At 42.8% G+C, this 1,153,433-nt stretch overlaps 1 protein-coding gene and 1 pseudogene across 1 annotated transcript; one reads left to right on the forward strand and one right to left on the reverse strand.

Annotated features, from left to right (window-relative positions):
• The first annotated feature begins 280,512 nt into the window (after nt 1-280,512).
• LOC124614151 lies at nt 280,513-280,630 on the forward strand (annotated as a pseudogene).
• A 9,500-nt stretch (nt 280,631-290,130) lies between these two features.
• Nucleotides 290,131-843,465, reverse strand: LOC124613370 (chondroitin sulfate proteoglycan 4). The gene is made up of 24 exons (XM_047142070.1): nt 843,435-843,465; nt 843,221-843,384; nt 814,671-814,813; nt 796,442-796,747; nt 785,185-785,479; nt 778,082-778,384; nt 689,757-690,041; nt 632,209-632,406; nt 594,866-595,221; nt 518,206-518,461; nt 475,635-475,990; nt 444,998-445,109; nt 425,322-425,666; nt 420,924-421,346; nt 397,870-398,163; nt 387,739-388,074; nt 387,523-387,657; nt 374,121-374,313; nt 353,515-353,670; nt 346,845-347,106; nt 317,092-317,263; nt 313,055-313,315; nt 302,859-303,182; nt 290,131-292,636 (listed from the first exon to the last, which is right to left on the reverse strand). The coding sequence occupies exons 1-24, from the start codon at nt 843,463-843,465 to the stop codon at nt 291,155-291,157; spliced, it is 7,188 nt and encodes a 2,395-aa protein (XP_046998026.1). The 3' UTR covers nt 290,131-291,154.
• Nucleotides 843,466-1,153,433: the final 309,968 nt, after the last annotated feature.

Below are 1,153,433 nucleotides of genomic sequence, written 5' to 3' on the forward strand. Positions count from 1 at the left end.
GACACTAAGTTGCAGCTTACTCGTAGGAGTCAGCCTTATCGGCACCTGACTGTCTGAAATGGGCCTCGTTATGGATATTCATGTGGCTGACTGGTCGAATTGTGCAATATTCAGATTTATGAAGCCTTCGGATGTGACAGTGTCCCGATGTTGGACGTCATGGGAACGAAAGGACAGGCATACCAACGGTCAAGGTACCACTCGAGCACGTTGACCACCACAAGTAGGATTCCCACTATTTGTGTCTGACAAAACGGGACATTTGCCTAAAAATAAAATTTGGGAAGCAGAAACTAGGTATATTTTCTCGGTTTTGTGTTTATTACAGTGTGCAGTTGTACGAAAATAACGGACCTATGAAGGAGCATTACATGTTTGCTTGACAGTGTCGCACACTAACTCTAATTTCACAATTTCTGTAGATTTTGTTCTGCCCAATTCACATTTTTTGTTGTTTCCGAATCATTAAAAAGTTGGGAGCTAATCTCTGCAGTATAGTCCACTGAGTTGAAAGAGTGCTATCACATTGCCAATTCCGCTGCTGTTACTAATTTTCCCCTTATAAAAGGTAACAGTCCATTATTTAAAGTGCTCGTAGAGTTCACGTTTGATTTACGGTTTACGATAGCTAAACGTTCCAGTGTATCGTTGAAAGACAGCTACTCACAGAGGTCCAATGTAGGCTGCAGTTATCGTATGGCAGCGAAACTAGGTAGATATTGAAATGCGTTAATGCGGAACCGATACACGCTGGAAAAAATTTTGACCACCAGATGCAAATCTGGCGCTGCGAATGTAATAGATTAGTAATGGGAAGGGCTCAGAAAAAGTCAAAGAGATGAGAAAGTCATTATAGTAAATATATTGTTAACCGTCGCTTACGCTGGAGACGTCGACAAGGTGCTGTACAGCTCCAGATTTCCATCCGCCAGCCAAAATTGTAACTAATTTTTTTCGAGCTTAAATCGGTTGCGTATTAACGCCTTAGAATATCTACGAACTTTCACTGCCATACGATAATTACAGACCACGTGGACTTCTGTGAGTAGTCGCACATCAATTACAACCATTCGGTATTGGCTCTTCACCTACATACAATGGAAACATAACACAGATTACACATTCTACTTCATATTCACTTCTTCTTCGATTTATTAAGAACCATTTTTCTGAATATTTTTCTTGGAACGGACACTTCTTCTTTGCATTTTTAGTTCACTTGAAACAATGAAACATTTTAATAACAAATTAACTGCGATACGACTCAGACAGAGGAACAGAGAAACACGTTGGTGCAACACCTAAACTGAAGTGAGATAAGGGACAATAATGGAAACTCACAGCCTTACCGCACAGTAACATTCATTAAGGGACTTAGCCAACTGCTATAGTAAAAACACCCGGCGATGCACGCGAAAATTTAGGGAAAATAAATATGATGACAATATTTGTTTAAAATACGAAATCCAGAAGAAACTGCCGTCCCGAAAGTATTTTTTCGGACCCCGATTTCTTTAATCTGAAACTAAGACTGTCCCGGAAAACCGGAACAGTTGACAACCGTAAAATCATTAATATCACCATACTGGGCACCAAGCACATAGTAATTCCTTCACGCTTGCGCCTTCTATCCGAGAACAACTAATGGACTCCCTGCGACGTTCTGTGTCGCCCTGCACTATCGGTCGGAGAGTAGCAGTAGCCGGCCCTGTAGGGTTGGTTTGCTGATTGATTTGGGTGAGGGACCAAACAGCGAGGTCATCGGTCCCATCTGATGAGGGAAAGATGGTGAACGAAATCGGCCGTGCCCTTTCAAAGGAACCATCCCGGCATTTGTTTGAAGTGACTTAGAGAAAACACCGGAAACCTAAATCAGGATGGCTGGATGCGGGTTTCAACCGTCGTCTTCCCGAATGCGAGTCCCATGTACAAACCACTGCTCGACCTCGCTCGGTGTTCTGTAGGGAATTAACGTTCTGCAGTTAAACCACAACCCAAAGTGCTGCGTTTGTAGTGGAGCCATGCCTGGGGAGCATGGACTGCCGATGAATGGCTTCGCCTTGTGTTCAGCAATGAGCCGCGGTTCTGCAACAAACCGGATGACCATCGCCGTTAAGTATGGGTGCGATCTGGGGAAAGGTCCCATTCTTCCTTTGTTTTGGAGAGACACACTCAAACCATGTTTTTCATATAGTTTCCTCTTCCCCTTCTGGGTCTTCTTTTCTTTGTCAGCCAGTGTATAACAGTACAGAATTGGGTCGATGATTGGGAGATTTTTCGATATTTAACTGGATGACACAGTTAATTTTGGAGCTGCTCTACGAATGTAGGTTCCTCCAATTTCCTTCCAAATCCTCGGTCACCTTACCTAGAACGACCGCAATGAGAAAGTGTTGTTAAACACCCCCCCCCCCCCCGTCCTTTTTCGTTTTATTGTTTAGTGTAGATTAAAAGTAGGCCCTTACAAAGCTCATAGCGAGATAGGCCTCGCCAAGGACGCAGCCATAAAGAAGGCACAAATAATTGATCAGAAAAAAACAAAAAAGGCAAGAACGAAACGAGAGAGGCGCATGAATTCACCTACTGGTAGTTATAGTGTTCCTGTTTTCTGCCTACCAGAAGAAGTCTTACCCTCCACCCGTGACTGTAAATGCACAATCGTACTTCGTCCAAGTAGCATCATAGAAACGACTATTACCAAACAATCGTATCTCTGACATGTGGATATCACAATCGTGGTTTACATTGAGGTGACAAAAGACATACGATACCTCTTAATATCACATTGGACCTCCTTTCACCCGCCATAGTACAGCAGCTCTACGTGACGCGCACTCCAGAATTCGTTGAAAATTTCCTGTAGAAATATTGAGCCATGATGCTTCTATAGCTGTCAATAATTGCGAAAATGTTGCCGGTGCAGCATTTTGTACACGAACTGACCTCTCGATTATGTACCGTAAATATTCGACGGGATGCACGTCGGGCGATCTTGTTCACCAAATCTGTTGTGTCTAGACAAGACAGCCTAGACACAATGAGAGGAAGCCGAAAGGCACGCGCTTAAACTCACGCAGGCTGGCGTGAGGTCTGAAACAGGATACGTAATGAATGCTATAAAGAAAAGTACGTAGCTTCTGGAATACTTTAATCCACAATTGTAGAACATCGCTCTTGATGATACATGTTATAACCACAATATATATAGCAAAGGATTATGGCACCTTGCTATGTCGTAGCAATTGTAGCTGAAGGCTATGCTAACTATCGTCTCGGCAAATGAGAGCGTAGTTGTCAGTGAACCATTGCTAAGAACGTCGGCTGTACAACTGGGGCGACTGCCAGTACGTCTCTCTAGACCTGCCGTGTGGTGGCGCTCGGTCTGCTATCACTGACAGTGGCGACACGCGGGTCCGACGTATACTAATGGACCGCGGCCGATTTAAAGGCTACCACCTAGCAAGTGTGGTGTCTAGCGGTGACACCACAAAATCATTACCTCGAACTGTCCAGAATGTTCTTCAATCATGAAAAGCTGTGGCATGGTGACATGGCGCATTGTCATTGATCAATATTCCTTCGTTGTCTGGCAACATGAAATCCATGAATGGCAGCCGAAAATAACCATTTTTAGTCAATGATCAATTTAGTTGGACAAGTTAGTTGGCCATCAAACAAACACAGTCCGCACCATTATGAAGCCACCATCAGCGCACACATTGCCTTATTAACAATCTGAATTAATGGCTTCGTGGAATCCTACCATTAGCTCTTACAAACTGACATCGGGACTCGTCTGCCCTGGTCACGGTCTTACAGTCGACTAGGGTCCAACCGATATGGTCACGAGCCCAGAAGAGGCGCTGCAGGCAATGTCATGCTGCTAGCAAAGGCACTCGCGTTGGTCGTCAGCTGCCAGCCCATTAACGCCAAATTTCGACGCACAGTCATAGCGGATGCGTTCTTCGTCCCACACTGATTTCTGCGATTTTTTCACGCAGTGTTGTTTGTCTGTTGGCACAGACAACTCTACGCAAACGCCGCTGTTCTCCGTCGTCAAGTGAAGGCCGTCGGCTACTGCGTTGTATTTGCTGAGAGCTAATGCCTGAAATTCGGTATCCTCGGCACACTCCTGATACTGTGCATCTCGGATTACTGAATTCCTTAACGATTTCCGAAGTGGTATGTGCTATGCGTCTAGCTCCAATTACCATTCAGAGTTCAGAGCCGCGTGGCCATAATCACGTCCGACACCTTTTCACACGAATCACAGTACAAATGACAGCTCCGCCAATGGACTGCCTTTTCATAACTTGTGTGAGAGATACTACCGCCATCTGTATATCTGCATATCGCTATCTCATGACTTTTGTCGCTGTAGTGTATTTGTCAATAGTAGGCCTGGTTTACACAGCTGCCCACCCACGCAACTCGTATATGTTCAGCAAAAGAGTTTTTGCTGTTACTTCGGCTAATGGGTGCTGAAGCCAGTTATTCCACTGAAGGCTTCTGATTTCTGCCAGTTCCTGCCCACTTACGACTGGAGCTACACTGGTTGACCTACAGTGTTGCGAAGCATTTCACAGAATAATAAGTGAAATTGAAAACAGACCTCACAAATATCACATAATTTCATCTCATTTTAATCATGCCAGTAAACGCCTTAATGAAAGCTCCGTAGTTTGCTTTGCAAAAATTTCAACTAATTTTGGTGACAGACACAGTAACGATGGTACGGCGAAGAGAGTTAATGAAATAGCTGTGTTTAAACCTATGTGAAGGAGCTAGCGAAGAGCATGTGCAGGGCTTCCCATTTGGATATGTTGAAGGTTTGCTTTCGAAGCATGGGGTAAGAGATGCTTAAACAAACGTTGAAATACCTTAGGGGATATTTATGACAAAGCCATCGATTGTAGCAACTTGTGAGCCCACTTTCAGCAAATTAAAGAGTGCAAAAACCACATATTGTGAAGTATGTATGAAAACGGACAGAATACGAAGCAGCTGTTAAACTTGACTTCAGTGGCATAGATAATGAGTTTACTTGGCTCAAAGCAAGGAAATGCGAAGTAAAATTATAAGAAAAACCAAATTCCTGGAAATAGATACTCTATCAACTCTTCCTTATTGGTATAGCTCTTTTTATTTTATGTCTTATTATAGATGGAGTCACAAACGATGGTGGTAGAATTTAGGCTTGTTCTGCGCACCAATATCAAGCGTCTCAACCAATGAGCGTTCAGTAGCGTCTGGAACGCTCTGCAATGAACCTTGCTGCCAAAGGGAACATTGAACGCCACCATAGAGATTTATTTAGTGAAGTTTTACTCAATTTGTTTCGAGTTGTCATCGGTGATGACGATGGTAAGCGACACATTGTACATAAGCAAGCGAGAGACGTAATTTGCAGGATACACGCTTTCTTCAAGCGCAAAGCAAGCGCATGCGTGTACCGCAGCTCTCGCTTGGAATCCACAATAATGCAGTCCCCGTCCATAATTCGACATTCTCGAAACGCCATCGTTCGTGAATCGGGCTGTAGCAACTTATACACAAACAGTAATTTATGAGGAAGAAATAAACAACAGTTTCTTATTATACATCACACTTAAACAAATGTGCAGTAGTGCCAGGTTTGTCTTATTTGCAGATGATACAAACATTGCAATAAATATTAAATCAAATACAAATTTAGAAAGGGCAGCTAATCAATTTTTACTGACATTAATAAGTGGTTCATAGCCAATTCACTGTCATTAACCTTTGAAAAGACCCACTATATGCAGTTCAGAACTTCCAAGAGATTTCCTTCTGGTGTGTGTACAAAATACGACATGGAAATACGAGAAGTTGAGAGTGTAAAATTCTTGGGATTACAACTTGATAATAAATTCAGTTGGGAGCGACATACTAGCGAACTGGTAAAGCGCCTAAACAAGTCTGTGTTTCCAATGCGAATGATGTCAGACATAGGAGATATAAATATAAAAAAACTGGCATATTTTGTTTATTTTCACTCCATTATGTCATATGGTATCATATTTTGGGGTAACTCCACCAACAGAGAAAAATTTTTAGAGTACAGAAGCGTATAATAAGAGTAATGAGTAGTGTAAATCCAAGAACACCATGTCGAAACCTATTCAAAGACTTGGGCATATTAACCACAGCTTCTCAGAATATTTATTTCTTAATGAAGTTTGTTGTAAATAATACATCTCTTTTTCCAGCTAGCTGCTTAGTACATAGTATCAATACTGGGAATAAGAACAATATAGATAAAGATTTAAAATCACTTACTCTTGCCCAGAAAGGAGTCCAGTATTCAACAACGCATATTTTCATTAAGTTGCCAGCAACCATTAAGAATTTAGTTTCAGACAAGGCACAATTTAAACATAATTTAAAAGAATTTTTCGTGGCCAACTCCTTCTATTCCATGAGTTTCTCAACAAGTGCAGTAGACCATTTTAATGAAAATTTATTATACTTTAGTGTTTGACAATACTTGGTTGTAACAGCCACGTAACTACCTACTGTGTGAATGATAGATGTATGGAAAGCAGATGTAAGTCTTAAGTCTGTAAATAGTGGAAGTTTAATTTTAAATCTTGTACATAATCCGACTGTTCTTAACTGAGGATCACTGAAATGAATAATTTACTTTCATTTTTGACAATACTTGGTTGTAATAGGCAAGAAACTAGCAAATGTCTGAATGATGGATTTAATGAAAGCAGATGTAAATATTAAACCTGTAAATATTAGAAGTTTAAATTTAATTCATGTACATAATTTTACTGTTTATTGACTGAGGATCATTAAAATTAATGAAACTCAAGTTTTTCTAATTACATTTTAGGATTCCCTCTTTTATTGGTCTATGGAATGAATAATTAATCTAATCTATAAGTTACTGTCTTTGTTTCCCATTCAGTATTTTTATAATGTTTATAAGTTGTAATTTATTTGTTTCAATGCTGAATTTAATTATTGGCGTGTAATATTTTTTATCACCATCAGTCAAGTAACATTTTTTTCAATGATGCCACTTTTAAATTTAAAACAACTTAAAAATTGTAGGATTTTCTTAATCTCCGTAGAAAAGAGTGGAGAATGGTAGTTCAGGGGGACAGCAGCATGCGGGGCACAGCTTCGGCAGTTTTCCCGGGCACTGGGCAAAACGCTGCTAAAGAGAAACTGACTTCAGTTTACGAACTATATGTGCAGCTAAATAACGACTAAAGTCAGGATAAAAATAGGTGATCACTTTCATATGAAGATCTGTAAAAGCTCTCCTAAATAATTTTCACAAGAGTTAATTAGAGAATTACGTGAACCTGTCAGTGGCTACACACCAGTGCAGACAATGATAGCTCAACGTAAGCATAGACAGACTATGAGAAGCTCCACTTTGTTGTATATTGGATTATTGGGGGGAGGAGCGGTGCACAAATGCGCCAGTCGGAAGAGTAACCACCACAGCCACGCCCCTGTGAGAATCGGCTAGTGCGGCCGCACGCTATGCTGCTCAATCATCCCTCGCGGTCGCGAGAAATAGGCTTTGTCTGCACCAGAATGGAAGAGCATTGAAATTCATTTCTCGCTTTGTCGATGCGAAATCTCTTCAGTCCAGTCACCGCTGGGCGTCGCCGCAAGAGCTGATGCGCGCGTGTACCGGGGATAAGCACCCGCGGCACGTGTGGTCAAAACGAATGTCAACCGCCGGGCTTATCGAAAGCGCGCACCGATTCGCCCCCCGGCCTAACGCGCTTTCACGAGCCCTCTGGTTTACTGACACCGGATAACAAGAGCCGTAATTTTATCCGCTCCAGATAGCCGCGCCACGTTTGGGAAAATCGCCGGCACGGCCCCCGCTTCGTCCATCGTCGCCGGTGGCTGTTGTGCCGGGGGCAGCGCCGGCTCTGCCGGCTGGCCTTTCAAACCCCCGTCAGCCCTGCGGCGCGCCGTCTGCCGCAATTAGTCTTTGCTTGCCGAAACGCGATACGCGTGACAAAGTGTGACAACTCGACACCAGGAATTTGGGCCGGCCGGCGCGTGCAGGTAATGGTAATTACTGAAACAATGCGGCCCGGCCTCTCCTCTGATTACACACAACTGAGCGCCACATCCATTACGGCCCGGACGACGAACTCGGCGCAGCTGCGGCGATCGCGTTGATTGATTGACAGTCCCGTCCCCACCAGTGACCAAGAATTCTCGCTGTAGGAATTCTTCTCCCGTTTTATACCGCAGGGCACCCAAACATTATAACCGCAAAGTTATCGTGTACCGACCACTTCCACTTTTTTTACTTCCATCTCTTCAAATTTTGAGTAGTCGAATTTTAAGTGCGAGGGGCGTTCAGTAAGTAATGCAACGCATTTTTTTTCTGAAAGCAGGTTAGTTTTCTTCAGGACTCCATTAAGCCATATTATTCTCCACTCTTCTGGCTACAGAATCCTATTTTCAACGTAATCTCGTTCAATACTACGGTCTTACGACACTTTACTGGGAGGGCTTGTATGCCTGTATGTTACCATTCTATTGGTTGACGTCGGAGCCTACGTCTTGTTGCATCAACGACCATCCCATCGTGGACGTAACGCCTCCTGCGTAGTGCATCCTTCTTCGGACCAAACAGACTGAAGTCGGAAAGTGAGAGATCCGGGCTTTAGGGCGGGTCAGGAAGAGCAGTCCTATGAAGTTCTGGTGTCTCATATCGGGTGAGTGGACTTTCCTGAGGCCTTGCTTTTTTGTGGTGATTAACAAGCTCAAGTAGTTTCTTCAGTATCCTGAAGGAAACGCAGTACACTTCAGAGTTTATCATTGCAGCATGAAGGTTGACATCGACTACAATAACCCCGTCAGAGTCGCAGAAGACCGTCGTCATAACTTCAACAGCTGAGGGCGCGGCTTTGAACTTTTTATCGGAGGAGAGGGGGTGTGGCTCCACTCTCTGGTTCCCGTTTTGTTTCCGGTTCGAGGTGATGAATCCAAATTATTCCATTATCTGTGACGATGTTCGACATAAAATTCTCATTATTACCCTCGCAACGCGAAATTTCGCACAGATGGTCCTTCGTCGCTCTTTGAGTACCCCGACTGGTGGACGAGTGTGTCAGACTTACGAGCCGTGGTAAAATTGCTGTTTTGAAGAGCGCGCCGCAGCGCGTAGTGTCAAGCAGTCGCCCTCCGTTTCTGGCGGTGGCACCACTGTGGAAATCGCAGCTTTGGTGTCTCCCTCTGGTGGGAAAGGGGAAAGCTTGCCTGTTCACGAGCATTTAACGGGCGCTATGAGCTCGCCAGTCGGTCAGTCTGGGTCAGTCTCTCGTCACCAGCTTCCTAGTCTGTCTCTCGTCCGCATTTGTTAGGCAGTTGGTGTCTGTCTGTCGTTCGGAGTGCTAGTATGTCTGTCGTTCGGATCAACCTTTAAAGCCGACAAAATGAGAGTCTTTCCACTCCTCCAGTAAGAGAACTCAGTGAGTGGTCGCCCGGTCGGGGCTTAGTTCCTGCATCTGAGTATGCGCGTTAGGCAGCCAGTCCGCTCGAGTTTGCTTCGGCAATGGTCTTTGGCGGTTGGATCGATCGGTTGGTCGGTCGCGCACTGAGACACAAGATGACTTGTCCGTCTTGAGCGTCGGCGCATGTGAGGTCGCCACGTGAGTCCAGTGGGCCGCGGCGTATAGCGAGGGGCAGTGACTTCGCGATCGACACGAGAGCAACAGGAGTCAACCCACGACATCGGTATGGCCGGTGCGAGCTGCGACACAGTGAGATAGGAGATCGGCGCGCCTTCCCGCGTCCGTTGAAGCGGCTGGCAGCGGACGGTTCGGGAGAGCGATTTGGGGGTGCTGCGCCAGGTCTTCTCTAGAAATCGCAGTTTATAGAAGTTAAGTGACTGGTGATATCTTGATTGATTTACTCTTGTTAAATTCTACTTGTTTTCTTGGTGGGGTCACCAGCCGTTTTGCTTTGGGGTCGTCCCACCATTCTTCTCCCTTTGCCCACCCGCGGGAAGGTGGTTGTTTATAAATTGGGTGGTCCGTTTTTCCCTTGTGGAGTAGGGGCGGGTTAGAGCAACCTGCGGTTCGGGGTGTAGGGTAATCTCCCTATCAATCTACCGTACGTTAGTAGCTGCCTCTGTCACGTTTGTCGGATTTAGTGTGTTAACGAATTTATTGCTTGGAGTGTAACGGCCTAATACCTGAAATATGTTTTGATCTTTGGAAACTTTGATATTATTGCCTATGATCTTGAGAGGTGGTATCTGTGTACTGTAAAGCATCTTAACTATTGTTTGGCCAACCTTGTAGAACTTTATATAAGATTGCATTTCATGGGCTTTTATTTAAATGATCATTTTAGTATATAAAGTTGCCACCCTTTCACCGTAAGACTTTTCTTAGAAGTTACAATCAAGTTGCACCTTCGGTGGCAAGGTTAATATTTTAATTGTTAGCGTTTTGTACCATTTTCCTTCTCTCCTACGGGGGGGGGGGGGGGGGGGGGGAGGGGTGCAGAGTTTGTGTGCTTGTGTAAATTGTTAAAACTCTTAGTTTAAAGTTAGCTGGTGTGTTGCAGATTTGCACCAGTGTAGTCTTTCAGAGGCTGTTGTGAGCGGTCGTAACTACGGCCGTGTCAAAAGGGAGTGGCAAGGTTTTCTGCCCGAAAGCTCATACAGTCAAAACTTGTTTCTTTCTGCATCTGAATAAATTGTAACTTTGATATTTAGAAGGTGCTTTCTGATTATAATTTTAAATCTGTTACTTTTTTAAAAAAAATGCTTTTAGGCACTATTAAATACCTGAAATATGTTTTGATCTTTGGAAACTTTGATATTATTGCCTATGATCTTGAGAGGTGGTATCTGTGTACTGTAGAGCATCTTAACTATTGTTTGGCCAACCTTGTAGAACTTTATATAAGATTGCATTTCATGGGCTTTTATTTAAATGATCATTTTAGTATATAAAGTTGCCACCCTTTCACAGTAAGACTTTTCTTAAAAGTTACAATCAAGTTGCACCTTCGGTGGCAAGGTTAATATTTTAATTGTTAGCGTTTTGTACCATTTTCCTTCTCTCCTACGGGGTTGGGGGGGGGGTGGGGGGAGGGGTGCAGAGTTTGTGTGCTTGTGTAAATTGTTAAAACTCTTAGTTTAAAGTTATCTGGTGTGTTGCAGATTTGCACGTCTTTCAGAGGCTGTTGTGAGGGGTCGTAACTACGGCCGTGTCAAATGGGAGTGGCAAGGTTTTCTGCCCGAAAGCTCATACAGTCAAAACTTGTTTCTTTCTGCATCTGAATAAATTGTAACTTTGATATTTAGAGGGTGCTTTCTGATTATAATTTTAAATCTGTATCTTTTTTAAAAAAATGCTTTTAGGCACTATTAAAGTGAATAAAATTCCCATTTGTTAAAAGGAATTTGGTTATGATTTCATCAGTTACTCCCTGGCAACTACTTCCATGTTTACATAGTGTGATTAAATGTGTTTATGTTCTTGATGAATCGCTAGTAAACAAAATAAATTCTTAAGAATATTCTTTGAAAATAAATCACCGTTCAACGTAGCAACACAGATGTCGAGTTGAGCAGCGAGGTGTTTGTGATCCGTCGCCACCTCGAATGAGAGTGTCCGCACGTTCCAAAACTGCGGGAATCACAGCTTTGTGAGACCGGCCGTAACGTGAGAGATGGAACAGGTTCTCTCGACCAGACACCTCGCCCAACGATTCACCGTACATCTGTTTACTGACAACTCTCCGTAGACATCCTGCAAGCGCCTATGAATATCTGCGATTCTCTCGTCTTCCACCAAAAGAATCCCAGTGGCATCTCTCTGCTTGGAATGTACTTCCGTTATAGACCTCATACTGAATGCTACGTGTAGCACCGACACCTACTGGAATTTCGCAAAACTATAGGGACTGTAACGGGGATGTTTCACGATGTCCCAGAACAAATTCTGCATCTTTTTCAATCCAATTCGGAGAAAAAATGTGTAGCATTACGTATGTGACGCCCCACGTATAAACCATCATTATTATCAATTTTCTGCTGTGATACCAGATCCTTTGCATCTCCATTTATAGCGCTCCGTTGTTTCCTCAACAATCCTGCTGAATGTGCTGTCGTCCAGTGCGCCACCAGGATCTGAAATCTCTTCTTCCCTTATTTCCTCTCACTTTCCACATTCTCTTAGAATACCATTTTTATAAACCACACACTCTTTCTCGGTCTGTTCCGTAAACAATTTATTTTCCTTCGTTTTATTTCATTCGTTAACTGTGTTCTCTCGCTGTTCTCAGTACATCGCAATTTTCCACACTATCTCTCTTGCCAACGGCCTTACCGCAGTGGTGACATCGGTTCCCATAGTATCACCGAAGTTAAGTGCTACCGGGCTTAGCTAGGACTAGGACGGCTGACCGTTTGGGTCTGCCAGGCGCTGTTCGCAAGTGGGCTGCACTCAGCCTCTGTGAAGCCAGCTGAAGAACTACTTGATTGAGAGGTAGCTGATCCGGTCACGAAAGCCGACAACGGCCGGAAGTGCAGTGTGCTGGCCAAATGCCCTTCCATATCCGTATCCGTCCAGTGCCGTTTGGCCGCTGAGGATGACATACGGTCGATCGCTACCACTTGGTCTTACGCAGCCTGTTCGGACCTACTTTTTAGTGTCATATTAAAGGATACTCCCTACAAATCATTTTTAGAAGACGATTGCCAACAGTTGTTAAGTACATTTTCAAACGAATGGCACGCACCTGTCTACATGTCTTTTCTGTCACGGTTAATAGCCATTATCAAAGTTCAGAAATTAATCTTTTGTACTAGATGTATAACCTCGTATTTTATTAACGTCGCAATATTTTTAGTACAGCCCCATCAGAACAACTGAACACCTAAAGAACTAACAGTTTTCTGTAATCAAGAAATCTCTTGTCAGATAGCAAATTGAAACGTGCTAATCGCTTCATTTCATGTAACTTGGCATATTGTGCCATTTACACGCCGTGTTTGTTGTGCCTTTGTTGAATCTCCCACGCTAAAATTAACTCTTCCTAGACTACGCTAAACCTCTAGGGAGAAGATGAGCCAAACTGTTTTATTTAATTAGTGCCCGTGGACGGTATTTTAATTTCCTTTATCCTGTTGTCCACGAGTGATAATTGTGGTGTGACTGTCTGGGTGTCTGGTAAGAAACATAACATGGAGACAGAGAAGGTTAGGGCTGAGAGGACTGATGGCGAGTTTCAACCTCACCAACCCCTCCTCCCCCCCTTCCCCCCTCCCGACATTTCTAAGGTTCCGTGTCTTAACCTTTAAAAGCGAAACCATTATACGATGGCTTTGTTGTTCGTCTGTCTGCCTGCGTGTCGGACTGTTAAGAAACCTTTCTCTTGGGAACGGCCAGACGTATCTAGTACAAATTTATTTCATATATTAGGTTCCATGGTCCCTTTGCAGTTTAAAAATTTTAAGCTTCTAAGTCAATTCCGTCGAAAGCTACAGCCATTTACGTCACATATTTTAATACTCCAAAACTCACTCATCAAAACTTATGGGGTACTTCCCGATAACCTAGAATCATGAAATTTGTCAGGAAGCAAGTTCCATAGTACAAGTGCAGAAAAAAATCCGGAAACTGTCAATCTGTACTCATATAACACGAAAAATGTGTTTTTGTTATTTCTCATCCATCTGTCTCATCTGTCCGTCTCTTACAACCCCTTTTCCTCTTGAATGAATAGTCGTACCAAGTTCAAATTCATGTCACGTCCTAAGATCCACGGCCCTTTAGCGGTGTAAAAATGTTTAGCTTCTAAGTCAGTGACATCAAAAGATACAGCCATTTGTATCACATACTCTGATTCTCGAAACTTCACTCATTAACACCCTTAGCGTACTTTCCGTTCACTTAGAACAACAAAATTTGAAAACTGCAAGTACAGCAAAAAATCCTGTAATTCTTAATTTGTAAGTATATCTCACGAATAGACTATTTTTATCAGTTATTAATCCATCTGCCTATGTGTCCGTCTATTAAGACCCATTTTTCTCTTGAACAGTTTGATGTACGAAGTTCAAATCTGTGTCACATAGCTAAGTCTGTGATACATCCAGTTGACGAAAAACCAAGATATTTGGCAGGAAGCAAGGTCTTACAGTACAAATAAAGCAAAAAAAATTACAAATTGTTAAATTCTAATTATGTCACATAAAAATAGTTTTTGCCATTAGAACATACACTGAAACGCCAACACACATATGTAAACAGCGACAATACGGCGCTACGGACGGTAACGCCTATATATGACAACAAGTTTCTGGCACAGATGTTAGATCGGTTACTGCTGCTACAACGGCAGGTTATCAAGATTTAATAGTTCGAAAGTGGTGTTGGCGCGCGAGCGATGGGACACAGCATCTATGAGGTAACGATGAAGTGGAAATATTCCTGTACGATGATTTCACGAGTGTACCGTGAATATGAAGAACCCGGTAAAACATCAAATCTTCGATATCGCTGCGGCCGGAAGAAGATCCTGCAAGAACGGGGCCATCGACACAACAGAGAATCCTTCAACGTGACAGAAGTGCAACCCTTCAGCAAATTGCTGCAGATATCAATTGTGGGCCATCCATAAGTGTCAGCGTGCGAACAATTCAACGAAACATCATCGGCATGGGCTTTCGGGGCCGAAGGCCCACTCGCGTACCATTGTTGACTGCATGACACAATGCTTTACGCCTCGCCAGGGCCCGTCAACACCGGCATTGGACTGTTGATGACTGGAAACATGTCGCCTGGCCGGACGAGTCACGTATCAAATTCTATCGAGCGGATGGAGGGGTACGGGTATCGAGACAACCTCATGAATCCAAGGCCCATGCATGTCAGCAGGAGACTGTTCAAGCTGGTGGAGACGTGTGCAGTGGGAGTGATATGGGACCCCTGATACGTCTAGATACAACTCTGACTCCTAAGTTTCCTTTAATTTACGTCTATGGTCACAATCTTTTTGTTTAACAGATTACCACTTTCGGTCTTTAACGACCATCATCAGATCTGTTTCATAGAAACATGAAACAGATCTGATGATGGTCATTAAAGACCGAAACCGGTAATCTGTTAAACAAAAAGATTGTGACCATAGACGTAAATTAAAGGAAACTTACATATACGGGTCACTGTGTTTTCTCGCGACGATGTAGCAGCTTGTGAAACTCTGACTCCTGTCTGATCACCTACATACATTCATGTCCATTGTGCATTCCGACGACCTTGTGCAATTCCAGTAGGACAATGCGACATCCCACACGTTCAGAATTGCTGCAGAGGGGCTCCAGTAACACTCTTCTGAGTTTAAACACATCCGCTGGGCACCAAACTCCCCAGACATGAACATTATTGAGCATATCTGGGATGCCTTTGCAACGTGCATTTCGGAAGAGATTTCCAGCCCTCGTACTCTTACGGATTTATGGACAGCCCTGCAGGTTTAGTGGTGTCAGTTCCCTCCAGCACGAAATCAGACATTAGTCGAGTCCATGCCACGTCGTGTTGCGGCATTTGTGCGTGCTCGCGGGGGCTCTTTATGATATTAGGCAGGTGTACCAGTTTCTTTGGCTCTTCAGTGTAGATTGCATTCATCATCCGTCAAAAGTTTTAGAGACGAACATTACTGCATGCAAACATAAAATGTAAGTTGTAGTACTGTCGTATTTAGCAAATAAAAATATTTTATTATATCTACAATATCTATATATCTAAACTTAAGTTACCTGTTCATTTTTCTTTATACGTTCGGGTTAGTCTGGGGAATTACTGTAGATATTTTGATACGGTCGGTGAATTCCCGGGACCGATAGCTTGCCAGTATCCATATCAAAAACAGCAAAAAATCGTTGAGACTCTCGATTCCCAGGATGGATGAACTAAAGAATTGCACGGGACCCTCAGCGCGCGAATCCTACTCGTACGTGTCTTTTTTTTTACAAAAAAAAAAAAAAAAGCTAAGAATTTCTTGAGCGTCGCGTTGCAATAAATTGGTGTGTCACAAATAAATGTCCAGTGTTTCGTGAGATTTTTATGTGCCTGTTTATGAGTAACAAGTTTCTTTTACCGGACGCTGATATATTATAAGTTAACCAAACTTGCTTATGCAATTTCTGTATAACTATTGGCTATATGACTCCTCCCGTCTTCAGCGAACAGCTCTTGTGCCACAGAAATAGCTGAGATACATGTCTGCGACTGCTTCAAACTTCTACAAATCATTCACATCTGCGAAGTGGAATTTCTATGACGTTATTTTACATTTTATAAGATATCATAGGTCGTTTAAAGGTGTGTTAGATGAACTTTTGGATGATGTCCCTTCGAATATTAGTCGAATTGTGTGCTTCGAACACAGAGAGGCGCCAGCCCACGTCAGCGGTTCCGTCAAGTGCCATGCGGTAATAATCAAGTCAAAAATCCTATGGATCAACCGCGTAGTCTCATAAACTGCTCACAGATTTTACCTGGATAGCGTTTATAGATTTGTATCAAGCATCAGAAGTGGACTTAAAGGTACATGCGTCTGATGTGAGTTTCGGCATTAGCTCTCACATCCACAGAGAGCGAAGTACAGCTACAGTTAATGTGCTCCCTCGCACGAGGTTTCTCGCTAATGTGTTCGGTCATTACGGCTTCGAGATGTAAATGTGTTTCATTCCATGGCACTGTATTCGTAGGGGGCATCTCTAGGACGACGACTGCTGAAGGTGCATGTGGATATCGGGATCTTGCTACTTTTTCCATCTGCCGCATCTGATTACAAGTTGTAGCCTGCTGTAATTCCCGCGAGCAGGGCCTTAGGGCTAACGACTAGGGACGTTTCAATCGAAGATTCGATACCACATTTCAGATCGATAACAATATGTTTTATTGTCTTGATACCACGATAGAATCGAAGCATATACATCGATGCTAAAGTCCCGCAGTGTAGTATTGGATTATCCTTTTTCAGCTATTCTTGAACACAAAAAGACTTGCTTAGATTATACAGTGAAATACTGAAACCAGATACAAACGTAAGGAGTAAAATAGACAAAGTAACTCATTTTGAATACAGGGGTATGTAACTGAATGATGCTATTTTCCCATGAATCAACTCGATTGTTTACTGTATACTACACAGATTCTCAACATTTTTTAATTCTCGTTAAACCCGTGTGCAAGGTCCTGATTTCCCCCACCATCATTTATGCTTCCGATACTGTGATATTTTTCACGATATTTTCCAACTGTCGAATACTCGGTATCGATAAGGATGCCATTGGCTTCGACACAAAAGTGTCAACCTTGCCATTTTAGACATCACTGCGCTTAGCGACGACAGAAGAGAAGTGAAAATATTTTGGCCCATCTCTTTTCCGGGTTATTGCCATGTTTCCTACAGAAAAGGGTTTCTACCTGTCCGATGTATCGGGGCCATCACCATTATGGACCTTCTTCTCCCGACATCCCGACAACACTGAGTTTTGCCCCGACTTTGCTAAATACTGTTGCGAGCTTGGCTCAAGTACTGAAATAATGCCATCTGTTAGTGCAACATGTAAATGCAGCTGTAGTTAATTTTATTTATGTCAAGAAGTTTATGTTGACAAGGTCGTCGCACGGATGGTGTTGCATGTTAGGTACCCTGGATCGACGATTCAAGCACCTTATAGATCTAGTGCCTCATTCGAGAAAATGCCTGACTTCTCCAGTAGCATGAGGCTGCCACTACTCAAGCAGAGCCAGCTGAAGAATCGGGAGGTTCCCATTTGAGTAGCGATCTGATAAGACGATTCTTTGTAAGCGTAATACGAACAACGAATGCAAATTAGTAATGTCTGAAGGGTGTGAAGTGTATATAGCAACATGTATTTCGATAACTATAAGTGTTATCGTCGACTGTTCACCATCTAATAAACTTATCATGTTGTTGTTGTTGTTGTGGTCTTCAGTCCTGAGACTGGTTTGATGCAGCTCTCCATGCTACTCTATCCTGTGCAAGCCTCTTCATCTCCCAGTACCTACTGCAACCTACATCCTTCTGAATCTGCTTAGTGTATTCATCTCTTGGTCTCCCTCTACGATTTTTACCCTCCACGCTGCCCTCCAATACTAAATTGGCGATCCCTTGATGCCTCAGAATATGTCCTACCAACCGATCCCTTCTTCTGGTCAAGTTGTGCCACAAACTTCTCTTCTCCCCAGTCCTATTCAGTACTTCCTCATTAGTTATGTGGTCTACCCATCTAATCTTCAGCATTCTTCTGTAGCACCACATTTCGAAAGCTTCTATTCTCTTCTTGTCCAAACTAGTTATCGTCCATGTTTCACTTCCATACATGGCTACACTCCATACAAATACTTTCAGAAATGACTTCCTGACACTTAAATCTATACTCGATGTTAACAAATTTCTCTTCCTCAGAAACGCTTTCCTTGCCATTGCCAGTCTACATTTTATATCCTCTCTACTTCGACCATCATCAGTTATTTTGCTCCCCAAATAGCAAAACTCCTTTACTACTTTAAGTGTCTCATTTCCTAATCTAATTCCCTCAGCAACACCCAACTTAATTCGACTACATTCCATTATCCTCGTTTTGCTTTTTTTGATGTTCATCTTATATCCTCCTTTCAAGACACTGTCCATTCCATTCAACTGCTCTTCCAAGTCCTTTGCTGTCTCTGACAGAATCACAGTGTCATCGGCGAACTTATCATAGCTTACGAAAATCCCTATCTATGATATGAGAAAGAGTAGCAAAAGCGTGGTCTTATGCCAAGAAAGGACGTAGGGATCGGAGAGCGTTGTGTGAGATTTGTACCTGTTTCATCACAGTAACTCACGGATGTAAGGTAGATGTGAGGCATCACATTTCTACGATGAAACATACAAACGGATTCGCGGAAGCATCTACATTCATGGTTAAAAAAGGTATCCGGGAAGAAACTGTCATAGCAGCAGAACTAACAACAGCTTATAAAGATGTCAAACGTCATCAATGCTTCAGTTCTTTTGACCGAATGCCGCAACGTACTTGCTACAAAGTCGCCGAAAGCAGTCTACAGGCAGGACCACAGCTCCAGCGATTGTTAAAAATGTTCTCGCACCACACTCCATATCCTAATGCAGCAAACCATTGCAAGACACCGACGCATCGGCCCAAAAGGCTGGAAAGATGTTTCCATTAGTTGTTCAGTCCTTTACTGAAACTCAGGGAATCTAACAGACTGTTGAAATTTGATGAATAACAAAACATCGACCACAATTGCAAAAGTTTTGTATAGACACTTTAATGAAGTTAGGTAAAATAATCGCTTTTTGTGGAGACAATACTAACTTCGGAGGGCTTCATCGACCCAGCCAGCAGAGTGTGTTTCACCAAATTGAAAAAACACTAGGAAAGAATGCAGAAGGAATTGGATGCCCTGGTCATATCGAGCGCTGCTAGGTCGTAACTGTCGACATTGAAGTAATCGTGATGAAAATATTTAATTATTTCTCAATGTACAGCTTAGGGACAGAGAAGCTGAAAGAGTTTTACTTATACGCTGATGTTAATCATCAGACTCTTCTATCTCACTTAAAAGCAAGATGGCCGTCTTTAATGTCCGCAGTTGAGGGAAATCTTAAGCTTTGGATTCCATTAAAAGAATTTTTTTAGCCCAGAAATAAAAAAAATTCGGAAATCCGATCACTGAATTTTTTTCGCGTTTCTGCAGTCAAACTTAGCTCTCTTTAAAAAATATGTTAAAGGCGTGGAGAAGAACGAAGTCTGGATGGTTGAAATAAGAAATATTGTATACTGATCGACACTCAAAGGTGCGTGAATGAAAGAAAGACTGCCAGTTTTACTGGCATGCAAACCAAGATCAATTTCAAATTAAATGATGAGAACTCTAACTACAAAATAGTTAATTGATTTCGAAATTTGAGGAAGAGACAATGCGTTTCTATACCACAGCATTTCATTACTTAGAGAAATGGGCTATTTCTTCTAATAAGCATCAAGCATTTGACTGCATGATTGGATGAGCTATCTGAAACTCCAGATTGGGTGATGACTGTAAACACTACTACATACCTGCTTAAAAATGGAGTGAAGATTTCAGGCGACAATTGTTTTCAGGAATTTATGTATCTGAGGAGCTTTTTAGAAACTGAGCTTGACTCGGAAGAACGGAAGTCTCAACACTCCGCAGAAGAAATGTGGATCTTCCTTCTGAAGGAAACCGAAAATCTTGTACGCATGTGGCCATTACTAAAACTAGTTGAATATTTGTTTCTTATTCCCGCACACAACGCCACTGTGGAAAGAATATTTTCGCTAAAGTCAACTCAGTGGACTGTTGAAAGAAATCGACTGCTGCCAGGGACTGTGGAATCAATCATACAACGCTGGTTTAACTACAAGCTGACTTACATGGAATTTTATAAATACATACAATGGAAAATACTTGCTGAAGAAGGTGAATTCTTCCGAAAATTATTGTGTACAAACTACTTCTGCCACAACAAAGTCCATGTAATTGTGTTCTAAGTAAATATTAATCGTATTACATAAATTTTTGACTTCATTTCTACATCCCCATCTCTGAGCGAGCCGACAAGGTCCCAGCTACATACGACAACACTACTATAGGATGAATTGCTTGTTCTTGGAACCCTCCTCCTTAGCCGAGGAGGCTAACGCACTATTCTGCAGTGGCGTTCAAGTGCAGTAGTTTATATTTTTGGAAGACATACAGGGTGTCTCCGTACGAGCGTACAAAAATGTAATAGGACATCGAGAATGCTCCACTGAACAATTTGAGCCTGATTACTGGGAAGTCCTTATGTGGGTTTTGTTTACTGTACTTGCCCATAGGTAAATCTAATCTAATCTAATGTAAGGTGGTTCTGTTGTATCATATTTTCATTGCTCCATGACAGAACGTGCTATGAATCAACGACAGACCCATTAGTTGCTCAGTGCTACTCAGAGACATACATTACAATTCGATGGAGCAGTACTGGTACAGAACTTACTGAAATGCACCTTGTGTATGAGATAGTACGTTGCAGTGCTCTCGCTGCTGAAAGACTGTATATGGAGCGATTTCCAAACAGGTATCATCCGTCACGACGATTGTTTATTCTCTCCATCGACGAATGCGGGAGACACGTTCGCTGGAAAGAAAAAACCAGGGACCTGGGAACATGAGCGCTCGACACCCGATTTTGAAAGGGGGGGGGGGTGCTGGAACGTGTTGCAGCGGAACCCACTACAAGCACTCGTCGTATTGCACGTGGAATAGGCGCTCCACATACCAGTGTGTAGCGAGTACTCCGCGAACAACCATTAACCCGTATCACCCACAACGTGTCCATGCAATACTTGTGACTGACTTTGCAACAAACGTTGCATTGTGTCAGTGGTTGCTCAACAATGGATTGATCAACCAGATTTGTTCCAAATCGCACTGTTTACTGACGAGGCCTCATTTTATTTGAACACCAGGAATAGCCATTTGTGGGATGAGGAAAACGCACACGCTGCAGTCGAGTCACACCATTTAGTATGTTTTGTTGTGAATATACGGGCCAGCATTGTAGGCGTCAAGGTATATCTTCTACCTGGCCGTTTCAATGACCACCTGCGCTTGAGGTTCGTGCAAGGAACTTCACCTGAGTTGTCGGAGAACATACCCATGCCTATTCGTGAGAAGATATGGAGACAACATGACGGTTTACCGCCTCATTTCAGTATGGATGACCGCAACCATCTCAGTGCTGTATTTCCTGGTCCCTGAATTGGAAGGGGAGGCCCTATTCCGTTGCCTGCGAATTCACAAGGCGTGAATCCCCTTGATTATTTCCTTTGGGGATATCTAGTCACTTGTGTATGACCCCCACGGAGAGCCCATACGGAGACGAAATTAGTTTCCAGAACCGTAGCTGCCTGTGATGTGATTCGAAACACACCATGAATATTTAACTGTAATTAATGTAAATAAAAAAGTTCACATTTATGTGACTTTATTACTATTACCGCCTTAAGCTGGCTTCTCCGACCACAGGTTCCCTACCTCACAGTGGAGCATCCTCTATGTCCTATTAAATTTTTGCAAGCTCTTACGTTAACGTACTGTGTACTCCACTGGTAGATGACAAGAAAGGGGAGAAGGGGTGGTGATTTTACGTTCGATAGTACTGTGGTGGTACTGGAGAAATCTATTGCAGAAAGAGGTTTATTGTGTCTGTAACAGGGGAGCGCAGATAGTCATGCTCATTCTAGTCGATTGTTGAAAAATGCCTCTCAGCTGTGTAGTTTATGATCCAGATGCGCACTGTTTCGTCTCTTACATGTAGGAAGAAAGCAGGACTCGAACTCGCGATTACAGTTCAATGTAAGTCAGTTAATATGTTAGTTACTGTTGCGCGTTCATGGATCATATTGCAAGATAGATCGTGATGACGTGGAACGAGTTATTTTACATTCACATCGCAAATTAATTTGCACATATCATTACAGTCCGAATTTTTCTGAGATCTGTTTAACTAACTTTTATTGCAAAAGAGAAATGTCTTACCCATGTGAGTTAGTAATTTCTAGCCACTGCCTTTTACACATTATAGTAACATATTATTCTGAGGAAATTACCCATCATAGTAATAGATACTCCTCTAAGGAATAGAAGCTGTAGTCAAGGAGAAACTTTCTCAATTTCTTTTCAAATTTTACCTTGCTGTCTGTCAGACACATATTATATCCCTCGGTAAGTTATAAATTTTTGTTTTTGTTGCAGTAACCCTTTTTGTGCTAAAGAAAACCTTAAAGTGGAGTGATGAATGCCATATTTCCTTCTGATATTGTAATTACATGCATCATTGTACTTTACGAAATGTAGTGGATTGTATATGACAAACTTCATGAGGGAATAAATATATTGCGAAGCTGTAATCAGAAAGCTCAACGTCTGAAACAGATGTCTATAAGATTATCGTGATTCAGCACCACATATTATTCTTACAGCACGTTTTGCGCAATGAAGACTTTCTTTCTTAAAGATAACTTACCTCAGAATATTATTCCATGTGACATTATTAAATGAAAACAGGCTAAACATGTCAACTTACTGATGTGTCTCTCCCCACGATTTCCAATGATTATAAGTGCAAATGTGGCTGAAGTAAGTTGTTTTAGTAGTACCAAAATGCGTTTTCTTTTCAATTTAAAGTGCGATATAAAAGAAAAGGAATATAGTGATATCAGGTGGGGAACTGCATCTTTTTACAGCGCGTGTCACATAACCAGTATTCCTCCAGTCGGACTGCTTGTAAAGTGGCATCCGTGTCTCGAACGTTGGTACACTGCATTTTATCGGAAAGTTGAGTGCAGTTTCGTGTTCGTGTGTCAACTGTCGTGATAAATTCCTGTTGTCGAGTTGTTACCGTAGTGGGGCAGTTTGCATTAGAACAGCGAACTGATATTGCGGAGTGTTACATTAAGGCAGGTTCCATCAAGGAACCTAAAGAAATGCTTCAAGCGAAGTATCCTGGTAGGAAACTGCGCATGTCCAGCACTTTTCAAGATCTGTACAAGAAATGGAGGGCAGTAGGACCCTTTCAGAATGTGCAGATGAGTAGGCGACTGACATTGAGCTGAAACTATAGACAGAGATCGCACTGGCATTACTAGAAGTCCCTGCAAGGCGATAAGGAGCTTATCGCAGAAGGCTGGTGTATCTCGTACGTCGTGTCATCGTGTACTAAAAAGTATGAAATTAAAAGCCTATCGCGTCAGTGCGGTGCAAGGTTTGAAATCTGAGGGTGCGGAAAAAAGAGTTCATTATTGTAACTGGCTGTTAACATCAATCGCTAAGGGTTACTTGGACTCCATTTCAGATGAGCTCTGGTTTCATTTGTCATGTTACGTATGTTACCAGAATTGCAGATACTGGTAGCAGGACAACCCACTTAGTCTGAATGAAGAACCTCTTCATTCGGTAAAAATAGGATTTTGGTGTGCGTTGTCCGGCGTGCGCATTATTGATCACATATACTTTAATTACGCCTTATACATTACTAAGATGAATATCAAGAGCTCAGATGGAAACCCAGTTCTATGCAAAGAAGGGAAAGCAGAAAGGTGGAAGGAGTATATAGAGGGTCTATACAAGGGCGATGTACTTGAGAGCAAAGTTATAGAAATGGATGAGGATATAGATGAAGATGAAATGGGAGATATCATACTGCGTGAAGAGTTTGATAGAGCACTGAAAGACCTGAGTCGAAACAAGGCCCCGGGAGTAGACAACATTCCATTAGAACTACTAACAGGAGAGCCAGTCCTGACAAAACTCTACCATCTGGTGAGCAAACTGTATGAGACAGGCGAAATACCCTCAGACTTCAAGAAGAATATAATAATTCAAATCCCAAAGAAAGCAGGCCTTGAGAGATGTGAAAATTACCGAACTATCAGTATAATAAGTCACGACTGCAAAATACTAACGCAAATTCTTTACAGACTAATGGAAAAACTGGTAGAAGCCGACCTCGGGGATGATCAGTTTGGATTCCGTAGAAATATGGGAGCACGTGATGCAATACTGACCCTACGACTTATTTTAGAAGCTAGATTAAGAAACGGCAAACCTACGTTTCTAGCATTTGTAGACTTAGAGAAAGCTTTTGACAATGTTGACTGGAATACTCTCTTTCAAATTCTGAAGGTGGCAGGTGTAAAATACAGGGAGCGAAAGGCTATTTACAGTTTGTACAGAAACCAGATGGCAGTTATAAGAGTCGAGGGGCATGAAAGGGAAGCAGTGGTTGGGAAGGGAGTGAGACAGGGTTGTAGCCTCTCCCCGATGTTGTTCAATCTGTATATTGAGCAAGCAGTAAAAGAAACAAAAGAAAAATTCAGAGTAGGTATTACAATCCATGGAGAAGAAATAAAAACTTTAAGGTTCGCCGATGACATTAGCAAAGGACTTGGAAGAACGGTTGAACGGAATGGACAGTGTCTTGAAAGGAGGATATAAGATGAACATCAACAAAATCAAAACGAGCATAATGAAATGTAGTCGCATTAAGTCGGGTGATGCTGAGGGAATTAGATTGGGAAATGAGACACTTAAAGTAGTAAAGGAGTTTTGCTATTTGGGGATCAAAATAACTGATGATGGTCGAAATAGAGAGGATATAAAATGTAGACTGGCAATAGCAAGGAAAGCGTTTCTGAAGAAGAGAAATTTGTTAACATCAATTATAAATTTAAGTGTCAGGAAGTCGTTTCTGAAGGTATTTGTATGGAGTGTAGCCATGTATGGAAGTGGAACATGAACGATAAATAGTTTGGACAAGAAGAGAATAGAAGCTTTCGAAATGTGGTGCTACAGAAGATTGCTTAAGATTAGATGGATAGATCACATAACTAATGAGGAGGTACTGAATAGAAATGGGGAGAAGAGGAGTTTGTGGCACAACTTGACTAGAAGAAGGGATCGGTTGGTAGGACATGTTCTGAGGCATCAAGGGATCACCAATTTAGAATTGGAGGGCAGAGTGGAGGGTAAAAATCGTAGACAAGACCAAGAGATGAATACACTAAGCAGATTCAGAAGGATGTAGGCTGCAGTACGTACTGGGAGATGAAGAAGCTTGCACAGGATAGAGTAGCATGGAGAGCTGCATCAAACCAGTCTCGACTGAAGACCACAACAACAACAACGACAGTACTAAGTATCTAGAGATCTTTGACTGCTTCTATGGAGCATTAACAGATGCAGAGAAGCTGTATGCAGTACTCCAACAACCGCTCACACATCCAACCGAAGTGTAGCCCACGTCAGCAACGTGTTCTCTGAAGACAGACTTATCAGCAGAGGCCTCTGGCCATCAAGATCCTCGGACTTAACATCGTGTGGTTTTTATACATGGGGCTCACTAGAAAGCAAAGTGTATGCCGAATCCTCGCACAATAGACGATCTTGAACGGAACATTACTAGAGAAATGAACAACATCTCGCCTGCTGCCATAAAGCGTGTTTCTGGCTAACCTCATGCCTGGATGCCTATGGCCACTACTTCCAGCATCTCTTATAAACAGGTAAGTAAATATTTTTTAGCGTTACAATTATCTGTTCTCCTTTGTTTGTCCATTATTACTGGAATCTAGGGCTTGAGGCGTACCGGTTTTATGTGGGAGACAATGTATAAGTCTTAGCCAGTTCAGTTCTAAACTGTTTTTTTGTTTCTTCTGCTCCTGTGTTCTGTTGATTCACTGAAGCCACATGGTTGATCCATTTTCCACTTTTCTATATGGCAATCTAATTCTGTGAGTACCTCACCCTTCGATATTTTTCGCTTCCCACGCCCGGGTTCCCGAGTTCGATTCCCGGCGGGGTCAGGGATTTTCTCTGTCTCGTGATGACTGGGTGTTGTGTGATGTCCTTAGGTTAGTTAGGTTTAAGTAGTTCTAAGTTCTAGGGGACTGATGACCATAGATGTTAAGTCCCATACTGCTCAGAGCCACTTCGATATTTTTCCAACACCTTGGCGTTTAGTTGAATGGAAAACTAAGTAAATTAGCGTTGATCCCTTCGCTCAGTTTCCGCTATCAACAAATTTTGTTCTAACTTTGTGGTTGGAAGCTCTACCTGTTGCCAGAGTAGTCAATTAACCTAAGAAATGGAAGTGGTGTGCTCCTATCTTCGAATCATGTGCACTTTGCTCTGTGTTTCGTGAGGTTTCGGCCTCGCAGCCGGATGTCATCGACGACTTTCCACGATATTTCAGCTGACTACCATTCAACCACTTCAGGGGAATTTTATATTTTTTGCGTGTTATCGTATTTTTAACTGTTTGTTTATTTTATGTTCTGATTCCGACATTGGGCATCATCCTAGTTTTGCCTAAACAAGGTTGTAAGACCACATTCAGGCTGGCCGGCGTACAAGGCTATGGGTCGTTGATACGCCGCGCGGATTAGATGCAGGCCTGGTGCAGCTCCTTGTCACGCAAGCAACTGCGCTACGCATTCAGCTTCAAGCGTAGCTTATCTGTTGACCAGCTGCAGCAGTCTGTGTATCTAAATGCCTAGCACGGTTCATGGTGCACAGTCCGAGTTGGACGTAAGGTACCTAACGGCTTCCAGGGGCAACAATGATTTGAATTTCAATACATCACACAATTATTGACTGAATTTAAAATTCTGAATGCTGTCACAAGGTACTCATTAAGAGGAGTTATCTTTTGTTAAAGGCTTACAGTGTAAGACAAGATTACAGTTAGAAACTGTGTATATTCTTGAAACACTGTAACTCACAAACCACAAATTACCCAGACTATATTCGACAAAAATTATCTATAATTTCAAACCATTGTGAATCTTCTTCTTGAAAGACCCCTAAAGAACAATGAAACAAAAAAATATATCCCTCACTACATTTTCTCTCTTCTTTCATGCCTGACGTTCTAACAAGGTATTTGATTGTTTTTTGGAAATGGTCATAAATGGAAAATTATGTCATTTTATACTCATAACATGCTTGAATTTCAGTCTTACTTTATAAAAAGGAAATGAAATTGAAGAGGTTGAAAAAAGGGGCCAACAAGTTGCAGGCCAAAGGCTTATTTAGCCCTTGACCTAGGTTTCGATATTTCTAAAAGTGTCTTTTTTCAGAAGGAGAGGCCTTGTCACATCACATGGTGGTAAATTATATTAGCTGAAGAAATATCGAAACCTAGGTTAAGGACTAAATAAACCTTTAGTTTGCAGCTGATTGGCTGTTTTTTCCCACCTCTTCAAATAGCTGATGATTCGCTGTCATCTTTAAGATTTTGGAAATGAAATTTAAATAATTTGAAGGCCTGCTAAAATGCCTCATTCGAGTCATGTGAAACTGTGACGTCATTGGATAGTTCGCTGTTCCTACTGTGATAAAGCTCATTCACAGTGACATCTTGTTTTGGATTTTACGTTTCGTAAAATGAGTTACAGATGGTGCATAGTCCCACTCTGTACAAATACAACTAAAAAAACTCCCTAAAATTTGTTTTTGAGTATTCCAAAGAATGAGAAAATGCGTAAAATGAGCTTGGACTGTACCGACAACATGCCACCATGCGACGAACAATTTCACTAACGTAACTAAAAAAGTGTTACACTTCTAAGTTAACATTAATTTACCTCCGAGGAAGGATAGAGTCACACAACGAAATTAAACTCTTAGTGAAAATTGTCGTTTCGCCTAATTTCACGTACATTCGGTAGTTCAGTTGCTGGAGCGGCAGACCGTCGAATTATGTACATTGATATAGGTACAATGCTGTCTAGAATTGGGGACCCGACAGTCCTCACATATGAAAACAAAATCACAACTCCGAAAAGTCACCACAACGATCATAAACAGAGTATTATTGTGTTTTCCTTGCCGTATACATGCACCCTCATCTGCAATCGCTGTTCAGACACGTCACGTTCAAAAATATGTTTTCTAGTTATGTGACAACATACTCCTTACTTTATTTTTTATATTCGTCCAGCCCAGTTAGGATCCTTATTGTTTAAACTTCTGAAGTTTCATCATCTTACATAAAGATGAATTATGTCTGCTTCAGACACTGGCGTTAGTTTACAAAATGGTTCAAATGGCTCTAAGCACTATGGGACTTAATATCTGAGGTCATCAGTCCCCTATACTTAGAACTACTTAAACCTAACTAACCTAAGGACATCACACACATCCATGCCCGAGGCAGGATTCGAACCTGAGACCGTAGCAGCAGCGCGGTTCCAGACTGAAGCGCCTAGAACCGCTCGGACACAGCGGCCGGATCCGTTAGTTTACACTCACAAACATCACAGCCGTTGCGTTTCTGTTACCTGCATATTGTACATATTTCGTCTCTCTCCATACACAAAACCTCATCGTTCTACATCTCGTTGTACTGGGGGCGTGTGGTGATACGTTCACAACCAGCAATGCTTTCCAAGAAAGTGAAATGTTTGTACGCAAAATAAAATCATTTACCCTCAGTTGCCCATTGCACAAACTAAGATCAATGTGAAGCTATATGTAACGTATCCCATCATCGAAACAACTGTTACAATGAGTTCTTGATAGCGCTATTCTCGTATTTCGTGTAAAACTTTTAAAAATAAGATTCTTCCAGGATTCGAACTTTATTCGAAGTCAAATACGCTATCCGTTGCGCAACAGAACGCCTACTCAGGGGAGTGCCTCTGGTGAGCATCTCGTATAAAGGAAGTCAGAGCTAAGATCTGCGAAAAGTAATCCATGACTGATAGTCGACAATCTACAGGGTGTCCGAAGAATCTTTCGCTGATTACAGGCTAGAAGTAAGATACAAAAATGAAACTTGTGTCGAATTGTTTACAACTATCAAAGTTTTTTTTCTGTTTTAGGTTCGCAGCACGTAAGTAGTGGATGAGGTGCAGTGCCCAAGAAGCCATGTTAACCAATCAGGAGAAGGCACAGTGTGTCCTGTGGTACCATGAGACACGATCACCAACCACAGTGCAGAGACACTTCCAGACAGCATTTAGAAGGAATCCACCTGATGTCAGGAGCATTAAAGCCTGGTATGAGAAGTTCAAGAACACAGGATCGGTTGCTGACCTTCCGAGGTCTGGTCGACCAAGAACCTCAGCAGACAGGGTGGAAGCTGTAGGGCAGTCTTTTCTGCGAAATCCGAAGAAATCGGTGCGCAGGGCCTCACGTGAATTACAGATGCCAAAAAGCTCTCTTCATGACATTTTACACAAACGTATATTGTTTCGTGCGTACAAAGTGCAAATCGTTCAGGCCTTGTTGCCCAATGACAGTACACGTCAATATGACTTTGCGGTCGAAATGCTATCACGTACTGAGAACGATGATGGTTATCTCAGACGAATTGCCTTTCCGACGAAGCGACGTTTTTTGTCAGTGGAGTAGTAAATCGCCATAATGTGCGCATTTGGGGTTCACAACCCCCAGGCGATGTCATGGAGTGCACCGGAGGAAGTCCAAAGGTGAATGTTTGGTGCGCGCTATTACACGATCGAATTATCGGGCCATTCTTCTTCGCTGAGGCTACCATCACATCTGCAGTGTATCTGGACATGTTGCAACTGTATTCTGTTCCTCAGCTGCTTCAGTGTCACCCCGATGTCTTGTTTCACCAAGACGGTGCACCGCCTCCTTGGGGTTTGGACGTCCGCGCCTATCTCGATATGACCTTCCCTGGGCGATGGATTGGTCGTGATGGGCCAACGGTTTGACCTCCACGCTCTCCTGACATAACCCCATTGGACTTCTTTTTATGGGGTTATGTCAAGGACGAGGTCTACCGAACACGTGTACCAGATCTTGTAACCCTGCGGCAACGGATAACCACAGTCGTTGAATCGATCCCTCTAGTGATGTTGGCTAATGTGTGGACGGAAATTGAATATCGCCTGGATGTGCTACGTGCTACCAAGGGTGCTCATGTGGAAGTTTACTGATGTGTGAAAAAAACTTTGATAGTTTGTAAACAATTACACACCAGTTTCATATTTGTATCTTACTTCTAGCCTGAGTTATCAATTTATGTAATCAGGGAAAGACTTTTCAGACACCCTGTACTTATTCGACACGGATCCATTTGCAGAGGTTCTGCAGTTCCTTTGTTTTGAACGAGTTTAATGATCTACCAGAGAGCAGGAAAAAAGATGTCCGTCGTTGCACGTATCACCGCTCTAAATGGATGCAGCATAAACATATCAACTTTCGTGTTTCCACTATCAGAGTTCAGAAAAGTTCTTTCCACTGTTACTTAAAACTCGTAATTGCGTTCTCCATCACTAAAATAAAGTGCATAAAAACCAGTAATTTCGGGTAGCATTTCTGCGACAAAAGTATATCTTCGTCTTACTCCTAGTCTGTGACATCACCAGAACTGCAACGAATGACAGAGCATTTTCGATCACGTCACCAAATCTTGATATTAAATGATTTGTAAGCTTTAATTGCATAAAAATAACAGATACTGTGTGATAATATTAGCCGTAAATGTTTCTTGAATATTATAATCACTCAGAATAACAATAATCCGAACCATATTTTTACCATAGGAAAAGAGACTATTAAGTATTTCTTTACCACTAGCTTTATTCGTAACACATTTTGCAGCCCGCATACACATCGTTTCCCTAGCATGAATTAACTTGACATGAAAATAGAATACAAGGCAGCTAATAAGGATAAAGTGGTGGGCTAAACCAATTCGCACACAGGTTGTACTTATATTAGACATTTGTTTAAGAAGACAACCACGTCCTAATTTATTTACTATGCATAAAAACTCTTTATAAAGCCAACATAATATTCAAACAAACACATTATTTTGACACAAAAACAATTTTATCAAATAACTATTTCTTAAGAAAACACTGAAAACTTTGCTGAGAGAAAGTTTAGATCTTTTAAAACAAGATTGGATCGACAGATGGTTCTGCATGTCAGACATGTGCTAAACAGTAATACATTTAAACAAATTCCAACCTCGTCCACAGCATGGCACAATTAGTGTATGTCTTAACGTAAAAGGATCCAAATTAACCTTAGCTGTATTCTGTAACTGAACAGGTGTTAATATCACATAACCATAAATTTAACCATCACAAGAAGAGCTTGCGATACACATAACTGATGTGAAAGTAAATGGAATCAGATTAATAATTTATTAAATGAAACATGGAGTAGCTCAACTAATACTACTCTAGGGGCTTCTCTTCTTTGCCATATAATTGGCTCGCCCACAGCCATTCAGTACGAGCCAGTAACACGATCATGTTAGAGTACGATCAAGGGTGGCAAGCTAAATTGAAACGACAAACTAACAGTTCGCTTCGTAGGTAAACACAGTGTAAGCATGCTGTCTACATTAATGTAACGGCCCAGAGTATTTTCCAAAGGGGTAATGAAGTAAGTCCAAGTTACAGGTCGTAAGTCAAACTGGCACGGGCAACCATATTCAAAATATAACTTCAGATGACATGCCCAAGTCCAAGTGCAATTCTGTCACAGTACAAATGAAGAACAGAATGCAGTCACAATACAGTACTTTATGATACACTGCTGCTGAACACACAATGTTCTCCAGACTGCTTAGACGACCTCCATCAATCGTGCTGTCCGTTCATCAGCTCTCCCGCCCAAAATATGGTCAGGGACAGATGGCTCGAAGCCCCACCGTCCAATAGCATCGAGTCATAGCTTGCGAGAACCCCTCTTCACAAGGTACAACCACGCTCCGCGTGCAGTCCATTCGGACCTCCTCGTACGATCGGTTGCGTGGCAGATACAAAAAATGTGCAGGTAACAGACACCACATTTACTACTGAAAGTAAATGCAAAATTATACATTGTACGACACATAATTCAGAAGATATGACGTCATAAACTTTGAGATGCATGAAAAGCTAGCATTTGGTTGAAATGGAGCGCAAATCACCCCGGCTGTACTCATGCAGCGTTTGATAATGACATAAATTAGTAACTTCCAACAAACTTTAAAAATCGTTTTAAAGATTTTCTAAATTTTTTCTCTCTAAAATGACTGACTTAATTTAAAAATTCCATTTTTATTGATAAAAATATACTACAAACATGGGTTGAATTGCATAATACAAAATCTCAAAGTTTTAGCTATGCTATTAAAAATACTCTACGCCTCCACCACTAGGAGGATGAACAACTTCTAGATGACAGTTAAATAAGTCATAAACTTCACACATTGTATCCGCTTCTATAGAAGCTATGGTATCTGTTATTCTGTTATTCACTTCTTGTATGTCACAAGGTAGAGTTGAGATGAATAATCATGTCTGGCGATCTTGGGGGCCAGGAATACAAGGAATTTTCTCGGAGCCCTGTGTGCCCCATCCAGCGTTGAACTATCTTCAAACACTGCAGAATTATCGTCATCTACAACTTCAGGAGGACTACGATAACTTCATTTTCCAACATGATGGAGCCCCAACACACTGGCAAAACAAGGTACATCAATTTCTCATTGACATTCTGCCTCTACGCCGGATAGGACCCACGGGAACGCGAGACACTGCCTTGCATTTTTGACCTCCATGATCGCCAGACATGACCTTATGCGGATTTTCTTTGGGGTTTTGTAAAGGAAAGTGTGTACATCTCCCCTTCACCTCGAGACATAGAAGAATTGTAGAACAGAATGACAGCCGCCATAACTTTTTTAAAAGCAGATAAATTGCGCAGAGTTTATGACGCGTTTTGCTATTGTCTAGAATCTAGATTTTTTTGTGCTTCTGATGGCGGACCCATAAAGCATCTGTAACAGCATAGCTAAATCTTTAAGTTTTTGTGACCATTTTGTAATTCATCTATGTCATTAGTATACTTTTATCAGTTAAGTATGGAAATCTGAAATCAGGTAATTCTTTTTGAAACACCCTGCATTAACTCAGTTGTGAAGTGATTAGACGTATCAAGCTGTTTTATACATGCAAGCTAACAAGCCCTTTTGGTTAAGAGAAACGGTCAGTTCATGTCGTTGGAAGAGGATCGCGACAGCAATTTGAGTGTCCAGGTGAAAGATGATGCAGTGTCCACGACGAAACGAAATGACTGCGACGACACAACGCCGGGCACCGCTGAAGCCAGCCGTAATGCCTGGCCACGGAGCGTTCTCCAATGCCACCAAAAAACTGTTATCAACCTGGCTAAAAAAAAAAAGGCAAATCACAAGGCGGCACATGGGTTGAGAATATCCTCTTTACTATAAAAAGTTTTGTTAGATTCACTACAATCTGTGGATATTATTTTATCCCACAAACAAAAAAGAACAAATACCGTCGGAACAGGCGTTGAAGACTCTACGTACCGATTGGCCGCCATGTCATCCTCAGCCCTTGGGCGTAACCGGATGCGGATAATCCCGCGCCCGGGTTCCCGGGTTCGATTCCCGGCGGGGTCAGGGATTTTCTCTGCCTCGTGATGACCGGGTGTTGTGTGATGTCCTTAGGTTAGTTAGGTTTAAGTAGTTCTAAGTTCTAGGGGACTGATGACCATAGATGTTAAGTCCCATAGTGCTCAGAGCCATTTGAACCATTTGATGCGGTTAACACATGGGTATTTGGCCAGCACACCGCTCTCCCTGCCCATGTCAGTTTTTGTGACTGGTGCCGCTGCTTCTCAATCAAGTAGCTCCTCAATTGATCTCAGAAGGGCTGAGGGCAGCCCACTTGCCAACAGAATTTGGCAGACGCGGACGGTGACCCATCCAGGTGCTAGCCAAGCCCAACAGCGCTTGACTTTGGTGATATGATTCGAACAGGTGTTACCATTGCGGCAAGGCCGTTGACTTATTCAACACACAGTTATAGAAAAATAATGCTAAAGGCTACAGCAAGGCGGACTGAAGAGCCTGCGGCTGATTGGATTACTTAACCACTGCTGTGCAGCAAGGAGAGCTCCACCTACCAACCCAAGGGAGCCAATGGGTCTGATGATGGTTTTATAGAAAAAAAAAAGAAACCGGTTACTCATTAAAACAGACATAACGTGATCAAGACTGAACTTTAATCTAAATATAACAATTAATTGATCACTGTATTCCAAAAATGTTTACCAAAATTGTGCAGTCTATGACTTGCTGGCAGATTAAAACTGTAAACCGGACCGTGACTCGAAATCAAAATCTCTGCCTTCCGCGATAAATCCTCTGCTGATTGATTTATTCATGCATGACCCACGACCTGCTTTTACAGCCCTACTTCCGACAGAAGTGTGGAATGTACTGGTGAGATATATGCAGTGGATGATCTGTGAGAGCGGGTTCTTGGTTGGGCCTGGATCGCTCAGTCTCTTGAGAATTGCCCACGAAAGGCAAAAGTATCGGGTTCGAGTCTCGGCCCGACATAGTTTTATTCTACCAGGAAGCACCAGCTTGCAGCAATCTGAATCGCGGGTAACTGTTCGAAGTGCGAGCAACAATGGATCTGACATAGTGGGTGAGAAGTCCCCATACCCTTATAGCTCCTGTTTAGTATCAAATGTCATTAAGCAGATTGGTAGCTACGTTAGTTCTTTTCAGTTGTTGGAATGAAATCTTGTAGTTCATGTTTACATGCCTTCGCAGTCTCAGCCGCACTCGAGTTTTAATTTGTAGCCATGGCAGATCTGCCGGTCATAGTTTCGCTATTGAGGAGCACTTACTCACAAGTGTGTGAGTGTACGAAAGACAACACACAGCCGGCCGCGGTGGCCGAGCGGTTCTAGGCGCTTCAGTCCGGAACCGCGCGACTGCTACGGTCTCAGGTTCGAATCCTGCCTCGGGCATGGATATGTGTGATGTCCTTAGGTTAGTTAGGGTTAAGTAGTTCTAAGTTCTCGGGAACTAATGACCTCAGATGTTAAGTCCCATAGTGCTCAGAGCCATTTTTTTGACGATACACAAGACAGACAATGAGGCAGATTATTGGAACATTCCAGGAAGATACAATAAGGCTCCATCGCGAAAGGAAACGGTTCAGGATTTGTAAAGACGTGCTCCTGCTTTGGGCAATATTGTAGACAGGCACAAACACACTCACATTTAGGAATGTGAGTGAATTCCTAAGGGACCAAACTGCTGAGGTCACCGGTCCGTAGACTTACACACTACTTAAACTAACTTCAAGTAACTTATGCTAAGAACAACACACACACCCATGCCCGAGGGAGGACTCGAACCTCCGGCAGGAGGGGCCGCACAATCCGTGATATGGCGCCTCAAACCGTGTGACCACTCCTCATGGCTATTGAAGACAGACCACGGGGTGAAAGGATGAAGACATTAGAAGAAACATGTGCCGGAGTCTCTGCTTCGATTGAACGATCTGCCATGAAATCGACACGTAAACGTGCTTCGAAACTCGGTATACCGAGGACAACAATGCGATATCACATAAAGCCGAAATTCGTAAACGAGTTATCAGATACAGACCGTAATGAGAGCACTTTAGCACGCCGTGCTTTGTTAATTCAATTTACAGATACAGTGAATCGTCCCAGGGGTATGTTTTCAGATAAATGTGCCGTTTATCACAACTCACGTGCTTGAAATATTGTCGGTTGAGCCATATGACATTACAGTTGAGTTAGGTGGGAACCCGCCTCACGTAATGATATGTGCAGCGATGACATTGTATCTGCTTGGAAGAACTGTGAATGGCGCAAACTATTTATACATGTTAAAAAATTATATACACTTCAGCTTGATGAAAGGGGCTTCATAGAACGCACGTGGTTGCAGAAAGACGGAGCGCTTGGTCACTACACTCTTACAGTGAACGAATACCTATATGAACACTTTCCACGATGTTGGATACGTCGTGGTCCTTCAGCTCCCTTGAAATGGCCACGAAGAAGTCCTGACGTCACCACACCAGACTTCTGGTTACGGGGAGTTATTAAGGTGCACTTATATGCAGGTCGTTAAGCTACGAATGCTCAAAAATGTGTCAAGAACATGGAAGCGTATGGAAATGTAGTTAAAGCTTGGCAGGGAAAATACCAATACGTTTGACATTTAATACGTAATTCGAATCAATTAGTATTCGATAGCAGGGGGTTCGGGCGCTTCTCGCCCACCCTATATAGCAGTTCCAGGATGTACCATCTGTTGTTTCGCGATGTCTGATTATATTTCACGCTAACGGACGTATGACCTTATTCTCGCTCGTATCCTAGTGAAACTCTTCAGTCAGCCGTCACTCGTTCGGAATGAATCCGGCGTGCAAATCAGCATAATGGGCGTCGCTGGCGACCGGGCCATTGTGGCGCTTCCGCGCCGCGCGATGCTCTTTGTCCAGTTTGAACCGGCGCGGCTGTGCGCCTGTTTGCATCGGCGCACTCCAAACCATTGTCGGCGGCAGTGGCAGCGGCAGCGAAAACAGCCTGTTTAATCACTGATTGACTTAGGCGGCACGCGACAGTCTCCCCGGCGCTGCGTCAATATTGCCCTGTCCGAATTGTTTTGCCAGTTGCTTGAAAACAATGGACGCGCGTACAAACAACCCGACCGGCCCCTGTTTGGGTTGAGCCATTTTCGCTGCCTCGGAATCCACCCGTGTTGTGTTGCCACAGAAAGCGGGGCACGAGATTGCATTATGCAACACCTAATTCTGAATTCCAAGTTAAGATACAGAACAGTGCACTCTCGGAATTTTAAATCACCTTCGCCATTGTTTATTTTGTGTACTCTCTGTTGAGAAGAAAACTGGGTTTTGTTGCACGCGGGGCGTGGAGCCGTACGCTCATCCTTCTGCAGAATACCAGCTTCTGATTAATGCAGCTGTCCTCTTAACCAACTTACATAATCGGGAGCTTTTGTTTCCAATACTCTGACAGAACGTGCCAATAAATCTGTCCCATTCCATGCATTTTCGTAGAAGTATGTCAATAATTTGATATGAGTATTTGTTCGTTGATCGACTTATACCTCATATGATCAGGAAAAAAGCACAAAACTTTCCAGTAACGCCACCAAGGTGGGCGAATCTCCGAGTTCGAAATTAGTTAGACTTATAGACGGCCTGTCCCCTTCCCTTCCCCCCAGCCCCCCTTTCTAACCAATTCACTGTTGGTTACCAGTTTCCGTCGTCGAGGTGGTGTCCAGAAACATGCGGGCACGTAGACTTGCAGACACCAGACATTTGTTGTCACGTAAAGTTGCCTAACAATATGCAGCGCTGCAACAGTTGGAAGTACCATATAGCATTGTTCAAGCTACACACAGCTAAACGTTTACAGTTGTCGCTTCCGCGCGGTGAACCCTTAACATAACGAGGTGTGGTCCGTCGTAACGCCCGACAATTTTCGAACTTCCTTTCCAAGGTAAATTCTGGAGGGAAAGCTTCTATATCCCCACTACCCTCCTTACATCGCCGAATGTTTTATTGTCAGTTGCATTATCACCTTCTACGTTCATTGTTGTGTTGGAGCTTCGTAGACCTCGCCTTGCCTCGTAATCTACGTAACTGTTTGGTTCAATACAATACAAAACGTGTTCGTACAAGTACGATTTTGCAACAGCCAGTGATCACAATACTGCTAGCGAACAAGCAGATCACTCAGAGGAAGAACTTCAGGTCAAAAGTGATGGACAACTTCCTCTTTCTCCAGATAAAATACACTGAAGTGCCAAAGTAACTGGTACACCTGCCTAATATCGTGTAGTGCCCCCGCGAGCACGCAGAAGTGCCGCAACACGACGTCACATGGACTCGTCTTATGTCTGACGTAGCTCTGGAGGGAATTGACACCATGAATCCTGCAGGCCTGTCCAGCGGAAGTATTTAAACTCAGAAGAGTGTTCATGGAGCCACTCACCTGTCAGTCATATCTAAACGTATCACAGGTCCCATATAACTCCAACTGAAAACGCCCCACACCATTACAGAACTTCCACCAGCTTGAACAATCACCTGCTGACATGCAGAGTCCGTGGATCCATGAGGTTGTCTCCATACCCATACACGTCCATCCGCTCGATACAATTAGAAACGGGAATCGTTCCACCAGGCAACATGTTTTCAGTCATCAACGGAGCTATATCTGTGTGACTGCGACACGCAAAGCTTTGTGTCGTGAAGTCATTGACGGTATACAAGTGGGCCTTCGGCTCCGAAATCTCGAATCGATGATGTTTCGTTTAATGGCTCGCAGGCTGACACTTGATGGCACAGAACTGAAATGTGCAGCAATTTGCGGAAAGATTGCACTTCTGTCATGTTGAACGATTCTCTTCGGTCGTTGTTGGTCCCGTTTTTGCAGGATCTTTTTCCGCCCGCAATGACGTCGGAGATTTGATGTTTTACCAGATTCCTAATATTCACGGTGTACTCGTGGAATGTTGGTAGGGGAAAATCCCCACTTCATCGCTACCTCGGAGATGCTCTGTGGCATCGCTCTTGCGCCGACTGTAACACCACGTTCAAACACATTTAAATCTTAATAACCTGCCATTGTAGTAGCAGTAACCGATCTAACAACTGCGCCAAACACTTGTTGTCTTATTAGACGTTGGCGGCCGCAGCGTCGTATTCTGCCTGTTTACATATCTCTGTTGAATTCGTATGCCTATGCCAGTTTCTTTGCAGCTTCAGTGTACTTAAAGTGTTATTTAAAACCAAATGTGTTCTGCGTGGTGGTAAAATGAGGATACCATCACTTAATCTCAAGTTTGCCTACATTCTTTATGTAACTACTGAGTGCTATTTCTAAGAGGAAGTTTAAATACTGGAATTTAATTTTTTGTGAAAATTTACTTTCTGCAGAGTAGGAGGAGATTAGTGCTTAACGACCCTTCGACAAGTTCGGATTAGGGAAGGACGTAGAAGGAAAGCGGCCGTGACCTTTCGAAGGAACCAACCTGGAATTTGCCTTAAACGATTTAGGGTATAATCAGGATGACCAGAGGTGGGTCCTCCCGAAAGCGAGTCCAGTGTGCAAATCACTGCGCCACTCCGCGCAGTACCTTCTGCAGACATAACACAACGTTTCAGACTGTAATATTCAATATGCGATTTTGTGTGAGAAAAAGTAAAATACTGCAGGCTTTATTTGGTGGAGTATTTAAAAAGACACTCACATAATTGTAGAAACAATTGACATTTAACTTAAATGGAAATATTCAAGTGACTTTCTTCCTAAATCTTGGTTTAAATATGGAAATTCAGAGACCACATCTCGTAGTGCATGTTACAGGAAAGTCACCTTGTGTTGTTGTAGTGGTCTTCAGTCCAGACACTGGTTAGATGCAGCTCTCTGCGCTACTCTACCCTGCGGAAGCCACTTCATCTCCGTGTAACTACTGCAACCTACATCATCCTGAATCTGCTTAGTGTATTCATCTCTTGGTCTCCCTCAACGATTTCTACCCTCCACGCTTGCCTACAGTACTATATTGGGGAGCGCAAATCTAGGTTTAAACATGGAAATTCAGAGACCACATCTCGTAGTGCATGTTACAGGAAAGTCACCTTGTGTTGTTGTAGTGGTCTTCAGTCCAGACACTGGTTAGATGCAGCTCTCTACGCTACTCTACCCTGCGGAAGCCACTTCATCTCCGAGTAACTACTGCAACCTACATCATCCTGAATCTGCTTAGTGTGTTCATCTCTTGGTCTCCCTCAACGATTTCTACCCTCCACGCTTGCCTACAGTACTATATTGGGGAGCGCTTGATATCTCAAAACGTGTCCTACCAACCGACCCCTTCTTCTAATCAAGTTTTGTCACAAATTCCTCTTCTTCCCATTCTGTTCAATACCTCCTCATCTACCCACCTAATCTTCAGCATTCTTCTGTAGCAGCACATTTCGGAAGCTTCTATCCTCTTCTTGTCTAACCAATTTATCGTCTATGTTTCACCTCCATACATGGCTACACTCCATACAAATACTTTCAGGAAAGACTTCCTGACACATAAATCTATACTCGATGTTAACAAATGTCTCCTCTGCAGAAACGCTTTCCTTGTCATAGCCGGTCTACATTTTATATCCTCTCTACTTCGACCATTATCTGTCATTTTGCTCCCCAAATTGCTAAATTCATTTACTACTTTAAGTGTCTCATTTCCTAATCTAATTCCCCCAGCGTCACCTGATCTAATTTGACTATGTTCCACTATCTTCGTTTTGCTTTTGTTGATATACATCTTGTATCCTCCTTTCAAGACACTGTCCATTCCATTCTACTTTTCTTCCAGTTCCTTTGCCGTCTGTGAAAGAATTACAATGTCGTCGGCAAACTTCAAAGTTTTTACTTCTTCTCCCTGGATTTTAATTCGCACCCCAAATTCTTCTTTTGTTTCCTTTACTGCTTGCGCAATATACTGATTGAATAATATCAGGGATAGGCTACGGCCCTGTCTCTCCCGTTTCAACCACTGCTTCCCTTTCATGCCCCTCGATCCTTATAACGGCCATCTGATTTATGTACAAATTGAAAGTAGCCTTTTGCTCCCTGTATTTTACTCCTGCCACCTTTAGAATTTGAGAGAGAGCATTCCAGTCAACATTGTCAAAACGTTTCTCTAAGTCTACAAATGCTAGAAACGTAGGTCTGTCTTTCCTTAACCTATCTCGTATGAGAAGTCGTAGGTTCAGTATTGCCTTACGTATTCTTACATTTCTCCTGAGTCAGCACTGATCCTCCCTGAGATAGGTCTCTACAAGTTTCTCCATTATTCTGTAAAGGATTCGTGTTAGTATTTTGCAGCCGTGACTTATTAAAATGGTAGTTCGGTCATTTTCACACCTGTCCGCACCTACTTTCTTTGGAATTTGGATTATTATATTCTTCCTGAAGTATGAGGGTATCTCTCCCCGCTCTCCCAAGGCTATCAGTAGCTCTAATGGAATGTCTACTCCTGGAACCTTGTTTTGAATTAAGTCTTTCAAGGTTGTCAAATTCTTCGCCCAGCATCATATCTCCCTTTTCATCTTACCTTTCTATAAGACTTCCCTCAAGTACATCTCCATTGTTCAGACCCTCTATATACTCTCTCCATTTTTCCGCTTTCCTTTCTTTGCTTAGGACTGGTTTTCCATCTGAGCTCTTGATATTCATACAGGTGGTACTCTTTTCTCCAAAGTTCTCTTTAATTTTCCTGCAGGCAGTACCTATCGTACCCATAGCGATACATGCTTCTACATCCTTACATTTGTCCTCCAGCTATTCCTGCTTAGCCATTTTGCACTCCCTGTTTGTCTCATTTTTTATACGTTTGTATTCCATTCCACTGCTTAATTTATTGGATTTCCACTGATTAAATTCAACATCTCTCTTGTGTTACCCAAGGAATTCTACTAGCCCTCGTCTTTTTACCTACTTAAAACCCTACTGCCGTCACTGTTTCATCTCTCAAAGCTACCCATTCTTCTTCTACTGTATTCCTTTCCCATGTTCTTGTCAGTCGTTCCCTAATACTCCCTCTGAAACCCTCTACAACCTCTGGTTCTTTCAGTTTATCCAGTTCTCATCTCCTTAAATTTCCGATCCTTTGCAGTTCAGTTTTAATCTGTAGTTCATAACCAAAAAATTGAGGCCAGAGTCCACATCTGCCACTAGAAATGTCTTACAGTTTAAAATTTGGTTCCGGAATCTCTGTTTAATCATTACATAATTAATCTCAAACCTTCTGGTGTCTCCAGGTGTCTAGGACGTATACAACCTTCACTCATGATTCTTACACCAAGTGTTAGCTATGATTAAATTACGTGCAAGGTCTGTGCAAAATTCGAACAGGCGGCTTCCTCTTTCATTCCATTCCGCCAGTCGATATTCACCTACCACTTTTCTTTCTATTCCTTTTCCCCCAATTGAATTCCTGTCTCCCATGACTTAAATTTTCGGCTTCCTTAACTATCTGAATAACTTCTTTTATCTCATCATGCATTTCCTCAATTTCCTTCTCGTCTGCGGAACTATTTTGCATATAAACTTGTACTGCTGTGGTTGGTGTGGGATTCATTTCTATCTTGGCTACAGTAATATGTTCACTGTGCTGTTCATAGTAGATTATCCTCATTGCTATTTTTACTCACTATTTAACGTACTCCTGCATTACCCCTATTTGATTTTGTATTTATAACTCTGCATTCACCTGACCAGAAGTCCTGTTCCTACTGCCACGGAACTTCACTAATCCCATACATCTAACTTTAACCTATCCATTTGCCTTTTTAAATTTTCTAACCTACCTGCCCGATTAAGAAATCTCACATTCCACTCTCCCATCCGTGGAACGCCAGTTTTGTTTCTCGTAATAACGACGTCTTCCTGAGTAGTCCCCGCCCGGAGATTCGTATGGGGGCTATTTTATCTCCGGAACATTTTACCCAAAATGACACCCTCATCATTTAACCATACGGTGGAGCTGCATTCTCTTGGGAAGACTTAAGGCTGTAATTTCCTCTTCCTTTCAGCTGTTCGCAGTAACAGCACAACAAAGCCTATTTGGTTGATCATGCCATATCAGTCTATCATCCAGACTGTTGGGCTTGCGACTACTGAAAAGGCTGCTGTCACTCTTCAGGAACTGCACGTTTTTCTGCTCCTCAACATATACCCCTCCAATATAGTTGCACCTACAGTATGGTTATCTGTATCGCTCAAGCCTCCTAACCAACGGCAAGCGAAGCCTCCTCACCAACGGCAAGCTCCTTGGCTCACAAGGGGTAATATACATATAAATTTAATGAGTATGCTTACCTTCTTATGGAGAACGCTTGCACAAATCAGAATGTGACGTTCCTCTTCCAACAGATTTAACAACTGTGTGAAAATTTTTGAAATGCGGCAGTCGCAGGCTAGATCTACATGACAGTGTCCAAACTTGATTGAACTACTGTCATTGCGTTCCTGTTTCTCTGATTGTTGAGCAGGTTTTGTTAACTCAGTCCTGAAATAACTTATCTCTGGTGGCTAATTACATTTGTGCCAGTCTTCCATATAAAAATCATTATTTTTCATTTTGATGATGACATGTGCGAGCAACTGGAACTTTTCCAGTTACGTTGGTTTTCTTCCAAGGCAGCGAAATATCACCATTTAGGTAGCGAAATCCATACATACTCCAGCATTATAGACTGATGCCATGAACGATCGCTTCCATATGAGTCTATGTCTCAAAGCGTTTGTAAGTTCATGTCTTACTCATGAGATCTTAATAGGTTCCTAGAGAACTATTTTTCTTTTCCAACATCATATAGGAGGAAGTGGGGCAAACTGATGCCGAAAAATTCAAACTGAAATTTCATATGATTGCTCTGAGCACTATGGGACTTAACATCTATGGTTATCAGTCCCCTAGAACTTACAACTACTTAAACCTAACTAAACTAAGGACATTACACAACACCCAGGGGGCAGAGAAAATCCCTGACCCCGCCGGGAATCGAACCCGGGAACCCGGGCGTGGGAAGCGAGAACGCTACCGCACGACCACGAGATGCGGGCTTTCATATGATAAAATGTAAGAAATAACTGTTTCTCTAAGCTTAGTATAGTGCGCTATATATCAATGTTATAAGTCAATTGAACTGCTTAGTTACAAGAAAAAACATATTTCACCTTTTGAATAAGAATTGGTTTTGGATGATTCTGCTCCACCTAGGGGTCACTGAGATACTTCACTTGGGGCGAAGAGGAAATTGTGTGAAATTGTTTGCAATTTGGAAGACTTCTATAAAAATTATACTTTTATTGTGACGAAATCGTAATCAGCCTTACATTTATCATAAAAATTGAAATTACGTATGAAAACTAAATTTCAAAGATCCTTAAAAAGAATTACTTTTTAATAAAATTACAAAACTAGTTGTCCCTTGAAATAAAAGCCTCTTATTCGGCTAACAAACATTCTCTCCAAGTATACGATGCTTTTCGTTAAACGCCGGCTGAAGTGGCCGAGCGGTTCTAGGCGCTACAGTCTGGAGCTGCGTAACCACTACGGTCGCAGGTTCGAATCCTGCCTCGGGCATGGATGTGTGTGATGTCCTTAGGTTAGTTAGGTTTAAGTAGTTCTAAGTTCTAGGGGACTGATGACCTCAGACGTTATGTCCCATAGTGCTCAGAGCCAATTGACCCATTTTTTTCTTCAAACATAACATTCTTAATAACAATAGAAGCAACTTCTGTTGCTCAGTATATGCACAAAATCAATTGAGAAAGCATAGAGAAACGCTGTTCGAGTTGTACCTTTTAAGAAATTTGGCTTAAGCAAGTGTAAAATTCTCTCAAATCAACGCTTCTTATATATTCTATATTTGGAAACATAAAAGAACAAGATTCTGTTTTTTTCTGTGATATGAGGCTTGTTAGTTGGTCAAATTGTATTTGGAAATTACTTCGACCACATAAGGAACAATCGATTACTTCTTCCCAGCTTTTCTACACCTTTTGTCTCAGACTGCTGTTCTGAGTTTGCACCTTCGTTGTCTCTTAATTCCAACAACTAATTTTGACTTGAAACGGAATCTGGCAGTGACTGTAAACTGGAACAGACTCTTTTCTTTTTAGGCTTTCTGGTTTCTATAAGCCTTTGCTCTCTGCTTTCGTGAAACACTTGTAGTCTATCCTTTTCTGTTGTTTTGGTATAAATCCTGGATTTTCCCTTCTGTATGCCTTTTTTAGACGCTTTTTCATTAAAAACGTTTGTTGGGTATGGTGTTACTGCTTTTGGTGACATTAATATAGTCTTAGAGCTTGAAAGAACAAGCTCCAGGGGTGTCAAACCTTCATCACTCGATGAGTTACCGTTTCGTCTCCTTCGCATCTAACTTCATCATTTCGATTTCTTCCCACCCCCATGTAATCTAACTTTCAATGTCTTGTCTATTGTCATCATTTTCTTCTAGAGAACTTACATTACCATCTTCTATAGGACTCAAATAGTCATCCCCAAACACAAATTTGTTAAATGGCCAAATTTCCGACTTTGGGAAGCCACTTGTGATATTCTTTGCCGTAAAAGATTGCAGAAACACCAATTTTGAATGTTCAGCTATGTTACGTATGTGGATGAAGTCCTTCCGGTGTTAAGAGTATGCCAGTCATTGAAAGCTATTTTCAGTTTGCATTTAAACGAACCAAAAACGCTGACATCCAATGGTTGTAGCTTGTGGGAAGTGCGTGAGGGTAGACACAGGCACATGATTCCATTGTGTCTACAGAAATTGACAGTTTCGAACGAAATATGTGTTTCGTGATTTCTACAAATAATAAGAACTGGAAATCAATCTTTGAAATGCACACGAAGAAAGACATAAACAGGAGGAAGTGCAATGCCGTTGCGTTACTATTCCGCAAAATAGAACTAGCTCTACTGATTCAGATGATACCATTAGTCCTACTGGTGTGTGTTTCTTTCCCGCCAAAATTTTAGGCGTTGGTAAGACTGTGTTAATTCCTGTTTCGCAATTAGGCGTAAGTTTATGGCGCAACATTACACGCTTGTAAAGTCAAAACTCTCAGTAACTGCTGCTGCACTGAATGCAAAACTTTTTGTTGTACTTATGTCTACAGGTTTTTTCAGGTGAAGTCCCTAGTTACTTTTTCTAAATCCTGTTACCCAATATTCTCCAATTTTTTCCATGACTTTGGCAATTTATATCGGAAATAATCTACGTATTCATAACCCAGTGTCAAAAGTTTCTGCATGGGCAATCCATGGTACATTTTGCTGCATGTCAATAAATATTCTGTGAACATCTTTTCTTTTTGTGTTAGAAATACCTGAGCAACATAATATTTAGGCCTATATGAAGCAGAACCGACGACTGATGATTTTCTTCATGAGCTTTTCGAAACTTTTCAATACGGTGTCGCTAAGTTCCAGGTTTGATCACATGCTTTTCAGCTGCTTTTAGTATGGGTAATATTTTCAGTTTAACCTCGGTTACGGCAGCTTTTATCTTCTTCTCATCTATATTTCTTCTTTCTGTTCAAAAATGTTTCAAATGGCTCTGAGCCCTATGGGACTTAACTGCTGAGGTCATCAGTCCCCTAGAACTTAGAACTACTTCAACCTAACTAACCTAAGGACCTCACACACATCCATGCCCGAGGCAGGATTCGAACCTGCGACCGCAGTGGTCGCGCGGTTCCAGACTATAGCGCCTAGAACCGCTCGGCCGCTTCGGCCGGCTTTCTTCTTTCTGTCTTTTGTTCATATGTACGTACCATTTCATGGTAAAAAAAAATAATTATGTTGCGGCACAATGTACTTTAGCTGGAACTTTCATACACAAGTGGGGTCCATTGATACGTATCTATGTGCCACGTGCTTTATTATACAAATGTGCCCATCGGAAATAAACCAACAATGAAGGCTACAAATGAAACAATCTCACTGAGTTTAAAAAATGAATGAGATCGTTAAAGCTCCGTGACCTAAATTACCTTTAGTACACATAGTTCTTCATGAAATGATACAGAAGATCACTGAAACATTTTTAACTTCAATGTATTTTCTTAACTGGCATCGCTAGAAAAACGTTCATTCCTGTCAAACGTCATCTTGTAACTGTCGGCTGGCGCCTTTGTACTTGTTATATTATGCCTCACCACGTTTTTTTAGAGTCATCACCAACTGATCTACGCTTAATCGACTGTGAAATATATTTGTGTATTACACGTTCCGCATGCGGGCATGCATCATTCTGACCATCTCCCCCTACATCTACGAGATCTATTTAAAAAATTCCCGGACTTTGTCCACAAAACTTTTCTACGCTGAACTTTTACTTATTGTGCAATGTCTCCTTCGACCTACTCTCCTAAACAACTGATCCACCGTTTCCAACGACATTTCCACTTCCGGAAGCTGTCTTGCTACGGCTCTTGCTAGATTGCGCGAACCACCACCCGCGAATTTTCTTTTATCTCGTCTATCGTTACAAATATTCGTACTTTAAACATTGTTTTCAACTTTGGATGCAAGAGCCATGAATTGTCTCGCCACATGTCAAGCTGCTTACTTCCCATATTTTCTCGGAGGCCTCGCCAACCTTTCCCATAGTACTATCGATTAAAAGTTTGCTCCTGTGGCACGAAATCATAATGATCTAATCCTCCAGAATCAAAGGAAACTACCAGCATGGCTTTTTGCATTTGACCTGACGAGGTTTTTATGGTCTTGAAGAATCCTTAGCGACCCATTGTGAAAATTGAGGCTTGGTTTCAACATCATAACCGTAGACCGACGTCTCATCACCTGTTATGATTCTTTTAAGGACCATTTCGTTCTCATTTGCGCAATCCAAAAGCTTTTCACAGATTGCAAAGCGACGTTGTTTCTGGTGTTCACTCATGAGCAGTGGGATGAACTTAGTGGCAACATGATGCATTTCCAAGGTGCCGTGTCAGGATTTCAGGACATGATCCAACTAAAATGTACATTCGTCTGCAATCTCTTGCACAGTAAGTCTTATTGGCATACACAGTTTCTTTCGCGCTCCTGACATGAGCGTCATCGGCAGACGTCGACGGGCATCCTGAACGATGGTCATCTTTAACTTCCCTCCGGCCATTTTTAAACTGTATGAACCATTCGTATCACCGTAGACTCCCTGCATTATTTCGTGCGTCTCTGTAAAGGTTTCCTAGAATTTTAAGCACAATTTAATGCAGAGTTCCGCTGCAGCACACCATTGGCACGAAATTACGTACGTAGCCGAATTTTTGGACCATACCTTGTATTTAATGAGCAGGGTGGAGTATAGTAACATTAAAAGTGGGTACGACATCAGAAGATTGCAATGTAATTCTTTAAGTGAAAGGTGAGTCATGGGCGTCCATAGAAACTTTTCCGAAGGGAGAGGGGAGCAGCACTCTAGAACTGTAATTTTTTCTATAAATTACTTATTCAGTTTTGAGACGTGTCATGTCACTAGAACAAAATTTTATAGGTTACACAGAAACATATGATAGTCCAGAGAATGAATGGTTATCTCAGTATTTACAAGATCCGTTCAAAAAATTCGGGAACGTTCGTAATCCACGCCAATAATGTGTTGGAGTGAAATGCTGTTGGCATCCCTGCACACACCTGTATTTAATGTGTAATTAGCTGAAGTGTCAGTGTTGTGTATCTGTTAGTTATTACTCAGCGATGTATTGAGTAGAACGTTGTGTCCCACAGTTCGCGAAAATCGAAATGGCAGAGTCCGAGGAGCAAAGAGTCTGCTCTAAATTTTGCGTCAAACCCAAGAAACCTTTACTAAAACACACCAAATGTTGCATGAGGCCTGCGGTGATGAGTGCTTAAGCCGTAATCGGTGTTACGAATGGCTCATATGGTTTAAAAATGGCTGAACGGAAGCTGACCTTCATTCAGGACGCCCTTCGACGTCTACTAACGACGCTCATGTCAGGAATGTCAAAGAAATTTTGCGTGCCAATCGAAGACTGACTGCCCAAGAGATTGCAGGAGAATGTCACATTTCAGCAGGATTGTTCTTGAAATACTGACATGGCACACAGGAATGCATCATGCTGCAGCCAGGTTAATCCCACTGCTCATGAGTGAACACTAGAAAGATCTTCGCCTTGCAGTCTGTGAAGAGCTTTTGGATGGCGCAAATGAGATACTCCTCAAGAGAATCATAACTGGTGATGAGACGTGGATCTACGGCTATTACTTTGAGACCGAGGTTCAATCTTCACAATGAGTCGGAAAGGTTCTCCATGACCAAAAAAAGCTTGTCAGGTCAGGTTAAATGTCAACACCATGCTGATAGTTTTCTTTCACTCTGAAGGATTAGTTCGTCATGAATTCTTGCCAAAAACTGTTAATCGATGGTACTATCGGTGTTACCACGCCTGCGAGAGAATGTGAGACGAAAAACGGTCTGACATGTGGCGAGACAATTCTTGGCTCTTGCACTACGAAAACGCCCCCGCGCATTCATCCCTCTTGATGTGTGACTATTGTACAAAAAGGGAAATTACGTGCTCCCTCATTTTCCGTACTCTCCAGACTTGGGAGTTGTGGACTTTTCTTTATCTCCAAAGTTGAAAACCCCTTTGAAAAGACGAAGATTTGCAACGATAGACGAGATATCCGGCAGTTCACACGATTCAGCAAAAGGCGTAACAAGACTGCTTCCGGAAGTGGAAACGGTGTTGGGAGCGGTGTATCAGTTGTGGAACAGAGTACTTCGAAGAAGACCGTGCACAATAGATAAAAGGTAAGAGCAGAAAAATTTTGTGGACGTAATTCTGGAATTTTTTTTATCGACCTCTTATACTTGTTACAGGTAGACTACTTTGATACTTAAATGGTTAGCACAATTCATGATTATCTTCAAGGTAAAGGTTGTTGTATTATTAAAACGACGTGCAACACAATAGATTTTTGAGTTGATGATTTAAAATTATATCCTTTTACGAATAAATTTTATATGTACTAACCAAAATGATCAATAATTTAGGAATTAAAGCAGTAGAATATTTTGTTTACTTGGTGCTGAATGTGAAAAGTCAAGTCTGAAATAGGAAATAGTTAAAAATGAGAATACTGTTGCTTATAAACAAAAATGAGAAGTCATAATGAACCCCTGACTCATCTTCCTCGAAAGTGTTAATTCAGAGAGCAAATTTTAAGTCACAGCCCTGTGCACGTGGACCGCTATTGCCATTACGAAACAGTGCTCGGGAGAGCGCTGCGTTTAGTTTTGTTGATTACGTTGAGAAAATTGCGACGGGGAAGTGATTCCACAACAGCTGGGAAATATCAAGTATCCAACTTGACAACAATACCTCGAAGAGACAATAAAGGAAGGCAGCATGGTACACAAGAGCCGCTCTATTGCGCCTTCCTTTGATCTGCGGTACAGCAGCGTGCTCATTGCTGTGGAAGGTAGTGTGGTGCTGCAGAGAAACCCTTCTAGGTGGCTCGTGTGAAGGGGCTCTTATAAACGAATGAAGCCACTGCCCCACAACAGAATGTCAGGTATTAACTTTTCTAAAGGGACGATGGCAACTATCACAGTATTACTTCACTGTGATCAGCTAGCATGTGCTACAACTGGCTAAACGAGAGGTTTTGCTGAATCACGGAAATTACTTTTTGACCCGAATGAGAATTATGTAATGAATAAAAACTCTGTACTCGCTACCCCCCTCCCCTCCCCCTACGGCTGCCTATAATGTGAGTTCGTAGGGTGCCTATCATGTGAGTTCATTAATAGAATGGCCAGACGTGTGGTGTAATAGATAAAGAATAAAGTCACTGTAATCCAAACGGAAAAAACTAAATCTAAAGCACGTTTGTTTTAAAGAAATAATGGCTACGATGTGTATAATCAGATATATAGATATGTTTGTTGTTGTTGTTGTGGTCTTCAGTCCTGAGACTGGTTTGATGCAGCTCTCCATGCTACTCTATCCTGTGCAAGCTTCTTCATCTCCCAGTACCTACTGCAACCTACATCCTTCTGAATCTGCTTAGTGTATTCATCTCTTGGTCTCTCTCTACGATTTTTTCCCTCCACGCTGCCCTCCAATGCTAAATTTGTGATCCCTTGATGCCTCAAAACATGTCCTACCAACTGATCCCTTCTTCTGGTCAAGTTGTGCCACAAACTTCTCTTCTCCCCAATCCTATTCAATACCTCCTCATTAGTTACGTGATCTACCCACCTTATCTTCAGCGTTCTTCTGTAGCACCACATTTCGAAAGCTTCTATTCTCTTCTTGTCCAAACTGTTTATCGTCCATGTTTCACTTCCATACATGGCTACACTCCATACAAATACTTTCAGAAACGACTTCCAGACACTTAAATCTATACTCGATGTTAACAAATTTCTCTTCTTCAGAAACGATTTCCTTGCCATTGGCAGTCTACATTTTATATCCTCTCTACTTCGACCATCATCAGTTATTTTACTCCCTAAATAGCAAAACTCCTTTACTACTTTAAGTGTCTCATTTCCTAATCTAATCCCCTCAGCATCACCCTACTTAATTTGACTACACTCCATTATCCTCGTTGTGCTTTTGTTGATGTTCATCTTTTATCCTCCTTTCAAGACACTGTCCATTCCGTTCAACTGCTCTTCCAAGTCCTTTGCTGTCTCTGACAGAATTACAATGTCATCGGCGAACCTCAATGTTTTTACTTCTTCTCCATGGTTTTTAATACCTACTCCAAATTTTTATTTTGTTTCCTTTACTGCTTGCTCAATATACAGATTGAATAACATCGGGGAGAGGCTACAACCCTGTCTCACTCCTTTCCCAACCACTGCTTCCCTTTCATTCCCCTCGACTCTTATAACTGCCATCTGGTTTCTGTACAAATTGTAAATAGCCTTTCGCTCCTTGTATTTTACCCCTGCCACCTTCAGAATTTGAAAGAGAGTATTCCAGTTAACGTTGTCAAAAGCTTTCTCTAAGTCTACAAATGCTAGAAACGTAGGTTTGCCTTTTCTTAATCTTTCTTCTAAGATAAGTCGTAAGGTTAGTATTGCCTCACGTGTTCCAACACTTCTACGGAATCCAAACTGATCTTCCCCGAGGTCGGCTTCTACCAGTTTTTCCATTCGCCTGTAAAGAATTCGCGTTAGTATTTTGCAGCTGTGACTTATTAAACTGATAGTTCGGTAATTTTCACATCTGTCAACACCTGCTTTCTTTGGGATTGGAATTATTATATTCTTCTTGAAGTCTGTGGGTATTTCACCTGTCTCATACATCTTGCTCACCAGATGGTATAGTTTTGTCAGGACTGGCTCTCCCAAGGCCATCAGTAGTTCTAATGGAATGTTGTCTACTCCCGGGGCCTTGTTTCGACTCAGGTCTTTCAGTGCTCTGTCAAACTCTTCACGCAGTATCTTATCTCCCATTTCATCTTCATCTACATTCTCTTCCATTTCCATAATATTGTCCTCAAGTACATCGCCCTTGTATAAACCCTCTATATGCTCCTTCCACCTTTCTGCCTTCCCTTCTTTGCTTAGAACTGGGTTGCCATCTGAGCTCTTGATATTCATACAAGTGGTTCTCTTCTCTCCAAAGGTCTCTTTAATTTTCCTGTAGGCAGTATCTATCTTACCCCTAGTGAGATAGGCCTCTACATCCTTACATTTGTCCTCTAGCCATCCCTGCTTAGCCATTTTGCACTTCCTGTCGATCTCATTTTTGAGACGGTTGTATTCCTATTTGCCTGCTTCATTTACTGCATTTTTATATTTTCTCCTTTCATCAATTAAATTCAATATTTCTTCTGGTACCCAAGGATTTCTACTAGCCCTCATCTTTTTACCTACTTGATCCCCTGCTGCCTTCGCTACTTCATCCCTCAAAGCTACCCATTCCTCTTGTACTGTATTTCTTTCCCCCATTCCTGTCAATTGTGCCCTTATGCTCTCCCTGAAACTCTGTACAACCTCTGGTTCTTTCAGTTTATCCAGGTCCCATCTCCTTAAGTTCCCACCTTTTTGCAGTTTCTTCAGTTTTAATCTACAGTTCATAACCAATTGATTGTGGTCAGAGTCCACATCTGCCCCTGGAAATGTCTTAAAACCTGGTTCCTAAATCTCTGTCTTACCATTATATAATCTATCTGATACCTTTTAGTATCTCCAGGGTTCTTCCATGTATACAACCTTCTTTCATGATTCTTAAACCAAGTGTTAGCTATGATTAAGTTGTGCTCTGTGCAAAATTCTACCAGGCGGCTTCCTCTTTCATTTCTTAGCCCCAATCCATATTCACCTACTATGTTTCCTTCTCTCCCTTTTCCTACACTCGAATTCCAGTCACCCATGACTATTAAATTTTCGTCTCCCTTCACAATCTGAATAATTTCTTTTATCTCATCATACATTTCTTCAATTTCTTCGTCATCTGCAGAGCTAGTTGGCATATAAACTTGTACTACTGTAGTAGGTATGGGCTTCGTATCTATCTTGGCCACAATAATGCGTTCACTATGCTGTTTGTAGTAGCTTACCCGCATTCCTATTTTCCTATTCATAATTAAACCTACTCCTGCATTACCCCTATTTGATTTTGTATTTATAACCCTGTAATCACCTGACCAAAAGTCTTGTTCCTCCTGCCACCGAACTTCACTAATTCCCACTATATCTAACTTCAACCTATCCATTTCTCTTTTTAAATTTTCTAACCTACCTGCCCGATTAAGGGATCTGACATTCCACGCTCCGATCCGTAGAACGCCAGTTTTCTTTCTCCTGATTATGACATCCTCTTGAGTAGTCCCCGCCCGGAGATCCGAATGGGGGACTATTTTACCTCCGGAATATTTTACCCAAGAGGACGCCATCATCATTTAATCATACAGTAAAGCTGCATGTCTTCGGGAAAAATCACGGCTGTAGTTTCCCCTTGCTTTCAGCCGTTCGCAGTACCAGCACAGCAAGGCCGTTTTGGTTAATGTTACAAGGCCAGATCAGTCAATCATCCAGACTGTTGCCCCTGCAACTACTGAAAAGGCTGCTGCCCCTCTTCAGGAACCACATGTTTGTCTGGCCTCTCAACAGATACCCCTCCGTTGTGGTTGCACCTACGGTACGGCCATCTGTATCGCTGAGGCACGCAAGCCTCCCCACCAACGGCAAGGTCCATGGTTCATGGGCGGGATATAGATATGTAATAAGGAAAATTGTTTCAATGAGATAGGAGACGTGGTGATGAGGTTGACTTACGCAAGCAAAAATGTAATACTAGCAAACCAGTTTATAAAATTTTCCTTAATCTAATGGACCTTCCAACGCAAAAACTTATAAGAAATGAGGCTATTTAAAAAAATTCAGTCAATATTTAACCGTAGAAAGTTTGCATCTTGTATCATTCAGTTATCGCTAAATCTCGTTAATTCACTCATGAATTAAAGTACACCAACTTCTAAACACGGATGTAGTTACTATGAAGCTCTTGAATCTGAAAAGTGAGAAAGTACGAGAGACACACTTTGCAACAAAATCAGCCATTTAATTCGTCATCAATCCGGAAAATATATGTTTGTTCTTTTCATCTTACGATGGGCACTCACAGCTGCATGCTATTGTGACGGAGCCGTCTGTACGAAGACTGGTGTGATGTGGCTCTACACGCTATTCTGACTGGAGCAAGTCTTTTCATGTCCCCCTAATTTCTCCACACCCATTTGAACCTGCTTACTGTATTCATTCTTGGTCTCCCTCTACAAATTGCCCCCCTCTCCGACCTCACTGCACACATCTCCAATAGAAAATTACTTTTCACTTATGTTATCTATCAACCAATCCCTTCTTTTTGTCACAGAACTGTTTTTTCGCCAGTTTTACGCAGTTCGTCGTCCTTAGCAACTCTATTTTCCCATTTTATCTTTAGCTTTCGTCACATTTGATAAGCTTCTATTTTCTTCTGATATGTACTGTTTTACTTCCATACAATATGCAAAAAGGAAAATACTTTAAGAAAAGACGCAAGTACACTTGTATTTATGCTAACTTATTTCTCTCTTTCAGAAGAGCTTTTTTCCTCTGTTACCAGTCTACACTTTTGTCCCCGTAATGGCCGGCCTGAGTGGTCGAGCGGTTCTAGGCGCTTCAGTCTGGAACCGCGCGACTGCTACGGTCGCAGGTTCGACTCCTGCTTCGGGCATGGATGTGTGTGATGTCCTTAGATTAGGTAGGTTTAAGTAGTTCTACGTTTTAGGGGACTGATGACCTCAAATGTTAAGTCCCATAGTGCTCAGAGCCATTTGAACCATTTTTTTGTCCCCGTAATGGCTTCCACCATGAGTTATTTTGGTATTGTGCATACGAATATTTTTGTCTGTGAAAGAGTGGAAGTCGATCTATAGAGCGAGGCACCTAAGATTCTCGCCGTTGCTGCACCTGAAATGGTTAAATCCTGTACTTCCACCTGCAATGGTTGAATCCTGTACTTCAAATCCGACGCAACAGCGAAATAAGTGCACAAGGTCGAGACAATGTTATAAAATGTATCAGGTTAGGATACCTGTGCGCCGTCTATTGTAATCCGATTACTTTACAAGATTCTCCTGTAGGAAAGTACATTTGTTACGTCAACGTAGTAGATAGCGTGGCGTTTGGGTGCATGTTTAAATACTTACAAAAACGAAGGATTTGCTTTGTTTTTTGCTTTTGAATCCTTGTTACTAAATTCTTCACACACCATGCCTCACAAAGTTTTACTGTTTTTAAAGCTCTCCAACTACTGTAACAACAAAATTTTGTCTACTTGAAACCCTGCTATTTAGCCACTATGCGCAGCCTCCTTTTTTTTCTTCGAGCACATTGACAACAGACGAACTTGTCGGGCAGTTGTCACGACAGCGCTACACGCGGCTCAGTTTGCTGGGTGACGTGATAGAGGGAAAGACAGTCGGATGGCCAGATTCAACCGATAGCACAACAAGCAAAATAGTCGGTCGCCCAACAAATCGATACAGATACGAATTGCTGGTCGATCACTCGACAAATTGATGTGTGTGTATGGCCCTTTAACTCTGTATACAGGATGAGTCACTAACTATTGCAACCCAGAAAAACTTCGAAAGCAAGATAGTAGCTGAAACGTTTGTGAGACAAATGTTGCATGGGACCACTGGGGCCATAATGTGACGTTGGCTTTTTGTTGCTATGTGGGGTCTCGTCAGGAAATCGAGGGACAACTTTGTTCTTGTATTTTTTTTATATATAAATTGGATGCTACAGTTTGGTACTTATTTTCTGATAGCGGCTATCGAGATGAATCCAATGAGTAACAGTAAGGTCTTTGAAGGTCAACGAAGGTCAAAAAGGTGCCATGAACGTCCATTTACAGATGTTCGAAGTGATAACCATTGGTATCAATGTTGTGCTGCAATCTTCTTATCATGGACTGAGTGCTATTCCTTACCACTTCGGCACTTATAGAAGCACATGCTCTGGCAGTTCTGTCTCGTATATCGTGCAAAAAGAAAATATTCGCCGAATGTAGCATATCAATCCAACGTGCCACTGACATCTAAGCACCATTCGACAATTTCGCAGTACAACACTAGTAGGAACGGTAAGACTAGTATCGTCGAATCAAGCGAATGTGAATGACGTATTCCTTCGAAGAACAAGTCAGTATGCTTCTCATTTAAGGAAAATGCCAACGAAATTCAGTGAGAGCTAGATATTTATACGCTGAAAGATATCCTCAACGTACTCACCCTACACGTCGTTCATTTGAATATGTGAATGATATGAAACTTCCTGCCAGATTAAAACTGTGTCCTTGACACACAGTTTTAATCTGTCACGAAGTTTCATATCAGCGCACACTCCGCTGCACAGTGAAAATCTCATTCTGGACACATCCCCTAGGCTGAGGCTAAGCCGTGTCTCCGCAATATTCTTTCTTTCAGGAGTGCTAGTTCTGCAACGTTCGCAGGAGAGCTTCTGTTAAGTTTGGAAGGTAGGAGACGAGGTACTGGAAGAAGTAAAGCTGTGAGGACGGGGCGTGGGTCGTGCTTGGGTGGCTCAGTTGGTAGAGCACTTGCCCACGAAAGGCAAAGGTCCCGAGTTCGAGTCTCGGTTTGGCACACAGTTTGAAACGTCCCCTTTGAACAATTATACACGACTGACCTTAAACTGACACACAATATTTTGTTAGCGCAACGCAATCTGACTTTCAAAATTCCCTACAAAAGAATGGCCCTGACTAGCATTAAACTATACCTTTCACAAATCACTTACCTCACAAAATCTTCGCTGCTCAAGCTACTGCAATACAGCGAGCGCCACTACTGCCAGCTAAATAAAAGATTCAAACTATGGAAGGCACTAACTACTGATAGGGATAGTTAGCAAATGAAAGATATTAATAGAGAACAAACAATGTATTTACCTTGATATCATCATATATAAATATACCAGTTCATGAAAAATTACAAAACTCCGCCATCTCTCTCCCCACATCCACCACTGCTGGCGGCTCACCTCCAACTGCGCAACGCTACGCGCTGTTCACAGCCAGCTGCCTAACACTACAATGGCGAGTATTACAACAATGCAAAGCAGCCACAGACCGCACACAGCACAGCCAGTGATTTTCATATTGAGCGCTACGTAACGTTGCCAATAAGAAAACATAAACAGCCTACTTACATAGCCCCCATGCTCCCCACAAAAAATTTTACAAAATTTTTTTGGGCAGTGGCCAATAATGATTTGATAAAATTTTTCATAATTACAATAACAAAGAAATCAAATGCACACACTTATTGATACAAACTATGGAAGGCACTAACTACTGATAGGGATAGTTAGCAAATGAAAGATATTAATAGAGAACAAACAATGTATTTACCTTGATATCATCATATATAAATATACCAGTTCATGAAAAATTACAAAACTCCGCCATCTCTCTCCCCACATCCACCACTGCTGGCGGCTCACCTCCAACTGCGCAACGCTACGCGCTGTTCACAGCCAGCTGCCTAACACTACAATGGCGAGTATTACAACAATGCAAAGCAGCCACAGACCGCACACAGCACAGCCAGTGATTTTCATATTGAGCGCTACGTAACGTTGCCAATAAGAAAACATAAACAGCCTACTTACATAGCCCCCATGCTCCCCACAAAAAATTTTACAAAATTTTTTTGGGCAGTGGCCAATAATGATTTGATAAAATTTTTCATAATTACAATAACAAAGAAATCAAATGCACACACTTATTGATACAATGTTGGTCAAAAGCTAAAATTTTCTCAAGGTCCATAAAGACAGTCCTGATTCATCACAGTAATCACAGGTTTTTTTTCACAAAGTCTCATTAGCAAAAGAAATTGCACACAGAAGTAGTGGATTTCCATGCAGTCTTGAAGAAGTAGTGTTGTCCTTCCAACGGAAAGACAGTGCTGACTCTTGACATGCATACAGGTAATGGGCCACAACAGAGCAAACCCACAGCAGAGTCAGTCGAAGTTTTGATGAATATTGGTAGGTAGGTCATCACAGAACAGACCCACTGTAGTCCTGGTATAGACGGCCAGCAGCCATCCGTTGCGACTGCGCAGGTGCACAATCACCATCGAAGATTCTTGCAGAGAATATAGCAAGTCCATAAACCACCACTTGTGCACTCAGAAAGTTTTTCTTTTAATTGTCCTTAGAACCAGCAATGCTGTTATCCAGTCCCTTGCTGAATTACCAACACACGTGCAAACACTATCAGTCCCTACTTCTCACATATTGTCCATATACTATGACCAACAGAAACGTGTGCAGTGAAATGTAACTAACAAGTTAATAATATCATGAACTGGTGACAATTACAATTTTATAACATAAGAATACAATAACAAAGGTACAAAATACATCATTAAAAACATAACAATATAGATAACATTTGTAGTACAGGCTTTACAAAAGAATAGAAATAGACATATACATCAGTGTTACAGGAATTATGACATGAGTACATACATAGAAGATCAGAATAACTTGCGAAACATCAACTTCACACATGAGCATTTAAACAGAATGAATAATGTCTAATATCTTTACAAAGTAAATAACATATTATTAATGCCAATTATATTTGAGGATAACAGTATTCCTCATCATAGTGAATGTAGCTTAATATTAAAAGAAGAAATTCTATGAAACTACACAGAGACAGGAAGAAAACAAATACTCAAGGGTACACAAACACATAGTGGGATAACACAAAAGGAAAGGACAGGGTTCGTTTTCAGTGTACCATTTGGTACTGCAGTCCATCCCAAAACTTCATTCTATAGATCTTTCGTCTTATTTCAACCTTTGCTTCCACCAAAAAAATCTTATCCAAGCATGCTTTCTGTATTCTGTTCATATTTCTTTCAAAATAATTATTTCTGATTGTACAATACTCATTTGGGCCCAAATCCTTTTTATATAACTTCGCAATGCATTCTTTACCTATTCTCCATAGTCAGTTTCTCATATAGTCTACCCCCTCTTAAGCTAACTTAAATCTACTGAGCTCAGATGCTAAACTAAGGGACGAGGCAATGCAGCAGCACAAAACAATTAACACAAACATCAATGACGAAAAAAATTCAAATTTGCAAAGCAAGCAGCATTAAACCTGGCTTAGCAGAGTAACACAAATTAAAATTCAGTAGCACTACGCCTGGCAAACAGCAGCAACTTATACCTAGACATGACATAGCGCAAGCAGAAAAAATATTACACTAAAATGGCCATGTCTAATACGTATGTCACATCTTAACATTAGAGTGATGCATCACAGTTTATTCTACAAAAGAAATTACCAAGTACTTGAAAAGAAAATTATGTGTTACTGTTATTAGTTCCTTCTTATTGTTCTTTCCTTTCCAAGTGCTCCCTTTTTTTAAAGAATGTGGATCATAAAATAATTATTTAATAGATCTGTTGACAGAAAGTGTTCACATTAGCAAATGCATTTCATTTTATAAAAGCAATGCTGCAACACAGCTGAAAAACAGGTATCAAATGAAATAAGCAGTTACGCAAACCAAAGCATAAAAATATCATTCAATAGTCATGTGACATTTCATAAGTTAGTAGAAATTCTCTCAACTCTCGTAGAAAGACGCTTGTCGTAATCAGGTGTGCAGATGTACGAATATTTCCCATCAATTCATAAGCATTTCAGTAATTAGCACAAAGTGCGAGTAATCATATGTTTTCAAGTAACGAGGGTGTCGCATTAGCGATGAAAGGCACACCCTAATGGCTTGTTCTCCAGGTGTTTGACACGTCCCACGTCCCCTTTTTTTTCTACCTGTGCCGCTGAAAAGGGCTCGCAATAATGGCTTTTTCTCCAGGCGTCTGACACAGCTGGGTGCCCGCGACGCATTACGTGCAGGTGGTCACTTAACTTTGTTACGGAAATATTTACCGCTACAGTGACAGCCTCACATAAAAATATTTCACAGGTCAAGAATTAGCGTTGCAAATCTGTAGAAACAAAATCCTATGAATATAACAGTGTCCAAAAAATGTTCAGTGGCATTGTGATACATTCACACATGATTCACACATGTCACAACTCTTAAAGTACGATTCTTGGTTTCCAACATCCTTTTTCACAAGTCAAGAGTCCCTACCCACTATTCATTACTCCTTACCTTATTACACATATACGTATCCATCGACACTCGTCAATATTTCGTCATTATAAATATGAAGCATAATCAAATAACTCATATAGCCTCAGCCTATTAATCGTAAACATACCTCAGCAGCATAATACACATCGTCGTCGTAAAAATAACATCATAACACCTCGGTCAAATCTCAAAATCGTCGTAGCTTCCTCCAATAATTAAAAAAATTCTCTGCTCATGTCAAAAGTGTCATCTGCCTCAAACGTACTTTAAAATCATGCTCCCTTACCAAATATATCATTCAAATCTCTCATAGTATCACAATGGTTCCGAAAAATATGAACAGTTTACAAAGTACAGACAAAATACAGTTTCATAAGTGTGAAGTTATCCAACTGTGTAATTGCGTAAACATGTGTCACTGATGCAGTAAAATAAATGTTTGTCTCTCTCAGTTAAATAATCAGATAGCTGTGTAATTTGTGTGTTAGAGAAATATGGTACCGATGTGTAAAGTTGTATAAGCAAATACCATATTAGCTAGGGTTCCTTGTGCTTGGCAAACACATGGTACACAAAGTAGGCGTGTACCCCCCTGAGGATACATGTAATTATGCCCTCAGGTGTTACAAATTACAGCAATGGAATGAAATGTATCACGGAAAACTTTCTTTGTAATTAAAAAAATCTTTAAAAATAAATGTTTCAAGTACAAAATTAATCACTCAAATACGTGTACTGTAGCGCTAAATGTGCGTCTTGTTGCAACATAATCTGTGTGGAAGTGTCGTAGTTATCGTCCTCCGAAAGCTAAGTTCTGCAGAAGCCAATGTACTTACCTCATGATAAACAAAAGTGAAATGCTTTGCGTATAGATATCATACTTATTACGCTTATTGCCGTGATGAAGAAAGTACTGTGCTGTAACGTATTGTTGTGCTACAGAAAAGGCTGTCTCCTTGTAGCTATACCATAAAAGTTACTACTAAAACATGTTTTACTTTCCAGAATAATACAGAAAAACTGTGCAGATATAAAACAGAAACACCGCAAAATCAACATTGTAAATTGTCACTCATTAGTAGCGTCGTGATAAAATCGTGTAGCTGTCACATAAACTAACTATTGTCTCATCTGGTATCTCACAGAAAGTACTTTAAATCCGGAATGTATTTTCAAGTAAACCAAAATGTTGCATTAAAATCTCATTAGCAGTACTGGTAAATGTTCTAAGTGTGTGAGCCTTATATTCGTTACGTAATCGTGCAACTAACAAGGAGGAATGTATACACACAATAACACTGTGTCGTCTGTTCGCAATAACAATGCAGTCGTAATTTCTGTTAAAATAAGTTCTCTTGGTTCTTGAGTGGATATTGAACTTCAAACATTGTTGCATGTTAACAGTTTCTTAAGTCTGACAAAGCATATTAGTAATGTGAAGCGAAAAATTTTATGACAAAGACTAAGTTAAAAAGCAGATTATCTTTCAATAAATGGTTTTACATGTGAAATGTGGTATAAACCTTTACTCTTCCTAGTACGCAGAGTTTCAACTTCAAGGCAATTATCATGCGGTATTCGTCGGTAAAGAATACTGGAATTTTGCTCAAGGTTAGCGTCAATGTTATTTTTCTCTGAGCCAGCGGCCGCACGCCACTGCCTGCGGTGCGAGTCATTGTCTGTCCCTTTGTTGGCGCGTGTCGTTACTGGGATTAGGAGGCCTAACGTCCACAAATTCACCTTGCCGAGAGGGCCCAGCTCTGCTTAAAGCTCACCAGTTCTGATGGAATTCAGGTCTGTCGTTTTGTCGGTAGTTTACACAGTTTCTTTCGTGTCGGTCACGTGGTGGAGAATTTATCCTTGAATCGTAACTGCGCGTTGGACCGTTGCGTCTAAAGTTATTCTGTCTCCCTTGATAATAATTATTTTGGTTCCCAAATTGTCTGTTTCTCTGATTGTCTCTGTGATAGTCACTACCGCGGAGAGGTGATCTTTCCCTGTAATTATTACTACTCTGCCAACGGTTGTAATACGGGTAGTGTCTATTTCGGTCACGATTTGTGTTGTGAGAATAGCCTTGTCGCGTCCAGTTATTATTTCTTTCATCGCGGAATTGCGACTGATGTGATCTGTAATTGTTGTGCTCCTGTTTCCGCGTTCCCCGATTGTCAGTGTCAATTTCCAATTCTTGTAACAGACCCTGAAATGCTTCAATGTCATCTTTACAACGTCCTGCTAAAATAATATGTCGTAAATGTTTAGGCAGTTTGATTAAGCAAATGCGGATGAGTTCTGAGGGGCTGTATGGGTTTGACAGGTATTGATTCTTGTGCAACATGTCTTCAAAATATTTCACAAGACTGGAAAATTCAGATTGTTCGAAATGTTTCATCATTATGATACCATGTTTTACCCGGTCTTGTGTGGCTTGAGACCAATATGCTGAGAGGAAGGCACGGTAAAATTCTCCTTCACTGTGGCAATCGTGAATGACCGATCGCATTCTTACAGCTGGTTCATTCTCTAAGTAGCCACACATAAATTCTAACCTGTGCTCCAATGACCAGTTGGGAGGGAAACAATGAGAGAATTGATGGAGCCACGCTTGTGGATGAATGTCGTTGGCAGAATTCTTAAACGTTTTGAATTTACGTGTAGTAATGAACAGCTTATAGTCAAAATCATCATGTCGGCGAGTCGCATATCGGTCATTGTTAGGTCGTGTCGGCCGTTCCATCTCAAAATTCGGTGCACATTGCCAATTTCTTTCATAACTTCTGAAATGCCCTGTGTTATTATTTTGCGGCTTTTCCGTGTTTCTAAGTCCCTCTTCCCAAGTTGGGGCACGAGTATCCTCTGAAATACGTAATTCTTGTATTAACTGTGTCAGCTGATCTTGTACTTCCCGGATTTCTCTTTGGTGTTGCGTATTAATCTGATTCTGATTTTGTTTGAATTTCCTAATTTGTTCGCACTCTTCAGTGTCAGTGAAGGCTACAGGTCTTGTGTCATTCAGATCATCATCTACCTTTGTAGATAAGTTAGTGACCTGATCCGAAAGTTCGGCTACTTTCTCCGATAGTGAACACATTTCCTCAGTGTGTTTTTCTGAACCAAGTTTCAGAGTATCTACTGTGTCCTTTAAGTTTTCCTGAGTTTTTGCAAGTTGCGTAACCGAATCGGTAGATGCAACTGAGTCAATTTTAGCCCACAAGGTCTCATGATTTTCATGAACAATGGCTTGCAGTTCTTTTATGGCTGCTTCGTGATTCTGTAATGCATTTTCATGCCGCGAAAAAATAGGTTGAAAATGCTCACAAATTTGTGTTTTTACGTCATTACAGACTTTTTGACATTTCGATTCAATGTTATGTAACTCAGTGGTTAAATCTTCACGTGTTTGTTCAAGTGTAGTGTCTAACTTTTGAAGATTTTGTTTCAATGTGTCTAACTTTTTGAGATTTTGTTCCACTGTGTCTAACTGTTGCTGTGTTTGTCTCTGGTGTTGTTCCATTGTGTCTAACTTTTTAAGATTTTGTTCCACTGTGTCTAACTTTTGAAGCTTTTGCTGTGTCTGTCCCATTTGTTGTATTAATTGTAATAACAATGCATTGGTGTCTGAAACATGTTCCTCAGTGCTTTTCGGCAGTGAATTTACACCGGAAACATTCACATTTTGACAAGCAGAAAATGTGTCTTGACTTATTTGAGAAAACGGTGAGGATCCAAAACCTGAATCTACAGTATTTGCGAGATCGTGTCGTGTCATTTCGGCTTCCTGAGGCGAGCTATTGCCGACCGGTCGATCGATAATACTTCCCTCTTCACTAATTGTTTCACTGTCCACGCCATTGTTTGACGCCCGCTCCATTTCCCTGTGCACAGTTACCAAATTACTACTTTGAACATTAGTAAATTCATTACTCGGCGGCGCTGATAAGCTACGCTCGTCATCACTATTATTTCTCAGTTTAGTTTGGAGCCTAGTGTTACGTTTTTCACACGCCATTATTGTCACAGTATTTCACACGACAACACAGAAAAACACAATTTGAAGATCAAAATAAAATGACATAGCAATGGAAATAATGTCTAGTTAATTGCAGCTGCGAAATACTTGGTGCAAATCTACATGCATGCCACAACTGTTTTACTCTACAACAATGAAAAACTACAACTACAAAGGAGATTCTCTCTACAATTACGCGCTAGCAATAAACAAAAGCTACACTAAATACACAAACTACAAGAAAAAATCAGAAGATTCCAGTGAGGTATCCTAGGCTAAGGGTCGACATATGAAACGTCCCCTTTGAACAATTATACACGACTGACCTTAAACTGACACACAATATTTTGTTAGCGCAACGCAATCTGACTTTCAAAATTCCCTACAAAAGAATGGCCCTGACTAGCATTAAACTATACCTTTCACAAATCGCTTACCTCACAAAATCTTCGCTGCTCAAGCTACTGCAATACAGCGAGCGCCACTACTGCCAGCTAAATAAAAGATTCAAACTATGGAAGGCACTAACTACTGATAGGGATAGTTAGCAAATGAAAGATATTAATAGAGAACAAACAATGTATTTACCTTGATATCATCATATATAAATATACCAGTTCATGAAAAATTACAAAACTCCGCCATCTCTCTCCCCACATCCACCACTGCTGGCGGCTCACCTCCAACTGCGCAACGCTACGCGCTGTTCACAGCCAGCTGCCTAACACTACAATGGCGAGTATTACAACAATGCAAAGCAGCCACAGACCGCACACAGCACAGCCAGTGATTTTCATATTGAGCGCTACGTAACGTTGCCAATAAGAAAACATAAACAGCCTACTTACAAGTTTTATTCTGCCAGGAAGTTTCATATCAGCGCACACTCCGCTGCAGAATGAAAATTCCATTCCGGATGTGAATGATAAACTGAGAACAACTGGGTCTTTAACGCATCGGAAACATATCCGGCAAAGGAGAGTTACTAACGAGGAAACGGATATTGGTACTCTTGACACTGTGATTCGAGATCCTTGTGTTTGTTCGCATCATATGGCAGGGGAATCTGGCATGAGCCAGAGTAGTGTGGTTCGTGTTCTGCATCACCATAAATATCAACCTTACCATATCAGTCTCCACCAAGAATTAACGGTACGGATTGTATGCGCCGCATTGAATTCTGCCGATAGGCTCAACTTCAGATTCAGACGGATGACACATTTATCAATTTGATTTTATTTACTAACGAGGCTACATTCACGAACCATGGGAACGTTAATTTGCATAACATGCATTATTGGGCGAATGAAAATCCATGTTGGGTGCGAGAAGATGAACACCAAAAACCGTGGTCGGTGAATGTATGGTGTGGGATTCTAGAGGACAGAACTATAGGCCCTTCCTTGATAGAAGGTAATCTTAATGGTGGGAAGTACATCACATTCCTTCCTTGGAAGAACAGTGTCGGTTGGTCACAGCCAGTGCGCTCCCTGCCACCGTTGGATAAGCAGCTACAAGCAGCAAGTCGTATAATCTTAGCTCACTTATATGTTACATAGTTTAATGCTTAATTTCTTTGCCTGTTTTTGGGTACTTGCATTATTTAATTCATAAATTTCGGGCGTATTATAGTATTTGAGAGTTGTAGCATCGCGTTTTTGTACCTGAATAGTGTAAAATCGAGTAGTCTCCTTCTGCCGACGAGCAGTGTGTCAGCAGTGCGCAAGTAGCAGCATTACTGCATTTACTAGGCAATCTTGTAGTTTAATAACCGTTTAAATTTTGTGTCGAATTGTTTGTGTTCTCTGTAGATTAATTCAGACGTTCTTAGCATGGATAGGGACTACGACTGCAGTTTTCGGATGCAGGCTGAGTCGGCATCCCTTCGCTCCCAGCTTCAGGCAGTGTTGGCTTCGGTCACACAGCTTGAGGCTGTCGCCAATGGGCACCACTGTGGGGGTCCGGACAGGGGTTTGTCGGGGACGGCCAGCTATTCCCGCGCATCCCTCGATCGGACTACGGCTGTGGCTGGCTGGGATACTGCCCACATTGAGGCTGACCCCTCAGCTGTGGCAGAGTGGGAGGTCGTCTCGAGGTGTGGCAGGGGGTGAAAGAGATTTCGAAGGGCTGAACGGAAGGCCTCTCCAGTGTGTCTGACGAACCAGTTTCAGGCTCTGTCTCCGGCTGATATTGATCTTCGGCTGGATATGGCTGCTTGTCCTGTTCCAGAGGTTGCCCCTCAGTCTGCAAGATCCGGGCGGTCGCAGAGGGTGGGCTTACTGGTTGTTGGGAGCTCCAACGTCAGGCCTCGTAATGGGGCCCCTTAGGGATATGACTGCAAGGCAGGGGAAGAAAACCAATGTGCACTCCGTGTGCATACTGGGGGGAGTCATTCCATATGTGGAAAGGGTCCTTCCGGATGCCATGAGGGGTACAAGGTGCAACCATCTGCAGGTGGTCGCTCATGTCGGCACAAATGATGTGTGTCGCTATGTCCTATCTGGCTTCCGGCGGCTATCTGATTTGGTGAAGACTGCCAGTCTCGCTAGCCGGATAAAAGCAGAGTTCACCATCTGCAGCATCGTCGACAGGACTGACTGTGGACCTTCGGTACAGAGCCGAGTGGAGGGTCTGAATCAGAGGCTGAGACAGTTCTGCGACCGTGTGGGCTGCAGATTCCTCGAGTTGCGCCATAGGGTGGTGTGATTTCGGGTTCCGCTGGATAGGTCAGGAGTCCACTACACCCAGCAGTCGGCTACACAGGTAACAGGGCCGTGTGGCGTGGACTGGGCGGTTTTTTTAGGTTAGATTGCCTCGGGCAAGTACAGAAAGGGCAACAGCCTCAAAAGGTGCGGGGCAAAGTCAGGACATGCAGGGACTGTTAGTAGTAGTGAAATAGACGTGGATACTTCCTGTGAATTATTATGGGTGAAGGCTATACTCAACAACCGAGCTAGGTTAATAATTGGCTCCTTTTACCGACCTCCCGACTCAGCAGCATTAGTGGCAGAACAACTGAGAGAAAATCTGGAATACATTTCACATAAATTTTCTCAGCATGTTATAGTCTTAGGTGGAGATTTCAATTTACCAGATATAGACTGCGACACTCAGATGTTTAGGACGCGTGGTAGGGACAGAGCATCGAGTGACATTATACTGAGTGCACTATCCGAAAATACCTCGAGCAATTAAACAGAGAGCCGACTCGTGGAGATAACATCTTGGACCTACTGATAACAAACAGACCCGAACTTTTCGACTCTGTAAGCGCAAAACAGGGAATCAGTGATCATAAGGCCGTTGCAGAATCCCTGAATATGGAGGTAAATAGGGATATAAAAAAAGGAGGAAGGTTTACCTGTTTAGCAAGTGTAATAGGAAGCACATTTCAGACTATCTAACAGATCGAAACGAAAATTTCTGTTCCGACACTGACAATGTTCAGTGTTAATGGAAAAAGTTCAAGGCGATCGTAAAATGTGTTTTAGACCGGTACGTGCCGAGTAAAACTGTGAGGGACGGGAAAAATCCACTGTGGTTCAACAACAAAGTTAGGAAATTACTGCGAAAACAAAGAGAGCTTCACTGCAAGTTTAAACGCAGCCAAAACCTCACAGACAAACAGAAGCTAAACGATGTCAAAGTTAGCGTAAGGAGGGCTATGCGTGAAGCGTTCAGTGAATTCGAAAGTAAAATTCTATGTACCGACTTGACAGAAAATCCTAGGAAGTTCTGGTCTTACGTTAAATCAGTAAGTGGATCGAAACAGCATATCCAAACACTCAGGGATGATGGCATTGAAACAGAGGATGACACGCGTAAAGCTGAAGTACTAAGCACCTTTTTCCAAAGCTGTTTCACAGAGGAAGACCGAACTGCAGTTCCTTCTCCAAATCCTCGCACGAACGAAAAATGGCTGACATCGAAATAAGTGTCCAAGGAATAGAAAAGCAACTGAAATCACTCAACAGAGAAAAGTCCACTGGACCTGACGGGATACCAGTTCGAGTCTACACTGAGTACGCGAAAGAACTTGCCCCCCTCTAACAGCCGTGTACCGCAAGTCTCTAGAGGAACGGAAGGTTCCAAATGATTGGAAAAGAGCACAGGTAGTCCCAGTTTTCAAGAAGGATCGTCGAGCGGATGCGCAAAACTATAGGCCTATATTTCTGACATCGATCTGTTGTAGAATTTTAGAACATGTTTTTTGCTCGCGTATCATGTCATTTCTGGAAACCTAGAATCTACTCTGTAGGAATCAACATGGATTCCGGAAACAGCGATCGTGTGAGACCCAACTCGCTTTATTTGTTCATGAGACCCGGAAAATATTAGATACAGGCTCCCAGGTAGATGCTATTTTCCTTGACTTCCGGAAGGCGGTCCGCACTGTCACCTGATAAACAAAATAAGAGCCTACGGGATATCAGACCAGCTGTTTGGCTGGATTGAAGAGTTTTTCGCAAACAGAACACAGCATGTTGTTCTCAATGGAGAGACGTCTACAGACGTTAAAGTAACCTCTGGCGTACCACAGGGGAGTGTTATGGGACCATTGATTTTCACAATATATATAAAAGGCCAAGTAGATAGTGTCGGAAGTTCCATGCGGCTTTTCGCGGATGATGCTGTAGTATACAGAGAATTTGCAGCATTAGAAAATTGCAGCGAAATGCAGGAAGATCTGCAGCGGATAGGCACTTGGTGCAGGGAGTGGCAACTGACCCTTAACATAGACAAATGTAATGTATTGCTAATACATAGAAAGAAGGATCCTATATTGTATGATTATATGATAGCGGAACAAACTCTGGTAGCAGTTACTTCCGTAAAATATCTGTGAGTATCCGTACGGAACGATTTGAATTGGAATGATCATATAAAATTAGATGTTGGTAAGGCGGGTGCCAGGTTGAGATTCATTGGGAGAGTCCTTAGAAAATGTAGTCCATCAACAAAGGAGGTGGCTTACAAAACGCTCGTTCGGCCTATACTTGAGTATTGCTCATCAGTGTGGGATCCGTACCAGGTCGGGTTGACAGAGGAGATAGAGAAGATCCAAAGAAGAGTGGCGCGTTTCGTCACAGGGTTATTTGGTAAGCGTGATAGCGTTACGGAAATGTTTAGCAGACTCAAGTGGCAGACTCTTCAAGAGAGGCGCTCTCCAACGCGGTGTAGCTTGCTGTCCAGGTTTCGAGAGGAGATCACGAATGTAAAATTAGAGAAATTCGAGCGCGCACGGAGGCTTTCCGGCAGTCGTTCTTCCCGCGAACCATACGCGAGTGGAACAGGAAGGGGAGGTAAAAAAATGAAATGTCGTGTGGCTAGGGCCTCCCGTCGGGTGGACCGTTCGCCTGGTGCAGGTCTTTCGAGTTGACGCCACGTCGGCGACCTGCGCGTCGATGGGGATGAAGTTAATGACAGTGGCACGTAAAGCGCCCTCCGCCACACACCGTTGCGTGGCTTGCGGAGTATAAATGTAGATGTAGAACTACCTTTAGGTATGAGGAAGAGAATGTGGTATCAACACAATGAGAGTCAAGCACATTTTTCGCTGATGGCTACAAGTGAGTTGCAGAGATATTCCCAAATCGTTGGACTGGACGCGGAGATGTGTCGTGGCTGGCTCCTTCGCTAGATTTGTCGCCTATGGATTTTTTCTTGTGGGTATTCGTAAAAGACATTGTTTATAAAGACGTTCCCACTACATCTGAAGATATGCGAGAGAGAATTGTCAGAGCACGTGCTTCGATAACTGCCGCCGATGTGATAAGGAATACCACTCAATCCTTGATAGAAAAGATTGGAGCACTGCATTGATACCAATGGTCATCACTTCGAACACCTTCTGTGCATGGACGTTCATGCCACCTTTGTGACATTCGTTGACCTTCAAAGACCTTGCTGTTACGCACCATTGGATTCGTCTCTATAGCCGCAATCAGAAAAGTACCAAACTGTGGCATCTCAATTGAAAAAGCAAAGTTGACCTTCATGTCTCTGAAGCGACCCCACCTAGCAACTAAAAACCAACCTCATATTATGGCCCCCGTTGCCCCACGCAACTTTTGTCCCACAAACTTTTCAGCTCCTATCATACTTTCGGAGTTATTCTGGGTGGCAATAATTGGTGATTCACCCTGTATAGCACGGATTTAGAACTAATCGAGTTTTGCAAAGTCACATAACCACTGAATAAAGATTTTTAGGGCAGCATAAACTATCAAACCGTTCGTCAAACTTAACATCTTTCAAATTTATTCGACAGTGTGTTGCCTTTGTTTGATGTACACTCCTGGAAATTGAAATAAGAACACCGTGAATTCATTGTCCCAGGAAGGGGAAACTTTATTGACACATTCCTGGGGTCAGATACATCACATGATCACAATGACAGAACCACAGGCACATAGACACAGGCAACAGAGCATGCACAATGTCGGCACTAGTACAGTGTATATCCACCTTTCGCAGCAATGCAGGCTGCTATTCTCCCATGGAGACGATCGTAGAGATGCTGGATGTAGTCCTGTGGAACGGCTTGCCATGCCATTTCCACCTGGCGCCTCAGTTGGACCAGCGTTCGTGCTGGACGTGCAGACCGCGTGAGACGACGCTTCATCCAGTCCCAAACATGCTCAATGGGGGACAGATCCGGAGATCTTGCTGGCCAGGGTAGTTGACTTACACCTTCTAGAGCACGTTGGGTGGCACGGGATACATGCGGACGTGCATTGTCCTGTTGGAACAGCAAGTTCCCTTGCCGGTCTAGGAATGGTAGAACGATGGGTTCGATGACGGTTTGGATGTACCGTGCACTATTCAGTGTCCCCTCGACGATCACCAGTGGTGTACGGCCAGTGTAGGAGATCGCTCCCCACACCATGATGCCGGGTGTTGGCCCTGTGTACCTCGGTCGTATGCAGTCCTGATTGTGGCGCTCACCTGCACGGCGCCAAACACGCATACGACCATCATTGGCACCAAGGCAGAAGCGACTCTCATCGCTGAAGACGACACGTTTCCATTCGTCCCTCCATTCACGCCTGTCGCGACACCACTGGAGGCGGGCTGCACGGTGTTGGGGCGTGAGCGGAAGACGGCCTAACGGTGTGCGGGACCGTAGCCCAGCTTCATGGGGACGGTTGCGAATGGTCCTCGCCGATACCCCAGGAGCAACAGTGTCCCTAATTTGCTGGGAAGTGGCGGTGCGGTCCCCTACGGCACTGCGTAGGATCCTACGGTCTTGGCGTGCATCCGTGCGTCGCTGCGGTCCGGTCCCAGGTCGACGGGCACGTGCACCTTCCGCCGACCACTGGCGACAACATCGATGTACTGTGGAGACCTCACGCCCCACGTGTTGAGCAATTCCGCGGTACGTCCACCCGGCCTCCCGCATGCCCACTATACGCCCTCGCTCAAAGTCTGTCAACTGCACATACGGTTCACGTCCACGCTGTCGCGGCATGCTACCAGTGTTAAAGACTGCGATGGAGCTCCGTATGCCACGGCAAACTGGCTGACACTGACGGCGGCGGTGCACAAATGCTGCGCAGCTAGCGCCATTCGACGGCCAACACCGCGGTTCCTGGTGTGTCCGCTGTGCCGTGCGTGTGATCGTTGCTTGTACAGCCCTCTCGCAGTGTCCGGAGCAAGTATGGTGGGTCTGACACACCGGTGTCAATGTGTTCTTTTTTCCATTTCCAGGAGTGTATTTGTTTTATGTAGACAGTGTATGACTTGTTAGCGAGATGTTTTGATTGACTTCGATTTGGAGAACAAGTGATCGTTTGCGCATGCTTCTGTTAAGCCCTAACCATTTGCCTGCCGGACTGCTAGTATCTGTGACTATGAGATAAGTATAAGCAGGGGCTGATTACGAAGATGTAAATTTGTTATCCTGCACTGCGTCTCGTAAATCGTCCACTAGGGTCAGAATACTTCACGACACGATACGCATAGCGTGACAGCTGCCTCAGTATTCAGGTTAGATTTTAAGAAAAATGTTAGTATGTCTGCGCGCTCGATTGATAAATCTGTGGATAGCAAATATCGAATTTCACAAGCAGGTTTTATCGTTTACACCATTGACCTGAGGTGGACGACAAGGGCGCTTCTTGGGTACAACAACAATGGCAAAAAAATTAAATGATCGTATGGCATTGTTGGCTGGGAGGCCCCATGCGTCCTTTTTAGGTGACGTCACATCGGCGACTTGCGAGTCAATGATGATGGACACACAACACCCGAAAATATGATAACCCTGGAATTTTTACTTTCTAAGCGAGAAACTGTTCGGAAATAAATCAACTCTTGCATACATTGCTAGGTTGCTATCAAGCGATTACGAAGCACTTGCACTACATTGAACTACCGTCACGATAAGGGTATGTAGCGATACTTAACTAGCAATGGATTTCCTGTAGTGTATGATTTCTCATTAACGTGTTTATATTGTCAGCTGAGCTGTGAGCTGTTTAACAATCATTCTCGGTTCTTCGTGCTCTAGGTCGGTACGTAGTACGCCATAACATTAAAATTTTGTGTTAATATGTGTAATTGATTAATAGGGTGTAAGGTTAAATTGTGATGACGACATGTGTGATGTTTTTACGAAGAGAAAAAGAAGATGCGACGAGTTAATGCGCCAAAAAGTGAGAAACATCAGCACAGGCTTGGGCAATTTCGCACTGCATGGGAGGGGAGAGGAACCAAGCATTGCACTCATGGATAGCAGTAATTGCTATAAGGCAAAAACCAAATTCCGTAATTATTCTGTAGTAGCTACTGTAACTATAGTAAAGAAACACGTGTGTTCAAAAAAAACTTTTTTAATTACAGGGAGCGGTATCAATAAAATATCATGCCAACTTTTACGTAGTTTTTGTCGAAAGGCACGACAACGCTCAACAAACCATGAAAGCCGAGCTTAAAATTGCCGCGTTCCTTGCACCTCAAGACATTCATTTTAATACAACTGACCATTTGACACTGATGTTAAAAAGTGTGGTTCCCACAAAATATAGTTTAAAAAGAAACAAAAGCAGAGCTGCTACAGAAAACACTGTTGCGTCTTCTGCTAAAAATGTTCTTACTTTGTCAAATAGTTTAATGTTTCTTTGTAACAACGGAAAATAAGTCAATTAATACTAGCAGTATAGGACAAGATGGTGGAAGGGGGCAGAGACTGAAAAATAAAAGTATATGTATGTTCGGTGGTAGAATGATATTTGCGAGTGGGCTGTATGATCCATTTGCAGTGACATCCTAACAACACTGACTGGAAGTGGTCAGTTTTCTCGACGGAGGCGTAGTGTGTCGTACTGCATTGTATTCTATTACGTTTTCTGTGATTCTTGAGTTTGTAACGTAGTTCGCCATTTCAATAGCGATTCTGGTACTGTTATCAGGTGTTTCAACTCTGCAGAGTTTGTAACGTAGTTCGCCATTTCAATAGCGATTCTGGTACTGTTATCAGGTGTTTCAACTCTGCAGAAACTGAAAGATACAGTAAACATTATCAGGAATAAGCGGCCAAAAATTTTTCTGGGGAACATCTGCAGGCTGTAAGGAACGATAGAATCCAGATCTAGGCGATTAGGAGAGAGCAAAGTGCTAAGTTTTCGAAATACCGGTGACGTTTATTTCAAAACTGACACGTAAGAATCCGCGAGGAAAGCGAAAGGCGTATGACAAATGCTGTTAGTCAATGAAATTTACAGACATTTTCCCGCGAAGTTACTACTGTGACGAATTTTAAGAAGCGCACAGAGCGTAAATTATAAATACCATTGCAAAAAGTCGCAATCCAATGTAAGTGTCGTAACACGTTGCTACGTCGTAGAAATGTATGTTGATAACAAAACTTCTAATAGAGTAGTGAGCAACTTTTGAAATGTGACCAATAGTTTTGCAACTGGACATAATGACCAAGTCAAGGAAGGTGCTACGGGTGAAGATCTGTGTCGTTGTATCACTCACTGAACAATGCAAAATTTCCTTTGAAATAGTATTGGATTTGAAGCTGACAAAAAATGGTAAAAATGGCTCTGAGGACTATGGGACTTAACTTCTGAGCTCATCAGTCCCCTAGAACTTAGAACTACTTAAACCTAACTAACCTAAGGACATCACACACATCCATGCCAGAGGCAGGATTCGAACCTGCGACCGTAGCGGTCGCGCGGTTCCAGACTGTAGCGCCTAGAACCGCTCGTGAAGCTGACAGATGTAATGGAATTATACGATATCCTCAAAACTACTTTGTGACCAGTTTCTGTGAAATTTGTCCATCTATGTGGTGAAGACACGTGTGTGCGTAAACGGCATCTCTCCGGTAGCGAAGCAGTCAAATGTTTCTCACAACAGTATGAAGATCTTGAGTATTAATGTTAAACACTGATTTTTCTTCCTTCCTTCTTCGCGCAGTATCCTTTCGCGAACTTGTAATTGGAATTATGGAACAGTACGATGGTATGTATTTTGATCTGAAGCATCTAGGGGAAAGATTGTTACGTACTGAAGAAATCCACAGTTTTTATAATGTTACTTGGTAAAACTGTTTCATTTCAATTTAATAGAAATAATACCCACTATCACAGCTTTTAATAAGGAACCTCTAATCAACAAAGTTGTGTAAAGAAAATGTAAGCTGTGTATAAAGTCCATCTGCTGTTAATCACTATTTTTGATTATCGAATTTCAAAAGAAAATGACGGCATCCTATAGAGACTTATTGTTGTGTGATAGATTTATGTCTTACATACTGAAATCCAAATTATCTACATTTTATGTATATAAAAGAGACTAATGTTTTTCATTTATGACACTTAAGCACTTTCATTTTCCTTGCAGACAGCTTAAGCAAATTTGGTGTTCAGAATTAAAGAAAGGACACGTCCCTGATGATACTGTGTTGCCATCACTTTCTCCCTTCACGCCAAAAACAGCAGTATCATACAGTTGCTAAGAACATGGTTGGCTCTTAATTCACATTAAACTGAAGCCTACTATAATTCCTGCGTAAGTCAGTTCAATATTCGTGACAAGAGAACGCCGTACCATCTCTAATAGGACAATGTCTGGAAAAGCACTGTGCTGTTCAAAAAAACATACAGGTTTATCACCGTTTTACTGGTTGATCACAGTTTTACATTTAAATGCACTGAAGTATTTAAAATTGATGTTGAATGGTGAAAGCTGCAGTTTGTCAGTCTGCCTCAAGAAACTGGAAACACAACGCATGTCTGAACCATCGTCCTTCCGAGTCCGAACCCGGTGTCTTATAACTACTATGCCGCCTCGCCCGATTTTATGCTGTAAATCGATCGCACTTCACACTGACATTGATGACATGTCTTGTAAACCGCCCCGTAGACAGTCAATAATAATGGGCGACTTTTCCTGATGCGCAATGATATTGACCGACTATTAGTTTCATTGAGAGGTTGCGCAATAATATTGAGAAACGAATAGGTTTGGAAATGTATTACGCTGCCTGGAAATATTGGGCTTTCCAGTGTTGCCAGATCTGATTTTTTTTGGAAGATGGAGTTTAAAAAATTGGGAAGATATAGGTTGAAATTTCAGAAATTTGTCTTTAAATACACATAAATAAACCCTCTGCCCGTAGCCGGCCGTAGAGGCCGCGCGGTTCTGGGCGCTACAGCCTGGAGCCGAGCGACCGTTACGGTCGCAGGTTCGAATCCTGCCTCGGGCATGGATGTGTGTAATGTCCTTAGGTTAGTTAGGTTTAATTAGTTCTAAGTTCTAGGCGACTGATGACCTCAGACGTTAAGTCGCATAGTGCTCAAAGCCATTTTGAACCTCTGCCTGTAACTAGGGTAATGGAAAGAAAACAGTCCCCTATAATCAATAAAATCTTAATAGTCGTAAACAACTTAAAAAATGACTTACAGTGAACTGTAAGCATTTTTTTCTTAAATAAATACTTAAAAATAACAAAAATTCTCTGTACTAAGAATGTTTTTACTATCACAAATCGTTGAGTCAGAAATTATTAATGAGTTATAACAATACGATCCGTAACAATGAAATAATATAAACTGTAAACGTCTCCAACCAGGAAGTAAACAAAACCAAATAAGCGTTTTATACGCAGTTCCTACAATCTTTTTTCAACTATCACTGCTTATTGCTCTGCTACAACTGAAAGAGCAAACTTCTGTTTTACTTTCTTTTGACCTCTTCGTTCTCCATTTTCATTTTCCTCTTCCTCGCCTAACACTGAGTCACTGTCATGTTTGCTTCTATAATTTTGATCAAGATGTGAGTCATCGCTGAAACTGAATTAAACTCTCTACTTCATCAAGCATTGACTGTACTCATTCATTGAGTTTAGGCTTTGATACTTTTATTTCGTTACGAGAAGGTAATACTATTCCATCTAGGGCAGAAGAAAATATTTCGGTAGAAAAATCTCATACTCGGTATGGTAGTGTCAATCTGGCCCCAGCTGAAAGAAAAATTGGTGTATGGTCACCAAATATACAAGAATATACAAGAATTAGGCTAAGAACTTTACTACAGGAGTTGTTATAAAATTATGTACGTGTAAGAAATTTTTCATTTCAACAAATTGAAGTCCCTATTGATGGAAGTCGTCTGTAATGTAACATCAAACACTGCTTTTATTTTCCTCTGCTAGCTACCTTTGTTTATTAACTGCCTGTTATTCATAACATTAATGGTACGTGACACTTTTGGATGGTTTGGGTGCTAAAAATTCGCTCATGTCATCCTGGATATTTGCACTACAAGGTGTGACGCTCTCTTCTCACGGCCGATTCGCGCGTTAGGCAGGAACGGCCGTGTGTACTCAACACTTTTACAAGCGGTTCCTCGTGAGACAATAACAAGTAATTTCTTCATTTGTGTGGCTATAGTGTCCGTAGTTGCTTTACAATTCTTGAGAGTATTTTTGTTCTGTCATTGCAGCTACAAAAACGCATGATTTTTTTTTTCACTAGAAGCGTTTCGCTTTATTGAGATATAGCATCATCTGTGGTCTGTAATTAAGTTATTTACATTTTGATTTGCTTTTAGATCGAAAAACATTTCGTTAAGAATATGTTGATTTGTACTTTCGGTGGTTTTGCTTGATTTATCGCTTACGTTGGGAAATGCTGTCTGCTAGTTGTGCCGTCAAATGGCTCTGAGCACTATGGGACTCAACTGCTGAGGTCATTAGTCCCCTAGAACTTAGAACTAGTTAAACCTAACTAATCTAAGGACATCACAAACATGTCTGCTAGTTGTTTTTCTGCGTTAGACGCTGATAATTTAGGTGGAAATTTTAGGTATTCTACAGCACTATGCATTTCTTATGTTTTTCACAACACATTTTTATGCACACCCTTGTATTTTGTTTGTTTCGTACTTCTGTGTTGTGATTTATGTTTTGTAGTGTTGCAAACGTAACCTTTCCACTACTTCGTTTTTGACCTACAACCTTTGTTATATTAGATTTTTGTATGTGTGTAATTATATTTAACTATGTTTCTGTGTATTTATATACTGTGGAAGATTAGGAAAGGAATAGTGGTGGAGGGAATTTGTTTTTCAGTAAAGGGAAGGGAGACACCATCATGAGTGCACATCAGTATATAACAGTGTGATGGAGTGTGAATTAGAGGAAAATGTGAGGAGTAGGAAGCGAAATGAAATTGTGAGTACGGGGGAAGGTTGTGGGAGAGTGGAAGGGGCGAATGATAGAAAATGCTCTTTGCTTTTTGATGTAATTTCATCTCCTCTACTCTTAAGTGCTTCAAACTCTGGCAATTCGCAACGAATTCGTCTGTTTACCACTAGTAGTTTAATATTCCTGCCTGTGTGAGACACTTCTTTCGATCTTACGCTGATACTTTAGGATTTCCTACAGCTATCGATATCTGGATTGCGTGGATCCCACACACAGTCAGCTGCCTGAATAGCAGCCTCTGATGTGTAGTGCACACCTGGCCCATTTAGGGGGATCCTACAGTTCTCAACCCTATGACGCATATCCAGGAAGTTGCAGTCTAGTGTGTCACAGAACCTTCGAAGTGTCTGGTTCAGTCCTTTTACTCGACTAAGAATCAAAGGGCCAAGGTTAGTTCTGGGGTCAGTGCTACAAATTGTGAGATTCGTTGAACCCCATGCGCAAGACTGTCTTCTCAACCTTCTCTGCCAGTCGCTGTCGAACGAACCAAGAATGACCTCGGAGCCCAGATGTGTTCCAACGTGCACCACAATCTGTAGCTGGTTCCAACCTGTTCCCTTAATGGCTGCTGGAATAGCCTCTTCAACAAGTTGAACGAGGCCCTCAGGCACACACACTGAGTGCACTTGGTGTCCTTTCCTATTCCTTGCTTCCATTTCCCTAAAGGGTACCATTATTTGCCGTACGTTGAACTGCTGACGCTTAATTCGTGTCAGTATATTGCAACCATGACTTAATGAACAGAGGGTTAAGCATTATTCACGTCTGCAGCAGCAGTCTTTATTCACGGCTGAGGTCATCGGTGCCTAGACTTACTCACTAGTTAAACTAACTTACGCTCTGAACAACACGCACACCAATGCCCGTGGGAGGACTCGAACCTCGGCGGGAGGAGACGCAGTCAGTGAGATTACGCTTCTAACCGCTCGGCCACTGCTCGCGGCAGTTCTCAAGTCTTACATCTCGCATACCAGGTGGAACAGTATTTTCAAGGATCTCAATAGTTTTAAGGGAATGTCGTATACTCCAGGTGCCAAGTTTGACTGAGCTCTTTCAGTATTTCGTTCAGTATTCTGTAAAATTCTTCTCGCAATAGCATAGTTCTTATCTCCTCTTCATTTCCTTCATCTTTCCTTATATAATAAACTCAAAGAAAAGAAAATGACGCACTACGAACACGAAGGAATTACTGGAAGACAAATGATTACATTTTCAGTGAAGTTTAATGATTCAATGAAGAGAAAGATCTTCACAAACTGAGCAAGTCAATAAGGCGTCGGTCCACTATTGACATTTATGCAAGCGGTTTTTCGGCTTGGCAATGATTGACAAGGTTGTTGGATGTCTTCCTGAACGATATCGTGCCAAATTCTGTCAAATTGGCGCATTAGATTTCCAAAATCGCAAAATTGTTGAAGGACTTTGCCCATAATGTTCCAAACGTTCTCAATCGGGCAGAGATCCGGTGGCCTTGCTGCTCGGGGTAGGTTTTGGTAAACACGCAGACAAACAGTAGAAACTCTACCGTGTGCGGGCGGGGTATTATCTTGCTAAAATGTGAGCCCAGGATGACTTGCCATAAAGAGCAACAAAACGATGCGTAAAATATCGTCGACGTACCGCTGCACCATGATGGGTGCCACGAATGGAAATCAAAGGGATCCTTTTATGACAAGAAATGGTACTTGTTGGGGTCGCTGGTCATCGGTGCTCAGTTCAAAGCGGGACTCGTCACGGAAGACGATGCTACTTCAGTCAATGAGATTATAGGCCAGGGGTCGGTACGTCGACGATATCCTGTGCCCCAACGTGAAGCTCATTCTCTTGAACAAATTATCCAATTTTCCTGAAAGTGTAATTATTTGTTTGCCTGTACAAGCACATCACATCTGCCGATTTTTGCCGAATTCTGATGATTTCTTCGTGGTGCGTCGTTTCCCCCTGTTGTATAGTCCTAAATATTCCCTCTAACTTTCAGCCTTGCCTTCTTTGCTTCATACTGGCTTGCCATCCTACAACATAGAGCTGATTTTCTTTTTGACAAAGGTCTCTAGAATTTTTCTGTATCTACCTTGCCCGTAGTCATACATCGTTCTACAGCCTTGCCTTAATCCTCTAGATATTCCTGCTGTACTATTTCGTACTTCCTATCAATCTCATATTTTAGAAGTCTTTATTCTCTTTTGCCTGCTTCATTTGTTACACTTGTATGTTTCCTCGTGTCGTCAGTCAAATTAAGTATGTCTTGTGTTATCTGAAGTTTCTACAGGACCCTGTCGATTTGCCTGTTCGATCCTCTGATTTCATTATTTCGTCTCTTAAGTTAGCCATTCGTCTTCTATTTTATTAATTTCCCGTGTTTCGGTGAATAATTGCATAATAATCTCTATGAAACTGCCTACAACCTCTAGTTATTTTAACGTATTCGAGTCCCATTTCCTTAACTTACGTTGGTGCAACTTCATTTTTGTGATTTGCCTTTCATAACCAATAAATTAAGAAATGGAAGTCGCAGTTCACATATTTCGCTCGTAATCTTCGAAATGTGTGTCTTTCACGGTTCTTGAATCAAAATGTTAGAAATTTGTTTAAATTGTGCTTTGTACAAATTCCTTCCATGTTGTACATGCTCTTCTACTATTTTACCTTGTCCTTTCCCCACTATCGAGTTCCAGTCTGCGCTATAATAATTAAATGTTCGATTGCCAACAAGTAACATCGATATAGCATACAATGAGCGTGTTTACAACACAGTAGCCGATTTCGGCCTACTTGCTTTTCAGCTTCAGAATACTTATCGAAATTTTCTGTGAAGTGTTTCAACCTCAAAATTAACAACTATTATATCGTTGTACTCGGCTTTTCAAGCGCTATCGGTTGCCGTTAAAAAGCATATCATTCTACCTTTTAAACCATACTAGATCAATAGAACAGTTAAGATTTTATGTTACATACGAAAGTACGTGCCCCTTAGCATATTATCTTTTGCTGAAACCCTCGTTTCGATATCTGGAACCGTTCCCGATTTAAAAGATGTGATACGTGTTACATGACTCGCCCTGTATAGTCACTTGCGCCCATTTTCGGCACTTATTTATTTATTTCTCAAGTAAAGTCCTGCTGCCTGTTATTATACAGCAGATTGTACATTTAGTTATTTTACATGTTATATCATACAAATTCAGTTTTATTATTAGTATCTTTTTGAAAATTTTGCGGAAAAATAAAACTAGAGAAAAAATAAAATAAAATGGAAAAGGAAAAAAAAGGGAAAAATTACAAATCTGTATATACCATTTTGTTTAAATTTGTTGCTAACATAAATAATGATGGTAAATAAGATGCAGAATTGGTTGTGGATGTATTTTAAATTAAAATTGAAACTGTATTCTCGACAATGACACGAGACGGTTAACAGTTCCGGTGTAGCAGCCAATACGAACGGCCGGCCGCGTTATGAGAAACTTGCGTTCCTGCTTGTACTGCTATGAATGTAACATTTAACAGAAAAAATGAACCGATCATCTGATTGTGACTGTGAAACGTGTTATACCTGCGGTGACATGCTTTGTTCTCGACAAACCTGCCTATTAAGCAATTCTGTTTGTGCATATGGATGTATGATTTTCGATTTGAGATGATATAAGTCATTTATTAGTAAAATATACGTTATTATCACATCTCATTTTTAAAATGCTATTGACTGTTTTCAACAATCTGTTAATGTGCATTACCTTAATAATACTTCCGGATCTCTGTGCTGTACTTCCATGGACCACTATCGACCGCTAACACTCGCCATTGAGTATTTACGTGCTATTGCATATATCTGTGGATGTAGAAGGAACCGTTTTTTAATGTATTAGGACGCTCGACCACAATGCAAAAGCGCCGAAACAGTGAATTTGAGATTTAAAATTTTGACGTCGCCTTTGATGTTAGATCACAATGTACATAATAAATCAAAAATTGAAATTTGTAAACTGTTTTTTTGAGAATGTTTCAAGTGCAGAAATTTATCACACACTTTAAATTCCTTCGTGTGCTTACTTGCGACTTTACAAAGAACAGGAAACTTTGATGAACTTACAAACAGATTTCCCGTCAGAATTGAGGAGAAGTATGCAGCAGTTTTAATTCTGAAGGGGCCTGTATTCGTAATATAAGCATAGAGTCTGTAAAATAAACTTGGGATATGTCTAGTGTATGCACTTCAAAATCCAAATGTCGACATCAGGATAGAACATATTCTGAGACGTCAAGGGATCAATAGTTTATTGTTGGAGGAAACTGTGGAGGGTAAAATTTGTAGCGGGAGACCAAGAGATGAATACAGGAAGCAGATTCAGAAGGTTGTGGGTTGCAACAGGTGAAGAGGTTTGTAGAGGATAGCTGAATCGAACCGGTCTTCCAATTGAAGATCACAATAACAACTTACTATTATTATTGATTCATTACTTTCCAAAATGCTGACGCTTTGATAATTTTCTGTAATATAGCAAATGATGTTTACAGTGATTAAATCACAGAGATTGTTACTTATGAAGTCAATTTATAGTGCATTATAACCGTTGTAGAATCCAGATAAAAATCTAGTTTATTTTCTTGTAGGACGGACAAGAGTGATGGACTTAATGGGGACGTAGGAACGAATGTATCACTTCCCTAGCGCCCAAAAACGTATCCAGCCAATCATACCTGTAATTATCTTTTAAAATAGTGTGATAAATACGTATATGAATGTCTTTCAGATTATCGTTATGGTTTTTCAACATGTTGAAAAAGTTTCCAGTACTGACTTTAAGGAATGTACTATGTGGGCAAGATTTAAAAAAGTAACCAGATTTTCAGATGACTAAACAGAAATCTTAAGTCTTTAACACGAGATAATTTGGGTTAAATAAGAAGAACATCATTGTGTTTACGTGTGTACGGACGTTTGGTTTTATTGAGAGAAACTAACGGCTGGATTTGATTTATAATTACCACACTTTTACGCTCTGTAATATGCGACGCGCTAGAGTTCTACTAACATTTCTGTGTATTAATCAATGTGAGACGCTGTACTGAAAAATAACTTCTTGTCTGTTACGATGCTGAAGGCTGCAGTAACAAAATACACTGTCTCATCACTTGCCCGTATCAAAAATCAGACTGCAAGGGGCTTGAAAGCTTTCATTCAGGTTATAAACCGCTTTCTTACTGATGTAATGGCGTTGATGGTGAGACACGCAATGGAACGCGTGCAGTCAGTGCTGGCAGAAATTCCAAAGCCATATGGTACCGCAGAATACTACAAGCGTATATGCCTATTAGTTCTGCAGATGTCCGCCCCCGGTAGCTGAGTGGTACAGCGGCAGGCACATCGAACAGCCTCTATCAATATTAATACGATCAGAACGCCTGTGAAATTGCAATTATTACGAGAAATTTTGCATGCGTCAGACGTCGGCATCATTCTTCTGCGGGAAGTATGTGTTGAGAGCTTCCCCGACCTATATGAGTACGATACATACATTACACCTACTACCGACGGCGGAAGCGGAACAGCGATACTTCTACATAGCGGCATAGTAGCCGAGGACGTGGTGTACCTGCCGTCAGCGCGAGGACTGGCGCTCACAGTGCTGGGAGTACGGGTCGTTAACATTTACGCACCGTCGGGGTCCGACAGACGACGCGATCGATCCCGATTTTACACAGAGGAGATTGCAACACTATTCTTAGGTCGATATGAACGCGACTTCAACTGCGCGCTCGCATCAAGAGATCAACACCCACGTTACACTTCATGCCTGGAGCTGCGGCAACTCATACAGGACATGAATCTCATTGATACATGGGAGACGATACATGGAGACAGACGTGGATACACCTACGTCACGAGTCACTCTGCAAGTCGTCTCGATCGCATTTACGTAACACGTCGTCTCGAACCTGCGATCCTCGATGCGGAATTGTGGCCTGTCGCCTTTTCAGATCACATAGCATGTATATGCACGGTCTCCCTGAGTCGTCAACAAGGGTGGAGGAGTCGTAGTGTTTGGAAACTGAATACAGCACACCTCAGGGAACCTGAGTGCAGACGCATAATCGAAGACACTTGGCACGTGTGTGAACGACGCCTCCCGACATATCCGGCGACGTTGAAGTGGTGGCTGGAATGCGTTAAGCCTGCATTGCGCCGAGCGTTAATTGCATGTGGAAGAGAGCAGATGATGTGGAGGCGACACGCGACGGAATTTTATTTCACGATGCTCCGCGAACTTTCTGTACAAGCACCTTCACAGGAGCGTCGTGCCGGTATAAAACGAGCACAGGTCCAAATAATTTCCATAACGAGCCGCCGTCTGGAGGATGTCGCAATCCGTGCAAGGGCCTTTGAACGAGTCCGTGGAGAATCACCGTCGATGTATCACGTTATCAGAGAGAAACAACGTAGCCGCAGAATCTTAATACAGACGGTCGTACTGCCAGATGGTCGCCGTATTACGAAGCGGAACACGATCAGGCAGCCTTTCATGAGGTCCGACGAACGCTCTCCGCGTGTCTCGACGAGACGGCCAACCTGGAGTTAACAGGTGAAGCGATTGACAAGGGAGCGTCGCACAAATCGCCAGGGCCCTACGGGTTTCCGTTAGAGTTTTGTCGTACATTTAAAGATCTCATGACTCCACGATGGACTGCCATGTACTGCGAATTGCTGTCTCCCAACGTGCCTCTTCCACACTCCTTCGTGGAAGGAATGTTCATACCCATCCACAAACCATCCGGCGACACAGGGATACAGGCCTACCGGCCACTGACCCTTCTTAATTGCGACTACAAGATCTACACCAGGATACTTGCAGCACGCTTTAAACGCGTAATACGCCAAGTGAAATCACTCGACCAAACCCAGCTAGGAGGAGATAGCAACATACAAACGGCACTCAGCGACTACCGCGATGTTATCTCACTGGCATCAACATGTCGTCTCCGGGGTGCATTGGTATCGATAGCCTTCGATCGCGCATTTGACAGGCTGAGCCATGCTTATCTCACGGACGTGATGACGCAAATGAAGTTTCCGGAAAGTTTTGTCACCGTCGTCATGAGACTACTCCACGGAGCCGCATCCAAAGTGCTCATCAATGGACGCTTGGTGGGGCCCACCACCATCTCACGATCGGTCAGACAAGGGTGCCCGCTATCATCGATATTATATGCCATCGCTGTCGAGCCGCTGCTCTACGGGCTCCGGAATCGACTTCAAGGAATGACCATAAGGCACAACAAGTTTTTATGCAGAACATACGCGGATGACCGAGTGTTTTTAGCACGGTCAGGCGACGAGGCAAGAGCGGCCTTGGATTGGATTAATTTGTGTTGTATGGCTACGGGAAGTCGCCCGAACATGGCAAAGTCGGGAGCGATGAACATCGGGAGAGGACTCCCGACAGGAAGTGTAGCACCATTACAGCCGATCAACAAGATGAAATGCCTAGGAATTATCTTCACTACAGACGTTCGACGCACGGCGGCAATGAGTTACAGACATCTTCTGCAAACAATTCGTGCGAGTGTCCGAAGTCACAGGTTAAGGGCACTGGATATGATACAACGCCGGACGCGGTGGTCTCGCGGTTCTAGGCGCGCAGTCCGGAACCGTGCGACTGCTACGGTCGCAGGTTCGAATCCTGCCTTGGGCATGGATGTGTGTGATGTCCTTAGGTTAGTTAGGTTTAAGTAGTTCTAAGTTCTAGGGGACTGATGACCACAGCAGTTGAGTCCCACAGTGCTCAGAGCCATTTTATGATACAACGGGTCACCTTTGCCAACACTTATCTAGCTTCTCGCATTCCCCACCTGGCACAATTTCTTCCTATGCCGGTAGTGTTGGCCCGCCGAATCCTGGCGGCACTAGGATATTTTGTGAGCACAGGTATGCTTTTTAAGGTGGGATACGAAACCCTCACCCTTCCTCGTAGTCGTGGAGTTCTTGGACTAGTCCACGTACGCGACCGAGCAGTGGCTATTAATGTAACCACAATGATAAAGATGTGAACACGACACCAGTCAAGTCTGACGGGCACCTTGATAGGCGAACTCGCTCCACCTTCTCGTTCGGTTCCGGTAGCGGTGTCTCACATCTCACCATCGCTTGCCCATATGCGAACTTTTTTTGTGGAGCACAGTTATGTACATATGGAACTACCGACAACCAAGACGGCAACGGCACGTGATATATATCACATCTTGACTCGACGACGGCCGAATAATGCCGTAGAGCGCCGCCAACCAACAGTTACGTGGTCAGTGGTATGGCGTACAGTTCACCACCCACACCTTGATACGGGAACTCGCGCACTGTGGTATCAGGTGGTAAATGGGAAATACTCGACTCGTTCCAGGTTGCATACAATTCATATGGCGGACGAGCCACTGGGTCCGCAGTGCAATGTTATAGACACAGAGGAGCTTCGCCTGATATGCGGACCTTCGGCGGACATATGGTGTTTGGTCAAAAAAAATGATCGCCTTCCTCCTTCGGGTGGGGCCGCAAGTAATTGAACCACGGATACTACTTCTCCCGGATAGGACACATTATCCCCGAACAAAGACAAACGCAGTGACTTGGATTCGAGGTTTGACTGTGCGTTATCTTTTCCGAGACGGCAGTAAGAATGTGCTCGACTTTTGTGCCTTAGTACAAGAACATCACTCACAGCTTATGAGACATCCGAGATATCGAAAATATTACGCAAATTTTTTAGGGAGTGCCTTGCTTGATCCCCCACCCAGTTGGGGTGTCCCGGGTACGAGAATTTAATTATTGACTACAAGTATCAGAACAAGAAAGGACCAGGACAGTGGAGAGGATCCACAACCACACGTGAAGACGTACCCGACACCAACGCCAGGTATAACGGGATTAGCGAGGTACGCGCCCAAAAGAGGAATGTAGACCGTTCTTGTTTTGTACCGACAGAAGCAGGATTTTTTTTCACTATTATGTAAAAAAATAATAAAATAAAAAAAGTGGTCAGCGCAACAGACTGTCAATCCTAAGGGCCCGGGTTCGATTCCCGGCTGGGTCGGAGATTTTCTCCACTCAAGGACTGGGTGTTTTGTTGTTTTAATCATGATCATTTCATCCCCATCGACGCGCAAGTCGCCAAAGTGGCTGGGTCGGAGATTTTCTCCACTCAGCGACTAGGTGTTGTGTTGTCCTAATCACGATCATTTCATCCCCATCGTTGTGCAGATAAGTAAAAGAATATATGATGGGATAAAGGAAATTATTCAGATCGTTAGAATTAGGAGAAATTATGTTGTCTATGGCAGGTCGTTTCTGCTTCAGCATTTCTTGCATGAGGACACAGACACCATTGAGGAGCAGTTATATTTGCTACTTCTATATGGTGAAGGTCGAACGAATATTGTGAAAATAGTAATGGAAAACTGGCTGACGAATCTGTAGTCGTTTCAACAAAAACCTGGAAACGTACGCACATTTGAAATAGTTTTCCTGAGCCATATCTGATGCCCCAGAAGATAGCATTAGATCCATACACAAACGTCATTGCCGGCCGGAGTGGTCTTGCGGTTCTAGGCGCTACAGTCTGGAGCCGAGCGACCGCTACGGTCGCAGGTTCGAATCCTGCCTCGGGCATGGATGTGTGTGATGTCCTTAGGTTAGTTAGGTTTAATTAGTTCTAAGTTCTAGGCGACTGATGACCTCAGAAGTTAAGTCGCATAGTGATCAGAGCCATTTTGAACCACAAACGTCATTGCCACCCTTGTACCTGTGTCGGACAGGAAATGAGATTTTTTGTTGGTAGCGTAGGCCTGTTTAACTACGTATAACGACAGACATTGGCACAAGGGAGTTCTGCTTGGCGGTGTTTACACAACCGTAATACTCGACTGTGGCGGCATTGATTGCTCCTCGTTTTAGTACGCTTCTCGGAATATTTTGCGAAAGGTTTCAGGGTCAGTACTAACAATCGCTATATCACTATAATAGTCTTTCCAAGGCCTATTGAATGCCGTTATGAAAAGCGTATAGTTCCATAAAAAGTAAACACACTTGTTTCAGTACGTAGGTTGATACCAGAATTTAGAGCATTCTCCATACAAAATATTACGTGTCCCTCATCATACTATCAACTCCAGAAAACCTCGTTTCGATATGTGGGGCCGGTCGGGAAATAAACTGGGTGTTTTATCTTACGTGACTCACCCTGTATAGTGCGAAGTCGCGAGAAAGTAACTCTTATATTTTATTTTTGGTATGGGGTAATTTAAACAGCAAAAAATTCAATTTAATGAAATTTTTTAAATGTATACACAAATTTGGCGTCTATGATGCTATACGGTAACAACATATTGCGAACATTTAATTTCTGTGAACTGAATAGTGTTCGAAACAAGACGATCACAATGCCACGCAAGTTTAAAACATATGTTCCGTGCGAAACGTGTCAATGCTTCTTCGCAGACTCCAGTCGAGGTGTCAAAATACGAGTGAACAAAGTATCAGTACTTTTATCAATAAAATAGTGATTTTCCCACATCTCTACCAATACATATATAACTTAGGTTTCTTGATAAACATTTTCGCCTATGGCAAGCGTTATCGCTACAGTAGCTTAATCATCGATAATCCTAGTGTTTTAAATGGTATCGCCGAAACACTTGGCTTCGCTATTAGCTGAAATGTGTAAAACACTTCTCTCGTCTATCGGTTCTTAGAGTAGTGGGAGTTCTATAATGTCTCTCGTGTTACAGCGCAAGACCGTTTGTCTTCTTCAGGGAAAGATAGATGAGGAGATCTAATTTCATAAGCACTGAGATGCGAGAAAGAATGCCGTATTATGCATGAAGGTTTAATACATCTGTACTTTCCTAACACCTGGCAGCTCTTTTGACAGCTTTCAACCGCGAAGCGCAGACGGCTGTGGGCGAAAACAATGGCTGCCTATAGGACTATGAAGAGGCATTGCCACAGAGGCGTTTACGAAATTCCGATATAGATAAGCAGAGCAGGTGAGTCCAGCGTACAGAAACTGTGCGTTTGTAATGGAAAATTGGCAAAATGAATAGCCGGGCAAAGCCTGGTTTGTCAGCTAGCGGTATACCGCTGATATGAAAATTAATTGTCGTTTGAGCTGCTGAAGTAATCTCTTCATTTCACCTTTGTTTTCTCAGTAAAGGAAGCAGATTTATACGATTCGTCAGGACTTTGTCCAATTAAATTGAAAGCTTCACAAATTTGTTCAGCAAGTGCAAAATTTTGAGAACTCAGAAGGCGCATTTTCCAATGTACCTCTCACTTAACGTCCACGACACTTAAGTTAGAGAAATTATGTTTACATAGAGTTTTCTGGTGTATGAGTATGAACTCATGTACGAAAGTATCAAATGTTTTAATTAACACCTGGGAAAATCAAGCTGCGAATATGACACTTCTTGTTAGTACCTGCAACGTCGTCAGGACATGTCGATGGATGCTGCTGTGGCGCTTTGACTCATACAGGCATAATCTGATACTAGCGCACCAAAAAACAATCTATATCAATTTTACCGATGACGATTGAGTCTTCGCATCTATTGGTGCCGCATCTGCTCTGCTTGCTTTGCTCCTTTGTCTTGGGACATAGTGAAAACCCAACACTCATCCCTGCTGATAAAGCGACTTTACAAATCGTCTGGAGTGGCCCGACACATTGCAATATTTTCGCTATTGCCTCGATTCGACAGGCCCAGCGGGTGGCTGTCTCCGTCATGTTCAAAATACCGTGTCAGATAAAAACAGATCAGGGACTGAATTTCACATCTTCCACTATCATCTTGAGTTTTAGACGCGGGGTCTTCGAGCACTAGGGCCTCTGCTTGTCTTGATATTCCTAATTATTCACTGAGAGGTGGTCTCCACTTAGTTCTTCGTCATTCAGAGTTGTTTGACCACGCTGGGAACAATTGTGGTACGCAACTACTGTGTCTTACAATGTTGAACTGTTGCCCAACATTTCCACCAACGTTATGTTACAAACCCCACCATAAACATCATCTTTTGGATGTTGTGGCTCTTCTTATTTCCGTAGTTTCTGAGATATCTAGAGAGAAATTCCCCCTTATGCAGGACACCGTATTATAGCTTTACCCAGGCATGTTTCATTACTTTGTGTACTATCCTCAGTGGGTTTGTTTATTATTCTTCTGAAAAATTATTTTTACGTGTTATCTTCTTGTGTAGGTTTAACTTTTGACTCAAAAACATTTAAGTTTGCAAAGGGAGCGATTATTACGGGATAACACCACTGTAAAATTTTGAATGTCCGGGTATAGTTAGAAGCACTGCAACACAACTATACATCTACTTGGCGTCAGCAAACGTCAGCACGTATACGAAAAAGAGAATTATTTCGCTTCGGATCTTAATTTTGTATGCATTATTGACTTTTGATAGTTTATTTATGATCTTATAGTATACAGTTTTGTGTTTCAAGTAAGAATGAGCGGTAAGAACTAGCAGAAAAGGTTGGAAACATCGCATCTAACAGGACGTCGAAGCAGTATGTCATCAAAGCCTTCAAAGAATAGATATGAGACTGAGAGTAGTTCGGAAAAAGGTAGTGCACACACAGTGATAGGATTTTGAACTGAATTATGTACTGAGGTATAAGATTATAAACTTCCTTGCTGTGAATTGAAAAACATGTGATGCAGCCATCACGTTACAAGAACGACGGCCTTGAGGCTTAGGCTTCACATTAATTATTACTTGTTCAAACTACCCACAAGTTGTTGACAAAGTAGTAAGTTTATACGGAATGCATGTAAAATCAGCAATCGAATCGCGTCACAGTGCGCTTACTTGCAATAGGGCTACACGGAATTGTCAAGTTTTGTGCGTCTGTTGAATTGGCACAACCTGCATCTCAGTGATAAACTAGTAGATATGATTTCGATCGCAACGACAGTACTACGACAGGCCAGACCTGGGATACTCTCTATGAATTAACTATTATGCCTGCTGTCGTGTCCATAATCAGGATTTATTTCTGTCGTAATGTTAGCAACATTGTCAGTTCTTAGTTTTCTTTATTATTCTATATGTATGTGAAACATATAACGCGGAACTGGAGGTTTCTGCAAAACGTAAAGGATCACACTTCCCACTTATTATTTCACGATTCCACGAAAGAGTTCATTCCCGCGTATTTGAATGTAGTTTCGAAAAATGTTCCTGCGAGAGCAAAGAACGCAAACGTTTATCCGGTCACAGTTCTGGCCGAAACGACAGCCATTTTTCTGCCTACAATGAACAATACGTCACATAACCGCTACGAGTTTGTCTTTCGATGAAAATTCGCCATTGTCAGTCTGGAACCTGGTCTGTACAGATCAGATTGAGCAGCAACTCCATATTTGCCAATTTTTTGGCAATTTCAAAATTCTCTGTTACTTTGGTTAGTTAATAACCACACCACAAAATGCCTGGGTAAGTGAAAATTCTTTTTCAAATTTCAGTAGTTTTAGTATGTGTATTTATGTGTTTGGCTTCGTGATAGTTTTCATATTTATTCTACGTAATGAAAAATTTTGTTTTATAGTTCGGGTAAAAGGGCGTTTGTGACTTTTTGTCACGACGCGTCTCTGGCTTTAAATTGTGGCACTAGCAATAATCGTATTTTTTTGTCTACCGTTTTTTCGTTCTAGTTTTGCTGACTACAACGAAATGATTTGGTATGCAGATTTATTGGGGCTTAATTAAATGTGTTTGAACAAAGTTGATGCTATTTGTAGGATTTGTTAATCGGCTTTCGTCGAAAATGCAGCGATGAATTTTTACAAATTAACATTTCTCGTATGAATTCAGTTTAGATTCCGCCATGTTTGGGTCAACAGAAGCGTCCGATCTTACCCATGTTTTTTGCCATCAGCGAAGAAACTAAATTAACGCAATAATTTTGTTTTTTGAGGAAATCGTTTTTGTAATGAATATAATTGCGGCAGGTGAACATTATCGTGGTTTGAGCCTCAGTGAAATAAGATTTAATTTATGTATGTACAGTTCATTATCGCATACATCCGGCAGGTGAACATTATCGTGGTTTGAGCCTTAGTGAAATAAGATTTAATTTACGTATGTACAGTTCATGATCGCATACATCCGGTTGTGGTTTATAACCCTGATCCGGTTGCTTTTTTCTCGAATTTAGATCACTGGATTTAATTTTACAAGAATGGTGTTTGGACCTGAACTTGTGTACAAAAACGCTTAGAAGCAGATGGGACTGTTGCACATTTAGAATTAAACTGTGCCTTCGTTGTGTTTAAACTGTTACATATGACACGATAATTTTCTGGAATCTTTTGTGTGTACCATTAATGTTAACGTACAGTTGAATTTTGACCGTATCAAGAGACGCTTTCTATCAATGCTTCTCCGATAAATAATTGTACCGTTCACTATCTTCCCCTTTTAACACTGAATATCGTTCTCCTGCTATATTTGTGCCATGATCTTTGGCGAGATTTAATACTGATTACTTCTGAGGTACAAACAGTGGACGTGATAATTTGATACGATTTCATTCAAACTTGCGATTTAGTGTAGCCGTACATGGTGATGCAGTTTACGTTCTTATGCACATGACAGTTTTTTAAATTTTTATTATGGGTAGAATAGTCACTTCATTCGGCTTAAGAAAGTACATAATACAAACAAGCGTGATTTCTTTGAAATATTCTTATGATTATCCACGAATATTATTCATACGACATAAAACATTCGAGCGCGATTTCTTTGGAATATTCATATGATTATCCGCGGACATGATTCATATGGCTGTCCACGAAGAAATAATATCCATTTATCTATCTGCCCTTAAAGTAATGTTTCGCAGTTCTGCATTTCCTCCTTAATGTCGTTCCGTAACTTCGTTTTATTCTTTCTGGATATTCGACGTTACCTTAATTAATTTTAAATTTAACGCTTACTTCTTCGTTTTTAACGCACACTGTTAGAGAAACTGTCGTGACTACACTTACCTAGTTGCATCGGAATTTGAGAAACTTCGTTTGCGAATAGTAACATCCATAAAAACGTTTGTGAGTTTTACATTATCCGAATTTGCCAGTATTAGCTTAAATGTAAATCGGTAATCGGAAGTTTTAAGTTCACGTATGAATTCATTAAGAATGCAAATACACGGACTTTAACAAGCAACTATTTTCTTTTGGTTGATCACTCAACATATGCTAGTTTTCGTGACTTTAGGGATAGTTGTGAATACAAAACTTAACTGTTATAATGCCCTTCTGGCATTTATTCATGTGTTACAGTAAAATCTTCGGGAATAACCTTAGTTGTGCAAATTACTGTTTAAATATATCTGTTTGATAGCTCTAGATTATATATTAGCTGCAATGTTTCTTGCCGAATACTGACACTTGATCACATATCCAATCATAAATACTCAGCGCAGTAACTATAACATTTCTAACAGAATATCGACATTTGATTTGAACGTCGATTAACCTGTCATGGACACTTAAACTAGTCTTTGTATAGTTTCCATTGCCCATATTTTATTATGCGCATAGCAGTTGTTTCGTAATTCGAGTTCGTAAAGGCATCTGCTTTTAGATACGTAGTTTTGAAGTTTGAGGGCAGGGCAGAGAATAGTTTGGCTCTGGCTTTGCGTACATAGACATAAAAATAATTGTCATTCACTAAATGTGTTCAGTTCTTGTATGTTAATATGACAACACTAGACATTAGAAAAGAGAATCTTCTTAGCTGCGCACAAATTCAAGATTTATTGTCAGCAGCTCCATTTTGTGTGAACGTATAAAGACTACGCGTAACGTCCCCTGTATCCTAAAAATGTCTGAAGCTGTAAACGGAGTGAATAGAGCGTGACTTGAGCCTTTTGTTATATACTAATTATATCTTTGTATGTGAAAGGAAGACAAACGGCAAGGGATATTAATTAAACACAGCTTCGTGTTAGAGATATTGAGTGTCACATATGCCTGTCTGTGATGCTAACGGAAGAAACAGGGCTCACGTTAACGACGTATCTAATTCATTGTCGTTAGAGGCAGGACCGAGCACGTGGAGATTTATCACTTAGAGATTTAATTAAATAAAATAAAATTCTTAAAATTTTAGTTCTGGATAAGTCCATGGGCCCCATAGTGTTGAATCATACAGTTCGTATTACTCCAGAGTGTACAGTAACAAAGTAACGCCTTCATCCAGAGGTAACTGCATTCCACTCTACATTTATCATCTCCTGTGATAAATAAAGCGTTTGAACATTAAGTGGAGACAATATGTTTCTTTGTTGGTGCTGTTGTTGCCTCTCTTGAGTATTCCGTATACTCCTGTGTTCTTTGATATATTCCTTATTGGTTCCCATGCTGCGTTCCTTGCTGATTTTAACAATACTACGCAAACATAAAGCGTAGATTTGCCGGGAGAGGGAGCCAATCCGTATATTTATATGCTTGTTACTGTGCCTATGCTACGTATTGTGCTGCAGGCCCTGCAGTATACTATGTTAGATGCTGACAAATTAATATTCTTTATAATATTGAGCAATACTGAAGCAGCTTTTATTTGCACGCTGTGTTGCTTGTTAACTATATATTTCACAGTTGCAGTCCATACTGCGACGTCTGTTCTGTCCATGCTACACTGTGCTGTTTCCTACTGAGACTCCTGAGTAAACTGGATCAAGAGGAATACTTAGCACTAGTGGTCGGCTTTAGCCAGTGAAATATGAATGGCATCTTTGACGTAACATTTTGATACATATTTTCAGTTTGCGGAGCGAACAAATGTGAAAGCGAAAAATTTGATTGCAGCAACGGGCTGATCTGCAGATTACCCGGGTGGTGTAAGTTAATCTGGAAGGTTGAAGTCAACAGAAGTGAAAGCAAAAAACCTGGTTGTTGTGACAGACTGATATGAAGCTTAGTCCGTTTGAAATAGTCGCCATGCCGTTTATGACGTTTGGTGCATGTTTCTACGTCACAGGTCGAAGCCCGCGATCTAGTATGGAGTAACTCTTTTCCGGTGCACTGCTCTCTTGTTGCTTGTTGCTGTTGGCAGTTTGTTATCGTCCGTCGTAGCCAAGGGCTAATAGTACACGGTAGCTAATGAGAATCGGTTGGTCTGAATGTTTTTTTCCGAAGATGTCACGATTAGGTGATGGTTAGGTTGGGACCCAATAGCATGCGTTAAATTGCTGTGACTAATAGAACCAGCAATGAAATTAATGATAGTAATAGTTTTTTACGTTTTCCGTATTATGAATTTCGAACTGTTGTATAGAATGGGTCATAATTGCTCAAATTGCTGCAAGTGAAATAAAATGATAGATAACGTCACTTATACAGGACATGAAATTATGAACGAGCAATATGATTGGCTACAACATCATCTAATTCATAGTTCATGTTCACTTCCCCAACATTCGTCACATACAGTTACCATAGCAACAGGCACAACAAAAGCTGCGGATGCTGTGATTGTCCTTTTACCACTGGTTCTTGTTCTTGTAACTTGTGCTGACAAAATTATTTTGTACTACCAGATACTGAGTTGTGTCCTCTCACATGCTCGCTACTTCAACCCATGTCCCATGTAGATCATGTGGCCCCATGTTGTCTGCTAACGATATATTCATACTTACAATTGTTGTAGTTGCGTATTGTAGATCGTGTTGTGCACTATGCTACATGCTGTTTTGTGTTTTGTGCTGACTGCCTATATTATTTATATTTGTACCGTGTCTAGGATATAACATCTACGAGTATACTGCACAGTAAGACTTATATCTGATGGTGGTTGCAGACTTTCTTTGCAGCTGCCGTTCTTTCTGTGATCTGTTCAGTGCAGACTGCCTATATTATTTACATTTATACTGTGTCTAGAATATAACACTTATGATACCAGTATACTGCACAGTAAGACTTATGTCTGATGGTGGTTGCAGACACTATTTTTGCAGCTGCCATACTTGCTATGGCCTGTTCAGTACCACACTGAATGTTCTTTTGTGTCATGAGCTGAATGTTGATGTATTCATGTTCTTTGCAGTTTCAGTGCTGTGCTCCCTGTTGCAGCGACTGCATGCCCCATTATGCTCCTTGCTGACAATTTCACATTCGTTTGGCTGCAGTACATGTTGTGGCCCCACCCTGTGCGCCATGCCACATGCCTTGTGCGCCATCTTGCTGAGTCCCTTGCTGACAGAGGACGATGCTGACATGTTCTTTGTAGAGGTCATGTTGCTGTTATCCCTGCTGAGGCTCATGCCATGTGCCTTGCTGTGTCCTGTGCTGACTGATGAAAATGCTGCTGAAAATGCACTCACATTGTTTGCAGTTGTGATGCATATTGTTGCTCCTGTTGATGCCCCTGCTGTGTCTGTGGTGACTGCTGATAATGTGTTCATTGTTTGTAGTTGTACTCAGTACTGTGGCCCCTGCTGCGCACTGTGCCACATGCGCTGCCGAGTCCCTTGCTGACAGCTGACAGTGTACACGTGCTCTTTGTAGTTGCCGTCGTCCCAGCTGAAGCCCACGCCTTCTGCCTTGCTGTGCCCTGTCCTGACTGTTGACAGTGTAATCGGTGCCATTTGCAGTTGCTGCCAGTGCGGTCAATATTATGGCTCTTGTCGGTCCCTCTGCTGTCTTCTTTGCTGCATGTTTCGATGTATTCTGTGCTGACTGTTGAAAGTGTGCTCACATTGTAGTTGTAGTCCATGCTGTGTGGCTCCTGCTGTGTGTCATACCACATGCCATATATGCCATGCTGCTTAGTCCCTTGCTGACAGCTGACAATGTACATATGCTCTTTGTAGTTGTGGCCCCAGTAGACACTCCTGCTATGATCTGTGCTGCGTGCTTTGCTGTTTTCCGTGCTGACTGCTGAAAATGTGCTCACTCTTTGTTGTAGTTACGGTCCGTGCTGTGGCCCCTGTGGACTCCCCTGGTATGGCCGGTGTTGTGTACTTCGCCGTTTGAATGCTGACTGCTGATAATTGCTCCCTTTGTTTGCAGTTGCGGTCCCTGCTGTGGCCCCTGCTGCGGCCCTTGCTGCGGCCCCTGCTGCGGGCCGTGCTGCGTGCCCTGCGCGCCGTGCTGTGTGCCCTGCTGTGTCCCGTGCTGTGTGCCGTGCTGTGTCCCGTGCTGTGCACCCTGCTGCGGCCCTTGTTGCAAGCCTTGCTGCTGATAAACAAGTAAGTCCACTTCCACCTTCACTCTGCATTTGCAGTCTAGTCCAAGAAGGAAAATCAGATGAAATAATTCGTTCCGTTGAAAATTTTTGCACAGTGCTAGGAGGAAGTCATGAACAAGATACTAAAAATCCTGACCGCTGGAGTGACCGTTTATGGGGGAGTGTTAAATGTCACTTTATCATATTTTTAGTGAACAGCTCGAAAACTGTGTCTTCTAGCCTCTAGAGAAAATGTTTCCCATTACGAAACTAAACATTAAATTTACGACTAGAAAGATATGTTGATTTTTTCTCTAGTTTCCGCGTTGCACGGGGTAGAAACCTGGCACATGGTTAAAAATAGTTCTAACGGTAAAAATTAATGTTTATCTTTAATGAAGTGGGTCAAAAACAAATATCAAATGTTTAAAAAAATGATCCAAACAAGTTGTAGTATGTTTTTTTGTCTGTGCTATGAGCTCATTTCGACTGTTGGTCATTTTCAAGAATTTACCACAAGCCTCAAGGGACACATCAAAAGTAACTAGTACACATGTAAAGCCACACATTTCCAGATGTGTGTGTGGCACAAATAGTTCAGTAGCACACAAGATAACTTTCATACGTAACACACATGTATAAAGCTGCCATTTATGGTGTTGCAGCTTTTTGTATGTAATTTTCGATTACAGCGTTAGTGCTACTTGACAGTCAAACGATGAAATATCTCGGCCTAATGCGGCAAAGCAGTATGAAATGGAACGAGCATGTAAGGACTGTAGTAGGGAAGGCAAACAGTCGACTTTGGTTTATTGAAAGACTTGTAGGAAATTCGGCTGTAAAGGAGACGGCGTATAGGAGAGTAGTGTGACCTATTCTTGAGTACTGGTCGAGTGTTTGGGATCCGCATCAGGTCGTATTAATGTCGTGGAGGGAGGGCGACGTTCTTCCCAATGAACACTATTGACGAACTACAGAGAACAGGAATTTGAAACTGACTGCAAAACGATTCTACAGCAGCCAGGGTGCATATCACTTAAGGACCGCGAAGGTAAGAGAAATTAGGGCTTTCACGGAGGCACACAGTCGTTTTTCTCTTCGCCCTTTTTGCAAATGGGACAAGAAAGAAATTGCTTAGTAGTGATACAAGTGCCCCCACCACGCACCCTACCGTGGCTTGCGGAGTATGGATGTAGATGTATTACTAATGGACGTCATCTTGTGCACTACTGGATTGTATTTGTCACAGACGCGCATGAAAATATGTGCCTTCCCATATGATTTTTTTATGTGGAGCTTAAAGGTTGTGATAAGAGCTTGAAAATGACGGACAGTCGAAATTAGCTAGTATGCTGACAAGTGTATTACACTCTGGAGCATATTCTCTTTCTTAAAAACATACCGAGGCTGTACACCTCCACAAAACAATAAGAGCAGTAGAGCCATATAAAGGGATAAATTGTGTTCTGGAGGTGTAACAGGGCCGGTGGGGGGGGGGGGGGGGGGGGGGAGGGATTCTCTCGCGAGGGAAGGTGGAAGATAGATCGCCAGATTTTGTTTGTGTGCTCCCTCCTTCATAGGTTTGAAAAGTGAAGCTCGAGCAGTGATTTCCTATCTACTCCACTGTTACAAGGCGCAACTATACGATGTTTGCATAGCTATGCCGACACTCCACTGCGAATATTTTTTTTTTAAATTGGCTTTCGGTACGTGCCCAAACTGCCGTACCAACACGGAAAGACGGTACGACAGTTGACAATTCAGAACATTCATTATGATCATACCGTTTCATGGTGCGAAGTTTCTGATTTTGCCATGTGAGGCCATTCAAGCAATTTTCGTGTCAGGTGTGACGATACGAAGATCACAGTACTTGTGAATCGCTGACGACGCAGTTCACTGACATGCCAGGAGAGTGTAGTGGAGTCGCTGTAGCTGATGTTTTGTTCACATGCGTCGGCGGCTAAGTGTAGCGAAAGTCAGATCAATCGTAATGAGAGTGTGCTAATTATTCAATGAGTTTTTAACATGTGACCGTACATATCATAACTGCAATTAAATTAGTTGTATATTAGTTTTATGTTGTATATCAATAAGTAGTGGAATGCAATGAATGTTAATAGCACTCTTGCATGAAGAATAGCACGGACAGTTTTAAAATAGTGAAACTGGAGAATAGTGAAACTCACTGTAGTTGCTTCTGTGGAGTAGAGGGGTCGATAATGGGATATCACCTGCTCTATTTTCAGATTGCAGACCTATGAAGGAGGGAAGTGCATGGACATAATCCGGCGATCTAATTCCCTCACGTAGGACCCCACACATTCCTCCCCCCCCCCCCCCCCATAACCTGTTACACCGCCGTAAAACAATTTATCCCTTAATATGTCTCTCCTGCACTTAGACGTGGTATATACATTTAATATTTGTTTTTAACTCACTCTCCGTGTAAAGATATATTAATTTTACACTGGAAAAATGTGTTTTTAATTTTCGATTCTCCTGCAATGCGGAGACTATATGCGTTAAAGGAAATAAAAGGCATGGGAACGTTTTCGTAAGATGAGACATTGTCCCTACGAGTTGTGGTTTTCGTGTTGATAAAGAAAAACATAAATGTTACTTCTAAACCCACCCCAGTGCTCACTCCATCGGTCAGGATTTTTAGTATATTGTTTCACTCCCTCATACCAGTGTACCAAAATTTGCGACTACATTGATTTTTCCCCCAGTCAGGCATGTTCTGGTCCACATTGACTGGGCTGTTATTTTCATACATTATCATCATTCTTTTCCTCTATGAGTGATCGTTATTCGCCAGCATTTGACGACAGTACTATGATAGTTTATGCACCATCACCGTTTATTCGTCTCGACTTTTACGTTGCGTATTAGGTGCAGGAAAATGACTGAAAATGTCGTGTTTAGAGGTGGCTACACGCGTAACATGCTTGATAAGTACGCATGATCAAGTGTTTTGCGCAAGCATGCACAAATCCCTCCGCCTCCACAAGGCTCAAGAATGTGTGAACAACCATCAGGTTGTATCTGAAACGTGTCGAAATCAGGCCGCGATGCGCTTGCATGATGGTCCAAGGTTGCGAATAATTTTGCGAAAAGGTCGAATTTTCCACATTGTGCTGGCTGCAATGACGGAAAACATGGAGAGAGTTACTTCAGCTACAAGTGGGTCTATTTTCTTCTGAATAAAGAATTGTTAGGAGACTTTTGCAGGTCATTGAACACTTTGAAATGACTATTCACATTAACTACCATACGTGTTCATGAGAGGAAATGCTTTTGCTTTCGTGTTGTAAAACTATTTTGTTTCTATTCCCTATGGTAACAGAATGATCTCTGTGGAATTATTAAATTACTTTAATTATATCTTTCTCTTCTGCAGAAATTACTTTAAATTTAAAAAGGCTATCAATTATAGCAACCCTTTTTGCTTATATCAGGATACGCCTTTGATATTTCGCAGGAAAATCTGACTTTCATATGCGCAAAGAAAATGTTTTCAGCAATTGACTCGTCACTACGAAAACTATCTAGCAACTGACAAATTGTTGTACAAGTCATACTACTGTAAGGATGCTGTCGTGTACTTTCAGACGATTGCCTAATTTAAATTCTATGAAGCAGCTTGTACATTCTATACGCTCAATCGTGTTTGCGCAAAACCCTTGATTATGTATGCTTGTCAGACATGCAGTTACAAGTGTAGCCCCCGTTAGCGATTTATATAAGTATGAACATGACTCTCCTAATAACTAATAATTAATGTTTCGCGATGCTGTAGCACGTTTTCTGACACCTGCGGGAAAGAACTAATACTGAGCTATTAACGTGATGATTATCTTCAAAACATTCGAGAGCTCTTCCACTGATTTAAAATGAGTGACCATAATAAGTCTTTACAGACATAACCGAGAAACTGACCAAATGTTAGGGCAGAGATGTAAATTTTAGAGGCCTGTTACTCGATGTTTACGTTGTACTTGAAGTTGAATAAAACTGGGGCGGCAACTTCCTTCCCCTTATTTTTTAGTAGGTCCTTTAATATTTTACTAGGTCCTTTTTTATGAAAGGTCTCTTTGAAAATATTTATTGTTGTATCGTTTTATTTTCCCTTTTAAAACTAATTAAATTGTAACGTGTAGTTAACATATCTCTGTAGACATGAATGCGGGGGGCTGAACTGAGCATAAAAATGTTCGTCCTTTGACCTTTGAAAAACTCTGATCCTTGCTTCAATATCGTGAGGCATTTATAAAATAATCATGACAGTCACAAACGCTAGCTTACTGCATGTAACGATGTTGGGCAGTGCTACCTGTTAGACATTGAGCGTTTAAATGGAACTGAATATCCTATACTGGTGAAAGACCTGTGTTCATTGGTAGGATACTAGAAAAATGCAGTTAGTTTAGATAGGAGATAGCTTGATTGCGTACAAACCACCCACGTGCCCCATCCTAGAATACTGCTAAAGTGTGTGGACCCTTACCATGTGAGACTAAAACAGGATAATGAACGTATACAGAGAAGGACAGCACGAATGGTCACAGGTCTAGTATAATGCGAAGTATCCTCTGCCGTGAACTACGCAGTAGTTTGCAGAGTATATATGTACAAGCATACGTTTTAGCTTTTGCACGAACAATACGAAATTACTTTTTTAAGTTTCCAATTTCACCAAATTTCGGGACAATACATGCTTAATTCTTGACGATAAGCAGCTAGCTGTCAGAATAGCGGGTTCTTAAGTTCACGGGCAGTAACACGAGAACTTGTACGAAAGGAAACCACTAAACTCTTCGGATAACACGTAGTGTCCAACTGTACATTTTTGTTCGAAAATTCGAAAGAATATAGTTACAAATTACATAGCGACATAATTGATTTGGCTGTGCTAGCGTTAAACCATCGATTGCATATGAATAAAGTGAATTTATCCCCTTAAAATAGAATTCATTTTTTTATCAAACAACATAACACAAAATTACAATGAGTGGGTTTTGCGTTTATAAGAGAAAATAAACTTCTGACCAGTACGTTATTCATCGTTTTGGAGGCATCTGGTATCTCTTAAGTTAGGGCACATCGCTACGGAAACTGGAATAATTAAGTTTGATGTAATTAGACGTTACAGCCACGGTAATCCAATAACAATAATTTTGCAAGTAACGACTGTCGAAATGAACCTGTACAAAAATTGATGGCTGAATAACAGTAACCGAGGGTGTTTACAAACTGGAATTTAAATCTGTAAGCGAAATGATCTCCTAAGCACGTGACAGCATTGGTGGATATACTTAAATTCTGAAAACTTCTTTACCGTCAGACATCAATACATAGTCATTATAAAGCAGTGACTTACGGCATTCTGAACGGAATATTGTTCCTTGGGCGGCTTGGACACAGTCACAGATACACGAAATGAAAATATCAGTGTTCGGTGCTAGTGTTTCTTTTTATACCACTGAATGGTCGTGTGCCCAAGCAATGACAGAGCAGAGGCCATTAATGTCAAAATACGAGTAAGGGCATCGTACGTTAGCTGATTTTTTTTTTTTATTTTCAGACGAATTTTCGATGTAGTGAGGATTTCCAGCACTTACGTGTGGAGAAATCAAATCATTGGAGTACCATAATGGCAGCATTTTTATAACATTTGCAGTGTGTAGAATCGGAATCCTACGTTTCGTTCAATCATACATTTATCAGTTCCTCATCTGGATCATCATTTCGTTTCCAAACTGATGTGTAACGTACCCTGAAGTCTAGGTAATTTGGTAATGAGTAGTGAAGCTAACGAGTGTGAGCCTGAGATTGTTGTAACACTGATCTGCAGCGTAGGACTGATACCTTTGTTGTGCTATATTTAATGGATTTTGCATAATAATGAACTTTCCTTTTTAACTAAATATTCATTCTGAATACCCAAATTTTTTGGTTCATGCATTTGGTGTCTGCATAGTACATACCCTATGAAAAATGCAATTGAGGCACTGCGTAACTTTTACCCTTTATACTGATGCTATGTCAAAAACTCACAAGTAATTCGTCAAAGCACCCGCGATTAAAAAGCTAATTACACTTCAACGAAAACACAAAATTCCTAAAATCCTGTCAGCCCCATGTTTTGGGCGTCTGTTCACATATAACTGAAGGTACGATCTGTATCGAGTTTCTCTGTTGAACATATAAACAGAGGCTCTTTACACCAAAAATGTTTGTCAAACACCGTCATTAATACCGGTTACCAACGTTGATGCAGCTAAATACATCCAAAGAATTTATTAATCTACAAAATGCTCAAATGTATGTGAATTCCCGAGGGACCAAACTCCTGAAGTCATCGGTCCCTAGATTTATACACTGCTTAAACTAACTTATGCTAAGAACAACACAGACACCCATTCCCGAGGTGGGACCCGAACCTCCGGCGGGAGGTGAAGCGCAATCCGGGGCCACTCCGCGCGGCTATTACTCTCTTTACACGTTGTCATATAAACGCGTCTACTCTTACGTCCATTGTAGCCTAATTACATGGGGAAATTTCCAGTTTATCTGAACAATGAAACATTTCGCATTTCGATGTAGTCTCAGCGACTTTCCATATGTCATTGCTGCATGAAGCAAAACCAGTCATGGCGGATAACAAATGAAATATAGTGACAGAACTATCTTCACATTGTTGAATTTGTAACATCCGATATTTCTGGATACAGAGGTCACAAAGCTATTTTTAGATTTCAAAATATGGGTCATAATGTATGAAAGAGCTATCACCTAAAATTGTTTAGTGAAATCATATTCCACAACACAGACAGGAAGTTGTATGAATAATATGTTGGCACTCTGTTTTGAATGAGATAATACAAAGTGAACCATGGTTGCTCTGCATATTTTATGGAATTTTGTAATGTGAGTGCTAGTTGACAAAAGAATGTGAGTTCTGAAAAAGGCTGCTAAGTCTTCTATTAAAGCTAAAAATTTGTTTGCGATTACGATTGGTTTCATAGTCTGTTTCTGCTCTTTCAGTAAATCGTATAATTGGTGCGAAACATTCATCTCTGGGCCAATCGTGTTTACACGTAGCAGTTTCGCTTTATCCAAGTACGAATTGTTTATAAAGAAATTTGCGAGAGTTTAGCTTCGTATTTGAGTAGTTGTTTCGTTTTCTGCTAGTATTGTTGCATTGCGAAAGACACACGCGCACAGAATATTCTAGAAATGTATCCAAGATAAGGGATGCGGTTTGTGTACGTGAGTTGCTCAGTTTCGAGACGTGTCGTGCCGTAAGAACTAAATTTTATAGTTGGAAAATTGTTATTATCCACTCAGAATTTGTACTGAATAAAAACTCTGTATTGCGCATTACAGGGGAGAGAGAGGAGGTGCGACTACCCCTTTCCTGCAACTTCCTGCGAGTGTGTTGGCGGACACAAACTTAACCGTGAATGTTTGCGGTGTATAGCGCTCATTCTTTTTTACTTCGAAACTGCTACCGAATTAGGTATAAACTGATCATTAGGAGGTTCTGACAAATCAACTATTAACACATCCCCTATTTCGAAACTCCGTTGTCAGTAATCACCTTCATTAATTACTGATGAATTTATATTCATTTGCTTAAAGTGTAAATTGCTTCGAAATATAATTCACGCTTCCGTGTTAATGACCGCGCTGTTGTGCGCTCTCAACACATATTCGTATGCTTCGTGGGCTCCAGTTGCTATAACTTCCATACTTGTGTAATAGCCTGTAAAGACTGTTAATGCCCAGCGCGCACGAAGCAGGTGTGGCGCTCCGATTGTATCTGAAAGGAGTGCAATTGAAAATATCGTCCACCCGTTAAGTAGTCAGTGCTTCTGTCCCTAGCATGTACTAGAGCAGTATCTTCCACTTTTCACAATAACGCCACAAACGAAATGGTTTAGATGTCTACTGAAAGCTGAATATCCACGTAAGTGATTTAAGTGACGTGCACAACTGTGGTCTCACAATTCGGTTTCGTATCCAAATAGACTATTTTTCGTTCTTCAGTTGTTAGGCATTTGCCTGTTACATCCTCTTGTTCAGTGCCTCTACTGCTAGTTTCTATTCGATCTGTTAACCGCCGGCCAAAGTGGCCGTGCGGTTAAAGGCGCTGCAGTCTGGAACCGCAAGACCGCTATGGTCGCAGGTTCGAATCCTGCCTCGGGCATGGATGTTTGTGATGTCCTTAGGTTAGTTAGGTTTAACTAGTTCTAAGTTCTAGGGGACTAATGACCTCAGCAGTTGAGTCCCATAGTGCTCAGAGCCATTTTTTTGATCTGTTAACCTCTTCCTTGTTTTGGGGATTGATGTTTTCTTTAATTGCCGATAATTTATTGCTATTTTGGGCAGTCTATTTTCATTCGTCCTCTTGGCATGATTCCTTCATTTTCCTCCTTGATCTATTGTCTTTGTCTTATGGTCTTGTCTGATAATTATATTCCTTGTGAGACAGTCTGAAGTCAGCTATTGTTCTTAAACACGCTTTTTTTTCAAACCTCGCATTCTTCGTTAATTTCCGGAAGTTTTTGTCCAAGTACCACTATTACTAAGTGTAGATATTGCTATTGTTTTGTAGAACTTGTTTCGGGTATCTTTCCTCACATTTTCAATCAGTGTTTGTGTAATATAATTGTTTCCCCAGAAGTTGAATTTGTTTACCCTAGATTTTCTGATCGCTTGTTGGTACCGTATCCTTAACCTTTGAAAGCCATAACAATAGTCTGAGATTAATTATAGATCTTGCAGTTATATTTACGAGTAACTTGTAAATGATTTTTGAAGGGTGTTTTCGCTGTCTATTTGTAGTTAGTCATCAGCAAAGAGTGTTGATAATGCTAATGCCGTGGGTTAAATTTAAAGGGTGTAAAACTATTTTGCTACTTAATTATTGTCGCAATGTGCCATCGACATAAGATATTAAAAAAGAATCAAATTGCATCCTTGTCTTAGTAGATTTCTTATTTTAACTTTCTCCTTTCCGTAAATCGCAACTGGAAGATAAGAGAGGAAGTACTGTCGGAAGTAAATCTGTGAAGAGGGGTTGTGAGTCGTGCTCGGGTAGCTCAGTTGGTGGAGCACTTGCCCGCAAGATCCCGAGTTCGAGTTTCGGCCGGGCAGACAGTTTTAGTCTGCCAGAAAGTTTCATATCAACGCACACACCGCTGCAGAATGAAAATTCGTTCTGGAAACATCCACCAGGCTGTGGCTAAGCCGTGTCTCCGCAATAGCCGTTCTTCCAGGAATACTAGTCTTGCAAGTCTCACATTAGTACTTATGTGAAGCTGGAAGCTAGGGGCTGTGGTACTGGCGGAAGTAAAACTGTGATGGAGTGGCCGTGGGTCGTTCTTGGGTGGTTCAGTTAGCACAGCACTTGTCCTGGAAAGGCGAGGGTCCCGTGTTCGTGTTTTGATCCTTCACACAATTTTGATAGTCCAGGAAGCTTCATATTATCGTACATTCCGCAGCAGAGTGAAAAATCATTTTGGAAATGATTTGTCTGACTAGAACATAGCCTTGCTGAAAGCAGTTTGGTCTTCCACCAGGATATTTTCTAAAATTATTGCGAATCTTTACGTTATCTTCGAAAATATTTTTTATTCTGTGTTCTCAAGATATGACATTGTAATTCTTTGTTTCCCATCGCCTTTCTTATATGTAAATATTATAGCTAATTTTTAGCTTTCAGACATTTCTCTCCTTGTCTAAGTAATTGTTATGTGAGGGCACAGACTTCATTTTTGTGGTATTACCATTACTGGTTCCTCACTGTGAATTCGACTCGGGTCGTGACTGGCCATGGCTTACGTATTAATATGCAGAGCTACATGCTACCCTAAGGATTTAAGGACAGATGACATTCTGAGTCATAAAGCTGATCAGATCACCGGCAGAATTATGTAACTTCTTTAATATTACACATTTACGTGTAAATCTGTCTCCCTGAGTTTATCGCTTTTTCCTAGGATATGACAAGTAGTGAGGATGCAATCAGCCATAATACCATCAGTGCAGTACATCCTAATATACTATCCGTGGTTTTCACTCTGTTGTTTAGAATTATCTTCTGGTATACTAAATAAGCAGAAGTGAGCTGTAAGGTTATTGTTTAGATTGTCATATTTTTTGCAGACGCCAGTTGAAGGATGTTTTTAATAATAAAAATGTCATCTGTAAGGTAGATAATCAGAATACAAGGAATAAAAATAAATTTCATGTAGACTTTGTTTCCCTCTCTAGGTTTCACAGTAGAGCTATGCAGGATGTTACTTTCACAAACTTTGGAGACAGGTTTCTCAGACGAAGACAAGAAAAAAATTTCTAGTAAACATGGGCTCCAAAATGCACACCTTAAAAGCTATGAGCACTAATCCACCGATTCAGTGAAGCACATCTATTTTACTACAAGCTCTTTGCTTTCTGTATTTTGGGAGGAGGTTGTACTGACCAAAAGGTCCCTAAACCTGGGCTCTAAACGAATACCTTCAGAGCTATGCACACTTGTACATCTTCTCTACAGTGAAACACATTTATTCTATCGAACTATTTCTCTAGCTCGTAAAGTAACCATTTTAGAGACCATGCATAGTGAAGTTAATTTTTTTTTTCATACTCTCTCTACTCCCAAAATATTGCAGCTACTCCCAAAATATTGCAGTAGAAGAGGTATTTCACATTAACGAGGATGGACAAGTGCTCATAGTTCTTAAGGTATGCGTTTCGAAAGTACATGCTTAGTATTTTTACTTGTAGTGGTGTAAGCAATTCGTCCCCAAAGTTTACCCGCATACTCTGGAACAAATGCGTTCAGAGTTCCGTCTCCCTAAGTCAAAACAAGAAAAAGAAAATTAAAAACATATCTCAAATTATCATCGACTGAGATTTTTTGCGTGGAAAGAAGCAATGTTCACTTTAAAAAGTGTGACAAATGTTCATACCCTGTGAGGATGATTCCACGTGAAGCGGTCTAGTTTTAGAGGGGGCCCTTATTTAGCCATCTCAAGTTTTTTTCAAATTTGCTGTGTGCGTTTACTAAGCGACTAAAAGAAGATTCACATGTTTATAGCACACAAATTTTAATATTTTGTGGGTAGGACCCTGTTAAGTGATGGGTGCACAACTGTCGCAATGACATTTCTGACATGTCAGCCATGTTGGAAGTGCTGTAGTTCAGTGGAAACGTGTGTTAAAGCTACAAAATTCGGCAAGGTAGAGTAATTTCATTTGCGCACATTCTGAAAGTTTTATGTCGTTTAGTTTACACTCTGGCCCCAAGTTCTCAAATTTCCTCATGACAAAATTTCTCCGATGTAGAAGTAGCTTTAACTTCTTAAGTAGTTGAATTAGAAAGCTCTCATTTTGTGGTCTCATTGCCAAGGACCTTGTTTGTAAAACATTTATTACTTTTCGGTTTAAAGGTTTTTGAGATAGACGTGACGTGGTTTTTGAACCCTTATTACTTCAGAAGGGACGTCTGAAACACTTCTGATTGTTTATTATTGTCGGAACTGACACTTCACGCACGACGTACACGCTTCTACAACTAGTTTATCAGGAAAGCCTTGATTAATCACACTCTTGCTGTTTATACATTTTAAACTTTAGATTTACTATTTTCACATACATAATTACACAGAACTTCCACTTTTATGTTTAGATGAAGAGAAGTAACTAGGTAAGGTATTGTCCTTTGTCAGATTGCCTACCTACATTTAAAGTCCATGTTCAGTGATGCCCTGTGTCAGGCTGGACTTAATATAGGAGTACTTTTTTTTTTTGCTGACTTAATATGTTTGGACTGTTCTGACAGTATGCTTTGTGTAGTGCCTCCTTTTTTGGTTGATGTTTATATTCGGCTTCAGCTGTAACATTTAGTTTTTCACCCCTTGTACGGCATATTAGTTTCCCTTATTTCTGATGATTGCAGACATCCGTAAACGCTCTGCTGACTGTAACAGGCCCCAATTTACTTAAATGTATGTCATCTTTTTCCACGCAGTTTTCACACAAATTTATTTGAAAACTACCCCAAGATGGTCACATCGTTCGTTGATGGCACTGTTTACCTTGCAAATACGTTTGTCACTCACTGACTACTATTTACAATTCCGTCAAGTATGAGCCTCGATCCCGCATACAGTTGCCGAACGGATCATGTTTTTGTCACTTGTAATTTCTCATTAGCTGCAGCTGCTTAACGAATTTCTTATAATGCCTGCAAAGACATCCGTAATTGTGCTTTGGTTCGAATCAACTTCTGCAGTCGGTTGTTTATCAATTTTCCATATTTTAAATGTTTGCAGAGTTGCTGCGTTCTAGTTCGCACGTTGATTTTACAGTATTTACAGTAGGGTACAGCTACATTTTTCAATGAATGTAACTCCATCTTCTGGCTGGAGTGTAGGACTACGGCTGGTTAATACCCAATAAAACAATACCAATGGCCATTACTTAGGTTTTATTTTTAGGCTACCATCTTCAGGCCTATACAGTGAAGGTTATAACAGCAATAAGTACATATTAAATACAGAGCGTATTGTCTAAAAGATGTAAGTGTTGCATATTAATTTACGTAATTAAAATATATACAGTGAAGGTTATAGACAATACGCTCTGTATTTTAATTTTAGTATGTACTTATTGCTCAGTTATAACCTCCACTGTATAGGCCTGAAGATGACGTAATGTATCGTCGAAACTGGTAGCCTAAAAATAAAACCCAAATAAAAGGCGATTGGTATTGTTTTATTGCGCATTTTTCAGTAATCAGTTACTAGAAATTCATTTTCATTCCCTTGCATATAGGTGTAACATCTTTTCTTTTATCGTATGTCACCAACTTCCATGTACGAGGGGCGTTTGAAAAGTCGGTGCAAAAATAAGAACTGCTTGACGTGTTTTGGGTAAGCCTTTTTTATTTTTCGACAGTCTCCTTTTAGACTTATACACTTCGTCCAACGTTGTTCTAATTTATTGATCTCTTCCGACTAATAGGAATTGTCCAAGTCTACAAAACAGCTATTAGTTGCTGCAAACACCTTCTCATTGGAATAAAAACATTGTCCCGCTAGCCATTTCTTCAAATTGGGAAATAAATAGTAGTCCAAGGGAGCCAAGTCTGGAGAACAGGGGGGGGGGGGGGGATGTGAAACGAGTTGGAATCCTATTTCCAATAATTTTGCGACCACAACTGCTGAGGTGTGTGCTGGTGCATTGTCGTGATAGAAAAGGACTTTTTTGCGGTCGAATCGCCGGCGTTTTTCATGCAGCTCGGTTTTCAAACGGTCCAATAACGATGAATACTATGCACCTGTAATATTTCTACCCTTTTCCAGATAGTTGATGAGGATTATCCCTTGCGAATCCCAAAAGACAGTCACCATAACCTTTCCGGCCGAAGGCATGGTCTTCGCCGTTTTTAGAGCTGATTCTCTTAGTAACCCATTGATTATATTGTTGTTTGGTCTCAGGAGTTTAGTAATGTATCCATGTTTTATCCACAGTAACGGAACGACGCGTAAAGTCCTGCGGATTTTTGATGAACAATTGCAAACCATCCTTGCAATACAATACTTCATAAGATTCCGTTTTTGGTCAAGCGTGAGCAATCGCGGAACGCATCTTGCGGATAGTTTTCTCATGTCCAGACGTTAATGCAAAATATTATGTACCCATTGTACCACATCATGGATTTTATCAATGATTTCCGGAGTCGTAACGTCCACAGGGCGTCCAGAACGTTCAGCGTCACTTGTGCCCTTATGGCCACTCAGAAAATTTTGAAACCACTTATAAAACTGTTCTAATCGAAGGTGCAGAGTCACCGTGATGTTTATCAAGCTTCTCTTTAGTCTCCTGAGGCGTTTTGCCTTTCATAACGCTATGTTTAATCACCATGCGAAATTCTTTTTCATCAATTTTTTGACAATCACTCGACTTCCTTGATTCACATGAATGCCAAACACAAAGAAACAGACCAATATGGCTGAAACATGGTGTGCGTTCTTTACAAAGATGCTAATAACTAAACATGATCTCGATATGCACCTGTGGAACCATCTCTCGGACTTTACACGGACTTTTCAAACGCCTTTCGTACATTTATCTACAGATTTTTGGGTTGTAGGACTTTGCTGTGACATCGGAAAAACAGGAAATGTTGTATTTGATATGCATACCCATAACACGCACTTTCGCAGTCTCGCATTTCCGTTTGTTTTATGCGCATTACTGCTTGTTTGTATTAATCTATCACTTTTTAGCCCATTTTTCAGTTTTAACGAGCGGAGCCACTACTTCCCCATCATCATATCCCTCTCGTATTCTTAGAAACAGTTTAGCGTACATAGTATTTTTCGCTTAGACTTGGAAAAAGTTTGCCGGCCGTTGTGGCCGAGCGGTTCTAGGCGCTTTAGTCTGGAACCGCGCGACCGCTACGGACGCAGGTTCGAATTCTGCCTCGGACATGGCTGTGTGTGATGTCCTTAGGTTAGCTAGGTGTAAGTAGTTCTAAGTTCCAGCGGACTGATGACCCCTGATGTTAAGTCCAATAGTACTCAGAGCCATTTGAACCACTTTTTTTTTTTGGAATAGTTTGACGCAGTTCCCTGGATTACGAGCCATCGGACGCCACAAAAAATACATTGTTCCTTTAGTAAATATTTGCTTTAATATCTCGCTGAATAAAGTCCGTCGTACCAGGCGGGAAGAAATATACTCCCCCAATTTTGGCGCTACATCTAGCCGAAAGTCTTAAAAACAGTTCGAATATTCGCCCTGTCAAGCTTACAGTAAGAAGCTGTGCATATGTTACTTTACGCTAGCACTGTCTTCTTACATGCTTTACTTCACTTTTTTCGCACGTACGAAGGTCAGTGTTTGGACATTGGTTTCCTAAAGAAATTCGACGCAAAAGAACTTTTTTGGTCGGTGTCAAGTACACACCAGTTCCCGTTTATTGACGTATTCGTTGCAGTTCAGTGCAGAAGCTTTGTATGTCATTGTTTAGACTCTCGTTAGTAACAGCTTCTTGATATTTTACCTTCTATATTTATTACCAAGCCAAATTATCAAATACCGAATCATAATTCTATAATAAAAATAACATTTTCAATTTTAAGTTGGTGGCCTTATGAAAATAAAGAAAAATTTTGTAGATAACACATGAAATGCCGTATTGTTAAGTGAGAAAGAAAATTACATCAATGACAGTTCCGCCTCTAGAAATAAAAAAAAACTATATATTGTTATTTGATGTTTTGCCTGTTTGTAAATAATTTCAATTTAATATGAATACTCGCAATTTCATGAGATCAGTAATTAAGAATATAACAATTTTTGTTAAAAAATTATAATACATTATTTGTTAATAAACATTTCCATTTATTAAACACATAGGGAATTGAAATAATCTCCTAGCGAGATTCAAACCAGCGACATGTAATTACCCAGCTATCGGTGACTACATTAAAAAGATAAAAACGTTTTGTGCTTCACAACTGTCGTGAATCTTCGAGTCTGCAAAGCGGTTAATTTGCAAATTGTTTTTTGAGAGCTGCGTACACTTTAGCATATTAATGCCCGGACACAGATATTAAAGTCCTTAAAGTATAAAGAAAGATCTTGTTTGTTAGCCTGTAAAAACAGAGGGATTAGAAGCTGTGATTAAGATGAACGGCACTGTTGCAGGTGCCCGGGTGAGGCGCTACCATCGTCCAGCTGGGACCACAATGTGATACCAGTCTATGCAAGTACCAGCCTATGGAAGTACCAACCACTATACTATGCTGGTGCTGTTTCCTTCAAGATCTTTGTGTACGGGTGAACATCGAAGCTGCTGGGGATGGCAAGCCCAGGCTAAACATTTCCGACATTCTGTGTAAACGAAAGTTGCTGCTCAAACAAAATTTTTGTTGTAATGTAAATCATTTTTGGGTCATCCAAATAAAAAGAACCGACAAAAATTTGTTTTTAATTTCATCACAACTCTTTAAATTTCTATTTACTATAAACTGTTCGCGTATGTGCTTCAATTTTTGCATAGGATTGGAAAATAAGACAAGTAGTTACGTATTCATACTTGACAAGGTGCAGTTCATCACTGTGACGTTGAACAGCATTATCGATACGGAAAATATGATCAGTCGAAACAAATTCGAAAAAGCTCACTAACTGAAAATATTATGCATGAATGTTTTACGAATGCCAGATCAGGATTTGGTATACAGTTTTCTTTTGCAAATTGTTTTAAGGAAAAATATTTTTTCATACTCTATGATCGTACGAAGAACTGCACTATTTTCCAACAATTTGCGGTATGTCTAACACATTTAAGGTTGCCATGAGCCTTAACAGAAAATAACGTTATTAATGGTTTTTGTTCTTTCCAATGCACGGTCAGATCTTTTCGCAAATTATTCTAAATAAAAATATTCTTAATGCTCGTAAGAGAACTACTTACCTGCATCACGTCTAAGTTCAACACATTTATGACCTTTTTCAGTGTATCCATCGCCGATGACGAACTGCCGGGAACATTGACTGATGACTCAAAACTATCGGATTTGACACTTAAAATTTACGTTAGTGTAAACGTATGTCAGTTTTAAACATGGCTGTTTGTTTCAGTGACCGTTTATAAATTAAAATTGAACGAAATGAGCCCTTGGTCACAATTTTTTAGTCTTGTGACCGAGGGCTCATTTGTTTCAATTTTATAAACGTATGTGTTTAATATTTGAATTTTCATCAGGATAGACACTGATACATGTTCAAGATTTGAATTAAAGCTATGGACATTCAAAAACACAGATTTGGTTCCAAATATTGAAATGTTACACGAAAACATTCTCGCCTTTTTGCCGAACTGCAAAACATACGCCATCACATATGTACTTAAATTGATTTTACGTTTTTCAGTCAAGATAGCAGAAGAAACGTCCAAGATTTGAAATCCAACTACGCACATCTCACTAACACATATTTGGTACGAAAAAATGTGAAATGTTACACGGAAACATTACAGCCTTTTTGCTTAACTGCAAAAGGTCTACCTTCACATATTTACTTAAAATGTTTAAGACTTTCCAAGATGACAGTTTCATGTTCGTACATGCCTGTATGCTGTTCATCAAGGTCATCTAACCGCTTGGAAGAAAGAACAGAATTCTATATGCAGAAAATGTAAACGGTGGCAACAGATCTGAAAAGCTGTACAATATATAACGACACAGAAAACATTTTGACGTTTTGTCTGACTGTAGCTATGCGAGCACCTTACAATAATATGGTTTCATGCTTTCTAATCGTACTGAGAAAGGCCTATTTTCCAATACATTTACCATGTTGCATATTCGACACATTTATGGGTACCATGAGCACTGATAACTTAAGAAACTCACAGCTAATTGTACAATTAAAATGTACGTTAGTAATGTTCTGCAAAACGTTCAGTCCCACGAAGTTATACGATATCAGAATTTTCATCAGGACTGGAAAAAAGACAACGTCCAGGACTTTAAAACTACGCCCACATCCTACGAAGTGTATCTGATATGAAAAATGTGGAATGTTAAACGAAAACAGTTTTTTTCTCCAGTTCTATACCACGTATAATCGCTCGTAAACTTATAAATGTATTCGATATCGGAATTTTCATCAGGATAGAAGAAATGAATACTCATACAGGATTCAAAAACTACGCATTATACACATTCGTGTTAATCTATATTTTTTGTACCATTCTCACCTTTTTACTTTTATTGCAAAAGTTTCGCAAAATACAGCAGCGTAGAGTGCGAGTGCCTTACATCTTAACTATTATCATGACGCCATTCGTAATACGGATAAAACTTAAGGAAATTCAGATATCAATAATCGGTGCCCATATAACTTCACGCTTAATATCCGTATGTAAATCCCAACGTAAACACTGCAATTGTATTCGTTAGGTAAAATATGGTTGTGAAAAGAAAAATTGAGCTCATGGAAAACCAGTCGTTGCACAGTATTGCCATCAGTGACTGCGACGAAATTCTTTTGAAAAATATACAAGAGTGAAATCGCTAGCCTGACTGCGTTTCACAACATTTTTAACGACTCGCAATTTATTTATACAGGGTCAGTCACTCAAGACGAACATCCATTTTATTTGATGAACGGTTACACTTAGAAAATCGAAACGGTTTTCGGCAGATGTTAGAGCGTCGACAGACACGTAGTTTTTTGTTTGGATTGTTTTTAGCGCTGGTATCAACGGAGATATTGAAGCGAGTTTTTTAAATGGAAACGTATAATTTTTATAACTGTATTAAAGAAACGTGTCGTAAAAAAATCGAGAAATGTCCTAGAATGTGAGCACAGTGACCGGATAGAGCATTTGTAGTGCAAACACTGCCAAGCAGGCGTCTCGGACTAGGCTGCGTAGATGTATACTGTAAGGTAGGCCTCCGCTGCAAGATAGCTTTATTTCCCCTTGAACCACCTTAACGACCTAAAATTTAATGTTGTACGGGGTGTTACAAAAGTCTCTCCGCAGTGCCGTATGATAGTTAAACGCGCGTGCCGTATGAGAATACAGGGTGTTACAAATAGGTACGGCTCAACTTTCAGGAAACATTCCTCACACACAAATAAAGAAAAGATGTTATGTGGACGTGTGTCCGGAAACGCTTAATTTCCATGTTAGAGCTAATTTTAGTTTCGTCAGTATATACTTATACTTCCTCGATTCACCGCAAGTTGGCCCATTTGAAGAAAGGTAATGTTTACTTCGGTGCTTGTGCTCTACAGTACTAGCATCAAGCACATCAGTACGTAGCATCAACAGGACAGTGTTCATCACGAACGTGGTTTTGCAGTCAGTGCAATGTTTACAAATGCGGAGTTGGCAGATGCCCATTTGATGTATGGATTAGCACGGGGCAATAGCCGTGGCGCGGTACTTTTGTATCGAGACAGATTTCCAGAACGAAGGTGTCCCGACAGGAAGACGTTCGAAGCAATTGATCGGCGTCTTAGGGAGCACGGAACATTCCAGCCTATGTCTCGCGACTGGGTTGGCTCTGAGCACTATTGGACTCAACTGCTGAGGTCATTAGTCCCCTAGAACTTAGAACTAGTTAAACCTAACTAACCTAAGGACATCACAAACATCCATGCCCGAGGCAGGATTCGAACCTGCGACCGTAGCGGTCTTGCGGTTCCAGACTGCAGCGCCTTTAACCGCACGGCCACTTCGGCCGGCCTCGCGACTGGGGAAAACCTAGAACGACGAGGACACCTGCAATGGACGAGGCAATTCTTCGTGCAGTTGACGATAACCCTAATGTCAGCGTCAGAGAAGTTGCTGCTGTACAAGGTAACGTTGACCATGTCACTGTATGGAGAGTGCTACGGGAGAACCAGTTGTTTCCGTACCATGTACAGCGTGTGCAGGCACTATCAGCAGCTGATTGGCCTCCATGGGCACACTTCTGCGAATTGATCATCCAACAATGTGTCAATCCTCATTTCAGTGCAAATGTGCTCTTTACGGATGAGGCTTCATTCCAACGTGATCAAATTGCAAATTTTCACAATCAACATGTGTGGGCTGACGAGAATCCGCACGCTATTGTGCAATCACGTCATTAACAGACTTTCTGTGAACGTTTGGGCAGGCATTGTTGGTGATGTCTTGATTGGGCCCCATGTTCTTCCACCTACGCTCAATGGAGCACGTTATCGTGATTTCATACGGGGTACTCTACCTGTGCTGCTAGAACACGTGCCTTTACAAGTACGACACAACATGTGGTTCATGAACGATGGAGCTCCTGCACATTTCAGTCGAAGTGTTCGTACGCTTCTCAACTACAGATTCGGTGACCGATGGATTGGCAGAGGCGGACCAATTCCATGGCCTCCACGCTCTCCTGACCTCAACCCTCTTCACTTTCATTTATGGAGGCTTTTGAAAGCTCTTGTCTACGCAACCCCGGTAGCAAATGTAGAGACTCTTCGTGCTCGTATTGTGGACGGCTGTGATACAATACGCCATTCTCCAGGGCTGCATCAGCGCAGTCGATTCCATGCGACGGAGGGTGGAAGCATGTATCCTCGCTAACGGAGGACATTTTGAACATTTCCTGTAACAAAGTGTTTGAAATCACGCTGGTACGTTCTGTTGCTGTGTGTTTCCATTCCATGATTAATGTTATTTGAAGAAAAGTAATAAAATGAGCTCTAACATGGAAAGTAAGCGTATCCGGACACATGTCCACATAAGATATTTTTTTTCTTTGTATGTGAGGAATGTTTCCTGAAAGTTTGGCCGTACCTTTTTGTAACACCCTGTATACCGAAATGAAACTCAGAGAAATACAAGTTATTAATATTGAATATTCATTTTCACATTAAATGTTGAAAGTGTCCCCCTGCTGTTTGAATACACATTTCAATTCGTCTAATCATGTTACCAAACCAAGCTGTAACATTTCTTATGTAACAGAAGCAGTGAAAGTCGATATTGCAGTTTTTAATTCATCGATGGATTTTGGATGGTTTTTATTGACAGTTGATTTCGCTGCACCCCAGAAGTAGTCTTGTGGTGTTAGGTCAGGCGATCGTGCAGGCCAAAGCCCCTGTGAAATTATGCGATCACTAAAAACATCAGCAAGCAGTGACGTTGAAACGCGAGCTGTATGCGCGGTTGCATTTCACTTAACACAAGTTCTCCTACGAATGGGTACAGTGTATCACTGCAGTATCGTTCTGCGTGTATTGTTTCGTTGAAAAATATGGGACCCACAATCCGATGTCTAGAAATTGCAGTCCAAACTCCTATTTTCACAGAATGAAGTGGTTCCTCATGAATACACAATGTATTTGCAGTACTCCACATACGAGAATTTTGCAAGTTCATGTACCCGGATAAATGAAACCACGTCTCATCAGTGAAAAACGTTTCATTAAGAATATCCCTTCCATTTTGTTGAACAAAATTTTGAGCCATTGACAATCATGCAGTCCCTTGAGCCATGATCAGTATTTTTCAGTTATTTCACAACTGTCACTTTGTATGGGAAAAGTTCTAATTTTTTCCTTACAGCTGTGTGGGCCGCTCCGACACTAACATCGATTTCCTGGGCGAGTTTTCTTACTGAATTCATACTCATGTACATTTCATCGGAAATATCCAGTAGTTTATCCTCTGACAAACGCTAGGACGACCACTTCACGGTGCATCTGTCACTGAACCCGTACTTCGAAATTTGTTAGTCAAATACCGCGTAGTATCGCGATGTGGGAATGTTGTCTCCGGGAAAACTGAATTAAATGTCTGACGAACTAAAACTATGTATTTACCGCCAGCTTTGTTCGCTTGTTCGCCTAAAAACAAACTTTCTTCAATGGTTAGCATTTCAACAGTGACAAAAACGAAACAAACGAACAAAGGAACTAAACGTAAAAGTTCACGTCAGTACGTAACGACACACACCAACGATACTACAGACGCTGGCTGAAATAAACGAAACAGTGGAATGTTGGGAGAGTCCACTTGAAGGGAAGTAACCCAGTCTGGCGAACAGTTATACGGCACGCGCGGCTAACAATCAAACGGCACTGCGGAGAGACTTTTTGAACACCCCGTATATGTGCACTCAGCCTATATATATATATATATATATACGTTCAATCTCATGTAAACGAATGGATAGGATGTCTGTATTTTCACCATGATTGGGAAATAAACCAACAAACATCCTGGATTTGAAAATTACGCCGTCGTACGGATTTTTTCTTTGTACAAAAGATAGTTCTTAATTTAGCTTGTAGCGTTAAACTCACCGTCTGAAATAATTACAGGGAATTTTATTTACTATGTTAATTTTTTTTTATGTGCTCAAGGTGACCACACAAGTGACTGCAATCTTGAGAAACATGCATGATCAAGCACTCTGTGCAAGCGTGCTTGACTCTGTGGGGTAATTTTGTGCAAAAATTAGGACTGTTCAAAGTCATTGGCGCTTGACAGATTTTCAATCACGGAGGCTTCAGCAATGTACAAAGTTTTTGATGTGTTTACCAACAAACCGATTGTACGATGGGGTCATATTCGTAGGATGATATGCTGTACGACATGAAGCAAATCATTATCAAATCCTAGGTAAGCTTATCAGAATATGCGAAAACTAGCCTTGTCCTATCAACGTTGGACTGTCACAGCAAGCCCTAGAAGGATGTTGCATTTGTCACACTCTAAACAAAATACAAAGCAGATGACACTGTGACAGACAAATTGAGCATCATTCTCCCAAACGTAAGTACGTAATGAAAAAAATTCGGCGTTACTTATTAACCTAGATCAAGAAGACATGACGTACAAGAGTAAGCACTCGCATATTGCAAATTTGTTTATATAGATACATATCTGAAATCTTCATAGCCCCTTCAGCACGTGAGAAATACTACATCTACGTACTCCGAAACTCCCCGTGCGGTGCGTGGCGGAGGGTACATTTTACCCCAACTAACCGTTTCCTTTTCCTTTCCACTCGCAGACAGAGCGAGGGAAAAGCAATTGTCTATATGCCTCCGTATGGGTCCTAATGTCTCGTATCTTAATGTTCGTGGTCCATGCGCGATATGTCTGTTGGCGGCAGTAGGATCCTTCTGCAGTCTGCTTCAAATAAAATTTCTCAATGTTCTTCGAAATAAATTTTTCCTCCAGGGATTCCTACTTGAGCTCCCGAAGTGTAACCGTACCTCTTACAAGCTAATCGAACCTATTTCTCTGATACTCATTCTTGTGGTGATAGAGCTTCTTTACTGATCCGTCGGCCGTTGTGGCCGAGCGGTTCTAGGCGCTTTAGTCTGGAAACGCGCGACCGCTACGGTCGCAGGTTCGAATCCTGCCTCGGCCATGGGTGTGTGTGATGACCTTAGGTTTGTTAGGTTTAAGTAGTTCTACGTTCTAGGGGACTGATGACCTCAGATGTTAAGTCCCATAGTGCTTCGAGCCATTTGAATTTTTACACCAATCATGTGATTATATCCTCAGTACTTAATGTGAGAATATGTCGTTCGTTTCATTAACCGGCCTTTGCCAAAACTTGTTTCCTCGTGTTTTTTCCCTGCCACACTGCTGGCCAAAAATGCAGATGGTCTTCGAAATCCATATATTCACAGCACAAACTTGTTTGTACCAGGATGCTACGACAGATTGTACGTGAAACGTGTTTGTGCATGCTTTCACGAAACACTTAATGCGTGTTTGTCCCTTCCCCTCACAGCCTTTATAGTTAATTGGTTTAAAGACGTGCCATCAGAAGCCAAACTTGAAAATACTAAAACGATATTCTAGTATTCCTTTCTGCATTGTAATGAACAAAGTACTCTGGTTCTAAATGTAAATTGCGATGCGTATGCTGAGGTATTGGGTACCTGAAGAACAAAAAGTATTCATTTGCAATATTACGAGTTAAAGGAGCCCACCGTTAGAGGGGCTTGGCGTGATTTTCTCTTGAAGAGACTGTCGAATTGCTCGGACAATGGGTTTCATTTATTTCCAGAGATTCCTTATAATCACATGTAATAAACAACTATTCGTTTGGGGCAGTTTCTGAACAACCGAAATCGCTTAAAAATGGTCTTGTCAGAGCGATTAAGATTGCTAGAGTAGCTGATGGTTCAACATTTGACGATGAAAGATGAAACGTGCTTTTATCATTTGTTGAAAGGCGTGACCTTTCATAATGTCGTTCTGCATAATATTTCGTATTAGGTCAGGATCACTAACGTAGAATTGCATCCGGTTATGGGAAGTGCTCACCTGTAAGATGATGTTAGTACTTTAGGCTTGTACTGTGTTATTTGGCGTATAGCACTCCAGAATTGGTCACGTTAGTGCAACCAAGCGTTGCCATATTGTGGAGGTAGAGAACCGTACAGTACAGAGCACGCAAAACAGTGTGGCCGATAGATGTGCAGTCAGCAGGATACGCGTCGGGACAGTGGTAGAGGTGGGCGTTAGGAATTGGCGCAGTTGGGGAAATGCCAAGCGCTAGAGGGGAAGTGGCGTTCTAAACTGAAGCTCACATTTTTGTAAATATTAATTGGAGCCTCTCCATGCATGGTGATCATTCAAAAAGATCCGTCACATCTGCCTTGGTTAATTTCTAAAAAGAATTACAGTGAAAAAAGCGGCGATTATTTTCATTTTGTTTGTTAATCATTTGTAACAATCAGACAAGCGTCATGAGTGGCGAATTTTGACTAAAACCTACATATTTCTCTTGCTGCCTTGTTAAAATTAGCTTCCTTTGCCAAAACTCAGAAGGTCACCAACAAGGTGTGCAAACACAACTGCCAGAGAATTCGGAAGCAGCGTTTTACTACGTGAGAAGCTGAAGAAAAGCAAGATCAGTAGCTTATGAAAAAGCCATCTTCGTTACAGAATAAACGTGTAATGTCTTCAGTTATGTTGTTCCCAAACCCATAAGATTTCTCGCTTCATCTATCTATGCCCCTTAAAAATTAAATACTTCCATTAAAAAAGTCTGTAGTTAGTGGAATAACACGGTAGGTAATGAAGTTCTACATATTAAACACATGGCAGAATACTTTCCTCTTTGGGTGCTGTCATTCACAAAATCTCTTTTCACTATCTCAAATCGTTTATTAAACATGACGAATGTTGGATATTTCGTCTGGTTTTATCGCTGGAGCGTCGCGATCGCAAATGAGTGTGCTACATCAGATCAGTCTTCACGAGATTGGTGACAGACTGAGACCTCCACCCAAGCCTAAGGACAAATTCGATATGTTAGTTGAATTTCATACACAGCAACATATTACCTAATATCCACCAAACGCAAAATCATAGTGACCCCTATTCTTCATTGCAAACTTTTTCGAATTTCTCACAGTATTTTCCACATAAATACCATTGCAACTATGAGCATTAACGTAATGATCACATCATGAACCTGATATATAAAGCTAAAATAATTTTTTTTGGCGAATTGTTTCCATAAAATCGTTTTTCAGCAGGGCGCGCACATCGATTCTGTCATCGGCCGAAATGTGGCAAACACTGTTGGCTTCCACTTCTGAGCAAACGAATAACTCACCCATCACTTTGGACGAAAATTGGTCACCATGCATCGGTCACTGTGTCCTTCGCTGACACAAACTGAATTGTACATCGCCAAAATATCACACGGAACGAATTATAAAGCGTAGATAAAAACACTGTGTTCGGGTATCAATAACTGTGATATAATTTGCTCTTAAAACCAGCAACAACACAGCGAACCCAGGACATTTCGAGGTGCCTAGGCAAAGGGTGGGGAGGTGGGACGGACACCCATTTTAGTTTGGCGGTGAATGACGTAATTGTTCCGATCTCAACAACAAATGGCTTTGTTTTAACTTGCTACTATTCAGTATCCATTATTCTTGGACCTGATACAGAATTGATAAGTCAGTCTCTTTGGTGGCGTATGGTGCCAGTTTGGTTCGTGAATTTTTGTTTCCTTAAGTGGCTGGGGGCAGGAAGGGGACGGAAGGGGCATTTCAGCTACTCTGATTTCTTCATCGCTGGGTATGCCACTGATAACAAGCAATATCTATCATTGATTCGCGATGTATAAAAAGATAAAATTATTTTCGCTTCAATGAAGTCATCAAATATGAAAGTCTCTTCACTTTCTATTAAATGGTATTCTGTCTATATTGGAAAAGGCAGAAATCTTCATGTGCTGGTTTCGTATGAGGAGGAGATTAGAGTTAAACGTCCCGTCGACAACGAGTTCATTAGAGACGGAGCACAAGCTCGGATTAAGGAAGGATGGGGAAGGAAACTGGCCGTGTCCTTTCAAAGGAACCATCCCGGGATTTACATGAAACGATTTGAGGAAATCACGGAAAACCTAAATCAGGATGGTCGGAGACGGGTTTGAACCGTTGTCCTCCCGAATGCGAGTCCAGTGTGCTAACCACTGCGTCACCTCGCTCGGTGGTTTCGTATGGTCTGTTTTGTTACACCGTTTAGCATTTTCGCGATCGGAATATCGCTAAATATCATAGATACACATTGTTCCGCACGCAAGCATTTACTATGACACTACACAGCCTCTTTCTAAGCTTAACTGCTGTTAAATTAATTTTATTGAACGTAATGTCAACAATTAACTCCAAAATACACAGCATTCATCATTAAACCCCCAATTATCTTTAAAGAATCGTGCTCCCATGCATGAAACAGTTTCAGAAGCCTCATTACGTTACTAATAAGTTAAAGTGTTAAACTTTGTCAAGCGTATAAGCGAGAGGAAGTTGAGGAAAATTTGCAACTCACAAAGGGCTCTCATTCTCAAGTGCTGGAAGAATATAATCTCGGTGGTCGCACGAAATGCGTTGCAGATCTTCACATACACACACACACACACACACACACACATTGTAATTGTAATACTAGTCTTTTTGTGTTAAACTATTAACATAAGACAATACTTCTTAATGAGCAGATTATGGCAGCATTTTAAATTCGGTCAATAATGTTGCGAAATTTTTGCCCCTGGAAGCTGTTAGATAGACGCCCTGCAACTGAGACTGTGAAGCGGTGAATTCCACTATGCACACAGCGTTGTCATTGTCAACTAAGGTGCTGGACAGGTCTCCATCCAAGCAGAGGGTTACTCAGATTTCAGTACATGAAGTACATGGGCTGTTGTGCCGAGTTGATCCTGCGTCCCTGACGGAACTGTCAAAGTTGAGCCCGGTCTCCTACGAAACTTATTATACTGTAATGTTTTCTACGCACGCTTAGTAAATTTTTTAATTTTGTAAGTAGGTTTAATCCAGATGTATTAACATGACCATCAGGCACAGTGAAACACGTCCAGTGTTTCGGGACGCCCAAAAATCCCGGAATTCAGTTTTTAAACACATTTCGTGAAACTTCCTCAAATTTTTGGGATTTCGCTATATTAAAGGAAATACAACACAAGAAATTAATATATTTTAGCTTATTTGTCTAAAACCTCCATTGTCCCATACTAGTAATCGCAGTATCAGTATTGATACACTCAGGCAATAATTTACTTTGAGCGGTACTTTGGCCAACAAGTAGTAAGTTGTATTATTGTAACAGAGCTATGAAACCGTCCGATTGTAGCGCCACTTACTCATTGCCAGAACAGTGTAGTAGTTGATGTTTTGTCAGACAAACTGCAATACTTTTCTCATATTAGTGGTATTATTGCTGCAGTACTGCGAAACGCAATGCCGGAACGTGCCTGCAAGTTCAGTGACTGTTATTCCAAGGAATGGAATTTCATTAAGAAAGGTAGTTTCGATTACGAAGCAGACTGTTCCGTATGTAACTGTTTTATTAGTATAAGTCACGGTGGACGTTCCGACGTAGTTGATAACATCAGGTCAAAGAAACACATTAACAGACACAGTGCACCGAGCTGCAGTAAAACTCTACAAAATTATTTTGTGAAACATCAGTCAAGGGAAAAGACGAAAGTTCGAGCAGCCGAGCTTACACTAGCCTACCACACGGTAAAACGTCACCAAACTTTGAAACGTCCCCTTAGAAAAATTATGCATGACTGTGCTTAAACTGACACACAATATTTTTTAGCGCAACGCAATCTGACTTTCAATAACCCCTACAAGAGAATGGCCCTGACTAAATTAACCTATACGTTTCACAAATCACTTACCTCACAAAAATCTTCGTTACTCGAACTACTGCAATACAGCGAGCGCCACTACTGCCAGCTAAATAAAAGACTCAAACTACTGAAGGCACTAATTACTGATAGGCATAGTTACCAAAAGAAAGCTTTTGATAGAGAACAAACAATGTATTTACCTTAACAGCGTTCAAAAGTCATAATATATATATAGCAGTTCATGACATCCATTCTTACAAATGTACTGTTTCTGATGGACACACGTCCAGATCATCCGCTCTCAAAAACCCGCCATCTCACTCCCCACATCCACCACTGCTGGCGGCTCACCTCCAACTGCACAACGCTACGCGCTGTTCACATCCAGCTACCCAACACTACAATGGACAACAAAAATGCAAACCAACCACAGACTGCACACAATACAGCCAGTGATTTTCATACAGAGCGCTACGTGGCGTTGCCAATATAAAAACCTAAACAGCCTACTTACAACTTATAGATCTAGTGATTGTACTAATAAGCTTAACAGCATTATGTTTGATGATTCCTCCATTGCAAAAAAGTTTAGTTTAGCAAGAACTAAAGTGTCAGCCTTAGTGAAAGGAGTTATTGCTCCCCAGAGTGTAAAGGAAAGCCTTGAATACATCAAAAGTCTTCTTTCTACGGGATATCCACTGACGCCAGCAATCATAAGGCCACTAAAATATTTCCGTTTGTTGTTCAGTTTTTCGATATTAATCGGAGAATTCAGACCAAACTTTAGAAGGTGAGTTCCCTACCTAATGAAACATTTGACGAAATTTCAAGATTTTGTATGAATACTATCGAAATATTTGATCTTGAGAAAAAAAAAATTTGTGGCATTTTGTGGAGACAACACCAACACAAACTTTGGTGGTTTATAAAGACAAGGCAAATGCAAAGTATTTACCAAATTAAAGGCAACATTGCATGAAAACGTTGAAGGCATAGGGTGCCCTGCACATGTTTTACACAATAGCGTGCAGACATCTGCTGACAGTTTAAGCTGTGATGTTGAAAGTATCGTCATGAAGGTATACTCACACTTTTACATATGTACTGTTAGAACAGAGAGGCTTAAGGAGTTCTGTGATTATGTGGGAACTGAATATATGAATGCAATGTGTCACTCGAAAACTCGCTGGTTATCACTGTTTCCAGCAGTTGAAAGAGATTTTTTCCTAAATGAAGACAAAGCCCCCAAAATATTGTTTCAGTTTTTCAGTAACCCTTTAAGTGAAGCCTACTTATGGTTCATTCATAGTCAGCTTAGCACTTTGCAGCGTGGGATAAAGGAAATTGAGGGAAGCACGAAAAGTGTAATAGAGGTAAATAATGTTTTGAAAAATACTCTGGAAACTGTTACTAAGAGGAGAGAACAGCTGTTCATTTCTTTTAATGTTAAATCTGTCCTTAAAAGAGCAGAAGTATCAGAAGCAGCTGAAAGGAGTTTTAGAGAAGAAGTTAGCAAGTTTTATGACACTTGTGTAGAATATCCCAGAAAGTGGAGCGCCTCATATTTACCCTCATCGCCGGTGTTTGATTGGATGTTACTGAAGAGAGTGCCAAAATGGGAAAGTGTTGAAGAGACAGTTTCTTATTTGAAGAGTAAAGAGATTGAAATCGATGATTCCATTCTCTTTGATCAGTTTGGCATACTGACAAATTTTGTTGAAGAAAGTCTTCACAAGTGGAATGATGAAAAAAAAAAAAAAAAACACCATTGGAATGTCAGAGGAGTGCGTGAGTTTTTTTAAAAGCTGTGACTGTCTTCAGCATTACTCTGAGTTGGTAATAATTGCAAGGTATTTATTTGCAATCCCAGCCCATAATGCCAACGTGGAAAGAATATTGTCGTTCATGAATATCCAGTGGACTGATGAAAGAAACAGAATGGAGGTGGACTCTCTTGAAGCAATCCTGCAGATCCTGTGCAACTACAAAATGGATTGTGCCGAGTTTTATCACTGTGTCTCAAAGAAAAAAGACATGATCAAGAAGACTGGAGGCAGTGAAAAATACCCTTTCCTCTAAGGACAGTCAATTCCATCTACAAGTGCTCAGTAATATTAAAGCTCATGTTAATATTAATTGATTAAAAGTTGAATGGCTGTAAAATTTTGTAAAATCGTAATACATATCTTTATTACTATATACGTTTATTAAAAGTCATTAATTACACAGATAATCTAGATTATATCAATCTTTTGTATCCTCTTATTAGTTATAATAATCGGGTTAACAAAATGTATCAACAAACCATTAATATTTAAAATTAAGAAACCTGGGTAAATGTGGAACGAGGCGTCCATTGGCAACCGGGTGAATGTGTCCCGGTTTTCACCGAGAATAATTTGGTCACCCTAGTCCAGTGAGATTCGACAGAATGGCTTTTTGCTTAAACATTGAGCGCTATGAGTAGCAAAGAAACATATGACTTTCAATGCTTTAGCGTCTGTCAGAGTTTAGTTAGTGCTAGAACAACAGTATATAAAATGCATATGGGAAGTCTACTTCCAGTAGTATTGTGACACTAGATAACAGGCCAGTGCAGCCGATTGCCAGTAGTAGATCGGGTTTGATTACACGAGGGTTCAGTTTAGCTCCACACGGTACATCAGTCTACAGGCTTATTGACAAACGGCCGCCGCAACATTATTAATCAGCCGCAAAAGGCTTCATCTTGAGTTACTTTTTATTCATACATCTTACTTTACCAACAGAAACTCGGGAACAGCGAAAGCACTGGCTCAACATGGGGGATACAGGGGCGTGCGCAGTCTATGTTATGTATGGTCTGTGGTCGTGTCTCATTCCAGACCACAGTTGTCAGAAACTGACAAAAGTCGGAGACATTTGTATTTGCTTCTGCACCCGGTTGGCCGACTTTCGACGTTCTACAATACCTTAGCGAAGTAGCAGCAAAGAAACCATTGTTGATCGTGAGTGAGCTGTGTAGATGGCAGCTGGTAGCCGTGTGAACGAAGCGCACTGTTGCCACATGAACCACGTTAGCCACAGACGTCTGTTCGGTATGCTATTTGAATGAAATAGCACTAGAAATGACACTGTAACAGCATAAGTGTACAGTTAGTAGGCCGACGCACAAGCTTTTCCTCGTACGCAGAAGATAACAATACATCTTTCCCGGCTAACTGATAAACCGGATTTCTTTCATGTCTGCGTTTAGTCAGCCTACGGCCTTGGCGATGGCCTGTTTGCTGCCATAGACCATTTTGTTACTATTTTCTGCAAAGTTGCTTTCTTCGACGGCACTTCCCATCTGTCATTTATTTTCTGTACCGGTTTCTGCTAAAGCTTCTGAGGAATTTTGACTGGGCTCTTTCTAGGTAATTTTTGTACGCTGCTGGCCATTATAATCGCTACACCAAGAAGAAATGCAGATGGTAAACGAGTATTCATTGAACAAATATATTATACTAGAACTGACATGTGATTGCATTTTCACGCAGTTTGGGTGCATAGATTATGAGAAATCAGTACTCAGAACAACCACCTCTGGCCCCGGCCTTCAAACGCTTGGGCATTGAATTAAACGGAGCTTGGATGGCGTGTACAGATACAGCTGCCCATTCAGCTTCAACAAGATACCACAGTTATCAAGAGTAGTGACGCGTATTGTGACGAGCCAGTTGCTCGGCCACCATTGACCAGACGTTTTCAGTTGGTGAGAGATCTGGAGAATGTTCTGGCCAGGGCAGTAGTCGAGCATTTTCTGTATCCAGAAAGGCCCATACAGGACCTGCAACATGCGGTCGTGCATTATCCTGCTTAAATGTAGAGTTTCGCAGGGATGGAATGAAGGGTACAGCCACGGGTCGTAACACATCTGAAATGTAACGTCCACTGTTCAAAGTGTCGTCAATGCGAACAAGAGGTGACCGAGACGTGTAACCAGTGGTACCCCATACCATCACGCCGGGTGATACGCCAGTATGGCGATGACGAATACACGCTTCCAATGTGCGTTCACCGCGATGTCGCCAAATACGGATACGACCATCATGATGCTGCAAACAGAACCTGGATTCATCCGAAAAAAGAATGACGTTTTGCCATTCGTGCACCCAGGTTCGTCGTTGAGTACACCATCGCAGGCCCTCCTGTCTGTGATGCAGCGTCAAGGGTAACCGCAGCCATGGTCTCCGAGCTGATAGTCCATGCTCCTGCAAACGTCTTCGGACTGTTCATGCAGAAGGTTGTTGTCTTGCAAACGTCCACATCTGTTGACTCAGGGATTGAGACGTGGCTGCACGATCCGTTACAGCCATGCGGATAAGATGCCTGTCATCTCGACTGCTAGTGATACGAAGCCGTTGGGATCCAGCACGACGTTCCGTATTACCCTCCTGAACCCAGCGACTCCATATTCTGCTAACAGTCATTGGATCTCGACCAATGCGTGCAGCAATGTCGCGATACGATAAACCGCAATCGTGGTAGACTACACTCCGAACTTTATCTAAGTCGGAAACGTGATGGTACTCATTTCTCCTCCTTGCAGGAGGAATCACAACAACGTTTCACCAGGCAACGCTGGTCAACTTCTGTTTGCGTATGAGAAATCGGTTGGCAACTTTCCTTTTGTCAGCACGTTGTAGGTGTCGCCACCGGCATCAGCCTTGTGTGAATGCTCTGAAAAGCTGATCATTTGCATATCACAGCATCTTCTTCCTGTTGGTTAAACTTCGCGTCTGTAGCACCTCATCATCGTGGTGTAGCAATTTTAATGGCCAGTAGTGTATTTGCAGAATCAACGGTACAGTTTCCAGTCGTTCCGTGTATGTTAATATCTTGTGTGTAAAGCCTTGTTTCCAGGAGACAATAGATTCGTTCATGAAATTTTAATTTCCTTGTTCGGATGTCTGCCGCTGGATTTAATACCTTTTCTGTTGTATAATGGGAATTTTAGTGTGTAGCCATCTTCCGTTACATTTAGGCCAAAAATCTTTCCCTTAATGTGTTGCCAACCTTTGGATTGCAATACAACAGCCAAGTACGTAGCCAAAGGTGGGAGTGCAGTCCAGGCCCCTACACAACCTAAATTAAATTACACAACACTTAATTGTCATGTAGGGAAACTGAAAGATGTAAATGGCGATCGAAAGTTCCCTTTTGAGAGCGTTGCTGCATACTGGCAAAGTATTGCGACTCCGATAAGGTTATACCTAAGCACCGACACGTGGGCCAGGGATTAGTGTGACGTTTGTGTCTTTCCGGCGTGCGTGCGGTAAATGTGTAAACGCGAACTATGGCGACGTTATTATTTAGTGCGTTCCCACAGGACCGACGTGCTGCTGTTCTTTTCTTTGCTGCGAAAGGGCAAATACTGGTAGACATCCACCGGAGAATGAAGAATGTGTGTGGGACAGCGTGTTTGTCTATAACTGCCGGTGTGCAATAGTGTGACAAAGGGTGCTGCTAATTAATAACGTCCCCATGTCGCAAATGTCCTAAAGCAGAAGTTACGCCAAATCAAGTGGGAAGATGGCAATAGTGAATTGCCGAATCCGGTCATCTACATGTGAGGGACACTCCTGCCCTATAGTCCGGATCTCTCGTCATGGTCTCATAGTCCTGAATTCTTCTCATGGTCTCTTAAAAGGACCTTGAAGGGTCGACGATTCCTGTCGAACGCGATTATACATCAGGCAGTTATCGACTTCTACACGCAGCAAGCGGGTATCTTCAAGCTGGTTCGTCGGTGGGATGATTGCCTTAATGCCCTCGGCAAGGTTGTGTGGGTTGTATATCTGGATTGTACGGCCTCCGAATGGAAACCTTTTGATCACTCCTTATATTCCGGTTTTCAGTCAAAGACGAAAAAGGGATTGCAGTAACGACAGTCAACAAAGCCACTGATCAATTTAATCCATCGAAATATCGGAGCTATCGATATATCGGTCGCACGTTCGGCTATCCCAAATGCTTTATCCACGGCAAACTATTGTACACTGTAGGCCTTCTTGAGTTCAGTTGTTGTTTTGTTAATCAACTGAGTTCTTATTTGTCGTTAAATTTAATGCAGTCCCTGCCATTTATTGTTTTTGTGCTGTGTGCGGATTCGTCCATTAAGATGTTTTCTAAATACTATATTAAACTAAGCATATACCTATAGCTGTTTAACGTTAGTACTGGAATCGTTATTTAGAGACTGATAGAAGTTTGGGGTTGCAACACTTCAGTATTTCACAAGACAACCTAGCGGTAAATGTCATTGCAGATACCATTAAATTAAAATAAGTGAATAAAAATTCACTAGGATTTGCCTGCGTCGCCAAAACGTCGCGTTGCTCAACAAAAATATCATCCAGCCGAGCGGAGTTGCCTCGCGGTCATTGGCGCCACGTCATGGATTGCGCGGCTCCTCCCGCCGGAGGTTCGAGTCCTCCCTCGGGCATGGATCTGTGTGTTATCCTTAACGTAAGTTACTTTAAATAATGTGTAAGTTTAGGCGCCGACAACCTCAGCAGTTTGCTCCCTTAGGCATTCACACACACACACACACACACACACACACATACACACACACGCGCACACACACACACACACACACACACACACAAATATCATCGGAACGGCGACATGGTTGCATTTCACCAGGCCACTTCTCAATTAAATGGTTCAAATGGCTCTGAGCACTATGGGACTTAACTTCTGTCATCAGTCCCCTAGAACTTAGAACTACTTAAACCTAACTAACCTAAGGACATCACACACATCCATGCCCGAGGCAGCATTCGAACCTGCGACCCTAGCGGTCGCGCGGTTCCAGAAAGTAGCACCTAGAACCGCTCGGCCACTCTGGGCGGCCTCTCAATTAAAAAACCGTTTCCGATAGAGAACGATGGGGAGGGTTTGTGGAGAGCGGAAGAAGTCTGTGAGACAGCTCATTTCTACAACATATTTTCAACGGGCTGCCTGAATTTAACCGATACGACTGCTCCCTGCATCTCCGCCGCCCCATCCTTTCATCCAAAATGCAGCTATACTCTTGTGATAATAACGGGAGCCACGAATTACGTGCACAATTAATTCTGAAATAATGCTTTCATTCATGCACTATCAAACGACGAAGCATTCACAGTTAAATTTAAACACGTAATATCAGAAGCTAATTTTTTGTTGTGATGCTTTTTATGTTATTTGAAAACAATGTACAACAACCAGGTTCTCCGAATTATCACCGAGCGGGGTGGTTCTGCGCCATGAGGCGGTGAGGTAGCAGTCCCTGGACTAAAAAGGCAAGGTTGCTCGAGTCCATCCGCCAGCAGCTTTACAATCTTTTTTATGTGGTTTCTCATTTTCAATTTAGGCAAATGCGGGGGTTGGTCCCTCACTACAAGCCACAGAGAATACATTCCGAGTTCCTTTTTTTCCTGACAGATTCCAGATCTCTTGAAGATGCAGCCTTTCTACTGAAATAAAAAGAGCTGCATAGAAGGCGACCCGAACATCTCTTCGGAGACTCCCAGCACTAAAAGCCATATTTGTATTGGAAGTTGCCAAGCGATCGTCATTTTGCACTGTTTATCTGTTCGTAAAGATGGATCACTTGTGGGACGGTGAGTTATCAAGTCTTCAAATTTTGTCACAAGAACGAGTCTTCGGTGAAATGTCTTATTCGAAATATCCCTGCAACAGTGAGTTCAATCATCACGACTCTGACGTGTTTGTAAATAAACGTCATTTAAACGACGTTGTAAGTTTTACATTTTTTTTTTTTTTTGCCTGGGGGGTCGGGTCATCAGTCTTCTGACGGGCTTGATGCGCCCCGGTACGTATTCCTCTCCTTCCTGTGCCAATCTCCATCTCAGAGTAGCACTTGCAACCGATGTCATCAATTATTTTTTGGGTGTATTCCAATCTCTCAATCTCTGTCTTCCTCTAAAAATTTAACCCTCTACAAAACCCTCATACCGTGGAAGTCATTCCCTCATGTCTTAACAGATGTCCTATCATCCTGTCCCTTCTCATTATCATATGTTCCACATATTCCTTTCCTCTCCTATTCTGCGCAAGACCTCATTCCTTACCTTATCAGTTCACCTAAATTTCAACATTCGCCTGTAGCACCACATCTCAAATGCTTCGATTCTCTTCTGTTCCGGTTTTCCCATAGTCCACGTTTCACTGCCATACAATGTTATGCTCCAGACGTACATTCTCAGAAATTACTTCCTCAAATTAACGCCTATCTTTGATACTAGCAGACTTCTCTTGGCCAGGAATGACCTTTCTCCCAGTGCTAGTCTGCTTTTGATGCCTGCCTTGCTCTGTCAGTCACGGATTATTTTGCTGTCTAGGTAACAGAATTCCTTAGCTTCATCTATTTCGTGACCATCAATCCTAATGTTAAGTTTCTCGCTGTTTTCATTTCTACTACTTCTCATTACATCATGGTTCTTCGTTTTACTCTCAGCCCATATCATCATTACATATTTCATTCCATTCAGCGGATCATGTAATTCTTCTTCACTTTTACACAGGATAGCAATGTCATCAGCGAATCGTATCATTGATATAATTGCACCTTGAATTTTAATTCCTCTCCCGAACCCTTTTTTTATTTCCATCATTGCTTCTTCGATGTACATATTGAATAGTAGAGGGGAAAGACTACATCCCTGTCTTACATCCTTTTTAAGCCGAGCGCTTCATTCATGATCGTCCACTCTTATTATTCCCTCTTGGATCTTATACACTATCCATCTCTCCCTGTAGCTTAACCCTATATTTCTCAGAATTTCGAACATCTTATACCAGTTTACATTGTCGAAAGCTTTTTCCAGGTCGACAAATTCTATGAAAATGTCTTGATTTTCCTTCAGTCTTGCTTCCATTATCAATCGCAACGTCGGAATTGCCTTTGTGGTGCCTTTTAAGGCCAAACGAATCGTCATGTAGCACATCCTCTTCTTTTCCATTCTTCTGTGGATTATTCGTGTCAGCAACTTGGATACATGATCTGTTAAGCTGATTGTGCCACAATTCTCGCACTTGTCAGCTCTTGCAATCTTCGGAATTGTGTGGATAATATTTTTCCGAAAGTCAATACTATGTCGCCAGCCTCATACATGAAAATGAAACGAATGTGTGGCATTGATGGGCGGGGGGCCCTATGCTGGAAAGTACGGCCGCCGAGTGCAAGTCTTATTTCAGTCGACGCCACATTGGCGATTTATGTGCCGGTGATGAGGATGAAATGATGGTTCAATGGCTCTGAGCACTATGGGACTTAACATCTATGGTCATCAGTCCCCTAGAACTTAGAACTACTTAAACCTAACTAACCTAAGGACAGCACACAACACCCAGTCATCACGAGGCAGAGAAAATCCCTGACCCCGCCGGGAATCGAACCCGGGAACCCGGGTGTGGGAAGCGAGAAGGCTACCGCACGACCACGAGTTGCGGACGATGAAATGATGACGAGGAAAACACAACACCCAGTCAACGAGCGGAGAAAACTTCAAGACTATCTCGTCATTCCTTAGTACTCCCGTATCCAACTTCTTTGCATATTGAATCTTCCTGACTAATCTCTTAAACTTCAGACTACTTTTCATGACAACTATATTGTGATCTGAGTTTATATCTGCTCCTCGGTACGCCTTACAATCCAGTATCTGATGTCGGAATCTCTGTCTGACCAGGATGTAATCTAACTGAAATCTTCCTGTAACACCTGGCCCTTTTCAGGTATACCTCCCCCTCTTGTGATTCTATATTACTAGCTGAATTTTTTTTTTTTACAGAACTCAATGAGTCTTTCCCCTCTGTGATTCCTCGTCCCAAACCCACATACTCCTGTAACATTTTCTTCCACTCCTTCCCCTACAGCTGCATTCCAGTCCCCCATGACTAATTAGATTTTCATCTCTCCTTACTCTTTCAATATCTTCATATACTTTTTCTGCCTCTTCATCTTCAGCTTTCGACGTCAGCATTTATACCTATGTTGGTTTGCTGTTGTTTCTGATAAGAACAACCATATCACTGAACTGTTAACAGTAACACGCTTTCTGCCCTACCTCCCAATTCATAAGGAATCCTACTCCCGCTATACCATTTTCTGCTGCTGTTGATATTACCCTATACTCATCTGACCAGAAATCCTTGTCTTCTTTCCCATTTTACTTCACTGACACCTACTATGTCTAGCTTGAGCCTTTGCATTTCCCTTTCCAGATTTTCTAGCTTCCCTACCGCGTTGAAGCTTCTGACATACCACGCACCGACTCGTAGAACGTTATCCTTTCTTTGATTGTTCCATCTTTTTCTCATGGTCACCTACCCCTTGTCAGTCCCCTCCCGGAGATCTGAAGGAAGGCTATTCCGTAATTTTTGCCAATGGAGAGATCATCATGACACATTTTCAATTACAGGCTACATGTCCTGTGGATACAATTAACGTGTCTTTAATGCAGTGGTTTCCATTGTTCTTCCGCCTTTAGGGGCAGTTTCTCACCGCAAGAACAATAGAGTGCTTCGAACCTCTGCCCGCTCCTCCGTCCTCTTTTCGACAAGGCCGTTGGCAGAATTAGGGTGACTTGTTATGCCGGAAGCCCACGGCCGCCAATGCTGATTATTAATAAAAATTTAAGCAGTGGCGGATTCGAACCCGGGACCGAGGACTTTTTGATTATTAATCAAAGGTACTACCCCCGTTTTCTTTATCTGATCTCATTTTCTTCTGTATTGTTCGTTGCAATTGTTCGAGGCCGGTTTCCCATGACCCCCGTTCTAGACCATCGTAGAGGAGTGAATTGGTATCAAAGACTGTATAACCACATTACTAGGGAGAAAACGAAATTCATTTGTGAGGTCGTATACATTATAAGTCTGGTTGAAATTAAGGCGCGAATCAGTTTTAAGATCTCAAAACTGTAGCTCATAGTATTTGTGTATTGCGTCTTGTTTTAGAAATAAACAGTTTGTTGAAATAAGAATTTAAAAAGGAACCATTAATCGTTTAAGAAAATTGAAGAATTATAATGAAATGAAAGGTACTTAAGTAAATATTTGGGTTTAAATTGAGGACCTTGGGAAGCTTTGATGTTCTGCAGGAATTCTGATTTGGTGTCAGATAAGTCGTAAATTTAAATACAAGACCGTAGTTGGAGACAGATTACTGCTGTTAAAAGATATTTCAACATGAATGAGAGTTTCACTCTGCAGCGGAGTGTGCGCTGATATGAAACTTCCTGGCCGATTAAAACTATGTGCCGGACCGAGATCCGAACTCGGGACCTTTGCCTCTTGCGGGCAAGTGCTCTACCATCTGAGCTACCCAAGCACGACTCTCACCCCGTCCTCACAGCTTTACTTCTGCCAGTACCATGCCTCCTAACTTCCGAACTTTACAGAAGCTCTCCTTCGAACCTTGCAGAGCTAACATGCCTGGAAGAAAGGATACTGCGGAGACATAGCTTAGCCACAGCCTGTGGGATGTTACCAGAATGAGATTTCCACTCTGCAGCGGAGTGTGCGGTGATATCAGTGGAGCACTTGCCCGCGAAAGGCAAAGGTTCCGAGTTCGAGTCTCGGTCCGGCACACAGTTTTAATCTGCCAGGAAGTTGCAGATTTGAACATGATTAACTTTGTAAGTTAATCAACGCAACGTCGAGTTTATTTTGCTGTAATATAGTATTAGAAGATTGTACTGTGTTCTGTTAGGAAGTAGGCAATACATTATACTCGATTTTTAATTTTTTTTGCAGTTGAGTGACGTTATCATATTGCCAAATAAGGAGAAATTTAATTGCGCGTTTTGGTATAACATACACCAAATACTATTTGTACGAAGGCCTCACAAAAGCAAATTATGTACGTAGAATCAATAAATAAATGGCTCTAGAATAAAATTAAAAACTTGGGTATTTAACAAATCGGACCCCCCCCCCCCCCCGCCCCCTCCCGTTTGACAAAATCCGGAATCTACATGGTATCGATCGAAAAAGTTCTCGGTAGTTTTACAGATATAAATGGCACGCACGACTCACGTTGTTGTAGCAAATTACGGGATATTGGCTTGTAGGCACGCGCATGGCGTCCGATAGCTTCTCAGATGTGCTGCATCCGGTTCACATTAGGCGAATTTGGTGCCCAAGACATCGGTGTGAGTTTCCTATCAAGCTCCTGAATAAATTGTACTACGATTCTGTGGAACAGACTGACATCGGGTTGGAAGGTGCCATCACCGACGGGAAAGACATCGAGCATGAATGTATGAAAGCTATGATGTTCACATAGTCCGCAGGCTGTCACCGCACCTTCAATTATTACCACAAGTATCTTGGAAGTAAGTTCCCTCACAATAAAATACTGCCCTTACCGGCTTTTGTCCGGGGCGCGGTGGGTTTCGAGCAGCCATTCTCCCGGGTAATAGCATATCAGGGCACTACCATCTGTCTGGTGTAACAGGAAACGTAATTTCTTCGACCAAGTAACACGTTTCCATTGATCCACGTTCAATCTCCATGATCCTGTGCCCACAGCAGTCGTAACTGAGAATGTCTTGGGCCAATATGGGAACGCGTAGGGTTCATCTACTGCATATCGCGATGTTCCACAATGTGCGCTGAAAGATTAGCTCCGAAGCAATTGTGCCTTCATCAACGTGTACTCTCGTTAGAGCTGTCGCATATCGCTGCCTATTCTGCTTTACAGAGAGGGCAAATCCCTGACTTCCACATTCTATGATGACGTGTGGATATATGGTCAGATTTGATTTGCATGAAGTCGGGTATTAGGGAGTGGTGGTTTAAAAGTCTGAGGAACAATGAATTAAAAGTCGGAACATAAACATTAAGAAAATGACGAAGTCGATTTTGATGCGATGCGGTATATGCCACCTGGTGTGACGGCATATGCCACCTGGGGGATAGCAGATGTACTGTTAACGGGTCCAACGTCGTCCGCCAATAGATTGGTACCGCAGTGTCATCTGTATCTACACTTTAACAGGGAACGCTCACAGCCAGACGCTTCAGTCCAGAACCGCACTGCTGCTATGGTCGCAGGTTCGAATCCTGCCTCGGGCATGGATGTGTGTGATGTCCTTAGGTTAGTTCGGTTTAAGTAGTTCTAAGTCTAGGGGGCTGATTATCTCAGATGTTTAAGTTTCATAGTGCTTAGAGCCATTTGAACCATTTTTTCACAGCCAGTAGGCTCAGTGTGGTGCAAACATGTGAAGCAAGCCGGCAGCCATTACACAGAGATGCGCTTCTGCTTCCTACAGCCAATTGATCGAGTTTGAAAGGGGTCCAGTTGTGGTCTTCAGAGTGGCGGGATGGACCTTTTGGGGAAATGCCACAATCGTTGGATGTGCTGCGTCAGTTGTGAAACGATGCTGGTGTTAGTGGTCATGTGAACGTCCTCACACGCCTACACGAAGTTCTGGACTCCTCGCAGATCAGCTACCACAACGCAGGTGAGAGAGCTTATGAGCTCAGAGGGGTAAACACGTATCATTGCGAAACGGTTATTTGCAGTGGGATTACGGTCACTCACACCTCTAGCCCGTCTTCCACTCACGCCACAGCACCGACGTACACTGCTCGACAGGTGCTACCAGAAAATCATTTGGAATGACGCTCTCTCGTGTAGGGCATTCTCTAAGCCATACTGGCCCCAGCCGATGCCTTATGGTCTAGGGTGTGATAAGCTATAACTCTCGTTCACTTTTGGTGTTTCTCGAGGGGACGCTAACCACGCTCAGCATATGCAGAATGTTGTTAGAAACGTTGAACAAGAAGCTCATGTGCTGTTCCAACAAAATAATATTCACCCACACACTGCCGGTGAAACTCAACGTGCTTTGCAAGAAGTGCAACTTCCCTGGCCAGCACGATCTCCGGTCTCGTATCCAATCGAAAACATGTGGGATATGAATGGGACGAGAAGTGACTCGTGCGACTTGTCAACCAACAACTCTTACAGAACTACGTGAGACGCGGGATAACGTATTCCAGATCGGTACTCGCTATCTGTACAATCGACTGGATGCCAGTGTCGGCGCCAGCATTGCCTCCTGTGGAGGCTACACCACTTACCAATATGAGTTTTTCAGCATGGGTTAATATCTGGTACCTCAGAACCGTTATTAATCTGTAAACGTAATCATTTCATGTACTCCATATCCACTGTTGCAGCAACAAATCAGGACTGAATTGGAAAGCTCTAAAATGGTGTACATTTTTTTTTCGTTAGTGTATTATCAACAATGTCCATACTCTGGCACAATTACACTTAGAGGCAAAAACGTAGATTTTCGATTATTAGATAAGTAGTAGGCTATTTCCTTATAATAAGAATATTTAGTTACAGTTCCTGGTCTGAAAGGTCTTATCTAACTCACGCAATGTCATAAAACTACCTAGATCATCTTCAGATATAAGTAGTTGCTTCAGACGCAACAACTTGGAACCTGAGTGATAGAAACATGTAATCTAATTAAAAATGTGCAACTGTGACTGAGCAATAAATAAGTATTATCTTAAACATAAGCACAAGTGCTGACTCTCACGACTCGAATATGTATACCATAGTATTTCATGTTTGTTTGTGAACTTCCGCTTATGACAGCAGTAGCTTTCATGTTCAAAACGGATAGCTCCTAAGTTTTGAATATTGCATTTACTCCGAAACAAGTCATCGGAATTTGAAGAGTGAAATGCCGTTGAATTCATATGTTTTAAAACTACAGTACTTATAGCAGATATTACAGTAATTGATACCGATGTCTCTATAACTATTATTGCTATGAAAAAGTATACCCCGTTTAGTGAAGGAGTTTCCAACAATTCAGGTGGTTGAAAACAAAATACAATAACTTAAAACGGTTGGGGAAGTATATGAGTTGGACATCTTAGCTGACACACCCTTTAACAGGACCAGAAGTAGAAGTTTCAACATCGCTTTGCGAAATTTTCATGAATATTTCGTCCAACCATTCGGGCAATATTTATCAAATAATGATGATGTTTATTTGATGGCGTTCAAAACACAATAATGTGGACTGCGATTTTTGACTTGTATTACCAATGAAAATGAAGGACCAGAGGAAAGAACCAGGTAAGTCAGTTTCTATGAAACTCGAGAAAAAGTGATTTTAATGGTTGAACTGTAATTACATTGCTAGATACGATCATTCGTTAATTTTATTTCATAAATTAAAGCTCTTGGATGCATCGAATGGGAAATAGCATTATTGGCATCCGGAGTGTTGCCAGAATGAAATAGTTTCCCAAAATGCAGTCAAACGTCACTTTGTAAGGGGAAAGAAACAGGTAAGTCAAGTGAGGCAGACGCAATAATTCCAAAACGGCCACGACCAGGGGCGCCGACTTATAAAAAATATTGGGGGGCCATTACTGGGGGTCTTCTCCCGGGAAATTTTCTAAATTTTATATGAGAAATAGTGAGTTTTAAAGTTTTTTGAGCATTTTAGAGTCATATAATCAACATTAGAACCCCAAAAACAGGACTCTCGATAACTCGATTCTCCGGGAAACTCGACAAGCCCGACACATTTTTTTAGCTTTGAAAAAAGAAACAAAATATAAACACGCACGGTATTTTCGTAAAAAGCTAATTTAATTTACAGTAATAATCATGCTGATAGACTATTACAGAGCAGTGAATATATATATAGCTCTGAAAAGACTGAAATTATATTTAAATATATCCTAAACTATCATTAAAAGAATAAAATGTAAAATATTGCTTTCGCACAGTAACAGCACTTTGATTAATAAGTGAAATAGCTAATTTAAGCATTCTTTGAATAAGGCGAAGGGTTCATTAAATAAAAACAATATCTTAAAGTTGTTGCCTTAACACAGTTAATAATGTTAATACAGTATGCCAAATACTTACGGTCAAAAAGTATGTAAACAGCGGGTTTTAACTGGGTCTTACACCCTAAAAATATTTAAGTATTTGACAATAACTAATACAGTACTATAGTAATAGAGTAATACAGTACTAAATTAGTACTAATATCTCGAAAATGAAAATTTAAATTATGTATTTAATTCTCTATTTTATAAAGATTTTTAATATTTGCTCTAAATGCCATTTTTAGCGCCACAGTGTCTTTAGAAAGGTGCAGATGTCGACAGTGTGACAGGATTACTGAATATGATGTCGTTGATGACTGGTCGGATATCCAATTCACCCAACACATTGCGGTGGGCGTGAAGAACAGCCAAGTCTCGCTTCTGTCTCATTGTTGATCGGAGATACCACTTCAGTCGTCTAAGGGCGCTAAATGACCGTTCTGCTGTTGCTTTCGTGATTGGAACTACTTGGAGAAGTTTAATGCACTTTACTATTTCACATAACATTTCTCTAACTGCAGGCTCGTGTGTAATGTACTTTCTTACGTTACGCGTGTTTTTTAAGACCAGTTGTATTTTTATTACCGATATCGGCTAACATATTCAAGTGTAAGCGCAGTATCTCAATGTCTAGGTCATTTCTAAAAACCTCAGTTGATTTTTCCAAATTTGTTTCACCTCTATTTACTAAATGCAAGCACTCTTGTTCAGCTGCAATGACCTGTGTGTGTCCAGTTGAAGCAAACCGCTCAGTAATGCAAGACTGCACCGTTTCACAAACTTCAGTGTAAATAGCTTTCTAGTATTCCTTTGGGGTTCTGAAAGTGTGCGGTGAGCTGGCTTCGTTGTTTTTATCTTCTTTGGTATACTTCGATTCCGAGAAAGTGAAGGATCATCAACTTGTGAAGGTTTTTCTTTTAAACACAATTCCAAAAAGTGTTCAAAACTATCACCCCTTCCATTCAATATACAAATCAAGCCATCATATATTTTTTTCCAGATCAACGTCACTTATATGAGGAAATCGAATTTTTTCAGTGACATCCTCTACTGGACTCACTGCATTGCAATGAAGATGTAAAAAGAAATAAGTCTTGAATTGTAACATTGACTCAAGATAGACTGCACATTTGTAACCTGACTCTGTTTTGTCCTTTGCAAAAAATGTTTCAAAAAACTCCAGACGTTCTTCAAAGTTTTTCAATATTCTCAAGATACTAGTAGCTCACATAGTCCATCAAGTTGGGAAAATGGGGTCGTATACCAGCTTTGTCGTTGGCGCTCTCACAGCTTATGCTTACGAAAACTCCCATCCTTTTGTTGGATTCCCTTACAGTGTTTATTAATTCCTCATAGACGTAAGATGGTGGGAACCGTCTACAGCTTGAAACGTCCCCTTAGAAAAATTGTACATGACTGTGCTTAAACTGACACACAGTATTTTTGTAGCGCAACGCAATCTGACTTTCAATAATCCCTACAAAAGAATGGCCCTGACTAACAGTAACCTATTCCTTTCACAAATCACTTATCTCACAAAAATCTTGGTCACTCGAACTACTGTAATACAGCCAGCGCCACTACTGCCAGCTAAATAAAAGATTCAAAATACTGAAGCACTAACTACTGATGGGCAGAGTTACCAAATGAAAGATTTTGATAGAGAACAAACAATGTATTTACCTTAAAAGTGTTCAAAAGCCATAGTATATATTGCAGTTCATGACATCCATTCTTACTAATGTACTGTCTCTGATAGACACACGTCCAGATCATCTGCTCTCTAATTTCAGCCATTTCTCTCCCCACATCCACCACTGCTGGCGACTCACCTCCAACTGCCCAACGCTACGTGCTGTTCACATCCAGCTGCCCAAAACTACAATGGCAGACAACAATGCAAACTGGCCACAGACTGCACACAGCACAGCCAGTGATTTTCATACAGAGCACTACGTAACGTTGCCAATAAGAAAACATAATCAGCCTACTTACATATCCCCCATGCTCCCCACAAAAATATTTACAAATTGTTTTGGGCACTGGCCAATACATATTTGTTAAAATTTTTTCACAATTACAATAACAAAGAAATCAAATGCACACACTTATTGATACAATGTTGGTCAAAAGCTAAAATTTTCTCACAGTCCATAAAGACAGCCCTGATCGTTCATCATAGTAAAATTGCAGTGTTTTTCTCAAAGTCTGAGCAGTAAATGAAAATGCACACGGAAGTAGTGGATTTCCATGCAGTCTTGAAGAAGTAGTGTTGTCCTTCCAACGGAAAGACAGTGCTGACTCTTGACATGCAGACAGGTAATGGGCCACAATAGAGCAAACCCACAGCAGAGTCAGTCGTAGTTTTGAAGAATATTGGTAAGTAGGTCATCACAGAGCAGACTCACTGTAGTCCTGGTAGAGATTACGGTATTGGTGGGCCATCGAAGGTGCAGACCCACTTCAGTCCTTGTAGAGTCGGCCAGCAGCCATCTGTTGCGACTGTGCAGGTGCACAATCACCATCGAAGAGTCTTGCGGACAATATAGCAAGTCCATAAACCACCACTTGTGCACTCACAAAGTTTTTGGAATTATCCTTAGTACCAGCAATGCTGTTACCCAGTCCCTTGCTGAATTATTAACACACATGCAAACACTAACAGTCCCAACTTCTCACATATTGTGCATTACCATGACCAATAGAAACATGTGCACTGAAATGAATGCTTACAAGTTACTTAATTTGCTGAACTGGAGTCCATTACAATTTTATGACATGAGAATACAATTAAAAAGATACAGAAAACACCATTAAAAATATAATAATACAGATAACATTTGTAGTAATACAGGCTTTACAAAAGAATAGAAATAAACATATACAACAATGTTACAGGAATTATGACATAAGTAAATATATAAAATAATGAGAATAGTTTCAAAACATTAATTTCACACATGAGCATTAAAACAAAACAAAATAAATAATGTCTAAACATCTTTACAAAGTAAATAACATACTATAAATGCAAATTGTATTTGAGGATAACAGTATTCCTCATTGTAGTGAATGTAGCTGAGTATTAGCAAAATTCTACAACATACTTCTTATCAGATAAACACATAAAGACAGGAAGACCACAAATACACAAGGGTACACAAAAACATAGCGGAATAATACGAAGGGAAAGGACAGAGTTTGTTTTACTGCAGTATTTTGCAAACAAAACTTTCTTTACTTCTTGGGGATCTCCCTTCATTCATCATTATTCCCAAAAAGTCTGATATATACCTGCTTTCTGTATTTTATTCATATTTCTTTCAAAATAATTATTTCTCAGTGTCCAATACTCATTTTGGCCCAAATCTTTTTCATATAACTTCTCAATCCATTCTTTCCCTATTCTCCATAGTTAGTATCTTATATAGCCTACTCCCACTTAAGCTAACTTAAATGTACTGAGCTCATATATATATATATATATATATATATATATATATATATATATATATATATATATATATATATATATACTAAGGGACGAGGCCATGCAGCAGCACATAACAAATTAACACAATGAGCAATGACAAAAAAAGCAAATTGACAAATGCAGCAAATAAGAAAAATAAATCAGTAGTAAAATTGGCTTAACAGAATAATACAAAGTGAAATTCAGTAACACTATGCCTGGCAAACAGCAGCAGCAATTGCAATACCTAATATCCAAACATGACATAGCTCAAGCAGAAAAAATATGAAATGTCTAATACCTATGTCTGATCTTAACACTAGAGTGATGCATCACGATAAATTACTCTATGAAACAAGTTACCCAGTCATAGACAAAATTATGTATGCATTCCTGTGAAGGGAAATGTCTTTTTGTGCTCCCTCGTTTTTTTAGAAGTAAATCATAAAATTATTATTTACTGGATCTGTAGGCATAAAATATCTATATTAGTACATATATTAAATTTTATTTTAACTAATGCTGCAGTGCAGCTAGAAACTAGATATTAAACAAAATGAGCAAATATATACAAATCAATGCGTGAAACGTCATTCACTACGCAAATGGCGTCTCCAAAGGCAGTAAAAAATCTCTCAACTAGAAAGACAATAGATGTAAAATGTATCTCATCATTTCATAAGCCATTTAGTAAATATCATTCATTAAGAGTTTATGTTTTCAAGTTTGAGTGTGTCGTATTTGAGATGCTTTCTACAACGAAATGTCAGTAGCGAGGACAATGGTCTCCTTTTTTCTCCACCTGTGCCTCTGAAAGGCACACACTAATGGCTTTTTTCCAGGTGACTGTCGCGCAGCTGGGTGCTTACAGTGACCTACCTTCCTTACTTTCACTTCTTGTCTCTCTTTTCTATTATTTTGTTTTGTTATTATTATTATTATTACTTGCGTAACAACGCATATACGAAAAGAGCCGCGAAATACCTTTCAGTAATGCTGTGCCATGAATTTCTTTATAAACATTAATTTTCAACAAAACAGAATATATCGTATTGTTATTGTTCTGTATCTGGCTTTATATTAAAGGAACATTTTTACGTTACTGTAACTCACTATAAAATTCAACATATCTTCCCTACTTTATAGTTATTGAAAATGAAAATTACTTTGTTATGAATACTGATGTTACAGTTCGCAATGATTGCTCAACATCAAAATTTTGCAGTGGATATTTGTTAACAGTAAAACACCAATAATTACCACGACTAGCACAAGAACATGAAACTATTATCGGAGAAAAAGGCGTTTTTTCTATAAGCTTTGCCAGACCAGAACTAAGCACAGCAAGATTCCTATTATGTTACGACGGTAAATTATCTTTTTTGTACTGTTAGTAATATATTATCAGCAGCCCGTGTCAACCTGCAAAACACATCATAAAATCTGCTGCTCTGCTCTGCATGTCCGAAAGCTGAAAGAAATAATTTTATTTCACTATTACCTCCCCGCTTCTTTGCGGTATGATAGATTTCATTTAATGCAGTTTGAATGCGCCGCGGCAGCGGCTCGTTCGTTCGTAGCGCAGCTCTGCACCACGGATAATATTTAAATAACTGAAAATGTCTTAAAGGGATGGGATAATACGCGGAGCAAGCTATTACAAATAATAATGCAAGGTTTCATTAAATAACTCTATTCAAAACATTTAAATATGTTAATTATTACACACCTTTAAAATGAGTACGTAATGGCGTACATCTCTCAATCTTGACAAAAGAAGGCTACGCTAGCGTACAATACAACGTCACAGGCTATCCTACTCCCGTAACGCCAAGAAGAAGACAGAGAAATTAATGTTTGTGCTGTATTATTTATACTAGTCACACATTCTCATCTTTGTTTGATATTTATCGTCTGTGGCGGTTTCAGTACTCGCCGACACAGATATTATCTAAAATAAATAATAAAAAAGTACATAATTCCATACAATAACAAAACATGATACACAATGTTTTCTCTTTACTACATAATATGTCTTTTGCTAATAGACGTCACAATGCCCCCTGGCAGCAATTGACTAACGTTAAGAATGTTCGGCAATATGCTGCCACTAACGTCTGTTTTGTCATTGTCTATCACCTTTTTAATACTATTACTAGGCATATATGGCTTTTTTGTAATTATTTAAAGGTGTGTGATTTTTGGTACATAGCTTTCTTTTCCTTTTTCAGTGTAGCTTGCCAGGTTATCATCCATCTAGCAAACAGATTTTACCATGTGCATGACAGCTTGACTTGGGCATATTGCTCAATAAATACTTCATTTAGTACTAGTATTATTTTTAATAATCTGTCCTACAGGACTACAGTGTAGTTTCCGCGTGACTTGATTCGCGTACTGCGTAATTAATATTCAAGGGCGTGTACCAAATACACAGGCTTCAATTGAAGCATCGATACATACAAAGCGTAGGTTACGCGGAACGGGTTTGTTTTTGATCGAATTCTGCTCCTGTGTCGTTCTCAGATCACTACTGGCAGTATACGTTACATCACATAGTTGTTTGGTACTACAAAGTCAATTTTTAGCTAGTAGAGACTCTCTCTCAGAGTTCCTTAATTCTAACACAATTACATCTGTTACATTACTATATGAGATTTCATCATTAATTGTACTTATTTACTACAAATGAAAAATGATTCAAGAAATTAATCATTATTTTATCAACAAAAAGATTATTCATTGCTTGATGAGCATATAGTATTTTAATGACACTAATTGTCTGTAAACAAAGTCTTCCATTTGCATGCTATTGCTCAGTTTACTGATTCTACTTCCTCAAAATTTTAACTATACACAAATTCTTTCTTAAAGCTCACATACTTATACTCTAAAACACAATTGAAATCGTCTCATAACTACTGCTATTTACATCTGACATGTCACTGAATAAATAATTTTACCATCCCACTCTAACATCTTCCGAATCTCTTTAGCCACTACTTCCCTCCTCGACCAAGGGATGGAGTAAGATGCGCGACAGTATGTTTTGTGGGGCATCACCTCTATGTGATAGTGGTACCCCTTGACTATTCCTGGTCGGTCGGTAAATACCATGGTATATTCCGAAAGCAGCTGCGTCAACTGTTGCTTTTGTATGTTGCTTAAACCTTCAGATTCCTGTACTTTGGTTTGAAATTCAACAACATTTGTTTCAAAATTTCGATCTTCTATACTCGGATAATAGAGATCTGTCACAGGTGAATAGTCATTGAGGTGTAGTACCCAGGGGTTCCTACATTTGATATTAATTCGATTGCAACATGGCACAAGTATCTCCTTCGATTTCATCATAGACAACTCAATCCTCCTACCTTTATTAACTATGCTTAGTTTTCCCGAGGAGAGGTCGATCACTGCGTCCCTCTCACGGAGAAAATCTACTCCCAGAATGCAGGCCACCTTTAACCCTTTAACAATGAGGAACGAGCTCACTATGGCTTCGCCCTCCTTATAAATCTCCACCTGCACCTGGTACTTAACTAATTGGCTCTGTGCACTTATAGCTCCAGACACCTTGCAATTATTAACCGGGAAAGTCGGTATGCTACGTCCCTTTCCCAGCGCTTTACACAACTCTGTACTCATTACACTCACCGAGGCACCTGTGTCGATGATTATATTCACTGCAACATCATTGATTTTCGCTTCTATTATGGCTTGCACATTTTCGTTGCTATCTTTCTTACATTCATGCGGTTCGGTCAGTAGATCTTTATCCCTACTGATACCGTCGTCGTATCGCAGCATATGTGTTCCAGGGATATTATTGTCATTCGTGTTGCTCTCACTCCACCCCTCGGCCAGCGATGGAGAGCATATCGAGGCCGATTCTAGTTTGTTGGATGGCTTGCTTGCGAGGCACTTGGACGGCTATTGTCCGCGACCTCTACTATGTGTACGTTTTGATTTGTAGGCCGCCACGACTGCGCAATAGGCGCGTTTTGCACTGGTGGTCTGTTGTTATCGTACCGGTCATTACCCTGCCGCTCTGGGCTTGGTCGCTGATTCTGATTCCAATTGCGATTACTGTCGCTGTATTTGCTATACCACTGACTCGCGCATTTTTCCAGCGGTTGGTTCCTGGCAGTCCGGAATCGTACCGGTCGTCAAATCGACGCTTTTTATTATGGGACGGTTGACTATACCCGTTCTGACTTCTCCCATTATTACCATTTTGCGAATGCTCTTGCCTCTTGTTACCACCCCCACCATTTCCATAGTTGTGGTTTTGTGCATTATTATTTCTATCATGTTTACACCATGATCCATTATTCCGCGAGTGATCACACGCTGCTTTTGCGTCTTCCTGGATTAAGTCTATTGAATCTAGAACAGACAGGAAATGTTCCATGTCGCTCTCTGGTACGTGTATTAATTTCTCTTTGATATGAATGGGTAAATGTGAGTTTAGGAGTCTTATTATGTCTCTTGGTGAGATAGGCTCGTCCCAGTAGCGCGTTTTGTTTATATATTTCCCGAAATACCGTCTCAGATTCCCAAGACGGGGTGAGTACGGTTCGGGATTGTATACTTCTTTTCTTAGCCGCTCTTGTATACAAGGCGACCAGTATTTCGACAAAAACGCCCTTTCAAACTGTTCATACGTCATGCAGCTGTCTGCTACTTCCGTAGCCCACAACGCTGCATCACCCTGAATGTATGACATTACGTATTGAATTTTCTGTGCTTCGTTCCACACACTAGGCAAGATATTTTTAAAGCTTTTTATGAATACTACTGGGTGTACTGACTTCCGTTCAGTAGTAAACGTTTGAAACTGCTTATTTTTTATCAAACTTTCTTCAACTAATATTTTTGGACTATACTGGTTTGCTCCTGGGACATGGGCTGTGTGCTCCGAACCGAAGCTACAGCTCTTCGCACTATCGCCTAAAGATTCACCATTGTTGCGTCACGTACAAGTTTGTGCGTTGCCAAAAACATTGGCTGTTGGCGACATAGTTTCATGTTCAAGATGTTTGTTACTCTGTGCTAAACCCTTTTCCAAGTCGGATATCCGTTTGTTAATATTCACTTGCCACTGCGGAATATCCTCACTGAGTATTTGTTTGATGGTTTGCACGTCGTTCTGTACCTGACTATTTACTGCGGTACTGAACGATTCGGGATCTCTATCTGCCATGGCTGCTTGTACCTTAGAATTAATATTTTTGTCGATCTCACTCTCCTTCGCTTCTAGCCATGAGTTGAATTCGGTTTCAATTTTAGTCGCTTGTTCGTTCCACTTCTGCTCTACAAGCTGTGTGGAATCTATTTCTAACTTTTCTAATCGGTTGGCTAAGACACCTATCTCATTTACCCTGTTAGTGTTTGCTACTTGCAGGTTGTTGACCTGTACAGTCAACTCCTGCACGGCCTTAGGTATCGACTCATAATTCTGTTTCATACAGGCAATCTCTTTTTTTCATATTTTCTAACGATTGCACAAGTTGCTGGTCCCGCTCAGCTTGCTGGCGATCCCGCTCAGCCTGCTGGGCAAGAAACTTTTCCTCTAGCCGGCGATCCCGCTCAGCTTGCTGGGCAAGGAAATTTTCTGCTAACTGGCGATCTCGCTCAGCTTGCTGGCGATCTCGCTCAGCTTGCTGGCGATCTCGCTCGGCTTGCTGTTGCGCTAATTTTGCCTGGTAATCCAGCACGCGCTCTAATATCGCCTGAAGTGAATACCCCCCAGGCAGATTACCACTCTCTGGTTCCTGCTTTTCTGGAGGTGGTGCAATTTCTTTATCTACCTCTCCTTGAGCACTGGTGGGCGGTGGCATCACTTCCTGTGCCCCTGCCCCCACATTTTCGCGTGGTATATCCTCAAAGAGAGTACTTGTACTGCTTAATGCACCCATTTCTACATTTCCTGCACTAACTAATGGCTGTTCCTCAGTATCCATATTGCTCGGACGTTGACTACGCAATTTAACCATATTCATAAATTACCTACTCGAACACAAGGTCTGACAGTTTTTCCTTGCACACAAAATGTGTTAATTTATCTACACTACACTGCACACTAAAAATTAATATCTACAACCAACGTTGCCCTGTCATAAACACTAACTTCAAACTACGCACACCACTAGCGATATGAGATCACTTCACTGGAGTTAAGCTTCTACAAACAGGATAACTACACTGTAGTCTTACCTTTAGTTTATCTGATTTCGGGGTTCGGCTGCCCCCGGATTATGTAGTCGTTACAGTTTCTCAGTACTATCAGGATCGTTTCCTCTGACTCGCTTGCAGTGGTGCGTTTTTTCATGAAAGAATGTTCGTACATTCATTAATACATGGCATTAATCATGATACACATACATACATTTATCACTAAATACATACATATATATAACAATAGACACTGAAAGAAAATACATGAAACAATTATTTTCGTGGCCACTGCAAATTCGGGCCCCGCGTGTTTGGGCGCCAGTTTCACTTCTTGTCTCTCCTTTCTATTATTTTGTTTTGTTATTATTATTATTATTACTTGCGTAACAACGCATATACGAAAAGAGCCGCGAAATACCTTTCAGTAATGCTTTGCCATGAATTTCTTTATAAACATTAATTTTCAACAAAACAGAATATATCGTATTGTTATTGTTCTGTATCTGGCTTTCTATTAAAGGAACATTTTAACGTTACTGTAACTCACTATAAAATTCAACATATCTTCCCTACTTTATAGTTATTGAAAATGAAAATTACTTTGTTATGAATACTGATGTTACAGTTCGCAATGATTGCTCAACATCAAAATTTTGCAGTGGATTTTTGTTAACAGTAAAACACCAATAATTACCACGACTAGCACAAGAACATGAGACTATTATCGGAGAAAAAGACGTTTTTTCTATAAGCTTTGCCAGACCAGAACTAAGCACAGCAAGATTCCTATTATGTTACGACGGTAAATTATCTTTTTTGTACTGTTAGTAATATACACTCCTGGAAATTGAAATAAGAACACCGTGAATTCATTGTCCCAGGAAGGGGAAACTTTATTGACACATTCCTGGGGTCAGATACATCACATGATCACACTGACAGAACCACAGGCACATAGACACAGGCAACAGAGGATGCACAATGTCGGCACTAGTACAGTGTATATCCACCTTTCGCAGCAATGCAGGCTGCTATTCTCCCATGGAGACGATCGTAGAGATGCTGGATGTAGTCCTGTGGAACGGCTTGCCATGCCATTTCCACCTGGCGCCTCAGTTGGACCAGCGTTCGTGCTGGACGTGCAGACCGCGTGAGACGACGCTTCATCCAGTCCCAAACATGCTCAATGGGGGACAGATCCGGAGATCTTGCTGGCCAGGGTAGTTGACTTACACCTTCTAGAGCACGTTGGGTGGCACGGGATACATGCAGACGTGCATTGTCCTGTTGGAACAGCAAGATCCCTTGCCGGTCTAGGAATGGTAGAACGATGGGTTCGATGACGGTTTGGATGTACCGTGCACTATTCAGTGTCCCCTCGACGATCACCAGTGGTGTACGGCCAGTGTAGGAGATCGCTCCCCACACCATGATGCCGGGTGTTGGCCCTGTGTGCCTCGGTCGTATGCAGTCCTGATTGTGGCGCTCACCTGCACGGCGCCAAACACGCATACGACCATCATTGGCACCAAGGCAGAAGCGACTCTCATCGCTGAAGACGACACGTCTCCATTCGTCCCTCCATTCACGCCTGTCGCGACACCACTGGAGGCGGGCTGCACGATGTTGGGGCGTGAGCGGAAGACGGCCTAACGGTGTGCGGGACCGTAGCCCAGCTTCCTGGAGACGGTTGCGAATGGTCCTCGCCGATACCCCAGGAGCAACAGTGTCCCTAATTTGCTGGGAAGTGGCGGTGCGGTCCCTTACGTCACTGCGTAGGATCCTACGGTCTTGGCGTGCATCCGTGCGTCGCTGCGGTCCGGTCCCAGGTCGACGGGCACGTGCACCTTCCGCCGACCACTGGCGACAACATCGATGTACTGTGGAGACCTCACGCCCCACGTGTTGAGCAATTCGGCGGTACATCCACCCGGCCTCCCGCATGCCCACTATACGCCCTCGCTCAAAGTCCGTCAACTGCACATACGGTTCACGTCCACACTGTCGCGGCATGCTACCAGTGTTAAAGACTGCGATGGAGCTCCGTATGCCACGGCAAACTGGCTGACACTGACGGCGGCGGTGCACAAATACTGCGCAGCTAGCGCCATTCGACGGCCAACACCGCGGTTCCTGGTGTGTCCGCTGTGCCGTGCGTGTGATCATTGCTTGTACAGCCCTCTCGCAGTGTCCGGAGCAAGTATGGTGGGTCTGACACACCGGTGTCAATGTGTTCTTTTTTCCATTTCCAGGAGTGTATTATCAGCAGCCCGCGTCAACCTGCAAAACACATCATAAAATCTGCTGCTCTGCTGTGCATGTCCGAAAGCTGAAAGAAATAATTTTATTTCACTATTACCTCCCCGCTTCTTTGCGGTATGATAGATTTCATTTAATGCAGTTTGAATGCGCCGCGGCAGCGGCTCGTTCGTTCGTAGCGCAGCTCTGCACCACGGATAATATTTAAATAACTGAAAATGTCTTAAAGGGATGGGATAATACGCCGAGCAAGCTATTACAAATAATAATTCACAAATAATAATGCAAGGTTTCATTAAATAACTCTATTCAAAACATTTAAATATGTTAATTATTACACACCTTTAAAATGAGTACGTAATGGCGTACATCTCTCAGTCTTGACAAAAGAAGGCTACGCTAGCATACAATACAACTTCACAGGCTATCCTACTCCCGTAACTCCAAGAAGAAGACAGAGAAATTAATGTTTGTGCTGTATTATTTATACTAGTCACACATTCTCATCTTTGTTTGATATTTATCGTCTGTGGCGGTTTCAGTACTCGCCGACACAGATATTATCTAAAATAAATAATAAAAAAGTACATAATTCCATACAATAACAAAACATGATACACAATGTTTTCTCTTTACTACATAATATGTCTTTTGCTAATAGACGTTACATTACCGAAATGTTTACGACATCAGTTTCTGCTACAGTGACAGTTGGATACAAATAAAATTTCACAGGTCGAGAAATTATAGTAGAAATGTGTAGAAACATAATCCTATAAATAAACAGCGTCCAAAAAATATTCGTCATTGTGATACATTCACGCATTTACACACATTTCATAACTCTTAAAGTACGATTCTTGGTTTCCTACATCCTTTTTCACATATCAGAGTTGCTAACCACTAATCATTATTCCTTACCTTATTACACATATACATATTCTTCGATACTTCTTCAATATTTCTCCATAATAAATACATAGTATAATCAGAGTCCTCATATAGCATCACCTCATTGATCATGCACATACCTCAAAAGCACAATAAACAACGTTGTCGTAATAATAACATCATAACACCTCAGTCAAATCTCAAAAACGTCGTAGCTTTCTGCAGTAATTTCAAAACCTAAAGAATATTCATTGCTCATTTCAATAGTGCTATCTACCTCAAACGTACTTCAAAATTCATGATCCCATACGAAATACTTCTTTCAAAGCTCTCATAGTATCACAATGGTTCCAAAAAAATATGAACAGTTCACACAGTGCAGACAAAATACAATTTCAGAAGTGTGACATTATTCAACTGTGTAATTGCTTAAACATGTGTCACTGACATTGTAAAAAATTTTTTGTTTCTCTGTTAAATAATCAGATAGCTGTGTAATTCTGTGTTAGAGAAATATGGTACCGATGTGTAAAGTTTGTATAAGCAAATACCATATTAGCTGGGGCTCCTTGTGCTTGCCAAAAACATTGAATTGCCCTCTCTATTTACTGATTGGATACCCACTGAATTGCTACTTATTTATTTAATGGGATAAATATAATTATTTTACTCTTTCGATTGTTGCGAGTCAGTGATAGTGCAATGCTGCTCGCTTTGGAGAATACACATTTTATAAGAATTATTTGGTCCAGGAAACACTTTTGCGATCACGGTTGCGATTTAGACGGTATTCGCGTAATTGTACTGATTAAAAGTTATCGTTTCCGAAAGACGCAGGTTCGATTAAAGCTGTATGCACTTTTGCGTGTGTAATGAAAATATTCCTAACATGTCGCGTAACAAAAGGAAACATGCGAATCACAACCGTGATCAAACGAAGAAAATATATGACAAAATAAATGTTCTTCGCTGTTATTCAGGACAGGCTCAGATTAGACCCTGCAATTTTTAGTTATAGGAAATCACAAGACGTTACACTTTAGAGATATTTGTTTTAAATAACTTGTATTTACCTTCTCTCTCTCTCGTTTTTACAGCCTTTATATCTTCACATCGATTAAGGAACTTTTCCTTCTCTACCGACCAGTACGAGAACAAAATTCAGACTCAACAAAATGTCTTACATCGAAGTATTACATGCTTAACCCTTAACAATCGTATATAGTTTCATAGTACAAACAATGCTAATTTATTCCGTGCACTAGAAAGTCTTTGATACACTGAGCACGAAAATGAAAATAATAAAATTATAATTACATTTTTAATATCATAAATACTTCTTTAAATCACGAAAATAAGGTTTGACATCGTCGTAATATTAATTTTATCGTTGTAGCACTACATTGCCCCCTTTGGGTGCACAGTCACACTTGTTTGACTGGACATCCAAGCAGGCTTATTTTCATTGTCTGTTCTGTTTAAAGTTCACTGTGTTCTTCACTTGGAAGCATGTGCTTTGTTTACTTTTAAGTCTCAGGGATTTTGAGTTACGCTCCCCCATTCGGGCAAAGGCCAATGGGAAAAACCCCGGAAAAAAACCACGGCAGAGCGAGCACATCTTCCATACCCTCTTTTTTAATTTTCAACATTTGAATATTCACTTCTTATGATATTTAATAATGGTACAATTTCGTGATAGTGCTGCTGGTGACGACGGCTGGCGACTTTGTGTACTGCAACACCGATGTCTCGCCCCATCAGGTAAGTCTGTGATGGACTGCGATGACATGGCAGGGTACGGCAAGGGATGACAGATGATGTCTCTGCAGTATGCTGCCCTCACCGACACGTGTGCTCAGCATCCCAGCATATAGTCACATTAAATTCAAACAGCAGTATCAGTTCCTTAAATTAACATCTAAATTATATCATATTTCAAGCACTCTTTCACTCAACCAGAAGAATGTGTTTTTTTTGTGAGGTGTTCGACTGTTTGTGAGTTTCTTTATCATGATGCAAGTCCATTCGTCCTTCCGACGTAACTGACTATCTGCAATTAAAGGTTCATGTAATTACGTTCCAACATTGATACAGTTCTGCAACGGGTTTAATGATATTGTCAGTAGCAGTTACCAACACTGTTACGACTCGCCACTGTTGCTAACTGATCGATAAAAACACTTGGTCTTGAGTTTTAGTTTGCCTGGAATGTTATGTCCACGCATGTGGTCCCAATAACACTCTGAATACTTGGCATTACTAAACACTTGTAGCACAAAATTTGAAAACGAAATCATGGTAATAAAACGCACTCATTGAGCGTCCACTTTTGTGTTAAATTCCACTCTTTCGTCAGTGAAATAAAGTTCGTACGTGCAGAGGGTTATGTTCACAGGAAGTCTTTGTTCATACGTCATCTCTGACATTTTCACTCCACCCCGTAGTCACTTGATCACAGTTATCAAGTCTGACTAGGTAAAGTCCTTGTGCTACCCATAAGAATGTCTTTACACAGTCTAGTTACATAATGATAAATAACTGAATGATTATACATATCAAATGAAGTACATAATTGTAGTCATTTACAATATAAAAGCAAATCCTAAGTCACATATTTTCTCGAAAAGGTGCTCCTGGACTTACAAAGAATTGTGCAGTGATAAACACAAGTCTGTATACGTTTGTCTGTGTAATGATCTGTTCAGTCATGGACAACATCTTGTTCGACCTGGTTTATAGCTCATGCAAGTCCGAGCACTAACTTATGGTGGAAAATTTATTAAACCTATATGTAACTCGTATAAGCTTTACATGTTGTAAGTGTATCCCGTACACAGTCTGAAAGAAAATAAAAGAGCATAACCTGCTCACCCTAGTGAGTTCAAAATAGTTAACAAAAAACAAAATGAAACGTTTATTTCCTAAAGTCACTATATCGTACTGTTGTGTGAAATATGTAGTTCTGTTCACTGTTCGTAGTTTCACATGCATAAGTTCCTGAAAGTTTACTAAATCTCAACAAGTTTGTATTATGTTTGATTAAGTGTCTTAGGGTGGAATCATCTTGAAGGAATTCTTCTTCTCCTTGCTGCAGCTCGGTGTCCTTTTCTCCGTCGAACTGGAGCTGAAATTTTCTTACAACTAATTGGTATTATGAGAGTCTCTTCCTCCAAGCAGCACTGAAGCTTCCGATGTTGTATGTTCCTATTCTCCCACACGCCACATCGCTGTGTGTCCATGAAATTCTTATATACTAGTCCATTAATTAATAATTGTCAGTTAGCCTACTCGCACAGTACTTGAGTCTTTGATGTTTGACTTCACCTCATTATGGCACACTTAAAAGGTCATCTACTGTACTTAAGGTTCATATCTTTTCAAGTCTTGGTGATTGTATAGTCCTTTCTGTATATTTGAGTTGGGATAGACCAAGAATAACTATTTTTATGTGGTTTACCTAAGATCACAAATGGTCCTGAATATAACGGAAACCACTTCTCTATTTTTCTCTTTAATAATGGCGACTTCGGATAATTCCTTACTAACGCCATATCTCCCACATTAAATTGTTGAGTATTCTGTAGTGTCCGGTTGTGTGATTCTTGCCGTTTCTGTGCATTCTCGTATAGGGTGACCAATGCTTGTCTAACTTTGTCCTCCCAGTCTTCCGGTTCGGTATTTAGTTTTGGAAGTGGGTTGACCCAACTATTGTTCTCTTTTGTTTTTAATGTGAGTTCTGCTGGAGTAAAACCTGTCGTTTAATGTGGTATTTAGTTTACAACACTTTCAAACTGCTCTGTGTATTCTACCCACGTAGTTTGTTTAGCTGAGCAGTACGTTCTCACAAAGCGATTAAACTAGCGGAACACATGATCTGTGGGATTACCTTCGGGGTGGAACTTCGAAATTAAAATTGGTTTTATATTATGTTTCTCTAAGAATTTCTTCCAGGTAACACTCGTAAAGTTTGAGGCATTGTCAGAGAGTAATGTTTCTGGCGTTCCGAAATGAGGTATGTAATCATTTTCCAATCGGTTTATTATCGTTCTCGTGGCTGTTGTTTTTGTAGCAAATAGCTTTACAAACTTAGTAAAGTTATCTAGCACTGCTACGAGGTATTTGACCTCTCCTCTGGCAGTTGGCAGAGGTCCAGCGATGTCAATACTTAAAAGTTGGCGCGAAGCAGTTGGAACAATTGACTGCATTAATTTCTGCGATGATAAAGCACACGGCTTTATGCGCTGGCAAATGTCACATGCTCGCGTCATCCGTAGGATCTTTCTATACATGTTATTAAAATGACAATACATTCTTAGTTTCGCCAGTCACTTCCTTGAACCGAAATGACCCCAAACATTATGTGTATATATATATTAACTTTTGCTCACATTGCTGCGGAATACATACTAGCCAGTTTCGTGAATCCTCATGTCTTCTAAAGAATAACACATCCTGATGTAACATGTAATATTCATTCAATTTCGAAGTAGGATCCGTCCTCAGTTGATCCTTGATCTCGTGACAAATATTATCTATATCCTGTTTTTGTGCCATATTTTTTCACATGTCTAGAAAATATTTACGATTAACATTGTCCGCCATTAGTATCACTTTAAATTCCGATGCTTGGTCTGTGAGTTCACTAAATTGAGGTAAACCTTGGGGTAGCCTAGACAAAGCATCTGCCACAAAATTATTACTTCCTTTGATGTAAATAATCTGGAAATCGTACTCATGCAACGCTAATGTCCATCTTGCCAAACGTGCATGGAGAAGTTTACAGGTCAGCAGGAAACTCAAAGCCTGATGATCACTGTATACCCGAACGTGTCTACCATAAACATAATAATGAAATTTGCGGAACGCCCATACCACTGCCAATGCTTCAAGCTCTGTAGTGGAATATGCGCGTTCGCATTTCGATAATACACGACTTGCGAAAGATATTATTTTTATTTGCTCGAGTCTGTCTACTGTTTCTGTTTGAAATAAACACGCACCTAACCCAGTACATGAAGCATCTGAGATTATGCAAAAATCCTTACTGAGATCTGGATGGTGCAAGATTTCAGCATTTAACAAGCAATGCTTGATCGTGTCGAAATCATGTGCACCCTGGTCAGTCCACACCCACAGTGCATTCTTTTTCAGAAGCCCAAATAGATATTCGCTGTTAAGCCACTGATTAGGCACGAACTTTCGGAACAAGGATACAAGATCCATATATGCCTTTAATTGTCTTTTGTTGGCCGGATATGGACAATTTCTGATAGCCTCGAGTTTCGTACTATCCGGGAAGATTCCTTCTGATGATACTATATGTCCTAGAAACTTTATCTCCGTCTTTCCAAACTTGGACTGCTTAAGGTTAACTGTAAGACCTGCAAGTTCAAATATGTGTAATACCAAGTTCATTAGTTTGATATGCTCGTCCCACGTTGGTGAAGCAATCAATAAATCGTCCACATCGACAGTAACTTGCTCTAACAAATCCGGGCCTAGGACAGTGTCAAGCGCATTAATAGAGACTCCGCCACTGACATTCAATCCAAATGGCAATACTCTGAATTGATAGCTTCTTCCTCGATAAGTAAATGCTGTATATTTCCTAGATCTTGGCGTTAAGACCACCTGTCAGTATGACGCGCGGAGGTCGAGGCTTGATAGATACTTCATCCCATCGAACTTCTGTAATAGTTCTTCTAGATTCTCAGGCGGCGTCCTGACAGGCATAATAATTTGATTAATCCGGCGAGCGTCGAGAACTAACCTTACGCTTCCATCGGATTTCATTACCGGTAAAAGTGGGTTGCCATATGGCTATAACGAGGTCTCAATAATTCCCCATTCCAGCATTCGTCTAATTTCTTTTGTTACTGCTTCCCTTTTTGCGCTGGTTATTGAGTACGTTTGATGACAGTCAATTTCATGGGGAAACACTTGCATGTCGTACCGTCACCTTTAATTAGTCCAGGTTTTTTCAAAAATACTTTACGATAATTAGTAAGTATGTCTAATAATTGCTTTGGTTGCAGACTGTCAAGACCAGAGGACTGATGTACTTTCTCTACTACTCCAGAGAGGTGGATATTCACCTCGTCCTTCACATCTTCCATGACCGCGAATGTACTGCAATTGAAACTATCTTGAAGCCGCCATAAATGTGCGCGAATCGGTTCTATCTTTAAAATTTGACAATATTTGCCATGCAATTCTTTGGTCTTTACCAAGTCTAACCTGACTCTCGTGTCACCGAAACACATGCTACATTAACCCTTTGCGAGATCGATTATAGTTTCCGTCCCTCGCAAAATATCTAATCCGAGGAGACAGTTCACGGCTAAGAACTTTACAATAAGGAAGGTGCACTCTTTGGCTCCCATTCCAAAATTAATACAAATCCGTGTCTGTTTCCGAACTAGTTGGCCTTTCTGACTAATGGCTCCTGTAACTTGACAATTAGTGACTGGAAAAACCGAAATCTTTCTAATCTTCTTTAAATGAAGAAAGAACGATTCATTCAGCACAGAAACAGATGCTCTAGTATCTAAAACCACAGTAGTTTGAATACCATAAATATCACATACTATAGCTGCTTGTACAACTTCCCGTTCAAACAAATTACACTTCTTCCGAAAATCTTGAATAATTCGTCTCGAATATCGACTCCATCATTATATCTTAACATCTGCATAGTTGAACTACGTTGCTGAGCAACATCAATAGAAATATTCCGACACACTGCATCTTTTGCGTCGTTCGACCCGATCGCTGCTGATTCTATGCGACACACATCCTCATTGTTACTACAGCTGGTCGTCTGCACGCTTGGTTGCTCGTTATTACTAACATCATTCATGCAAGTGGCCCCTAGACACCCTGCGACTGACACACGGGAGCAGAATGTCCTCGCATCTAGTTTGACTGACTGGTACTGGTTGCAGTTCACTTATCTCAATGATCTTGATATTTTGATTCGGTGGTTGCCATGGCTGCGCATTCATATGCTGCTGCATGTTATTTGACATATTTGTACTGTACGGGGGTTGTACATGATTGTTGTTGTGATATTGCGGTGGCCTAGGCTGCTGCCATTGCTGTTGTGCATAATTCTGTGTTGACCAGTTATGTGGTGGTTGCATGTTTTGCTAATTATTTGAAAAATTACCGTTATTGTAATTGGCGTTAGCTCTAAAATCTCGTTTCCGTTTCTTTGACAAGTTTCCGTTATCGTTTTGTCCACTATTGTTCTGTGGATGATAATCGTGATTCGGTGCATTACCGTACTGTCCATTTGTGTTCATATTGTGGTTCCGCCCTCCTGAATAATTCGGACTATTCCAATGATTTTGATTCCCATAGTAGGTGTTTCTATTACTATTGTTCTTGTGTTTTCGCCCGTTGCCATTACCATTACCATTATCCGACGAATTATTCCCATAATGGTGTCTGTCCTCTTCGATAACCAAATCTAAAGAGTCCAGTACCGATAGAAAATGTTCCACGTTGTCTTCAGGAATGTGAAACAATTTCTCCTTTAGATCACACGGTAACTTCTCCTTTAATATCTTTAAAACATCACACTCAGGAATTGGTGTGGATAGATATTTCACTTTGTCCAGATACTTTTCGAAATATTTCCGCAAAGTACCCCCTTTACTATTAAATGGCTCAGGACTATAAACTTCTTTTCTTAATCGTTCTTGTACCCTACGCGACCAATACTTGTTTAGAAGAGCTTGTTCAAAATCATCGAATGAGCTGCATTGTTCAGCTTTCTGTGTCGCGAACAACGCTGGCTCACCTTGAATATGGGTAATGGTAAAGACAATTTTCTCCCGTTCGTTCCAACTTTCTGGCATTATTCCGCGGATCCCTTTTATAAACACAATTGGATGGGGTCCGTTCTTATCATTGGTAAACTTCTGAAACTGTGAATTCTTCACTAAAGCATCCTGAGTCACCAATGATTGTGTATGGTCTTCGTAAACGGATGTTACTCCACGTGTTGGATTGAAATTATTGCCTGTCTGCCCCCTACTTTCAGTTAAAGGCGTTTCATAACGATCAGGGTGTGTTTCTGTGATACTAACACACTCCGGTGAACTGTTATGAGATGTTTGCATACGTGTTTCATTGAGCACTGCATACGTGTTTCATTAAGCACTTTCTGCACGTTTTGTAATTCAGTCTGGAGTTCATGAATCTTTGTGTTGTTTTCATGTATCAGTTGTGTTCCTGCTCGTTGTAACATCACAGGTAGTTCCTTCTGTATAACAGTACTAATTTGTTTGTCTTTGTCATGTAGCCATGTGTTGAATGAGGTCACAACGCGTTCTTCTTGTTCTTTGCATTTTTGTTCTATTACGTTTTGATTATCAACCGTAACGTTTTCTATACGTGTACTTATGTTGCGTATTTCTGCTTCCAAAGAAGTGTGTGTTTGTTGTAATTTGTCCACATCCTGGGTTACTTGCTTTACATTCTGTGGTATGTCATCGTATGTTTGTTGCATACTTGAAATGTTGTTCTGTATAGCAGACAACTGGGCATCTATTTGCTGTCGCAGCTGGCGATCGTGCTCTTTTAACCGGTTTTCAAGCTTTTGATCTAACTCTCTTGAGAACTGTGAAAAGCTTAACTGCGTACGCTCGTCTAATTGACTGATGCGTTCATCCAAGGTCCTAATCCGTTCATCTACTCCGCTAATACGTTTATCTAAAGTATTATTAATCTCTGTTGCAAGCTGTTTAGCAGTTTCTTGTTCACACTGTATCTGTGATTGTTCCTGTATTTTAAACATTTGTTCCATTTTCATCATTAAGAGAGAAAATGGATCCATTGCTGTTTGTGTTGGCTCTACCGGTGGTAAATCGACTGTAACTGGTGTTTCTTGTGGTTCTGCTTCAGTATGCACTTGAACTACCGTCTGTATTCTGCCTGAGTGTTCTACAGCACATGGACCACTGACTTTAATATTAGTGTCCTGTTCTATATCCTCTGTCTGATCTGAAAAAATATTATCAATTTCTACATCACTAGTTATTCCCTCCTCCTCTGAATGTTCTACAGTTATTTCCTGCTGTGTAGCTTTTCTTACACGTCGCACTGTTTTCACCATGTTTGCGAATGTTTGGGTGCAAGTCTAATCGGGAAAACGTCACACGCAACACATCAATTATTCCGTCACACAAAACATAAAATAATTACTACACTGCACCAGATTGGAATCAGCACTATAAATGTTCACTTTCGTTTGATTAAAATTCAGTTCCAATCTCGTTCAGTTAACCTCTACTGAAAACACTTTACTCATCCTTCTCGCAGTTATTTAAATATAATTGACTCTTATCGCTTCCTAAGAGGACACACTTACAAATTGTAATTCTTTTTTTTTTTTTTTTGGTAAGATACAGCACCAGGTTGAAGATGTTGTGCGTACCTTATACAGTGCTACGTTCTGCTGCCGCTGGGATGGAATGGTACAACAAAAATATCGTGCTTAGGGTCGTCGTAGATTTCCGCGCATTACAGCATGAAACAAATAGAAAAAACACACATTAGCACACACATATAAGCTAGTCCTGTCAATAGGTTGCCACTGAATTTCCCTCTCTGTTTATTGATTGGATAGCCACTGAATTGCTATTTATTTATTTAATGGGATAATAATAATTATTAAAAGGTGGCAATTTTATTTAAGCACTGTTTTTACTGTTTCGATTGTTGCGAGTCACCGATAGTGCCATGCTGCTCGCTTTGGAGAATACACATTTTATAAGAATTATTTGATCCAGGAAACACTTTTGCGATCACGGTTGCGATTTAGACAGTATTCCCGTAATTGTACTGATTAAAAGTTTTCGTTTCCGAAAGATGCAGGTTCGATTAAAGCTGTGTGCACTTTTGCGCTTATAATGAAAATATTCATAACACATCGCGTAACAAAAAGAAACATGCGAATCACAACCGTGATCAAACGAAGAAAATATATGATAAAATAAATGTTCTTCGCTGTTTTTCAGGACAGGCTCAGATCAGACCTTGCAATTTTTAGTTATAGGAAATCACAAGACGTTACACTTTAGAGATACTTGTTTTGAATAACTTGTATTTACCTTCTCTCTCTCTCCTTTTTACAGCCTTTATACCTTCACATCGATTAAGGAACTTTTCCTTCTCTACCGACCAGTACGAGAACAAAATTCAGACTCAACAAAGTGTCTTACATCGAATTATTACATGCTTAACCCTTAACAATCATATATAGTTTCGTAGTACAAACAATGCTAATTTATTCCGTGCACTAGAAAGTCTTTGATACACTGAGCACAAAAATGAAAATAATAAAATTATAATTACATTTTTAATATCATGAATACTTCTTTAAATCATGAAAATAAGGTTAGACATCGTCGTAATATTAATTTTCATCGTTGTAGCACTACAACATGGTACACAAAGTAATCATGAGGATTAATGTAATTATACCCTCAGGTGTTACAGATTACAGCAATGGAATGAAATGTATCACGGAAAATTTTCTTTCTAATTCAAAAATCTTGAAAAATAAATCGTTTAAGCACAAAATTAATCACTCAAATGCGTGTCCAGCAGCGCTAAATGTCCGTCTTGCTGTAAGATAATTCTGTGGAAGTGTCGTAGTTATCGTCCTCTGTAAGCAAAGTTCTGCTGAAGTCAATGTGCTTACCTCGTAATAAACAAACGTGAAATGCTATGCGTATAGATATCGTAGTTATTACGTACCTTACCGTGATCAAAAAAGTACTACAATGTAACCTATTGTTGTGCTACGGAAAAGGCTCTCTCATTGTAGCTATACCACAAAGGTTACTACTAAAACATGTTTTACTTTCCAGAATAATACAGAAAAACTGTGCAGATATAAAACAGATACACCGCAAAAGCAACAATCTAACCTGTGTCACATATTAGTAGCGTCGTGATATAATCGTGTAGCTATCAAAGGAACCAAATGCTAAGTCATCTTTAATCTCACAGAAAGTACTTCAAATAAAGAATGTCTTTTCAAGTAAACCAAAATGTTGCATGAAAATCTCGTTAGCAGTGCCTGTATATGTTCTAACAAGGGAACCTCCCCATCGCACCCCCCTCAGATTTAGTTATAAGTTGGCACAGAGATAGACCTTGAAAAACTGAACATAGATCAATCGAGAAAACAGGAAGAAGTTGTGTGGAACTATGAAAAAAATAAGCAAAATATACAAACTGAGTAGTCCATGCGCAGGGTATGCAACATCATGGAATGTGTTAGCTTCCGAGCGCCGTGGTCCCGTGGTTAGCGTGAGCAGCTGTGGAACGACAGGTCCTTGGATCAAATCTTCTCTGCGGTGAAAGTTTTAATTTTTTATTTTCAGATAATTATCAAAGTACAGGCACTCACACATAATCAACTTCGCTCTCCAAAATTCCAGGACATGTTTAGATTTGCTTGGACATATGCAGTATTTGACGGTCTACACACGGAAAAATTTGAAAACGTTACAAACATATGTTTTGACAGAGCACAGGGAAAACTATGCGACTCTGAAACTGTTGCATTCATTTGATGCAGTTTATGTGACAAACTCTTATGTTTTCATCACTTTTTTTGGAGTGATTATCACATCCACAAGAACACCTAAATCGGGCAAGGTAGAAGAATCTTTTTACCCATTCGTCAAGTGTGCAAGTTAGGTGGGTCGACAACATATTCCTGTCATGTGACGCACATGCCGTCACCAGTGTCGTAAAGAATATATCAGACGTGTTTTCCTGTGGAGGAATCGGTTGACCTATGACCTTGCGATCAAATGTTTTCGGTTCCTATTGGAGATGTACGTCCTTTCGTCTACTAATCGCACGGTTTTGCGGTGCGGTCGCAGAACACAGACACTAAACTTATTACAGTGAACAGAGACGTCACTGAATGAACAGACAGATAGTAACTTTGCGAAAATAAAGAAAGTGAAATTTTCACTCGAGGGAGGACTCGAACCAAGGACCTTTCCTTCCGCAGTTGCTCACTCTAACCACGAGACCACGGCGCTCATCAGCTGATATTGTCCTTTATGTTGCCTATCTTCCTCATGGACTACTCAGTTCGTATATTTTGCTTATTTTTTCATAGTTCCACACAACTTCTTCCTGTTTTCTCGATTGATCTGTGTTCAGTTTTTCAAGGCCTATCCACTGTGTCAATTTATAACTAAATCTGAGGGGGGTGCGATGGGGAGGTTCCCTTGTAAGTACGTGTGCCTTATAGTCGTTACGTGATCGTGCAACTAACAAGCAAGAATGTACAAATAACAACACTATGTCGTCTGTTCACTATAACAATGTATTCGTAATTTCTGTTTAAATAAGTTCTCTTGGTTCTTGACTGGATATTTAACTTCAAACATTGTTGCATGGTAATAGTTTCTAAGTCTGACAAGCATATTAGAAATGTGAAGTGAAAAGTTTTATGGCAAAAAAAAAAAGTTAAAACGCAGATTATCTTTCAATAAACGGCTTTACATGTGAAATGTGGTGTAAGCCTTTACTCTTCCTAGTACGCAGAGTTTCAACTTCAGCGCAATTATCATGTGGTATACTTCGGTAAAGAATGCTAAAATTTTTCTCAAGGTTAGCGTCTACGTTATTTTCCGCTGAGCCAGCCGCCGCACGTGGCTGCCTGCGGTGCGAGTCATTGTCTGTCTCTTTGTTGGCGCGCTTCGTTATTGGGATTAGGAGACCTAACTTCTACAAATTCACCTTGCCGAGAGGGTCCTGCCCTGTTCGAATCCCGCCAGTTCTGATGCAATTCCGGTCTGTCGTTACGATTATATCGTCTGTCGTCATGTCGGTAATTTCTGTAATTAATTTCTTGCCGGTCACGTGGTGGAGAACTCCTCCCTGAGTCGTAATTGCGCGGAGGACCATTGTGTCTGAAGCTATTCTGTCTCTCTTGATAATAATTGTTTTGGTTCCCATATTGTCTGTTTCTATGGTTGTCTCTGTCACATTCATTACTATGGAAATGCGATTCTTCTCTGTAATTATTACTACTCTGCTAACGGTTGTCATACGGGTGGTGTCTGTTTTGGTCACGATTTGCGTTGTAAGAATAGTCTAGTCGTGTCCAGTTATTATTTCTTTCGTCATGGAATTGTGACGGATGTGACCTGTAATTGTTGTGTTCCTGTTTTCGCGTCCCGCAATTGTCATTGACAATTTCCAATTCTTGTAAGAGTCCCTGAAAAGCTTCAATGTCGTCTTTGCAACGTCCTGCCAAAATAATAGGTCGTAAATATTCAGGCAATTTGATTAAGCAAATGCGGATGAGTTCTGAGGGGCTGTATGGGTTTGACAGGTACTGATTCTTGTGCAACATGTATTCAAAATATTTCACAAGATTGGAAAATTCAGATTGTTCGAAGTGTTTCATCAATATGATGCTATGTTTTACTCGGTCTTGTGTAGCTTGAGATCAATATGCTGAGAGGAAGGCATGATAAAATTCTCCTTCACTGTGTAACCTTCCCACCGTTATTTTAAAAGAAATAAAGCAATACTTAATAGAAATGGGAGCCGAGTGTAACCTCCCCACAGAAATTTAAAAGAATGGCCAATATTATTTAGGGATGCTAATGGACATTGCGCTAAACGTAACCTGCGCACAATGAAATGTACTGACAATGGCAACAAAAATGTGAAATTCGCAATCTGACTCAAATATAAATCCTTCAAAAAATTAAAGTCCATTCAGTGACAAGAAAATTCAATAAAACCGAAATATCGGTCTTTGGCCCTGTGTAAAAACAATCAGAATTAAAGTCTTACCTCAGAATAAATGGATGTCACATATCTGCTCTTGTTGTTGCGCACCGCTTGGAGGAACTGCATTGCAAATAATAATATTCTCTTTTTTTTGTGATTTTAGTGGAATTTTTCTTCAAAAGAAGTGGAATCAAATGGGAAGTGCAACGAAATCTTGAGTTCAATAAAAAATTAAATTTTTGAAAAAATGCTTTTGAAATAAAAAATTATTATTGGGAGACTTGTTGGAGAATAATTACAATAAATAAAATTTTTCATTATCTAATGATTATATTAATTAACAGTATACCTTATTCCTCATCTTGACCAGTGTTGCCGACCGCGTACATCACACAACCGCACTGGGCTGCTACTACTGACCGACCGCTCTGCATGACGACAATTAGCGTACTGCTCTCAACTAGACAGAGCTACAGACTCGCAACGACTGACTGACTGACTCGCAACGACTGACCCACAGACTGAGAACCGCTCGCAACACTCGCGCGGTCAAGCGCATACTCTCTGGTCACAGATGCTACAATGCCTCGCCATCGCTGCTGCGTTACATACGTGTTTCATAACCCTCCACTGGGGGGGCAAAAATTTGGCAGCGATGGTGAGTCATTTGGACTTGCCAAGCGCGGCAAAATTTTTCTTTAACTAACAAAATTCTACAACTTACAGAATATTTAAATGTTGTGCACACGCACTAAGTACAAAATATATCAGACAAAGACAAAATGTGAATACTAAACATAGTAGCAAATCAGAAAAATGTATATACAAATTATTTGACAGATAATAAAGTGCACAGGCACTGAAAAAATTCTTTAGCATATGCAGAACAAATAAACAGACTGGCAAGAATAATTAGATGTAGTACATAAAGTAAATGTTGTGCACACGCACTAAGTACAAAATATATCAGACAAAGACAAAATGTGAGTACAAAACATAGTAGCAAATCAGAAAAATGTATATACAAATTATTTGACAGATAATAAAGTGCACAGGCACTGAAAAAATTCTTTAGCATATGCAGAACAAATAAACAGACTGGCAAGAATAATTAGATGTAGTACATAAAGTAAATGTTGTGCACACGCACTAAGTACAAAATATATCAGACAAAGACAAAATGTGAGTACAAAACATAGTAGCAAATCAGAAAAGTATATACAAATTATTTGACAGATAACAAAGTGCACAGGCACTGAAAATTCTTTAGCATATTCAGAACAAATAAACAGACTGGCAAAAAATATTATGTTGACAAGTGCACATGCACTGAAAAATGTCTTTAGCATTTTCACAACAAATAAACATAATGGCAAACATCATGTCGACCAGTGACATAAGTGTACTCGCACTGGAGTTTAGCGAATCGAAAAATGTATAACCTATGAACATAAATGATGTTACCAAAAAATTTTTCTTTATGTGACAAGAATCAGGATAGGAAAGGGAAGGATTGCATCATGGTTGTAGCACTTTAGATTGCACACAGCTGCTCTGAAAGTCCATATCTTTCCACAGAAGTACAACACCAAGTGACACAACTTGAAGTTCTTTTCCCATCAGAATTTATCAGTGTAGCCAAGACACTGAACTGTCGTAGTAATGTTCCATGTTTTCATTTTGGCAGTACATTAGGTACACCAAACAGTGGGACCATAATAATGTCTTCATCGCTCATGGTGGTGGACAACATGTCGTGTCAACACCACACTCTTACAAGGCACACCAACGTAGAATTAGTGCAAAAACCAAATATAGTGCTCCATGATCACTAGGATAAACAGGACAAATGGACATTGCAGTAATTCAGGGTAGTCAGCTTATGAGGTGAAGGACATCAAGTCACATAATATTGACAATTACAGTCTTCATTGATAGTTTGTGGCATTCATAGCCCAGTTATTGAACATTTCTGTACCAAGTATGTAGTATTACAGAAAAATGTTCATTAATTGTTTTACATAGAATCAGTAGCCTTCTTTTCCTGGTTACAAAATTTTATGAAATAATCGCATTCTTTTCAGTTACAGAGCATAATTAAGAATCATTAACCTTCTCCTAATTACAGTTAATTAATCATTTGTCATTCCAATAATAATCATTAGCCTTTTCCTAATTACAGTTAATTAATCATTTGTCGTTAATTACAGTTAATTAATCGTTTGTCGTTAATTAATCGTTTGTCTAATTATAGTTAATTAATCATTTGTCGTTAATTAATCATTTGTCTAATTACAGTTAATTAATCATTTGTCGTTAATTAATCATTTGTCTAATTACAGTTAATTAATTAATCATTTGTCATTTCAATATAGTAAGAATTATTAGCCTTAATTAATTACAAAGCATTATTAAACAGTCACATTCTTTTCTGGTTACAAAGTATCAACATTGGAAACAAGAGCTAATCAATGGCATAATTAATCACAATTCTTCAAGTGACAATTATTGGCACTCAGTGGCCAGCAAGTATTGAATAGAATCATCATTCAGTATTATTCAGGTTATTACGAAGTCATTATTAAAAATCAGTTAATTACAGTCAAATCATTAATAATCACAGGCATTATAAGTGGTATCATTACAATAAACAGTGGCAGTTATTAGCTAGTGACAAAGCATCATTTTGAATATAGTCTCATTAAGAGGTCATTAATCAAGTGACATGCTATTCAGAGTTGATCAGTATTATTCAGAATTATCATAAACTAGTGACATTATGTGGGACTGGTAATACATGTTTTTTGTTAGCAATGCATTGCGTTGGGATCGATAATTAATTGCTGAGGCATAATACTTTTCGCTTTTGACCTATTGCTGCAAATGAGGATAGGTAACGTCATTCGTCATGAGTCAGCTGTAGCAAGATTATGTAACAAGGCAGTACATGTGAAAAAATTAGTTAAGACTGCTATTCTTCGATGAGTATAGTATATTCTTGTTAATGCCTGTTAATCCTGATCCATTTACTCTTCCTCATAAAGTTATTGCATCTCCTTTCGTTTATTCCGTAGGTGAAATTCCCATTTATGTTAAATTTATTTCTTAGAATCATCATTCCTTTCTGAAATTGATGAACAAAGATTAATGTCCTGCATTTAAATCATATACCCCCTAGATAATGACTGGTTTATGGTAACATAATTAACCCTACAGCATAACATGACAGAAAACGTAATATGTCAAAAACATTGACAGTGTTCAAAAACAAAAATATACACAGAATAATACAATGCAGCAGCAAAAAAAAATGTGAAACAGTCACGATGTTGAGATGTCATAAGGCAAAAAAATGTCAAAGTCGACTGGTGTGTGTTATATCTTAACTATTTCATAGTGCATACAAACAAAACTGGAGTACAGTCATATACACAAAAAAAATGGAAAATGTGCACGGTCTGATGTGTAACGACAAGAAAAGCGACCTGCTAACCTTACCTTGCCGGGCACTTGCCAAGAAAAAATACGATAATCATCAATAAGTAGTCACATAAATATAATTGCAGAAATAGTCATAAATGTGTAAATTCATCTGGAAAAATATGCATGGTCTGATGTGTGACGACAAGAAAAGCGACCTGCTAACCTTACCTTGCCGGGCACTTGCCAAGAAAAAATACGATAATCATCAGTAATTAGTCACGTGAAATAATTGCATTAGTAAATGGCATCATAGTGTGTTGAATCATACAGTGGTTTCACTCAATAAACGGTTTAATGTTTGATATATGGTGATTGCCTTTCGATTTTCTAGTTCTCAAAGTTTCGACATGTACAACATTGGGGTGAGGGATGCTGCGAATCCGATATGGACCTGCGTATAGAAGTTCAAATTTACTGCACTTACCTTTTAATTTGCTGGATAAATAGTGTGTACGTGCTAATATCTTCTGTCCAACGTGAAAGTCGCGGCGTGTACAAACCTGTTTTTGCTGTCTTCTCCGGCGCTCTGCGGCACGTTTGATGTTGTTCAGCGCAATGTCAATTATTTCGTGGTGTCGTAGGCGACGGCTTTTGGGAAATTCTATTAATTCTTTAATTTTGTTCGGTGGTTCAACGTTTTTCAGTATAACAGTCGGAGATAGCATAGTGGATTCATTTGGAATGGAATTAATTACATCTTGGAATGAGAGTATGTGTGTATCCCAATCAATATGTCTTTTGTGGCAGTATATTCTACACAGTTTACCAATTTCCTTCATTAATCTTTCACAAGGGTTCGAAGAAGCGTGGTACTTGGATATATAAATCGGAGAAATGTTTCTAGCTCGTAACATGCGTGTCCATACGCTACTACGAAATTGAGATCCATTGTCAGAAATTACTTTCATTACATGCCCTACATGAAATAGAAAATGTTTTACAAATGCATTTGAAACAGTTTTGGCAGTAGCTTTGCGTAACGGAGTGAAAGTAACAAATTTTGAAGTGAGCTCAACAGCGACAAAAATGTAGCAAAAACCTCTGTTAGTTCTCGGAATCGGACCAAAAATATCTACTGCGGCCATGTGTCTTAATTTAACAGGTATAATGGGATATAAAGGAGGAATATGTGAAGTGGTGTCTGATTTAGCTTTCTGGCAAATTTTACAAGACGCTAAAACTCGTCGTATACGTTTCTCCATGTTGGCAAAATAACAGTTCTGTCTCAGTATAAGAAAACATTTTCTTGCTCCGTAATGTGCGTAACTTAAATGAGTGTACCAAATTAATTTGTTAACCAGTTCGTCAGGAATGCATAATAACCAATTGTTGCTGTCAGGATGAGAGCGGCGAAACAGAATGTCATTGCGCACAGTGTAGTGGTTTCTAATCGTAACATTATTCTTATCTAGCCAAAGGTGTTTAATTTCTTTCCACACATTGTCTTTATTTTGCTCCTTTGCTATGTCCTGTAATGACGATGAAATAAAGTTTTCAAATGCAACTTGCTGAATGTACATGACACTGAAATTTGTTTTGCAGAAGTTGGTTGCTACGTCTTGCTGATTGTTGCTGAGAGAACGCGATAGTGCGTCTGCTATAACATTTTGTGTGCCGGGAATGTGAACAATCGTAAAATTAAATTCCTGTAAATACAGCTTCCATCTACTTAATCTATCGTGAGTGAATTTGGCTGAAAGCAAAAATTGTATGGCTCTATGGTCAGTGTAAACGGTGGTGTGTCTGCCATAAAGAAAATGCCTAAATCTCGTGAAAGCCCATACAACACATAATGTTTCAAGTTCTGTAACAGAATAATTTCGCTCAGCAGGTGACAAAATGCGGCTTGCAAATGCGATGTTTTTGATTACTATTGAACCATCTTCTTCAATTTCCTGGAAAATATGTACGCCTAAGGCGGTGTTGGAACTGCCGGTGGCAATGGAAAAATTTCTAGTAAGATCTAGGTGCGATAATAGTGGTGCATTCAACAAAGCATGTTTCAGGTTCATGAATTCAGAGTGTGCTTGCTTATCCCAAGACCAAATACTGTTTTTACCTGTTAATTGGCATAGTCTAGGCGTGTCTAAAGCAGAATGGTGAATAAATTTACGAAAAAAGTTAATTAAGCCCAAAAAACTGCGTAATTGCTTCTTCGTCGTAGGAACGGTAATGTCACGTAGAGCTTGAAGTTTTTCCGGATCAGGTGCAATGCCTTCTGCTGAAATTACGTGTCCAAGAAATTTTATGGAAGTTTTGCCAAAGTGCGATTTACTAAGATTAACTGTAAGTCCTTGTGCATGAAAAGTTTGTAACAGTTGTTCAAGAACCAGATTGTGTTCAGACCAATTAGCCTCTGCTATAAGAATGTCGTCTACATACGTCGTGATTCTGTCCTTAAGTTCTGTCGGAAGTATTGTGTTCAAACCGCGAATAAAAGCCGCAGAAGAAATAGTTAAGCCGAACGGTAATTTGCAAAATTGATAACAGTCGCCAAAACAGAGAAAAGCGGTGTATTTTCTGCAGTTCGGATGAAGTTGAATTTGCCAAAATCCCGATTTCAAATCTAGTGTAGAATAAATAGCTGTACCATGAAATTTCTGTAAAAGTTCCTCTAGTGTCTGTGGTCGATCTGTTTCATTAATAATAATGTCATTAATGTGACGTGAATCAAGTACAAGGCGAAGTGAGCCATCTTTTTTCTTAACAATATGCAGCGGGTTTATGTACGGACTAACTGCTGGTTCAATAATTCCTTGATCAAGCATATCCTGCAATTCTTTTTTTAACTTGTTCGCTGTGAATATATGGAATGGGATAATGCTTTGCTTTAAATGTGTCGTGCGGTTTGACTTGAAATTCATACATAAAGCCGGACATAGTACCAGGAATGTTGTCGAAAACTCGAGCTTGCTGTAAAAGAATTTTGTGTAATTGCGTTCGTTCGTCGTCTGTACTTGCACTGCTCTCTTTAACCTTATCAGAAATCAATTGCATTACGTCGTAGTCAGCTTCGTCTGGAGTATTATAGTTGTGTACGTACGTATCCGTGAACAATGTGGGATTACAGTCTATGTTACGTGTTGCGGAAATGACCTCTGTGCGGTTAATTGTTTGTTCTTCCGTAGATAAAGAGTGCTGAAATTCTAAAGCAAGTTGTACATTTTCATCCTTTAACATTAAATAAGAATTCTGAAAGTCGATAACTGCGTCGTGTTGTACCAGAAAATTCGTGCCTAAAATTATGTCTGTTGTCAATAAAGGAACAATCCAAAATTAGAGTGGAAAGTATGACCTCCAATACAAAATGATAAATGCGTCTGTAGTTTAACGTCTACTCCTTTACTCGGTACTGCTCCTTTCACTTTTGTTTTGCCTAAAGGTAACGTCGGATAAGTATTCTCTTTGTTGCACTCATTAAAAGTCTCCTCATTTATTACTGATATTGGTGATCCGGAATCAATTACTGCTGAAAATTTCGATGAACCAATTTTAATTTCGGTAACAGGATGTGAAATGGTTTTCTGAATAACTGGTCTTTCCTGTAAAAGAGTATCTCTGATGTCGTCAAAAGTAATTACATTTTCGTGAACAACATTTTGCGTGTCAAAGGTAGTGCTTGTGTTATTAGAAGATGCGTCCTGTGCAGTATTTAGTCAGATTCTATCTGACGTGTTATTATTATTAGGAGGATTCTGTGGCATTTCGACTATTTGAACTGTCCTATTACTTCTTCCAGGCGTGTTACGCTCTGGATGGTACCTACTGTCGGGTTCATTCATGAGAATATGTTCTTGCGTATGATTTTGCTGTTGGTATGACCGACTGTTGTTAGATGTTCGCTGAAAATTGTCCTCATTATTTTTACGTCTGTCGTAATAGTCATTCCTATACGGTGCATTACGATAGGAATTGAAATACTGTCTTCTTTGTACGTAGTTGTTTCCTTGCTGACGTACGTTACTATTTGTTGAACCAGGGGCTATACGTCCACGCGGCGAAACATTAAAGTTTGGTTGACCTTGTAGACTGCATTGTTGGTTACGTATGCTAAGCGGTTGACTTTCATGCTATTGTGGTGAAAAACATCTATTGTTACAAAAATGTGGTTGCGACAGCCGAAAATTTTGTACATACTGATGATTATGATTTTATTTGTTATTAAAGTTACGGCGGTAGTTGTCATTACGGGAGTGCCTGCCGAAAATTGTCACATTCGGTAAAAGATTTGTCATATCGGGTTTTCAGTACAATATTTCTTAATTCTAGATAGAGCAATAGTTAAAGAGCAGTTTTGATAGATATAAAGGATAGTAGAAGATAAGGCAGCAGTGCAGAAAACTAAAGATGAAATAGCACTACTACAGCTCGGGGCCCTATGCTCGCTACGGCACATATTCATTAAAGCGTAATGAATCCCCTGAGGTCAATTACGCACTGCAAATAAATTTTAGCTTTTGCGTTACAGGCAATAGCGGTATAAATTCAAAAGCAAATAGTTGTATCCAAGTTAATTCTGGTTTCTTCATTATAGGCAATACTGTTGTAAATACAAAAATAAATTGTCGCATCTGGTTCAAAGCTAGTTTCTGCATTACAGGTAGTAGCGGTGAATGTACAAAGATAAATTGTCGTATACAGTGCAAAGCGTGTATCTGTGTTCTCCCGTTATTAAATTCCTTACATTTTCTTACAAATGCACACTGCTTATTATCAACGTTCTCGTCACTGAATTTGAGAACACGTTCGGGTTTGTGTGTGACTCTATTTGTCTGTGTCGTTTCGTACTTCAAGTTACGTAGCTTTTCAGATTTTAAGTCGCGTGGCTTTTCGGATTTTACGTCTCGTAGTCTCTGTAAATTACTCACATTATACGCGCTGCGTGAGTCTGACACATGTTCATAAAGTGGCATCTGTTGTGGTATGTTATTAACTGAAGTGTTTTTCATCTCTGTTACCTCTTGTTGTAGATTTGACAACTTCCTACGTAACGTGTTGTTAGATGAATCGATTTCATTAATTGTCTGCTGTAAATTTTGAAATTCAGGTGTTTGGATAAAAGAAACCGGTGCAGTATCGTCTGATTTATTGTCATTAGTATTTTCGATAACATCAATACGACTGGCCAATTCATCACATTTTTCAGTCAGTATTTTAACCTGATCATCGGTTTTAGAATCAGACGCATTAATCTGTTTTTGCAACTTGCGCGTAGTTTCGCTCAGTTTTTTAACATCACCTTTGATAACATCACAATCCTGTGTTAGATCTAATTGTTCGAATCTATCTGTCACTGTTTGAATATTTACTGTGTGTGTATCTGTTTTTGCTTTAAGATCAGAAATTTCATCCTGTAATTCCGCGTTCAATTGTTCTATGGTATTAATTTTGTCGGACACTGTAGTAATATTATTGTCTACATACGTCTTCGCTTTCGCGAATATTTTACGTTTGTCCTCTTGTCTCTGTGCAGTGATTGTTTCCATGACTTGTCGTTTTACTTTGTTTTGATCTTGGATAAATCTGCGGAAACGCGTATTACTGTTCTGTATGTGCTGACTAAAGCGCTCGTTAATCTGAGTGTACTGCTGTTCGAATTTCGCGTTTATCTTTGCGTCCATAGTGCGCGAAAGTTCTACCGTCATTGCTTTAAACTCGTCCCGTAATTGTGCAGCTTTTTCAGAGCATTGTTTAGCGACTCCGCTAATTTCGTCTCTGAGTGTTTCTGTTGCGACTGTTTGCATTTCTCTTAATTCTTGCGCAACCGACTTTATTTCTTCGCTATTTTTTTGTGAACAAGCCTCAATTTCCACGCGCAACTGTTCCTTAGTGTCATGGCACTGCGCGGCAACGGCTGTAATTTGTTCACTAAGTTGTTTGAAATTTTCGTCATTATTGTCAAGTTTTTCATTTATGTGTTTGTTATCTTCCCTAAGTTGTTTGACCTGTTCTTTGAGTTGTCTAAAATTTTCGTTCTGTTCACTAAATTGTTGTTTGAGATCTTCACTCTGTTGTTTACTCATTTGTCGCAACAAAGCCATAATTGGATTCGACTCAAGGTCAGCATTTCTATTCTCTGAGCTGTTCAACAGTGGATCTGGAATTGTTTCACTTTCTGTAACCATATGGTCATTTTGAGATTTACAAAAAGGTTTGTCAGTCAAATGTATACTATCAGTCATTGTTTCGGAATTAAATAAATCTGTCGTACTTTCAGAACACTGTCCATTTACATTAGACAAATTTGTCTGTTCATTACTTGGATTTTCTAAATCGGGTGTGCTAAGCTCGGCAGCGCTCATTACAATAGAGCGTTCTGCGTCATCAATTGTCGTCAAATTAACAGACGAGACAATTGAGTTCGTTTGTTCATTATCAAGGTAAAAATCATCACTAGTGGTTGGAATGCACTGATTGGTAGTGAACGCAGGATTGTCATCATTACACTGCGTATCACATGTCCTATCGGTAAAGTCGTTTGAGCCGGTAATTTCGTTCGTAATACCTCGCGATACACTATTCACAGTCTTTCGCGGCATTTTTACAATAGTCAAAATTTTTCACAAAACAAATAAACACAATGCAAAAGCAACACACAAATACAACAAAGCAACAAATTGCCGTTGACCTGTAGAAGGAAAGTCACAAGATTAATAAAAGCGTTGCGCCAAATCCTAATTATATCTAAGCAAACAAGAGCAGATATCTGACTGTTGCTCAAAAGACTCTCAACGAAATACGATCCTGGACTGGGTGTCGCCAAGTGTAACCTTCCCACCGTTATTTTAAAAGAAATAAAGCAATACTTAATAGAAATGGGAGCCGAGTGTAACCTCCCCACAGAAATTTAAAAGAATGGCCAATATTATTTAGGGATGCTAATGGACATTGCGCTAAACGTAACCTGCGCACAATGAAATGTACTGACAATGGCAACAAAAATGTGAAATTCGCAATCTGACTCAAATATAAATCCTTCAAAAAATTAAAGTCCATTCAGTGACAAGAAAATTCAATAAAACCGAAATATCGGTCTTTGGCCCTGTGTAAAAACAATCAGAATTAAAGTCTTACCTCAGAATAAATGGATGTCACATATCTGCTCTTGTTGTTGCGCACCGCTTGGAGGAACTGCATTGCAAATAATAATATTCTCTTTTTTTTGTGATTTTAGTGGAATTTTTCTTCAAAAGAAGTGGAATCAAATGGGAAGTGCAACGAAATCTTGAGTTCAATAAAAAATTAAATTTTTGAAAAAATGCTTTTGAAATAAAAAATTATTATTGGGAGACTTGTTGGAGAATAATTACAATAAATAAAATTTTTCATTATCTAATGATTATATTAATTAACAGTATACCTTATTCCTCATCTTGACCAGTGTTGCCGACCACGTACATCACACAACCGCACTGGGCTGCTACTACTGACCGACCGCTCTGCATGACGACAATTAGCGTACTGCTCTCAACTAGACAGAGCTACAGACTCGCAACGACTGACTGACTGACTCGCAACGACTGACCCACAGACTGAGAACCGCTCGCAACACTCGCGCGGTCAAGCGCTTACTCTCTGGTCACAGATGCTACAATGCCTCGCCATCGCTGCTGCGTTACATACGTGTTTCAACTGTGGCAATCGTGAATGACCGATCGCATTCTTACAGCTGGTTCATTCTCTAAATAGCCACACATAAATTCTAATCTGTGCTCTAATGACCAGTTGGGAGGAAAACAATGATAGAATTGATGAAGCCACGCTTGTGGATGAATGTCGTTGCCGGAATTCTTAAACATTTTGAATTTACGTGTAGTAATAAACAGCTTATAGTCAAAATCATCATGTCGGCGAGTCGCATATCGGTCATTGTTAGTTCGTTTCGGCGGTTCCATCTCAAAATTCGGTGTACCTTGCCAATTTCTTTCATAATTTCCGAAGTACCCCGTGTTATTATTTTGTGGCTGTTCCGTATTTCTATGTCCCTCTTCCCGTATTGGAGCGCGAGTGTCCTCTGAAATACGTAATTCTTCTATTACCTGTGTCAGCTGATCTTGTACTTCCGGATTTCTCTTTGGTGTTGCGTATTAATTTGATTCTGATTTTGTTCGAATATCCTAATTTGTTCACACTCTTCTGTGTTATTAAAGACTACCGGTTTTGTGTCATTCAGATTATCATCTACCTTTGTAGATAAATTATTTAGCTGATCCGAAAGTTCAACTACTTTCTCTGATAATGAACTAATTTCCTCCATGTGTCTTTCTGAACCAATTTTCAGAGTATCTACTGTGTCCTTTAAGTTTTCCTGAGTTTTTGAAAGTTACGTAACTGAATCGGTAGATGCAACTGAGTCAATTTTAGCTTGCAAGGTCTCATGAGTTTCATGAACAATAGTCTGCAGTTCATTTTTGGCTGCTTCGTGATTCTGTAATGCATTTTCATGCCGCGAAAAAATAGGTTGCTATGCTCACAAATTTTTGTTTTTAAGTCATTACAGATTTTTTGACATTTCGATTCAATGTTATGTAAGTCAGTAAAATCTTCACGTGTTTGTTCAAGCATGGTGTCTAACTTCCGAAGATTTTGTTCCATTGTGTCTAACTTTTGAAGCTTTTGCTGTGTTTGTCTCTGATTTTGTTCCATTGTGTCTAACTTTTGAAGCTTTTGGTGTGTTTGTCTCTGATTTTGTTCCATTTGTTGCATTAATTGCAATTATAATGTTTTAGTGTCTGGAATCTGTTTCTCTATGCTTTTTGGCAGCGCATTTTCACCGGCAACATTCACATTTTGACGAGCAGAAAATGGTCTTGACTGATTTGAGAAAACGGTGAGGACCCAAAACCTGAGTCTACAGTATTTGCAATATTGTGTTCTGTCATTTCGGATTCCTGAGGCGAACTGTTGCCGACCGATCGATCGATAATGCTTCCCTGTTCACTACTTGTTTCACTGTCTACACCATTATTTGCCGCCCGCTCCATTTCCCTATGCACTATTACCAAATTACTACTTTGAATGTCTGTTAATTCATTACACAGTGGTGCTGATAAGCTACGCTCGTCGTCACTATTATTTCTCAGTTTACTTTTAGTGTTACGTTTTTCACACGCCATTATTGTCACAATATTTCACACGATAACACAGAAAAGCACAATTTGAAGAGCAAAATAAGAAAACACATTAATAAAGCATTGAAAATAATATCTAGTTAATTGCAAGCGCAGCTGCGAAATACTTGGAACAAATCTACATGCATGTCACAACTGTTTTACTGTAGAACAATGAAAGACTGCAAATACACAGGAGATTCTCTCTGCAACTACGCGCTAGCAATAAACAAAAGCTGCACTAATTATACAAACTACAAGAAAAAAATCAGAAGATCCCAGTGAGGTATCCTCGGCTAAGGGTCGACATATGAAACGTCCCCTTAGAAAAATTGTACATGACTGTACTTAAACTGACACACAATATTTTTTTAGCGCAACGCAATTTGACTTTCAATAATCCCTACAAAATAATGGCCCTGACTAACATTAACCTACACCTTTCATAAATCACTTACCTCACAAAAATCTTCGTTACTCGAATTACTGTAATACAGCGAGCGCCACTACTGCCAGCTAAATAAAAGATTCAAACTACTGAAGGCACTAACTACTGATAGGCATAGTTAGCAAATGAAAGATTTTGATCAGAGAACAAACAATGTATTTACCTTAAAAGTGTTCAAATGTCATAATATATATAGCAGTTCATGACATCCATTCTTACAAATGTACTGTTTCTGATAGACACACGTCCAGATCATCCACTCTCAAAATTCCGTCATTTCTCTCCCCACATCCACCACTGCTGGCGGCTCACCTCCAACTGCGCAACGCTACGTGCTGTTCACATCCATCTGCCCAACACTACAATGGCAGACAACAATGCAAACTAGCCACAGACTGCACACAGCACAGCCAGTGATTTTCATACAGAGCGCCACGTGGCGATACCAATATGAAAACCTAAATAGCCTACTTACAAGCTGCCAAGTATAAACTGTGAGCGGTGCAGTGCACATAACGTGCTTTTGGTTGTGTTCCAAAACTAACTTTTTGGGTGCTTTGAACTTACCTCTCATTTTCTAGGCATCATCATAGCACTGTCCTCTTAAGTTATCCATTGACGAGCTTCGCAGGAGAGCTTCTGTAAAGTTTGGAAGGTAGGAGACGAGGTACTGGCAGAAGTAAAGCTGTGAGGACGGGGCGTGAGTCGTCACTATTATTTCTCAGTTTACTTTGGAGCCTAGTGTTACGTTTTTCACACGTCATTATTGTCACAATATTTCACACGATAACACAGAAAAGCACAATTTGAAGAGCAAAATAAGAAAACACATTAATAAAGCATTGAAAATAATATCTAGTTAATTGCAAGCGCAGCTGCCAAATACTTGGTGCAAATCTACATGCATGCCACGACTGTTTTACTGTACAACAATGAAAGACTGCAACTATAAAGGAGATTCTCTCTACAATTACGCGCTAGCAATAAACAAAAGCTATACTAATTATGCAAACTACAAGAAAAAATCAGAAGATTCCAGTGAGGTATCCTCGGTTAACGATCGACATATGAAACGTCCCCTTAGAAAAATTGTACATGACTGTGCTTAAACTGACACACAATATTTTTTTAGCACAACGCAATCTGACTTGCGCATTTGGCAGAGCACTTGCCCGCGAAAGGCAAAGGTCCCGACTTCGAGTCTCGGTCCGGCACACAGTTTTAATCTGCTAGGAAGTTTCATATCAGCACACACTCCGCTGTAGAGTGAAAATTTCATTCTAGTATGTAGTAGTAGTTCCGATAGAAATGATAAGTTGCCAGATCTAGGAGTGTTTCATACATCAAAAGTGTTGTAAAGTGACGGCATAATTAGTCCGATGTGTGTGTAGAAATTTCGAAATTTTTATGTGAATTTTGTGACGAGAAAAGACATAAATTCCGCGTGGCGTATTGAGCAGGTCTGTGGCTAAAAACTGTGACTGCGTTAGGTACCGAAAGACTTAATATTTGTCGAGCATTCTCAATCAAACACTATCCATATTTTTGTAGCTATTACGTTTTCGGGAAATGCAACACCATAAACTTGCTAACGTGAGTGAAAGGGATAGTGAGTGACTGTGTTAAGACTAGCACGGGGTTGGCGGTGATACTTGTTCACCTAAGTTTCAGAATATATTAATTAAGGATAAAATCTCCAACCTTTCATTTAGTGTGAAAACTTTCTCCCGAAACGTAGATTAGTGACTTTAATTGCAGCCTGGTTCACGTCGAAGTACAATAGGTTTCGCTCGGCTTCCCTACTGGTGATCTGCTGAGACACTGTTCACAGGTAGGTGCAGGTCCGTCGTAAAGGGACGGAAGGAACCGCGCCGCCGCAAGTGGAAACACAGGCATTGGGAAAGACAGAGGATGAGGAAGAGAACAGCGTGTGGAGAGGGTAGTGGTACAAGAGGAAAAGGGTAGGGATGAGTAGAGAGAGAACAGGAAAGAGGAGCCCTGATGTGGAGTGGATTGGTGAGGGTGAGTTAAAGTTTGCAGGATGGCTAAATTTCGGGGCAAATCTCATAGTCTGGGAGAGAGAGTTGGTTGAAGTTACGTTGAGATGGGATATGAAGTGGCTGTAGGTGTAGGGATTTGAAATGGCGGTAAGTGTAGGCACTTAGGGATGTGTTTACAAAGGCGGGGTCGCATGCCAGGGTTGGTGATCAGAGGCGAGAAAATGAGCTTATTTGAATCTAGTTTGCGGTTAGTACGGGAGGTCTGGATGTGTTTCATGTGGGAGAGAGGGGGGTTGTGTGAATTTGATAAGATGTTATAGGCTCTATGTGGGGGAAGGTAAAGGGATCCGAAGGGCGAGAAGGAAGTGCTTGGCGTTCGAGGTTCTCGAGGGACTTCCAGAGCTTTGGTGGATGGAGATCCACGCAACATTTCCGTAGCAGAGGCTGGCTCTGAGCAAGATTTTGTAGGTGTGGAAAACAGTGGACGGGTGTTAACCTCCACCCTTTCTCGCAATGCTTTATGGATAAGGATTCGCCTGTTGCGAGAACACGGATACAGAACGAATATTTCGAAATGTGGCTCCAAAAGTAAAGATCATTTGGCAGGGATACGTTTTTTTCCATAGTCTGTTCAGACAGCCACCTTCTTTTTGCTTTTCCTTCGCTGCAATTTACTGGTGGGAAAGAGTGCATCAGACTTTTATTTGCTCTGCCCTCTCGAGGCCAGATGAGTCGCCACTGACTTACGCGTATCTTTCCCTTGAAGGATTGACTTAGCTGGCTCTTTTAGGTTACAGCAAAATTTCGAATGCTCAAATCTCTTGACTCGCTTGCTTTTTTCCTGATTTAGCCTCAACACGTAAATATAATCAATCTGAACCGAGCTGTAGCAACAACTCAATTTCGAAATAAAAAGTGACTTACCTGGTTTTTTCCCCCTAACACTTCCGTGGTGCACTGAGATAGCACATAACAAGAGTTTGAGACACTTGATACCAGAAGTACCGCGGACTTCCGTCCTCAGTAGGAACATCGCTGCTCACAAGCCAAGAACGCTGCCCGCGAGAATCACGTCCCTAGGAAAGGTAGCCCCCTGGAAGGGAGATGCGCTATTAAGGGGAACGACAGGGTGACGGACGAAAGTATTGCACAAATACATGATTTTTTTCTCCGTACTGCAATGGAGTAGGCAAATGGGATTTGCTGCAATGAATAAAGCATACATTGAGGTTTTTGTTGAAAAATATTAATATCTTCACTGTGTAACTGGGATATTTCCGGGGCGGCTCTGAAAGGAGGTAGATCGACGTTTATCGCTGTAACACCGGTTGTGGTGTTGAAGTTAACATATCACCCTTCTCCTTACAGATGTAATTTTAATTAATCGTAGGGATTTGTAAAGAGAATTTTTTTGCGAATAATAGACATTCGAAAAGGATGGCCATTTTTTGGACCATTCCTTTTTGTCCCCAAAAAGTACTAAATATCGATATAAGAAAAATCGGCTACGAAGACATGAAGAGAGTACAATTTGCATCAAGCGAGACCAAAAATCATTAAAATCGGAAGAAAATTGTAGCATGGGACAACAACCATGCAGACAAACATGGTTCTGAGAAAAGCGCGTTGTTTGAAAAGTATTTATCATACGAAAAAAGGGAGAAAGCTTGAAACTTACGGGATATCCGTACTAAGTATCGTCCCGGCTAGTGAATGGCCGCTTTCTGCTACTTTGACCTGATAAGCCCTCATTTTCGTCGCTGAGCGCATCATCGCTCGCGTCTCCAGCTTCACATAATCATCGCATTTCATCGGCGATTTTGATTTTATGGGCATTTGAAACGTGCATTACAGCAGTACGGCCTTCATTGAATAGACATACGGCGAAATTTGAAGCAATGTTGACAATTTCGCTACGGCTGGTGTAACCTCCCCGCCGTAATTTAAAAGAAAAAGAAAAGACAATACTTAATACAAATGGGAGCCGAGTGTAACCTCCCCGCAAAATTTATAATAATTGACAATATTATTTAGGGATGCTAATGGACATTGCTCTATGCGTAACCTGCCCACAATGAAATGTACTGACAATGGCAACAAAAACGTGAAATTCGCAATCTGACTCAAATATAAATCCTTCAAAATTAAAGTCCATTCAGTGACAAGAAAATTCAATAAAACCGAAATATCGGTCTTTGGCCCTGTGTAAAACAATCAGAATTAAAGTCTTACCTCAGAATAAATGGATGTCACATATCTGCTCTTGTTGTTGCGCACCGCTTGGAGGAACTGCATTGCAAATAATAATATTCTCTTTTTTTGTGATTTTAGTGGAATTTTTCTTCAAAAGAAGTGGAATGAAATGGGAAGTGCAACGAAATCTTGAGTTCAATAAAAAATTAAATTTTTGAAAAAATGCTTTTGAAATAAAAAATTATTATTGGGAGACTTGTTGGAGAATAATTACAATAAATAAAATTTTTCATTATCTAATGATTATATTAATTAACAGTATACCTTATTCCTCATCTTGACCAGTGTTGCCGACCGCCTACATCACACAACCGCACTGGGCTGCTACTACTGACCGACCACTCTGCATGACGACTACAGACTCGCAACGACTGAACTGACAGACTCGCAACGACTGCTACTAACAGACTCGCCACGACTACTGACTACTAACACACTGAGAACCTCTCGCAAGACTCGCGCGGTCAAGCGCATACTCTCTGGTCACAGATGCTACAATGCCTCGCCATCGCTGCTATGTTACATACGTGTTTCATAACCCTCCACTGGGGGGGCAAAAATTTGGCAGCGATGGTGAGTCATTTGGACTTGCCAAGCGCGGCAAAATTTTTCTTTAATTAACAAAATTCTATAACTTACAGAGTATTTAAATGTTGTGCACACGCACTAAGTACAAAATATATCAGACAAAGACAAAATGTGAATACTAAACATAGTAGCAAATCAGAAAAAAAATATGTACAAATTTTTTGACAGATAAAGTGCACAGGCACTGAAAAAATTCTTTAGCATATGCAGAACAAATAAACAGACTGGCAAGAATAATTAGATGTAGTACATAAAGTAAATGTTGTGCACACGCACTAAGTACAAAATATATCAGACAAAGACAAAATGTGAGTACAAAACATAGTAGCAAATCAGAAAAGTATATACAAATTATTTGACAGATAATAAAGTGCACAGGCACTGAAAAAATTCTTTAGCATATTCAGAACAAATGAACAGACTGGCAAAAATATTATATTGACAAGTGACATAAGTGTATTCGCATTGGAGTTCAGCGAATCGAAAAATGTATAACCTATGAACTATGTGGCAAGAATCAGGATAAGAAAGGGAAGGATTGCATCATGGTTGTAGCACTTTAGATTGCACACAGCTGCTCTGAAAGTCCATATCTTTCCACAGAAGTACAACACCAAGTGACACAACTTGAAGTTCTTTTCCCATCAGAATTTATCAGTGTAGCCAAGACACTGAACTGTCGTAGTAATGTTCCATGTTTTCATTTTGGCAGTACATTAGGTACACCAAACAGTGGGACCATAATAACGTCTTCATTGCTCACGGTGGTGGACAGCATGTCGTGTCAACACCACGCTCTTACAAGGCGCACCAACGTAGAATTAGTGCAAAACCAAATATAGTGCTCCATGATCACTAGGATAAACAGGACAAATGGACATTGTAGTAATTCAGGGTAGTCAGCTTATGAGGTGAAGGACATCAAGTCACATAATATTGACAATTACAGACTTAATTAGTAGTTTGTGGCATTCATAGCCCAGTTATTGAACATTTCTGTACCAAGTATGTAGTATTACAGAAAAATGTTCATTAATTGTTGTACATAGAATCAGTAGCCTTCTTTTCCTGGTTACAAAGCATTATGAAATAATCGCATTCTTTTCAGTTACAGAGTATAATTAAGAATCATTAACCTTCTCCTAATTACAGTTAATTAATCATTTGTCGTTAATTGATCATTTGTCTAATTACAGTTAATTAATCATTTGTCGTTAATTAATCATTTGTCTAATTACAGTTAATTAATCATTTGTCGTTAATTAATCATTTGTCTAATTACAGTTAATTAATTGATCATTTGTCATTTCAATATAGTAAGAATTATTAGCCTTAATTAATTACAAAGCATTATTAAACAGTACCATAGTTAATTAATTATGTGTCATTCCAATCTATTAAGAATCATTAGTCTTTTCCTAATTACAAAGCATTATGAAACAGTCACATTCATTTCCAATAACAAAGTATGGCATCATTAATTAATCATTTGAAATTCCAATATAGTAAGAATTATTAGCCTTCTCCTAATTACAAAGCATTATTAAACAGTCACATTCATTTCAAATTACAAAGTATCAACATTGGAAACAAGACCTAATCAATGGCATAATTAATAACAATTCGTGGAGTGACATTAATTATTGGCACTCAGTGGCCAGCAAGTATTGAATAGAATCATCATTCAGTATTATTCAGATTATTACGAAGTCATTATTAAAAATCAGTTAATTACAGTCAAATCATTAATAGTCACAGGCAGTATAAGTGGTATCATTACAATAAACAGTGGCAGTTATTAGCTAGTGACAAAGCATCATTTTGAATATAGTCTCATTAAGAGGTCATTAATCAAGTGACATGCTATTCATAGTTGATCAGTATTATTCAGAATTATCATAAACTAGTGACATTATGTGGGACTGGTAATACATTTTTTTGGTAGCAATGCATTGCGTTGGGATCGATAATTAATTGCTGAAACATAACACTATTTGCTTTTGACCTATTGCAGCAAATGAGGATAGGTAACGTCATTCGTCATGAGTCAGCTGTAGCAAGATTATGTAACAAGGCAGTACATGTGATCACATTTATAAATGATAAACACAAATGGGTAAAAAATATAAAAATGCAAGTACTAGAACAGGTATAATAAGTAACAGGTTTAGTAAGTGTCATGAAAAACTTCTCCTGGAAAAAAAAAATACAAAAACGGATTATTGACCTGAAAGAAGAAACGCACACTATGCTGAAAAGTAGTGAACTTCGAATTAACAGGCAGTGAAGTGTGTATAAAAATGTGTTCCATAGCTGTCCTTTCCAAAACTTTCAGTCATCCTACTATGCAATATAACACCTGCTGTCAAAGCAAACTGCAATAAATACTTAAATAACTACGTAGCATAAATACATAACTTCAACACTATCCTCATCTGTAAAGAAAAAACTTCATTATCCATCACTTCATTATCCATATTATCATAACTTCATTATTATCATCACCTGTAAAGAAAAACTTCATTATTCATAATACCATTTCCTTCATCATTATTCATCAGTATTCACTATCATCTGCAAAAAAATCACTTCATTACTCATTACATAACTATTCCTTATCTCTAGCATATTTCATCACTAAAACTAAGATGTGTAGTTCTCTCTGACAGCCTGCATCAATCACCTTGTATTCTGAAAGAAAAAATTAGTTAAGACTGCTATTCTGTGATGAGTATAGTATATTCTTGTTAATGTTTGTTAATCCTGATCCACTTACTCTTCCTCATAAAGTTATCGCATCTCCTCTCGTTTATTCTGTAGGTGAAATTCCCATTCCTGTTGAATTTATTTCTTAGACGCATCATTTCTTTCTGAAATTGATGAACAAAGATTAATGTCTTGCATTTAAATCCTATACCCACTAAATAATGACTGGTTTATGGTGACACAATTAACCATACAGCATAACATGACAGAAAACGTAATATGTCCAAGACATTGACAGTGTTCGGATGCAAAAAAATGTACACAGAATAATACAATGCAGTAGCAAAAAAAATGTGAAACAGTCACGATGTTGAGATGTCATAAGGCAAAAAAAAAAAAATGTCAAAGTCGACTGGTGTGTGTTATATCTTAACTATTTCATAGTGCATACAAACAAAACTGGAGTACAGTCATATACACAAAAAAATGGAAAATGTGCACGGTCTGATGTGTAACGACAAGAAAAGCGACCTGCTAACCTTACCTTGCCGGGCATTTGCCAAGAAAAAATACGATAATCATCAGTAGTTAGTCAGGTGAATTAATTGCATTAGTAAATGGCATCATAGTGTGTTGAATCATACAGTGGTTTCACTCAATAAACGGTTTAATGTTTGAGATATGGTGATTGCCTTTCGATTTTCTGGTTCTCAAAGTTTCGACGTGTACAACATTGGGGTGAGGGATGCTGCGAATCCGATACGGACCTGCGTATAGAAGTTCAAATTTACTGCACTTACCTTTTAATTTGCTGGATAAATAGTGTGTACGTACTAGTATCTTCTGTCCAACGTGAAAGTCGCGGCGTGTACAAACCTGTTTTTGCTGTCTTCTCCGGCGCTCTGCGGCACGTTTGATGTTCTTCAGCGCAATGTCAATGATTTCGTGGTGTCGTAGGCGACGACTTTTTGGAAATTCTATTAATTCTTTAATTTTGTTCGGTGGTTCAACGTTTTTCAGTATAACAGTCGGAGATAGCATAGTGGATTCATTTGGAATGGAATTAATTACATCTTGGAATGAGAGTATGTGTGTATCCCAATCAATATGTCTTTTGTGGCAGTATATTCGGCACAGCTTACCAATTTCCTTCATTAATCTTTCACAGGGGTTCGAAGAAGCGTGATACTTGGATATATAAATCGGAGAAATGTTTCTAGCTCGTAACATGCGTGTCCATACACTACTACGAAATTGTGATCCATTGTCGGAAATTACTTTCATTACATGCCCTACATGAGATAGAAAATGTTTTACAAATGCTTTCGAAACAGTTTTAGCAGTAGCTTTGCGTAACGGAGTGAAAGTAACAAATTTTGAAGTGAGCTCAACAGCGACAAAGATGTAGCAAGAACCTCTGTTAGTTCTCGGAATCGGACCAAAAATATCTACTGCGGCCATGTGTCTTAACTTAACAGGTATAATGGGATATAATGGAGGAATATGTGAAGTGGTGTCTGATTTAGCTTTCTGGCAAATTTTACAAGACGCTAAAACTCGTCGTATACGTTTTTCCATGTTAGTAAAATAACAGTTCTGTCTCAGTATAAGAAAACATTTTCGTGCTCCGTAATGTGCGTAGCTTAAATGAGTGTACCAGATTAATTTGTTAACCAGTTCGTCAGGAATGCATAATAACCAATTGTTGCTGTCAGGATGAGAGCGGCGAAACAGAATGTCATTGCGTACAGTGTAGTGGTTTCTAATCGTAACATTATTCTTATCTTGCCAAAGCTGTTTAATTTCTTTCCACACGTTGTCTTTGTTTTGTTCTTGTGCTATGTCCTGTAATGACGATGAAATAAAGTTTTCAAATGCAACTTGCTGAATGTACATGACACTGAAATTTGTTTTGCAGAAGTTGGTTGCTACGTCTTGCTGATTGTTGCCGAGAGAACGCGATAGTGCGTCTGCTATAACATTTTGTGTGCCGGGAATGTGAGCAATCGTAAAATTAAATTCCTGTAAATACAGTTTCCATCTACTTAATCTATCGTGAGTGAATTTGGCCGAAAGTAAAAATTGTATCGCTCTATGGTCTGTGTAAACTGTGGTGTGTCTGCCGTAAAGAAAGTGCCGAAATCTCGTAAAAGCCCATACAACACATAATGTTTCCAATTCTGTAACGGAGTAATTTCGTTCAGCAGGTGACAGAATGCGACTTGCAAATGCGATGTTTTTAATTACTGTAGAACCATCTTCTTCAATTTCCTGGAAAATATGTACGCCTAAAGCGGTGTTGGAACTGTCGGTGGCAATGGACAAATTTCTAGTAAGATCTGGGTGCGATAATAGTGGAGCATTCAACAGAGCATTTTTCAAATAACATTCTCGTGAACAAAATTCTGCTTGTCAAAAGTAATGTTTGCGTTACTGTAATATGCAATCTGTGCTGTCTCTGGTTAAATTCTATCGTACGTGTTATTATTTACGGGAGAATGTTGTGGCATATCCACTATATGAACTGTTCTGTTATTTCATACTGACGTGTTACGCTATGGATGACACCTATTGTCTGTTCCATTCATGATTATTTGTTGTTGCTGATGTTGTTGCTGCTCATAAGATCGACTGTTATTAAATGTACGCTGAAAATTGTGCTCATCATTTTTTTACGTCTGTCGTGATAGTAATTTCTATACGGTGTATTGCGATACGAGTTGAAATAGTGTGTTGTCTGTACGTAGTTATTTCTTTGCTGCCGTGCGTTACTATTTGTTAGAGCTGGGACTATACGTGCACGCGGCGAAACATTAAAGTTTGGTTGACCTTGTAGACTGCATTGTTGGTTAGGTATACTAAGCGGCTGACTTTCATGCTGTTGTGGTGGAAAACGTCTATTGTTACAAAAAATGCGTTTGCGACTGCCGAAAATTTTGTACATACTGATGATTATGATTTTATTTGTTATTAAAATTACGCTGGTTCTGGAGTGCCTACTGAAAATTGTCACATTCGGTAAAATATTTGTCATATCCGGTTTTCATTACTCGTTTCTTAATACTAGGTAGAGCAATAGTTAAAGAGCAGTTTGATAGATATAAAGGATAGTAGAAGAAAAGGCAGCAGTGCAGAAAACTAAAGATGAAACAGCACTACTACAGCTCGGGGCCCTATGCTCGCTACGGCACATATTCATTAAAGCGTAATGAATCCCCTGAGGTCAATTACGCACTGCAAATAAATTTTGGCTTTTGCGTTGCAGGCAACAGCGGTAAAAATTCAAAAGCAAATAGTTGTATCCATGTTAATTCAAGTTTCCTCATTACAGGCAATGCTGATGAAAATACTATAGCTAATTGTCGCCTCAGGTTTAAAGCTAGTTTCTGCATTTCAGGTAATAGCGGTGAATGTACAAAGGTAAATTGTCGTATACAGTGCAAAGCGTGCACCTGTGTTCTGTCATTATTAAATTCTTTACATTTTCTTGCGGATAAAAATTGCTCATAATCTATGTTCTCGTCACCGAATTTGAGAACACGTTCAGGTTTGTATGTGAATCTGTTCGTCTGTGTCATTTCGTACTTCAAGTTACGTAGCTTTTCAGATTTTAAGTCGCGTGGCTTTTCGGATTTTACGTCTCGTAGTCTCTGTAAATTGCTCACATGATATGCGCTGCGTGACTCTGACAAATGCTCGCAAAGTGGCGGGTTCTGTGACGTATTGGTGACTGAAATAGTTTTCAACTCTGTTACTTCTTGTTGTAAATTTGATAACTTCCTACGTAACGTGTTGTTAGATGAATCGATCTCATTAATTGTCTGCTGTAAATTTTGAAATTCAGGCGTTTGGATAAATGAAACCGGTGCAGTATCGTCTGATTTATTGTCATTAGTATTTTCGATAACATCAATACGACTGGCCAATTCATCACATTTTTCAGTCAGTATTTTAACCTGATCATCGGTTTTAGATTCAGACGCATTAATCTGTTTTTGCAACTCGCGCGCAGTCTCGCTCAGCTTTTTAACATCAGCTTTGATGCCATCGCAATCCTGTGTTAGATCCAGTTGTTCGAATCTATCTGTCATTGTTTGAATATTTACTGTGTGTGTATCTGTTTTTGCTTTAAGATCAGAAATTTCATCCCGTAATTCCGCGTTCAATTGTTCTATGGTATTAATTTTGTCGGACACTGTAGTAATATTATTGTCTACATACGTCTTCGCTTTCGCGAATATTTTACGTTTGTCCTCTTGTCTCTGTGCAGTGATTGTTTCCATGACTTGTCGTTTTACTTTGTTTTGATCCTGAATAAATCTGCGGAAACGCGTATCACTGTTCTGTATGTGCTGATTAAAGCGCTCGTTAATCTGAGTGTTCTGCTGTTCGAATTTCGCGTCTATCTTTGCGTCCATAGTGCGCGAAAGTTCTACCGTCATTGCTCTAAACTCGTCCCGTAATTGTGTAGCTTTTTCAGAGCACTGTTTGGCGACTCCGCTAATTTCGTCTCTGAGTGTATCTGTCGCGGCTGTTTGCATTTCCCTTAATTCTTGCGCAACCGACTTTATTTCTTCGCTATTTTTTTGTGAACAAGCCTCAATTTCCACGCGCAACTGTTCCTTAGTGTCATGGCACTGCGCGGCAACGGCTGTAATTTGTTCACTAAGTTGTTTGAAATTTTCGTCATTATTGTCAAGTTTTTCATTTAAGTGTTTGTTATCTTCCCTAAGTTGTTTGACCTGTTCATTGAGTTGTTGTTTGAGATTTTCGTTATCTTGTTTGTTATCTTCCCTAAGTTGTTTGAAATTGTTGTCCATTTTCTCACTTTGCTGTTGTATCAAACTTGTCATAATTCGTACCAAGTCAAAATTAGCGTTTATATTATCTGTACTGTTTAGTGGTGGATCTGGAATTGTCTCGTTTTCTGCAACCATTTGGTTATTCTGAGATTTACAAAAAGGTTTGCCAGTTAAACATACACTGTCAGACCCTATTTCGGAATTAAATAAATCCGTCGTACTTTCACTACACTGACCATTTTCATTCGAAAAATTTGTTTGTATGTTACTTGAATTTTCCAAATCGGGTGTGTTAAGCTGGGCATCGCTCATTATAATAGGGCGTCCCGCGTCATCAATTGTCGTCAAATTAACAGACGAGACAATTGGGTTCGTTTGTTTATCATCAGGGTAAAAGTCATCACTAGTGGTTGGAATGCACTGATTGTTAGTGAACGCAGGATTGTCATCATTACGCTGCGTATCACAATTACTATCGGCCACGTTGTTTAAGTCGGTAATTTCATTCACAATACTTCGCGATACACTATTCACAGTCTTTCGCGGCATTTTTGGAATAGTCACAATTATTCACAAAACAAATAAGCACAATGCAAAAGCAACACACAAATACAACAAAGCAACAAATTGCCGTTGACCTGTAGAAAAAAAATTACAAGTTAATAAAAGCGTTGCGCCAAATCCTAATTATATCTAAGCAAACAAAAGCAGATATCTGACTGTTGCTCAAAAGACTCTCAACGAAATACGATCCTGGACTGGGTGTCGCCAAGTGTAATCTCCCCACAGAAATTTTAAAAGAAAAAGAAAGGATGATACTAATTAGAAATGCTGATCGACATTGCTCTATGCGTAACCTGACCACAATGAAATGTACTGACAATGGCAACAGAAATGTGAAATTCGCAATCTGACTCAAATATAAATCCTTCAAAATTAAAGTCCATTCAGTGACAAGAAAATTCAATAAAACCGAAATATCGGTCTTTGGCCCTGTGTAAAACAATCAGAATTAAAGTCTTACCTCAGAATAAATGGATGTCACATATCTGCTCTTGTTGTTGCGCACCGCTTGGAGGAACTGCATTGCAAATAATAATATTCTCTTTTTTTGTGATTTTAGTGGAATTTTTCTTCAAAAGAAGTGGAATGAAATGGGAAGTGCAACGAAATCTTGAGTTCAATAAAAAATTAAATTTTTGAAAAAATGCTTTTGAAATAAAAAATTATTATTGGGAGACTTGTTGGAGAATAATTACAATAAATAAAATTTTTCATTATCTAATGATTATATTAATTAACAGTATACCTTATTCCTCATCTTGACCAGTGTTGCCGACCGCCTACATCACACAACCGCACTGGGCTGCTACTACTGACCGACCGCTCTGCATGACGACTACAGACTCGCAACGACTGCTACTAACAGACTCGCCACGACTACTGACTACTAACACACTGAGAACCGCTCGCAACACTCGCGCGGTCAAGCGCATACTCTCTGGTCACAGATGCTACAATGCCTCGCCATCGCTGCTATGTTACATACGTGTTTCACTGGCTGGCTCTGAGCACTATGGGACTTAACTTCTGATGTCATCAGTCCTCTAGAACTTAGAACTACTTAAACCTAACTAACATATGGACATCACACACATCCATGCCCGAGGCAGGATTCGAACCTGCGACCGTAGCGGTCTCGCGGTTCCAGATTGTAGCGCCTAGAACCGCTTGTCCACTGCGGCCGCTTCGCTAAGGCTGAATGTTATTTTTGGAGCATGTCTCCAAATGAGACTAGTGAAACTTTCTTTTACGTTTTGAGTAAAACCGCCCAAACACCGCTCCAGCGTATCAAGTTTACTCAAATCGGTATAACCACGGAGTCTGCGCGGGGAACCGGTTCTCTAACGCTCGGCTTCAAACGGTCGCGGAATCGTTACTTCTTGGAGTTCGCGCATAATATTTTGGGGAATAATTCTTCAATGTATGTACCGTCGCCCTGTCGTTCCCCCTGAAGTAACCGTGCACGAGCAGTAGTTGTCAGTTATAAGTTGCCGTCCAAGTCTTGCTTTGGAGTTCCAGCAGAACGTTCGTTGTATCTTCAAGTCTTTCACGTCGTCGAGTGAGACAGAAACAGTCGCTGACAGTGGTTGGTCTTCAGTAAAAGCAGAACTGTGAATAGAAGTATCGTGTTTGGACGGAGACCGCCTGCTTAGAGATCGAACTGAGTATCGGCTTCTAGGAATAGTAGATCGAGACAGAAGTTTCTTCCAACTTTAGTTCGTAGAACATTATTTATATATTGCTCGTGGAACTGTAGTCAGCGCACGACAAATAGGGTAAACCCGCATTCTAGAATTGCTGTAACCCGCGTTACCAAAGTTGTTACTTTCATTGTGTGTGTACTGCCCTAGAATCTACGCATCCGTCCTCCTAGGACACCTTTATTAGTCTTTTTGAGCGGCAGCGAGATTTTTCTGAAAGTGGATACCCCCAGCCCACAATTCCTTCAAATATGATAGAGGCAAAAGTAGGCACGCAGATAGTTTCGACGAAACGCGTTGTAAATCTGTGGCCATACCGGTTTTATAGAATGGTGTAAATATCGACTGGGAAATGAGGTACGGCGCGCAGAGCGCCGTGAGCCGCTGGGCTCCGGCAGGCAGGCATCAACGACTGCAGTCCCCGGCTTGGCAGCCGACGGCAATTTCGATGGGCCGAGTTGTCCGGAACTTGGGCGCGATATTGCCCGTCCGCCGAGAAGGGTCCAAGTTTACCCCGCCGCCTCTCCTTGACGACTTACCCGCTGCCGCCAACTTCGCCAGGTCGAACGGCGTCGCGCAGCTGTGTACTGCCATCCTGTTGCCTCCAACAGCTTCGAGCAAGTCCCGGGGGACGCGGGACGGGATACGTCAATGAATGCCGCCTTAGGCGCGCGCAGGCCAGGCCTGTCTTCCGGACACGCCTGCAGCCATCGCAGCTTATGTCCTTCATCGCAGCTTCTGCTCTCTGAACTTGTAGAGATTTCAATCTGTCTTCGCAGCGTGTTTGTTGATTGATACTATCCGATTAAAATTACTTGATAGTTGACGTCCTGTCACTTTGCCCCGACAGTGTTACCACATCCGGTGCCGGCTAACACTTGGTTACAGGCGACACATAAACACAACCGGTGAATTCACGAAAGGAACAATGTTGGAAGTGGCCTCCACGCAGTACGTCAGAAATACGAGATGCGCTGTCGACAGCTGACATTTAGTGACGAGTGACTGAAAGGCGGCAAACGACGCGTTTTGTATCCCTGATGTCCGAAGCTAACCACAACCTCCCGATCTGTAGTGTATTCGAGAAAAACTAAGGACACCACACACATCCATGCCCGAAGCAGGATTCGAACCTGCGACCGCAGCGGTCGCGCGGTACCAGACTGAAGCGCCTAGAACCGCTCGGCCCCACCGGGCGGCTCGGCAGAACTAAAATCACGATTACTTTCTCCACGGCATTTAAGGCAACCCCCACAACATCACTCACGACAGAATAATTTTAGTTTCAGTGGTAAAGGCTAACAGTAATTTCTCGCTGCCATTGATTACCTGAAACTACCTTCTACTGGCTATACGGGCTGCCTCGTTATCACCCGATGAGCAGTCCTGGTTGGTACTTGGTTGCAGACTGTAGGTGACTCAAACAGATTCCAAAAGAAAAACGAATGAAGGAAGAAAAAAAAAGGATAAATAAAAAGTCAATATGATGATGAAAATGACGCTGAAAAATTTTAGAAATAAAAGAAACACATTCTAAGTAAGTAAACGAATATAAATAATAATCAAAGTCTTTTGATTAGATTTTAAAAAATAAAAAATATTCATTGCAGGATTGAATGCTACCCACTGTGCTACGCCGTTACATTGTGGAAGGTGGTTGTATTTATGATCCTGGTGACCCAGTTGCAACGATTAATTGCAGCCTTCAGAAAATATGGCTTCACGCAACGTCGTCCAAAGCTTATCTAATGTAAATCGTTCCCGTGATTATAAGAACTGTGTATGTGACGCTAAATTGCTTCTTATGCGGAAGGAACCTTCTTGTGCGGAAGGAATCAGTAGTGTTTGGTATGAAACGTGGGTATTTCATTAGCACCGTTGTACAAGGGTGAGTCAAATGAAAACCCTAGATATTTTTTAAATATTATTCATTGTGCGGATGTGGAACAAAGCTGTATCACTTTTCAACATAATCTGCCCACACTCAATGCAAGTCCTCCAGCTCTTATAAAGTGCATAAATTCCTTCAGAAAAAAATTCTTTTGGTAGTCCGTGCAACCACTCGTGCACCACGTGGCGTACCTCTTCATCAGAACGGAACTTCTTTCCTCCCATTGCGTCCTTGAGTGGCCCAAAAATATGGAAATCACTTTAGGCAAGGTCTGGTGAGTATGATGGATGAGGAAGACACTCAAAATCCATGTCTGTGATTGTTGCAACTGTTGTACGGGCAGTGTGGGGCCTTGCATTGTCATGTTGCAAAAGGACACCTGCTGACAGCAGTCCACTGTGCTTTGATTCCATTGCAGACCGCAGATGATTTTTTTAGGAGTACTGTGTATGATGCACTGGTGATAGTGGTCCCTCGGGCATGTAGTGTTCCAAAATGACGCCTTTTTCGTCCCAAAAGAGAGTCAGCAGTACCTTCCCTCCTGATGGTTCTCTTCGAAACATCTTTGGTTTTGGTGATGAGGAATGGCGCCATTCCTTGCTCGCTCTCTTCGTTTCCTGTTGGTGGACGTGAACCCGGGTTGCGTCCCCAGTAACGATTCTTGCAAGGAAGCCACCACCTTCATTTTCAAAGTGCCGAAAAAGTTCTTCACAAGCATCAACACGTCGATCTCTCATTCCAGGCGTCAGCTGCCGTGGCACCTATCTTGCAGACACTTTGTGAAACTGGAGCACATCATGCACAATGTAGTGTGCTGACCCATAACTAATCTGTAAACATGCTGCAATGTCATTCAGTGTCACTCGGCTATTTTCCAGCACTATGGCTTCAACTGCTGCAATGTTGTGTTTAGTCACAACTAGTTGTGCCTGACCTGGACGAGGAGCATCTTCCACTGAAGTCACACCATTTGCGAACCTCCTACTCCATTCGTAGACTTGCTGCTGTGACAAACATGCATGACTGTATTGAACCTTCATTCGTCGATGAATTTCGGTTGGTATCACACATTCACTGCGCAAAAACCGAATAACAGATCGCTGTTCTTCCCTGATGCAAGTCGCAAGTGGAGCGGTCATCTTTATACTGATACTGCGACGGTATGTGTGCATCTGCACTATGCTGCCACCTACAAGCCATTCTGCACACTGTTTGTAGCACGCTTACCAACTTACAGGATAACGGCGCAAAATTTCATTTGACTCACCCTCGTATGTGTGTTTGTTGTTTTTGTACCATGTGAGATGGAACACCCTCGTATGTGTGTTGTTTTGTACTATGTGTGATGGAATACGAAACAAAAGGGCCAAAGATCCAGGATTTGGGATCCAAAACTGTCAAGAAAGACTGCAGAGCAAAAAATCGGAAGTGAGTCCTCTGGTGCGATGGTTTTGCAACGACGAATGGTTCGAGTGTGACGTTGAGGGCTCTGTTTAGAGGGAACCAGCTATCACGTGTGAAGTGTCATCTATGAAGTAACTTTAATCGGGTTATAGCAAAGCGTTAGGTGAAACGTGCTCTTGACCAACATTCAGTATTTCACACACAACATGTGTGTGAAGAATAGTTAATATCTTTCTTCTTCTTTTGTTGTAAGTCACGAAGGACTGCGTTTAAACTACAAGATTCGTTTCTTCTTCTTTTGCTGCAAGTCGCCAAGGACTGCGTTTAAGCTCCCAGATTCCATTTACGTTACCTTCAGTACATCTCCATCTGTATGCAGAACACTTTCACTGTGCCAAGCCAATATAAAAGTTTCTCAGTTTAGCCGCGATTCCGTAGAAAGTGGTACAGCTGAAATAAGTATAGCTGTTCGTGCCTGCCCATCGTCCAAAGATACTTTCAGGTATTAACGCCATGCGATATCGCTGAGAGGATCCTAGACCTTCGTGGGTTCGAGAAATCTCTTCTCCAGAACAAAACAAAAAAAAAAAAAAACAAAAAAAACCGAACATATCGGAAGACCAATAAATCTTAGGAGACCGCCTGACTGCTAGAGGCAGGGTACACTCCAACCACACAACTGGTTGTAATGGCGAGAGGACTTATTACAATGCTGAATAGATATCTACAAAAGAATTGGTCACTTTTTGTTCAAAAATGTTTATACTGACGCTCTTCGGATGCAGACCATCTTCAGATAATAAACTGTGAAAAATTGTGATCAAGACTGTTTTTAATAGTAAACATCTTCAGATAGTCAAATAATAGTATAGCCTTCATTTAAAGTATGGAGTCACATGCTCAACTGAGCACTGATGGTAAGTAAGGACGCGCGTGAATGCTGCATGCTTTCATAGAAAGTTATTCTATTTGATGTTTTTGGGTGAGCAGCACCCGAAACGCGTCAATATAAAAATTTTTCAACAGGTGCTCAATTTATTTTCGGCGACCTATGCAACATTGACAAAAGTCCTCTCAAGTTTACGGCACTGTCGCAGGCCTCCTGTGAGGCTTTATGTCGCCTCTGAAGGTGGTTGTAATTCATGCGTTTCGGATATGTGTCTAGCATTTTTGGCGTCCATGATGTGGCATTTCATATTACGTGCTTTGCTTTTTTTTGAGTTCAGATAAAAATCGTTGGGCCAGATTATATTTTATCCTCCCATTCAAGATTTTACTACCGCAATCAGCGCCGAAAGACCTTCAGTATACGGGGATTGACAAAAATATGGTACCACAACTACACAAAACATTACCATGCCTTACTAAACTAAAACTAAACTCCGTCCGAACAGGCCTTGGAAGGCCTAACGGTACCGACTGGTCGAAGTGTCATCCTCAGCCAACGAGCATCATTGTATGCGGATATGGAGGGGCATGTGGTCAGCACACCACTCTCCGGGCCGTATGTCAGTTTACTTGCGCAGTAGTAGCTGTGAAATCGTGGCTAGAGGGTGCTGAACCATGGCGGAATGAGCAGCTTGGATAGCGGATGTGCCGCACAGAGATTTCTATCTGAGACGTTTCGCGACGTGTAACCTGAGGATGAAGGATGATTTTTAAGATTTTTGTATAAAGACACAGCAGTTCCGAAAAAGGTAACATATTTTGAATTCTTAGCTGCAAGCGTGAGTTCAGTTATTAAAGATTTCATTGTGTCCAGCAACATCTACATGTTGGCAGTCAGGAAGAGCGATCAATAATGTGTACGGTATTTCTAATAAATCCCCACATTTAGATTAGTTAAACAATATTTTATTAGTAATTCAAGAAAACAAATTATTGCAATAGAAATATTTTGTAGAAGCAGACATTATAGAGTGCGACAGTTCAAAAAATGAGAACGCTGATTATTCATATTAGCTGGAGTTCGCTTTAGTGCTATTAAAAGATTCAATTTCAAAGTACTTCCTTTTGTCATACATAGATGCTTCACGAAACATATTCCCACTGTTCAAAGAAACAAGTTGTGCAAAATTTGCAATGTCGTGCCTTGCACTTTCGTGGTAACAATAATTAATAATTTTGAAAAGAGAATCAAAAACTAATTTGCTAAAACAGCAACATAAAAAAAGAGTAAGACGGCAAAGTGCCAGGCATTGATTTTTTTCAAATCATAATTTTCGGCGCAGCCAGAGCAGAGTCAAGTCATCCGTTCCATGGCAAGAATTTGTTGTAGGGCCTAAAGGAGCGTTTCTGATAGAATATTAGGAACAGTTTTCAGTTGGTCAAGTTTCGCGTAAAATCAACAGATGCCTTTTGTAAGAGGGTACATTTAAATTACGTAACAGTCATTGTGAGTGTTCTTGTGAATCATTCTTTCGTGCAATCAAATTTATAGACCGTTATATGCATTTCAGATTAATCAGCGTCACATCCCTAAAAAGTAATTTGCATAAATAAGTTCATGTTCAAAAGTAGGGTAGCTAGGCCGATTCTACTGTACGGGATGTGTCATAAGGCATTCTCTATTTTAAAACAGTTATAATGTATTTATTTGTGAACTAAGTTTCTTAGAACTACTTTGGCTAGAAAGAGCTCTCCTTGAGGTTGTGCTTAACATCATTTTAAACCTCTACCTAAGCTCCAGCATTCTCTACGCATTTTTTTAAATGAACTGGTACCTGGAACTTTGGCTAAAACATCAGATATTATTGCTTCCGATACATCCAAGTTCGGCCGGCCGGAGTGGCCGAGCGGCTCTAGGCGCTACAGTCTGGAACCGCGCGACCGCTACGGTCGCAGGTTCGAATCCTGCCTCGGGCATGGATGTGTGTGAGGTCCTTAGGCTAGTTAGGTTTAAGTAGTTCTAGGGGACTGATGATCTCAGAAGTTAAGTCCCTTAGTGCTCAGAGCCATTTGAACCATTTGAACATCCAAGTTCCTTGCCTTTCTCTTGTTCTCCACAGCCCTCCCCAACAGGAAAAATTGACAAGACGTTAAATCAGGGCAGCGGGCAGGCAATTCATATGCACCACGTCTGCCAGTCCAACGTAATTGGAAATGATTGTGCAGCCATTCGCAGACATCGTGTGCCAAATGTGCAGGTGCTCCGTCCCATGAAGCGAAGCTGTGGGTTGTTCCCCTGTGAAATCACTGGCCATGCACGATCTTGCATCATTTCCGGGTATCTTCCGCCATTCGTTGTGTTCAACAGAAAGAAAGCACGAAAACTCTAGATGACGTGATAGCACACCATGCTGTCACCTTCGGACACCCCTATGCTTTTTCGTGACATCTGTGTGGACTCTCGGTGGACCAGGAATGGCAGTTATGCCTCTTTACAAATTCCTCAATGTTGAAAACTGACTCAGCAGTCCACAGAATGCTCCTAAAAAGTTCTGGCGTATCATCGATCCAACTCAAGACACTATCTATAAACACCACTCTTCCGTCGGAATCATCAGGAAACAACTGCTGCACATAATGTGGCTTGCACGGCGTAAAAGTGAGATATTTCTTAAGAATCGTTGCCACTGCATAACTTGAAAAACCACTTTCACGAGATCCTAGGCGCAGTGATTCCTTAGGGCTACTTGTGAACACTTGACAAACTTTGTCAATATTCTCTGGTGTTCTCGAAGTTGATTGTCTTCTTGATATTTTGGCATCTGTTACGCCCCCTGTTGTTAGTAATTTAGAATGGCAATTTTAGCCGTTTTTGCATCCATTGTTGTATGAATCTCTCGGCTAGTCCTCCACCACCTCCGTACTCGCACCACAGATCCCCAGGCCTCATGCCGAACTGCTACTTTGGCCTCTTCTGCGTCAGGCAACACAGGCAGCATTTCCCAACTGAAACAAAAGAAAAAAATGATGTTAAACACAACCTCAATGAGTGCTGTTTCTAATAAAAGCAGTTCTCAGAAAATTGGTTCATAAAAAAAGATATTATAACTGTTAAAAATAGGGAGTGACTTAGCGGACACCCCGTAGATTGAATCTGTAAAAGGAATCTCAGAAGATAGCCAGCTAGTAATTTAGCTACACACAGTTTCAGCTTACAACATGCAGCTAACTTTCAAATACACATATTCCGCGTTGTGACTTAGCGGATGAAGTTTTTCGGCTTTCCCTGTATGCCGTAAACATATTCGATACGGTGCCTCTTTGAACACAAAACATTTAGGCTACCTTGGTTGCAGAAGAACCAACCACACGAGTATCAACAATCTGCACATGTTCGACTCCACTTAGCTCCGACATAATGTAGTGGCAGTTACACAGATCATTGTTCTGACCACGACTGACGCTTGTATTGGGGGGGGGGGGGGGGGGGCACTGTGCAGTAGCCAAATACAACAGCGCAACCTGCAGGCTAGGCTAGCATCTGGATTAATATCAAGCATGCATTTCTTGCGGTATATGTTTATTTTTCTTCAACCTCTGTACATGTTTCCTGTATTCGAATATATGTTATGAACGTTAGGTCAAAAAGGTAATATTCAGAACTAAAAAACGCATATCCCTATTAGTCTTTCCATGTAAATGAATTTACACAGACGGAAAAAATCAAATCAGCAAAAAATAATTAAGGTAGAGTAACTAAAATTCGGGAATACCTAACGTACTTGAGTGATTAACATTGCAATATCTCAGGTTAATAAGTGCGAGATAAGCCATTGCAAATGTGAAACGCTGGTACATTAATAACCAGTGTAACTGCCAGAAATCTGGATGCTAACATGCATGCATTGTGTTGTGCAGGTGCCAGATGTCAGTTTGTGCAGTGGAGTTCCATGCCTGTTGCAATTGTCCAGTCAGTACAGGGACAGTTAATGTTGCTTCCGGATGACGCCAGAGTTCTCGTCTGATGATGTCCCACACGTAACGACTGGAGACAGATGTGGTGATAAACCAGACCAAGGCAACAAGTCAACAGTACGTGGAGCATGTTGCGTTACAACAACGATACGTGGCGATCTTCATCGTATAGGAAAACACTTGTTCTGGAATGCTGTTCTTGAATGGCAGCACAACAGGTCGAATCACCAGTCAGGATGCATGGAATAGCCACAAGAGTACTCCTGCTATCATATGAAATCACACTTCAGACGACAACTCCAGGTGTAGGTCCAGTATGTCTAGGCTGCAGACAGTGTGGTTCTAGACCCTGAAATGACCTCCTCCTAGAAACAAACGGCCATCACTTGCACCAAAACAGAACCAGTTTTCATCAGAAAACAAAAACTCTGCCCTCCAATGAGCTGTGGCTTGACACTATTGAATTTCCAAATGGCGGTGGTTTGGAATAGGAGTTTATTGTATCACCGTGTTGCCAACTGCAATAGTGAGATGAACCGGGTTCTGTAGCTCTTTTGATATCAAACTGATACGCCAATTAATTAAACTGAGGAATTAAACTAGTCCTTCCCTTAACCTATTGTTACCTTAATTGATTTATGAGCCCCTGCTTGTTCGTTTATCACCCCTTGATCTGTCCCTCTGACAAACCCCTCAGTGTACCATTCCGCCTCTCCCAACTGTATGGGAAAGGGGACATTTTTCTTTGTCAGCCCGTCCCCAGTTCTGAGCCTCTTTTCCCTCCTCCTGGGAAACCCCCAAACCTTCCCACCAGCTCCCAGTTCCCCACTCCATTCCCCACATGGAAATTGGTGGGAAAAAGGCTCTGTACGGCGGCGCTAGAAAGGAAAGACGTAACGTAGTGTCTTTATTAAATTAATTTATTTATTTCTGAGGGTGTTAACCTGCATCTGGATCATCCTACTGCTGCCTCCACGTTCTTCTGCCCCGCCTCCACTTTTGCAGTCCCTCACCCCCACTTTTCCCAATCGTGCATGTGTATGTTCACCTCAAGGTTTGAAGACTGACCGCTCTAGCCCACAATACCGCCATCAGAGGGAGCTTGGAACTGTTCTAGAGCCGCCCCCCCTTCCGCCCCCACTTTCCTCTGCACACCGCCCCCATTTCTGAATTGGCTGGAGAAAGACTGGAGTGGAAAGTGCCATCATTATTTTTGACAGAAAATGTGTTCCATGGATGAGATTTTGGTGTTGGACAGAGATCAATCTCATAAGTGTATTACCTGTAAGCATAAAGCTGAGGACTGTGTCCATAGCCTCCTACACAGGGAATGGAAGGAGCTGGTAATGGATGAGCGAATAATGGTGATGTAGCAGGACTGGAGATGCATTTAGAGACTACTACCTGTGTTGGAGCTGTTCTTGTTTTATAAAACGGCCGGTCAGTCCACAATGTAGCAGACAACTTCATGTTTCACTGCCCCAGACTAAATTAACCAGAGGTGCTGGCCTTGGTGTGTGGGGCTAATATGAGGACACGTTAAACGGCTTTTTCTCCCCTTTACGATCGCTTGTGCGTATTGTTCAGTTTTTTGTGAGCTCTAGTCCACAATACCACTCGAATTATGCAGCGAAATGTCCTACAACTGCTGCTGGAGGAATTGGCTCCTAACGATCTACAAGTGTACACCTGCTGAAGACTTGTACACACATAAGTGGCGAGAGGGGATAGGACAGCAATTGCTGTCCTATCCCCTGTGAGGTATAGGAAGAGGTGCATCCTATCGATATACGAGTGATGGAAAATGCTTCACTGTTCTAATTACACATCGAAATTGTTGTAAAAAAACCCACTTGTGAACAACAGGTCACAACATATGGTTATCATGGTTGGACAATGTGAGGAACTTGTAACCTCCATGGCATTAATGTTACTGAGAAAAAGAACTTATTCATAACTTTCATGATAAATAGAGTCATACAAAACAGTAATAATAGTAATGATCTTTTGAAAATAATTTGATTTTATCCCTGAAACTTTTTACCACTCAGAAAATTTCATTTTACACTTCAGGTGGAAATAACTCCCAGGTTGGAAACCACTGATCTAAGGACCTGCAATCAAACCATGTAGATTGGAGATAGCTGATGTTAAAATTTCTATTTTGATGGAGCAGCTGTCTGGAACATCACAGTAGCTATCAGTTCTTACAATTCTTTTTTCCTCTTAGAATTTCAAACCTCTAGTCAACACCTCATCGGAAATCTACCTTCCTAGCAGTGAGTGTGTCTTACTATCTCCCCGATTCTAGAGGAGTTTGATAGGAAGATCCCTCCACTAAAAATAGTCTCTGATGGACTCACTATAGAAATGAACTGTACTTTGACCCTGTCTAAATGCATACAATGCATAGGTACAGTTCAAAAATCAGTATGGGATGTATAGGTTGTGGATGGCTGTAGTTTTAAAGAAAAACCTGTTAATTATGGAATGGAGCACACTACACAACAGTACTTATATCAGTACACATTCCCAATTTCCACTATAACTTGTAGCTCAGATGCTATCCCGACATTAACGCATTTAGGGCCATTTGTGGTTAAATGATATGTACTGGTGAACAGAAACACCAGTTTGACAGCTTGACACTATCTAGTCACTGTCTGCCAATCCAGTCAGCCCACACCTGTTCGTCTTAGGTTCTTGATCAGTGTAGCAAAAGCATCATATGGATGCTGCTAGGATCTTATAGGTAGGCGTACTCCATTTTAATATGTGACGGAAAAGAAATCTAGAAAAGATGACGTTCTTCTCCCAGAAACATAGGGGTAGATTAGGTCATGTGTGAAAGTATATAGGCAATTGTTTACTCGATCAGTGTGTTAGATTAGAATCGATAGATAATCGATAATACTGGTGAATTGTACTGTCTACCGATGCACTGTAATTCCGCTTGAAGTGTATTTGTTTTAAATGGAGAGTGGGGTGGGGTGTGGGTGTTCATGGGTGATGGCCTTGTCTGCAAGCAAGCAGAAAGACCTGTGATAGAGTTGTAGTTAACCTGAACGTAAATAAATCTATTGCACATTAACAGGACTAGAAATTCTGCATCTGATGCATTAATTGCTGTAAAATGTCTTGCAAAAAGCATCTGGAACTAGGTGAAGTAGAATGCATGCGTGGGGTTTGGATTCATTCTTTGGAATCTTAAGGGAAGCAACCCAAAAGCTAAGAACTGACAAGCTGGTAAGTTAAAGAAGAAGAATATGTTAGTCTCAAATTCATCTGCATGGACTTTGAGAGGGGAGGGAAGAGGATCCACTAAGATGTGAGAAAGCAGGAGGTGAGTGACCAAAGTCCAGTCGGTATGACTCAGAAACTGATGAGCTGTAGTCCAGATCGAGCTGTAAGAGGTACTAATATGACTGCTGTTGCTGCTGGAAACACTGACATTGATTTGGTGTGGATGTACTTGTTGGTTAATTGGCTCTCAATGTACAATAGTTTGATAAGTGTGTAAACATGGGGCTTGCTTCTAAATAAATAACTAGCACTACACATATGCATACTATCCATGTGGATATACTCTGCTGTAGATAGAATAAAGTAATGAGGTCGGTCCACTATCTAACAGTTACCAATATTGTGACTAAGTTCCGAATCTTCCCCTACTCATGTAGTAGCTGTGAATAATGCGTGGAGTGTGAGGCTGTTGCAGCGATGTAAATGATTCATTGTATCCATTGGAAGTTCTGTGACACTGTTAGATTCGTGCTATGGAAGTACACTCCATTTGAGGACAGGTGATTTGATTCGCAAGAAAGTCTAAGCTATCAATGAAGACTCCGACACCATTACACTTTTATATTTCTAGAGCAGTAATCGTATGAACGTGTTGTACAGGATCTTCGGAACAAGTAACGATACTTTAGTGTGTATGGTCCGATTTCTTCTATCTTCGAAAACAATCCGCGTATATGGGAGGAATCTACAATTCAAAGTTGTAAGTAGCTTGTTGTCTGTTGGTAGCGCTATGAACCGTGTTAGTATCGCTGACAGCGCTCTGTGCCCTCGGCAAGAGATTCTGTGGCTGGATGGACTAGCAGTCAGCGAGTCGATAGATAAGCATATGGACATGTTTTTCTTAGTGTAGACTCTGTGTTGGTAGGACACGCAATGTAAAGCGAAATGAAATTTCTTATAAGAAAATATGTAAGGAAAGGTATGATAATTGATGTATGGTTGATAATGTTTGGGTAGTGGAATTATTGACTACTATATAATTTTTGGAATTGGATGTCACATGAATAAAATAAAATTTTCTAAATACATTGTTTGCTGTACAAGAAAGTCTTTCTTTTGCTAACTAATGCCTCCTAGTAGTTTGAGTCTATAGTAGTTATAATTCTTTCATTTAGTTGGCTGTTGTTGCTACTTGCTGTAATTGCGTAGTTTGTGTTATCAAGATTTTCTGTGAGGTAAGTGACTTATGAAAAAGAATGGGGTTTCCAAGTCGTGACTGAAATGAGTTTAGGCAATTAACAGAATTGGAGCTAGTTTCATATTTCTATAATTTAATACTTTTTCGATATGTATTATTGTTAGGATTGATTGCAATTCAGGGCCATTCTTTTGCTTTGATAATTGGAAGTAATGTTGTCAATGTATAGCAGTCAGATTGCATGGGGCATCTATATTGTGAGTAATAAATGAATAGGTTAAGTTTGAGTTGTCTTTGTCAGGGAAAATTATGTTGGTCAGTGCTTAATAATAATAAAAAAATGTTAATGACTTAGTTTCAAGGTCTATGGACAACAACATCCTCATTTTGAATTCGGTAAGGCGGCCATCTTAAACAGGGGAATATATGTCAGGGGTGGAATTGCAGATAGAACTATACGTCCAAGTCATGCCTGCCTGTCTCACAATGCGCTGCAGCCAGTGGCGGGAGTGATCACGAGGTATCCGCCAGCCGGAAGGACCACTGTCAGACAGTGCTGGCCCTTTCAGAACATCTGAAAGCATGCCACCGTTGACCGTTCAGTTCTTCATCCAAGGTGTTAGGTGTTTCAAATGTATGAAAATGGCCTTAGGCCGAAACAGGTGAGTAACGTAATTTATGTACATGATGCACTGAACGAATAAAACTGACAGCTACTGCTGTTGAAACGGTTCCATCATTTAATCACTTTTTGTAAATACTCGAAACTGTGGAGCAGTATTGCGACAAGTTGCTTTTACGTAACATGTGATTATGTCAACTAAGAAAGATCAGACAGAATATACCACCAAAATTGGTGTCACCAGATCTCAGCTCAGATTCTACGGTATGTTCCCTTACCTGTATTTAAGATTTTGAAGTTATGGCACCAGTTTATACCAAAAATATAATCGATTTCACACCCCAAGGATAGTAAAATTAACTATCTATGTGAGCAGGCCGTAAACATAAATAAACCAACAAAGTATAAACGAACAAAATTTATTTGTATTCCCCAGTTCTGTTTGAGATATTTAGTCGGATACTCTCAGTAACAGGCTCATTCGCTCCAAGCCACAAACCACCACTTATACTACAATACATACGCCTAAAGAAAGCGACGTAAATTTACCGAATCCTGTTAGTCGGTTCTTCTGTCGCTTTTTAATACAATAATTTCGTATTTATGGTTAAAAAACTATCAAATTATCTTTTCTTCCACTAATACTTGTTTCGAATCGGTTTTCGGCCTTGGACTAACAACAGGCTACAACAGTAGGAGCGTAGAAACAAATATCAGTGGAACGAAATGAATGTGAGAGGATTCTTCTTGAGAGACTGATTTAGGCGCAGACAGAACACACTGAGGCAACGTAGACGTGCATAACCAGGAAAGGCACAATGCAGAACCGTCATTAGGCCAACATTACTCGTTAATGAAATATGAAAATCACGAAAAAACCACGAAATACACAACACGTTACGGATTTCGATTTTTCTGTAACCATGGAGTGTGAACCACTAAGGAAACATTCGTCTTTTGCAGTATGCAGCACAGGTACTCCATTAGCTGAAAAAGTTTAGAGACCGGTTTAATAACCTCAGAAAAGTTCGAACTGGAGCTGTTGTTCCGGTCAGGTGAGATTGACTAGGTGCTGCCCCATGTCCGGTACTTGACACTGCCAGCATGTAACTGGTTAGTCGAATGCACTACTTTTGTTGCAGAGTGTTGGTACAAGCCGCCATTGTTGTCATTTTGCTGACGTCACTTGTAAGCCAGGAATGAAATAAATCTCGGAACTTTTTGGACAGACGATGTGTTTTGTTTCTTTTGTATCGTAAGAAATTCTGAAACAATGGCTAGAACCACACAATTGTATAAATTCGTGTGGAGAATATGAAGTTCATTTGATGTGCTGTGAGGCTTCCACGACATAACAACTGCCTGAAAGGCTCTCGGGCATTGTGTTGGATAGTGTTATGGCAACTGCTCAATATTTCAACGAGCAAGCAGCTCATTATCTTCAGTTGCGACTGTGAGGACCTGTTCATAGTCGCCGGTTTGTATAGGTTGGAGCAGAGGAAACGCATGTTTTTAACTATTGAATGACTGGGACACTGTTTGATAAAAATAATAAAAACAAGCATTAAGTGATAGATTTTTAATGCAGTTTTTAAATATACATACTATGATTAGGTTCGAAAAATAATTTCTTGGAGTTGACGTCCGTCTTACTGGATACAAATTTGGGTCCTCTCCAGAAAGTAACGCATGGCTCTCTCCAACATTTCATTCGACACGGCTTCAATTTCCTGACGAATGTAATTCTTGAGGTCATCCACTGTGCCAGGCTTGTTCACGTAGACTTGATTTTAAATTTCCCCACAAAAAGAAGTCGCATATCGACAAATCGGTTGAGCGAGGTGGCCAGTGAACATCATGTCTCGAAATAACATGTCCTGGGAACATTTGTCGAACCACTTCCATGGATGCTCTCGCCGTGTGAGCTGTGGCACCGTCCTGCTGAAACCATATTTCTCTCATGTTCACTTGACGCCTTTCAAGTTCTGGACGAAGGAAGTTGTTTAACATTTTAACGTAGCGCGTTGATGTCACTGTAACTGCAGTTCCTTCCTCTTCAAAAAAGTAGGGTCCGACAATCCCCATCTTTGAAATGCAGCAACACACTGTTACATTTAAACTGTGGAGAGGTCGTTGGTGTAATTCATGTGGGTTCTCCGGCGCCCAATACCGACGATTTTGAATATTGACACAACTGTTTACGTGAAAATGTGCCTCATCACTCATGAAGACTGTAGCATCTACATCTTCCATAAAAATTTCGTCTATTATACGATAAAACTCTCTGCACTGCATAAAATCCTCTTCACTAAGCGGCTGGACGATCATTATCTTGTACGGGTGAAACTTAAGATCATCATGTAAGATGCAGTGGGGCGGACGATGTGACATACGCAGCGCTACAGCATGTCGTCTAGCCGTTATTTCGGACTAGCAAGAACTGCCGTTCTCACTCGGTCTACATTTTACGGAGCACGAACTGAACGGAGAAGATAAGGTGGTTTCTTTTTCATCACAGATCCAGTACTTCTAAACGCTGCAACACATCGGAGTATAGTATTTCGATCAGACACTGCACCTCGACGTCCAAATCTAAAATTTTGACGGAAAAGACATTGCACTGTGACGGAATCATTGTTTCTAAAGTACTGCTCGACAACAAACACACGATGCTCTACGCTCCAACGCTACATAGGGACTGAAACTGTCTTGTATGGGCAGTCTGCCAACATTCGTTCAAGGTCAATACCCCCTGTCGTCAAAGCTTACTAGCGGTTCAAAAAAAAACATGCGTTTCCTCTGCTCCACCCTGTACACTCGTCCGCTGGGAAAGCGAAGGCGCCGGCCGAAGTGGCCGTGCGGTTAAAGGCGCTGCAGTCTGGAACCGCAAGACCGCTACGGTCGCAGGTTCGAATCCTGCCTCGGACATGGATGGTTGTGATGTCCTTAGGTTAGTTAGGTTTAACTAGTTCTAAGTTCTAGGGGACTAATGACCTCAGCAGTTGAGTCCCATAGTGCTCAGAGCCATTTGAACCATTTTGAAAGCGAAGGCGCTAGGAGGCGGGACTATTACGTCATAGCAGAGTGCGTTGATGCCGAGAGGCGCTTGCCGGAGAAACGAGCCACGGACTTCCCATGCGCGGGGCGAGTAGGTCCGGCTGGAAGCCTTGAACGCAGGGAGTGCACGAGCACCCGCGCCCGACCTAGCTGTCCTGGCTTCAGGGCTGGTTCGACCACATTTTTCCACACAAGAGAAATATCGTCCCCTTTTTTCCCCCTCCCTGTCTCATACATTATGTACCGTTTCTAGTGGTCCTGGTAAGACTTTTAAAAGAGAATATAAATCAAGTGAGGACTGAGGTGGATTTTTCACTACTAATAACGTTTGAGAACAATTTAATGGAGAATATTAGCAATCTGATTCAATACTTTACAACTGAATTGAAAACAGTTGACTGTAATTAAATAGTTAATGGGAACCGTAATCGATAGCGGTCAAAATGTGAGCACCTTCAGACCACATTAATCCTCGATGGCAGGCGGTGGTGGTGGACGGAGCAGGTGTGGATACACGAATATCACCTGCGCAGTTGACGTTCGTGGAACAACTGAGGCATTGAGTTCAATGGATTAACTGAGCATTTGACGTCCGTGGATCCACGATGCTAGTTCCGTTCACCACCATCGCCTACCAACGTGGTGTAATATGGTGTGAAGGTGGTCACATTTTTGACCGATATCGATTCCCATTGCCAATAAGTGTCTTACTGCGGTCAAGACCGTTTATTATTCAATTTTAAAATTTTTCGCTACTATTTATGATTTACGCTACCTACAAACTTCGCACTATGCATGCCTCTACCTTCTCAGCTTGGCGCCCCAAGCGATCGCTTGCGTCGTTTGGATATATCGATTCTCTCCAGTCGGCAGGCCTTAATACTGTCTCTGCTGGTTCTCACGCACTGCTAAACTGAAATGCCCTGTGTCTGTTGATAAAACTCTGCACGTACTTCGACCACTTCTTCAACGACAGTCGATGTGGCTGAAGAGCGGATCTCCGTCTCTCCGGAGTGTGTGCAGTGTCCCGTATCAAGAAAGTCGTCATTAGATTTTCCTGGCTGACCTAGATTGGTGTAAAGTATGTGTTCATCGCAACTGCCTTCAACACTGGGACATTTCTGCCAAATTAATTATTTCGCACACTGAAAAGACATCTTGTATATTCTTGGTCTCCTTAGACCTAGCTTGTCTTTTACCTAAGTCAGCATCGTTCGCACTATCGGAGGACGAAAGACACATTTTATTCGGTGTTTCTTGAAAATGCTGCTGATCCGTGAAGGACGCGCCTCAAATACAGGGTGTTTATAAATGAATATCGGGGTTTTAACGCTTTTTAACATTTATTGCATTAAACTTACAGTTATAAATGATATGACGAATGAAAGAGTGACTCAGACAGTTTTACCAAGAACATTATTAATGTTCAATGTGAGTACCATTTGTCACACGGCACACATCAAGTCTATAGCCGAGTTCTTCCCAATCGCAATGGGCCCAGTCACAGGGCTTGCTTTGCATGGCCTCCACGTTCACCCGACCTAACGCCATGTGCTTTTTTCCTTTATGGCTTCATCAAGGATCGTGTTGTGATAGACCTTTTGCATTTCCTTTATGTTTTCGTCTTCTTTAAAGGCAAAGAGAGAAGATGAAGCGGTAGCCCATCATAGAGCCTATGCCTACTGTCACGTATTTTTTGACTTTCAGTTGTTAAAAAACAGAGGATTTTTTCTGGTACCAGTAGGAGGAAGGAAGGATTCGCGCTCAGCTAGTGAACGAGTGAGAAGCACGCCATTTTTAGCGAGTAATTGTAGACCGCCATTTTGGGGTCGCTATGAATAAGTGAGGAGTATGTATTTCATATGTGCACCGTTTAGAAAAATACAGTATTGTTTTATTAACAGAAAGGTTCGTGTGAGTTGTTATTTCAAATAGTACAATAATTACAAGAACTGAAGCCCACCTGTGTACTTCGGAAAGTTACGAAGATCCGATAAGCTTAATGGGAACACGGTCAAGACTTCAAAGGTGAACACGGCGACCAAATGTCGCGTTATAGAGAATGGTAAGCACAAATCTACAGCGGAGAAAGAAACTACTTCGCCCTGCAAAATAATATGAACTAATACGAACTTATTTCCAGGCATAGCTCAGCTTATTGTGCTTGTCATTCATGCCGAAAAATTAATCTCATTAATTCAATACATTTTAAAAAGCCACGTATTTCAACATTTTATTATCATCTATTCCGTTATTTTATTATATTATAGTGTGTACGTGCCTCCGCTACCAGCAGACCTCCCTGAATTAAGAAACCGGATTGAAGCAGCTGTTATTACAGTCACTGAAGACACACTTATCAACGTTTGGGAAGAACTCTGCTATAGACTTGATGTGTGCCATGTGACAAATGGTGCTCACATTGGACATTTATATGGGTCTTGGTAAAACTGTTTGAATTGCTCTTTCATTTGAAATATCATTCATAACTGTACGTTTAATGTAATAAATATTATAAAGCGTTAAATCCCCGATGTTCAGTTATATACACCATGTATAAGACTGGAAAACCATCTCCTTGCTGATTTTCAGGCGCGCAGTCCGGAACCGCGGGACTGCTACGGTCGCAGGTTCGAATCCTGCCTCGGGCATGGATGTGTGTGATGTCCTTAGGTTAGTTAGGTTTAAGTAGTTCTAAGTTCTAGGGGACTGATGACCACAGAAGTTAAGTCCCATAGTGCTCAGCGCCATTTGAACCATTTTGAACCATCTCCATTCTCTTCCGTTACTATAATAGTGTCCTCAAGAACATTGCCCTTGTATAGACCATCTATATACTCCTTCCACCTTTCTGCTTTTCCTTCTTTGCTTAGTACTGGGTTTCCATCTGTGCTCTTGATATTCATGCAAGTCGTCCTCTTTTCTCCAAAGGTCTCTTTAATTTTCCTGTAGGCAGTATCTATCTTACCCTTAGTGATATGTGCCTCTACATCCTTACATTTGTCCTCTAGCCATCCCGGCTTAGCCATTTTGCACTTCCTGTCGATCTCATTTTTGAGACGTTTGTATTCCTTTTTGCCTACATTTTTGTATTTTCTCCTTTCATCAATTAAATTCAATATCTCTTCTGTTACCCAAGGATTTCTATTAGCCTTCGTCTTTTTACCTACTTGATCCTTTGCTACCTTCACTATTTCATCTCTCAAAGCTACCCATTCTTCTTCTACTGTATTTCTTTCCCCCATTCTTGTCATCGTTCCCTAATGCTCTCCCTGAAGCTCTCTACAACCTCTGGTTCTTTCACTTTATCCAGGTGCCGTCTCCTCAATTTCCCATCTTTTTGCAGTTTCTTCAGTTTTAATCTACAGTTCATAACCAATAGATTGTGGTCAGAGTCCACATCTGCCCCTGGAAATGTCTTACACTTTAAAACCTGGGTCGTGAATCTCTGTCGTACCATTATATAATCTATCTGATACCTTCCAGTAGACAGGAATACAACTATATAAATCTCTTAGGAATGGAATAAATATGAAGTGCAGGGCAGGCATGGCTGCAGGAAAGATGTGAAGAAATAGAAAAAGAAATGACAGTGGTGAGGACTGACTCAGCATTGTAGTTTTTTTTTTTTTTTTGAAGAGCCATTTCGATTTGTGGATACTGCGGGAAACCTCAGTCAGAATGGCAGGTGAAATTAAAAGCAAAGGTGGTAACATTATCAGTACAATGGGAAATCCGATGTGAAATGCACAGGAGGGAGCGCATAGTTGGAAGAGTAGATTTAGGAGCTCTATGAGGGAGAGGACTTGTCCATTGATGTGATAGAAGAAGAAACTGGAGTCGGTATGGAAAACGTTGGGGATTCAGTACTAGACTCACAATTTAAAAGAGCTCTGTAAGACTTGTGATTACGTAAGGCAGATTCGACAGATAACATCCAATAGGAATATAATCGGGTTTTCTTAAAAAAAATCATCGACGCAGATAAATGCAAGAACTATCACACAACCAGTTTAACAGCTCATGCATCCAAGCTGTTGACGAGAATTATACACAGAATACTAGAAACGAAAATTGAGGATATGTTAGGAAATGATGATCAATTTGCCTTTTGGAAAGTAAAAAGCACCAGAGAGGCATTTCTGACGATGTGCTTGATGGTGGAAGCACGGCTGAAGAACCAGCAAGACACGTTCAGGGATTTGTCGTCCAAGAAAAAGAGTTCGACTACGTAAAATGGCGCAAGATGTTCGAAATTCTGAGTAAAATAGCAGTGAACAATAGGGAAATACGGGTAACATACACTGAGATAACACAAGTCATGGGATAGCGATATGCACATATAGAGACGGCCATAGTATCAAGTACACAAGGTAGAAGGATATTAGTATTTAACGTCCCGTCGACAGTGAGGTCAATAGAGACGGAGCACAAGCTCGGACTTGGGAGGGATAGAGGAGGCTATTGGCCGTGCCCTTTCAAAGAAACCATCCCAGCATTTCCCTTAAACGATTTAGAGAAATCACGGAAAACCTAAATCCGGATGCCCTGGCACGAGTAGAGGACTAACCACTGCGCTACCTCGCCCGGTGACACTCCATTGGCACAGCTGTCTTCTGTACACAGGTGGTTCATGTGAAAAGGTGTCCGACGTGATTACGGCAGCACGTTGGGAATTAACAGCCTTTGACGGAATGGTAATTGGAAATAGACGCATAGGACATTCAGTTTCGGGAATCGTTGGGGCATTTAGTGTTCCGAGATCCACAGTGCCAAGAGTGTGCTGAGAATACGAAATATCAGGCATTACCTCTCACCACGCACAACGCAGTGGCCGACGGCCGTCACGACGACCGGGACCAGCGGCATCTGCGTAGTAACAAACAAGCAGCACTGCATGAAACAACAGTAGAAATCAATGTGGAACGTACGGCGAACATATCCGTTAGGACAGTGGGCTAAATTGGGTGTTAATTCCTTTGCTAATGTTACATCGTCTGCAGCGCCTCGGCTCTTGACCATATCGGTTGGACCCTAAACACCTGGAAAACTGTGCCCCGTCATATGAGTTTCGATTTCAGTTGGTAAGAGGTTATGATAGGTTTCGAGTGTGGCGCAGACCCCACGAGGGCGTGGACTCAAGTTGTCAACAAGGGACTGTGCAAGCTGGTTGTGGCTCCTAAATGGTTTGCATTGAATGGACTGGGTTCTCTGGTCCATATGAACCAATCATTGACTATAAGTGGTTACATTCGGATACTTAGAGGCCATTTGCAGGCATTCATGGACTTCATGTTTCCAAACAATGTCACGCGAGCTGGATTTGGATTGGATTGTTTGGGGGAAGAGACCAAACAGCGAGAACATCCGTCTCACCGTATTAGGGAAGGACGGGGAAGGAAGTCGGCCGTGCCCTTTCAAAGGAACCATCCCGGCATTTGCCGGGAGTGATTTAGGGAAATCACGGAAAACCTAAATCAGGATGGTCGGACGCGGGATTGAACCGTCGTCCTCCCGAATGCGAGTCCACACGTGAGCTGGAATAAATGGCATATTCATCTGAAAAGATAACCTTGGCACGGTTCACTGCATTTGGAAACTGAGTTATCATAGTACGGATTGTTAAAAGGCGCTCATTCCGGCCTGTATCCGATAACTCGTTTACGAACATCGGTGGAAAAGGTATGGCCTTAAGATATTTTTTCATGTTTCTTGCACTGTTGTCCTCGGTATACCCAGTTCCGAAGCACCTTTGCCTGTTGACTTCATAGGAGAACCAGAGCCTCAGATGCATGTTTCTTCTCGTGCCTTCCACCCTGCGGTTAGTCTTTAACAAGGCAAAAGCACGGGCATGTCTTTCTCAATCAGAGATATTGCCTTTCGCGGTGGAGCCTTATTAAATCGTTATCGTACCGGGAGTGCTCCCATAATCTGTCTCTTTGTTTGCGCCGGTGTTGTCGTTCGTGGACCCACGCACTTAACGCTGATCGCTCATCAATAGTGTATGAATGACCGCTCACATCTGCCACGGCTACAAATTAAAGCTCGATTGCGACTGTGACTGAAAAAAAAGGTAAACATGAAGTCCAATAACAGATAAGGATTAACGTAGCTACGAGCCTGCATAATAACATTTGGTACTAAACAGGGGTTACAGAGGTACAGAGACTTCTCGTCCACGCTGTAAAAAATAGATAGAAGAACCAAGAGGCAGCAATCATTATAGCCGATGTTTTTGGGTCGTCTGCAACTGTGTGGCTTGTGATTTAGGCACTGAAAAACTTCACGAGTTACTTATTTTTTCATGCTCAGTTAGTACAACGCGTTTCAAGAATTTATTCTCATTTTTATGCCGGCCGTGTGGCCGTGCGGCTCTAGGCGCTACAGTCTGGAACCACGTGACCGCTACGGTCGCAGGTTCGAATCCTGCATCGGGCATGGATGTGTGTGATGTCCTTAGGTTACTTAGGTTTAAGTAGTTCTAAGTTCTATGACCTTAGAAGTTAAGACCCATAGTGCTCAGAGCCATTTGAACCATTTTTTCATTTTTATGTTTATTTGCTTACATACATATTTTGTGATGTTTACGTATGTAATTTTCTGCTTCTCTTGCACTGTAGTTGTCTTTTTGAGGTTATACTTCAATCGCAAAATCAGGCAAGTGAACCTTGGAATGTTTTCTATTTGCTGATGTTAGAGGTAGTATTTCTGTTTTTCTGCTTACAAACATACAAAATAAAATGTAAAACTACATAGAAGAAACAGTACCCCATAGGTTCTACTCAACATCTTCAACACAATAGAAACATAATTCATATTTCAATAGACCAAACAGTAAAATAAATTTTATAATTAACAACTTTAAGTGAATAATTTAATCCTCAGGAATTGTAACACTCGTGATAGTACACAAACTTTTTGTGAACCGACACTGTCATAATATCTCCGTATCATGTTTTGAATATAAAAGTAAATCATGTAAGTGATATAACATCTCTAACATTAGCATATAAAAATATTTCAAGATTTATTTGTAAGATTTTTCCGATTGGAGTAACCTCAAAAAGAAGAGTACGGTGCAAGAAAGGCAGACAATCACACGTGCAAACAGAAGAAAAACATTTTGTGTGAACAAACGAACTTGAGGATGAGACTAAACTATCGAAACGCGTTTTGAAAAAATAAGTAAATTGTGCAGGTTTTTATTTTTTAGATACCAAGCAATAAAAGTGGAAGATGTAGAATCGAGAGCTCGGGTTAAAATGGATTTAAGACAAGGAAGCAGTCTTTCACCTACGTTGTTAAATCTGTATACATAAGAACCGATGACGGAAATAAAAAGAGGTTCAAGAGTGGGATTAAAATTCAAAATGAAACTATATGAACAATAATATTCACTGATGACATTGCTGTACCCAGTGAAAGTGAAGAATTACAGACTCTGTAGAACGGAATGAACAGTTTAATGAATACAGAATATGGACTGAGAATAGCGCAGAAAAAGATATAAGTAGTACGTACCAGAAATGAGAATATCGAGAAGTTTAACATCAAAATTGATAGTAGCTGACAGGTCCGACACCATATGGACTATAGAAGGCATCAGACAGCGTTAGTAATTATTATTTGGTAAATATTTTGTATAAAAGGGGCATATTTCAGGACATTTTATTGACGTCAAATATTTTTTGTATTCAATTTACGTGAAAAGAGAAAGGAGGCTTTGTATATATTATCCGGCGTACGGTTTGTAAATTGTTACAACACCAATTTACAGTCCGACGACTCGTATATCATAACTGCATCATCTGGTTAATTAAACTAAAGTTAATGAATAACAAAAGGTATTTTCGATATGTTTACGGAAGAACAAAATGAAGGGAAAATTACTACAGTACGTGAATCCGAATATTATGTGTGAACTGAATCCTTTCATTGAATGTTAAATAGCAATGTAAACACTTATTAGTGGTCATATGTTGCTTTTGTACTGTGTAATAACAAGTTCAAAGACCGTAAATTAAAGGATGCGGCTGACACAGTAGCTAATCATAAACAATCGATTGCGTGTGTGTGTTTTTGTGTGGTTGTGTGGTTGTGCGTGCAGGGACGGGGCCAGAGAGAGGGAGAGAGACAGAGAGAGAGAGAGAGAGAGAGAGAGAGAGAAATATGTTTTGTTTAAAGCTGGACCCAAACGTTTTTAAAGATAATGACAGGCAACCCAGTGACTACGGATAGTAGAATTTAGTACTTTAGGTATCAGGCAGGACAAGTTTTTTCGTCTCTATTCGTATCCAACAGACTAAATCGACATACTGTGTTCACAAAATGAATATAACGCGATCATGAGCATTCTGATGCAACATATTGCAGAAGTGAAAACTGATGGATCGCAGTGGAAAATAGTATGGAGATTCTACTGAGAGAGCCTTTTGAGTTACACGATAATCTGTGTAGGAGAAATGACTTGAAATGAAAGAAGTCATTTCTTACAAAAATGTCAGAATTAAAAGTCAAACCAGTCAATATTCTGGTTGCAATCTTTGAAACGTTCCCTATATCGGTAAATCAATAAACGTTGATTCCTATCATTACAATCGACGAATAATCAAGTATTCAAATCACTTTCTCTCACCTAGGTAGGTGAACAGATAACCGATGGAACATGGATGATCTTTTGTGATTTCCGAGAGACAAGCCAAGATAATGGGCGGCGGCGAGACGCTATTAGAAAACAACATCGACTTGGATGCGTGTCACTGAAGACCATAATGCGTAGAAACGACTAGAGGATGCCACCATACTACTGATTAGAACGATGTAAGTCGACAATGTAGTTGTGGGGTAACCACTTCACAGCTGACGCGGGGGTTGCAGATGGACTTGTGAAATCAGGCATCTGTCGAAAAAATTCTAAAATAACTCACCTCCTGTTTTCGAACCATGTGTCCACACATATCAGGTAGCGATAGGTCGCAGATTCTTTTATGACTTACTTTTGAGACTATTGGGTCGCATTTATAAAAAATGTGATAAATTATACACAGGCATTTGACAGTGAGTTCGAAGGAACAACGTTGGATGCCAAAAAGAAAACAAAAAAAATATACGTTGTGCATGACAATGACCTTGCTTTAAACACTGGCTGGCAAAACGTTTGAAACTGTTCTGAGTACAAGTTACGTAAACGTGGCGAATTGCATCATATGATGAGACACTGACGGAAATGGAAACACTTAAAACACCGATACCAGTCCGAAATTCATTATATGTTATTGACATGTTGATCATATGACGGGTATTAACTTCTAACTTCGTTATAATTTCAGTATAAGATGCGAATCCGACGGCCACGTCTATTCGTCGTAGCATGGGAGCAAATAGTTACACATTGTGGAGATTTTAATCGCGTGAGAGATATTAAATAATTGCTTTCGGACTTTGTAAACAATTTCAGTACAATGTGCGACACCGGTGGGTGTGAGTGTTCCTTTTAACATGGCAGCAGAGAGTCTCCGAACAGCTCGAAGAATTTCCTGCCATGTCTGAAACACATGCTTTGTTGGTTCATGAATATTGCTGACTTGTGTGAAAGTATATATACACCCATTGCGTCAGAGACATGTTGCACGGGTGATAAATCCTGGACCGGACTGGGCAGTCACAGTTCAGCACATGTCTCTAGGCGTGTGGGGGCATGAAATGTCACTGTGGCGCCATGCGTTATCCTCCTGGAAAAAGCCAATTTGTATCCTGGTCTCCCTGTTATAATGTCGTTGCAGCAAGCGATGAAGAGGATACATATTACGCGCTTAGGAGGTTGTAGGAAGAATACAACAAGTGGGTTAGAAAACTGACAGAGAGAGAGAACGGTATATCTTAGTTGCGGAGATGATGGATGTAAGTTGAACAATGGTGGACATCAAATTAAAGTTTGTGAAGAGTTTAAATATCTGGGTAGCATCCTACCACACGACGGAATGTCTGACAAAGATATCCAACAAAGGATCAGGCAGGAACGGGCGGCTAGCGAAAGTTAAATACTGTTCTCTGATCGTCAAAAATGAGTTTATAGGCCAAAATGCGCTTATACAGATTCATCGTGGAACCAGTAAGAAGTTGTGGGAGTGACTCTTGGGAACGTACAGGAAGAAATGGAAAGATACTTAGAGCGGATGAGAAGAACTAGTAGAATTTTCCGACTTGAGGGCTTAAGAACAGAGGAAATCAGAGAAAGGACGCAGACCCGTTATAGTATTACGGATAGATTAGAAGAAATACAGCTAGGATGGTTGGAGCACGTCAAAATACTGGGAGAAGACAGATGGCCAAAGGGAGTACTTTCAAGGCGACCTCCTTGACGGCAAAAAGTGGAAGACCACGAAGCGATGGTTCTCCACTAGCGACTTCTAACCCTTTGTGCACTAGCGGTTGTCATAAAACTGCGTGCATATGTCGCATCATCCAGCTGTGTGACTGGATCCGTGAGTTCCTGTCTGAATCATCACATTTCGTAGTAACTGACGGAAAGTCATCGAGTAAAATAGAAGTGATATCTGGTGTTCCGCGTGGAAGTGTTACGGCCCCTCTCCCATTTCTAATTTGTGTAGGTTATTTAGAAGACTGTTTGAAGATGAACCTCTTTTTAACGTCACGTATGATAAAATATTTTTATTCGTATGTTCTTTTTCCAAGTGGCCTGTACCAATCGACTCTGAAATGAACCCCGGCCTATCGAAGGGCACAAATCGTTCTCGTGAACCGAAATGATATGAACATTGTAACCCACTCTTAACAGTTTCTAGAAAATTATTGTCAGTTATTGTCAAATTATTGTCAATGCCTACGAGAGAGTACAGGGTCTTTTGGACCGAGGATTCAGAAAACTGTGGAAGTAGGAGCATCGCCATTGCTTCCCGAAAATCTGGGAAACTTACAACAGTATTCTAAATATTTTTTGACTGATGTAATGAAGACCTAAGTACAGCAGAACAAATTTCTTCTGTTAAATGACTGGTGGAGGGCAAACAAATTCACCATTATTGTTCAGACTTTCACGGCTATCTGTTGACATCTTGAGATGTCGGGTATTGTGCCAGATATCATTGTAATTCATGCACCATATTTCAACATTGTGGCGCTATCTTCGTCATATGCTATCTGAGACTGTTCGTCGAGTGGAACGGGCGCAGTATTTATATCTACGGTCTTCCCCCTGCGTGGTCGATTCCAAGCGTTTCGTCTGCCGTCCGATCGCGCTTGCAGTCATTTTGCAGCAGGCTGATTATGATAATAAAGTGCGTCACACTAACAGATACGGTCGCCATTTCCATCTAGACTATATGGGTTCCGAAAGTACGCAAAGAGGCCGCGCTACTGCTCCCAGTTGTCAGCAACACTGACACATCAACAAACCTAACAGCTAAGTGCTGGAAGAAACTGCTGTTCTCTTATGTTGGGAAGTCATGGAGGACTTCTTGCAACGCCTCAAGCAACTACATACCACTGAAACTGATATAATGATCAGTTATGATGTGACATCTCTGTTCACCAGGGCGCCACTGAAAGACTCATTGGAATTTATTGCAGAGAAAATTTGACAATGCTCTATTGGAGGCGTGCAGCGATTTACTGACTTCAACTTACTTTATATATGGGGCTAATAATATGAGCAGACAGAAAATGCAGCCATGGTCAGCCCACCGTCACCAGTGGTAACCAATACGCTCATGGAGAGATTAGAATGGAGGCATTAGAGACGGCTTGATACAAACCCAAGTGCTTCTTCAGGCATGTGGACGATACCTTTGTGATCTTGCCCCGTAGTAGGGAGAGGCTCAATGAGTTTCTGGAACATCTTAACCAATGCCACACTAATATTAAAGTTCACAATGGAACTGGTAAAGGCGAACTGATAGATCATTTGGCCACAGTGCGTATCGCAAACATAAGCACACTGATTTGTACCAGCCAGCCAATAGTTGTCATTCCACTGCCCAGAAGAATGGCGTTCTGAATACATTGGTCAACAGGTCACACACATTGCCAGACCCAAGGAGTTTGGCAGCAGAAATAGAGCATCTACGATCAGAATTATGCAAGAATAGATATACTGCCAAACAGATTCAGCAGGCCTTCAACAAGCCAATCCACAACACGTCCCAGAAGAGGAGCAAGATGGGACAATGACTCTGGCATATCATTATGCAGGATCTATTTCTGCTAAAATCAGAAGAACTCTGTCTTCTGTCAACATGCCAATATAAGGAGACTCTGGGAAATGTGAAAGAGACCTGGGAATACGAAACCAGAAATTTGTAATTTACCTTGCCAGTGTGCCATGTCGCGGCCAGACAATTAGTACAGCGGACATCATACGCAGGGAACATCAGAGGCATACCCGACTTTTTTTTTTTTGGTCATCAGTCTACTGACTGGTTTGATGCGGCCCGCCACGAATTCCTTTCCTGTGCTAACCTCTTCATCTCAGAGTAGCACTTGCAACCTACGTCCTCAATAATTTGCTTGACGTATTCCAATCTCAGTCTTCCTCTACAGTTTTTGCCCTCTACAGCTCCCTCTAGTACCATGGAAGTCATTCCCTCATGTCTTGTCAGATGTCCTATCATCCTATCCCTCCTCTTTATCAGTGTTTTCCACATATTCCTTTCCTCTCCGATTCTGCGTAGAACCTCCTCATTCCTTATCTTATCAGTCCACCTAATTTTCAACATCGTCTTTAGCACCACATCTCAAATGCTTCGATTCTGTTTTGTTCCGGTTTTCCCACAGTCCACGTTTCACTACCATACAATGCTGTACTCCAGACGTACATCCTCAGAAATTTCTTCCTCAAATTAAGGCCGGTATTTGATATTAGTAGAGTTCTCTTGGCCAGAAATGCCTTTTTTGCCATAGCGAGTCTGCTTTTGATGTCCTCCTTGCTCCGTCCGTCATTGGTTATTTTACTGCCTAGGTAGCAGAATTCCTTAACTTCATTGACTTCGTGACCATCAATCCTGATGTTAAGTTTCTCGCTGTTCTCATTTCTACTACTTCTCATTACCTTCGTCTTTCTCCGATTTACTCTCAAACCATACTGTGTACTCGTTAGACTGTTCATTCCGTTCAGCAGATCATTTAATTCTTCTTCACTTTCACTCAGGATAGCAATGTCATCAGCGAATCGTATCATTGATATCCTTTCACCTTGTATTTTAATTCCACTCCTGAACCTTTCTTTTATTTCCATCATTGCTTCCTCGATGTACAGATTGAAGAGTAGGGGCGAAAGGCTACAGCCTTGTCTTACACCCTTCTTAATACGAGCACTTCGTTCTTGATCGTCCACTCTTATTATTCGCTCTTGGTTGTTGTACATATTGTATATGACCCGTCTCTCCCTATAGCTTACGCCCACTTTTTTGAGAATCTCGAACAGCTTGCACCATTTTATATTGTCGAACGCTTTTTCCAGGTCGACAAATCCTATGAAAGTGTCTTGATTTATCTTTAGCCTTGCTTCCATTATTAGCCGTAACGTCAGAATTGCCTCTCTCGTCCCTTTACTTTTCCTAAAGCCAAAGTGATCGTCACCTAGCGCATTCTCAATTTTCTTTTCCATTCTTCTGTATATTATTCTTGTAAGCAGCTTCGATGCAAGAGCTGTTAAGCTGATTGTGCGATAATTCTCGCACTTGTCAGCTCTTGCCGTCTTCGGAATTGTGTGGATGATGCTTTTCCGAATGTCAGATGGTATGTCGCCAGACTCATATATTCTACACACCAATGTGAATAGTCATTTTGTTGCCACTTCCCCCAATGATTTTAGAAATTCTGATGGAATGTTATCTATCCCTTCTGCCTTATTTGACCGTAAGCCCTACAAAGCTCTTTTAAATTCCGATTCTAATACTGGATCCCCTATCTCTTCTAAATCGACTGCTGTTTCTTCTTCTATCACATCAGACAAATCTTCACCCTCATAGAGGCTTTCTATGTATTCTTTCCACCTATCTGCTCTCTCCTCTGCATTTAACAGTGAAATTCCCGTTGCACTCTTAATGTTACCACCGTTGCTTTTAATGTCACCAAAGGCTGTTTTGACTTTCCTGTATGCTGAGCCTGTCCTTCCGACAATCATATCTTTTTCGATGTCTTCACATTTTTCCTGCAGCCATTTCGTTTTAGCTTCCCTGCACTTCCTATTTATTTCATTCCTCAACGACTTGTGTTTCTGTATTCCTGATTTTCCCGGAACATGTTTGTACATCCTCCTTTCATCAATCAACTGAAGTATTTCTTCTGTTACCCATGGTTTCCTCGCAGCTACCTTCTTTGTACCTATGTTTTCCTTCCCAACTTCCGTAATGGCCCTTTTTAGAGATGTCCATTCCTCTTCTACTGTACTGCCTACTGCGCTATTCCTTATTGCTGTATCTATTGCGTTAGAGAACTTCAAACGTATCTCGTCATTCCTTAATACTTCCGTATTCCACTTCTTTGCGTATTGATTCTTCCTGACTAATGTCTTGAACTTCAGCCTACTCTTCATCACTACTATATAGCGATCTGAGTCTATATCTGCTCCTGGGTACGCCTTACAATCCAGTATCTGATTTCGGAATCTCTGTCTGACCATGATGTAATCTAATTGAAATCTTCCCGTATCTCCCGGCCTTTTCCAAGTATACCTCCTCCTCTTGTGATTCTTGAACAGGGTATTCGCTATTACTAGCTGAAACTTGCTACAGAACTCAATTAGTCTTTCTCCTCTTTCATTCCTTGTCCCAAGCCCATATTCTCCTGTAAGCTTTTCTTCTACTCCTTCCCCTACAACCGCATTCCAATCGCCCATGACTATTAGATTTTCGTCTCCCTTTACATACTGCATTACCCTTTCAATATCCTCATACACTTTCTCTATCTGTTCATCATCAGCTTGCGACGTCGGCATGTATACCTGAACTATCGTTGTCGGTGTTGGTCTGCTGTCGATTCTGATTAGAACAACCCGGTCACTGAACTGTTCACAGTAACACACCCTCTGCCCTACCTTCCTATTCATAACGAATCCTACACCTGTTATACCATTTTCTGCTGCTGTTGATATTACCCGACTATGAGAGGCATTTAAATCAGTCATTGCCGAGCACTGTCTGGAACACACTCATTCCATGAACTTTTGATTGAACGAGGATTCTGGCACGGACCTCCAGAGTGGGGCACAGTCTGATAAGGGAATCTACAAAGGTGACGCAACAGCTCGTGAATCGTAACACTGGGTACTAACTCAGTAAAGCATGGGATCCTGTAGTGGAGCTGGCAGCAATATAACTCCTCAAAAAGAGATGGGGAGATGGGAAACGAATCCTGGATAAAGCTCCATTCACAGCAGACGGAAGATGGAACGTCGCAGGACACTTCTAGATGGAGAGGACCGCAAAGGGAACATCTAGAACCACACCAGACCGAAAACAGAACAGACGGGTGCACTGGACCAAAGGCGAAACAGTAGCGCTAGGCCTGGAGCACCGGACCGAAGAAGGAACGCCTAAGAATGTTTCTATCGAGAGCGGACCGCAGAGGAAATATCTGGAACCGGAAACGGAACGTCAGCATGCAGATAGGCACACCTGGACTGAAAAGGGAATGCCTAAGCACACTACTAGTGGAAACGGAAGTGCAAACGGAACACCTGGAACCGACGGTAGGTATAAATATTAGACCCATTCCACTCGACGAGCAATCTCTGGCAGCACCGGATAGAAATAAAGAGTCACATTGTCGAAATATCGTGCATTAACTACACTGATATCTGGCAGAATACCTGACACCTCAAGGCGTCATTTCTACACCATATTTACCACGTTTCCCCTCCTCCATCAACACTTCCTTTCAACGTTCTGACTTAAGTCTTGGTCAAAGTATTTCATGTCATACAACTGCCAAGCTGAAGGAATATCCTTGGTTTACGCCAGTCTTCCTCTAACATTATTACCTCGCTACCTAGATAACAGAGTTCTTCTGGTTTTTATATTGTGTCTCATCTAGATTTTATGTTCGTTAAGTCTACATCTTTCGGTGTGTAGCGGTGTGCACTTCGTTTTCCACTGTCATTTCACCCCTTTGCTGTTCCAGTCGCGAATGGTTCGAGGGAATAACGATTCCTGGTAAGCCTCCGAGTTAGCTCGAATATCTCTAATTTTGCCTTCATATACTTTTTGTGACATGTACGAAGGAGGAAGAGAGATACTGAAAAATTGTCCAAATTCAGTTTCCAGATCGCTTTCCTTTATTTACATACGACCGGTTTAGGACCAGCTGTCCATCTTCATACCTATTACGAAAAATGTTATGTAATCACAAATGGTGGAAATTATAAATGGTTTGAAATATAACTGTAGAAGAAAATTAATTCTAACTCAAATTTGAGCAATATACCATTTGTTACAGAGTAACCTGTCGAATATGGAACACAAAGTTGACTGCGCCTTTATAATTTTTCTTAAAGAATCCTGATTGGTGCAGTGACTACAGCACCGAAAACAGTCCGCTATTCGTAGAGAGTGGACTGATGTAATTCTTAAGAAATGCTCATAAGTATAGCATAAAATACTTATGTGGATTTTAATAGCATTAACATATTTTAAAAGAATTTTATAAAACAATTATCAAATAATTTTTAAAATATTTTTATAAAGATCCTCGCTGGTGTAAAGTTTGTAGTGCTCGGGAGTATCCTATTGGACTGATATAATACATAAAATGAAATATTCCAAAAATATCTTCCCATCCTTCCATTTTGGTATCTTATGAAGTTTTTTTTTAATATCATTAATATCCTCATCGATGTTTCATTTGTTATATTTAGGAATGTCTAATGTGTTTTACATCACTCCACATCATTGTTTTATGCTATACTCAGGAGCATTTCTTAAGAACTGCATCAGTCCACTCTCCACAAATAGAGGGCACTTTTCAGCGCAGTAGGTATAGCACCAGTCCGGTTTCTTAAAAAAAATTATAAAGCGGCAGCAGGCTAGTATTTATTTAGCGTATGACTCATAACATCACAGTTTGTATATAAGGACACCACCAAACGTAAATTTACACTCACTGAAGAGCAATCACAAACAAACGTCCAGGCTTAGATGATACACTCCTGGAAATTGAAATAAGAACACCGTGAATTCATTGTCCCAGGAAGGGAAAACTTTATTGACTCATTCCTGGGGTCAGATACATCACATGATCACACTGACAGAACCACAGGCACATAGACACAGGCAACAGAGCACGCACAATGTCGGCACTAGTACAGTGTATATCCACCTTTCGCAGCAATGCAGGCTGCTATTCTCCCATGGAGACGATCGTAGAGATGCTGGATGTAGTCCTGTGGAACGGCTTGCCATGCCATTTCCACCTGGCGCCTCAGTTGGACCAGCGTTCGTGCTGGACGTGCAGACCGCGTGAGACGACGCTTCATCCAGTCCCAAACATGCTCAATGGGGGACAGATCCGGAGATCTTGCTGGCCAGGGTAGTTGACTTACACCTTCTAGAGCACGTTGGGTGGCACGGGATACATGCGGACGTGCATTGTCCTGTTGGAACAGCAAGTTCCCTTGCCGGTCTAGGAATGGTAGAACGATGGGTTCGATGACGGTTTGGATGTACCGTGCACTATTCAGTGTCCCCTCGACGATCACCAGTGGTGTACGGCCAGTGTAGGAGATCGCTCCCCACACCATGATGCCGGGTGTTGGCCCTGTGTGCCTCGGTCGTATGCAGTCCTGATTGTGGCGCTCACCTGCACGGCGCCAAACACGCATACGACCATCATTGGCACCAAGGCAGAAGCGACTCTCATCGCTGAAGACGACACGTCTCCATTCGTCCCTCCATTCACGCCTGTCGCGACACCACTGGAGGCGGGCTGCACGATGTTGGGGCGTGAGCGGAAGACGGCCTAACGGTGTGCGGGACCGTTGCCCAGCTTCATGGAGACGGTTGCGAATGGTCCTCGCCGATACCCCAGGAGCAACAGTGTCCCTAATTTGCTGGGAAGTGGCGGTGCGGTCCCCTACGGCACTGCGTAGGATCCTACGGTCTTGGCGTGCATCCGTGCGTCACTGCGGTCCGGTCCCAGGTCGACGGGCACGTGCACCTTCCGCCGACCACTGGCGACAACATCGATGTATTGTGGAGACCTCACGCCCCACGTGTTGAGCAATTCGGTGGTACGTCTACCCGGCCTCCCGCATGCCCACTATATGCCCTCGCTCAAAGTCCGTCAACTGCACATACGGTTCACGTCCACGCTGTCGCGGCATGCTACCAGTGTTAAAGACTGCTATGGAGCTCCGTATGCCACGGAAAACTGGCTGACACTAACGGCGGCGGTGCACAAATGCTGCGCAGCTAGCGCCATTCGACGGCCAACACCGCGGTTCCTGGTGTGTCCGCTGTGCCGTGCGTGTGATCATTGCTTGTACAGCCCTCTCGCAGTGTCCGGAGCAAGTATGGTGGGTCTGACACACCGGTGTCAATGTGTTCTTTTTTCCATTTCCAGGAGTGTATATAGTCGATTGCCCCTTGGGTCGTCATTAGGAAATCCTGTGGGTTACCCTCATATGCCCTTAGTGGGCATTCCTACATGTGTTTGACCGTCTGTCTCTCAGCGCCACAATCGCAAGCGACTGAAGGAAGTTTACCCCATCTGTCTAAGGAGTCGGCGCATCTCCCACAGTCGGTTCTGATGCGATTAAGAGTTGACCAGACTTTGCGAAGGCAATCAAATCCCTTTGGTTTACTAAAGATGCATGGCATACTGTGGCAGTTTACTGATGTTCTGCTCTCCCATTCCTCTTTGCATCGGTCATTTATTTTAAAATTGGTTTGGTGCAGCGCCTGTGCGGTCTAGTGGAGGATGCTTACACGGGAGTCGGTTTCCTTGGATGTCGTGAGTATCTTCATGGATTTGTAATTGAGGGTTGGTCATGATTTTTTGGAATTCTCTAACCAGAGCGTGTTCACGGCGCAGGTTAGGAGGGGCTATGTTACTGAGAACGGGCAGCCACACTGTAGGAGTTGGCCTGATTGTGCCTGATATAATACGCATTGTTGCATTAAGTTGGCTATCTACCATGTGTGTGTGTTTGCTGTTGAGCTACACTGGGGCACAGTATTCTGCCACTGGATACACCAAGCCAAGTGCGGATGTTCTTAAGGTAGACGCTGTGGAGCCCCAAGTGGTGCCACAGAGCGTCTGCAATATGTTTTTGCGTGTTTTAAGTTTCGCTGCAGTTTTCGTCAGGTGTTCTTTGAATGTTACTGTCCTATCTAGGGTAACTCCAAGGTACTTTGGGTGTTTGTTGTGATTTAGTATTTTCCCGTCTAGATATACATGTCGTTCTCTGTTGGACATTTTGTTGTTCACATGGAAGGCAGATACTTCCGTCTTTGTAGCACTAGGTTGTAGACTCAATTTTCTAAAGTACTCGCTGAGAATCCCTAGGTCACTCGTAAGGATATCTTCGGCAGTTTCTATATTTCTGTGGGCTGTTGCCAGAGCCCAGTCATCAGACATAACCAAATTTACGCGATCTGGTTGCAGGCATGTCAGCGATGTAAAGGCTGAAAAGAAGCGCAAGGACAAAGACTTGTGGGAGTCCATTATTGAGTTTCATCTGTTCACTTCTCTCATTCCCCATTATTACTTTGAAGGTTCTATTTGATAACATTTCGTCAATGAGGTTGGTTATCTTCTTGCAGGGGACGGCACAGATTAATTTGTACATGAGCCCCTGTTTCCAAACTATATCACAGGCTGCTGCTAGGTCTATGAATGCTGCAGCTACTTTATGTTTCTTCTGCAACCCCGCCTCTATATATGTTGTCAGTGATAGGACTTGATCTGTGCAGCAGCGATAGGGACGGAATCCTGCTTGTTCGATAGGGATTTTTTTTTAGTATAGTTTGGCCTATTCTGTTGAGGAGCAGTCTTTCTAGTAATTTATAGACCATACTGAGAAGGGCAATGGGGCGGTAACTCTCTGGTCTATCGCCTGGTTTACCAGGTATCAGGACTGCGATGATCTTTGCTCGTTTAAGTGAGGGGGAATGTTACCGCCGGCCGCGGTGGTCTAGCGGTTCTGGCGCTGCAGTCCGGAACCGCGGGACTGCTACGGTCGCAGGTTCGAATCCTGCCTCGGGTATGGGTGTGTGTGATGTCCTTAGGTTAGTTAGGTTGAAGTAGTTCTAAGTTCTAGGGGACTTATGACCTAAGATGTTGAGTCCCATAGTGCTCAGAGCCATTTGAACCCATTTGAGGAATGTTACCCACTTGGAGAATGTCCGTAAAGAACTTAGCCAGCCATTGTTTTGTGTAGGCTCCGACATGTATGAGGAACTCAGGGTGGATACCATCGAAACCCGGAGCTTTGCCTGGTTTAACTTTCTTCAGGGCATTGGTAACCTCCTCGATACGAATATCTGATGAATATTCCGAGTCCATTAAACGGGTCCTTTTTAATGTTTTTAAAGTCCTTCCTCACTTTTGTTGTGTGCTTTCTATCTCGTGGGGCTCTAGACGCAGAAACTATGAGGGATGCAACCTTGTTGGGAGATATTTCGTCCTTTCTATGTTCAGGTGGATTTGCGCCTCCAAGTTTACGCAGTACGCAGGCTTGTCGGCTTGTCTTTGAAAAGTGTATATTTTCAACAGTATTCTCCCATTTTTGCCGTCTAATAAAGTCGATGTTATGTAATAGTTCATCCGCTATTTCCCGCTCCCCATTCTTGAGGAACTCCGCGTACAGGTCATCGCATATTCCAGTCCAACCGGGAATGTATTTTTTGCGGTACCCACTTGGGACCGCTCCCACAAACCTCTCATAGCTCTTGCTGGTTGGAGGGTTCCAACTCAGGGTATAATCAAGTTATTCAGAGAATTTTGTCCAGTCAGCTTTTGTAAAATTCCATTGCTTCTGGGTCTTGTGTGCGAACAGAGTGAGTTGAGTTTCATGCGGTCGTTGTTTACGAAACCCATGTTAATTCCTACAGAGAAAGTTTTCGGTCTCCCGAATGGTCATAATACGAGAGCGTAAAACATGTTTCAGAATTTTGCAACAGGCGGACGTCAGCGATACATGCTTATTGCCCGTTTGGATATTCAACGTTACTACCGTCATTGCTTTATTTATCGATAATTTAATGATTGCGCTAAATAATCCGTTACATCCCTTCAACAGTAGTTTCTTACTTTAAGCCTGATAAACCTTATTTTTCCATAATTGTGATGAATTTGGGAAAATGACGAACACTGGAAGTAGGGAAATGAATTGAGGTTTAGCGTTCTGTTTACAATGAGGTCATCAGAGATGGAGAAACAGGTATGTTGTATCAGAACAGAAGCGGGTATCAGTCGCAGCTTTGTGTAATGGAGCGACCCGATATCCGCAAGAGATTGTTTCAGGATATACCATTAAAACGTGAGGGAGCGAGGGGGGGGGGGGGTTGCGGGAAGGGGGGGGGGTCGTTATTTGAATCCGCTCCTCGTATACCTCTCTCGGCTATTCTAGAAAAAATGACCGTTTGCCAGATGTTTGAGTAAACCTGAAATCTGACTGAGTTTTGACTCTTTTATCTGGGTACTACCGTAAATGTACCGCCGCATTTTTTATTTACGAAGGTGGCCTCGGATTATCGGTACCGTAGTGGTATCGGATTGAATAGCAGGTAGACAATTGCTCAGCGATTTTATAATTAATGGTCGACCAAGAAGCAATAATCTGGAAGTGCAGTGACCGAGAGTATTCAGAAACAGTAGTCAATCGGATATTTTCCGTTAGCTCAAAGAGCCTCAGAATTTTTACTGGTTTCCGATAACGCTTTCGTCACTGAAGAACACAATATAAATGCTAATTTGTAACGGAAAACGATTCGCCGATATCGGTTTCTAATAGGACGTGTGTAAAGGAAGTGACATTTGCAGGGACAGCTTTATCAAGAGCAACGGGACGCCATACAGAACCATTTTTCGACCAGTCTCGAAACAGCGCCAGATATCTGATACACAAGCGTGAACATGCACTAATCATCTTTACGATGCAGTTGGCGTTCATTGTTTCAGATAGATGTACCCGACCGCCGCTTCCAGATTAGTGTGCGATGTGCAACAAACAGATCCGACAGTCTTCTCGTTATGTGGTTGTAACTGATTTAATTGCAGTACTTCAAAATTTCGTACACAGTACAACACCGCTTATTCACTGCTTGTTTAAAATTAGTTCCGTTGCTCTTGGTACTCAGATTTATTCTTGTTTCAAATTGTTTATGCCAACGACCGTGTGTTTATGAAAGGTGAGTGGTGACTGAGGAAACGATACTAAATTACAGGTTCGAAGAGAGGGATAAACAATTTTTGTGTATATTAAGTTCTTTGATGTATATTAATGGTACAATACGTGGCTGTCGTCTACAAATCATATTTTATGCACCTCTTCCATAGCTCTTAAAACGAGTATGATAAGTGTTAGACTTCCAGTAAGAATTTAATTTCAACAAGCCAAATTTTTGGAACGAGTCTGTGTATGACACAATAAACATGGTTCTCATTAAATTAATATCTTGTCTTCAGAATGAAATCTTCACTCTGCAGTCCAGTGTGTGCTGATACGAAACTTACTGGCAGATTGAAACTGTGCGCCGGACCTAGACTCGAACTCGGAAATTGGAAATTTTGGAAATTTGTTGTAAGATCTCATGGGACCAAACTGCTGAGGTCGTCGGTCCCTAAGGCTGCACACTACTCTATATAACTTAAAGTAGCTTATGCTAAGGACAACACACACTCACGCCCGAGGGAGGACTCGAATCCGACGGGGGGAGCCGCGCGAACCATGACAGTACGCCTATAACCTCGCGGGTCTCCATCGCGACCGAATTCGGAACAGTCGCCTTTCGCGAACCAGAGCCCCACCCACATTTTTTTTTTTTTGCATATTGTTCGTTATTGCTCGTTGTATTTCGTCGTATCGGACGTCACATGACATCCGTTGAAGTTCACTGTTGATCCCTTCACTCAGTTTTTTATAACAGAGACCAGCCATCTCTCTGAGCTACCTAAGTACGACTCACGACCTGTCCTCTCAGCTTTAATTCCGTCAGTACCTCATCTCCTACCTTCCAAACTTCACAGAAGCTCTCCTGCGGAACTAGCACTCCTGGAAGAAAGAATACTGCGGAGACATGGCTTAGGCACAGCCTGGGGGATCTTTCAGAATGCAGCGGAGAGTGCGCTGATATAAAACTTCCTGACAGATTAAAAATGTGTGCCGGACCAAAACTCGAACTCCGGACCTTTGCCTTTCGCGGGCAAGTGCTCTTTATCCACATTGAGTCAAGTGATTCGAGAAGAGCATTCTGGGTCGGCAAAAAGTCTTCTGAATGAGTTAACTTCTCAGTTGGATCTGCTGTCAGAAATCTCAGTTTTTCTATGCTTGCTGCTGTCATTTAATTCTTGGGGTGTTTTATGTCGTCCCGGGTTTTGCGTACGTGCTGCAAATCAATGCGGCACTTTAGTCAAAGAATTAATCCAGTGTTTAGTTATTTACACCAGACGTTCGCTTTTATATCGGCTATCCAATTTTTCTTAAAGTCACTTTTGAAATATCTCAAAGCACAACTTCAAATAGCTATTGGATCAGCTGGACGTTTCAACATTTCTGCAAGTTTTCCTTCCATGAACGAAGACGTCTCAACCATTTTCCTCCCTTTCAATTGGTTCAAAATATCGTGTGAGGCCCTTCTGATAAATTTCTTGGCTAATCCCAACGAATCTATAACAGAATAAACGAACAATTGCTATCTTGCAGAGGATTAACAAATTTAACATTTTTCTTTGAAGGTATAAAAAACAAAATGGCGGATGAAGGCGGATAATGTTATTATGTTAAACAACTGCCATCGGTCTAAATTTCATGGCTGCAAATGAAGCTTAGCTCGACAAGACCAGACAGGTAACTAAAAACATTTAAACTTTAAAATCGCTGTGTATAAACGTACAATATCAACAATGAAATATTAAAGGAATGATGTAAGATAAGGTACACACCATTTATATCCATATTCAATAGCTGCTTTTATCTTAACTGAACCACAAATTCGAGAGAAAGAAATGTCACGCAGGAGCCCACGGACGAGCACATTTATTTATCATTAGTCTGGTATGTGACTGACTTTGCAACACGTGGCGTAAGTGTAGAGGAAGGTTCCGGCTGCCAAAAGACCGGAAGTTATCGTCCTTGAAGATTAACATCTTTGAAAGGGTTCTTAGTAACTTGGTGGTTTTGATTTTTGACCGGTAGTAGAATGCCAGTACTCCTACATGCAGTGTTACGATATTGTACTTGAGAAATGATGGTGACGCATTTTTCAGCAATGTCTATGAAAACTTCTGACGGTGTAGGGCTACATGTAAAAATAAAAGTTTCAATGCAACGCTGAAACACATCCTTTAGATAATGTATGCAGACTATACACATGTTGTCAGTCAGCATCAGGTAATGAAAAAAGTGAAGCGTTTTAAATTTTTTCTGCAGTATTTATTTCACTTTGAAAGGACGTTAACAATATTACATACCAAAAAGGGATTTAGGAACGAATGGCTGTGTTTTAAAATACAGTACTCTAATAGACAAAACTTTCAAATTCAGATCTTTTAAGAAGAAAGTTTAAATACTAAATTGAGAAACTGAATAAATCAACTGATGAGCCTTCCAAATGGTCTGATTGTGAAACAGCGGGGAACCTGGAAAATTTCTGTGTGAATTGTTGGTAAAGGGACCGTAGGGTGTGATGCTGCCTATACTCTGCTGAGTGGTATCTTTTGGAAGCGCTGGGATAAACACCCGCACTTGAATTTCCTGCTGCTTTTTGTGTTTTTTTATAAATTTTCGAAGGGATTTTAACAGTCTCAACAGGAGTACGTATACACTATTGGCGTCAGAAGTGTCGCAAGGGCGTAATTATCTCATTTCAATACGTCGTATGCTGATGTCGCTTTTCGTCTGTCGCACTAATTTATTCGCGTCCATCTGGGTGTGCTTTCCTTTTCTTTTGCAGTAGTGTTCGTCTTTTAATTGTTACATCTACAGCTTAGGTCTGAGAGTTAATGTAGTTACTTCAAGTATATAAATCATTTTAAAGTCAGCAATACCAGGAGAACCCTTTGTGGTTACCAGTATGCCACACTCCAAGGCAAAAGTGTTAGCCAATCAAACGATCAGAAGAATCAGAGGTATGATCAGCTCACAAGACGTGCAGTTATTTGTGGATGAGCAGACAGAACTATAAATAAGACAGTAATAATCTGAAAATTTTGGGCATTGAAGTATCTCCATGAGCTTCAAATCTTGCCTGCGCATTTCGAGAAACAAATATCTGGCAGTGTAATGATTTTATCTGGTAACCATAGAAGATTGTTACAGAATCAAAAAATCGGTGTATAATTATAGTGTGAAGAACAGGAAAGCTCACTGGCGTGGAATCGCACTTGCTCGACACTTCCAATGAGGTATGTGTAAGATAAAGAAGGAAGCGACGCGCCACAGCAGAGATGCTGTTAGATGAGAGGGATGTGACAGTTGTTTTTAAGTCGACAGACCGAGAGGTGCCTGGAGTGTGTCTTGATGAAGAGAGGAAGCAAAAATTTTAGGCGGCTTCTGTTGTAACAGTTTTGTTAATAATATTGTGTTTTTGGGTTAATTTAAGTAACGTCAACTACAACACATTGCGTGTCTATTTATTTGACAAACAGTTCATCTCAGCGCATCGAAATATGAGTTACTTACATTAAGCGACACGGTCCAACAATTAGCAACTTTTATGGCGGCTGTATTCAAGGTGCCCATTGTAGCAGAAGGAAGACGTAAAGTTTCCCACTAACAAGAAAATACAGCTAAGAACATTTACTATTAAATTTCGTAGGAACTATAATTCATATATATTTGACAGTGTCTGTTCGGAATCCGGCCGTAAAGGCAATTAATTAACTTCCATTTACGACTTCACAGTTAAAAGTCATAAAACATTTCCAATTCGAAAACTCTAATATCCACCCAGTAGTAAAAATGGAATATAATACACTGGCGACCGAACCGGGACCAGATTCCGCAATCTTCGGATCGTAAATGAAAAGTAATGCAATTGTAACAGTGATTATTGGAATACTAATTGTATTCAGTATTTGTTCCACATATTCGACAGTGAGGATACAATAAGAAAAGGTGAATGTTACCAGCAAAAACGCAATAAGACACACACATACTCAGGTTATACTCAGACAATCATCATTCGCTGGTATGAACCGTAGAACAATAACTACAGAAATTAATACAAATGAATATCGAGTTACGTACAGACTAGTACAGAAGTCACAAAAGTGTCCGCTAGTCTACGCAGTTTAGATCAGTCTCAGTATCTTAGACCAAAACGTCACGACACTTTCGGACAACTTCTACAATTTGCGTACTAACTTGAACGCACAGTTGATAGACGCAACCAATAAATTATATACAAAATTTACTAATATGGACACTCGGCTAGAGAAAAAACTTTCTAGTGTGAGTGAAGAACAAGGTCAAAGTGCACGTCAAGTTGAGGAACTTTAACGGAGCACGGTAGTTTACAAAGCGCTCATGAAAGCGTAGCTCAAGTGGCAACAATTCAAACACTCGTATTTGAAATGAAGATTTCGGGCGAAAATTTACTGGGTGATGTACAAAAACGCACGCAAGACGTAGGATTTCCGACTTTAGGACAAATAGTTTTGAAAAGTGAGTACGAACGTATCAATAAGAGCGTAAAATGATTAACTGAGAACAAAAAAATCTATCTTGACGCGATTGACGTGATCATAAACGAAATAGAACATACAATTCTCGCTAAAGTGGATAGCGGTATGAAAGCAACAGAAGATAGATTCGTTCCCAACTTATCAGTGAAAGAGACAGTTCGATCAAAACGCCTTCCGCAGCTAATCAAAACAAAAAAAGTAGTACTAGACAGTAGTCAAGCGAACATTGTTTTGCCAAAGTAGATGTTGACAAATCGAAGGAGAGCAGTTTGCAAACAATCAAACGTATGTGCCAGTATCGTCTTACGCAACATTGCCACCTCCGAAAAGGCGCAGGATGGCGTCGCAATCTGATGACGTAAAGCCAGGCCAATCGTCTATCGTAATAAACGAGAGTCTAATAAAACATAGACAATTCCCAGTTTTCTCACAAGAATGCAAGAGAACGCACTCCGTTGCTTTCTGTGAGAACTTTCAGAAATTTTTTATTTCGGCATTGGACCGAAATGCCAAACATTCAGTTCGTTGTCAGTTTCATAAAAGATGATGCGTGATTGTGGGAAGCCGAAGAGGTGTATCATCGTTGAATGTATGAAGGATCTGAACAGACCTTAGAGAAATACTGGTCGCAGGGGATTCAGAAAAGACTAGGATTGGAAGTTTTTAACGTAAAACAAGGCGGACTGCGCCAGTATTTCGGAAGATATTTGAACAAGACGAGATACTGGAGCAATCCGATATCACAATTCGGCGTTCTGAGAAATATTAAAGAGTCACCAGCGGCATGATATTCGTGAGAAACTGGTGACTGTGCCAACTTAAGAGTGGAATACAATCTCACGGCCGTGGATTCCATTGATCTCATTAATTAGAGTAGTCAAAACTCAAATGAGTGTAACAGAAACCAGTAGGGTCCACCAAAAACGAAGGATTTAACAATCATGGTAACTATAGCAACAACAATAACAACAATGGCAAGAACAGCTGAAATCAGTAAGGCAACGTACAGTGCGGTTGGCAGCCATACGCGCCACCACAGGGATATAACGGCAATGGAGAATTCGGAAACTGTCGAAGTGACGCTTTTCTAAGAGAGAAACATTAGAAATTACAGTTTAGGGTACACTGGCTCACTATCAAGAAATAACCGTAATGGTTGGAATAATTGACTCAGTCCGGAAGATAATAAACAAGGGTATAGGAATGGGAATGAATACCCACGCATAAATAACAATTATGAAACCAACAGCTGTGGGAAAGGCATAAACCAAAACCAGCGAAACGCCGCGGCCGATAATGCGGAGAATAGAACGTGGAAAAATACCAGTCACGTTATAAACACTGTAGAAGTGACTGACATGAGCGGCAGCACCCCTCCTCCCCAGACTGTAAACGACGATTGGTCGGCGTGAGCACACGCCGCTTACAGAATACGGGAGTGAGGGCATGACGCTCATAGGCACTTATTTCTTAACGTGTGACAAAGACATACATATACGAGATGACCTATATACAGATAAGACAAATGATATAAAAGGAATAACCGATGAAGTACAGGCTGAGTGGTGATGCCAAAATAGGAGTGAAGTATGTAATAGTCTTGTACGGTGGGCTTTCTAAATATCTGCAGTTGTTTGCCACTAAAATCTAACGGTGGGGCCCATGATTAAGCGAATCATAGGTGAATACTTTGTGAGAGTATGTGAACCAAAAGCTATTCTGACTAATAATGCAACTAACTTTACAAGTCCCTAGTGGAAACAATTCATCAAGTCACACAACATGAATCACACTTATGAATACAAATTTCGTCCCAACGCCAGCCCAATAGGGTGGGTATTTCGCGAGTTTAGCAGGTTTATCAGAACGTGTACACCACACAGGTACACTAAGAGGACTGGATATATGACACCCTTTCACGAAATTATAAATAAATTGCCATAGTCATCAACAGGTTTTACATCAATCGAATTAGTGTATGAGAAGTACAATATAGGTGATTCGGTTAAGCCCTTACTTAAACAATCTGAGAAAGAGATACCGGTAGAACAAAAGTAATAATGTTGGAAGCAAAGGCACAAACCAGTAGAAAACAATATGGTAAAAGAATAGGTCGCACAATTACTTTTCACAGGAGGTACTATTGCGCACACATCCTCAATCTACCAAACACAAAAACTTTAACAGAAAACGACAGCTGTCATACACAGAACCATACACTATATACAGAATACCACAACTTGCGTGCTACTTGTTCAGCAACCCAAAAACAGGGAAAATATGTTGATTATATCCACATACAGATAAAAAGAATTTATACGCTGAACAAAAGAGGTCGACGCGCCTACAACCCAAAAGAAAATACAAGACTCCGTTATAAGTAAACCTGAAGAGGTCGATGCATCTCAGCCACTTCAGCACCTACAACCCCTATGGAAAATGCAATTCATAATCCTTAAAGAAATTTAGAGTATGTATCTGACAGTAAAAAAATGAAAACACTTCTAGGATGTGATACAATATACATTTTTCTCTTAACTGCAGACAAAATATACAAATTGGAGAATCTCAAAATGAATTTTAGACTGGGTATAATCCAAGATAAGTTCTAAGATTCGTTGAAATCTATTACGAAAATTTTGTTATTTTGTAAACTGAGAAATGACAATATACAAATTGTACGTTAAACATGTTTTTGGAAACAGTGGATATGAACAACAACAACACAATCTGGCCGCCTGCATTTGGCGCAGCACGAGAAATTAGCTTAGTTACGGGTGGTAAACATTCCCTCCTCTCCTCTCCCACTTTGGACGTAGTCTGCAGTGGCCATATTTGCACATGCGCTTATACTCAACGCACTAGTGCGCCGCTTAACAAACAATGATTGAATGTAAGAGATACAGCGCATCGTTCAAACATTAACTAGTGAAAATGATGACATAAGACTTAATTGCGCAAAGCAAAATACTACGCATAAACAACATTAAGTAAACACTCGCACATATGTAAGACAAAATTACACTAAATACGAACAAGTGGAAAAGCTGTTTTTCCATGTTACGTATACATCTTATTATAGGAACAAAGAGTACACTTGGTAACTCATATCGCTAGCCAGTGTATTAACCAGATGAATAAAAACGTATAACGAGTTTTATTACACTGTGTTTTCTACATACATTTTGCTAGTATGAAATATTTTATGTAATGACATGCTCATTTTGCCACTACTAAGGTAGTAAATAAAACAAACTTAACGAGTAAGCTACGCAGAGGAACAGACTAATGAATATAGTGACAAAACTAAAATTAAGTGCGAATTGTATTACACCATATACGGTTACTTATAGTAAGGAAGAACTAGGCTATTTACATAAAATTACAACTTATTAAGCTATGCCGATTGTTCAGTACTTTACACTATTGTACTGAAAACTACCTCTACATTGAAATGTATACGAAAAACTAATGTACTGTGTAGGAAGTAATAAAAATAAATAAATAAAATAAAACAAAATGAAGAAGATAATGAAATTATGTACACATGTTTAAAATGGCAAAAACTTTGCATAGCTAGCAACTACAAGCCTCAAAGTAACGATTATTACGGCAAATAAGCATTATTTACACACAAGAGCACAGTGCAATAGGCAAATCACTGTCAAAGTGAGCATAAGGAAGTATGAGATATTGAGAAAAATATACTTTGACAGTTATGAAGATGAAACGTTATTAGCTAAAATATTAAATGTTCCGCACTGTACTTTATGTGTCCATATGTGCAAATAAACGCGACGACTATCCTACAGGTGATTATGCGTAATTAAGGAGGCGTGTAATAATAAGAACACTGTAGGGAATGATGCAAAGTAGCACATCCTACGTGGCAGGAGGATTGAAGTGGAGGTGTAACGTACCAAATAAATGCCCCCACCTCACTCATAGCAGTTTATAAGTTATGTATAATTGTGACTGTGTGTAAATTTATGGAAAGGAGGATAAATAGGTACATCTATACTCAGTACGTTGAAACAGCTAAGCACAAATATAGCTCTGCCAGCTGAAGTGTAATAACGATTACAGTAGACCTCACATTAAGTTAGCCTGCCTGTTAAGCGATTATGTAAACCTTTGAGTAAACATACCTGTTTATGCAAGCCAAATGTGAGGGTAGATTAAAACTCATTTGCACATTGTACAAAGAATAATACAGAGTTAGCTGTGAATCTGAACATAAAATGCAGTGAAAACAGATGTACATGTGTATCGATTTCGTGCACACAAAGACGGTTTCAACAGTGATAAGCTGACTAAAAAATATAAATTTAAAACAAAGGATACTGAGACGTAAATAGTGATATAAGAAACACTATGCTTCGAGCATAACATGGATTTACAACCTATATTTCACCTGTCCTTGTACGAAGCAGCGTACATTGTTTGTGAAAACAAATACTGGTACGAGAATATGCATAATGTTTATCTTAAGCAGAGGTTTTCGATGAAGTTCCTATACTTTTCCTTTCCTCGTATATTGGTGTAATTGCTCTTGACTGTGTTATTATGGCAGATGTAAGGATTTTGAGAAGTAAATTCTTCAATAACTGAAAGAAATAGAAAGGAGAAAAATTTCTTAGAGCTAAAAATAAAAATGTCACCAAACATTAATTACGGGGATTCTCGAATTATAATACAGAAAAGATTTTCTTGTAAATGGGCCTGTATGGCATTTACTTGTTTCATGTCTTTGTAAATACGTTCATGGATATTTTGTAAACCTGTGTAAACCAATCTTATGCGACATCAGACGTGTCAGAAAGTGCAAATACTTGTGAAAGAGTGCTATGTAACTTGTGCAATGTATATCAGATATGTAGAATTGCCACCCAGTGGTTAAAAAATAGTGCTGTGCGACAATTCAATTTCGCAATTGATTCATCATCTAAAATGCAAAAAGTTTAACGAATCTACAGTGCAGAGCTGAATAAGCGTAACAGTCGCACATGAGTGCTGACGGAAACGTGAACACTTGCCAAAATTTCGTCTCATCCAGACGCAGCTGGTCCATCAGGGTCCTTTGGCCTCACGATACGGTGGAGACCGTAATAGCTTCCGGAATCACAAGCATGTGTAAATAGTTACCCTGAGTGCACACTACGAACTGTTCACACTCCATAACGTACGCGAATAACGCTCTGTGTGGTGTGGAAAACAACAGTCGCAAGGAACTTCAAACAATGGAAATTTTAAATCCAACTTAAAGTCATTACCCCTGGACAGCTCCCCCAATTCCAGTATTGAATTAATACTTAAAAAACTGGTAACCAGTAAAAAGAATTGTTTTTAAGAGTAGTTGCATGAACTGGACAGAAAAATAATGTATGCCTTAATGTTAACACCAATCATGTATGAATACCCTGAAAACTGACTTATCCCTCACCATTTCGGTGAAAGAATCTTTAAAATGATCTATGGAACATTTAATTAACTAAATAATCCTTTCTAGGGGCGACACCATTTGTTTTTGTGTACTGTGATAGAATATGTTGTGTGAAGCCTCATGAAGAGTCGTAGCTTTATTTAATATTGTGGTCCCCTAACCGTTTATGGAATGCCTACCGACAGTGGTATATGTTGAGATGATGGAAACTAGTGGTCCCTTGAGGGTAGGCAAATAATTACCAACTTGTTATTACTGTATGCTGCAGCTAATAATAATAATAATAATAATAATAATAATGTGCTAGTTAGAATCGCTATATCTAAGAGGAATAGCAAACCAGTGGCTTCAATGTTATGTGGAAAATAGTATGGAAATGGTAGACATAGTTCACAAATCTACTGGTGAAAAAATTTTAGTGAAACAAGTATTAGACAAGAAACATATAAACATAGATATTCCTGGGGATAGTGTTCTGGGTCCAGTTATGTTCTGAAGATGTTGTACAAAGAAAATAGCCACTGTAATTGAAGTATTAAAAATGTTATTATTGTGTGTCCATGAGACTTTGAGTTATGTCAGATGTAGAGTTCTCAAAAGTGGTACTTGAAGGTCTTGACACAATGGTTCAAATGGCTCTGAGCAGTATGGGACTCAACATCTGAGGTCATCAGACTTAGAACTACTTAAACCTAAGGACATCACCCACATCCATGCCCGAGGCAGGATTTGAACCTACGACCGTAGCAGCAGTGCGGTTCCGGACTGGAGCGCCTAGAACCGCTCGGTCACCGCGGCCGGCCAGCTCTTGACAAGAATGTATTATAGACACACAAGGCCTCTGATACTGTTGACTAAAAAGTACTAATAAACAGCAGCACTAGGTATAAGAGGAATACCAAAACAACTTCGTCACATTAAGCATTAAGCACAGACAGTACAACGTACACAAACTATTAATGGATGAATATTCATTGCCAGTTGACACTGAATGAGCACATATAGGCACTGGAAAATAAGATCTCAACAGCATGCTATGCTCTTGGCTTTCTTTCACCAGTGAAAAACATCGCTAAGTATTGTAGTAATCGGTCTACACAACAATGGAACATCAGCTACTTTCAACTTATATTTTCCAGGGAAAAGAAATAATAAACTGAAAATAACATTTTCCATCAGAGAGTGAAATTATAATAAACTGTCCAAGAAGATGGAAAAGGTTACTAAAATACTTCCGATTAAAAGGCAGCATCAACAATCTTATAAGTAGTGTATACTTTGTAAGCTTATGGGTTCTATCAATTGGAAGATACTGGCAGTGGTTTTCAGTTGTAAGATGGTGGTTGTTTTCGCCAACAGTTGCAAGCTGTTGCTCTTTGTGTAAAAAAAATTACAAAAAACAAAAAAAACAAAAAAATGGATCTGATTGATAGGGTGTAGCTGAAAATTAAAGCCTTGAATAAATGTAATACTCTCACATATCACTCCAAATATCAAAAAAATGTTAATAAGTATATTCAATCTCATTATGATTGAACCATGATTTTTGACAAGACCATGACTTCAGTAAAATGGAAAAGGTAATGTAAATTAGAACACTGGGAGGAGTTGTGGTCTAAATAACAATTGATTTATTCGTTCTTAATATCAACTGATAAATGATCGCTAAAGAAATATCACCCAAACATTTTATCTGACAATCGCTTTCAATAATATGTGGTCTATGGTTAACAAAGTGATCAACTGGGGATGAACGCACCCGCACTAACCAGAACTAATCGCTTTATCTCACTTCATAAATGTGAATCTGTGGTATGGCCCAAAATCTACGCTACTATCATCTATATTCAACTACTGCGCAAAGAAAAATACAGGGTGATTCAAAAAGAATACCACAACTTTAGCAATTTAAAACTCTGCAACGGCAAAAGGCAGAGCTAAGCACTATCTGTCGGCGAATTAAGGGAGCTATAAAGTTTCATTTAGTTGTACATTTGTTCGCTTGAGGCGCTGTTGACTAGGCGTCAGCGTCAGTTGATACTAAGATGGCGACCGCTCAACAGAAAGCTTTTTGTGTTATTGAGTACGGCAGAAGTGAATCGACGACAGTTGTTCAGCGTGCATTTCGAACGAAGTATGGTGTTAAACCTCCTGATAGGTGGTGTATTAAACGTTGGTATAAACAGTTTACAGAGAATGGGTGTTTGTGCAAAGGGAAAAGTTCTGGACGGCCGAGAACGAGTGATGAAGATGTAGCACGCATCCAGCAAGCATTTGTTCGCAGCCCAGGAAAATCGACTCGCAGAGCTAGCAGAGAGCTGCAAATTACACAATCAACTGTATGGAGAGTCCTACGAAAAAGGTTAGTTATGAAACCTTATCGTCTGAAATTGGTTCAAGCACTGTCTGCAGCTGATAAGATTAAAAGAATCGATTTCTGTGATTTTATCCTTGCTCAAATGGAAACAGATGAATCTTTCGTTTCAAAGATTGTGTTTAGTGATGAAGCAACTTTCCACACTAACGGGAAAGTCAACCGTCACAATGTCTGTATATGGGGCACTGAGAATCCGCGGGAAACAACTCAGTATGAACGTGACTCGCCTAAGGTGAACGTTTTCTGTGCCATTTCAGCCAATAAAGTTTTTGGTCCCTTTTTCTTCGAAGTATCTGGAGATGTTAGAGAATTGGCTGTTCCCTCAGCTCGAACAAGAAGCACAACAATTCATATTTCAGCAGGATGGAGCGCCACCACATTGGCACTTATCTGTCCGTAACTACCTGAACGTCAACTACCCGAGGCGATGGATCGGCCGCCAGGCAGCCCGTGACAGAGCACTTCATCACTGGCCTCCAAGAAGCCCTGATCTTACCCCCTGCGATTTTTTCTTATGGGGGTATGTTAAGGATATGGTGTTTCGGCCACCTCTCCCAGCCACCATTGATGATTTGAAACGAGAAATAACAGCAGCTATCCAAACTGTTACGCCTGATATGCTACAGAGAGTGTGGAACGAGTTGGAGTATCGGGTTGATATTGAACATCTCTGAACTTGTTTTTGAGTGAAAAAAAAACCTTTTTAAATACTCTTTGTAATGATGTATAACAGAAGGTTATATTATGTTTCTTTCATTAAATACACATTTTCAAAGTTGTGTTATTCTTTTTGAATCACCCTGTATAGTTCCGAAGAACAGGGTGCTGAGAAGCATATATTGGAGCCCTACGCTGTAGCAGCGAATACTTCACCCTTCTGCAGGTGAGGGCGGCACACAACGATGCGCTCGCTGACAGCAGTCGCGGACAGCGGCAATCTGTGATTAACGGCGTGCGCCCGGAAGTATGTAAGTACGTCGTCTTGTGTTCGACTGATTCCGAAGGCTGATACTTTCCTAAGAGCCACTGAATCCTCGGTGGACTCCAGTGTTTAGGTGGACCTGTTTGCTGGTCTGTCAAACCAATTAGACTCCGTGACACGCCTATGCATGACACAATAAGTCAAACATGAAGGCGACAGACTCAAAACAAATAAGTACACCCATGCTCAACTCGTTTTGTGCATGAGGCAAGAAGTAGTACCTCTGATGGTTCACATGGTGACTGGCACGGGCTCTAAGTGGCAGACTAGCAAAGGACACAGGTCACGTCGTCTAGGTAAAGACCTGCCGTTCTTTACTAGTGAAGCGCCAGTAGAAGAGTGGTATTTTCTATTGTCTACAGCTTTCCTCCACGCTTGGTAGTAAAGCACATTGGCATGCTTGGACCACACATACTTTAGCACAAGCCAATCACGAGCTAGAACTCGGCATTCGAAGCATGGGAGACCGGTCCCCTGCTCTGCAGACACAGATTTGACCAACCAGCGATTTAAAAAATTAATTGGGAGAAAAGGAAGAAACATTCAGCTTCACACCCTCTTTCTCACGCCTTTACGCCGTGTCTTTGCTAAAAGCATGACTTAGATGAAGCTACAGCCCTACATACAAAGATCGCTATCTCCCCTGTTGCATCCATTTCGAACTTTTTAAAGAATGGCCATAAACTCGCTAAAAGCCTTGTGCTTTCACAAATATGTTTTGTAGCAGAGTCTGGATGCTGCCCTGCCCGAGGAATTAGCAAAAACTCTCAGCCGTCTGATCTGCTTCCTACCTAACAAGGACACATACTCTGCTTTATTGCTGGCCGTCAAGTCATACAATGTGCAAGGCAAAGCTGCAGTGACTCCTTGGCCATAGTCAGCCTACCTGGACGCACCCACCGACTAACCGGCGCCACCTCCTGTATCTTCACAGTGAGACCGGGGATGTGGCTGTCGGCGAACGTTTTCATCCAGGTTCAGCAGAAAAAAGATCTTCGCTTCTCAGCCGCCATACGCCTTTACTGCTGTCAGTTAATTCAGCACCCTCTTCTTTAGAACAGAGATAAAGCTTACCGCTATGCCTTCTCTAGAGCACACAAGCAAGAGTGTTAACTACTGCCATATGAATGAAGTCAGATCGTATCAAAAGTAGAAACCAAGAAATAAAGATCACCTTCCCTATGAACATTAAGCAGTAGGACGAAGTATCAAAAGTAAGAGTGCCCTGCCATCTCTCGACTAAATAACTAAAGATTATTCAGAGGGCGGAGAATAGTGGTTAATAATAACAGGTGATAACTGCAACACCTATGACATTATAACATATGCTCATAAAGCAATGCTTTCACAAAAAAGTCAAGTACAAAGATATACAACGCACGTTGTAATGTCTTATCATTCTGCTGAGTTCAGCTGAATTCAGCGAGGTGGCGGGCGAGCTGTTTGCCATACACCTGAGATTCTACAGATCCTATCCCCAGCGACATACAAGGAAAGGAAGCGCCCCATAACATCACATAAATTTAAAGCAAACAAGGGGACGCATCAGATAACGTCTTATTAAGTGAAGATTACTAGGGGGGCACAGTCAAGAATGAAAGTATGGGTAGCAAATATATTGACGAAAGAAGAGGAAACTACAAAAGGAAACTAATGGTCACTAAAGCAATGAGATTTACTGTGAAAAGACACCAAAAACAGGCTTCCCACTGAATCAAGAATACAAATATTTAACAAGTGGACAAGGTATTACAAGTATGAACTGTAGCCTTGGCCTAGGTGGATGGAAATATAACAGAACAATTTAAAATTTTATCGTGAATGCAGCTAATGATTGACAAAGTGGTTAGCGATTTAAAGAAAAGCATCCCGAAAAGCATGACTAACATCAATACTCCCATCTGAGCACACGACAGGTGCAACTATGAGGGAATGCCGAAAAGTAATACCTCCTAGCCTTTTATTCTGTTCCCAATGTTGGTTGACATTTTAAAGGCATGCATAATCCTGGGTTCGGTGTGGGGCGGCGGAGGGGTGAGGTGGACTGCGGTAGTCGTCGTGGGGTTGTGGACCACTGTGGCTGCGGCGGGGCGGAGCCTCTCCGTTGCTTCTAGGTCCCCGGTTAATATACAATACAATACAATACATGTATATTACTCGGTAGACTTTACGCTTTGCTGCCGCTAGAGGACTTCGAATAGTAGTGTATAACATGGCAATGAGTAACGTAGCTATATAGGTACGTGAGAAATAGCGTCCTACAACAGAGTTTCTAATCACAGAAAACGTTCCTCCACGTTCCATCAGAACGACCATGCCAGACCACACATGAGTGCTGAAACTTCTGCAACAATCTGACGCCTCGTGTTTGGTGTCATCGATCATCCTTCATACAGTTCGAACTTGTTTTTTAGGGAGGGCAATCACAGCCAAACTTCGACATTTTTTCAAAGAAAATTCCACACTGGCGGTATGAATGATTTTTATCAATGTTTATGTTATAAATAGCGTATATTGCCTGAGGATGACCAATAAGTGGCGCGAAACTGGTCGCAGATTTAATAAAAATCATTCATACAGCCAGTGCGGAAATTTTTTGGAAAAAAGTTCCAACTTGACCTCATCCGATTTTCATGTGTTTCCTAAACTTAAAAAACGTCTTTGTGGACAACATCTCGACGATGGTGAAGCAGTGCAAAATGCGAGCTAACATCCCAAAGAGGTTCGGGCTCACATGCGGTTCCTCTTCGTCGAAATGTCTCGGCTCAAACTCGCCTAGGGGCTGAACAGCACATGTTGCAATTCACGCCCTAAATAAGGCACATGTGACCCTTTGGTTAAATTGTCTGGATGATGGCAAGTTTGCGAAATTGTAAATAACATAAAAAGTTAATATAACATATAATAACAGCAATAATAATATTGGGACTTAAATTAACGACCCATAAATGATGTAGGCCATACAGTTGCAATTTAGTTTGAATAATTTTTATTCAGAAAGAAACTAATAGTGAAAGTGGTCGTATTAAGAATTACTGTTACACTCGAGCCCATATCTATCTGACACAGTTCGATCATTCACAATGTCATCGCGAAATACAAGTCCAATAACACACCTCGACTGTCCGCTTTCGCATCTCAATCCGAACAGTACCCTTTGGTGTCTAGACCATCACAGTCCACTTTGGTGTCTCCAGTCGAACTGTCCCTCTGCCCTTCTCCGGCCACGTCTCCCACATGCCGAACATCTTCGCTTGACTAAATGTTGCAGTTACCTTCCCTGAAGCCGTTCATCTGATTGGGTAAAGCTTATTCTACATTACTTTATATTTTAACATATTTAAATAGTCAAAGCTTGACCATTTTCACGTTCTAAATAAAGTAACGATAACATCCATTACATAATAAACGTTAAATTCTTTTACACAAAACAAATACACTTTCCTTCTTAAATTTGAATGTCGCGGCCAGTAGCCTTGCACTAATGTGTTTTCTGATAAATAAATAAAGAGCAAAAATAACTATTGTGCACTAAACTTTACAACAAATATTCTATTACCTAATGATTCAATAAGGTGTCATGTTGTCATTGTTAAGTGTGTTTGGTGTGGAGGGAATGATACTTTGATGCTTAACTGAAAATAGTGATAATTTAAATGTACTATATCTTTTAAACAAATAAAGTTACTGAGTTGATATTTACAACATCGGTCATTTTAATAATGCGCTTTTATATGAAATGTCGCTCGTAAAGATCGACCAAAGCGTTCAGATTTTAGCATTCAAGTCTTTGTTTCAAAAGTTGTTAATTTCACTTTGACAGTAAATCCTAAACTATTATAGATATGATCAATATTCAAGTTTTATCGGGATCACTATGAGAATTTAAGCAAGATGATAGATTCAAATTACTGTGGCTTCATTCCCTGAATTACTATGGAATTAAATAGTTTTCATAAATGTCACCCTTAATGGCCGATCTTAGGTCCGCGAAATTTAACACTGCTACACCTCGCTGGGCACAAACAGCTCCTACGGGGTTTCCCAATGAAGTGGGTTCTCGTCTGTCACGCACACTACAGCGCTTAGGTCTGATCAGCCTGGCCTCATTCAGCACAATAGACGACTGTGAATTTCCCCATCTCGTGGCGAATCTCGCACCCAAATGTGCGTCTAAACTATTTCTTTATAACTGCACAGATCTTGCGCCAAAAAATTCCTTATGCGACGAAACAACAAACAAGCTACAAGAAATTCTTAAATAAAACATTACAAATTACCCCTCCAAATAATCATATATTCTAAACGCAGATACACTTATTTCTTAACCTACTTCCCCTTCTCAATTTACAGTCTCAATTCGGTCACATGTCTTAATTCTAGAAGTTTTTCTGAAACAGTGTATTTGAGTTGGTACTCATTATGGTGTGGACATCCTGCCATTACAAATGGCCAATAGTACAGCTCAAACAACTATTTTATTTCTCCATTCACTTAGCTGGACTTTTCTTTTGTACGTACTAGAACTTTGTCTCCTAATTGGTTTGCCGTTGGTACTCATTATGGTGTGGACATCCTGCCATTACAAATGGCCAATAGTACAGCTCAAACAACTATTTTATTTCTCCATCCACTTAGCTGGACTTTTCTTTTGTACGTACTAGAACTTTGTCTCCTAATTGGTTTGCCGTTTCTTCCTTTCCTCTGCCAACTTCTTCATACGGGATTTTACCGCCTGCTCTCTCTCTCAGCGGCCGACTCATCTCGGCGCTACGGGAACTCCACAGTTTCCGTTAATAGAGATTTCGATTTGACTCCCGTCAACACCTCCAAGGACGAATATCCTGCTGCGTTATGCGTTACTTTTCCCGCTGTTTACAATGTCCTCAAATAAATGTACGTATTCCACTCACTTTTGCCGTGCGGGATTAGCCGAGCGGTCTTAGGCGCTGCAGTCATGGACTGTGCGGCTGGTCCCGGCGGAGGTTCGAGTCCTCCCCGGGGCATGGGTGTGTGTGTGTTTGTCCTTAGGATAATTTAGGTTAAGTAGTGTGTAAGCTTAGGGACTGATGACCTTAGCAGTTAAGTCCCATAAGATTTCACACACATTTGAACATTTTTTTCCACTCACTTTGAGCGTCTTCACTCGCGAAAGTTCGACGCAGTCGTCCCAAGGGTTACTCGCCAGGTGGTGCACGGATATTTTAATGTGTTTCATACCCTGGTCGTTCAAAAATTTGTTCCAAACGTTTGATGTAAACTGAGATCCGTTGTCAGATAGCAGCCTTTGCGGTTTGATTACGTTTTCAAGAAAATTCTTTTCTAATTTGGCTTTCAGCGTCTTGGTGTTAGCTTTTCGTATCGGATAAAGTTTAATAAATTTTGAAAAGAGGTCCACAACTACAAATACGTAATTCATACCGCCACGTCCTGTGGGCAGTGAGCCAAAATAGTCAACCGCCAGTAACTCTCCTACCTTGGTCGGTATTATACTTTGCATTACCCCTTGTTGAGTTGCAGTGCCATATTTTACTCGCTGACATTGATCACAGGCAGCCAGCTGTGCGTTTACTCGTCTGGCGACGTTATTAATGTGGATTTATTGATCTATGAGTTCCAGGCATTTCTGGGCCCCGTAATGACTGTGACTTACATGGATGTAATCTATCAGCTGTTCCACATATTTATCTGGGAAGCACAGTCTCCAGTGATCCGTCTTCTCGTCTTTTCTGCGAAACAGCACGCCCTTGTGGATCTCGAAATAGCGGAGTATTTTTTCGTAACCCTTGCTCTCAAAGTTGATTTTGATGTTCTTCAGTTTAGGGTCATCATTTTGCGCTCTCCGCGTATATTTGCAGACTACCCGAATTTCCTTTTCCCCCGGTACTCCTTTCATGTACAGCAGCTGAAATTCGTTCTTTGTCAACTCCCCTTCATTGTCTTCCTCTCCAACGGGTAGCTGCGACAGAGCATCGGCAATACAATTATCGATCCCTTTGATGTAGCGCATCTGGTAACTAAATTGCTGCAGGAACATTGCCCAGCGCATCAAACAGTCGTTTAGTATTATACAGTCTTTGCAGAAAGCTAAGGGCCTTATGGTCGGATAGCACTTTTACCTCTCTACATTCCGTAAATAAATATGGAACTTTTTGAACCCATACACGATTGCAAGCAGCTCCACGTTCTTGTGTGTTGAGTATGCAGCTGGTGAAAGCCACACTCCGGTGTTCTATCTTCCCATCGATTTGTTTTTCTTGGAAGATTTCGCACCCTATCCCAAAACCTGAACTGTCCGACGACAAACAGAACGGGAGTGTCATGTCGGAACAATAGAGCATCTTCCTCACACACAGTTTATCCTTTATGTTCTTAAATTCTTTTTCATGTTCCTCGATCCATTTCCAGGATGCGTTTCTCTTTAATAATTTACATAAATTTGGGTTATTCATTCCCCTATCCCCAAGAATTTTTGAAAAACCCACATAATCCGAGATACGATTTTAATTGCTCTCTGTTGGTTGGCCTTTTACAAGCCGCGATTGATTTTAGTTTCTCGGTACTCGGTTAAACTCCTTCAGATGTAAGAGTGTGTCCTATAAACTGACTTTCCACTCGGACAAATTCGCATCTGGCAATCTTTAACGTCATCTCACCTCGTCTTAAGGCCACAAGCACTTCCTCCAGCTATTTACAGTGTTCGTACCAGGATTCCGTCTCAACTAAAATGTCGTCCACAAAGATCACCAACTTACTCATGAAGCGTTTTCCTAACACGTAGCTTAGCTCTCTCACAAATTCTGCCACTGAAATCGTGGGGCTGAATGGTACAACCTTAAACTGGTAGCTTCATCCTTCGAATAAGAAAGCTGTGTAACGTGTGCTTTCTTCTACCGATGGGATTTGCCAAAATCCTGAGATCAGACATCAGTTTTGTATTCCTGAAAGTTTGCAGCACTTCCTCCATATTACCAGGCTGGTCGAGTTCTCTCTCAATTACCTATTTATCTTACACACTCCTAACACGATTCTAACCGATTTGTCTTTTTTACTTCCAATTACAATGGTATTAAAATAATCGCTCGTACACTGCTCTACAATATCCCATTCTAGCATTTGCCTTAAACTGGCGCTGACGGCTTCCCGATCAGAACAGGAATTATGTAAGGCTTGCACTTTAATGGAGTATTTACCGGGAAATATGTCCTCATAACGGCGCAACAATTCACACAATTCCTTTTCCTCTACCTCAGATATAAGGTCGACTGCTTCTACTATTTGTTCTCTTCATCCCAATTATGTGTAATTATGATGTGCGCAATCTGGTTGTCGCCCATCAAAAGATTCTTAAATTTTACTTTTCTTTTTTTCACCCTTAGTTTCAAAATCCGAGCACCTTCCCACGCAGTGAAGCGAAGTTTCATATTTACGTAAGAAATTTGTTTCCAGCACCACATCTTTTACACGTCCATTCACTACAAAGCACCCTATACTAAAATGATTCTCCTCGCACTTGACTTCCAAGAGCACTTCTTGCCTTAACGGCTTCCTTAAACTGCAACTACTATTTTAATTTTTACGCTATTTAAAGGTAGTAATACTAGTTTCTTATTCTTTACCCTATTTACGAAACCTTCCGACAATACCGACACATTCCAGAGCCGAGCAGTGCGTCTACTTTCTCATCGTTTACTTTAATTTCAATGACAGGCTGAACATTAATCATTTCATTTCGCTCCAAAAACGGTTCCCTCAATAAATCATTCCCTATGTCTCATCCCTGCTCTTCCATCTCTAGAGTACACATATCCTGTCCGATCCAATCCTCAATTTCGTACTCTTCCCAAAATAATTCATTAAATGCTCCTTTCGCCCCAATTTAATTTTTTCTCCCTTCTAGACCTCTTGCTGTCTTAAACTACTCTCGAGTCCACAAATGAGGCAATAACGATCGTAATGTTCTACCGTACCATCGCCAATCAGTTACGGTAAAATCACATTCCTCCTTAAGATATCATTCTGTCCAAATATCACTTTCTATATTAGAATCAAACTCACTGTATTCTCCCTTAAAATTATCGACATTAGTAACTACAAAATCATTATCATGAAATAAAGCATTACTTTTTGCTTCCACATCATTACAAACAACTTCACAATCACCACTTTCAACAGCAGCTGTTACATCATACAACTCGCTACATAAAAGCTCATTTACCTCCATTGACAAATCACCAATATAAGAACCATTCATTGTTTCACCATCCTCTGCCGTTACATCACATACATTGTAGCTACAGCGTCGTGCAATTTCAGAATCCTACCATTAAATTCCGCTGCGTTTTGATTTAAACCTGAGCATAATACCTTTTCTTCTCCTGCACGCCCTGCCCCACATTAATTTCAGGTCGTACATCAAATTCAGATCAACATTCATTCTCAAACAAACATTCAAGGTCCACAGATCCATCCAGAATTTCAGGTTCACCTTCATTAATAGAAAGATGCGGATAGATTGCTTCCTCTGAAGTATCAATACCAGCAGCTTCATCTTTCGTAACTTCAGCACATAAAACATCATTACTACCTTCCTTCAAAAACAATTCACCAATATCCGCCAATACACACACAAAGGTTCTAGGCTCTTCAGTCCGGAACCGCGTGACTGCTACGGTCGCAGGTTCGAATCCTGCCTCGGGTATGGATGTGTGTGCTGTCATAGGTTAGTTAGGTTGAAGTAGTTCTTCGTTCTAGGGGACTGATGACCTCAGATGCTGAGTCCCATAGTGCTCAGAGCCATTTGAACACACACAAATTCATCAACAGCTGATGAGACTAATTATACGCCTGCCTTATTAGCCCCCTTAACAACTTTCGCCGCTACAATATCACCTGAAACATCGTCACCTTCATCACTATGATCGTTACCGCTGGTTAGTACCTCTTTAGAATTTTCTATACCATCTAACTTCACCAAATTCTGCTCCACCTCAGTCTCCTTTTGGCACACAGAATCTTACATTGTATTAGTATTCACACACTCTTTCGTCTCACATTCATGAAACAAATCATTTAGCCCTAAATCATTTAGCCCTAAATCGTCGTCATCGCCTTTATCGTTATCCTTCGTTATCTTAGGATTAAGCCTTTTACGTACTATCTGATTTGAAAATTTGCCTATTTAATTCTCATCTCTTACTAATTTCATTTCAAAAGTCTGACGCCTTTCTGCCTATTTATTGACACATATCACATTTCTGCTTACTGGCGTCCTATTCATCGTAGGTTTATTTTGCTCTCTCCGGACCTGAGATGCGGCGAAGCTTTGTTTCCCGATCTCCCATTACCCTAGTTCATCTCGCCAGGTGCCGGTCCCTCAAATCTACATTCTTAGTGTCGGTCCCTGTCACGCAAGTATCCGTCCCTATTGCTCCTTTCAATTTTGTCATTGGATATGTTCCTGTTACCGTTTTCCTTATCAAAACTGCTGTTTGCGTTCCATTAATATCTTCCTGAATGTCTTTCATAGTAGTTACTCGGACATAAATTATGATTTCCGCTCTGAAAAATGTTTGTCTGCTTACTTTGCGGTTTAAATTTCAACGCTCATTATAATTTTTCTACAGAGTTCAAAAATTCATCTATTGAGTTGCTACGACTGTGCACTAGATCCCACATCTCGCAAGTTCACGTTTACAAAATTCTCTCATCGGCGCGTTCCTGTATTTAAATGTTGACTCATTCACAAACTCGTTTTGAAGTCGCGTTGACTTCGCTACACTTCAGAACTTCTCCAGAAAACTACTTTCAAATATTTCGTAGGTAGTGAACGTATCTCTGTGTATATTTGCCCACGATTGCAGCTCACCTTCCAAATGTCTTTTCACGAATTTCATATTTGCCTCGTCGAACATTCCCCTTATAAAACTATCCCTGCATGCTGCTAGAAAATTTACTGGGTGATATATCCCGTCGTCTCCAAAACATTTGACCGTTCCCGAGTTCATCCACAGAACACAGATCACTGTAGAAGTATGATGTGCAGCTAAAGAACTCAGTTCGCTTTTTATTTCATAGATTTGCTTTTTAACTTCAGTATTTTCAATTTTAATACCAGATTCTACTTGTTCCTTTATTTAATCTACTTCTTTCTCCCCTTTAGCTATTCGAACAGATAAGATGCTAATAGCCTCTGTCGTCTCGGCGATTAGAGCATCTTGCCTAATCACACAATTTCTTACGTTGCCTCCCAGATGTGCCTGCAGCTTCTCCACCTTATCACTGAAATTATTCTCCGCTTGATCTTAGAATCAAATATCCCAACTACATCAGAAATTTTGCCCATTTTAATTTTTTGTCGATCAGTTTCTCGACCACACCAGCAATTTTACCTACTTCGTCTTTCACAACCGAAACAATTTTTAAACTTACGTCACCCATATCGGTTTTAACAGAACAAATTTTGGATCCCAATTCTCTCATCATTTTCATTAATTGCGACATCATGTCTGCCCCAAATTCATCTCCCTTGCATTATTTCGGATTATTTGCCCTACTAAATTCACCGCCGATCACGCTCTCCTCCTCCGACATCGGGCTAAGCGACTTGCTAGTATATCCGGACCCACACAAACTGGCTGACTGCTTAATATTGGCGACGTCTATTATTGGCGACTGAACTACAGAATCATACATAATCTCGATATCACCGCAGGTACTTAGCTTTGTCGTGCTGGATCCTGCTGCCATGGTATTGCTGCCGATGTTGGAGTTGAAGCCAACGCTGAAGATCTCGTAGCCTCTGCTGTGGTACTGCAACCACCGCTGCGCGATTAATCGCCATTGAAGATGCCGCTGCTGGCTTTCATCACGTACTTTCGATGTCGCCTCTTCTTCCGCGTTACTTTTTTTTTATCATTCCTAAGCACTGCTAAAACTCGGAGCCAAATTCGTAGCCCAGAGCCACAATGCAAACTGCCTAAACTGCCACAGAGTTGGGACCTAGTTCACAGAATGTCGTTAACTGTGAGAATTACACTTGTAATTTCATGACTGTTAAAGAAACCTAATATTCAATCCTGAACCGATCTCACATTTAACTTCAACTAACACTTTCCAAATTCCTATCTCGGACGAGCCCCCAACTGCGAGCTAACATCCCAAAGATGATCAGGCTCACATGCCGTTCCTCTTCGTCGAAATGTCTTGGCTCAAACTCGTCTAGAGGTTGAACACTATGTATCGCATTACACGCTCTAAATTAGGCTCTTATGTTCAAAAAATGGCTCTGAGCACTACGGGACTCAACTTCTGAGGTTATTAGTCCCCTAGAACTTAGAACTAGTTAAACCTAACTAACCTAAGGACATCACACACATCCATGCCCGAGGCAGGATTCGAACCTGCGACCGTAGCGGTCTCGCGGTTCCAGACTGCAGCGCCTAGAACCGCACGGCCACTTCGGCCGGCGGGCTCTTATGTCCCCTTGGTTAAATTGTCTGGCTGATGGCAAGTTTGCGAAATTATATGAAATATACAAAGTTAGTGTAATACATAACAACAGTAATTATAATATCGGGAATTAAATTAACGACCCATAAATGATGTAGCCCACACAGATGCAATTCGGTTAGAATAACATGTATTCAGAAAGCAAACTAATAGCGAAAGTGGTCGTATTTTGAGTTACTGTTACACTCGAGCCCATATTCATTTGACACAGTTCGATTACTCACAATCTCATCGTGAGTTATGAGTCCAGTACTCCACCTCCTTAATTACGCGAAAATTTAGAGTTCACACCAGGCGCGCGGCTGCTTACCGCTCAGACACGAACTTCCGCGATACCACAAAATGCGAAATTTTATAAGTCGTCTCACTCCCTATCTACCTAAAGACCTACTGTCCGCTTCCGCGTCTCAACCCGAACTGTACCCTTTGGTGTCTAGACCAGCACTGTCCACTTTGGTGCCTCCAGCCAAACTCTCAGCTTTCGCTTCTGCACCAGCACAGTCCACTTTGGTGTCTCCAGTCGAACTGTCCCTCTGCCCGTCTCCGGCCGCGTCTCCCGCGTGCCGAACATCGTCGCTCATTCTCTTTCCTGAAGCCGTCCATCTGATTGTCTGCTGCCTATTCTACATTATTTTATCATATTTAAATAGTCAAAGCTTGACCACTTTCACGTTCTAAATAAAGTAACAATAACATCCATTACATAATAAACGTTAAATTCTTTTACATAAAACCAATACACTTTCCTTCTTAACTTTGAGAATGTCATAGCCAGTAGCCTTGCATCAATGTGCCTTCTGATAGATAAATAAAGAACAAAAGTAAATATTGTACACTAAACTTGTCAACAAATATTCTATTACCTAATGATTCAATAAGGTGTCTGCTGTCATCGTTCAGTGTGTTTTGTTTGGAGGGAATGATGATCTGATGCTTAACTGAAAATACTGATAATTTAAATGTACTACACCTTTTAAACAAATATAGCCGGTCGCTGTGGCCGAGCGGTTCTGGGCGCTTTAGTCCGGAACCGCGCTGCTGCTACGGTCTCAGGTTCGAATCCTGCCTCGGGCATGGATGTGTATAATGTCTTTGGGTTAGTTAGGTTTAAGTAGTTCTAAGTCTAGGGGACTGATGACCTCAGATGTTAAGTCCCACAGTGCTTAGAGCCATTTTTAAACAAATAAACCTACAGAGTAGATATTTACAACTGCTGGTATTTTAATGATGCATTTTTTTATGAGATGTCGCTTGTTAAGATCGACCAAAGCGTTTGGATTTTAGAATTCAGGTCTTTGTTACAAAACTTGTTAATTTCACTTTAATAGTAAATCCTAAACTATTATAGATATGATGAATATTCAAGTTTTATTGGGATCACCATGAGAAGGAAAATGGTAGATTAAATTACTGTGGTTTCATTCCCTGATTTACTACGGAAGTTAATAGTTTTCATAAATGTTTCCCTTAATGGTCGATCTTAGGTCCGCCATATTTAACACCGCTACGCCTCTCTGGGCACAAACAGCTCCTACGGGGTTTCCCTATCACGTGGGTTCTCGTGTGTCTCACTCGCACACTACAGCACTTAGGCCTGATCAGCCTGGCCTCATTCAGCACAATAGGCGACTGTGAATTTCCCCATCTCGTGGCGATCCTGCGCTCTTTCTTTACACTCGGTCCGGGACGACGGGACTCGTTTCACAGTTCCTGGAGGGCTGTCTCTTTCGGCCATATACTTAAATAAGAGCGAAATGCTCGGTAACTCACAAAGAAGAGGTGAGAGTGTGGCTCAATCAAGAAAGTCAAACGTTTTGTAGTGATGGTATCATCAAACTGTCCTCTCACTGGGAGAAATGTGTTCGTTGCCAGCGTGACTATGTTAAGAAACAGACATCAGACATGAGGAATAAAGGAGAAGAATGTTTATTAAATTTGTTGTATTTGAAAAGCTTTAATAATTATCATATACAAACTTTGGAGGCTTACTTAATAGCACGTCCTTGTAGCTAGCTGTGAAAAGCAGACCTGCGAAATGAAACCCTGATGCAAATTAGCTAACTTCATAGTCACCTCTTCTTGGTAACTATAACGACGGCACGTGCTTACCACTCTTGAGGAGTGGGAGGGCTGAAGACGTCTGCAGTAGTGCCTGAAAACTCTAATTTCAGTTTGGCCTGTGTACTCTGCTCTATGTTGGTGAAACCTCTCTCTTTCTCTCTCTCTCTCTCTCTGCAGCTCCCTGAAACGACCTGGGGCAAGTGTCTTTATCGCTGCCTCAAAGCTAGTGTTCTAGATGGCGCACTTGAAGTAAGTGTGTTCTAACTTTTCTCTATGAAACTTAGCTAGTTTGGCCAACACTGCTGTCTCGACGGACAACTGCAGGAGACCTTGTGAGTTTCGACCACTGATGTCTTAATAAACAAGTTTCACAATTTACTACTCTTGTGGACTTTGTCGTGATTAACCATTAAGGTGTTAATTCTCCCATGACTTGGGGAAGAAGCCAGAAAATCTCTTCCACTACATGACAGATTTTCAGTCCTGTCCAACCAAAGCACGTACATACACGAATGTGTGGGAACTCGCTCCCACTGCTGAAATAATTAATACGAGCCAGCCAGAGAACCTGTTACTAAATTTTAAACAAACATTCCAGGAGTCCACACCTGGGCTTAACGGCTGCTCACATGATTCGTGGGCTCACGTTTTCTCTTGTCTTTGAGTTTTTTATCTTAGCCAAAAAGGATTCCTTGCACTTCTCAAACATTGAAGTTTTATGGCACACTGTCCTGTTTCCCCAACTTTCCTGCTGAACAGGGATGGCGAACTGTCACCCACTGCTCTCCACCTGCATGGAGAACGGCTTCGGCAGAAAACAACTTTTAGACTCTTCCATTCCCCTTGGTGAACTTCCCTTTCACGAACCATCTAAAATCCCCAATACTGCCGAATAACGAGACTGCCTCACTATACCAAGAAGAAAGGAGATACAGAAATAATTATAAATGCAGTCATTGGCAGAAGTGAATACTGATTGCGTTCCTCATGCAGCCTTATTGATTTGACTTAACAGACTATTGGGATCTGCATATTAAATTACAAAACATGGAATGGAACAGTTTGGGAATAAACTACCACATAATAATCTCACTCATCATGGGGCCGGGCTGACTCAGTTTTTTAAGTGGACTGAAGGGACCATATATAGTACACAGAATACAAGCCTGGCATTACTTTTCTGAGCAGCCTGGAGTTAGTGTAAGGGCATAGAAGAATGTTCATGGTTTAGGAGTCTTTAGTGTGTACAGCGATGAAGACCAAAACTATATTTCATATTATAAGTTATCTGAAGCAAATTATTTCCAAAGTGAACAACACTCTACAACAGGCACCAACTTAATGAAGCAGTGCAGCTGTTAAGACACTGCCCTCTTATTCGAGAGGTCAGAGTTTGCTCTATCCACGTATCCTGATTTAGGTTTTCCAGGATTTTCATAAATTATTTTAGGCAAATTCCAGATTGGTTCCCTCAAGGCCATGGCCAACCAACTGCCCTATTCTCATAAAAGCTAAATCTATATTCTATGCGTATACACTGATGGAAAATCACACCAAAAAATAATTAATGCGGAGCACTAAAATTTCTGGAATACTTTTATCTAGGAAACATATTTAAGTGATTGACACTGTAAGATCACAGGTGAATATAACTTCTGGGATAGGTTTCCACGCATGTTGCACTTGGTCTGTTGGTTGCAGGGCCTCAACTCGCCTCGTAACCATCACACGGAATTCACTGGCACCAAGGAAGAACCAGCTTTCTTCATAAGACACAACAGATCTCCATCCCGCCCTCCAATGAGATCTCACCTCATAGCATGGAAGTCGGAAATAACGGTGGTTTGGGGTCATTGGAATGCACGTTAGACGGCTCCTGGCTCGAAGCTGTCCTCGAAGTAACCTATTTGTCACGGTAGTGCCAACTGCTGCTCATATTCCTTCTGGAGATGCGGTACGATGCACCGTAGACATAAGCCCTCCAGAGCCCAGTCTTCTTGCGACCATACATTGTCGTGACCATCGCTGCCAGCATTCACATATAGTGTCTACATTCCTACTACGTCTTCATGCAGTATCGGAGGAGGAACATCCTACTTATCGTAGTCCTATTACACGACCTTCTTCAGACTCAGTGGCATATTAATAACAACGTCTTTGAAGTCTTAAGTGCAATCTCAAAGGTAACTAACGCTTACATCGAGTATTTTTTTTTTTTTTTGCATCCTCATAATGGTGACACTGGCGCCACTCTTCTGCGACGGACGCAAAACTTGAATAGACGTCAACATTCAGATATAAGAACACGCCTGCCCACTTTCGTTTACGTCGCACAACTCCTTGGTGTTGCGATCTTTTTCCATTGATGTATAATTTGTTTTTGTTTTCGTTGTACTAAAATGACAAATCATATCTCTGGACGAATAAATAAATATTATACCTTATCCTCTATGCAGGGAAGTACCTTTTTGAGAATGAGATTTTCACTCTGCAGCGGAGTGTGCGCTGATATGAAACTTCCTGGCAGATTAAAACTGTGTGCCCGACCGAGACTCGAACTCGGGACCTTTGCCTTTCGCGGGCAAGTGCTCTACCAACTGAGCTACCGAAGCACGACTCACGGCCGGTACTCACAGCTTTACTTCTGCCAGTACCTCGTCTCCTACCTTCCAAACTTCACAGAAGCTCTCCTGCGAACCTTGCAGAACTTTGCAGTACCTTTTTGCTTTGCTACAGGGAACTACCAATTAACTGGTAATTGCTACCATGATCTTAGAACAATTTGTCCTCTTTATGGAAATAACTTTTTCTCTTGTTGAAGGAAAATATCAATTTACTGGCTGGAGCTGTGTTCGTGCCACAGAGTCCACCAGAATTGGTGACGATAGCATTAGCGATGGTGGCGAAAGGAGAATATCCTGTGGGAGTCTTCTGTGTGAGAGTCCTACTCTACATTAATGATTGCGCCAATCCCAGACAAGTTTCTAGATTAAGGTTACTGGTATACACGTTTATTTATTTTTATAATGGGACTTTGTACATTTATTTATTAAACGGTGACGTTTGGTATGAATTTTTACTTTTTTTTCAGCGGGCTATAACACTAATATGGCATTAGTTACGTACAAAGTGAAACCGAACTCTTCGGAAATCTCTAACTGATAACATAAATTGGTTTGTGCATTTTTCTAAAGGTGGTTAGCTATAATACGAGTAGCCAAGCCTACTCTCATTTTTAACATAGGTAATGAATTTTATGAATGGGCTGCATGTATTGCTAATTAATCAGTCTACTTTTAAGTCTGCTTCAGATTTCGAATCAAATACTATGCGCATTGTATCAATTTCCCAGGACTTTCATAACATAATGTTAGAAACAATTCTTGAAGCTTCCGGGGTGACGCTTGTGTGTTCGTTTTGAGGGACTGACGAACTCTTCTACTCATCGACCTACCATCGAGGGAGTGACAAATCCTGGTATGGGGGATGGGAAGAGTATCTTTCTTTCGGGGATGTCTTTCTTTCCTTCTTCACTTCCAACATTCTTAATCTTCCTTTTCCTTTCCAATTTCCCCTAATGGGGTTTCATTCTATTGCCCTTCTATCTATATTCAAATGTTTCATCGAGTGAGTCTTTCTACTTCCTGGTATATCCAAACCTGTTTTCACAGGGCAGCGTGAGTTTAAGTAATATCTAATAGCTTCCAGTCGAAATATTTGTTTAATTGGTTTTCTATCTGAAAGAAGTTAATATTTTCTATACGGTAAATGATACTAAACTTCAAACTAAAAAATTTTGTCTGCCAAATATGCAGTAAATATTGTACTTAATAGCTTAAAAGAAGTGAAATAACTGAATATCACATGATATTCTCATCGAAATGTTAACAGAACCTTTTGTTATAATAAGTGGAAGATTGTGGTAAAATGATTGAATGATCAAGAGGATCACATGGTTGTAATGAGTGAAGGTAAGTGTATATCAGCTACGATAGATCTCTTAAAGTAGAACCTAGCTTGCTGTGGTGTACGTGAAGTTTACGTTGTGGAGAAAATTCTTTTGTTGCAGGTTAGGTTGTGCTCGGAAATAATTGTTGAGAAAAAAATCTTTGATCACCTCTGTGACACTTGCGGGCTTACTAAATGAAACTTTAACGAAAAGCGCTGCCTTCTTTCGATCTTCTCTATTTTATCTATCAGTTCTGTGTGGTATGGATCTTGTACTGGAGGGCAATATTCAAGTGTTGGTCGAACGAGTATTTTGTGAGACACTTCTGTTGATGATGGACTACATTTCCAAAGGATTCATCCTGTGGATCTCTGTGATCTCTCGAGATTAACGTCATGTGATAGTTCCACTTTAAATAGCTCCGTACGCATACTCCTAAATACGTTATCGAAGTAACTGCTTTTAGTGATTTTCCTGCAATTGTATCATGCAGTAAAGTGTACTTCTAAGTATTTTCAATAAATTACATATGTTTATGTTGAGGTTCAATTGCCACTCCCTGCACCAAGCGTCGATCGTCTATTGGTCTTCCTGCATTTCGCTAGTTTTCTAGCTTCACGACTGCTCTGTGTGCAACAGCATCATCCGCGGGAAGCTAGGTTCTTCCAATCCATCTGTGGCATGATTCAGCAAACCAGCGTTTAATAGTATTAGTGGAAAACACTCTTGGTTGCAATTTTAGTTTTTTTTTGTTTTTTGTATCTCAACTACGGGTTTCGTTTTATTTAGGCATCTTTGTTATTTCTTAGAACAATCCTTAGGACGATCCTAAGAAATATCAAATTAAGATCAGCCTGAAGATGCCTAAAAAAGGTTAAACGCGTAGTTGATAAATAAAAAAACTAAAATTGCAACCAAGACTGTTTTCCACTAACAAAATTTATCTGCTAGGTCATTTTCATCCATAATGAGGAATAACTCTGCATGAGACACAGCAAAATATTTTTGATAAAAGTTTTAGGCGACAAAGAGGGTGACATTTACTAATAACGGACGTGACTTTCACCGTGATTTTCAGGGCGATTTGGAGGTTAATATGATTTTTTAAAAATGGGAACCCTAATTTTGATTTAAGATTTAAAAAAAGCGGTAAATTTCATGTATAAAATAGTACACCATTCAGTGTCATAGCTAGCTCAATGAAGGTCAAATTAGCCAACATGTTTCAGTTATGGCTGGGATTAACTCAGATTAGAGGAGGGACACAGCAAAATAAAATGGTAAATACAGACTGGAAGGGGCATGCCAAGGAAGGAGAGGTGAGAGGACCCATTCAACGAGTTGTGAATCAATTATCTACGTTTTATTTATCTGTTGTGTCTTGCAAATGCCGTAATACCATACATACGCTGCAATGTATTTGTTTTTCCCAATAAACGTTTTAATTAAAACTTAGAGATAAATCTCTGTTTGCTCTTTCCAAATCCGATTTCACATTCAAGAATGGGGTTCTGCAAGGCTCAGTCTTGGGTCCTCTGCTGTTCTTAATATATATTAATAACTTGCCATTCTATATTCACGAGGATGCAAAGCAGGTACTTTTTCCGATGATAAAAGTATAGCTACCACACCCAACAGACAAGAATTAACTGATGAAATTGTAAACGATGTTTTTCAGAAAATCAATAAGTGGTCCTCTGCAAATGGGCTCTCATTAAACTTTGACAAAACACAGTATATACAGTTCCACACAGTAAATGAAATGACACCATTAATAAAAATAGACTTCGATCAGAAATCGGTAGCTAAGGTTGAATATTCAAAATTTCTAGGTGAATGCATTGATGAGGGGTTGAACTGGAAAAAACACACTGAATATCTGCTGAAACGTTTGATTTCAACTACTTATGCTACTAGAGTCATTGCAAATTTGGACGGTATACATCTCAGAAAATTAGCTTACCACGCCTATTTTCATTCTCTGCTTTCGTATGGCATCATATTCTGGGGTAACTAATCATTGATTAAAAGAGTGTTCATTGGAGAAATGCGTGTAATCAGAATAATTGCTGGAGTTCATCCAAGATCATCCTGCAGACACTTATTTAAAGAGCTAGGATTCTTCACTGTAGCCTCACAATATATATACAGGGTGTCCCAGCTATTTTGTCCACCCAAAATATCTCTGGAACAATAACGGTATTGGAAAACAACTTTCACCGTATCACTGTAGGGCTGGGACCCATGAATGTACATATTTGGAAACATTCTAAAACGACAGCATATGTGTTTTTAAACACAAACTTATGTTTTTTTAAATGGACCTCCTATATTTTTTTCTTCAGCAATCCATAGCATGACAAAGCACATACACAATGGCGTTGATTGCATCGCAATATTCCCATTACATCCCGAGATATTGAGACGCGAAGTTGACGCTCGAAACACCCGACATGCGCTGCTAGCGCACGTCCTGAGGCTTAGGCTTGAACCCCATGCTGCCCGTAATCGCGATGTGATTGACGTGTGTAATCACACCTCCATACTTATCAAGAAGTCCGAAACGAATAATACGGTTTGCTGCCATCAACTCTCATAAGCACATAATAGTTTCACTCTTGCATGTTTTACGTATCTACGTACACAATATGAACCAGTACCGATCGGTGTACACCCGTCAGGTTGTCTTATTTATCCTGCACACCCAAAATAAGGTTTATCTAATGCGTTATATGACCCATTGTGCCTGTCGCGCAGGGCCTGGCTCTACCTGGTCAAGTGTCCAACGTAGTTCCCACTACTGCCACAGTTACCACTTCGCCTTGTTTATGATTTGCGACCCATGCAAACTCCTGTACTCCACCACCCTCCGAGCATCCCATTTGTTGTTGCTTTGGCGTGCAGTACACCGCATGCCAGTGTAGTCGTGCATCAGAGTGCAGTAGTGACGGCACGGAGGCAGTACACATTGTGAATAAACGTTGTGTTGTGGAACATATACTGTACAGTATAATGTACACACATGAAGATATGGTAGAAATGCTGCTGATCTATGGAGAATGTACGTTGACGGGAAATACGTTATGAGATTGCTTGTTTGTTGATAGTACTGTTAGCGAACTTTATGATTATTAATATGTCTGTTTTCTACCATACTCTACATACCTGTACTGTACCCTGTTGTAGGTGGACGAAATGCTGTTCACGCAGAACGACTGTACAGAAGACGATTCCCTGACAAGCCATCGCCTTCGCGCCGGATGCTCGGTCGTCTCACGTCTCGTCTACGTGAAACGGGAAGCTTAAATCCAAGACCTCGACGTCGTCCTAGAACACGCACAGATGAACGTGCTGATGTTGCTGTGCTCGCTACCATAGCTGTGAATCCTCAAATCAGCACACGTCAAATTGAACGTAAAGTTGGTGTGTCGAAATCAAGCGCACAGCGTATTCTTAAACGTCATAAATTTCATCCTTACCATGTTCATTTACACCAGGATCTTCATGGAAATGACTTCCGCAATAGGGTGGGCTCAGCAAAAACTTCTGACTAATCCAAATTCTTTTGTAGATGTTCTCTTTACCGACGAGGCATCATTCTCCAACAAAGGAATTGTAAATAAGAGGAATATGCATTATTGGTCCGCAGACAATCCAAAATGGCTCCGTCAGGTAGAGCATCAACGTCCGTGGAAAGTTAATGTTTGGTGTGGGATTATTGGAGATACCATTATCGGACCTTTCTTTATAAATGACATCCAAAATGGCAGACAATACTCCAGATTAATACGACACAATCTTCCTGTTCTCTTGGACACCGTACCTCTGAACCGGAGAATGGTCATGTGGTATCAGCATGACGGATGCCCTGCACATAACGCCTTACGAGCACGACGACTTCTGAACCGTAAGTTCCCTGGTAGGAGGATTGGACGAGGTGGCCCAGTTAGTTGGCCTGCCCGATCTCCGGACCTTACACCGCTGGATTATTTTCTTTGTGGAGCAGTGAAGGATGCTGTTTACCAACATGAACCAACAACACCAGAGGACATGAAGCAACGCATTATTGATGCTTGTACAGCCATCAAAGAGGAAACAGTAGCACGAAGTAGGGCATCCTTCATCCGCAGAGTGACCCTATGTATGCAAGCCAATGGGCATCACTTTGAGCATGAGATGTGAACAGTATATTTAGTATGTAGTGCTGGTATCACAGTGGAAGTTTCTACAAAGGGCCATATTACCCAGTGATGTTAAGAAACATTTGTTTGCAACAATTAGTCATTTAACGCCTTAGATATACATAACATTGATAATTATGTGATAATAAAACTAACTGGTTAAACATGTTTACATTCATCTTCTGTGTCCTACCTGAACTTCCCAAATCAAAACATTTTTACCTAAACAACGGTAAAACTTTTACTCCACTTGCTCGTTTCACTAAAACCATCAACATGAATTTTACTATTACGAATGAATGATTAACTGTCACTTGCGTTAGATCTACAGTAAAGAAAAGTTTTAACGTTGAACGGCATTACCTTTTTAGTAACGGATTAACGATCAGCGAAGTTAACTTTGTGACTAACGTTGCGGTACACAGATATGTTACAGAACCGCATCACCCCTAGCCTATGGGATAAATACCTGCTGGAATGTACGACGTTAATGCAGGATGGCAGCAGACCGTATTATTCGTTTCGGACTTCTTGGTAAGTATGGAAGTGTGATTACGCATGTCAATCACATCGCGATTACGGGCAGCATGGGGTGCACGCCTGAGCCTCAGGACGTGCGCCAGCAGCGCATGTCGGATGTTTCAAGTGTCAACTTCGTGTCTTAATATTTCGGGATGTAATGGGAATATTGCGATGCAATCAACGACATTGTGTATGTGCTTTGTCATGCTATGGATTGCTGAAGAAAAAATATAGGAGGTCCATTTAAAAAAACATAAGTTTGTGTTAAAAAACACATATGCTGTCGTTTTAGAATGTTTCCAAATATGTACATTCATGGGCCCCAGCCCTACATTGATACTGGTGAAAATCGTTTTCCAATAGCTGTTATTGTTCCAGAGATATTTTGGGTGGACAAGATAGCTCGGACAACCTGTATATTCACTTATGAAATTTGTTATTAACAATCCGAACGAATTCAAAAGTAATAGCAGTGTACATGGCTACTACACTAGGAGAAGAGATGATCTTCACTATTCAAGGGGAAATCTAACTTTGGCTCGGAAGGGGGTAAATTATGCTGCCACAAAAGTCTTTGGTTACTTACCTAATAGTATCAAAAGTCTGACAGATAGCCATGCAGCATTTAAAAGGAAATTAAAAGAATATCTGAATGGCAACTCCTACTCATTAGATGAAGTTTTGGATATAGTAAATGGGTAATTTCTCCACCCCCACCCAAAAAAATTAAGTCTCATTTAATATTTTGTGTAATGTAATATCTTGTATAGACACCTTTTATTAACCTGACACGTTCCATATCATTACGAAGTGTCGTATTCATGATCTATGGAACAAGTACCAATCTAATTTAATCTAATCTACTCAAATCTAATCCACAAGTAGAGGTTTCCATGAAACAAAATTCAATCTTGGAATGAGCTTCGACAATTTCCTTTAAAATTAGGACTAATGTTATGATAGTGACACCCCCCAACCTGTCTCTTCCAATCTAACACTGTGTTTTGCTTTATCCCTCCTCTATTCCTAGTTAATTCCTACTATGCAGAGCTAAAAACATATTTGCTTGTTTGACAATCACTGATTCTTATCATGACCTTAAATATTGTATCATTTTATACGTAAATTTTGCCGCTCTTTTCAAATCTTGATTCAAATATTGGGTTTCCCACTTTAAAAAAGTCAGTTTAGCCCGCAACGCAGCAACGCATTACTCTTTTTGCCTACCTACAACTTTTATCCAAAACGATTGGCTGTATCTCATCTCTATCCAGATTTATTCCCCATTATGGATTAAAATGGTCCACCCTGTAAGTTGTGAGACGTAAATAACTTATAACAATACAGTGGGGCACGCCCAAAGCTATTTTTACGTCTGTACACTTCTCTCTGTTCAGAATGACGTGCTCTTTTCTGCTTGCCAGAAACTCTCCAATGCAGCTCTATAGCTGGTTTGATATTCCGCATGCTTACCTTGTGTTCATGAGGCGGCGGCGCGGAATTGTATTGAACGCCAACCGGAAGTTAAGAAAGATGGCATCTATTGTGCGCCTGTATCTGCTGTTTCCTGCTCTGTGGGTCTCGTCGACGATCGTTGTTTTCGGAGCCCATGTTGTTACCTACAGAGGAGATTTTCGGCCCCTAGAAATCTCATAATACGCGAGCATAACACATGTTTCAAAATTCTGCAACAGATCGACTTTAGTTTTGTGCGTCTTTTCGACGAACGTTCTTGAAAACGGAAATGAACTGTGCTTTTTTTTTCAATTCTCAGGAATACTTCTCTCCAACAAAGCCCTGCGGTACACTGCGGCTAGAAGACAGCAGGTGCTTTGACATACTCTGGCTATAAGCGATTAGCATGGCTTCAGGTTCAATGACCTTCCTTGCGTTGAGCGATTTCAGTTGCTTTTCTCCCCATGGTGAAGTACTACAGTACGATTTCCTTCTGCGAAAGAGTTTTGGAAAAACATGCTTAGTATTTCGGCCCCTTCTGTGCCGTCATTCGTTTCAGTGCCAATGTGGTCAAAGAGTCTGGGCAAATGGAGTCGATCGCTGAGCAAGCATGTGTACAACGTTCTCTTGGAATTCTGATGATAGTTAAATGGGATCAAAGTAATTAAGAAAGATCTTATTTATATGTGCATGATGACCTGCATATAATCAGATACATGTTTTGTATTTTATTTGCTTGAGTCCTCCTTAGGGGGCGTGCGGCGGTTGGAATTCTACAGCAGACATCCCCACATCTGCTTTGGTCCCATTTTATTATTATTGAAATTGTAACAAAACATTTTACACAGACATGATGAATATTTTGTTTACAGCTTTTAGTTGTTTATGTGCTTAGCTGTTGCTGAAACCAGACACTTAGAATAGCTTATGTCATTAAAGATAATCGTTACTTGAAAATAAAGATTTGATATTTGAAGCAAATAATAGCAGAAGAAAAATAATTCACTAGCATTAAAGGAAAATTGTTTAACTATTAAAAATGTTGAAAAGCGAAGCTGCTGTAAACTGAAAGACAAGATAGTGGATAAAGTCTGGATCTGATAAATATGACACCGTTTTTGTTTTCCCAAAATTCAGATCGAATTTATGGAAAAAGGGTTTTACGTCATAGCATGAGTAAAAGAAGTGATGGGTTGATAAGGATTATCCTGAGGCAGCAAGGCACAGTGAATTTGGTAATGGAGGTACGAGTGTGCGGGGCGGTGGAGGAAGAGAAGGAGTTAAATTCTACAGGAACAAGTGGGCTTGACTCCGTCGCGCACTGTTCGGTGGCTCACGAAGCATGTTTGTAAATTTAGCCTAAAATCAGAAGAGGGCTGTGTTTATGCAGTGTTAACAGAAGTTTACGCATGGTCCAGGAGTTCGAAACCTGCCACCGCTTAAATATCGATTAGTAGTCAGCATTGGTGGCCAAAAACCTTCGGCACAAGAAGTCACCCTCATTCTGCCATCGGCCTTACCAAAACCGATGGAAGAGTGGTTACAGATTCAGGGCACTCTCTTGCCCTTGGGTTGTGAAACTGCCTCTATAGGCTGAAGAATCAGCAATGACCAACTCCATGAGTCTGCAGAAGCCAATGGAAACCACTGCATTAAATACACGTAACGTGTAGCTACAGGATATGTGGCCTGAAATTGGAAAGTGCCATGACGATCTCACCCCTGCCAAAAGATTCCGGCATAGCCTCCATTCGGATCTCCGGGAGCGGCCTGCCCATGGGGAAAAAGATTGAATGACAAACGAAAGGACAACGTTCTACAAGGCGGAGCGTGAAATGTCAGAAGTCTGAATCTGATAGGGAAGCTAGAAAATCTGAAAAGGGAAATGAAAAGGCTTAATCTAGATACTGAAGTGGTCAGTGAAGTGAAACGTAGAGAAGACAAGGATTTCTGGTCAGATGAGTATAGGATAATGTCAACAGCAGCAGCAAATGGTATAACGGGAATAGGATTCGTTATGAATGGGAAGGTAGAGCAGAGAGTATGTTACTGTGAGCAGTTCAGTGTTGTTCTTATCAGTATCGACAGTAAACCTACGCCGAAAACAACAGTTCAGGTATACATGCCGACATCGCAAGCTGAAGCTGAAGAGATAGAGAAAGTATATGACGAAATTGAATGGGTAATATAATACGCAAGCGGAGATCAAAATGTAATAGTCATGGGGCTCTGGAATCCAGTTGTAGAGGAAGGAAGAAAATGTTACACGAGAATATGGGCTTTGTACAAGGAATGAGAGAGCAGAAAGACTAATTGAATTCTGTAATAAATGTCAGCTGTAACAGCGAATACTCTGTCAAGAATCATATAGGAGGAGGTATACATGTAAAAGGCCGGCTGATACGGGAAGATTTCAGTTACTCGTAAATTACATAATGGACAGGAAGTGATTCCGAAAACAAATACTGAATTGCAAGGCTTACCCAGGAGCAGATATACACTCAGATCACAATGTAGTAGTGATGAAGAGTAGGCAAGAGTTTAAGAGATTAATGGGGAAGAATCAATACGCAAAGAAGTGCGACACGGAAATCCTAACCAATGACGAGAGGTTTGGATACCTCTAAGGCTATAGACACGGCAATGAGGAATAGTTCTGTAAGCACTACAGCTGAAGAGGAATGGACGTCTTTACAAAGGGGAATTACAGAAGTTGAAAAGGAAAACATAAGTACAAAAAGATAACCGCGAAGAAACCGTGGGAAACACAAGAAATACTTCAATTGATCGTTGAAAGAAGGAAGTACAAAAATGTTCAGGGAAATTCAGCAAACAGAAATACAAGTCGCTAAGGAATGCAATAACTAGGAATGGCAGGGACGATAAACTCCCTGCATGATACGCATGCTGTGACCCAGAGGACCGGTCGTGGTGGCCGAGCGGTTCTAGGCGCTTCAGTCCGAAACCGCGCGACTGCTACGGTCGCACGTTCGAATCCTGCCTCGGGCATGGATGTGTGTGATGTCCTTAGGTTAGTTACGTTTAAGTAGTTCTAAGTTCTAGGAGACTGAGAACGATTTGATCCATTTTTGAGCTAAAACGAAATCAATGCATGGAAAATGTGAAGAAATCGAAAAAGAAATTATTGTCGGAAGGACTGACTCAGCATACTGGAAAGTCAAAACAACCTTCGGTGAAATTAAATGCAACGGTGGTAACATAAAGAGTGCAACGGGAATGCCACTCTTAAATTCAGAGGAGGGAGGGGACAGGTGGAAAGAGTACATTGAAGGCCTCTTTGAGGAGACGATTTGTCTGATGTGACATAAGAAGAAACAGAAGTCGCTTTAGAAGAGATAGGCAATCCAGTATTAAAATCAGAATTTAAAAGAGCTTTGGAGGACTTACGGTCAAATAAGGCAGAAGGTATTGATAAAATTCCACCAGAATTTCTGATATCTTGGGATCAGTGGCAGCAAAACGACCATTGACGTTGGTGTGTAGAATGCATGGCTCAGGCGATATACCATCTGACTTTAAAAAAAATATCATCCACTCAATTCCGAAGACTGCAACAGTTGCAAGTGCGAGAATTATCGCACAATCAGCTCAACAGCTCATGCATCCAAGCGACTGACAAGAATAATGTACAGAAAAATGGAAAAGAAATTTAAGGATGGGTTAGATGACGATCACTTTGGCTTTAGGGAACGTTTTAGCTTTAGGAAAGGTAAAAGCACCAGAGAAATAATTCTGACTTTGCGGCTGATAATGGAAGCAAGAGTTTGTCGACCTGTAAAATGCATTCGGCAATGTAAAATGGTGCAAGATGTTCGAAATTCTGAGAAAAACAGGGATAAGCTGTAGGGAGAGACCGGTAATGTAGATTATGTACAAGAGCCAAGAGGGAATAATAAGAGTGGATGATCAAGAACGAAATGCTCGAGTTAAAAAGAGAGTAGGACAGGGAGGTAGTCTTTCGCCTCTACTGTTCAAGGAAGCAATGATGGAAATAAAAGAAAAGTTAAGGAGTTGGATTAAAATTCAAGATGACAGGATGCGAATGATACGATTCACTGATGACATTGCTATCCTGAGTGAAAGTGAAGAAGAATTACAGGATCTACTGAATGTAATGAACGGTCTAATGAGTACAGAATATGGACTGAGAGTAAATCGAAGAAAGACGAAATTAATGAGAAGTAACAGAAATGAGAACAGCAAGAAACTTAACATCAGGACTGATGGTCACGAAGTAGATGAAGTTAAGGAATTCTGCTACCTAGGCAGCAAAATAACCAATCACAGATAGAGCAGGGAGGATATCAGAAGTTGATTAGCTATGGGAAAAACGGCGTTCCTGGCCAAGAGAACTCTACTAGTATCAAACATAGGCCTTGATTTGAGGAAGAAATTGATGTGACACATGGACTGTTGGAAAACCAGAGGAGAGTAAGCATTTGAGATGTGGGTCTACAGACGTATGTTGAAAATTAGGTGGACTGATAAGGTGAGGAATGAGGAGGTTCTGGTCAGAACCGAAGAGGAAAAGAATATGTGGAAAACACTGACAAGAATGATGGATAGTATGATAGAACATCTGGTAAGACATCACGGAATAACTTCCATGGTACGGGAGAGAAATACGTGGCAGGCCGAATCAAACCAGTCAGTACACCGATGGCTCAAAAGAAAAAAAAAGAAGTCTTCCGACTCATAATTCGACAGCATCAGTATATTTTGGTCCCTTTCTCACTGAAAAATGTTTTGTAAGGCCTGTAAAAGATGATAATGTTTCATGTTATTAACGTGCTGTAAAGTCTGAATAGGACTTATGCTTCAAGGTATGAATTTTCGTTGTAACTGTTGACACCGAAGTTACTTTGAACTTTTAATGTGAAAGGCGCTAGTTTCCATAGATCTTGAGACTTGATGGGTTAACGGTTTGGTGTATAAAGTAACTGAGATTAAATAAAGTTACATTTCAGATTTCATTACTTGTAGATTTCAAGTACCAGATGTTTAGAATGATTCTGAGGGGAAGGACATCGTTTTCGAAAGAACGTTACAAACACAGCACATTTTTTGGATGGATATTGGTAATATTATCTTAAATAAGAATACTAAAAGAAATGGAAAATCATTCATTACGCGTTTTTTTGTAGGCTTTTGAAAACATCTCTTTAGCATCTTTTGGTGTTAGGGAAGTCTGCTGTTAGGCCGTCAATAATAAACGGCATGTCAAAATTACGACCGGAACAGCCGAACTGCCTCATTTCCTTTTGAAATTAGATTTGATCAGAGAGTGTGTGATACTGAATAATAGGAGTATGATTAATTACTCGCGTCCATGCAGTCAGGCGGTACAATAGTTATTCTGAAACAGCATTTGGTCAAATTAGCTTACGGAATTTATTTAAAATGATAAATCCCACTATAGGAACAGTATAGCACAAAATGTCTGCAGTGCTGTTCCTGTCTGCAATAGATTAAAGCGCTAATAACCGGTTACTATTATGTTGTTCTGGCTTACAGTGGTTACTGTATAACTCGTAGCAGTTATTACGACTATAATGTAACCAATTCAAATAATTATTCTCTGCAGCAATGTAATCCGTTTATAGAACTGAACGCGTAATCCATCTGCGGGGCATTGCAGTTTTTTTTTGGTCACAGTATACATTGCAAGACCAACACTAAAACAATGGATAGTATTCATTGGACGTTCGGTAAATGAAACAGTCGCCGTGACGTGTGAACTTCTTGAGGTGTCCTGATCTGCGTTTACGACAGCCAATATGATAAAACATCAATATCTATGTTTGTTTGTTGTAAGCCATTTAAATACGATAAATCACAAAATGTTTGGGTTTAGGTTGCCACTGGATACGTCATGCGGTCTCGACTACTACTCGCTTACATACATCAGGAAGGATTCGTAGTCCTGAGTACTGCCTTCCTTTTCCAGGTAACCCCACAAGGGATATTTCAACTCGGAAGCGTCAGCACAAACGCTGCGAGGAATGCGCAGTGCTTCTTCTGAGAAGCGTCGGTATCACTGCTTCACCGTGCAATCCATTTGCGAACGTCGTATTGAGTGTCGAGAATAGATGTAAAACAGATTGATGAATTCCTTCCACGAGCGTTGAAATCGGTATAAACACGTGTTTATTCGTTATCTCGTCAGTATGACGGTTCACATGTGAAAATAGTGCAGTTACTCGATGGTCCCATACCATACACACACACACACACACACACACACACACACACACACACACACACACACACACACAAGCACACACACACACACACACACACACACACACACACACACACACACACACACACATACACACCTTGCGCGCACTACCAGCCTGCTGCCAAAGAATTAGTTAATTTTAACGAAACGTACCACAGAATTCTCTGTTCACCCAAAGAAATCTCTCTTTAAACCAAGAAATATTTGTACCTGTCCCTGCAGTTGTCAAACGGACTTCTTAACTAACTGCTGAGGTGTAACACAGAGCAGACGTTTCTTGATCGTCCCTCCTGTAGGTTCAGGAGATATCATACTACACGTGATTAACTAATCTTCCAGGAGGCCAGAAGCGTATACACTTTTTTTTACGGAAATATTATCAGTAGTTCAGTGTCTTGATTTTTTCTTTTCTGCTTGGATATTTTTGGTAATTATGAAAGTATAACCTTCTCCACCCATCTATGAGTCTATGAGTCCATTCTTCATATGCTGATTCTGATGCATATGTCCTTTTAAATAGGACGTTGGATGGGTTTTATTCCGTAGACGTTCTTAAATCTCAAATCAGTGTTTTAAACTTTGCCACAGATTTGAAAGGTGACAAGCTGCAAGAGGGTATCCTGTTCGTGATACACGAATGATCTAAAGGCAAGTGCCTGCAAGGCGTTGGATATATGAATGACCTTTGTCGGAGATTGTCAGTTAAAAAATTAATCTGTTTCATCAGAACATTAGAGATTTGAAATACAATATAAATGATTTTCTTGTATGCCTAGAAGATGTGGAAAATTCTGAAGTGGTAGACGCCCTGTGCCTCCCTGAACGTGTAATCTCAAGGGTGGAGAAGCTAAATATCAGACATTAGAGACTAGCATCATTTTCGTGTAAAGTTAACAGGACACAAGAACAGAAATATTATACAAACAGTTTTTGTGTAGGTCAGAACCTAGAGGTAGTGCTTTGCTTGTGTGGTATTACTGCAGAATACTTGTCTGTAAATATTGTAACAGTCTACAGATCTTCTCAAGGAAACCAACTATTTGCGAGGAACCTAGATGTATTGTTCAGCTGTCATAGAAAGAGAAAACAATTAATAGTTGGTGGAGATTTCGATGTAGATTTCTTAAAAGATACGGACAGTAAAAATGAATTTGAATCATTATATGCGTGCCTGAATCTAGTTCCAATAGTCATTTTTCCAACTCGTGTTGATAACATTTTTACACACGTGCTCAGGCTGAATAAATTCATGTGTAACCATTCGTTAATAGATTATCTGATCAAGATACATCTTTAATGGAAACAAACAATGTAGCATTTTACAGCCCTGACTCAGGTGCATACGAAACACTGAGGCTTATTTATGCGAATCTCATGTAAGAGGAAGAGGCAGTTAATATTACAACCGGAATAAGGCGAAATCCGACATTACTTGCATACTAAAAATCGTAATATTTCAGAAAACTCATTAAAATGTCCCATAAAATATACGTCCTGACAAAACCAGGCAGAATATAATAGTGCACATAATAAGATTAAAAGTACATGACATATTGTTAAATGTGAGACATGATAGCCAGTCAGCGTACAAGAAACCATGACAGATAAACTAAATGGCAGCATTGTTACTTATAATTCGTAAGTTGCGAGTCTTAAAATCAGTTTTTAAGTGTAGCAGCACTATTAGGATAAGGAGAGTAGACCTATTTGAAAATTTCAAAACATCGTGTTTTTGTTAATTTGCTTCAAATGTTCTCTGTGATATCTGCTCTGTTGTAATGCTTAACCTAATAAGTTCATCAACTTTGTTATCAACATACAAGACGATTCACAGTAGTAAAAATATTTGACATCGCTGCCAGTGTGGAAGTGTGTAATTTCAATAACGGCCTAAGAGACACTGTGGAAATAATGAACATGCTCGAAATTGAGTTGTGTTCAACCCATGACTACACAAAAGCGGACGAGAAGCGTATCGAGCAAGAAGAGCAGCGGGTGACGGAGTCTGTTAAAGAGCCCCGCAGGACAACATTGGCCACGAAGAAGATGGAGTACCTCCATTTGGATCTAGAAGGTTTGCTGTGTGGTCCAGTGATCTCTGACTATAGGTACGAGGGACGTTCAGAAAGTAACGCAACATATATATTTGTCAGGATTCCAATATACCACGTTATTCGCCGCTCTTTTGGCTAATAAACCGTATTTTTCAACTTTATCTCCATTCAATGCGATAGCCTTAAGCCACATTACTGAAAGGGCCTGAATGCCGGCATGGTACCACTCTAGTGATCGACGTCGGAACCAACGTCTTGGTGCCTCGATAACCTCCCCATTATCCACGTACTGCTTCCCACGGAAAGCATCCTTCATTGGGCTTCGCAAGGTGCAAGCAGCTCCGCACTGACAGTCCTTCGTTGCTCTTTATGTTGGCGAGGAACGCAGCAGGCACGCAGTTCCGACTACCGCGACTGATGGACCATTGTGTCAGAACGATCAACTAAGATGTCCAGCTGTGCTGCGAGGTGTTTGATTTTGATCCGTCGATCACTTCGAATGAGATTGTGCGCAGTACTGAAGTCTAAGCTTAGTGCGGCCGGCCCTCACGCGGGAGATTGGACAGGTTTGTCCGACATTCTTACAATGATGATAGACGCCTCGCCCAAAGACGCGTCGTGCTTTTGTTCACTGCCAGATCTCCGCTGACATTCTGCAAGAGCCTGTGAATATATGCGAAGCTCTGATCTTCTGCCAAAAGTAACTCAATGAGAGCTCTCTGCTTGGAACCAATCTCCGATGCAGACGCCATTCTGAAAACCACGTAAAGCGCCGCCACCTATTGCAACTTCATGAAACTATAGGGGTTGAAGTGGAAATATTCCACCGTGTCCAACAACAACATCAGAATTTTCAACGGAAACTAGCCTAGAATATATATTGCATTACTTATTGAACGCCTGTCGTATATTGAAGTAGAAAAATTGTAACCCAGAACTTCAAATGCGTTTTTCTCGAAAGCGTTTTTTTTTCAAATTGGCAGGAAACGTAGCTCGAGAATAGTACATACAATACTGATGATGAAATTCTTAATCAAAGCCAACGGTCTTGTCGCAGTGGTAACACCGGTTCCCGTCAGATCACCGAAGTTAAGCTCTGTTGGGCTGGGCTAGCACTTGGATGGGTGACCATCTGGTCTGCCGAGTACTGTTGGCAAGCGGGGTGCACACAGCCCTTGTGAGGCAAGCTGAGGAGCTACTAGATTGAGAAGTAGCGGCTCCGGTCTCGTAAATTGACCTACGGCCGGGAGAGCGGTGTGATGGTTTCATTCCCCTCCATATCCGCATCCAGTGACGCTTGTGGGCTGAGGATGACACGGCTGCCGGTCGGTGCCGTTGGGCCTTCCAAGGCCTGTACGGACGGACATTAGTTTTAGTTTTTATTCTTAATTCAATTCTCTATCAGCGTGCGTAACCGTTTTGCGCTATCTTCATCTCATCTACATCTACTTCTGCATGAATAAGCCTACTCTGCTATGCCTGGCAGAGGTTTCAGTGAACCACCTTCAAGCTGTTCCACTCTCAAACGGCGCACGGGAGAAACGAGCAGTTAAATTTTTCTGTGCGATCTCTGATTTCTCTTATTATATCGTGTGATCATTTCTCCCTTTGTAGGTGGGTGCCAACAGAATGTTGTCGCAATCGCTGGAGAAAATTGGTGATTGAAATTTCATGAGAAGATCCCGTCGCAACGAGAAATGCCTTTGTTTTAATGATTGCCATTCATTTCACATATCATGTCTGTGGCACTATCCCCTCTGTTTCGCGGTAATACAAAACGAGCCGCCCTTCTTTGAACTTTTTCGATCTTATCCGTCATTCCCACCTGAAACGGATCCCACACCGCACAGCAATACTCCAGAATCGCATCTTTTAACTGCTCTGCCAGTGAATCACGGTCTTTGGTTTACTCTACCCGAAATATTATCTATGTGATCGTTTCAATTTATGTTCTTTGTAATTGTAATCCCTAAGTAGTTAGTTGAATTTACAGCCTTAAGATTTGTGTGACTTATAGTGTAAGTTGATGTCTTTTAATACGAGGGCTGTCCAGAAAGTAAGTTACGATTGGTCGCGAAATGAAAATCACAGTGAAAATCAGAAATGTTTCATTTGTAACAGTTAGCTACACCTTTCAGCTACTTCTCTACGTAGTCGCCGTTCTGACTCAGACATTCGTCGGAGCGTTGTACCAACTTTCCAATACCCTCATCATAGAAGGCAGCCGCCAGTGCTTTCCGCCAATTCTCTACGCTGGCCTAAAGCTCGTTGTCTGTACCAAAATGTTGTCTTCATAGCCAGCGGTTCGTTTGAGCAGAGATGAAACTCAGTGGGAGACAATTACGGACTGTATTGTGGGTAACCAAACATTTCCAATTGAAACGATGCAAGAACATCTTTATTGCCCCTGCAGAATGAGGTTGAGAATTGTCTTGAAGAAGAAACCGCACGACAGTTATGTAATGTTGGTTGCATAGCTTCAGGGGAAAATTCTCACCAGGCCCTCGTACTTGGCGGGAGACACTATTTTCTATAACATCTATACGCGCTCACTAAGTGCTCAGGAATGAAAAGAGCGACATAATTCTACCTAGAGTCATACTAGAGACACTGCCCAACACTTCTTTGCAAAGCTTTATCGGATTTTCAAACTCGTTTCCATTTCGCGACCGATCGTAACTTACTTTCTGGACAGGCCTCGTATTCATGTGAATAACTTCACACTTTTCTTTATTCATGGTCAATTGCACTTTTCACACCATACAGATATCTTATTCAAACCATTTTGCAATTCATTTTGGTCATTGGATGACTTTACAAGACGGTAAATGACAGCATCATCAACAAACAATCTAATATGGCTATTCAGATGCTGTCCTATGTCGTTGATATAGATCAGGACCATGACCTATAACACTTCCTTGCTGAACGTCAGATATTACTCCTGTTTTACTCCATGACTTTCCGTCTATTGCTACTATCTATGACCTTTATGACAGGAAATCAGGAATTCAGTAGCACAATTGAGGCGGTATTCCATAGGCACGCAGTTTGGTTAGAAGACGCTCGTGAGGAACGGTGTCGAAAGCCTCCTGCAAATCTAAAAATTTGGAATCAATTTGACACCCCCTGTTGATAGCACTCATTACTTCAAGAGTGAAAAGAGCCAGTTGTGTTTCAGAAGAACGATGTTTTTCAAATCCGTGCTGACTATATGTGTCAATAAATCGTTTTCTTCGAGGTAATTCATAATGTTCCAACACAGTGTTCCAAGACCCTACTGCAAATCGACGTTAGTGATATCGACTAGTAATTCAGCGGATTACACCTATTTCCCTTTTTGTGTATTGGTATGACTTGAGCAATTTTCCAGTCTTTAGGTACGGAACGCTCTGTGTGCTAGCGGTTGTATATAACTGCTAAATATGGAACTATTATATCAGCATAGTCTCAAAGGAACCTGACTGGTGTACAATCTGGACCGGAGACCTTGCCTTTATTAAGGGTTTTCGGCTGCTTTTCTACACAGAGGATATCCACTTCTGTGTTTCTCATCTTGGCAGTTGTTCTTGACTGGAATTCAGGAATATTTTCTTCGTCTTCTTTGGTGAAGGAGTTTCAAAATTCACGATTTTGTCTCGATTTTGTGGGTGAAGAAAATGGTATTTATTCCAGCACTGCTATTTTCTTAGATCTTAATATTTTTCAGTTAACTTATCCTATGTGTTCTCATGAAAATATATTGAGAATGTATTGTACAAAATTATTTTCTTACAGGCTTCGGGAATTCCCGCCATTTAACAATGTTACGGCCGCAAGTTTTTCTTCCACCCAGTGCAGCGGTTACAAGGAGCGTCCGATATGGACACAGAAATGATTGCTTGGATAAAAAGGTGTAAGGAATAAAACTAGATTATTCCCTGATGGCATTATCCCCATACGTGCTGCAAATGTTAATGGCTTCCTCCGCTACTGTCACTCCTGGGAAGAAAATGCCAAAAATACTCCGATTTCTCCATTGGCACACCATCTTCTACCGTCTACAGCTCCACTCATTATCTGCACATGACGAAGCCAGAATATGTAAACTCAGAGAACAATGGCGAACTACTATAAAAATGACAATCGCCAAATGAACCCGTAGCAATCGAAATATCATCACGCAAAACAAAAGCGCTACTTATTTATGTACCAACCTAATAGATCAGAGCATGCACGTTTCACGTTTGTTTAATGCCGTCATCCTGAAGTTGCAATTTTATTGATCACCAGTGCGTATGCTATGGTATACCCAGGACAATTTTTCTCTAAATCATTCTTCTATGGCTAAATGATTTTCTTGGAAGTAAAGCCATGCGATGGATCAAGATGTCTGTGTATCTTACGCATCTTGCTTGGCCTGAGTGTTGATCAGACCGCAGCGTAGATTTTCGAAACATTAATGGTAAAACCAGCTGGGTAATTAGACCGTGTCATACTCCTCTTCAACTTCTACAACTCAACGTTGTTAACTCTCTAGTGGCATTTGCCTTGGTATCTTTCGACGATCGAAAGCTTTCACATATGTTTCTCGCCCCTTTTTCAAATAAGTGGAAATAACGGGTAAAATTCCCTTGGCTGTCATTGGTAGCTAGTCGTCAATGGCTAGGTACTGATGGCTGGGAGGAATGTAGGTGGGTAATATATTTTTTATGGTGGGATGGATGGGGGGGGGGGGATGGGGAGTTATCAGACAGGCTTGATGCCACGCACCACGACATTCTCTTCTGTGCCAACCTCTTCATCCCAGAGTAACACTTAAATCCTACATCGTCAATTATTTGTTCAATGTGTTCGATTCTCGCTTTACCCCGATTGTACTTACCCTCTGCCTTCTGCAATTCCCTCTAGCACCGTACCGCTGAAATTTTGCCTGATGTTTTGGCATAGGTCCTATAATTCTGTTGTTCTTTTCAATGTTTTCCACATAGTTCCATCCTCGCTGATTCTGCGGGAAACCCGTTATCTCTTATGTTATCAGTTCACCTCATTTTCAGCTTCCATGTATGAAACCATTTCATAAATTTTTCGATTCTCTTCTTTTCAACTTCACCCATTGCAAACGATTCACTTCCATAGAACTGTGTGTCCCAGAAGTACATGCTCAGAAATTTCATCCTCACTTAATGCCAGTGTTTGATACTAGAAGCTTTCTTTTGGGCAGGAAAGCACTCCTTGGTACTACGTCCGTCATACGTAATTTTGCATCCAAGGTATTACAAATTTCTGCGTCGTGTTTCCCATTTTTGATGTTAACTGTACGACTTATATCATTTCTGCTACCCCTCATCACTTTAATATCTCTTCGGTTTACTCTCAGTCCACATTCTCTGCTCAGCAGACTGTTCTTTCGTCCAGTACGTCCTCTAATTCCTTCTTGCTTCCACTGAGGTCAGCAACATCATCAGTGAATCTTATGGTTGAATTACTTCGTCCTGAATTTCAGTCCCAATGCTGAACCTACCCTTTATTTCCGTCACTGCTTCTTCGATGTACAGGTTGAACAGCAGGGGAGAGGCTACGTTACTGTTGTACACCCTTATTAATCCGAGCACCTCGTTAATGGTCATCCATTATTTTTGTTCCTTCTTGGTTCATATTGTATAGTATCCTTTTCCTATGGATATTACCTATATTTCCAGGAATTTCGCACAGCTTGCACCATTTTATACTGTCGTAAGCTTTTTCCACGTTGACAGACCCTAAATAGCTGTCTCGATTTTTCTTATCTAGTGCTTTCATTATGAACCACAAAGTCAGAACTGCCTATCTGATACCTTTACCTATCCTACAGCCAAACCGTATCTTCTTTTCCATTACTCCGTGTATCATTTTTGGCAGCAACTTGGTTTCGTAAGTTGTTAAGTTAAACGGATGAAAGTTCTTGCACCTATGTTCCGTTGCTATGTTCGGGATGCGCGTGTAAGATTTTTTCTAAAATGGAATGGTATATTACCAGTCTCATATATTTTACACACCAACTTGATTAATTATTTGGTTGCCGCTTCCCCAAATTGTTTTAGAAATTCCGAGGAATGATATCTGTCCCTTCTGTCTTATTTGATTGTAAATCTCCCAAAACTCTGCTATAGTCGGTCTGTAATACTTGGTCCCTTGTGTCATCCATATGGTCTTTTTCTATTACGTCATAGAACAGTTCCTCCCGCTGTAGAGGCTTTCAGTGTGCTCATTACATCTATCCGCTCTCTCCACTATATTTAACTGTGAAATTCCTTTTGCACTCTGTACGTTGACTCCTTTACTTTTAGTTTCGCTAATCTTCGTCTTTACTTTTCTTTATGCTGAATCTCTGTTTCCGACACCGTTTCTTTTTCAATTACTTCACATTTTTCATGCATCCGTTTCGACTTAGGTTCCTTCTACTTCCTATTCATTTATTCCGAAGTAAATAACGTTTTTGTATTGCTGTCTTTTCCTAAGCATTTTTGGTACTACCTACTTTCGTCCATCAACAGAAATATTTCTTCTGCTCCCCAAGATTTCCTTGCAGTTATCTTCGTGCACCGTATTATCTTTCCAACGGCTGTGATTACTCTTCGACTGAACTACCCGTTGCCCTATTTACTATCGCAGTACCTACAGCCTTAGAGAACTGCCAACATACTTTATCATTTTTCAGTACTTTTCTTCTTTTTCCTGATGATTCTCTTCAGTTTGCTATTCTTCACTGCTAAATTGTGGTCTGAGTCTATATCTATTCCTGGACACGTCTTATAACCAATATGTGATTTCGGAATCTGTCTGGCCATGACGAAGTCCAACTGGTACATTCCAGTGTCTGTAGGTCTTCTCCAAGTGTACTTCCTTCTCTTGTGATGTTTGAACAATATATTCGTTACTGCCAGTTGAGGTTTACTGCAGAACTCTATTAGTCTTTCTTGCACAGGCTTCAGTTGGTACGAATGAAGACCTTTCTGATGAAGCACCCGCCACACAGATGCGGTATTAATCCTTGTACTGATAGATGGAAGTGTTTCTACAATATCAAGAATTTCCTCTCACAATGTGGAGCAGATCCTGGTCGACCAACATGATGGGTAGATTGTGGCATTCCTGTTGGTGAAGTGCTTGAAAATACTAATCTCCTTGAAAGGCACCGTTGTGAAATCTTTCTCTATATTCTCTTTCAGCCGCGGCCACATTACCATCACAGAATCCGTAAATAAAGCATGCTCCGGTATTCCTCGTTAGTAAACATTACGGATAGTGCTACACGGGCTTCATCTTTGCAGCTGTTCGCTTCAGCCGTCTCAAACAGCGCTAAACAAAAGAAACACAATATCAATAACTGAACACCGTACTTAGTTACAGAGCCGTTGACAAGGGGCAGCTAACCAAACAAACATTATGGCTGGCAACGTATGATGTTCAGTACGGCGTGCAAACACACCGTCCCTCAAACACCCCTCTTTTCATGCACGTGGACGAATACGGAAATATGGTACTCAAATTTCATCATGCAAATAAAGTCATCTATCATTTACTCGAGGACTGACCTTCTACTCAAGGACTGACCTCATCTTTTGATACATATGTAAGAAAACAGCCTTTTAGGTCCTTCAGATTTCATATTTCTTCTGCACCTGAAGGAAGTTTCGATCAGTTTCGACAGATGTCACAGCCGTAGTGAATCATCAAATTGCGTTTTCGCAAGACACTCGTTACAAGCATTCCCAACTGTCTTCAATTGTGGACAGTTGGGAATGTGAGTCTCACGGGAAGTGTGCAAGGAATAAGTCCCTGCAGTCGCGCTATTCATCTATGTCCTCGGTGGCTCGGGTGGATAGAGCGACTGCCGTGTAAGCGGGAGATCGCGGGTTCGAGTCTCGATCGGGGCACACATTTTCAGCTATCCGCATCGAGGTATATCAACAACACCTGTCGGCAGCTGAGGGTTTCAACTAATTATCAAAAATTCCTGCAGCCTGTTCGCAACAACCTGCTGACAAAACGCCCGCCCACATGTTGACAAGACTGTTTTGATTATGCTGCTGAAGTTTCGCTGTTAAGCCCTTACAGAAAATGGTTCAAATGGCTCTGAGCACTACGGGACTCAACTTCTGAGGTCATAACTCCCCTAGAACTTAGAACTACTTAAACCTAACTAACCTAAGGACATCACACACACCCATGCCCGAGGCATGATTCGAACCTGCGACCATAGCGGTCGCGCGGTTCCAGACTGTAGCGCCTAGAACCGCTCGGCCACTCCGGCCGGATAAGCCCTTACATCTACCCTCACACAGTCCCGGTCTCCCTCTGTGCGTTTTCCATATCTTAGGAGCCATGATGTATGAGATTCGTGGCTGTCTGTCTGCTCCGTACGAAAAACTGCAAGCATGGATAGAATTATAGTCCTGTAGAAAAACCACGAACATTTTTCCGTGAAGGAAATGACCGTTTTGTCTCACAGTGGGATAAACTTATTAACAGTTATGGCAATTACTTAACAAAAAAATAAACAGTTTATTTACATTTTACCAGCTGTTTCTTTTTCATTTGACCACCCTTATATGAATAACACAGTAAGAATGCGAGACCGGCCTCACACTCTGTTTCCAAGGTTACACAGTAAAGAAGAATTACCTACGAAAATTCCAGATTTTCTTAAATTATATTTCGAAAATTAATTCGCCGTGGAAACGGTGAAAAGGGGAAAGGGAGGGATTGAGGGAGGGAGGGAGGGAGGGAGGGAGGGAGAGAGGAGGGAGAGGGAGAGGGGGGGAGAGAGAGAGAGAGAGAGAGAGAGAGAGAGAGAGAGAGAGAGAGACAGGGGGGGGGAGGAAAGGGAGAGAGAGAGAGGGAGGGAGGGGGATGCTCCTATTCTCTCTGGGACGCAAAGAATGGAAGCCTAGCAATACGAAGAGGTATTAGACCTTCGGAATGATATAGAAATTTTTTCAGATAACTTACAGAAGCGGTAGATGTGTAATTTTGTAGCAAATAACTTCAGGTTTGATCACGTAGTGCACCAGTACCACATTATACTACCAGGGGTGCCAGTCTAGTGCTCAATTAAAATGGCTACTTTCTCTGCTGTGGAGAATACTTGTTGCGTGTTTTGGTTTCATGAAGCGAGCATTTAGAATAACTGTTCGGCATAAATTTCCCACCGAACACGCTAAAGAACCACAAGCAGGCTCACAATTTACTAATTTACTCTTGGCCCAAGAACTTTGTTGAGGCGGGTTATTCACTGCGACGTGATAAATCACCAGGTCGTTCGCTTGTCGATGATTATAAGGATATGCTTGAAAACTTTTTAATTCCACATACCGATTAAGGTGACCGATGGTGATAATGTACTACCAGCAAGACGGTGCACCACCTCAATTCCTCGTGGAAGTTCCAGATTTCCTCGATAATCGCTTCCCAGGTCGGTGGACTGCCCGTGAAGGGCCAAACGCATGCCCCCTTCGCTCACCGGACTTGAAACCACTGGATTACTTTCTCTGGGTTTCAGTATAGACCTTGTGTATGCCCCCTCCCCCCCCCCCACCCGCCATACTATTTAACCGAACTGAAAAATTGAATTTTTGATGCAGCAGCAAAGCTACACCCGATTTACTGCAACGAGTGTGGAAAGAAATTGACTACCGGTGGGATGTTTGCCGCATCACAAATGGTAGTTACATCGAACCAAAATGACACTTGACACTCTAATGTGAAATGTGAGGTTGTTTGCTACAAGATGACACCTGTATCTATTCTGTTAGTTATCTCAATAAATTTCTATATGATTCCAAAGCCATAAAGTCCTTTTTGACTCATCCCGTATTAAGCGGACCAACGTAATGCATTGAGCGTATTGTAGACGAAATGAAAACAAACGGCTTGTGGTGTAATAGAATATCAACATTCGTATCCACATAATTTTACATGCTTTGGTAAGTCGATGTAATGACTCATCAGATTCGACAAAAATACGTAATTCACTGAAGTAAAGGGATATTATTTTCGAATACTTTGGCTGCCGAAGCGTCTGCTTGAAGGACGCCGAGGGCTTCGGGCAGGACTGAAAGCTCAGTCGAAGAAGTCCCAGTATCCAACTGAAATGATTCTGAGAAACTACACGAGACCAATAGCTAGTGGCCACAATTTGTAGGATGTTGATCCTAATTATGAGTTCACTCTTTCAATCAAGTGACCATCCCTCTCTTTACGGGTTCACTATTTCAGACTACGACCTTTTGAAAGGATTAAACGATTTGGTAGATAGGTTGTTAATAAAACGCCGACATTATTAAATAACAGAGTTTCAGAAAGTCTTCTTTTATTTCTAATAGTCATTCCTAAAAAAATACATTCCTGTATCAAGTCATTTCCACATTTTTCATACATACAATCATATATTTTTACAGTATTATCTTGTAATTGAGCCGATAGTCACAGTTTCATGTAAGTGAAACCAGTATCGAATGACAGTTGCGTTGTCACAGAAACAAATTCAGTATATTTTAAAGCAGTATTTCTGTAACGAGTCGGAAGATTTTGTATTATGTAGTGCCACACTTGCTGCAGAAAGACAAAGAGTTTATAAACACTGTAGCAGTCGAGGAAAGACCTGAATGTCTCTGGAAAACAGGATCGTAGGTAATCAATATTAAGTGACTGCGTTATCAGTATGTCAGGCATATGCATAACAAAGTTCTAAAAAATAATTACTCTTACGATACACAACAAAATAGCCACTTGTCCGAACAACTGTAGAGACACTGCAGTTCACGATTTGTGTTTTCGCAACTTTTTTCAGATTTTTTTGCGCTTTATTTCCATTGTGGAGTACGAACGATTATTGAGAGTTCATATAGTGATTTGTTTATTCTTGTTACTTTCAACGTGAAATATATTTTTTGAAATCTTAGATACTTCCCGAATAAACGTTCTCCAATTAACTGTGTTAATATCTAATGTATGTGTTAGTTACTTCTTCACATACACCTTCAGAATACACAATTTTATCGCCCAGTCTGCTGTATTTTCTGAAACTGCGGACTGTGATATCAGTTTCTGTGCCTAATGAGCAGTAATTGACCATTTCCTTGACACTCGATTTCTCACAGATTATTTTGTTATTTCTCTCAGATAGGCATATTTGTTTAAGAACGTCCCAATCCTGTTTATTGTGTCCATTAGAACGGACAGCATTTAACAGTTTATAATGCCGGGGCAATTCTGTTAAAAACAAATTTATTAACTTATCTGGGAACGTCACCTGTAGTATCCGACATTTCCTCCTTTCACTTTGATTGCCATCTTTTGTTTATTTCACTTGTGTGTGAGAATCTGAATGCTCACGGTTCTTTCCCATGGATTGCTCACGATGTGTAGATAAGTAGTCAGTTATTTTCGTGTGAACTCATTACAGGTTGTTCTGTATCTCACAAGTTACTGTTGCAGACTTGTAAGTTTATATTCAAGATTATGTGTACGCAATAATTTCTGACGCTTTTGTAGCAGATTAACGACAACAAAATTCCCTTGTTTCATATATCTGGGAATCCGTGCGAAATTCTTTAAGTCTTACGAGCGTCCATGCTGCCGTAAGCGACAGTTTCCCTGGCCCTGAGATGTGCGCTGTTTGTACTGCAATTTCAATGTGCTACGTTGCCATGAACTCTCATACCCAGTACTGGTTCCGTCGCAGCATGGGGTTATTTGTCCGTGGAGGATACGCGATTTCGGACGCATCGTAACTGCTCCACTCCTCCGTCGGTTCGTCGGCAACGCCGTAGGGGTACCGGGCATTGAGTTCGCCGTCAGAACCCGCCACGGACTCGACGGGTTCCAGAGGAATCACTTTGCACTGGAGAACGGACGGCGGCGGCAGTCCCGAACCGAGCGGAGTTGGGGAGCCGTTGGCCGCAAACCGTTTGGCGCTGATACCGCCGCGTTGGAGGCCGCTGGGGGAGGCGGGGGCCGGGGGCAGGAGATCGTCTGGGGGCGGGCGAGGCAGTGGAGGCGGCGCAGACAGGTCCACCTTCGACTGGACAGCGCGGCCGCTGGCTGCCGCCCTAGCCCTCGACGAACGGCACTTGACCACAACCGCGACGAGAACAGACACCACTACCACACCCAGGACCATGCTCACGATGAGCACGTAGTCACTGCTCATGACAGTGCCGGAAGACTGCTCGCTCTCCCGACTGACGGGGCTCTTGGGCCCCGGCAGCGGCTGCGGAGGACCTCTCGTCGACTGCACCGCGGCGCCCACGTCGCTCGCCGCGTCGCTGACCACTCCCGCGGCCATCTCTGGCCTGACGAAGAACCTCAGCTCTCCGCGAGCGGGTTGGAAGATGGAAGCTCTCAGCACGAACTGGAAGGCGTCCTCTGCCCCTCCGGGCTCCAGCCGCGGCAGCGCCCTCGCCACATAGTAGATGACGCCGCTCTCGACTTCCTCGTGCGAGAACTGCTTCACCTCGCGCTCGCGCTCCTTTCTCTTCTCGCCGGAGCTGCGGATGATCTTCTTGATGCGGCCCAGTCTGGGCCTGCGTTCCACCAGGTACGTCGGATTGCTGTTGGTCAGCTTCGCCAGCGGCGTAGCGTCGAGCGCGTGGAGTCCCAGTCGGTTCTTGGCGCCTGCCGTCGGAGTGAAGTTGCCGATCCTGACGAGCGGCTCGACGCTGACCTCGACGTCGATTCCGTCGACGACGACGGCCGGAGCGCCGGAGGCTCCGTCGGGCAGCCAGGCGCGCAGCTGGAAGGCGTCGCTCTCGGCCGTCATGTCGGACTGCATGAACATGACGCGCTTGGCGTCCAGGTCGGCCTGCGAGAACTCGCGGGCCGGCGAGTCGTGGACGTAGACGGCGCCGTGGCGCGGTGGCCGCGTGACGTTGTAGCGTACGTCCTCGGGCCGGCCGTTGGTCGACACGACCAGGTGGTCGGCCGTTAGCAGCGCCACGCTCGAGGCCTGCTGCAGTGCCACCGGCCGACCCAGAGAAACGTTGAGCGTGAGCGGCAGCACGTGGAACGTGAACACCGTGTAGTTGGGGTTGAAGCGGCCGTCCCACACGCGGAAGTAGAACGTGGCCGGCTGCAGCGGGCCCGAATGCTCGTAGATCAAGTTCCCAGCGTCGATGTCCGCTTGCGTGAATCTCACCACCTGCCGTACGAGAAGAGGATCATGAACTCTTTGTAGCAACTTTGCAATTCTTTAAGGAGATCATATTCGCCATTGACTACAGAAATTATTTATTTCACAATTCCAATTTCGGCATTTGGACCATTTTAAAATGGTACTGTGGCCGAAATGGCCGAGCGGTTCTAGGCGCTTCAGTCTGAAACCGTACGACCGCTACGGTCGCAGGTTCGAATCCTGCCTCGGGCATGGATGTGCGTGATGTCCTTAGGTTAGTTAGGTTTAAGTAGTTCGGAGTTCTAGGGGACTGATCACCTCAGATGTTAAGTCCCATAGTGCTCAGAGCTATTTGAACCATTTTTTGAAAATGGTACTGTAAAAGATTTTGCTTCAGTACATGTCATATTTTAAAATTCACCGTCAGAAATAGGCTTTTTTTTGACGATGTCTTCTATACATGTCGGAGGATTTTAAAGTCGCATATGTGCTAAAGCAAAATCTTTTGCAGTGCCATTTTAAAATGGCCCAAAGGCCAAGAATGGAATTATGGCGAATATGATGTCCTTAAAAGAATTCTACATTACTGTGAACCCCGACCATGATAAATTAATCAACTCTGGAACTGACTAGATACACATTTTTGGATGTGAGGTCCGCCAGTTATGCAAAACACCATTTATCTCAGTACCCAAATATGTTTCGGCACCACTGTGCCTTTAATGGCCGGCCGGAGTGGCCGTGCGGTTCTAGGCGCTACAGTCTGGAATCGAGCGACCGCTACGGTCGCAGGTTCGAATCCTGCCTCGGGCATGGATGTGTGTGATGTCCTTAGGTTAGTTAGGTTTAATTAGTTATAAGTTCTAGGCGACTGATGACCTCAGAAGTTAAGTTGCATAGTGCTCAGAGCCATTTGAAGCATTTGAACCACTGTGGCATCATCCGTGGATTTTCGTGTTTATTTATCCTGCAATGTGAACATTTTTCTTAAATGATTATAAAATTATGTGCATTTTTAGTTCAAACAACAGATCGTTTCTTTTTGTAAATACCTTTACATTTGGTGAGCATCAATTTTCTGGATCACTTTTGTATTAATTATTACAGGCAGTTGTCATCTGCAAACAAACTATGTTGATGAGAAATTCTTTGCTGGGAGTTAACCTATCTTCTAGAATGTAATTTAGTTTTTCACGATGTATTCGCGCATATTTTCGTAATTCAAATTTGGCGCCGAACTCTCTGGTGAACTAATGAACACTGACGTGGTTGGGACACGTAACAAACCACAATCACACTGTGTTCTGGTGTAGTGAAAAGCGTTCTACTACGTTATTTGTGGAAAATACTTGTTATAGTTACGTAGGCATTACAATATCTCAGCATGATGCGGAGAGTGGAAGTGCTTGCCACACGAAAAGTAAATACGAAAATAGGCACGAAAACATCGCGAAAAACTAAATTACATTCTAGAAGATAGGTTAACTCTCAGCAAAAAACTTTCCCAGCAACATCGTTTGGTTGCAGATGACAAGCTACCTGTAATAATTAACACAAAAGTGATCCAGAAAATTTATGCTCACCAAATGTAAAGGTGTTTACAAAAAGAAACAATCTGTTGTTTGAATTAAAAATGCACATAATTTTATAATCATTTAACAAAAATGTTCACATTGCAGAATAAATAAAAACGAAAACCGACTGGTGATGGCACAGTGGTGCCGAAACATGTTTGGGTATTGAGAAAAACGGTGTTTTGCGTAATTGGCGGATCTCACATCCAAAAATTTTAACTGCAAACACGGCCAATAGAAGGAGCTGCAAATCAAAAAGATAGATACACATTTTTTACCTCTCTAAACCTTCGGATGTGTAACAGAGCACATCTGTTTGCGATGGATTTGCTTCTTTTGTAGGTTACGGGTCCCAAGCACTCTGACGAAATTTACGGGGTATAGAGGCTAATAACATCAATTTTTCAAGTACTTTTTCTTTTGAGAAACAGTGAGTAAATACATGAGGTTGAATTCCATTGGGAACTATCAGCTCAATGACAACAATATTGGTATTGCAAACAAGAACAATGGGAGCATCGGCCGTAAGAAGTTTGAAACCAGTTATTACAGCAATTCGATATCAAAACTTGTTCGTTAACTGCTATGTTCTTTTCCATTGACGCCAAAATGAAGTTGTAATACGTGCTTTTATGACAAAAGTCTTCAAGACTTTACTATTTGCACTGAAGATAGTCATGCACTGACTGAAATCACTTTGCTGCAATAAATAATTTCAAAACACTTACGACCAATGCTGCCCTTTCCTTGTTTGCAGTAAGAATAACTACTTATCATGCGGTTTTAACTTTCTGAAGTGCAGGTATCACAAATATATGCTTATGTGAGAAGCGAATCTTGTTTTTCTATTTTACATATTTGTGGAATTTTTACATTTACGTATCATATCGATAGTTATTAACAGCACAGTATTCCAGTTCACAGTTTCAATATCGGAAGGATATGAGTTAACAAAGTGTTGTATAATAACTATAATAATTATAGTATTAGTGACCACTATTATTAATGATAATATAACAATTTCCAAGATTTCAAACTTCGATTGAAATGTGTAAAGAAAAGTAATAAAAAGTCAATAGTTAATCTGTTAGAAAATAAAATTAAGCGGCAAAAATCTGCTAGATTACAAGACGTGGAGGAAACAGAGGCGTTGGTAACTGCTCAGGATGAAAAAATCTAAGAAAAGAGTCTCATATACTTTAGGGTATCCTAAAATATTGTGTATAGTACAAACAATTTTCCTCTGAGGATTTCATTCTGAAACAAGATATTCATTCCACACAAATAAATAATGCATTTCAAAATAACAACTTGACTGGAATCTTCAGCTTTGCAATGTTTCGTGAAGGAATTAATAGACAGCAGGTCAAGGTAAAATATCCTAGCAAATAAAGAGTAACTAAACTTGCTGTAAGAGACGTAAGAGACAGGAAAATATGAAAGATGGTTATTCATAAATGAGTAGTTGGCATTACATCATTTGCTTAAGGAGTGGAAGCAGCAAAAAACGAGAGAAAAAATAGGACTGACAATCAGTGTTAACGTGTGACGGAACTATTTTATAATGGGTTGCAGAGACCTCTAGTTTTATACTGAAAGGAAACATAATTATAAGTATCACCTTATCTAACAACGTGAACGTTGATCCCAGAACTGGGTCGGGTAGTGAAAGATGTTAACGCCTCCAGTCGCACCACTGGAAATGCGGAAGTGGTGAAATGAACAGTGTTCACCTTTTTTGATCTATACTGCGAAACAAATATCGCTCCGTTACCCCTTACAGCACCTCCAGATGAAATGGAATATTTCGTTGGTAGAAATGAGTTAAGTCGTGTTTACTACCATTCAATATTTGTATGACTCAGTTCCCAACAGTATTCAAAATGTTTTCGTTTACCTCTTCCCCTGCCTCTCTAATTTGCATCGTTTTCCGAAATTCACTCTCTACCAACACGATACAAGACTAATTCGACCGCACTGAGATTGGTATTCATCAATTATTTCCGATCTGTCAATACGTGTGTCCACCAAAATTTAAGTAGTCAATATTCGCCAATGTCTGCCGCAAGTGTAGAGTTTGAACTCTTGTTGAAATCGCCATTCACCAGATAAAAAAACTGAAGCATAATACGTTCATTGTGATGGAGGAAAAGGCACAATTTTCATAGGACCTTACTATATCTCCCTGTGAGGCGCAAATAAATGTAAAAGAGTACGAATAGGGAAGATACAAAATGTTACTAATATAACGGGTAGCGAAGATGCGTAAAATCCCTCGAAATGCCCCAGGCATACTTAGATTTTGGATCAGTAACATCTACAAATATAAAGTGTGGCTACGACAACCATGATGACTAATTACAAGGAGATAAAAAGTTACAGTTATAAAATAATTAATTCGTAATTATTTTCAGTGACCTGATTAGGTTTCGGATATGGGGGTCTTAAAAACTGATGAACATATATGTTTGCAGAAATTGATAGTTTTGTCCGTGAATAGTGGAGCAATAGTATTCCCACAGCTACAGCCTGATGTGCATAGATATATTTCATGCCTTTGGAACGTACTGTCGGCAGATGTAGTGCTACGCCACTACTGAACCAACAAAAGAACTACTTGTCAGTGAAACCCGCATGTGAAAATTGTGGCAATAACTTTAGCTAGATGAATGACTCGTAACGAAGTGTAGATTGAAATGTTTCAAATATTCTATAAATCCCATGCCTTTCAGAGTCATTCGGGAGGACGACGGTTCAATCTCGTCTCCGGCCATCCTGATTTAGGTTTTCCGTGATTTCCCTAAATCGTTTCAGGCAAATGCCGGGATGGTTCCTTTGAAAGGGCACGGCCGATTTCCTTCCCAATCGTTCCCTAACCCGAGCTTGCGCTCCGTCTCTAATGACCTCGTTGTCGACGGGACGTTAAACACTAACCACCACCACCACCACCACCACCTTTCAGAGTATTTCTGTTAATTTAGAACGAGTATAATGCGTAAGATACGATACTTGCTTCTATCATTAGGGACCGGTTTTCCTTGAAATGTACAATTGTTTATAGAACTTGAATTCTGCCTTTATTCTGAGCCACGTTTAATCATATCGGTCAACGCAGTGGCAATCCACAAACAATTTACTGCAAGCGTTTTCTTGCAGAACGATGACAGGACAAAATGGCGCATCTTCTCCGTTCCCGTAATGTGTCGAGCGGTAGTCGAAGGAGGGAATGTAGACTTTGATGGACTCAAAATGTTTCACACTTTGAAGGTCACCACCACTTCTTCACCGTATGAGACCAGTACGCAGATTTACAGCATCACGAAGGATACGGTCGAAGGTCGAAAATAATAGTAGGCTAGTTGCTACAGTAAACAAGAAAATTAGCAACGTGAATATTTTTCAATTACTGCGTATCAACGATTTTGTATTGCCACTATCTCACAGAGAAAATTCGCAGGTTTTTAATTGCATTTGCCAGCTAGTAGGACTCATGTACGACGTCTTTAGTGTTACACATTTAACGTTCCATGATGACCGTACGTGGCTGTGCTTAACAGTGTGTGGAAACAAGGCGTTGCGTTCAACAGGTGTTCAGGCGGTAACTTCGATATCGTGCCCATCTTGTGACGTCAGTCTGGAGGTAGTGTAAACACAGGACACGGGACGTAGGACACCGAGAGGTACCGCCATCAAGGAGGCAGCGATGCCAGGAGCAGAAGTGTATGTGAAGGTAGATAATACGTAGTCCTTAAACGACATAGTTATTAAACATAAACCTTAATGGACAGCGTCGTGTCGTAAGGTGGTTTGCAGTCCGTTTTGCGAAGCAACCGTATGAGACAGGAAGTATTAGACCCTACAAAACAGTTGTGTGCACTGCATCAGTGAACAAGGTGTGTGGTGAAGTCAACACAGGCCTAACCGTAAAGCTAGAAGGAACACCCATCCGGGAGCACAAGCCCTAATGCGACACAGACATCACAACAAATCGGCGGTAGCAAAACACCACAAACATTGCGGTAAGAAAATAAAATTCAGTGACACTTCCATACTTGCCAAGCAGATAGGGATGCTGAAGCACAAGATCAGTGAGGCCGCTTAAATATGGAAACAGTGGTACAATATGAATAGAGAGGGGGGCAAGAGGTTTAAGAGGTTTGCATTTTCGTTAGCAACCGTTGCCCAAACAATCTGCGAGCGCTACCAGCCATAAACCGCCGCTACGTGAGCCACGTCTCACATGAGTAAGACAATTATCGACACCCCATTCCTGTCTGACTGCCATTCATGGCTCATATTGAATGGGAATTTTTGTTCTGTCTTGGAGTCGTCAGTCTTCTGCCTAGTTCGATATGGCTAGCCTTGTATTCCTTTCTTCTAGTAACTTCTTCATCTAAGAGTATACTTCCAGCGTCCTCAATGATTTGCTGGATGTGTTCCAATCTCTGTCTTCCCCTAGAGTTCTTACCCTCTACAGCTCTCTCTAGTATCACGGAAGTTATTCCCTAATGTCTATACACATGTCCTGTCATCCTGTGCCCTCTTCTAGTCAGTGTTATGCATATGTTCCTTTCCTCACCGATTCTGTGGAGAACCTCATAATTCCCGATCTTAAGAATCCAGCTTAATTTTCAGCACCATTCTATAGCACCAAGTCTCACACCTTTCGTTCCTCTTCTTTTCTGGATTCCCTACACTACTATACAACAATACATTGCTGTGGTCAAAATGTACTTTGTCAGAAACGTCTTCTTGAGAGTAATGTCGATGTTTGATACTAACACTATTTTCATGGCCAGAAATGTCCTCTTTGCATGTGTAAATCAGCTTTTAATGACCTGCTTGCCTAATCGGTACTGTGTTATTTTACTTCCAAGTTATCAGAATTCCGTTGCTTCGTGGTCTCGAATTTTGATGTTAAGTTTATCACTACTCTCATTTCTACTACTCCTCATTACTTCCGTCTTTCTTCAGCTTGCTCTCAATCCATCTTATACCCTCTTTAAATTCTTCGTTCCATTCAACACGTCCTGCATTCTTGTCCACTTTCACTGATGATGGCAACGTCATTAGCGAATTTTAACATTGACACTCTTCGATCTTGAATTTTAATCCGACTCTTGAATCTTTGTTTTATTTCCATCATTGTTTGTTGACGTATAAATCGAACAATATGGACAAAGATGACATCCCTGTCTTAAACTATCTTTAACTCGTGCACAACGTATGTACAGTAACAAGAATGTTTATTAGACGTCTTTCTCTCTAGCTTACTTCTTTTTTTATCTCAGAATTTCAGACATCTGGCACCAGTTCCCATTAACGAAAGCGTTCTCCAGGTCGACAAATCCTATGAACATTTCCTTTTTCTTTAGTCTTTTTTTCAGTATCAATTCCAACGTCGCCTCTCTGGAGCCATTACCCTTCCGAAAGGCAAACTGATCGTCATCTAACACATCCTCATTTTCTTTTCCATTCTCTATATGTTTCTCTTGTCAGCAACTTGGGTGCAAGAGTCGCTTACCAGATTATGTGGCAGACCTCACACGTATCGGCCCTGCCAAACATCGGGACTATCTGGATGCCTTACGATATATCATAGATTCCACACAGCTACTTTAATATCGCTTGGTTGCCACTTCCTCCCAATGATTTCAGGAGCTCTGAATGAATGGGGTAATAAACAGCAGCAATTATCCTTAGGAGACTATCAACAATTTTTTTTAAATTGTGACGTAATTTCATATCCAGTAGAGGGGTCGTGACGATATAAAAGATAAGGGGACCATCGACGATGCGGTACACCAGTTCATCCAGAGGATGTTACGGCAACAGTGAACATGTCCGTGACGCACATCTCTGACAGCAGAAGTCTGCGCACATACGACATCGTTCTTCTACCTTTCTTCGCCGACAGATGCATCACACGTCACGTGCACCTCGAAATTTTCGGACCGGTTAATACGGCATCAAATGGAGAGGATGTTCGATTATCCACCAACACGGAACACTACTACAATGACATATAACGTTCTCAGGTCGATGAATAGATCTCATGTTTGAGGAAAGAAAAGGAAACTAAATTGTGCTTGCGATATCACATACGTGGCTCATATAAAATGCACATAAGACCCGAATAATCGTTTCCCTGTGTGTATCTACATTTATGCGGTATGTGGAAGACGGTACTTTCCACGCCACTATTATCTCCCACTTATTCCGTTCTACGCGTGTGCTTCGCCATAAGGGCGAAAGCGTTACGGAGATGATAGATGAACTCCAGTGGAAGACTCTGCAGGAGAGACGCTCAGTAGCGCGGTACGGGCTTTTGTCAAAGTTTCGAGAACATACCTTCACCGAAGAGTCAAGCAGCATATTGCTCCCTCCTACGTATATCTCGCGAAGAGACCATGAGGATAAAATCAGAGAGATTAGAGCCCACACAGAGGCATACCGACAATCCTTCTTTCCACGAACAATACGAGACTGGAATAGAAAGGGAGAACCGACAGAGGTACTCAAGGTACCCTCCGCCACACACCGTCAGGTGGCTTGCGGAGTATGGATGTAGGTGTAGATGTAGATGTAGGGCAGCTATGATGCTTATTCCGCAAGATGTGTGTTGGAGGAGCAATGTGTTGCTTGACTTCGTGGGACATGCGCTCACGGAATTTTGACAGTGAAGCATTCAGTGATGCAGTTCGGTTCTTTTGTAATGTCTGTCACAGTAGTATGATGAGCATCAGATTGACGATTTTGTGATTACTAAACAAACTCGTCATGAATTCGCTCTCTTCTTTGGAACTAGCTTCCTCTAGTTCTCCTGCCTGCTAACGGTCGTTGGATCATTTTTTTAAGGGGCAAGGGGAATATTAATGCCAGGACTCGCACACAACGTAGTCCTTGAGGATATACTTAAGGAAGATTTAGACTTTTTGAGAGGAATTAACGCCATAGGTCTATTTAGAACAGAATAAAACTTAAGGCTAAACGAAGCTGATTATGTAGAAAACAGTGCCATTATCTCTGTCCAGTTATGAAGCGTTGTGCAACACTGAAGAAAACTTACTTGGCCTGTCCTAATGATGTGGAACATATATTTTGAAAGGCGACTTGTAGACTGGTATAGGTGAAGAAAGATTTGTTCAAGAAAAATCGCCAGTGCTATCAGATATTGATATGGAACGGAGGAAAAGGGTCTGTACTCATTGTTTGGTTGTGAAATATGGAAATATGGATAAGAGGAAGGTGGGACCGTTTCAGATGTGGTGCAGTCGAATAATGTTGAAAATTAAGTGAGAGCAGTAAGTACGAAATGGAAAAGTAGTAAAAAGAGTAGGTGAGTAAAGAAGTGCGCTTAAGATGATGATAAAACGAATAAGCAACAGGCTAGAAGGGGTTCTGTTGCAGACTCCGGAAATGGCCAATTTGGCGTCGGAGGGAAGAGTAGACGGGAAAAAATACTGGGGGGCAGACGAAGAGTAGAATATGCCAAACATATTGTAGAACAGGTTGCATAGAGTAGGTATGTAGGGATAAAAATGTTAGCACAAGGTGGGAAAAGTGAAGGTCAGCGTCAAACCGGTTAAAAACTAACGACACTTTAAAAAAAGTCCCATGTTGAGAGGAAATGCTGGTTTTTTTTCAGAGAACTTCACTTATGAAATCTTCTTCGGTTCATGTTGAGAGGAAATGCTGGTTTTTTTTCAGAGAACTTCACTTCTGAAATATTCTTCGGTTATGATACATCTACATCTACATTTATACTCCGCTAGACACCCAACAATGTGTGGCGGAGGGCACTTTACGTGCCACTGTCATTACCTCCCTTTCCTGTTCCAGTCGCGTATGGTTCACGGGACGAACGACTGCCGGAAAGCATCCGTGCTCGCTCGAATCTCTCTAATTTTACATTCGTGATCTCCTCTGGAGGTATAAGTAGGGGGAAGCAATATATTCGATACCTCATCCAGAAACGCACCCTCTCGAAACGAGATAGAAGTCGTGGCAACGTGTTGCGGCAACGTTCTGCCTAGTTTCGTAGTAATAGGGTTCGTGTCCAATTCATAGCTTTATAGCCGCCGGGCTGCAGACTTTTCTGGCTAGTAGGCCAACCTTCCGGGCCGGCCGCGGTGGCCGTGCGGTTCTGGCGCTACAGTCCGGAACCGCGGGACTGCTACGGTCGCAGGTTCGAATCCTGCCTCGGGCATGGGTGTGTGTGATGTCCTAAGGTTAGTTAGGTTGAAGTAGTTCTAAGTTCTAGGGGACTTATGACCTAAGATGTTGAGTCCCATAGTGCTCAGAGCCATTTGAACCAACCTTCCGGTGGATACGTGTTTGGCTCACCTGTTGGGCTCTCGGCAGAGGAATCTGTGGATCAGCCGCTATAAAGGAACGAACTCGACTGACCCTGACAGTTCGCCTGAAGATGACGACCACGAAACTTGTCGAAACGTTGCGACAGCATAACGTCGCGACTCGACTGATAACGAACATTACTCAAGACTCCATCGAACGAGGCTTTTATATGTTAAATGGCTTTGAGATGATCGTTGTTCGAATTCCGTAATTCACAAATCATCGATATTTAGCCTTTGTTGTTAGTTGGGATCACTCGGTACTTGGGTCGCGCACTGTTGAGAGCATGTTAGACAGGAAGTAAGGCAGGTAGTTACCGTCTCGTTGGCGGCGCCGAGCGAGGCGTTGGCGGCGTTGACGAGGCGGCCTGCGCTGGGCCCGCTGATGACCTCGTAGACGAGCTGGGCGGGCGGCGTGTCGTCGTCCTCGGTGAGCAGCAGCTCCCTGGAGAGGGCGCGCGCCTGGCCCTGCACCACGGTGGCGTGCGGCGCCGGCGTCACCAGCCGGAAGGGCTCGTCGTTGACCGGCGCCACGGCCACCGGCAGCGTCGCGTTCAGCAGCAGCACGCTGCCCGGCTCCAGCCGCAGCGAGAAGCGCACCTCGTCGCTCAGCGTGTCCGACCCGTCGTGCTGGTACACCACCTGCCGCCGCCATGGAGATGCAAACTCAGCGTCCACAACAACTAGAGGACACGTTTACACCAGCAGTAAAAACTCCAGATTGCCGACAATACAATCCAACAATGTGCCCAGCAGCAGAAATTTCGGGGGCCGCTGTGGCCGAGGAGTTCTAGGCATGGATGTGTGCGATGTTCTTAGGTTAGTTAGGCTTAAGTAGTTCTAAGTCTAGGGAACTGATGACCTCAGATCTTAAGTCCCGTAGTATTTAGAACAGTTTTTTGAACAGGAATTTCAACCATATATTCGGTAACATTGGTAACATTGTTCCCTGACAATGTCTCCAGCAATACGTTCCGCGTCAGAAGTGTTTCTCGGGCCGTAATATGGCCAGTACATGCACAAAAGAGAGCTATTGGAAGTCAGTGCAGCTTTATCGCATATACACTCCACAAAGAAAATATAAGGGGCAATCACATGAAAACGAGACAGATAGAAAAAATGTTGATAAACTGTTTATTGAAACATCCCGGTAGATTAAAACTGTGTGCCGGACCGAGACTCGAAGTCGGGACCTTTGCCTTTCGCGGGCAAGTGCTCTACCAACTCAGCTACCCAAGCACGACACACGCTACGTCCTCACAGCTTTACTTCTGCCAGTACCTCGTCTCCTACCTGGAAACTGTTTAGTATTTCAAAAGTAATTGCTATAGGCCAAACTGTTAATACATTTCGGCTCGTGCGTCCTTGTTAAGCAGGAGGAGAGGACCACAGCCGATGGGAATATTACAGTTTGCAACACAATGGACAGCTGTAACTTCATTATCAGTTTATTGGCAACCGGTTTCGACGATAAAATTCATCATCATCAGGCCCTGTAAATACGAGGGCCGTATTTACAGGGCCCCACATTTTTTTTTTTAAATTGTTGGTGCTTAACATTTGAAGTTGGTTCTGTGCGCCGGTGAAGTTTCGAAGCGTTATGGCAGGTGGCAGAACCGTAGTACAGTGTCAAAATGGCGTCTACATACGATTCACGTTACAAGCAGCGTGCTGTTATTGAGCTCTTCTGTGCAGAAAAACAAACCGTGATGAACACCCATAAAGTTTGCGTGCAGTGCATGACGATGCAGCAGTTGATAGTACAGCTGGGCGGTGGGTAAAGAAAGTTACGGACTCAAGAAATGCAGAAACAGAGCTCCATGATCAGCCACGCTCGGGACGTTCTGTCACAGCCACTGCTCCAGACATGTTGAATCGGGCGGATGACGTTATTCGTGCCGTCTGGCGCATCACAACGTGAAAGTTGGTTCTACAGTCGTCGGTTAGCATTGAAAGTGCGTCTGAAACGATCGCGACTCTCAGATATTCAAAGAGGTGCTCACTATGGGTTCCACGAATCCTCACAGCAGGCCACAAGATTGAAAGAAAGGCTATTTCATCTCAATTGCTGGAGCGTTTTGAGACGACGGAGAGGCTTTTCTGTCACTTTGAAGACGACGAGAGCGTCAGTCATGCAGTGAAAACATGGTTACGCCTACAGGACGAGAGCTTTTACCAGCAGGGAATACATGCTCTTCCACAACGTTGGCGTACGGCCATAGAACATGATGGACACTATGTAGACAAGTGGGACACGGACACTACATGTTGATGTATATTGTCACCAAATTCCGACCCTTAACAATAAATGTGTTCTTAGAAAAAAATCTGGGGCGTTACTTATTGAACGACTCTCGTACATAGTGCTTGAATTTTCCCGAAAAATAGCAACCAGAAACTCCCACGTGAAAATAACCGGTATCCGCATAAACTCTTGTGATAAACAACTACACCCACACTACAAGAGCTGATGCAGACACAAGTTATTTTCAAGTGGAACTTTCTGATTGATACCTTTCGGAAAATTCACCCACTGTATATTTACAAGACTTTGGAAACAGGTTGCCAATAAACTGATGTCCGCAGCTCGTGGTCTTGCGGTAGCGTTCTCGCTTCCCACGCCCTGGTTCCCGGGTTCGATTCCCGGCGGGGTCAGGGATTTTCTCTGCCTCGTGATGACTGGGTGTTGTGTGATGTCCTTAGGTTAGTTAGGTTTAAGTAGTTCTAAGTTCTAGGGGACTTATGACCTCAGCAGTTGAGTCCCATAGTGCTCAGAGCCATTTGAACTTAACTTCTGTGGTCATCAGTCCCCTAGAACTTAGAAATACTTAAACCTAACTCTGCTAAGTATATCACACACATCCATGCCCGAGGGAGTACTGTCGCGCCTCGAACCGCTCGACCACCACGGGCGGCGTTAATGCATTTAATGCATTGATTCCAGTGTGAGACAAGACGGTCAGCGCCTTGATGGAAGAATGTTTAAGTTTGCCTACAGAACCATTATTGTACCCAGGCGTGGTTCTCGTCGTCCGAAGGAAATCTACGGCCGTGAATGTCTTTCTTCAGGGCTTCAAAAACATGGAAATCGTGTGGGGAGAGATCAGGACTATATGGAGAATGTGTAATGGCTTCCCTGCGAAGGTTCTGCTACCTGTTCGAAACTACAGGCGCGCCAGCTCCGGGAAAGACATGATGAGGCTTTTCTTTGACTGCAAGACTCCATTGATGAACTGTAGCCGTCTAGAACGAAATTAGAATTATATTAATACCTTCAGCTGCCAACGGGCGTTAATGTATATCAACGTGGACAGGTGAAAATGTGTGCCCCGACCGCGACTCGAACTCGGGATCTTCTGCTTACATGGCAGACGCTCTATCCATCTGAGCCACCGAGGGCACAGAGGTTAGCGCGACTGCAGGGACTATCTCGCGTACGCTTCCCGCGAGACCCATATTCTCACCTTGTACATCCACACACTACATTCGTAGTGTCCCACCCCAATACACTCATTACTCGTGGAAAACATTCTTACCAAGTCCGGTAAGAGTTCGGGGAATATGTGTGCATCCGCACAGAAGAAGAAGGTCATGGCCGGTATTGCCAGAACAATACAGAGTGTTACAAAAAGGTACGGCCAAACATTCAGGAAACATTCCTCACACACAAAGAAAGAAAATATGTTATGTGGACATGTGTCCGGAAACGCTTACTCTCCATGTTAGAGCTCATTTTATTACTTATCTTCAAATCACATTATTCATGGAATGGAAAGACACAGTTACAGAACGTACCAGCGTGACTTCAAACATTTTGTTACAGGAAATGTTCAAAATGTCCTCCGTTAGCGAGGATACATGCATCCACCCTCCGTCGCATGTATTCCCCGATGCGCTGATGCAGCCCTGGAGAATGGCGTATTGCATTACAGCCGTCCACAATACGAGCACGAAGAGTCTCTACATTTGGTACCGGGGTTGCGTAAGAGCTTTCAAATGCCCCCATAAATGAAAGTCAAGAGGGTTGAGGTCAGGAGAGCGTGGAGGGCATGGAATTGGTCCGCCTCGACCAATCCATCGGTCACCGAATCTGTTGTTGAGAAGCGTACGAACACTTAGACTGAAATGTGCAGGAGCTCCATCGTGCATGAACCACATGTTGTGTCGTACTTGTAAAGGCACATGTTCTAGCAGCACAGGTAGAGTATTCCGTATGAAATCACGATAACGTGCTCCATTGAGCGTAGGTGGAAGAACATGGGGCCCAATCAAGACATCACCAACAATGCCTGCCCAAACGTTCACAATCTGTGTTGATGACGTGATTGCACAATTGCGTGCGGATTCTCGTCAGCCCACACATGTTGATTGTGAAAATTTACAATTTGACCACGTTGGAATGACGCCTCATCTGTAAAGAGAACATTTGCACTGAAATGAGGATTGACGCTGACATTAGGGTTATCGTCAACTGCACGAAGAATTGCCTCGTCCATTGCAGGTGTCCTCGTCGTTCTAGGTCTTCCCCAGTCGCGAGTCATAGGCTGGAACGTTCCGTGCTCCCTAAGACGCCTATCAATTGCTTCGAACGTCTTCCTGTCGGGTCACCTTCGTTCTGGAAATCTGTCTCGATACAAACGTACCGCGCCAATGCTATTGCCCCGTGCTAATCGATACATCAAATGGGCACCTGCCAACTCCGCATTTGTAAACATTGCACTGACTGTAAAACCACGTTCGTGATGAACACTAATCTGTTGACGCTACGTACTGATGTGCTTGATGCTAGTACTGTAGAGCAATGAGTCGCATGTCAACACAAGCACCGAAATCAACATTACCTTCATTCAATTGGTTCAACTTGCGGTAAATCGAGGAAGTACAGTACATACTGACGAAACTAAAATGAGCTCTAAAATGGAAATTAAGCGTTTCCGGACACATGTCCACATAACATCTTTTCTTTATTTGTGTGTGAGGAATGTTTCCTGAAAGTTTGGCCGTACCTTTTTGTAACACCCTGTATATTTATATGGATATAGTGTTTGTTCTTTCGGACATGTCTGAAAGGGGCACACATTTTCACCTGTCCCCGTTGGTATACATCAGCGCCCGTTAGCAGCTGAAGGTATTAATATAATTCTAATTTCGCTTGTCTGATGAGCTACGCCACCTCCGTACCGTATTATTAGAGTCGTCCGCCGTGCCTTATATGCGGCGCGTGCTAGAGAAAATGTGGAGCTGGAAGAAACTGTTGAAGAAAGAGGAATGGTCGCTTTGCCATACGTAGGCCGTGTTTCTTCGAAAATTTTGGAAATTTGTGTTTAGTTCCTAGGGGACCAAACTGCTGAGGTCATCGGTCCCTAGTCTTACACACTACGTAATCTAACTTAAACTAACTTGCGCCATGGACAACACACACAGCCATGCCCGAGGGAGGAGTCGAACCTCCGACAGGGGCAGCCGCGCGGACCGTGGCGAGACGCCCTAGACCGCTTTCTTCGAAAACAGGAAGGTTATAGGAGAAACAAAGTGAAATAATTGTTTCGTCCGACAACGAATCTCAGAGTTCTTTTAGATCTTGGTTTAAGACGGTCTGGTGTCTATGAGATTCTCTGTGGATGCGGGATCTCATACATTGGACGAACTTGTCGTACCGTGGAGGACAGATGTGTGTGTGTGAAATCTTATGGGACTTAACTGCTAAGGTCATCAGTCCCTAAGCTTACACACTACTTAACCTAAATTATCCTAAGGACAAACACAAACACCCATGCCCGAGGGAGGACTCGAACCTCCGCCGAGATTAGCCGCACAGTCCATGACTGCAGCGCCTAGACCGCTCGGCTAATCCCACGCGGCTGAGGACAGATGTGTCGGACATCGACGAATTACCACTGTGGACCAAAAAGACGAATCTACAGTGGCCTAGCATTGCCTCATTACAGGACATTGCATGGAATACAAGTACACCGAAATTCTGTCGTCCGCGTCTTCGTACTGGGACAGCGTATTTAAAGAAGCAGCAGAAATTCGCAGCTCGACTGCTTTGCTTGACAGGGACACAGGATTCCACTCAACACGGCATGAGATCCAACGCTGGCCATTTTAAAATTTACTGCGAACACAAAACATAAATATTGGTCTTACGAGGGATGACGCTGCGGTCGTTGACTTAGATATTTGTTTGACAACGACGGGAACGGGCACACGACAGCGCGGACACATATTCCGGAAAGCAGCTCCCGACAAAGGGCACTGGGGTGGCCGACGGCAGCGTACAATGTAATTGACAGCCTCTGTGCGTGCGTTCATCGTCCGACAGGTAGCGTAGCTGTCTCTCTCGCTACCGATCTGCATGTCCGTGCTTACCGAAATTTGGCGCGTTCACGCATGCGCAGTTTGTTCTCTGACCGTCGTAATTAGCAGGCTTCGGTCACAGCCTGAGAATTGTGTTCGCTGCACGAATATGTCATTAGTTGTGCCGACGAAATATTTTGGAATTTTCACGACATCCGACGTATAACCCAAGAGCCGTATTTGCTACTAGTCTGTCGGGGAAGCCTCGAGCAACACAATATGCACATGTTTTGGCAACTATGTGCCTCTACAGTAGTAGACCATGTTAAGGTGTACCACACCAAATGATTCTGTCAGTGTCGTGATGATTCTTTGGTGCTACCAGAAGCAGTAGTTTGAGCTGTGTCTGGCTCTCTTGGCTGATGATAATCCAGAAAAACACATTCCCCATCGATTCAATTACACTCTGTGAGGCGTTATACCCCGAAGAAAAAAATTGCAACACCAAAGAGTAATTAATGTAGAGTAGTGAAATTACGGGAACACATTTGTCTAGGTAACATATTTAAGTGATGAACATTCCAGGTTCACAGGTTAATAGAAGCGCGAGATAGGTCATTGAAAATGTGAAATGTCTGTGCATTGATAATCGGTGTAACCGGCAGAATGTTGAAAGCAAGCATGCAAACGTAGATGCACTGTGTTGCACAGATGCCGGATGTCAGTTTGTGGGATGGAATTCCATGTCTATTTCACTTGGTCGGTCAGTAATGGGACGGTTAATGCTGTCTGTGTGTGACGCTGGAGTTGTCGTCCGATGATGTCCCTTATGTGCTCGACTGGAGACGGGTCTGGTGAACGAACTGGCCAAGGCGTCATGCCAATACCCTGTACAGCATGCTTGGTAGCAACAGAGATATGTCGACGAGCGTTATCCTGTTGGAAAACACCACCTGGAATGCTGTTCATGAATGGCAGCACAAGATTTCAAATCACCAGATTAATTTACAAATTTGCAGTCAGGGTGCGTGGGATAACGATCAGAGCGCACCCCAGACTACAACCACAGCTGTAGCCCCAGTGTGTCTATCACACAGACGGACTGGTCGCAGGCCCTAAGCTAGCCGCTTTCTATCACACGGCCATCCCTAGCACGGAGGCAGAACCAGCTTTCATCAGGAAACACAACAGACCTCCACCGTGCCTTCCAACGAGTTCTCACTTGCACTAATGAACTCGCAATCGGCGGTGGTTTGGGGTCGGTGGAAAGTACAGCACAGGGCATCTGGCGCGGTGCTGTCTTTGAAGTGAACTATTTGTAACACTTTGCTGTGTCACTGCGGTGTCAACTGCTACTCACATTGTTACTGCAGATGCTTTGGGTTGCACCACAGCCATATCTCGAAAAGATGGTTTTGTCCTCTCGTAGTGCCAAGTGGCCATCCCGAGCCATCTTGGACCGTACATTCCCGTGACCACCGCTGCCAGCAGTCATGTACATTGGCTACATTCCTCCCAAGTCTTTATGCAGTACCGTAGAAGGAACATCCAGCTTCTCGTAGCCGTAGCAGCGCCAATTGATGCGACTGGCTCGAAATTTGAACAGATAATCATCTTCCAGATGCAAATACACACCTACCAACTTTAGTTTATGTCACACAACCCCTTCTTGGTGATGCGATTTTTTTCTTTCTGTGTATCAGGACTACTGTTGTTTCTAGTCATTTCCTGAAATGAAATGAGTAGGAACCATGATGCTAGGCTGGATAGACAACTTCCAATTTTTTTTTTTGGGTCACCCTTACCTACTGTAAGGTAATTAGTCCTCTCATCTAAGCGCCTCTGAATATCCATTTAATTTTGTATTGCTGAGAGGTCCCTGCACATCTGAACCTGAATACGAGGAATGATCCACGTAAATTGATACTCCTAACATCACCTAAGAATCATGACGCCGAAAAAATGTTATGTCGCGAACAGTGAAGCTCCCAGCAAGTTTACAGAAGTGAGAAAATTTTGCCATCCTGATTTTCGTTATGACTTATACACTGCTTGTTTAAGGCGGATGGATGCTGTAGGATTGAACAAAGCTTTTTCTGCAGCTCAGTAATGGAACGAGACATACGTATACTTGCTATACACTCATGGAGAGCTAAACGATCTTAGGAAATAGCCCTTGTTATCTACATCTACACTACCTGACCAAAAGTGTCCAGACACCTATTATTGGACCTTAATACGAGGTGTGTCCTTCTTATACCTTTATGACAACTTAAAATCTGCTGCGGACACTTTCAGTGGGGTATTGGAAGGTCTGTGGAGGAATGGCAGCCTATTCTTCCTCAATAGCCGCATCCAGAGGAGGTAGTGTTGTTAGACACTGGAGTTAGGACCGAAATCGATGTTCTAAATCATCCCAAAGGTGTTCTTTGGTTTCAGATTGGTACTCTCGGTAGGCAGTTCGCTTCAGGAGTGTTGACGTTCACAAACCAGTGCGCACAAATCGTGTTTTATGAAAGGACGTCTTGTCATATAGATATAATCGCAATCGCCGACATGTTTCTCTACTATATGTGTTAAAATGTGTTCATATCTTTACACATTTGGGGTAATAATGGAGCTACACCCTGACCATACCCCCTCCTCCCTTCACATACCACTTCCCCTGTACTTCGTTACTGGCACTAAAGAGGATGGCAAGTAACGTTCTATATGTATTCTCCAAATCGAAACTCTTCCATCGTACTGCCGTAAGGCATAGCGTGGTTTCTGAATCACTGGTTCCCAGTCATCCACTGTCGAGTACCGTCGGTCTTTGCACTACGTCAAGCGTCGATTGACTACAGAATTGTGTGACTTCTGAGGAGCCGCTCGACCACCTTAGTCCGCTATTCTTAACTCCCGGCTCTCAGACTTTGTGCTAGTTGGACTGCTGGTAGGACTTTGGAACTCACGGGTGATTGCTTCCGCTGATTCCATGTGATTTTTTACAACCACTCGCCGTAATGTTCGACGTTACCTCTCCGCGAGTACATGGTGTCTTGCAGGTTTTGGTTTAGTGATAGTAATTCTTTCGCGTCTCCACTTTACAGTCACATCACCTACACGTCTTGGGCAGCTTTAGAAGGGAAGAAATGCCCCTGATGGATTTGTTATTCAAGTAACATCCTATAACTGGTCCTCACTCGAAGGCACTGTTCTCTCTTGATGGATCCGTTCTACTGTTAGTGCTTCTCTACTAATAAACCAGTACTCCTCGCCTCTTTTATAACTAGGTTGTCTACCTCTCGTGACTCCTAATGGCGAAATCTGCATTATGTAGAAGTGTATTGATGCTTTCGATTAGATCTATACTCATTGGCATGGGTAGTGAATGATAAGAACATTATGTAAATCTGCAGGCTTTGGTGGCCACTATTGCAGTTAAACTCTTCTGGATTGTTATGACATATCATATTTATTCTAAACGATAGACGTTTAGAGCCCTCAGCTGGGAAGTTCTTCAGAACATTGTGGCGGCCACTGTTGGTTGAGCACTGGCAGAGACCAGTGCGATGTTCTCTTATAAAGGAGACTTTTCCCGTGCATGTGCTGGAGAAGTGTCATTATACGTTAAAATTCTTTTGGGTACCATTAGTAGGCGAACGTCATTGGTTAGAAAGAGATTTTTCCCAAAGTTAAGCTGGTGAGTGGTTATTGGTTAAAAGTCCTCCTGCTACTTTTGGTGGGCCATCATCATTGGCGAGAAGTGAAAGGGGGAGAGCAAGAGAGGGGGAAAAGAGCCCTGGAAGTGACCTTTGCGGACAATAGTATCTTGGATATACACTCCTCCTCTCTTGCTTTGCCCATTTCGTTTCTAGCCAACGATGATCGCCCACCAAAAGCAGCAGGAGAAATTTTAACCAATAACTTTTCTCCAGGACAAGTGTGGGAAAAATACCTTTCTAACCAATGAAGTTCGCCCACCAATGGTAACCACAAGAATTTTACCCAATAATCCGACATCCACAGGGCAAGCACGGGAAAATTCCCATTTAAAAGAGAGGGGTCAAAACATCGATAGCTTAGAGGAAATACGATGTGGCCTACCAACACAGAAGACATATATACTGCAGCAAAGTGATACTATACCCCATCAGACTCCTGATGGTGAAATCGAATGGCCTGAAAGCCACTTTACGTGGACATTTGGAAGTAAAGAGAGAGAGCGTTACCTCTCCGGCGTCCATCTCGGACTGTGTGAAGATGGTCTCGTTGTCGCTGCCGCTGATGATGAGCTGGCCGTGCTGCAGCGGCGCCGCCAGGTCGAGAAGCAGGCAGGCCACCTCGACCTCGGCGCGGCTGTCCAGGAAGGCGGCCACGCCGCTCGTGTTGATGCGCACCTGCGCCGACCCGCCCTCCTCCACCTGCAGCGTCGGCAGCGGCAGGAACTGCTCCAGCCCGCCGGACGACACGGAGATGTCCACGTCCACCACCTGCGGAGGGCGGCACTCTCTCGGTTACACCCACTGGCAATAATGGACGGTCTTAACTGTACAGTCAATCGTCATTGGGGTTTTCTGGGACGAAGCACTGGTGCCAGTTTCAAATAAATGGATAAATAGGTTCATTCCTGTAGCCGTGATATAAACTGAATCCCCCAGTAACACAGCATCCTGCTAGAAGTGCCAAAACAAAGTGGCGAGCCCAGCTACAAATTACCAGTTGGCTTCTCATGTTGTTTCAGCTCTTTAGACACTGTCTGCCTTACTGTGGCGTAGTAGCTTTATTATACAACAAGACTATGGACATGTATCTACAAACAGATAAAAATTTTTTGGACAACATGGTTGTCGAGATGAAGCAGCGATTAGTGTGATTAATCAATTATTCAAAAACAGTCTTAATTGCATTTATTATTACCGCCAACTGGTTTCAAGCCGACGTAGGGGTCATCTTCTGGGCGTTTACACCATTGGTCGACTGCTGGTGGTGTCACTCCTGTCTACATAACTACAGGAAACTATGCCTAAAAAATTAATTTAGTACCTTCATTTTTTATGCTGATATTTAACAAGTCTACTCTTCATATGTGTTTGTGCTTAGTGTACCATGAAAGAAGCCTGTCGTTCGAGAAGAGTCCGACCGTGAAGACTGGTTTGAATCATTACTCTCAGGGAGACATTACGGCTAAGAGACAGTATGGTACCCGTGCCATGACCTCTTGTTATTAACTCGTTTTATTTCTGACACATTTAGATGACAAAACCATTTCCATTTATCACTAAAACAGCACACAGAAGATCCATATAATGGACACCTCTAATCCACTCGGGTGAAGGCACCGGAGCTGGTGGGAAGTTCATCGTTTGCGAGCATGGTCTGTAGCCACGATATGTACTAATCGTGTCAGGAAGTCCCATATGGGAGAATTCACGTAAGGTCTTCAGCAGAAACGAACAGACTATATGAAACTGTAAGTTACGTGAAAATTCTTAATATAGTCACGTTGAGCAGATATTACAACAAGAACTCAACTGAAAGGATTATGTTACTCTGGCAACTATCCCCAAGAAATTAGTACTACTCGTTAAAGATTACATCTCATTTAGAGTAGGTAGTAACAGCGGAAATCGTACTGCACTAGCGTAGCACCCAAAGTGGAAGCTGTGACTCAAAATATGTGTTTCAGCGCAATATGTGAGATACGTTCTACGCTGATTTTCAGCAACAACCCTTTTGTCAAAGTTGGAATAGTGGTGCTGTCATGTGAATGTCAGGGGAGACTTGAAACTACTGTATAAGGGACGATCAAAAAGTTTCCATTCGAAGGCTGTACAGTCCGGAATCGGTATGCCAATCAGGAAAAATGACCGTGAGGATTGATGCACTCATCCCACCGGCGAACGAGGTTGAATCTGATGTAAAACACTGTGTCCTGCTATGTGCAGAAGTCCGTAACTGCCTGATGCACGCCCTGGTCGACCCTTCAAAGCCTTTTATAAGGAACCAGGCCGTCATAATCGCATGGGAAGAGATCAGGACTATAGTGTGGGTGCTCGAGTGTCCCACTCTTGAGATGGTGCTCCTCCCCGGATCGACCGGTGTCTTGTGTCGAATCTCGACCAGCATGGAACATGGAGCATCATTCCAAAACGATAGTTTCGACGGACATGTTGCCCCATACACATTCTGTATTCTCCGATGTATGTATACCGGTATTTGTCCTTCGGCAGCCAAGAAAAGAACAACAACAAGTTGGTCCTAGTAGTAACGTCGCCATAGTTCACGTTATCGCACCACGTTAGAAAGATATGAATGCCATATTAATCCCTTGCTACATCTCGCTGCTTATATAACCGAATCGGAGTTGCTCTACGTTGCATATACGATGGTGAGTCAAATGAAAACCTTAAATTTCTAATAACAAATCGAAATTTCATGCCGCTATCTTATAAGTTGGTAAGCGTGCTACAAACAGCGTGCAGAATGGCTTGTAGGTGGCACCATAGTGCAGATGCACACATACCGTCGTAGTATCAGCGTAAAGATGGCCGCCCCACTTGCGACTTGCACCAAGGAAGAACAGCGTTCTGTTATTCGGTTTTTGCGTAGTGAAGGTGTGAATCCCATTGAAATTCATCGACGAATGAAGGTTCATTACGGTGATGCATGTCTGTCACAGCAGCAAGTCTGCGAATGGAGTAGGAAGTTCGCAAATGGTGTGACTTCAGCGGAAGATGCTCCTCGTCCAGGTGAGGCACAACGAGTTGTGACTCCACAGAACATTGCACCAGATGAAGCCATATTGAAGGAAAACCGCCGAGTGACACTGAATGACACTGCGGCATGTTTACAGATTAGTCATTGGTCACCACACCACATTGTGCATGATGTGCTCCAGTTTCACAAAGTGTCTGCAAGATGGGTGCCACGGCAGCTGACTCCTGAAATGAGAGAACGACGTGTTGATGCTTGTGAAGAACTTCTTCGGCGCTTTGAACGAGAAGGTGATGGCTTCCTTGCAAGAATCGTAACTGGGGACGAAACCTGGGGAGAGCGAGCAAGGAATGGCGCCATTCCTCATCACCAAAACCAAAGAAGTTTCGAAGAGAACCATCAGCATGGAAGTTCATGCTGACTCTCTTTTGGGACGAAAAAGCCGTCAGTTTGGAGCATTACATACCTAGAGGGACCACTGCCACCAGTGCATCATACACAGATCTCCTAAAAAATCATCTGCGGCCTGCAGTCAAATCAAAGAGACATGGATTGCTGTCAGCAGGTGTCCTTTTGCAGCATGACAAAGCAAGGCCCCACACTGCCCGTACAACAGTTGCAACAATCACAGACCTTCATTTTGAGTGTCTTCCTCATCCACCTTACTCACCAGACCTTGCCCCAAGTGATTTCCATATGTTTGGACCACTCAGAGACGCAATGGGAAGAAAGAAGTTCCGGTCTGATGAAGAGGTACGCCACGATGTGCATGAAAGGTTGCGCGGACTACCAAAAGAATTTTTTTGTAAAGGAATTTATGCACTTTGTAAGCGCCGGAGGACTTGCATTGAGCGTGGGGGAGATTATGTTGAAAAGTGATACAGCTTTGTACCAGTTGTACACAATAAATGATATTTAAAAAGATATTGAAGGTTTCTTTTGACTCATCCTCGTAGGCTACAGGAATGCCTTCAACCGGAAACTTTTTGATTTTCCTTATAGTTTACCGGCGTACGTACGGACAATGTAGGCGCGGATTAAATGACTCATCTACTTTTTCCAAGCAATGACTTAGAGAAAAAACTTCTTAAACAAGAAAATTGTTTTGGCAAACATCTCAGAACAATTAAATATGACATCACTTATTAAACAGAATTAAGATGGAAGACAGCTCTAAATTTCATACACTTCATAAACATATTACTTCTCTGTAATGTTATAGGAGTCATATCTGCACAGGAAAGAGATTAGAGAGCAAATTTCCGATCATCAACCATTGTGATAAACACAGAAATTAAATTGACAGTTTCGTTCCCTCTCTCGAATTTAAATTTATTGCTGCTCAGGCTGTGATATGGAAAAACAATAGGTGAACACTGGAACATAAACGTTTCGGTCTCGTTGCAGGAATTTGGTTCGTGCTAAGTTACTCACAAATACGCTTTTCTAAGAACTCAGAATAGTACAGAGTTAATTAAAACCACTGACGATTTCACAGGCAAAATATAGTAGTACAAATACGAGATCCTGAAGTTTAGTGGTAGATACTTACATGACCCAAGATTGACTCGGCGAAGTCGGCGCGTATGTCAACAGCGAAAGAGTCGTTGGTGGAGAGCCCGAAGAACTTGTGCGTGTTCTCGTACCAGACGCGGCTCTCGTTGACGTCACGCTGAGTGAAGTTGTCCGCCAGCTGCAGCTGCCTCTGGGCACCCTGCGCGCCGCTGCACACACACCATGGCCGAACGCTTCAGTACAGTAAAACTGCGAACTCTTTTGTCGCGCGCGTCAGGCACACTTCACTCCCAAGATCAGAATATGAACTAGCTCCTAGGAAAATGTATTGTTCTGACATTATTAAGCACTATGATAGATATATGCAAAAGATAGGAAAGCGTGTTACGGTATTCATTTCCACTGGCTTTTTCAGTGCCATTAAGGGTAATGAAATCTGCAAGGAGAGAGAGAATCCTGATGGAAGGGAGTACCACCATATGCAAAAGATAGGAAAGCGTGTTACGGTATTCATTTTCCTTGGCTTTTTCAGTGCCATTAAGGGTAATGAGATCTGGAAGGAGAGAGAGAATCCTGATGGAAGGGAGTAACACCATATCAGACAGGATCAGTAGCATTGTGGGACTGTTCGCTTAATGTACTGTCGTTGGACGATCGTAAGCTGACGCATGAACTCACTGAAAACATTTTCACTTGGTGTCATGAATGGTAGGTCTGTGTATACGTGGGTAAAGTAAGGATAATGTCTATCAAAGAAAAAGAACCCGATATTTACTACGTTAATGGTGAACATCTTGAGCACGTCACATAGTTTATGTAATTAGCGGCAATGCCATGATGCGATATGAAACGGGACTATCACACGAAACCGGTATTAGGGAAAGCGAACGGAAGACAGATCTGTTGCGAAGGGTCTATGAAAGTGGAGTGAGTCTGTAGAAAAAAGCCGGCCGGGATGGGCGAGCGGTTCAAGGCGCTACAGTATGGAACCGCGCGGCCGCTACGGTCGCAGGTTCGAATCCTGCCTCGGGCATGGATGTGTGTGCTGTCCTTAGGTTAGTTGGGATTAAGTAGTTCTAAGGGACTGATGACCTCAGAAGTTAAGTCCATAGTGCTGAGAGCCATTTGAACCATTTTTGTAGAAAAAACTGCATCTAAGACCCTAGACTAGCCAACCCTAAAGTATTCAAATGGTTCAAATGGCTCTAAGCGGTATGGGACTTAACATCTGAAGTCATCAGTGCCCTAGACTTGGAACTACTTAAACCTAACTAACCCAAGGAGATCACACACATCTATGCCCCAGGCAGGATTCGAACGTGCGACCGTAGCAGCAGCGCGGTTCAGGACTGAACCTCGTCGAATCGCTCGGCCAAAGCAGCCGGCCCTAAAGTATTGTTCCAGTACCTGAACGTCTTCTCAAAGAGGCATCGCAAAAGATTTTGAACGAATTCAGGACGGTATGACACATACGAAAAATGTGACGCAGTTTTTGAGAAGCACAGTATTCGAGGAAGTCCGTGATACCATTCAGCTGACACTACCCTACATCTCGTGTATGGGCCACGAATAACTTAAGCGAGATTAGGGTGAGTACCGAGGCATACTGGCAGTAATTTGTTTCCCTCGCTCATTACGCAAATGGAAAAGGACAGACGATTACCGATATTGGTACGAAGTGCCCTGCGCCTTCCTCTGTTCTGTGGCTTGGAGTACATATGTAAAGAATAATTCCGTGATGATGGGGAGGGGTAACTGTATTAATTTCAAGTATGCGAACTGGTAGGGACTCGAAAGTTATAAGCGAAAACCCTTCTGATACCGTTGACGGTGGACCTCTTCTACTGCAAGCCCTTTGCTCTCCATTTTTTGAGATGGGGTGGTACGGACCTAATCAAGAACAAAAGTCCAGTAAACATGGGTTCCCAAGTACATACCTTAAAAGCTATGAGCACTTGTTCATTTTTGCTACCGCGAAACACATTTCTTCTACTGACCAGGTGCTGGTAGCTCATTAAGTTGTGCAGTTTGGAGCCCGTATTCACTAGACGATTTTTTGTTGATTAGGTTCCTAGTACCTGCTCCCCAAATATGGAAAGCAAATACCTTGCAGTAACAGAGGTCCACTGTCAGCAATTTTCGCCTATAACTGTCGACCCGGTCCTTCCCCGACCTGGATTCTTTAACTCAAACTGATACATTTACTCTTCTCCAACATGTCTGAAAGTTTTTAACATCATTACGGAATCGCCCTGCAGTTACAAATATGTCCTGCATAGGCATGCTACTTATATAAAAGTAAACTAAACTCCGCCCGAACAGGCCAAGAAGGCCCAACGTTACCGACTGGCCGCCGTGTCACCCTCAGAGCACAGGCGTCACTGGATGCGGATATTGAGCGGATGTGGTCAGCACACCACTCTTCCAGCCGTATGTCAGTTTATGAGACCGAAGCCGCTACTTCTCAATCAAGAATGCTAGTTGAATAGCGCGGTCAAAATAAGACTAACCAGTAAGATGTTTACAATGTTACAAACGCAACATTTTCTAGTATGCGAAATCTTTTCGGTTAGTTACACTTTTTATTCGCTAAAGATCCCGTCTGTGCCACTCTACCACTACATTTGGCATTGCAGACTTTGCTGGAGGTTTTGCCAAAATACTCCTAGTCTTATAAACATTTGCGCAAAGAGTTTCGCACACGTTTCCCACAGATTCGTACTGTTCACAACACTAGGGAATGAACACGTCTTGTATCATAGTCAATACTGTTTTGTGTTGCATTCAGCAGGTCACTAAACACGTCTGTCATTCTTAGTAACTTAGACGTAATGACACAGGAAAATACTCGGAATACACCTTGCGGGAGATGCAAATGCGCAGACATGAGACAGTAACCGGGTGGTGCAGTCAAAGTAGCGTTTCCCGCCTTTTCTGTGATGGGCAATCCTCCTGATCATTAACTGGCGTTATGTTAGTCTTATATTTTACGGGATAGTTTTCTTTTGCTGCAATTTATAAGATGTCATTGCTTTCTCTTGCGTTGTCCATTTACTTGTTTATAAGTAGGAATGGTGATAGTTCTTCATGAAATACAGCGACTCGTTATGTTGACGAACACAGTGAATTGTCACGACGTTTTCTGTCGGTAAAGGAGATGAGATGGGAGAGAATCTGCGGACTTATGTGTTCAACGTGATGTACTGCGACCATGTATCAGTCTTGCAAACACAGTGATACAGAAGTGGCTGCACCGTCCGGTATGAATCAACACAATACGACGAGATGAGCGTCCCGCTGTTGACAAACGATACCACGACTCTGTTCAAACCCCTGAGACACACTGACGGTATGCTCGACCTCCAGTGTAACTTGTCTAGCAGATAAATCACGCCGGTGGATGAAATGCGAACTAGAAGGGCTCTGCAGTTACTACTTATGATTACTATATAACTGTATAGATAATATTAATCAAAGTTATACGGGGGCCTTACAAGCACTAAAAGAAGAAAAGGAAAAGAAAATAAATAACCGATCAAGGCAGCTGATGAAAAGGAGACGAGATTTTTAAGCAGTCGACAATATAATGACTCAGAAATGTTTTGAGAAGATGTGACAAGATACTAGAAAAATCTTGTAATATGAACTATTGAAGACAATAAGAGTACAAACACAACAAAAGAGAAACGTAAGATGGCAGATGGCATTGTAACTGACATGCATAACGGTTTCAAAATTTCTTTAAATGTTTAAACTGTAAAAGAGATGAATTAGAAATTTGTCTACTTAATAATAAAAACAATGACATTTTGGAAGTAATACCAGGTAAGACATACAAATCCATATGGGATTTGCTAAATTATTTCCGGCATGACCACATCACAAGATCGAGGCATAAAAGACGTATGGTCTATCTGCATTCTGTCCGTAATGTACAAGACCTTCAGTAACATTATATCCTGTGAATATAGCACAAGTGATGTTTTGCGGTTGAACAAAACAAAGAATGAGTATGAATTAACGCTTTTTGGACATTAATAGTTTTGATAAAGATTTTGATTCAGGGGCAACAAAGCCTGTACCAAAAGTCATTGAGAAAGAGGACAATGATTCAACCTATGATAGTATACATAACAATAAATTCCTCAATACTTCAAGTTCTATTGTTCATGACGGTAGCGAAAACCACTACTTTCAGTTTTGAAAGACGAGTCCGGGATTCAACATCACCAAAGCTATTCTCTACAGATGTAGAGGAATTTCGCTGATCCTTGACGTGCAAAAACGAAGAAGGAACACATATTAAGCGGATAGTCCGTTTTGAAAATTAAAAAAAAAATCGATTTTTTTGCTTAAAATGTTCTCTGAGACGTCTATTATAGTGTTCCTTTTAAGTTCGCCAGAAACTCCGTTATCGAGTTACAAGCTGAATCGTGAAAAAGTATCTCTGGAAATTATTCACAGAGGGAACATATAGTCGATATGTAATTTCAAAGAAAGCCCAACAAGCATTACGGAAATTACGAACGTGCTCGAACTTGAGATCTCACCAGACTGGTAGAACTTCTGTACAAAAGCGGACGAAAAGTACCCAGCGATGTAGCATAGTGGTTAGCACACTGGACTCGCATTCGGGAGGACGACCAGGTCAAACCTGCGTCCGGCCCTCCTGGTTTAGGTTTTCCGTGATTTCCCTAAATCGCTCCAGGCAAATGCCGGGATGGTTCCTTTGAAAGGGCACGGCCGACTTCCTTCCCCGTCCTTCCCTAATCCGATGAGATCGATGACCTCGCAGTTTGGTCTCTTCCCGCAAACAACCCAACCCGGACGAAAAGTGTGTAGAGCGAACAGACCGGCGGATGGCAGAACTTGCCAAAGATGCCCGCAGGACAACTATGGCCACGAATAAGATGGTGACGCACCTCCTTTTGGCTCTGGAAAGATTGCTGAATGTTCCATGGATCGCAGAATAGAGTTCTTTTTAACATAAAATATGCAACTCAAAATTTTAAATACGTTCTTCTCGTAACCGTATTTTTCGTATTGACGAGAAACACAACTTCAGAACGGTACATCCGATTGTGATTGGAATTTGATGCCGGTATTCTAAATTGAACTCTCTGCCATCTTACGTAACCGTTTCGAAATATCTTCAAAAAATCAATTTTCTGTGCACGGTTTTGTCTCTATTTTGTGTTCGAAGAAAATGACATTTGTTACAACATGTCCCCTTTTTGTTAGAACTTAATATTTTTTCAATAACCCTACTACGCTGGCAGTAAATATATTGAAAACGAGTTATACAGAATTATTTTATTACAGGTCCAATAGGAGGGCTTCAGAATTCCTGCAAATGACCGACGCTCTCGCAGCAGTGGGTCATTCCTCCTGGTGCGTCGGTTACAGGAAGCGTCTGATATCGACACAAAATGATCTATTGAAGACCAAAGTGTGAAGAATGAAAATAGGTCATCAGATATGGCTTAGTTTTTCTTTTACGAGAAAATAACAATAATAATAATAACGGCATGGTTAATGTTTTGTAATGGATTTAACAGGATCTATATTTTTCTGTTACGAAGCTTGGTGGTACTTAATATAGCGGTGGCCTCGTAATAACGTTTTACAGCTAAGTCTTCTTGCAGTCCCCCCAGCCCTCAGCTTTTACGCCATTTATATCTCAATAAACGCTAGCTCTCCCATCCTTTAGTAGCAAAGACGCAATATATGTGTTATACATCACTGTGACATAATAATAACAAGCGAACTTTGTTACAAGCAGGATTTCCCACTACAACCTTTTCTGCTCGCTCAGTCATCCTGTAAATTAGGAACCGACAACAAGAGTCCTATATAAAGTGCACATCTCTTCTGGTAATTTACATTCCCATGTTAGCGTGAGTGGTCTGATGTCGTTGAAATCGGAAGGATGTCAAAACGATATCCATGTCCACGGTTGACTGTGTTAGATCGACATTTACATCAATCAAAAAATGGTTCAAATGGCTCTGAGCACTATGGGACTCAACTGCTGTGGTCATAAGTCCCCTAGAACTTAGAACTACTTAAACCTAACTAACCTAAGGACATCACACACATCCATGCCCGAGGCAGGATTCGAACCTGCGACCGTACCGGTCGTGCGGTTCCAGACTGTAGCGCCTTTAACCGCTCGGCCACTCCGGCCGGCTTACATCAATCACCAAGAAACATTACATCACTTAAGACAGTCTGATACCTACTGTCGTTCATTACAAACAGTTTAAATCTCACGTTTATGTCCTTTTCGTTTTGTTATAATATTCCACGATGAAGATTCTCGACTTAGACATGGTCATGCAAATAAATTTTAGGCGTAGGTAATACAAATGCTACTGTAATGTGATTTAAAAAATGATGCTTCCTTTCTCTTACGGCAAACAAATGTCAACTCTAGAAAAATGTGCAAGTTACACGTAATGCCACCAGTTAACACGTAGACTTTACAGATGTCAGTGAAAATGAAATATCTTTGGAGTATCCGATATTTCAGAACGACAAAGCAGCACATTGAAGTCGCCTTGTATTCGATAATACGACTGTAATAGAAACTCATTTACAACAGGACAAAATGGTTCAAGTGGCTCTGAGCACTATGGGACTTAACTTCTGAGGTCATCAGTCCCCCAGAACTTAGAACTACTTAAACCTAACTAATCAAAGGACATCACACACATCCATGCCCGAGGCAGGATTCGAACCTCCGACCGTAGTACAACAAGACATACATACCTTAATAATAGTAGCAAACATTAGCAGAAAAATAACAAAATTAAGTCAATCCCTTGGTAAAATGTCATTTTTATTGCGAGCAATTCCTACCACACGGCTTTGAGAGTAATTAGGGTCTGCGTAGTTTTAGGGGACATGATACTGTCGTTATTCATCACACATAGGTGTTTGACAATTCCTTTTACACTCTTCTAGGACATGTAGAAGTGACACGACGCGTGTGTCGAGAACGTCTTTCGCGCCACCTCAGTTCATCACAAACGATTTTCGCCCGTCTACGGAAATATCTGCGACAAACCTGTACGTTCGCAGCTAGGAGAGTTGACTGTGGTGCACCAGGGTGTTTGAACCGTGGGTACGAAAGCATGCGTCGCAGACATACACTCCTGGAAATGGAAAAAAGAACACATTGACACCGGTGTGTCAGACCCACCATACTTGCTCCGGACACTGCGAGACGGCTGTACAAGCAATGATCACACGCACGGCACAGCGGACACACCAGGAACCGCGGTGTTGGCCGTCGAATGGCGCTAGCTGCGCAGCATTTGTGCACCGCCGCCGTCAGTGTCAGCCAGTTTGCCATGGCATACGGAGCTCCATCGCAGTCTTTAACACTGGTAGCATGCCGCGACAGCGTGGACGTGAACCGTATGTGCAGTTGACGGACTTTGAGCGAGGGCGTATAGTGGGCATGCGGGAGGCCGGGTGGACGTACCGCCGAATTGCTCAACACGTGGGGCGTGAGGTCTCCACAGTACATCGATGTTGTCGCCAGCGGTCGGCGGAAGGTGCACGTGCCCGTCGACCTGGGCCCGGACCGCAGCGACGCACGGATGCACGCCAAGACTGTAGGATCCTACGCAGTGCCGTAGGGGACCGCACCGCCACTTCCCAGCAAATTAGGGACACTGTTGCTCCTGGGGTATCGGCGAGGACCATTCGCAACCGTCTCCATGAAGCTGGGCTACGGTCCCGCACACCGTTAGGCCGTCTTTCGCTCACGCCCCAACATCGTGCAGCCCGCCTCCAGTGGTGTCGCGACAGGTGTGAATGGAGGGACGAATGGAGACGTGTCGTCTTCAGCGATGAGAGTCGCTTCTGCCTTGGTGCCAATGATGGTCGTATGCGTGTTTGGCGCCGTGCAGGTGAGCGCCACAATCAGGACTGCATACGACCGAGGTACACAGGGCCAACACCCGGCATCATGGTGTGGGGAGCGATCTCCTACACTGGCCGTACACCACTGGTGATCGTCGAGGGGACACTGAATAGTGCACGGTACATCCAAACCGTCATCGAACCCATAGTTCTAGCATTTCTAGACCGGCAAGGGAACTTGCTGTTCCAACAGGACAATGCACGTCCGCATGTATCCCGTGCCACCCAACGTGCTCTAGAAGGTGTAAGTCAACTACCCTGGCCAGCAAGATCTCCGGATCTGTCCCCCATTGAGCATGTTTGGGACTGGATGAAGCGTCGCCTCACGCGGTCTGCACGTCCAGCACGAACGCTGGTCCAACTGAGGCGCCAGGTGGAAATGGCATGGCAAGCCGTTCCACAGGACTACATCCAGCATCTCTACCATCGTCTCCATGGGAGACTAGCAGCCTGCATTGCTGCGAAAGGTGGATATACACTGTACTAGTGCCGACATTGTGCATGCTCTGTTGCCTGTGTCTATGTGCCTGTGGTTCTGTCAGTGTGATCATGTGATGTATCTGACCCCAGGAATGTGTCAATACAGTTTCCCCTCCCTGGGACAATGAATTCACGGTGTTCTTATTTCTATTTCCAGGAGTGTATTTTATGCAACGGTCAGCAGGACCGCCACTTGAAGCAGCTACTGTAGGTCTCACATGTCTCCACTGCCTGCCTAAGTAGCGTGAAGCAGGATACTTGAAAGTGGTCCATTGTTGAAATTTTACATCTAAGCGGTACATTTCCGGACATGGAATCATCACAAAAACTTTACCTAGTAAGTCCCCTCTGCAACCCCTAGAATTGTGAAACAAACAGCACACGGACTCCAGCTCTTCCTGACCACTATGCAGAACCATGTCGTCTCATAGGTAAGCGAGTCTGTGTGGAAAATACCACATTTAGACATTTTATTTTTGAGACATCAGTCTTCTGACTGGTTTGTTGCGGCCCGCCACAAATTTCTCTCTTGTGCTAACCTCTTCATCTCAGAGAAGCACTTGCAACCTGCATCCTAATTTATTTCCTGGGTCTATTTCAATCTCTGTGTTCCGCTACAGTTTTTACTCTCTACAGCTCCATCTAGTACCATGGAAGTTATTTCGTGATGTCTTAACAGATATCCTACCAGCCTGTTCTTGTCAGAGTTTTCCATATATTCCTTTCCTTGCCGATTTTCCGGAGAACCTCCTTATTCTTTACCTTATCAGTCCACCTAAATTTCAGCATTTTTCTGTAGCCCAACATCTCAAATGCTTTGATTCTCTTCTCTTCCGGTTTTCCCACTGTCCATGTTTCACTACAGCTTATCCCTATTTTTGTTGGAACTTCGAACGCTTTCTCCAGGTCGACAAATCCTACGAACTTGTCTTGATTTTATTTAGTCTTGCTTCCATTATCAAGCGCAACGTCAGAACTGCTTCTTGGCGCCTTCACCTTTTCTAAAGCTGAACTGATCGTCATCTAACAGATCCTCAATTTTCTTTTCCATCCTTCTGTATGTTATTCTTGTCAGGAACTTGGATGCTTCAGCTGTTAAGCTGATTGTGAGATGGTTACCACACTTTCTGCTCTTGCAATATTGTGAATTGTGTGGTCGATTTTCTTCGAAGTTTGATGGTATATCGTCAGTCTTATAATTTCTACACACTAACGTGAATATTCATTTTCTTGCCACTCCCCCCCCCCCCCCAAAGATTTTTGAAGTTCTGATGGAATGTTATCTATCACTTCTGCCTAATAATGAATAGGAAAATAGGAATGCGGGTAAGCTACTACAAACTGCATAGTGACCGCATTATTGTGGCCAAGATAGATACGAAACCCACGCCAACCACAGTAGTATACGTTTATATGCCAACTAGCTCCGCAGATGACGAAGATATTGATGAAATGTATGATGAGACAAAAGAAATTATTCAGATAGTGAAGGGAGGCTAAAATTTAATAGTCATCGGTGACTGGAATTCGATAGTGGGAAAAGGGAGACAAGGAAACGTAGTAGGTGAATATGGATTGGGTGGAAGAAATGAAAGAGGAAGCCGCCTGATAGAATTTTGCACCGAGCATAGCTTAATCATAGCTAACACTTGGTTCAAGAATCATGAAAGAAGATTGTATACATGGAAGAACCCTGGAGATACTAGAAGGTATCAGATAGATTATATAATGGTAAGACAGAGAATCAGGAACCAGGTTTTAAATTTCCAGGGGCAGATGTGGACTCTAACCACAATCTATTGGTTATGAACTGTAGATTAAAACTGAAGAAACTGCAAAAAGGTGGGAATTTGAGGAGATGGGACACAGATAAACTGAAACAACCAAAAGTTGTAATCTTCAGGGAGAACATTAGGGAACGACTGACAAGAATGGGGGAAAGAAATACAGTAGAAGAAGAATGGGTAGCTTTGAGAGAGGAAATAGTGAAGGTAGCAGAGGATCAAGTAGATAAAAAGACGAGGGCTGATAGAAATACTTGGGTAACAGAAGAGATATTGAATTCAGTTGATGAAAGGAGAAAATATAAAAATGCAGTAAATGAAGCAGGCAATAAGGAATACAAACGTCTCAAAAATGAGATCGACAGGAAGTGCAAAATGTCTAAGGAGGGATGGCCAGAGAATAATTGTAAAGATTTAGAGGAACATATCACTAGGGGTAAGATAGATAATGCCTACAGGAAAATTATGGAGACCTTTGGAGAAAAGAGAACCACTTGTATGAATATCAAGAGCTCACATGGAAACCCAGTTCTAAGCAAAGAAGGGAGAGCAGAAAGGTGGAAGGCGTATATAGACGGCCTGCACTAGGGTGATGTTCTTGAGGACAATATTACGGAAATGGAAGAGGAGGTAGATGAAGATGAAATAGGAGATATGATACTAGGTGAAGAGTTTGACAGATCACTGAAAGACTAAGTCGAAACATGCCCCCACGAGTAGACATCATTCCATTAGAACTACTGACAGCCTTGGGAGAGCCAAGCCTAACAAAACTCTACCATCTAATGAGCAAGATGTATGAGACAGGCGAAATACCTTCAGACTTCAAGAAGAATATAATAAGTCCAATTCCAAAGAAAGCAGGTGTTGACAGGTGCGAAAATTACCGACCTATCAGTTTAATAAGCAATGGCTGCAAAATACCAACACGAATTCTTTACAGACGAATGGAAAAACTGGCAGAAGCCGACCTCGGGGAAGATCAGTTTGGATTCCGTAGAAATGTCGGAACACGTGAGGCAATACTGACCTTACGACATGTCTTAGAAAATAGATTAAGGAAAGGCCAACCTACGTTTCTAGCATTTGTAGACTTAGAGAAAGCTTTTGACATTGTTGACTGGAATACTCTCTTTCAAATTCGGAAGGTGGTAGGGGTAAAATAGAGGGAGCGAATGGCTATTTACAATTTGTGCAGAAACCAGATGGCAGTTATAAGAGTCGAGGGACATGAAAGGGAAGCAGTGGTTGGGAAGGGAGTGAGACAGGGTTGTTGCCTATCCCCGATGTTATTCAATCTGTATATTGTGCAAGCAGTAAAGGAAACCAAAGAAAAATTCGAAGTTGGAATTAAAATCCATGGAGAAGAAATAAAAACGTTGAGGTTCACCGATGACATTGTAATTCTGACAGAGACAGCAGAGGACCTGGAAGAGCAGCTGAACGGAATGGACCGTGTCTTGGAAGGAGGATATAAGATGAACATTAACAAAAGCAAAACGAGAACATTGGAATGTAGTCGAATTAAATCGGGTGATGCTGTGGGAATTAGATTAGGAAATGAGACACTTAAAGTAGTAAATGTGTTTTGTTATTTGGGGAGCAAAATAACTGATGATGGTCGAAGTAGAGAGCATATAACATGTAGACTGGCAATGGCAAGCAAAGCGTTTCTGAAGAAGAGAAATTTGTAAACATCGAGTATAGATTTAAGTTTCAGAAAGTCTTTTCTGAAAGTATTTGTATGGAGTGCAGCCATGTGTGGAAGTGAAACATGAACGATAAATTGTTTGGACAAGAAGACAATAGAAGATTTCGAAATGTGGTGCTACAGAGGAATGCTGAAGATTAGATGGGTAGATCACATAACTAATGAGGAGGTATTGAATAGAATTGGGGAGAAGAGGAGCTTGTGGCACAACTTGACTAGAAGAAGGGATCGGTTGGTAGGGCATATTCTGAGGCATCAAGGGATCACCAATTTAGTATTGGACGGCAGCGTGGAGGGTAAAACTCGTGGAGGAAGACCAAGAGAGGAATACTCTAGATTCAGAAGGATGTGGGTTGTGGTAGGTACTGGGAGATGAAGAACCTTGCACAGGATAGAGTAGCATGGAGAGCTGCATCAAACGAGTCTCTGGACTGAAGACCACAACAACAACATCTACCTAATATGATCGTTGTCCTCGAAAGCTCTTTTAAATTCTGACGCTGATACTGGATCCCCTCTCTCTTCCCTACCGACTTCTTTTTCTTTTTCTGTCACGTCATCAGACAAGCCGTCCCCCTCATAGAGGCCTTTCTATGTATTCTTTTCACGTATCAGTTTTCTCCTCTGCATTTGGCACTGGAATTCCCGTTGCACTCTTAGTGTTACCACGCGCGCTGTTAATTTCACCGAATGTTGTTTTGACTTTTCTATATGCTGTGCGCATCGTAATTTCTTATTATCTGTTATCTTTATTCTCCATAATCCCGTGAAACAATCGATTAACCGATTCTGTTGTGAAACGCGAATCCTTCGAGTGTGCGGTGTTTATTGGCACCAAACTTTTTAAACCCTCATCGCCAGTTTTGTAAACCGTCGTCGCCAATTTGTAAAGGCCTCGTCATTACTTCTAAGGAGGCCCCGTTGCCACTTTTGTCACGGTAGGTCAAGTTTTTGAGTTCATGAAACGGCTTCTGCCACTATTACACAGCTATGTCCCAGGGTCAGGAAACAGGATAGGAGAACGAAGGTTCTTGAAATATGAAGTCTGCAACACTGCTTGCAATACAACAAAGAAAAGGGCCCACAATGGCTAAGACCAAAGAATCGTAGGTAAACTTCACAGTACATAGCAAACAGAATTTACAACAACTGTCTGTTCACTTCTAAGATTTCACTAAACCACGTTCCCTGTCTAAGTCCGCCCTGAACGATCATCTACAACCAAGTGGGCGGTTGCTGCTCTTCTGTCTTCCGAATATCGTCTTGTCCGCTGTCGTCTGATCAATGGCAGCTTGTACTCGGCCGGCAACTGACCGAGGTGTAGTCGGTAACTTCATCCTCAGCGCCGCCCGTGGCGCCGGTCGAACTCGAGCAAGTGGCCAGTCTCCACGGCACTGGCGCCAGATCGCGTCTTTGCCCCTGTGGTGTTTCTGCCTTGGCTGTGTCTTGTTCGGACGACACATAAATTTTATATGGCTCTTAATGGCAGTCACATACGACAGTGGAGACGTCCCATGTCGATTGTGAACGAAAGCGTCACTTCAAAATAATACACCACTTGATAAAGCGCTGGGGCATCTCGACTGGTTTCGAAACGTTTATACTTAAACGTCACAGATGTCTGAGCGATCCCAAGAGCTGGTACTTGTCGTAAATGAGCAGATCTAAAGCGTCGACTGCCCACAGACCGGCATACTGCTAAGAAACGGCATCAAGAAGGCAATGGCAGTGCCGCATATCCAGGAAGACGCAGTTCATTGCTTCCTGCCAAAGCTGACTTAACCAGCCGCCCGTCACTGGTCGCCCCAGTTCGGTCGCAGACTGCAAGAGCATCAGTACCGAGTAATAGAAAGACGTTACTTAGACTGCCCCAGCGCTTTATCAAGTGATGTAATATTTTGAAGTGAACCTTTCGTTCGCAATCGAAATGGGACGTCTCCACTGTCGGATCTGGGGACGGCGCTGAGGACGAAGATACTTCGGCCAGTTGCGAGCAGTAATGGAGAGTAAACGACATTGCATGCAGGAGGCACCAGAAGAACAGGAATCCACTTCTTAAAAAGAAATTTTATTTATTTTATATTTAGAAATAACGTGTCGTATTATTAAGAGAGTTTAATTGTATAGTTGATTTTGGCTTTCTGCCAACGGCAACTTCACTCCTTTCGTGTTTGTGACGTGCGACGTAACAAGAAATACGTGGGACCACATTGAGCCATGCCGGCTTTGCGGCGGTATTTGTTCAGAGATGCTAACCTTTCGGCGCTGGTGAGTCGGTCGCCAGGTGACGAGGCGGTGAGCGGATCGACGGGTGAGCGCGAGTGAGTTTTAGCTGGGAGGTGGAGAGAAGACGGTGTAATTGCCCAAGGAGGGGAGGTAACCGTGTCGGTGAAAAGGTGTTTTGAAAAGGCATTGTACAGACTACAATTGCAACGGCCGTGTCTTGAGATGGTCTGCGCAGCCAAGCAGTCGGTGGCCGTTAAGCGACGACATTTTATTAGCAAATTGTAGTGGCGACCTGCTTCTCTGATGCTGCTGGAACCACGTGACCGCTACGGTCGCAGGTTCGAATCCTGCCTCGGGCATCGATGTGTGTGATGTCCTCAGGTTAGTTAGGTTTAAGTAGTTCTAAGTTCTAGGGGACTGATGACCTTAGAAGTTAAGTCCCATAGTGCTCAGAGCCATTTGAGACAAACTATTATCGAGTTCTGCCGGCCTCTGTGACCGAGCGATTCTAGGCGCTTCAGTCTGTAACCGCGCAGTTGCTACGGTCGCACGTTCGAATCCTGCCTTGGGCATGGATGTGTGTGATGTCCTTAGGTTAGTTATGTTTAATTAGTTATAAGTCTATGGGACTGATGACCTCAGACGCTAAGTCCCATACTGCTTAGAGCCATTTGAACCATTTAGCGAGTTCTGAGTTATGAGAATCTGTTAGTAATCTATGTGTGGTCGAACCGTACGCAATTTGTTGCACCATTTTGATGGAACTCTTGTTACTTTGTGTCTAGTAGCTTCGGCATTCTGCATTACCATCCCAGCCGAGGGGCTTATTGTGTATAATGTTTTAGACACCAAGGGGTCGATTATCGTGGTGGGTCTGGGCTACACCTTCGGGTCCTCGCTTGTTCTTGAATCTGACGAAACTGAATGTTCCGTTGAGACCTAGGTGCACCCAATAACAGCTCTCTGAATTAACCGTTTGAGGGGGAAGAGCATCCGGGGAGGGAAGTCGGACGCACCTGCTGTACTCCGCGCCCTCGGTCGGGCAGATAAATTGGGTCCGAAAGGCAGAACCATGTGTGGCCCGTATTGGCCGCTCCGTAGGACGTTCGTGTCCGCACTTGGCAGATGCCGTGAGCTGGGAACTATTTGTAAGAGAACTGTCTGATGTAGATTATTGCCAGAGTAGTTGGGAATCCGTGTGTAAGGTTACTCTTTCTTTTAAAAGAATATATTTGGACAAGTTTTTAAAACTGTAAATGAACTTACTGTAGCCCTTTGGGCGTGCAGTGTTTTCTATTTTCTATAAAAGGTATTATCTGTCTCGTTTGAAAAGTTGTTACACATTTGTTAGTAACTAAAGGAAACTGATGGGCTTTATTTATACGTGTTCTCTGACTGGGAGTTTATTATTTTAAATGTATTTCTTCACTATTTGTTAATACTAAATACAGTTATTTACAGTTCATGTGTAAAGTTACCCTTTCTTTTAATGCATTGCCTTTCTGATCTGAAGAGTTGTTACATTTGCTTGGGTACTGAAAGCCAACTAATGGGCTTCATGTACATAGGTTCTCACTTGAAGTTTATGAAATTGTTATTTGTGTTCATTGACTTCAATAAATTGTGTGAACAATATAAAGTGGATGCTTCCCTGCCTCAAGGTCCAGTCCTTCCACTTAGTGCTTTGGGCGTTTTATGATACGCCGAGGTAATACCGGTTTCACACTTGACAAGGCAAGAGTGCACGGTTCGTCCTATACGGGTGAAATGTGTACTCTGCGAGTAGCAGAGGCCATGGCACATCTTTCTATAAAACAAATAATCATTTCTTGAAGCTCCTTCCCTTGGTATCACCACTCATAGTTCTAAAGACAACATTATTTTGCATCAGAAAACTCTAATCCGTCCTGAAGTAAATACTAACTGCAGTAGCATAGACTACTCGTTTTGTTATAATGCTAACTCCTAGTCACTTCATTATTGTTGCCTGGTATGTTACTTCTACTAGAGAGCAGATAAATGAGCCATACAATCATCATCAAATTAGAGTAATAAGGTAGTAGAAATTAACATCTATTTCGTTCAGGTATATGAGACTGAAGTAAACCCTGAGATATGTGTAATTCCACATTATTTATGAAAATAACAGTTACAGAAATATAATGTAAATCTGGCGTGACAACAGTGGCTGGGATGCCCCACTGGAAAGAGTGTTCTCCCTGCACGCACATTGGCTCCTCTGCTTGCGGATATGTGACAGTTCGTCGTATGTGTATTTATAGAGTGTTGGAGAGTGAACTGGATACGTATGTAGTGTAGTGTTCTGTTTCGTTTCTGTGTAATTATGACCAGGAAAAGGAGAGGATGAAACCCGGTACTGGCATACAGCTTACTCCTGAAGAACAGCACCAACGGTGCCGCCGATCTTCAAAATCCCCATCGGACGGACGGATCACCATCAGCAGTGTCACTCTCGCTCACGAGACACTGCGTAGAGGTTTGGAATGCTACCACCATGATTCGGACCGGCTTACCTCCAACTCGAGCACCAAGGTAGCAGCCTCGGCTACAAGGTCTTTTTGTAATAACCTATGACAGGAGATAACTAATAATTAATAACTAATAACTAATGAGGAAGTATTGAATAGGATTGGGGAGAAGAGAAGTTTGTGGCACAACTTGACCAGAAGAAGGGATCGGTTGGTAGGACATGTTCTGAGGCATCAAGGGATCACCAATTTAGTATTGGAGGGCAGCGTGGAGGGTAAAAATCGTAGAGGGAGACCAAGAGATGAATACACTAAGCAGATTCAGAAGGATGTAGGTTGCAGTAGGTACTGGGAGATGAAAAAGCTTGCACAGGATAGAGTAGCATGGAGAGCTGCATCAAACCAGTCTCAGGACTGAAGACCACAACAACAACAACATGACAGGAGATAGTGCGTCGGGGGAAAAGTGAAGCGGAATGACAGTCGTGTGGAGTATCGCAGATCGTATGTAAATTAAAGTTAAAGTATTCCAAAGGTGATTTGGAATTATTTGTTTCAGCCCTTATGTCAGTGTCTGATGGGTTCGCTTTGTGCCTAACTAAGAGATCAACAGTAAATGACAATAACACGATGCCATGATTTCGAACTATGGCAATTATATCTCCATGTATATAGATGCTATGATTGCACTTATCTTGGAAGATGGAGTAGTTGATGTAAACAACTACGTGCAATACGCCTGCTCAACAGTTTCTCATATAAGGCGCCGCTGTCTTTGGCGTACTCTGATAACACTTTTAGGCAGTAAATGGCCGTCAGTTCTCTATTTCCTCTACTTTGCAGTTACGACTTTTGGACATAATTCATTACGCACAGGATGTCACATATTAAAAATAACTTGATAGCCATCAGGATGATATGATGTTCATTAAATATGTAAAGCTGCGTGGCAGCGTCTGCACGAAAGTATTTATAGTCGATTTTGATGATTTATCTTCATAAAGGTTAACAAAATGGAACCATTTTTCTGAACCGAACGAAGCAGTGCCATCTATCTGAATACACAGTCTGTTTTTCAAGAATCGGATCAAATTGAGAGAATAATAGCTTAGAAGGTGATGAAGATATGTCCAAAACCACATGCTTTTGTGATACAGTCGACATTGTCATACTATGCAGCATCCTGTGCAGTGTATGGCAGTGATCGACATCAATTTCCACTTACACAGAACTCTCCTGTGTTCTACAGAGAATCAGCTTGTCACGCCGGATACGAAATGTAGATACCGGTTTACTCTTAAGTTTGGGCGGGATTATTGGCAGTTGCTATGTGGTACCTGTCCACGATGTTTCAGAAGCATGGCGCGTGTGCACTTCTTCCGGTTACTCTGCCGCCTCCGCGGGAGAAGTGCTTCTACTGTAGTAAAAATCATGTGGCTGCTAGATGAGACTGGGAAATCCCAGTTTCGATTTAAGGTGTAGAATCACCTAACAAATGCTTTTCCTGGTCGAGGGAACGAAAGAAGTTTCCTGGATGCATGGTCCACCTTGTTTCAGAACGTTAGCACTTCGGACTTCTATCTATGAGAGCACGTCAGAGATGCTGTATATGCAGAGCCTGTCTTGGACATTCAGGCAGGTGTACTGAAACGAAAGCGGCGGTTCATGTAGAGGTGTGTGTGTGCAGAAATCCACAGCCATGTCCCAACGAAAGGCCGATTTTGCAAGGTAATTGAATAGTTTGAATAAAATGGCTTCTACCATATACTACTGAACACAAGTTCATGAAACCTAGTTTGCTCCTTATTCTCTCAGATTTCGTCGCCGACATCTGTAACACGGCACACAAGTTTTTCGCGACGGCATGCTTGCTCTAAGCAGAGGGCGCTTGTCCGTTAATTGGAGGCTTTGCCGTTGATAGACATTAACTAGTGCCATCAGATCTAATTTCGAGATTATCGAGACTTAAAGACTGATGGTTTAAAAAATTGGTGGGACAGGACCTAAAATGTGGGACAAAAGGAACTATAAATTTTTAATCATTAGGTAACTATCTCCTTATATTATGAACAAATTTAGTACGCTGCTACAACTGCACTCAATGATAGTGTGCTGTTCACCAAAAGAACCAATGAACCAGGAATCAATTTTAAAATGTCTTCACTGGATGCTCTACCTGCCTCTGGAAAATGTAAGTTCGACGTGATATTTTTGTCTTTTGACTGATGTACTTCCTCTGTTTGCACATTGCAACGTGAGGTTTCAAAATTTGAAATGTCTTCTGACTGAGATGTAGTATGAATTCAATAGCTACTGGTTTGGTTTTCGCCCTCTTCACTGACACGTACACGGACTATTGCTTTCAATTGCTTGTCACAAAGAAATCGTTTCGTCATGGTAGTCACACAGAAATTACTGAGTTAAGTACATGAAATACGTCCTCATCAAACAGTTGAAGAAACATTACCGTTAGCGATAATAATTACAATCAATGAATGTTTTAAGTGTCCTACTTTGCTGCGTAACTTCACACATTTCGATAATAAGCAAGCAAAGAGCAGCATTGATATACACTGAAGAGCCAAAAAATCTGGTACACCTGCCTAATATCGTGTAGGATCCCAGTGATCACGCAGAAGTGCCGCAGCACGCCGTGGCATGGACTGGACTAATGAATGTCTCAAGTAGTGTTGGATGGAACTGACACCATGAATCCTGCAGGGCTTTCTGTAAATCTGTAAGAGTTCGAGGGGGGTGGAGATCTCTTCTGAACAGCATGTTGCATGGCATTCCAGCTATGTTCAATAGTGTTCACGTCTGGTGAGTTTGGTGGCCAGCGGAAGTGTTTAAACTCAGAACAGTGTTCCTGGAGCAATTATGGACGTGTGGTGTGTCACATTGTCATGCTGGAATTTCCCAAGTCCGTCGGAAGGCACAATGGACATGAATGGATGCAGGAGATCAGACAGGATGCTTACGTACGTGTCATCCGTCGGAGTCGTATCTAGACGTATCAGGGGTCCCTCATCACTTCAACTGCACGCGCCCCACACCATTACAGAGCCTCCACCAGCTTGAACGGTCTCCTACTGGGACTCAGCGTCCATGGATTCGAGATTGTCTCCATACCCGTACCAGTACATCCGCTCGATACAATTTGAAACAAGACTCGTCCGAACAGGCACCATGTTTCCAGTGAACAGTCCAATGTCGGTGTTGACGGGCCCAGGCGAGGCGTAAAGCTTTGTGTCGTGCAGTCATCAAGGGTAAACGAGTGGTCCTTCGGCTCCAAATTCCATATCGATGATTTTTCGTTGAATGGTTCGCCCGCTGACACTTGTTGATGGATCAGCACTGAAATCCGCAGCAATTTACGGAAGGGTTGCACTTCTGTCACGTTTGACGATTCTCTCCAGTCGTCTTTGTTCCGTTGTTGCAGAATCTTTTACCGGCTGCAGTGATGTCGAAGATTTGATGTTTTACCAGATTCCAGATATTCACAGTACATTCGTGAAATTGTCGTACGCGAAAATCCCCATTTCATCGCTGCCTCGGAGATGCTATGTCCCATTGCTCGTACGCCGACTAGAACACCACGTTCAAGCTCACTTAATAAATTGATAACCTGCCATTGTAGGAGCAGTAAACGATCTAACAACTGCGCCAGACATTTGTTGTCGTACATAGGTGTTATCGTGCCTATACATTTCTTTGGCGCTTCAGTGTAAAAAAGCAATGAACACGAAAGTGTCTCATTCATGTAGAAATAAAATTTTGCTGTCAATATGTGTATATACTACGAATTTTTAAAGAGCTGTGTCGTATAACCACCAAGGACACAACGGTAACATATTAAGCTATAACTAGGAGGAGAAAACCAACTAATACATTTAAGCCTTAAGCTAAGTAGAATCCGTAGAAAAACAAAATAATTAATTTCTGGATCTAATTTTTAAAGATAAAAATGTTATGGACGAACAAACTCATTTCCGGATCGTACTGATTGAAGGATAACAGCAGGGTTAAAGCAATGAAGCGCTGACGGCCAGAAACGGAGCGATCTGCATCGATGACATGAGCACATGGCGTGCTCGTACTATGTTTCCTAAGGTGAAAGGAGAGACATGGCAGTTGCCAGCAGCGTTGGTAGTTTTGGACTGTGATGTTCCAAATGTTGCTGCCGGTACCGTAGCTGAAGAACTGAAAACAAGAGCGGTCTACAAAACTGCGTCAACATTGAGGCATTGCCAAAGTGTCATGTACACAAAATGTCGTTGGTAGTGGTAGACGCGCAAGCAGCTGTGCAAAGTCCACTTTAACATTCACGCCTCTTTTTTCGCCGTATTGCGGTAGCTAGCAAGACCACCCCTTTCCACTGATATCTGTCAATTACAAAGCTACAGGGTGCTTCAAAAGTGACCGGTATATTCGAAACGGCAATAAAAACTAAACGAGCAGCGATAGAAATACACCGTTTGTTGCAATATGCTTGGGACAACAGTACATTTTCAGGCAGACAAACTTTCGAAATTACAGTATTTACAATTTTCAACAACAGATGGCCCTGCGGTCTGGGAAACTCTATAGTACGATATTTTCCACATATCCACCATGCGTAGCAATAATATGGCGTAGTCTCTGAATGAAATTACCCGAAACCTTTGACAACGTGTCTGGCGGAATGGCTTCACATGCAGATGAGATGTACTGCTTCAGCTGTTCAATTGTTTCTGGATTCTGGCGGTACACCTGGTCTTTCAAGTGTCCCCACAGAAAGAAGTCACAGGGGTTCATGTCTGGCGAATAGGGAGGCCAATCCACGCCGCCTCCTGTATGTTTCGGATAGCCCAAAGCAATCACACGATCATCGAAATATTCATTCAGGAAATTAAAGACGTCGGCCGTGCTATGTGGCCGGGCACCATCTTGCATAAACCACGAGGTGTTCGCAGTGTCGTCTAAGGCAGTTTGTACCGCCACAAATTCACGAAGAATGTCCAGATAGCGTGATGCAGTAATCGTTTCGGATCTGAAAAATGGGCCAATGATTCCTTTGGAAGAAATGGCGGCCCAGACCAGTACTTTTTGAGGATGCAGGGACGATGGGACTGCAACATGGGGCATTTCGGTTCCCCATATGGGCCAGTTCTGTTTATTGACGAAGCCGTCCAGGTAAAAATAAGCTTCGTCAGTAAACCAAATGCTGCCCACATGCATATCGCCGTCATCAATCCTGTGCACTATATCGTTAGCGAATGTCTCTCGTGCAGCAATGGTAGCGGCGCTGAGGGGTTGCCGCGTTTGAATTTTGTATGGATAGAGGTGTAAACTCTGGCGCATGAGACGATACGTGGACGTTGGCGTCATTTGGACCGCAGCTGCAACACGGCGAACGGAAACCCGAGGCCGCTGTTGGATCACTTGCTGCACTAGCTGCGCGTTGCCCTCTGTGGTTGCCGTACGCGGTCGCCCTACTTTTCCAGCACGTTCATCCATCACGTTCCCAGTCCGTTGAAATTTTTCAAACAGATCCTTTATTGTATCGCTTTTCGGTCCTTTGGTTACATTAAACCTCCGTTGAAAACTTCGTCTTGTTGCAACAACACTGTGTTCTAGGTGGTGGAATTCCAACACCAGAAGAATCCTCTGTTCTAAGGAATAAACCATGTTGTCTACAGCACACTTGCACGTTGTGAACAGCACACGCTTACAGCAGAAAGACGACGTACAGAATGGCGCACCCACAGACTGCGTTGTCTTCTATATCTTTCACATCACTTGCAGCGCCATCTCTTGTTGAAAATTGTAACTACTGTAATTTCGAAAGTTTGTCCGCCTGAAAATGTACTGTTGTACCAAGCATATTGCAACAAACGGTGTATTTCTATCGCTGCTCGTTTAGTTTTTATTGCCGTTTCAAATATACCGGTCATTTTTGAAACACCCTGTATTTTATTCTAGCTACTATTGTGCCCCGCTGTTCGCCTGCCACTTCTGCTTGTGGCATAACACTCACGATGTGCGGGTTGTCGTCTCCAGTGCTGCGGGCGCTCCTCTCGAGACAGTCTTGCGCCGAGGAAGACAAGCACGACTTGTGTTTAGGAAACATTACTGGTGATGGACAGTACCTCACCAGCTAACACACTAAACTCTACCAGGTGCCACCAACGTGGGCATCGGCGAAAGCGACGCTGCAATCTCAGGGACTATGTTGCATCCACAAGTCACACCTTTACCGAGCGATGTGTGATATCCTCGTGTCTGCGATCTACTTAAGACGCGGCACGATCGCTAGCAACAGCATACGCCAGGTTGACCCAAGAATTATTCACGCGAGCAGTGCTCTTGTTCACATGACGTAGTTCTCCCACCTGGCTGCGCAAATACCCACCGCTATCCCATGTTGTTTGGATGTGAGGAGAGAGAAGAGGGGAAACAGCGAAAGTGCCACATCTGAATGGAGTTGCAGACGCACTGCATACGTTTTGTTTTCACGTTTCATGTTTCTCAACAACATAGATCACAAGCAAAACAAATATTGAGTATTAGTTTATTATTTTAGGTACGCTGAAGACATAATTTTAATCTGATACTAATTGTCGGCACATGGACAGATGCCGAAAATTTCACGTATTTTCGCATCCAGGTTGTCACGTAATCGTGATTTATTTAGTTTCATAATCGAATACTCCTTTCAGACACATATGTTGATCGAATATTTTACCTTGTTTCCTTGCATTATGGACAGATGCAGAAAATTTCACGTATTTTCGCATCCAGGTTGTCACGTAATCGTGATTTATTTAGTTTCATAATCGAATACTCCTTTCAGACACATATGTTGATCGAATATTTTACCGTGTTTCCTTGCATTATGGAGACTTGTATACTCTTCACGAGGAAAATGACTTAGACCTCCTGGACAGTTTTAAACTAAAAGAATTAGTCTTTTAAATCGGAATTATATAGCAGATCAATCAGTTACCTGCGCAGGGGCGGTTTCAACTGAGATGGCAAACCATCTCGAAAACACCTCGAAAACTGATGTAAGATTGGCAATGGCCTCAATACCTTTATAATACTATCCTTCAAATTTTGTCAGGACTACATTGAATTCTTTGAACCCTGCCTTTTTTTAACGCCATTGAGTTAAGGAAATGGGCGTTCTTTTTTTTCTATCGGTTCCGGATGTTCTGATTTCCGTTCCTCTTTTCCTCTTCCCCTGGTAAATTCAATAATAACGGGTGTTAGATATGAAGGTTGGCACTTAAATAGTGACAACTATTTATTCACAACCGAAACAACAGAGTTACATGTTGGCACCTGTTACTGTCCTTAAAAGCAGTCACCAGCGTTGTGTAGAATCCGCTGCCAGCGATGTGGAAGGCTTAGTATACCGTTAGCAGAGCTTGTTCTGTCGATGGTGCGAATGGAGCGGTCTACTGCCTGTCGAATCTCTGGAACAGTTCTGAATGCCACGAAGTGGTTCCTTCTTCTTCCGAATCAAATCAAAGTCACAAGGACTTCAGTCCGGGGAGTATTGTGGATGGTACGGTACTTCCCAGTCCCATCGACCAAACAAAGCAACGACAGCCTGCTCTGTATGCTCCCGCGCATTGTTGTGCAAAATGATCGGTGGATTGCACAGAAAGTAACGCCGCTTCTTTCGCAAAGCTGGTCGCAGGTGATGCTCCAAAAACGAACAGTAACACTGTGCATTGACGGTGTTCCGTGGATGAACGTAATGCGTTAGGCTAACACCATCACTGTCGTACACGAGAATCACCATAACCTTAGACCGCTCCATTCGCATCATCAACGGACAGGCTATGCTAACGGTATACATCGCTGACAACGGGTTCTGCACAACGCTCGTGACTACTTTGAAAGACAGTAACAGGTGAAAACATGTAACACTGTTGTATCGATTGTGAATAAATAGTTGCCACTATTTAAGTTCCAACCCTTGTAGGAAAATCGTTCCAGGATTCTCCCTTGAGTCAAGCTACTTACTATGCAGTAACATAGAAAGTCCCCACAGTCTTCGTTTAATTCCATAGAAACTGTTACACAACTCTGAGTGAAATAATGTGTGCAACCTCTGAAAATTTACTGAAATGTTCAAATGTGTGTTAAATCTTATGAAACTTAACTGATAAGGTCATCAGTCCCTAGGCTAAGACACTACTTAACCTAAATTATCCTAAGGACAAACACACACACACTCATGAGCGAGGGAGGACTCGAACCTCCGCCGGGACCACCCTCACAGTCCATGACTGCAGAGCCTTAGACCGCTGAAAATTTACTATTTGTACCATTAATTTCATCGCGTGCTTCATATCTGCAAATTTCGCACAGAAAGCTTATTGATGTACACATCAATGAATCAAGTTTTCGATCGATTTTCTGCTCTTCTATCGTCAACTAAATCTTTAAATTTTTTCTGCGTGGTGTTGTAATGCCATTTCATAGAAAATTTCCGGTACCTATCGAATATGCTACTGTATATCTCACACCAAGAACCGGGCCCCTTGCCAATCAACAAAGGCCCAAGGGATGTCTACTGGGCGCTGTGTCATCCTCTTGGGGCGTCATGTGGCTGCAGTATGGACGGGCATGTGGTCATCACACTGCTCTCCTGGGCCTTCTGCAGGTTTTACAGACCATGGAACCGCCAGCATTCGGTCAAGTAGCTGCTCATTTGGCATCAAGAGGCTGAGTTCAGCCCATATCAGTCCTCTCACCAAGAAAATATTCTCCACAGTACATGAAATCGAACATGGGTCCTCTGAATTGCAGACATTTACACTGACAACTTAGCTATGTAGGCGGACGTATATCCCAATACAGATACTGAGGATTCTTGTCCTTCTATTCTGTGATTCCCACTCATTTATAAGGCTTGTGGCAATAGATCGCTAGACTGCCTCTGTTTGTACCGACTTCCACTGGATCTGTAAACTTCTTTCATACAACAAACAAACAGCGAATGGTATAAACAGCGGTGACACCATGGTTCGGCCGAGATGAAGAAAGCCGAGCCGACCGAAAAATGCCGCACCGCAGTGCGAAATCAAATGTTTCTTTGCAACGATTATTCCGAGAAGTACCGAGAGAAGCCGAGACAGGCCGAGCGTCGGCGTGCACACGGCCCGCGCATCTCCTCGCGTGCAGTGTGGCACGAAGTAGCAGACATTTGGATACACTCATGCTCCGGGCTTTACACTGGATACCCTGTGGCATATTAAACGAAGCCCTAACCGAGCCCAGCCCAGGAGTCTGCATCAGCACCGCGTCGTGACGTCACTCCTGCAGCCACGAAGGATGATGCTCCACTGCAGCCATACCTAGCCGGCAGCCACCTATGTCGGAGCCTTCACCTCCTCCATTGCTGGCATTCCAAGACTCGGTGCTACTGGACTGCTATTGCTTCTATGGAACTTGCAGTGTGTACTTGTGCTTAGTAGTGACGACCGCTACCGCCATCACTGAGAATTTTGATTGCGTAATACTACTACCAGATCGCACCTGTATTTTAGTTTTAATACCGAGCGAGGTGGCGCAGTGGTTAGTACACTGGACTTCCATTCGGGTGGACGACGGTTTAACCCCACTTATTTAGGCTTTCTGTGATTTCCCTAAATCGCTTCAGGTAAATGCCAGGATCGTTCCTTTGAAAGAGCACAGCCGACTTCCCTCCTCATCCTTCCCTAATGCGATGGGACCGATGACCTGACTGTTTGATCCCCTCCCCCAAATAAACCAAACAGCCTTAGTTTTGTTATTCAGACTTTCGCTTATGATGAACTTTGCTCTTGTGTGATGTACAAATAATGCTACCTAGGAATCATTCATTAATCATGAACCATGAGCCGCGCTGCGGCTCGTGTTGGTGCTGTTAGTCAGTTTCCACCTTCTGTTGGAGACCAGACCGTATCCATTTAGTTGGGATGGTTGCGGTTGTTTATGTTCTTCTCGTCTTGACTGGCGCCACTCGTTTCGCAAGCGTTGCCCTATCTTTGGGGCGACATGGATGTTTTATCGTGTCATGTGAGTGTGGCAGTTCGGTTGGGGACTCAGGAGGAGCCAGGTCCAGGAAGTGCGAGAACACGCTGGGACTGCTGGTGGCGCGCATGGACTGGGGCTGTGGTCAAGAGGGTGCACGACCTCGTCGTAAACCGAATCCAGCAAGCTTTAAGATGAGTACATTTCAATCCTAGTAGAGCGGAGTCGGTCACCCGTGTGGGCCCGTAGTACGTATCTGATGTTGTGACAGATTATAATAGACCCCTCATGTGCAGTTTGGTGGATCTGTGTACCAATTAGTACTTGAAGACCCTATTGTGCTAGAAGCACTTGGCTCAATGATTAGACGGTGTGGTTACTCAACTGTGAATTAATAAAGCACTGAAGAGATTTGTTTCATTATGCCAACCGTCGTCATTGTTGTCACAGTGAGTGCAGTGTACTTTTGCGTGCCTGCTGAATTTGACGTCACTCATTTGGTACTTGGTTCTGGCTCGCTTTGTGATTGTTTCCGCAATGACGAGTGGTTGCTGATTCTGGTTGGTTACATTTCGTTTTTGCCTCGCACGCAAATCGAATGGGGCTTTAGTTACTGTTAGTTTGTCTGGTGTTCCGTACTGGGATTTGTTTGTTCAGATGTTCGGGTTTGTGGAATCGGACGGAAAGCTGGTAGTGGTTGCTTCCACGTTCCGGGCGCTCTAAACACAGTATTCTGGGGACCTAGTGCAGACCGCCGGTTCCGGCTTTGGCGTATTGTTCCATCGTTGCATTTGGTTTATCGGACGTCAGGTAGCTTCAACAAGATTATCATTAGTCTTTCGTTAGACTGCCGCTAGTCTGAGTTACCATCTTGTGAAGTGAGTGCAACTCTTGGCTGCCTATCTCATCACTGGAGAAAATGTTTACTGCCGGACCTTCTCAGAGATCGATTCCTGGAGCACCGTCTGGATCAGTCGCTTTTTTTTTTTTAAATTAACTTTTGGTATTGCATTTGCTGTTTTACAACAGGTTTCTATTTTTTTATATCATTGCCGTTCCTGACGTGTAAGGCTTTCAGTCGTGATTGTCATTTGCTTTAAAATCTTAGCCGGCCGGAGTGGCCGTGCGGTTCCAGGCGCTACAGTCTGGAGCCGAGCGACTGCTACGGTCGTAGGTTCGAATCCTGCCTCGGGCATTGATGTGTGTGATGTCCTTAGGTTAGTTAGGTTTAATTAGTTCTACGTTCTAGGCGACTGATGACCTCAGAATTTAAGTCGCATAGTGCTCAGAGCCATTTGAACCATTTTTTTAAAAATCCTATTTGGTATTTGTATTTTAGCAGTAAGACTTCAAACCTTATGTATTGCCATTCCTGGTGTCTGACGCCTTCTGCGGTGTTTTCGGCGACTTGCCTTTAATATTTCAATACCTGTAATTTGTAAGTTGCAGCGAGTTCTTAAACATTCTTTATTTATTGCCATTCTTGGCGTTTAAGGCCTTCAGCCGTGATCACAGTGGCTTGTTTTATTTTTAAACATTGTCTCCATCTGTATTTTATGGTGATTCGCTAAATTGTGATGCACTGAAAACAATATTATTTACACAGCTCTTTATTCCTTCATTAATAACGTGAGACGTTTTTTATTTATTTTGAGTCTGGAATTGCTGTTGTTGTTGTGGTCTTAAGTCCTGATATTGGTTTGATGCAGCTCTCTATGCTACTCTATCCTGTGCAAGCTTCTTCATCTCCCAGTACCTACTGCAGCCTACATCCCTCTGAATCTGCTTAGTGTATTCATCTCTTGGTCTCCCTCTACGATTTTTACCCACCACGCTGCCCTCTAATACTAAATTGGTGATCCCTCGATGTTTCAGAACATGTCCTACCAACCGATTCCTTCTTCTAGTCAAGTTGTGCCACAAGCTCCTCTTCTCCCAAATTCTATTCAATACCTCCTCATTAGTTATGTGATCTACACATCTAATCTTTAGCATTCTTCTCTAGCACCACAGTTCGAAAGCTTCTATTCTCTTCTTGTCTAAGCTATTTATCGTCTATATTTCACTTCCATACATGGCTACACTCCATACAAATACTTTCAGAAACGACTTCCTGACACTTAAATCTATACTCGATGTTAACAAATTTTTTCTTCTTCAGAAACGCTTTCCTTGCCATTGCCAGTCTACATTTTATTTCCTCTCTACTTCCATCATCATCAGTTATTTTGCTCCCCAAATAGCAAAACTCCTTTACTACTTTAAGTGTCTCATTTCCTAACCTAATTCCCTCAGCATCACCCGACTTAATTCGACTACATTCCATTATCCTCGTTTTGCTTTTGTTGATGTTCATCTTATACCCTCCTTTCAAGACACTGTCCATTCCGTTCAACTGCTCTTCCAAGTCGTTTGCTGTCTCTGACAGAATTACAATGTCACCGGCGAATCTCAAAGTTTTTATTTCTTCTCCGTGGATTTTAATACCTACTCTGAACTTTTCTTTTGTTTCCTTTATTGCTTGCTCAATATACAGATTGAATAACATCGGGGATAGGCTACAACCCTGTCTCACTCCCTTCCCAACCACTGCTTCCCTTTCATACCCCTCGACTCTTATAACTGCCATCTGCTTTCTGTACAAATTGTAAATAGCCTTTCGCTCTCTGTACTTTACTCCTGCCACCTTCAGAATTTGAAAGAGAGTATTCCAATCTACATTGTCAAAAGCTTTCTCTAAGTCTACAAATGCTAGAAACGTAGGTTTGCCTTTCCTTAATCTTTCTTCTAAGATAAGTCGTAGGGTCAGTATGGCCTCACGTGTTCCAACATTTCTACGGAATCCAAACTGATCTTCCCCGAAGTCGTCTTCTATAAGTTTTTCCATTCGTCTGTAAAGAATTCGCATTAGTATTTTGCAGCTGTGACTTATTAAACTGATAGTTCGGTAAGTTTCACATCTGTCAACACCTGCTTTCTGGAATTACTGTTTTAAAAATAAATGTGTGTAACTGTGAAAGGGAACCAATAGTAACTGATTACGGCCCCGTCCACAATCGTAACCGAATCCTGCCTTCCCTCGACAAAACAGGTTTCAAATCATCCACTGTTTGCTTGCGTACTACAAAGGACATGGAAACGGTAGCGTGTGTGGGCCCACCTGACGAAGAGCAGGCGGCCGAGCTGCGGCTGGCGCGAGACGGCGTACACGACGTGCCTGGGCCGCGGCGCCTGCCAGTCTGACGCCGTGGCCAGCAGCTGCTGCGGCGAGAGCGCGGCGCGCCGCTGCGGGAACACGTGCAGCGCGCCAGAGGCGGCCACGCGCAGAGACACGGCCCGCACGCGCGCCGTCACGTTGAAGGGGCCCGCCGTGCGCGCGCCGTCGCTCACCGACACCTCGAAGCCCGCGGGGACGCTGCCACCTGTTGGCGCACGTCACACCTCACGTCTCACATCAGTTCAACTCCCACCGCGTGCGCCCGCGTCTGCGCTGCCACCCCAAATCGCTACCGCATGTAAAGTGCAATCAAACAAGGTTAGCAACACAGTTCCGTGCAACAGTTAGGCAAGGCTGGTCGCGGGGCAAAGAGCAACGTAAACAGGTCGCCGGTACGTCGAACGCAGCCGTCATGAAAACGACTTCCAGTTTTGCTTCCCTGCGAGCGGACGTGCCAGTCTGCTAATGTCCTGTCAGATCCTATTTGCAGAAAATCTGGATATAACCACGTGGTTAGATAATCGGCGGGACATTGACCTGAATGGTAGATAAATAGATAGATAGATACACTACTGGCCATTATAATTGCTACACCAAGAAGAAATGCAGATGATAAACGGGTATTCATTGGACAAATGTATTGTACTAGAAGTGACATGCGATTACATTTTCACGCAATTTTGGTGCATAGATCCTGAGAAATCAGTACCCAGAACAACCACCTCTGGCCGTACTAACGGCCTTGATACGCCTGGGTATTCAGTCAAACATAGCTGGGATGGCGTGTACAGGTACAGCTGCCCATGCAGCTTCAACACGATACCACAGTTCATCAAGAGTAGTGACGGGCGTATTGTGACGAGCCATTGACCAGACGTGTTCAATTGGTGAGAGATCCGAAGAATGTGCTGGCCAGGGCAGCAGTCGCACACTTTCTGTATCCACAGAGACCTGCAACAGGCGGTCGTGCATTATCCTGCTGAAATGTAGGGTTTCGCAGGGACCGAATAAAGGGTAGACCCAAGGGTCGTAACACATCTGAAATGTTAAGTCCACTGTTCAAAATGCCGTCAATGCGAACAAGAGGTGACCGAGACGTGTAACCAATGGCACCCTATACCATCACGCCGTGTCGTACGCCAGTATGGCGATGACGAATACACGCTTCCAATGTGCGTTGTCGCCAAACAGGGATGCGACCATCATGTAAAGAGAACCTGGATTCATCCAAGAAAATGACGTTTTGCCATTCGCGCACCCAGGTTCGTCGTTGAGTACACCATCGCAGGCGCTCCTGACTGTCATGCAGCGTCAAGGGTAACCGCAGCCATGGTCTCGGAGCTGATAGTCCATGCTGCTGCAAACTTCGTCGAACTGTTCGTGCAGATGGTTATTGTCTTGCAAACGTCCCCATCTGTTGACTCAGAGATCGAGACGTGGCTCCACGATCCGTTACAGCCATGTGGATAAGATGCTCTCGACTGCTAATGATACGAGGCCGTTGGGATCCAGCACGGCGTTCTGTATTACCCTCCTGAACACACCGATTCCATATTGTGCTAACAGTCATTGCATCTGGACCAAAGAGAGGAGCAATGTCGCGATACGATAAACCGTAATCCCGATAGGCTACAATTCAATCTTTATCAAAGTCGGAAACGTGATGGTACGCATTTATCCTCCTTACACGAGGCATCACAACAACGTTTCACCAGGCAACGCCGGTCAACTGCTGTTTGTGTATGAGAAATCTGTTGGAAACTTTCCTCATGTCAGCACGTTGTAGGTGTTGCCACCGGCGGCAATCTTGTGTGAATGCTCTGACAAGCAAATCATTTGCATATCACAGCATCTTCTTCCTGTCTGTTAAATTCCGCGTCTGTAGCACGTCATGTTCGTGGTGTAGCAGTTTTAATGGCCATTAGTGTAGATAGATAGATAGATAGAGAGAGAGAGAGAGAGAGAGAGAGAGAAGAGAAGAGAAGAAAATTTTCAACCATTAGATACGTATTTCTTTATAAAATGTTACGGACAAATTTGGTACAACTACTCTTACAGGCAATATTCAGTGCGTCCCCAAAAAACTCCGACACGCTTTATGGGCAGGTTCCTTAAAAAGAAATAAGTAAAAAAGTCCAGTAAACATGGGCTCCAGAATGCGTACTTTAAGAGGTATGAGCACTTGTATCGGACGATCAAAAAGTCAGTATAAATTTGAAAACTGAATAAATCACGGAATAATGTAGATAGAGAGGTACAAATTGACACACATACGTGGAATGACATGGGGTTTTATCAGAGTAAAAAAAAAATACAAAAGTTCAAAAAATGTCCCACAGATTGCGGTTCATCTTATCAGAACAGCAATAATTAGCATAACAAATTAAGACAAAGCAAAGATAATATTCTTTACAGGAAATGCCCAATATGACCAACATCATTCCTCAACAATAGCTGTAGTCAAGGAATAATGTTGTGAACAGCACTGTAAAGCATGTCCGGAGTTATGGTGAGGCATTGGCGTCGGATGTTGTCTTTCAGCATCCCTAGAGATGTCGGTCGATCACGATACACTTGCAACTTCAGGTAACCCCAAAGCCAATAATCGCACGAACTGAGGTTGGGGACCTGGGAGGCCAAGCATGACGAAAGTGGCGGCACACGATCATCACCAACGGATGCGCGCAGGAAATCTTTCACGCGTCTAGCAATATCGGGTGGAGCGACATCCTGCATTTTGGTTCTAATAAAACCCCATGTCATTCCAAGCATGTGTGTCAATTTTTACCTCTCTATCTACATTATTCCGTGGTTTTTTAAGTTTCCAAATTTATACTGACGTTTTGATCATCCGGTACATCTTCGTTAGTGTGAAACACATCTCTTCTACTGTACAAAAAAAATGGTTCAAATGGCTCCGAGCACTATGGGACTTGACATTTGAGGTCATCAGTCCCCTATAACTTAGAACAACTTAAACTTAACAAACCTAAAGTCATCACACACATCAATGCTCGAGGCAGGATGCGACCATAGCAGTCGCGCGGTTCCTGACTGAAGCGGTTCAAATGGTTCAAATGGCTCTGAGCACTATGGGACTTAACATCTGAGATCATCAGTCCCCTATAACTTAGAACTACTTAAACCTAACTAACCTAAGGACATCACACACATCCATGCCCGAGGCAGGATTCGAACCTGCGACCGTAGCGGTCGCGCGGTTCCAGACTGTAGAGCCTAGAACCGCACGGCCACAAGCGGCCGACGACTGAAGCGGCCGGCTTCTACTGAACAAGTGCTCATAGCTCGTACGGTATGGACTTTCGGGTCATGGTTATAATGCATTTTTGTCTTGATGTGGTCCATATTACCACTTTCCAAAACATGAAAAACAATTATCTTGCAGTAGAAGAGGTGTGTTTCATAAAATCGAAGATGAACAAGTGTTCATATCTCTTAAGGCATGCGCTTTAATCCCCATGTATTTTTTCTTCTTTTGGAATCTGTCCCTAAAGCTTGTCGGTGTTTTTTTTTTTGGCACCTCATGTACGCTTTCCTCGCATTTACTAGTCTGCAGAACTGTTATTCACAACTAAAAAAATTTCATGTAACTGTCTTTATCATTTAATGCGTCACACTACGTATTTTTAAAGCTTTTTGACCCACGACAATTATACATCTGACAAAAAAGCGTGAAGCACCCAGAAAACATGGTCGAACCTCAATGTAACTTCGTACACGTACACATCATCAGCGGATATGTAAATGCTTAGAATTGCAGTTCTCTATGAAATGCAGAGCGACCACCAGAAAACGTATGGTTCGTGTTTTTTCCAGGCCTGGTAGGGTACATAAGAGGCTTGAAAAAACGTTTGATCACTCTGAAGGACACGGAGATGCCGCGTACTCCTGTGAGACAACGTTATCAGCACCTGACAGAGTTTGAAGAGAGGCCTCATTGTGGGTCTCCAGTTGGCTGGCTGATCGAACTGTCCAATATCCTGATTTGTGGGGCATTCGGATGTGACAGTGGCGTGATGTTCGACTGCATGGGAACTTGATGGCAGCAATACTCGCCGCCAAGATTCCCATCGGACACGTCTGACCACCAAAAGGGAGGGTCGCCACACTGTACACCAAGGTCATCGTAACCCTTCCACATCTGTGTCTGCCGTCCAAGGATGGACTCCCCGTCACATTCTGTGTCATCACGCGTATGTGTCGGAGACTAGTAGCAGCTACATTAGACTATGCGTAGAGTGCCATTAACACTGCAATACAAACCGATTCGTCTCGAGTGCTACTGAGACCGAGCAGCGTAGACTGCTTATGGATGGTGTCGCACTACCTACAGCAACGAGTCGCGCTTCTCCACTACTCCAGCTGATCATCCTCAGCAAATATAGTGGCGACCTTAAGAGGGAACCCATTCTCATAATACTTTGGAGAGACAAAGTGATGTTATTTGCGGCAACATGATGTGGGGAGATACCGCGTTTGACTTTAGGTCATAGTGATTGTGGTTGAGGGAGCTAAGATTGCACAACTGTATGTCCTGAACATACAGTGTTCTGGTGTCCTATCTCTCATGTGACAGTAATATGGAGCTATTGTTCAACAGCACTGCGGTCGTCCACATATGGCACATGTGTTTCTGAACTATCTGTGTGATGTTGAGGTAGTCAGTCCCGTGGCCAGCAAGTCCCCCAGCTCTGCCCCACACAGTACATGTGTGGGGCCATTTTCGACGGCAACTTCATCTCAACGCCAGTATCCTGGATATAAAAGACCAGTTACATCAGTGTTAGAGATGGGTAGTTCGCGAACGAACGGGTGCAAAGGAACGGTTCACCAAGATGAACGAAAGGACCGAGGAACGAATTCGAAGGAACGATCGGTTCATAGTTCACTTCGGTCACGGCGGTCTGCTTATAGTTCTCGGGAACGAGGAACGATCGACTCATAGTTCGCTTCGGTCGCGGCGGTCTACTTATAGTTCTCGGGAACGAGGAACGATCGGTTCATAGTTCACTAGTTCACTTCGGTCGCGGCGGTCACTTCGGCAGTTCTCGTTCCAGCCTCGGTCGCGTGCTCGTCTCAGTCTCGGTCTCCCTCGGCCGCACTCGTCGTTCTTCGCATGACCACTTGTCTTAGTTCCACTGCCGACTGATCCTAGTTATTTCAGTATCCAGTTATTCGTTTCGTTCACAGCGCTCGCCCATTTTACATGTGTTCCAAACTGTTCTTGCACTTGGGTCTGGCTATTCAGCGTCCACGACCGGTAATCAAAAAGTATTTTATAGTTACGTAAATTACATAAAAAATGGTGTGTTGTGGGTCATTTTGGCTCAATAGGAAAAGCGGTGCCTCTCCATTTGAAAAGACATAGATTGCCATAAAATCCTATATACTTATTATCTCAAAAACATTTGTGTAGAAGGAGCTTTCAAACCATAAACTTTATTACTGCGAATTTAATTATTATTATTATTGCTGCATTAACCTTAATAATGCAACATAAAAACCTAATTTTTACTAAGCGTGTAATGCAAGTATGATGAGAAAACCACATTTTATTTTATGCTCCCATAAAGCCTCTACTTCGCCTACGAACTCAGAGACAACGTGAAGTATATATAGGGTGTAAACGATTATTGTTTACAACGTAGTATAGCTAGGTAGTGGAAGTCGAAACGAAGAATTTTATACAAGAGACTTGTGGTCTAGTAAGTTGGGAAACAGCCACAAACAGCTTTACAAGACTACATGAGCTATAGCCCATGCGCGTCGCGTGAGATTTTCGTGTTCTCTTCTCTAGCTCTCTACACATCGTCATCGATTGTTTCGCAATTGTTGCTTGCATTAGCTTGTTATTTCTTCACTGCCTAATTGTTACATGTTTGTCTGTTTGTTGTATCTGCTCGTAACGGGCAACACATCGTCCGTAATAGGCGAGCAGTCTGTACTCGGGACCGGTTTTCCGTGCGCCACCCTATATTATTTCCCTGCGATCAGCCACACAAGGCTACGGTTGGCTAAATGAGAGCTTCTGCAGAATCACAGAAATTACTTATAAAAGTGTGTAAGAATTCTGTAATGAATAAAAACTCTATACTCCAAGAAGAAGGCAAGTGCCCCCTTTTGATGCCCTCCATCCTACAGTGACCTACACTACTAGTTTTCAGTTTTTCATAAGAACCACATACCAAGCACAAATGAACGGTGAACGAGTAAAAATGAACGATCAGCAGTGAACTAGTTCCCAAGGATGAACGAGTTTGCCCATCTCCTATCAGTGTGTGCCAGCTTGCCTCAGGGGAGGACATAACATCTTTATGGCACCCTTCCCAATCTTCCCAGCCGAATTCAGGCCAGAGAAAGTGCTCCGTCTTACTGATAATTGGGCTCATATTGCAATGTTCTTTGAAAATTTAATCTGATTTTGTAATAATTGAAATAACATCACATACGCTATCAACACGTCATGTTTTAATTAGTTTCCTGGATGGCTTACTTGTTTTTGCCGTTGTATGTACAGCACGTGCCTGCGAAAATGCCACGTCTGTGAAATAATTTTTGCACCGTCTGTCGATTGTTCCTCCGTGCTACTTACCGCTGTGCACAAAGATGATCTGGTGCGAGTCCAGCTGGGCCTGCGTGAACTTGCGGACGTGCAAAGACGGCGCAGCGTACAGCGCCACGTGTCCGGCTCGTGGAGACGATACGATGAATGTGAGGTTGGCGGCCGACGTGTCCGCGTCGGTGGCAGCTGGAACACGCGAATGATCATATGAAGAAAATCCCACTATACAGATCAGCAGCACGTGTGGTCGAAACCACACTGGTGTTTCACCAGACGTTTCTCAATCAGGCTACGCTAACCTAGTGAAACCTATCGAGAATGTAGATTACACTCGCAGGTTAAATGATCATTTCACTATTCAGTGTTTGATATTCTTCCGAACCACTCAAACAGCGGCCGAAGATAATGAATATAACGTTACTCTTTGTGTGTTTCTGTGTCAGTCATGAATCCTGAGGTCTTCTCTTAGTATCATGTCTCCCATCTCATCTTCATCTACGTTCACTTCCTTTTATATAATATTGGCTTTCAATTTACCTTTGTATAGAGCCCCTATATACTCTTTCCACCTTTCAGCTTTCCCTTCTTTGCTTAGGACGGGTTTACCATGTGATCTCTTGATATTCTGTAGGTGGTATCTATCCTTCCACTAGTGAAATTTGCTTCTAAGCCCTTACGTTTGTTCTCTAGCAAGCCCTGCTTAACAACTTTGCACTTCCTGTAAATCTCATTTTTAAAGGTTTGTATTCTCTTTCGCCTCTTTCATTTGATGCATTTTTAAATTTTCTCTTTTCGTCAACTAAATCTCTTTTGTTTTCCAAGGATTTTTACTAGGTCTTGCCTTTTTACCTATCTGATCTTCTGCTGCCTTCACTATTTCATCTCTCAAACCTACCCATTCCTCTTTTACTGCATTCCTTCCCCTGTTCTAGTCAACCATTGCCTAATGGTCCCTCTGCAGCTCTCAACAACCTCTGGTTGTTTCAACTTGTGCACATCCCATCTCCATAATTTCCTACCTTTTTCTAGTTAACCATTGCCTAATGGTCCCTCTGCAGCTCTCAACAACCTCTGGTTGTTTCAACTTATGCGTGTCCCATCTCCATAATTTCATACCATTTTCGAATTTCTTCAGTTTCAATCTACAGCTCGTAATCAATAAATAGTGGTCAGAGTCAACATCTGCCCCCGGAAGCGTCTTACAATTTAAATTCTGGTTCCTAAATTTCTGTCTGACCATTATATAATCAATGCGAAACCTTCCGGTATCTACAGATCTCTTCCACGTATGCAGCCTTCTTTTCCGATTCTTAGACCAAGCATTAGCAATGATTAAATTATGGTCTTTGCAAAATACTACGCAGACAGCTTCCTCTTTCATTCCTTTCCCCCAGTCCACATTTACCTACTATTTTTCCTTCTCTTCCTTTTCCTCTTAACCATAACGGGTGTTCTTTTCCTTTTCCTACTTAGCCGCTCCAGGTGGAATTACGAGCATGCCAGCTGCTGGGATGGAGGCCATGCTGGACATGCCCTCATTACAACTGTGGGTCAAAATGGAGGCGGCGGCAGCGCCATACAGGCGAAAACTGGAAATAACTGGATACAGTTGGGATATCCAGAACCCAATACCAAAAAAGGGAACTGTAGCGCCATAGAAACTGGTATAGGCATGGGTATTCAAAAAGGGGGTATGTATACTGGAAGAATTTGGTCCTGCGGTCGGCAACGCCTACATAAAGCAACAAGTGTCTCGTGCAGTTGTTAGATCGCTTACTGCTGCTACAATGGCAGGTTATTAAGATTTAAGTGAGTTGGAACGTGGTATTATAGTCGGAGCACGAGCGATGGGATACACTATCTCCGAAGTAGCGGTAAAGTGGCGATTTTCCCGTATGACCATTTCACGAGTGTACAGTGGATATCAGGAATCCGCTAAAACATCAAATCAGCGACATCGCTACAGCCGGAGAAATATCCTGCAAGAACAAGACCAACGACAACTGAAGAGAATCGTTCAATATGAAAGAAATGCAATGCTTCCACAAATTGCTACTGATTTCAATTCTGGACCATCAAAAAGTGTCAGCGTGCCAACCATTCACCGAAATATAATTGATATTGACTCTGGGAGCCGAAGGCCCGCTCATGTACCCTTGATGACTGCACGACACAAAGCATCACGTCTCGCCTGGACTGTTGGTGACTGGAAACATATTGTCTGGTCGGACGAGTCTCATTTCAAATTGTGTAGAACGATTGGACCTGTACGGGCATGGAGACAACCTCATGAATCAATGGACCCTGCATCTTTGCAGGGGGTGTTCAAGCTGGTGGGGCGTGAGTAGTTGGAGTGATACGGGACCCCTGATACGTCTAGATACAATTCTGGCAGGTGACCCGTACGTAAGAATCCAGTCTGATCACCTACATCCATTCATGTCCATTGTACATTCCAACGGACTTGGACAATTCCAGCAGGACAATGCGACACCCCACACATCCAGAATTGCTACAGAGTGGCTCCAGGAACACTCTCCTGAGTTTAAGCACTTCCACTGGCCACTACATTCCCCAGGCATGGACATTATTGAGCATATCTGGGACGCCTTGCAACGTGCTATTCACAAGAGATCTCCACCCCTTCGTAATCTTACGGATTTATGGATAGCCCTCAGGATTCATGGTGTCCGTTCCATCCAGAACTACTTCAGACATTAGTTGAATTCATACCACGTGTGCCGGCACTTCTGCGTGCTCGCGGGGGCCCTACACTATACAAATGTCTGAAAGATCTAAGTCGAAATAAGACCCCCGAGAGTATATTCCGGCAGAGCTACTGAAGCCTTTGGAGAGGCAACCATGACAATACTATGCCATACGGTGTGCAAGGTGTACGAGACAGACTGCAAGAAGAACGGAGTAATTTCAATTTCAAAGAGAGCAGTTTCTGACAGCTGTGAATACTATCAAACTTTCAGTTTAATAGGCCATGTTTGCAAAATATTAACATGAATTCTTCACAGAAGAATGGTAAAACTGGCAGAAGTTGACGTCGGGGAAGCTCAGTTTGGATTCCACGCGAGCCAATATTGGCCCTACGACTTATCTTCGAAGATAGGTAAGACAGGGTTGTAGGCTATCTCTGATGTTATTCAACCTGCACACTGAGCGAGAGGTAAAGGAAACAGAAGAAAAATTAGGAGTAGCAATTAAAGTCCAGGGAGAAGAAACAAAAACTAAGGTTTGCCGATGACATTGTAATTCTGCAGAGACTGTAAAGAACTTGGAAGAGCAGTTGAACGGAATGGACATGGTCTTGAAAGGAAAATATAAGATAAACATTAGCAAAAGCAAAACAAAGATAATGGAATGTAGTCGAATTAAATCAGGGAGTCATATTAAGAAACGAGATATTTAAAATAGCAGATGTCTTTTGCTCTATGGGCAGCAAAATAAATGATTATGGCCGAGAGGATATTAAATATGGACTGGCAGTGGCAAGAAAATAATTTACGTGGAAAAGAAGTTTTTTAAGATCGAATATAGATTTAAATGTTAGGAAGTAGCTATGAATGGAAATGAAACATAGACGATAAACAGTTCAGATAAAACGGCTATAGAAGCTTTCGAAATGTAGTACTACAGAAGAATGCTGAAGATTAGATGGGTCGGTCACATACTAATGAGACAGTACAGAAAAGAACTGGGGACGAAAGAAATTTGTGGCACAGCCTGACTAGAAAAAGGGATCTGTTGATAGGAAACATTGTGGGATATCAAGGGATCACCAATTTAGTATTGGAGGGAAGTGTGGGCGATAAAAATCGTAGAGGGAGACCAAGAGATGAAAAAAGTAAGCAGATTCAGAAAGATGTAGGTTGCAGTAGTTATTCGGAGTCGAAGAGGCTCGCACAGGATAGAGTACCATGGACAGCTGCACCAAACGATTTTGCAGACAGAAGACCACGACAACAATGTGGCTAATCAGGACAGGCTATGCTCCATGCCAGCCTCCCTGACAGCCACCTTTTGTTCTACATTGTTCCACGATATTACAGCCCCTTAAATATCATATGTTTTATTACAAAGGTTTATATCCATCTCGGACTTAATTCCACAGAAATCTCAGGGTTTATGTGGAACAATAATTGAAACGTCAAACCCGCGCAGTTTGGCATCTCTGCGAGTTCTGCGAACCTCTGAGTGGCTTCAACGGTTTATGGCGTACGTGAAGTAAGTTATGCATCCACTTCCTCCCAGAACTCGGGCCACGATCCAGGCTATAGACAGTTTTGCACCGTAACAGCGTTGTATCTGCTGGGGGTGACAAAATTTTATCCCGTGTTTTTCACAACGCTAGCCGAAGTTGGCTCCTGCAGTACAGAAAGCGAGTCATTGCAACTATCGCACAGGGTGGGTAGAGTGGTATCTGGCGTTCATAATGGTGTCTCTGCCTACACGCATCAGTTTATAGTGGGAGTAAGGCACTATCCAGGCCCTGCACTCGCCGCACGTGGCGCGACCGCCTAGCTGGGGCTGCTGGTGGAACGGGCAGCCGGGATGGGTTCATTTCCTGGCGGCGCACATAAAGACATAGTCGTTACCCGATGGCCGTGCCGTGCCGTGCCGTGCCCCACCGTCAAGCGGCGCCCTCGGTCCGATATTAGGGCGGCCTAACTGCTAGCGCCGGCTTTGCGCTGCAGCCGCTACTTGCATCCCCGCGCATGCGCCGTGTTGCCAGCGTTCGCTGGATCGTCGTTTCATACAGCCGACGCTTGAACTACTGGTGGGAGAAGCTACTGTCACTCGCAGCTTACAGGGAAGTGACGTCAAAACGAAGACTATTCGTTTGGCCAAAGATCAGTATCTAAGGGCTGGAAAGTTGCACAGGTTACAACAATACTCAAGACAGGATACGGGGCTATCCTCTGAATTACACACGCTTATCAGTAACGTCTATTTGCAGTAGAATTTTAGAACCTCGAGGAAAACAGGTTGCTGGCCGAGGTGGCCGAGCGGTTCTAGGCACTACAATCCGGAACCGCGCGACCGCTACGGTCGCAGGTTCGAATCCTGCCTCGGATGTGGATGTGTGGGATCTCCTTAGGTTAGTTAGGTTTAAGTAGTTCTAAGTTCTAGGGGACTGATGACCTCAGAAGTTAAGTCCCATAGTGCTCAGAGTCGTTTGAACCGTTTTTGAAAACAGGTTGTTAGTAAATAGTCAGCACGGATTCAAAAAATATCGGTCTTGTAAAATACAACTAGCTCTGTATCCACACAAATTAGTGAGTGCCGTCGACAGCGGATGTCAAATTGAATTCGTATTGCTAGATTTCGAGACGGCTTTTGACACCGCTCTTCACAAGCGACTTCTAATAAAATTGCGTACCTACGGAGTATCGCCTCAGTTGTATGACTGGATTCGTGATTTTCTGTCGGAAACGTCACAATTCGTAATAAATGACGGGAAGTCATCAAGTAAAACAGAAGTGATATCTAGCGTCCCTCAAGGAATCTTACAGAGCCTCTGCTGTTCCTAATCTACATAAACGATTGAGGAGACAATCTGAGCAGCCCTCTTAGTTTGTTAGCAGACGATGCTGTCATTTTCCGTCTCGTGATGTCATCAGATGATCGAACCCAATTGCAAAACGATTTGCAGAAGATATCAGTATCGGCCTAGAAGTAGCAATTGATTTCGCTAAATCTATAAAAATCACACAAATCTAAAAGCTGTGAACTCACCCAAATACTTAAGGGTTGCAATTACAAACAGCTTAAATTAGAAGGATCACATAGATAATGTTGTGAAGAAAGCGAACCAAAGACTGAGATTTATTGGCAGAATACTTAGAAGATTCAACAGGTCTGCTGAAGAGACTGTTTACACTAGGCTTGCCTGTCGTCTCCTAGAGTATTGTTGCGCGGTGTGCGATCCACGTCTGATGCGATTAACGGGGGACACCGAAAATGTTCAAAGAAATGCAGGTTGTTTAGTGTTATGGCAAAACAGGGGAGAGAATTTCACGGATATGATATGCGAGTTGTGGTGGCAATCATGAAAATAAAGGTATCTTTCTACGAAATTTCGATCACAAACTTTCTCGTCTGGATACGAAAATATTTTGATGGCACCCACCAAAATAGGACGGAATGATCATTTTAATATAATAATTGAAATCAGAGTTCGCACGGAAAGGTTTAAGTATTCGTTTTTCCACTGCACTGTTCGCGAGTGGAAAGGTAGAGAAATAGCTTGACTTACTTGTCAATTGCAGACTACTCTTGTGGATAAAATTCTATACGAACACGAAATTCTATAGTAGTCGACAAATTTCAAATGGCACTAATTTCTCCCGAGAATATGTTCTGATCCAAACTACCAGCACATTGAGAATCTTTCGGTAACGTACATATTGGTACAATTTGTTGTGATGAAATGATGCGAAATGTGTTATGAGTGATTAATAGAATTTCATTTTTTTGTTGTTTTCTTGTTTTAATTTGTGTGTTATGTTAGAATACCTTTTCAGGACATCGGTGCATTGAAGATTTATCAGAAACACATGTCTTTGTACGATTTGTTATAATTAAATGTCTGTTAATGACATGTTGGTGGTAAAGGCCTTCAGGAGATCCTACGGCGAGAGACACTGTCAAAAAGTGTATGAGTTCACTGTAGTGTAGTGGAGAGAGATGTGGAGCTACAAAGTAGAAAGGAGTATGTTTGCGTCCAGATGTATTCAAATATTTCTTATACACCTAAGCGTTTGTAAAAAAGTCTGGGACTTCCTTACTAATTTAATAGAAGTTCCGTAATATTCGATGTTGTGTTCATATAAGAGTACTCTTTCTCATAAGTGAATTTATTAAGCTTTGTGAACATGCCAGGGAATAGCGACATGCAAATTTCAAGAATGGTGGTCAGAGCCATATTACACTATCTACTAAATTTGCGAAGATTATTCGATAATCTTTTTCTTGTACCTTTCTCCCATATCAGTGCAGGGTCGTCATAGTTGGTAATGAAATTGGCGTCGTTAATTTAAGAACTGACCGGATGCCCTTCCTGTCGCCACCTCGTTACGCCCATGACGCTATGTGCCTTAACTGTCTGCGTGTAGCGTTATTCATGTGAGAGATAGGGAAAGTTTTTTTTGTAAGTGTTTGTGAAACTTGTATCTCAGACAGGACTTGGGTATCACCCCTGTATTCACCTGGAGGGATGTGGAAAACCACTTAAAACCACATTCAGGCTGGCCGGCACGCCGACTTTCATCGTCAACACACCGGCGGATTCCATCCGGGGCCGGCTCCCCTCCCCGTGCTGGAAGCGGCGCTTTAACAATCACGGCTATCAGGGCGGTTCGAAGATAACGGGATGATGAATATTGTAAACAATATGCTGATGTACGTAGTTTCATGTGTATTCACTAGAAAATATATACTGCAATGTACTAGAGATGAGTGACAACTTTAATTTCTTGATGAGGCTGAAGAGTATAATTTGCTACTAATTGTTATGTTTCTTTTTCTGCCAAAGCAATTACACGCCTTTGCTTTTAAAAGTTCAAGGAAGAAAATCGTGCACTTAATATGTGGATAAATCGTAAGGCCATCTGTTGTCTGGAGTTAATTACACTGTGTCTGCTGATTCGTTCGTAGTACAATATCCATTCTATAAATGTCTTCCACCTATATTCCCAGAACATTAAGTGCCTTCCACAGCTGAATAATGAAATCCATTATTTGTAGTCGTGCTTGTGGAATCCAAAACTGCGTGTAATTGCTTTCTCAAAAAGAAACAAGGCAGTTTGTTTCAAAATATACAGTACAGTTCCATTAAAAGAACTAAAGTTGTCACACAACTCAAGAGCTTCACACATATTTGCTAATAAATATGTGTTAAGCGACACCAACAGAAAATCAGCGAGGAACCGTATGTTCATTTTTGCCAGCCTGTTATCATTTAATTTGTCGTTGGCGAAAATCATTGTTTGGGAAGATTGCAGCAGGTGACAGAAGTGGTGCTCAAATGCGAACCTAAAGAAGAGGAAAGAGTGGTTCAGCCCATCGCGAAAAGGGAACACCCCATTCGAAGGATAGCTCACAGCGTCAGAAAAACATGTTGTGCATTTGGTGGAGGTACACAGCCATTGGTCATCATGAATTACTACCAAGGAATGAAACAAGAACACCTACTGCATATACTAAGCAGCTAAGACGACTTGCTGTCGGCATTTAAAAAAATCTGGAAAACCTGTGTTGCTAGCATCGTAGAAACGGCACGAACCTAAGCACCGACCGATATAAAAACAGTAAGTAACAATACAAATTTCAATTTATTTTAGTTCGATCGGAAGTAAAGGTTTTCGATTTCATGATTTTCTTATATTTGGGCATCACACTCATGTATAATTGCCTCAATTATACTGCTTTTGCAAAATTTGACTATACAGTTATCATCATATAAACGCCACGTGATTGATCACTGTACGATCAGACGTTCAATATGACGTGCGCGACGTGTCTGCATTATGTAATGCAGATGACCAGCATATAATAATAATGAATCATTCGTAAACGACGACACATCCTAAACTGCAATAATGCATAAAAGAAATAAAGGAATGGTCAAATAGCGAATGCAGTATTATTGACATAGAAAGAGAGTAATTACAATAAATGTCTTTCAGAAAAAACGACAGTGAGAGTGTTCAACACTTGATAATTCCGGAAGTTATTCATTACATGACGTGCGCTATAAAGGATAAAATTGAGAAAGAGGACAAAATATTGGTAATAATGGCGCAAATATTAAAAGTGATGATAGGTACTTTGGCCACACAAGACTGTCATTCATAACCAGCGACATAGCGCAACTCATTGTAAGCACAACACCAGATTTTCGAATTTTTAACTGCAAAATTGCAACGCTACAACCTCTCGGGATAGAATGAGATACGTGTATTTAATTTTGTATGAAATTGTCTGTAAACAAACAGGCTCTGACGTCAGCCATAGAGCACACAAACTTGATAGCCTCTGATGTTCATCTTTGGCTTCCGTCACATTAGTAAATAAAAAAAAGGTTCAAATGGCTCGGAGCACTATGGGACTTAACTTCTGAGGTTATAAGTACCCTAGGACGTACAACTGCTTAAACCTAACTAACCTAAGGACATCACACACATCCATGCCGGAGGCAGGATTCGAACCTGAGACCGTAGCGGTCGCGCCGTTCCAGACTGTAGCACCTTGAACCGCTCGGCCACTCCGGGCGGCTTAGTAAATTCGACAATGTGGCTTGAGATAATGGTGCCCGTACATGTAACGACCGTTTCTGGTGACAATTTTATGGCACAATTATCCAGTGTATGTCACATACGTTTGTTTTATTTGTGCTAGACGTTTTTGTCAGTATGTTCCCGTTTTTATGTTGTGGCAACTGCATTATATATCCTTTTTTTAATATAGTTCGATAAGGACTTCGTTTATAGAAAGTCTTATCACGATAAACATTATGGTATTTGTAAATAGCAAATCCCGAAATCATGTGTGTATAGTAGGATAAACGATGTATACAGTCAAATGACGGAACTTTGTGATGATGGCGTTGGTCAAAACGCTTTGATCATATAAGATGATGCAAGGAATAGCGATCCAAACTGGACAGTGACTATGAGCTGTAAGAAGGGATTGCTGACCTCTGTAAGTTTTTATTATGAAAGCCACAAAAAATTTAATATCTATAAGAAATTATGCATATTTTCATGGAAATGGAGTCCGCCCCCGGTAGCAGAGTGGTCAGCGTGGCAGAATGTCAATCCTAAGGGCCCGGGTTCGATTACCGGCAGGATCGGAGATTTTCTCCGCTCAGGGACTGGGTGTCGTGTTGTCCTAATCATCATCTTTTCATCCCCATCTGGCGCGCAAGTCGCCGAAGTGGCGTCAAATCGAAAGACTTGCACCAGGCGAACGGTCTACGCAAAGGGAGGCCCTAGTCACACGACTTTTAATTTATGAAAATGGAACAAACCTGGAGCACTTCTTAAACGCAAGTTCTGTGTACATTGTATAGTCTGTCTTGTCTTTATTCTTCTGTTAGCTTCAAAACTGCCAGCAGAATATAGGTGCACCCGTACTTACGTGCTGGGATTAAGCGATGAAATTCGAAAGGAGGGACTCGGGTGCAGCCACGGACTCCACTGGGCTCGCGAGCCAGCGCCGTCACATTGGCGATGCAACGCGCGGCTGGCCCGAAAATATCCGCGCAATATCGCCGCCGACCCAATCTCGCCAGCCAGCCGATACCTGCCGGCTCGGAATAAGGAAACCGGGTCGACCGCCTGACATGTCGGTTGCCGCGCCGCATGAAAATCTCTCCCGGGAAGCAATAAACGGCCGAATATGTTGACTCTATAACAAAACAATAAAGCAGCTGCGGGGCGGAAGCGGCGCGCAGGCCGCCGCCATAAATCCGCCCTCCGGATTTATTCCGGAAGCCTGCTCGCACGCCTGGAGGGGTGAGGGGGTCTCAAGGAGGCGCCGACTCTTGCCCCCCCCCCCCTGCTCCTCTGACCTCACCCCCTCCCCCACCCCCGGCCCCACCCACTCCTACTGGCGAGACAGTATCTGCGAGCTGCTCCCATCCGCGCCGAGCGACTTAACAAGGAACAATTAAGCTACAGAGGTAATAAAAACTGTTATACTCGCGAAGAGTTCGTGACCGGCGTACGGCGACCCGTCCGCAACCTCACCACCGGCCGTTACTTGCGTCTTTCCACCCCCAAAGCGCGGCGCTCCTTCACTGCACCGCTCCACGTCTTTGTCTCCATCGCATCTTCTTCATCAAACTTGATTATCCGCTATAAATGGCAAGAGGGGGACGAAACGCGAGATGGCGCGTCTTAAATATCCCGTCTCGACTCACTTCATTAATTGGATTCCTTAGCCGGCGGCCAAAAAAAAAAGTAAAATGTATCTGAAGCGTTATACTACCACTCTAAACACGACAAAACTGTGGAATCATTTGACTGTATAATTTTCTGCAAGTTACATTCCACAACTTCAGCTCTTTGTAGAAAATATTTAATCATAAAATATTATATTGGTTATTACCTCTTCGATATCCGAAGTGTTCCGAAATTAAAGCGGCATTCTGGTCTATAGCAGTAAATCAGATCAAGTTTTTCATCTAATAGCTATCGAAATAAAACAGCTGGTAATTTTAAATAAACAGTACGTTAGATTACATCTGTAATTTCCATTTCCGATAGTGTCCTTGTTTGAACCACTGAATGTTTACTGTTAGCTAACAAAATTTTCAACGAACGAACTAGCTTGCAGTTTTTGGAAATTTCAATTCCTACAAATACAGCCGGAATGTTATTTATTTGTATATCCTTAAGTGCACGTAAGTGTTTCATCTTCTGATGTTTACATGAATTTTTCGGTGTCTGAAATAATTGGTTTATGAATACACACTATTATTTTTACAAAAAGTTTATTCTAACACATGACATGTTCGTAAAATTACTTTGTGATTTATTTAGAAAACTTTGCTAGTAAATTTAAAGCATCACCGAGAATAAACTGTCAGATTAGCTGTCAACGGTATTTCACGAAAATATTCTACACAAATAGAACTTACGTGATTATAGCAATTTAGCAACGAATAATCGACAGTTTACTCACTAATGCAATATGGGCATCTGTTCCAACTAGATGTAAACTGACCTTTATGTGTAGCTTTGATAATGGCATTATAGCCGAAACAAGCGTCTAGTGCAGAAGAAACCTCACAAATTAAAATATTTCCAATTTACCTTGAGCTATTGCCTAGTGGTTCTAGACGCTACAATCTGGAACCTCGCGACCGCTACGGTCGCACGTTCGAATCCTGCCTCGGGCATGGATGTGTGTGATGTCCTTAGGTTAGTTAGGTTTAAGTAGTTCTACGTTCTAGGGGACTGATGACCTCAGCAGTTAAGTCCCATAGTGCTCAGAACCATTTGAACCATTTTGAACCTTGAGCTATTCATTATAAACCTCATATTATGAAGTACTCTATGCTGCGTGCCTGGTCGAAAAGAAAATACTTCGAAAGTCCATTGTCACGAAGTTTTAAGTGATTTCTGGGTGAGAACCCCTGTTTAATGGAAGACCGGATAAAGTCCTAATAATGCGACGGTGTGTGGTAAGTTGAATATTGAACTCTTGCCTATGGTACTTTTCGATGCTTTATCGCAAGCAGTATCTAATTTTCTACGGGTACCACATATTATGTTACCACTTTTAGAGGCGTCAATATTAGATTTGCCCTTTGCATTTTTCAATGAAACTGTATTATATATTGTTAGGAAGAGGAATTTTGTTTTACCACTCAGGCTTTACTAACATTGCATAAGTCTCTTTCCGTTAATTGTGTTCGTGCTTGGATATTGTCTCGGTCTGTCACTAGTCTATAACTTTGTCTGCGCACGTTGTCTTTATCCAGTATTTATTTCTATAGGTTCTGCGCAATCCCCTTCATTTTAACTATGGACTATCACCCTTAGCACGCTGTGTGTTTCATAAATTGGACGTGAATGACGGGGAACGGCTCTAAGCCAATTATCCTTTTGCTATGAGTTACTCAGCCCTATTTAGTACTTTTCCGGTAAGGTTAATACGATACTGTACTTCAGTTTCCCTTTATTCCTCAGTCCATTGTTAAGAATTCTTTGTGATATTTTTTTCTTTACTAACTTCAGTACAGATCACCCAAGGATGCGTCTTCAGTTGACATGAGAACGGTCGTAACTTTGAATAAAACTATTTTACAGCCACAGCCTATCATTTCATTCAAAATCTTCAATTATAATTACAGATACCTGCTTAAAGTTATGTATAAAGGATCGATCGCCGCAGTCCTACACAGTGGAATGTGTCTGGCTCCCCAGCTATCTTCACGCGCTATTTCAGTTATATTTTTATGTCTTACTGGGTCCTGACTCTACCATGCTTTTAAGTTTCTGATTTTTTTGATACCACAACAACAATACGTTTACTCGTGGGGATGTCTGTGAGTTAATCGAATATATACATCCAGTTACCCATTTTGCTTATATGTTACATTGGACTGAGATTTATTGAAAGACAGAAATCCGTATAGATCACGATGGCAGGTCTTAATGCAATTTGATTACATCCGGTATAAGAGAAACTGAAAGCAGAATATCAAAGTACCTTAGTATAGCTAAATTAATCCAATTAAAAAGTTATATTTTAATTAATACTAAATTAATTACTGTAAGCCCATTGAAACATTAATTACTTTATTACTTACAAATGGTGATTACACATTTCTCGAAGTATATCATTTTAAATTATAATCAGTATTATATTCGAAACTGACCAGCTAACAGTAATGTTATAATGCTTTGTGACCTGTTAGTTATGAAGTAAGTACATACGTTTGAGACTTGAGTGTAGATCTCAATACAGACACGGCAGAATGTCATACACGTATTCAGGCACCAACATGCAACAGCTACACCCAAGACCAGCTGGGTCTCTCGTATGAGACATACTTGAGTCAGCTATCGTTAGCTGCTATAAAATTTAATTAGCAAGTTTAGGTTGAGAACATGTCAACCATATTGAATAACTGCCGTGTAAGCGTGAGTGACATGTGTCGTCTTGTTGTAAAATAGAACTGGGGTATCTTAACTTTGTTTCTTTTACTTCATGAGTTCCCCCCCATCAACTATAAACCGTATTTTACATATAGTGAATCGATGGACTTACAGCTGTGGGAAAGCTTACGAGCAAAAACGAGGATAGGTACTGTGCAGCTGACGCATTACACTTAAGGCAAATACTAGATTTATGTAAACATTTGCCTGAAGTGATCACATATGCCGCAACGTAGAACAAAACATTTACGGAAATGAGGGAAACATTCAATGCTTGGCTGCTTTTTACACTACCTAAATAGTTTTGTGTGGTCCAGTTCTCTGCAGGCAACAAGGAAGGCATTACACGTACGAAATAAATAAAATTTAGTGTTCAAGGTAGTAGAGGGAAGGGATCCAATAACCCGAAGACGATCTACTTCTACATCCACAGACACACACGGCCAATCGTTGTGAAGTTCATGGCAGAAGGCACGCTCCAATACCTTCCCGTTCCAGTAGCGTAATGAACTCGCAAAATTAACTGATTATGTTCTTCTTTGGATGCGTTAATTAGTCTACCTTCTCTTCACGGTTCTTATCTGAGCGATACGCAGGTGTACGAAGAATAACTCCAGGTTCTTCACTTAATATTTCTAAATTGAAACTTCGTGAGTGCTTTCGCGGGATAATTGACGACTATTTTGAAGCGTGTATCAGTTGACGTTATTCAACACATCCCGTAAGTTCTTCCGTAAGCAAACAAACCTGTGCCCATTCCTGTCGCCCTTCCTCGTAAACGTTCTATACCTCCTGTTAGTCTTACCTGGAATGTGTGCCACATACTTGGGCATTATTCTAAGACGTGAGGCAAAGGTGCTTTGTAAATAGTCTCTTTTGTAGACTGACTGCATTTTTCAGATATCCTGCCACCTAGACGATGTCTGCAGTCTGTATTACTTACAGCTGAGGCAATGTGGCCATTCGCTTTCATTTCCCTACAAACTGTTGCACCAATGTATTTATAAAATAGTGATTCACTGATGTTTTAGTCATACAGTACTACTTTTCTACGTTTTGTGGAGCGCATAATTTTACATTTGTCCGTCTCCAAAATGAATGGTCAGCGCAGGCGACTGCCATGCGGAGGACCCGGTTTCGATTCCCGGTACTGCCAGAGATTTTTCGTTCGTCAGAGGACTGGTACGGAGTGCTCTTGGCTTCGTGATGCCACCTGAGCTACCTGACCGATCAGTAGAGGCTCCAAGGCCTGGAAAGTCGGCGAAACGGCCTGGAGAACTGTGTGCTGACAACACGATACCGCATCCGCATGACCCTGCGAAGTAGAGAATGACACGGCGGACGGTAGACACCCTTGGGTTCAAATGGCTCTGAGCACTATGGGACTCAACTGCTGAGGTCATTAGTCCCCTAGAACTTAGAACTAGTTAAACCTAACTAACCTAAGGACATCACAAACATCCATGCCCGAGGCAGGATTCGAACCTGCGACCGTAGCGGTCTTGTGGTTCCAGACTGCAGCGCCTTTAACCGCACGGCCACTTCGGCCGGCACACCCTTGGGCCTTCACAGCCTGGCGAGGAGCTTCTTTGTAATATGACATTTATGAAGAGGTTCTGATGATTTCAGGCGTATAAATGACGCTACCAGTTTCCTTTCAAATAGCTTTTATATTTAATTATACATACATCAAAAAAAGTTTTGCATCACCTCAGTTCCCAGAACTCCTGAAGATAGGCGTTGACTGTCGATATTATATCACAGACACAGTCCCTTTGACTGTTCAGAGATGTCACTAAAGCCACCCAAAGATGTAAACAACAGTGCATGAGCAGCGCATATTAGACGAAGGGGGTCCGACAGTCGATCAGTTCCAGTCATTCCACCAGGAAGGAAGTACACAACTCGTGTTGTCTGTAGTTCAACCATGTCTAGACGGTCATTACAGCGGTTCGATCGCGAACGCATTGTTACTTTATGCCAGGAAGGGTTCTCAACAAGGGAAGTGTCCAGGCGTCTCGGAGTCAACCAAAGCGATGTTGTTCGGACATGGAGGAGATAGAGAGACAGAAACTGTCGATGACATGCCTCGCTCAGGCCGTCCAAGGGGTACTACCTACGAATTATGGCTCGGAGGAATCCTGACAGCAACGCCACCGTGTTGAATAATGCTTTTCGTGCAGCCACAGGACGTCGTGTTACGACTCAAACTGTGCGCAATAGGCTGCATGATGCGCAACTTCACTGCCGACGTCCATGGCGATGTCCATCTTCGCAGCCATGGCACCATGCAGCCTTGTACAGATGGGCCCAACAACATGCCGAATGGACCTCCCAGGATTGGCATCACGTTCTCTTCACCGATGGATGTCGCATATGCCTTCAAGCAGAAAATCGTCGGAGACGTGTTTGGAGGCAACCTGGTCAGGCTGAACGCCTTATACACGCTGCCCAGCGAGTGCAGCAAGGTGAAGGTTCCCTGCTGTTTTGGGGTGGCTTTATGTAGGGCCAACGTACGCCGCTGATGCTCTTGGACAGCGCCGTAACGGCTGTACGATACGTGAATGCCATCCTCCGACCGATAGTGGAACCATATCGGCAGCATTTGGAGAGGCATTCGTCTTCATGGACGACAATTCGCGCCCCCATCGTGCACATCTTGTGAATGACTTCCTTCGGGATAACGACATCGCTCGACTAGAGTGGCCAGCATGTTCTCCAGACATGAACCCTATCGAACATGGGCTGGGATAGATCGAAAAGGGCTGTTTATGGACGACGTGACCCACCAACCACTCGGAGAGATCTACGCCGAATCGCCGTTGAGAAGTGGGACAATCTGGACCAGCAGTACCTTGATGAGTTTGTGGATAGTATGCCACGACGAATACAGGCATGCATCCATGCAAGAGGACGTGCTGCTGGGTATTAGAGCTACCGGTGTGTACAGCAATCTGGACCATCACCTTTGAAGGTCTCACTGTATGGTGGTACGACATGCAATGTGTGGTTTTCATGAGCAATAAGAAGGGCGGAAATGATGTTTATGCTAATGTCTACTGCAATTTTTCTATGCAGGTTCCGGAACTCTTGGAACAGTGGTGATGCAAAACTTTTTTTTATTATGTGTATATCTGACGACAATTGCATGTTCTTTTCTTGCTATTGGCGTTGTTACTGTGGTGCTAGTGCTATCACCATTAAATTCTTTTTTTAGAGAGGTAAGTCATGTGTACAATCTTTATGTCACAAGCATCCAATTTGAAAGGAGGCCATGGTATAGTAAATTAGTATTAAGTATAAAGGTGCCAGCCGCCTGAGCTCATACCATTTAAACGCGCAACACATCGTAAGACCGTCGTTATCATGCTGAACCGAGAACACCTCTGTTGTACTTTTGTTACTACCATTTTGCTGATTCAATTTCTCATCGGCGGTCGGAGTTAAAACGCTGCTTATGAGAGGATATTTTTCCTGTCTTCAGTCGCCTCACTAAATGACATATGCTGATGTGGCAGTAGTTTCCCCGATGAGGCCACATGAAGAGTGAGCGAACTGAACACTGATGTGAGCGCGTGAGGGAATGACTTATATGAGTTATTTCCTGAACAGTCCGAAAAAATTTTTAAACGAGTCACACCGGGGGGGGGGGGGGGGGGCGGCAGAGCGGTGTGCGGGTGGGTATACCACAGCGTAGTAACAAAAAGGGCCAGTGTACAGGCCGGAATGGGTGTGCTTTTCAGGCGGTTTTTCACATCCCCTAGGTGAATTCTGGGCTTGTACCCAACTCCCGGCACTGTAACACGATTCAAAAACATTCAGAACACTTAAGCTCACTTCCACGTAAGTAACACTACACGCGGACAGTTGGGGTACACGTATTCTGTCCAAGTGGGCAAGGGATGGCAACAGGAAGGAAATTCTTTAATATAACCATGCCAAACCCGTATATAACAATGCCAACCCTGCGGTGATACGGGACGAATGCACGGAAAAGAGAAAAAGAAGTAATTTATGTTTCCTAAGGATCAACGAGGATTAAAATTCTCGTACCAGAAAAAAAAACAATTAGTTCCTAAAAAATTTCAGTCTGTGTGTGTGTGTGTGTGTGTGTGTGTGTGTGTGTGTGTGTGTGTACAAGAGTTAGTAGGCTTTGATTTACCCTTATTTAATTCTATGAATTTACCACGTGACATTTATTCTGTGATGTGCTGGATACTTTTACATAAGATGCGCCAAACATATAGAGTAAACTGTAGAACGTTACTGCGGGTTTGCCTTTTATAAAAATAGAAAGAAAATCCATTAAAAGTAATACAGAAACATAAAACTGCGTATCGTAGCTGCTAATGTGACGATTTTCTAGACACGTTCTATTTGGCCCATTTTGAAACCGTTTCAAAACGCCATAGCATGCTGTTAAAACAGACTCAAAAATATTATCAAGGAAAGTAAAAAACGTAAGAAATTGTGGTACTTCTCTCTTCGTATCTACAAAAAGAGCGATATGCGAGCTGTGACACTTGTTGCAGTCTAGTGAAATGTCCCCGCATTCATTTCTTCACAGCCTTACGTCAATTTCATTGCGAACCGTATTTGGTATCCATAGACACTAGGCTGAACCTATGTTTTCTGATAGAAAACCGACAAAAAAGGTTTTTAGGTAGTTTTCATGTCAACAGTCTCTAGAATTTAAGGCTGCTATTTCATTGTATGAAATTTCACTTTATAATTTATGATTGCAATGACATCTTTCTCTGCTGTTACGATGTCGTTATTCGCCTGCATTGAAGAATACAGTCACTATGGTAGTTTTGTATGTTGCAGTTACAGTGACCGGTACAACCGTCATAATGCTTCAGCAGGGAATTGGAAATTTTTGTAGTTTCCAGTGGCTAGTACAATGTGGCTAGAAACTGCCTTTACACTTGGGCTAAATGCATGTAACAGAGTAACAAGTGAGGTATTTAATATTTGAACTCTGTGTCTCAGTCACTGATATGGCAACATTGCTCCTCAGGTGAATTGCAACGTGGTTGCCGCTTAACTACCACGTGAATCCTGGGGAAGAGAATAAATTTCGTGTGTAGAGCAGTTTATTGTTTTCCTGTTTGTCTTTGGAGAAGAACAATAACAGATTGCGATGACTTCACTTTGGAAGAGCGCTTAGTGACAAGTGTTTGAGTCCATGTCCAAAGCATAAGAAAGAAAATTTCTCGCAGGGAATGGAGACGTCTCACGAACAGTTCGGTTAGGAGCCACCAAGTTCACTGACGTCGATCACGCGGGAGATGAAAACTTCTCGCCTGGGAATTGTATCGGCTGTCTCTCGCTCCGGTCATCCATCAACCTAAAGGGAAACGTGACCGAAGTTGGTGCATCAGTGATGCATTTGCCCTGTAAGTCGACCAGAAAGCATGCTGCAGAAAGTGGAGCTAAAAGGAGCACAATGCAGTTCCATTGGAAATGGGCACTGTAACTGATGAAGTAGATGGTTAGGCAGACATATAGGCATATGAAGCTGTGTAGGGTTAAAGGTGCCTTACATACAGATGTTTTGGGACAATTACTGTGCCAGAAAAATAGCAATGAAGTAGTTGCAAGTGTAAAAGAACTTCCTGGCCACCGTTTAGTGCAATTACTACGACAGAAAATATTTTGTACAAAAGATGCGTTTGTTAATTGGAGTTCTGAAATTCGCGCTAAAAAGCTCTCGGTGGTCGCGTGGACCTATTATGATGTCTCTGATTACTAAGCTATCGGTCCGACACTAAGGGTCTTACGGCTCTTTGTACATTTCCCTCAGTATCTCGTTGACGAAAAAAGCCGCGCGGGATTAGCCAATCGGTCTAAGGAGCTACAGTCATGGACTGTGCGACTGGTTCCGGCGGAGGTTCGAATCCTCCCTCTGGAATGGGTGTTTGTGTTTGTCCTTAGGACAATTTAGGCTATGTAGTGTGTAGGCTAAGGGACTGATGACCTTAGCAGTTAAGTCCCATAAGATTTGACACACATTTGAACATTTTTTTGAAGCACAAAGTCGTATGAAAACGATTTTGCCCATCCTGCTCAAGAATCTGCTCCCGAAAGAATTTTATGTGGCTTGATTTGGAGAAAGTTGGTATCAAAATAAATCAGGTTTCCATGAAATCGAGTTCACTTATGGCTATTAAAATTCCGCTATGATTTTTCTAAAATTCTTAGCGATTTTACAAACTGGAGCACATGAGTTGGACTGGGAGCAACAGATAATCTGACACCAGAAACGAGGAGTTTGAGAGGTGAGGGGTCCATTAATTCATGTCAGTTGTCTTCTGAAAAACTGAACCGAAGAGGACCGTACAAAATAAGGACGTCTGCGTCTTTTGTGATGATGCCTCGCCTGGAGGCCTTGCCACTACTGGCAGCGATATTTCTGGAGGTAGGCGACTGCTCCACCCATTGGGGCCCCAACAGACGGGAGAACTGAACGTGAACATGACACTTCGACTGAAGATAGCGAGTAGAAAACTCGTCGAAACGTAGCCACAACAGGGAGTCATGACTCGGCTGTTAACAAAAGAAGATTTCATCAAGGAAATTCACCGTGAAAGCCAGCACTCACAGTAAGACATTGGATTGTTTTAAATGTTTGCGGTACGGGCCTTTAATGTGGACCATTATCCAGCAGTCTGGGTGTAAATGCGGCCTTCAGTTCATTCCAGATGTCGAATGCGGTCTGTTAGTAATAGCTGTGAAAGATGTGTACAGAGTCGGCTGTACTTCGGGGGCAGGGGGTGAGTGTCTTGTTTGCCCAAATGCGAGGTAATGGCGTTCAGCATCAGCAGACAGGTTAAGGCCAAACGTTGTGGCGCACGGGACTCACGTGACCTAGGATACAATGTACCTGTTCGGCGCACCAGAGTGCTCGCTCCACAGCTAGGTATTCCCGGGCCACAGTCAGGGGAAACTCACCGAGGTGAGCGGGCGTGATGACGGCGGAGGCGCCGTCCCAGACGACGAGCCCGGTGTTGTTGACGAGCGTGGGCGGCTCGTCGTTGACGGGCGCCACGTGGACGCGCACCGTGGCGGGCTCGCTGCGCTTCTCGCCGGCCACGCCCACCACCACCAGGTCGTCGCTCAGCGTCTCGCTGCCGTCGTGCTCGTACTGCAACACACACCCGTAGAACGGGATGTCAACAGTCCTATGCAGCTACCGCCAGAACTTACAAATGCGGACAACTTTCTAATTAATTTTCTGTTCTAGGAGGTTCTTGACTACGACACTCCACTCGGAATTGATAAAAGCTATATTATTACTCACAGCGAAAGGTTCGTGTAAGACCATCCAAGTTCATACAGTCGCAACACCAAACTCCAATTAATGTAGAGTAATGAAATTTCGGGACTACATTTGTGTAGGTGACATGTGTAAGTGATTAAGATTGTGTGTTCACAGCTTAACGTAAGAGCGAGATAAGCCTTTGGAAATGTGAAATGCTGGTACATTAATAACCGGTGTCACCGCTACAATGCTGAAAGTAATCTACATTTAACTATCCACTTCTGTTTCACTACAGGATAAACTACTACTAACAGCGACAAACACGCCACCACCGGTTGCATGCAATCTATCCTTTCTAAACACCGTCTGTGCCTTTGTAAAAATTTCGGCGGAATTTATCTCTGGCTTCACCCAGCTTTCCGTACCTATAATGATTTCAGCTTCGGTGCTTTCTATCACCGCTTGAATTTCCGGTAATTTACCAACGCAGCTTCAACAGATTACAACTACAATTCCGATTGCTGCTTGGTGCCGGCCGTTGTGGCCGAGCGGTTATAGGCGCTTCAGTCTGACACCGCGCGACCACTACGGTCGCAGGTTCCAATCCTGCCTCGGGGATGGATGTGTGTGATGTCCTTAGGGTAGTTAGGTTTAAGTAGTTCTATGTTCTAAGGGACTGATGACCTCAGATGTTGAGTCCCATAGTGCTCACAGCCATTTTTTGCTGCTTGGTCCCCGCATGTCCTGACTTTGCCCCGTACCCTTTGAGGCTGTTGCCCTTTCTGTACTTGCCCGAGGCCATCTAAACGAAAAAACCGCCCAGTTCACGCCACACAACCCCTGCTACCCATGTAGCCGCCTGCTGTGTGTAGTGGACTCCTGACCTATCCAGCGGAACCCGAAACCCCACCACCCTATGGCGCAAGTCGAGGAATCTGCAGCCTACACGGTCGCAGAACCGTCTCAGCCTCTGATTCAGACACTCCACTAAGCTCTATTCCAGAGGTCCGCAGTCAGTCCCGTCAACGATGCTGCAGATGGTGAGCTCTGATTTCATCTCGCTAACGAGACATGCAAACATCCATTGATTGGGCTGTACAGTTGCAAGACTTCAGTTTGTGGGCTGCAGTTCCGTGCCGGTTGCAATTCATCGGTTAGTAAAGGAACGGTTAATGCTGGTTCTTGATGACGCTGGAGTGGTGTTCGACCGCAGACAGATGTGGCGCTCTGATAGACCAAGGCAACATGTGGACAGATGTTGGGTTGCAACATGTTGTGTTACAACAACGGCATTTCGGCCAGAATTATCCTGTTGGAAAACATCCCGTAGAATGCTGTTCATGAATGGCAGCATGACAGGTCGTATCAACAGACTGACGTTAATTTCCAGTCAGGGTGCGTGGGGTAGCCGCGAGAGTGTTCATGCCGTCATATGAAATCGCACCACAAACTCCAGGTGTAGGTCTAGCACGAAGTCAGGTTTGTTGCTGGCCCTCAACAGGCTTCCTCCTAACTAAAACATCGGCATCACTGGCCGGAGGCAGAAACTGCTTTCATCAGAAAACACATACACCTCCATCCTGCCCTCCAGTAAGCTCTAGCTTGTTACCACTAAACTTGCAATAAGCTGTAGTCTGGGTTCAGCTGAATGCCCGCTAAAGGGCGCCTGGCTCGGTTATATCCCTGGAGAAACCGATTTGTAATGGTTCGTTGTGTCACTGTAGTGCTAACTGCTGCTTAAATTGCTGCTGCAGACGTAGTACGCTGAACACGATGGTCTTCACTCTCAGTATTGACATGTGGCCGTCGGGAGCCCGGCCTTCTTAGGACCCTACATTCTTGTGACCAGCGCTGTCAGCAGTGTTGTACAGTGGCCACATCCTTGCCAAATCTTTCTGGAGTATCTTACGAGGAACATACAACTCCTTGTTGCCCAGTCAAACTCAGTGAGGTGTTGGCAATGGCGTCTCTGTCGCCTTAAAGGCGTTCGTCACTAAAATCAACTCAAGACGTGCAATCTCACAGGTAACTAACAATCACGACTGTTACACCGTTCATTTAAAGCATACCTAGTTTGTATGCTCATACTGGTTCACTAGGTCTTATGCAACTGGCGCGAAATTTGAACGGACATCATATATCAGGTGCAGAAACACGCCCACCAACTTTCGTTTATGTCTCTAACCATTAACGACCAAGTTGATGGTTGGAGGAACAAAATCGTTTTTACAGTCTGCGGAAACCAGTTCACAGATGTTGCCCACTAACAGAATGTCGTATACGATATGGTGTATTGAATCACGGAAACTGGTAGCCATATTATAAAATCATCGAAAGAACGGATATAGGTGTTAAATTTTTATACATAAGTGAACGGTCAAATTCCCTCAAAACTTCAACCAAAAGAATGGGCATACAAAATCAACTGGATGTTGGCAGGTATCGAAGAAAATGTAACTTGGAATAATAACTGCGGTGTGTATGTGTGGGAGAGAGAGAGAGAGAGAGAGAGAGAGAGAGAGAGAGAGAGAGAGAATGTTTTTTGGTATGGGAGAAGGTGCGTTACTCAACTGCTACGGAAGGTACTGTTATATAATACAATCGGCGAGAAGAAGCATTCGAGCTGGCCAGTCAGTTGTATGGACACACCCACAGAATACATAAACGATGACGGAGAGGTCCTCCCACTGCGGGACACTTGGATATTATCCTTGATGAAAAAACAGCTCACTTCTAGGTGTGAAATAAGGCATTCCACGATTTTCTGGTGCGTTGTGGAAGATTTTGTTTGTGTGCGTAAGTGATGGCTGCTAATAGGAGTTGTAGCTAGTAGCCGCCTGCACCCGTCAAGTTTTCTCTGAAGCCACAAAACACACAGATAGACCACTGGAGAAGCTTGCAGTCGGTGTGCACTGCCCATGAATTTCACTCACATTCTCGCTGACTGATTCTTTTAATTTTTTTTGTCGTGACTCCTCTGACTGCTTTATGCAGCCCGCCACAAATTTCTCTCCTGTGGTTACCTCTTCACCTCGAAGTAACAATTGTACTCCGTAACCTCAATTATTAGCCCGCCCGATTGGCCGTGCGGTATAACGCTCCGCTTTCCGGGCGGGAAGAGCGCCTCGGCGAATGCGGACTGGTTCCCGTAATTCCGCCTCAGTTACACTATGTCGGCGATTGCTGCGCAAGTAAATTCTCCACGTACGCCTACGCCACCATTACTTTTCCACACGAACATAGGGGTTACACTCGTCTGGTGTGTGACGTTCCCTGGGGAGTCCACCGGGGCCGAACGGCACAGTAACCCTGGGTTCGGTGTGGGGCGGCGGAGGGGTGAAGTGGACTGCGGTAGCCGTCGTGGGGTTGTGGACCACTGCGGCTGCGGCGGGGGACGGAGCCTCTCCGTCGTTTCTAGGTCCCCGGTTAACATACAATACAATACAACCTCAATTATTTGTCGGGTACATTTCCAACTCTGTTTTCTCCTACAGTGTTTACCCACTGTGGCTCAGTCAGGTATAACGAAAGTTAATCCTTGATATCTTGACGCATGTTCTGTCATCACGTCCGTACGTCCTGTCAATTTTTCCATAAGTTCCTCAACCCGCCGATGTATAAACAACAAGTAGTAGTACTCAGAATGTGGGCTGTATGGAGGGCTGATTCATTTCTTACCAGCTCATGTAATTTACAGCATCTTTCCATAGCACCATATCTCGAACACTTTAAGTCGTCTCTTCCTTTTCGGTTTCCCTACTGTAAATGATTATATAAAAATTTTATTTATTAAACTAGCCTAGAGCTTCGCTTGCATACACTGTATGGCCAGCAGATATTTTTGTTGTTGTTTTTATTTAACCGAATTTTCATGTTGTTCACAAACTGTAACACTTTCTAAGCTTTTCACGCAAATTAAGGCCATATAAGCATTGTCTTTTGGGAACGTACTTCAGACCAAAAAGCGATTCATTTAGCTGGAGTCCATAGTTTTTGTTAATCATGCCTTTTGCGTTTTCGTAGTTCCATAGCACCTCTCATCCCCTAACAAATATTTCTTTATAAATTTCCTTTAATTCACGTCTATGCTCAAAATTTTTTGTCATCAGACTACCGGTTCCGGTCTATAATAACCATGTCTGTTTTATAAAAACATGTTCGAATATACTGGAGCCATAGTGGCATTGTCAAATATTAAACAGAAAATCAGCGCCAGCATCGTCAAATATATATAAATAACAACATATGCAAGAATCATCTTGTCAGCTTTCCATATGCTGTCATTCATATGCATTTGACGATGCTGACGCTGATTTTGAGTTTAACATTTGACAATGCCGCTATAGCTCCAGTGAATTTTGACATGTTCTTATAAAACAGATCTGAAGATGGTCATTATAGACCGAAACAGATAGTCTGATTAAAAAAATTGTGGCCATGGACGTGAAGTAAAGGAAACGTATTCTATATTCGGATCACTGTTCATTTTGCGACCATGTCGCCGCTTCTGTATTTCTTTATATCTAACCATTAAATGAAACACCAATTTTCATAAATTTAGCTTTAAAAATTTTTTAATGTCAGGAAATATTTTCTTAAAATTTTCACCTTCTATTGCAGTCCCTTAGAAGTTGAATATCCAGAAATATAGAAATTCGTATATTTTTGTTTATTACAGGGAATTGAAATACTAACGTTCATAGATGTAGCTTTAAAAATAGTGTAATAGTTCTTTAATAATAACGTACTTTCGAAGAAAGCTTTCGCCCACTATTTCATCCCCATAGGGTAAAATTTCGTAAAACGCTGAAACACGTATTTTCGTATTTCTGAGCTAGAGATGAAATACCATTACTTTTGAGCGAGAAACGAAATGCTAGTTTTCGTTGGTTTAGCTTGAAAATTGCCTAAAAAGCAAATTTTTTAAAACCACTCTTCATCCCTTAATTCACCCATTTAGGGCTATAATTTCAAAAACACGCTTCTTAAAAGATGCCTACAGTGTAAGATCCACGTCTTCCTCAAATTTTAAGTTTCTATCCTTAGCGGTTTGGGCTGGGCGATGATCGGTCTGTCTGTCAGTCTGGATATTGCCTTTTGTATATGGAGATTAATTTCGCATCCTCAAGTGCTATTAGTTCATAACTAATAAATTTAATTAGCCTTAATCATGCTCCTAACATTAATTATACTTTTAACTAAATTCCATCACTTCAGGAGATAGAATCAGGTGAAAAAAGCTGCCCAGAAAGATACCTCGACAGATAATTTCTTAGTAAAATAAGCAGTCTCATCTCTTTTGTGTTAGACACGGTATTTAAATTGTTACTAAACATGTTTACCATTCATAGTGACGTCAAAATTCGTCTTTATTACTGCCCAGCGTATCACGCGCCCTGTTGGGGCGTTTGTAAATACGTTTATGTGCTCCTTCCTGTCTGGAGCATTGTTCAGCGTAGTCAGGTAGCTTGGAGGCACCATAATGAACGTATGTGTGTACTATGAAGCCGACAACGCGAGAGCACCACAGTCAGTCAACGCAGTGTGAAGTAAGCCCGGCTGTTAGCTACGACATAGCCTGTTTCTGTGGTTCAATAACGTAATTTTTATACGACTCTAGTGACCTGCTCCAGCTTCGTAAGAGTGCCATCAAAAATCTACTTATCTTGCTTTACGGGCTATTGTGTAGAGATTAAAATTCAGAGAACAACGTTAGGAACTGTCAACACTGCAGTGCAATATCAGTGCGAGCTGCATTTTCTCTCTGATCTTTCCCCTGCTTCCCTTCACACCCCTTAAAAAATAATTCTACACAAAAAACTGTCCTCAGCTTAATATCTGAAACGCCCTACGTCGCAGGTGGTTTAGGAAGTCGGCAGCAGAACGCTCTGGCATCCCGGCAGTGTCAGCTCTCATCGGCCTAGCACAGTAGTCAGCAAACCTTACGTGACTCCAAGGAGTTCTGCCATTCACCGATAGATGGTAGCCGCATCGTTTTCGCAATATTAGGGAGTTAAATCCATCATAGTTCAGCGAATCTGCACGAAAAATTTAGGAGTTATAAGCAAAAATCTTCCTTGTGAATAAGTCTATATCTGTCAGTGAAAATCGTATCAAAATAGGTACAGTAGTTTCTGAGATTAGCACGAACATGCAGACAGATACCACACATGGGAAATTTGGTTTACATATGTATAAAAGGCAGAACATAAGTACAAGAAGATTCGCCCCCTCCAAATTCTGGAAGTCCCTCAAGATCCTCGAGTGCCATGTACTACGCCTCGGCTTCCTATACGCCTGCCGTCCCCCACGCGGATCTTCTACGAACTGCTTCCTTTCCCCCATCTGCTCCTATTGCTCGAGCATATTCGCATACTCTACACCTTCCGCTGCCTTGATCGCCCTCATCCACTGGCTCTCCTCTCCTCTCCAACCTTCACCCTATGCCGCGCCTTCACTGTTGTGTCCCGGCCGAGCGGTTAAAGGCGCTACAGTCTGGAACCGCACGACCACTACGGTCGCAGGTTCGAATCCTGCCTCGGGCATGGATGTGTGTGATGTCCTTAGGTTAGTTAGGTTTAAGTAGTTCTAAGTTCTAGGGGACTTATGACCACAGCAGTTGAGTCCCATAGTGCTCAGAGCCATTTGAACCATTTTTCTTGTTGTGTCCCCCCCCCTCGCTCCATCTCTACACCCTTCATCTACTTTCCCAAGGTGGCTTCCGTCAACTCCCAGTCCTGGATGATGCCCTCTCTCCCTCCATTTATCACTCCTATCAACTCTGATCCTCACCTCCCCCTCCTTTCCTCTGTCCTTTCCCTTCTTCCCTCTTCCCCCCTACCATCCTTCTTTTTCCCCGCCTACCCTCCCTCTGCCTCCCTTCTCTCCCCTGAGTCCTTTCTGCTTTCCCCTCCACTGCCTTTCCCACTCCTTCTCGCGTCCGCCCAGCCCTCCTCTTTCTATGTTCCATCCCTCCATGGGCTCCCCCCCTTTTCCCCCTCATAAGTCCGGGTCCTCCCCAGCCCATCTGTTGCTGTGTCACTTGTATAGTTCTGTTATAAGTGAGTGTTTAGTGTTGTGTATCCCCTGTCAGTGTTGTGAAAAGCAACCATACTATCGCTAGTTGTGTTTTTTATCTCGTGCGAACAGAAACCAGACTGTCGCCGTGTTTTTTTAATTGTGTCTATCTACTTCTTGTGTGTCTCCAACTGCATCATCACCATAGTATTTTAATATTTTAAATTCTAGAACTAACCGCCATTTTACAGTTTTTACAATGTCACCATTTTATCGCCTGTTTTTCTTGTTTGCTTCTATTCTCATTATGTTTTTTAACTTTTCTGTAGGCTGTAGAGCAGCATACTATGCTGCTGCCAGCCTCCCCCCCCCCCCCAGAGTGGGGGGGGGGGGGGGGGGGAACTGAAATCCAATAAAGAAAAAAAAATTACAAGAAGATACGCCATGCAGGGTCACCGTGCGTTTCCCCAACCCCACCCCACCCCCCAACCCCTCTCCGCCATGCCGGAGGCTCGAGCCCCCCCTCGGACATGGGTGTGTGCATTTTCCTTAGCGTAAGTTAGTTATGATTGTTATTTGTTTTACCATTTGAGTGGAGATTATGGCAGGGTAGCAAGACCTTTTGAAATGCAGTTTCAAAGACTCAGTAATGTAGAATGATGGAGCCAGAAATGTTCTGGAGTTTAGAATAGATCAGTGAGTGTAACACAGATGACTTCATAGGTTAGCAGCCTACATGGATTTACTCATCGCGTCTACTCGCGCATCATGGAATCGGTGAGTTTAGGAGCGTCTTTTTCAACGTCACGCACAGTCTCAATGGTTCCAATAACCATTGCCTGAGAAGGGGTCTACTGTGCTCTAGGCAGACTGTGAGGATACTATATCCTCACACATTATATTTTTTACTATCTTCTGATACTTTAAACATGTTCTTTAATGTACCTGCATATTGAGCCTTGAAGTTTCGACGGGTATGTAACAACAGGTGGGTTAAACTGTATCCAGCAGTAAAAATAATCTTCTGCTGACAATGTTTTATGAGGCACCTGCTTGTTCATAATGTCCACGTACTGAGTGTAATATTTGAATGAGATGAGTGTAATATTTGAATGAGATTCAGTTGTTCAGCAATGACCAAGAGATACAGACCTTCCGAGGTCTGTTTCGGAATAACAGGGATGTAATTGGGAAAATCTCGTGATTGTGTTAAGTTTATTCATTGGCACAGCTTTTACGGTAACTATACCTGACTTTTCAATGTGAAAAAAATCGTTATATGTCGGAACACACTTTTTTTTAAGCAAAGGGAAGCTTGAAATTTTTTGAGAAAGAACAGTTGCAAGCACGAGAGATATATTTCTGTGATTCTTATTTAACCGATGAGTGGAGATATTCAGTGTCCTACGTCCCAAAAGTTAAATATCTCAAGTGAATAAAAAATGTATCCCTGTTTGTACGTAACTAATTTGTATCCAAAAAGTTGAGAAAGATATTCAGATATCATAGAAGTATAGTGCTCACCTCATCACAGCAAAAAATGGTGACACAAATTACATAATAAATAATTTATTAAGAACGTTCTAGGTACCGTGCCTGGGAACTGAATGGTTGTAGGTGCCAATAAGGAAGGTTTTCTTTCAAGAGGTAATAATATTGAAGCAGTCGTTTTATTTCTAATAAAACAAGTACAGAAATAGAGCGATAGTGTTTAAACTAGTAGAAATGTAGTCAACAAAAAGCACTTCTCATTCTTTTCAGAATTTTTCAAATACAACATTCAATTCAAGGAAAAAAAATCTCTCAGCATTGACTTCTGTTTCTTACACACCTCCATTACTGGGATCAGATGTCGCTAAGTTATTTTAAAACAACTTGGCATCATCGTCAACAGGTCTTTCTCTTTTGCAACTGGTAAACACGACAGATCTTTTAGACGGGCTAAAGGAAGGGGTACATCTGCCATGGTCTTCCCTCTTTAGAATACCTTGGAATTTTTCCGATCTCTTGTTTCAGAGTAAGAATTTTTAATAGCTGATTGAGGCAGATGAGTATGAAACACTTTGATCATACAGAATTTGGAGATCTTACAGAGACGCATTGACAACATAGTGCTTCAGCACCGTATTTAAAACAAAAGAATTCAGATGTGTGCATTGGAATTACAGAACAATCTATGCGTCAGCCAAATGAAGTAGCCGTTGACGCATGGCACTTGGAATTATAGAGAGAAGCTCGACTTTACACAAAGGACATACGCTCTCAAGTAATGAATGTCTGGAACATTTCCTCAATGATCTTGCACTTGGAACAAGTCTATACGCTCACTACAGTGTGCCGAGAACACGACAGCACAGAAAACGGATTTTGTGAATATGGCAATTAGAACGTTTGTTGTCAGTTAAAACCTATATTATGTCTATCACAGTCCGCTACTTAAGCAACAAGCAAGTCATTATTAGGTTAAATCGGTGAATTGAATAAATCTGTTACATCTCCAGCTTCAGAAGACAATTAATGACCTATCTACTGAAGCATGGGTGTCCAACTGAAATTCGAAGTGGGCCACATTATTAACTTTTACTACTGTGGCGGGCAAGACCGAAAACGATTTTGTAAAGGAACTAAACCAATGAAAACAAATTAAAAGTTACCTAGGTAGATAAGCAACATGTGTTTACATTAGAATATAAAACTTTAAATTAATGAAAAATGAAACGAATACTACTGAAACTCAATGAGCCAAAAACATTTTTTTTTTTCGTTTTGCGTAGTTCCTTGATATTAGGGGATATATTCGATGTTGAAATTCTGTGAATTTCGCTCAGATGGCCATCTGTTAGCGAAGATTTCGTTCTTGATTTTACATTTTGCACTTGCGGAAAAAATTGTTATCATATATTTGTGCTTCCGGATGAGCACATTTGTTGAACTGCTAACTGGGGCAGGTAGGTATACTGATCATGTTTGATATATTTTTTTTATAAAATTCTATCAGTTAGTCTGCAGGCAACTATGGTAGGCTGATTTCAGAATTAAAGTATTTTTAAGTTCAGTCAATTCATCTGTACGTGTAACATAACTTCTTCAGTCTGAACTAGAAAAGGATTTAAAACACTTTCATATAGAGCTTTTCATTTTTTTAATCTGTGAATCTTTCTTCAGCCTGATTCCTTAATTTTTGCAGCAATGGTAGGTACTTGTCGGAGTCCAGTGTCTCTTGATACCACGTAGACAAGGTCTCTCAATGGTCGTACAGCCTTGCATCTATCTGTTTCTCGAACAAGATGCGGATTTTAATAGATGCTTGAATGTATCCATACATTTCTACACATAGTTGATTTTTACCTTCGAGTTTTAAATTTAGGTCGGCGATGTATTTAGTTTGTCAACTAAAGAAAGCAAATCATTCAGCCACTGTTCATTCTCCAAAGAATCTGCCATTTGTTCCTTTTGTGGGTCATGAACAGTTTCGTTGGACTATGGCGGGGCGGATACTTCGTCGCTGCGGGCCACGTTATGGCCCGTTGGCCGTATGCTGGACAGCTCTGTATTAAAGCAGCAATAAGGATTACAACTTTTACTGCGCGCACTCGTTACTCTTGAACAGCCTCCTTTCGAACCACATCTGCCTCATTTCCCAGTACCTATTCTTAATTGATACAGTGTCCTTAAAGTTCCCTTCTCCTGAACTCACTATATCATAAACATCTATTTTATACACTTATAAATTCTTTTTATATCCTACACAATGATTATTGTTGTTGTTGTTATTGTCATTATTATTAATATTACTATTATCACTAATAGTGCCAGCAGCTGCAGTAATACAAGTACTGCCAGAATTATTTTTATGAAACCAGAGTCAGTCTTATGTACTCAAATTGCCGCTTCAACACTCAAATCATTTTAATAGTATTTTTGTACCAAGGCTGGGTTCGAAACGGAGATCTGCTGCTCACTAGATAGTTGCACTTACCACTACGGCACCCAGGCGCAGTGGCTTTGCGGAACTGCTTGAACTTCCCTAGCGGGCCTCGCTCCTAAGTCACAATTCCCATTCACGCCACAGCCCACTTGGTATTCCCCCTAAACTCGGACAGCACTGCAAAGGCTGTCCAACTGTTTTGGAATAGCACCTCAGCATCAATCGAAACGGGGAATCCTGCCTGCAACCTAGGCATGGGTGCTTTAATCAAGTTAAAGTACATGGTTCCAGAGACCTTTTGAAGTCTCAGACATCTACGATGTAAGTACGCAGACTAAAAGCAACGATTGAAAATTTGTACCAAAGGCTGGATTAGAAACCTAGATTTCCTGCTCACTAGGCAGATGCATTAACCAACCTGGCGCTGTGGCTTTGCAGAACTGCTCGGCCTCCCTCCTCAATCCTAATTCGCATTCACATCTCAACCTCTTTGATATTCCGCCTACTCAAAGACATCTAGGGGGAATACCAACTTGGGTGGAGCACGAATGGGAATTAGGACTGAAGAGGGAGGCATGCTAGAGTACTCCAGGCAGGTGTGCAAGGTCACTGAGCTAGGGTGGCGTTGTGGTTAGCGAATCTACGTAGTGAGCTGGAGACCCAGGTTCGAACCCCAGTGTTGGTACAAATTTTCATTTGTCAAGTCCTGCATATACGCATCATAGGTGTTTGACAGTAGTGAAGGTCTCTGGAACGATATACTTTCTTTATTGTTTCTTAGGTAACTGTTGTTGTTGTGCCGGCCGATGTGGCCGAGCGGTTCTAGGTGCTACAGTCTAGAGCCGCGCGACCGCTACGGTCGCAGGTTCGAATCCTGCCTCGGGCATGGATGTGTGTGATGTCCTTAGGTTAGTTAGGTTTAAGTGGTTCTATGTTCTAGGGGACTGATGACCACAGCAGTTAAGTCCCATAGCGCTCAGAGCCATTTGAACCATTTTTTGTTGTTGTTGTGTTCTTCAGTCCAGATACTGGTTTGATGCAGCTCTCCATGCTACTCTATCCTGTGCAAGCTTTTTCATCTTCCAGTACCTACTGCAACCTACATCGTTCTGAATCTGCCACCTCTTGGTCTACCTCCAGAATTTTTACCCTCCGCGTTGGCCTCCAATACTAAATTGGTGATCCCTTGATGCCTCAGAATATGTCCTACCAACCGATCCCTTCTTCTAGTCAAGTTGTGCCACCAATTTCTGTTCTCCCTAATTCTATTCAATACCATCTCGTTAGTTATGTGATCTACCCGTCTAATCTTCAGCATTCTTCTGTAGCACCACATTTCGAAAGCTTCTGTTCTCTTTGTGTCTAAACCATTTATCGTCCACGTTTCACTTCCATACATGGCTACACTCCATGCAAATACTTTCAGAAAAGACTTCATGACCCCTAAATCTACACTGGGTGCTAACAAATTTCTCTTCTTCAGAAACGCTTTCCTAGCCATTGCCAGTCTATATTTTATATCCTCTCTACTTCGACCATCATCAGTTATTTTGCTCCCCAAATAGCAAAACTGTTTAACTGCTTTAAGCGTCTCATTTCCTAATCTAATACCCTTAGCATCACCCGACACTGTCTACATCTACATCTATATTTATACTCCGCAAGCCACCCAACGGTGTCTGGCGGAGGACACTTTACGTGCCACTGTCATTACCTCCCTTTTCTAGGCCAGTCGCGTATGGTTCGCGGGAAGAACGACTGTCTGAAAGCCTCCGTTCAGTTGCTCTTCCAGGTCCTTTGCTGTCTCTGACATAATTACAATGTCATCGTCGAACCTCAAAGTTTTTATTTCTTCTCCGTGGATTTTAATACCCACTCAGAACTTTTCTTTTGTTTCTTTTACTGCTTGCTCAATATAGAGATTAAGTAACTGTGATGTATAAAAAAAAGGTAGTATATGTGTGAAAACTTGGTCGGATGTAAGAGAGAACCTGATGGCCCTAATCAGATCAGATTAAATAACTAAATAATATATAGCAGACTGGCGAACGATAATCGAGAAAGGAATTTGGAAAGGGTGAGTAACGAAGCATGGCCGCTAGTACAGCCGCGGGAGCGTTTGATACGAGACGCGGCAGGTGAGTCACCTGGACGAGCCCGGCCTGCAGCTGGGCCGTGGTGAACCGCAGCAGTGTGGGCGCCGAGGGGCCGCCCTTGGGGGAGGCCGGCGCGAGCCGCAGCCTGCCGGCGCGCGGCGGCCGCGCCACGCGGAACTCGGTGACCTTGCCGCGGTAGTACTCGGTGGCGGCGGGCAGGAGCGCGCCGGCGGGCAGCGTGGCGGCGCCGCCCTCGCGCACGTGCACGGCCTGGGCGGCGGCGGCGGGCGCCAGGTAGAGGCGCTCCGGCACCACCACCAGCTGCAGGCGCAGCCCGCGCAGCCAGCGCACGCCGTTGCCCACGTCCAGCGTGACGTGGTCGCGGCTGCGGTTGGCCGCCGCCTGCACGTACAGCAGCCGGCCCTCGTCCACCGTCGCCTGGTCGAACTCCGACAGCGAGCCGGGCAGCGCGCCCGCCTCCTCGCTGGCGTTCCAGCTCGGCTGCGCCGACAGCGACGGGGGCTCCAGCTCCAGGTAGCCGTAGGCCGGCGGCTCCACCACCGTGAACACGATGTCCGTGGGCGGGATCTGCGGGTGCATCACCTGTGGCCGACCGACAAGGCATTAATACACAACCTACCCTTCTGTGGCACACACGGCGTTAACGGACGACAATAAAGGGGTGCCTAACAGCGACACACTAGCGAGCTGTTTGCCAGCTGAATCACCTTCATAATAGATATGACCAGAGCAATCAATCCTATAAGTTGGGGATACACATCTAAAATAATAATACACAGTGAAAGGAACACTCAAACACTTCGTGTAATTTAGGATGGTGACAAATTTCGCCACACATAGACTTTCATTTCAGGAAGGTATGTATGTGTTGTCAAAATGGGAGCAGCAGCCACTGGGACGAAGGCTATTCGGAAAGTAAGATCCAATAGAATTTGAAGCCATTTTGACTATTTTTTCACCGTGACTGTCTCAAGAAGTACGTAAAGGTTTTTTTAATTACCGCTACCAGTCACAAACTTTGACAACTATTGTATTACTTGTTTATTTAGCGACATGTTTCGAGGGTTATACCTCATCTTCAGGCTAAATGCCATTACAAAAACAACTTGACAATAAGGTCATGCTGATGTTAGATGGTCTTTTCGTAAATGCAGTGGTCATCCTGTGGAAGAAGAGAAAACTTAGTAAGGGGCGATGTCACTTTGGAAGCTGGACTGATGTTTGCAAGGAAATGTTTTGTACCGGCCACTCACTTTGTTGTTCTGGCGTGGCTGTCTCGTTGTGGTTCGTTGCGATGTTTCCATTTTCGTGGCTCTCTTGGTCACTGTTCACAAACTGAGAGCCACGGAAATGGAAACAGCGCAACGCAACACAATGAGACTGCCACGCCAGAACAACAAAGTGAGTGACTGATAAACAAAGATTATAGATTATGTGACTTACCAAACGAAAGCGCTGGCAGGTCGAAAGACACACAATCAAACACAAACATACACACAAAATTCAAGCTTTCGCAACAAACTGTTGCCTCATCAGGAAAGAGGGAAGGAGAGGGAAAGACGAAAGGATGTGGGTCTTAAGGGAGAGGGTAAGGAGTCATTCCAATCCCGGGAGCGGAAAGACTTGCCTTAGGGGGAAAAAAGGACGGGCATACACTCGCACGCACACACACACACACACACACACACACACACACACACACACACACACACACACACATACATATCCACACATATACAGACACAAGCAGACATATTTAAAGACCAAATATGTCTGCTTGTGTCCGTATATGTGTGGATGGATATGTGTGTGTGTGTGTGTGTGTGCGAGTGTATGCCCGTCCTTTTTTCCCCCTAAGGTAAGTCTTTCCGCTCCCGGGATTGAAATGACTCCTTACCCTCTCCCTTAAGACCCACATCCTTTCGTCTTTCCCTCTCCTTCCCTCTTTCCTGATGAGGCAACAGTTTGTTGCGAAAGCTTGAATTTTGTGTGTATGTTTGTGTGTCTTTCGACCTGCCAGCGCTTTCGTTTGGTAAGTCACATCATCTTTGTTTTTTGATAAATTTTTCCCACGTGGAATGTTTCCCTATATATATATATATATATATATATATATATATATATATATATATATATATATATGCGACAGTGAAAATCCAATGATGCTTCGCACAGACGTGTTGGGCTGTGTCTCTAGTACGCCTGTCGATCGCCTCACTTTGCTCTTTTCTGTATTGAGCTTTCAGCACGTAAAGATGGCTAGAACAATTTCTATTGCCAAGTAGGGGTGCCAGCTGAGAGATTTCGCCTATTTTCATGCAACCCGACATAACGTATCTGTTATGCACTCTTCTTCACGACGATTCGCGGCCGCAAAGTGCAGAGTCAATGAGGATGCACCTACTGCGATTCCGACGGCAGGTGCTTGATCGCGCACCACTTATCCCGGAGCCGGCCGCGGTGGTCTAGCGGTTCTAGGCGCGCAGTCCGGAACCGCGCGATTGCTACGGTCGCAGGTTCGAATCCTGCCTCGGGCATGGATGTGTGTGATGTCCTTAGGTTAGTTAGGTTTAAGGAGTTCTAAGTTCTAGGGGACTGATGACCTCAGATGTTAAGTCCCATAGTGCTCAGAGCCATTTGAACTTATCCCGGACTTGGACCCTGACATGAATCGCTGCCTATGCTGTTCATTTTTGGAACACAACCTACGACCAAGTTAGGTACACAAGTGATGACACTTTTTGCTGGACCTGATCACCATTTTTCAGGACAATGCTCAAGCATGTACAGTGCAAGCTGTTTCTGATTTGTATGACTGACTGGGCTGCTATGTGCTATACCACCTACTGCACTCTCCTGACTTAAGCTCTCGTGAGTTCAACTCGATTTCTGGACTGAGGGAAAAGCTGCACGGCATTCGCTTCAGAACTGCTACAAATTCGTTGGGCAATAGACCGCGCCGCTCGAACTGTCAACACAACTGGCACTGCGTAGAGTATCCTATGACTTCCACATCGCTGGCAACGGGCTATACACAATACTGGCGACTACTCTGGATGTCAGTAAAACTTTGAGACACGTATCTATTTGTACGAGCTGTAAATAAATAGTCGAAGCTATTAAAGTTCCAACCCTCGTAGATTTCTTTTCGCACTAGTGTGGGTGACGCCACATTATTCCTTATTGAGAGACATTGCCACATTTCTCAGCATACAGATATCATGTCTAAGTCATTTTGCAATTAGTTTTGATCTCCTGTGCCACGGCCGGGACTTCAACGAGGTCTTCTGCTGACTAAGCAGATATGGTAACCATTACACCACGACAACACTATGGCTAACAAAATGGCTCTGAGCACTATGGGACTAAACATCTACATCTACATCTACATCTATACTCCGCGAGCCACCTTACGGTGTGTGGCGGAGGGTACTTATTGTACCACTATCTGATCCCCCCTTCCCTGTTCCATTCACGAATTGTGCGTGGGAAGAACGACTGCTTGTAAGTCTCCGTATTTGCTCTAATTTCTCGGATCTTTTCGTTGTGACCATTACGTGAGATATATGTGGGCGGTAGTAATATGTTGCCCATCTCTTCCCGGAATGTGCTCTCTCGTAATTTCGGTAATAAACCTCTCCGTATTGCGTAACGCCTTTCTTGAAGTGTCCGCCACTGGAGCTTGTTCAGCATCTCCGTAACGCTCTCGCGCTGACTAAATGTCCCCATGACGAATCGCGCTGCTTTTCGCTGGATCATGTCTATCTCTTCTATTAATCCAACCTGGTAAGGGTCCCATACTGATGAGCAATACTCAAGAATCGGACGAACAAGCGTTTTGTAAGCTACATCTGAGGTCATCAGTCCCCTAGAACTTAGAACTACTTAAACCTAACTAACCTAAGGATATCACACACATCCATGCTCGAGGCAGGATTCGAACCTGCGACCGTAGCGGTCGCGCGGTTCCAGACTGTAGCGCCTAGAACCGCATAGTGCCGGCCACACCGGCCGGCACTATGGCTAACAGCCCTGCACGAACTGTCCTCGTCAAGTGCCCTCCCTAACACGAACTTCAGTGCAAAACTTCTGTCCATTTTCCCCTTCTTAAATCGTTAGTATTGCCGAGGTGCTAGTTCATTACCGGTTTCACACGTTTCAAGATAAATTTAATTCCATCAGATCAACTTCTCAACGCCTCCTCTATTCTCACTGTCTTCTCAATTCGCACCCTACAGTTTCCAGTGTCTTGATCTTTCTTTACTTTTTTCCAGCTCTCCATTTTAAACCCTGCACCACATCGTATTCGGTCAATGTTTTTCTCAGATTTTTTATTCACTGAGTGCCATAGCAATTGCCTCTTTTTGTTGAAATCTGTCTTCCTTACCGTTATTCTTGATGTTATTTGCAGGACATATTTGGGGTCTTTCTTAGTAATATTTACCAAGCACTTGAACTTTGTAACATGCTCTAGTTGTGGTCTATGAGTCGTAATTTTACTCCACTCTTCTTTCCTTGTAATCTCACGCTTCTCCTCGTTTTCCTATTTACTTTCATTCTGAATTCTTAGCATCTGAAGAGCCCAGGATAACAATGAGCCAAGTCCATTTTTATAAATTTTACAGAACATTAATATTTCAGTTTAGATACTCTTCTTGATCTTAATGATCAGTAACATTTGCACTTATTTTGTAAGACTGAAAAACTTAATTAGTTTCACATATGAATAGTCCAGAAAAAGCAAGAGCTAAGTCCATTTTTTTCAGTTTTTGAGTTTTCACCAGTACGTGAAAGTATGCAGCAGACCCAGCATTTCCTATTAAAGTAAGTAGGAAAAACAAGCTCAGATGTACTGTAAATAGGCCTTCAAAGGAACCTGTACAAGGAAGGAAAGAGGTCAGTCCATATGAAACAGGAGAAAAAAGGCTTACTCTATTAAGTGCGCGTCTCTAAAATAAATAATGATACAGATTGCAGCACTAACACACAGTCGTTGTCAAACATTGTCGTACTTATGTGCATTATTGGCACATTAAGCTTACTTGTGCAGGTCTGTATATAGAGCGCTAAAGTTTCTGCAGTTTTTTGAAAATACTGTTACGGAAGGTGAGCCACTGTATGAAGCCTGTCGTGAAGTTTGAAAGGAGGTCATTAACTAACGAAAACAGAAAAGCCAAACAAAAATATTAATTTACGAACTCACGAGATGGAAACAACTGTCATTGTAGGTTACAATGTTTTGACAACGTGCCTGAAGATAAAACCAAAAATATTTTAAATGAATTAAACTTAATGGAATCTTAGTTTTGCAGATTGGTGATTTATGTGGTCCCATTTCTGTACTTCCAGTACGGCTTAAGAAACCTAGGAAAGATGAATGTGAAGCAAGATTTAACAGGTTCAGAGTTCAAGGGCAAATAAGACACGGAGAAAAAAGATGCAATTTTGTTGTAAGGCATTCATGTCAACATACAGAAAATAAAAAATAAGGTTCAATATTTAGTGTCTAGTCTTCGAACTGCCGGGAGTGCCCCTATTGATAAGAGAGGAGACATGACAACAGGCACCGGACATTAGGATATTCAACAGTTAATAACTTTGAGCAACATACGAGTAGAAATAGTCATTGTGGGTTAAAAGATACAAGTAAAGTACACCCCTCTGAGGAAAGTGTTATAAGTAAAATGTTCAGTTTATTCAAAGAGCTCACCCAAGAATTAAGAAATCTTATGAAATATATAGAGACATATTTAATGCGAACTGTAATATTGCCTTCTGTTCCCGACACAGATATGTGAAATACCTGTAACAAATACAGAGTCAAATTAAAATGCCTCGAAATGGAAAAAGGTAAGTGCACTGCACTAGCATAACTGAGGCGTATTGAGATTCAAATGAAGAATTTGAAAACTTTAATTGAGTTTCACAGATTATAAAGAAACGCTTTTTACGAGAGGAAGAAAAAAGTAGAGGAGGAAAGCTGAAAGGGCTTGGGAAAGGAAACCTTATGTATGGATTTTAGCACGGATCTGCCTCTGCCTAAAATTACATTTAATGCGGTATACTATACACGACAGTTACTATGTATGCTTTGAACACCTAAAGTTTATCAAACGCAAAGAGTACATTTTTCCTTTTCCTGGATGTGTTGCCAGATAAGACAGTGCTGATGTCTGATCAATGACTCGTGCATTTTCTTAGAATTAGCTTGACGTATCCGTGAAAAATCTTGATATATTCTGTGATTCGTGTTGTGGCCACAATAAGAGCTACACAATTATTCGATTTTTGCACAACTTGATTACAGTAGAGTGAAGATTTGACACTGTAGGAGTAACATTTCCAAAACGAGGATATTCTCATGTGTATGTTATAAAAACCTACCTACAAACCAGGAAGCTCACACAGTAATCCTCAAAGGCATGACAGAGGTGTAAACATCTGCTAGGTCAAAAACTTCACCGTCGGCCGGTGTGGCCGAGCGGTTGTAGGCGCTTCAGTCTGGATCCGCGCGACCGCTACGGTCGCAGGTTCGAATCCTGCCTCGGGCATGGATGGTTGTGGTGTCGTTAGGTTAATTAGGTTTAAGTGGTTCTAACTTATAGGGGACTGATGACCTCAGATGTTCAGTCCCATAGTATGCTCAGAGCCATTTGAACATTTTGAAAACCTTCACCACTGAATATTGATGAAGCTACATCTGAAACTTTTTGTCAATGGACAGAATTTCCGAATCCCTTAAACAAGCAAAAGTGTCCCTTTCCTGCGCGTCCACTTAGAGAACTCCAATTTATTAGAGTTTGAGTTTGCCTGAGTTTTCTTACACCGGTAAGGTTGTACGATAAACAGAAGTAACCTGAGGCTTGTCAAATTGAGGACGACTTATAATGGACTTTGAGAGACTACTACTTTGAAATCTGCTCCTCCAGCTGAAGACTCCAATGGATTAGAGTTTGAGTTCGGCTGAGTATTCTTACACCGGTAAGGTTGCACGATAATCTCCGAAAGTTATCTACTATTATTACTATATAATTTCAAATTCTAAAATGTTCTACTTTACACTTTCAGACCTACGAATCATCTGCCGTGAGAAATACCAGGATATGCTTGTTCTGAAAATTATCTGTGGCCAGAAGCAGAAGAATATTATGGCGATTTTCTTACTGGTTGTAGTTCTCAGAATAGGCAATTTTGTACTGCTTTTTAAATGAAGCTTGATTCTTGCTTGGACTCTTCTGAAATTAAGTTCCGATCGGTCGCGAAATGGAAACCACTGTGAAGATCTGATGAAGCTTTGCACAGATGCGTTGGGCAGTGTCTCTAGTATGCCAGTCGATCGCGTCACGTCGCTCTTTCCAATTCTGAGTGCACAGGGAGCACTTAAAGGTGCCTAGGAAATCGCGTCTCCCACCAGACATGAGGGACTGGTGAGAGATTTCGCCTGATGTCATGCAGCCCACATAACACAACTGTCATGTGGTTCCTGCTTCATGACAATTCTCGGCCGCACTCTGCAGGTGCAATGAAGATGCTCCTTCAGTGTCTTCGATAGGAAGTGTTTCGTCACCTCCCGAATACAGCCCGTAAATGGTTGTCCCTGAGTTTCACCTCTGCACCTCTGCTCATATGGACTGCTAGTTGTGAAGACAATACAAGGGGCGATTGAATAATCCATGCAAAAATAAAACTTACTTACATGTTTGGGGTAAACCTTTTTTATTTTTCGACATAGACTCCTTTTAGACTTATACACTCCATCCAACGCTGTTCTCAGTTTTTGATCCCTTCCGAAAAACAGGAATTGTCCAAGCCCGCTAAATAGCTATTAGTTGCTGCAATCACCTCCTCGTTTGAATAAAATCTTTGTCCCGGCAGCCATTTCTTCAAATTGGGGAACAAATAGTAGTCCGAGGGAGCCAAGTCTTGGAGAATAGGAGGGATGTGAAACGAGCTGGAATCCTATATCCATTAATTTTACGACCACAACTGCCGAGGTGTGTGCTGGTGTATTGTTGTGATGGTAAAGGACTTTTTTGCGGTCAAATCGCCGACTTTTTTCTTGCAGCTCGGTTTTCAAACGGTCCAATAAGAATGAATAATATGCAGCTGTAAGAGTTTTACCCTTTTCCAGATAGTCGATGAGGATTATCCCTTGTCGCCATTACGTTTCCGATTGAAGGATCGGTTTCGCCTTTTTTGGTGCAGATTTTCCCTTGGTAACCCATTGCTTAGATTGTTGTTTGGTCTCAGGAGTATAGTAATGTATCCATGTATTATCAACAGTGACGAAACGACGCTTAAAGTCTTGCGGATTCTTCCTGAACAGCTGCAAACCATCCTTGCAACACTTCACACGATTCCGTTTTTGGTAAGACTTGAGCAATCGCGCTACCCATCTTGCGGGTAGCTTTCTCATGTCCAAATGTTTAGGTGAAATATTATGTACCCGTTCATGCAAGATGCCCTCAGCACTAGCAATATCACGCACCCTAACTCTTCTGCCATCCATCACCATATCGCGGATATTATCAATGATTTCTGGATTCGTAACCTCCACAGGGCGTCCAGAGCATTCAGCACCACTTGTGCCCATATGGCCACTCCAAAAATTTTGAAACCACTTATGAACTGTTCTAATAGAAGGTGCTAAGTCACCATAATGTTTATTAAGCTTGTCTTTAGTCTCCTTAGGCGTTTTGTCTTTCATAAAGTAATGTTTAATCACCACACGAAATTCCTTTTCTTTCATTTTTTGACAATCACTCGACTTCCTTGATTCACACGAATGCCAAACATAAAGAAATAGACCAATGTGGCTGAAACTTGGTGTGCGTTCTTTCCAAAGATCACCTTTCCTAAACATCACCTCGATACGCGCCGGCGGTGCCATCTCTCGGACTTTGCACGGACTTTTCAAACACCCCTCGTATTTTGGCACAGTCAGCGAGCTGAAAACCAACGTAGAGTATTAGTGGATAGCGCAGGCGACTGCCTTCTGCGACGAGAGTATTTGAAAGTTGGCACAATGCTACGACAAATGTCCAAGTTGAAGCGGCGACAATGTAGAGAAGTAGCTGGAGGGTGTGACTACCTGTTGCAAATAAAACGTTTTCGATTTTCACAGTACTATCCAATTTCGCGAGCGATCGGACCTTAATTTCCGAATAGCCCTTGTAGTTCAGGTAATAAAGGAAAGGCCCGCCCGGTTAGCCGAGCAGTCTAACGCACTGCTTTCCAGAGTGCGAAGGAGCGCCTGGTCCCCGGCACGGTGGACTTGTGTCGAGGTCCTGTGAGCCGGCCAGTCTGCGGATGGTTTTTAGGCGGTTTTCCATCTGCCTTGGTGAATGCGGGCTAGTTCCCTTCTTCCGCCTCAGTTACACTATGTCGGCGATTGTTGCGCAAACAAGTCCTCCACGTATGCGTACACCTCCATTACTCTACCACGCAAACACAGGGGTTACACTCGTCTGGTGTGAGACATTCCCTGGGGGGTCTACTGGGGGCTGAACCACACAATAACCCTGGGTTCGGTGTGGGGCGGCAGAGGGGTGACGTGGACTGTGGTAATCGTCGTGGGGTTGTGGACCACCGTGGCTGCGGCGGGGACGGAGCCTCTCTGCCATTTCTAGGCCCCCAGTTAACATAGAACATACAATAAAGGAAAAGCAATTCTCATGCTACTTCCGGTTCATGGACTCCACTCCTTCTTTCTTTGAGTAAGGTACTCTTGCCCGCGTGGTTAGCTGAGCGGTCTAACGCACGACTTTCCGGAGTGGGAAGGAGCGCCTGGTCGCCGGCACGATTCCGCCCAGTGGACTTCTGTCGAGGTCCGGTGAGCCGGCCAGTCGGTGGATGGTTTTAAGGCGGTTTTCCATCTGCCTCGGAGAATGCGGGCTGGTTCCCCTTACTCCGCCTCAGCTACACTATCTTGGCGATTGCTGCACAAACAAGTTCTCCACGTACGTGTACACCACCCTTACTCTACCACGCAAACAAGAGGGTTACACTCGTCTGGTGTGAGACGCTCCCTGGGGAGTCCACCGGGGGCCGAACCGCACAATGATCATGGGTTCAGTGAGGGGCGTCGGAGGGGTGTGAAGTGGACTGTGGTAGTCGTCGTGGGGTTGTGGACCACTGCGGCTGCGGCGGGGACGGAGCCTCTCTGTCATTTCTAGGTCCCCCGTTAACATACAATACAAGGTACTCTTACTCGACTTCGTAACATGCAGCAACGAAACCTTGTATTTTGTTATTTAGGTCTGCCACAATTTCGTTGAGCATCTTCTCCTATTCAGCCAACACCGTCGTCAGCGAAGCGTGTGAAGAGGAGATGTAAAGAATCATTCTCAGAAGGAATGGAGCAGGCGAGAGGCCGACCTTGAGGACGTCTGACGAGACGACGACGCTGGTGGACTCCTCGACGAGCAGCGTGCGGTTGGCGGCGACGACGAGCGGCTCCCAGTAGGCGGCGGGGAAGACGCGCACCAGCAGCTGGCCGTCGGCCGAGGCGCGCCCGCCGGCGTCGACGCGGAAGGCGACGCGGTCACTGTAGTAGTCGGAGGCGTCGTGCTTGTACAGCAGCGCGCCGCGCTCCACGTCCAGCTGCGAGAAGCGCGACGCCGCGCCCTCACGGCCCACCACCAGCTGCCCGTGGCTGGGGCCCTCCGTCACCTGCGAACCCAGCACACACGGGCCCATTACCACTCGTCCAAACTACCCCACACTGAGCAGCCCAAGCTGCGCGGGATTAGCCGAGCGGTCTGAGGCGCTGGAGTCATGGACTGTGCGGCTGGTCCCGGGGGAGGTTCGAGTCCTCCCTCGGGCATGGGTGTGTGTGTTTGTTCTTAGGATAATTTAGGTTAAGTAGTGTGTAAGCTTAGGGACTGATGACCTTAGCAGTTACGTCCCATAAGTGTTCACACACATTTGAACATCTTTTGAGTGGCCCATGAAGTATCGCCCCCTAGAATAGACCGCTGAAACTGTCTCAAAGAGGTGGAACCTCACAGCTCGTGCAGGATACAGTGGCCGTAGCGCAGTAACCCGTTTTCGTCCAAACCGCTGGACCAGTTCATTCGTTTGTTCGGAAGGTCACCGACTACAAAATCGAGGAGCGTGCGCGCCCTGCAGTCTTTCTCAAACGATTTTACAGAAACTATTTGGTAGAAAAATCTCATTTTTGCTTTAATTACAGCTTTATATGTCAGGTTCATGATGATGTGCCCATCACTTCGTTAAAGATCATAGTTACTGTGATATCTACGTGAAAGTAAGAGTGCGCGAAATTCGGAAACGTGTGCAACGAAAATTAGAGGTAGCTATGCTTTTGTATTTGGTGCACGTTTTGTGGTGTCACAGCCAGACACCACACTTGCTAGGTCGTAGCCTTTAAATCGGCCGCGGTGCGTTAGTATACGTCGGACCCGCGTGTCGCCACTATCAGTGATTGCAGACCGAGCGCCACCACACGGCAGGTCTAGTCTAGGGAGACTCCCTAGCACTCACCCCAGTTGTACAGCCGACTTTGCTAGCGATGGTTCACTGTCTTCATACGCTCTCATTTGCAGAGACGACAGTTTAGAATAGCCTTCAGCTATGTCATTTGCTATGACCTAGCAAGGCGCCATATTCAGTTACTATAATGACTTCAATAATGTATTCCGAACAGATAATATTGTGAATCATGTACCGTCAAGAGCGACGTCCATCATTAATGGATTAAAGTTAAGTATCAAACTAATTACGTTCGCTTTCTGAATTCTCATTCCTTGTCATGTTCCAGACCTCACGTCAGTATAGTTCTTCCCTCCTCACGCCAACCTGCGTGAGCTAAAACGCGTGCATTTCGGCCTCCACTCGTAACACGGTGTTGCCTCTTCAGCTAACACAAAACATTACATAATATGTTGCTGTGTGTGAAATTTAACTAAAATGTGGAATTTTTCTTTAGACTTGGGTGGAGGTATTTGCCACCAATCTCAGAAAATTAATCTGATGTAGAACACCGAATTGCGATCGCGCCGCGCCAGCGATCAAGCCAGAGTGAAATATCCACAAGAGTCGAAACTTCCTGGCAGATTAAAACTGTGTGCCGGCCCGAGACTCGAACTCGGGACCTTTTGCCTTTCGCGAGCAAGTGCTCTACCAACTCACGCCCCGTCCTCATAGTTTTACTTCTGCCAGTACCTCGTCTCCTTCCTTCCAAACTTTACAGAAGCTCTCCTGCAAACCTTGTAGAGCTAACACTACTCAAAGAAAGGATATTGCGGAGACATGGCTTAGCCATATCAGCGCACACTCCGCTGCAGAGTAAAAATCTCATTCTGGAAATATCCCCCAGGCTGCCGCTAAGCCATGTCTCCGCAATATCCTTCCTTTCAGGAGTGCTAGTTCTGCAAGGTTCGCAGGAGAGCTTCTGTAAAGTTTATAAGGAAGGAGATGAAGTAAAACTGTGAGGGCGGGGCGTGAGTCGTGCTTGGGTAGGTCAGTTGGTAGAGCACTTGCCCGCGAAAGGCAAAGGTCCCGACTTCGAGTCTCGGTCCGGCACACAGTTTAAATCTGCCAGGAAGTTTTGTATCAGCGCACACTCCGCTGCAGAATGAATATCTCATCCACAAGAGTCTTCACATCTCATAAGCAGTTTCAGACATCGAAATGAGATTTTATCAAATGATAGCACACAAAGAGGAGAGTATTTTACCATATGGTTATTATGTAAAACTTCATTATCTACCATGTTATGCCAATAACTACAGACTTTTTCGGTGAAAGAATTTTAAAAGGCCATCGGTAGCTGGTGAAATGAGAAATGCTGAGTTTTGGAACAACATACGTGAAAAAATTACACTTTTTTTGTACCGAGGATGTACTTTTTCATAAGATACTGACTTCACTTTTCCTCAGTTCCTCACTTAGTAAACTTAATAAACCACTGTTCCAGAACTCTCTTGCAATTGTGCCTGCACAACATGTTAGTGGGGTCATACAGTGTAAACTCCGTTGTTTGGCAAAGGAAGAAAATTATGACATGGCAGCTGGGGGAATGTATAGGTTTTACTTAAAATTTGCCACTCGTGATTCTTCTCTGAAAGTTACAAATGGTTAACAAGTCAGGCTAAAATAAATCGCTGCTTGCCCTTTTCTCACATGACATCATCCTGCGAACCATGGATGAAGGGCTGAGAGATTGCTGGGCACTCTCACTTCTGATTGAGTGTAGGGAATACGATCTACGGCGATTTGACTTCATACATTGTGATGAAATGGTGGGCAGCAGTTTATGGTCTTGTTTGCGTGTTCTAGGGAAAGAAATACGGTAAGCTTTACCTGCACTCAAAGGAACAGGGTACCGACTTAAACGACTGCAGTAAAAGCACGGAGTTGGTGGGGCGACAAAGCGCGTTTTTTCTGGGGAACGATGAAGAGACATTTCCAGACGGCCGTGTGCAGTGGTCGCATTGTGCAAAACACATTAGCTTTGGCGCCAGACGTCCAAGTATATGGCCTAGAGCCGAAATGTCGCCGACAGCGCATTGTAGGCCTTGTTAGCAAGCAAGCCGCCAAAAGAAATGTAAACGTTCTGCAAATGTCTGTGGGACAGGGAAACTGGGGCTCTGACGTCCAGACACTGTTTCAAAACATGCTTTGTCAATACGAGTTTATGGCTGTTCTTTGCAAACTTTGAAATGGACGCAACAGGGGAGATAACAAGCTATTTATGGAGGACTGTGCTTCCACCCTGTATTGTGTTAGCAAAAGACATGGCAAATGTGTGGGAAAGAGGCCGCAAAGCTGAATTTTTTCCGTTTTCTGCCAATTAACTTTAAGTCTCTGATTGGTCAAATCGGTTTGCAGTGCAAAGACCATTCACCGAGCTTAGAACACCGGGCTCCAGCTCGTGATTGGCTTGTGTGAAAATGGGGGAAGACAAAAAAGAGGAATGTGCTTTTGGAACTGAGCTGATGAGGAAACCATCTAAACATTTGATGTATTCCGACACGCACAGTCGTGGCACGGAGTCGAATTGGTTTCGCAGAACAGCAAACGGGTCCACCTGCACACTGGAATCTGTCGGGGTTTCAGAGGCTCTTAGGGAAGTACCTGCGTTCTGAAGTAACCGAATGCGAGACCGCGTACTTGCATTTTTCGGGAACGTGCATTTAATAACAGATTTCCGCCGTCCATGACTTCAGTCGCCGAGCGCATCGTAGTGTGCCGGCTTGACCAGTGGGATGGTGAAGTATTCGCTCCTGCGACGTAGGGCTATAATATCTATTTCTCAGCATCCTGTTCTTTCGAACCATATTTTTCCTTTCTTTTTTGTATGGTAGAATATAGATGCTTGGTGGGCGCGTAGTTTGATGCCATAACCAGGATTCTCGTGTGTGAAGTGAGATAGAGCGAGTAGGGGTCTGGTTAGTGTCGTGTGTCGATCCCCAGCAGATCACCTTGTCCACTGTAGATCCCATTTTAGTAAGGCTTTTGTTAAATAAATATTTCTTGTATGAATGTTTCTTTAATAATTTTGTTGTCTTGTCTTGTTTAAGATCAATAAATCGATTGTGAATTAGACTACAACTTCTCCCTGAGTTCTGATTAACAGTTCTTCGCATTCTTATGGCAGTCAGGATCAGAAACATAAGGAGTAGCTTTTTCATTTGGTGTCCACTGCGTGGATCTTTTACTTCATTAACAGTAATCTTATTTCAGGGCAACAGGCGGAGTCCACATTCCTAGATTTCCGCAAAGCTTTTGACATGGTGCCACACTGTCGAATGATAACGAAGGTACAAGCAAACGGAATGAGTTCCTAGATATGTGACTGGCTTGAAGACTTCTTAAGTAACAGAACCCAGCATGTTGTCCTCGACGGCGAGTGTTCATACAAGGGTATCGTCAGGAGTGCCCATGTGAAGGACAGCTATTATTTTCTGTATATACGTGGGTTGCCCAGAGAGTAATGCACAGCATTTTTTTCTCAGCCGAAAATAATGCTACGAATGCGAAACGTTACGCGTGTATCATCTGAGGTCTTCTGAGGGAGCACGCCAAGTTTCCGCCACTTCTGAGAGATCGCGTAGCTGCAGGATAGTTACAAAATGGCGTCTGCAGGTGATGTACGTTACAAGCAACGTGCCATCATTGAATTTCTCACTGCAGAGAAAGAATCTATGGGGAATATTGACAAACCCATGTGCAAAGTCATGGGGCTTCTGCTGTCGGCAGAAGTACAGTTAGTCGCTGGGCACGGAGGATGAGGTCATTAGAAGGCGGTTTGGCTGAGCTCCACGATTTCCAGCAGTCGGGGAGACCATCCACGGCTGTTACACATGACACCCTTTAGCCCGCCCTCTTCCAAGAACTGATCGTCACTGATTTCTACACTCTCACTGGCTACACAGCACGCATCTCCCATGCCCTGACAATGGTATCGGACTGGGCATCGACCTCCACGCAGGGCTCCCCACTGAACATGTAGTGTACCTTCCTAATACTAGGAGTAAGGCTCGTATGCCTTTTGGCATCTGAACACTAACTATATATGCACCATCCGGCTCCAGTCGAAGTCGCGAACGATACATCTTTTTGCTGACGAGGTAACGCCGATTTTTGAGGGTCCCCTGGATGCTCTGGTCATCGGTGGGGACCAACTAGGCCTGCTTATAAACACCCATAACATTCACCATGGACATCCCTCTCTGTCACCATCGACGAATTTCAGCTCATAGACACATGGAGGATGGTTCATAGCACCTGCACAGATTCACATACTATACGGCGCTTTCGTCAAGACGTCTCTAATGTGTATACCTCACAAGTTCCCTTGCTGGTGATACTTGACATGCTGAAGTTATGACCTCTGGCTTTCTCCGACCATTAGGCCTAAATCTGTGACATCGCTCTCGCCCGCCAACAGGTGTAGCACAGTCATGGCCTATGAAAATTAAACGTAGCCCACCTGACTATTCCTGACTGCTGGATGATAATTCAGAATGCATAGGCCTTCTGCCGTCGATGTTGCCCCTCCTGCGTATCGCGTCTATCCTGCCCCTCCTGCGTATCGCCTGATCTACTCAGAGCATTGTCGAGATAATGCAAAGACGTCAAGAATTGGCATGTGCAGCACCATGGGCTTTTGTTAAACGATATTACATGACTGTAGTTTGATGGCATTCTCTCTCACCCGTCAGGAGTTAGTGCATTGTGCTAAAGCACAGATCACTTCACTCATGGAATGACGCTCGACCCACGACGATGTGTCTCACGAAACTCCATCGATCTAGCACCTCCTCACAGAACGCCGGCGTCGTCGTCGAGCTGTCATATACAACCTAACTGATGCGGAAGGACGACGATGTACTATGCAATGCGCTATCGCTAAAGCTTTCCATATCTATTTTATGCAGCTGGACCCTGCCGTCTCACATCGACCGATCTTATCTGAGAAGGAAGCGGCACTAACCGTCGACGTCATGCCAGAGGACGTGGCAGAAGAACTTCAGGAAGACATGACCACGGATGAAGCCCTTGACGCTATGAAGGTGGGAGTTGCCAATAAGTCCCCTGACCTAACGGCCGTTCCATCATTCTACCCAACAACGACGTGAAAATGTTCACCATTTTTTGGCATTACGACTAAAGAAGACAGCATGAAACGCGGCATCCCTTGATCAGATAACCCTGGGTAGTGACAGCAATACTCATATGACCCTTTTGACCCTTTTCCATTACAGGGACATGATCACACTCCCTGCATCGCGACTTCTGCCTGGTGCACTGCCATCACTTGACTTCAGACATTCGACCAAGTCGATCTCACCTTCTTGAAGACGGTCCTCCGGCGCGTGGGTTTTCTGTCTCATATAGTAACAATGGTAATGGGCCTCTTGAGCGGTGCGACATCAAGAATTCTCGATAACGGACGCCTCACTGCGTCTCTGGGGACTGAACGCTCTGTCCGACAGGGCTGCCCACTTTCCACGATAGTGTATGCTCTGGCGTTAGAACTCGTACACCAGGGACTTCGCCAGCACTTGGTGGGCCTATCATTGCATGGACATAGCTTCTGCTGTTGGCCTAGGCTGACGGTCTTGTCCTCTACCTATTCAGTGAAGATAATATCCGCGTGGCTCTGACATATGGGGAGGCGTCGGGCAGTTCTCTTAACATTTCCAAATCGCAAGTTCTGCTCACTTGTGAGGGCCTGCCTGAGAGATGTATCGCTCCTCTAAGTGTGGTCACCACTGTCCACTTCATGGGCACTGATTTTACGAGTGATCTCCGTCGTTCGGCAGCAACACAGCAGAGGCTTCCTCCAAATAATCAGGGCTGGCCTCATTGGACTCAGACCCCTTGATGTTGTACAGCTTGGTCAGTACGTGAATGTCTACCATGCCTCTCGCATCTTTCGTGTGGCACAAGTTTTCCCGGTCCTGATTACCCTCGCCCGTCGTATGTTGGTGGGATCCTTTATCTGTACTGGGATGTTACTAGAAGTTCGATATGCTTTCCTTGCCCCCCCCCCCCCCCCCCATTTAAGCCTGGTAGGGTTGGCTTATTCCACGTGCCGGACAGAGTTAAGGCACTTTTTGTTAGCTCGGAACTGAACGTTCGGCGCCATAGCCCGACAAGCCTCACTGGACTGCTTCTACGGGAATATGCGCCAGTTTCCATGTCAGCCCCAGTCATGTTATTAGACATTACACCACCTTTTACCATTTTCGGCGTTTCATTCTTGAATTAAGTTAGACCCTCCACTTCTTACTACTTCCACTAATGCGCCGGACAAAGAGTGTACATGACGCATTGCAAATGCATCAGCCTCCCAGTCCAGTCGAACACAAGTTTCCCCATATCAAATGACGTCGTGTATGGAAAACGTTGCATGCTGGCTTTCTCGACACCAGTCCGCCTTGTATATCAACGTCAATGGCAAACAGGTCGAACAGTTTCATTTGCATCGCATCCACCTCGCTGACAAACCCATTTGTCTTCAGGGTGGCCTGGTCCGTGTTCTGACATCTGGAGGCTCGAGTAGCGTATGTTGGCTTTCTTACCCGACAGACACCTCCTCAGATCACTTTCCAGACATTTTTATTGCCGGACGTGATTCGTTACCTTGCAGGGAAAACTAACGTTGTGAATGGGATGCGTGGCCACACGATCCGCTACCGTTTTGGCGCCGATGAGAAATCGGAACTGGTTTATTGGAAGTACCTTATGATCGACACTGTACAGTTATTCGCAATCTCTAATACGAGCGCTTTTTTCCAAATTTCTATGGAGCGTCTTTCATGACCCGCCTTCGAGCTGGGACGTCCAAGCCACGAGATGCTGATGCTTATCTTGCCGACATGATGCTCTGAACGAACGACAGGCAGAATCTCTATTAAAATTTCGAGAAGACAAGTTTTCATGTTCCACTATCTAAAGGCACGAGCGATTCCCGAAATTCTAGTACATTAAAAAAAAATAATAAAAATAAAATAAGAAAGACTATACTAAACTCCTCTCACTCTCTTCGCTTCCCTGTCTGTTGCTTTGTTGTTTCCCACTACTTTCTTACTTTCCTACACCCGCCCTCCCTCTTTAGCAACAGGTTAGTTGTTTTGGGACAGGCATAGATGGACGCCAACGCTTCAAGACATGGAGTTCTTTTTTTCTTAGGACACAAGGGACAGTGGCAAGTGGATCTTGTTTCTTTTCCTCTCTCTTTTCCAGGAAAGGAAAAAAAGCGCTTCTGACCGTCATATAGCGCTCCGAGGTCGATTCCCGACCGGGATTTTCTCCGCTCGGGGACTGCACGCTGTGCTGTCTTCCCGTCATTTCATCATCATTGACGCACAAGTCGGCCAATGCAGCGCCAATCCAAAAGACTTGCAACTCGGCAGCCGAACTTCCACAGGGCATACGATCATCGTGGCAATGCAAGGCTATGTCATTAGGCGTGGCAGCGTCGGTCGACACCCGAAACTTCCGCCAAGCTACGCGAAATGTGTTCGGCCTGTCTCTCGCACACAGTAGCCGAGTGAAGTTCATGTGGTCTGGGCGCTCGCTGGCAGTGGTAGGAGCCATTCAGCGGTACTCGGGCTTGCCGATCCGAATCCTGCGCCGAGCACGACTCTTAATCTGTAGTCCATTGTGTGTAAATGGATTGGAGCTGCAACTGGTCAAAGACTTTTATTGTATCTATGCTTTGTCTCCCGTAGATATTGACTGCTTTGGTACAGCATGCATGCTTCTCTCTGCAGACGTTTTCTGTGTGCTCGTTCTTGTCTCATCTATCATATTTGTGTAGCGTTTCTGCAATTTTACAGCTACTGGTTCCCATACTGTCATATTTATATTATTCATTCTTCGTTGGTCCTTTCTTCGTAGACTCATATTTTCTTGAGGATCTGCTCTCATTATTTTAACGTACCAGTATCCTTCATAAATTATTTTATTCTATGCTATTACAGCTCTTCACGACTGACAACGTTTATATCGCAATAATTCTCATACTACATTACATAGGGATGCTTCTGTACGGATTGACCAAGTTTTAGATTTCACTTCCTCCATGCTTCAGCAGCAGCATACACGGCATAAGGATTTACTTTGTGATGACTTCTGGTCTTATTTTCTTGTTTATTTGTTATATTTCTAAATTTTGGTTTTGTGGTCGATATGACGTACGTGTAATGGGACACGTGAATCACAACTACATACTAAAAAACTGAAGTTAACATAAATGAATAAACAGCTGAAACCGTTTTCATAACTAAATATATAGTAAACTGATCCATTTGTAACCTTTTCGTGGCATTCATTAATAACAGTAAATGGCATTCTATTACTGTAGCGTATCCTACATTAAAAGCTGCATCTGTCCACGGATCAATCCTCCGTCATCAGGGATTTTAAAGCGGAAAATTACAACTACATGGCGCAGGATAAATTACCAGCCTTCAGTTACGTCTGATTAGCCTTTTGCAATCATTACTGTATGTGAGGTTTTCATCATCTTGTGGGGTTGCAGTTCTTCTTGTTATGTCCGTGCTTGCTACGAAATGGGAACAGGAATTCCGCCTTACGCAAGACACCTTTTATTCTGTTTTGTTTCACCCAGACATGTTTCAGCACATTTTGTGACATCTTCAGTAGGTTATTTTTTATTTTCTAACTTACATGATACTATTATTTTGGTGGCTATTCTGCTACACAATCTACAGCTACTCATGGTTTTGATATTGTGTTCCTTTCTCAAATGTTGTTGGCGAAGTGAATAGGCAGATTTTGTGACCTATGGTCGCTTGATAGAGCACTTTCTCCGATTTTTCAAAACATAGGATGAGTTTTCGCCACCATTACGTCCGGGAGCGAAAACTCTGCCTATGTTTTGAAAAATCGGAGAAAGTGCTGTATGAAGCGACCATAGGTCACGAAATCTGCCTATTCACTTCGCCAACAACATATGAGAAAGCAACACAATGGAAAAGCAGTGAGAAGCCTTAGATGGTCTAGCAGAATAGCCAGCAAAATAATAGTATCATGTAAGAAAATAAAAAAATAACCCACTGAAGATATCACAAAATGTGCTGAAACATATCTGGGTGAAGCAAAACAGAAAAACGGTGTCTGGCATAAGGCGGAATTCGTCTTACCGTGAGGTTTTCAATTCAGATACGTGCGCCATACACGTTCAATAACGCTAGTTGTGTGCGGAAGCATAGCAACGTTCATCTCTCTACACGAAATACGCTCTGTTGATTTAGAAATCTCCGAAAGTACCTATCAACATGAGTAAATATTGTGTCAGAGTAAAGTATAGCGCTGCGACCGTTGCTGCAATCGCACAACCTATTCATACGTTACACTGGGGTGGACTGTCTGTATATGTAACACTTTTAGATTTCTTTAATGGAATGGCACTTGTTCTCATGACCGCGTTTCATATTGTGTTCTTAATCAGGCAGGCAGACTGAAGCGCATCTCGTCAGTTAAACAAGAGAGAATATACAACTCCAGTCAGACAAAAACTTGGCAAAAGTTCCACAGCATCTGATATAAATACAGGAAATGGAACGTAAAGTAATAGTCAGTTATAAAGAGATCACAGCAATTACTTGTTACGTAGAAAAAGTCAGTAAGAATATTATTTGTGTAAATGCACGTGAGCAGATCGATAATGGGACATTAAAAGACGATCATAAAAATGGACAGCCGATCTGTAATGAATGTTTTACCAGAGAATATACAATCTATAGGCCTACCTGGAAAAGGCGATGAATATCAAAATTTAACTGACTAGAAACCGTCATGTAAGAGGAATAAAAAAATACCTCGTCTGCAATCGTTATAACATAATGCCGCAGTATCTAAAATATAATCTAGAATGTCTGCCTGCTTAGCTGGGAGCCACTTCTTATGTACTGAGGCACCAAACACACATCAAAAGAAGTTTTGCATCACATCGTTTCTGATAGTTGCGGAAGCTGTATAGAAAACTGGAACAGAGGTCTACATAAATCTCATTTCCGCCCTTTTTATTGCTCATATAAGCCACACATTGCATGTTGTACCACCATACGGCGAGACCTTCAGAGGTGGTGGTCCAGATTGCTGCACATACCGGTACTTCTAATACCCAGTAGCACGTCCTCTTGGATTGATGCATGCCTGTATTCGTCGTAGCATACTATCTACAAGTTCATCAAGGCACTTTTGGTCGAGATTGTCCCACTCCTCAACGGCGGTACGGCGTAGATCCCTCGGAGTTGTTGGTGGGTCACGTCGTCCATAAACAGTCCTTTTCAATCTATCCCAGGCATAATAGATAGGATTTATGTCTGGAGAACATGCTGGCCACTCAAGTCGAGCGATGTCGTTATCCTGAAGGAGGTCATTCACAAGATGTGCACGACGTGGGCACGAATTGTCGTTCATGAAGACGAATGCCTGGCCTATATGCTGCCGATATGGTTGCATTATCGATCGGAGGATGGCATTCACGTATCGTTCACCCGTACGGCGCCTTCCTTGACTACCAGCAGCGTACGTCGGCCCTACATAAAGCTACCCCAAAACAGCAGGGAATCCCCACCTTGCTGCACTCTCCGACGATTCACCGGTTGAAGGCATATGCGACACTCATCGATGAAGAGAACGTGATGCCGATCCTGAGCGGTCCATTCGGCACGTTATTGGGCCCACCTGTACCGCGCTGCATGGTGTCGTGGTTGGAAATATGGACCTCGCCGTGGACGTCGAGAGTGAAGTTGCGCATCATTCAGCCTATTGCGCACAGTTTGAGTCATAACTCGATGTCCTGTGGCTGCACGAAAAGCATTATTCAACATGGTGACGTTGCAGTCAGGATCTTCCTAGCCATAATCCGTAGGTAGTGGCCATCCACTGCAGTAATAGCCCTCGGGCAGCCTGAGCGAGGCATGTCATCGACAGTTCCTGTCTCTCTGTATCTCCTCCATGTCCGAACAACATCGCTTTGGTTCACTCCGAGACGCCTGGACACTTCCCTTGTGGAGAGCTCTTCCTGGTACAAAGTGACAATTGCGGACTCGATCGCACCGCGATATTGACCGTCCAGGCATGGTTAAACTACAGACAACACGAGCCGTACACTTCCTTCCTGGTGTAATGACTGGAACTGGTCGGCTGTTGGACCCCCTCCGTCTAATAAGCGCTGCTCATGCATGGTTTCTTACATCTTTGTGCGGGTTTAGTGACATCTCTGAACTGTCAAAGGGATTGTGTCTGTGATACAATATCCACAGTCAACGTCTGTCTTCAGGAGTTATGGGAACCGGGGAGATGCAAAACTTTTTTTGATGTGTGTATTTATTGGCGGCACGGTAGTCTGGCGTGTTCGTGAGACGGTTAACTGCCCTCTAAAATAAAAAAGAAACCTGAGGGAATGGATCAACTATCAACTTCAACTGGTGTCATGACACGTCCGGCCCGAACAAATACAACGAACAATTACAAACAAAATGAGATAAGAAAAGTGGTGACGTGTTTCCCTACCATGCAGCGGTCCATGGTTCGATTCCCGGCCGGGTTGGAGTGTGGCGTCACCTCAAATAAGGCCTTCACCAGGTGGTCGAACTATCCCGGATGGGGCCTCCCGGCCATCAATGACACGCGATCATTTCATACTTTCATTGTCTAGAATTAGAAATTTTGGCAGCAGACCTAAGTTTTTACTAAAATAGTTTCCCTCCATGGTTCCAGAAGGTGGTGACGCAATTCGTTTAACCGAGTCTATGGTCGGAACTATGGCTCCGTGCTGTTATTAATCACGCAGTAAAACCGCAGGTGAATTTCTTATCGACTTTCTGGCTTTCAGAGCCAAACTATTATTCAATTAAATTCTTTAAGGGATGAGAGCGAAGCGTCGCAATTATATATCAAAGCAGCAACTGCAAATCACTTACAGCTTGACAATACACTGCATAATCATCATCAATACCATAATGATGAATCGTCTAACAACGAATTGGCACATCTGTAGCCGGAGAATCTGCTGCAGTTCAGTTCTACAAGTGCTTGTAAGGATGTCACAGATTACAACAGACGCTTTGCGAGTTATTATCTCGCTCTCATAGGCATATCTTAGGTTTTTAATAAGTATGGTGTTTGGCGAATCTGGGGACCAGGACTTCAAGTATAATATTGAAAAAAAAAAAAAAAAAAAACTTTACCACGATTCTGATATTGTAACTTAAATATCTGCTGAAGAATGCCTTATCCGATGGGCAGTGCTGGTACTCATCTAGTCCACATTTTTTATGGCATCCCCTGTAACAATTACAGGTCTCAAAATATAGACCTATGCGAATATCTACTAGAGCCAAATACGGCCACCAATCGTCTTCGTCAAATCTTTTACGTCTTCCATTCAGTACTCATTAAAGCAAGGTGTGCTGTTGAAAAATTTTCTTGGACTCAGCCAAATATCTAGCAGACTTTGAGTGCATAGCGGGATACCCAACTGGGAATGTCTGAAAGGGGACTTTCTTCCAGACATTTCCCTTACGACCAAGGGAAATCTCCCGAAAGCTTTGGTCAGAACCTGGGGATTGGAACTACCGTAAATACCGACGTCGCTGTGTGACCAAGCGACGATGTACGGGATGTCTCCTGTAAATCAACGCTGTACTATGCCTCTGCTGTATTTTTCTCTTCAGATTTCCGCCAAAGCCGCTTTAGAAAACGAAGAAGCCTTGGACGTGCACACTCTCGTGTCATCACCGTCCAAATCTATTACGCCGCCGTTCCTTCACTGTCGATGGATATTATTAATGGTACAATGTCACCGTCCGTTACCGGGATAAATGTTTTTATCGCACCCGTCAGCGCAACAGGAGCAATACTTCCAAAGTCGCTTAAACCGACAGCCTTCGACTCCGGGTCTCCCAAACACTGCAATCAATAACGTATTTAGTTTTTATCTACCCAGACCATACAGTCCACTCACGATGAACGTTTCTGTTTAATTCTGTGAAATGTATCGGGTGCTGTGGGACCATATGAGCCACGGCACCTATTTGTAGAACGAATCATTACGTAATTACTACGAAACAGATAAGAAAATTTAAAAACAAACAATGAAGGCAATAAAATTTTAAGAAATAAATAAAGTTTATTGTACGTAATACTTGCCGTACAGTCCAAAGTGCTAACCTACTGTGAGGAACACCTGTACTGAATGAAAAAGTTTCACCCCAATGAAGGCTTTCAGTTTAGAAGGGAAAATGTAGGGTTTATCAATCGCATTTTTCATCTCTGATGGAAGCTTTTTGTGTGGTCAGTCATTTGACTAGTTTGCTACGGCCCACCAAGATTATTTCCTACCTCTCTCTCTCTCTCTCTCTCTCTCTCTCTCTCTCTCTGTCACACACACACACACACACACACACACACACACACACACACACACAAACATTACTCATATAAAATTGCTATGAAGGAAGGCAGTGGAGCCAGAGCAGAACCCTGTGACACCAGTCCAATCAGCAAACAGATTCACAATTGTTCCCTGTTTGTTTACTTGTGTACTGGATTTATTTTCTATCTATGAAAACCAAAAGTACAACTTTTACCCTCAATCTGTAATGTTACAAGGTATACAAATGTAGAGCATGGTCTACATAATTAAATGCTTTTGTCTAATCACAAAAATACCTACTGTCCTCAAATTATCGTTCAGCCCTAGAAGTGCCTCAGGCACAAAAGAATAAACTGATTTTCTGTTGATGCTGCTACTCTGATGCCTCATTGTCACGATGTACCTGGCATGTGGTAAACATAGGAATCTGGAAACAGATTTACTGGCAATCAACAATTAAGGCGCATCGTCATTCTGATGTTAGAAGCCTACAATAGGACCGGAGTAGTGACTTGCGTCTTTGGCAACAATGCAATCCCATATTTCAAGGAATTCGAGGAATTCAGTGTTGGATCTTTCGAATGTAGTGTGATGCGGACTGGTAACAACGAAATACACTCAAAGACAAAAAAAAACAATAAAAAACGACACACCGGGAAGCGATTATCTGAATGGGATGGAAATCGGTAGATGTAAATGCTCCAAAAACGAATGATCACAATTTCAGAAAAATTGGATGATTTATTCAACAGAAAGAGCTTCTGAAATTGAGCAAGTCAATAAAGCGTAGGTCCACCTCTGGCCTTTATGCAAGTAGTTATTCGACTTGATATTGACTGATCGAATTGTTGGATGTCCTCCTGGGGGATATCGTGCCAAATTCTGTCCAATGTGGGCTTTAGATAGTCATGATCCCGAGCTGGTTGGAGGACTCTGCCCATAATGCTCCAAACGTTCTCATCTCGGGAGAGATACGGCGACCTGGCTGGCGAAGGTAGGGTTTTGCAAACACAAACAGCAGGAACTCTCCTCGCGTGCGGGAGGGAACTATCTTACTGAAATACAAGCCCAAAATTGCTTACCACGAAGGGTACAAGACAGGACGTGGAAGACTGTCGATGTACCGCTGTACTGTAAGAGTGCCGCGGATGACAACTGAAGGAGCCAGAAACGGCACTGCAGACTACCACTCATGGTTGTCAGGTTGTATGGTGGGCGATATTCAGGTTGATATCCCACCACCGGGAACTCTCCAGACACGACTTCAGCCTGGTATCTAGTTGACTGTCGTGGAACTGTCTTCAGTAATGAGTGCCGCATCGAACTGAGCGCAAAAGACCAACGAAGACGTGTCTGGAGACTCCCCGAGCCAGTGAGTTTCAACCTGACCCTCGCCGGCCATACTGCCCAACAACCTGGAGATATGGTCTGGGCTGCGATGTCTCTAAACCGACATTTCATGTTACTTACATCCAATGAAAATCTGTAACGCAACCATCTGTGTGGCGTGCTTATAATTATGCATTATTTATATTTTAGGACAATTAATCTGTAAAAAACGCACCACATGTTGTAATGAAAGCATGAAAATCGCCTGATGATGAATCGTAACGATTCGAAACCGGTAACGGTACCCTTTGAATCAAGGAACTAAAAATAAATTTGTGGCTGGTTGCTGTTTCAACACCATCAACATTTGTCTTCAAATAACAACCACGATCTCCAACCATGTCATCATATGACAAAATTGCAATAGGTGTAAAGTTTTAAGTATGACCTCGAAAATAAAGTTACAGATTTTATTAGAATAAATTTCTTTTATTTCCGTCTGTTATAGATTTTATTAGAATAAATTTCTTTTATTTCCGTCTGTGATCACAAAATTGTTAGGTCCTTAGGCTACCGACTTCGGTCAGCGCTGACTACCTTCAGAGCTGTTTTAACAGATCTGTTTTAACGGATCTGAAGGTGATCGTCGCTGACGGAAGCCGGTTGTGCAAGGACATAAAAATTTTGTGATAATAGACGGAAATAAAAGAAATTTATTTTGCACTTTCTGGCTCACTGCTCTGTTGTGATATAATTTTGTTTGTTTGTTTCCATCTACGTCTCAGCAGGACTGGTGCGCAATGAAATCTCTGCAACACAGCACCGTAGCACGACGCTAGATTAGTCGAAGCAAAATGATGGAGTCCAGCTATAATGTGGAGTATCGCGCTGCTACTCGCTTTCTGCATTTCAAGGAGAACAACACTACAACCTGCTGTGCTGAGTTGGTGGGAGGTTACGGGAACAACGCGGCATCCCATTGCTCAATAGTCAGGTGACGTAGACTCTTCCACTGTTGCAAAACGAAGTGTCTAACCAAAATATTGAAACAGGAGCTAGAGGAGTATGCTCTGGCGTTCGAAGGCCGCTACATCAGGCGATACTGTAGAATTTGGAAGTCAGTCAGAGGTCAGTTTTTAACATTTTGCACTACATTTGTAACACGACAAAGATCGCCTCTTGTGGATACCACGACCACTCACCGCGACTACTCACACCCATTAAAAAATCTCGCCGGAAGCCGCAGTGGAAATGTTGCAGTGGCGTCAAGCTTACCCAGATGACATCTTCAGGCACCTCATCACCATCTGCAACTGCTGCGTTATCACCGTGACCCTGAGTCAAAGGGAGGAAGCAAGCAGCAGGAACGTGGATTCACGAAAGCCGAAACAGACGAAATACCGTCCATTATCTGGCAAGACCACGCTCTCTTCTGGGACTGCTATGGTGTGATGCTAACAGACTATACTCGCAATGGGCAAACCGGCACAGCAGCTTACAGTCTAAATCTCCTGATAGGGTTACAGGGCGCTGTCAAGACTTTTCCAGAGTAGTACATCTGTCGGAATTAATTTCGGCGGAGCCTGGCCTCTTGCTGGTATAAGCGGCTTATCGAAGGTAGCAAACAAGCACAATAACAGGGAGACGACATGCCAATCGGGTTCTTGTAATTTGTTATTTTTATGGAACACCAAGTTCATAACTTACATATCAATCCGAAAGGCAGATCGATGCAGCTGTCAAAAATTCGCGAGTAAACAGACTTTGACGTTTAGAAGTTTTGGTACCCGAAAATAAAGTACGTCTTTTGGCAGGTGATGTGGCTCTGTGGTAATGCTTTTCTGCCGAGTGGGTAGTCTGCATTCTATTCCTCACCAATGCAGACTTTTTTTTTAAAAAAAGGTGCATATTCTACAAACACTTCTGTGAAGCGTAAAAAGAACAAAAATGGAAAACCATCGGTAGCGCACGAGACTGGTATCGCTAGTTGGAGTCTCGTTTCGGGCATTTTTCCGTATTTTATTTGTACTGTTCAGTTTAAATATAAATTTCAATAAATATATGCTAATTAACACAAAGGTAATTCAAAACTGTCGAAATTCAGTGTGCAGATCCGTTTTCTTTGTTTTCAAATGGCTGGTTTCGGACCAGCTGGACATTTTTGAAATCATCTCTTATAGTTACAAAATAAACTGTCTGGAACTGAAAGTTTACTGTCATAATTCGTGGCAGTGAAATTTCAGTTCCATATTCGACAGCATACTCTGAAACTGTAACAAGTGATCTTAAGATGGGTAGCTGGCCCGAAACCAGTGTTGTGAAAATAAAGAATTCAATCTGAAGACTGAATTTGGACAGTTTTTGTTATAAATAACGATCCCGGACAATCTTTGATGACGAATATGTCTAGTTTTTATATAAAAAGCTAACTGGCATTTCTATAAAAATGCAAGTCTTCATATTTCTAATTAAAAATCACACAAAACTCCAGTTTTCATTGCAAATATAAATTTTAAATTACAAATCTCTTCTACAAGATGGTTACTAAAGTTTGTTTCAATTAAAGAAAAACATCCCTTTTTTTCTTCTTTATGTATTTCACTCTTAATAAAAATGCACATAAAAGATGCATCTCTTTCTAAAAATTTACCATAGGCGAGAATGAAACCCCACCGGGCCACGTCGCTGCAAGTACTCTAGCACAGCCCCATACTGTCTGTTGGATATCCGATCTCAGTTTAGCGTATTAAAGTTGAATGGAAAAACTTCAAAGTCGATTTTCTCAAGAATTTTTGAGAGCTCCATCGTATGCATTGTGTGACTGTTATTTAAAGTTCTGAACTTTACATACCACCAATATAAAAAAAAAATTACGGGGAACAGATTCCTGTATGGTCTCCTAGTAAGAATTTGTTACATTTCCTTTAGTTCACGTCTATGGTAACCGGTATGCTGTCATCAGACTATCGGTTTCGGACTATAATGACCATCTTCAGATCTGTTTTATAAAAACAGTCTGATGACAAAATATTTGTGGCCATACACGTGAACTAAAGAAAACTTATTCTATATTCGGGTCACTGTTTAAACCGCGACCGTGTCGCAACTTCTATAAGAATTTGTTGTCTGTCTAGCGCTGTAGCACAGAGTGCTGTAATTTATAACCCGTACTAGTAGGAGCAAGCCAACGCAACCGGTTAGCCGTGTGGTCTAACGCAATGCTTTCCGGGCGGGAAGGCGTGCCTGTTCGCGGCACGAAACCGCCCGGCGGATTAGTGACGAGGTCCGGTGTGCCGGCCAGCCTGTGGATGGTTTTAAGGCGGTTTTCTATCAGCCTCGGCGAAAGACTGCTGTAGCCTGTTGTGGGGTTGTGAACCACTGTGAGCTACAGCGGGGACGAAACCTCTCCGTCGTTCCTTGGTCCCCAGTTCCATACGATACAATACAGGAACAAGCTCTAATATATGTTGAAAAGTTGAATAAAAGTATGACCAGTCACATTTTTATGATTATTTAGTCATGCTGCTTAGTCCATTTTCGAACAAGGCCTGGTTAAGGTTTTAATCTAACAATTCGATTGTGCGTTGCAAAGCTAACGAATATGAAAGCAACAAACCAGTTTGTGGTGACTGAACTGTAGGTTAACCCGAGGTCAAGTTTGGTCGGGAGGTAATAGTCTATTTGTAAGCCGGTGAATCCAACGAATTTGAAAACAAGAAACCTGGGCGTATTGACAATCTGTGGCTTAGCCCGAGGTCTAGCTCAGATTAAAATGTGATGGTTTGGTTGTGAGCTGACCAAGGAACAGATGTAAAAGCAAAAAACTACTTAAAGTGTCTTGGCTCCGCAGAAACGTCAGCAAATCTCTTCTCAGCACAATTGTCACCTCACAAAAGAGCTGTCCAGTGGGGTGTTTTTGCTCCATGACAATACCTCATCTCATTCCGAAGAAGACACAGTCACACATGCTGCTTCTTTGGCCTATCTTATCTCTGCTCATCCTGCATTATTCATCCGACATGATACCGAAAGACTTCTTCCTTTCTGTTCGCATTTCGCATTGTTTTGGAAAATGAGGACGACATGATTTTGTACCTGTACAAGCAACGTCTCAGCCAGGTCATCCATCTTTAGAATATGTCGCATTGAAGGATGAATATGTAAAGGAGGACTACTAGTGGAAAAATGCTTCTATTGGAGCACAAAAAAGGTGAATGTATTCCTGATTACTAAAAGTCTCTGACAAAAAGTAATGTACGAACGGACACATTCTACTTTCGTCAGCACCTTTCATAATTTACCCAAAACTTTTGGCATGCAAACATATTCACGTTCTTTTTAAGATGGAATTCACCTCTCGTTACCCATAAACTGTAACTCGCTCACATCCACTAGTCGATGGTAGCAAGTTGCTCATACCCATCCCTTCTTTACCCTTCCACAGCTGGTTGTGTCACTCATATCAAAATATATTTACGGGCTAAAACATTTTGGTACTTTACTTACTTGAAATTGAAATAACTATACAGGGTGAGTCACCTAACATTACCGCTGGATGTATTTCGTAAACCACATCAAATCCTGACGAATCTATTCGACAGACCGAACGTGAGGAGAGGGGCTAGTGTAATTGGTTAATACACACCATAAAAAATGCACGGAAGTATGTTTTTTAACACAAACCTACGTTTTTTTAAATGGAAACCCGTTAGTTTTGTTAGCACATCTGAAAATATAAACAAATAGGTAATCAGTGCGGTTTGTTGCATTGTAAAATGTTAGTTACATCCGGAGATATTGCACCCTAAAGTTGACGCTTCAGTAACACTCCTCCGCTATTCGATCGTGTGTATCGGAGAGCACCGAGTTACGTAGGGATCCAAAGGGAACGGTGATGGACCTTAGGTACAGAAGAGACTGGAACAGCACATTACGTCCACATGCTAACACCTTTTTATTGGTCTTTTTCGCTGACGCACATGTACATTTCTATGAGGGGTGAGGTACACGTACACACGTGGTTTCCGTTTTCAATTACGGAGTGGAATAGAGTGTGTCCCGACATGTCAGGCCAATAGATGTTCAATGTGGTGGCCATCATTTGCTGCACACAATTGCAATCTCTGGCGTAATGAATGTCGTACACGCCGCAGTACATCGGGTGTAATGTCGCCGCAGGCTGCCACAATACGTTGTTTCATATCCTCTGGGGCTGTAGGCACATCACGGTACACATTCTCCTTTAACGTACCCCACAGAAAGAAGTCCAGAGGTGTAAGATCAGGAGAACGGGCTGGCCAATTTATGCATCCTCCACGTCCTATGAAACGCCCGTCGAACATCCTGTCAAGGGTCAGCCTAGTGTTAATTGCGGAATGTGCAGGTGCACCATCATGCTGGTACCACATACGTCGACGCGTTTCCAGTGGGACATTTTCGAGCAACGTCGGCAGATCACTCTGTAGAAACGCGATGTATGTTGCAGCTGTTTGGGTCCCTGCAATGAAGTGAGGACCAATGAGGTGGTCGCCAATGATTCCGCACCATACATTTACAGTCCACGGTCGCTGTCGCTCTACCTGTCTGAGCCAGCGAGGATTGTCCACGGACCAGTAATGTATGTTACATATATTCACTGCCCCGTGGTTTGTGAAACCCGCTTCATCGGTAAACAGGTAGAACTGCAACGCATTCTCTGTTAATGCCCATTGACAGAATTGCACTCGATGATTAAAGTCATCACCATGTAATTGCTGATGTAGCGACACATGAAACGGGTGAAAGCGGTGACGATGCAGTATGCGCGTGACACTGCTTTCACTCAGTCCACCGGCTCTCGCAATGTCCCGTGTACTGAAGTGTGGGTTCATGGCAACAGCAGCTAACACACCAACTGCACCCGCTTCTCCTGTGACGTGCCTGTTACGGACCCGTTTGCGTGCTACGACCATACCTGTCGCATACAGTTGGCGGTAGATGTTTCGCAATGTGCGGCACGTTGGATGCTCTCTGTCCGGGTACCGCTCTGCATACAGCCTGCAGGCTTCAGCAGCATTTCGTCGACACTCGCCATAGATGAGTATCATCTCCGCCTTTTCAGAGTTCGAATACACCATGGTCGCAGTTCCTACAACACTACACTATCACAGACGTCTGGTAACACGGTGTACTACAGTTGGTCTGCGTGCGGAGACGAATGCAGAATAACAATAGCAGCAAGCGCTACATGCGGACACTGCGGCAACTAGACCAAACGACAACAGTGCACTTCAGCCACACTCGTAAACACGGCCGTCATCGTAAGCATGTCCCTGCAGATGCTGCTCGCCGACCGTGGCCCGTGTTTGTTACAACACGCAACTGAAAGTCGGAGGTTTCAAGCGTCAACTTAAGGTTACAATATCTCCGGATGTAATTAATTTTACAATGCAACAAACGGCACTGATTAGGTATTTGTTTATATGTTCAGATGTGCTAACAAAACTAACGTGGTTCCATTTAAAAAAACGTAGGTTTGTGTTAAAAAACATACTTCCGTGCATTTTTGTATGGTTTGTATTAAACAATTACACTAGCCCCACTCCTCACGTTCGGTCTGTGGAATCGGTTCGTCAGTATTTGATGTGGTTTACGAAATATATCCAGCGGTAACGTTAGGTGACTCACCCTGTATAATTTTACAACTCACACTGGACGTTATGTGCACAAAAATTTTGTCGCACCAGTTTTTACGTACGCATTACATATGTAAGAGGAGAGAAACGTTGAACCTCTGTATCTCTGAGACGAATAAAGATATCAAGAAACTTTTCAAGGTTCTTCGAGGTCGGTATCTTAGCAATATATAGTAAAAATTTCAGTCATTTGCTGCTCATAGTCGTCTTGGAAAACGCGGCACGATTTTGTTACCCAAAAACATGTTTTGCGAGTTGTCTAGGAAACCGCCCATGAAGTAATAGGTGCCTCCGTAATTCCTTTAAGGTGCGCCGTAGACCACACATATTCCAAAGAGAACCGACCGATTTCCTCCATTTGCCTAAGGTAGAAGACATGTGTAATATTCAAGCTTTGACTCTTTACTGGAGGATAGTTACACTGAGACGATCCTTCTGTTGAGTATACAAATGGTTCCTCTTTGATAGTCGCAGCTTAATTTTTCGAAGTGATTTTATGACTCCCGCTAGTAGTTGACTAATACGTAAATAATTATTACCTCGTAGGAGATCTGCTCGCCCCAGACGTTGAGGTTGGTCTCGGCGCTGAGGTTCCACGTGCTGATGACGACGCCGCCGCCCTGCTTGACGATGACGCCGGTGTTGTTGACGATCTCGACGAAGGGCGGCGAGGCGCGCACCTCGAGGATGCCGTTGGCGTAGAACTGGCCGTCGGTGATCCAGAGGCCCACCTTGCCGTACTCGTCGCCCTCGTGCCGGAAGAGCACGCGCCGCTTGTCGAGGTCCTCCTGCGTGAACTCGAACAGCGCCTCGTTAGGACTGGCCGCCTGGAAGATGCCGCCGTTGGGGATGCCGCGGCGCGTGTACAGGATGTCTGAGGGCTTGGTGTCGATGTCGGCATCCGAGTAGCGCAGATCGTCACCTGTCAGCAGCCGCTCCCCGCCCGTCACCACGCGGAACACCTGCAGGCAAAACCCACCTGCTGCGACTTCCTGCACACTCAACTCATATAAGCGAGAAGGTAATTACAAGCGGCTAGGCATCTCACGGAAGCTTCAATCAACACGAAGACCTCCAGTCACGACTCCTAACGATATCTGCGGACTGGAGAAGAAAAACGCGTTATTGTTAGGCAAATAATGTTCCCGAAGAACTCATGTGTGATATACACTAGTGTCTGAAGGTTAAGCATAATCACGAAAACGAAAAGTGAAATGGTGAACAGTCAGCAAAAATCATCGTAAATATTTACGTGCGAATCCTTCTTGTTTTCATTTCAATTTATTGGCTTTCGGTTCGTGCTCATTCATCCATGTCAATACTGGAAAGACGTTATGACAGTATAAATTTGTTCAAATGGCTCTGAGCACTATGGGACTTAACTTCTGAGGTCATCAGTAACCCTAGAACTTAGAAGTACTTAAACATAACTAACCAAAGGACATCACACACATCCATGCCCGAGGCAGAATGCGAACCTGCGACCGTAGCGGTCGCGCGGTTCCAGACTGTAGCGCCTAGAACCTCTCGGTCACTTCGGCCGGTTATGACAGTATACTGGAGACGATTTTCTTGTCGGTTTCGATGATACGAACGCAAGGACTACAAAATATCCAGTCCCCGAGACCCCACCTGTTCGTTCTGTACATGAAATGAGTACTCTGTGGTGTGAATAGCGGCACAACCAAAGGTAAACCCAGACTCCGATTTCAAGATCCCCAGCCTTCGATTTCACAACATTTTTGCTAAAGCTAGAGGAGGTTCCTGGTTCACTTTATAGGAAATACAAAAAGTTAGTTATATGTGGTGACTTCAACATTAATTGTATAAGTGATTGCGCAAGGAAAAGGATGCTGGTAGACCTCCTTAATTCATATAATCTTATGCAAACCGTATTCTTTCCAACGAGAGTGCAAGGGAACAGTAGAACAACCATAGACAACATTTTTGTTCATTCCTCATTACTAGAAGGGCATTCTGTTAGCAAAAAGGTGAATGGCCTTTCAGATCATGATGAACAAATTTTAACTCTAAAAGATTTTTGTGCTGCAACACATGTTAAATATAGTTATCAACTGTTTAGGAAAGCTGATCCAGTTGCTGTAGAGACCTTTGTAAACCTTATCAAGGAACAAGAGTGGCAAGATGCTTATAGCGCTGATACAGTAGATGATAAATATAATTCTTTTCTCAAGACTTTTCTCGTGCTCTTTGAAAGTTGCTTTCCGTTAGAACGTTCAAAACAGGGTCCTAGCACAAACAGGCAGCCTGGGTGGCTGACTAGAGGGATAAGAATATCTTGTAGAACAAAGTGGCAGTTATATCAAAACGTTAGAAACAGGCAAAATCTAAATGCAGCAGCCCATTACAAACAGTATTGTAGGGTGCTTAAAAATGGTATTAGGAAGGCAAAAAGTATGTGGTATGCAGATAGAATAGCTACGTCTCAGGATAAAATTAAAACCATATGGTCAGTCGTAAAGGAAGTGGCTGGTCTGCAGAGACAGGTCGAGGATATAGAATCAGTGCGTAGTGGGAATGTCCGTGTTACTGATAAGTCGCATATATGTACAGCATTTAGTAATCACTTTCTGAATATAGCAGGTGAACTAAATAGAAACCTAGTCCCAACAGGGAATCATATAGCGCTCTTAGAAAAAAGTGTTCCGAGACTGTTACCTGAAATGCTCCTCCATGATACTGACAAGAGGGAGATTGAGTTAATAATTAAATCACTAAAGACCAAGAACTCTCATGGATATGACGGGGTATCTAGCAGAATACTGAAGTATTGTTCTATGTATGTTATCCCAGTACTTAGCCATATCTGTAACTTTTCCTTTAGGAGTGGTCGGTTTCCTGACCGATTAAAGTACTCGGTAGTGAAGCCACTTTATAAAAAGGGAGACACGGATATTGTTGACAATTTTAGACCTACTTCTATGCCATCGGTGTTTGCTTAAGTTATCGAGAAGGTCGTATATACAAGGTTACTGGAGCATTTAAATTCAGATAATTTGCTGTCAAATGTACAGTTTAGTTTTAGAAATGGTTTAACAACTGAAAATGCTATATTCTCTTTTCTCTGTGAGGTTTTGGACGGATTAAATAAAAGGTTGCGAACGCTAGGTGTTTTGTTTTATTTAACGAAGGCTTTTGACTGTGTTGACCACAAAATATTACTGCAGAAGTTGGACCATTATGGAGTAAGGGGAGTAGCTTACAATTGGTTCGCCTCTTACTTTAAGAACAGAAAGCAGAAGGTAATTCTCCGCAATATTGAGAGTGGTAGTGATGCTCAGTCGCAATGGGGCACTGTTAAGTGGGGCGTTCCCCAAGGATCGGTGCTGGGGCCACTGCTGTTTCTTATTTATATAAATGATATGCCTTCTAGTATTACAGGTGATTCAAAAATATTTCTGTTTACTGATGACACCAGCTTGGTAGTGAAGGATCTTGTGTGTAATATTGAAACAGTATCAAATAATGCAGTTCATGAAATAAGTTCATGGCTTGTGGAAAATAATTTGATGCTAAATCACAGTAAGACTCAGTTTTTACAGTTTTTAACTCACAATTCAACAAGAACCGATATTTTGATCAGACAGAATGGGCATATTATAAGCGAGACGGAACAGTTCAAGTTCCTAGGCGTTCGGATAGATAGTAAGCTGTTGTGGAAAGTCCATGTCCAGGATCTTGTTCAGAAACTAAATGCTGCTTTATTTACCATTAGAACAGTATCTGAAATAAGTGACAGTTCAACACGAAAAGTAGTCTACTTAGCATATTTTCATTCGCTTATGTCGTATGGTATTATTTTTTGGGGTAATTCTTCTGATTCAAAAAGGGTATTTTTGGCTCAAAAACGGGCTGTTCGAGCTATATGTGGTGTAAGTTCGAGAACCTCTTGTCGACCCCTATTCAATAGTCTGGGAATTCTGACATTGCCCTCACAGTATACATTTTCATTAATGTCGTTTGTTGTTAGCAATATTAGCCTATTCCCAAGAGTTAGCAGCTTTCACTCAGTTAATACTAGGCAGAAATCAAATCTGCTTGTGGAATGCACTTCCTTGACTCCTGTGCAGAAAGTAGTGCAGTATTCTGCTGAATCCATTTTCAATAAGCTACCACAAGAACTCAAAAATCTTAGCAATAGCCCAAACTCTTTTAAGTCTAAACTGAAGAGCTTCCTCATGGCTCACTCCTTCTATTCTGTCGAGGAGCTCCTGGAAGAGCTAAAAAATTAAGCAAATTCCAATGTTACATTGTTCATTTTCTTTATTTAAACTTACGACTTGTCGCCTGAATATGTTTTTTATATTTCATTTTATCTATTTCTACTATCCTGTTATGATTTCATGTATTGAATCGTTCCATGACCATGGAGACTTCTCCTTAATTTGGTCCCACGGAACAATAAATAAATAAACAGTGAATGATACTACTTTTAACTCAGTCTTTTGTTTGTCCGTTACAGGAAGCAGGTTCGAATCCTGCCTCGTGCATGGATGTGTGTGATGTCCTTAGGTTAGTTAGGTTTAAGTAGTTCTAAGTTCTAGGGGACTGAAGACCTCAGATGTTAAGTCCCATACTGCTCAGAGCCATTTGAACCATTTTTTTTAACAAGGAGCAGAGTGTTGCGTCTTGATGAAGTTGACAACGTAATGCCACAAAGACGTCATTTTGACCCTGTTTTGCAACCTAGAACACTAGGCCACCTGGAAGCACGTCAGTCACAGAGGGGAGTCTCAGTAACCTTGGATGTAAAATTTTTTGTTTATTTATGGAAGCAATCATATGTTTATGACACGCTCATAACTGGTTTCGGCCATACAATGACCATCTTCAGATTCTAAATGCGGCTTCACTGAACACAGGTTCGTGCGTTGTCTTATAGCAGGGTAACAGCGCTAAAGGGTTGGGCCGCTTACCTTATCCACCGCCCTGACTGGCGTGTTGTCGTTTCGCAGCAGGACGTCCACGTGGAAGACACCGACGTACTGGAAGTCCTCCTCCTCGCTGGAGAGCGCGACGAAGTGGAAGGAGTCGCGGCGCGTCTCCGAGTCGTCGTGCACGTAGAAGACGCGCTCTGTGAGCAGCTCGCGCGACGAGAACCAGTTGGTGCCCTCGCGCAGCGTCTGCACCATGCCGACATCCATCACGTCCAGACGGCCGTGCCGCGGGCCGTGCGTCACGTTGTACAGCAGCTGCGTGATGCCCGCCGTCTCCAGGTCCAGGTGCGTGCGCAGCACAGGCTCGCGCCCGCCCTCCGTCACCTGCGCACGTGGTACCGCTGTTCCACTACCACATCCCAAACAACGCTCCTTATTCATACCGCTACCTCGTATTGCATCGCCTAATCAAGGCAAGTTTAAGAGGGCAATTACTGTTTGCAATACGTCCAACTGATCTAGTGTACGCTGTTCTAACTTGATAGTTGGTCAAATGCACCAACGCCCGCCCCTCATCGCACTTGTGGGCAGGAGCGGGTGGCGTATGCTACAAGCCAGACGACCATCTACACCTACATACATACTCCGCAATCCGCCATATGGTGCGTGGCGGAGGGTACCTCGTACCACAACTAGCATCTTCTCTCCCCGTTCCACTCCCAAGCAGAACGAGGGAAAAATGACTGCCTATATGCCTTTGTACGATCTCTAATCTCTCTTACCTTATCTTTGTGGTCTTTCCGCGAAATATAAATTTGCGGCAGTAAAATTGTACTGCAATCAGCCTCAAATGCTGGTTCTCTAAATTTCCTCAGTAGCGATTCACGGAAAGAACGCCTCCTTTCCTCCAGAGACTCCCACCCGAGTTCCTGAAGCATTTCCGTAACACTCGCGTGTTGATCAAACCTACCAGTAACAAATCTAGCAGCCCGCCTCTGAATTGCTTCTCTGACCTCCTTTTTCTCGGCCTAGTGCAGCAAGTCGACGTGACATGGACTTAACCAGGCGTCTGAAGTCCACTGCAGAGATATTGGGGCATGGTGCCTCTACAACCATCCATAACTGCGAAAAGTGATGTGGCGGGATTTTGTTCACGAAGTGACCTCTCGATTATGTCCTATAAATGTTCGATGGGATTCATGTCGGGTGATCTGGGTGGCCAAATCATTCGCTCAGAGTACCCCGATTGTACTTCAAACAAGTTGCCAACGTCTGTGGCCCACTGACATGTTTGGGAGTCGATCGAGGTGGCGCAATAGCACAATGGACTCGCATTCGAGATAGCACAATGGACTCTCATTCGAGATGACAACAGTTGAAACTGGCGTCCGGCCATCCTGTTTTAGGTTTTCCGTGATTTCCCAAGATCTCTTCAGGCAAACGCCGGGATGGTTCCTCTGATACCTCGTGGCCGTTTCATTTCTCATCCTTCCCTCATACAGTGGGACTGATGACCCCGTTGTTTGGTGCCCTCCTCCAAATCAACCAACCAAACAACACTTTTGGGAACATGAAGTCCATGAATAACTGCAGATGTCCACCAAGTAGCCTAACATAGCCATTTCCAGTCAACAGTCGGGGAAGATGTGCGTCTTTTGGTTGATCCAGTGCAGATCGATAGCCAATATCTCAATCAAGTTCAGTTGCCATCTTTCATTAACTGGCGACACTGTACAGAATTTGATCATTTCGCATATTTTTATGTGCGATCAGAAATTCTCTAGCTGTGAAGTGCAGAACCCTATACAGATTTGGTTTCTAAATAAAACTTCATTAAGTAATTGCATATTATTTAACAAGTAACGACACTGATTATGAATTATTTGTTTAAATTTTGTATTGATGTTTAATAATGTTTTCAGTAAATGTCATAAACGAAAACCTTTAAGCTGCTAGTGCATTTAACAACCCATGCATTTCTGTTTTAGCATTTTTCTTATATTTTGTTGGTTGGTTTTGGTTTACTGCGTTTTATTACCGGCGTTGTAACAGAGTCGCAATTTCTGGTGGGTTTTTAGTGTGTGAACTGTGTGAGACACAGTGTTCTCGAGGAGAATGTTCATGGAGGGTTAACGGTGATGGTACTTTCCATTGTGCTAAACTGTAAGTAAATGTAGATGAGAAATCAGAGTAGGATAAAAAGAGAAGTAGAAAGAGAGCATCAATAAAGATCATGGAGGAGTCAAGCAGTGAAGAGTAGGCAACACTTCCGCTAGAATATGTATGTGTGAGGAAGGAGAGGCACAAAGTAATCGGTTACCATCTCATTAGTTTTTATTACTCTTGAAAATCTAGATTTCTGCTATAAATAGCCATCTTCAGTGCATTTGATTTGCCATCCAACAAACTCGCGGCAGTACATGTTCAAATGTGTCTGAAATGTTATGGGACTTAACTGCCAAGGTCATCAGTCCCTAAGCTTACACACTACTTAACCTAAATGATCCTAAGGACAAACACACACACCCATGCCCGAGGGAGGACTCGAACCTCCGCCAGGATCAGCCGGCAGTACATGTCACCATATGATCTTAGTGGTGAATAGTGTTTCCTTCTGCCTATACACTTGCAAGATCGTATGGTGAGATGAACTGCCGCAAGTTCGTTGGATTCTAACTGAAATGCACTGAGGATAGCTATTTATAGTCGATATCAAATATGCAAGAGTAATAAAATTTAAGGGGGTTGCTGTGTGCTTCTCTTTCCTTATAGTCTACGGTCGCTGTGCACAACAGTTCCTTACGGAATCCAAGTTGGTTAAGGCAGTTGTGAGCGAGCGAGAAGGTGTTTTGGTACGGGGAAAAGAGCAGAAGTTGCAGAAGAGAGGTTCGAAGACTGGTGATGCCACTAAATATGGACACACAAGTGAAAGCTGGATTCTTCAATCAGGAAGACGACACTAGGTGAGGTCTTACCACACTTAATGATACTCAAGTGAGTGAGCCCAGTTTGTCATCGGAAAAACCAGTTGGAGACAAGATAAATTGCTCTGTGGTATTGCGAAAATGAGTCAAGATGCAAGAAAGTACAATATATAGCTACTGGCGCAGAGTAAAGCAGCGAAAGGCATGTTTGTTAAGCAGGAGGTGCGGTTGGTGCTAATTCGGTCCCAAGATTTTACTCTCTGAAGCTACAGACCAACAAGAAGCATGTGCTTGCCGGACGCTGTGGACAGGACATTGAAACCTTTAGAAGTATTTTTGAAGTGTTATAGTTTTCTCAGAATCAAGACAAAGATATAGATAGGCAACGGAAGCCGAACAGAACTTTACTGGGCCTCGACGTCATCTCAAATGGGTGCCATAGTAACCGATTCCGTTCACGAAGTGCGGGACATTTTTGGCAATATCAACGGAACAGGTGTACCTAGAACAACTATCAATGTAATAATGGCGGTCTGTTCACATGAGCAAGCGAGACCAAGACTTTTGGGTAAAATCATTTAAATTCGATCTCCGAATCGTCGAAATCACAATAATGGAAGGAGTTCTTAGGTGTCATAATGGATGGCTTACACAGGTAGACACACGGAAGAACCTCTCAACGACCGTGGCGCCAATTAAATGAACATGCTAGGGCACGATGATACGAGGGAACTATTGTTAGAAGAGAACAAGACTACCAGAATGTGAGACTTGTTCTCACTAATTACCATTTTTTAGAAAGGGTTATGTTGGAGGTCACTCAGGGCAATGGTACTCTGATTTCCAGCACACTGCATGTTGCAACTCAGAGATACACTGAGAATAATAGTTGACTAATGACAGGACTAAAGAAAACGAAGACTAAAGGTGCAATAGTAAGAAAAATTGCCAGTCTGAACCAAAAGTGCGGCTGGAGTTCATGTGCCATTCACAAATTAGAATCGAACTTTTTGGTGATACCGAAGCTCTTAGTTAACCTTATTTATTGTTCGGATTTACTGAGGGAATGTCAGCTGACCCTGCTTTTTGAACATGGTGACATAGTACCGCAAAGATACGTCTATACACATTCTTTTTAAGGAGTCTGTGTTTATATGTTCGGAATCTGAAAGAAGTAATGCAAGACCTCAGAGTTTTGAGGAGAGTCAACAGGCATATCTTGCAAGAGATGAGTCTCAAATGGAAGGTGTACAGTACTTAAATTCATAATTAGATAAAAAGATATAGGCAACTAAAATATCAGATCGCTGGAAAAGGAGAAGTTATACGAAAACCATTAGACAGTCTTTTCAGTGAAAATGGGCGCGATAAAGAAATGTCGGTCTGATTTAAGGTGAAAGAATAATTGAAGTTTTTGTGCACCCATGCGCGATTACTCTGGCATACAAACAGAAGGCATTGAGGAGGTGCAGGCAGTGCTTGGCCAAGGAGTAATCGAACCCGCAATTTCAACCTACGACAGCCTGTTATTAAGAAACCGATACACCTGAAAACGTGGAAGAATCGTTACAAAAATTCCATGGCGTACAGCTGATCTACAGATGAGCTACTGGGAGCTAGAGTCGGACCCTTCATTCAGACAGTATACTACCCTCCTTGTTTTTGGCCTGTGCTGTCAACTGAAGTGACTCCCCTTTTGGCCCAACATTTCTTCTTCAGCGTTGATTCGCAGTTTAGTAGTGTGCTTTGATGAGTCGTTATGGAAGCGGATGATGCAGTACATTAACAATAAATTAATAGCAAAGAATTCTTGGTTAGAGCACAACCAAGTAGTAAGTAGATTGCTGCGCATACTTTAGGAACACAGTGGTCACCCATCCAAGTGCTAGCCCAGACGCCAGCGCTTAACTTCGGTGATCTGACGGGAACCCGACATACAGCTGCGCCAAGGCGGTTGGCGTTCCACATTGGTATAACGACATCAATAAAGTGACCCTAGATTGGGTGTCGGTTCCTTCAAACAGTATTAAAAATTCAATAAATGGAAAGACGTTTGTCTAACTTCTGAAACTGACCCCAATTTTTAACAATATTCTATGTAAGCTCATACATGAACACGTGCAATTAAGCTGTTTTCGTGATTGATGAAACACAGAGAAAGGGAAATTTCTATTTGCGAATGTTTAACAACACTACACTAACGAAAGGGCGAGTTGTTATGTAATCTGAAGGTGGAGGGGGAAGAAAAAAAGAAAGGGCAGAAACTATTTAATTATTGTTTGCAGCCGCATCAGGACTTTATGCGGAATCCGGTCTGCCGAGCGCTGTTGACACGCGGGGTGCACTCAGCCCTTGTGAGGCAAACTGAGGAGCTACTTGAGTGAGAAGTAGCGGCTCCGGTCCCGGAAACTCAAATACGGCCCGGAAAGCGGTGTGCTGACCACGTGCCCCTCCATATACGCGTCCAGTGACGCCTGTGGGCTGAGGATGACACGGCGGTCAGTCGGTACCTTTGGGCCTTCATGGCCTCTTAGGGAGGAGAGTTACCATCATGAAACAGATTCGTCTCAGTATCTGAGTTCATGGGGAGCGATCTGATCCCAGTTGTCCCTTCTGATGCGGATAATCTTGACAGCCAAAACGTTTGACAAGCTCAGTTGGCGTCTTCCAAGTCAATAATTTACGGCACCTAGGACGGAAAATAATCAGTAGAACGACTTGTAATACAGAATTAATAATAATTATAGCTGTAACAAAATAAATGTTTTACACAAGGAAGAGTACTTTCTGTGGCCCATTCAACATTCAATTAAGGAAAATATTAGTGAACCGTTTTATATGGAGTGCTGGCCTGTACCTTACCGAAACACGTCGCTAGTATAGAGAGAGCAGAAATTTTTAGAGGCTTTCTAGATGTGGATTTGGAAAAGAACTGATTGTCTTGAAATGGAGAGATAGAATGAGGAATTAGGTGTGTTACACACAGTGACTGGAGAAAGATCAACACTGGAAACAACAGTCCAACAAATTGCCTCAAACGATGGATGGGCAAAAGGCTGTATCATAAAGGATGCACTAAAAGGAAGAAGAAGATATCAGCTAATAGAGAATATCAAGAAAAATACTCCATACACAGCTAAGGAAAGTATGGTACAAAACCGGGAAGAATGGAGCATGTTGATCAGCTTTATGGATGGAAAACATCGTGGTCAATCACAAAAAAAACGTTTGTTTAAGACAAAAGCACTCATTTAGAATGTAAGACAAAATAAAAGTACTTTACTTAATTTGCACTATCCGCCGGCATATAAAAACACTCAAACCACTTTTTAAAATAGTGGATACACAATTCATATTACTTGTGTATGTTGCTGTAATGTGTTCATTATACACTGCACATGATATGCACTATTTACAGTTGCACTGTACACTATATAAATTATGCATACACTTTAATTTGCATTGACTTCAGAAGTTTTTACTTTGAAAAAACCATTTGATACGTCCAGTACTGACACTGATTTTCTGATGGTACTAATAAATCGTAAAGGGCTGGTATCAATACTAGTTATCGAAACAGAGAAATCGATAATTACACATATCAGTAGCATAATAAAACCCCTACACCTGCAGGAGCACACATACGTCACTATCTTCTCGGTCGAACAACGCACGAAGTACAAGCTTCTCAACATGTATATTTATTCTACGTGGTGATGATTAATCCGATATTAATACTTTCACTGAAATTCTATAGTGAAGCGTAGAAAAGTTTTTTCAGTCTTCCACAGTACTTCATTACCGGCAGAGTTATCGGTCGATTCATCTGAGAATTGAAGTTGCGAGAGCTCAGTTAGTGGGGCATTAGTGTCAAGATAGCCGGCCGCGGTGGCCGTGCGGTTCTAGGCGCTCCAGTCCGGAGCCGCGCTGCTGCTACGGTCGCAGGTTCGAATCCTGCCTCGGGCATGGGTGTGTGTGATGTCCTTAGGTTAGTTAGGTTTAAGTAGTTCTAAGTTCTAGGGAACTAATGACCACAGCAGTTTAGTCCCATAGTGCTCAGAGCCAGTGTCAAGATATACAGTGTGTAAAGGGTATAAGTGGAAATATTTCCATTGTTGGCTGAGGACGATGTACTGAACAATATTACATCAGTATTTACGCCTACTCTTCAGGCTGACACTTCTAGGTATTACCGGTCGCGTGCTTTTAGGTAGGTTAGTTCCTAAAAGTATATATGGCGAGAGCAAGCCATTAATGTTTCTTTTCTCCTAGGTAACATATCAGGAAGTGTAGACAGGTGGACGCAAAACAATCAGTTAGTCTATACTGACTTGGGTAGTGAACTTAGTGGTGCAATAAGACCGTGCAGAAAACATCAGGTCGTAAAATTTGTCGGAAGACAGTTCGACACTGAGAAAAAACAACAAACACATTGATATGTGTGTGTATTAAGGAACCACGTATAAATACATTTGCAGTGATTCATGTTATACACAATAAGTAAATTCCATGCGGCCACCCTTTGATTGAAATTTGTTACCTTGATTGGAAGGAAAATATCACCCTGGGTAACGGTCTCCAGTGAAAGACTGGGAATGGTGTTTATTATGGTACGTCCCTGGAAAGCCTGAAGGCCGGCTTAGGTAATGCTAGTGCATATGCGCCCTAGGACCGCCAGACGCAGACAGATTAACCCTTTCTCAACAATTTTTGCTACGAAGCCTATGAGATATCAGGAGTTCTTATGGAACCATAGCGGCTATTGGAATTTTGAGTCTATTTGTAAACACCGAACGGATGTGAGTCAGTAGCTGAAAGTGTTGCTTTCGTATTAAGGGTAATAGTTGTGGTATCCACACGTCAGCTGTCCCGGGAAATTCACCAGGGAGGAGCAAGAAAAACGTCGGAGTAGCAGGGAGCCGAGAGATCAATGTGAGCTCACATCTATGGTTGTTTATGAGGCAACCAGTCAAAATATGGGAGAGGCCAAAATGTGCGTCGATCTTCTTTGCTTTTTTTAAATTCATTTTCTGATTGTTTTGATGCGGCCTGCCACGATTTGCTCTCCAGCGTTAAGCTCTTCAAAGTGATACAGGAGTTGAAATGTGCGGTGCTAAGCTGGTAGGGTAGACTGGAGGATTTGTGGATGATAAGTGCGACGAGATACATAAAGGCAGCAGGGTGTACGCTGCTAGAAGGAAGAGGATAAGAGTTCTACGTAGAGTGGCTGAAAGCGGAGAGACGCAGTCAGTGTGACTCAAAGTACAGTTCTGATGAGAACTTGTAGTTAGTTTATGGGTGGGATGAAGGAATTTTTTCGAATAAGGACTGGAAGATACACAGTTTTCTGTTAAAGTGACTAGTTTTCAGGGAGTACCTGTGCGTTACTAAGGGTGTTACTGAGACTTAGCAAAGTTCTAGCAACTACTTGAGGCAGGATACGAAGCTCGAAACTGCTGACGGTTACTCTAATAGTGTAACTCGAGACTTAAGTTTAATAACAGAGTTTCACTGTCAATCAATATTGAGATGATACTATTAGTATTTGGTAGTTCCTATCTTTAGAATTATTTCCAAGTATTTTGTGCTGACGTTGCAGATCAGTGTGTTAACTCTTATTAATTTGTTGATGACGTAAGTGAATGGAAGAATTGTTCATTTAATTCGATTTATTTTAGCTTATTATCTAGCGTTGATCTCGCTATAATTTGCGCATCGTTTGAACAGATGCTGGATTTCGGGAAATGAGCATAAGAGGGATGTCTTGCGTCCCAGTTAGTGGACTATCCTTGTTTCACGGGATCACCCACCATTTTATAGTGTGACTGGTGACTCTGTGTGTGTGGTGTGTCTGTGTGACTGGTGATTATTTACAGTTATCGTTGTTGGGAGGACCCGTATTAACGGCAGCGGAGAGCGACTATCTTTATTTAGATAGCCCACTAGAAGGATGATACGTCACAAAGAGTCCCGTGAGACTACAGACAGAAGGGTACGAATATAACGTTGCGTTCTCTATGCCTAACTTTCATTTCCTCAAAATCTTGTATCCACCCCTTTCTGTTTCGACACTGTGTTACAGACTTCTCTATTTCGTCAAAGCCGGCTTATCCAAAGTATACACACGACCTAACACACCACTAAAAGCCATTAAAACTCCACTTTTGTCAACCACTCTCACAAATATTCACGCTTTCAAAAGGAAATTAAAGTTCCGGCACACCGTGCAAATGTCATGCCCTCAAGTTCAACACCCTGAAATAGAAGCGAAAGATCATGGAATATACGTATTATACAGTGACATTGTTAATCTGTCACTTTATTTCTGCTTCCAGAGTTCTTTGGTTCTGAAATCATTACCCTCCTAAAATGTGCTGTTACCAACAAGAAAGTAATGACCACGTCCGAAGGGTGGACAAAATCTGGATAAACTATCAAGTATTGTGCCTATAGGGATACGAGAGTTCCTTAAATTCACCCTGCCACATTTGATATATTTCTTTTAATGCGCCACCAGTTTTGGTTGCTGGTAACAGATCTAACGGCATAATTCTTCCAAGTAAATAAATCAAATAAAATAAAATAATTAGTGTTACAGATGAATTAACCCTAATGGCGTTCGAACTAAAGATATTCGTTTATGCCTCAACTGCATCTTCGCTAACAGAAAATTTAGAAGCAGGTAATTTTATGACGACAGAAAGCCAATAGATTGGCTAGGATGGGGGCAACAACTCCATTTATTGGACCGGAACCGGTCCTGACAATCATCAAGGCTACGATCAAATTGGAACTACGCAACTGGCTTAGGAAACAGCACGTAGTATATTGGACCAAGGTCTATAAACAAAAACATGGTAAGGTAATAATGCCCAAGCCATTTTTTAAAAGAAGCTCTGTAATCCTAGGATTGAAAAGGAAAGAGATCAACTCATGACGGGACTGATGACCGGCCATGGGAATTTCAAAAAAACACCTACACACAATGGGTATAACGGAAGAGGACCCTAAATGTACGGTCTGTGATGAGGGTGAAGAAACTGCATCACACATAATCTTCGAATGCATAGCACTGGAGAGTAAAAGATACAGAATCTTCGGGACAACTAGACCTGAAGAAATTGTGTCTAACAAAAAACTGGTAGAGGGACTCCTTGAATTATTTAAGGGCACTGCTTGGCTTTACTAGATATACAGGGAGCGATACCGCACAATAAACCTAGTTTCGGTGCGGGCAGTGGCGGGTCAGACCTAAGCTGTTTTAGCTTCCCTGTTAAAATTAATTAATCAATCAATGACAACAACAAAAGCGGTGCAGTGGCACCAGTACAGAAATTCTTTATTGCAGCATAACTTACACATCATCAGCAAACCTGCGTAATAATGTTAAGCAGCGTTTGGAGCAGGGGTGCTCATCCCGTAGATAGCGATCGACCAGTCGATCACCATGGCTTTATGAGCCCATCTATCAAACCCTCTGACCGAGATATGTTTAGATGAGCTGTTTTGTAAAATACCTATTTGTTGAAAATGAGTGTTCCTCACAGCATTTGTAGGCTGTAAGTCTAACAATAGTGTGTCCGTCTCTTCCCACAAGGGCTGTCGGAAAATATCGATATATTCCAAATGATATCGATATAGAGAAGCGATTTCCCCTTGCAAGGTATATCGGTATGCAGGTATTGAAATGCCAATATCGTGCGCCGATAATTTCATTTTATAATATTTCTTTCGCAGTTTACGGTAAATATTCGAAATTGTACTTTTGAAACTGTAGAAGACCATAATTTTACTTTCACTGTGTGAAAGAATATTACTACCTTTTGAGCTTTCATCACGTCCAGTCTTTCTCTTTGGCTATATGAAGCAAGTATAATTGGCACAAAGAAGAAGTCCGACTTCACTGGGGCGTGGCGGTGTGTATGGAATAACAAGAATTCCGACGTGGAAAAATAGTACACCAGCTGTGTTAAAAAACAATTTTTAACAGAACTAGTATGCTATTTCTTCCTCTTCAGCATTCTTCTAAAACAGTTACTGAAAATAATGAACAAAAGTCTAAGTGACAAGACAGGTCTTTGCGGTGGGCAGAGACATGTGAGGGGGAAATGTTAATGGAATCGGCGCTCGGCGCTAGTAACAGAAACTGCACGCAATTTTGACATTACAGTTGCTAGGTCGCCAGCTTTTGCAGAAATGAAGAAACAGGGAAGTCGGCAAGAATTATTCCGGACAAATCTGATAAGTGACGAAACCGAACGCTGGGCCCATTGGAAACCTCTTATTGTCCCACTTCCATGCAGTTACCACTGTTAGCACAGTAGGTATCGCCAAGCGTGAATTTCCACTGTTTTCGTTTCTGTTCTTGCTCCAAGAAGGATAGGCAGGCTGTTAACTTGTTGATGTACAGAATATCTACACTACTGGCCATTAAAATTGCTACACCAAGAAGAAATGCAGATGGTAAACGGGTACTCATTGGACAAATATATTATACTAGAACTGACATGTATTGGATTTTCACGCAAATTGGGTGCATAGATCCTGACAAATCAGTACCCAGAACAACCACCACTGGCCGTAATAACGGACTTGATACGCCTGGGCATTGAGTCAAACAGAGCTTGGATGGCGTGTACACATACAGCTGCCCACGCAGCTTCAACACGATACCAATCAAGAGTAGTGACTGGCGTACTGTGACGAGCCAGTTGCTCGGCCACCACTGACCAAAAGTTTTCATTTGGTGAGAGATCTTTAGATTGTGCTGGCCAGGGCAGCAGCCAAACATTTTCTGTGTCCAGAAAGGCCCGTACAGGACCTGCAACATGCGGTCGTGCATTATCCTGCTGAAATGTAGGATTTCGCAGGGATCGAATGAAGGGTAGAGCCACGGGTCGTAACACATCTGAAATGACCGCCCACTGTTCAAAGTGCCGTCAATGCGAACAAGTGGTGACCGAGACGTGTAACCAATGGCACCCCATCATCATGATGCTGTAAACAGAACCTAGATTCATCCGAAAAAATGACGTTTTTCCATTCGTGCACCCAGGTTCGTCGTCGAGTACACCATCGCAGGCGCTCCTGTCTGTGATGCAGCGTCAAGGGTATTCGCAGCCATGGTCTCCGAGCTGATAGTCCATGCTGTTGCAAACGTCGTCGAACTGTTCGTGCAGATGGTTGTTGTCTTGCAAACGTCCCCATCTGTTGACTCAGGGATCGACACGTGGCTGGACGATCTGTTACAGCCATGCGGATAACATGCCTGTCATCTCGACTGCTAGTGATACGAGTCCGTTGGGATCCAGCACGGCGTTCCGTATTACCCTCCTGAACCCACCGATTCCATATTCTGCCAACAGTCATTGGATCTCGACCAATGCGAGCAACAGTGTCGCTGTACGATAAACCGCAATCGCGATAGGCTACAATCCGACCTTTATGAAAGTCGGAAACGTCGTGGTACTCATTTCTCCTTCTTACACGAGGCATGACAACAACGTTTCAGCAGGCAACGCCAGTCAACTGCTGTTTGTGTATGAGAAATCGGTTGGAAACTTTCCTCATGTCCACACGTTGTAGGTGTCGCCACCGGCGCCAACCTTGTGTGAAAGCTCTGAAATGCTAATCATTTGCATATCACAGCATCTTCTACCTGTCGGTTAAATTCCGCGTTCGTAGCAGATTTTCAAATATCAAGGCAACAGAATCTGTTCTAGCTTTCATAGCTCAAATTTTTCAAAAATTCGATGTGGAACACATTTCAAGGACAATGAATGCTCTTTTCTCTTGTAGTGAAACTGAACTTTGAAACGAAATAATTCGATTTCATAATGACGTTTCTTTAAACTCAGAATACTATGAAGATAGCTTTTCGAAATTAGCAAGTGTAAAAACCTACCCTAACATTATGAAAGGGGCATCGTAAGTTTTATCAGTTTTTGGATCAACTTACCTATGAGAGACAACAGCGTTTTCAACGATGAACACAGCTCAAATGGTTCAAAGCACTATGGGACTTAACGTCTGAGGTCATCAGTCCCCTAGAATTTAGAACTACTTAAACCTAACTAACCTAAGGACATCACACATCCATGCCCGAGGCAGGATTCGAACCTGCGATCGTAGCTATCTCAGACTGTATCGCCTAGAACCGCTCGGCCACACCAGCCGGCATGAACACAGTAAAACTGGATTATAATAAATTTGGCAATGATATGCAAAGCCAATTATCTCATCAAATGTTTTCACTGTTTATTTTATATATATATATATATATATATATATATATATATATATATATATATATATATATATATCATGTATAATATCTTGAAAATTGAGTAGTAGGGTTACAACTGTTCATGGAGAGAAAATTGTCTTTTATATATATATATATATATATATATATATATATATATATATATATATTGTAATTAAAATGTTTAATTTTGGCTACGGTATTGTTTTGTGCTTAAACGTTTGTAGTAGATATGAAGCCTAAAAAGTTTCAGCACCCCTGGTCTAGAGTGTCGCATTTCTCGACTACACACTCAGTTCCGTGACCAAAATGGACGACTAGAGGCTGTTTTCATGGCGCCGTACACGATCTTCTCGACACGAGGTGTCTTCAGCGTGTGTGCCGTGTTTATAGTATGGCTATTACCGGGATGCTTACGCACCAGCGGCGGTAACTTGATTACCGCAAAAGCGCGCGGCGAAGCCGTGAGTGCGCGCGCCCGATCCATTAGGTTAAGTGCGTCCTGCATAAGGTGGGCCAACGCACCGCCCTGCTGGCCACTCCGAACGCGTGGGTAATTAGTTACCCAGGGGGCCACGGGTAGGATGGGGTGAGAGGGCGGGGACAGGACAGGACAGTCTGACAAGGCTCCCTGTTCTCTCCCTACAGGTGTCCGCAGCGCGGCGGAAAAGAACCAAAGGCCGCTCTTTATTCGCTTCGTGTTTACGCCGAGCGAGCTGCCCCAACAAAGAACGCGAAGGGTTACAACGGTGTAGACAAACAGCTTTCTAAAGGGCACCCTCGCGGTGGAGGCTTCAGTTTGGACGCTAATATATAATGCCAAGGTTCTGACAATGATTATCAATTATCGCTGTAACTGAAAAATATCTTTGTAACGAAAGAACAGATTTTGAAATTAATGTCGCCCTTACGTGATAACCGTACTACTGTGCAGTGCCTTTACTTCTGCCGGTGTTATACTAAGAGATATTGTTTTCAAACACAGACGATGGAGGAAATCATCATCAGGAATTTCGCCGGCAGGAAGAAAAGACTTGAATGCGGACGTCTTCATTAGAACATGCGATAATGTTGTGGTTAAGTTTCAAATCCGTTACAAGCCTCGAGGGGTGGGAGGATGTGAAGCTGTTGGAGATTTGGTTTCTTAACTAGTCCCTAAATACTAATGTAGAGTAATGTGTAGTGTTCTGGTACGAAGTTTCTGTCCGCCCACGCTCATTCACAACATTGATAAAAACATGTCACTACTCATGTTCCCATAAAAAAACCACACACACACACACACACACACACACACACAGAGAGAGAGAGAGAGAGAGAGAGAGAGAGAGAGCAATGCAAACAAATGGGAACTCGCCTTCACAAAACGTGTCCTACGACAGATATTAAGGATTATCCCATTAGCTCCCATGTACACTGACAAATAAAAAATGACTATGCATTGTTTTGGAGATTTCATACTCTATATTCTCGGGATTGAACATCTGATTGGAAAGAATATAGTTATGACTTTTTTTATCATTTTCATCGCCATCAACTTCACGGGTTAGGCCAGCAGATCTTTTTCCTGCCCATCACTCCACCACCTTCTCGATCTTCCCAATCGTTCTTACTGGACCCATTACGAAACCATTTTTATTTCCAAATGGAATCACTGTTTTGCATGCTAACTTGTTGCATAATACACCAAATACGCCCACTGCAAAACAGCGAACAATTGAAGTTACTATGATGCAATATGCGTTCTATTGCCTTTAAATTAGATATGATTTAAGCTTTTTACATCAGTCCGAAGGGCAACAGCCTTGCCGCAGTGGATACACCGGTTCCCGTGACATCAGCGAAGTTAAGCGCTGTTGGGCGTGGCCGGCACTTGGATAGGTGACCATCCAGCTGCCATGCGATGATGCAATTCTTCGAGGTGCACTCAGCCTCGTGATGCGAATTGAGGTGCTACTCGAACGAATAGTGGCGGATTCGCTCAAGAATACCATCATAACGACCGGGAGAGCGGTGTGCTGACCCCACGCCCCTCCTATCTGCATCCTGCTCTGAGGATGACACGGCGGTCGGATGGTCCCGGTAGGCCACTCGTGGCCTGAAGACGGAATGCTATAGTATATCATTCAGATAAACTATTTTTGCAATGCATTACTAGTATATATGAATGTATTGAAGGTACGAGACTCCATTTTATACAGTAAAAACAGTCTGTTCCAAGGTCAGAAATTTATAATAACGAAAGAGATCATTTACAACGAAACTCGAATCATACTGTAAATATTGGAAGAATAATTATTTTGCCTTCTACATTTAATGGTTCTTTAAAAATATGTATAAAAATTATTATTAACTACATTGATCCACATGAATGCGGCAATTTCCGTCCAGAAATTTTTGCGCCAGTATTGAAGGTGAAATTGAAAGAATGCAGCAGTAACGAAACGCATCTTGGGTAAAATTCAGGTAATAAGTTATACAACTGAATGAAAAAAACAGTCCTTATTTTAATCACTTTGTGGAATCGATAAAGTACTAAACATTTGTGATATCTGTAAAGTCGTATCTTCAGAAATCTCAGATATTCAAATGCACTGTAAAGTATACGAATATGTTGCGAGATATATGATGCATGGATTGTATGGTGCACTTAATCATAAATCTTTGTGTAGGAGAGATGGCAAATGCATGTAAAGTTCCTAAAGATTTGTTTGAAATCAGACAACAATCAGTTAATGGATATCCATTGTACAGATAGCATGATAATGGCGTTAGCGTTAATGTCTGAGCACAAACCCTTGACAATGGTTACACTATACTATACAATCCATATTTACTTAATAAATTTGATTGTCATATGAATATTCAAGTTTGCACTACAGTGAAAGAGTTAAATATGCGAATCGTGGAAGAAGGGCAACAGACAGCTTCCATATCCAGATTTCCAAAAAGCATTTGACGCAGGGTCTACTGCAGACTGTTATTTAAGGTACGGTCATATAGAACAGGTTCCGAGACATGTGACTGGCTCAAAGACTTCGTAAGTCATACAAGCCGATACGTTGTCCTCGACGGCGAGTGTCATCGGAGACAAGGGAATCGCCAGGAATGCCACAGATAAGTGTTACAGCACCGGTGTTACCTTTTCGTTCAAGTAAATGATCTGTCGGCGAGGGTAAGCAGCAATCTTCGGTTGTTTGCTGGTGATACTGTGGTGTACGGCAAGGGGCCGTCGGTAAGTAACTGTATGAGGACACAAGAAGCCTTAGAAAAAAATTTCTAGTTGATGTGATAAGTGGCAGCTGACTCTGAATGTAGAAGAATGTAAGTTAATGCAGATGAGTAGGGAAAACAAACCAGTTGTGTTCGAATACAGCATAAGTAGTGGGCTTTTTGACACAGTCACGTTGATTAAATATCTAGGCATAACGTTGCAAAACGATTTGAAAAACAACGAGCACATAGGGGCAGTGGTGGTTAAGGCGACTGGCCGATTTCGGTTTATTGGGAGAATTTAGGAAAGTGTGGTTCATCTGTAAAGGAGACCGCATACGGGCCGCTACTGCGACCCACTCCTCTGTATCGCTAATTTGGGACGTGCGCCCGGTAGCATTGAAGGAAGACATCGAAGCAATTCAGAAGTGGGCATACATACATACAGTACATTAATCCTTGTTCCATAGATCATGAATACGACATTTCGTAATGATGTGGAACGAGTCACTTTAACGTAAGTTTTCTTTACACAAAATAATTAATTAATTAATTTTTTTTACTGTTACTACTTCATATCTAAGAATTCATCTATTGAGTAGAAGGAGTTTGCATTCAGAAATTCTTTTAATTTTCTTTTAAATGTTGGTTGGCTATGTGTCAGACTTTCAGTACTGTTTGCCAAATGACCAAAGATTATTGTGGCAGCATAGTTCACCCCTTTCTGTGCCAAAGTGAGATTTAATCCAGAATAGTGAATATCATCCTTTCTTCCAGTGTTGTAGCTATGCACTTCGCTGTTATTTTTGAAGTGGGATGGGTAATTAATGACAAATTTCATAAGTGAATATATGTATTGCGAAGGTACTGTGAATATCCCGAGTTCCTTACATAAATGTCTGCAAGGTGATTTTGGGTTGGCTCCAGCTTTTATTCTGATTACACGCTTTTGTGCAATGAATACTTTCTCTCTTAATGAGGACTTGCCCCAAAATATAATGTCATATGAAAGCAGTGAATGAAAATAGGCAAAGTAGGCTAATTTACAGATATGTTTAACACCAAAATTTGCAATAACCCTAATAGCATAAGTAGCTGAACCTAACCGTTTCAGCAGATCATCGATGTGTTTCTTCCAATTCAACTTCTCATCAATGCACACACCCAGAAATTTTGAGTATTCTACATTAGCAACAGACTTCCGTTCATAGTTTATATTTATCAATGGTGTTATGCCATTTACTATACAGAATTGTATAAACTTCGTTTTCTCAAAATTTAGTGAGAGTCCACCTGCAGAGCTGCTAGATTTGTTACCGGTAAGTACTTAAAACACACAAGTATTACGGAGATACTTTGGGAAGTCAGACGGAAATCCGTGGAGCGAAGGTGGCGTTCTTTTCGAGGAACGTTACTGCGTAAATTTAGAGAACACGCATCTGAAGCTGACTGCCGACCGATTGTTCTACCGCCAACCTACATTTCACTCGAGGGCAACGAAGATCAGATTAATCACGGTTCGTACGGAGGAATACAGACAGTCGTTTTCTCCTATCTACATTTACGAATGGAACAGGAAAGGAAATGACTAGTACATCTACATCTACATGATTACTCTGCAGTTCACATTTAAGTGCTTGGCAGAGGGTTCATCGAACCACAATCATACTATCCCTCCACCATTCCACTCCCCAACAGCGCGGGGGAAAAACGAACACCTAAACCTTTCTGTTCGAGCTCTGATTTCTCATATTTTATTTTGATGAACATTCCTACCTGTGTAGGTTGGGCTCAACAAAATATTTTCGCATTCGGAAGAAAAAGTTGGTGACTGAAATTTCGTAAGTAGATCTCGTCGCGACGAAAAACGTCTTTGCTTTAATGACTTCCATCCCAACTCGCATATCATATCTGCCACACTCTCTCCCCTATTACGTGATAATACAAAACGAGCTGCCCTTTTTTGAACCCTTTCGATGTCCTCCGTCAATCCCACCTGGTAAGGCTCCCACACCGCGCAGAAATTTTCTAACAGAGGACGAACGAGTGTAGTGTAAGCTGTCTCTTTAGTAGACTTGTTGCATCTTCTAAGTGTCCTGCCAATGAAACGCAACCTTTGGCTCGCCTTCCCCACAATATTATCTATGTGGTCTTTCCAACTGAATTTGTTTGTAATTTTAACACCGAGGTACTTAGTTGAATTGACAGCCTTGAGAATTGTACTATTTATCGAGTAACCGAATTCCAGCGTATTTCTTTTGGAACTCATGTGGATCACCTCACACTTTTCGTTATTTAGCGTCAACTGTCACCTGCCACACCATACAGATATCTTTTCTAAATGGTTTTGCAACTGATACTGGTCTTCGGATGACCTTACTAGACGGTAAATTACAGCATCATCTGCGAACAACCTAAGATAACTGCTCAGATTGTCACCCAGGTCATTTATATAGATCAGGAACTGCAGACGTCCCAGGACGGAATTACATTCTCCTGGAGACATATGACCTTAAGTTTACCTTCGATAAGGATAGAAGCTGAATAATGAATTACAATTTGTGCTACAGGTGGGACTTGCACCCAGGTCGCCTTCTTACTAGGCGGATGTGCTAACCACTACACCTCCGTAGCATCGTGACTACCACAGCTGCACAGACAATCCTAGTACAATGCCCTCCTGAAGTTTGTGTTAGGGAGGGCGCTAGAGTGTAGTAGTCTGTGCAGCTGTGGTGGCACCAGTGCTATGGTGTTATGGTGGTTAGCACTTCTGCCTAGCAGGTAGGAGACCTGTGTTCAAGCGCCAGCTGTGGTACAAATTTTAATTCATTCTTCAGCTTCTAATCTTACCGAAGATAAACTGAGGTTTTACGAAGTCTTTTCTCAAGGTGCCTGGCTGGAGTGTAGCACTGTATGGAAATGAAATGTGAACGGTAAGTAGTTTAGACAAGAAAGGAGTAGAAGCTTTTTAATCGTGGGGCTACAGAAGATTAGGAGACCGAGTAAGTAATCGTGACGTACTGAATGTAATCGGCGAGAAAAGAGTTCTGTGGCACAGCTTGACTAAAAGAAGGAATTGTTTTGTAGGAAATATACTTGGGCACGAAGAAATCGTCAGTTTGGTAATTGAGGGAAGTATGAGAGGAAACCAAGGCTGAACACGATGAGTAGGTACAAATGGATGTAGGCTGCATTAGTTATTCAAAGATGGAGAGCGTTGCGCAGGGTAGAGTAGTGTGAAGAGATACACCAGTCTTTGGACTGAAGACGGCAACAACAACAGATTGAGCGCGCGTCGTACGCAGAGCACTGACCTGGAGGCGCTCCAGCGTGGCGCGGACCTCCGCTCGCGTCTTGACGGACGGCACGTGCACCAGTGAGAGGGAGCCCATCAGCGGCTCGCAGCCCGGCGCAGTCACGCGGAACCTGGACACACAGAGACAGCACAGCTCTGAGACGCTGCCCACTACTCTTGAGCGGATGTATTGCAGAATCACAAGCATTCCTTTACAACTGACCCCCCCCCCCCCCCCCGGTCGACCCACAGATTTACTGGTAAGATGGTCCAGTGAACAGCCCATCAAAAACTGAAAGATCAAGCGTGAAAACAGGAAGAAGGTGTACTGCAGTGTGAAAAAGAATCTAAATATAATCGGTGAACGGTCCAAGCTAAAGATGTGCACCATCAAGCAAACTTCAATAGTCACGGCATCGTGGTTTTGTGGCCATGGTGTTGAACTGCGCTGCGGAAATTTTTTTTCAGAAAATTATGAATTAGCCATCCGCTATGAATGAGATTTTCACTCTACAACGGTGTGTGCGCCGATATGAAACTTCCTGGCAGATTAAAGCTGTGCGCGGGACAGAGACTCAAACTCGGGACCTTTGCCTTGCGGGAAAGTGCTCTAAGTTTTTTTTTACCTGATTTTGTTCGTTGTTGTTCGTCGCGGACGTCCCAGTTTACAGTTGAACCGTTCACTCAGTTCTTTTGTTACAGAGGGCAGCTACCCCTCTGACGGAACACCCTCAGGTAGTGCCGGCTAACCATCTGAACTACCCAAATACGAGTCACGCCCCGTCCTCAGAGCAAGTAGAGCACTTGCAGGCGAAAGGCAAAGGTTCGAGTCTCGGTCCGGCACACAGTTTTAATCTGCCAGGAAGTTTCATGCCTGTCCTTTTACTGATGTGTCCGTTCGCTGTATTCAAATTTGTGTCTGTATCGTGGTGCAATGTCCGTTTGGAACTGCGAGGATTAAGTAAGGGGAATCCAGACGTACGTAGCTCCAATTCGTTTTACACAAGTACCACGTGTTAGGAATCTTACGTCCCGTTCTAGAAGCCCGTGGTGTAATGTCCGTTTGGAATATTGATGTTTAAGGAAGGGGAATCCAGTCGTACGTTGCTCCAATTCGTTTTACACAAGTACCACGTGTTAAGACTCTTACGTCCCGTTCTGGAAGTTCTGACTCTTGAATTCCTTTTTCGTAACACAGATCACACCTGTTCATTTGATGTTTTCATTTCTGTGAGAGGTCTATATGGGGCATTTCGACTGCGTTACTATTAATTACATTTACTTGTGACGGTAATATATTCTCACACAATTTCACATATTCTGTAACCAACGTATGGTATGGAAACTGCCAAGACTAGAGAAGGAGAAGAGACACGTCAATGACTGGATGGAAAGTACATAATTTGGTGTAGAAAAAATGGGGTACAAGGAAGATTTGAACATTGTTGTCCCGCTTTGCCGTCCAACACCGTGGCCACATAACCACGATGCAGTGGCTCATTCCCTTCGCTCGATGCTGCACGTTTTCAGCTTGGATCGCTCACTGTTTCTGTTTTGGTCGTTCTTTCATATTTTTTCATATTTCAGTAGGCCATCTTCCTGTTTTCATGCTTGATCTGTGTTTTTTATTGACGGGCTATCCACTGGGACAAAAAAAAAGGTTCAAATGGCTCTCAGCACTATGGGACTTAACTTCTGAGGTCATCAGTCCCCTAGAACTTAGAACTACGTAAACCTAAGTAACCTAAGGACATCACACACATCCATGCCCGACGCAGGATTCGAATCTGCACCGTAGCGATCGCGCGGTTCCAGATTGTAGCGCCTAGAACCTCTCGGCCACTCCGGCCGGCTCCACTGGGACATTTTACCACTAAAACTGACGGGAGAAGGGGCGGGGGCGGGGGTGCGGGTGGGGTGCGACGGGAAGTTTCCCTTGTAAGAAGAAAGGATGAAATCCTGGCCCAGCCGTAGTGATTCGTGATCCCTGTGTCTTTGCTCTAGTAAAGGATGTGGCATATTTATAGCATTACCGTTGTTCAGTTCCATTCTGTTTCCAGCGACTACTTTGTCAGCGAAACGTCAAACTCTGACCTTCCCACGCTTACATTAAATTAATTTTGACGTTTCAGGGAGGTGTGTGGGAGTAGGCCTGGGTGCAGCTGCCAATCTGACAGTTTCACGAGCTTCACGTATCTGAACTGACGGAAATGCCAAACGTTACGCAGTGTGCATGTAACATGAGAGTCACTTGTCGATTTGCGATTTCGTTTCATCTCTGTTACAATTACGCAATAGTTAATTACGTGAGCTTGGTACATTTTACTGGGAGACGAAATTATTCGAGTTCTCCCCAGAAGCGAGTGGGTCTGTGGCTTGGCAGAATGTTTTCTCATGGTGTCTTAAGAACTCTTGAATTACAGCCAATTTTCGCGAAAATGGTACTGTTTCCCAAAATGGTTATTGTGGACAGTTCCTGGCACTGATTCGCTTGTCACAGGCACACTACCACCTAGTGTTGGAGGGCTGAAATTGGCCTTTGAACTCTCACGTCGAAAAGGAGCCGCCTGCTGGTGCCTCCTTGGCATCAGAAAGCTCGTACTTTCCTTCTAAAATTACGGACTGTCCAATCCAGAGTCACGTCTCCACCACAATAAGCGGCGCAGATGGTGTTGAATAATGGAGAGAGACTGTTCAAAACCAGTGCAAACCACGTGAATCGTAATAATGCTTTTTGCTAAGTTTCATTGGAAAGTTTATGCTCTTTTCCCCTGTTTTTAAGTCGAAAAATGAACATACTACTTCGTCAGACTGGCAGCAGCATGCAGTCTCCCCTCCGAGTGAAGCTCGGGATTTTCGTGCAGTTCATGAGGGAACTTGGATTCGAGAGGCTTCCCTTCTCGGCTGTCGTCTGGTTCTGGCGCCCTGTTGCTGTACTTAGAGAATTTAAGTTTCACTCAGGCAGTACAAGCCTTCTTTTAAGAAGCTCTCATTTAAAGCATCTTGAAATCCCATATATATTCTCATTTTTGCCAGCTGCTCTAATGTGAAAGTCTTACTCATTTTTGATTAAATAAACGTGATCCTACGGAGTTCACAGTCATGTTATTTTAGTTTGCTACAATTTTCGGAACATTGCTCTGCATTATTCGCTGTAAATTGTCCTCTTCATTAGATTAAATAAAAGTTCTGCATTCTCGATCCTACTTACGTAAGGAGATCCTAAAATTCTTACAACAATCCTATGATTAGGTGACCCTTAAATAATAGATATAAGGATCCGCATTTCTATGACATTTCCTTTATTGTGTCGAGTTTCTATTGTTGGCAGTGAGAAGGCACTATTTTTAAAGATAAAAGATATAAAGTGGTGTATCGAATGTTAAAAATTCATATGTTTTACTGTAGGAGAACTTGACGGATAAGCTATTCAGCCTTACTTCGAAATATTTCTGGTCTGTTAATTATGTCACTATTTGTGTTACTTGTGTCATATGTCCCGTGTAGGAACATTCTGCATTTCTCACATTTAATTTTTGCAGGCACTAAATCAGAAACTTACATTTGAAAGATGTCTTCTTCACAACACTAGCAGTGTAATTTTCGAACAAGTTGACCGAACACTACAGAACTGATATTTCAGTGTTTTCATACCTGTGAGACATGCTGATTAAAATTTCATATTTATGCGAACTTATTTTCAGACAGAAGAACCATTCGCACAAATGAAGAATGGTGAGTGTAGGTGATGGCTGTTGGCTATGCTGATCGTTGCTGGAACTTTTCAGGTGGAGATCGCCACAGAGCACGTCCAAATGACGTACACGAGCAGCTTACTTCCTCCTTTCGCACTTCGCGAGAGGTAGGATCTTTCGCTTGAGGGATACGGTGGCACTGCGAAGGAGTTTGTGAGAGTAGTGCAGAGAGATACCTGCGCGAAGATGGTTTTCTTGACATTCTGCTGAGCCCATAGCTATGCCAATTAAAATCAAACTGTCACATACCAACCTACCTTAGATCTCCGGCTAACCTATTGACTGCAGAACGAGCGATAACAAGCTGGACTACAGTGAGACAAAAACAGGAGCGGCTTCCAGAAACACTACACCAATAGATCGTAGGGCAAGTCAACTGTCTATGACGGATGACAACAGTTGGCATCTCGGTAGATGTTACAGTCCCACGAACAATAGAGAACAGTTTACTACAATTCGTGCTTCGCGTCGTTTTCCGCTGATGCCATAGCACATGTAACATAGATTTGCCTGACGTGAGCGGAAATCAGCTGGGACATTGAGTGGCATTCTGTAGAGTTCAGTGTTCAGTTTCGCTTGTGTAACGTTTTGTGAACGGTCATGCGAGTCAGTGTCTCTCGAGGTCAATACCTTACACTGATGTCGATGATAGTTATCAGTTCTGATTGGAATTAATGTTAAATGATTTAACACCCGTTATATGGTGAACATCTCAGTGAACTTTGATAAATATTGAACACATCCTTCAATGACGCTTTCAGCCAGTGTAGAGGGTGGTTATAATTACACTTCCGCTAGCTGAGCCAGTGTAGACGGAAAAAACATTTACCGTCTGGGTACCCATCTTCAGAGGACTGATGTTCAGACTGTGTGCTGCAGTATTTGCCGTTAGGGTTGAAACACCTGCATTAGAGTGGTAGACAGGCGACATGGGTGTGGACAAGGTGAGCAGGCATTTACTCCTAAAGCTGTTTTATCGCAAGAACAATAACAGTGATGTTACTCTTCGCGAGTATCGACGCATTAAAGAAATACGAAGACGTCTTCTTTCTGCAACCGGTTTGAAGAACGTAATTTGGGAGTTCGAATTAACTGTAGATTTACGAATTGCTCTTGGGTTAGGTCGAAGGGAAACTGCGCCACAAATTGTTGAAGAAATCACTGTTGGCATGAGTGAGAATGCTCGACGGAATGTGCAATCTTCAAGCAGCGGACGAGTTGAACATCCGCAGTGTACCGTTCGTTCGGGAAGCAATAGAACAAACTGTAGTGCGTTCCCAGGCTATCATGGATGCAGATGACCGTCACACTTACCAACGTACGCAATCTGAAACGTAAACATGGGATGCAATTAACAAACATTACCATCCCCCGTGGAAATTACAAAGTTTTTTTTCAACGGTTTACTCAGTGTTTCTCTTTCGCATGCCCTTACAAACGTTTCCACAATGTTTCATTGTCTTACGGTCACTCGTTTCTCGCGGGAAACCTATTGAAATGTAACTATAACCACTCTGTATTTTGTCTAGGTTGTATTGTTGGGAAGGTGGACGACGAATAGTTCTGGAACACACTGCGAAAGAGTTTGTGAGAGTAGTGCAGAGTGATACCTGAGGGAAGATGGTTTCTGTTGACATTTCTGCGGCGCCCAAAGCTATGCCAATTAAATTCAAACAGTCACATACCAACCTACCTTAGATCTCCGGCTACACTATTGATCAGTGTGTCATCACAGTTACCGCTTCGTATACTTCAGCAGGAGCTCCAGACTTTACGGAAGTGTCACTGCGCAGAAGTGTTTCAACGCTCTTGAAGAAAGGGAGGTATATGTTTACCCTACGTCACATAGAAGGCTGGAACCACGCGACTGCCTAAGTCTGTTACGTCGTCTTCTTCTTCTGTATTCGGTTGGAATCAACGCTTCCGTTACATTAACAGAAATTTTTTGGGAGTGAGTCAAAAGACTACCGTGGGACTACCGACGCACTTTAAATGCGAATGAACGTCATTATCTGTGTTCCGCAAGCCACCGTACGGTATGTAGTGGAAGGTAGTCCTGCTACCACTAAAATTTGTTTCAATTTTTAATTCACGAGTCGGTGAACCTCAGTTTGGGCTCTTATTTCTCTAATTTCCTCACTATGGTTGTTCTCTGAATACATCTGTGAGAAAAAGTTTTCTCATTATGACCATTCCGCGAGGTCCGTGCGAGAGGAATTAATAAGTTGCCTAGATCTTCTTGGAAAGGAAGCCCCAGAAATTTTAACTTTACACCTGTTTGTGATGCACGACCTGTGTCCTGTAGTGTCTGCCTTTGATGTTTGTACATCTCTGTAACGCTCTGGAGTTTACGAAAGGACCCATTTACGAAACGCGCTGCTCTTCTTTGTATTTTATATGTTTCTCTGCTCAGATCGATGACAAATACTCAATAATCGGATGAGCGAGGCTTTTTTTATGTCTCTTCTTTTGTGGGTGCATTGCGTTTGCTTAGTATTCAGCCAATGAATTTCAGCATGGCGTCTGCTCTTCCTACAACAGGTTTTATATGGTCGCTCCACTTCAGACAACTCCATACAGGTATCCTTAGAGTTTGGTGTGACATGCCGCCATTAGTGTATATGCACACAATTGGATCGTTAGACTTATTTATGTGCAGTGCATTATGCACGTTCAAGCTCAAGTATCTCATCCCACATAAAGGTTCAAAAATGGTTCAAATGGCTTTGAGCACTATGCGACTTAACTTCTGAGGTCATCAGCCGACTAGAACTTAGAACTAATTAAACCTAACTAACCTAAGGACATCACACACATCCATGTCCGAGGCAGGATTCGAACCTGCGACCGTAGCGGTCGCGCGGTTCCAGACTATAGCGCCTAGAATCGCTCGGCCACACCGGCCGGCCCACATCAAGGACCGATCCTATAATTCTTCCTGCATTTCGCTATATATATCGTCCATCCTGCATATCACTATGTATAAAATATGATGAAAAGCATTTGGACACCTATTAGTGGACGTTAATATTGGGTATGGTTGACACTTCGCTTTTATGTCGGGTATCAATGAGATGTCTAAATGCCTTTGGAGGAATGGCAACCCGTACGTTCTCAATAGCTGAAAGCTGAGAAGATAGATATGTTGGATTCTGGGGTTTCGTGCGAAGTCGACGTTCTAACTCGTTCCAAAGGCGTTCCGTTCCGTGCAGTTGTAACTCGGGGCACTCTGTCGATAGACTCACAGATGCTGCTTCGCGACAGTGAGCACCGTCAAGTTAATAAAATCACTTTTCCAAATTGCTCCTCTACTGTACGCAGTAAACAATGCTTCATCATTCCTTGTATCCACATGTTGCATTATTGTAAGCGCGAGGAGAGTATCACATCCTAATCACGAAAAACACACCCATACCGTAACAACACCTCCTCCGTATTTCACGGCAGGAATTCACCAAACGAATAGCCTTCCATCCGATTGCCATGAGGTATAGTGAGACTCTTCACTCTAAAAACCTCGTTTCCAGTCATCAAGGACCCACTAATATCGTACTTTATACCACCTGCAGCGTCGCTTAGCACTGACTACAAAAATGTGTAGCTTATGGGAGGCTCGCAGATCACTATTCCCCATTAACACTCTACGCACCGTCCTTGTGCAAACTGGCTGGGGGTCGAACTCTGGAACACACTAATTATTCCGTCCGCTGATTTCATGCAGCTTTTTATAACCTCTCCATGCAGTACTCGATGGTCCCTGTCCATTAGTACATGACGTCTGCTTGATCTTGGTGTAGCTATTGTTGTTCCTTCACAATCACATCACAGACAGTCGACCTGGGCAGCTTTGGATGGGTTGAAACGCCCCTCACGGATCTCGTAAGTGTACTGTCATATCGCTGGCTGAGTTGTGGAGTATCTTTGCGGGCAGCCGCGTCGGCAGAGTCGAGTGCGGGACACGGAACTGGTGTGTTTTGTTGTGGGTAGCTCTGCATGTAAGAAGCTTTGTTAGTATTCAGGTTGAAGTGTTGCTACAAGTGCTGTTACAGTAAAGTGATGGAATATGGAAGTGATTCAGAGGAAAGTGCGTCAAGAAGTAATAAAAAAATGAGCAGTGTCGCCGATAACGTATTTGTGTATCCTCTCGTTGCGTGTCGTACCGTACAGTATCAATCATCCGCGCCGTGTTCGGTCTCCACGAATGAACTAATGTGAACCAGTAATATTATTTACCACAAAAGAGAGCATTTAAGTGCCAGTGTCTTGTGGCGAGCGTGAGGACGTGCGTTCGATCATCGCGTTTCCGCATTATCAACAGCCAACCGCAGCGCGACGGTTAGGCGCACGCTCGTACAATGAAAACGGTGAACTGTAAATGTAACTTTGTGAACAGTGTTAAAATATCATTGCTAGTGTCAAGGAGGACTGGTACCAAATATGTGTGTATGCGTGACGAACGTAAGAACTTTCGTGCGATCATTCGGCTTCCGCATTATCAACGATCACCCGCATCGTGTCGGTCACGCGTATGCTCGTCTGAGTGATATTGTGGACTGGTGATCATCCATTAATTGGGATGAACACTTATGAATTAGAATGTAAACAGTGCAACCTGTGATTTCTTATCGCCTCAGAATATAGTTGCTCATACCAGACGTAGAACAGTGTTGTGCTCTGACGTTGAGTGGCTCCCTTGACTTGCTTGCATATTTAGATAGATAATTTCAGGCAAGCCAGCAGCAGTGTGCAGCAGAATAGTACGACCGCCGCGAGACTATCAGGTACGTGGTGTGGACAGGGCACACGGTCAAGAAACGGACACGAAACGACAGCCAGTTTAAAAGGTACCACCCCACCCATTTGTATCCCCAGGCGTGTTACAATCTGTTACTTAGGTGATATCCAATGACTAGTACCCGTTCGAAGTCATTGAGTTCTGCTGCTCGACCCATTGCACTGTTACTGCCTTTCTACTGAAAACAGAGCATTCCCTCTTATACCAGCGGGCCCGTCTCTCATGACATCTAGTGTTTCACATTTCATGGGAGGTGTCCGGATACAGTAATAGCCCCATAAATATCCAGTCTTTAGTGATCTAGTATGATGTTAAAATATTTATAATTTCCGCAAATTTTTTGTTGGTGCATCAATATGTTTTAGATATTTCACTACACCTGTACCCCAAGAATCATTGTTCCCAAATAATAAACATGGAAAGAAAAAAGGGGCATTTTTAGCATTTGAACCATTTCGGCTCGCGGGCTCAAGGTCAGCATCGAGATCGCGCCTCAACACCACCTACCGGTAAAATGTGCCTGTAGCTCTCGTTGCTGCTTTAAGCCGAAGGTAAAGGATCAGTGTGACTTGAGCATATGTGCAGGGTGGCTCGCAGACGTGTGCGCTAACCGTACCGTCAAATCAGTGAGTTTGAGGGCGCTAATGGCATGAAAGAAAGTGAGGCGTCCATCCGGAAAATTGCTGCTGGAATGTGACGAAGTGTTTTGGCAGAGCAAAGGGTATGTGCAGAATGGTTCACGGAAGGCCGTAGAACACAACGAGACGGGTCAGGTTGCACCATCCAGACCACCCACCGAGTAGATCGACACTTCATTCGAATGGCATTGCAGGACAGATCTGCATCCTGCTCGTCTCTGGCACAACAGTGGAACAATGTAACACATCGTACGCTATCGGGGGTGACAATCTGTCGCCGTTTATTACGGAATGGGTTATGTGTGTGTCGTTTACTTCTCCGCCCACCTTCGACGAATGTGCAGAAGCATGCTGGAGGCAATGGTGTTTGGAAAGACGATGCTGGGATCACGATTGGCATCATATTGTGTTTTCGGACTAATCCAGGTTACGTTTATCTGAAAATGATGGTGGCATTTTGGTACGGCGAAGGCAGGGGAAGCGATATCACAGTGGCTGTCTTCGAACAAGACATGCAGCGGCAGTTCAAGCTCTTATGGTCAAGGGTGCCATCGGGTTACAACCACGAATCACAATTGGTGCGTATCCAGAGCACTGTGACCAGTGTGATCTACGTGAATGACTCCTGCAATCCGTAGCCATACCCTTTTTCCTTAAGACTCCAGACGGCCATTTATCAGCAAGACCGCAAGTTGCTGCACGAACATGTGCCTTCTTGATGTTGCAGAATGTTAGCGGTTTGCCCTGGCCTCCAGATCACCAAACTCGTCGCCAATCGAAAATGTGCGGGGTACGTTGAAAAGACGAGTGCAGCGCCGTGAGCCTATGTCAACCACCACAGATATACACTCCTGGAAATGGAAAAAAGAACACATTGACACCGGTGTGTCAGACCCACCATACTTGCTCCGGACACTGCGAGAGGGCTGTACAAGCAATGATCACACGCACGGCACAGCGGACACACCAGGAACCGCGGTGTTGGCCGTCGAATGGCGCTAGCTGCGCAGCATTTGTGCACCGCCGCCGTCAGTGTCAGCCAGTTTGCCGTGGCATACGGAGCTCCATCGCAGTCTTTAACACTGGTAGCATGCCGCGACAGCGTGGACGTGAACCGTATGTGCAGTTGACGGACTTTGAGCGAGGGCGTATAGTGGGCATGCGGGAGGCCGGGTGGACGTACCACCGAATTGCTCAACACGTGGGGCGTGACGTCTCCACAGTACATCGATGTTGTCGCCAGTGGTCGGCGGAAGGTGCACGTGCCCGTCGACCTGGGACCGGACCGCAGCGACGCACGGATGCACGCCAAGACCGTAGGATCCTACGCAGTGCCGTAGGGGACCGCACCGCCACTTCCCAGCAAATTAGGGACACTGTTGCTCCTGGGGTATCGGCGAGGACCATTCGCAACCGTCTCCATGAAGCTGGGCTACGGTCCCGCACACCGTTAGGCCGTCTTCCGCTCACGCCCCAACATCGTGCAGCCCGCCTCCAGTGGTGTCGCGACAGGCGTGAATGGAGGGACGAATGGAGACGTGTCGTCTTCAGCGATGAGAGTCGCTTCTGCCTTGGTGCCAATGATGGTCGTATGCGTGTTTGGCGCCGTGCAGGTGAGCGCCACAATCAGGACTGCATACGACCGAGGCACACAGGGCCAACACCCGGCATCATGGTGTGGGGAGCGATCTCCTACACTGGCCGTACACCACTGGTGATCGTCGAGGGGACACTGAATAGAGCACGGTACATCCAAACCGTCATCGAACCCATCGTTCTACCATTCCTAGACCGGCAAGGGAACTTGCTGTTCCAACAGGACAATGCACGTCCGCATGTATCCCGTGCCACCCAACGTGCTCTAGAAGGTGTAAGTCAACTACCCTGGCCAGCAAGATCTCCGGATCTGTCCCCCATTGAGCATGTTTGGGACTGGATGAAGCGTCGTCTCACGCGGTCTGCACGTCCAGCACGAACGCTGGTCCAACTGAGGCGCCAGGTGGAAATGGCATGGCAAGCCGTTCCACAGGACTACATCCAGCATCTCTACGATCGTCTCCATGGGAGAACAGCAGCCTGCATTGCTGCGAAAGGTGGATATACACTGTACTAGTGCCGACATTGTGCATGCTCTGTTGCCTGTGTCTATGTGCCTGTGGTTCTGTCAGTGTGATCATGTGATGTATCTGACCCCAGGAATGTGTCAATAAAGTTTCCCCTTCCTGGGACAATGAATTCACGGTGTTCTTATTTCAATTTCCAGGAGTGTACTTTGAAACCAGGTGAAAGCAGCCTGGATGGTTATACCATAGGACGCAATTTGGGCCTTACATGCGTCGATACCATGAAGCATGGAACAAGTTATCAGGGTCCATGCCTACTAGGCCACAGGGCACGCTGAACCGAGGTGACTGAAATGCTAATCATTTCTGCAGGTCATACTAATATACATGTTCTGTAAATGTGAACGTCCTATCTCTAGTCATTCAAGGCGTTCTGTTTTTTTTTCTGACTTTCAGTGAACGTTAGCTAATGATCACCGGTCGCCACTGTGTAATTCACTTTCGTTCGCTGCGCACGTGCAGGAGCGGATGTCTGAGCAGTCGGCAGACTGCGTGTCAGCCAGCAAAACCGTCTTCCAAAACTGTCTGCAGTCAATCGAAAACTGATTTAATGTACGGTATAAATAAAAATAAGGCACCTGTAATGTAATGTGACGTTCCAGATTTCAAGAGCATGACTAAAAATCAATGTTTAACACTGAATAGCATAATCTTGTTTGGAAGTAACACTGCTCCGTCTCAGTCAACTTTACTTTTCCCACTGCGTGCTTCCAAGATCCCACATTATCTTCAAGTGGATTTGTTGGTTTTGGTATTTTTTTTATTTATTAGTAAATATTAATCAGTCGCAGGACTCGAAAACCAGCCATTATGGACGAAATAATAAGCCTATTTACGTTGAGTGTACACTGTCAGTTGAAATCAAAGAGGCATAATTATTAATCAACGTAATTTGGCCATTAATTGATACACAGTTTTCGAAAATTACTTTGTACGCCAATGCACTAGGTAAATCGCCATTATGTTGAGATTGTATCATGGTTCATACCGATGGGTGCAGTAGGTTAGCCTCGGTAGCGACGCCATTTTCGGTTGTCTATCCGAAGCTGCTATTCTGTAAGCTTCTGAGAACTTGTTACCGAACGGTTGTCCCGCCGATTTTCCAACTGTAACGAGTGGTGTTTAGGTTTCGGTATGGCTCACTTGTTCGATTCGATGTGATTTATTTACATCTAGAATTCGTTATTTTAGACATATTGAGTGGTTTCAGCTTCGGATTTAGTGATTGTGTTATTGAAAAATCACCAGGACTCATCTGGGTGGAAAGTGAGTTCATAATAGAATGTCTTCCATTGTTAGAAATATGGTTTTGTATTGTTGTTACTGTGAATGATTATAACATCAAAAAACAGTTTTGGTCTATATTCTCACAAAATAATTGTTATTATTATGTAATTAAGAGTTTAAAAATCATCAAATTTCAAAAGGTTGCCTCTACTTACATATATCGCACGAGAGTTAGCTGAAATTAGTAGTGACTTCGCGTACTTATTACCGCAAATGGTCTACTTAATAACTATCGAAACACCTTTAAAACTTTCAAATAACAATTGAACGGAATTTTGTGAAGCCTGATAGAGGAAACCATCCAAAGTTTCATGCATTTACGGCTTACACCCGCATCATTCGGCAACTAAGTCAGCTTGCGTCTCTCTCGTCTGGAATTATGCGGAATGAAGTACTGAATGCATGCGAGTTGTAGTAGCCAAGCGGAGCCGGCACGGTAGCTTAGCGTATTCGGTCAGACGGTTAGCTGCCTTCTGCAATAAAAAAAGGACTGAGTTCATGGACCAACGACGATCTGAAACGGGTGTCTTCTGACGTCCGCCCCGAGCATATGCAACGAACTAAAACGAACAAAATGAGAAAAAAAAGGAATAAAGTGGGTGAGGCAACAAACTGCAGTTCCAAAGGTCGTAGGTTCGCATAGCGCTTGGTACGAAAATATATTTATCCTGTTCGTGTTTGTAACACATTCTGAGACATCTCTAATCGTCAAAGTTAAGTATTTTCTGAAATATTAGTTGTTATTTAAATGTAAGGGCGCGCTTTCTCAGTAATGAGTATCTTCGATTTCATGACTTCTATATGTTTAAGAAATGAAAGATGAAATTGCTGTGGGTGAAACAAGATTTATATTCTTTCTTGTCACAAATAATTCACCTTTTTTCTGAATACGTAGCGATTTCCGTGTATGTGGCCAGACAGGAATCTAAGAGATTAACTTTATTTATTGCTAATGAAACTAGCAGCAATCGTCTTTGTACCCTTGCTTGTCACAAGTATTTACCTGCGATCGAATCTTTAACAATAGTAGACAGAGATGAAACATCCCCGCCATAATATTTTTAGACTGTAAGTCCATGTATGAAACATTTTGATCCGTCAGATGCATGTTATAAACTACGTCAAGCTTCAAAAGCTGCACTAGCCACACGCTCTCGAAAAGGTGTTTTTAAAATTTTGTTTTTAAGAACCAAATTGTTGATGTATCTTATAGGGAAGTAAACTACTTCATCATTTAGACCTCTAGGAACTTATTGACTTGGACTAACAACAATAAGATAGTAAACTTGAGAATATGAAATTAAAAATTATGCAGTACCATATAAAAAAGTAAAACTGTGAATGTAAAGCAAAACTAGGGACTTCAGTGTGTCTCGTCATACTCACGTAGGGACACGGGAAGTTATAGAAAAGTAGGAATGACTCCCACAAAATCCGTACAGCTGGCAACACTACGTTCAAGGCATGTTGTTAATTTTATTTATGCTAGCTGGTGTAAGAGAATCAGAAAACATGCATACAAAGCAATGTGCAGACTGAAAACGTTGAATTTTTGTAAGCTTAGCTGGAGAAGGAATGAAATTATTATATTATACCTATTATATTTTGACTGGTTATTTTTGTTGATATTCAACAGATTTTTCGCAGTTATTATGACTTTTTCTGTTTCACATTTCAAATTTTTTTATGTATCTAATATTATTTGTTTTACGAAGAAATAGGTCTTTCTTATATTCCACTGCTTTATTTTCTGTCATTATTGGATACATGCCACATATGATTTCGAATAATCAACTTTCACTTTCACAATCATTCTAATAATACGAAAATGTTTACTTGGAGTACTTACCTTTTAATTATAGTAGTAACCTACCCGCAGAATTTAGTGCGTAGGCATCTGTTCTCAGGTACATAATAACTTTTCTGTGCCTCTTATCTTGTGGCATAACACGTATGCAATCTCACCACATCAGAAATGAATAAAATGGTAATTTTCGAGTGTACTACGTTCCCCACACCACTCTCCCCCCACATCCGCCACCTATTGGTAATTTTCTGAGGACACCCATGTCTAACAGTGCGCATTTCATACAGATGCACAAGAGATTTCAGAAAACTGTGTGAACAGAAGGTAGAACACCTTTAGCGATAGCCAACGATGTGCCCGAACGCGACGTAAAAGTTTGCGGTCCGTCACCAGTGCTCGGGTTAGCTGTCTTTCGCATAGTTCAGGTATTTTGTTTCGATTTTCATTGCCAATTTACAATGCGTGCGGTTCTCTTTGGCCTATACCGTCCATAAATGGTTTACTGTTGTCGACAGCCATTCATCCTACGACAAAATGACACTCGGAAAGGCCAGCAATTCATTCTCGTTCGAATTCTGTAGCTTGCTCATAAGCTGCCCTTTGGACTCGTTAGATTCGACCAAGCATAGTGGTCTTTTATTCAAGCTACCCGGTGCACGACAGCAAAACACAAAATGCGACACTCCTGTATAGCCCGTTCATTACCGACAATGTATGCCCAACAGTCGTTCAAACTGCTCCGCCCAGCATAAACGCTTGCTGTCGCTCCGTAATTGTAAACATTTTCACGTCACACTTCGCTTTGAATTTCCTTTAAACATTATACTCGTACACGTTTCCTTAATGGTATTCCAATTTGCAGAAACAATATTGCTTTTGCGGGAAGCAGCTAGGTATCAAATTGTACGCAGCTATTGTACAAAATGTTGGCGACATTACAGCAACAGTGTTAATTGTGACACGCAACAACATTTGTCGTTCGGGTGAAAACCACCAAATTGCAGCAACGCTCGACTTTCTCTTTGTTTCGGCAAAGGTACTAAACTGTTTGCCTGTGCCAGTTAACGCAATTAATATGTAATTATTCTCTGGACATACACTCAGTTTTATATCTTTGGAAATAGAGGCAAGTCATTAGCCAGAAGTGACAAGGAGAAAGTTAACACTCCTTTTATCAGGCCGTAAGTTATAGTAGCTGCTAAATAGTTTGATGTAGTTCGTATTGCTGTCATCAAAACAGATACAGCCACTCCAGCATCAATAAATCAATTTACAACACAACAATACTTGCACTGAGTACGGAACACTACGCTATGCAAAACGAAAGAAAAAAATAATTGAAATAACGACCAGAGAGAAAGTCGAGGAGAACAGGACATATGTCCTTCATTCGCCGATTTTTAGAACTACGATAAACGACTAACGTCGTCATAAAGTGCGCACCTAACGATATTAATAGCTCGTAAAGATTAGGTTCAGGATGGGACGCAAAAAAAAAAGCTTGAATCTCTGGAAAAACATCGCATCCGACAATGTCTTATGGCATTATATAGTTGTTTTCTGACAATTGGTTACCTATTTGACTCCTGTTTTTCTACGTTTTTTTTCCCGAGTGGATAAGCAACACGTCCGACCACTACTTATTAGAGTGCTCAAGGTATACGAGTTGGCATAGCTAGCGGTATCAGTGGACAGTACCAATGTTTTCGAAAACGATGGGGTCGAAAAATTACTTTCTGTTCAAAGATAACAAGGTAGCATTTAAGTTAAACTGTTTCTCTCTTTTTTAAAAAGAAAATAACACAAGTGCGACTTGGATCAAGTGTGAGATAACAGATGTAGGTCTACATTCGGAAATGTGTCAACCGCAGCTGCTATATTACGCGAACGAATAATGTTCGGCCAAACAAATAATGAAAGTGACACGAGATAAAACAATATAAATTATCTCTTGTGACAAGACCCGTCACAACATGTAATGGATCCGAGGTTTAAACTTAATTTTGCTCATGTATGACGTTTCAGTCATTGTTTCCAGACCTGCAGTAAATGCAACTCTTGCTTTTCAAAACTACGCGACATGACCCGTCGGAGAGAAGATTAGTTCCATTATACATGAAAAGTCAAGTGTCCCAGATCGCTACACGGAACGGTAAAATGGTTTTTTTTCCTTTTTTTCCAGCAAAATGCTATGATTTGCACCACTCAAGCGTAAATCATGGACCAGTCCACCCTTCAACAAGTCACAAACTTTTCCCCAAGTCCAGCTATATTACACGGTCTCAAGGCAGTATGTATGCTCCACTGACTAAAATAAAATCTTCGTACATCCATATTTAAGTTGGATGATAGTGGGACATCAGCTTGTATCATTTTCATTAAAAATGAAACTCCTCGAGCTGTACGTAAGATTTCATATTTATTTGGCTACTAGTTTCGACGTTGGGTCAACGCCATCTTCAAGCCCGTACACTTTGTGATATCAGTTGTGTATGGCTGAGTACTAGAAGTCCGCGGTGAGACCAATACGTGCTCCACATAAGATGCTGCCACAAAAACGTCCCTCTTCACTTCACTAACCAACAATTACTTTTGTTTTTGTTTTATAACTCAAATGTCAGCACCGGAAATCCATACCTACCCAGTAAACCCTTTCGTTGTCCCACCTGCAACCTGCAAAGAATTTCTAAAGTGGAATACTACGCCATGACACTATCTGTAGGGAAATGAAGAGCTTAAAGGAAAAATAACTGGCAGTAAATCGTGTATTTTTTCTTGTTTTTCATTTTTTGTTTTGAAACGTAGGACACTATGTGACATTTATTGACATATGTGAATCCGTATCTCGTAGGTGGAAATGAATATTAAATCGAGGTCCTGATAATGCATTCGAAGAAGACTGAAGCAGACAATCGTAAATGTGATTCTACCAAAAAAATGGTTCAAATGGCTCTGAGCACTATGGGACTTAACATCTGAGTTCATCAGTCCCCTAGAACTTAGAACTACTTAAACCTAACTAACCTAAGGACACCACACACATCCATGCCCGAGGCAGGATTCGAACCTGCGACCGTAGCGGTCGCGCGGTTCCAGACTGAAGCGCCTAGAACCGCTCGGCCAGATTCTACCAACTGTAAAAATACTTTATGCAGCAATAACGGAGAACCGCCGTTTCGTATGGCATGAGTGAGTTCCTATCAAAAAATTTGACGAATATCAACGGGACTACCATGTGTAAGAGTATATAGTAAATGTAAATGCTACTGCTATCAGTGTTCCTTGGGTTCTTGTTTATTTTTATTTTTATTTTTATTTTGCATCGTACCGGAACTGTAATACTGACTTCATCTCTTACGAAATTAATATGACATCAGTGCAATGTTTTGAAGATGTCAGCCTGGAAGAAAATAACATCCAGTATCTACTTTAGTGATAAAACGATCCAAGCAATTTTATTTCCTATGCAAATAATTTTTTTTTCATGTTGGAAGCATCAACAGCCTGTACCATCTGTTTCGCTTTTCACTTGTCTGGAATACACGGAAAGCTCCGTTTGTTTTCATCCACGGCACGATACAGCTATCCTCATCACTAAGCACAGAGTTCGCTCCGCAGGAATGTACTCTGGTGCAGCAGTTGTAAAATCAATTGTAGAGCAACTGATGAGTTGGTTAAAGAAGAGAGAGCTCAGAGTAACAACTTAGGTAATTCAGGTTAACAACGGCAATCACGAAAACTGCCGTTTTCTGCAGAAAAAACAAAGCACAGAAAGAACCAGAGTAATTCCAGGGAGCAGGAGTGGATTTACCTGCACCGTGAGCTCAACAGGCACACACACAGGCACACACACACACACACACACACACACACACGCACACACAGGGAGAGACAAACAAGCGGGCTGCTTTGACAATAGAGAATGCCGCACCACCGCTTACTCTGCTCTGTGCGAGGACAACATTCAATCATCGTTTAGAGATTACAGCATTCGGCCTTTTCAAAGCGATGCACGTGGAAACGACAACCCACAGGCCGCTTCGTCCGCCGCACCACTAGTGTATAATGCATTCAATTCGCGACTCTCACAACCGTATTTCACGTTTCTACAAAGCTCTCATTAGTGTTAATTCGGTGAGGGTACTTTTGTGTATTTGGTTAGTAATACATGGTGGCACATGACACAAACCTATTTCGGCAATGCTTACAGGGTGTTTTCGACAGAAACTGTTGACCCTCTCATCGCACTTACGGAATTATGGAACAGCATTATGAATGATATTCAGTTTTTTACAACCAGCTATTCTCGTTTTTAGGACTACAGGTAACAGGTGCTGCGGGATGCACATATTCAAAATGCCCAAGTGAGCAGTACTGTCACTGATATTTCGAAACGCTTCAAGATAGGAACAAAACGTTATCGAGAAGTGGCTAAACGCTAATTGATGAAGCTCACCTCGCGATCAATACTCGCAACTGTTTTATCTCTTAATCCATTGAACCGAATAGTTTAAAAACTGAACTTTGTTCACAGCAAGAGTAATCAATAATTAGAAGGCTAAGAGGGGTAGTGACATAAAACACTCGTTAATTGCACAAGAAACATTTCTTACATATAGAAATGATATGTTGTATGTCACGCGGCACATTTGCAGTTCCGTGTCTACGTCACTTTAGAGGCAGAAAAGGGGTCCGCCTGCAGTCTTCGCATATAGCATATTACCATACTGTTTTTAAATCAACCAACATTATGTTTCTGAATCCTCTTATTATTAGATTCGACTGCCGCCATAATATACATACACTGCTGGCCATTAAAATTGCTACACCAAGAAGAAATACAGATGATAAACCGGTATTCATTGGACAAATATATTATACTAGAACTGACATGTGATTATATTTTCACGCAATTTGGGTGCATAGATCCTGAGAAATCAGTACGCAGAACAACCACCTCTGGGGACAATAACGGCCTTGATACACTGGGAATTGAGTCAAACAGAGCTCGGATGGCGTGTACAGGTACAGCTGCCCATGCAGCTTCGACGCGTTACCACAGTTCATCAAGAGTAGTGACTGGCGTATTTTGATTAGCCAGTTGCTCGGACACCCTTGACCAGACGTTTTCAATTGGTGAGAGATCTGGAGAATGTGCTGGCCAGGGCAACAGTCGAACATTTTCTGTATCCAGAAAGGACCGTACAGGTCCTGCAACATGCGGTCGTGCATTATCCTGCTGAAATGGGTTTCGCAGCGATCGAATGAATGGTAGATCCACGGGCCGTAACACATCTGAAATATAACATCCACTGTTCAAAGTGCCGTCAATGCGAACAAGAGGTGACCGAGACGTGTAACCAATGGTATCCCATACCATCACGCCGGGTGATACGCCAGTATTGGCGATGACGAATACACGCTTCCAATGTGCGTTCACCGCGATGTCGCCAAAAACGGATGCGACCATCAGACCATCATGATGCTGTAAAAAGAGCCTGGATTCATCCGAAAAAATTACGTATTGCCATTCGTGCACCCAGGTTCGTCGTTGAGTACACCATCGCAGGCGCTCCTGTCTGCGATGCAGCGCAACGGTAATCGCAGCCATGGTCGCCGAGCTGATAGTCCATGCTGCTGCAAACGTCGTCGATCTGTTCGTGCAGATGGTTTTTGTCTTGCAAACGTCCCCATCTGTTGACTCAGGAATCGAAACGTGGCTGCACGATCCGTTACAGCCAAGCGGATAAGATGCCTGTCATCTCGACTGCTAGTGATACGAAGCCGTTGGGATCCAGTACGGCGTTCCGTATTACCCTCCTGAACCCACCGATTCCATATTCTGCTAACAGTCATTGGATCTCGATCAACGCGAGCAGCAATGTCGCGGTACGATATACCACAATCGCGATAGGCTACAATGCGACCTATATCAAAGTCGGAAACGTGATGGTACTCATTTCTCCTCCTGACACGAGGTATCACAACAACGTTTCACCACGCAACGCCGGTCAACTGCTGTTTGTGTACGAGAAATCGGTTGGAAACTTTCCTCATGTCAGCACATTGTAAATGTCGCCACCGGCGCCAACCTTGTGTGAATGCTCCGAAAAGCTAATCACTTCCATATCACAGCATCTTCTTCCTGTCGGTTAAATTTCGCGTCTGTAGCACGTCATCTTCGTGGTGTAGCAATTTTAATGGCCATTAGTGTAGTTTCGTAATCCTGCAGTCATCTTATTTTATTGAGATTTAGTATAATATTATTGTTCTTTCTTGCATCCTAGCTTACCATCCAATTTTCCGCCCGACATTTCCTCTGTGACATAGATCTGCTTCTGAGTCGTTTTGCTCTGACTGCATGCATTACTGTTGTTTCCAGAGCTTCTGTTTCAGTCCTGTTGTGTCAACTGACAGAAACACATTCAAAATCCCATCTCCCTTGAGCGCTAGTTCCTCTTAATCCGTTGTGTTATCTCCCATGTTTCTGCTTCGTACGTTGCCATATTTTCTATAATGGTTTTACTTCTCCTGATCTCCGTTTCTGATGTAATACGTACGCTCCATAAAACTCCATTTAATTGCTTGGTTACTAGTCTCCTTTCAAGAAATGCAGTTCTTAATTTCGCTTTTACTGGATCAATATTTGTTAATATTGATTCCCAAATATTTGTATGAGTCCGCAGACCTTGCTGTCCCAAAATCCAACGGAAGATCTTTACTCATTCCTCCGGTGACCAATCATTCTGTTTTCTGTAAATTATTGATTAAGCCCCATTTCTGGTATTCTCAGTGCAACTTTCTTACCATGCTGTTAATGTCATCTCAGCCGTCTACAAAAATGGCTTGGTCATCAGACAAAATGCAAATTGAATAGGTTTTCAGCCCCTACAAACTCACTCATACTACGACAGGAATATTTACATAATCTTAAGACAGGATTCAATGTTTTTTTTGTTTTTTTGTTTTTTTTCATCTCAGAGTTGCAATGCAACCTACGCCCACAGTTATGTGCTGGATCTATTACAATCTCTGGCATCCTTTACAGTTTTTACGATCTTGCAGTCATGCTTACATTTATCAACCGAAACGTCAACTCTGCCTCCCTGGTGTATTTACCTTTTCTAAATGCAAATTGATTGTCATCTACCACATCACCAATTTTCTTTTCCATTCTTCAGTATGTTATTTTTGTCAGCATCTTGGACGCATCGGCTGTAAAGTAAAATCTGCGACAATTGTAGCAACTTGTCGGCTCTTGCTCTCTTCGGAATAGTGAGGATGATATTTTACCCAAAGTCTGATGGTATATCGTCAGTATCATACATTGTCCACACCAAAATGAATATTCGTTTTGTTGCCACATCCCCCCCCCCCCCAATGATTTTAGAAATTACGGTTGAATGTTATCCATCCCGTCTGTCGTATTTGATCATAAATCGCCCAAAGCTCTTTTAAATTCTGGTTCTATTGCTGGTCCTCAGTCTCTTCTGTATCGACGCCTGTTTCTTTTTCTATCACGACATCGAACAAGTACTGCCCCTCATAGAAGTCGTCTATGTACTCCTCCCACCCATGCGCCGTCTCCTCTATATTTAACAGCAGAATTCCCATTGCGCTCTTAATTTTAGCACCCTTGCTTTTAATTTCACCAAAGGTTGTTTTGACTCTTCTGTATGCTGGGTCAGTTCTTTGTCAATCATTTCTCTTCCAGGTTCTTCACATTTTTCATGCAGCCACTTCTCTTTATCTTCCCTGCACTTCCTATTTACTTCAGTTCTAAGCGACTTGTATTTCTGTATTCCTGAATGTCTTTTAACGTTTGTGTAATTCTTTCTTTCACCGATCAGATTCTTTTACCCATCCTTAATTCGTGGTCACCTTCTTTGTATCTATGGTTTTCTTTCCAACTTCTGTGATTGCCCTTTTTAGAGACACCCATTCCTCCTCAACTGAAATAGCTACTGCGTACACAGTATCAATAGCCTCAGAGAACTTCAACCTTACCTCTTCATTCCTAGGTACATCCGAATCTCGCTTCTTTGCCTATTGATTTTTCCTGAATAATCACTTAAGATTCAGCCTACTCTTCATCATTACTAAATTGTAGTCTGGGTCTATATCAGCACCTTAGTACGCCTTACAATTTTGTATCTTATTTCGAAATCTCTGCCCAACCATGAAATAAGGTAACTGAAATCTTACCGCATCTCTCCGCCGTTTCCTAGTATACCGCCCCCTCTTGTGATACTTGAATATATTATTTGCTTTACCAACTGAAATTTTTTGCAGAACGCAGTTATCATTCTCCTCTCTCTGAGCCGTACTGCGGCTCGTATTGGTGGTGTTTGTAGGTTTCTCTCCTCTGTTGGAGGCCAGATCGTATGGTTTAGTTGACATGGTTGCAGCTGTTTGTCTTCTTCTCGTGTTGACTGGCGGCACTTGGTTTCGCAAGTGTTGCCTGTCCGCTAGTGCCAGCAGCACTGCAGTAGTGTAGTAACTGTGGCTCTATCTTTGGGACGACGTGGTGGTTCTTCCGTGTCGTGTCAGTGGTCAGTTTGGTTGGAGACTGTATTAAGATGAGTGCATTTGGATTCAAGTAGAGAAACCTCCACCATTGTGAGACCTTACGATTCTCCAGTGACTTGGGTTCGTGTTGCTGCTCATAGTGTTGCTGAGACGAAGAGCAGTGAGTGGAGTGATTGGGGAAGGCGGATCTGATTACCTTTCCTGGACTTCTAGTTACTGTTTGTTGCATTCAGTTTTTTTTATTATTCGTTAAGTTCAACCAGTGGTATTTTTCCTGCCTCGTGGGCGCTAACGCCCCAGTGACCTGCCCTGGGGGTTAGTGTATGTAACGGCAGTGTACGTTTCCTCGCCTTGCCGCTGCTGCCCGGTGAGGCGTGTAGTTTTGACAGCTTTCTTGATTGTAGATTGGTTGGCGATTCTTCTACTCTGGTGGTAGTGATTCCTTTCTCGTTCCGGGCGCTCTAAATCAAATGGTTTAAATGGCTCTAAGCACTATGGGACTTCACTTCTAAGGTCATTAGTCCCCTAGACTTGGAACTACTTAAACCTAACTAACCTAAGGCCAGCACACACATCCATGCCCGAGGCAGGATTCGAACCTGCGACCGCAGCAGCAGCGCGTTCCGGACTGAAGCGCCTAGAACCGCTCGGACACAGCGGCCGCCTGTGCACTCTAAGCACAGTATTCCGCGGCCCCGCGGCCGGAGTCCAGACTGCCGGTTCCGGCTTTGGCGTATTTTTACATCTTTGCATTTGGTTTAGTGGATGACAGGTATCCTCAGCAAGATTATCATTAGTCACTCGTCCGACTGCCACTAGTCTGAGTTACCATCTTGTGAAGTGAATGCAACTTGGCTGCCTATCTCATCGCTCGCGAAAGTTGTTTTTTTTTTTTTTTTTTTTTTGCCGACCTACTCAGAGGTCGATTGCTGGTGCACCGTCTGTAACTGGCCCTTGTGTTTTACACTCCTGGAAATGGAAAAAAGAACACATTGACACCGGTGTGTCAGACCCACCATACTTGCTCCGGACACTGCGAGAGGGCTGTACAAGCAATGATCACACGCACGGCACAGCGGACACACCAGGAACCGCGGTGTTGGCCGTCGAATGGCGCTAGCTGCGCAGCATTTGTGCACCGCCGCCGTCAGTGTCAGCCAGTTTGCCGTGGCATACGGAGCTCCATCGCAGTCTTTAACACTGGTAGCACGCCGCGACAGCGTGGACGTGAACCGTATGTGCAGTTGACAGACTTTGAGCGAGGGCGTATAGTGGGCATGCGGGAGGCCGGGTGGACGTACCGCCGAATTGCTCAACACGTGGGGCGTGAGGTCTCCACAGTACATCGATGTTGTCGCCAGTGGTCGGCGGAAGGTGCACGTGCCCGTCGACCTGGGACCGGACCGCAGCGACGCACGGATGCACGCCAAGACCGTAGGATCCTACGCAGTGCCGTAGGGGACCGCACCGCCACTTCCCAGCAAATTAGGGACACTGTTGCTCCTGGGATATCGGCGAGGACCATTCGCAACCGTCTCCATGAAGCTGGGCTACGGTCCCGCACACCGTTAGGCCGTCTTCCGCTCACGCCCCAACATCGTGCAGCCCGCCTCCAGTGGTGTCGCGACAGGCGTGAATGGAGGGACGAATGGAGACGTGTCGTCTTCAGCGATGAGAGTCGCTTCTGCCTTGGTGCCAATGATGGTCGTATGCGTGTTTGGCGCCGTGCAGGTGAGCGCCACAATCAGGACTGCATACGACCGAGGCACACAGGGCCAACACCCGGCATCATGGTGTGGGGAGCGATCTGCTACACTGGCCGTACACCACTGGTGATCGTCGAGGGGACACTGAATAGTGCACGGTACATCCAAACCGTCATCGAACCCATCGTTCTACCATTCCTAGACCGGCAAGGGAACTTGCTGTTCCAACAGGACAATGCACGTCCGCATGTATCCCGTGCCACCCAACGTGCTCTAGAAGGTGTAAGTCAACTACCCTGGCCAGCAAGATCTCCGGATCCGTCCCCCATTGAGCATGTTTGGGACTGGATGAAGTGTCGTCTCACGCGGTCTGCACGTCCAGCACGAACGCTGGTCCAACTGAGGCGCCAGGTGGAAATGGCATGGCAAGCCGTTCCACAGGACTACATCCAGCATCTCTACGATCGTCTCCATGGGAGAATAGCAGCCTGCATTGCTGCGAAAGGTGGATATACACTGTACTAGTGCCGACATTGTGCATGCTCTGTTGCCTGTGTCTATGTGCCTGTGGTTCTGTCAGTGTGATCATGTGGTGTATCTGACCCCAGGAATGTGTCAATAAAGTTTCCCCTTCCTGGGACAATGAATTCACGGTGTTCTTATTTCAATTTCCAGGAGTGTATTACTGTATTTGCTGTTTGGTTGTACGTTTCTAAATTTCTTACATAATTGCCATTCTTGGTGTTACAGCAGTTTTAAATGATTGTGCTGTCAAGTGTACCATCATTTTGTCTCACCTGTTTGGTGATCAGTTGCTGTTGTATTTGCTGTTTTACTGTATGGTTTTTTTAAATTTTTTATACAATTGCCATTCTTGGCGTCACAACAGGTTTAAATGGTTGTGCTACCAAGTTTACCATCATTTCGTCTCACCTGTTTGGTGATCAGTTGCCTGTCTTTTTAAATGAACCTTGCTACTGCATTGCTGTTTTACAGTATATTTGTTAAATTTGTTTATAATTGCCGTTCTTGGCGTTAGAGGCCTTCAGCCGTGACTGTAGTTACTTGCCTTAAAATTCTAAATAGGATCACATAGGCTTGTTTTTAAAACGTTATTTGCTGTGTCTGTATTTTATGCTCATTTGGTAAATTGTAACGTACTGAAAGCACTATTATTTACACAGTTGTTTATTCCTTCATTAATAACGTGTGATGTCTTTATTTATTGCTGAGTCTGGCATTACCGTTTTAGAATAAATGTGTGTAATAGCAAAAGGGAACCAACAGTAACTGATTTCGGCCCCGTCCACAATCATAACCGAATCCTGCCTTCCTTGACTACCAGGTTCCTACTACCAAGATAATATTCTCCCGTAACCCTTTCTTCTACTCGTTCCCCTACAACCGCATTCCAGTCCCCCATGACTAATAGATTTTCATCTCCCATGGTGCTGAATTACCCATTCGGTATCCTTCTGTACTTCCTGTATCTCTTCATCTTCTGCTTGGACATCGTCATGTGTACCCGAATTATTGTTGTCGGTATTGGTCTGCTGTCGATTATGATGAGAACTACCCCATGAATGAACTGTTCACTTTAACTCACTCTCGACCCTACCTTCCTATTCATAACGTGTCGTACTCCTGTAATACCATCCTCTGCTGCTGTTGATATTACCCTATGCTCGCCTGACCAGAAATCTTTACCCTTCTTCTATTTCACTTCACTGATCGTACTATGTCTAAACTCAGCCTTAGCATTTCCCTTTTCAGATTTTCTAGCTTCCTTACCAATTGAAACTTCGGTCATTTCACGCCCCGAATCGTGGAACGCTATCTTTTCGTTGGGTGTTCAATCTCTTTCACTTGGTGACCTCCAACTTGGCAGTCCTCTCACGGACACCCGAATGAGGGTTAGTCGAGATTATTTTGCCAACGGAGAAAGCATCTTGGCACCTTTTCAATTACAGACCACATGTCTTGTGAATACATAGTATGTGTCTTTACTGCAGTGGTTTCCTTTGCCTTCTGCATCTTCATGTTGTGATTCGTTACTGATATTCCTCATTTTAGGGGCAATTTCCCCCCTCCAAGGGTAAGATAGGGCCCTGAATTCTTATCGCTCCTCCGTCGTCTTTGACAAGGTCGTTGGCAGAATGAGGGTGACTTCTTCGGCCGCCATTGCTTATGACTTTTATTAAAAATTTAAGTAGTGGTAAGATTCGATTCAAGATCGATGATGTTTTGATTAGTATCCAGAAACGTTGCCTTTTTATTCTGCTTCATTTTCTTCGTTATTGTTCTTGGAATTTCACCTGCTTGGAAGTCACATGACAGTTGTTCAAGCTGGTAGTTTGGTACTTCATTAGCTTTTTTATTACAGTGGGGAACCCTAAGACTAAACACGGTGAACTACCATGGTGGCTTCACGAAAAGGCGGGTGTTCGTTTCACTAATTAGTTTGACGATTACGTTCGAATGTTTCCTACGTCCATATTCAAATTAATATCATAATAATTATTTAAATGCTAGTACATGTCTAATACACAACGTAAGTAAATCTGACTAAAAAGTATAGAATAATACCCATACACAATCCTAATACCCATACACAATCAACCTCGTACAGATAGCCCTGAATATTTGTGATTGTGGATTTTTAGTAACTGTGAAAATTCTTGTAAGATTCAAAACGAAAAGCGTGGGATGCGTGTAAGTGATAACAGTAGTGATGTAACAGAAGGAAAGTGTTTCTATTCATGCAGAAATTGTATGTTGCATGTGCCCCACGTCTTTTATTTTACATCTTACAAGGATTTTCGTAGCGAATAAAAACTCACAATCACGAATTTTCATAACTTTCTGTATGCGATTAGGAAACTATATGGGGGTAGGAGAAGTTATTTACATCTTTCATTGTGACTTCGAAACATGACATACATGAAAATGCATTTTTATTTAAATTATTGTTTTCCGTTTCTTAGTCTTATTTGTGTGAAATCGTTGAATCGGTATCGAACATTTGGATGAGATTATAAGAGAGATCTGTCGTATATTTCAGGTTTATTTCAGTTTGTCTTCACCTGATTCAACCAGCATGTTGCTTCCTCCTACGTATATCTCACGAAAAGAACGAACCATTCACAATTGGAACAGGTACGGGGAGAAATGGTTGTGGTACACAAACTATCTTCCACCACACATTGGACAAGAAAGCATACTAATATTGCCATATCATCCTGTTCTGTGTTATGCTGAAACTTTCAGACTTCTAACTCATCAGGAGATTAGTTTAGAATAAATTTCAAAATTTGTACCGAACAGACAGACAAGAAAGTGATACCCATATCCCCACCCCCCTTCCGGTGTCTCTACTCTTTTCGCATTGAACCGTAACGCATTTCGATACTACCAACATAACACGCCAGTCCTACAGGGCAGCCAAGATGTCATGTGTTATCAAACTATTTCACCCCCCAACCCCACCCATCTAAACAGATCGACGAGAAAGCAAATTAATATGGCAATTTCATCCAGTTCTGATCTATGTATAAAATTTCAGGTCCGTTAAGTCATCGAGAAATTAGTATAAAATTATTTGCGAGATTTGTGCCGAACTGACAGACAAGAAAGATGCCTTATAAAAAAGTCGTAAAAAAGTGAATGTAGCTTCAAAAATTTTAACGTAATACTATGAAATGCTTAAAATATCATGAGATTTACAAACATCATGTCAAATCTATTTCGTGGGGCACAACACATTGTCAGACTTGACGAACCATTTTTATCGAGTTTATTGACAGTACAACTCAGCAGATACGAGACCTGTTGCAATATTTTTACATTTATGTCACAGACTGAGAACCCATGAAGTTAAGATCGAACATGAAGTCTTTTTTTTGGATTGATTACCTGTTTCAGCTGTTAATGTAGCCAACCTCATATCGTTAAACATTCTTGATTAGTGTTGGTACAAATGGTTCAAATAGCTTTGAGCACCATGGGACTTAACTTCTGAGGTCATCAGTCCCCTAGAACTCAGAACTACTTGAACCTAACGAACCTAAGGACATCACACACATCCATGCCCGAGGCAGGATTCGAACCAGCGAGTGTTGGTACAATTACGGCTACACAGATCATTAAAAACTTTCTTAAAGTGACAAAAATGTATACCTGACATAACAAAATACAGCTTTTCATCGTGTAACTGAACTGTAGTCATAAAACAAAGCCGTTGTGCCATTAAAACTTACTAATTGACACAACAAGTATTACATCACTTTGTAACGTAGACCTTAAGAATGAAATGATGCAAATATTGAATTTATAAGGGCATAACGCCTTTGTTTAGTGACCATCGGTCAATCACTGTGACCATGAGTGATGAAAAGCTGTTTTTCATCATGTCATGCATGTACGAGGGTAAGTCAAATGAAAACCTTAAATATTTTATTAAATATTATTTATTATGCAGAAGTGGTACAAAGATGTATCACTTTTCAAAATTATCTACCCCACGCTCAATGCAAGTCCTCCAGTGCTTACAAAGTGCATAAATTCCTTTAGAACAAAATTCATTTGGTAGTCCGCGCAAGCACTCATGCACCGCGTGGCGTACTTTTTCATCAGAACGGAACTTCTTTCCTCCCATTGCGTCTTTGAGTGGTCCAAACAAACGGAAATCACTTGAGGCAAGGTATGGTGAGTAAGGTGGATGAGGAAGACACTCAAAATGAAGGTCTGTGATTGTTGCAATAGTTGTACGGGCAGTGTGGGGCCTTGCTTTGTCATGTTGCAAAAGGACACCTGCTGACAGCAATCCATGTCTCTTTGATTTGGCTGCAGGCCGCAGATGATTTTTTAGGAGTTCTGTGTATGATGCACTGGTGTCAGTGGTCCCTATAGGCATGTAATGCTTCAAAATGACGCCTTTTTCGTCCCAAAAGAGAGTCAGCTAACCTTTCCTGCTGATGGAGCGGTTCGAAACTACTTTGGTTTTGGTGATGAGGAATGGCGCCATTCCTTGCTCGCACTCTTCGTTTCCGGTTGGTGGAAGTGAACCCAGGTATCGTCAACAGCAACGACTCTTGCACGGAAGCCATCACCTTCTCGTTCAAAGCGCTGAAGTAGTTCTTCACAAGCATCAACACGTCGTTCTCACATTTCAGGAGTCAGCTGCCGTGGCACCCATCTTGCAGACACTGTATGAAACTGGAGCACATCATGCACAATGTGGTGTGCTGTCCCAAGACTAATCTGTAAAAATGTTGCAGTGTCATTCAGTCTCACTCGGCGGTTTTCCTTCACTATGGCTTCAACTGCTGCAATGTTCTGTGGAGCCACAACTCGTTGTGCCTGACCTGGACGAGGAGCACCTTCCACTGAAGTGAACTTCCTACTCCATTCGTAGACTTGCTGCTGTGACAAACATGCATCACCGTACTGACCCTTCATTCGTTCATGAATTTCAATAGGTTTCACACCTTCACTACGCAAAAAACCAACAACAGAACGCTGTTCTTCCCTGGTGCAAGTCGCAAGTGGGGCAGTCATCTTTATACTGATACTGCGACGGTATGTGTGCATCTTCAGTATGCTGCCAACTAGATGCCATTCTGCACGCTGTTTGTAGCACGCTTACCAACATACAGGATAACGGCGCGGAATTTCGATTTTTTTATTACAAATTTAAGGTTCTCATTTGAGCCACCCTCGTATGTGGTCATTTTGAAAAGGATTTTAACGATATGTGAAGCCGTAATGGCATCCACACTCATCAAGAATGTTTTAATATCTGCAAATTACTAGATTTTCAGCCGAAACTAGTAATCAATTCAAAGACGATATTGACTTCATGAGTTCTCAGTCCCTGACATAAATAAAAAATGATCAGTTTTATCAAAAAGAGAAATTTTGCAATTTTGCCGTCTTGAATAAATTGCTGCGACCTTCATGTATACACTCGATAACAACAGAATCAGAGAGCGATTACAGATGGGCAGGGAGCCGTTACCTGATCTCGTCGCGCACGTGCGAGTAGGCCTTGCGGTGCAGGCGGTAGCGCAGGCGGCCGGCGCGCAGGTCCAGCTGGGTGAAGGTGTCGGCGAGCTGCAGGTGCTGGTGCGGCGGCGAGCCCTGCAGATGCAGCGCGCCGTAGCGCGGCGCTGCCGTCAGCCGGTACTGCACCTGCGCCGCGTCGGTGGGCAGCGGCGCCGTGCGGAAGCTGAGCTGCGCGTCCGTCAGCAGCGCGTCGCGGCTGCCGTTGAGCAGCAGCTCGTGCGCGCGCTCCGCCACCAGCTGCAGCTCCGTGAACGTCACGCGGAAGTCGTACGTCTTGGGGCTCTCCACGTCCAGCACCGACACCTTGAACTGCCCACAGCGCCACCGTGAGGTCGAGGCACAAGCCGTATTCTCGTCGTCACATGTTTAACATTGCCCTATGTATTCCTTCGCAAGAGTTGTTACATCGCCGATGACACCGCATCCCAACGCCTTATCCAGAATTATCTTGACCTTTTCGCCGCACGCTGTAACTAGTGGCTCCTGAAAACCAATCCTTCCAAGACCCAGGCAATCATCGTAGGTCGTCCCACTTGCTCGTTCCGTCTCCTGGATTTCTCCCTTACCATCTCCCGTCCTGTCCGCCTATCCCCCACCCTCACCTACCTTGGCCTCACCATTGACCTTCATCTCACCTGGATCCTTCATCTCCGCCCCATCCAATCCAAGGCCCACAACCTCGTCCAACTCCTCAAACTCCTCTCTGGCTAGACATGGGGGTTGCCCCCTCGGCCATCCTCCACACCTACACATCCTTAATCCGTCCCATCCTCTGTTATGCCAGTCCCGCCTGGATATCCGCCCCCCCCCCCCCCAAATTCTATAAGTCCCTCCAGATCCTTGAGCGCCATGCACTCCGCCTCGCCTTCCGTATACGCCTCCCTCCCCCATGTGGATCCTCTATGACCTGATTCCTTTCCCTCATCTGCTCCTATTCCTCGAACATGTCCGCATACTCTACATCTCCCACCGCCTCGATCCCCCTCACCCCAGGGTTGCTCCTCTCCTCTCCGATCCCCGCCCTCTGCCATGCCTTTACTGTTGTGTCCCCCCTACTCTCCCCATCTCTACACCCTTCATCTCCTTTCCCAAGGTGGCTTCCGTCAACTACCCCTCCTGGATGAGGGCCTCTGTCCCTCGACTTATCCCTCCCATCAATTCTGATCCTCACCTCCCCCCTTTCCTCTGCCATTTCCATGGGCTCCCTCTTCCACCCCGTTCATCTTGTTTTCTGCCCACCTAACCTCTCTCTGCCTCCACTCTCCCCCCCGAGTCCTTTTGTATACCCCTCCTCTGCCTTTCCCCACTCCCTGTCGCGTCTGCCCAGCACCCGCCACACTCTTATGTGTCCTCGTCCTCCATCGGCTCCTTTCCCTTCTCCCCCCTCTTCGTTTTTTCCTCTCCTTCAAAAATGGCTCTGAGCACTATGGGACTCAACTTCTGAGGTCATTAGTCCCCTAGAACTTAGAACTAGTTAAACCTAACTAACCTAAGGACGTCGCACACATCCATGCCCGAGGCAGGACTCGAACCTGCGACCGTGGCGGCCTTGCGGTTCCAGACTGCAGCGCCTAGAACCGCACGGCCACTTCGTCCTCTCCTTCCCCCCCTTTCCTTTCCCCGTCATCTGTCCAGGCTCCCCCCATCTGCCCTTGGCTGTGGTATATCATATTTGTGCCAATTTTGTAGTGCAGTGTTCAAGTGAATGTTCAGTGTTGTTCGTCTTTCGAAAGTGTTGCGAAACCATGCTGTCGCTGGGTGTAAATTTTATATCTCTTGCGAACAGAAACCAGACTGTCACCATGATTTCTTAATTGTCTGTCTATTCTTTTACCTGTCTGCTTCATATGTATTTTACTAGCATCATCAACTCTTTGTTCTATGTTTTAAGTTCCACGATTTTCCGCCATTTTACCATTTAAGTCACCGATTTTATCACCTGGTTTTATTATTTATTATCTTCATCTATTTAAAACAAATTCTGTAGGCTGAAGAGCGGCGTACTAAGCTGCTGCCAGCCCGCCCCCTTCTGGGGGAATCGAAACTCAATAAAGGAAAAAAAAAAAGTTGTTACATCATTACATTGCCCTATGTATTCCTTCGCACAAGTTGTTACATCATTTGATTCTCCTCGACACGGAACTTAGGCCGCGGCCTGTCGATTACAGTTATGTGCGAATAGCTGGCCACACACCACACACCATCGGATTTCGGCGAAGTATCACAATGACGGTCGAGTGCCGAGGATATTTTTGACTCATTCGGCTGCCGATCTCAGGCCTTTATTTTTCACTAACGTGGCGGCCTCGCCCGTCGGATCAAGTCTCTCAAGTCAGCATGAACACCTCGTCTCCTCATTCGTGGGGTAAATTGGCGGATTTTCATGGTTTATCCGCTGACCCGGGACTGCAGTACATTCTCAACAGGTCAGAGGTCACAGCAGACTCATTTAGTAGTTGCGCTGTGTCTCGCTGAAAGTGGGCTTACAGACATCATTTTACTGTAGTATATTTTCAGATTTTGAAACTGGTTTCTATCGTTATGAGGAAGGTAATATGCGCTCTATTATGAAGAAAATTGTGGCAGTCTGTGGTAATTTCTACTTTATATACTCTTATACAGGGTGGTCCATTGGTAGTGACCAGACCAAATATCTCACGAAATAAGCGTCAAACGAAAAAACTACAAATAACGAAACTCGTCTAGCTTGAAGGGCGAAACCAGATGGTGCCATGGATGGCCAACTGGATGGCGCTGCCAAAGGTCAAACGGATATCCACTGCGTTTTTTTAAAAATAGGAACCCCCATTTCTTGATACATATTCGTGTAGAATGTAAAGGAATATGAATGTTTTAGTTGGATCACGTTTTTCGCTTTGTGGTAGATGGCACTGTAATAGTCATAAACGTGTAAGTACGCGGTATCACGTAACATTCCGCCAGTGCGGACGGTAATTGCTTCGTCATACATTACCCGTGTTAAAATGGACCGTTTACAAATTGCGGAAAAGGCCGATATCGTGTTGATGTATGGTTATTGTGATCAAAATGCCAAAGGACGCTCGGTATCCTGGACGGCATCACCCAAGCGTCCGGACCGTTCGCCGGATAGTTACGTTATTTAAGGAAACAGAAAGTGTTCAGCCACATGTGAAACGTCAACCACGGACTGCAAGAAATGATGATGCCCAAGTAGGTGTTTTAGATGCTGTCGCGTCTAATCCGCACATCAGTAGCAGGCAAATTGCGCGAGAATCGGCAATCTCAAAAACGTCGGTGTTGAGAATGCAACATCAACATCGACTGCACCCGTACCATATTTCTATGGACTAGGAATTGCATGGCGACGACTTTGAACGTCGTGTACAGTTCCTCCACTGGGCACAAGAGAAATTACGAGACGATGACAGATTTTTTGCACGCGTTCTATTTAGCGACGAAGCGTCATTCACCAACAGCGGTAACGTAAACCGGCATAATACGCACTATTGGGCAACGGAAAATCCATGATGGCTGCGACAAGTGGAATATCAGCGACCTTGACGGGTTAATGTATGGTGCAGCATTACGGGAGGAAGGATAATTGGCCCCCATTTTATCGATGGCAACCTAAATGGTGCAATGTATGCTGATTTCCTACGTAATGTTCTACCGATGTCATTACAAGATGTTTCACTGCATGACAGAATGGCGACGTACTTCCAACATGATGGATGTTCTGCTCATAGCTCGCTTGCGGTTGAAGCGGTATTGAACAGCATATTTCATGACAGGTGGATTGGTCGTCGAAGCACCATACCATGGCCCGCACGTTTACCGGATCTGACGCCCCCGGATTTCTTTCTGGACGTTCCCTGAATTACTGGTTCAATTTTGTGATTTTTTTCACTTTTTCCAAATTGCAGATCCTAACAACTTTTTGTAAATTGCAGTTACACGTTATAATTCTTCTCGTTTAACATTAATTTTTATTTCAAATGGCTGGATACCTCTCCCATAAATTTCACTTTAGATATAGTATTTGTTAAACTTTCATGAAATATGTTTGCTAATTTTGTTTGAACGTCAGATTGTCTACTGATTTTTGTCTATTGTTTCTCAATATACTAAAAAATGCTTTGTTGTAATCAGTAAATGGTACTATTAAATATACGTTTGTTGCTTTAAGTTCCTGTCGCACATGTCCATCGTATGTGATCCAGTTATTTACTTGTTGCGTTAGTAATGTCAGTTTACATTTACAAAAAGAATACCAAACGATATTATAAACATCAAAACACAGTAACGTCATTTCACGTCAGCAGGTCCCGTAAACTCTCAAGACGAAACGAACAACACAGCAGTAACACAGTCTGTCGTTTTCTTCTGTCCCCTGTGAACAGAGATACACTGATCAGCTAAAACATTTGACGACGGACCTACAATCGATATAAACTGATCTAGGCGATAGCAGCGACATCTGGCGAGGAATGACTGCTTGTTAGACCAACGCACGGTGCGTGTAGTATGAGTGACCGTTCTGGCTCTATGTAGACTGGGAAGGCGCGAGATCTATCTTATCGCGGGCTGATTTTGATGGCCCGGAGGCTTGGCAAGAGCGCAACCACGATGGAACCAATGTGAAACCACGTCCAGGCGTCGTGGGGTTGGGCAGCCACTCTTCATTATAGATGACAGACGTCGTAGGCTGGGCAGGATGGTCAAACAGGGCAGGCGGCGAACGGAGGCGGAACTGGCATCAGACTGAAGTCTGTGCACCGAACACACCTAACGAAGGGCCTCTGTAGCCGACGACCCAAACATGTCCCAACGTTAACACCACGACATCGGCAAGTACGACTGAAACGGGCACGTGACGTCAGCGCAGTGGTAGAGCGCTCCACGGTCTGGTGAATCCCGATACCTTCTTCATCATGCCGATGGGAGGGTGCGAATCCGTCGTCTACCAGGGAAGCAGCTCCTTGATGCCTGCACTGCGGAATGGAGACGAGCTGGTGCTGCCTCCACTATACTCTGGGGAACATTCACTTGGACCGAGCGAGGTGGTGCAGTGGTAGCACACTGGACTCGCATTCGGGAGGACGACGGTTCAATCCCGCGTCCGGCCATCCTGATTTAGGTTTTCCGTGATTTCCCTAAATCGGTCCAGGCAAATGCTGGGATGGTTCCTTTGAAAGGGCACGGCCGCCTCCCTTCCCCATCCTTCCCTAATCCAATGAGACCGATGACTCGCTGTTTGGTCTCTTCCCCCAAACAACCAACCAACCACCATTCACTTGGGCATCCATAAGTCCAGTGGGGCTCGTGCAAGGCACTATGACAGCCAAGGAATACCGTACACTGGTTGCAGACGACGTACACCCCTGCATGATGATCATGTTCCCCGACGTCAGTGGCATTTTTCAACAAGATAAAGCCCCAAGAGTGTGGTAGAGTAGTTCGAACAACACAATGGAGAATTCAAATTGATGTGCTGGTCCCCAACTTGCCAGATCTGAACCCGATCGAACACAGCGGGGATGTGATTGAACGTGGAGTCAGAGTTCATCGACCCCCTACCAGGAATGTATGGAAATTGGGTGACTTGTTTGTGCAAATGTGGTGCCAGCTCCCTCCAGCGACCTACTAAGGCCTCACTGCTTCCACGCCAAGACGCGTCGCAGTTGTTATCTGTGCCAGAGGTGGGCATACCGGCTATTAGGTAGGTGGTTATAATGTTCTGGTTGATCACTGTATTGTACTGTCGCTGCCGAAATGTTCCCCGTGCTAGAGCTGAGGTGTACCGAAAGGGGGATGGCGTTATCTATGCAAAGCACAAGCATCAGCTGTTGCTTATCCATCATCTTCGTGTGCCTTGGAAGTCTGTTTCTCCGGTAAGGCCCTTTGTTAAATCTACCCTCTTAGCATTAATACGTTGAACTCTGAGACAATATACTTTCTTGGATTAATACTCATCATCGGGCAGTTGAAAACTTAGTTTTTAACGCCAATTCTCCCTCGTCAAGCAGGGTGTACATCGCAGCAAAACAGCCAAACGTTTTATTCCTGTTCTAAGTGATCGAAGAGCAGAACTGTAGCACGAACACTTCGCCAAGACTCGCCAATGTGTCGTAGGAAGGCTTCACTTTTTCGGCGTAAGGGCGCCTCTCTACATACTAGCCTTCGTTAGCTATACAGACGTCCCGATAGGATGCCAGTGTATGAATTCTACTCCATGCTTTTCTACGACTATAAAAACTGGGTGGGAATTTTAAGCCCCGTGGGGCAGGGAAGGATTAATAAGCGATAGTATGTGTCAGCATAGATGTCCACTCTGCGCTATACCTTCCCACGGGTAGCAGAGGTACACTCCGAGGGGCCGGCCGGAGTGGCCTTGCGGTTCTAGGCGTTACAGTCTGGAGCCGAGCGACCGCTCCGGTCGCAGGTTCGAATCCTACCTCGGGCATGGATGTGTGTGATGTCCTTAGGTTAGTTAGGTTTAATTAGTTCTAAGTTCTAGGTGACTAATGACCTCAGAAGTTAAGTCGCATAGTGCTCAGAGCCATTTGAACACTCCGAGGCTTGGGCCGCAGCTGCAGCATGAATCAGTCCCAACCGCCGATCCGTAAAACGGCAAAGGTTCTAAAATCATTCCACACTCTTCTATTTATTTTCATCTCAAGCTATATTATCTCAACGGCGTATCAGAACCACTCTTTCTCAAGAAAGCAAACTCCTCCCTACAACATTACGTTATGCTACCAGTTCATTATATCATTTTCCGTATCAGGAACTTGCCTTCGGAACAAACTTCCTCTGAATGTCAGGGAGATAACTTCGAAAGACAGTTAATGGCCCACCTTCTACGACAGGTAAACAACAGCTCCATTTTGCACTTTAGCTATGTTACGATCACAGACTCACGTGATTTTAGCGACGTTCCATTTTCAAATGATTACTCGTAACATGTATTTCCGTCCTTGAATTTGTAACAGGAGTAAGCATTTGAAAATGGCACTGGAATCAGTTGCGCCTTTGAAGTAACTAAAATGACTGTGATCGTAATAAAGCTAGGGTGGAAAATTGTGTTGTGGCACCCGAAATGAAAAAGAAGTCTTACGATACCATAATAGCTGTGTCTTCTACGCACTCATCTGCAGCTTACTGCAGCATCCTAAGTCCTCCTCCTCTAATGTTCCGTCATATTCATATTTCTCTATTCAGTCTGATCTTTCTTAACGCTTTATGTCACTGTCAGTTCAAACTTCTCCTCCGCCATTTTTCTTTCCGTTTCTGGTAGTATTAAATTGTTAAATACGTCTTCAATAGTGCTAAACTAATTAATAGTATCTTATTTTTGACATCTGCTATTTTTTATCTTTCTATTAACACACTAGAATCACGTAACAACCTCAATTAATTACTGTTATTTCTTTGTCGTTTCGTATTTTTTCAATGGTCCTTCGAGTTATTCCCATGTTGTCTTTTCTTTCTTCTGTCTTGTTTCTTCTTACTTGAGAGCCTTCTAAATTTAGAATGTTGCTCTTAAAAAGTCTTCTTTCTCTTATTTTCGATTCGCTGGTGGTGTATCTATCTGCTTCTTTCCCTATTTCTGCAATAGTTGACATTGTTGATTTCTTTTTCCCGAAAACAGGAACATTTGTTTCTTTATCGTGTTCTCATTTATTAGGTAGCGGTGCCCAAGAAAGATTAATTCTGATGTTTCCTCTAAATTTTCGTATACCTCATCGATACTTATCGTTATCCAACCATCTGTAATTTGTGTGAACCCATTATTTTTCTAATAATACGTCATTCAAATATCTGTATTCCGTTCAGGTTATAGTTCGTCTTTAAACGTTCACTTGTATATAAAGAGTCTGGCCTTACTGCTGTAGCATAGTATTTTAGTTAGTTCTTTTAGTTATACATTTCGTTTTGTAGATACTTTCTGTCAAACCATATGCCCTTTCTATTTAGTATCTCCTAAATATACTTAATTTTTCTGGATCATTCTGCTCTTTAGTTTCATATAGTTTCTCCAAGTTATTTGAACGTACTAACTCACTGTATTTTGGCTAACTGTATTTCCATATATTCTGCAGCATTTTCTATATTTGTCTTTCATGTTTTCTTTTGAAATTACGAGGATGTCCAACTCATTCTTTTCCAGAAGATGTATCTGAGTGACCCCTTCGGTCAGATTTTTTGCAAAGTACTGCAAAATGCCACGCAGATTGCCTTAACTGCCTCTGATTGCTTTCCCTGAATTACTGGCTCAATTTTGTGGTATTTTGATTTTTCCAAACTGCAGATCCTTACAACTTTTTGTAAAATGCAGTTAAACGTTATTATTCTTCTTGTCTAACATTAATTTTTATTTCAAATTGCTGGATACGTCTCCCAAAAATTTCGCTTTAGATATAGTACATGATAAACTTTCATGAATTATGTTTGCTAATTTTGTTTGAACGTCAATTGTCTACTGATTTTGTCTATTGTTTCTCAATATACTGAAAAATGCTTTGTTGAAATCAGTAAATGGTACTATTAAATATACGTTTGCTGGTGAACGTTCTGTGTTGAGTTATTAATTATGTTAAAAAAAAATTCCCGAGCAGGGTACGCCCTACCGAAAACCATGCTGACATTTTACCAGTTATTTGTCGAAAGTTTCTTCAGCTCCCATGAGGTGAATTTTTCAGAATATTTTGTAAGCCACTGGCAGAAGTAACGATTTTTTGGGGACTTTTTTTCTCCCTTTTTGTGTGGCGGGTGGATCAATGCTATTTGCCACACATCTGGAATCTTTCCTGTTTTCCAAATGTTGTTAAACATCTACATCTACATCTACATGACGACTCTGCAATTCACATTTAAGTGCTTGGCAGAGGGTTCATCGAACCACAATCATACTATCTCTCTACCATTCCACTCGCGAACAGCGCGCTGGAAAAACGAACACCTAAACCTTTCTGTTCGAGCTCTGATTTCTCATATTTTATTTTGATGATCATTCCTACCTATGTAGGTTGGGCTCAACAAAATATTTGCGCATTCGGAAGAGAAAGTTAGTTACTGAAATTTCGTAAATAGATCTCGCCGCGACGAAAAATGTCTTTGCTTTAATGACTTCCATCCCAACTCGCGTATCATATCTGCCACACTCTCTCCCCTATTACGTGATAATACAAAACGAGCTGCCCTTTTCTGCACCCTTTCGATGTCCTCCGTCAATCCCACCTGGTAAGGATCCCACACCGCGCAGCAATATTTTAACAGAGGGCGAACGTGTGTAGTGTAAGCTGTCTCTTTAGTGGACTTGTTGCATCTTCTAAGTGTCCTGCCAATGAAACGCAACCTTTGGCTCGCCTTCCCCACAATATTATCTATGTGGTCTTTCCAACTGAAGTTGTTCGTAATTTTAACACCCAGGTACTTAGTTGAATTGACAGCCTTGAGAATTGTACTATTTATCGAGTAATCGAATTCCAATGGATTTCTTTTGGAACTCATGTGGACCACCTCACGCTTTTTGTTATTTAGCGTCAACTGCCACCTGCCACACCATACAGCAATCTTTTCTAAATCGCTTTGCAACTGATACTGGTCTTCGGATGATCTTACTAGACGGTAAATTACAGCATCATCTGCGAACAACCTAAGAGAACTGCTCAGATTGTCACCCAGGTCATTTATATAGATCAGGAACAGTAGAGGTCCCAGGACGCTTCCCTGGGGAACACCTGATATCACTTCAGTTTTACTCGATAATTTGCCGTCTATTACTACGAACTGCGACCTTCCTGACAGGAAATCACGAATCCAGTCGCACAGCTGAGACGATACCCCATAGGTCCGCAGCTTCATTAGAAGGAACGGTGTCGAAAGCTTTCCGGAAATCTAGAAATACGGAATCAACCTGAGATCCCCTGTCGATAGCGGCCACTACTTCGTGCGAATAAAGAGCTAGCTACGTTGCACAAGAACGATGTTTTCTGAAACCATGCTGATTACGTATCAATAGATCGTTCCCTTCGAGGTGATTCATAATGTTTGAATACAGTATATGTTCCAAAACCCTACCGCAAACCGACGTCAATGATATAGGTCTGTAGTGCGATGGATTACTGCTACTACCCTTGTTAAACACTGGTGCGACCTGCGCAATTTTCCAATCTGTAGGTACAGATCTATCGGTGAGCGAGCGGTTGTATATGATTGCTAAGTAGGGAGCTATTGTATCTGCGTAATCTGAAAGGAACCTAATCGGTATACAATCTGGACCTGAAGACTTGCCCGTATCAAGCGATTTGAGTTGCTTCGCAACCCCTAAGGTATCTACTTCTAAGAAACTCATGGTAGCAGCTGTTCGTGTTTCAAATTCTGGAATATTCCATTCGTCTTCCCTGGTGAAGGAATTTCGGTGAACTGCGTTCAATAACTCCGCTTTAGCGGCACAGTCGTCGGTAACAGTACCATCGGCACTGCGCAGCGAAGGTATTGACTGCGTCTTGCCGCTTGTGTACTTTACATACGACCAGAATTTCTTCGAATTTTCTACCAAATTTCGAGACAATGTTTCCTTGTGGAACCTATTAAAGGCATCTCCCATTGACGCCCGTGCCAAATTTCGCGCGTCTGTCAATTTTAGCCAATCTTCGGGATTTCGCGTTCTTCTGAACTTCGCATGCTTTTTCCGTTGCCTCTGTAACAGCGTTCGGACTTGTTTTGTGTACCACGGAGGATCAGTTCCATCTCTTACCAATTTATGAGGTATGAATCTCTCAATTGCTGTTGCTACTATATCTTTGAATTTGAGCCACATCTCGTCTACATTTGCATAGTCAGTTCGGAAGGAATGGAAATTGTCTCTTAGGAAGGCTTCTAGTGACACTCTATCCGCTTTTTAAATAAAATTATTTTGCGTTTGTTTCTGGTGGATTTGGAAGAAACGGTATTGAGCCTAGCTACAACGACCTTGTGATCACTAATCCCTGTATCAGTCATGATGCTCTCTATCAGCTCTGGATTGTTAGTGGCTAAGAGGTCAAGTGCGTTTTCGCAACCATTTACAATTCGCGTGGGTTCCTGGACTAACTGCTCGAAATAATTTTCGGAGAAAGCATTTAGGACAATCTCGGAAGATATTTTCTGCCTACCACCGGTTTTGAACAAGTATTTTTGTCAACATATCGAGGGAAGGTTGAAGTCCCCATCAACTATAACCGTATGAGTGGGGTATTTAATTGTTACGAGACTCAAATTTTCTCTGAACTGTTCAGCAACCCTATCATCGGAGTCTGGGGGTCGGTAGAAGGAGCCAATTATTAACTTAGTTCGGCTGTTAAGTATAACCTCCACCCATACCAATTCGCTCGGAGTATCTACTTCGACATCACTACAAGATAAACCACTACTGACAGACACAAACACTCCACCACCAATTCTGCCTAATCTATCTTTCCTGAACACCGTCTGAGACTTCGTAAAAATTTCTGCAGAATTTTACCATTTTCTGTGTTGTCTTTGGTTTTGATGACTTAATGCTGCTATTGTTATTATTATTATTCAGTATTATTATTTATGTTGATCGTAATAATTATCCTCCTAATAGTATCTCAGATATACTTAAATGAAGCGCAAGTACAATTAAAAATTGAGAATATATAGAATATAAAAACCTGAAGGTCCAAACCTGATCCATATTAGAAAAAATTAACAAATATAGAAATAAAAAAAATTGTCTATATGTGAATCGTACCGAACCATAAATAGCGAACAAACAATAAATACTTAAATGTCACTTCTTAAAAAATTATTAATTAATAAACAATAAAACGCCGGAATAAAGTTTCGAATGGGCGCAGGCCGAAAGCATAAGGTAAACGATGATACGGGTGGCAAAAATGTTGCACTAAAATAGGCTATTTTTCGAGCGTGAAGTATGTGTAAATTTTAAAGGCGTATTGTACAGATTTCGCCGTATAAGCAAATACTGAAGCCACAAAGTCGTCTTGCAGTCTCTCATCTCTTTCAGTATTCGAGTTCGAGGACTATAGTTCAAACTGCCGCAATGATCAGTTTTTTTGAAGGTACCAAAATGGCACGTATGTATCTTGGAACAACACATTCCTGTTCACACAAAACATTCGACGCAGAAAATCCACCAAATTTCAATATTATTTCTGCTGTCTGCCGGATCGGTAGCCATCGACTATTCTTTTAGAAATATTTCTCGAAAAAACTAAGTTCCACATTCTTATAGCCTCTTTTCAACGATTTTCCTCTCGTCTGTTTCACTCCGGAATACGAGGGCAAGATCACGTGGTTACGATTGAAAGAAGAGGGAGAGGGACTGTCCAATGAGATTTGAAAACAGAACTACGTAGAACAAAAATTTATCACGATAATTAGCAAAAACACTGAAGACTTTACATGATTTAGAATGCGTCACTGTATCATTTTCGCTGCAATAATTTCGTAATGATTGATACGTAAGGAGAGCCCATAACCAAAGGCATTACAACACCCAGTGCAGTGTGGACGATGTCAGATTGCTGAGCGTTCATTTGTTTGGACTAGGATCGAAGGAAGGGTGGACAATCTAGAAAGAACACCTGCTACAATAAACCTAGAAAGAACACCTACTAAAATAAACCTAGAAAGAATACCTACTACTGTGCGACAAGTTCAGAAACAGATATGGTTGCGTTGATGGCTTTGCGACTGTTAGATATGGGCAGGTGGTGTGATATGCGATCTCTGCTTGGTCCAACTCTAAATGTACGAGCTGCAGGCGATGAGTAAAGATTCTGTTGCGTTGCTGACACAGATTTTCATCAAGTGTCTTCAGCCGAGTGGTCGTCAAAGAGCCAGTACTGACACTGTGTGGCGGCAACTCGCATATGTACCGATCTTACTATTAACTGATGGCATACGTAAATCGGTATGTTGCGAGCCCACAGTAGACTAGACGGAAGATTGGGTTTAACGTCCCGTCCTCATCGAGGTCACTAGAAGCGGTAGCTATAGTAAAGGACGCGGCAATCTGGCCAGGTCGGACCGCTGAACGTCAGGATCATTCCGACCATTTCGCGCAGCCTGTTCTGTGCTTCAGATTTCTGCCACTCTCAGCAACCCAAAAATTGTGACACTGTAATTTCCTGACGAAGTGTTCTCGTGTTGTATTTGTCAGCCGTTTATTAACTGATTAACAAAAGTGATTTTACACGATCAGAAATATTTTCTAAATGTTGTGAAAAGCGCTACTTACCCCTCTATCCCGAATTCACCAACGCCAGGTGAAATTGAGAAAGTCTTAAAATATTAGTTTCTCTCTTAAGTATTTCTGTTTTTTACTGCACAGGAAAACTATACTCTTAAGAAGCTCTTTATGTTTTTGGATTCGGCTGTTAATTGCCAGATGAACACTATTACGAAATGCGGCTTAGAACCGCAGGCCGCAAGAATTCGTCTTGATTCGGGCGCACAGTTTGACGACTACTGCTTTAAACAGTCTGATAATGACCACTGGATGTCGAAAATGGATTCTGCATTTAAAAATATTTTTTCTGACTGTTGTCCGGAGAAAATAAAGTTAATTGGTAAATTACCTACTCTCCATTTCATAGACGGAGACGCCTTTTTCTTGCTGCAATCTATTTATGTTCCAGATGCTTTTCAGCTTTTATATTTAGACATTTTCAGTTAATTTAATCGGGAATAAAACAGGTTTGGTTTTACATGCAATACTCAGAGATCAAATTGTTCTCGCCATAAAATGACATTAATGAATTACTACCGGGAGTTATTCGTTCCCTTTTCTCAGCCGCAACCTGTATTTACACTCATCCTGCCATAGGTTAGATTTCGCGCTGTCACTTCGCTATAAAACATCGACACATTTTCACATCGCGATCTTTTTTTTTGTAGTTCTCATATTTTTTAAGCTAGCTGCTGCGGAACCCACTACTGGTCTAACATTAACTGCAGATTTTTCTTAGGACAATGTGATTTCTCTCGTTACTGTGTCTTCACTCGGTGTCTCTTTCCTTATTTGATTAAGGCAGTGTCGCCAACCTGACGAAGTAAATGATGCAGATCTAATGATTGTTCACTTCTGCTTTCTCTCTCTCTCTGTAACTGTGCGTATGTGTGCGGTTTTTGTGTTTGTTTGCGCATGTGTGTGCATGCATTTTTCTTTTACGTCAGAGATGTAAATATAATTCTAACACATTTGGCGTGGAGGATGTTGTACTGTGGGTAGTCGTGGAGGGGGTCTTAGAAATTTGAATGTGGATGTAATAGCAAATATTAAATGACAAACTCTCTCAGCATCCGTAATGCAACGGCTTTTATTAACCACTAACATGGCAAACTGAAGCGCAGACGATTAACATGTTCGAAATGTACACTGGCGTATAGCAAAAATATAATTTGTCTTTGGGAATTTATTTTGGAACGATAGGTTATAAAATATTTCCCAGAACGGAAAAATTTTACACTTACATGTAATTACAGCCTTATCTACTTCTCTGTATCTTTTGCGAGTATCAAGGACTATAAAGAAAACTTCATTGCTTTCCAATGTAGAAATAAATAGATATAAGCCACGTGTAGTCACTGACATTTTAAAATTTCTGTAGTTCAATCTCTTTAGGGTATGTACTTCCGAGGATCTCATAAGCTTTGAACAACTATGAACTTACACCTCTGTAAACCCATTACATTTGCCATGGAGCCTAATAAGACCTCAGGTACTGACAACTTTATAATTTCCCACTCTGTACCGGCAAAGTTTTCGAAGTTTGATACTGCGGCAGACCCTGCAGTGCAATACCCAAATATTTTACGGGGATGTCGATTAAAAGATGCCGCGCGGCATGAGTCGGTTGTCTGCCTGTGGTTTCAGCTTTGTTCGTTCCTGTTTTTTGATGGACAAAGCTACGTGGAAAGACGTCATACTGACTCGTATATTTGAAAAATTCAATTACGTTCCAATTCACCGGCACATAAATTTAAAAATATAACGAGCATTTTATGTCATTCACATACTGTCAGATAATATCAAAGAAACATTGACAACACATTACCAAATTGCTTCATGAAATCAACAAGATTCCAGTTTCTGTTCATTGATGAGCGTAATCGGAAGACAATAAGAAACTGAAATTACTAATGTGATGTTTTCGAGAACAGTTACCGGTTCGTCTGCGTTTTATTCCCAGTTAAAAGAATTTATTATGGCAAGCAGACGATAACGATCAGAGTTGTTATTCTCATTATCATCATACCCAGCTTTGATTTATGCATCCTTACCTGTTCCAGTTCCAAGGTGATTGCAGGTCATCTTTCCATCTCTGCTTAACGACGCCCAACATTCCTTTTCCCTTGAGGTGTATGTTTATATATCACTTTAAGTATTCCTTCTTCTGACATTCTTTGAATGTGTTCAAGCCATTTCTTTCTCTACTCTTCTATTTTCTGATGTATGCTTTTGACACCCAGTTCATTCTTTATTTCACTATTTTTGATCTGATCGATGAGTCTGTAGCCAGACATCATAAAATGTAAGAAACAGGCCAACGTGAAGTAATCTCTTAACCAATCTCCATTATAGTTTGTAGTATGTTGTCTTGGGAGTCCCATCCATGCTACCTCTGTCCTACTCCTTTGTCTGGCTGTTAGAATCCAGCTCTGTGACTCATACATAAGAACTGGTTCTTCCATCACATTATGAAATGTTTGTACCGTCTTTTTTGTAACTCTTTTTTGAGGCGCGAGCTATTAACAGTACCATTCAACTGTTGGTATGTATTCTCCCATGTTGTGTGTCGCTTATACTCGAGAAAATATTCTTGTTTCTTTGAATGTAGATACTTCACGTTGGTCTGTTTCTTACATTTTATGATGTCTGCTGGTTCTCGGTTTCGGATTGGAGGTCTCCTTTTGTTTTTATGTGTCATCCTTTTCCATAAGGCTTCACCAGCAGCTAGTGTATTTTTCCCATTATTTCTTTCCACACTCAATTAATGTTCTTTATTCTTGCACATGTTTTAGTTCTTCATCCAAACGTTATATGATTAAACTGTATAATGATTAAATACTTGGATGTTGTAGCAAATGTTTTTAGTGCTCGCGTTTTGTTGTGCTTTTATTGTTATACAGTGGGATTCTTAGTATTGATATTACCAGAAAATGGTCAGTACTAACATCATATACTCTGTAAGCTGGTGTGTGATTGCGCTCTCATTTGCAATAACATAGTCTATTATAGATCTAGTACCCCTAGCAGACCATTTAAATTTATAAATACCTTTATGAGGAAAAACTATTTGTTATCCTTAATTGGTTGAAGGCAGAAAAATCTCTTAACTGTCTCCATTACAGTTTTCAGTATGTTCTCCATGTGGTCCCACTGTTCCTTTAATGATAGGTTTACGTTCCCTCGCATTATTAAATGTTCTACAATAGGTACTCTATTAATCGTCATCTACATGCATTCGCAGGTTGCAAGCGTTTCTTTCCTCTTTGCCTCCTCTCGAGCATACCCGCCAATTACGCTCACCAGCTTCCCCAATATCTTTAACCTTAAGTTTATCAATCTTTCATTTATGGAGATATATGACTGCAACCATTTTCTGTGGGTACTTTTGATCATAACTGCTACTCCAAGTCTTACCCGTTCATTTATACTTACTGCACTCTATATCATAATATAACCATCAAGTTTTTTGGAGCCTTGTAGTTTCTTCTTTGTTCCGATATTACCGCCATATCACTTTCTGCAGTGTTCAATTCTATTGCTACTTATTGTTGTTTCGTGCTCATTCTTCTAACATTCCGTGTCGCTATTTTACACATTTTCCCAATCATTTTGTCATACTTTTCGGATTGCGTATGAAAATCCATTAATAATAGGGATCAGCTTCGTTAATTGTTTCGAGTTGGTACTTGCTCTCCTCCGCAAAAACTCGTGTGTTGAGTAGGGAGCGTGATAGATAGTATTGGGAGTTTCTTTGTGAAACGGTGTGGATGGATGTATCGATACCATTTTAATAACGAAAATGAACCAGTGACAATCACCAGTACGTTTTACCGCATGCGCGGCCGTGCTGTTCTATATTGTTTTGTGTTGCGAAAACGTGCTGTCATTACCGGCACGGTACGTTGTGCAAGAGCCCTGCAGGCAGCGAGTTTGAATAACCAGAGTTTACATTCAATATTACACTATGCTACGCGCTCAGGAAAACTGCGAACATTACGTGTTTATACGCTAGAGCCTGGATTAATTCTGTTACGCTAATTCCGATCTGGCGTTTCATGCAACATATAGTACAGTAAGCTTCATTGGGCTTTCCCCTGTATGAAGACGGAAATGAATAGAACTTAATCATCCATTCATCTGTCGATCCAGTTCAGCTATAGTGAAATACAATTTCAAGCTAACGGACATTCCAGCTTTAGTACGTTAGTTCGTTTTGCGGCAATCTGTACATATTATAAATTTAATTTCCCCGCCATGCTTTTCTGTCTGTATGTGAGGGTGCTACCGTAGGGATTTTGACGAGGTTTTCACTAAGACACTGATTCACGAGGGAAGTTTATGTGTATAATTTATTACTGATAATTACTCTATGGCAGTGGACATTTAAAAGTGAATGGTCGAATCCTACATATCGAAACCCACACTGAATTTTTTTTATGCAGGAAGAATACAACCAAAGAAATACACCAGGTAAATTTTAGCTGCTAGCACGCACTGGAAGTACTTTTTGAGAACTGTTGAAGTTACTCTTTTTTGTCGCATGAAGAACCGAATGCGACAGTGGTTTGTATAGCACTTCCTGCCTAGCGCGGTTGAGGGGTTTGGTTGGGTTGGTTGGGGGAGGAGACCAGACAGCGAGGTCATCGGTCTCATCGGATTGGGGAAGGGCGAAGAAGGAAGTCGGCCGTGCCCTTTCAAAGGAACCATCCCGGAAAACGTAAATCAGGATAGCCGGACGCGGGACTGAACCGTCGTCCTCACGAATGCGCGGTGGACCGTGACGAGAAAACGTAGCTCCGCGTAGTTCTGATATCCAGAGCGACACAAGTGAATCTGAAGCACTTAAGCCGCACGAAAAAGTCACTAATTATTAATGTTTTGAATAAGATGCAGTTAAATAAATAAATAAATAAATAACGAAATCACTATGAGAGCCACCTTTCAAGCTATTACAAAAACTTTTTTCGTACAAATAGTTTTACTGTTCCTTGAATAACTCCCCTCAAAAACTTAAAAACTTCTGCATGCGTTCTTCTTATTGCTGTTTGGTGATATTACTGAACAATCTTTATGGTTCGATTCCCTGTGTTACAAAATGGTTCAAATGGCTCTGAGCACTATGGGACTTAACATCTGAGGTCATCAGTCCTTTAGAACTTGGAACTACTTAAACGGCCGGCCGTAGTGGCCGAGCGGTTCTAGGTGCTACAGTCTGGAACCGCGCGACCCCTACGGTCGCAGGTTAGAAACCTGCCTCGGGCATGGATGTGTGTGTTGTCCTTAGGTTAGTTAGATTTAAGTAGTTCTAAGTTCTAGGGGACTGATGACCTCAGCAATTAAGTCCCTTAGTGCTCAGAGCCGTTTGAACCGTTTGAGCCACTACTTCAACCTAACTAACCTAAGGATATCACACGTACCCATGCTCGAGGCAGGATTCGAACCTGCAACCGTAGTCGTCGCGCGGTTCCAGACTGTAGCGCCTAGAACCGCTCGACCACCACGGTCGGCCCCTGTATTACAAATCAACCAACATTTTGCTTGCCCCTTTCTTTCTAGGTTCTGGTAGAAACAAGAGCAGAAATCTTGCCGCCGATAACTGGTGAATCATCATCACATTCCATGTCTTTGGCTTCTCAGTTTCTGCATCGTGTGTCGGTCAAATCAGATGAAGCCCAGTGTGATTAGAATCAGCATACTGCATCAAGCTGCATCCCCCCTTCAGCCTGTCACGAGAGTTTCGTGTAACAGTACGTACTTACACAGAGGCAAGTTATCGGTTTCCTGTCCAAAACAGATCATCCTACGCCCTTAGTTTTACTTCTTTGTTCCTTTTTTTCCTAGCGTTTAACTCTTATAGTACGAGGTTCGCTTTTTCAAGATCTGGCAAATTTTATTTTATTTTGTTCTGGGGCAGGATACCCTTCCTAGAGGCCATACAATCTAAGCGAGAGAAGGCCTGTGCATTATCTGTCTTCAATGATTCATGTAAATATTTTTCTCTGTGGTATCCTAATTTATCAGTCCAGCATTTATTTAAACAAGCGTGTGAAACTTCCTGTAGACCGTACTCGAACTGGTCGGTCTACTCGACCATGGTCGTTAATCCGCTACGCGGATTCGATCCGGAGCTGGCTCAGCTCCCTGTCTCGCAATCTAGTATGCTGCGCACTACGCCATATGAGCGGGTCGGATAAATCTTAACTTCTAAATACTGTCATTTCTTTGAAACTGCCAACATAATTTAAAAGGGTGGAAGGCCGTTTAATGCATTTCTTTTAGCACTCCGATAGTAGCAGCAGAAAAAGCGAAGTTGATGCTGATATCTCCGTTGTTAATGTACATGGTGTTCGTGCTAGGCGTATACATAAACAAATGATTGTAATGAAAGAACTCGTCGTTTTATGTTGTTGAGTAAACAAGCAATACACTGAGACACTCGTGAACGTGTGGTCCTCACCATTTTATGAACAGTTTTGAGTCGTACTGCGCATGCTCACAATTGTTTACTGTGCAGCAGGCAGTCCTACTCCTGACAGCCAACATTGCGGGGCAGCACTGAAAGGTTCAGTGTGAGCTACACGTGTTCAGCGGTGTCCAAAGAAGAGAATGAAAGGGAGATCCTGCCACAGGAAAAACCATTTATCAGTGGGACAGAAGTATTCGAGAAACGGGAAGTCTGATTTCAATTGCTGGAAAACATCCTAAAATGCAGATGAATGAAGAGACCGTGGAAAGTTTGAAGCATTCCCTTGAATCCCAGGTAAATACATTAGAGGAGCTAGTAGGGAAACAGCTGTCCCCCATTCTACGGTGCACGACATTGTGCGCAAACGTCTCCGGTTGCGTGCTTACTAACTGCAACTTTTGCATCACATTAAACCTGAGAATCACCGCACGCGATGTGATTTTCATGTTGAAATGTTGCATTGTACAGACGAAAACAAAGACTACCTTAGTGCATTGTTGTTCAGTGATGGCTATCTTCCACGTGTGTGGCAGAGTTAACCGATATAACTTTAGAATATCGCGAAATGACAATCCAGGAGATGTGACTGATTACGAAAAGGACACACCAAAAGTTAATGTGTGGTTGTGATTACATAAACATGGTGTGGTTGGTCCATTAAACGGAGTCTACAGTGACAGGGCACAACTATATCGAATGTCGGTGAACCATGCAGTTCCACAGATGTCTGACGACGTCATTTTCCAACAGGATTGTGGTTCAAATGGTTCAAATGGCTCTGACCACTATGGGACTTAACATCTGTGGTCACCAGTCCCCTAGAACTTAGAACTACTTAAACCTAACTAACCTAAGGACATCACACACATCCATGCCCGAGACAGGATTCGAACCTGCGACCGTAGCAGTCGCGCGGTTCCGGACTGAGCGCCTAGAACCGCTAGACCACCGCGGCTGGCCCAGGATAGTGCCACACCCCACTGTCATGGGGATATTACGATATTCCTACCTGAAACTTTTCCTCAGCGTTTGAGAGTAAGAAGGGATGGGTGTGGGTCTCCCACTGAATTTCAGTGCATGGGTTTTTATCAAGAACATTATTTACAGAACAAAAGTTCGAGATCAGTTCGATTTGACAACGGACCTACGCCGCAGTAGAGGCCATAGCACCTATTACGCTTATGAACATCTGGCGAGAAGTGGAAAACCGTTTCGATATCTGTCGAGCTACAAAAGGTGGCCACACTTAACTGTACCAAGACGCATAAAATAATTTGAGCTCCTGTGTACGATGTTGGGCAAATAAACTTATCTATCTTTATAGGTGCTGAACTATAAACAAATGTTTTTTGTACCTCTGGGCATGGACACCCGTTAAAAGGAGTAGACGAATGAAAACGAGGGAGAGGGAAAAAGTAAGTAATTTTTTGTTATTTCAGAACTAATTCTTATAGCTGTTAATACGTTTATCCCACTGTGGGACAAGACGGTTCATTCCTTCATAGAAAAAAATGTTTACAGTTGCCTACAGAAACATAGTTGTTTCCAGGCGTGCACATCTCCGTCCGAAGCAAAGGCATGGCCACGAATGTCTTTCTTCAGGGCTCCAAAAATACGGAAACACCATCGAGCAAGACCAGGACAGTAAGGAGGATGTGTATCGGCTTCTCAGAGAAACTTACGCAGCGTAGTTGAAACAACCTTGATAACATGTAGACGGGCATTTTGCTGGCGGGTGCTTCTATAACGGTGCGTATGTTTCGCTGAGAAGCCGTTACACATCCTCCGTACTTTACTGGTCTATCTCGATGCTGTTTCCCTATTTTTGGAGCCCTGAGGAAAGACATTCGTGGCAGTACATACGCTTCGGACGGAGACGTGCACGTCTGGATGCAACTATGGTTCTGTAGACAACTGCAAAAATGTTTTTTTCTATGAAGGTAGCGACCGTCTTGTCCCACAATGGGATAAACGTCTTAACAGCTATGAGGATTAGTTCTGATATACTAAAAAGTTAGTTACTTTTTTCGTCTCCCTCGTTTTCATTTGGCTGGCCCTTATGGCTATGGATAGAAACTATGCGTCATTTTATACATTTAATTTGAGTGAAAACAGGATAAGGATATTTTAAACAATTCAGCAAATATCTGAGGTGTAAAGCATAATTGAATCGCAGTGTATAAACAAAATAATACATTACCATGTTAAAATTACAGAGGGATAACTCTATTGTACTTATCTTAGAAAATAGATTAAGGAATGACAAACCTACGTTTCTAGCACTTGTAGACTTAGAGAAAGCTTTTGACAATGTTGACTGGAATACTCTCTTTCAAATTCTGAAGGTGACAGGGGTAAAATACAGGGAGCGAAAGGCTATTTACAATTTGTACAGAAACCAGATGGCTGTTATAAGAGTCGAGGGGCATGAAAGGGAAGCAGTGGTTGGGGAGGGAGTGAGACAGTTGTAGACTATCCCCGATGTTATTCAATCTGTATATTGAGCAATCATTAAAGGAAACAAAAGAATAATTCGGAGTAGTAATTAAAATCCATGGAGAAGAAATAAAAACTTTGAGGTTCGCCGACGACATTGTAATTCTGTCAGAGACAGCAAAGGAGCTGGAAGAGCACCTGAATGGAATGTTCAAAAATGTTCAAATGTGTGTGAAATCTTAAGGGACTTAAGTGCTAAGGTCATCAGTCCCTAAGCTTACACACTGCTTAACCTAAATTATCCTAAGGACAAACACACACACCCATGCGTGAGGGAGGACTCGAACCTCCGCCGGGACAAGCCGCACAGACCATGACTGCAGCGCCACAGACCGCTTGGCTAATTCCGCGCGGCTGAATGGAATGGACAGTGCATTTAAAGGAGGATATAAGATGAACATCAACAAAAGCGAAACGAGGATAATAACCCGGGACCCCGTGCGCGTGAAGCGAGAACGCTACCCCAAGACCACGAGCCGCGACACGCTTAAAGTAGTAAATGAGTTTGGGTATTTGGGAAGAAAAATAATTAGGAAATGAGACGCCTAAAGTAGTAAATGAGTTTTGATATTTGGGAAGCAAAATAACTGATGATGGTCGAAGTAGAGAGGATATAAAATGTAGACTGGCAATGGCCAGGAAAGCATTTCTAAAGAAGAGAAATTTGCTACCACTGAGTATGGATTTAAGCGTCAGGAAGTCGTTTCTGAAAGTATTTGTATGGAGTGTAGCCATGTATGGAAGTGAAACGTGGACGATAAACAGCTTAGATAGGAATAGAATAGAAGCTTTTGAAATGTGGTGCTACAGAAGAATGCTGAAGATTAGATGCGTAGATCACATAACTAATGAGGAGGTACTGAACAGAATTGGGGCTGAACAGAATTGGGGAGAAGAGTAATTTGTGACACAACCTAACTAGAAGAAGGGATCGGTTGGTAGGATATGTTCTGAGGCATCAAGGGATCTCCAACTTAGTATTTGACGGCAACGTGGAGGGTAAAAATCGTAGAGGGAGACCAAGAGATGAATACACTAAGCAGAATCAGATGGATGTAGGTTGCAGTAGGTACTGGGAGATGAAGAAGCTCGCGGATAGTGTAGCATGGAGAGCTGCATCAAACCAGTCTCATGACTGAAGACCACAACAACAACAACTCTGTTGTAATTCCCGTTATAAAATATTCGTCAAAGTATTAATAAAATATTTGTCCCATTTAACGATGCTCTATTATCTGGCGTCCGATTTTAATTCTGAAATGAAATATCATGTACAGAATGCGTTTTTTCGTTTACACAAATATCCACAAAAAAGAGTTTTATTTACCCAGTTACTGTGTGTTCATAGACAACGAGAAGGCATATGACAGGGCGAAACGAAATGCATAGTGGGAAACACTTCAAAATATAGGAACCCCAAAGCACTCAATTTGAGCTGTACAATGTCTTTACGTAAACAAGAAGATAAAGATTGACCGTCATAAAAGTGAATCAGTCTCATAAAGCTCTTAACGACGTATCAAAAGAAAGGGTCTTAATTTACACACACTTTTTGACGTTTATGCTGAAGGGGTCGTGAGAATTTTTCTTAAAATATAAACAATACTTTTATTATTGACAGTATAAATTGTAGAACCTTACGGTATGATGACGACCAGGTAATTTTTTGGATGTGAGGTCCGCCAGTTATGAAAAACACCGTTTTTCTCAGTACCCAAACATGTTTCGGCACCACTGTGCAATCATCAGCGGGTTTTCGAATTTATTTATTCTGCAATGTGGACATTTTTGTTAAATGATTATAAAATTATGTGTATTTTTAATTCAAACAACAGATCGTAACTTGTTGTAAATACCTTTACATTTGGTGTGCATGAATTTTCTGGATCACTATTGTGTTCATTACTAACAGGTAGCTTGTCATCTGCAACCAAACGATGTTGATGAGAAAGTTTTTTGTTGGGAGTTAACCTATCTTCTAGAATGTAATTTAGTTCTTCGCGATGTTTTCGCTAAAAATTAGATACAGACAGTAATAGATAAATTAAACCGGCTTCCTGTTACACATGGTGTAAAAATTTCCACAAGTGAAACTAAAGTGATGGCATATTGAGGATCTGAACCAATAGCGGCACGGTTTGTACTAAATGAATAAATAATTGTATTTTACACTGACAGTGATGAAAGTCATGGGCTACCTCCTAATGTCGTTTCGGGCCTGCTTTTGCCCGGTGTAGTGCATTAATTCGACGTGGCACGTACTCAACAAGTCGTTGGAAGTCCCCTGCAGAAACATTAATACTACCCGGCTCTATAGACGCCCATAATTGCTGAGCTGTTGATAGTGCAGGATTCTGTGCTCTATTATGGCCCATAAATCTTCGGTTAACGAAATTATAGAAATCATTAAGAGAAATTTCCTTAAATACGGTAAAATTTCAACGCAAGAGGCAATTGAATTTATTGAACTCCTACAGCTCATTACTAGTTTTAATTATTTTACGTTTAATAGCAAATTTTATATTCAGGACGATGGGTTAGCCATGGGGTCCAGTATTTCAGGAACTATGGCGGACATTTTTATCAACGACCTTGAAGATAAAGTTCTAAATTCTGACGATAACATTATGGATAAAATTGTTTATTACAAACGTTATGTTGACGACACTCTGTTACTTGTCGATGGTTCCCGTGAGGACATTGAGGAAATAGTAAAAAAAGTTCAACGGCGCACATAATAAAATAGAATTTACCGTGGAGTATGAAACTGACAATTGTTTACAGTTCCTGGACCTGAATATAAAAAAGCAGGGCAACAAACATGCGTTCTCCGTTTATAGAAAACAGACTAAGACTGATGCCGTGATCCCGAATGATTCATGCCATCCGCAGGCTTATAAAGAAGCTCGTTTCCGTAGTCTCGTGCATAGGGCAGTCAATATACCTATGAGCGAAAAAGATAGGGAGACTGAAATTAATACCGTTAAGAGACTATCGATGAATATCTGTTACAGAATAGATATGGTTAAAAAACTCTTACGGAAAAGTAATAAGCGCAAAAAGAAAAAACCTGATGGAGAGAAAGTGAAAATTATCACGATGCCATACTACGGAACAGTCTCACAAAAGATAGCAAATATTTTTAAGCCATACGATGTTAAAATAGCTTTTCAGACTAATAACTTAGTGAGGTATAGCCTTAAGCACGATATTGGCGAGAAGAGAAATAAGTTTGAAAGATTGGGAGTTTATAAGATTCAGTGCAGAACCTGTGATGCAAAATATATAGGGCAGACAGGAAGATCATTCGCGATCCGGTATAAAGAACATAAAGATGCGTTTAGGTTAGGAAATTATGACAAATCAGCTGTTGCGAACCATATATACGAAACAGGCCATCCCCTTAATAGCATAGAAGATAACGTAGAAATATTGCATGTAGAAAAGAAAGGGAGGAAACTTGATTTACTAGTGGAATTCGAGATAGCTACCCATGAAAAGAAACAAAGCAATATTCTAAATGCACAAGATAATTTTAAAGAAATGAGATTTTTTTAGCGGGTTTTTAGAATTATTTTAGGGTAGGTAAGCGACTTTAAACTTGTAGCATGTCACTGACGGAGTTGCGAGAGGCTAACGATGGCTGACCAATGCAATAAGGAAATAAGGCGCCCAATAGCATAGCGTTACCGTCAAGCACACGGCTGTAACCACGCCACAACACCTAGGCACGTCAGTCCGCAACAGCTCCCGAGCCGGCACACTGCGACAGCATACTTGGTAGCTATGGGACGGCCATCGACTTGTGTCAACAACTTCAGTGTAAGACGAGGACCCACAGTCCAATATACTTTTAATTCTGTTTTACTCTATAGACTTCCCAACTATTTGTGATGGTATTTTTAGTCCGTTTAATTTCATGACATAGACTTTACAAGCTGATGATGAGAGCATTGTCTCTTGAAACGCGTTGTTAAAATATATGTATAAGACTCGCAGTTGAATGCTAATAGTGATAACCAATTCCATCGTTGCTTGGGAACATGACGTCTAAGAATGGCTGCAAATGGTCTCCAAGCATCCGAACATTCACAGCATGCAGTCCATTCCGTGTAAACACAGAACACACCATTATGGAGCCACCCCAAACCTGCACAATGCCTTGTTGACAGCTTGGATCCATGGATTCGTAGGATCTGTGCCACACTCGAACGTACCAAGTGAAATTGTAACTCAAATGACGAGGTCATGGTTTTCGGGTAGTCTATGGCCCAACCGATATGGTAACGAGCCTAAGAGAGGCGCTGCGGACGATCAAGTCCTTCCTGTTAGGGAAGGTACTCGGGGTCCGTCGTCTACTTCCATAGCCAATTAACGCCAGATTTCACCCACTGTCCAAACGAATACATTCGTCGTGTGTCCTACATTGACTTCTGCGGTTATTTCATACAGTGTTGCTTGTCTGTTAGTACTGACAACTCTACCCAAACTCCCTGCTCTTGTTCGTTAAATGAAGGCCATTTGTCACTACGTTGTCCGTAGTGAGAGGTAATCCCAGAAATTTGGAATTCCAAGCAATCTTGAACCTGTGGATGGTGGAATACAGAATTCTCTAACGATTTCCATAATGGATTGTCCCATGCGTGTAGTTCCATCCAAAATTTGTTAATTCCGCATAGAAAGTTTGTTAATTCCCGTAGTGGGGCCATACGTCAAAAACATTTTCACATGAACCACCTGAGTACCAATGGCAGTTGGGCCTATGCACTGCTGTTTTGCACCCTATGTACGCAATACTGTCACCGTCTGTACATGTGCATATCCTTAGCCCATGACTTTGGTCTCCTTACTGTATGTACATATCAGACAATGTTGTTACTAAGTTTCAAAGATTGAGGCAGTCTGTAGCACAATGAGAAGTAACGTTCAAAATGAAACCCTAGTCCAGTAATAAAAAATTATAGCTCTTCCGTTATTGTATCGATGCGACGGTTGAATTTAAACTTCTGACCTATTAAGACAAATTGAACCGTCTGAAACGAGGTTTCTCCGCTGTGTAGCGGGACAGTCCCTTCTAGATTATAAGAATATTGGAAAACAGGAATTAAAAGTGGAGTCAGTTACAGGTGTTGCAAAAATTTACAGAATAAAATGGAGGGATCATGTTCAGTGTGCGATAGACAATATAGACACGCACATTGTTTTGCAATAAAGTCCCAGAGGAAACTAAATATTGGTCATCCTTTAGAAAGATGGTGCGAAGAGGCCTGAGGAGGAACAGGCCAATAGGTATAATCCATGATGTCGATGATGATAATGGCTAGATGTTATGATTATTTACGATCGACAAAGGACGCAGGATAAGAAACATACAGTTATGTTGCTGCAACACTGTTCCGAGGTTGGTATTCGTTCGTCAAAGAATGTATGTATCGTACGGATAAACTGGTCACTTTGGGAATCACCAGCAAATGAGCCGGAATACTAAAATCTCCTTGACAGAGTCGGTCGCTGCATTTGGTTGTAGTGGAGGTACAGTCCTGTTACGCACGTCCAGCCTCCTGCGAGCGGGTTACTTCTGAAAATTCTTCTGCGCTAGAAATAAATCATTTCGGCGAAGGAACGCGTCAAACAATTCTCTGCCATGGAGCGGATAAAACGACAGTGTTTATTAAACGTTTTCGACAGTTATCCCGGAGATATTTTGAATTTATTTTCGTTTGCGTAGCAACTGAAACGTAATGCAAAACAAGCGCTTCTCTTGTGGTTCAGTGGGCCTTTACAGTTTCAGTGACGTGAAACCTGCTGTCTCCAGCTCGTTTAGGAAACTGTCAGGTATCGCTGGTCCACACAGATCACGTCCGTGCCGGCAACTGCCGCTGTGATTCCTCACAACGACTCGGAAAAGGGATACGGGAGCATTCAGCGCTTGTGTCGGTCTGCCAGATTCATATCACGTAGCCGATCAGAGACGGCAGCGGAAGAGCAGTCGCAGTTCACAAGCGGCGAGCAAACCGATACGTCGCGCGGCAAATTGCGACTTCAGAGCCACGCTGGGCTCATAGCGGGCGCCGCCATCAAATTCCTCTGAAAAATACATACCGGCTCGCCGTCTCCAGCGCTGCTTACGCGTCAGGTGGATCCAGACAAGATGAGGAACAAATTCACGCTAACTGCTTTGCCTAGAGCAGTGGTTCCCAGCCTTTCATAGACTATTACCCTGAGTGCAATTAGATATTAGGTAGCCCCCACCCCACTGCCCCACTCACCTCCCACCACTCACCTCCCCCCCCCCCTCCACTCCATTACCGACATTAGCTCCTACTTAAACGTAAGAATGAAAAATAATTTTCTTTGAGCACTTTTATTTCTAAACTGATGAAAGATGAATTATAGTTCGCTTTTGTGTTTTAATAAGCCACGGACTATGAGTCAATGAGACGATTGGTGCTGCTTGTGTGTAACAATATATATGTGAGTGTTTCTCAGTCAATACACATCATACATCAAGTTCCAAATCCATTCAGTCCCTTGTTTTTTAACTGTTATCATAGTCAAAAATCTACTTTCACATTTATAAATATTGACTCCCACATTTCCGCGTGTGTGTGTGTGTGTGTGTGTGTGTGTGTGTGTGTGTGTGTGTGTTTACAACGAATGGTGAATCATCGTGACTGCTACTGCAAATCCTTCTAACATAAGAAAGCCTACTGTCTCTAGTGAGGGTAGTCACTTGTTACAAAACATGCCTCCTCTTCAATACTCCTCTTCCTATCGGCAACTGCTTCAAGTACAACCCCATTTGAAATCAACCATGTCAAAATGTGTGCACTGTACTCACTATTTGTAAATCTCTTGATTGTTGTACTCTTCTGTGGTAGAAACTATCAGGCTTCAGGGTGTTAATGCTTTGTTTCTAGCCACTATAATAATGATAATAAATAATTTAAAATCCTGTGTACAGCATAGTATTCTTTGTGTAGTTACTGTTGTGTCATGGTGTCAATTAATTCATTTATCAGTTTCGAACTGAGTAATGAAGCACTTTCTGGTCTGTTGGATGAAATACCCACAACATGTAGAAGATATTTTCATCGTATATCTAACTTTTGTTATGTATGGTTTCGTATGTATCGTTTTTACGGTCACTGATGTATGGTAGAAAACAAAAAAATGGCTCTGAGCACTATGGGACTCAACTGCTGAGGTCATTAGTCCCCTAGAACTTAGAACTACTTAAACCTAACTAACCTAAGGACATCACAAACATCCATCCCCGAGGCAGGATTCGAACCTGCGACCGTAGCGGTCTTGCGGTTCCAGACTGCAGCGCCTTTAACCGCACGGCCACTTCGGCCGGCCGGTAGAAAACACAAAGTACGTGTGCACTTGGGGGAGTATGTGAAGGGTCTGAAACCTCCGAGGCATATTGTCATGCATTAATGCTAGTGAATGAGAAAAAGTAATTATTGATAACTTTATATTCAATATTATTTTTTTATAAAATATAGTTCCACGACTGAAACGTAATGAAACGTTTTTCGTTTTTACCCTTGAGAAAATCTGATTTTACCCTTCATGGAGTAATTACCTGCAGGTTGGGAACTGCTGGTCTGGAGCATCATTTTAAAAAGTAAGGCAAAGGCAACTACAAATGTATGTTCCTTGCGCTAACATTCTATGATGGCTGCAAAGTCTCGTACGCTAGTTGTGAAACTTTTGGAATTATGCGACTATAAGGGTAACCTTCAGTGGTGTGTTGACATGTATTAATTCGCAAACATTGATACCGTTCTTTGATAGAATGTACACTATCTAATAAACGTTACCTAGACACTTATTAGTGGAGATTAATGTGAGGTTTTCCCACCCTTCTTTTTGATTCCTTCGCTGGGGACACTTTCAATAAGGTGTCTGACTGTAAAGAAATGGCAGTCCATTCTTCCTGATAAGTCGAAACCAGAGAAGATAGAGATGTTGGACTCTCGGATCTGGAGCGAAGATGACGTTCTAACTAAGGGGTAGCCAACCTTTTTCACCTACGGCCCACCTTTGTGTCTCTGTTGGTGATGTGATTGTGGAGAGGCAGTGCGAAGTAAGAATCACAGCTAAGCGAGGACCAGGTAGACCTCACGCACTGACGGACAGGGACTGTCGAACACTGCATTAAATTAGCGAAACGAATCACTACAGAATTCCAATGTGCTAACAGCTGTCCAGCTAGTACAACGACCCTGCATTGGGAGTTAGAAAGAATGGGGCACAATCATCCTGCAGCTTCTCATAAGTAACAAATTTCCTTTGTAAAAGGTAAGTCTGGTAGTCTAAAGAGCGACGCCAATGATCAATGAATGACTGTAAACAAGTCATTTGGGGTGATGGTTTACGCTGCATCTTGTGGGATACCGATGACAGCGTCTGCGTTTGTCGAATGCCTGGAGAACGTTACCTATGTAGTACCAAAAGTGAAGCGCTGAGAAGGTGTTGTTAAGGTACCGGGATGTAGTCGTTGTTACTGTGTGTTCACCGTATTGCGCTTAAAAAAACGCTAAATATGGAAGGACATGGACACGTTTTACAACGTTTATGCAGCGTACAGTAGAGGAACGTTTCGGAAACGGCGACTGTATCAGCATGCCAATCCATCTTATCAGCAACGTCTGTGAGCCAATGGTTTGTGGACAACAACATTTCACAAATGGACTGCCCTACCCGGAGTCCTGACCTGCACCCGATTGAACACCTTTGTGGCGAGTTAGAACAATGATAGTCAACTTGGTCTCTACCGACCACTACAGAAGGAGGAGGAGGAGATAAGTGTTTAACATCCCATCGACAACGAGGTCATTAGAGTCGGAGCTGAAGCTCGGATTAAGGAAGGATGCTGCAAGAAAACAGCCGTACCCTTTTGAAGGAACCATCTCGGCATTTGCCTTAAGTGAAACTTCCTGGCAGATTAAAACGGTGTGCCGGACTGAGACTCGAACTCGGGACCTTCGCCTTTCGCGGACAAGTGCTCTACATTCTGAGCTACCCAAGCACGACTCGCGCCCCGTCCTCACAGCTTTACTTCCGCCAGTACCTCGTCTCCCGCCTTCCAAACTTAACATAAGCTCTCCTGCGAACCTTGCAGAACTAGCAGTCCTGAAAGAAAGTATATTGCGGAGACATGGCTTAGCCACAGCCTGGGGGATGTTTCCAGAATGAGATTTTCACTCTGCAGCGGAGTGTGGATATGAAACTTACTGGCAGATTAAAACGGTGTGCCGGACCGAGAGTCGAACGACCGAAGACAGGTTTCAACCATCGTCCTCCCGAATGCGGGTCCAGTGTGCTAACCATGGTGCTACCCCGCTCGGTCGCCCACTAGAGGGCGTCTAGTTGGGCAGCTTTAGACGGGATGAAATGTCCGTGACGGATTTGTCATTCAGGTGACATCCAATGAGTAGCCCACATTCGAAGTCACTGTGCCCGACTGACCTGCTGTTTCTCCTTCTCTACTGATAGAACAATACTTCTCGCCTCCTTTTACACTGGCGGGCCTGCCTCTAGTGACATCTAGTGGTCGAGTTAGTGTTACATAGAGGTGTCCGAACACTTCTGGTCAGACGATGTACATCGCGTCGGTGCAGACAATGAACTGGAACCTGCAGTTCGGTGTCGCACTAACATCCTGGGAAATACTGCTTTAACCCGTGACGTCATCAAAATGGAAGAATTCCCTAGCTTGTGGTAATTTGTTTCTCCCTATATTCTTTCTTTGACGAGCTCTAGTCCCGCAAGGTATACAGGACAACCTCTGTGATGTTTGGGAGATACGAGAGGGGTAATGGCGGATGTGAAGCTGATCCTGGAGGGGAGAGGGTGGCGGGAGTGGGCCGTGAGTCGTACCCGGATATCCCGGTCCGTAGAGCTTGCGGAGGTTCCCTGTCCTTTACATAGCTTAGTTTTAACCTGCGAGCTAGTCTGAGATTTAAGGTTTCCCGTGTAGCCTGAAATCACTTAAGGTAAGAGATGGGATGGAATCTTTGGTAAAGGGACGTTTGATTCTCTTCCCCATCCTTCCCGATTCCTATTTTCTGCTCTGTCTCTGATAATCTTGTCGTCTTCAGGACGTTAACCCTTCATGTTCCTACCCCCCCCCCCCCCCCCACCGCACTTCTTGTTCAGTGCAAGCCACTGTTCCGTTTCCAAGGACCTGGTTAGCTACAGGTCTTAAGAAGTGATCCTACTCTCTCACTAACAAGACATACAGCAAAATGTTTTCATTGAACGACGTTTAGCATTGACATAATAATCACCTGGAAAATTACTAATTGTCCGTGATTTTTTTCGTGGAACTGATTCAGGTCTTCGCTCAGGGGCGGATTCCGTCTAGGTCACGTAGTCTAGTGGCTAGGGCGCCGAGAGGAAATTAGACAGCGATGGACATCACAAAAATAAAGCAGAACGGCATGTAATTTGAAATAGGGACTGCAATGCAGCAGCTTGTAAACAAGATTAATAGTGATTATATAACTAATGACTTAGAGGAAAGTAAATCTCGATGAAAATACCTCACGTCGTAATGCAAATTTTCTATGTTAATGCATATATTCATGTTATCTCATCGAAATACATCTACTTCTTTACTTCCACGCGCAAGTCGCCGAAGGGCCGTCAACTCAAAAGACCTGCACCAGGCGACCGGTCTACCCGATGGGAGGCCCTAGCCATACGACATTTCACTTCTTTTCTTTCGGTGAATAAACCACACTTGTCTGATTTGTTTCGTTGTTAACCTAAGGTGAAGGTTTCCTTCCTACATATCCCCTTTGCGTCCAAAATGCGATACCACATAAGTAGTGGTTGGCCTTTCCTTGGCACCACTGTACTTTCCCTTTTCGCAGCACATAGAGAACTTTTAAGTGCTGGATACTTGATATGTTTATTTTACGTAATTGAAGTGTTAATACACTTTTTGTAATATGAGATATTAATTTTGTAGAGCAACAAAAACGCATGAAAACTAAAAACTTCCAAAGTCGAAAACAAATTACTTTTTTGGGGATGGGTCGCCTCTCAAATGCCGAAAGGGGGATCATTGCTTTTGGGTGGGTATACTACAACCTTGTCATAATGGTGATAATGGTCGAATAACTATCACGACGCGATCGTACGGCGCACCTACTGAGATACGTGATTGGCTCTACGAATGTTGTAATGGATTCAGGATTCTCAACAGAAAGGAAAGTAACGTTCTGTGTTTTCTAAGGACGTTCCAATTATCGGAGCAGTTTTGGTTTCCACAAATTCTTGCAAATCTCTAAATTTTCTTTTGACTAAGAATTAGTCTGCCGAATTATTTAAGGGACATTCCTAATATTATTAGTTGTCTCAGAATTTCAGAGTAGAAACATTCGAGAAATGTTTGTTATTCCAAGAATTTTGTGTTTACAAGTATTAAGAGCAGTCTCTTTTTTAAACACGTGTCCTCATACTTGAAACATTGTGGTATTAATTTACATCTGACTGATTGCCATATAGAGCAGTGAGAGCAGTGGTCTCTAGTGGTGACCTGTGGTAATCGTTTTATATAGTCAAACGATAGTACCGAAATGAGATCAAAGGATCTACTATAAAGTTGCATCGTGTGCGATGCACGCAAATTAGTTGCAATGCAGTTCAGGTCGTCCTGATGTTTTGACCATGACAGTACATATAGGTGCAACCTCAAAAATGTGGAAACAATTCGTGGTGACACCTTAATTTCCGATCTAGGAAAATCTTCGCATCTAGCAATTAACACTGAAGCACCAATCGCGGCCATGGCATTAATGTACATATATGGAGAGAATGAATGTATACATTGTATTGTGTGATATAGCTCTAGTACCGAGTTTAAAGCTGTGTGCGTTCGTGACAGTTTATTTGTGCACTGAGCTTTGTGCGCTGAATTGCACATGAAAATACTGGATCCAATGTTAATGAGCGCTTCGCAATTCCACAGCCTAAGAGATGTTAGCGTTGTCTCTCTAATTGCAGTTGGTGGACGCTACTGTCCTGCACGTTGTACCTTGGTAATAATGTCAGTGTGTATTCCTTCGTTGCAGAGTTTCATCTCTGAACCTCTTCCAAAGAAAGAAGAGCCTAACAAGTAGTCATCTCGGTATAATCACTGTACCATCAATGCACGGTAGACGTTGAAAATGTGAAACCATTTTTCAACTCCTTTTGGGTTTGAATGAAAAGTAATCACAATAAAATTAAAAAAAAAGAGAAACGACAGTCTACTGATCCCGAATGGTAGCTGCTATCCCCCATCATTTCCAAGTGAGACTGTTTTTTTGTCTGTAATGATCTACTCGACGATGGGAAATTAAACCGTAATATTTCTCCCTGTTCAGAGGGGGCAGAACAACACCTCGGAAGAAATTGAGTGTGAGACGGAAAGGCTACACTCCATCGTTTCAGGGAGAGAGCAGAAGCAATACTGACATTGCACTTAGAGTTGTGGAAAGACGACTTAGCGTTCAGAAGTATATAAGCCAAGGTTGCAGCTGTGCACTAGTTTTGCTGAAGTTTTATATTCAAGAATCAAGAAACAGGGAAAAACTGGAGAAGGTATGAAACTGTTACGGGTACAAATACTGACGATATTGTTGTTAGAAGACGTAGCACATCTGGCAGAAAGGAAGGAAGACTCAGCTCTGTTGAAAGCAGTATTCAGCATACCTACCACAGGAACCGGTGTAAGGGCGAGGCAAGGAAAGGTGAAGGTCATGAGCAGAAGCCCTTAGGAAAGACTACTTTACTGGAATGCTGAAGCCAGGACGATATCAATAACAGACTGGCATTGGCGAAACAAGCTTTCTTGAATAAATGATGTCTGTTAGTATCAGATATTGATTAGGAAATGAGAAAGAAGTTTCTAACAGTTCAGAAGACAGCACTATTTTGAACTGATATGGATCACTCGACATCCAAATAAAACTGTGGCATTCGATAAACGGATCTGTCGAAGAACGTTCAAAATTAACTATGAAATGAAAATGTTCTAGAAAGGATAGATGAGGGACGACTTTTAGGGACATTATTACCAGAAGAAGGGACAAGTTTGTGGGACATCAGCTGCAGAATAGTGAATCTGGCGCTAGAGGGGTAACAGGAGGAGAAAATCAATATAAGGAAAACAGATTATGGATGTTCTAAGACAAAAGAGATGAAAAGTTTAGCACGACACTGGAAAAAGACTGAACTGTCCACAAATATGCCGGTAGAATGTAAAGAATCAAACCAAGTAGCGCTTGACAGATCGAATGATACCTTAACTTTGCCTCAGAGAGAAATTTGTAAGGAAATATTTAGGAAAGACATACACTCTTTGATCAAAAGCTTCCGGATACCCCTGTGTAACGCGGAATTAATCAGTAGCTGTCACGAGAAACTGACCCGCCGGTACAAAAGGAGGGTAGGAGTGTTGGGTGGATAGTAGAGAAGCAGTAACAGAGGAATAGGTAGGTTTGGAGAGCTCAGTGAATTCTAACATGGTGTACGCTTCAACTCCTCTAAAACTGCACAAGTGGGTTTCGCAAATGCCTGGACAACGGTACCTGCCGTCACATGTAATGCCAGTGACCGTCAAATATAAATGTGAAGAAACAATCACAGTTAAACCAACACCAGATAGATCTCATGGACTGACTGACAGGGATCGTCAAGAACTGCTGAGGGCCGTTGTAAAAAATTGCATGAAGTCAGTGGGACAAACCACTTATGAGTTGGAAAGTGCTGCCAGAAATCTAGCTGGCTTAATGACTGTACGCAGGGAATTAAAAAGAATGGCGTGAGCAGTTGTTCGTAAGCAACACGTTTCTGTAATGAGTGCTAAGCAAAGGTTAAGATGCTGTAAAGAGCGACATGACTGGACACCGGGTGACTGAAAGCGAGTGGTTTGCAGCCATGAATCACGCTATATAGTGTGTCAATCCGGTGGAAGGGTTTGGGTTTGGCAAATGCCTGGACAACGGTATCATCCGTCATATGAAATGCCAGCAGTGATGTGGGGAGGAGGTGGCTACCCTACTGAACGTAAGAAAACGCGAAGTGTGGAGGGATATGAGTACAATATGCACTGAATGCAGTTTGGAGACGATCATTGTTGATATCAGCATGACAACACTCGCTCTCATGAAACAGCATTTACGATTATGAGACAATGGTTTTGTGGCCAGTAACATGCCCGAAATGGACTGGCCCGCCCAGAGTCCAGGCCGAGCGCAACGGAAAACTTTTATGATGAATAGAACGCCGCCTTCCTTCCAGACGACAGCATCCTACATCACCAACTTGTTTGGTTTCGGATTTTGATCGAGGATAAATGGTCAGCCTTTCTGCCACAGACATTGAAAAACATCACTGAAAACGTCCCCGGCAAAGTTCAAGCATTTATAAAGTAGAAGAATGGGGACACTCCATATTAATGTCTGTTAATAGGTGTCAGGACGCTAAAAAAATGTTCAAATGTATGTGAAATGTTATGGGACTTAACTGCTAAGGTCATCAGTCCCTAAGCTTACACACTACGTAACCTAAATTTTTCTAAGGACAAACACACACACCCATGCCCGAGAGAGGACTCGAACCTCCGTCGGGATCAGCCGCACAGTCCATGACTGCAGCGCCTTAGACCGCTCGGCTAACCTGTCAGGATACTTTTTATCAGATAGTGTATTGGGTTTCAGTCAGGCTGTGGAAATTTGCTGCCCTAGGTCAGTTTGACAGAGATATAGGAAAATTAAAAAAAAATTATAAACGGTTAAAATCCAGGATGTAAACATGTCAATGAGAACAATCGCTGAAGACATTGCTGCCCTCAGAGAATATGGGGGGGATTAAGGAACTGTTGAATGGAATGAACGGCCTATTGAGCATAGTACATGATTTGAGAATAGACTGCACAAAGATAAAAGTAATGAGCAGTAGGATAAATGAGATTAAATATACACTTAATATCGATATTGACGACCACGAAGCAGATGAAGTGGAAGAAATCTGTTGTCTTGGAAGCAAATTAACATATGATAGATGAATCCAGGAGGACATAAATGGCAGGCTGGCACAGGAAAAGAGGCGATTACTGGCCAAAAGAAGTCTGCTAATATCGAATGTCGGCCTTAATTTCAAGAAAAAATTTCCGATAATTGACGTTTGGCGCACACCATTGTCGCCAAGTGATTCGAGGACTGTGGGCTAAACTGGAAGAGAAGGAAAGCGAAGTGTTTGCGATGTAGTGCTGTAGAATGTTGAGGAAAACTAGGTAAGCCTAGAAGATAAGAAATGAGTTGGATGTCAGTAGCATCGGCGAAGAAAGGAACATGTGGAGAGCACTTGAAGTATGGAATGATTTCCATGTTATTATACGGGACTGTAGGGAGTAAAATCTGTGGGCGAAGAGTTTGGATCATACACTCCAAGACTATAAAAAAAAAGAAACCGACACACCAAGAATCAATTATCCGAATGGGGCGGAAATCGGTAAATATGACGCAAATGTGCACACAAACAAATCATTACAATTTCAGAACAATTGGATGATTTATTCAAGAGAAAGACCTTCACAAATTGAGCAAGTTAATAACGTATTGCTCCGCTTATGGCCCTTATGCAAGCAGTGATACATCTTGGCACTGACTGAAAGAGTCGTTGGATGTCTTTCTGTGGGGCAAGCTGCCAAATTCTGTCCCATTGGCGGTTTCGGTTGTGGAGAGCCCTGCTCATGTTGGTGTTGTTGTTCTTGTTGTTGTTGTGGTCTTCAGTCCTGAGACTGGTTTGATGCAGCTCTCCATGCTACTCTATTGTGTGCAAGCTTCTTCAACTCCCAGTACTTACTGCAACCTACATCCCTCTCAATCTGCTTAGTGTATTCATCTCTTGGTCTCCGTCTACGATTTTTACCTTCCATGCTGCCCTCCAATGCTAAATTTGTGATCCCTTGATGCCTCAGAGCATGTCGTACCAACCGGTCCCTTCTTCTTGTCAAGTTGTGCCACAAACTCCTCCCCAATTCTATTCAACACCTCCTCATTAGTTATGCGATCTACCTATCTAATCTTCAGCATTCTTCTATAGCACCACATTTCGAAAGCTTTTATTCCCTTCTTGTCCAAAATATTTATCGTCCATGTTACACTTCCATACATGGCTACACTCCATAAAAATACTTTCAGAAACAACTTCCTGACACTTAAATCTATACTCGATATTAATAAATTTCTCTTCTTCAGAAACGCTTTCCTTGCCGTTGCCAGTCTACTTCTTATATCCTCTCTACTTCGACCATCATAAGTTATTTTGCACCCCAAATAGCAAAATTCTTTTATTAGTTTGAGTGTCTCATTTCCTAAACTAATTCCCTCAGCATCACCTGAGTTCCACAATGAAATTTTCACTCTGCAGCGGAGTGTGCGCTGATATGAAACTTCCTGGCAGATTAAAACTGTGTGCCTGACCGAGACTCGAACTCGGGACCTTTGCCTTACACGGGCAAGTGCTCTACCATCTGAGCTACCGAAGCACGACTCACGCCCGGTACTCACAGCTTTACTTCTGGCAGTATCTCGTCTCCTACCTTCCAAACTTTACAGAAGCTCTTCTGCGAACCTGTTTTAATCTGCCAGGAAGTTTCATATCAGCGCACACTCCGCTGCAGAGTGAAAATTTCATTCTGGAAACATCCCCCAGGCTGTGGCTACGCCATGTCTCCGCAGTATCCTACCTTTCAGGAGTGCTAGTTCTGCTAGTTTCGCAGAAGAGCTTCTGTAAAGTTTGGAAGGTAGGAGACGAGATAATCGCAGAAGTAAAGCTGTGAGTACCGGGGGTGAGTCGTGCTTCGGTAGCTCAGATGGTAGAGCACTTGCCCGCGTAAGGCAAAGGTCCCGAGCTCGAGTCTCGGTCGGGCACATAGTTTTAATCTGCCAGGAAGTATCATATCAGCGCACACTCCGCTGCAGAGTGAAAATTTCATTCTGGAAACATCCCCCAGGCTGTGGCTAAGCCATGTCTCCGCAGTATCCTTTCTTTCAGGAGTGCTAGTTGTGCTAGGTTCGCAGAAGAGCTTCTGTAAAGTTTGGAAGGTAGGAGACGAGATACTGGCAGACGTAAAGCTGTGAGAACCGGGCGTGATTCGTGTTTCGGTAGCTCAGATGGTAGAGCACTTGCCCGCGTAAGGCAAAGGTCCTGAGTTCGAGTCTCGGTCGGGCACACAGTTTTAATCCGCCAGGAAGTTTCATATCACCTGAGTTAATTCGACTACATTCCAGTATCCTAGTTTTTCTTTTGTTGTTGTTCATCTTACATCCTCCTTTCAAGACACTGTCCATTCCGTTCAACTGCACTTCCAAGTCCTTTGCTGCCTCTGACAGAATTACAATGTCATCGGCGAACTTCTCTTCTCCATGGATTTTAATACCTACTTCGAATTTTTCTTTTGTTTTCTTTACTGCTTGGTCAATATACAGATTGAATAACATCGGGGAGAGGCTAGAGCCCTGTCTCACTCCCTTACCAACCACTGCTTCCCTTTCATGCCCCTCGACTCTTATAACTGCAATCTCGTTTCTGTACAAATTGTAAATAGCCTTTCGCTCCCTGTATTTGACCCCTGTAACCTTTAGAATGTGAAAGAGATATTCCAGTCAACATTGTCAAAAGCTTGCCCTGCTCATAAAGTTCCAAATGTTCTCAATTGGCGAGAGATCCTACAACAGTAGGATTTCGCAAGCGTAATGACAAGCATTAGAAACTTCCGTAGTGTACATGTCTTACTGACATGTAAGCCCAGGATATCTTCCCATGAAGCCCAACAAAATGGGGAGTAGTATATTATAGACGTACCGTTTGTTCCAAGGGTGCCGGGGACGACAACCAAGGGGGTCCAGCTACGCAAAGAAGTGGTACACCAGACTATTAGTCATGGTTGTCGGGCTGTATGGCGGGCGACATTCAGGTTGGTGTCATAGCGCTGTCCAAGGGGTGTCCAGTCGCATCTTCGGCCTGGAATCTCATTAACTGAAGTGGAATTGCTTTCGGTGATGAGTTACACTTCGAATTGAGCCCCGATGACATGTAGTATGTCGACGATATTCTACGCCCTGTTTTGTTGCCTTTCTTGGGAAGCCCTCTTGGGCTTACATTTCAGCAAGGTAATGCCCGTCCGTACATGGCGAGAGATTCTACTGGTTGTCTTCGAGCTTGCTAAACCTACCTTGGCCAGCAAGGTCACAGGATCTCTCCTCAATTGAGAACATTTGAAGGATTATGGGCAGAGGCCTCCAGCTAGCTCGAGATTTTGGCGACCTAAGGGCCAGTTGCACAGAATAGCCCTCAGGAGGACATCTAACAAGTGTATAGCAATCAATGCCAAGCCGAATGCTTGCGTTAAGGACCAGAGGTCTGCCAGTGTGTTATTACGCTGTCCAATTTGTATAGCTCTTTCTTTTGAATAGATCATTCATTTTTTTATTGTAATCATTTGTTTGTTTGTAAATGTACATCACAGCTATCGATTTCCGTCCCATTCCATTAATTCCTTCGGGCTGCGTCTTTTTTTGTCTGAGAGTGTTGTCAATAAATAATGATACGATATGACATGATTACGAAGTCTTTCGCGACCGAGTTCTTGTATAAAAATTTCTCGGTTTGCTTGCCGCGTCAAATTTGGATGAAATACCAAGCTTTCGGTGACTACCTCCGTCATCTTCGTCAGGGGTAAAACTGACTGTCGTGGACCGGCGAGGCTTCCGCTTTTATAAGCAGTGGACGGCTTCTCATTGGCTGGATGACGTCACGGTGGAAACGGCGAGGTGGCGGCCTCTATATCCATAGATTTTATTTGCGCGCTTTATCCAGCGTTGCTTGCAGCGCCATCCATCGTAACAGACGGTATCAATTGCGCGCTTCCATGCATTGCTGAGTGCATAACCGGAGTCTCTGTTGAAATTATTTTCACAGAGTCTGATTTCAACTGCTTCCCAGATGACAGACTCCCAATAGAAGCGTGAGCAAGTAGTCTTGTTTCATCAAATAAAATCTTATGTTTATTTAACAAACTGTGCTCAGCCATCGCTTATTTTTCTAGATACCGGTATTTCAGGTGACGCTGATGTTCCACACAGCTGTTGCCCTCCAAATCCTCGAACGCCATGCCATGCGCTCTACCTCGCCTTCCGCATCCGCCTTCCGACCCCCACGCGCATCCTCTACGACCTCATCCCCTTCCCCCACCTTCTCCTTTTCCTTGAACACATCTGCACACTATATACTGTCCGGCACCTTGATCCCCCTCACCCCCTGGTGTCTCCCTTCCTCTCCACCTCCAACCAGTTGCCGCGCCTTTATCGTTGTGTCCCACTCTCTCTCCATCTCCACACCCTTCGTCTCCTTTCCCAACGCAACTTCCACCGTCTACCCCTCCCGGATGATGAGCTTTGCTCTGACATCTACCCTTCCTACCAATGCTAACCCCATCTTCCTGCCTCCTCCTCAGGGCTCCCTCTCCTCCCCCTCCCTCCTCCTGACCGACTTCCCCCTCCTACTCCCCCTCCATCTCTTTTGCCTCCTTCAGTGTCTCTGCACTCCCTCCTGCCCTGTCTTCCCTCTTCATCTCCTGCCCCTTGTGTCTCCTGCCTCTTCGTGTACCCATTGATGCCCCTCCTCTCTTCATCCCGCTGCTTCCCCTTGCTTCCCCTTGCTCTCCTCTCCTTTTCCATCCTCTCTGCCCGTCCCTCGGCAGATCCCGCCTGGCAGTTTTATTCTTCGCTGTGTGTGCTCCAAGTGGGTTTTAAGTGTGTTGTTCCATAGCGTTTTTACTACTGTGGCCGACTTTTAACGTGTGCATGTCCATTCAGTGTCTTCTCTGAGTTTCGAAGAATAACTGTGTTTTTTAACTTTCTGGTGACTTTTTTTAACTGTCCTCCATGAACGTCTCCCTGTTAGTCTCTATTTTTTACCTCCATTTTCTCGCATTATTCTGTTTTAAGTTCCCCTTTATCACCTTATGTATGTAACATTTTATTCTTATTTTAAGTTGTCCTGTCATTGGGCTGAAGAGCGGCGGACTGTGCTGCTGACAGCCCTCCCCTGCCCATATGAGGCAGGGGAATGAAATCATAATAAAGGAAGATGATGGAGGTAGTCATCGAAAGCTTGGGATTGGATCCAAATCTGACGCGGCAAGTAAACCGAGAACTTTTTATGCAACAAGTAATGATGTCTGGCCGTATCGGACAGGCCTGTGGACCCGGTCCCGGTGCAGGCGGCAGTGGCGGGGCTCACCTTGAAGTCGTCGTGGGCGGGCGCGCCCTCGGTGTGCACGTAGCGGACGATCCCGCGCGCTAGCTGGTGGTTGGTGAAGTGGTCCACGTTGACCCACTGCGGCGGGGTGGAGGAGGTCCCGTCGGCGCCCGCGCCGCGCTGCCGCTGCACGTGGCCGAACTGCGGCGGCCGCACCACTTCGTAGCGCACGTCCAGGCTGGGGTCGTCCGCGTTCACCGCGAAGGACAGGTTCCCTGGCTGCAGCCGCGCCCACGTCCTGTGCAGCCCGACAGCGGGAACTAGAGTTTCATAAAGCGAGCAAAAAAATTACATTCGACAATCAAGTGTGTTTGGCAATTCTGGCTCTGGCAGCCATCAACTTTTTTCCAATTTTTCACTTTTCATTTGAGCAAAGATACAGTAACTGACGGATAACGTCAGCGAAGTGAGGAACGAACAACATATAGTACTACAACTACACTTGTCGTGAGAAATTGCGCCAACAGAATAGTCTTGTAACCTCATTGGTTGCTGTAATCTAAGATGTAGGGATTACCCTCAAGCCCGCGTCTACATCGTGAGCCACATTTCATTCGCTGACTAGTTTGCTGCCACGAAGTCGTCTCCTGTGCCAAACTTGTCATCGCAGAGTAGCAATTGTAAACTACCTCCTTAATAATTATTTACTGGATATATTCCAGTCTCTGACGTCCTGTACATCTACATCTAAATCTACATCCGTACTCGGCAAGCCACCTGACGGCGTGTGGCGGAGGGTACCTTGAGCACCTCCATCGGTTCTCCCTTCTATTCCAGTCTCGTATTGTTAGTGGAAAGAAGGATTGTCGGTATGCCTCTGTGTGGGCTCTAATCTCTCTGATTTTATCCTCATGGTCTCTTAGCGAGATATATGTAGGAGGGAGCAATATACTGCTTGAGTCCTCAGCGAAGGTATGTTCTCGAAACTTCAACAAAAGCCCGTACCGAGCTACTGAGCGTCTCTCCTGCAGAGTCTTCCACTGGAGTTTATCTATCATCTCCGTAACGCTTTCGCGATTACTAAATGATCATGTAACGAAGCGTGCTGCTATCCGTTGGATCTTCTCTATCTATTCTATCAACCCTATCTGGTACGGATCCCACACTGGTGAGCAGCATTCAAGCAGTGGGCGAACAAGTGTACTGTAACCTACTTCCTTTGTTTTCGGATTGCATTTCCTTAGGATTCTTCCAATGAATCTCAGTTGTTACCCCCTGGAGTCCCCTCTAGTACCATAGAAGTCTTTCTGTGATGTCCTAACAGATGTCCTATCATTTTGTCCCTTCACCTTGTCAGTGTTTTCCTCTCCTATTCAGCCGACCGGCGTGGCCGAGCGGTTCTAGGCGCTGGAGTCTGGAACCGCGCGGCGCTACGGTCGCAGGTTCGATCCTGCCTGGGGCATGGATGTGTGTGATGTCATTAGGTTAGTTAGGTTTAAGTAGTCTAAGTTGTATGGGACTGATGACCTCAGAAGTTAAGTCCCATAGTGCTCAGAGCCATTTGAACCATTTGTACCTCTCCTACTCAGCGCAGAACCTCCTCCATCGAATTCTCAACATCCTTCTTTAGCACAACATCGCAAATGGTTCTATTTTTCCCACAGTCCATGTTTTTCTCTACCATACAATGCTGTGCTCCAAACGTACATTCTCAGAAGTTTGTTCCTCAAATTAAGACATACGTTTGATATTAGTAAACTTCCCTTTGCCAGGAATGCTCTATTTGGCAGTGCTAGGCTGCTTTTTATGTCCTTGCCTCGTGCGTCTTGGATTATTTTGCTGCCTAGGGAGCAGGACAACTTACGTTCGTCTACATCGTGAACCCCAATTGTGATGTCAGTCAGGCTTGTTACTGTTCTCATTTCTGCTACGTCTCCTTACTTCGCCTTTCTTATGTCCTCCTTGCTTCATCTATCACGAGTTACTTTGCTTCCCAAGTAGGAGATTTCTTCCACTTCACCCTCTTAGTGGTCGCTAATATTGAGATTTAGTTTATCGCAACTCTCATATTTAGTGCTCCTCATTAATTTTGTCTCTTTTTCGGTTTACTCTCAATCCAATTGCTGTACCCGTTACACTGTTCATTCTTTTCAACACATCCTTATTTGGTTCCATTGAGTGTAACGATGTCATCAGTAAATCTTACCATTGACACACCTCACCCTGAATTTTAATTCCCCTGTTCAGCTTTTATTTTATTTCCGTCATTGCACCTTAAAAGCGTAGACTGAACATTAGGGGCAGAAGACTACATCCTTGTCTTACACTCTTTTTATCTGAGCACCTCATTCTTGGTCTTCCAGTCGTATTGTTAAAACTGATTATTACTACAGCGTATTTCATATTTTGTTTATAATTTTAGGGGAGAACCTCTCAATACTTTGTCGTGAATATTTTGGTAGCGAGACAGAGACGAATAACTTCGTGTGTCATCGACATCACAACGAAAGACCCAACAGCTATGTGTTTCATGCTACGAAGTTCAGTCTTTACGAGAGAGGCCGAACAATAAAGTCTTGCAAGTAGAAGGGATGAACTGTAAGAACAAAGGGATGGCAGAGAGCGCCCTTCCCTTCCTCTCCAGTTACAGAATTACATAGGCAGGAAAGAAAACTGTGTACTAAAGTTTAGACAGTGTACTGATACTGGAGGACCTGTGGATTTATGCACACCAACTGAAAACTCTGGAAGAACCTGTAACGTTACCATCCGTTTTGGATGCCTTCTTTGGATGATCTCCTTCCGTCGCTAATTTCCCGTTGGTTACTTAGTGTTTTAAACAGTTATTAAGTAAATTTGCAGAACAGTTCCAAACCTTATTTTTCAGTTTATCATATTTATTGATACTAAACGTAACTTTGGCGGATATAATAACACACATCAGCAACTCACATAATCCGCTTATGACCCACTGAGTGGCAACACAGATAATTAACACAGTAATTTTGTTCTTTCAGTGCTAGACTACTACTGAATAATAAACACTCACTGGCCTGAAACTGGTGTATGAATTTACGTAACGACTACCTGTTCAAAGACGCACCATATGGAGGAATTACAAAATGCTAAAACACTCAGTAATTACATACGCAATGAAAATACAAAAGACGAGAAAAAAGGTAATACACATACACGGTATTTGGTTTAATTTTAAACTGTATAATGAAAAAATGCTTAAAATGGTAGATACTACTTGTTGATAGGAAAGTTTTAACGTGCACTACGAATTCCAAAGCCCATTTCCTGGGGAGTTAAATTTTGTAATTGCAATATTTTGTTAACTAATGCGTTAGGTTTGCAAAAAGTATACATTTTTAGAAACAACTGACATTTTGAAACGATTACGTATTAATATTCCAACATTCTGGAATACAACAACTTTGATTAGGGATAACTATTTAAATATCTAAGTTTCCGAAAAAGTAAAATGAGAAGCAGAGATTTTAAATATGATATGTTAATCTAAAAACAAATAATTAGCATGAGGATAGAATGCTGTGGAGGACATGGTCGTAATGACTCGTAAATTTAAAACATTTCATCAAAGAAAAGAGTAAAAGAACGCTTTCTTTCTAATGATAAATCGAATATTACGTTTGTCTTCACACGAAAACGAACCTAATAAAGAATCTAGTTCACTGAAACAGATTGCTTTTGCCAACGGATGCAAAAAAACGCACCATAAATTTAGAAAAAAAGAACTAGCTTCTGAAACCAGCGACAGCACAGCAAACAAGAATGAGATCATAATGCTAAAAATAGATATACGAGCACGATCCATAATGGACCAATTTCTAATAAGATTGAACAATGCTTCCGGACAACGGACGTCAAGGTCGGTGTTCAGATAACTGATAACGTAGAAAGTATGCTTACCCCACCGAATAGATCCAAAACTGGATAAATTTAGAAATTTGTGGCGTACACAATAAGTTGTAACGGCTGTGACCGCTATTATTTCGGCTGAACTGGTCGTTCATTTGACATTCGGTTTAGGAAACACTTGTACACTCAACATAAAAACAGCTTTCGGTATGCAGAAGCATGCAATACGAGACACTACTTGCGGAACGTAAGTATTACACAATGTGCCTAAGGGAAGCAGGTTAATTTAGTTAAAGAAATTGGAAATTTATAACAGCAGGAAGGGCGCGCCAGATCGTACATTAAACGAACAAACTGAATTTAGTCAGAACTATTATTTTAGTGTCGATCATGAGATACTCTAACGGCGGCAATCATAGCAAGATAGGCAGGGCGAGAGTGGCAGCCCGAAAGCCATGGGATACAATCCTATCAACCTCCATCGAATGGCGCCTTAAACTCAACAACGGCTCTGCCTGCGGTCACGTCATACTATATGGCGTGTCGTCTTCATTAATTGCATTTGATATTAAATATACTTTACTAATTGTTCCATGTTATGCACTGACGAATAAATTTGTTAATTTAAATAGTTTTGCTTATGAATGACGATGATTTATGTCGTGTGATAAATTACAACATTTGTTTCCTTCATCTATTTTAGTCACACGATATTTTTAATCTTTTGAAATGGAAAACTTTTTTAAGTCGTTTCATATTCTTTATCCTTTGCAATATGCATTCACACAGTTTTAATTCTTTTTCTCTCTTTAAAAAAAGGAGGAAAAGAAAAATCTTTTTTCTCGCTTATCGCTTATATACCAAAACGACAACTACCTGCACTTCCTGTGGCTTTTATTTAACTCACATTTTTCATGTAAACACAACGGTCAGTATTGCTGAAACTATGGTGGCGGGTGGGGGGGGGGGGGGGGGGGGGGAATCGTACATCACCCAGTGTACGTATATCTTTACTGTTTTGACAAGTTAACCAGTGTGGCGAGTGGCAATGTAATATAGTAGTATATGCATTTTATGATTTACTTTTGACTTAAAGTACACCTTACATGGGATGTTTCACTGCGAATGTTTTACAATTTTGGAGAATCATATTAGTTTTATGCTCGGTTAATAAAAAGCAAACATTCGAGACTTACTTCTACCTTTCCAGGGACAAATTTCTGCTTGCATTTACTGACTGTTACCAGAATATTATATACGAACTTTTTTACGATGGTGTACGGGCTATTTGTTTCAATTGCTGTCACATATAGCACGATTTGTTCAACGAAATAGTATTTCCACTAAATAATTATTTATTTTTCTTATTGGTTTGCTATTACATAATATATATGACTTTAGTTCGTTGTAAGCTGTACATAGCATATTTTACCTGAAGATTTAAAATAAGAATATTACATACGATGCAACCGTGTTGTACATAGCGAGTGGGTTTATAATACTACATGTGATATGTTAATTTTTATAAATAAGGCGAATAGCAATTTTTACATCACTTTGTTAATTAGTAAGCCGGCCGCGGTGGTCGAGCTGTTCTAGACACTTCAGTCCGGAACCGCGCGACTGCTACGGTCGCAAGTTCGAATCCTGCCTCGGGCATGGATGTGTGTGATGTCCTTAGGTTAGTTAAAGTAGTTCTAAATTCAAGGGGACTAATGACTTCCGATGTTAAATCCCATATTGCTCAGAGCCATTTGAACCATTTGTTAATTAATAAATTTTTCTTCTGGTTTGTCCATTCTCATATCTGACGATGGTAGTTAATAAACCGAAATATTAATGTTAAATACGATTGAGACAATACACAGAGTGTTATAGATAGTTTTTACAATTTTTGTAACTTTAAATTTAACTAAAAACGTCCTCAGTGGTCTGCCGAGTCTGGTGGCCCAGCAGTAAAATACGTGCCTGGAAAGCGAAAGATCATGGGACCGAAGCCAGGTCGGGATATGAAAATTTCCAGTCTGCCTTTAGTCTAACCTTCACCTCTCGACAGTGTCACAAGGCGATAGGAGCGACACTTAGTTCCGATTTCACGTTAAACTATTGTTCCCATTTTCCCAGTATGAAAACTGGAGCAGGATAATGGCAGGAAACTCGCGGAAGTGGCGTCTAATAGACAGACTACACTCGGCCATCGAGCCATACGCCATTATTATTTATATTATCATCATCTTCATTAATCTGACAAATATACACTGAATAATAACGTTAAGATAAACACAGTATGGATAAGAATGTAGAACTTTCAAGTATTAATAGCATACGCCTATTACGTGTAGAACAGAAAACAAAAAAGGAGAAAAGTTTAATGAATGGAATTATAGCTTTACTTAAATTAAACAGTTTACTGTGTCAGTCACTTGTCTTTTTTCCCACCACGCGTTTCGATGTTTCACACCATGCACTTCAGGTGGAGAATAGTGTTGTTACATTACTGTTGTTAGTATAGGAATGAGAGAGGGTAAAGACTGAGTTCTGTCTTAAGTGAAATAATATGACTGTATGGGATTACTGACAGGGACTCCGGTTTGGGATCGTTAAGCCGTCTAGAGTAAGATTTTTTCTTTGACGCCACTTCAGCTACTTGCACGTCGATGATGGTGAAACGATGACGTGGACAACAGAACAACCGAGCACATAAAATCTCCGACCCGGCTGAGAATCGAACCCGAGCCGCCCACCCCCGCATAGCAATCACCCCACAGTTATGGAGGCGGACTCTGCATCAAATTTCAGGTGGTATTAGCGAATACCATATTCAAGAATCACAAGATGAGGAGGTATGCTTGGAATAGGCCTGGAGACACGACAAGATTTCAGCTTGATTACCCCATGGTCAGAAAGAGATTCCGAAAGCAGATATTTTATTTTAAGGCACGCCCAGGAGGAACATTATGAATTGCCTCGAAGAGATCGGACTATTGACAAATAGTCAACAAGGATTTAAAAAAAAAAACATAGTTCTAGTGAAACGCAACTAGCCTTTACCCACACGAAGTGTTAAGTACTATTAACAATGGATTTCAAGTTGATTCCGTATTTCTAGACTTACAGAAGGCTTTTGACACTGTACCACACAAATGTCTTATACTGAAATTCCGTGCTTATGGAATATTGTCTCAGTTGTTCGGCTAGATTCGTGATTGCCCATCAGAGAGGTCACAGTTCGTAGTAATTGACGGGAAATCATCAAGTAAAACGGATGTGATTTCTGGCTTTTCTCAACGTAGTGTTATAGGCCCTCTATTGTTTCTTATTTATAAAAAAGTTTTAGGAGAAAATCAGATTGTTTGCAGATGATGCTGTCGTTTATCATCTAGTAAAGCCATCAGAAGACGAAATTGGCAGTTGACCCTAAAAAATTAGAAGTGTGTGGTCATCTACATGACTGCTAAAAGGAATCCGGTAAAATTCGATTACACGATAAATCAATCACATCCGAACGCTGTAAATTCAACTACATGCCTAGGAATTACAATTACATACAACTTAAACTGGACAGAACTCATAGAATATGTTGTGGGGAATGCAAACGTAAGACTGCGTTTCACTTGCAGAACACAAAGAAAATGTAACAGATCTACTCAACAGACAGTCCGTCCTCTTTTGGAGTATTGCTGCGCGGTCTGGGATTCTTACCCGATAGGATTAACGGAGTACATCGAGATAGTTCAAAGAGAGCAGTACGTTTTGTATAATTGCGAAATAGGGGAGAGAGTGTCACTGACACGATACAAGTTCTTCGATGGACACCATTAAAACAAAGACGTTGTTCGCTGCGGCGGAATCTTCTCACGAAATATCAATCAACTACGTACTCCTCCGAATGCGAAAATATTTTGTTGGCGCCGATCTAAATAAGGAGAAACTATCATCACAATAAAATAAGCGAAATCAGAGCTCGCACGGAAAGATATAGGTGCTCGTTTTTACCGCGTGCGACTGGAATAATATAGAATTATTTTGAAGGTGGTTCGATGAAACCCCTTCCAGGCACTTAAGTGTGATTTGCAGAGTATCCATGTAAATGTAGATGTAGAGATCTAGACCCCCATCGCAATTCAAAAGTTACTCGAAGTTTAAGTGAATCGTTCGTACAAACAGTTTGGAACTAACTGGGATACCAACGTACTGAGGAATGATGAGATGTAATGAAGTTCTTAAGGATGTGGCTACCTCCATAAGGAATGTCGAGTGGACAGATCAGTTAAAGAGTAATGCAATTCTCTAAAAAATGACAATCACACATGTTGGACAAGAAAGGTATCTGCGAAGAAACTCTGGGTAACAGAAGAAATACTTCAGTTCATTCACGAAAGAAGGTAATAGAAATCTGTTCAGGGAAAGACAGGACTACTGTAATACAAATCACTTAGGAATGAAATAAGTTGGAAGTGGAGGGTACCCAAGGCAAAATGGCTGCAGTAAACATGTGAAGAAGCCGAAAAAAGAAATGATCGTGGGAAGGACTAACTCAACGTGTGGAAAAATTAAAACAACCTTCGGTGAAATTAAAAGCAAGAGTGCAGTGTCAATGCCCGTATTAAACGCAGGGGAGAGAGCAGATAGGTGGAAAGAACACATTCAAGGCCGCTGTTAGGGGGCGGACTTGTCTAAGGGCGTCACAGAAGAAGAAATTGCAGTCGACAGAGAAGATATAGTGGATACAGTACTAGAAGTTAAAAGGGCATTTGAATACTTGAGAGAAAATAAGGCAATAAGGAGAGACAACATTCCTTAAGAACTTCAAACATATTTGGAGCAAAGTGGCAACCAGGCGACTATCCAAGCAGGTGTATAGAATCTATGAGACTGGTGACACGCCATCAGATTTTCGGAAAAATGTCACCCACACAATTTGCACAGATCTTGCACCCAAATTCCTTGCAAAAATAATATAGACAAGTTTGGCTTTATGAAAGGTAGAGGCCACAGAGAGACAGTCCTAACGTTGCACATGATAATGGGAAACATGACTGAGGAAATATTAAGCCACGTTCATTGGTTATATCGTACCAGAAAAAGCAGTGGACAGTGTAAAATGATGCAATGTGAAAAAATTTCAAAAAAAAATATTGGTAGGGTATACGGAAAAACGGGTAATATACAATACTACAAGAATCAACAGGAAAGAATACGATAAGAAGACGAAAAATGAAGTGCTTGAATTAAAATGGGTGTAAGACAGGAACAGAAGCACCCGTGGTCTAGGGAGCCGGCACGGTAGCTCAGCGTATCCGGTCAGAGGGTTATGTGCCCTCTGTAATAAAAAAACTGAGTCAATCGATCAACAACGAACATAAAATGGATGTCTTACGACGTCCGTCCCGAACAGATGCAACGAACAAAAGCGAAGAAAATGAGATATATATATATAAAAAAAAAAAAAAGGGGTAGCATCTTTGATTCATAATCAAAATGTCTTCGGTCCCGGGTTCGATCCCCGCCACTGCCTAAATTTTGATAAATAATCAACATTGGCAGCCGCAGACTTCCGGCATAAGGAGTCAGCCTCATTTTGCCAACGGCCTTGTCAAAGAGGGTGGAGGAGCGGATAGAGGTTCAGGGCACTCTCTTGTCCTAGGGGTGGGAAATTGCCCCTAAAGGCGGAGCCGGCCGGAGTGGCCGAGCGGTTAAAGGCGCTACAGTCTGGAACCGCACGACCGCTACGGTCGCAGGTTCGAATCCCGCCTCGAGCATGGATGTGTGTGATGTCCTTAGGTTAGTTAGGTTTAAGTAGTTCTAAGTTCTAGGGGACTTACGACCACAGCAGTTGAGTCCCATAGTGCTCAGAGCCAGAACCTAAAGGCGGAAGAGTCAGCAATGATCAACGACATGAGGATGCAGATGGCAATGGAAACCACTGCATTAAAGACACGTAACGTGTATCCACAGGACATGTGGCCTGTAATTGAAGAAGTGTCATGATGATCTCTCCATTGGCAAAAGATTCCGGAATAGTCCCCCATTCGGATCTCCGGGAGGGGACTGCCAAGGGGGAGGTTACCATGAGGAAAAGATTGAATAATCAACGAAAGGATAACGTTCTACGAGTTGGGGCGTGGAATGTCAGAAGCTTGAACGTGGTAGGGAAACCAGAAAATCTGAAAAGGGAAATGCAGGCTCAATCTAGATATAGTAGGGGTCAGTGAAGTGAAGTGGAAGGAAGACAAGGATTTCTGGTCAGATGAGTATCGGGTAATATCAACAGCAGCAGAAAATGGTATAACAGGTGTAGGATTCGTTATGAATAGGAAGGTAGGGGAAGAGGGTGTGTTACTGTGAATAGTTCAGTGACTGGGTTGTTCTAATCAGAATCGACAGCAGACCAACACCGACAGCGATAGTTCAGGTATACATGCCGACGTCCCAAGCTGAAGATGAACAGATAGAGAAAGTGTATGAGGATATTGAAAGGATAATGCAGTATGTAAAGGGGGACGAAAATCTAATAGTCATTGGCGACTGGAATACAGTTGTAGGGGAAGGAGTAGAAGAAAAGGTTACAGGACAATATGGGCTTGGGACAAGGAATGAAAGAGGAGAAAGAGTAATTGAGTTCTGTAACAACTTTCAGCTAGTAATAGCGAATACCCTGTTCAAGAATCACAAGAGGAGGAGGTATACTTGGAAAAGGCCGGGAGATACGGGAAGATTTCAATTAGATTACATCATGGTCAGACAGAAATTCCGAAATCAGATACTGGACTGTAAGGCGTACCCAGGAGCAGATATAGATTCAGATCACAATATAGTAGTGACGAAGAGTAGGCTGAAGTTCAAGACATTAGTCAGGAAGAATCAATACGCAAAGAAGTGGGATACGGAAGTACTGAGGAATGACGAGATACGTTTGAAGTTCTCTAACGCTATAGATACAGCAATAAGGAATAGCGCAGTAGGCAGTACAGTTGAAGAGGAATGGACATCTCTAAAAAGGGCCATCACAGAAATTCGGAAGGAAAACATAAAAACATAGGTACAAAGAAGGTAGCTGCGAAGAAACCATGGGTAACAGAAGAAATACTTCAGTTGATTGATGAAAGGAGGAAGTACAAACATGTTCCGGGAAAATCAGGAATACAGAAATACAAGTCGCTGAGAAATGAAATAAATAGGAAGTGCAGGGAAGCTAAGACGAAATGGCTGCAGGAAAAACGTGAAGACATTGAAAAAGATATGATTGTCGGAAGGACAGACTCAGCATACTGGAAAGTCAAAACAACCTTTGGTGACATTAAAAAAAGCAACGGTGGTAACATTAAGAGTGCAACGGGAATTCCGCTGTTAAATGCAGAGGAGAGAGCAGATAGGTGGAAAGAATACATTGAAAGACTCTATGAGGGTGAAGCTTTGTCTGATGTGATAGAAGAAGAAACAGGAGTCGATTTAGAAGAGATAGGGGATCCAGTATTAGAATCGGAATTTAAAAGAGCTATGGAGGACTTACGGTCAAATAAGGCAGAAGGGATAGATAACATTCCATCAGAATTCCTAAAATCATTGGAGGAAGTGGCAACAAAACGACTTTTCACGTTGGTGTGTAGAATATATGAGTCTGGCGACATACCATCTGACTTTCGGAAAAGCATCATCCACACAATTCCGAAGACGGTATGAGCTGACAAGTGCGAGAATTATCGCACAATCAGCTTAACAGCTCATGCGTCGAAGCTGCTTACGAGAATAATATACAGAAGAATGGAAAATAAAATTGAGAATGCTCTAGGTGATTAATTTGGCTTTAGGAAAAGTAAAGGGACGAGAGAGGCAATTCTGACGTTTCGGCTAATAATGGAAGCAAGGCTAAAGAAAAATCAAGACACTTTCATAGGATTTGTCGACTTGGAAAAAGCGTTCGACAATATAAAATGGTGCAAGCTGTTCGAGATTCTGAAAAAAGTAGGGGTAAGCTATAGGGAGAGACGGGTCATATACAATATGTACAACAACCAATAGGGAATAATAAGAGTGGACGATCAAGAACGAAGTGCTCGTATTAAGAAGGGTCTAAGACAAGGCTGTAGCCTTTCGCCCCTACTCTTCAATCTATACATCGAGGAAGCAATTATGGAAATAAAAGAAAGGTTCAGGAGTGGAATTAAAATACAAGGTGAAAGGATATCAATGACACGCTTCGCTGATGACATTGCTATCCTGAGTGAAAGTGAAGAAGAATTAAATGATCTGCTGAACGGAATGAACAGTCTAATGAGTACACAGTATGGTTTGAGAGTAAATCAGAGGAAGACGAAGGTAATGAGAAGTAGTAGAAATGAGAACAACGAGAAACTTAACATCAGAATTGATGGTCACGAAGTCAATGAAGTTAAGGAATTCTGCTACCTAGGCAGTAAAATAACCAATGACGGACGGAGCAAGGAGGACATCAAAAGTAGACTCGCTATGGCAAAAAAGGCATTTCTGGCCAAGAGAAGTCTACTAATATCAAATACCGGCCTTAATTTGAGGAAGAAATTTCTGAGGATGTACGTCTGGAGTACAGCATTGTATGGTAGTGAAACATGGACTGTGGGAAAACCGGAACAGAAGAGAATCGAAACATTTGCATTTGAGATGTTGAAAATTAGGTGGACTGATAAAGTAAGGAATGAGGAGGTTCTATGCAGAATCGGAGAGGAAAGGAATATGTGGAAAACACTGATAAGGAGAAGGGACAGGATGATAGGACATCTGCTAAGACATGAGGGAATGACTTCCATGGTACTAGAGGAAGCTGTAGAGGCCAAAAACTGTAGAGGAAGACAGAAATTGGAATACGTCAAGCAAATAATTGAGGACGTAGGTTGCAAGTGCTACTCTGAGGTGAAGAGGTTAGCACAGGAAAGGAATTCGTGGCGGGCCGCATCAAACCAGTCAGTAGACTGATGACCAAACGCTAACCTTAGCCCACGCTGTTCAATCTCTACACCAAAGAAGCAATGATGGAAATAAAAGAAAGTTTCAACAGCGATTAAAATTCAAGATGAAGGGATATCAGTAATAAGACTCGCAGATGATATAGCTCTCTTCAGTGAAAGCGAAGAAGAATTATAAGATTTGCAGAATGCATTAAACAGTCTAATGGGTACAGTTAAAGAATTCTGCTATCTTGGGAGCAAAGTAACCCATGACGGACGAAGCAAGGACATAAAAAGCAGACTAGTACACACAAAGAGGACATACCTGGCTAAGACCGGCTAACTGGTGTCAAACGTAGTTCGTAATTTGAGGAAGAAATTTCTGAGAATGTGCGTTTGGATCACAGTATTGTACGGTAATGAAAGATGGACAGTGGGGAACCGGGACAAAGGAGAATCGAAATGTTTGAGACGTGGTGCCACAGAAGGATGTTGAAAAGTACGTGGACTGACAAAGTAAGGAATGAGGGGGATTCTTCGCAGACTCGGCGAATAAAGTTACATATGTAGAACACTGATAAGAAGAAGGAGCAAGGTGGTAGGACGCCTGCTGGGACATCAAGGAGTAACTTCAGTGGTACAACAGGGATATTTAGAGGATAAAAACTGTAATATATCCAAAAAATAACTGAGGACGTAGACTGCATATGGTACTCTGAGATGAAGAGGATGGCACAGGGAGGAATTCGTAGCGAGCCACATCAAACCAATCAGAAGACTGATGACTCAAAACATCACAGTAAATAATTTGAAAAAGTGAATACCGAATAACCTGCAATGGAGACTGACACACATTGGTATCTTGTTCGGTGGGTGAAGGAAAAGCACGGAAGGACAGTACGGGGAATGAATGAATAAATAAATACGTTCGGAAGCGCTGGTAGCATGGTATTCCACTGTCAGGAAAGTCGTACTCGGCAAAAATGATAAGCGTTAATACGAAACGGTACAAAATTTCAGTGAACGAGACCTGAAAATTATCAATTATGGTCATAATTAAAAGTACGCAGATTTTCATATACACTAAATTAATTAATTAACATACACACAGAGGAAAAAGTGAATCCCTCTGGTATCACGCGGAATTCGGGATTCGTTATTTTTTAAAGTCTTTCCCAGTTATTGACGCGATCACTACTACAAATGAGTCCTTCTTTTTTTTTTTTTTTTTTAAAAAAAAGTAGCCTGAGGGGAGGTATGCTGTTCTGTGCTGCCGATATGCTTCCTGCTGCACAGTTATCATTCGTCAGAACAAGTTAAATTTCAAGAGCGATATATTTGTGAAAATGACACATTGTGGAACAAGAATAAAATACTATACACACCAGATTCTTTAACTCAGTTAAAACTATTTTAAAGGGAATCTTACACACAGAATCTTACACACAACTTCACAGAACAACCGAGCTACGGATTGTCGTATTAGTAATAAATATGCTCCTTATGAAATAAGGTAATTATAATGAGAAAGATGGAAATTATACTTTGTTACCAGGAAAGGTGTTGTGAATCGACTGCGCAGTTTAAAAGTAACATGAAGCTGGAAGAAAAAAAAACCGCGGTGTGTCATGAACAGGGACGCTGTGTTGCGAACATCCTACGAACCTCATGAAGAACGCGCACAAACACATAAAAGGGCTTCAGAGTCATAGCTGTACTATTAGAATAAGTCAACTGAAAAAAAGTGTAGCAGCGAAAGACTAGTACTTATATGGCCTACAAGTTACAGCGAATCACCATCAAGACCTTATAGAAATTATATGTGGTTAAAGTCAGTATTACCTATCCTAATGTAAACTGGATACAAATGGATAAAACGCTTTGAACCTCTAACTACACAACGTTTTCGCTGGGTCATCATCACAGAATAACTAGAGTTGCGGATTATGTCTAGTACTGATAAATGTTTTCATAATGAGATCAGATGGTTTCATGAGATGGATGGAAAATTCGCTTGTTATAAGGGTGCGTGTTCCATGGAAAGCAGTGTGTTTCAAACTGCGGTTTAAAAGTTACATGAAATTACACTCTGTCGAACTAAAAATATCGATATTTTACTCATATGTAGTATCGTAAGGAAGTGTATTCATGAAAACATCCGAAAAGCTATCTGTGCTTTATCGATCTTTATCAAAATCTCAAGCTATGGTTTTTAAAATCTGTCTGTAATACAGGGAGATAAATAATGTTTTAAACAGAATAATACAAGCATTATATCAAGCAATGTGTTTATTTTCATCACAGATTATAATTTTTAAAAGTTTGGAACTTTATATATGAAATTATCGAACACATTTTTAGAAAAACAGCCTAACAGTACCGAAAATAAGAAAATTAAATCGTCCCTAATCTTACCATTCTTCCATCTACCATGTCATATATTTACAAATGTGCGACTGTCTTTGGGGTCTAGCGGTTAGCATTGCGAGATACCGGTATCGATTACTGACTAGGTCGGAGATATTCTGGGTTTTTATGTTTGAGTAGTTATATTCTCTACAAAGACACACATGCCATCGAAGTGGAGCTAAGTAGAAAGACTGTGCCATGTGGCGGAAGAACTCAAGAGGTGATGCCCAGGCCAATAATGCGGTGTTTAGTTCATTTTTTCATTATCTTATGAAGTAAATATTTTTACCTTGGGTTGTGAGGTGTTGCCTTAAATGACTTTTCAGGTGTGAAATATCTTCGGAAGAATTCAAATTTTTAAAACAGATTTTGCACTGCACTTCGTCGCCGTCCAGTTTATCAAAACACTGGCAAATCTCAGTTTCATTCTGCCTATTGATTCAGTAATGCAAGTACTTAACCTGTTTTAAATAACAATACAAAACGAAATAAATAAGCCATATCGTGTACACAAGGGAATTCCCAGTGAACGAACAGCGAACGAAACCTTGCCAACGACGTCGGAGCGTTACAAATAATTTCGTACACTCACTCAGTTGCTAGAACGCACATGGCTTGTGAAATTCTTGCCTGTTGGCGCTCAAGCATTCAGTTCTTAAAACTGTCGGAAGTAAGTCTCGCAGCAAAACTTTTGGCAAATACATACGTCAAAAAAAGTTTTGATTCATCCTAGTTCCCAGAACTACTGAAGGTAGACGTTGACTGTGGATATTGTATCACAGTCACAGTCCCTCTGACTGTTCAGACATGTCACTAAACCCGCCTAAAGATGTAAACAACCATGCATGAGCCGCGCCTATTAGACGGAGGCATTGCGACAGCTGAACAGTTCCAGTCATTCCACCAGGAAGGAGGAATACTGTTCGTGTTGTCTGTAGCTCAAACGTGCCTAGATGGTCAATACCGCGGGTCGATTGCGTCCACATTGTTACTTTGTACCAGAAAGCGCTCTCAAAAAGGGAAGTGTCCAGGCGTCTCAGAGTGAACCAAAGCGATGTTGCTCGGACATGGAGGAGATACAGAGAGACAGGAATTATTGATGACATGGCTCGCTCAGGCCGCCCAAGGGCTACTACTGCAGTGGATGACCGCTACCTACAGATTTGCCTGACAGCAACGCCACCACGTTGAATAACGCTTTTCGTACAGCGACAGGACGTCGTGTACGATTCAAACTGTGCGCAATAGGCTGCATGATGCGCAAATTCTCTCTCGACGTCCACGGCGAGCTCCATCTTTGCAACCACGACACCATGCAGCGCCGTACAGATGGGCCCAACAACAGGCCGATTGGACCGCTCAGGATTGGCATCACGTTCTCTTCACCGATGAGAGTCGCATAAGCCTTCAAGCAGACAATCGTCAGGGTCGTGTTTGGAGGCAACCCTGTCAGGCTGCATGCCTTAGACACACTGTCCAGCAAGTGAGCAAGATGGAGGTTCCCTGCTGTTTTGGGGTGGCGTTATGTGGGGCGACATACGCCGCTGGTGGTCATGGGAGGCACCGTAACGGCTGTACGGTGTGTGAATGCCATCCTCCAACCGATCGTGCAACCACATCGGCAGCATATTGGTGGGCATTCGTCTTCATGGACGACAATTCGCCCCCCTATCGTGCACACCTTGTGAATGACTTCCTTCAGTATAACGACATCGCTCGACTAAAGTGGCCAGCATGTTCTCCAGACCTGAACCTTATCGAACATTCCTGTGATGGATTGAAAAGGGCTGTTTAAGGACGACTCTGAGAGGTCTACGCCGAATAGCCGTTGAGGAGTTAGACAATGTGGGCCAAGAGCGCCTTGATGAACTCGTGGATAGTATGCCACGACGAATATAGGAATGCATCCATGCCAAAGGAGGTGCTGCTGGGTATTAGAGGTATCGGTGTGTACAGCAATGCCGGCCGGAGTGGCAGTGCGGTTCTAGGCGTCGCAGTCTGGAGCCGTGTGACCGCTTCGGTCGCAGGTTCGAATCCTGCCTCGGGCATGGATGTGTGTGATGTGCTTAGGTTGGTTAGGTTTAATTAGTTCTAAGTTCTAGGCGACTGATGACCTCAGAAGTTAAGTCGCATAGTGCTCAGAGCCATTTTGTACAGCAATCTTGACCACGACCTCAGAAGGTCTCGCTGTATGGTGGTACAACATGCAATGTGTGGTTTTCAAGAGCAATAAAAAGAGCGGAAATGATATTTATGTTGATCTCTGTTCCAAATTTCTGTACAGATTCCGCAACTCTTGGAACCGAGGTGATGCAAAATATAATAAATTTTTACTGAAATTGTTCGATATGAGGCACGTTATAAGGTGCACACATGACATACGAGTTAACATATAAATTGAAAGGTATCGATATCGAGATGAAAGTAATCGATATCGATAAGTACCAAAATTCAAGCGGCCCGGCAAAGACGGTGCCGCCAAATGTGTTCCTTTGTAAAACCGAACAAGAGAGCGATACAAAAATTGAACGTGTGGCGGTTGTAAGTATTCTACCCCAGCCGAAGATCAAGCAATCTCATGCGCTGTCATCTACGCTATGATAACAACTGACACCAATTGTATTACCTGGAGAGGCTGCTTGAATTTGATCTCGTAACGGCCCGATTGGTTAACTTCAATGCTAATTAAACAACGCAACGTATCGAATTTCTTTCAACATTCATTTCTCAGCACAAACTACCCTGCAACGCCCTCAGAGGCTTCTCAGACCGTTTCTGACCACCGTTTATAACCACACGCAGGTTAATACCGTATACAGGCTTTGGACGTAAATATGTAAACACAGAGAGAAACGCATGCTTGAACATAAATACAGATGTTAGCCAAGTCTTCACGTTGCGCTGTTTTAGTTGACCACGAACTGAAACTAAGCAGTTCCTCAATACATTCCAAGTTTCAGTCGGGGTCAGAACAGTGTTCCGAGTAATTATGAGTGCATTGAGTTGGAGCTATGTGATTTCAAACGTTGGTGAATAGTTGGTGCTTAGTATGCTGCGTGCTTCCATACCCAAGGTAAACAAAATAGTTGGTATCTCAAAAGGCACCAATAGGAAATTTTTACCTCACACTCAGAAAGCGGTAAAACAGCATCCGCTAAGTCACAAAGGGGACGAAAATGTGTTCACAGTGATCGTGAAATATGTCCATTCAATTGGATTTTAACGAGCAATACACTCACTGCAGAACTGAATGACGCACTCGCGAAACACCACAAATGGATCACCATAAGCTGGAAATTCCAGGGCGAGCTGGAATTACAAAACTAAATGTGTTGGGCTAACGTGATGCCGAGGCCGCTACATCTGGATAACGGTGCAATGGAAGAAAGTTGTTTGGTTGGACGAGTGTTGTTGCACATTGTTTCCGACGTATGGCTGAAATAACATCCCAAGACTAAAAAGCAGTGGGGGTTCGGTGGTGATTTGGACAGTCATCTCGTTGTATTCCTTGGGTCCCATGGGCACTCTGTGTGGTCGCAGTAGCGTCGAGGCTGAGCAGGTCCATCCCAAGGTAGAGTCCACGCAGAATATTGTGGTCGATAGATGCACAGACGGCAGTATAGGCTTGGGGAGAGTGGTAGTGGTGGGGGTTGCGGGAAGATGCTGTAGGGGAAATGCTGAGTGCTGGAGGGAAAGTGCCATTCTAAATTGAAGCCTAAACTCGCATTTTTTAAAAAAAATATTATGTGGGGCCCCTCTGTGCCCACACTTGCATGGTGATCATTCATAAAGATCTGTGAACTCAGCTTTGGTGAGTATCTAAAAAGAATTCCGCCGAAAATGCAATGATTTATTTTCGCCTGACTTGTTAACCCCTTGTAACTTTCAGAGAAGCATCAGGAGTGGCGAATTTTGAGAAAAACCTACACATTTCTATTGTTATCACGTTATGCTTCCTTTGTCAAAGCACACCGGAGTTTACACAGTTTCACCTCACTAATATGTTGTGCAGACGCAATTGCGACAGAATACTGAAACAGTGGTTTATTAAGTTTATTAATTGAGTAATTGATGAAAAGTATGGTCAGTATCTTATGAAATAAATGTATAATGCCTTCACGTATGTTGTTCCCAAAACCATAGCATTTCTTGTTTCACCAGTATCGATGGCCTTTAAAATTACATGTTTTCATCGGAAAAGTCTGTAGTTACTGAAATAACACGACAGATAATGTAGATATTCATAATAACCATATGGCAAAATACGATCCTGCTTGTGTGCTATCATTTACCAAAATCACGTTTCGACATCGCAAACGTTTTATGAAATGCAGGGAATGTTGTGGATGTTTCACTTTGTGGATGTTTCACGCTGGCGTTCTCGCTGGCGCTGCGTGATCGCAAATGAGTGTTCTACGTCAGATCAGTTTTCTCGAGATCGGTGACAGATAGAACTCTCCGCCCAAGTATAAAGAAAAATTTGATGTTTTAGCTAAATTTTATAAGCAACAACATATTATGTAACAACCACCAAACGGAAAGACGCAGTGTCTTACTTCCACGTAAGTACCAGAATAGCTATGACCATTAACAAAATCAGGGACACATCACCATAAACTTGACATATAAAGTTACTAGTAAAGCAAAAATGATTTTTTTAATGGAATTGTTTCTGTAAAATCGTTTGAGAAAGACTGGAGGGCATGCGCATCGATTCTGTCATCGCCGACCGAGACCAACGGAAAGGCGGCACTCTCTGTTTGCTTCCTCTTCAGAGCAAACGTACGAACTCGCCAAGCGCTTTGGACGAAAATGGGTCACTGTGCATCGGCCGTCGTCATCCAACGTGGACTCTACAAGGTTCAATCCCCAGTGGTGATATGGTGTCTTACAAGGAAGGGCGCCCTGTTCACACAACTCGCTTCATCCAGCACTGGCTTTGTGAGCACTAGGACGAATTGTCGCATCTACCCTAGCCACCACGTTCACCATATCTGAGAGTCAATGACACTTTGCGGTCTGCTTTCGAGAGAAGGGTGGGTGATGTCTATCGACCTCCGTCATCAGTACTTGAACTTGCCACAGTTTCGTAGGAATAATGGTATGATTACCTTGAAAACTGTACATGACCCATATCTGTCTATTGTGGGACGACAGGAAGCTGTTTTAAATTAATATGGCTTCCCTACATCCTGTTGGGCATAGCAATGTGCTACGTTTATGGTATCCCCACATTTTTGTCAGCCCTGTGTGTATTTTTCGACATTCCCATACAGTACGACTACTAAAATAAAAAGTCTAAATACAACATGTTTCAGACAGATCTGGTTTTACAAGACTATATCATCTACAAGAATGAAGGTAGAATATTTGGTGGATTTTAACTTACACTTAGAGATTAAAAATTAATCTTTATGCAACTTGTAAGTGGCCGGTTTATGCGGGAGTCGGTAGAAACCGTAGTTTGGTCGCTGGTTCGTCCATTATACAACATCAATTGCGGTCTCAATTTTTAATAGTTACACACGCATCAAAATAAAGTTTTGAATCACTCCGGTTCACAGAACTCCTGAAGATAGAGGTTGACTGTGGATATTGCATCACAGACACAGTCCCTTTGGTTGTTCAGAGATGTCACTAAACCCGTCCAAAGATGTAAACAACCGTGCATCAGCAGCGCCTATTAGATCGAGAGAGTCCGACAGTCGATCAGTTCCAGTCATTTCACCAGGAAGGAGGTAGGCTACAGGGCTGGTGTTGTCTGTAGTTCAACCATGCCTAGACGGTCAATACCGCGGTTCGATCGCGTTTGCATTGTTACTTTGCGCCACGAACGGCTCTCAACAAGGGAAGTGTCCAGGCGTCTCGGAGTGAACCAAAGCGATGTTGTTCGGTTATGGAGGAGATACAGGGAGACAGGAACTGTCGATGACATGCCTCCCTCAGGCCACCCAAGGGTTACTACTGAAGTGGACAAACCGCTACTTACGGATTATGGCTCGGAGGAACCCTGACTGCAACGCTACCGTGATGAATAATGTTTTTCGTGCAGACACAGGATGTGAATGCCATCCTCCGATTGATAGTGCAACCATATCGGCAGCATATTGGCGAGGCATTCGTCTTCATGGATGAATGACTTCCTTCAGGATAACTACATCGCTCGACTAGAGTGGCTAGCATGTTCTCTAGACATGAACCCTATCGACCATGCCTGGGATGGATTGAAAATGGTTGTTTATGTACGACGTGACCCACCAACCACTCTGAGGGATCTACGTCGAATCGTCGTTGAGAAGTGGGACACTCTGGACCAACAGTGCCTTGATGAACTTGTCGGTAGTATGCCACGACGAGAACAGTCATGCATCAATGCAATAGGACGTGCTACTGGGTATTAGAGGTACCCGTGTGTACAGCAATCTTGACCACCACCTCTGAAGGTCTCTCTGTATGGTGGTACAACATGCAATGTGTGGTTTTCATGAGCAATAAAAGGGGCGGAAATGATGTTTATGATGGTCTCTATTCCAATTTGCTGTACAGGTTCCGGAACTCTCGGAACCGAGGTGATGCAAAACTTTCTTTGATGTGTGCCATAACCAAACTTTTATAATGGGCTGTTTTTATACATATGAAAACTTGGCATGAGGTCCAGTTTATAGTGTACACGATCCATATAAGAAACATTCTTTGAGACATGAAGATCGGTTATGGAGGAGATACAGGGAGACAGGAACTGTCGATGACATGCCTCCCTCAGGCCGCCCAAGGGTTACTACTGAAGTGGACAAACCGCTACTTACTGATTATGGCTTGGAGGAACCCTGACTACAACGCCTGGAGTGATTTAGGGAAATCACGGAAAACCTAAATCAGGATGGCCGGACGCGGGATTGAACCGTCGTCCTCCCGAATGCGGGTTCAGTGTGCGAACGAACCACTGCGCCACCTCGCTCGGTTCAGCTGCTTGGAGACAATTTGCTGCCATTCAGGGACTTCATGTTTCCAATAAACGCTGGAATTATTATGGATATCAATGCGCCATGTCACCGGACGACGATTGTTCGCGATTTGTTTGAAGAACATTCTGGACAACTCGTGCGAGTGATTTGACACCCAGACGCCTTACACGAATCGCACTCAATATTTCAAAAGTGGCTCTAAGTACTATGGGACTTAACATCTGAGGTCATCAGTCCCCTAGACTTACAACTACTTAAACCTAACTAACCCAAGGACATCACACAGATCCATGCCCGAAGCAGGATTCGAACCTGCGACCGTAGCAGCAGCGCCGTTCCAGACTGCAGCGCCTAAAACCGCTCGGCCACAGTGGCCGGCACACTGAATTTTTATGGCACATAATAGAGAGGCCAGTTTTTGCACAAAATCATGCACCGGCAACACTTTCGCGATAATGTCTAGCTATATGTGCAGCATGGCTTAATATTTCTGCAGGGGACTTCCAACAACTTTTTAAGTCCATGTCACTACAGCTTGCTTAAGAAGGCCCGACACGATATGGGAGTGTATGCTACGACTTTTGTCATCTCGGTGTAACGTGTCTGTATGGAATATTTTGCGGAGCCTTTTGTGTTCCAAACCATATAGGATTGCTACCAGCCCTTCATGGTGGTGATAAACAACTAAGCGAAAATTTTGGTCAGTCTGTTCTGTGCATAGAGACGGAAAATAAGTTTCCTATCACGTTTACTCTGTGATGAGGCTACGTTCCATTCAAGTAGAATTGAACAGGCCCAACGTACGCATGTGGGGGAAACAGTATCTACATACCGTGATCGAAAACACACGTTCCGATCTTTCACGTGTTTTGTGTCGTTTCCGGAGAAAATATTTACGGACCGTTCTTTTTTGCAGAAAAGATAGTTACAGAAATCACGTGTCTGGATGTGTTGGACGTCTGCATTTTGCCACAATTGCGAGAACATTCGGAAAATTTTAATTTTTAACGGGACGGTGCTCCACCGCACTGGCGTCTGCGTCTAAGAGCGTATTGTAACAAAGCGCTACCTCAACGATTCATTGATCGCAAAGCTGTCGTCACACGGACTGTGCAAATGAACGTCAATGCTGAGCGTGCTGAGTTTCTGACGCCACACCATGAAGAAAGCACACCACGGAAGCCATACGAATGCGCAGAGCTGTGTCGAGAGTGTCACATGTGCGTTTTGGAACGTAGACCAACGAGGTGGAAGAGTGCCACCTACGTCACATGCAAGCCGTCTCTCTTTTCAGTACAAAATATCGAGGCGCCATATTGGATTTCACTTGAAGTCCATATTTGATGAGTTTTATATTGTAGCTTACGTCCAATGAATATATGCCGTTTCAGAGCACCAGGACACTGATCTCTCAAAAACATGTAGTCATAGGTGCGATTTGTTGTAATCCCCGGTGGTTAAAGAATTTTCATGTTGTAAGTTGCATGTTTCAAGGTATCATCACATTGACGATCCACCAAAAACACACTGTTGTTACTGCGATTTGTTATAATTAAGTGTGAGACAATAACATTTTGGTGATTAAAGCGACCAGGAGATGGTAACATACAACTCATTTTCACAAGTTATCGAAGTTCAGCATCATGTAATAAACAGACATACAGTTACGAACCGTGTTTGTAGTGTGTCTCAGGTGCGCCTCCCGCTATATCCCTAAAACTTTTTGCACACCTTCACATTTTATAAAAGACTCTTGAGACTTTCTTACTAATTCAACGGAAATAAGTTCTGTAATATTCAGTGTTGTGTAAGTGTAAATGTGCTCTCTCTCAGTAGTGGGTTCATTCGATTGGCTTTATTTGCAAGAGACCTTGCACTATTTGCACTAAGATATTTTGCAGTTTCATGTTTCAACTGTTGTAGCTCACATATTGTAAAGATTCCGATTGTGAACAGAATCACTGATCAAATAAGAATGACATTAGAGTTTTTAATACAAAGTGAGAGTGATGAGATAATTTTTTATCTTATGTGAAAGACTACTGTAAATTTGTGTCTCATTATTTCTAATCGAACTTTAATAAGCTGATGTCCTTGATGACTGGGTTTTGACCTTTCCTTTTTGGTTTATACAATGTTCATGGTTACTGAAGGTTCCCCTTAGACTGACTACAGACAACTTGATTATGATATTGGCAAGGGAAGAAACGTGCACTTTAATAGAGCTAACGTGGGAACTTTACATTTCATAAATAAACTGTGTGATGTGCGGGTCAGATATGACCAAGGCTACGAAGTCTTTGGCGACGTATTTCTTGAACAAAAATCTCTCGGTGTACATGCCGCGTCAATTCAGGATACAACTCCTAGCTTTCGATCACTATCTCCGTGGTCGTCGTCAGGGCTAAAACTGACTGTCGTGAACTAGCGAGGCTCCCACTTTTATATGCAAAGGACGGCTTCTGATTGGCTGGAATAGGTCATAGCAACAGCGATATGGAGCGTAGTGAAGTGGTGCCCTCTACTTCCATAGATGTAGCTTCTATCCCGCGTTGCTTGCAGCGCCATCCCTTGAATCAGGAGGTAAAGTGCGGGAAGTTTTTCTCTGCGATTTTTCTTTATCCAGTGCACTCTTCCACGTGTTGCTAAGTGCATAGCCGTTGTGTCTGTTAAAGGTACTATCGCTAAGTCTAATTTCGACTGCTTCCCGGATCACAGAGTCCCATTAATTCGATGCGTGGGCTATTACTCTGGTTTCTTCAAATAAAATCTTATGCTTGTTAAGCAGGCTATGTTCAGCCACCGCTGATTTTTCCAAATACCTGTATTTCAGGTGGCGTTGGTGCTCGATGCAGCGGTCGGCAACGGTTCTTACAGACTGGCCCACGTAATTCTTGCCGCATTCGCAAGGAATAGTATAAATTCCCGGCACTCTTAAGCCGAGACTATCTTTGACTGGTCTCAACACTCCCTTAATTTTCCTAGGTGGTCGGAACACTGGTTTTATTCCTTGCCTCTTTAGGATTCTGCCTATCTTCCTTGTTGTAACACCGCAAAAAGGAAGCCGCGTTATGTGTTGGTCCTCTTCTTGTATATGGCCGTCATCGTGTCTTACTTTCTTGGACAATACTGATTTAATTTCACCGGCAGAATAACCATTCCTCTGGAAAACAATCGTCAAATGGTTAATCTCGGGAACGAGGTGGTTCTAGTCGGAAATAGTCCTCGCTCTGTGTACTAAAGTATTCAGCATAGCTCTCTTGGATGATGGAAGCTGTGGCTATGCAGACTCTCTTCTGAGACGGATGATGGAAGCTGTGGCTATGCAGATATAAGTCTGTATGGGTTGGCTTCCTGTACACAGAATGGCCCAGTCGTCCATCTGGCTTTCGCTCCACCAACACATCTAAAAAAGGTAACTTTCCTTCCTTCTCTACCTCCAATGAAAATTTTATGTTTGGATGTACACCATTTAAATGTTCGACGAACATCGGCGCTCAGCCGGAAGAAACACCGCTCCTGGTCACGATCGTGTCACCTACCGCCACCTTCGTGAAGCACCTGTCTCTTTCCTCTCCACCCTGGCCAGGCTCTACAATGTAGTCCTGTCCACCGACTACTACGCCGACTTGTGGAAAACCTCCCGTATCCTGATGTTCCTTAAACCCGGTAAACCGCCGTCCGCCGTCTCCTCCTACCGTCCCATCAGCCTTACCTCGGACTTCAGCAAGGTCCTGGAATCCATTCTCACCCGACGCATCCACCAGCATCTGCGCCAGCACTGCCTCCTTCCCGTTACCCAGTGTGGCTTTCGGCCGTCCTTCTCTTCCGATGACCTTCTCCTTCACCTCACTCATCTCCTTTCCGAACAGCTTAATTTCCGTCGCTCCGCAATCTTCCTCTCCTTGGACCTCGAGCATGCCTATGACCACGTATGGCATTCCGGTCTCCTCTTCAAGCTCCAAACCTTCGCCCATCCTATTAACTATGTCCGTCTGATCGGCTCCTTTCCCTCCCAACGTCCTTCCTACGACACCATCCATAACATGGATTGCTACACTTTTTTCCCTCCGCCGCTGTGCCCCAAGGCGCCATCCTCTCCACCCTTCTGTACCTTTTGTATACGGCGGACATGCCGCCGCCGTCACCCCCCGTCCACCTTCTCCAGTTTGCCGATGACACCGCCTTCCTTGCCCTTGCCCCCACCCTGCAGCGTTCCCAACACCTTCTCCAATCCCATCTTGACCGGTTCACCGCTTGGTGCGGCCAGTGGTTGCTTAAGGTCAATCCCTCCAAAACCCAGGCGATCACTGTAGGCAAAACCACTCCTTTCTTCCGCCTCCTCGATTTCTATCTAACCATCTATGGCCGTCCTATCGCCCTCACCCCCACCCTTAAGTACCTTGGCGTCACCCTCGACCGTCGCCTCTCCTGGACCCCCCATCTTCAGACAATCCAAGCCAAGGCACTCTCCCGACTCCGTCTTCTCAAGCTCCTTTCTGGCTGTACGTGGGGTCTGGACCCCTCCACCATCCTCCACACCTATAAATCCCTCATCCGCCCTATCCTCTGTTACGCCCATCCTGCCTGGATCTCCACATCCCATACCTTGTACAAATCCCTTCAGATACTTGAACGCCATGCTCTCTGCCTCGCCTATCGCATCCGTCTCCCCTCCCCCACGCGGATCCTGTACGACCTCATTCCGTTCCCCCATCTCCTCGTTTTCCTTGAAAGGATACGGATCCTCTACACAGCCCATAAACTCGATCGTCCTCACCCGCTTGTCTCCCCCATCCTCTCCCACCCCCGCCCGCTGCCGCGCATGTATTCCGATGTCCCACCTGCTCTCCATCTCTCCACCCTCCTTACCCTCTCCCAAGGTGTCTTCCGCCGGCTCCCCCTCCCTGATGATGCCCTCCTCCCCTCCATCTACCCCTCCTACTAACTTTGATCCTCCCTCCCACTTCCTGTGTTTGTTCCTTTGGGCACCCTCCCTCCCTTCTCTTCCCCTTCCCACCCTCCTCCCTTTCCCCCCACTCCTCTCCCGGGCTTCCCCTCCCCCGTCCCTCTACTCCTCCTCCCGTCTCCTCTGCCATTGGCATCTTTGTTCTACCCTCCCCCCCCTTCACCCTTCTTCCCCTCTTGGCAGGTCTCCGGACTCGCACACGTTAAGTGGACATTCGCGCGCCAGAGATAATCGCCATCCATGTCTCGTGTGTGCCGTCGTGTTTTGTGTTCAGTGTTCACTGTCATGCTCCATCGTTCACGTGTACCATCAACGTCATCAGTGCCTGTGCGTCGTGTCAACAGTTTGTAGTGTGGCTTGTCATCGAGTGTGAACGGCTTCATGTTTTTTATGTTCATGTGTCTACTGTTTTTTTCCCCGCCGTTTTGATCCAACTTATGTGTCTTCTTTGTTTTACCATTGTAATATCATGGGCTGAAGAGCTGCGTAATGTGCTGCTGCCAGCCTACCTGTTTTTTTTATACAGGTATTAAAATAACAATAAAGAAAAATGAATAGTTCACGACAGTCAGTTTTAGCCCTGACGACGACCATGGAGGTAGTGGTCGAAAGCTTGGAGTGTTATCCTGAATTGACGCGGCGTGTACACCGAGAGATTTTTATTCAAGACATGGCCAAGGACTGCCGCCTGAGCGCGCTGCGGTCGCGTTTACCACACTCAGGGACACTTACCGTGTGGACAGGCATTCTGAGCGTACAGCAGCATGGTGGACATCAAGTCAACACGATGCACGTTGAATGTTATAGGCTGTATGGAGATGGCTTAGGGTGCGTATGGAACTCGCATTCCACCACTGTCCTTGAAGGTCGCCTGATCTCGCTACATGTGATTTTTTTGTGAAGCACCATGTCCATGCATGTGCCTGTACTTCCAGCAACGCTGAGTGACCTTCAAGCCGCATGCAATAACTCCATTCACCTTCGCTATAGTGCGGAACGAGTTTGGCTGTTGCCTGGATATTTGTCGTGCGTCCAGTGGAAGACACACTGAACACATATGCGATTGCAGTCTTTCTCGGCGTATTCCACTGATGAATTCTCATCGGGTTATCAGCCGAGTGGTGGCGTCTTCTTGTCGCAACGTTTCAATGAGTTTCGTACCCATCATCTTCTGGCGTAGATGACGGGTACGAAACTCATTGAAACGTTGCGATAAGACGACACCACCATTCGGCTGATAACGCGAGAAGAATTCATCACACTGAACACATGCGGCAAGTAAATGAAAACTTTGATCCTAGACGTAATTGTAGAAAGTACACCAAAGTTGTCTGTACAAGCAAGTTAAAGAACATACCATCGTAAAATTCGATCGTTCGTCAGAAACAGCAAGTTTTTAATCCGGTGTGTAAGTGAAAATTTACCCCAAGTTCCTTATTTTATTAATCTAAAACATAAACTTGGATGAATCTAGTTAAAACTTTATCTTTCTCGATGTGCTTGCATTCCAGCATTATTTTTCTATGATGTCTCTTTTCATTTATCGTCAACTATTAACGGGCTAAAAAGCGCGGGGGCGGGGGTGGGGCGGGGGGGGGGGGGGGTGGCAGGGAGTGCCACAACATCACAGTACGCGTAAGTACGTATTACTCGTAAGTACCCTCAGTTTCTGTTCATAGGAATACACAGGTTCACCCTTTCCTCGAGCATTGAACGTGTTAGTCTTCTGTTTCCTTGTACAGCCATTGAGAAACTATCCGCTGAACTGAAAACATCATAAAGGCGACACTCTATATCGCGCGGTCAATCATGTGCGTCATTGCTTTGTCGGATCTTCCTTTGCTTTTACCGTTGTTTGTACTAACCGCCGCTGCATATCGCTCTGGCTCTGAGCACTATGGGACTTAACTTCTGAGGTCATCAGTCCCCTACAACTTAGAACTACTTAAACCTAACTAACCTAAGGACATCACACACATCCATGCCCGAGGCAGAATTTGAACCTGCGACCGTAACAGTCGCTCAGTTCCGGACTGAAGCGCCTAGAACCGCTCGGTCACAGCGGCCAGCTGCTGCATATTGCCATAAACGCAATGCACATAATTACATTTTTGTTCCCTTTTGATTTTCCAGGAATAGGGACAATAAACATGTTGAAGTTATACCTCAAATATTTCATGGGCTATGTGTGAGAGCCTCCATGCGCTTTCATCGATGAAAGTGAAGGAGAGGAGGGAAGTGTGTACAAGGACTGCCACAGTAGCGATTCAGAACAATTCGGGGAGGAAAATTCCAATCCCTTAAACGAAATCCCAGGCAATGATTACCGTTTTTACGTCGGAAAAGATGGGTAAACACTTTGGATAAACAATTCCTTATCTTTGTCGAATAAAAAGAAATTAAAAAAAACATTGTAAAAATACTTCCAGGCCTGACTCGCGCGCAGAAATATTTCCTAGGAATTGGATGCGATTATGATGTTTTGATTGTGAGGTGGTCAACTGCTCGGTTGTCAGCGCCCGTGCAATTTCGCAATCTTTACACAGTCCAATCTCGCCACTTTCACGAATGATGATGAAATGACGAGGACAACACAAACACCCAGTCCCCGGATGGAGAAAATCCCCAATCCGGCCGGGAACAGAACCCGGGACTCTGTGATCCAGAGGCAGCAATGCTAGCCACGAGACCACGAGTTGAGGGCAGGATGTGTTTATGAGATTCATTCCTACAAACATGCGGTTGCTGTCGTCGAACAGAAATGGGGAAATGGAAGAGCAGAGCGATTGATATTTAGTATTTTCATATTTGTATATGGTGTAATTTGTAATATCATTAGTTTCAGTTAATATGAGAAATACATGTGTATGACTTATACTGTAATTATTCAATATTACACATTTATAAAAGCAAATGTATTGCTATTATAATATAAAGCATAGTTACGCATTCATTTATCTGAACCCCTCAATTGGTACCGAAGGTAAAATAAATATTATTTTTCTGTGATGCTTAATGTCCTTATATTGTACTGACATTATACAAGTAATAATACTGATGGTACCATTTTGGTAACGCGGCGCCCAGATCCGTGCGTGGTATCTCATGAGACTCTGACGCTTGCGGTATTTAGAGGGTTAATGTAATATTGGTTCCGCAGCGATTAATAAATCACCTTTATGATGCACAATCTCCTTAACTAAGGCATCACGGGAATTCGTTTATTTATTTTAATCTCGTACTTCTCGCTAGCAATTAACAAGTGATACGATTCTATTCGAACAGTCACAAATATAACGGTGTGTGAGCGTTGCTAAGTGTATTAACACTTTCAGAAGAAAATTTCAGTATTTGTGTGAAGGCAGTTCGTGAGGGCGCTGATAGGATTGTGAATGCTGTTTGCGAAACGAAGTCTGCAGACAGATAAGTATGCTACTCGCCGGGAGAACCGCCGAAGGACTGCTCACTCTCTTCACTTTTCCTCTCTCTTTCGGCTGCCACTTTCGCAGACCAGTTTATCGAGGCTGAGAGCGCCTCCGTGCAAACAACCACTGTCAACACGAAGTGATCGATTCTTCAAACTGCCCCCTCACACTGGAGGAGAATGCTTTCGAGGGAATAATCAACGCCGCGCCCAGAAGGGCACTCAATCAAAAACCGACATCTGTCGCGCATTGGAAAACTTCACTATGGGTGCGAGTCTGTGTTTGACTTACAGAGTGGTAGAGAATTATCAGCAGTCGCTTAAGAATTCATCCTTCTTTACTCCATGTGTGTGTGTGTGTGTGTGTGTGTGTGTGTGTGTGTGTACTGCAAAATTTTATTTCAGTCTGTCAGAGACGTCTCAGCCCTTTTCATGCCGTTCATCTTCACGCACTAGTTACGTTTCCTATTACGATCTTCATAACTGCACAGGTACTGAGCTGATATGTCTTAAAGCTTTCAGAGTGACGGAAACATTGGAAAATTGCCTTCAGGATTTAGAAATGTAAAAATTTACTCATTACAAAGGGAAAGCATCTAATATCGTACGACTAAAATATGAGTGACGCAAGGTCGGAATTGGTCAACTCATGCAAGCACTTGGGTGTAGCAATCTTACGGATATGAAATGGAACTATCGCAAAGACTCAGTCGTAAGTAAAGCAGGTAAGCAGGTGGCATACAGAGTTTGGACAAAAGTATGCAAACACCATAAGACATAAATGCAGTTACTAGCGAAGTCTGCACTGTTGTATTTGACAACGGACGGAACTTGTGCAATATCCTCAAAGTGTTGGAAGCGCCATGCGTGGCGAATTTCTGGTGCTCGTATGATGGATGCTTTAGTAATCAACGTAACCGAAGAGTCTGGTGTGTGAAGAGACACAACATCGAAGATTTATACCGCATACAGGGAAAGCGGGAAAGCATCTTCCGCTAAGTCACAATGCGGACGATAATACGTCTCGCTGCCAACTGTCAGTAACTTCTGTCCGAATTTAAGTCCCAAGAGTGAAACATGGCAAGGGTTAGATGACAATTTGGACAGCCATATCGTGGTATTCCATGGACCCCATGGTTACTCTGCAAGGTCGCATCACTGCCAAGGATTATGTGACCATTTTCCCGGCCGAAGAGGCCGAGCGGTTCTAGGCGCTACAGTCTGGAACCGCGCGACCACGGTCGCAGGTTCGAATCCTGCCTCGGGCATTGATGTGTATGATGTCCTTAGGTTAGTTAGATTTGAGTAGTTCTACGTTCTAGGGGACTGATGACCTCAGATGTTAGGTCCCATACTGGTGAGAGCCATTTATTTTTACCATTTTGGCTGATAAGGTCCATCCCATGGTATATGTATGTTCCCCAAACTTAATGCACTGTTCCAAGGCGACAGGATGTAATATTATTGGTATTTCCGTCCTATGAAAGCTTTGAGTACCCTTTGAAAGACATTTGTTTTGTATAATTTACATAACTGTAAAGATGCGCATCTAGCGCGGACGCTAATACATCGATTGCGCAGCCAAAGAAACATTTTAACAGAAGCTGAACTGTCGTTCCGCTTCGATCTAAATAAAAGATGAGAGTAAAAAACGTTTGTAGATCTTCAGATTTTAATGTGCTTCTGCTTGTTATGTGAAAACGTAAGGGAGGTCGACTTTAAGTTAAAAAAAAAGTGAGCGGTCTTGCTAGCGTGCAGACAACATCATTAATTAATAAAATTAAAGTAATTCATGTTCGAAACTGTAAATCAGCAAGTTATTGTTTTCAGAGGTGTTGAACAGTGCAAGAATTGTCTTCAGCGAAAGGAGAAAAGTAGTGACTATAATTTGTGACAAAAAAAAAAAAAAAAAAAAACGTGAACCAAGGAGACAGCACAGGACAGGCTGAAATCTGATCGCACCATAGTGTTAGAAAAGTAATTATGTAAGTTGTATTGTTTATAAATAAGCCCTAATTTGCTAGTGAGAATTGTTTGAATATATTTAGTGTTTACCAGACTTCTTATTCTGTTCTTTTCCTTTATACTTTTTTATCCTCCGTGCCATATTATTTTTATAAATGTCAAACAGCCTTTATTACAGCAGAGAATACTGCGCTATCCTGGTCGTAGACAGAAGGCCGCTCCTTGTCTTCTATACAACTCAAAGCTGCCCCATTTATTAATGATTTCATTTGCAAAAGCAATTTTTTTTACTATTCATTGTTAAAGGTCCCTTAGGTAATTATAAAATTCATACTGATTACGTAAAGAAATCCGGGTTGTTCTTTTCCAAGTAATAGAAGTCTTTGCGTAATCAGAAATTAGCCTCCTTCTGACAACGATCAGGAGCCGACCAGAAGACGGACGTCTTCGACCGCTTTCGTGTCTCCTGTGGCAAAGCTGTGCCAAACTGGGAACACGGCATTCTAGTATGAAATACAGATTTAAATTGATAGAATTGAAATATATTTAACGTAATAATAATAATATTTTTTTATCATACTAGATCTGACGCCCGAACAGGCACTCGATAAAAAAAAAATTTTAATCTTCTGTTATTGTTTCATGACATCATCCGGTGGACATCGGGAAGCCGTAAAGGAAGTACTGAACGAAACCAAGGAAGTATATAAAAAAAAAAAAATTCGAAAAATAACAGCAGTGCGCAAAACGACTGATGCACGTACGGTTTTCATTACGCATAAAATCTTGCGTCTTGTATAAAAAACTGATTTCCGGAATTTCTTTCCTTACTGCTTCATTTTATCCTATCGCTGTTATTTCCTTGCAGAGTTGCTTATTTACGTATTTAGAATTCGTTTCTGATCATCTCTTCATGCAAAGTTTATTTGTTAGCATTATTAGCATCTTCATTGTTGCTATGGTTAAGAACACAAGATGGATGCCATAATAGCTGGATTAAGTGTCTAGTAGGTGTTTGTCACTTATTTTCAAAGTTAGGTGCCATCTTGTCTTCTACCCGGTATAGCTCTGCAATTGTCACCTACCGCGGTGTGACGTTTGACTATCAGCGCGCGCATCTGAGAGTTGACGATCGGCGTGCCGCGAAATATTTCTTTGAGCAGTTACGTCACAAACTTGAAAATAAACATGGCAGATGACAAAGGAAAGCCGACAAACAGTGTGGATGACGGTGATGACACTGTTGTCAAGTCATACCCACTACGTTCGCGAACGGGAACAGGCAGACCCGATTCGCGAATGGAGAGAACGGCAGACGATGATGGTGTGCGTGACGTATCGTCACAGCAATCATCGTCACAGCAAGCGGGAGAAAATTCGATGGTGGAAATGATGAGAATTTTTTTCAAGAAAGAGAACAGGAGAAACTGGAAAGGGAAGCTTATAAATTACAATAACAACGTGATAGAGAACAGGAGAAACGGGAAAGGGAAGCTTATAAATTACAAAAACAACGAGATAGACAAAAAAGGGAACAAAAAGAAAAGGAAAAGGAACGGGAGACAGAGCGAAAATGGTTTGACCTAAATACCATGATTGGTACAATGAAAAATAGGTTAGATAATATTGATGCCAACTTAGAGGCAAGAATAAGGACAGTCACGGTGGAATATATCTCGGAATTAAGTACTGAAGTTAATGAAAGGATAGAAGGTATTCTGCAGAAGGTAGATGCATGTGAGAGTACAGTAGGTAAAGTGCACAAAGACATCAAAGTACAAATCGAAAGTTGCCAGGCAGTTACAACAGAAGTTTCAAAAAAGTCCGTTGAGGTCGGAACTAAAGTAAACAAGCTTGCAGACCATGTCGTCACTCTGCAAGGCCAGGTCAATGACCTGACACAGACGCTATCCGAAATAAACATTGAAAAGAGGGTGAATGATGCTGCAGCCAACGTACGTTCCACGATAGGAAAAGAATTTGTAGAATGGGTCGAGACTAAGGAACAGTACATAGAAAACAAGGTTCAACACGACTTAAAAGAAGCCGTTAAGTCAGCCACAGTTGAAGATTTAGCTGCTCCAGGTACATCAGGAGATAAGATTCTCACTGAATTAGGGGAGATTCGTAGAGTTTTTCACCGAGATCTTCCCGAGTGGAAACGACACCTCACGCAGGAAATCGAGCAGTTGAAACAACAAGTCAATGATTTTCCTAATGACAGTAGATGTGAGCATTCACACTTGCTTTCTTCAGAACATGAATACAATAATAATCCCGTGTCATGGACACAGCAATAAGAATCCGTTAGTACGCAACCAGAATGATCAAGTAACTCTTGTCGACCTAATGAAAGAAGAAAGCGTTCTCAAGCACCGCGTGTTCCAGCCTTTTCTGGCAGAGAAACGCAACATCCACCCAATGGTTTTTCTGAAGTCATTTAATGATGTTTTTCCTGAGAGCTGGGATGACAAGCAACGTATGCGCTTTATAGTAGGTTACATTCAAGGAGAGGGTTCTGTCTGGGGAACAGAAGTAATTGACAGATGTAATAATTACGCTGACTTCGAAAAGCAATTTCTGAACAAATTCTGGAGTTCAGGCATACAACAACGCCTTAGAAAGGAAGTATATAATGCTGAACCGTTTAATACGAGAAGTGCTGGCCTCCGTAGGTACTTCGAGAAATACCTGAAAAAAATACAATATTGGGACACGCCCATTTCCAAGAAGGACGTAATTATGATCCTTAAGTCAAAGCTACCGGTATCAATCAGGGAGAAGTTAGTAAATGTCAGTGACGACGACACGGAGGCTTGTCTGTCAGTACTTGACAACCCTGACATGATTCAAGAAGACGTGCGTGCTAGTGCGCGGAGTAATTGTAATCTTGGCCTGCACACTACACAGCCGCACGGTGTAGGCGCAGACTCAGGTATGTCATACCAACCAAGCAACAGTAAAGGACACGACGTTCCGTGCGATAATAACAACTACTATCGCCGTAACGGGAAGCAGAAACAAATTCCAGGATCAAAACAGGTACCACCCCATATACCACACAACACAACAGCAATACGGTAATTCACCAGTTAATTACAATGATCGCTATCACTACAATAACGATCGCCAAAATAATAATAATTTCAATGGAAAAGGACGTTGGATTAACACCAACAGTCAACAGCAGTATGGTAACCAGCCTAGATTCCAGCACTGTTCTCAAGGGAGAAATCCTCCAGATCCTTCCAAGCAATACAAACAACAGTATGCTCCAAACTTTAGGAATAGTCCTCCACCTTTTACCAACTATCAAAGTCAAAATCATGAACCTCAAAATTCTCGCATCTATTACGCCCGAACAAACCTGCCAACACACACCAACTCGACTGAAATTCCGACAAATAGCTCGCAACTTAGGTGGAATACGGAAGCAAACTTCGTACCGAGCGTACCGCCCGGTACTTCAAAAGTAATTGTGAGCGAAATTCAATCTAATGAACATGCGGAAAACTAAAAGCAGCTTCTTTTTCTTGCCTCCTTGGGGAAGCTGCGGAACATGTTGGTGGCGATTTCATTAGAGGGCAAATCAACCTTATACGATATGACAATGACTGTGACTTACGAGATGACTTGCTGAAGGAGAATGACGTTTTGAATGGTGAGGATTTATGGGAAAACCAGGTTCAGGCATCCACTATGATTCATATTCATGATGTACCACTTGTCGCTATAATAGATACTGGTGCCAATATCAATGTTTTGTCTTTATGTGTATATAAGAAAGTGTGTTCTGTAGCAAAAGTTCTGTCATTGCCAGTACAAGGGTGTACCGTATCCGGAGCTGTAGGCTCTCTAGTTCAAAAGGTGACGCTACAAATTCGTGTACCAGTGAGATTTGCATCAGACACCGTACCATGTACTTTTCTAGTTGTTAAAAATCTGTCAGTACCTTGCCTCCTAGGAATGGAGTTTCTACGTAAGAATCGTGTCATCATAGATTTGCATGAAGGTACATGTACTTTCAGATGCAATGATAAGAGGATAGTGATTAGACTTATGAGGAACAAAGTTAAGTTGTCCAGCCAAGAACATAAAGTAAAGCTCCGCAAGCTCACATCTCGGCAACAATATTTCAATTATTTAGATGAGTCAGGAGATGCGGCCGAAGACTTGGACTTATTACCGACACATGAAGAATTACTGACGAAGGCAAATGAATCTGACAGTTTAGGTGACCGACAAAGAAAGGAACTATACGACCTGTTGACACAATTTACCAATGTGTTTTCTAAGAAACCGGGAATCATAGCCAACTATGTATTCGACATGAAGGTTAAGCCCCACAGCACCTACTGTAAAACCACCTATGCAGTTCCGCAATCCCGCAAGGAAGCAGTACGACAGGAAATCCGCAAAATGTTAAACTGGAAAATAATTGAGCCCTCTGACTCTCCATATTCGAGCCCATTATTGTCTATATTTAAACAGGACGGAAGCGTTAGGCTTGTTCTAGACGCTAGGAACATCAACAAAATTATTGTTCCTGTGTGTACCCGACCGGAAGCATTGGAGGAGCAACTGCAAAGGTTTTATGGTATCAAATTTCTAACTTCCATCGACCTTCGAAGTAGCTATTGGCAGGTGAAGTTGTCGCCTTCTTCAAGGAAGTACACGGCCTTTATCTTCGCGGGTCGGTCATGTCAATTTCGTGTCGTACCCTTTGGTTTGAATATTAGTTCAGGTGTCTTTATTGCCGCACTTGACCATGTCTTAGGTCATGATTTACTGGACAAAATAACTGTCTATGTCGATGATATCTTAGTAGCCTCGACTTCATGGGAGGAACATCTTGACTTGATTCGGAAAATCTTCGTGAGGTTTGCTAACTTTGGCGTTACTGCCAATTTACAGAAATCAAAGTTTGTAAAAAAGGAAGTAAAATTCCTTGGTCACATTATCTCTTTCGAGGGAATCTCTCCCGATCCTAACAAACTGTCTGCAATAAGGAACTTCCCTGTGCCCTGCACCAAAAGACAATTAAAAGAGTTTCTAGGGTTAACGTCTTTCTTTCGTCGCTTTATACCAAATCAATCCATGAACAGTCCAGTGTTGCACAATCTATTAAAGAAAAACGTTCATTGGGTATGGACCTCTGAATGTCAGCAAGCCTTTGACAAAATCAAACAAGCTCTTCTGAATAGCAATATCCTCAGTCATCCGGATATGAACTCCGAATTCTGCATTTCTTGTGACGCCTCATTTCAAGGCTTTGGCGCTTGTTTGTTCCAGCTAAAGAAAACTAGAGATAAAGAAGAGATTAGGATAGTTAGTTTCGCCAGTCGTGTGCTGACGGAGTGCGAGAGATCGTACTCTGTTACAGAGTTAGAAGGATTGGCAGTTGTATGGGCGTTCCGCCGTTTTAATTATTACATTTATGGCCATCCGATCAAAGTGTATTCCGACCATCAAGCTCTTAGCTTTCTCCTTTCGTGTAAGCTCTATCATCCGAGGCTTACTCGCTGGTGCCTATTTCTACAGGAGTACAATTTCGAAATTGCTTACGTGAAAGGCAAGAACAACATCGTTGCAGATGCACTGTCACGCATGCCGGAAGGTATGCCGGAGCCTACGGAACTTGTAGAACAGATTTCCAATCACAAGATACTCCTTATGAAAGATCCCTTGAATCGTAGTTATTTTCTACGTCTTTCCCGACAGATGGGTACTCTGCAAGAAAGTGATCGAAAATGGAAGAGAGTCAAACAGCTTCTACAAGACAACCCCAATCACCGTTTGTCGAAATTTTATAAATCACACAATGGTGTTTTATTTCATCGTACATCTATGTTGACGGAGCAATGGTGTGTTTGTATTCCTGAGGAGTACGTTGAATATCTCATATGGTACACTCACCTATCCTAGGGACATTATGGCCCCGAGAAGTGTAAAAGAAAGATTTCTGCCTATTACTACGTACCCAATCTGCATAAGAGAATTCATAAACTGCTAAGCACTTGTTTAATCTGTCAGAAGGCAAAGCCCTTCAATCTTTCGAATGTCATACCTTTGAATTCTATCTACACTGAGGGTCCTAACCAAATAGTCAGTCTCGACTATGCAGGTCCACTTCCTAGAGGAAGAGGAGGTGCTAAGTACCTTGCTGTTTTGCTAGACCTCTTCACTAAGCACGTGCGTTTATACGCGATGAAGTCTTCCAGTGCAAAATCTTTAATAAGACGAATAGAAAAGGATTATTTTCCTCGTTTTGGTAAGCCGGAAACCATGTTGTCTGATAATGCTTCAAACTTCGTTGGAAAAGAGTGGAGACAGTTTCTTGCCAATAATGGTATTAGACAGATTCTAATCTCAAGATTCAGACCGCAAAGTAACCCGACAGAACGAGTCTTCAAAGAATTTAATCGTTTTATTCGCACCTATGTACCGAACCAGCAAACACGGTGGGTCGATTTCGTTACTCCATTTGAAGAGATTGTAAATAATCTTCCGCACACTTCCACCGGTTTCACACCTTCAGAACTAATCTCCAGGCAAAGGGAAAGCAATGAATGGACTGATCCTATCCCCAAGATAGAAGATCCAGAAGTCAACCTAGATAATAAGTTAAGACAAGCCCTGATCTTTCTCACAACTCATGCCAATTTAAGAAAAAAGGCATTTGACAAGCATGTCAATAAAGTTCTGTCGTATCGCCTGAACGAGCGTGTTCTTCTGAGAACACACTTCAAACCATCTCTCATCTTACGTAAAAATCGTAAGTGGCAACACCTATACGAAGGACCGTTTGTTATAGTCAGGAAGCCACATATTGGTTGTTACGTGTTGGCAGATCCAGTTAGTGGACGAATAAAAGGACTTTACCACCATGTAGACCTAAAGAAGTACCATGAAAAACATTTAAAAAATATATCATTTATTATGTTAAGCTGCAACTTGTAACAAGAGTGTGATCTGTTTAGAAAGTATGTGAATCAACAGCATGTACATGTATTCTGCAGGTGACGTAATCATTTGAGTGAGGTGGACACAAAGTAATGATGGAGCTTGAAAGATATGAAGTGATTGAAGAAGGTACTCTACGGATTTGGAAAATAAGATTTGCTTTAGTTTTAAGGTAGTTTTAAGTTTCTTGAGCACGAGAAGACTGCAGTCGTTGGATTGAGTAAGGGATGTGCCAAAGTGCCACCTGCTGCTTTAGTTTTAAGTTATGGCAAATCTCCTTTTTACCAAGTAGTAAAGGTTTTCTTTAAATCCCTCATTCAGACCAGAATGTCCGTATATGTGTAGTATTAACCTAAGTTAAGCCTTCAAAGGATTGATATTTTATGTCGCTAGAACCATTTACGATGCAAAACTGATACATTGTAATCTGTAGATTACACCGAGTATAAGCAGCAACATATAGTTAATGTACTAAGAAATGAATAATGGTACCCGCAACTAGAGAGCAACTTTAATTTATTTATTGCTATGAGTCAACCAGTTAAGAAATTTGCATTTATAATAAGAATTAGGTCCTGTATTGGAGAAACTTAGAGAGGCTATTCCTATGTCACGAGTACTATACAGAAACCTTCGATATTAAGACACCTAGTTGAGGACTGAGATAGTTTGCTTATATTCTTCTGCTATGTCCGCATGCCGTGATTTTGAAATATATTTGAAGATGCTTTGGAAGTGGATTTGTGCGACATTTTAATACTGAAGTCAAGTTATGCCACGTGGATGACACTAAAAACAGTGGAGCCGAAGAATGAATTTGATAAACTGATTATTTCACCTATTATTTATCTTCGTATCTTTCGTTTCCTTGCACTATCCTATTGTAGTTTTTTTCTTTAGCATTCTTACCATTCTACCCTACCCGCTAGGGGAAGAAATTTGGAAATTGGTTCAAAAGACTTGACGTGTGTATATTGTGTGTATTGACGATCGTGGCTCGTTGGTTAATGCGTATCTGCACTTACTTATCGAAATGTGATGTAAATCTGATTTGCTGTGAGCAAAAGCATCCTAGGAAATAGGAATAATTTTCCCGATTTCTGTTAGATGAAGTTTTGAACATGAACTGTTCGGCACGCCAAAGTGGGTATATTTTACTGATTATTGATGTAACCGAGGGAAAAAAAATAAAGGCTGTTATAGAATAATAAGAAAAGGAAAAGAATCAGATTTAAAATACATGTAAAATCTAACGTGCATCAGAAGCACCATTCAGAATAGCAAACACGTTTTTCGTTAGGTCTTGGACAGTAACTAAAAAAAAAAAAAAACTATGTTTGTTTTGTAAATGATCCTTTTATGATAAGTAATTTTAGCATTACCTGTGCTACTCTGTGGTATAGAGACACCTATATGGACACGGATGGATTGCTGCGTGTGACTCAGTGACAAAATGATGGACACGTGTGTAAAAACTGTAATAAACTTATGGACACGAGTGATGTTCCGCGTGTGAAGTAGCATTACAAGTATTCTCACGTTGCAACGACGATACAGTGACTATCAGTCAAAGGATAGACAAGCTATTGTACTCACTGCAATAGGTGACAGTAGTCATTTTCATCGATGACTGTTCTTCGTCGCTGGTGCAGTCAATTTACCGTCCAGGTTGACCATGTCGCCTTGACGGGCTGCTCCAGTACCCACGATTCAACAAAATGCACAAATTTAAAAAAAAGAAGGCTTGGTAGCCACTGAACTATCTGCCTCGTGCAGGACGCGGACTGCCAACGCTGTTAAACCGCCAGTTCGTTACCACGTGACTGTGAAGCACTGTGGCAACATTCAATGACTGCTCGCCGGCCCGTACTCAACAATAAGCATTCCTCTCCGTAACGGGCGCGAGCGTGCTCCAGATTTGAGATGAAAATGGACATAAAAATAATAAAACGTTGATAAACTACGCACGATTTTACTATATTTACATTAAAAGGACACTAATGATGACTTTTCCTTAACTATGAAAATTGCTACGGCAATATTGCTAAATACACTGCTTAAGAAAGACCTGTACAAGACGAAACGTGTTTTGCTAATATTTGCTAACGAAAGAATGTAAAACCTAGACACAAAATATGAATAATATATAATGTATATGTACATAGTCTATGTAGTAATTTTTATTGTCTTAAATTCTTACTCTATATTCCCTTAGATTAAGATGCTAGTTAATGAGCAAGTGCTAATACAGATTTTTCTTTCTATATTTTCATGTGCTGAAACATGAATTGGAATGAGATTAAGACAGCCACCAAACTGACTCATTCGTCATTGAACCAGTCATCAACTTTCCTGATTCCCGACATGACACGATGGATCGTCGAGTCAAGAAATATCTCTTTCCCCTTCACATAGTGAAATTCCCAGTGTTTTCCACCAGAATGTGAAAAGGTGATCCCCAGTTGTAGTGCAGTGAAAAGTGAAAGGCGAGGAAAGAATTCCCCTGTGAAAATCACCCGAGTTCATGGGAAATACTCCCAAACTACAAAGTGAAGAGTGACGTCGCTACGAGAAAGACTGATAAATTTTTATGTTCTGTTCAAAATTGGTGGAAATGCACCAATACTGTAATCGATTTTTTTTTCTTCTTGTCAATATTTATGTATATATGTATCTGTATATGTATTTAATTTGTACTTGTATCTATGTTAGTATTTCAATGTTTCAATTGACTGAATGAGAGTAATTCTTGAAAAAAAAAAAAAAAAAAAAAAAAGAATCCTTGAACACTTATGACGGCATCATGCCACAACCAAGTTTGTTAATGATCAAGCAACTGTGAGTAGCTTTGACGACTTAGTGTGAAACGTATATAATTCTATGTGCCTTATGTTATGTTCGTTTTGCTCCCTACAAGGAGAGATCCTTAAATACTTCATTCACTAAGTACGTGAATCCAATAATATTACGACAGCGCGTGAGTCGTAACGATCTTTCGGACTCATTACTCCTCACGCGGGAAGCGATGTAATATTATTGGTATTTCCGTCCTATAAAAGCTTTGAGTACCCTTTGAAAGACATTTGTTTTGTATAATTTACATAACTGTAAAGATGCGCATCTAGCGCGGACGCTAATACATCGATTGCGCAGTCAAAGAAACATTTTAACAGAAGCTGAACTGTCGTTCCGCTTCGATCTAAATAAAAGATGACAGTAAAAAACGTTTGTAGATCTTCAGATTTTAATGTGCTTCTGCTTGTTATGTGAAAACGTAAGGGAAGTCGACTTTAAGTTAAAAAAAAGTGAGCGGTCTTGCTAGCGTGCAGACAACATTATTAATTCAAAAAAATGTTCAAATGTGTGTGAAATCTTATGGGACTTAACTGCTAAGGTCATCAGTCCCTAAGCTTGCACACTACTTAATCTAAATTATCCTAAGGACAAACACACACACCCATGCCCGAGGGAGGACTCGAACCTCCGCCGGGATCAGCCGCACAGTCCATGACTGACGCGCCTAGACCGCTCGGCTAATCCCACGCGGCATTATTAATTAATAAAATTAAAGTAATTCATGTTCGAAACTGTAAATCAGCAAGTTATTGTTATCAGAGGTGTTGAACAGTGCAAGAATTGTCTTCAGCGAAAGGAGAAAAGTAGTGACTATAATTTGTGACAAAAAAAAAAAAAACGTAAACCAAGGAGACAGCACAGGACAGGCTGAAATCTGATCGCACCATAGTGTTAGAAAAGTAATTATGTAAGTTGTATTGTTTATAAATAAGCCCTAATTTGCTAGTGAGAATTGTTTGAATATATTTAGTGTTTACCAGACTTCTTATTCTGTTCTTTTGCTTTATACTTTTTTATCCTCCGTGCCATACTATTTTCATAAATGTCAAACAGCCTTTACTACAGCAGAGAATACTGCGGCATCCTGGTCGTAGACAGAAGGCTGCTCCGTGTCTTCAATACAACTCATAGCTGCCCCATTTGTTAATGATTTCATTTGCAAAAGCAATTTTTTTTTACTATTCATTGTAAAAGGTCCCTTAGGTAACTATAAAATTCATACTGATTACGTAAAGAAATCCGGGTTGTTCTTTTCCAAGTAATAGAAGTCTTTGCGTAATCAGAAACTAGCCTCCTTCTGACAACGATCAGGAGCCGACCAGAAGACGGACGCCTTCGACCGCTTTCGTGTCTCCTGTGGCAAAGATGTGCCAAACTGGGAACACGGCATTCTAGTATGAAATACAGATTTAAATTGATAGAATTGATATATATTTAACGTAATAATAATAATATTTTTTTATCATACTAGAAGGACCACTGTTCGCGTAGCTCGAATCGTCTGGGACTGGTATTGTGAACACGAAGATGCAGCCCAGACACCATATGTTGTTGAGCCTTTTTGGTCTACTCTCGAGCGAAGAGTGCTTGATCGCTATCCTCTATCATCGGTACTTAATTTTGCCACAGTTTTGGTACACGGGTCTCGTGGAAATCATACACAACATGTATTTACCCTTTCCGAGACGACTGTTTTCCTACGCCGTATTAAACATGGTAATGTGCTGTGTTTGTGATGTTTCCATAATTTTTCAAGCCTTCTCTTTTAATTTTTTAAGTCACACATAGAAGATGCGTGCATGTAGGGCAACGAGTGGAAGGAGAAGCTATGCAGAGTTTATGCCACCTATAAACGCGCATAATACACGACGAAAGGAAGCTGTTTTGTGTGCCGACGGTTTTCCTACACAGTGTTAGGCATGGTAGTGCATCGTGTTTTTGTCGATTCCATATTTTTGTCCACCCCCTGCACTGCGTTTCACTGATAATGGACTAGAGAAACCTAACCAATCTGCAAAGCAGATTGCTTACAAAAACATTAGTGCAACACATACCTTTCTGTCCAGTCACCTTAATGTGATCACCTGTCCAAATCTGAATACCCACCTTCTGCAGCGCGGAACGGTGCTTGTTGTGCTGGACGAGAGTCAAAGAGGCTCTGACAGGTGCTGACAGGGATTTGGGGCCATGCTGACTGCAGTGCCTCGATCAGCTGCGAACGGTTTCTCTGTTCAGGATCCATGCAACCAAGAGCCAGATTAACGTGGTCCCACAGATTCTCGATGGGGTTTAAATCCGGGGCGTGTGGTGGCCAGAGGAGTACGGTAAACTCATCCTGGAGCTCTCCGAACCACGAAGGTACATGTTGCATTGTCCAGCTTGTAGATGATATCGTGCCGAGGAAAAAGCAAACTGCGTGTAGGTTGGTTGGTTGGTTGGTTTGGGGAAGGAGACCAGACAGCGTGGTCATCGGTCTCATCGGATTAGGGAAGGATGGGGAAGGAAGTCGGCCGTGCCCTTTCAGAGGAACCATCCCGGCATTTGCCTGGAGCGATTTAGGGAAATCACGGAAAACCTAAATCAGGATGGCCGGACGCGGGATTGAACCGTCGTCCTTCCGAATGCGAGTCCAGTGTGTAACCACTGCGCCACCTCGCTCGGTACTGCGTGTAGGGCTAGACAAGGTACCCAAGGATAGATACATCCTTGTGTTGATGCACTGTGCCTTCCTTCGAAAGACGAGGTCACCAAGAGGATATCACGAAAATATTCCGCAGACCATAAAGCTCCATTCTCCTGGCCGGAGCCTTCCAACGATTGTTGCAGTCATGGACTGTCAGGCTGCTCTCGGCGGAAGTTCGAGTCCTCCCTCGGGCATGGGTGTGTGTGTTTGTCCTTAGGATAATTTAGATTAAGTAGTGTGTAAGTTTAGGGACTGATGACCTTAGCAGTTAAGTCCCATAAGATTTCACACACATTTGAACATTTTTGATTGTGGCTGGGTGTTTACTCTAAGACGTTTCATGCAGTCATAGCATGGAATGTGATTCATGTGAAAAGGCCAGTTTCGCCACTCAGTGGAAGCCCAGCTGCGGCACTAGCGTCAAATTCCAGCTTTCGACGCCGGTCAGCATGGACCAGGCGCCTGCTGCGAAGGCCCATACGCTGCAACTTTAGCTGAACAGTCGTTGAGGAGACACTATTGGTAGCCCCTTGCTTCACCTGAGAGATCAGTTGCTCAACAGTTGCACGTCTATTCCCCTGTATACGTCTCCGCAGCCGTCTTTCACCCTGTCATCTATGGCCTGTGCTGCACCACAGTTCCCTCCTGGCCGGTTTTGGACAGCGGCATTTTTCCAAGCACGGTATTCTCAACAGTTTGATTCTGTACAATATTTAAACACTGCTGCAAGTAATTTCAAATCAACTGATACTTTCACAAGCTACGACATTGCCGCGAATAAAACAGTGACCCGTATATACAACAAGTCTCCTCTAATTTACGCCTATTGTCACAAACTTTTTGTTAACAGATTACCAGTTTCGGCCTATAATGACATCATCAGATCTGTTTTAGAAAAACAAAGTCCTGCAGTACATTAGGACTTTGTTTTTATATAACTGATCTGATGATGGTCATTATAGACCGAAACCGGTAATCTGTTAACAAAAAGTTTGTGACCATAGATGTAAATTAAAGGCAACTGATACTTGTTATTTTTGTAATTAAAAAGTTTAGACCCAAAAACGATAAATTTAAAGTTTCGCTTCCACACCAACAGCTTCTTAAGGATTCAGCAGACAGATCTCAACGGGAAATCGGCGGGTTGAGCCATAAGGGAATACTGAACTAATAGAATTGTCACAGCTTTGTTTGACTCGGAGTGTCAAGGAGATGCTGAATAAACAGAACAGTTGTAGATTGGTTCAAATGGCTCTGAGCACTATGGGACTTAACATCTGTGGTCATCAGTCCCGTTGAACTTAGAACTACTTAAACCTAACTAACCTAAGGACATCACACACATCCATGCCCGAGGCAGGATTCGAACCTGCGACCGTAGCGGTCACGCGGTTCCAGACTGAAGCGCCTAGAACCGCACGGCCACACCGGCCGGCAACTGTTGTAGACAGAGACGAAGTGATACGAGAAAGTCTGTTTACAAAATGTCATGGAGTAGCTTTAAGTGATGAGTCTATTAGTGTCCCACAACCCCTCAACGTATTGTTCCCGTAGCGACCCGTAAGGACAATATTAGACTAAGTACAACGCGTTCAGAGGCATTTAAGGAACCGTTCATCCTGCTCTCCATGAGAATTACCGCTGTTGTGCACTCCGCAATGGTTTCCAGAGTATGGCTGTAGAATTACATGTACCTACTTGCAAAGCATATACCTATCGTTGATTTGGGTACGCCTTGTGCTATCAACGTGTTTATGCGGCAGGAATAAAGGAACGAAGATGTTCGACATTTCAATTTCAAAATTTTTTCGTGAGAGGAACATGTTACGTGAACTACAGCAATTCCTGCGGTTGATTGTCGTACTAATAAATATACTTACAAAATTTTGTTGATATAGCTCATATACATGGAAGAAGAACTTTTTTAAATTGTTCGAAGAATGGCCAATTTCAATCCCCAACTTCCTCCTCGGAATGCGAAAATATTTCGTTCACGCCAACCTACGTAGGGAGAAAGGATCGCCATGATAAAATAAGGAAAATCAGAGCTCTTACGGAAACATATAGGTGTTCGTTCTTTCCGCGCGCTGTACGAGATTCGAGGAATAGAGAATTGTTGATGGTGGTTCGATGAACCGTCTGCCAGGCACTTAAATGTAATTTGCAGACTATCGATGTAGATGTAGATAAACACGGAAGCAGTATGGTTCCATATGTGGCTTAGAAAACGTTTGCACATTTTCGCATATGATAACAGTAGATGGCGATAGCTGGAGTACTGAAATTCCGTCTCAGGTGGAGGAGGGTGGGGGGGGGGGGGGGACGGTTGGAGAGCAGGAAGGCTATTCGGTTAGCCTATACCACTAATGTTACTAAAATTAAACTGCCGACCCCATGAAGATACTGGAAAAGGAGAAGGAAGAACTATGTGCTTGTGAAACAGGAGGTGTACTGTTTTTGTTAGTTTACACGGTTGGAACGATTGATGTTGGAACTAATGGAGGCTTTCGAAGAATGGGGCAATTCAGGAACAACACTTCTGGAAGGTTATTTTGGAAGAGGACGCAATTGTGCATTGACAACTGGTTCACAAGTACAAATGTATCCCAGTATTTGCATGACAGACGAACAGACGTACTGAGTATGGTTCGTGTGAATAGACAAAAAAGACTGCAAAAGTAGAATGCAATTTGCAGCGAGGAGAACTGGAAATTAGCTGCACGAGCGCGCTAATGGCATTGAAGTGGCGCGTCAGAAGAGACGTGCGTATGTCGTCCGCATGTGATGCAGTTGAAATGGCATCGACAGAAATAATAGACCGCCAAAGCAATCTCGAAAAATTGAAACGGAAATGCTTGTTGGACTACAATCAGTGGGATCAGTAGGCAGACGTGAACTGATATCAAATGCAAATGAGTGTCTTTGGATAGGTAGGAGATTATTTTAAAAATTTTCTCTTTGAAAATCTCAACATACATATAAGAAATTTTCACGTTATTTACTAAGCCCAAACGGGGGAAAACCTGTCTATGTAGAGTGCCATGCGACTACTGCTCGTAAATTCGTATAAATGCATCATGACGGAGGAACACAATGAAGAAATCGCTGATTCGAAGAGGGAAACCTCTTGCGATTATTGTGCAGAATCGAAGTATTGGCCTGGCAAGATCGGGGTTAAGCCGAAGTTTTTCGGCTGCTTCTCAGAGGCACGAACTAAGCAGCTGGTCTATATAATCGATATATGAGTGTCGTAGAGGGGAGCAGAGGATGTGGCGGGCAGAGCGATGAGCACAAGCGTGGCGTGGCTGTCTGCAGGTAACTGTGGTCACCAAGAAGGGAGCACGGAGCCCCGCAGTGCGGTAGCGCTGGACACTGACACACGCAGCAAGGAGAGCGGTGGACGCGGCAGTTGGTGGCGAGATCGGAAGCTGCATCTGCCAGTTGCTGCTCGACTCTCCTGTACCACCGTGCGTCAATTGGCAACGCTTCAGCGACGACGCAGGAGCGTGCATCTGATGTATCCAGCCCTGCCCTCTGTGAGAGGATCATCGTTTGCAACAAGGAAAACGATCGGAAGATATCGTGGTATTGTTTTAAACAATGCGACGTGCGAATGTGTTTTCATCCACGTTACGTACTATACGCTACCTAAGGCAGTTTGAGAAATGTAACCTTCTCATTCATTTTAAAGTTTCCTTAACGTCTGGAAACAGGTAAGTATATAAATAGATGGAATTGTTATGTCAGTCAGGCAGCAGCCGTCATTCGATAAACAGCAGCAGCAGGGAAGTTCCCGATATTGTGACATCTTACTAGTACGCAACAACCAGTCAATTATTTAATTTTACTTGCGTGATTCGGTAGTTTAGTTTTTGAATTTCTGCATATTAATTTAATATTTAATCGACCCAGTTCTGGCGCTTTCGTTTGTTTCGGAAGGTAAACCGATTTTGTGACACACACACACACACACACACACACACACACACACACACACACACACACTTCAAACAAATTTTTGCATCACCTCGGTTCCGAGAGTTCCGGAACCTGTACAGAAAACTGGAGTAGTGATCAATGTGTACGTCATTTCCGCCGTTTTTATTGCTCATGAAAACCACACATTGCATGTTGTGCCACCACACAGCGAGATCTTAAGAGGTGGTGGTCCACATTGCTGTACACACCGTTACCTCTAATACCCATTAGCACGTCCTCTTGCAGTGATGCATACCTGTTTTCGTAGTGGCATACTACCCACAAGTTCATCAAGGCACTGTTGGTCCAGGTTGACCCACTCGTGAACGGCGATTCGGCGTAGATCCCTCAGAGGGGTTGGGTGGGTCACGTCGTCCATAAACAGCACTTTTCAATCTATCCCAGGAATGTCGATAGGTTTCACGTCTGGAGAACATGCTAGCCACTCTAGTCGAGCGATGTCGTTATCACGAAGAAAGTCATTCAAAAGATGTGCTCCCGATGGGGGCACGAATTGTCGTCCAGGAAGACGAATGCCTCACCAATATGCTGCCGATATGGTTGCGCTAAAGGTTGGACGATGGTATTCACATACCGTACAGCTATTACGGCGCCTTTCACGACCACCAGCGGCGTACGTCGGGTCCACATAATACCACCACAAAACAGCAGTGAACCTCTACCTTGCAGCACTCGATGGACAGTATGTCTAAGGCGTTCAGCCTGACCGGCTTGCCTCCAAACACGTCTCCGGCGATTGTCTGGGTGAAGGCGTATGCGACACTCACCGGTGAAGAGAACGTGATGCCAATCCTGAGCGGTCCATTCGGCATGTTGTTTGGCCCATCTTCACCGCGCTGCACGGTGTCGTGGTCGCAAAGATGTACCTCGCCATGGACGTCGGGAATGAAGTTGCGCTTCATGCAGCCTATTGCCCACAGTGTGAGTCGGAACACGACGTCCTGTGGCTGCACGAAAAGCATTATTCAACATGGTGGCGTTGCTGTCAGGGTTTCTCCCAGCTATAATCCATAGGCAGCGGTCATTCACTGCAGTAGTAGGCCTTGGGCGATCTGAGCAAGGCATGTCATCGACAGTTCCTGTCTCTCTGTATCTCCTCCATGTCCGAACAACATCACTTTGGTTCACTCCGAGACGTCTGGATACTTCAATTGTTGAGAGCCATTCCTGGCACAAAGTAACAATGCGGAAGCAATCGAACCGCGGTATTGACCGTCTAGAACACAAAAACCCCTAGATTGTCGATGTTTACGGAAGCTCGAAATGTAGCGCGGAATCCAGTGCGCGATGCTTATAATACGAGGGTAATCCCAAAAGTAAGGTCTCCTATTTTTTTATAAGTACATAGACCTGTTTATTTCTACAACGGTTTACATCAGTTTACAGCTTGAACATTTAGCTATTTTTCGACATAAATACCATTTCTGCCGATGCATTTTTGTAGACGCTGTGGCAGTTTTTGTGTGCCCATTTCATACCAGCTCGCCGCCGTAATGTTCAGAAAGTTATGAAGCGCTTCTTTCACCACGTCGTCGGAGCTGAGTCGCTGGGACCACAATTAACGCTGACTTGTACTGTGAGACTCTGAAAAAACTCAAACGGGCAATTCAGAACAGGAGAAGAGGACTGTTGAGCAAGAGCGTACACATTCTCCATGACAATGCTCGCCCACACGTCGCTCGGCAAACCGTTACACTCCTGCAACAGTTTCAATGATATATAGTCACCCAACCACCCTATAGTCCTGACTTGTCGCCATGTGACTACCACCTGTTCCCTAGGTTAAAAGAACATATGGCCGGAAAGCGATTCAGCTCCGACGACGAGGTGAAAGAAGAGGTTCATTGGGGAAAAGCAGAGAACGATGGACAGACCTTGTTTTCTTTTAATTAACTATTTTATTTGATACTTTGATTCTACATGTCTTGAAACGTGTAATGCGAAAGTCTGAGGGAGTCTTAGAATTTTTCAGTCTTTGCCCTCTGTCTACGTTTATTGCTGCAAATAATGGAAGTAAACGACCGAAAATGGGATATTTCAGAAACAGCTTGTACTGAGTGGTTTTAACAAACAGGTTAATCTGGAGAAGAAAAATCGGTGTAATCGCAAACCGGTTGTTTCAACGACAAACGCCATCCCTAGAGCATACCAGAACTGTACCTTACGAGAACACTCGTCCGCGTTGTTTCCGTTGTTGTAGTGTATTGTTACCGCCACGCCGCGATTTTCTGCACAGTCTTTCAGCCCGTCACCTCCTCCGTCAGAGTAAATACCACTGGTAAGTAATTTACGGAATATGTAGCTATTTCGAAACACAGTAAATACTAACAACTTGATTGTAGCCACAGGCGTGTATTAAGTAACTACACAAACAAGCTTAAACATGGATCGGTTTGGAATTTTAAAGTTTCTGTTTCCTTAAGGCACTCAAAGCATACAATTTTGTATAGCGCGTGTGCCTCTTCATAAGCTCACCAGACAAGAAAGTAGTGATCCCTAGAGAAACCATTACGAGCATCATTTTATAACGTGTAATTCCGACGCTGGACATGGTATCCGCTGTATTCGATTAGGTAGCGAAGCGCAAGTTTGTGCAGGTATGTCGTATCCAGATTAATCCACTCGCTGAGGATTTCATTTCGTAATTCCAACAAATTGCGTTTTACCCACTATTACAACACGTGCCACTGATTTTTTACACAGGTTTTCTGTTTGGTTTAAGCAAAGTGATTTTACAGGCCAATCGAGACGTAATTGGGGAGGCAGTGGGTGTTGATAAAACAGTCACATATTCTTCCAGTCCGCTGAACTTTGAAGCAGGTGTCTTGAAAAATACAGATACCAATAGCATACGCATCATGGAGATGTTGACTAAAAGGCAACACTTGATCATTCAGAAAGTTTAAATAAACATGCTGTTACATATTAGTGGTGAACTCAAGAGCAGGCCCAATTCATGATAACAACACCACCCCCAGAACTTCAGACCTATCTCCGAGTTGAACCTGACGTTCCACACATCCGGGATGAAATACTTTATTTAGCCTTCGGTGAACGCGACGACGTGCGGCATTGCCTATAGTGATTCGTCAGAGCATACTACGTTTCGCCAGTCAGCTACTATCCAGGTTCGATGAATTCCAGCCCGGCTTTATGCACCTTTAGGGGCAATGGTCTCTTTCTAGGTGACTTCTCCACATATTCCTTGCACGGCGATTCAGTCGCAGTATTCTCACTAACTGGCTGGGATGGACCTTCATTCACTGTCCGCAGCGATTCCAGTCGGGGTTTTAATGCGATTTTGATTCACAAGCCGTGAAATTCTCTTTCGGTGTCTCTCAGCCAAGATTTTTTCCCAATCGCAGTTCTCATGTCGTATTTCGTGACCACGTTGTGTTACACCATTGCTTCTAAACACGTAAACCATCTGCCTTGAAACACCAACAAATCTGAAAACTTTACACACGGTATGGTCATGGGCAAGGCCAAACACGATTGCCCTTTTTATCTGTCCATCATGTCCTTACATTACCCATGTTTACGCACAATGTCCGATTGAAAAATGAAATGTTTCAGTGATCACTACTTCCTTAAGCTCACGTAGAGACAGTGGGTGAGCGGATGAGCACGTCGCTAGATCGCTGCGCCATCTGTAAAAGCTTAACGATTCATCTGTGCGTCAAATTGGGGAGACGTTTTTTGCCCTGTTAGCTTATTTAACCCTTTCATGCGCTGCTTTTATTTGTACTGAGGATTGTTTGTAGACGATCTTACGAGTCAAATACGGCAGCAAGACAAATAAATAAGCAAATTTTATGAATTTATTTTTTGTCAAATATTACAATTTTTGTTAATACTTCACAAGTACAACGACGCTCGTAACAACAAGTATCCTTGCGCTGTTATAAACAGAAGCTATAAACATCATGGACCTTACAACCCTCATCGTTCCTCCAATCTGTTATGTTCCAACAAATTAGGAAATAGGCACGAATTCTATTAACTACGCTCCGTGTAGCCAGCACAATGCCCGATACAAGAAAATCATTGTAACCGAGACAGCGGAGGCACGCGTAAATTTCGTCTATTTTAGTGAGTCGCTGAATAATACACGTAAGATTCATACTCACCTAGCCGTAATACTTGTAAACACTATTATGACTGGCCAAAAAGCTTTGCAAATAACGCAATGTCGTACATTCAACGGTAAACTTAGTTTTATAACATTTGTCTGACAAGTACAGGTCCCCAGCGGAACAGGCTGGATGATTGACTGAACTGGTCTTGTATCACTAATCAAAACGGCCTTGCTGTGCTGGTACTGCGAACGGCTGAAAGCAAGGGGCAACTACAGCCGTAATTTTTCCCTAGGGCTTGCAGCTTTACTGTATGATTAAATTATGATGGCGTCCTCTTAATCGGGCAGGTAGGTTAGAAAATTTTGAGAGGGAAATGGATAGGTTAAAAAGTTAGATATGGTGGGAATTAATGAAATTCGGTGGCAGGAGGAACAAGACTTCTGGTCAGGTGAATACAGGGCTATAGATACAAAATCAAATAGGGGTATTGCAGGAATAAGTTTAATAATGAATAAAGAAATAGGAGTGCGGGTAAGCTACTACAAACGGCGTAGTGAACGTATTATTGTGGTCAATATAGGCACGAAATCCATGCCTAGCACGGAAGCACAAGTTTATATGCCAATTATCTCCGCAGATGACGAAGAGATTGACGAAATGTATGATGAGATAAAAGCAATTATTCAGATAGTTAATGGAGACGAAAATTTAATAGTGATGGGTGACTGGAATTCGGTAGTAGGAAAAGGAAGAGAAGGAAACGTAGTAGGTGAATATGGAATGGGGGTAAGAAATGAAAGAGGAAGCTGCCTGGTAGAATTTTGCGCAGAGTATAATTTAATCATAGCTAATACTTGGTTCAAGAATCATGCAAGAAAGCTATATACATGGAAGAGGCCTGGAGATACTGGAAGGTCTCAGATTATATTATGGTAAGACATAGATTTAGGAACCAGGTTTTAAATTGTAAGACATTGCCAGGGGCAGATGTGGACTCTGACCACAATCTATTTGTTATGAACTGTAGATTAAAACTGAAGAAACTGCAAAAAGGTGGGAATTACAGGAGGTGAGACCTGGATAAATTGACAGAACCAGAGGTTGTACAGAGTTTCAGGGAGAGCATTAGGGAGCGACTGATGGGGGAAGAAATACAGTAGTAGAAGAATGGGTAGCTTTGAGGGATGAAATAGTGAAGGCAGCAGAGGTTCAAGTAGGTAATAAGACGAGGCTAATAGAAATCCTTGGGTAACAGAAGATATATTGAATTTAATTGCTGAAAGGAGAAGAAATATATTTTTCTTGGACGGAGTATTTGCTATTACTAGCTGAAATGTATTGCAGAACACAATTTGACGTTCTTCGCCCTCATTCTTACTACCAAGTGAGTACTCACCCGTACCGCCTTTCTTTTTCTGCTTCCCCTACAACCGCATTCCAGTCCCCCTTGAACTATTAGGTTCTCGTCTTCCTTTACGTACTGAACTACCAGTTCAGTATTCTGATATACTTTCTCTATCTCGTCACTTAGGCAGCAAAATAACTCATGACGGACGGAGCAATGAAGACATAAAAAGGAGACAAGCTGGGCCAAAAAGGGCATACCTTGCCAAGAGAAGTCTACTGGTCAGGCACAGGCCTTAATCTGAGGAAGAAATTTCTGAAAATGTACGTTAGGAGCACAGTCTTGTATGGTTGTGAAACGTGGACTGTAGGAAAACCGGAAAAGAAGAGAATCTAACTATTTGCGATGTACAAGAAATGTGTTTGCAGATATTGACAACCATCACGATTATAGTGGAATGACGAAAATTAAAACTTGTGCTTAACCGGGACTCGAACCCGGATTTCCCGGTTATCGCGAGTGGTTGGTTTACCATTAGGCTATCCGAGCACGACTTGCGGCCAGACCCAAACTTTTATTCGTCGTCAACCATTTGCCTACAATCCGTCCTCGTACATCCATTATGTATATTACCGTACAGTTGAGACTTTTTACTTGAAAGTCGCTTGTCCGATGTCGGCGGATAAATAAGAGATTGCGGTGCCTGTGTTATTCCGAATTACGATGCAATATTCCTTTGGGCATGCATGCATGTCACTAGACAAGCGGCGAGGAAAGGAATACATGGGAAACACTGACAGGAAGAAGGGATAGAACGGTAGGACTTCTGTTAAGACATCAAAGGAATAACTTCCGTGGTACTAGAGGGAACTGTAAAGGGTAAAAACTGTAGAAGAAAACATAGAATGGAATACAAAAAAAAAAAAAAATGGCTCTGAGCACTATGGGAGTCAACTGCTGTGGTCATAAGTCCCCTAGAACTTAGAACTACTTAAACCTAACTAACCTAAGGACATCACACACATCCATGCCCGAGGCAGGATTCGAACCTGCGACCGTAGCGGTCGTGCGGTTCCAGACTGTAGCGCCTTTAACCGCTCGGCCGAGAATGGAATACATCCAGCAGCAAACAATCGAGGACGTAAGTTGGAAGTGCTGCTCTGAGATGTAGAGACTGACAAAAGAGAGGAATTCGTGGCGGGCGCATCAGACCAGCCAGAAGACTAAAAAAAGAAAAAAAAACAAGGAAGGGTCTTTCCTTCACCCAGTTTTACTTTAATAGGTATATTTAGAACAGGGCAGTGCTTACCAATACAACTCTCACTGTGTCCTTCATTGCTAGTGATGTAATTCCATTCCCATACACATTCGCCACACTTAGAGCCACATCCTGAGCTAGCTGAGTTCCATACAATGGCAGCAATAATTTTTCCCACAAACTACGTCTGGAGTGGTGCCATCAATAGGAAACCAACAGTAACTCATTCCTGGAAAGTGTGAGCCACAGTTTGAACTATTCCAAGGAAATATGTGCGTAGTGCAGACAATGAGACACTGTGAATTTTTTTCAGCCTGGCGGAAACCAGCACCGGCATATACGAAAGCCAGTCCATACAGGACACAACCAGAGGTCTACAGATTTTCCTTACAGCCTCTCCTGCCTGCACCTACCTCCGCTGCAACCAATAAAGCAGCTCAACTTGCTGCAATGGAAACACAACAGTGCGTGTGTAATGAGGAACAGTGGCCAACGGAGGACAGCTTAGGATGAAGCAATCCTGGCAACTTTCCCGGGACCCGTTCAGCCTGCTACCCCTGACAACAGGTAGCGTTATCCATCCGACGTCACTATCCAGGTATATGCGTAGATAGTTTCACTGCAGCTCATTTATCATAATGAACAAACAAAACTTAAATGAAACTTGGGGGAAATTAAGAATTGGGGAATATATACCGGTCACGAAAAAGAGCAGCTTCAAATAAATCGGTAGGTGACTCGCAATGCAAATTGCGTAAAAAGTTAGTGAACACTCATTCGGGAATCCCAAGTATGTTACGATCTGTTTGTAAAGTTCACTAACAATTTCCCCACTCCATACATATAAGAGGGTAAAGACTCATTGGTTGACCAGTGTGTGGAAATATGTGCTAAGAACTTGAGCCCATTTAGCGGTATATAGTCTTTCTGAATTTAGGCAAACTTTTGATGAAATACGAAAAAACCATGGCTCAGTGGATATTAAAAAAAAACACATTCTGATGGGATGCAACGTAGTGCGATTTTTAGTAAAAAGGAAAATCTACTCTCTCAGACAAGTACTTTCTAGATTAACATAACATGATAAACGAACTTCGTGTTCGCCAAAATGCATTTGGGGAATTTAGAATGAAGTATTTTGGCCACTTAGAATGAACTCAGCTAACCAGCAACACACACCCTGGACAAAGTGGTTAAAGCTGGTTCAACTAGGATCACACCTGGTGTGAACACAATAAGGTTACAGAAACTAGACTTCTAAAGTCTTACTTCAGTTGGCGTTGTAGTATAACAGAAAGCTTAAAGTTCTTAGGTGCATGGGATCCCAACTGTCATAGAAGGTTCTGCTTCATACAGAAATCGTGTATCAGGGGTGACTTTATGTGGTTTTTACTGAGAACAGTCGAAAGAAGGTGAAGCAGAAAAAACCGTTCATGTTGAAATAAAGAAAAAAGTCTGAAATGTGCCGGAAAAATAAAAAATAAAGTCCGCAATTTTCTGGCGTACAATGAACCAAAATGGACACATATCTCATTAAACCTCGTATTGTGACGCTCACGTAAAAAAAAGTATTTTCAGCAGCTTTCTTGTTTTTGCATTAACATTTCGGAAAATGGATTACAAATAGTGTTTAGTACCATACCGCACAAAAACATCTACATAAAATCTTGAAGAAATTGTTTTTGGGTGTTTCAGAAAATGAGGACGTGGGTAAAAATTTATTGCACTGTAAAGGCAAATTCCATGAAGTCGATGTCCAAGTTCCCTTTCTTAGTTAAAAATGTCTTGCGCTCTGAAGTTATCATTAATTTACCTCCGTGATACACTTTCCCACTGTTACAAAGAAGGATAGCGTCAGTCGACGAAATCAAACTCCTAGTAAAAATTATCGTTATGCCCGCTTCCGTACACATCATTGGTAGCTCGGTTTGTAGAGCGGTGGACTGTCGAATATTAAATGATGATATGCGTAGATCGTTGGGTTTAATCTAGCCTGCGACAATGTTTTAACTTATTTATAAAACAAAGCGACATTCCTTTCATGTAAAAACCATATCACAAAGACAAAAATTTCTCCGCATCGATTACAAACAGAGTATTATTGTGTTTCCCTTGGCGTTTACATTCACTTACCTTCGCAATAGCTGTTCACACACGTAACGTTCTAAAATACACTCCTGCAAATTGAAATAAGAACACCGTGAATTCATTGTCCCAGGAAGGGGAAACTTTATTGACACATTCCTGGGGTCAGATACATCACATGATCACACTGACAGAACCACAGGCACGTAGACACAGGCAACAGAGCATGCACAATGTCGGCACTAGTACAGTGTATATCCACCTTTCGCAGCAATGCAGGCTGCTATTCTCCCATGGAGACGATCGTAGAGATGCTGGATGTAGTCCTGTGGAACGGCTTGCCATGCCATTTCCACCTGGCGCCTCAGTTGGACCAGCGTTCGTGCTGGACGTGCAGACCGCGTGAGACGACGCTTCATCCAGTCCCAAACATGCTCAATGGGGGACAGATCCGGAGATCTTGCTGGCCAGGGTAGTTGACTTACACCTTCTAGAGCACGTTGGGTGGCACGGGATACATGCGGACGTGCCGGCCGGTGTGGCCGTGCGGTTAAAGGCGCTTCAGTCTGGAACCGCGTGACCGCTACGGTCGCAGGTTCGAATCCTGCCTCGGGCATGGATGTGTGTGATGTCCTTAGGTTAGTTAGGTTTAATTAGTTCTAAGTTCTAGGCGACTGATGACCTCAGAAGTTAAGTCGCATAGTGCTCAGAGCCATTTGAACCATGCGGACGTGCATTGTCCTGTTGGAACAGCAAGTTCCCTTGCCGGTCTAGGAATGGTAAAACGATGGGTTCGATGACGGTTTGGATGTACCGTGCACTATTCAGTGTCCCCTCGACGATCACCAGTGGTGTACGGCCAGTGTAGGAGATCGCTCCCCACACCATGATGCCGGGTGTTGGCCCTGTGTGCCTCGGTCGTATGCAGTCCTGATTGTAGCGCTCACCTGCACGGCACCAAACACGCATACGACCATCATTGGCACCAAGGCAGAAGCGACTCTCATCGCTGAAGACGACACGTCTCCATTCGTCCCTCCATTCACGCCTGTCGCGACACCACTGGAGGCGGGCTGCACGATGTTGGGGCGTGAGTGGAAGACGGCCTAACGGTGTGCGGGACCGTAGCCCAGCTTCATGGAGACGGTTGCGAATGGTCCTCGCCGATACCCCAGGAGCAACAGTGTCCCTAATTTGCAGGGAAGTGGCGGTGCGGTCCCCTACGGCACTGCGTAGGATCCTACGGTCTTGGCGTGCATCCGTGCGTCGCTGCGGTCCGGTCCCAGGTCGACGGGCACGTGCACCTTCCGCCGACCAATGGCGACAACATCGATGTACTGTGGAGACCTCGCGCCCCACGTGTTGAGCAATTCGGCGGTACGTCCACCCGGCCTCCCGCATGCCCACTATACGCCCTCGCTCAAAGTCCGTCAACTGCACATACGGTTCACGTCCACGCTGTCGGGGCATGCTACCAGTGTTAAAGACTGCGATGGAGCTCCGTATGCCACGGCAAACTGGCTGACACTGACGGCGGCGGTGCACAAATTCTGCGCAGCTAGCGCCATTCGACGGCACCGCGGTTCCTGGTGTGTCCGCTGTGCCGTGCGTGTGATCATTGCTTGTACAGCCCTCTCGCAGTGTCCGGAGCAAGTATGGTGGGTCTGACACACCGATGTCAATGTGTTCTTTTTTCCATTTCCAGGAGTGTATGTTTTCTAGTTGATGTGACCACACACTTTTTACTTTATGAGAAACAGTGTTTTTTATCTTCGTATTGTCCATCTAGGAACGATACTGTTTAAGCTTTTAACTTTCATCATCTTACACAAAATGAAATTAAGTCTGCTTCACAAAAATAGTTCAGATGGCTCTGAGCACTAAAGGACTTAACATCTGAGATCATCAGTTCCCTACAACTTAGATCTACTTAAAACTAACTGACCTAAGGACATCACACGTATCCATGCCCGAGGCAGGATTCGAACCTACCAACTTAGCAGTCGCCCGGGTCTGGACTGAAGCACCTAGAACCGCTCGGCAACAGCGGCCGGCTAGTCTGCTTCAGACACTGATGTTAGTTTATACTCACAAATAGCACCGCACTTAGCTTTCAATTACATGCATGCTGAATATGCTTTGTATCTCTCCGCATATAAAACCTTATCGTCCTGCACCTCGTTGTACTGTGGGAGCACGGAGATATCTCGACTACTAGCAATGCTTTACAAAAAAAGGTAACTGATTGTAAGCAAAGAGGATGCATTTATCTTCAGTCGTCCATTTTTCAGACTAAGATTAATATGAAGCTATATACAGTACATCCCACAATCGAAACGACTGATAGAATGAGTTCTCGCTGATGCTATTTTCATATTTCGTGTAAATCTTTTAAAAATATACAACTCTTCAAGTATTCTAACCCGCGCTCTCTCTCTCTACAGTCACATGCGCTATCTGTTGTGCCACAGAGCATTTGCTTCTGGCGTCGGCACGGTAGCTCAGCGTGTTCAGCCAGAGGGATGACTGCCCTGTGTACTAAAAAGAAAGCGGTAACTCTGCTGAGTTTCTTGCCAAGAATAAGGGAATAATTTTATTGTGCTTAGGGTCGTATTTCATGACTGTTAGTCGACAATCTAGATATAAGATAAGAATCCATTTGCAAAAGTTCCACAATTCCTTAATTTTCAATGGTTTTAACGATGTTGCATGAGCAGAGAAAAGAATGTAAGTCCTTGCACATAATGCCGCTCTATATGAGTGGAGCATCAACGCATTAATTTTCGAAAGGTTTCCACTATCAGCGTACACGAAATTCCTTTCTGTTGATACTTAATAGTTGTAAATGGCTTTTACATCACCAAATAGCTGAACTATTTGCAGAAAAAGCACGTAAAAACCTAGTTTATTCGGCTAACACTCCTGTAAGACACATATAGCTTCGTGTTACTCATAGTCTGTGGCGTCACTAGAGCTTCAGCCAATAATAGGACGTTTTCGATCACGTGACTAAACCTTAATATTTAACGATTTTTAACTTTTAATTACTTAAAAATAAGATATTTTGTGAGAATATTGACCTTAAATGCGATTTGAATGTTATAATCACTCCGAATAACAACAATTCGAACCATATTTTTAACAAAGGAAAATAGCGTATTATATGAGAAAGGGTAACGATATTTTTTTTCTCTCAATGGAGATTCTCTACCGACGAAGTATTCTTGATTTTGGTCAGTCCAACGGCGACGCACACGAACAGTAAAATAATGAGCCATTAGTTTTTCACGTTGCTTGTCACAGGTGGTTGCTCCCGTTTAGCGCTTAGGGCACAACCGTAACATTGCATGCTATGCTCGAGGTTTAACATGACCATCAAATTCATTTTATAGCACTGACGGAATCAGTTCTTATTGCGATTATCGATCGATATTTTCTACATTCCGAGAGAGCATTCGGTTGTGAATTTCCAGAAGAAGAGCAAACACAGACTACGCAGCAAGTTCCGTGTAACATCATTAATTAATTACGTCTTCCGTGACGTCCATTTGGTAGAGCGTAGAAAACTGTTTGGTTGCGAACAGAAAACTTCTCTCATTACAGCAACATCTCCGCTAATCCTACAGTAATTAGTTCGCCAGCGAACAAAACCTTCAGCGTAATTACATCGATATAAATATTAAGGTACTAAATTATTTCTAACTCTCCAAGCAGTTTCTGAAGATGTCGTCTTTGTGTGTCTGCGATGACAATTTTAAGCAAATGAACCCTGTTCTCGCACGCGATTTAAATGGAAGTGGACAGATTGTTGGCAAGCGGTTCCTCCGGCAAGACGGAGGAAAACGGACGGCAAAAAAGAAGGCGATAGGCGAGCGAGAGACTGTTGTTCATTCCACGCGGCTGAAATTTATTCCGCTCGTGCCCTTTAAAAGCCTCTTTAAGCGTTGGCCAAAGGCAGCCGTAAATTGTTTCATTTTAAAAAGTCTCTCCGAAGCGATCGTAAAGAAACGTTCTGGCTGCATTTTTTGTCAGGAAATGACTTCCTTTGTGGCGGAGCGTTTCAATTACCCGTGACCTCCATTCCAAAGTCAGAAACTGCTGACTCTTCACTGCAGAGCAGATGTTATTAACCCTTTCCTTTAATGCCATACAGGAGCGTCACTTGAAATGAATGTCAGAATAATTAATATGCCGAGTATGTGCTGTCTCTTTAGATTATTGCAGAATTTGCGAAGATTAAAGTAGACCTCACATACTGAATAACGCCCCAGCAAAGAAATGAGTAAGCTTCTCACTCTGCCACTATTTTAACGTCGCACAAGCGCTGTCTGCTGCCTACCATAACAGGGTCGCTAACATCGTTCGTACCTCTTTCATGATATCTTCTGCTCATTTCCATGGAAATAACCGTTGTTTCGTTCTACACTGAAACATTTTTAAGCATTCATTTGTTCGCAAATCTGATATTTAATACCTTGGCAGCTTTCTCTTTGTAACTTCTCGATAGTGCCAATGATAATCAGGATTGTCTTAAACTTTTGGTTTCATTCTATGAGTATATTGTAAATGGAGGATTTTTACATTTAGAATCTAACAAACGAAAGAAACGAAAGTTATCCTTTAGCGTAATGGTTGGTTGGTTTGGGGAAGGAGACCAGACAGCGTGGTCATCGGTCTCATCGGATTAGTGAAGGATGGGGAAGGAAGTCGGCCGTGCCCTTTCAGAGGAACCATCCCGGCATTTGCCTGGAGTGATTTAGGGAAATCACGGAAAACCTAAATCAGGATGGCCGGACGCGGGATTGAACCGTCGTCCTCCCGAATGCGAGTCCAATGTCTAACCACTGCGCCACCTCGCTCGGTTTTAGCGTAATCTCCAGTATTATACACAATCCCATAATTCAATGAGGGTTGAGTAGATGAGATCCAGTGTCTTAGGCAATGCACCATCTCACAACGAATAGTAACTAATGGAGTGTCATTGCGGAAATTGTTCCGTTTAATGGGTGGATTACATACTAGGAAGCGCAAACTCTACTATCTTTTACAGGGGGAGACAGCTAATACAGGTCATCCCAAACATATCCTGAGTGAACAAAAATATCGAGGTGCCGTTTCGCCAAGTTATAGCGGACAATTGGCGAATTTCCAGACGTTCTCATCTACTCTTATTATGAGAAATTTCAATCATTCTGGTTATGTCTGTGGAGGTGTATCTTAGCTGACTCACCTTGTGTACCTAGTATAGCGATTTGAGATGGATCACAAGCAAGTTGTTAAAAAGCTGTAGTTCATGGCTGATGTAGCTCTTATTCTGAAGAATCTGAGAAACAATTTAGCAATTTCCGACCACATTATACTTCTCAAAACAGACGCTGAAGACCATAATTTGCCACTTCCAAATGTTACCACTGAGCCTCCTGTAGGGTTGTATGATTTAAACAAAGAGAAAATGTTAGTATTGTCTGAAACCAGAGAGTTACGTTGAAAAGAATATTGGTCCAGCTTAAGCATTTTAAATAATGATGTTTGAGCGTTTGTTAAATAAGCAATAGAACAACAGACATTTCCAGGTTGTGCTCCGTCGAGTGGATATCCACATGATTTTCCGCCGGTTGAAATTAATGATTTGGCGGAACAGAAACACTGCAATGTGTAAAATTGTTGACGGCAAACACGATGATGCCCAGCAATTTACCATGAGGTTTATTACGCCGTCTCAAAATTTTAAATTGAGAAAAAGAGATACTGTGGTGTCACCGCCAGACACCACACTTGCTAGGTGGTAGCCTTTAAATCGGCCGCGGTCCGCTAGTATACGTCGGACCCGCGTGTCGCCACTATCAGTGATTGCAGACCGAGCGCCGCCACACGGCAGGTCTAGAGAGACTTCCTAGCACTCGCCCCAGTTGTACAGCCGACTTTGCTAGCGATGGTTCACTGACAAATTACGCTCTCATTTACCGAGACGATAGTTAGCATAGCCTTCAGCTACGTCATTTGGTACGACCTAGCAAGGCGCCATTATCATTTGCTATTTATCTTGTGATGCATGTACCGTCAGACCAATGTTCACCAATTATGGATTAAAGTTAAGTATTTCAGAAGCTACGTACCTTCTTTTGCTAGTATAATTACTTTACCTGTTCCAGACCTCACGCCAGCCTGCGTGAGCTTAAACGCGTGCCTTTCGGCTTCCTCTCCTAGTGGCTTGGCTGTCTTGCCAAGTCACATCAGATACCAGGAAAATAGTAGTAGTTCTGGCAACAACCACAGCAATTGACAGTCATAATTATCTTCTGAATGAAAAGCTTTCCACTGTGTTTTATTGTTCAGGCTGTCACACCGAGCGAGGTGGCGCAGTTGTTAGACACTGGACTCGCATTCGGGAGGGCGACGGTTCAATCCCGCGTCCGGCCATCCTGATTTAGGTTTTCCGTGATTTCCCTAAATCGCTCCAGGCAAATGCCGGGATGGTTCCTTTCAAAGGGCCCGATCGACTTCCTTCCCCGTCCTTCCCTAAACCGATGAGACCGATGACCACGCTGTCTGGTCTCCTTTCCCAAACAACCCCCTCAGGCTGTCACAGGTTGCCCTGGAAAATATTTTCAGCATGGTCCGAGCAAATAATACACAATTTCAGATACCCTCAGTTTAAGGGCAATTCTGCGACTCACTGTTCTTCCGTCCGTCACCCTGCAACGCAGTTTTCATGTGTCTAATTTTCGCAAAATGAGACCTTGATTGTTTCTGAGGAACGAAGAAACCATAAACGCATCAACTTTCCTAAGGTGTCCGTTACCATCTTTCACAAAATTCCTCTCCATTGTTACTGAAAAGTTGTAAATGCGTTTAGCATCACTAAATAACTAAACTTTCGGCAGAAAAAGTATAAAAAACCACCAGTAACTTCGGCTAATAACCCTATAACACAGATATAGCATCATCCTACTCCTAGCTTGTGACGCCACTAAAGCTTCAGCAAATAACATAGCGTTGACATCGTCCAGGCTGCATACGAACAGTGTCAAAGTCAGTATGAATTCACTGCTTCAGTGTCTCCACATGTGGAATGGGTTCTGCATACACGATATTTCTAAGATGGCTCCATTACCAGAAATCACATGGGTTAAGTTCCGGTGAACGAGCAGGCCATAAAACTTGATCCCCGAGTCTGATCCATCAACCAGGGAAGACACGTTTGAGATGCGTCCTGGCACTAACAGCGATGTGGGCTGGAGCACCATCTTGTAGCAGCCACATAACCCTTTGGTATCATTAATGACACTTCTTCCAGCAGGGGAGGAAAAATCACCCCGCCTGTTAGGTGACGTGGAAGGAAGACTATTCCCGAAACAGTCGCCAATTATGCCGACCCACACATTCCGGCTGCAACGACGCTGATGATATGCTGTCACCATTCCATGGGAGTTCTGCATACTATCCCACAGATGACTGTTATAAAAGTCGAAGACACCACTCCGCATAAAGGTGGCGTCACCTGTGAATGGGATGGGTGACACAAATCCCGGAATCGTGGTTGCCTGGTAAAGAAACCAGTAACAAAGCTGCTGCCGATGAGGAAAGTCTGTCGCTACAGCACACGCTGTAAGTTATAGGGGTAGTAACAACTGTCATGGAAAATGTTTAACGCGGTCGTTTGACTTGCCCTGTAAAGATAACTGCCTGGTACTGACACGGCGGTCGCCTTCCACTGTGTTAATCACATTTTCCTCCACGTCTGGTGTCCGAACATTTCGGGGACGTCCTTCACGATTTCCTGCTCTCTGAAAGGATCCTGTCTCAGACAAATGGTGAAACACTGCTGCAAACATTGAATGCTGTGGTTATTTTTGCCGTGGGTAGGTCTCATGATACAATCTTGCTTCCCATCGCCCGTTGCCATTTGCCTTTCCGTCAGTAAGCAGCATGTTGGCAAGCTCTCAATACGAATACAGAACAACTGTGTACAGTGCTGTGTCACATACACTGCAAGCTGAGTCAGCAAGAGAAGTGACTCGGACAAATTACCAGTTACTATGACAGGAGAGGGCGCTAGGGCATGACGCATGAGGAACAGTACGACGCCCAAGGAGGAAACCATTCAGTCCCGGACATGAGTGCATCAGAAGTCTTCTGGAAACGAAAAATATTTCTTTTCAAATGGACAGCAACACTTCGCAGATAACGTCCATAACTTCTTTCTTCCTAACAGTGTCGGAGTTTCTGGAGTCGCCCTGGTTCCACAGCTATACCCCGGCACTACAAACCAGTCGTGGACGAGGTAACTTTGCTGGTTCCGGCGTAACCTAGGCTCTAACGTACGCACGTTAACTTAAGAAGCCGTCCACTCAAGGGGCAAAGGATCCGCCATATTGTTTGGCTTTATTTAGTAGATTTTCTCTATCATAGAGTACGTGGTGCGAATACAAGCTGTTTCAAAACATCTGCAACTTGAGGATCTCTCAAAAACGCGTCGGTTTAGCTACAATGACAGCTAAAATGACAGGAAACTACATATCGGTAGGTAAAAGCTTCCTGCAGTTGACGTTTTTAGTGTTATTATATGTGCTACGAAAGTATACCGTTTCAGTGCTGCGGCACATTGGCGATATACCAAAAGCGATTCTTTTTGGTACAGTTTACGTTTTAAAAATCAAACGACGTTTGTAGGTACAGTCTTTAGACAATGTATCTCATATACGGAGGACCAGCTTCCTCGTCGAAGCTGTAGCGCAGATGATAGCCTTCGGGGTTCCGAGCAGTAGCCTGCTATCAGCAGTCGTACGGCTCGAACGTCTATTTAGGTCCTTCCGCGGAGCTTCACACTCGCAAGGTTGTTTACTTCCTGTTACTCTTCGCTAGTGCTTCCACTTGGTATGTAGAATGGCTCATCCGTACCGAAAGTCCACCATCGAGATCAGCTAATGAATTTCCATCACCGAACGCATTTGAAGTGGAACGATTTATACGAGAAGAGATTAAAATCGAATCACAGGATATTACTAAAATCAACTCCTCTATCACAAGTCGAATTGATCAGTGACACGGTGTGTGACAAGATCGTAAGGTACAACCAAAATGGACTTAGTTTTAGAAATTCTGACAGTTATATCGGAGCTGTAACTATTGATCATGCGGGGCATGGATTAAGAACTGTCAGAGTATTCGAGTTACCGTTTGAGGTTCCGACTGGCATCGTGGTTGCCGCGGTACAACTCTATGAGAAGGTGCAGAAAAATGTAAAACCTTTACGACGTACCCAGAACTTAATGGGGTGAAAGAAATGCAGATAGAGCTAACAAAAAATGTGCCGTATTATCTCACAATTGCAAGCTGCAGAGCGATAGTCGTTTATTATGGTCAGCTAAAACCTTGCTCAGGCTGTGGTCAGGATGGCCACGTTGGCTCAGCATGTCTGCAACGGAGAACTGTGCAAGTACCGATAGGTGAAGCTGTAGCAACACCTATGGTGACAGCCTTACTTCTCACGTATGCAAATATGTTCCGGAAGAACGCCCCACTGAACAATGACCTCAGTGAGCAGCTGGACACTCCCTCGAACAGCCGACTACGGCCGACGAGCATGTTCTCGACGGCGACGATCCTCCCCCTCCTCCCATCGAGCAGCAGCTACTAACTACTGGTGCCTATAATACAGAGAAAATGGACATCCATTGTCGGATGGTGACAACAGCTACCAACTGTGGTGACAGATTCGCCCGCCCTCATTCCGATACAGAAACGCACACACGTAAGCCACGATACTCGAAACGGCACAATACACGAGCCCTCACCTCGTCGAACGACTGCTTAATATTCACGAAGGGCGACGATCAAGAAAACAACGAGGAAGAGGCCACTTTACAGAGGCTACCGAGGCCTCACATCCGGAACACCACCGTCTCGACAGCAGCATTCGCCAAGAGCGAACTGAAAAGCTCGACAACACAGAGCTACCAGCAGTCCGCTGCAATCCAGATCAGTAGAAGAGACGACAGAGACAGACGGGGTTGGAAGGACTCTACCGACGGCAAACTTTTCCCAAGGAGACTGGCCTGATGATTGTGAAGGGTGTCAACTGAAGGTCGCAACAGTCGACAGTCCGGGGCGCCGTCACTTTAAAATAAAAAAAAAAAATAACCCAAGGGCGTGGACAGGACGGAGCGACTTAAATAACAGATGGCGTAAGCTCCCATAGCCGAAAAAACTGCGACGGAACGAAGACAAGCATATCAGGTAACTTTTATCAATATCAATCCACACGGTTTCATATTACGATGTTCAAAATGGTTCAAATGGCTGAGCACTATGGGACTCAACTTCTGAGGTCATTAGTCCCCTAGAACTTAGAACCAGTTAAACCTAACTAACCTAAGGACATCACACACATCCATGCCCGAGGCAGGATTCGAACATGTGACCGTAGCGGTCTCGCGGTTCCAGACTGCAGCGCCAAGAACCGCACGGCCACTTCGGCCGGCTATTACGATGTCTTTGCTCAAACATATGTTACAAGCGGCGGACATCGACATCGTCCTCTTCCAGGAAGGATACGTCAACGAATTTCCTGTCACGTACGGCGACGAATCCTGTCTCTCACGTGCCTCCGAAATTGACAGCGGCATAGCAGTACTTCTCAGAGAAGGCTCCACGGCAGAGGATGTACTGTAGCTATCGTCGGCGCGTGGATTAGCAATTACGGTGATTGATATACGACTCATCAACATCTACTCCCCGTGCGGTACAGACAGGAGATGAGAGCGTTCCCGCTTCTTCGCAGAGGAAACTACCCCGCTCTTCCAAGGTTGAAACGACCACTTGATCCTAGGCGGCGATTTTAATTGTGTACTTCCACCCAAAGCTCAATTTCCTCGATATACTCGTGCCCACAACTACGAATGCTGGTGCAGGACGTACGTTTGGTTGACACCTGGGAGCATGTCCATGGAAACTGTCATTCCGCTAGTAGTCTCGAACGAAGTGGAATTATGTCCTACAATCTGTATCGACCATACGGCGTTACATGTACGATCTCCCTCCGGTGGTAGTATCCGCGGTCCTTGGAAAATGAAGGTCGCCCACCTGAGGGACTCAGCTTGTCGGGAAGCCATTGAAGGTGTTTGCAGATCTAGTGAACAACGCCTTCGGGAGTATTCCATGACCCTGCGTTGGCGGATGGATTATACCAAACGGGCTCTACGCCGTGTAATGGCGACATGTGGTCGTGAACAGGTAGTGAGGTGACGTCGGACGATGGACTTCTATTTAACGGTGCTACGGGAATGGGCCTTCTCCGGAGCGAAGAGGCCAAAATTATAACCATCATGTGACGCCACCTCGAAGGTGCAGTGGTCAGGGTATGGACATTAGAACAGGTTACAGGCAAACGCCCTTCGTTATATCACATCGTGAACGAAAGCAAAAACCAACGAAGAGTCCTGGTACGTGCAGCAGACACCTGACATCACAACAAGAAATAGGCAATGACTTTGCATACATTACACTCAACTTCACACTGTACTGGATACCGAAGTGATGGCCATAAGCGAAGCTACACCTATGATTCCACCAGAGGTGGATGCACAATTGATGGAGGAGATTGCAGAAGAAAAGGGTTGGAGACGATTGGTAGGGGAGCGGTGAATAAATCACCGGGTCCCGATGGGTTCCCTTTGGCATTCTGTAGGACATTTAGCTATATGATGGCATCCAGAGTGACTGCTATCTGCCGCGAATTAATGTCTCCTGACGTGCCCTTAACGCCTGCCTCCGTGGAGGGGCTGATTATCTCGACACATAAACCCTTGGTTGCGTCACGGATACAGGACTAACGGCCACTCACGCTCCTTATCTGCGACTGTAAAATATTTTAAATACGGCAGCACGCCTCCGCAATTTGCCCCAAGAGATCTCACTCGATCAAACGTCGAAGTGGAAACGATATGCGCGTAGCTTCAGATTGAATCCACAAATATGGAACCGCCACTGGCAGCCGTATAAATGTGGACAAGTCGGTGACGTTAAATATTGCTCTTGGATTAAAGGAAGAATGTGTAGCACCTTTACGGCTCATGGATACTCTGAAATGTATAGGGATTGTTTTCACCAACGACATACGACAGCCGGCCGAAGTGGCCGTGCGGTTAAAGGCGCTGCAGTCTGGAACCTTAAGACCGCTACGGTCGCAGGTTGAAATCCTGCCTCGGGCATGGATGTTTGTGATCTCCTTAGGTTAGTTAGGTTTAACTAGTTCTAAGTTCTAGGGGACTAATGACCTCAGCAGTTGAGTCCCAAAGTGCTCAGAGCCATTTGAACCATTTTTTTGACATACGACGCACAGCAGTGTACAACTATGAGACTGATACAGTCAGTCCGGACGGGCGACAAAGGTAACATCACACGGGCATTAGACGTGCTCCAAGGGGTCACATATGCTATCACCTACCTAGTGTCACGAATTCCGCGCTTTTCCCAAGTACTCCCAATGCCGATGACGATGGCATGACACATACTGGCGGTGCTCGGTTCCTTCGTGAGTGCAGGTGTACTATTTACAACAAGATACGACGCCCTTACCCTCCCTCCTGCTGAGGTTGGACTGGGTCTCGTGCATTTTCACGGACGAGCGGTGGCACTATATATCAGCACGATGTTAAAATTCTGGAGACGACTTCAGACATGTTTGACAGGAATATTAACAGAGGAACTAGCACCATTTTCTTGAATGGCGCCAGTGGGGATCCAGTACATTTCCCGGTCACTTCACCTCATGATGAGGGGAGGCAGCCAAGTAACACGTGGCATGTGATACGGCGATCGATACACTAAGTTTCCTTAGAACAGAGAAACGTGCGGTGTGGCGCCTAACAGTTAATGGCAAAAATTCGCTCGATCCAGACTACGTGCGATACGTATGACGGATTCACCATTATGTCCTCAATGGCAATCTCTGCACTTCGATGAACACTGAGATTCATTGGGAGAGTCTTTAGAAAATGTAGTCCGTCAACAAAGGAGGTGGCTTACAAAACACTCGTTCGACCTATACTTGAGTATTGCTCATCTGTGTGGGATCCGTACCAGGTCGGGTTGACGGAGGAGATAGAGAAGATTCAAAGAAGAGCGGCGCGTTTCGTCACAGGGTTATTTGGTAAGAGTGATAGCGTTACGGAGATGTTTAGCAAACTGAAGTGGCAGACTCTGCAAGAGAGGCGCTCTGCTTCGCGGTGTAGCTTGCTGTCCAGGTTTCGAGAGGGTGCGTTTCTGGATGAGGTATCGAATATATTGTTTTCCCCTACTTATACCTCCAGAGGAGATCACGAATGTAAAATTATAGAGATTCGAGCGCGCACGGAGGCTTTCCGGCAGTCGTTCTTCCCGCGAACCATACACGACTGGAACCGGAAAGGGAGGTAATGACAGTGGCACGTAAAGTGCCCTCCGCCACACACCGTTGGGTGACTTGCGGAGTATAAATGTAGATGTAGATGCCTCATATGCGGCCCCTCGGCAGAAGTGTGGCGTTTGGCGACGCAAATGGTCGCTTTCTTTTTTCGAATGGGACAACACAACATTGGAGTAGGGCTTGCATTCTTCCCAGAAGTGACGTAGTAACCACCTACTAAAACGAACACATTAAGGTGGTTTAGGGGCCAGACGATGCTCTATTTCAAAAAATGGTTCAAATGGCTCTGACCACTATGGGACTTAACATCTGAGCTCATCATTCCTCTAGAACTTAGAACTACTTAAAAATAACTAACCTAAGGACATCACACACATCCATGCCCGAGGCAGGATTCGAACCTGTGACTGTAGCGGCATATTGCGAAAATTTGCAATCAAATCTCGTTGAAACGAGTTGGACAACACGAGTTGTAACATGGACACAAAGCGTTTCCCGATCCATGTTGATGCAACAGAATTTCTTCGTCTACGTGTGCGAAATGTGTCGTGCAACTTGTGCTTTAAATTTTTGTTACACCCTGTATTATATGTGGTATGAAAATGAAGTGGTTGTTCCTGAAATTCAAATTTACTTAACTCTTAAACGTGTGACAGGATTTCATTTAAATTTTTACTGTGATACGAAGCAAAAAGAAAAGTGAAGTGAAAGGTAGCGGGTTCGTGTCCGCCTACTTCCAATTTTTTTTCAGCTTCTGATTTCTACGACATATTGTGTCTTCTTTTATTCTTTCAATAGAAGTATCATCTCAAAATTCGATTATGTTTATTATAGATAATGTACTTGCTGCGTTTGTTGTTGCTAAATCCAACGACTGGAATGTTTCACCAGTGACCAGAAACTTTCCCTATATACAGGGTGAGGCCCCTAACATTACCGCTGGATATATTTCGTAAACCACATCAAATACTGACGAATCGATAACACAGACCGAACGTGAGGGGAGGGGCTAGTGTAATTGGTTAATACAAACCATAAAAAAATGCACGGGAGTATGTTTTTTAACACAAACCTACGTTTTTTTAAATGGAACCCCGTTAGTTTTGTTAGCACATCTGAACATATAAACAAATATGTAATCATTGCCGCTTGTTGCATTGTAAAATGTTAATTACATCCGGAGATATTGTAACCTAAAGTTGACGCTTGAGTACCACTCCTCCGCTGTTCGATCGTGTGTATCGGAGAGCACCGAATTACGTAGAGATCCAAAGAGAACCGTGCTGGACCTTAGGTGCAGAAGAGACTGGAACAGCACGTTACGTACACATGCTAACACCTTTTTATTGGTCTTTTTCACTGACGCACTTGTACATTACCATGAGGGGTGAGGTACACGTACACACGTGGTTTCCGTTTTCAATTACGGAGTGGAATAGAGTGTGTCCCGACATGTCAAGCCAATAGATGTTCAATGTGGTGGCCATCATTTGCTGCACACAATTGCAATCTCTGGCGTAATGAATGTCGTACACGCCGCAGTACATCTGGTGTAATGTCGCCGCAGGCTGCCACAATACGTTGTTTCATATCCTCTGGGGTTGTAGGCACATCACGGTACACATTCTCCTTTAACGTACCCCACAGAAAGAAGTCCAGAGGTGTAAGATCAGGAGAACGGGCTGGCCAATTTATGCGTTCTCCACGTCCTATGAAACGCCCGTCGAACATCCAGTCAAGGGTCAGCCTAGTGTTAATTGCGGAATGTGCAGGTGCACCATCATGCTGATACCACATACGTCGACGCGTTTCCAGTGGGACATTTTCGAGCAACGTTGGCAGATCATTCTGTAGAAACGCGATGTATGTTGCAGCTGTTTGGGCCCCTGCAATGAAGTAAGGACAATGCTTCAAGCGTCAACTTCAGGTTACCATATCTCCGGATGTAATTAATATTTTACAATGTAACAAACGGCACTGATTACGTATTTGTTTATATGTTCAGATGTGCTAACAAAACTAACGTATATATATATATATATATATATATATATATATATATATCCCTGGATAGTTGGTGCCAGTAGGAACCAAAATTACTAATGTTATGTAGGTCGACTACCTACCATTTTTAAACTACTGAAAGTTTGTGTCACTCGCTCCGATTTGCAGTGCGATTGCCCTGTTGCTGTTCGTCGGGTGACGGGCAGCGCTAAGGTTGTCGGTTCGCACATACAAACGTCCCTCTTCCCGTCACTGCTCCAACGTGATACGCAAACGTGTCGAATAGGTCTTGTAACCACCTCACGTCAGAGACATTCACGCGTAAGCTTCGCTTCAGAGCACACACACGTCACCAGCGATTTAGTCATACAGCATTCGTTTCAAGAACAACGGGGTATGGTTTTTGTTTATGGACTAGCCGAAGGTAATTCGCATGAATCTCGGCGGTTGTATCAGGACCGGTGGGAGGTTTTGAGAGATGACGGCCAGCATCCATTTAGTCTCCACCCTGTCCAAGATACAAATCCTGTGGCGGACTATGAATGCAGGCTAGGGTTTCGCCGGTGGTTTCTGCTACATGTTGCACGAGATCCCGACTTCCCAGCCACTGTGTTGTTTAGCGACGAGTGCACCTTCCCTCGGGATGGCCTTTACAACACTCGAAACGTGCATTACTGGAGAAGGGGAAATCCTCATGTCATACACGTCAACGGATAACAGGAACGATTTTCGCTCAACATTTGGGCAGATGTCCCATCTGATTGGGCCGATCCGTCTACCTCCTCGACTTACCAGAGCATATCACCTTCACTTTTTGCCTCCTGGAAGATGTTCCCCTGGATATACGGCTACGCATGTGGTTGCAGCATGATGGGGCGCCCGCACGTAACAGTCGTTCTGTGCGCGGATATTTAAATGAACTCTTCGACGGCAGGGTAATTGGCAGAGGTGGTCGTAGGACATGGCCCCCTCGATTACCAGACCTCGCGCCACCAAACTTTTTCCTGTGGAGACTCTTCAAAGTTCTAATTCACTCATCCGGACGCGTATCACCTAGAAATGGAGAGGAACGGATGGATCGCATTCAACATGCCGCCAATCACATCAGGACAATGCCAGGAAACTTTGAAAGAGTTCGGCAAAACCCGTTCGACGTTACCAAGCTTGCGCAGCGTCATAGGGTAGCTAGTTCGAGCACCTCCTGTAAGTGAACAAAGTCCTAGCTACAAAGAAGGTCCTTTCCAGGGCCGACACAATTTGTAAAAGACTTTCTGTACGCGAACTAACAGCTGTTGACGGGAGGCAAAGGATTCAAAAAAATTGTGCGGTGTCGGCCTACACAACATCAGTAATTTTGGTTCCTACTGGCATCAGCTACCCATGCTTAAAATTTTGTGATACAATTTTTCTCCCTGTACAGATGTCATATATTTTGCTTTTTGAAGAGAAACTCAGAAAGTTTTTTTACAAACATATGCGAACCGTGAGTGACGCGGCAGACATTAGTACGGTAATCGAATTCTTGCCATACCCGTCCCAACGTGGTATCATCGACTGTGGAAGTTGCTTTTCGTATTCTCTATCATATTTTTCCTTGTTGGTGGCTTCTTACGGTACTTGGTTCTAAACATCCGTTGAATAGCTGTAGCACACTTGTTTTTGTTGAACTCCAACATACAGAAAGCTCGCTCCGTACCTGATCTCGTGATGTTGGCGACTAGCGCTGACTATCGCAAATTACCAAAGCACGCTGTGGCCAAACCGCTTTTTCCCGTCCTGTTTCTAATTCTCGATATAATCATACAAACTGTCAACAGATGCCAGTATGATTCGTGTTCCGCACCGTCTGGGCATCTAGCGAACGGGATGGTGTTTGCTGCATAGTCCCACATCCACAATCGCTGTGTACACAGTCATAGACGGTGCTGTATGGCACAGAGAAGCCTAGCAGACTCTCTATGGTGGAGCGCCATAGGGAAAATGGAAGCAGGACAGTCGCAAACTGATGTGGCCGATGACCCACGTTCGGTTATTTTTCGGATGGGGCGACAGTTTCGAGACCAGAACTGTATCCGAGAAGACCAGGCCAGGGCGGAACACGTGTGACATCAGAAAGAGAGGACCGTTATTTGGAATTGCACGCCTTAGTACATCACGGCAATTGGCATCTGACGTGGCAGCATCCACTGGAGGTACTGTATACAGGCAAACGGTGTGTAGAAGATTTCAGCAGAGTGACTTTTATTGTCGGAGACCTGCTGTATGTGTACCGCTGATGCGTCTTCACAGAAGGGAACGTCTAGAGTGGAGCTGTCAACATTCCACCTGGCGGGTGGAATAGTGGGCCAACGTTCGTTCAGAGACGAGTCTGCACTGTAGAGCGATTGTCGGCGGAGGGTATGTGGAACACAATTTCTGGACCCAAACACTGAGGAGGGAAATCGATATCGAGGAGAGCCCTAATTGTTTGAGCAGGGACCATTTGAAAAGCTCTTCATGAAATTGCACGGTTGAATCGGCAAGGTGTACCTGCTGTCAGGTATTGTGACGAGATCTTGGCACTTCATGAGTGGTTGTTGCGAGGTGCTATGGGCCCAGACTTTTTGTTGACGGACGATAATGTTCGACCTCAAGAGCACCTGTGGTTGATGTTTCCTTGGGAAGGAAGAATTTGCACACATAGCGTGGCCTGCTCGCCCTCCCGATTTGAATCCCATACAGAACGTCTGGGACGCACTAGGGACAGAATTTATCACGTCATCATCCACCATCACTCTCCAACATGAGATTGCTGACCTCATTCACAGCATGCCCCGCCGTTGTCAGGCCTGTATTGCTGCCGGAGGTGGTCACACCCCATACTGAGCACAACAACCAATTGTCAGAATTTGAGTGTAAATCCGTTAAGTTGGAAAAAACTAAGAACGTTTTTGTCTACCGCTACGCATGTTGCAGTCGTTTATGTTCTGTATTATTTACACTGTTTCCATTTTACTATCACCTGTTTGTACTCTTTTTTGGCAAAATTTCCGCCACCGTAGCTGAGTGGACAGCGACCCGGCTTATCAAACTGGAGGGCCCGGGTTCGATTCCCGGCTAGGTTGGAGATTTTTTTCCGTTTAGGCACTGGCCGTTTGTGTCGTCTTTATCGTCGTCATCTCACCCTCATCGGCGCGCAAGTTGCCGATGTGGCGTCGCCTCAAGAGACTTGCACCAAGCGATCGGGTCTACCCAACGGGAGGCCCTCGTCACACGACATTATATTTGTGGCAAAATAAAGGCTACCTTGCAAAAATTTCCGTTTGTTGCTTTAATTTTGATCACCAATATATATATATATATATATATATTGTGTGCGCGCCTGCAGATGGCGACTTCGGTTCGAGGCAGTTGCATCACTTCTCCGCTACGGCGTGTTTTGGCTATGAGTTTGCAGTCAGTCACCTGCTGGCGCTTTAGCTGGGGAGCAGCGGCGGCCTACCTGTGCGTGATGACGAGCCCGGTGTTGTTGATGAGCGTGAGCTGCAGCGGGTAGGCGGCGATGCGCAGCACGGCGGCGGCGCTCGTCTCGATGCCGTCGGACACCTGCAGCGCGAGCCGCGACTGCGCGCCGGCCGGGGCGCCGGGCGACGCCGACGCCGGCGGGTGGGCGTAGGCGACGAGGCCGGCGTCCAGGTCGCGCTGCGTGAACGAGTCGAGCGGCCGGCCCGGCTGCAGCGCGCGCTCCACGTGGCCGCCGGCCGCGTCGCGGCTCAGCACGGTGAACACCAGCTCCTCGGGCGGGCTGTCCGGGTCCTCGGCGCGCAGCAGCGACCGCGTCAGCACCTTGCGCGTCCCCTGCGGCACACGGTGCCCTCCTCAGCCCTGCCGGCTAGCTCGAGGACGGGGACCAGCTGAGCTGCTAACACAGGCTGGCCGACATGAAACTGACCCGCCAAAATGTTCGTGCACCTTGTAATGGTACTTGAATTACGTAACCATTACGGCACCTCACCTGAACCTCTCGATACCAGTAATATTCTACTGTGTTTCTGTAAAGTAGTTGACATATTTCTGAGGCAACATTCAGATTTGATTTCATTAATGTAGAAGTACTTTGATTCATCAATATTTTTATATTGCAAATATATTATTCTTGTGCGTATTCTTTCTTTTGTCACTATGGTCTTTGACGTACTTGTAACTCTGATTTTCGGGCGCGTAAGCAATTATTAGTTAGTTAGAGAGACGGACCTTGAAAAAGTCAACTCTTGGACCTCATGTTGGAAAGACGCATATTGTAGTCAGCTTATAAAATGTGAACTTTAACAGTGAGGAAGATGTTTTCAAGTATGTTTTGTATTGTGATGTTTTGTGTGTTACGTGATATTGCAACAAAAGCAATAAAAAAGAAGTGTAACTTCAATTCGGAGTGCTGATTATTTTTTTTACATCATCGTTGTGCTAACTTTCAAAGGATTAATCTTCAAGAATGGTTTGTGAAACACATCTATAAAACTTATGATTATAGCAGAATAAAACCTAGGCCTCTTTGCATCCGAGCTAGGAATAATCACCACCTAGATTTTCGACGATTGAGCCATGATTTTACAACGAGACTAGTGTGGGAAACACGAGAAGATGAGTGCCTAGTTTATTCATTATTACATGAATGACTTTATTAACTGTGCTCTAATAACTTTGTTGTTGCCCGAAAATGCAATATTTAGCAGCGTGAGCAACACCACAATCATTATTAAATTTTGATCTTTGTTGTGGTAGGGTTTTTAGAACCTTAAGGTAGGCGACCCAACTTACATCATTCGCACTTGGAGCAGTTGACGTAAACTGGGTTGCCTATTTTAAAGTGACTCAAATGTCCGTTTACTTTTGAAAATCCAAGAGTTCACGGAACAATGTTGGTCGAGATTGAAAAAGTTGACACAGGTGCTTGAAATGATTTGGGGTTTTATTGAAACCAAGAGTGCGCAAAATGACCAATAAATCGCCCTTCGTGTGACACAGAACCAATAAGTAACACGACAATTGATTTTTAACAGAGACAATTTTGTTTATTTACGTTAGAGGCTGAAGACCCGTAAAGTAATCTCCTTTATTTGCGTGGATTGCTAGTTTCGTCTATCAATCTAGCCATCTTCAGATTATAAAGATTCTTGATTTTGTTGGTGCCATTACGGCATAGCCGGCCGTTGTGGCCGTGTGGTTCTAGGCGCTTCAGTCTGGAACCGCGTGACCGCTACGGTCGCAGGTTCGAATCCTGCCTCGGGCATGGATGTCTGTGATGTCCTTAGGTTAGTTAGGTTTAAGTAGTTCTAAGTTCTAGGGGACTGAAGACCACAGATGTTAAGTCCCATAGCGCTCAGAGCCATTTGAAGCATTACGGCATATCAACACACACCAAGAACGTTTTATAATCTGAAGATGGCTAGATCTTTAGCCGAAACTAGTATCCCATCCAAACAAAGACGATTTCTTGGGCGTTCTTCTCTTCATGGGTTTTCAGTCCGTAACATAAATAAAAAAATTACAACATACCGCGTATCTCCAGGTTGACAGTGTGTCACTACCTATAATGAAATCATACGGATCGAGGTTTGGGTACCTGGGAGGTCAAGCATGACGGATGTGGCAGCCCAGCACTTGATCCTCACAAAACTGTATCCACAAGAGATCTTTTATATGTGTAGAGTTATGGGGTGGAGCGCCATTCTGCATAGGGACGTACCTTCCAGCAGGTGCCTATGGTCACCAGTCCCCTAGAACTTAGAACTATTTAAACCTAACTAACCTAAGGACATCACACAACACCCAGTCATCAGCACAATTCTCACGCGACGTCATTGACGCCTTGTTGTTCAGCACCATCTATTGGTCAGTTTTTGCACACGTTTTTTGTTTAAATAAAACTTAACGTCATTTCAGGAATGTGTTCCAGTTTTCATCTCTCTACCTACGTTATTCTATCACGAATTCACGATTTTTCAAAAGTTATAGTACTTTCGGGAGACCCTGTACTTTCTGGAACAGTTTCATTTTTCCCGTTCTTTCTTTTAAAATCCCCAAGTTGACCAACATTGTAAGACTTTATTCTCGACAGTAAACCTTCGTCAGTATTCACACTGCTGTAAATCTGAAGTAACAGCATGCGGTATCTAGGATCTCCTTTCCTTTTGACGTAGCTTTTACTTACTTTTCTTTTGTCATGTAGCACAGATGTACAAAATTTCTAAAATGACAATTTTTTTTTCTACATTCGAATGTGTTTACTACACACTACCTGAATATGTAGCATTTCTCAGGTATGTTTTTCTTCCAATTCTGTTACTCTATTTCCTCCTTCTCCGTATCTTTGGCAATCTTCTCTACCCTCCTCTCTGTCCTCCCCCTCTCCTCTCTCCCTGGCCACCTCCTCCATCCTCCACTATCTCCACCTGTTCCTCTCTATGTCCATCTCGTCTTCCAACCTCTCTCAGTCCATCTCCACCTCCTCCTCTTTTTGCCTATTTCCTCCTCTTTCCTTCCTCCTCTTACCTCTCTCTGTCCACCTCCTCAGCTGCCCTTTTCCTGGCCATTCCACCTCCCATCACTTTGTTCATCTTCTCCGCCCTCATATGTATGTCCACGTTCTCCTTCCCCCCCCCCCCCCACCCCCTGTCTCTCCACCAACTCTTTCCCCCTCCCCGCTCCACGTTGTCACTCCTACCCCAAAATGAGTCCTACAATACTTCTTCCACATACTAATATGTTTATCACATTTGGTTGAAATCGATCCAGGGGGTTTTGGAGGAGCTTATCTGCAGCTTTTGCAGAGTACTTACATTCAAATTTACTTCACAAGACATACGTCACACATATCTGCACATATATTGCAGCTGAATCTCTAACGAATTGCACCTTGGAGTTTATTTTCGGGCGACGCAGTGTATATGACGTCATATCTCTTGAACTATGAGTCGTAAAATGATATAATTTTGCAGTTACACTCAAGAATATGTGTATGTATTAGCTGTAAAGTGAGTCGTGAACACAGTTATAGTACAGAAGTAATAATTAAATGTCACGCCTGATGCGGAAGTTTTACTGCATGAGCAGCAGTAAGCAATAAACTTTTTTCCTCTCATCATTTTGAGGACGTTTGCAGCAAGAAAAAGTTTCGCCACCGTTCTACATAATATGTACAGTTTGCTGCAAGTGACTAAGTGCTCTCATTTTCAAGTTCCGGATGAATAAAGTTTGCGAGTTTGCCCGTCGTGAGCTACAAAATATATTCCGACCTTTTGAAAGGTAAATGATTCTCACCCCCACAGAAAGTGCTTCCAGACAGTGTGTGATATGTATACCAACTTTGGTTGAAGTCGGTCCAGTCGTTACATACATACATACATACATACATTTTTTAATAGATATGGATTTTACACTTGTGACCAATTTCAGCTGTTACACCATCTTCAATCTGTAGTTGACGCGCATGAGGACAAGTCACCAAGCTGTTCAGCCACTAGTGTATGCCAACCAAACATAAAAATCTATAAATCCGTGCATAGTTCTAATTTAAAATTATCCACCGCGTTTTCCGTCAGCATGTGAAGGCTAATCTCAAGGAATTACAGTAGGGATTATTATACAGTGTTCATTAGTAGACAGACTGATTCACAAGGAATGTTTATGTATCCTGAAACTTCCTGGCAGATTAAAACTGTGTGCCCGACCGAGACTCGAACTCGGGACCTTTGCCTTTCGCGGGCAAGTGCTCTACCAACTGAGCTACCGAAGCACGACTGACGCCCGGTACTCACAGCTTTACTTCTGCCAGTACCTCGTCTCCTACTTTCCAAACTTTACAGAAGTTCTCCTGCGAACATGTCTCCGCAAGAGCCTTTCTTTCAGGAGTGCTAGATCTGCAAGGTTTGCAGGAGAGCTTCTGTAAAGTTTGGAAAGTAGGAGACGAGGTACTGGCAGAAGTAAAGCTGTGAGTACCGGGTGTGAGTCGTGCTGCGGTAGCTCAGTTGGTAGAGCACTTGCCCGCGAAAGGCAAAGGTCCCGAGTTCGAGTCTCGGTCGGGCACACAGTTTTAATCTGCCAGGAAGTTTCATATCAGCGCACACTCCGCTGCAGAGTGAAAATCTCATTCTGGTTTATGTATCCTGTTTATACAATGCCGAAAAATAAAAGTGAAATACTCTCATGGGCAAGGTCATTTTATTGATAGGCAGTTCACCATAGTATGAGTAAGTGATAACAGTTTCACACCGAATGAAAAACGCATATCACAGTTGTGCTGTGTGCGACACTACTGTCTAGGTTGGTATTAGCACACATGAGTTGGCCACACTTGCTACTGATTGGTGCTCTTTCGTCTCTGGTGGCAGTAGTGTTTGATTAGCGTGAGTAGAACACGGAAAAAGTTAGTCGATCGCTAGTCGGAGCCACGAGAAGAAAAATGGTTGTTTTCCTCGGTCGGGAAGAGCTATTCTGCAAGCCGTCATTGCGGCTTTTTTATTGGCCGGCCGAAGACACTCAGCGATCGCGAGCCTGTAATAGTAAGGAGTCTGTACATGTTGCAGCCTGAACTTACGGCAGCGACTATATTGTGTCTAATGAAACACGGAATAACTGCATATAAGCCTCTGACTGAAAGAGGTACTGTGTCTAGGTGTCGGCATATCGCCATTTTCTAGTTACCGTTTAGAGACCGTGCACCGACAAGGTGATTTAAGCTTTGTCTACGCATGTGACCACACATTCTGTTCTCTGATTCTGTACATCGCCAGAGTTCGCGTGATAGACAGTTATATGATTACTTTTACCGTCTACGAATTGGCGGATAATTTTCTAGAATCGTTCGATGGAATGAATACGAAGTGCAGAAAGCTAAGGCGAAATGGCTGCATGACAAATGTGAAGATGCGAGATGCCGGGGTGGAGAAAATTTGTTCCACTTTAGTTCAGACGAATTTAGCATAAGAACGAGACATGCACTCGACCTCCTCCGTATCTACCAGCTAATTAATTATGCGCACAACGGCAATGGAAGAAAATGATGGTGGCCCCTGCACACTCACAATAATTTAATAAAAATCGTAATCTACTCAGAAAAAAAGAGAACTTTATCGTAATAAACAACAAGAAATGGGATTCTGCGTATATCTACGAAATGACATGCGGATTAAATATTACAATGAGATTCACTATAAATCATAACATAAATGCACATGAATATCGACACAAACAGTAGGTTAAAGGATAGGGTATACTGAAATATTATGAGAATAAGAGTTCGCTCGAGAAAATGGGCTCCTCTTCTCTGTGATGCAATGGATTGACGATAGTGACTGGAGGTCCTGATGAATCAAGTATTAATCTTCCGACTGTATAACAGTATCGCAATTAGTAGTGGGAGCTCAAATGGGATCACATGGAGAAACGAGTAAGGTGGACTTGTAGCAAAGCGAGCGCAAGTGGTGCTGAGGGATTCAGTATAAAACTGACAAGGACTTACAAAGGCGGAGCCGCAAAATACTGTACCAGTACTGAAATTTGCAGCACGTCGTCGGTAGGCAGCGTCCTGATGATGTAGGCGCCCACTTCTGCCGTGCGGCAACTCTGTGTCAACCCGTGGCCGTGAAGGCTGTCCGAGAATTCTACGTTCTTCCGAAAACGAGCGATCAAGTTGCAAGACCGTCCGACTCCGAGGAAGTCAGATTCCGAATCCCCATGCCCTCGCAACGCGTGAGCGAAGCCAACATTGCTCAACTCCCTACTCTCCTCGAAAACCAGGGTCTTATGACGTCAACTAGCCCCAGTTTAACTTGACCAATCATGCCTCAGCTATTCAGCTGAGGGCACTGAACTTGCCGTTTGACCAGCTACGAAAACAACCTGCCTAGACCACCGGCCATTCGGCGCCAGACAGTCGCACCCAGCAGGGCACTGTCCACAAGTATTATCAGAATCAAAAGGACAATGCAGTCAGTCGGTGCCAGGATCTTCGTTCCGGACGCGCCGGAACGGTAATCACATAAAATGCGGCGACACTCAGACGTCTCGCAGGTCGTTTCGCCCTGCATACAATAGGCGAAACTCGACCGACGTCAGTCGTTCCACCAGGCGCTTAACCCTATTGTGCGAACCCCTCAGAATTCAGGGAAGTGCAGCCCCCAACCGGAAGTGCCGTGTGTCGCGCCCTCCGATGCTTGACTCGCACAGGTCACGCAGGGAAGTAACCCAAAATGTTTAGGAATCAAGTGAAAAGTGTTTTTTGAGCTCTCAGTGCAAATACCCTCATTACAATAACCTCAAAAAATGGCTCTGAGCACTATGGGACTCAACTGCTGAGGTCATTAGTCCCCTAGAACTTAGAACTAGTTAAACCTAACTAACCTAAGGACATCACAAACATCCATGCCCGAGGCAGGATTCGAACCTGCGACCGTAGCGGTCTTGCGGTTCCAGACTGCAGCGCCTTTAACCGCACGGCCACTGCGGCCGGCTTACAATAACCTTATTCGGTATGTTACTACCGTGCAATGACATAGAACATTAATAAAATTGATGAAAATGAGAGGAGACATGCAAAAGAGGGCATGGAACCTCTCAAAGAAATCGAAAAAGAAACGACTGTCGGAAGGACTGACTCGGTATATAGGAAAGTCAAAACATCCTACGATGAAAATAAAAGCAAGGGTGGTAACATTAAGAGCGCAACGGCAAATTCTCAGTTAAATGCAGAGGAGAGAGCTGATAGGTGGAAAGAGTACATTGAATATCTCTAAGAGGTGAGAGACTTGTCTGATGATAGAAGAAGAAACAGCAGTTGGTATAGAAGAGACAGCGGATCCAGTATTAGAAGTAGAATTTATGAGAGGCTTGGGGAACTTAAGATCAAATGAGAGAGAAATTTCTGAAATCATTGGGGGAAGTGGCAACAAAACGACTATTCACGTTGCTGATTAGAATGTATGCGTCTGTTGATATACCTCCGACTGATATATCATCTAACTTTGGGAAAAGTATCATCCACATGATTCCGAAGACTACAAGAGCTAACAACTGCGAGAATTATCATACTATCAGCTTAACAGCTCATGCATCCAAGTTGTTGACAAGAATAATACGCAGAAGAATGGAAAAGAAAATTGAGAAGTGATATATGACGATCAGTTTGGCTTGAGCAAAGGTAAAGGCACCAGAGAGGCAATTCTGACATTGTGGTTAATAATGGAAGCGAGAGTAAAAAAAATCAGAGCACGTTCATAGGATTTGTCGATTTGGAAAAAGCGTTCGACTATGTAAAGTGGTGCAAGATGTTCAAAATTCTGAGAGAAATAGGGGTAAGTTATAGGGAGAGACGGGTAATATACATTATGTACAGGAGCCACGAGGAAATAGTAAGAGTGGACGACCAAGAGTGAAGTGCTCGGATTAAAAAGGGTGTAAGACCAGGAGGTAGTCTTCCGCCCCTACTGTTCAACCTGTACAACGAAGAAGTAGTGATGTAAATATAGGAAGTGGAATTAAAATACAAGCTGAAAGGATATCAATGATACGATCACTGATGACCTTGCTATCCTGAGTGTAAGTGAAGAAGAATTAAATTATCTGCTGAATGGAACGGGCAGTTTAACGAGTACAGAAAATGGATTAGTAAATCGAGGAAAATCGTAACTAATGAGAAACAGCAGAAATGAGAACAGCGAGAAACTTAACATCAGGATTCATGGTCACGAAGTAGATGAAGTTAAGGAAATCTGCTACAAGGCAGCAAAATAAGCAATGACGGAAGGAGCAAGGAGGACGTCAAAGGCAGACTAGCACTGACGAAAAGAGCATTCCTGATCAAGAGAATTTCAAGTGGTTCAAATGACTCTAAGCACTATGGGACTTAACATCTGAGTTCATCAGTCCCCTATACTTAGAACTACCTAAACCTAACTAACCTAAGGATATCACAGACATCCATGCCACAGGCAGGATTCGAACCTGCGACGTAGCAGCCACGTGGTTCCGGACTGAAGCGCCTAGAACCACTGACCACAGTGGACGGCGCCAAGAGAAGTCTGTTAGTGTCGAACACTGATATTGATTTGAGAAAGAAATTTCTGAGAATATACGTTTGGAGCAGAGCATTGTGTGGATTTTGGGAAAACTGGAACAGAAGAGAATCGGGACATTTAATATGTGGCGCTACAGAAGAATGTTGAAAATTAGGTGGACTGTTAAGGTACGGAATGCGTCCTGCGCAGAATCGGAGAGGAAATGAATATTAGAAAAACACTGATAAGGAGAATGGACAGGATGGTAGGACATATGTTAAGACATGAGGGAATGACTTCCATGGTACTAGAGGGAGCTGTAGAGGGCAAAAACTGTAAAAGAAGACAGAGAATTGGAATACATTCAGTAATTAGTAGCGACAGCGTTTTTATGTTTCAGTGTGAACTAATGTAGGGATTTTGATACGGTTTTCAGTAACAGTCTAACTAACCAGGAAACTTTGTGGATATAGTATACATATTACCATTACTCCAGATAAGTCGTCGAACAGTAGAAAGTGCTGACCGTGGCAAGCCGATGCAGATCGCTAGTAAAACTGACAAGTAATCATGCATACAGTCTTTGTATTTACAGTACGACTTTTCACTCTGCGCCGATTTGAATCTTTCTGGCATATTCGAACTGTGCGCCGGATCCGGACTCCAACATTAGAAGTCGGTCGATCGTAGTCTACCGACTGAAATATCCAACGACGATAGGCAGTGGTGAAGCTGTGAGAGCGTGTCGTGAGCTATGCTTGAATAGATCATGCGGCAACGCACTTGTCCGCGAAAGCCAAAAATATCGAACTCAGGTCCCAGTCCGGCACACAGTTTTAACCTGCCAGAAAGTTTCTCTCTGTTGGTACGAACGGCAGGAACACTTCAATTTGTACTCAGTTGCCGGTGTTATCTGTTCGGCGAATGCCAAAGCTGTTTTATTACTGTCTACTCACAATAATCAGTTTATCGGTTCAGATACTACTTTAACGTATTCTTTTTACCAACTGCTAGCATGGCTATGAATTTCTGCCTGCCATTTTACAGTGGCAGGTAAAGTTACTGGATTGTGCTTAAGTACAGCAACTACCGTTAGAAAATGGCATAATAGGCGAAATCGTCAAATAGTGTAAAATTGATAGTAATTACAGATGAAGGCGAAAATTTCACTTCAGACAATATTTACTGGCTACATCTGTGGACTGCATTCCTGGCTACTGTGAGCACCAGGGCAGGTTTCCAGTATCCAGGAGAAGGAGGGTTCATATTGGAGATGATGGAACGGTCTTCCTGTTATCCTTCTAAATGGGTTGTGATCTGGGCCTACAATGATGGCTTCAGTGTGAGTGATCCTTCGACAAAGGCCGCTATTTTCCTGCACAGCTTTTAAACGAATTTATGAAGAGTAACAGCAGAAAGCAGTAGCTTACGGGAGGGGGGTTCTCTTAGAAAGAACCAGTAATGGCTAACAAAGAAGCCAGAGATTTATGGATTTCTGCTTCTGAGTTGTGAATACGTATGCTGTTGGCATGCCATTTCTGTACAAAGTGTAAGCTTACAACCCAATCTAGAGGAAAAGAAGGAAAATCTGTAATAGCAGCTCCAAATACATAAAACAGCAATAGCATGGACAGCGTATGAAAAATAATTTGTTACTATTAATAATGAAGTAAACAAATTTAGCTATAAATTTCAGTTTGGAGATTATAATGTATGTACCATGTTTCCAGATATCTGATTTATTTAACGTACGAAGTAAAAATGTTTCAGGCAGAAATGATCCCATCATCACGTTCTTGTAAGTATTACGCCATAAGGCACAGCGAAAAGTACGCCTGATGGCATAATATTTTTATTCACTTGATAACAGGATCATCTTTTCCAGAAATTAATTATGTTTTTAAATTAAATAAATCACACATTAGGGTAACTGGTGCGTCATAATCTCCGCACTGATACCATGGTACACTTGCGTTATGCCTTCGTGACATATAACGTAAATAATTCAGTTGGCAAGAGTAACGCAAGAAGACCACTTGGAAGATGGATCGAAATATTTAACATTGAAATGCGTAAATAGAGTAACAAGGACAAGGAGAAAATAACTGATTTAAGAAGTTAACAAGAAAAAACGATGGAGAGCTAGAGTTGTATGCTAACAGAATATGAACAATAAATGATCGAGACTAACAACAGGGAATGTTTCTCAAACGAATGAACACAGTGTGCCCCAAACTAATGTATATACTCTTCGAAAGAAAATATCTCTTTAATGAATGGAGACAGAAATACAATTTTATGGCTAATAATTTAGAAACCGGTGAAAAACATAACACTACTTTCTCTTGTTTCAGGGTTGTCAACAAACATGGCGTTATCGTTTGAACAACGGAAATTGGTGATAAAGTGTTACTGGAAAACAGAGCATGTGAGGGCGGTATGCCGATGTTGGAGAGTTGAATTTGGAACACCACCACGGCCAAGAGTAACAATTACAAGAATCAGAGATAAGTCTGAAGTCGAAGGGACGGTGCACGATTTGAAGAAGGGACATAGCGAACGAAAGATAAATTCAACAGACAATGAGAGTGTTGATGCAATAATCCAGCCATATACACGATCCCCGAAGAAATCTGTGAGGCAATGCTCTCTTGAAATTGGGATCTCAGAAGCAGTGTTCACAGAATTTTCCGGTCTCACAACTTCAAGCCTTACATTCCGAGACTTCTCCAGGCATGATCCTGCCCGCATCTCGTGGTCGTGCGGTAGCGTTCTCGCTTCCCACGCCCGGGTTCCCGGGTTCGATTCCCGGCGGGGTCAGGGATTTTCTCTGCCTCGTGATGGCTGGGTGTTGTGTGTTGTCCTTAGGTTAGTTAGGTTTAAGTAGTTCTAAGTTCTAGGGGACTGATGACCATAGCTGTTAAGTCCCATAGTGCTCAGAGCCATGATCCTGCAGGCGAAGGCGAAGTGAATTTTGTGAGTGGTTCATTAACAGACGAGAAGAAGAGCAGCGATTCCAAGAACGAATTCTTGGTCAGATGAAGCGACGTTTAAACTAGATGGAACAACTAACCGCCATAATTACGTATACTGGACTAGGGAGGAGGAGGAGATTAGTGTTTAACGTCCCGTCGACAACGAGGTCATTAGAGACAGAGCACAAGCTCGGATTAGGGAAGGATGGGGAAGGAAATCGGCCGTGCCCTTTCGAAGGAACCATCCCGGCATTTGCCTGAAGTGATCTAGGGAAATCACGGAAAACCTAAATCAGGATGGCCGGACGCGGGATTGAACCGTCGTCCTCCCGAATGCGAGTCCAGTGTGCTAACCACTGCGCCACCTCGCTCGGTCTACTGGACCAGGGAGAATACATACGTAACCGAGCAAAAGAATTTTAATGTCAGGTATAACAGCCTGGTGTGGTCTGTCTTCTAAAGGGTTAATCGGGCCGTAATTCTTTGACAACACTGATACGGGCGACTTGTACTTGGAAATGTTGGAAATGATAACTCCTGGTCGTAGCATTCTGTTTGGAAATGAAGATTATTACTTCCAACAGGATGGGGCGCCACCTCAATTTCACCTGAATGTGAGGGCATTTCTCAATCGTACATTCCTGCCAGATGGATTGGACGAAGTCGGAGTGTGGAATATCCCGCTCGATCTCCACGTTTAACTCCTCTAGACTTCTTTCTGTGGGGTACTCTCAACAACATAGTTTACTTTGCGAGACCATACACGCTGGATGATCTCAGAGAGTAAATCGAGCAAGCTTGTGATGCTATTCCTTTGGAAACAATAAAGTTGGCATGTCGCTCAGTTGTAAGCCGTTGTCGACGGTGTATTGCGATGGACTGACACCTCTTTGAGCATTTACCACCTTAAGTCGGACCATGAGGCACCTAACACCACTAAATTTATATTTTTAACCTCTTTCATTAAATAGATGTTCATTTTCAAAGAGTGTTTACACTATTTTGGGACACCCTGTACATCGAAATAAATATAATGACAAGAACGCCACACTATTAATACCTTTCATGTATTGAACAGATGAAGTAACAATACCCATCTGTGAGATCATCGGAAAAGAGCAATGTACCGCTGTAAATTTCTAATGGTTTTTACTGAAAAGTACTGCAAAATAAAATAGAAAATGTGTTAAGTATGGAAGTCAAGACTGCTGACACAGCGGATTTAAATTGCTGAGCCACTTAAGAACATAGTACCTCACCTTGGAATGGTTTTAAAAGTGTACACAGTTCCAAAGATGAAAAACGTGGAAATATTAACCTTACATAACAAACACTTTGGGTACGATACTTCCGTTTTTCTATACAACCTGTACGTATTGGACATTCCACGAGAAACAACGGCCTACTAAGAAATTGCTCAATCCGTGTACGATACTGCGCACTAAATATTTTGTACTTTGCAACTTTTCAATAAAACTTTTCGAGCTACAGGAAAATATACTCATGTTCAGAAAGAACAGACCACTGTGAACGAGTAGAAATAGGACGTTCACATTCACAGGACATGTACATTAATATATTCTGTAGAAATGATTATCATTTCAGTCACCTTGGTTCAGCATGCGTCATGTTGCCTAGTAGGCACAGGGTCCGCCATGGGCCTTGATAGCTTGATCCATGCGCTATGGCATCGGCGTTATATGGCGTGAATGGCGTCCTGTGGTATAGTCGTCCATGCTGCATTCAGCTGGTTCCAAAGTTCATCTATGGTGGCATAGCGCTGCACCTGTCGTTTGACCATATCCTACCCGTTTTCGGTTAGTGACACGAGTGGGGATCTGGCGGGCCAGGCCAAAAGCCTGACATCCTATGACACGTGTTCGTGCAGCAACATGTGGACGCGCATTGTCCTGCTGAAAAATGGCCTCTGGAGTGTCGTGCAGAAAAGTATGGCTATGGGCTGCAAGGTATCATTCACGTAGGTCACACTGGCCGCAGTGCCCTGGACACTCACCAGCTGTGATTGTATCCAGTAGCACCCCACACCATAAGGCCTTAAGTGCGTGCTGTGTGTCACTGTGATGCCACTCCCCCTGCCTGGGCGAACCAAAACGCGGCCACCAGTTTCAAACAAACGGAACCTAGATTCGTCCGAAAACACTGTCTGACGCCATTCCTGTTCCCAGTGACAACATTCCATACACCATTGCCGTTTAGCAAGTTTCTGCATATTTTTCAAAGGTAGACGGAGAAGTGGACGACCTGCACATAACCCATGCCGTAAAGAACGACGATGTACTGTCACTTCTGATAGTATACGATGCGGAAGAGGTGTCGATCTTCTCGGGGGGGGGGGGGATATGGGTGATGCGACCTGGTGTCCGCATCCCATTCACTCATGGAAATAATGAGTCATTAAAAATCACTGATTTTGTGGTACAGCTCGCGCATACGCCTGCAAGGCAACAAGAGCCACAGGTAAACTTTATTGATAGGTGGTGTTGCGGCGCGGTATCGATGCTGACCTTGAACCCGCGGGTCAACATGGTTGAAATGCTAATCATTTCTGCAGAAAATACTAATGTTCATGTCCTATGAGGATGAATGTCCCATTCCTAATCGTTTAAGATTTCTGTTTTTTTCTGAACATGAGTGTACACAAACGTACTCGGGGGCTGAAAACTAGAACTGGAGAATAAAGCCCATCCAGTCACATATGAAGCATCACATTAGATCAAACTACGTCATGAAACCCTCATATCACATAAACAATATCTAAGGCCCCAGAAAATGACGAGTATCAGCTAATTACATTTATTGCGTCAGCAAAGGGTTGACCAACCGGCGGCAATATAAAACTAGAAAACTGTCTGAGCCATGGCCAGCTCGCAATGATGCCTTGTTCTTTGGTATTTGTCACAATCGAGTGGCGTCTTATTTCTCCCTGAGTTACTGCCATAACTAGTCGCTGACTTGCCTCCTTAGTGGCAGCAGCAGCGCTTATCGATACTAGTACTGCGGTACCATCTTTGGTGTGACCGCTATATTTCCATGTGTGCTGTGTGTGTGACAGTCGGTTGGTTGGGACAGAGCAGCGAGGAAGCCTCCGCGGCGTGACGTCAAGCCGGGGCCGCTGGCGGCATGCACTCGCGGTACAATTTGTGAGCAGCTAGCTGCGAGAGCTACAAAGCTCGTCGCCCACCGATCCTGGACACTGAAGTTAATTGATAAGTTAACCTGTTATCAAACCTCAACTGCTGTGACATCTCTATATTCATTGTTTTCTGGGCTGTTCCTGCAAGCAGCGATGTATGGTGTGTTGGAGTCGGCGAAATTTTGCAGCCGTCTTCCTGTATGGTGTTTAACTATTGAATTGGTTGATACTTATTAGTGAAGTGCACCAGCGGTATCTTCTGCCTTGTGGCCATTAACATTCCAGTTACCTGCCCTGGTCTTTAGTGAAGTTTTCCAGCAGTGTGTTTTTCCTCGCCATGTCGCTGCTGTCCAGCACGGACTTTATTTCGACAACCTTTGGTCTTGTTCAGATTTTCGAGTGGTTATTGTGTCTTGACTGTATTTAGACGCCAGTTTTCAAGACGTAATGTTGCTGGTATCTTCGTCGTCGCTGATTTTTCTATTGTCGTGCTGATGGTCGGGTGGAAGGGAATTGATTAGGTTGTTGGTCGGTCCTTCAGCCGTCCCTGGGTTTGGTTGCCATCCGGTTATTTACTATTACGCTTGGCTGCATGTTTCACCTAAATATATTTTAGAGTTTCCAACTCAGACCGACCCTTGGAGCACTTCTGAGCACCACTGTTCTACATCTACATCTACATTGATACTCCGCAAGCCACCCAACGGTGTGTGGCGGAGGGCACTTTACGTGCCACTGTCATTACCTCCCTTTCCTGTTCCAGTCGCGTATGGTTCGCGGGAAGAACGACTGTCTGAAAGCCTCCGTGCGCGCTCTAATCTCTCTAATTTTACATTCGTGATCTCCTCGGGAGGTATAAGTAGGGGGAAGCAATATATTCGATACCTCATCCAGAAACGCACCCTCTCGAAACCTGACGAGCAAGCTACACCGCGATGCAGAGCGCCTCTCTTGCAGAGTCTGCCACTTGAGTTTATTAAACATCTCCGTAACGCTATCACAGTTACCAAATAACCCGGTGACGAAACGCGCCGCTCTTCTTTGGATCTTCTCTATCTCTTCCGTCAACCCGACCTGGTACGGATCCCACACTGATGAGCAATACTCAAGTATAGGTCGAACGAGTGTTTTGTAAGCCACCTCCTTTGTCGATGGACTACATTTTCTAAGCACTATCCCAATGAATCTCAACCTGGTATCCGCCTTACCAACAATTAATTTTATATGATCATTCCACTTCAAATCGTTCCGTACGCACACTCCCAGATATTTTACAGAAGTAACTGCTACCAGTGTTTGTCCCGCTATCATATAATCATACAATAAAGGATCCTTCTTTCTATGTATTCGCAATACATTACATTTGTCTATGTTAAGGGTCAGTTGCCACTCCCTGCACCAAGTGCCTATCCGCTGCAGATCTTCCTGTATTTCGCTACAATTTTCTAATGCAGCAACTTCTCTGTATACTACAGCATCATCCGCGAAAAGCCGCATGGCTGTTGTTTTAGATTGTGATATTCTTTTAATCTCAAGTACTGAGCAAGGCCTTCAGCCGTCTATTAATTTAGTTTGTTTTAATGTTAAGATAAGGCCTGCAGCCGTCTTAAATTAAAACTTAGAAGATTCTTGCTTAAACTAATTTTTTTCAACCCTGAACTACAGTCGTGCAGTCCCTGGGACTGTGCTACTTTTCACACCACTGTTTCTAGGAACGCTATTGATCTTGAAGAGCTAGGCGGCCCAGTAGCTTCCTTATTCTCAGTCTACTGCTTGTTGCCACGCCAGTGAGTGCTGAAATTGCTGTGTGTGCTATTGTTTCGTTGAAACGACGTCCACGGGTCCGCACAACGGTGTTAGTGTAAGTCAGTGACTGACTGAAAATTTTTCTTTTTTGGTTTTGGTTGTTTTGTTCTTTGCATCTGTCGGTGACAATGACTTTGGAAATATGTCAGGTGACCCTGGTCCTTCGTTTGTGAGAACAGACGATCCAAATTTTGAAGAAAAACTTTCAAGAATTATTGATGAAGCAGGGAGCAACATACCCGATTTTGATTCATAAAGATCATGATTCGGAATCCAGTGTGTCTGGCGAGAGTGAAAGTGACGAGGAAAGGTCTGAAGGAGCATCATATAACGATGAAGATGAGGGACGTGCTAGGAAGTACTTCTATGGCAGAAACAGGTTCATGTGGTCGGCAGTAGAACCAAACAGGCATGTCAGAATACCAGCTCATAATATATTGAAGATACCAGCACTTCGACACGAAGTCAATCACAGATCGATCCACTGACTGCTTCGAGCTATATTTTCAGTGATGATATGCTGAACGAAATACTCACATGGACAAATGAGAAACTTGAAAAAATTCGTGTAAAATACACGAATACTGAGAGAACAGAAGTCAGACGTTGTACTATGAAATGAAGAGTTTCATCAGCCTTCTTATATACACTGCAGTATTCAAATCGAATAACGAAGACATACGTTCTCTCTTTTGTACTGATGGGACTGGCCGTGATATTTTCCGTATCAGTATGTCATCAACAAGATTTGCTGTAATTTTCAAGTGCCTGAGATTTGAGAACCCTGATGACAGGGAGTTACGTAAGGTTTCTGATCCAGCAGCTGCTATAACAAACATTCTACATAAATTCAACGAAAATTCGCAGCGATCCTATATTATTGGGACTAATGTTACAGTTGATGAAATGCTAATCGGTTTCAGAGGACGCCGTAAATTCAAAATGTATATTCCATGTAAACCGGCGAAGTACGGCCTGAAGCTTCAATGCCTCACCGACTCCAGGACTAACCACATCTTCAACACCTATCTCTACTGTGGAAAAGGTACTGATGGAGCAGGACTTTCCCCAGACGAGAAGAAATACGCCGTTCCCACTCAGGCTGTCCTCAAATTGTGCCAGCCAATAGCACATACCGCTGATAACTGGTATGTGACAATCGAACTTGCAGACGTGCTACGGAAAAATGGTTTGACCACAGTGGGAACAATGCGGAGGAACCGAAAGGAAATTCCGGCATCTTTGTTGCCTTCGGGTAGACGTGAAGTTGGAACAACGTTGTATGGATTTACCAAACATATCACCCTCATTTCGCATGTGCCTAAGAAAGGAAGAGCAGTAATTCGTATATCAACAATGCATCACTCCATAGAAGATGACGTGGAAAATAAAAAACCTGTAACAATAGCCCACTATAATAACACAAAGGGTGGTGTTGATACTGTAGACGACAAGTTTGTCAAATATTGTTCAAGTCGCTGCACACAACGCTGGACCATGGCCGTGTTTTTCCGTATTCTTGACGTGAGTGTTGTCAATGCATATATTGCTCATCAGTCGTTCAAGGAAAGAACTGTGCTTACCAGGATGAACTCCATGAAAGCCCTGGCGAAAGAACTGATCGAACCTTCACTGCGCGAAAGGATAATGAATAAACGCCTCTCACTAGAATAGAAATTTTCTATCGGTCGAGTTCTAGGAACTGAAGTACATCTCTATGAAGAGCTGGACAAGGAGGACAAACTTCCTAGGGATGGAAGGAAGACATGTCGCATTTGTCCACCAAAAAAGAAGAGAAAGACGTTATTTGTGTCGCAAGTGCAAGGTCCCAATTTGTTTCTAATGTTCTTGTAAGGTGTGTCCGCATTGCGTGTAAGGTGGTGCGAAATGTGGCCACTTTCAGTAGTGCAGATTTTTTCTGTTTAATTCGCTGTCAAGAGTACTCGTTAAATTTAACATTGATGGTACTTGATCAACATTAACCTGCAACAACCAAGTTTCAAGAACTAACTACACTTAGATATTTCGATATTTGTCCATCACTGTAAAATTCAATGAGAATTTAGAGTGCAATATGAATATGTAATTTTCACAGCAGCGAAACAATATTTTGTGCATATGTTGCCATTTATGTATAATTGAGGAATAAATACGTAGTACTAAATTCAAAAAGTAGCGCTAGATTGGTGATTTTTACATACTTTTCCTGCCTTCTGAACGCAGTCCACAGGGCCGCGCGACGGTAGTTGCGTGAGAATTACTCACGACTGTGATTAAGGGTTAAAGAAAAGGAGATTTTGCCCATTGGAAATCCTTATTATGAAATGAAATGAAATGTCGTGTGGCTAGGGCCTCCCGTCGGGTAGACCGTTCGCCTGGTGCAGGTCTTTCGATTTGACGCCACTTCGGCGACCTGCGCGTCGATGGGGATGAAATGATGATGATTAGGACAACACAACACCCAGTCCCTGAGCAGAGAAAATCTGCGACCCAGCCGGGAATCGAACCCGGGCCCTTAAGATAGACAGTCTGTCACGCTGACCACTCAGCTACCGACGGCGGACATCCTTATTGTTATCCACGCCTTAAGCCTTGAGTTGTTATATGTTCAGTATGTGGCCTTCAACCGAGCTTTACGTGAAATATTTTAAGATAAGGGCTTCCGCCGTCTTGTTTTTGAATGCTTTTAAGGGCATGTTTGATTACGTGTTTTAGGTAAATAAAGTTTGTATGTTTTGGGCAACTGACAGTAATTGATTTTGGCCCATTTCTACAACTATAACCTGAACCGCTCTGTCCTGCGAAACCAGATTTCACTGTGTCCACCCAGTGCTCGAGTTCGAATCAACAACTTGCATGATGATCGAACCACAAGTAGAAAGAAGCGGCGGACCCACCACTAGCATCAAGACTACACTCACCGACAAACAGTGTGTCGGAGTACAAGGCAACAGAGACGAATCATATAATGGGAACTTATGACCATCTGAGAGCAAAATTCACCCTACAGGAGTCGCCAGAATACACCATCATGTAGGACCTACAAGAAAACAGACGTCCAGGTTACTTTTTGTATAGGATAGAGTAGCATGGAGAGCCGCATCAAACCAGTCTCAGGACTGAAGACAACAACAACAACTGGTACCAAACGCCTGGGGATAGAGAAATGTTTGAGAAACGAAAAAAGGAAAAAAAATTGATGCACAACAGAAAACGGTCAGAGGAAGGAAGGAAACTTGAGTTTCAACGTTCCATCACCGACGAGTCACTCAAGACAAAGGTCGGCCATGGCGTGCCAAACTGCACGTGGACCAAGCGTGCGAGTCAAATGAAATGGTTCAAATGGCTCTGAGCACTATAGGACTTGACTTCTGAGGTCATCAGTCCCCTAGAACTTAGAACTACTTAAACCTAACTAACTTAAGGACATCACGCACATCCCTGCCCGAGGCAGGATTCGAACCTACGACCGTAGCGGTCGCGCGGTTCCTGACTGTAGCGCCTAGAGCCGCTCGGCCACTCCGGCCGTCGCGTGCGAGTCGCATGAGCGCCAAGACCCAGTCTGTCTCTGCTTTCCTTGGTTCTTCTCGAAGGTACTCGGTAAAGGTCGCCATTTCACTTAATATCGCGGTGTGGCATTTTTCGCGCGGCACAATTCTCTTCAGCTCGGCAGAATTGTGCTGTCAGCGCTGTTAACCCTTCGCTATTTGTTTGTGGTATGGAGGACGTTTACAGTTCCGTTGACTGTTCTTGCGCAAACGAGGCGCTCTAGCGATCAGCCTTTAAGAATGAATGGAAATGGCAGAAGAGAGGAATGGGAATTCTCTATACCTACGATGCATTCGCATAATCGACGGGTACTGCTGATTTGCTGTGAAACGACATTCCAATACGCGCACAAAGCATTTAAAGATTTAGTTGACTGTCAAAGAGTAAACGATTACAACGATCAACAGACGGGGTTCATTGTTCCGTATATCAAGAACCAATTTGTGCTAAATTGCAGACATGGAGCACGTGAAGGAACTGGTGCTAGGAATAGTAAAACTTCTGTACTCACACACATTATTCCTGTCAGTTGCAACAGTTTTCGATGGAACTGTATGAAAAGTATGGATACTTTTTGTATCACTGCAAAGTACGTTTGTTAAATGAAGGAGCATCCAATATTGTATAATTTATGACGGAAAAAGAACAGGAACGAAAATTTCAACTTCTGGAATAGACTACAGATCTCACATTTTAAGTGCGCTTAATTGTACACTGCCCACAGTAAGACACTGCAAGGTGAGAAACAAATTATTTCTGATTTAATGAGGATGCAAGAATAAGAGAAAATCGCGTCGTAGGAAAGACGAATTTTGGCAAACACTGCCCATTTCCTTAAGCCCACTGCCGTACGAAAACAAGAAGAAAAGCACGCGAAGTTTGAAGAATTTATTGTGGTTTTGAAAGAATTACAAGGATAGTCTCGTAACGTTTTGAGGACACACCCAATCTTACAGCATCGAGCTATTTTCGAGACCGTTTGATGTTTCATCTGAAAGCGCCACTGTGCATGTGCAGATGTAACTGATTGATTTGCAAAGCGATTTCAGTTTTAAAGACTAACCCTTTTGTGGTAAGCCTGTCCAAGACGTCTACATTGCTTTCCTGAGGTACAGTACCATGTCTCCATAATGATGCCTGCAGAAGTGCCACATGATTTCGATTAACATACATACGTCAAAGACTTTTTTTCGAGTACGAAACTAAATAAAGTCAATATCACGCGGCACTCTGAGTGTCTGAGTGAAATTGTCTGCGTCTGTCCGTATGCCAACAAATGGTACCAGATAAAAATTATATTGTCTTTAGTGTTTCAAAAATAACTAAATAATACTGAAAATTGGTTTTCCTTTTGACCAATGTTGTTGAGAAATGTGAGGTATAAATCTAAGTCTGATTCAGTGCGACTACACTGACTTCAATGGCAGCATGACCTCAATTTCTCCTTCTTGCTCCACCTCATGCTCAGACAATCTGTACTGGTAGTGTGGGAAATTTGTATTGAGGGTGACCGCTACGGCACTTGTGCCAGGGCATGGCATTCGAACCGAATACTTGGCCACCCCTGTTGTCGACGGAGGCTTAATCAGGGGAAGGAAATCGACCGTGTCTTTTTCTGAGGAAAGTCCCTACATTTACCTTAAGCGATATAGGGGAACCTCGGAAAACCTAAATGTAAGTGCCTGCACAGAGATTTAGACCGCCTTTCGAATGCGATCCTAACATATTATCGCTGCACCACCTCACATAGTATCAACAACTAAAGGAGAACAGGAACGATAAGAAGCAAAAGAAACATAAAGTCTTTTGACACTGTCCTGACTGTGATTTTTCTCCTTTTTTTCTTGCTTTAAGAAAACTGTCAGGATACAATAATGAGCAAGAAGTAGATCTCCAACATATACCTTTTGTCTGCACTTCTAGAGATGAAAAAAATTGCCCTGTTTTCGTAGAAGGACCTATAAAGGTCCAAATTGTTGTATATCTATATAATCGGAAGTACACGACATGAAACCTAGCCACAAATTTCCCGCCAGCTGACTGTAGGTTTATATATCTGGCTAACGTTAAGTAATTAACTCTTATCGTTTTCTACCAACATTTACTCCGAGTGAATAATATTCTCTCGCAGTCGGCACCTAGGAATTCCTTTCGGAATAACGAGATGCTCTCAGCAGGCGGAGAATACGACAGGCGAATTCTATAGCGCTCCAGATCGACGAGAAAGATCCCAACTGGGAATATAGTATCTGGTACTAGCGACTTAGAATTTTTCTTTCCTAAGATATGTAATGCAGGTTATCCTCCAACTTCTCACGGGAGTTAAACCGTGGCGCGCTCGATTCTACTGATGCGCTGGAAATGCGATGTTACCATGGAGTATGGTCTATGTGCCTATAGGACATATTGCCGTGTCAGAAACCAGTTCCTGTTATGCACACGTCTGTGTTTTGGTAGTACAATGCTTGGAAACGAAAGAAAGGAACCATCAAAAATTACTCTACAAAGAATATTTAGAAACAACGCATTTTACTTTGCTTATTCTCCGATTCTTCTTGTCAGCCTGGGGCGCAGGTTGTAATTTAATTACTGTAGTTTTATTTCCATGCTCAATAAAGCAACTTGTCTAAGACCTGTTCCGTTGAAAATACTTTCCTGTGTCTGTTCTCGTTCTTTGTTCCTCTTACATCGCTGAGAAAAATGTGTATACAATTCTCATTAACTGCCTTTAGTGTTACGCATATTGCCAAATCTTTTACATGCAGATTACAATGCTCGAGTTTTTCACAATCTGCAGTAATGGTTCCGACCAAATGTGCGGACGTATGTGGGCTGATAACGTGAAGACAGTCGCGAATCTTCTACGGCTTTTGCTATTAAGGGTGGACCGTGAGAGAATTAGGTGACGTCTTGGATGCTTCAAAAGAAATTAAAACTTTTCTAAAAAGTGTAAGACTGGCAGATAATTCACTCTTAGCGCATCAGTATGTTCTCTAACAGAGATGGATGAAGTTCCAGATACGGGTCAAGAAATGAGTTATGTTCGGGGATTATTTGCAGTAAATATTGGTAACTTGTGAGGTCGGATAGTCACAACGGACTGTTTGGTGGCTGACCACACATTTCATTTCCTGGCATTATACCGAAATCGTTGGGGGATTTCGACCCGGCAAGTTTTGCGTATTTCCTTCTTTCTGAGATCAGACGTAATGTCTAAGGCCACAAGAGTACGAGTGTCGAGTATGTTTCATATGTGTAAATTGTTTAAATCTATTCTCTGTATTGCATCAATGGTTTGCTGTGTTTTTGAGGCGATGCTATGATACTACATCAAGGTCAGCCGTAACGAGTGTGGGAAACCACCAAGGAATCACCCGTCGGCTGCCAGTATATGAGTCCTACGGTCTACAAACCGGTTGAGTGGATTCGATGGAGATCTAAGTGTGCACGTCTATCTCAAGCACTAAACCTAATGTCGACACACTAAACCTCATGTCGACACACTAAACCTCATGACGACGCACTAAATATTAAATCTCTGTTGGTCCATCATGGCCAGGAGACATCGGCTGGTAAGTACTTACTCAATGTCAATGAAATTCAATAACAGCCGTATACTTCAAGATATTTTATTTTATTCTGAAACCAACCAGCTACGGTAATACATGTTGCCATCTTCAGGCCCCATACGCTTTTATCCAAATAAACGAACTTATAGAATAGCGCTATAAGACATTGGATTTCGTGAATTCCATTTGTTATGCAAATGCTTCATACGAAGACGTGACAGCAGCTTTCTGTCACATCTACGTATGAAGCATTTGTATAACGATTGCAGTTAACAATATCCAGTGTTTGAGGGCGCTTACGACAAGGTCGTTTATTTGAATGAAAGCGTATGAAGCTGAAGGTGGGTAAACAATTTGCCGAAACTGGTTGCTTTCAGAATAAAATGAAACATCTTCAAGCAAACGGATGTAGGTGAAGTTTATTGACATTGAATAATCACTAAATATTATGTCGTAGAAGCAGGTCTATGATGGATGAATACGTAACTGCTCAAAACATAATACCATACTTACTTGAACAAATGCCAGCCGTCGTGCCCGTGCGTTTCTAGGCGCTTCAGTCTGGAACCGCGTGACCGCTACGGTCGCAGCTTCGAATACTGCCTCGAGCATGCACGTGTGTGATGTTCTTAGGTTAGTTAGGTTTAAGTAGTTCTAAGTTCTAGGGGACTATTGACCACAGATGTTAAGTCCCATAGTGCTCAGAGCCATTTGCACTTGAACAAATTAAGTGAATAACAACTGACAGTTTGTTGGTGTACTTTACTCGTAATAAGTGTTAACTATGACGGAAGTTTTGTTATTTATTTTCGATGTGGAACGTGGCTCTGTTTGTCAGGGTTGTGTTATAGTTCTGATGATCGAATACCGAATGATTCCGTTTAAAAAGTTGTCCCTTTATGAAAGTTATATGTTAACGTCCTGACGACTCCGATTTCATTAGAAACGGCGGATGAGCTACAGCGGATAACAACCGACAAGGGAAACAATCTTGTTCTAGTCTAAATATTCATCCGGGTATTTCCGCGAAGTGGTTTCAGAAATCAAGGAAAGCTTTAAGGAGAATAGTCGGACGGGATTTGAATTCCTCTCATGACCAATACTAGTCCTGTATCTTTGCGTTGTAACAGTACATAACTTCACAAGGTAGCTATATATACGTAATAATAGAAATTTTAAGTAGAGAAAAGGTAGACTGGCCTTTAATGCCCCGCCAAATACTAGGTCACTGCTAATGGAATTCACTGCTAATGGAATACTGTCTTGGGTGGTAGAGGAACGGGGTAAGAAATCGAGCGTCTCATTTCCAAAGTAACAGCCCAGCATTTTCCTTGATCAGTTAAGGGAAATCATGAGATATCTACACTGAAGAGCAAAAAAAAAAAAAAAAAAAAAAAAAAAAAAACTGGTACACCTATCAAATATCGCGTAGGGCCCCTGCGAGCACGCAAAACTGCCGCAACACGATGTATGAAATGGTGCTGGAGGGAATTGACGCCGTGAATCCTGCAGGGCTGACCATAAACCTGTATGAGTACGAGGTGGTGGAAAGTTCTTCTGAACTGCGCGTTGCCAGTCATCCCTGATATGCTCAATAATGTTCATATCTGGGGAGTTTGGTGGGCATCGGAGGTGCTTAAACTCAGAAGTGTGTTCCTGGAGCCACTCCGTAGCAATTCTGGACGTCTGGGATGTCGCATTGTCCTGCTGGAAATGCCCAAGTCTGTCGGAATGCCCAATGGACATGAATGGATGCAGGTGATCACACAGGATGCTAACGTACGTGTTACGAATCCCAGCCGTATTTAGACGTATCAAGGGTCCCATATCATTCAGACTGCACACGACTCACACCATTACAAACCCTCCACCAGCTTGAACGGTCCTCTGCTGACACGCAGGGTCCATGGATTCAAGAGCTTGTTTCCGTACCGGTACACGTCCATCTGCTTGAGATACAGTTTGAAACGAGACTCGTCCGTCCAGGCAACATGTTTCCAGGCATCAACAGTCCAACGTCGGTGTTGACGAGTGCAGGAGAGGTGTAAAGCTTTGTATCATGCAGTCATCAAGGGTACACGAGTGGGCCTTCGAAAGTCCATATCTATGATGTTTCGTAGAATGGTTCGCACCCTGACACTTGTTGATGGCCCAGCATTGAAATCTGCAGCAATTTGAGGATGGGGTTGCACTCCTGTCACACGCCGGCCTGGGTGACCGAGCGGTTCTAGACGCTACAGTCTGGAACCGCGCGACCGCTACGGACGCAGGTTCGAATCCTGCCTGGGGCACGTATGTGTGTGGTGTCCTTAAGTTAGTTAGGTTTAAGTAGTTCTAAGTTATATGGGACCGATGACCTCAGAAGTTAAGTCCCATAGTGTTCAGAGCCATTTGAACCATTTTTGAACTCCTGTCACGTTGAACCATTCAGTTCAGTCCTCGTTGGTCCCGTTATTGCAGGATCTTTTAACGGTCGCAGAGATGCCAGAGATTTGATGTTTTACCGGCTTCGTGATATTTACGGTACATTTGTGATACGGTCGTACGGGAAGATCTACACTTCATCGCTACCTCGGAGACGCTGTGTCCCATCGCTCATGATCCGACTACAACTGTAAGTAGGCTGTTTTAGGTTTTTTTTATTGGTAACGCCACGCAGCGCTCTGTATGAAAATCACTGGCTGTGCTGTGTGCAGTCTGTGGCTAGTTTGGATTGTTGTCTGCCATTGTAGTGTTGGGCAGCTGGATGTTAACAGCGCGTAGCGTGGCGCAGTTGGCGGTGAGCATTCAGCAGTGGTGGATGTGGGGAGAGAGATGGCGGAGTTTTGAAATTTGTAAGACTGGATGTCATGAACTGCTATATATATATTATGACTATTAAGGTAAATACATTGTTTGTTCTCTATTAAAATCTTTCATTTGCTAACTATGCCTATCTGTAGTTAGTGCCTTCCGTAGTTTGAATCTTTTATTTAGCTGGCAGTAGTGGCGCTCGCTGTATTGCGGTAGTTCGTGTAACGAAGATTTTTGTGAGGTAAGTGATTTGCGAAAGGTATAGGTTAATGTCAGTCAGGGCCATTCTTTTGTGGGGATTGTTGAAAGTCAGATTACGTTGCGCTAAAAAATATTGTGTGTCAGGATAACACAGTCATGTATATTTGTTCAAAGGGGACGTTTCACAACAGCACGTTCAAACTCTCTTAAATCTTGACAACCTGCTATTGTAGGAGCAGTAACTGATCTAATAACTGCGCGAGACACTTGCTGTTTGATATAGGCGTTGCCAACCCCAGCGGCGTATTCTGCCTGTTTACATATCTCTGTATCTGAATAATCATGCTTATACCAGTTTCTTTGGCGCTTTAGTGTATATGTTCAATGAAAATTTGAACACATGCCGAATGCGAGTCCAGTAGCTGAGCCAACGCACCATATAACTCAATGATAGCTTAAAAAAAAAAGAAAGGGCAACTGGAAATTAGAGACCCTCAAGGAATGATCAAACGTGAAATTTTGTTCGCATATTACATACTTTTTGTACTTTATATGGCCACAGTCAGAGTGTCATACGTCTGTGGAAGCATAAGGATAACAGTTTCATTGTATTGTGTAGTCTCCTCGAATTAGGCAATAGCAGAGGGAGAGGACCACAGGACCCGCGCCAGTGCGTGGAATCGATGTGTGGGCCACTGTATCTTCGCTAGACTAGTGCGTACGTGTTTGTCTTCCTTGCCCAGAGTGAGCATCTGGCGTTATGCAGACAAGCGGAGCTGTCATGCTGAGCGGAGGAAGGGCGGACAGTATCTCTGCTCATGGATAAGGTGTGGTACAAGGTCATATTGCCCTCTGTTGTGGCCAAGCGGGAGTCTTCTATTTGGGGCCTTTGTTTCTGGTGCATTTCCTGCAGGCCAGGCCTCTCCGTTAACTTTGAGAAGCGCCTTACGAAGGAACTGGTCCCTAGAGCGTTAACTACCGTTGGTACACGACACCGACGGCTATGACATCGTTATTCCACGCCGGTCACAGACCAAAATTATTTTGGTCAGAACCTTTTGTTAAACATTGTTCTTCGGATTTTACCGGAGATTGGCACTGAACTTTTAACTTATTGCTGTCAGCCTCGGTAGACATTTTGTGGTTGTGTTCAACAGCGTCGTTTATTCTGAGTGATAACGCATTCGAGATTCCTTTGAGTTGGATGATAACGGTTGAATATTATGTGTTATACGAATGCGTGGTGTCTGTTCTTTTGGACATGTCTGAAAGAACAAACACCATGCATTCATATAATTTATACGCCTAGCTGGGCAATGGATCCACCTTCTTCATTGCGGATGTCCGACCTCACGTGGAAATCTCAGAGCAGCGAACGTGGAGTCAGTGGACAGGAACTGCGGATACCCTGCTGTCGGTGGGCACAAGGATCGGCGGTGAACCGAGCCGAGATGGTCCGCGCAGGTCCGATAACGCTGTGTCGCGAATGGTGCAGTGGTTAACGTAACTGCCTAATAAGCAGGAGATCCCGGGTTCCAATCCCGGTCCAGTACACATTTTCACTCGTCACCGCTGATTCTGCGCAGTGGTTCAAATGGCTCCGAGCACTATGGGACTTAACATCTGTGGTCATCAGTTCCCTAGAACTTAGAACTACTTAAACCTAACTAACCTAACGACATCACACACATCCATGCCCGAGGCAGGATTCGAACCTGCGACCGTAGAGGCCACGCGGTTCCAGACTGAAGCGCGTAGAACCGCGTGGCAACACCGGCCGGCTCTGCGCAGTGTCCCGCTGTTGTTGACAGCAGTGATCTCCTTCAATTTATATCAATATTATGTTTCTTCTTTTTTATTATCATCACCTCAGCTGTGTAATCCTTTTCATTTAATAGTTGTTTGTTGCTCTTAAGCTATATGGATTTCTGGAGCGGAATATAGTTAAGAGCACTCAACCGTAAAGTCTTTCTACATATTCTGCAGTAATTTAAAGGATTTAAAGCTGTAACAAACTACGTTTGAGCATTTTCGGTGCTTTTAGTAGCCATATTTGGTTTGTGTTTAAATTGATGTTTTAGCGGTCTAAATGCAATTTTTAATTTTGTTGCTTTGTGTCTGTTACAATAATCCGTCATTCGGTATCCTGTCTATTAGTTATTATCATTCCAAGGCGCCAATTGGTTATACCAACACTGGGAAATAAGAAATGTATGTTTTGAAGCAAGGGTGATTAAAGAGTATAGTTAGTTAAAGTTCCTGTTTTTTTGTTATTTAACAACTTCACTGAGGGGAAGGTTGTTAATCAGTTCATCGAGCTCAACATTGTACTTCTCATTAATTTCAGAGATATTTCTTTTACTTTTAAATTGAGTAAAAGCTCTTTTATGATGAAATGTGGAGATATTTTGAAAGTAGATTTTATATTCGCCGTACAGTAGGAGAATAAATTAATAAAAACTTTGTTCTAGTATCCTATTTGAAAATGATCCCCTGCATCTTACCACTTCCCAAAGACTCCCTCTGTCCGCCCCCTTTCCCCCGCCCCGCCGTTATCACATAGATACGTGGAATGTCATTTTGGAAGATCGAGTTAGCTCAACGCTACCTGTAGTAAATGAAAGGACGTTGCCGGAAATTGTGAACCAGCCTAGACCCCACAACACCAGAGGCCAATGGTAGAGAGACTGACAGTCGAGTTTGTCTAGGCAAGTTTACCATCGTGATGAGCACGTTAGGCAACAACGAATGCTTATGCGTTGTTCTGCTGCTAAAGCACAACGTATCACGTAGGAGCAATTACAGAACGGACTGAATGCAGATTTGTATGCACTTCGTACTGTTTTATCGTTACAAGACTGTGTGCGGCTGGAAAGTACAGCTGCCCGTAGGAAGGAGTCTGAGTTTTTCTCGTTACGCGTGTCTGATGTATTCGTACAACAGCCACACTCCCAAGCGGTTGTCTACTAGCTAACTGTTATCAGTGACACTATAGTTGAATCTGTTCTGACGTATACATACATAAAAAGAAAATTTAATTTTTGTTTGGGACAATGGGCAACACTATGTAGAAATACAATAGTTCCAATCCCCCAATTCGATCAAGGTTTAGGAGGTTTCCCTTGGTCATCATGCAAATGTCGGAACTGGAAATCCCCTCATAAAGAATCCGTGTCTCACTCCCAGCCTTCTGTGAACTTTGACTGAAAATGAAGTCTTACAATAGATTCGCAACGGCACAAGAGGTACTGTGCATTTGTGAGAGGAACTTTGCCGAGTTGGACCTTTTCTCACAGCCTGGAACCAAGAAATCGATTCCCTACGATCTTAGCTGGCAGACTACAATGTGATAGTCTGTCATAGACACGCTGTGTGGTCAGCAACGACTGTTTGTCTGAGCAGGTGTCCTGAGACTTATCTGTAGCTCACATCCGTTTGAGCAAGTGAACGTTCCCTTCAACTGAAGTCCCAAGTTTTGGGTAATTATTTGAAAGTGTCATCCAACCTCACCTATGTTGACAGTAGGGCCACGCTGAAATTAATCCAGCTACATGGTCTGTGATCGTTCTGGCACGTCTAGAATATTTACTTGCGGAGTACAATGTTAGACCTAACAGAAACTGGTCATCAGATCACAAATAAACTGATACCGCCCAAGAAAGTAAAAAGTATTTACTGACCGGATACTATATTTGACCCTACGGATCAACTTGTTGCGAAACGACAATTGGTATAAACTCGGTTTCTGATACAAGGGGAGGTCACGACTTTCGGACTACGGATTTTTCTTTAAGCTTTGTACACTTTTAACAGTCCATTACGACAACATAGTGTGTAAGTAGCGAAGCGTTCTACTTAGGCGAATCCGAGAGACATTTTATAGGTCGATGATATACTGGTGCATTGCGACCCCGACCGTGGGATGGTGGCGGTGATGTTGTTAGCTTTAAGATCCGTAATCCGTGGATCGCTGGATCGAGTTCCGCTCATATTTCTTTAAATTTGTATTTTTCTCAACACTTGTCATATTATTTCATACATATTACGTTTCAAAGGTAAAATAATGAAAATACATGAGCAATTCCATGAAATTTTATTGAATGTCCAATGTTAGGGTGGCTGTTAACCAACTTTTATTGTTCCAACAAAAATTAATCGACTTTGGTTTCTATGGGCAAGTTAAGAACTGTATAAGGCGCGTTCAAACTTGTTCAAATCTGAATTATAACGAACGAGAAATCGATTCACATATCGCCAAAGTCCAGCACCGATGTTGCGTTAAGCGTGGTGTGCATCCGAATTGTCAGAAGAAAGAAATATTTTTCCAAATGTGAACGAGCTCTGTGTTTCCTTAGATTCTCTAAAGATTCCTTGTGGATGAGGGGAAAATTGCTTTCATCCCCCACATAAAAATCGTTTTTTATGTCTCTTGCTTACTGGCGCTAATTTTATATTTCGGCTAGTGTAAGTAAAGAAAGCTGGTATATAGCGGCTGGAAACTACAGTTTCCATGAAGTGCCTATGATTTGTGAATGATATTGCCTTCATAGCGAATCGCAAGAAACATATGCTAAATATGCTTTCTAAATTTGAAACAAGGGAAAGAAACTAGAAAAAATTATGATAGTAAAGAAATAGAAACCTAAAAGGATATCTGAAATCAGAACTGAAACAAGTAAATTACGTTTAGTGAAAAAATAACACTGTGCAACAATGAAAATGTAAACCGAACTAAATTGCCAATTCCTGTCAATTCTAATGCGCTGATCGCGAACATCACAAAGACAATTGCCGGCCGGAGTGGCCATGCGGTTCTAGGCGCTGCAGTCTGGAACCGAGCGATCGCTACGGTCGCAGGTTCGAATCCTGCCTCGGGCATGGATGTGTGTGATGTCCTTAGGTTAGTTAGGTTTAATTAGTTCTAAGTTCTAGGCGACTGGTGACCTTAGAAATTAAGTGGCATAGTGCTCAGAGCCATTTGATTTTCGAACAAAGACAATTCTAAATTAGCTCTACTTTACATTTTACACTGTTTTACTATGTTGCGATAATTATATACGGATTTTTACGTTAAGTTTAAAATTGAATATTATAATGGTTTGTCAGAGTCATAATTACTAGTAACAATGGATTATATTATTGTCCCTGGTCTTACTTGTGTGCAATATTTTGGATATAAACATTTTGGTACCAATAATTAGTTATCTTTTTGTTTCCCTCCTCTTCAGCTTCAGTGACTTTATTAATGCATGTAATACTTTTTGTACATTTGTTTCCAGATTAACTGCCAGTTGTTCAAGTTGTTTGCTACTGAAGTGAACAAAAATGCCACGGGTTTCTGTTAACAGTGCTGACACATTTTGTTATGTGTGTGGAGAAGTGATATTTGCTTCACAAAAGCAGCAAATACTTTAATTGATTAAAAAAGCTTACAGTTGTTATTCTGGGTGCAAAATAGGTGATCAGGATAAACTCTGAGCTCCACAAGTGAGCTGCAATGCCTGTGCCAGCAACCTCAGGAATTGGCTGCATAGGAAAGGACGTTCAATGCCCTTTGCAGTGCCCATAATCTGGCGTGAGCCAACTAATCGTGTCAGTGACTGCTACTTTTGTGCGGTTCCTCCGATCAAGAAGGGAATATCTAAGAAGAAGAAGGAGGAGGAGGAGGAGAAGGAGAAGGAGGAGGAGGAAGAGAAGAAGAAGAAGAAGAAGAAGAAGAAGAAGAAGCGGACAGCGATCTATCTTATCATTCCATCTACCATATGTCCAATTCTACATGGGCAAGGATTGCCAACACTTGAACCACCGAAAGAGTACGAGATTATTCTGATAGGGATTCGGAATGTCCTGAACCAAGTACATAACAAGATCCTGAGTTTCTTTCAAATATATCATCAACTGATGATCCACAAAAATTGTCTCAAAATAAGTTAAGTGATCTCATTAGAGATTAGTAGCTCTCTAAAGCAAAGGCTGAGATTTTAGCATCAAGACTGCAGCAGCGCCATTTTCTGGAAAGCAACTGTAAATATTTTATTCTAGAACAGAAGAGAGCAACAATTCACTCCTTTTTTATCATGCAAGACAGTCTTGTGGCGTGTGTAGACATTAATGGTCTAATAAAGGCTCTGAGAATTAATTACAACCATGATGAGTGGAGACTGTTGATTCGTCAAAGTTGATCTTAAAAGCAGTGTTTTTATATATTGGTAATGAGCTTCCTTCTATTCCATTTGGGCATAGTGTGCATATGAAAGAGTCATACCAAAACATGAAAACTTTACTAGAAGCCATCAAGTATAATGACTCTCAATGGTACATTTGTCGTGACTTAATAGGGGTTGCACTACTATTAGGTATGCAGTTAGGGTGTACTATATATTCATTCTTTCTCTGTGAAAGGGATTGCCGAGCTCGTGCATCTCATTACAGCAAACATGAGTGGCCCACCAGAAAATCTCTTCAACCAGGTATAAAGAACACTAAGAATGAAACTCTAGTAGACCCGAAAAAGATTCTGCTTCCGCCCTTGCACATAAAGTTTGGTCTCATGAAAAACTTTATTAAGGGAATGAAAAAAGATGGTGACGTGTTTAAGTACTTAAGGCGAAAACTGCCTTACTTAAGTGATGCCAAAGTAAAGGAGGGCATCTTTGTAGGCACACAGATTCGAGACTTTTGATGGAATCATACAAGGTGATGAAAAGCATGCATGGGAATTAGGACAGTCTGTTTATAGTCCTTAGGGAACAAAGGAGCAATAAACTACAAGGAGATTGTAGACAATGTGTCATTGAAAATGCATTTCTTACGTAGTCATCTTTGACTTCTTCCCTAAATATTGTGATGCAGTAAGTGATGAACATGGGGACTGATTTCATCAAGATATTGCCACATTTGAGAAGGGGTATGCCGGAAAGTGGAGCCCTACTGTTTTAGCAGATTACTGCTGGACTGTCATAAGGGATGTTCCCGAGTATGCGCATAAACGTCAAGCCAGCGAAAACGGCCATCTTCTGAATTTATCTCTGAACAAAATATGTAATTGTATATACTGTATATATGAACATTTAACATTTGTAATCCTTTAAATATGTTTGTGACCAGGTGATTTATTTATTTTCTATTGTGGTTTATAGAGTTCTGGTACAAAGTATTTTCATTCATGTAATATTACCTTCAATTTTTCTTAATATTTTACTTTTGTAATTCCAGAAGGGCACTGAAATTTATCAATGTATAACACATAATTCAAGGAATTGTTGCGAATCTTTGAGCATGAATGCATATTTAGTTAGTGAGCTATTTATACAAAAAATGTATATTACTTTTAAAAAAAACTAGAGCTAAATATATATGAAGATGATGATTTTGTATCATTTTATACTGAGTAAACGTAACTAACTTAAAATCATCCAATTTACACATTCTCACTTCAAATCTGTTGTTCATTGTAACCGTCAAATTCATCTGGAATGCATTACCGTATAGTTGTAGAAGACTGACACTCTAGACAGAGTCCACTAATGAACGATAGAAATATGGCTATGGAGAAAAATAATGGAGTCTCCAAAGAGATCAAGCAGCAGTGTAACATCATAACAGTAATGCAAAATAGGAAAATGAGAGTTCTTCGGCTTCCATTTTGGAACAAGAACAATGTCTTGAAAGACGGATATAAGATGGACATAAAAAAAGCCAATACAGGGATATTAGAAAGTATTAGAATTAAATCAGACGACACTGAGGAAATTAAATTAGAAAACGAGACACTGAACGTTAAGTTTTGCTGTTTGGGCAGAAAAATAACTGATTATGGCCAAAGTATAGAGGATATCTACATCTATATCTACATCCATACGTCGCAAGCCACCTGACCCTGTGTGGCGGAGAGTACTTTGAGTACCTCTATCGGTTCTCCCTTCTAGTCCAGTCTCTTATTGTTCGTGGAAAGAAGGATTGTCGGTATGCCTCTGTGTGGGCTCTAATCTCTCTGATTTTATCCTCATGGTCTCTTCGCGAGATACACGTAGGAGGGAGCAATATACTGCTTGACTCCTCGGTGAAGGTATGTTCTCGAAACTTCAACAAAAGCCCGTACCGAGCTATTGAGCGTCACTCCTGCAGAGTCTTCCACTGTAGTTTATTTACCATCTCCGCAAAGCTTTCGCGATTACTAAATGATCCTGTAACGAAGCGCGCTGCTCTCCGTTGGATCTTCTCTATCTCTTCTATCAACCCCATCTGGTACGGATCCCACACTACTGAGCAGTATTCAAGCAGTGGGAGAAGAAGCGTACTGTAACTTACTTCCTTGGTTTTCGGATTGCATTTCCTTAGGATTCTTCCAATGAATCTCAGTCTGGCATCAACTTTATATAATCATTCCATTTTAAATCACTCCTAATGCGTACTCCCAGATAATTTATGGAATTAACTGCTTCCACTTGCTGACCTGCTATATTGTAGCTAAATGATAAAGGATCTTTCTTTCTATGTATTCGCAGCACATTACACTTGTCTACATTGAGATTCAATTGCCATTCCCTGCACCATGCGTCAATTCGCTGCAGATCCTCCTGCATTTCAGTACAATTTTCCATTGTTACAACCTCTCGATATACCACAGCAAAAAGCCTCAGTGAACTTCCGATGTCATCCACAAGGTCATTTACGTATATTGTGAACAGCAACGGTCCCACGACACTCTCCTGCAGCACACCTGAAATCACTCTTACTTCGGAAGTCTTCCCTCCATTGAGAATGACATGCTGCGTAGACTGACAATGGTAAGAAAAGCGTTTCGAAGAAAGAGGTGTTCGCTAACATCGAGCACAGACTTAAGTTTTAGGAAGTCTTTTCTGAAAGCATTTGTACGAAATGTAGCCTTGTATGGAAGTGAAGCACAGACGATCAGCAGTATTGACAAGAAGATGCTTTAGAAACTTGGTGCTACAGAATAATGCTGAAGATTAGATGGGTAGAGCACGTAACTTAGGAGGAGGTGCTGAAAAGGAAAGAAAATAAAAGAAATTTGTCGCAGAACCTGACTAGAAGAACGAATCACTTGTTAGACACATTCTGAGACATCAAGGCAACACCAAATTAGTGTTGGAGGGAAGTAGGGGGTGTAAAAGTCGTAGAAGATCAAGTGATGAATACAGTAATCAGATTTCGAAGGATGTAAGTTGCAGCAGTTATTCAGGGATGAAGAGTCTCGCACAGGATAGAGCAGCATGGAGAACTGCATCAAACCAATCTTTGGACTGAAGACCACAGTAACAACAATCAGTTTTGCAGTTCCGTTTCATGAACTAAACGTTCAGTTTTAAAAAAAAATATACTTTAATCTGACTATCGTTTCAGCTTACTGAGAATGTAGAGTTGTGTTTTGTTAATTTGAGATGTTTGTAGACACAGTAATCGTCAGTGTTTTTCCAGAAGAACACCAAAAGATTGATGGAAATGAATATCAACCAGGCACTGTTCTCCACCCAAAAGATTATGATGTGACTAAAGTGCATGGAAAAAGGAAGCAGTCATTTAGCAGACTAAATGCATGTTTTATATATATATATATATATATATATATATATTTTTAGAAAAAAAGCCGATGAAAGGTGTTTTCTTATAACTGGTGAGGTGTAATTTTTTTTGTCAAGGAGATGTTGTTCGAAAGCACTCCGTTACAGCCGGCCGAAGTGGCCGTGCGGTTAAAGGCGCTGCAGTCTGGAACCGCAAGACCGCTACGGTCGCAGGTTCGAATCCTGCCTCGGGCATGGATGTTTGTGATGTCCTTAGGTTAGTTAGGTTTAACTAGTTCTAAGTTCTAGGGGACTAATGACCTCAGCAGTTGAGTCCCATAGTGCTCAGAGCCATTTGAACCATTTTAGCCACTCCGTTACTTCTGGGGATACGGCTTTTCGATTCAGGAACATCATTTTTTAAAAAAAGGTGTTGGTATTTAACGTACTAACAAAGAAACCAAGTTCATCACTTTAAAGTTAAAGTAAAATAATTACTGAAATGATCATTTTTATTTGGAAAACAGAATAAAAGAACTACAATTCGTGCAATATATTTGATTGCTGTATTGAATAAAACCATGTTCGCTATTCGCCTAGTTACTTAAAACAAATAAACAGGAAAAGTAGTAAGAGCGACCCTTCTGGTTCTATTCGCTCTTTTCTCTGGGCTGAATGCAAACACAAAGTTTTTATTTTTTTATGTTATAGAAGCGTGAGTTAGGTCCCAAACGTAATTATAATTTTAAAAATAGGCACAAGACCTGTAACCACGTATAAATTTGATTTTCATATTTTTTTAAATATTATCTATTTTTTTCAAACTGAAAACTGTTACGTTGCGTCGCATTTTATGGCAATTACTTATATGTTTGTAAAAACAAAAAAAAAAACAAAAAAATATCTCAGACTTGTGTACGAGAGTAGCTCTCGAATGTGTACCTGTTCTAAAGCACAATGAAAAAAAAAAACCGTCTGTTGGATGGCTCGAGGGAGCAGCAAAATGACACCTTTCCCGGCGGAAGCTTCTAGACACGTATCCCCGCGCGTTTTTTTCCAGGTGTGAGAAACGAGGAGTGAGAGAAGATGCAAGACGAGTGGGAACGGGGTGGAGGTGGAGGTTGTGCCCGGACGACGACGGAAACGAATGCGCGCGGCGCGCCATTCATCATGCAGGCGCGGGCAATATAGTGGGCGAGGCGTGCGCCGCGGGCTGCCTACCTGGGCCAGGCGCAGCGTCTTGCCGGGCGGCAGGAAGAGCAGCGGCGGGTCGTTGACGGGCGTAACGTTGACGTGCAGCGCGAAGCGGTGGCGCCCCTGCAGGTAGCCGGGCAGCGTGAACTCAGCGTCGGGAGACAGTTCCACCTCCAGCGAGACCGCGTCCTGGTGCTGCTCCGAGCCGTCGTGCGTGTACCGCACCTGCCAGCCGCACACGGAAAGAGAAGTTACTTGCTGTCTATCCATCCACTACACAATCTGATGTAAATCACACGGACAACCCCAGGTAATTCAGAACTGACCACTAGACGTTACAAGAGGAGGACCCGTCAGTAGCGGAGATTCGTGCACCATCGGCTGGCTTACACTACCGGCCGCGTCTCCAAGCAGCAAACGTGTACAGTAAACAGGAGCTGGCTTATGTATCCATATGCGCTGGAGTAGGATATCTTCTTCCCCTCTTCAGTGCTTTCTCTGCCTTTAGTACATGATGGTGGTTGTTGTAGTTCCTAGTGAAGCGAAGATATTTTGAGGAGCGCGGTACCCATTTTTAAGGTAAGTTGTTGTGTTTCGGTTGGTTGATTCGGGCGAGGGGGCAAAACAGCGATTTCATCGGTCTTACCGGATTAGGGAAGGATGAGGACGGAATTCGGCCGTGCTCATTCAAAGGAACATTTGACTGAAGCGGTTTTAGGGAAATCACGAAAAACCTAATTCGGGATGCCCGAAAGCGGGTTTGAATCTTCGTCCCCCGGAATGCGAGGCCAGTGTACTAATCACTGCGCCACCTCGCTCGCTGCTATATTTTGGTTACCTGTGTTGTGTAAGGAATGACATCTACCAACGTTTCATGATAATTTCTATAGCAGAACGTACAATACTGGAGTTCGTCGTGGAGTACAAGCCACCAACTTGTCTTTCAGTATCGTTCAGAAGTAATTTAAATTTTTTAATTGTATTTTCTACTTTTTACTTCTTTTAAGACTGAAATGGAAGAATATGAGGAAAAGTAAGAGGAAAATGGAATAAGGAGTGCATGAAAATGGCAGCGAGCGAGGGTGGCTGCTGAAGCGTTTTCAACGATTAGAAAAGAAGATCGCGACTAAAGAGAGAATATAAAAGCAGAAAAAATAAAGACTGAAGGACAGTAGAAGAAAGATGTACTTCAGTCGCGTGTTCCAAAATAAAATAAACACACAGAGGGTGGCCATAGACAGTCAATTACATAGTGGCGAAGTAAACGGGCAACAATGGGTCAACAGAAGAAACTGAAAAGCGCACTCTGTTTTCGGAGTCATTTGAAGAACACTGGGTTCTGTGAACCTAGTTTAGAATCGGACCGTTTCTTGGATGTGTGGATTAGCAGAATATATTTTATTGGATGTCTCTGTAAAACAGTGATCTGAACATCGGCTAACTAAGCTGAAATCGTAACAATACATACACATGGTTATGTGTTCCATTATTATTAAGTGCCAGAGCACATCGCTAACAATCAATATTATCACAGAAAGTCAATGGCCGATACTGCGAGGCACTTTCCACGAATGTTATATTGGTAATAGTCTTATTTTCGGTTTAATTAAGTAATATAGAGATCAAATAATCACTACATTGTGCTATTCATAGAACATGTATTGGGGCAACAAAATAATGTATTAATATTCCGATTAACCACGACAGTTTTATAGTAAAGTCTAAAGACTTAAGCCGGCCAATACTACACGACTTTCCCCTATAAAGGAAGGCGAGCAATATTGTCAGTAGCAAGGAGTTACAGCAGAATGAGACCGCAGTGGTCTAGTCATTGAATGTAACCTGAGTAACAAATCCATCGGGGAGTCGACTGTAATGGTAACGCGAGGGAACAACCACAGCTAACAGAACGAGATTTTGCCGGCCGATGTGGCTGAGCGGTTCTAGGCGCTTCAGTCTGGAACCGCGCAACCGCTACAGTCGCAGGTTCGAATCCTGCCTCGGGCATGGACGTGTGTGATGTCCTTAGGTTAGTTAGGATGTCCCATAGTGCTCAGAGCTATTTTTGAGAACGAGATTTTCACTTTGCAGCGAAGTGTGTGCTGGTATGAAACTTCCTGGCAAATTAAAACTGTGTGCCGGACCGAGACTCGAACTCGGGACCTTTGCCTTTTGCGGGCAAGTGCTCTACCAACTGAGCAACCCTAGCACGACTCACGCCCCGTCCTCACAGCCTTACTTCTGCCAGTACCTCGTCTTCTACCTTCCAAACTTTACAGAAGCTCTCCTGCGAACCTAGCAGAACTAGCACTCCTGAAAGAAAGGATATTGCGGAGACATGGCTTAGCCACAGCCTGGGGGATGTTTGCAGAATGAGATTTTTAGTCTGCAGCAGAGTTTGCGCTGGTTTGAAACTTCCTGGCAGATTAAAACTCTGTGCCGGAATGAGACTCGAACTCGGGACTTTTGCCTTTCGCGGGCAAGTGCTCTACCAGCCGAGCTACCCAAGCATGAAAGGATATCCTTTCTTTCAGGAGTACTAGTTCTGCTAGGTTCGCAGGAGAGCTTCTGTAAAGTTTGGAAGGTAGGAGACGAGGTACTGGCAGAAGTAAAGCTTTGAGGCCGGGGCGTGAGTCGTGCTTGGGTGGCTCACTTGGTAGAGCACTTGCCCGCGAAAGACAAAGGTTCCGAGTTCGAGTCTCGGTCCGGCACACAGTTTTAATCTGCCAGGAAGTTTAACCACAACTAAATCAAGAGCAGGTGCACCTCATGTACTGATGCTCAGGGATCGTCGAGCATAGCAGGGGCGTTCCTAAACAGTGCTCATCAAACTGTGGCCAGCGGGTGACATGCAGCTCGAATCAAGAATTCGTGAGACCCGCAGTTCTCATCCGAATGTTACAATAATATGCATCTAGCAACTAACAACCGAAGTCAAACACGTCAACTGCCATGAAGAGCTCCTTAATAGTGTAGTATTTCTGCTGAGTAAGAAATAAAATTACTGAGACAGTAAAAATGTGCTTAATTTTAATTGATATTGGTAAATTCGACTGTGGAATGAGTACAGTTGGGCGCTTACCTCAGAGGCAGAGCGTTAAACAGGGTGGCGCCCGACCATTGCAAGGTTAAAGCCTACAGGATGTGAGAGGGGCTACGCTTTATTGTTTGTCTTTCAGGACTGATAACTCACGAAGTTGCGCAACTAGTACCGATTAGCCTATATGGTATAAATTTCGACACGGAAGTAAAATGGATTCGTGTATTCGCATTACAGAGATGGTCATTATCAAATGTGGTACCGTACTTACCTGTAACAAAGAACATTACATTAATTAAGGCTGCTGTAATACAACGCAGTCAGTTCAAGAAAACTGGAATTTAAATAATTTATCAAACCATTGTGATCGTGTTTCATATTCAGTTCTGTATTTAAATATGAGTACAGATACTACTCTGCTGAGCCAAAGAAACTAACACACTTGAATAATATCGTTTAATGCCCCCGCCATCAAGCAGAAGTCCCGCAACACTTCGTGAGATGGACTCGACTAATGACTGAAGTACTGCTGGAGGGAATTGATACCACGAATCCTGCAGGTCTGTCCATAAATCCGTAAGAGTACGATGGGGTGGAGATCTCTTCTGAACAGCATCGCACATATGCTCAGTAATGTTCATGTCTGGGGAGTCTGGTGGCCAGCGGAAGTTTTTAAACTCAGGAGTGTGTTCCTGAAGCCATTCTGTAGCAATTGTAGACGTGTGAGGCGTCGCACTGTCGTGCTGGAATGGAATTGCCCAAGTCCACCGAAATCCCCAATGGACATGAACGGATGCAGGTGATCACAGAGGACGCTTACGTACGCGTCACCTGTAAGAGTCATATCGAGACGTATCAGGGTCCCATACCAGTCCAACTACACACGCCCCACACCATTACAGAGCCTCCACCAACTTCAACAGTCCCCTGCTCACATGCAGAGCCCATGGATTCATGAGGATGTCTCCACACCGTACACGTCAATCGGCTCGATACAATTTGAAACGAGACTCGTCCGACAGGCAACATGTATCCAGTCATCAACAGACCAATGTCGGTGTTGGGTCGCATGCAAGGCGTAAAGCTTTATGTCGTGCAGTCATCAACGGTACACGAGTGGGCCTTCGGACCCGAAAGCATATACAGACGATATTTCGTTGAATGGTTCGCATGCTGACACTTGTTGATGGCCCAGCGCTGAAATGTGCAGCAATTTGCGGAAGAAGCTGCACTTCTGACATTCGCTATACACTCGTGAAATGGTCGTACGGGAAAATCCCCACTTCAACGCTACCTCGGAGAGGCTGTGTCCCATCGCTCGTGTTTTGACTATAGCACTACGATCAGACTCCCTTAAATCTTGGTAACCTGTCATTGTAGCAGCAGTATCCGTTCTAACAAGTGCGCCAGGCACTTGTCTTATACAGGCGTTGCCGACCCACAGCGCCGTGTTCTGCCTTTTCACATCTCTCTGTATTTGAATATGCAGATCTATATCAGTTTCCTTGGCGCTTCGGTGTGTTATTAATCAAAGTCGTCCGCACACATACTAAAACAAACAACATCTCTCCTCGCTACAGTAGTCTTAGAACCGATGGATCAGTATGGCTGGCAGCAATCTGGAAAAGGCCTCAGTTAGAGGCAGAGTGTTCCGAATGGTGTAGATATGATGTGAACACCACTTATGTCCGCCCCGATAACTGAATGGTTAACGTGACAGATTGTGGTGCTACGGGCCCAGATTCGATTCCAGGCTGGATTCTGGATTTTCTCCGCTCAGGGACTGGGTCTTGTGTTGTCTTCACCATCATTTTATCCCCATCCGGCGCGCAGGTCGCCCAATGTGGCGTCGAATGTAACAAGACCTGCACCAAGGCGGCAGGACCCGTCCCGCAAGGGGCCTCCCTGCCAATGATGCCAAACGCTCATTTCCCGTCAACTTATGGCGCTTTATTATAGCTAGTCAATTACGAACTGACGTTACACGGACATATGTATATAAGTTATCAATTAGTAATAAGATTGATACATATGCTGTCCAAAGGGTCGCCTCACAATGTCAGTATTGGCTATTGAGCAAAACCTTTTTAGGAGCACTGTGCTAAAATATCTCATGAAATCAGCGGAGGAATTTACTCGGAGTTTCTAACTGCTACCACCAGTCCATTTAGCCCCATGGCAATGCATAGGTAGTTAAAAATGAATGGGGTACATTGATCGATCAACTCCCTATAAGCGACACATTACTGCGGTCACTGGTAAGCTACGCTTGAGATACTGTAAGGGGTGACGTCACTAGTCAGTGGATGACTGTAAACGAGTGTTGCGCAATGATAAATCACCTTATGCCCTGTGGCAGACCGATGGAAGGGTTTGGTTTTGGCGAAAGCCTGGAGACCGTTACTTGCCACCATGTGTAGAGGATACAGAGGATGTGTTGTTGCTTTATGGTGGCGTATTTGCCCTTAGGTTGTCATTCTCTTGGTGTTCCTGAGAAAATACTAAATGCGGGAGGATATGAACACATTTTACAGTAGAGAAGCAGTTACATGACGATCACTTTATCTTCATGACAATGCACTCTGTCATAAATCAGCATCTGTGGGCAATAATTTGTGGACAATAACATTCTTGGAAAGGAGCGGTCTGTCCAAATTTCCGACCTGAAAGCTGTAGCACACCTCTCTAATGAGATACTATGTCGGCTTCCTTTTATATCCCACGGTCCAACATTATTACAGTATCTGCTTCCGCTCTTGGGGAAGGATGTGCTTCCATACTTCGACAGACATTGACACCTCACTGAAAGTGTCCCCATTGGAGTTCATGACAAAGGCGAAGGCTGCATGCACTCCTTATTAATGTTCACTTATAGGTGACCAGATACTCTCCATCAGGGAAGATACACCGTTAGAATCTACGTTTACAGTTATACATTGTAAATTTATTACTTTATCCATGATCTCCATTATTTTATAACTGATGCTCCGAACTAGATTGAGCGCTCCAGAAATGGATTGCGTCCACGAACCTATATCTCGATTAAAACAACAAAATGAGATACAGTCGAGCACCGAAGAGGCTGATGTGTTCGATTTGTCTTGGGCAGCTTGCACAATATGACTACAGGAGCAATGGTTGTACTCTTCAGTTCTGGACACGTTTGCAAACTCCGTGTCAACGAGCAGTTTTGGGTTTGCTCTGGGGGATGGTAGTAGCATCAGTTTCTGTTGCGTCCTTCAGGAACATACGGAACACCTCTACGGAGAAGAGAATCTGCCTTCCGGTGATTTAGGCGGAACTTGGTTACGGTTTAACACAGGACTGACCACGGTGTGCCTAACCACATGCGAGCTGGTTGTACGGGTCTACCTCTGCTGGGAAGTACCAGGTACCGCACAACATTTGAGTCACTATTGCGGTGTCGCATTTTTCAGTCGGCACAACTCACTTGAGTTTGGCAGAATCGTGGTGTCAGCGCTGTTTACTCTTCGCTATTTGATTGTGGTATGAAGGGCTTTCACATGTCCAGTGGCTATTTGCACAGAAAGAGGCAGTTAAGTGAACTATCGTCACAGGTATATAAAGTGAATGGGAGCAACAGAAGGGAGGGACAAGGATTCTCAATGTCTATTATGCAGTCGTTTAAGCGACGAGTACTGAAAATTGGTTGTGAAGCGACATTAGAACACCATGTAGAAAGAATTTAAAAACTTTGTTGACAGTGAAACAACAAAAAAATTACAAATCAGAATAGCCGTAAGGTGAGCAAAACAACTATTCTTCCGAATGTTGTTGTAATTAATGTGCGATTTCACTCACTTTGGTGACCAGAGAATTAGATATTATTGTCACATACCCAATTTTTAGAGGTGTATTGGACTTGATATTCTCTAACTGTAATTGTCACAGAATTTTTAGCAGTTTCCTTACACCAATTCCATCCAGCGCTGGGAACACACGCAGAATCAGATCTGTATTATCTTTGTGCTACTTCTCTGACAAAACTGCCTTAGCTTCATCATTCAATAGTATTTGATCTTCTATTGGAAGAGAGGTAATTAGAGACTGCAGCCTTCGATGTGGGATGTTTACGTAATAAGACAGAAAAGTATACGTACTGAAGTTTGATCACCCTTGTACCTTCTGATCGAGCTTGCTAAAGCGACCCAACGTAATTTCAATTGAAATCATCAGAGAAAACAACTGAAGTAAATTAAGTCCAGATAATACTGTGTAACGCTTGGTTCTGCAAACACAGATTCTTTTCCAGTTCCGCTCAGCTCGAGAAATGAGGTTGTAAGACAGGATGTCGATACTTAATTATATAAAAGAAGAGATATCAGCTAAGAGGAAACTACACTGTGATCATCTGCCTTTTAACTTTTTCAGAACACTTGCATTGTCCATTTGAATTCGTCATAGAATTGAGGACGATGTCACTTAACTAACTAGTCCTCCCTTGATATCTTCTTCTTTTTACAGGAATTCCCTTTCAGGAGAGCTGTGGAAATTTATAAGCTCGTAATAAATGCGATAGAAGTAGTCGCCGAAATAAAAGCGAGTTCCCCTTCCAAGAGATACAAAAGGTCTATCTAGAGAAATATTTCAAAAACCTCTTACACTGTTATTAAGGTTTCTGATAAGTCTTTGAACAACTTCGAGAGCACTCTTTCTGCTCGACTGCTAGACAAATGTACATATTTATTGAGTGAACTGGATGAAGCGGTGAAAAGAGGAAGAAGTATTGTTTTCTTGATACTGATGAGCCTTCCGCAGTGATCTGTCGGCAGACTTATGACGCTCGTATCTGCAACTATCAGAGAAAATACTTTAAGACCGAACCATTATGACAGATACATCACAGTAACGCCAATAAAATGGCTCTGAGCACTATGGGACTTAACATCTGAGTTCATCAGTCCCCTAGAACATAGAACTACTCAAACCTAAGGACATCACACACATCCATACCCGAGGCAAGATTCGAACCTGGGACCGCAACGTCACGCGGTTCCAGACTGTAGTACCTAGAACCGCTCGGCAACATCAGCCGGCACCGCGGCCGGCCAGTAACGTTAACATAGGTATTAAAATATTTAACCCCACTTTTTGAAGAATATCGTAAATAGAACTGAGATCCTGAACGTTCAGTCGAATCTATAAAAGTAGTCTACGTCAGAATTCTATTTACGGGAAAAATTCGTATCTTGTAGATTGACAGTATTGTTACAGCCAGTGACTGTTGTGCTTTTCTCGATAATCAAAATATATTTTATGTTCTATACGACTATGTTCATACATATAGCCATTACCAAAGTATTAACCAACTTTTTTTTAACTAACTTCTCCGTGGGAAGCGACGTAAGAGGATAGTTTTGTGCAGTGATAACATTCTCAGAAACTGGGTTAAATAAAATACAAACACGTCTTACAAATGCGTTGGCTCTGTGCTAAAGACAATACGTTCTATATGAAATGGTGTACGGCTATTGATCTTGCAGATATGTCACAAAGAATGTCCGAGTGGAGAGATATGTCGAGGACAATTGTTTATATTAATTTGGAAACGTAGAATTGTTTTCAGTTGATGGTTTGTGTCGTGGAGTTATCTTGAAACCCTCTCCAATGACGAACATAGCAGTGTATATCTTCTAGGCTAATATAAAAATTTCGAGAAACGAGTCTTCAAAACCGAACCACAGCCTTAGAAACATTAGCTAGCAACCCACCACAGCAATCGCGGAGCTGCTGCCATCAATTCGACAAATACAGCATTTTTACAGTCTGCTTCTCCTCTTGTTAACAGCACGACGTTTCTCAAACGACTACACACAGCGGTATATATGCTCCGGAAACAACCTTGCCGCTATGGTAACATGGTTCCCGTAAGATCACCGATGTTTAGCGTTATCAGTCTAGTAGCACTTCGATGGGTGACCGACAGGATCTGCCGATCGTTGTTGACACGCGAGGTGCACTCAGCGCTTGTGAGGCCAATTGAGGTGCTACTTGATTGTGATGTAGCCGTTTCGGTCACAAAAACTGCAACGATCGCGAGAGCGGTGTGCTGACCACTTGTTCCTCAATATTAGCACCCATTGACGCCTATGGGCTGAGGATGAGATGGCTGTCCATCGGTACCGTTGGGTCTCAAGGCCTGTTTAGACAGAATTTGAGTTTGAGATGTGCACTGGCGGCCACACGCATAGTACCATTACGCTAATAACTTCACTGCAGTCGTCGAAAAACTATCTATCGGTGGACATTCTTTTCGCGAAACGCTATTAGAAAGTTTAGACAACTGACATTTGCTATAGACTGCAGAACAATTCTATTGCTGCAGACATACGTCCCGCGTGAGGACGGCGAAGAGAAAATAAGAGAAATTAGGGCTCCTACGGAGGCATATAGATAGCTGTCTTTCCCACGCTATATTTGCGACGAAGGAGAATGACTAGTTGTGGTTCAAAGTACCTCATGCAGACTACGGTGATTTGCAGAGTATGTATGTAGGTAGATGTAGCTGTAGAGCCGGATTAACTCTCTAAACTGTACAGGGTGGTTCATTGATAGTGACCGGGCCAAATATCACACGAGATAAGCATCAAACGAAAAAACTAGAAAGAACGAAACTCGTCTGGCTTGAAGGGGGAAAGCAGACTTCGCTGTGGTTAGTCCGCTAGATGGCGCTGCCATACGTCAAACGGATAACAATTGCCTTTCTTTAAATAGGAACCCCCTTTTTATTACATATCCGTGTAGTACGTAAAGAAACATGAATGTTTTAGTTGGACTGCTATTTTCGCTTAGTGACAGATGGCACTGCAATAGTCACAAACCTGTAACTACGTGGTATCACGTAACATTCCGCCAGTGCGGACGGTACTTGCTTCGTGATACATTACACGTGTTAAAATGGACCATTTACCAATTGCGGAAAAGGTCGACATTGTGTTGATGTATGGCTATTGTGATCAAAATTCCCAACGGGCGTCTGCTATGTATGCTACTCGGTATCCTGGACGACGTCATCCAAGTGTCCGGATCGTTCGCCGGATAGTTAAGTTATTTAAGGAAACAGGAAGTGTTGAGCCACATGTGAAACGTCTACCACGACCTGCAACAAATGATGATACCCAAGTAGGTGTTTTAGCTGCTGTCGCGGTTAATCCGTAGCAGACAAATTGTGCGAGGATGGAGAATCTCAAAAACGTCGGTGTTGAGAATGCTACATCAACATCGATTGCACCCGTACCATGTTTCTATGCACCAGGAATAGCATGGCGACGACTTTGAACGTCGTGTACAGTTCTGCCACTGGGCACAAGAGAAATTACGGGACGATGACAGTTTTTTTGCACGCGTTCTATTTAGCGACGAAGCGTCATTCACCAACAGCGGTAACGTAAACTGGCATAATATGCACTATTGGGCAACGGGAAATCCACGATGGCTGCGACAAGTGGAACATCAGCGACCTTGGCGGGTTAATGTATGATGCGGCATTATGGGAGGAAGGATAATTGGCCCCCATTTTATCGATATCAATCTAAATGTTGTCATGTATGCTGATTTCCTAAGTAATGTTCTACCAATGTTACTACAGGATGTTTCACTGCATGACAGAATGGCGATATACTTCCAACATGATGGATGTCCGGCACATAGCTCGCGTGCGGTTGAAGCGGTATTGAATAGCATATTTCATGACAGGTGGATTGGTCGTCGAAGCACCATACCATAGCCCGCACGTTTACCGGATCTGACGTCCCCGGATTTCTTTCTGTGGGGAGAGTTGAAGGATATTTGCTATCGTGATCCACCGACAACGCCTGACAACATGCGTCAGCGTATTGTCAATGCATGTGCGAACATTACGAAAGGCGAACTACTCGCTGTTGAGAGGAATTTCGTTACACGTATTGCCAAATGTATTGAGGTTGACGGACATCATTTTGAGCATTTATTACATTAATGTGGTACTTACAGGTAATCACGCTGTAGCAGCATTCGTTCTCAGAAATGATAAGTTCACAAAGGTACATGTATCACATTGGAACATATGAAATAAAATGTTCAAACGTACCTACGTTCTGTATTTTAATTTAAAAAACCTACCTGTTACCAACTGTTCGTCTAAAATAGTGAGCGATATGTTTGTGACTATCACAAAGCGAAAAAAGTGGTCCAACTAAAACATTCATGTTTCTTTATGTACTACACGAATATGTAATAAAAAATGGGGGTTCCTATTTTTAAAAAAAACGCAGTTTATATCAGTTTGACCTATGGCAACGCCATCTAGCGGGCCGACCATAGCGCCATCTGGTTTCCCCCTTCAACCTAGACCGAAGTTTCGTTCTCTGTAGTTTTTTCGTTCGTTTGACGCTTATTTGGTGAGATGTTTGGCCCGGTCACGATCAATGGACCATCCTGTATATTATAGAAATAGTTTTTGGTGAAATTTCCAAGCATCACTTAAACCTACAACGTTAAAAAGCTAAAATTTCGTTACAAAATACAGCTGCCCCCACCCCCTGCTTCTCAGTCATGTAACCCAGTCAGGTGCCGCAGACCTAAGAGGCGGGAATCGTCTTCGTAAGAACCGAGGTTGCGATCCCTGTCTGCAACCGAGATTTAGATTTCCTATGTCCTTAATCGCTTAAGACGACTGTTAGAATAGTTCCTTTGAAAAGGCACGACGGAAATTTGTCCCTAGTTCGAGCCTGCGCTCCACCCTCTAGTGATCTCGACGTCGACGAATATTAAATCCTACTCTTCCTTTTGCACTACGCCTTAGCAGTCCTATTGCACTCAGTTCTAGAAAAAGATGCGAAACATAAAACGCTAACATTTTATGCTTAACCTCCAAGTGGATATTTTCGATGTCTTCGGCAATATGAGAAAACATAAACATCTGTGGATGGAACTTAAAACTGTGAAGCTCGTAAAGTAACACCAAAACTGCGCATTCACAGAAGTGATAGGAATTATTCAAACTAAAATTTCCTCCAAGTTTGTTTCTTCCACCTCCACCTGCAGCTCCTCCCACTACCTAAATGATACTGCTGTCGAACAACAATACCATCGTAGGTTAAATAACTGTTTCCACCGCTTTGGAAACGTCAGCTAGCAATCCACTATAGCAATCACGGAGCTGCTGCCATTAAATCACCCTCTCCAGCGTCAGCGTGTATTCAGAAATTGGAGTGGCCGAGAGCCCTCATCATCCAGGTACCGCCAGAGTAACCGTATCCTTTCTCCAGCGTTCATTCAGAGTAACTTCCAAAATTTCTTATTTAACACGGTAGTTGCAAAATACTTGGCTTGTTTCTCTCCGAACAGTCATTCATTTCAACCCCATTTGCTCCTAAGAAGAATACCAAACAAGTAACAGAATTTGGCAAACTGGTGACCAGAAAGACAATCGTGATATCTCACAAAGCCATTTGAAAGCTACTAGCTTGCTACAACAGCTCAGTATGAGAGAGTGGTGTGCATGGCCTCGGATGTTATAGGCTCTGCAAATAATCACACAAACACTGAAATATTCCTGTGTCTCGATCTCACAGCTTCTGTGGCATCGGGCGAAGTACCGCTCATGAACGAGGTCAAGGACGATGCGTTCTTAGCGCGAGATTACGCGTCATATTGCTCCGAAGATTAACCAAGATACGGCTACTGAGGAACTTTCAGTCTTACGGCTGGTTTAATGCGGCGCGCCACAAATTTCCACTTATACCAACCTCTTCGTCCTCAGTTACTAGTTGGATATATTCTAGTCCATACTTCCCCTACGGTTTTTACCCTCTACAGCTTTCTCTAGTGGAGCGGAAGCTGTGATCTGATGTCTTATCATCCTGTCCCTTCATGTCTATGTTTTCCATTTGTCCCTTCCTTCGCCACTGCACAATCAGTCTTACTCCCGTTTTACTATTTTCTGTTGTTGCTAATATTACTCTGTATTTGGCTGATAAGTAAGAAATCATTATCTTCTTTCAGTTTCAGTTCACTGATCTCCACTAGATATCGGGTCTGATGACTATCTTGTAGTATGTCAAACTGACACTTCTGCTAAATGGAAGCAGAAGAAATCTTTCATTACAAATAAGCAAGATGAGATCTGTAAACTATATTTACGTCAGGATGAAAGTATTTCGAGTTATATCAGAACATACTAAGTTAGAGCGATTGCCTACCAGGAGCACCACCAAAGAAGAACTGACAAACATAAGCAACAAAAAAAGCTGCCAAATTTGATCAACAGGTATTGCGGAAGCAATACAGAAAAGCGTCATATAAAAATATCTTTGAAAGCTTACCCTGGAAAACAAATCTATTTACAAAAGAGGAATTACACATAAGGAAGGCAGAGCCCACCAGCAAGATACAATACTTCCATTTGACTGATGAAGTCATCCATTTGTAAGTCATGCGACCATCCAGACTTGGCATGTACTAATTCCATGGAGACGTCTTGACCTCTAAAAACTTTATGTAACACGCGTTTCGAGTAATCATCATCAAATAAAATGTTCTTAGGAAAGCTCATACAAATGAGCTTTTCTCAGCATATTTTATATGATAATGATTTAGATACTTCAGAAGTACAGAATATTCTGGTCATGGTCATCAGCGCGAGCATATAGAGATTTGAAAACGTTAAATAAAACAAAAAAGATACAATTAATTTCAATAATATTATGAAAGAAGAGAAGATAAAATACTATAAAAACAAGAACAGAGGAAAGACAACAATCCAGAAAGAGAAGTAAAGGGCCTAGATGACAGAACAACAAAAGAACTCACAGTAGCTCTGGAAAAAATCGAAAACCAACAAATTTTGATGGATTATGGAGCATTGTCACTAAACCTTAAGTTATCTCATATGCTTATCTTGTGCTGGAAACAAAAAGATATACAGCGAAAATGAAACAACGCCAGAGTAATATTGTTGTGCGAGAAAGGAGGAAAGAATAAAGGCGAGAACCCCAGAAGAATAAACATTTTGACACAACACGTAAATTTTATGCAAGAATTTCACAAAAAAATCCTTTAACCAATAGCTGTAGGATAACAGGTCGGATTTGGAAAGGGATAATCAACGGCTGACGCAGTTTTTTTTTATTTTACAGAAAACCTTTGATTGAACCGGTTGCTGATCTTTTCAACCTCCCAAGTTTACTTTCATACATTTTCTGAAGTTGTAGCCATGTTTAAGGTTTTACGACAGATTACTGACAAGCAGAGAGAGCTTAACAAAAAGACTGAAGCTGTTTTTATATATTTTGAGAAGGCTTTCCGTAGTATTTTTAGAAAAAGTTACGCAGAATAGACAGAAGTATGGCAAGCTACTCCCATCTAGTATCGACATGGACTCAGCCCTCATTCGCGATTTTACTTCACAAATGCAAGTTATGGAGAATAAAGGAGCACAGAGGCTACCCTTTACAGCTTGTATCAACTATCAAAAGTCTGCAAAAACAAAAATGTGTGATCTTAAATATAGTAGCAGTAATATGCAAGCCGTATGTACTGAACCGATACAAACAAATAAAGGGGGCCAGACCAGCCTAAACTCACTCCTATTCGTTCATGACCTTACAGCGATATTTTAAAGAGAAGATGATTTACAAAGACGAATTTATGAAGTAAATAAAACACGAACAGACTAAAATATGAAGCTACCGTCTAATAAATATGAGCCAAAAGTGATCTGTGGAAAATATTCAGTGAGAATTAAGATAGTAGTTTAAAAATAATCGAACAGGTACAATAGTTTAACTATCATGGATATGAAATGTAGTATGAATACGAAGAGTATGCCGATTAAGTTGAATAGATCCTTAAGTATTTGTGCTACAGTTAATAGAACTTTAAAGCATAAAACACAGAAATAAATAGGACTGAACTTATGTAAAATAGTCACATTGTCAGTTCTGTTATATGGAAGTGAACCGTGGGTACTGAATAAAAGACCAGGAAAGCAAGTACAGGGAACAGAAATATTATTTCGTTGGGAAGTGAGTGGATGTAAAAGACTATAAAAGACTAGATGGAATGCGAGGTGAAGATATTCGAAAGGATTTGAAAATTAGGAGTGTGAAAGAAGAACTGGATTAAAACATGAAGAAGTGGAATGGACACCTACATAATCCTGGATCTAGAGAGAACATCACGCCTGATAAAGAACTCTCTAGAAGACCGAGAAGAAGATGTGAACCATAAAAGACCACAAATGGCCTAATACGAAAAGTGCAGAGAAGAAGAACTGCTCTTTTCGATCATCTGATGAATTTCAGGGATCAAAAAATTATTTGCAACAGCCTTTATGGTAAGATCCGCGCTGTGGTATCAAAAAAAAAAAAAAAGAAAGACTATTCTGCGTCACTATTGTCAATGGTAAAATGACTTTCATAGTCAATACTTAATATGGGTGGCAATCACAAAGGATTTTATTTTATTTTATTCGACGTTACAGTAAGTACATTGCAATACAGACGTATATTACGCCTCAAAATCAGCAAATGATGAAAACCGGTACTTGATGAAGTTTCATTTAGAAAGTTTGCAATTATCTTGTCGGTTCTGAAATATGCTTTTCACTTACGAGTTGTGGACACTAGCTGCAGATATTGTTCAAAAGTAGGTCGAGCGCTTGAGAAGGAGCGCACTGTTAAAACAGAAGCTAGTAGCTTGGCCCTAAGTCTGTCAGAAACTGTAGGCTTACTTATTATCCCCTGCGGCAGGCTTAACCGCAGTTTGCGATTCCTTCCGCAGAGAACCGTGAGCCAGGTCCCTAGAGAGGCAAGCTACCAGAACTGCTGATACTGCCACAAGTTTGAGGGCAGCCGACGCGCAACACACCAGCCTGAATCTCTCAGCACACCAAGAAGGATGTGCGGGCTAGGGAACGAATTACCTCTACACAGGAGACTAACAGAATCATGGTTGTCAAAACTCCTCGATCATACGGTCTGAAATGGCACAGATGTGCGAGGGTTGGAACTTAAATACTCCCAACAATTTATTTACAACATATAAATGGTTCAAATGGCTCTGAGTACTATGGGATCTAACACCTGAGGTCATCAGTCCCCTAGACTTAGAACTACTTAAACCTAACTAATCTAAGGACATTACACACATCCATGCCCGTGGCAGGTTTCGAACCTGCGACCATAGCAGCAGCGCGGTTCCGGACTGAAGCGGCTAGAACCGCTTGGCCACAACGGCCGGCTAAAACGTATACAAATCTCATAAATGTTTCGAAGTTTTACCACCCTCGAAAAGAGTGACTAGCGTTGTAGTATTTGTGTTGATAGTTCGAATGGAGCGGTCTATTGCCCGACGAATCGCTGTACGTGTTCTGAAGCGCATGCCGTGAAGTGCTTCCTTCTATTAGGAATCTATTTGAAGTCACAGTGGCTTAAGTCCAAGGAGATTGGCGGCGGCACAGAAATTCCCTGCTCTTCATTTCTGGCACTCATCCTGCGACTGTATTAGAGAGAGAAGCGGCGACAGTTTCTGCAGGATCCGCCCACGACTATGTGGGACAATGCTCGGTAGCATATGGCGCAATTTGAGACTAAGATGTTCGAACAGTGGCACTGGGAAGTGCTGTACCACCCGCAGATTTAAGCCCTTGTGACTCTATCTTGAGTCCAAAGATGAAGTACTTCGCGGCATTCACTTCAGAACTGTTACAGGGATTCATTGGGCCCTAGGTCGCTCCTTTCAAACCATCAACACAACTGACGCTGCAAAGTACAACTTTGAAACGTGTATCTATTTTGTATAAGTTGTAAACAAGTTGCTGACTTTGTTAAGGTTCCAACTCTCGTAAGACAATGAGTTCATCCTACCCTCCACTCTGAGGTTTTCCCTGATTCCCCAAAGCCTGTTAAGGCAACTGCCACAACGGATTCTTTGAAAGGGCATTGGCGGGTTCTTTCTCGACCCTTCCCCAATAAGAGCTTTGGTTAAGTTTCTAATGATGTCGTCGTCGACCGAATGCTAAGCTGCAATGTTCCTTCTTCCTCCTCGTTGTGTTACCTGCAGTAGCTGCAGTTTCTCAATGTGCTTGACTCTTAATTAAATCCTGTTACTGTCTTTGCACCTCTGCTGCTTATAATGCATGACTATTAGAGAATATAAAGTAATATTAAATGCAAAAAAGACATGATGAGGGATACCTGGCGATAGAGTACAATGAGGGTGCCGGCGTAAGTGTTTCGGACCACAGTGTTCAGTGCACATTGCTGAAAATGCAGAAGACAGCCCCCTCACGTTGACTATATCGTCAGCAACGATTACAATGGGCTCGGGATCATCGAGACTGGACTGTGAATCGATGGAAACATGTCGTCTAGTCGGATGAACCACATTTGTTGTTACAACAGGTTGATGGTCTGGTGCGAACGCGTCGTTATCTATGTGAGCAGATTCTCGAGACACGCGCTGCAAGACAGGCACAGAATGGTGGCGACAGTATTATGCTATGTGTGGCATTCACATGGACATTCATAGGAGCTATGATAGTAAATCACGGGCCAACAATAACGTATAGGAACTCCGTAACGTGTGCGTAGACATCTAGTACCTCCTATCACTAGAAACCTACCAAGGACTTATCGAATCCATGCCACGCAGATTCACTGCCGCATTGCATTTCAAAGGTCGTTCCGACCACCTTTACACATAATTAAGAACTTTTACGAATCTTTCCTCGCCGACACCTCCTACAAAATGATTTGCTACCGATTATGTTCGCAACACCGTTAACAATTGGCTCTGAGCACTATGGAACTCAACATCTGAGGCCATCATTCCCCTAGAACTTAGAACTATTTAAACCTAACTAACCTAAGGACATCACACACATCCATGCCCGAGGCAGTATTCGAACCTGCGACCGTAGTGGTCGCGCGGTTCCAGACTGAAGCGCTTAGGACCGCTCGGCCGCACCGACCGGCCACTGTTAACAGACAATATCTATATACACTCGTATAACTGAATATACCTGTACAATTATTATATGACCCATAGTTCAGGAAATATGACGTCATAAGTATTTAGTTGCGCGAAAAACTTGTTTTTGATAATTATGGAGCGCCAATTACCCAGATTACTTTCATGTAGATTTTGAATGTCCACCCCTGTGATTCACTTACTTAATAAAATGAAACATCTGTAACCGGGATTTTGATATTAATCACCTGTGTGGTGTGATACAGTGCACCATCTTCATGGCTTAACTGACGCTGAGGGGCTGAACTCCAGTCGTATACACGATACCATCAGTGGTGAAAATCTATGAATTGACTTCCGTAGAATATTGTGAAAGAGAGATTGTGTCTGCAGCCATCAAATATGAAGTTCCTGGTTGCAGTATAGTAAAATAACAGCAAAACGATGGCAGCAGGTCTTTCATTTTATTACTTGCTTTCATCTAAATTGGTAAGCGGCAAACATACTGGTACAGGCATGCGTATTCAAATACAGAGATATGTAAACAGGGAGATTACGGCACTGCTGTGGGCAACGCCTATATAAGACAACAAGTGTCTGGCGCAGCTTTTAGATCAGTTACTGCTGCTACAATGACAGGTTCTCAAGATTAAAGTGAGTGGTGTTATGGTCGGGGCACGAGGTATGCGACACAGCATCTCCAAGGTAGCGATGAAGTGGGAATTTTCCCGTACGGCCGTTCCACGAGTGTACCATGAATATCGGGAATCCGATAAAACATCAAATCTCCGACATCGCTGCAGCCGGAAAAAGTTCCTGCAAGAACGGGACCAGTGATGTCTGAAGAAAATTGTGCAACGTGACACAAGTGCAACCCGTCCAGAGATTGCCGCAGATTTCGATGCTGGGCCATCAGCAAGCGTCAGCGTGCGAACTATTCAACGAAACATCATCGATATCGCCATTCGGAACCAAAGGCACATTCGTAAACCCTTGATGACAGAACGACAAAACCATTACGTCTCGCCTGGGACCCGTCAACATCGAAATTAGACTGTTGATGACTGGAAACATATTGCCTGGTCGGACGAATCTCGTTTCAAATTGCATCTAGCGGATGGACGTGTACGGGTATGGAGACAACCTCATGAATTCATGGACCCTGCATGTCAGCTGGGGACTGTTCAAGCTGGTGGAGGTTCTGCAATGATGTGGGGTGTGTGCATTTGAAGTGATATGGGACCCCTGATACGTCTAGATACGAATCTCATACGTGACACGTAATTAAGCGTCCTTTCTGATCACCTGCATCCATTCATGTCTATTGTACATTCCGACATATACGGGCAATTGGAGCAGGGCAATAGCACCCCCCACATGTCCAGAATTGCTACAGAGTGGCTCCAGGAACGCTCTTCTGAGTTTAAACTCTTCTGCTGGCCGCCAAACTTCCCAGACATGAAAATCATTGGGTATATCTGAGGTGCCTTTCAACGTGATGTTCAGAAAAGATGTCCACCCCCTCGTACTCTTACGGATTTATGAACAGCCCTGCAGGATTCATGGTGTCAGTTCCCTCCAGCACTACTTCAGACATTAGTCGAGTCCATGTCACGTTGTGTTGCTGCACTTTCGCGTGCTTGTTGGGGTCCTACACGATATTAGGCAGGTATACCAGTTTCTGTGGTTCTTCAGTGTAGTTTTTCATTATGAGAGCACTTACGGGCTTCCAGCAGACTTCAAGCAAAACTTCAGACATTTTTTATAGTTTTTCATGCTCATTTGCTTAACCTCAAATACTTAATACATTAACTCATTTGTAAGGTAACTATACATTTGAAGCGGTTTTATACGTGGTAGTGCGACTCTTTAAGGAATCGAGTGTTTACTGGTTTTTACTAAAATGGAATCAATGGCCACATTGGCGGAATATTCCAAACGTTATCTATCTCAAATGATCACTAGTGGACTCTGTCAGACTCACCTTATAATGAAGATGCACAGATATCTTGATTCGTAGTGATCTGAATGGAAGAGTAACTGTGTTTTACAAGCTATAAATTTGGTTTGTGTGGAGATTAGATTATCAGTCTATTTACCCCAAGTAGATGTACGTCTGCGTAGGTCTGCATGGTGGCAACTTGAAACCTGTGATGTAGGGACAATAGGGTTTAACATCTAGTCGAAGGTTAGATCATTAGAAGGCTAGCTCCGATAGAATGAGAATTCGGAAGGAAATTAACTGCATTTTTTCAAAGGAATTGTTCAGGTCCAGATTCATATTAACACAGTCGAAGAAGACATTGTAAGTAGGCTGTTTATGTTTTCTTATTGGCAACGTTACGTATGAAAATCACTGGCTGTGCTGTGTGCAGTCTGTGGCCAGTTTGCATTGTTGTCTGCTATTGTAGTGTTGGGCAGTTGGATGTTAACAGCGCGTAGCGCTGGGCAGTTGGAGGTGAGCCGCCAGCAGTGGTGGATGTGGGGAGAGAGATGGCGGAGTTTTGAAATTTGTAAGACTGGATGTCATGAACTGCTATATATATTATGACTATTAAGGTAAATACATCATTTGTTCTCTATCAAAATCTTTCATTTGCTAACTATGCCTATCAGTAGTTAGTGCCTTCCGTAGTATGAATCTTTTATTTACCTGGCAGCAGTGGCGCTCGCTGTATTGCAGTAGTTCGAGTAACCAAGATTTTTGTGAGGTAAGCGATTTGTGAAACGCATAGGTTAATGTTAGTCAGGGCCATTTTTTTCGTAGGGATTTTTGAAAGTGAGATTGCGTTGCGCTAAAAAAATATTGTGTGTCAGTTTAAGCCCAGTCACTTTTATAATTGTTCAAAGGGGATGTTTTATATGGCGACCCTGCCAGGATACCTCACTGGAATCTTCAGATTTTTTCTTGCAGTTTGTGTAATTAGTGTAGCTTTTGATTATTGCTAGTGTGTAATTGTAGAGAGAATTTCCTTTGTAGTTGTAGTTTTTCATTCTTGTACAGTAAAACAGTTGTGGCATGCATGTAGATTTGCACCAAGTATTTCGCATCTGCGCTTGTGATTAACTAGATATTATTTTCAGTGCTATGTTAATGTGTTCTCTTATTTTTGCTCTTCAAATTGTGTTTTTCTGTGTTGTCGTGTGAAATATTGTGACATTAAGGGCGTTTGAAATACGTAATACTAGGCTCCAAAGTAAACTGAGAAATGACAGTGAAGACGAAAGCAGTGTGTTAGCGCCACAATGTAATGAATTAACTAATATTCAAAGTAGTAATTTGGTAACTGTGCATAGGGAAATGGAGCGGGCGTCAAATAATGGTGTAAACAGTGAAACAGGTAGTGAACAGGGAATCATTATCGATCGATCGGTCGGCAACAGCTCGCCTCAGGAATCGGGAATGACAGAACACAATATTGCAAATACTGTAGACATAGGTTTTGGGTTCTCACCGTTTTCTCAAATGTGAATGTTGCCGGTGCAAATTCACTGCCGAAAAGCACTGAGGAACATGTTTCAGACACCAGTGCATTGTTATTACAATTAATGCAACAAATGGGGCAAAAGCTTCAAAAGTTAGACACAATGGAACAAAATCACAGACAAACACAGCAAAAGCTTCAAAAGTTAGACACAATGGAACTAAATCTTCAAAAGTTAGACACAATGGAACAACACCAGAGACAAACATAGCAACAGTTAGACGCAATGCAACAAAATCTTCACACCACGCTTGAACAAACACGTGAAGATTTAACTACTGAGTTACATAAAATCGAATCGAAATGTCAAAAAGTCTGTAACGACGTAAAAACACAAATTTGTGAGCATTTTCAACCTATTTTTTCGTGGCATGAAAATGCATTACAGAATCACGAAGCTGCCATAAAATAACTGCAAATTATTGTTCATGAAAATCATGTGACCTTGCAAGCTAAAATTGACTCAGTTGCATCTACCGATTCTGTTACGCAACTTGCAAAAACTCAGGAAAACTTAAAGGAGACAGTAGAAAGACACATGGAGGAAATTAGTTCATTATCAGAGAAAGTAGTTGAACTTTTGGACCAGCTAAATAATTTATCTACGAAGGTAGATGATAATCTGAGTGACACAAAACCGGTAGTCTTAAATGACACAGAAGAGTGCAAACAAATTAGGAAATTCAAACAAAATCAGAATCAAATTAATACGCAACACCAAAGAGAAATTCGGGAAGTACAAGATCAGTTGACACAGGTAATACAGGAATTACATATTTTAGAGGCGACTCGTGCTCCAATATGGGAAGAGGGAGATAGAAATACGGAACAGCCACAAAATAATAATTCAGGGCTCTTCGGAAATTATGAAAGAAATTGGCAAGGTACACCGAATTTTGAGATGGAACCGCCGAAACGACGTAACAATGATCGACATGCGACTCGCCGACATGATGATTTTGACTATAAGCTGTTCATTACTACACGTAAATTCAAAACATTTAAGAATTCTGGCAACGACATTCATCCACAAGCATGGATCCATCAATTCCCTCATTGTTTTCCTCCCAACTGTTCATTAGAGCACAGATTAGAATTTATGTGTGGCTACTTAGAGAATGAACCAGCTGTAAGAATGCGATCGGTCGTTCACAATTGCCACAGTGAAGGAGAATTTTACCATGCCTTCCTCTCAGCATATTGGTCTCAAGCTACACAAGACCGAGTAAAACATAGCTTCATGATGATGAAACGCTTTGAACAATCTGAATTTTCCAGTCTTGTCAAATATTTTGAAGACATGTTGCACAAGAATCAGTACCTGTCAAACCCATACAGCCTCTCAGAACTCATCCGCATTTGCTTAATCAAAGTACCTGAACATTTGCGACATATTATTTTGGCAGGACGTTGCAAAGACGACATTGAAGCTTTTCAGGGACTCTTACAAGAATTAGAAATTGACACAATCGCGGAACGCGAAAACAGGAACACAACAATTACAGGTCACATCCGTCGCAATTCCGTGATGAAAGAAATAATAACTGGACACGACGAGGCTATTCTCACAACACAAATCGTGACCAAAACAGACACCACCCGTGTGACATCCACTGGCAGAGTAATAGTTACAGAGATAGTTCGCATTTCCGTAGTAATGAATATGACAGAGACAATCATAGAAACAGACAATATGGTAACCAGAACTATTATTATCAAGGGAGACAGAATAATTTTAGACGCAACAGTTCAGCACGCAGTTACGATTCAGGGAGAAATTCTCCACCACGTGACCGACAAGAAAGAAACTGTGGAATCTACCGACATGACGACAGACGATATAATCATAACGACAGACCTGATTTTTATCAGAACTGGCGGGATTCAAACAGAGCAGGGCACTCTCGACAAGGTGAATTTGTAGAAGTTAGGTCTCCTAATCCTAATAACGACGCGCGCCAACAAAGAGACAGACAATGACTCGCACAGCATGCAGCCGCGTGCGCCAGATAGCTCAGAGAAAAATAACATAGATGCCAACCTTGAGAAAAATTCCAGTATTCTTTACCGACATATACCACACGATGATTCCGTTGAAGCTGAAACTCTGCGCACTGAAGGGGTAAATGATTGCAATACATTTGACATGTAAAACCGTTTATTGAAAGAAAATCCGCTTTTTAACTTTGTCTTTGCCATAAAACTTTTCACTTCACATTTCTAGTATGCTTTGTCAGACTTAGAATCTGTTAACATGCAACAATGTTTGAAGTTAAATATCCAGTCAAGAACCAAGAGAACTTATTTAAACAGAAATTACGAATGCATTGTTATTGTGAACAGACGACACAGTGTTATTGTGTGTGTACATTCTTGCTTGTTAGTTGCATGATTACATAACGACTATAAGGGTCGCATACTTAGAACATTTACCAGTACTGCTAATGAGATCTGACTGAGGTGTTATGCAACATTTTGGTTTACTTGAAAATACATTGTGGATTTAAAGTACTTTCTGTGAGATACCAGATGACACAGTGGTTAGTTTATGTGACAGCTACACGATTTTATCACGACGCTACTAATGAGTGACAATTTACAATGTTGTTTTTGCGGTGTATCTGTTTTATATCTGCACAGGTTTTCTGAATTCTTCTGGAAAGTAAATTGTGTTTTAGTAGTAACTTTTGTGGTATAGCTACAATGAGACAGCCTTTTTCGTAGCACAACAATACGTTACATTATAGTACTTTCTTCATCACGGCAATAAGCATAATAACTACGATATCTATACGCAAAGCATCTCACTTTTGTTTATGATGAGGTAAGTACATTGACTTCTGCAGAACTTAGCTTTCGGAGGACGATAACTACGAGACTTCCACAGAGATTATCTTACAACATGACACACAGTTTAGCGCTACAGTACACGTATTTGAGTGATTAATTTGCCATTTAAAACATTTATTTTTTAAGATATTTGAAGTACAATGATACAACGGTTTTCCGTGATACATTTCATTCCATTGCTGTAATCTGTAACACCTGAGGGTATAATTACATTAATCCTCAGGGGGGTACACGCTTATTTGGTGTATCATGTGTTTGGCAAGCACAAGGAGCCCTAGCTAATATGGTATTTGTTTACACAACTTTACACATCGGTACCATATTTCTCTAACACATAATTACACAGCTATCTGATCATTTAACTGAGAGAGACAAACTTTTTTACTACAGCAGTGACAGATGTTTACGTAATTACGTCGTTGGATAACTTCACACTTACGAAATTGTATTTTGTCTGTACTTTGTGAAATGTTCATATTTTTTCGGACCCATTGTGATATTATGAGAGCTTTGAATGATATATTTGGTATGGGATCACGATTTTTGAAGTATGTTTGAGGCAGATGACACTTTTGACATGAGCAGAGAATTTTTTTTAGGTTTTGAAATTATTGGAGGAAGCTACGACGATTTTGAGAGTTGACTGACGTATTATAATGTTATTATTACGATGACTATGTGTATTATGCTGTTGTGATATGTTTATGATCAATAAGCTGATGCTATATGAGTTATTTGAGTATGCTACGTATCTGTTATGATGAAATATTGAAGAAGTGTCGACGAATAAGGTAAGGAATAATGAGTAGTGGTTAGGGACTCTGGTTTGTGAAAAAGGTTGTTAGAAACCAAAAATCGTACTTTAAGAGTTATGAAATGTATATAAATGCATGAATGTATTACAATGCCGACGAAAATTGTTTGGACTCTGTTATGTCAATAGGATTTTGTTTCTACAGATTTGTAACTCAAATTCTTGACCTGTGAAATATTTTTATATCAGACTGTCACTGTAGTGGAAACTGCTGTCGTAAATATTTCTGTAAGAAAGTTAAGTGACCACGTGCACGTAATGCGTTGTGGGCACCCAGCTGTGTCAGATGCCTGGAGAAAAAGCCATTAGTGTGTGCCTTTTCAGAGGCACAGGTAGAAAAAAAAGGAGGCCATTATGATCGCTATTGACATTCCTTTGTAGAAAGCATCGTAAATACGACACCCTCAAACTTGAAAACATGATTACACTGTAGAGTTCTTAATTTATGGTATTTACTGAAATGAAATGATGAGAAACATTTCATGTCTATTGTCTTGCTAGTTGGAAGATTGTTTAATGCATTATGAAATGCCTTATGGCTAGTGAATGACGTTTCACGCTTTGCTTTGCCTATTTTGTTTAATATTTAGTTTCTAGCTGCACTGCAGCATTGGTTAAAATAAAATTTAATAGATGTACTACTATAAATATTTTATGCCTACAGATCCAGTAAATAATTTTATGATCTATTAAAAAAAAACAAAAAACCAAGGAGCATAAAAAGAAATTTCCCTTCACAGGAATTGCATACGGAATTTTCTTTTCAACTACTTGGTAATTTTTTTGGTAGAATAACTTCTTGTGGTGCACCAGTTTAATTACATAGACATTAAGATGTGAATATACATTTCCCTTGTCTGCATTGTTGTCTTTAATGTAATATTTTTTCTGCTCGAGCTATGTCATGTTCAGATATAAGATATTGCATTTGCTGCTGCTGTTTGCCGGGCATAGTGGTACTAAATTTCACTTTGTATTACTCTGTTAAGCTAGTTTTACTACTGGTTTATTTTTCTTGTTGCTGCACATTGGCTCATATTAGTTGTAATGTTGCATTGCTTGGTAATTTAGATTTACTGTAGCTCGCTTTGCAATTTTCCATTTTTTTTGTCATTGCTGTATGTGTTAATTGTTTTGTGCTGCTGCATTGCCTCCTCCCTTAGTTTAGCATCTGAGCTCAGTAGATTTAAGTTAGCTTAAGAGGGGGTAGCCTATAAGAGAATGAGTTGTGATGAATTTGAAGAAATGCACTGAGAGGCTATACGAGAAAAGTACAGAAAAGGACTTTTGGAAATAATGAAGAACAAAGGGAGATCTCCGAGAAGTAAAGAAAGTTTTGTTTGCAAAATACTGCAGTAAAACAAACCCTGTCCTTTCCTTGTGTTATCCCACTATGTGTTAGTGTACTCTTGTATATTTGTGTTTTTCCTGTCTTTATGTGTTTAACAAATAAGAGGTATGTTGTAGAATTTTCTAATAATATGTTATTTTCTTTGTAAAGATGCTTAGACATTATTTATTCTGGTTTGTTCTAATGCTCAAGTTGACGTTTCAAAAGTTATTCTGATCTTTTATGTATGTACTTATGTCATAATTCTTGTAACACTGATATACATACACTCGTGGAAATGGAAAAAAGAACACATTGACACCGGTGTGTCAGACCCACCATACTTGCTCCGGACACTGCGAGAGGGCTGTACAAGCAATGATCACACGCACGGCACAGCGGACACACCAGGAACCGCGGTGTTGGCCGTCGAATGGCGCTAGCTGCGCAGCATTTGTGCACCGCCGCCGTCAGTGTCAGCCAGTTTGCCGTGGCATACGGGGCTCCATCGCAGTCTTTAACACTGGTAGCACGCCGCGACAGCGTGGACGTGAACCGTATGTGCAGTTGACGGACTTTGAGCGAGGGCGTATAGTGGGCATGCGGGAGGCCGGGTGGACGTACCGCCGAATTGCTCAACACATGGGGCGTGAGGTCTCCACAGTACATCGATGTTGTCGCCAGTGGTCGGCGGAAGGTGCACGTGCCCGTCGACCTGGGACCGGACCGCAGCGACGCACGGATGCACGCCAAGACCGTAGGATCCCACGCAGTGCCGTAGGGGACCGCACCGCCACTTCCCAGCAAATTAGGGACATTGTTGCTCCTGGGGTATCGGCGAGGACCATTCGCAACCGTCTCCATGAAGCTGGGCTACGGTCCCGCACACCGTTAGGCCGTCTTCCGCTCACGCCCCAACATCGTGCAGCCCGCCTCCAGTGGTGTCGCGACAGGCGTGAATGGAGGGACGAATGGAGACGTGTCGTCTTCAGCGATGAGAGTCGCTTCTGCCTTGGTGCCAATGATGGTTGTATGCGTGTTTGGCGCCATGCAGGTGAGCGCCACAATCAGGACTGCATACGACCGAGGCACACAGGGCCAACACCCGGCATCATGGTGTGGGGAGCGATCTCCTACACTGGCCGTACACCACTGGTGATCGTCGAGGGGACACTGAATAGTGCACGGTACATCCAAACCGTCATCGAACCCATCGTTCTACCATTCCTAGACCGGCAAGGGAACTTGCTGTTCCAACAGGACAATGCACGTCCGCATGTATCCCGTGCCACCCAACGTGCTCTAGAAGGTGTAAGTCAACTACCCTGGCCAGCAAGATCTCCGGATCTGTCCCCCATTGAGCATGTTTGGGACTGGATGAAGCGTCGTCTCACGCGGTCTGCACGTCCAGCACGAACGCTGGTCCAACTGAGGCGCCAGGTGGAAATGGCATGGCAAGCCGTTCCACAGGACTACATCCAGCATCTCTACGATCGTCTCCATGGCAGAATAGCAGCCTGCATTGCTGCGAAAGGTGGATATACACTGTACTAGTGCCGACATTGTGCATGCTCTGTTGCCTGTGTCTATGTGCCTGTGGTTCTGTCAGTGTGATCATGTGATGTATCTGACCCCAGGAATGTGTCAATAAAGTTTCCCCTTCCTGGGACAATGAATTCACGGTGTTCTTATTTCAATTTCCAGGAGTGTATTTCTTTCTATTCTTTTGTAAAGCCTGTTTTACTACAAATGTTACCAGTATTGTTATGTTCTTTAATGATGTATTTTGTACCTTTGTTATTGTATTTGTATGTTATAAAATTGTAATTGACACCAGTTCATCAAATTAAGTAACTTGTGACTTACATTTCACTGCACACGTTTCTGTTGGTTATAGTATATGGACAATATGTGAGAAGTAGGGACTGATAGTGTTTGCCTGTGTGTTAATAATTCAGCAAGGGACTGGATAACAGCATTGCTGGTTCTAAGGACATGTCAAAAAAATTTTTGTGAGTGCACAAGTGGTGGTTCATGGACTTCCTATATTGTCCACAAGACTCTTCTATGGTGATTGTGCACCCGCACAGTCACAACAGATGGCTGCTGGTCATTTCTACAAGAACTACAGTGGGTCTGCTTCTTTGATGACCCACCAATTCCATTATCTCTACAAGGACTGCAGTGGGTCAGCACCTCTGATGACCCACCAGCACCGTCATCTCTACCAGGACTACAGTGGGTCTGCTCCTTTGATGACCCACCAATACCATTATCTCTACAAGGACTGCAGTGGGTCTGCACCTCTGGTGGCCCACCAGTACCATCATCTGTACCAGGACTACAGTGGGTCTGCTTCTTTGATGACCCACCAATACCATTATCTCTACGAGGACTGCAGTGGGTCTGCACCTCTGGTGGCCCACCAGTACCGTAATCTCCACCAGGACTACAGTGGGTCTGTTCTGTGATGACCTACCTACCAATATTCTTCAAAACTTCGACTGACTCTGCTGTGGGTTTGCTCTGCATGTCAAGAGTCAGCACTGTCTTTCCGTTGGAAGGACAACACTACTACTTCAAGACTGCGTGGAAATCCACTACTTCCGTGTACATTCTCTTTTACTGTTCAGACTTTGAAATAAAAAAAGCACTGCAATTTTACTGTGATGAATGATTAGGACTGTCTTTATGGACTGTGAGAAAATTTTAGCTTTTGACCAACATTGTATGAGTAAGTGTGTGCATTTGATATCTCTGTTATTGTAATTATGAAAAATTTTATCAAATCACTATTGGCCACTGCCCAAAACAATTTGTAAAATTTTTTGTGGGGAGCATGGGGGCTATGTAAGTAGGCTGTTTATGTTTTCTTATTGGCAACGTTACGTAGCGCTCTGTATGAAAATCACTGGCTGTGCTGTGTGCAGTCTGTGGCCAGTTTGCATTGTTGTCTGCCATTGTAGTGTTGGGCAGTTGGATGTTAACAGCGCGTAGCGCTGGGCAGTTGGAGGTGAGCTGCCAGCAGTGCTGGATGTGGGGAGAGAGATGGCGGAGTTTTAAAATTCGTAAGACTGGATGTCATGAACTGCTATATATATTATGTCTATTAAGGTAAATACATCATTTGTTCTCTATCAAAATCTTTCATTTGCTAACTATGCCTATCAGTAGTTAGTGCCTTCCGTAGTTTGAATCCTTTATTTAGCTAGCAGTAGTGGCGCTCGCTGTATTGCAGTAGTTCGAGTAACCAAGATTTTTGTGAGGTAAGCGATTTGTGAAACGCATAGGTTAATGTTAGTCAGGGCCATTTTTTTCGTAGGGATTTTTGAAAGTCAGATTGCGTTGCGCTAAAAAAATATTGTGTGTCAGTTTAAGCCCAGTCACTTTTATAATTGTTCAAAGGGGACGTTTCAACATCATTGGCCAAAAAGAATCTATTACTATCATACACTGGCCTTTATTCAAGGAAAATAGTTTGGGAACATAGGATTGTATGAAAATGAATCGTGGACTGAAGAAAACTGGGGAGGAAGAACTGGGGCTTTTGAGGTGTGGTACTGTAAAATGGTACCGAAAATTATGAAGAAATGAGAACTTCTTCTGCAGAATCGTCAAGGAGAAAAAAGTGTGCAAAACACTGGCAAGAACAAGGGGCAGGATGACAGAACACGTGTTAAGATATCAGGATATGACTTCCATGGAAAGCGATGGTGCTGGAGAGTGTAAAAGTTGTAGGGGCAGACACAGAGTAGAATGTATACAACAAATGAGGAAGTTAGTTGCAAGTGATACTCCAGATGAGGGGATTGGCACAGCAGAGGGCTTCATGGGAGGCTGATGCCGAAAATAAAATAAAATAAAATAAAAAACTTGAGGATACCAAGATGCCATCCCACCGGAAGAAAAGGGTTCGCTCACGACGCAACAAGCAAAATGATGTGGAGGAGGAAATGGAAGGAAGGAATATGAACATTGAGGAAATTCGAGACAAAAGGAAATGGCGACTGGAGGTGGAGAAGCGGCGCCGGCCGTAGATATCCGCAATAAGGTGAAACAGCTTGAGGGAAACCATGGTATACCTAAATGTGAAAGCTGTATGGTGATTTGTATGCCACTTTTTCCGATGTGATTCCACTTCATTAATCACTTGGCCACCTTGATCTGTTGTTTTCACTTACATTCTATGATTTCTAATCTGGGAAGCTCGCCCATTATATTCTAGAGGCTTTTGTTCAGAGTGTATCTGTTAGTTCTAACGACTGCACCGAACCTTTTATTTAAAAGTGAATGCAGATTTATTCCAGTAATAGCCTACTGCGACATATTTGAAACTGTCCGCCCAGAGATAAGCCTCAAAGAGTTCTCGTAGCCAAATTTTAAGCGCAACACCCTCTAACGAGTGGGTAATTTCACAAAAAAACTGTGGAACCCTTACAGCAATCATGGCGCTAAATTATTGTTAAGGACTGTAACCTCGTTCGTAATAACAAGCGACTGGGTTCTTAACTACTCTGAACATAGCCCGGACGAATAAGTGAGCAATTTTGAATGGAAGGGGTAATAAAAAACTAAATAGGCAATCAAATGAATAGAGAGATTAGGTAGCGAATAGGGAAAGATTCTCTATTGCTAATGGTTCTACAGAAAGAATTGAATATATCCTCCGATATGGTGGTACATCATTAGAGTATCAACGGACCACTTTTTACGCAAGCTAAAGCTTTGTCGAACGTGACTAAAGCGCTATAGATGAGTCATGAAAGTAAGTGCAACCAATAATTATAGAGGAAACTCAGACATCCCTGATAGTGTGATCAAGAAATGTTTGCTTATCTACGGCGTCACTAGAGATGAGCTGTACTGCGCGTGTCGTCACTGACTCCTTGATCGGTCGCTAAAACTTCAGTAAGATGGAACATCTTACAGTCAGTCACCGAAACGCTACCTGGGGGATTAGAAGATGGTAGTGTGAAGGGGACAGAAGGTAGAGTTACAAGAGTTTGCCTTGGTAGTTTGAATGAAAAAGGAGAAAGGCTAACTGAGTTCGCCAGATAGTTTCGGCAAATAATTGCGAATAAACTGGTCAAATATCACATGATGCGGGAAAATCCAGCTGGATTACATAATGGTCAGTCAGAGATTCAGAAATCAGGTATTGGATTGTCAGAGATACCGAGGAGCAGATACAAAATCGGTTCACAACCAGCAATGAGGAAGAGTACACTGAAGTTTAAGAGAATCTTCTGGAAGAGTCAGAATGCAAAGAAGCCGAACACTGATGTACTGAGCAATGTGGAGATGCGTTCGACGTTCTGTGGCGGTGTATATACTGGAAATAACCCAGCTAACAGTTTAGTTCAAGAGGAATATACGTCTCCAAAAAGGGCGATCACAGAAGTTGGGTAGACAAAGACTGGTGCTAGGAACGTAACTGCGAAGAAAGCTTGGGTAACAGGAGATGTCCTTCAATGGATCAATGAACAAAGGAAGTACAAAAGAGTACAGCGAAATTGAGGAATCCACAAACGTTAGTGACTCTCATATTAAATAAATAGGAAATGCTACGGAACCAAGGCCAAATGGTTGCAGAAAAAATATGAAGAAATCGAAAGAGAAATAGTCGTCGGAAGGACTCCTGTAGTTGCTAACAAGAATAATACACTAAGAATGAAAAGACAGTAGATGATCAGTATGGCTTAAGGTAAGAGCAGCAGACAGGTAATTCTCAGGTTGCGATGGCTAATGGACGCAAGACTTAAGTAAAACAAGACACCTTCATAGGATTTATTGATCTGGAAAAAGTGTTCGACAATATGAAATGATGAATGATATTCAAAATTCCGAGAGAAACAGGAGTAAGGTATATGGAAAGACGGACAATAAACAATATGAACAATACAAAGAATATATACACATTATAAAAATGGATGTATGTATACAGAGTGTTAACTTTTTGTTATGACTGAGGACAGTGTACTAAACACCGTTACATGGTCTGCAGACTAATAATTGTAGCTATTACGCGTAGTATGGTACTTCCGAGCACGCGTGGCACAAATAAGCCATTATAGTTTATTTTCCCTTGGGCAGCAGGTTAGATACTGAGTGTTCACGTGTGAACGCTAAACGGATAGCCTATTCTGACAAGGGCATTCCACTTCGTAGCGCAGTTACGGCATTGCAGAAAACATCAGACAGTGAATTATGCGGTGTGCTTGTGGAAAGACTGTTAGATGCAGAGAAAAAGCAACAAACACACTGAAGTGGGTACACATTAAGTTACCACTTATCCCAATATCTGTACCTATACCTTTAACACCCTGTATATGTATATATCTATGTTCCACATCCCCTACCGAACCACTGGACCGATTTCAACCATACTTTGTGCACAATTCACTTACTGTCTAAAAAGAATCGCTTTTAGGGTCAGGGCGACTTACATATCACAGGAGTGGTGGTGGGGGTGAAAAAGGAACGTAGCCCACGATACACAAATAACCTTACTTCAGTTATTCAGTATTTAAGAATGAGAACACCTAGTGATCTGCAACAAAGTTTAAACATAATTTCAAATTTTTACGAATCTTATTCTGGCTGATAACTTCCACAAAATGATGAAAGGAAAATGTTTATCGATTACCATATTTTCGCTGTTCATGTAGTAAAATCACCGCATCAAGCATGACGTTTCAGCTTATTACTTCTTTACTACTGACTGTATTCACAACAAATTTTTGAGGCGGTATTGAGGTATGCCAGTGAATTTGTACAAAATTTTGTCATTGCATGGGACATAGTTCGGGAGATACGACATCGAGCTACGTGAAAATGAAGCTGTAGGGCGAAATTAGGTAGAAATAAAGGTGAAATATATGTACAAATATATGTGAAATGGATATGACATGTGGATATACGTTCAAAGACACGGGAAAAAAGCTCATCCTGCAACCTTCGAACGATTTCAACCAAACTGGATATGCATACTAGTCTCGAGGTAGTGTGGGGATAAGAATCACCAGCGACCTTCTGGAACAGGGAAAGGAAAGAGGAGGAGATAGAGAGAGACAGGGTGAGGAAGAGATAAGCAGACGGTGGGGGGGGGGGGGAGGAGTGGATGGATAGAGAGAGGGGAGGAGAAAAGAGTGAAAGAAAAGAGGAGGTAATGGCCTGAGAGGGAAAGTGGAAGAGATGGCCACAGGATAGAAAGGGGAGTAGAGTTACAGGAAGAGGGGGAAGGAGAAGATAGACTAATAAAAGACAAAAATAAAAACATGCCCGGATAACGCCAGGTACTCACCTAGTGTACAATAAGAATGGAAAGACGGGAACGATGTACTAGGATTAAAAAAGGTGTGAGACAAGGACGTAGTCTTTCGACCCCACAATTCAATTTGTATATCGAACAAGCATTGGCTTCAATAAGCGAACCGTTAGAGGCTGAGATCACAATTCAGGGCGAGAGGATATCGCTTATAAGAGTCGTTGATGAAATTACTATCCTCGTTGAAAGTGAAGAAGAATTAGAGGACATGTTGAATGAAATGTACTGTCTAATGACTACATATTATGAACAGCGTATACCAGAAAAAGACGAACGTATTGAAAAGTAGTAGAAATGAGATAGTGATAAACTGAAAATGAAAACTGGGGACCACGAGGTAGACCATACTAAGGAGTTTTGCTCACTTGGAAGCAAAGTGACACATGACAGACCAACCAAGGAGGGCATAAAAAGAAATCAAAACTGGGATAACGGGTCTGGTCAAGAGAGGTCTACTTGCAGAATGGTGCGAAAATTGGCAGTTGACCCTAAATAACGAAAAGTGTGAAGTCGTCCACATGAGTGCCAAAAGAATTCGTTAAAGTTCGGTTACACGAATGATAAGTCTAACCTAAAAGCCGTAAATTCAACTAAATACGTAGGTATTGCAATTACGAACCACTTAAATTGGAAGGAACACACAGAAAATGTTGTGGGGAAGGTTAACGAAAGACTCCGTTTTATTGGCAGGACATTTGGAGAATGTAACTGATCTACTAAGAAGACTGCCTGCGCTACACTTCTCCGTCCAATTTTAGAAAACTGCTGAGAGGTGTGGGATCCTTACCAGACAGGACTGACGGAGTACATCGAAAAAGTTCAAAAAAGGGTGGCACGTGTTGTGTTATCGCGAAATATGGGAGGGACTGTCACAGAAATGATACAGAATTTAGGCTGGATATCGTTAAAAGAAAGGCGTTTTGTATTGCGACAGAATCTTCTCACGAAATTCCAATCACCAACTTTCTCCTCCGAATGCGAAAATATTCTGTTGACCCCAGACCTACATAGGGAAAAACGATCACCACAGTAAAATAAGGGAAATCAGAGCTCATACGGAAAGATATAGGTGTTCTTTCTCTCCGCGCGCTGTACGAGATTGGAATAATACAGAATTGTGAAGATGATTCGATGAATCCTCTGCCAGACACTTAAATGTGATTTGCGGAGTATCCATGTAGATATAGGTGTAGTATCAAATATCTGTCTTAATCTAAGTAAGAAATTTCTGAGATTGAACATTCTGGCCACAGCATTGTATGGCAGTGAAGTTTGAACTGTGGGAAAACCGGAAAAGAAAAGAACTGAAGAGTTTGAGACGTGGTGCAACAGAAGGATGTTGAAAATGGGGGCTGCTAAGGAATAAGAAGGTTCTCCGCAGAATCGTTGGAGAAAGGAACATACGGAGAACAATGACAAGAAGAAGGAACAGAATAAAAGGATGCGTGTTACCACACTAGGGAATATTTTTCATGGTACTAGAGGAAGCATAAACGGTAAAATCTGTAGGTGAAGACTTATTAATGCACGCATAAGTGGCCGCGTGGGGTAGCCGCGTGGTCTAGGGCGCCTTCTCCCCCCCCCCCCCCCCACTCCCTCCCCGTCGGAGGTTCGAGTCCTCCCTCGGGCACGGGTGTGTGTGTGAGTTGTCCATAGCGTAAGTTTTTAAGTTAGATTAAGTAGTGTGTAAGCTGAGGGACCGATGACCTAAGCAGTTTGGTCCCATAAGATCTTACCACAAATTTACAATTTTTTACGCGCATAAGTAACTGAGGACGTCTGATGCGAACGCTACTCTGAGATAAAGAGGTTACCCAGGACTTTCCCAGGACTTTTCCAACAAAATTAAGACTTCCATTCGTCTTCCCTAATACTCATTGTACGTGATAATCGCATTTCACAGGGCATCTAAGTGCTACCTCTAAATACTTTTATGACACATATACACATAACGTCCGCAACTAATCTTTTAATCCAATTCTGTGCCGTGTTTTTGTTTTCGGAATTACAAAATTAGGTAAGAAATCGGTATGTTATTGTACAAGATACGAGTGCCAACAGAGAAGCCGGCCGGGGGGGGGGGGGCGAATGGTTCTAGGCGCTACAGTCTGGAACCGCGCGACCGCTACTGTCGCAGGTTCGAATCCTGCCTCAGGCATGGATGTGTGTGATGTCCTTAGGTGGGTTAGGTTTAAGTAGTTCTAAGTTCTAGGGGACTGAACAGCCCAGAAGTCCCATACTGCTCAGAGCCATTTGAACCATTTGAACCAACAGAGAATCATCTGTCCGAGGATTGCAGACTGAAGATGAATGTAACAGAACCTGAAGGTGACGGTGGCAAAACACATTTGCTTCAGTTTGAAATTTATGAAAGCTAGGGGAAAATAATTCGTGATTTCTGGTATAGTATTTTAATACTCTTAGTCTTGAGTCTCAACGAGAAAATTAAAGATCAGCCTCACTGCTGTGGTTATGTGAGTTGAGTGTTGGCCTAGTAAGCGGGGCCTGCATGCTTACATCATGTAATCGGCAACAACGAAAGTTACGTTATTAGCATACTGCTTGAAGAACATGCACAAATCTGCAACACACTTCTCATGTTTCGCAGTAGATTCGCTTCGGGAGAGTGCCTGAAAGTATCCAGATGTTCTTCCAAAAACTTGGGGCTCATACCGCGCTGCGAAAGCTGTACAAGTCCGAACAACATGGCGCAAACGCCGGCCGCCGGCGACCTAGGGCCTCGGGTGGGGCGAAGCTTCGAGCGGCGCCCTCCGCCATCAACCTTATGGATGCCTTCACTTTATCGCCAGAATCTGGGAGCTGAACGCGCCCGCTGAAATACCCGACCATTCTTCTTCACGAATATAAGCTCTCCGCATTATGCGTGAGTGTAAAATGAAGCGCAATATTTCACGGCTGCTCTTACTGAAGCACTGTGCCTGGCGTCAGGGAACTGATGTTAAATCATGAGGACGTGCAGCTTTTACTGATTGAATATTCTGGCCCTAAACTTACAGCTAGCGCGAAGGATTTCTATAACGTACGCCGGTGTCTTTCAGACGCCAAAAAGTAGTTCCCATTCCTAAAACACTACCTTGGTACCAAGCAACTGTACTGCTTAAACCAGTTTTTAGCCAAAAATATTAAGTGCTGATTTCTGGTTCGAGTAAACTGTGAAACGTAAATGATGTACTATTTAAAAATTGCATTCACAATGGTCCAACTGGTTTACCTTGGGGTCCCTTTACAGACAATCTGATAGAGTGAGATTTTAAAAGTCTGATTACACTCTTGTAGAAATGAAGAGTCCAGGTTGAATATTAGTGGTCGGTATGAAACTTGAAATTAATTAAATATAGAATAACGATCGAATTGTATGCCAGTTTATATTTCTCATGGAATGGAAATAGGAGTAACATAATGTCTCTTTATGAACTGGATGACCTAAGAGCAAAAGTTATACTAAAAGCACGGACAACCAATGGAATGTTAACTGACATTTTCGTCCCTCTGTGTTTGAAAGTTTTCATATTTAATTGTAAAGTCCACACAAATTACAAGTTTACTAATATTTGTTCTGAACCACGTGGAAAGTTACGGTCATGATACATTGAGCACTGGTTAAGGTCTATAGGAATTTAATAGTACTCAGAAAGATCTCAGGACCTCTATAGAACCACGCCGCTAATAGCTAACTCTAACTTTATTCTTGCAACTTTGGAATAAAGCTCCACATATATAAAACAGGATCCAATTTAAAACCTATTAAGCTAAAAATCACTTCAGAACCGAACGACAGTTATGTTTCGACGGAAGAGGACACCGTTGTTGATCAGAACTCATAGCGAGCTCATCACAACACACCAGTGATTTCTTGTAAGCTTCCTTCACAGGGAAAATTTCTTTTTCGATCAGCGCGGTTCACAAACTTTAAACTTTAGCAACACACCACCTCCGACTCTGAGGTCCATAACTCGCCTCTTTCTCCGACGCGGTCTGCTCATCCTACTCTCAGATTTGAAGTCTTCGACTGTAAACTATGTAATGGAACGATCGATGAGAAGCAGAATTACAGCATGCTGAACATGGTAAGTGATGTTATTTATTCATATTAGTTGACACTACTACGATAAATCGAGAAATGGCAACATAATCTCTAATTTCAGATTGTCACTGCATGGCAACTTTGTCAGGATGTATACACATAAACAGTGGTAACTGCCGGAAATATAGCTGTCACTGGTAGTAGCACGGGTGGTTTTCGTGCCAGGAAAATGTTTTTCTGAGAGGATTTTTACGAATTTGAGGATGATATGGGTAACTATGATTTCGATAAAGATTCTGAACACGTTAAAAAACGCAAAGGCTCTTCAAAAGTTGTTACTTATCATGTAAATATGAATTTTTATTTAAGCAAATAAACAATATTTAGCTGTGTTCCTTGCCATAGTGTATGTGAATTTACGTGACAAAATGATGGTAGAAATGATAAGGGCCATTCTTGACGTTGTTTACATGGTTTAGTAAAGTGATTGCTAAAATTAATTTTTGTATTGTGCTGAATAGAGGCTCTTAGAACTTATTATGGCAAAAATCATTAATTCAGATTCTTGCAAGTCAACAATGTTACATAACCATTCACAAATTTTTAAGAATAAAATTTTAGCTATAATTGGTCCTTTTAAAAATGTGTCGTAATTGTGAGTATGTTTGCAATAATAACTTATTTTTATAAGAGAATCACACTGCATGTACTTGAAAGAACGCATTTTGAGATGTTACTGAAACTTCACTGTGCAATCTTTCAAAACAACTAACTTGGTCCGTACCATCGTTTACAGTTGAGGTCTTCTTTTTGGCGAGCTCCTAGCGGCTTGCGAAATTGGTTACACATTGAGTTCTGCAGGAAACTAGCCCAGATATGTAGAATGGATTTGCTTTTGACCCAAATACGAGCATCCTCCGTCATCATTCCCTTCCCCCCGCTAACAGGGTTTCTCTCGCAAGAGATACCTTCTGGCAGGAATTTTGACATTATTACTTCCCACTTAATGTTATTTTTACATAGTGGAAGTATATCACAGATCACTGTCAGTCCTATAAACGATTAAGCGAGCGCAACAGACTCTGGCCACATTATGCAGCATGGACCATGAACTGCCTCAAACAAACAACTTTACTTGGATTAGGATGCTGCAGTCGAAAGCTAGCATTCCTAGAACATAGGTAGTGGTATGCGTGGATAAGACAAATACCCTACCTATCTGCAGACGTTTTATCCATATCCGCGAATATCAACATTTTCTAAAGCAATTTCATCCGGCCGGTACTTAGGATCAAAGTTGGACTAAATTTTGCCCGTAATTTACATAGCAAGACTACATACGCAGACACCAATCAAGAGAAAATTTTGATACCACATAGCCTGTCATATTGCTGGTACTTTTTACAAGCTACAGTTTTCTACCGTACTTACTGAAATTAATTTTGTGAAATTTTCTGCGGTATATTTCCTCTGCACTGGGAAGTCAAAAGCGGAGCATTGCCTAGAATATGGATATAAAATACAATTCGAAGATACAAAACTGTTGGCTTGTGCATCTACATATTGGGACTCCGTTATGACGGAAGCTGCCGAGATTTGTTTAAACAACAATTTCAACAGAGACCAGTGGTACACACTCAGCAGGGCATGGGGGCGGGCGTTGGACATCGAAAGAAAGCACAGAAAGATGCGCGACGCGGGAGCGGCAGTTTCGAACGTGGCGCCTGCCCCTGGAGCCACCTGACGTCACCGGTGCTGGCACGGGCAGTAACTGCTCTAGCTGCCCGGGTCGACTTACGGGCGTTCTACATTGGGTCTATCTGATTGGCTGCTGATGATGTCATCATGCCCATATAAGCGAGAAACCGTAGCAGCCTCGGAAGTCAGTGAATTTCTGACGACGATGGCGCAGATGGTCATCGAAAGATCGAGGATTTTATTCGAACTGACGCGGCTTGAAAACCGAGAGCGTTTTATTCAGTAATTTCCCGTAACGCCCACTGTCTGCCAACACCAGCTCCAGAGAAACTGTGAAAAGTCCAGACAGGATGCAACACTTTGCAGAAGCGCAATACGCCGTGACAGGAAACAGTCAATGATTAGCTGCTTCTGATTCTGTGGAAGGCCTATTTCTTTAATAATGTCACGGAGCGGTTTGAATCGCGCGAGATGAGGTGTTAACCCTGCAGCCCTCGTGGTGTGTAGAACTCGTGTGCCTTCTGGGACGGAGGTAATGTTCTCGTATCATGTTCCAGACGTCGGTAGAAAGTAATCGTACGTGATCAGCAGTACATAAAATTAAGAAAGTAATCCAATCCGCAGGTGTAGGTTTCGGGTTAAATCATTTCAGTTCTTTAGGAGAGCGTTGCCGTTAAACGGGTGAGCAGATCTCAGTAGGTAGATGCCGGAAGTCAGGCTGTGGACGGAAAGAGCTATCTGGACGGAGGTGTCTAGCGAACGAGGCAGACTGGGCGAGGTTTCCGTTGAAGCCAATAAATTACATTACTTCGGATTAAAATATGAGTATGTTGTTTTTATGTAATTCTTCTGCTATTGACTTTGAATAGTATTTTATTGTTGTGGAGAGTATTGGGAAAAATTACCAGTAATCACTTTGAAGCAGTGTATGAATTTCTAGCGGCGTACGTATTCCAGCCCTGTGATTGGATATCGGAATCTCAATGAGAGCAGTTCGCATGACAACCGGGCTCTTAATTATTGATTAGACGTGCGACCCTTATTTACATTGATTTTAAATGTGTAGGAGTTTTGAGAATCAATACGGGTCCGCCAATAAACATTTCCGTAGCGTAATTTGTTTCGCGTGTCGCAAATAGCCAAGAGTAAGTGGATACAGCCCGTGGACTCGTGACTCCATGCATGCTCCAAGGCGTGAACTAAAGGAACGTTTCAATGCGTCAGGTATAACAGTTAAATTCCTCTTCAGTGTCAAGCTCCATCAGATGCCTGTTTTAATAAGTGTTAACTGTAGTTAAACTAAACTAAGTAAACTCCGCTCGAATAGGCTATGAAGGCTCGGCGGCACCGACCACCCGCCGTGTCATCCTCAGCCCACAGGCGTCACTGGATGTGGATGTAGGGGCATGTGGTCGGCACATTGCTCTCCCGGCCGTATGTCAGTTTACGAGACCGGAGCCGCTACTTCTCAGTCAAGTAGCTCCTCAGCCTGTCTCACAGGGCTGAGTGCACTCCGCTTGGCAACAGAGCTCGGCAGACAGGATGGGCACCCATCCAACTGCGAGCCCAGCCCGAAAGTGCTTAATTTCGGTGATCTAACGGCAACCGGTGTTACCACCAAGGGAAGACCGTTGGCGTTAACTGCCATTATCAAAGCTTATTTGCCTACAATGATAAAGTATTTTACAGACTTTTTTCTCAGGTATTTGACGTCTTTCCCTGTGAGCTGTACGTACCTACCCCAGCAATTACTTCATGGTTAAACGAATATCAGTATCCTTTCTGTTCATGTCTACAGGAACCACATCACTTTAGTGCTAAACTTGGCGACATCTTGATTTTCTAATCCTTCACAGACTTACGAATGTAAGTGGCTTCAGTTATTTACGCCAATACGACTCTGGAACGTGAAGTACATTCTTGTTTTGATTACTGTTGACGCAACACCGATCGGAATGGCAGTTGGGCAGAAAGCAAAAGCTTATACATTAAAATTTTTGTCCGATAACGAATCCAACCTACTACTGCAATGCTGTGTTGGACGCAATGGTATTTGCCGTGCACGTTTGATCTCCTAGCACGGTATTTGTTACTAAACCAGTGGTCAGTGAGCCGTAGAAAGGAATGCGTGCTAACAGCGCACGCAAGCTAAACTATGCAGCTGCACATTTCCCTCTAGTCAGTTTATAATATTGCATTCTGTATACCAAAATTAACATCAGTGCCGCTGAAAGCATCCCAAACTGGTCACCTGTTAGTGGCCGAAGAATATCGCTCTAAACTGATTATTTAATTAATGAGGTGAATATGAAAATTTACATGAGAATTTACAGCAAGATAAGGAAGGCGTTTGTTACAAAATAACAGAATCCTGGTTTTCAAAATCTTCAGAAACAGTGGACGTGAAACCATTTAATTAAAATTCCATGTAATTTGTAGAAAGGAAATGGCAGAAATTGTTAGCGAGATTACGAGAGTCAAATATATATCACCTGATAGCATCGTCAGCGGTATCACCTGATAGCATCTCCGCTGATATTGAGAGTATAATCTCTAATCTATTAGTTACTTCTGTGCTCTTATACTGTCACTTGCAGTATTAATGGCAAAGGCATTATTCGCTGCGGAACTGACATAGATTGCTATTTGCTAATCAAAAAGTGTCTCAAAAACTGTAAGCTGGAAAAGTGTTTGTTCATGAGAGTCATCTGACTTTTCATTCCAGTCGACCAGCAGATGGCAGGAAGAAACTGAATAGCAACTTTAGAAGAAAATAAGGGATGAGGTGTCGTTTATTTACCAGGACCAATCAATAAATAATGCCCAAAAATTTTTTTCTCAGCATATTCTTAACAGCTAGAATTTGATGATATCAATCAATATATTTTCTTTTACGTCTGCTGTCTTTCTACAAATTCTCCCTCATGTTCTGTGGCCTCAGCACCATGTAGTGTAAGAGCACGTTTTCCTTCTGGCAAAAGCTCTTGCCTACTCTCGTAGCTATGTTTACCTTTCGTCTATGACGCTCTCATCAACTTCAAAATGTGTTCCACCTAAAGAATCCAAACTAGCCCCAACAGAAGGAGCTCCAGGTCTGGCCTACCGGGTGGATGAAGCAGTGATGTCAAACCCAATCTGATCTGTGTACGAGTGCGCACTGTTGCGTCGGAACAAGATTTCGTTTAGATTGTTATTAGATTTAACATATCAGAAACGTGTTCCTGAGTGTGTTCAGAGTCTTCACATATGGCTCTTAATTAATGCGATTTTCAATAATAGCGTTAATCGCAGTGGGAGACAATATTACGATCTTCCCCAGTGAAACGATTTCAAAAGACGGAATTAACAATTTCTGCCTTTTCTGAGACTCACTCCATTTCTGGTGCTAGTATGGTCCATGAGCGGTTTGTAGATAATTTTCTTTTGTTTACTGATGTACCACAAAACTGCTGAACTCTGGAACTTGTGAAAACGATGCGTTCTAACATTTTATTACTAAATACTGGAACTCGGGTCAACATTCAACACACAGTTCTGCTACAGTGTGTTCTTGCGCAGTGCTGCCGTTAGTGATGGAAATCACAAGTAGTGCATAGCATTTGAGCTGGTCACATACCTATTTTGTTTGTAGGAGCAAAATACGCGATTCTAGACGTATCGATAACCATCTGCTATTGCTGATAAATTTGAAGAATTAGCTAATTGAAAGTAAATTGATGTAAGTAAGAGATACATTAAGGAGCCAAAGAAACTGGTACACCTGCCCAATATCGCGTAGGGCCCCTTCGAGCACGCCGAAGTGCCTCAACACGACGTGGCATGGATTCGACTAATGTCTGAAGAAGTTCTGGAGGAAACTGACGCCAGAATCCTGAAGAGCTGTCAGTAAATCCGTAAGAGTAAGTGGGGGTGGCGATCTCTTCTGAACAGAATGTTGCAAGGCATCCCAGATATGATCAATAGTGTTCATGTCCGGGGAGTCTGGTAGCCAGCGGAAGTATTTCTAGTCCGTCGGAATGCACAATGGACATAATGGATGCAAGTGGTCATATAGGATGCTTACGTACGTATCACCTCTTAGAGTTTCATCTAGACGTATCAGGCGGCCCATATGACTGAAGCTGCACACGCCCCACACCATTACAGAGCCTCCACCAGCCCGAACAGTCCCCTGCTGACATGCAGAATCCATAGATTCATGAGGCTGTCTCCATACCCGTACTCGTCCATCCGCTCGATACAATTTGAAACAAGACTCGTCCGACCAGGCAACATGTTTCCAGTCATCAACAGCCCAATTTCGATATAGACGGGCCCAGGCGAGACGTAATGCTTTGTATCGTTCAGTAACAAGGGTACACAACTGGGCCTTCGGCTCCGAAAGCCCATATCGATGAAGTTTCGTTGAATGGTTCACACTCTGACACCTGCTGATGGCCCAGCATTGAAATCTGTAGCAATTTGCGGAAGGATTACACTTCTGTCACGATGAACGATTCTCTTCAGTTGTCGTTGGTAATGTTCTTGCAGGATCTTTTTGCGGCCGCAGCGATGTCGGAGATTCAATGTTTTACCGGGTGCTGATATTCACGGTACACGCTGGAAAATCCCCACTTCATCGCTACCTCGGAGATACCGTATCCCATAGCTCGTGCGCCGACCATAACAACATGTTCAAACTCACTTAAATCTTGATAACCTGTCATTGTGGCAGCAGTAACCGGTTTAGTAATTGCGCCAGACACTTGTCGTCTTATGTAGTCGTTGCCGACCGCAGCACCGTATTCTGCCTGCTTACATATCTCTGCATTTGAATACGAATGCCTATACCGGTTCTTTGCTGCTTCAGTATATATGGAGACCGTTCTGTATAAGAGTTAAATTTTACAAAAAATGTCTTCAGCCTTTATAAAGCGAAAGCAGTCAAGTCTACGGATTACAGGTGTAACTGTGTGGCAGCAGCAATACTTGCCAAAACAACTGAAATTATAGAAAATAAGTCTCATTAATGAAATAAAGGAAATTTGTTAATGATTTTGCAAACAAGACGAAATTTTATTGAGCAGTATAACTTTGTTTCGAAATACAACGTACAGTAGCTCAGAATGTCGTATAAAAAGTGTCAAGGCTTTGTTTTCTCTCATACCGTTGAAATCGTATGTAAATGTCAAGAGTTTGAACTAACTACCTTGCTTACATGATATTGTGTTAAGGGCGTTTTGAGCTGTTTTATATGACACGATTTCCATGGACAAATCCGTAAATAAATGTACAAAATTCTGTTTACTTTTACTACTTCATGCAATTTAGGATTTTCCATGATCAGCCCATCTCTGTGACAAATGAATTTACTCTGCCTGTCTTCATAACACGATGTTGTTTTGCGATGAGGTGGTATGTGACAATCAACATTTCATATTCGAAACCTATTGTTCATATGAAAACTTTATTGTCAACAAAATTAAAGGATAAAAGTTACATATGTCATAGTGTACATTTGTATAAGGTTTACTTACAAAAAATATTAAAATCGTCAGAAAGTTTCCGAGTTTTACGGTAGGTGATACCGAAATTGTTTAGCATTTGTCGCCAGACTGGTAAATAAAATTTTACTTTTGAATTCATTTAGCGAATTGTTATCTATACACTCTGTTAAGGAGCAAAGAGAATCATCCTAATGAACTAAGATGAAAACCTTTACGCAAACATTAATCTTCTTAGCTGTGACGAAATCTGCCACACGTGAACTCGTAATATTATGCGAAGCAAAATATTTTCCGAGTACAGTGCACCATCACACTTCAACACATCTCTGCTTATTTCGTTATATCGTTAGAAGCCGCCTTCGGTGAATAAATCTTCCCACTTCCTTAAGCTAACTGTTATTCGTTGTTTGGACGTTCTTAAGGAGTCTGATGGTTTGCTGACTCGGACGATTACAGCAGCGGGCTGTCAATCAGCGGATGTTTTGACGTGGCTAAAGGAGCTTGCGTCAGGCTCAGACAGAAAAGAAAACAAAGACGGAGCCGTGTAGTGAAGAATGACAGCGAAAATACAGAGTTGAGATAGCGGTATCTCTTCCAAGACGATACGAGCCTGCCACGTAGGCACTGCTTACACTGACTGGCATTATTATTTTTACTACACACAGATGAGCCAAAACATAATGACCACCTGCTTAATAGCTTGTTTGTCCATCCCTGGAACGAAATACATCACTGATTCTACGTATCAGGGATCCGACTGTTTGTTGGTAGGTTTTTGGGGGTATGTGGCATTAGATGTCTACGCACAGATCATGTACACTCCTGGAAATTGAAATAAGAACACCGTGAATTCATTGTCCCAGGAAGGGGAAACTTTAATGACACATTCCTGGGGTCAGATACATCACATGATCACACTGACAGAACCACAGGCACATAGACACAGGCAACAGAGCATGCACAATGTCGGCACTAATACAGTGTATATCCACCTTTCGCAGCAATGCAGGCTGCTATTCTCCCATGGAGACGATCGTAGAGATGCTGGATGTAGTCCTGTGGAACGGCTTGCCATGCCATTTCCACCTGGCGCCTCAGTTGGACCAGCGTTCGTGCTGGACGTGCAGACCGCGTGAGACGACGCTTCATCCAGTCCCAAACATGCTCAATGGGGGACAGATCCGGAGATCTTGCTGGCCAGGGTAGTTGACGTACACCTTCTAGAGCACGTTGGGTGGCACGGGATACATTTCGACGTGCATTGTCCTATTGGAACAGCAAGTTCCCTTGCCGGTCTAGGAATGGTAGAACGATGGGTTCGATGACGGTTTGGATGTACCGTGCACTATTCAGTGTCCCCTCGACGATCACCAGTGGTGTTCGGGCAGTGTAGGAGATCGCTCCCCACACCATGATGCCGGGTGTTGGCCCTGTGTGCCTCGGTCGTATGCAGTCCTGATTGTGGCGCTCACCTGCACGGCGCCAAACACGCATACGACCATCATTGGCACCAAGGCAGAAGCGACTCTCATCGCTGAAGACGACACGTCTCCATTCGTCCCTCCATTCACGCCTGTCGCGACACCACTGGAGGCGGGCTGCACGATGTTGGGGCGTGAGCGGAAGACGACCTAACGGTGTGCGGGACCGTAGCCCAGCTTCATGGAGACGGTTGCGAATGGTCCTCGCCGATACCCCAGGAGCAACAGTGTCCCTAATTAGCTGGGAAGTGGCGGTGCGGTCCCCTACGGCACTGCGTGGGATCCTACGGTCTTGGCGTGCATCCGTGCGTCGCTGCGGTCCGGTCCCAGGTCGACGGGCACGTGCACCTTCCGCCGACCACTGGCGACAACATCGATGTACTGTGGAGACCTCACGCCCCACGTGTTGAGCAATTCGGCGGTACGTCCACCCGGCCTCCCGCATGCCCACTATACGCCCTCGCTCAAAGTCCGTCAACTGCACATACGGTTCACGTCCACGCTGTCGCGGCATGCTACCAGTGTTAAAAGACTGCGATGGAGCTCCGTATGCCACGGCAAACTGGCTGACACTGACGGCGGCGGTGCACAAATGCAGCGCAGCTAACGCCATTCGACGGCCAACACCGCGGTTCCTGGTGTGTCCGCTGTGCCGTGCGTGTGATCATTGCTTGTACTGCCCTCTCGCAGTGTCCGGAGCAAGTATGGTGGGTCTGAGACACCGGTGTCAATGTGTTCTTTTTTCCATTTCCAGGAGTGTAATTCGCGTAAATAACGGGCCGCAGATATGCGTACGCGGTGATGACGCCCGGTGCCGACCCAGGTGGCTTCCAAAGAGTAACGTCAGGCGAATTTGGTCGCCAATCCTCAGTGTGAGTTCACTGTAGTGCTGCTCAAAACACTGTAGCACAATTCTGGCTCCGAGACACTGAAAATTTTGCTGCTGAAACAAGAAATCGCCATCGGGGAAGACATCAAGCATGAATGAATGCAAGTGGCTCGCAGCTGTCAGTTAGTACCTCAGGTCCCATGTAAGCGCAGGAGAATGTCTCCCATAGCATAATACTGTTCCCACCAGGCTGGGTCCCTGGCGCGCTGCATGTTTCGAGCCGCTGTTCACCTCGGTGACAGCTTTTGTGGAGACGACCATCGACTATCGTAGCAAAAATGTTATCCACCCGAAGAGCCGACACGTTTCCATTGATCGATGGTCGAATTCGGACGGTCCCATGCTCACTGCAACCGTAATTGAAGACGTTATTGGTCCAACGCATGACTCGTAGGGGTAGTCTGCTGCGGAGCTCCATGTTCAACATTGTGCGACCAGCGGTGTGCTCCGAAGTATTTGTTGCATGCACCAGCATTGCGCTCTTTGTGCAGAGATGCCACAGATTACCATCTGTCCTAATTACAGAGCAGACAAGCCTCCGAAACCCCCTCCCCCTTTTTTTAAGGGTCGTGGACGTCCAGCCATTTACCGCCTAGTGGTAGTTTCACTGTCCTGCCTCATTCAGTAGATGCTCACTACAGTAGCACGTGAACAGCTTCGCAATTTCGAGACACTCGTTCACAGGTTCTGTGTAATAACAATAATCTGGCCCTTTTTCGAAATCACTTGTCTCAGTGGATTTCTCCATCTGCAGCGCATATCTTCGCTAGGGTGATCCCCCATCCGTGTCTGTTCTGCTTACCTACTTTTTTTACCGCGTCACACGTCCGCAGGGCCACAAGGTGCAGTACATCCGATGGCGTTAAGAAGTCGTTTAAAAAACATCTACGACCCGACAAAAAATACAACTGTATTGCTACTAAGATTTACGTTCCGCCAGTTCATAATAGCTCATTACAGCACAAATTTAGAAAGAACGGTTCATTACAGTTAAGAAGTATCAATTGTTATCTCTCATACACCAGTAGCCAAGCACAGGTGAAATGCATATAAATCGTCGACTTCTTTGATCTGCGATCTAAAAACTACGTAGCGCTGAGTGGAAAAAGTTACGGTTCTTGCCCTAGCAGGCCACCTTGCTAGCCGCAGTGTCGTCCGAGTGACAACAGAAGTAAAAATCTTTAAAGTGTCCAGAGAAAGAGTGTTCATCTTTTGCGTAAAGGAAGTGAACAACAGGCTTCGCCAGCCCGAAGTTTGTGGAAAGGAAGCTAAGGCTTTCCAATCTCTGATCTGTATCTGACGACATCACATTTGTACAAGAGACGAAGCACTGGACGATGAACTCGTTTAAACCACACGCAAAATCCACAGCTAATGCACACGGAAGGAAGTTTACGGTCTGAAGGTCTAATGATAATTTCATTTGTTTCCAGATGTCAGATAGAAAAGAGAAGGGAAAGGAAATCGTACCTCCGTTTTAGAAGGGACCGCCCGTGCATTCAGACGTATTAAAGCATACCTTGGTCCTGCAGAGGATCGATTCAAGGAGGGTTATAGCTTTTTTTATGTACATACTCGCTCAGCGCTGACTCAGTAGCGAGCCAAGGTGTGGATAGAACCTTCAAAAAAAGCTACAACTGCATTTGAAAAAAAAAAAGTTAAAATGTGTGTGAAATCTTATGGGACTTAACTGCTTAAGTCATCAGTCCCTATGCTTACACACTACTTAACCTAAATTATCCTAAGGACAAACACACAGACCCAACCCCGAGGGAGGACTCGAACCTCCGCCGGGACCAGCCGCACAGTCCATGACTACAGTGCCTTAGACCAACTGCATTTGAAGATGTTATCTTGGTAGACGGAGATGAAATTTCGATTTCAACATGAAATTCATTCGGCATAATAACTTGGAACATTTTCATGTGTTTGACATTTCTGGCAGTAAAAAGTCTACATTTTACTTACATGCATTCGTTAAAATCGGCTTAGAAAAATTACAGATGACGTCAATCTATATGCTTGGCCAAGGACTTGCATCCACAGGTTCAGTGTAGTAAACGCTGTCCAAATTTATCCATTTCTCAGAAATTCCGCACTGCTGTGGTGTCCAGTGAGGAATAAGTAAGGCAGAAGTACAGGTTTTTATTTAACAGCCTTGGATCGCTAAGTCTTTATAAATATTACTGTTTTCAGATGACAGACAATCCATTTCCAAAGGAAAAATGTCGTTTAAGTACATTAGTAGCATATAGCACTTACAGAGTAACACATTTTCATCCTGGGTACGAAGTAACGCATCAGTTTTAGCATCAAGAAGCCTCGACATGTGAAAACGAAGGTAGCACATGCGTCAACAATTCATAAAGTAATTGATGAACGTGAGTCAACAGTCACACTACATAGGAGGCCATGAGTATGACTCCAGTGTCGCATCGAGAATAAGTATGTTTGACTTTGTACATGTCATATGAAGTCAATAGTTTAGTGTGCTTAAGTGGCATTTTATTTAGTTTTTAGAGGGATCTGAAGACGGCTTATCTGTAAGAGTAATCAGGTAATACCTGGAATACACATCGCATTTCCAAACCACTAAATAGAAACGGAAGGGGAAAGGAAGCGAAAAGCTGACGGTTGATATTCAATTATTAGACAGGTGTCCATAAAGACAAAGGAGCAAAGGGTGGAGTTCCTACAGTTATCAAGAGAAACTTAGCAAAAAATTTTAAGAATTGGAATGCAGAAGATGAGCGTGCTATAAAAGTAAAGCTTGATGTGAAAGTTTATAAGGTAGTTGTAATTCGAGTGTACGCTCCATCACATTATGATAAAGTCAATGCCAAAGTGAGCATGATGAGAAATTAAGATAAGTATTGGACACTATCAGCAGCAGGAAGTAGACAGTTCTTTTAGGCGATTGGTCTAATGGTCATGTTGGGACCACACTAATGGATGTAGATGTTAGTTATAATGCTGAATTGTGTATGTCAGTAACATTCACTATCGATTGAAATGGTTAATTTAAACATAAAGATATGTAGAGAGCACTATTGTTTAAACTGGTACAAAAAATTAGTCATAGGGAACCAACTGTCAATGCGGAGGCTCCAGCGCTGCCGGGATAGGTAGGCTGACGTGGCAGTAGTGTGATTAGGGTTAAACATAGACGCAGAGGAATGCATGATGAGCAATCTTCAGAAGTTCAAAGATTGCTGATGAGCGTTGCAATGGAATATGGACAGGGTGTCCCGTAGTAGTGGGTTTTGATTTAACTTTTACTTGACTCTTGTCACTTTCTTTCATTTCTACAGTTTCCTGTTGATAAGATTGTAGGATTATGCTGTAGATGTTTAATATCATATATTACTAGCGGCACTTTCCGGTTCCACACGGGTAGCATTATCTACGATAAGACAACTTGACTGGTGTAACGAATTTAGTTTGGGAGCCGAAAATAAAATTCAGAGAACAGTGCTAAGTAAGTGAATGTCATCACTTTCATATTAGTTACACCCTGAAAGCAGCTCACAGCAGGAAGGTTGTCTGGAGGCATGAATGGTTACTGTTCGATACTGAAATGCCATACGTCGTGACATCTCATGACAGTGGTAGGAACACACCGTAAGTAATACGTGTACAACCAAGGTAAATGTTGTATGCGAATCATGGGTGTATGTACGTGTGAGTTATTCAATACACTATGTGATCAAAAATATCCAGACACCTGGCTGAAAATGATTTACAAGTTCGTGGCGCCCTCCATCGGTAATTCTGGAATTCAGTATGGTGTTGGTCCACCTTTAGCCTTGATGACAGCTTCCACTGTCGCAGTCATACGTTCAATCAGGTACTGGAAGGTTTCTTAGGGAAATGGCAGCCCATTCTTCACGGAGTGCTGCACTGAGGAGAGGCATTGATGTCTGTCGGTGAGGCCTGGTAGGAAGTCGGCGCCGGCCGCCATGGCCTAGCGGTTCTAGGCGCTTCAGTCCGGAACCGTGTTGCTGCTGCGGTCGCGGGTTCGAATCCTGCCTCGGGAATGGATGTGTGTGATGTCCTTAGGTTAGTTAGGTTTAAGTAGTTCTACGTCTAGGGGACTGATGACCTCCAATGTTAAGTCCCACAGTGCTTAGAGCCATTTGAACCATTTGAACGAAGTCGGCGTTCCAAAACATTCCGAAGGAGTTCTATAGGATTCAGGTCAGGACTCTGTGCAGGCCAGTCCATTAAAGGGATTTTATTGTCGTGTAACCACTCCACCACAGGCCATGCATTATGAACAGGTGCTGGATCGTGTTGAAAAATGCAATCGCCATCCTCGAATTGCTCTTCAACAGTGGGAAGCAAGAAGGTGCTTAAAACATCAGTGCATCCCTGTGCTGTGATAGTGCCACGCAAAAAAAAAGAGGTGCAAGCCCCCTCCATGAAAAACACGACCACACCACCACCGCCTCCGAATTTTACTGTTGGCACTACACACGCTGACAGATGAAGTTCATCGGTCATTAGCCATACCCACACTCTGCCATCGGATCGCATCATTGTGTACAAGGTTTTCCACTGTTCAATCGTTCAATGTTTACGCTTCTCACACCAAGCAAGGCGTCGTTTGACTATTACCAACGTGATGTGTGGCTTATGAGCAGCCGCTCGAAAATGAATTCCAAGTTTTACTATCTCCCGCCTAACTGCCATAGCATTTGCAGAGGATCCTGACGCAGTTCTAAATACCTGGGTGATGGTTTGGATAGATGTCTGCCTATTACACATTTCGACCCTCTTCAACTGTCGGCCATCTGTCACTCAACAGACGAGGTCGGCCTGTATGCTTTTGTGCCTGTGTGTCCCTCCGCGTTTCCACTTCACTATCACATCGGGAACAGTGAACCTATGGATGTTTAGGAGTGTGGAAATCTCACATATAGACGTATGACACAAGGACGTCCTATCACCTGACCCCGTTCGAAGTCAGTGAGTTCCACGGAGTGCCCCATTCTGCTCTCTCACGATGTCTAATGACTACTGAGGTCGCTAATATGGAGTACTTGGCAGTAAGCGGTAGCACAATGACCCTAATATGAAAAAGTTTTTTGGTTGGTGTCAGAATACTTTTGATCACATAGTGCATGTATCGGAAGCTTGCTGATGTGGTACGAATAAAAGAAAAAAAAAGAAGAGACATGGATGACATACCCGTTTAGCTCGTCTCACAACATTCCTCTTGTGAAGCATACGCAGTGCAATGCGTTGTTGAGACTCACTGCCAGAAATCTTTTATGGCAGACTTCTTTGCCATACCACGCAAATAATCGTGTCCAGATTTAAATTTCATTCAAGGAATGCACAAAGCTGGAAACTGAGTCGTTTGCTGCGATGCTGAAAGAACGTACCATATGTAAAAGAAGCAAAGTTGCCGAAATACTTTTTCGGAAAACGTTTTACTTGAAGCATAAAAAATGAAACATATTTTGGATTCACTATGAAATTGCTGTGAAACGACTGCAGCAAAACTGTAGGTTAAAAACATTGTCTCGCATCACAGCCTTATTCGGAATAAAGAAAAGTGTGAAGTTATTCACATGAGTACTAAAAGAAATCAGCTAAACTTCGATTACGCGAAAAGTCACACAAATTTGAAGGCTGTAAATTCAGCTAAATGCTTAGGGATTACAATTACGAATAACCTAAATTGGAACGATCACACAGATAATATTGTGGGTAGAGCAAACCAAAGACTGCGATTCATTGGCAGAACACTTAGAAGGAGCAACAGGTCTACTAAAGAGACTGCTTGCACGACGCTTGTCCGCCCTGTTCTGGAGTATTGCTGTGCAGTGTGGGATCCGCATCAGGTGGGACTGACGGATGACAACGAAAAAGTACAAATAAGGGCAGCTCGTTTTGTATTATTATGAAATAGGGGAGATAGTTTCACAGACATGATACGTGAATTAGAGTGGCAATTATTAAAACAAAAGCGTTTTTCGTTGCGAAGAGATCTTCTCATGAAATTTTAATAACCTGTTTTCTCCTCCGATTGCGAAAATATTCTGTTGGCACCCACCTACATAGGGAGAAGTGGTCATCACGATAAAATAAGAGAAATCAGGGCTCGCCCAGAAAAATTTAAGTGGTCGTTTTTCCCGCGTGCCGATCGAGGGTGGAACGGTAGAGAGACCTGCTTGAAGGTGGTTCATTGAACCCTCTGGCAGGCACTTTATTGTGAATAGCAGAGTAATCATGTAGATGTAGATGGCTGTCTTTTCGTTATTGCTTACATTTATGGGATACTTTGAAGATGAGTAACTCACTCTCCATTGTTCGAACAATTTTTAATGAAATAAAACTGAGTTACTCAGTCACTCTCCATTATTCAAAGAATTTGTAATGAATTAAAAGTGTGAATCATGACTGGTAATCTCAGTGAAGCATAAACTGGAAGTCTGAAAATGTTTTTGCATTTCGAAAAGCGCCCCTCAAATATCTTTAGAGGTAATCCGAATTTTTGTGTATTCATCAGCAAGCAATTTCTGAATCTCATTAAAAAAAAAGGCGTGACCATGACTTTATGCTCTTTAAAAGTTCTAAATACCTTTCTATCCAGTGGAGGATGTGTTTACCGGTCTTCTGTATAATTTGAAATAATTGAAACGAATTTTTCGCCCTACCGCGCAGAGAACTGTGTTCGCATGTATGTTTGACTTAAGGAAAGCAGAAAACTGACAGCTGAGTCATCTGCTGCGTTGCTGCAAAACTTATTTATGAACGAAGTAAAGTTGCATGACATGCTGTGTTTTACTCTATGCATAAATACAGTGACGGTAGACAAATTCGCAACAGCACGAAGGAGTTGTGCGACATGAATGGTAGTTGGCAGGCGTGAAAGATGATGCCTATTAAAATTTCGCACCAGTCGCAAAGAGTGGCGCTAATAGCTCCACAATGAGGATGCGTATAAGGTTTACTTTAAATACGCACTGAAATGTCGTGAGCATCAGCTACCTATGAGATAGGTCGTGGTAAGTTGATGATAGACAAGAGTGCCTTTAATACGGCGAAGGCACCAGAGGTTGAAGGAAGCTGTGTAATAGGGGTACGAAGAGCTGGATATACCTTCTGCGATATTGAAGGAAGACTTGACAGAAACGTAGCCCTTGTAATGACTACTGGAGGAGGTGGTCACAGGAATGTACGGTTGCAAGAAGAGCGGGCTCCTGACAGCCAAGTGACACTACCGAGAGGGAAGACCATCGTGTTCGGCGGATGACTCTGCGCGTCGTAATGCACGTGCAGCAGCAATTGAGCCGCAGTTGGAACCACAGTGACACAACGAACAGTTACAAATCTATTACTTTGAGGACAGCTCCGAACCAGTAGCCCAATGCCGTGCATTACACTAACCCGAGAACACAGCCATTTGCGACTTAGTGCTGAAAAGGGAAAAATACTTGGTACACAGGGTGAAGGTCAGTTGTGTTTTCTGATAAAAGCTGGTTGTGTTTCGGTACCAGTGAAGGCCGTGTGTTGCTTAAGAGGAGGCCAGCTGAGGGCCTGCGACCAACCTCTCTGCGTGCTGGACACAGTGGACCTACACCTGGAGTTATGGTCTGGTGTCGATTTCGTATGACCGCAGCAGCGCTCAGTTGACTATCCCACACACCTTGAACGCAAAATTATACGTCAGTCTGGCGATTCGACTTGATGTGCTACCATTCATGAACAGCATTCTATGGGATGCTTTCCAACAGGATAACGCCAGTCCACATACCGCTGTTGTAAACCAACATGCTCTACAGTGTGTCGACATGTTGACGGCCTGCTCGATCACCTGATCTGTCTCCAATCGAGCACATATCGGACGACAACTTCAGCGTCATCCAAAACCAAGATGAACGGTCCCTGCAAGTGCAACAGGTATGGAACTCCATTGCACAAACTCAAATGCGGCACCTGTACAATGTTTGCATGCTTGTGTTCAAGATTCTGGTGGTTGCGCCAGATATTAATGTACTGACACTTCACATTTGCATTGGCTTTTCTCGTGCTTACATTAACATGCGGTGCTAAAACTTTAATCACTTAAATATGTTACCTAGGGAAATGTATTCGCGAGAATTCAATATTCTACATTATTTACTTCTTGATGTTGGACTCTTTTTCCGTCAGAGTAAGTCCATCTTCTCGTTCTCACTCCCTCTTTCCTTCTTCCCCCTGCCACTGTGCGTTTCCTCCTTTTCCACCTTTTATGTCCCACCACCCCCTCACCCACTGACATTGCGCTTTGTTTATTGTTACTGCAAGTTCGGTCTCTGTAGTAATATTGTAATCATAAGCCGATAACGCACAATACAACTTCCCTGTTAGCTGACAAAGTTTCTTATATTAAGAAGATATAGCCCATATGTCGAGGGACATCAAAGGTAAGTAGTGGTTGCGAAGGGAGTGAGACAGGGTTGTAGCCTATCCCCGATGTTATTCAATCTGTATATTGAGCAAGCAGTAAAGGAAACAAAAGAAAAATTCGGAATAGGTATTAAAATCCATGGAGAAGAAATAAAAACTTTAAGGTTCGCCGATGACATTGCAATTCTGTCAAAGACAGCAAAGGACTTGGAAGAGCAGTTGAACGGAATGGACAGTGTCTTCAAAGGAGGATATAAGATGAACAACAGCAAAATCAAAACAAGGATAATGGAATGTAGTCAAGTGAACTCGGGTGATGCTGAGGGAATTACATTAGGAAATGAGACACTTCAAATAGTAAAGGAGTTTTGCTATTTGGGGAGCAATATAACTGATGATGGTAGAAGTAGAGAGGATATAAAATGTAGACTGGCAATGGCAAGGAAAGCGTTTCTGAAGAAGAGAAATTTGTTAACATTGAGTATAGATTTAAGTGTCAGGAAGTCATTTCTGAAAGTATTTGTATGGAGTGTAGCCACGTATGGAAGTGAAAAATGGACGATAAAAAGTTTGGCGAAGAAGAGAATAGAAGCCGTTGAAATGTGGTGCTACAGAAGAATGCTGAAGATTAGATGGGTAGATCACATAACTAATGAAGAGGTACTGAATATAACTGGGGAGAAGAGGAGTCTGTGGCACAACTTGACTAGGGATCGGTTGGTAGGACATGTTCTGAGGCATCAAGGGATCACCAATTTAGTATTGGAGGACGGAGTGGAGGGTAAAAATCGTAGAGGGAGACCAAGAGATGAATACACTAAACAGATTCAGAAGGATGGAGGTTGCTGCAGGTACTGGGAGATGAAGAAGCTTGCACAGGGTAGAGTAGCATGGAGATGGAGAGCTACATCAAACCAGTCACTAAACTGAAGACCACCACCACGACACCAACAACAACATGTAATAAAAATATACAGTCAGTATCTGTTCATACGTAATAATGTTTCCCCTTTACGTATTATTTTTTATTTATATACCTTGTATATTAAGAGGAGGTATATAAAAAGTCGCGTTATGCAAATGGAACGTTGTTGTCAAAATTTCAAAGCAATTGGTGAAGAACTTTGGGAGATTTAAGATTTTAATAAACAAAATTAAAATTTTTATTTATAAAGATAAAATATAGCATTGAAAGAAATATGCGAGATGAAGAATGTAACAATCTACCTCAGAATCAGGGCAAATTCAGATGTAACAGCAATGAATAATTAAAAATACCCGAAGGGATTCATGGACTGTCTGTACTAGTCGAATTGAAATAATTACAGCCTCTAGGGACGGTACTAGTGTCTTAGCAGTCCGTCTTCAGGCCACGAGTGGCCTACCGGGACCATCCGACCGCCATGTCATCTTCAGGGGAAGGATGCGGATAGGAGAGGCGTGGGGTCAGCCCACCGCTCTCCCAGTCGTTATGATGATACTCTTGACGGAAGCCTCTACCATTCGATCGAGTAGCTCCTCAACTGGCATCACGAGGCTGAGTGCATCCCGAAAAATGGCAACAGTGCATGGCGGCTTCGATGGTCACCCATCCAAGTGCCGACCACGCCCGACAGCACTTAACTTCGGTGATCTCGCGGGAACCGGTGTAGCCACTGCGGCCAGGTCGTTGCCGTACTAGTGTCTTAGGGCTGCCTAATGTTTTGAGCGGTGTACTCGCCACGTTCGCTGCAGCGTGCTAGGGAGGGGGTACGCACCTTGTCCTTGGTCATGTCGAGCAGCGTGAAGGCGAGCGGCGCCTGCGCCGGCGACTGCGACTGCTGGCCCTGGCCGTGCGGCTGGCGGTCCACTTCCAGGCGGCCGTGCCTGGGCGGCTCCACCACGAAGAAGAGCACGCCCGTGTCGCGCACGCCGTACTTGGGGAAGTCCAGCACCACGTCCACGTTGCGCGTCGTCACCGGCGCCGAGCCGCCCTCGGCCACCTGCAGCGGCGTCAGCACCAGGATCTCCAGGTCGACCGGCAGCGTCGGCTTGGAGAACACCTGCAGCAGTCGCCAAACCAACTGCCGTCAGCACCTTGTGGAGGTCGAGCGCGACGTCAGAGTAGTGCCTCATATTATGGGAAGATTGCTATCGGTGGGTCGCCTGAAGAAATAAAAGGCCATGTCCTGACTGTCTCACCATCGCCCAGCCCAAACCGCTACGTGCAGAAACTTGAAATTTGGAAGATGAGTGAAACTTACATAGTAGGCGTCGTTTAAGAAGCGATTTTTCGAAATTCCACTTATAAGGGGGTGAAACAGGGGATGAAAAACTTCTTGAAAGTATGTCGTTACCAAGGGAATTTGGAAGCTAGAACTACGAAAACTGGTATTTGGTTTCTGAGTCGCAAAATAAACAATATGTGTTTTACAACGTTTTGAAATTGAACCACTAGGGGGAGGGGGTGAAATAGTGAGTGAAAGTTTTTTTTTGAAAATAAGTAATTACTAAAGAACTACTACAGGATTTTATCTGTGGCAACTGGTGTTTGACTTCTGAGTTAGAAATAACAAAAATACGTGTCTCAGTATTTCTGGAATTTCAACCCCTAAAGTAGTGCAATAGGCGATGAAAATTTTTAACAAAATATTTCATCACATTAAAAAAATATTGAAGCTGAGTTATCAAGATAGGCATTTCACTTCTCGGTCAGATGTAAAGGAATATTTGTTAGGGGATGAAAGTTGTTATAGAAATATCTCCATAAGACAACAAAAGGCATGGCCTCCAGGTAACAGAATCGCCTTTAGATTATAAGTGCTTTCGGAAAAGACCATGTTTATATAGCCTTAAGTAGCGTGAAAAGCTCAGAAGGTGTTGCAATTCGTGAACAACATAACAATTCGATTAGATAAAAACTAAGAACTCTCTGCAGTGATGTATTCTACACGAGTGAAACGGCGGACGCTAAGCTAGTACATAATACCATCCTTGGCTATTGTATTAAATATTTTATTGTCTCTGTACTTGAACAATTTCTTTTGAATTTCCATTTGGTAGACACAGAAGACATAAATATTCACTGTTAATGAAATGTTTAAAAAATTAAAACATATGTCTTTGGCGCAATCAAGGGGACTGGTTTCCTTCATTCGGCCACACAATTTCCGTGAACGGGCTGTTAAATACTATACACATCTAAGAAAGTGTCAACAAATTTCATTTTTTTATTATTTTTAATAGTTCATTGTTGGAATCTGAAACTGAATAACATGTATTCGAAACCAAAACGCATAAAAGAAGAAATGTCGACTCCTTAGGACTTTCAATAAAAACTATTTAACTAATTGTGAAACCTCTTACAAACTATTGAGAACTTAAATTTTGTTCGTAATGGGCTGCTTAGACCTTATACACACATCAAAAAAAGTTCTGCATCACAACGGTTCCGAGAGCTCCGGAACCGGTACAGAAACTTGGAATAGAGATCAACATAAACACCATTTCCGCCCTTTTTATTGCTCATGAAAACCACACATTGCCTAATGTACAACCATATTGAGATACTTTCAGAGGTGGTGGTCCAGATTGCTGTACACACCGGTACCTCTAATGCCCAGTAGCATGTCCTCTTGCACTGATGCATGCCTGTATTAGTCGTGGCATACTATCCACAACTTCATCAAGGCACTGTTGGTCCAAATTGTCCCACTCCTCAACGGCGATTCTGTGTAGATGCCTCAGAGTGGTTGCTGGGTCACGTCGTCCATAAACAGCCCTTTTCAATCCATCCCAGGCATGTTCAATAGGGTTCATGTGTGGAGAACATGCTGGCCGCTCTAGACGAGCGATGTCGTTATCCTAAAGGAAGTCATTCACAAGATGTGCGCGATGGGGGCTCGAATTGTCGTCCATGAAGACGAATGCCTCGCCAATATGCTGCCGATGTGGTTGCACAATCGGTCGGAGGATGACATTCACGTATCGTACAATCGTTCCATGACCACCTGCGGCGTGCGTCGGCCCCACATAATGCTACCTCAAACAGCAGGGAACCTCCACCTTGCTGCACTCGCTGGACAGTATGTCTAATGCGCTCAGCCTGACCGGGTTGCCTCCAAACACATCTCCGACGATTGTCTGGTTGAAGGCATATGCGAGACTCATCGGTGAAGATAAAGTGATGCCAATCCTGAGCGGTCCTTCCGGCATGTTGTTCGGCCCATCTGTACGGCGCTCAATGGTGTTGTGGTTGCAAAGATCGACCTCGCCATGGACGTCTGTAGTGACGTCGCACATCATGCAGCCTACTGCGCACTGTTTGAGTCCTAACACGACGCCCTGTGGCTGCACGAAACGCATTATTCAACGTGGTGGCGTTGCTGTCAGGGTTCCTCAGACCCATAATCCGTAGGTAACGGTCATACACTGCAGTAGTAGGCCTTGGGTTGATTGGTTGGTTTAAGGATCAAAGGGACCAAACTGCAGAGGTCATCGGTCCCTTTTTCCAAAATACTAATAATACCCACAGAGAATAAAAAATGTTCAACGGAATAGGAGACAGACGACACAGAACAAAAGAAACATAGACAAGGACCAGACAAAACGAAATAGAATCACACTGAGTGTGACGGTGGTTGGCCGACCATAGGAACAAAAAAAATGGAAAAGCTAACCACCGAAAACACATTAAAAACTTAGTTTAAAACCGTAGGCCAAAGGCCAGAATCAACACAAAACAATAAAATAAAACAGAAACACTCAGATTAAAGAATAAAAACTCCCTGCCCTAATGAAACGTAAAACTAAGGCAGCCATAACAGGGTCATCAGATAAAACGGCAGGGAGCGTATCAGGCAGCGCAACTGTCTGCCTGACCACAGGTAAAAGGGGGCAGGCCAACAGAATGTGGGCCACTGTCAAAGCCCGGCGCAGTAAATAACTGTGTTAGCCGTGAGTGGCCAATGCGGAGCCGACAAAGGACGACTGAGTCCCTGCGGTTGGCTCGCATGGATGACCGCCACACAGTCGTCGTCTCCTTAATCGCACGGAGTTTATTGGGTGAGATCCGATCGCGCCATTCAGCGTCCCAAAGCGCAAAAACTTTTCGGCGGAGGAAGTAGGCCTTGGGCGCCCTGAGTGAGGCATGTCATCGACAGTTCCCGTCTCTCTGTATCTCCTCCATTTCCGAACAATATCGCTTTGGATCACTCCGAGACGCCTGGACCCTTCCCTTGTTGAGACCCCTTTCTGGCACAAAGTAACAATCCGGACACGATCGAACCGCAGTATTGACCGTCTAGGCATAATTGAACTACAGACAACACGAGCCGTGTACTTCCTTCCTTGTTGAAATGACTGGAACTGTTCGCTGCTCCATCATGGTTGTTAACATCAGTGGGCGGGTTTAGTGAGCAGTCAAAGGGGCTCGTCTATTATTAAATAACCACATTCAATTTCTATCTTCAGGAGTTCTGGGAACCCGGGTGATACAAAACTTTTTTTGATGTGTGTATTAGACGAATTCGACGTGGCTCATTCAAGGTATCGCTGAACAACCCCAAGTCTTTATGTTGTTAGTATGACAAAATGAAGTAAATTGCTCGTGTTTTCCAAGGACATGGCTGCACTATTACCATATCACTACGAGGTTTCAGCCATTAATACTAGTCAATTACAAGAACACATTGTAAATCTTACCTAGTTTCCCTTGTGATTTGTGAATTTGTAGAACAGGTCACCACAAACATGGCAACTCTTTGACAATGCTGGAAACACTTAGTGACTACTAGCAAGTGACTACTTTCAGTACCCACAGACAAAACAGAGCCGGCCCATCGATGGAGCCAGGCCATCGATAGCTTCTTAAGCCTTCTGGAACTGTCACACTTCTTAAAATATTCTTGGCAATTATGTCATCGTCGAATGAATTTGTTGGAGAAGCAGAACTCAAATGGCTCTTAGCACTATGCGACTTAACTTCTGAGGTCATCAGTCGCCTAGAACTTAGAACTAATTAAACCTAACTAACCTAAGGACAACACACACATCCATGCCCGAGGCAGGATTCGAACCTGCGACCGTAGCAGTCCCGCGGTTCCGGACTGAGCGCCTAGAACCACGATACCACCGCGGCCGGCGAGAAGCAGAACTGTAACAACTCAGAGTGTGTAATGGACAACTTCTTATCGCGAAGTACGGGAGACACGGCTACACATGATAGATTAAATGGAGTGGCAATCATTAAAACAAAGCGTTTCTCGTAGCGACGGGATCTTCTCATGAAATTTCAATAACCAATGTTCTCCTCCGGCTGCGAAAACATTCTGTTGGCACCCATCTACAAAGGGAGAAATTATCATTACGATAAAACAAGAGAAATCAGGGCTCGCACAGATAAATTTAAGTCCCGCTCACCGTTCGAGAGTGGAACGGTAGAGACACCTTGAAGGTGGTTCATTGAACTCTCTGCCAGTATCTTTGTTGTGGGTAGCATAGTAACTATGCAGATGTAGATGTAGTTGTAGAAGGTATACTCCGCAGATGGAAACAAGAATTTGGATCTGGCCAAGAAATAACTTAGACCATTGCATAGTAGCTCGAAGTATCTTATTGAGTATAAGACACCTTTTGCCACCTTCATTTGCCAGCACCAGGATTTCCATATCCAGCAGCAGCGTCGTCTTAAGAAAACCTCACGTAGTACAAAAGTGTAAGGAAAGTCGTCATTGAAACTCCGCATTGTGATGTCGCCTGCTGCAAAAGTTCATACCTCACGACGGCAACACAAGTAAAGACAGTCGCAGCCGGACGCATCAACAAATCGACTGTTTGTGCGGTTTATGTATTTTATTCTTTATTAAAACCTATTTCAATGGCATTATCTCGTCATCAGGCGACAAAATTATTTTTCACTTCGTTAGCCACAATCTAAGATTTTACTAAAACAAAAATTCTCCGTTTGTATAAAAACGACTGTTGAGCACTGAAAATATTAGAATTCTGTATGTGTTCTAGCGTCGTCATGCTCATTCTTACACCTTGCTGATATGAAATCGTGTAATTCGTGCTGGAACATGGTCAGATTGCGGCATGCTGTTTGTGGAAAGTGAGAAGTTACCAACAGGTCAGCCGGCCTCGGTGGCCGAGCGGCTCTAGGCGCTTCAGTCCGGAACCGCGCGACTACTAAGGTCGCAGGTTCGAATCCTGCCTCGGGCATGGATGTGTGTGATGTCCTTAGGTTAGTTACGTATAAGTAGTTCTAAGTTCTAGGGGACTGATGACCTAAGATGTTAAGTACCATAGTGCTCAGAGCCTTTTAAACCAACTGGTCAATGTAAATTGGATCAGTAAGGAAACTGGTATAGACATGCATATTCAAATACAAAGACAACAAGTGTCTGGCGCAATTGTCAGGTTGGTTACTGCTGTCACAATGACAGGTTATCTAGATTTAAGTGAGTTTGAACATGTTGTTATAGCCGGCACACGAGCAATGAGACGCAGCATCTCCGAAGTAGCGATGAAGTGGGAATTATCCCGTAAGACCGTTTCACGAGTGTACCGTGAATGTCAGGAATCCTGTAAAATATCAATCTCCGATATCGCTGCGGCCGGAAAATGATCCTGCAAGAACGGTACCAACGACGACTGAAGAGAATCGTACAAAGTGACAGAAGTGCAACCCTTCCGCAAATTGCTGCAGATTTCAGTGCTGGGTCATCAACAAGTGTCAGCGTGCGAACCATTCAACCAAACATCATCGATATGGGCTTTCGGAGCCGAAGGCCCCGTTGTGTACCCTTGATGACTGAACGACACAAAGCTTTACGTCTCGCCTGGGCCCGTCTATATCGAAATCGGGCTGTTGATGACTGGAAACATGTTGCCTGGTCGGACGAGTCTTGTTTCAAATTGTATCGAGCGGATGGACGAGTACGGGTATGGAGACAATCTTATGAATCCATGGACCCTGCGTGTCAGCAGGAGACTGTTCAAGTTGATGGAGGCTCTGTAACTGTGTGCGGTGTGTGCATTTGGAGTGATGTGGGACCCTTGATACGTCTAAATACGACTCTGACAGCGACGTGTACGTAATCACCTGCTTACATTCATGTCCATTGTGCATTCCGACGGATCCGGGCAATTACAGCAGGACAATGCGACACCCCCCATGTCCAGATTTGCTACAGAGTGGCTCCAGGAATACTCTTCTCAGTTTATAGACTTCCGATGGCCATGAAAGTCCCCAGAATGAACATTATTGAGGATATGTGGGGTGTCTTGCAACGTGCTGTTCAGAAGAGATCTCCACCCCCTCGTTCTCTTACGGATTTATGAGCAGCCCTGCAGGATTCATGGTGTCAGTTCCCTCCAGCTGTACTTCAGACGTTAGTTTAGTCCATGCCACGTCGTGCTGCGGCACTTCTGTGTGCTCGTGGAGGCCCTAGACGATGTTAGACAGGTGTCCGATTTCTTTGGCTCTTCATTATATGTCTTCGCACTATGTAAGCCCAGTTCTACACCTTAACAATGAGTTATATATGACCGTATCGCTGCGCAGCGACAGTCACAAATTACGAGTTTACCCAGCAGTCAGAAGCCACATAGATGTAAGGGAGTCAATGTTTTTGTCGATTTCGCAGTGTTCACAGGCGCATAAAGCTACAACGAAAATTTTTCTAGAGCCTTAATGCTGAGATGTAGCAATACGTATCAGTGGATGAAGACAATGACACGAGACAGAAAGGAAAAAATCACTATCTAACCACTCAGAAAATATATAAAACAGATTTGTCTTTGCCTTTGGAAGAGAAATCACCTACGACAGGTAGATTGTGAGGGGAAAACGTAATGTGTCGTGCGACGTTCACGGTAAAACATAAGCACAAATGATATACAAAAGAAGGTAGCATAAGTTACAACACCTGTGTCAGTCTGCCACAGTTGCTGCGATAACACAGTCAATCTCAGGTCGTGTGACTCGTTCTAAAAGTAACGTTGAGGTAGACGCAATGTTTGTTTCCCGATTTTGGTTTCCTAGGGATGGAAAGATAATGGCGTACCGCCGTCGTTAAACTAGTTGTCAATATCGTGGGTTAAATCCCCGTCGCCGTAGTGTCTCATAACATCATCAAGTGTTTTGTAATTTGTCTGCGGGATATTCAATCTTAATGCACTTAACTGCAGAAATACCCGTCATTCACTCACGTGACACCAATGAAAGTTAGACTCGTCATTAACGGGTCGCAGGAAGGGAATATAAAAATCACTGACTGAAGAAAGGAATGTAAGATTTTGGGAGTCCTTGTAAGTTTCTTTTATTAAACACATAAATATTTTGAATCCTACGAGAAAATTCATTTTACAATTTGCGTTAAGAGCAGCTGCCTTCCGTTTGAATCTTTGTGAGATAGTCCAATGAGAGGGATGTGACCTCCAACTCATGCATGTCCGCATTTATTTGCAAAGAGCAATATATGGTGGCCTGGAGGAAGCCAAGCGCAGAGACTTCCGTAGCTGGCTTCGGGCACATTGGCTATGCTCGCATGGACATTGATGCGCAAAAAAATTTAAGCCATATGAGAGGGCGTTAATAACCCACAATTCGTCACACCGCCATGACCTCTGTGTTGTCAGTCTTGATTTCATCTTCTTTAACTTTTGTTAAAGAAGAATAAAATACTGTGTTTTCGTTTACAGAGGCTCTATTTCGCTTATTGTTAGAGCATGAAACCTAAAATTAATTCTTTGCCTCTTATTACAGAAACTGGATGTGCTTGCTGTAACCATATAGAGGATGCCAGTAAGCTGTAATTGTTCAAGTTCAGCACGATATTAGGACTTGCAGGGATCGTTGTAGTCAGTAATGATTGCGTCATGGTAAGTTCATTATGTTTCATAAAGTTGTGCAGGTTGTCCACCTCTCCGGCGATTTGAATTCGCCCGTCTGCTTGGCAGGCGCCGCACTTAGGGGCACTGATGGGCAGCTATCTTCTTGGCTGTCGAGTGAGCGCCCTCTGTGGCAGACAGCGGCGCACGGCGAGGCGTGGAGCTGTCTGACGGGCCTGTGATATGCTGCGAGTTAGACGTTTCAGTGTTCATCACGGAACTCGTGTTATGTGGCTCGGGCATAATAGCGAGAAGTGTTAATGGTTGGCGTCTGTGGGCACATAGTTGACCTGTAGTTTTTTCTACTGCGAATTCCGCATGACTTGTCTGAATTACGGGATGATGGCTCTATAAAAGATGGTATTACAGTAGTGGACAGGGTCGTCGATGCAAAAATCAGATAGCAGGTTATTTAATGGAGACCATTTACGTTGAGTTTGGTTGGTTTGTGTCGTACCTTAGGTTTGCTATTTAGTATTTGAGTTAACGTCGTCGCCATTGTTGGTAGCCGTCTTGTGTAGGCACGTTCTGGTCGGCGAAATTGTGACTGAGGTGCAGTTGGATTTTGTTCTATCGTTGTTGATACTGCGAGCTCCTTAACTTCGCTGTTTTGACGAGAGTTCACGATTTTTTTAGTGACAATCTGTAATAGTGAAAAGGTGCTATTCCATGTGTAGTGATCACGACTGGAATTCTGTGGAAGCACCTGGTCAGCAGACGCTGCAAATTAACCACGGTCTTTATGCGGTGGGTCATGTGCGCCATCTACTGGAGCGGCACAAGGTCAGTGTTGTCTGCTTCTGAAGCCACGAGCTAGGACGGGCTGCGGCCCACGTAAGTTGTTCCGGCGCTGTCACATGGTATTGCTATAATTGTTGGTCTGGCATGAGGCTAACAGCAAGACGTGAGTGGTTCATTCTCTCTCTGAGCTCATTGCTATGAGTTTCCTACGGTGACGTTTTACAACTTGTGGCTTAACGTGATTGCAGATTTCACGCATGTCTGCTGGTACTGCAAGATTGTATTTGCGATTCTGGTTCAGACCTCTTTTCCGGCGCCATATGCGCGATGAAAGGGTAGGTCTGTGCCGTTAGCGGCTGTGTCTCTGAAAGTATTACACGCCTTGTGTGTCCTGGTCAAATATACCAGGAAGGGTATTTGCAAAGCCAAACACAGTGTGAGCAAACAGGTGATGATTTTGTAGTTTGTGTACAGCGCAACCGGTGTGGCCTTCTGATGCTGGTTTCCAGTGCTGTACTTAGTTACGAAGGCTGTTCGAAAAGTAAGGCCCGATCGATAGCGAAATGGAAACCAGTGTGAATATCAAAAAGTTTTTATTCGCAACAGTTAGCCACACCTTCCAGCAACCTCTCTAAATAGTCGCCGCTCCGACTTAGACATCTGTCGTGGCGTTGTACAAAGTTTCCCGTACCTTCATCACAAAAAGTAGCCGCCTCTAATTTCCGCCATTTCTCCACGCTGGTCTGCCTTTCGTTCTTTCTGCAAAATGTTGTTTTCGTAGCCAGCGGTTCATGTGAGCAGAGATAAACAACGGAGGGAGCCAATTAACGGCTGTATTGTAGGTAATCAAACACTTCCCATCGAAAACGCTGCAGGAGCGTCCTCAGCAGCCCTGAAGAATGCGTCTGAGAATTGTCGTGGAGAAAGAAAAGCAAGACACTTATGTTGTGTAGGCTGCATAGCTTCAGGCGAAATCCCTCACCGGATCCATATACTTGGTGGGAGACACTTTTGTTTTAGGCATTTCTACGTTATCACTTTGCGCTCTGAACTGAAAAGAGCGACGTGAAGCGATCGACGGGCACACTAAAGACACTAAAGATGTCCATCACATATGTGCAAAGTTCTATCGGATTTTCTCAGTGCTTTCCATTTCGCGCCAAATCGGACTTTACTTTCCGAATACGCCTCGTAAATAACGAATACTAGTGTAAGAAATGTTCCTGCGCGCAGTAGCGCTGCCCGTAAATTCGAAGTTAGATGTGGTGCACCTCACTCTCTTACGATGGTGTACTGATTAGCTATCTAGCGTAAGTAGTATCCAGACATATCTAGCGCTGTTATGCTGGCCCTGAGCTATCTTAGTTTGAACGGTTGCTGTTTTGACATGTAGAGAGCACAGCGTTTAACAGCACACCTTTAAAGTCGTAATCCCGTTTTGTGTGTTGTCCTGTGGTGATATGTTATTAATGCGGTGTAAATTGCTTTGTAGGGTAATTTTCGTCGACGAGGATAAACTGGATAAATAATGAATCCCCTTGCCTTATTTCAATGTGAAAGTCTGTTACAAAGTAAACTCAAGCACTGATATTAATGGTGAAATTTGACTTTGTGTTCACAACTGAGTAAGGTTTAACCTCTTGAGTAAAGGTAGTATATAAAGCCAGTTCTAAAAATTTTAGTACTGCAAGAGAATATATAGATTTTGTAAATTTTAAATGGTTTCTTAATGTTGCATATGCGAGATTTTGAACGAATTGCTTCAGAATTCCTTTGATACAAAATTACCTAATCTTATGTTGCCTGTCGTGTTTATAGGGTGTTAACATTACAAGTGGGCCATGGTTCTTACACCGATCGCAGTAAGGGGTCTGTGGCCGTTACTGGAGGGGATCGTTCGGATCTCACGTTGCCTTCCCAGTTGGTGGTCCCGCAGCAGCCGCGAGGAAATCTCCACTGTAGCCTCCAAGACAATGGTGCCTACCGCAACTGAACTTTTTAATAAATGCTATCCAACTCAATATCGTCAGTTAGTAAAATCCCCATCGTCGACTCACAACCACTAAAAACTCGGTTCAAAATTCTACATTTTTCCACTGCACTTGCTGTTTTGTAATTAAGCTCTGACTAAGAACAATACAATTCAGATAAATCTGACTGCCTTCGCGGTAAGAATATTCAAAATGACGTCCTCCTCCAGTGGAAAAAGATATAGTTGGAGTGAATTCAGTCACGATTTGTCACGCAATACGAATGGTACCAACGCACATTATGCAGACTACGGCTTTTTGCTAAATATCCCAAAATGCTTAAGAAATAATGTTTCACTCATACGTACTTCGTTGTCTCTAAAAAATATCGTAACCATTCAAAAAAGAGAATGTATTCCACTATTTCAGTAGTATGCTGCCTGCAGTGTCCAGAATGAATCTCAGTATTTCTTCTATCAAAGACAAGGCGTACCTCATATTGTTCCTCGCTCTCTTCACGCAAACTGTATGTAACGGATACAATTTCTACTGCTAACTGGAAATACCAACATTCGGCTGTTGCTATTTTCCCAAATCATATTTGATAGTTTCTTCACTTTAGTAACCTACAGTCTCTACAGTATAACAGAATTTGATATGAATAAACTTCAGAATTCATTTCCAATGCAGCGTATAGGCCTATAGATGACTTGATTCGGCTGTAATGGAAAAGTAGCCTAAAGATCGCTATGATGAAATGGACTGTGGCCATACACTGTTAGTATGGTAGACGACGGTTGAACGTATGGAAAGTCAGAAGAAAAAACGTTAATTTAGCACTGTCTCAGCTAAGATCTTTGAGAAACACCTAAGAACATGCGGTTGTGTTTTCCATTACAGTCTTTAACTTCTTCCCTGATGATGTGCTTACTACCATTATATTATCTCTTAGCATGCTACGCGAATAGAATACATGACGAAAGAGATATTGCAGAAGATATAAGGAGTGTAGCATCTTTCAAAGTCACACAAGGCTCTGATTTATCAAAGCGCTCTTCTTATAGCGAGGAATGCGTTGCAATATGTTTGTACCGCTCCACCACACTGCGTCGAGTATCGGCAATATGCCCATAACTACAGCTTCATGTCTTCGAGCAAGCAATTTCAGATATCTCAATTTGGTGCTTATTGCCTCTTCGTATTTCCAGCAAGCAAAGACCCCTGCAAAGGTCTCTCCTGGAATTGTACGACTACGGGAGAGATACTAGGTTACAAAAAGGAGCGGTAATTGCAGAATAATGACGAGGAAATACGGCGTGCCAAAAGCGTTAGATAAATGTGAAGGAATATTGCATACAGCCGTCCTTGTGCAGCAGCAGCCCGTATTTCAAGTCTTGCACTCGGCAGATGCGCTATTTTGCGATGTAAAGTAGGGGTAATGTAAGTTACTGGTGTTTATTGTAAGGAACGGGAAGAAAAGGTTTTATATATGTGCCCTGTATGCTGCTTCACTTTAAAATTTCTAGCTAAGTGCTTTATCTAAATAAGAACTGACCAATATCCGGGCACTCATTTTGCTAGTTTTCTACACTCCTGGAAATGGAAAAAAGAACACATTGACACCGGTGTGTCAGACCCACCATACTTGCTCCGGACACTGCGAGAGGGCTGTACAAGCAATGACCACACGCACGGCACAGCGGACACACCAGGAACCGCGGTGTTGGCCGTCGAATGGCGCTAGCTGCGCAGCATTTGTGCACCGCCGCCGTCAGTGTCAGCCAGTTTGCCGTGGCATACGGAGCTCCATCGCAGTCTTTAACACTGGTAGCATGCCGCGACAGCGTGGACGTGAACCGTATGTGCAGTTGACGGACTTTGAGCGAGGGCGTATAGTGGGCATGCGGGAGGCCGGGTGGACGTACCGCCGAATTGCTCAACACGTGGGGCGTGAGGTCTCCACAGTACATCGATGTTGTCGCCAGTGGTCGGCGGAAGGTGCACGTGCCCGTCGACCTGGGACCGGACCGCAGCGACGCACGGATGCACGCCAAGACCGTAGGATCCTACGCAGTGCCGTAGGGGACCGCACCGCCACTTCCCAGCAAATTAGGGACACTGCTGCTCCTGGGGTATCGGCGAGGACCATTCGCAACCGTCTCCATGAAGCTGGGCTACGGTCCCGCACACCGTTAGGCCGTCTTCCGCTCACGCCCCAACATCGTGCAGCCCGCCTCCAGTGGTGTCGCGACAGGCGTGAATGGAGGGACGAATGGAGACGTGTCGTCTTCAGCGATGAGAGTCGCTTCTGCCTTGGTGCCAATGATGGTCGTATGTGTGTTTGGCGCCGTGCAGGTGAGCGCCACAATCAGGACTGCATACGACCGAGGCACACAGGGCCAACACCCGGCATCATGGTGTGGGGAGCGATCTCCTACACTGGCCGTACACCACTGGTGATCGTCGAGGGGACACTGAATAGTGCACGGTACATCCAAACCGTCATCGAACCCATCGTTCTACCATTCCTAGACCGGCAAGGGAACTTGCTGTTCCAACAGGACAATGCACGTCCGCATGTATCCCGTGCCACCCAACGTGCTCTAGAAGGTGTAAGTCAACTACCCTGGCCAGCAAGATCTCCGGATCTGTCCCCCATTGAGCATGTTTGGGACTGGATGAAGCGTCGTCTCACGCGGTCTGCACGTCCAGCACGAACGCTGGTCCAACTGAGGCGCCAGGTGGAAATGGCATGGCAAGCCGTTCCACAGGACTACATCCAGCATCTCTACGATCGTCTCCATGGGAGAATAGCAGCCTGCATTGCTGCGAAAGGTGGATATACACTGTACTAGTGCCGACATTGTGCATGCTCTGTTGCCTGTGTCTATGTGCCTGTGGTTCTGTCAGTGTGATCATGTGATGTATCTGACCCCAGGAATGTGTCAATAAAGTTTCCCCTTCCTGGGACAATGAATTCACGGTGTTCTTATTTCAATTTCCAGGAGTGTATTATAAAAGTAGTTCAAATGGCTCTGAGCACTACGGGACTTAACATCTGAGGTCACCAGTCCCCTAGAACTTAGAACTACTTAAACCTAACTAACCTATGGACATCACACACATCCATGCCCGAGGCGACCGTAGCGGTAGCGCGGTTCCAGACTGAAGCGTCCAGAACCTTTTGGCCACACCGGTCGGCCTTCTATTACGATCGAAAACAAATAGTGAACTGTGTTTGTGGAGTAATACTGAAAAAGATTAATTTCCATATATTCGTGAAACCACGTTTGAAATTAGGAAACGATTTTACTAATAAATATGTAAAACGTACAAGTGTGTAGGAACAGAATCCCGAACAGTTTCTGTACGCTGGGCACATCTGCTTCGCAATGTTTACAATGAGATTTTGTAAACGTCTCTATGGCTATGGTTCTTCACAGCTCTATAGACGGCTGTCGTTTTCACGTACAGCGGTTTCTACTTCGCAGTTGAAAGCTGTCAAAAGTGCTGCGAGGTGTCAGGAATTTCCTTAAGACGAACAGACGGCCGGGGAGCCTTGTAGTAAAGAAAAAAATATATTAAAATTTCATATATAATGCAGCATTTTTCTCACGCATCTCAGTGTTTATGACACCATATCTCCTGAACTGTGTGTTGTAGCACGATGTAATTTTGTAGACGTATTTCGCGGCATGCTACAGTCTGCGAAATTTATTGCGCATATAGTAGTGCAGAAGTAACAAATTTAAACGTCTTGCATGAAGAGGCACTTTTTCACGCATCTTATTTATGACTCATATATCCTACACTATGATAGGTAGGTGCTTCTTAACCACCGCAGCGATTGTTACCTGACAGTAGAGGAAATATGTAGCAAGTCTGGAAGCTGGTTCCCATTTTTACACTGAAGGGCCAAAGAAACTGGTACACCCGCCTACTATCTTGTAGGGCAACCGCGAGCACGCGGAAGTGTCGCGACACCAGCTGGCATGGACTCGACTAAGGTCTGAAGTAGTGCTGGACGGAATGGACACCCTGTATCCTGCAGGGCTGTCAATAAATACGTAAGAGTACGAGAGGGTGAAGATCCTTCTGAATAGCACGTTGCAAGGCATCCCAGATATCCTCAATAATGTTCATGTCTGTGGAGTTTCGTGGCCATCGGAATTGTTTTAACTCTGAGCAGTGTTCCTGCAGCCATTCTGTTGCAAATGTGGGCGTATGGAGTGTCGCATTGTCCTCCGGCTGGAATTGCCCTAGTTCGTCGGAATGCACAATGGACATGAAAGGATGCAGGTGATCAGACAGGATGCTTACGTACGTGTCATTTGTCAGAATCGTATCTAGACGTATGGGAGGTCCCGTTTCACTCCAAGTGCACACGCCCCACACCATTATAGAGCCTCCACCAACTTGAACGGTCCCCTGCTGACATGCAGGGTTCATGGATTCATGAGGTTGTTTCTATACCCCTGCTCGTCCATCCGCATTGTGTTGCATTGTCCGGCTGGGATTGCCCTAGTTCGTCGGAATGCACAATGGACGTGAAAGGATGCAGGTGATCAGACAGGATGCTTACGTACGCGTCATTTGTCACAATCGTATCTAGACGTATGAGAGGTCCCGTTTCACTCCAAATGCACACGCCCCACACCATTATAGAGCCTCCACCAACTTAAACGGTCCCCTGCTGACATGCAGGGTTCATGGATTCATGAGGTTGTTTCTATACCCGTACTCGTCCATCCGCATTGTGTTGCATTGTCCGGCTGGAATTGCCCTAGTTCGTCGGAATGCACAATGGACATGAAAGGATGCAGGTGATCAGACAGGATGCTTACGTACGTGTCATTTGTCAGAATCGTATCTAGACGTATGAGAGGTCCAGTTTCACTCCAAGTGCACACGCCCCACACCATTATAGAGCCTCCACCAACTTAAACGGTCCCTTGCTGACATGCAGGGTTCATGGATTCATGAGGTTGTTTCTATACCTCTGCTCGTCAATCCGCTCGATACAATAAGCAAGACTCGTCCGATCAGGCAACATGTTTCCAGTCATTAACAGCCCAATTTCGATATAGACGGGCCCAGGCGACGCGTAAAGCTTTGTGTCGTGCCGTCATCAAGCGTACACGAGTGGGCCTTCGGCTCCAAAAGCCCATATCGATGATGTTTTGTTTAATGATTCGCACACTGATACTTGTGGATGGCCCAGCGTTTGAATCTGCAGCAATTTGAGGAAGGATTGCACTTCCGTCACAGTGAACGATTCTCTTCAGTCATCGTTGGTCCCGCTATTGTAGGATCTTTTTTCCAGCCGCAGCTATGTCGGAAATTTGCATTTTTACCAGATTCTTAATATTCACCGCATACTATTGAAATGGTCGTACAGGAAAATCCCCACTTTATCGCGACCTCGGAGATGCTGTGCCGCATCGCTCGTGGGCTGACTGTAACACCACGTTAAAACTCACTTAAATCTTGATAACCTGCCATTGTAGCAGCAGAGACCGATCTGACAACTGCGGCAAACACTTGTCGTCTTATACAGGGTGATTCACAAAGACATGCAAATATTAATTGCTATTTTAATATGTTATTCTACAAATGAAACTAAACAAAAACACATAAACATATAGCAAAACTGTACGAGGTTAAAGTAAAGCACGATTTCCATTTATTTTTTTGTTATTGGTCTGATGAATATAGTGAAACATCTCCCAGACGTGTATCTGCAGTAGTTTTCCAGAACATCCAGAGAACCAAAGATATAATTTCGTAAAATTTTTAATTCATTCAATACTTGGTCCAATTTTTGTTTTAAATTCCAGAAAATTGCACAAAGTTTTCAACAGATATTGTACAGAATTTAATTTTGGGAAAATGATGCTAATATCGCTAACTGAAACTGTATGAATGTCTCAGATAATCCGCTTTAAAAAAAATAAATAATACCATAGCTCACGTGAATTTACGTTAAACCGGAAAAAACAAAGCTCGGTGTTAAGGAAGTTGTACAGTGTACCTACAATTTCACAATACATTCACAATAAATGTTCAAAAAGTCTCCACCAAGTTCAATGCATTTAGCTGCACGTGTATGAACGTATTTTGTTCGTCAATTTCGTCTATTGCGTTCATAATTCAAGCACGTTATGCCTCATTGATTGCGTTCTTATAACTTATGTCTTTCATACATTGCCATACACAAAAATCCATTGGTGCTAAACCGGGCGATGTGGGTGGCTACAGACGTGTAGCGCCAGGACCAATCCATTTATGGGAAAAATGTTGATTTAAATGTGTAGTAACGGCGTTGGTGAAATGTGGAGGCGAGTCCTCATGTTGAAAATACATTTGCAATCGCGTAACAAATGCAACATCTTCGAGCAAGAGGGGTATTTCTTCTTGAAGCTATTGTAAGTACGTCTCGCCAGTTAGACGTTCTGAGAAAATGAATGGTCCAATAAAGTGTGTGTTGATTACACCACACCACACATTTACGCTAAATCGCTGCTGGAGCCGGCTGGGGTGACCGAGTGGTTCTAGGCGCTACAGTCTGGAACCGCGCAACAGCTACGGTCGCAGGTTCGAACCCTGCCTCGGGCATGGATATGTGTGATGTCCTTAGGTTAGCTAGGTTTAAGTAGTTCTAGGGGACTGATGACGTCAGAAGTTAGGTCCCATAATGCTCAGAGCCATTTGAACCATTTTTCGCTGCTGGAAACTACGTTGACACGCTCGTTATGTAAATTGTTTATACCACCTCGCGTAAACTGTGCCTCATCAGTAAATAAAACGTATTTGTGTAACTGCCGATTAGTATTTAACCAGCTGCATAATTCCACGCAAAGCTCAGGATCTCCCGGATGTAAATGATACACTTTTTTTATGGTAAGGATACAGCTTATTGTACTTCAGCGTATGCCATAACTTAGATTGTGAAACGCCTAATCGTTGAGAGATACGTCGTGTACTGGTACCTGGGCTACGTTGAATAGCATCCATAATGTAGTCATCATCGTCTTCACGTATCGAGCGCTCGTACTGATCATGAACGCTAGGTAGAGAACCTGTCTCCCGTAACATTCTAAATAATCCACTAATGGATCGTGCATTCGGAATACTCCGAGTTGGATAACGTATGCGATGTTCGTTAACTGCAGCCGTAGCATTACCATCACATTTGCCATAAATAAACACAATCTAGGCTATTCCTCTGCTGTAAATTTGAAAGGCATCCCTATTTCATAAATAATCTACAAACTACAACAGTTACTATGTGGTTTCACTTAAATACACTGTTGTTATGTTCTTTCACCGAACAACGAACTCGTTTCAAGATTAGGAAACGACTGAAACAACTCACTGACGGTTGTTAACAGTGACATAAACGTTTCTACATTGTTAATGTAAAGTAAACAAATTCACTTGTATAATAATCTTTGCTTCTCTGGATGTTCTGAAAAACTACTGGAGATAGACGTCTGGGACATGTTTTATTAAGTTCAACAGACCAATAACAAAAAAATAAATGGGAATCCTGCTCCACTTTAACCTATTACAGTTTTGAGATGGCGACGGCTTCATATTAGCGAAGTTGCTAACATTTGTGGACGTATGTTTATATGACCTTTTTTCTTTAGTTTTACTTGTAGAATAACACATTAAAATATTTGCATATCTTCGTGAATCACCCTGTATAGGCGTTGCCCAGGTCGCCCAATGTGGCGTCGAATGTAATAAGACCTGCACCAAGGCGGCCGGACCTGCCCCGCAAGGGGCCTCCCGACAAATTACGCCATTTCCATTTCATTTACATAGGCTTTGCCGACCGTGGCTTCATATTCTGCCTGTTTGCATATATATGTATTGGAATACGTATGTCCTAACCAGTTTCTTTTGCATATACATGTTATGGATTTTAGCTTCTGACTATGATGCTCAGGGACAGTTCATAGCTGGAGGTAACTGCTAAGAATCAGGGATCAGTCACAGTACTGAATTGGGCAAATGACTGTACTAACGTACGAACACGTAACAGACAATTAATTCACGGCGCTAGAGTTATACCTTGGGTCATCGTGAGCCTATCGATTAAATACTGCGAGGCTTTGCTTGTTTTTAAACTTAAACATCCTTTTTATGCTTTCAAAATTTCTCAATGACTTCTTTCACGAAGTTGTGGCAGTGCTCCTTTGTTGGTTTCCTTCTGAGATATTAATTACTCATGGCACAGGCGGCGGAGATACGGCTAGCTGACATAACTGCAAAAAAAAAAACACTGTCCCCAGATGAACGCAGCTCAGCCCTGGAAGAGATCTTGAAGGCAGAATGGTGGTTGAAACTGGAAGCATGGGACATTCAATTTTAGAGGTTGTTAGAGAATTCAATATTCCGAGATCCACAGTATCAATAGTACCAAATTTTAGGCATTACCTCTCACAAAGGATAACGCGGTGGCCGACGGCCTTAACTTAACGACCGAGATCAGCGGCGTTTTCGTATAGTTGTCAGTGCTAACAGACAAGCACCACTGCGTGAAATAACCGCACAAATGAATGTGGGACGTACGACGGACGTATCCGTTGAGACGGTGAGGCGAAATTTGGCAATAATGGGCTATGGCAGCAAACAAGGGACACGAGTGCCTTTGCTGATAACACGATATCGCCTGCTGTGCTTCTCGCTGTTGCCAAGAGTTGATGGTAGTATTCGAATGTAGTGGAGACCCCACGAAGTCACGGAGCCAAGTTGTCTGCAAGGCACTGTGCAAGAAGGTGGCGGCTCCAAGATGGTGTGGTGTGTGTTTACATGGAATGGACTAGGTCCTCCAGTCCACCTGAACAAATCACTGACTGAAAATTATTGTGTTCGGCTACATGGAGACAATTTGCAACCGATCATGGATTTCCACTACCTAAAACAACAGCAGAATTTTTATGGATAGCAATGTGCTACGACACCGGGCTACAATTGTTCGTAACTTGTTTGAAGAACATCCTGAATAATTCGAAAGAACGACTTGACCTTCGAGATCGCCCGACATAAATGCCATTGAACGTTTATGGGGCATAGTCGAGAGGTCAGTTAGTACGCAAAATCCTGCACCGGCGACACTTTCAAAATTATGGACGGCTGTGGCTGCAGCCTGGTTCAATATTTCTGTAGGGGAGGGGCATAAGGAGGTCTGACACGCTATAGGAGGTATCTCACTACTTTTATAACCCTCCCAGTGTGTATCTCGAACGTACTGTGGCATTCAGTGCCTTCAACCAGAGGACACCTGATAGCACGTCATCGCGCACACCGCACCAGAGAGTACCTATGAAGCTATAATCGTACTCCCTGAAGGACTGCGTGTAACTAAGCACGAACGTCCCTCTATATTAAGAACAACACGCTGTTTTCTAGGAACTCTCCATACCAGTCAGAAATCTAGCTCGATTTTCCGTATTTTATTTATATGGCTACATCGCCGAGCTGTATCGAATATGTTATCGTCACACACTCGTGTATCTAACACCATCCAGGATCGTGAACAAACACAACGAGTTTCCCCACCGTTAAGAACAACATGCTATTTACTACGAATCTTCATCTACAGCTACGTCTACATCACTGCTGTGCCATTCATACTTACGCACTTCGCAGAGGGTCCATCGAACCACTTCACACCATCTCTGTACCGTTCCATTCGCGAACGGCGCGCAGGAAAAATGAGCACTTAAATCTTCTCGTGTAAGCTCCGATTTCTCGCATTTTATTACGATGTTCATTTATCTGTACGTGGTAGGCGTCAACAAAATATTTTCGCATTCAGGGGAGAAAGTTGGAGATTGGAATTTCATGCAAAGCTCTCGCAGCAACGATAAACGCCTTCGTTTTAATGATTGCCACCCCAACTCACGTATCATACCCGTGGCGCTGTCTCCTCTGTTTCGCGATAATACTAAGCTAGCTGCCCTCTCTGAGCACTGCGATGACATCCGTCAATCTTATCTGGTGAGCATCCCATAACGCACAGCAGTACTCTAGCAGAGGACAGATAAGTGTAATGTAGGCAGTCTTTGATGCGTCTTCTAAGTGTTCTGCCAATAAAAACGCAGTCTTTGGTTTGCTCTCACACAAAATTATCTGTATCCTTCAGGTCAATCACAAATGTAACGTGATATTCTGTATTTTTGTATGTGTTGGCATCTCAGAGCTGTACTGAACACTAATCAGAAGTCGGGGAAGACAGTACCGACCACTTTCTGGCATTCATGGACGAATAGAGCGTCCTCAATTGTCCATAATCAATGTTTATGGAGTGCATGCTGATATTCTGTCTCCAGTAATGGCGTAAGACGTATCCAAAATTGCACACCGGCTGACACTGGCGATCTAGACACCAACAGATTCACGCAATATATCTGCAGTACAATGCCATGATTGTCATTTCGCAAAAGTTGAATGGTCAAAGTAGGTCAATGGCTGTAGCATAGCGATCGCATAAGTACTGGGCTCTTATTAGCTTGAATTCTTGTGAAGGGAGCTGTAGAGGATAACAACCATAGAGGTAGACATCCAACAGATAACTGACGACGTAGGTTGCAATTGCTACTCTGAGATGGAAAGTTTGGCACAGAAGACGAATTCGTGGCGGGTCACATCAAGCCAGTCAGAAGACTGACGATTCAGACAACGTCATCTCCTAGCCACAGCAGCGTAGAAAGCATCATCAGACAGTATCTGTGATAGGAGCTGTACAATGAATCAGGAGGTTTCTGTTTTGATCTCTACTTAGTCAGCCGCAGGATTGAAATTTCACATTCCATTTATTTCAGATCTGTTTACATTTGTGTAGAGTCAAACAGTGTACTTATAAATCGCAGCTTAATATCATATCCGTTAGTTGTGATAATATATATCACGACATTTTATAAGATCTGTACGATGTCTATGTCACGTCATTCTTAAAGTGAGGTGACAAAAGTCTTGAAATGACCAAAAATAGTGGGTCGGACCTCCTTTTGCATGGCATAGTACAGCAACTCGACGTGGCGTGAACTCAACTACACACTAAAATTCCCTGCAGAAATATTGAGCCGTACAGCCTCTGTAACCGTCCATAACTGCGAAAGTGTTGCCTCTGTGGCCGGCCGCGGTGACCGAGCGGTTCTAGGCGCTGCAGTCCGGAACCGCGGGACTGCTACGGTCGCAGGTTCGAATCCTGCCTCGGCCATGAATGTGTGTGATGTCCTTAAGTTAGTTAGGTTTAAGTAGTTCTAAGTTCCAGGGGACTGATGACCTAAGATGTTAAGTCCCATAGTGCTCAGAGCCATTTGAACCATTTTTTTGTTGCCTCTGCAGAATTTTGTGCACCAACTGACCTCTCGATTATGTCCCACAAATGTTCAATAGGATTCACGATCGGCGTTCTGTGTGGCTAAATCATTCGCTAGAACTGTGCAGAATGTTCTGTGGTCCGGTGATATGGTGCCTTGTCATCCATAAAAATTCCATCGTTGTTTGCGAACACAAAGTCCATGAATGTCTGCAAATGGTTTCCAGTAGCCGAACATAACCATTTCCAGTCAGTTATCAATTCGAAAGTACCAGTATTTTCCATATGAACACAGTCCACACCATTATGGAGCCACTACCAGTTTGCACAGTGTCTTGTTGCAACCTGAGTCCATTGATTCGTGGGGTCTGCGCCACACAGGAAGCCTACCATCAACTTTTACCAACTGAAATCATGACTGACCTGACCAGGTCTCGGTTCTCCAATCGTCTATCGTTCAACTATTATAGTCATGAGCCGCGGAGAGGCGCTACAAGCGATGTCGTGCTGTTAGCAAAGGCACTCGCTTGGGTCTTCTGATACCACAGCCCATTAACGCCATACGTGGCACTGTCCTAACGGATACGTTCGTCGTAAGTCCCACATAGATTTCTGCGGTTATTTCATGCAGTGTTGCTCGACTGTTAACATTGATAACTCAATGCAGACGGCACTGCTCCGGGTCAGTGAGTGAAGGCCGTCGGCCGCTGCGTTGTCCGTGGTCAGATTTAATGGCTCTAATTTGGTATTCTCGGCACACTCTCGATACTGTGGATTTCGCAATACTGAATTCCCTAACGATCTCCGAAATTGAATGTGCAATGCGTCTAGCTCCAACTAAAATCCCGCGATCAGAATGTATTAATATCCGTCGTGCGTCAGTAATCACGTCGGAAACAAATGATTGCTTCGTCAAAGCACTGGCCTTTTATACCCTGTGTAAGCGACACTACCGCCACTTTTGCATGCACATACCAGCACCCATGACTTTAGTCACGTGTATATATATATATATATATATATATATATATATATATATATATATATATATATATATATATATATATGAAGTTGTTATCGCTGCTATTTGTAGTATGATTTGAATGTAGGTTATTCTAATATTATGGTGTCGTTTTCTTTATTTGGATATTTTATTTCAATTACGCAAAGTTCTACAATCCGCCAACAAATAGGCAGGTGTTCGTGTGAAGGGGGAAGCCTCTTGTCACAGATGTTTTGCATGTTGGATGTATACGCACTTTAATTTCACACATATCTAGTATTTTTTTCTGTTAATGAACTGTGAAGTGAAACAAAAGTTAAAAATGCATGAGATGCTAAGTTTGTTTCTAACATAGCGAGAGGAGTTGCAAATGTATCAACTATTGAACTGTTGAATCTGTCTGTGACATAGCCTCAGTTGATCTGTAATGTTTCATTTCAAGCGAAATGTGCTAAATCGATCAGCATACCAACAACATGGACGGTACGATTCCTCTCTAGGTGCAGTCTTATGCTTTTGCACCTATTACGCAGTGGAGGCCTGATATTGTCGGTTTTGAGAGTTGATCACCTCAATTCTACCCAGACACACATGGTATCGTTCTTTTGTTCATACCTGCTGTAAAGTGCTTAACAGCCCACGTCGTCTTGATGGAAAGATGAGTCCAACTGACGAACGCTTTGATTTACTAGTATTGCTACAGAACTTGGTCCGACTTGTCATTGACACTGAGAGCAGAAATCACACCGGAATGGTACGCTCCTTACCGGGAAGAAAAATTTTAATGTGCGTATGGTGTCACAGAACCGTTTTCTGACGGTCTTGTGGTGGATTTAAATCTATGATCAAGTGGAATTTCATGAAAATAGTAACGAAAGGATTGTGCATCGTAAGGAAAAATGTGTGATGGATTTAACAGGTATCTACGCAGTAAATTCACCAAGTTCACCTCTGTGGGAGACAACGTCGAGATGGGAACTCAGTTTCATCTGCGTAGGAACAACAATGTAATACCATGTGGAGTACTGGGTAAAAACCGGAAAGAAAGCATCTAAAAACCCCGTGACCGTACCATTTAATGTGGAACTGACTGACGTTGAAATAGTGTTTGGATGGAACAACTGTCTGGATTATAGCAGTAGCTCATGGTTCATCTTATGTACAGCTTCAACTGTAGTGTGTTAGGACTACAACCGTCTCGTGCACTTTTTCAGTTCTAGCATTTCTCTTTTAGACCTTTGGTTCCACGACCATAGGTATACCGTGACGATGTACTTGTCGATGACTGACTTAACCTGTCATACAGTGAAAAATACATAACATTTCGACGAAATAGCATGTGGAAGGGTAAGAACACAAATTTCGACGTCACGCTGGGATATTAAGTTTATCTTGTAGCACGAAACCTTTGTCACATTCTGTTGAAAATGCTAACTGAAACAGTCGCAACTGTGACGACTACATAACATTTAGCGATCCTGTAAATCAAAATGCTACAGAAAATAGTCTTTGTTGCAGCAAAAATTAATAAAAATATCTCTGTTACAATAGACAGAATAACAGCTGTACAACAATGCCTGGGCCTAACATGTAATCGTAAATTGCGCTCGAGAGGAACTGTCTACTATGGCGTCTGACGGATGAAACTTTTGAAAGGTATATCAGAAAATTCATCTCTTGGATGTTTGTTTCACGACTACGGATATACATAATGATAATAGCCAGTTTCACGAGCTGTCTACGTAACACTAAACGATATCGTTGCAGTTACAGAGGAAAAACTATAAAATTTCATAAAATTATAGTAAAATTTGCTACATGTATACACAATACTACATACGAGCACTTTCTTTTCAGGTGAACCGAGCTATCTTTACTGGTGGGGCCTTTCTTCCATCCTGATGTTTCTGTCCTTTGACAGAACATTGTTTCGCGAGAACTACGTCGATGTGACGTACAAACGAAGAAATGATGACAATTTCAGTAAAATTGGACGATTCATTCAAGAGAGAGAGCTTTACAAATTGAGCAACTGGTGGGTCCACCTCTCGCCCTTATGCAAGCAGTTGTTTGGTTTGGCATTGATTGACAGAGTTATTGGATGTCATCCTGAAGAACAGCATGGAAAATTCTGTCCAATTGACGCGTTAGATAGTTAGAATCCCGAGCTGGGTAGAGGCCCTTCCCATAATGCTACAAACGTTCTCAACTGGGGAGAGATCCGGCGACCTAGCTGGACAAGGTAGGGTTTGGAAAATTTTTGGAAATTCGTGGTAAGGTCTTATGGGGCCAAGCTGCTGTGGTCCTGAGGTCATCGGTCCCTAAGCCTACACACTACTTAATCTAACTTTAACTTATGCTAAGGACAACACACACACCCATTCCCGAGGGAAGACTCGAACCTCCGACGGGGGGAGCCGCGCGGACCGTGACAAGGCTCCCCAGACCGCGTAGCTTTAGGGTTTGGCAAGCACAGAGACAAGCAGTAGAAACTATCGACGTACGCAAACGCTGTGCCATAAGGGTTCCGCGGATGACAATGAAAGAGTCCTGCTATAAAAAGTAATGGAATCCCATACTGCCGCGCGAGATAAGCCGACCCGTCTTAGGCTCTGTAGTCATGGACTGTGCGGCTGGTCCCGGCGGAGGTTCGGGTCCTCCCTCGGGCATGGGTGTGTGTGTTGGTCGTTAGGATAGTTTGGGTTAAGTAATGTGTAAGCTTGGGGACTGATGACCTAAGCAGTTAAGTCCCATAAGATTTCACACACATATTAACATATGAAAATATGAATCCCAGACTACCGCTCCTGGCTGTCGGGCTGCATGGCTGGTGACAGTCAAGTTGGTATCACACCGCTGTCCAGGGTGTCTCCAGACACTTCATCGGCCTGGAAGCTCATTGTCTGGAGTATAATTGTCTTCAGTGATGAGTGCCACTTCGAACTGAGCCCTGGTGATCCGCAAAGACATATCTGGAGACACCCCAGACTGCTGGGGGTACCAAGCTGATTGCCGGCTGCCATACGGCCCGAGAACCAGCAGTAGTAGTTTGGGGTGCCGCTCCTTTCGATAGCATGACCCTTTGGTTGTCATACAGCACCACCGTTCCTCAACGATATTCTACACTCCGTTTTATTGTCCTTCATGGCGAGCCACCCTGGGCACTGATTTCAGCAAGATAATGCCCGTCCGCGCAAGGCGAGAGTTTCTACTGCTTGTCTCCGTGTTTGCCAAACCATACCTTGGCCAGCAAGGTCGCCGGATCTCGCCACATTTGAGAACATTTGGAACATTATGGGTAGGGCTCTCTACCCAACTCGGGATTCTAACGATATAAATCGCTAATTGGGCATATGTTTCACGATATCACTGAGGATGGGATCCAACAACTGTGTCGATCAAGCCAAGCCGAATTACTGCTTTCCTAGGGGCGTACATCACATCTCCTTATTTCCGTTCCATTCCAATAATTCCTTCTTGGTGCATTTGTAGAATGTACTCTAAGATAATCAAATTTAAGTTCCACGAACATTTCTCTTGCAGCTTCTACTGGTTCATTTATTTCGACCTGTTAATATCTTAGCGGCACGTCTCTGAATTCGATGTTTCTTATCATATTTTCTTGATATGGATTCCAATACAGGACAAATACTTAAAAACTGATAACACAACGTTCTCTATGCGATTTACTTAAAATGGTTCATACTCGTTGTGTACACTGCTTACGGAAGGCCATTTGCATTTTGGTTTCAGACCACACCTTACGATTTTTTGAACCTAATGTAATGGTTATATGCAGTGTTCACCCGCTCGAGATTTTATTCTACGACAATCGCTGTTATTATTAATAATGGATAGCATTCCAATCGTGACAATACGTCAGACAGTGGAATGTTTGGGCACTATGAACAGTGTTGGTTAGAGGCATCTGCTTTGCTGTGTGTATTGTTGAAAGTAGCCTCCAAAATTGTTACATCGCGCTCCTTCAAGCACACTAGGCTACTATCAAGTTTTGTAACTGGATGGTGGGTAAGTGTAAAGCCGTTTCAGAAATGTATCGGTGTTATAAAGGGAAGCAGTGACTTAGATCTAAACTTAGAGCACAACAAAGAACGCCGCTTTCTAATGTTTAGTTGTAGCTATGCATTCCGCCCGATGTCCAGCGCTCGGAGGTTTTTGCTGCAGTAGTGCAGTCACTTCTAACGTCAGTATAGGCGCCCAGCACAGAGTCGCTTGTTCAGAGAAGGTTGACTACTTGGACGGTGGCTGCTGTTGATTGAGGGATATGCTAAACATCACCGCTCAGCGTAGTGTGCCCGCTGATGTGGCACTGTGTAGTGATCATGCGAACGTCTTAGTGGTGTGTAGTTCGTGTAACTGAAGCAAAGCATCCAACTCAACAAAAATATATCCGAAATAATAGGATAAAAACACTAGCCTACGTGCACATGCTACTGTACACAGCACCGGAATACCGTAGCTGAATATTTATAAATAAAAACGACGTAACATGGACATGTTACCGAAGTTACAAAATGCCGGGATATACACTACCTGGACTAACTAAGACGGTATTAAGGTTCGATTTATAACTCCTTGTTAGTGTTAGTCACTTTGGAAACAAACAAGCGGTATTTTGACGCATTAGTATGCACCAAGAAGCTGGAAGGCAATTTGAGAAGTTTAAAGAAATGTGGAATTACCATAACGATCATTCGTTTGCCAAAACGTGTAAGATTTTAGTTCTGTATGCAAGTCGGAGGCAGAGAAATCACTACCACAAACATTACATAGCTTGCAAAACGGGTGTCATGTAGTGTGTAAAAATTAGTAAAGGTTTTGCACAAGGAAATTCATATAATTGCTGACGAGCTTTCCCCCTCTCTTCGAGGTTACCGTCCATTCTATTGGAATACCACTATATGCTTGCGGTCTACGTGAGTTTTGTAAACAAATAATAATATTTTCAGAAACCCTTCACTGCTGTAATCGATATACAAGGTGTACCAATACGTTGTCATTCAGATCTCCACTAGTGGTATACATACTTCTCTGACTAAAGAAGAAATGGCATTAAGCTACAGTTTATAACTACTACTACGCATACATTACAGAGTTCAAATAAATGGGAAGTGGGAGATACATCCTGCAACTGACTGAGTATGGATTGAAAGGCGAGGCTTCCGATCCGTAGTACGGCTCTTGCTAGCACAGCTGTCTGACGGACTGTCTGCACTGCTGTGGCTAGCAGCTAACAGTAGCGGGTGGTGGTGGTTAGTGTTTAACGTCCCGTCGACAACGAGGTCATTAGAGACGGAGCGCAAGCTCGGGTTAGGGAAGGATTGGGAAGGAAATCGGCCGTGCCCTTTCAAAGGAACCATCCCGGCATTTGCCTGAAACGATTTAGGGAAATCACGGAAAACCTAAATCAGGATGGCTGGAGACGGGATTGAACCGCCGTCCTCCCGAATGCGAGTCCAGTGCTACCAGTAGCCCAGTATCTGTACATCATTATGTTAGCACTGCGGACCTCCTGTGTTGCGGCAGCGATCTGCCCCTCTGCTTTTGTACAAAACAGTCACGATGGTGTAACGCGAATACGGTACGCATTTCGTTCGGTGTCTACCTATATTGGTAGCTTTAGTTGGTGTATACTTTCGAAACACGTATTATGCCCTTCCCTTTCTGGAGAGAGAATATCAGCATGCATTCCATAAACAGTGATTGTGTGGAATTCGGTTCGCTCTGTCCGTCCGCAGAAAGTGGTAGAGGTCATGTTCCCTGACTTCTAGTCAGTGTTCAGTACAGTTCACCGGATTTCATATTGAACTGAAAAGCAACTTAAATTAAAACAGGCACGTAGATAATGCTGTGAGGAAGGTGAACCAAAGACTGCGTTATATTGACAGATGCAATAAATCCAATAAAGAGAGAGCCTGCACTATGCTTGTCTGCCTCTGCTAGAATACTGCTTTGCAGTATGGGATCCTTACCAGTAGGACTGACGAAAGACCTCGAAAAACTTCCAAGAAAGGCAAATCTTTTTGTGTTATCGCGAAATATGTGAGAGTGTGTCAAGGAAATTATATGCGAATTGGGGTGGCGATCACTGAAACAAACGCATTTTTCGTAGCGGTGAGATGTTTTCACGAAATTTCAATCTCTAGCTTCCTGCTCTGAAAACGAAAACATTTTGTTGACCCTCACTTAGACGTGGAGAAATTATCATCGTAATATAATAAGCGAAATCAGAGTTCGTACTAGAAGTTTCAAGCGTTTGTTTTTCCCGTGCACCGTTAGAGAGTGGAATAGTAGAGAAATAGTGAAAAGTGGTTCCATGCGTCCTTGACAGGCAGGTATGACTGGGAGAGTAATCATGTAGATGTAGATGAAGAATTGATAACTAATAGCAAGTTATTCTTAGCTATGGGGAAACACGATGTGCTCTTTCACGAAAGTGGTTGGCGTTATGTACGGATGTCAATGTCGGTACCGGAACTGTGATACAGTTCCGCACTATCGCTGTATGAATAGATTTGTAATTGGGTTGGAGCATTCATGTTACATAGCGTGTTGTTCCTAAGATACAGGAAGTTCGTGCTTAAAAGTAGTTACATGCATTCCTTCAGGGGATATTATTCCAGCTTGTAACATCGCTGCTGTCTGGTGCCGTGTGTTAGCGCATATCTCAGTGTTTGGCTTAGGCGCTCGTCCACATAGTAAGCGGCTATCCAGTTTTAAAATTGAATTGTGATTAAGATCTTAGGAACACGTCTGCGTAAGCATGTGCTAAGTCAGATCTTCTGTTGGAATGTATTGCACGTGCCAGCCCGCCCGTGACACGTACTGTACATGGTGAAGGTACTGTTACTGTTGACTGCGGGAAGAGACGAGGGAACGGAGGACGGAAGGCAGTCACGATGATAGCCTGCGGCTCGGGACGGTAGTGCAGCAAAATAGATCGTTATTCAATATTTAGGAGTGAAATAACGTAGCTGGGTGTCGAGGTATCCAACCGGTATCGAACAATAGGAGACAGCAACCTCTACTCGAGCTGGTGCCATTCTGTTAAAAAACAGCTGGCCTAATACTTGAAAGTCGTTGCTGGCATGAGACCATGTGACGTCATGCGGTGTGTGAGGCGAACTACGAGCGGTACTGGCACCCAGTTTGATGCAGGTGTGCCAACAGTGCACGGATTACGGTATCTCGAGTCACAGTACGCGATGAGTCTGGCGACAGAGGTAGACCTAGTTTGTGAACTTTCGTCGCGGAGCGGTGTGGCACTGGGATAGTCGTATTAAAGGCGCAACTAAACTAATGAGCCAAAACATTACGACCACCTACTTAACAGCTTGTTTGCTGCTGTTTGCAACGCAATAAATTAACCGATTCTGTGTATCAGGGATCCAACGGTTGGTTGCTAGGTATATGTGATCAAAAGTATCCGGACACCTGGCCGAAAATGACTTACAAGTTCGTTGCGCCTTCCATCGGTAATACTGGAATTCAGTATGATGTTGGCCCACCCTTAGCCTTGATGAAAGTTGGGGTTGGCCCACTCTTAGCCCTGATGACACCTTCCACTCCCGCAGGCATACGTTCAATCAGGTGCTGGAAGGTTTCTTTGGGAACGGCAGTCCATTCTAAATAGAATGCTGCTCTGAGGAGAGGTATCGATGTTGGTAGGTGATGCCTGGTACGAAGTAGGCGTTCCAGAACATCCCAAAGGTGTTCTATAGGATTCAGATCAGGACTCTGTGCAGGCCAGTCCATTACAAAAAAATGTTCAACTGTGTGTGAAATCTTATGGGACTTAACTGCTAAGGTCATCAGTCCCTAAGCTTACACACTACTTAACCTAAATTATCGTAAGGACAAACACACCCACCCATGCCTGAGGGAGGACTCGAACCTCCGCCGGGATCAGCCGCACAGTCCATGACTGCAGCGCCTGAGACCGCTCGGCCAGTCCATTGCAGGGATGGTATTATCGTGTAACCACTCCGACAAAGGCCATGCATTATGAACAGGTGCTTGACCGTGTTGAAACATGCAGTCACCATCCCCGAATTGCTTTTCAACAGTGGGGAGCATGAAGGTCCTTAAAACATCAATGTCGGCCTGTGCTGTGATAGTGCCACGCAAAACAACAAGGAGTGCAAGCCCCCTCCATGAAAAACACGACTACACCATAACACCAGCGCCTCCGAATATTACTGTTGGCACTACACACACGCTGGCAGATGACGTTCACCGGGTATTCGCCATACCCACAACCTGCCATCGGATCACTACATTGTCTACCGTGATTCGTCACTCCACACAACGTTTTTCCATTGTTCAATCGTCCAATGCTTACGCTCCTCACACCAAGCGAGGCGTCGTTTGACTTTTACCGCTGTGATGTGTGGCTTATGAGCAGCCGCTCGACCATGAAATCCAACCCGGCCGGCTCACATCCATCAGCTGGGTTACTTAAGGAGCCGGCCGTTGTGGCCGAGTGGTTCTAGGCACTTCAGTCCGGAACCGCGCCGCTGCTATGGTCGCAGGTTCGAATCCTGCCTCGGGCATGGATGTGTGTGTTGCCCTTAGGTTAGTTACGTTTAAGTAGTTCTAAGTCTAGGGCACTGGTGACCTCAGATGTTAAGTCCATAGTGCTCAGAGCCATTTGAACATTTTGCTACTTGAAGGAGTGTGTTCGCTGGGTTCCTTGCTGCCTAACACAAGATAATAAAGAACAAGAAACGAACATCTTTGCAGAATTGCTTACAGGTTACGAGGATGTCGAACATCGTAACAGGCAATGAAACATGGGTTCACCTGTCCGAACCGGAAACAAAACGGTAGTCAATGGAGTGGCGCCACACCATCTCTCCTCCGCAGAAAAAGTTCGAAGCCACACTAACAGGCGGTCTACTGTGATTCTGAAGGGGCTATTCTGTTTCATGTCCTCCCTCGTGATGCAACCATCAGTTCTGACTTGTACTGTGCTAGTCTCAGGACACTGAGGGAACGATTTCAGCGTGTTAGTCACCAGAAAAATGCAAACGAATTTCTCCTTCTCCAAGATAAACCAAGGCCTCACTCAAAAGTGTGTGCAGTCAAGAGGAGCTCACAAAACTTTATTTGTCTGTTCTTCCTCATCCAGCCTACAGCCGGGATCTCGTACATTCAGACTTCCACCTGTTTGGCACAATGAAAGATTCACTGTACGCGAAGCAGTATGTGGATGATGGAGAGTTTACTGATGCAGCAAGACGTTGGCTCCGCGTCGTCCATCGGAGTGGTACCATACTGGCATACATGCCCTCCTTGTCATTACTTATCGAATGCCCCCGCCTAAATTTTTTCATCAAAGTAAAATACTTTCGAAGGAAGGGTACATTACACTGCAGATAAGAAATCATAAATTGGCAAGAAGGTATTAGCTTCACTAGTGCTTCCTCATGATAGAAAATTATTATTACTCGTATTAGTTTACTTTCATTCTCACGCAGGAATTAGCTTCATACCAAGCAGTCATCATTTGAATGCAGCGAGCTTGGTGGTGAAAAACCGTGTTATCCTTAATCGTTAATCCAAAGCATTAGTTCTGCATAATGAGAGGTGGCAGAAGCCCCCTCTCATATTTCTATCTCACTCCGAGTAATTCGATTTTCCTCTCTAATTGCACGCGGTGAAAAGTTGCTATTCCTTCACATGCGGACTTCCCACGCAGCGTCTCTCGTCACCCGGGTGGTCTGGTGACAGGCGGGCTTTGCTGATCTGCAAAGGGTTAAGCCGACAGGTGTGGGGGAGTCGAGTGAATGCTTTCCAGACATTGTCATAATAGCGGCGGAGACACACCTGCAGGGGCCTCAAGGAGTGGCTGGGCTAGAGATTCCATTACTTTGCAGAAACTTAGCGAAAACACTTTCTGGTGGGATACCAGCGAGGCGTGGGAATGACTTGTGTCCCCAGGCAGTCTTGGTGGGCAAATTCCCGCGTTTTCTGCAAAATCGTAACTGTGATTGGCTTGCTCAGGGCATAGCTCCGTGACGTAGCAAAATCGGCGCAGAAATTGGCGCCAAGAATCTCCATTGGTGGAATGGTAGTGCTTCGGCAATAGAGTGGAATTTTCCGCCGGTTTTCGAGTTGCTGATTGGAACGTTCAACCACGCCCACTGTCGTGGGGGCGGGAATGTTCTGTGTTCGGTTTGTACGGGTGCTTTTGTGAGAGTCGGTTCTCGCCTTTCGGTCGGAGTAGGTTACAAGACCGAGCTCTCGCTGCTCTGGACAGCCTGACTTCCATTGGCTGTCTAATATACTTTTATTTGATTGTAACTGTTTAACGAAGCTGCTGAAGTTTCGACTTCAACGTAACTTTCCGAGTATAGTTGGCAACTGAGCGTTCTGCGTACAAGCGAGCTATGTTGTCTGTCTTGGGCAGTTTTGGCTAAAGTTGACTGTATCAGAGTTACTGTGTGACTTCGCTTGTTAAAATCAATCACTGTACCGTCAGTGATTGTGTGGTGAGCCTTCTTCGTCTCCCTCAGAGGCGCATTTGTATTGATAGAAAGTCTTTAGTCTGGAACAACCAGACCAGGACAATTTGTTTTGGGCTATAGTCACGACATTCTCATCACCACGACGGAACGTCGAAACAGCCAGCCATCGCTTCCGGTACGCCAGATCGTGTCCTTGCAGTTAAAAAGACAGCTTGGTAATGTATGTCTGCAGCACCGGCAGACCAGGGAATTTGCACTGTGATAATCAGAGCTCAGCAGAGCGCTCCTGTTCGTAGTTTCTAACTTTGTTCTGTCTTGGGTGTTCATTTTCTGAGTTATCACTACCGTAGCAGCAATTAATGTTGAGTTGGCTGGGTGTTTCTCTTATGATTTGAGTTGCAAGGAATTGGCTCCACATACCACTTCGTCATAGATGTCACAATCTAGTTTATGGACAACTTCATCTTCACAGCATTTATTTGAGTATCCAATTTGATCCAGTTTGAGGTATTGTAAATGTTTCATGTGTTTTGTTTACGATTTTGAGTTTAGTCATAATAAATGAAATAGTTATTTTGGACAGAACTTTCATTCGGTTAATCGGTAGAGCAACCCTTTCATTTCTCACCTTGTTACTGAAACTTTCCCTTATTTAATTAATGTCTATCAAATTAAATTATTGCAGGTGCCGAACTCTTTTCTACTCCACTTGCAGGGTCGATTACAGTCAGTTCGCAATTTCTTCTTAATCCATGTGCAACAGTAAAAATCGGAGTTAGCAAAGGGGGGGGCTTAGAGCATCATTTCCATATGAACATTCGAGAAGAATTTAGTGTTAAATACACTGCTAGCCCCGGCATCTCACAATAATAATAATAATAATCACATTCTGGTTTTGTTTGAAATGTAGGCTGCTAGTTCGACTTACAAATGTTGAAATGGGAACACAATAATGCTCTTAAGGAGCGCGATCGTCACCCCACCGAACTACTTCCAACTAATTTGCAGGCCAAAAATTATACGAAACAAACTTTATTAGAACGGGAAGGCATAGTTTCGTACTATGCTGCGAAAATACAGAGGAAACAATTCGAACAGTGTTATGCAGGTTACTGGCAGGATACAACCTTATATCACCGAAGTTCGAAAAAGAAGAAGAGGTAGAAGAAAGGAATATCAGTTCTTTTAGTTTAACAAAAATGAGTCGAAAATGTCTTTCACAGGTAATTCATATACAAAGAGACGTAATGTTATCTCTAGCATCGAAATATCAGGGTCAGTCAGAGTGGCTGTTTGAAATGAAATGTGTTGTTGTAACTGCCATTATTTACCTAAGTGGTCGTTGGTTACGTGACCTGCTGGTAACAGTCCTACACCACCTGCAAAGCATCTCAAAGCGACTCAGTTGTTCTTTGTGTGTGTTGTTATTGTGGTGGTGGTGTTCTTCAATCCAAAGGATGGTTTGATGCCACTCTCCATGCAACTCTGTCCTGTGCAAGCGTCTTCATCTCCGAGTAACTACTGGAACCTACATACTTCTGAATCTGCTTGCTGTATTCATCTCTTGGCCTCCGTCTATGATTTTTACCCTGCGCACTTCCCTGGCGATCCCTTGATACCTCCAATGTTTCCTATTGACCGAACCCTTCTTCTAGTCAAGTTGTGCCATAAATTCCTCTTCTTCACAATTCTTTTCACTACAACCTCATTAGTTAAATGATCTATCCATCAAATCTTCAGCATTCTTCGGTAGCATCTTGTTTCAAAAGTTTCTATTCTCTTCTTGTGCAAAATGTTTATCGTCAATCTTTCACTTCCATACATGGTTACAATCTACATTTTGTATAATCTCTACTTCGGCCATCATCAGTTATTTTGCTACCCAAATAGCAAAACTCATCTACTACTTTTAGTAGTAATTCCCTCAGCATCATCTGGTTTAATTCGACTACATTTCATTATCCTTGTTCATCTTATATTCTCCTTTTAAGACATTGACCATTCCGTTGAGCTGCTCTTCCAAGTCCTTTGCTGTCTCTGACAGAAATACAATGTAAGCGGCAAATCTCAGAGTTTTTATTTCTTCTCCACGGACTTCAATTCCTACTCCAAATTTTTCTTTTGTTTTCTTTGCTGCTTGCTCAGTGTACAGATTGAAAAACACCAGAGACAGGTTAAAACACTATCTCACTTCCTTCTCAACCATTATTTCCCTTTCCTGCCCTTTTACTCTTATAACTGCCATCTGATTTCTGTACTGATTTGTAAATAGCCTTTCGCTCCCTGTATATTACCCCTGACACCTTCACAATTTCAAAGGGGGCATACCAGTCCTCATTGTCAACAGCTTTCTCTGTGTCTACAAATCCTATGAACGTAGGTTTGCCTTTCCTAAACCTATCTGCTATGAGAAGTCGTAGAGTTAGCAATGCCTCGAGTTTTCCTACATTCTTCTGGAATCCTAACTGATCTTCCCGGAGGTCGGCTTCTACCAGTTTTTCCATCCGCCTGTACAGAATTCGTGTTAGTATTTTGGATCTGTGACTTAGTAAACTGATAGTCGGTGATTTTCACACATGGCAGCACCTGGAACTGGTATTATTATATTGTTCTTGAAGTCTGAGGGTATTTCACCTGTCTCATACATCTTGCTCACCAGATGGAAGAGTTTTGACAAGGCTGGCTCTTACAAGGTAATCAGCAGTCCTAACGGTATGTTATCTACTCCCGGTGCTTTGTTTCGACTTAGCTTTTTCAATTCTCTATCAAATTCGTCACGCAGTATCATATCGCTCATGTCATCCTCATCTACGTCCTCTTACATTTCCATAATACTGCCGCCAAGTACATCGCCCTTGTATAGACACTCTATACACACCTTCCACTTTCCTGCTTTCCCTTCTTTGCTTAGAACTGGGTTTCCATCTGAGTTCTTGATATTCATACAAATGGTTCTCCTTTCTCCTGTAGGCAGTATTTATCTTACCCCTAGTGAGATAAACCTCTACATCCTTACATTTGTCCTCTAGCCATCCCCGCTTAGCCATTTTGCACTCCCTGCCGATCTCATTTTTGAGACATTTGTATTCCTTTTTGCCTGTTTCATTTACTGCATTTTTATATTTTCTCCTTTCATCAATTAAATTCAATACATCTTCTGTTACCCAAAGATTTCTACAAGCCCTCATCTTTTTACCTACTTGATCATCTGCTGCCTTCACTATTTCATCTCTCAAGGTACCCATTCTTCTGCTACTGTATTTTTTCCCCCATTCTTTTCAATCGTTCCTTAACGCTCTCCCTGAAACTCTCTACCACCTCTCTACCTTAACTATCTGAATAATTTCTTTTATCGCTTTATGTATTTCGTCAACTGCTTGGGCATTTGCGGAGGTAGGTGGCATATAAACTACCACTCCTGCGATGGGTGTAGGTATAGTGTCTATCTTGGCTACAATAATGCGTTCACTATGCTGTTCGCAGTAGCTTATCCATGTTCATATTTTATTATGTGTATGACTACAGTATTGCCGATGAGCTTACAGTTGCCTTAGTTATGTCCATGGTGTGCACATGAAACTGTAGTTGGGTAAGAGTGGCAACAAATTAGTAAATGAGTATTCAACTCAAAGTAGCCATTTAGTTGCCATTTAGTTAATGTACAATTTAGGTCCAGTATCTCAGTAATTATTAAATGCAGATTGCTTGATGTTGTTTAATACAAAATTTTTCTGAGTATGTACCAATTAACGTAAAAAACCATACAAAAGAAATGAACGTTTCGACGACGGTAACAGTGGTCTTCTTCCCGGCCTCCGGTAGTTTTTTACGTTATGACGCGGTACGAGATCAAGAAAACTTATATCTCAATTGACTCTGGCCGCGGAAGCGTATGCAATTATACTTGGGTCGTTCATTTTTCACTCACAAAGGAGCTCCGCATTGCTGAGTACGACAGAACTGTGAGATCCTACCCAGCACAACGTCTTAACTTTAAATACTAATATTTTATTTAGGCTTGACTGTTACTGTTATGAATATAAATCTGAAAACAGAAATTCATCCAGTCACAATTTCTACTCTTTTTACTTCGCGCTTCAGAGAACTCAGTACGGATTTATTTCAGTTAATAAGGCGTAGACGATTTGTATCTACGACTCTTTGTGTGCGGCCTGTTGTATTATGTTTCATGGTCACAGATTGCGTTTTCAGTTATATTTACATTAAATACCCTTCCCACGGTTGGTTATTAATGAAACATCGTAAATAATTACAAAACGAAACATATTTTTCTACAAGTTTAGGTTAATATTATTAAAATTTTATGAAACATAGGAAAATGTGTATTTTTAGTTGGAATAGTTTTCGTTTATTTAATAATATTGAGGAGTTTGTCCACATCATGCCGTTCTAACGAACTGTCCATCTTAACTTAATCAGGCAGTATTCAGTGGAAATTATTTTTTCTGTTACATACAAAAGAGACTGAATTTCATTCATATCCGCTAATCAGCATATGACTTACAAATTTCAGTGTAACTCTTTTTGGATGACAGTGGCGGTACACGTTATTGAAGGGAACTGCTTCTGTTAATCTCTGGATCATAACGAACGGATGTTTCGAAAAAGCAAGATAACAAATTATCAGCAATGATGGTGGTGGAACAAGAGTGGAAATTATTATCGTTCCTCTTGAAATGAACACTCGGACATTTCGAGTCCCAATGAGCCCAAAAACAAGGGACATTCACTCGTGTCAAGCGATGCCAACAGCTGTGCTCTGGGCGTCCTTACACGATCGTTAAAATACATAACAGTGCGGATTGCGCAAGCTGCACAGCTGACAGGCCGGGCCGCGCTGGGTTGCCTGCAGCGGAAAAAAAAGAAACACTGTGTACAGTGGCAACACACCAGAAATGTCTGCTCCACCCCTGCCCCCCACCCCCCTCTTCCCCGTAAATCCTGCCCGAAAGCGAATGAGGTGGCTTCACAATGAAGAGCCAGGGTTTAAATTGACGGAGATTGATTATTTTCTCTCTATCTACATTCGATAGATTAGCTGTGAATCATTATGACCGAATAGGAACAATAAAGGCACTGTCTCTAGAATACACTGCACAAAAGAATTAAAGAGTAACTTCATAGAAACTCTGCGATTTCACCATTGCCATGCTACAAAGGCTCCCCCTCGCAGTTTGGCAACACCATTGGTGGCATTGCGCACCTTTGTTGAGCACTTTAAACATGTATGTGTACCGGGATAACCCTTGACTGGTTTCGTGGTGCCCGGAGGAAGGCGACCCCTTCATCATCACTCAGATTCCTCATGACGAAGAGCAGCTGCTAAAACAGCAGCATCTACATCTACAGCATAGTGCCATTCAGTTGAAACATGTCGAGGGGTTGCGTGCCCACAGGAACCTAGGAGTCGATCAGTGGTGGTCTCTGTACAGGTACATTTTTAAGATGGTCAACAGAGGTGCAAGGGTGGCACAGATGGTGTTGCTGAACTTACGGAGAACCTTTGCTGTTTTCTTTACGCGCATGTCAATGTCGCATACCCGATCATCACGCTACAGAAGGCGTACAAAGCAGAGCGATTGGGAAAGCAGAAATACACTTTGCTGCTTAGAATCACGTTCACATTTCGTCAAGAGGTTTTGAACGATCCGTAGTGGTTCCAGTCTGTGTACCAGACCAAAAATTGCGGTCGTGCTGCAGACTCCAATGAGGTGCAATCATATTCAGTGGAGTTGAATTCTGTGATGTCCTTACAAATGGGTTCAATCATCTGGAGCGTGTTAGCAGTGTTAAAGGTTGTCAAGAAAGTTGTTCTGTTGTAAATCGCACTGTGCAAACTGTCGTTTTTGACTACGAAGTTTGTGTAAATGAATGCTGCAACGAAAGGAGTCATTACATTCAGGTCCCAGGTCTTTTTTGCCATCTGCTAAGGAGTTTTCGCGGCAGCTCTGAGCGGTAGTGTGTCTGAAATGTTTCCTCACGCACCCATACTAAAACCGCGTGATTTCGACACTGGGCGCTATGGTTCTTACTCGATCACCACGGTGTCAAGTAAAGGGGTGACACGTATATAATGGAGGGGGAGAGGGGGCGGTCTGTGACTACCTCCCCATCGTGTGATACAACTACGGTAGCACTTGGCAGAATTTTGGTGAAATTTGGTGCCATTGTGACATCATTAACCCACCTGACATGAACTTTTGTGCTCTGGCCTGTTTTTCTCATGTGTCGAGCATTTGCTCATTGAAGCGTCACCTACCCTGGGGCTGACATTGCATGACCCAATGCCTTATCTTCATTACAGAGGAAGACTGTAGGCACCTCGGAGACAAATTTCAAACTTCTGTGTTATAACGGTGGAAACGTCGGAAAAAGGCTACCTTTCAGTTCTTTTGTGGAGTTTGTACCATTAAAAGTCTAAAACACTAACCAAGGTAGCGTGTATAATGACTTACAGAGGCAACAAAAATTTTATTTCCTGTATTCCACATAATTATTTACCAAATTTAATTACTTAATTACTCATTAAGAGGTATACAGCCTTATGTCAATGCTCTGCCATTTTATTTCAATCAGAAAGCAGAATTAGCTTGGGCCGGCCGGGGTGGCCCAGCGGTTCTAGGCGCTACAGTCTGGAACCGCGCGGCCGCTGCGGTCGCAGGTTCGAATCCTACCTGGGCGGGGATGTGTGTGATTTCTTTAGGTTAGTTAGGTTTAAGTAGTTATAAGTTCTAGGGGACTGATGACCTCAGATGTTAATTACCATAGTGCTCAGAGCCATTTGAACCAATTAGCTTGATACAAGCGTGTGGTGCCGACCAAAGACACAGGAACAGAAAAACTATGTTTTTTCAAAATGTTGCCCAACTGGGCTAGTTCTAAGCTTTATTGAAAAAAAAGTGTGTCGATCGGCTGCTATTGCGATAATAACTACTGCCTACTTTTGGAATATAAAAGGCAGTATGTGAACATATTTTGCCTATCTTTAATCACCGAAGTCTTTTGGAATAACATTCTGGCAAAAATCACTCTATGCACAAAAGAAAGTAATTAGAATTGTGTGTGGGATTCACACATGTACATCTTGCATTCATTTCATTCATCTTTTAAGCATCTGGGCATAGTTACTACAGCCTCACACTTACGAAATTTTCTACCAACAATCGATATGAGTTTGGAATAACAGAGGTATTTACTAGAAGTACACTGATCTGAGAACCTTTCAAAGATTCAAACTTTGGCACAGAAAATGGTGAAAGGTGCAGCTATAAATATCTTTGCAAATCTGCTCATGAAAATAAAATGTTTGGCACATAGCTGCAGTGTAGATTAAAGATGTTTCGCCGGAACAACTTCCACATCATAGAGAAATTCTTGAATAGATATAATTAATTATTCGTGTAGAAAATTGCCAGCACGTAGCCACTTAATTTTTTTCAGCTTTTTAAAGTATTTGGTCTATGTTTCTTTTCGGTTGCCACGTTTCACATCATAAGGTTTATCGTGAAGATGATTTATATAACACATAGCTATCTAATAAACTTAAGCAGAAGAATGTAAGGGTAGGTAGGCATGAAGGGGACGGGGATGATGATGAAAAGAGAGAATATGGATAGAGTGGAATGGGGGAGCGTGTGAAAAATGAAGTAATGGAAACAGGATGCGATGTTAGCAAGGAAGGGTAGTAAAGGAAGAGGGAAAGAGGAAGGAAGGAAAGAATGAGATGATGAATATTGGGAAAAAAGGAAGTCATTGGGAAGGGTAAGTATGACAAAGCCTTTGGCAAGGGAACAGATCGAGGAACTAAGGGCAAGAAACGTGATGAAAGGGAAAAAGAAGAGTCTGATTAATGGAAAGAATATAGAAGGTAATCGTAGAGGAAGAGAGAGTATGAGGAAGTGTGTGAAAGACGAAGAGAGGGAAAAATATGGAGAGAAATAGGGAGATAACACTAAGAGAGGAAAATAGGAAGGAAGACCTGAGGAATTCAAATAATGAGGGTCGGAAAATGTAGGAGAATGGGCCAACAAGTAAGTGAGAGGTGAAGGAAAGGAAATGACGGAGGGGAACAATAATATAGAGTGTGCAGCCGAATACAGACTGAACAAAAGAAGGAAATACTCAAAGTAAATGTTCGATGTAAGCCAGTTTAATAATGCTGTGCTTAAAGGATTCTTGTGTTTGTACTGTTGTTAACTTCTTTTCCTAGCTTCCCAGGAATATACTAACACCGCTGCGTGTAGAATGAATACAAATTACATCGTACGTAGGTCCTCTTATGCATATAGTTTCAATAACCGTTGACATTTGCTCAGGTGATGTCATAGGAATTGAAGTCTTTCGTATTTAGCTTGAGGCGTTGCTTGATTTGTCAAAAACGTTCTGAACACTATGGGACTCAACATCTGAGGTCATCTGTCCCCTAGAACTTAGATCTACTTAAACCTAACTAACCTAAGGACATCACACACATCCATGCCCAAGGTAGGATTCGAACCTGCGACCATAGCGGTCCCGCAGTTCCAAACTGAAGCGCCTAGAACCGCACGGCCACACCGGCCGGCGCTTGATTTGTCGTCTAGCATTTGCAGATGGAATTATTTCTGAACTTATTTTCCCTTTCGGATATCATATTCATTTTATGTCATAAAATTCTATTGAGTATTGTTACAGATCGTGGCCAACAGAAAGGATTGCCCCGTTCATAGGTTAACAGCAAGAGGAAAAGTTTCTGTTAGTTAAAGTTAGTGGTATCCGCGAACAGCTACTGTTGTGACTGACCTCCGTAATATGACTGGTGAAAAACGTGGCCGTGTGACCTTTGCTTAAAATTTTAATGTGTGCGCGCTGCCCCGTACACGAACAACACGAAACGAGTATTAATGAGATATTTTCTTGAAGTTTTCCCGGCTGCCAGAATATTGTATCATCTTCCGGGAGGGCATCCGGGATGCTATTATTTCCTTCATATAATACGCCTGAAACAGGATGAAATATTAATGAGGCCAGATGCGTAGCGGCTTACGTGCGCGTGTTAATTGATAAATCGTAGCATAATAGAATATCTCTGTGTACCAGTAAATGTATTTCTACTACTATCATAGAGAGCGAATACCGAATAATACACATAAGAGTACGACGAACGAACCATTCTGAAATATGTTTAGTAAAGAAACATGATTTACCACCTTCTGTCCGCTGTGAAACAATATACGGATGCTAGAACTCGTAAATAGCTACAGAAGCCTTACTTACCGATCTTCACTCTTCTCGATAAAAATTGACATCGGTAGCTGTTTCATCCATAATCATGGGATTATACCGTGTTGGAGTGTCACAATCTCAGATACGATGCGATATTTGAAAAGTGACATGAAAGCCCACTATGTAGACCAATAAGTTTAAATAGTCGCATGGCAACACAGTATCACATTTTACCTTTGTCACAATAATTAAATAGCTACGAAGGTTCGATTCTCGTGTTTTTGCTTAGTAGTGTACTAAATAACACAACTACATTTCTGTCGAATATTTTGAACAGTAAACACCGAGTGCCTACAGTAACCTCCTATCGAAAATTACGCTCGACAACCCAAAGCACTGATTATGGGTGAGGATACCTGGTCAAGGTATTATTCAATTTCCATTGTATACAGAGGCAGATAACCTGCAAGGAAAACTACTATCTGTAGTGTTTTAAAGGGTCTCAATACCAAGTTAGAGAAGGAGAAAGCAATGGTCATTCGAGCTGACAAGGGGAACACGGAAGTTCTTATATATGTGGATGACTACATTAGGAAAATGAAAGAATTTTTGCAGAAACCAACATTATAGAAATTCACAAATATCCAATCGAGAAGTTTCAGACTGGTTTGCGGAGAAAGATTGACAGCTCCCAGTTTCTTCTTAACGAATATAAAAAGAAACTGCTTAAAATTACGAATGTTATACTTCCACAGCTTAGGTCTCAAGTTAAGATTCAGAAATATGGAAATCCGGTTTGTCCGACTGTGAACAATATGTCATCACCATGCTATAAATTAAATAAATTTCTTAACCATACATTTAAATCAGTTTACACGTTCGATAATTATCTTGGGATCAAAAACAGTTCTGAGCTAGCAAATGCAATCAAGGATATGCATATAGCATATAATGCGACTTTAGCAACATTGGATGTAAAAAACCTGTGCAGTAATATTCCAGCAAAAGAAGCTATTGACATTATTAGATGTAATCCCCTACCTCATAACAAGATCAGTACTGCACAGCGTACAGAACTAATTGAATTTCTAGATTTTGTTTTAGCTTACAATTTTTTTTTTTTACCTTCAGATGGACTTCGGATGAGTAATAGTCCAGGTGGTACTTTAGCAGATATTTTTGTGAACGATTTAGAATGTAGATTTTCTGCCACGCTTCCATAGCTAAAAGATAAAACGATTTACTATAAACGTTATGTTGACGACATTTTATTACTGTTACAAAGCGCCTCCAATGCGATCAATGCATTTGTCCAAGCAATAGGTCGCATGCACCCAAAAATAACTTTTACTAAGGAAGTTGAAAAAGAGAGCGCCGTTAACTACCTTGACCTAAGTATTAGGAAAGTTGACAACAAACATAAATTTTTGATTATAGAAAACCTTCTTGTGAAGATAGCATCATCAATGCCAGTTCAGCCATCTTTCCAGATACAGAAAGGCCTTCTTCCCCTCCACGATTCACCGGCTCCTTCATCTACCTTTGGCCGAAACCGAAAACCGTGAAGAACTCAGCATTTTAAAGCAGATTTCTGTAGCTAACGGCTTTTCTGTAAATGACGTCACGCGCCCCTACAGTTGGCTAAAGAAACATATAACGAACAGCAGGCGCACACACACTCATACGGAAAATGGAAGCAGTAAAGAAAGTACGAAAACCATTCCCATGAAATTTAACGGCAAAATGTTCCTGAAAATAGAAACATGTTTTAGGAAACCTGATATTAGATGTGACTTTCAGGTTATTAACACCCTAACACTGCGAGAAAAGCATAAACTGAAAAGGACGTCTGACAAACCTGATGGTTCTGGAGTATACAGGGTTGATTGTAGTAACTGTGACAAATAGTACATCGGTCAAATGGGCCGCTCTTTTAATGTACGGTTTAAAGAACATTTACAGCCACGAAACAAACCTGCTTTGGGTAGCATTTATTTGAAACTGGTCATTCTATAGCGAACACTGAGAATAGGATGCCTATCTTCCACGGGGTGACGAAAGGCGGTGCTTTTAATTTGTTAGAAACATTGAAATTTATAAAGCGAAGAAACAAGAACCAACAAATGTGCTTAACTGGTAGAGCGATCTCGTGCCCAATGCCTACTTTGCTTTGTATGTTTCTTTTTCCGTAGCGGACGCCACATGAAACTCGTTGAAGTTCGTTGTTGATCTTTCACTCCGTTTTTTTATTACAGCCACCATCTAGCACTCTGACCCAACACGCTGAGCTACCGGGCCAGCATATGACAATGTTCCACTGTAATCACTGAATGCCTCTGTTTTATATATCGTGCTGATGGTTTCATCTATTATAGAGTGCCTTACATATTTACTTCGTTTAACTAGATAATCTTGCTCATGCACTGCTACAGGTTTTTATAATTCTTTTCTTGGAACGGCGTGCCGCAAGGTACGAGGGGCCACCTTCCTGTAAGCACGTCTCGCTTATGCGGCGTTCTGGCGTTTGTGCCAACAGAAGGCTCTGATCATGTGCGGCAGTCCGTTTATATTCACTGGGCTTCTTTAGCTATTTGTTTTGCAATTTTTAGATTTTCTGAGTACTCGGAAACTGTTTAGTATTTATGTCATTATCTATGATATCGCCACTTGAGAGTATGTTAATTACCGTCATTTAACTTATTCATTTTTAACAATCTAACTTTTGTCATGTAGCTCTTCATTACTGTATTGCCTCTTGGACCTTATAAGCCCGTTACAGACTTTACTGACTGCATCCTCCTTTATTTTACATCGTTCAGTAATCATTGAAGAATATCTGTACGCCCCGAGTAGCGACACCTTGCAAACTTGCAACACAAGGATTTTGTGGCAGTTAGTTTTGGACCATAGTGCAGCTGACAAATGAATTTTGTGTATACTATATTTATATAATGTTTGACAATGGTGGCGCTGATTTTGTGTTCAGCCTTTGACGATGCCACTATGGCTCCAGTATATTAGGACATGTTTTTAGAAAATAGGCATGCCTCATCATATTTAAAGCGCTCAAGCAACCATGTATGTCAGTTACACTTTTCATCATGGTTTGTTTTATTGTTTTAAGCTGTAGACAATCTGCTAGTTGTATTTGTGTTATTCTCATGTTTTGCTGCAAATCTGAAGACGGTAATTATAGACCGAAACCGGTAGTCGTACGACTTAACATCTGTGACCATAGGCGTGAAGTAAAGGGAATTTATATTACCTGTGGTTCATTCATTGCAGGTGATTTAATTTCTCAAGAGGTTCTATGTTTCTAAATTCTTCTGTAGAAGTGAATTCCCTTATTGTGTTCCCATCGGAATTTATTGAGTATTTGTAACGGCTCTGTGGAGCTCTCCTTGTATCCTTTTTCTATCTGTTCGGTTCTTTTGAGGGAACTTCCTAAACGCAGGCAAAGACGACCACGTAGTGTGCACAGTCAAGTTCTTTTAGATAGCAGAGCCACACATCAACAATTGCCTAGGGCACTGTTAGCTGACATTTTCATGATTCACTTCGACGCTTGAGCCTGCGACCTAGTGACGGGTCGTCAGCACTGCAGAAGACTTAACGAAGAGCCCTAATTTTTATCATCACATGCCGACACGCTAATGTGTCTAGAAAATGAGCTCCAGTATAGTTGTATGAAACTGAAGTGAAATTTTTACTGCAGATTTGGACTATGACTATACACAAATGATTAGTTTTATGTATTGATTTATGTATATTGCCAAGAGTAAGGGCCATAAGACCATCGCTTATATTTAACCAGGCATTACACTTTTCATAATAACTAGTAAAATCTGCTACGATGTAGCGAGTCAATTTGACCAATTGCCACTCCACAAGGATCTATATTCGCTTCGTCCGGCATCACCAGTCTCTACACAAACATTCCTGTGACGAAACTGTTGAGATAATTAAAAATAATCTCGTCACCCATAAAAGGTTGTCACAAGGTAGTCGAACTATCGAATTGTACTGCAGTCTAACTACCTTTCCTTCAATAATAAGTTTTTTATGCAGATCAAAAAAGCAGTCATGGCTTCTCCACTTGTTGGCACTATTGCCAACGTATTCTCGTCTTGAAAAGCAGGAGACACAGAAATAGATTAATTACAAAAAGTATGTAGATTGCATTCTGTTGTCATATTTAGGATCTGAAGATGAGCCGGCCGCAGTGGCCGTGCGGTTCTAGGCGCTGCAGTCTGGAGCCGGGCGACCGCTACGGTCGCAGGTTCGAATCCTGCCTCGGGCATGGATGTGTGTAATGTTCAAATGGTTCAAATGGCTCTGAGCACTATGGGACTTAACTTCTGAGGTCATCAGTCCCCTAGAACTCAGAACTACTTAAACCTAACCAACCTAAGGACATCACACACACCCATGCCCGAGGGAGGACTCGAACCTGCGGTCGTAGCGGTCGCGAGGTTCCAGACTGTAGCGCCTAGAACCGCTTGGCCTGTGTGTGATGTCCTTATGTTAGTTAGGTTTAATTAGTTCTAAGTTCTAGGCGACTGATGACCTCAGAAGTTAAGTCGCATAGTGCTCAGAGCCATTTTTTTTTTTATCTAAAGATGACGTTGATCTGTTAGCCCGTAAGATGAACGAACTTCATCCCAATATTAAATTTTCTGCTGAACATCAGAAAAGTACGACAATTTTCCGGATTTATGTAATTAAAGTCGTTCATTTGCTATATATCATAAACATACACACAACTGATATCATTATTTCTCATAACTCATCTATCCAGTGGAATAGACACACAAAAAAATAGTAGGAAATGTATGAAGAATCTTAAGGAAATGTGCTGTTCATCAGTCCCTACCAGATAGTACAGACAGAAGAGATAGTGAAGATCGAACTAAGAGCGACGCATTTTGTCATAGGGTTGTTTATTCGGCGCCAGAGCGATACACAGATCTGTAACAAACTCCTGTGACAGACGTTACAAGAGAGGCTTAATATCGAAATTTTCAGAGTGTACTTTTCGGGAAGTGTAGGATATTATATTAATCACTCCCATTTGCATCTCGCCAAAGACCGCGACGAATAACTTCGAGAAATTAGAGCTAATGCAGAAGCTTACCGACAATCATTCTTCCCACGAGAAATTCGTGAGTGGAACAGGGTTGGGGGGAACAGATAGTGGTATCAGGAGTACCCTCCGCCACATGCCGTTAGGATGCTTGCGGAGTGCGATGTAGCTGTAGATGCAGATGAACTCTTGTCACCCAGACCAGTAAAAGAAAGCTTTTATCCAATCAGTGATAAGCAGATTACTTAGATTACACCTTAATAACATAGAAACGAACAAAAAAATGTATACAGGGTGGTCCATTGATAGTGACCGGACCAAATATCTCACCAAATAAGCATCAAACGAAAAAACTACAAAGAACAAAACTTGTCTAGCTTGAAGGCGGAAACCAGACTCCGCTATGGTTGGCCCGCTAGATGGCGCTGCCATAGGTCAAACGGATATCAACTGCGTTTTTTAAAATACGAACCCCCATTTCTTATTACATAGTCGCGCAGTACGTAAAGAAGTATGAATGTTTTAGTTGGACCACTTTTTTCGCTTTGTGATGGATGGCGATGTATTAGTCACAAACGTATAAATACGTGGTATCACGTGACATTCCGCCAGTGCGGACGGTATTTGCTTCGTGATACATTACCCGTGTTAAAAGCGACCGTTTACCAATTGCGGAAAAGGTCGCTATCGTGTAGATGTACGGCTTTTGTGATCAAAATGCCCACTGGGAGTGTGCTACGTATGCTACTCGGTATCCTGGACGACATCATCCAAGTGTCCGGACCGTTCGCCGGATACTTACGTTATTTAAGGAAATAGGAAGCGTTCAGCCTCATGTGAAACGTCAACCACGACCTGCAACAAATGATGATGCCCAAGTAGGTGTTTTAGTTGCTGTCGCGGCTAATCCGCACATCAGTAGCAGACAAAATTGCGCGAGAATCGGGAGTCTCAAAAACGTCGGTGTTGAGAACGCTACATCAACATCGATTACACCCGTACCATGTTTCTATGCACCAGGAATTGCATGGCGGCGACTTTGAACGTCATGTACAGTTCTGCCACTGGGCACAAGAGAAATTACAGGACGATGACAGATTTTTTTCACGCGTTCTATTTCGCAACGAAGCGTCATTCACCAACAGCGGTAACGTAAACCAGCATAATATGCACTATTTGGCAACGGAAAATCCGCGATGGCTACGACAAGTGGAACATCAGCGACTTTGGCGGGTTAATGTATGGTGCGGTATTATGGGAGGAAGGATAATTGGCCCCCATTTTATCGATGACAATTTAGATGGTGCAATGTATGCTGATTTTCTACGAAATGTTTTACCGATGGAAGATGATTCACTGCATGACAGAATGGCGATGTACTTCCAACGTGATGGATGTCCCGCACATAGCTCGGGTGTGGTGGAAGCGGTAGTGAATAGCATATTTCATGACAGGTGCATTGGTCGTCGAAGCACCATACCATGGCCGGCACGTTCACCGGATCTGACATACCCGGATTTCTTTCTGTGGGGAAACTTGAAGGATATTTGCTGTTGTGATCCACCGACAACGCCTGATAATATGCGTCAGCGCATTGTCAATGCATGTGCGAACATTACGGAAGGCGGACTACTCGCTGTTGAGAGGAATGTCGTTACACGTATTGCCAAATGCAATGAGATTGACGGACATCATTTTGAGCATTTATTACATTAATGTGGTATTTACAGGTAATCACGCTGTAGCAGCATGCGTTCTCAGAAATGATAAGTTCACATTGGAACAACCGAAATAAAATGTTCAAACGTACCTACGTTCTGTATTTTAATTTAAAAAACCTACCTGTTACCAACTGTTCGTCTAAAATTGTGAGCCATATGTTTGTGACTATTACAGCACCATCTAGCACAAAGCGAAAAAAGTGGTCCAACTAAAACATTCATATTTCTTTACGTACTACACGACTCTGTAATGAGAAATGGGGGTTCCTATTTACAAAAAAAAGACGCAGTTGATATCCGTTTGACCTAAGGCAGCGCCATCTAGCGCGCCAACCATAGCGCCATCTGTTTTCCCCCTTCAAGCTAGACAAATTTCGTTCTTTGTAGTTTTTTCATTTGATGCTTATTTCGTGAGATATTTCGCCCGATCACGATCAGTGGACCACCCTGTATACTGTGCTAAATTGCCTCCAAAACCGGATATCATTTTTCTGTTGTTGACAATATATATAATTCTAAAACTTTAGGTAATCGGAAACAAAGGCATCATACACTTACGTGCCAAAACATTATGACTATCTGCTTGATACAGTAGGTAGTTTGTCCGCCTTTGGAATTAAATACATAATTGATTCTGCATATCAAGGATCCGACAGTTTGTTGGCAGGTTTGTGGACGTATGTGGCAGTAGGTGTCTATGGACAGGTCACGGAATTCTTGTAAATAATGGGCCGCTGATACACGTACGCCGCGCGGAGTGTCCGCGTGGTTTAAGGCACCATGTCACGGAGTGTGGCGGCCCGTCCCGCCGAGGTTCGAGTCCTCCCTCGGGCATGGGTGTGTGTGTGTGTGTGTGTGTGTGCTGTTCCTAGCATAAGTTAGTTTAAGTAGTGTGTAAGTCGAGGAACTCACGACCACAACAGTTTGCTCCCTTAGGAATTCACGCACATTTGAACATATACGCACGAGGTGATGGCGCCCGATAGCGACCCAGATGGGTTCCGTAGGATTTACAACAGGCGAATATCGTCGCCAAGACATCAACGTGAGCTCACTACTATGGTCCTCAGAACACTGTAGCACGGTTCTGGCTCCGGGACACGGACAGTTATACTGCTGAAAGATGACAGACCCGAGGGGAAGACATCAAGCATGAAGGGATGCAGGTGGCTCGCAGGTGTGAACGGGTGTTCGATTTGTATCACAGGTCCAATGCAGGTGCAGGAGAAGGTCTTACATAGCAAAATGCTTCTCCCATCAGCCTGCGTCCATGGCGCGCTCCACGCTTCGATGCGCCGTTCACCTCGATGACAACATTTGTGAAGACGACCATCGACATAGTGTAGCAAAAATGTGATTCACCCGAAGGGCTGAAGCGTTTCCATTGATTGACGATCGAATTCCGATGGTTCACTGCTCAATGCAGTTGTAATTAACGATGTCGTTGGGACAACATGTGAACTCGCGGGGGTGGTGTGCTGCGGATTCCATGTTCAATAATGTATGATGAACGTTGGGCTCCAAAACACTTGTGCGTGCCCCAGCATTGTGCTCTTTCGGCAGAGATGCCACAGATCACCATCTACAATACTTTACAGAGCAGACAAGCCTTCGAGATTTGTGAACGTTTAACTATTTAGAGCCTAGTGATAGTTTCACTGACCTTCTGCCTGCTTTCGTAGGTACTCAAAAAGTGGTTCAAATGGCTCTAAGCACTATGGGACCTAAAATCTGAGGTCTTCAATCCCTTACACTTAGAAACTACTTAAACCTAACTAACCTAAGGACATTACAAACATCCATGCCCGTCGGCCGCGGTGGTCTCGCGGTTCTAGGCGCTCAGTCCGGAGCCGCGCGACCGCTACGGTCGTAGGTTCGAATCCTGCCTCGGGCATGGATGTGTGTGATGTTCTTAGGTTAGTTAAGTTTAAGTAGTTCTAAGTTCTAGGGGACTGATGACCAAAGATGTTAAGTCCCATAGTGCTCAGAGCCATTTGAACCATTTGAACCATCCATGCCCGAGGCAGGATTCGAATCTGTGACCGTAGCAGCAGCGCGGTTCCGGACTGAAGCGCCTAGAACGGCTCGGCCACAACGGCCGGCTCGTAGATACGACGGTATCATGTGAACATTTTAGTACCTTCGCCGCTTTAGAGATACTCGTTCACTGTATCTGCGTAATAATATCCTCCCCTTTGTCAAAGTCGCTTATCTCAATATCTTTGCAGCCCAAGTCTTCACCAGGGTGATTCCCCGTCCATGTCTGCTCCTCTGTTGTCGTGTCACGTGCCCGAAACTGCATCAGGCTGCATCCAGCGTCGCGGTGGGCAGTGCTCATTATGTTCTGACTGATCAGTGTAGCTAGTGACGATGTGGCCGAAAAGGTAAAATCCATCTTGTTTCACTTTTGAAGAAATTTTTCTTGAAAACGAAGTTCACTGTTTCGTAGATTTAATGTTGGAACTGCCTTCTGAAGCGTGACACTCTAGGTCAGCTACTTGTGTACAACATTAATCTAAAACCATCAAATTTGCAACTGCAGGTATTTATAAAATCTGCCATACTGATTGCAGTACCTACCATATTGGCCAAACAGACAGAAACTTAAAGCTACGTCGAAAGGGGATACAGAAGTAGAAGGAAGAATGATGAAGACGAATCTACCTTTGTTTCTCACTTAATTCCAGAATGACACAGTCCCACTAGTATTACCAATAATTTCACAGCTTTGCATAAAAGGGAGAAAGGTACCGGTATGAACATCTCTGAGGAATTTGAAATCTACAGTCATGCGCACCATAATAAGAGCGATGTTCATAACGAACAAACGTTTCATGTGTTATAATGTCTCTTTACATTGTACAGCAGGCTCATTTATTGTTAACAACAGACCATGCTCAGTTCTTTATGGGTATGTATCATAGTAACAAAGTGTTCGTATGCAGAGATATATATCGTTTGCTGCTTCCGCTCGTTTACCGTCGTTGTTCACCAGATAGACTTTTCGTCCATCATAGGGTCTCAGAGTGTCGTCTACTGTGCTTTCTCGTTTCGTTGTAAGACTATTGAACAACCTTTTTATCATGTATCCAAGAGATACATAATCCTTTATCATTTAGCTTCAATATGGCAGGTCAGCAACCGGAAGCAGTTAATTCCATAAATTATCTGGGAGTAGGCATTAGGAGTGATTTAAAATGGAATAAAATGGTTCAAATGGCTCTGAGCACTATGGGACTTAACATCTGAGGTCATCAGTCCGCTAGAACTTAGAACTAATTAAACCTAACTAACCTAAGGACATCATACACATCCATGTCCGAGGCAGGATTCGAACCTGTGAGCGTAGCGATGGCGCGGTTTCAGACTGAAGCGCCTAGAACCGCTCGGCCACACCGGCCGGCTAAAATGGAATAATCATATAAAATTAATCGTCGATAAAGCAGATGCCAGGCTGAGATTCATTGGAAGAATCCTAAGGTAATGCAATACGAAAACAAAGGAATTAGGTTACAGTACACTTGTTCGCCCATTGGTTGAATACTGCTCACCGGTGTGGGATCCGTACCAGATAGGGTTGATAGAAGAGATAGAGAAGATCCAACGGAGAGTAGCGCGCTTCGTCACAGGATCATTTAGTACTCGCGGAAGCGTTACGGAGATGATAGATAAACTCCAGTGGAAGACTCTGCAGGAGAGACGCTCAGTAGCACGTTACGGGCGTTTGTTGAAGTTTCAAGAACATACCTTCTCCGAGGAGTCAAGCAGTATATTGCTCCCTCCTACGTATATCTTGCGAAGAGACCATGAGGATAAAATCAGAGAGATTGGAGCTTACATAGAGGCATACCGACAATCTTTCTTTCCACGAACAATACGAGACTGGAATAGAAGGGAGAACCGATAGAGGTACTGAAAGTACCCTCCGCCACACACCGTCAGGTGGCTTGCGGAGTATGGATGTAGATGTAGACATACGTCGATATTACGGTGTAACCACCTTCGTTATTATCATATTTTTATTTTCTTTGTTGTCAAGTTGTCTTTCAACATAGTTTTAATTAAATAATTTTTATCCATTTTAATAACAGACGAGTTCACACTACATTATGTTAGTTTACTGCTTTTAAGAACTATATGTATCAACTGTTTCGAACATTTACGTATTTGGATTGTTGTTGATGATTCTTATTACTTCTCCTTGTCTAATTCTATTGTACTTTGAAGTTTGATACTGTGTAGATGCCGCTAGATAATGTCCTCGGGAACCGAAACCGGTCGTGTTTTTAAACAAACAGAAAAGAGCAATTGGTGCGGACATTTTCTGCAAAAACATTATTCCCAATTTTTCCGCACATAACGTCCTGAATATATCAAGGCGGAGACAGATGCAACATCTGTTGACTTCCAAAAAGCATGTGACTCATTGCGACACTGTTAATGAAAGTACTATAGATGTGGCGTATTAAACAAAAATTGCGACTGTACTGAGGTTTCATTAGTGGAGAAAATGCAGTGTGGTGTCGTGACTGCGAAGTCTGATGACAGATGTGGAAGTAGGTTCAGGCGTGCCCACAGGGAAGTGTGTTGGAACCGCTGCTGTTTATGTATAATAATGACCTGGCAGACAGTATCAACAATAATGTTCGCTTTGGGAGATGATGCTATTATCTGTAATTAATCTTTTTTTGTCATCACTCTGTTGTCGGGTTTGATGCGGCCCCCCATGAATTCCTGTCTTGTTCCAACCTCAACAACTCCAAACTTATTTGTGGGACGTATTCGAATCCCCGTCTTCCCCTACAATATAAAGGAAATTATTGCGCAGTTAGAGGTGAGTCGCCAGCAGTGGTGCATGTGGGGAAGTGAGATGGCGGATTTTTGGGAGCGGATGATCTGGACGTGTGTCCATCAGAAACAGTACATTTGTAATATTAGATGTCATGAACTGATTTTATATATATATATATATATATATATATATATATATATATATATATATATATAATGACTTTTGAACACTATTAAGGTAAATACATTGTCAGTTTAAGCACAGTCATGTATAATTTTTCTAAGGGGACGTTTCACTTTTTATGTCCTCTTTGCTCTTCCATCATATACACCGCCAGAAAAAAAAAAATGTGCACCTGGAACGTCGACGTCGATTTTGATCCGATAACGGCGTATGCCACCTGGGGTATAGTATATGTACTGATAATGGTTTCAACGTCTTCCGCCAACAAATAGCGTAATGGCATAGCTACCAGAGCGTAATGTGTGTCTACCGTTTAATACGGAATGCTCACAGCCCGAAGACTCAATGTGGTGCAGACGTGTGAAGCAAGCAAGCAACTGTGCCAGGCAGACGCAATCGTGCCTACAACCAACTGGGCGATTTTAGAAAGGGTCACGTTTCAGACCTCCGGGTGGCGGAACGGTCCTTTAGGAGGACTGCCAAGTTGGATGTTCTGCGTCAGTTGTGTAACGATGCTGGTATCAGTGGTCACATGCATATTTTCACACCCTTAGACGAAGTTGTGGAAGCTCTCCAGGATCATGGTATTGCATGGGCAACAGTGGCAGATCGTAGAGTTACCGCAGCCTATAGCTCGGACGTGTCAACACGAAATTTTCGAGCCGGTTATTGGCAATGGGAGCACGGGCACGGACATCTCTAACCCGTCTTCCACTCACACCACAATATCAATGTGCACCGCTCGACTTGAAGGAGCGCCGTAGTCTTTAGCGATGAAAGCAGGTTCTGCCTGCGAGCAAGTGATGCTCGTTCGTTTGTGCGTACGACGTAGAGGTGGTGGTCTCTGACTCGTAAAGTGCATTCGTCCAAGACACACTGGCCCCATAATAGATAGACCTCGAGCTCTGGGGGTGCGAAAGGCAACAAATCTCGCTCACTTTCGGTATATCTGGAGGTGGCACTAACCAGCGCTCAGTACGTGCAGAATGTAGTTGGATCCATTCTTTTGCGTTCTTGCAACAGGAAGGAGATACTTTGTTCCAACAGGATAATGCCCGCCCGCGCACTGGCCGTGAAACTCCACTTCCTCTGCAAGACGTGCAGCCACTCCCCTGGCCAGCATGGTATCCGGACTTGTCTCCTACTGAGTATGAGGGATATGATGGGGCGAGAAGTGACCCGCGTGAATCGTCAGCCAACATCCCTCACGGAACCATGTGAGCGGGTCGATCAGGTCTGGCATAACGTATCCAACGTCAGTATTCGCTATCTGTACGACCGACTGGTTGCCAGAGTCAGTGCCTGAATTGCCGCCGGTGGAGGCTCCATCACGTACTAATACAGATATTTCAACATGGGTCAATACCTGGAACCACAGAATCGCTTGTGCTATTGATCTATTAAACCGTAAATATAATCATTTATGTACTCCGCATGCACTGTTGCAAGCATAAACATTGACTGAGCTGGAAACCCTTAAAATGATCTACTAATTTTTCACGCAGTGTATGATTTTGCTTCCATAAAACAGAATTCCTTTACTTCAACTACTTCGTCGTAACGAGTACGGATATTAAGCTTTGCGTTAATTTCTTTACTGCTACTCCTTATCACCTTCGCCTTTGTTCGGTATACTCTCATCCATATTCTGACTTCATTAGAACGTTGACTCTGTTCAACAGGTCCTGTAATTCTTCTTCGTTACCACAGAGGATACCAATACCTTCATATAATCTTATGATTGATATTCTTACAGTGCGACTTCCATCCCATTCTTCAACTCTTTGTTTTTGCTCGTCATTTCTTATTCGATGTATAAGTCGGAGAGTAGAAACGAAATACTGCATCTTTTCTTACATCCTTTTTAATCTTTTTTCCCTCTCATTCCTTTAGTTTCATCTTGTTTTTAGTATATATCGTATATTATCCGTCTAAACCCTATATTTTACTGCTATATTTTCCGGATTTTGAACATCTTGCACCAGTTTACATTGTTGAAAGCTCTTTCCATGAATGTGTTTTGACTTTTCTTCAAACCTTGCTTTCATTATCAATCAGGGCGTCAATGGTGCCCTTACCCTTCCGAAAACGGAATGAGTTTCAGCGTCGGTGTAATCTTCCATTCTTATGATGCTTGAGCTTTTAAGCTGATTGCGTCATGGCTCTCACACTTATCTACCCTTGCTGCCTTCGGGATTGTATAGATGATTTTTTCTGAAAGTCTCATCGTATGTCTCCAGTCTTATAGTTTCTGCGCACTAACATGAACAGTCGTTTATACACAGTTTCTTCCGAATGATCTTAGATGTTGCAAAGGGATGTTTCCTATCCCTTCTGCCTTATTGTTAGTCTCTCAAAGCTCTGTAAAGTCTGTCTCTCTGATGTTGGATATCCAATATCTTTCACAACGATTCCTTTTTTCTCCTGCTATCACGTCATCATACAGTTTCTCCCTGTCGTACAGGCCTTCCATGTACTCTTGCCACGTATATGCTTTCGATTTGGCCTTTAACAGTGGAATTCCAGTAGTACCCTTGATGTTGTCGACCATGTTTTTAATTTCACCCGAGGTTAACTTTCCTATTCACTGAATCGGTTCTTCCGAAGACCGTTTGTTTCCGATGATTTCTTCGCTTTATACCTGCAGACACTTAACCCTGGTTTCCTACATTTCCTATTTACTTCATTCCTAAGTGACTTAAATTTTTGTATTCCTTCTATCCTCGAACAATTCAAATATTTATTCTGTTAAGCAAGGTGTTTTTTCGCAGTTATGTTAGATGTACCTAGGTATATGAAACTTCCGTAATACAACAAAGTAATGCCTCCAAAAAGTGGCAGAAATAAGGCTTCTAAGTAGCCGCAGCAAAGCGTGTTAAAAAATAGCTACAGTGGCCATCCCGAAAGTATACACCTCAGGGTCTCAGGGTGACATCCACTCCCTGGTCACCAGCCGGCCGCTGTGGCCGAGCGGTTCTAGGCGCTTCAGTCCGGAACCACGCGGCTTCTACGGTCGCAGGTTCGAATCCTGCCCCGGGCATGGATGTGTGTGATGTCCTTAGGTTAGTTAGGTTTAAGTAGTTCTAAGTCTAGGGGACTGATGACCTCAGATGATGCTTAGAGCCATTTGAACCATTTTTTGAACCTGGTCACCTGCGCTAAGCTTTGCGATTCGCCCACTTCACAGCTTTGTTGCGACGTGTACAATTAACAGCTAGATGTACTATGCCTCTGTGCGATTTCGTGGTTTCAAGTGTGGTTTCAGACATGTGTGGAGTTGTGCACTGCCGTGTGTTTGGAAGTGAGTGAAATGTAGGAACAATGGGCTATATGTAATGCTACTTCGGTCGATGCGTGTAAAGGACGAAGAGACATTCGGAAACAATCTAAGATTGTCATGCCGGATATATTGAAGGTTTTTTTAGTAATCTACCCAACAGTGAAGAAGAGAAGAATAACACAAATTCTGCAAAAGTCCATAGTATTTTCGAAGCGACAGCACTCCTTATTAACAGTGCAGTAACATTAGCAGAATCTCTAGATGTGAACAATTGTTTTGACTCTCTAAGAAAGGGATATAAATTAAAACGGAAATTATGGAATTTGACGGTTTTGACACAATATTAGTGCGTAGATGCCAAGACAGAGGTGACTATCCGACGGCTAGAAAAATACGAAGTGATCACCGTGAAAAAATTAGTTATTGTGCCTCAAGGATCTCCGTTCTTTGTCTTGTCCACTCACTTGGTCTTTAATTCAGAAAGTAAAATGAGGGACTACAATTTTTAATGTTATGCAAAGATACTTCAGCAGTAAGAATGTAGTTTTGTGTAAAGCGCACTTACTGCATGCATAGGACAACTGTCTTATACTTCGATAAAACTTGGGTTCACAAAATCACGCCCAAAAATATCTTTTTCTCAACTTCAGAGGAAATATTATCCTGAAAGTACGTACAGTTACTTCTGTACATCGTTATCGGCAATTTGGTTGATGACTGAAGTAACGAAATGCCAGGAACTTCATAGGCTTTTTACAAATTTGTGGCTCGAAGTTTGTACAACGCCCAACAGAAAAGAATTTCATCAGCGACGACAATTTTCGAAACACGGTCTGAACTGTTTCACACATATTGCAGTATTTTATTTTTCTGGATACTTTTATATTTTCACGATAAAATATGTATTACATGCATCTATAAACTGTGTGAATGTACATATATTATTTGCAGTCCAAGTATGTAAGTGGTTCTGTTTTTTTTCCACATGTTAAAGAATATATATATAGTGTGTGTGTGTTTAAACTTCTTGCAACGTCAATTTTTATTTTTATTTTTTTTTTCGTAGCAGCTGGCAAAGTTTCTTTTGGACTAGACTAAAATACAAATTTTTCGCAATTTTTACTAACATTTGAAATTTTCACTACCTGGCAATGTTTTAGGACTCTCTGAGATGACCTTCAGATAACTATATTCGTGACGGCCACTATAGTAACAGTAATAAACTCCCCTGTCAGACCTCGTGGGCGAGACGTATGCTACATCATACTCCATCACCGGCACCACTGCGCTTCATTATTACAGTGTGTAATCCGACACGGGAAATAAATGGAATGGAGAGGCATGAGGTTAACACACCACTTTCCCTGCCGGTAATGTCGGCTTTCCCGAAACAAGAGAGTCGTGTCACACGCAACAGCAGATTTAACCAGCAAAAGCTCTCTAGGCGACTGATGTATGGGTATTTTCTGCAATTTCCTATTTGAAATATGAGCTAGCGAAACAATAACAACGCTTAAAAAATCTATTCGTTACGACTGAGGCGGATCAAGATTAACAGTAATATAGCCAATACCTGATTCATTTTGCTATGACAAAATTACTGAAAATTACACAGCATCCTACCACAGTTTTTCTAATTAATTACATATACTTGTTACCGAAATATTAAATTGGAAACTTGATACTTCAGTGTAGGAAACATGTAAAAGCCCACGACATATGAAGGGGTAGCTGAGTACTCCACGTTGCCCAGATTTGTATTTACTCCAATTATATTACTCCATCTCCTTGCCCCCCTTACTAATCGCCTCCTCCGCCCTCCTCTCTGCCCATCTCCTTTCACCTCGTTTCTATATTCAGGTCCTCCTTCCCCCACTATCCTTCCAAGTCCTTCCGCCCTCTCTCTATCCATCTGCTACTGTCCACTCTCTGTGTCCATCTGCTTCTTCCCCAATCTGTCCACGTTCTCTTCCAGCTTTATGAGTCCTTCAACTTCTTCCCCATCTCCTCCTCACTCCTTCTATCGCCTCCTCTTCCCTCTCTCTGCCCATCTCCTCCTCCACCCCTCCCCCCTCTGTCCATGTCCCCTTTCTTTGTGCATTTGTCTTCCCCCTCTCTCTGTCCATCTCGTCCTCCACATATTTGCGACCATGTACTCCTCTCCTCTCTATCCTTCCTCACCCCTTTCTCTTCACATAATCACCCCCATCCCAATAGGACTTTGCTGTTTCCTGCGCTCACAGTACTACTTACTAGATGGTAAATAATATGGGTACCAAGTCTGGCTGAAATCCATGTTGGGGCCTAGAAGGAGATTTTTGCGTGGAGCTCTACCTGCATACGCATGTGTCACATATGTTTAATGTATTTCACTCAAATTTGTACTCTTACACTGTATGATCGAAAGTATCCGGACACCTGGCTGAAAATGGGTTACAAGTTGGTGGCGCTTTCCATCGATAATGCTGGAATTCAATATGGTGTTGGCCCAGCCTGAGCCTTGATGACAGCTTTCACTCTCTCAGACATGCGTTCAATCAGGTGCTTGAAGGTTTCTTGGGGATTGGCAGCCCATTCCTCATGGAGTGCTGCACTGAGAGGCCTGACAGAAGGCGGCGTTCCAAAACATCCCAAAGCTATAAGGATTCAGGTCAAGACTCTGTGCAGGCCAGTATATTACAGGGTTATTATTGTCGTTTAACCGCTCCGCCACAGGCCGTGCATTATGAACAGGTGCTCGATAGTGATGAAAGATGCAATCTCCATCCCGGAATTGCTCTTCAACAGCGGGAAGTAAGAAGGTGCTTAAAGCATCTATGTAGGCCTGTGCTGCGACAGTGCCACGCAAAACAAGGGGTGCAAGCCCCGTCCATGAAAAACACGACCACACCATAACACCATCGCCTCCGAATTTTCCAATGTTTACGCTCCTTAGACCAAGCGAGGGGTTGTCTGGCATTTACCGGCGTGATGTGTGGCTTACGAGTAGCCGCTCGAAAATGAAATCCAAGTTTTCTCACCTCCCGCCTGCCATAATACCTGCAGTGGATGCTAATGCAGTTTGGAATTCCTGTGTGATGTTCTGGATAGATGTCTGCTTATTACACATTATGAACCTCTTCAACCGTCTGCAGTATCTGTCAGTCAACAGATGAGGTCAGCCTGTATGCTTTTGTGCTGTACGTGTCCGTTCACGTTTCCACTTCACTATCACATAGGAAACAGTGGACCCACTGATGTTAAGCAGAGTAGAAATCTCGCACACAGACGGGTGTCACAAGTGACACCGAATCATCTGACCACGTTCGAAGTCCGTGAGTTCCGCGGAGAGCCCCTCTCTGCTCTCTCACAATGACTGATGAATACTGAGGTCGCTGATATGGAGTACCTGGGAGTAGGTGGCATCACGATGCACCTAATAAGAAAAACGTATGTTTTTTGGGGATGTCCGGATACTTTTGATCACTTAGTGTACAGTTTTATAATATGAATGAATTTACATGAAATTAACTGCGTAACGAACCTCGGAAAAACATCATCTTGCCTCTTAAAACGAACAGGTCTTCCAAGTCAAGATGCCCCATTTAGTCAATTCTTCAGATCCTCCATGCTCTGATCCAAGTCCTCTTAGATAGTTTCACATTTGGCTGGCAACCGTCTAAACAGCAGTGTATTCACCGTATCCTGCCGTAGCGGTTTCGTTTTTATCCGGCTGCTGGTGTGCACCCCGCTGTAGCTTCCTTACTTTTGAGGTTTAGAATATCTTCGCCTATGATAGCAAAAATAATGTACACTATCTTTTTATTGTGTAGGTACTGAGAGAACCTATGACGTTTTACATAACTTAGTGCTTGACATAGGGGGCTATAAATCCGAGGCTGGCCCTTGTGGCCGAGAGGTTCTGGGCGCTTAAGTCCGGAACCGCGCTGCTACTACGGTCGCAGGTTCGAATCCTGCCTCGGGCAAGGGTGTGTGTGCTGTCCTTAGGTTAGTTAGGTTTAAGTAGTTCTAAGTCTAGGGTAGTGATGACCTCAGATGTTAAGTCCCATAGTGCTTAGAGCCATTTGAACCATTTTTATAAATCTGGAAATACTTTGACGACAAAATCTTTTGTGTCGTTGGGTTCTGTTATATTCCTAAGAAACTCGTTCGCTTTTCGACGTTTAGATCCATGTGTTGGGATCCTATTTGGGATTGCACTGGTGTCCCTGTGTGGGTGAACACTGTCGAAAGACAGAAAGCTGTCTGAAGAGGTAAATGACGTGGCCTAACGACTAAGGATATCTTATCATCAACGGCAACGGCCACGAAAGCCTGCAGACTTTTATGAAGATAGGTTACCGTTAACTGGACTTGAAAGAATGGAGGCTGCTGAATACGTACGAGGGGAATTTTCGGCAAATGATGTGAGGAACGCAATGGTGGATTACATTTTGACTTCAACTGTGTCTGTAAACTGCCAGTTAAATAAATTGAAATTTTTGTAAAGATTCTTATTGCTCCGTTCAATGAATATATTTCTTTTTTCAAAATGGCGTAATGAAACATCTTTAATTGCTTGATCAACTTACTTATCATATTTTTCCCTTGTCGTTCAGCTTTTGAAATTTTCCATTCAATTTTTAGAATACATAGATCAGTGAACTTCTTTTTGTGAATCCTGTCCAGGTTATTTTCTCGAATTTGTCCCACAAAACGGACCATTCTTACACTAAGGAAATTAATCACTCAGCGAGTTCCCAAGCCAGTTATTGGCTCACGAGAAGAAATAACGAAAACAAAATTTAAAAAAAATTACTGTAGAACGAATGAGATGATGTATAAGTTGTGATAAAAAAGTTCATGTTTGAGGGAGTTGCTGCAACTTATATGCAACGTAGCGCGACTCAAATGTGGGTATGTAAGCTCCGACATGTAGGCAAGGTTTGGTGTGACATTCGTGTTTTTCACATGTACGTGCGTTATATCCGTACAGTTTGCGACGTTACTACCAAATGCAAGACAGGGCCAACGTTCTGTTTTTTTTCCTGGCTGCCGAAGGGCGAACGTCTTTAGACATCCATCAGAGAATGATGAACGTGTGTGCGGCAGTATGGATGTTGAAAACCACCGTTGTCGAATAGCGCGACAAGGCTTCGACACAAGGCACCAGTAGATCCGGGAGGCCCGCCTCATTGCTGCAGGCGACAATAGCTGGAGCCACCACTGAGAACCGGAGTCGAAAGCGTCGACGATGGAGTTGTGTCATCCATCGTTCCGTTATCCCAAGAAGTTCAAGAGTTAGCCGTCTGCTGGAAAGGTGAAGCTAATTGCTTACTGATTTCAAGGAAACTAGAATCCCTGTCACTGGGGAACGCTACGGCGCTACGATGAAGAAATTACGACGTGCAGTTAAGGTGAAACACGCGGGAAATCAGCGACCAGACGTGCTGCTGATTCATGATAACGCTCGTCCCCCTATCACAAATGTCGCAACGTAGACGTTACGCCAACTCGAGTGGCATACACTAGAGCACTCGTCCAATAGTCCCCATCTCTCCCCATGCGATTATTATGCTTTCAGTCCTTTAAAAATGGCCTTGAAGTGTTGACGATACCTGTTGGACGAGGATGTACAGCATATACCAAACGGGGATCTTCAACCTAGTGTGTCGGCAGGATGGTTGCCTCCACGCTCACGGCGATTTTGCCTGATTGCTTACAGATTGTGGATTGTACTGCCTTAGGACGGTAACTTTTAGACAGACCCTTATACTGTACATGCTGTTGTTTGCCTCTAAGACAGCCGTGTCATGCCGTGTCTGAAAGATGTTAAGGCTCTAATGCTTACCGAGGCGCTAGTAGCCCACACGTCACCGTGCTAACGGCACGACAGCCGTCCACTGCTGTGGGGGTGCCCGCCAGTTTCATGGCTGCAGTGTGCCGTTTGGACTGCAGACCACACAGACTTCACAGCGTCAACGTCAAACTCATCAATATGGTTTTAGGTAAGACTATCGTGTGCACGGTGCCGTATAGACAGCAGCCGGAGGAATATGAAGCTGGCCTCAGTGTTAACTCTATTTAATCGGTTACAACCTCCTAGAACCATGAAACTTGACGCGGTGGAATGGGCTGCGTGTCAACGATACAACTAGCTATACCAAAGATACCTCCACATCCTAATGTTATATTTGGAAAAACTAGTCTAAAGGATGGTTCCTCAAGTGCGGCAGCTGACTTTCCACTAACTGCAGGGCAGCAGCTGGATGATTGACTGAGCTAGTCTTGTACACTAGTTACGTTTTTCGACTTCGTGAAGCTCTACTGTACGATTTAATGATTACATCATTTTGGGTAAAATATTCCGAAAGTAAAATATATCCCCATTCGTATCTCTGGGATGGAACTCGTGAGGAGGATGTTGTCACAAGAGAAAATAAACCTGTCGTTCTACGGGTCAGAGTGTGGAATATTAGATCACTGAATGGTGTATGTAAGATACACTAGTTAAAAACAGAGATGGATAGATCTGAAGATGATAAGTTTGAACGAAACTATTCATAGAAAAACAGTGCAACTGAGATGGCAAAATAAACAGTACATTTTAAATATCAAAACAGATGCTGAATCTCTCGCTATGAGCACGTCGCCATTAGTCAGAAATGGATAGGTTGTGGTTAGTCGTAGTTGGGTTTAGCAATGTGAAATGAAATGAACTGAAGCGAGGTTGCTGGAAGAGCAGAATTTAGAATCACGTGAGGGAAGCGTATCAAAACAAATTCAAAGGCTGTAGTGTGGAAGTGGGTTTAATAATGATCCACAGAAAGGTGACAAAAATGCATTAAAAGAAAATCAGTGCAGGAATAGATCTAACAGTGACTGACAAAATAGAAATGTGGTTGATTAACTGTGAATGGTAATGTAAACGCATTATCTTAGCCTTGACAACATAAACCCAAGACCCACTAACGGTAAAAGTGTACATACCTACTAGCTCCTTAGATAGAGAAGAGATTGAAAGAATGTATGGTGTGACAAATGCAGCTTACTCACTTCTTAACAGTAGATGAAAATTTAATGTGACGAGGGACTGTATTTCGATATTAGCTAAAGGAAGAGACGGAAAAATAAATGGGGAACATGGGCTGGGAGTAAGAAATGAAAAGTGAAACCTGCGGGTTTGTGCAGAGCCTAGCTTAAGATATAGTTTAGTAATCGCGAAAGACGTCTGGATACCTGCAACAAACTTGGAGACGACGGGAGGTTTCAGATAGATTGCATAAACCATATTTCAAACTGCAAAAATTTTCCATGGCCAGATGACGACTCAGAACATAGATTATTGGTTATGGATTGTGTATTAAAAGTGAAGAAGTTAGAGAAAGTTAGGAAATTAAGAAGATGGGACATAGATAAGTTGAAACAAACAAAGGTTGTTCACAGTTGTAAAGGGAACATTAGATAACCATAGATTGAAACGCTGTTGGAACACACAGAAGGCGAATCGGTAGCTTCGACAGATGGAAAAACGGAGATAGTAGGGCAACAACAACAACAAAAGAAGACATCTAGCAGGAACCTTCGATACACACGAGATATTAAATTTACCGGACGAGAGGCAAAAAGGTAAAAATGCAGCCAGCTATCAGGTAAAACGGAATACAGACATCTGGAAAATTAGATTCACAGAATATGTAAACAGGTTAAGCACGAACGATTAGACAAGAAATGCAAAGCTGCAGAAGCGTGCAAGAATAGATGGAACACAGACGCCGCTTTTAGGAAAAATTAGGAACACCTCTGGAGGAAATGAATATGAAGAAAACAAAGAAGAAGTAAATCAATATGAGCTGGGATCTGTGATACTGCGAGAAGAATTTTGCAAGATCTAACTCGAAACCAGAAGTCTGGATTAGACGACATTTCCTCAAAATGTTTAAGATCTTTGAGAGAACTAAACAAGTCAAAACTATAGCACCAGATGTGTAAAAGAAGGAATAATCCCAATTACAAAGAGGCTGGTGAGTATTATTGGTGTGAATATTACAGAATCATGTCTTATGAGTCGCGATTGCACAATATTGACACAAATTATTTGCAGAAGAATAGAGAGAGTGGTAGAAGCCGACATTTGTGAAGATCGGCTTGGGTTGCAGAGAAATATCCGAACACGCGAAGTAAAACTGTGCCTTCGACTTACTTTATAAGACAGATTGGAAACCTGCATCTATGGTATTTGTAGATTTAGGAAAAAAAGCTTTGACAATGTGGACTACAACACACTCTCTGGAATTCTTAAGGTGGCAGGGATTACGTAATGAATGATACGTTAGCTACAACTTGTACCGACCGCCGCTGTAGCACTTGGTAGACATGAAAGAGAGGCTGTAGTTGGGAAAGAAGTATGGCAAGGTCGTAGACAACCCAGTGTTATTGAGTCCGTACGTTAAGAAAGCACTAAGGGAGACGAAAGAGCACTGTGGAATAGGAATTAAAATTCAGGGATGAAAAATTCAGTGTTTGCAGATGATATCGACAGAATTATAAAGACGACATACACCTGTGTCTTGAAAAGAGGTTATCAAATGAACAACAAAATAAAACACGTGTAATGATACGTAACTGAATTACACAAGTCGATTCAGGGATAACCATGTTAGGAAATGAGACACTGAAAGAAGCAGATGAATTATGTTATTTGGCCAACAAAATAATCGACGATGGTTGAGGTAGAGAGGATCTAAGATCATAACGGGTAAACGGAAGAAAATTTAAATGTTAGTAACTCTTTTCTAAAAGTGTATGTCTATATTAAAGCCTTATACGATTACGAATCTGGGACGATAAGCAACAGATATAGGAAGAGAAGAGGAGCTCATGAAATGTAATGTTACCGAAGAACGTTTCTGACTGAGTCGAATTGGGGGAAAAGTAATTTATGGTACAATTTGACTGAAAGGACAGATAGATATAGGACACATCCTGAGACATCAAGGGGTAAGTTAGAAAATTGAGGGAGGTTTTTGCGGTGAGAAAGTGATGGAAGAAGAAACGGGTGTCGACATGGAAGACATAAGGGATCCAGTGTTAGAATCAAATGGAACTTTGGAAGTTTAGAGATCAAATAAGGCAAAGGGGATAGAAAATATACCTTCGCCATTTCTAAAATCACTGGAAAATGACAAACAAGCGACTAATCCGGTTGATTTGAAGAGTCTATGAGACTGCAGATGTATTACCGAACTTTAGGAAGTTTATCATCAGCATGTTCCGAAGAATACAAGAGCAGTAACTGCGAAAACCATCGTATACTCAGTTTAACAGATCATGCATACACTCTGCTGACAATACTAATGGAAAAGACCCTGAGGACATTAGACGACGATAAATTTGGGTTTCGGGAAGGTAAAGGCACCATAAGCAGTTATGACGTGGCGCTTCATAACAGAAACAAAACTAAGGACAAATCAAGACAAAATCATAGGATTTGTCGAAGTAGAAAAAAGTTCGATAATGTAAAATGGTACAAGAATGTGAAATTGGAAAAATGCATAATATACAATATGCATAATAAGCAAGACGGAACTATAAGAATGGAAGATAAAGAAAAGAGTGTTCAGGTTAAATAGAGTTCCTGCTGATAAGTAATTTTTTTTGCCCCTGTTGTTACAATTGTACAATGAAGAAGCAATGACGGAAATAAAAAATAGATTCATGAGTGGGATTAAAATTCAGAGTGAAAGATTATCAACTGTAAGGTTCGGTGATGATATTGAAATTAAACTGAACAGAAACAAAAGTAATGAGAAGCAGCAGAAACCAGATTAGTGATAAAGTTAACATCACATCTGGTGACCACAAAGTAGATGAAATTAAGGAAATGTGATACCTTGGAAGCAAACTAATGTATGATGGGCGAAGGACGGAGAACGTGAAATGCAGTCTAACAGAGGCAGAGAGGGCATTCCTGACATGAAGAGGTCTACTAGTAATAAACGTGGATCTTAATTTGAGGAAGAATTTTCTGAGAATGTGCATCTGGAGCACAACATTGTATGGAAGTGAATCATGAATTACGGGGGCACTGGAGAAGAAAAGAATCAAGGCGTTTGTGACGTGATGGAACGGAAGGATGCTAAAATTTGGGGGAACTCATAAGATAAGCAATGCGAAGGTCCTGCAGAGAATGGGCGAGGAAAGAAATATATGTAAAACAGTGACAAGAAGACTTCAAGGAGTAACTTCCGTGGTACTAGACTGAGATGTAGAAAGTAAAAACTGTAGTGAAGATAGAGTTTGGAGTATATCCGACAAGTAATTCAGATGTAACGCGCCACTGCTACCCTGTGCCGGCCGCGGTGGTCTCGCGGTTCTAGGCGGGCAGTCCGGAACCGTGCGACTGCTACGGTCGCAGGTTCGAATCCTGCCTCGGGCATGGATGTGTGTGATGTCCTTAGGTTAGTTAGGTTTAAGTAGTTCTAAGTTCTAGGGGACTGATGACCACAGCTGTCAAGTCCCATAGTGCTCAGAGCCATTTTTTGAACTGCTACCCTGTGTTGAGTAGGTTGTGTTACATGGCAGCTTATCGCTAAACAGCCATGCAACGTATTTTAGAATGCTACATGCACATTTTAATGGTCAATGTAGCCGATCCTTTGACGTTGCATCATGACTACAGAAAATTTTCAGTACTACCAGTTACTGCCCAGTTAATTACTTCTTCTCTTCCCTTACTCTTATTACGGTGAGGGTAGTGCTACTTTCTGCAGTCTTGAAGGCTTCACAGCTGGTTCGGGAAACACAGCAGTTTTCTTAAAAAGGACGAGATTGAGCTACAAATGCATTCAGGGCTGAGAGCTGTCTTTCAGCGCAGTTAGACAGCGCAGAACTTCCTTCCGCCCGTCTCTGCTCACCGGGTGGCCCAAGGATCCATTGTCTGACATCTAAAAAAGTCCTTTTGAAAAGATAACTTGTGTAGCCAGGTGCAGACGCCAGAATGGGAGATGTGTGGGATCCGCCGTTACCCTGGGATCTTGCCGTGAAGGAATTTTAGTTTAAAATCCTTGCAGCAGGCTCTCTGTTTGGCTCAAAATAACTATTTTGGTAGAACGCGCACTTTCACACATGTCTTTCAAATTAATCTTCTATATTGCATGTTCGTTGGGGCTAATAATACTAGGTCTGTTCAAAAGAATCCGAAACATTCGTAATTTCACGCCAATTATGTTTTGGAGTGAAATGCGGTTGGCATCCCTGCACATGCCTGTGTTAAAAATGTAACTACCGGAAGTTTCATTCTTGTATCTCTATTAGTTATAGTTCACTTGTGTATTGAGCAGACTATTGTGTCAAACAGTTCGCGAAAGTGGAGATGGCAGACTTAGAGGAGCAACACGTCTGCATTAAATTTTGCATTAAACTCAAGAAAACCTTTACAGAGATACAGTGCGTTACATGTTGCAGGAAACCCACAGTGATGACTGATTACGCCGTATTCTGTGTTATGAATGGTTTACACGGTTTAAAAACGTCCGGACGGAAGTTAAAGATGATCCGCGTTCAGAAAACCTTTCGACGTCTACCGATGATGCTCATGACAGGAACGTCAACGAAATGGTACGTGCCAATCTGCGAGAGAGACTGCAGAAGAATGTGACATTTCAGTTGGATCACGCTATGAAATCCTGACACAGCATCTTGGAATGCATCGTCTTTCTGCTAAGTTCTTCCCACGGCTCATGAGTAAGAACACAGAGGATCTCGCCTCGCAGCCTGTGAAGAGCTTTTGGATAGCGCTAATGAGAACGAGATGTTCCTTAAGAGAGTAATAATTGGTGATAAGATGTGGGTCTATGGCTATGATGTTGAGAGCAAGGTTCAGTCTTCATAATGGGACGGGGAAGATTCTCCAAGACATAAAAAACTCGTCAGGTCAGATCAAATGTCAAAGCCATGCTGATAGTTTCCTTTGACCTTGAAGGATTAGTTCATCACGAATTCGTGCCACGAGGACAAACTGTTAACTGATGGTTATCGGGAGTGATACCATGCCTGCGAGAAAATGTGAGAAGGTAATAGCTTGAAATGTGTCGGGAGAATTCATGACACACAACAACGCACCCCCACATTCATCCCAGTTGGTGCGTGACTATTGCACAAAAAACGAAATCGCTGTTCTCCCTCATCCTCTGTACTCCCAGACCTGGCCTCTGTGAATCATTTTAATTTCCAACGTTGAAAACCCCGTTGAAAGGACGAAAATTATCAACGATAAACGAGATAAGAGAAAATTCGTAGATGATGTTTTGCGCAATTCAGCAAGAGGCGTACAAGAGACTGCTTTCGGAAGTGGAAACGACGTTGGGAGATGTGTATCAATTGTGGACGAGAGTATTTCAAAGAAGACCATGCACAATAAGTAAAAGGTAAGGTAGAAAAATTTTCTGGACAAAGTTCCGGAATTTTTTGAATTCTCGTATGTGTAAGTAAAATAAATTTCGCAAAAAATGGAATACGAGAATTATGACGTCTCAGATATTGACGAAGATACAACTAATACAAATTGAAGGTGCAACTATCTTGTAGATATGACATATAATGAGACTGATATGTATTTTAAAATGAGTTTTGCAAAGTCTTCGATGACGCACCATCGGAACGTTTACGTTTCTCTCAACGGTGAAATATTTGGCCAAGCCCCCCATTCCCATTTTCCCGATATGGACGCCCTTGTTTTCTGTCATGATGGTCTGCACCTGCATCTACATGGATACGCTGCAAACTTCACTTAAGTACCTAGCTGAGGGTTCATCGAACCACGGACGAACAGTGCTATCAATCCATACTGATATTTATGATCTTCAAAAAATTCACAAAAAATAACGTCAGCGGATCTTCGGAAAATCCTTCTTGTAAACGGGAATGACCTGTTACTGTTTCCAATCTGTCTGAACGCTTTGTTGCTGCATTGCGTCACGGTAACCTGTTGTAAGAAGAGAAACAAGCTTTTTGTGTAATTCATGCAGACACTTTTCTCAATGGATCCAGTAGCCTTTCCTATGATTTTAGCTGATTTTACATTTCACTATCACTAACATCAACAGAACTTATTTCAATCTCATACAATGATCGCCACATCATTTTCGGTGTCTTAGCACTGGAGTAGTACATAGTATGTCAACAGGTTATCCTTGTAACGTGTGCATAAAGTTCACTTTCGATGTGTTTTGATCACGTTATTGAAATTCGACAACGAGAAAGGGAAAGGTGTAGGATAGCACAACACTTCCATTTCGGGAAATATGGGGCTGTAAGTACTGTACGTATTAACGTACAGGATGTCTGCCTTAAAAATATAATGATATAAAATATAGTGACTTGAGAAGTAATTCACATATTTATTGAGGGATTGTTTCCACAAGCATGGTAACCGATTCATACCTGATACACTTCGACTGCGTATCATTAGTGGCGCGACAGACATTTAAGCTCTGCTTCATTTTTCTCCAAGTGCTTTGCAGGATTGCAGGTGTAACAACTGCGATAGCTGCAAGAATTCGATGTCGCAGATCGGATAAATCACGATTTGATGTCTGGGACACTTGATTCTTTATAAACGTCTACAGAAAATACACTGAAGCGCCAAAGAAACTGGTATAGGCATGCGTACATACATACATACACACACACGAGAATACGGCGCTGCGGTCGGCAACGCCTTTATAAGATAAATGTCTGGCGTAATTGTTAGATAGGTTACTGCTGCTACAGTGGCAGGTTACCGAGATTTAAGTGAGTTTGAACGTAGTGTTATAGTCGGTGCACGAGCGATGGGACACAGCATTTCCGAGATAGCGATGAGGTTGGGATTTTCCCGTATGACCATTTCATGAGTGTTTCGTGAGTATCAGGAATCCGGTAATACATCAAATCTCCGACATCGTTGCGATCGGAAAAATATCCTGCAAGAGCTGGATCAGCGACGACTGAAGAGACTCATTCAACGAGACAGAAGTGCAACCCTTACGCAAACTACTGGAGATCTCAGTGTTGGGCCATCAACTAACGTCAGTGTGCGAACCATTCAACGAAACATCATCGATATGGGCTTTTCGGTGCCGAAGGCCCACTCGTGTACCCTTGATGACTGCACAACACAAAGCTTTACGCCTCGCCTGGGCCTGTCAACACCGACATTGGACTGTGTATGACTGAAAACATGATGCTAGGTAGGACGAGTCTCGTTTCAAATTGTATCGAGTGGTTGGACGTGTACGGGTATGGAGACAACCTCGTGAATCCACGGACCCAGCACGTCAGCAGGGGATTATTCCAGCTCTTGGAGGCTCTGTAATGGTGTGGAGCTTGTGCTGCTGGTGTGATATGGGATGCCTTATACGTCCAGATACGACTCTGACAGGTGACACGTACGTAAGCATCCTCTCTGATCACCTGCATCCATTCATGTCCATTGTGCATTCAGATTTGTGCAATTCCAGCAGAACAATGCGACACCTCAAACGCCCAGAGTTTGTACAGAGTGGCTCCAGGAACACTCTTCTGAGTTTAAACACTTCCGCTGGCCACCAAAGTCCCCAGATATGAACATTAGTGAGGATATCTGGGACGCCTTGCAACGTGCTGCTCAGAAGAGATCTCCACCCCCTCGTATTCTTACGGATTTACGGACAGCACTGCAGGATTCATTGTGTCAGTTCCCACGAGCACTACCTCAGACATTAGATGAGTCCATGCCACACCGTGTTGAAGCACTTCACGATATTAGGCAGGTGTATCGGTTTCTTTGGCTCTTCAGTGTCGTAAAGTGATGTAATGTCTATGCTTCTAAGGGACAAAGAAGTCAATGGACCACCTCACCGAGTCCGGCAATCTGGGAACTCATGATGCAATAAATCCCACGCGGTGTCCGCAAAATGGCAGGGTCTACCATCTTGTTAAAAGACCACGTCATGAGGACTGTGCGACATAGCTTACAGCTCCACATGTCTACGTACGTTGATGCGTGAACTGTAGGCTCCGCGAAAAAGAATGGATCTATAACGCTGTCCTTCAACAAACTACACCACACATTCACTTTCAGAGAGTCAAGTTCACAGTGCATCACTACATGGGGGTGGGGAGAAGGAAATACAATTCCTCAGTTGCGGCAATTGTGCCGTGTTTACCGGGCTAGAAGTGTGGAATATAGCGTCGTCTGAGAAACAGATCAAATTGAGGAACGCCTCGTTTTCATCCGTTTTGGCCAGAACTGTCTCCGCGAATGCCTTCAATCGCGGCCTGCCATCATCCTTGATTTTGTGACGAAGCTGCAGGTAGAGTACATCATTAGATTGAGCGTTTTTTGGAGGACATAGTGTACTGTCGATCGAAACAACTGTAGCTGCCTGCTTGCTTGTCGGATTGATCTACGATGGCTCCGCCGGAAGGACGTACGTATTAATTCAACAGTAGCCTCTGTCAGTGAGTGCTTAGCGTGGCGGCCCGATACCGAAAGCAAACTCGCTGTTTGCCGAAGCTGTTAGTTCCGTTTCTCGGAATATCGTCAGTTGGCCACAGTCCATACTCAGGCCGAAAACGTCGTTGTGACAGACTTTAGCTCCCCGAGAGAAAGTACACAGAAAACATTCTGCTTTGGAGGCGACATGACTACTAACGAGCGTTTATGTGAACAAAGTTGTTAGGCGCATGCGCACGCGGTACCAACTGCCGGAAGCAAACACAGAAAACATTTACTTGCAGACTGCCAACGGCCTTGGCGTAGTAGTAACACCGGTTCCCGTCAGGTCACCGAAGTTAAGCGCTGTCGGGCTGGGCTATCACTTAGATGGGTGACCATCCGATATGCCGAGCGCTGTTGGCAAGCAGGGTGCACTGACAGTGAGGCAAACTGAGGAGCTGCTTGATTGAGAAGCAGCGGCATCGGTCTCGTAAACTGACATAACGGTCGGGACAGCGGTGTGCTGACCACATGACCCTCCATATCCACACCAACCGACGCCTATGGCCCCAGGACGACTCGGTGGTCGGTCGGTACCGTTGGGCCTTCGTGGCCTGTACGGGTGGAGTTTATTTACTAGTTTTATACTTGTAGAAGCAAGCCAGCAATAAAATTCCCAATTACCTCAAGTTATTAAATTTTATATTATTATATTTTTACCGGACACACTGCACATTGTTTCAAGCACACGTTTTGCTTATTCCCGCATAATACCACATTTATGATTGTAGTAAATGTACCACTCACAATTATTTGTTATAAGATACTGTTCCTTCAGTGGCTTGTGTAGTCTTTTGTTTCGCCAGCCTTCAAAAATCAAGTCCACACAAATACTGAGTGTTATAGCTAAATAATCTGGTTGGGAAGTAGAACAGACATATCTCCGTATTTTAAATCATTTTTATTCAGTTTTACGATTTAGAAACTGGATGCTTCCCTTGCAAGATGTGGGGACTACTTGTTTCAATCTCACATTGCCGAACACGTCATCTAGGTACACAAATGGTAGGTAAGTTGTAACACATCATTGCTTTACAGCCCATTTATGCTTGCATGCTAGCTGTTCTAGTCGACTCAACCAGGTTCCAGCTACAGGGTGAAGGCGGTTTTCGTTGAGCCTGAAGAAAATGGAATGTTGAGTCAAAACACCTTTCAGCCGTCTAAGGTTCCAACTGTTATTTTATTTGAGCAACCAGTTTCGTCGCTACATTATGCTATCTTCAGGTCCCCTGACTGACGTAAGGTAATATTTCCATTTCTGGTCCAATCAAAATACGAGTTAGCATTCAATGACTACTAGGCATACATTTTTGACACAGCGACCCCTTCGATCATGACATTTGGAAATTAACATTTGGAAATTAGTAACATTTGGAAATTTAGACGGCTGAAAGGTGTTTTCACTCGACATTCTATACTGATTCCATACTGAACGATCGAGGTCTCGTAACCATCTGTACAAAGGTCGAGTTACAGTGACCTCAGGGAAATGGATCGGACTGTTCATAATCCTCCTAAATGGGCTGTGGCCGGAGCCTACATGATAGGGTTGAGTAATTTCCGCATAACGGCCGACTGCAGAAAAAGTTCCTTATGTCGTGCCAGAAGGCAGCATCTTACACAAGCGCTGTAAGCAGGAGCAGGAAATGGCCAAAGAGAGTTCCTACATTCTGCTTGTAATTCTGACTGGTTGACATGCCTAAGGATTAAATAATTTCGTCTGCATAAGGATAAAATAATTTCATCGAGCGTTTGGGGGGGGGGGGGGGGGGGGAGCGGCAGGGGGCAGCAAGCCACTGTAATTCTTCATGGAGTTGAGTAGCAAGTCGGGGTTTGTATTTTGTTAATCATAATTCGTGATCAACGAGGCTAATTTCCGGTATCGAAAACTTACAAAGCATAGGAATGTGCGTTCCTGTGCGCGGGTGTCACATTATGCTTACATCTATTTGACTACTCTGCAGTTCAGCCATAAGTGTTTGGCAGAGGGTTCATCAAACAACTTTTAGACTATCTACGTTCCACTCTAGAACAGCACGTGGGAAAAACGTACACCGAGATCGTTTCGTTCGACCTCTGATTTTTCTTATATTATTACGATGGTTATTTCAGTCTGTGTAAGTGGGAATCAACAAAATATTTTCTCAGTGGAAGAGAAAGTTGGCGATTGAAATATGAATGATCCCGGACAACGAAAAATGCCTTTTTTAGAGATTACCACCCTAACTCGTGTATCGTATACGTGACACTCTCTCTTCTTTTTCGCGATAATACAAAACGAGCTGTCCTTATTTGAAGTTTTTCGGTATCCTCCGTCAGCCGTATCTGGTAAGGCTCACATACCGCTTTCAGGAGGACTATGGTTCAAACCCGCGTCCGACTGTCCTGATTTAGTTTTCCACGGATTCTCTGTATTGCTTCAGGTAAACCCCAGGACGATTCCTTTGAAACAGCATGGCCGATTTCCTTCCGCATCCTTGAAAGAATCCGAGCTTGTACTCTGTCTCTAATGACCCCGTTGTTGACGGGAGGTTAAACCCTAATCTTCTTTCCTTCCTACATTCCATACCGTGCAGCAATACTCCAGAAGACGACAAACAAACGCATTGTTAACAACCACTCTAGTATATCTGCCGCATCTTATGCGAATAACCACAGTTTTGGCTCGCCTTCTGCACAGATTTTCCTAAGTGATTACGGCAATTTAAGGTGTAATCCCTAGGTAATTAGTTCAGTTGACAGCTTTTACACTGAAGTGCCAAAGAAACTGCTATAGGCAGTTAATAGGCGGAATACGGCGCTGCGGCCGGCAACGCCTATATAAGACAAGTGTCGGGTCCAGTTGTTAGATCGGTTACTGCTGCTAAAATAAAAGGTTAGCAAGATTTAAGTGAGTTTGAACGTGGTGTTATAGTCGGCGCACGTGTGCTGGGACACAGCATGTCAGAGTTCGCGATGAAGTGGGGATTTTCCCGCACAACTACTTCATGAGTGTACCGTATCAGGAATCCGGTAAAACATCTAATCTTCAACATCTTTGTGGCCGGGAGAGGATCCTGCAAGAACGGGACCAACAACTACTGAAGAGACTCATTCAACGAGACAGAAGTGCAACACTTGCGCAAACAGCTCCAGATTTCAATGCTGGGCCATCAACAAATGTCAGCGTGCGAACCATTCAACGAAACATCAAAGATAAGGCGGTTCGGAGCCGAAGGCCCATTTGTGTACCCTTGCTGGCTGCACGACACAAAGCTTTACGCCTCACCTCGGCCCGTCAACACCGACAGTGGACTATTGATGACTGGAAACGTATTGCCTGGTCGGACGAGTCTCGTCTAGAAAGGACTCTGACAAGTGATGGGTACTTACGCATCCTGTCTCATCTCCTGCATCCATTCATGTCCATTGTGCATCTCAACGGACTTGGACAATTCCTGCAGGTCAATGGGACACCCCACACGTCCTGAATTTCTATAGAGGGGCTCCAGGAAAACTCTTCTGAATTTAAACACTTCCGCTGGCTACCAAACTCCCCATACATGAACATTATTGAGCATTTCTGGGAAGCCCTGCAACGCGCCGTTCAGAGGAGATCTCCACCCCCTCTCACTCTTACGGGTTTATGGGCAGCCCTGCAGGATTCCCTCCAGCACTACTTCAGACATTAGTCAGGTCCATGCCACGTCGTGCTGCGGCACTTCTGCGTGCTCGCGGGTTCCCTACACGACATTAGGCAGGGGTACCAGTTCCTTTGGCTCTTCAGTACAGATTTGTGTGATTTATCATGCAACTGAAATGTAGCGAATTGCTTTTAGCACTTATGTGGATGACCTCATACTTTCACTACTTGGGCTCAATTGCCACTTTTCGCACCATACAGCAATTTTTGTCTAAATCATTTCGTAATTGGTTTTGTTTTTCTGATGACTGCTCTAGATAGTAAAGGACAATATGATCTACAAACAAGGTAAGAAGGCGGCTCAGATTGTTTCCTAAAACGTTTATACAGATTAGCAACAACAGAGGGCGTCTGATACTTTCCTCGGGAACGTCGAACATCATGTGTACTTTCTCGATGACTTTCCGTCAATTACTGCGAACTGCGAACTGACAGAGAATCACGAATCCATTGCGCAACTGAGGTGATAGTCCATAAGCACCTGATTTAGTTTGAAGCTTCTTGCGAGGAACGGTGTTAAAAACCTTCTGGAAATCTTGAAATATGATATCAGTCTGAGATCTTCCTTCTGATATCAATCATTATTTTTTGAGAATAAACAGCTAGTTGTGTTGTAGAAGAACGATTTTATGAACCGTGATAACTACAAAGCGATAACAAAAGTAATGAGACATCTTCTGATACCGTTTCATACCACTTTCTTTCCGGCTTAGTGTGGCAACTCGACGTAGCATGGACTCAACAACACGGTGGCAGTCCCATGCAGAAATACTGAGTCATGTAGTCACTATAGCCGTCTGTAGTTGCGAAAGTATTGTTTGTGTTGGATTTTGTGCACGAACTGACCTCTCGACTGTGTCCCGTAAATGTCAGATGGGATATACGTTGGGCGATTCGGGTGACGAAAACATTCGCTCAGTTGTTCGGGAACGTTCTTTTACAAATCGCTAACAACTGTGGCCCAGCTACATGGCGCATTATCATCTATAAGCATTCCTTTGTTGCTTCGGAAGATGGAGTCCATGAATGGCTGCAAATGGCCTCCCTGTAGCTGAACATCCAGAGAACCCAGTCCATCCCTGTATACACAGCCACGTCATTATGTAGCCATCATCAGCTTGCACGGTGCGTTGTTGACAACTTGGACTCCTGGATTCGTGGGATCTGCTCCACACTCGAACACTGTCATCAGCTCTTACCGTCTGAGATCTGGATTCATCCGAGCAGGCAACGGTCTTCCAGTCGTCTAGGGTCCAATCGATATGATTACGAGCCCAGGAGAGAATCTGCAGCGATGTTGTATTACTAGCAAAGGCACTCGCGTCAGTCGTCTCCTCTCATAGCCCATAACGCCAAATTTCGAGGTACTGTTCTAACGGTTACGTTCGTCGAGCATCCCCCATTGATTTCTGCGGTTATTTCACGCAGTGTTGCTCGTCTGTTAGCACTGACAACTCTAAGCAAACGCCGCTGCTCTCGGTCGTTAAATGAAGGTCGTTGGCTACTGCATTGTCCATAGTGACATGTAATACTTGAAACGTCGTATTCTCAGAACACTCTTGACACGGTGGATCTCGCAATACTGAATTTACTTACATTTTCCTAAATGGGATGTCCCAATCGTGTAGCTTCAACTATTTTTCCGTGTTCAAATTCTGTTAATTACCGTCGTCGGAAACCTTTTCAGATGAGTTACCTGAGTACAAATGACAGGCCTGTCAATCATTGTCCTTCTATAAATCGTGTACGCGATAACACCGCCACGTATGTAAGTCATTACCGCTACCGGATGACTTTCAACAGCCCGGTGTGTGTGTCATTAGTAGTTTTCTAAGTAACTCATAATTCTCGAACACAGTATATATTCCAGAAGCCAAAAAACGACGTCAGCAATATAGGTCTATAATTAGTAGGAATATTTCAGTTTCTTATCTTGCGCTTTATGTGGTGATCTTTCGTCAAGCGATGAGTTATCTATGATTGTTAATTCAGCATGATCCGAAAAGGCCGGGAGCTGTAGCCGAGCGGTTCTAGGCATTTCAGTCCGGAACAGCGCTGCTGCTACGGTCGCGGGTTTGAATTCTGCCTCGGGCATGGATGTGTGTGATGTCCTTAGGTTAGTTAGGTTTAAGTAGTTCTAAGTCTAGGGGACTGATGACCTCATATGTTAAGTCCCATTGTGCTTAGAGCCATTTGAACCACTTTGATCCGAAAAGACGACCCTAATTGCTCTACCGTCTGGATCGGATGACTTGGCTTCATTAAGTGGTTATGTGACTTTCATACGTCGAGGCATCTACTTCTTAGTTACTAAGTTAGATAATTTTCCATTTTGTTGGCGAGTGTTGCTTATTAGTGAGTGCGGACTTTATGGATAAATAAAGGCCTCAGAGCAGAACCTGAAACCACTAGCTAGCTGCAGGTGGTGTCGGGAAAGTCGCGGATATTTGTTGCATTGTAGGTTTGAGAGTAATGTTTAGCTACAATTCTTTCCCTATTGCCTTTGAACTGCACTGCTGATTTTGTTGTGTGGAAATATCGATGAGAGTTGTTAGAGGCCACATGGGGCCGTGTATTAGTCGTCATCCATCACAAATCAGCTGTCGGATCTCGGGATCTTTCCTGGAAGTAGTAGGATTACTACAGGGCTTCGATATTGACATTGTATTAGTGAGAAGTTTACATAACTCTGTCTCACGGATCAAAGTGTGGCTGGCGTTCGGTATTTCAGAGTGATTTTATAGGGAAGCGGAGCAGAAAAATAATCCGAACTCGCGAATATACGTTTCCGATTAAATCCTGTGAGCAGTACTGTCAGAGCAGCGAGATTCGCGCACTGCACATCGCCAACAGCATGTGGACTGGCGGCGGCTGCCAGTTTGATTTCGTGGGACGCCATGGGAGCTCCGAGTTATGGAGGAAGGGAACGCCTCAAGATATTCTGGTATTTTTCATCTGCTTTCCAATACTAAGCGCAATGTCAAAATGGCTTTTGTCTTACCTCTTTCCTTTTTAAAAACAAACTGTGTATCATTCTGTTTTCAGGCTTTCGTTCATCGGATGGTACAAGCGGAACCCTTAACGGATTACTCTGTTGTCCATCTTTCCTTCTGTCTGTCCAACTGTTAAGAATCTTTTTCTCTTGAGCGGGTTGACGTAACAAGTTCAAATTTGTGCCACATACCCTGGCGGTGCAAAAAGTTTAAGCTTCTAAGTCAATGTAATCAAATGATGCAGCCATTTATTTATGTCAAATATTTTGATACTGGGAAACTCACTCACAAAAACATAGAATCATGAATTTTGGTTAGAAGCAACGTTTCACGGTACAAGTAAAGGAAAAAAAAATCCGAAATTCTTAATCTGTAATTATAACACAGAGAAGTCTAGGAATTCCTGGGACCGATATTTTCCTGTACCGATATCAATAACAGGCAAAAATCATCGAGATCCTCGGTTCTCGTGATGAATGATCTAATACATAATTAAGTTTGTGTATAACCTTCAGAGCGCGTGATATACTTACACTTAGTCAGTGATTATCTATTGTGTTCACATGGTTACGAACGTTTTAGCGACGGAGTCCTTGCATGTAAAGTTCTCGGTTCACTATCATCGATTGCCTCCATCGTCATTCTCATGGGGCAAACGTGACTGTCGTACTTTACAAGCATGGCCTGTCGAATCAGTCGTTGGATAATTTTTATATTCATTTGCGCGTACCTTCTTTCGTAACGTGATGATGATAATTTTGTGGTAATCAGTTGCTTCAGTCATCCATTCTACAAATCTCTGATACTCTCAAAAATATTCACACTTCCCATAGAATTCTGTGCTAACCGATTCCAGCTGATTTGAATTCAAACCACTCAGCGTTCCTCATAGTACGACCGCATTATTGTACCACCTATATCTTCGTCCTCGTCCTGTATCACATTTCTAGATCGTTTCTCCCATTCCTACGGATCCTCAATGTATTCTTGCCATCTGTCTGCTCTTTCTTCTACTATTAATGGAGGTTTTCGATCTAAATTTCGTAGGTTAATACTAACTTGCACATGTTAGTTAAATAATGTTACATTTAATATTCCTCTATTTTTCTTTGTCTCTCAAGTATCTCTCATTCGTTCTGATTTTACCTGTTTATACTACCAGTTAATTTCATTTCTAAACAGCCTACCTCACCTCATTTACCTTCATTTTCTTTGTTTTATCAATAAAAGAGAGCATTTTGTGAGTTATCTAGGATCTCTTGGCCTCTTGTTTCAGCGTATCCCATCCTGCCTTAATTATTTCATTCTTTATTACCTCCCACAGTTCTTCCAATGAATTGCTCGGGATGCTTTTACTTAGGTCACTGGTCCCTTCCTCCGAGAACTTCCACTGCGTCTTATTCTTTATAAAAATCCAATATTTCATTTCATAGGATTGCTGGGTAAAAACGATCACTACTTTGAACTGCAGCGTGGCTGCACCTATTAATATGACGAAATTAGTTCATGCTACGATAGTCTTTGTCGAGTAACTCATGAGGTGCTCAGCCGAGATGCGTTTTTCCTGGTGCAGAGGACGCCGCGCTCTAGAATTGGTCTGTACAGTTAGACTACGATTTAAGAAGACATAGTTACAAGGCAACTGACGACGAAAAATCAAGGTTTACTGACTTTTATATGGCCGTGTTTCATCTTTGTTCGACAACCGAAACATTTTTAATAGTTTTTTGTGAGCGCTTTTCATGCGAATCAGATGCCTCTGTTTAGGTAATTCCCATGTACTTCCGACACAAATAAACAATTACCACTTTTACATCGTTAATAGGAGAACGGTTTACATTTTAACACGATCCTATCTTAGTATTCATACGAATAAAATCAAAGTTAAAATTCAGGTCTTGGAAGTGGAAGGTGTTAGATTCAGACTCTATAGCTTTTATTGTCCAGATAACCTCTTCTTGCAAAAGGAGAGGAATAAAAGAGATGCTCATAAAATTTTAATTACCACCTCGAAAAAATATCTGAAATACACAGTATTAATGTTTCACAACAGTAATCATTTTATTGCGAACATCAGTACTTCGCATTTTCGTTTTTAATTTGTCTATGTTCCTGTACCAATGGCATACTCCATAAAAATCGAAGAAATGAAGACACGTAATGAATGTTTTGTGTGTTTTGTTAGGGTAACATAGCGCGCCACTAGAGGAGCCACAACTAAATAACACGATCCACCGATGAAGCGGAGTGGAATGCTGTAATTTGTTTTCGGCGCTTGAAGAAGAGAGAACGGTGCAACAATCCATGCTGAGTTGGTGTAAGTATGCGCTGGCAGTGTACCAACGTACAGGGGTGGATAAAAATATGTAAACATCGAAGACACAGCACATTACCATGAATAATACGGTGTATGAAAACGATAGGCATTGGAAACAGCTTTCACGCACCGCGTCTAGTGAATACAGGTTCTGCATGGTTTTCAAGGGAATAGAAGAAAGGCTCCGTCCTCCTGCACCACAGCATCACCACTGGGGAACGGACACTGTACCACGGGATACACCGCGCCAGCAAGAAGGGTCGCATAAACCGTGCAACGTAACCATGGGTCCATGAAATACCTGATATGGCTGCCCAAATCATTACTGAACTCCCAGCTTGTTTCACTTTTGGGACGTAAACTCTTCCTGAAGTTGGAAACGGTGTGAAACAAGGCTCGTCCGTCTAAAAGACTTCCTCCGTCAGCTCCATTGTCTGGGTTTTACGGCTTCGGCACAAAGTTTTCCCGTCACAGGCATTTGCGTCACTGCTTAGTGGTTTGGAATTCTAGCCCTCCCTGTAATTCCTTCCTTATGTATCTCCGTTTGCTGACTGGGTTCGCTAGTGTGACATTCAGTTCTACAGTGACATTGACAGATTCCGTCCTCATACTTTTCGTCACGGCACTGTTCAGTGACTGTCTGTCACTGTTGCACTCTGCGTATTTCCTCCAGCGGTTGATTTCTTTTCCACTTTTCCTGTGTGTCTTATAGATCTTCGATGTGGTGCCTTTTAAAACACTAAACACTTCAGTTACCTTGCTTACAGAAGCACCTATCATATGAGCGAAAACAATTCTTCATGTTCAAGTTGACTTACTGCCGACATAGTGTACTCAAAACTAAACAGAACACTCTTCTGAACACGACTGACATTTGCAGATACCGTTCGTCGTCGAATATAACACCACAACCTGCGTGTTCGGTTAGCGTCTGCATTTATGTTCAAGCATGCAATTGTCGCGGGCTTTCGATATTTTTACTCTACCCATGTATGACAAAATGATTAGGAATCGCAGACTCTTACAGAGCCTTCACACGAATCTGAATGACTACGAACGGAGTAGCAGACCATTTCTGTTTGATCACCCGGGAAGAGAAAGAGAAAGCATCAAGACCGAGATATCACAACCTAGGCGATAGCCTAAAAAGTAGAAACCGTCCGTGGGCCAGTTTGAGCATCTTACACTTAATTTGGAATAAGAGAAAGATTGCCGCAGACTGGGTTTCGAGTGACTCAGACGTCATCACTGTGCACAGGATACGTACTGGGTTTATGAGCTTTCAAATTTTGCTTTTCTCTCTGTACTCTCCCGACACGGAACGCAATGTCTTTCTCCTCTTTCCTCCGACCAAGAATCCACTGCTTGGCACGAATTTCCGGAAGTGATTTTCGAAGTGGAACGCTACGTTAACAGTCAAAATTCATTACATAGGGCAAACAGAGCGAGTTATATCTGTAAGATTTAGAGAACATCTTCTAGGAAAATAGGGTACTAATGTTCATAATTCATCCTTTGCCGGTCACTTGTTAATCACAGCCCATAAACTCAAAGACGTTCCAGATGTCAGTATTCCACAATCCAAGAAAAAAGGTCTCCGACTCGATATCCTTGAAGAGCTAGAAATTTTCAAGCATCTGTCGCTTAAATACGGTTTCATTCTTAACGAACAATTGCAGATGCGTAATAAAAACTATTTTCAAGGTTTAGGGGCGTTACTTAGAACAGCCTGAGTTTTGAAATTTTCCTTAGAGTAGTGTCGGGAATGTCGGTTTCCCTTATTCAACTGACATTGTCAGTCTTCTACTTTATTTGTAACTACCTGTAAAAAGGCTGATTTACTATTTTTGCAAACTTTCGCATATCTGTTACTAATATATACCTACAGCTATGTAATTTTGCTCTTAACGTAGATGTTTGCCGCTTTGTTACTAGATGGCACTACTAATCCTTGTGTCCATCTCATGGCAGTGTTGGCTTATATGCCGTTTAGTCTGATGACTCTTGCGCCGTGTATGTGCCGGTCTTAGCCGGTTACAGAACTTAACCTGTGCCGCCGCTCGCAGCTAAGATTGCATTATTCTAAGATCACTGTCTGTCTTTTTTATTATGACCTTTATTCTTGACTCATGCAACAAAACCATGTCATTAGACGATAGCACTGTTGCTGATAATTTAAAAGTTGCCATGTGAGTTCATGTAAGTACAGTTTTCTGGTTTTTATTTGAAAATTTCCACATATGTAACTATTTGGTGTATATTACCTGTACCTTATAGATTTTCCTAGGTAACTTTTACCATTCTGATGAAGATAGTCTTAGAGCTGTCAAAACATGGTTAATGTGGTTTTTGAAACAGTTGTGTACATCCGTTTGGCTGACTGTTACATTTTATATAACAGTCGAAATACATATTTCCGTAATGGAGATAGCTACCAGGTCAAAAATGGTTCAAATGGCTCTGAGCACTATGGGACTCAACTGCTGAGGTCATTAGTCCCCTAGAACTTAGAACTAGTTAAACCTAACTAACCTAAGGACATCACAAACATCCATGCCCGAGACAGGATTCGAACCTGCGACCGTAGCGGTCTTGCGGTTCCAGACTGCAGCGCCTTTAACCGCACGGCCACTTCGGCCGGCTAGCTACCAGGTGATCTATCGTTGGGAGTAATGAGTGGCCATGAGTGTTTAATATGCAGGGCTAACGCCATCGATAGGTTTCATATTGACAGCTACACTTTTCCAGGTTAAGTAAAGTCGTATGGTATCGTTGGCTGGGAGACACGTAAGGGCAGGTGCAGCTACCTGATTGGAAAGGTTTCGTGTCATTCGACCACAACGGCACCTTCCCGTCGGAATGTGAGACAGTTGTGTGTTTAAGTCTTCCTGGTAAGTGTGGTGGCTGTAGTGGGTTTGAGTAGTGTGGTATCGTGTTTATGTTGCAGGATGATGAGAAAAGTGGAAGAAAGGGTAAAAGCTGGTGCCAGGAAATAGCCTACTCCTGTCGAATAGCATCAAGGGTGCCGTCGAGCTTAAGTTCCTCATCAAACTGACGGATCACTTTCAACCATGTCATGTTCCATGACTTCATGAAACACTGCGGAGAGGATTAGAATTTAACCCAGAGCATTGACACCAATATTGGTGATCGGGGCTTTACGCAACCAACGCTACTCCTCCTTGCCGTAAAAGCAACGGAAAAGTAGCAAACAGCAAGAGGACTACCCAGGCGGTTACCCATCCGAGTACTGGCCACATGCGACGTTTCTTAGCTACAGTCAACTGATGAGGACCGGTGTATTCAAAGAGGCAAGGTCAATGGCACACTGCTACTCTTCCAAGTCGAGTACACACTAGGCCAACGAAGGCCAACGAACGACAGCCAACCGTTTCACGGGCCGAGATTTGCTTAGGGCGTACGGAGGGCAATTTGGGGCCAATGAAGAGGCTGGCGTCGTTTGCGGTTACATCTGACGGCGGTAACATGAAAGCGCTGGCGGTTGGTTGGCCTTGTGATCCTCCTCCTAGTGTGGACGCTGGGTCGAACGTTCGTTGGTTCAGTACCGATTTGCTGTGTGTCTAGAACTGGTGTGTACGCTTTTCAGGACAGCGACAAGGCATGCTTAGGATGTTTTATTGAAAAGTTTCGCTTTTTAATTTAGCATGAGAAACACTGGAATTTACAATTGAAAGTACGGTAGCAGGCTGTTCAATTTAAGAGAGAAACCAGCCAATAAAATATATTGAGTGCGACTTGTGGTTGTCCTGAAAAACTTAACTTTAATAGTCGCTGTTTTCCATTTAGAAAATGATTGCTCTTGCTGACTGCATGTATTTATTGTGTCTAAAAATAGTGGGGTATAGAGTGAAATATGGAGAGAGCATTAAAGCTGGCAGTTTTATCGTAACTGAGAATATTTATGGGCATCTACGAACTACGATTTTAAAAGCAAACTGGAAATATTAGACTCCTGGGTGGGGAAGGGGGGGGGGATATCAGCAATTAGAGAGTGAAATACACGACTAAACTGGAAGTGACTATTAACTTTCTGCGGCAGGTACAGCTCTCCTTGAAGACGTGTCATATTCGGAAATTTTGGGGCTTTTGGGGCCTTCAACATTCCATAACAATTTTTTTTATTTTATTTATTTATTTATTTATTGTTCCGTGGGACCACATTAAGGAGAAGTCTCCATGGTCATGGAACGAGTCAATACATGAAATTATAACACGATTGTAGAAACAGATAAAATGAAATATAAGAAACATATTCAGTTGTAGATTGTAGAAACAGATAAAATGAAATATAAGAAACATATTTAGCTGACACGTCGTTAGTTTAAATAAAGAAAATCAAGAATGTAACACTGGAATTTGCTTAATTTTTAGCTCTTCCAGGAGCTCCTCGACAGAATAGAAGGAGTGAGCCATGAGGAAACTCTTCAGTTTAGACTTAAAAGCGTTTGGGCTACTGCTAAGATTTTTGAGTTCTTGTGGTAGCTTATTGAAAATGGATGCAGCAGAATACTGCACTCCTTTCTGCACAAGAGTCAAGGAATTGCATTCCACATGCAGATTTGATTTCTGCCTAGTATTAACTGAGTGAAAGCTGCTAACTATTGGGAATAAGCTAATACTGCTAACAACAAACGACATTAAAGAAAATATATACTGTGAGGGCAATGTCAAAATTCCCAGACTATTGAATAGGGGTCGACAAGAGGTTTTCGAACTTACACCACACATAGCTCGAACAGCCCGTTTTTGAGCCAAAAATTCCCCTTTTTGAATCAGAAGAATTACCCCAAAAAATAATACCATATGACATAAGCGTATGAAAATATGCGAAGTAGACTACTTTTCGTGTTGAAATGTCACTTATTTAAGATACTGTTCTAATGGTAAATAAAGCGGCATTTAGTTTCTGAACAAGATCCTGAACATGGGCTTTCCACAACAGCTTACTATCTATCCGTACGCCTAGGAACTTGAACTGTTCCGTCTCGCTTATAACATGCCCATTCTGTCTGATTAAAATATCAGTTCTTGTTGAATTGTGAGTTAGAAACTGTAAAAACTGAGTCTTACTGTGATTTAGCATCAAATTATTTTCCACAAGCCACAAACTTATTTCATGAACTACATTATTTGATAATGTTTCAATATTACGCACAAGATCCTTCACTACCAAGGTGGTGTCATCAGCAAACAGAAATATTTTTGAATCACCTGTAATACTAGAAGGCATATCATTTATATAAATAAGAAACAGCAGTGGCCACAGCACCGATCCTTGGGGAACGCCCCATTTAACAGTGCCCCATTGGGACTGAACATCATTACCACTGTCAATATTGCGGAGAATTACCTTCTGCTTTCTGTTCTTAAAGTAAGAGGCGAACCATTAGCAAAACATTGTTAAATGGCCCATATTCCAATTCAGCTTTGAAGTTGGCATTAATTTTGTCCCACCACACTGCTGCTCAGTTTTTTTTAAAAGAGAGGTCGTCTACAGACATTGTTGTCGGTTCTTCTCCTTCTTATTCTTCTTCTTCTTCTTTTTCTAATGCTAAGCTTCTTGCATTAAAATAAATTTTACACTTGCGACGACTGTTAAATCCTCTTCTCACCTCGTAATAGGGTCAGGTGAAATGGCAATTAAAACGCTACCTCATAAGAACAACAAAACGGCAGCAACGCTGGCAAGTTATGGGTCAATTGCTTTCCTACAAGGCCAAATATCTATGCCGCAAGCCCTTCTTTTGGTGTGGATGAGAAGCCGAACGCCAGTGCATTGGCTACCAACTACCAGCCGAATCCAGTCTCTGTCGTTCGTCGGCCTCGTCGTCCTAGTGCAGCCGGTGGCAGGCAGAGGGCAGTGGCGGCACGCACCTTGTAGCTCTCCGCGTAGTCGGGCTTGACGCACATGGGCTGGCCGCAGTCGGAGCAGCGGAACGAGTCGACGCCGTGCTGGTGGCAGCGCGCCGAGGGCACGCACGGCTGGCGCGCGGCGCACGCGAACGTCCACACGCAGTCGGGCAGCACGCCGTGCGTGACGCGCGCCTCGGGGAAGCCGACGCGCCGCTGCTCGGCCCACATGTTGCGCACGCAGCCGCGGAACGACGCCGTCGCGGAGCGCACGCCCTGCGTCCGCGCGCGCGCCCGCTTGTTCACCTCCGTGCCGCCCACGAACACCTGCCGGCACGGCGGGACCAAAAAATCTAGGTCGCAAGTCATTACAAGGTGACCGGTTTCGATCACTACAAGTTCATCTTCAGACCTTCAACTGAAATATAATACAGGATATATAGAGGAATACATCCTACTGCGTGATGTCAGCGTTACCCGATCAGACATGATTCGAAAATTTGGAAATTTGCGTTAAGGTCTTATGGGACCAAACTGCTGAGGTCTCCCTAAGCCTAAACACTTCTTAATCTAACTTACGCTACGGACAACACACAACCATGCCCGAGGGAGGACTCGAACCTCCGACGGGGGGGAGCCGCATCGACCGTGACAAGGCACTTGAGACCGCATGGCTACCCCGCGCGGCTACATAAGTCGAGAGAACTACGTACAAAAAGATGTACTTTTAATAAATAGAGCGTAAAAATTACGTAGAATAATTTTATAATAAAAGACAAACAGCTTGTTGGTTGATTCGGGGCAGGGTACCAAACAACGAGGTCATCCGTCCCATCAGACTAGAGAAGGATATGGAAGTCGGCCGTGCCGTTTCAAAGGACCGTCCCGGTATTTGCCTGAAGCGTTTAAGAGAAATCACGGAAAACTTAAATCAAGATGGCCGGACGCAGGTTTCACCAGTCGTTCTCCGGAATGCGAGTCTAGTGTGCTACCCAATGCGCCACCTCGCTTGGTGAACAGTTTGTTAATAGAGCTAATGTCAAATAAATACGCCGAGAGCTTTAAGAATAGGAAATGGCATCACATTAATTGTGTGTAATTTGCCCTCTAGACCCACGCTCGAAAAATAATTGCTATGTTGTTGGTTTCTATGGAGACGGTGGACGGCGTTCCAAAGATAGAACAGCGGGGTGATTCACAAAGATATGATGGACGTCACTTGTCGATACACTCTTTGGAGTGGCCTTCCTGCTACATCTTTGGCGTACTCCATCTCCTTAGAAATCAAAATACAGTTATTATTTTTCCAGCATCCCACTAACGAGCAAATTACACCAACGAATGTGATGATCATTTGTTTCCTTTTTAAAGCTCTTAATATATTTCACAATAGCTGTATTATTAAGCTCTTACCCATTTATTATAAAATTATTCTACGTATTTTTGACGTTCTATTTGCTGACAAGCACATCGTTTTGCACATAATCCTCTCAGTTAATACTGGACATCATGCTGTCATCTGTAGCCGGAGTCTCTAGTGTTAAAGAAACAGCTCTACAGTTCTTTCTAGTAGTTGATTATCGTCATTCAGCAGTTCCTTCTCCGTGCATGGCCATTGTCGATCGATACGGCTACATCTATGTTTCTGTAATTTTATACCTAATATTAGGTTCTCCTTATGTATCACTCCAATTGATATCTTGTCTTATAGAGGGTGAACATTAATAAAAACAATAAACAGAAGGGACAGACTGCTGATAGGAAATGGAGGAAAAAATCTCCTATGAATATATATTTCTAAATGCAACGTTACCACGTTAGATGGCGCTGACGAATAAAAGTTGCTCTGAAACGTCCCGTGTGTTCCTGCTGCAACGTGGATGGGTGACTGATACAGCGCACTGTAAGCAGCAGAATGGGCCGGTATTCATGTCGGGAACAAGCCGTGATGGTATCTGTGTACGGCCAAGCAGGTCGAAATGGTCTATACCAGAACAAGTACTCTCACCAATCGCATCGCACAACATTTCACGACCTGTTTGAGCATTTATGTGCCCATGGGCCTTCCCAGACAGAGGACGCTGCAGAGAGGCGTCGGACTGTGCGCACACCACATCTGTAGAGCCGAGTTCTACAGGGTATGCTGCCTCTTGACCGTTTCCATCTTCTTGGCCGTACACAAACACCGTCTCGGCTTGTTCCCGACATAAATACCGGACCATTCTCCTGCTTACAGTACGCTGTGTCAATCACACACCCTGCAACACACAAGGAGAACATGGCATGTGGACAAAAGAACTTTCATTCGTCGGCGCCATCTACCGTGGATACGATGTCTTTCCCAACACTTGCTCATAGAACCGTTTTTTCCTCCATTTCCATTCAGGAATAGGTCACTGCAGTTTGTCGGATTTCTTAATGTCCGCCGTGTATTACAGGTGATGGTCTGAAGATGATTATGTGATGATCGGAGCCGGTCATCTGTTAATAAATGTTCCTTGCGATCTTGAGAGTTTTGTGATTAATTTTAAGTATTACATTGTGATTGCTGACTTTCTCCAAAACTGTTTTCAAAAGTAATTAATACGAATTAAAATTTTCTCCTTGGCCATTGTGGATGAGTTCAGTGGGACTAGACCTAATCACCGCAGGAATACATAGACAAGAATAATGTTGAATGATCCGTAGATGCGGAACCACCATTTCAAAACAGAAGCAGAAGAATAAACATAAATTTAAAGCCAGAATATTCACCTATCACTACCTGCTTCTGCTTTCAACTATCTCGGCTCCCATTTTTCTCCTGACGGAAACTGCACCGACGACATCAGGAGACACTTTTGCTTGACAGAAAGGCAATGTCCTACCTCATAATCTCTGATTTGGTAGAGACATAACTTTAACAACAAAACTCCGAACAGCAGTGATTACAGTATCTCCAATTGAGATGTACCGATGTTAGATTTCGACCACAAGAATGGGTGAAAGTCTTATAATAAACAGCTTCGAATAGGAGTTCTGGAGCAAAATCTTTGGAGTTCTTAGAGTTCCATGGACTGCAGTACGATTGTGATAGTACGAATCTCAAAAAGATATTTAACTTTCTGATATTGTTTTTCTCGAGCTACCAATGGCCTGCATCCCTGCCACGACCCAATGACGCAACCCTTTCTTGCAAGGAAATGGTTGTTCACCCCACGTCACTTAAAAATCATCACAGAGGCAGGTGATTTAAACTAACTGTTTGGGCGTGGGGTGTGGTCCCACAACTTTTTTCTTGCTTCCATATAAAACTGTCACTGTTGAAGCAAATAACGCATTACGTTCCAACATATGGTAGCCTGCTAAATTGGAGAGAGTGTCGCGAAAGTAGCGACTACGCTAAACATTGCTAAAATAGTAAGAAGCAGGGACGCAGTGGATATGGATATAAGCAAAGTTGGAGGGGGAAAAGTTTTTGAGTGAGCTGCGAGAGCCTTCCGCCGTCTTGGTATCTGCCACATTGGATTCAGTTCAGTTTCTTTCAAAAGGAGAGGGTCTTGTGATACACATTTTAAGAGTAGACTTTGACGAGAAACACAATGGTGAATTCCGTTCGGCAAGATATTTGATAAGTAAAAAGTTATACATAATTTGTTATAACATGTGTAATTCGTCATGCAGAGTGTTCAAAGCTAATCACATTCTGTTCCTGTCGTTACAGATGGGCAGTTAATGTAAAGGACAACATGCCGCTGACCAAAGAAGAGAGGATAGAAATCATCCTGCTAGCTGGTGGCCGGAGTTCCATGACAATTACCAAGGACTTCAGCCAGCGACACCTTGGCAGGGAAACCAGCACGGAAAGTGCCGTGAGGAAATTGTTCAGAAAGTTTCAAGAAACGACGTCAGTGGCAGATAAGCTCCGTACTGGCCGTCCCCACACAACAACTGATAAGGCTACGACCACGGCACTGTTAGCAGCAGTGGAAATGACCCCCGTCCAAGGTATCGGGCAACTCGCTCAACGGCACGGCATCCCTCGGAGCATTATTCACCGAATCCTACGCAACATAATGGGATCCATTCAAATGCAGCTCGAACAGTATCTGGTGGAAATCATCCTTGAGCGTAAGATGCAAATTTCGTGAGTAGGTGTTAGCACAACACGCCACCGTACACAATATTCTTTGCAACATACTCTTTAGCGATGACGCGAGTTCTTACGTCAATGGGCACGTCAACTTGCGATAGTGGCCATAGGAAGATCCGAGCTGGACATCTCTCTGTAGGTCTAAAGGACGTGGCAAAGTGATGATATGGTGTGGCATTTGGAATGCGTCTCGTTGGCTCTATCTTCCTGATGGAAACCATCAGTGCTTTGACCTAGCTGTAGGTGCTGGATGGGGTGGTCTTGTTTATAGTTCTCAACAAAGATGGGGCATTTCCTGTGTACTTTCAGCGGGATGAGGAACCACCCCATTACCACGCCTGTGTACTGGAATCGTTAGATACCCAGTTACCCAACTGTTGGATTGGAGATCGTGATGCCATGAAGTGGCTGTCAAAAAATGGTTCAAATGGCTCTGAGCACTATGGGACTCAACTTCTGAGGTCATTAGTCCCCTAGACTTAGAACTAGTTAAACCTAACTAACCTAAGGACATCACACACATCCATGCCCGAGGCAGGATTCGAACCTGCGACCGTAGCAGTCTCGCGGTTCCAGACTGCAGCGCCTAGAACCGCACGACCACTGCGGCCGGTGAAGTGGCTGTCACATTCACCTGATCTGACATCCGTAGATATCTACCTGTGACTATGCAAGCTTTCTCTGACGGGTACGGAAATGTTTATAGTTATACGAACAGCATGTGGAACACATTCTGTTAAGTGCAATTTCCTTTACAAGGTGTTGCGAGTCATTCGTGTCATGGCTGATGACGAATTACAAATGTTATAATTAACTTTGTACCCATCAAAAACAATGCGAAACGGACTTCGCCGCCGGCCGCTGTGGCCGAGTGGTTCTAGGCGCTACGATCGCAGGTTCGAATCCTGCCTTGGGCATCGATGTATGTGATGTCCTTAGTTTAGTTAGGTTTAAGTAGTTATAAGTTCTAGGGGACTGATGACCACAGATGTATATCCCACAGAGGTCAGAGCCATTTGAACCATTTGAACGGACTTCGCCACTGTGTTTCTGTTCAGATTGTACCCTTAAAACATGTATATCATGACTACCCACCCATTGAAGAAATGGGAACTGAATCGCGGATTCTACGATGCCGGACAGCTCGTCCCTGCCTCTGACAACTTTCGCGACATTTATTCCGGTACAAACTTTTTGAACACCCTGTAGTCTTGAAACTTCCTAGCAGATTTGTGCCGGACCGAGACTCGAACTCGGGATCTTTGCCTTTCGCGGGAAAATGCTCTACCATCTGAGCTACCCGAGCACGACTCACGACCCGTCCTCACATCTTTACTTCCGCCAGTGCCTCGTCTCCCACTTTCCAAACTTCATAGAAGCTCTCCTGCGAAGCTTGCAGAACTAGCACTCCTGCAAGAATGGATATTGCGGAGACATGTCTTAGCCACAGCCTGGGGGATGTTTCCAGACTCAACCTTTAGTCTTGATGGCCATTGTAGTTGTTTCTGCATTGTCAGGCTACAATGATCTTTATAGGACTAACATCAGTTGAGAGATACGAGGTGTGGCTAGAAAAAAACCGGACTAGTACTGGTGAAACAATAAAACGAATGCAATAAGGCTGAAAGTCGCGTGGCCTGTCACGTGACTCTCGCTCCGCCTGCTGCTCGAGTTTCATCTGCCTCCTGCACACAGTCTGCCCGTGGCGTCTGTTTTAAGTAGTTGACGTTTTGTCTGTGCGTCGGAAAATGTTGAGTGTACAGAAAGAACAGCGTGTTAACATCAAATTTTGTTTCAAACTAGGAAAATCTGCAAGTGAAACGTTTGTAATGTTACAACAAGTGTACGGCGATGATTGTTTATCGCGAACACAAGTGTTTGAGTGGTTTAAACGATTTAAAGATGGCCGCGAAGACACCAGTGATGACACTCGCACTGGCAGACCATTGTCAGCAAAAACTGATGCAAACATTGAAAAAATCGGTAAACTTGTTCGACAAGATCGCCGTTTAACAATCAGAGCAGTGTCTGAGTTAACAGGCGTTGACAAGGAAAGTGTTAGGCAGATTCTTCATGAAAGTTTCAACATGAACAAAGTGTGTTCAAAAATGGTTCCAAAGTGTCTCACAATTGAACAGAAGGAACGCCGAAGAATGATTTGTTCTGACATCCTGGAAAACATTGAAAGTGATCCCACCTTCTTACAAAATGTTATTACTTGCGATGAATCGTGGTTTTTTACTTACGATCCCGAAACTAAACGCCAATCGATGCATTGGAAAACTCCTGGTTCTCCACGACAAAAAAAAGCACGAATGTCAAAATCGAAATTCAAGGCAATGATGATTGTTTTTTTTTGACATCAAAGGGATTGTGCACATTGATTGGGTACCAGAGGGACAAACAGTGAATCAGCATTACTACATTAGCGTCCTGGCTACCCTACGTGAGCGAGTACGGAGAAACCGGAACGATTTGTGGAGAAAAAAGTCATGGATCCTTCACCAAGACAATGCCCCAGCTCACAATGCGTTGTCAGTGAAGACGTTTTTGGCAAAACACAACATCCCCATCTTAGATCATCCACCCTACTCACCTGATTTGGCGCCCTGTAACTTTTTTCTTTTCCCTAAAGTCAAGTCAGCTTTGAAAGGAACTAGATTTGAGACTGTTGAAGCAGTAAAAGAAAAAGCGACGGAAGTAAATTATGGACTTACCGAAAATGATCTGCAGCATTGCTATGAACAGTGGAAAATTCGTATGGAGCGGTGTAGAGACCGAGGAGGAGAGTACATTGAAGGAGATAACATGAAATTGTAAATAATTGTAAATAAATGTTTTTTCCAGCATCAGTCCGGTTTTTTTCTAGCCGCACCTCGTATAGCTAGTTTTCTTGTTCTCGCACCAAAGAGAATCTGTCGTCCGAATCACTCCCAGCCTCTGTGTTTTGAGCATTGAACAGTGAGGGAGCTGTGCGACAGGAGAGCTTACGTACGGTGTCAGCGAGGTCGAAGAAGCGGCTACCGCCCGGTGGGAGGCGCAGACTGGAGACGGCGCCATCCACGGAGACCTCCATGAAGGTGGGATTGAAGTGGACGGCTAGCGTGTGCCAGGCGCCGTCCGCCACGGCGACGTCGCTCTGCAGCTCTGTGGGTCCGTTGCCCTTGTTGAGCAGCAGTCGCGGCCGGCCGTCCACCAGCTCCAGGGCCACGAAGTCCGACTGCGTCGTCAGCCCCGCGTTGTAGACCAGCAGCCCCAGCGGCGACGCCGTCTTCACGTCCATGCGCCACCTGCGTGCCACAGCCACCAGCGTCACACCTCGTCCACTCTGGAACTGTATGTCTGATCGGGAACTTTATTTTTCGCCGGTAATACTTTTACTACCTGAGCTATCCAGGCACACTTCTCGTCTCGCCTTACAACAATGATTACCAAAATACAGTGGACAACTGAAGGAATCAGAAAGATTTGTGTGTTCGGCAGACTACACTGCTCGCCACCCAAAATTCAACACCCTGAAGGGAGCATCCAAATCAGGTGAAATTTTCAGCTTGCGTTTGTGGTGAAGAAAGAGGCAGATAACTAGTGTTGCAGTGCAGGTGCACATCATGGGTGCCAGTAGCGCCAATTTCAAGCGCTGTATAAAGGGGGAACACACGGCCGCGTGGATGTACTGGAACTGTACTTTTGTGCAATTGTTTTGAATAAGCAGCTTCAGAACGCCGCGTAGAAGAAAGCTTGCACCTTTCGGAATTCGGCGGAGGAAGAATAGTTGCCTATAACGATTGCGGTTACCCTTCAGAGAAATTGGTGATCGTGTAGGACGGAACCAAACAGCTGTAATGAGGATCTGTAATCGCTGTCTGCAGAAGAGAATGACGGACCGACGAGACAGACTGCACCCACCTCGTTGCTGCACTGCAAATAATAACCGGTATACTGAGCGCCACGCAGTGATGGATAGCTCAGCCACATCACGAACCATATAACAAAAAATTCGGTCTGTTGCGCAACAAGCAGTGCCCGCGTATACGATTCGTCGTCGTTTGCAGCTGTGTAGACTGTCCGCAAGGCGTCCATTGCTGCGTTTACTTCTGAGTCAACACCATAGGCGTTTGAGCCGGCAATGGCGCAATGAACGACGGATATGGCCAATGGAAAGGTAAGAAATTGTTTTACCGACGAGTCCCAATTCCGCCCTCACTGCCGAGATGGTAGATTAGAGTCAGGAATCACCGTGGTGAGAAACTGCTCCTGTTCGCGGTATTACGGTTTTGGGTGTTACTGGATTCCACTTCCACTCCTCCCCCCTGTAAGGGGACCGTAGGCCCTTACTATAAGTTTTGCGACAGCACAGGTCGACAGGACAAACAATCGATAGTGTGTGTCGGGTTGCGAGAGCGAGAGCGAGTGTGGAGTCAGTACAGTAGAGTGGGACCCAGGCTGCGGGCCGGGCCGTGGGGCGGCCGGTGGCCGTAATGCAAGGCCGTACCGACAAAGGGGGTGGCCATCGCCGCGGTTTAACCCCTTTTGTGTTAGAAATATACGGGAAAGTGAACAAGTACAATTACTAGTGTGATTCAGTGATATTTCAGTGCCGATATTTGTATTTTCGCGTCTACCGCGCCGGCAATATTTGGATTGCAGTGTTGGATTGCAGTGTTGGATACAGTGATTAAAATTTGCGTGTGACGATAATGAATAACAAAGAGGCCTGTGCTGAGATTAGCCGTTATTAATTTTGTACGACGAAGGCAGTGGCTGTCTCCTTATTTTGGTGTTTTTGTGAAGAATATAGTTCGTTGATTAATGAAGCTGTGTTGTTGTTCTTCTTGGCACCAGACATTCATTATTGCAGCATTCGAGAAGGTCAAAATGGAATGTAACAACTCCGTAGCAGTCCAATCCGATTGCCAGCCCCATTAGGTATACGGTCACATTAATTAATATCTATTTGGGCTGCTATCAGATCCCGATCGAGCGGGATAAGTAAGTGGATCAAACCGGAGAGTTACACCCCCTCCCCCCCCCCCCCCCCTCGCCCAACACGCCTTGCCGGCCGACTAACCAGCCAGATCTGCATCTCTGAAGTGTTGGAGCCTGTTGTCCTCCCATACCTTTTGAGCTTGGCGACGGGCACATTGTAGGAGAATAATGCGCAATCATTCGTGGCACACAATGTTCAAGACCTCTTCTTCGCCCTTCAGACTTGGTAGCTGCTGTTCTCTCACTGTCCTCCCGGTATCCCGGTAAACAACTGGTCTATGGTTGTTGAACTTTGACGATTTGTAAAAGCAGCGTGAACTGCTGTACCACAACAACAGATCCAGAGCCTCTTCCATTCAATGCCGAGGCGTGTAACACCAATTCCAGCCAGAAATAGCAGCAACACCCAATACTGATTTCATCATCTTCCTCACTTCACAGAGGGGTGTATTTGCAATCATATGATCTTTGTTCAACGCCTTATATCCCATACCAATTTGGGTATGATATCTGGTGGTTCTTGGTGTTGCGTTTTGGATGGCCGGCAGTGTAGATAAAGTGACAGACATATGAAACATTCAACTCTGGACCGTGGCATACAAAAGAACTTTCTGTCAAATATAAAGGAACAGGTTGTAACATGTCATTCTAGTTAACTATTTGATCATTTCTAACCAATTATACGATGCATAAGTAGTGATTAGGGGATTGTTTGTAATTACTGTGCCGGTTTTGTAACTTGTAATTTCAATTTTTTGTCAGATTTCCAATATAATTAATGAACATGCTGTTTGACACCATAATGCTATTATTTTATTTAAAATTACCATTTATCGCTCATTCCAGAAAACTCTATGCATCGCAACCAGCTTGGAAATATGTACGAATTATTAGTCAAATATCCGATTAAAAGATTGTTAAATTTATTAAATTACTATGCAATTAAAATGCAATTCAGATTTATTTAACTTGGCTGCTTGCAAAAGCTCTTTCATAAAATCTCAATATGAAAACACTTTTAGCAAATTTCTAATTGACAAACATGTTACCATGTAAAACCAAATTCCGTTAGTAGACTTCATAATTTTTTATTAAAAATTTAACTACATGCAGACTACAACAGCTCTGAAAAATGTCGTAATATTAGAACGTCATTTATATGGAGGTTTCAGGACCCACCAATGTGGAGCCTTGTCGGAATTTGTTTAGTCATAGTCCAATAACCTTCTAAGTTCACGTCTGTCAGTACGCCTTGTTTAATGGAAAAGGTTTTGTCAAAAATTGGTGCAAATGCAACGAATAAATAACATCTAACTGAAAAACTGATCTTTTTATTAGTCAATACGCAAAAACCCAGGCAGAAATGTATACTAGCAAAACCCCATGTCTATTGAAACCCGATTCAAAAAATTAATTATGAAGCAGACGCACACGCGTAAGATTCAGGCCACATTACTGCATGAAAGCAGATTAATAAACCAAAGGAATGTTAAGGCCTTAGCTGTGAATCCTAAGGGAGGGGAAATTGCCTAGTTTCAAAAATTAAAAAAAGTGTTTTAACAAGAAAAAGATTAGAATAAACACATTAATTTATTCAAAGAATGAACGAATATGGAAATGCAGCTGACTCTATGACATAAAAAGTTAAAGATACAAAAAAGTACCATGAGCTCAAAATAAAGTGAATCTTCCGTTTGGCAAAGTTGCTTCAAAAGTTTGAAATTAACACCCGTAAGTGCAACTGATGTTCTGAAAGAACTCATGATTTTCCTACTGATCGATTACAATGACTGCTTTGCTGATAATAATGCATCTACCAGTACACTGATGGACGTGGAACAAGTAATTACAATGTTGAGACTGAATTCTGATCAGCGATTGTCTCAATGTGTTGGTATTGCTAGTATTGCTTCCCATAAATTACCAGTGAGAGACAAGCAAAATGTGGTCTCTGTCTCTGGGTCTCTGAAGTGCGACGCTAGTATTGCGATTCTGCAGACTCGAACATTGGACCTGCGACGGGCAGCTCCAGTAGAGACTGCAGCCTGTAGAGATGTCTTCAGCGCCAAGGTCCCCACTAAAGTCCGTTCTTATCTATTCTGATAGAACAGCCAGCTCTTTCCTTTCCACCAAGAAAACACGACTGCCAATAATTTAACATGCACTCTCTCCCTCTCTGCCAAAGGCATAATTGCTTCTTCATCAAAATATCTCATCCAAAATGTGCATAATGATAAAAAACCTCGATGACTTCTCTGTCGTCCCCTCTTCTCTAAAAGACTTCCAACTATGTGGTCTGACCTCATGACATCACATGAATTTTACCAACTGACAATTTTGCACACAGCAGCAGGGCTCGCCTACCAGATTGTGGGAAAGTTAAAGAGCTGTGCCTACGGCTAGCCACTAATTCTGCAGCCTCTTCATGTGTTTTTAAAAGCTCGAGATTTTTATCTGTTGAACATGGCAAAATACTGGCCTCCTGCTGATAGAAGTTCTCTCTTCCATCTCGCAGTTCTGTTCACCTGGCCACAATTGAAACATGCTATAAAGCCAAACAAAAGATGCCACCCATCAGAGAGCCTCCCGGTGACGCAACTTCCACCCTGAAAACGCATCTCTGTCTACCTGTGGCATGGTCCAATTCTTTGTCTGTAAATACCTGTCCCAGCTACATAACAAAGGCCAGCATTTTCTGCCAGATCCGGCATCACCTGTCCTGTGTCCAACATGTGTGCCGTCTCGCAAGCTCTCTCCGAAAAGTTTAAGAACAGAACCAGCACCATGTTAAATATAAAAAAAGCTAAATAAGACAAGAAGTCACCAAGACGTTAGCATATATAGTCACTGCAGTCTTATCACTCTTCAAAGCTATTATTGTTATGTTCTGCCTCCTCGTCATCCTCTAGCTGAATTATGATATTGAATAAGAAGAGACAATCCAAATGGCTTGCCATATCTCAGACTTACTAGAGTTTTCAAAAATTTATCCCAGTTGTACGTTACCATCCGATATTTTGTAACGCCCAAGATGTACACTGGAAATGTAGCAATCATATCAACCACTGTTTATAAAGTTGAAATTCGTGTTAAAAATTATGATTTCTCGTAAGTTAGTCGAGTAGTAGCATTACAAGATGATCACGTACTTGATAGATATGTACCTAGTAGAACGGTTTATGGTGGGAGTGACGCTCCATGGTATATGGTCACTGTAATAAAACTCATAAAGAAATAGGAGGCATTTCGTAGCAAGTTCAAAACGAAGCATAGAGCTGTACGTAGCGAGATGCTGAATGAAACATATTCGGCTGTCAAGAGAGAAATGCATGAAACCTTCAACTACTGTCGTAGCAGAATATAATCGAAAACATCTCACAAAAACAATACCTGACAGACCCTACAGCAAATTTTCAGCGATTTATCCTCTCTTTTAACCATAATGTACATTACTCGAGCAAAAAAATGTGCCTAGTGGTTGGAAGAAGGCGCAGGTCACATCCATCTACAACAAGGACAGCAGAAGGGACCCACAAAACTATCGTCCCATTTCCTTGACGTCGGTTCGTCGTAGAATTTTAGAACGTATTCTGAACTCAAATGGAATCGTTTAGATTGAACAAAGTTCCATAGCACGGTCGAATACCTGTCAGATTCTACATCAAATATGGTATTTATACCGTGTATTAATGACCTTGCAGACAATGTTAATAGTAAGCTCAGACATTTTCGCAGATGATGCAGTTATCTGTAATGTGGTAATGCCTGAAAAAAGCTGCGCAAAGAGTCAGATATCAATAAGATTTAGAAATGGTGCTAAGACTGGCAACTCGTCTCAGATGTCTAGAAATGTAAAACTTTTCACTTCGCAAAACGAAAAACGTAGTAATCTTTGATGATAACTGTAGAGACTCACAGTTGAAATCGGTCAACTCAGACAAATACCTGCATCTAACAAGCTATTGGGATATGAATTGGAACCGATACACAGTTCAGTCGTAGATAAGAGTTATCTTCAGTGTTGTGAGGGAACCGAATACCTCGTTGGCATACCGACATTCTATCATCAGGAACATCTGGTCATGAAAAACGACAAGCCATTTTGCTTGTCTCTTTTCATTCAATATGATACTTACTTCAACTAGAGAACAATGCAGAAGTAGGATCTAACAACAATGCCTTTAAAGACTAAACATGACTGCAGTTACTGTATGTGCTGACTTCTTGGTGACTTATTTCTTGAATAGCATTTTCACATTTCAACTGGTGGTGTATTTGTTCTTTGCTATTCTGAGAGAGCTTGGGAATATCATCCACATGTGGTGGAGGTCCAGCAGAAAAAAACGAGCTTTGGGATGCAGCTGGGACACAGGTGTTCATGGAAACAGAGCCGGGCCGTGCTGCAGGTAGAGGAGTGCTGTCAAGCTGGAAATTGTGTCGTCGTGCAGTTTCTTGGCGGAATACAGCTGTTGAACAGTATTATGGTATGTTTGCACTTTCGCCTATCGAGCAGAGCGCTGTGGGATGGGAGAAGGCCGGTGCACAGCACATATTAAGAATAGTGTCTCAAGCAGATAAAAGTCTCCAGTATTCCAAAAAACATGAATCTGTCGCAGATTAAGGAGCTAGCCTCGGGCACAGTTCTTTAACTGTCCCAGGACCTGAGAAGTGAAGCTAGCTGCTGGATGCGAAATGCCGATTGGTAAAACCCATGTGATATCCGGAGGTCACATCACACAGAAGGAAGTTTTTTTAGAGAGGAGGAGACAATAAAGAGGTCACTGGACTTAATTTTAACATGGCGCACATTCTTGATGGGATATTTTGGTAAAGAAGCAATTACGTCACAGTGTAACGTCTAGTAAGAAACAAAAACAACATATTATGTAGTAACGAGAAAATTATATGTATCATATTGTGTTATTGTATAAAATTATGTATTTTTTTTTATTATTTATTTTTGAGAATATCTGCGTCGGCGAGTAATGAAACCGCCACAGACGATAAATGTAGAACAAAGATTAAAATAAGTAACTAGTATATAATACGTGGCGAATAGCAATTTCTTTGTCTTCTTCATCTGGGAGTCGAACGAGTAAGATATCCTGTGTCGTAGTAGCGAACGCTAGTGTAGCATTCTTTTGTCGAGACTAAGCAATGTACGCCATTACGTGTGAATTCACAAAGGTCTGTAATCACTGAGATATTTAAAGGTTTTAATAGAGTTGTTTAAATGAAAACTTGTATTATTTATTGTTAAGCTTGCTTGCATATTATCCCATCCTGTTGAGACATTTTTCAGTTATATAAATATTATCTGTGGTGCTGAGCTGCGTGGAGAACGAAGAGCCGCTGCCGCGGCGTATTTAAACGACTTACAATATAGTCGAGCATAGCGCAAGGAAGCGGTAAAATAATAGTAAAATAATATTATTTCTTTTAGCTCCCAGACTGGCAGTGAAGATCAGCAGATTTTATGATGTGTTGCAGATTGACGCGGGCTGCTGATAGGATATAATTTACAGTGCAAATAATTTAATGTACCTTCAGAATCTGATAGGAATCTTGCTGTGCTCCGTTCTGATCTGGCAAACTTTATAGTGACAACGTATTTTTTAATGAGAGTCTCATGTTCTTGGGCTAGTCGTGGTATGAAATAGCATTTTAACGAGAAATAAAATCCACTGCGAACTTGTGTTTTTGAACGATCACACGGACTGTAACATCAGTGCTCATAACAAAGTAATTTCAACTTTTAATCACTATGAAGTAGGGAAGATATATTGATTCTTAGCATGAGTTGCAGTTACGAGAAATCGTTCCTTAAATTGTAGGCCAGATACAGAACAATAAGACTTCCATATATACATTTTATTCCGCTAAAGGGTAATGATGATAAAGAAAAGCAAAGCACAGCATTATTAACAGATATTTCGCGGCTCTTTTCGTATATGCGATAATAAAAAAACGTGAAAACAGGCAGACACTGGGTAGTTGTAAAATGATTAGTGGTCATGTTTTCTTGATGGGAAGGAAAGAGCGAGGTGTTGGAATGAGACAGACGAGAGGGATTTCGACGCAGCTTGTGGTGCTGAACACAGCTTTGCAATATGCAGCCGCCACTGGAGCAGCGAGTCGGGGATCCAAAGTTCTCCCCTGTGCGATCCTAGCATCGCACTTGAGACAGCCAGAGACGGAGGCAACTTTCTGCTAGTGTTGGGCTGCTAATTAATGGTGAGTAGTTATAGCAGGACGATTCCGCACCAGAATTTAGTCTGAGCAGTACTATTAAGTGTTCCACATCTGTCAGCGCATTGGTAGATGCATGCGATTTTTATTTTTTTTCAGTATAACATTCAGCCAAGCATTACTGTACCTACTAGTAGGAAAGTCTTGAGTTATTGCAGAAAATCAGTTAGACTTATAGGTGCCACTTTCAAAGTTTCGAAGTATCTTTGCCAAACAGTAGATTCACTTTGTAGAAATTCATGGTACTATCTTGTGTTTCTGACTTCATTCTTTTGTCAGAGTCAGATGCCGTTCTGTATTTCCTTCGTCGTACGTCTTTTTTTATTTTTATGTGTCAGCTTTTAACTATTTTCGTATGAGAAATTAGAAGTATCCTCGTTTCGTTACTCCACCGATGTTACCGTGAATACCAGATGTAGAAATATGAAACCGGAATTACCCTGTAGATGGTGCTGGCCGTCAGTGTAGGGTCCGTGAAACCGCGTCTGCAGCGCCATCTGCTTCCTGTAACGGTGACGACGAATGTCAACACACACAACCCAAGATCCATATATCGGTATCTGTTACAAACCCGTAAACACGTCGCCTTTTGTGCCTACGAACTAAGATTTGCGGACAGCAGAGGTTTTCTGTTATCATTTGAAGAAAACTGCTGCAGGATCGCATCGAATTTTCTTGTCGAAGCTTTCCGCGATCATGCTCTTGGGATAACATAGTGGTTCGAGTGGTTCAAAAAAACTCAGAAGTGGCGATTTTGACGTGAGAAATGACGAGCGCGGGAAACCACGGAAAAAGTTCGAAGATAACGAATTGCAGACCTTAGTGGATGAAGACGAAACTCAGACTCAACAGGAACTCGGGGAAGAATTGAATGTTACGCAGAAAGCCATTTTTCTTCGCTCGGAAGCTACGGGAAAGGTGCAGAAAGTGAGAAGATGGGTTCCGCATGAACTGCAAGCAAATCGAAAGACCACTTGTGAAATGCTGCTCGCCAAATACAAAACAAAGTCGTTTCTCCATCGAATAGTGACAGGTGATGAAAAATGGATGTATTATGACAATCCTAAGCGTCGTAAATCATGGGTGAATCCCGGCAAACCATCGACATCCACTGCGAGATCAAATCGCTTTGGAAAGAACACAATACTCTGTGTTTGGTGGGATCAGAAGAGCTGCTAAAACCCAGTGAAACCGTTAACACTGATCGCTACCAACAGCAAGTGATCGATTTAAATCTAGCATTACGTGAAAAACTACCGGAATATGGAAACAGGCAACACAGAGGCATATTGCTCCATGACAACGCCCCATCACACACAGCAAAACGGGTCAGGGAAACGATCGATGCGTTCAATTGGGAAATACTAGGGCATGCGGCCAGTTCTCCAGACTTGGTGCCGTCCAATTATCGTCTAATTGCATCACACGGAACACGCTCTCGCTGAACAACGTCTCAGTTCGTATGAAAATGTACGAAAATGACTCTTTGGCTGCTTCGCTTCAAAAGAAGAACTGTTTTTATGGCGCGGCATTCATACACTACTGGCCATTAAAATAGCTAAAACACGAAGATGACGTGCTACAGACGCAAAATTTAACCGACGGGAAGAAGCTGTGATATGATTAGCTTTTCTGAGCATTCACACAAGGTTGGCGCCGTTGGCGACACCTACAATGTGCTGACATCACGAAAGTTTCCAACCGATTTCTCATACACAAACAGCAGTTGACCGGCGTTGCCTAGTGAAACGTTGTTGTGATGCCTGGTGTAAGGAGGAGAAATGCTTACCATCACGTTTCCGACTTTGATAAAGGTCGGATTGTAGCCTATCGCGATGCGGTATATCGTATCGCGACATTGCTGCTCGAGTTGGTCGAGATCCAATTACTGTTAACAGAATATGGAATCGTTGGGTTCAGGAGGGTAATACGGAACGCTGTGTTGGATCCCAACGGCCTTCTATCACTAGCAGTCGAGATGACAGGCATGGCTGTAACGGATCATGCAGCCACGTCTCAATCCCTGAGTCAACAGATGGGGACGTTTGCAAGACAACAACCATCTGCAAGAACAGTTCGACGACGTTTGCAGCAGCATGGACTATCGGCTCGGAGACCATGGCTACATTACCCTTGTGCGCGGCATCACAGACAGGAGCCCCTGCGATTGTGTACTCAACGACGAACCTGGATGCACGAATGTTTACAGCATCATGATGGTCGCATCCGTGTTTGGCGACATCGCAGTGAACGCACATTGGAAGCGTGTATTCGTCATCGCCACACTGGCGTATCACCCGGCGTGATGGTATGGGGTGCTACTGGTTACACGTGTCGGTCACCTCTTGTTCGCATTGACGACACTTTGAACAGTGGACGTTACATTTCAGATGTGTTACGACCCGTGGCTATCCTTCATTCGATCCCGGCGAAACCCTACATTTCAGCAGGATAATGCACAACCGCATGTTGGAGGTCCTGTACGGGCATTTTAGGATACAGAATATGTTCGACTGCTGCCCTGGCCAGCACATTCTGCAGATCTCTCACCAACTGAAAACGTCTGGTCAATGGCTCGTCACAGTACGCCAGTCACTACTCTTGACGAATTGTGGTATCGTGTTGAGGCTGCATGGGCAGCTGTACCTGTACACGCCATCCAAGCTCTGTTTGACTCAATGCCCAGGCGTATCACGGCCGTTATTACGGCCAGAGGTGGTTGTTCTGGGTACTGATTTTTCAGGATCTATGCACTCAAATTGCGTGGAAATGTAATCACATGTCAGTTCTAGTATAATATATTTGTCCAATGAATATCCGTTTATCACTTGCATTTCTTCTTGGTGTAGCAATTTTAATGGTCAGTAGTGTAGCTTGCCAGAGAGCTGGGAGAAATGTACAAATAGCAATGGAGATTACTTTGAATAAGATATTTTTTATCAAAGTACAGACGTGTAATTATTGCAACCAGATCCCGGTTTTATACTTTTCGAGGTGATCCGTTGCGCAGCCCTTACCTGACGCCGGTGCGCGAGATGAGGTTGGGCAGCGCTAGGAAGGCGTCGTTCTCGACGAAGCTGATGTCGCGGTCGCTGGCGGCGTCGAACTCGGGCGCGCAGGTCCAGGTGACGCCGTGCACGTCGACGTGGCCGTGCCTCTCGCGCGCGCGCCGCAGCACGTCGACGCCGTTGTAGCGCACGTCGGCCAGGCAGCCGCGCAGGTTCTCCAGGTGGCCCAGGAACAGCTCCGAGAAGTCGCCCTGGCTGCCCACGAACAGCCCGAAGTGCACGTTCAGCTCGAAGAAGCGCCCCGGCAGCTTCTCCCTGCAAAGGCGGCGCCCGCAGGCGGCTCAACAGGTCTGCCCGCCTCCGCCTCCGCCGCCTCTACACCCGCGGCGACTCGTTACCGCCAGCCGAGGGGGCCTGTAATCAGTGGCGGCGGGCCGCACTCGGCAGCCATTACTCACTGAGCGCAAACGAGGAGCCACAGGGAGCAACAGGATTAAGATCTTCACACAGGGGAAGAAGGCGCTGGATAATTTATGCAAATAATGCCCGATTCTAATACCATTTCTGCTGGTTCTCAACAAGACTTAACGACAAACTTGTCATCTCAATTAAGGACAGACGAAGTGAAGAAATTCTGATGCTTGAGGACCAAAATAATGCATAACCCACAAATCAGGAAGGATATAAGGAACAGACAAGAACATCCAAAAAGAGCATCCCTCGCCAAATGAAGTATACTACGAAATGCAAGAAATTTATCGACGATTGCAAATATGAATCACCATTGGCTGAAAACTGAGGTGTTAAAAGTCATGGGTTACCTCCTGGTACCATGTTGGACCTTCTTTTGGCCGGCGTAGTGCAGCTACTCGACATGGCATGGACCCAACAAGCCGTTGGAAGTGTCCTGCAGAAATATTGAGCCATGGTGCCTCTACAGCCGTCCATAATTGAGGAAGTGTCCCCTTAAAGGGTTTTGGTACCAACTGACCTCTCTGCAGGGTGTTACAAAAAGGTACGACCAAACTCTCAGGAAACATTCCTCACACACAAAGAAAGAAAATATGTTATGTGGACATGTGTCCGGAAACGCTTACTTTCCATGTTAGAGCTCATTTTAATGCTTCTCTTCAAATCACATTAATCATGGAATGGAAACACACAGCAACAGAACGTACCAGCGTGACTTCAAACACTTTGTTACAGGAAATGTTCAAAATGTCCTCCGTTAGCGAGGATACATGCATCCACCCTCCGTCGCATTAAATCCCTGATGCGCTAATGCAGTCCTGGAGAATGGCGTATTGTATCACAGCCGGCCACAATGCGAGCACGAAGAGTCTCTACATTTGGTACCGGGGTTGCGTAGACAAGAGTTTTCAAATGTCCCCATAAATGAAAGTCAAGAGGGTTGAGGTCAGGAGAGCGTGGAGGCCATGGAATTGGTCCGCCTCTACCAATCCATCGGTCACCGAATCTGTTGTTGAGAAGCGTACTAACACTTCGACTGGAACGTGCAGGAGCTCCAGCGTGCATGAACCACATGCTGTGTCGTACCTGTAAAGGGGCATGTTCTAGCAGCACAGGTAGAGTATCCCGTATGAAATCATGATAACGTGCTCCATTGAGCGTAGGTGGAGGAACATACTGACGAAACCAAAATGAGCTCTAACATGGAAATTAAGCATTTCCGGACACATGTCCACATAACATCTTTTCTTTATTTGTGTGTGGGGAATGTTTCCTGAAAGTCTGGCCGTACCTTTTTGTAACACCCTGTATAGTGTCCCTTCTAGTGGTCCAGAATGCTTTTCAAACCAATCGCGAGCAATTCTGGCCCTGTGACTAGGCGCATTGTCATTGATTAATATTCAGCTGTTGTTTGGTAACATAAAGTTCAGGAATGGCTGCAAATGGTCTCCAAATATCTTAACCCGACCTTTCCAGTCAATGATCATATAAATTTAGCTCACACCATTGCGGAGCCACCACCATATTGCACTCTGGCTTGTTGACAACCTGTGTCCATGGTTTCGTAGCAACCTGTGTCCATGGTTTCGTGGCGCTTGCGCCATCCTCGAACCGTACCATCAGCTCTTACCACCTGACTTCAGGACTCATCCCACCAGGCCACGGTTTTAAAGTCGTCTAGGGTTCAACCGATATGGTCACCAGACAAGAGAGCCGCTGCAGGCGATGTGCTGCTACCGAAGGCATTCGCCTCAACCGTCTTCTTACATAACCCATAAACACAAAATTTCGCCGCACTGTCCAAACGGATACGTTCGTTGTAGGTCCCATATTGATTTCTGCGGTTGTTTCACTCAGTATCGATTGTCTTTTAGGTCTGACAACTCTACCCAAACGCCGCATCTCGCGGTCGTTAAATAAAGGCCGTCGGCCACTGCGTTGTCTGAAATTTGGTATTCTAGGCGCACTCCCGACACTGTGCATCTCGTACTACTGAATTCTCTAAAGATTTCCGAAATGGATTTTCCAGTGCGTCTAGCCCGAATTACAATTCCGCGTTCAAGGTGTATTAATTCAAGTTGCGCCGCCGTAATCACTTCGGAAAGCTTTTTACAAAAATCAACCGAGTACAAATGGCGGTCCAACACTGCACTGCCCATTTATAGTTTTATACCTCCTGTACGCGATACGATCGCCATCTGTTTATAAGCATATCGCTATTATCATGTTGTATATTGGAATGACGACAGAGAAAATTCGTGCTGGACCAGGGACCAAAACCCGTATTTGCCGCTTTATGCGAGCGGTAGCCTTAATCACTTCTGCTATCCGTGCGCGAACCACGTCCTAACGTAGTCCATATGTCACAACCTCCACTCGTACGTTACGTATATTTCTGTCCAGGAACGTCATATTTATTTAGAGCTAGGGCTTGGTATTGGAGAATAAATAATAAAAAGCAGAGCCTATGTTATTAAGAAGTACAATGAAATATTCCTTCAGATATGCGTGCATGGAAGTTCGCGCCTGGCCGTAATTCGTGCAGGGATAACCGAATGCGAACGCTCGCGTTAAGTGGGAAATTCGGGTTCAAGACCCAGTCTGTCACAAATTGTCACTGTCGCCATTTCAATACACAGTTGATGGGCGTTCATAATCGCAACTGAAAATACATTTGCTTTGTTTCTTGACGGTTATACTCACTGAAGTGCCTGTTCCTTCGGCCATGCTTGCGTATTCGAAGTAAAGTTGCATCGTACTTCCTAACAACGCAGCCACTGCTATTTCGTATTTATTCGCCAATGCCAGGCTGCCCACTCTCATCAAATATGTACTTCCTGGATGGGAAGATTGGCTGTGATTCGTACACGGATACCCGAAGCGTTCAAGGCGACTGCTCGCCTACAGAGGGAAATCCATGTTTGAGTACATGTCTACCACGAATTTTCGCTGTCGTAATTCCAAATTAGAGTCGCTAGTGGTTCATATTTGCTACTGCGAATACATTTCCGGAATTTCTTGACGGCTGTGGTCGCTGCAGTGCCTGTTTCTACGGACATGCATGCATGCTTGAAGGATAATTGCTTCGTACTTCTTAATGACACAGGCACTGTTATTTCCCCTCTACTGTGAAAATTTCATAACGTCAGCCGCTAACAGCGTTCCACATCCTTTCGACACCCCACAGAAGAAGTCATAAAGACAGCTTGAGTGTGCCGTACCAAAGTGAAAAAAATGGTTCAAATGGCTCTGAGCACTATGGGACTGAACATTTGTGGTCATCAGTCCCTTAGAACTTAGAACTACTTAAACCTAACTAACCTAAGGACATCACACACATCCATGCCCGAGGCAGGATTTGAACCTGCGACCATAGCAGTCGCGCGGTTCCGGACTGCGCGCCTAGAACCGCTAGACCAACGCGACCGGCACCAAAGTGAACCATGGGAACTCAGACAAGCAGAAAAACACTAAATACCAGGGCTTGTTGAAATATAATATCTCCGAATTTGTTATGTAAAAATTCTTAGACCTTTTTCAATGAGACAAACATTGGTAATTTCCTAAATCTTTATTCTTCATTGTATAATTGTCTCTCGGTATACTCGCCCTGCCAACAGACACATATTTTCTCCCAACGAGGGACAATATTGTTGATACCGTCACTATAGACTGTTTCAATTTCTTTACGAAACCACAACCTCATCTTTGCTTCCACTGCTTCGTTACTATGAAAGTGCAGTCCTCGAACGTGCTCCTTAAGTCTTGGAAACAGATGAAAATTGGATGGGGTGAAGAGGGGACTGTATGGAGAACGGGCAGTGAAAGCGAACCGAAGGTTTCGTCTTGTTGCAATCATGGCAGCGAACTCTTTGAATTCGAAACTCGGTTACAGCACGCTGCTTCTCACATACCGACACAGTTAGGTTATACACCGCCATGTTACATGCTACAATTCGTAGCCCTCCAGTCACAGAGACCTGCAAATATGTAGAGAACAGATATTTAGGATGTTAATAACATTTTTAAAACTGGGACATCTTTAAGAGTTTTGACATAAAAGATTCAGAGGCATTACTTTTCAGCACGCCTTCGTATTTTCCTCTAAATATTTTCAGAATATACGCGAGTGTAATTTCGAGTTCGTGTCATGTTATTCTGAACTCGGCTTGTCACCAACGCAGCTAGTACTTTGAGGTACGACCTCTTATAGTGAGGAACCAACCACATCTCCATAATAAGAAAAATGATTTGTAATGTACGATAAATTGGTTCTTATTCGCAGCTTATAGCCACTCTTGTCTAAAATGAATGACAGAGAGACAGCAAAGCAATGAAGTTTGCAGAGCGGGAATAAAAGTGCCAGGCTTAAAAATAGGCAGTGTGGCAGCATTTAACAATTTTGCTAGTGGCCACATTGCTAAGCACAGACTTTGGATTCTGGACGGACAATCAATGATCAAAGTAGTGCGGAGATGTAAAAAGAACTCTATCGTCTTGCTGAACTTAGAAATTGAGAAAGCTGAATGGACAAAGTTAATATCTTCAGCAATGAGAAAGGCGCCATACGCCAAAGATATATTAGAAGCAAAAGACCGAATACCAGGGTACGATTGGGCAATGAAATACACTTAAGAGCCAAAAAATTAAGACCACCTGCTTAATGGCGTGTTGGTCCAATTGCATTTAAAATGGTACAGGGCTGCACATTTGGTGTAACTTGATCAATTTAAATTTTGCCACTATTTAGCAGCTGTCAAGCCCGTTTGTTTTATTTAATAGAAAAATGTTAAGGACAAGCCAGAGATTCTCAGTAAATTCTGTTAACGTGTCATTTGTGGTATTATACTCGATGTTTGCCATTGAAGATCTTTCTTTTGTTTTCGTCATACTTTTCCATTAAAAAATTCGTCACTATCATCTTGTGAGATTTTGCATTTGTTACTTCCTGTAACTGAGCGTAGATACTTCTACCTGCCGACTCACATGGGAAGACGTTGGACCACTCACGTATTGCTTATGGTGCAAGTCTATTTTGCCATAATAACTTACCATATTCGTGTTAGAGTCGTATATTTCGGCTTCTATAAAGAACTAAGTTAATAAGTTCATGACTGTACGAATACACCGTTGTATGAAAAGTTACTGAATTTGCATTACAAAAAGCTTCTTGCTGCATTTGTGGAATACTGTTCATGTTATCAACGTGACGAAAACGCGTAAATGACAGCATCGAAACATTGGCCGTTAAGCCAACACGTGAAGTGCGTACACGGACTACCCTGCTGCTTTCAAACACAGTAACGATTGTCACACTTGACAGAACAGTTTACCAAGCACACATTATATGGTTGATGACGAACAGCTATTACCTGAGTGAGCCAACGATTTCTGGTAGTGACAGCCTGACCAACCAGTCATTCCCCATAAACTGTCGTTAGAACTGCAGCAGATGAGAGTCAAATAACTGAAAATTAGTCACTCAATTTCTAAGCAAAGGTTCCTCGCTTCTGTGGTCTTCAGGGATACTGTGTCATACTACATTCTTATTCTCTATCTGATAATGCAAATTATTGTGACTGCCGTGGAGTACAAATCTCTGTTACTGAACTGCACTCCATTCACTCTACGGGGCACAAAGAATAACCACGTTATAGTAACATCAGCTTCTATGGAGATTACTAAACATTGGTCTAATGGACTTTAAAAGATGGCTATCTTTTAAGAGTTCTAATGTTTGACATCCAAAGAATTTCTTTAATAAAATGGTTTATTCATGTTATTAATTATTAATTTTTCAGACTGATGCGTGCGGACGCGACGTACACTTCCCTTTCTTTTTGTTTATTGGCGTTAGTCCAGAAGGACATATAGCCAAAGTTGTGTACACATTTTATGTTTTTTATCGGCTTTTGGCCTGAAGGCCACATGGCCACGGTGAAAACTTAAACAGCTCCTCATCCTCGCCCAAAATAGTTGTCGTTGGCGGGTATGCTCGTAGTCGCCCACACAGCTGCTGATACATATCGGCAGGAAGGTCCCGTACCGGCTCTCTTGCGGTGGTAATGACCTCTTCAGCCGAATGAAATCTACATCCCCCAAGGAGTGCGGGGAAAGACAGAAAAGTCGCATGGTGCGAGACACGTTGAACGGAGGCTGTGAGAAAACGGTGCCCTGTTGCTTTATGAGTTCCTCAAGGACACAGCGATGTGCATTTGTGCTATAGTGTAGCAACAGCCAGTTCTTTCGACGCTATAGCTCGGGAGGCTTGCGACGAACTGAATCGCGTAAATAGCTGGGATCATACTGGAATAACCAGCTGGGTAGAATTCCAAGTCACCAATTCCATTTGAACACTTCAAGTATCACAATGCCTTTTGACCATTGTTGTCGCCTTTTTTTCTGTGGTGGCGATAGTGACATTCTCTAAGTGGCGGATTGTCGCTTCAGTTGCGCACCGTACAGGGAAGACCATGCTTCTTTTCCAGTATGATCCGATTGACAAACATCAAATCGTAATCAGAACTCAAAAATGGTTCAAATGGCTCTGAGCACTATGGGACTTAACATCTGAGGTCATCAGTCCCCTAGAACTTAGAACTACTTAAACCTAACTAACCTAAGGACATCACACACATCCATGCCCGAGGCAGGATTCGAACCTGCGACCGTAGCGGTCGCGCGGTTCCATACTGAAGCGCCTAGAACCGCTTGGCCGCCACGGCCGGCTCATCATAATTACCGATCACATCCACACAAACCGTCGTGTGATAAGCATGCTGGTCTTGTATGAGGATCTATAGCACACGTTGCTGGGAAGCGTGAGATATGTTCAGGTCATCAGTCTGAATTTTGTAGCGCTTCCTGTGAAAGACTCCTATTGTGCTGTGAGATGGTTTACCGTTTTGAAACAGTTGGCATGCACTAACATTGCAAACTCTTCAATCTTGCGAATAGGTCGAAACTTTGGTGGCTGAAGAGTTCTCATATCATCGTCCAAACTGTCTTCCCTTGCGTAAAGTCACACTACTACGTAAACACAATACTGTGACTCTATGCGCCATCACGGTAAAATTTCTGCATCGTGTGAGACGTTCCGATAGTGATTTTTTATGATCTCTGACAGATCTTGTTTATTCATTGTTTTAACTGCGATATCCTCAACTGTGTCTTGCTGGATTGATAAAAGAACTCACAATGTACCATACCATGGCGCCACCTATGCCCTCTAGTGCAGTCAGTCCGTTAAGTGATCTTAGAAATACACAAGAGAACATGTGCAGTGATGTGTCGACAGAAGTGCCGACACAGTGTGATTTGAGGGGACCGCAATGCACGCTATAAACACACGAAGGATGGCGTGAGGTCTGAAACAGGATACGTAATGAATGCTATAAAGAAAAGTACGTAGCTTCTGGAATACTTAACTTTAATCCATCCTTGTTGTACATCGCTCTTGACGATACAAGTGAGACTCTTTAGATACAAGCTATGTAAGGCTAATGGCGCCTTGCTAGCCTGTAGCCATGGACTTAGCTGAAGGCTATTCTAACTATCTGCTCGGCAAAGGAGCGAGGCTTCGTCAGTGTTGTCGCTAGCAAAGTCGTCCGTACACTGGGGCGAGTGCTAGTCCGTATCTCGAGACCTGCCGCGTGGTGGTGCTCGGTCTGCGTTCACTGACAGTGGCGACACGCGGGTCCGACATGTACTAATGGACCGCGGCCGATTTAAAGCTACCACCTAGCAAGTGTGGTGTCTGGCGGTGACACCACATGCAGCATACTAAATTGCGAGACAGGGTGTTGACTCACACCAGATCGAATCTGCATGGCAAGCTAACGACCATCGGCTGGTTCACCAGGCAGCCTGAGTGTGCTCTTTAGGTGGTGTCCCACGCTCATGAAGGTATATGCTAGTTTTGTCGCAAACTTCGCTTCAGAAAATACTGAGCCGCGCGCGACACATAAGTTTCGTGCATGCAACCGTTCTGCGGGAACATCTTTGCCTGGTTGCTGGGTAACTAGTGGGCACACTTCTTCAGGGCGGCGGTGTTGTGGCGTCGAGCGGTGATACATGGGCGTGCAGTCGTGTGTTAAGGGAGCTGGCTCATTGGAGGCACCAATTCCGAGTCACTGAACGCTCAACCATTTGATGGCCGGGAACCTGGCGTGGAATTTTTTCTTAGCTGAAAACTGTAGTAATATTTGTTTTGAGCACCTACCTCTGTCACTGGGCAGCGATTTGAACTTGTTGAACAACTGTCCTGAAGCTCCGTCACCCTTGTTACGTTGCACTTTTGAAGTGGTTTTTTTGTGGTTTGCACACAAGCGGTGTAGAAAGAGCTTGTTAATTAACTGTGTTAGGCTGTTTGTTGCTATTTTCAGCTATTTGCGAATTGCTGGGAGCCTGTGTTATATGTCGAATTTTTTGTAACTGCAGCAAGAGAGCAGTTACCGTATGCCACTGCGTAGCACGATGGTGGCCAGCTATGCGTGGTACATTGTTATTCTTTTAGTGAGCTGTGCTCTTAAAGAGATTTGCTTTAAGACTTACTTTCTGATTTGCTTTTTATTTCCTTGTCTATGACGTCTAGTTGATTTCTGTGTGTGTGTGTGTGTGTGTGTGTGTGTGTGTGTTAGGAGGAATTTTGTTAATACAATTTCACATGTTGCAATGGAGGACAGCATTATTCAAAATCAATTGGCTCTAATCACTTTGGGACTTAGCATCTGAGGTCATCAGTCCCCTAGACTTAGAACTACGTAAACGTAACTAACCTAAGGACATCCTGCCCGAGGCAGGATTCGAACCTGCGACCGTAGCAGCAGCGCGGTTCTGGATTGAAGCGCCTAGAACTGCTCGACCACAGTGGCCGGCCATAGAGTTATTATTATTATTATTATTATTATTACTAACTGCGCTCCAACGGTGCTACCCGTGGTTAAACAGTCATTTATAGAGAAATGTTAGTGCCGAAACTCACTAATGACGCGTATGCACCATAACAAATGCTATCTCTTGGAGGTATTTAGGGGCCAGCCACATGTGGGCTAGCAAACTGCACGGGCCAGAATAAAATACTACTGCTACTACTACTACTAATAATAATAATAATAAAAACAATAATAATAAAAATCAAATTCTGAGGCGCTCACTACTCACTCGTTTATTTACGGAAAAAATTTGTACGCCACCGAGCAGCCAATTACAAAACGTGCCAGGAAAGGGAGTAAGTAATTTCATGACTGTTTGCGACATGCCTATCATGGAAAAGGCCATAATTGTCTTGGTGTGTTTGTATCATAATCAAATTCAGGCTAACTAAAAGCCTACCACGTTCAACATTTAAAGGCACCACGTTTCTCTGTCTCAGCATTTAAATGACACTGTCGTTGTGAATCCTCAAGTTATATGGTATGCCTGACATTAGCGGCTAAAATGCGACGGGCTTGTATGGAGGTATTGACTAAACACTTTTAAGATTGTGTAAGCATTGTATTCATTACATTTAATAGTATTATGTAGGGCAAACTAAGCAATAAAAGTATTTTCACAAATACGATACAGTTCAAAAGTCAGAGTAAATACCTTCTTCTAATAGTAACTATTGTTCTACATTTCGCTTTATACACACATCAGAAAAAGTTTTGCATTACCTCGGTTGCGAGAGTTCCGGAACCTGTAAAGAAAATTTGAATAGAGATCAACATAACGTAATTTCCGCCCTTTTTATTGCTCATGAAAACCACACATTGCATGTTGTACCGCCATACAGCTAGACCTTCAGAGCTGGTGGTACAGATTGCTGTACACACCGGAACCTCTAATACCCAGTAGCACGTCCTCTTGCATTGATGCATGCCTGTATTCGTCCTGGTATACTATCCACAAGCTCATCAAGGCACTGTTGGTCCAGATTGTCCCACTCCTCAACGGTGATTCGGCGTAAATCCGTCAGAGTGGTTGGTGGGTCACGTCGTCCATAAACAGCCCTTTTCAATCTATCACAGGCATGTTCGGTAGGTTTCATGTATGGAGAACACGCTGCGCACTTAAGTCGAGGGGTGTTGTTATCCTGAAGAAAGTCATACACAAGAAGTGCACGATGGGGGCCGAATTGTCGTCCATTAAGACCAATACCTCGCGAATATGCTGCCGATATGGTTGCACTATCGGTCGGAGGATGGCATTTATGTGTCGTACAGCCGTTACGGCGTCTTCCATGACCACCAGCGGCATACGTCGGCCCCACATAATGCCACCCCAAAACTGCAGGTAACCTCCACCTTGCTGCACTCGCTGGACAGTGTGTCTAAGGCGTTCAGCCTGACCGGATTCCCTCCAAACACGTCTCCGACGATTGTCTGGTTGAAGGCACATGCGATACTCATCGGTGTGTTGTTAGGCCCATCTGTTTCGCGCTGCATTTTGTCGTGGTTGCAAAGATGGATTTCTCCATGGACGTCGGAAGTGAAGCTGCGCATCAAGCAGCCAATTGCTCACAGTTTGAGTCGTAACACAACGTCCTGTGGCTGCAAGAAAAGCATTATTCAACATGGTGGTGTTGCTGGCAGGGTTCCTCCGACCACAATCCGTAGGTAGCGGTCAACTACTGCAGTAGTAGTCCTTGGGCAGCCTGAGAGAGGCATGTCATAGACTGTTCTTGTCTCTCTGTATGTCCTCCATGTCCGAACATCATCGCTTTGGTTCACTCTGAGATGCCTGGACACTTCCCTTGTTGAGAGCCCTTCCTGACACATAGTAACAAGGCGGACGCGATCGATCCGCGCTTTTGACCGTCTAGGCATGGTTGAACTACAGACAACACGAGCCGTGTACTTCCTTCCTGGTGGAATGACTGGAACTGATCGGCTGTCGGACCCCCTCCGTCTAATAGGCGCTGCTGATGCATGGTTCTTTACATCTTTGGGCGGGTTTAGTGATATCTCTTGTCAAAGGGACTGGGTCTGTGATACAATATCCACAGACAACGTCTATGTTCAGGAGTTCTAGGAACCGGGGTGATGCAAAACCTTTTTGATCTGTGTGTTATTCAAATAAAAAAATATCTTTACTACACACTTTTAATGGTAGCCTGTGTGTTAATTTCGGATGTATGTCGACTCCAGATTTTTTCAAAATCCGTCCAGCAGTGTCAGCATGACGGCATAACAAACATACTCAAAAATAGACTTTATAATATAATATTTATGGGATTGTTATTGTGTATACATGGTAAAGAAACCCGGAAGTGAGTCTCGCTCTGGAGCTCTACGTGCCTGCCATCACGTCCCTCAACTGATAACTAATTCAAAACAACAGCCACCTTGACGCGTTATTTATTTTCTGAATGCATTTTTTTGTTTTTTTTTTGTTTTTTGTTTTAGGGCGCAAAACTTCTATGGTCATTAGCGCCCGGTTCTGAATGCAGTGGCTGCTTTATTAAAGCAGCTGGCCAGCTCTTTGGTATCACGTAGAAATTTCTAGTTTTAGTCAGACTCGAAATAATTTTCATTTGTTTAACTGTGGAAATGTGAAATCTTTGTGTCGACCGAGTGTCTGCTGGCTCATGTAACTTGAACCATTTATTAATATCTGTTTGGCCGGCCGAAGTGGCCGTGCGGTTAAAGGCGCTGCAGTCTGGAACCGCAAGACCGCTACGGTCGCAGGTTCGAATCCTGCCTCGGGCATGGATATTTGTGATGTCCTTAGGTTAGTTAGGTTTAACTAGTTCTAAGTTCTAGGGGACTAATGACCTCAGCAGTTGAGTCCCATAGTGCTCAGAGCCATTTGAACCAATATCTGTTTGTTCTGTCACTCGCATTGCTCCTATTGTTTTCTATTTTAATACATACCGTTCTTCAGGTGAAAGTGGAATTCACGAGTTTGGTTTCAATCACGAAATTTCCTTTGTTTCCGAACGCTTTTGTTCTGGCGCGCAATATATGTGATGTGTGGTGAATCTGAGTGAAAGTGAGAACAATGCGCGCTTTCGTGTATCAAGTTAGTCTGTACTGAAATCAAAATATCTTGCGCTGGTTCATCACATGCTCTCATTTTCTACAGTTAGATCCTTCACGTTAAAACTGGCATTCTGTTTCAGATTTAAATAATGTTTTTAACAGAACAATAGGCAGTTCTAATGGGATTTAAACGAACACATAAAATCGTCGCATCTTCAGTTTCAAAGATATCAAATAGCTTATAGCCCAAGTTGTGAGGGATGATGAAGTCCACTCCTTGATGAAATTTTACCAGATGTAGCACATCATTGCTTTCCTTGTAGTTTTTAGCTTCGGGTAAAACACTTTGTAAGGTCACAGAATAAATGAAGGTCAGATTCGCACCTTACATGAGAGTTCTATACGTCGCAAAGGGAAGGTGAATATAGTACCTAACTTAATTCGGCAATAAGGAGCAGATTTGTCTAGCAGTATGTGATGCACAAAGGGATGACATTCAATCAGCAATAATTAACACACCGTTCCTACAATACATGTTTGAGCGGAAGGTGAAACATGCAGCACGAGGCGTTTTAGTTTGGAATTCAGAGGGTCGACGCTGAGGTAAGGCCGTGCTACAGGGGGTACCATGGAAACCACTTAAAGGGGTATGAAACTTCCTGGCAGATTAAAACTGTGTGCCCGACCGAGACTCGAACTCGGGACCTTTGCCTTTCGCGGGCAAGTGCTCTACCATCTTGCCCGCGAAAGGCAAAGGTCCCGAGTTCGAGTCTCGGTCGGGCACACAGTTTTAATCTGCCAGGAAGTTTCATATCAGCGCACACTCCGCTGCAGAGTGAAAATCTCATTCTGGCACTTAAAGGGGTGTCCCACCCAGAAAGTCAATGACCGACCAGCTGACTCAGATTGGGAGAGCGAGTATAGTGGCTCATCTAATGGAGGTTAGGAAAGGAAACTTTTAGAAAACTGCGTTTTGGAATTCCAAGTGGATACAAATCAAGACCAGTGACGCATTTTCGATCACATGTCCAGTGAGTGGTGCACACTTGAGAGAGTCAACGTACGCATTTAGGCATCTGGAACGGGCACAAAACGTCCGATTGGCGGAACGTGCTAGGAAGGAGAAAAGAGCCAAAGTTTCGACGCAGTTTAATGGTATGGACATTGCGATTGGTAGAGAGTGTTTCCACAAAATAAGACGAACTCTCCTATTGGTCGAAAAAAACCGTTACGTGGAAACGAAAAAACCCAGGTGGGGAGACAGTTCGGCTATGAGTAAGACAAGACGGAAATTTTCGTGGACTCTTCTCTGAACTGGCGTCAAGTGCAGATCAGAGCACATTTGTTTGAACACTGCGTTCACAGTGGCTGATATCCAGCTAGAAATTAACTGTAGCACCGTTTAGCTCCAACTGTGGAGAAACGAACCAGCCAATTAGTTAATTGTTCTCGTGAGAACTGAGAGGGAATTATAATATTCACACTGCTGCAACCATCCGCGTGTATATTGCCACATTCTAAGACTGGGGATGAGTACTTGTTCTCTCACATAACGAGAAACGTAGCAAAGGTGTAATTAGTTTTATAGGAATTTCAGCGGAAGAGAGCGGTCTAGCAGACGACAGCACATCGCAGCTTAAGGTAAATACCGCACGCAGAGGCATAAACTTGTTGGTTCACCAGCTTGCGTCCACTGTAAACCCGAGCGATCTTGGGTAATCGTTTGCTCAATTTGTCACATAACTAACCATCCACCATAGACTTGATTGTCATCCTACAAATAGTACCAAACTTCGAACCGGAATCAGACGATTTTCGTGGCAGTGACCAACATCATAACGTAAATGTAGGAACAATTTTGTAAAGAAATTTCTAGTTAAACTTTAATATTATCATGTTTTGGAAAATTTAACCTTCTGAGAGTTAAAATTTAATATTGTTGCGTTTAGGATTATTTCACTTTTTGATGTTTACGAGATGCGTTATAGTGACAACTGTTTTTTGTTTCACATTGGAAACTGTGTAGAAGCGGTTATTTTTCCGCTAATATTGCGACATTAAATATGTCATTTCAACTTACACGGTTGTCTTCAGTCTTAGAGTAAGTAAACCACAAATATTGCACCTTACAACTCTATGAGCAAGATTATCCTCTAGTTCTCACAGTACTGTTAGGTAGCTTCATAGAATAGTAGTGCAGATGTGATGGGTTGCCAATGTCCATTCACAATCGTTATCAAGTCTGAGCTTTCGGTTGAAAAATAATAAATTAATTCCGTTGGGATTCATGGTTTTGAGTGTAACGTGTTTCCAGTGGTCGTTACTGATTAACGGTTTGGTGGATGGAAATGTTTTCCGTTGCACTACAACATTTCAGCAATATTTAAATGAAAGAGTGTGGCCTACATTTGGAATTTTTTCATTGCAGTACGTTTGCAGAATGTCGGCCTTAGACCATTTTCAAGCACCGTACATCGAGTGTATTAGCAACCAGGTGTAGAAATAGGTGTTCTACCAGAGGGGAGATTTCACTGGCATCACTTTCAAAACAGCAATTCGGATATTTTCCGGGATGTTGACAACGTTTTCCTCAATCTCAGTCGTGTGCTGGGCAAGGTTTGTTGGTTTAATCTGGTACACAACGCTCTTCAGATGTCACATGTAGTCACAGACTGAGAAGTCTGGAGCTTCTGGCTCCAAGTGATGTCGGCATTCTTTGAAATTAGATCCCCAAACAAACGTGTCACTGCAGCTATAGGCAGTGAGTGAGGTGGCTTCAGTCTGTTGAAGCCGAGTGAGCAGAATATCAAGATCTTTAACAGAATGAAGCCAAAAATGTGTCACGTTGACATAACATTGAGACGTGACACTGACGGCAGAGCCTGCTTTACTATGGAAAGAAGTAAGGGTCGATCATCCTGCAACGCGACACTGCACGCCGCATAGCAACTTTGGCTTTATTTTTTCTTTTTTGCCCAGTGCCAAATGTTCTGGTTATTCACGTAAGCAGTTAGAGGAAAATGGGCTTCATCTGACATCCAAAAATTTTCAGCAATCCTCATTGATTTTAGCCAACAAGTTTTCAGAAAATTATTCCCGCAATACAGAATAATGAAGCTTTAGTTCTTGAAGAATCGGAAGCTTGTAAGGATTAAAGTGAAGCCTGTGGAATATTCTTTACCAGCTCCTGCGTCCGATCCCCAATGACGAGGCCACTTTTCGTAGTGAACTATGACGACTTCTTACCAATGCAGCTCGCACAGCATCGACGCTGTACAGGTATAAATAACACAAACCCACTAGGCTTCTTTTGTTTTAAAACCGACGCAGTCTCTTACAAGACAGGAATCTACGTCTTGATTACGTATGATGAAGGAAATTGACCTGATAGTGGCTCCGAAACACCCTATGTGCTTCTGTGATACTGTCACCATGGCTAATAATATGCCCTCACGGCGACCACACATACTCCGCACCGCTGCACTTTAATTAAACGTCGGTTACTATCCGACAGTTTGGCGTTTTCCTCCAACTGTCGACCATGAACAGGATTGGAAACATCAAGATCAAATGTTCCCCTTTCTCTGCGCCAGCTGTACACGGGATGCTCAAGTCTGAAGGGTTACAGACCTGCCTCAACCACCACAGAATGTAGCTGATAACGAGATGGTGCTTATACAGTAATGTGAGGAGTATCTGGACAACACGATCGACAGTCAAGGGAGCCTTTGTGTATCATTTTATTTTATTTATTTATTTTTTTTTTTTTTTGCATGTGAAAACGTCACATACAGAATGTGCTTCCATGCCACGGTTACCTTAGCTTAAGGCTCGCACATCTTCAAATGACGGATCACTTATTCTTAACACGATTTGTGACCAACATGTAGCCATGCCCTTCCTAGACAGTACAAGGAGAGAAACTGAATAGCACTCAACATTGTCCATGCCACCAGGGGTGCACACATTGGCGTATACGAATGCGGAAACAAATATTTATGACGCTGAAAACAGCTGTCATTAATTAGTATCGGTTTAAATTTTTAAAGGCTAAAGCTGTGAAGAAAATTTATGGATATCCTTTTTATTACAACAGTTGAGAACCAGGCATTTGGTAAATGACCCATCCAGCCACAAATTCTTTTCGAATGTTTTATTTTTCTGCCATAACTGGTTTACCGCTACCATGCCGATCTTCGGATGGCTAATATTTTTTATTACATAAATGTTTTCGTCAGCAGCATGCTGTCTGCTCCACACTGCACAAGAATATTCGAGTAGTTAGTGCCACATTATCAGTAGTTTCACTAATAAAAATACGCTGAAGTGCTTGCATTATATATGGTGCAAAATAGTTGTGTTCACTTATGTATATTCCAATAGATGGTGGTTCGTTTTTTTTGTGATCCGCGTGATCTTCTAGCTCCATGTATATGTTATTAAATTGTACCACAACACACATATTGTAACTTGGCACACTTCGCAGCATTCTGAAAATGCCGTGCCGTGTGGCTAGGGCCTCCCGTCGGGTAGACCGTTCGCCTGGTGAAAGTCTTTCGAGTTGACGCCACTTCGGCGCCTTGCGTGTCGATAGTGATGAAATCATGATGATAAGGACAACACAACACCCAGTCCCTGAGCGGAGAAAATCACCGACCCAGCCGAGAATCGAATCCGGGCCGTAAGGTATGACATTCCCTCGCACTGACCACTCAGCTACCAGGGGCGGACATTCTGAAAATGCATGTTGAGCATCGCATAGGTGTTATAGACTTGATTTTCTTTACGATGCAGAGGTTATCATTAAGTAAAGATACAAAGCTATCGTTCATTAAATGTCGACCATGGATATAAACAGAACAAAGATGATGTGTGGGATATCCAAATTTTACATGTTAATAACAGAAAAATGTTTGCACCGTAAGCGTAAACTTATTATTAAAAGACAGCACGATAAACTGTTTGTACTAGGATTTTTATACTATCAGTGATAATTATTAACGAAATACTTCGAAGCCAATCGACTACATATTATAAAGCAGATATATGTGTAAGCTTAAGGTGCAAATATTTATCTATTATTAACATGCTACATTTTGCACATCCCACAAATAATCATTTGCTCCGTTTACATCCTTGTCGATGTTCAGTGAATGATATCTTTGTATCTTTGCGTAATGACAATCTTTACATTGTAAAGGAAAACGTGTAACACACGTGCGATGCTCAACACCGATTTTAAGAATATTGTGAAGAGTGCTACAGTAACTGATTTAGAATCTGTGTATTGTGGTGGAATTCAAGAACATATACATCGAGCTAGAAAACCACGTGGGTCAAAACAAAACGAACCACCATCTACTGGAACATATGCAAGTCAATATATATATATATATATATATATATATATATATATATATATATATATAAAATGCATGCACTTTACCGTATTTTTATTAATGAAACAACTCATAAAGTAGCACTAATTCCTCAAACATATTAGCTCAGTGTGGAGCAGACATGTTGTTGACCAAAACATCTGCGTAACGAAAAATATTAGTCACCTGAAGATGGGCTTGCTAGTCCGATATCGCTTATGGCAGCAAAATGAAACATTGAGAAAGTATTTGTGGCTGGTTGCATCATTCACCAACCATCGCGAAGGTCCAACATGGATAAAATAACCAGTTGGAGGATGATGTTTAACTGAGGTTCATCCAAGTGTATAACTGTTTCTATCGAAGCAGTACTGTAGCAAAATGTTGGGTATTTGTCAGTCTATGGTAGCAGCGGCGGATACATACGTGACGACGTGAATGGTGTCGATGGTGAGGCTGAAGGCGGCGTCGCGGCGCGAGATGAGCACGTCGTGCCACTGCAGGTCGTCCAGGCGCAGCCCCTTGGGCGACGAGATCTCGCGCTCGCCGTCGCCCACGTTGATGCGCACCTGTCGGCAGAAAGGGCGGCAGCCACTGTCAGCCGCGTCCTCAGTGAGAGAGCGCAGCTGCTGCTAGCAGGTGTAGCAGGCCGGTGAAATGTCACGGATCGCATTCGCTAGAGAGAACGTCGTGTAGTACCAAAAAGTAAAAAAGTGGTGAAATCTGCAGCACAAGCTCTTGACCTCGTCATTAGCCTCGCTGTTGGTAGGGTAGTGAGGGAGGGAGCTGGTGGCGAGTCGAGCGCCCCAGCCGCATTTTACTCCCGGGGAGCCGGGGAGGATAACCCGATTCTTCTTTGATGGCAGATGAGTGGACCTGGAGCGGCTGGAACGAGGAAAATTCCCCGCCCCTATCTCGAGCTGAACTGGGGACCTCCAGCGAGGGTACCCAGTGTTCTAGCCACTAACCACGGCCATCCTACAGTTTTTTTTTTTTTTTTGGTCATCAGTCTACTGACTGGTTTGAAGCGGCCCGCCACGAATTCCTTTCCTGTGCTAACCTCTTCATCTCAGAGTAGCACTTGCAACCTACGTCCTCAATTATTTGCTTGACGTATTCCAATCTCTGTCTTCCTCTACAGTTTTTGCCCTCTACAGCTCTCTCTAGTACCATGGAAGTCATTCCCTCATGTCTTAGCAGATGTCCTATCATCCTGTCCCTTCTCCTTATCAGTGTTTTCCACATATTCCTTTGCTCTCCGACTCTGCGTAGAACCTCCTCATTCCTTACCTTATCAGTCCACCTAATTTTCAACATTCGTCTGTAGCACCACATCCCAAATGCTTCGATTCTCTTCTGTTCCGGTTTTCCCACAGTCCATGTTTCACTACCATGCAGTGCTGTACTCCATACGTACATCCTCAGAAATTTCTTCCTCAAATTAAGGCCGGTACTTGATATTGGTAGACTTCTCTTGGCCAGAAATGCCTTTTTTGCCATAGCGAGTGTGCTTTTGATGTCCTCCTTGCTCCGTCCGTCATTGGTTATTTTACTGCCTAGGTAGCAGAATTCCTTAACTTCATTGACTTCGTGACCTTCAATCCTGATGTTAAGTTTCTCGCTGTCCTCATTTCTACTACTTCTCATTACCTCCGTCTTTCTCCGATTTACTCTCAAACCATACTGTGTACTCATTAGACTGTTCATTCCGTTCAGCAGATCATTTAATTCTTCTTCACTTTCACTCAGGATAGCAATGTCATCAGCGAATCTTATCATTGATATCCTTTCACCTTGTATTTTAATTCTACTCCTGAACCTTTCTTTTATTTACATCATCGCTTCCTCGATGTACAGATTGAAGAGTAGGGGCGAAAGGCTACAGCCTTGTCTTACACCCTTCTTAATACGAGCACTTCGTTCTTGATCGTCCACTCTTATTATTCCTTCTTGGTTGTTGTACATATTGTATATGACCCGTCTCTCCCTACTTTTTTCAGAATCTCGAACAGCTTGCACCGTTTTATATTGTCGAACGCTTTTTCCAGGTCGACAAATCCTATGAAAGTGTCTTGATTTTTCTTTAGTCTTGCTTCCATTATTAGCCGTAACGTCCCTTTACTTTTCCTAAAGCCAAACTGATCGTCACCTAGCGCATTCTCAATTTTCTTTTCCATTCTTCTGTATATTATTCTTGTAAGCAGCTTCGATGCATGAGCTGCTAAGCTGATTGTGCGATAATTCTCGCACTTGTCAGCTCTTGCAGTCTTCGGAAGACAGTCAAATGAACAAGAGACAGATGTAAAAAAGAAACTAAACTGTTTATTTTTCAAAACTAATCGTCATAATCTTTAATACATTTATCCCCCTATGGGACAAGACACGCAGTGCCTTCGGCGTCTGAAGAGAATCGGCAGCCACGAATGTCTTTCTTCAGGCGCTGTATGGAGGATGAGTTAGGTTGTTTGGGGGAAGAGACCAAACAGCGAGGTCATCGGTCTCATCGGATTAGGGAAGGACGCGGAAGGAAGTCGGCCGTGCCCTTTCAAAGGAACCATCCCGGCGTTTGCCTGGAGCGATTTAGGGAAATCACGGAAAACCTAAATCAGGATGGCCGGACGAGGGATTGAACCGTCGTCCTCCCGAATGCGAGTCCAGTGTGCTAACCACTGCGCCACCTCGCTCGGTTGTATGGAGGATGTATAATTGCTTCCCAGCGAAACTTTTGTAGCGTTGTCGAAACAACCTGGCAACATGTGGGTGGATCCGCAGAAGTCCCACTGGAAAGGTCTTACACATTCCCCAGTAAGTCTTAATCTCTCCCCAAGCGATTACGATGTCTTTTAATTTCTGAAGAAAGACATTCGTGGCTATTGATTCGCTCCGAACGAAGAGGTGCACGCAGAAGTCCAAACGTGCTTCTGTAGGAAACGGTAACTTTTTTCCATGAAGGCTTTGACCGTCTTGTCCCACAGTTATAGCGATTACTTTCGAAATAAGAAAGAAAGTACTTACTTTTTTCCATCACCCTCTTTTCATTCGGTTGCCACTTGTAACAGCAGCTATCATGCTAGGAGTAAGGCTTAAAGTCAGATTAATTAATTAATTACACAGACGGAAATCCAAAGTGTCCCATCAAGAACACCTTCATCGATGGCTACCAAAATTATCCTCCAGTGTTTCCAAAGCTGTCGGGCATGTTTCTTAAAATTTACTACTTCTGTGTCTGCGATATATTCGGTGCTGACAAAACTTATTCGCACAGAGGAGGAATAGAGTCGCCGGCCGAAGTGGCCGTGCGGTTAAAGGCGCTGCAGCCTGGAACCGCAAGACCGCTACGGTCGCAGGTTCGAATCCTGCCTCGGGCGTGGATGTTTGTGATGTCCTTAGGTTAGTTAGGTTTAACTAGTTCTAAGTTCTAGGGGACTAATGACCTCAGCAGTTGAGTCCCATAGTGCTCAGAGCCATTTGAACCATTTGAGGAATAGAGTGACTATAATATGGCTGTTGGCTGAGTCTAACTTTAGTGGAACTTTTCAGGTGGACGTCGCAACGCAGCAGGTTCGGGGGACGGCCATGTGCAGAGAATCAAAATTATTAAGACTGTGAGAAAAGTCGAATCACTGCCGTGTGTAATATGCATGCATCATACTGACAGAGAGCAGTTGTGCGAGGTGTCCGGAACCACTAGTGTTGAGATGGATTCAGGCAAGAAATGCAGGCACGTGTACTTTTGCGGAAGGTTTACACCACGAGTTGAAGTGACTCGAATGAGGAGTAGATGGATTACAATAGCTAAAATCAGAGCACAATTTAAGGTAGAAAGATCGTCGAAAGCTAATTACTGGAAGCTGCGCTAACATCTCTCGTTTCCAAGCGTCGTTAACCCCTGACGCCATACCACAGACAACAGAGACTTTCACGATGTAGAGAGACAGTCAATCGGGATTCTCACTGGCACACTGTGATGCTCAGCGAGGAATGTAGTTTCATTTTCTGGTGGTCACACTGAATTCAATGAGCCCGTAGTCGACCTAGTGAAATCTCGCTCGCAACGGCAATTCTGAAGCCCATAACTCTCGAGCTCCTACAATCGTGTTGCGGGGAACTATTTCATATGACAATAGGACTGATTTGTTAATTTTCGAAGGGATGTTGAATGCTCGCCAATATGTAGCAAGATGGTTAAAACCCATTGTTATACCGTCAAATGGTAGATTTCAGCAGGTTGAAGTAAAACACCAATTACAGTTTAATCACAAAAGCCTCCAGAAACGTACGAGTTCCTGATTGGCCTACCCTGTTCTCCTACTTGTCACTAGTGTACTACGTCCGCGATGGCATATCAAACTGTATCCTAGCTTGCACACCAGTCTTCAGGGATCAATCTTGAGGGACTGACACCACATTTGTCTCAGACATGACAAGAGATTCGTCAAAAAGATATTGGGAAGTTACACAATCGAGTCACATTAATGCAGCCACTCGTCAATAGCGTCAATAACCATCTTTTGCAGCGCGAACGTGCAGGCAGAGAAAGAGTAGCCTCTGCAAGACACCGTCAGGGATGTGCAGCCATGCCGACACCAGTCCCGGGTTTCTCGGTTGAAGATTCATGGCGCGAACAGCGCGATCGAGGTAGTCCAACTGATTCTGGACTGGGCTTAAATCCGGAGAGTCTGGTGGCGAAGGAAGTACGGTAGACTATCCTAGTGGGCTTCGAACATCGCACGCACAATGTGAAGTATTTGACACGTTGCATTGTCCTGTTGGTAGATACCAACACGCCGAGGGAAACACAAAACAGCATGTTAAGATGGACATGGTCCACAAGGACACATACATACCTGTGTTGATCCATTGTGCCTTCCAGAAACAGATCATCAAGGGAATGCCAGTAGATATCTCTCCGCTGGAGCATATAATGTGATTCGTCTGGAAAGGTCATCTGCCTCCACTCGACGTCCGGTTGCGGTACTAACGTGCAAAATCCTACGCCGATGAGCAGCAATCTACATCTACGTATACATGATTGCTCTGCTATTCACAATAAAGTGCTTGGCAGAGGGTTCAATCAACCACCTTCAAGCTGTCTCTCTACCGTTCCACTCTCGAACGCCGCGCGGGAAAAACGAGCACTTAAATTTTTCTGTGCGATCCCTGATTCTCTTATTTTATCGTGATGATCATTTCTCCCTATGTTGGTGGTTGCCAACAGAATGTTTTCGCCATCGGAGGAGAACACTGCTGATAGAAATTTCATGGGAAGACCCCGTGGCAACGAAAAACGCCTTTGTTTTTAATGATTGCCACTCCAATTCACGTATCATGTCTGTGGCACTATCTCCCCTATTTCACGATAGTACAAAACGAGTCGCCCTTCTTTGAACTTTTTCGATGTCATCCGTCAGTCCCACCTGATGCGGATCCCACACCGCACAGCAATAATCCAGAATAGGGCTGACAAGCGTGGTGTAAGCAGTCTCTTTATTACACCTATTGAACCTTCTAAGAGCCAATGAATCGCAGTCTTTGGTTTGCTCTACCCACAACATTATCTATGTGATCATTCCAATTTAGGTTATTTGTAATTCTAATACCTAAGTATTTAGTTGAATTTACAGTCCTCCGATTTGTGTGACTTACCACGTAATCGAAATTTAGCGTATTTCTCTTAGTATTCACGTGAATAACTTCGCACTTTTCTGTATTCAGGTTCAAATGCCACTTTTCGCACCACACAGATATTTCACCTAAATCATTTTGCATTTCGTTTTGGTCATCTGATGACTTTAAAAGACGGCAAATGACAGCATCATCTGCAAACAATCTAAGACGGCTACTCAGATTGTCTCCTATGTCGTTAATATAGATCAGGAACAATAGAGGACCTACAACAGTTCCTTGGGGAACGGAGGATATTATTTCTAGAGTGAGATTTTTACTCTGCAGCGGAGTGTACGCTGATATGAAGTTTCCTGGCAGATTAAAACCGTGTGCCGGACCGAGATTCGAACTCGGGACCTTTGCCTTTCGCGGGCAAGTGCTCTAGTGTGGTTCGCAGGAGAGCTTCTGTAAAGTTTGGAAGGTAGGAGGCGAGGTACTGGCAGAAATAAAGCTGTGAGGACGGGGCGTGAGTCGTGCTTGGGTAGCTCAGTTGGTAGAGCATACTCTGAAAGAAACCTGACTGGTATACAATCTGGACCGGAAGCTTTGCTTTTATTGTGATTTAATCTGCTTTTCTACACCGAGAAGTTTCTCATCTTGGCAGCTGTCCTTGATTCGAACTCAGAAATATTCACTTCGTCTTCTTTCGTGAAGGACTTTCGGAAAATCGTGTTTAATAACTCTGCTTTAGTGGCACTGTCATAAAGGTATTGATTGGGTTTTCTGCCAGATTCTGAGACAGAGTTTCGTTGTGGAAATAATTAAAAGCATCTCGCATTGAAGTACGCCCTATATTTCGAACTTCTGCAAAACTTTGCCAATCTTGGGAATTATGCGCTCTCTTAAATTTGACTTGCTTTTTTTCGTTTCTTCTGCAACAGCGATCGGACACGCTTTGTGTGCCAAGGGGGATCAGTACCATCACTTATTAATTTATGTGGTATATGTCCCTCAATTGCTGTCGATGCTATTTCTTTGAAATCATTCCACATCTTTTCTACTCTTACGTGATCAGATCGGAATGAGTTGAGACTGTCTCTTAAAAAGGCGTTAACAGCTTTTTTAAATAGATGTACTTTGCGTTTCTTTTTGATGGTTGTAGGTGTTACGGTATTCAGCCTAGCAGCAAATGCCTTGTGGTCGCTAATCCCTGTATTCGTCATGATACTCTCTACTTGTCCAGGATTATTTGTTGCTAAGAGGTCCAGTATGCTTTGGCCACTATTCCCTCTTCGAGTAGGCTCATGAACTAATTGTTCAAAACAATTTTCTGAGAAAGCATTCAGTGCAATTTCGGATGAAGTTTTATGCCTGCCGCGGGCTTTAAAAGTATAAGTTTTCCATCATATCGACGGTAGATTGAAGTCACCACCGATTATATCGTTTGAGTGGGGTACCTCTTTGAAATGAGACCCAAGTTTTCTTTGAACTGTTCAGCAAGTATATCTGTCGGGGGGGGGGGGGGGGGTCGTAAAACGATCCAATTAGTAGTTTAGTCCGATTGTCAAGTATAACCTATTTCCATACTATTTCGCACGAGCTATTTACTTCAGTTTCACTATACAGTAAACTACTTCTGACAGCAATAAATACCCCACCACCTACTCTATTTAAGCTATCCTCTCTGAACACTGTTAGGTCGTTTCGAAAAATTTCTTCTGAACTTATTTCCGGCTTTAGCCAGCTTTCCGTACTATAACTGTTTGAGCTTCAGAGCTTTCTATTAGGGCTTGGAGCTCTGGTTCCTTGCCAATAGACCGAGCGATGTGGCGCAGTGGTTAGCACACTGGACTCGCATTCGGGAGGACGACGGTTCAATCCCGTCTCCTGCCACCCTGATTTAGGTTTTCCGTGATTTCCCTAAATCGTTTCAGGCAAATGCCGGGATGGTTCCTTTGAAAGGGCACGGCCGATTTCCTTCTCCATCCTTCCTTAACCCGAGCTTGCGCTCCGTCTCTAATGACCTCGTTGTCGACGGGACGTTAAACAACACTAACCTAACCTAACCTTGCCAATACAGCTACGACAATTTTACAACTACATTATCGATCATTTTTACAATTACCTTAATATGTTTTACCTGCCCCTTTTTAGACGGACGTCCTTTCTGTGGTTTCCTGAGACCCTCTAACCCACTTCCTTCCACACAGCCTGCGCTCAGGTCTGGGTTCATATACCAGGCATAGTGAATAGCATCTCCGCAGAGTTTCACAACTATTGGGATGGTGTTTCATGTTGTAACACTTTCGCTTCCATGAAGTGTACTTTCCGCTGATTCTCATTCACAGTTATAAACTCCACGTATTGGCTCAAGTGTGGATATCACACCGTAGTTTCCTGTAGAATGCCGAAAGAGTGGATGAAATCTAGATTGTTTTTTCACTACGTCCAACAGATGTTCTGGGCCATCCAGTTCCACAGCGTACAGAATATTTCACGAATTTTTATGGGTTTCAGCGGAAGACGTTTGTTCTGCTGCACGCTTGGCGTTGTCTAAATACCAAATACTCGTACTTAGCCTAGATGTCGTCATCTGGCGGCGATCCAGAAACTTGATGAAACACCTGATGGTTTGCTGGCCATTGCATCCAGTGCCCTGTGGTGGGACCCCTCTTGCTCATGTCACGGATGATCCAGTTAAATCGGATTTGCTAATAGACACACATTTTCAGCTGTTCCCATCGAGGTACATCAACAACACCTGTCGGCAGCTGAGGGTTTCAATTAATCATCATTTATTCTAGAGAAGCTGCACGGTCATCAATGGAATCTGTTCTTTCGAGAACAGTTACTGTCGAGAACAGTTAAAATGGCTACCCGGCCATTGACCTTCGTCTGTGCGAATGCGCACAGGTTGCCCTACCTGTTACGGGAATCGTCACCTTAGTGTGCGCGAGTAATAAGTAGCTGGGCAAATATCTATTACGAACATTACGAGTGTAGACTGTGGACAGTTGGGAATGTGGGTCTCATGGGAAGCGTGCGAGGGATAAGTCCTTGCCGTCGTGCTGTTCATCTGTGTCCTCGGTGGCTCAAATGAATAGAGCGTCTGCCATGTAAGCAGGACATCGCGGGTTCGAGTCCAGGTCAAGGTACACATTTTCAGCTGTCCCCATCGGGACAACACCTGTCGGCAGCTATTAATTGTCATCTAATAGACGTTGTTGCATTTTACGTTGTTATATGCAGAACGCTTTAGACGGTAGTCCATTTTACTAATACTTTTAACGAACTCATTTTGATCCTGACTATTATTTGTATAATACGTCAGTTTTCTATTATAACCATTGATGTGGTGGAGGAACCTCTGGTTATCTGAAAAATAAGAGGCCAACATAATTGACAGTGACAGTTTGGATCAGTTCTGGAAATCTTCTCTCGGTTGGCCAGCTGTTCTCGATAAACAGGAAATGGTGATATGCAAAATTTTCAGTGGGCGTGCCACATTGATCATAACCAGTCGCTAACTGCGACTGCGGTCGCTCAACACGCCACCCCCCTCCTCCCAACTACTCAACGCAGGATACGGATTATTGCGGGCGGAGGGCTATGGGCAATGGTGCAAATCTATCTGTCGTGCACGCATCTGCATATCGAGTGCAGATCTATACATTATATTATATCGTGTACGTTGTTGTTGTTGTTGTGGTCTTCAGTCCTGAGACTGGTTTGATGCAGCTCTCCATGTTACTCTATCCTGTGCAAGCTTCTTCATCTCCCAGTACCTACTGCAACCTACATCCTTCTGAATCTGCTTAGTGTATTGATCTCTTAGTCTCCCTCTACGATTTTTACCCTCCACGCTGCCCTCCAATGCTAAATTTGTGATCCCTTGATGCCTCAAAACATGTCCTACCAACCAATCCCTTCTTCTAGTCAAGTTGTGCCACAAACTTCTCTTCTCCCCAATCCTATTCAATACCTCCTCATTAGTTACGTGATCTACCCACCTTATCTTCTGCATTCTTCTGTAGCACCACATTTCGAAAGCTTCTATTCTCTTCTTGTCCAAAATGGTTATCGTCCATGTTTCACTTCCATACATGGCTACACTCCATACAAATACTTTCAGAAACGACTTCCTGACACTTAAATCTATACTCGATGTTAACAAATTTCTCTTCTTCAGAAACGATTTCCTTGCCATTGCCAGTCTACATTTTATATCCTCTCTACTTCGACCATCATCAGTTATTTTACTCCCTAAATAGCAAAACTCCTTTACTACTTTAAGTGTCTCATTTCCTAATCTAATCCCCTCAGCATCACCCGATTTAATTTGACTACATTCCATTATCCTCGTTTTACTCTTGTTGATGTTCATCTTATATACTCCGTTCAAGACACTGTCCATTCCGTTCAACTGCTATTGCAAGTCCTTTGCTGTCTCTGACAGAATTACAATGTCATCGGTGAACCTCAAAGTTTTTATTTCCTCTCCATGGATTTTAATACCTACTCCGAATTTTTCTATTGTTTCCTTTACTGCTTGCTCAATACACAGATTGAATAACATGGGGGAGAGGCTACAACCCTGTCTCACTCCTTTCCCAACCACTGCTTCCCTTTCATGCCCCTCGACTCTTATAACTGCCATCTGGTTTCTGTACAAATTGTAAATAGCCTTTCGCTCCCTGTATTTTACCCCTGCCACCTTCAGAATTTGAAAGAGAGTATTCCAGTTAACGTTGTCAAAAGCTTTCTCTAAGTCTACAAATGCTAGAAACGTAGCTTTGCCTTTTCTTAATCTTTCGTCTAAGACAAGTCGTAAGGTTAGTATTGCCTCACGTGTTCCAACATTTCTACGGAATCCAAACTGATCTTCCCCGAGGTCCGCTTCTACCAGTTTTTCCATTCGTCTGTAAAGAATTCGCGTTAGTATTTTGCGGCCGTCACTTATTAAACTGATGGTTCGGTAATTTTCACATCTGTCAACACCTGCTTTCTTTGGGATTGGAATTATTATATTCTTCTTGAAGTCTGTGGGTATTTCGCCTATCTCATACATCTTGCTCACCAGACGGTAGAGTTTTGTCAGGACTGGCTCTCCCAAGGCCATCAGTAGTTCTAATGGAATGTTGTCTACTCCCGGGGCCTTGTTTCGACTCAGGTCTTTCAGTGCTCTGTCAAACTCTTCACGCAGTATCTTATCTCCCATTTCATCTTCATCTACATCCTCTTCCATTTCCATAATATTGTCCTCAAGTACATCGCCCTTATAATCATTTAATATGAAATCGTTTCAGCGGTTTGGTCGTGAAAACGCAACAGACACAGTTACTTTCGCATTTATACTATTAGTATGGATTGCTGAATCTAATAAGTGACACGTTCATCAACCTGAAACTTCGTAATATCATAGACGAATACATAAATACTGAACTGGAATTGAATCCAAAACCTTGGGAATTATGGTCTGACATTTACTCACGCAACTACATCTACACTTTATTACACATGTGTCACAGTAATATAAATAAAAATACTGTTACTAGTGTATGTCCGGTTCCCATGCATTGTCCGCAATGATTAGATAAATAAAAGTACAGAAAAAACGCTACGAAACTCAAAGAGGGGACGAAGGATGTGTATCAATGAATAAAACACAAGTGAACACATAACATTATGAGAACATACATAAAATTACTTACATTTTGCAGCATAAACTAAGCATTGCGAGAGTTGCCACAACACGAGGTCGCCTCTCAGTGATGATGCCATCATTTGACGTCACACTGGCAACACGAGGTCTTTCACAGCATATTTTTTTTCGCAAAGAAGATTTCGAGCATGTTTCGAATATAAGACTATACTTGATCACGACAAAATGTGACACAAAATCCCAATCTGAGCGATGTACTATACGTATTGATGAAACAATGGATGAATATGTAGTGTGATAGACTCAAAATTGCGTTTCAAGTATAAGTGAAGCAGCCCGTCTGATATCTTACTTGTCGGTCGAAGCTTTTAATGCAAGTAATAGTTCGTACCGTTTTATTATTTTGTAATTTTATTTTCAGAATAGAAAACCATCTGTACCAATGGTTTAAATTGATTTTCGATTTTGGTTTTAATAAAGATGTATTTTCTGTGTGACTCAAGTAAATAGATTATCATCAGCTTAAATAGAACGTGTAATAACCTAATCATGAAAGGTTGCCTGAAAAATATAAAAATCGTCTGGGTGTAAATATTAGCAGCAGTCCTTGTAACTTAGTTCGAGGTATAAAGCACCAGACGCTTTCGTCACTTCGGTATATGGTCATACGCATTAAGAAACCACCCATGTCGTGCTCCCCGGATTGCGAATTGCACACAAAAAGCGACGCAGTTAGGTGCGATCTATAATTAAAACAGGCCCAAACGCAGGCCACTAATCGACTGTCAGGGAAAAGTTCCAGCCAGCAACAAAGTTTGTCCCTAACGTACATCGAGATCAGTGCCTCGTGTGATTACCAACAGAGGAAACTGTGTGAGTGAGAAGAATTACACTTAATTAAACTTCTGTGAAAAAGGTTTGTAAAACTTGCCTCATTGTACCTCTAGACTTTAGTTAGTGGTTTCTTTTGCACCTTTGCATACCAGTTCGTAGATATGGTTGTCACTTTCATTGTGATGTATTAAGATGGCGCACACGTTCGTATCGTTTTTCCACATGTACAACAGACTCAACACATACATATAACAGAGACTTTAGTCATCAGTAGTATTTTATCCTTCACTATTTACAACAATCTGTCAACACCGGGGTAATTTTGCGAATTTACGACCGTAGAAATCTCGTGGTTTTGAGACGAAGAACTCGTCCTCTTCAGAGCGCATTTCCATTAGGAAAGGAAGTTCCTTGACGGCTGTTCGATAGAGAGCGAAGAAGGTGAAAATCTGAGGGCACGATATCTGGTGAATAAGGTAGATGGGGCATGACCTTCCAACCCTACTCCTGTATAGTGTGTTAGAAGGCAGTCTTCCTGATTGTTGTTCTTGGAGAAAGTCTGGAAGACGTCTCAGTTATTGAAAATTAATGTCAGCAATGGTTGTTACATCTCGAAGTAATTAGTGGGACACCATGCTGTTAGAATAGATGCGTAGCATTATCTCTTGAAAGATGCACGCAGGTCTTTGTACGGGAAGTTGCAGCTTTGTTTGGGCTAAACCGTTCCTTTATGTGCCTTATGTTAGCATAGAGACACCAGTAGCTTGCGGTACCCAAACGCCGGTTTTTTTTAACCTTCCCCTTTTGATGAAAATGTCGCACAATGGTGAAATAGCACAGTTCATCAGATTCGACAGTTCTCAAGTACACTGACATGCATCACTATGGATTAATGCTTTTAAACGTTCTTCAGCAAACCCCGAAGTTCTTCTTGGACGTGGACACAACGATCCTCTTGAAAACAAGAAAACCATTTTCTCGCCGTGCTCTGCCGCATGGCGTTTCCCCATACAAGGTGCAAATGTGCCTGGGTGCCTCCGCTGTTCTCACCCTTTTACTGAACTCTTAGAGAAGAATATCTCGGAAATGTTCCGATTTCTCCACTTGGCACTCCATTTTCTGGCGTCCAGAGTTCCACTCTCTATCTCCAAATGACAAAATGGCCATTTGTAATCTCAAATAGTAACAGTGAACTACAAAGAAACAATGACAAGCTATAAATAAACCCATAGCTATCGGAATACCGAAATGAGAAACAAAAACGCTACCAACTTATGGACCAACGTAATATAACTGAACCTAAAGGCTCGATTTGAGCAATAAAAAGTGGCTTACTTCATGATTCGTTGCCTTAAATGCCATACGTTAAGGAGTGTACCCTATTCCTAATACAGTTGTCGGCCGGAGTGGCCATTTGTTCAAGTAATGGGTTAGAGCATCCAATAATAAGATGAGGTTGCAAGCGTCGTCTATGTTTCACATGGGTCTTAGGACTCAAGTGATAAATCAGTATCTGTGCTCTTCGGCATGTTCATGTCAACACTTGAACAACCATTAAAAGCAGATCAAAAGCCAACCCAGAGTCTCATTTCTATATGAACACCATATCTACCTCCGAAGTAGTTTTGTACTGTCTCCAACCGCAGAGCCCTGAATATCTCATCTGGACTACTGTCATCACAAGTAGCCGCTCACGTCCCTAGGACGGGTGACCTCAAATAACACGTCATCTTAGACCGAGAGATTCAAAGTATGTTGCGATAAACGTAAGGTTACTACAACGTAAACTTAAAATGAATATTCTCACTCTGTTATTTCTGAAATTTCCTTCTGCTTTCAATCCCTTTAACTGATCATACAAGAACCCAATCCTGTGGGAAAAGTTTCCGAAGAAGTGACATGGAACAAAATACAATGTGACTTTTCGATTCACGTAGAAACGGTGTCTGCAGAAAGTACAACCAATCTGCAGGTGAGAATTCCCATTCTTTTTCTTTATTAACCAGCGGTTTAACTGGCAAATAAAGTCATAGTTTCATAGTATGGTATTTTATGTATCTTCAGTAACTGTAGTCGCGTATAATGAAATAAAAAGCAACCAGTTGCATAAAAGAAATTTTGTTTCTTTACTGATATGCAATAGGCACAACCTTCTGAAGAAGGTAAACTAAGTGCTCGAAATCGGTAAAGAAATTAAATATCTTTTATGCAGTTAGTTTACCGGAATTTGATTGCAATAATTAGACGTGTGTTGTTTGAAACTGATAAACAATATTTTATTCAACATAATCTCCATTTCTCCCACCTCTCCAGCAGGGTATGAATGCTGCGCCAAAAAAAAAAAAAAAAAAAAAAAAAAAAAAAAAAAAAAAAAAAAAAAAAAAAAAAAAAAACAGTTCCTTTTTTGAAGCTAACCAGTCAGCGAGCCAATTCGTACGAACTGAAGCGTTGTTCAGTGAGAGCGTGTTCCAGTGATGCAAAGAGATGTTAATCGGACGGAGCCAAGTCTGGAGAATAAGCCGCATGCCCTAGTATTTCCCAACGGAACGCCTCGATCGTTTCCCTGACCCGTTTATCTGTGTATGATGTGGCGTTATCATGGAGCAATATGTCTCTGTGTTGCCAGTTTCCATATTCCGGTCGTTTTTCGCATAATGCCCGATTTAAGTCGATCATTTGCTGTTGGTAGCGATCAGTGTTAACGTTTTCACCAGTTTTTAGCAGCTCATAATGGATGACACCCTTCTGATACCACCAAACACAGTCCATAGTCCTCTTTCCGAAGCAATTTGGTCTTGCTGTGAATGTCGATGTTTTGCCTGGATTCGCACATGGTTTACGATGCTTAGCAGTGTCAAAATATATCCATTTTTGATCATCTGTCACTATTCGATGGAGAAACAACTTTCTTTTGAGTCTGGCGAGCAGCATATTTCAGAAGTGGTCTTTCTAACTGCTTGCTGTCTTTCATTCAGTTCATGCGGAATCCATTTTCCCACTTTCTGTACCTTTTCTATAGCTTTCAACCGAGTAGAAACGGCCTTTGCGTCACATTCAATTGTTTCGCTAGTTCCTGTTGAGTTTGATGATATCATCATTCAATAACGCTTGAAATTCGTTGACTTACAATTTTTTTGGTGGTATCCCGCGCTCGTCGTTTCTCACGTCAAAATCCCAAGTTTAAATTTTTTGAACCACTCAAAACACTGTGTTTTCCCAAGAGCATGTTCGCCGAATGCTTCGACAACCATTCTAAGCGATTCTGCAGGCGTTTTCTTCAACTGATAGCAGAAAACCAATGCTGTCCGCAAGTCGTAGTTCGTAGGCAGAAAACTCGACATGTTTACTGGTTTGAAACAGATACCAATGTATGGAACTTGGGTTACAGTATGTTGACATTCTTCGCCAGCAGTTACAGGAAGCAGATGGCCCTGCAGACGCAGTCTCACTGACGGCTAGAAGCATCTGTAGGGGAACTGTAGTTTCATACTTCTACACCTGGTATAGGAACGACCTTCGCAGACCACCTTTGGCCGCAAGAGGCACATGCATATATGCCGACGTCGAAAGAGGCTCGAGTAAAACTCACATTCAGTTCTCCAAAAATCGCTGCCGGAGAAATTACTGTTACCAAAGATACTGATCTCTTTCGATTAGTACACAAATGACACTTTCCATTCATTTTGCGATCCACGTGGTTCCTTTAGACGAAGCAGCCCAAAGGAAACCTTACAAAGTGATAATTTTATGCATGAATGAGTTAGTTCTACGTTCTTCCAACTTGTGCCTTAGGATTTACAATAAAATGGCCATAGGAATTCCTGCTACTGTGAATACCAGTTTTCATATGAAGCATATGCCGATTTCTGTTTTTCCGGAGTACTGTTGCTGATGACCACCTTATAAGAAGAGGCCGTGGTTACTGTTTAAGCTACCATGAAATTATTGTTGGCTTATATATGAATGTGTTTTATGTTGTTACCTTCAGACTGTCTTGAAAATGCCGTGAGGAGTTTGGATGGAAGAACGTTTGAAATGGTTTACATGCAATACGGATTTCTGTGCTCCGCATGTTCACGCGTAAAGGTGAGTGCTTTTGAATTATGATCTTTCAAGCTTCATAAATACTGGCTTTCATAAATATGGTACATCATTTTTCATTTCTATTCACCGTTATGTAGGCGTAGTTTGGTTTTTCCTTCAAATAAAAAATCACTCTGTGAAACCATTTTCAATTCCTATTATGTTCACAAGCTAAAATAACATACAGTATAACAACTTCTGTTGTCACTTGCAATTTTGTATAGTATACTTTAACTGCTCATGACATGCTAGAAGCATTTTCCTGTGTCAGCCAAACAAAACTGACCTCAGCTTCAGATCCAATATTTAAAATTGTATCTTTTAATGGATATCAACAAATCATTCTATTCATATACTGGGGGTGGGCATATGGCACCTGCAAAGAATGAAAGCGAAAAAAGTTGCGAAATACGAGGAACAGTCAATAAATAATTCAATGTATTGTTTTCTCGGAGAGTTTCGGTCGAAAAAATGTGGAATTTGTTGTTCGCACACACTGAACGTTTCTGGCAAGAACAGTTAGGACACTATAAGTGCACGCTATAGGTTTAAATTCACATACGACCATACCGATTTTAGTTCTGCACACTTTGCCTCAATACATTAGTCGAATGATATGATGTTACCTGCACAACGCCTCGGCAGAGATCAGTTTCGATTTTAGCGTTGTGCATTTAATGACCACAACACCGAATGAACATAAAAATTTTACGTTTGCCTTCTTATTCCCCTTGCACCAACTAGTGCAAGTAACTTCGTTTTCTTTTGAAGAAGTCATTAAATATTGTGACCGAAGCATTTGTTCACTAACGTTTGGTGTGTTATAGAGTTACGAGAATGCCTACTGAATACAAACGTTCGTAAAAGTCTTCAGGTTAGAATCAACAGAAAAGTTGGTTTTAACATTAGAGAGGTACGTGGTCCAACTGACAGGGAAATGTTCTTAGATTCCACGTATTTAGTTAACCAACCTACCTTGTCAGTCTTTAAAGTATAATCTGACCTACAGAACAGCTTGATAATTCTCCTACACAACTGCCACTGGTTAAAGACGTGGTTAAAGTCGCGTTAAGTGGCAAAAAATGTCCCAGGTTTGAACACTGATCGAGCTACGAAGCCGTGAAAATGCAGTCCGCTTTCACTTTTGGAGCTACCAAGACACATGTACGAGTATTTCTAAACAAGACATATTTTCCCAGTAGCTAAACTTCGTCGCCTGAGGCTAACGGATCTGAGTTGTCTTTATTTGGTGTCGGTGCTTACAACTAGGGTGCGGTTGTGTAAATAGTTTCAATTTTTGCATAGTAAGTATAACTATGTTTTTGTCAGTAGAAATGCAATCTGCTTGAAGTACTTTTTCACAGAACATGAGTATATTGTAAAAGTCAAAAGCCAAAAGTGAGTGTGACTGAGGGAGAAAGAGAGAGACAGAGACAGAGGAGAAAAAAAATCAAAGAGGAGCTGTAATAACGAGCCAGCAGACAGCTAGATGAAATATGTGGCATCATGTACATCGCGAAACGCCCTTTAGCTTTTGAGCAGCCGGCTTGCACATATATGCAATTATAATATTTAAAAGACCAGAGCACTGTTAAAGAGGTGCTGACATTCACGCCTCGATTCTCTTGTCACCCCTTTTTGTGAGGAAAAGTGACAGTGGTAATCAAAGCGAATCTAACAAAACGTGATGCGGTCAAAGGAATTTATAATTCAGCAGGAGGGAAAACGTTTTACTTTACAAACCCACACACATCAAATGGCACGGTTTCTGAAGTGAGTTATGTTAATGAATGACTGTGCTACCTACACAACTTGGTCTTCCGGTAGTCCTGCATCTCCTTTGTTGTAATTTCAGCAATACCCAAACACTTTGTATAACAGTACGTTCTAATGTGAAATCTATACAATTATGGAGTTACTAAATAGGGCAAAAAAGATCCAGCTACTGAAACGTTTACCATGCTCCTATCGTCTATGTACATAAGAGTACATATGTACCCTTACAGGTTTATCCGAACCCCGTACGCCATGACTAATGTAAGAAACTATTTGCTCAGCTGTGTACAACAAAGTACCGTCGAATGTACTCGCGATGCGTGTACGTATCTTTCTTTGAAAGTTGAACACCACAAACAACTTTCGTGCACAGAAGTACAATTAAGAAACTGTGAGAACAGTCCGTTACCGTGATTTCTTCTTTCCTGACATGACGTTAAACTTGTATATTTTTTATAATTTGTTCTTTCTATATGACATGTTCTTTACCACTGAGGGCCTCCTCACTAGGTATCTAAGGAAGGAAAACTATGTCTAAAAACTAGTCTAAAAAGAAAGTAACAGAGACGTCACTACAGAGGGAGCGCAAGCATTGATTACGGAAGTTTAGTCATATTTTGTAAATAAATTATCCGCGATTTAACCTTATAGAAAATTGGGGAATACGCACTAAGCCTAAATCACCATACCCTAATTTGAATCCTGTCTCTTAATCAATACAGTGTGATTTAAATTAGTTGGGACATGAAATCTGGGATCCTAGCTTGCAGCGTTGTTATGACAAATGTTTGTCTGCTGGCAACCACCGTAGTACCTGCTCTCCACGTCATGGAAAATCGCTTTAATGTCTCCGTCTCATGCAAAAATCAGAAGAGAATCTGAAATTTACGTGCGATGTAGATATCTAATTTGCCTCTAAGCGTGTTAGACAGCTACTCTCAGTTTCAACAAGGACCAGAGCGGGCCGTTGTGGCCGAGAGGTTCTAGGCGCTGCAATCTGGAACCGCGCGACCACTACGGTCACAGGTTCGAATCCTGCCTCGGGCATGGTTCTGTGTGATGTCCTTAGGTTAGTTAGGTTTAAGTAGTTCTAAGTTGTAGGGGACTGATGACCTCAGTGGTTAAGTCCCATAGTGCTCAGAGCCATTTGAACAAGGACCAGAGTTACTTTAATGTCTTGAAAGGTGTAAAATTTCGCGTACGAGAATTTGTTTCAAACTTATAACGTTATGTCTCGAAAACTACTGAAATCACTCAAGCAGATTTTCCATTGATTCCTAAAATTCCGGCGCGACAACGGGGCTTCCGGCAGTTTGGTACCGTATTTATTTTATTATGCATAAGCTACGGAAGATGGCTTTTTTTGTCACCATGAAACTCGTAATAAGTATAAAGCTTAAAGAGTCTACGTCCTTCAAAAATGCGGTAAAATTTCTGAAATTGACTTAGCCTCTATAGTCTACAGTGCCTCAGCTGTGCCCTTCCTTAGCTTACTTACGTCACGCATTAAAGGGCACGCAAGACCAAACGTTATACGAATACTTACTGCAACATTTCAACCGAGATCTGGCAGGAACAACTGCCCATTGGAAGTGGCAACGTAGTAAGAGCCGATAGTGTTAGTTTCCTATTGCTGTATTGTTGGCGGGAACTATCCCTCCCATTAGCAGTCAACTAGTTTAAATCGGGATACAAACCATATCCTTCCTTTTCTGTATTTCAGAGAGTACTGTTATAAGAAAAATTCACTATAATGTTCGGAGTTGATTTTGGAATCCCTTAACATCAGTCATGGCAGGTGCGCAAGGGTGGAACGAAATTTTAAAGCAGCGGCGTTACAGTATTTTTCACGAGCCCACTACATCTGGCTTTTGACAGAATCGACAGCATCTACGTAACAGACAATGACTGATAAATGCTTATTAATGGTTGTTGTTGTTGTTGTGGTCTTCAGTCCTGAGACTGGTTTGATGCAGCTCTCCATGCTACTCTATCCTGTGCAAGCTTCTTCATCTCCCAGTACCTACTGCAACCTACATCCTTCTGAATCTGCTTAGTGTATTGATCTCTTGGTCTCCCTCTACGATTTTTACCCTCCACGCTGCCCTCCAATGCTAAATTTGTGATCCCTTGATGCCTCAAAACATGTCCTACCAACCGATCCCTTCTTCTAGTCAAGTTGTGCCACAAACTTCTCTTCTCCCCAATCCTATTCAATACCTCCTCATTAGTTACGTGATCTACCCACCTTATCTTCAGCATTCTTCTGTAGCACCACATTTCGAAAGCTTCTATTCTCTTCTTGTCCAAACTGGTTATCGTCCATGTTTCACTTCCATACATGGCTACACTCCATACAAATACTTTCAGAAACGACTTCCTGACACTTAAATCTATACTCGATGTTAACAAATTTCTCTTCTTATTAATGGTAATCAGGTCATATTTCGCATTTCAGTGTATTAACTGTCCTTTAAGTTAACCAGAATTGTTCGCTTGTAGTTTGATTTCGCTCTTAAGATTCCTTGGAGATGTGCCTACAAACACAGGCCAAGCACGACGAATTAAAAAATACAACAAAATAAAGTTAGAATATCCATACTCCAAGTTATATATTACAACGAACAATGGGGTGCTTCAACCTGCCTCTGCAGAAGAGGGTGCTATAGTACTCTCGTGTGGTGGCATGTTAGTGATCATAACACTTTTGTGGCATTATCATAGAGAAAAAGGCAAACTTTTCTCAGTGACTTATATTGGTGCCATCGTATGAAAATGTTAACCATAGCGGCTCCGTTCCATAGTGCTCAGAGCCATTTGAACCATTTTGCGAACTAACACATCATTGGTTTCTTAAGCAAGTATGTAGTATTTTTATTTCTTTTATTGGTGAGTGAATGTATGTTATACGGGTACAAGGCTGGTGTAGGCTTGTAGATTTCAATTTGGCGATCTGCGTTTATCGTTTATGTTGTTTACATATCCAAGTAGCTTATCATTTGACGTTTGAGGCATAGAGAACCCTGTTACAGAACTTACAACTACAGTCGATTCCAGTGTTCTCATTTCATAAGCTAGCCGCGCTAACTACCGTAATATAGAAGCGGTCAAATTTTCTGATCAACAAGCAGAAATGACCCATACTTCGACAAGATATTTAGAGCGCAAATTAAAATACTGATAATTTACATTGTCATCTTGTACGAAGTTCAATGGGTCAGTCAGCTGAAGTGTCTTCTCGCTTGTGACTGCAGTTTTCTCACACTCTTTGTTGGATGATATTTGTGGAGGATGTGCAGTATAGGATGTTCATATTTAAAGTTCCACTTTATAAACGTTGTAGAAAGAGAACCAGTGCTCAGAATGACGACAAATTTGAACAGCATATTACTGAGGCAGCAGAATATATATATATATATATATATATATATATATATATATATATATATATATATATATATATATATATATATGAGCGAGGTTTCTACGGCTGCCGCCGCCTTTCGCACCCCAATCTCCATCGTTCACGATCATTCCAGTCTCCTTTATTAAGACCTCTCGCCGCCATTGCTTCGTTGACGTCGTCATTCCAGCATCTCGCAGGTCTACCGCGCTTTCTTCTTTGATGTGGAGTCCATTGCCATACCCGTTTTGGCCATCTTGTGTCTGGCATACGCTGTAAGTGACCATACCAGAGTAGGCGCTTCCTTTCTATGAAGTCTAGGATTGTGCTTTTGACATTCATAACCTCTCTGATCCTATCATTTCTAATATGATCAAGTCTGGAGTATCCACAATTCCGTCTCCAGAAATCCATCTCGACAGCCAGCAGGTGATCTTTCTGCCTCTGAGTTAGTTCCCACAACTCTGCACCATATGTTGTGCTACTTTCAATAATTGTGTGGTAGATGGTGTGTTTTGTTCAGCACGTTATGTTTTTGTTACAGAGAATACCATTTAGTTGTTTTATGGCTCGCTTGCCCTGGCCTCTTTTATTGTTTACATCATCCATACTTCTACCATTGGACGACAGTGTCACTTCCAAGTACTTAAAATTATGACACCCTTTAACAGTATCAGAACCGAGCTGTAAGTCGTTAACAGTATTTTCTCCCACTTTCAGATATTCTGTTTTAGATACGTTTATGACAAGATCCCAATTTTCATATTCTTCTTTTAATTTGCGGAGCATATAATTTGCATCTTCCTCAACTCCAGCTACTAACACTTGGACGTCAGCAAAAAATAGAGTGAGCAAGACCTCGTCGTCTATAGGGACACCCATTCCTCCTCATTTCCTTTTCCATGATTTTAGTGCCTCCTCTAGGTAGATCTTAAAGAGTGTAGGGGCAAGTGTTCATCCCTGGCGTAGTCCCTTTGTCACCTCAAGCTCTTGAGGTAGTTCATTTCTCACTTTAACGATTGCCGTACAACCTTGATAGAGGAGTCTGACAGCTCTCATATAGCTCGGTGACACACCATTATCAATTAGACTTGTCCTCAGCTTATTCTGTGGAGCTGTGTCATAAGCTTTCTGGAGGTGTACAAGGACAAGGTGGGTTGTAAGGCCCCTTGCTGTCCTTTTCTCCACTAGGTTTTTGAGGGTAAATACTCCATCAGTACAGGAGCGACCAGATCTGAATCCATTTTTTTCTTTAGATTCAGTTATTTCTTCTTTTATCCTCTTTTTTAGGATACGGCCACAGACTCTAGCCATGGATGGCATCACACTAATACCACGATAGTTTGTACAATTCCTCCTGTTGCCCTTGATGTAATTGTTGCCTTTTTCCACTCCTTTGGTGCTTCGTCACCTCAAAGACATTTGTCAAAAATCACTGCCAATATCTCAAAGAGTTTTGACGGTGCTCCTTTAACCAGTTCTATATAAATTGATCCTGGACCTGGCGACTTTCTGTTTTTCATAGCATTAATTGTAATTTGGACTTCCTTTGGGGTTATCGGTGGTATATTATCATTCCTGATTTCAATGCCTGGTGGGTTCTCAGTGAATGCAGCTCTGTTCTCAGTTAGTAGTCCTTGGTAATGTTGTACCCATTCCTGTATACTAATGAGGTTTATATTTGCTTTATCTTTATTCTGTGTTCTCATAGATTTTAATACCTTCCAGGCTTTATTTGCTCGTGTATTCCCCATGCTTTTTTCTATGTCTTCACTGGGTTTCTGCCAGGCTTCGTTTTTTGCTTTAATTATTGTTTTCTCTGCATCTTTTCTCCGCTCTCTGTATTCCAGCCAATCATTGTCTGATCTTGAGTTCAACCATTTATTACAAGCTTTCTTCTTACTTTCTACCTTCTCTTGTACCGAGTGGTTCCACCGGTCATCACATATTCTATTACTCTTTTGGATTTCTTTTTTTCCCAGTGCATCATAAGCTGCGTTATGGATGGCTTCTTTAACCATCTCATACATCTTATCTGTAGAGGTTTCTTCAATGGCAGCAAGTTTTTCTGCTAGCCTTTACTGGTACAAGAAGCGGATAGAACTATGGTCAAGGCTTTGTAAATTATATTGAATATTATTTGCTTTCTCTGGTTCGGCTTCCGCTTGAATTTCTGCGTCTTTGATAAACTTGAACCATCGATTCATAATTCTTAAGTCATTTTGCATGCAGAATTCTATCAATCTTTCACGATTATCATTTACGGTTTCTTCACCATATTGTCATTAGCTTTCCATCCTGTTTTGGCATTTAGATCTCCTAGTAAAATGACTTCTTTGCGATTCCCTATATTTTCAAGAGATCTTGTCAGTTGAGTGTAGAATAAGTCTTTCTTTGCTACATCAGCGTCGTTGTTTGGTGAATAGACCACAATAATCACCACAGGATGGCACTTTATTTTCATCTGTACTTGCAGAATTCTATCACTGACATATTCCCAGGTGGTTAGGTTTTTCTTGAGTTGTTTCTTTATGGCAATGGCAACTCCACTTTGGGCTTGTTGTTCCTTTGGTACGCCACTATAAATGTACATGTAATCACTTGTCTCTTCTATACCATGCCCTTCCACTTTGGTTTCTGTTAGGCCCACTATGTCGACATAAAGGCGCTTTATTTCTTTAAAGACCTCACGTTTCTTTGTAGAAATTCCCTGTATATTTCATGTTGCAATTCTCACTGTCCTTTTTCGTGCCTGTTGTCTTCGTTTTGATCCATTCCGTTCCGAGACCAAATTGAGAGGTTTTTCATTTGATTTCTTTTGCTAGGGTGGAGTGCAGGTCCAACGCCTAAACCCCCAACTTGGAGGACCAGGTGATTTTCATTCATGGTTTTCTTCCACTAGACGATTGCCTTTCTGGGCTCAGGGACTTGTCTATCCCTCCCTTGGGTTCCTCTGGGAATGAGGTGCCACTTACGCCAAGTCCGCCGTACCGAAGTCCATCTTCCTCGCCTTCCTTGCCGATGTGGTCTTCACCCATAACCCTGGGCATGGGTAACGCGTTATACCCCGCGATACTGGGTCCCCAGCAGAACTTTTCCACCAGCTCGAAAGCCGGACCCCCCCCCGCGACACGGACGCGCCTGCTGGGAATTACCCAAGTGCGCTTGGAAAAGGGGGCTCTAAGCACCCTGGGCCGGGTTAATATGCGTGTATGATTCCACGCACAAATAAATAAATAAATTAAACTGAGGAAAATTTTATTAACAGATAGCGTCTTAACGTAAATGGGATCGGCTACAAAAGACAATTCGATGGCTGGCGAGCAACATATACAATATTCTGTCTACCGTTTTCTACCACAAGCTGAAATTGAGAAAGAGCATACTCCACAACCGATCGGAGTGTGTCGGTGGCCACGTTCAGAATGCACAGCACAATGAGTGCCTTCAGTTCAGCTACGTTTGTGTTTGGAGCACTGGGATAACCCGACAGTTAGAAGTCACAGGGATTGACATCAAATGCTGTGGACGGTTATGCTGTAGTGAAATGACGGCTGATACTTATAGCATTCCCGAAACGTCACTGCAGCGGCTGTTTCACTGGCAGTGCAATGTGCGAAGGAGCGTCATCTTGTATAAAAATGGTCCTACCTACACATCCATTGCGTTGAAGGGTTGGAATGACTTTCGCGCGCAGAAGAAACTCATAGCTTTTACCAGTGGCTGTACAGGAAACAGGACCCGCGGGACTCTTCTTCTAGAAAAATACGAACCTACGATAAGTGATGCTCTCAATCTGCAGCATACAGTCACCCTTGGAGAAAAAAAAAACCAGTTCAAATGTGTGTGAATTCCTAAGGGACCTAACTGCTTAGGTCATCGGTCCCTTGACTTTCGGACCACTTAAACTAACTTATGCTAAGGACAACACACACACCCATACCCGAGGGAGGACTCAAACCTCCGGCGGGAGGGGCCGCACAGTACGTGACATGGCGCCTCAAGCCGCGCGGCCACTCAGCGTGGCAGCCTTTGACGTGGTACAAGTTGTTGTGTGTGCGGACTTTTCTGTTCGTCATAACCTGCAATTCTGCTTATTGACATGTCGTTGGAGAAGGTAGTGGGACTCGTCTGTTCACAGAATATTCCATGGCCTTTCATTTTCCACCTCTGTGCTAGCAAGAAATTCCACGGCGAACGTTTGGTTTGCTGTACACGTCAGCAGGAAGCAACTCCTGACGTGGGTGATTTTATGGATAGCAATGCACTATGTTTTGTAGGATTTTATACAATGTGCGTTTGTTAATCCCTCCTCCAATGCTGTGGCCACATCTTTGACAGATGTCAGATTAACATCTTCCCTTCCTCTGCCACAATGAACTTCGAAAGAACCTGTCTTTTCGAATTTTGTAATCATTTTCTCCAGACCCTTAGCAGACATCAGACCAATCCTTTTTTTTTTCACACCCTTCAGTGTTCAGAACTTCTGCAGAGCTACTGGTACACAGCCATCTTTCTTGTAAAAGCGAGAGGTCGCTCATAGAGACAGTCATTTTGTGCATCTCGGACGCAGACTGAGAGGTAGGTGTATGTCGCACGTCTTTTGGAGTGAACATTCTGATGCTTAGAGCGCCATCTGTTGGGGAAATTTTCATTGTTTTCCCCCTTTCGACGTTTCACCCAGCGTCAACGATATTCTGTTCACATTCTGGGCGTTTTTAAACTGGAACTTCAGTCATGGACAACCTGCGCATCGATTCGCAGAAGTTATTTACTTTCCTCGAAGTTCTGAGCGTCTGACCGTCCTCACAATATTCCATTTTTATGGAAACTATAGGAAATTGGTAGCGATGAGTCACCTATCACGAATTACCCTGTTAAATATCCTCATGTATATTGGCACTGAGCTGTAGGCTAGAATGCGTCAGTGCACGAAGAGTAGTTTCCTTCACATTCGGTAATTACCAACAACCAAAAAATAAATAAACAGTCGAACGATCAGCACTGATGATCTTCAACCTCACAGACAAAGTAACGTAAGGGGACCACACCGTGGTCCAGGTCGAAAAAATTCGATTTTCCGTTTTCATCACATTTCGATAGATCAAGGTTTTATTTAAGTACTCTGAAAAGTTTTGCTGAAAATTTTTTTTTTCTAGCATTTAAAGACCATTTTCCTACCACGTGTGTTTATGTGCGACGCTCACTTTTCTGTCACCCACTTTTCGGCATATATTTTAGATCTTTATATCCCCTACATTGCACGTTAGAGATTTTTTTTACTCCCGAGTGTGTTGGCTAACCTTGGACTGCAACGGTAGGTATTCTTTTGTTTCTGCTGTTTGTAAACAACACGCCTTCAAACATGCGGTTAGTTTTGTTCAAGTGGGATTGCGAGTAGTTGTTACAGAAAACTTACGGTTATACTATGGGCGGACAATTAGGAGAAATAAAGAAAATCTGGAGGCAATGAAGAGAGATGTCTGGGCCTTATTCTCCCATAAGTCCTCTACTGATGATAAGCCATTTCATGGATTGTGTCCATCAGGAGAAAATTCGTGGTGCAAATACAATTGGACTAAGGAGCTGGAGAATCTTATTCTCACTAGCATTCTCTTCCTGCTGCAGTTATTACAGCAGTTAAGCCTATTTTCAGAGACTTGGCTCATCCTGACCTTCTAAGAAAATGTCTGTATGGGCAGACACAGAACCCAAACGAATGTTTCAAGAGCATAATTTGGAACTCCTTCCTAAAACTGTGTTTGTAGGCATGCATACAATGAAACTAGGAGCTCATGTTGCTGTTATTACATTCAATTGCGGTAATACTGGCAAGTTTTGGTGTACTAAAATAGCTGGGAATTAATCCTGGTGAAAATGTGATCACTGGGCTGCGACATTGCGATAAAGTGAAGATAGCCGATGCAGACAGGTCGGCGTCTAATACGGCCAAGAAAGCAAGACAAACTTCCAGGAAGGTGAAAAAGAAGTTAGAACACCTGCTAAAGGCCAAAGAAGGGCCATCATATGCAGCAGGACAATTGTAATTCACTGTAAGTAACAAATTTCAAAAGTTTTTTCTTTAAAGTTAATTTCCCGCAAACTAAAATTTTCAATACATATGACCCTTTCTCTTACAAATTCTGAAGGTGGGAGGGGTAAAATACAGGAAGCGAAAGGCTATTTACAATTTGTACAGAAACCAGATGGCAGTTATAAGAGTCGAGGGGCATGAAAGGGAAGCAGTGGTCGGAAGGGAGTGAGACAGGGTTGTAGCCTCTCCCCGATGCTATTCAATCTGTATATTGAGCAAGCAGTAAAGGAAACAAAAGAAAAGTGCGGAGTAGGTATTAAGATCCATGGAGAAGAAATAAAAATTTTGAGGTTCGCCGATGACATTGTAATTCTGTCAGAGACAGCAAAGGACTTGGAAGAGCAGTTGAACGGAACGGACAGTGTCTTGAAAGGAGGGTATAAGATGAACATCAACAAAAGCAAAACGAGGATAATGGAATGTAGTCGAAGTAAGTCGGGTGATACTGAGGGAATTAGATTAGGAAATGAGACACTTAAGGTAGTAAAGGAGTTTTGCTATTTGGGGAGCAAAATAACGGTCGAAGTAGAGAGGATATAAAATGTAGACTGGCAATGGCAAGGAAAGCGTTTCTGAAGAAGAGAAATTTGTTAACATCGAGTATAGATTTAAGTGTCAGGAAGTCGTTTCTGAAAGTATTTGTATGGAGTGTAGCCATGTATGGAAGTGAACCATGGACGATAAATAGTTTAGACAAGAAGAGAATAGAAGCTTTCCAAATGTGGTGCTACAGAAGAATGCTGAAGATTAGATGGGTAGATCAGATAACTAATGATGAGGTATTGAATAGAATTGGGAAGAAGAGGAGTTTGTGGCGCAACTTGACTAGAAGAAGGGATCGACTGGTAGGACACGTTCTGAGGCTTCAAGGGATCACCAATTTAGTACTGGAGGGCAGCGTGGAGGGTAAAAATCGTAGAGGGAGACCAAGACATGAATACGCTAAGCAGATTCAGAAGGACGCAGGCTGCAGTAGGTACTGAGGGATGAAGAAGCTCGCACAGGATAGAGTAGCATGGAGAGCTGCATCAAACCAGTCTCAGGACTGAAGACCACAACAACAACACTCCCCTATATATCAGAAACTTAGCTAAGTGAATGAAATTTTCAGAGACTCTGCATAACATAAGAAGCCACCTCTGGTACTACATTCATTAATATTCCCCCATTGGGAAGTTCACAAAAAATATTTTCTGCAGAAAAAACTTAATATTTTTTGTTAATAAATTTAAAAAAGTATTTCTTAAAAACTATGAAATGGATAAAGTTGATTTTAGTACAGTTGACTCTATTAGCATCATGTAACATACAGTAAAATATTAAGGTCCTGCATCAAATACTTTTTTCAGAAATGGATCAAATACTTGCCTAAATTAACATGGTTTAGATAGGCAGAGTGTGGTCGCCTTAACTGAATCTGTTTACGTTTGTGCAATTCTTGCTACTCTGGCATCAGAAAGAGGCCGGCCTGGCGTCCTGAAGCAGTCTAAGGCGGTGGCTGCTGTGGCGTACCGTACCTTGAGTCTGCCGGTCTCGAGGATGACGAGGCAGTAGTCGATGCGGCCGGCGGCCAGGAAGAGCATGGCGTCGGCGCGCCGCGTGCGGAAGCGCATCTCCAGCTCGGTGGTGCTGCGAGCGTCCTGGAGCGGCACCGCGATGTAGCTCGCCCCGTAGAAGGACGCTGCAACAGCAGGGCAGCCAGGCCGGCGTCAGCCACCGCACCACACGCACCGCCCCCTCCTCTCTCTCTCTCTCCACGCATCGCCTTTCTAAGCTCCTAACAGCAAGATAGGCTGATTTAGTGAACAGTAGGAAAATGTGCTGCGTTCTCTTATTTGTAGGTGTGGGCAGTTCCCGTCACTTACATAGTGGAGAGAGGAAGCATTTCTTTATTTACAACAGTTTCATATAGATCTATGCTATTACTCTGCAATTCACAATTCCATCCACTCTCGAACAGCGCGCAGGAAAACCAAACACTTGATCTTTCCGTGTGAGCTCGGTTTTTTCTTATTTTATGATGATCGTTCCTTCCTACGTAGATGAGCGCAAAAAAAAAAAAAAAAAAAAAATTCACACTCTGAGGAGAAAGTTGGTGACTGAAATTTCACGAGAAGATCCTGCCGCAAAGGAAAGCGCTTTTGTTCTAAAGATTGGCACGCCAATCCGCATGTCATACCGTGGCACCCTCTTTCTTGTTTCGCGATAATAAAAAATAAGCGATCCTTCTATGAACTTTTCCCATGTCTTCCGCGCAGCCCTGCGCCGCGCGAGACATCTGAGATTTTGTACTCTCGCTAAGGTAAGTTATTTACAATTTAATAAGTTAGTTTAGCGAAAATGATGAATCACAGGTAGCAAATGCATTTAATAATCATTTCTTTAAAATAGCAGAAAACATCGGGACAAAAAATTCAAGAGCCAAATCCCAGCGGAATGTAGAAAATGTAGTTTTCATATAATTCAGTCATACCAACTTGTGAAACTAAGAAAATTACATGTTCTTTCGAAAATAAAAGCTCATCTGGTTTTTTTGGTGTTTCCAATAGAATACTAAAAATCTGTTCCAGTGGAATAAGCCCAGTAATGAATGTATCACTAACTTAGGGCATTTTTCAGAGAGACTGAAATATGCTGGTATTAAACCTGTATTTAAGAAACGTGATATGAGAAATGTCAAAATACTAACCTGTTTTACTGCTGATATCACTCTAAAATTTTTGAGAAGATGATGTATTCTAGAATAGTATATCACCTTAGCAACAACTGTATCCCTAGCAAATCACAGTTTGGGTTTCAGGAGGCTTGCTCTACTAAGAATGTTATTTACACGTTCATTCACCAGATGTTAGAAGCATTGAATTATAAAATAGGGTGGACTGACATTTTCTGCGGTTTCTCTAAGGCATTTGACTGTGTGAATCATAGTGTGCTCCTAAAAAATTGACGTTTTATGGGACTGATGGTACAGCCAACCAATGGGTAATGTCACATTTGACCAAGAGCATGCAGAAAGTTGTACTTAGTAATTCAAGCAATATAGTCCAAGCACATAATTTCGACTGGGGATAAATCACGAATAGGGTTCTCCAAGGTTCAGTCTTAGGCCCACTACTGTTCCTCATATAATGAGCGATTTTCCGCCTAGTATACAAGAAGTTGAATTAATTCTCTTTGCTAATGACACTAGTATTGTAATAAACCCAGGCATATGTACAGACACAGAAGAAATGGTAAACCTAACTCTTAAAAGTATCATTGACTGGTTTTCTGCGAATGGTCTTATCCTCAATCTTACAAAGACACATTTTTCGTTCTATACATCATGAGCTACTACATCAATGGTACATGTAACACATGGTGAGGAAATAATAAATAGGGTGGAAACTTTAAATATCTTTTGGGTCCATATTGATGGGAACTTCAACTTAAATAAAACACATTTTAGAACAGCTAAAACTGTCACATGCGCGCTTAGAATCATTGTAAGTCTTCAGGAGAGACAAACCTGTAATTGGATATAATTGCATATTTTCATTCAACAATGTCATGTGGAATAATGCTCTGGGGTAACTCATCTTTAAGAAAGAAATCCCTTATTGCGCAAAAACGTGCTGTAAGAATAATATGTGGTGCTCACCCACTATCATCTTGTAGGCATCTATTTAAGGAGTTGGGCATTCTGACTACTGCTTCATAGTATATTTCTTCTCTCTTAAAGTTTATTGTAAATAACCCACTACAGTCCAAAAGGAGAAATGAAGTACATAATTACAATACCAGAAGGAAAAATGAAATTCATTTCTCCACATTAAGCTTGTCTTTAGCACAAAAGGGCAGCACAATGCTGCAACAAAAATTTTTGACCACTTACTCAGTGCTGTGAAACGTCTCACACACAGCAAAGTAAAATGTCGTAACAAACTGAGAAAGTTTCTCCTCGACAGCTCCTACTATCTCGAAAAAGAATGGCTATTACTGTAATTTGTAAAAGGTGGTAGGTAGGAATTACTAACTCACATCTGTTTTAGTTTTCATTCAGAAATGTTCAGAATGAAACCGATTGCACAAATTAATTTGCAATTTGAATGTAAAATGACTCTGAGCATCATTACGATTTACCATGTAAAATGATCCATACAACATTTAACTATCTCATGTTGATCCCATACCACTCAACAGTACTTCACAAAAGAAAGGACAAGCGTAGTGTAGGCAGTCTATTTAGCAGACCTGTTGCATTTTCTAAGCATTCTACCAATAAATCGCGGTCTCTGGTTTGCTCTCCCCACAACATTACCTGCATGATCGTTCTGATTTAAGTTATTCGTAATTTTAATCACTAAGTATTTAGTTGACGTTACAGCCTTTGGATTTGTGTATTTTACCCTGTAACCGAAATTTAGCCGATTCCTTTTAGTACTCCTGTAGACTACTTCACACTTTTCATAATTTCCACTTTTTGCGCGATACAGATATTTTGTCTATATCATTTTGAAATTGGTTTTGATCTCTGATGACTTCAGAATAAGGTAAATGACAGCACCATCTGCGAACAATGTAGCTGAGTTGCTCAAATTGTCTCCTAAATCCTGTATGTATATCATGAACAGCACAAGGCCTATAACACTTCCTTGTGGAGAGCCAGATATTACTTCTGTTTTACTCGATGACTTTCCGTCAGTTATTACCAGCTGCCACTTTCTGAAGGGAAATCACAAATCCAGTAGCACAACTGAAACGATACTCCACACACTCCATAGGAACGCAATATGGATTACAAGTTGCTTGTTAGGAATGTGTCAAAAGCCTTCTGGAAATCTACAGATATGGATCCAGTTGTAGATACCATGTCGATAGCTCATTACTTTATGAGAATAATGAGCCAGTTGTGTTTCTCAAGAATAAAATTTTCTGAACCCGTCTTGACTGTATGTCAATAAATCGATTTCTTCGAGGTAACTTACAATGTTCTAACACAGTATCTCGTATGTTTCAAAATCCTACTGCAAACCGACGTTAGCGATGTGGGTCTATTTTCTCTTTTGTGTATTGGTATGACATGTGAAGCTTTCCAGTCACATACTATAGGGATCACGCGGTATACAGCTAAGGGAGGCATAACCAAAATTCTGGTACGTATTGACGTTTCGGACTCTTGTTTTCATTAGGGGGACTTCACATGTACCAAAAAGATATTAAAATAGGTTCGACACCATCCCGAAACACTTATCATATTTTAGTAGTGATGACGTGGCAGCCTGAAACGGAACGATCGCCGGAGAAGTTAGGACTACAGCAAAGTTCCAAACACAACGGCAAGCAAAAGTGTTCTCTTAGTCAAAGGAAGAATCCGTAACGTCCATAAATCCAAGTTCTCTGGATATGCCTCCCTTAGTTGTACGTTACTTGATAAAATACACGTATCAATTTTGTAATGAAATATATATAGATTTTGAGATTAAATACCCACTTGATCTTTGCAACGGCATACGAGGTGCCACAATAAAGTAATGAGACTGATGTGGAAAAAAATGTTGCTTACCGTTTTCCTCAAGTTTAGTGTTGTCTCCTTCAAAGTAGTTCCCTTCTGATTGCAAACACTTTTTCCAGCGTTTCTGCCACTGATGATAACATTTCTGGATCTCATCTTCTGTAATATCCTCCAAGACCCTCATCATAGCTTTTTGGACATCTTGTATTGCTTGAAAATGGTATCCCTATACCGCCGTTTTGACTCTTGGAAACAGAAAGAAGTCGCATGGAGCGATATCTGGTGAATAAGGAGGCTGTGGTAGTAATGAAATTTGTTTTGAGGTTAAAAATTGCTACACTAACAGAGCAGTATGGGATGGCGCATTATCGTGATGCAGAATCCAATTATCAGCAATGTTGGCATGGACACGAAGAACTCATTTACAAAGTCCTTCTAAAATTTCTTTGTAGTAATATTGGTTAACTGTCCGTCCAGGAGGCACCTACTCTTTATGAAAAATTCCCTTGGAATCAAAGTATCGCAGAAGCATGCATTTCACTTTTGACTTTGACATGCGAGCTTTATTTGGTCAGGGTGATCCCTTTGAGCACCACTGTGAACTTTGGCGATTTGTCTCTGGATCGCACTGAAAAAACCAACTTTCGTCACCAGTGATAACACTTCTCAACAATTTTGGATTGATTTCCGTTTGCTCTAACAGATCGGCTGCGACATTTTTCCGTGTTTCTCGCTGTTGTGGTGTGAGATTTTTGGGGGCCATTTTTACACAGTTCTTTCTCATACCAAGATCTTCAGTTATTATTAGACGAACCGTTTCTAGACTGATCTTCAGTTCTTCTCCAATCATTTTCATGGATAATATTCGATCAGATTGTACGGGTTTACGCACCCTGGCCATGTTGCATCCGTCCGTGTGATTGATGGTCGTCCACTGCGGTCTTCATCTTCAACATTCATTCTACCTTTACTAAAAATTTTAAGCCAACGAAAAACTTGATCTCTTGCCTTCTGAAGTAGTCGTCGCTTTTTCACCCAATTTAATTCAAAAAGAAATGGCATACCTTTGCGCAATATTATGCAGTTCCGTTTCCGTGACGAGAGACACAAATACGTGTTACCTTATTACAGAACAACTCACGACTGAGCAGTTGCATCGATGTGCCGCTTGGACTAGAAGCAGCTTATAGACCAAGGTCAAAGATATTGTGCCTACGCAAGCCTGCAGGGTTGCCACATCTTGCAAAGAAACTCAGTCTCATTGCTTTATTGTCGCAGCTCGTATTTCGGGTTCAAGACATACTACACACTGATCTTGGAAAAAGCCAAGAAGGTATACAAGTCTTTGGAACTATGTGACCTTGATGTAAGCTTCTCGGCGTTCGTCCTGTTTCAGAGTGCCACATCATTACTATTTATACATGGTAGGTGTTCGGAGATGGTGGCGGGACTATTTTAATGTATTCTTTGTACATCTGAAGTCCCCCTCATGAAAGCTAAGCATAGAGCTATTGTGCCAGCACATTCTGAATGGATGCTACTGGTTTACTACAAAAGTCTCATGACCAATTCCTGCAGGTGCGTTGGGAAAGGAGCGGGTTGGACATCTGACCCTAATTCGTCATTGGTGTGGAATACATTGCCGTGGAGAAACAAGCAGTTGCTACAACCAACGGCCCAGGGCGGTAATGAAGAGGCAGAGCTGTCTTGTGCTGGCGCAGCTGTCTCATGGGGCAATGCCACTAGAAAGGCGCGCTGTTGGCCTGCTGTGGCGTGGTGATGTCCGCTTGCGAAGTCTCACCCGTGTCCGGCTGGTAGCGTCTGGCATCGGCGGACGCCCAGAGGAGCGGGATCTCGGGAGAGACTTTCGACCATCGGTACATCGACATTGCGTCTGGAATACCAAGTATGTGGTCCTGTAGGATGGCGAATGGAGACGTCTGCTGACAGTTCGTGAATGAACAACGATGGCCTCAGGGCGGCTGCCCCCTTTACACCATCGTCGATTCCGTAGCACTTGCCACCTGGACGATCGGAATTTATACACGCCAGGTCGGAACTGTTGATGAGCAGAGCCTCACGTCTCACTTACTCCACATGCAAAAATCCCGCCGAAGCGTTCCAAGTTTCGGTAACATCGTTTGCTCATTGACCAAGCAGTTTTGACCGCGTACCGAGACAGGCGTGATGGCAAAACGCTCCACTAGCTGATTACTGGAACCAGTATGATCATGGCAACGAGCAATTGTACATGCCCGTGCCACTACAATATCCGTAATCATAATAAGTGCTCACAGTTTGTACATATTATTCATAAATGTAAAGATGCCATCACCATTAGCTCGGTTTCAACAAAAAGTTGGTGGCAGTAGGCTACCAGCTCTGGAGTAGCTGCGCTGCCTGTTACGGAGGAGGGCGTAATACGCAGCCTTTATCATGGTCTAGCTTGGTATTTTTCATGTACACGAATCAATGCTAGAGGCAAGTACTTTTAAACACAATTACAAGGATATTAAGAGAATATTCGACCGCATCCGGTGACGCACTATATGCAGGGAAAACGGGTGAAATCAATCTTTTGATGGCCGTTTGTTGAAACAGATTAGATAATGTTCCGTTCAAGAATGTCTGTGAAATACTCAGAGAAATAAATAGTATAAATAAAATACATTCCATTTCTCTATTCCTACATTATAGTAGGAACAGAGAAATGGTAATTCAAGTTAGTGGTAAATATTGTTTACAACACTACAAATAAAACTTTCGGGCTGCTTGGCAGCGTTACTTTGAAACGGTGAAAACAACTACAAAACTGACACATCGACAATTTTTAGAGTTGATTATACTGTTTCAAAGACTGGCAAAACGCGATTTGCTAGCGGTTTTGACTGTTTCAAAATGACGCGGCAGACTTATACCGGCTACCACGATTTCTTCTACTTATCATTTTCTTCATCTCCAAGTAATACTTACCGAGCGAGGTGGCGCAGTGGTTAGCACACTGGGCTCGCATTCAAGAGAACAGCGGGTCAAACCCGCGTACGGCCATCCTGATTTAGGTTTTCCATGATTTCCCTAAATCGCTTCAGCAAATGCTGGGCCGGTTCCTGTGAAAGGGCACGACCGATTTCCTTGCTCTTCCTTCACTAATCCGGGCTTGTGCTCCGTTTTTAATGAGCTCGTTGCTGACGGGATGTTAAACACTAATCTCCCCCTCCTCCAAGTAATACTTACACTTAACGCCCTAAATTGTTTGTTGCATAAAACATCTGCATTTTTCAGATTCCCCCAAGACTAGAAACGTTAACCTATCTCTACACCAACCCCATTGCCTCTTCCTCTAGACAGCGTTTTTCATATCTTCTGTTCGTCAATGATTTTGTGGAGAAGCTTTGTTATGTGCTCTTAGTTTTCAGCATCTTTCTGAAGCATCACATCTCAGATGATTCTGTTCTCTTGTTCCAGTCTTCAACATAAAATGTGTCTTTCAAGAAACCGAATCAGTGACTTCTATAAAACGAAGAAATATTTTTTAATCTCCTTCGTCAGATGCCGTCTATCAGTATAGAAAACATTTTCCTTTTCTTTCCTACAAGAAAGAATAGCTGAGTAAAATGAACATAACACTTCGATTCATAAACGGAAGGTTGACTACTGTGTTTTCGAGGAGAAAGTTTGCTTGGCATCTTGGCTGATAAGTTTTACCGTGGTGAGACACAGAGAACTATCAGAAAACTGATGACCCTCATGTAGCCTTTACTGAGAGAACAGAATGGCAAAAACCACTAAGCCAGCAATGAAGTTTATACGGGCTCTCTAAATGAACGAATCTAAAAAGGAGAAGAAAAAGAAGGTGATAATGGTGGTGATGATGAAGAAGTTTGTAGGCAATTTCTAGTGTAGCCTAGTTCCAGTAATTTCTGTCGACATTTAATGTGGCGTTAAGACAAATGGTTATACCGCATGAGAGTAGTGCGTGAAGAGGACTCATTCGTATCCGTAATTTAGCGTAATCTCTACAGGCTCCGTGCCACACAAAAGGCCGTCGCCCGTGGCTTCCCTCTGCCTGGATTTAACGCAGGAACGCGCTGCTGCCTTCGTGCTGTCTAGAGCGGAAATCTAGATTAGTCGCAATAGTCCGCGAACGTGTAGAAGCTTTACTCAAGCAAACACCTCCACTCGTAACTCAGCTGCGAGGCTCCATTTACTGAGTGTATGAAGTGCAGCAGGAAGGCCTCTGAAAGGGAACCCTTTCCATTCCTTTCCTTTCCTCTCTCTCTCTCTCTCTCTGCTCGAACAAACGTCGAGCACACACACACACACACACACACACACACACACACACACAAGCACGCACGCGATTATGTTTCGTGTAGCCGCCCGAAGGACACGTTCTTGCTGAAGAACACGTTCTTCTAGCATGCTCTTTCGCAAAATTAGTGGCCGAAGAGGAGATAACTTACTCTACAAACAGTGATATGTTCTCATTTTTGTTAACATTTACACCTACACAATTACTCTCCAGTTCACGCTTGCGTGCTTGGAAGAAGTTTCATTGAACCACTTTCAGGTTATTTTCCCTTTCACACGCTTGGTTTTGATCTTCTGCTGATATTGCCGGACGCTAAACGACAGTATCAACTACAAACAATGTAATAGGACGCTCAGATTGTCAACTAAATCGTTTATATGTACACAACTGGCCATTAAAATTGCTACACCACGAAGAAATGCAGATGATAAACGGTTATTCATTGAACAAATATATTATACAAGAACTGACATGTGATTACATTTACATGCAATTTGGGTGCATAGATCCTGAGAAATCAGTACCCAGAACAACCAACTCTAGACGTAATGACGGCCTTAATACGCCTGGGCATTGAGTCAACAGAGCTTGGATGGCGTGTACAGGTACAGCTGCCCATGCAGCTTCAACATGATACCACAGTTCATCAAGAGTAGTGACTGGCGTATTGTGATGAGCCAGTTGCTCGACCACCATTGCCCAGACGTCTTCAATTGGTGCTGGCCAGGGCAGCAGTCGAACATTTTCTGTATCCAGTAAGGCCCGTACAGGACCTGCAACATGCGGTCGTGCATTATCCTGCTGAAATGTAGGGTTTCGCAGGGATCGAATGAAGGGTAGAGCCACGGGTCGTAACTTATCTGAAATGTAACGTCCACTGTTCAAACTGCCCTCAATGAGAACAATAGGTGACCGAGACGTGGAACCAATGGCACCCCAAACCATCACGCCGGGTGATACGCCAGTATGGCGATGACAAATACACGCTTCCAATGTGCGTTCACCGCAATGTCGCCAAACACGGATGCCACCATGATGATGCTGTAAACAGAACCTGGATTCATCCGAAAAAATGACGTTTTGCCATTCGTCCACCCAGGTTCATCGTTGAGTACACCATCGCAGGCGCTCCTGTGATACGTCAAAGGTAACAGTAGCCATTGTCTCCGAGGAGATAGTCCATGCTACTGGAAACGTCGTCGAACTGTTCGTGCAGATGGTTGTCTTGTAAACGTCCCCATCTGTTGACTCAGGGATCAAGACGTGGCTGCACGATCAGTTACAGCCATGCAGATAAGATGCCTGCGATCTCGACTGCTAGTGATACCAGGCCGTTGGGATCCAGCACCGCATTCCGTATTACTCTCATGAACCCACCGAGTCCTTATTCTGCTAAGAGTCATTGGATCTCGACCAACGCGAGCAGCAATGTCGCGATACGATAAACCGCAATCGCTATAGGCTACAATCTGACGTTTATCAAAGTCGGAAACGTGATGGTACGCATTTCTCCTCATTACACGAGGCATCACAACAACGTTTCACCAGGCAACGCCGGTGAACTGCTGTTTGTGTATGAGAAATCGGTTTGAAACTTTCCTTATGTCAGCACGTTGTAGGTGGCGCCACCGGCGCCAACCTTGTGTGAATGCTCTGAAAAGCTAATCATTTGCATATATCAACATCTTCTTCCTGTCCGTTAAATTTCGCGTCTGTAGGACGTCATCTTGGTGTAGGAATTTTAATGGCCAGTAGTGTATTAGGAACAGCAGAGGGTCTATAACGTTTCCTTGGGGAACGCCAAATATCTCGGTGACTTTCCTTCAGTTAGAAAAAACTATGACCGCCCTGAAAGGAAATCACGAATCCAGTAGCACAACTGCGGCAATACTTCACATGCGTGCAATCTGATTAGAAGGTGCTTATGAAGAATGACTTTCTGGAAATACAGAAATATGAAAGCAATCCGAGATGTCCGGTTCAGGGATCTAGTTAGTTCGTGAGAATAGAGAGCCAGTTGTGTTTCACAAGAAGGAAATTTTTTGAATCCATGTTGACTATACACCAGTGTATGGTTTCCTTCTGTGTATAACGTTTGACCGAGCGAGATGGCTCAGTGGTTAGCACACTGGACTCGAATTCTGGCGGATGACGGTTCAAACCCATGTCCAGCCATCCTGTTGTAGGTTTTCCGTGATTTCCCTAAATCGCTTTAGGCAAATGGCGTGGTGGTTTCTTTGAAAGGGCACCGCCGACTTCCTTCCCAAATCCGATGGGACCGATGACCTTGCTGTTTGGTTCCTTCCCGCTATATCAACCAGCCAACCATAAAGTTCGAACATAGTATGTGTTCCAGAATTCTGCTGCAAATAGATTACAGTGAAATTGGTCTATAATTTAGGGTACTACTTCTATTTGCTTTCTTGTATGTCTGTGTGATCTGTACCACTGTGCTGTCCTTAGGTGCAGATCTTTGCCGTAGAGAGTAGCTGTATATAAGTGCTAAATATGGGGTTGTTACATCAAAATTGTCTGATAGGGATCTAACAGGTTTACGGTCTGGACCAGATGAGTTGCCTTTGCTGACGTAAGCTGCTTCGCTTCGCCGAGGGTATCTACTTTTAAGTTACTTACGTTCGAAACTGCCTGATTCGAATTCTGTAATATTTAGGCCTTCTGCAAATGACGAGTTGTATAATTTTGACGGATGATGTATGAATATTGGAAGAAAAATACGGAAATGAAGCTTTAATTAAAATTTTTAAGTCGTATTTAGGGACTTACTAATGTTCTGTTACAGCGATGACTTTGTCAGGCTACCGTTAAATTTAGCTTTTATTCTGTTTGTTTCAGTGCTCTTATAGATAATCCGTGAACAAAACCATAGCGTCACAAATGAATCTCCGAAGCATTTTGCGAGCTCTACAGAGACGAAACATTGTACCTCGAAATGATTACAGTCGCCTATAACTGCTCTTTGTAAAATTTTTGCTTGCAACTCGACTCTTAGCGTGGTATTCTGGGTACAGATATGACTGTTCTGTGATTCTGGGAGGGTAAAGCATAACAAGTGTTCGATCAGACTAGCGAAGCCTTAAATTTAAATTTCTTACACTGCCTGTCCAAAAAATTCCGAGAGTGATTTTATTTCAGGGCGCACAAGCGACGTCAGCGCGGTGGCGACGGTGGCATTTTGAACTAACAACTGTAAACAGGAGATGTGCATTTGACTAATCAGAGAGTTGGTAGTATTAAGTTGCGGACGTGTAACTGCAGTGTGTCATCAGCGAGGTTGTGTCAGAAATCGCAATGTAACAGTGTTCAAGAGGTTGTCCAGAATGTCTTGAGAAAAATGTGTATAAAGTTCGACCTGCGTACATTGGTTCCCCAACATAATGCAAAACTCCGATATTTTTATCTACAAAAAAAAAGGATCACTGGCGACGTCCCTTGGTGTAATCATAACAAACCTACCACATAATGACGAATTGCAGTAATTCACATGAAGGCTCAGGGCCTTTACGGTACATCCTACATTCAAGCCAATGTAAAGTGGCACTTGTCGGCCGGAGTGGCCGTGCGGTTCTAGGCGCTACAGTCTGGAACAGCGAGACCACTACGGTCGCAGGTTCGAATCCTGCCTCGGGCATGGATGTGTGTGATGTCCTTAGGTTACTTACGTTTAAGTAGTTCTAAGTTCTAGGGGACTGATGACCTCAGAAGTTGAGTCCCATAGTGCTCAGAGCCATTTGAACCATTTTTTTAAAGTGGCACTTGAACATTATCCCAACAAAGCGTTCTATGGACAATCTGTACGTTGTCCGCAAGTGGGTGCTCGGGTGCGCGCGCGCCTGTGTGTGTGTGTGTGTGTGTGTGTGTGTGTGAGAGAGAGAGAGAGAGAGAGAGAGAGAGAGAGAGAGAGGGGGGGGTGGGGATGGGGGAGTGAAGACTGTGTAAAACACTTGAAGCTTTAAAACCACCATCTTAATGCTTTTTTTTTTATTAAAGCATCCTCGAAACAATTTGGACGGACAGATAGTGTTTAGTACAAAGGAAGAAAAAGTCATGTGGCATTCCTATCCGTAATTTAGCGTAGTATCTATATATTGTTGCACATAGTTTGTCGCGCTGTCTAGTCGATAAGGGTTGTCTTCCTCTGGAAATTGTGCCACCTTTCCAACCGGTGTACGAGAGTTGTGTCTTTCAGAATGTCAAATGAGTATAATGCTTGTAAGGGATGTATACAAATTGTGGTATTACGGTTATGTTACATGGTGGTGAGAGACAGTAGATGTGAAACCTAGTTCTGGCATAGCCTGCTGCTCTCTAGTAGCCCCAAAGTGACCATTGGGCTTAATACCACCATATGAGGGGTGGATGACATCTACAAAATCATATGTCTTCACTTCGTGAGAGACAGCAGAGAAGCGTGAAATTCAATCAAGGGCCCTGGGGGAAGGTCTAGTAACGAGAAACTTGTGAAACCCCAGTGTTATGAAAAGTAATCTGTGTCGCCGTTAACTATGAGACAGATATAAAGTGGTACCGGGTGACTGGGGCATGGAAAGCTACTTGGACCACAAAATAAAGTCTAAACCCTTGAAATGCATGGGAATAAGATGTATTAAAAATGGTCGCCCCATGTTGGAGGGAAAAAATGAAATTATCAAATAACTCAAGCACAAAGCATTTGTAACCAAATTGTTAGTCGCCCTATGGTTGCTCGTTAACAGAAAATTAAAAAATATCAATTGACTATACTTAGCACCTGCATAAGTGACCTAAGGCCTTATAATGAGTGCCTTTCACGCCGATGCCAAAAATAACTTAAAGATTTATTTTGCTGCGGTACAAGTGGTTAAAAAAAGTTACTGGTGAAGACCAAAAAATAATTATTCTTAGCAACTGCACAAACGGCTTAAGGCCCAATGATAAACATCTACCCCGGGTTCCCGGGTTCGATTCCCGGCGGCGTCAGGGATTTTCTCTGCCTCGTGATGACTGGGTATTGTGTGATGCCCTTAGGTTAGTTAGGTTTAAGTAGTTCTAAGTTCTAGGGGACTGATGACCATAGATGTTAAGTCCCATAGTGCTATCCGTGTAATCGCGATTAATCTATGAACGTAATTTCAAAAGTAATGTACTGTAAGGGAATGAAAATGTTAAAACTTTACTTGTAACACTGGCTCGCAGGTAGGGAAAGTAGTCTTGTAATCACGTAAAACTTGGAGGGAAGTCCCTCCGCAAAGGAACTGGCTGGGCGGATATAGAAAATGTGGATCTAGCGGGCGAACTGCAAGGCTGCTGTGAGCCTTGACTCAGTTGGTGGCTAGCAGACAACGCACGCGCATCTTATGACCTGAAAAGGGCGAGAAGAACTGCAAGATTCTATAACACATTCTAGAATGTGGACATAATTTGGCTTATTATTCATGGTAACTTTGACTGGCTTTGTACTGCGAAAATCAGAGGCTAAGAAGAGAATTTTCAGATATAGTTACAGAGCAAGACCCATGGATACTTTTTCCTCTTTCTTTGAATAGCACAGGAGACCGACATTGCCACCTGCTTCATCTCAAATTAATGGAATTTCAGTATCAAGTAAAGTTTAATCCAATAGTATCAAGTAAAGTTCACTCCAGTAGTTAACTTTCTTTATGAACCACACTAGCACTTGGCACAATATTGCCAAATCAGGGTGGCGACCGTTCCCTTCTAGATAATTACAGTTTACGTAATTACTAAAAAGAATTTGGTTTTATTCCTGTTTGTTTTTCTTTTGTTTCTCCTCAATAGAATTCTTTCTAAAGATTGTTTTTAAATTGTGGGTAAGATTTTGCTGCAATAATTTCAGGTGGTATGTAAAGGCGTAAAAGGTCTTACAATCGTCTCTCGGCACTTTCACGATACAACAGTTGCAAGTGTGCTGCAATATTACGAACTCTTCATAACACGAACCCAGCGTCTCTTCTGAAATTTTTTGATCCAAAAGCTCTGAGTATCTGCATAGACGGATATCGGCTTGACAAATTATTCCATATTCTAAAGGCTAGCTCACTCAGAGGTAATAGTAAAACACTTTGGATGGCTCTGGTCGTCCAGTGGCATTCCATAAATGTTTTAGGAGACTTTAGATTAAAATTCTGGTGATGTTAATCGTTAGGAACCACGGAGAACTTCCTTGGTTCACTCATTTTATAGCACTACAACAACGAATTGCTTAATTAGACTAAAGAGACACTCATATCTGATAGTGTTAGTAAAGTAAGAAAATTTTTGACGACTGAGAGTTTTTGTCGGCTGCATTCTCATCGTTGGCTGCTTACGTAGAGTTCTTGAGCCATCTTAGCAGTAGGGAAGGGGGGGGGGGGGTGTACGTGCATGCGCAAGAACAGGGGATTCGGTCGGTAGTGCGGTAGGGCTCTAACTCACTATGCAGGCAGTCTGTGGCAGCCAATAAAAAGATGACGTGCCAAGTGCACTGTAGCCCGGGTACTGCAACGGCCATCTGGCTCCGCGGAACCATTTCTAAGCAGGCTGTCTGCCTTCATTGTCCATGCACTTGTCGAAGCAGCCAGTCCTTCCTTGTATCGTGATACAAATTTCATGACGACTTCCAGCAGCTTGTAGGACTTCGGGAAAGTTTCAGTTTATCTCTTTCTGGCATGTTTTGTAAAACACAGCATACATTTATTACGTCAATTGAAAGTCCATCTCGAACATTCACTTGGCGATGAAAAAATCTCCGTTCTCCATTTTTCATATTTGCCAGAGTGTATTCTATAAACAGCGTAGTCCGTGGCGGTCAATTTTTAAAGATTCTTTTATTTTTTATTAAACTCCTTCCTCCACAAGGACACATTAAATTTTCATGTATACGAAATGCCTCGCCGGCAGGTGTGGCAGTGCGGTTCTAGGCGCTTCGGTCTGGTACCGCGTGACCGCTACGGTCGCAGGTTCGAACCCTGCCTCGGGCTTGGATGTGTGTGATGTCCTTAGGTTAGTTAGGTTTAAGTAGTTCTAAGTTCTATGGGACTGAAGACCACAGATGTTAAGTTCCATAGTGCTCAGAGCCATTTGAACCATTTTTTGAAATGCCTTATCTCCGACAATGATGCATGGCATCGATAACCCCTTGTTTGATATAAGGCTTTTCTCCTTTTCTTTTAAATTTTTACCAGCGAGATTTTCATGCAAAGCTGATTGCATAAAACATATGAGTCACTACATACTCTGTATGGTCCAACACAATGTAAGTGAAACATTTTAAGCATTGCAGTGCTTTACGAGACACGGTGGTGTGTCCTTGACTTCCTCCCATCTCCGAACAGATAAAGCCAGTTAGAGCGGGAGCTACATTTCAACACGTATTCAGAAATAGGCAAACCTACATTTCTATCATTTGTGGACTTAGAGAAAGCTTTTGACAATGTTGACTGGAATACTCTCTTTCAAATCCTAAACGTGGCAGGGGTAAAATACAGGGAGCGAAATGCTATTTACAATTTGTACAGAAACCAGATGGCAGTTATAAGAGTCGAGGGGCAAAAAAGGGAAGCAGCGGTTTGGAAGGGAGTGAGACAGGGTTGTAGCCTGTCCCCGATGTTATTCAATCTGTATATTGAGCAAGCAGTAAAGGAAACAAATGAAAAATTCGGAGTAGGTATTAAACTCCGTGGAGAAGAAATAAAAACCTTGAGGTTCGCCGATGACATTGTAAATCTGTCAGAGACAGCAAAGGACTTGGAAGAGCAGTTGAACGGAATGGACAGTATCTTGAAAGGAGGATATAAGATGAACATCAACAAAAGCAAAACAAGGATAATGGAATGTAGTCGAATTAAGTCTGATGATGCTGAGGGAATTAGATTAGGAAATGGCACACTAAAAGTAGTAAAGGAGTTGTGCTATTTGGGGAGCAAAATAACTGATGATGGTCGAAGTAGAGAGGATATAAAATGTAGGATGGCAATGGCAAGGAAAGCATTTATGAAGAAGAGAAATTTGTTAACATCGAGTATTGACGTAAGTGTCAGGAAGTCGTTTCCGAAAGTATAGTTTGGACAAGAAGAGAATAGAAGCTTTCGAAATGTGGTGTTACAGAAGAATGTTGAAGATTAGATGGGTAGATCACATACCTAATGAGGAGGTATTGAATAGAATTGGGGAGAAGAGGAGTTTGTGGCACAACTTGAAAAGAAGAAGGGACCAATTGGTAGGACATGTTCTGAGGCATCATGGGATCACAAATTTAGCATTGGAGGGCAGCGTGGAGGGTAAAAATCGTAGAGGGAGACCAAGAGATGAATACACTAAGCAGATTCAGAACGATGTAGGTTGCAGTAAGCACTGGGAGATGAAGAAGCTTGCACAGGACAGAGTAGCATGGAGAGCTGCATCAAACCAGTCTCAGGACTGAAGACAACAACAACATTATGAGATACGGTGCAACTTGACATGGCATAATTGTCATTGTTGAAGGTGAAAGTAGCAGTAAGAACAGACAAAATCGTAGGAAAAACCTGGTATCCAACCACCCTGAGTGTTGTAATCTGGAACTTAAGACACTGAGCCACAAAGGCACATTTCTGGACAAACCATAAATAAGTTATTTATAAAATAGAAACTGCACTGAGCCAACGGACAAATGCTAATTCTGTACAGGAGGCAAACAATAAAAATACAGTGCCATTGTATGTTATTCGTTCATTAATTTACAGATAATTTATTGGCGAATACCTTTTGTAATGTCCTACTTACGCGAAGAATTATCCAAACAGAAATCTATTCGAATTAATATCCATCTCGTTTCAGCACCACACCTTACGCTTCCTTTCTCTTTGTGTTCATATTACGATATGTGACAAGTTCTACTACTTCAGTTTCTCGATTTACTCACAAAAGCCTACGGTGCAGCTGGATTAGAGATTTTTAGTTAATTATAAACAGAGTTGAGAATTATAGTCTAAAATCACACTGCCAACGTAAATGTTTTTAATTCGTTCTGTTCAAAATATGTCTACATGTCAGTGCGATTTTAGCAGCTGATTGAATGCGAGGGTTAATTCATTAGCTATTACTTCACTGATATATATGACTGAAACAACTGCTTTTCAAACATTCAATATTCCAGAATCAGTTTAATTTTCGTTATACTGTGGTAATATTTGGGGAAACTCAGTTGTATAGCGCACACCTTCTCCATAGTAAACATGGAAAATCGACAGCTAAAAAGAAATTCTAATTCTAAACGCATTTCAATATTTACTTGGCCACCGGTAAGTAATGTCGAAGGCGTGTAGGTAGAGTCTATGTTTTGTTACCGGCACGGCAAGGCCGTGCGGCTATTGTCCTCCAGTCCCAGTAAGAGCCGTGTGACACCGAGTCAGCCACGTGCTTCCGCGTATCAGTGTATAGTTAGTGATACAGACGAACGCTGTTCACGCGCATGCGCTACGCGGCTGCAATGCTCTACTTCTGGCTACCTCCTATTCTCCTCTTACTGGCCAATCAATTTGTGTCAAAAATTCCTTCCACTCGCAGATTTAGAACAGGGCTATCTCCAAGTCGAGCACCACCCCTAGGAGGTTTGTTAGTGATCTCAGCTGTAGAGGCGGGTAGCATTCGGTCTAGACTACTCAGAAGATTTCCATTGTTGTGGACGGTTTCGATTTCTTCTGACAGTCAATTTCAGTCGGTCGTTTTCCTTACAACTTATAATACCCACATTTCCAAACCTTTAACATGCTAGCTTTGCATGAAGACTTGGATCATAACTTGTGGAGTTCCACTAGCAGCCGGCCGTGGTGGCCGAGCGGTTCTAGGCGCTACAGTCTGGAACCGCGTGACCGCTACGGTCGCAGGTTCGAATCCTGCCTCGGGCATGGATGTGTGTGATGTCCTTAGGTTAGTTAGGTTTAAGTAGTTCTAAGTTCTAGGGGACTGATGACCTTAGAAATTAAGTCCCATAGTGCTTAGAGCCATTTGAACCATTTCCACTAGCAAAAATGACATCATACTGAATGGAGTACATTCGAATGGAAGGTTGTAATGAATACAATAAATTTTAGAAAGGCGTGTTACAAAGAAATTGAAATAGATCAAAACACTGTGCAAGTGTTTTGGAAATCTAAACACAACACAAATGTTACAGAATAGACAATCAAAGCCACCCGATCGTAGTGAATAGGAGGTTTTCCTGTAAGTGTTTGCTTAACAAAATTCAAGTGACTTGCACGCACTTGATGCCTCAAGTAGATGACGGCAGAAACTCCTCAGAGAGTGATACTGTTCTCATAATCGATTAATTCGTCATTCCTATCATTCTGTAGAGCCATGTCCAGTAACACTGGCAGTTTTGTGGATAATCAATTCATTACACCATGATAAATGACGAGAATGAAGCGAACATAGCGGAATAGAAATGCAATATAAAAAAAGAGAGAAAAAATATTTGAATAAAATGAGTTAATAACACAAGATATGCAAACGGAATATATGAAACTCTTCAAGTTACCAGTCAGGAAATTTAGAGAAATTGACAAGGTGAGCGTAGAGCTCGCGCGCTGTGGCTTCCGAACAAACTTAATTAAGTATGTAGACCATCCATTGTGGGAATCGAGGATTTCGACGAATTTTACATATTATTGGCAATGACACAGGCAAGACACCAATTTGTTACAATTTGTTAAGTTCAACCAGCGATAATTTTTCTTGCCTGGTGGCCGCTAACGCCCCAGTTACCTGCCCTGGGGTTTAGTGTATGTAACGGCAGTGTTCGTTTCCTCGTCTTGCCTCTGCTGTCCGGTAAGTCGTGTAGTTTTGACAGCTTGCTTGATTGTAGGCCGGTTGGTGAGTCTTCTACTCTGGTGGTAGTGATCCCTTTCTCGTTCTGGACGCTCTAAACACGGTATACTGGGGACGTAGTGCAGACCGCCGCTTCCGGCTTTGGCGCATTCTTCCATCGTTGCATTTAGTTTATTGGACGTCAGGTAGCTTCAGCAAGATTTTCATTAGTCATTCGTTAACGCCTGAGGTCATCAGTCCCCTAGACTTAGAACTACTTAAACCTAAATAACCTAAGAACACCTCACACATCCATGCTCAAGGCAGGATTCGAACCTGCGACCCTAGCAGCAGCGAGGTTCCGGACTGAAGCACCTAGAACCACTCGGCCACAGCGGCCGGGTTTCTGACACACCACGGAGGACTTATAGCTGGAGCAACTGATACATCGCTATAATCTACAAATGTAGACTCTATGTTTTCTCCGCTGCGTTGTGATTTTAGTGTGTTATATTTCAGTTATAGTAGCCACATATTTTTTCAGCTTGAATTTTTCCTTGTTTAGTTATATATATTTAGGACCCGACTATTAAGTACAGTCAGAAGAAATCAACATGTTGGAAATCAGTGAGCCACAAGCGGTTTTAGATGATCCCTTATATTAGGAAATGGTATTTCCCACCATTTTTTTAAAAAGTAACTTGCAGCACGTATATCTCAGTCGCTGTGCCATTCTTTCAGTTCAGTGACACTTCTACAACCACTTTCTAGGTCTCCTCCCTCATTGATAAGGTGTATGCATGCCTGTGCGCTTGTGAAAAATGTTAAAAATGAAATCGCAGAGGGCATTGGATGTATCACACATGGTACTTTTTTCTATTTCACATACCTGTGAGAGTTCTTGGTGCTAGGTGAATGCAGGGAAATTTGATCACTGTCATTGGCGTTGTATTCACCAAAGAAATTCAGCGCCGAAGACAAATGGTAGCAGGAAGGGAACCCCCTACTACATAAAAGTAGTTGCCGTATGAAGTGGCGTGCTTGCACACTTACAACTAATCTCATCACACGGCTATTGTAAATAAAACACAGATAATGTGGGCAACACCAAAGTAACAAGGGGCAATCATTTCTTAAAATAATGTACTAGATAAATACTCTCATCTGTAGTTTGATGATGAAAGAGTTCTGAACCTAGTCTCAATGATGACTGAGTAATTCATTCTGGACTGTTGTCACATTGTTTTTAGTTAAGGCTGTAGTATTTGATAAACAATTCGACCTTCGACGTTGGCTGTCCGCTAGCACTTGTTTACAGCTGATGGTCTGTTGCAGTAGGTACTGTGAGATGAAGCAGCTTGCACAGGATAGAGTAGCATGGAAGGCTGCATCAAACCAGGCTCAGGACAGAAGACCACAACAACAACAACAACAACAACAACAATTTCCATTACTCTTTCTTATTGGGTATACCGACAGCCTGTCGCTGAATTCTGTAAATTTTTTTGTGTTGTGTACTTGATCAGGAAAATAAAAACTGAACAACAGCCTAGAATTGGTCGCACGTCTTGTGTGTGACTTCCTTTATAGGTGCATTTAAATAGAATCGAGTGATTATTATCTTATGATAAAACTTACGGCCTTAAATCTATAATATTGCGTGCTTACGTCTTAAAACCAGTGTCCAGCCGTCCTGATTTACGTTTCCGAGATTTCTCTAAATCGCTTCATGCAAATGCCGAGATGGTTCCTTTGAAAGGACATGGCCCATTTTCTTCCCTAATCCGTGGGACCGATGGCCTGGCTGTATGGTCCACCCCCCCCCCCCCCCCAAAAAAAAAAAAAAAAGTCAACCTACCAACCAATCCACGTTTTAAATACTGATAAACGACTTCGTGATAAAACTAAGTTTTGAATATGTGTAATTCTTTTGAATTAAAAGTGCTTGGAATGGAGTTTGTTGCCTCCATACTGCTAGCTCCATAACTGATTGGGCTTGCAGTATGAGATTATAACAGAGACAAGACGATTACACATAGAAATTCGTACGCTTCCACAGTCGGTGCCAGAGTAATTAAAATCGCTTTGGATGTACTGCTGCGTAATGTTATAAAGTACTTAATACGATAAAATTTTAAAATAACCGGTAACGGGGCCGTGTTGTAGCAGTGTTCCTCAGGGAACAGACTATGCCCTGATAAGGCCGCTGTAACACGGCAGTAATTTCAGTTTAGTATTTTATGTTTGTAAGTACTTTATAAGACGATGGAGCAATACCCCAGACTGATTCAAATAAGGGACGATACGTGCCGACGTTCTTAAATGAGATGCAAATGCAGAACAGCAAACGCGGTGCGCCCATCGAGGTGGGGAGTCGGTGTTTTCACTGAAACGAGGGCGGTAGCCGCTTGCTCGCGCCTGGAGAGGTGGGTCCGGGCGGACCTGCTGGAGAGCGTTAGAGGAGAGTAGAGCGGGCCGGGATGAATTATGCCGGCCTGCTGAGCATGCAGCGTCAAATTAAAATGTTGCTCGAGCCGCGTGCCTCTCTTTACGTTCTGCGGCGGACGACTCGCCTCGGATGCGCCTTTCGCCCCATATTACATTTTTTGCTGCACATCCACTCGTCTCTTTATTGCCAACAGCTCAAACGTCGCTCAGCTTTGTGCTTCGGCCTACTTCGTTTTATACTCGGCGAGTACCGCTCGGGACACAGCACTGAACATAAAATCGTTCTCTAACGAATAAGTGCGTAATTTTCTTGTTACTAATTTATTGTGTTTCCTTACGTTTCAGTTTGTACTGCAGCTTGACAATAAAAGGAGTGGAAATTGTAACTTTATTATGTACCGAAAAACAAGGACACTTCATCGAATTTGAATGTGATATTTTCTGTTGTGTACTAGGCTTAAGGAGTACGCTAAAGCTTTCAAATAGCACTCACGAATCCGGGCCACTTTCTGCTTCCGCGCCACATCCACCAGCGCGTCGTACTCATCTGGCCTTCCCTTAGAGGTGCACGCTACCGAAGAGAGCGCTGTCACCTGGGGACTACTTTTAATCTGGCTAGAGCTGTGCGGAAATGAAAGCCCTGCCATCGACAAGGAGAAGAGATGATGCACCACGGCACACACACACACACACACACACACACACACACACACACACACACACAAAGTGTGCACATCCTGCAGTCAGACAGTACAGCGCAGTGCAGTCATAGAATGAAGACTTAGTAGCAGATGAGACTTTTGTGGGCTGTATCGCTATTGTCGAAGAAACTTTTCTGTTCCTGACGTTTCGTCCATATCTGCGCTGGACACCTTCGGAGGTGCTCCTGGCAACACTGAGTCTGGTCGTCTAAGATTGCTCAGCGTCGCCAGAAACACACCGCAGATGTCTAACACAGCTCTGGAAGATACATTAGGAACTGGAAAAATTTCTTAGATAAAATCACAGTCTTGATTTCGGAGGCTTTTATTTTCAAATTTAAGTGTTGTGTTTCGCCTGTTGTAGGCATCTTCAGAATGTCTACAATGCAAAAAATTACAAAAATAGTTATACGGAAAGGTCCTGATCCCATATCGTGCAATTGTGCAAAAGCGCACTCTACTCTAAAAGTTTTTTGCATATTTATGGAAACTTGTCACGGCGCATCCATAAAATGATTACGCGATGCAAATACATCGGCAACATGCGATTGGGATATCAAGAAGTTGAAAATTCCCAATGCATGTCAAGCCGGTTCCTGAAAAGAACCGGAACGATAAAAAATTATAGCGAAAAAAAATTTACTGAAAATAATTACTATTGACACCGGCAACTATGGAGGCAATGAAAATAAATACCGAAAAATCATTTAATTGCCTTTCTCGTTGCCATGCGTGAAGGACGCCAGGTTAGGAACACACACATACAGCAGAGATTCGTGGAGTGAGACCAAAACATGTATGAGATGCCCCGCTAACGAACAGAGAATGTGGAAAATATGGTAATCGGGTCTCGAGTGTAATTAGTGCAGTAAAACCAGACAAATTTCGTTGGCATTATCCACTACGCAGGACCGTATTCGTATACAGAAATCACAAAGTACATATTTTCTAAAATGACAGCCCTAAAATAAGAGTTAAGTTAATGGGCATCTACCTGAAAAGATAATTATACCTTATGTAAAGTTCGTTAGAAGTACGAAAAACAGGAATTAAATTACGTCTTAGTGATAAAGGCGTCAAACACATAACAAAAGAGATACCAGCATACTTCACAGCCACGAGACTAAACTTCTTTAAAAATAGACGTCATTATATCAAAAAAGATTGATTTTTGCTTATCAGCTGATCACTGAGGAGGCTATCAACACCAAAAACAGTGCGTTAAGCGATCTTAAATTTTACAAATTACTTTAGTTTGAGTCCTTTATGGGAAAAATGCAAACTCTGCATATTACTGATAATAGGCGGACAATGGCCAGATATCTTTAGATGTTCTGCAAAGGACGAGGGTTTTTGTTTATCTGCCTTCTTTTTGTGAACAGAAGTTCGTGAAACATGATTTTAAACATTCTTCACGTCTGTGTAACATAATCAACGCTGCACTGGGTTCATTCTGATGTGGAAACCGCATAACATATATACTTTTCTGTGCCTGTTCATTATGGAGAAGCTGTACCACCAGTGAAAGCTATACGTGAGTTTCTACGCCGAAAAGGTTGGCTAGGTTGTAAGACATGTAGCCTACGAAAGGGAGGGAGATCCACTCTACCTCTGGTCTAGCGCACTCGGCTGTAGATGAAGCGTCCAATTTCAGTTTCTTTTCATTATACAACATCTACACTACAGAAATACTGTAGCCATTTCTACTTGCTATAAATTCTAGATAATTCAGTTCTTCACGGATGGCATTTTCACCGAGTGGTAGACCAAGGCTACGATCAATGACGGAGCTGAAAAAACTTAGTTTATAACGTCGAGGATGGTCAGATGTAGCGTGAACGACTGAATTGCTAGTGACTGATTTTCTGTAGACATCAAAACTAGCTTGATCATTAATCCACTGTAAATGGAGGACTAGGTAATTTAGTTTACCCGAGTCATCCATGATTTCATTTGTAAATAATCTTCAGCAGTTCATCAGATTCATTGGCAAGCTACTGTATTTCCACTGAAAAGAATGAATATATCCTCAACGTAACGTTTGTAAACCAAAATTTTCTTGTCTAGGGTTAAAGTATTCCTCAAATAATTTTGCTCAATGAAACTGATGAATGCATCGGTCAAAAATCCCACGAGGAAACTGCCCATTGCTAAGCCATCGTCTTGTTTGCAAAGAGTATTATTAAAAGAGAAATAATTATATGAAGCAGGAACTTTAAGTAACGTAATAATTTTAATGATAGATGCTTGAAAAATTTTCTTGAATAATTGAAATAGTTTCCTCTAGAGGCACCTTTGTGTAGGGATTCCTTATGTCCACAAACAATAGTAAGGGACATTCTGGAAAAGAACGTCCATATAATAGGTCCACAAGCTGGTTCCTATTACGAAAAGGGTTATCATTTTCGAAAACAAAATTCTTTTTTTCAAAATAACGTAAAAGAAATTATGGCGCAGCGTCCCCGGGTTATAAATACTATTAATTACTGGACGAATAGGGCTATGTTCTTTATGGGTCTTTAATTGTCCTCTTAGATATGGGGTCCTAGGATTCATCACTTTGAACCTAGGCAACACTTCAGGTGCAACGATGTAAGTACAGGCATCTAGGTTGTTTGTGAGTTTCTTCGAGCAAGAAACTGTGGTGTCTACGTCTGTTTGCTGCAAGTTTGAAAATTTTAAGGGTTTTGCTATGTAATCGTCTTTCAAGATCACGGCAGCCTCATTCCCTTCATCAGCAGTTTTTTATTAATCGACTTCAAACCTGTATTCAGGGAAAGAAATATTTTTCTAGCTTATTCCCATTTCGAGTGAGAATATAAGTGTCTAAGATTTTTCTTCTTACGTTCATGTGTTTTATCAGCTGACTTCTTTCCAAGATTGTAAAATTTAAAATTCTCATTAGATCTTAAAAACTAGAAGCGCTTAAGAGATTGGTGGCACCAAAATAAGCGATAAAAAGCTACAGTATATAACCGGTCTTTTTCCTTATGCCAATGCCACGCTTCATCAATCACAACTGTCTTCTCACATTTGAACATATCTGCACGTGGCTATTAGTTCTTCTTGATCTTACGATACTTATGATTACAAATTGGAATAAGCTTCTCGGAAATACACCTGTTAATGCGGAGATTTTATATTTAAGATTATATAACGAAGCTATCACGGTTTTGGCAGCTCGACAAGGCAGATGCTTATGAAATTTCTACCATACAGCCGGGAAGACGCATTAGGAACTAGTAGAGTTCAACGCCCGCAGGCAGCTCAGTACAGTCCCTGCAATTACACTTCGGCGGATAGCGCCACAGATTATATTCTAAAGACTACACTGCAACTCAGCAGTCACTATTTACGGAGCAATAGATACATTCAAACGAGTGTCTGTATAAATTACTTTCATAGTGACTGCAGAGTTATTTAGATTTTACTGTGTTCGGTGTAGGACATCCAGTGCCACACATCAGACTGTTACCAAAAGTTAAGTAAACTTACTGTCTTAATAAATGTTACTGGTTATTTCTTACTGTATTGCCACATCTCGGTTCTAACGACGCACTGTCAAGCAAGTGTGTAACTTGATGGTGTAAGGGGCGACCAGAAAGTTTCCATTTGAGGTCGTTGCTGCAGGGAAAATGCAGCGTAAGGCGACTCCTGTGAGGGTATATAAGCACCGACATGTACGCAAAGGATTAGTGTGTTGTTCACATATTTGCGACGTGCGTGTGATAGATGTGGGAACGTGAACTACGGCGACGTTACTATAAATGCGTCCAAACAGCACCAACGAGTTATTCCTTTTTCTGACTCTTGGAGGACCAGCACCGTTAGACATCCATGGGAGAATGAAGAATGTGTGTATGAGGCAGTACGTCCGTCGCAAGCCCCAGTTGTGGAATGGTGCCCCAAAAGGTGCTGCTTCATGATAACGTATGCCCCATGTAGCAAATCTCGTAACGCAGAAGTTGCAGCAACCCAACTGGGAGGAACTCATACGTCCGCCCTACAGTCCTGGTACCTCCACGAATGACTACCATGCCTTTGATCCCTTAAACAAGGCGTTGCTGTGTTGGTGGGATGATTGCCTCTATACTCACGGAGATGTTGCTGATTGGCATACCGATTCCGGACCGTATGGCCTTCGAACGAAAACGTTTTGATCGCCCCTTATACTATCGTGCAATCTGACCTCCATCTTGGTGGGATATAGCAGTAAACCAGTTTTCTGCTGCCGAATTAATAGTAACATTCAAACACAACATCCACAACATTTTCCTTAGGAAATGTATACGTGTTACTGAATTCCTGTTACGCCCGGGTTCCCGGGTTCGATTCCCGGCGGGGTCAGGGATTTTCTCTGCCTCGTGATGACTGGGTGTTGTGTGCGTCCCTAGGTTAGTTAGGTTTAAGTAGTTCTAAGTTCTAGGGGACTGATGACCATAGATGTTAAGTCCAATAGTGCTCAGAGCCATTTGAACCATTTTTTTTTTTAATTCCTGTCCCCGCCTGTAACATTCAAACACAACATCCACAACATTTTCCTTAGGAAATGTATACGTGTTACTGAATTCCTGTCACGCCCGGGTTCCCGGGTTCGATTCCCGGCGGGGTCAGGGATTTTCTCTGCCTCGTGATGACTGGGTGTTGTGTGCTGTCCTTAGGTTAGTTAGGTTTAAGTAGTTCTAAGTTCTACGGGACTGTTGACCATAGATGTTAATGCCCCATAGTGCTCAGAGCTATTTGAACCATTTTTTTTTTTTAATTCCTGTCCCCGCCTGTAACATTCAAACACAACATCCGCAACATTTTCCTTAGGAAATGTATACGTGTTACTGAATTCCTGTCACGCCCGGATTCCCGGGTTCGATTCCCGGCGGGGTCAGGGATTTTCTCTGCCTCGTGATGACTGGGTGTTGTGTGCTGTCCTTAGGTTAGTTAGGTTTAAGTAGTTCTAAGTTCTACGGGACTGTTGACCATAGATGTTAATGCCCCATAGTGCTCAGAGCTATTTGAACCATTTTTTTTTTTTTTAATTCCTGTCCCCGCCTGTTTTTCTGTCAGTATATGAAAGCTACCCTCAGGAACTGCTGTAGGGATTTTATTACGGTTTTCACTAACAGATTGATTCACGAGGAAGGTTTGTGTACATAATTTATTACCGTTATGCCTGATAAACCGTACGGCTGTAGACACAAAGTGCTACCCGTACGAGGCCGGGAAAAATCGCTATATTTTAAGACAAATCATAGAAAAGGAGGGAATTTAATATAGAAACACGTATCCGTTTTATAAACCACGAGAAAGTTTTCGACTGGGTCAGCCGACATATTTTATGTAGTAGTTTAGAAAGACGGTGGTGCTGCAGTCATTTAACGGAAGTTCTTAAAAGGCTGTGTCATGAAACAAAAAATGTAATAAACGCATGGAACAGAGAAGACAGGAACTATAGCAATTGACAGAGGTATCAGACAAGGGTGTAACTTATCGCCGGGACTGTTTAATATTTATCTTGACGATACTGTTAGACAAAGGAAATCCAAGGCTGAGCGAGGCGTTAAAATAGGACCAGATAACCAGATAAACGCCGTGGTATTTAGGTATTTACTGGCCACCAAATAATTTTAAAAGTGATTGAGACCACATATACAGGGACTACTATTTTATTATTTCCTACAGAATGACCACAGTTATGGCATTTAAAGCAAAAACCTGGACGATCAAAAACTGGTCTTGTTTTAGAATACGTTTCTCATTAGTTATTAGACTGTGACGCAAGCTACCACTCTGAAAACGACTTAAAGAATAAGTTGCATAATTATCAGATAATGTTTGGTATGATACCAGAACATTAGGCTACAAATTGCCGAGACAAGCAAATATAAAGCCATGGCTACATTAGTGCTGACGACGGCTCAGGGATTTGGACAATACGAAAGCAAGAAGAAACACGTATACAGAGCAGTAAAATGGAAGTTATGACATGCAACAACTGTGAGAGCCTGAGCGACCAGATAAGATATTATGGCATCAATGTAGAATTTGGAATTGATCTAGTTGATGAATAAATGAGAATAAAATGGCTGGAACATATAGACAGAGTGCCAGAAGAAAGACAGACAATACAAGTACTGAACTACAAGCCAAGGAAAGCAAGAGCGAGGAATACATCTAAAATGGTAGCAGGCAAGATGCCTACTCCTTGAAAATAAGAAGAAGAAGAAGAAGAAGAAGAAGAAGAAGGGCCTTTCAAAATATCAGAAAATAGTCATACTTTACCATTTCTACATTGATATCTTCGCTAATCTGTGAAATTTTATGAACAATACATTTCTCTCACCTGATATCATTGGAAGATATGTATTTCCTTGAGTAAATGTCAACACTTGGTGCGCAATACACTTCAAATATCGAGTCTCGATGTTAAGACTGAGTAAGGCAATTTCTGTTCGACGATATTCGTATGACTGACATTGAAAAACTATTGTAACAATTCATAGATTGACTCACAACTGTAAGCAGGAACTAATGCTATGTTTTAGTTGCTAGACGTTACAGAATCTCTTTCTTTTAGTCTACTTTTTGTAGGAACCGGGAAAGGCTAGGGTATGTGAGGGGGTGAAAGCAGAGCGTGAGGTGGGTATTTTGGAATTTGTTACAATTAACTATGAATAAGTGTGTGATTCACATGGTGCAATGGTGCAGTGAGTCACATGTATGGAAGGAAATGCTTATTATAATGTTACTAGTATAGGTATTCTAGAATCAAAATATTTACTTCCGTGCTTACGACAGGTAAGGGCTTCATTTGAGTTTGTCTTTCGGACAGTGTAAGTTTTGGCATATGATTAAATTGACTTTGAGGGTGACGACTGATCAAGGACGGGAATGACATGAAGCTGATTAGGTACACTTTGTTCCAGCCAGTCTGATGACGACTATTTCGCGTTCTGGAAGCGGGAGACATTGGAGCTCGTCGATACGAGTCCAGATTTAGGTTTACTAACGTGTGGACGTATTTCCCGGTGCACTAGTAGTTTCATAAAAATGCTCGAATTTAGGTATTTGCTGAGAAGCTGACTAGTATGGAAACTGATGATATTAGCTACAAACCACGTTTTCAAAAGTTGAGGGATTTCCGATGACAATTATGACTTTCTTCCGTCGGGCTAAAATTTTGTATGGCGTACTCTGCACCCTTATTTCAGAAACTTCAGCTTACGGAATAGTGGTGATATGGCGCGCGCCGCTAACCTTTGATCTTGTTCAGAGTGCGCACTGTAATCGATTATAGTTCGCTGTCCTAATGCGGGTGGCGCTCCGGTGGCGATTTGCTATGACGTCGCTGGCGTGTGTTTGCGGTGGCCGGTGGAAAGCGAGAGGGTAGTTGGTTTTCCGGGTATTGCACGCAACGTGAAGTTCGCTCTGCCTGACCGGCTAGTGACTAGCGCTAAGGTTGTTGTGCCTCGCAATATGAGTAGAGTGGTCTGGGGCAGAGGCGACTCGTCCCTGTTCTGGCCATGCGATGGTGATTAATTGGAGTCGGCGTACTTGTTCTTCCTGCCTGTCTGATGTGGAGGTCCGGCGGGGTCCTGTGATACTCTGGCCCGGAGACAACTAGTTGCTGAATTTTGGAGTCGTCTGCCAGGTTAGGGTGTGGGCTGGAAGGTCCAGCAGCGGTTTCTGAACTTTTATGATGTGGGACGGTGTTGTTGGAACCTTTTGCTGTGTGTATGGCTCGTTACGATATTTGTTTGTACTAATTTATTGCTCAACTTGAGTCCTGCCCGGAGTTGCGTTCATGTATGGTACATTTGGCAATCGATGTGTTAGGTAAAGTCTGCCTAAGACGGGCAGTTTTGTACAGTATATACATAGTGAATTACTGCTGCTTGGTATATGGGGTCTTCTGGGACCTGAACAACACGATCTAGTCAATTTGGTTGTGTAACAACATTTAGTGGTATGTTCTGTATTTTTTTACTGTGTTATTATTAACTTGGTGGAATAGTCGCGTTTAGTGTCGTTAAGGCACTTCTAAGACTGTGGTTTGACTATTCATGTGCGCTTGACTTTTATTGTTTCGTTTTAGGAAGCGAGAATTGTTTGAGTTTTGTGTGTGTTGGCTTCTGGCACTTATTAAGAGCGCCCGAGTTAACGGCGCTGTGGGTCTCATGTGCTGTCGGGATGTTATACTGTATTTTTGAATGTTATCTTGTGTTGATATTATCTGTCGTGTGTTACAGAACATAACCAAAGTGCGTAAGTGACGGGCAGTTGTGGGAGGCTTGTCGGTAAGCTCTCAGCGGTTTTTTCGGGGACCGTTTCTGGCGGGAAGGAACAGAAGTGTGGAGAACTGGCTCGTCTGTGATTGCGTTGGGAGTTGCCCTCGCCCTTTGGTTGTATCAAATTATTATTTTGTTATTATATTTATTGGTTGTGTGTTGCGTTTCTTTCATTTTATGGTGCCAAGCGCAGTTGTCTTTCTCAAAGTTTTTTATATAAATCGTTTTAAATTGTAATGCCAAGTTAGCTTATTATTGGATTTTGTCTTTTGGATAAACTCTAAAAGCACTATTGTAAAAGGTTCTTGGTTTATTGTGGCAAGGCGCCGTTATTGTTTTTAAAGCTCATTCTTTAACCATTTGTTAAGTTTTGTAAGTTATATGAATTTGTTGTTATTCGAAAGATTTTAGTATTGGCAATTTAATAAATTGTGTACAGAGTCTACTGTTTGGATATTATTGGGTGGAACTCATTGGGTAATTGTCCTATAAGAACACACATTTCAAGTGGTGAACTACACTGTCTAGTGACATTGATGAGACCACCTGTCAAAGACTGAATAACCACCTTTTGTAGCTCTGCTCGATGCAGCAAGTGCAGCAAGAGACTCAGCGAGGATATGAAAGGTGCCAACAGGAATATGAAGTCATGCCCACTCCTTGTGGATCCATGGCGCGAACAGCCAGATCAAGGCGGTCCCACAGGTTCTGGACTGGGTTTTAATCGGGGCTGTTTGGTGGCCAGGCGGTTAAGGTTTAATTCACCATGTTGCTCTTAGAAGTAAGCACGTAAACTGTGAGCTGTATGACATATTGCATTATAGCTGGTGGTATATGTCATCGCGCCGAGGAAAAACGAACTTCACGTCCGGGCGGGCATGGTCTCTAAGTATAGATGCATACATGTATCGATCTATTGTGACTTCCAGAATGTCGAGATCGCCTATTGAATGCGACGAAAACATTCCCCAGGACATAACTCACCTTCCTCCGGCCGGGGCCCTTCCGACGATTGTTGGAGGGTGTTTGGTTTCATACATTTCACTCCGTACACGCCAACGGCCTTCAGTTCGACTGAGCATTAAACTTGAATCGTTTGAAAGGGCCACTTGTCGGCACTCATTGGACGTCCAGCTGTGGTAACTGCTAGCGCATTCCAGCCTTCGTCGCCGATGAACAGAGTCAGCATGGTTGCCTGTTGCAAAGGTCTACATGCACCAACGTTCATTGAATCATCGTTGAGGAGACGCTGTTGGTAGCTCATTCATCTGGGCGGTCACTTGCTCAACAGTTGCACCTCTATTCGCCCGCACACATCTCTGCGCCGTCGTTCACATCTGTCATCACTATTACCTTGGCACCGATTTTGGATAGCATCATTTTGCCAATACGGTATGCTTCAACTATGGGGCGCGGAGGAGCAATTTACATACAGCCATTTGGGAAATGCTTCCGCCCTTGGCCCGAAGCCAACGATCATGCCATTTTAGAAGTCAAAATCGTTGCCTTTCCGCATTACGATAGCGACTGCAGTATTTTCCGCGTTGCCCCCGACACGCTTTATACAGCCTCTACTGTTAGCGCTGCCACCTGCTGTCTGTGGGTGGTTATTGCTCGTTGATGTTGAACATAGGCTGTGGTCAGATTAATGTGACAGGATCGTGAATATAGTATTGGGTAACCATATTACACATAAATTTCGTATTTTCAAACTAGTGACTGACTGTTTCAAGAAGCAGTTCTTTGAGTAGCGGATCCCCAGTTCCGGGCTTAAGTTTACTACTAGTGAGAGAATATTCTGTGTGAATGAATGGATTACGGTAGTACAAACCTTGAGCTAGTATTTCTGTTACGTCACGAACTTGGTACTAGCATGAAAACATTCCCCAGGACACAACGCTCCCTCTTCCGACCTCGGCCTTTCCGACGATTGTTGCAGGGTGTTTGCTTTCAGACATTTCACCCCGTACACGCCAACGGCCTTCAGTCCGACGGAGCATAAAACGTGAATCATCTGAAAAGGCCACTTGTCGGCACTCATTGGACGCCCAACCGCAGTAACTGCTAGCGCATTCCAGCCTTCGTCGCCGATGAACAGCAGTCAGCATGGGTGCATAAACCAGCCGTCTGCTGCGAAGGTCTATACGCAGCAACGTTCATTGAATCGTCGTTGAGGAGACACTGTTGGTAGCCCCTTCATCTGGGCGGTCAGTTGCTTAAATTTTGCACCTCTATTCACCCGTACACATCTCTGCACCGTCGTTCACATCTATCATCACTATTACCTTGGCACCGATTTTGGATAGCATCATTTCGCCATGCTTCAACTATGGGGCGCGCGGGGGCAATTTACATGCAGCCATTTGGGAAATGCTTCCGCCCTTGGCCCGAAGCCAACGATCATGCCATTTTAGACGTCAAAATCGTTCCCTTTCCGCATTATGACAACGACTGCAGTATTTTCCGCGTTCCCCTCGACACGCTTTATACACCCTCGACTGTTTGTGCTGCCACCTGCTGTCTGTGGGTGGTTATTGCACGTTGACTTCTACCATAGGCGGTAGTCACATTAATGTGAAAGGATCGTGTGTAATCATATTACACATAAATTTCGTTTTTTCAAACAAGTGACTGACTGTTTAAAGAAGTAGTTCCTTGAACAGCAGATCCCCAGTTCCGGGCTTAAGTTTACTGCTAGTGAGAGAATGTTCTGTGTGAATGAACTGATTACGGTAGTACAAACCTTGAGCTAATATTTCTGTTACGTCACTAACTGCCTGTCAGGGTGAACTTGGTACTAGTATGTGTATTGTTAAAATGATAAAACAGCACATACATTTTAGACGGGAATTGGTTTCATTCAGTACCTTGAGTAGAAGCCTCTTTTCAGTTATGATAACAGCAACTTTTACGCCACCTGCTGAGATGTATGGAGCAGCATGCCCTTAAAACAGCTTTTTCAGGCTGAAACACATCATAGAGTGCTTCAGGGCAAGAAGTGGTTCTGAGTATCTCACTGAGCTATGTGTATAAGCTCAGGAAACAAGAGCGAGATAGTTAGCCACATTCAGAGAGTTTACATCAACGTGTACTTCCTGGAGAGTCAATGACTGTCTTTTCGTCCGGTACTGAAATAGAGTAACAACCGAACTGTTAGGTGTAGTAAGGTATCAGGCCATAAAAAATAACGTCTGATCCAGAAAAGACTTTACTTAGTAAACAGCTTACATTTCCTCTTTTCTTTTTTAACACCTGAACTTCAGCACTTTCAATTAAATGGAACGAAAGAGCAAAATACTTCAATAACTAGGAACTGAGAAGCTGTCAGCTGAAAGTCGACAGAACTGGATAGCGTGGTGGACCTTCTATCAAAAGAATTTGAGATGGCACAGTATGGAATCCAGACTTACAAGAACGCAATAAGACGTTTTCAGTTTACTCATGTTCCAAATAGAAATACACATCAGTAGTCAACACACCAACTGAGACTTGTAAGCCGAGCAAATGAAAGGATGGAATGGGCAGTCGTAATATACAAGCTTAGCTAAATCAAGGAAATATTACTTATACTCTCTAGGTGAAATGAAAATAACTACCGGTGATTGCTTACACGAATCTATAAATAAAATCCGAACAACCATGTCCACGAGGTTTTCACTACAACAATGGGAGATGTGGATGGCATCTTCGTCATTACAAAGTTGTTAATTTCATATCGATTTGCTCACATCTGACAAAGAGAGCAAGTTATACTGACCCCCGATCTTGTTACACCATCTCTGCAAGAGGGCGCTCACAGAGAGAGCATTATTATTAGTGGAGGTGTGTTGGGAAGCAGACATGGAGCTGAATAGTCAGTAAAATTTTATCTGGAAATGATCCGCTAAGTACTGAATACAGACTTGATAGGAATGAGTGAATAACAGAAAGATGACAGTATTTATGGGTTTTGTAAAAGACGTTTGCGAAGAGCTGGTTTAAAGTAAATTTACAACTTTGCACACTTGCACGTAATTAGCATTCTATTGTAAAATTAACTGTCGTACCGAAACATGATTGAAACATATCTCAAAGACTGCTCACAGCCAGGGAAGTTAGTTCTCTTTCCTCAGGCATCCACTTTTGTGGAACAATAGTGATCACACACTTCTGAATGTTATTTTTAGCTTAAATTTTAATTTAGCTTTTCTGCAGCGCTGCATGCTGTGCTCCACTTTCGAGAAAAAACTTTTGCTGCAGAAAGGTACGTGCAAGAATAGTTCAGGACCACAGTCATACAGTTACACTACACATACAGAATAATGTTATTACAGAGTTAATCTGTGATTAGGCCATATAACCTACATTCAGTTTCGAAGTTATTTTCTTGCTGTACAAACGAAATGAAATGAACGTATGGCATTACTGGTCGGGAGACCCATACGGGGAAGTTTGGCCGCCGAGTGCAAGTCTTATTTCAGTCGACGCTACATGGTGCGACTTGCGTACCGGTGATGAGGATGAAATGCTGAAGAGGACAACGCAACACCCAGTCCACGAGTGGAGAATCGGGAATCGAACCTGGGCCCACTGCACGGGAGGCAAGCATGTTACCACCGAGCTAAGCAGGCGGGCTCTCGTTGTGCTAAGTACAAGGTGTTCCACTCAAACCTCCCTGATTTCATGGACTCAGGAGAGAAAAACCACGGTAGATACGACACTGAAAAATGCACCACCTTGCAGAGCATCTCAAAGAATATATATTCCGTCGTCAGAAGTGTCAAGTATCGTCGCCAGAGTGCAGCACGGTCGCATGAAGTGAAAATGGCGACTCCACATCAGTGCTCGCAAGCAGTAGTGTGGTTTGCATAAACAAAATCGCCGATTACTGTGCACAGAAATTATCGCCGTGTGTATGAATGTGATTCACCTGGTGTGAAAACAACTAAGGAATGGTATAGGAAGTTTCTGCCAACAGGGAGTGTTCTCAAAAATTCTGGCAATGCACGTTTCGGAGTTTCAGAAGACACAGTGGAGGACATCAGGCAAACGTTTCTCAGAAGCCTACGTAAGTCAATTCGTCAAGCATCTAGACAACTTGATGTACCTCGATCAACATTGCATCGTGTAGTTCACCTCGTACGTGTGCTTATTAAGTGCAAATTCTGCAACCGTTCTTCTTTGCGGAAGAAACAGTGAATGGGTCAGTGTATCTAGACAAAAATGGTTCAAATGGCTCTGAGCACTATGGGACTTAACAGCTGAGGTCATCAGTCCCCTAGAACTACTTAAACCTAATTAACCTAAGGACATCACACACATTCATGCCCGAGGGAGGTTTCGAACCTGCGATCGTAGCGGTCGCGCGGTTCCAAACTGAAGCTCCACAACCGCTCGGCCACTCCGGCCGGCGTATCTGGACATGTTGGAGATGTTTGTGTACCCTCAGATGCAAGACGTGCAACCCAACATCATTTTTCAACAAGATGGAGCTCCGCTGCATCGGTCAACGGCTGTTCGCAAGTTCCTGGATAGGATATTTCCCAGTTATTGGATCGGACACGGAGGACCCATTGCCTGACCACCACTTTCACCTGACATTATGCTGCTTGATTTCTTCATGTGGGAATTCGTGAAAGATTGTGTGTATGCGACCAAAGTGGACGATAGTCCTATGTTGCGACATCGTATCACTAATGCGATTGCAACAATAACAGAAGAAATGCTACAAAGGATTTGGCAAGAAATTGAGTATAGTCTCGGTCTTCTTCATGCTATGAATGGTTCACATGTAGAGGTGTATTGATGATAAATAAATAAGTCATTTGAGATGCTCTACAATGTGGTGCATTTTTCATTGTCGTGTCTGATGTGTGTTTTCTTCACGGTCTTTGAAATCAGGGAGATTTGAGTAGGACACCCTGCACATTTGAGTCAACAGTGTGATTTATCCGTGTGTGAACCTTTTTTCGTACTTTGAGTTTGGTTTCGTAAGTTAGATACGTAAATTGGCAGTGGACTTTAAGTAATGTAATTTAGATAATTTAGTCAGACAAAATTTAGTAATTCATTTGATGTGCAATTTTTATTGGTTTTATTTTGATGTACCTTTCAGTTATTGAAAACTGTCCACTGTGACGTCAGGGATTACAGCATTGCTCACTTTATTGCTCAATATAAGGCTTAAGTAATCACATTTTTCAGTAATTAGTTTCGTACACTGTACAACACACACAAACCTAGTAATAAACAGAAAAGTTAGAATAACAAGCAGTTAAATTAATTCTCAGTACAAAATTATATCATAGAAAGACAGCGAGAATAATGATAAATTAAGAACCGAACAAAAATCCGCTAAGCAAGAATTACTATGCTCCGAACAGACAGAAACCTTCCGCAATGTAGGTTAGGCACTGGTAAAAGCTTTTTAATAAAATGAAATTAACTCAGACCATAACACATTACATAACGATCTTTACGACACGGTCGATAACTCTGAATGTTTGTATAGTCTATGCGCTAGTGTGCTCACCAAGCCAGTCCAAGTGACGACAATGCCTATGATTCAATGATTCCACTTTGTCCGTGAATTCTGTAGCTATAAATAGCAGATTAAGTTAAAGTGCCATCACTCACCAAACCCTATCGACGTGCTTCTCGGGTCTGTAAATTGATAAGATTCGCTGATGGCATTGCTATCCTCAGTGAAAGTGAAGGAGGGCTACAATATGTTTTGAATGGAATGAACTGTGTAACGAGAATGTGGATTGAGGGTAATCTGAAGAAACACGACAGTAATGAGAAATAGGAGAAATGAGGACAGCGAGAAACTTAAAAAAACATCAGAAGTAAAGGTATTCTGCTGTCTAGAAAGCAAAGTAACCAATGATGGATGGAGCAAGGAAAACACAAAAAGCAGGCTAGAATGGAAAAAAGGAAAATTCTAGTCTACAGTAGTATCAAACATAGGTCTCAGTGTGAGGAAGAAATGTCTAAGAATGTCCGTTTAGAAGACACTATTTTCTGGTAGTGAAACATGGGCTGTGGTAAACGGAAGCAAGAGAGAATCGAGGCATTTGAGATATTGAAAATTAGATGGACTGATAAGGTAGGTAATTAAGAGGTTCTCCGCAGAATCGGCAAGGAAAGGAAATGTATGGAAAACACTGGCAAGACGAAGGGGCAGGGTGATACGAAATATGTTAAAACATCAGGGGATGACTTCCACAATACTGGACGGAGTTGTAGAGGGTAAAAAATGTAGGGGAAGACAGAGACTGGAATCCATCCAGCAAATAACTGAGGACATAAGCTGCAAGCGTTACTCTGAGACGAAAAGGTTGGTGCAGGAGTGAGATTCATGGCGGGCCATATTTAACCAGACTAATGACTCAAAATGAATAGCTGCAACAATGGCGCCTCCATTTCGCTCGAAATAATATTCAGTTACAGTAACTGCTCATAGCGACCAAAACCCACATGCCTATCAGCATTTGTCATTGGAGCACCATCTGCCAGCTGTTGCCGGTTACCGACTGAGAGCAAACTGACGCGGCCCGCTGCTACCCTGGTATACTTGTTAGCTACAAGGAAAGAGGTTATACCACCCGTTCCATTTCATATCGAAACAGCGCACGGGTCAATTACAGGATCGTATAGAATATTCTATGATCGGACATTACAGCGTTTGTGGAGGGAAAGAATCTTCTCCTAGGGGATCGGTATGTAATCAGAAAAGACCATTTGTGTTGTAGCACCTCAGAAATTGAGAGCTTCCTTTAGACAATCATATCTTTTAATAGTAATTGAAGAAATGTAGTCATATAATTTATTGTTTGACTAATTTAGATTCATTAAAACCCTATGGTCGAATTTTATATGTTTAATTGCGTTGGACTGAGCAAGGAGAGTTATCAATAACATCTCGAGGTACGAGAGTCACAGTACCCAAAGTTACAAATTTGATGGCATTAATTGTTAACTGATTATTTAAAATACATAAGATGGGTGCTAATGAAACCCAGAAGTCTTTGTCTGAACGCAGTTGCTTTGTTTAAAACTTCCCTTTACCATGCACAGTGGTTGCCAACCGAATGCGTTTCCTTCGGTTCCTCCTGAGCCAGTGGGGGTGGATGTAGGTGCTGGTACCATTGTCGCTAGAGCGTTGGTAACGTGAAATCTACGGCAGTCTCCCGTTTTTTCTCAAACCGAACTAATAAAACTGCACCTCTCCTCTCTCTCACACTATGCCTGCAGTTCATCCGGATCATATCCCGGTGCAGGCGAATCGCCCTGAATAGGACAAAGAAGAAAGATTTCAAGAACAGCAGCGTTTAGTGTAGGGAGTCCATCTTGGTCTGTTTTCCGATACAGAAAGAGCAAGCGTTGGCGAACAGCAAGTGTTGGCAAACTGAGGAAGTTAACCACTCCTGTGCGCATTAAGCGATGTTTTGCAGAAAGAACCCCGTCGCAGTGTTGTTAGTAAAAAACCGCCGTCGGAGCTGCCGCAACGTCAGATGCCGCCTCTTCCTCTCCGGACTTTGCAGCTAAGCCAGGTAAAGAACCTATATCGGGAGTTTAGCACGCATATTCGCTACGTCTTTTTGCCCTTTCCAACCATTTGTCAGTTCTTTTGCCTTGGGTATTAGGCTGACTGATTTTAAAATGTATTCTTAAAGTCAACAGTAAACTAGGGTTAGGCACAATGTCTGTTGAGCTCACTACCTTGTTTGCGATTTTGGACAGACACTGTTTTAAATGGCTGATTATTATGTCAAAGATTACCATGAATCGATATGATACATTATCTGTTATGTAGAGCTAACACTACTTTTAGTTGCCAGTGATTTCCTTTATATTCAAATCTCATCGTTTATTGAGCAATATAGCCGCGCTCTGTTCTACATGTTCTTATTATGCTAGTTTGTTATCCTGGTGCTTCCTCATTTTCTGCTGCGCAGTTATTCTAGTCGTAGTTATATCCCGGAACGAGACCCTCACTCTGTAAGTGACAGATACGATTGCCGGTTGCCAAAACTACATGCATATAAGATGTTGTAAAGTTAAAGCTGGGATGTAACACGTCGAGATGTGAATACTGTACAAAGACAATTTAACTGCTTGGGGGAAAAGTGATGCAATATTAAGAAAATGGCTATTACTGGATGGAAATATTTGAACCTTATGGATGCACTTCATAGAATTCTGTGATGGTTGATCAAGATTAAAGAGCTACATAAGACTTATTTTAAATGTTCAGAAACTTATAACTTACCAGTAAGCAGTGGTAAAATTCGTTTGTATGATACTGGAAACTGTCATTACAAAAAGCGTGTTAATCTAACCGATAATCTCAAAGGTGATTAGTTATAGTCTCGGTGTAAAACGCGTAGAGCCTTCATGGCCTGATCCTGCCAGAATAAACAAAGAAATAAAATAAATACTGCATACATGCTGGGGTAACGTAATATCATCCCTCACGCGACACTCAACTTGCTACCTTCACACATGATATCCTAAGGTTACTAGTTCCATTGAGTAATTATCAATTTTCCCCAAGTTTTCAGTTGAGATATACAGTGGCACATACTATGAAAATACTTTGATCGGTGTCTGTACAGAAAACTCTTGACAGGTGCAACACGGAACGTTGGACTGCATGGCTCATTATCGATAGAACTAAGTTCTGTTGCGGGACAAAAGTTCTCAAAATGTCGCAGTTGTTAGTGAAACTCTATAGTAGCGATAAACTTTTTTGCAGTTTCTTTTATTTATTTATTTTGCAGTTGAGGCTATGGCTTTATCTTCGATAAAAGTAATATACCTCCCTAACTAACGCAAGTGCTGAACTTGTTCCAAAATCTGATCTTCGATTACAGTTTTGCTTCGTACTCGTTATTTCCCATGGAAAGCCGTCGTTTAATTTTATTTGCTACTATCTTAAAATTTTAACGACTTCAAATTAAGTTTAAAAGATGGATTGATTTATGTAGTTCGTCTTCAGAATTTGTCATTAATATATTGTCGTCTGAATATAGTAGAATATTAATACATTTTTTCTTTATTACATTTATTCTTGTGGTTAGAAATCCATTTTGGCGGTTTATCCGTCTTTACACGTTCGGATGGCATTGCCTATATACAATTACAGGAAAAATTTCACAACACTAAAAAATAATTAACTAGAGTAGTGAAATTTCGGGAAAACCTTTGTTTACGTAACATATTTAAGTGATTAACAATGCAAGATCACATGTTAACGGAAGCGCGAGATAAGTCTCTGAAAATGTGAAATACTGGTACTCTAATAACAGGTGTAGCCACCAAAATGTTGATTGTAAGCAGGTAAACGTGCATGCACTGTGTTGCACTTGGTCTATCAATGGTGCCTGTGGAAGACGTTGGAATTGTCGTCCGATGGTATCTTATACAAGGTCGATTGGAGACAGATCTGGGGACCGAGCAGGCCAATGCAACATGTAGACACTCTGTAGAGCATATTGCCTTGTAACAGTGGTATCTGGACGAGCGTTATCCTGTTGGAAACCATCCACTGAAATGCTGTTCATGAATGACACCCCAAAAAGTCGAATAACCTGACTGACGCACAAATTTGCAGTGATGGTGCGTGGGATAACGACCAGACCATAGCTCCGAGTCCAGTGTGTCTTGGCCGCAGGTTGGCACAGGCCCTTAACTAGTATCCTTCTAACCAAAACAGGGCCATCACTGGCTCCGAGACGGAACTAGCTTTCGCCACAAAACACAATAGACCTTCCTCCTGCCCTCCAATTGGCTCTCGTTTTACACCGCTGAAGTCGCAAACGGCGGTGGTCAAGCTGTCCTTGAAGTAACCGACTTGTAGCAGTTCTTTGTATCACTGTGGTGTAAGCTGCTGCTCAGTTTGCCGCTGCAGATGCAGTACGATGCGGCAGAGACATACGACGAACACGATGGTTTCCCCTCGCGGAAGTGCCATGTGGTGGTCCTAAGTCCAATCTTCTAGCGAACGTACATTTACGTCAGAAATTATGTACATTGAATAGCAGAAAGAACATCTAGCTACTCGTAGCCCTATTACACGACCCCTTTCAAACTCAGTGAATGTCGCACTACTCCTCCTTCGAGTTACAATTAGAAAGAGAAGGTGATAATGTACATCCTTGTCTCAAATCGTGGTTTAATAATCTCTCTTTCCCTGTGTAATTGGGGGTGTCACGTACAATCTAAGTTTCATTATACAGACTCTTCATGCAATTTAGTGATTTCAGTACTCACATTTTGCCATGGTTTCTCACAGGCTCTTTCATGCCATCCTGTCAAATACTTTTTCAAAATCTACTAAAGGTAGACAGGTTCGTAAATTGTATTCTCGTCTTTTCTGTATTATTTGTTGCAATGTAACTATAATATCGCTATGTAACCTTCCCCTAATGAAGCCACTTTGTCCTTCCGGAAATAGTGCTTCTATAACAGTCTTTAATACGTTATTTAACGCAGTTAAATGTATATTGCAGGCAGTGTTTAACACAATGACACATCTATAAATTAAAGTTTTGCTGTGATTACGCTTTTGCAGTTAGCCAGTCTTCGGAATTTTAGTGTTTAGACGGCAGGGATGGATCAGATGTAAGATTATCAACTTAAGCAATACTCCACCATGTATAATCTACTCTAGATTAATCGCGTTGGGTTTAGAGCATTTCTGAATGTCCGTTTTTAATTACATCTTCCATTTATTGTAAGATAATTAAATCTGTCTTAACATAATCAGTTATATTTTCATAATGACTTCTTGTCTTTGGATTATACCACAGGTTCTTGTAATGTTTTGCCAGATGTTCCTGACGTATTACATTTATTTATGCTGTATTTAGCTCAGATCTGCTTAAGTATCTTAATATTTTGAAAGCCAAGTCTAGTCTGCCATATACGACACGCTCTATCGCTGCTAAAAATTTATCCCAACTATCTAGATGAGCGTTTTATTAGTGATTTGGCTTTATTTCTCATCAGTCTGGTAGTTTTCTTTTGTTGAGTCATTGTGAGATTGCAGAAAACACTGGTATGCTCTTTGTTTTCCTTTAATTACTTCCTAAAATTTTTCATTCCAAATTTTAAGCCTGAAATGTGAAATAATATTACTACAGCACTACATAATTTCTATGCATTCTGTAGGCTAAATGAAACATCAGAAAAAGTTTATTTACAGTAGAGTGCAATTGATAGTGTAAACTGAAAATGTGGCTTCATTTTTGTAAAGCAGGTATTCAATGTAACAACCATCTACAGCGTTTCATAATGAGTCATGTTTTGACTAATACCCTGTAAGATTCTGCGCTACCCTCTGGTGATATCAGACGCTGTAAAGGGGCGCTCAACAAGCTCAGGTATTCTTACTATTGGTGCTGAGCACACAATCGACCTTACAAATTGCTCTGAGCACTATGGGACTTAACATCTGAGGTCATCACTCCCCAAGAACTTAGAACTAACTAACTTAAGGACATCACACACATCCATGCCCGAGGCGGGATTCGAACCTGCGACCGTAGCAGGCGCGCGGTTCCAGACTGAAGCGCCTAGAACCGCTCGGCCTCAGAGGCCGGTCAATCGACTTTACATAACCGCAGTCGAAAACGAGAGCTGAGGTCAAGGGAATGCACAGACCAAGCGATTGAGCAACTTCTGACAGTTATTCTAAATTTCAAGTTGTCGATGACATGATTCCCAGCTCAACTACAGAAGTACGCTGCAGTACCAGCGTTCTCAATCACAAACTAGAGCGCATTTACAAGGGAACGTCCTCCAGAAGTTCATGCAAGGCATTGTCCAGGAAGGTGAAGTATCAAAAAAATGGTTCAAATGGCTCTGAGCACTATGGGACAACTGCTGAGGTCATTAGTCCCCTAGAACTTAGAACTAGTTAAACCTAACTAACCTAAGGACACCACAAACATCCATGCCCGAGGCAGGATTCGAACCTGCGACCGTAGCGGTCTTGCGGTTCCAGACTGCAGCGCCTTTAACCGCACGGCCACTTCGGCCGGCTAGGTGAAGTATCATGTGCCACTCAAACGATATGGTACGCTGTGTGGCCCAATAAGGTGATCTCGAAGAACTTCAGCTAAAATTTTCACTAATAATCTCACCTGGCAACTCGTCCTACAGGTAGTGCGCGCATTTTCGACAGACCAGTGGCACTGTAGAAACTTGGTTTCACATTTACCGTTATAGGTTCCTTATATCAAAACAATCAAAGTTGCATACCCCGCAATTCCCCAAATATTGAAACATCAGTGTGTAACAACCTGCGTAGGGAATTTCTTCTTGTTGCAAGGTGTCAGGCAAATCCAACACCTTCCATGAAAACCCTGACATGATACGCAAATCCAGTAGTATGTCACATAGCTCCGAATAAATCGTGACATTAAATTAACCAAAGTAATACGAGTAACGAGAGAGCAAATGCAATACGAAAGACTAACACAAGAATGCCTACATGCATGTCATACCTTCCCACCGTGAGACAGACGCAGTTCCGAGGGGAGAAACGAGGAAGGCCCTACGATAAGGGACGGACACCCACGTCGCCAGCTAACCGCTAGGACCACCCCCCCCCAGCCCATGTTAAAAGCTACGGCCCTCCCGAAGAACAGTATAGATCTTACGATAACACATAAAAGGGCCACCCCAGTCGCAAGTTTTAGCGTGAGACTTTTTCGCGTCTCTGTTACGTTGCAAACTTTAAAACCATTTCCCCACCACGAAAAGTATAACGTTTCTCATTGGATAGACAGAATTTTTGTAGGCGGAGCATAAGGTTAACATTGAGACCCTGATTGGTCAGATGAAAACACAGCCAGATAGTTTTTTTAAACCAACTTCGGTAAATTGTAGTAAGGAGAAGTTAGGAGAGAGTTGCTTCCGGCGAGGTGAGCGGAGCTGTGCTGCCTGCTGCCACCTGACGAACACCGAAAAGGTAATGAACGCACGCGATGCCGCATAACAGCGCATAAAGCTTCACTCAGAACTGCAGAAGTCTCATCTGTTACACCCCCTTTTTGCGTAATACTAGTGTCGATCGTCAATTAAAGCTCATGGTGTTCAAAAAAATGGCTCTGAGCACTATGGGACTCAACTGCTGAGGTCATTAGTCCCCTAGAACTTAGAACTAGTTAAACCTAACTAACCTAAGGACATCACAAACATCCATGCCCGAGGCAGGATTCGAACCTGCGACCGTAGCGGTCTTGCGGTTCCAGACTGCAGCGCCTTTAACCGCACGGCCACTTATGCCGGCTCATGGTGTTCACATTGGCCATTTGAAGCAAAAATCTGAAACGCGATGATTTCTAAGTTATATAGTTACTGAGAAGCCACATCAGCCACTGTAATTTACGACAAATTAGATAAGTTATTAAAGATAATTGAGGGTCACTGTAGACCATTGTGATAGTTTTCTCTTTTGTGAAACTTAATTTATACCTAGATTATAGATATGATATGGCATAGGTCATCCTTCGATGCATTGTAGAACTTGGAAACCCATTCAGGGAATATTCGTTCACATTTTTGTTGAACGCAGTTGGTTTTTACCATCCTGTATTAAAACATTTCCTTTTATCAATAGTGCAATTTATAAACAATGTTTTGTGAGTAGAATAAAATTTCCAATGGTAAACTTAACTGCTTTTTCGACGTTATTTTACCAGCTAACTAAAAATAGGAAAGCCTTGAACCCCTTCCACTAAATTTAGTTAGTATTAAGATTCTTTTACAGGGAGAGCAGTGGAGCTGACGCTGAAATCATTAAGTATTTGGTTATATCATCGCTAGTCTCACTGAACTCTTCTGAACTCTACATGTCATATGTGGTCTGGCGTCTCCTTACCAGCAACAGGTCCCAGGTTCAAACTAGTCAATTCCCTAAAAAACACGCTCAGAGCGTCGTTGCGCGAAAGTGGTAGGGAGACACGTTATAGAACAAACAGACACCACGCAGAATGTTAGAAAATGGCGACCCTGCCAGGGTGGTAAAATACCATGATTGAAGGTCGACCACATGCCTAACTAGGTCAGAAAAATATCCTGTTAAAAAATTTTCGCATAATAAAATTTTTTTTGAAAGGCATAAATAGTTGAAAACAGTAGCTGCAGCGATAGATAGTGAGACATTCTAGCAGAGACGATAGCATAATGAAGTTATGAATTTTAAAAAAAATGTTAGAATTAAGTTTTCTCTCCAATGCAAGCGCACAGGTGGCGGATACATCGTTGACAAGTTGGTTCTGACCCAACAATTAAGTGAATGGTTTGTCAAGTCGTGTGAACAAAAAGTTTATGAAACGCGTGAGATCGTATGAGCGCATGTTGACTCGAAGTAAGGCGCGTGAATTGCTTTTAAAACAGAAAATAAGGGATTAGGAAAGATTAGCAATGGCAGATCGAGACCTTGACCGAATTGAGGTAGAGACCCAGCATGAAAATGGACAGAGAATAGAGGACAGTACAACAGACGATGCAGTATCGCGAGAAATAGGACATATAACGCACCATAACGAGGATAATGTACGTCAAGGCATAGAAAAAAGTCAGCATACGACAGAGGAGCAGGAAAGTAGAGAGACAGTCGCTGAGGATTCTAACTTGCGCCTTGAATACGTAGAACCCATAGTACAAGTAATCAGAGCTCCCTCACCACAGAGTACAAGGAATGCGAGCAGAAACGTGTCACAGCACAGTTGAATGCAATCGGTTGCGAACCAACACTTGGGCGAAAACACAGAGCGTAGGACGTCGGAAGAAAACGCAATAGGACCCACCAATTTGGCAGTATTATTACAACAAATTACGGAAACCATGACAAGGCAAAATAAAGACATAGCGAACCAAATTCAAATTAGAATGCAGAATCCACGAGACAAATGCGTGAGATTAAAGAACAAAACAAAAAAAATTCAGTTACACCTAAGTCATATTGAAGACGAGGCAAAAGAATCTCGAGAAGTGATAGGAAACTTAATAACAGGTCACAATCAATTGAGAACAGACATTGACAAGGTACAAGCGGACGTACAAACATTGCGTAATGACATTCAGGACGAGATCAAAACATTACGTAACAACACCCAGGGAGAAGTCAAGAAACTAGTGAAACAGATAAACGAAATTACTAGACAAGCAGCAGGTACAGCGGGTGAAGTTGTTGAAAACAGTGTGTTACACAAACGTATCACAAAAGCAGCGCTGAAAAGATATGATAACTGCATAGTCAAAATAGAAGGTCAAACGAAGCCACAATTTCAGAAATTGCGAGCAGAGTTGTTGCAAACCATTGAAGAGCGTAGTGAACGGGATCGAACAAGCACAGAGTCTGCAACCACATCCGTATCTGTAACAGCACCGGAAAAACAAGCAATTAACGAAGATATTACGCATTTGCGATTCCAATCACAGGCGGAATGTAGCATACGTGAAATCAGACAGCCTGCACAGCAACAAACACGTTTTGAAATTCTTGATGAACAAACGTCATCAAAAACACATGCCTAACTACAAATGTATGTTTCAAGACAGTTTGGATCGTGCAATGAAGCAGCAAGGTTAGCCAGACAAGATACCGAACCAATACCTGACAATGGAAAGCCAGGTCGCGAAGAGTACAGTGCAATGCATTCAGCTACACGTTCACAACCGATAGAAGAAAATTATTGCGTACCACTCAAACGATACTACGCAAGGGTAGGCGAAAGTTACAGTGGATAATATCCAATGGATCTACCACAACCGGAAAGAACGACGGGAGAAATGATCAGAAACAAAGGTGGCGAAGAATCGAGAATTTCATATGGAACTATGACGAAGTACGACAACGACCATTTCCTCACAGCCAGAAAATTTCAACACTTTCGAGAAGGAAACTCATTACATACACGAACTTTTATTACTGAATTCCGGGTAGGATTACCAGAACACTGGACGCTAGCACACAAATTAGACTTTATATGTGCACACATGTCAAGAACAGTCGCAGAAACCACGCAGAACGTTGCAGCGACATGCCGATCGTATGAAGATTTCAGAGAGAAGTTTCTCTCACGATATTGGTCTAGCGAAGCACAGAACAGAGTGAAGTACGAATTATTACAGAACCAATATTTTGAAAATTCAGGAGAGAAGAGTCCCGTGAAATTTTTCGAATTAATGGCAAAGAAAAATCAATGCTTAGATGTACCATACAGTGACAGAGACTTGTTTAAGTAATGCGATGAAGCTACCATTGAAATACCAGCAATCATTAGTAGGTCGCGGAGGCAATGACGTCGAAGCATTTAAAGGTATTCTAAAGGGACTAGAGTTCATATTTTCGGAAGAAAAAGACGAAGCGCACGTGAAAAAGAAAGCAAAAAGCAATGGAATCCACAAGACACAGTACGAAGAAACAATAATTACGAACCATGTCATAATTTCGCACCAAGAAACGACAATAGATTTCAACAAAGAACCGGTTACGGATTTAGAAGAGAATATGCCAATAACTATAATTCACCCAAGAACGTCAACAACTATTACAGAGGAAATAACGACAACCGGAACGGGTACTGGAGAACCAATAGACCGACAAATTATCAACAAAGAAACCACTATCAACAAGCTGAACAAGAAAAGAAAATACAGATAGAAGAGGTGGAGGTAAGACCACCAAACCCCGATAAACGTTCCAATTGACAGCTAAGCGCCCATGCCAAAGAGAATGACGCACCGACCCAGGACAACTGCAGCTCCTTGAACAGATAAGTAAAAATCTTATCACGAGAAGAGAAGATGGAAGAAACAAATCCGCAGGGACCAGATGAAAACGAAGACAAGAAAATAACAATATCGTGTTGGGACGAAATTAATTGGGAGAATACTGACGAGGAAGATGAATTACCAGAGGCATGCACAACGAATGTAGGAGGAAAGGACGATGTAATGAGTATTGCAGAGCTATTTGAGATGGAAACCAGGGAAAGCGAATTCAATGAGGATAATGTGCAGTCGACAGAAGTTGAAAATAAGTTACGAGTGGGCACACAAACCAACGTATATAATGAAGGAAGTTATGAAGAGATAATTAGAGCATTTAGATGCGATTATGTGGAGGTAGCGACGAAGAAGGAAAAGATAGACGAGGATGAGGAAAAAGTAGATGATGTTGAAGTAAGCGTAAATGAAGGAAGAAATAGAGAAGAGGAAATAAAAGAGAGAGAAGTAGCAGTCGAAGCTTATCCTACAGAAAGTTCGAATTCACAAGGGAAATTCCTAAAAAGACTCATGTATGATCCAGTGGAGGATTCGTTGATGCAAAAAGAAGAAGAACAGAACCAACCCTTTCAAATTCAACCAATTGTGAAGGCCATGGTAAAGCATATCCCAGTCAATATTGTAATTGATAGCGGAATTGAACTGACTGCGATCTCAGAAAATGTATTCATGCAGTGTAATGCCAATGAGGAATTGCCAGTTCTGAAAACACGTAAGATTAAAGTAATAGGTCCTATTAGAAACAATGCTGCGGAAGTTACGAGACAAACAAGGTTAACTCTTTCGTGCCAAGGTCAAAAGATCGAAGCCGGCTTTGTGATTATACTTAAACTAACTGTAGATTTGATTATAGGTGCAGATTTTTTAAATGAGAGATGAACGATAATAGATATGGGGAAAGGTAGCGTAACATTCGGGAATGTCACACTTCTCTTTGAGCAAAAGCTAAAATTAGAAGAAATACCAGTTACAAACAAACAATTAAGAATGATGCGAGATAAAGAGGATGAAGAATTAGAATGGTATGTACAAAAGGGGGAATCGCCTCAACTCATGTTAGAAGTCCATAAAGAAATCGACGAAAAATTTCAAGAAATTCAAGGTATTTTGGAACACAGTAAAAGAGAATTAGAGGGTATTTTACGAGATAAAGCAGAGGTATTTTTACCTGAGACTGGCAGTATTAAACACTTTCAGTACAAGTTTGAAGATTAGTTTTGTTACTGGTAAATAATCAGCACAATATTTCAAGATTATGTTGCAGATAAGATCGTCAGGAGAAAGAAGAATGAAGGGAGAGGGAGGTGGGAAAAAGAAAGTAGTTTCAATAAAAACAAAAATAACACCAATAGTGCATAGATTAAGGTGAAGGGATAATGCGTAGATAGTCTAACAGCATGAAATACTAAAATGGTATACACCACGACACTACACAAAAAATAAAAAAACGAATTTGAGGATTTTTGTAGAAGTTAAGACTCAAAATATCTTATAATTGTAACATGGAAAGGGTGCCAAAATTTGTAAAGCTTTTTAAGAAGGCGTAAAACAATGTAGGTACTAGACATATGTTAGATGATTATAAGTAAAACTTTTTGTAAGAACCATTGTAAAAACTCCAGCAAAGACTAGATGCAACGACCCACAAGTTGCAACGTGAGAAGTATCAAGAAAGAAAAGGACGTAATTAGCAAAACACAATTCCTACAAGGCAGAAGCGTCGAGAGAAGGGAAAGGACAGCGAGACCAACAGAAGACCCTTGTAGCTGAAGTGGGCTGTATATCTGCTGAACCACAGGGTGGTGGAACACGGAAGGGACCGGTGCAGGGACTGACAAGCAAACACCGGACTTTCACCACTCGTAAACCCCGGGACGCCCCGATTCAGCGGAACGAGCAAAAAACGGCCCGACGAGAAGATTGCTTGGGCAAGCCACCACTGGCAAAAAAAAAAAAAAAAGTGTAAAAGTCACACTACTGCTATTGAACAGCACGCTGATGCACGAAACTGAAGAAAACTTCCTCAAAGTAAAATGACACGCCCAAATAATTTAACAAACTGTTACTAAGAAGAGGACTTCAGAGTGACTAGTTATCAATAATTATTTACATATCCCGCCCAGAGAAGAACCAATAATCAAGTAAGAAGCAGAGAAAAGTAAGAAGAACAGAAGTTGAAGATTCGCAAGATTGAGACCAAGAAAGAAGATGGGTGAAGAATAGACGACATAACTTCCCAAATCCCTATCCTATTGTAAACTAGTCGTCTGTGAAGTATTACAACGAAAAACGACCGCTTTCAGTGACACATAACCATGACATTCACGCATACAAAGTCAGCAACCCACGAGATTCGGCACTCACAGCTCCATTCCATTATGGGAGCTCCACAACAGCAACACACACTTGCAAAGCCAACAAGAAACGATGAACGAAGGTGTACATCAAATACTTGCCCACATCCATCTCGCTCGAGTCCATCACCTTCGTCCAAAAAACATTCGCCAACCTCATGCTTAAGCATTCATAGGATTATGTGAATGTGTGAAATCAAATTATGTGATGTAGGAATTCTGCAAAAGAAATGTGTGAAAAACTAAATAAGTTAAGCACACTAGACAGTTAATAAACTACAAAATAACAGTCATTGACTATCGATAAAAATAAGTCATTAGTTCTGAAATGGACAGTATATAAAGAACAAAAGTAAGGCATAATAAACACTAAAACTATATGCCACTTGTTTTCTCCTCATAAAAATAAAAGAATAACTATATTTTACTTATTTTCTCCTTATAAAAACAAAGAATAAAAAATTATCTTATTGGATGTTTTCCCTTTTTTTAACATTTGTACCATTTGTTAGGATAATATCTCAATACTTGTGTATGTATATTTCTTTGTCAAAGCAACTCTTGGACATAATTCTTATTTGTTAGAGTAACAATGTTGAAATGTGTGTCTAGAAACAAAAACATTTTACTTGTACATGATATTTAGAAAATGTGTTAGGAATAGATTTTACTTAAATACTACATTTATAAAAACAATATTTCTAAGAAAATCGATGTGAAAGACTCCTCACTTTCGATAACAAACTTCTTAAAAAACGAACTTCACAATTAAATAAAGAAAGAAAATAATTAAAAATAATAATTATAATAGAATAAAAATATTCTTCCCTTGTCAATATAAACATATTTTTGATAATAATGTGGAAGAATATAAAAATATAAATTAGTAATACAAACTAGCAGAGAAAAGAATAATGTGGCTGAACAGTAGGCAACAAAATTTAGGTAACGGAATAAGTTTTGACTGGCTTAGATAACGATTCAATCACTTCCTAACTTCAGTACAAAAATTAAGTTCGAAGGGTGGTGATATGTAAGGTGTCAGGCAAATCCAACACCTTCCATGAAAACCCTGACATGATAAGCAAATCCAGTAGTATGTCACATAGCTCCGAATAAATCGTGACATTAAATTAACTAAAGTAATACGAGTAATGAGTGAGCAAATGGAATAGCGCACACTAACACAAGAATGCCTAAATGCATGTCATACCTTCCCACCGTGAGACAGACGCAGTTCCGAGGGGAGAAACGAGAACAGAAGCCAAGAGCAGAACCGGTTTAAGCTGGAAGGCCCTACGATAAGGGACGGACACCCACATCGCCAGCTAACCGCTAGGACCACCCCCCCCCCCCCAGCCCATGTTAAAAGCTAGAGCCCTCCAGAAGAACAGTATAGAGCTTACGATAACACTAAAAGGACCACACCAGCTGCAAGTTTTAGCGTCAGACTTTTTCGCGTCTCTGTTACGTTGCAAACTTTAAAAACATTGCCCCACCAAGAAAAGTATAACGTTTCTCATTGGATAGACAGAATTTTTGTAGGTGGAGCTTAAGGTTAACATTGAGACCCTGATTAGTCAGATGAAAACACAGCCAGATAGTTTTTTTAAACCAACCTCGGTAAATTGTAGTAAGGAGAAGTTAGGAGAGAGTTGCTTCCGAGACGGCGAGGTGAGCGAAGCTGTGCTGGCCGCCGCCACCTGACGAACACCGAAAAGGTAATGAACGCACGCGATGCCGCATAACAGCGCATAAAGCTTCACTCAGAACTGCGGAAGTCTCATCTGTTACCCCCCCTTTTTGCGTAATACTAGTGTCGATCGTCAATTAAAGCTCATGGTGTTCACGTTTGCCACTTGAAGTAAAAATCTGAAACGCAATGATTTTTCAGTTATATACTGTAGTTACTGAGAAGCCACATCAGCCACTGTAATTTCCGACAAGTTAGATAAGTAATTTAAGATAATTGAGTGGTCACTGTAGACAATTTTGAAAGTTTTCTCTTTTGTGAAACTTAATTTAAACCTAGATTATAGATGTGATATGGCATAGGTCATCCTTCGATCCATTGTCGAACTTGGAAACCCATTCAGGGAATATTCGTTCACATTTTTGTTGAACGCAGTTGGTTTTTACCATCCTGTATTAAAACATTTCCTTTTATCAATAGTGCAATTTATAAACAATGTTTTGTGAGTAGAATAAAATTTCCAATGGTAAATTTAACTGCTTTTTCGACGTTATTTTACCAGCTAACTAAAAATAGGAAAGCCTTGAACCCCTTCCACTAAATTTAGTTAGTATTAAGATTCTTTTACAGGGAGTGCAGAGGAGCTGACGCTGAAATCATTAAATATTTGGTTATATCATCGCTAGTCTCACTGAACTCTTCTGAACTCTACATGTCATGTGTGGTCTGGCGTCTCCTTACCAACAACAGGTCCCAGGTTCAAACTAGTCAATTCCCTAAAAAACACGCTCAGAACGATGTTGCGCGAAAGAACAAACAGACACCACGCAGAATGTTAGATTGTAACGGAACAACTATAATCAAACACATTAATAATAATTTATTTCAAAATCGCTTTCGATACAGCTATCGATCGATTAATCTTATAACAATATGTGGAGGTTGGGAAAAGAGGCATCCTCGTAGGCGTGTAAAATGTTTTACTTTTTATAGATGGACTCATTTAAAATGATAAATAAATGTATTATCTGTCTCTTTAACTGAAAGCGACGCCTCTGCTTCAGCAGTTTAGACAATGAGGTAATTAGAAGTAAAATTGATACCGCGAAACTCAAGTAAACGGACAGCACGAGTAGCTTGGCGCACTCCATGGTGACGTGCGCAACAGATGTATAGTTATTGTGGTGTTAAAAGATGCGTCGAATCTTCACCAGAGTGGTGTGGCTATTCACGTGCACGCTATTAAGTCGTCTCTGAAGTCAACAAGTTGCGGAAACGAGAATTTCTAGACTTAATGACGCTGTGAAAGTCTGTGATCCACGGCTGCTACTGGAACAGTGGCTCTCGGAAGCGTCATGTTACTTGGCGTGTATTAATTTTTCAGAGACGACAAGAAGCTGTGTGAGATCATTCTTCATCAACGCTCCGATGATGCAATCACCTCATACAGCCGACGATGCAAACCACCCAGGCATGACTTCGATGTTGTAAATAAATAATCACGATAGGTCAAAGTGAAGCAACATCGTTGTTCTATCCTAAATACTTAATCAAGTTTTATAACTAATAACCTGTACAGAAGCTACCGTATATAGAATCTTAATAATATTTTCAGAATTTAGTACTTCAGAATAGACTGCTAACAACGCAGATCGTTCAAACTGGCTAAATTTAAGCTCCTCGCATCAGTCGCCTTTAGTTTTCCATTTGCTGATGTAAATTTTCCAACCTGAAAGTTCACGATCCAGTTAACAATTTTCAATAAATCAACACATTAAAGAGTTTGAAAACGATTGCTAAAAAATGGTATTATAACAAGTATGGCTCGTTTCCAAATTAGAGTTCTGAGTATAAAGCACTGTTAACATATTTGCTTTTAAATTCATGGTAAATTTCAAAATTAGGCAAAATTAAATTAGCTCTTCAGAGCTCGGCGACCGTAAAAATGCAGACATAATAGTTCTTCGAGAGGGTTAATAAGGTAAGACACAATCACCTATAACTATGTGCATGCAGTATAATCTGTTCAATAGTTAACTATATTCAAGGTATCAAAACGATATTGAAGCTAGGTAGTACTATGATTAAGGCATTGTTTTCGGGAGTAGGGGGTAAATATTACGATCGAGCCCCCGCATCCATCAGTTACCTCGGAACTGATAGATGTTCGCCTTAACTGTTCAACAACAATCCATTTAGCACGCGCACTGTTCAGTTCATAAAGAAAGACGATGGTGATAACGTTATTTGGCCAAATAAAAACATTGCCACGGCTCCAGAGAGTGATGGAGCGAATCTTTCGAGCAAAATGGTAACTTCTGAGAAGGATAAAAATTACCATTTGTGCTACAGCCAAGATTACGCCCCACGATTACGCAGACGGTAGCTACAGCACCTGATGTGGCGCGCAGCGTCTAATAATGCGGAACAACAGCTTTCGTAAGTCAGTATAAAAGTTTTGTGGTGCATTTAAACGATATTAACATATCCAGAAAACAATTATATGACGAATTGGTGACAAAAACATCTGTCGTGTTAGCTAACTGCGGTATAAGAAAACTAGCGACTACATGAAATTTGTTGTCACTCAAAAGCACGAACTGAATTCACGTAAAACTGCTAGTGTTCGGTCACACTCTATGACGGACAACTTGCTACATAATGTACTTTATTAATACTAGGTATATTTAACTTTATAACCACTGGGCAAATAATGATATAAAAAATATTTTGCTGCACTATATGCAAGATTCTAAACCATAGAATAGATTTGTTTGTTTTCTTCTGTATGTGTGTGTGTGTGTGTGTGTGTGTGTGTGTGTGTGTGTGTGTGTGTTTGTGTGTGTGCGAAGAGAGGATATGAAGGATGTGGGGAGAGGGAGAGAGAGGGAATTTGTGTCCATGAGCCCTGTGTGATCACTCTTACAATGATTTACACTAGAATTTAATGTGTTTAAACGCTTTTTTGGATTTTTATATATTATAATCGGGATGTACAATGATGTTTAGACAAGAAAAGGAAAGAGGAAAACAAAATATACTGTGACTATGGAGAGACATCCGATATTAGACGTGAAATAAGAATCTCAGACCGAGAAAGAGGGCGTATATTGATCACGTACCATTAGCCTAAAAAGTTCATTAAGGAAAGTGGCGTCTCTGATTACTTCTCAAGCTGCAGAAATTCGTAATTTTTCAAACAAATTCTCATCAGCTCATGACGCGCTATCAGATCCGGGATTCTCTCTGCGCCGCACTCCTGGTTTTGTTTACACAAACTACAACGCTGTTGCATCTGAGTCTGTTGCAGTATTTCGAGTTCTTGGCCAACTTGTGCGCAGTCGCCCCTCAAGCTTAGATAAAGACATAAAAAATGATTCTGACCAGCCTAGTGGAACGCGCTGCGGTCTCTCGAGTATATTACACTTAGAGTATTGTGCTCCTTGCGCGGCGTACAGTATTTTTAATTCTGGCGGGGCTCTATTTTCTGGTGCCATACCGCTTGTGTACGTTCTTTTGTTGGCGGCAAGTTGGGCGCGGCGCGGCGGTCGGCAGCGATTGTTTCCTGCGAGACAATGCTTTCCCTCCCCGCTGATTTACTGGTCGTCCGCGGGGACCGGCGCGGCACCACTGCTCTGGCCTCCCGCGCGCGCGCACTGGTTTTTCATTTATTTTCCCCGAGATTAAAGCTTCGCTTTTCCGCCGTCCGGCACTCTTAACAATTTCTCACGCCTGCTCTACGCGCGTGCGTGGCGGCTTTGTGAACGCCGCTTCCCGGTTTCGGCGGCAGCGCAATGCGTTAAGCCGCCTCCAGAGCGGTTCCTCCGGTTCTAAATGGAAAAATGGGCCAGTGACGAATGATGCTGTTTAGAACGAGACGAACGAGACGAAAACCCTGTACGACCAGCAACCGAAAGAGGGGAGTGCGCCAAGCCGGACCACAACTGACAACCCTACCATTCTCGGGAGGTGGACTAGTTTTAGCGCACAGTGGCATGCGAGAATAGTTACAGCAGTTAGGCCACACATGAAAAAGAAACCCATCCAAAAAGCTGCAGCGCTGCAGGAAAGACTGCATGGCAGCGTCTCGTCGGGGGGAGTTTATTATTACACTACTGGCCATTAAAATTGCTACACTACGATGATGACGTGCTACAGACCGACAGGAAGGAGTTACTGTGATACGCAAATGATTAGCTTTTCAGAGCATTCACACAAGTGGCGCCGGTGGCGACACCTACAACGGGTTAACATGAGCAAAGTTTCCAACCGATTTCTCATACAAAAACAGCAGTTGACCGGCGTTGCCTGGTGAAACGTTGTTGTGATGCCTCGTGTAAGCAGGATAAATGCGTACCATCACGTTTCCAACTTTGATAAAGGTCGGATAGTAGCCTATCACGATTGCGGTTTATCGTATGGCGACATTGCTGCTCGTGTCGGTCGAGATCCAATGACTGTTAGCAGAATAAGGAATCGGTGGGTTCAGGATTGTAATACGGAACGCCGTGCTGGATCCCAACGACCTCGTATCACTAGCAGTCGAGATAACAGGCATCTTATCCGCATGGCTGTAACGTATCGTGCAGCCACGTCTCGATCCCTGAATCAACAGATGGGGACGTTTGCAAGACGACATCCATCTGCACGAACGGTTCGACGACGTTTGTAGCAGCATGGACTATCAGCTCGGAGACCATCCCTCCAGTTACCCTTGCCGCTGCATCACAGACAGGAGCGCCTGCGATGGTGTACTCAACGACGAACCTGGGTGCACGAATGGCGAAACGTCATTTTTTCGGATGAATCCAGGTTCTGTTTACAGCACAATGATGGTCGCATCCGTGTTTGGCGACATCGCGGTGAACGCACATGTAATCGCCATCGCCATACTGGCATATCACCCGGCATGATGGTATGGGGTGCCATTGGTTACACGTCTCGGTCACCTCTTGTTCGCATTGATGGTGCTTTGAACAGTGGACGTTGCATTTCAGATCTGTTACGACCCGAGGCTCTACATTTCATTCAGTCCCTGCGAAACCCTACATTTCAGCAGGATAATGCACGACCACATGTTGCAGGTCCTGCACAGGCCTTTCTGGATACAGAAAATGTTCGACTGCTACCCTGGCCAGCACATTCTCCAGATCTCTCACTAACTGAAAACTTCTTGTCAATGGTAGGCGAGCAACTGGCTCGTCACAATACGCCAGTCACTCTTGATGAACACACGTTGAAGCTATATGGACAGCTGTACCTGTACACGCTTTCCAAGCTCTGTTTGGCTCAATGCCCAAGCGTATCAGGGCCGTTATTACGGCCAGAGGTGTTGTTCTGGGTACTGATGTCTGAGGATCAATGCACCCAAATTGCGTGAAAATGTAATCACATGTGAGTTCTAGTATAATATATTTGTCCAATGAATTCCCGTTTATCATCTGCATTTTTTCTTGGTGTAGGAATTTTAATGGCAATAGTGTATGTATCTTTGACGTAACTGTTAAGGGTTTCGTGGCCACTTGTTGAAAAGTTACCTTTTGGCTTCGATGTCGGGTTCCTCGGCCGTTTCTTCGACAATTTTTCTAACGTTTCGCTAGCACGAGTGGCTGGCATTGTCGCCGCTTCACCCTCCATTGCTGGTAATGGACTGGAGTGGAGCTCGCGGCTGCGGATTACATTTACCTGGCGCGCCACTATCCAAGAGCTTTCCCGTGGTCGTTACCATTGCGATTCTACCTTTTCTATCTGCAACGGTCGTTCTCTGCAGCTTGGAACTCCAGGATCAGTTTACCTGGAGGCTTTCTTCTTTCTTGTTGTATTTCTACAGCTTCTCTGAACATGCAGGTGTGATATCTCTTCTCTACAGCAAGAACTTCGTGTCGGCGAATTTTAGTGTCTGATCGATCTCACACAGAGCGTGCTTTGCCACGGCCGATTTGTCTACCTGCCCCAATCTGCAATGCTACTTAAGTTCGGCGATCCTTTTGCTGTCTGATCATCCAGTAATTGTAACACTGGCTTTTCCACCTGTACTTGGTATACAGTATATTCCCGACATTGCACGTGGGTCCCTTTTCTGCTTTGCCAATCTGAGAAACACTCTGATCTTCTCCGCCAGTTTATAAATAGTCTTGAAGCCATATCTGCGCAATATACGGTCGATTCTGCCCGTCGCTCTGAGTATGTATGGCAGAAAGGCCAAGTGACACATGGAGGAGAAAAAGAAAGGTCGGATACAGCGAGGAAGTACGATGGAGGCTTTGGGTTACAGCAATACAGAGCAGAGTATACAGTGACTGTGCATTTTGTGTGTGCCATAATTGCAGTTGGTGGGCATTAGTAGGTGTCAGAATTTCGACTGACCATAACACAGTGCGGCGCTGCTGCTGGATCAGGGAAGTTGGTATGATATCATTTGTTGTTGTAAACAAGCATGGTGAGGCTATAATGAATCTGATTTTAACGTAACTGTATTGAAGTGCATTTGCACAGCGAAGCCATGGTGCTCGCTGAATGTACCATTATTGTTTTGAATTTAGAAACACTGTGAGGCTGTCATGAAATTTTGGTGATAAGTCATTGTAGCTTTGCTTCTTTATGAATATCCCTTATAGATTCGATAGCGCATTGAGCGTGCGTATGGATTGTGTTGTACTTGTATGTTAGCTGTCTGGAGTACTGTGGTGGAGTTGGTAGTTACATGGACTGTAGACCTTTTTAGTGAGCCATTCCGCTTGTTGCTATTTTATTTTTGTGTCCTCTTGCAAAGTCATTTATAGGCAGAAGCAATAGGGTTTTATCTGTATAAGGTATGCCTGTACCTTAGGATAAGGTGTTATTGTGTATTATTGTTACCCACTTTGGAGCTCATGTTATTTTTTACTGTGGGGCAAATAATTGAGATTTTTTTATTTGGCGTTTGTTGTTTTAAGTTAATTACACCAAGAGGCTGAATGCAGGGTTTGTTGTATTTATATGTGCTCTGGTATTGTAAATTGTTGTTTAATGAAACAAAACTTATGAGAAAGCCCAGACGTACATACGTCCCAGCCAAACTATACTCATTTCCATATCCTGTGACAGTATATACAGGATGATCCATTGATCGTGACCGGGCCAAATATCTCACGAAATAAGCGTCAAACGAAAAAAACTACGAAGACGAAACCTGTTTTGCCTGAAGGGGGAAACCAGATGGCGCTATGGTTGGCCCGCTAGACGGCGCTCGCATAGGTCAAACGGATATCAACTTCAACTGCGTTTTTTTTAAAATACGAACCCTCATTTTTATTACATATTCGTGTAGTACGTAAAGATATATGAATTTTTTAGTTGAACCAGTTTTTTCGCTTTGTGATAGATGGCACTGTAATAGTCACAAATATATGGCTTAAAATTTTAGACGAACAGTTGGTAACAGGTAGGTTTTTTAAATTAAAATACAGAATGTAGGTACGTTTGAACATTCTATTTCGGTTGTTCCAATGTGATACATGTACCTTTGTGAACTTAGCATTTCTGAGAACGCATGCTGTTACAGCGTGATTACCTGTAAATATCACATTAATGCAATAAATGCTCAAAATTATGTCCGTCAATCTCAATGCATTTGGCAATACATGTAACGACATTCCTCTCAACAGCGAGGCGTTCGCCTTCCGTAATGTTCGCACATGCAATGACAATACGCTGACGCAAGTGGTCAGGCGTTGTCGGTGGATCACGATAGAAAATACCCTTCAACTTTCCCCACAGAGAGAAATACGAGGATGTCAGATCCAGTGAACGTGCGGGCCATGGTTTGGTGCTTCGACGACCAATCCACCTCTCATGAGAAATGCTATTCAATACCGCTTCAACCGCACGCGAGCTATGTGCCGAACATCCATCATGTTGGAAGCACATCGCCATTCTGTCATGCAGTGAAACATCTTATAGTTACATCGGTAGAACATTACGTATGAAATCTGGATACATTGCACCATTTAGATTGCCATCGATAAATGGAGGCCAATTATCCTTCCTCCCATAATGCCGCACCATACATTAACCCGCGAAGTTCGCTGATGTTCCACTTGTCGCAGCCATCGTGGATCTTCCGTTGCCCAATAGTGCATATTACGCCGGTTTACGTTACCGCTGTTGGTGAATGACGCTTCGTCGCTAAATAGAACGCGTGCAAAAAATCTGTCATCGTTCCGTAATTTCTCTTGTACCCAGTGGCAGAACTGTACACGACGTTCAAAGTCGTCGCCATGCAATTCCTGGTGCATAGAACTATGGTACGGGTGCAATCAATGTTGATGTAGCATTCTCAACACCGACGTTTTTGAGATTCCCGATTCTCGCGCAATTTGTCTTCTACTGCTGTGCGGATTGGCCGCGACAGTAGCTAAAAGACCTACTTGGGCATCATCATTTATGCAGGTCGTGGTTGACGTTTCACATGTGGCTCAACACTTCCTGTTTCCTTAAAAAACGTAACTATCCGGCGAACGGTCCGGACACTTGAATGATGTCGTCCAGGATATCGAGCAGCATACATAGCACACGTCCGGTCGGCATTTTGATTACAATAGCCATACATCAATACGATATCGACCTTTTCCGGAATTGGTAAACGGTCCATTTTAACACGGATAATTTATCACGAAGCAAATACCGTCCGCACTGTCGGAATGTTACGTGATACCACGTACTTATACGTTTGTGACTATTACAGCGCCATCTATCACAAAGCGAAAAAACTGGTGCAACTAAAACACTCATATTTCTTTACTTACTACACGACTGTGTAATAAAAATGGGGGTTCCGTTTGGCCTATGGCAGCGCCATCTAGCGGGCCAACCGTAGCGCCATCTGGTTTACCCCTTCACGCTAGACGAGTTTCGTTCTTTGCAGTTTTTTCGATTGATGCTTATTTCGTGAGATATTTGGCCCGGTCATTATCAATGGACCACCTTGTATATTCGGGTAACATGGCAACTACTTCAGTTTTGTTCCATGGACCAAAAGCTATCAGACGTGTCTTAAGAATCTGCACTGCTGTCGATTGACCATTATATGTGTTACCATCTATTTCGATATTCTTCTATAGACTTCTATGAGCTATTACATAGATACAGCATCATATCTGAACCTTTCTTACTATTATTTTTACCATTATCACACAATTATAATTTTTTATTCCGGATGATCTGCATCCAAATACTTACATAGCTTACTACTAATACTATAATATGAAGATATGTGGATACTACTGCAATTCGTAGCAATACGTCAGGAAATAACCGAAAAAGATAAATTTCGTCGATGAAAATGATTCGTGAAGTTAGGGCGTATGTTTACGACTGGAAGTAAAAAATTAAGAGGATAAGGAAATGCAAATGAATATTTTGGGCATGTTTGTCCCACATTTACAGACTAAATAACAAACATCGTCAGGGACTTCGTATGTGATTTTAGGAGTAAAATAAAACCGAAAAATTGCACTGATGTTAAGGGCACCTTAAGTGTAGTGCTATAAAGCGAAAGACTGACAGACTGACAGATAAAACACTGCACAGACTGTAAAAATCCTAAAAATTCGTAGAGTTATGAAACGAATTAAGGCAGTGAAAGCAAGCATCCATTTCTACAGACAATTAGTTGTGTGATATTTAAAAGAATGGAATAAGAATGAAGGGGAATAAATTCAGGGATTAGAGCGCACCATAGGATGCTACGCCCTGTGAAGTAGGCCGAGAGAGTGCGGAAACTAACACCACCTCCTTGCTGTATGTCCACATTATGTGCTAACGGACCCCCGACTTAAACGCTCTTGTCTTGACTCAGACGCTCTTATCTTGATATTACATGAGCTAAAGACTGGAGCCCTGCTGCTACCTGCTTGTTGTTTACAAAAATCACGAGCATCACAATGGTTAAGAACGTTAAAGAAGCGTTTTCGTTAGGTAGATCCAAGATGTGTCTACATCTACATGGACACCCTGCAAATCACGCTTAAGTACCTGGCAGAGGGTTCATCGAACCACCATCAGAATTCTCTATTATTCCAATCTCGACAGCCCGCGGAAAGAACGAACACCTATGCCCTTCCGTGCGAGCTCTGATTTCCCTTATTTTATCCCGGTGGTCGTTTGTCTCTACGTAGGTCGGCGTAAACAAAATGTTTTCTTATTCGGAAGAGAAAGTTGGTAATAGGAACTTCGTGAGAAGATTCCTCCGTAACGAAACACGCTTTTGTTTTAATTACGTCCACCCCAAATCCTTTATCATTTCAGTGACACTCTTCCCCTATTTCCCGATAATACAAAACGCGCTGCCCTTCTTTGAACATTTTCGATGTACTCCGTCAATCATATCTGGTAGGGATCCCACACTGCGCAGCAGTATTCTAAAAGAGGGTGGACAAGCGTGGTGTAGGGAGTCTGTTTAGTAGATCTGTTATATTTTCTAAGTGCCCTGCCAATAAAACTCAGTCTTTGGTTAGCCTTGCCCACAACATTTTCTATGTGTTCCTTCCAATTTAAGTTGTTCGTAACTGTAATGCGTTGAATTTACTGCCCTTAGATTTGACTGACTTATAGAGTAACCGAAGTTTAACGGTTTCCTTTCAGCACTCATGAGGATGACCTCGCACTTCTTGTTATTTAGGTCAATTGCCAATTTTCGCTACATACAGATATCTTTTCTAAATAGCTTTACAAGATATTTTGTTCTTCAGATGACTTTAATAGTCGATAAGCGACAGCGTCATCTGCAAACAACCTAAGACGGCTGTCTCCCAAATCGTTTATATAGATAAGGAACAGCAAAGGGTCTATAACACTAACTTGGGGAACGCCTGATGTCACTTCTGTTTTACTCGATGACTTTCCGTCAGGCACTACGAACTGTGACCTCTCTGACAGGAAATCACAAATCCAAACTGAGATGATATTCCATAAGCACGTAATTTCACAATGAGCCACTTGTGTGGCACAGTACAAAAGCCTTCTGGAATCCCAGAAATACGGATTCAATTTGAAATCCCTTGTCAATAGCACTCAACACTTCGTGCGAGTAAAGAGCTAGTTGTGTTTCACAAGAACGATTTTTCCAAATCCGTCTTGACTGTGTCAACAGACCGTTTTCTTTGAGGTAATTCGTGAACTTCGAACACAATATGTGTTCCAAAATCCTGCTGCATATCGACGTAAATGATATGATCCTTTAATTTAGTGTATTACTCCTACTACCTTTCTTGAATATTGGTGTGACCTGTGCAACTTTCCAGTCTTTTGGTACAGATCTTTCGTCGAGCAAACGGTTGTATATGATTGTTAAGTATGAAGCTGTTGCATCAGCATACTCTGAAAGGAACCTAATTGGTATACAGTTTGGACCAGAAGACTTGCTTTTATTAAGTGACTTAAGTTGCTTCACTACTCCCAGGATATCTGCTTCTACGTTACTCACGTTGGCAACTACTCTTAATTAGAATTCTGAAATATTTACTTCATCCTTTTTGGTGAAGGAATTTCGGAAGGCAGTGTTTAATAACTCTGCTTTGGCAGCATTGCTTTCGATTGTATCTCCATTGGCATCGAGCAAAGAAGCCATTGATTGTGTCTGGCCGCTAGCGTATTTCACATACGACCAGAATGTCTTCGGGTTTTCTGATGGGTTTCGAGACAAAGTTTCGTTGCAGAAACTATTACAAACATCTCTCACTGAAGTCCGCGCTAATTTTGAGCTTCGGTAAAAGACTGTCAATCTAGAAGATTTTGCGTCTGTTTAAATTTGACATGTTTTTTTCATTGTTTCTGCAAGTGTTCTGTCCCACTTTGTGTACGAAGGAGGATCATTTGTTAATTTATTTGGTATAAGTCTCTCAATTGCTGCCGATACTATTTCTTTGAATTCAAGCCGCATCTGGTCTACACCTACAGTGCGCTATTAATTTTGAAGGAGTGGACATCGTATCTCAGGAAGGCATGAAGTTATTTTTTATCTGCTTTTTGGATAATTATACATTTTGTTTATTTTTGGAGGATTTGGGGGTTACAAAATTCAATCTCGCTACGACAACCCTGTGTTCACTAATCCCTGTATCCGTTTTGATGCTCGTTATTAAATCAGGATTATTTGTTGCTAAGAGGTCAAGTGTGCTTTCCCAACCGTTTACTATTCACGTGGGCTCGTGAACTACCTGCTCGAAATAATTTTTAGTCGATCAAAACAGATTTATCTCTGGAGAGAAAACACCATTTGCTTTGAGGCGCGGTGGCTTCCTAAAACAATACACTTTATAAAGCACTTCCCCAATTGCGCTTATGCCTGGTACCAAAGTAGTAACAGGAAAATCTTCTTCCTGCTACACGAGATCATTATAAGATATTGACGCACTAGTGCTTCGCTTCCTGACTGTGGATCAAAATCTCTGAGGGCCACTGTGTCGCGATAAGTAATTTTCATTTCTAAATTTCTCTAATGTTGGTAAGATGCTGCAAAATCTGCTGTCAACGTAATAGAACATGAAAAAGTACAGAATGTGGTAGCTTCCCTGGAGCTGTTCTAGTGGTTAGCTCCAAAACAAACATCTCAGTTACGTCGTTTTTATCGAGCATTCTCACACTTCCGTTGAGTTCTCTGTCGTAACGCCCTCTCTCCAATCAGCAGAATAAGAACGAAGATAAGAGCTTAATGTCCCGTCGACATCGAGGACGCTGGAGGTGCAGCACAAGCTCGGTCTGATTCGAGGATGGGGAAGGAAACCGGCCGTGCCATTTCAAAGGTACCACCCCGACATTTGCCTGGAGCAGTTTAGGGAAATCACGGAAACGCTCCCGTGCTTACAGCATCTGCTCAGTGAGGAGCAACTATTGTTCTGAACAGATATCTTTATATAAAGCTAATAGGAGTGGCTGTAGGATGTAAAACTGCTGCTCACTATTTTACGAACGTTCCCGCTCTGGCTCACTAGCGGGCGCATTCTTCCAGCAAAGGCTTTCCTCGCAAGGGTGATAAAAATTCCTCAAATGTTGTGGAAGCTTCCACAAGCGGATCCTCACCGCCAGAGGCGTCGCCAGATGCTCCTTTCCAGCCAGATTTTACCGTAAGACTGGCCCTGTTGCATCTCGATTCTTTTTTGCATACACTCCTCTAGTGCGTAATTAGAGCTCACATTAGCTCATGAGATCAATTACATAAAAAGACAATACTGAATAAAGGTTTCCTTCACTACCTCTTCTATAAAATAATTACTCAATAATTATTACCAAAGTGGAATGAGGTGCAATGGAATGTGGGCTCCATCTCGGTGCCACGCCACCAGCATCTATGACGGGTATGGCGGAGTTGATTACGGAATATAGCTTAAAAATCATGTTGTTGTTGTTGTTGTCTTCAGTCCTGAGACTGGTTTGATGCAGCTCTCCATGCTACTCTATCATGTACAAGCCTTTTCGTCTCCCAGTACCTACTGCAGCCTACATCCTTCTGAATCTGCTAAGTGTATTCACCTCTTGGTTTCCCTCTACGATTTTTACCCTCCACCCTGCCCTCCAGTACTACATTTGTGATCCCTTGATGCCTCAGAACATGTCCTACCAACCGATCTCTTCTTCTAGTCAAGTTGTGCCACGAACTCCTCTTCTCCACAATTCTATTCAATACCTCCTCACTAGTTATGTGATCTACCCATCTAATCTCCAGCTTTCTTCTGTAGCACCACATTTTGAAAGCTTCTATTCTATTCTTGTCCAAACTATTTATCGTCCATGTTTCACTTCCATACATGGCTACACTCCATACAAATACTTTCAGAAACGACTTCCTGACACTTAAACCAATACTCGATGTTAACAAATTTCTCTTCTTCAGAAACGCTTTCCTTGCCATTGCCAGTCTACATTTTAGATCCTCTCTACTTCGACCATCATCAGTTATTTTGCTCCCCAAATAGCGAAACTCCTTTCCTACTTTAAGCGTCTCATTTCCTAATCTAATACCCGCAGCATCACCCGACTTAATTCGACTACATTCCATTATCCTCGTTTTGCTTTTGTTGATGTTCATCTTATACCCTCCTTTCAAGACACTGTCCATTCCGTTCAACTGCTCTTGCAAGTCCTTTGCTGTCTCTGACAGAATTACAATGTCATCGGCGAACCTCAAAGTTTTTATTTCTGCTCCATGGGTCTTAATACCTACTCCGAACTTTTGTTTCATTTCCTTTACTGCTTGCTCAATATACAGATTGAATAGCATCGGGGAGAGGCTACAACCCTGTCTCACTCCCTTCCCAACCACTGCTTCCCTTTCATACCCCTTGTCTCTTATAACTGCCATCTTCTTTCTGTACAAACTGTAAATAGCCTTTCGCTCCCTGTATTTTGCCCCTGCCACCTTCAGAATTTGAAAGACAGTATTCCAGTCAACATTGTCAAAAGCTTTCTCTAAGTCTACAAATGCTAGAAACGTAGGTTTCCCTTTCCTTAATCTTGCTTCTAAGATAAGTCGTAGGGTCAGTATTGCCTCACGTGTTCCAACATTTCAACGGAATCCAAACTGATCTTCCCCGAGGTGGGCTTCTACCAGTTTTTCCATTCGTCTGTAAAGAATTCGCGTTAGTATTTTGCAGCTGTGGCTTATTAAACTGATAGTTCGGTAATTTTCACATCTGTCAACCAACACCAGCTTTCTTTGGGATTGGAATTATTATATTCTTCTTGAAGTCTGAGGGAATTTCGCCTGTCTCATATAACTTGCTCACCAGATGGTAGAGTTTTGTCAGGACTGGCTCTCCCAGGGCTGTCAGTAGTTCTAATGGAACTAATGGAAAATCGTATGAATGAACAAAAAGAAGTAAAACAGAATACAGGCGGGAACAGTATCTATTACAATATATAAGGTATTCGAAGTCAATTAATGCTGTAAACGTGCTCGGTGGCTCTGTTGTTAAGTGCTAGGCTCCACATATATAAGGCTGGCCTTCAACCTCCAGCCAGTAGTAGGATTTCTACGTCCCACATATCATCGTCTACGGCTATCGTCATTTATTAGTAATGAAAACGGCCTCGGTCCCGAACTCGGGAACACGCCACCTCTTAAATTTTGGTGAATAATCAGCATTGGCTTCCCAATGCTTCCGACATAAGAAATCACCCTCATTCTGCCAACGGTCTTGTCAAAAAGGGCGGAGGAGCAGACAGAGGTTCAGGGCACTCTCTTGCTCGTGGGGTGGGAATCTGCCCCTAAAGGCGGAAGAATCAGCAATGATCAATGGCATGAGGATGCAGAAGGTTATGGAAACCACTGCGTAAAAGACACGTAACGTGTATCCACACGGCATGTGGCCTGTAATTCAAAGTATCATGATGATCTTTCCGTTGGCAAAAATATTCCGGAGTATTTTCCTTTCGGATCTCCGGGAGGGAAACTAAAATATATGAAAAGGGAAATGCAAAGACTAAATTTGGATATAGTAGGTGTCAGTGAAGTGAAATGGAAAGAAGACAAGAATTTCTGGTCAGATGAGTATAGGGTAATATCAACAGCAGCAGGAAATGGTGTAACGTGAGTATGGTTCGTGGTGAATAGAAAGGTAGGGCGGAGAGTATGTTTCTGTGAACAGTTCAGTGATAGGTTTGTTCTTATCAGAATCGAAAGCAAACCCATGCGACAATGATAGTTCAGGTATACATGTCGACATCGCAAGCTGAAGAGATAGAGGAAGTATGCGAGGATACTGAATGCGTAATAAAGTACGTAAAGGGAGATGAAACTCTAATAGTCATCGCGGACTGGAATGGAGCTGTATGGGCAAGATTAGTAGAAGAAGTCAGATCAGGATATGAGCTTGGGACAAGGAATGAAAGAGGAGAAAGGCTAATTGAGTCTGTAATAAATTTCAGGTAGTAATAGTGAGAATCACAAGAGGAGGAAATATACTTGGAAAAGGCCGGGAGATACGGGAAGATTTCAATTAGATTACATCATGGTCAGACAGAGATTCCGAAATCAGATACTGGATTGTACGGCGTACCCAGGAGCACATATTGACTCAGATCACAATGTAGTAGTGATGAAGAGTAGGCTGAAGTTTAAGACATTAGTCAGATAGAATCAATGCGCAAAGAACTGGGATACGGAAGTACTAAGGAATGACGAGATAGGGTTGAAGTTCTCTAAAGATATAGATACGGGAAAACGGAATAGCTCAGTAGGTAGTGCATTGAAGAGGAATGGAAGTCTCTAAGTCTGGCGACGTACCCTCTGGCTTTCCAATAAATATCATCCACACTACTCCGATGACTACAAGAGCTGAGAAGTGCGAGAATCAGCGAACAATCAGCTTAGCAGGTCATGCATCCAAGTTGCTGACAAGAATAATATATAGAAGAATGGAAAAGGAAACTGAGGATGTGTTGGATGAGGAGGCAATTCAGACGTCGCGGTTGATAATGGAAGGAAGACTAAAGAAAACTCGACACATTCATAGGATTTGTCGATCTGGAAAAAGCGTTCGACAGTGTAAAATGGTGCAAGACGTTCGAAATGCTAAGAAAAATGGGGGTAAGTTATAGAGAGACTGGCAATATACAATAGGCAGAAGAGCCACGAGGAAATAGTAATAGTGGACGACCAAGAACGAAGTGCTTAGATTAAAAATGGTGTAAGACTGGGATGTAGTCTTTCGCACCTATTGTTCAATATGTACATCGAAGAAGCAATGATGGAAATAAAAGAACGGTTCAGGAGTGGAATTTAAATTCAAGGTGAAAGAATATCAAAGATACGACTCGATGATGTCAATGCTATCCTTAGTGAAAGTCAAGACGAATTACAAAATCTGCTGAATGGAGTAATGGTCTAATGAGTACAGAAACGGACTGAGACTAAATCAAAGAAAGACGAAAGTAATGAGCATGATCAGAAATGAGAACAGCGAGAGACTTGACATCAGGATTGATGGTCACGAAGTGGATGAAGGTAAGGAAATTTACTAGCTACGCAGGAAAATAACCAATGACGGAAAGGGCAAGAAGGACATCGAATGCCGACTAGTACTGACAAAAATGTCATTCCTGGACAAGAGGGGTCTACTACTATCAAACATAGGCGTTAATTTGAGAAAGAAATTCCTGAGATTGTAAGTTTGGAGCATGGTAGTGAAACGTGGACTGTGGGAAAACCGGAACAGAAGAGAATCGAAGCTTTTGAGATATAGTGCTACAGAAGAATGTTGAAAATTAGGTGGACTGATAAGGTAAGGAAGGAATGAGGAAGTTCTGCGAATAATCGGAGAGGAAAGACATACACTCCTGGAAATGGAAAAAAGAACACATTGGCACCGGTGTGTCAGACCCACCATACTTGCTCCGGACACTGCGAGAGGGCTGTACAAGCAATGATCACACGCACGGCACAGCGGACACACCAGGAACCGCGGTGTTGGCCGTCGAATTGCGCTAGCTGCGCAGCATTTGTGCACCGCCGCCGTCAGTGTCAGCCAGTTTGCCGTGGCATACGGAGCTCCATCGCAGTCTTTAACACTGGTAGCATGCCGCGACAGCGTGGACGTGAACCGTATGTGCAGTTGACGGACCTTGAGCGAGGGCGTATAGTGGGCATGCGGGAGGCCGGGTGGACGTACCGCCGAATTGCTCAACACGTGGAGCGTGAGGTCTCCACAGTACATCGATGTTGTCGCCAGTGGTCGGCGGAAGGTGCACGTGCCCGTCGACCTGGGACCGGACCGCAGCGACGCACGGATGCACGCCAAGACCGTAGGATCCTACGCAGTGCCGTAGGGGACCGCACCGCCACTTCCCAGCAAATTAGGGGCACTGTTGCTCCTGGGGTATCGGCGAGGACCATTCGCTACCGTCTCCATGAAGCTGGGCTACGGTCCCGCACACCGTTAGGCCGTCTTCCGCTCACGCCCCAACATCGTGCAGCCCGCCTCCAGTGGTGTCGTGACAGGCGTGAATGGAGGGACGAATGGAGACGTGTCGTCTTCAGCGATGAGAGTCGCTTCTGCCTTGGTGCCAATGATGGTCGTATGCGTGTTTGGCGCCGTGCAGGTGAGCGCCACAATCAGGACTGCATACGACCGAGGCACACAGGGCCAACACCCGGCATCATGGTGTGGGGAGCGATCTCCTACACTGGCAGTACACCACTGGTGATCGTCGAGGGGACACTGAATAGTGCACGGTACATCCAAACCGTCATCGAACCCATCGTTCTACCATTCCTAGACCGGCAAGGGAACTTGCTGTTCTAACAGGACAATGCACGTCCGCATGTATCCCGTGCCACCCAACGTGCTCTAGAAGGTGTAAGTCAACTACCCTGGCCAGCAAGATCTCCGGATCTGTCCCCCATTGAGCATGTTTGGGACTGGATGAAGCGTCGTCTCACGCGGTCTGCACGTCCAGCACGAACGCTGGTCCAACTGAGGCGCCAGGTGGAAATGGCATGGCAAGCCGTTCCACAGGACTACATCCAGCATCTCTACGATCGTCTCCATGGGAGAATAGCAGCCTGCATTGCTGCGAAAGGTGGATATACACTGTACTAGTGCCGACATTGTGCATGCTCTGTTGCCTGTGTCTATGTGCCTGTGGTTCTGTCAGTGTGATCATGTGATGTATCTGACCCCAGGAATGTGTCAATAAAGTTTCCCCTTCCTGGGACAATGAATTCACGGTGTTCTTATTTCAATTTCCAGGAGTGTATATGGAAAAGACTGACAAGGAGAAGGAACTGGATGAAAGGGCAGGTGTTACGACGTGAGGGAATAACTTACGTGGTGCTAGATGGGGTCGTTGAGGAAGACAGAGATTGAAATACATCCGCCAAATAATTGAGGACACAGATTGCAAGTGCTACGCTGAGATGAAGAGGCTGACACAGGAGAGGAATTCGTGGTGGACCCCATAAAACTAGTTACAAGACTGATGACTCAAAAAAATCATTTAGCAACGATTTTTAATGTCAAAAATAGCGAGTCCAGATTGAACTGTCGGTCCTCTGTAAATGGCAAGGTAAGTCAGTTCAGGGGTCGGAGGAAGGCGAGAAGATACCAACTCAAACAGGACCACGTTTAGTAAAGCGCTTTGGTACTCAGATGGTCTCTCCTTTATCTTTCGCTACACAGAAAAATTAATAGTTATTCCAGGGAAGTAGAAAATCATTAAGCACATACAGGAAGACTGTTATACGGGCAGAACTGCGAAATGAGTTATGCATTTGAAGCCAACACAATTGAGAATAGCTGTCCTACGGCTAGGCAGAAGAGTAACAGCAACTTATGCCCAAATAGGTTTTTCAACAATTTATTCATAGCGTAAGGCAGTGACTTTAATAAACACATAACTTACGTGACGTCGCCACAGCATTTGTCCAGACCAGTTTCTACCGCATAGGAAGAAACAGTAGCAAAACTAATCCTTTAATTCTGATCACGATTCGCACTCCCAGTAAAGTAGCAAGGAAGCTGATACGATAATGAGACGAATCAGTTAATTAACTGAGAAGTCGTCTATTTTAATTACACATTTAATACGATTAAAGTAATTTTTCCAGGTCTGCAGGGTATGTTTGCATGGAGCACCATCGGTTGGAGGCGGTAGGACAATTTGGCCCGGCTCTTCTACGTTTTGGGAATCCGCGACAGCTCAGGACATCGAACATGAATGCAGGAATTTGGCCACTCCAGTAGGCCAGAACAGCAGGAACCTTTGTTAGGTTGGCTACAAGGACCGAGGAGGTGCACTGTAGTTCATCGACTGAGTCTTTAAGTAGTACGGAGAGCAGCTCTTCAGCCCACTCCGCAGCAGGTTCTAAAGGTGTCGACATAGTGACGTTCATCGTGCAGCAACTACCGCTATTTTGTGGCAAGTGTTGTCTTCCATTACCTTGGGAGCAGTCTTGCGTTAGCCATCCGCGAACTGCTCGTGACGTATACCATTGCGAAGCACGCTGCAACTATGACGGTTACCGCTACATTTGCGCCGCGAGATACCGGCGCTCCAAATCGACATGTAGGATGGTAAGTTCTATTGTCCAACCCCTGTTACTGTGACCACATTCTTGATCCATGACTAGCGTCTTTGGCAACAGTGGTTCATAGTAATTCATTTCTGCGCTCTCTTTATAGATTGGTTATTATTCTGAAGAAGTTACTGATTGTGTGAACTTTTGTTCTTTTGACTTGTGCTACAGCAAGTCCACTGTTCTCCCAGTGGATTTATTATTCTTTCAGTTTAGGAAACTTCTTATAGGGCTACCCGTCATTTATGTATCCATTTATAAACACATACATTGCCAGACTATACAGAAAATCATTGGTATGTAGCTTCTCTGCTGCCCCTTTTCGTTAACCAATTCTTTACTAGGCGACGAAACAGCTTCTGTAAGAAACGAAATCTGACGCCTGGGAACAGAGGATCAACAGGTGAGTAATCCGCTAGAGGACGATGATGGTTAGTACATCTTCGAAGGCCTTTTCTAACAGCTTTCGATAACCTCTGTTAATGTGTGGTGTCACCGCCAGACACCAAACTTGCTAGGTGGTAGCCTTTAAATCGGCCGCGGTCCGGTAGTATACGTCGGACCCGAGTGTCGCCACTGTCAGTGATTGCAGACCGAGCGCCGCCACACGGCAGGTCTAGAGAGACGTCCTAGCACTCGCCCCAGTTGTACAGCCGACTTTGCTAGCGATGCTACACTGACAAATACGCTCTCATGTGCCGAGACGATAGTTAGCATAGCCTTCAGCTACGTCATTTGCTACGACCTAGCAAGGCGCCATTAGCAGTTTGTATTGAGATTGTTATTAATGTATCAACAAGAGCGATGTACACCAATTATGGATTAAAGTTAAGTATTCCAAGATCTTCGTACTTTATTTGCAATTCTCAAGACATTGTCCTGTTTCAGACCTCACGCCAGTCTGCGTGAACTTAAACGCGTGCCTTTCGGCATCCTCGCATAGTGACTTGGCTGTCTTGCCAAGTCACAACATAATGCAGTCACTAAGCCAGCCCGTGTGGCCGTGCGGTTCTAGGCGCTTCAGTCTGGAACCGCGTGACCGCTACGGTTGCAGGATCGAATCCTTCTTCGGGAATGGATGTGCGTGATGTCCTTAGGTTAGTTATGTTAAGTAGTTCTAAGTTCTAGGGGACTGATGACCACAGATGTTAAGTCCCGTAGTGCTCAGAGCCATTTGAACCAATGCAGTCACTTAAGAGGAGATGAGTTTGAAGGAATACCGAATGTTCTGCTATTCAAATTACAAGAAATTTTGTATTAATTAAACACTAAGAACGATCCATGTGACTGAAACGAATTTTTGGCGCTGGTCAGGTACATTACAGTACGTAAATAGTTAATCTTAAAGAACTGCATATTATTTTACACTTTGACAATTCTGTGTGCAGAGAAGTCTCCGTGTGCAAAATTAGACTATCTAAGGATTGTGATATGGTTTCAGAATTGTTGTACACAGGATCGTGGCTGTCATCCCTCCAAGGGTAGTGCTCTCCAGACATGACCGATGATCAATATTTAGGCGAACAGGCAGGCAATGGAAGCAATGGTAATTTAGTTCTTCCAAGAAATCTTACACTGTCCTGTGTACACATGATCTAGTGTTAGTTTGCTGAAATATGCCTTGTGCACTGTTACAGACATCCTCAGAACTTGGGGTAATATTTTTTTTTTTTTTTGGTGAAAAAGTTTTCACAGACGACAGACTATCAGTAGAATCTGAGGGTTCGATAAGGTGCGCAAAATCCACGAACGAGGAGACTGGTAATCGTCTTCAGTCGCGGTGTCGGAAAATAATTTAAGATTTTTACGTGCTACGGGAGGAGTGGTGGTCGCATTACATTCCCAATCACCAATCTATTCTCAAGCCTCGCTACTGCCTCTCATCGAGTGAATCTGGCATTGGCCTTGATGCGAGAAGCATTAAGTTCGCTACAGCATTGATATCCATCAACTATACTAGCTGAACTCTCTATACATATTGGCAGTTATCCATATTAAAGGGTTACAGTGTACAGACGGAAACAGCGCTACGCACATGCTGTTTGACGCTCAGCAAATATCCAGATCTCCCAGTGAACCATTTCGTGTGCTTCTCATATACATTGGTGTCCAAAATGAAAACAACAAACCGTTATTTCCTCGTCCTGTGTCTAATTCACGATATATCTTCCGCACGGAATATGGCATTGCTGTCAATGGAAAACCACACCAGCGATGGCATCAGGACACCTATCAAACTGGATAGTGTTCGTTCTGTAGTCCCAGATCCACAATTGCTGCGTGCACAGTCACAGAAAGTACAGTATGGCACAGAGAAGACGCCTATTAGACTCTTTGCGGCGGAGGAAGAATGGAAGCAGGACAGTCGCAAACTGATGCGGCCCGATGGCTTAACGTGAATCGTTCCGTTGTTTCTCGGATGTGGCGACAGTTTAAAGAGACCGAAACTGTATCCCGAAGGCCAGGGCAGGGCCGACCATGTGTGATATCAGAAAGAGAGGATCCTTCTTTGGCTGTTAAGGTGCGACGGTACCGCGTTAGTACTTTGTAGCAACTGCCATCGGAACTCGCAGCATCCACTGGACGTATTGTATCGAGGTAACCGGTGTAGAGATGGCTTGGACTGAGTGGCCTTTATTGTCCGGTATCTGCTGTCTTCACAGAGGGTTGGTTGGGTTAATTTGGGGGGAAGAGACCAAACAGCGAGGTCATCGGTCTCATTGGATTAGGGAAGGATGTCGGCCGTGCCCTGTCAAAGGAACCATCCCAGCATTTGCCTGAAGCGATTTAGGGAAATCACGGAAAACCTCAATCAGGATGGCCGGACGCGGGATTGAACTTCACAGAGGGGAATCGTCAACTTGCCATCTGGACAGTCGAAGAATGTGCGCATGTTCTCTTCACAGATGAGTCCCGATTTTGTGTGGAGATGGATTCTCTACGGATTCGCATCAGAAGGGAATGTGGAAGACGATTTCGAAACCCGACCATTGTGGAAAGACACCGATATGGAGGAGGATCGCTAATGGTGTGGCCAGAAATTATTTTGACCACTCTAACACCTCTTCACGAAACTGTTTGATTGATTACTATGAAAGTCCTTTTTGATCTTGTGTTGTGACCATGATATTTACTATTGGTTTTGAAGAGAGAGTGTTTTTTATTAATGAAACATACAGGGGAGTATATGTACTGAGTTGTCTTTGTAAATACCTGTAGTTTCCTAAACAGATTCCTCATGAGTGACTAGATTGCACACCACTCACGATGCGTATAGCTCTGTTCTGAGCAATAAAAACTTTTTTTGCCAAGGGCTGGTGGCCCCGAAAGATGATTCTGTTGCCAAAAGCGCATGGAAATATCCGAAATAAGCAGCTCTTATGGCCTCCTTATGTGTGGTTGATGCTAATATGCGTAAGGCAAATGTTGCAGAATGTAGCCTTTTTTCTAGACCTTTATTTGTTATCCATTAGCCGGCCGGTGTGGCCGAACGGTTCTAAGTGCTTCAGTCTGGAACCGCGCGACCACTACGGTCGCAGGTTCGAATCCTGCCTCGGGCATGGATGTGTGTGATGTACTTAGGTTAGTTAGGTTTAAGTAGTTCTAAGTTCTAGGGGACTGATGACCTCACAAGTTAAGTCCCATAGTGCTCAGAGCCATTTGAAGCCATCTTAGTTGAAATATTATCAACCCCAAAAGAGTTCGTTTACTTCATCACTCTGATTGTCTTATTGCTCTCACTAATTGTTATGGGGGTTATCTGCATCTGGCAAACTCTGGCATTATTAACTTTATGCAGAAGGGCTATTGCATCATCCATTGAGCCTTCACAGCCAATTTTTTCTGCAGCTGTTAAAAATACTTATTGAAGATACTAGCAATTTCCTCAGAATTTTTTACAATATTTCCATCCTGAATTAATTCTATGTGAGTCATGTACTCTATTTTTTTAGCACTCTCCCTTTTTATAACTTGCCAGATGATTTTCGATTTGTTGTTTGATTTATCAATTTCAGATGTTATGTACATAGTTTTGGATTTTTTATTACTCTTTCTACAATATTACAGTACAATCTATAGTCCTCCTTTTTGATGGGATCATTATATAACGTTAGGGATTCTAATAAATTTCTTTTTTTCGGCAGGAAATTCTGATCCCTTTAGTAATCCAACGTTTCCGTTTTGCGGCATGAGGATTGTTTCTCAAGATTATTTTTGGAAATACAGTGTCAAGTAATGACAGAAACTCATTAGAGAACAGATTAAATTTTTCATTAATATTCCTCTACATAAATACAGGGGTCCAGTCGAACTTCTGTAAGAGAAGTCTGAAGATTTCTAAGTTATCATTGTTGACTGGACTGACAGTTTTAAAGGAGTGTTTAAGTTTATCACACAGTTTGATATCATTTACTGTAAGCAGCTGACCATCATGATGTGACACACCATTCAGAATTTGACTTACAATGATACTGCTGCCTCTCTATCTCTTTTATTCTTCCAAGTACTAGTTGCTCTAGTGTGAAAGTTAACTACTGAGATTAGGTTAAATGGTTGCATCAGGTGTTCTAGTTCTCTTCAGCTGCTATTTGTAGTTAAGAAGTTAATATTAAAATCATCCATGACAATTAAATCCTTGTGTTTTTAACATATTTGGTTCAAAAGTTGTTCCATATGGTTAAGAAAGATACATATTTTCCTTGCAGGGGCCCTCTAAACTGCCAATTTATAATTGACTTGTTATTTGTAGTAATTTCGATTCCACAGGCTCCAAAGTGAGAATCTACACTGTAGGTACTTATGTCTAGGGATTTATATTCTACATTAGTTTTAACATAGACTGCAGTGCATCCTTTTTCCTTTATGGATCTACAATAGCTGACTGCTAATGAGTGTCCATCAGTTTGAGGCATTTCAGTTCCACTTGTCACTTGGTGTTCTGTAAGACATATTACTTGTGCATGGTTTACAGATTTAGCGTCAATAATGTCGAGATTTAGAAGCTCCAGTTTGTTTCTGAAATCACTGATGTTTTGGCGAACGCACAGAGTTTACTGCTACTGGTATTTCTTGTTTTAGTAGCTACACTTCGATAGCTTAGCATCTCCCCATAAACTCGGACTGTTTGGTAAATTATTACACCTTGGATTATCACCAGTCTTAACATTAGGCCTAAAAAGCCTTAGAAACTGGCCGATGATGTTCGTCTAACGATACCGACGGCGGGATTATCTCTTGAGGCTTATTTCCTATTACAATTAGCTCTTTATTCGTTACAAGTCGTTTCCTAGGCCATTTAGATGCAGTCCATAATTCGTGCGAAATCGGTGGCCAATATTGTTTATATTCACTATAGTAATGTTTCTAAAGTATTTAGCAACTGATTCATATTGCACATTAGCTGCACTTATTTCATGATCCACGCATGACCATTGTGATAGATCATGACGATGTGGGATGTTGAGAACAACAATATTAGTATGAGTTAAGTGACTCAAACATTCCTTTAGTTCCTGACAGGCATGACCATTGTGGTAGATCATGACGATGTGGAATGTTGAGAACAACATTAGTATGAGTTAAGTGACTCAAACATTCCTTTAGTTCCTGACAGGCATTTGATGTTTCGTTTTAAAGATATCGTTCGATCCTCCAATTAGCGCAACGTAATCATTTGTGGATAACTTGCCGACTTCTGCTGAGTTTGCATGTTTCCTCAGTTCATTTAAACCTGCATCTTGTTTGATGAATCCCGTAGCAGCAATCGTTGTAGATGCCTCATTTAGTATATGAGAGGCGATTCCGCGCCCATGGCTGTCGGCAATAAGCATAAGTTTTCTTCTTGATTTTTCTTCCTTGGAGCTTTGAGATTGTGGGTGATGGTGTTGGGTAGTAGCTGCATGTTGATCGGACTGATTATATTCAGAGCTGTTATTCACCGTAGCAATACTTATTTGAATGTCTGTTCTACGCCGATTAAGCGTGCCTTCACTTATAAATTGTGATGAAAGGGTTTCGTCACTGTAAACACTATTATCTTTTGATCTGTTTTTCGCTTGTATGACTGGCGAGCACTTATTTGCGATGTTTATATCAGAAGCGTCGGAGAGATCTGGACTGCTGTTCTTATTGAGTCTGCACAATTCAGACTTCCACACTTGTACCCAATTTACATTATTCTTTAGTGATGGGTCTAGTTTGCCACATCGATAATGAAATGTGCTTTCGCAGCACACACATACGACGCCATTCTTTTCTTTTGAACACTTTTTGCAAAGATTTGCACAAACATTTTCGTTTTCATTCGATTTGCTTTCGGTCTTACCGCTATTGAGTTCTTCCAAAGCACTAAATGCTTCACGCTGTATTACTTTTTAAGTGCGATATCTCCTGAAGTAGCACTGAAATAATTACCGTAGTTGATCTGTATTCATTTAGCTTTAGACCTAATTATTTGCTTTCACATTTCGAGCAGAACCAGCACACACATACGACGCCATTCTTTTCTTTTGAACACTTTTTGCAAAGATTTGCACAAACATTTTCGTTTTCATTCGATTTGCTTTGGATCTTACCGCTATTGAGTTCTTCCAAAGCACTAAATGCTTCACGCTGTATTACTTTTTAAGTGCGATATCTCCTGGAGTAGCACTGAAATAATTTCCGTAGTGGACCTGTATTCATTTAGCTTTGGACCTAATTATTTGCTTTCACATTTCGAGCAGAACCAGATTTTCTGACTTAGATTAGCATTCACATTGCTGAGATGATTACAATTAAAACACATCATACCTTTATTTTCTCTCTTTTCGCAGAAGCATAGTTCCTAGTTCAAATTTTCAGACAGTACATGGCGGTTGTACTCAGGTGAAGACGTGCTTGCATCAAACGAGTAATTCGCTTTTCTGTTTGCTTCTGCCTCAATATTTTCAGTACCTTTTGATGCAATGAAGGATGAAATACACTTAATATAATATATAGCAAAATTAACGCATGTTGTACACTTTTCTACCCACAGAATATGTCGCCTGCAATTTAGAAAGAAAGGAACGTTTGAGAAACACTGGAAAGGATGAAACGTCCCCTTCGAAAAATTAATGAATTACTCTGCTGATAAACCTTTTACATTATTTGATTTACAAACAGCTGAGCAGAACTGAACGTACTCAGACATTTCGCTCCTTGCCTATTCTGATCAACACTAAACTGAAACACAATAGCCGGCCGAGGTGGCCGTGCGGTTCTAGGCGCTTCAGTCCGGAGCCGCGCTGCTGCTACGGTCGCAGGTTCGAATCCTGCTTCGGGCATGGGTATGTGTGATGTCCTTAGGTTAGTTAGGTTTAAGTAGTTCTAAGTTCTAGCGGACTGATGACCACAGCAGTTGAGTCCCATAGTGCTCAGAGCCATTTGAACCATTTTTTTGAAACACAATATTTTTAGCGCAACGCAATCAGACTTTCATGGCCCTGACTAACAATAATCTATACCTTTCACAAATCACTTACCTGACAAAAATCTTCGTTACTCGAACTACTGCAATGCAGCGAGCGCCACTACTGCCAGCTAACTTAAAGATTCAAACTACTGAATGGACTAACTACTGATAGACATATTTAGCAAAATGAAAGATTTTGATAGAGAACAAGCAATGTACACTCCTGGAAATGGAAAAAAGAACACATTGACACCGGTGTGTCAGACCCACCATACTTGCTCCGGACACTGCGAGAGGGCTGTACAAACAATGATCACACGCACGGCACAGCGGACACACCAGGAACCGCGGTGTTGGCCGTCGAATGGCGCTAGCGGCGCAGCATTTGTGCACCGCCGCCGTCAGTGTCAGCCAGTTTGCCGTGGCATACGGAGCTCCATCGCAGTCTTTAACACTGGTAGCATTGAAATAAACGATATCGGAATTGAAAAACAACTGCTATCACTTAGTAGCGGAAAAGCATCCGGACCAGACGAGATACCCTTAAGATTCTACAGTGATTATGCTAAAGAACTTGCCCCCTTTCTATCAGCAATTTATCGTAGATCGCTGGAAGAACGTAAAGTACCTAGCGACTGGAAGAAAGCGCAGGTCGTTCCCATTTTCAAGAAGGGTCATAAATCAGATGCGAATAATTATAGGCCTATTTCGCTTACGTCAAACTGTTGTAGAATAATGGAACATGTTTTGTGTTCTCATATTATGACGTTCTTAGATAATACAAATCTCCTTCATCATAACCAACATGGATTCCGCAAACAGAGATCATGTGAAACTCAGCTCGCCCTATTTGCCCAAGAAATTCACAGTGCCGTAGACACTGGCGAGCAGATTGATGCCGTATTCCTGGACTTCAGGAAGGCATTTGATACGCTTCCGCACTTACGTTTAGTGAAAAAAATACGAGCTTACGGAATATCGGACCAGGTTTGTGATTGGATTCAGGATTTCCTAGACGAAAGAACACAACATGTCATTCTTAACGGTTCAAAATCTGCAGATGTAGAGGTAATTTCGGGAGTACCGCAGGGAAGCGTGATAGGACCTTTATTGTTTACAATATACATAAATGACTTAGTTGACAACATCGGTAGCTCCGTGAGGCTATTTGCAGATGACACGGTTGTCTACAAGAAAGTAGCAACATCAGAAGACTCGTACATACTCCAGGAGGACCTGCAGAGGATTAATGCATGGTGTGACAGCTGGCAGCTTTCCCTAAACGCAGATAAATGTAATATAATGCGCATACATAGGGGCAGAAATCCATTCCAGTACGATTATGCCATAGGTGGTAAAATACTTAGGAGTTACTATCCGGAGCGATCTGAAGTGGAATGATCACATAAAACAAATAGTGGGAAAAGCAGGCGCCAGGTTGAGATTCATAGGAAGAATTCTAAGAAAATATGACTCATCGCCGTAGAAGTAGCTTACAAAACGCTTGTTCGTCCGATTCTTGAGTATTGCTCATCAGTATGGGACCCTTACCAGGTTGGATTAATAGAAGAGATAGACATGATCCAGCGAAAAGCAGCGCGATTCGTCATGGGGACACTTAGTCAGCGCGAGAGCGTTACGGAGATGCTGAACAAGCTCCAGTGGCGGACACTTCAAGAAAGGCGTTACGCAATACGGAGAGGTTTATTATCGAAATTACGAGAGAGCACATTCCGGGAAGAGATGGGCAACATATTACTACCGCCCACATATATCTCGCCTAATGATCACAACGAAAAGATCCGAGAAATTAGAGCAAATACGGAGACTTACAAGCAGTCGTTCTTCCCACGCACAATTCGTGAATGGAACAGGGAAGGGGGGATCATATAGTGGTACAATAAGTACCCTCCGCCACACACCGTAAGGTGGCTCGCGGAGTATAGATGTAGATGTAGATGTAGATGCCGCGACAGCCTGGACGTGAACCGTATGTGCAGTTGACGGACTTTGAGCGAGGGCGTATAGTGGGCATGCGGGAGGCCGGGTGGACGTACCGCCGAATTGCTCAACACGTGGGGCGTGAGGTCTCCACAGTACATCGATGTTGTCGCCAGTGGTCGGCGGAAGGTGCACGTGCCCGTCGACCTGGGACCGGACCGCAGCGACGCACGGATGCACGCCAAGACCGTAGGATCCTACGCAGTGCCGTAGGGGACCGCACCGCCACTTCCCAGCAAATTAGGGACACTGTTGCTCCTGGGGTATCGGCGAGGACCATTCGCAACCGTCTCCATGAAGCTGGGCTACGGTCCCGCACACCGTTAGGCCGTCTTCCACTCACGCCCCAACATCGTGCAGCCCGCCTCCAGTGGTGTCGCGACAGGCGTGAATGGAGGGACGAATGGAGACGTGTCGTCTTCAGCGATGAGAGTCGCTTCTGCCTTGGTGCCAATGATGGTCGTATGCGTGTTTGGCGCCGTGCAGGTGAGCGCCACAATCAGGACTGCATACGACCGAGGCACACAGGGCCAACACCCGGCGTCATGGTGTCGGGAGCGATCTCCTACACTGGCCGTACACCACTGGTGATCGTCGAGGGGACACTGAATAGTGCACGGTACATCCAAACCGTCATCGAACCCATCGTTCTACCATTCCTAGACCGGCAAGGGAACTTGCTGTTCCAACAGGACAATGCACGTCCGCATGTATCCCGTGCCACCCAACGTGCTCTAGAAGGTATAAGTCAACTACCCTGGCCAGCAAGATCTCCGGATCTGTCCCCCATTGAGCATGTTTGGGACTGGATGAAGCGTCGTCTCACGCGGTCTGCACGTCCAGCACGAACGCTGGTCCAACTGAGGCGCCAGGTGGAAATGGCATGGCAAGCCATTCCACAGGACTACATCCAGCATCTCTACGATCGTCTCCATGGGAGAATAGCAGCCTGCATTGCTGCGAAAGGTGGATATACACTGTACTAGTGCCGACATTGAGCATGCTCTGTTGCCTGTGTCTATGTGCCTGTGGTTCTGTCAGTGTGATTATGTGATGTATCTGACCCCAGGAATGTGTCAATAAAGTTTCCCCTTCCTGGGACAATGAATTCACGGTGTTCTTATTTCAATTTCCAGGAGTGTATTTACCTTAATAGTGTTCAAAAGTCATAATATATTTATCAGTCCATGATATCCAATATTACAAATTTACTGTCTCTGATGGACACACGTCCAGATCGTCCGCTCTCAAAATTCCGCCATCTCTCTCCCCACATTCACCACTGCTGACTGCTCTCTCTCCCCACATCCACCACTGCTGGCGGCTCGCCTCCAACTGCGCAACGCTATGCGCTGTTAACATCGAACCGCCCAACACTACAAGGGCGAACAACAATGCAACCAACCACAGACTGCACACAGCACAGCCAGAGTGATTTTCGTACAGAGCGCTAGGTGACGTTACTATCATAAAAACCTAACCAGCCTACTTACAAGGAGAAGGGACAGGGTGATAGGACATCTGTTAATACATCGGGGAATAAACTCCGTAGTACTAGAGGGAGATGTGGAGGGTAAAAAGTGCATAGGAAGACAGAGATTGGAATACAAACAAATAATAGAGGAAGTAGTAGGGTGCAAGTGCTACTCGCAGATGAGGAGGTTAGCGCAGGAAAGGAATTCGTGGCGAGCCGCATCAAACCAGTCAAAACAGTGAAGACTCGACGGAAGATAGAAAAGAAAGCGCACGCATAATCCGCAAGGCGCATAGCCGGCAACTCGCTGTTCATTGAATGTACTGAATTACGACACGTATTGCTTTCTTAGCCAATAAAACAATGAGTAAATTTGATGATTATTTATTTTGTATGTCTAATTTGCATGAATAAACAGTTTTTGCAGAGTAGTTAACGGTTTCTGGCTGACATGCCCATTCTCAAACCACACATCTTGTTATTAACCATAACTAATTATACAATATGGCGCCAGAAGGCAATTAGTTACGGTTGCTAACAAGGTGTGTGGTTTGAGAATGGGCGTGTCAGCCAGAAAACGATAACCACTGCAGCCAAAGTTATTTATTCATACAACTGAGACGGACAAAACAAAAAATTGACAAATTTCCTCAGAACTACGCAGCAGCGGACCTGCCATCCCGAAACAGCATGCCTTGAATCAGCAGATATATAATGGTCGTATTCCATGTTCGTGTAATAAAACGCCATAGTTACAACCAGATTTTTACCTCTTCATAAAAATGTTCAAATGTGTGCGAAATCGTATGGGACTTAACTGTTAAGGTCATCAGTCCCCAAGCTTACACACTACTTAATCTAAATTATCCTAAGGACAAACACACACCCATGCCCGAGGGAGGACTCGAACCTCCGCCGAGATCAGCCACACAGTCTGTGACTGCAGAGCCCTAGACCGCTCGGCTAATCCTGCGCGGCACCTATTCATATTTATCATAAATGTAATTATGTCATTTGACAGCTACGAACGTTGTGTAGAGGGAGAAGAAACAGGAAACAATAAGAACCGAGGACCTAGAAGGAAGCGCTCGGCTTAGGACATGTATAAGAGAGGGACGTAGTCTTTCACTCCTACTGTTCAATCTATTCATCAAAGAAGCAATGACGGAAATAAAAGAAAGGTTCAAAAATGGGATTAGAGACTATCAATGGCAAGATTGGCTTTTTACGTTGCTATCCTCAGTGAAAGTGAATAATTGCAGGACATTCTGGATGCAATGAACTGTCTAATGAGAATATGTACTGAGAGTAAACCACAGAAAAGAGCAAGTAATCACGATTTGGAGAAATTAGATTAGTGATGAAATTGAAAATATGATTGCTTGAAAGAGAGAAGTTCATGAATTCTGCTGTTTTGGAAGCGAAATAACGCATGACGGACAAAGCCAGATTATCACCGGCGAGGAGGGCATTCCTGACCAAGAGAAGTCTGTTAGTATTCAACATCGACGAAATTTCAGAAAAATCGAGGGTTCAAGCTCTACGCTGAAGCGAAAGAGGTTGGTACAAGAGAAGAAATCCGTGACGGGCCGCAACCACCAAGGAGGCATCATTCTATGATTACCGCCCTCCTGCATGGTAAATGCAATGTCTGCATCCTGTAACGCTAATAAAGGCACACTATAAACAGGAACTTAATGGCCGTTCCACGGTGTCGTGCTGGTCATTCGCCGTCTCGCCCTCTATGACAGGCCCGTTTAGGGCAGTGGTTCCCAACCAACCTTTCTTAGACCGTTACCCACGAGTGCAATCAGACACTAGCTATTACCCTCCCCCCCCCCCCTGCACCCCTCCCACCTCAGTGCCATCTGTTGCCCCCCACCTCCCCCACAGTATCACCTTAGCACCTAGCTAACTTGTAGAAAGAATGACTTTGCTTGGAACACTCTTATTATTGAAATGATGAAAGAAGAATGATATTTCGTTAGTTTGTGTGTGTGTGTGTTTTAGAATAAATGACGAAGGAATTCGTGGTGCATCGCAAGTGCTACCCACAACTCCTTCTTAGAAATGAAAGCTAACAATTGAAGTGAGTGTACGTCTGGTTACAAGACATACGTCCCCGGCATTACTCCTCTTCGCATACTTCCTTGACCTGCACCCTGCAACCCTATTTAAAATGAAACAATTACAGATGTATGCACTGTACTTATTGTTCGTAAATCACTTCATTGCTACTCTCCTTACTTTGAACGGGCATAAATTGGGCGACTTCCGGCTGTTAATGTTTTGTATCTAACCCCTCTAATAATAACAGTACTTAAACTGTGTACAGCACTATAGTAACCATTATGTAGTTACTGCTGTGTCGTGTTGTCAATTAATTCATTTATCTGTTTCGAAGCGAGTAATGAAGCAATTACTGGACTAATACAGGTACTATCTACAAATTGGAGAAGACATTTTCTTGAGATATTTAACAATTGTTTTCGTGATATATTTAGCAATTGCTACGTATAGGACACGTTTATCGCTCGTGAATTATGGGACAAAGCACAACATATGTATGTGGTGGGTGGAGTATGTAAACAACCTGTGATATCCACTGCATATATGCTACTCATTGAGCAAAAGTAATTATTAATAAATTATAGAATCAAAATTAGCTTTAAAAAATTGTGATAATAGTAATGATGTTTTGAAAATAATTTAGTTTCGTGACTGAAACAGAATGGAATAGTTTAGTTTTTACCACTCAGAAAGTTTCTTTTCACCCCCCCCCCCCCCCCCCCAGGGGGTAATTACCACCAGGTTGGGAACCGCTGCGTTACAACGAGCAACAAACAACCATATCGAGAAAGTGTTCTGTATGCAACAGTCGCTACAGCGCTGATGGTGGAGATTGCCACAGGGACTAGCTCAAAGGTATCTTACTACTTTCCGATCCTCACATGAAATATTCACAGAAATTAAAGACCTAGCTTAACCAAAAACAATAGCGTCTATTTGGGGATAATACAATTGACTGAGGTAAGATTTTCGATTCTTTGGCGGCGCTATTCTAAAATAATATCTTCGGTTAATACATATCAATGCTAAATAATGAAGTGTTGCTTTACTGCATTTTAGAGGAACTCCTGACAACATGCTGGATAGATGTAAGAAGAAGGCAGACGCCAGGGAAGCGACTTTCAGAAAGAATTATGACGAATGTCTAAAACAATACGACATTATTTTTAGCTATCGTGTGGAAACGACCGCGACTGCTGATGTAGTTAATAATGTTTTTTTTTTATTTCCCGACACAATCACAATTGAAGGATGAACATGGGATACGCTGAGATGTGTAAAAATTTGACATTTTCATTTTTAACAAGTATTTTTTCCCTGTAAACCGCTGTAAGTACCGTGGTTAGCAACTTGAGATACGCTGAAAGTATCAGAGAAACCGACTTGTGCTGTACGTCTGGCACTAGATTTAGCGTAATGTAAGTTCCTTTGTCGGAGACATGAGGAATGCTGAATGTGCACAGCGAGTCTGACGGCGGTGGTTAACGTGATACAACCCGTCTCTCGCTGCCTTTTCCACACGCAGCAGGCAATAATACATTTTACTTCATTTCAGTTATTTTCGCCATGAATCTTTTGTGTGCGGTGCCTTGTGCTGGAAAGGAAAGGAAATATCAGCAGCAGTGAGAAGAGTACTGAGCCAAGAATGCGAGGAACGCATTATGTAACTAACAAAGGGACGGCTCTTGCATAGAAAGGACCACCACAATGTGATGTAAGTTGATATGATTAGAATTTGACTTTGTACTGTGCAGCATGACGAAATGAAACAAAGTATCGCGTAATATTGGGGTTCAGACTGCAGGAGCTACTCATCATAGGAAATATTCCTCGCCTTTCACTTACCAACAAACTAAATGCTGTAAAAAAAGAAGGACTTATTAGCTATGACCGATTTTCTTGAAGTGAAATCAAGAGAATTTTATTTTTCCTTTTGCCAGTGACGTTCATACTGTATTCTTAGTCACTGCTCAGAAATAAGTGAGGTGACGCTGTGCACATTCAGCGTTTCTTTGAAAGTGAAGCATAGCGCATAACAAAAAAAATGGTTCAAATGGCTCTGAGTACTATGGGACTTAACAGCTGTGGTCATCAGTCCCCTAGAACTTAGAACTACTTAAACCTAACTAACCTAAGAACATCACACACATCCATGCCCGAGGCTGGATTCGAACCTGTGACCGTAGCGGTCACGCGGTTCCAGACTGAAGGGCCTCGAACTGCACGGCCACACCGGCCGGCTAGCGCATAACATTTTTACCTAAATTGTCATTTATATTCCTTTTCAAATTCTGAAATTATTACGTTTTTGCAACACTTTTTCTGTCGGACGTTACAAATGATGTGAAAACATAATTCTTTCGGATTTAAAGACTTGTAACGTTAGTGTGTCATGGTTTTTCTCGTTTTCTTACATTCTGCTATTTCCCACTTTCAGCGATTCCCATTTCCAGTCTACAATTATCTTTTCATATTATTGATTTGGGCCGTCCCCAATGGCCATCTTTCGATCTGAAATTAACAAATAGAACCGCTATACAATTTAAGACGTGACATAAAAATACGTCCAGCACTATAAAACAAGGATAATAAAATGCTCAAACCTAGTTGCTGCACAGGAGGGCCGTGAGTTGTCACTAACGCTTTATTCTTTTTAATTCTACTGCATAAAATGTAGTATTCTGATACGTGTTATATAGTAGAATCGAAAAATAAAAATCCATCCACTATTGACACCCAGTGAAATTGCTTCATGAAAATGGGGAGCACAAATATTCTATTCTAAATTTAATTACTTAGATACTGTACATATGATTCTTGTTTCTTTTTAAAGTAAAGATATCATAAAAATTCATAATTTGTAGACTTTCGTTATCTGGCCACATGGAAGAGATAAACTGGCAGACTTCCTCATACATCTCAACTCCAGACACGAGAATATTAAGTTCACCATGGAGATCGAAACGGATGGGATGCCCCTTGCCTAGATGTTTTGATTAGAAGACGAGCTCACGCCACTTTGGGTCACAGCGTGTATAAGGAGAAGATGCACACCGATTTGTACCTACATGCGGATAGCTGCCACCACCAGGCACAAAAGAATGGCGTGCTCAAAACTCTTGTACACAGAGCTCACACCATCTCCAACAGGGACAGTCTCCCACAAGAATTGGACCATCTGAAGACCGTGTTTCGGAGGAACGGTTACAAGGAAGGGGCAAATTCGGAAGGCTCTACAGCCCACACCTGCAGCACCGGCGGGAACTGAGGATGAACCTCAGGAGGAGGCTGCCTTGGCTATTATTCCGTTTTTTGGGGTCTTATCCGGAAAAATTGGACGCATTTTACGTAAACACCAAGTGAAAACCGTCCTCCAAGCAAAATCAAGAGCGTTCTTGATAGTGTCAAGGACAACCCTGGTCTACGTAAATCAGGGGTTTATCAGATACCTTGCCAGTGCGGTAGTGTATACATAGGTCAAACCACTAGTGAACGTGAAGTACCATTGAAGTACCATTGAGGACCGATGCCGAAAACATCAACGGCACACTATGTAAGGTGTCAGGCAAATCCAACACCTTCCATGAAAACCCTGACATGATAAGCAAATCCAGTAGTATGTCACATAGCTCCGAATAACTCGTGACATTAAATTAACCAAAGCAATACGAGTAACGAGTGAGCAAATGGAATACCACAGACTAACACAAGAATGCCCAAATGCATGTCATACCTTCGCACCGTGAGACAGACGCAGTTCCGAGGGGAGAAACGAGAACAGAAGCCGAGAGCAGAACCGTGTTAAGCTACAAGGCCCTACGATAAGGGACGGACTGGACACCCACGTCGCCAGCTAACCACTAGGACCACCCCAGGTGCAAGTTTTAGCGTGAGACTTTTCCGCGTCTCTGTTATGCTAGGACCACCCCCCAGCCCATGTTAAAAGCTAGAGTCCTCCAGAAGAACAGTATAGATCTTACAATAGCACAAAAAGGGCCACCCCAGCCGCATGTTTTAGCGTGAGACTTTTTCGCGTCTCTGTTACGTCAGGACCACCCCCCAGCCCATGTTAAAAGATAGAGCCCTCCAGAAGAACAGTATAGATCTTACGATAACATTAAAAGGACCACACCAGCTGCAAGTTTTAGCGTGAGACTTTTCCGCGTCTCTGTTACGTTGCAAACTTTAAAAACATTGCCCCACCATGAAAAGTATAACGTTTCTCATTGGATAGACAGAATTTTTGTAGGCGGAGCTTACGGTTAACATTGAGACCCTGATTGGTCAGATGAAAACACAGCCAGATAGTTTTTTAAACCAACTTCGGTAAATTGTAGTAAGGAGAAGTTAAGTACGAGAGTTGCTTCCGAGACGGCGAAGTGAGCGGAGCTGTGCTGCCCACCGCCCCCTGACGAACACCGGCGAGGTAATGAACGCACGCGATGCCGCATAACAGCGCATAAAGTTTCACTCAGAACTGCAGAAGTCTCATCTGTTACACCCCCTTTTTGCGTAATACTAGTGTCGATCGTCAATTAAGTCTCATGGTGTTCACATTTGCCACTTGAAGTAAAAATCTGAAACGCGATGATTTTTCTGTTATATAGTTATTGAGATGCCACATCAGCCACTGTAATTTACGACAAGTTAGATAAGTAATTAAAGATAATTGAGAGTCACTGTAGACCATTTTGATAGTTTTCTCTTTTGTGAAACTTAATTTAAACCTAGATAATAGATGTGATATGGCATAGGTCATCCTTCGATCCATTGTAGAACTTGGAAACCCATTCAGGGAATATTCGTCCACATTTTTGTTGAACGCAGTTGGTTTTTACCATCCTGTATTAAAACATTTCCTTTTATCAATAGTGCAATTTATAAACAATGTTTTGTCAGTAGAATAATATTTCCACTGGTAAACTTAACTGCTTTTTCGACATTATTTTACCAGCTAACTAAAAATAGGAAAGCCTTGAACCCCTTCCACTAAGTTTAGTTAGTATTCAGATTCTTTTACAGGGAGTGCAGTGGAGCTGACGCTGAAATCATTAAGTATTTGGTTACATCATCGCTAGTCTCACTGAATTCTTGTGAATTCTACATATCATGTGTGGTCTGGCGTCTCCTTACCAGCAACAGGTCCCAGGTACAAACTAGTCAATTCCCTAAAAAACACGCTCGGAGCGTCGTTGCGCGAAAGTGGTAGGGAGACACGATATAGAACAAACAGACACCACGCAGAATGTTTAGAACTATACTGCAACAGCCCAATAAGTCGCTATCGCTGAGCATTGCCTGTCGGAATTCCACAGCGTGGATTATGACCAAGCAAAGTCCTGACACATACTTCCAAATACTGGGACTGTGTCATCAAAGAAGCCATAGATATCAGAATAAGGGAGCCACAACTAAATCGTGACAGCGGTTACATCCTTAGCAAGGCGTGGGACGCCTCGATCACCCAGATTAAGAAGAAAAAGCATATATCCCAGAGTGTACCAACTTCGGGTGAGGATGGAAGAATAACGAGAGCGGTGCCGTCAGACCCTCCTGAACGAGAAGACGCAGCGCCCAGACGGTAGGAGAACGGACGCTGTACCTGGACCGCGTGGGGCGCGGACCGCACCCTCATAGGAAGTGCCTGAGGGAGGAGCGAGGGGGATTGTCCTATATATACCTGGCGCCGGCCCACCGCCTGTCAGTACATAAGCGCACCTGATGATGGTAACGTGGTCGATTGCCGAAGTATTGTGTCCTATGCACACTCATACCAGTCTGTTTACCTGAGATTTATTTCGTCAACACCAAAGCCGTATCACTATATTCTGAAGCCTCTTCAATGATTAATGTAAAAATGCAGCTTTTCTGACAATTTCGGTTTTCTAGGATCGAGAACAGTTTCACGCTTTCAACTATTATAAACAGTATTAACTATTACCGTTAGTCACGGTTTATTTTGTTTCTTACGCCATTCTTCTTCGCTTTCTTCTATACATATGTGGTAGGTTTTAGCACACAGCACTTTCACCACCACTAAATATGTTCACGTTTTTGTGTTGGGAAGTATCACTGCCATCTCACCATTTTGTGAGCTTTGTTTTGATGAGGGCAATGCGTTCATGAATTGTTTAGTTCCAGCGGTAGTGACAGCGACTGCTATTGCTATCTGTGTGTTTCTATTTTTTGACTGGTGTGTGTGTGTGTGTGTGTGTGTGTGTGTGTGTGTGTGTGTATATTTAGGCGCGCGCGCGTGTGTGTGTGTGTGTGTGTGTGTGTGTGTGTGTGTGTGTGTGTATACATTTACTTATTCATTCACGAACCTAGCAAACCGAAACTATTAGAAAAATTGTATTGTTACAGTGGCTTTATGACGCTTGCAAAAGGCGGTGTTTAGACTTTATAGAGTAACTTGAACTGGTCAGGCTCGTATAGGGTAATATCAATTGCAGCAGAAAACGCTACAACTGGAGCGGGGTTCGTTATGAATAGGAAGATAGTGCAGAGAGCGAGTTACTGTGGAAAGTTCAACGATACGGTCGCTCTCATCAGAAACGACAGCACGCCAACACCGATAACAATAGTTCGGATACACATGTCAACGTCGCAAGCAGAAGGTGAAGACACAGAGAAATTATATGAGGATACTGAACGGGTAATTTAGTATATAAAAGCAGATGAGATTATATGAGCGCTGCCCAAAAAGTAATGCACCGCATTTTTTTTTTCTCAGCTGACAACATTGCCACTAATGCGAAACGTTACGTATGTATTATCTGAAATCTCCTGAGTGAGCGCGCCAATTTTCCGTCACTTCCGACACAGCATAGCTGCAGGACAGTTTCAAAATGGCGTCTGTAGGTGATGTACGTGACAAGCAACGTGCCGTCTTGAATTTCTCACTGTAGAGAAAGAAACTTTGGGGATTATTCACAATTGCTTATGGAAGGTCTGTGGAGCATCTGCTGTCGTTACAAATGATGTGAAAACATAATTCTTTCGAATTTAAAGATTTGTACTGTGAGTGTGTCATAGTTTTTCTTGTTTTCTTTCATTCTGCTATTTCCCACTTTCAGCGATTCCCATTTCCAGTCTACAATTATCTTTTCATATTATTGATTTGGGCCGTGTGATTCTCATTGATGTTATGCCAAGAGACGGTACCATTACTTCAGAAGCATATCTCAACACATTAACAAAGCTCAATATGCGCTTCTTCGGCGCCACAACAACGCAGGAGATGTTTTGCTGCAACACACAAGTCTGAGGACTGTTGAACACATCGCAAAACAGCGTTGGACAATGTTACCCCATCCACCCTGCAGTCCTACCTAGGCCCCCTCGGACTTCGGCTTGTTTGGACCGTTGAAGGATGGCATTCGTGGAAGATATTTTAAGGACGATGTGGAGGTGATTCACACAGTGCAGCACTGGCTCCGCCACCAGGACAAGGGCTGGTACCGACCGGGCTTACACACTCTTGTTTCGCGTTGTAGGAAGGCCATAGAGCGAGGTTGAGATTACATGGAGAAATAGAGTGTTTAGATAAAATACCATTGTTTCGTGTAGGTAATTCTATTTCTGTTCAGTAAAGAATTGTTGAAGAAAAAAAAATCCGGTGCATTACTTTCTCGGTGTACCTCGTAATAGTCATGAGGGATAGGAAGGCAGTTGCAGGGGGAAGAAGAAAGGTTTATCGGAGTGTATGAAAGTATGGGCTTGGTAGTAGGAACGAGAGAGGAGAAAGAGTAGCTGAGTTCTGCAATAAATTGCTCCTAGTAGTAACGGATACTGTGTCCAAGAATCACAAGAGGAGGAGATATACTTGGAAAAGGCTGAGTGATACAGGAAGATTTCAGTTAGATTACATCATGGCAGACAGAGGTTCCGAAATTAGGTACTGGATTGTATGTCATACGAGGAGCAGGTACAGAGTCGGTTCACAATGTAGCATTAATGATGAACAGGCTGAAGTTGAAGAGATAAGTCAGGAAGAATCAATACGCAAAGAAGTGGGATAAGGTAGTACTACGGAAAAACGAGATACGACTGAAGTTCTCTAAGGCTATAGATACAGTACAAAGGGAGTAGTTCAATAGGCAATAATGTTGAAGACGAATGGACATCTCCAAAAAGAGCAGTCACAGAGACTGGAAAGGAAAACATAATTACGAAGAAGGTAACTGCTAAGAAACCATGGGTAATAGGATTACCACTTCAGTTGATCGATGAAAGAAAGAAGTACAAAATGTTCAGGAAAATTCAGGAATACAGAAGTACAAGTCGCTGAGGAATGAAATAAATGGGAAGTGCAGGAAAGCTAAGACGAAATTGATGTATGAAAACTGTGAAGAAATCGAAAAAGAAATGGTTGTCGAAAAGGCAGCGTATAGGAAAGTCAAAACAATCTTCGGTAAAATTAAAAGCAAGAGTGTTAACATTAAGTGTGGAATGGGAATTTCACTATTAAATGTAGAGGAGAGAGCGGATACGTGGACAGTGTACACAGTGGGCCTCTATGAAGGGGAGAAATTATCTGATGACGTGATAGGAGAAGAAACAGGAGTCTATAGTGAAGAAATAGGGATCCAGTATTAGTATCAGAATTTAGAAGAGCTTTGGAAGACTTAAAACAAAGTAAGACAGAATGGACCGATAGCGTTCTATCGGAATTTCTCAAATCATTGGGACGAGTGGCAACAGAACGATTATTCACGTTTGTGTGTAGAATGTATGGGACTGGCAATGTACTAGACAATTACCAAGGTTGCGAGGGCCGACGAGTGCGAGAACTATGGCACATTCAGCTTGAGAGCTCTTGTATCCAAGTTCCTGGCAATAATAAGATACAGAGGAACAGAAAAGAAAATTGAGGAGGTATTAGATGAAGATCAGTTTGACTTTGGGAAAGATGTAGGCACCAGAGAGGCAGTTCTGACGTTGCGGTTGCTAATAACGTTGCGGATGATAATGAAAGCAAGACTGTAGAAAAATCAAGCATCGTTCATAGGATTTGTTGACCTGATAAAAGCGTTCGAAAACCTCAGAAAAACAGGGATTAGCTGTAGAGAAAATGTACATGAACAAAGATGGAACAATAAGAGCGGAACACCAAGAAAGGAGGGAACGGATGAAAAAGCGTGCAAGGCAGGGATGTCGTCTTTCAGCCCAGCAGTTCAATATACACGTCGAAGTAAAATGGATAAGAGTGGAATTCTAATTAGAGGTGCAATTGTATCAGTGATAAGATTCCATGATGAGACTGCTATCGTCGGTGAACGTGAAGAATTACACTACCTGTTGGGCTGAAGAGTCTAATGAGTACAGAAAATGGATTGAGAGGAAAGTGAAGCAAGACGATATTAATAAGAAGTAGCAGAAGTGAGCTCAGTGAGAAACTTGACATTGCAATTGGTGATCACAAAGTAGATGAATTTGAGGAATTCTGCTACCAAGGTAGGAAAATAACCCATGATGGTCGGAGCAAAAAGGGGATTCCTGTTCAGGAGAAGTCATCTAGAATCAAACATAGGCCTTAATTTACCTAAGTGAGAATACGCGTTCGGAGCACAGCATTGCATGGTAGTGAGACATTGACTGTGGGAAAACCGGAACAGAAGGGAATCGAAGCATTTCAGATGTGGGGCTAAAGAAGAATGTGGAAAATTTGGTGTACTGATAAAGTAAGTAATAAGGAGATTCTCCGGAGAGGCGGCGAAGAAAGAACTACATGAAAAACACTGAAGAGAAAACGGTGCAGGATGATAGGACATCTACTGAAGTATCACGGAATAAGCTTCATAGTACTAGAGGGAGCTCTCGCACAGCAGAGAAATTTAGGAATTGGTAGTGGCCGCATCAAACCAGTCAGACAAGACGTCCGACAAAACATATATACGAGGGCTATCCACAAAGTACATTACGTTTTCTTATTATACACAGATGAAAGCCACACTTAAATACTACTTTGCTACATAGTTGCCATTTCAATTAACGCACTTATCGTAGCGATGGACGAGCTTGGAAATTCCTTCGTCGTAAAATTCGGCCGCCTGCGCCTTCAACCACGTGGTTACCTCTTTTTGAAGCTGTGCGTCGTCATCAAAACGCTGCATAGCCAACCACTTCTTCATTGCTGGGAATAAGTGGAAGTCGCTCGGTCCCAGGTCGGGACTGTACGGCGGATGAGGAAACAACTCCCACTTAAAAGATTCGAGAACTTCACGAGTGGCATTTGCCGTGTGGGCCCGGGCGTTGTCGTGAATCAGCGAGATCTTTGAGCCCAACTTTCCCCTGCGCTTGTTTTGTATTGCTCTTCTGAGGTTGTGCAGAGTTTAACAATACCTTTGAGAGTTTATTGTAGTGCCTCTTTCCAGGAAATCCACAAAAATCACACCTTTTCTGTCCCTAAAGACAGTCGCCATCACCTTCCTTGCCGACATTGTCTGCATGCATTTCTTGGGTTTTTGGGGGGAATTTGTGCGCCCCCACTGCATTGACTGCAATTTTGTCTCGCAGTTCACATGCTTAACCCATGTTTCGTCACCAGTAACGATGCGATCGAGTAATGAGTCGCCATCTTTCTCGCAAGCGTCCAAAAACGTTAACGCTGCAGCCATTCGCTGATTTTTGTGAATCTCTGTCAAGATTTTTGGTATCCATCTTGCATAAAACTTGTGGTAACCAAGCTTTTCGGAAATGATTTCGTGCAACAAACTTCGTGAAATTTGTGGAAAACTCATAGAGAGTTCCGTTATTGTGAAATTACGGTTTTCACGGACCGCGGCATCGACTTTTTCGACAAGTTCGGCAGTCACTATGCTGGGTCCTCCACTTCGCTCTTCGTCTTGAACGTTAGTTCAGCCATTTTTAAATTTTATGACTCATTGACGCACTCCACCTTCAGTGATTGTGTTGTCCCCATTCACTTCACAAAGCTGCCGATAGATTTCTATCGGTGTACAGTTTTTTCCAGTCAGAAACCTTATTACAACACGCACTTCACACGTCGCGGCATTTTCAATTAACGCTGACATTTCAAACTGTCACAGTAGCTGAACGGATTACAGGACGAACCTCTCACTAGCACGGCAGGATGCCGACTGAGCGGCGGAATGCCATGACACCAAGAGGGCCGCGCTAGCCCCGCCCCTAACGGACACAAACGAAAACGTAATGTACTTTGTGGATAGCCCTCGTATATACACACACACTACTGGCCATTAAAATTGCTACACCACGAAGATAACGTGCTACAGACGCGAAATTTAACCGACACGAAGAAGATGCTGTGATATGCAAATGATTAGCTTTTCAGAGCATTCACACAAGGTTGGCGCCGGTGGCGACACCTACAACGTGTTGACATGAGGAAAGTTTCCAACCGATTTCTCATACAAAAAACAGCAGTTGACCGGCGTTGCCTGGTGAAACGTTGCTGTGATGCATCGTGTAAGGAGGAGAAAAGCGTACCATCACGTTTCCGACTTTGATGAAGGTCGGATTGTAGCCTATCGCGATTGCGGTTTATAGTATCGCGACATTGCTGCTCGCGTTGGTCGAGATCCGATGACTGTTAGCAAAATATGGACCGGTGGGTTCAGGAGGGTAATACGGGACGCCGTGCTGGTCCCAACGGCCTCGTATCACTAGCAGTCGAGACGACAGGCATCTTATCCTCATGGCTGTAACGTATCGTGCAGTCACGTCTCGATCCCTGAGTCAACAGATGGAGACGTTTGCAAGAGAACAATCATCTGCAAAAACAGCTCGACGACGTTTGCAGTAAATGGACTATCAGCTCGGAGACCGTGGCTGCGCTTACCCTTGACGCTGCGCCACAGACAGGAGCGCCTGCGATGGTGTACTCAACGACGAATCTGGGTGCACGAATGGCAAAACGTCATTTTTTCGGATGAATCCAGGTTCTGTTTACAGCATCATGATGGTCGCATCAGTGTTTGGTGACATCGCAGTGAACGCACATTGGAAGCGTTTATTCGTCATCGCCATACTGGCGTATCACCCGGCGTGATGGCATGGTGTGCCATTGGTTACACGTCTCGGTCACCTCTTGTTCGCATTGACGGCACTTTGAACAGTGGACGTTACATTTCAGATGTGTTACGAAGCGTGGCTCTACCCTTCTTTCGATCCCTGCGAAACCGTACTTTTCAGCAGGATAATGGACGACTGCATGTTGCAGGTCCTCTACGGGCCTTTCTGGATATAGAAAATATTCGGCTGCTGCCCTGGCCAGCACATTCTCCAAATCTCTCACCAATTGAAAACGTCTGGCCAATGGTGGCCGAGCAACTGGCTCGTCACAATACGCCAGTCACTACTCTTGATGAACTGTGGTATCGTGTTGAAACTGCATGGGCAGCTGTACCTGTACACGCCATCCAAGCTCTGTTTGACTCAATGCCCAGGCGTATCAAGGCCGTTATTACGGCCAGAGATGGTTGTTCTGGGTACTGATTTCTCAGGATCTATGCACCGTAATCACATGTCAGTTGTAGTACAATACATTTGTCTAATGAATACCCGTTTATCAACTGTATTTCTTCTTGGTGTAGCAATTTAATTGCCCAGTAGTGGAATAACATCAGTCGTAACCTGACGATAGTAAGGCAGTTGCCTTGACTTTAGGCTCAAGCAGTCTCTAGAACCCGCGCAGAAGATAAATTACGTTTTCTGGGAGATAAATTAGAGACCAGTGCCTAGTCTGTTAATAACTGCGCTTCCTCGCTCGGTGGAACAAAAGACGTAATTACCTCAGATCCGATATGTCACTTAGATGAATTATCACGGAAGTAAAGTGAGAAACCTTTTGATTTTAACTGTGATATACGCCAAGTGAAATTGGCTCTCACGCACAAATGACGCACAAGGAAATTCTGCCGAATGAGCGCTGCTATTGTTCGGCAAGTACGCCCTTTGTGTACGTCTAGCTTAGCTGTCCAAGATGAAAAGTGAAATTGGTCCTTGTTAGGTGCTACAAGTAATACTTCTCAGTACGATGACCTCGTGCTGCTGGCGCCGTTCGGAATGACAATGGACGACATGCTCTCTGTGTGGTGGTGGCGGCTAGCTTTGGCCCTCGGCCGTTGCATGCGGTTCTGCCCCCACGCCCGGTCTGACAGTGCTGCACGCTGCTTCAAAGAAGCTGTGCACTCAAAGGATTATTTCCTCATATTACGGCCGGCAAGGAGGAATCGATAATGCCGTTTCCCTGGCCCTCGTGGAGACGCCTCGCTCCGAGCAGCGGGCTCCCCGTTATTACCGAGTCCGCACCCGTTGTGCCTCTCGCTGTGTACGCTGGTAGGACTCAACGAATGTTCAGATCAGTGGGAAGCAGTACACGTTGCACGTTAGCGCTCGGAGAGAGAGAAAGGGGAGAAGTAAACAAAACAGGACGCTACTGTCAGTCAGATACTGCAACTCGGGGGCAGGCGGGATTTTGTCATACTGTACTTTCGCGACGTCTTTGCCTTCACATTTAGTACTTCATCGACGACGACAGTAGTGCAAACGAATTACTTTGTCAGCTTAACAGAGATGAAGGAGGGACGGTGTCTTTGTTTGAGTCTGGCGTTTCCCTGCAATAATCTAAAAAAAAAAGGTTCAAATGGCTCTGAGCACTATGGGACTTAACAGCTATGGTCATCAGTCCCCTAGAACTTAAAACTACTTAAACCTAACTAACCTAAGGACAGCACACAACACCCAGCCATCACGAGGCAGAGAAAATCCCTGACCCCGCCGGGAACCGAACCCGGGAACCCGGGCGTGGGAAGCGAGAACGCTACCGCACGACCACGAGATGCGGGCAATAATCTAAAGAATCCAAGAGTATTACAATTACGAACAACTTGAATTGGAAAGAACACACAGAAAATGTTGTGGGGAAGGCTAACTAAAGGCTGCGTTTTATTGGCAGGGCACTTAGAAAATGTAACAGACCTACTAAAGACGCTTCCTACACTATGCTTGTCCGTCGTCTTTTAGAATACAGCTGCTCGGTGCGGGATGCTTACCAGGTAGGACTGACGGAGTACATCGAAAAAGTTCAAAGAAAGGCAGCACGTTTTGTATTATCGCGAAATATGGGAGAGTGTGTCACAGAAATGATACAGGATTTGCGCTGGAAATCATTAAAAGAAAGGCGTTTTTCGTTGCGACGGAATCTTCTTGTTGTTATTGTTTTGGGGGAGGAGACCAAACAACGAGGTCATCGGTCTCATCGGATTAGGGAAGGATGGGAGAGGAAGTCGGCCGTGCCCTTTCCAAGGAACCATCCCGGCATTTGCCTGGAGCGATTTAGGGAAATCACTGAAACCCTAAATCAAGATGGCCGAACGCGGGATTGAATCGTCGTCCTCCCGAATGTGAGTCCAGTGTGCTAACCACTGAGCCACCTCGCTCGGTTGGAATCTTCTCCTCCGAATGCGAAAATATTTTGTTGACACCGACCTACATAGGGTGGAACGATCACCACGATAAAATAAGGGAAATCAAAACTTGTACGGAAAGATATAGGTGTTCATTCCTTCCGTGCGATATACGACATTGGAATAATAGAGAATTGTGAAGGTGGTTCGATGAACCCCCTGCCAGGCACTTAAATGTGATTTGCAGAGTATCCATGTGAATATATATATATAGAAACTGAGGTAGTCGGACATTATTTGAACAGTTATTTGGCAGCAGTTGTGCGTCTGGGTGTACCCGCCGTTTATGGTACTTTATCGATTCGTCATATGGGACATTAAGCTCGACTGTTCCTTTGGCGGTTATCATCAAGGGTTACCTGTATGCTGCGTCTGGGTTTCACCATCGTTCTTATCCAGCTGCCGCGAGAAGTGAGGAAAGTGACACATTCGTTGAAAAACTGCATTCGTATTTAGGAGGGATAGAGTTCCATGAGAAGCCCGACCGACGGGATTTCGGTTTTACTAGATTTGGTTAAGAACTTCAGACGAATGTTCGGGTAATTCCTTTTTAAAAGAAGTTAGCGATTTCGCTGCTGGTCCTTCATCCGAGCTTGAGCTTCATCTCTGATCTCCCCTTCGATAGGTAGTTAAGCACTATCTGCGTTCCTCTTCCTGATGTACCCACCACATTGTTTATTTATTTAACAGTATGGCTAGGGCCCCCAGTCGGGCACACCGTTCGCCGGGTGCCGATCTTTCAATTTGAGGCCACTCTGCGACCTGCAGTCGATGAGGATGATAGGATGGTGATGAGGACAGCACAACACCCAGTCCCTGGGCGGAGAAAATTCCACGACGCTGCCGGTAATCGAACCGGGCCCAGAGGACCGACAATCCGTCACGCTGACCATTCAACTACCGGGCCGGACACTCACTCACACTGTACGCCTACTCAGCAGTCTCCTATGGATCGGACTTCAAGTGTGGCGCCGACAGTTATGCTGGTGGATGTTGCCCCACACAGTAAAAAATTGAAATGAGCGTTTGGCGTCATTGGCCGGGAGGCCACTTACGGGGCAGGTCCGGCCACCTTGGTGCAGGTCTTATTACATTCGACACCACATTGGGCGACCTGCACGCCGGACGGAGATGAGATGATGAAGACAACACAACACCCAGTCCCTGACCGGAGCAAATGCCCGGCCCAGCTGGGAATCGAACCCGGGCTCGTAGGACGGCAATCCGTCACGCTGATCACTCAGCTATAGGGGAGGAAGCCCCATTCAGTGATTGAGATCTGCCACACAATACAAAGCGGATGAGTAGACAGAGTATAGGGAGTAACGGAGAGCTCACTCGTGTTTTCAATAAACTTTTGCAATCGATTTCACACATCGCTTCTAGTTGCACAATAGTACAAAATACATGTGAAGGACGATTAGTAACGAAGCATTCAACGAGAATCTGCATCCTGAATAGGAAAGAGTAACGGATGTTACCTCAAAATGTCTTGCAGCTTTTCCCGCATCGAAGGTTTGTAGATATCGCAGGCGAATTACATTCACCACTTCAAAATCTAGGTAAGAGCAGTATTACTGGGATAGGCTAGAGAGATACAGCGCGCGCAAAATGCCGTGGCCGCTCAGAGCGCTGTAGGGAAATGCTGAGGGCTAGAGGGGAAAGTACCGTTCAAAACTGCAGCCTATGCTCATATTTTTTGTAGATATTAAGTGGGGCCCCTCCACGCCCTCACTTTCATGGTGACAATTCTAATAGATCTACAGTGACTTCGGCTTTCGTTAGTACCTAAAAGAATTCTGCCTAAAACGAAACGGTTTATTTTCGCCTGGGTTGTTAACCATTCGTAAATTTCAGAGAAGCGTTAGGAATGGCGAATTTTGAGTAAAACCTACACATTTCTCTGGTTGCCATGTCAAAATCTGCTTTTTTTGCCAAAACATAGTGGAATTTACACTGTCTCATCTCATTAACATCCTGTGCAGATAAAATTGCGAGAGAGTTCTGAAACAGTGGTTTATTAATTTAGGAACTGAGGAAAAGTTAAGTCAGTAGCTTATGAAAAAGCACATCCTCAGTACAAAAATGCTTAGCATTTCTCGTTTCATCAGCTATCGATAACCGTTAAAAATTACATTCTTTCACCGAAAAAGTCTGTAGTTATTGGAATAACACGGTAGATAATGAAGTTTTACATTATAACGATATAGTAAAATACTCTCCTCTTTGTGTACTATGATTCACCAAAATCTCATTTCGATATGTGAAACCGTTTATGAAATACGAGGAATGTTGTGGATATTTCACTTTGGCCTTATCGCTAGCGCGGCGTGTATGCAAAGGAGTGTGCTATATCAGATCAATTTTCTCGAGATTGGTGACAGATTTATACTTCTACTCAAGTCTAATGAGAAATTCAATATGTTAGCTAAATTACGTACACAACAGCATATTATGTAATATGCACCAAACTCAAAATCATAGCGAACTCTATTTTTCATTGCACACTTTTCTGAATTTCGCGCAGTGACTTACTTTCACGTAGTTATCACAATAACTATGACCATTATCGGAATAATGGGCGCATCGTCATGAAGCTGACATATAAAGCCACAAGTAAAGCAAAAATGAATTATTCTTAACAAATAGTTTCTGTAAAATCGTTTGAGGAGGACTGCAGTGTGCGAGCCCCGATTCTATCACCGCTGACGGGCCGAAAGGTTGAAAACTTCTTCTGAACCAACGAATGAACTCGCTTAGCGCTTTCGATGAAAACTGTTCACTGCACCTCGGCGACCGTATCCTGCGCAAGCCGTCGAAGTAGGGTACAATTGAAACACTTGTACAAGGCCGCTGAACAACATATAATTAGTACCCATTCTGTTGCCTCTTGACATATGTAACCTTCCTCCTGAAACAGCGCAACTTTTCCCAAGCTAAAATCGTCTTTGAAAATCGCGTGAAGGCCTATATATTTGGTTGGAGCTTACAGTTGTCCGACGGCGAGTTTGTCAGCGCCCTTACACATATTAAAGGGAACAAAAGTGGATGGAGTGAATTGTTGTCACGCCGTTCAGAGGAAACCTACAACATGTTACTCATTCATTCACTCCTACCTCAGCCCCGCTGACCTGTAAAATTACTCCCCATCTCAGGCGCATTACGATAACGGAGAAAGGGTGCAAGGTGCTATACCTGAGCTTCAAACAAATGTAAAATGACGGTTGATCTAAAAGTAGGCATACCGAAACGTGACTGCCTGGCCGCTTACAAAAAACATTGCTGAACCAGCACCTTGTAAACACTTTAAGAACGTTTCTGTAATATCATAGGAAACAAGTTTTAAAAATCACAAAACCGTAAACTGTCACCATATTTGTTTGAACGTTACGTGGAAGATAGGGCAGATCTGCAGGCAAATTCGCCTCTGCCCTTTTGTCTGAAAATGGAACACAGTCTAATAAGACATGGCGCACAGTGATTTGTACGACACAAGCACGACACATTGGAAGTTCCTGTCGCCGGAACAAGAAGCCATGCATCATAGGGCTATGGCCTATGCGAAGACGAGTAAAGAGGATCTCGTCCCGTCTGGATGGCTGGAAGGAGGCACCTCACGGCCGCGTTGTGGGCTTTAGTAGTCGGAGCTTATTCTCCTTCACTTCCAGCCACTTTATCTTTCCGTCGACGCATGACTCTGCGCCTCAACAGCGATACGATAGGGGAAGCTCTACGAAATTCGATTTCGGAAATTTCAAGTAATTTGGCCCGAACATTTTAGTGATAATGAATGGAAGAAATTAGTAGTGATAAAATTTGAGAACTGCACCAGTAACTCAGCGCCGTAAACGCTACCGTATTTCTATCCAATATCTGAACTACTTACTTTTGTGCACTGTTAATTCTAAAGGCCCCAGTGAAATGTACACTTTGGAATAAAACGAAGTTACGATTAACTCGTTTGAGAACATTCAAGGAACATTTTTGTCAACGAAAATCATGACACTATTACAACTGAGTCTCACTTTATACCTCTATATTGCGTTCTTTGTTATTAAAGTATTTGTCGTATCTGTTCACGCACAACAGATTTCCAAAATCGCTGTCGACTGTCGCCAGTCCGTTAAACTGGTTGCTCTCTGTTTCTTAACGTGTCCATCGTTACTAAAATATTTCCCGCCCAAGGACTCTTTGAAGCCCGCCTGGTTGGCCGTGCAGCTTTCCGGGCGGGAAGGAGCGCCGGTCCCCCGCACGAATCCGCCCGTCGGATTTGTGTAGAGGTCCGCTGAGCCGGCCAGTCTGTGGATGGTTTTTAGGCGGTTTTCCATTTGCCTCGGCGAATGCGGGCTGGTTCCCCTTATTCCGCCTCAGTTACACTATGTCGGCCATTGCTGCGCAAAACAAGTTCTCCAAGTTCGGGTACACCACCATTACTGTACCACGCAAAGATAGGGGTTACACTCGTCTGGTGTGAGACGTTCCCTGGAGGTCCACCGGGGGCCAAACCGCACAATAACCCTGGGTTCGGTGTAAGGTGGCGGAGGGGTGAAGCGGACTGCTAGTCGTCGTGGGGTTGCGGACCACTGTGGCTGCGGCGGGGAAGGAGCCTCTCCGTCGTTTCTAGGTCCCCGGTTAACATAACATAACAAGACTCTTTGAGATTCGTGAAAACGTGCATGATTTTGTTTTTCACTGTCTAAATCGTCTGTGTAGAACGACGACACAGTCAAGTTTTCATGAGGCAAATTTGTTCATCCATTGCTGAACATTTTACACAGGTGCCTCTCATCTATTTCGATCATTACTGTACCGATTTAAGTTTCCTTTCGTCGAGGTTTAAGCTTTCGAACTTAGAAAAATTAGAACAACAGCTCTGATCTCAACGTAGGTGGGAATTTACAGCGCACGTTTTATTTTTCAGTACCAGCTTGATTCGACTGGCACTCACTGAATTCTGAGATAAAACGTCGAAAGAAGACTGACAACAGTCTTCGCAGCTAGATTGCGCCATAGGTCGTTATTCCCTGGATTACCCTGATACCATTTACCTTAGTCTCAAGTAAGTGTAAGCTGGTTGTTGGACATTTGTATTACCCTCGGACAAGGTGAACTTTCCTTTCATTCCATTGGCACAACATGACTCACCAACCGTAGGAAGGGAATGTTTTAGACTTGCACTCCGTCATAAATCGCCCCGAAAAGATAATGACTGCTGTAATCTGGAGCTGTTTCATTTCTGAATCCTGCAGTAACAAGACGAATCCTCTGGAGTATTAACATATTCAAGTATACGTTCCGCATCTGGGATCATTTGCATACAAAAGAGACGCTAGTTTTTAATTAACGGCCCTGCTACAGTTGGAAGCGCTTAATCTTTTTTAAAGGGGAAAGACATCGGCGTGCGGCGTACTGCAAGTTACGGCCATTTTGTGCTAATTGCCCGCAGCATGCCGCTCGTATTCGGCCAGACGCGGCCGTACATCACGAGTATTAGCTCATCTCGCCGTAACGCCGAGCAATTTATAAGCGTGTTATGAACACCACTTTGCGTGCCCGCGGCAGTTTCGGATGAAATTTACGGAGCTATTATAAAAGATTCAGTCGCCACCGTCGTACCAGGAAATCGACACGACTGAAGGGCTTTTTGTTCCTCCTGCCGACTGTAGCTGCGCGCGCCCCGAACCGGAATAAATAAACAGGGCGGTGCTTTATGGATGTCCTGTGCCAAACTCACAACGCGACCCCCAAGATAAAGTGGGACGCCAGGGCCGGAGCAGCGTGTCCTCCTCCTGACTTTGTTGTTCTTATGCCCCCTACAACATCCTTCCAGGGAAATATCCGCCTCGTCGTGAAGAAGTGTATTCCACTCAGAATTCTAAAAGCACAAGCGGCAGTAGTCTTTCTATGGCGTTATTCATAAAGAGAAAGTTTTTGTTTTAAAACAACCGACGCGACCCGCCACGGTTCCACATGAGTAGCACTGTCTACGGCCGAACGACTTTCAGGCGTAGTGGTAATAAATTACACATATTCCTTGTGAATCAGTCTCTCTATTAGTGAAAACCGTATGAAAATCCCTATAGCAGATCCTGAAATTAGCCTTCACATTGAGACAGGAAAAGGTCGCAGGGGACTTTATAACACGCCGACCCTCCGAAATGTTTCGAAGACTACATTAATAAAAATTGGCCAGATGCGGGTAGAACTCGCGTACTGACGGTTCTATAGCAAAATACACTGCAGTGCCAAAGAAATTGGTCTAGGCATCCGTACAGAGATATGTAAACAGGCAAAACTAGTTGCTGCTGTCGGCAACAACTACACGAGACAATATTTGTGTGGCGCAATTCTTAGATCGGTTAGTGTCGCTACAATGCCAGGTTATCAAGATTTAAGTGAGTTTTAGCGTTGTATTACAGTCGACGCACGAGCAATGGGACACAGCATCTCCGAGGTAGCTATGAAAAGAGGATGGTCCCGTACAACCATTTCAGAAGTGTACCGCGAATATCAGGAATTCGGTAAAACATAAAATCTGCGACATCGCGGCAGATGGAAAAAGATCATGCAACAACGCAACCAACGACGACTGAAGAGAATCCTTCAACGTGAAAGAAGTGCAACCCCTCCGCAGATTGCTGCAGATTTCAGTCCTGGGTCAGCAACAAGTGTCGCGTGAGAACCACTCTAAAAATGGCTCTGAGCACTATGGGACTGAACTTATGAGGTCATCAGTCCCCTAGAACTTAGAACTACTTAAACCTAACTAAACTAAGGACATCACACACATCCATGCCCGAGGCGGGATTCGATCCTGCGACCGTAGCAGTCGCGCGGTTCCAGACTGTAGCGCCTAGAACCGCTTGGCCACTCAGGCCGGCGAACCAATCACCGAAACATCATCGATATGAGCTTTCGAAGCCGAAGGACCACTCATGTACCCTAGATGACTTCACGACACAAAGCTTTACTTCTCTCATGGGCCCGTAAGCACCGACATTGGACGACTGATGAATAAAAACATGCTGCATGGTTAGACGAGTTTCGTTTCAAATTATATCGAACGGATGGGCGTGTACGGGTATGGAGACAACCTCATGAATCCATGAACCCCACATTTCAGCAGGGGACTGTTCAAGCTGGCGGAGACTCTGTAATGGTGTGGGTCGAGCGCAGTTGCAGACATATGACACGTCTACGTACGGCTCTGACAGCAACACGACGTGCCATAGACTCGACTAACGTCTGAAGTAGTGCTGGAGGGAACTGATACTATGAATACTGCAGGACTGTCCATAAATCTGTAAGACTACAAGGGGGTGGAGATCTCTTCTGAACAGCACGTTGCAAGGCACCCCAGATATGCTCAATAATGATCTGACAGGTGGCACGTACTTAAACATCCTGTCTGATCACCTACATCCATTCATGTGAGTGGTGCATTCCGATGACCTTGGGCAATTCCAGCAGGACCATACGACACCATACACGTCTAGAATTGCTACAGAGTGGCTCCAGGAACACTGGGATGCCTTGCAACGTGCTGTTCAGAAGAGACCTCCACCCCCTCGTAGTCTTACAGAATTATTGACAGTTCTTCAGAATTCATCGTATCAGTTTCCCCCAACCCTACTTCAGACATTAGTCGTGTCCATGGCACGTCGTGTTGCCGCACTTCTGCGTGTTTGCGGGAGTCCTACACGATATTAGGCAGGTGTATCAGTTTCTTTGGCTCTTCCGTGTATGTACATAGAGAGTTCAGCCTTACCGGAAATCGAGGAGAATGACGATTTTTGCCTATTATCAACACTAACAGAATTTCGGACCCACATATTCCAAGACTTATCGACACTGGCAGAATATTGGACCCACATATTCCAAGACTTTCTAGAATGTTTTAATTTCAAGTTAGAAGTCGGATAACAAATGACAATTTTTTGTCGTATGGTATAGTCACAAATTAACAATTTGATATATTTTCCTTTATCTGTATTGTGAAACCATTCTTCTTGCCAACTTTCATGGCTATATAAGTTTGCGAGTACCAAACAAGTCACATAGATGGCCGTATTTTTTGATTACACTGACTTAGAAGCTTTACATTTTTACATCACCAAAGGACTATAGACTTCAGTATGTGACATAAATTTTAAACTGATGGAGAGAAAGACATACAGTCAGATAACAAACGAAACAAAATTAGTTTGATATAATTACAAATTAACAGTTAGGATTTTTCCCCGTACTTGTACTTCGAAACATTCCCCTTTCCAAATCTCATGATTGTATGCCAAAGGGGAGTATCCTGATGGTTTTGATGAGTAGTCTGCGGATGACCGAATATGCTAAATAAATGGCCGTATCTTCTCACTGCTCTAACTTAGCTGCTTCACCTTTTTACAGCTGCAATGGACCGCAGATAAAAATTTCTACTTGATACGGCTACTCGTTCCTAAAGAAAAGGTTTTTAAACAATTAGTCAGACAGACGGACCGACAATAATGTGATCATGTAAGGTTCCCATTTTTACGGACTGAAGCACGCAACCATAAAAATTGAAAAAAAAATTAAACTGATAGTTTTAAAGTCAGCCCCCCCTCCCCCTCCTACTAAGAGTACAAAGTACATAAGGTCCATACACACATGTGAAGCTGTCAGAAGAAGTCCTTCTCTGGGATGTTGTTCAACTTGCGGTTTACACTGACGTCAATGTCAGTTATGCCCTCAGATCGTCAACCCTCCATGTAAATTACTGTACTTTGTCGTTCGGTGGTATGTTCTTACTGATAATACAATGTCTCGTCACCCAAGTAGATCTTGTCTAGAAAAGAATTGACCGTGCTCTGCATTTCAACAAGTCGCGGCATGTAGAACTTTTTTTTCGGTATTCAAGCCGTGCGCACAAACTTTGCACACACTTTTCTCTTATTCAAAACATTCAAGTGAATGTCTTGAATATTTCATTTAGTGATGATGCTCCATGGGGATTTATTACAAAATAACGTTGATACTCTACAATCGCACATCCACCACTTTAATACTACCTGCTCTTAAGGCTCATCTATGTTTTGTTGTGCACCATCACCTTCAAAATAATTCCCTTGGTCCAGAATAAAGCGATTCTTCCGTTTGTGCCATTTTTGGAATTCATTCTGGAAGTGTTTCATTGTTGGTGTGTTTAGTACCCTCTACAACTTCGTCTGAATCTTTCACTGAATCAGGTATTCATCTTTTCAACTTCATTTTTAACTTGAGGCAGTCACACGGAGCTAGGTCTGTTGAGTACAGTGTAATCTCGCTTTGAGAAAAAAAAAAAGAGTTCCTGTATGATGTAGGCAGTACGCGGTCTGTCATGGTGGAGTAATCAGTCGCTCGTACGCCACTTCTGTGGAAGTTCTCTCTTCAAACGTCTAAAAACATCGAGACAGAAGCCTCTACTGACCATTTGTTCAGAGTGACGAACACTTTATGAATAATCCCGTACATTATGCTAATCTTGACTTGTCGAAATTCTTTGACCAAGCTGAAAAATAAGTCTTCCAACAATGCGCGAGGGCTGTTCGACCTGTGCAAAAAAAAAAGAGTAAAGGAATCAACGATCAGCTTGAACGGATGTCTTGTGACGTCCACCCAGATCAAACGCAAAGAAATATATCAATAAAAAAAAGTGGAAAGCGCAACAGAATGTCAATCCTAAGGGCCCGGGTTCGATTCCCGGCTGGGTCGCATATTTTCTCCGCTCAGGGACTGGGTGTTATGTTGTCCTAATCATCATCATTTCATCCACATCGTCGCGCAAGTCGCCGAAGTGGCGTCAGATCGATAGACTTACACCCGACGAACGGTCTAACCGACGGGAGGCCCTAGTCACACGACATATAGATTTTTTGTTTCATTGTGTTAGCCATAAACATAAGTTTTGTCACCATTGGTAATCCTTGAAAGCAAGTTTGGATCATCCTCAAGTCCTGTCCGTCACTCGGTTTGAAAAGCTGTATCTGACCTTAAGAGTAATCTCCAAAAGCTTGCCCCAACGTCTGGTCAGTTTCTGCAGCGGTTTCCCTAAGTTGAAATGAAAACTTTGCACAAACACGCTACTCTGTCGGGCCATCTATCAGAAAACAGCAAGCACAAATTGATCTCCAGTGACAACTAACCACGCCACTCAGTTCACAGTCACTTCTCATAACCATTTGCACGCTAACTTCTTCGCTACAAGCTGGCATATATATATATATTATGTAATTTTTCATATTGAACACCACCACTGAAGTAGTGAAAAAAACTTAGGCTTTTCATTACTTAAGGTCACTTTGAAGCATTTGATTTACACTAATGAAATTGTATACATTTTAATTGATACGCACTTTTGTAGAGTTTTCTTCCATAGGCAGCAGGTGGAATATCGGTGATCAGTGCACTATGAAACTTCCTTACCTGAAACAATGATAAAAATAATGTTCAGTGACAAAGAATCCAATATAATTTACAAAGACAAACGCAAAAAATTAGTCGTTTATGTCAGCAAGAAAACCATCAACTCTTACGATTCTCATTTTTAATGCGACATAGTGTAATCCTGGAGAGTCATAAAAAATGTTACAAATAAATCATAAATGCCTAACTGGTTACACAGTCCGATATAGCTTTAAACTGGTGCTTCTCTGTGCTGATATCCGACTAAAGGCGCTGTTGTGTGGCATGTGCTGCATTATTAACGGGCTGGTCTTTCCTTTCAAATGGTTGAAGTTGTCGATGTACACTGTCTACATCTAGACAAAGCGATCGAGGTGACGCAGTGGTTAGCATACTGATTCGCATTATGGAGGGCGACGGTTCAAACTCGCGTCCGGCCATCCTGATTAAGGGTTTCCATGATTTCCCTAAATCGCATTAGGCAAATGCCGGGATGGTTCCTTTGAAAGGGCACGGCCGACTTCCTTTCCCATCCTTTCCTAATCCAATGGGGCCTATGATCTCACTGTTCGGTTCCTTCCCACGAATCAACTAATTAACCAACCTCCCCATGTTCATCTCCTCCTATTCCCTTTCTCCGTTCATATACTCCACTCTCTCTGTCCATCTGCTCCTTGTCCATTTCTCTCTCTGTCCACTTCATACTCTCCCCGTTCATCTCCTCCTACCCCTCCCTCTACCTATCTCTTTCTGCCCCTGTCTGTCCATCTCCTACTCTTTCCTTTCTCTCACCATCTCCACTTCTCCTGTCTGTTTATTTATTTCTTCCCCTCTCTCTGTCTATTTCCTCCTCCCTCTTGTCTGTGTCCATCTCCTCCTTCCGACGCCAACAGCAGGACTGTGGTTCTTACCCCCTCACTATTTCTTTCCAGATGGTAACTAATATGTATATCAAATTTTGTTGAAATTGTTTAAGGGGTTTAGAGGAGGCTTTTACCAATGGATTTGCCCATGTACACATATGTTAAATAAATTTCACAAGTTTGTGCCGTTGTTGTTGTTGCTGTGGTGGTGGTCTTCAGTCCGAAGACTGGTCTGATGCAGCTCCCACACTGCTCTGCCCTCTTCATCTCCTAATAAATATTGCAACTAACATACTTCAGAGTATGCTTACTACAGTAATCTCTTGAGCTCCCTCTGCTACTGCATTTGTAATACTACATGACTCGTTAATTCCCTGTAGTTTTCTTTTAGAAGTAAGCCAACAACACTTTTTACGTAACCCCGTTATTAAAGGCAATTTTTCTTTTCGTTTGCCTGTTCTCAGATCTCAATATGGTAGATGAGCTACTGAAACTGTTCATCAGTTTGAAAAAAAAAAAATGTTAAATGCAACTGAGACAGTACATAAAAAATGTTGGAAGCTTTAAAATGTTTTACAGGAAGTTTCTAAATTTTCAATTTTTAGTATCTGCTTGGGATTGCTTTCTCCTTTTCTTACAATGTCTGATATATTCCGGAAGTACTGAAGTGTACGCCATTTTGGAAGGAATTATAGTGCAGTGTCTTCTTGTCCCGAAATTATGGATTGTTTCATCTCTGTGACTGCTAATGTTTGTGTGTGTGCGCCTGGTGGGGCGGTATAGGGGAGGGTCAGAATTCCGCACAGGCGGGAAGTGGTTGGAGGAACGTGACCGGCAGAGGGCCCCTCGTACCCTGCGGCACTCCGTTGCAACCACTTCCCGCCTGTGCGGAAATCTGGCGTTAGCGCTAACAGAGGGCGCTGATTATGTGCAGAACTATATTTCCATTCGTTTGTGGCTCCTTTAGCGATTTGTTTTATGTTGTTTAATATTACCCGGTGCAATATCAACTGTGTTTAATATTTATGTCATTGTCTAGAATATTGGCACTAGAGCATATGTCAACCACTGTTTTTTTTAACTTTTCGTCTTTTTAACAATATTACTTTTGTCGTGTTCTTCTTTTTATTGCTTTTTATTACTGTAATACCTTTTACATGTTATAAGCTTAGTACAGACTTTAACTATTGTATCCCCCTTTTATTTTCGCTGTTTCAATTAATTATTGAAATCTAGTGTATGCTGACATTAGCGACATCTGGTCAACGTACTACACAAACATCTTGTGCCTGCTGTACGGCAGCTTGTTTTAAACAGTAGTTTTACTGACAACATGACTCGTGCATGTGATGTGATTTATATGTATTTGACGATGCTGAAGCTGATTCCGCATTAAACATTTGATAATGCCACTATGACTGCAGTGCATTAGGACTTCGTTTTTATGAGACAGGTACGCCTCTTCACATTTAAAGCGCACAAATGTAAATTTTGTCAGTACTACTTTTCAATATGCTCTATGTACTGTTCTTAAGCTGTATACAGTTTGCGAGTGTATTTATATTTTTCCCATGTTTACTGCAGATCTGATGATGGTCATTAAAGACCGAAACCGGTAATCTGTTAAACAGAAAAGATTGTGACCATAGACGTAAATTAAAGGAAACTTATTACAAATACGGGTCACCGTGTTTTTTCGCGACGATGTCGCTGCTTGTGAATCTGTCTATATGTTTTCCATTATTATATCTAATTTGAGCAAGGTGCTAGCTTAAGGATCAGTGACGCCATATATACTCGAGTCTAGGACCGAGAAGGTGTTCCAGTGCAGAGATTTTCGCTTTTATTCGCTTTCATAGTCTGAATGCGACAAGTAACGTAAAATCTGAAAGCACTGCCGCTTTCTTAAATGTCGCTTTTAGTCTACGCTCTGGGCTTGGACTGAGGGCGGAACCTAAACGAAAGTCGATTGTCCAATACTGAGCAGAAAAGCGTCATTCGAATCCTTTTAGCCACTCCTTGTGATAAACGCTTTCCGTTTACTCCCAACATTCTTTTATTCAGCCGGTCATTAGCAGCGCAAACACGCTTCCGATCTCCGAAGCAGCTGTTGGTCGGCGACAGCAGTATACTATACAAGACCCAACGGGCAACTTTTTCCACGCCGCATCCGTGCTCATGAAACTTGTTTCTTTGCCTCCCTGGCGCGCCGTCCGCCTGAGCCGTTTGTATTCAAACGGCAGGCATTTCCCCACACAGCACGGGCGAAATGTTGCAACTGAATTTCCGACTGCCTGCCGGAGAAAAAGGAGGCAAACTCGTAACTGGCACGCTCGACGCTGAGTGGCGCTACTGTCGCTGCTTCTACTGCTCAAAGGAGGCAGGCGCTTCACCAGGTGGCACACACACACACACACACACACACACACACACACACACACACAGGACTAGTCCTACAGCGCCGCCCCCACACGTCCTGCCGGATACTTGGGAATGAATAGCCTTCCATCCACCCACAGTTCGCCGAATCTGCGGCGCGACGCAAAACCAAACCCCCTCGCAGTCCGGGACCACTTAATCCTCACAGAACACCGTCCCGTCTGCTACGCGGATCAAAGTTTCCGGTTTTGCGCTGCAAATGGGATCTTAATCGTGGCACACGTCCGGTACGTAAATTCTGAAGCACTCTGAAGTTTATCGATCACCGTTTAATCTGTAGAATTCTGCATTTGGCCACACGTGGCCAGGGAGGAAGGCGGATAAAATCGGCTTAATTTTTCTTAAGCTGCGCCCAGAAAGCTTGTTTGCAGGGTTTCAGAGTTTGGAAAGACATTTTTATGCGCGAGGAACCAGTCAGCTACATGATTTTCCCACGTGAGCTATAACTGAGCTCAGCTGTTTGCATGTTCCTTCGATAATGTATTCTCTCGTTATAATGTAAAATGTGAACATTTGTTTTTCGCTATAAAAATTTCTATCAGTGAAATGACAGCTCGCAATCTACGCTCAAATTTATTTTTTTTAATCTATTCCGGCATTGATGTTTAGAACCGCTTTCTCAAGCAATATTGATCTTAATTTGCTAATGAAACTGGTTCCGTGTGTGTCATAAACATTAATTCACAAGGTAGAGTGTCAAAAATATCTTCGTTCGTAACTTTTTCCCCTTTCTTGCGCAAAGGTAAAGTAAAGTTGTGAGTAGAAGAGGCCATTGTTGTTCCAAGTTTGATGATTACAAATTTCTTTAAATAGAGATATATTTTAAGAACAAATTGCAGAAGGCTGTGGGTAATATGCGCAGGTACTTAATGCTTCAAGGGTATATACAGAGTATTAACTTTATATAAAATTAATCCTAACTTGTACATGCGGAACAGCCTATTAGTATTAATCCATATTACCATGATAAAGTACGCCTATTCTCTGGTGCTGTCGTCACCCAAATCAGTAATGTCGCATTGTGTTAAGAAAATGTCTAATATTTCCCCGATCAAGTTATTATCTGTATGCATATCTAGAGATTCTCAGCAATATCTTTTACATTTTCACTTTTCCTTGTGCCGTATTGTTATTGCCGTTATATACTGCTGTGTACAAAATTACAAGCATTGTACTTTTTGTATCTTACGTGATAAACCGTTTAAATCAAAGAATTTTCAAATCAAAGAAGTTTCAATTCCTAATCAGTAAAACCTGTTTCTGTGACAATCTAAGCAGGCCTCTGCATGTGACACTGTCATTTAGCGTCTACCAAAGTAATCAGGAGACCGAAACCAATTGCAAAATGATTTAGGCAATGTATCTGTATGGTGTGAAAAAATGAAAATTGACTCTAAATAATGTAATGTGTAAGGTAATCCACATGAGTGATAAAAGGAATCATTTAGATTTCGGTTACACAGTAAATCACACAAATTCAAAGGTCAATCCATCTACATATCTATTGATAAGAATTATGAACAACTTAAATTAGAATGATCACATAGATAATGTTGTGGGGAAGACGAACAAGAGACAGCGTTCTATTGGCAGAACACTTGAAGATGCACCACCAAAGCATTATAGAAACAACTACACTACGTTTGTCCGTCTTTCGCTTGAATATTGCTGTGCGACACGGAATCCTTGCCAGAAAGGACTGACGAAGGAAAGTTGAAAGAAAGGTAGCTCGTTTTCTATTATAACAGAAAAGAGGAGAGAATGTCACGGATATGATGCGCTAGTTGGGGACGGAATCATAAAAATAAAGGTGTTTTTCGTTGCAGTGAGATGTTTTCACGTAATTTTTATCATCAACTTTCTCCTCTGAGTGCGAAAATATGTTGTTGACGCCAGCCTTCTTAGAAAGAAACGAAAATCGTAATAAAGTAAATCTAAGCTCATACGGAAATATTTACGTTTTTGTTTTTCCCTCGCATTGTTCCAGAGTGGAATGCAAGAGAAACACTCTGAAGGTGATCAATGAATCTTCTGCCAGGAATTTGCCGAATTGTCACGTAGATTTTGATGTAGATGGTTCATGCCACCGGTACAGTTTCGCTGTCCTTACAATTTTATCAAAGAGACTAAAGTGCGCAACAGATTTATAGCACGACTTTTTCGAAACACCGTGATTTTCAATCATTGCGATGTGTTTACATTTGTCTCAAAGGCTCATACTAACTTATTATGTAATTGTGTAAAAGCGTGGCACACTACGACGTCACCCTAGGAGTCGACGACGGTGCCAACAGCTATGTGTTGACACGTGAGAAATATAGGCTAGAGCGCAGAAGTTCATGTTTTTGTAAACTAGGTTAATGATTACACATTGTCACCAAGTTTCAACACAGTTCTGCCCAACTCCGCCGAAGGACGTGTCACACTATGGGAAAGTCGCCACAGCCCTTCTTACCTACCCCTTCTTTTGACGCCTCTGCGATGCAACTCAGAACTCCGACGCCCAGCGGTGGAATTGCGCTGTTTTCTTATGAGTGGCCGAGGAGGATATTCCAGATAGACCGACGCTCGGAAAGTATGCTTACAGGCCACAGGTAGGCAACCACTTGATACACTTCCGACGCCAGCTGGTTGATGCAGGCACGTAGAGCTATTTCTAGGTTTTCTATTTAAAGGCACGTTTTTAAAATCCTCAGTAAATGAGCGTGGGTGCCATTGAAAATTTTTGCCAAATGTGATAGACAGCCTATGCCGTGAATGTAGTGTACGAAAATACAGAGCAACTGAAAATAAAGTATCGATTAAATAAGGTAAAAATTGAAAGTGGTAAAAGACTTTTACAGTGATTTTGTAATTATAAATGACAGGGACAATACTGCACTTTTCGTTTATAGTGTGTTGTTCTACCAAGAAGCGAAGGAAGAATCAATCAACATGATTTTATGAACATGGAAATTTACGGCTGAGGACACACGAGTAGACGAGTTTGCAGCAAGCAGTAGGTTGTAGCAATTAACAAGCTGATAGATTCTTTGACAAACTATGTGAGCTTGGGGATACGATCAAGTTTATAACAGCTCACGATCCAATTAAAACCTTAAGCAAAAAAAAAAAAAAAAAAAAAAAAAAAAAAAAAAAAAAAAAAAAAAAAAAAAAAACTTTTGTAGATGTTTCAATTCCTATACAACTGTCCATAAATGTAAACAGCCAAAACGTGACGGGCAGAAATATATATAAAATAAACTAGCGTATATTCCTATGACATCTAGTTACATAGGTGTAACAAGTGAAACGTCCCCTTGGAAAAATTTATAAATTACTGTGCTGATAAACCTCTTACATTATTTGATTTTCAAACAGCTGAGCAGAACTGAACGTACTCAGACATTTCGCTCTTTACCTATTCTGATCAACACAAAACTGACACATAGTATTTTCTTTTTTAGCGCAACGCAATCTTTCAATAATCCCTACAAAAGAATGGCCCTGACTAACATTAACCTATACCTTTCACAAATCACTTACCTCACAAAAATCTTCGTTACTCGAACTACTGCAACACAGCGAGCGCCACTACTGTCAGCTAAATAAAAGATTCAAACTACTGAAGGTACTAACTACTGATAGGCATAGTTAGCAAATGAAAGATTTTGATAGAGAACAAACAATGTATTTACCTTAATAGTGTTCAAAAGTCATAATATATGTAGCAGTTCATGGCATCCAGTCTTACAAATTTACTGTCTCTGATGGACACACGTCCAGATCATCCGCTCTCAAAACTCCGCCATTTTTCTCCTCACATCCACCACTGCTGGCAGCTCACCTCCAACTGCGCAACGCTACGAGCTGTTAACAGCCAACTGTCCAACACTACAACAGCAAACAACAATGCAAACCAGCCACAGACTGCATACAGCACAGCCAGTGATTTTCATACAGAGCGCTAGGTGACGTTACCAACATAAAAACCTAAACAGCCTACTTACACAAGTAACGTACCACACGAGTGTTGCTCAGAATGTAATGCACCGCAATTGTTTCTTCAACAATTCTTTATTGAACATAATGAGAATTACACACACGTAACAATGGTGTTTTACCTACACGCCTTATTTTTCTGCGTAATATCCATACCGTTCTATGGCCTTCCTGCAGCGCGAAACAAGGGCATGTGTGCCCTATCGGTACCAATCCTTGTCCTGGTGGCGAAGCCAGGGCTTCACTGAGTGAATCACCTCATCACCCTCAAACTGACTGCCAACTGCCGAGTCGTAATGCGTGTGTCCTCGCCAATTACAACATCAGTTCGCTGCAACATGTCGGGTGTGACAGCCGTGGATGGTCTCCCCGACCGCTGCAAATCGTGGAGCTCCGCCGAACCGCACTCTGATGACCTCACTCTCCGTGCCCAACGACTGACTGTACTTCTGTCGACAGCAGATGCTCCATAGACTTCGCACAAGCGTTTGTGAATACTCGCCACACTTTCTTTTTCTGCAGTGTAAAATTCAATGAGGGCACGTTATTCGTAACATACATCACCTACGGAGCCGGCCGCTGTGGCCGAGCGGTTCTAGGCGCTTCAATCCGGAACCACGCGGCTGCTACGGTCGTAGGTTCGAATCCTGCCTCGGGCATGGATGTGTGTGATGTCTTTAGGTTAGTTAGTTTTAAGTAGTTCTAAATCTAGGGGACTGATGACCTCAGATGTTAAGATCCATAGTGCTCAGAGCCATTTCAACCATTTTGAATCACCTACAGACGCCATTTTGAAACTGTCCTGCAGCTACCTTGTCTGAAACGGAAACGTGGCGCGCTCACTCAGCAGACTTCAAATAATACATGCGTAACGTTTCGCATTCGTAGCACTGTTTTCGGCTGAGAAAAAAAAATGCGGTGCGTTACTTTCTGGTCGACCCTCGTAGTATTGTTCAGTGTGAAGAATGTTTCAACGCAGTCTTCAGAGAAATTTCTAATACTGAAAACACATTTTCTATACTATCAGACATTCCGGTACTACTGCTGTTAAGCTAATTTTGTCCCTCCTGAAACATTTTTAGTACTGAAAAAAAGAAAGGCTGCGCCCTGTCACTCGGTTAGTAAATAAGAAATAAGAGAGACTACTTTTTCAGCGCTTGACGTGTTGATGTAGACTGATCTGTTGATTTATTCGTCGGGAGGGATGATTACTTCTCATCTGATCTCTTGTAAATTCGATACTGTCCACAATGGATGGATGGAACGAGCGCTGAGGCGGTTTACATGGCAGCGGCCGCTCCCGTCTTTACGGGCGGCGCCCCTGGAGCTCCGGGCCTACAACTAATTACCCTCCCAGATTGCCTCTTGGGCCTATCGATTGGGAGGAGAATAATGGGGACGGTGAGGCGCTGGGCTCTACAAGTCGCTTCTGTCGTCTGGCCTGCACAATGGGCGGAGGGGCTCTCGTCGGAAAAAGTCATTCTGGGAGGCCATCGAGCTGTACGTGCCAGACTGGCAACACAATGGACGGATTAACGTCTTGTGCTCCTACTGATCCAGCGGAAACTATATCTTCTCATCCGATGTCTTATCTCCTTCCCTAACTCCAACGTAAACCAAAAAATTCCATTTGAAATATTATTACTCCTGCCAGTTTTCCACGAAGGCGAATTTCGGTGTCCTATCTGCCATCTATCCAACATCGTTACTCTGGTAGAAAGGTCTGCTGCTTGAGTATACAGGGTGTTACAAAAAGATACGGTCAAACTTTCAGGAAACATTCCTCACACACAAAGAAAGAAAATATGTTATGTGGACATGTGTCCGGAAACGCTTACTTTCCATGTTAGAGCTCATTTTATTAATTCTCTTCAAATCACATTAATCATGGAATGGAAACACACAGCAACAAAACGTACCAGCGTGACTTCAAACACTTTGTTGCAGGAAATGTTCAAAATGTCCTCCGTTAGCGAGGATGCATGTATCCATCCTCCGTCGCATGGAATGCCTGATGCGCTGATGCAGCCCTGGAGAATTGCGTATTGTATCACAGCCGTCCACAATACGAGCAACCGGGGTTGCGTAGACAAGAGCTTTCAAATGCCCCCATAAATGAAAGTCCAGAGGGTTGAGGTCAGGACAGCGTGGAGGCCATGGAATTGGTCCGCCTCTACCAATCCATCGGTCACCGAATCTGTTGTTGAGAAGCGTACGAACACTTCGACTGAAATGTGCAGGAGCTCCATAGTGCATGAACCACATGTTGTGTCGTACTTGTACTAGCAGCACAGGTAGAGTATCCCGTATGAAATCATGATAACGTGCTCCATTGAGCGTAGGTGGAAGAACATGGGGCCCAATCAAGACATCACCAACAATGCCTGCCCAAACGTTCACGGAAAATCTGTGTTGATGACGTGATTGCACAATTGCGTGCGGATTCTCGTCAGCCCACACATGTTGATTGTGAATATTTAGAATTTTATGACGTTCGAATGAAGCCTCATCCGTAAGAGAGCATTTGTACTGAAATGAGGATTGACACATTGTTGGATGAACCATTCGGAGAAGTGTACCCGTGGAGGCCAATCAGCTGCTGATAGTGCCTGCACACGCTGTACGTGGTACGGAAACAACTGGTTCTCCCGTAGCACTCTCCATACAGTGACGTGGTCAACGTTACCTTGTACAGCAGCAACTTCTCTGACGCTGACATTAGGGTTATCGTCAACTGCACGAAGAATTGCCTCGTCCATTGCAGGTGTCCTCGTCGTTCTAGGTCTTCCCCAGTCGCGAGTCATAGGCTGGAATGTTCCGTGCTCCCTAAGACGCCGATCAATTGCTTCGAACGTCTTCCTGTCGGTACACCTTCGCTCTGGAAATCTGTCTCGATACAAACGTACCGCGCCACGGCTATTGCCCCGTGCTAATCCATACATCAAATGGGCATCTGCCAACTCCGCATTTGTAAACATTGCACTGACTGCAAAACCACGTTCGTAATGAACACTAACCTGTTAATGCTACGTACTGATGTGCTTGATGCTAGTACTGTAGAGCAATGAGTCGCATGTCAACAGAAGCACCGAAGTGAACATTACCTTCCTTCAAATGAGCTCTAACATGGAAATTAAGCGTTTCCGAACGCATGTCCACATAACATCTTTTCTTTATTTGTGTGTGAGGAATGTTTCCTGAAAGTTTGGCCGTACCTTTTTGGAACAACCTGTATACGCATAGATGATGGTTTGTCTACAGTTTGCTCATTCATGTTTTCGTGAGAAGTGAAAACTTATAATAATAATAAATACCTTATTGCAATCATAGCTTTAACAGAAATTAATAATGACGAACAATGAATGTACGGCTTGGCAAGCTGGGACTGTGCAGATCCATCATAGATGAACTCAAAAAAATTTTCTCGCTACTCCTAATCAAGATTATTCCTCGAATTACATGACAGAAAAGTCTTACTGATATCAGTTTAACAACTCTTTAGTACGAAATGCTTAGTGTCCTTTCTTACAGCAATTACCTCTAGCCGATCTCAGAAAATTAAGTGAAGTGTGAAATACATTCCAGTGTGACGGTTAAGGTAAAACAGTTGTCAAAGATATCGTTTCCCATTTAGTTACAATGATCGAGCTTTTAATTAAAAATATTTTGCAATTAATTTTTTCACAGAATAACGAAATTCTTACATTTATTTATAAACGTACCTTTGTTTGAAAGAGCACGGCAACGCTACTGTTTTGATCTGGTTGGAAACATTGGCACCATCTATTACCAAGGAGTGTAATTAACATGGTTTGCCAACCCTAGCCATCATTGTACCACACTCCACCATCAGTTATTAAATTCATCTCCTTTTGCACGTGCGATTTGGCTTCAATACAATAAAAATGAATTTCTTTACAATGTCTTCTTACATTCTGTTCTGTGCTTGGAAGAGAGAAATAAAAGAAATGAAAACTATTTAAATTGCTTAGCTTTACTGTCACCCTTACCATATCATTCATCAGTTCACAACGCTTCTTTCCGTAGCTTGTTGTTAAACCATAACCATCTTTTCTGAGGCGATACTTTTACTTATAAGGCTGAAGTAGGGAAATGAGCTACTTCAGGTGAGAGATTGCAGGGCACTCTCACTTCTGATTTGGTGTATGGAATACGGTCTACGGCGAATTGACTTCATACATTGTGATGAAATGGTGGGCAGCAGTTTATAGTCTTGTTTGTGTGCTCTAGGGAAAGAAATACGGTAAGCTTTACCTACGATCAAAGGAACAGGGTGCCGACTTAAATGACTGCAGTAAAAGCATGGTGTTGGTGGGGCGACAAAGCGCGTTTTTTTCTGGAGAACGATGAAGAGACAGCCGCGTGCAGTGGTCGCATTGTGCAAAACACATTAGCTTTGGCGCCAGACGTCCAGGTATACGGCCCAGTGCCGAAAAGTCGCCGGCAGCGCGTTGTACGCCTTGTTAGCGAGCAAGCCGCCAAAAGAAATGTAAACGTTCTGTAAATGTCTGTGGGACAGGAAAACTGGCGCCCAGACGCGCAGACGCTGTTTCAAAACATCTTTTGTCAATGCAAGTTTATGGCCGTTCTTTGCAAACTTTGAAATGGACGCAACAGGGGATATAACAAGCTGTTTATGGAGGGCTGTGCTTCCACCCTGTATTGTGTTAGCAAAAGACACGGCAAACGTGTGGGAAAGAGGCCGCAAAGCTGATTTTTTTTTTTTTTTTTTTTGCATTTTCTACCAATTGACTTTAAGTCTCTGATTGGTCAAATCGGTTTGCAGTGCAAAGACCATTCACTGAGCTTAGAATGCTGGGCTCCAGCTCGCGATTGGCTTGTGCGAGATTGGGGGAAGTCAAAAAAAAAAAAAAACAGAAGTGTGCTTTTGGAACCGAGCTGAGGAGGTAACACAGAGAAAGGGAGATCGTCTCTCTTGTACAAGTCTCTTTTACTGGCGCTTCGCTAGTAAAGAACTGCAGGTCTCTACCTAAACAGTGAGACTTGTGTCCTTTGCTAGGGTGCGACTTATAGCCTGTGCCAGTCACCTTCTGAACCGGCAGAGGTACTGCTTACATCATCACGGTCACAACGAGTGACGCCTGGATGTACTTATTTGTCTTGAGTCGGCCGTCTAAACATTTGACGTATTCCGACACGCACAGTCGTGGCACGGAGTCAAATTGGTTTGGCAGAGCAGCAAACGGGTCCACCTGCACACTGGAATCCGTCGGGGTGTCAGAGGCTCTTAGAGAAGTACCTGCATTCTCAATTAACCGAACGCGAGACCGCGTACTTGCATTTTTCGGGAACGTGCATTTAATAACAGATTTCCGCCGTCCATGACTTCAGTCGCCGAACGCATCGTAGTGTGACGCCTTGACCAGTAGGACGGTAAAGTATTCGCTGCCGCAACGTAGGGCTATATATCAATTCCTCAGCACCCTGTTCTTTCTAACCATATTTTTCCTTTTTTGTTTTGTATGGTAGAATATAGATGCTTGGTGGTGGCCTAGTTTGATGCATTAACCTGGATTCTCGTGTATGAAGTGAGATGGAGCGAGTAGTTTTCTGGTTAGTGTCGTGTGTCGATCCCCAGCAGATCGCTTTGGCCACCATAGATCCCATTTTAGTAAGGCTTTTGTAAAATAAATACTGTTGTATGATGTTTCTTTAATAATTTTGTTGTCTTGTCTTGTTTAAGATCAATAAATCGATTGTGAATTAGACTACTTCTCCCTGAGTTCTGATTAACAGTTCCTTCGCATTTTTATGGCAGTCTTTCATTTTTTTTCCTTTGGTTTCCACTGCGTGGATCTTTTACTTCATTAACAATAATCGTCTTTCACAGGTTCTCTAGTTAATGTGGTTCTTCAGATTTCCTAGGAAACTGACGGTTTACAAGTTTTTAAGTTTGAGGTCGAGTTGTCATTGTCTCTTTAGATGACATTTCGATACAAGGAAAAATCTTAAGACATAACCTTCACATAAAAAAACGGATGCAATCGATGCTTTCTATGAGCAGAGAGAACACACTGAGAGCTTTCCCTGAGTGATTTGAGTTCCAGTTCCCACGCTTAGCGCTAAAGCCTCTGTCCTTATTAAGATGTTATCCTTACTGATGAATTTTTTTATAGCCTTCTATTCCATCTCCGAGCATGAAATTAAATGTACTGGTACCAACATCGTGTTTCAGGTGACGAATTTATTATTACTGTTTTACGTTTTCGTAAAACTTTTCCGTTGATTATGAATCTGAATTGACTTTCATTGCTTAAAGGCGCCTGAAAACAATCGCCCAAGGCGGTGTGTAACGTGTCTCTATCCCAGTTTGGTTGCTTTCCAGACTGAGGGAAACAATATCTGCTTGCGACGAAACAAGTTGCCGAAATGTTGTGTAAAGAGAAAAAGACGATTTGACTGCAAACGCAAAAGTGAACAGATCTTTTTGTAGGAACTTTAACGTAATTAAGCCTTGTAATTGGATACGTTTCCACCGGAGGGCATGGTTTGAAAGTTATTCAAGAAAACCGCACAAAAATGACCTTCAAACACACCTCCGTCCCCACACTCATGCCTCACTAGTGGCGTTCGTTACTTGTTGTTCGTGGCCCTCCCTCTTACACTCATTTACGACTAAACGGTATTAGACATTTTTTAGTCTCTGCTGACTGGGCTCTTAAGCTACTGGCATTGTCTGCTATTTTGTTAACATTATTAATTTAAATGTGCCTGTCAGGGTAATGAAAAGAAAAGGACTTTTGTCAAGGTCACGGTAAAACTAATTACGTTGACTATTCGATCCGAACTTACCCTTAACAGTAGCTTTGTTGTCAGACCTCCTGACGAATACAACGATGTAATCGTTTATTTTACGCTGCTCAAATCCACAAAATTGTCAGGTAAAATTTGCACAAACGTCAGTTTCACAATTTGTAAGTGCTCGACTATGTCGTTGGCGTAATAATTTCAGTCTATGAAGACTCAAAAAGGCCGAATTTAGAAAATAATTTTCACAGTCGCAAGTTTTTGTACAGTATTAGAGGCGAGTACCATGAACAACGTACTAGAAATTTAGACCGATGGTGGATGAGTGTGAAAGTAGGGGTATGTTTGAAGGTCGCTTCTGTAGGTTTTTCTTGAATAACTTGGAAACTACTGCATGAAGCGATACGTATCTCAGTAAAAATTTTAACTACGTTAAATTTTCTACAAAAAGATCGTGTTAATTTTTTATGTACGACTACTAGTCCGCTCGTGGAAAGCGAGAGAATATGAAAATCTCGCACATAGTTCTTGAAGCCCTGCTGTAAAATAACGTGTTGCATAAAGCAGGGGCAGGTGAATTACCCTAATAGGTTTTTAACTTACATTTACTTCCTGAAATGACGACAATGTACACCAATCCAACTGAAACACGATCTTTGCGGTCACTGCATACTCCGGGCAGTTGGTATATTAAAACTTGGGTTACATTTTAATACATGTAATTTTTCATACGAACATCACTAGCGTAATCCCTCTTGCGGCGCACTGTACGGAGGGAATTTGCTCTCACTTACATGATAATGGAGTTGAAATTGCTACAAATCTAACACGCTTTCGTGAAACCTTATCTACGTTTCACAAGCTGTAAAACAAGCAATCGTGGCCGAGAAACGAGATTAAGTTAAGAATCGCAGTCTGAAATTAGACCGACAAGAATAATACTGTATTCTGTGTTCTCTTTCTGGGGTTCCCTTAAAGCATTTAGTCTTGTTTCAGAAAACCATTAAGGATACAATAAATTAAAATGCCAGAACCATGGGAGTGCTAATTAAAATGCAAATTAAGGCACTCTGAAAACTCTTACAATTAACAAGACAGTTATTTAATTAGCAATTCGAAGTAAACGTCTTCCGCCTTCTCCGGTTGAGATTGCATTCATAAAAGTTTATTTTGAAACCGTTCCGAGGAAATGTTCTAAATATGGATGTCTAAATGTTGGCCTAACGAAGGGACCTTACAGTCTTATAGACTTGAGTGGGGGCAACCGATAGAGGAATGCTGATTAAGAACAGTCTTTTTCCAGTAGAGCATTCGAATGCTGCGCTAAAGTAGTTTCGGAATAAGTGAAGCAACAAAGGTAATGGAATTGGAACTGCGTCAGACACGCTGCTTTTAAGAATGAAAACAGTCGCACAGGTTTCAGCCTTTCTAGGGAAAATGTGAAAACTTTCGTAAATTTTCTTCATTATCAGTTCCGGCGGATGGTGCAGTACTAAACGAAATTAGTCTCGTACATCCCAGACTATGCATATGCTCATCACACTGGCACATAACCGCTGCAAGGAGTCGAAACAAATTGCTTCATTGTGGGTAACAACAAATGTTTTGAAAACGATGGGGACTGTATGACAACCAAGGATATACTGCAGGCCATCAGTTTAACTTCACTCGAAATTAAGATTTTTCATGAGCCTCTTACTTTTGGCATCGATTGTTTGTAAAGGAAGTTAAATGGGATCCATTTTTATATGAACAAAGGTGTTAGTATTAATATCCTTTGTCAGTACCGAGGTCATCCGCACGTGTTAAGTTCAAAATTACTTCTTTCTATCCTTAATTTAGAATTATTTATCATTTTATACATCTTCCACATACGCTGTTATTCAAATATTCCTACTGGTAAGATGGTGGGTCTGATATCTTTGTTATAGCGTTGTGATGTGTGAAATGTTGTGACATTTTTTTCCCTGGGGAACTCATTTAGGATCCATTTCTTATACACTCTGTTGTAGTAGTCATGTAATGATAGCTACGACAAAGTTCAATGTTACGCACTTTGGTTGCGTTACTTTCGTGTTCAGAATATGACTGTCGTGCTGTGCTCCTTCGAAAGCACGAATGCCATTTGAAGATGATCGTTGAGGACCAAAACTGTTTATGATGTCATAAAAAATGATTTTGTCAAGAATAAACAAAACTTCTTACTGCACAATTAAGGTTGCTGTACAAACAAAAAATAAAAAATATGGCCTAGAACCGGTGATTCGGTTTAATGAGGGCAGTGTAAAGAAGGTTCCACTGCACATGGAGACTTGCTGGATACAAAATTTTATCCTGCGGTATGCCTACCCTGGCAGTTGGATCGTGCTACGTAGAACGGGAAGAAGAAAGCCGTTCTGATTTTTCGCTGTAGGCTGGGAATGTAACTGGATGATGAATTCACCTCCATGAGCAGAAAACATATCGCCAAACATTCATTGGTGTCAACATATCTCCAGCTGTCGTAGGCTAAAGAGAAGGCTCGGGAACGGAGTGTCGCAAACAAGGCCCTCTATAACACAATTTTCATTGCCAGAGTCACAAGTAAACAGCTCAAGAGCAGTACAGCTACAGCGGTGATAAGAAGGATCACTGGGGCTGGGCAGACGATACTCGTGTTCGAACAGGATCGAGATTTCCCGACACATTGCAACGTCCGGTACAGTATCGATCTTGTTCGAAATATAACGTGACAGTTGACTCGTGCGGTAGGAGTGCAAGGAACCGCAAGAAACTACGAACTTGACACAGCAATAACTTTTACAGTTTTGTGACAGGGTGGAGGAAACAGCATTAAATCCCACCACTACACAAACTTCTATTGTGCTGAAACAAATTTACAATACGAGGTCTCATACAGTATGTTGTTGTTGTTGTTGTTGTTGTTGTGGTCTTCAATCCAGAGACTGCTTTGATGCAGCTCTCCATGCTACTCTATCCTGTGTAAGCTTCTTCAACTACCAGTACCTACTGCAGCCTACATCCTTATGAATCTGCTTAGTGTATTCGTCTCTTGGTCTCACTCTACGACTTTTACCCTCCACGCTGCCCTCCAATACTAAATTGGTGATCCCTCGATGTCTGAGAACATGTCCTACCAACCGATCCCGTCTTCTAGTCAAGTTGTGCCACAAGCTCCTCTTCTCCCCAATTCTATTCAATACCTCCTCATTACATTTCATCAATTTCTTCGTCATCTGCAGAGCTAGTTGTGCACAATATATTTTTCACAATATATATAAATGACCTAGTAGATAGTGTCGGAAGTTCCATGCGTCTTTTCGCGGATGATGCTGTAGTATACAGAGAAGTTGCAGCATTAGAAAATTGTAGCGAAATGCAGGAAGATCTGCAGCGGATAGGCACTTGGTGCAGGGAGTGGCAACTGACCCTTAACATAGACAAATGTAATGTATTGCGAATACATAGAAAGAAGGATCCTTTATTGTATGATTATATGATAGCGGAACAAACACTCGTAGCAGTTACTTCTGTAAAATATCTGGGAGTGTGCGTGCGGAACGATTTGAAGTGGAATGGTCATATAAAATTAATTGTTGATAAGGCGGGTACCAGGTTGAGATTCATTGGGAGAGTCCTCAGAAAATGTAGTCCATCAACAAAGGAGGTGGCTTACAAAACACTCGTTCGACCTATACTTGAGTATTGCTCATCAGTGTGGGATCCGTACCAGATCGGGTTGACGGAGGAGATAGAGAAGATCCAAAGAAGAGCGGCGCGTTTCGTCACAGGGTTATTTGGTAACCGTGATAGCGTTACGGAGATGTTTAACAAACTCAAGTGGCAGACTCTGCAAGAGAGGCGCTCTCTCTGCATCGCGGTGTAGCTTGCTCGCCAGGTTTCGAGAGGGTGCGTTTCTGGATGAGGTATCGAATATATTGCTTCCCCCTAATTATACCTCCCGAGGAGATCACGAATGTAAAATTAGAGAGATTAGAGCGCGCACGGAGGCTTTAAGACAGTCGTTCTTCCCGCGAACCATACGCGACTGGAACAGGAAAGGGAGGTAATGACAGTGGCACGTAAAGTGCCCTCCGCCACACACCGTTGGGTGGCTTGCGGAGTATAAATGTAGATGTAGATGTAGATGTAGTTGGCATATAAACTTGTACTACTGTAGTAGGCGTGGGCTTCGTGTCTATCTTGGCCACAATAATGCGTTCACTATGCCGTTTGTAGTAGCTTACCCTACTCCTATTTCTTTTATTCATTATTAAACTTACTCCTGCATTACCCCTATTTGATTTTGTATTTATAACCCTGTATTCACCTGACCAAAAGTCTTGTTCCTCCTGCAACCGAACTTCACTAATTCCCAATATATCTAACTTTAACCTATCCATTTCCCTTTTTAAATTTTTTAACCTACCTGCCCGATTAAGGGATCTGACATTCCACGCTCCGATCCGCAAAACGCCAGTTTTTTTTTTTTTTTTCTCCTGGCCGGCCGGAGTGGCCGAGCGGTTAAAGGCGCTACAGTCTGGAACCGCACAACCACTACGGTCGCAGGTTCGAATCCTGCCTCGGGCATGGATGTGTGTGATGTCCATAGGTTAGTTAGGTTTAAGTAGTTCTAAGTTCTAGGGGACTCATGACCACAACAGTTGAGTCCCATAGTGCTCAGAGCCATTTGAACCTTTTTTTTTCTCCTGATAACAACGTCCTCCTGAGTAGTCCCCGCCCGGAGATCCGAATGGGAGACTATCTTACCTCCGGAATATTTTACCCAAGAGGACGCCATTATAAGTTAATCTGCATGCCCTCGGGAAAAATTACGGCTGTAGTTTCCCCTTGCCTTCAGCCGTTCGCAGTACCAGCACAGCAAGGCCATTTTGGTTAGTGTTACAAGGCCAGATCAGTCAATCATCCAGACTGTTGCCCCTGCAACTACTGGAAAGGCTGCTGCCCCTCTTCAGGAACCACACGTTTGTCTGGCCTCTCAACAGATGCCCCTCCGTTGTGGTTGCACCTACGGTGCGGCTATCTGTATCATTGAGGCACGCAAGCCTCCCCACCAACAGCAAGGTCCATGGTTCATGGGGGCAGGATACAGTATGTATATTTAAATATTTATGTGATTTTGTAGTAAAGGTAGCAGACAAAGTCGAAAATATTGTCCTCCAAAAAATATTACTTGAGTGAACCCAACATAAAATTTTATTTTACTACGAGAGGCGATAATGATTATTGAAGTAGGTTGCAAATGAGCAATTCAATTAGAATAATTGATAAAAACAGTACCAGAGTTTAATCAGTTTGGAAACACGACGGCAACATTCAAATAAAACAATCAAGACAACTGATGAAGAATTAAATACCGAACAAACGAAATGTATCGTAATAAAGTGACTAACTTTTACGGCGAGAATAAGTTACAATGGAGTGACACGTCTTGGAAATATTATCATCACACTTCATTATATTATCATGATTGTAATCTTTTATTTATTTATTAGTTGTCGTTGTTACGCGTGACCTACACCGTAGAAAATATATTGGTCCGTGTTTCACAGTTTTTTTATTGTTAAAATCCACAAGGCATTAACAAGCTAAGACAGGTCGTTGTGATACTACCAAAACAAGTCACTGCATCGCACGCCAATCAAAAGATGGAAGAGAATCCGAGATTTCCCGAACTGTGATGTAAATTTTTCGAACAGTTCGAGCAGTATTCAAACACAGCCCTATTAATCACCAGCCGAAGAACGCCTACTCGCCAAGTGTACTCTTTCTGAACTCTGGTTGGGGTTGCTGGGCAATTAATCCAGGCGCACGACACATAAATCGTACCTCTCAAAGCTTACCATGCCGCAAACTAACCACAGTGTGAGAGCCTTAAGCTCTAAAATTTCTTCCCACTATAAACAATGCACACAGATCGTCCTTCTGGAACTTTGCTTAGTCGCCAGGACGAAAGCGTGCAAAATGAGCGACAATACATGTCAAATGAATATGGGGCAGCATGTAAACAAAGCGTAGTTACGTAATGGTTCAAATGGCTCTGAGCACTATGGTACTTAATATCTGAGGTCATCAGTCCTCTAGAACTTGTAACTACTTAAATCTAACTACCTACGGACATCACTCACATCCATGCCCGAGGCAGGATTCGCACCTGCGGTCGTTGCGTGCCCGCGGTTCAAGACTAAAGCGCTTAGAACCGCTCGGCCACGCCGGCCTGCTGTTACGTAATGTCTATCTGTTTTTCTCAAAGGCACCTTATTCTAAAGCAAAGTCACCTATTCTGTTTAACGTTTATTTTGAATAGGCGGACCGAGCGAGGTGGCGCAGTGGTTAACACACTGGACTCGCATTCGGGAGGACGACGGTTCAATCCCGTCTCCAACCATCCTGATTTAGGTTTTCCGTGATTTCCCTAAATCGTTTCAGGCAAATGCCGGGATGGTTCCTTTGAAAGGGCACGGCCGATTTCCTTCCCAATCCTTCCCTAACCCGAGCTTGCGCTCCGTCTCTAATGACCTCGTTGTCGACGGGACGTTAAACACTAACTACCTACCTACCTACCCTGAATAGGCGGTGCATGGCTAGTGCAGGAAATACTCAGGCATGAGAAAAAACAACGGTGACTATATCCTTCACTCTCTCTTATTTGCAGATGACATTGTGAGATTCTCTCGACAGGAAGAGGATATGAAAAATTTGCTTGGAAAGATTAAAGAGCGATACAGCAAACGGGGTTTGGAAATAAGTCTGGACATGAGGAAGTCTGTGTGTATGGGATAGGACTTGGTGAAAAATGACACAGAAGAGGGCGAAAAAACGTGCAGAAGTACAAATATGTAGGAACAATAATAAATAACTCCGGTACATGTGACAAGGGTATTAGTTCCATAACAACAATGGGGAAGGAAGCTGCTACAGCCTTGCACATGTCGTATCCAGACGTGGGTCGCTATACACTTGCTTTAGAAGCTCACCCCTCAGATCAGAAGTGACAATGGATTTAATGTGATCCATTTCTCGATATGCGAGCGGATGTCTATAGGAGCGAAACAGTGTCGGGTCAAGCTGAGGTCTCTGTTGTTGGAGACTGTACAGAAACATTTGGATGTTAGGCTAATGGGGTAGATATGGAGATGATACAGAAAGAAGACGGCTTACTGGTCTGCGTTTTATTACTTCTTCACCTGTTAGCAATGAAGATGCAGAAGAGCACAGACACTTGTTTAGAAAAACATTGACGAGGCTTACTAGTAAAGATGGCTTCTACGGCTTATGACTTTGTTAAGACGCAGTAACATACGGTATTCCTGACCACGCATCATGGAACAGCTAGATGCTACTGTTCTAATCGAACTCTTAGGTGCAAGTACACTTCACAATGAAAGTGACACACAGACTAGGTACATCTAGACAAATGTACGATGGAAACCAGTAACTCTAGTCCCGAGGTATGAAGACGGAAGTTTTTGCAAGTTCTTCTTAGTGCACAAAGATAATTGAGTCTGACTGTACTTACATAGTATCTGCTGTAGGTTCGTCCATTAGATGGTGCTGTCGTTTCTTGGAAGAGTCTAACTCTGCCTTGCTTGGCGTTCGAGGGCCCCTGTATATTGCGTTTTGGGTTGCGTGTAGATGATAAGTGACTGCGTCTTTTTTTACCTCCACTGTCTGCAAATAAACATTTGTTCCCGCAGCTTCGCTGCACACATCTTATATTTATACAATTATTCCCGCTCTTGTCGCCTCCCCAGCATTGTTTTGCGACAAGGGATGGCTGCATGCTCATCCAGTTCTTTCGTTGTCCAGTTTCTGAGTCTTCGTATTCACTAGCCTGGGATTAATATTGCCCTGTCAGGCTAGATGCCCTGCTTCTTTACAAAAGTAACACATCAGGACTCTCGCCTGATCATACGGCCTTAAATAACCCTTGAAGTTCGCATCGATGACACCCCGTCGCTCGCAGGCTTCCAATTTTCCTATGATGACCTCTGCATAGAGTTTCCTCTATCCTCCTCTGTGTTGGTACTCCACTACAACTCGACTGCACGGCGTTTGTATTCCTGACGTGTTCCTGCATAGTGCAATTCCTCGCATGACGAAATCCTCTCTTACACCTAAAACAGTACTCTCTCGGGCGACTGAAGTCTGCAAACTTTTTCAGAAGAGGCGGTAGACGCTTCTTTAGTTAATGCAAGTTGTACTGCTTGTGCTAAGTTCTGATCCTCTTGCACTCACGACTGTTTTAAACATCTCATTTTCGGTTCCCTGTATGAACACCGCAGGCACCAGGTTTCCAAATGCACCATGGCTATCTGGAACGTCTGATGCCCTTATCTCTCCTTGGAAGGCTTTTCAAAACTGCTGTTGCAATATGTCAATACGACTTGCCCATTCGGCCATACTTTTGGCCCTTTTTTGTATGCTAGAGAGTAGCAAACACGCATGGTAATCCAAAGTTCGTTCAACTCATCTCCAGTAAAATTTCTTCGCCATCTGCCTAAGTTGCTGTTCACTCATGTGAGAGTAGTTTACTTCGAGCTGCACCCGCAGTCCTAGTTTTAACAAATTTTAATAGCACTGTATGACTATGGCTTCGATTTAGTTCGAATGCTAGCTCACAGCTGTCGATTCCCGTTCGGTGTTGTCAGTAAACACGTGCCGTGGATTCAAATGTTGTTTTCCACAGCCTTGGTTGTTGTACGTGCTGTGAAGGCGTCCTCTGATATTTACTGTTGCGATCTCGTAATTCTTTAAAACGGGACAGTACGTTCTTTTGCTTTCTTGCTTCTCCGCTGTTGTACACTGCAAAGGACAGCTCAGCCTGTACAGTGTACCTGGTCTGCCTCAGAAGCTCAAGCGGATTCGTCGTAAGATGCGGCTTACTAGTCCTCCTAAAAGAAAATCTTGTCTTCAGTACTCTGAGGCTTCTTTCTCCTTATTAAAGGTGCTCAACCAGAAATGGAAGCCAACGCCCAACATCTGATAGCCTGCCAGTTTTATATGACGTAACACGACGTGGGTCGCGACATACAGGGTTCCCGGCGGGGTCAGGGATTTTCTCTGCCTCGTGATGACTGGGTGTTGTGTGCTGTCCTTAGGTTAGTTAGGTTTAAGTAGTTCTAAGTTCTAGGGGACTGATGACCATAGATGTCAAGTCCCATAGTGCTCAGAGCCATTTGAACCATTTGAACATACAGGGTGGCGCACGAAATGTGTTACCATTTTGTTTTTGAATATAAACTTTATTGTCAATACAATCTGAAAGGAACATATGCTAAAATGAAGAGCCATCCATGGAGACTTGTTCTAACTCAGCACATGCTCAATATGTCCACCATTTCGTTTCCTAACTTCCGTCAAACGAACACTCAAGTTAGTGATTATCCTACGACACATGTCTTCCGTAATTTCACTGCAAGCTTGAAGACTAAGTCTTCTGGGCTCCATTAAATCACGGGGACGTTTGGGGAAAATTTATTCCTTTAGGTACCCCCAAAGAAAAAAGCCACGTGGATTGAGGTCTGGACTATTGGAGGGGCCAATTTTGCCCGTCACTGAAGCGACCTGGAAACCTGAGTGACATGATCTGTATGTCAAAATGCTCGTGTAAAAACTCCAACACAGTGTTTGCAGTATGTGGCCTTGCTCCATCTTGCATGAACCACTGCGTGTTGAAGGGCAAGGCAGTAGCAAGAAGCTGTGGAATGAAGCTATCGCGAAGCATGCTCAAATAACTTTCCCTGTTCATAGTTTCTTCAAAGAAAAAGGGTCCAGTTAGTCCGTGACCGGAAATTGCTGCCCACGCTGTAATCCTCGGAGCATAATGTTGTCGTTCATGAAACACTTACGGGTTTTCAGTGGCCCAAAAGCGTACATTTTGTTTGTTAACCACACCGTCTAAATAAAAAAGGCGCCTCGTGTGAAAACCAAACGTTGTTGAGAGTTTCTTCCCTATCCTCCGCCCACTGAGCAAACAGTGGTCTCTGCTGCTTGTGTTCTTCAGGGAGCTTCTTTGCACAGATCATCTTGTATGGGTACCAATGCGTTGAACGGAGCGTCTGGATATTCCCAGTTGCACTGCTGCCTTTCTACACGATTTCCCGGGACTTCTATGTACAGCAACTCATACCGCTTCAATATTCTCTGGCGAACAAACAGGCTTAGGCCGAGGTCACTTTTCTTCCAATACCGTTCCTTCCTGTACAAATTTATCGTACAACCTGTGGATGGTCATCTTGCAAGGGACCCTTCGTGTGTTAAACTATTGTCGAAAACGCCTCCGAGTCACAACAAGGCTTTTCGTTTCATGAAAAAGTAACACAATTTCCGATCGTTGTTGTGTCGTCAGTCTTCGATTGTCAGCCATTGCTGCTTACTAGTCTCCTAGCGGCAGTATCGTGAATTACACGTCATTTCGTAACTCATTTGTTTCTCCAAGCTCTGCTGGTACTGCTGTAGAGATCCCAGCTGGATATCTAATGTGCGTCGTAAATTGTGAAAGAAACCATTGGTAATACATTTCGTGCGCCACCCTGTACTTGCTTTAGGTCATTATCAGATCAAAGGCGACGCGGTATTTACGCTCACCGTTCTTCGTACACGAGCGGATGCATACAGGATTGAAAAGCGACTGGTTCAAGCTGATCTTTTTCACATCTCTTTGGTTAGAGACACTACAGAAACATTCGGATGTAAGGCTAAGGAGGCAGATATGGAGATAGGGAAGAGCGATCTGATGATGCTTACTGGACGAGGATTACTAGAACAGATGGCCATACCCCATTGTAACTTAAGATACAGTAACATATGGTGCTATTGATACTCAGAACCAACCACGGAAGAGCTGTTCTGATCGAACCCTTAGAAGGTATGTACGGGCAACCTTTTGCATGTCCTCCTTAAAGCACAAAGTTAATGGAGCCTCTTGCTCACTTACGTGGTACCCGCTGTAGATCGTTAATCCGAGGCTTCTGTCATTCACGGAACTCTCGAACTCTGACGAGCTCTGTCTTGTTTTGTTTCCGAGGGTCCGTACACTGAGGTGACGTAAGTCATTGAATAGCAAATATGCACATACAGGGTGTTACAAAAATGTACGGCCAAACTTTCAGGAAACATTCCTCACACACAAATAAAGAAAAGATGTTATGTGGACATGTGTCCGGAAACGCTTAATTTCCATGTTAGAGCTCATTTTAGTTTCATCAGTATGTACTGTACTTCCTCGATTCACCGCCAGTTGGCCCAATTGAAGGAAGGTAATGTTGATTTCGTTGCTTCTGTTGACATGCGACTCATTGTTCTACAGTACTAGCATAAAGCACATCAGTACGTAGCATCAACAGGTTAGTGTTCATCACGAACGTGGTTTTGCAGTCAGTGCAATGTTTACAAATTCGGAATTGGCAGATGCCCATTTGATGTATGGATTAGCACGGGGCAATAGCCGTGGCGCGGTACGTTTGTATCGAGACAGATTTCCAGAACGAAGGTGTCCCGACAGGAAGATGTCCCGACAGGAAGACGTTCGAAGCAAATGATCGGCGTCTTAGTGAGCACAGAACATTCCAGCCTATGACTCGCGACTGGGGAAGACCTAGAACGACGAGGACACCTGCAATGGACGAGGCAATTCTTCGTGCAGTTGACGATAACCCTAATGTCAGCGTCAGAGAAGTTGCTGCTGTACAGGGTAATGTTGACCACGTCACTGTATGGAGAGTGCTACGGGAGAGCCAGTTGTTTCTGTACCATGGACAGCGTGTGCAGGCACTATCAGCAGATGATCGGCCTCCACGGGTACACTTCTGCGAATGGTTCATCCAACAACGTGTCAATCCTCATTTCAGTGCAAATGTTCTCTTTACGGATGAGGCTTCATTCCAACGTGATCAAATTGTAAATTTTTACAGTCAACGTGTGTGGGCTGACGAGAATCCGCAAGCAATTGTGCAATCACGTCATCAACACAGATTTTCTGTGAACGTTTGGGCAGGCATTGTTGGTGATGTCTTGATTGGGCCCCATGTTCTTCCACCTACGATCAATGGAGCACGTTATCATGATTTCATACGGGATACTCTACCTGTGTTGCTAGAACATGTGCCTTTACAAGTACGACACAACATGTGGTTCATGCACGATGGAGCTCCTGCACATTTCAGTCGAAGTGTTCATACGCTTCTCAACAACAGATTCGGTGACCGATGGATTGGTAGAGGCGGACCAATTCCATGGCCTCCACGCTCTCCTGACCTCAACCCTCTTGACTTTCATTTATGGGGGCATTTGAAAGCTCTTGTCTATGCAACCCCGGTACCAAATGTAGAGACTCTTCGAGCTCGTATTGTGGACGGCTGTGATACAATACGCCATTCTCCAGGGCTGCATCAGCGCATCAGGGATTCCATGCGACGGTGGGTGGATGCATGTATCCTCCCTAACGGGGGACATTTTGACCTTTTTCTGTAACAAAGTGTTTGAAGACACGCTGGTACGTTCTGTTGCTGTGTGTTTCCATTCCATGATTAGCGTGATTTGAAGAGGAGTAATAAAATGAGCTCTAACATGCAAAGTATGCGTTTCCGGACACATGTCCACATAACAGATTTTCTTTCTTTGTGTGTGAGGAATGTTCCCTGAAAGTTTGGGCGTATCTTTATGTAACACCCTGTATACAGATGGTGGTAGTATCACGTACTCACAGTATACAAGAGGAGTACTTTGGCGGAGCTGTCATTTGTACTCAGATGGTTCATGTGTAAAGATTTCCGACGTGATAATGGCCGCACGAGAAAATTAACAGACTTTGAACGTGCAATGGTAGCTGAAGCTAGGTTCTTGGGACATTCCATTTCGGAAATCATTAGGGAATTCAATATTCAGAGATTCACAATGTCAAGAGTGTTCCGCGAATACGAGCATTCGGGCATTACCTCTCACCACGGGCAATGCAAAAATGGTTCAAATGGCTCTGAGCACAATGGGACTTAACTTCTGTCATCAGTCCCCTAGAACTTAGAACTACTTAAACCTAACTAACCTAAGCACATCACACACATCCATGCCCGCAGCAGGATTCGAACCTGCGACTTCAGCGGTCGCGCGGTTCCAGACTGTAGCGCCTAGAATCGTTCAGCCACCCCGGCCGGCCGGGCAATGCAATGGCCGACGACCTTCACTTAACAACCGAGAGCAGCGGCGATTGCGTAGAGTTGTCAGTGCTAACAGACAAGCAACACTAAGTGAAATAACTATCGAAATCAATATGGAGCATTCGACGAACGTATCTGTGAGGACAGTGAGCAAAATTTGGTGTTAATAGTTTATAGCAGCAGACGGTCGACGTGAGTGCCTTTGCTAACAGCAAGACATCGCCTGTAGCGGCTTCCCTGAGCTCGGGACCATATCGGTTGGAATGGAAAATCGTGACCTGTCCAAATTTTGGTTGGTAAGAGCTGTTGGTAGTGTTAGATGTGCTTGTGCACACCAAACGCCCTAGATTAGCGGTAGATTTTTTTTATACACACCGTGAAAGGGAGGGGGAACGAATTGAAACTTCACAGGTTGAGAGGGTATTTGATGTTATTTCGATTAGCAAAGAACTGAGCCAGATTTACGAAGAACTTGGCAGTATGAGCCCATTTACTAGTACGACGTAGCAGCCACTCTCTCGTGTGGATGCATGCACTGATTCGGTTGGAAGTGTGTGATAGAGCCTTTGTATCCTGTCCACATGTGATGTAACTGGTCCTTGATATCCCAGGTACTTGCACGGGGGCGGAGTTAACGACCGAAATAGTCCTACGCAGGTTCAGTCGCTGACTGATCTGGAAATCTTGCTGGCAACTGGACTACCTCGGCATCACGCGTTCTTAGAGATACGTGCCACGTGTGGACGAGCATTGTCCTGTTCACATATGGCAGGATGATAGTCGCATGAGAGATGCACCTGAGGACGCAGGAGATCCGTGGCTCACCATTGTGTAGACAGAGTTCCTCACTCAATGCCAGCCGTAGCTTAAAGTTATACCGAATGGTTCCCCCCATTATAACGACAGCAAAAATGGGACATTTCCCCAGGTTGCCGCCATATTCACCGATGATGGTCATCTGGGGTAGCGTAAGAACCACGATTCATTGTTGTACACAATGCGACGCCATTCATCATTAGTCCATGCTTCCGGTGATGGCATCACTTGGAACGCAGTTATTCGTATTTTGTTGTAAACGGTAGCGTACGCTTGGCAGGGCAATTCCTTAGTCTGGCTTCAGCTGGTCTTCGATCAACAGTGCGGGATGACACAGAATGTTCTTGGTTGTCCAGTACGTGTGTCTGATTTGGCAGGCGCATATGTGAAGGGATTACGACGTTCTTGGTGCACAATATGGCTATCCTCCCCTGTGGCCACGTACGGGCGACGGGCATCTTGACGACAAGTACATCTGGGATCAGTTTCTTATGCAGTCCAACATCGAGCCAAATGTCGTATCCTAATGCCCCATAAGTCTGAATGTTTTACGATTCGACCAGACGGCTAAATGGTAACCCAAAATGAAGCTTCTTTTAAATTGTTTCAGGTGCTGATGCGGTATGTGCGTGTGATCATTCAACATCTGAGGTCTTTCACGTCCCTTATGAAACTTACCAGATAATTCTAACATCTCTGAACATTAATAACATTAGTGCACTCTGGTGGCCGTTCTGTCACAGAGATTTGCAACTATAATCATTTATATACTCATGTTTATAAAAAAGAAAAAAAAACAGGACATCGTCAACGACTAGAGGTAGGACGTTCATATCCACAATACCTGTACATTAGTATGTTCTGCAGAAACTATTAGCATTTCAGTAACTTCGGTTCAGCATGTGTCCTGTTGCCTTGTAGGCACAGGGCTGCCATGGACCCCGATAACATGTTCCATGCGTGGTGGCATCGACACGTATAAGGCGCCAATGGCGTTCTGTATTATAGCTATCCATGCTACATTCACCTAATTCCAAAGTTCATCTGTGATGGTTTGCATTGGGTCAAGGCATTTCACCACATCCCACGCATTTTCGACTGCCGACAAGTCTGCTGATCTGGCGGGCCAGGGCAAAAGGCTGACTTCCTGTGACACCAAGAAGGCACGTGTACATGTGGTCGTCCGTTGTCTTGCTGAAAAATGCCGTGAGCAGTCGCCCTCCGTTTCTGGCGGTGGCGCCGCTGTGGCAATCGCAGCTTTGGTGTCTCCGTCTGGTGGGAAAGGGGAAAGGTTGCCTGTTCACGTGCATTTAAGGGGCGCTATGCGCTCTCCAGGCGGTCAGTCTGGGTCAGTCTCTCGTCCCCAGCTTGCTAGTCTGTCTCTGGTCCGCATTTGTTAGGCAGTTAGTCTCTGTCTGTCGTTCGGCGTGCTAGTATGTCTGTCGTTCGGATCAGCCTTTAAAGCCGGCAAAATGAGAGTCTTTCCACTCCGCCAGTAAGAGAACTCAGCGAGTGGTCTCCCGGTCGGGGCTTAATTCCTGCATCTGAGTCTGCGCATTAGGTCGCCACTCTGCTCGAGTTTGCCCAGGCAATGGTCATTGGTGGTTGGATCGATCGGTTGGTCGGTCGCGCACTGAGACACAAGATGACTTGTCCGTCTTGAGCGTCGGCGCATGTGAGGTCGCCACGTGAGTCCAGTGGGCCGCGGCGTATAGCGAGGGGGAGTGACTTCGCGGTCGACACGAGAGCAACAGGAGTCAACCCCGACATCAGTCTGGTCGGTGCGAGATGCGACGCCCTGAGACGGGAGATCGGCGCGCCTTCCTGCGTCCGTTGAAGCGGCTGGCAGCGGACGGTTCGGGAGAGCGCTGGGGGTGCTGCGCCAGGTCTTATCGAAAATTCGCAGTTTATTAGAAGTGACTGCTGATATCTTTTTTGATTTACTCTTGTTAAGTTCTACTTGTTTTCTTGGTGAGGTCACCAGCCGTTTTGCTTTGTAATCGTCCAACCATTCTTCTCCGTTTGTCCACCCGCGGGAAGGTGGTTGTTTATAAATTGGTTGGTCCGTTTTTCCCTTGTGGAGTAGGGACGGGTTAGAGCAACCTGCGGTTCGGTATCTTCCTATCAATCTACCGTACGTTAGTAGCTGCCTCTGTCATGTTTGTCGAATATGGTGTGTTAACGAATTTATTGCTTGGAGTGTAACGGCCTAATACCTGAAATATGTTTTTATCTTTGGAATCTTTGATATTATTGCCTATGATCTTGAGAGGCGGCATCTGTGTACTGTAGAGCATCTTAACTATTGTTTGGCCAACCTTGTAGAATTTTATATAAGATTGCATTTCATGGGCTTTTATTTAAATGATCATTTTAGTATATAAAGTTGCCACCCTTTCACCGTAAGACTTTGCTTGGAAGTTAAAATCAAGTTGCACCTTCGGTGGCAAGGTTAATATTTTTATTGTTAGTGTTTTGTACCATTTCCATCCCTCTTATGGGGGGTGTATAGTTTGTGTGCTTTTGTAAATTGTTAAAACTCTTAGTTTAAAGTTATCTGGTGTGTTGCAGATTGGCACCAGTGTAGGCTTTGAGAGACTTTTGTGAGCGGTCGTAACTACGGCCGTGTCAAAAGGGAGCGACAAGATTCTATGCCCGAAAGCTCATACAGTCAAAACTAGTTTCTTTCTGCCTGTGAATAAATTGTAATTTTGATATTTAGAGGGTGCTTTCTGATTATAATTTTAAATCTGTTTCTTCTAAAAAATGCTTTTAGGCACTATTAAAGTGAATAAAAGTCCCATTGTTAAAAGGAATTTGGTTATGATTTCATCAGTTACTCCCTGGCAATACTTCCATGGTCATATAGTGTGATCAAATGTGTTAATGTTCTTGATGAATCGCTAGTAAATAAAATAAATTCCTAAGAATATTCTTTGAAAATAAATCACGGCCCATGACGTCTGGGATGACGTGCAGAAAGGGTATGGCTGCGTGTCACAGGATGTCATTCACGTAGGCCACACTGGTCACAGTGCTATGAACACGCAACTACTACGATTCATGGTTGTGCCCAATAACACCCCACACGATAAGGCCTTGAGTTGGCGCTGTATGTCTTGTGGGAATGCAGTCACTGTAACGCCGCTCCCCCTCTCTGCGGCGAACAAAAATGCGGCGATAAATTTGAAAGAAAACCCGTACCATAATAAAAGGCAACGGCCTGTCACCTCTGATAGTGTACGATGTGTTCCACTGTTATGATAGAGTCTAGGAGGACGCAGATTTGTGCTGCAATACCATTCTGACGACGTGTCGATCTTCTTGGGGGGCTGGTCTGGGTAATGTGACCCGATCCATCTCGTCGTGTTCTAGGCCTTCCGTGAACCATTCTCCACATACCCATTGCACTCCCGAAACACTTCGCGGATGGATGCATCACATTCTCTAATGCCAATAATGCGTCCTCTTTCAAACTTATTGATTTGACGACAAGGTTCGTGCATACGTTTGCGAGGCATTCTGGACGTCCGCCCAAGTCACAGTCATCCACTACCTTCTGTTTATAGCGACAAAGAGAACCGCAGTCACATTTTACCGGTAGATGATGTTGCAACGCGATACCGATGTTGATCTTGCTTGAACCAGCAAACTGACCTGGTTCAAACGCCAATTATTTCTGCTGAACATACTAATGTACATGTAAATACCACATTAATGCAATAAATGTTCAAAATGATGTCCGTCAACCTCAATGCATTTGGCAATACGTGTAACGACATTCCTCGCAACAGCGAGTAGTTCGCCTTCCGTAATGTTCGCACATGCATAGACAACGCGCTGACGCGTGTTGTCAGGCATTGTCGGTGGATCGCGTTGGCAAATATCCTTCAACTTTCCCCACAGAAAGAAATCCGCGGACGTCAGATCCGGTGAACGTGCGGGCCATGGTATGGTGTTTCGACGATCAATCCACCTGTCACGAAATATGCTATTCAATACCGCTTCAACCGCACGCGAGCTATGTGCCGGACATCCATCATTTTGGAAGTACATCGCCATTCTGTCATGCAGTGAAACATCTTGTAGTAACATCGATAGAACAATACGTAGGAAATCAACATACATTGCACCATTTAGATTGCCATCGATAAAATGGGGTCCAAATATCCTTCATCCCATAATGGCGCACCATACATTAACCCGCCAAGGTCACTGATGTTCCACTTGTCGCATCCACCGTGGTTTTTCCGTTGTTCAATTGTGCATATTCTGGCAGTTTAAGTTACCGCTGTTGGTGAGTGATGCTTCGTTGCTAAGTAGAACGCGTGCAAAAATCTGTCATCGTCCCGTAATTTCTCTTGTGCCCAGTGGCAGAACTGTACACGAAGTTCAAAGTCGTCACCATGCAATTCCTGGTGCATAGAAATATGGTGCAATCGATGTTGATGTAGCATTCTCCTCACCGACGTTTTTGAGATTCCCGATTCTCGCGCAATTTGTCTGCTACTGATCTGCGGATTAGCCACGTCAGCAGCTAAAACACCTGCTTGGGCATCATCATTTGTTGCAGGTCGTGGTTGACGTTTCACATGTGGCTGAACACTTTCTGTATCATTAAATAACGTAACTGTCGGCGAACGGTCCGGACACTTGGATGATGTCGTCCAGGATACCGAGCAGCATACATAGCACACGCCCGTTGGGCATTTTTGTCACAATAGTCATACATCAACACGATATCGACCGTTTACGCAATTGGTAAACGGTCCATTTTAACACGGGTAATGTATCACGAAGCAAATACCGTCCGCACTGGCGGAATGTTACGTGATACCACGTACTTATACGTTTGTGATTATTACAGCGCCATCTATCACAAAGCAAAAAAGTGGTCCAACTAAAGAATTCATAATTCCTTACGTACTACACAAACATGTAATAAAAAATGGGGGTTCCTATTTAAAAAAAAAAAAAAAACGCTGTTGATATCCGTTTGAACTATGGCAGCGCCATCTAGCGGGACAACCATAGCGCCTTCTGGTTTCACCCTTCAAGCTAGACGAGTTTCGTTCTTCGTAGTTTTTCGTTTGATGCTTATTACGTGAGATATTTGTCCCGGTCACTATCTATAGACCACCCTGTATACATAAATGATGTCGCACAGGAAGAGCAGGAATATACGACTGTTTCCTGATGATGCGGTAGTGTACGGGAAAGAGTCATCTTTGAGTGATTGTAGGAGTACAGAATATGACTTAGATAAAATTTCTAGTTGAAGTTACGAATGGTCCAATGGTAGCTTGCTCTAAACGCAGAAAAGTCAAGTTTTTCTGGAGTTGAGTAAAGTAAACAATTCTGTAACATTAGTATTATTAAGTTTAAGAGCGTAACGTTGCTAAGTGGTATGAAACGGAACGAGCACGTAAGGACTATAGTGGTGAAGGCGAATGGCCGCCTTCTGTTTATAAGGAGAATTTTAGGAAATTATGGTTCATTCGCAACGAACAGCGAGTCTTGAAGTGCAGAATTTGCACTTTGTAAGCACGCATGCGAAGACGCTGGTGAACTACACAACGCAATGTTGATCGAGGTACATCAAGTTGCCTAGATGCTTGACGAATTGACTTACGTGGGCTTCTGAGAAACGTTTGTCTGATGTCTTCACCGTCTCTTCTGAAATTCCGTAACATGCACGACTAGAATGTTTCAGAACACTTCTTGTTGTCAGAAACTTCCTATACCATCCCTTAATAGTTTTCACCTCAGGTGGATCACATCCATACACACGACGATAATTTCTTTGCAAAGTAATCGGCGATTTTGTTTCTACAAACCGCAGTAACGCATGCGCACGCTGCTGTGGAGTCGCCATTTTCACTTCATGCGTCCATGCTGCACTTCGGCGGCGATACTTGGCACTTCTGACGCGAGAATATAAATTCTTTGACATACTCTATAATGTGATGCATTTTTCACTGTCGTATCTACTGTGGTTTTTCTCTCCTGCGTCCTTGGCATGTTTGAGTGGGACACCCTGTATTGTACCCAAGAAGTTGTGTTGTTTTAGAGCGCTGTTCCTTGGTCACATATTCCTAATATCCCGTAGCACGAGATTTGGGTTTCGATACGCAGGTATGTGTAGAAAGAGAGAGGCAACCGAATAGCAAGATGAGTGTAACACGGAACGCGGGCCTTGAGTGACATCGTACTAGAGGATGACACCAAGTGTTTGTGAGGCACTGCAGTTGGAGGGCGACGCCCCTGCCTCTGCCGCCGCTGCCATTTGCCTTTTAAAAGAAGTCGCGTGGCCCATCTGCATACTGGTCCACACCCCAAAAGGTCGGCGCTCGCACGAGCCGCAGACCCGCCGCCCCACAAAAAATTTGGTCACAGCTGTGTTTCTTAAAATTTAGGCTGAAATTAGCGCTCTGTTTTGTGACTGTGGCAACGAAGTGGTGACCGCAGGCAAAAAGACGTCTGAATCAATGTTGCTGTTACCGATCATTTATTAACAGTTCCCACTGGTAATATGGGAGCAGCGTTCAATAAGTAATACAACACTTTTTTTTAAATGAAAGCAGGTTGGTTTTATTCAGGATTACGGCACACCATATTATACCTCACTCTTTTGGCTACAGAACCCTATTTTTCGACATAATATCCGTTGAGTGCGACAGCCTTACGCCGCTTTACTGGGAGAACCTGTATGCTCGCATGGTATCACTTTATTGTACGACGTCAGATACAACTTTTTGCTGCATCAGTATCTTCTCCATAATCCACGTACTGCTTTCCATGGAATGCATCCTTCGTTGGGCCAAGCAGATGGAAGACTGAAGGTGCGGGATCCGGGCTGTAAGGTGAACGAGAAAGAACACTCCAATTAATTTTATGAGTTCCTCGATTGAGCAAATTTGTGTGGGGCCTTGCGTTGTCATGGAGATGGAGATATACGGCCGGTGTGACCGAGCGGTTCTAGGCGCTTCAGTCTGGAATTGCACTGCTGCTGCGGTCGCAGCTTCGAACCCTGCCTCGGGCATGGATGTGTGTGATGTCCTTAGGTTAGGTAGGTTTAAGTAGTTCTAAGTATAGGGAACTGATGACCTCAGTTGTTGAGTACCACAGTGCTGAGAGCCATTTGAACCATTTGAGAAGGAGATATTTGTTTGCTTTTTTGTGGCGTCGAACACTTTGAAGTAGTGTCTTCAATTTCCTGAGGTAAGCACAATAGCTCCAGAGCTGATCGTTCCATCTTGAGAGGAGGACATCAAACAGAACAACCCCTTCAGAGTCCTAGAAGAACATCCTCATGAGTTTACCATCTGTTTGACCCAATGAAGGACGCATTTCGCGGAAATTAGTACATGGGTGGTGGGGACGCTATTGAAGCACCAAGTTCCATCCGACGTCGGCCAGCAGAGTAGTACCATGAGGGTATACAGACCCTCCCAGTATGGTGGCGTGAGGCCATCGCATTAAATGAAGAGTATGTTGAAAAAACGATTTTGTAGCAAAAGAAGTGGAATGTTATACGGTGTAGTGAAATCCTGGATAAAATAAACCTGCTTTCAGAAAGAAAACCGTGTTGCATTAATTACTGAACGTCCCTCGTAGCTGTAGAATACTGTAATGGAAGTCCTCCTGCAATGATACCGAAGATATTTGGCAGCATATTTATGCAAATTATATGTTTCGTGACCAGTAAGTGACCATAAAGGCCGTGAGTTTGACATTGCTTACCAGAAAGTACACTCCTGGAAATTGAAATAAGAACACCGTGAATTCATTGTCCCAGGAAGGGGAAACTTTATTGACACATTCCTGGGGTCAGATACATCACATGATCACACTGACAGAACCACAGGCACATAGACACAGGCAACAGAGCATGCACAATGTCGGCACTAGTACAGTGTATATCCACCTTTAGCAGCAATGCAGGCTGCTATTCTCCCATGGAGACGATCGTAGAGATGCTGGATGTAGTCCTGTGGAACGGCTTGCCATGCCATTTCCACCTGGCGCCTTAGTTGGACCAGCGTTCGTGCTGGACGTGCAGACCGCGTGAGACGACGCTTCATCCAGTCCCAAACATGCTCAATGGGGGACAGATCCGGAGATCTTGCTGGCCAGGGTAGTTGACTTACACCTTCTAGAGCACGTTGGGTGGCACGGGATACATGCGGACGTGCATTGTCCTGTTGGAACAGCAAGTTCCCTTGCCGGTCTAGGAATGGTAGAACGATGGGTTCGATGACGGTTTGGATGTACCGTGCACTATTCAGTGTCCCCTCGACGATCACCAGTGGTGTACGGCCAGTGTAGGAGATCGCTCTCCACACCATGATGCCGGGTGTTGGCCCTGTGTGCCTCGGTCGTATGCAGTCCTGATTGTGGCGCTCACCTGCACGGCGCCAAACACGCATACGACCATCATTGGCACCAAGGCAGAAGCGACTCTCATCGCTGAAGACGACACGTCTCCATTCGTCCCTCCATTCACGCCTGTCGCGACACCACTGGAGGCGGGCTGCACGATGTTGGGGCGTGAGCGGAAGACGGCCTAACGGTGTGCGGGACCGTAGCCCAGCTTCATGGAGACGGTTGCGAATGGTCCTCGCCGATACCCCAGGAGCAACAGTGTCCCTAAGTTGCTGGGAAGTGGCGGTGCGGTCCCCTACGGCACTGCGTAGGATCCTACGGTCTTGGCGTGCATCCGTGCGTCGCTGCGGTCCGGTCCCAGGTCGACGGGCACGTGCACCTTCCGCCGACCACTGGCGACAACATCGATGTACTGTGGAGACCTCACGCCCCACGTGTTGAGCAATTCGGCGGTACGTCCACCCGGCCTCCCGCATGCCCACTATACGCCCTCGCTCAAAGTCCGTCAACTGCACATACGGTTCACGTCCACGCTGTCGCGGCATGCTACCAGTGTTAAAGACTGCGATGGAGCTCCGTATGCCACGGCAAACTGGCTAACACTGACGGCGGCGGTGCACAAATGCTGCGCAGCTAGCGCCATTCGACGGCCAACACCGCGGTTCCTGGTGTGTCCGCTGTGCCGTGCGTGTGATCATTGCTTGTACAGCCCTCTCGCAGTGTCCGGAGCAAGTATGGTGGGTCTGACACACCGGTGTCAATGTGTTCTTTTTTCCATTTCCAGGAGTGTATCAATACAATCTAGAAAAATCACTCGTGGATACCGAGTATTTTATAGAGCGTGACAGTGATATCTACCAACTACATTTCATAACTTCATCAAGTGTTTTGATATCAGGAAACCGTGGTCTACTGTGGTTCACTCCAAGTGATCAGTTCAGATTGAAACTCCTTATTCTGGCAGTAATGTGTGTCGTGTTAATAAGGCAAGTGTTCATTTCATTGTTTTGCCAGTGGTCATGGGCCCTACGGAGTCTTATCCCCGTCCACAAAGTCGTACTTATGCACTCCTAGCGAAGTACGACGCGCGTAAGATTATGAGACGTTTTACACGATGGTCAGCAAGAAAACGTTACAGGACCCGGAGGACATCTAGGGGCTACTACACTACCAGAACAGCTTTAAGCATTGCTATACCAATGGATTATCCATAACGCGCATAACAAGAGGAGAACAGTACCTTAAACCTATCTTTTGGTTGACTTATATTAACAACTTACCTTCCAAAGGGGCGCTGGTGCGTAAGTAGAGTGTGGAACCAGAAAGTACCTTTCAGCATATTTTTAGCTATATACAAGCATATTCTATAAGGTATGTTAGGCAAGGGAATTGGGGGGGGGGGGGGGGGAGTGGTGCTACTCCATGACCAACACAAGAAATTAAAAAAAATGCCGTCATATAACTCAAAATACTGAATGTGACATTCACTGGGGAAAGTGACATCTGATTGCATGACCTTAATTTCTTTGGCTAAGTTTAAATGACAAATTTAGGACGGTTGTGGAATCTGGTTGAGATGTCATTAAAACAATACATAATTTTCCACATTTTAAAATATAAAGTATCTGCTTAAATTACATTTTCGAAACGTGGATATAAAGTACCGTTGTTCCTCCTCCCCTCACCCCCCCCCCCCCCCCCCCCCCCCCGACCCACTTCCAACTGGTACTGCGAGGGTTAAGCCTCTTTTTCACTTGCGAGTCTGGGATACAGTAGTGACTATTCAGTCGTCGAAGATAGTGACCCAGTAGTAATTTACTCTAAGATATTGCAAGATATGAGTACTTGAAATTTTTTTATCCTGAAGGAACTGATAATAAAGCACGGGTACTTAACATAACACAGATCCTTTTTGTTGTTATACGGATACTAGATTGAAAAACGTACATTGCTGTCGAGACAACGGATCATAATTTTTTCTTAAAAGTTCCAAAGAAATCTCCACAAAGACAAACTAGAACAATGGTTGAAGAAAATTTGGTATAAAATGCAGACTGGCAATAACAAGAAACCTTTCCTGAGAAAGAGGAATATGATGGCAAGCAACGTAGTCATTTCTGAACGAATTTGTAGTGAAGCTTGATAAGATAACAAAATGTGAACAGTAAATACTACATACAAAGAGAGAGAATAGTAACACTTGAAATGTAATGCTACAGAAGAATTCTGAAGCTAGAGGGGAATAAATAATGAAGTACTGAACCGAATAAAGGAAATTTACGGCACATATTGACTGAAAGAAGTGATATGTTGACATGACACATCATGTATAAGCAAGAAATAGTTAGTTTGCTAATTAAAGTTCGAGGAAAGTGTTAGGAAGAGGGAAAAACTGGGCTATAGTTAACAATTTACGTGTAAAGTGAGTGTAAGTGGCAGTAACTATACAAGGGTGAAGATAAGAATAGGTATCTGATCGAATCATTCTTCAGGTTTCAGACCGCAACAGTAACAATTGTGCTTCGCCACGACTGTCTCTTCTGTCAACAGGACCTTCAGATGCCCAACAGCTTAACGATCTAATATCAGGTCCGTGATTATCTATTATGTATTCACCTACCTGTACTTACCTGAAACAATTCCCCTACAATAATCGGAAAAGACAGCTCGCAACTACAGATCCGTGGAAGGGAAACGCACTTACAATTTCTTTTAAGTTTGGCGCACCGGAGATGTGACTCTGTCAGTTACTGGGGATGACTAACTGGCGACATCAGAAATAAGTAACGTTACGGAACATCGCCACCATTCCGAGGGCCTCCTACAGCTGTGAGATCTGCCAAAGCCCCTAGATTACGGCGGGATCCTAGCAAATTGTCAAATTCAGTAAGCAACGACTCCTTTCAGCCAATCAGGTCTGAGTTATAGAGTCGATGGCTTTTGACCGGAATGAAGTAGTTTTGGAAAAAACACGACATTCCTATGGAAGAGATACGTGACTGATGTATTGAAAACTTCCGTTTGTTTAAAATGGTTCAAATGGCTCTGAGCACTATGGGACTCAACTGCTGAGGTCATTAGTCCCCTAGAACTTAGAACTAGTTAAACCTAACTAACCTAAGGACATCACAAACATCCATGCCCGAGGCAGGATTCGAACCTGCGACCGTAGCGGTCTTGCGGTTCCAGACTGCAGCGCCTTTAACCGCACGGCCACTTCGGCCGGCTCCGTTTGTTTAACACTCGAGCCGGCACTCATATGTGTGATATTGTTTTGTACCGTTGCATTGTTGTTTTTCAACTGCGCTCCCGTAGTTATTCCTCCAATCTTGGTACAGTTCACACTGTGATAAGCAGCAGTAATATAAACAGCGAGCTGGGTGAGAAAAAATTTACGATCCGTGCAAGAAAATGACCAAGATTCTGAGATAGCAGCACAGTCCCTCAGTGAGGCAGTTGTGTACGAGGTAATTACAATTGAATAAGCAGTTGACTGGTACCTGATGCAACTTCCCTGTTTGACGCTTCGGGTGGTCACTACCCACTTGCATGCGGCAACAGACTGGTGTAATGAATCTTTATTTTATTATTGTTTAGTTAAAAAGTGCTTTAGTTCGTGTAATGTAACTTTATTGTATCGTTGTAAACGAAGATTAAACTGTGATACTGCTCATACATCTTTACCTCGGTTACATAAAGAGAGCTATACTTCACATGTGTACAAAGTATGCCGCGCGCCATCTCATGTTATAAGAAACCGGTTGCGGCTTACAGTAACAATCTTCAGATGATATTGCTCGTGGGAGGCATTTGGTAACCAAGACATCACCTTTACCTTTAAACGAAATGCACTTTCCCGTTAGTAGTCATACTGCCTCTGATACTCATAGCTGAGTTCAATTATTAGTCCTTGAGTCGTGACTAAAAATGCAACATGAAGATACTAAACTCTTGTGCTGCAACGAATTATTTTGGGGACCTCGAATTGTCCGGAATGTCCTTCAAACCAATCCTGAAGAATTGTGGCCCGGTGACACGGCGAATTGTTAAAAGCGGTGGCTCGTTTTATTTTACAGGTTATTATTCCTTGCTGTAGGGGCTGTGATTTTTGATATTTTTTGTGTAAACCAGCAAGGCAAAACAGAGGCCACTACTTCCACCACATCAAGTGGATTTAGTGCTCACGTACTCAAACTGAGCCGTGATCACTTCCCAGATTAACAATGGGGAATAATTGAACATGATTACTACTGTTACCGGTGCCATGCGTGCAATGGTCGTGCCAGGCGCGCGATATTGAATCCTTATACAATCGTTACTGGCGCCAGACCTGCACGACCTTATAGCAACCGTTATAGTTCCGCATTATTCTGTTACACTAGGGGTGAGTTCACGTAAGGAAAGAGGGAGAATGTAAGATATGCGGACGCATTTATTAAACAGTTGAGAATCGAACAATAATACAACCAAATGGGGGTGGGGGGAAGAAGGATTCGATTTCAGCAGCGTGCCCTAACGTACGTTCGTAACACGCCACGATAGCAGCAGGAATGGAATTTTAATAACGATCGCCGTATTATCAAATTGAATCCCATTTAGTAAGGGAAGGGGTTGCAGGCGTGCAACGACAACCACCAGGAATTAGCCAAAGACTTAGAAGATGCTACTGTGTGTGAATCGCTCGCTAGCCTCCCGTACTAAGGCAATAAAACCCGCGAGACGCGAAACTATTCACAGTGACCTATCAGGTTCCCTCTGGGCCGCAGGGCGCGAATCTGCAGTGCACGTCGGCGCTCATGCTTACCGAACTTCATCTCCTGGAAGCGGCACCTCCGGTCTCCGGCACGGTCACACTGTCCCTTTTGTCCACTATCTCATCCGCGGAGGGCGGTTGGCGCCCGCCAGCGAAAAACGGGCTCGCACCTGAACTGGCCAATCATAGGGTCGGAATTTCACAGGGAGGCGACCTCGCGACGTTAAAATTGAGCAGAAATAGTGGGTACAAGGTTGGTAAGGCAGGTTGGAGAACTGAGAACAGGAGAAACTTTGGACACTACTGAATGTTCAAATGACACCACGTGCTACTCTGGCGATCGGAAAAGGGATGGGAAAACGGGAAGCCATCATGGCTGCTAGGAAGACTGCTGCCCTCGCCCATAAATAAAGAAAATTTCTAACGCCAAGCTCCTCTCACAGACCAGTGTGAGACAAGCTGTAAAAGTCGTCAAATAAATCAGGCAACCCATAGAAATTATTAATATTGCCTGAATTATTATTTTACCGAGTACCAGAATGCTGGGGTTAGAAGTATGAAATACGAGCACTGAATGGTGAGTGAAGTGCACGTCTTTCATTGTCATCCATAAAAATTCCATCATTGTTTGGTAAAGTGAGGTCTATAAATGGCTGCAAATGGTCTCCAAGCATTTCCAGTCATTGATTACTTCTGTTGGACCAGATAACCTACTCCATTCCATGTAAGCATAGTCTACATCATTATGGAAACACCACCAGCTCGTGCAGTGACTTGTGGACAACTTAGGTCGATGGCTTCGTGTGGTCTGTGCGAAAGTCGAAACATACCATCAGCTCTTAACAACTGAAATCAGGACCGATCTGACCAGGCCACTGTTTTCCAATCGTCTACAGTCCAACTGATATGGTCACGAGCCCAGAAGGGGCGCTGCAGTCGATGCTGTGCAGTTGGCAAAGCCACTCGCGTCAATCGTCTGCTGCCATAGCCCATTAACGCCAGATTTCGTCGCACTGTCCTAACGAATAAGTTGGTCGTACGTCCCCCATTTCTGCGGTTATTTCACCCAATGTTGCTTGTCTGTTAGCAGTGACAACTCTACGCCGACACCACTGTTCTCGGTCATCGTGAGAGGTAATGCCTGAGATTTGGTATTCTCGGCACGCTCTTGACACTGTGGATCTCGGAACATTGAATTCCCTAACTGTTTCCCAAAATAGAATGTCGCACGCGTCTACCTTCAACTACCATGCCGCGTTCAAAGTCTGTTAATTCTCTCCGTGCGGCCATAATCCGTCGAACACCTTTTCACAAGAGTCATCCGCTTACAGACGACAGCTCTGCCAACGCACTGCTTTTTTATACCTTGTGTACGTAATACTACCGCCGTCCGTGCATGTCCATATCGCTAATCACCTGTGTGAAGAGTCAGAAACTGCTTTTGCCCAACGGCCTTCAAAAGAGACAAAGTATAATTATTTTCCCTGTAGCGTTAAAACCACCAGAACGTCACGCGAAGTTAACGCATTGAATTGTTCAAAAAAAGTTGCCAGTGCCTACAAAGAGAAGTAATAAACGTGAGGTCGATTGAGCAGCACCAGAAGAGCAGACTATGTATGGTTTGCAATAGTGGAACAAATTGGACGCGGAGACTCTGCCTGGAACAATTGTGCGTCTGTAAGAAGCAAACGGAAGTTGTATCAACAAAAAAAAGCGATCTGGTGGCAGGTGTTAACCTTTGGTGAAAGATCCTCATGTATTTAGGAGGTAGAAAAACACAAAATGCTAGCAACAGCTCCAGCATGGGTCAACCTGTATTTACTAGAGCATTGTGTGCAGTTTCTTGTGAGTTGTTGTGTACCACGTGCAAAGAATCTAAACTGTTAAGAGAAAAGTGATGGAGAATCGGTTGAAGATAGCTTTTAATAAAATGTTTCCAATCAGTGATGTGGTTCCAAAATACGCAAGACTAAATTTTGATAGTGCCTCCGTAAGTGCAAGCTGTGATAAGGCTAAGTGTGAGCGCTTATCGAAGGATCGAGAATCGCGACGATCTTTGTTATCGATATCGATACCTATTGATACAGGAAAGTTATATCCATTCCTAGGAAAAACACATCATCTGATATAATTAAAAATTGTGAATTTTCGGATTTTTTTTCCCTAGCTTGTATTGTGGAACCTTGCTTCTTTCCAGATTTCATGATTCTGTGTCAACGGGAAGTACACTATAGGTTTTTATGAATGCGTTTGAGAGTATCAAAATATGTGACATAAAACGGGCGTGCCTTTTGATCGCATTGACTTAGAAGCTTCAACGTTTTACACCGTCAAGGGACCGAAGAGCTTAATTTTTGATACAAATTCCAGCTTTATACGTCTACCCATTCCTGAGAAAAGTCGACTTTAACAGTAAGACAGATCAGACAGACAGGTGTCGAAGTTGTCCTATAAGGGATCCGCTTTTGCCGAGTGAGGTACGGAACCATAAAAGTGAAATCCGAATGGCACACAGGACCAAACACTTTGCTGAAAGTATGGGTACTAATACCTCCAGGTATTTACTAAGTATACTACCTGATTTTTCATATGCCGATTTGCATTTGATTTCCTTTATTGTTAACTGAACGTTATCGTAAGAACGCATGCGCATAAGATACGGGCGCTACACGGGAAGCAGACCCCTGTTAACGCAGCCAGTGCTGGTGCGATCAATAAACATGTACTTGCGGATGGAGTAGAAAAACTTATTTAGATAGATTTTGCATATGAGGAAAACTCTCTGCTGCCGGAAGGTTTAAACGATTAACTTACTTCCTAGATACACGCTAACCCTATCAGAAGAACTATTGACGAAGTTACAGGTGAGTGTGAAATGAATAAAATCAAATGTTCAAATGTGTGTGAAATCTTATGGGACTTAACTGCTAAGGTCATCAGTCCCTAAATTATCGTAAGGACAAACACACACACCCATGCCCGAGGGAGGACTCAAGCCTCCGCCGGGATCAGCCGCACAGTCCATGACTGCAGCGCCCAGACCGCTCGGCTAATCCCGCGCGGCTGAAATCAATAAAGTTCCGAAAGGATTACAGGCTAAAAAAACTTTTTCTACATGAAAGGCAGTTTGTAAATCTTCTCAAGTAGGCACATTTTGGAGTCATCTTCCTTCTGTAGTTAGATAATTAAATTCTAAGTTACACGATAAGAAGACTGTTGTCACAGACGCGGATGGAGGGAATTCAGTCATCCTTGTGTCAGTCATTGACTATGTGGGCAAGGCGTTAGAATTTCTCCTGTCTATTCATATAGTGGAATCGTAGAAGAATCGGTTCCCAAAGTTTACTAATAAGTTAAAGAGGTTCTTTAAAAGGTCGAACTTTCTCTTCCCTACAGAAAAGATTTGAAGGAGTCAAATCCCGATGAATTCGATACAAGCTGTTCTTCGCTCACAAGTTAAGCTGCACAAAAATAACGTTCCGATATATGTCCGGTGGCTGCAAAGGTGCTAATTACCGTATCAATAAATTTTCATACGATGTATTGAAAGCTGCTTTCACTTTTACCGAGTCATGGTCTATTACAAACAGTTATGAGATAGCTAGGCTATTGAGAAAAGCTTGATTAGGTATCACTATATACGAATATACCGGGTGATCAAAAAGTCAGTATAAATTTGAAAACTTAATAAACCACGGAATAATGTAGATAGAGAGGTAAAAATTGACACACATGCTTGGAATGACATGGGGTTTTATTAGAGCAAAAAAAAAAAAAAAAAAAAAAAAGTTCACAAAATGTCCGACAGATGGTGCTGGACAGCGAAACGTCAGTGACTGCGCATGAGAATCGTGTTACAGAATCGCATCATCCCCAGCCTGGCTGATAAACACCTGCTGGAACGTACGATGTTTATGCAGGATGGCGCTCCACCCCGTATTGCTAGACGCGTGAAAGATCTCTTGCGTGGGTAGTTTGGTGATGATCGTGTACTCAGCCGCCACTTTCGTCATGCTTGGCCTCCAAGGTCCCCAGACCTCAGTCGGTGCGATTATTGGCTTTGGGGTTACCTGAAGTCGCAAGTGTATCGTGATCGACCGACATCTCTAGGAATGCTACAAGACAACATCCGACGCCAATGCCTCGCCATAACTCTGGACATGCTTTACAGTGCTGTTCATAACATTATTCCTCGACTACAGCTATTGTTGAGGAATGTTGGTGGACATATTGAGCATTTCCTGTAAAGAACATAATCTTTGCTTTGTCTTACTTTGTTATGCTAATTATTGCTATTCTGAACAGATGAAGCGCCATCTGTCAGACATTTTTTGAACGTTTGTATTTTTTGGTTGTAATAAAACCCCATGACATTCCAAGCATGTGTGTCGATTTGTACCTCTCTATCTACATTATTCCGTGATTTATTCAATTTTCAAGTTTATACTGACTTTTTGATCACCCGGTAAATTAGATACTGTGAGAGTAAACCTCCTGAGGTACTTGAAATCTTCGAGTTGGTGGAAGTCATACGCTTAACACTGTCCTTCAGTTATTTTGTATTTATTAATAAAATATACTATCAAAAAGATGGTCTCGCAATGTGTTATTGTCTCTCCGGTATCCCCGCTGATGTTTTCGACAGTGTCTTACAGAAGAAACGTTCTGAAAGTAATAGTATAATTTGTCACAGTGTGATTGCTTATCGTGGGTATATTGACGACGTTTTTGTTTTATTAAGGGCATTGAGCAGGATGCAGATGATCTGACTGATACGTTCAGTCAATTACACTCAAACATCATGGTTACTCTGGAATTCGAAATCAATAAGCCACTCTATTATTTGGACCTACAGGCAGAGAACGTACGGATTTCTCATTGCATGTTTTTAGGAAATATAATTATTAGTGCTTACTCTTGCCACTCCACAGCGCACAAATGAGCGTTCTTCTACCCAGTGTTCAACACACTAGACATATCTGAACCAAGTATGCACTGAGAGAGAAGCATATATAATCACACAGACAGGGTTGCAAAATGGTTATACGGAACGTAAAATATGGCATTTAGTTTTTAAAGTCAGCTGTGCGGGATTAGCCTAGCGGTCTAAGGCGCTGTAGTCAAGGACTGTGCGGCTGGTCCCGGCGGAGGTTCGAGTCCTCCCTCGGGCATGGGTGTGTGTGTTTGTCCGTAAGATAATTTTGGTTAAGTAGTGTGTAAGCTTAGGGATTAATGACCTTAATAGTTAAGTCCCATAATATTTCACACACATTGGAACATTTTAAAGACAAAAACAGCCACACCTGCAGCAACGGATGAAGCTTTAAAATTTGCTTCTGTCTTTTATTCAGGCCAGTTTCGCGAAAGTATACCAAGGGTATTTAGGGAAGGTGAGGTACAGAAAGGGTTTCAGACACACAGAAAGCTCGAATCAGTGCTACGCACTTCGACTGATGAAAGCCCGAGTAATTTTTTTGAAGTCAGGAGTCTACAATAGATCGTGTGAATCCTGTGATATATGTATTGTGCAAACGCGTCGTGAGTTTCAAACAGGGTTTAAGGAACACTCCAACAAAAAAATTAATGGCCTTAGGATGCCTTTTTATCATAAAAACGTGGTATGCACACTTTGGAGGCAGTGGAAAAGTCTTCAACTGGCCTAAGAGAAAGCTCGAGGGCTAGAGTTGGATTGTTTGGAAGAGACTGACACCCACAAAAAATTTAAAATTTAATGGCAGCCCACTCTAATCGGAAGTGGTTTTTAGATATTTTTCAAGATTCGTTGTAGACGACACGTATTTTCGTTTCCTAAGGCACTTCTTCTAAATAAAGTAATGTGGCACTTGTATTGTTAACAATTTCTTGGTCTATTGTGTCCTATTTTCCCCCTCCGAACCCCATCATCCCGCCATCCTGCTACAAAAAAGTTCTCTCATTGCACTGTTGTTTCTGTTCTATGAACAGTTTGGCTCTGAACTCAAATATCCTGTTTGCATTGAAATTGTATAGTTTGGCTCTGAACACAAATATCCAGTTTGTATTGAGATTGTATATTATTATCATTTTCACATGTCTTAACTTTTTATAGCGCCAGTAATAATACTGTAATGTTACGTTTCTTGGCAGGTCACGAGTTTTTTGACCGGTATTATAGATACAGAACCTGTCGTTTTCCAACAGTTTGTTCTACATAACGTGATTTGTTAGTTTTACTGTAACATTTCCTTGGTCCGTTATAGATGGTTTCTTGTCCTCCCCACTCCCACCCCACTCCTTCCTGCTATGGACGCTTTGCACACTGTTGTTACTGCCCTACGAGTAGTTTGTATCTAAACTTGAAACACAGTTTGCATAGACATTAAATTTTATTTTCACTTTGTATGCTTAAATTTTTGTACTAGCAGAACAAACTGTATCGAAATGTTTCTAGGAAAGGTCTGTTTAGCTCTTCTTTCACCCATTGTCAAGTCTGACGACGTACGGTGACAATGGCACAATGGCTCTGGGCACTATGGGACTTAACATGTGAGGTCATCAGTCCCCTAGAACTTAGAACTACTTAAACCTAACTAACCTAAGGACATCACACACATCCATGCCCGAGGCAGGATTCGAACCTGCGACCGTAGCGGTCTCGCGGCTCCAGACTGTAGCGCCGAGAACCGCACGGCCACCCCGGCCGGCTACGGTGCCAATGGTACAGCCATTTTGCCATGTGATGACAGCCAATCCTAGGTATGTTTCTGCTTGACGTACTGTTTGTTTACAACAGGGTTGTTCTTGTATTTCACTATTCTGTTCTGTAATGTCCATGTAGTTTGCTATTTTTAATAGATATCTGAAGATGACTAAGTCCGAAACGCGCCACATTACAAGTAATAGAGACAGTGTATTTTTGTCGACGACTTTTTGATTAGCGACTACTCCAGTCTTTACGCAGTACAATTGTTCACTTGCAAAGAATCTGTTTTGCTCTGTAAGTCGTACGGTACTTCAGGGTGCTTACGAAAGTCCAATAGCACGAACGAATAATAGCGTAAAATTTTGGGTGAAAGTCCTGAGACTTTTGCCATGTACTGAAGTTCACCCATTACAACAAGTGATGTTCAGTGACATTCTTCATAGACATTAGGGACAAAAAGGCGAGTTTAGACTACGAATTTGTTAACACACGTGTGTGTGTTGTAGTTATGCAGCATGAAACTTGATACGTACGAAGGAGCCCTTTCTGTAACCGAGTGTTCCAAATACTGTGTAACGGTATGTAAATATATTTTCTGTTAATGACGTATCGCAACCGTGCGGAGACAGAATGAAAATATGTAGAGGCGCAGCTTCTCTGGAACAGGAAACTCGAGACGCTAATAATGTACCAGATTACCCTCTGGGTAATTCAGCACAATCTTGTTTAATATTGTAGCTCTTCATTATAGCTACTCGCTTATGCGCAGGAGGCAGTCTGTGGAGGTTCACTAGACGAGGATAAACACAGGGGGCACCTGGTGGCGTCCCCCAGCCTCTCCGATGCCGGTACTAGACATGAGCTTTTCTTCGCCGTTCGATGGATACTTTCTATTCCTTATCAAAACCGATATTTCAATGGAAAAAATTTTAGCAGCAAGAGTAGGCCGATAGCTTTCACGTCTTCAGCGCTACGGATTATATGGATGTGGACATGTAACAACTTACAAAATGGAGCACTTGCCCGCGAAAGGCAAAGGTCCCGTGTTCGAGCCTCGGTGTGGCACACAGTTTTAATCTGCCAGAAAGTTTCATATCAGCGCACACTCCGCTGCAGAGTGAAAATCTCATTCTGGAAACATCCCCCAGGCTGTGGCTAAGCCAAGTCTCCGCAGTATCTTTTCTTTCAGGAGTGTTAGTTCTGTAAGGTTCGCAGGAGAGCTTCTATTAAGTTTGGACGGTAGGAGACGAAACAGAAGTAAAGCTGTGAGGACGCAGCGTGAGTCGTGGTTGGGTAGCTCAGTTGGTTGCCGGCACGGTAGCTCAGCGTGTTCGGTCAGAGGGTTTACCTTCTGTAATAAAAAAACTGAGTGAACGGATCAACGAAGAACCTGAACAGGTGTCACTGGACGTCCGTCCCGAAGGAATCCAACGAACAATGTAGAATAAAATGATATCAACAAAAAAAAAAAAAATAAATAAAAAGTTGGTAGAGCACTTGCCCGCGAAAGGCAAAGGTCCCGAGTTCGAGTGTAGGTCCGGTACACAGTTTTAATCTGCCAGGAAGTTTCATGTCAGCGCACACTCCGCTGCAGAGTGAAAATCTCATTCTGGGTACAAAATATTAAATAATAATTCAACGATCACAATCGTAAAAGATTTAGAATGTTGTTGTGTTTCCTGTATTCAGTAACGTACCTATGTTTTCCCTCATTCCATACTTTTGCTTTGTGTCCATAGTTTGAGGATTCCGTATCTAAATCGGATAAAACAGAATACTAACAGCAATATAACACTTTGTTGACTGTCCGCCCGTCTGTCTGTCTGTTAAAAACCCTTTTTTTCAGGTTTGGTAACACGTAGCACGTTGAGATTCATGTCGCATACCGAGGCCTTTGGTCCCTTGGCAGTGTAAAAATACTGAAGTTTCTAAGTCAATGGAATCAGAAGATACGCCCATTTACGTTGCACATTCTGATACTCACAAACTCACTCATCAAAACACATATGGTACTTCCCGTTGACCTAGAATGAAATCTGGCAAACAACAAGCATTTACATTAACAGTAAAGGGAAAAAAATCCGAAAACTGTTAGCTTGTTGTTGTATTACATTTTTTTTGTCATTTGCTATTTGACTGTCTGTCCCTCCGTGCGTTATGATCCTTTTTTCTCAAGAATGAGTAGACGTACCATTTGAAATTTATGTCAGATACTAATGTCTACCGTCCCCTGGCAGTTTAGTAAACATAAGCTTCTAACCAAATACTGCCAAAAGATAAGAACACTTACTTCACATATTTTGATATTCACAATCAGACTTATAAAAACCAGTAGGGTACTTCTCCTTGGGTTAAGATCACGAAATTTCGAAAGAAACAAGGTTTCACAGTACAAGTAAAGAGAAAAATCCGAAATTATCAATTTGTAATTATATCGCACAAAAAAATTGTTTTGTCATTCGTTATCAGACTTCAAACTTAAAATTAAGACACTATCGAAAGTCTTGGATTTCCGGGGACCGATATATTGCCGGTATAGATGTCGATAACAGGCAAAATTGGTCAAGATCATCGATTTTCAGACTGGGTGAACTGTCTACGTATACACATAATTACGTTTGTACCGAACCCTCAGTACGAGTCATTCTCGCATGTAGGCAGTTTCTTCTCGTTACTTTTACCTGACTTACGGAAGCAAGTCCATATTCCGTAATAAACGCTGATTAAACAAAATCGAAAATGAAAATAAATGAAGACATAAATTATAACAAATTTTTTGTTATTTCTCGACGTTATTCCTATGATGACAATATGTTTGAAGGAAATCTTCATTGCTAATAGAATGGCACTGATTGAAACATTAGCACATCAAACAGGTTTATGGTAGCTCCATGAAGGTAATGACATGAATAATGACATTTAGTCCCCATACGGCGCGAAGAAATGACTACTGTTTGGAGCAATAAACCAGTTTCACATGCATGGATTAGCGTTTAATGTTGATGCCACGAGGAACATTACTGCAGAGGGCGCTGACGAACTGCACTGCGGACAGGCTTTATTGCTTCCACGGCTCTGTCAATATCGCCAGCACAGTGTCTCAGATTTGATAATGGGTTACGCAGTGGCGCGTACATGGACAGTGATCAAGCTGCTTTCCCCTCGCACAGAAATTCTTCGTAACTAACGTATTGAAATAAAACCCAGAAATCTACTAAAAGAAGAGTTCCACCTTGGCCTTCACACGGCTCCTTTTGCAGCGTTTTCTGTCGAGAGCTACTGTAGTTCACAGCATAAAGAATCCTAGATTGCTGATGGCACCAGATGTCATCAGTTAAGTGGTGTACGTCTGAATAACCCTCTGGTCGGTAGATGGTTCGTTTCCTATTACTCAATTTTGTAGCCTCTTCTTCTTTACTAGAACTTTAAAAGACTAAATGACCTACCGATAACCGAGTAAAGCTTAATGCTTAATTTACGTAGTAAAGTACAATCAGTTCCACAGGAAAGTGTACGGCGTTATGTGTGCGAAATAAAAGGCACTATTATAAATATATGTTTACAAGAAAATACATGTAATTACTATTAGTACAATTACCTAATAGTTAATCCAATCGCCGCCGTTATCGATTATAGCACGGAACCTTTTTGACATGCTTTTCACTTGATTTTCTGCATATTCTTATGGTAATGATCTCCATATAGTCTTGTGTTTGTATGACTGCTGCTTCAAAGTATATACTGGCTTTTCTTGAAGCTTCATCTTAATATACGACCAAACATTTCCGATCGGATTTGCATCCCGAGACACTGCAGGCTAATCCATCGTGGACACACCATTGTCTTGTTTCCACGCTGTACAGAGACGGCTGCCATGTTTCGGATCATTATCCTCTTGAAGCACCCAGTTTGCCTCATTTGAACCAAATAGCTCCTTAACGGAGCTCAGAAAGCGCTTTGATAAATACTGCATTTTTTTCAGCTTTTGAACTGGCTGTTAATAACCGCACATAACCAAAACATTCATCTCTCATTCTGTTTATCAATACGCTGTGGAAACGCACATTGATTACAGATTCTAGAGCACTACCAAAGATATCACTGCGGACGTTACATTTAAAAATACGGCGTACACTTTCTTGTGAAACTGTCTGTACCATGATATATATGTACAATCAAAGGCTTTCGTTAAGTCACAGCAGAGGTTCAGCGCTCGACTGATGAACTATATCCCAAATCCGTAAGCCTAATAGTAAGTTGTGTTTAGAGAGAGAGGGAGAGGGAGAGGGAGAGGGAGAGGGAGAGGGAGAGGGAGAGGAGAGAGAGAGAGAGAGAGAGAGAGAGAGAGAGAGAGAGAGAGACTACTGTGCTGTCTCACTGTTTGTACCGTTATTTCCTCTTTCTTGCCTACTTGTATCATTTGTGAATATTTTAGACTGTTTGGAAAAAGAAGTTCAGAAAAAGTATGTTACACAAGTAAGTAAGTAGACTGTATGGCGCTTCAATGTTCGCTATCCGACTTTGTATCTGACAAGTACCACATCTTAGTATTCTAGTAGCTTATTTTCCTGGTATTATGAAAAGCTGTTCTTTTATATTTCACGTTAGTGTCTTTTGTAGTCGATCAGTCACTCACTCACCTGATAAAATAACGTTTATATGTCACTGACGAAGGATGAAATAGGAAAGTACCATGACTGTGAATCGTACTTGTTACGAGAGACTTTTGTAAGAGAAAGTGCAGACTGAGAATCACACTCGTATTTGAACCAGATAAATTTAAATTATTGCAGTATTTCCGTTGCTTACATTATTTTGAAACCATTATTCAATCTATACTACTGTGTGAAGGCAAGTCGTCGTTTAACGTTGTTGCAAAAATTTCGAAACGTACTTGACCCATTTACTTCAGATTTTTACACAATACTGGAATAATCGTTCGAACGGACAAAGAAAATCTCTAAAAGTTCTTAACATATTCAATTTAGATTTTTAACCAATACTCTAATAAACCTACTAATGGCCTTAGACCGAATAATTTTTATTATATGCAGTATAATAACAAATATTTCAAATCTATGATATTAAATAAAGAAAATTCGATGTCCAACGTTATTACCAAAAATATCGAAACATTCTTACTTCAGATTTTTACACATAATCAAATAAACTTTGGGACGGACAGAGGCTACATGTTTTCATCATATATGGTATGTAAGTGTATGTGTATATACTATTTGAAGGGCCAAAGTTATTGGCAAAAATTTCGAAAAGTCTTGGCCAATTTATTTCCAATTTTAGACGATACACTAATAAATGTTTGGACAGACAGGCTACATATTTTTCTATATATAAATATAGTTATGTAATGATATACAAAGAGAAAGCATCTTTATAGGGAAAACTTGTTAGAAAATATCTCGAAAACTTCTTGACCGACTTACTTCAAATTTTTTCACAATACTCAGATAAACATGTGAACACTTAGATGGATTAAGGCTATATTTTTTTAAACAACAACAGTCAGGTTTCCTGTTACAAATGATTACGAGAAAGGTAAATACTGTGCTATGTTGTGCTGTGAAAATGCGCCGTTTCGTATCCTTTCTTGCACTCCGTTTTAAATACGATAGCACGGCATTTAAACAATTAGGCAAATTGTTTCTCCCATATATACTCCTTATCCTTACATATTGTGGTATCGATAGCTACGATACCACAACGTAGGTGCGCTCTGCTAGGTTGGCACTACGACAGACACCGACGACAGCTCACTCTAGCCGGAGCGGGAGAGCTCTACGAGCTCCGCTCCAGATTCTGCCCATTTCATCAAGAGCAGACGGTCTGGAAACATCGCTTCAACCTCACAGGGTGTTGGCTTGCTATTGAGACTATGTACTACTTACGACGGGTCTAGGGCTTCCCACCTCAGTGCAAAGTTATGTATTCAGTTAATATTGTGATATAGTAAAACCACATCTGAGAGCAGTACCGAGAGATTTTCACCTTTTCCTGCTCCTACTCTCTTCCTACATTCGGCCTACTCTTCAGTTTACAGGAGCAGACCCACGCGCCGCCTTCCAGGCGGGATACAAAACATATAATTTTGAACAAAATTTTATAAACAGCTATTTACTGTGAAACGTCCCTTTTGAACAATTTATATATGACTGTGCTTATATGAAACGTCCCCTTTGAACAATTATACAGGACTGTGCTTAACCTGACACACAATATTTTTAGCGCAACGCAATCTGACTTTCAAAATTCCCTACTAAAGAATGGCCCTGACAAACATTAAACTATACCTTTCACAAATCACTTACCTCACAAAAATCTTCGCTGCTCAAGCTACTGCAATACAGCGAGCGCCACTACTGCCAGCTAAATAAAGGATTCAAACTACTGAAGGCACTAACTACTGATAGGGATAGTTAGCAAATGAAAGATATTAATAGAGAACAAACAATGTATTTACCTTAATATCATCACAAGTCATAATATATATATCAGTTCATGCCAAATTTCAAAACTCCGCCATCTCTCTCCCCACATCCACCACTGCTGGCGGCTCACCTCCAACTGCGCAACGCTACGCGCTGTTCACATCCAGCTGCCGCTGCCCAACACTACAATGGCAGACAACAATGCAAACTAGCGACAGACTGCACACAGCACAGCCAGTGATTTTCATATTAAGCGCTACGTAACGTTGCCAATAAGAAAACATAAACAGCCTACTTACATAGAGAAAACATAAACAGCCTACTTACATAGAGATATTAATAGAGAACAAACAATGTATTTACCTTAATATCATCACAAGTCATAATATATATATCAGTTCATGCCAAATTTCAAAACTCCGCCATCTCTCTCCCCACATCCACCACTGCTGGCAGCTCACCTCCAACTGCGCAACGCTACGCGCTGTTCACATCCAGCTGCCGCTGCCCAACACTACAATGGCAGACAACAATGCAAACTAGCGACAGACTGCACACAGCACAGCCAGTGATTTTCATATTAAGCGCTACGTAACGTTGCCAATAAGAAAACATAAACAGCCTACTTACATAGAGAAAACATAAACAGCCTACTTACATAGCCCCCATGCTCCCCATAAAAATTTTTACAAATGGTGTTGGGCACTGGCCAATACAGATTTGACAAAAATTTTTCACAATTACAGTAACAAAGATATAAAATGCACACACTTATTAATATTATGTTGGTCAAAAGATCAAAATTTCTCACAATCCATAAAGACAGTCCTAATCGTACATAACAGGAGAATAGCAGTGTTCTTCTCAAAGTCTGAGCAGTAAAAGAAAATGCACACAGAAGTAGTGGATTTCCATGCAGTCTTGAAGAAGTAGTGTTGTCCTTCCAACAGAAAGACAGTGCTGACTCTTGATATGCATACAGGTAATGGGCCACAATGGAGCAAACCCACAGCAGAGTCATTCGAAGTTTTGAAGAATATTGGTAGGTAGGTCATCACAGAGCAGACCCACTGTAGTCCTGGTAGAGATTACGGTATTGGTGGGCCACCAGAGGTGCAGACCCACTGCAGTCCTTGTAGAAATAATGGTATTGATGGATCATCAAAGATGTAGACCCACTGTAGTCCTTGAAGAGATGGCCAGCAGCCATCTGTTGTGACTGTGCAGGTGCACAATCACCATTGAAGAGTCTTGCAGAGAATATAGCAAGTCCATAAACCACCACTTGTGCACTCACAAAGTTTTTGGAATTGTCCTTAGAACGAGCAATGCTGTTATCCAGTCCCTTGCTGAATCATTAACACACATGCAAACACTATCAGTCCCTACTTCTCACATATTGTCCATATACTATGACCAACAGAAACGTGTGCAGTGAAATGTAACTTACAAGTTAATAATATCATGAACTGGTGACAATTACAATTTTATAACATAAGAATACAATTACAAAGGTACAAAATACATCATTAAAAACATAATAATACAGATAAAATTTGTAGTACAGGCTTTACAAAAGAATAGAAATAGACATATACATCAGTGTTACAAAAATAGTGACATAAGTACATACATAAAATAATGAGAATAGTTTTCGAAACATTAATTTCACACATGAACATTGAAACAGAACAGAATTGTAAACAACTTTACAAAGAAAATAACATATTATTAATGCAACTTATATTTGAGGATAACAGTATTCCTCATCATAGTGAATGTAGCTTAGTATTAGAAGAGAAAAAAATTCGATGAAACAGTACACAGAGACAGGAAGAAAACAAATACTCAAGGGTACACAAACACATAGTGGGATAACACCAATAGGAAAGGACAGGGTTCGTTTTCAGTGTAACATGTGGTACTGCAGTCCAACCCAAAACTTCATACTATAGATCTTTCGTCTTATTTCAACCTTTGCTTCCACCAAAAAATCTTATCCAAGCATGCTTTCTGTATTCCGTTCATATTTCTTTCAAAATAATTATTTCTGATTGTACAATACTCATTTGGGCCCAAATCCTTTTTATATAACTTCGCAATGCATTCTTTACCTATTCTCCATAGTCAGTTTCTCATATAGTCTACCCCCTCTTAAGCTAACTTAAATCTACTGAGCTCAGATGCTAAACTAAGGGACGAGGCAATGCAGCAGCACGTAAAACAATTATTATAAACAGCAATAAAAAAATGGAAAATTGCAAAGCAAGCTACAGTATAAATTAGCAAAAGTCAAATTCAATAACACTATGCCTGGCAAACTGCAGCAACTTATACCTAAACATGACATAGCGCAAGCAGAAAAAATATTACACTAAAATGGCCATGTCTAATACCTATGTCACATCTTAACATTAGAGTGATGCATCACGAGAACTTACACTAGCAGATAAGTTACCAAATCGTAAAGAAATTATTTATGCAATTCCTGTGAAGGGAAATGTCTATTTATGTGCCCTCGTTTTCTTGTAAGTAGATCATAAATTTCTTATTGACTGGATCTGTAGGCATAAAATAACTATATTAGTACATATATTAAATTTTATTTTAACCAATGCTGCAGTGCAGCTAGAAACTTGATATTAAACAAAATGTGTAAATAAATACATAAAGCAAGCCATATGGCATTTTTCTTAACTAGCAAGACAATAGCTGTGAAATGTTTCTCATCGTTTCATTAGGCATTTCAGTAAATATCATAAATTACGAGCTCCACAGTATGCTTTCAACAAGGAGATGTCAGTAGCGCGGACAATGGCCTTCCCTTTCTGTTTTTTTACCTGTGCTTCTGACGAGGCACTCACACTAATGGCTTGTTCTCCAGGTGTCTGACACACCTGGGTGCCCACGACGCATTATGTGCAGGTGGTCACTTAACTTTCGTACGGAAATATTTACGACAGCAGTTTCTGCTACCGTCTCACATAGAAATATTTCACAGGTCAAGAATTAGCGTTGCAAATCTGTAGAAACAAAATGCTATAGATATAACAGTGTCCAAAAAAATTTTCGTCTGCATTGTAATATATTCACGAATATACACACACATTTCATAACTCTTAAAGTACGATTCTTGGCTTCCAACAACCTTTTCCACAAATCAGAGTCCCTAAACACTACTCATTATTCCTTACCTTATTCGTCGACACTTCTTCAGTATTTCATCATAAGAAATACGTAGCATAATAAACATTCCTCAACAACATAATACACATCGTCGTCGTAATAATAACATCATAACACCTCAGTCAAATCTCAAAATCGTCGTAGCTTCCTCCAATAATTTCTAAGCCTAAAAAGAATTCTCTGCTCATTTAAATAGTGTCATCTACCTCAAACGTACTTTAAAAATCATGATCTCATACCCAATATATCATTCAAAGCTCTCATAGTATCACAGTGATTCCGAAAAAATATGAACAGTTTACAAAGTACAGACAAAATACAGTTTCATAAGTGTGAAGTTATCCAACTGTGTAATTGCGTAAACATCTGTCACTGACGTAGTAAAAAAAATGTTTATCTCTCAGTTAAATGATCAGATAGCTGTGTAATTTGTGTGTTAGAGAAATATGGTACCGATGTGTAAAGTTGTATAAGCAAATACCATATTAGCTAGGGTTCCTTGTGCTTGCCAAACACATGGTACACAAAGTAGGCGTGTACCCCCCTGAGGATAAATGTAATTATACCCTCAGGTGTTACAGATTACAGCAATGGAATGAAATGTATCACTGAAAACTTTCTTTGTAATTCAAAAATCTTTGAAAATAAGTGTTTTAAGTATAAGATTAATCACTCAAATACGTGTACTGTAGCGCTAAATGTGCGTCTTGTTGCAACATAATCTGTGTGGAAGTGTCGTAGTTATCGTCCTCCGAAAGCTAAGTTCTGCAGAAGCCAATGTACTTACCTCATGATAAACAAAAGTGAAATGCTTTGCGTATAGATATCATACCTATTACGCTTATTGCCGTGATGAAGAAAGTACTGTGCTGTAACGTATTGTTGTGCTACAGAAAAGGCTGTCTCCTTGTAGCTATACCATAAAAGTTACTAATAAAACATGTTTTGATTTCCAGAAGAATTCAGAAAACTGTGCAGATATAAAACAGATACACCGCAAAAGCAACATTGTAAATTGTCACTCCTTAGTAGCGTCGTGATAAAAATCGTGTAGCTGTTACATAAACTAACCTCTGTGTCATCTGGTATCTCTCAGAAAGCACTTAAAATTCAGAATGTATTTTCAAATAAACCAAAATGTTGCATTAAAATCTCATTAGCAGTACTGGTAAATGTTCTAAGTATGTGAGCCTTATAGTCGTTACACAATAACACTGTGACGTCTGTTTACTATAACAATGCATTCGTCATTTCTGTTTAAATAAGTTCTCTTGGTTCTTGATTGGATATTTAACTTCAAACATTGTTGCATGGTAACAGTTTCTAAAGCATACTAGTAACGTGAAGTGAAACGTTTTATGGCAAAGACAAAGTTAAAAGGCAGATTATCTGTCAATAAATGGTTTTACATGAGAAATGTGGTGTAAACCTTTACTCTTCCTAGTACGCAGAGTTTCAACTTCAACGCAATTATTATGTGGTATACGTCGGATTCTGTAAGGTCCATTGTAAACTAGAAAGAATTTGTGACTCAAGTGTTTCTTCTTATGTGACAATGAATGAGCTTTAATGAGAACTTTCTGACCAATACATAATTTCTTTGCATTTGCTTTACCGTTTAGTTTTCTCCGTTTGTCTGCTGCAGATTTTATATTTTTAAGAGCCAAATCAATTATGTCTTTGTGTCGAAGTTTACGTGTATTCGGGAAAGGTACAAGCTCTCTGATTCTGTTCGGAGGTTCCACATTCTTCAGTACAAGAGTAGGTGGTAAAGCAGTGGAATCATGAGGCATTTCATTCAGCACATTTTGAAATAAGTGTAAATATCTGTCCCAATGCTGATGCTTTCTGTGACAATAAAGTCTGCAAAGCTTATTGATTTCTTTCATAATCCGTTCAGACGGGTTGCAATGTGGTGAGTACAATGAAATAAAAACAGGTTTGATTTTATGGTTGCGAAGCATGCGTGACCAAACAGCAGATCTGAATTGCGGTCCGTTATCTGAAATGACTTTACTAACGTGTCCAACTTCACGTAAGAAATTTTTAACAAAGGCGTTGGATACAGACCGTCCAGTGGCTTTACGTAACGGAGTGAAAGAAACAAATTTTGAAGTAAGTTCAACAGCGACTAGAACGTACGAAAATCCATTGGATGTTCTGACAAGCGGTCCCAAGAGATCAACAGCAGCAAATTCTTTTAATTTAGAAGGAATAATAGGAAACAACGGAGCACGATGTGAGACAGTAGATGGTTTCGCCTTTTGACAAAGTTTACAAATAGACAAGACTCTTCGAATTCTTTTTTCCATATTGTTAAAATAACAAGTCGTTCGAAGAATATGATAACATTTTCGTGGACCAAAATGTGCGTAGCTGAAATGAATGTACCAAATGAGCTTATTAACAAAATCGTCAGGAATGCAAAGTACCCATAGCTTGTCATCAACAGTGCAGCGTTTGAACAGTATGTTGTTTCTAACCAGATAATAATGCCGAATCTGTGTGTGTGTCTTTTCATGCCATTTGCTCTTGATGTCTTTCCAAATCGGATCTTTATCTTGCTCATGAGCAATGTCCTTTAAAGATGTGGTGATGAAGTTTTCAAAGGCGACTTTCTGAATGTAAAGAATACTGAAATTTTTCTCGAGGTTGCCTTCTGTGGTACTTTCCTCAAGCCCTGCCGGTGCGCGTGACAGTGCGTCCGCAACAATGTTCTCCTTGCCGGGAATGTAGACTATTGTGAAGCGGAATTCTTGCAGAAACAATGCCCAACGTTTTAACCTGTCATGATTTAATTTTGAAGACATAAGAAATTGTAATGCACGATGATCACTGTATACTTTTACGTGCTTACCAGAAAGAAAGAAACGGAATTTGTTAAATGCCCAAACGATAGCTAAAGCTTCTAATTCAGTAACGGAATAATTTTTTTCAGATTTTGTTAGCACTCGGCTAGCAAAAGCAATGGTTTTCTGAATGGTAGTGTCATTTTCTATGGCTTCTTGAAATAAATGGGCACCAAGACCGACTTTAGAAGAATCCGTGCTAAGGCAGAAATCTTGTGACAGATCTGGATGAGCTAAGATTGGCGCGTGAAGTAACGCTTCTTTCAAAGAATTGAATTCCAACTGTGCTTGTTCGTCCCAGTTCCAAATAGTATTTTTTCCAGTGAGAGAACAAAGTTTTGGTGTAGCTAGAATTTGCATATTCAGAAAACGACGGTAAAAATTTACGAGACCTAGAAAACTGCGGACTTGTCTTTTTGTGGATGGAACTGGAATGGCTCTGATTGCTTCTAACTTTTCAGGATCCGGCTGAATGCCTTCAGAAGAAATAATATGTCCCAAAAACTTCACCTTTGTCCTACCGAATTCAGACTTTTCCAAGTTAACTGTAATTCCAGATTCTGCAAAAATATGTAACACGCTGTTGAGGATGCGATTGTGTTGTTCCCATGAGGCTTCTGCTATCAGAATATCGTCCACATATAAGGTGATGTGACGTTTTAAGAACTCAGGTAATATGGAATTTAGCCCGCGAATGAATGCTGCTGAAGAAATGTTCAAACCAAAGGGAAGTTTCCGAAACTGATAACAAACGCCGAAACAAAGGAAAGCTGTGTATTTTCTACATTCTGGATGAAGTTCGATCTGATAAAAGCTGGATCTGAGATCAATGGAAGACAACACTTTTACACCATTAAAATTTTGAAGAAGTTCTTCTAACGTTTGCGGCCTGTCTGTTTCAGGAATAATGATCGTATTGATTTGTCTCGAATCTAAGACAAGCCTGATCGATCCATTTTTTTTCTCAACAACATGTAATGGATTGTTGTATGAGCTTACTGCAGGCTCAATAATGCCCTCATTAAGCATAGATTGTATTTCTGTTCTAACACGGTCCCTATAATGTGCTGGAATTACATATGGTCTAACACAAAATTTAGTATGCTCACGAACACGAAATTGGTATTGAAATCCCTTGATTGTTCCTGTTTTGTGAGTAAAAACTGTGGAATGTGCTTGTAAAATCTCAAAAAGGTCTTGCCTATCATTGTCATTACAATTCTCAATTGTTTGAATTTTATTCTGAATTAACTTATTAGTGTCAAATGCGCCGTCGATATCATCCCTGTCAGTACTTGCAGAGTGATTGTTAGTGTCAAGTTCCGTAGAAAAGTCCGAACTGTTGTCTAACAGAAGGTAAAGCCGATTAATTTCCTCGTCATGGTTTGAGAGCCAATCTTCAAATTTCAAAGCTATTGACTTACCTTCTTTCTCTAAACTTATTTCAGCATCGTGAAAGTTTAAGATTGCTTTGTATTCATTCAAAAAGTCTACTCCCAATATAATTTCCGTCGACAATAATGGAACAATGAGAAAGTTCATAGTGAAGCTGTGGCTTTGACAAAAGAATTCTAAATTGGTTTGTTGGCGTACATCTACACTTTTTCCAAAGATTGCACCTTGTAATTTAATCTTACGTAACGGAAGTGTGGGGCAATCGTTCGATTTGTTGCATTTGCTAAAGGCTGTTTCACTGATTACTGAGATGGGACTGCCAGAGTCAAGTACTGCCGTAAATTTTACGTCATTTACTGTAATGTGAATCACAGGATATGCAATGTTGTTATGTTTTACGTCGTGTTCTTGGAGTAAAATGTCCCTAATGTCTTCCATTTTTACGTAATTACTAGCTACGGCAGCTGCGTCGTTAGTTTCATACGTGCGTTTTGTGGCTGCCTGCGGTATGAGTCATTGCCTATTGTCTCTTTGTTGGCGCGCGTCATTATTGGGATTTGGAGACCTAACTTCTACAAATTCACCGTGACGAGAGGGCCCTGCTCTGTTTGAATCCCTCCAGTTCTGATGCAGTTCAGGTCTGTCGTTACGATCATATCGTCTGTCGTCATGTCGGTAGATTCCATAGTTTCTTTCCTGTCGGTCACATGGTGGAGAATTTCTCCCTGAATCGCAACTGCGCGCTGGTCCGTTGCGTCTAAAGTTATTCTGTCTCCCTTGATAGTATTTATTTTGGTTCCCATATTGTCTGTTTCTCTTATTGTCTCTGTGATAGTCACTACCACGGAGAGGTGATCTTTCCCTGTAGTTATTACTACTCTGCCAACGGTTGTCATACGGGTGGTGTCTGTTTTGGTCACGATTTGTGTTGTGAGAATAGCCTTGTCGTGTAAAGTTATTACTTCTTTCATCGCGGAATTGCGACGGATGTGACCTGTAATTGCTGTGTTCCTGGTTTCGCGTTCCGCGATTGTCAGTGTCAATTTCTAATTGTTGTAAGAGTCCCTGAAATGCTTCAATGTCGTCTTTGCAACGTCCTGCCAAAATAATATGCCGTAAATGTTCAGGCAGTTTGATTAAGCAAATGCGGATGAGTTCTGAGGGGCTGTATGGGTTGGAAAGATACTGATTCTTATGCAACATGTCTTCAAAATATTTCATAAGACTGGAAAATTCAGATTGTTCGAAACGTTTCATCATTATGATGCTATGTTTTACACGGTCTTGTGTGGCTTGAGACCAATATGCTGAGAGGAAGGCATGGTAAAACTCTCCTTCACTGTGGCAATCGTGAATTACCGATCGCATTCTTACAGCTGGTTCATTCTCTAAGTAGCCACACATAAATTCTAATCTGTGTTCCAACGACCAGTTGGGAGGAAAACAATGAGAGAATTGATGGAGCCATGCTTGTGGATGAATGTCGTTGCCAGAATTCTTAAATGTTTTGAATTTACGTGTAGTAATGAACAGCTTATAGTCAAAATCATCATATCGGCGAGTCGCATATCGGTCATTGTTAGGTCGTGTCGGCCGTTCCCTCTCAAAATTCGGTGCACATTCCCAATTTCTTTCATTACTTCCGAAATGCCCTGTGTTATTTTGTGTCTGTTCCGTATTTGTATGTCCCTCTTCCCGTATTGGGGCGCGAGTGTCCTCTGAAATACGTAATTCTTGTACTACTTGTGCCAACTGATCTTGCACTTCCCGGATTTCTCTTTTGTACTGTGTATTGAGTTGATTTTGATTTTGTTTGAATTTTCTAATTTGTTCATACTCTTCTGTGTCAGTGAAGGCTAGATGTGTTGTGTCATTCAGATCATCATCTACCTTTGTAGATAAGTTAGTGAACTGATCTGAAAGTTCGGCTACTTTATCCGATAGTGAAATCATTTCCTCTGTATGTTTTTCTGAACCAAGTTTCAGAGTGTCCATTTGTGTTGAAATCGTGTCTACTGTGACCTTTAAGTTTTCCTGAGTTTTTGCAAGTTGCATAACCGTATCGGTAGATGCAACTGAGTCAAATTTTGCTTGCAAGGTCTCATGATTTTCATGAACAATAGTTTGCAGTTCTTTTATGGCTGCTTCGTGATTCTGTAGTGCATTTTCATGACGCGAAAAAATAGGTTGGAAATGCTCACAAATTTGAGTTTTTACGTCATTACAGACTTTTTGACATTTCGATTCAATGTTATGTAACTCAGTAGTTAAATCTTCACGCGTTTGTTCAAGAGTTTGTTCCAATGAGTCTAACTTTTGAAGCTGTTGCTGTGTTTGTCTCTGATTTTGTTCCAGTGTGTCTAACTTTTGAAGCTTTTGCTGTGTTTGTCTCTGATTTTGTTCCATTGTGTCTAACTTTTCAAGCTTTTGCTGTGTTTGTCTCTGATTTTGTTCCATTTGTTGCATTAATTGCAATAATAATGTATTAGTGTCTGGAATCTGTTTCACTACGCTTTTCGGCAGTGCATTTGCACCGACAACATTCACATTTTGACAAGCAGAAAATGTGTCTTGACTTATTTGAGAAAACGGTGATGACCCAAAACCTGAATCTACAGTATTTGCGAAATTGTGTCCTGTCATTTCGGATTCCTGAGGCGAGCTGTTGCCGACCGATCGATCGATAATGCTTCCCTCTTCACTAATTGTTTCACTGTCCGCGCCATTGTTTGCCGCCCGCTCCATTTCCCTATGCACAATTACCAAATTACTACTTTGAACATCAGTTAATTCATTACTCTGCGGCGCTAACACACTGCCTTCGTCTTCACTGTCATTTCTCAGTTTACTTTGGAGCCTAGTATTACGTTTTTCACACGCCATTATTGTCACAGTATTTCACACGACAACACAGAAAAACACAATTTGAAGAGCAAAATAAAATAACGTAGCAATGGAAATAATGTCTAGTTATATGCAGCTGCGAAATACTTGGTGCAAATCTACATGCATGCCACAACTGTTTTACTCTACAACAATGAAAACTACAACTACAAAGGAGATTCTCTCTACAATTACGCGCTAGCAATAAACAAAAGCTACACTAAATACACAAACTACAAGAAAAAAATCAGAAGATTCCAGTGAGGTATCCTAGGCTAAGGGTCGCCATATGAAACGTCCCCTTTGAACAATTTATATAAGACTGTGCTTATATGAAACGTCCCCTTTGAACAATTATACAGGACTGTGCTTAACCTGACACACAATATTTTTAGCGCAACGCAATCTGACTTTCAAAATTCCCTACTAAAGAATGGCCCTGACAAACATTAAACTATACCTTTCACAAATCACTTACCTCACAAAAATCTTCGCTGCTCAAGCTACTGCAATACAGCGAGCGCCACTACTGCCAGCTAAATAAAGGATTCAAACTACTGAAGGCACTAACTACTGATAGGGATAGTTAGCAAATGAAAGATATTAATAGAGAACAAACAATGTATTTACCTTAATATCATCACAAGTCATAATATATATATCAGTTCATGCCAAATTTCAAAACTCCGCCATCTCTCTCCCCACATCCACCACTGCTGGCGGCTCACCTCCAACTGCGCAACGCTACGCGCTGTTCACATCCAGCTGCCGCTGCCCAACACTACAATGGCAGACAACAATGCAAACTAGCGACAGACTGCACACAGCACAGCCAGTGATTTTCATATTAAGCGCTACGTAACGTTGCCAATAAGAAAACATAAACAGCCTACTTACATAGAGAAAACATAAACAGCCTACTTACAACTGTTTTGTCTTATTCGTCCCATACGGTTTTAACAGGAACAGAATGTTGTATTTATGGCTGTCGGTGTATAATTAAAATACTACTCAGAATCTAAATCTTCTGAAATTTGGTAATCCTACCCATCAGCAGACTGTCCGAAATACCGCCACTAAACCTACCATCCTCACAGATCCAGCAGCTTGAGAGGTCTTTCATACCCCACATACCAACGATTCCAACCGATTCATCTATTTTTTTCACGGAGCTTCGATTCCCAATAAAGGTTTCGTTGGCTATCACAATAAAGAATGCTCAAAGCCAGCGAGAGTGCTAATGATAAGAATGACAGAGAGGAGAGGTAGTACGTTGTTAATTTGATTTTGAGAGGGGGTATGAGGAAATAGGAAGAGAAAGTGGAAGACAGATAGGGTGGTGACAGATAGGGGAAGAGGAAATAGACTGAGAATAGGGGTGGTGGGAGGGAGGTGATGGACAGAGGAAGGGGAGGAGGAGGAGGAGGAGATAAACAAAGAGAGGGGAACTGAGGAGATGGACCTAGAGAGGGGGAAGAAGAAGATCAGGACGTTTATCCAGTTCACATACATATTTAGCAATTAGAATGCGTTGCTGGGTCTACTAGTTTTGCATATGTTAAAGCGCAGAAGTAGCAGCCATCTCAGCAGAAATAAAAACCGCTGGCGGAGATATTCACTGACACTTTTCATCTGTTTGATAGCATGGTTACCACCTTTCGATCGCAATACAGTAGCGATTCTGAGAGGCATGGATTCGACAAGTCCTTGGTACGTTTCAAGAGAGACTTTGTAGGAGACGCCCATACTCAATCAAGTGTTTTCTCTATATTACGGGACTGTAATTAGCGGAGACGGAGCCGGCAACCGATAGCGTCCCAGATGTGACCCATCGAGCTCAAATCATGCGAATTTGATAGCCAAGACATTAACTAGAAACTTTCTTTCAGATTAAAATTGTGCGCCAGACCGAGACTCGCCTTTTGCGGGCAAGTGCTCTACCATCTGAGCTACCCAAGCAAGACTCACGACCCGTCCTCGTAGCTTTAATTCCGCCAGTCCCTCGTCTCCTAAACTTCACAGAAGCTCTCCTGCGAGCCCTGCAGAACTATCACTCCAGGAAACATTAACCATGGTTCACTATCATGCTCCTAAAACCACTGCAGGACGGTTCTGCCCTTGTGAAAGGGACAATTTTAATCTGCTGGAGAACGCCTTTAGGGAAATCAAACATGAAGGGATGCAGTTGGTCCGCAGTAACCTTCACGTAGTCGGCGGCTGCCATATAGCCTTCGATTGCTCAGGTGAATGCCCTCCATGGCTAAATAATGCCCCCAATAGCCTGTGTCCATGGCGCAATAGGTGTTCCGAACGATCTTGACTGCATGACGGCGTGATTCATCCTACGTGGTTACAAGTTTCCATTCATCCATGGTCCAAACTCGAAGATCCCTTGCCCATTACTATCGTAACTATCGATGTGGTTGGGTTGACATGGAAACACTTACGTGTCAATTTCTGCAGAGATACCTTTTCAACAATGTGCACTGAACATGATACTCATTCTTTGCCTGTTTTAACAATACTGTAGTCTCCCAGAGATCTGCCACAGATCGACGCCTATCTGGCTGTACGAGCGGGCAAGCTCCGACGTTCTGAGGCGTGGACGTCCGACATCTCGTACAGCGTTCTCCAGTTACTTGCCATACACACTAAGGACATACTGACAAACAGCCGACGTGCTTTCCTGTTTCCGAGATGATCATTCCTTGACGCCGTGCCGTAACAGTCTGTCCTCCTTCGCTTATAGTCCCCAGCTCTGCCTCACGTCGTCGATAGAATGATTTCCCCTTCCCTTACTGCGTCAGGGGTCTTCACCGTGACCAAGCGGCATTCAACCTCGCAGTGGGCTGTGGTCATAATGAGTTGGCTCATCAGTACATTTGAACTTGTCCCTCCACGAAGCCAGCCGCTGTGGCCGAGCGGTTCTAGGCGCTTCAGTCCGGAACCTCGCTGCTGCTATGGTCGCAGGTTCGAATCCTGCCTTAGGGATGTGTGTGACGTCCTTAGGTTATTTATGTTTAAGTAGTTCTAAGTCTAGGGGACAGATGACCTCAGATGTTAAGTCCCATAATGCTTTGAACCATTGGAACCCTCTACGATGTTGAACTGCATTTATTGTTGAACTAGCTGCGGACCCGGTGTTTTCCGGGTATGTATTTATTCCAATATTCTATTAGGCCATCTTTTCCTTCCCCTTCACTTTGTCACCTCTTTCTCCCCCTCTCTCTACATATCCGCTACTCCTGTCCATCTCCTCTAACAACCTCCCACTCTTTTTATCTCCTCCTGCCATTTTCTCTGCCCCCCCCCCCCTTTCTCCATGTCACTCTTCCTCCCTCTCTTCATCTGCTTTTCTCTCTTCAGTCCATTTCCTCCGCCCCTTCTCTCTGCCCATCGCCTCCACCATTCGCGTTTTGTCCATCTCGTCCACCCTCTCTCACTAACGATCTCCTTCTCCCCCTTCTCTTTATACGTTATCACCACCATTCCAATAGGAGGATTGTAGTGTTCCGCCCCTCCCCCCCTTCGCCAAGTATTTCTTTCCACATGGTACCAAACTTCATTAAAATCGTTCCTGGGGCTTAGCATGAGCCTTGTACCTGTAGCTTTGCCCAAGTACGCACATATCAAATACACTCCTGGAAATTGAAATAAGAACACCGTGAATTCATTGTCCCAGGAAGGGGAAACTTTATTGACACATTCCTGGGGTCAGATACATCACATGATCACACTGACAGAACCACAGGCACATAGACACAGGCAACAGAGCATGCACAATGTCGGCACTAGTACAGCGTATATCCACCTTTCGCAGCAATGCAGGCTGCTATTCTCCCATGGAGACGATCGTAGAGATGCTGGATGTAGTCCTGTGGAACGGCTTGCCATGCCATTTCCACCTGGCGCCTCAGTTGGACCAGCGTTCGTGCTGGACGTGCAGACCGCGTGAGACGACGCTTCATCCAGTCCCAAACATGCTCAATGGGGGACAGATCCGGAGATCTTGCTGGCCAGGGTAGCTGACTTACACCTTCTAGAGCACGTTGGGTGGCACGGGATACATGCGGACGTGCATTGTCCTGTTGGAACAGCAAGTTCCCTTGCCGGTCTAGGAATGGTAGAACGATGGGTTCGATGACGGTTTGGATGTACCGTGCACTATTCAGTGTCCCCTCGACGATCACCAGTGGTGTACGGCCAGTGTAGGAGATCGCTCCCCACACCATGATGCCGGGTGTTGGCCCTGTGTGCCTCGGTCGAATGCAGTCCTGATTGTGGCGCTCCCTGCACGGCGCCAAACACGCATACGACCATCATTGGCACCAAGGCAGAAGCGACTCTCATCGCTGAAGACGACACGTCTCCATTCGTCCCTCCATTCACGCCTGTCGCGACACCACTGGAGGCGGGCTGCACGATGTTGGGGCGTGAGCGGAAGACGGCCTAACGGTGTGCGGGACCGTAGCCCAGCTTCATGGAGACGGTTGCGAATGGTCCACGCCGATACCCCAGGAGCAACAGTGTCCCTAATTTGCTGGGAAGTGGCGGTGCGGTCCCCTACGGCACTGCGTAGGATCCTACGGTCTTGGCGTGCATCCGTGCGTCGCTGCGGTCCGGTCCCAGGTCGACGGGCACGTGCACCTTCCGCCGACCACTGGCGACAACATCGATGTACTGTGGAGACCTCACGCCCCACGTGTTGAGCAATTCGGCGGTACGTCCACCCGGCCTCCCGCATGCCCACTATACGCCCTCGCTCAAAGTCCGTCAACTGCACATACGGTTCACGTCCACGCTGTCGCGGCATGCTACCAGTGTTAAAGACTGCGATGGAGCTCCGTATGCCACGGCAAACTGGCTGACACTGACGGCGGCGGTGCACAAATGCTGCGCAGCTAGCGCCATTCGACGGCCAACACCGCGGTTCCTGGTGTGTCCGCTGTGCCGTGCGTGAGATCATTGCTTGTACAGCCCTCTCGCAGTGTCCGGAGCAAGTATGGTGGGTCTGACACACCGGTGTCAATGTGTTCTTTTTTCCATTTCCAGGAGTGTATATTTCACATACATTGAACATATTGCACACTTCTTTGTACAAATATTTCACCTGTATCATTAATGAATTTCGCCTCGAATGTTACCCTTTTTCATTTTGTGGGGTTTGTCAAAGAGAAGTAGTTTCGTAAAAGTTTGAAATTATCTGTAAAGTTTTTCGTAAATAATTAATTTCTCTGATTCTCGAATACTAGATGAATAAAATATTAGCACATTGCTTTTTCACCCCTACCCCCAGCCCTTTGACAAACAGACGTTCTTACTCCCACAGCGGTTCCTTCCAGACATTGTGGTGTGTGTACTACGTTTGGTTGAAATCCGTCCAGTGGTTTAGAAGGAGGTGTGGAACCTAAATTCATACATACGTACAGGAATATCCATATTATGGTATGGATGTATGGATTATGGTCTGAAATTTTTCGCTGCCTACAACAAAGAACTTAGAGCAACTTGGGTGCCAAGAAAATAAGATATGTCAGCAGGAGCAACAAAATGCTACCTCCCAAAGGAGCTAGCGTTTACAAAACAAAATCTCGCAGTGTTTAAGGTGCTGCAATCACGTTTGGGAAGACCAGGGGTTTCCGTCCGGCCATCCTAAATCGACCTTAGGAGGATTCCAGGATGGTTCCTTTGAGGACCGTCAGAAGCGATATCCTTCCCCTCCCTTGTCCTGTCTTTGCTCCCCTTCCGTCTCTAATGACATCGTTGAAGTTTCGCTAAAGCAGAATGTTTACATGGTTGACTTCCTCTATTTAGAAACTTCTGTAGTGAGATCAAGAGCATGACAGACCCACACTTAAAACGCTTCCAGCTTGCATTTGAAAGCCGACCGGAGTGGTCGAACGGTTCTAGGCGCTACAGTCTGGAACCGCGCGAACGCTACGGCTGCAGGTTCGAATCCTGCCTTGGGCATGGATGTGTGTGATGCCCTTAGGTTAGTTAGGTTTAAGTAGTTCTAAGTTCTAGGGGACTGATGACCCATAGTGCTCAGAGCAATTTTTTGCATTTGAAATGAGATATTAAGAATTCAGTGGGCAGATAAAAGAACGAATGATGAGGTACCACAAAGGATTGGTGAGGAAAAGAGCCATGGAAGACACTTACCAAAATAAGAAAGAGGTTAGTGGGACCTCTGATACAGTACCCAGAAATGACTTGGCTCTGGAAAGAACAACAGGGGGAAAAGAATAGGAGCTGACAAAACCAAGATCACGTCCAACATATTATACACAATGTAGGGTTCAGCAGCTGCTGGTAAATCTTTCGGCTTGTGTGGTCGTGGTCCACCAAACATTTAAATTGACAACGTTTCGTCCAAAGCTACCCTAGACATCTTCAGAGGTACAGTGCTCCAAGTTACGCTGAGTATTGCTGACTGACGGGTAGGGCTCAAAGAGCGACAGAAATACTGCGGTAAACTAATTGGTAGAAATTTACACGTATCGACAGAAAAATACTTGTCAGAGATAAAATTTAACTGTCTACCTGTCGTCTGCGAAATATAAAACTTATACATAGATTCTGTAGATCTACTGTCCTTATATCAATAAGTTTCATGTAATCTTTTCTGTTAAAATTATGACCATGTATATATTTCGATGCCTTGCCTGTAGAGCCGCGAATAATAGCTCGTCTCTTTGAAGTTCCAGTCCAGATCCTAAAAAGTATTTGATTAGATCGGGGAGATTTTACAGGAACACATCATCAAACCAGTTTTTTGACCAACAAAGAACACACATCAAGCACTCTGGTCTGTAAAGGATCCGTCCTCTTTCTGGATGCTGGGTATATAAAGTTCCGTGTTCCAGTAGTAAGATCCTCTTCGAAGGCTTTGTTCTGCATTAAAAATATCGGTGTCTTAATTGGGCAGTTATAAATGTTAAAATTTACTCGCGTACTTCAGAATACTATGCGCTTTAACGTAGTGAAAACTGTATCTCCATATATTTACTCGTTCTTGATATAAATTTTGAGTAGCCTATCGTAGTTTTTTCACCTCCTATATATTTGCCTTACAATGAATGAAAAAGAGTCGTAGTATTGCACGAGCATTTCACTAACATCGTGTACGTACACTTACTCTCCGTCATCATCCTTTTGTTTTTCATGCTATCTCACAGCAAATTATAGGAAATGGGTTGCTCCTGTTCACGCAAACTACAAAATCTTATTACACTACTTTTCTTCCCCCCAGAACGGCACAAAGCTGTTGTAAGGCTATAACCATGTTTCTGAACGTCATGAAAAAATTAGAAATTTGCTAAATCCCATTAGAGCCCCCTTTCCGTTTTCAAGCCGTTCTCCAGTAGTACTTCCATATGGACGCACTTCAAGGAAAATACAGGAGTGACCACGTTTTGAGTTCGGAAACGTTTGCATCAACAGATAATTTGGCACACGTTCGCTGGTGGACACGTGTGTCAGGAAGTTATGTCAATCGAAACTGACAGAATGTAACATTCTTAACCGTACATATTATCTGTTAATCTGAGGCCTTTCTCCATGATTTCTTAATGTGAACATACCAGAATAACTTTCATACAATCATGACGCTGCAACAGTGACAAAGACATTCTGCAACTAAGCGTTATTTGAAAGTCTCGAGCTAGATTATTCTTATCCACAATCGTAGTTAAGAACAGCTTCTCCATTCAGTCTTTATTCTCATAGAGTGTTCTTTCATTCTCCTGCTTTTCAGTCCTCTTTGCTATTCACTCTACGATGTTTTTGTCGTGAGTCTAAATCTGTTCTGGAAATGTAGGAGACATTAGTTTTTTCTTTTAATTTTAAAGTCACCGTGTTGCAAAATCTTTTCTATATTCCCGTATCTTCCCGATCCCTTTACACCTCTTCGATCCAGCATACTTCACAAGAACCTTCATTATCCAATGTGTCCACCTCCCTTTATTTTAGCATGCGTCCGAAAACATGGTCCTCCATTTCCTGACGATGTCCGAGATCTGTTCTGTCTCAATACAAAGGCGTTGGCTCACTACTCTTCTGTAAGCATTGTCTCCTGTTCCTCGAAGTCTCAGTATCGTCCTGAGAGACTATCGTATCACAAGTTGTTGCCTCCTACGCCATCTTACATGTTGCGTGTAAGGTTCGAATGTTTCGAATGGCCGTCAGCACTATGGGACTTAACTTCTGAGGTCATCAGTACCCTAGAACTTAGAACTACTTAAACCTAACTAACCTAAGGACATCACGCACATCCATGCCCGAGGCAGGATTCGAACCTGCGACCGTAGCGGTCGCGCGGTTCCCAACTGAAGCGCCTAGAACCGCTCGGCCACTCCGGCCGGCTGCGTGTAAGGTTTTAGGGTGGATCGCTGTTTGGTAATGTCTTAATTTTGCATTTATCTAACGATTTTTCTTTTTTTAGATGTTCATAGTGACGTCACTGAAAACTTCTGGGCCAACAGGCCGTAGTCGTTGTAAGGTTGCAACGTAAGAATAACAATCCTTACTTTCAATCGAGAATGTCGGCATTACCAGAGGAAATCTCGTAGCTGATTCACGTGATGGACAGTGGCGCCCTCTACACTGCCCAAATATTTGGCGCTCCCTCGAATTCTTGTTACAGTTTACCACTTTACCTATGAAAATGTCTCCCGCAGTCGGATAGGAAACGTTGAGAGAAAGTGTTATACATCGACCACGCACTATTAGCCCAGGAATTTTTAAATGTTGTCAGTACCGGCCGTGAAAGCTTAGAGTGTACGGAGGACCGAGCGGAGACCCTCTGTGTAAAGTCAGGATAGCTGTTGGCAACCTGTGACTTCACTATGACGCCTGCGGGATTCATCGTGCCAGTTCCCTCCAGCACTATTTCAGGCATTAGTCGAGTCCATGGCACGTCGTGTTGTGGCACTTCTGCGTGCTCCCGGCGGCCCTACACGATATTAGGCAGGTGTACCAAGTTCTTCATATACGACAGAGCTTAGCTTATATTCTGAGCCCAATGCAGCACTGTGCTGTGGATTCACTGCTTAAATTGACTTCGATAGAATCGCCTCTAGGGTAGTGAGCTGAAATCAGTGAGACAGGCATATGTCCTGAACAAGGCTACTAATGATCAAACGCTGGTGGCTTCTGCGTTAAGCCGATTGTTTGTGGAAATGATCTACGCTGCTGCTGCTACTGCGGCGTCCTGCGCGCATCGATGCGTTTATGCTCGCCGACAAAGGCTGAGTGACAGTATCAGATTTCAGATTACGCCAGACCAGTGAGATCAAGAGAACGCTTCTGGCACCAGATTAAGGTTAAACACAAAACAGAGAACGACGCATGCTTGTGAAACACGTTTAATACGTTCTGTGGTGTGCACTTATCATTTGTGAAATCTCGCCTTTACTGGAAATATTAGGGAGTATTATTGGTCAAATCTGTATCTGCGCTGCCTAGAAAAAGACTATTTTTAACTTTGAAACTTCTATTGATAGCAATGGATTATTTGTAAATTAGCTATAGCTATTTACAGCTCTTACACTTACATAAATTCAGTCTATAGCTCACGGCGGAGAGTTCTTTTATTAAAACTTTTCTTCCTCAACAGTACGCTCGTGATTCGAACTTCAACACTTATCGTACACTCTTAACTTCTTTCTATGGCCATTATGAGATATACTGTGATAGTAGTGGGATATCTTTTCAATATGTATCTAATGTTGATTCTCTAAATTCTGCCAATATCGTTTGACAGAGTAGCGTGTTTCTTCTTAAGATTCTGGTGGACGTTGCCTCAGCGTACCGGTAAAATACTTATTGATGTATACGTCACTTGTTGATACATAACCAACACGGATTCAGGAAATATCGTTCTTGTGCAACACGGCTACCTGTTTATTCACATGAAGCAACGAGTGCTGTCGACAAGAGATCTCAGATCGATTCCATATTCCTATATTTCCAGAAGGCATTTGATACCGTTCTTCACAAGCGAGTATAGATCAAATTTCGTGCATATGGAGTATCGTCTCAATTGTGTGACTGGATTCGTGATTTCCTCTCAGGGAGGTCAGAGTTGGTAGTGATAGACGGTAAATCCCCGAATAGAACAGAAGTAGTATCTGGCGTTACGCAAAGTAGTGTCATAGGTCCTCTGCTGTTCCTGATTTACATAAATGATCTAGGTGATAATCTGAGCAGCCCCCTTAGATTGTTTGCAGATTACGCTGTAATTTACCGTGTAGTAAAATCATCAGACGATCAATTTCAATTACAAAATCATCTAGAGAGAATTTCTGCATAGTGCGAAAAGTGGCAACTGGCACTAAACAAACAAACGTGCGAGGTCATCCACATGGGTACTAAGAGAAATCCGATAGATTTTGGGTATAACATAAATCGCACAAATCTACGGGCTGTCAGTTCGACTAAATACCTGGGAATTACAATCACGAGTAACTTAAACCGGAAAGACCACATAGATAATATTGTGGGGAAGGCGAAACAAAGACTGCACTTTGTTGGCGACAAACCCGCTAAAGAGACAGCCTACATTACACTGCTGGAATATCGCTGCGCTTTATGGAATCCTTACCAGGTAGAATTGACGGAGGACATCGAAAAAGCGCAAAGAAGGGCAGCCCGATTAGTGTTATCGCGCAATAGGGGTGAGAGTGTCACTGATATAATACGCGAGTTGGAGTGGCAGTCACTGAAACAAAGGCGGTTTCCTCTGGAGCGAGATCTATTCACGATATTTCAATCACCAACTTTCTCTTCCGAATGCGAAAATACTTTGTTGACACCCACCTACGTAGGGAGAAATGATCATCATATCAGAGCTCGAACGGAAAGATTTAGGTGTTCCTTTTTCCCACGTGCCATTCGAGAGTGGAATGGTAGAGAAGTAGTATGAAAATGGTTCAATTAACCCTCTGCCAGACACTTAAGTGTGAATTGCAGAGTAACCATGTAGATGTTCCTGTAGATGTAAAATATTAGTGCTGACAAAGCCACACAGTGTAAAATATAACAGCACCCCTCTGAACTTCTTTACTATCCTGCTTAGCTAGAAAACATGGTGAAAATCGTATGTCGTCTAACACGAGCGCGTACGGAAAATTAATGCCTATGAATTTTTTATGTGAAAACTCATCTTACTTAATAAAATAAACGTTGTTAATATCCTACACCTTTATTCTCGATGTCTACACTTTTATTCACCAACATAGTCACCCCGGAGACGAACACATTTCTCCCAACGAGAGACCAAATTGTTGATACCGTAACTAGAATATCTGACTTCGTTGACGGAGATAGCGCCGCTTTATCACTGAAGATCTCGAAGATGTTCTTTAAGTTTTGGAAGCAATTGGAAACCGGATGGGGCCAAGTGGGGAGGATGAACGATGACAGTGAAATCAAGGTGTCGGAATGTTTCAGATGTCGCAGCACTCGTGTGTGGTCTGGTATTGTCAGACCGCCAGAGAGGACACTCCATGTGTGGATGATCTCTTAGAATTCGAAACTCTATTACGGCACGCTGTTTGCACGCACCGACGTACTTAAATTACACAGCGTCATGTGACACGCAGAAATTCTTAGCTCTCTAGCGGCAGGTAAATCAGTAATGAAATTTCGGGTATACATTTGTCCAGGTAACATATTTAAGCATTTAACATTGCAAGATCGCTGGTTAATGTAAGCGCGAGATTTTTTTTCAGTTGTCAGTCTTCTGCCTGGTTTTATGCTGCCCGTCCGAATTCCTGTCCAGTGCCAAACTCTTCATCTCAGAGTAGCAATTGCAACCTATACCCTCAACTAATTGCTGGCTGTTTCTGGCTGTTTTCGAGCCTCTGTTTTCCTCTACAGTTTTTACCTTCTACAGCTCCCTCCAGTACCATGGAAGTTATTCACTCGTCTTACCACATGTTGTATCATCCTGTCCCTTCTTGTTGTGTTTTCCATGCATTGCTTTCCTCGACGATTCCCGGGAGGACCTTATCAGTCCACCTAAGTTTCAACATGCTGCCATAACACCACTTCTCAAATACTTCGAGGCTCTTCTTTTAAGGTTTCACACAGTCCATACAATGCTGTGCTCCAAACGCACATTCTCACAAATTTCTTCATCAAATTAAGGCCTTTGTTTGATAGTATAAGACTTCTCTTGGCCAGGTATGTCCCTTTAGCCAGTACTAGTCTGCTTTTTATGCTCTCCTTGCTGCAGCCGGCATGGATTATTTTGCTGCCCAGGTAGTAATAGAATTCCTTAACTTCATCTACTTCGTGATCACCATTTCTGATGTTGACTTTCTCGCTGTTCTCATTTCTAATACTTCTCATTACTTTCGTCTTCCTTCGATTTACTCTGAGTCCATATTCTGTAATCATTTGCCTGTTCGTTCGACTCAGCAGGTCCTGTAATCCTTCCTCACTTTGACTGAGGACAGCAATGTCATCAGCGAATCTTATTATTCATATTCCTTCATCTTGAATTTAAACTCCACTCTTGAACATTCTTTGATGTATGGTCTGACCAGTAGTGGCGAAAGACAACATCCCCATCCTACTCACTTTTTAATCCGAGTACTTCGTCCTTCGTCTTCCACACTTATTATTCCCTCTTGATATTTTTACGTGTTGTATACTACCCGTCTTTCCTGTAGCGTATCCCTATTATTCTGAGAATTTCGAATATGTTGCACCATTTTATATTACCGAACGCTTTTTCCAGATCGACAAATCCCATGAACGTGTCTTGATTTTACTTTAGTCTTGCTTCCATTATCAACCGCAGCTACAGAATTGCCTCTCTTGTGCCTTTACTTTTCCTAAAGCCAAACTGATCGTCGTCTAACACATCCTCAACTTTCTTTTCCATTCTTCTGTATATTATTCTGGTTAGCAACTTGGATGCATGAGCTGTTAAGGTGATTGTGCGATAATTCTTGCGCTTGTAAGCTCTTGCAATCTTCGGAATATCGCGGATGATATTTTTCCGAAAGTCAGATGGTATGTCATCAGACTCATACATTCTTCCCACCAACGTGACTAGCCATTTTGTTGCCATTTCTCCCCACGATTTTAAAAGTTCTGATGAAATGTTGTCTGTCGCTTCTGTCTTGTACGATCGTAACTCTTCCAAAGCTATCTTAAATTACGATTTTGATACTGGATGCCCTATCTCTACTGTAGTGAACATTGTTTCTTCCTCTATCACGTCATCGGACAAGTCTTCGTCCTCACAGGCCTTCAATGTACTGTTTCCACATATCCGCTCTCTCCTCTGCATTCAGCAGTGGAATTCTCATTGAACTCTTCATGTTAGAACCCTTGCATTTCAGCGAAGGTTCTTTTGACCTTTCTGTATTCTGAGTCAGTTCTGCCGACAATCATTTCATTTTCGATTTCTTCACATTTTCGCTGCAGCCATTTGGTCTTAGCTTCCCTACACTTCCTTTCATTTTTAAGTGACTTTTGTTTCTGTATTTCTGAATTTCTCCTAATATTTTTGTATGTGCTTATTTCATGCATCAGCTGAAGTATATCTTCTATTTTCCGTTGTTTCTTTTCAGTTATCTTCTTTGTACCTATGTTTATCTCTCCAACTTCTGTGATTGCCCTTTTAGACGTATCCATTCCTCTTCAACTGAAAAGTCTACTGAGCTAATCCTTATTGCAGTGTATATATAGCCACAGAGAACTTAAAGCTTATCCCTCTTCTTTGCTCATTCATTTTTACCGACCAGTCTCTTAAGCTTCAGCCTGTTCTTCAACACTACCGAATCTGCTCGTGGGTATCCCTTACAATCCAATATCTGATCTCGGAACGTCTGCCCAACCAAGATGTAATCTATGAAAAGGTTTTCAAATACCTCTACCAGTTACAACATTTATCAACAGCTAATTTATTTATTTAACAGCATGTTACGAGGTGATACCTTATCATCAGGCTAAACTCGCATTACAGATACATTTAACACATATATGAAGGCTCCTTTATACGACTACTGTGATCATCTTTTTTCTTGGTGGCAGCCATGAAAAGAAGCTTTAATATCTATATAAACATGTGTTCAATGTTTGTGTAACGCCAGTGTAGCTTGATGACGAAGTATTACCTCGAAACATGTCGATGAATAAATAATTTAGCTGTCAATAAATTTTTGTGACTAGTAGCGGTATTTGGAAACCTTTTCACGTTTTTGAAACAGTCACGGTCGATTAATAATAGTCAATATGGTGTCTAATTGTGATATGGCTTCAAATTATTAAATTCCTGTACCTACCGACATTTATGTGCGTTTGTGCGTGTGTGTGTGTGTGTGTGTGTGTGTGTGTGTGTGTGTGTGTGAGAGAGAGAGAGAGAGAGAGAGAGAGAGAGAGAGAGAAGCCATTCCAAATGTGAAATGCTGGTACATTAATACCTGGTGTGACAGCCTTAATCTCGAAAGCAAGCATGCAAACGTATAGGTGCCAGACGGCAGTTTGTGGGTTGGCGATCCATACCAGTTGCACTTGGTCTGTCAATACAGGTACGCTAGATATTTTGTCGAATGAAGTCCCTTATGTACTCGATTGGAGACACATCTGGTGATCGAGTAGGCTAAGGCAACATGTCGACCCTCTGTGGAGCATATTGGGTTAGAACAGTGGTAGGTGGGTGGGAGTTATCCTGTTGGAAAACATCCCCATGCTGTTCATGAGTGACAACACATAAGGTTGAATCACCAGACTGACGTACAAATTTACACTCAGGATAAATAGGATAGCCACGAGAGGGCTTCTGCTGTCATTCGAAATCGCACCCTAGACGACAACTCCAGGTGTAGGTCTAGTGTATCTAGCATGCAGATAGGTTGGTTGCGGGTCCTTTACTGGCCTCCTTTTAAGCAATACACCGCTGCAAGGAAGCAGATCCGGCTATCATGAGAAAACACAAAATACCTCCACCCTGTCCTCCAATGAGATCTCACTTGATACCACTGAAGTTGCAATTTCCACTTGTCTGGGGTCATTGGAAGGTACGTTACAGGGCGTCTGGCTCGGAGCTGTCCTTGAAGTAACCGATTTCTGACAGTTCGTTTTGTCCCTGAGGTGCCAAATGCTGCTCAGATTGCTGATGCAGATGCAATATTTTACACCAGAGCCATACGCCGAAAACAATGGTCTTCCCTCTCAGCACTGCCACATGACCGTTCGAAGCCCAGGCTTCTTGTTACTATACATTCTCGTGACCACCGCCGCCAGTAATCATGTAGAGTGGATATGTTCCTGCCAAGCCTTTCTGCAATACCGCAGAGGGAACAACCAGCTTTTCGTAGCCCTGTTACACGATCTCGTTCAAACTCCAGTGCCGTGATAATAATGGAATTTTGACTAACATCAAGTGACCACGTCTAATCGCAAAGGTAACTGGCTCTGATCACTATGGGACTTAACTCCTAAGGTCATCAGTCCCCTAGAACTTAGAACTACTTAAACCTAACTAACCTAAGGACATCACACACATCCATGCCCGAGGCAGGATTCGAACCTGTGACCGTAGCGGTCGTGCGGTTCCAGACTGTAGCGCCTATAACCGCCCGGCCACCCGGCCGGCGCAAAGTTAACTAACTCTCAGGACTGTTTCAGAGTATATATACAGCACCTGATTTGCATCATCGTAGTGGCGCTACCAGCGCCAGTCTTATGCGACTGCCGCAAAATTGAAACTGATTTCATCTTTCAGATGTAGGAACATGCCTACCAACTTTCTTTTATTTCGCACAATTCCTTCTTGGTGTTGCAATTTTTTCCGTCGATGTAGACTTGGAGACTAAAGATGTAGAATGATAGAACGTTTGTTTTATGTAAAAAGCTTTAAGAGTTGTCACAGAATAAATGAATACAGGGGCATAACGTTTTAACACTGGAGCCTAGATAGCACAAGTACTTTTACGATGCAATACATTTTCCCACAATTCTGCTGTTAACTGCAATTAGATCATTTAGATTCATAATAAATTAGTTTTTGTGCTTGGCGTGTTTAATATATTTGAATGTGCTGCTCTCTCTCTCTCTCTCTCTCTCTCTCTCTCTCTCTCTGTCACGCACACGCATGCACACGCACACACACACACACACACACACACACACACACACACACACACACACACATTTACTTATATTTTGAGAGAAAGTTTGGTGATCTTCATCAGCGCAAAAATTTCTTCTGAAGACTAACACAAAGAGATTTTAATGATTTTATTGTCCGTTGTCCAGCAACTGTGCGCTATTTAATTACATAACGTATATACAGCCTCTTCGGTTGCTCAAAATTTTTGTCTATTGAACACGGTTACGGTTGCGCGAAGGCAATATTCATCAGAATAAAAAGTTACATACAATACATGTAATCGCACCATGGTTTAAAACGTCTGAGCAAAGGTGTTTAAACCATTGTATGATTACATGTGCCAGCGGGAGTGGCCGTGCGGTTCTAGGCGCTACAGTCTGGAACCGAGCGACCGCTACGGTCGCAGGTCCGAATCCTGCCTCGGGCATGGATGTGTGTGATGTTCTTAGGTTAGTTAGGTTTAATTAGTTCTAAGTTCTAGGTGACTGATGACCTCAGAAGTTAAGTCGGATAGTGTTCAGAGTCATTTGAACCATTTTTTGATTACATGTATTCAATGTAACTCTTTATTTTGAAGAAGATTGCCTTAGGGCATTTGAAACCGTGGTTAACTGACAAACATTATGTACAACCAAAGTGGCTGTGTATACGTTCTGTGACTAAAACAATATTTGCTGTTATTATTTACTGTTATTATTATTATTATTGTACTCATGTTACAGTTTTAGAAACTGCCTATTGGACAACTGTGTTCCATAAATTCACAGTATCGGAACAAATATCAGAGTACCTATAACGAAAATATCGATGGTGTTGGGAAATATAATAGCTTTGGTCTTAGTTGAATGAGAATTGGATTCTTCGCAATATCTGGATAGTATACAAGAAACACAGCCTATAATAAACTCGTGTTTCGCGGAACGTACATTACGAGTACTAGTAGTAAGCATGCGCTGACTAGCTAGGAAATTCTGTCCGATTGTATTCTGAAGTCCGTTAATATAATTCTTTATACCATTTTTGTACAGGCACTATGAAGCACATGACCTCAGCACTACGCTGCACGCATGTTATTGTTGACACTCGCAAATAACGCTACAGTTGTAACCTTCTGAAGAAGGGGACTAGGTGCCTGAAACCGATTTAGACATTACAGTACTGGCCATTAAAATTGCTACACCACGAAGATGACGTGCTACAGACGCGAAATTTAACCGACAGGAAGAAGATGCTGTGATATGCAAATGATTAGCTTTCAAAGCATTCACACAAGGTTGGCGCCGATGGCGACACCTACAACGTGCTCACATGAGGAACGTTTCCAACCGATATCTCATACACAAACAGGAGTTGACCGGCGTTGTCTGGTGAAACGTTGTTATGATGCCTCGTGTAAGGAGGAGAGATGCGTACCATCGCGTTTCCGACTTTGATAAAGGTCGGATTGTAGCCTATCGCGATTGCGGTTTATCGTAGCGCGACATTGCTGCTCGCGTTGGTCGAGATCCAATGACTGTTAGCAGAATACGGAATCTTTAGGTACAGGAGGGTAATACGGAACGCCGTGCAGGATCTCAACGGCCTCGTTTCACTAGCAGTCGAGACAACAGGCATCTTATCCGCATGGCTGTAACGGATCGTGCAGCCACGTCTCGATCCCTGAGTCAACTGATGGGGACGTTTGCAAGAAGACAACCATCTGCACGAACAGTTCGACTACATTTGCAGCAGCTCGGAGACCATGGCTGTGATTACCCTTGACGCTGCATCACAGACAGGAGCGCCTGCGATGGTGTACTCAACGACGAACCTGGATTGACGAATGGCAAAACGTAATTTTTTCGGATGAATCCAGGTGTTGTTTACAGCAAAATGATGGCCGCATCCGTGTTTGGCGACATCATGGTGAACGCTCATTGGAAGCGTGCATTCGTCATTGCCATACTGTCGTATCACCCGTCGTGATGGTATGGGGTGCCATTGGTTACACGACTCGGTCACCTCCTGTTCGCAGTGACGGCCCTTTGAACAGTGAACGTTACATTTCAGATGTGTTACGACCCGTGGCTCTACTACCCTTCATCCGACCCCTGTGAAACCCTACATTTCAGCGGGATAATGTACGACCGCGTGTTGCACGTCCTGTAAAGGCCTTTCTGAAAACAGAAAATGTTCGACTGCTACCCTGGCCAGCACATTCTGCAGAACTCTCACCAATTGAAAACGTCTGATCAATGGTGGCCGAGCAACTGGCTCGTCACAATACGCCGGTCACTACTCCAGATGAACTGTCGTATCGTGTTGAAGCTGCATGGGCAGCTGTACCTGTATACGCCATCCAAGCTCTGTTTGACTCAATGCCCAGGCGCATCAAGGCCGCTATTACGGCCAGAGGTGGTTGTTCAGGGTACTGATTTATCAGGATCTATGCACCCAAATTGCGTGAAAATGTAATCACATGTCAGTTCAAGTATAATACATTTGTCCAATGAATACCCGTTTAGCATTTGGATTTCTTCTTGGAGTAGCAATTTTAATGGCCGGTAGTGTAAATTTCTTTTGTGCAACCGGTTGCTGATTATTTAGATATAATGATACGATGATTTGAGGTAAGCTGGGAATATTTTATGTGCTGAAAGTTGCTTACACCGGCGTCTAGTTCGACTCTACTGCTATGCCCTGAACTGTGCTTACCCGGTTGCTGGGGGTGAGAGAGGGGATCGGGGACCACTGTGGCCGGAGCGGTGCATGAAGCGCTGCTGCGGTTTGGCGGCAACGCGTAAATCAAGCGGCTGGCCGCGCGCCGCCAGTGAGGGATTTATGTGGGGTCGCGCCGAGGCCTGTGGGCCACACCAGAGCGGACCCGGAGCCAGACCAGACCCAGACCCAGAGCGGGGGGCGGCGGCGGCCGGTCCCAGTAGCCGCCAGCCGGCCCCGGCGTGGCGTGGCGCGCCGGAGCGCCGCCGCCGATCTGATTAGCGGCCGGAATTAGCGGCACAAAAGCTGCGGATGCCGCGCCGGCGCGAACAAAAAGGGAGAGAAAAAACAAACCCGGCGCGGGGGGAGAGGCGCCGCCGGATGGGGGAAGACAGAGCGCAGCCGCGGCGCGGGATGAAAAGCCGTGCTTGTGTGTGTGTGTGTGTGTGTGTGTGTGTCTGTGTGTGTGCGTGTGTGTGGTGAGAGGACGTGCCTAATTAGGACTGCCGCGTCACCGCTACGACCGCCCGCACGCCGCGGCGCAACGCAACGCAACGCAACGTCACCAATTGATTTATTTGATCGCCAGACTGTCCGGATCTACGTGCATTTCCATTTTTCTTTCCACATATCTTTTTTTTTGTATTTTGTACCCCTATTTTGTTTTCGCACTACAGAGCGGCCGTTTCTGCCCACGCCGATAACTCGGTGCGGCATGTTGGCGCCGTTTCGCACCCCGTGTTTGCGTTCGTATGAAACCGGTTGCGGATCCTCCAGTGCTTGTCACACTACGGTACCGATAAGGGTTACCGTGGCCATGTATTGGAGGGTGGCAGTCGCTCCCAGGTTGAATAGTGCGCCCGGTTCTGTCACTTGTTCCGGCTCAAGGTAGGAAATACGGGTGCTAGTTATCTCAGTGGTTGTTATGATTACGAAGATGGTCGACGCGTTTCCACATTTCTATTAGCACAAATGGAAACACAAAACTGTTGCTTATTGGCCAACTAGAATATTTTCTTTTGTTATATGGAACGCTAACTGCTTCACTTTGTAGTCTGTCTATCTGTCCGTCCCGTGGACTGTTGAGACCTTCTCAGGAGCGGCTACAGACGAAATTTATGTGAAATATTGAGTCTATGGTCCCGTGGCGGTGCAACGAAATTAAGCTTAAAAAGATACGTCCATTTTATGAACCACGCAAACTGTCATAAAAAGCTTCAGCGTACTTACCATTGACCTAGAATCATGAAGTTTGACAAATTCATAGTTTAATTAAATGAAAAAATTCGAAGGTTAATTTGTAATGATATAAAACGAAAAATATTATTTTGGCAATTTACATTGCCTTCGTAACCAAATGTCTCTGAGCACTATGGGACTTAGCTTCTGAGGTTTATCAGTGCCCTAGAACTTAAAACTACTTAAACCTAACTAACCTAAGGACATCACACACATCCATGCCCGAGGCAGGATTCGAACCTGCGACCGTAGCGGTCGCGCGGTTCCAGACTGTAGCGCCTAGTACCGCTCGGCCGCTTCGGCCGGCCCTTCGTAATCCATCGAATAATCAAGGAGTACTGTAGAGATTTTTATCTGGTTTTAAGTAACAGGTAGAACAATTCACGAGGAGTCAAGTACCAACCCGCTATGCAAACGATGCCTTTTCCGTCTAGTTGTGGTAGGAGTAAGGCCGCCCGACAGCAACGCCACGCCAGCAAACTAATACTGGGCTGCCAAAGTAATAATGGACTGCTTGTCTATTGAAACTTTCTGACAGATTAAAACTGTGTGCCGGACCGAGACTCGAACTCGGGACCTTTGCCTTTCGCGGGCAAGTGCTCTACCCCTGAGCTACCCAAGCACGACTCACGACCCGCCCTCACAGCTTCAATTCTGCTAGTACCTCGTCTCCTACCTTCCAAACTCCACAGAATCTCTTCTGCGAACCTTGCAGAACTAGCACTCCTGGAAGAAATTTTGGAAAGTAAGAGACGAAGTACTGGCAGAATTGAAGCTGTGAGAAAGGGACGTGAGTCGTGCTTGGGTAGCTCAGTGGTAGAGCACTGGCCGCGAAAGGCAAAGGTCACTCCGCTGCAGAGTGAAAATCTCATTCTGGAAACATGCCTACCCATTGTTTGACTTGAAGATATCCCATAAAACACTGTTGAAGCATTCCACAGAACAAATCGATATTTGCATAACAACAGTAGCCCTACGACCTGCTGTCGTACGAGACGAGAGCAGAGGAAGTCAACGTATCTGAAATATCGAGTTACCACAGGATATTACTGTAATTCCGGGAATAAATGAAAAATTACAACAGCGAAGGGAAATTATACAAAAGCCTTGGAATTCCCAGCACCAATATCTTGCCAGTATCGATATCGGCAACAGGCAAATATCATCTAGATTCTCGATTCCCGATTGGACGAACTATCTTCATACATAATTCAGTTCGTACAGAACCCTCGCAGCGCGAGTCCGACTCGCACTAGTCCACTTTCTCTTTTGCGTCATCAATCATCTGACTGGTCTGCTGCGCAAACCACTAAATACACTCATCTGTCAGCCTCTTCATCTCAGAGTAGCGCTTTCACCGATATTCTTCAACTATTTGTTTGATGTTTTCTAGTCGTCATCGCCGACAATTTTTACCCACTACAGCCACCTCAAGAACCATGGAAATTATTCCCAGATGTCACAAAAGGTCTTATAACATTGTCCTTCCTCCCTATCAACGTTTTCCACACGTTTCTCTCCTCACTGGTTACCAGGAAAACATCTTCACGTCTTATGCTGTTAATTCACGTAATTTTCGACATCCTTCTATAGCATCACGTCTTCAATTCTCTTCTTTTCAGATTTTCTCAAAGCCCATAATTCACGTCCTTATTGTGCTGTGCTCAAACGTACATTCTCAGAAATTTCTTCCTCAAATTAAGGCCAATGTTTGATACTAGTAATCTTCTTTTTGGCAGGAATGTCTTATTTTCCTTTGCTAGTCTACTCGTTATCTCATTCTTGCTACGCCGCGCGGTTCCGGAGTGAAGCGCCTAGAACCGCTAGGCCACCGCGGCCGGCCCTATCGCTGTGCAGTATCAATTCATTTTATGGCCAGTGAACTCTTGGACCATGTTCTGGAAGAAAAAGCTGTGCAGCCTACTGGCGTCTGAGGTCGAATGGGGTGTCCATTTGTCGGCAGAGAGTCCGTCGGTAAGTGTCAATGCATCATTTACACTTCTCTGAGGGTAGGCTAACCTTGGTAGTGCCTCAGGACTGCCCGTACCACCACCACTGTATATAGGTAGGTGGACTGGTCTAGGTGATGGACGTCGTGTCTGCCTCACCACTCTCTGGAGATAACGCGAGTACAACTATCTGGTTTATCTGTCCCTGAATTGCTGACTTAATCGCAATATCTATTTGGTTTCTTTAATCATGCATCAACGTGCTGCACAGATAAGGATATGTTGGTGCTATATTCTCTATGTAGTTTACTTTTCATAGGGTTCCTCCCACAGTATTAGTGTCACTTTTTGCTAATGTAATTCTAGGTTCAGTAAATCTTGCTTCCCTGTTAACATTTTAATAACCTTTGTTTAGTTTAGAAATAAATGAATTTCTATCAAAGTCAGACAAATTTTGATTAATGTTTGAACTGATTTAGAGTAAATAAGATTCTATTAAAACAGACTTCACTGTCACTACAAAATCTGTAAGTTGTCCCATAGCTTTCCTGCTTAATTAGTATTACAATAACCTAGCATTCTATATCTGCTTTTCTGAGTCATTGTTATCCTTTGTCTACAGTGTCCAGTTTAAGCGATACGACATTAATGTTCCACATGCTGCAATAGAAGCAACGAGAACACACACATATGCACAAACACATATGCATTTAATTTAAGACGATCCCTTTTCAGTGGCATCCTGGTGGCACTGTGGTTAAGACGGTGCACATTATTATGTGCCTACTGTGCACTGAATGTAGTCACTTGTAAACAACTTCCCGCACGGAAATCTGTCGGTCTGTGCAACTAGTTGTTCGTTTTTAAAAGCATACGGAGCTGGCGGCAATGTGTGCTGTGAGGCGGAACAGGCATAATGGGAATGGATTGATTTGGGGGAGGAGACCAAACTGCGAGTGTGTTAATGCGCGCTATGGGTGTGATTAAGTATATTAAGCAGAAATTTACTGTTTATAGCAGTTGGCGTAAAACAGTTGATTACTCCAATGATGTTAATAGTTTATTGTGTTACTGGAAATGAATGGAAATGAGCGTTTGGCGTCATTGACCGGGAGGCCACTTGGGGGCCAGGTCCGGCCGCCTTGGTGCAGGTCTTGTTACATTCGACGCCACATTGGGCGACCCCCGAGCCGGATGGGGAAGAAATGATGATGAAGACAACACAACACACAGTTCCTCAGCGAATCGAACCCCTGGCCCATAGGACGGCAATCCGTTACGCTGACTACTCAGCTATTGGGGCGGACATTGTATTATTGACTTCACGTGACTGAACCTGGGGCTTACTCTTGCCACATTAAGATTTTGTTGCTATTGCTTGTATCTGAAAGAGCTGTTAAATATTATTGTATAAGAAGGTAGTCAGACATTTGCGTGGTTGAGTGATAAGGTTGTGAGTAGCTGATGGTGTGGTGGTAGCCAAAAAGATGTTCAAATGTGTGTGAAATCTTATGGGACTTAACTGCTAAGGTCATTAGTCCCTAAGCTTACACACTACTTAACCTAAATTATCCTAAGGACAAACACACACACCCATGACCGAGGGAGGACTCGAACCTCCGCCAGGACCAGCCGCACAGTCCATGACTGCAGCGCCTTAGACCGCTCGGCTAACACAGCACGGCTGTTGGTAGCCGCTGTTTTATTTTCTCATGACGGTAATAACAGTATAATAAGGTGTAGTTACAGGTCGTATCTACTGATCCAAGATATGGGCATGTATTCTTTGGAGTCGGAAGTTTCACCGTTATTATTTCTGGTTACTGCCGAAAGTGAGGCATTACAGACTGTTATGTTGTTGCCCATTTATCCGCATAGTGCGATATTGAAATTATTCTGTTATCTTTATAACGAGAATTATGCTGTCGGTTGACTTAGCCCTACTTATAGTTCTTCCGTGATACAGGAATGTATATTTTGTTTTAGTGTAAGTGATCTACTATTTAATTAATTATGTTTGGATGCTTGGTAAAAAATTTTTAAACTAATCGTCACCACATGCCACGGCCTCAATTCCACCGAAACAACACTTCTCACTAGACAGTGACAAGAAATCAGACTTCCCTTGAAAATTTAACTTTCCTGTCGTCATCTCCATTAGATCCAGACGCCATGAATTCAGGAACTGGAGAAATATGAGCCTCGATAACTGCTGCTTTCTGTGGCATTTTAACGACTCGTGTACGGTAGTCGTGGCTTCCGGTTTACGGTCACTAACAGAAGCGAGACTCATCGCTGAACACCACACAATGCATTGCGTTGTCCCGGTTGGCTGTACACCATGCCAGTTCGTGATGGCAGTGGTGTGGGTAAACGATAAAAGGCCCATGGTAACGGCCGGCCGCTGTGACCGAGTGGTTCTGGGCGCTTCAGTCCGGAACCGCGCTGCTACTACAGTCGCAGGTTCGAATCCTGCCTTGGGCATGGATATGTGTGACGTCCTTAGGTTAGTTAGGTTTAAGAAGTTCTAAGTCTAGGGGACTCATGATGTCAGATGTTAAGTCCCATTGTGATTAGAGCCATATGAAACATTTGAATCCATGGTAACGGAAGATCCCAATCTAGCTGTCAATAGTCTGTTTCCGAAGTTACTGCCTGTAATCTGTGTGCGGATTTCAGTAATCATCTGTCTATTCCTCAGAGCCAACCGGCCAGTTTTACTATGTTGTGATGCAGTATGGACCCTCGCATAAGCGTACAGTTTCAAGTAACATATCTAACAGGCATGGAAATACTGCATTATCAGTTTCGTTCGCCCAGCGTGTTTACGTTCTAACGTGTTCCACTTTCGGCAGTGTATATCCAATTCAGGTTTCGTAACGTGTATCTGCACTCAGCCCACAGAAAGAGCCCTTATCACTTTTTTTATGCAACGCCAATGTTAAGGAAATGATAGCGAAGAGGTAAATAAAATAAGACATTTCTTAGACTGAACGATAGATTGCATTATTACGCGCTGAAGAGCCATAGAAACTACTACACCTGCCTAATACCGTGTAGGGCCCCCGCGAGGTCGCAGAAGTGCCGCAACGCCACATGGGATGGACTCAACTAACGTCTGAAGCAGTTGACATCATGGATCCTGCAGGGCTGTCCATAAATCTGTAGAGTATGCGGAGGTGGAGACCTCTTCAGAACAGCACGTTGCAAGGCATCCCAGATCTGCTTACGTGCTTGTCACCTGTCAGAGTCGTATCTAGACATAGAAGGGGTCCCATATCACGCCAACTGCACACGCCCCACACCATTACACAGCCTCCACCCTCTGCTGACCTGCAGGGTCCATGGATTCATGAGGTTATCTCCATACCCGTACACGTCCATCCATGTTTCCAGTCATCAACAGTCCAATGACGGTGTTGACGGGCCGCGGCGGGGCGTGAAGCTTTGTGTCGTGCAGTCATCAAGGGTACACGAATGGGGCTTCGGCTCCGAAACCCTATATCGATGACGTTTCGTAGGACAGTTCGCACGCTGACACTTGTTGATGGCCCAGCACTGAAATCTGCAGCAATTTGCGGAAGGGTTTCACTTCTGTCGCACTGAACTATTCTCTTCAGTCGTCGATGGTCCCTTTCTTGCAGGATATATTTCCAGCCTCAGGGATGTCGGATATTTGATGTTTTAGCGGATTACTGATATTCACGGTACACTCGTGCAATAGTCGTACGGGAAGACCCCAATTTCATCGCTGCCTCGGGGATGTGTCGCATTGCTCGTGCGCCGGCTATAACAACACGTTCAAACACTTAAGTCTTGATAATCTGCCATTGTAGCAGCAGTAACCGATATAACACGTGTTGTCTTATATAGGTGTTGCCGACCGCAGCGCCGTATTCTGCCTGTTTACATATATCTGCATATGAATGCGCATGCCTATACGAGCTTCTTTGGCGCGTAAGTGTATTAGCGACGCACCACTGCAGTACTTAAACTAGTTCTCCGACTCTGCAGTAATGGATACAGTACTGAGGGAGATAAATCTCTTATTCAGTGCAGTAGACAACATAATTTGCTAATGCAAAGAGAAATGAAATGGTGCAGCAATATTTCTCTCTTACGATGAGAAAGATGGTTGGAATAGTACTTTGTGTGGTTGCGTGGGTAGAAACCTGAATATCAATGTGACAATGCTCCTTATAAGGAACATTTTTTATTTTCGATAAATAAATACGAAAATTTTATTTTGTCTAACAGTACTGTTCGCATGAATATACTCAATCAAAAAGAACTAGATCCTTTTGGGTTTGCTAAATAACGGTTTAACTGAATATTATTATGTAGCCGTGTAATATCATTGTAACATCTCCCTTTACTAATCGACCATCCTTATCCATTAGCCACGATCAGAAATTAATCTAGCGCTGCTCCCTCTATTCCAATCATCAGTTTCGGCACATCTAATTCGGGAGTGTTGCAAGACATTATCTTACGGATAAAGAAAGTGAAAAACCCTGCCGTTCTGCGAAAATGTTTTGTAAACGATTTTGTTAGGGACGGTATAGTAATGGGCATATCTTATGAATTCTGCAACTACGAAGGCTGCAAAAGATCGATAAAGTTTTCTTGACTTCATCCTAGTTTCCCCGCTCGTTTTTGATTCCGCGCCGCGCTACGATTGTCTGGCTATAGAGGTCAGGAAGGAACGCAGGTGGGTCGCCATTACGCTGCATGTTTTCCTACGTGTGTTGCTGTCCCTGCGCACTAAGGTGAAGAATATCGTGGAATAACCCCTAATATCGTGTTGGACCTCGTTTTGCCCGGCATAGTGCAGCATAAACTCCACAAATCGTATGAAGTGCCCTGCAGAAATATTGAGCCATGTAGCCTACATAGTCGTCCATAATTGCGAAAGTGTTGCCGGTGCTGAATACTGTGCACGAACTGATATCTGGATTATGTCCCATGTCGGTCGATCTGAGTGACGAAACCACTCGCTGGAACTCTCCAGAATGTTCTTCAAACCAGTCGGAAACAACTGTGACCCAGTGACTTGGCGCATTCTCATCCACAAAAATTCAATCATTGTTTGGGAAACCGAAGTCTCCGTGTTGCCGAACATAATAATTTCCAGTCAGTGATCGGTTCAGCTGAACAGGAGGACCCCGTCTGTTTCATGTAAACACAGCCCACACCGTTAAGGATCCATCGCCAGCTTGAACACTGCCTTGTTGACAACTTGGATCCATGGCTTCGTAGGGTCTGCGCCACACTCGAACCTTATCATTAGCTCTTACCAATTGGAATTGTGACTCATCTGAGCAGACCACGATTTTCCAGTCAGCTACGGTCCTACCGATAGGATTAAGAAGCCAGAACAGGAACTGTAGAAAAAGTAGTGCTTTTGGCAAAGGTACTCTCGTCGGTTGTCAGCTGCCATAGCCCATTCAAGCCAAATTTCGCCACACTAGTCCTAACGGATACGTTCGTCGTATGTCCCGCACTGATTTCTACGGTTATTGGACACAATGTTGCTCGTGTGTTAGCACTGACGAATCTACGCAAACGCCGCGGCTATCGTTCGTTAAGGTCGTCGGCATCTCCGTTGTTCGTGGTGAGAGACAATGCCTAAAATGTGGTACTATCGACACGCTCTTGACACTGTGGAACGCGGAATATTGAACTCCCTAACGATTTTCGAAATGGAATGTTCCATGCGTCTAGCTCCAGCTACCATTCAGCGTTCAAAGTGTGTTAATTTCCTTACACCTCTTCACATGAATCACCTGAGTAAAAGTGATAGCTCCGCCAAAGCACGGCCCTTTCATATCTTGTGCACTCGATTCTTCTGCCATATGTATGTGTGGATCCCATGACTATTGCCACCTCAGTATGTATGCTTATACCAAATATCGCACTAAACTGATTGGAATCTCTCCATCGAATAGGCGCCCAAAATGTCACTTTCAGTTTTTTTGTATCTAGAAAGAATCAGGTGACTGGACCCTGCATGTAACATTGCGTGAGCAGTAGTTCTTTTTACTGCCTCCAAATCTCTTTGCAATAATGTAATTGTTACTATGTGGCGAAACTTAAGATAAATGGGCCTGAAGACTCTTTCGAGAGACTCCCTTTATGTTTCGCTATTTGATTGGTCTAGTAGGTTGCACATAGGGCAGCGAGGCTACGGACACTGCGATCTCCCACAGCTGGCGACCACAGAAATAGCAGCAATGGCACGCACGGTGTCGTGCGCTGTCCAAGGCAGCCGCCAAGCCGGTCTGATTACAATTAGGAGCAGTGGCGGCGAATTTCTCCAGGGACTGGAGCCGCTGGGCAATCTGATTTCGCCGTGGCAGATTTCCCGGGGCCGGTCTCGGGTGTCGTTTCGTGCAGGCGCGCTCAGTGGCCGGATCTTGGTCGCAGGCCCACTTTGCAGAGGGCTACCCCTCAGGCAGGAAGGACTCCTCACCTAGCAGTCTAGGGGTCTCTCTCCGCACATTCCTCCTTATCTGCACTACAGTTGCTCCGCGAATCGTAGAGAATCCTGTAAGATGAAATCACTGTAAAATGTATCATAACCTCCATATCCACTCTCACCCACATATCCGAATTCTTAAATTTCAAAGGCAATAGTAAGAGAGTATTTTAGCATAAAATCTGTTTCCAAAACGTCCAGTAATTTCTTGAAAAGTTCAGAGATTTTAGAAATAGCAAACCACTTTTAACGTAGAATATCTTTAATTCCTAGCGGAAGGGCCTGTCCACGTAGTTGTGTTGGTCTTCCGACCTGATCGGTAACATGCCATGCCCATCTCCTGTCAACAATAACAAATCTGACACGGTTAGTAGATCCACAAATAGAACCAGAATTTCTTAGGAAGAGGAAAAAGCTTCACATCTAAAAAAAATAAAAAATCAGTACAACTGATAGATGGTGGCAAGCCACGTTTTCCAGACCAGTGTTCATAATAATATTGCTTAAGGAAATAATGGTAACCGTCGAGCTTCGGCAGTTCAGTGGGTCAGTCCGTCGCCGGCAGCGCTACGAAGTAGTAGCGCTCCAGAGCACCGCTTGCGAGGCAAGTATCGCGTGTCGGGCTTAGTTCGGTCGCTGCTAAATGCCGTCTTCCTTATACATCAACATGGCGCACAGCTATCACAAAACGACTTTACATTTCACCGCTTTCATCTGAATGCAGGCTTTCTCAGCGAATTTCATATATGAAGTCTTCACGGGATGTCAGCCGAGTAGCGTCGTCGTCTCGTAGTAACGTTTCGATGGAATGCATCTGCATCATCTTCGCCTACGTCGTCTACAGCGCCTGTTCTGGGTTCTTAACCCTATCGATTGGACCCCAGACGACTGGAAAATCGTGGTCTCCTTAGATGAGTCACAATTCCAATTGGTAAGAGCTAATGATAAGGCTCGAGTGTGCTGCAGACCCCACGAAGCCATGGATCCAAGTCAAGCAGTGTGCAATCTGGCGATGGCTCCATAAAGGTGTGGGCTGTGTTTACATGAAATGGACTGGTCCTCTGGTTCAGCTACACCGATCACTGACAACTGGAAATGATTATGTACGGCAACATGGAGACTTCAGTTTCCCAAACAACGATTGAATTTTTATGGATGAGAATGCGTCAGTTTTACCGCTTTGTCGAGACTTCACCCGCCCCAAAGCGCTTCACATATACGATGTTAAAATACAATCACTGCATCTCACTGGCATTCACATGCCCATAGCACATCAAAATTGTCAACTATGCAGCACGCACAGAATGCCCCAGGAGGCCAACCGTTGACTGCGTCTCTGTCATTCCGATGGAAACGTGGGATCTTTTACCGTCGAATACTCTGTGGCGATACTGATATTCAAAATGCCGTTAGTCTACCCGCGGATGTCGTCACTGTGGCACTCAACGACAACGTCCAGGAACGTGTCGGCGAACAGTGGGTACAACTCTGAACTTACCCCGTCTTAAACGGTGTCCGGCAGTTTCGTATCGATCTACAGCGTCACGTGACCTCATGCCTCCGTATCGGAGGTTGCTGTACCATCATAATGTATGACGGCCAGTTCCGCAACTGCTCCGGTTGCGGGCAAGAGGGCCAATTGCGTCCAACGTCGTGTAGCGCAGCTCCCGCTGTCAGAAGCGTCCCTGAGCACCGTACCAGTATCTTACGCGACCGCCCTCGGCACACATACGGGTTGGTCCAGCCCTTCGCATGGTCGCTCCGATTGGCACATCCCGCCATCCCACTTCGGACCCACCAGTAGCTCCAGCGGACGACGTAGCCGCCTCGCAGACTCCCGCGACGGACTCCACGGAGTCGGGTACCTCTCCACAACGCACCCTCGGTTGCTTCATTGCGGCGAACGAGGCCTTCGTACAAGGTCGGCGCTTCTCTTTGCCGCCGTCCGACACTGAGGAATAAGTGCGCAAACAACGCTCGCCGGGCCAACGCATCCGTCGTCGCTGACCCGCTCAATACGGGTCCTGGGAGACCCATACCATAAACGCTGCCCATGTTGGGCGGACGGCACTAGCGACGACCAACACATATTGCAAGGAGGGAAAGCAGTGGACACCGCCACAAACATAATATCAACCGGTGCGCAGGTTGAGACGCGCTGCTAACGCCTCATGATCTCGCTCACCATGACGATGTTCGTGGACACTGCTCAAGGTTGTGGGGTGACGACGTGGAGGACGAGACGCCTCCACCATGGGACTATCTGCTCCTCTTGACCCCCCTCCCCCCCCCCCCCCCCGACGAGTTTGCCCCGTTAATATCGGCTTCGACGCACTGTGGCCACCGGGACGGTCCTCCTTTTGGTCTCCACCCTGCACCGACCCCAGCATTACTAGATGCACTTCAAACACTGCTACAACAGACGTTCTGGTTCGCCACATACAACACCGACGTAATCGGCACCACACCAAAGCTGCAGCTCCTCCGTGATATGAATCGGTCCTCTGACGCCGACGTCGCCCTTCTTGAGGAAGTTCATGCCACCACGATACCACCAGTTTACAGCTACGACTTATACACGTCTGTCGGCGAATCTCAGTGTGTGGAGTGGCCTTTTACATACGGAAAGGGATCCCAGTCACGGACATGACGCGCCTTCAATCCGACTGTTGCATGACCGTGACCTTCTTCCTCACATGCGTCATCAATATCCGGCTCTACGAATCGTCGGCAGCAGTCCACGTTCTCCGCAGACGACATCCTCCACAAAGACATCATGTTATTCGCCGTGCACGACGCTGCATAGCACGGTCAAGGCGTTTAGGAGAAGATTCACGGTTATATTCACTATACAGCATATTCTGTAAGCATACTCGACTGGCTTTGTCTCTGTCTACCTTGGAAACGAAGTACCAAAGAAAACAAATGGCCACTTGCGTTTTCGGACCATTTTGTTGGTTGATATGGGGGAGGGGACCAAAGAGCAAGGTCATTGGTCCCATCGGATTAAGGAAGGATGGGGAAAGAAGACGGCCGTGTCCTGTCAAAGGAACCATCCCGGTTTTTGCGCAAAGCGATTTAGGGAAATGGCGGAAAATTTGAATCAGGATTGCCGGACGCGGGTTTGAACCGTCGTCATCCCGCGTGAGAGTCTAGTGTGCTAACTACTGCGCCAGCTCTCTCGGGGCGCATCAGTTGCTCACATACGCTACCACCTCAGTCGATTTGGCGCAGCAAATGGTTCTGGAAACTTAATACTTTATGGTGAAACGTACTACCGACTACGTATTCCCACTACATGGGCGTCCCGCGAAAAGCGTCTCCCCCGGTACACGTCCATATTCGACTGGTAGCTCAAGTGTGAGTCCTGCACTCATAAAGGTCTTCATGCAAAGTGGCGTGGAAACAGCTGCGCGTCATTAGGACACCACCACCTTTTATTACACCGTCCTTCGTGAGCTTATCGCTCTCTCCTGCATGCACACAGGGAACGCCCACTGAAGCCCATTGCACTGACCAACGCAACGCTTTCACGACGACATTATCTGCTACATTAGGAATTTCCATCCATGGTCCACGCTCCATCTAACTGTAGTTGTCGACGTCGCTTCTCGGTATTTATCCTCACTACCTTCAATGGTAATCATCACACAATGCAGGCGGCGGTGGTGTCAGCATTCGCCGACCACTTTTACATCGACGGTCTGATGACGGCGCCGGTTCGTGGCCACCTCCGTCCCGTTCCTGAACGGACCCTCACCACTGCAGAGTCGACCCCTATGATGTCTGCGATAAGCACGGATTTGCACCATGGATAAGTGGCGCTTGCTTCCTCAGCTGCCCTGAACCCTTTCCTTCCCACTTCCCCTCTGAAAATTCCTCAGTACGTCGTGAGCAAGTATTAGACGCTTCACCTCTGTATGGAAGACGAGAAACAGACGTCAACGGCTCGAAATGCCTCCGAATAGAACATCACATAGAGGGAAAATTAAAATCGGAGTAAACACGAAAATTGCGGGATAATAACTCCAATTATCCTATTTTTTAAATATTTCAACCGTGTACTACTTCGTACGTCTTCCAATTGAGCCGATTCATAAGGCTACTGTAGCTGCTGTTACGCGCATGCATCTTGGGCACAGCTCAAAGAATTTTGTTGTGCAACAAAGATGTTCGTTATGCATCCGAGCTAACTGACCTAAAGACAGAATAAGCCGTCAGACATTTCAACCATACTGAGGTTGAAATTCGAAAAATATTTAAAAATCTGCCAACCGGTTGTATTGGTTTTCTATATACCTTGACCAGGTTTCGTCACCTCTAAGGGCGACTTCATCAGAAGGTGAGGTAATTGCATGAAGAACATATCGTCAAAGATGTACAGTGATTTAAGAGCTGAGTTGTTCAAGTCATACAGTAAAATATAAGACAAAATGTTCTTCAAAAAGTCAAACATTAAAACGTATGTAACACCGGTGTGGTGTGATGAGACTTATACGTTTTACACTTATGTGGTTTTCTCATTTATACATTTTTCTTCGTGTCCCGACGAAATACCCACTGTGTGCACAAGTTATGATGCCGTGTTCCAGAGCGGGTTGCCGGGAAGTGGATTGGTAAGGCCGATATTAGACAATAATAAAATTTTATAGCGTAATAAGGAACTTTGTCAAAGTTAGGCATTGGTCAAATTTTCTTAGATCAAATCTAGCACCTCGCCTCGGATTTGATCAAAGAAAGCCTTCGTCTTACGTTTACTGCATGGAGAAACCAACCGCTAGGAGCGCTAGCAATGCTGCTGCTGTCTGACACACAATGTTACCAATATGACTTCCAAACTTACATGGTGCATCGCATATATAACGAAACTGATAGAAATACTCGAAGTAGATGAAGCACTGTATAAATTACGACATCACGTATACAAAAACAGAATAAAAAGTGAGAACTATAAAAAAGTTGCGCATTCTGTTAGCCATGAAGTAAGGCCAGGATATATCTCCGAGAATATAAGGGAGAAAATTTACAACTTCTGTGGAAATAAAATTTTTGATACCTGCAGTACGTATTAAATTTATTTGCCTTCACACATTCCTCCTTCAGTACGTTATAAATAGCTTCAAACGTTTCTGATGTTATTTTCGTCAATGTGCACTGCAGCATTGGAGTGCTGCACCGGTAAGTCTGTCTTTTGCGGATGTAGCGTTTCTGAGGAGAGTGTTCAGCTTCATAATATGAGGAGCCACTTTCATGAGCACATATTGAAACGTACTCTCGTCCATTTCCAAAGGGATTGTCCGCAGCTCGTGGTCGTGCGGTAGCGTTCTCGCTTCCCGCGCCCGGGTTCCCGGGTTCGACTCCCGGCGGGGTCAGGGATTTTCTCTGCCTCGTGATGACTGGGTGTTGTGTGATGTCCTTAGGTTTGTTAGGTTTAAGTAGTTCTAAGTTCTAGGGACTGATGACCATAGATGTTAAGTCCCATAGTGCTCAGAGCCATTTGAACCCAAAGGGATTTTCATGTGACTTTACGTCCTCGACTTGCAGCTCCCGTATCAAATTTTGTTTCGCATCTCACCGTGAAGTCTACGGCTTCTTTCAAGTATGTTTCCTTTTCTTCTGCTTATTTTGCAAATGCAATGACAATGCAATTGCAGTGCACGCAAATGCAGACCAGGTGTAATTTTACTTGCGGTATCGGTGGCGTAGTGTGTTGGTGTTGACCATTCATTGCTGAGTATTTATTTCACCATGAAGTAAATAATTAAATCCGTTCTTGCTCTATGGTTCACAGATTCTTGTATGTACCCATGTTCGCTCTGTAAATTAGTTATACTCGTAAATTGAACATATCATAACGAAACGTTTACATTATAAAAAGATCGTGCTGCAAACATCAGCACACTACTTCGCAGATGGTGTAAGTAAAATTGAACTGCAGAGAATAGTATTAAGTCGTCGTCGGCCATTATGAAGGAACTTTGACTAAATATTTGATTACAGTGTAATACCCCCTTTTGTGCCACGTCAAAGATAATTGTCAAAGAAAATTTGATAGTATAATATCGGCCTAAGATCCATCTATTAACACGGCACCGCCGTTGCACTTTGTTGCGAGCATCCGAATTTCAAATTGCATTATTGCAAAATGTTCTTGCAGCATGCCATCGGGTGTGTAAACATCGATAAAAAGGGAGAAATGAAAATAAATATTTTACAGGTAAGATTTTTATTTGCCATTTTTTCAGGTTGTGCTACCAGAGCCAAAGAACACTTCGAGAAATTGTTAATGAATTTGTTCCTTCTGATAGGCAATGCACTACATTACAGCTCCATGGCACAGAGTTTCAGACGATACCACCCGGAACTGTTTCCAGCCGGCCGAAGTGGCCGTGCGGTTAAAGGCGCTGCAGTCTGGAACCGCAAGACCGCTACGGTCGCAGGTTCGAGTCCTGCCTCGGGCATGGATGTTTGTGATGTCCTTAGGTTAGTTAGGTTTAACTAGTTCTACGTTCTATGGGACTAATGACCTCAGCAGTTGAGTCCCATAGTGCTCAGAGCCATTTGAACCAACTGTTTCCGAAAAGCCGGATTTGGTAATGAAGTCCATGATCATGGTGGAAACGTTCATACTGACGATATTTCACCTAATGATGAAGAATGGAATGGACTTGAAGAACAGGCATCGTTTGAGGATTACGTGAACGTTGATGAAAACCTCGTCAGTACAGAACCCATAACTGTCGCTGAGATAGTTCAATGTGCATCGCGGGTCCTGGACAAGGAATAAACTGACGATGAGGATGGTATAGAAGAACCCTAGCATTCCACCATCAGTTTAACGATGCAGTAAACGCGTTAGAAATAATTAATTTGTGACGGGCGACAATGTTTCTGACGAACTAATGACAGAGTTATCCCGTTTTGAAAGTACAGTGTACGCTATTGCCGCGTCAAAGAAAAGACAAGCAAAAATCACGGACTTTCTTACGAAACGACGTTTTCTTCTGTGTAGAGGTTTACATTTTTCTTTACGTCTTTATTAAGTATGGTACCTAGTAAGCCTATATAACGCTTTGTAGAATGAAACTTTTTATTTACTGGGGTTTTTCATTTCTTCTTACCAATTAATTTGATAGTATGATACTATATTTCATTTATACGTTTTTTCACACTTGTACGTTTTTTCTGTAGTCCGTTGAAAAACGTATAAACGAAGTTTTACTTTACTTAGTAATTACAATTAGAAATAATTTAAAATTGGAACAATCACGCAAATATTGTTTTGGGGAAGACAAAGACTGCGTTCTACTGTCAGAACATGTAGAAGATGAAAAAGATGTACTCAAGAGACTTCATTACTTTGAGACCATTGCTGAAGAAAGTCAGTGATGAATAGAATATTTGAAATAACTGTAAAACGGTCTAGATCGCAAAGGCACATTTGGTATAGGGTGGCAGATTTCGATCATCACGTGATCATCTTCACACCTACAAAACCATGTTGATGGACAACGGCCGAACATGGAGCAGCAACCGCTGTTCAAGCTTCCTACTTTCTTTTGTAATCAGGACTTTAATAAAAATGGCAAAGGTAATATTAATCAGAACACAGGGAGGAGTTTTGATCTAAATAACAATAGATTTATTCATTCTTAACATCACAAGGAAAAAAGGCTAAAGAAACATCACACAAACATTTTTATTTGACAAACGCTTTCACTAATATGGGATCTATGGTGGACAAAGTGATCAGCTGGGGATCGACACACGACACTAACCAGAACACTAATCGCTTTACCTGACTTCTTACACGTGAATCCCGGGAATGGCACAAAAACTACGCCACTGTCAAGCATCTATACTCTGCTATTCCTTAAGGAAAAATATGTTTCCAATGGACAGTGAGCTGAGAAGCATATATTGGAGCCCAACGCCATAGCAGCGCATTCTTTACCCTCATGCTGGTCAGGGCGGCACACCACGATGCGTTCGGCGACTGAAGTCACTGACAGCAGCAATCTGTTAATAATGGCGCGCGCCCGAAAAATGCAGGTACGTGGTCTCGCGTTCGGCTAATTCAGAACGCAGGTATTTCCCTATAAGCCTCTGAAACCCCGGTGGATTCCAGTGTGCAGGTGGACCCGTTTGATCGTCAGCCAAACCAATCTGACTCCGTCTCACAACTATGCGTGACGGAATATGTCAAATGTTTAGACGGCCGACTCAAAACAAGTGAATACACGCACGCGTCACTCGGTTTATGCATGATGCTAGAAGCAGTACCTCTGATGGTTCAGAAGGTGACTGGCACAGGCTCTAAGTGGCACACTAGCAAAGGACACAAGTCTCACCTTTTAGGTAAAGACCTGTGGTTCATTACTAGCGAAACGCCAGTATGAAAGTGTCGTCTTCCCTTTCTCTCCGCTTTCCTCGCAAGCTCGGTAGCAAAGCACATTTACTTATTAAGACTACTCCCACTTTAGCACAAGCCAATCACGAGCAGGAGCGCCGTATTTGAAGATGTGAGACTGCCCCTTGCTCTGCATACACAGATTTGACCAATCAGAGACTTTTAAAGTTAATTGGGAGAAAAGAAAGAAAAAAGAAAAAAAAGCAGTGTCTTTTGCTAACAACATGCCTGGATGGAACCACAGCCCTCCATAAACCTATCGTTATCTCCCCTGATGTGTTTCCAAAGTATGGCCATGTTGTTGTTGTTGTTGTGGTCTACAGTCCTGAGACTGGTTTGATGCAGCTCTCCATGCTACTCTATCCTGTGCAAGCTTCTTCATCTCCCAGTACCTACTGCAACCTACATCCTTCTGAATCTGCTTAGTGTATTCATCTCTTGGTCTCCCTCTACGATTTTTACCCTCCATGCTGCCCTCCAATGCTAAATTTGTGATCCCTTGATGCCTCAAAACATGTCCTACCAACCGATCCCTTCTTCTAGTCAAGTTGTGCCACAAACTTCATTAGTTACGTGATCTACCCACCTTATCTTCAGCATTCTTCTGTAGCACCACATTTCTAAAGCTTCTATTCTCTTCTTGTCCAAACTAGTTATCGTCCATGTTTCACTTCCATACATGGCTACACTCCATACAAATACTTTCAGAAACGACTTCCTGACACTTAAATCTATACTCGATGTTAACAAATTTCCCTTCTTCAGAAACGATTCCTTGCCATTGCCAGTCTACATTTTATATTCTCTCCACTTCGACCATCATCAGTTATTTTACTCCCTAAATAGCAAAACTCCTATACTACTTTAAGTGTCTCATTTCCTAATCTAATTCCCTCAGCATCACCCGATTTAATTTGACTACATTCCATTATCCTCGTTTTGCTTTTGTTGATGTTCATCTTATATCCTCCTTTCAAGACACTGTCCATTCCGTTCAACTGCTCTTCCAAGTCCTTTGCTGTCTCTGACAGAATTACAATGTCATCAGCGAACCTCAAAGTTTTTACTTCTTCTCCATGAATTTTAATACCTACTCCGAAGAATGGCCATAAACTCACTAAAAGCCTCGTGCCTTCACAAATATGTTTTGTAACAGTGTCTGGACGTCTGGGCGCCAGTGATCTGTACGACTGAAATTCGCAGAAATCTCATAGTCGTCTCATCAGCAACCATCCTAACAAGGCCCATCCTTTGCTTTATTGCCGGTCTTGAATGCTCTTCCCATTGCAGCGGCAACTTCTTGGCGCTAGTCGGCCTACCTGGACGCGGCTGCCGACCGACCGGCGCCATCCAACATATCTAGTATCAAGTGTGCATTGAATTCAAAATGAAGAAACAAGCAAAATGAAAGACTCTGCAACTGAAATCTGACAAGAAAAGAAAATGTTTCTGAAGTTTAATGAGAAAGAGCACACTAGCCACCTCTAAATGTTTTATATGGTGTACAACTGGTAGCAGACCTCACGTAACCCTTTACTGATGAATTTTCTCAAGGCAGTGATGCGGTTTGCAAGTGCAAGTTGGTTATATGAAATCAATGCAGTAAGATGGGTCAATGTTGGTATGTGGTAAAAGATGAGAGCGGAGCTCTCGTGTTTGGACGTGCCCCTGAGTACATTATGAATTAATCTGTTGGTGTATCAACATGTTCTGTGCATCGTGTCTGCATGGAATAGTGTATCACTAACAGCAATACAACACGCTCTAGACCTGGAATCGTAAAAAATATCCGGGAACTGGATAGTCCCTGACAGGACGTCTGTTGTGTGGCCTGTAGAGCACTGATTTGGCTCTGTCCAAATCATGCGAGTGGCAGAATGCAGTGATAACCCAATGGGTCTTTTAGCAGCAGTGTGTAGCCCAAGCATGAGCTGCATTTGTGATTTTTTGGAGGTGGCCTTCGTACCATAGCTTGGGGCCAACCATTCATATTACAGTGAGCATGAACCTCGATGTTTATTTCAACATTTTTGGTGATCAACTTCTCCACTTCTACAACATCATGATAACTACATTTTGGAAATACCTGTCATCCACGATGACAAGAGCCCACATTCATAGTTTTCAGCGTGTACACACCTGGTACGCTGACGAACACTGAGGAACTGTACCACACCTCGACTGATTCAGTAGATCACCCCGTCAAATACCCACAGGTAATGTGTGGTATCATTTGAAAACACGGGAGAAACATAGCTATCAATATTGCTGCAATTTAGTAGTGCTACAGGATCTAATCGTGAATGAACACGAGGCTAGATGTGGTGATAACGGTCTTAGTATACTAGTAGTCTGTGCTGGTGGGGTAACTATTATTTTGGTCCGGTAGTTATCTCGAGTCTTAAACCAGTGTAGACGTCTCCTCACGGCTAGCGGCTAGCTGTGATCACCCAATACTTGTCTGTAACTGGTAATGTATATGTATGTTTTGTCTGCTACTGTTCTGGAATGGTAGCACTTTTGGCCACTAAACCCCCACATGGTCAAGGTGCTGGGCATGACCTTTGAGCAACCATTTCATTGCCTCTAGTTTTCTTCTGTGTCAGCAACATAAAAATCTATAGCCATAATGGTGCAGTAACTACTGACTTGAGAACTTCCTGTCACTAACTAATATAGTGTCAGTGTATTGAATACTATAGTGTCAGAGCATCAAACTTTTGAGGTGAAACTATATTTTTGGTCTCATAAATAGAAAAGAGTGAGAGTTGGGTTACCGCCGTTATAGAAAGGAAGGAATAGATCTCAGCATGCACAGTATGGCGATGAGAAGGATGGAGAAAGATGTGCACACCCTTTGAGAATCACCGTTATAGTTAAAAACTTTACGACAGGTCTATAAAAGAGGAATCGATTGCCTAATTCGGACGACGAACCATTGGATCTGGTGTGGTTTTCGAGGTCTCATGAAATAAAGGGTACTGTAGTTTATATGATGCGTGTGATGCGGGCTAGCGAGGGGGCATATACTTTTATGTAACACGAACTTCCGGAGTACTTACGAGCTAACTCGGGTTGGCCACTAAGCAGGGCAATTGCGCTCAGACGCCCACCGCGAGTTGAGTTAGCGCAGTGGCGTTTCCAAAGACTCGTTTCCTCGAGGCAGAAACTGCTCCTAACGGCGGCCAAGTAGTCCTCGATAAAATCACCCCGCCACTTAGGTCAGTTTGTTTTCCCGTTCACTCTAACAGCGCCATCTCCCTCTCTGCTGCGCTTGTACTTGTGTGTGCGCGTGTGTGTGTGTGTGTGCGTGTGTATGTGTTCCAAAGTTGTGACGCGATTGAGAGTAGCGCAGTTGAGGCGGAACTGCATTTATTTTCTGGCCGTCGCGCGACACAAACGAGCGGTTTGGCCGAGCGCGGCGCGTGCCGCCCCGGGGGTGGGGGGCAGATCCTAGAGGAGGGGGACGGGCTAGCTCGGCGGGTGGGGTGGGGATGGGAGGGGAGTGGTGGGGAGGGTGGGGGAGAAGGACGCCTGACGCATGGCCCGCACGCTGCCGTAACGGCAGCGCTGGCGCCGCAGGCGACCCCTGCGTCTTGGAACTGCGACGAAAGACCTGGCGCCGCCCCAAAGCGTTGCCCCAACTCCGCTAATTCCATCCGCGAACTAGCATTTGGCTGCAGGATTCGTGGATAACCAGAATCACAAAACTAATCGACGTGGTACGGATATCTGACATGTACTGCTAACTCGTTCGTTTGTAGTGTAACAGAATTGTAAACTGATATTTATTGCACATCATCTACTTTCCACGCGATATGGAGCTGGCAGTGGCCGAAATCGGCCAGTAATATAAGAAACGAAACTTGAGACAGAAGATACCGGGTGATCAAAAAGTCAGTATAAATTTGAAAACTCAATAAACTACGGAATAACGTAGATAGAGAGGTAAAAATTGACACACATGCTTGGAATGATATGGTGTTTTATTAGAACAAAAAAAAAAAAAGAAACAAAGTATTGCTGGACGCGTGGAAGATCTCTTACGCGCGTCGTTTGGTGATGATAGTGTGCTCAGCCGCCACTTTCGTCATACTTGGCCTCCCAGGTCCCCAGACCTCAGACCGTGCGATTTTTGGCTTTGGGGTTACCTGAAGTCGCAATTGTATCGTGATCGACCGAAATCTCTAGGGATGCTGAAAGACAACTTCCGACGCCAATGCCTCGCCATAACTACGGACATGCTTTACAGTGCTGTTCACAACATTAATCCTCGACTACAGCTATTGTTGAAGAATGATGGAGGACATACTGAGCATTTCCTGTAAAGAACATCATCTTTGCTTTGTCTTACATTGTTATGCTAATTATTGCTATTCTGAACAGATGAAGAGCCATCTGTGGGACATTTTTTGAACGTTTGTATTTTTTGGTTCTAATAAAACCCCATGTCATTCCAAGCATGTGTGTCGATTTGTACCCCTTACACACTATTCCGTGATTTATTTAGTTTTCAAATTTATACTGACTTTTTGATCACCCAGTACTTCGCATCGAATACGCACTGGTGTCCAAAATTAAAGCAACAAACGGCAATTTTGCAAGATTGTAAAGAATACAGAATGTAAACAACTTGCAACATGCATATCGGTCGACAAAAATGTTCTACATTTTTTTTCCCAACTTAACGAATTTTCAAACACATTGCAAGAACTCATTAATGTGCTCAGTATGGGGTGTGACCACCTCTAGCACCAATACAGGACAACGACGAGACATGCTGTGAATGAGGTCCTCAATCTCATGTTGAGGCAATAACGCCCCTTCCTGCAAAGGTGATCACAATTCTTGGAAACTGGTTGGCGGATGCCACTGTTCTGGAACGGTAGCACTTTTGTCCTCTAAGCCCCCACTCTTCCTAGAGTCTGCCGCACATACTGTATGGGGAGAGTGAGCAGGCCGCGCCATGCGTACAGTATCTTCCACTTCCAAAAAACAAAAAACGAACAAAAAAAATCAACCACCCGAGCTCTATGAGGTAGAGCACTATCGTTCATCAGTATGTAGTCTGGGCCCGCAGGACCTCACAACAACAGTGCAGTTACCGGCGAGAACAGCGTAGCGTTTCTCACCTGATGATGGCGGCCATGTGGACCGCTGAAATATTGTGCTGAGATGACAGTTTGATCCGGGTGGAAACCCGACAAGAATTTTATACATTAATACGCCGCGAAAGTCTACATAGGCACAACAGCGCATAGAATCCCAAGATCGCCTCATGATACCTGACAGCAGTTAAATCTTGCTGTTTCACCTGTACAATTTTAAGAAGAAGTGTACGTGTGGTCAACATGATCCCTGCCCACACCATTACAGATACTCCTCTATACCGGTTTCTTTCCATGATGTTTGGGTCCCGAAATCTTGTTCCACCTGCCCCCCCCCCCCCCCCCCCAGATGCGAATCCGTCAAGAATCAAACTCCAGACCAAACCGGGACTTATCTGTAGAAAGAACAGTCTCCTACCTTTCGACCGTCCAGGTGGAATGCTGACGGCACCAGTCCAGAGGTAAGCATTTGCCACACCGGACATTCCACACCGGACATTTGCCACAGTTTTATCTGCTCCGAAGGGTCGGGTCTCTTGTCCCCCCCCCCCCCCCCCCTCTCCTCCTCCTCCTCACCCGAGCGCCCAGTTTGCTTTCGAAGTTCCGAACGTGACATCAGTATGGAAGATATTACAACAAACAACTGCAGGCCTCCTGCTCCTTACAAAGGTTACGCGTATCTTAAACAGAGGGAATCTAAAGAAGGTGTTGTTACATGGATGTGTTTACCCCGAAAAGCGGATCATTGCAAGGGAAAGCTGCTTTCGAGGAACGCAGAAGTGTTGAGCGTATTAGAACATCTCTGTGGACCACCTGACGATCCAGCTCTAAAAGTGAGAAAGCAAGTGGAAAGGGCGGAGAGAAGGTCTCGAGAATAAACTACACAGTTATCGGAGATATACGCGGATGAAATGGGATATCTACATAATATAGTTTGTAAAACCGGAGGACGTAAGCAACGGATAGATTGAGATTCATGCAGAAGCTCCTGATAACGGAAGGTTCTCTCATTTTCTTGACTACTTTGTGGATAACTGGCTAGAGAATGAGGATATCGCAATAGAAATGTGGGGCTGTTACGGAAAAAGGCACCGAACGACGAATGCTGTTCAAGGGTGGCAAAACAAAATAAATAGTATTATTGGAATCCTTCACCCTAGAATCAACTATTTGGTGGAGTGCTTGAAAAAGGAAGTAGAGCTCACAAACTGCATGTACATGAAATTGGAAATGAATCTTGAAGGTAAGAAGAGGAAGAAGAAGTACTTGGAGCTGGACGACAGGATAGAGAGAATCGTAAAGAATTATGAAGAGACTGGCAACATTAGGCCTTGCTTGAAAGCCATTGCCCATATTCAGAAACTGGACTAAAATACGTTAAAAATATATTAAAAGCTATGAAGACCACGGAGTCCTCGCAGATTATTAAAATAAAATTATTGAAACATTGAAGCAGCATTATCGGAGCTAATATTAAGTTGTAATTGTAAATAGAGTGTACATTAGTTCAGCGTGTTTAGGCTGATTTTACACACGCCAGAATGGTAGATGGTCATTTATCATTTTCACGGTCCAAAGCCTGTGCAAAGTGTGTTGCGAATCAGCCTTTAATGTAAAAATCAAAAAGTGTTTCAAGCCTCACAAAAGTATCCCTATTGTTGTCACGTTAAGATAACTTTTTTCTACCTTCCAATATTATGGCCATACTATTAAATAATTGTGAGTTCTAAAATAATTTTCTGAAGCTTCAGAATCGCAAATATCACCTAAAATATCATGGTTTGTTAAACTGATAGTATACGCTTTTGTGAAAGAAAATGGGAACTTAACCTTTGAATTGCACCTAAAATTGACATCTCAAAACTGATCTGATCCTAAGGTTGACAATTTTGGCACCTCAAATATTTTTTATTTAAGTTTAGCTGCAAACATTTATAGTAGATGTAAATCTACTTAAGTACATTTAAATATAGTCCTTTAAAAATAAAAATTTCTTACTAAATTGTTGATTATCTTTAAACAGGTCAGAAAAGTAAGGAGCGTACTACTGAAAATTAATTGTTACTAAAGAACATCAGAATCAAATGTATTAGACCTACTTTTCTTATGCATTACAGACTTTTTGAAAAGATATTTGATCAATTCCCTTGTCACTGACAGTGTAATTTCAGTTGCTTTGCAACGCCAGGGATATCTACTCCTAAATTATGTTTCCAGCTGTTCTCATTTCGAATTCTGGAATATTTACTTCGTCTTCTTTGGTGAAGGAATTTCGGAAAATCCATTTACTAACTCCACTTTAGTGGCACTGTCTACAGTAACATTACCATCCCTGTCGCGCAGTAAAGGTGCTTACTGAGTCTTTCCGCTGGTTTACTTAACATGGGACCAGTATCTCTTTGGATTTTCCGCCACATTTCTAGAGCGAGTTTCGTTGTGGATGCTATTAAATGCATCTCGCATTGAAATCCGAACCAAATTGCGAGCCTCAGTAAAACTTCACCAATCTTGGAGATTTTGCGTTCGTCTGTGCCTTTTGCGGTGCTCCTGCAACAGCTTTCTGTCGTGTTTTGTGTACCATGGGGGATCAGTTCCGTCTCTTATTAATTTATTTGGTATGAATATCTCGAGTACTGTTGATACTATTTCTTTGAACTTAAGCCACATATGGTCTTAATTTACATAGTTTGGAAAGACGTCACCTGAATGTTTAGCTGCTTTTATAAATAGATATATTTCACGTTTAGTTTTGGTGAATTTTTTTGTTACGGAAGTGAGCCTCGCTACGACTCCGTGTTCACTAATTCCTGTATCCGTCGTGATGCTCACGATTATTTGTGGCTAATAGTTCAAGTGTGTTTTCGTATCCATTTACAAATGGTTCAAATGGCTCTGAGCACTATGGGACTTAACATCTGTGGTCATCAGTCCCCTAGAACTCAGAACTACTTAAACCTAACCAACCTAAGGACATCACACACATCCATGCCCGAAGCAGGATTCGAACCTGCGACCGTAGCAGCCGCGCGGTTCCGGACTGAGCGCCTAGAACCGCGAGACCACCGCCGCCGGCGTAACCATTTACAATTTGAATGGTCTCGTCAACTAATTGTTAAAAATAATTTAAAAAAGCATTTAGAACAATTACGGAAGTTGTTTTCTATTTACAATAGGGTATGAAAATGTATTTTTGTCGGTCCGCAGCTCGTGGTCGTGCGGTAGCGTTCTCGCTTCCCGCGCCCGGATTCCCGGGTTCGATTCCCGGCGGGGTCAGGGATTTTCTCTGCCTCGTGATGACTGGGTGTTGTGTGATGTCCTTAGGTTAGTTAGTTTTAAGTAGTTCTAAGTTCTAGGGGACTGATGACCATAGATGTTAAGTCCCATAGTGCTCACAGCCATTCTGTATTTTTGTCAACATGCGGAAGGTAGATTGAAGCAACTGTCAACTATGATTGTATGAGTAGGGTACCTATTTGTGATGAGACTCAAGTTTTCCTTTCTTTGAACTGTTCAGCAAGTGATTCATGTGAGACAGTGGGTCGGTAAAAGGAGCCAGTTATTAATTTATTCCGGTTGTCGAATATAACCTCTGCCCATACTAAGTCACAGGAACTATCTGCTTCAAAATCGATTGTGAGCTTACATTATTTTTCCTTAAGTTGTCCTTCTTGTTTCTGTTGTAGTGCAGATAATTACAATTACGGCTGTTTCCTCCAGAACCTAAGATGCTTTCTCTGTGACCCTCTGAATACCAGAGCTAAACAATGTAGAACAACAACATACGTTACAAGCGTAGCATTCTGTATTACTTCATTTCCTTATTTCTAACATTTTAAAATTGTACGTCGACTTTAGATGACATGTCAATCATAGATGTTCTTATCTCTATTTAGTGAACGCGTTTTCAGTTACGTTTTGAACATTGTCCCGCTACACTTCATTAACTAATGTTTTTAGAGAGTAAATTAATATGGAGTACGTCGTTCTTCTTTTCTAACATTCGCAAACCCATTTATTCTTTCCCTATTGTCTTTTGGGTATGCAGTTGTACTAATTAAAGAAGAATGGCTCTGAGCACTATGGGACTCAACTGCTGAGGTCATTAGTCCCCTAGAACTTAGAACTAGTTAAACCTAGCGAACCTAAGGACATCACAAACATTCATGCCCGAGGCAGGATTCGAACCTGCGACCGTAGCGGTCTTGCGGTTCCAGACTGCAGCGCCTTTAACCGCACGGCCACTTCGGCCGGCGTACTAATTAAAGTAGGCACAAATGCAGTGATCAGAAAGAAATGATTAGCGTACATTCGCATTCTCGTTTCATCGTGAAAGGAAGCTACCGTATAGACAGAGGAATCTATATTTATACTTGGCAGAACTAATTACATACTGACATAATCGTCGGTATTGCTTTCGTTTCCCAAACGTTATAAATATTTCGATTTCGGAAAAGAAGCTCTGTATTTGGCCAAGATGTCGAAGAAGAAGGTCCCTTACGTGCTGGTTGTATCGAGTAAGATGTGGAGGCGGCGGTTTGAAAGCGGACAGAGGTAGTGCGGGGTAGGGCGTCCCTTACCTGAGGGATCGCTACTCAAGCTACCTGGCGAAGGCAAGCTACCAGGCGAAGGGGCAAGTGTGGCAAATGTCCGGTGTGGCAAATGTCCGGTGTGGCAAATGTTCGGAATTCAAACAGTTAGCAGGTCTCCAACAATAAAGGCCACTCTACTAAAGCCTTATCTACACCGTCAGCCTCGATGCAACACATCCAGGGGATGCTGCGAGTTCAGATGCCAGTTGCAGTGCAGTAGCAAGGCGGTACCGTCGTGCCCTTACAGCCAAATGACGGTCCACTCTTTCCGGTATCACACATTGTCGGCCCTCTCCACGTCTCGGGACACATTTTCAGTCCACTGTTGTCTCATCCGAGAAACAACATTAAGTCATCGGGCTACATCAGCCTGCGACTCTCCTGCTTCCATTCTTCCTTTGGCCTTCCATAGCAGAGAGTCTGTAGGCGTCTGCTCCGTGCCATACTGCAAGGCCTGTGGCTGTGTGCGCAACGACTTTGGATGTGGGACTTCCATGCAAACACTATCCTGCTTGACAGGTGTCCTGACGTCATTGTTGGCGCGTTTGTTAGTTGATCGGAATGCCATCTTCCGTGCAGAACACGATCGCAACGACGTCTGTTGACAGCTTGTTGAATATATCTTGCATTAGACAGAGAACAAGGCAATAACAATTAGTTACTTTAATTTTGGACACCAATGTAGTTCACAATGAGTATAGTGATATTTTTGCACATCTTATACTCGTAGGTGTCCTCCATCAACAATGGCGCCCATACGGTAGTTTTTAGAGAAGTGGGGCTAGGCCTGGAAGTATGAAGTACTTTGAATATCTTGGAAGACGAATGGCGACTTCTAAGTAGCCATAAAAACGCTGAAGTTCCGACCGCGTTAAAAATCTGAGTAAATGACTTTTAAATTATATTCTTAAAGGGCCTGACAACACTTTTTTTTTCTTTCGCTGTTTGAAGTGGTCACTGTAGCAAGTAGATAGTTACTAATACCAGTATTGCTGGCCCCTTTTTCGATCACAAGCGAGGTAGATTATTCCTGCGCGTCGGTCAGGGGCCTGAAGATGGCGTAATAATGCGCCGAAACTGATTGCCTAGTAAAAAAAGGTTGAAAATTGACTGCTCAAAGATGTTTAATTTGACATCATCAGTCGAACAGCCGAGTCCCGCGACCATCGCTAAAAAGATGGACATAAAGAGTTAAACCCAATCTTCCTTACAATTAAGGGGATCACAGCTTAACTACGAAAAACATTCCTGTATGGCATCTCCGCTTCCTCCATGCTTCACTGTTGGCATTACACACGATGGCAGGTAACGTTCTCCAGGTATTCACCACATCCAAACACTTGAAACGGAATGGCATGGGATACAGCGCGATTCATCACCCCAAATCAATCGTATCCAGTCACCAATTGTCCAGTGGCACCTTAAGCTGCACGTAACACTGACTGTAGAAATGTATGGTTTATGAGGAGCTCTTCGACCAATGTTCTCCGTTCCTTGTAGTTCCCTATGCACAGTCACTGTGCTACCTAAACTGCTGGTGTCGGTTTGGATTCCTTCCGCTGATTTCCTGCGATCTTTTACAACCATCCTCCGCAGCGCTCTAAGGTCAGTGTTGAGCCGTGGTAAATTTTCTGCTTTGAAGAGCGCGCCGCAGCGCGTCGTGTAAAGCAGTCGCCTTCCGTTTCTGGCGGAGGGGCCACTGTGGCAATCTCAGCTTTGGTGTCTCCCTCTGGTGGGAAAGGGGAAAGGTAGCCTGTTCAAGTGCATTTAAGGGGTACTATGAGCTCGCTAGGCGGTATGACCGTGTATGGCATCCCGGGCTCCTCTTCAAACTCCAGACCTATGCTCTCCCCATCAACTTCATCCGTCTCGTTCCTTCCTTCCTCTCCCATCGTCCCTCCTAAGTGACTATCCACAATTCCAACTCCTGTACTTTGTATCCCTCTGCTGGCGTGCCCCAAGATTCTGTCCTTTCTCCAGACCCACCTTGACCAATTCACCACTTGGTGCAACCAGTGGTTCCTCCGTATCAATCCCTCCAAGACCCAGGCAATCATCATAGGCTGCACCACCCACTCCTTCTGCCCCCATGATTTTTACCTCACCATTTATGCCCACCCTATCCACCTCACTCCTACCCTCAAATACCTTGGCCTCACACTCGACCGCCACCTCACCTGGACCCCCCATCTCCTTACCATCCAAAACAAAGCTCACAATCGCCTCCACCTCCTGAAACTCCTGTCCAGACAGACGTGGGGTCTGCATCCTACCACCATCTTTCACACCTACAAACCCTTGATCCACCCCATCCTCTGTTATGCCAGCGTAGCTTCGATTTCTGCCCCTCCCAGGTTCTATAAAGCCCTCCAAATCCTCAAACACCATGTGCTCCGCCTTGCCTTCCCCATCCGCCATCCGTCCCCCATGCGCATCCTCTACGACCTCATCCCCTTCCCTCACTTTTTCCTTTTCTTTGAACACATCTGCACACTATATATTGTCCGCCGCCTTGATCCCCCTCACCCCCTGGTGTCTCCCTTCCTCTCCACCCCCAACCAGTTGCCGCGCCTTTACCATTGTGTCCCACCCACTCTCTATCTCCACACCCTCCATCTCCTTTCCCAACGCAACTTCCACCGTCTACCCCTCCCAGATGATGAACTTCGCCCTGACATGTACCCTTCCTACCAACTCTAACCCCATCTTCCTGCCTCCTCCTCCTCAGGGCTCCCTCTCCTCCCCTTCTCTCCTCCTGAGCGGCTTCCCCCTCCCACCCCCTCCCTCTCTTGGGCCACCTTTCAGTGTCTCTGCACTCCCTCTTGCCCTGTCTTCCCTCTTCATCTCCCACCCCACGTGTCTCCTGCCTCTCCGTGTACCCGCTGATGCCCCTACTCTCTTCATCCCGCCATTCCCCTGCTGCCCCTTGCTCTCCCCTCCTTTTCCATCCTCTCTGACCATTCCCTTGGCAGGTCCCACCTGGCGGTTTTATTCTTCGTCGTGTGTGCTACAAGTGGGTTTTAAGTGTGTTGTTCTGGAGTGTTTTTAATGCTGTGGCCGACTTTTCACCTGTGCATTTCCATAGAGTTTCTTCTCTGTGTTTCAAGAATCACCAACTGGTGAACTTTTTAACTGTCCCTCATGAACGACTCCATGTCAGTCTATTTTTACCTGCATTTTCTCCGTTTACTCTGTTTTATGTTCACCTTTTCTACAACCTTATGTATGTAACATTTTATTCTTATTTTAGTTGCCATGTCACTCAGCTGAAGAGCGGCGCATTGTGCCGCTGACAGCCTTCCCTTGACCATATGGGGTAGGGGAATGAAATCACAATAAAGAAAAAAAAAAACTCGCTAGGCGGCGAGTCTGGTCAGTTGGTCAGTCAGGTCAGTGTGGGGCAGTCAGTGTCTGTCTGTCGTCCGGAGTGCTAGCATGTGTTAGGCTGCCAGTCTGCTCGAGTTTGGTCAGGCTATGGTCATTAGCGGCTGGATCGATCGTTTGGTCGGTCGCGTACTGAAACAACAAGATGACTTGTCCGTCTTGAGCGTCGGCGCATGTGAAGTCACCACGTGAGTCCAGTGGGCCGCGGCGTATAGCGAGGGGTAGTGGCTTCGCGGCCGACACGAGAGCGACAGGAGTCAACCCGCGACATCGGTCTGGCCGGTGCGAGCTGTGACGCCGTGAGACGGGAGATCGCACCGATTCCTGCGTCTGTTGAAGCGGCTGGCAGCAAACGGTGCGGGAGAGCGATTTGGGGGTGCTGTACCAGGTCTTCGCTAGACATCGCTTTTTATTAGAAGTTAAGTGATTCGTGATATGTTGTTTCATTTACTTTATAAATTGTACTTGTTTTCTTGGTCAGTCTCTCGTCCCCAGCTTGCTCGTCTGTCTCTCGTCCGCATTTGTTAGGCAGTTAGTGTCTGTCTGTCTGTCGGTCTGCCATACGTTAATAGCTGCCTCTGTCATGTTTGTCGGATTCGGTGTTAACGAATTTATTACTTGAAGTGTAACGGCCGAATTCCTGAAATATGTTTTTATCTTGCCTATCATTTTGTGAGGCGGTATATGTGTAATGTAGAGCATGTTTGTATATTTTATGTAAGACTACATTTGATGGGTTTTTTATTTAAATGGTCATTTTAGTATATAAAGTTGCCACCCTACCACCGTAAGAGTTTTTCTTTTTAAAATAAAGTTGCACTTTCGGTGGCAATTTAGTTTTTTTTATTGTTAGTGTTTTGTATCATTTCCATCCATCCTAAGGGGTGCATAGTTTATGTGTTTGTGTGAGTTGTTAAAATTTTTAGTTTAATGTAATCTGGTGTGTTGCAGATTTGCACCAGTGTAGTCTTTCAGAGGTTGTTGTGAGCATTCGTGACTACGGCCGTGTCAAAAGGGAGCGGCAAGGTTCTCAGCCCGAAAGCTCATACTGTCCAAATTTATTCTTTCTGCCTCTGAATAAATTGTAACTTGATATATAGAGGGTGCTTTCTGATTATAATTATAAATCTGTTTTTTTAAAAAAAAGGGTCTTTTAGGAATAAAATTTCCATTTGTTGAAAGAAATTTAATTTGTTTTCATCAGTTACCCACTGGCGACTACTTCCACCCTCACATAGTGTGATTAAATGTGTTAATGTTCTTCATGAATCGCTAGTAAATAAAGTAAATTCTTAAGAAAAGGTTTTGAAAGTAAATTCACAGTTCAAGTGTCCTTCAGTAAATGACGTGTACCTGATCTTTGAGTGTTCCATCGCATTTCCACTTCACAGTAATAACCCCAACGGCTGAGATCGGCAGCTTTAGAAGAGTTGAAGTGTCCTCATGAGTTGGTTGCTGACGTGGCATCAGACGACTAGCCTACGCCCCGCGGGGTAGCTCGGCTTCCCCCGTTCGAGTCCTCCCTCGGGCACGGGTGTGTGTAGTTAGCATAAGTTAGTTTATGTTAGATTAAGTAGTGCGTAAGCCTAGGGACCGATGACCTCAGCAGTTCGGTCCCGTAGTCCTTACCACAAATTTCTTTTTTTCCTAGCCAACGCTCGAAGTCACTGAACTCTGACTGACCCATCCTGCTGTTACTGATTCTCTACTCACAACGCTATACTCCCCGCCTCCTTTTACTCTGGCAGTTCCGCCGCTCTTGAACATTAAACGAGCATGTAAAACCAATGAAAAAACAGTCTAGATCGCGATGGTTATTATATTAAAATGACCGATTTCGTCCTAGTCAGTTTAGCGGTACAAGTCTATGGCTGCTCTAAAGATCTTCAACTTCAGCTGGTGGTGCTATTCTGAAGAGGGTCAAAGACTAGGCTGAAACAGGTAATTTTAATAAAATAACCATCGCGATCTAGATTGTTTTTTCATTGAGTTTACATACCTTACAACATAGCTGTTTCCGAAAACTGTTCTCAAGAATCATTAGACATTGGACTGATGACCTCAACAGTTAAGTCCCATAGTTCTCAGAGCCATTTGAATCATTAGACAAGCGATAGTACATATTTTAAGCACACAAAATCTGTGTTTTACTGAACATCATGACCGGGAATTTACTTCAGCAAAATTGTCAGGGATGTGGGTAAGACGCAATGGAAGTGTGAAGTGCGATGGTAAGTAATTAATAAAGAAATTTTTTCATCCTGTTTCATAGGTTGACAGCTTGATTCGACAACGAAATGCCGTAACCTTCTTGTGTAATATCTGTGTTGGATCAGTGGCCAGCTGTATTCGTAGTTACTGTGGATCAATATACTGTAAGAGTTCCATTGTTTCTATGCAGCAAGTTAGGTATGAGGAGAGCGCTCCGTCTTCTGTACTCTTAATGGACTAAAGGTGCGGAGATTGTTCATAGAATGCAGCTGCAATATGGTGATAGCTGTCTTAGTGAACGTAAAATGTAAGATTAGGTAAATAACTTCAAATGTAAACGCGTATCTGCCTGTGGAGGAGAGAATTTGGTTGGGCCATCCACTTTGAAAACGGAGTGAATATCTATACAATTGAGCTAATAATTCATCGTGTCAGATCTGAAAATACTGGGCATGAGTAGATCGTTATCCAGAGTTCAGCACTAGCAATCGAATATGGATCTCTATGCCAAGTTTTAATTGTTGGGTACCACGTTAAGTGACAAACAGGAACGGTTGTAAGTGGCAAAATCACATTTGTGGCATTCTGCTGAAGAAGGAAAAGACTTTCTCAGTCGCATAGTAACTTTACTTTACTTTACTTTTCCGTGTCTAGATCAAATTTGATTTTTCCAATAGTTAGTCACGGCTACAGCTTTGTCGTTGGCTTGTAGCAGGTCACTAAAACTGCAGGGCTCCGGCAGTAGTCGGCACATGTAACTACGAACCACACCATAGTCGACGGAGCACAATATGGATTCACTTACAGTAAAAAGTTCAAATAGATCATCTGTTCGACAGCTGATGATGTCATCGTTGAGGAATATGAAACATTCAATGCTGATTAATAACCCTCCTAAAAGTCAATCAGTCACTAGTTACACTGTACACTATATTGAACAATATATTGAGTGAGAGTCAATACTTTTGAAATTCTGCAGTCTCCCTCAATATATTGCTCAAACCGTCAATACCGCTCTCAGACGGACAATATTATTGTGGAATACTAGGAATTTGGCAATCTAAGAGATTAGTAAAGTTTTCAAACAGTGCGGATTTGATACAGACTAATGCACATGCTCAAACACACGCCAGTACATTCAAGGCCTTGCTTTTGCGCTACTGGAGCACCCGCAGTACAGTTCGGACCTAGATGCAATTGACTTTCGCCTCTTTCCTTCGATGAAGGAGCAGCTGTGTGAAACTATATTTTCGTCGTTTGACTAGACTGTGAAGACGGCGCAAGAGCTGATGAGGAACATACCAAAATCCTGGAGTTTAGAAGCTTGCGAAGTAGTTGAGGGATTATATGAGAAATGGCGTTACTTGCAATGTTCTTTTCCCAATAAAAACTTTAACAGAAAATCGCCTTTACTTTTTGACTTGCCCCCGTAGTTCAGTGCTATCAAAGAAATTGTTTATAAAACGTGGTAGGAGCAAAATGACCTTAGGAGAATTGACAATGCAGTTCCTGAAACTACGTGTGAAGGCCTCCCCGCTCGCCCCCACCTCTACTGCACCCCTGATTCTTTTAAAAAATCGGACGCTGACGCTAAGTTTTAAGAAAAGCTTATTTTTAAATAAACCCCAAAGTTTATGACGTCATACTTCCCTAACTGTGGGTCGGACGATCATATAATATTGCAGGTGTATTCAATGGTATACGTAGATACTCTCTGCAAATATAGTGCGAATACAGTTTGTAGCAAAGAAGTGATGAATTAAAGCATCAGGACTGATGCTGAAGTTTTCCTGCACGAACAGCTAAAATGTAGTAAGCAACAAAATGTTTTTCCTCTTTCATTATTTTGTAGGGGTGTCAGCGAAAGAAATTTTCGAAAAAGATTAGAAATTATGAGTAAACTGGATGTCGCTAAGTCCTCAATACTCAAATACTGGATGAACACAGTCTGCGTGATTTGCATATTATTAGTCGCGCAGCCTCAAGACACATACATAGTTTCTAACATTAATGTCTTACTTATTGTAAATCCGTTCAACGTACGATTATACCTCTTAATGAGTAGATCATGATAGCATTTTAAATTTATCAATTCGGTCAATAGCCAGCTGGTGTGGCCGAGCGGCTCTAGGCGCTTTAGTCTGGAACCTCGCGACCGCTAATGTCGCAGGTTCGAATCCTGCCTCTGGCATGGATGTGTGTGATGTCCTTAGGTTAGTTAGGTTTAAGTAGTTCCAAGTTCTAGGGGACTGATGACCTCAGATGTTAAGTGCCATAGTGCTCAGAGCCATTAGAATTCGGTCAATAATAATATGAAATACTGAAAATCATGTTTTAATACCCCTGGAAACTGTTAGGCAACTTCCCCTAACAGTTTTAACCGTTTCTTTATGCTGATGTGTCAGGCCGCAGAGTCAAAGTAAATGAGGGCACTGAAGAAAAACGCAGAATTGCTGATGCACGAACAGAGATACATCAGAAATAGCAAACTTGAAACATCCTGGAAGATTAAAACTGTGTGCAGAAGCGAGACTCGAACTCGGGTCTCGGTCCGGTACACAGTTTTAATCAGCCAGGAAGTTTCATATCAGCGCACATTCCGCTGTAGAGTGAGAATCTCATTCTGGAAATAGCAAATTTAATGGGAGACCTGTTCAAAACACGAAGATGGTGCAATACAAACCAAGGCATATCGGAGATTAAACTTACAAGTGTGCGAACACCTGACAGCAAACATTGGAAAGGTAATGTCTGCAAAATGTATCCTGTGTGGTATAGACAGCGATGTGTGGAAGAGATACGCAGGGATTACCGGACTGTTACAGGAGTTGCAGGAAAAGGGAAACTTAGGATATAAAGTTCTGTCTAGGATGAGATCGTCTGAGACGGAGCATGAGCTTCAAATGAACTGTGCATTGTCAACTTGTCAGATGCCAGCAAGCACTGATCTGAAATGCCGTAGTGTCCAAAATTTTTGTTAACATTTTCGGAGAACAGCGATCTTGTAAGCTATATAAAATCAATGAAAAACAGTCTCCATCGCAATGGTTATTTTATTTAAAATGAAGTTTCGGTCTAGTCTTAGGCCATTATCAGACTAGCACCATCAGCCGAAGTTTACGACGTCCAGAACCGTTCAAAATGGTTCAGATGGCTCTAAGGGACTTCACAGCTGAGGTCATCAGTCCCCTAGAACGTAGAACTACTTAAACCTAACTAACCTAAGGACATCACACACATCCATGCCCGAGACAAGTTTCGAACCTGCGACCGTAGCGGTCGCGAGGTTCCAGAGTGAAGCGCCTAGAACCGCTCGGCCACCCCTCCAGAACCGTTAGTAGACCTCAGTCGCTGAAACTGCTACTACAGTGATTACGAAGTTGAGTCAAATTTACAAAGATATTGACAGTACTAGCTCTCTTTTCAGTACGAGCTTGGATATACTCTGGCACCGATTCATGCAATGATACAGTTTGCAAGAGTGCCACAAAGTCGTTGCATCCTCTCCTGCGGTCAGTTGGCCCCCCAACTGTTGTACCTGGTCTGTGATATCCTGACTACTGGAACGGGACGGAGTCGACGTCCGAGGTGGTTCCACCAGTGTCCAGCTAGGAACAGATCTGGGAATCTTGCTGGCCATGGAAGTAAATCGACATCACGTATACACCTCACAGAGAAACGCGCCGTGTGTGACTGAGTATTGTACTGTTGAAAAGAGACACCACGATGCTCTCACGTGGGAGGTGACACACGAGGAAGCAGACTGTCCGTGACGTACCACTGTGCTGTCAGAATTCCGCCCAATGAATGCCCCACGCCCCCTACATCGTGGCACCAGGAGTAATAGCGCTGTGCCTCTCCAAAGTTTTGGTAGAATGGGATCTCTATGTCGCTCACCATTGCATTCGCCGACGATGGTCATCGGGAATACTGCAGAACTGTGATTCACCGCTGAACAAACTGCGAAACTATTCATGAGCAGTCCCTGGTGCTCGATCAAGGCCCACTCCAAACGCAGCCGTTTGTGTTCTGGTGTTAATGGCAGACTATGCATGGGACGATACTTCCGTAGCTCGGTTACTGCTAGTGTGGGATGACACAAAATATTGCAGAAGGTCCATTACTTGTTCTCATAGGGCAACCGCAGATGTGAACGAGCTACCATGTGCTTCGTGCGCAATAAAGCGGCTCTCCCCTGTAGTTGTCAGATGTAGTCGACCGGAATCTTGAAGCCGAATGCGCGTGCCCAGACGTTCACATGCGGTCCAACATGGGACCACTCTCACAGCTCAATGCCCCACAAATCAAGATATAGCACGATTCGTCCGGCTTGCCAGATGGAGACCCACAATGGGATACCTCCCAAACTTCGACAATCTCACAAGAGTATGTGGCATCTCCGTCTCCTTCGTATGATCTGCCAGCACACAATGCTCTCCACCCACCTAATATGGCGTTGGCCGTTCTACCTGTCACATAGAATTCCCCGTATAAAAATTTACGTACCTCCCGATGCACAAAGTGAGATTAGCAACCTGCCATGTCTTCTGGATGCTTTACTTTTTTGTCAGACACTGTGATTTTGAATGTCCACTGGGAATTTAAATCTCACTCCTGCAATATTCGTTGTGTCACGTCCAGAAGACTTTTAGCACCGTTCCTGGAAACCACTTCCAATTGGGTGTCTACGGACTATCGTCTCAATTACGCTGCTGGATTCGTGATTTCCTGTTAGAAAGGTGACAGTTTTTAGTAACTGAGGAGAACTCATCGAGCAGAACAGAAGTAATATCTGGCATTCGCCAAGGAAGTATTATGAGCCCTCTGCTGTTTCCGACCGACACAAACGATGTAGGAGACAATCTCAGCAGCGCTCTTAGAGTATTTGCAGATCATGCTGTCATTTATCGTCATGTAAGACCATCATTTGAACAAAACGAATTGCAAAATGATTTTGACAAGGTATCTGTATGGCGCAAGAATTGGAAATTGGCTCTTCATAATGAAAAGTGTGATGTCACCCACATGAATACTTAAAGGAATCCGTTAAATTTCGGTTACACAATAAATCACTCATATCGAGAGGCTGTAAATTCAAGTAAATACTTAGAAATTACAATTAAGAATAACTTAAATTGGAACGATCACACGGATAATGTTGTAGGGAAAGCAAACGACAGACCGCAGTTTATTGGTGGAATCCCTAGAATATGTAAGAGGTCTATTAGAGACTGCTTGCACTACGCTTGTTCGTCCTATTCGGAGTAGTGCGTCAGATAGGATGACGGAGGAAATCGAAAAAGTTCAAAGAAGGACAGCTCGTTCTGTACTATCACTAAATAGGGGAGAGTAGCCACGGATGTGATACGACAGTCATTAAACCAAAGGCGTTTTTCGTTGTTGCAGGACCTTCTCATGAAATTTCAATTAGCAACTTTCTCCTCAGAGTGTTTTGTTGGTGACAATCTTCATAGGGAGAAGTGGTCATCATAATAAAGTAAGAGAAATCAGAGCTCGCATGGAAAGAATTAGATGTTCGTTTTTTCCGCGCGCTGTTTAAGAGTGGAACGGTAGAGTGGAAGCTTGAAGGTGGTCCGATGAACCCTCTGCCGAGCACGTAACTGTGAACTATAGAGGAATTACGTAGATGTAGTTATAGGTTCTCCAGCAAGGCATTAAACATCGGTAACTTCACTAATTAATGTTAGAGAAAGGAAGTGCTGGATACAGTAGAAAAATTTTACGCATCATAATGTTTTAGAAATAGCGTGCGCGCAAACACACACACACACACACACACACACACACACACACACTCACAAACGTCCAAGTCTGAAATACTTTACAAAATGGTTGTCCTTTATAAATTAGTGTTATAGTCCAAAATGTATTTTTTGGTTTCCACGTTGACCTGTTCCAGATACATTTACGGGTGGTTAGTGTAACGGGTTTGGTCGCGAATCACGTGCACCGTATATTCAATAACTTTGAGGTCTTCTCGTCTGAGCCATTAATCTCGGCGAAGGGGCCACGAAACAAAGTGTAACGCATGGGGGAAGGAAGTTTACGTTTGTAAATTGTTGCCGCGCGATGCATTAGCAATTTGGGAGATAGTGAGAACATTAAAGAGGTCATGTTTAACGATTTAACAAATGGCGGCCCTTATCCAGCGCCACTTTCCGGCGGAGGGCGATAAACGCGCCGGCCGGACGGAGCTCGCTGTATCGCGGCCGTTAATTACGCCGGCACCGGCACGCAGCGCAGCCCAACGCAACCCGAAGCGGCCGGCAGCCGGAGTGGTTGCAACTGTGACGTCACTCTCCAGGTCTGAGCGCCGTCACCGCTATTGCAGCTGCAGTTCAACACCCGGAAATGGCGAGCATGTCGCTGCACCGAAGCGACCGCCGCTGAATCTGATCGTAGGAATACGTGTTTGGTGCCATGACTAATCATTTTATCTTTCATGGGGAAATCAAAACCACCACCCAACTGCAGTAGAAACAGACCTACAACAGTCAGATTCAGTAGGAGAAAACATATCCTAACACACCGCACGTACTAAGGAACAAGAGGTTCCTCACCACAGACAGCGCCTTTCAACTTGGGATCGAGGACGTGCCGATGCGAGTGGTCCAACGGTTGCTGTCAGCGCCAATGTGGTTTGGGGCACCAAGTTGGACTCGGCTCGGCTGAGTGTGAGGGGTTCAGGTTTGGTCACGTTGGCCGTTTTGGTTTGGTACGAGGCCTGTTGACTCGGCGGTTCCCCGAAGTTGTCCCGTGTGCACATTATTATAGCGATCTTGGCCCTGTGTGTTCCTTGAGCACCAAAATTTATTTAATTTGTAAATTCATTTTCCTCTATTTTGTGAATTCTATTTGTATGAATTAAAATACGGAGAGTCTGGTGTTTTGGAGTGCCTAATTCATTAGGTGCTGTGGTCTTTGGATTATGGATTGCTTCGTCGTCTGCGAGCCCAACGAGCTTGGAGTTGGTAACTCATGTTAGACAGTCTAAGGATAAGGCGATATTGGTGGTGTCTGGGTTTGTTTCCTGTCCCGGTATGTTGCCTTCCGCTGTCGATCAGATTCAAGGAGCTGCAATGCGAGAGATGTGGATTTAGTAAGCACATCGTCAGCTGTAAATCTGACTGGACAAAAGAATTTAAAATTGTTTAAGTGCGGAGAACTTTTGACTTTGGTGGAGGTCATGCCTGCTAAGGGAATCCTTTCCTGACTGAACATTCGGGTACGGGAGATTGTGAAAGTGACTAGTGGTGCCGCAAATTAGACGCTGCCTCAATTTGTTCCAGTCTTACGGCTGCTGTTTGTGACGCAGAGATCATCGAACATGTTGGCCCCACAGTTCTCTCGTGGACCTGCTGCATGTGTGCATCGACTACTGACATCCTCTTCCCTGAACCTGCCGTCTCCTGCATCATTTCACTTCGCAAGGAATTGGGTTATGTAACTATGTTAGGGGCATCTGCCTCAATATTGTAATATTTGGTTTTATTATTCCTTTATTAAGAAAAGGAGACATCATCAAACAGCGAATTTTAATTAATGTGAGTGTAAGAGTTTCACTCTTTGGGTTAATGTGAACCGCCACTGCCGAGGTTGTTAAATTTCCTTGAATTTTATCATATGGCGCTGGCCAGGTTTAAATTTTTGAAGAGCCTTGATTGCCTACTTCTTAATTTGTTAAATTCATACTTGAAGTTTTGATATCTGGCACTGGCCAAGTATTTAATTAAACGGATTTTTATATGTGGAGGCAGTAGGTTAAAGAGGATGCACTTATAACTAATTGTCTTTATTATCCAACACATTCTTCGTTTCATAGTAGTCGGGATCTCACTTTTAAATTTGAATTGTGGTATAAGACGCTAGAACGCCAACTCCTAGCCTTTGTCAGAATAATTACGCCGCGTGTTGGCACTGATAGCTTTTTTACTTTCCCTAACCATGTAAAATTCAAAATTTGGCTACATTTTCTTATATTTCCTTCAAGTTTTATTCAAAGGCCCTGTAGCCGTGTTTGTAAATTGTTAAAGAATTTATTTCATTCTAATTTAAATTTTTTAAGTGGTCTAGGGGTAGCGCATTTTATAAGTAATCAGGACGACCTAGGACCCGGGTTCGAAACCCGCCACCGCTTAAATTTTGACTAATAATCAGCATTGACGGGCAAAGACTTTCGGCATAACTAGTCATCCTCTTTCTTCCAACGGCCTTGTTAAAGAGGGCGTTGGAGCGTACATAGGTTCAGGGCACACTCTTGTCCTTGGAGTGGGAAACTGCATCTAAAGGCGGAAGAATCACCAATGATCAACGGCATGAGATCACAGAAGGCAATGGAAACCACTCCATTAAAGACACTTAATGTGTATCCACAAGACATGTGGAAGTAATTGGATAGTTAATGAAGCAAACATTTTCGCTATTTTCATTTTGTAAATTATGTCGTTCAGTGTTTTATTTAATAAAAGAAATGGCTCTGAGCACTATGGGACTTAACTTCTGCCGTCATCAGTCCCTGAGAACTTAGATCTACTTAAAACTGACTAACCTAAGGACATCACACACATTCATGCCCGACGCGGTTCCAGACTGTAGCGCCTAGAACTTCTCGGCCACCCCGATCGGCTTTATTTAATAAACATAGTATGCAGAACATATATTTTGTCTTATAAGATGTGTGGAGTTAAGTATCTTACACCATTCCTAGCACCAATGTACACCACTTACGGCGTCATTTTACCCAATACGTCGGGTAAAATGACGAAATGCAGTGATCTCATCATTATCAGTTCTTTCTAAAAACTGTATATTTATGGTTTTAAGATAAGGTACTGGGAGATGAAGAGGTTTGCTCAGGACAGAGTAGCATGGAGAGCTGCACCAAACCAGTCTCAGGACTGAAGGCCACAACAACAACAACAAGATTTGTTACATCACAAACGGCTAATACTATACGAATATTGTAGCTTTTGGGCATTATATACTGAAGAGCCAAAAGAACTGGTATACCTGCCTAACATCGTGTAGGGCCCCTGCGAGCATGCAAAAATGCCGCAACACGACGTGGCATGACTAATGTCTGAAGTAGTGCTGGAGCGAACTGACCCCATGAACCCTGTTGGGTTGTCAATAAATCCTTAAGAGTACAAGTGGAGATCTCTTCTGAGCAGGACATCGCAAGGAATCCCACATGTGCTCAATAATGTTCGTGTTTGGGGAGTGCTATGGCCAGCAGAAGTGTTTAAACAGAGAAGAGCGTGCCTGGAGCCATTCTGCAGAAATTCTGGACGTGTTGGGTGTCGCATTGTCCTGCAGGAATTATCCAAGTCGGAATGCACAGTGGACATGAATGGATGCAGGTTATCAGACAGGATGCTTACATACATGTCACCATGTCGTATTTAGACGTATCAGTGGTCTCATATCACTCCAACTGCACACGCCCCACACCATTGCAGAGCCTCCATCAGCCTGTTGAAATGCAGGGTCCATGGATTTATGAGGCTGTCTTCATACCCGTACACGTCCATCCGCTCGATACAATTTGAAACGAGATTAGTCCGACCAGGCAACAAGCTCCCAGTCATCAACAGTCCAATGTCGGTGCTGATGGGCCCAGGCGAGGCTTAAAGCTTTGTGTCGCGCAGGCATCAAGTACACGAATAGGCCTTCGACTCCGAAAGCTCATGTCGACGATAATTTGTTGAATGGTGCGCATGCTGACACTTGTTGATGGCCCAGCATTGAAATCTGCAGGAATTTACGGACGGGTTGCACTTCTGTTACGTTGAACGATTCTATTCAGTAGTCGTTGGTGCTGTTCTTGCAGTATATTTACCCGGCCGCAGCGATGTCAGACATTTGATGCTTTACCGGATTGCTGATCTTTACGGTACACTTGTGAAATGGTCGTATGGGAAAATCGCCAATTCATCGCTACTTCGGAGATGCTGTGTCCCATCGCTCGTGCGATAACATTACGTTCAGATTCACTTAGATCTCGATAACGCGCCATTGCAGCAGCAGTAACAGATCTAAAAACTGCCCCAGACCCTTGTCTTATATAGGCGTTGCTGACGCAGTGCCCTGTTTTACCTGTTTACGTATCTCTGTATTTTAATACGCACTCTATACCAGTTTCTTTGGCGCTTCAGTGTAGAATAAGAGTTGTAGTCAAAATGCCTTAGGTGCGCCAGATTCCCTCACTTTACCCCACCTTAATGTAATGAGTAGTTTCTCAGCAATGGATGTAGCAAGTCGAAAGTTTGTCTTTTTTTTATGAGAGTAGTATTTACTGGTTGCTCCAAAAACTGGAAACTGTCTCGATCCATTCTGTAGAATTCATAATTCGTGTTCGTGCTGCGAGGAACCACAGCTGACATGTTTGATACTTACTGCTTTGTACGGGCGCACTCTGTATTTCCTTTCCTCTTTCAGTTTTTTGAGCTTTAAACAATCATGAATTCTTCAGAAGAAGTCATTATAGCAACTGAAACTGAAAGAGAAACATGATTCACGCTCGTTGCATCACGTACACTATGTGGTCAAAAGCATCCGTACACCCCCAAAAACATACTATTTTGATTTTAGGTGCATTGTGCTGCCACCTACTGCCAGGTACTCCACATCAGCGACCTCAGTAGTCATTTGCCATCGTGAGAGAGCAGACTGGGGCGCTCCGCAGAACTCACGGACTTCGAACTTGGTCAGCTGATTGGGTGTACTTGTGTCATACGTCTGTACGCGAGATTTCCACTCTCCTATACATCACTAGGTCCACTGCTTCCGATGTAATAGTGAAGTGGAAACGTGAAGCGACACGTACAGCACAAACACGTACAGGCCGATCTCATCTGTTGACTGATAGAGACCGCCGAAAGTTGAAGAGGGTCGCAATGTGAAACGTAGGCACTTGTCCAGCCCATCACACAGGAATTCCAAACTGCATCAGGATCCACTGCAAGTACTGTGAATTTAGGCGCGAAGTGAGAAAACTTGGATTTCATGGTCGAGCGGCTGCTCATAAAGCCACACATTACGCCGGAAAATGCCAAACGATGCCTCGCTTGGTGTGAGGAGTGTAAACAATGGACGCCTGAACAGTAGAAAAACGTTGTGTGGAGTGACGAATCACGGTACACAATGTGGCGATCCGATGGCAGGGTATCAGTATGGCGAATGCCCGGTGAACTGCCAGCGTGTGTAGTGCCAACAGTAAAATTCGGAGGCGGTGGTGTTATAGTTCAAATGGCTCTAAGCACTATGGGACGTAGCATCTGAGGTCATCAGTCACCTAGACTTAGAAATACTTAAACCTAAGTAACCCAAGGACATCACACGCATCCATGCCCGAGGCAGAATTCGACCTGCGACCATGGCGGCAGCACGGTTCCGGACTGAAGCGCCTAGAACCGCTCGGCCACAACGGCCGGCCGTAGTGTTATGGTGTGGTCGTGTTTCTCATGGAGGGGGCTTGCACCCCTTATTGTTTTACATGGCACTGTCACAGTACTGACCTACAATGATGTTTTAAGCACCTTCTTTCTTCCCACCGTTGAAGAGTAATTCAGGAATGGCGATTGCATCTTTCAACACGATCGAGCACCTGTTCATAATGCACGGTCTGTGGAGGAGTGGTTACTCGACAATAACATCCCTGTAATGGGCTGCCCTGCACAGAGTCCTGAATCCTATACAACACCTTTGGGATGTTTTGGAGGCCGATTTCGTGCCAGGCCTCACCGGCCGTAATCAATACCTCTCCTCAGTGCAGCACTCCGTGAAGAATGGGCTGCTATTTCCCAAGAAACCTTCCAACACCTGATTGAATGTATGCCTGCGAGAGTGGAAGCTGTCATTGCTAAGGGTGGGCCAACACCACATTGAATTCCAGCATTACCGATGGAGTGCGCCACGAACTTGTAAGTCATTTTCAGCCAGGTGTCCAGATACTTCTAATCACAGCGTGTATCTTATCGCATCTCGATCAAGCCTCACTGAGCGATTTCTGACCAGCTGATAAGTGACTCTCAATTGTAACTCTGCTGCCACATGAAGATTTCTATTCATGTTACTATATTCAGGGGTCATACGGAAAATGTACAACTGATCTTCCAGTCAGCAGGAACACTCTGACATATATTGGGTATATGATTTTCTTGTGTCACCGAAAATTCAAATAAAGGACGCACTTGTATGTTTTAAGGTATACAGTTTATTGAGCGCTTTGCCTTCGTGCATTCTGTTTCGAATTCTATAAATCTGTAATTTCTCACTTAAACCTGACTTGCGTCTTTGTGTCGACCGTTAAGGAATGTATTTGTAACCGCTGCGCAGGAAGTCACTTGTAAACGGTTATGTAACGACACACGTGTAGAAGCTGTAGCACAACTGCTTGTGCTTGATGTACTTTATGGACATAGAAAGATGATATTTCGAGAGCAAATTAAATTCAGAATATTCACTAATGGGAAGGTAAAGAAAAACCAATAAATGGCTACAGCGTTTTTTCTTCCACTTGTCGGCTTTTAAATCACGTTTACCAATGACACTAGATGGTGGTAGGCTTTGTCAAAGAATTTTCGTGAATTTTAGAGACACTAATGGCGCAGAATGCTTCAGCATTCAATGCAAACTTCTAATGCGCTAAATTCTGGCTTTTGGCAGAATGAAGTGGAGGAAACTTAGGATACACTGCTCTTGGAATATTTTGGAAGTTATATGTTTGCATGCATGAATGGGAAACGAGAATAACTCAATTGGAACTTGTTTCATGATAAGATTTAATAACAATAAGTCATTTTGTGAAAATACAAAAAAGTTTCTATCTGTGAATTTTTGTTCTTTTCCTAATTGCTTTCTAGTGCTATTCTATAGGACTATAAAGCGGTAATACCCCACGTTGAAGGTGTAACGGTAACAGTAGTAGAATAGTGTACTCTTTGTCATGAGATAGTGAAAAAAATACGGAACTTTAAGCAACCACATTAACTCGAATCTAGAAAAATAAACAATAAAACATTTTTTTAAATTTGGGTTTTTATTTTTCGTTCTCTAGTTGTCTTTTACGCTGCTTTGACATTTGTAACAAGTTAAAATTTTTACAGGAACAGGAGTCGAACTTCGGCTCCTCGCATTTCGTAGGAAGTTCTGTTGCTTTCGATCCACTCGAATATCCCGTACACATCATCAACACCACTGTTTCCTTTTCATTGTAGACAAACTCCCTCTCTTTCAGCGTCGAGGGAGAAGGAGTGGAGCAGAGAGGGCCACACCGTCGTCTCCAAACTGTAAATGAGGTGAGACAGAGTAAACGCTGCGTTGATCGCACATGTCGTATTAACGGCGACGAGCCGGTGTGTACTTGGAATTCACCTGTTGCTCTGTAACGCGCGCTCGGGTGAGATCTTGGAAGGTAGGATCCTGCTCCAGGACACAGTATAAAAAACTCTTATTACTCAATCATTAATTTCACGCCCGTTGGTAGGATCACACAGATAGCACGTTTTCGTCACATTAATAAAGTTTCTGCTGCTTACTAATATGAAATATACATTTTTCGACTAAACAAGACATTACTACCGATGGTCTCACCGTACTGTTTCATTAGCGGAACAGTGAAACGATGTTTCACGCTCACGGTAAGCCATTTTACACTAAACATTCGGTGTACAACGGCGACTGAAATTATTAAAAGCAGCACTGCCGGTTTATCTACAGAATTACATCATTTTCGTAAAAGCGCCTGCGCTCTTTCTCGTCACGAATGTTCATTTCATTTCCCGAACGGAACTGCGAGGGCCATAATTGCGTATGGTGGAAAGCGGGAGAGGAAGTCTATCGAATTAGGGACCAGTGTGTCCTACTGTCCATACGACGCGCTTCGCCTCACACTGCCGCCTGCTCTCGTGCCAGAAAACGCGTCTATCGTGCATGCTTTTTTACAGTACTGGACAGTGCGGCGTTTATGCAATGAAAGCAGTGCTCGGCAGCCTATGGTACTGGGACCGCGAACGTTTTGATTAGGAACGGGTAGACCCACCAAGTTGAAATTAATGTTACTTGCTAAGGCCAATGGTCCCTGGTCAGTCTAAAAGGCTGAAGCTTCTACGTAAATGCAATCAAAGGTAAGGCCATTTATGTCACATATCTTGGTACTCGTAAAGTCACTCATCAAAACCTATAGGATATTCTCCGTTTGCCTTGAATCGTACAATTTGGCAGGAAGCAAGTTTCGACCGTGGAACAAAATGAAAAAATCCGAAACTGTAAATCTGTAACCAGACCATACGAAAAAAAAACTTCTTGTCATTTGTTACAGATTGTCTGTCCGTCTGTCTGTTAGGTCCCATTTTTCTCAGGAGTGGATAGACGCATCAAGTTGAAATTTGTGTCATATACTGAGGTCAATGGTGCCTTGGCTGAGTAATAAACGACAGCTTTTAAATCAATGGAATCAAATGTACTTCCATTTGTCACACATCTTTACAGTCGCAAACGCATTCATCAAAACTATAGGGTACTTCCCGTTAACCTAGAATCATAAAATTTGCCAAGAAGAAAAGTTTCACAGCACAAGTATAGGAAAATATTCGACAATTGTTATTGTGTAGCAATACAAAAAAAAAATGTTCGTTTGTAATCTGACATCAAACATGTAACTAAAACAATCAGTAGTTCTGAATTCAGACTGAGGTGCAATGGTAAATGTCAAACATCAGGCAAATAACGACTTTATTGCTCTTACGACGCGTTTCGGAATTTATTTATCATCAGATATCCAGAAGCGATTTCTGCATATACATATGGAGTTTCAACTTGTATGTGAAACATTCGCAGACTACTCTGTGACTGTTTCACATTCAGCTTGAAACGACCTATCTGACGCATAATGTTTGTTTGAGATACAACTTCAAATGCCATATCTATGCGCAGGAATCACTCCACGATATTTGATGATGCTCATATGAGCAATAAAGTCTTTCTTTGCCCAGTTTTTGACTTCTACCACAGCAGCCCAGCCAGCCTGAATGGAGAACTGATAATAATGGTCGTGTGGCTTCTGCATGATGCCACGTTTATATTATTGAGATAATTGACAAAACTGGTCGAGATTTCAAAAACGGATATAATTAAGTTTGTACAGAACCCTCAGTGCGTGAATTAATTTTTCATTTATGTATTTATGACAGAAATGGGATTTGCGGTTATCTATTTGGGATTTCTGTGTATTATACGATCAGTCAGCGTAAACAGTGAATGCTTAGACATTGGTCATTTAGCAACAGCTTCCTTTCAGCCTTTGCTTTGTGTGTGAATTTGCTTGTAAGGGCAGGAGGTGTCTATTCCCACTAGTCTCACGTGTTTCTCTCTCATAGTATGCATAACTGATTGACCATTCATGCAGTACAACGCAAGTGTTTACAGGTATTAAAATTTTTAAAATATAAGAGTGAATGAGGAGTCCGTTAGTCTGTAATAGCTATATTGATAGAACTCGATTAGAGGCGCACACAGAATCTCTAATCGACTTCACTAAATACAGCTACTGCAGCCTATTGAACGTTTCATTAAGTTTTGTGTTACATGTGTGTAAACTCTGTATTATAGTGGATGAATGGTCAAACAGTTATGTATAATTACTTCAGCTGGGGCAGCCCTAGTTCTGAAATTCTCTCTGGTGGTACGCTTGTGACTATTTTCCCTTAAATGTTCTGTGGAACTTGAGTGACGTGTCCCAAGCTCTGACATATTCTTTCTACCAGGTGTCGAATGTTCTGCTGATTTCTCCTATATACCTTAAATCACATCTGTTGCATTTTAGTTCGTATACTCCTGCTTTCAGGCAGATGTTCGCGTTTATTTTTATTTTTCAAATGTGCTCTTGCTTTGAATTGTCTGTTTTGAATGAAACGTTTAATCCTTGACTTTTGGAAATGGCTGTTATTTTATGTGTGAGTTTGTTCTTGTCTGTCATTGTGTAGCATCTTGACCCTTCCTCCTTGGTCTCATGTATTCTTTGTGTTGTTGTTGTTGTTGTTCTGTCACTGTGTGTGCATGTTTGGGTGATGTCTTGTTGTGATGTTGTTTTAGACTTTGCATGTATTGAGTTTACTGACGCTATTTGTTGTTTAGTTCTTTTGTTTTTAATTTTGTGTCTATAATACTATTGTATGCAATGACTGTTGGTATTTATGTGATAACATATGGTTCTTTGTGGTAATTTTCTGTGTTGAGCGGAATAGTGTTGATTCTATGAAGCACATATCTGAGTGCTGATTGTTTTTGGGAATATGGGTGATTTGAAGTCTGATGTATGATTGTGTCATTTGTTACAGATTTAGGGTAAACTTCAAAGCTATATTGATTGTTTTCTCTTTTAACGGTTACGTCTAAGGAGTTCATATTGGTTTTCATGTTCCTTCACATTGCGAATTTTATGTTTTTAGTATTCATTTAATATCTGCATGCAACAGGTAAATTTTTTCTGAAGGTTCATCACTAAAACAATACATCTGACCCAATAAAATATGTTGTAATTCACTTTTTTGGAAAATGATTTAATCCCCGTTATCCAAAGTGATCCAGATTTCGACAAGATGTGGTTTACGCAATACGGAGCCCGACCCTATCTAAGCAGGAGAGTGATGTACTGGAGAACTCCGGGGGAGAGCATTCTGGCTCTGGGATAACCAGTGGCCACTGTCATGGGCCTCAATTCTCCGGATCTGAACACATGCTACTCCTTTTTGTGGGGCTATATGGAAGACAATATGCACAGCAGTAACCCCAAAACCAGTGCTGAGCTTAAAACAGCCATTCAAGGGGTCATCGACAGCATCGATGTTCCGACACTTCAGCGGGTCATGCATCATTCCGCTATTTATCTGCGCTACATCGTCGCCAATGATGGCAGGCATATCGACCATTTAGTAGCCTAAATGAGAATGTCTGTAGTGAGGTTTACATGTTGAATAAAGTGTGTGCACGCCGTAGTTTGTAACTGATTTACGTTTTTCTTTCCTACAGTTCAATAATTATCACGCAGTAACAGAACAAAAACGCAAAGATTATACGAAACTAAGGAAGAGGATTCAAGATGGTAAACTGTGACATAAAAGAACGAACTCGCATATAAGATGTGTACCATGGGATGGTGCTGATCAACCAAAATCCTCACATAATCCTTGGCACTGAAGCGGCCTGGCACAGTACCCATGGGTCCCATGGAATACCACGATGTAGCGGCCAAAATCATCAAGGAACTTCCACTATGTTTCATTCTTGACACGCAAATTCGGGCAGAAATTGGTAACAGCGTGAAACAAGACTCATCTGACCGAATGACACTTATCTAGTGCTCCATAGTCCATGTTTAATGACTTCGGTAACACATTTTCCTGTTATGAGCTTTTGCATAATAGATGAGTGATTTTGTAATTCCACATCGCTCTGTAGTTCCCTTCTTATGGAGCACCCTTTGGTGCTGACAAGGTTCGCAAATGAGAGATTTACTTCTGCAGCGTTTTGCAGCTGTCGTTCCCTTACTGTTCATCACAATCTTCAATTACTGTCACGATTGCTCAACATACCCTTTCGTCCGCGTTGTGACTTAAGGGTTATTTTTACATTCTCTCGACATTCGATATGAAACTACTATATGGTGTCCGTTGAAGAACCAAAATCTTCGACCACCTTGATTACGAAAATACCCACAATACGAATATTCTATGTGACTTCGCTCTGACATGATGGAGTCACAACAACACAGAACACTGTTCTGACCATTACTGACACTTGCAAGGCATCGAGGACGTTGAAAATGCGCCGCTGATGGTTAAATACGACAGCGAAACCTAGAGGTTTCGTTAGCATCTGCATATACACACATCAAAAAAAGTTTTGCGACGCCTCGGTTCCGAGAGTTACGGAACCTGTACAGAAAATTGGAATATAGATCAACTTAAACATCATTTCCGACCTTTTTATTGCTCATGAACCATTGCTGGTTGTACCACCATACAGCAAGACCTTCAGAGGTGGTGATCTAGACTGCTGTACGCACCAATACATCTAACACCCAGTAGCACGTCCTCTTGCATTGTTGCATGCCTGTATTCGTCGTGGCATACTATCCACAAGTTCATCAAGGTACTGTTGGTCCAGATTGTCTTCTCACTCCTCAACGGCGATTCGCCGTAGATCCCTCAGGGTGGTTGGGGGATCACGTCGTTCTTTAACAGCCCTTTTCAGTCTATCCCAGGCATGTTCGATAGGGTTCATGTCTGGGGAACTTGCTGGCCACTATAATCGAGCGATGTCGTTATCTTGAAGGAAGTCGTTCACAAGACGTGCACGATGGGGTCGCGAATTGTCGTCCATGAAGACGAATGCGTCGGCAATATGATGCCGATATGGTTGCACTATCGGTCAGTGGACGGCAATCACGTATCGTACAGCCGTTTCGGCGCCTTCCATTACCACCAGTGACGTACATCCCCCCCCCCCCCCCCATAATGCCACCCCAAAACAGCAGAGAACCTTCACCTTGCTGCACTCCCTGGACAGTGTGTCAGTGTGTCTAAGGCGTTCAGTCTGACCGGGTGTCTCCAAACACGTGTCCGGTGATCGTCTGGTTGAAGGCACATGCGACACTCATCGGCGAAGATAACGTGGTGCAAATCCTGAGCGGTCCATTCGGCATTTCGTTGGGCCCATTTGTACTGCACTGCATGGTGTTGTGGTTGCAAAGATAAACCTCGCCATGGACGTTGTGAGTGAAGTTGCTCATCATGTAGCCTATTGCGCACAGTTTGAGTCGTGACACGACGTCCTGTGGCTTCATGAAAAGCATTATCCAACATGATGGCGTTGCTGTCAGGGTTCCTCTCAGCCAGAACCCGTAGGTAGCGGTCATTCACTTCAGTAGTAGCCCTTGCGCCATCTGAGCGAGTTATGTCATCGACAGTTCCTGTCTCTCTGTATCTTGTCCATGTCCGTATTTGAGAGCCCTTCCTGCCACAAAGTATCAATGCGGACGCGATCGAACCCCGGTATTGGCCGACTAGGCACGGTTGAACTACAGACAACACGAGCCGTGTACCTTCTTCCTAGTGGAGTGGCTGGAACTGATCGGCTGTCGGACCCCCTCCGTCTTGTAGACGATGCTCATGCATGGTTGTTTACATCTTTGGATGCGTTTAGTGACTTATCCTAACAGTCAGAGGGGCTGTGTGTGTGATATCTTCAGGGCTTCTGGGAACCGAGGTGATGCAAAACTGTTTATGATGTGTGTATGATGGAGCATGCATTTGTTGCGGTGTTTCCATGTTGTTCGCCCCGCTTCATTCTTCTTTCGGAAAAATAATGTGAAAAATCCTGTCATACTTTCCGCATGACCATGCGGCTATTGACTGAATGCATTGATATTGTGTTATAATATCACGTCGTGAATTGCTTTGCCTCTCGACCGTCATGTGATCCTGGGCCTCTGCTGCTCGCTTTCCAACTAGTTGCGTGATTCAGTTCGGGTCAATTCGCCAATGTAAATTAATTAGGGATGTTAATGTTTTGGAGTGACAGCTAACGAATTTAATTAAACCGCATCGCCGTTTGGCAAGAACTACAAAATATTTGTTTACAAACGGTGGGTGGACCGTTTAAACACATTTCCCTCCGCAGAGACAGCTAAATAAATAAATAAATTAGTCCGCAAGCACAAATCAAAGGCGATCTCTGAGGGCTAGCGGAACAAATTTGTGCGCTGTACTGTACATTAAACTGTGTTATTCCGCCAGTGGTTAAACGTAAACAGAGAATAGTTGAAATACTACGTACACGGTAATACGACAAACCTAAGACTTAATTCAACTGAAATAGTCCAGATTTTTCCCCTCTTGTTGTTTTGTGCTTTCGTCGTGCTATCGACTTCTTTACGAAAGAGTGGGTCGATCACGAGTTCACTTTCAGTCTCAAGTGGAGCGAAGGGAAGGCATAGTTTGATTTATAGGATACTGGGAAAATTTATTCTATCTTAATAAGAGATTGATTGCAAAATACTTGAATAGTCTCCACTGGAGTATTGCTCGAATAATTTGGGATAGAACTTCTCTAGAACGTCAGTGAATGATTATAAAACGCTAAAGCTGCCTCCAAGCCGATTTTTTTACTTAATTTCGTATTATCTGTTTCAGATATATTGTTTTCATGCCACAATGTTGTCATGTCTCATTTTCGTGGCATTAATGTCGCTATCCGTGTGTCCGACTCGTCTGTCTGTCAGGAATCAGGAGAACAACTGAATGTTATTAATTTCTCCATGTCTGGATCATGCTCATTCCGCAACTGTTGTTCGATTAATGAAATGTTACTCCAAATGCTTTTTAGAACTTCATTAAGTTCCCTCGACTGCTTTCGGCTTTTATATTAGACGATTAATGAGTGTATCTGAAAGTGCAAATTTTAATAAATAATACGATGATCATACAGATACTTTTGATATTTATAAGAGAAGATAAGACGTAATGTTATTTGAGTACAGAACAGGTGCAGAACTTACGTTGTGTGTACAGAGGCAAAGTCAAATGATAAAAACAGTAGACGTAAACCAGATTCTTTTAAAAAATGGTTCCCCGCTCAAGAAAGTCATGAGAGAAATGTTTTTGTTGTAACTAAAAACTATACAATCCGTTATTTTAAACTCTTAAAATTGTTTAACTTAGAATGAGATATCTGATGTACGTCAAAATTGCACTGCATGTTTTTGACATAAAATGCTGATAGTAAACGCTGAAAAGCAAAGTTCAAGTAGATTTCAAAAAAGTGTTGCGTCCAATGACGTCATGAGAAAAATGGACGCATCGTAATTATAAATACGTACAATCCGAAAAACTGTTGATATGCTTTAGCTTAAAACAGTTATTTTATGACACGTTTCGGAATTACAGTGGAATTTTTACCAAATAAAAATTGAACATCATTGATTGAAATTAATAAAAGTGTAAAACAGCTGTCATGAACGAGGTGTCCAAGTCGAGCGTCAAGGGACGACCACTAACAAGTAAAATTTGAAATACCGGCAACTGTTGAGGGTTTATCGTAGCTTGGGCGCATGGTCGACTGCATACCAAAGTATGCTTACAAAAAACTAGCAACAGCTGCGAAAGTCATGAAATTCTTTAAAGTAAGTTTTCAATAAAGGGCTCAGAAATTCAAGAAATTTGTGTTCCTTAAAGAGCACTGCTCGTTAAGTCATTCCCTTGGCTTTTTTCAGGTGAGCGCAAATTTATGAATAGATTTTCATTAAGCTAAGATAATGTTCAACGCAGCTCTGGAGGAAAAGCCATGAACGAAAAACTGCCATGGACCAAGACCAGACAACCCGCAAAATTCACCAGCAACTGTGAACAATTAGCCATTCAAGAACTTGCTTTAGCATTTCACTGTAAAAGAACTTAATTGTATGAAGTAATAAGCTGCTGATACTCTCTGAAATTCTTATGGCAAATATGAACAAGGACACTAATATGAAACTTCCTGGCAGATTAAAACTGTGTGCCCGACCGAGACTCGAACTCGGGACCTTTGCCTTTCGCGGGCAAGTGCTCTACCAACTGAGCTACCGAAGCACGACTCACGCCCGGTACTCACAGCTTTACTTCTGCCAGTACCTCGTCTCCTACCTTCCAAACTTTACAGAAGCTCTCCTGCGAACCTTGCAGAACTAGCACTCCTGAAAGAAAGGATATTGCGGAGACATGGCTGTGAGTACCGGGCGTGAGTCGTGCTTCGGTAGCTCAGTTGGTAGAGCACTTGCCCGCGAAAGGCAAAGGTCCCGAGTTCGAGTCTCGGTCGGGCACACAGTTTTAATCTGCCAGGAAGTTTCATATCAGCGCACACTCCGCTGCAGAGTGAAAATCTCATTCAAGGACACTAATACTTCAATGCGCTGCACTGCGTTCTCATCACACCTTGAAAATGGTACAGCCGAAAGCGGTAACCATAAAATATGATAGTAACGTAAGCTGTGTTACGCTTAGTACTATTAAAAAGCTTTGTATCTCCATCAAAATGGATTGGCAGTGAAATCTGAACTTGTACGAAAAGCGGGGTTGTGAACTGCTGAAGTTTTCTTTCACTCACAGGAGAGTAATAGGAATGTTGACAGTCATGAACTACAAAAATACTTCAGGAGACTAGGCTAATAACCCGGTGGAACGTACTTAGAGAGGAAGAGGTTTAATATGCAACCGAGACATAGCTACTGGATCCTAAGTGGCCACAACTGCCTAGTTCAGGCTACGACTGCTATTCGCATTTGAGTTCTTACGTTGGTGAGCTTACTGTCTCGCTGTTTGACTAGTCGCAGTCGACATCGTCTATGTGATAGGTGCCTGTACTGCACATTTTTGCTGGCAGTGTTCGCCTACTAACCTCTATTGAGAAATTGCGTAATCCACAGACAAGTTTAAAGGTGAACGGATTGCGATCAGTCAGGAGTATTCGTGGGGGCATAGTAGATATTAATATTTCCAATCATGGTGGAGAGTTCAAAATTTATACACCGAAATATATTTTTGATAGCGCGATTCTTCTCAACGTGTTTGACAAATCTCTGCTCAGGCATTTGCTCGCTACAACACCTCCTCCCCAACTCCCTCATCTCTACGACCGTAGAGGGTCCGCTTTAGGGGGTGAATATCGCGCGGCATACCTAGGGGTCTTGTAACGAAACGAAAGGAGTAGCCAGATGCTAATGAATCCCACCAAGTGTAGGACGACATAGTCAAGGACCGCATTGTGCACCCTGAATAGAGCAATGATATTGAAATTACATTCCTCTGTTCTGTTATTGCCACAGTCACAACAGCACTTCAGTGGTTTCAATAACGTCTGTATCTACAACCAGAATAATATAGCATCGTTTTACAAGCTGCGTCATTTCGAACGAAACATTGGAGCTTTCGATAGCTGTCTCCGCCATCGTCATCACGAGTTGAAATCAATGAGTGGCGAGTGGCGGATCTGGCGGCTGCCATGGTGTTTTCCGGTCGCAGCGACTGGAACCTTTCAGAAAGGGGAGGAGTGGCGCATGTGCTGAAGGCAAACTGGGCAGACCATACCGGCTCCTACCCAGGACAGGATCAAGTGAGGTCACATGGTCGAAGTGCTGGCACCAAGTTTGAAACTGTCGCTCTCGCGTCCCTGCAAGCGTGAAGCCTACGCCTTTGTTTACGCTGAATGTCCATCCGGAGCACGTGAGGCTAGGACGGATATATACGATGGGTGTAGCGTCGGCGATAATTTTTTTTGTATAAAATTGGAATAGGGACTTTGTTAAATTTTGCAGTAAAAAAAAAAACAAATAAAGTGTACCACAGTTTTGGGAATATTTATTTGAGTAAACCAAGGGTTCCAGAGTGGTATAAACGTTTCAAAGTAGGCCGTGAGCACACTGAAGATGACGAACGCCGTGGAAGTCCAAGCACATCATCAGCCGATGAAAACAGGGAAAAGTAAAATATATGATTAGGAAAGATCACCGGATCACAACGGGAGGAGGTATATTAATTACCTCGCGCCATGACATTTTTCGATTGTTTTGGGGATCAAACGCTTGACACCAAAATCTGCTCCAAAATCATTTACTCTCGAACAAAAACAGTGGCGAATTCAAGTTGCTGAGGAAGCGTTAAATGAAGACAACTATGATGTAAAACTACTGCATAATTTAGTAACGTCTAAGCTAAGGTGCAATAGTGCCAATGGAGTTTTCTGGATCCCAAGATACCAAAAAAGTGCTCAGCAAGGGGTCAAAATTGATGAATATACTCACTGTTCTTTCCGATTTTAAGGTCATGGTGTACCTTCAGTTTGCTCTAAAAGGTCGGTTTGCCAGGAGCAGTTCTTTCAAAACCATCGACATGAAGCACTCCGATCAAAATGCCCATATGTGAAGTGTAGGAGTTAGTTGTTTTTGCACAAGTATAATTTTGCTGTTTACACTTTGCTCTTGTTCGTGAATTTCTGGCAAAAAAGAAAAAAAGCCCTATAATGATGCTCTGGCCCCCATATTCGCCAGGCGTGGCCCAATATCACTTTTACCTGATCCAAACGATCAGAAAAACCTTAAATAGTCGTCGTTTCGCAAGCTTAGTTGGGATTAAATCGGTATCGCCGAGAGAGCTAAAAACTATTCCAAAGATCGACGTCCAGAATTATTTCTGGGATGGGAAAATTCGTTGACGTGTCTGTTGGGTGCTATTTTAAAGCTGATAACATTCATATGGGCTGATAATTTTTTTTCAATTACATTTGAACTCACATACTGTCTTACCCACGGAAATGACAGCCAGGTCTTAAGTGTTAATAATATGAGGAAGCTTCACGAACGTAAGAAGGCAGAAGTTACGAGGCAAACAGACAGCGCCAGAGCACGGCAACAGGCTTACATAAAATGTCAGATGCTTCAAGTCACGAAGAAGGAACTTTTATTGCCAATACCACCATAGTGACGCTAGCTGCGCTTAAGAAATAACACTCTAAACATTATATACTGTTGAGAGCGAGAGTAAGTGAGGAATAAGGGAGAGTGTCTCAGAAAATTGTACATATACGTCATGGAAAGCCTATAGAAGGTCCAGGACATGAATTTACAACAGACGCCACCTTCCTTCCTCTCGCCTTCTGAAAAGCAGTGCACAATTAGAACCAATGATATGGCAAGGGCTCTCTAACATTACGTAAAGTCAGGGACTGACAGAATCGAAGGGGAAAGTGATTAAAACTCGGACGCAGACGCTCCGAAGGGAGAGCCATGGCAATTTGAGCGGACGGGAGGAGATGATAGATATTACCGGCAGGTCCCAGTGGAAGTAGAGAGACGGCAGGGTCGGCAGAAATAGCCGAAGTTATTAGCTAAGCAGAGCCGAACAGAGTTATCTACAGCAGTTCGGAATAGTAGATGGCTTTCTAGTTGGGTAGCTCAGGACTCACGCGTGACGTCTTATAGGTGCAGCCGTACCTAGTTCTGACAGATTCCTTTAATAAACGGAACGGCCTAGTTAGTAGTCAGGTCAACCGATTACTTCCCTCTCTCCCCGAAACCTGTCGCCAAATTCCAAGCAACACTCACGTTTGGGACGAGACGACACACACACACACACACACACACACACACACACACACACACACACAAAAGCGCGCTAGCTTGTGAGACAAGGTGGTGAGCCAGATGCAGAATGAATCGGCGTTGTCAGTTAACAACAGTCGGCTGGTATACCGACCAGCCTGACTGTAGCGGTTATGAGCTCGTTTCGGCAACTTCAGTGCTGATACCAAATTCAGCCTCACAGAATACGAAACACAAATAATTAAAATACAATATCACACAGTACTAATTTACTCGATTCACAGACAGATGGCGAGCACGACTTCACTCACATAGATTATCTTGATTACTGTGACGTCAGGGAGAGCATCCGACCACAAAATTACCACCTGAAACAGCGGACCACTTAATAGACGGGATAAGGCTATGGAATAGAAAGTATGTGTGTGTGTGTGTGTGTGTGTGTGTGTGTGTGTGTGTGTGTGTGTGTTTTGTGAAATGCAGGAAGTGAAACAGAGGATCGACACTTACTGCTGGTATTTGCAGCTGACCCTCAACGCAATTGAATGTCAGATAAGACAGGTAATGATGACTAGTCCCATTAACGCTGGATTATTCTATACGCAATAAACCACTGTGATCATAAGATTAATATTCAAAAGGGACGTTAAGGGGAACGACCACATGAAACCAGTCAGCAAAAGCACGTGACAGAGGTTCCTAAGACTGATAATGAAGCGTACTTCACCATGGAAGCGAAGGTTTAGAAAAGTATCATTAGACTCTCACAGCATTCGATTAATAGAGAGGGGAGAGACAGATAGATAGATAGATAGATAAATAGATAGGTGGAGAGAGAGAGAGAGAGAGAGAGAGAGAGAGAGAGATAGACCAAAATACTCACAGAAGAGCGATGCGTTTCGTCAGGGGATCGTTTAATAAGGACTATACACTATAGTGTTACCGGTATGCTCATTAATATCCACTGGAAAACGCTAAAAGGGAGACGTTGGGAATCACGGAGAGGTATACTGTTAAAAATCCTTGCGCAGATATTCTAAGAACGGACTGGAATATTCTGACTTTTCATAACTGGGATCACAGTCATGTTTTTTATTTTATTTGTTTTAAGACATCATGTTTACGCCAGTGACAAACTTTTTATTTCCACTATTGCAATTTGAGCCTTAGGCAATTATCAAGTGCAGCTTAAATAAAAAATGTTCATATAATATTTTACAAAAATCGTTGTGTATTTTGACATTCGGCCGATTAAACAATTTGAAAAATGCGGCAATGTAACCATGTTTACTTACATGTTCTGTCTTCAAGCAATTTCAGCTTTATACACGCTGACACATTCATATATCGTTGTCATTTGCTATTAGATACATTCGTAAGTAGTGCGAGCACACATGTCGATATATCGTAAAATAGCACAGTCTGTACATACACATGTTTGTTCCACCACCACTAGTAACTTTTGCACTAAACCACAGCAGCGAACGACTGTTTACAGGCTACTGGTAGCCGTTTCGGCGAGTAAACGGATTACAGATATTGTTATTGTTCTGAGTACAGCGCCATTGCAGTCCAGCGACTGGACTAGGATGCATGGGGTTATGCACTAGTTTTACAATTATGAAACGGACTATAATATCTTACATAACTTACTCTTAATGTTAGAAGGGTGTAGGAACAGGGTATAATTTATTTCGTTATAGGTTTTTTTAAAAAGAACATCGTGAAGGTTTTACATCGTTTTACATAAATGTAAGTATTATTTTGTGCATAGTATAGGTTCGTCTGTTGCCTAGTTTAGTATAGGCTGTTTATCTCGTAGTAGGTTTTTAATACAGCACAATTCCTTGACCAATTCACTGCTTGGTGCAACCAGTGTATCAACACCTCGAAGACTCGGGCGATCATCATAGGCCTCACCACCCGTTTCTTCCGTCGCCATGATTTCTGCCTCACCATTTATGGCCGTCCTATCCACCTCGCTCCTACCCTCAAATACCTTGGCCTAACCTTCGACCGCCACCTCACCTGGACTCCCCATCTCCTTACCATCAAAAACAAAGCTCACAACAGACTCCGCCTCCTGAAACGCCTGTCCGGCCGGACATGGGGTCTGCATCCTTCCACCATCCTTCACACCTACAAATGGTTCAAATGGATCTGATCATTATGGGACACAACTTCTGCGGTCATTAGTCCCCTAGAACTTAGAACTAGCTAAACCTAACCTAAGGACATCACACACATCCAAGCCCTAGGCAGGATTCGAACCTGCGACCGTAGCGGTCTCGCAGTTCCAGACTGCAGCGCCCAGAACCGAACGGCCACTTCGGCCGGCACACCTACAAATCCTTGATCCACCGCATCCTCTGTTATGCCAGCGTAGCTTGGATTTCCGCCCCTCCCAGGTTCTATAAATCCCTCCAAATCCTCGAACGCCATGCGCTCCGCCTCGCCTTCCGCATCCGCCTTCCATCCCCCACGCTCATCCTCTACGACCTCATCCCCTTCCCCCACCTTCTCCTTTTCCTTGAACACATCCGCACACTATATATTGTCCGCCGCATTGATCCCCATCACCCCCTGGTGTCTCCTTTCCTCCCCACCCCCAACCCTTTGCCGCGCCTTTACCATTGTGTCCCACTCTCTCTCCATCTCCACACCCTTCACCTCCTTTCCCAATGCAACTTCCACCGTCTACCCCTCCCGGATGATGAGCTTCGCCCTGACATCTACCCTTCCTACCAACTCCAACCCCATCTTCCTGCCTCCTCCTCAGGGCTCCCTTTCCTCCCCCTCCCTTCTCCTGAGCGGCTTCCCCCTCCTATTCCCCCTCCTATTCCCCCTCCCTCTCTCGTGCTCCCTTCCAGTGTCTCTGCACACCCTCCTGCCTTGTCTTTCCTCTTCATCTCCTGCTTCACCAGTCGCCTGCCTCTTAGTGTACCCGCTGACACTCCTACTCTTTTCATCCCGCCGCCTCCCCTGCGGCCCCTTGCTCTCTCCTCCTTTTCCATCCTCTCCTGCCTCTCCAGCCTCTCCCTCGGCAGGTCCCACCTGGTAGTTTTATTCTTCACCGTGTGTGCTCCAAGTGGGTGTTAAGTGTGTTGTTCTGGAGTGTTTTTAATACTGTGGCCGAATTTTAACCTATGAGTGTGCCTTCAGTGTCTTCTTTGTCTTTTAAGAATCGCCAACTACATTTTTTAACTTTACGTCGACTTTTTTAATTGTCCCCCATGAACGTCTACATATCAGTGTATTTTTACCTCCATTATCTCCCCTTACTCTGTTTTATGTTCCCCTTTTCTATCGCCTTACATATGTAACATTTTATTCTTGTCATAATTCTCATGTCACTCGGCTGAAGAGCCACGGGTTGTGCTGCTGACAGCCGTCCCCTGCTCATATGGGGCAAGGGAATGAAATCACAATAAAGAAAAAAATACAGCACATTTAATTCGTAAAGGTCCTCATATTGCCCCACACAACCTCAGGCACTTTCATGATCAGTAGCACGCTCCCACACAACCACCTTCGTTTAATTAAAACTCAGTTGGCGTGACATTCTGCCAACTTTACACATGTTTTAAGCATATAGATTGATCGTCGACATATGGGCCTAAAAACAGGTACATACAAGATGTAGTATTAAAGGTAGTAGTCGTTACATAATTAAATTAATCATACAAGTAGTGTACATTGTCGGTTTGACGAGTTTTCGTCGTTTTATGGTAATCGTAATACAACTTTTTTTTAATTATTACGTTAGCCTAAGCAGTAGATATTGGCTATGTTCATCTATAGACTGCCGGCCAAAGTGGCCGTGCGGTTAAAGGCGCTGCAGTCTGGAACCGCAAGACCGCTACGGTCGCAGGTTCGAATCCTGCCTCGGGCATGGATGTTTGTGATGTCCTTAGGTTAGTTAGGTTTAACTAGTTCTAAGTTCTAGGGGACTAATGACCTCAGCAGTTGAGTCCCATAGTGCTCAGAGCCATTTGAACCATTTTCATCTATAGACTAGTGTTTTTTGCATTCAGAATTGGGGACATAAAATTTGGAATGTAGTGCCACATGTCTACAGATATCAATAGTGTTTGATGATTACGTACCTTCTTAACTGCTTTTTTACCTGAGCTACTTTATGTGGGTACACAGTAAGATCCAGTAAAAATTATACAGGTATAGTTTATTTTTCAAGTCGGCTTGGTCATTTAAAAGTTTATCAAGATTAAAAAAAAGGAATATTTTGCTTTATTCCACATACATCCCGCGAAATGAGCAGAAAGGATAAAATCACAGAAATTGGAGCCATTTGTGGCGTTCTTCCCTTACAGCATTTGCGGCTGTAACAGGTAACGATAGGAATCATAGTGGTAAACGCAGTACTCTCCGCTACAAATGGTAGTGTAGCTGGAGGCTGTATAGACGTTCGTGAAATTCCTGGCAGATTAAACTCGAGTGTCGCATTGGGACCTGAGCCTTTTCCTCTGACGGCCTGGAACGTACTTTTCCTGTGTTGGGAAGTTTCAGGTCAGCATACATTCCGCTGCAGATTATAAATTCATTCTTGTTAATGAAGTTCATGTTGACATAGAAAGTCGGCAGGGAAATAACAAAATCGAAGACAAAATTAAAGTGCAGTAAATTATGTAATTTAAATGGTGAGTTCATTACTGGTTAGTAAAACAAAATTTCTCTGTCCCAATCGTAAAATATTTTTTTAGCATGTGAGGTGTCAGTGCCTTAAGTACCATCATCCGATTTAAAATGCTTGCCTATGAAACATATTCAGTCTTCTTCTTATGGAGCTGCATTGATACACGAGTCGTTTCAAGTATTTTACATCTCATGATGGTGAGTAAGGTATAGAAACTCAACATATGATGAAGAACTTTTCGACTGAGAGCGAAACTCTTTATAATATTACTATTCTTTGGACTGTATCCATCAGTATGCTACACAGGGAGGAATGGTCAATATTCATGGATATAACACGAACAGTCATTCTATTCCAGAAAGGCTAGTAAACATAATTCCTAAAATGCCCTCCTTAACTGAACACTTGTTCAGTAGAGGAGATATGTATCACAGTAGCGCAGACGAACAGTAGTGCTCATAGCTCCTTTGGTATGCGTAAAGCTAATGTTTACTGGACATTTTTTTCTTGTTTTGGCTCATAATCCCACCTCTAGAAATATGGAAAGCAAGGAGCCTGTAGTAGAAGAGATTTGTTTCACAGTATCGAAGATGAAGGAGTACTTACAGCTTTTAAGGTATGCATTTTATAACCCATGTTTACTAGACTTCTTTGGTCAAAATAGTCCATTCCCTGAATACTGACCACTCCTTCTGGGACATCCTGAATATGCACACGAGCAATTTTGTAAGGTTCCCTTACAAATCTACCACTTGTATAAAGCAGAGTGTATGTGCATATGTCACAGATCTCCTCCCAAACCCAATGACTAATTTCAACCAAATTTTGGCTAGAAATAGGTGTCCTCATGAGTGTCAGGGTTGTTGGGTTTAGATCTCTTAGCTCCAACAGGAGTGTAAATGCAGACAAAAATGCGTTTCTGCCTTCCTGGCTGTAGGGACCATGTGCGCAAACAATATCGGCCTTCTCAATCAAATTGCTTTGCGCAGCATCAGGCTAAATAAATTGTTTTCCGCGCCGTGACATGTAGGCTGCACTGCATGACATGTGTGTCACGTCAGAATAGCTCCAGCCTGCTTTATCGACTTGCTAATGTCAGGTGCAAATAAATGATTTTGAAGTCCCTGAAGTATAGCGTGCTTTGCATGACAGGCAAGTTGTGGGAGTAGTATCAATGGTTTAAGAGAGTGTGGAGGAGCAGGATGTTGAGAGGTGAAACAGATACGGTGGACAAACAGAGAGGTGAGGAGGGGATGAACATAGACAAGGGAGGAGAAGATGTACAGAGAGAGGTGGGATGAGATGATGGTCAGAGAGAGGGGGAGGAGCAGACGGTCAGAGAGAGGAGGAGGAGGAGTTGCAGTTGGAAGTTGAAGTCAGGATAATGGGCAGATGGGAAAGAAAGAGGGATAGCAGGTGATGGACAGAGAGGGAGAGGATGATACGGACATAGAAGAGGGGAAGAAGATATAGTCAGACAGACAAAGAGATGGGGGAGGAGAGGCTGAGTAGGGAGGAGGAGATGGACTGACAGGGGAAGGAAGAGATCCACACAGAAAGGAGGGGAAGGTGAACTGTGCAATATATGTGTCGAATGCTTGCATAAACGAAACAGTGGGGAAATGGCCAGTGCGTTATTTAAGATTTTTAATTTCATATAGTAGTAACTATTTAGCACTGTAGAGTTTACGGCTGTTCTTCGTGGGGCATGGGAATTCCACTTCACTGGATTGAATCTCCACCTTCTCAGGAAGGAGACAGAAACTTCGTCGTGCCATGGGATGATTATGATTATTCAATGAGACAAAATGAATAATACATGAATGACTGAATATCAGTATTGTAATGTTATGTTCTGGCCACAAAACAGTCTACACATATGAAACTTCCTGGCAGATAAAAACTATGTGCCGGACCGAGACTCGAACTCGGGACCAATGCCTTTCGCGGGCAAGTGCTCTACCAACTGAGCTACCCACGCACGACTTACGCCCCGTCCTCACAGCTTTACTTCTGCCAGTACCTCGTCTCCTACTTTCCAAACTTGCCCGCGAAAGGCAAAGGTCCCGAGTTCGAGTCTCGGTCCCGCACACAGTTTCAATCTGCCAGGAAGTTTCATATTAGCGCACACTCCGCTGCAGAGTGAAAATCTCATTCCAGTCTACATGTACGTTCTGCACTGCTAAAAGTCTTTTAATATGTTGCATTATTCTGTACTGCGTGATGACAAATAAACCAACTAGGCATGTTTGTGAAGCTAAAAATACTCATTGAATTATGAATATAAGAGTATATAAGAGAAGTTATTCGAATTGTATTTTCGTATGATGAATCAAATTAATAATGACATCGAAATCAACCAAGTGGCGAGAAAAGTGATCAAACAAGGAGGACTTTGTTCATGAAACTGATTTTAACTGAGTAATTATTTATGAGTACATAATACGTATCACAGCTGCGGATGCCACGTGGTGTCTGTTCTTTTGGAGATGTGCAAAAGAACAGACACCATCCAAGCATGAAAAATGAGTGTTAAGTATTTTACAGAATAGAGAAATTGCTATTGGAATATAAATTAAAGCTGTTTAAATTCATTTAGCTGAAAACAACTATGAAGTATGTTAAAGGAGGATATCCTTAAGTTTATCTCAGAATAACAGAGAAAAAACCAAAGGCCCAGTGTAGTTAGGTGAACGCTGTATTAAGCACAATTGCTGATTGTCAAAGCAACTATAATATGTCTACTTCAATCCAGAATCTTTTAACAAAAAGTCATCTTTATTTAGCACCCCCTATCGTATCTCGAGGTATAATAAACTGCAAATTAACAAAAAAAAAAATGGCTCTGAGCACTATGGGACAACATCGGAGGTCATCAGTCCCCTAGAACTTAGAACTACTTAAACCTGTCTAACCTAAGGACATCACACAAATCCATGCCCGAAGCACGATTCGATCCTGCGACCGTAGCAGTCACGCGGTTCCGGATTGAAGCGCCTAGAACCGCAAATTAACAAATTTATAAGTATGTGGTGGCAGTAACCGACAAGCAGTCGCAACGAGATACCATCGCTGCGCGCAATAACACTACAAAACATCTCCTGAAATTTTTAGCATTCCTTCTGAGTGATGATATGATCATACGGATGTTTGGGCACACGACGGAGAGGTCTTCTGCGGAATTACTTCTGAAACACTTTGTAATCAAAAATGTACACAAATATATACAAGTTTCTGAAAGGAATTTCGAATTGTGTTGCAAAAGAAGTACCTAGCGTTACACGAGAAACCATACTTTAGACACGAGTGTGTACTGAGAGCAGGGCTCAGTAATTTAGCGCAATAACCGGCGGGCTACTTGTTGCTGGTCTGGAAGAAGCGCGCGGGGGTAATTTGTCAGCACGGAGCAGGCCGCTGCTCGGGAACAGGAGGCGCCTTGCTGCCGCTGTTGCAGCACTTATCTCGACCTTTACAGCGCGCAGTTCGCGTTTCCTGCGCCGACGCTGCTTCGCATTTTCCCGCATTTAAAGCGCCAGGGGCAGCGAAGGGGTGACGTGTCGTCGCTACGACTCCAAGTTAACCCTTCCCTCTCACACACTTCAGTGTTTTTACTTTATTTTAAATTCATGTTCATAGAGATTAAGGGAAATATCGAATACCCTATTTACGAAAGATATTACCGCTATTTGCCCGTATAATATGGTTTATTACACGATCTAGATTTCTGCCTTAAGCATTTTCAGTTGTTACAACTGGGATAAGTAAATACGCAATAAATATACAAGTAGCAGATAGGTAGGTAAAATTGTAAGTAACTTAGAGATCATATGATTTGATTTCTTACTTACGTATCAAAAAGCATCTGATTTTTGTGGAATACAGGTCATCGTTAAAATATATATCTTCGGTTACGTAAGTTTCGTAAGTAAATGTTAATTGACTGGTGACTTGCATGACTAATTAAGAGGATAAGGCTGTGAAGTAAAATAGATGACCAAATTACAGGTTTACACTTAGTTTCACCGTGTCCAAGCAGCAATCAACAAGAACGTAAGTAAAACGATCGTCAACATCGTCACAGAGACGTCACAGTCTGCATCATGTAATGTACCGTATGCCAGAGACTCAGGTAGTGAAATTGTTTACTTAACAAGCTGGTTGCATTACCTTTCTAATTACCAAAAGATGTAAGGATCACGACATAAACCATCGTAATTTAAGGGAAACATTCAACTCTTGTGAGACGGCAAAGTATTTGATACATAGCCTGTTATAAAAATAAATAGCTATAAACATCATTAAGGATTACAACCGCCGGCCGGTGTGGCCGTGCGGTTAAAGGCGCTTGTCTGGAACCGCGTGACCGCTACGGTCGCACGTTCGAATCCTGCCTCGGGCATGGATGTGTGTGATGTCCTTAGGTTAGTTAGGTTTAATTAGTTCTAAGTTCTAGGCGACTGATGACCTCAGAAGTTAAGTCGCATAGTGCTCAGAGCCATTTGAACCATTTTTTGATTACAACCACCTTACCCTAATGTATTTCCGTAGACAGGTAAGCAAAGCATGTATCTTTGACAAACATTGCTCAAGTAAAGTGGATAACAATAATTTTACATAATCTTGTTGATATAGAAAATCTGCTCGGCAATGTATGAAGGTATAATGTGTTTATTAACGGAGAAATATAAGCATACTTTATAGGCAAAGAAGCTAACACGTGTTTCATAAACTACTATCTTGAAGGCGTTAGGTCTCGTAATATACGTAGCACATGTTTTGGACCTCGCACTTTTAGGGCCTCTGCTAACGCAGCGAGGAAATTAACTATTAGCATTGTCGCACTTACAGTAACAACACTGTTTAACGCTATGTGAACATGACGAAAAACTAGCCAATTACAGATCGCTGACGTAAAATATTGTGCACTTAGGAACGTTTCAAGAATAAAGTCAATGTATACTACCGGATCACAAGTGTCCACACACCTATTAGTGGACATTAATATGCTCAGTGTTCACGCTTCATCCTTATGACGGCTTGGACTCCACTCGGAACACTATCAATGCAGTGTCTGAATGTCTGTGGTGATGTAGCAGCCATTCTCCCCTTTGAACCGAAGTCTGAGAATGTAGTGATGTTGGTTGCTGGTGTCTGCAGTGAATTCGGCGTTGTCATTCAACAGCTGTTTCGACTGGTTCAAGAGCTCTGGGCAACTATTCCATTTGAGCAACGTTATTGTCAGGAAACCATTGTCTGACACTTGCTGCTGTATGGCACAGTGCCCTGTCGAGCAGACACAAACCGTCATCGTCTCCGAAGTGTTCCAGTGTTGTAAACAGTACACGTTGCCATAAAATGTGCTCATGTTTTTCCATATTTAACGTTTTATTAAGCGCAATAAGGGGACCAGACCGTAAACACGAAAAAGACCCCCATATTGTAACATTACCTCGTCTGTCCTTTCCGCACTACACATGATGGCAGGTAACGTCCTCCAAGCAGTCGCTAAACCCAAATCCTTCCATGAGGCTGCCACAGGGAATAGTGCGATTCATCACTCAGAATCACTCGTTTCCACTCATAACTAGTGGGTTCTGTTTTTACGACACCTGAAACATCGCTTAGCACTGATTACAGAAATGCATGACTAATGTGTAGCTGCTTGACCACTGTACGCCGCTCTTCAAATATCCCTGCGCTAACTGGACTGATGGTACAACTATGGAACTCACGAGTGGCTCCTTTGGCTGATTTCATGTAAAATTTTACAGTCACCCCACGCAAGGCTCTACGTTTCCTGTCCATCAGTACACGAAGTGTGCTTGATCTTGATTTAGCTCTGACTGCTTCATCGTGCTTCCATTCGCACTCACATCATCAAATTTCCATTAGTACATGAGGTGATGGCCGAGCGGTTCTAGGCTACGCTCGTGGGTTCGAATCCTGCCTCGGGCATGGATGTGTGTGATGTCCTTAGGTTAGTTAGGTGTAAGTAGTTCTAAGTTATAGGGGACTGATGGCTTCAGAAGTTAAGTCCCATAGCGCTCAGAGCCATTAGAACCAAGAGGTGTGATTGATTTTGATTTAGCTCTGGCTGTTCCATCGCGCTTCCAGCTCGCACACACATCATCAGATTTCCATCACTACATGGGGTGTGCTTGGTCTTGATTTAGCTGTCGTCGTTCCTTCGCGCTTGCAATTCGCAGTCATGTCACAAAATATCCGTCAGTACATGAGTTGTGCTTGGTCTTGATTTAGCTGTGGTTGTTCCATTTCGCGCTTCCAACTCGCACTCACATCACCAAAGATCGGCATGGCCAGCTTTGGAAGGGTTGAAATGTTCCTGGTTGATTGGTTATTTAGATGACATTCAATGACTGGTCCAAGTTTGAAGACAGTGGATCCTCTACAACGACTGCTTCTCTACGGATAATGCAATACTCCCCGCCTCCTTTTATTATTGGTGGGTCCTCCTCTCGTGAAATCCAATGATCAGTTCCGCATTATGTAGGAGTGTCCGGATATTTCTGATCGTACAGTGCAATTCTGTTTCATGTAGCAACATTAGGAATTGATGGGCGACTCCATGGAGTGTTCAGTTATTGTGATCGCTTCTCAGTTTTGGTTATTGATAACTTGATACCAGTGTCTGAGTTTAATTTGTACAGCACTGAATATGATCACTATGTGATCGAAAATCGATTCTGCTGTCAATAAAACGTCAATATTACTGCCAACACTGACCTTCCTTTTAATTTAACATTAGGAATGCTACTGGCCTAATAGTTTTGTTTACGTATTCTGTTCCACTATCGTCTGTTGTGCATTATTATGAACTACCGCCACTGTGAACATGACGACAAGGCTTATTTCATTTACAATTTTTAATAACGTTCCCACAAAAGTCGATTATTCGTATACCCTCTCACAAAACAATGTAGGCCGAAACAGTTGTACAATCATAAAAATTGGATATTTACGATAAGTTCCTACGATACCAAACTGCTGAGGTCATCGGTCCCTAAGCTTACAAACTACTTAATCTATCTGAAACTAACTTACGCTAAGGACAACACACACTCGAACCCCCGACGGCGGGAGCCGCGCGAACCGTAGCAAGACCGCACGGCTAACCCGCGCGGCTTGTAAAATCATCATACATACATTCTGACATCTATTCGTCTGAATTAAGGTTGGTGGTAATCTAGCTCATTTGGCTGTTTTGGCGATGCTGTTTCATTTTTTTTATTTTACCATTTTCATCAATGCTTAAATCTGCAACGCTTTCAATATACGTCAATGGTGTCTGTCTTCTCCGTCAAATGTTTCAGTATTTTTATCAAGTTTGTCATTTTTTCCTTACATGTAAATATAATTATTAATAGTCAACTGTTACAGAGGAATTGGCCAAACAATGGATACATCCGCGAGAAATGTACGCCTGAACATATAGTAAGTACAGATGCTAGAGGAGCCTGAGGTTACTCCAATGCAATGTCGTCAAAACGTTGGAAGTGGCCAGAACAGTGTTCTGCGAATGCATTATGCCGGAGCTAAGTGAATTCGAACGTGTACGGTATGTTGGTGCTCGTATGTTGAGTGTTTCCGGAACCAAGACAGTCGAAGTGAGGCGCCTTATCAGATATTTATACCGCTTACACGGAACACGGAAAAACATTATCGGCTAACTCACAATGCAGGATTAAGGTTCTGTTGGGTGATCGTGATGGACGGTCGTTGGAGAGCATTGCGACGAAATACAGACGACGACAGCTGCAAAAGTCATTGCAGAACTGAGTGTCCTCCCGCGGACCCTGTCACCACCAAAAAGACACGAAGGAAACTCCATAATCAGGGAACTGCAGGGCGAACAGGGTATTCCAAAACCACTCGTCAGTAATGGAAATTGCGGTACCAAAGCCATTAAACTTGGACTATGGAAGAACGGAAGAAAATGATTTGGTCGGATGAGTCTTGTTTCATACTGTTTCCAACTGTGGCCGAGATTACGTCCCATTAGCGAAAAATGTCTCGGATATGGTGACGATTTGGACAGCCATATTTTGGTATTCCATGGAATCCGCGAGTACTCTTCAAGGTCGCAGAATTGCCAAGGATTTTGCGGCCATTTTAGCTGATCATGTCCATCGTATAGTAAAATGTTCGTTCGCCAACGTTGATGTTAATGTCCAGTAGGACAGAGCTCCGTTCAAAGAGCTCGCATCGTCCATGACTGGGTTTGTGATAATGAGAAGGGATTGTCGCATCTCCCCTTCGCAGTCATTAGATCTCAATATTATTGATACTTTATGGTCTACTTTGGGGAGAAGGGTGCGTTATCGCGATCCGACTCCATCACTATTACCTGAACTAACTGTTATTTTGCATGAAGATGGGAATAACAGTTCTTTAAAATCATACAGAACCTTTACTTATCCGTTGCGAGACGACTGGAAGCTGTTCTGAATGGCTGTAGTTTTCCTGTAGCGTATTAGGCATGCTGATTTGTTGTGTGTTGGTGTTTTTATAGCATTGTCCAGCCCTTTAAGGTGGTTTTACGATCCTCGGTAATGCTAACTACGTTTCTGAGATAATAGTTCAGAAAACTAGGTGCATAGCATCAATTGTTTCTTATATTAGCAAAATATAAATACATTTAAAAAATAAGAGTACATACAGATGAATAGGGATACCACAGTTCACTGCTACGTTGCACTGTAGCAACTTAAACTGCCCCTTCTGCAGATCATTACCATGTCATGAAGAAGGCTCGCAACAAATTAGCATGAACCGCACTAAATACCTAGATACGCAAATGATTAGAATTACAGCATACGTGTGTGTGTCATGAACTATGTAACAGGTCCCTAATTGATAAGCGAGAAATTAGCAATGTAACTTTCTTCAAAAATTTCATCAGTGTGGAATGGTTCTTTTATTCATGTAAACCAGCCATTAAAATTTTCCTTAATAATGCTGAATAATCAAGAAATACTAAATATTCACACTGTTTGATATGAATCGCCCCGAAAATAATATTCACGCGTAGAAAGTATTGTATATTGATTGTTCGTACTGTCTTAGCAACTGAAATATATTTGTATTAGCACTTTGAGTTAAGGAATGTAAACAACTGAATGTGGAACTGTTAAGCTGTGTTTATTACTGTGCTCTGTGTGCCAGACAAATACATGCCCAAGAAAAACGAAAGTAAGGATGGCTATTAAATGATTTAAATATATATCTTACTTAAGGTATACACTGAAATCAATGAAACTTTTCTGTAAAGATTTAAAATGGTTGAAATGGCTCTGAGCACTATAGGACTTAACTTCTGAGGTCATCTGTCCCCTAGAACTTAGAAGTACATAAACCTAACTAACCTAAGGACATCACATACATCCATGCCCGAGGCAGGATTCGAACCTGCGACCGTAGCGGTCGCGCGGTTCCAGACTGAAGCGCCTAGAATCGCTCGGCCACTCCGGCCGGCTGTAAAGATTTAATTTCACTACATCATCTCATTGGCACACCTGATAAATAAACTTAAATACACTTCAGACTAATATGCATGTAACTGTGAAGCACCTGATGACAGTAACTTGTCGTCAGAACACGTCTTACTTACTGTGAAAAGTGACTAAATCAACAGAAAATTGTTTCATAAATGTATAATACAGTCGCTGATCTCAGAAATTCCGTACAACATGGATAATTTCATGTACCACATATTATTCTTACCACTTGCTTTTGTCCAAATAATACTTCCCAAGTGATAAGCTACTTCAGAAAATTATTCCATGAGATAGTATTACGTGGAAATATGCAAAATATGTCAGGAGGATGATTCGTTTGTTTCCCAGACTAGCAATTATATGGAGAGCGAAAGTAGCTGATCTTTATAATATTGTTTGTGCAGCTCAGCAATGCTTCTTCCAGTTCATGTTTTCTTAAATATCTACATTTTAGATTTTGAAGAATTCTACCCTGTTTATTGATGTCTCTTTATATGCTACATAAATTGTTGTACAGAACTAACAGTTTACGTTTTCTCAAAACGTAGGGGTACTCTGTTCTCTGAGAAAAGCATCATTAAAAATCTCTTATCTTGCTCTCTCTCTAAATGGATTTATTATAGCACTAGTTACATGTGAAAAAGAGTGCAAATTACGCTTGATGAATATTAAATGGAATGTTATTGGCAGATATAAGGAAAAGAGAGGACCCATAACTGAACCCTGTGGGACTCCCTTCATGCATTCTGTTTCTAAGGTATTATTGAAACCAGCTGTTTTTAAAGCTACAAATTCCCACGAAGCTTGTATTTCTAAGAGAGTAACACGATGTACACAATCAATGCCTTAGAAAAACCGGAAAATGCCAACATGTGATATTTTACTACACTGATAGGTCATGACATTACGGCCACTGCCCACTGCGAGATTGAATGCTCCCCCGTGGTGTTGCGACACGTGACGCGGTAAGCAGAAAAGAGACGAATGGGTGATCATTATTGCGAAGATACGGACCCCAAAGGTGGAAATCCACTGATGTAAGCAGTTTTGACAAAGGACACATTGTCATGGCCTTGCGGCAGAAAACTAGATTCTTTCAAACTGCGAAGCTGGTCGCTTGCTTTCGTGAACATCTATGGAAAGTGGTTGAAGAATGATGAAATAACGAGTAGGTCGTATAGTCATCGCGTTACAAAACGTAGAGGTCGGAGGACTGTCCGCTGTGTAATCCAAGATAGGCAGAAATCTGTCGCAGATCTGATGTCAGAGTAGAGTGCAGGTACAGGCGGAAGTGTTTTGTAGCACACCGTTCAAAGTCCATTGTTGAACATGGAGTTCCACAGCACACGACCCTACTTGGTCTTGTGTTGACACAAGAAGACATTGTCAGTTACAATTTCAGTGTACACAACGGCACTGAGCTTCCACAGTCAATCAAGATCAAATTGTCGCATTTTTGCTACCAGGTCGATGGCTGGGTCCCTACACGCCGTCATCCAAGCGAATGGCTTCTTGAAATACGCACCGCACCACAGATGCAGGCCAGTGGGGGCATAATTATACTACAGGGAACACGGAGCTGGGCTTCCATGGCATCTGTGGTAGTAACTTAAGGGATAATGACACGACTGAAGTGCGCGAACGTTATTGCGAACCACCCGCATCGCTTCGTTCTTGAAGCCTTCTCCGACAGCAATACTATCTCCCAGCCGGATTACTGTTTCGTGTCACAAGGTGAGAATCGTATTGCAGTGGTTTAAGGGACATTAAACTGAACTCACATTGACGTCTTGGCCCGGAAACGTTGCAGATCTGTACCCATTGGATCACATATATGGCGCCAACTGTGTGCTCTTAAACCACCGTCCCGCAATTTGCGGGCATTGCTAGACCTATGTGTAGACACCAGGCGCCGTATACTCTCAGAAACGTATCAAGGACTTGTAGAATCACTGCCAAGCAGAGCCTCTGCTGTCCTGTGTTTGAAGAGTGGAACGACACGGCTCATCGCTGTATTTAAGGCCTGTGGTATTTGGTGAGTGATTTTATAATTGACTTTCTTGGTCAACAAACACTTCTGGAATCCAAACTGTGATGTGCTAAGTTAACTGTTTTACTTAAATATGAGATTTCCCATAAGTACATTACTTTTTCGAATATTTTGGGAAAGAAGTGAGTGAGGAATCTGGGTGACAATTATTTATGTTTTTCTTGCCACACTTATTTTTTTTTACAAAGAGGTTTAATAATGACAAATTTGAATCTGTCTTTAAAAATTCCGTATTCCAGTGATACACCACAGTTATCACTGGAGATCGCAAATTAGAACAAATCATGAGAATTGTGTCTGAAATTAAACCAATAAAGCATGGGCTTTTTTTTTTTAGAATTTTCGGAACTCCGTTATTTTTAGTAAGGAATGTTGGTACTACTCCAAGTTCCATAAAGTTTTATAGAAAGCCGTTTTTGATATATTCTCTACTTTCTTCAAACGAACCATTTAATCCTATTTTTGGTGCTACACCGCAACTGCGGAAAATACCCATTCCAACTTGGTTCCAGCTCTCCCTGCAACTTATGGAAACAATAATTATCGTTCCTCCTGTCGGTGAAATAGAGTGTTACGTATCATCACAGTCCACGCAGAAACACATTAAATCATATGTTTAATATCACTGACCAACGATTTTTTTTATATGAAGAATTGTTAGTAACGTGCACTGCCTGCTATTAAAATTGCAACATCTGAAAGTATATGACAAAATTTTTGCATCTACAACGGAGGATCTGCAGCGAATTGACGCATGGTGCAGGGAATGGCAATTGAATCTCAATGTAGACAAGTGTAATGTGCTGCGAATACATAGAAAGATAGTTCCCTTATCATTTAGCTACAAAATAGCATGTCAGCAACTGGAAGCTGTTAATTCCATAAATTATCTGGGACTACGCGTTAGGAGTGATTTAAAATGTAATGATCATATAAAGTTGATCGTCGGTAAAGCAGATGCCAGACTGAGATTCATTGGAAGAATCCTAAGGAAATGCAATCCGAAAACAGGTGAAGTAGCTTACAGTACGCTTGTTCGCCCACTGCTTGAATACTGCTCAGTAGTGTGGGATCCGTACCAGATAGGGTTGATAGAAGAGATAGAGAAGATCCAACGGAGAGCAGCGCGCTTCGTTACAGGATCATTTAGTAATCGCGAAAGCGTTACGGAGATGATAGATAAACTCCAGTGGAAGACTCTGCAGGAGAGACGCTCAGTAGCTCGGAACGGGCTTTTGTTGAAGTTTCGAGAACATACCTTCACCGAAGAGTCCAGCAGTATATTGCTCCCTCCTACGTATATCTCGCGAAGAGATCATGAGGATAAAATCAGAGAGATCAGAGCCCACACAGAAGCATACCGACAATCCTTCTTTCCACGAACAAAACGAGACTGGAATAGAAGGGAGAACCGATAGAGGTACTCAGGGTACCCTCCGCCACACACCGTCAGGTGGCTTGCGGAGTATGGATGTAGATGTAGATGTAGATGTAGATGATTGTCTATTCCGTATGCTTAGTACCGTGCGGTGTGCAAGTCGACCGGATTTCAGCTGTTATTTGTGCAAGCTGGCTGTCACACTCGTAAACGCAACACACAAGTGGCCAAACAAGCAATTTTGTGCTTTGGTAGTGTACAACAGAATCTTCTAACTGTTACAGCGCTAATTATTCACTCTTGCTCTGTGGTAATGCAGCCTAAGTTTCATCGCCAACAAAATGAGACTCAGTTCCATTCTTATAATAGGAAAGGGTCAATTTAACTTTCTAGACTAATAGAAAAGAATATTTTTCTCGTAACGGCACCTGTATTACATTAGAAACACCATAAGAGTGAGACTGAAATCCGGTGAGCTATTATACTGAGACGATACTTATTATAATGAAAAGGGCCACCCCATTAGACCACTGTGGGACGAAATAATGGAGTGAGAAAAAGTTAACTTCGAAATACTAATTTTTTTGCCCTCAATCATTATTGTTCAAGTAGAGGCTGGATTAATTTACAATTACTTTCTCCAAAAGGTAAATGCATACAATGTGAAGACTTTTTTTCTTCATTTTATTTAATCATCAGTGTGGTGATCTTCAGATTCAGATATACTGCGTCTCTGCATATGCACATGAATGCTTTCTGGAAGACTGTAAAATGATGTGAAAATCTTTTTCCAAAGTCTGAGAAATTTACAAAGTGTGGGTATACTGGGAAGCATCGACTCTTGATCCTAGCATGACACAGAAATACAGAGAAGAAGCAATCAAAAGTTGTGAAACAGACTCATAAATTGTGAGCTATGCAGTGAAAATACAACGCAAATGCTACACGTGACACTAACTCCAAAACAGCTATAGAAGCACCAAACAACGACTCTCCAACAACGAGACACGAACAGCCACTATCTACTCGCCCCAATGGGTCTCCTGAACGACTCTCTACTCCCACATGCCTCTCAAAATTATTGTAGGAGAGGAAATGACGAGGCTTGCCACAGTAACAACTGAAAATGGCCATCTCTTTTCCTGAATACAGGGAATGTTTGCAGAAGTTACTCGTCCAGCGCTTGTTATGTACTCTGTTAACGAGCTAAGGGTTGGGAGAGTACTGGCCCTCCCCATACGATTGACAGAAAGATGTCTAGGCGTGGAAATGCAATTGTTTAGGGAAACGTAGCGGTGGCTCGATCTCTGCATTCTGTTCTACGAAAACCTATTGGCTTTTATGTAACTCTCATGGGAACTCTCGTGGCTCGCACTGCATTGACAAGGGATTCTCACGTACTCAAAGTGGCTTACTAGTGCGCCCACAGCCCATACGAGTTCTGGATGGGAAACCTCCCAAATTTCCGCTATTGTTTGCCCGACGCTAGCAGCTGGCATTTTTCGCAACATTCCAACAAGTGGGAAAACTACCTAAAACACCGGAAATACCCGGCCGTGGTGGCCGTGCGGTTCTAGGCGCTTCAGTCCAGAACCGCGTGACTGCTACGGTTGCAGGTTCGAATCCTGCCTCGGGCATGGATGTGTGTGATGTGCTTAGGTTAGTTAGGTTTAAGTAGTTTTAAGTTCTAGGGGACTGATGACCTAAGATGTTAAGTCCCATAGTGCTCAGAGCCATTTTGAACACCGAAAATCATAGGTTCTGCCGCTCCGTTCAGAAAGTTTACAGGAATACATTTTGTGCTATATAAGGTTAAAAAAAACGTTGTATTAAGGTGTTTGAGATGGTAGAATAGCAGAGTCGTCGCTGTATGCGTAGTTCGTATTAATGTCACCTGCAAGTGGTGAAAATTTACTTTAACGTCAAGCTAACACTTTCGCACACTAAATGGTTCATATTTGTTAGCATCTAATTTAAAAAAAAAACGCCACTTAAGCTATACTGTTGCACTTGATATACGTGGGCTCTGTAATTCGTATATATATGAGGCAATAAAAAGATTTGCAAGAAATATCGTAAAATAACTCACTCCTCGCTATCAGTACAATTTGAAATTAAATGTCAATTACTTACGCAGTTTCATACACTCAAGCTAGGGTCGTATGTTTTACCCTTTTGTACTTACGTTCTGGTAGTTAGTCAAAGATTTTGTGTTTAAATACTCGCCAGGATCATTTATTCCATATTTTAACCATTTGTTGCGCCTTAGAGTGCGGTTTTAAATATACTGAAATGTAAAAAGTCCGCGTAATGGCGGATGAAATGGCGATCAGCGATAATTGTTTTTGCTTCCGCAGCAGCTGTGCTAAATGTCTGCAAAATCTTTAACAAGTTGCAAATGGAAGTTATTATCTAATAAATAAATACATGTGCGATCGATGTTGCTTTACAATGTGTTAAGAAACATAACCCCAATTCATTTACCTCAATACCGACCTGTAAGTCCAGATAAGAACAATCGCTTTTATAACAAATGAAACAAAAGTAGCCCGATACGACGTACGAGCAACAAGATCAAAATCAAACGAACAATAAAAATGAATAGATTCTAATTTTGAGTCCAGAATGTTCTTCATTCACGAATAATTATGGCCCTGAGACATGACGCACTGTCATCATTAAAATTGCTTCGTTGTTTGGGAACATGAGGTACATGAGTGGCTCGAAATGAAGTAGCCGAACAGTAGTCAGTGATCGGTTCAAATGGACCAGAGTCCACTCCATGTAAACAACTGACACTTGGGTCGATGGCTTCGTGGGGTTTGCGCCATACTCGAACCCTACCATCAGCTCTTACCAACTGAAACCGGGATTTATCTGACCAGGGGACGGTTTTCCAGTCGTCTAGGGTCCAACCGATATTGTCAAGAGCCAAGGAGAGGCGCTGCAGGCGATGGCGCGCTGTTAGTAAAGGTACTCCTGTGGGTAGTCTTCTGTCACAGTCCACTTAAGACAAATTTCGCCTCAGTGTCCAAACGGATACGTTCGTAGTACGTCCCGCATTGATTTCTACGTTCATTTCAGCAATGTAGCTTGCCTATTAGCTTTGTCATCCCTACACAGATGCCGCTGGTCTCGGTCGTTAAATGAAGGAGGTCATCGGCCACTACTGTAATATCTCTTTATATTCTCCTAATTATCCCTGCACAATTCTATGAGTGAATTACGTTTCCTACTTGACGATCTATATACTCGCACAATCGATGCGCAAAGTAGTACAGTACTACTACTTTTCCATGAGTGCAAAATTACTCTTTGTAATATTCTCTCTGGTGTGTGTTGAGAGGACTTCTAGGATCTTCTCCGTGCCGAATAGCCGCATTGAATAACTGTAAATTGCTATCGAGATTACTGGAAGAAAGAGATTGAAAATATATTGTATGCTAATCAAGAGAATATATACTAAGCACTTACATCTAAGGTATGAAAAGAATTTCATTATAAATGTATTCTCTAATTGGAAATTTGCACGAAGGTGTCGTTTCGTTGGTAATCAGAAGGGAACTTACGACGAAATGGAAACGAACCTGCAATTATTAGCTCCAAGAGCTCCATTATTTCATCGGATGATTAAACTCTATCAAAGCAAACTTTCTGCTTGATCTCAGGTTTCCCGACTGACTACGCGCCGGCCGGAGTGGCCGTGCGGTTCTAGGTGCTACGGTCTGGAGCCGAGCGACCGCTACGGTCGCAGGTTAGAATCCTGCCTCGGGCATGGATGTGTGTGATGTCCTTAGGTTAGTTACGTTTAATTAGTTCTAAGTTCTAGGCGACTGATGACCTCAGAAGTTAAGTCGCATAGTGCTCAGAGCCATTTGAACCATTTGAACTGACTACGCAACGCAAGAAAACCGAGACATTATATTTACACAGGATTGCAGATCGCTTCGAATCATCGAGACTGCGGACAAGGAGAGTCATCGTCCGATTCTGATTAAACAAGTAAAGCTTAACTATAACTTCCTTGAGCGACTGTGATGCCTGTGATATGGCTGCTTGTGAATGAGATCATTACTGCGGTTTTAATTTTACTACCCACTGAGAGTTGAAAAAAAAGGGCCCTATTGTTTGGAAAATTAGCCTTGTCTCATGGGGTGAAAATTTTACAGCCAAACGGAAGAGTTAGTTAATATTTGTTGGCTGTTTTAAGGATTGTGGCGTTGGATAGAGATGAAAGTGGAGCCTTTTATTTAGATGGATAAATAAATGGGAGGAATGTCACGCGTGTAGTGGGGAGAGGCAGTTGTCTTTAGAGTGGAGAGGCGGGCGTCCTCTCCTCTGGATGCCGGGCACGGGCGCCGCCTCAGCCACGGACGCCCTGAGGTAACGAGGCTCGGCCAGACAGGGCCGGCCGTGCCGCGGCGAGCACGGAAACCCATTAAGGTGGGCCAGGGTAGGGCCGCCGCGCGCAGCGCCGCTGTTGGCCCAAATTGAATACAGCGGCCGCTCCTGGGGACGCGACGACTCGCCCGCCGCCTGTCCTTTCAGCGCGCCCTGCCGCTTCACCGCCCCCACTCCGCCTCCGGCCTCTTCATTTCGGCACGTAGAGTGCCTGCTCCGGTGTTTTCGTGACCACGCAACAGTGGAGAGTAGATCAGTATTACTGAGTATTACTGCAGTGGGATCGTGTGTAGCCGGGGGTGGAGTTATGTAAGGTGTCACTGTTATCTGAAATAAATGAATTTAACACCCTCTAAAGTAAAGAATTAAGAATTCAATAGCTACTACATAAAGCAAGAATTACAATTATATCTAATTCGGCATATTCCGTTAACCCATATACTCCTAAGTGGTCGAAAACGACCCTGCTGCCTGTCCAGGTCGCCTGAATGCAAGCTGACCCGCAAAACACATGCGCCAGTCTGGTACAACAGAGCGCTAGGCAGATCTCCACAAATTTGGCAACGTTGAAACTCAACATAGGCCACAGTGACAAATGAGGATGACTAGACCTGTTTCTGCAAGAAACAATTAAGCTAAACATATCATTCTCCTTGGTCAGGTCAGAGCAGATGTGTGCTCTTTATAAAAATAAAACTGTCAAATAGTATGACATATGTGACATATTTGCGAGACAAATTCATAGCTATACTATGTGTTATGTTACTTACCTACCTAATGCGACTAATTAATAGTTAATAAGTTGTAATAATAAGGAATGATTATCAAATTTCAATTAATAAACCTTTATTAGCGTAAAATATGTTTGGTTTTGTTAACTCATTTTCCCTAGCAGTGTACGACTTATGTGCCCATGGGGGTCATTGTTGGCCCACTGCAAAAATCTCCTTGCAGGACTGAGAATTACAAATTACTTTACAGTTGTTATCTTTGTTTACTAATAAATGATAATGTGAAAATCATACAGCTCCGTGAGAAAGGTTCCGGGCATCTATGGGCTACATTGGCTTTTAAAGTATTTGAAAAGCAATAACAACATGAAAGTAAAATCTTGCAAATCTCATAAAAGTGTCTGGGCCCATATTCTGATTACAGCGTAACTCAAGTACACTCCTGGAAATTGAAATAAGAACACCGTGAATTCATTGTCCCAGGAAGGAGAAACTTTATTGACACATTCCTGGGGTCAGATACATCACATGATCACACTGAAAGAACCACAGGCACATAGACACAGGGAACAGAGCATGCACAATGTCGGCACTAGTACAGTGTATATCCACCTTTCGCAGCAATCCAGGCTGCTATTCTCCCATGGAGACGATCGTAGAGATGCTGGATGTAGTCCTGTGGAACGGCTTGCCATGCCATTTCCACCTGGCGCCTCAGTTGGACCAGCGTTCGTGCTGGACGTGCAGACCGCGTGAGACGACGCTTCATCCAGTCCCAAACATGCTCAATGGGGGACAGATCCGGAGATCTTGCTGGCCAGGGTAGTTGACTTACACCTTCTAGAGCACGTTGGGTGGCACGGGATACATGCGGACGTGCATTGTCCTGTTGGAACAGCACGTTCCCTTGCCGGTCTAGGAATGGTAGAACGATGGGTTCGATGACGGTTTGGATGTACCGTGCACTATTCAGTGTCCCCTCGACGATCACCAGTGGTGTACGGCCAGTGTAGGAGATCGCTCCCCACACCATGATGCCGGGTGTTGGCCCTGTGTGCCTCGGTCGTATGCAGTCCTGATTGTGCCGCTCACCTGCACGGCGCCAAACACGCATACGACCATCATTGGCATCAAGGCAGAAGCGACTCTCATCGCTGAAGACGACACGTCTCCATTCGTCCCTCCATTCACGCCTGTCGCGACACCACTGGAGGCGGGCTGCACGATGTCGGGGCGTGAGCGGAAGACGGCCTAACGGTGTGCGGGCCCGTAGCCTAGCTTCATGGAGACGGTTGCGAATGGTCCTCGCCGATAACCCAGGAGCAACAGTGTCCCTAATTTGCTGGGAAGTGGCGGTGTGGTCCCCTACGGCACTGCGTAGGATCCTACGGTCTTGGCGTTCATCCGTGCGTCGCTGCGGTCCGGTCCCAGGTCGACGGGCACGTGCACCTTCCGCCGACCACTGGCGACAACATCGATGTACTGTGGAGACCTCACGCCCCACGTGTTGAGCAATTCGGCGGTACGTCCACCCGGCCTCCCGCATGCCCACTATACGCCCTCGCTCAAAGTCCGTCAACTGCACATACGGTTCACGTCCACGCTGTCGCGGCATGATACCAGTGTTAAAGACTGCGATGGAGCTCCGTATGCCACGGCAAAGTGGCTGACACTGACGGCGGCGGTGCACAAATGCTGCGCAGCTAGCGCCATTCGACGGCCAACACCGCGGTTCCTGGTGCGTCCGCTGTGCCGTGCGTGTGATCATTGCTTGTACAGCCCTCTCGCAGTGTCCGGAGCAAGTATGGTGGGTCTGACACACCGGTGTCAATGTGTTCTTTTTTCCATTTCCAGGAGTGTATTTGCAGTCAGGAAGTGATTGTCATGACGTTTATATGAAAGACAGGTACTAGTAAAGAAGGGAATGTTTTGCATCTGTGGCTGGAGTCGAAAGGAAACTGTTCATTCGACTCTGAATGTAGGTCTCCAAAGTGAAGCTTGAAGTAATTGAAACTCTGTAAAAATGACATTATTGTCCCTATGCATCATTTCGCAAGCACAGTTCGATTTCACCATAGCAAATTGCAGGTTGAGGTTGAAGCGTCTGCAGAATCATTTACTGGCGGCACACCAACAACAATCACCAGTAACTGAGTCAGTTAGCCCGGAATCCTTGTGAGTCCCTCAGCTCATGCTCTCTGGGATGGTGCCTCCAGGAGATCAGGCAAAAAAGGCTCTCGGCGATCAAGACTTCGAGGCTTCCAGTGAAGAACTAAATTTGCACCAAATGCTTACTAAAATGAATACTCATGTTCCTGCGTATTGTGTTTTTTGTTCTGTGTGGATTGGCTGAGCTGTGGAACTTCTTAGAAAATGTTGATCCCCTTCCCTGAGTTTTGCTTCAGACAGTTAACTATTAACGGACATTCTACCAAATTATGGTGAAGAAAACTGCCGCATTTTCTTTCTATCTTTCTCTATCGACAGCAAGTTGGGTCCTCATTGGCTCAGTTGAGTTTCCCTCTATAACCTGCAGTTTACTGACAGTAGCCAATTCTGGCATTTCTTATGCTGCGTTTTCAAATGTGCCCCATACAGTGGATTCTCAACCCATTTCCTAGTTGTTATTTACAGCATCTGGTGCGTACCAAAGAACACAGTCTTCTACGTTTTGTGCACTACAGTGTCCTCCTGGAACTTGCTAAAAACAGAGCTCCTTCTCATTCCACTTCTGGGCCATCAAACGATAGCAGATGGTGGCCTTATACCACAGGAGATCGTATACGTGTTGGCTGTTGTGTACCCGGTACCGAGACATGGACTGCAAAAGAGAGTCCAGCAGTCTACAGGGCATCGACTCGCACCCCTGTTGGGTTGTCCTGGCTGCCTGTGTGACTCCGCTGCTCGTCTGAGCAGTGTAACAAAATCCCAGTCTGCTTTCAACGTCCTGCTACTTCTATAACGCAAGCACATTTCAACAAAAACGTAAATTACAACAGGTAACTACAGGTACCTACAATCACTTTGTGAATTACATTTTGTGACGTCCCCTCTCCCCTTTTTGTTGTCACTGTTAATGTTGAGCCGCTACTGCTTCAGCTCGGTCGGTGGAATGGAGACGCGACGCACAGTGATGGTTGTCCCCGTCGGATAACGTGGAACAACACCTGAAAACCTCTAAAGAAAGTTGTTCCTCGCGTAAGGTATAAAGTCCGTTTGTGAGTCCACACAGTCTCATCAGCGATGCGAACTGCTGATTTTAATTGTCAGTTGTGGTTTTATGATGATCTGCTATGCCCGGTTAGTCATTGCAGTATTGAGTGAATCATCCATCACCGGCGCAGTCTCACACCACTGAAACGAGGAAAAATTCATTTGCGGTTCACTATCAGTAGTAGTTGTTACGTTGCTAGGCAGAATTGTTCACTATGGCACGGCATTCATCATCATCTCCTCAGTACTGTTCTGGGACCATGCGCTTCGATGCATAATTTGTATAGTTTTGACTGTTAGGCGACACTAAATCTATTTAAAAATTACACAAACTCGGTAACAGAACTGGCGACTATAAGCTTCCAATATCTTCCTTGATCTCCACGAGTTTAATTGTGTGTGTTGACAGTAGACTGGCGAAAAAGAAAATAACAAAGAAAAATAACGGAATGGGGTTAAAGTACACAGGTATAATGGGCATAAAGTCGCAGTGCGTACTTCTATTCGATCAACAAACAATAATGGAATGGGGTTAAAGTACACAGGTATAATGGGTATAAAGTCGCAGTGCGTACTTCTACTCGATCAACAAACTACACTAACGAAAAAAAAAAAAAAATATTACACCTGGAAAGACTACGTCGATATGATGACGGCATTTGCCACCTAAATTATAGTAGATGAACTGGTAATGGTTTCAACATTGTCCGCCAGCAGATAGCGCAATGGCATAGCTACCAGAGTGCCATCCGCGTCTATCCTTTAGTAGGGAATGCTCACGGCCTGAAGGCTCAGTGTGCGCAAACGTGTGAAACAAGCAAACAACCATGCCACAGAGACCCACTCGTGCTCCCTACAACCAACTGAGCGAGTTTGAAAGGTGTCAAACTGTGGTCTGAAAATTTCCGCACAAGCTGGACGTGCCGCAATGATGCTGGTATCAGTGGTCATGTGAACATTTTCACACCTGTAGACGACGGTCTGGATGTCCACGTAGCACAGACGCCCACCAGGTTCGTCGTATTGTTAAGGGCATCTGTGGCAGCTACCACAGCACTGATAACAGGGCTTCAGAGCTCCGATGAGTCAACACGAACCGATTTTCAGCAGGGGCACGCATATCTATAGCTCCACTCACGCCACATCATCGACGTGCACGGCTCGACTGGTACCGTCAGAGGACGAACAGACGCGATGTGGTCTTCAGTGACGAAAGAAGATTCTCCCTGCATGCAAGTGATGGTCGTTTGATGTACAACGTGTACGTGGTGAGAGCTGTCTCATGGAGTGCATTTGTCTAATACACTCTGGCCCCACGGTAGGCCTTATGGTCTGGAGTGTGATAAGCTACAGCTGTCATTCACCTTTGGTATCTCTATTGGGTACACTAACCAGCACTCGGTGCGTGCAGAATGGTGTTATAGTGGCTATTTTGCTATTTTGCAACAGGAAGGTGAGCTGTTGTTCCAACAGGATAACGCTCGGCCGCACACTGCCAGTGAAACTTATCTGACCAGCATGATCTCTGGTCTAGTCTCCAGTCGAGCACGTGGGGGATATGTTGGGACGACTCGTGTCTCTTATCAACCAACAAGTCTTACAGAACTACGTGAGCAGGTCGTGCAGACGTGGCGTAACGTAACTCAGGCAGTATTCGCCATGTGTACGATCGACTGGATACCAGAGTCAGCGCCTGCACTGCAACCCGTGGAAGCTATACCACGTAAGAATATCGATGTTTCAGCATGAGTCAGTCGATACCTGGTACCTCAGAATCGTCTGTGCTATTGATCTCAAAATGTAATCGTTTCATGTACACCATATGCACTGTTGAAACAATAAATCTTGAGCGAATTGGAAACCTCTAGAAGGTATTTTTTTCCGGCTGTGTTTTCGCGGAGTTTTACCACATAGGCAGTATTTTACCTTTTGTAGTACCTTCTAACGAATTCAAGTATTTCTTTGTTGTGAAAAGGAACTAAAGAATGTTGTGATTTAATCTCAAAGATACAAGAAGAAAATTTGTTCGACTGTCGTACCAGAGGAATACTCTAAAAAACTTTTTTATCATTGAGAGACAAAGGACTAATTTCGAGATTCTTTTATTACTTGTAGTATTAACTACCCTTTTTGTTCTGATGTGCTGGCGTAAAGACGTACTGTATAGTTTCATGTCTATGTGTGTGTTAAATGAAGGTGTTAAATGATGAAAAATGTGTTTTACAATTTCTGTCAAGATCAAGCCTGAATCCCATACCAATGGAGTACAAATTATTCTGTTAATTCGAGAAGGCGAATTTGAGATGGAGGCGACGATCTTTACGACGGCGCAGCTCAACAATAGCGGTACGTGATTGTGCTCACTACTTTCCTTTGGTGGCCGCTAGGATTAATTTCGATGTGTTTTTGCCGAGACATTCAGAACTTGCATTCTTCCTTTTCGTATAAAAATAGGAGTCCGACTGAAAAAGAAGTGTTCTTAAATTTAAATAATTGCAATTCTTTTACCCAGACCACGGGGAATGATAGAAAGTACGTGCCTCTACCCTGATTGTACGTTCGCAATCTCCGAGTGTGTTACGACGTAATTATTTTACACAAAAAAATGTATGATAGATATTTCTCATCAGATCGCAACCACTCGTACGCGAATGTACGTACCCTCTGAATGTGTCTAGTCAGTCGTGCGCATTGTTCTAAAGCTTTACTGTTAATACTCTGTGGATTGCATCTCCGCAATTCATTTTTGTTTATGCCGCAAATCGCACTTCACGCGAAGTATTTATTATGCAAGTTTCAGGCTCCATTTAATGTCAAAAAATTCCGAAGTACGGCTGACTAAGCAAACCGCTACAATAATTTCATATCTCTACAACTACAATAAAAAACAGTAACAAAAGAAACAAAAACAATAACAGAGAGAGGGTACGTTACAGTTGGCTTTATTTGCCTCAAGTGCATCATTGTTCACTTTAGGTAAATTAATGTCTCTTTTTCCGTAGTTCTTCTTTCTCTGGGAAGTGGTTTTTTCAGACGTAACTAGCTCTCAAATACGCTTAGAATATAATAACGTCTTCCATAGTGGCTCTTTTTCTCCCAGAAACCTACTGAGAACATCAACTCGACAGCTATTAACAGAGCCACTCTACTATGAAGCTCTTGGCCTTATTGAAAATTCAACCTCAATACGGCAAGCATCCGAAGCTTGCTTTAAGATGCTGCTTTAAGAAAAGTCTTAAAACCGGCAAAGGTAGTGAGAGCTCGGCCCATTCACAAAAACTTTTTCATTGGAGGGAGAACAAGCAAAAGTGCAGCACTACGTTTTCCTTGATAAACGTTTTTCGACCTTACTCTCGGATCATTAAGACATCTACTTCTTCAATTCATCCAAAAATACAGATTTCGTAATTTGTTTTTTGTGTATTAGTTTGCAATTATTTTTATTATCTTCAGTTAGGGGTAAAAATACGCACAGCATACTCTTGCCCCAGATCTGCTTACTCTTAGCAACGATATATTTTAGGAAAACTTGTATTACTCCTTTAATAATAATTGTTTAACAATTATACTCTTTACCAAGATGTCAATATAGGGGTTGCATGAGTAACCGATATAACATTGCTGCAAGTTTTTTTTTTTTTAAACAAAAAATGTGTACTTTTACGCGTATCTACCCTACATAATTATGCTATTACTGAACTGATTAACTTTGTCTTCGTTCTACGCCTTTCAGTTTTGAGGGGGCAGTCAATTTTGCAGCGGTCTTGAGACCTCTGTGTTCTGAGCCTGTCTCTTACTGTCTTCACACTTCTCACAGGATGTATTCTGAAATCCACCGTTCTTTTACGTCAGACATGTTTAGTTGAATACAATGAAGAAAAGTTGTTCATGTACTGTGTGTCCTTACGGAAATCCTGAACACGAGTTCTGCATTTCACTCTACATGTCCATTTTTCACCGTGACCTTTGGCTGTAGCACGTAACACTACGACGTCACTAGCTTCTCACCCAATTTACGCACTCATTGATTTTCTGTATCTTCGCTATCAGAAGAAGTACTAATTTACCCTAGAATACTTATTTGGCAATGCACGTAGCAGTAGTAGGCTAGAATTGGACGAAAAAACAAGGTATAAACATGAAACATTATGAGACACAGATTGTTCAGAACGCAATATAGATGACATGCGGTAGGGAGGAACAGGGGGAGTCCATGAAGAGACGATATGGATTTATTTTTAAGAACTGCAGCTATGTGCGAAAGAGGCTGAATTAATTTACTGAAAGCTGTCCACCCACACGACCGTCTCTTAAAAGTATCAGCAACGTGTAAAGACCTAAAGGGAATATTTCCTAGAGTCAGATGAAGATATTAGCGAAGTTGCTCCACTTTCTTTCTGCGTAGTCATCTGTATAGCCGTTGAGTCCGAATCTCCCTATTGTAGCTAATACAATTAAGAGAATTTGGTAACCTCCTTCATTCTTCGTACCTCTCAAATTGAGTATTAACAAATCGCACTTCCTATCACATTACAAACCACCGCCACTACAAACTGGCATGGGCAACAAGGTGTTGGTATCTATTGCGAAACTTAACAGTGGATTAAAGAATCCTTATTGTGCAGTAAGTTACTTGGCTCAAATTTGTCATCTGGAGGAATGGTAGCGCATGATCTTCATACGACGGATTTAACAAATAATGGCTTATTCGACTGCCAAACTTTAATTGGACAATAAAACAAATTAATCTAAATCGTTTGAACTGGCTAGTAAACTGCCCCATACTTTCACTTTCATTCCTTTAAATTTGACACTGATTACCACTTAGTTCGAGGTAATAGCAAGTTATTAAGCACGGGATTGCTGAAGATGATTGATGGAAAAAAGATACGAGTGGGTGTAGGAATAGCGAATATTTGGACAGTGTGGCGTCAGGGCAAACTACCCAAGGCGTATCTGCTGCTTTTTGCGCTATGTGGCCTTGTCCTGGCCAACTGTAGGACGCGCTTGTCCTTGGTTTGTATAGGATAACAGATGGGAATGTCCCTTCAAGACACTCCAGCTTCTTTTTGGTAGTCACAGCCAGGTAATGCAAAAGCCGTCCAACGGACCAATTCAGGCGTAACTGCACTGTCCAGACACATTACTGAGATCACTTGCTAAAAGCCTGAATTACAAGCTCTTGCAGCGTTGACCGCTTCGAGAAGCGTAGGAAGAGTGTTAATGAGGTATTGGAAGGTACAGACAGGGATGTTGAGCCATGCCGACTCCAGCACCGTGGGCAGCTGCGCTAGGTTTCTCGGTTGATGATCGATGGGCGAACAGCCCGATCGATGCGGCCAGAGGAATACGGTAAACTCATTCTGATACTCTTCGTACCACGCACATACATTGACAGCTGTGTGACATGTTGCATTATCCTACTGGTAGATGAAATCGTGCCGAGGAAAACAAACGGCATTTAGGGGTGGAAATGGTCCCCAAGCACAGATGCATACTTATGTTTATACACTGTGCCTTCGTGACTGACAAGATCACCCAGGGAAAGCCACGAAAAGATTGCCCAGATCCCAAAGCTTCCTCCTCCGCCCTGACTCTTCTGACGATTGTTGCAGGATGTTTGTTTTCAGTCGTTTCATGCCGTACACACCAAAGGTCATTTGTCCGAAAGAGCATGAAACGTGAATCATCTGAAACGGTCACCTTCGGCCACTCAGTGGACTCATCGTGTCCCGCCAGGTGGCAAGTGGTCTCTCTGTCGCGTCGAGTTAAAACTGGATCGGCTGAATTCGCCCACAGTTGTTCACAGCTGGTAACTGGAGGATATACACCCAAAGACAAGGGCTGGGAGTTATGTGGGACTTGGACTCAGTAAGCAATTGCTGCAATTGAAAAATCATCTTAAACGCGTGTTGCTAAGCTTTCCACTCATATGTCTGAAAGATACGTTACATTTGGTGGAGAACGACCTTGATATTCCATATTTGGTATCTGCATAAATCATGGGCAATGTAGACTGGCAGAGTATCACGGACTTCTTTGGTGAGCGCCTTGGCTTGTACACTGTGTGACCTGCTATCCGTAGTTATCTGTGGTACCGAAGCGTTGCTTCAATTATTTAATTTAGACCTGAGCTAACACCAGTGTTACACTACTGGCCATTAAAATTGCTACACCAAGAAGAAATGTAGATGATAAACGGATATTCATTGGACAATATATTATACTAGAACTGACATGTGATTACATTTTCAAGCAATTTGGGTGCATATATCTGGAGAAATCAGTACCCAGAACAACCAGCTCTGGCCTTAATAACGGCCTTGATAAACCTGGGTATTGAGTCAAACAGAGATTGGATGGCTTGTACAGGTACAGCTGCCCATGCAGCTTCAACACGATACCACAGTTCATCAACAGTAGTGACTGGAGTATTGTGGCGAGCCAGTTGCTCGACCACCATTGACCAGAAGTTTTGAATTGGTGAGAGATCTGGAGAATGTGCTGGCCAGGGCAGCAGTCGAACATTTTCTGTATCCAGAAAGGCCCGTAAAGGACCTCCAACATGCGGTCGTGCATTATCCTGCTGAAATGTAGGGTTTCGCAGGGATCGAATGAAGGGTAAAGCCACGGGTCGTAACACATCTGAACTGTAACGTCCACTGTTCAAAGTGCCGTCAATGCGAAAAAGAGGTGACCGAGACGTGTAACCAATGGCACCCCATACCATCACGCCGGGTGATACGCCAGTATGGCGATGACGAATACACGCTTCCAATGGCTGTTCACTGCGATGTCGCCAAACACAGATGCGACCATCATGATGCTGTAAACAGAACCTGGATTCATCCGAAAAAGTGACATTTTGCCATTCGTGCACCCAGGTTCGTTGTTGAGTGCACCATCGCAGACGCTCCTGTCTGTGATGCAGCGTCAAGAGTAACCGCAGCCATGGTCTCCGAGCTGATAGTCCATGCTGCTGCAGACGTCGTCGAACTGTTCGTGCAGATGGTTTTTGTCTTGCAAACGTCCCCATCTGTTGACTGAGGGATCGAGACGTGGCTGCACGATCCGTTACAGCCATGCGGATAACACGCCTTTCATCTCGACTGCTAGCTATACGAGGCTGTTGGGATCCAGCACGGCTTTCCGTATTACCCTCCTGAACCCACCGATTCCATATTCTGCTAACAGTCATTGGATCTCGACCAACGCGAGCAGCAATGTCGCGATACGATAAACCGCAATCGTGATAGGCTACAATCCGACCTTTATCAAAGTCGGAAACGTAATGGTACGCATTTCTCCTCCTTACACGAGGCATTACAACAACGTTTCACCAGGCAACTCCAGTCAACTGCTGTTTGTGTATGAGAAATCGGTTGGAAATTTCCTCATGTCAGCACGTTGTAGGTGTCGCCACCGGCGCCAACCTTGTGTGAATGCTACGAAAAGCTAATCATTTGCATATCACAGAATCTTCTCCCCGTCGGTTAAATTTCGTGTCTGTAGCACGTCATCTTCGTGGTGGAGCAAATCTAATGGCCAGTAGTGTATGTAAATGGAGTTTAACGGATGCGTTAACAAACGCTGGTAATTATTTTATGTGACTGTTATTTCTTAAAACGTTTCTTAACGATTCTGTCAACAATTGCAGTATTTATATAAAGCGACTTGTTTCGAACGTTACAGATTCATTTTCAGGCATGGCCTACAGAGGCTGCACTGACAGTGCATTAAGTGCCAAAACATGCTTTAAAAATGTTTCCAGAATGAACGCCAGAATCCACACCTCTGGACCAATGTTCATAGGTCATCGGAACCTGGAATCTCGCTGACTGGAGTAGAATTGTCCTCAGTGATAAGACCCGCTTAGAACTAAACACCGATGACCAACGGAGATGTGTCTGGAGATACACCAAACAGCAATGGAATACGAGCCTGATTCTCACCCCTTTGGTTGCCAACCGCTTCACCTTTATAGCACAGCAGTACGTCGACGATATTCTGCACCCAATTTTGTTTCCCTTACTGGGAAGCCATCTTCAGCTTACTTTTCATCAATATAACGCCCTTCCGCACACGGGGGAAGTGTCTCTGCTGCTGGTCTCCGTGGTTGCCAAAGCCTACTTCCCCCAATGAGATCACCAGATGTCTCGCCATGACATAAAATTTGAAGGATTACGACCAGGGCTTTACAACCACCTCGGGATTTTGACAATGTAACGCGTCATTTGGACAGAAGTTTGTACGAGATCCCTCGTGGGGGCACCCAGAAACTCTATAAAACAATGCCAAGCGAATAACTGCTAGCGCAGGGGCCAGAAGTTGACCAACCCGTCGTTGACCTGCACAATTTGTGAAGAACTTTTCCTTGAATAAACCATCCAGGTTTTCTGAAATTGTAATCACTTGTCTGGCTGTAAATACACGTCACTTCTTCTGATTTCTGTGCCATTCGGATAGTTACTGCTTGTTGCTGAAGCTAGCTAGGTATTGTTATTTAAATTTTGATTATACCTTATTTTATTGTTGTCGATTTGTGTCACAGTGTTCTTTTACAGTGTAACAGCACCACTGGAGTGTGGTGAAAATCGACAGTTTAATATCTTGAGTTAAATTGTTTATTTTCTAATTATGGGACTGTACTGCCCAGTCAGCTGCAGTCGTTCGATTTTCTCAGACTCATGGTGTTAAGGAAATACATCACAACTATTTAGAGTACAGTCTTCTATGGTTCAACTGTTACGTTTTTCTGACCTGTCACCTTGTCACCTCCAGCTCCTCGCTTGCCATTGTATTTCAAATGTGTTAACATTTCTGCGGAGCTCAAAACGCTTCACACAGTTCCTTGCTTTCTCACGTTGACGTCGTCAACCGACAACCAGACTGCCACATTCCAAGGTAGCCTACACCTCGTCCGAAGATGAACAAACCAGCCACAACCGATAAATGAAAAATAAATTGTCATAAAATGGAGACTGGTCACAGTTTTGTCAACCTTTCAACATATATTTCAAATAATTACTAGTAACACGTGCTGTAGACTGCTGCACGCCCGGCCGGACAGGAAACAAACCCATTAGTGTGTCCGTATGCTACTTGCAGAAAGCCGCTTATCCCAGCAAGAGCCCCAGGCTCGGAAGAAATCCCTCCACAGAAATGTCAGTCCCCAAGAGTATTATAAACCCTTTTAGGTCAAGCCCTGTCTAGGCTAGTCTGTGAACGACTATGCGTTCAAAATCAGTTCTTTTACTGTGTGCTCCATAGAATGTATGTGAATGCGGTCTTCCATGTATTGTACCATTTAAATTTATTGAGCTCTTTTCCCACGAATAGATGCTGTACTCATTCTAGAATTCACAATTACGGTAAGCCCAGTTGCATTTTAGTCTTCCAGCCAAAGGCGTTTTTTTAAATATAAAATTGAGAATAAAATGGTTCAAATGGCTTTGAGCACTATAGGACTTAACATCTGTGGTCATCAGTCCCCCAGAACTTAGAACTACTTAAACCTAACTAACCTAAGGACATCACATACACCCATGCCCGAGGCAGGATTCGAACCTGCGACCGTAGCGGTCGCGCGGTTCCAGACTGTAGCGCCTAGAACCGCTCGGCCACTCCGGCCGGCCAAAATTGAGAATACTCTATTGCTTGTAAGCCACAGTTAGTATGAAAGTCAATGCCACAAACTCTAGAGGAACCCCTGCCGCAAGTCGTTAAAGAGGATAGAATGCCTGCGCAAGGGATAATGCTATTTCGCCCAATGAGCGGTCAAGCCGACAGTTATTATCATCAACACCTCCCAGTAGCCACCCTTGATGATTTCCACTTTACCACGTGCTAGTCCCTTTACACTACCCGGATACCAGACTCTCTTAAACCACGGGGAAGACGAGGGCACAGACAGACTTGACCACTGCACATTACACCATACGATTCTGCACAGTCCTGTATTTTGTGCCAAGGGTGGCACTATTCTTCCTTTGATACTAAGGTTGGCACTACTATGGTTTGATAAGTCACTGAGGAGAAATGGTATGCCCTCTCTGGGGAGGGAGTGTTATTTGGATTAAAAAGGGCGGAAAGGAGGGAGGACTGTGAGCCGAGTTGCGAGTTTATTGACTGCAGGACAGCAGAGTGCAGGAAGTTCGCTGCTAGCCGAGTGCTAGCTTGTTGACGGTGGAGGACAGACAACCACAGTGAAACTGTGTGGCAGCCTAGTGGGCAGAGCACACACATACAGTGGCGGAACGTTTGTCTCTCCTACGTTAGACTACTGCTGAGCGCGCGTTTTCTAATGTTTTGAACACAGAACTGTATGGCCTGACCAGTACATAAATATGACTAGCTGCATTAAGAAAGGTAGCTCTTCATAAAGTATTTTGAGATAATATTTGGCTAATGCAAATATTGTGATTAAGCACAGACACCCATAAGTGACTGTGTTAATAATAATGAGTGTATGGCATTGGTGGCCGGGAGCCCCCTCGCGGGGCGGTTCGGCCGCCGCTCCACAAGTTCTTTAACGCCACTACGGCGACTTGCGAGCGAATGAGGATGAAATGATGATGAAAGACAAACAACACCCAGTCGAGGCAGAGAAAATCCCTGACCCCGCCGGGAATCGAGCCCGGGACCCCGTGCGCGGGAAGCGAGAACGCTACCGCGAGAACACGAGCCGCGGACGGCGACTGTGATAATCTGAGTGGACCGAGTGAATGACTAGTTGAGTTTCTGGATACAGACTTATAACGGATTGTGCTGATGTGAGCGTCACGAGAACGATTAGTGACCACCAACTATGTTCAACGTCAACGTTGGACACCCACTCACAGACGGCACGTGGGTGCACTGACAGTTGAGGGTATATAAAGCCATCACAAAAGTTGGGAAGGAAAACATAGGTACAAAGAAGGTAGCTGCGAAGAAACCATGGGTAACAGAAGAAATACTTTAGTTGATTGATGAAAGGAGGAAGTACAAACATGTTCTGGGAAAATCAGGAATACAGAAATACAAGTCGCTGAGGGATGAAATAAATAGGAAGTGCAGGGAAGCTAAGACGAAATGGCTGCAGGAAAAATGTGAAGACATCGAAAAAGATACGATTGTCGGAAGGACAGACTCAGCATACAGGAAAGTCAAAACAACCTTTGGTGACATTAAAAGCAACGGTGGTAACATTAAGAGTGCAACGGGAATTCCACTGTTAAATGCAGAGGAGAGAGCAGATAGGTGGAAAGAATACATTGAAAGCGTCTATGAGGGTGAAGATTTGTCTGATGTGATAAAAGAAGAAACAGGAGTCGATTTAGAAGAGATAGGGGATCCAGTATTAGAATCGGAATTTAAAAGAGTTTTGGAGGACTTACGGTCAAATAAGGCAGAAGGGATAGATAACATTCCATCAGAATATCTAAAATCATTGGGGAAGTGGCAACAAAACGACTATTCAGGTTGGTGTGTAGAATATATTAGTCTGGCGACATACCATCTGAATTTCGGAGAAGCATCATCCACACAATTCCGAAGACGGCAAGAGCTGACAAGTGCGAGAATTATCGCATAATCAGCTTAACAGCTCATGCATCGAAGCTGCTTACAAGAATATTATACAGAAGAATGGAAAAGAAAATTGAGAATGCGCTAGATGACGATCAGTTTGGCTTTAGGAAAAGTAAAGGGACGAGAGAGGCAATTCAGATGTTACGGCTAATAATGGAAGCAAGGCTAAAGAAAAATCATGACACTTTCATAGGATTTGTCGACCTGGAAAAAGCATTCGACAATATAAAATGGTGCAAGCTGTTCGAGATTCTGAAAAAAGTAGGGGTAAGCTATAGGGAGAGACGGGTCACATACAATATGTACAACAACCAAGAGGGAATAGTAAGAGTGGACGATCAAGAACGAAGTGCTCGTATTAAGAAGGGTGTAAGGCAAGGCTGTAGCTTTTCGCCCCTACTCTTCAATCTGTACATCGAGGAAGCAATGATGGAAATAAAAGAAAGGTTCAGGAGTGGAATTAAAATACAAGGTGAAAGGATATCAATGATCCGATTCGCTAATGACATTGCTATCCTGAGTGAAAGTGAAGAAGAATTAAATGATCTGTTGAACGGAATGCACAGTCTAATGAGTACACAATATGGTTTGAGAGTAAATCGGAGAAAGACGAAGGTAATGAGAAGTAGTAAAAATGAGAACAGCGAGAATCTTAACGTCAGGATTGATGGTCACGAAGTCAATGAAGTTAAGGAATTCTGCTGCCTAGGCAGTAAAATAACCAATGACGGACGGAGCAAGGAGGACATCAAAAGCAGGCTCGCTACGGCCAAAAAGGCATTTCTGGCCAAGAGAAGTCTACTAATATCAAATACCGGCCTTAATTTGAGGAAGAAATTTCTGGGGATGTACGTCTGGAGTACAGCATTGTATGGTAGTGAAACTTGAGCTGTGGGAAAACCGGAACAGAAGAGAATCGAAGCATTTTTGAGATGTGGTGCTATAGACGAATGTTGAAAATTAGCTGGACTGATAAGGTAAGAAATGAGGAGGTTCTACGCAGAATCGGAGAGGAAAGAAATATGTGGAAAACACTGATAAGGAGAAGGGACAGGATGATAGGACATCTGCTAAGACATGAGGGAATGACTTCCATGGTACTAGAGGGAGCTGTAGAGGGCAAAAACTGTAGAGGAGGACTGAGATTGGAATACGTCAAGCAAATAATTGAGGACGTAGGTTGCAAGTGCTACTCTGAGATGAAGAGGTTAGCACAGGAAAGGAATTCGTGGCGGGCCGCATCAAACCAGTCAGTAGACTGATGACAAAAAAAAAGCTTGTTGGGGCGATGCACAAAACGGTGCAGCCATGATCTTTATCTGACATCCAAAAGGGCATGATCATTAGCTTTTGGGCCAAGGATGGGAACCTTTGTGAGTGGGCGAAGTTTGTAAACCGTTCGCTTGCCACCATGGTTAAGGTGTACCGTGTGTGGAAAAATAGCGCTATCCAAAACCGGCCCCAAGGCACCTGTGGTACACCACGGGCTGTGGATAGCAGGCGTGAACGACCGCTGCGAGATGGGTAGGGGTGACTGGACGTGACACTGTTCAGCAGCTGATCACTCAGATGAACAAGGGGCTGCCAGCAGTATATCCAAGGGGCTACCAACAGTGTGTCCTCAACGACCTTCCAGTGAACGTCGCACCTTCACAGCCGGACTCATACTAGCTGCTAGCGACGAAGGCTGAATTTGCACCCCTCAAGCGCAGATGGCCGTCCACTGAATGGCGACAGGTTGCCTTTTCAGATGACGCACAGTTTATGCTCCATCTGGCAGATGACCGTTGCCGTGTATGGCGCAGCAACAGGCGTCGTAGGAGTCCAGGCTGGAGGAGTGAGCGTTATAATCTGGGGAATGATTTCATGTCATTCCCTGCATATAGTTTGTTTTTTGTTCGGTACAATGGCATCTACTAGCAGGGCACTTCATGTGTCACACAGCTTGCAGTGTATTTACGTGGTGTGAAGAGCAATAAGTTGTGTTAACCTTACAGTCCTGGCCAGCAAACTCACCGGATTTAAACCCAGTCAAAAATGTCGTGACTCCCCTCGATCGGAGTGTTCGCGCCATGGATCCTCAACCGAGAAACCTAGAGCAGCTAGCCAATGATCTAGAATTGTCATCTCTGTCGGTACTTCCTCGAACGTCACTGATGCTCTTTGCATGCCCGTGCTGCTGAAGGTGGTTATTGTGTCTCTGTGATAGGTGGTCACACTAATGTGAATGGATGGCGTAGCTGGGTGTGTTAAAGAGACCAGCAATTCTGCGTGATTGGCTACATCCATATTACTAATGCTGTCAATGACTGCTGTATTCTGTGGCTAAGCCGGCTGGTGTGGCCGTGCCGTTCTAAGCGCTTCAGTTTGGAACCGCGTGACCGCTACGGTCGCAGGTTCGAAACCTGCCTCGGGCATGGATGTGTGTGATGTCCTTAGGTTGGTTAGGTTTAAGTAGTTCTAAGTTCTAGGGGACTGATGACCACAGATGTTAAGTCCCATAGTGCTCAGAGCCATTTGAACCATTTTTTCTGTGGCTAATTCTGAACTATTTCTGGTAAATCATTGCGTCGTTAACTTTCGTGTACACTGTATGCGAGGCTGTGGATATATTCTGTTGTACTGGGGTGGATACTAATGGCAGACAACTGAAATGGCAAGTATCTATACCATCCCTAAAAGCGAATCAATTTCTTAACTCTGTATGTTAGACATTTCGTATTCAAGATTCATAAGAATTTCTGAAGTTTGCTTTTGAACTGTGCTGTATCTACACAGAAGCGAAATAAATCGCAGCACCAACAAGCAGTTGTGTGACATAAATGAAGGTTGTTAGAAATGTTTCTACATCTGAAACAGGTCTATTTAAATTTCGCGCCAGTCGCATAAGAGTGGCCATAGTAGCGCCGCTATTAGAATGCAAATCAGGCTTCTTTCAAATACACGGTAGTAAACGTTAGTCACCTTTGACATTGGATGTGGTGAGCTGATGTTAGTCAAGAATGCCTTTAAGTCGACGAAGACGCCAGTATCAACAACTGACTGAGTTCGAACGAGGTTGTGTAATAGGGCTACGGGTAGCTGGGTGTTCCTCCTGCGATACTGCAGAAGGACTTGGTAGGAATGTAGCCACTGTACATGACTGCTGGCAGTAATGGTCATGGTCATGTATGGTGGCAAGAATAACGGGCTCCGTACGGTCACGTGGCACTACCGATGGGGACGACCACAGAATTAAACTTCTGATTCTGGCGCATCGTGCTGCATCTGCAGCAGCAATTTGACCAGCAGTTGGCATCACAGTGACACAACGAACTGTGCAAGTTGGTTACTTCAAGGACAGCTCCGAGCTAGACGCCCTATAATGTCCATTCCACTTACCCCATACCATCGCCATTTGCGACTTCAGTGATGTCAAGCGAGAGCTCATTGGAGGGCAGGAAGGAGGTCTCAAAAATGTGTGTGAAATCTTATGCGACTTAACTGCTAAGGTCATGAGTCCCTAAGCTTACAGACTACTTAACCTAAATTATCCTAACGACACACACACACACACACCTATGGCCGGGATCAGCCGCACAGTCCATGAGTGCAGCGTCTGAAACCGCTCGGCTAATCCCGCGCGGCTGAAAAAGGTCTGTTGTGTTTTCTGATGAAAGCTGGTTCTGCCATGGTGCCAGAGATGGTGGTTAGGAGGAGGCCAAGCCTGTAACCAACCTGTATGCAACCTAGACGCAATGGACTTAAACCTGGGGATATGGTTTGGGTTGCGACTCCGTTGGACAGCAGGAGCATTTTCCCGATTACTCCAAGCACATATGAAAATTTGTGCACCAGTCATATGATTCGACCTGTTGTGTTGTCATTCATGAACAGCATTTGCCAAAAGGATAACGCTCGCCCAAATATCGGTGTTGCAACCCAACATGCTCAACAAAATGTCGACATGTTGCATTGACCTGCTCGGTCACCATGTCGAGCTCATATGGGACATCATCGGATGACAATTACAACGTCATTGACAAACAGTATTAACCGTCCCTGTATTGACTATCCAAGTGCAACAGGCATGGAACTCCACCCCACAAACTGATATCCGGCACCTATACAACACAATGCATGCACGTTAGCATGCTTGCATTCGATATTCTCGCAGTTACACCGGTTGTTAATGTAGCAGACATCATTTCACATTAGCTATGGCTTATCTCGCGCTTACATTAACCGGTAATCTTGCAATACTAGTCACTGAAATACGTTACCTAGACGTATTCCATAAACTTCATTACTGCACCTTAATTATTCTTTGATGTCACGACTTTTTCCGCGTCACTGTATAAAGCTTCGTGTGTGCTAGTTTGCTCGTTTGAGATAACGTTAGAATCGTGAAAACTGTTTGCAATCTTTTCTTACATTGCTAATAAAAATAAATGTATAGTCATTAATTTGCAGCTCCACCTCAGTCGCTCCTAGCGGCCAGCACCACCACGCGACAGCCGGCTGCCCCACTGCGGGACGTGGCAGGTGGCGTCTCGCAGCTACTCCCTCGCCACACGGACTACACTTCCCTACCACCCCCCAGCAACCCCCCCAACCCCCTCTCCTCCGGATTGCCACAGACTGCCCTATTTCACGGAGGAAACGGAGTGAGGCGGCAACGATTCGCCAGAGATCAATGAGGGCACCCGAGCACACACACACACACACACACACACACACACACACACAGCATTCCCCTTCCGGCCTGGCCGTCTTCCAGGCGTCTCCGCCACCTCGGCCTGGCCACCGCACGCTGACGTCAGCAGTCCCAGAGAAGCTGAGCTGCCGCCAGAGCTACGCGGAACTGAATCATCGCCTGCGACGTTTGTTGCTTTCTCCAAACTCCGAAACATATGTTTTCGTCGTAAGGGAGCTCTGAGATATGCAGTACTGAGTTAACTCGAGGTATTCCCCTGGATAATACTATTTTCTTACGGTCAGTCTGAAAGTCTTTTATAGAAGTTTTAGGATTTTGTGCCAAAATACACATATCAAAAAAAGTTTTGCATCACCCCGGTTCCAAGAACTCCCCAAGATGGGCGTCAGTGTAGATATTGTATCAGACACAGTCCGTTTGACTCCTCAGAGATATAACTAAAACCGCCCAAACATGTAAACAACCATGCATGAGCAGCGCCTATTAGACGAAGGGGGTCCGACAGCCGATCAGTTCCAGTCATTCCACCAGAAAGGAGATACACGGCTCTTGTCTGTAGCGCAACCATGCCTAGACAGTCAATACAGCGATTACATATCGTCCGCATTGTTAAACTGGGCCAGGAAGGACTCTAAACAAGGGAGTGAACCAAAGAGATGTTGTTCGGACGTGAAGGAGGTACAAAGAGACAGGAACTGTTTACGACATGCCTCGCTCAGGCCGCCCAAGGGCTACTACTGCAGTCGATGACCGCTACCTACGGATTATGGCTCGGAGAAACCCTGACAGCAAAGCCATCATGTAGAACAATCCTTTTCGTATAACTACAGGACATCGTGTTTCAACTAAAATTGTGCGCAATAGGCTGCATGATGTGCAACTTCACTCCCTACGTCCATGGCGAGATCCATCTTTGCAACCACGACACCATGCCGCGCGGTACAGATGGGCCCAACAACATGCCGAATGGACCGCTCAGGATTGGCATCACGTTCTCTTCATCGATGAGTATCGCATATGCCTTCAACCAGACAATCGTCGAAGACGTGTTTGGAGGCAATCTGTCCAGCGAGTGCAGCAAGGTGGAGGTTCTCTGCTGTTTTGGGGTGGTATTGTGTGGGGCCGACGTACGCCGCTGGGGGTCATGGAAGGCGCCGTAACGGCTGTTCGATACGTGATAACCGTCCTCCGACAAATACTGCAACCATATCGGCACCATTTTGGCGTAGCTTTCGTCTTCATAGACGACAATTCGCGCTCCCATAGTGCACATCTTGTGAATGACTCCCTTCAGGATAACGACATCGCTCGACTAGAGTGGCCAACACGTTCTCCAGATATTAACCCTATCAAACATGCCTGGGATAGATTGAAAAGGCCTTTTTATGGACGATGTGACCCACCAACAACTGTGAGGGCTCTACACCGAATCGCCGTTGAGGATTAAGACAATCTGGACCAACAGTGTCTTGATGAACTTGTGGATAGTATGCCACGACGAACAGAGGCATGCATCAATGGAAGAGGACGTGCTACTGTGTATTAGAGGTATCGGCGTGTACAGCAGTCTGGGCCACCACCTCTGAAAGTCTAGCTGTATGGTGGTATAACATGCAATGTGTGGTTTTCATGAGCAATAAAAAGGGCGGAAATGATGTTTATGTTGATCTCTATTCCAATTTTCTGTACAGGTTCCGGAACTCTGGGAACGAAGGTGATACAAAACTTTTTTGGGTGTGTGTATTTTGAAGGAGTTCGTCATCTTCTGGCAACGATGTTGGCTGCAGGTGGGGAATCGTAGGACGACTGTATCACTGCTGTGGCGATAAAGCAGGACACAAGATCCAACGGAAGGAAAGTGCCAGGTAAAAAATTATTGAATTTTTTCTGTGTACAGTTTAAAAGTGAGCGTCTCATCTCTCTTGAAATACAGTTATCAAAATAAAATTAACCTTTGGTATAAGATTTATCGGTACACACTGTCGGAAACTACAAGTTTTACACCTTGAGGCACCATTTCAATATCTTACAACCTCTCTGGAAACTTTCAGCACATTAAGGGTGTTAAATAATTAAACTTCTGTTTGATTTCGGAGTGATGATCACCATCTGGAGGATGGTGTCAAAGTAGGTATACGTCTTCCCACGACATCCCAGACTCTCTCTCTCTCTTGTGAGGTGTCAGTCTTTTGGCTGTTTTGATGCGGCCCACTTCCCACTTCGAATTTCTCTCTTGTGTCAACATTTTCGTCTTCGAGTAGCACTTCGAACCTACACCCTCAACTGATTGCTGGATGTTTCCCAGTCTCTGTCTTCCTCTATAATTTTTACGTCTACAGCTCCCTCTAGTACCCTGGGAGCTATCCCCTCATGTCTTAAGAGATGTATCATTCTGCCCCTTCTTCTTGTCAGTTTTCTCCAAATAATCATTTCTTCGCCGATTCTGCGGAGAACCTCCTCATTCCTTACCTTATCAGTCCACCTAATTTTCAGAATTACTCTTTAGCATCACATCTGAAATGCTTCGATTCTCATCCGTTCCGGGGCTACAGTTCGGAACCGCGCGACCGCTACGGTCGCAGGTTCGAATCCTACCTCGGGCATGGATGTGTGTCATGCCCTTAGGTTAGTTAGGTTTAAATAGTTCTAAGTTCTAGGGGACTGAAGACCTCCGCTGTTAAGTCCCATAGTGCTCAGAGCCATTAGAACCATTTTGGCTGTTTTGATGCGGCCCACTTCCCACTTCGAATTTCTCTCATGTGTCAACATTTTCGTCTTCGAGTAGCACTTCGAACCTACGCTCTCAATTGATTGCTGGATACATCCCAGTCTCTGTCTTCTTCTACAATTTTTACGTCTACAGCTCCCTCTAGTACCCTGGGAGCTATCCTCTCATGTCTTAAGAGATGTATCATTCTGTCCCTTCTTCGTGTCAGTATTCTCCATATAATCATTTCTTCGCCGATTCTGTGGAGAACCTCCTCATTCCTTACCTTATCAGTCAACCTAATTTTCGGAATTACTCTTTAGCATCACATCTGAAATGCTTCGATTCTCATCCGTTCCGGCGCTACAAAATGGTTCAAATGGCTCTGAGCACTATGGGACATAACATCTATGGTCATCAGTCCCCTAGAACTTAGAACTACTTAAACCTAACAAACCTAAGGACATCACACAACACCCAGTCATCACGAGGCAGAGAAAATCCCTGACCCCGCCGGGAATCGAACCCGGGAACCCGGGAGCGGGAAGCGAGAACGCTACCGCACGACCACGCCGGCGCTACAGTTCGGAACCGTGCGACCGCTACGGTCGCAGGTTCGATTCCTGCCTCGGGAATGGATGTGTGTGATGTCCTTAAGTTAGTTAGGTTTAAGTAGTTCTAAGTTCTAGGGGACTGTTGACCTCCGCTGTTAAGTCCCATAGTGCTCAGAGCCATTTGAACCATTTTTTTCATCCGTTCCGGTTTTCCCACGGTCCGTCTTTCACTACTACACAATGCTGACCTCCAAACATAAATTCTCCGTATTTTCTTCCTCAAATTAAGACCTATTTGATACTTTTAGACTTCTCTTGGTCAGGAATGCTTTTTTTCTAGTGCTAGTTTCCTTTTTATGTCCTCCTTGCTCAGTCCATGATACGTTATTTTGCTGCTTAAGAAGCAGACTTCTTTAATTTCATGTACTTAGTGATCGCCATCCTGATTTTTCTCGCTGCTCTCATTGCTGCTACGTCTCACTGTTTCCGTCTTTCTTCGGTTTACTCTCAATACATATTCGTACTCATTATGCCGTTCATTCCATTCACAGGATTCTTTACTTCTTCTTCGGTTACACTTGGGATAGTAATGTCATCAGCTAAACTTATCATTGATATGCTTTCTCCTTTAATTTTAATTCCACTCTTGAACCTTTCTTTTATTTCTGTCATTCCTTCTAGGCTTATAGATTGGGCAGCAGGGGCGAAAAAGACTACATCCCCACCTTACACCCTTTTAAATCCAAGCTCTTCCTTCTTAGTCCTCCAGTCTTACAGCACCCTCTTCGCCCTTGTACGTATTGCATATTATCCGTCTTTCCCTATAGCTGACCCCTATTTTTCTCAGAATTTCGAATATCTTACACGATTTTACATTGTCGAACGCTTTTTCCGGTCGACAAATTCTATGAACGCATCTTTATTTTTCTTCAGTCTTGCTTCTATCATGAACTGTAACGTCAGAACTGCCTCTCTTGTGCCCTTACATTTCCTGAAGCTAAACTGATCGTCATCTAATGGATCATCAGTTTTCTTTTCGGTTGCTCTGTATTTTATGCTTGTCATTAACTTGAATGTATGAGCTGTTAAGTGCGATAATTCCCACACTGGCGGCTCTTGTTATAATACATAATGGCTATTAAATAATAAAACTTTCATGCGGTTTGAAACTGATGTTCATCTTCTGGAGGCTGGTATGAAAGTATGGGTTTTTCCCACCACATCCAGGCGTTCTCTATGGTGGACAAATCAGAGGACCGGGCAGTCTAGTCAAAGATCTGCACATTCCTCAAGGCGCTTGTGGCTTGAACTGTAGTCTTGCCTCTTGCATTACTCTGTTGGAACATATTTGGTACACCGGGAATGAAGGTTATGACGACAGGGTTAACTGTTCTTGCCACATACTACGGAATGTTCAGTCATCTAATACTTCCTCACCCAATGACATTGTGTGTTGAACATGTACAACTATGGAGATCGCTTCTTGCTGTTAGCTGTCGCCAGGTACCATAGCCCATAGCTGGAATCCACAAATTCCTACTTACTGTGGCGGTTGCATCTGGCTCTGCACTATGCTAGTCTCTGTCGACGGTGGTTCGGTGTCAGAGGTGAACGATCCAAGGTAACTGGGGGTCTCAACCCAGTGACACTAACCTGTCGTCAGTCATTCGTGGTGACACTCGGCCTCGATATAATTCACCTGGGAGACCTGTGCCTATTCTTCTTGCCGCTCTGTTGTCTCGAGTCCATTTCGTTAACTCTCTTTTTGTAGCCAACCCTAGAGCTAACAGTGTCTGCTATCTGACGGTATGATGGTCCTAAGTCCCGCAAGCCGAAGATTCCACTTTCCTCTAAGAATCAGTGACGGTGCACTGTGTACTATCTCTTGGTATAGTGGATTGCCATGTCCACCACCTAAAACGTGCCAGTGACATTAGAATTATACAGTAGCCATCATGCACGCACACCATAATATGTACGAATTGCTCTTCTCCGCACTGGGTACACTGACAGTAACTATCATACAGTTCAAATTTCAATCAATGTATTTCACAAGCATGAAAATATTGGCATATCAGTTTGTTAGCGTTGGTTTAAGATGCTCAAAGCGACCACTTTCCGTCAATACATGTTGCATATTGGAGAAAGGCAAGTTCATAGACATGTGGGTGGATATACTGCTTCAGGCAAAAATTTCATTATCTTTGAGCAGTCTGTTACAGCGACAGTGTAGTGTGTGTGAAATATTATGCGACTTAACTGCTAAGGTCATCAGTCCCTAAGCTTACACACAACTTAAATTATCCTAAGGACAACCACACACACCCATGCCCGAGGGAGGACTCGAACCTCCGCCTGAACAGTGTAGTCCTGAGACGCCTGTGGAGTCTATTATGCATGCACTATTGCAAGTTGATTGATGTTATTGTCTTAATGGTCAAAGAACATGTTGCAAGAAATGTAAAAAAATATTAATCAACATGAACAATACACATATTTCCTACAGTGACCGGAATCGGAAAAGACCGGAAATTACACGCAAAACTACTGAGACTGGCCGACTGACCGAGGCCGTAAACAGCTAGCCGACAAGAGCAAACAGGTCGACAACAAAGAGGGAAAGAGAGACAAAGGAGGTGGACGGCAGAATAACAAGTACAGCCAGTAAACCAAGATCGAAAACGTAAGACGTAGCTAATCAAGAATCAAAACAACGATGTTTGACGAGATCAATACAACAGTGCAGTGAAATAACGAATGACTGACTGAGCTGTCTTTGGTGTGTGTGTGTGTAGGGGGGGGGGGGGGCGGGGAGGAAGGTGAGTTCAAGGCACACTGCCATCAGCGGAGCTGCTCTAACAGACTGGAGAAAGGAAATTCTGTCTTTTATTACTATGAAGATGCAGAGGCTGTGTGGAGCTTGGAGTTCCTTACCAACCTCAAATGGTATCGGTTGTTATAGCTAGAGGGGTGTGTGGTCCGTCTCCCGAGCAAGGTACTCAAGGTCGACCGTACGAATTTGCCCATGTTCCGAGTCCCATACTTCCAAGAGCATTCGGGGTACTGGGTCACGGTACCAGTATTCGGGGAGCTTAGTTCAGATGGTTTGTGGCCCCTAGATGGCGTCACGGAGGAACTCCAACTTTCGATACAATCATCGCGCTATCGACCAGGTGACTGGTTTCAAGAAATGCGTGTTTGCTTCCTCATGTAACGTCGTAACCATCCCTAGCGGAATCGCATGCAGACTCCAATGATGAGCCTTGCTTTTGATGTCGTGGATAACCTGAATCCTTCGCCATTAACCGCTGCCCATGCGGTGTGGCTGTACATTAAAGATGGCAGTATGACGAAACGGTGAGGTCGTAGCTTTGTTTGCTAGCCTCAGGTCGTTGTTGATGAAGAAGGGATACAACGCCTTCGTCAGCTTGTGCCCCTTGTGTAACGTGCTCCGTATAACATTGGAAGAGAAGATTGGATTCCATCTGCGCTCCGAAATAACGTACGACCGTTCCCATGGAACGTGTATGCCGTTGATGATCTCGTAGGGAGGACCGCTTCTTGCTGAAGTATATCGCAGTCGTCATTGTTAAGCTCAATACTATTTGTCCTGCACCACTGGAACGCCCCTTGTTGATCTGTTCTTTGAAGCGGCTTTTCGGGCCATCTTTGTTATGGCCAGTAGTAAAATTTAACGTGTAATCGGAATATTGAGCTAGATGTCAGTGTGGCTCCACAGCCATATCATTAACATAAAAGCTGAAGAGCATAAGTGGTAAGACGGAACCCTGTGGCGTGCCGGCGGATATGTATTTAAAACTAGATTGCCTCGAAAAGGACATATTCTCGAAAAGGTCGTCGACCAGTTTCATGTAGACGTTTGGCGTACATATACGTGTCAACATTTTGTGCACTACGTTCTGTTGTCAGATCTCATCATAGGCAGTCTGAAGATCCAGAAATACCGTAACCGTTAACGTCTACAGTTAAATCCCTTTGTGCATTTTCAGCTGTCAGAAGAATTTGTAATGCTGCATTAAGATGTGAGGTGAAACCGAGCTATTCCGCTCTTCGGTCGCCAATGGTTATGTATTCGGCACAGTATACTGGTAAATAATACCCGAACCTTGGACATGACGCTGAGGAGACTGAAGGACATGGTGACAGAGTGGTTGCGACTGCTGGCTACAGAAGGTATCAATAGGTGCTGCTTGTTCGGAAGCAGCGGTGACAACGCTCGCAGGTTACAGCAGCGCTGTCTAGCAGCCGTCTTTGCTGTCCATGCCTTCCGGCAGGCATTCAAACTCGCTGGGTCGGGACACGAGATTTACATCTGTGGCTCCTCCCTATACGACATATCAAAGACAGAGATAATGGGAAATAAACAAGACAGAGTAAGCATTATTATGCATCATGAGGCAAGGAAAACAGACCTGCTGAAAATGCAAGCTGCTCAAAATACCATGACGGTGTTAATCGTGAAAGCGAGCTATTCGCAGTGTACTGCAAGTTGTTGCAGTTTTCGAGTTTCCAGAGTATGTCATGTTCAGAACATGACAGTCTCCATTGACGTTTCGTGTTTGCACTCGACACAATACAGTCAAACCAGATAGGGCACCAAAGCTTCAGAATTGTAAGGAAAAGTGACAAGTTTCGAATTACTTTGTAACTACACTCTGAGGAAAGGAAAAGAAAGAACACGGCGCATTTTGAAGGACTTAACCGAATGGGACGGGAATCTGCAGATGTGATGAAACAAGACAGAGTGAATATTATTACGCATCATGAGGCAATAAAAACATACCTGCTGAAACTAGAAGCTGAGACAAACAAGTAATTACAATTTCAGAAACATTGGATGACGTATTCAAGAGAAAGAGATTAACCAACTGAGCAAGTCAAAACGCGTCGGTAAATTTGTGGCCCTTATGCAATCAATTAGCCAGCATATCACTGCTTAACAGATTTGTTGGATGTTCTCATGAGGGATATCATGCCAGACTATGCCCATGCCAAAACCCATGCCTGATTGGAGGACGCAGCCAATAACACTCCAAACGTTCTCAATTGGGAAGACATACGGCAACCTTGCTGGCCGAGGCAGGGTATGTGCCGGCGGGCATTATCTTGCTAAAATGTAAGCCAATGATGACTTGCCATGAGAGGCACAAAACCGGGCGTAGAGTGTCGTCGACGTACCGCTGTGCTGTAAGGGTGCCGCTGATGTCAACCATACGGAACCTCCTACGAAAAGAAACGGCACCCCAGACTACTACTATTGGTTGTCGGGACGAATGCTGGGCGAGAGTCAATTTGGTATCTCACCCTGTTTGGGACGTCTCTGGACACTTCTCCTGCTTGGAATCTCATTGACTACAGTAGAATAGTCTTCACTGATGAGTCCCGCTTCGAATCGAGCACAATGACCAAAGAAGACGTTTCTGGAGACGCGACGAACAACGGTGGGATACCGGCCGGACTGTCACCCGTCATATGGCCTGACAACCTGGAGGGATGATCTGGGGTGCCATATCTTTTCATAGCAGGACCCCTTTGGTTGTCATTCGTTTCACCCTTACTGCAGAGCGGTACTTCGACAACGTTCTTTGCGTCATTTTGTTGCCCTTAATGGCAAGTCATGGGTTTAAATTTCAGGAAATTAATGCCCCCGTATCACTGCGAGATTTTCCACTGCTTGTCTTCGTCCTAGCCAAACCTTACCTTGGCCAACAAGGTTGCCACATCTTCCCCAAAGGAGAACGTCTCGAGCATTACGGGTAGGACCTCCAACCAGATCGGGTTCAAATGGTTCAAATGGCTCTGAGCACTATGGGACTCAACTGCTGAGGTCATAAGTCCCCTAGAACTTAGAACTACTTAAACCTAACTAACCTAAGGACAACACACACATCCATGCCCGAGGCAGGATTCGAACCTGCGACCGTAGCGGTCGCGCGGTTCCAGACTGTAGCGCCAGAACCGCTCGGCCACCAGCGGCCGGCAACCAGATCGGGATTTTGATGATCTAACGTGTGCTTTGGACATAATTTGGCACGATATTTCTCAGGACGGCATCTAACAGCTCTGCCAATCAATGAGACGCTGAATAACTGCTTGCATAAGGACCGGAGGTAGTCCAACGCGTTACTGACTTGCTCATTTTGTGAAGCTCTTCTTCTTGGACCAACCACCCAATTATTCTGAAATTTTAACCATTTGTTTGCCTGTAGGTGTACATCACATCTATCGACTTCCGTCCCAGTCGGATGATTCATTCATGGTACGTCGTTTCTTTTGTCCTAGAGTGTACCTTCCTGATTTCTGACCTAGTCTTCACCAGCTTAAGTCCTTAGCGATGTAATGGTAACAAAATATGTGCCAATCGTGGCACAAGAAAATTGTGTTTCGCTACAGTGAAGCATCCGTATCGGCAGCGTCATTATCTTCACCTCTCATCACAAAGCAATCGGGCACTTAGCTGAGAATGGAACTTCTGTGCAAGGATGACGGCTTAGCTCTTAAGCCCTCCGAAAGTCCTTAATCAATTTAAAGCTGTCAAAAGCAGTGCTGCAGCTGCCTCGGTAATTCCGGGACGACGACAGGCGAGAGTAAAGCATCCGCCTGCCGTTCGGGCGAGTCCGCGTCCATTTGCTGATTGCGCCGCCGTTTAATCCCCGCCGCCTCCGCGCTTAAGACAGGCAACCCGCTGGCGGCGGATCGGCGCCACTCCAGAGATCCTGTCTATAACGGGAAATTCGCACCTACGCGGGTTCGCTCTTGGGATTAATGTCTGTAGCCATCTTCCGCGGACTTCGCTCGCCGGTAGATATTTTATTTGCTGACGTACTTTACTCCTCCGGCATCATCTGCGCCCCCGAACTTCATCAGAGAAAGAGCGATTGTTTTCAGTGAGTGCCGGAGAACAGATGCACATAATCACAGACACATCGCTGACGAGAGTCTGTTGCAGAATTTTGGAATTTGTTTTATTCTTACGTACCATGACTATTTTCAGAGAACGGATATCTCCTGTGTTGATATCATCATGTATTCCGTACACAGAGATTTTGAAAGTTCTTCACGCTCTGTAGGTTAGAGATCTCTAGACCACCGTAGGTCAAGGCGCTCAGGTTGATACTGAAGGCGATCCACAGAGTTCCTCAAACTAACCCAGTATCGCACCAGATTTGTGATTCGATTCACTATTTCCTAGCAGTTACACCTCTATACGTTCTTAATGGAGAGAATTCGAAAGAATGTTTCAAAGTCATCGCATCAACCATCTAGGGGTGATAGATCGCGTCGTCAACTTTTGTTAGACACAAAATATTAGCTGACGTTTCCTATATGGTAAATACATAGTGTGAGGCGACTACCACTGCAAATTGTTCTTCATCCATTAAGGAGATTTATAAATAATTTTGACCAAGACTAACAGTTCCAGGGCTCATGAACAAAACAACCTCGCAATTCAAATAGTAACTGAGATGCAGACATCAACTTTTTAAAGAACTGAATTATGCTATTTTTGCCGCCAGAATAGCAGATTAGGAAGAGGCAAATGCACTAAATAAGTCTTTTGTACATGTAACTACTATTTCACCTTATTTCTAAACAATTACAGGCATATGAGCATGCTTTTGCCGTCGAACAACATAAAAGTGGCACTAAATATTCAAATAGTAGGTGTTAGCCGCAGCACCTCTCACATATCAGTATTTTGCTATGATGAGCGATACTGAGTGAATATGTTAGTAATTTATAAATATCTGTGTATAAAGTGGTAAAAATCTATGTAGCATCGCTAAGCAGGTACGTAATAAATGCCTTTCTGTTATTCTGCTGTACATCTAATTTTAAAGCATCCATCGTCATAAAATTAATACGAGAACACGAAAACTGGATTACCGATTTTCAATATTAGTTATAAAACGAAACTTGTATATATTTTGTAAGCTACTTTGCCATACACGTGCACAAAGAAAAGAATCATGCATGTGCGTAGCCGTTAAGAGTGGTAAATGGAAGTAGATTTTCCTGTATATATAACTCTGATGATACGATCTCTATCACGCATTAAAACCACCAATACGTGAACATCGACAACCGAAGTGCTGCCAACTTCTGGCCTGCGTAGCGGTCAGGTGCTATGGTAGAAATGACACATGGAAGTAATCCCATTCTAGGGACGTTCATGCTTACACACTGGGGAGCTGCAATGGGACAACTGTCAGTTCGATGATGTTTCAGCAGTGGAAATCAAAACATAGTAGTAACGAAGTCTGTAAATAACGTACAGCCGGCCGCGGTGGCCGAGCGATTCTAAGCGCTACAGTTCGGAACCGCGCGACTGCTATGGTCGCAGGTTCGAATCCTGCCTCTTACATGGATGTGTGTGATGTCCTTAGGTTAGTTAGGCTAAGTAGTTCTAAGGTCTAGGGGACTGATGACCTCAGATGTTAGGCAAATAGTGCTCAGAGTCATTTGAACCATTTGAAATAACGTATATTAGCGTTGTTATTCCGCTTACTTTTCTGTAAGACTAAGTTTGTGGTTATTTGCCACCGGTACTAGAAAATTTTAAGTAAATTCGTGATTTATAGTTCTTTTATTTTGAATAACTGTGACTTCCTACTTCTTTTATTATACGGAAACTTATGTTTGTTTTAGGCTGTGACTGGGAGAGCGCTGGCAGTTCGGAGTGAAAGACGCAGAGCTAGACAGACAATTTTTACGTATGGAAAGGAAGAGGAATGTTGACATTCATAAAGATAGTGCATTTGTTTTACTGAACAATCGTAATATTAATAAGTGAACATTTAAAATTGAAGTACTGATTTTTAAAACTAATTATAAAAGGATGCCAATGAAACTTAAATAATACAAAACGTACTTTGCCATGATTGTGCGCAATAGCCGTTAATAGAGGTAAAAGGACGCAGACGTAGCCACATGATGAAAGTTCTCCTCTGTCGCTCACATTGCTACCAACCTATACCACGCGTACCGATCAGGTGCTATATTAGAAATGACATAGGAAAGTAACAACGTTTGCTGAAATGGCACTTTAGGCACTTTCATGTTACAGTGCCGCAACTGCTAGGTATCGATGTCGTCAGTAATGGAAAACGAAATTTAGTAACGAAGTCGTCAGAGGCATCACACCTTGTTTATTCGCGTCGTTTTTCCCTTCCTTTCGACTAAGAATAAACAGAACAAACTTTGTGTTCGTTTCCTTTCCGTCACCATAAAATCTGAAAGATTTCTAATTTTCATTTTCTTGAATCTGATTAGCTATGACTTCCTTTATTAGACGAACACTATATTTGTTTTATGCTCTACCTCGAAGAAGAACACTTATGGGCCGGACTGAAAGACGAAGAGTTAGAGTGACACAATTTCTACGTAGACAAAGTAATAGGAATAATGTGGACGTTGATAATGATAACCCTGTTGTGGTTTTGAAAGCTACATTGAAATGCACAGTACCAGTATTCCAAATAATTTTGGGAGCAATAACTGCGATTTGATGAATTTACAGTGCAGCTTTTGTAATGCAAATAAATTGGGACCTGAGATTATTTTACGCGATGCAACGGCATTCACATGTGTTATCATAAGTTAATGTGCCGCCGTTAACATAAAATTTATTTTTCAACATAGAATATCAACGGTTTACTTAAAATGATGGAACAGTTAAAGTGAAATCAGAGAATTATTTCAAGAACATTCGTAACTGCAGTGAATCATTTGCTATGGGTCAGTTCTGAGTGGATTGTTTCAGTTTAAGAGAGGTGAATTTTTTTATCACATATCAGGCTCCTGACTAAATTGGTCGAACGTCGACCACAGGCAGTACTAGTATTTATAATTATATTTAAAGTACGCCTCGATTCATTACATTCATACAGAAGTAGATTTTTTAGGGATTTCTCTGACTTACCAAGTATTGGATGTGAGATTTTGCCACCACAGCAACACATACCAACCAATTATTCCTTCCATTTCAATGCATTATAGTTGCTACATTTTTGATCTACCCGCCTAAGATGACTATTTATGATTAACGTAGTTAATTAATAACTCATAATCTAATGCAGTCTAACAAAAGGTCTCCGCTGTGGCACATGTAAAGGTGTGACGTGTCTCTCTATTTGTCGTACAGCCTTTAAATGACGACGTCGTTGTGCCTCAGGTGTCAAGTGTCTAAAATGCAAGGGGCTTGTGACTGCTCTGCTGCCTCTGTAGCTCGTAATGCCGTTTGACGTTCTGCATCCAAGTTCCGGTGGATCTGAGATTGCGCCGAGACTTACTGGAATCGAGTAACTTTCACAGTTCTTGATTGTTAGAACTATAGGCTACATTGCACTTACGTTTGCGAGGATTATCGTAATAGTTTTGATTATGATTCTCGGACTTCCAGTCGGGTTTTGTTGTTGTATGTCCACAAAAACAGTCCGTCTGTATCACCTTGTGTAGCAGCTTAATATCATAAACAGCGTTCACAATACCAATGTATTTGCACTGTTACGGTATAACCTATCGACACTTGTGTCACCGACCATCGCGCCAGCGTCATATGCATTATACTCACGTATGCTATTCTTGTTAATAATACTCAAAGAAATACAACTTTCTAAACTACCATACGACCTTTCCCAGGGTTCAAGTTACCCTCTCCCCAAAGTTCACCGTAATCAGTTCAGCAGTTGATTCTTGAAAACGTAAAAGATTAAGCTACTTTAGTATTTAATAATATCGATATTAAACGGAAGTATGTGCCAAATATGTTGAGAATTGAATAAGCATTGTACTGATTACGTGGAAACATACTGCGTAGAACTTAACAATCAGATGTTTTCACAAACATGATGAAGTTCAAAACTGAAATAATAAATAGTTTTTTCAAAGAGTAAATATTTCTCCTTAATTCGTATAATATTCTCTAGGTCAACAAATACAAGTATCTTTTACTACACACTTTGTAAAGTAGCTTACGCTCTTCCTCAGGTTTCAGGGTATCTCATATCAAATTTCACTGACATCGGCTCAGTAGTTTAGTCATGAAATTGTAAGAAGTTGTGGTCTTTCTCATTTATAATATTAGTATGGGAGCGTGAGTTGGGTCTGACCGGGCCGAGAATTGGGAGTCAACAACTCTAACCACATAATCATGAGTTGTTCAAGAAGATCGGTACACCTCTCAGAGACTATACGAGACACGTGACATTCGGCGACTAAAATATGACGGGCTTGTGACTGATAATAGCATGGAAGCAAGGGGGGTGAAACTCATATGGGGACTTCTGGTAACACGACCTTGGTTCGCTGCCAGGCCACTGGGAGCGCTGCAAGTTTAGCAGTCCATCATCTCGATTTCCTATTGACTGATTTCTAGCCCTCAAAAATGGTGCAAATGGCTCTGAGCACTATGGGACTTAACTACTGAGGTCATCAGTCCCCTAGAACTTAGAACTACTTAAACCTAACTAACCTAAGGACATCACACACATCCATGCCCGAGGCAGGATTCGAACCTGCGACCGTAGCGGTCATGCGGTTCCAAACTGACGCTTTTAGAACCGCACGACCACACCGGCCGGCTTCTAGCCCTCCATGTTTGTTTTCGTTTCGTAGTTAACAGAACCCGTTTTCAAGTTGCACCACATTCTGCCTCTGATTACGACTTCTAGTGTGTATTGCACTGTTTGAATTGTAGTGTAAATGTGTTGCTCGTATTCTGATTGAGATCTGGTCGCATACGTAACACTGGATGGGATAAATGATTCTGTATCTGGTTTTGTTTCATATGACACAGAATCCAGTTTCGTCACACTGTGTTCTGTGGACTTTTGTATATTTGTTACTTCTTACGAATCTGTCTGTGAACTGGTGTGTGTGTGTGTGTGTGTGTGTGTGTGTGTGTGTGTGTGTGTGTGTCTGCATGTACACGGATTTTGTTCTACGTTATTTCTATTTGCATCCGTTTTACGTACTTTCTCGCATGTAATGGAGAACTCCATGTTAAAAGGGTTTAATAGTATTGGTATTCCACTTTATGACATCTTTTCACGGAATGAGTAAGTATTCGAAATTGCAATAAGTGGTTTTGCAAATAAGTGCACTTTACCATCAGATTACCAGACCAAGCCATAATGTATAAATGAAAAATTTAATCATCTAGTCCTCGTATTTCGCAAAGAAAGAATAAGTATCACGTCATATTATCCCGAATTCGAAGTTCACTGCCAGTCCACTGTGAGCGCCACTGTCGCTTTCTGTTTTGGAGCCGTAAAATGGGCTTTGCACTTCTGGTATTTCGGACTTCTATGTATGGAAGTGTAGATTAAACGCGTAGAGGATTGTAAAAGCTTTTTATTTATGAAGCTGAATCGTATTATGTAGAATACATGAAACAATATTATGAAGCTCGAAAGCCAAACAGTAAATAGGATTTTTCAGAGAATAATTATTGTACTTATTGTATCATATTTCGCGTTACATTCTTTTAATCAG

The sequence above is a fragment of the Schistocerca americana genome, chromosome 4, assembly GCF_021461395.2.
Source record: "Schistocerca americana isolate TAMUIC-IGC-003095 chromosome 4, iqSchAmer2.1, whole genome shotgun sequence".
In the NCBI taxonomy this organism is placed as follows: Eukaryota; Metazoa; Arthropoda; class Insecta; order Orthoptera; family Acrididae; genus Schistocerca; species Schistocerca americana.

Coding starts and splice junctions, on each gene's coding strand:
- LOC124613370 (XM_047142070.1), bottom strand. CDS start 843,465: ATGCGTGGAGAGAGAGAGAGAGGAGGGGGCG. Junction 387,658..387,738: donor CCGCCGCCGCCGCCCAGGCC/GTGCACGTGCGC, acceptor TACCGCGGCAAG/GTCACCGAGTTCCGCGTGGC. Junction 374,314..387,522: donor TGCAGGCCGGGCTCGTCCAG/GTGACTCACCTG, acceptor TGTGTGTTGCAG/TACGAGCACGACGGCAGCGA.